The 1,071,958-nt window shown below is 41.0% G+C and overlaps 9 protein-coding genes across 12 annotated transcripts; 6 read left to right on the top strand and 3 right to left on the bottom strand.

Annotated features, from left to right (window-relative positions):
* Positions 1-152,198: 152,198 nt before the first annotated feature.
* On the top strand, positions 152,199-265,793 carry SLC24A2 (solute carrier family 24 member 2; the record flags this gene model as incomplete). 2 transcript variants are annotated; one of them, XM_084278076.1, is made up of 10 exons in its annotated part: positions 152,199-153,128; positions 209,668-209,706; positions 210,755-210,863; positions 226,720-226,770; positions 234,042-234,137; positions 235,850-235,938; positions 249,200-249,328; positions 255,565-255,654; positions 256,097-256,263; positions 265,544-265,793. In XM_084278076.1, 10 exons carry the CDS (start codon positions 152,199-152,201, stop codon positions 265,791-265,793), a joined length of 1,950 nt encoding a protein of 649 aa, XP_084134202.1. The 2 variants fall into 2 exon arrangements, with proteins under 2 accessions (XP_084134202.1, XP_084134203.1); XM_084278077.1 differs by lacking the exon at positions 226,720-226,770.
* A 28,182-nt stretch (positions 265,794-293,975) lies between these two features.
* Positions 293,976-312,511, bottom strand: ACER2 (alkaline ceramidase 2; the record flags this gene model as incomplete). The annotated part of the gene is made up of 6 exons (XM_084278214.1): positions 293,976-294,162; positions 294,847-294,984; positions 301,452-301,589; positions 304,653-304,794; positions 305,680-305,794; positions 312,404-312,511. 6 exons carry the CDS (start codon positions 312,509-312,511, stop codon positions 293,976-293,978), a joined length of 828 nt encoding a protein of 275 aa, XP_084134340.1.
* A 1,081-nt stretch (positions 312,512-313,592) lies between these two features.
* On the top strand, positions 313,593-318,207 carry RPS6 (ribosomal protein S6). Of its 2 annotated transcripts, none has more exons than XM_084278551.1 (6): positions 313,593-313,636; positions 314,468-314,599; positions 315,463-315,673; positions 316,007-316,153; positions 317,267-317,424; positions 318,070-318,207. In XM_084278551.1, exons 1-6 carry the CDS (start codon positions 313,631-313,633, stop codon positions 318,163-318,165), a joined length of 750 nt encoding a protein of 249 aa, XP_084134677.1. In that variant the 5' UTR covers positions 313,593-313,630; the 3' UTR covers positions 318,166-318,207. The 2 variants fall into 2 exon arrangements, with proteins under 2 accessions (XP_084134677.1, XP_084134678.1); XM_084278552.1 differs by having other exon boundaries at positions 317,267-317,428; positions 318,074-318,207.
* A 12,040-nt stretch (positions 318,208-330,247) lies between these two features.
* Positions 330,248-373,659, bottom strand: DENND4C (DENN domain containing 4C; the record flags this gene model as incomplete). 2 transcript variants are annotated; one of them, XM_084278949.1, is made up of 32 exons in its annotated part: positions 330,248-330,384; positions 331,240-331,304; positions 332,307-332,460; positions 333,737-333,854; positions 334,639-334,884; positions 335,794-335,983; positions 337,526-337,708; positions 338,666-338,841; positions 339,319-339,428; positions 340,986-341,162; positions 342,062-343,207; positions 344,447-344,587; positions 346,288-346,413; positions 348,596-348,742; positions 349,075-349,219; positions 349,936-350,064; positions 350,726-350,932; positions 351,406-351,538; positions 352,374-352,504; positions 352,733-352,768; positions 353,996-354,141; positions 355,340-355,558; positions 357,073-357,173; positions 360,202-360,377; positions 360,761-360,905; positions 361,942-362,000; positions 362,659-362,725; positions 363,556-363,797; positions 365,149-365,318; positions 367,271-367,340; positions 368,104-368,356; positions 373,340-373,659. In XM_084278949.1, the coding sequence occupies 32 exons, from the start codon at positions 373,648-373,650 to the stop codon at positions 330,248-330,250; spliced, it is 5,856 nt and encodes a 1,951-aa protein (XP_084135075.1). The 2 variants fall into 2 exon arrangements, with proteins under 2 accessions (XP_084135075.1, XP_084135074.1); XM_084278948.1 differs by lacking the exon at positions 348,596-348,742 and having other exon boundaries at positions 373,340-373,650.
* A 63,060-nt stretch (positions 373,660-436,719) lies between these two features.
* PLIN2 (perilipin 2) lies at positions 436,720-450,368 on the top strand. The gene is made up of 9 exons (XM_084278666.1): positions 436,720-436,769; positions 438,967-439,024; positions 439,106-439,301; positions 439,979-440,061; positions 441,492-441,777; positions 442,103-442,287; positions 443,024-443,158; positions 443,782-444,072; positions 449,359-450,368. The coding sequence occupies exons 2-9, from the start codon at positions 438,995-438,997 to the stop codon at positions 449,491-449,493; spliced, it is 1,341 nt and encodes a 446-aa protein (XP_084134792.1). The 5' UTR covers positions 436,720-436,769; positions 438,967-438,994; the 3' UTR covers positions 449,494-450,368.
* Positions 450,369-451,991: 1,623 nt separating this feature from the next.
* HAUS6 (HAUS augmin like complex subunit 6) lies at positions 451,992-470,516 on the top strand (the record flags this gene model as incomplete). The annotated part of the gene is made up of 13 exons (XM_084278398.1): positions 451,992-452,029; positions 454,152-454,219; positions 454,781-454,928; positions 458,233-458,275; positions 458,897-459,067; positions 459,691-459,875; positions 462,625-462,748; positions 463,164-463,260; positions 465,003-465,093; positions 466,501-466,564; positions 467,535-467,597; positions 469,475-469,610; positions 469,993-470,516. Coding segments are annotated over 13 exons (1,752 nt in total), but the record flags the coding sequence as incomplete, so codon positions are not given.
* Positions 470,517-473,859: 3,343 nt separating this feature from the next.
* On the top strand, positions 473,860-500,931 carry LOC311203644 (stabilizer of axonemal microtubules 1-like; the record flags this gene model as incomplete). The annotated part of the gene is made up of 4 exons (XM_084278397.1): positions 473,860-473,936; positions 489,246-489,425; positions 492,420-492,622; positions 499,955-500,931. The coding sequence occupies 4 exons, from the start codon at positions 473,860-473,862 to the stop codon at positions 500,929-500,931; spliced, it is 1,437 nt and encodes a 478-aa protein (XP_084134523.1).
* A 24,824-nt stretch (positions 500,932-525,755) lies between these two features.
* Positions 525,756-550,053, top strand: SAXO1 (stabilizer of axonemal microtubules 1; the record flags this gene model as incomplete). The annotated part of the gene is made up of 4 exons (XM_084278396.1): positions 525,756-525,880; positions 538,498-538,677; positions 541,517-541,719; positions 549,077-550,053. 4 exons carry the CDS (start codon positions 525,756-525,758, stop codon positions 550,051-550,053), a joined length of 1,485 nt encoding a protein of 494 aa, XP_084134522.1.
* An 11,968-nt stretch (positions 550,054-562,021) lies between these two features.
* On the bottom strand, positions 562,022-1,017,009 carry ADAMTSL1 (ADAMTS like 1; the record flags this gene model as incomplete). The annotated part of the gene is made up of 30 exons (XM_084278732.1): positions 562,022-562,128; positions 563,486-563,706; positions 564,682-564,791; positions 566,418-566,625; positions 569,749-569,929; positions 571,660-571,860; positions 586,901-587,035; positions 588,833-589,012; positions 595,514-595,642; positions 599,109-599,236; positions 604,753-605,893; positions 607,137-607,290; positions 608,331-608,510; positions 614,762-614,972; positions 630,175-630,304; positions 635,103-635,404; positions 648,586-648,670; positions 652,395-652,542; positions 653,820-654,024; positions 657,347-657,397; positions 666,970-667,108; positions 667,663-667,774; positions 679,042-679,199; positions 682,270-682,344; positions 688,269-688,395; positions 704,256-704,492; positions 715,233-715,278; positions 729,461-729,588; positions 900,542-900,661; positions 1,016,929-1,017,009. The coding sequence occupies 30 exons, from the start codon at positions 1,017,007-1,017,009 to the stop codon at positions 562,022-562,024; spliced, it is 5,430 nt and encodes a 1,809-aa protein (XP_084134858.1).
* Between the last annotated feature and the right edge of the window lie 54,949 nt (positions 1,017,010-1,071,958).

Genomic DNA, 1,071,958 nt, shown 5'->3' with positions numbered 1-1,071,958 from the left:
CTTGTGTATGCACAATCAAATGAGAGGATGTGTACCCAGTTTCATATCAAAGCTCTGTGCTCTCATGTTGCTGATGATCTGATGAAGTCATTAGCCTTCTATTAGAAGTTACAAATCCCCCAATCAAAAGAGAAAAGAATTTTAAAGAATACTTCTGGATGCAAAGGTTTATTCAGGTGTACCAGCCTTACAGCATGTATCTTGATTCTGGATGGACTAGTATGTCATGTGTATGCTTCCATGCCACATGTGGTCTGTAAGTGTAGAGCTGAACAGTACTACCTGTATCACGTACTGTTTCGTGCACACAGTTTGTGCAACACTGTAAAACTAAATTCCTTTTAGGGTTATTTCTTATTCAGAAGCTAAATCTTAATACTGTTTCTTTAAGTCCAAAGAGAAATTTACACTTTACTCTTTTTGAGAAGGTGGGATATAGATCGGGTTGGGGGACTTTTTCTTATCTAAAGTGTTGTTTTACCACACTCCACAGGAAGTCCTCCTCAGACTTCCCACAAATAAGTGTACTTTTTCAGTAATGTTATGACTCTTATTGATGATTGGCATGAAGCATACTTGAAGTGTTAACGTTCTTCTTTTAAGTCCATGTCTTAATGTGCAATTGGGGATGGAGCGCAAGTATGAATTTAATTTGAAAGTTACTTTTGACGTATGGCAGGCGATGGTGGAGAGGGGTGCATGTGAAGGGGATAAACTTCATTTTTTATTGATTATTTTGTATGAAAATGTTTGAAAATCTAAAAGCAACTTTAAAAATGTTTCATCTACTAGTGTGTGTTCAACTTCCTATAGTTATACCAGATACATATAGAATTTTGTCAACTTTGACTTTTCTAAGTTTTTGTGGTAAAAAACTCAGTGAGTTTCAGGAGGGGAAGAAATCCCTGATACTATTAGTATGACTATTGCACTGTTTTGTTAGAAATGATGAAATGAATAATTTTACCCTTTAAATACTGGATAAGCTTTATTATACACTGAGAACAGGGGTAGAAGAAAACAGCAAATGGAACCAGGCGTAAAAGGGAGATGACAGCAATTGCAGTATCAAGCTAGTGCTGAATTTCATGCAAATTGTGGTTTATCCTTAAACTCTCAATTTTCTAATTAATTGGGAGAGGGAAGAAAATAGACTGCAGTTGTGTATGTGTGTTGACTGTTTCACAGAATTCTGATAGAATATGAGTTACTAAGTGTTGGTCTAAACTAAAAATGAATTAGCTATTTTCACCTAGTTTTGTATGCAGAAGCAAAATAAATCCTTGTTCACTTAATTTCAGGCATTCATATTTCTCTTAAAGAAAAAATAATTTTGCCCCTCCAAGTCTTTAATGTGCATGAGCTCTGGGATGGTTTAAAGTGTTCTGGCAATTTGATTTTGAGTTTAACTTAACATCAGGCTGTTTAAAGCATTTGTGTTTATTCATTGAGGTGACCGGATGGAGATTAGCAGTAAGTTGCAATGTCTAAAAAATTTATTTTCATCGTAGGTGAGTCTGTGTTTCTAGAACAGTAGTTGTGTCCAATAGTAAGGGCAGTTTTTGCCTCACCAGTAACTTTTTACCTCAGAAAGTGGATGTCAAGTTGAGCAGGCAAATTTTGATGTTGTTCTAGACGTTTGAATCCACCGAGAGGCTTTACAAACATTTCAGTACCATCTAGATTTGAAGGCCATTTTAGTCCATGTTAAAGAGAGAGAGCATGAAAGGAGGAAGAGGCAAACACTGAAATGAGGAGAGTCTTTGAAGGTAAAACAAGTCCCATGCTCCGTCTTCAGCCTTTGGATTGTATGAAATGGTTCCTTGTTTGTCTGTCTCTTCATTGGTTTGATGTTTTTTGGTTAAGTCTACACTTTCAATTTCAGAAGCAGAGAATGCACAATGAATTCAGAGGGCCCAGTACTATTAAAGTTTCTTTTTGTTCAGGGAATGAAAATTACTAGGTTTGGGTTTTCTGACCCACTGTCCTTCTTTCCCATTCTTACAGTGAAATAAAGTTATGTTCACAATCTGTTTTGGGTCCTTTGTGCTTACTTGGTAAGTATCACCTTGTTGTCCTGGAAACTTTGCTAGTGTCTTGAGATCTCCTGAATGACCCATTGGTTTCAAACCCTGTTGCTTCCTTTGCAAAACTAAGGGGGAAGCTGTTAAAACAGCCTGAAGAGAAAACTGCCTTATCCAGTTGATACATGATTATCTTACTTCAGGTGCTATTTGGAATGATTTGTTTCGTACGGTCTTCGTCCATACACATCATATCCTGTCATTAGCCACTTGCAGCTTGCCAGCAAACTGTTTTGTTGGGGTTTTTTTAGGCAAAGTCTTGTTTCAGTTTTTAGAGGGACTTGTTATTTTTGCATTTTCTTCACTGCTGCATTGATTTGTGCAGTTTCTTGTGTTACAGTGCACTGGAACTGAGACTTGCAGCAGTTTTTGTCAGACTTTCAGCCGTAGCTGGAGCTAGAAGGAACTGCAAAAATAAACAGCGAAGAACATGTTCCAAAGTTTAACTAAAGTGCAAGGCATGTGCTTTTATGAGGTTCAATAGTGTCCTTAATTGTTAAGCAGTATACCAGGAAGCTATTCTGTGTACTGTACCAAGGAGCTTTACTGCTGGGCATAAAAGGCTTACGAACAGTTGATGAGGACTAAAACTCATATATCTGCAGTGCTTCTGTGTGTGCTTGCAAGTTAATCAGTGCTTTAACAACAGCTAAACGAATGACATTTACAAGACTGTGTTTGAGTGAGCAGATAAATTGACATCAAAGCACAGCCACGTAAGGGCCTGCATTTGCTTGGGCAGCAAGAAATGCCACTGTGACTAGACAGGAAGAAGTATTACCACAGTGAAAACAACACCCTTGGGGTAAGGGAACAAAAAAACCCAATCTAACAACAACAATAAAAGGTAAGGAAGGGATTCCCTAGTAGCCAAATGCTATTCCTTAAATAGAGAATGAAGTTTGCTGGTCAGCAGTTCTGACCACTCCGCTTGTGGAGTGGCAGCTTCTATGGTTCACTGCTGTAATAAATTGTATTGTTGCTGACTTCGTGAGAAGTGTATTGCAGTGTCACAGAAAGAAGTCTAAGCTGTCCTGTGGTTTGAGATGTGATGTCTGTTCAACATTTGCTTGAATATTGCATCTTCTTCTGATCTTACGTTTTACCTCAGCCAGATTGATTCTGCTGCAAAGTGATAATCTTGCATTTTTAATTCTTTATTTACTTCTTTCCACTCTGGAAATTTGAGGAAAGTCAAGTGTACGTCTGTGAATACAGATGATGTGTTATCATCACCCTCATTCAGTGTAATTAAAGGGTTACTAGAAGTAACCCTTTCCTGAATGTTACATCAAATGGGACATGCATTTTCTTACTTACCTTCAGATAACAGATGCTATAAAGCTGAAATTTCCATTAGTAAATTTGACCCTTCTCATCACATCAAGGAATAAAGGACCGCCTTTTATCATTGCTCACAGGGAGACAGGGTTCAAGGTCTGAGTCCTTAAGTTTAGGAAGCAGTAGGTTTGTGAAGCTTGAGTCACATCCTTTTAGTGAGACCTGGAAATAAAGCCTTTTAGGGAAGGAAAAGGGGAGGAAAAAATCTGCTAAAAATATTTTCACTGCAATGATGCGTTTTCCCAGCAGTTACATTCTTCTTTTGGATCCTTAGGCATCTCATGGCTAATAGAGGCTCCATGTAGAGACCATTAAGGAATCAAAGGTATTGAAACGATAAACTGAGTAAGTTGGATGCAGAGCCTGGCTGCGTGAGTAACAAGGTCGTAATGCTGATACTGCTCTCAGTGCAGGGCAGACATTCCTAGCACATGTGGTTCGCGTATCCACATCCAAGTGGGTGGTCTAGAAAACAGTGCAAAATGCTGCAGGAGGGCCTAGTTTTTGAGCAGGGTAGGGGAGACGTTCAGGACCGGCTCAGCCAGCACCACCCAAGTTATCTAAGATAAAGCAGCTTTCTCTCAGCTTTCATGAGCAGTTAGATTTTCACTTTGCCTATTCACATAAACGTTTGAATTCTTCATTCAACTACCTTAGTTCCCACTCAGAAGTTTCACGCTTGATGGGGACTCGGTTATGTTGGGGGGGGAGTGGTATTTTGTTGTGGTCATTACTTTCTTTGGGCAGGGTGTGAGAAGATAGAAGTGGAAAGTGGCAGTGACTTCCTTTTTATTATTATCTTTATTTCTTGTGTTTCCGACAAACACAAGTCTCTAAAATGTTCCCCTCAGATTCTCCCATGTGTGGGGAGAATTCATTACCACTTTCATTAGCGTCCCTCTTTGTTAGCACAGTGTTTAAGAGGATGAATTAAGAATGAGTGTGAAAGCATACGCATCTGAGAGGGGTGTTGGGGCTTGATGGAGCACTTGGTGCTCTGTTGGACCACTGCAAGCAGGGTGGCCTAGCAGCGTGACCCTTGTTACTAACACAGAAATGTGTGAGAGACCATCTCAGCCAGCGTAGCAGGTGAAGTAAATGATCAAAGTACTTTGGTTTTGACTGTCTCTTGCCTAAGGTCTCCTGGGTGTCTGCACACCACCCATGTAAAAAATCAGTTATTACGAGTGTCTGCTGGGATTTTCTTGTGCTGAGCAGCCCTTTCTCTTTGTAGTATCGCAGGGATCGGGGGTGGGTGGCTAGGGTAGGCACTTCCTGCTGTCTTGCAACTGTAGAACAGAATTCTGCAGCACCTGCTTGAAGTTGATTTACATTCAGTAGTACCCATGATGTTGAATTCTCAGATAAATTTTACTTATCTCTTTCGCGGTTGCAGACTTACTTGTTTTTGGACAGAGGGTGCGTCATGGTTTTGTCCCAGCCAGCAGCTGAGCACCACACAACCACTCTCAGCAGGGGTGTGGGGAAGAGGAGGAGGAAGAGGGAAAAAGAAAGGGCAAGCTTCATGGGTTAGGATAAAGGCAGGTTACTGGGGCAGCCAAGGGAGGGAGAAATAACAAAAACAGGACTTTATAGCAACATAAATAAAAATGGTGACACTGTACTGCACAACTTGGGCTGTACAGCTCAGAGCTGTCCTGAAGCTGGATCATCCCCAAAACTGCGCATCCTGGAGCCATGAACACCTCCCCACCAGCCCCACTTTATGCTGAGCATGATGACATTGGTATGGAATAGCCCCTTTGGCCAGATTGGGTCATCTGTCCTGGCTGTGTCCCCTCTCCAGGGGGGAAAGAGGGGTGGCTTTCTCTCCGTCTATACAATGTCTTCCTTCTTCCTTGTTCACATTCTTTATTAAAACAGTTAAGAATAAAACATCAGGACTTGAGCTCTTCCCTAGACAATATGATGCATTAGACATCAGCTGAACCTTTGATGGCCTAAAATCAACAGAGGAACTGCAGTTTCCTCTTCTAAAGGAGTTGAAGCAAGGAAAGCAAGATTGATTCTGCTTCACAAAACTGCTAAGGTTGGAAGGGCCTTAAGAAGTCATCTAATCCAACCCTATGGTTTCTCCATTCAAGTCCCATCGAGCTTTTGCTAGACCCTTTGGGAAGTTCTTGGTATTTTGCCTTTCTCATGCACCCAGTGTAAACAAAATGTTACTTTGAGCATCCAGCTGTACTTAAAAGCCCTGTGTTACTGTTCCTGTAAGAGCTGGGTTTTTATCTTCCTGGATAAGGTTACTCCTTAGACCACAGCTCCCTCTGTTAATAGATCTCCCTCTATTAACATGGAGCAGGTATGGAAACAATTTTAAAGGAGCCTTTTCAACAATATAGATATACCACCTTACAGTCCAAATGTACTTGGGCAGCTGTTATTTTTTACTAATGATAATGCTTCTTATATAATTATTAATGTAGATCATATAATTACTAATTTCTAATCATAGAGTGGACGGGACCTCACTGAAGACTACCCTGCCACTGGCAGAAACATCCTCCACTTAGACTAGGTTGCCCAGAGCCCTATCCAGCCTGAACCTGAACACTGCCAGGGAGGGGCAGCAACAGCTTCTCTGCGCAGCCTGTGCCAGGGCCTCAGCACTCTCACAGGGAAGAATTTCATCCTAATATCTAATCTAAATCTCACCTCGTTCAATTAAAACCATTTCCCCTTATCCTGTCACTACAGAGCCTGTTAAAAAGTCTTTCTCTGTTTCACATTTAAGTCCCTTTTCTCTATTGAAAGGCCACAATAATTATAGAATATAAAACATACTGAATTGGAAGGGACCCATAAGGATCATCAAGTCCAAGTCAGTAAAGTTTTCTTTGGAGCCTTCTCCAGATAACCCCAACTCTCTCAGCCTGTCATCATAGAAGACATACTTCAGTCCCTGATATCTTGGTGGCCCTCCTCTGGGCCTGCTTAAACAGGTCTGTGTCTGTCTTGTACTGTAGAGCCTGGAACTGAATGCAGTACTCCAGTAGGGTCTCAAGATAGGGGAGTACAGGGGCAGAATCACCTCCCTTGACCTGCTGGTCATGCTTCTTTACTATGCTTGGGTTTTTGGGCTGCAAGGACACATTGCCAGGTCATGTTGAGCATTCCATCAACCAACCCCTCCAAGTCTTTCTCCTCAGGGCTGCTCTCAATCCATCATCTTCCCAGCCAGTAGTTATTCTTGGGATTGCTCCGACCCACATGCAGGACCTTTTCCTTGGCCTTATTGAACTTTAGAAGGTTTGCATAGGCCTACCTATCAAGACTGCCAAGGTGCCTCTGCATGGCATCCCTTCTCTCCAGCATGTTGACTACACCACACAGCTTGGTCTCATCGGCAAATTTACTGAAGGTGCACCCAATCCCACTGTCCATGTCACTGTTAGTGCCAGTCCCAAATAGTGATTTCAGGGGAATGTTACTCAGCCTGGTCTCCATTTGGACATCAAGCTGTAACTGCAACATTTTGAGTGTGTCCAGCCAGCCAGCTCCTTACCCACCAAGTGGTCCATCTGTCAATTTTGTGCCTCTCCAGTTTAGAGACAAGGATGTCATGTGGGTCAGTGTCAAATGCTTTGAAGACATCCAGGTAGATAACACCAGTTGCATGGCCATTATCTACTAATGCTGTAATCCCATCATAGAAGGGCACCAAATTTTTCAGGAATGATTTGCCCTTAGTGAAACCATGTTGGCTGTCACCAACCACTTCCTTATTTTCCGTGTGTCTTAACGTAGGATCTTCCAGGAGGATCTGCTCCATGGTTTTGCCAGGCATAGCAGTGCAACTGACCCACTAGTTTCTTAGAGACCTGAAGTTTCCCCTCCTACAATTTTGGGTCCTAAAGTCTACTCTTTATCTGGCATATGCACCTCAAGACTGCGTATTCCACTATGACATGATGACTGTACCTCAGGCTGTCACCAGTCGTGACATCTTTAATTAGTTATTCATGTTGGTAAGCAACAAGTCTAGTAACAGTTCTCTTCTAGTTTGACTGTTTCTCAACTGGATTAAGAAATTATCCTCAGTGCACTCCAAGAGTGTCCTGGACTGCTTACAGCTTGCTATGCCACTTTTCCAGCAGATGTTGGGGTGGCTAAAGTTCCCAGCAGGATCAGAGTCTGTGAACACGATGCTTCCTGAAGTAAGAATTCTTTGTCAGTGGGCACCCCTTGGTTGGGAAACCATGAGGTTTCCTTTGTTGGCTCAGCCCCTAAATTTTAACCATAAATTCTCAACCATTTTTCAAAGACTGCTCTATACAGTGAATTAATTTATTTACATAAAGAGCAACCACACCACCCCTTTTTTCTTGCCTTGTACCTTCTCAAACAGCTTATAACCATCAACTGCAGCCCTTATTGTGATACATCCCACAATTACAGTAATTTTCATGTACTGTTTTGTCAGACAGTTTCACTGGGTTCCAGATTTCTCCTCAGCTTGAAGAATCAATTTAGCAAAGAATTATCCTGGTCTTAAACAAAATACAGTATTTTTCTGGTAGGGATTTCTTACAGTCAGTCCATTTGTAATGTTATAGCAGCAGAAAAATGCTTCAGTTTCTGGAGAAAATAACTAAAATATTTTCATCACTCCATGACCTAGTGTCTTGGAAGAGACACTGCATGCCAACATAATCTCACCTTGGCTTGACATAGATGACTCTGATACGAGTCATCAAACTCATGAGGAGTTTGCTGAACTTTGGGATCTCAGAATATCCTTTCTTTCTTCTACCTAGACCAAATGTCCCTGAAAGGGGCATCTTTGCTGGTGGATACAAAAAAAAATGATGAGCACATCAAAGCAGAGACAGGAATTCTAATGAACCTGCAGGAAGATTTGGAAAAGCTTGTTTTACTGTGGTTGGTCAGCATTTAGGAAACTTCACCCTATAATGTGTGGAATCACAAGTGAGTTTTATTGTAGTGCTTTGGGTGAAAAAAATGGCTTGTTTGATTATTTTATGACTGAGATAATCTGCTCATACTAACCATACTAAGGTTTCTAAAAGGAATTCATTGAAGCGCCTTACCAGTTAGCAAACCTTACCAGCCTATGATAGTGGTTGGACTGGTGATGTCCTGAAAGAGACTGTAGCTTTTGGTCTCATTTGGTGAGAAACTCTCTTCTTATAGTCATCACGTAGAGGACTGAAGAGATCAGTGCTAAGGGAGTCTCCTATAAATATTTTTTTCTAATAATCATTTGTCCTTTGGTTTCATTCAAACTTTATCTGATGAGAACCTTCCATTTTTATACCAGTGATGTTAAGTGACTTTCTTTGCTGAATTGCATTGTACTGCAGGTGTAGTGAAACAACAGTTGAGTGTCACTGGTTCGTAGCATTCTTTTTTCAGCTTAGACAGGATCCAGACTTTTCAGGTGTACAACTGGATTCCTAACATGCTGCTCCAGAAATTACCTCAGACCGGCTACTTGCTTACTCCCAACATTCATGTCATGGTGTCAACACCTGTCCTTAATGATCTACCTGTGCAATTATTTGGAAACTTGCATTTTTTAAGATTCTGTTGGCAAGCAGTGTGGCTGCCTTGCACCTTTCACTGCTGTGCTACACATTGTCAGAAGGCAGCTGAGAGGCAAGCCCAAGCGCCATTGCGAGTAATCCACTCTCATATCTGTCTCTGCCTGTGCCCTCTGAGTTGACCACAGATCTCAAAGAACTTCATTACTGTGATGCAAGAAACCAGTCAGTTCACCACATACATACTGTGTGGCCTTCACCAAGGCATTATGGCCACCTTGCTGCTTCAGTTCTTTTGCTGTATAAAGAGACTAGTACAGTTATTACCTTTGCCTCTCCCAGTGATGAGAAGGGTTGTATGTCTGCAAGATACCACTTGAGTATCTACAAGAGTATCTAGCAGAATGCAGGTCACAGAGTGTTGGAAGTGACCCCTGGAAGTCATCTGGTCCAGCTTCCATGTTCAAGCAGGGACACCCAGAGCCAGTTACTGAAGTACTTTGTCCAGACAGATTTTGAATATCTCCAAGGATGGAAACTCTACAAACCTCCCTGGGCAACCTGAGCCAATGCTTGATCACCCTCACAAAGTGTTTCCTGGTGCTCAGGAAACATTCTGTGTTTCCATTTCTGTCCACTGCCTCTTGTTAGAGGGCACCACTGGAATGAGCCTGACCATTGTTTCTCCAGGGATTTGCAGGCACGAGATCACCCTGGAGACTTCTCTAGGCTGAACAGTCCCAGCTCAGCAGCATGCTTCAATCGGTTTGTGTGCCTCTGTCGTTTCATCATGTGATGCACTTTAAAATACCTGAAGAGTCGATGATGTTATATAACCTCCCACACCTGTGAAAACAAATATATCTGGTTTGTGCTTTGCAGTCCACTCCATGAGATTTACATGGGTGTTAGAGGGCTGTTTGTTTGCACAGGATCAGGGTCTTGATGGTGGAATTATGGGGTAGCCCTCAGGATTTCTACCAGACTTCTAGTGTATGTAGAATAGGAGAAACTTAAGGTGAAAACCTGCAATACTGCTGAGTCACCATAGTGACTGGACAGGGAGTCTCTCCAACACCATGGTAAGCTTCTAATACTTACTTCTTAAAGGAGAGCAAATGTAGAAACTGACTGTCCTATCACAATGATTACTGTGAAAGCTCAAGCATGCAATGGCTTTGATATTGGTATTACGGTAGCTTTGGAAAAAAATTGATCTGTGATTTCTAAAAGGGAAATTCAGGAAATAGGAGGAACTGACTGCTCTTTCTAGAGTTTATTAAGAACCTATTTTTGTTAACAGGATTGAAGTAGTGATGTAAGGCTTGTTAACTTTCCTGGAAAGCTCCTGAATGCTTTTTGTTTCACCAAGGCCAGATGGTTTTAATTTCTTTCTAATCCAAGACTGTAATCTAAGTGGAGAAAAAGAGGGATAGCATGTAGGTTAGCAGAAAAACAAAATAATTGAATATTTTAGACAGGAAGGGACCTGAGGAGGTCTCCAGTCCCAGCCCCAGCCCAGAACAAGCTCAGCTGGAGGGCCCAGACCAGGCTGCTCAGGGCTTTACCCCATCGGAGTGGGAAAAGCCCCAGGGATGGAGACATCCCAACTGCCCTGAGCCTTGGCTCCACTGCTGGGATGTCCTCACAGGGAAAAGGCTTCTCCTTATCTCCAGCTTTAGTGACTGTTTTTGCCACAAGGGTTGAAATGTAAAACTGGATTCAAACTATAGAAAGACTTGCAGAAATATAGGATGATGATACGATAGTAGAAAATTTAAAACACAATGGAAGTATCTGCTTGCCTTCAGGAGATGTGGTGAATGAATTTTCATGTCCAACTATTTAGTTTGACCATCTCCATGACATCATATTAAATTTCTCCTTGTAGTTGTTCCCAACTGTGTGTAGCTGAACTACAGCTTCATGTCTGAATGACATTTGGTTTTAATCTGAAAATGCTACATGACATAAAACTGTCCCTGCTTCCCTGTCCCTAAAATTTCTAAACTTCCCTTCACTTTAAGAGTCCAGTTTGGGCTATTTAAGCTATACATTTTTAGCTATTTTAGTATCTAAATTTTATCCTCTGAATCAGACTCCACTTTTCCTTCACTACCTGCAGGGCATGGTTTTCTTTTTCCATCAACTGTAACTTAAGTTTCTAAATTAACCCTCTGTGCTGTGCTTAATCTAGAAGTTTAAAGTACAGGGTGTGGATATGCTCTCTCCTCCTTTTCCAGCTTTGATATTTGCTCATCTTCCTGAAGTAGTTCTTCAGGAATTATAGAATATCTCAAGTTGGAAGGGACCCATTAGAATTGTTGAGGCCATCTCCCTGCTCCTCACAGGACTACCTAATATTAAACCATAAGAGCATTGTCCAGACACTCCTTGAGGTCTGACAGGCTTGATGCCAGAGCCTCCTCAGTGAAAGATCTTCTCCCATGTCCAACATGAACTTCCTCTTATGCAGCTTCATTCCATTTCCTCACATCCTGTTGCTGGTCACCAGAGACAGGAGATCAGTATGGTCCAGCATGGTCCATCAGGTCTGGAAAGATACGTCCAAATGTGACTTCTAAACTGCAGAGGAAGCCAGAACAAATACAAACCGTCTAGAGAGCACACAGTAGTCACTGTATTTCAAAACTGACCAGTATAAAACATTCTTCCCTCCAGCACTGAGAACTCAACTGAAATGTGTTCTAAATTAAGGAGTTATAAATGTCTAATTTCCTCTAAATTGTGAGAAGACAATAGAAATAGGCCATTAGAAAAATGGGGAAACATTTAACACATGCTGTTCAAACATGAGGCTGATCAGAAAGAGTAGAATAAATGCATAAGGGACTCACTTGTGGTGATGGTGCAATGTGAAGGGTGCAGGTAGACACATGAAGGAGAAGGGGAAGATGCTTTAGATGAAGGCATCAACAGTTGTACCAACAGAGTTGGAAACTGATGAATCATAGAATCATAGAATTGTAGGGGTTGGAAGGGACCTCAAGAGATCATCGGGTCCAACCCCCCTGCCAAAGCAGGTTCCCTAGGACATATCACTCAGATAGGCGTCCAGACGGGTCTTGAATATCTCCAGAGAAGGAGACTCCACCACCTCCCTGGGCAGCCTGTCCCAGGGCTCTGTCACCCTCACTGTGAAAAAGTTCTTCCACATGTTGGTGCGGAACTTCCTGTGCTCCAACTTGCAGCCATTGCCCCTTGTCCTGTCCCCACAGACCACTGAAAAGGGGCTGGCTGATTCCCCCTGCATCCCCTGCTTCAGATAATTATAAACTTTAATTAGGTCCCCCCTTAGTCTTCTCTTCTCAAGGCTGAAGAGTCCCAGCTTACTCAGCCTATCCTCATAGGGGAGATGTTCGAGGCCCCTAATCATCTTCGTGGCCCTTCTTTGGACCACCACTTGAAGTTACCGGTCTTGTCTCCTGGTGGGAAGAGGGGCAGATGGGGTGCCCTCACCAAGGAGCTGTGACAAGAATAGGGAACGCTACCTTCCCACCTGTCCTGCCTACAGGAAAACAGTCAGGGAAAAGAGGTTCTGTGTGTCTACTAATAGGAAGGAGGGAACAAGCTTTGGTGCTGCTAAGTCTTTTCAAGGTAAATAACAGAAGAAATCATTAGGGAGGGGTGGATACTGGGCTACAGAGAGAGGCAGGCATGCAAGGTGTTGACAGATGCATGACTGAGTTGAGGGAGGATGAGGCATTAGCATTAGTCTTAGAATTTACCTTCATTAGAAGAAAAAACAAACATCAAAGGGCTGGTGGGGATAATGTACTGGTGGGAAGGAGGAAGATGTGAACTAAGAAAACAGGGGTTTGTGCAGGTAATCTTCAGAGGGTATTCTGAAGTTGAAGAAGAACATGCATAGTTTCGTGGACACTTTCAAAATCCCAATACAGGCGCCTTACATATGAAAATGCCACAGCTGTTTTTTTTCTGGTGTTCACAAGCTATAACACAGATGCAACCTGTACCCAAGGAACTTTCATCAATATAAAAAACTTCCAGTAATTCTTCACTTGGTGAGTGATGGCTGTATGGAGTACATTTCTGAGGAAACCGAGTTAAGCAGTCATTTAATGAGATCAGGATATCTTGATTTGTTCCAGGGGAGGTGAAGATGCCAAAGAAGTAATGTGAAAAAGTTCAAAAGTGAGCTTTTGATATATTTCAGAAGGTTTAACATCTTTTCCTGTCCCTAATTTTTAGTATGCTCTTACCTCTGATTAACCTTTTGCCCATGTTTTGTGGCAGAACAACGGTATCTTTGTTAAACTCTCAGCAGAGCTACTGACTCATTGTGTCCTACTTAATGTCTATTGGTAATTCTTCAGTTTATCTGTGTTGGGTTTGGGTTTTTTTCCCTCTTTTTTTCTTATCAAAACATCAAAACCAAAAAGTAGAACTCAGACCATTCTGTCATATTTTTCAACCTCAGATGCTGAAACCTGAGAGAGATGTAATTTCTTTTTAACCATTCTAACATATTCTGTACTGAGTATTAGCTTTACAAGCAGCAAAGTCAGGGCTTGCACTCTTATTTTCTGAGATGAAAGAAAAGCACTATAGGCTTCATACCTCACTGTTCTGCTACCTGTGGAAGTGCACAGGAAGGACAACTATTTGAAGAATTTTTGGCAAAACAACAGGGTAAAATTTTCCATGGTGTATCAGTGATGTTAACATCACTTTTCAAATGGGTTCTGCGGTCACTGAGGTTTTTACTCTGTTCTTTACATGCATGAGTGTTTTGTGTGTTCGTCCTTATAGTAGGTATCCTCCTGCACTGCCCACGTTATGTACCATAGTATGGGGCCTACAGGCCCATACTATGCACACCCATGTGCATCCTATAGAATTTAAGTTGCCTGAGTAAGTAACAATGGTCCATGGGCTCTGTGCTCAAGCAACAAAAGTAGAGTGTCAGGTCTCTGTACATTTGATATACAACCTTTACAAGAGTTCCCCATACAGGTTTGATAAACTGTGAAACTGAAAAGTGGTCAATTAGAGTATGTTTGTGTTTATTCTTTATGCATCACTGTGAGAGTATATAGAGAACACTCTCAATTTGTACTTTCTGTACAGCCTGCATGCTGGATTTGCCACACCAGCCTGAAACATAACACACCTGAGAATTCATGTTCTGTTTACTCCTTTTACTTAAATGTCTGGGGTGTTCAATTTTCCTTATCACACAAAGCCCAAACACTATCCTTCGTTAGTGAGCACTTGAGAATTTGGGCTTGTATTTTCTTACTATTGCCAAAAGCATTGTTTTCATTGAAATAATTCTTTCAATGAAAACGTAATGGTTAGTAATAGTTAAATGAATGCTTAGTAGTGTGCTGTTTTTACAGCATCTGAAACTTTCAGGATAGTGTATCGCTAAATACCTGAGTTTTTACATATCTGCAGAGCCACAGCAGATGAAATAGGCTTTACAGACAAGATGTTTACTATATATTCTACAGCCTTAAATGACTCAGTTATCAAATCACTTATTGTCACTCACTGTAAATCACTTTCATAAAGCCTTAAAGATCAAAGTATCACTTAGACAGCATTGTGAGTAGGCCCAGCACTCCACAGGTGTCTCATCATCGTGGAGAATCTTACTACCTGAGTAAGACAAAATTTAGCTAGTAAAAACAAAAAAACAAAATAGAGGAGCAAGCCCAGGAGCAATTGAAATGAATTTGTTGTAGGCTATGTGCCAGTTTCAAAAGCACTATTGTACCAGGCAAAGTTAGCCACGCCAACCTATTCAATCTGTGCACAGTGCTTTTGGAAACAAACAGATCAAATGATTGAAACAGAATCAAATACTATTCTCTTTCAATTAGCTCATTGTTCGTTGGCTAGACAGGCTAGGTCTGTTTCCAGACAGTGCCATACCACCACAGGCCTTGGACTGCAAGCGTGAATGCAAAAGTGCATTCATTGAAAAGGTCTGCAAGGTAAATGTTTTCACATCTGAGATTGAAAGCTGAGGATAGTTAGTGATCTTATCATGAAGAAATTCAGTTAGTCTTTCCTGACATCTTCTCTTGTCACCCATCTGGGAAGGATTATCTCATGTGTGATCAAAATAATCCCCTTTCTTTTGTATGTGGACCATAGCCTGTTCTCACGTCTCACAGCAAGTCCTCATCAAAGTAGGAGATCTGCCTGGGTTTAGAAGTGTGCAGCGTTCATGATCAGTGACCTCATCATCCAGTTACTAAAAGCGGATGCTACAAACCTGCGCTATAGCAAAAGAATAACTACCATGGGACTGTTTGGAGATGGGTTTTTTAACTCTTTCCCTCATGGTGCCATATGGGACCAAAGTCATAGATCATTTATGTAGTCAGCTTAGGTTAATTTTTCTGAAGGATTTTGAAACCTTAGGAGTGCAACTCTCTGCCCTTGCTAACTGCTTGCCAGAAAGCTACCAGTCCTTCTGAGGTGACAGTACATTCCCAGATTTTACCACAAGTTTGGTGAAGAGGCACAGATTTATGTACAGCAGCACTGGGTGGGAAGGACTGCTGGAACCTAACGCTGCTTCCACAACATGCTGCTCTCTGGCTGTCATTGGGCTCTTGTTTTTTTCTCAATAGTATTTTTAGTATGGCAAAGCATGAGTATTCTTTACCTCACAGGGGACTACTAACACTGGTTTTATTGCTAGTTTACAGACAGTCAGTTCTTTCTTTTGTTGTTTTTCAGTTAAATGGAGTGAGCTCTGAAGTATTAGGTGCTCTCAAACAGGCCACCAGCTCCACACTAGCTGATGGGCGAGCTGTTTCATCCCCTGATCCCTAGACACTCACTGCAACCAGGGAAGTCTTTTGAGCACTTGCAGCTGCCTAGCGTGACTGCTGCAGAACATGCACATGGGCTGAGCTTTGAATTGGCAACATTGGAATGTAGAAGGCATGTGGTGCTGTAAAATACCGAGTACCTTTAAAGGTTATATGTTGCCAAACCCAAAAGGAAATTCCTACTGAAATTCCCTGAGGAATTATTCTCAAGGCGAGAATAAGGGAAAAGAGCAGAGAACTTTTGGAAGTTGGAACCTGGAACCTGTGTGTGAGCCTAACCATTTGTTTGTTTCTGGCACTGCTGAAATACGAACATAAATAATCATTTGAGGCATTGCTTTGTGTGCCAGTCCTCTTCCCCCTCTTTTTGAAAAGTATGCATAGTATGTTTTCTGAGTTGTTTTGTGACTGAAAATAAAAGTTTATATGAATATAAATATAAATGTTTTTCGGAGTGTGTATTTCTGGGCTTGGAAGATATTTTTTGTACGCATGTTGTGGCAGGATTCTTCTTATGTGAAAATCTATAGCAGCATGGTACGTAGACACAACCCTTAAGGAAAACAAAGCTTTACAAACACAATTTTAAAACTACTAAATGTTAAGGGTGGTGGGTTTTTTTTTTTGTCCATCTGCATACTATCCAAAAACTCACAGTACCTCTGGTGCCAATTAATCTAATTGGTTCGCTTAATTGGGCAATGTTTTCAAGTGCCACTAAACTATCTCAGGCCTTGGCATGCAATTAAAGGAGATGGTTTCAGCAGTTTAAAAAAAAAAAAAGAAAAAGAAAAAGAAGAAAAGAACAATTATATCATATTTAAATGTCTTTGTGAGAGTTCATGAGTAAATGTGTATACCGTTTATACAGATGCGTGTGCAAACATGAGTCTGTTACTGATTTGGAATATTAAGTAGCTTCAAGACTTTTGTCTTTCATTAAAATTTCTTTGAAACTTTAATCATGCACTGCCTTTTAAAAAAGCTAGGAAATTTCTTTCTTCTAGCACGCCTTCCCCCTCCCCTTGCCCCCCTCCCTTCTTGATTCCTTTCTCTTCCCTTGTTGCCTTTGCTGGTACATCTTTTTCCTGGTTCAAAGACCAGGATGGCAGCTGTTTTGGAGCAGGGTAACAGTGAGGTGTAACAGGATGTGTAGCTCTCTAGGTTGACTTGGCATTTGCAATGCTCCTTCAACGGCAGAGGGCCGTGGGCACCAAGTGAACCGTAAGACTTTTATTTTTAATTTGATGCTTTTTTTAAATAGATGTCTAAGGGAAGTACTTGCCTATGGAAAGGTCAAAATACTATGCGGCAGCATCCCAGACAGTGAGTTTATGCAAAATAAATGCCCACCACTCTCTTGACAGTGCTAGTGGTACTTGAACACAGACCTGAAGGCTGTTCAGAATTTGAGGAGAGAGTTTGTCCTTGGATAGCTGTGGTCTTGGGCCTCCTCAGTCCTCTGTGTAGAGGGGCTTCCCCCATGCCAGAGAAGCCCCTGCCATGCATGACCCACCCCTGGTGGCAGGTGTCCAAAGAACTGTTTGGAGAGCTAGTGTCACCTTCCAGTCCTGTGCCCCGGTGTCCTCAGACCTGCAGCTCCAAACAGCAATCAGCTTGCTTTGCTGTGCCTGACATTGTAACCCCATCTGTAATTTGAGGAGAGTCCTCATGGTTCTCTCATTCTCCATCCCCCCCTTGTCCTCGCTCCCCCAGCCCCTCAGGCTCCATGGTCCCCCCATGCCATCCCATAGCTCTAACACTGGGCCAAAATTAAACCTTAGGTAAAAAAAAAGAAGAAAGAAGGTTTTAAATTAGATGAGATACAATGGTTTGGTAGGGGAAGAAAGGTCTCTCCTAAGGTGCCACTGACTTTGACAAGGATGTAGAAATTTACTAGTGGCTATAATTTTGACCCTACTCTTCCACAGAGCAATAAAATGTAATTGCAGTAGGAAACTAGTTGGGTGGTCAGTTGAGTGAAATTTGATTTTAAAAACAAAGGATGCATAAATATGCTGGGCATAAAAGAAAGTTATTGCAGCGGATTACCCTTTTTTTTTACTGTCCTCTGTTTTACTGGGCAATCTTGATATGGATATTGTATCAACACTGTGAGATACAGAGAATTGGGATGTTTGAAGTTAATGGGACAAAACACATTAATCTACTTATAGGCAGTTTGAATAGTGTGAGTAATTCTATGCCAGCAAGTGTCTTATGTTCCTGTGTTATTCCCTTCAGAGCAAGTGAGAGTTCACGGTCTTGGGTTTCCTAAAATGGAATTAGATACCTAGAAGCCTGCAGTTTGTTTATGTTTCTCTTCAAGCTAATCGAACAATGTGGTAGCATTCAATTAAACCTTTTCTTCCAGCCTTCGGAGTCTTCGAAACATCTTTGTGCTTTTGATCTCCCTGTAACTGCATTTATTCTAATTAGATTCACCCCCTTACCGAGACGCTGGTATATAAATGCTAAATAAGCAAAACAGCCGCCTGAGTTTTGGCAGTTGCTGCTGCTGCCACGGCAGCCTGGGAAGCAAAGGGAGTGCTGCGTCCTTTGTGTATGTATATGTGAGGGTGTGTGCATGTGTGTGTAAACATCCACTATGCTTTGCTGGGTTACTGCTAATTTTCACCACGACCTCTTAAAAATAATGCGAGGTGAAAGAGTTTCACATTTCTTGCTTAGAGGAAACCAGGGGGTTTAACATGTAGGGCCGCGGGGAGCGTATTTATTACGCTACTGCTCGTTTTAACTGCTTAGGGTACTGAAGGCCCTGTCAGACCGAGGTGTTTATAGCCCAGTGCCTTGTTTCTCACAGGAGCCACTGAAAAATTCTTGAGAGGAAGATAAAGGAAACTGCACAGCTGACAAATAAGGATTAAAGTAGTTTGTACGGGAAGTCTACGGGCTTATGAACTCCAGACTTTAGGACATTGCCTTTCTTTTTACTCTCTGGCCTAAGCGGTTGCTCTCCTCAGCCATTAACAATGCACAGGAACAGCGTGTTGACTAATTTGGGGAGTGGGGAATAAGACCAAAAGGAGGAAAAGAGGAGAAAGTGAGTCCGTCTTTCTTTTCCTGTTGTAGTTAGTGAACAGGGTGGAATAAAATGATCAGGAAAAACTTTCCACCTAATTGGCTTCTGCTTTCCTTTATTGAGAGAGTTCTGTTAAGAGAAATGAAATGCACAAAGCACACTAATGAAAAGTGGCTGTCACAGACCACTTTCATGTCCAGGAGCCAGTGGGCCTCCACGTCTGCCGGAGGACTGGCTGATCTGTTCACATGGATCCAGCCCTCACTCCTGTAAACCCAGCGTTCCTTATTAGATGAATCTGCACGGGGTTGTTAGTTATGTTCAGCATCCAGCTTCACATGTTTGTTTTGGTGGTTTGTTTTTGTGTGTGTGGTTTTAAAGGCAAAGGAATCTCCTTTTACTATGGATCATGATAAAAATAATTTGATAGAATAGGCATCTGCACTGTGAATACCATTGCTCAGATTTTACCTCCCCCCCCACCCTTAACTTATTCTCATATTTAATGGAAATGGAGATCACAGACATCTGGACAGGATTTTTTGCTAGGAATTTTAGAGTTGATTTTTTCTTTTTGTTAGTAAAACTCCTTGAGGAGTGTGTTCAACTTCTTTGATTTGTGAATATTTTATATGTCTAGTTCAGAGGTTGGGAGAACATGGGGATCTTGAAGATAAAATGTTAACCAAATTCTGCCTTCTAAAGATTTTATTATATAGGGTTTTTTAAAAACAAGAGCCATTTGCTCAAAGATATGGAAATTGTGTCTATTGAATTTTAAATCCCATGTATGGAGAGGCTGTTTTGTTTGAGACTTGAAAGCAAACATTTCTAGTGTTAGCAGCTAAGATCTAAAACGATGCTTCATGGGTGGCTTAGGAGTCAGTAAAGTAATCTATGGGTATGGAGGTTGCAGGGCATGAGAGGAAAAGATGTTTCAAGGAGAACTCAACTTTCAGCAGGAGTTTACCCTACTAAATGAATATTAGGAATGCTTGTGGATCTGCCAGAGGGTAGGCAGGCTCTACAGAGGGACGTGGACAGGCTGGATCAATGGGCTGAGGCCAATTACATGAGGTTCAACAAGGCCAAGTGACATGTCCTGCACTTGGGTCACAACAACCCCATGCAAAACTACAGGCTTGGAGAGGAGTGGCTCGAGAGCTGTTTGGAGGAGAGAGACCTAGGTGTGTTGATCAACAGCCAACTGAATATGAGCCAACAGTGTGCCCAGGTAGCCAAGAAGACCAATGGCATCCTGGCCTGCATCAGAAACAGTGTGGCCAGCTGGAGTAGGGATATGATCCTTCCCCTGTACTCAGCACTGGTGAGGCTGCACCTGGAGTACTGTGTTCAGTTTTCGGCTCCTCACTACAAGAAGGACATTGAGATGGTTCAGTGTGTCCAGAGAAGGACTACAAGGTTGGTGAAGGGTTTGGAAGACAAACCTGATGAGGAGTGGCTGAGGGAGCTGGGATTGTTTTGTCTAGAGAAAAGGAGACTGAGGGGAGACCTCATCACTCTCTACAACTACCTAAAAGGTGGTCGTAGTGAGGTAGGCATTGGTCTCTTCTCCCTGTTTTGGCCTGCTAGTGACAAGACAAGGGGAAACAGTCTTAGATTGCATCAGGAAAGCTTAGGTTAGCTATTAGGAATATTTTCTTTACTGAAGGGGTTGTTAGATACTGGAACAGGCTGCCCAAGGCGGTGGTTAAGTCACCATCCCTGGAGGTGTTTAAAAGAAGCGTAGATGTTGTACTAGGTGACCTAGTAGGGCTGGATAGATGGTTGGATTCAATGATCTTGAAGGTCTTTTCCAACTGTAACCATTCTATGGTTCTGTGTAAGTGGCAAAGCAGAAGAGCAGTTGGTCAATGATTGTAACAAAAGCTTACCTGTGGACTGCAGCAGCTCATACAATAGTGGATTTGCCCTGCAGAAAGCCTCTCTCATGCCTGGTGTAAGCTATACGTTCAGTCCGAGTCTTTCCAGGGGCCTTCCCTTCATTCCTCAGGGCATTCCTGATGCTCAACCAGCCCTCACAGCCTCACCATGGCCACAAGCAGAGGTGTTATCTTTTGGCAGCTCTCTGCTACCCTGAGCAGGGTTCCAGAAATGCCACCTTTTCACAGATGATTTCTCTTCTGCCAGAAAGGTCTCAGATGTTACTTGTGCAGGAAGTGAGGCAGAGTATTTACACAGATGGCATAATCATTTAAGCTCTTTTGTCTTAGGCTACGTAAAAAGGCACATTGCAGGCTTGCATCAGACACTGATAATGCACAGGTTTCTCAGCTAGTCTCTATTTTACTCTGCTGTTTCATCAAATAACGCATTTCATGTCAACTTACACGTACACTGCAGACAATCTGGTGAAACTTGCTTAAGTTCTATGTAACACTTTGTAAAAAATATTGTTTATGTAGTTCATCTGACTAGCGCTTTTACAGTTTTAATAATATCACCAAGAATTCTTGAAGGAGCATGAAAAAAAGAAAAAAAAGATGATGCCATGCGACATTTTTTCTGTAAGTACAAGGTTACTGTAATCTGGTGTGGCATATTTTGTGTTCAGGTACTACCAGATAGGCTGTGATACTCAGTTGAGACCACAGGGAAGTGATGCATCTTTCAGTCACCAGATGTTCAGAAACCCAGGAGAAAAAATGGTTAAATGGTACATCACTTCTATGGTTTGTCACATTATGTCATGGCAGCATTGCATGTAGAAACAAGAGCTACCCACATTAGGTGAGTGTTTTTGTATTGATACATTTATAACCCGAGACTAATAAAGTCATCCACAGTACTGTTTTATAGCCATGTAATGAAATTTAGCTCAGACTATTATGGAGTCTAGTATGCCTTGTGAAATCATTGCACAGTGAGGAGCATGCAGTACAGTTAAACAATTGCTTGGCAATCATCACCCCCCAGCCCACAACAAGAATTCAAAAGCCTGTGAAAAAACCCAGCTAAAAACACCACAGAAAATAGTCACCAAAGAAGCATGGAATTGTATGATTAATAAAACCCCTGTGATTCATTCTGGTGGTTCTACTACAACTGGTGGCCTCAAAGCATTTGGTCATAAGATCAGTAGCACTATTTACAGCCTTTTGTTGGCTTTCCATCAGTTTTGGATAGATACTGTTTACCTCAAGGGATAGGTTTCATTACCTCAGTTTTAAATGTTTGAGAGGTGTAATATTGCGTTATAACTAGATCTTCCTATACTATTCGTGAACTCAGGGAACACTTGACTTTGGTTGCTGTAGTAAATTTTCAGCACATCTGAAAATCAAACTTCACATTGTCAACATGCCTGTACAAGAATCAGACTGAAGACCATGTGGACAGGGAGCAGTGACAAAGCCAGTGACTTACGGCTTGTGGAGCACCTCCACCAGGTCGGAGCGTGAAGACTATCTGTCTACTCTAAGCAATTCTTCCAATACCTGGCTTCTGCACCCACTGCTTTCTGTTAAATCCATTCCCCAATAGACTCTCTATTTGCAAATAAAGAAAACTATAAACACTTACTGAAGTGTGGGAACAGATTTAATGGTTTATAATTTCATGCTTAGAAACTGAATATAATAAATCAAGGTTAGCTGGCAGTAGCTGGCTATAGTAAATGCTTTAAATATTGTCTCAAAAGACTGTTCACCTTGTCATTGGGGTTATTATTCATTGATCAGTGCTACTTTATAGTATGCATGAAGTACGGATTCAGCAGGCCAAGTGGATGCCATAATCAAACTAATCAGAATGTAGACCAAAATCTGGAAGAAGTGAGAGACAGTATTCTTCCAACTTCCCCCCTGCCTCGTTATTATAAAACATGGTCTTTAAATTTGATTGCTCTTCTAAAGGGACAAAACTGTTTCTATTGTGTACTTATCCTAAGTATCTTCCAGACACTGTACCTCAGGCTCTGGTTTTAAAAAAACGCATCTTAAACCACACTTCTCAGTCTTTGATCTGCAATGCAATGGTGATAACAGTTCTACAATTCTTTGATCTTATGATACCCTGGCCTTAAAACATCTCAGGCCTACATAACAAATAACTTTGTTGTATTTGAAGGTATTAATTAAAAGAGTTTGGAGAGAGTCCTTTTGCCGTTATTAAAGGTTTCTATTTTGTGTATGTTCTCTATGTTGTAAGCTACTTTTCATATGACTTTTGAGATGATTGCTTATGGCTCTGGTACAGTTAGACACATTTCACAATTTTAGAGTTATTCTTGTTTCTTCAACATGGAAACACCACGTGGTGTCTTGAAATGACTCTCAGTACTTCAGTTAGTGCCCTCTCCTCAACAGAGGTCTGGATGCTAGCTGAATAGTTTATTAGTCCACTTGTAGAATCACAAGGAGTTATTAAATCACCGAGTCTGATCCCCTGGTGAACAGGGGATGAAAATTTTATTCAGTTAATCCTGGGTTGAATCTAACAGAGAACACAATACCACATCTGCTGGCAAAGCACTGAGCTATCTTTCAACCACTTGATTTGTGTTGTCCTGTTTTAGAAGGTGAAAATGAAAAGCACGAATATGTAATGTGCTCTACAAAATACAGATAAGGCATGGTGAAATTATACAACCTTATGAATCCTTTCCTACTTTATATAAACAGTGTCTGTTTTAAAGATAAGCTTATTCATGAAACAAGTACAAGTGCTAAACTGGCTTTTTCAGAAAGGTCTTTGGTAATTTTAAAATCCTTGTTAATTTAACTCCTGGAGGTGGGTTTTTTTCTGAAATCTTGTGTCTTTTATATGTGACTTGTGAAGTTACATCATTGCCACTTGTTTCCTGTTCAGGTGCTGATTCAGTGGGCTAAAAGTATTTCTTTAAAAGCTGCACTGCATTTTTTTTTTAAAGTCTGTGCCCTGCTTTCTTTGGCACAGCTACAAGAGAGCAGTAGCTATGTAAAATATCTTGTACTCTATGAATTTCTCCCCATACTTGTTTAATAGCCCTGGTAGTAAACAGTGTGGCTGCCACTGAAAGCACTAGTCATCAGATGCCATCCAATGGTGTGGAAAGGGCCAGGGGTGATGAGCCAACATACCTTTAGTTATCTCCGAACATCTACAAAAAAACATCTGCAAACTTGTGCTTTTCCAGAGGGCAGTTCAGAATGGCTATCTCCCTACACTCAATAGGGATGTCTGTACTTAAAAAGTCTGTATCATTATGCAGCAATAACCTTTAGAACGGGCTATGACAAAACCCTGTAGTTTAACAACAGGCCAAAAGCAAGTGCTGCTTTATTTACTTCTTGGTTTCTCATCAAATACGTTCTGTGTAAACATATATTTCCAGTTGCTGAGATGTGCAGTGAAACCTAGTCTTGGACATCTGTTGTATCTGAAGGCTGCATTTGGATCTTTCTGTCAAGCAGCAGTCCCAGATATATGTTCTGCCTATATGATTTCCTATCATACTTCACCAGGAAATTATATGCTATGCTTCTCTGTGATGCTGTACACTGTTCAGCTGCTGAAATCCTGTATCCCAGACTTGGTCACGTTCAAATGCTGGATGAAATTACTTGAAACTCCTGAATGCTATATGAAATGACTCGTAAGTCCCACGCCAGCGCATGCTAATGTGCCTGGTAGTGGGCAATGGCAAATGAGTGCAATTCTTACTAGCATTTACTCAGATGTCTCCCACACCTTGTGAAAGGCCAGAAATTGGTAAGACATTTTGAAACTAGTAGGTCAGGCTGAAAAAAATACCTACCACTGGTAACAGGGTAAGAATCAGAGCAAGACAGAGATTGGATTAGAGTGATTTGGTCACGAGCTGCACCGAAACTTGTGGGGCTGCTTGCTACCACTCTGTCGATTACATACAGAGTTCTGGTTTGGGATATCTGGTCCTCACACTGGGTATTCCAGTTCTGATTTTCCTGCAGTGTATAGCTTCCACAGGATGACTTCTGGGGTTTCAACAGAACTGTGGTGGAGAGAATATTAGATTAAAAAACTACTGCATTGGCCTACTGTGTTCAGATTGGTATTTAAGAACCTGTGATTTTTTCAATGAGAAATTTTAACCTAGGGGTTGTCTGTTTAAAGACACTACAGGCCAAAGCATATCAACATTATCTTAAAATAACCCCCAACCAAACCATGATCTTTGTTTTCCAGTTACCTTATGAAAAAACTGATGATGATGATGATTATTACTTCTTAAAATAAGATTAAAAATACAAGAGATCAGACTTCAACCTTGTGATCTCCTCATGGAGAAGTCCTCCTCAGGACTCATGCTGAAAGCCCTGAGTCTTCATTTTTGTTTGATGAGCTTTTTCTTCTAATACAAGTCTTTCTTAAAACCTAGTCATAGAATTAAAGATTACATCATTTTTCCATAATGTACTTCCTGTAAGTCCTGTGATGCCAGGAGATGCAGACATTCAGCCATTTACAAAAAGACATTGCATTAATTTTAGCTCCCCAGCTATCAGCACTACACCTAGTAACACTCATGACCCATTGCATAATAAGCTTGATGAACTGAATAAATGTTTTTAAAGGGCTGACAGCAGTCCATTGAAAACAGTCTGGGAACACTATTTGCTTTAACAAAATGAACTGATGAAAATCTAATCGTTTCTGACTCTGGCAACTGTTTTCCTCTCCACACTGTGTCCTGGTTGTATTTCAAGTGGATGAAGCATGCAAGCCAGTCAGTTCTTTGGGTCCATAAAAGTGAGAAGGGCTGTAAACTCAGCTCAGCTGTACAAGCAAGCCTTCTGTCTGGCATCAATTCCATTTAGTGTAAGTAGGAAATCTGAAACAACTGCAGCTCTCATGGTAGAATATTCATGCAGAGGGGGCAGTCAAATGCCCAGATTCCTTATTTAAACTCAAAATATTTTTGTTGTGTTAACCATCAGCGTTGTGCTTTTGAAAAAGGGATCCCTGATAACATGCTCATCTTCACTTTGTAATCCAGTAATTGTAGATAATTTTATATATCACATCTGTTAATTTAGCTGAACAATTTTCTTCTCTTTTACCGCCAGTATATTTGCAGTCCCAGCCTCCTTGTCTTGACACTGATATTGAGTTCTGTCTCCTTAATATATGGAAAAGCCTTGGTAAACCTCAGTAGAAAAGATTATGACAGCCTTGAGGACACATGTCTTCATTTTATTCATGTACTGGTAAGCTGCTCTCGCTTGTCCTGTCCTCTGGACTAGTACTGAGGTGCATACAGATTTGGGCAGACCATTTTACAAATGAAGATGCCTTTGGGGCTAAATTTTTGCTATGATCCGAATAAGCCGAAGCATTAAATACAGTCTAAGCTTTTTCTTCAAAATAACTGACAAGAAGCTTTACTTAAATAGCTGAAACGGCTGTATGCCTCAGCAGCAGATGGGTATGCTTGGGATGTTACAGAGCTGAAATCTCATTTAATGTACTTATCTTAAAAGCAGGCCCATCAAAGCATTGATATCAATTTTAAATGGTTAAAGGTTGTATGTCAGTTTAGTCTTATGCTGTGTCATTCCCAAAAGTTACAAGAAAAAAATTATCTCTGCCTTTCATTCCTGCATGGGGCTACCCTGACCTGCAAAAGCAGCAGTGTTGGGAAGCCTAAGTTGGTTGTCTTAACCCCAGTTTTAGGTCTATTGGAGGATGAAAGGGAATGCATTATATTACCTTTTTTTTTCACTGCAGAGGGCAGGGACAGATAGACAGATGTTCCTTGAAAAATACAGCCATAGCACTTGGAATGCTTTATTTTTTGTTGCTAGGCCAAAGCCAATACTGATTATGTAGAAGCAATAAATAAAAATCTGTGTAGAAACCAGATACTGTTTCCTCTCTCAGTGAATTTAAAGCTTCTCTTGCTGGCATGACTGAAATGCTTTCATTACCCATGGGTCAGTGCAGAATTATCTCTAAATTTCACCTGATTAAACAAGAGAATGCCAAGAAAGAAGATGGACTATCTCAACTCACCTCAGTTGTTTCATCTTCCATGAGATCCTGCTGAAATAGTCTACCTTAAGAACTGAGCCACAGATGGAAATCCCTTTGCTCCAGTATCTTGGTTTCTAGGTATTGTCCCAACTAGAAAAGGAAAAAATGAGTATTTTTAATGTGTGAGGGATACCTCTCTTCAGCCGCCTCCTGACAGAAACAGGCATGCTGTGAGAGATTTGTCTTGAGGAGCCATTAAACTGGCTTCTGGTGATTTGTTTGAGGTTTTATTTATATCACTTTGAAAAATATGCTGGAAGAGATTAAAGACTTGTTTTAGTGTTGATGTATCTGAACTTACAGAAACAATCCTCTCAGCATAGCCTTTTGTCTTGGTCTCAAAAGTAGAGCTATATCAGGCAAGTCCTTTGAAGTGGGGTAAATAGATGGGTGTTTTTCATGACCAAGGCCAGAAGCATTCCAGCTGTCCCTGGCAGCTGGAGGGGACAGAGTCATGTAGGTGAGTCAGGCTCAGCAAGCAACAGCAGGTGAACTCAGGGACCTGTGCATGACACGTGCATATCTGTCACAGAAATAATGTAGTTGTACTAGCTATCAGTTTTAGCAATTTTCTTTTTGTTTCATCATTGACCAAAAAGAAAAAGTTTTTTTGTCCATTTCTAATTATTTTGGGAGAAAAAACCCCAACAAACCCCAAACCACAGATCAGAACAGCTACTCCAACAACAACAAGAGATTTTTGCTTCTGTAAGTTTTTCTGTTACAAATTTTGAGAAAGCTTACCACTGACTAAGCACTGGAGGACTCACATGTACAGAATCACAAAGTAGTTGAAGTCACAGAATCACACAATCACAGAATGACAGAATCACAAGGTTGGAAAAGACCTTTGAAGATCATCGAGTCCAACCATTCCCATCCTATGCTAAACCATATCCCTAAGTACCTCATCTACCATTTTTTTGAACACATCCAGGAATGGTGACTCAACCCCCTCCCTGGGCAGCCTGTTCCAGGCCCTGACAATTCTTTCAGTAAAAAATTTTTATGTAATGTCCAATCTAAACCTGCCCTGGCACAGCTTAGTGCCATTTCCCCTTGTTCTATATCCTGTCACTTGGCTGAAGAGACCATCGCCCCCCTCTCTACAACCTCCCTTCCGGTAGTTGTAGGTGGTGATAAGGTCTCCCCTCAGCCTCCTCTTCTCCAAGCTAAACAGCTCCAGCTTCCTCAGCCGCTCCTCATAGGATTTGCCCTCCAGCCCCTTCACCAGCCTGGTTGCCCTTCTCTGCACTTGCTCAAGGACCTCAATGTCCTTCTTATGGTGAGGTGCCCAGAACCACACACAGTACTCGAGGTGTGGCCTCACCAATGCCGAGTACAGGGGCACAATTACCTCCCTAGACCTGCTGGCCACACTGTTTTTGATACAAGCCAGGATTCCATTGGTCTTCGTGGCTGCCTGGGCACACTGCTGGCTCATACTCAGCCTGCAGTCAACCAACACCCCCAGGTCCTTCTCTGCCTGACAGCTCTCCAGCCAGACTCCCCCAAGCACTGCATGGGGTTGTTATGTCCCATGTGCAGCACTCCGCACTTGGCCTTGTTAACCTTCATCCCATTGGTCTCTGCCCATGTGTCCAGTCTGTTCAGATCTCTCTGAAGAGCCTCGCTACCCTCAGGCAGATCAACGCTTCCTCCTAGTTTAGTGTCATCTGCAAATTTACTGAGGGAGCATTCAATCCCTTCATCAAGGTCATTGATAAAGATGTTGAACAAGACTGGACCCAGGACTGAGCCCTGGGGGACGCCACTCGTGACCGGCCTCCAGCTGGATTTGGTTCCATTCACCACCACCCTCTGGGCCCAGCCATCCAGCCAGTTTTTAACCCAGCTGAGGGTCCACCTGTCAAGGCCAGAGGCAGCCAGTTTCTCAGTCAGAATGCTGTGAGAAACCGTGTCAAAGGCTTTACTGAAGTCCAGGTGACCACATCCACAGCCTTCCCCTTGTCCATTAAGCGGGTCACCCTGTCATAGAAGGTGATCAGGTTAGTTTGACAGGATCTACCTATTGTAAACCCATGTTGACTAGGCCTGATCCCCTGGCCATCACACATGTGCTGCATGATAGCTCCCAAGATGACCCTCTCCATGATCTTCCCAGGGACTGAGGTCAGACTGACAGGCCTGGAGTTCCCCGGATCCTCCTTCTGGCCCTTCTTATATATGGGTGTCACATCTGCCAGCCTCCAGTCGAGTGGAACTTCCACAGTCTGCCAGGATTTCTGGTAGATGATGGAAAGGGGTTTGGCAAGCACATCTGTCAGTTCTCTCAGCACCCTCGGGTGGATCCCACCTGGCCCCATTAACTTGTGGATGTCTAACTGGCCAAGTAGGTCACTAATCAATTCCTCCTGAACCATGGGAGCTTTTTTATTCTTCCCCTCCCTGACAGCCAGTTCCTGAGGATGAGTACTCAAGGAATATCCATCTTTACTATTATAGACTGAGGTAAAGAAGGAATTAAGGGCCTCAGCCTTGTCCTTATCTCTTGTCACTAATGTTCCCTCAGTATCCAATAAGGGCTGGAGATTCTCCTTGCCCCTCCTCTTACTGTTAATATACCCATAGAAGGACTTTTTATTATCTTTTACAGAACTGTCCAGTCTGAGTTCCAGTTCAGCTTTAGCCCTTCTGACTTTCTCCCTACATGATCTCACTACATTCCTATAGTCAGCCCAAGACACCTGCCCCTTCTTCCAAAGCTCGTATTTTTCCCTCTTTTCCAGAAGATCTTCCTGGATCTCTCAACTCAGCCAAGCTGGCTTCCTTCCTCACTGACTCCTCTTCCAACAGACTGGCACAGCCTTTTCTTGTGCTGCCAAGATTTCCTTCTTGAGGAGCAACCAACCCTCCTGGGCTCCTTTGCCCTCAAGGGCTTCCTCCCATGGAATCTTACTGAGTAGATTCCTGAACAGACCAAAGTGAGCCCTATGGAAGTCTAAGGTGCTTGTTCTGGTGTCTCCCTTTCTTACTTCTCCCAGTACTAAGAATTCTATCAGCTCATGATCACTCTGCTCCAGGCGTCCTCCAACCTTCACATCCCCCACCAGGCCTTCTCCGTTGACAAACAACAGGTCCAGCAGGGCACCTTCCCTGGTGGGTTCATTCACCAGCTGGGTCAGGAAGTTGTCTTCCAAACACTCCAGGAAGCTGCTAGACTGCTTCCTCCCTGCTGTATTGTACCTCCAGGAGACATCCGGTAAGTTGAAGTCCCCAATAAGGACGAGGGTTGGTGATCGTGAGACTTCTCCCAGTTGCTTAAAAAACAGCTCATCAGCTTCCTCCTCCTGGTCAGATGGTCTGTAATGGACTCCCACCACTATATCTCCCTGATTTCGTTCTCCTCTGATTTTTACCCAGACACACTCAACTCTGTCTTCACCATACTCCAGCTCCAGGCTGTCAAAGCATTCTCTGACATACAGGGCTATCCCAGCTCCTCTCCTACCCAGCCTGTCATGCCTGTACAGTTTGTAACCAGCAATTGCAGCACTCCAATCACGTGAATTATCCCACCATGTTTCTGTGATGGCAATCACATCCTAGTCTCCTTTAGTTACAAGGACTTCTAATTCCTCTTGTTTGTTACCCATGCTGCATACATTGGTGTAGATGCACTTCACATGGTCTATTGATCTTGACATGCTCCTTAGGGAAGCCTTGCATATCTGGTTAAGTTACCTAGCCCATCAGTAGTAGTTACATCTCTACCCCGAATTAGTACACTATCCCACTGATTAACTAGGGTGGCTGACCAGAGGTCATTACCAGCACACCATCCCTCAGTAACCCGACCACTACAGCCAGGCTTTTTTCCATCTAGCCTGTCCCTGTCCCCCTCCCCCTTCTTATCTAGTTTAAAGCTCTATTAATGAGTCCTGCTAACTTCTTTGACAGTATCCTTCTACCCCTTGTGGATAAGTGTTCCCCATCCCAAGAGAGCAAGGCTGATGAGGCTCGAGCCAGCCCATTGTCAAAGAACCCAAAGTTCTGTTTCTCACACCATGCTCTGAACCAGGTATTAATTTCCTGGCTCTTGTCATTCCATCTCTCCCCATTCTCTGTAGTAGGAATGACGGAGGAAAACACTACCTGTGCTCCAGATCTTCGTACCATGTGTCCCAGGGCCCTTAAATCCTTCTAATGGTCCTCAGTTTTCTTTTATGTATTTCATTACTACTTATTTGGAAAATTAAAAGTGGATAAATCACCCATTTGATCTAGCAAGCACTCCTGCCACTTTTCTGTCATCTGACAACTTGCGTCTGTCCCACTGTTCAGGACATTCATGATACTATATAGTCTGGGCCCCAGCAGCCACCCCTGGGGCATACTGCTGGTGACTGGCCTGCAGCTGGGCTTTGTGCTGCTGGCCACAACTATTCCATCATGGCAGCTCAGCCAGTTTCCATTACACCTTCCTGTCTGTTGATCTGATCTGAACTTCAATAGCTTGTCTACATGGCTGTTACAGGAGACCGTATCAAAAGTGTTACTAAAGTCAACAAACAGTATACAAGGTGTACTGAGCCAGTTGCTTGACAATCAGATTGCTTTAGCATGACTTCACCTTCCTATTTGTTGTTAGAGAGGAACATCTTCAAGGTTTTGAGGACCTCTATCCTGAAGTTAGTTATTATGTGAGATTGGACTGGCAACCAACTCTTTTGAGTACAGAAAAAAAGACAAATTTAGAATTATTTGTTCCAGGTCATGCAAAAGGTCATTGGCGAAAGGGAACCAGGTTGCCATCTTCCTGATCAAGATTTTTCAGTGCCATGTTTACTGCTTCATAAAACCTAGACATGAACAAGGGTCACCATATTAAAGAAATAGAACCAAGTAAGACCTGGAAACACTGGGAGGGGGGTGTGGGGGGTGTGGGGGGTGTTCCTTTAAAATAGTTATAGAGGCTTGCTACTTCTCTCTTCATTGCCTTGAACAGAGAAAGTCCTCATACTGGCGAGTATTCCTTTGCTTTGTCTCTGTCTGTTTGTCTTTTGACACACCACAAAGTATTGACATGAGATACTGTTGTGGTTTAACCCCAGCCAGCAACTGAAAACCGCACAGTTTCTCCAACATGCCCCCTCAGCAGGATAGGGGAGAGAATTGGGAGAGTAAAAGTGAAAAGACTCGTGGACTTAGATAAAGACAATCTAATAAAGCTAAAGCCACACATGCAAGCAAAGCAAAACAAGGAGTCAATTCACTACTTCCCATCAGTAGGCAGGTGTTCAGCCATCTCCAGGAAAGCAGGGCTCCATCAAATGTAATGATTACTTGGGAAGACAAATGCCATCACTCCAAACATCTCCCTCTCCCTTACTCTTACCCAGATTTAGATTTTGAGTGTAATGCCATATGGTATGGAATATGCCTTCCATTAGTTGGGTATGGCTGTCCCCGCTTTGTCTCCTCCTAACTGCTTCTGCACCTCCAGCCTCCTCGCTGTTGGGATGGTGTGAGAAGCAGAAAAGCCCTTGGCTCTGTATGAGCACTGCTCAGTAGTAACTCAAACATCTCTGTATTATCGATACCGTTTTCAGCACAGGTCTGAAACATAGCCTACTGTGAAGAACATTAACTCTATCCCAGCCCAAACCGGCACAGATACCCGCTTGGTATCAGTTCATTGAATGCTTTGGAGATTGTAATTTTTGAGCCTTTGTGATATATGGGATCCTTTCCATTCATCAGCAGCCACTTTGGTCCCACCTCACAGCAGAATACCACAGCTGAGTGTGGCAAAGGCAGAGAGCCCACATTGCACCAGTCCCACACACAGCACTGTTTCAATAACTGTGATAGTTGTGCGTCTCTTGTGGGCCATATGCAATCTGATTGCTGCATTGTTATTGCTACAGCACTTATAATGAAAGCTTTAATTTAGTCCTGAGGGGAAGAAAAGGTATGGGCTGTGGAGAAAAGTTAGAACAGTTCTACAGGAATGTGCTTCTCTAACTAAAAGTGTCCTGTGCTCTTCTTTGTTCATTGCTGGGTTTTTTTTCCTAGGGAAAAAAGACAAAATACTTATCCACCACACCTGGTTCCACATGAGAATCAGCAATTGATGACTTGCAGAACAGCAGGAGAGGGAAACAAAATATTAACAAGATTCTTCTGAATAGGTCAGTAGGGCATGTTGAAAGGAAAAGCTTCGTCAGTGTTCCAGCTGATTAATAAGGTATAGTTGTATCATTCATATATTCAGATTGGAAAGTAGTGGATGACTACAGGAAAGATGGAAGTAGGGAAGTGCCACCTGTGGGTTAATTACTATAATGGAAAAACATTGTGAAGTGTGTAGGAACTGTGATTTAAAAGGGCATTTTCCAAGCTTTCTCAAAGACCAGTGCCTGAGATAATGTTACTGGGAAATCACAGTCACGTCACATAGGTAACAAGTTTTACAAAACGTTTGTAACCAGAGTGGTTAGCACTGATCTCTATAAATCTATTTATGATTTTAATAAGTCAGTCAGCTCTGTTATGCCAATGGATTTAGTTGGTGTCAACTGGGCAGAATGCAACATATATGGTCTTTGCAATGACTTAGCTGAGAAGAGACAATTACCTTTGTGTCCTTTTCTTTACAGAAAGGGAGGGGGAAGAAATGGTCAACAAATCACCAGTATAATAATGTACATGTACATTTAGAGACAGTGCAGTGATAAAATACAGTCCTGGATAATAATTTAAAAAAAAAAAAAAAGATGCTAGTGTCAACATTTCAATTTAGATGATCAAGATGTGGCGAACTAAGAGCAGAAATCTTAAGAGAAGAGAAAAACAGAAGAGGAAGAGATTCTTTCTATTTTTCACTGCATTTTGCCTGGTAAAAAAAGAGTTGGTTGGTTGTGATGTCTCTCCACCTTATCAGAATGATACGTTGCAGCTGATCTTCAGAAGCAGTTAACTATCAAGGTAGAAATTGTGTTTATATCATTACTTTTCAGCAGAAAGAAGTGACTGCTGAAGGAATACACTCCGTGTCTACCAACAAAACAGGTAGAAAGGAGTTCTGCTCCTTCTAGTGATTCTCCCACCTGTAGAAAACCTGGGAAATGCTAGAAGCTCTCAATCTGCATCAAAAGGAAAAAAAAAAACCACCTAAGCCAAACAAGACCGCAATCCCAAATGTGTAGGCCTTGCCACACTCAGTGTGCAGTTAGCTTTGATTCTGGGGAGCCTGGGCAAAGCATTAGCAAATGCTGTGATGTGAAGTATAGCTGGCTTGGGCCTGGTTCAGACACTGTGGTCTCTCTGCTCTCTGGAGGGAAGGTGGGTTGCGTGTATCATTGTCTTCTGCTGTTCTAGGTGAATATGCAAAGGTGTTTTTTCCCATCTGTAGAAAACCACACTGAACAGCAGCACCAGTTCCTCTCTCCTTGTGATGTGAGAGTAGTTTGCTCCCTTTTCAGTAGCTGTATTGATCTGTTACACACACAGAGATCATAATATTTTGTTCTGGTGTGTATAATCATTTGTGGAAAAAGTTTGATTCATTATACAGCAGAGTGCTCTTTTACTGCCTGCTGGGGTCTAAGAAATGAAATAAGGTTTTTTTAAATGAATTGGTCATAAGAAAAAGAGAAAGTCTGTGCTGCCTTCTTCCACCATGAATTGTCAGCATGCCTAGCACAGAAAGATGGGATATTTCCAATGTCTGTATCTTTTGTTGGTGTGTATGTGTATAGGAACTGATTAAGAATCATAGACCCATAGGATCTTCTGAGTTGGAAGGAAATCATAAGGATCATCAGGTCAAACTCCTGGCTCCACACAGGGCCAGACAGTTCAAAGCATGTGACTGAGGGTATCTTCCAGATGCTTTTTGAATTCAGTCAAGCTCAGTGCTGTGACCATTTCCCTGGAGAGTGTTCCAGTGCGTGACCACCCTGTCAGAACCTCTTCCTAATATCCAACCTAAACCTCCCCTTCTTGCAGCGTCATACTGTTCCCTTGGGTTCTATGACTGGTCACCAAAGAGAGGAGATTGGTGTCTGTCCCTTCACTTCCACTCGCCAGGAAGCCACAGACTGTGATGAGGTCTCCCCTCAGCCTCCTTTTCTCCAGGCTGAACAAACCAACAGACTTCAGCCACAACTTGTAAGACTTCCCCTCCAAACCCTTCCCCATCCTTGTTGCCCTCCTCTGGACACTCTCCAATAGTTTTATGTCCCTCTTGTACTGTGGCACCCAAAACTGCACCCAGTACTGGAGGTGAGGCCGCACCAGCACAGTGCAGAGCAAGACAATCCTCTCCCTGGACCCCTTGCCATGCTGTGCTTGATGCAGCCCAGGATACAGTTGGCTCCTGGCTGCCTGGGCACACTGCTGACTCATGTTTAACTTGCTGTTGCCCAAGACCCCCAAATCCCTGCCAGCATGTCTGGCCTCCAGTGTCTCACCCCCCAGGCTGGATGTGCAGCCAGGGCTGCCCCTTCCCACAGCAGAATCTGGCACTTGCCCTTATTAAGCTTCATGTGGTTGGTGACTGCCCAGCTCTCTCATCTGTCCAGGTCTCTCCGTAAGGCTTCTTCACCCCCAACAGAATCAACAGGTCCTCCCAATTTGGTGTCATCTGCAAGCTTGGGAAGAGTCAGAGAGGGGCGTGCGGACAATTAACTGTTCATTTCTGTACGAGTTTTTAAAACTGTGGTAGCTGCCTATTATATGGGTACGGTCAGTGATTACAGGCGAATGCTGGGCATGTCTGACTGATGTCTGACCTCTTATCCTCCTGCAAGGAGTGCAATTCAAACCAAAGCTTTTGTTGTGTGCTCTCACTCTGCCACCAAAACTGGTGGTCATTAAAGCAAACATCTGTGCTCATATGAGCATCTATGTTGTTCTTGAACTGAAAAATAGTCCCACCAAAGCAGGAAAGGGATGGAACGTTTGTTTGCAGTGCTGATAGGATTACTAATGGTGCCTTCACACAGGGATGTAGGAAACAATGCTGAATGAGGACCTATGGCTATATCCAGGTTTACTTTTCAGCTCTGAGTGTAGCCACAGCTAAGTGGGGTGGCTGTCACCATTTTTATGTAGTTATAAAAGCAAAAAAGTGTATCTATTATATTTTTTTGATAAATGAAAATAAATAGCAGATGTACTGCATGACACAGAAGGTGAAAGCTATTGGCAACACTGAGCCGTATGTCTCCTGAACATTTTTGCAATCTTTCTTTCTTCTTTTCTCAGGAGTGATTTCATGCTCAGTGAGCATAGCATGGGCATATGCCTGTGTACACATGATATTGCTTACCTAGATTTCCCAGACAGCTGGGTCTTGAACCTGGTGAGATGACTCTGAGTTTTAATCCTGAGACAAGCAGTTCATTTCACCCCAGCTGTGAAAGGAAAACGGCTATCTTCTGCGTTGCCCTAAATCCTCATTCGCTTCCCAAATGGAAAAGGAAATATATATATATATATTTCTAAGCTGTTTAATTAACTATAGTCATTGCATTTAATAGCTCTAGTGGTCTTTTTTAAATAAGCATGGAGGTCAGAAGAGTGTAACATGTGTGGAAGGAAATAAGACAGTAGGGAAATGGGAATAAAGGTGGAAACTGCCTAATTCTGAGCTCTTTCTGGTCAGAAACCCAACTGTCAGTAGTTCCTGAACATCTGCCTGGCAAGTACCCATGCCCTCCTTGTTATCAAGCAATAAGAAAATGTCAGTGATTCAGACATGCAGATATTCACATTGATATTTCTTGGATTTTTTTTCATCTTCGCCGAGCTTCTCAGTGTGACATCTTTATTACAGGGTGTGATGCTGTTCAACTGCCTTGGAAAGTGGTGATTTCAGAGGCCAGCATGCCTGGGCTGAGGGCAGGTTCCATTGTAATACATTGCCTCTTGGGCCACCTCTCTCATCATCTGTGCCTGTATTGCTGCCCTCCTCTCTCAATCACAGTTTTACAATGTCTCCATGGCAACTACTGTAGCTATACCTTTGTATAGCTGCATACATATAGCTATATTATTTCCATTAAAGTGCGTTAGTTGTGCTAGTGCTGAAGTTGTGTTAGTTCTGAAGCAGGAAAATCCATGCCAGTCAGCATCATGTGGATGGGGAAGTGCCTGCAAACTGTAGCAAGTCCCACTCTACGGACGGGAGAAACTCATGATGAGTAGAAGGCTCATTTTCCTATGGATTCACTGTTCCTGCCTGGGCACTGGAAGTACCTAGTCTTACAATGTCTGTGTGCAGCATCCAAGTTTTGAAGCAAGAAATTAGAACCTGCAGACTGTGCTTTGCAACACGTTTCAGAACTGGGCAAAGCCTGCCCATTAAGCCTTGCTGAATTGACAAACCTTCTCTTTCATTCTTTTTTCCTGCTTTTTAAGTTCTGTAGTACGTAAAGGGTAGAGATATAAAGGCATCCCTTACCTGATGCCTAGGTTGGTTTTGGGGTGGTTTTATTTCTGCTTTTTTGTACTGAGAATTCTATATTTGTCCATGTTGTTAGGTTTGTCTCAGTGAAGTCTGGACATAATTTTTGCATTCATTTTTTCTTCCCTGAGGTAGCTAGTTTGAAATACATTTGGCAACATTGGAAAAAATACAGCCACTCACTGATTTTGGTGAGGCCTTCAGCAAAAGTGCAGTTTTAACTTTTGAATTTTGTGCCTCTCTCAGATGTTGGACTTACAGTTTCACATAATAATAGATGACTGACTGCATGATGATCATTCGTACCACAAAACATCCAAAGGATCATTGTGGGCTGTTGGAGAGGCACACGGAAGCTTTGTGTTACTGTGGAGTGCTTGCTTTGGCGTGCTGCCACTATCTGGGTGAATATCCAGGACAGTTCAGGGCAGGACACTGGCTGCTGGTTTGGGTCTGAGGAAGGCTAGACTTCAGCATCAGTTTTGCTATGTACTCCCTATGATGAGTTTCGTGCAACTGGTTAAATCTCTACTTGATGTGGTGCTCTCTCTCCTGGTGAGGGATTGCAGAGCGGCTGGGAGACTGTGAGGAATGAACTTTTGGTAGTTTGACAGCTTTTACTAGCCATATAATATCGTAGCTCAGTAAACAGAAGTGAAATGTAAAATATGACACTATCTCTACAAATTATTGCTGACAGCAACAGTAAAGAAACTTTGTTAGCAATAAGGGGACACGCCATAATTTTCCTATGATGGCCTAAGATAGTTGTTGCCTACAGTAGATTTTTTATGTCACCAAGATATACAGAAAAATTATTGCTTATCTATTTGAAAAATCATTTTTAAAAGCTGTGCAAGAGTTTGTCAGTATTGTATTTAGAATATTTTCTAATGTAGGGCTCTGTTCTTTACCCTCTCTAATAAAAACCAAGGGCAATACAAACAGACTGTTCATGCATAACCACCATACCATTTTTTCAGGTCATACTGTTCGAAAACAATAGATGTCAAAGTATTATGTGATTTTTAACCTGCTGACATGTCATTCACTGCACAGGGCATTAGAAATACTAAAACCCCGAATCTGAGCGCTGTGTGATTTTTATTTTTTTTTTTACACACCTGAACAATCACTTACTTGCATGGAGCATTTTATAAAATTATCTGGGAGAGTGAATCACAATTCAGAAAGCTCTGTCTGTGGACAATAGGTATATTCAGATACATGTTTTAACACGATAGTTTCTAGTTGGCTTACCATCCCGAGGAACCGCCTCCCTAGAGCTGGTGGTTAAAGCGGCATCCCTCTGAGGTTTTTGAGTCCTAAAGGGAAAAAAAAAAAAAAAGCTATAGAAGAAATCTGCAGCCTAGTCTCACTGGATTAACTTAAGCCATGTTGCGTCACTGGCACGGCCGATGAAACAGAGTCTTTCACAGCTTGGGACACCAGCAGGACATCCTGTTTCAGTTTAGAAATCACGCCTGTGGCCCCCCACCTCCCCACTAATAAAACAAAGGAACCCAAGGAATAATCTCTGGCCGAAGAGTCTGCCCAGGCACTGATTGTCACCCTGGCACCCAGCCAAGCCCAGCATGCCACAGAAATGGGCCCAGGAGGGGAGCAACTGAAAAGTAGTCAAAGAGCACCGAAAAGGGAAGTCATTAAACTACCACCAACAACAAAACTCTCATTTGTTCAGTTTTCCTTTCTTCTTTTTCTCTCCCCCCACTCCCGCCGCCCCCCTTTCTCTTTTACTTTTTTTAAAGAATGAATTCAATACAAAACTTTTCCTCCAGGCTGTAAGGAAAGTCCAAATCCGCTTATTTCTATCGCCCCAGTGCTGCTGCTGTTGCTCTTTTGTTTTGGTTGCATTTTTTTATGAACTTTTGCATAACTTGACTTCCTTATTTAAAAAAATATAATAATAAATAATGACTAGACAGTGAGTTTCTTGCAGAATGAAAGGAAAGGTTTTGTAAGCAGCATGAGTCTTCTAAGTGCCTTTGTGATGATACCCTTACAGTTGCAGAATGGTTTGTTCTCTTTTGGAATATAATGGGGAAAGGGGAGAATGACATTTTTTTACCGTTCAAGGACTGGATTCCTGCTGGTGGAACTGATGTCAAGACACAGAAGAGAGTGAAGTTAGCTTGATTTATTCTAGATGAGAGTCTGTTCTTTAATTATTGGGTTTTTTTTTAATTCAGAAGAATGTAAATACTTTGAAGAAAATAATGCTGATCTGTAAATAAGTAGTATGTGTACATTGGGAAACTGAATTATTCTAATTAGTCTAATTAAGATTTCATCTTGTAAGATTAACAGAGGCTTAGAAGGTGCTAAAACCTACACTCAGTGTAGCTCTGTGTTTTCGGACAATAAAGAAATGACAAAAAAACCCAGGGGTTTGTGTGATGTGTGACTCAGCCCTGCCCCCCCTTCTCACCTGCCCCTTAAAACAGCAAGGTAAAATAATACCCAGTCTTCTTAGCAAAACAAGTGACTTGCATATATACTGCAACAATAACCAGACCACATGATAGTAACGGCTCAACAGTGGGGGCCTAATAAGCAAAACTAATGAAGCAAGTAATGAATGTTTTGGCAGATGATAGAGATGTTAGATAATGTTCACTTTTCTTTTTCCTAAATACTGTTTTTAATTAGTACCAGGATCCTTCCTCTGTAGCCATTTGGAGTACAGCATTGGGATGGCTTCTTTGATAGAGCACAGCACTTTGGGTGGCTGTTCACTTGTCAGCACTTGACATTGAGGAGGAAAGATGCGACTTGGGGCATTTCCTAACATATGGCCCAAAAGGAAAAGCTTTTAGTGGAGGGGAAGAAACTGGAGTGGTGTGAGGGGGGTGTGTGTGTGACTGATCAAAAGTATTGTAGGGGATCTAAAAATACACAGAGAGTAGGCTTTCGCCTGGCTGGCACAGACACATTGTTTGTGACAATCTGGTAAGCCTTCGGAACAGATGAGGAACACCCATTCGGTGCAGCAAAACCTCAGGCTTTTTGAGAGTGGCTGTGTTCTATATGCAGCGCCTGAAGGGTGGGTAGAGGGGCTGAGGAGAGCATGAGGAGGACAGGCTTCCCGCATGGAGGGAAAACGATAGCCTCCAACTTCAGGTGTGTACCTGAAGCACCTCTTATGATCACAGGTTTTTGTTATATGTGCTTCACAGTAGGTGAGATTTTATAAAGTGGAAATTTGCAACCTAAATCTGAACCTGCCTTTGCAGAGAGTCCTTCCTTTTAATGAGTTTGCTTACTGGGTCCCAAAACCTTGAGTTTAAGCTAAGGGGCAATGCCAGGTTAAGACTTTTGAAAGACAACAGTGTATGTGATTGCAGTGCACTTTACCTGAATCTTTGTATACACAGAGAAATTTTTAAAATCCAGTTCAGATCAGCTCTTTGAGCTTCTTTTTCCCCGCTTCCCACTCACAGCCCTTTATGTAGCGATCTAGTAATAAATCCTCTCCTAATCAAACCCCTCAAAATACAGGTTATGCAAATTCATTAACTAAATGTGTCTGATGTGCATGAAAATGTATTTAGGCAAATATATTATGGACACCCAGCTTGCCACTATACCCTTTTGTTTGTTTGTTTCCTCTACCCATTCATATTTATACACCTGCTGGTATGCTGTACACCTGGGGCTTTTGGGTAGGGAGTGGGCCCACTGTGTGAGTGACCGCAGCTGGGCCTTTAAAGAGCTCCCCTTGTCAGCTTCACCACAGACTGTCAAACTGATCCCCTGCTGCTTGTAGCCTTTTTGTGTATTTTTGTTTCTGGAGGTTGTAACGTGCTTAGTCATGAAAATAAGGGAGAATTAAGACCATTGCCACTTAAAAAGAATATACATGCAACCCACATGGACATCAGTTCTTGTGAGCAATCAGAGAGGTGGTATTGCAGACTCTTCCAGAACACATGCTTTCCAAAGTACTACAGTCCTACCAAACCTACTGTAGATGGGGAGCAGCACTCCTGAAAGCATGGCCCACAACTGGCTTTTAAGGAGACACCTAAATCTGCCAGAAGAGGTTGGAGCACAAGAATTGCAACTGGGCAACCAAAAATACATGTTCAAATTAATTTCATAGTAGGGTGCAGCGTTTCGTAATGTATGTATCTCCAAAAGGATTTGCAGGTCTAGATTTCATATCCATGTAAATGAACACCTGGTTATAAAATTGGTGCCTTTACCTTGTAAATACCTCTAGGAATGGTGTACACTCACACACTGCCTTGTTTCTGAAGTGCAATCCTTTTTTGTCTTAATCAATGTTGTTTTTCACAACCCCTTTGCCAGAAAACTCTGCTTACCTGTTGCACAAATAAAATGGCTCCTTTTGGAAAAAGCTGGGTAGGCAGGGGTTAACTTGCAACCAGGTGGATGTTACAACACTCAGAGCCTCTAAAAGATGGCGTTGCAGCACATATAACTGTGCTCACATATTATTTGATATTTACACAGCCTGTCACCTCAAAGTACAGTTCAGTTCCTTTGTGGTGCTTCAGCAGATCTGCCTCTTTGAGGATTAACAGAAAATAGAGCTGCCTGTAGGCATTTACCTCTAGGTACAATGACATGGTGTTTCCTGCAGCAACTTTCTAAGCTTCAGTGAGGTGAAGATCAAAATACGTAGCAAGGAGTGTCTCCAAAATAGGCCATAGAGTATGTCTGCTTCTTTAAACCCCGCAGGAACTGATGGTGTCTAATTACAGGTAAACACCACTGCCTCTTGCATGTGTTGCTTAAGGTGGCTAGCTGCAGTTGTCCTTGCAAAACCTCCATAGTTGCCATCAACAGCTGGCCACAACAGACACTGGTGGCCACATTTGTCTACTTTGACTTCTCCTGTCTTCAAGACTTCAAGACAAGGCGAGGTGCAGGGGCCACCATAGGTTAGTGTAGCTTCAACTAAACAAGTGTATGGGGCTGCAGGTTGTGAAATGAATGAAATCCAGTCTAGCCAGCATAATTTTAGTCTCCTTGTAGAGCAACAAGTGAGATTCAGGAATGTGGCATATTTTTTCCTACATATCTTTAGACTAAGCTAGTGGACTTCTAATGCCCGCACTTTCTTCTGATCAGACCAGTACTTCCTATACATGGCCTCCTCCTTTTCCTCACAAAAATGAACAAGGACATGCCTATCTGGTGGGCAACTCAAACATGCATATTAAGCCCAGTGTCCTTGACACTGCAACAGATCAAGAAGTGTTAAGAGATTTGCAACACCCTTTCTTCAAAAATGACAGCCAGATTCATAATTAAACTTTTCTGGAAGAAATGAGAGAAGGCTAAAGGACTAAGGATGTATTTGTGGTACATGGACAATGTTCTAATCACAGACAGGGCTTTATGGAGTCAGACTCTTCTCTTAAAACTATTCCACAAGCTTCTACCCAAAAATCTGTCCTGGACTGGGAAAGTCTTCAACAGGAAAGTTTATAAAAACCAAGGCATGTCCAGAAAATATTTCTATTTCTGAGGACTAATATTTTTTCCATATGAAACAACCTTGCCTGGTTTGTTGTTTTGTTGTACTTTTCAAAAGCACTCTTTGTTCGCCCTTAACCATAAGAAGAGCCTGAAAACATCCCAATTCTAATATTATCAGCTGAAATGGTCTTGTCAGGCAGTTTAGAAAGCCTGGAGGAGGAGATTAAACATTAGCTGGAGCAACACGTAATAAATGAAAGGGGCAGTGGTAGAGACAGGGGGAAGGGAGAGAAATAGCAGTCTTTTCATTTGGTAGGAAGCAGAAAACAGCTGAGTGCATGTTTGCTCTTCCCCTTGCTGCAGCTACTTTTTCCTTGGCTTGCCATGTTTCCTCACTCCCTAGCCTTCCTCAGACTGACTTACCATGAGTCAGAGGAATTTTCCCTCTGCTTTCACTGCTCTCCAGGGCCAGCTGTTGACTCTTATTCAAGTCCTTTTAATTCCTATCTTCTCCTGCCCCCTTCAGCCAGCACTGAAAGGATCAATGAAAGGAGTGGTTCCCAGAGAGAAGAAGGAGGGACAAGGGAAGGAAGACAGGTTACCTTGGTTCTAGTATCTATGTTAGCTCTTCAGAAGATAGAGATAAGTCAACATGCATAAGGAAAATACATTTAAGAATCTCCCAATGTGCCTTTTAAAAAAATTCCTTCTAATGGACCTGCTTACAGATTCATGACTTTTAAAAAAAATTATATTAATCTTGTCTGTAAGAGCTGCTTCTCTTCCCCACCCCCTCCCCCCAAGTCCTGCATGGGAAGAAAACCCCTGCTTTTTCTGCTCTTTTTGCCTGTTCACTGGAAGTGTTTACTTTTTATTGCTTCTGCTTATTCTTCAAAGAAAAGCAGCTTCTGACATCATTTATTGCAGATGCTTTTAGCTGTCAACCTTTCCTATTCAAAAGAGCTGCATTGTTCTTCTAAGCTTGACACAGCAATGCAGAACTGAGAAACCCTGCTCAAAAAAAACCTGTTGGAAATAGTACCTTTCTGGTTTTATGCAGTACTTTTAGTCTGTAGCTACTACTAGAGAAGAGTAGGAACAAATGAAAATGTTCTGTTCAAGGCCTCCTGCCAGGCTGATGGCAGAGCATCAGCAGTATGACAAGACCTTTCTGAGTACCAAACCCGCCCTGTCCCCATGGGTTCACACTGCTTGGAGGTATTTTATAACTGATCTCTTATCTAAGGACCTCTAAAGTCAGGGGACTTTGAGGAAAGTGCAACTGGATTTAACTCTGAAACTCACTATGCTCCATGGATCAGTGGCCTTTACTGGGACGTATGTGGGGAGATCAGAATAGTGCACTAGTATATGACTTAAAGAAGTATTATGTGCTAGTCTAGGGTGACTAAGTACATATTTCCCTATTGTCCAAGTAAATAACATCTTCATGTATGTGTCTAGGTATTTCCAAAGGTCTTGCAAGGTCATGCCTCTGTGCTTAAAAATCTGATCTGACTAGGCCTTACACAGAGAGCTGTTGTCGTGTCCTGTGACTAGTCACCCCTAAAGGATACAACCAGAAAGTTAGTGATGGCTGAATTGTACTTACTGCTCTCATATTGATGACAGTGCTTTTATTTAATTTAGATATATTTTACCTACACAACATAATTACTGTGACATGTAATAATCTCTCTTTTGCCATGAATTATTGTTTATTGGTTATCAAGGACAAATGTCACTATTGACTGCAGCTAGCCATGACTAACATGGTAGGAAGACCTGGGGCTGACACAACCATCTGTAACTGCAGCTCTTTATTTACAGAGTGTCCAAAGGGACACTGGGTGTCCTCACAATAGCAGGATTTGTGTCATCAGATGGCCTATAAAAAGTGTGTACAAGGCATTTCCCTTTCTAAGAGAAATAATGAGCTATTACATTTATAATGCAACTTCTAATCTGGGTCTTTTTAATAAAAAGACAATGTTTTACTGAACAGCCTTATGCAGGCAACATGTGACAGCCAGCATCTTGGAGTATCAGGATGGGTCACCAGCATCTTAGGGACATGCATGAAGCTGGCACACTGGAGCTGTGATGCTGCAGCAGCTAGAAGGAGGAGTGCCAGGAAAGGGTGATTACTAGGGTGAAAGATACTGGAAAAAATGCTTTCTCATGGCCTCTAGACAGAGGGGGAAATTGTAGCATTTCTAAGAATCTGGCCTGACAGCATTCAGGTTCATAGGCATCAAGAGGCTACAGTAACGAATCCAGAGTTCAGAAGTGGCCAAAACTGGTTGTCAGGGATGCTTGGGAACCCCAGTGGTGGTGAAACCAGCAGGCTGTCATTGAGGAGGAGGAAAAAGGACTTCTACTGAGGCCTTGGCTTTTGCAGAGAGACCACCAACGGGGAAGCCAATTAGTGCTGTGAATGATTTATTGTGTGATCTTCTCACAGTTTCAGAGAGATAGGGCTCGTGTGTTGGAATGTAGCAAATGGATAATGTATGTCCTCCTTGTGCCAGCTGAAATCTGGAGCAACTCTAACTTCACAGCAACTCTTTCTTTCTCACCCCTCTTCCTGAGTGTTGGCTAATGAGGTGACAATCAGGAATTACAATATGTTTCTTTTCTTGCAGTTTCTTACCATACTTTGCCTAAAGAAGCAGGTACTCCAGTTGTACATGGCATTATGTACCCATCAGGCAACTCTGTCACAAATCTCTCCCCTCCACATATGCTGGATTTTTCTTTTATTATGGTTAAATTTACCCATATTCCCTTTTGGCCTCAGATATTCAGCAGTAGAAAGGAACTTTCTTCTCAGCACTTTCTTACACTTGAAAATATTTGGCACTGTACAGTATACTTCTCGGCTCACCTCCATAACAAGCTCATTTGCTTCTAGAAGGGAATAGGCATATGGGAACATTTGTCTAGTTCTAGTGTACACTGGCTTTGGACTAATAAACCCTTTCCAAATCTCTTGAACAATTTGTCAGATAATCCATCATCTATGGCTGTGAGCTAACTCTAGCATTAGCCTGCTGTAGAGGAGTAAAAGCTGAAGGAGCCTAAATAAATGTTCTTCACAGTCTTTCACAACTTCATTGTCATCAGATGCTTGACAGTTACAGTGGTCTTTCAAAGAGCAGACGCAGGTCAGGTACGCATTTGGCAAATCTTTATAAACTAGTGAATTGATTCCAAGACCGAATTTCTTCCAGCTTTGACCTTTTGTATTTGGTTTTCTGCCCAGAGATCTGCAAGCAGTGAAGCTCTCCAGTCATTAGACATGCTTAAGACCTGCTCGGGCACTGCTGCCCTTCACACTACATGATACCCGCTTGCTTCCCGATGCAGAAGAACAGATGTTTGAAAGCTTGAATGTGAAGCACAGCATCACTATCAAAAGCAGTCACTTTCAATTACAAGCTGCAGAATGTTTGCATTTTACCAGCAACTGAGCAGCTGAAAAAAGATTTACTAACAAAACCATGCCCAGCACGTGACCAGGGAGTTGCACATAGTGCAAATGAGGCTGCAGTTTAATGAAACAAGTAACTAACGCTTTAGTTGGATGGTAGAGAGGGATGGTATTAACATCATGATATCCTTCCTCCTACTAGGGACTGCCTCCTCATCTCTATCAGTCCAATGGGGCACCTGCTCTGGATTTGAAATTATGAAATCATTTGGCTAAGCTTTTATTTCAAGCTATCCCTCCCTGATGTGGTTCACAATACTGGGACTAAAGCTATCTGCAAATGCATTACTAAAGAAGTGCTGGTAGGGCAGGAGGAATTGGGATCTGATTAGTATTGATGAATATCTGAAGTGTGGGAGACAGAGGGAAACAGCCAGCCTCTTTTCAATTGACTGTGGGGACAGGACAAGGGGCAATGGACTCAAGTTGGAGCATAGGAAATTCTGTACCAACAAGCAGAAGAACTTTTTCATAGTGAGGGTGACAGAGCCCTGGGACAGGCTGCCAAGGGGAGCTGTGGAATCTCCTTCTCTGAACATATTCAAGACCCGTCTGTGTGACCTGTCCTGGGGAACCTGCTTTGGCAGGGGGGTTGGACCTGATTATCTCTTGAAGTCCCTTCCAGCCCCTACAATTCTGTGAATCTGTGAACCACGAGCACAACTGCATCACAGCTGCAAAGCTCATGCCACTGCCGTGGGCATGTGGTATATCCCACTGTTCAGCATGGGCTTGCAAATAGCAGGCAGGAGCCAATGTGCACATCAGTTGAGCAATGCTACATCACTGCTGATGAACCAGGTCAATAAACTGTGAAGAAGTTTGTAGGAGCATCTATTTGGTCTTCCACAGGAACCCATCTTAGCTGGGCACATGCTGCAGCATGGTAGCTTCAGAGTTGCTACTAGGTGTATAGAAGATAAGAAATTTTGAACATGTAACATGGCCCATAGTGCCTATGGACTTGAGTAACAAATATTGTTTTAAAATAGTTCTTCCTCTCATTTAGGTCTTAAAAGTTATATCAACAGTATCATCATTGGGGGCGTATTAATGCTAGCTATTTTCAGTGTTTTAACAGCTGGTAAATAAAACGGTTCAACAAGAAATTGGTTGTGTGTCTTTTAATTCCTAGAATTGAAATCAATAAAGCCAGCTGCAGAAAAAAAACCCCAACTTTCCTTACTTGAGCCCTTAATGCTTTTAATAACTCTGGAATAAGGAAATTGATTTAAAAAGAAATAATTGTAGAGCTAAATAAAATAAATTTGTTCATGAGCAGAAATACTGTCACCCCATTGTTGAATGACTTCTGAAACACAATCAAGGACTTGACTAACACTTGTTACAATTTAGGAACTATTCCTTCCCAATTTAAACAAATGAAAAGCTAAATGATCTTTAGAGTGAGCAAAGTCTGTACTGTGAAGCAAGCCATCGCTTGTAGATAAGGTGTGAAATGGGAAAACCATGATCTTTAATTAAAATAAAAGGAAAGCGGCTTAAACTTGTTGTTGTCTAGTTTAAATTTGAGACTGATTATGTATTGTTTCTCACATTAAGAAACAGCTGAAATTTGTATGCTGGCCTAAGTAGCAGTAGCAAGACAGATGGTTTTCTGAGAAGCATGTGCAAATTGCAATTGAGCGAGCATTCTCTTTCAGGACTAATAAATAGGCCATTCCCTTCAGTGACACTGTTAGAATTTACTGTATGAAGCTAGAAGGAAACACCATATTTCCAGCAAGAATTACACCTGTGGTGCTTTTTAAGATTTCTAGATTCATGGTTTAGTGAAATTACACTATGAGAAAACTGAAGGGAGGATGAGGGAGTCTTCTGGCCTCTAGACAGCTGAGCAGCTACAGATGCTCTGCAACGTCCATTTAAAGAAAAGATGTACATAACCATTGTAAACACTATCTTCATCTGCCTTTTTCATGAGGCTTGAAAAAGGTCTCTTTGACTTCTGGGTTTTTTTAAAAGCAGAGAGAACTGAGCCAAAATAAGGCCTGAGTCTAAACCTTAAACTGCTGAGTCTGAGGCAAAGAGGAAGGAGGACCACCACCTCTCACCATGTTGTGTTTGTGATCAAAGTCAAGGCTGTCCTCTCTACCCAAGGGAAGCTGACCCTGTCAGCTACCACACCTCAGCCCTGAGCCCAAGAGTAGCTCCAAAAAGGTCTCCACAGGCACAGAAAGACATGTTTTTTAACCCTTGCCGCCCTCACAAAGGTTGCGAGACCCTCTTGCATCAGTCAGCAAGGCCAAGCTGCCTGCCCACAAGTGCCAGCAGTGCCAAGGGTCAGGCTGGTGGGCAGCTGGCACTGCTTGCTCTCTCTGTGGTCATCCCCTGCACAGCGGTAGGTGGGTTCTGGGGGAGAGGTGTCTACTGGGAGACCATGATTGGGCAGAGGACTGGCTCAGGTTTTGGCTGGGAAATGGCTGTTCAAAGCTCTGGTGCAATGAAGCTGCTCCACAGATTGGACTCTCCTTTTCAGCCATGTTTTTCAGACCTGAGCCATGGGGTGCAATGGACTGATTTTGAGAGCTTAGTGACATGCACAGGAGGCGCAGTAAGGCTGGACATGACTTGTGGCTGCATACACAGGGTAGGCATGGTAGGTGGTGCAGGCTGAGGAGGGCCTTCTGGTAAATTGGGCAGTTGCCATGCAAGAGTCTGAGTTTTCTAGGTCAGCTGAAGGAGAAAGGCAAGATCTGTAGGGAAAGTCTCTGCATGGCCATACTGCAGAGCAGAAACCTTACCATCATTTAAACTGTCAGCTCATTTTCCTACGTAGTTATGGGGAAATGCAGCAACCATCTCTGAAACTGCCTAACATCTATGTTGCCAAGGATGAACCTCTGAATCCATCAAGAAGGGCTGGTGTGTTCTCCAGAGGACTCTTGAGAAAGGTGCTTCTTGCTCAGATAAGCTGTGAGGAGGCCATGTGAATCCTGAGCACTGGGCCAGCTGAGGCCAGAAGCTTTCATGGCAGTGTTATGTGAGAAATGATGAGCTCTGCAGAGTGCTGTGCTTTCCCATCAGCATCAATTCAATCTCATGATGATTCAGCTTAGTCAGAGCTCTCTGTATTTGGGAATGGTACAATGCCAGAAACAGTGCTGGTTCTAAACAAAACAAACCTAATAAAACACAGGCATTGTCTGAATAGATCAGACTCCAGGTCCATCTGTTCCAGACTCCTCTCTCTCTCATTGATGAGACCAGAGTTGGAAAATAACAGCAAGCAGATGTAGGCTAAGCAGCCTTGTTCCTTCCCTGCCACTGTATTAGGTCTCATTTTGGCTCATAAAAAATATTAGCTTGAGCTGTAAAGTATGAGTTTTAATATGCCTTCCAAAATATTTTCCACTGATTATAACTCTGACTATTGTTAGTATTTCTTTATAAAAGTCTGCTCTTCTGTTCAAGGCTAAATTAGATTCTTCTAGGTGATCTCCAAAGTTCAAAGTGATCATCCTAGAAGCAATTTTTTTTTTTTAAAGTTTTTGGCAAAATCTCATAGGTGACCAACATATGAGCAATAGCTAGTATCCATGAAAACCTTCCCACTGTCCCCACCAAATTAGATTTTAATCCAAATTATGAGCTGCAGATAATACTAAGTTATAACATCAAATCAGAGGGAACACAAGTCTCAATAATGCTGTAATGCAGACAGACATCTAGGTCAATTTTTTTTTTCTAATCTTTGAGTCATAGCTTAACTATATAACTTAAACTTTTTTGCTTTTCCAAGTTCCTGAGAGTTTCTGGCTCACCCTTCCTTCCTTCCCTCCTTCCCTCCTTCCCTCCCTCCTTCCCTCCTTCCCTCCCTTCCTTCCCTCCTTCCTTCCTTCCTTCCTTCCTTCCTTCCTTCCTTCCTTCCTTCCTTCCTTCCTTCCTTCCTTCCTTCCTTCCTTCCTTCCTTCCTTCCTTCCTTCCTTCCTTCCTTCCTTCCTTCCTTCCTTCCTTCCTTCCTTCCTTCCTTCCTTCCTTCCTTCCTTCCTTCCTTCCTTCCTTCCTTCCTTCCTTCCTTCCTTCCTTCCTTCCTTCCTTCCTTCTTCCTTCCTTCCTTCCTTCCTTCCTTCCTTCCTTCCTTCCTTCCTTCCTTCCTTCCTTCCTTCCTTCCTTCCTTCCTTCCTTCCTTCCTTCCTTCCTTCCTTCCTTCCTTCCTTCCTTCCTTCCTTCCTTCCTTCCTTCCTTCCTTCCTTCCTTCCTTCCTTCCTCCTCCCTCCCTCCCTTCCTCCCTCCCTTCCTCCCTCCCTTCTTCCCCCTTTTTATTTGCTCTCTCCCTTTCTTGATCACTCTCTTTCTCTCTTGCTCTCCCTTTCTCTCCCTCTTTTTCTCTCTTGTGATTTTCTGTATTCCCTCTACCCCCAACCACACAGTCTCACAAAATCTGCCTCTATCTCTACAGTAAATTCATTCTCCCAGCCTGTAAACTCCTATACAGAATTCTGGGTGGCAGGTCCTGACCAGGATTGCATACAAATTAGCTTGTGGAAAATAGCATCAAGTTAGGTAAAGAACAAAAGCAAACTGACTTCAAAGGATATGAACCAAGTGGAATCTACAGTTACTATACACTAGGGGTTTAACAGAGCCCATGTTAACAAAAAACCCCAGAAACCACCTACAAAACAAGCAGTAATCAGACCCTCTCTTCTTTCTTTCTGTGATACCCAGGAATTGCTTATAGAACAAATCACGATCAAAAAGTAGGCCTTTGATATGCGTTTGGGTTGCAACCACTGCTAACAGCACTTTGTTCTTCCTGGTATTGCACAGCAATTCACTGAGACTCCCTGACTTACCATGTCTGGACCAGCTTACAGACACAGAGGGAGAGAGTCTCAGCTGGCAAATCTGAATTGACCGGCTATAAATGAAGTCTGGCTAGCTTCCCAAAAATTAGTCGCCTGGACATGCTTCCTCTTGCTGGTTATTTTTTTGTCATTGTTCCCCCCCACCCACCCCCCACTTTATAGTCAGTCACTGATGTGTATATATCCAGCAAAGACACAGTGAATTCAAATACTGTCTAGCATGTTCTCATGCTTGTTCTCCTAGTTTCTTTTCTTTCCTCTCTTTTGGGAGGGTGCAAAGGAGTTTCAAAACAGAGTGGGGGTTAACAAGACTCCTTGAAAGTCTATGTTTTCTCATCTTGCTTATCAGCTCAGCAGATTACAGTAATGAAGGTCTTAATAAAACCTTGTCTGCTCTGTTTTACGAGATGCCATGTATTAGAATGCCATTGCACTTTAATTAGGTCTGTCCACTTGTGTGTTTTTTTTCTTATAATTTATGAGATTCTTCCCTTTTGCAGGCAAAATTAGTTTAAAGACTGGAATTCAAAGGGAGCCATTACTTGTGCGTGGGCATTGCTGGTTATCTTTATCTAGAGAGGGCATGCACAGCAGTTTTAAATCTATGTCAGACAACAGGAAAGCACCTACTCTTGCATACTGAAAGTTGTGGGAAAGGGGTAAGAGGAGGTAGATGAAATAAAAGGGGATAGAAAGACAATTTATGTCTTAAACATGGAAAGGAGTGAGTTTATAGTCTCTACCTCAGCTCTGAAAAAAGGCAACCCTCCAGCAAGTTTGGATTTGAGCACCTGAGCTATATCATAGTCACTTCATCTTATTTTTCTTTTAGGCGCTCTCTTTTTTGCAGGGTATGGAGCCAAACTGAATGTTAGTCACAGCTTTTACAAGGTCATTTTAGGGAAACTTCTTTCTCTCTCACTCACTCTTTACTCCCCCCACAATGCCCATTAAAATTGATTGTCCCTGACTTGTCAGGTGCAAAAGAAAGGAGTTGCATTGCTCCTGGAGATGAAAGAAGCTCAGTTGTTTGATGTGGAGCTCTGGGAGGGGTATGCCACTGTCTGCATGAGGTGCAAATAGAGAACACTGTTTCCAAGACAGATTTAATATCCATTTTGTGCCCTGTGTGCAGCAAATGACAGTTTTTTGGACTCCTACTTGTAGCACAGTGATGTAAGAGAACATATGTGCACTGCAAAATTCCTCTTATATAAAAGTATGTAACCACAGGAATATCAAATAATTCCCTCTTTGTCTATAGGCTGCCTCTTTCAGCTATCCCAGATGAGTTTGCTAGACCTGGCTTTGGGATACTTGTTAAAGAGTGTAGAGTAAGTGGGGAGAAAAGATTAAAGGAAGAATACAATCTGTGCGAAACAGTGGCCCTGACTCTAAAGAAGCAGATGATCTAAGGGAAGGAAGAGCCTTCCTTTTAAACAAGAGAGTCCGCATGCAATGCAAATGATCCCATATGCAGCTGCCACTGGCAGGCAGCCACCCGCCTACAGAAGAATAAAGTCAAAGCAACAATTCCCCTGAACCCTGAAGCTCAGTGACTTCAAACAAGAGAAAAAGAAAAAGTGACATTATTTTTTCCAGTGAACTCTTTCCATCTCTAAACTGTATTGATGACCTCATCAGCTACAGCTGTCAACTTGAAGCTTAGCTTCTTTCTGTCCAATGGACAACATCTGGTACTATCTGTGTATTTGTACCTAGGATGGGAAACATGTGGAGCATGCTGCCTCAAAAATATGTAATGAGGACCTTAAAAACGAACCCCAGCTTTTGCTCACATCACAAGCACATGCAAATCCATTAATTAGTGGGAATGACATACAGAGGGGGACATTGACATAGACAATTCAGGAACAGTTGGCTTGTCAGGCAAATCTTACTGAAAACTAGCTGTGACTGTCTCAGCTTCAGGCACTTGGATGATCCTTACACATAGCCACAGTGGTAAGGAGTCTCTCAATTTGCAAGATAACCTTGTCATCTCTACTGGGTTCATCTATCCTCTGAAGAAGCCTGAGGGATCTTCATGGTGCATCTAGATATTTTCATGCCACTGCTGTCTTGTGAACCTCAAAAGTGAGACACTTGCCTTCCTTTGGAGGCAAATTTTCAAACCCAACAATGTAGTCCGGTTTTTCAAGTCTCTTAGTCCTCAGACCAGAAGATGCAGATGCTTGAAAAGAACTAGGACCGCAGTATCTCTGGTACTTGGAACACGTTAGGCTTTGGGGGCATTCTGTCTATCATATACCAAGCTCTACCATATACCAATGTATATTGAAATGTTTCATAATATTCTCCCCGCCAAATCTTTTAAATGCACAATGGCATCACTGGATTGGCACTTTGTTCCATGTGCCCATCAAATTGTGAAAGCTGGCAAACACTGTCACTTTGACTGCTGTTCACTCAGTGGCACCTGAAAGAGTTCATACATACTAAGTGTTTTGCAAATGCGTGGGAAGAGTCGAGTCCTGCCTCTCCAGAAAATGTGCAGTGTAGAGCCCCAGTTCAGCAAAACACGTATTTTGTTGTGAATTCACGCACATATGTGTCCATGGTGGAGAGGAGGCCACTTGTGTGAGGATTAAAAACACAGTTTAAAGTCAACTACAGACTTCAGTGCTTTGCCGAATCAAAGTTTACTGGGAGACAAGGAAAAGAAGCAGGAGAGGGAAAGTGAAAAGCTATGTTGCAAATTTAAAAGCTGCTTGTGTGTTGTTTCTTGCTAGCATGCAGCTAGAAAGCATAATTCATTACAGCTACCTGCTAAGTGTTTAGTTTTTGTAGCAGGATTTGAGGAACACAGAGTTGTGGAGATGTGGACAGTTCTGGAGAAATTCTCCCTGTGGGACTGACAAACTGGCAGCTGAAACTTCTGTGAAGTGGAAGAGAAGAAACTAAGTCCTGAAATGCATAGAATTGGATAAAGAAGGCACACAGAGAGCTGTGGAAGAAGCTGCGGAGTGAAAAGCACTCCTGCTTTTGTCTCTCCATCTGTTTTGGGAAAGGAGTTGTCATCTTCCAGAGAAGTTCAGCCTTTGGAAGACTCTTTGTAGATAAGGATTTGAAAAGTATCACATTAGTTAGTGTATTTAACTGTAAATGCCACCTATTTCCCTGCTCTGGCCTTTTCATGGATCTCATGCACTTCAGATGAATGAAGAATTAGCACTAAAAATAAGTGAGAGAAATAGTGAGAAGTGAAGGGAGGACACCTGATAACTTTGTGATTCCTTAATCTCAAAAATCTGTCAATATAAGCAGAGAAGGTGGCCTTTGATTTGTGAGGATGGGATTATTTATTTGAAATGATGAAATCAAAATGCACTAAAATGGTCACATCAAGTTTCGCTTACAGAAGTAATTCTTCTCTATCATTTGTCCTGTATTGTGAACCATCTGTAATATCACTGAAAAAGCAGAAACAGGAATAGATACAGCCATAACCCCAACATTTTTGATAGCTTCCCTTACTTAGAAAGAATAAAACTGAAATATGAGCACAGATAATCTCAGAACTTCAGGGTTGTGTTTTTGCTGACAGCCCTGTGTTTGGACATCAGTAGATTTCAGTGGGTATAGTTGAAGGGCTTTCTATTGTCTGTGAGACTATTTCGCTGTCCTCCACAAACAGATCAAATGTATTGAGGTTGGGCGGTGAAGGGAATTTATGAATGAAGCAGAAGGCAGAATTTCACCCAAAAGCAAAAAAAAAAAAAGACAAGAAAAAGTGTGGATTCTATTTTTCTTAATCTTTCCCTTTTTTAAATAATAAAACTACAAGAAAACTAGGTGGCTCCTATAACGAAACATTCAGTGCCAAAAGCACCATGTACCTGGTCTTAAATTTTGTAAGATGTTAGTCTAGATGACAAGTAGCTGTGGTGCAATATTCTGGTTGAACTCATCAGAACAGAACACACCCTAGAAGTGTCTAAATTATAGGAATTTCTGTGGAAATATTTCCCATTCAGAGTTCTGTGATTTTCTAGAAGCAGGGGTAAGGTCACAGCTGCTGCTTATGTCAATAAGCAACACAGAATCACAGAATCGTAGGGGCTGGAGGGGACCTCAAGAGATCATTGAGTCCAACCCCCCTGCCAAAGCAGGCTAAGTATTCCTCCTCAGCCAGAGATAAAATGCTCCACTGATCTTTTTTTTTTTTTTCTTCAGCAAAGTAACTACTTAGCTTTGAATTTTTTCAGTGCATGTTCGTTCTTGCTATTCTATGTAACTCCTGCCTGGCTAAATTAAACCCAAATAAGGTGTCTCTGTTTGCAGTCAGAAATTCATACACAAACACACGTAGTCAGTGAGTATGATCTGGTCTTTATACAGAAATGCAATTTCCGTGCTTTTCCTGTTACGTCTGCAGTATACCATGGGAAAGTGTGCAGTGATATTGTGAAATTTAGACTAACAATACTTACCCTTTGTTCTCATAGTAGTATCAAAAATCTGTCATAGATTTGTCAAAGAGGAAATTTTAAGTTTTTCCATTGAATCTCAGACCAAGAGCTCAGCTTAAGTCTTTTCCAGGTGAAAATCACTAGCTTCCACTAGAATTGTCAGCTTATCATAGAGATTTGAGTTTAAAACATAAAACCAGACATGCTAGTTCTATGAATGATGTGAATTGCTTTTGTTCAGATCTTCATACTTGCCTACAGCATCTCAGTTGAAATGTCACTCTTCCCGTGCTATCCCCTTCTACGGACAGCATCACCAGAAAGAACCTGCTTTCTGGGATGCCTGTGTATTTCCAGTCACAGTTTTGGGTTCAGTATTGGAAACATATACCAAAGGAGCTGTGTTTTCTAGGAGGAACAGATGAGATTCAAAGACCATCTGCAGATGTGTGCCTCATCATAAACTGAGACAGCTGTGAGGAAGTTATGATGTGAGGTGAGAGGGGAAATGTCAAACCCAGATCTTTTATTTTTCTTAGATGGGAAAGGACGTAGAGTTTGTTTTATCTTCTAAGAATGAACAGAAAGTTCAGATGTGAACAACAGTATTTCTTCCTTGGTGAATTTTTAACTGGAATCTCTGGGAAATTTTTGCTATATGTTATTCCAGCCTGATAAAGAAAATACTGAGTTAATCAACTACATGGGGAAAGGACCACAATGCCATCCCTGACAAGAAGGTGGCCTTCTGCAGAGAGGAGCTGGAAATGTATGTATTTAATTGCATATTACCAGCTGGTGATACAACATATTCTAGATCCAAGCACCAGGCTTTTGAATTTCAAGAATGCTTTAGACAGAAAAGGAACATTGACATGTGAAAATAATTTCATATTCATTGACATGTGTATATAATTTTAATGATGCTGTTTTGGTCAAAAGACTAAAGTCCTACTCTTTCCACAGGATGTGTCATGCCTCAGTGCTGGCTTGATTACAGACAGTATCTTGACACAAAAGTTCTATAAATCATATATTCTGTCATCAGAATTTACAAACTACCTCCACTGCTTTAAGGCTACCTTGTGCACTATATTGTGCCATAGTCTTCCCTAAAATGTATTTTTTGTTCACAGCAAAACAAACTCTGAATCTGTAGCCAATGTAGTGGTGGAACCTCATACGAATTCCCTGAATAACAAGAAAGCAAATAGCTTTTTCTTTCTGAAAATGTCTTTGAGTTCCTGCCTGGATATTATTTATTGCTATATATATTTGTTTTTATTGAGCCTTTTGTTTAGCAGGAATCATTGATTCAGTTTTTCTTCACCCTTCCACAAGCTTACTGGTTGCTGTGTGCTACCAGTTAATTGGGTCTCTTCCTTCAGTGGAGATGCTCAGCAGAATGGGGAGGCACAGGATGGTAGCACACTGCATTTGGACACTACAGGCTACACTTCCCCTTTGGACCATCTATGTCAAGTACATGTGCTGCTGTAAGACCGTTTATGTGGTCATTATTCTTGAACAGTACAAATATATTTCATCCCTTCTCTCTAGCTGTATGAGCTAGTCATGACAATTTTAGAACTTGCAAGGCACACAAGATCAGTCTGGGTACACATTTAAGTGCTGTAGCCAAGTTATAAAAACAAGGTTGAGGTAAACTATTTATGAGCACCACTTGGTGAGTAAAGCTCTTTCTGGTTCTCTGCATGTGACATCTGAACAGTATTGACACGATGATGAAAGTTGTTGGCCAGTGTCATGCATCAAAGGAGAAAGGGATGGATTTCCCCTAAGTCTTTCTTAAATAAATGCCTACCATCCCATACTGTAGCAGTCACTATGATTCAAGAGATGTTAGTCTAGAAGTTCTTCCTAGCATGCTTCTTCTGCATGTTTCCATGTTCATGTGTGTGAATGAGAAAGGTGGTGTCTGATTCTGGTCTTCCTTAGTGTAAAGTGGAGTAACCACATTCCAAAAAATTGGAGTTAAAGCAGTGTAAGATGACGTTCCCACAGCGATGACTAGTGACACATGAATTAATTTCATTCCCTGCATGAGATCTGGTGCTGGATGTACTGTAGTTTAACGCAGCTGTGGGCCATCAGAAAATCTCACGGGAAGTTGCGTGGCTGTGAAATGAATTAACCTGTATCACTGTTGCACAGTGCTGCTGTGATTAAGATGTAATTCCTCCCAGATACTTTCATAGTTCTCCTTTTGCAACCATCACTAATTCTAAAACATAGCTCTCCTGACCTTAACCCTCTCCAAACCCACAGAGACTTCACTAGATAGGACTACCCATCTTGATAGCAGTTTAAGGAATGAAACACCGTCCCCTTTTCCCAGTTAATCATTTCTTCTTGGGCACAAACTGAGGTGAAAACTGAGTTTTAAGAGCACAGGACTTGCAACGAAAGCTGAAGAGGAGATTTTAGGAATAAATCACTTTTATAAAAACCTGAATTCTGCAGCAGCTTTACTTGGGAAGATAAAAGAGGTTTTATCTTTGGGTACTAAGCAGAATATGTAATATTCAAACTCTTTAGGATGCTAGGCAAGCTCATTGTTCGCTATCCAAAGGAAGTATCATGCCATGCTAAATGTAAAGCCTTTAAAAGCTTTACTTTTGATGAGATCTTTTAAAATGGATAGCTCAAACAATCCGTAAAATTCATAATGTCAAATGAATTTCATGGTAGAGATAGATCTAACATTGCCTTTTAAGGCTGCCCCATAAACCAACACCAATGAAAAGTTCTGAGGTTCTCATGGGAGGGCACTGACTTTTGTATTTTTATGGGTTTTTTTTTTAATTAAAAAAAAATTAAAAATTTTTGCCTTAGGATTTTCTTTTCCCCTGGATAGCTATGACTGATTAGTCTTGTTGCCAAGATCCAGAAGCTTGAAACTGTTGATTTACTTCATTACAATAGATGACATCTTTATTGTTGGTATGGGAACTTTGGCCTTCACAGAATAACCAGTGTCTGAGAATACAAAGATTGCACTGAAAAGCATAATCAAGTCCCAAATAACAATATATTTTAAGAAATAAAGGAAACTTAAAATTCAGAATAAGTAAGTGAGCTATGAATTGCACAATCTGCCTGTGTAAGTACTTTAAGAAAATACTACTCAGTTTTTCCTGTCTCATCATACCTCTCAAGTATTCTTGAATTTTTAAAGGTCGATCAAAAGGCATGAGTTTTTTAATCCGTACATTTTCTTTCCTGTTCTCTCTGTAATCTCATTTATTTGGATAACTAAAGGTCAGAAATTTCAGGTAAAGGCAAAACAAATGAGCTTGATATGCTAGATCAGGGTAATTGTCTTCTAAAACTCTGCCCACAGGATAATTACTGGTAACTTGAAAAAAGTGATTGAGCAGAACTTTTTGCCTTGCTAATAATGATTTTTTTTTTAATTTTTGCCCATCAAATCTATATGAAAGTGTACATCACAATACTACCTGAGTGCTACATTCCTCAACATTCGGAATGTAGGTGGATGCATCAAAGTCACTGCAAATTGCTATAATCCAGACTACAGGATTAAATGCAGACTCAGAAACAAGTTGCTTGCCTCACAATCTGCAAAAATGTCTAAGTTTCCTTGGTAAATCAGGCATGGCCATTTTTCAGTGGCAACAGTTTTGAGTTCTATATGTTCTTAAAACAGTTTATGATTTTACATTCAGGATATTACTTAGTATATCAGCTTGCTCATGCACACTGTTCAACTAGTAATAAGAGATCTTCCTTCAATGCCTTCTTCAGACTTTCACAGGACCATGCCCTGTTCAATTAAATCTGAGAAGGAAAGACAATCCCACCCAGAGCAAGCAACAGAGGTTAAGTTTGCGTGGGCAAATCTGTGAGACTGAGCACTAAAATGCTGCATGTGCTTCTGTTTGACTCCTTAAACCCTTTCCAGAATCTGGGAGTTGGTCAGTCAGTCACAAGTGATGCTGGGAGCCTTGCAATGAGCTCACTAGAAAGAGAACATGGTTAATTTATCTCTCCCTATCACCTTGAAAATCAAGATGCCTTGCCCAGCTTCCCTAAATCACCAGATCCCAAGGACACAGGAATGGACAAATGAGGAAAGAAGAGAATTCATGTTTTACAAACAATAATTAGCTAGGCTAAGCGTAGAAGTTTCTCTGCAGTAAATATTGTCTGTGTCACACCTCTGTGTTCACTGGTAACCAAGCTGTCTGCAATAACTTCCTGAAACTGCTGTCTGTGCATATGCAATAAGAAAAGCATTTTCAATGATATGAACACATACAAGGATTATTTAAAACCATTTGACATATTTTCAAGTTTTCAGTGAAGTGGAAAATTGTAGCTGGATATAAAAAAGTTTTGACTATTTCTGAGTCCAAATGAAACAGTCAGACAGTGGGCAGAAGAGAAGAAAGGCATTCTTATGTCTTTCTGGCAATAAGAAGCATAAGTCTGCGGATGTCTCAGTGCAACTGAGAAGTTAGAGAGGAAAACAGAAAGACCTTTAGTACTTAGGGACCACAGGAAGCAGTTGAGGGATCAGAGAAGTGTACAGAGCACTCGTCCATGACAACACCTGAGGATGACAGGAGCTGAACAAATTTAGTTACTTCTACAACTGCTGAAAGTGCACAGGAGTACCTATATTCTATTGCAACACTACCCTGTTTTTTTGCTCTGTAGTCATATTCCAGATACCATGCTTGCAGAATGGTTCTTCCCTCTACAGAAAAAAATAACAAGGAAAAAATGTATTTGCCTTTCTATGAGATGGAAAATTATACAGAGGCAAAGATTTCCACATTGTCAGCTATGCAGGTTTTATTCTGTGAATTAAATTCCTGCAAAGAGAATAGCATCGTCTCACAACTTACCTCTTGCACAGTGTCTGCCACACGTATATCTAGCTGGGAACATGTGCTGGGGATATCTTTATGGGCATTTAATATGTCAGTGGTCACTGACATATAGGGGGATCTAAAATTCAAAGTAAATTTTCTTCAGAGTGCTTTGAGTTGTCCCAGGACATGCTTTCAGAGGGCATTTCAGCTAAATTCTCTGCCGCCTTTATCTGTGTAAATAGAATGAGGGTGATTATGTAGTCTCAACTTTATCAAACAGTATCAATATAATGTATTGCTTTTCTTCCAATTGCCTTTCAGTCTCAAATGGAATAATCTACTTCCTCTAAGAACAATTTGTCTCTTGAAGACAGGCTGCTTTTCAGGAGCCTGTGCCAGGACTTGTGTAAGTACCAAAACTTGACATCTGCTACCGGCCTGGGATCTTTATGTGGAGGCAGCATACTAATCTTCCACAAACATTTCTACTAACATAACTCAAGTGTGGTAACTGAAAGATCAGGTTAGTATACAAGGAGGGAAAGGCAATGAAAGGGTGAGGGAGGAATCTTTTGTTAAATTTGCCATGAAAAGACATGAAACTGAAACAGAGACTATAGCATTTGGGGAATCCTAATCCCAAGCTTCATGCTTTTGATTGAATAGTTTTATCTGTTGAGCTCCTTCCCTTCTTTGTATACACATGAGAACAAAACACTATTATACGAGAGGAAAAAACCAGTAAGAACTTAATCTCTCCAGTCAGTTTTCTAGAAAGTAGTTACACTTAAATATGTCATATAGGAGCTCTGAATAACTGGACTCATTTTATCATTGAACTGTGCCAGATGTACTGCCTTTCACTATCGTGACTTATGTCACGTTATAGCTGGTATCAGGAATGTGGGGACAGATTTCTGCCTTACTAATAATCTCTTATTTTCCAGAATCTGTATCCTTTGTATGTCCTCTAGCAAATACAGATTTTTTCAGTCTACAGAGAATCATAGAATGGCTTGGGTTACAATGGAAATCAACAAGTTCCATGCCCCCTGCCATGGGCAGGGACAACTTCCACTAGACCAGGTTGCCCAAGGCCCCATCCAACCTGGATGGTTTCCTGGGCTGCAAGGACATATTGTCAGCTCGTGTTGAGTTTCTCATCCAACAACACCCTGAAGTACTCTCCTCGGTTCTGTTCTCAATCCATTCCCCACCAAGCCTCTAGTGTTGCTTGGGATTGCCCTGACCCATGTGCAGGACCTTGCACTTGGCTTTGTTGAACTTCATGTGGCTTGCCCAGGCCCATCTCTCCAGACTGTCATAGTCTCTCTGGACAGCATGCTTTCCTTACAGCATGTCCACCTCACCACACCACTCGTTGTCATCGGCAAACTTGCTTAGGGTGCACTCAATCACACTGTCCATGTCACCAACAAAGATGTTACAGTGCCCCAACCCCTGAGGAACACCACTTCTTATCCACTGAGTGGTCCTTCCATCAAATTCACGCGTCTCCAATTTAGAGACAAGGATGTAATGTGGTTGAGTGTCAAATGCTTTGTGCAAGTCCAGGTAGATGATGTCTGTCATTGTTCTCTTATCCATCAATGCTGTAACCCTAGCATAGAAGGCCACCAAAGTTGTCAGGCATGATTTGTTCTTAGTGAAACCACACTGGCTGTCACAAATCACCTCCTTATTTTCCATTCTCCTTAGCGTAACTTCCAGGAGGCTCTGCTCCATGTTCTGGCTGGGCACAGAGGTGAGACTAACCATCCTGTGGTTCCCTGGGTCTTCCTGTTTTTCCCTTTTAAAAAATGGGGATTCTGTTTCTCCTTTTGCCGTCAGTGGAAACTTCACTGGACTGCCATGACTTCTCAAATCTGATGGAAAGTGGCTTAGCAACTTCATCCACCAGTTCCCTCACCTGCAGATGCATCTCATCAGGTCCCATGGACTTTGGCACCTTCAAGTTCCTTAGATTTTCTCAAACATGATCTTCCATGGTGAGTAGTTCTTCATTCTTCCAGTCCCTGCCTTTGCCTTCTGTGACTTGGGTGGTACATCTTTCTTACTGTGTTATTTCAGGACTCAATAGTCCTTGCATTAGTTAGTCTAACTTGGTGATGGCCCTGAAAAACACAAAACATAAAAGATCATTCAGATAATGAAACTGATAGGAGACCAATAAGGAGTGAACTTGATAGCATAATTTCTGCTTTTACTCTTTTTTGACAACAGCAATTTGAGTATTCTTTACGTTTTCATGGCATAAACTGCCAACTAATGCACCTACTTTTAACATGTCCATTTATACTCTGCTAACAACAGAGACTGTGGGGATTTCTTTGCTCTGCAAACTACAAGTTAATACTGGTTTTAGGTCTTTTTCCTTTCTTTGCATCAACTTTGTGGTGTTTTCATCAAACTATTTATTGATAAAATGCTATTGAAGCTATTTCCCAAAACGTGCAACCATGTCTTCAGCCTAATCAGAATTTCACTTTCAACATGGAAGAGTTTGATAAAATTCCTTAGAAATTAAAATTTTTCTTTGTTCTGAAAGTGGGGTCCGGAGGGAAATGTTTTTCTATGCCTTTAGATAATTTCTTAATCTTCAGGCTTTTTTTTTTTTGTCAGATTCTGTATGCTTTGACACATCTGCTGAAGTTTCTAACAATTGGAAAGAGTTACGTACCCCTTGTGAAGGATGGGATGTATTCGTAAGATATGTTAGGCTAGACAGAACACCAGTGGACATGGTTGTTTTAATCCACGGTCATTTAAACATGCTGAGTTCCAGCTTTTTAATAAATACCATTCTTGAGAATAACTGCAAACTACAAAAGTCTGGATTTTTTTTTTCTGTTTCCCATTTTTTTAATTTAGTGTAGTCAGCTGGTGCATGAGAAGTCTGTTCTGGAGGCCCAACAGAAACAGTCATCTGTGACCCTTCTCTAACTGTTTTGTGTTTCTGCTACAGAGAGATTTTAGAAACTGGGTTATTATCTTTTCATGCGTGCATGGGGAAAGCTGCCAAAACAAATAGATGCAGGTGCAGTGTTATTGCATCACCAGATCCCTGATGTCTGTGTACCCGATTTGAAGGTGAAGTCAAACAATCAAATCACCATGTTACCTTAACCATGTCCAGATACCTCAGCCCTTGCTGGGTCAGGGGAGAAAAATGCCCTTTACAGAGAAGGGTTCTGCCATGGTTTAACCCCAATAGGCAGCTGAGCCCCACTCAGCTGCTTGCTTGTCCCCTGCAGCAGAATGGGGCAGAGTCGGAATGATAAAAGTGAGAAGACTAGTGAGCTGAGATAAAGACAGTCTAAAAGGCAAAGCCAAAGCTGCATATACAAGCCAAGCACACCAAGGAATTAATTCACTGCTTCCCGTCAGTGGGCAGGTGTTCAGCCATCTCCAGGAAAGCAAAAAAACCAGACCAAATGAAATGATTCCTGGTGCTAATACTAAAGTAGATTTATTTCTTGTCTGCAACAGTGCTTTCATCGGGGATTTATAAGACACATCAGGTGAGTGTTTCAGAGCAGCCATTCTCATAACATGAAACCACAACAAATACCCGAAATTATTAAATGTGGGGAACAACCGGCATTACATTTCTCACAAACACCCACTAAAGCAACAGTAATTTACTGTTCAGGCAGACGTGTCGCATCTTACTAGAGGCAGTTAGCTTGTAACTTAGCTCTTCTTTCGTGTGCTGCGTGTCACTATTACCAATTGGTATTTCTGGCTAAAGTCTAACTATTTTTTATAGGTGTGTGCACATATACATGCATTTGGAAGTAATGTCCATAGTAATATTACATTTCTAAAGTGGAAAATATTAATAGTCTGATTTGAATGACTCTGTACAGCCTACACTGTAATCAGCAAGACCATTGCATGTTAGGGCTTTCAGTCGAAATACCGCAGCACAGTAAGTAAAGCTACCGTATCCCTTCTGGGCAGCTGAGACGACTGCCTGGCTCTCAGAAGTGCCTGTACACAAATGCCGGTGGCCTGTGGCATGCACAGCTGGAATTCAGGGTTTGTCTGCATCTGCAGATGTATGGTCTCACTGGGATCATGGAGATTTAGTGGGACAGTCAGCATGACATGAGCACTGCTATGGGCAAATGCAGGCTTTTTGGAGGGACAAGCCAGGAAGGTGAGGCCATTTTTGTGAGACAGTGTTGGGAATGTATGTAGTTCTGCCTTGGGGTGGCAGGTGGGCCAGGTCAAAATATGCAGGTTAGGATTAGTGAGCACACCAACACATGAGCTATGTTGTAGTGGGTGTCTGCTGCAGATCTGACCAGGAAGTCCAGTTACAGAAGGCATTCTCAGACACCTGCAAAAACCTCACATTTGCAGGACTTTGGCCACCCTGATAACAACTGGAGGGACAGCCCAGCAAGACACAAGCAACCCAAGGAGTCTCTGAAGTTCATTGATGATAACTTCCTGACAGGTCATCAAGGAGTGATGAAGGAAGATCCTTTGTCTGGCAGTTGGTCTTCTCCTTGGGTACTCGTCAACCTCGACAATGCATTGGTTATTATTGTGCCTCATGTACTGTCTCTTGCTGGGGACATCAGTGTCCAAACATTAGATTTTACCTGAGAGCACGTTTCTCAGGTGGTGACTCTTATGCACCGCAGCTGCAACATGCACTAAATAACTTCCTTGGAGTTTTTCTTTTTCCTCATAATTTCTTCTCTTTTATCCAGAGGAAATGGTAGTTCATCTCATCACTTAAAGGGCCATTTTATCATACTAGTTTTCTAGGTAGCTGAAGTTCTCAACTGTCTATGATGAGTTCCCTGCTGAGATGATGACTGGTGTTTTCTCAGGTCTGTAAGGAGTGGAGAGAGATCTCCCTTTTATTCTTCTGGAACATAGCAGGAAAGACAAATAGTTGTGTTTTATGCTTTAATCTCAGCTGGCAACCAAACACCACACAGCTCCTCACTGATTCTTGGCAGGATGGGGGAATCAGAAGATCCATGAGAAAACTCATGGATTCAGTTAAAGTCAGGTCTAATAGGTAAAGCAAAACTGACACATGCAAATGAACCAAAGGAATTCGTTCACCACTTCCCATGGGCAGGCAGGTGTTCAGCCATCTCTAGGAAAGCAGGGCTCCATCATACAACAGTGACTTGGGAAGACAAAAGCCATTACTCCGAATGTCTACCCCTTCCTTCTCTGAGCATGACATCATACGGTATGGAATATGCCTTTGGTCAAGTGGGGTCAGCTGTCCCAGCTGTGTCCCCTCCCAACCTCTTGTGCACCCCTAGCCTCCTCATTGGTGGGGTAGTGCGAGAAGCAGAAAAGGCCTTGGCTTTGTGTGAGCTCTGCTCAGCAGTAATGGAAACGTCTATGTGTTATCAATGCTGTTTTCAGCACAGATCTGAAACACAGCCCCATACTAGCTACTGTGAAGAAAATTAACTCTATCTCAGCCCAAACCAATATATTATGCAATGAGCTACTGCAATTTCTCATCAGGCTTCATTATGCTTCCTATGTAGGAACTCAGATTCAAAAATGCTTTAATCATTGTTGAGAAGCACCCCTTTTTAATTCAAATGCATTTCTCCTAACTTGTATATTTTCCAATTACCTGTGCATTTAAATTCACCTCTTTTTAATTTCTACCTAGTAAGTGCCACATCCGTTACTAGAAATCAACTCCTACTGGACTTAGTAAAAGCTCGCAAGACTCTCCAATAGGAGCTTCTGCATGGAAAGTAGATTTCTGTCTTATATTGCTTATACAAACACAGCAACAATTGATTATTCTCATTTCCTTTATAACGCTCTGCTGTGTATTATATGTAATGTATTTGCATCATATGAAACATACAATATATGCAGAAACACCACTTATTTTTCTTTATTAAAAATTCTAGTTTTCCAGCTGAACAGCGTATTTACACTCCTCCAGCCAGTCTCTACTGCTTACCTGAGTTTAAAGTCTGGGTGCGTGTCTCCTAATTTGAATAATACTGCGGGTTTGCAGAATAGGGATTCTCCCCTGTGCCTCATTAAAATGAGGATGCTGAATGAAAATGCTCAGTAAACACATTACCTGGCCTGGATAGTGTGTTTTGTATAATTCCTATCAGGCCCAGTGATTGGAAGTGGAAACTACACTCTCCAAGGTCTCCAACCTGACAACACACACTGCTGTTTGTGGTACCATTCTGTATATTATCTACTTTATCCTTGGATAAATAATTCTGCCTATTGTATTTAAAACCAAACCAAATCCAACCAAACCCAAAAAAACCCCATATAAAAAGTGAAATATGGGAAGATTTTTAAGTTGGTCAGATAGACTCTAAGAGGAAAGATGTGCAGGAGGAACAAGGTTTCAGGCTGTGCTGTTACACTTAAGTGGTATTTGCATTTCCAGAAGTCCTGTTCTGCCCCTCCCTGCTTGAACAAGCAGGTTGCCTTTTGTGTCTTGTTTTGAAACTTCATTAATCAGGATTTCTGTTCTGCATAATGTAAGACATAAAAATATTACTCAAAGTTTTAATTCCTTGGGGAGCTGCGTTTATTCATTCTATGAAGCTGTTCGGAAGAAGAAGCTTTGGCAGCCTGTCTGATGTGATCAGTATTTGATGAGTGGTGTATTTACAACACAATCTAAACCACTTCTCGTCTCCTCTGACTGGGCTCCATGCTGCAACGACAGGGACTGATGCAGATGGCAGTACTGAAGCATCATCGAGGCTTGGAAAAGGCCCACGGACAGTCTGCGTTATATTTTACAGAAAGATGGATTCAGGTTGCTTATGACCTAAGTCAGCACCACATGCAAAGTTTTGAGAAGCTGCTGGCTAGCTACCTAGAGGCCTTTGCCCAGGGATCTCAGCTATTCAGAGGGAGTTAATCATCTCCTTCATATCCCTTCAGCACAGGAGAAAGTAGTAATAACAAAACTGTTGTATATTAATAAAGAGGATTCCTTTCCTCAGCACTTTCCAAGTCCCTGCATTTCATGTGGTAGATAATGGTGTTGGGCTGGCTGTGATTTCCAAGCCTGTGTTCTGGCATGATTTGAAACTTACTTCTCTTTTTTTATACTATGATGAGGGTTGGCCAATGTATACTAGACTGGGGACAGTAATAAAATCAGTTGGTTTAATATTTCTTCAGCTTGTGGCTTATCTGTTGGTTGGAAGAAAAGCGAGTTGGAGTCCCCAGGGTGGTCACACTTCCATACTCCTGAACATAAGCCCCTTCATGTCTCCCTCTGCTGCAGTTCTGCATGAGATCCTGCAAGCCACCCCCTGAGATGCACAGCTTGGCCTCCCAGGAGCAGAGCTAGCTCCAGGCATGTATGCAGCTCCACCTTCGGACTCCTGGTCTCCTGCCGGCAGAAGACCAAAACACCAGCAGGCAAAATTTACTCTTCTGGACCTGGTTTTTTATTGCTCTCTTGAAGGGTACTGGTACATAATTTTTGGTCAAATGCAACCATCTTAATCCCAGAATCCCAGAATCCTTAGGTTGGAAAAGGCCTTTAAGATCATCGAGTACAACTGTTCCTGTCCTAGGCTAAACCATATCTCTAAGTACCTCATCTACTCGAAAGAGCAGTTCTTTTTGAAATCTCAAACAAATAGCTTTTCTCTAAAAAATCCCCAGTCTGTATTCAAGAGAGTCTAATGGTGAGAGCCAAGTCCCTGGAGTGGGAGTCCGGAGCCTGTGGTGGGAAGGCAGTCACAGGACAAAGGACCCGGGTGCTACCGACGCCTGCTCACTTGGATGGACATCCAAGTGGGAAGCGGTCACTCCCCAGCATCATGATTAGCTCTTGTGGGCCTGGTATGAGGCATGGGAATCCCTGTCCTCTGTATGTCCCAGCCTCCTCTGAGGGACCTGAGCATAGGCAGCCGGTGGCCTTTAGTGGGGTCCCAGTCAGTGCTCCAAGAGATCTGGGTGGCAGGGAGCAGTGCGCAGAGACAGGGACAGCTCTTTTCTTTTGAAGACCTCCAAGAGTCCATTTGTCACTTGCATGCTTTCTGTCACTTGGTTGGGGAAGGGTCTCACTGGCTTCAGAAACAGAAAATTTTCCATTTACTGAAACACAATACTTGTAGTATTGCTTAGTTTTGCTTCATTTATTTGCTCTGGAACATTTTTCAGCTGGGACAGTTAATGAATATGAAAGAGATTGTATCTGTGTTGATTCAACTGGTTTCTTTTATAAAGTGCTCAAGTAAGCTTTAGTAGCTGAAAATGCAGCTGTTTCTCTTCAAATACAGATGGTATCATAGCTGATAAGTCAAATTAAGCCTGAACAAGCAACCCTAGACTACATCTCAGCTAGTTTAAGAATCATTTTTAGATACTTGTAATACCATGCTGGGTACTGTTCTGTTTTATCTCGATGTGCAATGATTTACACATTTACCAACTACTTACTATTAATAACACAGACACAGAAAATCCCAGTTGCTGAAGTACAAAGTATGCTACTGAACAGATTTCTCAGCACTGCCATGGAGCCTCCAAGTAGAAAGAAAAGAAACTGAATAAACTGGGTTTGTGTGTACTGACATTCTTTTATTATTTATTAAATTATTTTATCTTCTTTTATTATATTTGTTATATAAGAGGTTTCTGGTATGGAGTAAGTAGTATGATGTAGGACAAGCAAAAACAAACAGTATTTCCCTGTGTTTAACATGGGCAACTTAGTTACTTCCATTCTACTGTTCGTATCAGGAACACTACCATGTGAGCTTACCTGCTTTTCTATTCTTGATGGGTTATTTTGTTGCTTATAAACACAGGAAAACTGTGTATTGAGCCTGAAGCTTTATTTGTGCTGAATAGATAGCTATAGAGAGAGACACATTTCTACCAGTACTACAGTTGAGCCACAAAACTGTAAGTTGCCTCAAGAAAATCAGTGACTATCCACAAATCTGAACCTGTCATTCTTTTTTTCCCCCTTCCATTTTTGTATGTTTTGCGGTCTGCCACATATCTGGCCCTCATCTCTGAAGTCTTTGTGAACATCATACACCTTAGCTGGTCTGGAGTTGTCAACTTCACTCCCAGTCCATGCTTCTTCTAATCACAAAATCACAGAGTCGTAAGTCCAACCATTCCTGTCCTATGCTGAACCATATCCCTGAGTACCTCATCTACCCTTTTTTAAAACACATCCCCAGATGTGTTTAAAAACACAAATGACAATAAGTCAGTTTCTCTTCTGTTTCAACACCCTTCCTTTAACAGTGATATTCGGGAGAGGGAGTGAACGCTCTCAAAATACATTTATTTCTCTGTTTTAATGCTCATGAGAGGAAATACCTAACTTGTAAAGGTCACAGAAAACCTCAGAAAGGTGGTGAGGTTTGTAGTTTGTGTGCTGATAGCAGACAGATACTGTGGCTTCCCAAAAACTGGCTGTGTGCAGTGCACCTATCAGTTCCAGTTTGAGTTGGAGTCCTGCGGCTGTGCCGGGGAGGCAGAGGTGGTGCCTGGGGTCAAGGATCGATGCCTGGAGATCTCCCTTAGACCTTCCATCTCTGCCTTAGGCCTTAGCACATCTACCCTCAGCCCTTCATAACCTTCATAGCACTTCCAGCCTCCATCCCCTCTTTCCCATTCAGAAAACAACAATCACTACTCTGTTCACCACAGCCTGTATTTACGTGGGTCGTGAGTCTTTTGGGGGCTCATTATATGTGAGCAGAACCTATTTTGGTCAATGTGAGGCTAGCACCTAACTTGAGCAGTGACAACACAGAAGAAGCAGAGCAAATCCAGAATACAAGAGAAATTTTACCGAAGTCCATTCACTGCCCTGGCTGTCACCTGTAGCAGGAGTAGCTGCTCCTGTGCACTGCTGTGAGAAGGTTTGGCTTTATGGCAGAGCTGCCTCAGGAGCACCATCAGACACACACAAACCCTCCATCACAGGGGAAACCCATCTGGGAATTTTATAGCTCAACTCTTTCATGGTGGAATTTGGAGAAAGAAAGTAATGGCTGTGCTGCTTGTTCTCTCATTCCCTCCCACAGGTGAGCCTCAACATTTAAACTGTTTTAAAGAATTTTATGCTTGAATGAGGGGAAGGGCTTTATTTTTTGTTGGTCAGGTTGCATAGCATATTTTTGTCTTCGACTTAGTAGACTGGATAGTTCTAAAATTCAAATTAGGGTTTTATTACAAATACACCCTTTCATTTTCATAGTTAGCTTTCCAAGTGCTTTCTACAACTAGAAAAATGGGCATCTGTGACATAAATATGTTCCCTACCATGCCATTAGGCAGTTATTTGCTGCAATCCCATGAGGAAAAAACCCATCTAAAATTTTAAGGGTTCTAAACTCAATTCCACAACAACACAAAAGGAAGAGCTTCCACCTACCCTTCCACCAGCCCAATAGCTTACAAAACACAGGTGAGATGGAGGATGCCCAGCTCTGTACCCCACAGCACAGCACAGCGGACCTTGGAAGGAGCTGGTGCAGCCATGTGCTGCTGATGTGTTTCTCTTCGTCCTAACAGCTTGAACACTGAATTACTGTGGGGCTTTGCCTGGGCTTGTTAGGGTTACCACCGATAAGCTCAGGTGCAGCAGTACATTGATAAGTTTATATGCTTTCTCTTCCTGGGGCTGGACAGTGTCTGCTCACACCGTCTGTTAGTAGTATGTGGAACATCAACGCTGAAGGCAGATAGAGGCACAAGTAAAGACTTCTTTTTTTTTGGTTGGTTGGGGTTTTTTTGTCTGAGAAAGAAGCCACACTGAAGTAAAACCTGGTTATTATACCAGAGGCAGACAAGATAGAATGAGCTGTTAAACCTGCCTTTTATGAGGCTTTTTAGCCTACAGTTCCCTCAGTGGGTTGCACAAATACCTGAGAATGGATTTTCACCAGTGCTGCTCAGTACATTTAAATCTATTGATTTGTGTTAGTCTTGCATTGCCTCTTCTTCCCCCGTCACTATCTCCTCCAAAAGCAGTTCTGGCTTTGTAGATTCCTCCCTGACCCCAAGAGAGCTCTTTGCACAAACAGGCTTTCAGTAGCTGGTGAAGTCTCCTGAATATGGGAGCAGTTTTAGGACGTGGTGTGAAAACTAGCCATTAGCTGGGGGACCTTTCTTTCTCCCCAGGACTCTGCCAGTGCTGTAGTGGTTCCCCTGGAAAATCTATGGTAATGTTACTTAACCACAAATCTAGTGGCCTGGGAATACTTAATAGGAGAGATGGGAGCTGAACAGCAGCAATCCAACTGTTACGCGTGATCAGCTGCTTCTTTAACAGGGAGTCCAGAGAAACAAAGTTATCATAGAATCATAGAATCAAAGGGGTTGGAAGGGACCTCCATCTGGTCCAACCCCCCTGCCAAAGCAGCTCCCCAGCTCATATTGCACAGATAGGCGTCCAGACAGGTCTTGAATATCTCCAGATACTTTATTAATCTCCAAGTACTTTATTAATATGCAGAGAGAAGCCAATTTTATAAAAGGTGGGCTCAACAAAGGCTGAATGCTAGAATAAATAGCCCTAGATACGGTGTCTTCTGGAACAAAACTGACCCTGCCCTACACATTGTCATAAAGAGCTGGGTTTATCAGGTCCCTTCTTCCTCCCATCAGTATTTTAGTTGTGGACATAGATCCAGAGAACACTGCTGCTGCAAGAATGTATTTCTAAACATGACATTCTTTCACCCTGCGAACAACTGTAAAAACTAACAGCATGCTGTCCACAAATCAAACAACTGTATTAATTTATATATAAGAATCAGAAATATATGACACTCCAGGGGCACGCGAATATTTTATATGATGCAAGACAGTCCACTGAGGGATTTCAACCCAGCATGGTGCAGACATGGCAATTGTGCTTAGCTTGTCCCTTTGTATTTTAAGTCTTCTTCTCTTATTTCTTCATCAACTGTAATGAGGAAAATAAAATAAGTTGGCAGCTTGATCTAGAGACAAAAGATTACCTGTCACACTAAGCTGCAACTAATTGCCTATTAAAGACAATCCATGTCTGGTCATGGTTATGAAACTGCTGTAGGCTTCTTTACAGCAGGTTCTTGACATTATGGCTTGTGCTAACTTAATGGCCTGTGAAGATCTGTAGTATCCACTCCTAAATGGTTCCAAACCTTTCTAAGCTATTCCTCAATGGTTTGCTAAATTCACTGAAGTTCAGTTTGAATTTCTTTCTGCTGTTGTTTCTTACAAGCCCACAATGTTCCCCCTCTCACCCTCTACTTTTAACAACACATCAGAAAATATTTGATCCTTACCTTGATGTATTTATTTTTTTACATGCTTGAGATCTCAGAATAACATTTCAAGTTGACCATCCACAGAAACAGGCCTGCAGTGCTCCTTTGCCCTAGAGCAATCTTGGGCTGCTCATTACCACTGAACATTAACAATCTTATTTATATGTTTTGTTTAAACTATCAAGTCATAGAGAAATAAATGGGTTAGGCTGTTCCTTTAGAAACTGCTATTCAGCAGTGTGTGCCAGGCTTTTAGAGATCCTCTACTGCAAGTTCTAATATGTGTGGTCTTTGTTCTAGCCCCATGTTGAAAACCTCGTTAACTTGCAGTGAAAGTTTGATTACAGTGGGGAGCAGTTGATGTTAAAAAAAATTAAGATGTGGGTGATTACAATGGCTCTTTATCATCTCACATTGACAATCCTGATCTTCCTATCCTGTTTCTTCCTCTGTAAATCAATGCCCTCTGACAAGCCACATACCTCTCTGAAAGAACCTCCTGGTATGTGAGATCAAGTAGATACCAAGGTGATGAGGTGAATTTTTATTAATTTTAGGTATGAGGGAAGATGGAACAAAACCAGTTTGGTTTTTTTACCACACCTAATGCCTTATTTTAAAAACAAATCCTCTTACTCAGAGGTATATTAATGTCACCTAGCTCTGTCTTAAAAACTCTGGGGTTTTTTGTACTTCTACCAAGTATTTTCCTTCTTTTTTTTTTTTTTAATTTATACTTCTTGTTAGTTATAGAAGGTGAATATTTTTCCCAAGAATAAACTCTTTTTTTGCCCATTAGTAAACAGGAAACTACAGAATCTTTTTTTTTCTTTACTATAGAATTAACTATATTCTCTAACAATTGCACAATGCCACATCAGAGCGCACATGCTGAAAATTCTTTCCAAACCTTTCTTCACTCAATTAAATTTGTAAACTTTATTTTCTATTAGTTATACTCAAGCTCTGAGTCAAGCTTCTGAACAATGAAGAAGGAAGAAAATGCTTTTTATAGCAATGTGCAAGGTAGTGAATGAGGTGGGGAATAAGATGGGAAAACTATAGCAGGATATGAAATTAGATATTGGAGAAAAGAAGAAATTGAATGAAAAACAATCTGCTCTTAATTTGTGTCAATTGGCAAGTAACAACCATGAAAGCTATTTTGGGGATGGATATTCCCTCTATAACTCGAGCAACTGGAATCAATCCAGCATGCTTTTCCTTATCCTAAATTTTAAAAACATGTTGTACCTTGCGGGCAGAAGCACCAAGAAAGATTATTTTTCTCCCTTTGCTTTTTTCTCCTCCATCAAGGCCAAATTTAATTAGAAGAAGGACAGCTTAAAAAAATGAAATCTGCCTTGTAGCTGTCCTGAAATGCTACTTGAGAATGGGAGAAAAATGTGGTTGTGGGTAACAGAACAATTCAAATACCTTGTGCATGATTCTGCTGGTGTGGCATGAACAGATCAAATTAGTATCACAACTATGATCATGAGGGTGGGTAGCCATACTATTATGAATATTCGGGTCTTTCCTGGATAAAGCCAATCTATTTCATAAATAAAAACAGAACTTGGCATTAATCTAGATCAGTCAAAGTCTCACCCGCTGAATGAAACTGGGACAATTTTATCCTTTAAATATATGGGAAAAATCAGTATTACTTTTTCCATTTGATGAACCTTTTCAACTGAATTGCCCCAAAAGATCCTTAGTATGAAAAAGCTGTTCCACCTTATCAGGTAAATATCTAAGTTCAAATGTGAGATTGAAAGTAATTTTTAATTAAAAATAACTTAAAGAGATTCATTTATCATCTTGATGTATGTTTTTATGCTGAAAAAAGCAGCTTTGCTTGATGTCATTCCACTGAAAAGTCACAGTACAAGCAGCACCTTGTATATATATATATGTACCTGTCATACTATTAACATGTAAATAACACCAGATTTGAAATAAAATGACAATTATGAATGTAACTGGATTGCTTTCCACCATTTTCAAAACAAAACCAAGATTAAAGTGTTATGAATACTTTATGGCACCCTTGAGTCCAGACAGTTGTAACAGTGTCATTAAATATCACAGACATTACTTAACTAGCCTAAAGTGCCTTCTGCAAAATCTTGCCTCTCAGATTATTCCTTTGCCCAATTAGGGTGATCAGCTCTTTTTCACATATTGGCAAGTAATAATTGCTTTTAAAATTAACTTCAGGTTGCTTAAGGAGCATTTCCAACTTCATGTGTTAGAGGCTGGCGACATCAGGTCTTAAAACAGTTACGACATTAGCAAAATGTCATGCTAACTGCACGTCAGCTACAGCAAACTGTGCTTTGTTCAGTGGTGACAGCATCAGTCAGTGTTGACTAACCATCATAAAAGACTGGTGGCTCGGGATCCCTTCTAAAGATGGAAACTGTGATACAGAGTACTGTCTGTGTTTCATGTTTTTTGTGACAGTTACAGGTTGATGCTGGGGGGCAGTAATGACCCATCCAATCCTGAAAAACAAATACACCAGCCTGAAGAAGTGAGGCCTGAGTAAAGGACTGTTGACATCAAAACCTGGAACTGTTTCATTAGCCATGGTAAGCAATTGCAGTTCAGAGTCACTGGGGCTCTCTTCATTTTGCCAAACTGGGGACAACTATCTTAGTGATCATTCCTGTGCAGTAGTGCCTCTTCTATACCACCTCTTGGAAATACTTCAGATTGTCTGTATTGACATAATGCTGCGCAAAAATAGCAGCCTGTCTACCAAGAAGCAGGCATTCCAAAGGACTGGGTGCTTTTATTAACAGTGTCTTTACAGTTTCTTGTCTGAGTGCAATTGCCTCTTTTTTATTACATGCAATTTGGGGGGAAAACCCCCACTCTGCTACTTGTAAGAAAGTGCAATACAGTTTGGGGGGAGGAATAAAACCTGCATTTCAGTTACTATGAAAAATTAACTTCTCTGCAGAAAGTCTTATGTCAGGACCCATTTCATCTGATACATGAAGAATAGCATAATGCAATGCTAATGTTCTTTTACAAAGCACAGACAAACTGTAATATTTACTTGGGGGAAAAAATATTTCCTTTTTCAGGAAAACTTACTCAGAAATTTATAAGGGAGCAGAACCCCTCCCCCGGCCAAATGCACATTTTTTTCTTGTATACACATGGTGACTATTTGTCTGACCAGCTAAGTTGGGCTCTGTCAAACCTTGGTTGACATCAAAGAAGCTGTATCTATTACTTGTCAGCAGGCATGTGTGTCAGAGTTGTTAGGTCACCTCTTGCCTTACCCCCGTCTCTTCAAACAGCAATACTGGTGGTCTGCATCAGAACTGCTGGTCACTGCATAGAAGCAAATTGGCAAGCTCCAGGCTTGTGTTAATGTCAGTATCTGTTGTGCATTTAAAGATTTAGAATCATTTTAACGCCGTAAGAGATGGGGACCTTAGCTGAAGGAAGGCAGTGCTTTTGCAACGACTGCGTAGTCACATATGCTTCCTCAGACTTGTAAGCAGTTGTTTTAATGAGCATGATTTGAGAAATACCTGTACTTTTCTCCTGATTGAAGGGCAGGGGTGAGTAACTTCCGTGGCGCAGCTGACAACTCAGCATTATGGACTTGATTACCAGAGTCAGTGAAATCTGCTGCGTGCATCTGCTCATTCACCAGCGCATTTAGTTCTTCAGAAAGCCAATTGTTTCCTTTTCTGCTGCCTATTATCCAGTATGAGCCTCTGTGAAGGTAAATAGCATATGGTGGCACCAAGCCAGGTATCTTCCACTGTACACAGGCATGCACGTGTCAGATATACATACACAACACCATTCTCCAGCAACCGCAGTCACAGTGTGATTTTGACAAAACGGCTTGCAAAGTGAGAGTGATTTCCATCATAAATTTCAGAGGACAATTCATGTCACTCTGCAGTTATGACTGAATTCCTCTGGCACATACAGCTTTGCTTTTTTTTTTTTTTGCTTAATGTTGCTCAGAGCTGTAAGTGGAGTGAGGAAGAATCGGTGCCTTTACAGTGCCTGTTGTTGCATCATGGCTGAAATTAACAGTAATGCTACTAGCAGCGTGGGGTTTGCTATGGTAATGGTAGACTACCTGTTTTGAAAAGCACTTTGAGAGCTGTCAGTAGCTATCTGGAGTGGCCCATAAGAGAAAATCAGGGCAGAAAGATGGCCTACAGCTGTCCTCTCTACTCCTTCAACCCCGCCATTTCTTTCTAATCTGGGAAAGTGTGTGATACACCCCTTCACAAGCATAAAAATGAGCCCATGTGAATTGGAGATAATCAGCAACTGCAGCTGGGTCAGGGCAGACAGGCATGACTTAAAAGTCTCCAAATGCCCCTGATCTGGCAAGGCTGCTGCTGCCTTGTAACCAGAGTCTCTGATGCCCTTCAAGCCTTGAGCTGAGACTGAGGGAATCCCAACTCTGATATCCCTGTCTGAGCCCTGCTTGCTCTGTGTTCCCCTGGGTTTTCAGATTCCCAAACCAGTAAGGACTGGGAAAGAGCAGTTGTCCTGTTACTTCAATCCAAAATTTAATTTGATCTCATGACATTTCTGTTGTCTTGTGCCACTTTCTCATGAGAGAAACTCGCTTCAGCCTGGTTCAAACGTGGCTCCTCTTAATAAAACTTAGTAACACCAAATACATGTTTAAGGTGGAAAACAGAGCTTCAAGTAGTATCAGAGACTGAAGTGATGCCAATATTTCAACATTATTAGCTGTAATATCTGCTGACAGGATTTAACATGCTTTCTGTGGATGAGTGGGGAGTGTCTTAATTTATTTACCCTTTGAGGCAAAGGTAGTCTCTTAGGGACAAGGAAGGAGGCTTTGCTGCTTTGAAAACAAACTTCTAGGACGGAAGTTTGATTAGCAATGTTTGTCCTTTGTTCTTGAAAGCCAGTGGTGGCTAGACCTGCATCACTTGAAGTGGGTAGGGCAGAGTGACTACAACCAGGGAGCAGAGAGGAGGGAACTAGCACTGAGAAATTTGGACTTCGCTGCAGACTGGTAAGTTCTGCCAACTCACAAATCCTCAGCTTGAGTGTGAGTTTCCGTGGGTCACTGGGCCAGACTCTATGCATTAAGCTGGCAATAGCAGGTGTAGTGCCATGAGTATGACCTGGGGTGCTGGGACTGCCACAGCTACTGCCTCCTACAGAGGCCTTTCTGCCCACAGCCAGCTGCTTCACCTCTAAACCTCTCACAGTGCATGCTCAGCTGTAAGGGCTGCTGTTTTGCAAGCCCCTTGATGGGATGTTGACAGGCAGGGGTATCATAGTACAGCCCCACACAGGACTGAGGTGCAGGCCTTAACTGAGGGTTCGCCTTTGGCGCTCTGGGTGAAGTCCCCCAGGTTGATGTGAGGCAGAAGAAAATAATTTGCTATTCTAGGGTAACTGTCTGAAAAAGTGCCTGCTTATTCTTCTTTAGCAAGATTCTTGCTAGAGCCAGGCAGACAGTAAGTTAAAGATATCTGTATCTGGGACACTTTGTCCTTCTCATTCTAAGAAATCAGCATACTTTAAAATTAAACTATCTCAGCGAGGTGTCTGTCACTAGATGGCCTAGTAAGGAAACATTTGTGTTTCAAGTTTCCCATCTATTACTACTGCTCAGGTCAAGTTCTACCGTTAAGTCCTCATATCCTCAAGAAATATATGCAGTGAAATCTGTCCTCACATTCACAGAAGCATTTTGATGATGCACAGCTTTGGTGCTGACCCACTTGTTAGCAATAAATTTTCTTTTGGAGCATAAATAATACATTTCTTAAAGAGAGATCTGAAACACTTTGACAGCAAGTGATAATTCTTCTATTAGTTGGCAGCTTTTGAGAAAAATAATGTGTACTTTCAGTACTTTCATCAGTTTTGAGGACAGTGGGAGGATCTTTGTTCTTGTAATTGGAGCACTGTACTGTTTGGAGATTTGGGTTCAAAAGACTTCCTTTGTGACCTTGAGGAGCCATTTCTCTGTTCCTCCCTTCTACTCTGTGAATGGGTTGCAGACTGTATTCTGGACAGTGTATTACTGTTCTTCTAAAAAAGCTAATTTTTTTTTTCAAGCACAAACATTTACACTCATCATTTAAGATCAAATGTTCAATGAAAGAGTTTTATGGTGCTGGTCTTATGGGTTCTTTCTTGAGAGAAAAAGAGCAGAGGGACACGAATCAAACAGGTTATATCTTCTATCTGAAAATGCAGATTTCTTTACCATTGTATTTCACAAAAGTGTTTAAAAGATTTTACTTTTATTCCAATTAAGAATAATAGCTTTTGAAACTTAGTGACTTACACAGAATAAAATTTTCATCCTCTAAACCATTCTTAATATGCTTTGGGTTTTTTCCCCACTTAGTCTCTCCTGATAATCCGGAGTGGGAGGTCTTCTCCCTAAAGCATTCCCTGTCTTTCACCATAGTCTGGATTCTGATAGTCAGTATGACCACTTCCACATCTCTTCCAGTAATCCATTTTCCGCCAACTTTCTCCTTACTTTCCAAATCACATTGTTTAACATGACAGAAAATGTTTGGTAATGCACTTCTGTTGTGCATATGGAGCATGTCAATCTGAGGATACAATAAAACTCATAAAGTTTTAACAGTGCTTGAACAGAATTTGGTTTTAAACCTGACTGCTTTCCTTTGAAGCTGTAACTATATTTTTATACTGCTTTAAAATTACTTTTATTTGTGTTCCAGCCTGAATTGCTATTTGCCAACATGTCTTCCTCTCTCCGTGTATGTTTACAAAACACACTCTCATTATGTTAGGTCATCTTTAATGCTTCCCTTTAAACCCCAGGAAAAATGAGATAAAAATTAAAAACACATTTCTAGAAAAAAAAAATAAAAAAACAGTGACTATTTTGAGGGGAGTATTTCTGGAGATGCAACATCTGTAAAAAATGCGAAGGAAAAGGAAGTAATAGAAGCCACATATGGTTTATGTTTGGAAATTGAAGAAAAGATGGTGTTGTGAGACAGATAGTGACTTTTCCTTCTCATTTTTTATTAGAATGCTATAAGAGAATAACTCTTAGGAGTTTTCAGCTAAGTGGATCTGCAGGGTGGATGGATGTTCTTTGAAGTGATACAGGTGGATGTCTTCATGAGGATGAGAAACCATGTAAGTAATTGAAATAATCCCTCTCTATCTATAGCTTGTTCATGTAGGTGAAAAAGGCTTTGAAAAATAGGAGAAACTATGACTTACGAAACCCAATTTGAGGAGTAAGTTGGGTTTTTTACTCAGATGTTTCCGGTTGAGGGGGGGAAATGAATTTTTCTCTTTGCCCATCCACATTGGAATGTATTTTCAAAACCATGTTTCATTTTACCTTTAGAAACTGTTTTTCAAAGGCTGTTACTGAAATAATGTCTCTGAAATTTATCTATGTCTCTGTTCTGCAGATAAACAATAAAAGGGCGCTCGCATGTCGAGATTTGTTTTAGGAAGAGATCTGTGGTGTTCCTGTTTCTCTGACAACTGGACATCCTGAAGGGTCCTGTCTGCCTGTGTTTCCGGAATATTCAGTGCTGGTTCTGTGCATGCCATTGTGCCTTTAGATCACACAAAATCTGTTCTTGTTCTTCTCAGCAGTAATGTATTCAGCTCAGTGAATGACAATGCTTATACCATGTGCGTGAAAACACTACTACCAGTTTATAATCAGGGATGCTGAAGGCCTGTAAAAAATTAAACTGCTTAAAATAAAAGACCAGGCAGCAAAATGGACAAAGAGCTCCTCAGGATGATGTACTTGTCCTGTGCTTGAAAGAGGGCATGTAAAAATTCAAGCAAAGCTTGAGATCCACATAAAAACATACATAATTACAGCAAAATCTCTTGAAATATCAGGGTGGGCTCTCAGCTGCTATAAAGCTTATGTGCTAGCTCACAATCTGGCCAACTGCATTTTTATGTTTGTGTGTGGTCAGGATGCGCTTTGAAATTATATATGCCACTAATTGACTGCAGTTGGAGGTGCTTTGCTCAGCACCTTTAGAAGTCAAATCACTTTTTTTTTTTTTTTTTAAATGCCTAAATATAACCTTGAATGGCTGAGCCACCTGGATTTTCAGAAACTTTCCCAATTGTTCAAAATCATAAGTATTGCTCAGATTATGTGCATGCTTCTGCTGGCAAAGACGATGCTTTCTACAGCACAGATTGTACCAGGAATCCTCATGCTCTGATTTTGTCGAACACACAATATGGGTGACAATATTAGTGATGCATTCCTGACCAAATTGTCCTATTAACACGTAAGTGTTTTCTCTGTGATCAGTTTCGGTGGGAAAGCGATTGCATTCCCAGTCTCAATTTTTGGACCAAAAAATACTGTATTATGTTACTTGGTAGGAACCATACTTCAAATCTAGTTTATTGCACTGTTGATGGGTACTTGAATTATGGTGCTCTCCACTTCTGAAATTATTGTGCAGCACAGTCTAGACATGAGAAATTCCTGCTCTTGGTAATATAGGCTTAGAAGAGCAGCTCTGCTGTTGTTTTGGGGCTTAAGAAAGCATAGGGCTTTTCTGACAAGGCTTTCTACTAATAACAGATTATAATAATGTAATTAAATCTGTTTGTGTAGAAATAGCAAGATGATCCTCAACTGCCAGTGAGGCAGTCTGCACTGGGAAAGTGCTACTACTGTATTCACAGTCCCATATGAAGGGAGAGACCTTAAAAGTAGTAACACAAAGACGAGCTACTGTTTGGAACAAACTCAGATCTGTTACCATGGGTATTGAGAGTGAGAGGTTTGTTCCCTGTGAGCCTCACCCAGTCTATCTGTGCCTATGCACTGGAAAATACCTTTTTCAAAAAATTCCTGATGTACAATGCAGAAGACATGCTCTGAGAAGTGAGACTGGAAATTCCCCAAGGATGTTTGCTGGCTCTCAGTCTGGGAGCCAGCTGGCAGCTATAAAATTTCAGTGGAAATGAATAATAAATAAATACAAACAACATAAAAATAAATGTAGATAAATAGGATGCTAAGTCCACACTCTCTCTCAGCCTGTTTGCACCGTCTGTTCACGATGCTCTGTAGTGAGCAACACATTTCAGACAGGGGGGGCAGGCTGAAAGTACCCCAAGGATCTTGCATTCAAAGGAGGGGTGTGAAGACAGTGGTAGGCAAGCTGGCTGCTGGTACTGACAAGCAGCCACAGCGCACACATTTATTTGTAAGATCAGGGCAGGCGATTTTGGTGGCAAATCTTGGGGACAAGGGGGAAGACCTTCTGCTTTTTCTCAGGAACTGGCTATCAGAGGCTGTGTTGAGATAGAGAGGAAAGTGGTTGTGTGGGAAGATGAGGGAGAAGCAGGCAGTGCTGAGCACCATGCCCCATGCCAGGGCCCAGCATAAGCCTGCTCCAGCTGAATGAGGCTCTGAGGCTTAGACAGCCTCCTCCCTTGCTCTTGCCCTTCCCCTCTCCTGAGGATGCAGAAGTGAAAAGAAGGGTTGATGGCCAGAGCACAGCTTCTGAGCAGAAATCATTTTTCCTTACCTATCCCCCAAAAGATCATGGCATCATGGGTTCAGAGAAAGCCTCCTTTGAAAAAGTAACAGACCTAGCACATCTCCTACTTAACCGAAGGGAACCACATGGACCAAGCTCTCACCTGAAGATCTCAGGTGTCTGGGCATAAGTGCCAGCCTCACAAGCACTTAGTGTGCATGCCCAGCATGTTCACTGGCAGTGTCTGGGAGATGCCAACAACCACTGAAACCTGGTCTCAAGTCCTCTGGTTCACATCCCCTGACCGATGAATGGAATAAAACAACACTGTAAAAATCCTCAGTGGTGCAATGGGGAACTGCTACAGTTGAACCTGGGGTCCTCCAGCATAGGACTTGTCAGTGCCATTTATAGAGGTTTGGGAGCCAATACACCATAGGAGTTGCTTTTATATAACCCTGACATTTTAATAAAGCTGTGGTTTTCTTCCCATTGTAACACCATTTCTGCCAGAGGGGTGACTGGATGTACTTGCTTATTATCAGGATAATCAGACTGGAGATTCGTTGTAACAGGGTTAACAGGTAACTGAGAAAGAAAGGAAATTACTTCTGCATCACAGCAAATATTTGAATAGTGTCACTTTCGTGAAGGAATACAACCACCCGTTACCATGTTTGAACAAAACCCTTCCCAATCAAAGGACACATAATGATAGTCTGAGCTACTCAATATTCAGTTACAATAGAGTCCAAATTAGTGAGCACCAATTTATTTGATACCTTAGTGCACAGCAAGATGCTCATAAATGAGTAATTGCTAAAGGAACAATTGCAAGAATTATTTTTTTTACAGAAGATTATTCTTCTTTCTTTACAAGTCTCTGCAAGTATAACTTTAATAATAATTTGAATGGGTACCATGTTATCATAAAGCCATCAACATAACCCCAAATTACACTTAAAATGATTCCTAGTCATTGCAGGACCTGAATGAATTGCAATTTTGCTGTTAATGCATCTATAATCCTACATTAAAGAAGGAATAGTATCAAGAGCAGCCTAGAGCGAAGTCTTCTGGTAAGAAACGGTAAGTTTTCAGACTGTTCCTTCTGCTGTCATTTCCCAAAAGTGTCATGATTTATGGTCTATGTCTCCTGACTGAAATTGTTATTTTTAAATAAATTGGCAGTAGAAATTTGGCGGCAGCCTCCGGCTTATCCCATCTGTAGAGTCCTCTTTGGCTTTAGCTACAGTTGTGAATGGTCATACTGTGTTTTCTGGGCCTGCCTAAATTGTTGCTGAGAGTGCCTTGTGAAAGAGTTGTACAGTGTTAATGATGCCATTTATTGGAAGCTGTAAAATCAGGAAGAAACTGCTGTTCAGGACATTTTTCCCCTGTACTCAAATCACGAGTCCAAAGTTTCACTAACATTAACAAGCCTGCTCTGACTTTAGAGTCTCTTTGGGAATACATACTATTGCTGACTCCCACCATTTACACTACCAGAACAGATAAAAATCTACATGATGACCGGAGGAATAAAATTAAAAGAGATTTGACAGTTGATCCCAGCATCCGTCCACCACCACCACAGCCCTTTATCCTTTCTTTCTTCCTCCCTTCCCCATCCCTACATACCAGGAACACTTGAGAAACAACAGAGGTCAAACATTTGTATTCCAATTAGGAGCTGCACCCAGGGTCTGGGAGGAAAGACTCTAAATCAGCTGAACATCCAACAAATCCTTTGGTGTGCCAGCAGTTAGTTCAAAGGCATCCAGCTCTGAGTAGCTATCCATTGAAGGGTTTGATGTTGTAGATGGATGAATAGGTGAAAGGAAATATGTGAAAGGAAAATATCTCCAACACCCAACCCCTTTCTTGGGTTATGCTTTGTGATGAAGAGCGAAGTACAAGGCAACAGGATATGCACTGAAACCTGAATTATGCTATCAGTGGCGCTTCCAATGCTGACAGAAAGAAGCCTGCAGCCTCTCACCTGGAATACATTTCTGGCTCCAGCACTCGGCTGCAGCTCCAGAGAAACCTTGCTGTGAAAATGCATGGTGTAAATGCAAATGAAAACTGGCAGAGATGTGAGAAGCCTGATGCATTCAGCTCCAGACAGTATGACTTTCCTCCTCACAGCTACTGTCCACGGGCTTCCTTTCCAGTCCAGGGCTTTCTCCATACAGGCATTTCCTGGCTGATGGCCCTTCCAAGCAGTTGTCTCCTTTACGAGTGCTTTTACATGCAATGCTACCAAGAGAAAATGCAGAGCAATTGGTGTGTTCAGCCCATGTGACAAATAGCTGTTCATTGAGTGAATTTGCCAGAGTCCCCTGGTACTAAACAGCAGTCATTCATAGCCATAATGAACTAGTTAGTTGCTGTAGCGCTGATTAGGATGTGACAGGAATAGCATGCTTGGAAAAGCAAGTGTCTGGATTCATTCCTCTTCCTGTGAGAGGTTAATGGAATATAAGTAGTAAGTAGTCTTCAGGGAGATTTCAGCTCAATCTCTGTTTGTAAGGTGCACATCAAACTTGCAGGAGTGGACTGCAGCTGTGTGTAGCCACAGTCAGGAGGACAATTTCAGTCCTTACCTTGTTTCTCTATAAGCAGCATGGATTGTGGGGTACCAGAGACATCAGCGCAAGCTGGCCGTATAGATCACCACTCGTCATCTATGCCCAGCTTTGCTTAAATTCACACCAGTGTCCCTAAGGTCTCTTAACTGGAGTAAAATGGATCTTTGTGTCTCTATTCCTGCTGCAATCGTACCTTTGCTGCAGTTGTACCTTTCATTGAAAAGCAGTCTTAATAACACATCTCCAGGGACGTGGAGAGCCAGACAGAGGTGAAGACCTGCTGTAGGGAGGCTTGTTAATAATCCTATAGTGCTCTGCGTTCAATGGCATTTTGGGGCAGAAAATAGTGAATTGGAATATCCCACCTGCCCTGACCTGGACTGATGGATATATCACTTAGTGCGTGAGCCACTTGAAACATACTGCAGGAGACTGCTGAGGGAGGAACAGCCCTTCAGTGGGATGGGTGTTTCCAGGGCCAAGTAACGAGGGCAGGGGCTAAATGGCTGCATGCCCTTTTTGGGCACAAGCCTGTCATTTCAGTGTGGAAAGTGCCTCCCACTGCAGAGGCCAGCTTAAACAAAAGAGAATGATTTACACAGCCAGCCCATCGGCCAGTCTGGCTTCAATTAAGTCCTTAACACCATATTGCAGAATGTATTGCAAAGCTGGCAAGCCAAAGGTCACAAAAACCAAGCACAGGAGGTTGTAAACCAATTTCAGCTCAGGCAGCATCACAAGTGCTGTCACGATCTGACACCAGAAGATTCCTTATGAAGCAGTAAGAAGATGTAATTTTTCCTCCACCCCCATCTATTGAAAGCTTACGGTAAATGTAAAGTCTCCACATCAAGGATCATACAATATAATAATTAAATTATATGCTTCTGTGTGTTTCTGTGATGTTTTGTGGCACTTTTATGGTATCTACCTATCCCCTTAATACTTTGTCTAAGTTAGCATACCCACTTATCTGTAGTTTTATATTGAAGTTTTTGGGCTTCTGACCCCGGTTCCCTGGAAGAAAGCAGGTCAGATGTAGCAGCTGGACACTCTGCCAGTCTGCCTATGAATACAGATAAATAAAATTATCTTTTGTTTGGCAGGGTGGTGTATGCTTTTCCATTTATTTAAAATAAAATTCTCCCAAGGGTGGTGAAAAGTCCCTAGGTTTGGAGCCTCCTGAAGAGGTTATTCCTATTAGCAGCTGTGGAGCAGAGAAAAGCATCCTTTAAAGGCACAGTATGAGTGTTCTTCTAGCACAGTATCGAAAAGTACATTAGGTGTTTATACAGCATGGAACTGTGCTTGTGAGGTATAGGATGCACATACTGAAATACCCCTGTTATCTGATCTCCAAATAACTAATTACATTTGAGTGATGTCTTTGTCAGTCAAATCTGTTTTATCTGGACATCTCTTCTGTGCTGAATATTTCCATGTTGCTATCCATGTGCCTATGAAATCCTGTAACTCTAGCTGCATTGAATAAACAGAGAGGTTTTTATTATTTGGACTCCACACAGAAATTTTCTTCTTCCCCACTAAAACTTACAGCTCCTTTTTCACTGTTTTATTCATCTGGAGCTTTTTTGCCATCCTATTGGTCTCTTTCAGTATTGTTATGCGGGATGTTGAGCCAGAGTTAATTCAATTAGATAATTTTCAAAAATGCTCAAAACTTCTTTTGTGAGTTCTCTTAGTCAGGGACTGGCTGCCAAAAGAAAAAAAAGAAAAATCATTATACTATGTCTGGCATGTAAATATGATCTCTTTATTCATAGAGTACTCAGATCAACTGAGACAAGGCAGCTCCAAATTGCATCAGTGTAACTTTATATTTCTCAAGAGAAGGAAAAAGATTTGTATCCTATTCGTCCCTTTGTTCTCATATGCTCTATTTGTATCCAAGAACCCTTCTGCTCTATTTCTCCAAGAAACTTGCTCATCAAGAAAGAAAATAAAATGTCTACACTACAGATGCAGACACAGAAGCTATTTATGGTTCTTAAATTTCTGAAGTGATTTAGAAAGGCAAAATCTGTTCAGCCCTACCTTATTGCTGCTCCATTGAACCAGTTTAACTTAGACATCCCTCAGTTTAGCAGTATCCACCAAAGCAAACCGTAATGAAATGCTAATGTTTCAGTGGCCTGAAAGTCTGCCTCTTGGGGAATGTCATCAACAATTGTCCTATTCAATTGACAGTTTTCTCCATTCTAGTGTTCTTTCTGTGTACTTGCCAGGTATCTTAATATGCCTTTGTAGTCACATTACGTACTGACATTACATACTTGTCACTCTTTATCTTGTTTTTGTTCAGGTCATGTGTTCCTTAATCAAATTTTTCATGTCATTCTCAAACTCCAGTTTGGACATTGTGAGTTCTTAGTCTGATTATTGTCATTGCCCTTTAACCTTGTTAAAGTTATTTGACATCTTACTAGAATGTTGTCTTGAAAATGTTTATTTGCTTGCACAGATGTAAAAAAGGGCATGTGCCTGTAAAACTTGGAATGTCAGATTCATCATGTAGCCAAGGAAAATCTCCCTACAAACCTTTCTTCCTTTAAGTTACCTTGCCTTCTTCATGTCATTAGGTACTATGTGAGCACCTCTGTTGACTTCAGAAGTACACCATTAGTACTGTGAGTAGTTTACTCCTGTAAGCTACTCACAGGAATGGTATGAGCCTGAGACTTCAGTATGGGGATGGCATTTGTAAATTATTTCCCCAGGTCTCCCAATGCTATTTTTAATTAATTACTGTAATAATGTTTTGAAGAAAGTTAAGTCTTTGTGCCCAGTGCTACTCTTCTTTCTTCAAAAATGATTTGGTGGTGTAGCCTTTCTTTGGGGTCATATCCAGGTTTGAGGTCTGTAGAAAATGTTTATGCTCCTTTAGTTACTATGCCTCTAGGATATATGATTATACTCTATTATATGTTTTTCCTCTCTTGCATCCTGTATCGCTCAGGTATAGGCTGATTACATGCGTTTTGCCATCTTATAATAACAATCAGCTATGTGCTACCTTGAAACTTGTGGTGTTGTACTAGACTCAGGTTTATTTGAATAAATCCAACACGCTTTCTTGTTCTATAGTTAACATTTATTTTGGAATCGAATACAACCCTCTTTTTTCCTTTTCTTTTATCTTTTTTCTTTTTTGTCCTGTGGTATGTGTTTCTGTACAGTGTTTGTGTGTGTGTGTTCTTGACAGAGCACAAAGACTCCTATGAATTTTATTTAACGTCCCTTTCTGGCGTTAGAATTACTGGCACTCTTAAAAAAAAATGCTCAAAAGACAAGAGCTAACTGTTTCTGAAACATCACTAGAGGCAACAATGACGCCTCTTTCTCTGAGAAGAAAGGAAGATACACATTAGGTGACAGAATTCCCTCAAACAGTGATTTTGTAAAGTATAGGATTGTAGAGTGAAGAATAGTTGAAAGGTCAAGTGTCACAGCAAGTCTGTCAGCTGTTTAGCAGTTGAATACTTCAGAAGAAATATGTGTGTACTTTAAACAAACATCTTGATTTGCTTTTTTTCCTCCTTTTAAGTATTCTTTCTCTTTTGTCTTGCAAAACTCCTTATTCACTCCCTAGAAAAGTCTTTCTTATTAAGACTTATTGGAAAGCAGGTAGTCAGTCTATCTTAGAGCTGTCAGAACATGCAGCTGTGAAACCAGAGTCAAAATTTCAAGGGAAATAGCAACGGAAACTACTGGAGTTCTAGAAACAACTTAATCTTAAATTACCATGTTTCATTAAAACTTTACTGGGTAAAGCTGAAAATATCTCTCCCCCCCCCCCCTTTTTTTTTGCGTCAGGACAGCACAGTATTTCCAACTGTCATTCACACTTTATTTCTCTGTGTGCATGGGTTTATTTGTTCCCTTCTTCTCCAAGGACAGATGTTTCTTCCTCCCTTACCTTCACCTGCTCAGCTAGGAAGAGCAACCTGGGAGACACTGCCATCTCCCTTGCCTGCTGACTTGCTAGCACCATCAGGGAGACTCTCAAAAGGCAAAGCAGTCATTGTTGTCAAGACTAAATGTACTAGAGCATTGGTTTTCCTCCTCTGCCTGGTCTCCTGAGGGTTATGTGTGAATTTGCAGAAGGATTTCTGCCCTGTGCATATTTATCAACCAGCTTTGGGCAGATAGTGGAGATGAGCTAGCACACACGTGATGTGAGGGAGGAGGGGGCTGGATGTCGGGGTGCACACTGGTCCCTGCTCCCCACTTCTACTGTCCGTCTCTGCCTCTCCCAAGTATCGAGGAGGTGCTCCAGGAGGTGCTCCAGTGTGTCGTGACTCTCACACAGGTCAGGGGAGAGCAGATTGCTGCACACAGGCATTTTAATTAGATTTATAGAAGAAAGAAACCGCAGCTTCCTTGAGCTCTTGCCATGCTGCTTGCCTTGCTGCACTGGGCCAGGGTTCTGAAGTTTCAACATTTTGATACTACTTGATAGAACTCCATGGCAGGACAGAAATAAGGTACTATCTCGCTTGGTGGTAAAGTCAAAAGAAAAACCCAAAATATTAATTGGTTTTAAAACTGTAGTCCAGTTTTGAGTTTGTGTCCTTTTTTCTTTCACTTTGGGTCCATGATAGATATGATTATACACCATCATCTGGCTTCCAAGGGTCTGCTTTATGGCTTCTAGGACAGTAATTGATGGCTAAAATTTCAGGTTGGAGGAAAATGGAGGAAGGTTTGGAGACTGATTCACAGAAATCAAATGTTAACTGACAAGCTTCAAGACTCTCTCTTTCAACATGCACTGCATGCTTGCTACAGGCCTGAGAGATGACTGTGAGCAGAAGAGGAGGGCATGAACATTCATTCACTCTTTGGAAATGCATTATTCCTTTTTCTAAAATCCAGCTTTCCATAATAATGGTGAGGGATGATGCACAGCATGCAGAGCAACAGCTTTTATTTTTTGCACATTGGGAGTCAGTGTCTGAAATAGACAAAAACAGGCTAAAAGAGCTTGCAGTGATGCACATAACCATTTTCCAACCAGCCAGTCCACCATTTTTTATTAAAAAATGGTCTATTAAAGGATTCTGAGAATGAGGGAATTAAAATAAAAAAATAAATAGGTTTTTTTTCACGAAAACCAGTGATTCAAAAGGCAATATAATCACTCAAACCCACCATTTATGTTTGCTCTCTTACCTTCACTAGTGGGGTTCGCAGATTGTTTGTACTTTGGAAGAAACTTTGCATGTGCCTACCTGTGAAATGTCTGTGAGGAGTTTGACCCTGGCTTAGTTTTTTGGGCAAGCTGCAGTCCTATGCCAAGTATAGGAAAGCCAGGTCCCACCTCTTAGAACTGTGATGGCAAACCTGGGAGGAGAAGGGCCCGTCTTCTCCCTCCTCTAGTCTTGCCTAATCAGCAAACCATTGAGTCGTTGTTTTTCCTTTCAGCATTCCCCATTCTTCTGAAGAGCAATCTAGTGATCTTTGCTTTTCATTTTTGCTTCAGGGTGAAGATTTTTTGAGCTAGTGCTTAGGGTCAAAATTTGCAATAGCATGGGTTGAGAAATAGTGAAGGGAGCTGTGTAGAGCTAAATAGCTACTTTACTCCCAGTTTTTCATTAAACAAACTCTGATGTCAGTGTTCAGCAACTGGATATCACTGTTATAGGTGTTAAAATAGGAAGAAAAAAAATTCTGTTTTGCTTTACCTTCTCTCAAAGAGACATTCTAGAATTCAGTGGGTTTGTTTATTTAAGACATAGATTTTTGTCCTCTTGCTGATCCTGGGGGAAAGTTTTGTTTCCTACTGATCCTGGAGGAAAGAAGGAAGGACTGCTCACATGTTTGTTTGCTTTATTCAGTACAAAAATCATGTTTCGCTTCAGAGATGCAAGTTTTGACCACATTCAAAAACGGTGTGTGTCTCTTTCTGCATGTCAGGTGGTGAGAAAAAAATAGCAAACTTTCTCCCACAAAAGAAATGAAAAACAATCCATGTCCTTAAACTTCTGTCTGGTATCCAGCAGTTAATGCAAACCAAAGGCTACAATATTCACAGAATTTTAATTCAGCTGCATTGTTCTCTAATCGAGTATTTTTCTGTTTCTATTTGCCTTCCTTTGTGTAAAGCCAGGTTTTCTATTGTGTTCTGCCAGTCAAGTGGTGCAGAATGCCTGGAAGACAGAGCTTTTATCCTAATCCACTACCTGTACTTGGCCTCAGTGCAAGAGCCAGTTGTGGCAGCATAGGCAGAGCCAGCAGCCTCTTCTTGCCACACAGGGGCAATTGCGGGCTGTGTGCTGTCGTGGCGTGCACCAGGTACTGGAAAACAGTATGCAGGTGGCACAGGAGCTAGAGTTTTCCAGCTGTAGCACCGAGTAAAATGTGGTGAAACTGTGTTTAAAGAAGCGTGTGCTCTGCAGAAAGAGAGAGGGCTCTTAACACGTGACAGAAAATCATGTTGAGCAGGGGACCTCTCAAGGAATGGGGAGATTTCTGCATTTTCCTAATCTCATACATTTCTTCTTTTATTTGGCACCCGTGTAAGTTGGCGTATTATTCAGATATGTCAATTTTTCCCAGGTAGAGGATGTTCTTACAGGAAAATGCTTTCCCCTTCAGAAAAGCCACCATGTTGATTTGCTGTTTCAACTTTTCTGGGGTCCCGAGCAACCTATAGAGGTAATCTGGAAACTAGAGCCTGCAACCCTGGTTTTCTTCCTTACATGATGGTTGAATTCAGTAATACCAGAAGTCCTGCCAACCTTTCCTCAGATGTAGCCCACCAGGTGGGCTGCTGAGGGCCTGAGAGCACAGAAAAGCGTGCTCTTAGTAAAAGACTGATTTCTAGCTCCAGACAATGAACAAATACCTGCAATAGAAATAGCTGTAAGATTTTAATAGAGATTCTTGTCCATTTCCACATATCTCTGGTAATGGCAGTGCTATCTCTTCCTGAGAGTGAAACACAATATGCTAACAGCTTTGTGCAGTCATGAGACCATAGACTTTCTTTGTGTCTCTAGAACAGCTGTCTCAAAGTGTTTTAAACCATTGGGCTGCTGCCAGACCTCAGTGTTTTTCTCATTTCAAATACTTTTTTTTTTAATTGAAAACTATTTAATGAACTTCTGCAAACAGCTCACCATGACCTTACACCAGAGTTTTAGTGGAAATGTTGAGCAGGAAAGGATTGTAGTCTATTGATCTCTGCACAGAAATGTCTTTAGCAAATGAAATAAATACCACAGTAATAACATATTTGCATCACTATCCTCTTTGTCCATCCTTTATAGAAGAGACAGACTGGATCACAGCTTGTTCTGTGTAACTGTGATCTTGGCAGCTTAGTAACTTAGTAACATTGTTATGACTATTGCTGATTTACATTGGTGCGAAAATATCACTGATCAATATACTACGTGTTTTGTAAGTTGCTCTGAAGTCTGTCCCCAGGGTATACAGGACAATGATAAAATTTGAAGGCAGTAATGTAATTTAACAAACATCTTTTTTAATTACTTTGCCCAAGAAAATCAAGTTTCTAACACTTGAGTGGCCAGCATGCTGCAGGAAGGCAGTGTTTTAGAGACTCATAGAATCACAGAATCATTCCCTGAGTTGGAAGGGACCCACAAGGATCATCAAGTCCAACTCCTGGCTCCACACAGGACCAGCCAAGTCAGAGCATGGGACTGAGCGCAGTGTCCAGACTCCTCTTGAACACAGACAAGCTTGGGGCTGTGACCACCTCCCTGGGGAGCCTGTGCCAGCACCCGACCAACCTCTCAGTAAAGAACTTCCTAACATCCAACCCTAAACCTCCCCTGTCACAGCTTCATGCCATTCCCTCAGGTTCTATCACCGGACTTGTCCCTTCACTCCCCCTTGTCAGGAAGCCATAGACAGTGATGAGGTCTCCCCTCAGTCTCCTTTTCTCCAGCCTGTACAAACCATGGGCCTTCAGCCTCTCCTTGTAACACTTCCCATCCAGAACTTTTTCCATCCTTCTTGCCCTCTCAAATAGTTTTGTGTCCCTCTTGTACTGTGACACCCAAACTGCACCCAGTACTGGAGGTGAGGCTGCATCAGCACAGTGCAGAGCGGGACAATCCCATCCCTGGACCCCTGGCCATGCCCTGCTTGATGCAGCCCAAGATACAGTTGGCTCTCCTGGCTACCTGAGCACACTGCTGACTGTCCCTACTACTTAATGCTTTTAAAGAATATAGAATAGTTCAGATTCAGTGGTTGTTCTCCTCCTGCAGGTAGTTTATTTAAACTAAGAACTAAATGTCAGTTTTTCTTTGCAGATGCCTGGAGTCATTAGTGAGGAGTGAAATACAAGAAGGTGTAGCATTTCAACTCATACTGTTAACAGGTTCTCTGTTCCCAAGTCATTAGAAGTGAATCCTCTTTGGCACATGACCTGACCTGCTGAAAGAAAAGCGCCTAGCTTATGTGCTGGAGCAGTCTGAGATGTATTTTAGTTTAAAAACTGGCAATAAACGCAAGCAGTGCTAATTGCACAGTGCTGTTTGCCAAGGTGGCAGGGAAACTCCCAGTGCATGTTACAGCAAATACCATTGAGAAAACTAAGCAATGACTAGATAACAAGCACAGTTAGGGTAACACTGTGCTATGATAGTAATGTCACTTGCTTGAACCAAAGTGGTCTGTCCATTTGCTGCTTATTGTGTAGAACATCTACACTGGTTTTCAGAAACAGGAGGCAAACTTACACCATGAAGAAACAGAGCGTTCACCACTGGTATGTTCATGTCTGATCACTGCCATTCTTACCTCACTTTCTCATCTTCTGCTTCTGTGCTTTCTACTCCACTTCCACTGTCTCCAGTGACTTAGAGAAATAGACATAGCCTCTGTCGTCCATGCAGCTCAGTATGAAGTGCAAGTGTGGCATGCAACTGGATTTTCTGATACAAAGAAGAGAGTATGAAAGAGGTTTAAGGAGCTGAATCAAAAAACCTGAAACAATCTGAATCCTTGATGCCTCTCTCAGAAGGTGTAAGTTCAGTTTGCCACCATTGCCAGGGGTTGCAGACGTGTGTAGAACAAAGTTCCTGAATTCTTTACCCAGATGTCTATGACCAAGTCACTTGATTTACCTTAGTCTGAGTTCTATTCTCTGTAAAGCTAATGTAGTGGATGGGCAACACAATGAATCCTTTCATCACTGTGGCTGAGGGACAGTACCTTCAAGGAATTAATCATTCCTCCAGTGTTTATCTTAATCACTATGATAGATCAATGCAAATAGAAGCAGAAAAGCAATTACAAAAGAAAAAAAAAGGAGAAAAAGAAAGAAAAAAGAAAACCAAGCAGATGTGCAATATCAAATAACCTGTGGTAACCCTGTATCTTGCATTATATTACCTTCAGGCCATCTTCAATTTGTCATACTAGTTCCATATGGATATCTTCTTTATGCCTCATTTGAATCTAACTGTAAACCAAGTCTGTCTCTCTTGTTTATCCATATACTATCATCTGTGGCACTTCATGAACAATAGTGTTCAGCATTGTTTGCAGTTACATTACTTCCAGTGATTAATGCTTTACTCTGCTTACGGATTAAACTAAGTGTTTTGTATCAGTGTTTCTGGTTTTGGAAGTCTGTATTATGTATAATCCCTGTAGTGTTTTTAAATAAAGTGAACCAGAATAGGCTCATTCTGTCCTTTCCAAAGAGGCAAACACAATTACTGAAGAGTAGCCATGTGATTATAATTTGAAATAACAAAAGCTGGTAATTTTTATCCTTTGTGATTATTATTACTTACCAACAGTCCAGTCACTTTCATTTTACCCCTTTCTGTTCCCATAGAGACATCCTCCAGAGAGGCAATAGAATTCTAGGAAAGGGAAAAGGGGAAAAAATAATGAAACCAGACACAAATATGCTTAATGCCTTTATGTGTGCTACCCAATGATGGTGTGTTTGATTATATTTTTTCTGTAGCACCATCAGAGTTACTAAATTGATTGATTTGTGGTGTGGCTTCTTTCTCAGAGTTTGAAAATCAGATACATGGTGGCACAGAATCACAGAATGGTCTGGATTAGAAGGGACCCCAAGGATCATAGAGCTCCAACCTCCCTGCCACAGGCAGGTCACGAACCTCCAGGCCTGGAGCTACACAAGGTTGCCCAGAGCCCCATCCAACCTGGCCTTGGACCCCTCCAGGGATGGGGCATCCACCACCTCTCTGGGCAGCCTGTTCCAGCACCTCACCACTCTCTCTGTTAGAAACTTCCCCCTAAGATCTAATCTAAACCTTCCTTCCTTTTGCTTTAATCCATTCCCCCTTGTCCTGCCATTATCTAACCTTTTATAAAGTTGATTCCTCTCCTGTTTCTATGCTCCCTTCAGGTACTGGAAGGCTGCAGTGAGGTCCCCCTGCAGCCTTCTATTCTCTAGGCTGAACAAGCCCAGCTCCCTCAGCCTCTCTTTGTAGGGGAGGTGCTCCAGCCTTCTAATCATCTTTGTGGCCCTCCTCTGAACCCTCTCCAACAGTTCCACATCTTTCTTGTATTGAGGGTCCCAGATCTGGACACAGTACTCCAGATGGGGCCTCACAAGGGCAGAGTAGAGAGGGACAATCACTTCCCTATCCCTGCTGGCCACCCATCTTCTAATGGAGCCCAGGATACCGATGGCCTTGTGAGCTGCAAGAGCACACTGCTGGCTCATGTTAAGTTTCTCTTCCACCATGACACCCAGGTCCTTTTCAGAAGGGTTAGTCTCCAGGAGCTCTTCTCCCAGTCTGTAAATAAGTCTGGGATTCCTCTGGTCCAACGGCAGGACCTTACACTTTGCAGTGTTGAACCTTATTGAATTCCTCTGGGCCCAGCTTTCCAGCCTGTCAAGATCCCTCTGGATGTCTTCCTTTCCTTCTGTTGTGTCAACCACACCACTCAGATTGGTATCATATGGACCTTCATCAGTTATAAGCACCAGACAGCTGCTGATACTCTGCCTTTTTCGTCCAGAAATCTCCCAGTGCTACAGAAATCATCCTTTGACAGATTATGTTCCCTTTTCCATTTCTGTGGTCACTGTCAGGCCTAAGGGACACACTGCAGTGAAAGGTGATCCAAAATTTGCTGCTAGTGAGGAGATGCACTAAGGCATGAGAAGCAAGGGCATGGAGGTACAAAAATCCAGATTAGGGGAGATGTGAGGGGTATGTAAAAATTTTGATCTATGTTTGTACTCACTAGTGTCCCAATTTTCTCCCTTTCCTGTGATTTCCATGTATAGCTGTGAAGCTTGGTTCTAGTTACATGTTGTTTCTGGCTCATATTTCTTCCTCTTGATAGTCTTGATAGTCTTGCTCACGCTTCTTAGAAACTGGTTAAGGCAACTACAATGACTACATAATCATGTGTAAACATTTCTGTCATAACAAAGGTGATCAAAGCCACTGGACTGCAGTGCAGCTTGACTGCTGTAATAATCCAGGGCTTGCTTTCCACAGCCCATCTTTCCACAGTCTTTCACAAAGACTGTTCCTTACCCAGTCTTTCATTAAGTGAATTACCCAAAGGCAGGGTGAGGCAAACAGAGTTGGGAGCACATATAACTTCAGGGCTGTTCTGTCCCCAGATCCACACTGGTGGGGACAGGGATCAGCTCTGATATTCCCATGCAGTGACTTCTCCAGTGCAGCTGATTCACACAGAAACAGTTCTAGGATGAAATTCTGCCAGGCCTGTATTTGTATAGGGTTTTTCAGCAGATGTCCTCCCTTACTGTTAAGGTATGACCAGTTCCATTCCTAGTTCAACCAGCACAGACACTGAATGTGATGGTGTATGAGCAATCCCTTAACTGTAGCAGATTCTCCTTCTGCATGAATTCATCAAGCTGATGAATTATAGCTGATTATAGTTTATTTTCCACCTGTGTGTGATGATATACATGGCCACAAAAATCAGTGATCAAAATCGAACAGAGAAAACTGAGGCAGACATGACTCATCTTGCAGTCAGTGAAGGTGAAGGTGATCATATCTCCTGCATCATAGTTAGACTAAATGCATAGCTTTTTGGTACAGCTCTAGTTGCTTTGGACAAAGAGAGTCACTCCAGTATGTGCTTCAGTGTACACATCTTAAACACTGCAGGTTTGATCACAAAGCCAGCTGGAAATTGATGGAAAACCCTCCCATTGATTTCTGGGGCTTTCGTACAAGTCAAAGCAGGCAAAGGGTGAAAATGAACCTTCTATACTTGCAGCTCTAGCTCTTTTCATAAGGAAGGGCAGGATTGTATTGTAGAGTGGAGTTCGTCTCTGTCAGATAACATAAACACTGCAGCAATGTTTATTTTTCTATGTCAATATAAACCTTATTGCTCCATTTAGAGAACGAATTGGGCTCTGCCTGATGGCTGATTCAAACCCTACAGTTTTTTATCACTTTTACATCGAATGGAGGACAGGAGCAGGCACGCTTTATTGCATCTCCCCATAGGGCCTCCCTAAAACAAGCAGTTGATTTAAGCTGTGTCTTGAAGTCTTTCAGACTTACAGACTCGGAATAACTCATCTTTGTTGATGTCTTGAGATGTCTTGAGAAAAAACATTCAGCGCTCTTGTTCAATGGTGACAAATTGCCACTGAGATTAATTAAAACCAAACACATTTTTGCCATAGACCAACAGCATCTGCCACAGCGTGAGAGAGTTCCTGTCTGTTTTTTAAAGTGTTACACCTGTATGTATACAAGAGACAAAACAGAGTGTAAAATGACTTCTATTGCTTTTTTTCTGTGCTTGTGAAAGTGGCAGGTATCTGTGCAATGTCTCTTCTGATAGCGCAATTTAATCCTTGAAAAAGGACGGCTTTTTCCACCCTCCCTGATAAGGTATAATTAGCTTGTGTTACTCACTGCAGCGAGATATCACGAAGAGTAAGCACTTTAGTAGGATCCCAGAACGATTAAAGGTTTCAGTGCATAATGACAAAGTCTCTAGTTTCAGAAGATAGGAAATGAATGCACATATATATGCATTAAGAGAGAGAAATCCCCCCGCTTTCATTGATAAATTTTAGGAGAAAATGATGCCCATAAACAGAGTGTGCTCCAAAGTGATTTCTCCAGCATAGGCAGTGCCACGTGCAATAAAAAATGGTGTGCAGGAAAGTGAACATATGGCGTGGTCCTCTGCATTATGTGCAACATGAGAAATAAGAAAAAATTGTAGTCCTAATGAAATACGTCCAGGAAAAAAAAGTGCTATGAATACTTTCTTATTTAGCATTATAACTATGCTAATTTTGGGCTAAATTAAACAGACTTAGCTTGCAGTTGACTCAGATAAGCTCCTTACAGAAAAATCACAAGGCAGATATAGCAACTGTGATAGAATCACAGCCCATTCAACGCAAGTCTCTAGAGAGAAGATACAATTACAGGAGATTGCTTTGCATGCAGTATAAGGGCAAGTGACATGCAGTTCCACAGACTGATATAACTAAAGAAGAAATTGAAGCAGAGGAGACTGAAGAAGGGGAAGGATGAAAATAAAAAACAGGTGAGGATGGTACAGGTGTCACCATGACAAGAATATCTTATAATGAATGCATGCGTGGAGACAGAGGATATGTGATGATCCAAGCAAAGGTGAACTTGAGAACTGAGTTGTTCCTGACTGTTAAACACTGAGCCTTAAGTCAAAGTTCTGAAGAAAATTCTTTTCCAGCAACACATCTTTCCCTTCCTGTTCTCTGTCATTGTATTGTTGGGCCACCTCTGGTATTGTGGTACCTGAGTGCCAGACTGAAGGCTGTACTCACACAGACTTTTCACTCACTTTCATTGCTTCTGAGATCACAGCTGTTGGCAGCTCAGATTTTCTTCCTCCTCTTTCTTCCCGTTAAATCGTGGCTTTTAGGTAGAGGTGTAGTTCTGCAATGATGTGGAAATTGCCATATTCTCTGTACATGGTCTGGTTTTGCTCAGCTTTATTAATTTCTATTTATCATCATGGAGTTCAGAGGCTCCAGCTGGGAGTTGCTCATCTCTGACTCCTGTGAGCTTTACTGAGTCTGTGGAGCTATACATGACTAATGTCTTCAGTATTAAACCTTTGAAGGGGAAACTCCTTTGCATCAGATGGCATAAACAAGACAAGACAAGCATGCCTAAAACATGCTTAGAGATTTTAATTTCTTCTTGTCAAGTAGGCGACATAAAGATAGCCTAGCACCAGTCTTGCAACACCAGGAGATGCCGCATGCTGGAAGAGCCTCTGGTCATCAAGGTGGGCCAAAGCTTTGCTCCTGTTTTAAAAACTCTCAGGAAAGCATCTGCAGGAACTCATGCTTAGCCTTTTCTTAGTTTGGAAGCCTTTATGGAACAAAGATGGGTCAGTCAATATTACTTTTGGTTTAGCACTGTGCGTAGGATGCAATGACAGCTAAGAACCTTCCTGTTAGAGGAATTTCCCAGAGATACAAATCTATTTAGACTACATCCTTCTCATATACAACCACCGATTGAATCTTTGTAGCTTACTGCCAGTAAAATGAAATACATAGTTTACCCTGACTTTTCTTCTCTGAAGTATTTATTATAAATCATTAGACACCGTGGGTTACTCCCTATACAGCAAATCACTACTGGACAGTTCCCAGAGCTACCATAATTCTTGAACTGTCCTAAAAAGATATATCAATTGCCTCAGAATGTAATTACTACCAAATTCTCCTGCCTGTGTGTTTAACATATTTTAAAAATCTTCCCTAGGAAGACTACAAACAACCAGTCAGCAGATCAAAGACTGATCGTGGCATTTCACATGAAAATCACAAATTGATAGTAGATAATTTTCAGGTTACACATACCCCCCATGTTAGACTGTTTCCTAAAAGCTCTGGGGCTGTAACAAACAGTGCAACAGTGAACAACCAGAGATCATAAGGGCACTTGATTTGGGACACAGAGTGGGGTTATTATTATTATTATTATTATTATTATTATTATTATTATTATTATTATTATTATTATTTTATTAATTTATTTCTCCTCTTACCTTCAGCTTTTGTGAAGGACTACCTTTAAACATCCTGGACTCCTTCTTACAGTTAATTGAATCCCTCTGTTCTTGGTGGTAGGTTACATGGCTCGCTATATGTTACAAATGTAATTTCTGAGGTCATGGAAGAGCAAAGCCATTACTGTTAAACAAAAGTTGTAGTAAATCACTATTTAAAAGCAAATGTTTTCTGCTTACCACCAACAAAGATCAAAAACATGAAATATGAATTCACAGTCAGAAAGTAACTGGAAAAGATTTGGGAGGTTTTCCCTCTGCCTGAAAGTTAAGACTGGAAATGAGGAAATAAGTGTAAATTATCTTTTAAGTAAAACACAAATGTTTTTAATCCTGTGCTTATAATATAGGCTGTACAATCTGATTTATAACAAATGGTGTTGCATGATATATCTTGCTATGTAATTTTCAAGACACCAGGAAAGATTGTGTATGATTAGGTAGTTTAAAAATGACCTTTTTCTGTGCCGCTTTTGGGCTACCAGCTAAGCAGATCTGTGGAATTTTGTCCCCACAAGGCCCCAGCTAGGTAGGATATCATGTACTGTGAACATTGGCCCAAAAGCTGGATGCAGATGGGATGTTAGAAATGTTATGTTAGCCTGCATCCATTGTGGCTGATGGGATTTTTGTTCAAAGTTCAAGGTAAGTAGAAACTGCAGCTCAGTATAGGCTTAACATCCCTCTCTTTAGTGCCTTTGAGAGTTAATATTAGCACTGAGAGCAATTAGAAAACATAACTTCATTTTACATTCGTATCAGCTTCCCCTAATGATTATCTGCTGCCTTGGAAACCAGATGTGTATTTCACAGCTGCACGGAAATGTTGGCCTTTGCTAAACATCTTTTCAATAGGAAATTTGGGATGCAGAGGTTTAACTTTAACCAGAAAAGCAAGGCAATTTGATGGATTGGAAATCTATTTCTTGTCCCAGTGGCTTTACTGACATTAGCTGTTTCTGCATAGCTTTCCACAGCTACAAGGCTGTCCTTAGCCGTGACCTGGAGCTGGTGAATGGAGGTGATGTCCAAACTAACCACATATTCTGAGCTCCCTAGAAGCAGAAAAGGATGGTCAAGTGACTAGGGCATTCCAGAGCCAAGCTCTGGAGTTCAGTGGGACTCACAGGCCCAGTTCCTCAGATCTCGGCTCTCGTCTCTTCACTTCCCTTGCGTAACACAGGTTGGTGTGGAGTTTTGGGTGACACAGCTTAAGCACTTAGCCTCAAGAAAGATTGCTGGACATTGATATGTGGAACCATTAGCTGAATTCAGAGAACTTTGGCAAAAGTGCTAAAGTACTAGTAGCAGAAATATGGTCTCTTACCTTCAAATATACCAGTGATGATTTTCATAGAATCACAGAATCTCCTGAGTTGGAAGGGACCCACAAGGATCATCAAGTCCAACTCCTGGCTCCACACAGGACCAGACAGGTCAGAGCATGTCACTGATTGCATTGTCAAGATGCTTCCTGAACTCAGTCAAGCTGGGGGCTGTGACCACTTCCCTGGGGACCCTGTGCCAGTGCCCGACCAACCTCTCAGTAAAGAACTTTTTCCTAATATCCAACATAAACCTCCCCTGTTGCAGCTTCATACTGCTCCCTTGGGTTCTATGACTGGTCACCAAAGAGAGGAGATTGGTGTCTGTCCCTTCACTTCCCCTTATCAGGAAGCTACAGACAGCGATGAGGTCTCCCCTGAGCTTCCTTTCCTGCAGGCTGAAAAACCGAGGGACTTCAGCCTCTCCTCATAAAACTTCCCCTCCAGACCCTTCACTATCCTTGCTGCCCTCCTCTGGACACTCTCCAATAGTTTTATGTCCCTCTTGTACTGTGGCACCCAAAACTGCACCCGGTACTCAAGGTGAGGCCTCAGCAGCACAGTGCAGAGCAAGACAATCCCCTCCCTGGAACCCTGGCCATGCTGTGCTTGATGCAGCCCAGGATACAGTTGGCTTCTGGCTGTCTGGGCACACTGCTGGCTCATGTTTAACTTGCTGTTGCCCAAGACCCCCAAATCCCTGGCAGCATGGCTGCCCTTCAGTGTCTCACCCCCCAGGCTGGATGTGCAGCCAGGGCTGCCCCTTCCCAGGTGCAGAATCCAGCACTTGCCCTTGTTAAACTTCATGCAGTTGGTGGCTGCCCAGCTCTCATCTGCTAGGTCTGTCTGTAAGGCTTCTTCACCCTCAATGGAGTCAACAGCTCTTCCCATTTTGGTGTCATCTGCAAATTTACTTAAGAAATCCTCTAGACCTGAGTCCATGTTGTTTATGAAATTGTTAAAAACAGCTGGACCTAAATAGAACCCAGGGAACCCCTCTAGTGACTAGCTGCCAGCCAGATGTAACCGCATTTACTATCAGCCTCTGGGCCCAACCCTTCAGTAAATTGCCCACCCAACACAACCAGTTGTATGCTGGACATTTTGTCCAGCAAGATACTGTGAGACACGGTATCAAAAGCCTTACTGGAACCCAAAAAGATGACATCAACTGGTTTCCCTTGGTCAACCAGCTGGATGATCTTGTCGTGAAAAGAAATTTTGTAAAAGGAATTTTGTTTTCGTACAGGAACAAATGCAAAGTACAGTAGAAAATGCTTCTGCTGTGCTTTATAGTGTTGCCCAACCAGTGTCTTAGCTCCTTTTCTTTCAAAATATGGACAATTTCAGACTTAATTAAAACATCCCAACGTGTGACTACATTTGGTCAGAGAATCACACAGCTAGATGGGTTACTTCATTTCCATTTCTCCAGTATTTTACCAAAGAACTTTATTGGTATTAAAAAGATTATACTGAGTCATGCAAAAAGTTGTTCTCAGTAACATTCATTGTAGCTATTAGCATTATATCTTTCTTTAAAGCAATCCTCTTCCTATGCAGCTACCAGTCTTGAGTAAAATGTGGCCCACACCCAGCTCTTTGCCTGGTATAACCTAGAGTTTGGAGTGAAGGGAAGATGGGATTTAAATTTTTGCCTGTGATGACAATCAGGGCTTTCTGAAAATGAAGATTAGGAAAGAAGGTCAAAGTTTTGAAACCTTGCCAGAGTTCAGGAGGTGAAAAATCACTCCAAGAATTCAGCTTTGGGCTCATCTTTAGAGAAAGCTCAAGGGCTTTTAAGTGTCATCAAAGCCTTCTTCAGTCCATCTCTTACTCCTCATTCACCAAACGGGCAATTAAAAGCCCATTACCGATTGATATGGAGAACTGAAGGGAAACTTAAAATTCAAACAAACTGTTGTTAGATTGCAGAGAAAATAGCAAGAGCTCAGCACAGCCAGGAGTGGTGGGGAGAAAGAGAGACACTTCAGATCCACCATGGAGCCTGCTGAGGAGGGGTACTGGGGCTGTGTGTGTGTTGTGCTGCTAATTGACTCTCGTCTGTAATTGCTGCAAGAACATTTTCAAGTTTGTGCAAGCTGTTGTCTCTGTCAGAAAGCAGGAACACCTTACTGGCAGTTGCCTCTGCCGCTGCACCCAGGCAAAGGCCTTTCTCTGTTCCTGCTTACACAGGGCTTGTAGAAGGCAGTTACTTCATTTGTTTGCTTCCACAATGCAGCTTAAAAGCCTGCACATCTTTTTTAGAAGCTTTCAAATGAGATCACCAAGTTTGAAAGAGGCACATTCAAGGAAGTAGCTGAAACAGGGTTGACTGATATGTATGCTCAGTTGACATGTGTGCATGATACGTGTCCAACATCTACTGTGCGCAGAAGGTGGTGGAGCAGTTGAGGTCCCATTCAAACAGGGTGGCACACTAAAGAAAAAGCAGATGTGCTGGGATTTCAAGGGCGTTTGCCAGACCAGAAAAACTGCCAGATGCCTTTGGTAAGGTTGATACTAAATCACGTAAGGCGTATTCGTGTTTTGTGGTGTGTATTAGAACAACAGATACCTCACTGACTGCAGGAAATTCTTCAAGCCTTTTCCGGGCACACAGAGCTACACTATTTGCCTGACACCCTCCATGTACTAACACTGTGTTAGCAACAGAAGAGAGTCTAAATTGATACAGTGTATCTGAAAATGGAAAAGGCTTAATTATTGCACTGTAAAACATAATTTTTTCTAGTATAAGTAGGTTCTCAGAAGGGATCGTCTGGGCATAATTGTGCTGATTAAAGCAATTTTTTCTGTAAACGCAAATAATTGATAGCCTTTCTCCCTACACCATGCTTGCCACAGTAAGTTTAGTTGCTTTGCAAGCTGTTGTCAGCCTCACAGGTTCTGCTTCTCCCCATTCTCTAGGTTGAATGCTGAGCAAGTGCACTGAGGGGCAGGGCCAGTGTGACAGCAATGCAGCCTTTCCCCACTCAGTGGAGGCACTTAGTAGAGCCTTTCTCATTTTACCAGTAGCTGGTCAATAGATGCATAAGAAGGAGAAAACATAAATGTACATACTTTTTTTCTAAGGAAATGTGTTTAAAAAAACCCATACTTTCACAGCAACAAAATGTTAAATTACAGACCAAGCCTTGGAAGATTTCTTGGTACTCTTCAGTAATTTTTCATCAAAGACGTCCTGTGCATTCTGCTTTTTTCTAAGCACTTACCATTATGTCACCTGTTTTAATTTGGAAAAGAGTGCTGTAAAAATGTGCCATCCCTGAAACAAAGGAATACCTGTTGCTCTTTTGGGGTTTTCTTTTGGGGAGGGGAGGGGGGGGGATTTTTGCCCCTCTTGCAGCAGTGTAGAAAATAAATACTGGCAGGTAGCTAATGAGAAGAAATTGTTATTTGGCACTATATATACAGTGAAAAATCTCCTGCCTGTAGTTAAAAACACAGCACAAAACTTTCCAGCATGGAAATTGCAATTCCTGTAATTGCAGCCCTCAGGTGCAGATATTTAGCAATTCTCTTCCGTAAGTAATTATAGAATTTTACACAGTATACAATATTTTCCTTTTGTTCAGAGGGGCTAAGAAGTCACTAGAAATTATGAAAATTAATTACACTTTCAGAACTTCAACTCTTCGGTTTTCACATTGCTGCAAAATATCCTGTTTTGAGCTTGATTCTCCTCTCCTTTCACTTTTCTCAACTTCATGAGCATAAAATAAATGAAGATACCTATTTGTTTATGTAGTAGCAAAGCTGTTCAATCAGTGTGTGAGACAAAATAACGTAGGTGGATTTCCTACTAGTGTATATCCAGTTTTAAAAGAAACATCTGTAAGACTGAGTTGTGCACAATCAAGTGAGTCAGTACTTCACAACATACCATCCCTGTATTTCATCTGTGGCAAGTTTATATCAAAACGTTTCTTTTGTTTCTGTATTTTGTGAAAGGGCAGCAAGGGGTAGTGAATTTTCCTGTTATTGGCACGGATTAAAATATCCAGGAAGGCTTTAATCACTTTTCTGTTTCTCAGACCTTGTCTTGAGCATGTCAGCTTTCTTTCTCCATCTCCTCTCATATAATTTCCTATTCACATGTGATCCTCCCTCCCTTGTCTAGTTCTCAGTCAAGCATAACACAGCCAGCTGGTTTTATCCGTGCTGCAAACAATGGTATCTGGCTCCACTCAATAATATTCTGCCCGTGCCAGCCTCAATAATATTCTTCCCTGTGTCCTTAGTTGGTTTCAAGTTGTGGCCCACCTTTCTTCCCCATATTTAAATATGGCATTTATTGGGGATTAAACACTATGAGTGTGTATGGGGGTGGTGGGAGGAGGAGATCATTCTCTGTCCAAAGGGAATCAACATTGTCTCTTTGAAAATGCCTGTCTGCTTTTCAGACTGGCCATCTGGGATAGTGCAAGGCACTGAGTCAACTACAAAGAAAGAAAGAGAAATGGAGAAAATTAAATTAGGAAAATGAAAAGTTTTCCAGGAGCTGCTATCCTATGAACCTCACTAAAGAGTAAGTGGTCTGCATAGGTCTGAGCTGCACCTGTTCCTGCGTGGTCTTCTCCATGAGGCCACAGTGCCCTCAGAGATATAAATGCTCCAGCATGGCCTTAGCTACAGCCACAGACCCTTCAGAAGTAAATCTGCTCCTTTTGGGCTCATCCATGGCCACACATTTTGAGGTGCTCCAGCATGACCAACCTAGTGGCTTTCTCTGATGAACTCACTGCATCAGTGGAGAAGGGAAGACCTATGGGTGTCATCTATCTTGATTTCTGCAAGGCCTTTGACACTGTCCCCCACAACATTCTTCTCTCTAAGTTAGAGAGATACAAATTTGATGTGTGGACTGTTCAGTGGATAAGGAATTGGCTGGATGGTTGCATCCAGAGGTTGGTGGTCAATGGCTCCAAGTCCAGATGAAAGACTGTTGCATGTGGTATTCCTCAGGGGTCTACGCTGGGACCGGTGCTGTTTAATATATTTATTAATGATATTCACAGTGGGATTGAGTGCACCCTCAGCAAGTCTGCTGATGACACCAAGCTGGGTAATGTGCTGGAGGGATGGGATGCCATCCAGAGGAACCTGGACAAGCTGGAGAGGTGGGGCTAGGTGAACCCCATGAGGTTCAACAAAGCCAAGTGCAGGATCCTGCACCTGAGTTGGAACAATTCCTGTTATCCATACAGGTTGGGAGATGACAAGCAGCCCTGAGGAAAAGGACTTGGGAGTACTCGTGGACGAGAAACTGGACATGAGCCACCAATGTACATCTGCAGCCTGGAAGGCCAACTGCATCTTGGGCTGCGCCAAAAGAAGTGTGGCCAGCAGATCAAGAATGGTGATTCTGCCCCTCTGCTCTGGTGAAACCTTACCTTGAGTGCTGTGTCCAGCTTTGGAGCCCTCAGCACAAGAAGGACATGGACCTCTTGGAGCACATCCAGAAGAGGGCCACAAAAATTATCAGACTGGAGCACCTCTTCTATGAAGACAGGCTAAGTTGAGGTTGTTCATCATGCAGAAGAGAAGGCTCCGGGGGGACCTTGCAGTGGCCTTACAATACCTGAAAGGTGCCTGTAAGAAAGCTGGGGAAGAACTGTTCACGAGGGCATGTAGCACTAGGACAAGAGGTAATGGTTTTAAACTCAAAAAGGGGAAACTTTGTTGGATATTAGGAAAAAAGTTCTTCAATATGAGGGTGGGGGACCACTGGCACAGGTTGCCCAGAGAGGTGGTGGAGGCCTCATCCCTGGAGATATCAGATCAAGATCAGGCTTGATGGGTCTCTGAGTGACCTGATCTAGTGGCGATGTCCCTGCTTACTGCATGGGGGCTGGACAAGATGACCTCTAAATGTCCCTTCCAACCTAACACATTCCATGATTCTATGAACAACCACTAATGCTTCAAGTGCTTAGGGTTGTCCTACTCCCATGTGGACTCATCTGTGGGTGATAGTCCCTTTGACCGGGGTTCCAGGCTGCCCAGTGCAGCAGCACACAATCAGTAGCAATGCCCTGGCCGCCAGCCAGCCCAGGCTCATCACTGTTGCTGTTATCAGAACATTCTCAGCACAGTGAGACAAGACAAGATAAGCAGTACAGTGGTACAGCAAGCAGCCAAGCACAATGCAGCCACTAACGAGCACTAGGCTCTGCTACACAGCAAGGCCCCATGGCAAGCTCATGCTGACTGGTGGCTAAGCAGCAATAGCAGCTATCAATTTGACCTAGCACTTTCCAATGAAATCTGTCATCAGCTTGAGGCCTTTGAGCCCCACATTGGGCACCAAAAAGGACTGACATGGTTCTGTCCCAGTGAGCAGCTAAATGCCATCCAGATGTTTGCTCGGTCCTCCCTCCCCGATGGGATGGTGGAGAGGACCAAAATAGTGAAGCTGAGAAAACTCATGGGTTGAGACAAAGACAAATCTAACAGGTAAAACAAAAGCCAAGCACACAAGCAGTTAACTCACCAATTCCCATGGGCTGGCAGCTGCTCAGCCATCTCCAGGAAAGTAGGGCTCCATCACAATTAATAGGGCCTTGGGAAGAGAAATGCCATTACTCCTAATGTCTGCTCCTCCCTCCTTCTTACCCCAGGCTTTATATGCTGAGTATTACATCACATGTTATGGAGTATGTCTTTGGTGAGTTGGGGTAAGCTTTCCCAGCTATCCCTTCCAACCCAAACCATTAAGAAATGAGGCTGCTCCTGGCTTCTTAGCAGTATAGGAAATATTGAAGTGTGTTGGTCTTATTAAGAAAGGCTGAGGCATTTCTGCTATGAAAAAGGAAAGAAAGGTGTAGTGAGAAGGAGCAGGAGACAGACAAGAGTTTTGGAGGCTGGGCTGACTGCCCTGATGCTTGGGGAAAGCCTTACTCTCTGAGGTAGAGACAGCTATGCATCAAACGGTCTCTTGCTATGGGCATCATGCCAACTACTATCCTGTCCTAAGGGATGAACATCACCTAAGGCAAATCTAGAAATACCATCATATTTACAATCCTTTTAAAGTCTTGCCATTTTGGTTATAGATCTTTGGACCATCTGGCATTAACTGGGATGTTTGCTGACCTCATGAAAAACAAAACTAATGAAACTGTATGTGTTACACATCTGAAGTGCTTCCAAACCCAGTAAGTAGCAATGTTTTTTGCTGCTACCCATGAGGAAAAGAGATGCCTTTTGGTGAGTTCATTTTGTTTTTCTCAAAAATCCAACAGCTTTTGCTAACTGGACCTTTTCTGTTCCAGGACTCTCTCATGTCTGGTTCCTCCATCTGCAGTTTTATAACAGGACAACTCATGCATTTATTCAGCAAGTTAAACAGGTAAGGGCTATGAAATACTCAGAAATAAGCAAGCATTGATCTTCTCTAGCCCCATTCGTCAAGGCATTTATATTCATGTTCTATGCAGGAAAGTTACATGCTCATAAGGAAAGCATCTATCCTAGCGCTATAGTCTTAAGTGCTTTTTGGTTCCCTTAATAAAGTTTCTAAAAGGAAAAATGCTGGCTAAAATTGTATATGGTTTTGAAGTATATTCCACTATTTCATCTTTTTCAGCAAAGATCCTTGTTCAAAATGAAATTTCTGAGGAACGTTGCAGATTTAGTTGTTGGGCTGGGTTTTTTGTTTTGGAAAAGAAGGTAACCATTCAAATTATTATCAGCATCTTCACGGTGTGAGGATAAAGTTTTGTGTCCTTGATTGGAAGAATTCAGTAGGGGTAACATGCTAAAACGATGAAGAGTCAATTGGGAAATAAAAATTATCACACCTGAAACAAAACTTATAAAACAGTAAGGACAGATATATTTATCATTTGTTCGTGGGGAAAGCTCTTCAGTCAGTGGGACATGCAACTCTGAATTTTCCCAGATAATCAGGCATTAGAAATGCTAGCTGCAGGGGCAGAAATTCTGAGGTCCTTTGCTTTTTTACCAAGATAACCCTTCTGACAAAATCTAGCAAAGATCATTGGTCAGCATATCAGCATGACAGTAATGTCACAAAAAAAGGGTGCTGGAAGTGGAACAAGAACATCAAAAATATATAGTCTATCCCTTAAAGCACAAATTCATAATCATTTTATTTTGCTACAAATCAGCACTTCCCTGATACCCAGGTGCACAGGTAAAGCATTTGTCTGTGGGGCAGCTTGCCAGCCAGCTGGCTTACCTGATGTGATCTGGCTTGCCCTCCACACCTGGGAAATGCTGGTGGGATACACATTGATGGAGCTGGGGGGGAAGCAAGCTATCTCTTCTCTGACTGAGCTTTCTAAACAGATCAGTTCCTCTACTCAGAGACAGACCTCTTTCCCCTCCGGGCCATTTCTTCTCCACTCCATGCTCTGCAACATGACTGTACTCTCAGCCTGACACAAAAAGCCTGTGAGCTTGCTTTGCTGTTTACCTAATAATTTGTGTGCAGAACGTTTTTCTTTCAAACCCTTCAGGCACGCTGCCGATGCCAACAGTTTATGAAAATTGCTCTAATTACTCTGGCTGGTAATTGTGCTTGAGGATAGATGAGCTTTCTTTGTCTAATTTTGAAAAGCTTCTTACAAATGAGGCATTTGAAAGATGGACTTAAGTTTGAATGCTTCTGCTTGGGATCAGATGCAGTAAAGAGGGATAGACAGAGGGAAGAAAAGTTAGGATGAAACAGAGTAGACAAGATGAAATATACAGAAGGGTGCTGTGAAAGTTGGAAGAGAGATGGAGAGAGGGGCAGATTACGACTTTTATGTGCAGTCTAGGTGACGGAGGGGAACTCACTAAAAAAAGTTTCACAGAAGAGGTCTCAGAGAGCGATACAAGAATATTAGAGCGAGGCTGGGAGGGATGTAGCATGTCTATACATCATCTGAGGAAGAGTGGAAAAGTTATTTCTATAGAATAACTTTAGTTCAGGGTAAAAGAAAATGCTTTGAGCCAGTCATTTCCCTCATGTAATCTGGGAATTACAATACTCCTAATAATCAGAGGAAAGAGCCTCTGGGAACAGCCTTCCCATTAGAGCTGAGGTGACTAAAAGCCTAACTAATCTACATCTGAAGCTTCATGAATTTATGCAAAGAAAAGGAGTAAGAAACAAGAGTTGCAGGGAATTGGCTTAATGATAGCAAACTTTACGTTAGTGTGATGTTCAAAATTTAAAAGTGATGCATTTTGCATTATCTTCCACAAGAGTAACAAATTACAGAACAAACACTGGCAGGGTTTTTTTTTTATTTACCAATGCATATTTTTAAAATCTGTGTGATATATTACATTCATTTGGCATAGTTCAATTTTGTTAAATCTCATGCAGGATGATGTGATCTTGTGTATGCATTAGAGCACATGTATTTTTTCAACCAACAATCCACTCTCATGCAAACTTTCAAGTATGCTAGCCAATATTGACTTTTCATAAAATCATTTTCTTACCCTCAGTGACTGCACAAAATGGAAATTAATTACTGTGTCCCCTCTAAGGTTTTTCATAATTTTATGCAAGATTCTAAGGCCTATATTTATATGCTGGTGCAACATTGTCTTTTTCCCTGTAATCTATGAATATTCCCTAATGACTGAAGATGCGTTGCATCTTCAGTGGATTAGACAGCTCCTCAGCAACATTGCTTTGAAAGTGACGGGAGTAAAACAGTTAGTTTCTGTAGACATAAAGTGTTTAACTTTAGAAGTTGCTGTTGAATAACCTCTTGGATTAGTGCTGGAAGTTGAAGGATTTTATTGTCACTTGAGGAAGCAAACACATCATACAACTGGTGTCCAAATGCACTACCCAGAATTCCACATGGATTGAAACCCGAGTCTCCCAGCCAACCCGTCCTGTGAGTCTGCCATTACACTCACAACCATGATAAACACCAGACCAGAAAGCCTAATGTTCTTAAATGACTACTCAACACATTCTAAGTATTATGGTTTGCCAGGAGTTCAGGAAGAGATATTGAACTGTGTCTTTCCACTGCTTCCTGTGTTTGTAGTCAATTGTGCTGGTTTTGCCTCAGAGTTAATATTCTTCATAGTATCTAATACAAGCCTATGCTTTAGATATGTGCTATAAAAAGTTTGGATAATATAGAGATATGTTAGTTATTGCTGAGCAGTGCTTATAGTGCCAAGGACTTTCCTGCTTCTCACTCCAATCCATCAGAGAGAAGGCTGGGGGTGCACAAGAAGTTTCTTCTAATGGTTTGGGATGGAAGGGACCTCAAAGAACATCTCATTCCAACCCCCCTCCATGGGCAGGGACACCTTCTGCTAGACCAGGTTACCCAAAGCTCCATCCAAGCTGGCCTTCAGCCAGGGAGGGGGCAGCCACAGCTTCCCTGGGCAACTTCTTCCAGTGCCTCAGCCACTTAGTAGGAAATAATTTCTTCATATGTAAATCTATTTTCCTTCTTAAGGCCACTATCACTTATCCTATCACTACATGCCCTTGTAAACAGTCCCTCTCTAGATTTCCTGCACACCCCTTCAGATACTAGAATGCTGAAATAAGGTCTCCCCAGAGCCTTCTCCAGGCTAAACAAGCCCAATTATTTCAGCCTGTCTTCATAAGAGAGGTGCTCCAGCACTATGTTCATCTATATGGCCCTTCTCTGGACTTGTTCCAACAGGCCCACATCCTTCTTATGCGGGGGACCCCGGGGCTGAATGCAGTAATCATCGTATAATATATAATTATAAGATATATGATATTATATAAATTATAAAAACTAAAAAGTTGTGATGGTGGTATTGTGTTGAACTGTGTTTTAGAAGGAAATTGCAAGTGAAGGAGACAGGCAATAGTGCCATGCATCTTTTTATTTCCAGGTTTGAATCCACTCCAGAAAAGTTGCTATGTTTTGATACCTATAAAATTCCCTGCATAAAAGCTGTTTGATCTCAGTCCCACTCCCAGTGGAAAAAAGATGTTTGTCACAAAAAGCACTACAAGTCTCACTAATTGGCACCTTTGTTTCTGGTTTCAGGAGACCAAACAGACCCTGAACGGACTAAGATGTTCTCCCCAGACCAACACTGACGGGAGTTAAAACTGTGGAAACAAAGCCATTATTTCTGTTTGTATCTGATGCATAGGTAAAGTGCAGCTCTGAGCCTGTAACTTCGGTAGCTTTTGTAAACATGCTGACATTACATGCAAATGGGAAGAAAATGTGATTTTTGTTTTATGCTATTGCAGAGGCCCAATATGCGTTCTTTATTCAGAAATAAATCTTAGTACCATTGATATGACTGAAATTATTTAAATACATCTATCTTTAAATACATCTATCAGTAGCTTCCCTTGCACGTGATTTTGTAGTATGTTCCCATGCTGTATTTTCTGAGGCAACTTTTATGCATCAGCCAATTACCAGAGAAAGGGGTTTTATATATATATATAAATATATATAAATATATAAATATATAAATATATATATATATATATATAACGACTGGGTTATATCCCATGTATAAGCCTCTGGGCTGGGACTCAAGAAACCTCACACTGACTGTTCACGGTATGACAGACTTTCTCTGAGATGCTGGACAAGGCAGTTATGGTAGGATTAATACTTCTGATTTTTTTGTCTATGAAAGTGAAATATGTGGTCTCAGTAAACTCTCTTGGCTTGATTTTCAATGGAGAGAGAGTGAGAAGTAGCTTCACAAAGGAATTGCTTCTACAATAGAAATGCTTTCTATAATTAGGATGAAATGTAACATGAAAATGCCAGTGTCAGTATGTATGTATTTGACGTGCTTCTTGGCACATACATGGGTCATATCTACTCTTATTCTCACTCAGGCAGAACCAAAGGTAGGATTCACCTCACATCAGATGTTCAAAAATTACAGTTGTCCTATGTCAGTGTTCACTGAAGTAAAATACCTAAATATGAGCCATATAGCTATGGCAGGCTAACTATCATCTGAGTGCAAAACAGCCAAAATCATGTATACATGGACAGTATAAAGCACTGCCCAATCCATGGGACATAATTGGTTTTACAGCTGTTGAGATCCTATCCCCTATGGCAGTTTATGCATGTACTTCCTGAGAACTGGACCCTAAACTACACTGTGGTCCATACCACTGCTCTTCTGCAGAGAGAGAGAGATCCATGTCCACACTGCCTATTATCCCTTCATCCACTAAATTCGTAAATGAAAACTTTGAATGGAATGAATCAACCCTTCTAAAATTAAAGAATTAAACTAAGTAAGTTTATAAACCAAGATCCTTTTGTCACCACGCAGGATTCCACAGTTGCCCTGTAGGAGTTTTGGGGAATTTAGGTATTGAGGTGATGGGCTGTCTAGAAACGGTCTGACATCCACACAGTATGTGACAGGATGTAGAAAAAGTGATATGAAACAATCTTGCTGCCTTTCTTTCTTCTGGACTTGTAGAAAGCCGAGCAAGGGTATCACCTGTAGGCAAGGGAAACCTTAGTGACTGCCACGGCAGCAGACCTCACTTAAGCAGATGAGGTGCCGTCCTCTGCTGGTAAAAGGAGGCAATTATTTCTTGCTTTTACAAAACGCAACGAAGTAAGGCCCTGCAAAGGGGGGAAACTTTGTCTTCCTGATTTCTAATTCCACATGTACATAATCTTACGTTAAGATCACTGCAAATAGTAACTTGGCACAGCGAATTTTTGAGAGAAAATACAAGCTACGACGTGTCGAGGGACTAGAGAGGGGACCAAACACGAGGGTACCAGAGAACGTAATGATTTCCACAGTTTTAATTCACTCGTGTGCTGCTCTGGGGAGAACATCTATGTCCATTTGGTGTCTGTTCAGTGTCCAGAAACTAGCAACAAAGGTGCCAATCGATAAGACTTGTAGTGGGATTTTTTTATGGCAAACATATTTGTTCACTGGGAATGGGACTGAGACCAGTGAGACAGTTACATCTGAGCAGCATGTCATTGCTAGTTTGTCTTGCATGTGTGCTTGCACTGTTTAAAGTTAGAGTAGTATACGAGTTTTAGAGCTATCTGACACCTACTGTCGTGGTATCGATTGGCTTGCACTAGGCTCTGACTTGTTACGATGCCACACCATGCCGAACTATGGTGGGAACCAAGTAGGCAAGAGGGGACCTGGAATGTAGCCTTGCTAGCTCATCCTGGTGCACAGCTAGGCAAGGTACTACTTTTTGCTGTTTTCAGTCCAAAATCATGGATCAGTCTCCGAGCCCCCCATGTTTCATTTATATTCACACAACCATTAAGTCATCCTGCCTGGAGTTTCTCATGTGTTAAAAATTCAGCAAGAGCCAGGTATTTGCTTGGTTTGTTCAGGCAGAAAATAACCTGACTCTCTTTGACTTTATGTGTTTATCAACAAAGTAGCTGTCCCACGTAAGTGCATGGTTGTATAGTGTATATATGGTCATCACAGTAAAGTGTTTGAAAGTGTAGCCTCATTTTTTTTTCCGCAGAGAATACAAAATACATTGTTAAAAAATCTAAAGCTATGACATTACTTAATATAATTTCCAATAACCATGCTTGCAGTGTTCAGACAGAGCACTGTCATATGAAAAAAATTCAGCCCCCAACTTCAGGAGATAATTTATTGCTATTTATTGCCCCATCCAGCAGCTGACCACCATGCAGCAGCTCTCACTCACCCTTAGTGGGATGGGGGAGAGAATTGGAAAAGTGAAAATGAGAGAGAAAAGTTATTTCCTATAAGTACGTCCCAAATATCAAGACTGAAATCTTCGCATAATTGTTCTGTATTCTAGAAAATTCAGTTTTTCAATTTGTTATGCAGCAACATTGGAAAGACACATGTTGAAGCAAAATGGCCTTATTACATTTGATTATTCAATGTCCAGATTATTTGTAGTAAATTCAGAAATAGAGTTGAGAAGATATGACAAAATATATTTTTACAGGTAGGATGGATGAATCAACAAAGCTATTAAAGGGGTAAATTTAGATACATTCTAGAATTTATTTATTTTAGAGTTTACATTAATTTTAGATTAGCAAATAGATTCTATGCAAGGGATGGCACAAGCTAAAATGATTCACCGACACTGCAGATTCTCTTGACATAAAGTCTTATGCTCTTTACAGAGGCATCATCCTTTAGATGAGAAAGTTCATGAACAGATGATAGGATTCTGGAAGAACTGAACCTTGGTCATTACAAATTGTCCAGTCACACCGTGTTAGCAAACCTGTTGCTGAATTGCTTAAGGCCACCTTGGCACTGTGCAAGGGTCCAAGACTGGAGAGAAACAATTTAATTCCATAGAGCTCAGGTCCATCTTATTCAGCCTGCATTATTTTATTTCTAGTATGTCACCCCATGCTCATTTCACAGACTCGAGAGAAACAGATGCCTTTAAGGCATCATTTACCACTTATTAGAATAGTCAATGTGAAATAATAAATAATAAAATTATACATTTTCTGCAGGAGTGCTTCCTTCCATATACCTTTCAGTCTGCCTTTTCAAATGAGTCAGCCTGAATGGTTTCAAGTGGAGATGTGTGCCATGCATGTCTGGTTGGGTTAATCCCACCTGGGGAAACCAGGTTACTATTGAAGGGAATAAGAAAAGTATAAGCATCTTGAAGACAGAGGACGAAGAATCCCCCCAGAACGCAACCTCTTTAATTGAATCACAGACTCACAGAACAATAACGGTTGGAAGGGACCTCTTGTGATCACCTAGTTCAACCTCCCCTGCAGGACCACCTGGAGCAGGTTGTACAGGATTGTGTCCAGGTGGGTTTTAGATATCTCCAGAGAAGAAGACTCCACAAGCAATCTGGACAGCCCATCCCAGTGGTCTGTCACCCTCAGAGCAAAGAAGTTTTTTCCCATGTTCAAAGAGAACTTCCTGTGTTCCAGTTTGTGCCCAATGCCCCTTGTCCTGTCACTGGGCATCACTGAGAAAAGTCTGGCCCCATCCTCTCAACATCCACCCTTTAGATGTTTATAAGTTTTGATGAGATCCCCTCTCAGTCTTCTCCAAGCTAGACAGCCCCAGCTCTCTCAGATTTTCCTCATGCAAGAGATGCTCCAGTCACCCCATCATCCTTGTAGCCCACCACTGGACTCTCTTCAGCAGTTGTTTGCCCTTCTTGAACTGGGGAGCCCTGAAGTGGATGCAGTATTCCAGATGTGGCCTCACCAGGGAGGAGTAGAGGGTGAGGAGAACCTCTCTTGACCTGCTGGCCATGATCTTCTTAATGTTCCCCCCCCCCCCCCAAAAAAAAAGAAAAGAAAAAGTTGTCACTTATCCAGAGACATTGGAAGCAAAATTGTTCTGACCTTGATCTGCATTTTACTGTCCTTCCTGCTTGTTTCTGGCAGATGCATACTCTGCTGAACAAAATGTTTTTTCTGGTGGTGTTATTTAAATCAAATAAAAGTATCTGGGGGAAAGGGCATTCAGCTGTATGTCTCCCTTTCTCCAAAATGTGGATCTTTTTTACATCTTGAATACTGATCTCAAATTCACATCTGTAAATCATATTGTAAAAGCTCAGGGAAAACTGAAACAAGATATGCTGTGTCATTCTGTCTGTATTTTCTCTAGGATGTTTATCATTCTAACATAGTTTATTCATAAGATGTAAAAAGCGTGAAGACAGATATGACTATTGCTTAAAATATTGTTCCCTCCGACCCTGATTCTCTTCTTCTTTTTTTCCTTTTAATTCTAACCCTCTACTGACATCCCAAACATGTAATGGTCTGTCAACAGAAAGTGATTCTCTGCGTTATAGTTCTAGCTAGATGTGTATGTAGTACACACGTCAACTGTTATTCCCAAGGGCAGGGAAAAGAGGCCTTCTCTTGGTCTGCCTCTCTGCTTTTCTCTCCTTTTAAAATGAGAAATTTCATAATATAGCAAATACTTTCAGTTTTGATGTAGCTTCCTTCCATCAGTGCTCAAAAAGTAGGCTCAAAGTTGTACTGGGAGCCAGTGGTCTCTGAATAGTCTCACCCTGTGCCCTGTGCAATGCCACAGAGCAATGGGAAACAAAACATTGACTACCACCAAGTGGTCCTCATTTTTCCCCAAAAAAAAGGTCTGTGAGAACTGTCCTAACCTACAGCAGAAGAATGCCATGTGAATATGCATTTCCTTTTTCCTTGGAAACTCCTCAGCTGTATCTCCCAGAAAGGTCCTGGAAACTGTAGATTTTTAAAAGTGTGTCCCAAATTTTGCAATGTTCTGTGGTTTACACTTTCTCACCCATTATTCCCTCACCCTTGCTGCATTTCTGCAGGCCATGCTTACCTTGTCAGAGAGGAATCCCAAACATTTTAAAATATTACGTGTCTAATCAGGAACCAACAAGCACTAGTTCGTGTATGTGTTGAGAAATAAACAAAAGAAGCAAGAGAAGAATGACAAGTCAAGAGATCTCACAAATTTAAAATGGCTTGGAATCTCTGTTGTATGAATATGTTCTAGTTATTGCTGAAGTTGGTGGCAAACTTACACTTATTGCAGCACTAAAAAGCACAGAAAATACAGATCAATGTACTGCAGGTCCCCAAATTTGACAGATACTTCTTTGACTGTTATTGATCATAGGGCTTTTGCATAAGATTTAGGACTGGCTTATGAGCTGGTACCGACTTAAATGTTTTTTAAGGAGATCACAGGTGTCACAAGAAAATAAAAATTATCAAAATATGGGGTAATGGCTGGTGGGATTAAATTGTTTTGGAATCTGGAAACCTGAGTTCAATTTCCTGTTCTGTGTATTGCTTGAGTCAGTTACTGCTACATCTTGGAATTCTCTCTCAGGCTTGCTTTTACTGTGAAAAATGGTAACAAAACTCTTCTGGTGGATACTACTTCAGGATATAAGGATTTAAAAAATGGTTTGGGCATGCTCCAAAACACAGTAAAGAAAAAAGACTCTCCCCATCTCCTAGAAATCAGAATATGTGTGTTTCTTTGGGCCTATGGCAACTTTGATTTGGAAGTAGAAAGAGAGAAGTATGTAGAAATGAGTCATGGTGTGAGCTTTCATTACAGTGTCACTGAAAAATGGCCTCTTCTGAAGGTGTTACAGCAAAACAGGTGGTGACAAAAGAGGAATGAGGGCCGAAGAGGAGCCTTAAAGAAAGCTTTAGCTTTTGCCTTGGTGGATCAGTTATTTTCTAAGCACTAATTTCAAGTGCCCTTTTATATGTCACTGCAGTAAAATAAAACCTGGGTGGGCAGAATTCTTCCCCCATTGAGGAGACTGTATAATATCTTACAGTTTTTATAGAATTTAATATTCTGTTCCCTTTTACAGAGTGGCATTTTATCCTTCCTCCTGCACAGGCTGAACACATACAGTCTCTAAATCTTCTTCCCTCACCTTTGCAAATTTATAGGGGCTTTCAGGCCAGCTTGCCTGAGTGCCATTGACCTCTGTGGCCTATGTTATTGACCAGAACACAGAATCTTCTACCTACATAATATATGCCCCTTTATATCCCTGAAAGAGAAGGAAATGACTCTTAGAATGACCAGGACCACAATAAAACCTGGAGATAGTTTCCCAGTTTCCCTTGCACTGCAGGGCATTGCAAGACAATAAGGTAGGAGATGAACGTGCTTATAAAGGAGTGCTTTGGACTCCCTGGTTAGATGGTCGTTACCTTCCTGATGATCTGCTTAAATAGTAACACTACTGACAGTGTAGGCTACTTGCCCATTACAACAGTGAACAGCACTCTTGAAGAATAAGCTGTAGCAGAAAACCGCTGGAGGCAGTAGTAACATGCACATCACCCAGAAAAAACGGTCTTTGCAAGGTAAGATCTGCTGTGGAGGTTTTCTAAATAGATGGGAGTCCAACATGTGCTACTACCTTTTCAGCACCACCAGCTAAAATGTTACCTGACAACTTCCATCTTCTTTTTCCCAAGGATTCATGTGCATCCCTCAGAGCTGTCATCGCCTGGTGTCTCCAAGAAGCAGCAGCTCTCAGTCAGTTTCGGTTCAGGAAATCAGTACCAATGAGAAGGAAAGACAACAGAGGTAGGTGTAATGAAATACACATTGGGTGTTCCAAGCAATCCACATGAAAGGATGAAGGTAAATTAACCATGAAAAGACTATTCTTAAGTTATTGTGAGAAAAAAAGTCTTATACGAATTTATTTGCTAGCCTAACAGAAAAATGGTTAGATGGTGAGTGCCTGGATGTGAAAGCAAAATTTGAAAGAATGACAATAATCATTAGAAAGTTTATGAAGGAATATAAAAAAGGAATATTGTAACACTGAAATTGTGCAAAGGTTTGTACTGTCATATGGCAACAGTTTTCAAGTAATGTGTAATGTACATATATTTCATATCAGTATATATGAATATACCTTTTTAACACACTATGTATTTGTGGGCAAAGATATATGCATTTCTGTACTTGTGTGTATGTATATAAATGTCTGTTTCTATTTCCGTTTAAATCCAAAATCTCTCTTCTGGGTTTAGAACATTTTAAAAATGAGGATGGGGGAGAGTCAGATCCTGTCTTTCAGTATCTTCAGGGACCTCTGTGTTTAAGTATAGACAGAAGAAGCTTAATTCTCTCTATGTATAGTACATAGGGATGCACGGAATGAAAACTGATACATGAGAAAGTGGTGAGAAATCACCATTTTAAAAGCTGTACTTTTATTTTAAAAACATGAATTTTCAACTACTGCCAAAATCCACTTGATATCAAAGCAGGACATTTCAAAGACAATGTAGCAGAATAGTGTTTGGTTTTGAAATTTCAAAATTGGAAACTTTATTAGTTATCATATCAGCAATAAAGAAAATTTGGTGTTTTGGTACCAGTTGCATGAACGGCAAGATATTCAGGAGCTGCCAATGGCAGGCACAGTGGGTGAGATATGTTTTGTTCTTTATGTGTTTTATTAATTTTTTTCCATTATTCTTTGTTCTTTTTTTTTCCCATAAGAAATAAACTCTTGGTTTCAGGTTCATATCCGTAATTGCATCAAGGGAGTGTGCAGTTGCCTGTAACTTTTCTCTCCCTTTCCTCTTCCCTGGAGAAGCCATTGCTCATTAGGGATTTTAACAGCCCTTCCTACAGCCACCCTGACTGCTCCCCACCACTGGATCACACATCTCCTGTGAAAGTCCATTTTATGTGTGTTTGTGTCAGCCTTGACACTTTCCCTGAAGACATCTGAGGAGAGCTATATGAAGTTGCTCTGGCAGATGGGGTCTGGTGGCCTTATGACACTTGGATGGTTCACAACAGGAAGATATTCACAAGTGCTCGTAAGGTAACAGGACCTTTTTACTCTTCTTCTGGCAAAGATAAGGGGAGAGCCACACACTGACTAGCATGTGACTCAAGTCAAGCACAGCCTTAAGTGAATAACAAGAGTGGCCCTTAACTCGATTACAGCTGCTCTAATCAGTAAAACCGTTAACCTTTGCACTTTAGTCTAGCCTGGTCTGCATACCTCTGGGCAGCGCAGACCTGCTTTATGAGGCTTTCCAAAAGCGGCACGTTGTAATCAGTGTGCATGCATTCCCCAGGCTGCGTGGGAGGAGACAGCACAGATGTGTGAGCGGCAGCTCCGGGTCTCAGCACCCAGCTATTCTGGTGACAGGCATGTTTAAGGCAGATTCCCCTGCCTGGCTCAGTTCTCACGCAGCAAATGTAGCACTGGAGCTTCTTAGCTGGCATTAACAGCTCAACTTCTTATCCTGCCTTTTCCTTTCGTCCGGAATAGCCTGCTCTGGTGTCGATGGTCCTGCAGAGCCAGTAACAGCAACACCACTTCTTATGTCTCTATCATGCTACCCAGTAGGGTGCACTGAGAAACACTAATTAAACACACCTAACATGCTGCTTCTGTGCTATCAAGGCAAATAAACATCTTGCACTGGGAGAGGCACTCAGTAAAAAGCTACATAACCACAGAGCACTATGTGGTACTGCTACTGAGCAATCAAGGCCCACTTGGCCTCCAACAATCAGCACAAACGTGTGTTACGTGTTAGCTTCTGTCTTACTGAGACAACAGCATTAACAAAGCTGTGGGGGTGAGCTCTTTGCTTACGGTGTAGTTATTTCTTAACCCCTAGCTATGAGCTCTGAAAGTTCACCCTGCAATTCATAAACCCCTGGAGATTTTGCTTGAGTCTTACACAAGCAGAATCACTTTTCAGGAGCACCTTCAAGACACAGATTAGGACACTTATTATACAAAAAGTCCCAGAGGAAGACTGCATGGAGTAAGGAGGAGAGTTTTGAAGTGCTCATAATGAACTTTCTTTAATGTCTTATTCTGGTTTATCTTTTGACAGGTGCTGAGTGAAAAGTTCCCAACTAAATTACCTTTTAAATCAGTTAGGATGTACGTTTGTTTGCCTGTAGATTCTCAGCCCACATAAAAGCTCCTTCTCCCTCCTTCCTCCTCCCCCCTCAAGTGAATGAGTCTTCTCTAAACACCAGATAACAGATCGAGCAGGAAAGTCACACAGTCCAACTGCACTGATACCTAGGCTTGTTTTGACATTCCTTCTGTCCAGAGCTTGAGAAATAACTCTCTTAACACCATTCACAATCAATCAAAAAAAGTGAATTATATGTCTTGCTTGGGCTGATAGTACTTTTATACAGAGAGGTCCATTTCAGTATAACTTGTTACATTCTTTGAATATCACTGTTCAACACAGGCAGCTACTGAGTTAAGCATACAAGTCGTATTACCCTAAATACATTTAACATATTTATCAGATGGATTGAATTGAATACATTTACATAGATGATGGAATGAGGCCCAGAGTTCTCACACCTTGCAGGCTTGACTGCTTATGTATATTTTATTTTTGTATAAGCATTACATTGTTTTTACTTTATCAGTTCTCCCACCTTTCCATGTGACTAAGACAAATGGAGTTAGGAAGTCTGATCTTGGATTCCTTATGCCCTGCTGTGTTTTCCCTCTAACAGATATCAGCATGGTTGAAGTCCCATATGAGCGTGCTCCTATCTATATTCTGTATCTAAATATAGAGGACCTCATCTGCTCAGTCTTCCTGGTTTGGTGGCTTGTACCACACCCCCTCTGCAATGTAATTTGTCCCTCCCTTTAATCTTGACCCATAAACCCTCTGTGGACTCCTCTTCGAAGCAGAGCTTCCTGCACTCCAAATGGCCATTGACATAGAGGGCGACACCCCTCTTGTCTTCCCTGCCTGCCTTTACTATAGAGCCTGTATCCTTCTATCCAAACACTCCAGTCATAGTGATGAGTGGCATTCCTCTGGAGTCAGTATGGGGACTGGCACCGTTTAACATCTTTATTGAAGGCATGGACACTGGGATTAAGCATACCCTCATTAAGTTTGCTGATGACACCAAACTGTGTCAACTGCAGTCGATGTCTTGGAAAGAAGGGATGCCATCCAGGGGGACCTTGGCAGGATTGAGAAATATGCCTATGTGAATATCATAAAGTTCAACAAGGCCACGTGCTAGGTCCTGCACATAGGATGGCACAAATAGCACAAATACAGGCTGAACAGAGGATAGGACAAGAGGTAATGGCCTTAAGAAGAAGGGTAGATTTAGGTATTAGGAAGAAATTCTTGACTGTGAGGGTGGTGAGGCACTGGAACAGATTGCCCAGGGAAGCTGTGGCAGTCCCCTCCCCGGCAGTGTTGAAAGCTAGATTGGATGGGGCATTGGGCAACCCCATCTAGCAGAAGGTGTCCTATCCGTGGCAGGGGGTCTGGGACTGGAAGATCTTTGAGGTACCTTCCAGCCCAAACCATTCTATGATCCTGAACATAAGGAATTAACTTATCATTTCAGAAGGGATCAGATTTAACTCTAATTTTCCCCTACAGCCATAGAACTTAACAAAAAATCTTTGCATTCCTAGGCCAGTTGTTGATAACAAATGTACGAATAAGATCCTTCCCTTGCATCTGACAACAGGGCAGGGATGACACATTGCTTTGAAAACACTCAGTTACACAGTACAGCACTTATGCATTGCTGATACTAAGCTCCTGATGCTAAAAGTAAAATGTTCAAGATGCCTGTTTTGAGTTACTATTCGGCAAGTACTTTTTCCCTACATGGTAGAGGTCTGCTTTTTCAGAACAGGGTATTGCTGGTTTTCCTGCTGTTTTTTTATTAAATAAAAGGAACAACTAGGTAAAACTACACCAGTAGTTTCAGTTTTCAAAGTGTGATGTTGCTAGGTACGTTGGTTCTTTTCAAGACAATGATCTTTGGAAACAGCCAGCACTTACAGGGAAATGGCTTAAATCTGTGGACAGAAAAACTTACCTCACAGCCATGGTATTCCATTTAATGCTAAAAGTGCACCATAACAAGAAGGAAGATTTAGTCTCAGACGTATAACAAATAATTAATTCTTGTGTGCTTCACTGTGCGTAATCCTCTTCTGTCAGATGCAGTGAGCTTGTGTGTATAAAGTAACGTTACAGGTATGCTAACCTGCTACACCTGAGGTGGTGCCACAATGCAGGCTTCAGACATAAAACAGCATCCCAGAAAATAGTATTCTTGTGTGTTTTATCTTCATATTCCAACATAGAAATAATTGTAAGAAACCGCCCTGTATTCTGCGTTTCTCTTACATTTACTTGGGAACTGGAAGCTTTAATCCACTTTCGCACATTGCACACTTTTACTTGCCTTAGACTGTGGTTTAGTGTCTGGACTATTTGATTGCCACACACATGCCTTTTTTTTTCTTCCTAGCCCTGAACACCCCTCCATAAAGGAATGGATTCCATTTGTTCCATGAAGTTCATTCATCCAGTCACAATGCTAATGAAATTTCTGGTCTGATCAGGTCCTCCAGCTCAGAAAAAGTAGAGAAGAGCTGGGAAAAATAAAACAATGTCTAGCAAGAGTGATCCTAGGTCTAGGTATGACAGCTTACACATGTGGAAAACACTTTGCTTAGGTGCTGTGCTGCGTAAAGGGAAGGAAAAAGGGAGCTTAAAAGAAATCCACAACATCATCTGTGGCTAGAGAAAGAGGGTGTTTAATGTCTCTTTTAATAATGCAGCAGAGGGAGCATCAAATGAAAAAGGAATGAGGGGCTTCAAAGTGAACAGGATACAATTGAACCGGAACCTCTTGACATAGACTGCAATGGACATTAGAAGTTTCCTTATGACAGGGAACAGAGGATAGACCACACAGGGCTACAAAATGCCAATGCAACCCATCAGGTCCAGAGATCAGTAAGTCCTAAATCTGTGGAATATGAGTGAGCAATCAGTACATGTTTGCTTTGTTATAGTTTTCCTGAGGCATCTGCTATTGGTTACACTTGGAAACAGAATCACTAAAGTCGATAGACCTTTGATCTGATGTGATACGACCGTTCTTACTTTCCTTATGGTCCCCATATGCTCCTAGAATATCTGGCCAGTTGAATAGCTGTTAGCTTTGTATTAAGAAGTGAGGAGAAATCGGGCTAATACATCGCTTTTATTACTGCAGCCACCAGGCTTTACACAGAGACCAGGGCAATGCCTTTGGTGCACCCTATTTCAAGGCAGCACATCTCTTGCTTTCAGAGTAGAGGTGTTTCCATGAAGGCAAAGTGGTTTGTGCAGGCTTAGAGTTGCGGAGCTGTATGCTGGATGGTCTCTAAGCTCACCACTGATTTTTACTGTTTATTAGAGCAAATGAGCAACCACTTAGCTCTTGTGAGCTCCTTAACCACCAGAGAAGGAATGCATGGAGAAAATACAGTCCTGTGTTGGCATTCAGTACACATGGCTTCCAGGTGGGTGGGATTGGACTGTTGAAGTAGCTTCCCATTTTTACAGCCTAGCCCAAGCAGAGGCTAGTGAATGAACAGCTGCTAACAGAACCCAGCACTGAATAACTGAAAAATTCAGAAATCTATCTCCAGGCCAATTTGCCATGTGAAGTTCCAAGAGCCAGTTGTATTTTCTATGAATCAGCCCGTTAAAAAAACAAGCGACAGAAACTTGCATCACTGGCTACTGCACACACACACACACACACACACACACACACACACACACACACAAACACACACAAGATAGATGGGGAACTCGCCTTTAAATATGAGCCCCGTGGTCCTGTGAGTGCAAGTGTGTGTGCCCAGCTAATATAACGGCGGGTTGGCAAATCCCTCAGCCTGTGTGACGAGGAGCCAGAAGGGGTGCACCTCGAGGTCTCCGATTTGGGGCTTTCCCCACGATCCCCACTGGGTGGTGGTAAAACGCTGTCGATGGCGCTGAGACCCGCTAGCTGCGCGGCGCAGGTGCCTCTGTACAGACAGTGGGCTCACGAGAAAACCTTTCCGGCTTTTTTAAGTCCTAAAGGGTCGGTAAAACTTCGCAGCTGCATTAGCACCCTTAATCTGCTTGTGTCCCTGGTGACTGAAGGATCTTGATGTCTACAGTAACTGTCCACTGATTATCCAGAGAACCTCCCGTTGGTGGACCCTTTCTGGATGTATCCATGCTTGTTGCACGCTTCTTCAACAAAGCAAAGCTAGAAAATTGGCAGCATGAAAGAGATATCCAGGTTGGCATGGCCTTCATCCAAATACTGCACCCAAAACCCATGTGGTGGGTATGCTGGCCCTTCATGTGGGAAAAAATGTCCCTTTTGTCCTGCCATTAAAGGAGACACACACATCCAGGCAGTCTGTATGCGTGCAGAAATGGCACAGCATTTTTAAAAGAGGGCTGAATGTAATAGGGACTTGCTGTCTGGAGTTTTGTGGGTGTCAGCAACATATTATGCAACAATGATTCTAATGGAAACTTACTGTCTAGACTTTTGCAGATACCAGTAACACTTTTTGCTGCAGTGATATTATGGAGTGTGTGTACCAGCACATTGTGAGCTTTCTAGTGGGACTATCTCTGAGGACAAGAAAACTTAAAGCTGCAAGGGGCCTGATACCCGCCATGTGGCTCTGGTAAACAAGAAGAGGAATACAAGGCTACAGTTCACGGCAAAAACAGTGAAGATGAGCAGATGAAGTAAATGACCACTGGGGTCCTTGAAGACCACCTAAAGACTGTGGTATGCATGCAGGAAAGAGTGTGTTTAACCTGCACACAAGCTGAGCAACCAACTCGTTCGGGCACACATTCGGAGGAGCGATCCCCTGTGCGCCCAGCCCTGCAATAAAGGATGCCTGCCTAACAGCCACCAAGGCCTTTGGGTTTCCATTGCAGCTTTTCACGGCACCAATTTGAAAAGCTGCCTGGCAGAGAAATATGCTGTCTCTCATCTCTGTAGTTAAAGGATTAGATTAAGTATATCATGGCACACATAATAACGAATTATTCAAATGCACAGTTTTAGTCTAACTCTTTATAGCTTTAAGGCCTAAAAATGGAGATATGAATGAAAGTTTTCCTGAAGTTTGAGAAGGTTAGAGAATTATCTAGATCTATCTCAGACTGTCCAAAGATCATTTAACCTGTACTCCTCTTGACACAGCGGAAATATCTCAGCAGTATTAAACAATACCTTAAGCTTTAAAGATGTGTAAAACATACTTTCACTTTTTCCTTCTTCACCTGTTTCCCAATTTCTCACAATCCTGGATTCATCAGATCTCCCTGGCAATGTAATCTTTCATACTATGGCAAGAAATGGGTTTTTCAGTAGGGACTGGAGTATGAATACCATACATGTAAAAAACGGACTCATACCTGTGCAAACGCACCAAGCCAAAAAAGCACACCAGCAGCAATGCTGCCTCTTGTCCATTTACCCAAAGAAATAATGTTAGAAGCACGCAACATGCAAATATACAGGCCCAGCAAGAAAGCACAGTAAATGTGTTCGTTCAACATTTGTGTTACAGCCATATTTTCTTATGAGACACAAAGTACTTTTGTTAACCTTTCTGGGGAACGCACTGTTTATTTTGTACCTGAAATGCTACCATTTTAGCTGTAGATTTTCACAAGGCCACAGTTTATTTCATCTCCCAAGACCCAGGGTAGCTGAATGCTGACGGCAATTTCTGTTAGCAGCCTGGTTTGTTTCCTGGCCTGTAGCTGATAATTTGTTTGACAAAGAAGCACTTCTAAATGACCACATTTATGAGCTCAGTTGAGCCCAGAGGCCTGATTTACCCAGCCTTTATTCAAGGTAACTCTAGCACTGTAATTTAACTACAGTGAATGTTTTCTAACAGTTACATCAATGCAAGACTGGCCATCACCGTGACTGAGAGTACAAGGTCAAAGGTGAACCCTACCACAGCTAAGTATCAGAAGGCTGAAGAAGAGCATAAAAAGTAACAGTATCTAAGTATCAGGACACGCTGCGGGTCCCTGTGAGCTCAACCAGACGCTATAAAATTAAGCTTGTAAAGAAGCAGCAGGTTCTAGACCAAGAGCATTCTCTTCCCAGTATGCTCAGATTGCTATTTATATCCTAGGATATAATGGTGTGTCCCTGCATGGTAACTGACACTTCCAGATCAATAGCACAGAGCAAATCATTGCCGCCTGAAAGCAGAAGGGCCCATGCTGTTGGAGAGGACAGGCCATGTCCTTGTTAACACCTCTGGAAGTGCAATCCCATCTGGCACTGTTTAGCTAAAGCTTTACAGGAAAGGAACTGCCTTCTGGAGTTTGTCCTTTTGCAACAAGACTGAAGAACTACAGAGGACAACTTTGTCTGGCATTTCCAATTTTATCCTCTTGATGGATAAGGAGAAACTTTGCTTATACTGGGCTGTTGAAAGACTAGGGCATATCCTGAAAAATGGGAGCAGGGACATTATGACCGAGCTTACATTGATGTAAAAGGAAGATATCTACTTCTCTTCTGTCAAAGGAAGCCATGAAATAGGTGGCATAAAACTGAAACCTCACTTAGCAGCTTTTTCACCTGTGTCATGAATAAAGCTGTGGAGCTACAGCCATAGGATGTTTTGTAATGGGCTTCAGGGGAGACTGCACAAGCTCATGGAAGGCAAACCCAGTGAGGCCCTTAAATAGGAAGGAAAAAAGACAGCCTCTGGTAAAGTCCTTGAGCATGAAAACACTGCAATCTGTGAGAGCCACTGGGGAAATACTGCTGTGAGTTAACTCATCCTCAGGCAGCTCCCCCCTACGCCAGCTGCTGGGCTCAATGAACCCCTGACCTTTCATGCCGTGGTGGTTGTTTTCTTCCTCATCATGAAGAACTTCACCTATTCACTTTAGACTATCTATGGAGACTTCTCAGTTGCTTCTCTGGTAAATTAAAGTGATTATTAATCACATTAATGTGTTCTCTAAACAGCTTTCTTGCATTTATTGTCACCAGTGAAATGCAGGAGTACTTTGCAAGGTTTCTGAAGCTTCAAAAAGTAGCATAAGACTGAGATAAAACAGAATGATGCTTTATCAGGCAAACCTAAGAAGCTGAATAAGATAGAGGAGATGGAGTCTCTGTAGCATTCATAATAGTTTAAAAGCCTAGATGCAGTGTGTGCCACCTGCAATCATGTCTTTGCACTATTACTTATTAACAATGATCATAAAAAAGTAATTGGAAAAATTTAAAGCATCGTGATACTTACTCGTGCAAGGGAACTAGACCTTCTGAGATCAGCTGCTTAGCACTGCAAAATGCTTTTTCTGCCAGTACTTTACTGGCAAAATTAGAAGAGGCACAGGCTGTAAACATCAACCTTCCACCTGCAAATACTTTACCCACTTGCATTTCAAGGAGTTTCTGAGTCATCTGGGGGGAAATATGCTAAAGAGTCTCTGCATTTCCTTAACCTTTAGGTTTTGGAAGCCCCTTGTACATTTTTTTGGGTTGCTACCTTGGAACTGTGCACTGTTCAAATTTCCAAAGGTCATCCCCTTGCACTGCATTTGTTCTGCCTGTTTCCTGCATAGTACATGGGTCACTGCCTTATAAAAATGCTGTATATGCATGTGCTGTTTGCTTTAGATGCTGCAAGAGACTTGAGCTGGTCTGACATTATTCTTGAGATGACACTGACATGGGTTCACTCTTTGCTATATATATTGGTCCTACTATATAGGAGTCAGAACCTCAGTGTAATCTGTCACGGACTCCAGTGCCCTGTAATTTTCTTTCAGTAAATTACTACTCTTCTGATTAAGTGTCCTCTTCCAGCTCTGTGTGTCTGTGTCAGAGAGCACAGCTTCATTTTCTCTCACCCCCATGTTCAGAGGTGACTGGCTGGAATGCCAGCCCAGACTTTGTCAAGAAAGTAGCATTCTCTTTCACTCACATACTACACATCAGTTTAGACCCAGAGTCTTCTTGATCTTTACTGGCTTTTGCATCCAGTTTCTTGCACCTTTATCATGCTGCTTAGGGTGTTTTGCTCTGTCATTTCCCCTGAGCCAGCCCATAGCAGGTTGGAGAAGAAGACTGGTGCTAACAACACAAAAAATATTAAGTCATTTATTAGTTCCCCAGATGAAAAGTGGAGAACTGATCAACTGGAAGCAGTCTCTTGTGACAATGCCTGTACTATCTTCAGCCTGTACAGATGTGCTACAGAAATGAGGCAAATAAAACAGCAGCTTCTGTTCCCTCAGAATAAAAATAAGCATGGTTTCAGTCTGACTCACCTGCATGCACACTGAGTCAAAAGAGGTTGTATGGGTGCACATCAGTTGATTCATTAGCCAATTTTTTAATCAAGACTTGAGTAAACACATGATGGCATGTTGAAGGTTGAACACTATTGTCAGAAATGGTCCACACAAAGAAGTGCTTGGCATGAAGGAGGTGAGTTCCAGGCTCTTGTGCTAATCACCCTCTAGGACTCATGGGTGCACTTAAGAGTCCCAAAATCCTCCACTACCTCAGCTGTAAGAGTGCAAGATACCACTTGAGTGAGAAAGAAATCAGTTAAATATACAGCAGTGGCATGAAATAATTGCTTCTCCTATTCTCTCCTGCATATTCCCAGGGGGTATTACAAGAAAGTAGATCAACCCCATTTTTAGCTCAGTCTTAAATTATTGAACATACTGTATACCAGGCCATTAACCAACCAAAAGTGGTTAAGAAAAAGACTTGTGCATATAAATGGACAGGATATTTTTTTTAAAAAGGAGGAAATACTTTTTTGTTGGTGATGGGGTGGGTGTGTGTAAGACAGGTATATCATTCTTTTAAAGACAAAAAAGCTTTTTCATTTTATGAGGATCCAGTTCTGAGTATGGGAAGAATCACTACGGGGATGGCAAATGCCATGAAAGTCAATTTCCATTTTATAAGCTTTCTCTCTTTATCCTAAGAGGCTTTTCTAGAATGTAATGTTAATTCATGCAGTGCATGGAAATGCTAACAAGTCTAATGCCTCTCACACTAAAGGTACAGCTGCACAGCAGATCCAAGCTGTAACTGCTGTTGACAGACATATCTGTCTTGCTTGGAGAGCAGTAAAGTTACAGCAGAGCAAAATGCATTCAGTAAGTACTCAGGAGCTGAAACATGCTCTACCACAACTCTGTTGGTAGTGGTCAGCAAAACATTTAGTAAATGCACATTTACATGAACTAAAAAAACATCTTTGCATACACTATCACTAGCAGTATTAGTGAACTAGTGATCTTAAGTCATGTTCGTTAAAACAAGGGAAAATGGACCTAAGTGTGTGCCCTGGAGCCTGCTAGCCATCCCACAGCACAGCATTACACAGCAATGCGCAGATGGGCCCGTGGTGCCACAGTAACTACAGCCTGGCATTTGCTCTGTCCTCCCTCCTGATCACTCTGCCTGCTCCATGATTCCCTGAAGGGCTCTGTGAGCATCAAGGAGAGTGGCAGGAGGTGGTGGAGCACAGGAAGAGAGGTACCTCTACTACAGGTTAAACAGATTGAAACACCAAGAATTAGGCTGCTTTAAAGCTATGCAAACAAATCTTAGAATCGTAGAACTGTTTGGATTGGAAAGGAACTTAAAGATCATCAAGTTCCACCCCACCTCGCCATGGGCAGGGACATCTCTGACTAGACCAGGCTGCTCACGGCCCCATCCAATCCAGCCTTGAACTCCTCCCTGGACAACCCGTCCCAGTGCCTCACCACCCTCAAAGTGAAGAATTTCTTCCTAATATTCAATCTAAATCTACCCCCTTCCAATTTAAAACCATTCCCTCTCATTCTATCACTATATGTCCTTCTAAAAAGTCCCTCCTCAGCTTTCTTGTAGGCCGCCTCCAGGTACTGGAAGACCACTCACTAGAAGATCTCCCTGGAGCCTTCTCTTCTCCAGGCTGCCCATATGCAGTGGACTTTTTTACAAGTGGCTAACGTTCAGCTGATGGCAGTAAAAAGAGCAATGATGCAGTAGGACATTAAAAAGCATAGCTACCTCACGTTACTACTTGCTTATCTGAAACCAGGTGAAGGTCACTGGCACCTCAAAATCCAGCCTGACCACTAAGACAACCCAAAGTAACTTCCACACCACTTGCAAAAATACTGTGTCACGTCAGTGCTGAGCTATGCATATGAGAGGATGAATGAATTATACAGGGCTTTTTGAATGCATCTGTGCAATCAGTGAGGAGTTGTTATATAAGGCTCCTCTTCCTGACAAAGGGGAAAGTGTCTTTCAGCACAGTTCACCCAGGGACAGGTTCCATGCAGGAGAGCACTCACAGGCTCCCTTGTAAAATATAGAGAAAATGAGAGAGTTTTCTCTGTAATTCTCAAAAATGTCAGGATCCAAGATCCTGCGTCAAGTTTGAGTAAAACAGCTTTTAGGCAAAAGATCTCAACAGGCACAGTAAATCCTTTGAAAGCATTGCAGCTGCAGGCCTCCTGCAGGTTGTGCAGTCATTGCTCCCTTTTGCAAAGAAGAGAGCCTAAAAAATAGATGTATGTACTTACAGATCCCTGTTCCCAAAGTTACATTGCCATTTCCACTCTGGCAGGTATCTTACGATGCTCTCTGGCATGCAGGAATTGTAAGCTGCAGCTTCTACACTAAACACTCTTCAGGAGAACCATTTCTGTACTGCTGCCTACAGAGCTTCTTCCACTCACAAATGAAACAATACTTGTCTGATAGCTTGCAGGTACAGGAGAGTAAGCACAAACAAGCATCTCCAGTGCAAAGGGTGTTTCAGTGACTAGTTCACAGTGCACACTTCACAGAGCAGCTGATGATACTTCATGGCTAGTTGTGGGGACAGACATTTTTTCCACTAGCTTTAAGAAGCTGTGAATGACGGACAGAGATCTGGGAATCCTGTCCTGGGACTTCTGCTTAACATTTGAAGAGAAAGGGATGATGCTATTCCCAAAGACGACAGTGGGAACAGGTTTATCTCTGAGTAAAGAGTAGATAAAGAAACTGCAACAAGTACATGCTGTTTGTTATCAGAAACCCACAGCAGGACACACTAGCCCACTGCAAGGCATTTTTTCCATCTCTTTTGCTGTGTATTTAGAGTACTGACATGAACAATTGCCATAACTCAGCTACTTGTGGTGGCTTGATTTAGAAAATCCCTTTGTGTTGTCAGAAGCTAATCTGTAGTAAAGAATTGCTTTCTTCTTGTGTAAATGTATGTGTGTGTGTATACACTTCTTGTGATACCTATGTGACAAGAAAAAACATGACCCAAAAATGTTCCAAATACTAATTAGAAGTTTCCTACACAAAGTCTCTGTGACTGCCACTGCTGTTATCCGAATCTGAATCTTTGTTCCTTCCCCTTTCTGTTGCTCAATGCCTATTTAAACCTACTGTAACTCTTCTACCATTTTCTGAATCATACTGGCAAGAAATCAGACTTCAGTGTTTATTTTCAGCACTATTTAAAAATAAGAGATTCACTAGAGACATCTCTGCTGCCCTTGTCTTGTTGCAGATGGACTCTGGCCACTGATCAAAAGCCAGTGGAGCAGCAGCACATGTGGACTATAAAGCAATCTATTCATATTTCATAACTGGGAAGATGCAGGGTTTTTTCTATGTGTCTGAGGCTTAGAAAGAAAGAGAAAACAACAACAACAACAACAACAATAATAATAATAATAATAATAATAATAATAATAATAATAATAATAATAATAATAATAATAATAATAATAATAATAATAATAATAATAACAACAGAAATATTCTAGTATGGACCGAAGTCCTACCTTAAAAAAAAAAAAAGTGAAAAATTGCCTCTGGCTCTGGCTTTTTTTGGTCTTGAATTCCTTCTTTCTTTTTGATATTAATCTTATTAATATAAAAAAACTTGACAATTACTACCAAAATATCAAAACCCAATAAGAACCTAACTTTACAGGGAGCAGTAATGATCTTACCACTATTAGATTTACTGGTTTTTTGTATTTTTAATAACGCTCTGAAGGGAAGAGGAATGCAATGCTCCTTTTCCTCTTCATATTTAACCTGCAGTCATTGACCCAGACTCTCCTATCCTGCAGAGCCTCCCTGTCCCTTGTACTGCTGATAGATACGCAGTCAGCAGAGCCCTTCCCGACAGTGGCAGAGTTAACACCTGCTTGTGCTGTGTGCCCCTGGAGAGGAGGTGCCCCTCAGGGTAGGCACAATACAGAGTACCCAAGGCACTGCTTGATGTGAGAAAACACAGCTGTCAACAATGACATACGGTTCTCAGGGGACATCAGGAATAACAGGAACCCCTTTACAAGCTCTGAGCTTCTGAAAGGCTCAGAGAAGAACCAGAAGCTTTGGATCATAACCATAGTCTGTAGCTTCTACCCCACCGCTCTAGAGCAGACATGCTGAGGCTGGGACAGCTTCTAGCAGTTAAATAGGAGATCACTTTCATAAAATTGCAAGGCAGCATGGCTACAGTTGGTTGAATAAGAGGCCAGACAAGTATGTGAGCAGACAGGTAGATGAGATGAAAAAATACTATCCATCTTGGGTGAGTGTCTTCAGAGATAGAAGGATGTGAAATTTTTTTAACATAGCAGGCTGGTAGGAGAAATGGGAAACAGTGTTTTAGTTCACAGATAGCAAATTATTTATTTTTCTTCAGTCAATTTAATCACCCTTCTCTGTCTGTGTTGCTTTTTTGTTAGTAATTCGTCTCTCAAAGCTGTAATCACTGTAAACACTGGCTAAAAAAGTTGTATGTCGATGTGCAGAGATATCCTCAGTAAAGTAAGTGAAAGGGACTCATTAGTGAAATCAGTAGTGCTGAAGGACTTGAACACAGAGTAGGCATGACATTTTCTTATGCCTAACCTTTTAGGAAAATGCTCAGGTCTTTACTGAAAACATAAACTCATGGAAAAGACTTTAAGAGTAACAGAAAAAGGAAAGGAGGAAAAGGAAAAGAGCAAAAGGAATCTGTCAGACAAGGAATTATGCCTTACAATGGCCAAAATTCAATATAAGTTTGAACTTTTAAACAAAATCAAAGTTTGTAGTCATCAGTGCTATCTGCAGAAAGAAAATAACAGCAAGAAGAGATGGGTCAGCTCTCTGCAAGGCTGAAGTAAAGATTAAGGGGAATATACATATGTTCCAAAATAAAATTAGTATACTGTTGGTTTGGGTTTTTTTTATAAAGGTGATGATATTGAATATGGTAAAGAATGCAAATAAGGATATGGAAAGGCAAATTATAACTCAAGTAGCAAGCTAGGGCTGAATACAGAGTATTTAATAAATACCTTCTTGAAGGTGTTTATTATTTATTGACAAAATAAGCTGGTTTAAGTTGGTGCCATGCAACTAGAAAACAGTATCAAGGACTTGTACTTAAAAAAAGGTAAATTCACATCCAGCCAGTGAGATGAGATTATATGATGATTAAGGTCGTCACATTTGCACAGTAGCAGATGATCTTGCAGATGCAAACTGAGCTGGACCAGAGAGAACACATGATTCCATTTTCCGTTGATTTAGCCAGCATAAAAGATACTGTGTTTATATCAACTTTACACTGTCTGTAGGAAGACAGATAGTACTTGATCTATAATAAAATCTGCTGAGCTCCATCCAAAAAAAAAGAGCAAAGCTTAGAACTGTTTTGAACTGGCAGAGAGATTTAAGACCAATTCGGAGCTTTGCTTCTTTGCTTCACATCGATAAGATTTTGAACCAGTCATCTGAAACTGGATTTATCATAACAGAACCACTGACTAACCTTAATATCACATAAACTTTTAGAACAAATTTAGAACAACAGAGTAGTTAAAAACTGGGATGCAAATAGCACAAAACAATGAGCATTTGCACAAATTGTAAATTAAATTGAAACATTGTATCATAATCTGAAGTTTCCTGTTTACCAGAGAAATAAAATCTTGTAGAACTCCTATGAATAGACTTTGTCTGAAGCCTTTAATATGCTGCCATCTGCAAAATCAGGTGATATAGCGGAGCAATGTAACCCTGGGGATTATCCCAAGTAGTATGTAGCAGGTTTTGCAGCAGTAAAGATACATATGATAACCAGATCATGAGTGGCTGCTTGGGAAGGTTTCTGATGAACATCATGGTAAGTCTAACGAGTTTTAAAAAACTATTAACCCTTATGCAGTTTGTGTCTTTTACTGATGGTATTGTAAAGTTTTCACAAACTTGAATTACTTAGTTCTCTATAAATCCCCCCCACACACACCCCCCGCCTTGAGTTTTTTTCCTCATCCTTTCTTAATACCTACAGAAAGTGAATTTTCTTCCTTGTGGAACAGTAAAATGTTTGATAGAGAGAGGGGAGCTTTCTGTAAACTGTAAGACCTTCAGTACAATTTAGCAGTGCAGTCATTGCTGTAGTTTTCTCTCCTGCTTGTAGTTTTGGAAGTTTTACTTTTTTTCCTGTATTGCTACCCCACAATGCATCATTAGAAGCCCTGATTGGTGGCAATTTATGTACACCTGATTACGCAGTAAGTCTGATCTCTGTGAGGTCAAGGCTAATCTGTTCTAAAATCCAGACCTTCTGCTTTTGTTTAATATAGCCCACTGAGATTAAAATGGGATTAGAGTTCATTTGATCAGGAGAATAAGCTCTGCAGATGAACTCTTCTGCTGTTCTTTTGCAAAAATCACTAGGTGGAAATGGTGTCTTGTTACGGCCATAGGTCCTATACATCAATATACATAAGGGACTTCTTGGTTTGTGTTGTCCCTGTGGCAGATTTGAAACCAGACTTTGAGTATATTATTTCTTGGAACCAGATCTAAATTGCTACCCTACATATGGAATATATGAATACAGATAACAGAATGGGTGGGTTTTTTCCTCATCCCCACATGCTCTTAATTTGCCACAGAAATAAAACTAAAGTGAATTTAAATAGCTGGACACTATCAAGCTATACATTTAATAAAGTGTTCAAAAATTAACCTGTTTTATTACCAAGGGTTTTTTTTTTAAAAAAATATTTTCATGTTTTCATTCACATGTGAATGCTAGTTGTGCAGGATTAAGATGTTTTGAATTCATCTTGGCTCAATACTTACATTCTAGATATCACAGAATCAAACATGTCTACAAAATCCAAATGACATCCCTCAAACTTCATTTGTGATAAAGCCAAGCATAAGGATTGTCAAAGCTAATAGTATTCTTTTATGGTTTTTTTCCGTAGTATTTCCAGTAAAGCCATGCTTCTGTAATGTTTTCAACATAATGTTTTTGCACTAAAGTATAAGATTGTGATGTGAGCCAAAAAGTGGAAGTAAGAAGAGCAAAATTACTTGGTCAGAATGTTCTCATTGTCTAGATTCTATCAAATGCTATGGTAATGTAACTGTCAGTGATGGGGATGATGTAAAACCTCTGGCAGCATGCGGTGAAAATGTCTACAAGGACAGAGTTCTGAAAGTGCTCTTTGAGCAGAGAGAGGCTGCTTGGCTGCTGTCCTGGATTTCATTCTAGTCTAGGTGAGGTCATGCTGTGGCTAAAGTAATTAACAAGGTCAATCTCACCAGCTCAGTATAAACCTGGAATAACTCTAACAAAGCGTAGAACTAGAACGACTGAGAAGAAAACCTGGGATTTTGTCCTTGTTTCCAGGACTGCCCATGCTAGCAATGATAGCGGGATATGCCACAAGTATTTTCAGGACTTCTCAAATTTGGAATGATACATAGTCATTTCACTCCACTGATCCATCACCTTTTTGGTGATGCTATTTCCTAACAACAGTCTGAGAATCATTAACAACCAGGGTTTGATCCTTACCTTATCAGGGCAGTTAGGGTTTGCCTTTGGTCCTCTTTGCATATCAAACCCACTTAAAAGACAAAAGTGCATGATAAAGAATTGATTGAGTTCTTAAAAAAAATCAGTGGAAGCAACAGAAGGTACTTTTGCTGATATGTGTAATTACATTTTCTTAACCGTAGGGATGACCTCCCACAGGCTTTTTATTTGAAGAGACAGTGCGTCTGTTGAATGTAGTAAGTATCTCACTAAATGAGAACAAATTCATTGTCTATACTTTTAGAGCATATGATTGTGTGAATACATGAAGATAAAAGAGTGGTGTTACTCCAGTAACCAGCATATTATAATAATTATAATAATTGTAAATATTTATAATATAATTATATATTATGAATATATAATAATTATAAATAATTATAAATAAACATATCTTTCTTTCAGAGAAGTTGCCTTGCATTCCCACCTTATCAGAAAACACAGTTGATTAATTTTTTAAATTATTTTTCCTGCCTATAGAGCATGTAAGTTTTACCTTAAAGATTTCCATTGGCACTTGTAACTTCAGAGATTTTAGCATGGAAAATAACATAGACATCTATTTTTCACTAGTTTTGAAAACTCATGACAATTACTCCATTTACCATGTTGTTACAGAAAAGATTTTCTACTACTCAGAAATATTCTCTTACTCCATTAGATCGAATCATATAACTAGAGTGGTTTTAGTGTGATAATGAAAAGTATAGTTACTGAATAACAAATATTTTGATGTCTTGGTGTCCAGCTATGCTCGTTTCATAAAACACAATTTGCAGGCTTCATAGCTAACATATTCCAATTTCTGCCTGACTGTAATTTAATGTAATAATACATTATTTTGAGTCCTATGTTGCTTAGCAGAATGATTGGTTCTTGATTTATCTTAATGGCTGAAAATGGAGCTGTAACTTGTTAAGGTAATTCTATTGCTAAACTTCCATATTATCCAATTCATGCAACAGCTTTCACCAAGTTCTTGACAAATATTCTTTCTGGGTTTGCCCTTTAAATGCGTATGAATTTGTGAATGGTAAAATCCCCAGATTCCCCTTCTTCTTCCTGTTTGTGATTCTCACACAGGCATATTTGCTCTCTTAATCATGAAGCCTGAAAAGCACACGAGCCGCATATGTCTGTATGAGAAATACTTTTTTAAAGCATCAAAGCAGTTGTCATCTTTATAATCAGGAGCTGAAGGTGCAGTCTGTGTTGAACATTGTATCTGAAATTATTTCCTAAATGCAATTTCCTTTTTTTGATGCCTTCCTGTAAGCTATGTACAAAAATAGAGGGTTTTTTGATGAGGAGGAAACAATAATCTTATTGCCCTTCTAAGTTAGCAAATACAGTATTTTTATCTTCTCATAGTCACAGAACATTTGTTCTGTAAAAGCAAGAGTTGACACTGAGTTGATGTTGCATAATCACTAGTAAAGTGGAAGGTCTTATCCAACAACTCTGTTTTCAACAAAATGTTAAAATTTTCCTGTGTGTCAGAGATACAGGCCAAGACAACATCCAAAAATGTTTGCATTGAATGTCAGGAAAAAATTATCCCCTTTACAAACTTGGGATTCATTGATCAGGAACTGCACTATTATTTTAACATCTCAGAGACTGATCTGCTAGAAAACAGATTGGTTTATTGGTCTTTCTTGCCAGATACTGTACAATCGATGATGTCTTGTCTCCCTTTTGGAGGGTACACACCTGTGGGCTGCACCAAGCCATGGCTGCTCAACCTCACACTGTTGCTGATGATTGCCCCTGTCTAACAAGGCTGTCCCAAGACCAGTCATGCAAGATTAGCTGTGTAACATCAGCTAGAAGCCCAGCCAAGGGAATTTCCTCCTTCAATGTCCATTTCATTGTTCATATGTGCCACAGAGCATGTGGTACTGCTGTGAAATGGGAAGCATCCCAGTCATCATTCCTCTCCTTGCACTCCCACTAGCACAATTGCAGCTTTCACTCACCTCTGAGAGTCATGAAACATGTGCTTTGCTTACTTACAGGACACCTTAGTTCACTGGAGAGAAAAGACTGTTTGGCACTAAAGTGTATTGATTGATTAAGAGAAAGCATTCATTTCTGTTTATTCTAATGAATTTTTAGAAAATGAACTTTAGAGCATGTCTACATGAAGAAGAGTGTGACGTGTCTGCTTACCGAATTTTGGGGTTTAAAATCATCTGTTTAACAGAATTATGGACAAAATGTGTCTGATGTGAAAATAAATCCAATAAATAATTACGTTTCCAGTTTCTATTGCCAGCAAAATCCTTTGCTTTGAAATTAGCATCACAAGCAGCCAAACTCTCATTCCCCCAAAATAAAACATCAGGCTGGGATAAAACTGCGTGAACTGAGTGTCCTGGTTTCAGCTAGGATAGAGTTTCTCTCTAGCAGCTGGTGCAGTGCTGTGTTGGGGATTCAGGATGAAAGCAATGCTGATAACACATGGATGGTTTTAGTTGTTGCCAGGCAGTCAAGGACTCCTTGGTTCATACTGACCTGATAATGAGAAGGCAGGGGGTGGTGGGGTGGCGGGGTCAGGAGGGGGGTGGGGGGAGTTGGGGGTGTTGTTTGGTGTGGGGAGAAGGGCATCCAGGAAGCTGGGAGGGGACACAGACAGGACAGGTGACCCAAACTGTCCAGAGAGGGTCTTCCATGCCATGCAGTTTTGTGGACAGTCTGGCTTTGGGCTGACTATGAGCTGTACAGCCTGAGTTGTGCGGTTTGGTGAGAAACTGCATGGTGTATCACTGGTTTTATTTTTGTTATTTCTCCCTCCCTTGGCTGCCCCAGCAACCTTTCCTTATTCCAGCTCACAAGGTTTGGGATTTTTTTGGTTTTCTTTTCCCTTCCTTTCCCCCCTTTCCCTTCCCAAACCAATGCGCATGCTAACAAAGGCCATGCACATCTGCTATCCACAGGTTGGGCAGCTACAAGTCATGATGGACCCAGTGCTTTATGCCTGAATGCCAGTGTTGAACTGCTTGATGCTACAGGTTCTTGCTGTACATGAGTGAATGAGGATAATGCCCTAAAGCACAAAAGGTGGGAATCCGTCAAAGAAAAAGCAGATTTGCAATTTGCCCTTCTTTTTCCTGGAAGGATTTCCAGGCTTTCACTTGAGCTTAGATACACACCATCTGAGCAGGTAGCCACCCTTTTCCCTAAATCATGAAAAACTGCCACTCAATGTGGAATTCTGTACATTTATAGTTCTGCCCAGAAAGTGTGACAATAAACTAACTGCTGAAAAAAATACTGCTGTCATAGGCTGTTCTGCTTGATATCTGCCCAGTAGATAAATGATAATCAGCAGCGTTGTTCTGAGATAGTTGTGTACCACCAACCTGATTTCGAAGCCCATTCTTCCTCAAAAAATGCCAAAATGGGGTGCATTATAAAAGGTAGGAAAATTTCAAGAAAGAAATTGAGTTTTCATCTCAAAAGATCCTTTGGTAGATGGGAACTTCCTGGGTTTTCCTTCCAAATTTTAGGTTGTTTTCTTGCACTATGCCAACAAGATGATTAAAATCATCTTCATGCCAACAAAGGATTAACAATCATTCTCTTTCAGACCTGAACCAGAGCTTGTGTGTGAAAAGTTGCTCATTTTGTGAGGAGCATCACTTTTCTCTTACTTTGTTGATAGCTTGTCCTCATAGCATTACTTACAACTTCATCCCTGCCAAAAAGTCTGTAAAGGCATTCTTGCATCGTGGTGTGGTCCTGGCTTGAACCTTAGTTCCAGTGACAACACTGACTAGTCCCACTTTCAACAAGTCTAGCTGAAGTGACCTAAGGTGGTGGTGTGGTTTTGCATGGTGTCCTGGTTCTGGCCAGGCCAGGGTTAACCTCCCCAATCAGCCAACACAGGTGCACTGAGTCAGCCCAGGTCAGCTGAGTTAGCCGGGGCTGTTTTCCACACCACCTGACACCACTTCCCCATAAAAGCAGCTGGCTGGGGAAGGATAGGGGCTGTTTGTCTCTAGGACAGTTGGAGTGTGGCTGGGATGTTGGGTGGGTTGGTTGGTCGCTGGGTTGGTCTGTCCTTGCTGTCAGGCAGCCCTCTGTAATCATCGGGTCAATAAGGTACTCTGTGTTAGCACTCGGTGTGAGTGTAACTAACCATTATTACTCTATATTCACAGTGATTTTTGGCAGTAAACTGTCCTTGTCCCAACCCATGGAGGCTCTGCCTGTTTCTTATCTGTGAGTGAGTGAGTGGCTTGATGGGAATTTGGCCTCTAGTCAGGGCCAAACCACCACAGTCCTTTTTTGGCACCCAACATGGGTTACGAAGTATTTTGATAACAGTAAGATCTGACTTAGTTGTGTTAAAAAACTGTAACAAAATGTTTATCATGTTATTCAAAGAAGTGATGGTAAGAATGATGTTTTGTCTGTTCACATGGTTCGTGAACCTGCACCCACTTTATGTAATTCCTGCCCAGCTGTTTATCACCTCAGGAATCACAGAATCACAGAATTGTTGGGGTTGGAAGGGACCTCGAGCGATCATCGGGTCCAACCTCCCTGCCAAAGCAGCTCCCTAGGACATATCACTCAGGCGTCCAGACGGGTCTTGAATATCTCCAGTGAAAGATTCTGTTGTACTGTGCGATACTAACTTATGACAAGATATTATCTGTGTTTGTCATCCTTGGACAATATCTATATGTGGCATTTCTGTCACTTCCAACTTCATTTAGTAAGGTCACTCAATTCATGGGGAAGAAAGAGGGGATGCTTACTAGTCCCCTTTTTCCTTCAGACTTGTTACAACAGCCTTTGAGAACTTTGATTTTCCCTGGGATGTTCAGACAAGCATGTATCTTGCTCTCTCTCCTGAATGTTCTTCAAGTTTTAAGTATTACAAGAAATTGGTTTAAGAATATTGTCAGAAGGTTTTTCATGGGTCTGAAGTTTCAAGGATGGCATGGTTCATGGGATAGTACAAGCAAATGTCTAGACAAGGAAAAGAAATCTGTGGCTACCCAAACCTTAAGAACTGAGACTGTAGCTGAGTCAGGAAGAACCCCTACAACAATGACTGCAGCTATTCAGATGTCAGAGAGTGCAGCTCCTCCAACTCTGACAAGCATTATGGCTATTCCAACTTCAGACACTGCAGTTCCCCACAATAAGCACTGCAGCTACTCAAAGCTCAGAAGCCGACTATGTAGTCAAGTCATGAAACCAACCAGTACCAGTATCCATCGCCTCTATACAGAAGAAGAAATGCACAAAGTCTGCATTGTGAGAGATGATGATGATGATGAACCAGGACCATTACAAGAATCTGAAGAAGAGGTGATACCAGAGGTTGTAACTCAATCCTTGTTTCTGAGTGAGCTAAGAGACAAGAGAAAAGATTTCAGCCACCTCCCAGGGGAGCACATTATCGCTTGGCTACTCTGATGCTGGGATAACAGAGCCAGCAGCCTGGAATTAGAAGGCAGGGAGGCCAGGCAGCTGGTATCCCTGTCGAGAGAAGGTGGCATTGATGAGGCGATCAGAAAGAAGTCCCAAGCCCTCAGCCTCTGGAGGTGACTCCAATCACGTGTAAGGGAAAGGTACTTGTTCACTGAATATGTTGTGTGCCGACCAGGCAAATGGACAACTGTGGAGCAAGGTATTCAGTATTTGAGGGAGTTAGCTGTGTGAGAAATGGTATATTATGATCATGATGACCCACAGCTGCCCACCCATCCTGATCAAGCCCTGTGTTCCTGACCCATGTGGCACAAGTTTGTGCGAAGTGCACCAGCATCATATGCTAACTCACTGGTCATACTAGACTGGGGAAAGGAAGATGCACCAACAGTGGATGAGGTAGCTGGCTGACTGTCTATTGAAGAGAGCCTCTCTTCCTCCCTTGTCTCAACTGTGGAGAAGTTATCCCAAGAGGTACACACATGGCAAGGTTCTGGTGGAGGAGGGAGGCTGCAGGGGGTGCTTCTGCAAGAAGAAGCTAGAAGCTGGGGTCAAGGCTGGAGCCAGAGGTGGAGTGTCGATGGAGAACTGTCTCCTGTGGGTGGGACACCATGCTGGAGCAGGGGAAGTGTGTGAGGAATCCCCCCTGAAAGAAAACAACTTATTCTGTGCTGAGTCTGTTTTGCCTGTGACGCTAACTATGGAATGATCTCTCCCTGCCCTTAACTTCTAAAGCTCTCAATATATATTTTCTCCCCCGTCCAGCTGAAAAGGGAAGTGATAGAGTGACTTTGGGCATCATAAGCTGCAAAAATGTCCTTAGTTTTCTTTCACATGCTCATGCTAAAAAATACATATCTTGAGTACTGAATTTAAAAGGGAGCCAACCTGTATTTTACATCATATTTATAGTACTTTTTTTAATTTTAACTGTGTATTTAAATGCTAAATCTTCTCTGACCTGGGGCATGTTGCATACCATTTACTATTAGATGTGAATAATAGGATGGCTACTCTTTTCCAGTGGTTACACAAATCAGTGAAAATCTTTATTCATTCTTGGCATTAAAAGAGAGTTATGTACAATATAATTTGTCACACGCTAAGTATTTTAAAATATTTGTATGTAATTTCATGTCTCTGAAACCCAGACACAGATTAAGCAAGCTGTCACAGGTCAGTAACAGTCAATGAGGCAACCCAAATCTGTTTGAAAGGAATGGAGAGCCAAATTTGAGCCACACCTTTCCAGCTCTTTTGGCATTAAATACTGATCACTTGAGATTACATTCAAAGTGTCACTCTCCATTTGGCATTTAGGGGTAGACTTTCAAATTCTACAGTAACTGATGCTGGTGCTCCAGGTGGAGAGAGCTGCAAAAGTCAACATCTTTTAGATTTGACATAGAGCAGAGGTTCTCAGCATTAAGGATCACATATCTGGGGAAAAAAAAAGAAACCAAAAACCAAAACAGATCAACTAATTACATCTGTCTTCTTAAATTGTTCTTAATGCAATGAACATGTTACAGTGACCTTTAGAATGTCTAATGGGTGATGTATTTGAGCTTTTTGAATATTTAATATTTAAGCCACCTTCTAAATTATGTGTTTTGTTTATTACTATCTTAGCCTGAGCATTAAACTGCATCATAATAAATATGGATTTAAAAAAAAAAAACAACCCCACAACAGCCTCATATGGTTAATTCCAGATCCTCTTATTGTATTTTCTCTTAAAACTTACCTATAGAAATATTCTTTGCTGCTTCTCTTGAAGTCTGTTGGTGTATTTGGTTTGCCTGTTTCTGAAAAAAGCTACTGCTGTACGACAAAAAGATCATTGCACTTCATCTGTGATCAGAATTACCCTACAGAATACAAATTTGAAAGCTTCGGAAATTTGGCTACGTTTTGGGATTAATTTCTGCAAAAAGCTCTTAATGATTGCAGGAAGATTAGACATAGGTGAATTACTTAGTCTGTTATAGGTTTCCCATTTAAAAAAAAAAAGGGTATCTTGTCTTCTAAAAGCTTCTCAAAACATCAATGTATTTTGGTTCCAACTTTCCTTTTATGCTCCGATTCCAGATTCTCTTATTAGTTTGAAAGGTCTGGTTGGATTTTTTTTTCCAGTTGATGGGACTAATTTTGTGGTGCTGCTTTAAGCCACTCTTTTGATCTTACTCTAAAATTCAATATAGCATGACTCAGTGCTGTGACCACTACCAACGACAAAGCCCAATATGTCAGCTGTTCTTTAAAAGATTTTTGCTTCTATTGCAACCACTGAAAATTTCAAAACTCTGCTGATGGATGGTCTATTGACCTGGGCATATTTTCATAGAATCATAGAATGGTTTTAGTCCATGGTATAAGCACTTCTAGTGCACGTGTTCAGGCCTGAGCAATGCTAATTGGTACTATGCACACAAGGACCTAGCAAAGTAAAAGGGAAATGATTCCATGACTTTCCTTTCGCTGGAAATGTCAAGGGGTTTATATTGACTTCTGTCCTAAAATGTCTTTGTCATCTTTTTCTCTTTCATTCTCTCCTTCTCTGCACACCAGCTCTGTGCGCAGTATATCAGCAGATTTGAAGGGGGGGGGGGGTGTTCATAAATTCTCACCATTTCACATTTCAGTATTTGAGAACAATTTTTACCTTGTTTTTATTTCCCTGAAATATTTCACAAAGTTGAAGGAGATTACTTGAAAACTAGATTACTGCAGAGATGAAGACAAATAGCTTGTAATTCGTCAAGTGCCAGAAATACGAGAAGGCTGAACATAAGGATAGAGAAAAGGAAAAAAAAAGGTAATTACTGTGTGATGGTATAGCAACAAAGATAATTTAATTTGGGAGAGGAGTAAGGTCAGTGGGAGACATTTTCATCCAGCTCTGCCTGGCCAATGGTCTAGTCAGAAATAAATTGTGGAGGAAATCCGAGTTGCAGCTAATACCAAGTTTGACCTCTGTTGCTGAGACACTCCTACGTATTGCAAGTCACAGGGAGCAGAGGGTTTCAAGCTGAGGCTACAAGCAACGCGATATGTGAAACTGCTGGGAAATTGGCAAGGACGTCGGAGCTCATCCACCAAACCAACAATTTTTCCTGAGGCTGCTGACTTGCCAGCTTGCAGGTGCTGTTATAAATGACACTGGTAGGCCACAGCTTGTAGCAAAATAAGCACTCCTGTTGACTTCAGGGCAGCTCACTGGGGCTACTTTATATCACTTAGATGCAAAGAGCTTCAGAGGAGCAAATTATCATGTCAAAGAGAAAGTAATCTGAAAGAGGAAAAGTCACCGTTCTCCATCCTGCTGTTTTTTGGAAAGCGCAATTACCTTGTAAATAAAAATAGTCATCTGGATATAATATACCCAGATTTTTAAGTGGATTTCAGTAATGAAATCCCATACAGTTATTTTTTTCTGTCACATCACTAGGTGGTAGGCTGTCGTGGTTCTACTCTGATACGGACCCTCTCAAGCCCGCAGAAAGAGGAGGAAAATATGTACTTTCACTGAAAGAGATCATCCTCTAAAGAGACTGGCATGCTATGATGACGTTTACAATTGCCATATGTTTAATTAGTATGTTAAATATTACATTAGAAAATCGTTATTTAGTGTTTTCTAAATATGGCCCAAAAAAGCTTTTGTCTTTTAAAGGTATGCCCGATTTGTTTTTTCCAATAACTCTGTTCACAAGCAGAAACTGGAAACAAAAAATCAGTTAGCTTCAGCCTCCTTAGCGAAGGCATTTACAGTGCTTGCTGTAACTGTGCAGACCACGAGTGAAGTTCCCTTATTTTACAGCTTACACCCTAAGTCTAGTTAGACATTGGTGTGACATCACTCTGTTACTTCTGCAAGTTGCTAACTGGTCTACATGCCATTTTAGCTTACAGTCTTTACCCTAATGAGGACCCCGTACCATTGCACGTATTTTATTTCCCAATATATGGAATGGAGATAAGACACATTCCTATCTTCAGGCACTTGTAAGATGTACTCATCACCAAGAATTTATAGTAGTTTCTGGATATTAAGTTTTAATAACTTCTTTAATGCAGGCTGCTGGAAACATAATATAGCTTATTTAAAGAAACGTGTTTAGTTTTGCCCCGTATATTCCTCAGTAATGTATTACTCAGGTAACATAAACTGCTTCTGTCCCTCAAGCATTGTGATTAATATGCAATATGTTTGCCTATTGCTGCAAACAAGTAAATGACGTAACATTCTTTAACGACAAAAACTGAATCAGTGTTTTAATTTAACTCTATGTTGTAATCTTTTTCACCCTCTTTAACCTGTTATACACTACAAAGTGTTGAAATAATTCAGCTACTTCAAATGTCACCTGTTCCCAGCTGCAATTAGCATTTAAAAGCTTAACACCAATTTTCATTCAAATATGCCGCCTCTGTAGTCATGGTAACATCCTTGTCAGCTTTATCTTCCAGCTTTAGAAGATACTGCTATGGTACTGAGAGATGTCATTCAGGATTTTTCACTTGGCTCCCTCCTTCCCTCTCCTGCACGAAAGACACTTCTGTGCTTGTTTTTACGAAGTTGAAGGTTTACAACAGAGAGAGAAGAGTCAGAACAGAAGCACCATAAAAAGGTGAAGTTCTACTTCATGGAGATCCCTGGAAATGGGAAGTGGTGAAGAAGAGTGACTTATGATTTCAGAGGGCACATCACACATGGTGCAGTAAACTACATAGATACTACTAACATTTAATTTTGTGAGAAATATATGGAATTTATTTTGCTGTCAGTAAAGCTTCTTATCCTAACTTAACTGTGTTTTTTTGTTTCTGCCATCACTATTATGTAGCATTTATGTGAGAAGAGGTCAGCTGAATGAAAACACTTAAGTTGTTGGTTAAGACACCTGTCTGTGAGCCACATCATTCTTGTTATGGATTTTATTGTCCTTGGCTTGCAATGCATGTTTATTGCTGGGAGAAAAACCATCACAAGTACAGAGAAACAGATGGATACTACAATTCAGATAAATGGACTTTTGGTTAATAAATAATGTAATTTTAGGGGATATTATTGTAGGGGATTTTCTACCTACTCTCCCTGTGGCCATTTGCATAAGTCACCTGCTTTTGCTTCTGTTTCTATTTCAGAAATTGATAGAAGTTGGAGCTGTACACACATATCCCAACCTGTCTCTGACCCTCTGTGAAAATGTGAAAAACGTATTTTGTGTCTTTTTCAAGTGGCCACTTCTCACAGACTGCAAGTCAACAACACAGAAGCCACAGGAAATCATATGAACATGCTTACCTTTAATCCCTGTCATCCCTGTGTAGGCACCGGTTAGACATCGGAGATACAACCACTCCACCTGCATTATGCACATGCGGATACAGACAGGAAATCTGCATTTTAACTAACTCTTGTCTATGTGGTAGCTCTAGGAGAATGGTTAAAACAATCTCCACATGTCCCTGCATCATCCTGAGCCTAAACAATGCAAATCTGGATAATCCACAGGCACCCTCCATCAGCCGTCAGCCACTAATGAGAACCTCCCAATGTCTAATGTGAAATAAATGTAAACCACCTGTGCAAACTCTGGCTTTGAAGGGCACTTGGTATGTGTGAATCAGTCATGGCTCTCACTGGAAACAGCTGACATTTTAGAAATATCTTCTGAACCTTTTGCATCTCTTGAATGTCCACGTTGTCTCTAAGATGCCTATTGTGCTTTGGTGTTACGTGGTTCTGCCATCTCATAAAACCCCACAGGTTTCCTATCAACAACAAGGTGCTGTGAACTGCCACTGTGGAGGTGCAAATAGACTAGACACCCCAGGGCTCTGCCCAGACAGTCCTTATTTTTCGTGTGATACCCTAATAATAACTTTCAATATACTTACAGGGTATGTGTTTCATCACTTCATAAAAACCCTTGCAATTTTGTATTCTTCCTGATGCACTGAATTACAGTTATTTCCCCTTTGCCCTGTGATGACATCAGAGTTCAAAACAAAGAAGGCAGAAGTTGTAAGAATCAAGAGTTACTCCTTAGCCCAGAGACTGAAAGCTCACTGCTTACAGTAAACCTCTTCAGAAAGTGAAAAGGATAGCACCAAAACCAGAGCAGCACTAGTGAGCCCTTTACCAAACTTCCCAGGTCTGAAGTGCCATCCCACCCCACCCAGCCTGTCTGGATTGCCCTGCTCCTCTGCCTGGCTTCTGCATTTTTCAAGGATTTCTTTCCCTGATTCAGTGAGGGTTTTCTCGGGGTGTCAGCCTGCCTGTGCTGGGTTACTTCCACGGGTTGCCACGTGGATTTCTCTAACAGTGGCCTAACACCACAAGCAGTATTTCAGAAGAGTATCTTCCGTATGCTTTAGGGGATCTGCAGCATATAGCAGCAGGAATCAGCTATGATAGAGCAGCACTGTCACAGTTCCATTGTATCTGAATCTTGAAGCAGTTACTTAATGAAGTGCAATTTATTGGGGAAGTACCTGTGGGTGAAAACTGGAGACCAGAATAGAAAGGGGCAGTTCTGGCTACAAAGTCCCCCTGTTTGCTAGGGTGTTCAGTGCATTCTCATTGTCCTCTCTGACAATTTCGAAATGCTGTTTGAAGAAATTTCTGTTCGTGAGTAAATTAATGGCAGTTACTAACTTTAGAGGGGACGCGTCACCTTCCTTAAAATCAAAACAGAACTGCAGCACCCCTGTCTTTCCTTTCCCAAACTCCCTTCAGAAAACATTTGGAATAAAGGATATTTCAATCAGAATATCTCTTCTTTTTTAAAATTGCCCCACTCCCCAGGGCTCTTTTAATCTCCTTGCAAGAAGCGCTGAATTTTACCTCAGTTAATCTGCACCAGCTAACCCAAGACAAAGGGGGAAAGGAAAAAGAAAACCCAGCGAATCCATTACACGCCCGCCTTGCTTTGCCACTAAGCAAACTCTGCGACAGCGCGGAGGGCCGTGGGCAGGCGTGGGGTCTGCAGCCGTGCGCAGTGACACCCCCAGCAGCCCGAGGCGGGGGCGGGCCGCCGCCTGCCCCGCCTGCGCGGGGCGGTGCGGGGCGGTGCGGTGCGGATCCCGGGGCCGCCGCCCGCCGCAGACGGCGCTGCGAGGGGTCGTGGCGGTGGCTGCTTATGCCCGTTCCCCTACCCAGCGCCCGCCGGCCGGCGCGCAGCGCAGCGCACCTCCGGGTGAGCGTCCCCCCGTCTGCGCGGGCAGGGGTTGGGCTGCGGCATCTCCCCTCCCCAAACGCCCGCCCTCATGGGTGGTACCCGGCTGCTGAGGGGTGCCCTGTGCCCGCAGCCAGCCGGTCAGTGCCTCCACAGCTTTTCGCGGCTGGGACCGGGGGGGCTCTCCGGCGCTGGACCCGATCTGCTTTTTGGAGAGGGGGAGAAAAGTTTGTGCGGCGCGAAGGGCGCGGAGCAGAGCGGTGCGAACTTGAGATGAGTTAGGCGAGGCTCTGCGGCATCGCCGGAGGGGGACGGGGAGGATGGAGCTGCGGGGTGGGGGGGTTGGGGGGGGGGGGGGAGGCGCTGAGCTCCGCCGGGGGATAGGGTCGGCGGCGGGCGGGCCGGAGAGGCGGCGGCGGGAGCGGTGAGGCTCGGCGCTGCTGCGGGAGTTTTGGGGTAGAGGACAGCCCGGGCGCTTCTCCCGTTCGCGTGATTGATAGCGGTGTGGGCTGATCGGCCCATCCGCCGCCAACTGCGCGCAGCAGCGCTGGTGCCGTTCCGGTGTCTCTCCTGCCCGGTGTTTTTATGGCAGTCCGGTGAGCGGTAACTCCGAGGCGGAGAACAAGACATCTCCGCGCTGGTGCTGCGCCTGGCAGGCGGAGTATGTCTCTATGACATCTTCTTAGCATGGAAGCTGCTCATAAAAACCAGGAGAAACTGCACGCGACTTAACTTTTATGTAGATGGCTGCATGTAATAGTTGTCGTTCTGGCTTTGAGAGTACAAAATCAGTATTCCACTGATTAATAAATAGATTGTTGAGCTATGACAACAAACGACCTGAATGTGCGGTGTTAACAAAGTGCGTTTTTGACAGTAACATTGAGGACTAGTAGCCAATTTTATTTAGGAAGTATTTTATATTTTGTGTCATATAAAGTACAGCCTGCTGTGTGTACTGCATGTGTAACTAATGTCTACCTCATGTATAGTCTTCAAATTCAGAATTCAAAGCACTTGTTAGTATGCAGCGGCGGGAGTTTTTTCCCTCCCCTGTTTTAAAAGTGCTGCTGGTCTGATATGTCCAGCTCTGGCATACCTGAGTAGACCTTCTCACATAGTTTAATTCTGTTTCATATATTTCAGGATCAGCCCTTGTGTAAATTCAAACTATTTTCTTAAGGATCTGTAAGAGGAACACCTCTAAAAGATACTTAACCCATCGGTATTCTCAGTAACTTCCTACATTTATAGTTGAATCTGTGACATAAGCCAAAACAAAACCAGAGGTGGATAAAAATTTTTAGTCCAAGCTAGTGTCCTAGGTCTGATCAGAAGCAAGCTGAGCTCTCTCTGTGAACTTCAGTCTCAATTTTACAGGGGAATTAAGGAGACTGTGGATGTCTTAGATCTTCATTTTGATCTTGTTCCAATGGCACAGTGTGTTATCTACATATCAATGTCTGTTGCTCTATGTACCATAACACTTCAGTTAATACCACCTCAGCTGCCTAAAGGTCTGGTGAGATGCTTGTTTGCACTTTGATTGCTTTTTCATACATTATTGCCCCTGCATTTGGGATTTGGAGGTTACATGATCATGGTGGAAAGTAATTACAGGGGGTAATAATTTTTGATGTATCCATTAAAGTAGTAATTTCACAATTTTACACAACATTTGGGGAAAACTTTTACCTTCCACTAGGATTTTTTTGTCAGCAACCAAGGAGAGCCATGGCTCAGAGGCTTATGAGAGGCATAAAAAGATTCAAGTATTGATAGACTGTTATCTGCAGGGTTACTGCTGATACAAACATATTATTGTTGTGTCTGATGGGATACAACAGGGTTTTATGTTACAGTTGGTCATATTCTGCTTTAAATTCTAAATTTAACCTAGTCTGTAAAATGCTTTTTAGAAGCTTTTATCACGTGCTGTTTCACTAATATTATTAATACCTTTTTGTCCTTTTAAGACGAATGAAGAAAATACTTCCTGTGAAGAGTAAAACTACCTGATTCTGGGAAAACTCTTAAAGCACTTCTAACTTCAAAGCTGGAGAAAAGTATGAAGGAACAATTCATCTGACTTTCTCAGCATCTCACACAGAACACAAAATGGCTCTTCAGAAAAAAACTGTTTCTGGTGTCTTGGAGGACTTGTGCTTGGAGGAACTGCTGTTCGGTTGCAGACGACACCAGAACGTTAGGAAAAAACTGAGACTGATACGAATTATAGGACTTGCTGTCAGTGTAGTGGCCATTAGTACTTTCTCTCTTTCAATTAGTGCCTTTTTCAAGATGGAACCACATAGCGTGGCCAGCAGCCTAGATAGCCAAAAGCTGGTGCATGGGCACCAAAGAACTCTGTTGGATTTCACAGAGCAGGATGAAAATGGCACTCCAGACCCCCACTCTTCTATGAAACACAATGCTGAGCACGACAATGCAACAGAAGAACATACCAAGGGAGAGTATCCTGAGGACCTTTTCTCTCTTGAGGAGAGAAGAAAGGGAGCAGTGATCCTCCATGTAATTGGAATGATTTACATGTTTATAGCCTTAGCCATAGTCTGTGATGAGTTCTTTGTTCCTTCCTTGACTGTCATCACTGAAAAACTGACCATATCTGATGATGTGGCAGGGGCAACTTTCATGGCTGCTGGTGGGTCAGCCCCAGAACTCTTCACTTCTTTAATAGGAGTGTTTATATCCCACAGCAATGTTGGCATTGGTACAATAGTGGGATCTGCTGTGTTCAATATCCTGTTTGTTATTGGAATGTGTGCTTTATTTTCTAGAGAGATCTTGAACCTTACATGGTGGCCACTCTTTCGAGATGTGTCCTTTTACATCGTTGACTTGATCTTGCTAATCATCTTTTTTCTGGATAATTTGATCATGTGGTGGGAAAGCTTAACACTCCTGACAGCGTATTTTTGCTACGTGACTTTCATGAAGTTCAATGTTCAAGTAGAAGAATGGGTGAAGAAATTTCTAAACAGGAACAAGGTTGAGAAGGTGACAACAGCAGATGCTGACGGCAAGGTTGGTCAATTTTTAGTTGTATGTAATAATGTCTCTGTAAATGCTGAGCCCAGCTATATTATATGTATCCTAATGTAGTGCAGTAAGCAATATGAAAAAAGTTCCATGTTTTGCTAAACGGTCTTTTTGTTTAATTAGTCCAATAGCATTGAAAATATAAAACACAAGGTAGCCTTCCAGTAAATCAATAGCTTTTAACTCCAGAATGATACTAATCGCATAGAAAGCAAGAAAAAAATGCCAGCAAAAAGACAAACCTTTACTCAGCATTTTTGGCACGTTGATGAGATCTGAGATACAGCTACTATTTTTTCCCTAAGCTTTTGGATTAAGCTGTAACAACATCTGAGGAGGACATTGTGACAAAAGTTGGCTTTTAAAAGACTTTTAATGCAGCAAATATTTCAGAACACCACACAAAGACAGATATATGTGTCTTTTTCATCTACTTATGCTGATATAAAGTATAAACTTTCAGTGGTAATAGGGATGACTACCCGAAAATAATCTCTGGTAAAACAGTGACCACAATGGCAAAAGGTCCCCTGTTCAAGCAGGACGGTCTCCCACTCATGGTATCTGCAGCTAAGAAACTAATTTTTGGCCTAATACTTGGCCGCAAACAGAGAAGAGAATTTATGCACAGAGGGTTTGGTGGGTCTTCAGCAATTATTATATTTTAAACAGCTCTCTTCTTAAAGAAGGCTATATTTAAGGGACTTAAGAAGCTGAACCCATAAAGACTTACGCGTGTAGCAGTATGTTAATTGGAAGTTTAATACTGAAATTGAAATGTCTGGCCTTACATGACAATAGGGTTATTTGTCACGTAAGGCTGGATTATCCAGTAATAATTCAGAATGTTAGGAAATGGTTCACTGTTTTGGTTTGGTTTTGGGTGTTTTTTTCTTTTTTTTTACCAGCCTTTTTGTTCTGTTCCTTTCCCAGAATTGACATGCTCATCTTCATCTTTCTCAAAACTCACAATTATGATTTTATAAGTAAATGAAAAGAAGGGACAATGCCAACATAGCTACCATAACGAATGAAGGGCTTCTTTAACTCCGTTAGTTGTTTTCTAAATAATGTAGTAAACGTAGTTTTTCACAGTGTATTGTATGTACTTACTTTAACAGTATGCTGGATCTGTGCAATGATAGGAAGAGGCTATGGTATATGAAGCAACGATTTAATGCACCTTCATGTGTGCATAACCAGGACTTGAAGGAGATAGCAGTCTATAACTGGTCTTAAATAGTCAATATGAAAAGCAACTTCCTTGGGTTGTCCAGATTATAGGGTGGGGTAAGGTAGTTATTTGCCATGGTAAGTGCTTAACTCTTCTCAGCTGGATAAAAGAATAAATAATTTCTGAGCCATATTTAACATAATGTTTAAAATACTCTGGATGGTCTTGATTTTAAAATGATACATTTAGGAACACTTTATTACTTGATATATTGATTACTTTTTCTTGGAGTTTGATCATATTAGAGGTGCACGTAATTCAGATAGGGATGAAGAAATAAATCAGATAACTGGCTACTTTTCCTAAAAACACAGGCATTTCATCATATGTTTTATTAAGAAGACAAAATAATTTATTTGTAGATCATTGAGAGATAGAGGGGGATTAAAGTAATGCACTAATTTTTTGCAATTTAGCTAATACGTATTTTCTGTTTCCTGGGCAAAATAGCTTCTGAAGGTATCAGACTTTGTATTTCTTCTGTGAGCCGTGCTGTAAAACAGATTTTTGAATATTCAGCTCTAAAATTATAACTCTGAAATTATAACTCATTACCAGTTATTTTGCTATTCAGTTAAACAGCATTTAGCAGCATGAATGAACTGATTTTCTGATGACAAGGATGTCACGTATTTTGTTCTTTGGAAGTAATTTCAATGAAGTTACATGTTCACTCATTTAGTGTTATTAGATAATTGATTTTTTTGCTTTTTAAAATAATTTTAAAAAGCAAAAAAAGCCCAAACCCAACCAACAAAACCCAACTATGACATGTAGTCCCAAGCCTGATAGAAAAGCCTCATATTTTCGGCTTGGAAGTTCTTGCTTGAAGCAAAGGATAAAATGTTTCTGTAGTCTGAGATCTGATACCTATTAGTGAATGCAGTGCACATGGGGGTTTATTTCTTAACCAGTGGGGATTTTAAGTCTTGCAGAAGTGATAGCCTTAGCTTCTGGTGGCAAAGAATGCTTCATTTGTGCAGTGCTAGCTGTTAGCCTTGATTGCTTTTGGTCACCAAGAGTATGTTGTGTCAATGGAAAATAAATATTCGTATAAGCAAATTAGCAAATTATGCATTTGATACACTATCTCAGTTGTTTGTAATTGAGATGTTTTCAGTCTTTTTTTGTTTAGTATCTTTTTCCTGTTAGGTCAAATAATTGCTAGGCAGCTCTCTGGAATCTGTGAGTTAGGGTGTCTTGAAACAACTTTATTTAAAGAGTGTATAGAAAATTCTTTCTTGGAACAAATACTCCTGCATCTATTTTGATGATTCTGTTGTTGCCAAATTTGCAAGTGTTCTGCTAAAAAAATGTGCAGGTTGTATTTGTCTTTAAGACTTTGTGTTGTAATCTGAAAGCAGCTCAACAAAGTTGAGAGGTCTAAATAAGGTATTATAAAGCTGGATATTTGAAGGGTTAGGTGGCTTACTAGCAAACAAGTATCAAACAGTAAAAACCTGATCAGATGAAAAACCTCTTGAGAAACTAAAATGTTATTTTAGTGATAAATTCAGCACTTTCATTAACAGTCATCTTGAAGCATTGAAGAAAGCTTTACATTCTCAAGGGCAATATTTCCCCTAAGAAAAGGGTCTTAGATAGCTGTCTCTTGGTCTAGATATATTCATTGGATTGGGAGAATGCACACATACCTCTAGATGTCTTTTAGATGCCTTTTAGATGTCTTTCTCTTCCCCATTTTTAAGAATTACAGCACTATTTTTTGTACTACAAAACTGCGAGTATTTAAACTTGACTACTTTTCTGATCTTATTTTCTTTAGTGTAGCAATTACTTGCATAATGGTGAATGCAGACAGAATATTTGATATGAATTTCATTGTGCTCACTATCTTCCTTCACGAGCTTTCAAATAAAGTCTGCATTCTTAGAGACTACAGGTTGAGAATATCTGGTAAATTGATTTATGGCAACACTTTGATTAAACTGATGAGAATAGACTACAAGATTTTTGCATTTAGAGCACATGGGTTGCACTGACAAAGTCCTGTTCGAACCCTCAAGGGAGCCTGATGGCAGTCTGATACTGATGAACTCCAGAGATCATTGTGGCAAGGGTGGAAAAAAGGAGGGAAGAGGAAAAAGCAAGACAGGATGAAAAGACAGCATTAAAACCAGACGGCTAAGTTCCACTATATAAGGTGGCATATGGTATATACACATCGATCCAGGCCCCTGACAAGTGACACCGAGCCCTGAGTGCTGCCCTGAATGGGCCCTACCGTAGGTAGGGCATGTGACCCCACCACCAGACAGCTCCAAATGTCCCTCCAGCCTATCTTATTCTGTAGCATGATTTTTAGGGTTTATGTAGTTATCCTGTAAAGAATAGGCTTTTGGTTTTTCAGGGTTATTTTTCAGGCCTGGGGAAGAAACTTTTATATTAATTCCATATCTTCCTCCTTTGAGTAGAGATGTTTAAAAGCAGAAGCTTGAAATTAGGTGTACCGGACAGGAATAGGAAAATGGAAAAAGCTGGTTTAGAAAGTTATTACAAGTTAGACTTTTTTTGCCTTCTGCTAAGGTTTCAGCCTTTCATTCACAGTCTCTACTGGTAAGGTCATGTTAAATATATTAGATCATTGAAAAACTGTGTGAAATTACATTTCTGGTTTTAAGTACTTTTTTTTTTCTTTAATGTTGCTTGGAGGTCATTGCAGAAATCCTTGAATCTGATCGCTCGGTAAATAACTCAAAACAGTTCTGTTTGGCAACTAAGAGAACAGAATGTGGGCGGCACAGGGATATTGTGCAATGACATCTGTTTCACTGACAGTACCATTTTAGATAAATAGCTTATGGTATATACAAGACAGTTACAGTTTTTCTACATTTACAGAGAACTGCATTTGGAAAATGCGCTATTTTTACTAACAAGACATAGTTTGACATTATTTTATTGCCAATTTTGTTGTCTTAAGAAACTTGAATAGCTTGTGTGTGGTATTTTAAGATGTACGCTGATCTGAAGTCTTGCCACATTGTATTTAATGACAGTATTTGCATTCTACAGGAAAGGTTGTTAACAGTATTTTTAGATACTTCTCTACTTGGTGGCTGTATTAACGCTGCACGCACACACTGTAATAATGTATGGACTGATACGCTTGTTTAAGGAAAAACACGAATTACCTGCATGCGTGTGGGGAAAACTGTTACCCGCAAAAGATCTGAGTTTGTAGTTGGCTTGCACGGCTTGAACATTTCTTTTTCGGGGCTTCTTACTGCTGGATCCATAAACCCAGTAATGGTAACTCTATCTCTAGGATATACTTTCTTCTTTCACCAGAAACAAAAGATATTTTAAGTGTTGTTTCATGGTTCATAGGGAGGTCAGAGTTTTATTCTATGGACATTTCACAGTTGGTCTACTTCTGCAAGTGTATGTCTGAATATACAGCTATGAGTATCTCAATCTTGTACACCAACATGTACAAGATGGCTGCATTGTTTTAGGTACATGTTTGTAATGTGAGCGTCATCGCACTCCTTGTACCGGGCTTTGTTTTGATAAAAGCCTGGTTTTGTATTACATTTTACCTGCTTTTATTATCTCAAAAACTTTCAAGTTACTTTTGTGTTAACTTCATGTTACTCCGATAGCAGTAACTTAGTTAATTTGCCTTGAGCATTTAGCCTTGTTGATTCAATTCAGGTCTATTACTGACATACTCAAAAGGCTGTTACTTTATATATGCAACCATTAGTACAGTGAAATGGATACAATTCTCAGTTTATTTTAGTGCCTCTCACTAATTTATTGGTTATAAAGCAATGATTATAGTGATTTTCACCACTGGAGTCTTGGTTTTGTGTGTATGTATCCTAGTAAGGAACAGAAAGTGACAGCATGGAAATGCAGTATAGATTAAATGGTCTTAAATCATGGCCATCCACTAAGATTCATTAGGCAACCCTTATTAATTGTGCTGGGGAAAGGAAAGCTAAAACCGTGCCACCTCTAATTACCAGCAAGGGGACAACATAACCATCAATATATTTAAAAATAAAAAAGCATATATAATTAAAAAGTCAGCTGATACTACTTAGAGGCTGTAGAAAAGCAGCTGTGTTGGCAAATGTTCACCATCCTGTATTTCAGAAGAACTCCAGACATAGTTAAATTTGTTGTGATAGAAGCTGTACAAAGAGAGGAATATACAGTCCCAAAGTCTGGAGACTTTATAAGTGTTTTTCCTTCTGTCATCTCAGTTTTGGGTACTTTGGTCCAGATCCTCAACAGGATGTGGGAGCTACGTGAGGCTGTAGGTGGAATTTCAATCCCCAAATCATTATACCAGACCTCAAAATATCTGCCTGCCTGGGGGTGCTTTGACTCTGGAGATCTTCTATGTAAAATAGAGATCTTCCGATGCCATAGTTTTGCCCCCAGGGTTGCTCATAAATGCCAGACCCAGGTGGAGCAGTATGGAGCTGCTTTTCCATCTAACCCATTACTCTGCTTTTTTTCCCCAAGCTATTTCTCCAAATTTATCTCCCAGAATAATATTTAACAATATTTTTCAGTTCCTGATGGTGATAGCGCACAACTTTCATGCAATTATATCCCACATTCCCTGCTCATTTATGTGGTGCCCACTCATATGGAAGTTTTAGGTAGTAAGGCACAATAGGCTTTCCTACTTTTTTTGGCCTGGTTTCAAAAGGCAGTGGCAAGTTTTCCATGCCCTGTGTCTAAATGGCAGTCTTCTGAAGTGTGGGTTGTGGGCGGTGGAAGCTACCCTGGTGCAGTGCTTGCTGCAGCGTCGAGGACACCACAGTACAGGGATGTTTTGGGCATTGTTGACTTTAGGGTGCTCTTGATGTTTCTGAGTGGTGGCACTCCGTAGGCAGCCAACACTATGCTTCCAGGCCCAAGTGCCAAAAAATAAGCTTCGATCAAGTACTTCTGCCCTGTTAATGATCTGGGGTTTTGTTGGCTTTATTGGCAAGAGCCAGTTTTCCTCTGCCAACTGTGGAGAAAAAAAGCCCTTTTGGGGGCCTTTGTCCTTCAAGTTTTTTTCATGATTTCAGGCATTTTGGATTTGTAACTGTGGAATAAGATTATAACTGATTTGAATTTGTTCCTGCGTAATGGATAGTACATTCATACTAATGAAAGTCCTATAACAAAAGTGATGTACAAGTGGAACAGTGTAATGGTTAGGACAATTCTTAAAACCAGGATATGTGCCCACGGTTGTCTGTTGTTGAAAGCCAGGCTCTTTAACCATAGAGAGGAGGGACCTTCTGTGCAGAAAGCTTTTGAAAGGACTAAACCTGAAGAAGATGTTCTGGGTTCTTCTTCCCTGTCATTTGTGGTTGGGCATTCGTATGTTTTATAAAGATGGTGTAAGGCAGCTTGGGATTTGGACATTTATTAATGTTTTACTGTTGGGCACAGGCAACAAGCAAACATATAAGAACCAAAGAGAGTGAGTGCTTTCTGGTAAACAGCAAATAAAAAGATGCCAGTTTTTCAAAATTAAAATAACTTCCCTTCGTCCTTTTGACCAGAATTCAAAAAACTCAGTCAGCAAACTAAAGACATATGGAGACAAAGGAAGCCTGAAAGTTTGCACTTCAAAAGATCTGTGAGGGATGAATAAGTATTAAAAGTGTTTTATACATGAGGTATAGAACAGATGGGAACGTGGATTAGAGATGAGTATAAGTAAACAGCTGTAATACCTATAACAAATGATTAAGACATCTCTTATCTATTTAGCAACCTTTTTTGCTACCTGTAAAATAAATTGTAGTTTCTCCCCAGTCATCTACAGTGCTTTGTCCAGGCTGCAAACAATTACAATGATGGTGTTACTAATTCTGTAGAATAAAGAATGGTGTTTCTTCACCTTAATGTAGATCAGCCAATTCAATTGTATTTCAGCCAACTCATATTTAAATATCACTTTTTATGATTTAACTGACTGGCTGGTTCCATTAATCTGTGCAGCGATAAGCAGCAACCTAGAGATTCAAATTCTCTCTTGGCACTGGCAGCGTTTTTAGAACCTAAAATGACAACATAGAACAAAATCTATGGACGAGTAAGCTGTTGTGCATCATAAGGTAAGACACAGGTGGATTGGAAAAAGGTGACCAGTTTTGTGACTTTTTTTTTTTAATCTAAACTCCCTTGTTTGGTACAAACCAGATACCTTAGTAATACTTAGCTGTGCACTTCAAAATTCTGAAAATTTGGGCTTTCAATGAGAACTTCTTATAGAATGCTCTTGACTCCTTATTATTCTGTTTTAACACTGATACAAAGGCTTTAAATATTACTAATTTTCATGCCAAAGTACCAAGGTGATAAGCCGATTGCCATTGCACTAAGGGCTTAGGCAACTGTATGAAAACACAGCCCTTCCGCTCATTAGCACATGGTGGAAAAAGATAAATGCCATTCAGAGTACTTGGTAAGAAAAATATGGTTCATTTTGTATATAATTTTACATACATTGATATATGCTTACTCTTCTGTAGGTAGCATGCCATCACTCTTTTCCTCATGATCTAAGCTGTCACCGAGTTGGTGATTATTTGTTACACATGGATGCCCAGGAGGTAATTTAAAGAAGTAGTTTATTTCTCTATATGATCTAGCAATAAATCTTTGCAAGTATCAGTCAATGATGCATCTAGTAGATGGCAGAATCACTTGTATAATGGGACCCAAGTCAAAATAGTTGTGTTGGTAGGTCTGTTTCACTTTTTAGAAAAACAGGCAGATCAGGTGGTTTGGGTGTAGTTCAGATTTGTTGTAGATTTGTGTCTGTAAAAAATCTTGCAATTGTATTGTTAAGGACAGGTCACTGTCACAGGCAAACTGAAAATCCTAAGTTAGAGCAGCCCTAGGGCACACTTTTGGAAAACCAGTTACATATGACAAAAAATGCATTGTAGCACATTACCACACATTTCATTATCTTGCAGGTGACACCTGTAACTCTGAGGAAATGCAGTTGCTCTTTGCTGTCACTGATGGTGTGTTGGCTCATGTGTGTGCTCCTCCCAGAAAAGAGGAAATAAAAAAAAATGCAGTCTTGGAAAAACCAGCTATTGCCTTGCTGGTGGCAGAATTGAGCTTTGTGGCTTGGGACAACAATAAGAGTTTTAAGTGTTGATCGTGGACTTGATTCTAAAGCAGGTGGAGGGCTAAGAGCTCACGTTGCCTCCAAAGCAGCTTTATCTACTGCTATAACTGCTCTCTGCCTTAGACAACAGGGGCTCACTTGGATATTGTTACTGTATCCATCACATACAATTTCATCAGGGCAGTTCACAGAATAGTTACTGCTTGGTTACTGTGTTTTGCACTATTTTCCCTTGCGATTCCACTGTCCTCTGTATCATTGAAGTTGTATTCGTTTACATGAATAGCCATAAATAGCAATGATCTTGGGTGACCTCTTTAAGGTGAGTGTGTGAGAACAGGCTGAAAGGTGTGTGTGCAATGATACCAGCACCGTTACGAAGTGCTACGTGTAAGGGACAACACAAAATAATTCATTGTTCGAGGAAGAATAAAGATAGTGGGGAATTTCTACTGCATACAACACTGACAAATTAGTCATAAATTTTCCTCAGGAATTAATCCTGCTTTATCACCTCTTAACTACTTACTGCTGGGAGTCTAGTCTAAAGTCAGTGGTAATACCAGTGACATTTATTGCATAACCAGCTAATGTAAACTTTTCACCCTCTCAGACTGCTGCAAAACAGCTGTAGTGGATATATAGCACTGAGGAAAAGGCACACCCCTTGTCACAGCCCGTGTTTGGTGACCTTCAGGGCATTGTTTAAGGCCTGTCCAGTTATATAGGCTTTTTGCCTTGGGGAGAGGGTTAATATTTGTGGGGTTTGTAATGCTGGAGCACCAGCACCTCCTTTGGGATTAATCAAATGTTAATTTTGTTGTTTAATTCATGGTGCAATTTTTTTTTTAAATCAAATTAATAATTAAATCCCTTTTATTGCTACCAGGCATAATCACCACGTTATCGTTTAGCTAGAAATTATGGCAATCATCTGTTGGAGTTGAAACTATTTTGAAACTCCAGAAATTGCTTTGACCACGAGTGGTTAGAAATAATTAATATTACTATTATCTAAACATTTTTAAACAGTCATCTGAAGTATGTTGAGAACATCATGCTGTAGATCAGCTATTCTTTGTTTTTCTCTAGTTTTATTGTTATTTAAATATTCTTTCCCCTTTTTTACTTTATTCTTAATATTAATTGTATTTATTTGCTACACTTTGATTTAGAATGTTTCTAGGTGGTGGCATATCCTGCTTGGAGGCTTCATCTTGGCAGGATTTTTAAATGTTGCAATGACATAAATAATTATGAAATAATCTACAAAATCTGGATTAAAAGGTGGTTATTATTTTCCCTACATATTGAAAGACATTAGAAACATCTAAATTCTCCGGTTCAGAATGGGGTTTTGACCCATATGTACCTTTGTATCAGGCACAGCCTTGCACATTTGCAGAAGTCACAGACAGAATACCTGAGTCTCCCCTCACTCAAAACCAATAGCAAAATTAGTCAGAGAATGATCACTGACTAAATTTTGGGGAAATATTGCCATCAGTTTGTGTGTTCAACTTCTGAGATAAAACCACTACTTGCTGCCATTCAGAATCCGACTTCACATATTGTAGAGACATCATTTAGTCAGCTGTTGGTTGCGTTGTTGTCAGTCTGTGCTGGAACCATTTACCATTCGTGTGTGCGTGTGTATGGGCACAGCCATGTACACACATGTGCATGCATGCACACATAGCGAGTCTGAAACATGCCGCATAGGCTGTGTGAAAGGTCAATGAGGTACAGTTCAGATCCATGCGATGGTAATTTGCGTGCTTCCTACATCATTTCACCTGCCCTCTGCCTAGAAACCTATAAGACTTACTCAAATATTTAAAATTTCTCAGCAGCACATTTCTCACGGTTGAGGGTTTTTTTCCAAGATAAAAAAAAAAAAAGAAAAAAAAATCTCTCTTCAGAGAAAGATGTCTCTGTTTCCTCCTTAAATTTGTACTCCTTCCAAGTAACAAATCATTCCTGCCTGGGGCCAAGGACATTATGTACTGAGCTATTGACATATTTTATTGTACCTTAATATATCATATTAGTAATTCCTGCTATCCTGTGCATCTACTGGGCTAGAAACAGGAGGTCTGCATCACTAGAGAGAGATGATTTCTTGCTTTTCAGTTTGGTAATCAGGACTTGATTCTATCATGGGAATGACCCAGGGCACTATTCTTTACTGCATCACATTTCATGCAAAGAAAAGGCCATTTCTTTATCAGAGGAAAGGCCAACAGCTGGAATTACAGTAACTAAAATTTTGTACAAAAGCAAGAAACTGTGCAGTAAGTTGTGCTGTGAATTTAGAGTAATACTTTCTTTGGTTGAAGTTATCTACCCAGCAAGTGTAAGTTTTAAGCAAGGGAATCAAAAAGTTACCAGACCCATTCCCTAATTATTTGCAAATATATTAGTATATACATTTATGACTCTATTAGTAATTATTTCCAAATACCAGTTTGAAAATCAGTACTTTAAAACATGCCAGTATTGAAGTGAGTTATTGAATCATTTGGATAACTTCATTTGCCCATTTATTGCTTGCAAGCAATTCAGTAAGGATGTTTAGAATGTAATAGTATATGTTTAGCATCCGAAAAGCCACGCAGCTTCTTATTTCATATTAAGAGCCACGGGAAATAAATGTTGATTTATTATCTCACATATGGATGTGCGTAAAGAAATCCAGATTCTCATTTTAAAATAACAACAATAACCTCAGGAACAGGCATGGACTAAATTGCAAACTCATGCCTCTAGTTTAGGATTTACAGGTTGAGATGTGGTTCTCTCTTTCATTTAATCTTCTTAGGAACCCATGGCTTTCAAGCTGTGTAGAACATTGTACAGTGTGCTGTAGGAAGATTTATTTCTGGTTGCTTGATTGGATTACTGAGTGCAAGAAAAACAATGGTCAGCATATTGACAGCAAAATGGTCTTGAGGCTAGGCAGACCATGTGGCATACAAGAGAAAGCTGGTAGACGCTGCAGTGCAGTTGTGAGGTGTAGTGGAAACTGGCAAACAAACCAGATACCATGTAGGAGCGTGACACTTAGTTGCATGCTATTTTGTTAAGCATCTTGGTAAGCATAATCTTGTTAGCAGCCAGTTTTGCCAAAGTTTTACGTGCTAGTAGACTTCCTGCTTAAGAAATTGCACCATCATTAAGATTGCTAGCCATCCTTAAGATATTAGGATAAATAGAAGGGGGGTGAGGGGAGGGAAGTGAAATTGGCCTTGAACAAAGCTGTAGGTGTAGATTTTTGTAATTCCAAGATTTTCTTTTATTTGCTTATGTGAGGGAAATATAAGGTAGTTTTGAAGTTGATGGCAAGTTTTGCTGTTGATTTTGATGAAAGTGAAATTAAGCCCCAAAGTCAGGACACTGAGAATTACGATCTTGCTGTGCTCTGTTCTTTCTGTGCCACTGAATAATTCCAAGTCTCTGAGATGCTCGTCTTCCATATTAAATCACCCCTAGCAAACAAACAAAGCTATTTCTTTTGGACTCAGAGCAAGGAAAACAGGCTTTATCAGCTTTCTGTGCCCTTGGACTTAAACTGGAAAAGGGCACTCAGCATTTCGCAGCCTGATCTGCCCTGTTATGTGGGTAGTTTATTGGTTTATTGATAAATCTCAAAGCAATTTTTATATGTTGGCCCCTTAATGGTCTTTTCTCAGACACCTCGTCCCTATTATGCTGCGTTCATAATTTTTATTTTTACCTATCTCTTTAAGGCAGTACTGGGTACGGGTAAAATCAGTTAATTAATTTTGGAGACATAGGAAAAGCTACTGCTCTACAATTAGTTAATTAGTGTGCATGCGGGCACATTTTTCTGAGTGATACAGTGGAAAAGAACTCTCCTCTGTAAATAACCCAGTCTTCATCTGGAAAATGCATATGCAAAAATAAGGAGGCTGTCTAATTTTCTGATTTATTTGATCTGTATTCAAAATTTCCAATGAGAAGTTCAAAGCTTAAACAATTGCAGAATTCAACTCTGGCTTAGCTGTGCTGCCTGACCTATGAAATTAGTCTCCTTAGGTTAATTCTGTGATCAGTACAGAAAAATGGGCACTTGTGAAGTGTGACTTGGACTTTTATTATAAGGATTAATCCTCTCCAGAATTGAAATTGGGTAAAATTATCTGGAGCATCACCTACAGCAATAGGTTGGTAAAATCTCAAAAGCCCTTTTATTGCAATAGCTTGAATACTTACCATGGAATTGGCTTTTCTAGCACCTGAAATTGCACCAAGTTGTGGTGAGGGTGACAGCCTGATGTCATTTTGCACAGGGTCACCTTCAAAATAGGGGTGATTCAAAATTGCTGGTTTTCTCTGCTAAATAAAAAACTTATTTATGTGTTAATCAAGTCTGTGAGTGTTTAATTTGCTCCCTTGGTTTTCAGGTCACTATATAGATATCACACATGGCAAATAAGCTATTGAGTCTTACTGTCACTTACAGAGAAGACAGTGGCATTTCAGCCACAGAGACTGTTAACATACAAGGTGCATAACAGATTTTTCATTTTTATAAGGTGAGGTGTAATTTTAACTTCCAGAGAACTATAGTATTAACTAGTTAACCCGTTCTTTAATTAATTTAGATTAATTAAATTTTCACCAGCCTTCAACTTGGATGACCAGTTATTTTCAGTGAATTAATTAAATTGTATATGGCTCCTAAACTGATGAGGAAATCTTTTTTAGGATTCTGCAACTACAGCTTCCAAAGAAAAAACGTGTGGTTAATTATGAAAATCCAGATTACATTGTTCTTTCTCCATCTGCTTTCCACTGCCTTTGGAACTTAGTTCTTTGCAATTAAATACTAATTGTTGTTTTCAAATATTTTACAATATAGTGAGGGAATAGAGTCTGCAATGAGGAAATGTATGTGCACACAGTCCCTTAACAAAAGGAAATCAGGGTGCAGTCATGGCTCATTCAGACTTCTTGGTTGATGTTTGGGCAAGTAATTTCTTTCACTATGTCCCAGATCCTCTTAGACTTTTAGAATTGTATGCATGCCTTAGTCATTTGTGAAAAAAAAAAAAAAAAAACAAAACAACAAACCTTGGATGTTCTTGGATGTCATCCCATTAAAATAATCAGCACAGAACATCTGTGTGTAGCAAGAAGTCAGTGGTGTTTCACTTACTCAAATGTCATTCAGGGATTGCCTGTTGTGGAGAGCTGACCAGCTGTGTGGGGCTGGCTTTCAGTTTGCAGTATGTGGTTGTCACCGTTGTTGTTTAGAAGAGCTTTGATTGCATCATACTCTGTGCAGAAAGTGATTACCATTAACATGCTGCATGGTAACGCACACTGTGAAAAAAGAAGCCGTGTTGTCTTACGACATCCTGTACCTTGCTGACTTTTTGTGTCGGAAGGGAGATACTTTGCATAGTATTAAGCCCATTAGCATGAAGTTTTCTGGTAATCTAGTTTTTGTAGGCTTGAGAAAAAAAACCCCACAACTATTACTGTAGGATATATGCTATGCTCCTAGTGTAAGAAGCTGACTTAATGTTCATGAAGCTGCATGGAATGAATATAAAGCTCAGCTTTGAGAAGTCCTTATTTCTGTGCCAGAAATATATACAGAATATATGTATGTTTATGAATTTTACTTTTGGTAAAATGCAGCACCATTTCCTGTGCAAAAAATCTGGTGCCTTATTCAGTGTACTTCCAAAATATGGTCCTACTATAGACAAAGTTGTATGTGCGCTGGGTGAAATTTTCTCATAAAATGCATAAAAGCTTAAAAAAGAAATAATAGGATAAATGTTTTTTCATGAGATTGTACTCAGTATGTTGACTGCTGCTGGTGCTCCCCAGGGCCTGTGGTGGCAGTTCCATTGGTTTTGGTTAGTTCTACTTGGATATTTTATGTCCTGGCTAGCATAAACTCTCCAAACAGCAATTTAGGAGAAAAAGTTTAATTAAGATCATAAGGTAAGATTAGATGCAATACGGAAAATTTAGACTCCTTATCAGCAGAAACAGTCGTCTTTCTGATGTTTTCCAGTCTTTTTCTTAAGGAAGGATGCTAGCCTCTCCAGCACAGCATGCATGTCAATGACACACTTGTCGTGAAATAAACTACTTTTATTAATTCTGCTATCACATAAATCGTAGTCAAGATATAGGAGGAATGGAGGAATTACTGTGTTTTCTAAGAGACAGATCCAGTCAACCATTTGTGGTTTGGGACTTGCTGTGACAGTTGGCCATTTCTACCACATATTTAATGGCCTGATTTGATTTTTATTTTTTTTTCCTCACGCTGTTCACTACCAGTTGTGAATTTATTGGAGTAGAAGGTATTGTTCACAAAAGATATATATAATGAGATATGTGGAAAGCAAAACTATTTTATTGTGTCTATTTCTTTGTCCTATGTGTCAAGAAGAAACTGATGCAGTTTGTATAGGTTTCAACAAAACCATATCTGAACAAAGCTAAAAGAACCTTACAACCTTAAAGCATTAGCAAGTCTAAATTACTATTCTAAATTACTCTTCTAACATGCTATGGAATTAATCATGACTCATGTATCAGTGGATCACAAATTAGGAGCCACAGAAATGAGCAATGGCTTGCTGTTATAAAATATATGTACCAGGAGTTGCTCAGGCCATTTGTAAGTGTCATGTCAATTAGGAGTCTCGAGGTTAATATTTCTGTTCATGTTGATAAAAGAAGAGCTAAGGACAATCAAGAAAGAGGTTCAAATGTCAGCTTTCACTGTCATACATGCAGTACTGTGCTAATAGGTGTGCAGATGCATTTAAATTGGGTCCAAGATGCAGCTTGGATATGCTGGCTCTCTGTCAGTGTAATTGAGAAAAATACATATTTACAGTTTGCCTACGGCATTTAATCTCTGTATAATAACAGCAGTGGGTTTCTGCTTACCAAAGAGGAGAAATCAGCATAGCCAAATGTGTGTGCAGTCCTGCTGTGATGTGTTCCCATTACAGATACATGCTAGTCCTTAAGCAGAGACAGATATAAATAACAGAAGAATAGTCCCTTCCCCTTTTTAATGTCTGCATTTAAATGCATGAATCAGCATCTAGTTCTCAGAGGACAGGTTCTATGGAAGAATTTGTTAAGGCTGCAGAGACTAAACCAGGGATGCTACTCATCATACTTGCCCAAAAATAAATTTAGTGCTATAGTAACAGTACTACCAGTTCCTCCACAATTAAAAAATTTATGTGTATTAAGAGACTGACATCAGAAAGACAATGTGTAATAGTGCCATCTGGTGACCTTCATTCTGATCATGGAATGAAAATAAGTGATGCAACATAAGACATTTCACTTAGAAACACAAAAAGCCTTAAAATTTAATTTTTTAGAGTCCAACTCCTTCAGAGTTCCAAGTTGTCAACAGAGGGTATTGTTTCTGCCCATTAGAGATAGCTGAGTGTGTGCTGTTTCAGCATGGGTATAAAATGCTGGAGGGTGTTTGTTTCTGTCATGATACTGCCGTTGAAATTTTTTTACATACCCTAATATACATATGCAGCATCTCACTTAGGCTGAGAACTGCAGTATCCAGACGGTTTGATGATTGATAATCAGATTATCATTACAAACATTGTTTCTGTAGCAAGTGGGATGACATCTCCTGTAACAGGCCAGCCTCGCTGTTGTTGATTGGAGCTGTTTCATCATGGCATTTGTCATAGGCCTTGATCTCCTGTGGGAGTAGCAGATTCTCCGTGCTGCTGCTGCGAGCAATGGCATACAGTCACTTAGCTGACGGGGCTTAAGATCCTGTTAAACTTCTCAGCTGAAAAGAACAACAAGAAAACATGTGAATGGTTTGGAATTCTGTCTTTGCATCCCAGCTGGGCCTACTCAGAGGACAGACAAGGAAAACTGATAATGTGTCTTGTTCAACAGCAGTTCAGATAATGAAAAATCATCTTAAACATTTTTTTTCTAGATATGTTTTAATTTTCTCTGCCTTCTTGTTTGTGGAGGGGAGGGGGAAAGGAGATAGGGTTGCTTTGTTTGAGACCTATGTAACAGAAATCTAGTGCATATACACTGTAGTTATAATAAAACACAGTATCACGTTTCCTTCATTGTAATTTGTCACTTTTAATAAGAAACACTGTTCACCTGACTATTTAGATAATTAATCATGCAGACTTTAGCCCAGAAGGCAATAAATGCTGGCACAGATTGGTCATTGTGCACATCATGTACTGCAAACAAGTTGATATAAGGGCCCAGATGTATGCAGGATGATTTTCAGTTGATTATCAATACTGCAGAAAAATCCACAAATATACAAATAAATAAGTACTTTTAACAGGTAGACTATAGTCACAGATAGTACAATTTTAGGTTTTGGGAGCAGTAAAAAGAAATGCTGCAAGGCATACACCTGCTAAAGTTTTGCACTTCAGGACCTTTAATTTTGGAAGTCAGACACCTATGTTATATTTTATGAGCTTGAAAGACATGACTATTATAATTTTAGGCCATAGCTTGATTGTATATATTGTTCCTCTGAGCACGAAGAATGTAAGCAAGCTTATTGAAATAAACAGTTTTCATTAAAGTACCTCTAATGAGGTTCTGCATTTAGAATCATGCCAGGGTTGAGGCTGATGCTACCTCTGGAGATTGTCCCGTCCCACCCCACCTCAGTTAGGCTCAGCAGATTCAGGAATTCAGCCTCTTTCCTGAGACTGAAAACTGTCAGTATTTTAGATTGTTATTTTTATATCTGCTTATTAATTTTCTGTGAGTCATCTGAAATTGCCATTAATTTTATACAGATTCCCCTGTACATTTGTGTCATACACAAAATGAAAAGAAAGAAATTAATTAAATTAGTCTGAGCAACATACATAGTCCTTGCATCAAGGTAGCTAATTGTGTATCAGGCAAAATTTTTTTAGTAACATGAGTCCAGTTTTTATTTGCTTTACAGTAAGAATGGGAAATGTGTGTTTGAATGCTGTGTACTTTGTGTTACAGATACTCTTGTCCCAGATCAGTGTTTTAAATTTTGCACACTAAATTATTTATGATGTATTTCAGCTTAAATAACTGTTCATAAAGGGAAACCTTGCTCGTTACAACATTAGATTTGAGGGAATGATACCAAGAATTGCTATAACATTGGTCTCATGGACTCTGTGCTGCTTATTTAAGGTGCCTTAGAGAAAACACACACAAAAATAGGCATATGGAGAGGAGATAAAAGAACTCATTAACTGAAGTCCATGAAGAACATGATCTAAGTCAAAGGAGAACAACCTGCCATTCTGGTGCAGATGGAATGAGAACAAGTGCTGAATGAGGTATTTTTCTTACAGGATTACAAAGTAAAAATTCTTTGTTGAAAATGTGTGAGATATGCCACTTTTTAGTAGCATGAATCTGTTCCTACAAATCAGTTTGGTTGTCTTTCACAGGACAGCCTTATTGCCTCTTCTTGTTAGAGAAACTCTGAGTAGTTGTCCTGGTTTCAGCTAGGATAAAGTTAATTTTGTTTCTAACAGCTGGAGCAGTGCTGTGTTTGGGATTCAGGATGAGAGCAGTGCTGACAACACACTGATAGTTTAGTTGTGCAAACCAGTCAAGGACTTTTCAGCTTTCCATGCTGTCCTGCTAAGAAGAAGGTGCGGGGGCTCCCGGGGAGCTGGGAGAGGACGCAGCTAGGACACATGACCCAAACTGGCTGAAGAGGGTATTCCATACCAATTACATAATGCTGAGCATAGAGGGAGGATGGGGGGAGGAGGACACACAGTTTTGGGGACAGGATGGCTTCTGGATGGTTCTGAGCTGTACAGCCTGATTTGTGTGGTTCAGTGGGTAACTGCATTGTGTATCACCAGTCTTGTATATTTTGCTATAAAGTCTTGGTTTTATTTCTCTCTCTCTGCTGTCCCAGTAACCTGTCCTTATCCCAGCCCATGAGGTTTGGTTTTTTGGTTTTCTTTTCCCTCCCCTCCCATCTTACCCCAGAGAGAGTGACTGTGTGGTGCTCGGCACCCAGCTGGGGTGAAACCACAACAGTACTGCAGAGCTGTGAGAAAATACATAGTCTGGGAGAACAAAAAGCAAGGTGTTCTAAAGTACCATAAATGCCAAGTTCTGTATTACTGTATTTTACAGAAGTCCTTTAATGCCTCTGACTTCTGTTGGTGCATGAATCTGATATGAAGTATCCCTGAGGTTATGAAGAGACAAGGTTAATGTGGATGAAACCTACTTTTACTTTATGTGTGATTATATCTAAAATGAAGTCACCTAGGGTCAACATATCTGAAACTTTTCTTTCATAATTGTAGACTCAATTTTTAAAATCTTTGGATAGCTTTTGAAAAGTTTTGGTAGCCATTACTTAGCAGGGCAGGGGCTCTACTCTGTCATCAGTTTTCTGGTAAGAATTTGTTTTTTGCAGTAGACACGTTTACTTTTGGCATGTTGTTTCTTGTTGTTGCTTGATTCCAAGGAAGCCTCTTCTGTGCAAGATAAAAGCAAAGCACGTAGGATTTGTGTGTAAATATAAGCAAATTAATTACTCCAACAAGACATAAGAAAATATAGTTTTAATAATAATAATAGACTACAAACCATGTGAAAAAGTATTTATACCCAATGCAAAAAGTTAATGCTTTGGATGCAGAGTCATATCTTAGTATAGAGGAAAACAGATGAAACAATGATGTGATGACATTGCATGAATTACTTTACGCAATTGAATTCCTCAAAAGTCATAACAAGCAAGATAGCAAACTCTGGTGAACTTTTGTTAAGACACAACATAAAGAATATCAAAAATGAGTTGTTCGATTGCTTTAGATTTCCATCATGAACTGTTAATACTAACTAGTCACAGCTAGTCACAGTGAAGGACAAATACCTTCCCTGTGGTGCAATCTCTGACGAACTAACTAGGAATAGCTGAAAGGATCTGTTTACCATAGGAGTGACATGCCATTGAGAATTTAGACTCCCAAGCAGCTCTCAGCACCAATAGAATTCAGTTCCCTCTCCCATTTTTTTCTTTAAATTACTAGTAACAGAGGCTGTTTCTGAGCAGCTGATATTTTTTTCCTCAGAAAATGAAAATAAGTTTATTATCACCTTTATTTTACCAGCTGTTTTTTCCTAAACGCATTTATCCTGTGTGCTTCACATTTTTTAGACATTTTCTCTCTTAGAATGAAAAAAACCCTACTGTTCTATTTGCCTACAGTTACAACCATGTTTTCAATTTGGAGGACAATAAAAATGCATGTAAGGTCACATCTGCTTGCTTGCTCTTACAGCAAGGTGAGATTTGTCTGACATAAGTCTCTTCCAGATCTGACTCTGTAACCCACAAGGAGAAGTAAATGTGTTTACAGTGGATATTTAAGACAAAAAATTCTGTGTTTCACCCAGGATATGCTTTCTTTTTGCTATTATATGCAGGACAAAGCTATAGAACTCGATCAGAGGTAGATTGTTGTATTTAGACAGATGCGCCCCATCTCTGTCACATGAACAAAGTTACTGTAAGGAATGAAGTTTCAGCCAGTTTTAGGGCTAATTTCAGAGAAAACTTGCTAAGAAGACATTTTTGGGTGGGTTGTTTTGTTCATTTGTTTGTTTTGGTAGCTAAACCAAAATAATCACTTAATTGATGCCCTTGCAGCAGCTGCTTTCCTTATAATTACTGTACCATGTCTGATAGTCCCTAAACATGAACATATTTTTAAGAAACAAATAGCTGAGCAGGTATGTGAGATGTGGTGAGGTGCAGTGGTGTGCTGCAGCCTACCATTTTGAAGTCTGCTTTGTTCACTACCCCAGCAAGTGTCATTTCGTACAGCAGCACAAAGAGACCTCAGAAGAGTGACCAAGGTTACTAATACAGGATTGACCTCTGTCTGGGAGCCTTTAGCTATCAACTGTGATGGGTAGGTAGGACGTGGTTTTCTGTCTAATGCATGGCACGTATTTCAAGGGCATTGCCATGAAGCCTAAATCAGACTGATTTCTCAGTTATATGCAACAAACTGGTGGGTACTTTCAGTATCCAAATCACAGAGGCACACAAGGATTTCAATTACCATCCCCTTCATGCCCCAGCAGAAAGCCCATCGCCACATCAGGAGGAACAGAAAGGATTAAAACAATTGAATTGTAATGAGTAACTGCCAAATGCACTGTAAATGATCAAGAGGAGGGAGAGGAAGCAGAAAAATCAGCTGGCACTGTAGCATTGCCATTTTCTGTCTCCTGTGCATCAGTGATAGAAAAATGTCCTAAATCTTCATAAAAATAGAACTAGTTTACAGAAGAGTTAAACGAGATGAATGGCAGCTGTCAAGCAAAAGGCTTAATTGTAGTTTTTAATGAGTTGCTTAGGAGTAGGCAGGAATAGGCAGTGGCTGCTGTGGGCTTAACTGGAATAGACACACACAACAGTTTTCTTATTTCAGGTTTTTGCACTCATAGCTGCATGCCCACATGCTAAACATAGACGTATTTATAATAAATCCTCTTAAGACACACCAACGCTTAAACTTCCATAGGAATCACAGCACACTCTCTCACTGCTAGGACATGGTGCAAAGGGCAGTGAAAGCTGTAGCTCGCCAATGTCTGTCGCACCAATTTTCAGTGCACTTCAGTTGTCTGCAGGAGCTGCCGTGGCACTACAGCATTCTTTGTATTCAGTAGTCAAGGGGCAATTTTAAAGCAGTTGTCTAGTTAAAATGTGGTAAGATTTAAATTTCCCCTGCAAGGAGATTTATCTGTGTAGGAGTCCTCACTGAATTGCAATTAACTAGGCACTCTGCATAAATTATGGTGGGACTAAGTAGGGCTGTACGAGCTTGTTATTCAACACGAGTGGCAGAAACGTATCTGCTCCACCACGCGCTGTCATAACATGGACTGTGAAGCAAGAGCACTTCGTAAACAGGCGTGTTCGCTGTTTGTGAGGCCAATCTCTTCTGCTCTGGGGGCTTGTACAACCAAAGGCAGGTTGCACCCGTGCTGATAGGTAGTGTAAAGTCATTCAGTTAAACTTGCTGTAAAAACACGAGATTTCCTGGGATGCCAATTAATGTGTGGGAGCATGAATGCTTGAGGTTTGCAGAAGCTGTTCGGGAGAGCAGGTCGCTAAGGCTATGTGTATGGAGAAGGAAGTTTGGACAAGGAGCTGGAACCTCTGAGATCACGAGAACTGACTGCAAATTGCAGTGGGAACAAACCACACAAATTACATTGTATTCAACAAAGTACTTTGTGTGCATCCTTTGGAGCAAGGAAGAAATCAAGTAAAGGTGTTTCTGAGTCAAAGGTGCTTTTTTGATCAAGTCCTACTAAGTGGTGTCTAGGTGTCCATGGAGCCATTGCTCAAAGTCCAGGAACACAACCCAGTCACAGATATTTTAATCAATCTGCAGAGCCTATGTCATCTTAATCTATGCAAAAAAATTGTGAAACAATACTGAATAATGGGCAATTAATTTTAAGGAAGTTAGCCACCAATGCTAATGCTTCCTCTGTCATTAAAAGCTTGGAAAGCATAGTAATTACTTTAAGTGAGTATCTACATGACAGCTAGAAATTCAGAGCTGAATTGTTTTATTAACCAGCAGGTATCCACATATCTATCAGTTACCTGCTGGTTAATAAAACAGTTCAGCGGTATGAAGGGAAAGAAAAATCACATTTCACAGAGTGTTCAGTTCTGAGCAGGCCAGTGGGTCCCTGGTGATTCAAAGCAAAACTCTTTCATGAGGCATCCCCATGTCTTTCTGCAGAAGCACCATTTCTTACAGCCATCCATCAGGAAGCGGGAAGTTTTTGTACTGTTTTACCCTTTGCCTACCTTAGACACTGCTCGTCGCCTTACACAGACTTTACACTGTTGTGTAAACTGTTACACCCCATATTGTGGAATTGAGCTTGGTTACACAGCTTGCAGCCACAGTTCCCAGTATATGAACGAAGGTAGAATTAGCTTTAGCTCAGAGTGGAATTGTTGCTGACATAAGAAGTGGTTACTCGTTTTTTTTAAATGGAAGTCTGTATTTGGCACTATTAATTGGTAAGGGCGATTCTTTGTCAAAGTCAACCAACTGTTGAGTAACTACTGAATATCTCAATAGAAACAACTACTTTTTAATTATGTTGCTGAATAAGAGTATTTGGCATCCTTTGTGGGTACTGTGGATAAGCCATCGGATAAGCCTCGACAGTACTAGGGTTGATTTTTCTGTAAGTTTTAATATAATTTGATCTTTCTAAAGTGATGTTAGACAATAATGCATTTCTGAATTAGAGTGTCTGTTGTTAGGAGATTTATTTATGTCTCCCATCAAAAGTATAGAATTTTGACAATTTTTGAAATGTTTGCTAAACTTGGAAGACTTAATACCAGTGTTCATGAATTGTAGACATAGGTAACTCTTCTCTATCAGTAGTGTTCGAAAACTGAGCAGCTAGCTTGTACAGCAGCCTAGACACAGTGTGGAAACTCAACCACGCTCTGACGTAGTGCCTCAGACGGCTCCTTATGGAAGACTTTTGTAGGTCAGTCAACACACGCACAAGAAGACTCAGCTTCTCATAAAATGAAGTACCTCAGAGGTTTTCAAGATCTGACTGCACTCAGTGTCAGCATCTGGAGCTGAACTCTGTGTTGTGCTTGCTTCAAGCCTGGGCTTGACCTAGAGACCTTCCTAGGGCTCTTCCAGCCCAAATGGATCTGTAACGCCTTTGAAATTCAGCGTCCGCAACAAGCAAGTGGGAGATACAACTTCAGTTTGGTCTGTGGGAGATCAGTGTCATCTCTTTTGGCTCCCAGGAGAGTATTTTAACAGACAGGCTGTAGGTTCAAACCACTTCTGTTTCTTTAGACCATTGAATTGCTGATCAGGGATGAAGCATGGGTCTATGTGATTCTGGGCTTGAAACCAGGATCCCCTTATCTGCTAGAGAGGACTCTAACATGACAGATCTCTTCTGCATGTCTGTGAAGAGTGTTTCAATAGATTTTGATTTCTTCATTTTCATGGACCTGGATTGCTCTGTTTCTGGGTAAGGGAGATGCAGAAGAGAGGAGAATAAATGAGGTGAAACGAGGTCAGGGGGCTACATGCGTATTTTTCCTGAGGACCTCAACAGTGGTAGTGGCAGTGGTAGTTGTGTAGAGGTGCCTGTGTGTTTACCGCACCACACAGTGGGCATTGCTGTACTGAAATGTGTACTGCAGCACTAGAAGTGGCCTTTCAGCAGGCAGGAGTGATGCCTGCCCTGCTATCTCAGCGTAAGTGTTGACGTTCAGGAGACATACACGAGCTGGGGCACATAAGCTTAAAGGTGCACCTTCCCGCCATCTGGGGTGAGGTACCAAAACCTTCCCCAGCATCACCATGTCCTACTAATATGTCTTGGGAGGTTCCCTGCTCAGGGTCCTGGGCTGAGCAGGACCCTATTTTTGAGGCATTTGTTTCATGCACTGAACAGGAAGCCTATGGGCCTGACTAAGTAATTAATTTCCAGGTTCAAGTGCCTAAAACATGCTCACTGGTACAAAGACTTTTCTTAGAACTATACCCAAATCTATGTATTCTCTTCTATGTTTTTTTCACTTTATTTTGCAATACAGCTCCTTTGCTATGCAAACAGTGTCCTGCTAAGCAAGAACTATTGATGTGATGGTAAAGGAATATACAGACACAGATCTTTGAGGGTCACAGTACTTTCGGTGACTGGTAAACCTGCAGAGAAAGAGCCAAACAGATTCCTTACTAATTTCAAATGAGATTGTTAAATCAGTCCTCAAATAACTCACAATGGTATTTTCTGCTGTGTAGTTGCTTGCATGTTAGTTCTGAGCAGGATAATTTAAATGAATACTCCTGTTCAAGAAAAGAACAGGATGACATGTTTAACTCCAGAAGTCCTTGGCTCACTTGTGGGCTGTGGTTTTAACTGAGGATTTTCCAAATTCTGAAAAGAATTACTAGTATACATATTTACGAATAATTTCTGTACCTTCAAAGTATAAGCAGAATTCTTTGTAAGATAGGAAAAAAGCTATGCTTGTATTCCATTTGTTGATATAATTTATCTAATTTTATGATGTTTATTTTATTTCCTTGGTCTTTAAGTTGTCTCTGTTATTCATGAACTCAAAATTGCAAGTGAAAAGTTTTCAGTTATCCAAGATTACTGTGTGCATACTCACTTTTTATCTATGGAATACTGTAGGTGTTAAGTAAAATGATTTATTCAAGGTACAATCATTTTGCCATAATCAGACAGAATTTTTCATGTGATTTTCCAATTTCTATTCATTGTCTGTAGTAGATGTATGCAAGTAATGACTTTGGTTCTGCTATTAAATCACTTGCCATAAAATGTTCTTCTATTAATAAGATTACAATCTATTATATTAGACAGTAAGCTGCAACAATACAGCTGATTAGGGTTTGGCTTATTTTATAAAAAACATTCTTAACTAAATATTTTAATATCATTATGGAAAACTAGTTCTAAATGAGTCAGCTGCTCAATTTCTGTAAGCTATTTAATTTTTGAAGATGAATGTATGATTTTTCAAAATTAAGTGTAAGTATGGGACCTGTTTAGCAAAGGAAATAGTTTAGAAAGAAGTAAAATTGATGACAGTAGATCCACAATAATCCACATGTTGCTAATCCACACAAAAATTGGTAGTGTCTCAAATTGGTAGTGTCCCCCTTTTCTCAGGAAAGATTTAACAGCAGTTTGCTGTAGCCAGGCTTCCTAAGGCATTATTTTTTTACAATGTGTGTTGCATACAGCTAGTGCGTTCCGAGACATTGTCATAAATAATTAACATTCTGCTGCAATTGTGAAGTGAGCAAAGTACATTTTGACGTGATTTATTCCTCTGACTGCGTGCTTTTAACTCACATATTAGTCCTATCAAACAAACAATTCTCTGCAACTGCAGAAGCCCACTTGGCAAACAAAGAGGGTACCATCCCATTGGCACAGGACTGTCCTAGCAGTGCGTAGCCCCTTGTGCTAGTGCTCTCTGCGGTACCACAGTGCACTTGGGGGATGTCGTAAGCTGCCATTCCCGACCCCATTAACAGCTCTGCTAATGCACTTGTTCACTTTTTCTTCTAGAACCATGATATACCATTTTTACCACAACTGAAACGACTTTTGAGTGTCTGCAGGAAAGGGTCTCTCCCCTTTTTGATCCCTTTGCATATCTTCTTAGTGCTCAGGCATTCATGCTGAGGAGTGTATGAAGCAAAATATCGATGCCGTTCGTGTTACAACCACAGGAGTGGAAATTATTTCCTATGTGACTAAGCTGGATCTGTGCAGTGGCAGGTAGTGCTTGGAAATGGTGATATTTTAACTCAATTCATGCTTTTTTGCATCCAGATTCATCAATATGCAAGCTTTCATTAGTGCATTTTGTGTCCCTATTGAGAAATAACACTAATGAACAATTTGTTCCAGTGATGCAACACTGTAGTGGTTTTGGTGGAATAACAATATTAGGAGGTCGCTACAGATGGGATTGAATCAGCAAAATGTCTCTTTGCCTGATCCCATGGAAGGTGCTAGAGGAAGGGATCATCGCAAGCATGATCAGGAAGCTATTCCACAATGGTTAATGTAGTTGTACCTGAAGCCCATTGTGAAAGTGATAAAATACGAAATCAGGACCTCTTTCTTCTGTCCTTAAAAATGTGGAATAGACATTCTAAACCACTGTTTTTGTAAAGAAATATTCATGGGCCACGATTTCTACCTTGGGGGTTTAATTCCTTCCCCTTGCTCTAGAGACAGGACTATTCACTGCTACAAGCTATTCTAGCTTTTTTTTCTTTCCATCTCTATAATAGCTTTGATACATTTTTTTTGACATTTTGAAAGATGAAAGTGAAGGTCACAGTTTTCTTGAAGTCTGTGTTTCTGGCTTAGCCAAAAATTTACTTAAGTTATCATATCGCTGTGTCACATTATCACATTGCAATGCTATTGCTGGAAAAAGAGTCTAAAGGCAGAAGTAGTGGAAGAAGTAAATTGGCTATGCTTTTTTTCCTAGGACTATATATGCAAATTTTAAGTAGAGATTTAGCTGCTATTCTTGCTTAAAGTAATTTTCAGTCAAAGATTAAAAAGAAATGAATTATACATTGAAATGACTCCACAGGAATGTTATGAAAAACTGAGTAAATTCCACCATCCAAAAAACTTTTGCACTAGCCAGTAACCTCTTTCTTCAAAAAACCCCCAACCCAGTAATGGAAGAGGTAGACACTGCTACAGCAGCGAATCCTTGTGACACTTCAGTGAGGGCTATTTTGGGGGAGATAGGAAGGTTTCTGAGTCAGTTTGCTGGTCGGTTTACATCTTAAATCATGAGCACTCTTGGATTAGGCTATATAAATGGCTGTGGAGGAGTTTAAGATATTTGCTACACAAGGCAAAATGCCAAGGTATGGTGGATTTACAGTGTCTTTAGCCACCCATAGTCCTTAAGGAACCCAAGCTAGGTTTGAAACTTAAAATGCCATCTGGTTTCCACACCTTGATGCCTGCCAGACCCCAGTGGTATAACTCCAAATGGTGTGATGAATGCTCACTTTAAAATAGGAAATTCAGTTTGGGGTGTGGCCATGGGTTATTTTAAGGAAGGGAGAATTACAGAAATGATGACATCTCCATCTTTTAGTACTTTTTAAAGGTATATTTTCTCAGTATCACTCAAATCTAAGCACCTTATCTTTAGTAGAGTAGTACTTGGATACTCTAGCATTACTGGTTTTGAAAGACATTTCAAAAAAGTAAATAAAATTAACTCATTAGAAATAAATTGTGGTTTATGGATTGTTGGGGGTTTTTGTCTTTGCTGTCTCTTTCCAAAACCTTGGAGAGCAGTGTGCACAGGTGTGTGTGTGAACATGTGTTGTAGTTTAGCCCTGATCAGCAGTTCAGACCCACACAGCAGCTCACTCCCCTGCAGCGGGATGGGGGAGAGAATTGGAAGCTTGAAACTAGGGTAGATGAATTTAGGAAAACATGCAAGTTAGGTCTGGGGGAGGAGTAGTGCATTGCTGTGTCAGATGCCAAACTCTTAGAAGGGTTACTGGAATGTTCTCCTGTGCAAATATGGGTATTCAGGGTAGTGTCTTCTTCTGCCTTGAATACCCATAGTATAGGATGGGTATAGTAAAATTTCATATCATATCCCTGTGGTCATTTTACATCCAAATTAATACCTGTGTTCTTATTCAGTGTTACAGGAACTGAATTATAGTCTTTCTTTAACTGCAACCATTAAAGTAATATTTGTTTGGACTTCATGTCATATAATTTTTTCTGGCATGGAGGATTATTTCACAAAGTGTGCAAAGTAAGTTTATTCTGTGAACACTATAATTCAGTATTATGTATTCAAATTATTTTTTTTTAAACTAAATCATATTTCATTGTGCATTTTCATGCTATTTTAAAGAATAATTTATTAATATGGCAAAGTGTTTTCATGGCCATACATGCCGACAAATTAAATATATTATTACATTTATGTTCCAGACTTAGCAAGCCAGGATTTCTAAGGAAATAAATGCCATTGCATCCAGCAACATATATGCTGCCTGTAATTTTAATTGCTATTATGGCATAGTAAAGATGGCCTTTTACAATTGCAAGGAAAGTAGGATTGAAAAGGCAGTGATATAAATATAGTTGCCTGATGAATCCTTGAAGTTAGTGGCTATCTTCCATGGTTTAAGCACAAAATGTTCCATCTAGGTACTGGTAGAATGACCTAGAATTTTATATAGACACTTAAGAGCATATAAGCTTCATTTAACTTTGATTGTCACTTCACATGTAGTTCTAGCAGTTTTGACTATAGTCAAACCCTGCTTCAAGGCACAGGTGTTTCAAAATTTGAATGTAGTGTGCAAAGAGAAAGCAGTCATATGAACTTTTCCATCCTGGAAATAAGCAGATTTCTCAGTGTGACACATGCACATCACTGAGGTACAAAAATTTGCCTACTCTCCATACTTGAGATTTATTTTTGTAGATGTCTATGAATTTTTACAAAGTATCCTTTCTTCCCAGAGTTCCTTCTTGAGAAACTATTTACCCCATTTTGTCAGTCTTCTCTTTCCCGCATCCATGTTTGAAGTGAGAAACAGAGATTATGAGATCCCATCCTACCATGACTCTGCAGAAGTCTATCAACAACTGCTGAAGTGATGAATCATCAGTGAATCATGTTGGCTAGAAGGCAATTCAGAAGAAATAGGAGGGTTTGCTTTTTAAAATAAAAGGCCTAAATAAATAAAAACTAAATTCTTCTTTATTATAAAGTGGAGTATTTTGGGGGGTGGAGGATGTATATGTGCCTGTGGGTGTTGAATTTGCTTCTATGGTATCAGCACTTTCCAATATATAATGAAGGAGAATTTTGTTTCTTGCACATAATCACCAAATGGTTGAAATGCTCTTTTGATAAATCCTAGTAAAATTAGAATCTCCTCCTAGATTTTCATCAGGATATGCAAGTACTCATTGCAAAGCCTCACAACATAGCACTGGGATGGACTTTTGTGTCCTGCTGCTTGCAATTAGAGGCAATTATATTATTCTATGCAGTGTATGCACTTGTCAAACCCCCAAGAAAAAGGCCAATAGAAGTGCTGGCACTCAGATTTTCACCATTCCCACACATGGAAAACCTTCTCATTTCCTGACTAATGGTTTCTGCAATAAGTTTACATCCTTCCTTTCTGTCCTCTTGATTTTCACTGAAAAATTTTTAACATGCTTTTGTGTCCCCATTCCACTGTTTTTCCTATCTAGAGAAATCAAGCTCTGAGGTCTCCTCTTGTCTCCTGTTCACCTGTGTGCCCTTCCTAATACCTGTCCTAGTCAGAAACCATGGTTCCTGTCATATGACTAGAACTGTTAAGTCTTGCAGTTGAACCTTTGTCAGTACCATTTTGAAGAGCTGACAGTCTCTATTGAATTATTTTTATTGATACATCCAGCATTTTGCTTTTCCACAGTAAAAAGCATCTACTTGGCTCATTTTTGTCCTGTGACAGAATGAGCTTTCTCCTTTTCCATTGTTTCTTACTGATAAGCACCTTGCCGATAGAAGAAACTATGGGAACAGTTATGTTATTATACACTGAACTGTGATTTTTCTAGGTTTTGACCAGTTCCATGTAATTGATGTAATGGAATGTCTTTATAAAACACTTCTGTCCTGTATCTGAAGATAATACATAGAATCATAGAATCATAGAATGGCATGGATTGTAGAAATGTGAGAGCTATTACTTAGTTAGCGATGTAATTTCAGTGATTGTCACTGGTCGGTTATGGTAGTTGACTTCTGAAAGCAGATACATATTGGTTTTTTTAAATAGAAAGCTGGTAAAAGCAATGAAGTTTATCCATGCACCAAAAACTCCTTAGAAACCATGCTAAAGAATTCCATTACAATTTTGTTAAATTTAACAGTAGCTTAATAGGAATATTGAGTTCAGAGATTTGAGTAGCCATCATGTTTAGCCTCATGAGTACTGAAAGGAGTGGAAAAGTTTAAGACGTGAGATAGGGACAATATTCCTTGGTTTGCAGATTTCTGCCCCAGAAAGTGTCTAAGGCCAGATGGTATATATTTTTTTCCATTGTCTTCTCATAGGCTTTTGTTCCTGATGTGTATTCCTTAACCAACATCTGCTTTATGCAAGATTGAAAATTAGGCCCTACAAAATGCTTTGCAAGCTTTACAAATGGTTAAAAAAAAACCCCCAAAACCCAAACTATTTTGTTAACTCATTTTGTCCCTTTTTCATTAAGTCACAAAACAATTCAAGTGAAAAATACCAATTCCTGTGGCTTTTAATGCAAAATTAAGTTGCTTTCTTTGACCTTTTCAAGTCTCATGGGGAATATCTGCACAGTTTTCATCAAAGAACAGACTGCAGTTAGTGTTGTCAGCCTGGCTGCCTTATCTGTGCAGTAAGAGTCATATTATGACACACAAAGAGAAGAACATGGACTGATTTCCAGTGCCTCGTTGATAGAGATAACTCTTCAGTCAAGTGACTGTTACTGCTAAACGCAGTATTTAAGCCTCAACATTCTTCATAGAACTTCCAACAAAACACACGATGATAAAGGACAGGTGAAAAAAAGCTGAAAACCAGCCTGCTTTACATTATTTCTGGAGAATGCAGAAAATGTGCACTCAAACAAAACAAGCCAAACCAAAACCAAACAAGTCTCTGTTCCTTTGCGGTTGATACAATGGAAGACATTGCATCAATTAAAATTCCACCAAGTGGAACTGCAATCAATGAGAAAAACTTTGGATGGCAAGGCAGTTTAAAAATGACAAAAAATTACTCTTGTGAACAAATCTTTCTCTGTAGGTTGTAGAAAAAAGAAAATTCATGGAGTATGTACATTAAAGCCTCATTTTTACCTTGCATCATTCTTTGAGCCTCCTTGACTTGAAATCTGTAAATAAAGACAAGAGCCACTTGAACAATTTTCTCCAGAGTGAAAAACAGCTGTGACAATGCACAAGCATTTCAGTCATTGAAGAATAAACTTAAATACTGGTACAGCAGCGTCACATCTAGGAGAAAGATTTAACTGCACCAAGAACAAAACAGATTTTGAATGGACATTGATAGAACCTGCTGTTTTAATAGTCCGGCCTCATGCATACAACTAAGAAAATTTAAGCTATGTGTGCCAAGGTTGTGTTGTCAGCATCCTTCATAGATCATAATAGCTGCAACCTCTGTGAAAAGAGAGGTCCATACAAGAACTGCTGACGTGCTGATAATACTATTGTTGTAACGACTAGAAGTACCCAGAGGCAGTGCATTTTTAAAAGCCTGATCACATCACATAGTTTCCATGATCACCAGTGTGATCTGGTTGGTAGCTGAATTAAGCAGGGTACTTACTGTGGCTTCATTTCCCTGAATATCAGTAACTGCAAAAGCACCACAGAACAAGACTTCTAAAGGAATTGATATGTGACCTATACTAAATCTGGGAATTGCAAAACTTCAAAAATGCTAAGTTGGCTCTCTCGGTCTGTTGCATGTGAGAACTCCTTCTTGTGGTTCGTCAGCAAGATTCAGTTTGGAATGTATTTGTGTTTCTTTCCAAGACTTCAGAAGCAGCATCAGAAAGTACCTGTTGCAATCAGTAATTTTACTACTGATTCTACAGAAAACAAGTTCATGGCTTCATTTTGGCTGTGAGGACTTGCTTGTTTCTTGATACATTTTGCCATTAACCATACAACAATGTTCTGGCCAAGGACAGAATATGAAAGTGTTGGAGCCAGGGACTCTCATGTAAGCAGCATAAAGTGCTTAGCCTAAGTGACTGACAGAACCTTGACGACACAGGTACCCATCTAAATCAGTGGAACAAAGTACACCAGAGGAGAGTTTTCAGATGGGCTTGGTCCAGGTCATCAGCAGGCTTCCCTTTTGCTGCTTAGAAGGTTCCCACCTCCTTGAGAATTAACTGGGAAGTTTATTAGGTGCACCTGACACAGCCTTGAAAATATGAAAGGAAGGTTTTACACATTTATTTCACCACTCTGATGATGATTGTGCTTACATTCATTTGGTTCCTGCTTATAACAGGTTAACACATCAGTGCATGCTTATTTCTAGGCAGACTTTCAGTACAATGTTGAAAGGATGTTTTGTTTTGTAAATTTCATAAAATCAAAAGTAAATATTTCTGTTATGTAGGATTTAGGGTTAGCCTAAGGTATACTTGAAATCTCTTGCTTGAATTTTTATATGCATTTCAACAATGAAAAGCATTGTGAGCATCAGCTAGAAAGAATAGCTCTTCAAATGTTTGTTTTCATCACTGACCAGAAACATTGCCCAGGATGCATGGGTTTAACTGGAAGCAGATGGAAATAGAAATATTAATTGAAAAAGGTATAGTGAAGGTAGTGGATAATTGAACCAAGTATTTAGCTCATTCATTGAATTTTCTATGTGTGACTGGCAAAGCATTTGACAAAAAGTCCCTTTTATTATCTTAACTTTGCAGTGGAGGAAACAAACAGCAATACAGTACATCAAAGGGGGAACCAAGAATACTTCTTAATCTTTTGCCTCTTTGGTGTTAAGTAGCACTTATTTGTTGGAATTTAAAACTCTGTAGTTTGTCCTAATTGTAGTAATGGTGCCAGCCTCTCTAGAAAGGAGATCATCATGGAAAGGACAAATTAACGTTTTGGTGGGTTGCTCTCATGCCTTTCATAATTTCTATGACTAATTGAAAGCCATAGTATTCACTGCAGACCTACTTCACAGAGGTTCTTAAGGATGCATTTTAGTGAAATCAAAGATACAATTAATGTGATTTTGAGATTCAGAATAGACCCTGCAATGTTCAGCATGTAGAGAAATGCAATCATTTCACAATGCATGCCTGCCCAGGGAGAAAGGAATATGCCAGTTACAGGCAGAAAATGGCTTTGTTCTTAGCTCCAATTCCCATTACCAGTTTTACCTTAATCCTAATGTTTTACAGTCTTTCACAAGCTTTGTCACAAGAAGCACTTGTAAGCATCTCTATACTCTTTCCTCCTCCAACTCTGCTAGGACTACCAAGGTCATCCTATACTTGCCTGTCTTAGTAAACAATAAAGCTCTCAATAAAGCTGAGATTCTCCTACTTTAGATCTCACATATCCTTGCAGGACTAGAACCAGTGGCTTGAAAACATTTTTAAATTTCCCATTTATTCGCAAATACAGAAGAATTTATATCTGGTCTTGCCTTACAGGAATGTAAACATTGCTACATTTAGTAATACCTATCATTGGATCAATAATATTTTTCCTTTTATATTTTAAAGACTTAAATAAACTCATATACAAATTCTACATAGATGTCTGCTTAGCTACTTCCAAACTGAAACATGGGAGATTTCAAGTAGCTTGTAGGACTATTCCCTGCCCTCAACCTTGTAGGAGATTGCCCCTGCCTTTGGTCATTGAGGTTGTGAAGTGATAGGAATATGGGATTCAGCAGCGCTAGCTGGTGCCATATGGCATTAACATTTAAACCAAGAATTCAGCAGCAGTATAAAGAAAGCCATTCCATTTTCTGTCTGGAAATAGGAAAACTGGACCAAAATCTAGCTCAAGAATTGACACCTTCTTTGTTAGGACTCACATGTCTTTGTAGCTCTTCTTTATAGCATATAACTGAGACCTGTCCAAAATGGAGCAAATGCTAAGTTTCAAAGATTGTGTCATTCTCTAGAGCTATTTGTATCCTATGAAGAATTGATGGGAAGTGCTACTTGCTGTATGCCACTCATCTTCCCTTGGCTTTTCTCTGTGCACTCCCCTTGTTGATAAATTGGTGACTCAGCCTTCACTCAGAAAGAGCTCTGACCAAAATGTATAGATTAGCAGGTAAGTAACCCCTCTTCAAAGAGTATGTTAATATGATACAATGTATTGAGAGAAATTTCCATAACTATCATGTGGGAATTATGAGGTGAGTAGAGTTCCTCCTGTGCCAAATTTTCTGACATCTAAGCCAACTTGGGAATTCACATTGTTTAATTAAACATGTGGATACATTGAGGGGAAGAGAACATTCTTATTATGGAGCTAGGATTAGACCCCCTTATCTTCCAGCAGAGCAGAAGCCTAGATCTGTAAGGCTGTAAGGAATGAATATTCTCATACTTCGTGTTGGAATAGCTTTTCCTCTGGAAAAGATATGTGGACAAGTTCTGAGGCTTTTATGAGAAAAACACTGGATTACCCGGAGGGCTTCCCGAGTGCAAGCTGGAAGTGTCCAGGGATGAATGAAGTGTTTGTTCTGATAGAAGAAACGCAAGCAAGGTCTTGTTCTCTCTCTCTTGCCAGGGAAAGTTGCATTCCAGCTGTGTCCCAACAGCTCGCAGGAAGGAATGGGATGTCACGGAGTTGTCTGATCAAATACTAGATCCTACTTATCCTTTCCATTTGCATAGGGGACAGTACAGCTGATCTAAGCTGACTGTAAAGCACCTCTGGGAAGATTGATTTGGATAGGCTAATGATCTTATATTTAAATGCGACTTATGTCAGCTACTAATTTTATTCCATTTGAAGGAAAGATACCGACACAAAATTATTTATTTTATTTATTTATCTAACTTTCTGGGCATGGCAAATTCCAGATACAGATGGAAGTGAAATTTCATCAGTGTTTTTTTGTCTGCCCCTCAAGGGTCTGCAGGGACAGCTTGGTGTCTTCTCCACTCACCCTGCTATTCCCCTTCAGTGCTTATCATCTGTGTGGGAGAAGCAGCAGGTCAGTGTTTGCCTTAAATCCCAGGGTAATCCAGAGGGGACTGCCCTCATTCTCACTTCAGAGGCTTATCATCAACTAGCGTAGCAAATTTTCTGATTTTGCTGATTTGTATAAGCATTCATCATATTAAGATGTAGGACAGAGGCAACAATGAGAAGTGCCCAGGAATAATGGGACCCCTGTCTTCGGTCACATATAGCTGTACCAGGGATGCTATGAGTACACAGCAAGGAAAGAAACCTCTCTGATCACAGCACAGAAGTGTTTGGTCTCTGTTGAGATTTGGCTTAGCCTTTCTGGGATTTATATTAAAAGCCTTTTAATAATAAAACATCAGAAGAAGCAGCTGCTTTTACATGCTGCCCAGAAAAGGCTTCTGGATGATAACTACTGTAAAGTACGTGGCAGAGTACTTCACAAACCACTTGACAGGTGTGCAAAAATGAAGGTGGAACACAGCAGCATACTACAACAGCATTTGGCAATGTAAATAAAAATGAAGAAAAATATTACACTGTTCAATAAATATTTCATATAAACCAGTAAGGCCATATTACCCAGTTTTCCCAAGCAGTTTCTTGGCCTCTCCGTGTCTCAAATTATCCTGTTGTTTTACCGTGGACTGTAGGTACCTTTCAGTCATAGATAATTCAGTTATTTTTTTGATGGGCAATGAGAAATGTGGGCATTAAAATCAGTAGAAGTTTGGTTTTAATGTTTCAGGAGCAGGCCTAGTGATTTTTTAGCCTGATTTTTAAAAAATGCTTTTTAAAATAAATATGTACAATCATTACCGTTATTTATATGAGGCTTAGATTAAATGAAATTAATTAAATTTAAATATTATAATCTTTTATCCTACAACCAATCCAACTGGGGAAAGCAAAGGCCTGGTGTTGGGATAAGGGTACTTTATTTTAGCTTACACTGTAAAAATAATTTTATCAATTTTGCATCATTGAGACTAAACCTAGAGTACCTGTGTCTGAATATAATGGAGGATAATGTAAAAATCATATCATTGTGTCCTTAACAAGTGCTCATAATATAGTGTCTAGAAATCCAAGCTCACCATGCCCACGGATACTGAATAGTGCTCAGTGGCTCAGATAGTGATCACTGTTTGGTCAGAGTAACAATGATAAACACAATGAATGCAGTATTTCTGTCTTCTCTCAATTCATCCTCCAAATAAATTTTCTGAACCACTGGTTTTTGTCATCTAAGACGTTCTCACATAGATCTTAATTTCATATGGTGGGTGGTAATTAAATATTAACTGGTTTGAAAAACAAGTAAAGGGCAAAAATAATAAAATGAGCATAACTTAAGAAGATCAAGTCTAGCCTATTGTTGGGCTCAGACAGAAGATGTCTTTGCTGCAGGTTCTGTTCATTGCTGCAGAGCCGGTGTCTAATATAGTAGTTACATTTTACCATGGAAACCAGATTCATCTTTTATTTCCTATCACAATCAGTGCTGTTTGGTTGACTTATCTGTAAAACCATTTTAGTCTTTATTTTTTTATTATAATTGCACACACTCTTGGAAGTAAAACTTTTCCAGGGCTGGGAAAGGAAGGAAAGTTAAAGAAAATGTAAAGAGATTATTTGCCAAAATGGGGGGTTTGCAATGAAGTAGAAACAATAGATTATCTTATTGAATGGCGTCAATTTAGTCACATTCACTAAAAGACAAAAGAACAGCATTCCTGCAACTCTAAAATAGTACCATTTTGGAGAGGAGAAATACCAAACATATTTCTGGAACTAATACTTTATGAATTGCTGACTGCTTTTGCAGGCTGTGATGAATGCATTACCATTTTTCTTGTAATGTGATGATAATTATTTCAAGATATGTGTATGAAATCTCACATCTGAGAATACAACTTCACAATTATAAAACCAAGACTGTAAAACTATTTTCATTTGGATGGATGAAAGCTTGTTGTACAACGCAAAATAAAATATACTGCTGCTGAGGGTTGCAGATGTGCACCTATCACGGGATTACTGCCCCTAGTGTTAGCACATGACATTCAGTTAACAATTTTAAGACATATTGTGAGATACAGCAGCATGTTTGGCCCTACTTAAAAAAAAAAAAAAAAAAATTAGTTAGGATACAAAATGACGACCTCCAAAGAACATTAGCTAAAAAGTAACTTAGTTTTGTTAGGTCATGAACTTGCCTGTTCTGATCAGCATAGAAATTTGTCTGCAGGCAGATTCTGGAAGAGCTGAAAATGAAAAAGAAACAAATGCTTGTGGGGAAGCATGCGGCCATCGGTGTGGAGCAGTAGTAACAAGTAGTAGTCGGAGATGGCCATGGGAGTAGTGTGGCTGAAAAACACATCAGGTGAAAAAGTGCAAACATGAAAATATAAGTTAGAGCAACCAGTGTATTTTATCCTTTGTCTTAAAGAATGAAAAATCTTTTAACAGAGAACACGTTTTCAAATATTGAAAGCAAAACACTGATATAAGATGTTGTAAAAGTGGAAGAAGTTTCTGGGTTTTATATTCTTTTCTAACAGAACATGAAACACAGAAAATTATCTTATAGAGAATGATTTCTTTAGCCTCCTTTATATCACTAAGAATGCTTCATGCTCAGCATTTAGATTGGAGACAGATCAAAATGCAGATGCTTTATTTGGTTACCTTAATAGCTTAATAGGCTTTTCGGATTACTACTCTCACAAGCTTTTTTGAGCTTACAAAATCCTAATGTATTTGCTCTTAGAAATTATGAGCTCAGTCCCAAAAACTCTTACGTGCATGAGCCCCCTCGGTGAGTTGCCTGATTTAGTGCCATTGATCTTTAAGGGTCTGCATGATAGCTGTCTTGTGCTTGCAGAATTACTTTAGAAGACAGGAAAGTCCAAGGCAGAGACAGTTACTCTATAAAACTATGATATTCCACCCCACACAGTCCCTTCCCAAAGTATTTTTGGCCCATTTTCATTCATGCTAGATCTAATAAAAATCAAAAGGGTTGCACGTGGTAGAAGGTACTCAAAACTATTTATTTAAAAGCCACGGTTTTGAGTGACATTAATGATAAGGAGAAGTTCTCATCTAGTGCATGAACTGTGCAGGAGTTAGTTCTACTGTAGGAGTGTCAGGCTACAAAGTTCAGCTGCATTTGAGTTCAGAAAAACAGCCCTTCACAAGCAGGCATAAGTCTGCTCAAAGATAAACATCCCCTAATTTTCTGTGGCTTTACCAGTGATTAAGTTACACTGCCTCTATCCCCTAAACTGCTGGGTGCCTATCCTTTGGATATCACAAGGTTTTCTAGTCTTGTTTTTTGTTTTGCCTTGTGCTTCTAACCTTTTCATATTGGACCAAGTCTGTCTTTATGCTGTCATCCATGGTCTGAAATCAATGCTGGTAGGAGTTTTACCATATGAGTATATTTTTGGTTGGACTTTCTACAGATATAGCCCTGAACACACCTGTGGACTTACTTGAAAAGGTGTATTCAAGGTTTTGCTTACAAAAAACATGCACAACATGATGATTCCTCAGTGTCCATGGCTCAATTGTTGACAGGCTGCCATGTTTCTTTAACACCAACAACTGTCATTTGGATATTTCTGTAGACTTGTTTCTTGTACAGATGTTTCTTGCCTTTAGTGGTGTGGTTCAAGGGAAAAGATAATGGCCAACTATTGCTGAGAGCTTTTCTGGCTCAATTAGCATAAATGTGTACATTTGGTGTGAACAGTCAGGAGTCATAATTGAATCTCTCCATGACACTCAAAACTGAGGCTGTTTCATTTGCGACTGATTAATTCATTCCTATCAGCAGTATTTTTGAATAGTTCTGTTGATGTCTTGCAAAGAAATGAGAGTTGCACTGCATGGCGTTTTCCACTCTGATATTAAAAGTTCTGTCAGATATCTGGGACCAAAGCAATGGTCATATGTAACTTTTAATCTTAAGGACATTGACAGACCTTACAAAAAAACCACAGTTTTAAGGTGAGTATGTTAGTGGTATAGTCCTTATCAAGGGGGACAAGAAAAAAAGAGATAAAGCACTTCTGACTCAGGAAGTGTTGTGAAAACGGAAAAAAACCCCAAGAAACAGACAAATCACCACCCCACAGTCAGAGGTCCTTCATCTCTTCTGAGAATATGAGTGTGAAGACCAGGCTGGAACCATACCTGAATCTTGAATCAAACCTTTTTTTCTGCAGGAGATTCTGAACTTTTGTTCATTAAGTGTGTGAAATGGAATTATTTCTCTTTAACATCCTAAAATAGTAATTAACTTTGGAGGATTTTTGAAATGCATATAAAAAGTCCATTTTTTTATTAATTTGCAAGAGTGAGTCACCTACTACTTAAAGCTGAAGTTTCACCACTAAGAATGTAAGAAACATCAACTGTCAAGAAGCTGGTTTCTTCTATCTGTGACTTTGAAGGAACCCTTGATCTTGGTGCAGCCATTGCAAAAATATTTTGCTGATACCCTGGGGTAAATTATGAGATATACCATATAAGAAAAAGGTTTTCTCCTCACTGTATGGTAGAACTCTTTCATGTGACCACAGCATTGCTCTCAGCCTTTTGATGCAGAAATGAAACTTGCTTGCTTAAACTTGTTTAATCCTAGTGAGTGGTTTACGTCAATCTAGGTTTACAATATTGTCTTCACACAAAGTAACAAAAATGTCATTTCAGAAATTAAACTAAGATTAATCTTTGTTATTTGTTTTCCTCTTGAAATCAGAGGAATTTGTACGTATTAGAACACATTAGTTTCCTTAAGTGATAAAATAGTCAAATTTATAGTCACAGGTGGAATACTTTTTGTCATCAGCAAAAGGGATTTCTAGAATTTTGATCATAGAGACAGATTTCTCTTCAACCAATGAAAGAAGGGGGCAAATGAGTTAAGAAAAGTATAATATATATTTTCTAAAGAAGTCAGGCACACACATACCACAATAAACTCCAAGGTCCTAAATGACGGAAAACAAAGGGCAGATATGATTCTAATTTTCCTTTCTGTATAGAAGTTCACATTAAAAGATATAAAATGCCTGAAATAATTAAACAAAATAGTGCTCCAATTCACACTTGGAGGAATTACATGAAAATTGATAATGAAAGATTTGCTGCAAAGGTTTTAAATCACTGTTTCGATTCAATAGCAGGCAGGGTATTATTCTAGGAAATGCATAGTACAGTGATGACAGTGAAGAAATTTGTCTTTCTAAATACATGTTACACAAGTAGAACTAGATTGCCACATCAGACTTTCACAACTCTGTATAACCCAACTTCTTTTTGCAGAACTTGTGATGCAAGTGATTGGGTTTTGTTTGTTTGGGAGATTGCTATTTGTAGTTCCTTGTTCTGATTTATTTCATTGTCTTTAGGTATAGGAGATGCAGGGTTTTTCTATTATAGTTTTTTCACACTACTTTCATTAGAGACATAGAAAAGTCCCTTTGTTAGGTATTCTTTGAAGGTACAGGAAGGTGTAGTTAAGTTGCTCCACAAATGTTTCACGATTGCTATGATTTTTGTACAAAAAAGATTACATCTTAGACCTCAGGATTAATTTTCCATGTCAAGTCATGGTTGGAAAGATTTTGCCAACAGGTCTACATTTCTCTGGAAGACATCTGTCCCATGTTTGCAAGAGCTAAATACATAAATTCAGTGCATTCCTTAAAAAAATTAATTCAGTCTGCCCTGGGTGCATGGCTGCTTCTTCTGAATATTCTGAATATTCTGTCAGAAAATTTTTATGTCAGTATACGTCCTTATAAGCAGAGAGATGAGAGAAAAGCACCCGTTTCTGTGGGTAGAACACTTTCTCCATTCTCACAAAAATTTATACTTCCTGCATTTTGACAGCATTTTTTTCTTTAGTTTTCTATCCCTAGATTTGTTTTCATCTAAGGTATCTCATCATTCTCTCTGACCTAAACCAAAGGATGCACTTCCTGTATTAATATAGTTCTAAATAACTCTTGTACAGCTGTGTTAACTAACTTATATTCATCACAGGAATGAATATACACAGCTCTTCACAGTACAGATAAGACTTGGGACTGCATTTTTTACAAAGGTGGTGCAAAAACTTCGTGCTGCCTTTTAGGTCCAAGGTTTTTGGTGACATGACCAGTCTCTGCCCATGCAAATCTGTTCTTTGCTTTTCTCCCTCTGTTCCTAGAAGTTTGCTATGCATTGGTTTTGTAATAGATTCTGCTAGTCTGTGATCACTCCAGTTGATGCTGCAGTCCTTGTTTCACAGATGGTTCTATTAATCCAGCAGACAGGAGCAGCTCTTGTTTATTCCCAACCTGAACAAGCTCTCAGCTAGAAATGAGGCATGAAAGAGCTTGCATCCTGTTATAGTTCCTGCTTTCCCATCCTTTAATAAGCTCAGCGAGTAGTTTATGAAGTTGTCCTTGCTCGCCTGTTGAGTTGGAATGTGGTGAAGGCCGGGAGTGAAAGCTGTGAGGGGTATGGAGTGTGGCTGAGCCACAGTGTGACTGCTGCCATGTTGCGTAATGCTGCTCTGGGTGCTGCTCGTGAGGGCGGCCAGCCAGTCCTTTAGCTGGCACGAACAGTGGAATGACTCACTGTAGTTTGACATTGCACTAAGAAAGCAGTTTTGAACGTGCATTTATTTTTCTTTTTTCAGAAGGCTATTGCTGAGAGACCTGACTAATGTGGGTGGGACTTGAAGTTACTTTTTTTCCCAAAAGTATTCTGGCAATTGATATTGTTGGAGCAGTTGAACTCTCCAGATCCCCAGTCCAGTCTGATCTCACTTGTCAGGGAAAGCAACTGGATCTAGAGACCCCAGTCTTCCCAGCTCTGTTTATTGCAGTGTTGTGTGACAGGGATGTGTGACTTTACACCAAAATCTCAAAATTGTTTCATCTGTGTGCTGGGTGAGCCTCCAGATTGAGCTGGCAAAGTCCTGCCAGTCCACAGCATGGATTGATTGTGTGGCTGAAAAACCTCTTGTCAGGAGGGGTCTGGGAGAAAGTGTGAAACAGGAGCACCTCCTAAAGATCAATTTAGGTAAAATCATAGCTTTAATACACACTAATATCCAGAGAGACTTTTTATTTAGTGGCATATAATAGCTAGTGGTTGAGAGCTTCTTGACCCGCAAGAGTGGAAAACATTGCTAAATTGGTCTTTTGTTGTCACTGTATTTTGCTTTATATTGTAACAAATTGTGAGACTGACACCTTGCTTCAATGTGCTGTGGAATAAATACCACATCTCTTCCTGCATGCTCGGCCAGATCTTGCTCTCAATTCATTTAGTTTTATACTAATCTCACACAATTAATTTGCAGTGCTGTGAAATCAGACCTTGAGTCAGTGTTTTTCTATTCATTGGCTGGAGGCTTTCCATGATGGTGTAACCATGTACTTGTTATTTCTTTATTTATGTTAGGATTGTGATTTTAACTGATCTTCCTAATTTTTGTCATGTAATCTGTTAAATATCTCTGAACCAGAGCGAAAATGGTTTTGATAATTCAGATTCAACTAGAATATAGAAAAACACAGTTAATGGGAACTGGACAGCTAACAGTCCTAAGGATTCTTTCCCACTCAATAACCATAGTTTTGAATTAAAAGGAGGAAAAAAACCAAAAGAAAAGAAAAAATATTTTACTCTTAGATATTGCCATAGACATCCAAAGCAGGAGTGCAGGAATACTGTTTATGAAGTATATAAAAAATGTATATGCACAGAGATGTCTACAATAAAATAGCCAGTAAAGCAAACATGAGTCAGACACCCTCAGGGAGCTTTAGTCTGTGTTTTTTCTCATTCTGGCCACACTGTGTTTACAAATGGAAGGATGGTATTTCAAGAATCAAGTACATTTGTTCTCTCTGACTCCCTTGGTCATTGTAAGTACAAAAGCTGGTTAATGTAAAAGACCATGTATAGAATACCATATAATAAAGAGTCTTAAATTCATAAAATCCTGATTGAAGCTTCACAAACTCCCACACCAGAGAACCATGTTTACTGACAATTTAGCTTGATAAAGACTGCAGTTTCCCAAAGATCAAGTGAATAGTGTGAAGACAATCATGTGTGCATTGTTCGCTGAGGTATTTACATGCTTGGGAATGATTGCAGAGTCATGTTGAAATGGAAATGTGTAGATTCATAGCAATGGGAGTTTTCTGTAGGACAAAAAAATATGGTTTCTGGATTACTTCCAGACAGCTCAAAAGTTCAAAGCACATAGATGATTTCTGGCTTACCTTGCCTTACAGTTTCATTTATATGACTACTTTAGTTGTATTAAAGGTTTATCCTAGGGAACCCGGTTTTTCCCTCTTGGAACAACTAAATTTTTGCAGATCCATCATTACCTGAATTTTTTTTTTTGCATTGGGATCAAATTAAAGCCAAAACCACAGCAACCTAAAACATAGCCATGGAAACTGGGGTTTGGCTGTTAAGTAATCAGCAAGTACTTATACTGAGGTTCAGAAAGTATTATTTATTTTAATGGAATTCATACCCTATATATATCATTATGAGCACCCAGCATTACTCTGCAAGTCCAAGTCTTGTTCATATCCCCTCTGTCATGGTGTCTTTAATTAATGCAAGGATGTACTTTTTGTAAAAGGCTTCCCCTGATCCTTCCTTTTCTTGTACCTGTAACACTGAAGAAAGCCTAGTAGAAATGTGCAATATTGAAACCAGGGGGGTGTAACAGCCCTCTCCTTGGTAAATACAGATAATTATGATCACACTTCTTAATGAAAGCAGACAGTTGAAGCAGTAGGAGTGTCCATCTCAGATAAAGAAGTGTGCCAGTCCCTGGAACAGAGATGTTCATGATGGACTGAGTTTCCATAGGTGTTGTGTGATGTGCCTGTCATAGAGACAGGAGGGAAAAGGCAGCAGGAAAGTCCAAGACATGATGAAAGAAACACAGGTTCTGAGAGAAGAATTATGAGAGGAAAAGTTAGAGGCAGACTGAGAATTTGGGGATAAACTGTTGGCTAAAAGGAAGCTTACAGCTGGGGGTAATGTCATGTTCTCCCACTTGTGACTCCTGCAGTGCTTAGAAAGAAACAGACATTAAGGTTTGGGTTTGATCTGTTGTTTGTTATTTGTTTGGGTTTTTTTTTTTTTGTAGTGGAATGCAATTACATAAAAGATGGATGGAGTTACTGTGAGTTTCTCTTTCTAATTGAAAGACCTTGCAGATTCTGATTTTTGCTGGCGTCCAAAATAACATATTTCAGCAACAGTCTCTGAGAAATCTCATGAATTGTAATGAAACTTGTCTGGCAGCTTGGAGGTAAAAAAATGCTTTTGTCCTGGGCTCCAAATGGGAAAGAGAGGTGGAAGGCAAATAGAGGCCAGAGCTAGGGCTGCTAGCTGTTTAGGCTGCCACCCTCACTACTTCACCATGAACTCTTTCATACTTTTTCGTAGCTAAGTAATAGTAAGAAATATAGGTGGTAGGGGGACGGATGGACTAGATCTTGGAGGTTTTTCCTAACCTTAATGATTCTTTGATTCTGTGGTCTCCTTACTGTGTCCTTACATGATTCAGTCCTCCCTAGCTCCAGACCATCTATTTCCTCTAATGCCTTATTCTCTTTGTTTAGACCAGGAGTTCTTCTTGGAGCTGTAGGCTGTTGCTTTATCTTAAATATTAGGGAGTTGTTCAGGAAGGACCAGGATTTGCAGAGGAGAGCAGCAGAGACACTGTTTCTATATTCTGTGTGACAATGGGCTAGCTGCAGACATCTAGTTCATATCTGCAGAGACAAATCAATAGTATCAAAGGCAGTATGAAATAGCAGACTGATGAATGAAGGTGAGCACAAAGTTTTTCTGTCTATCCTTTGCTATGCCATGTAGGACATAATTCCCCAAATGAAGTGTCTGAACACTGGCAGCCAAAGTGAGGGAGGTCTGATTTAAGCTCTTAATGTTGTCACTCTGAATTTAGAAACAGTACCATGCGGGTTGTTCTGCCTCACTTTCACCTCTTGAGTTCAGAGTAACTTGGTGTGTCCATGCTGAGGCTCTCCAGAACATATGCCTTATGTTCTCCAGAATCCCATCACGCAGGGATGCTCTCAATTTCAGAGCCACAGAGCTTCTCTGTCTTCATAATGCAAACGAGAGCATTGTAGGAAAGTGGTTAAAAGGCATGAGGAATCAGAGTGAGACAGAAGCTGATATGGGACTTTTCTTCTTCCCTTAATGTGAGGAAAACAATTTGTTTCGCTTTATGCTTGTAGATGAACATCAGAAATTCAGAATTGCTCTTCTGTCCACAGCTCTATCAGGCTCACTGGCAGTACAGTTCTGGTATATTATCTGCAGGTTATTCTGTAAAATTTATTTTCTTTTCCTTTTTAGCAATTTTTCTCCCTACCATTTCTTACACCCCTGCCAGGTATCAGACAAACCCTTAGATGGCATTTTCATGTGTCAGGTAATCAGAAAGACCTAGGAGGCCCTGGTGAAAATAGCTGAAAATGGTTATCTGAGGGATGAATATGGAGGCAGATGGTATTCAACGCCAGTTATAAAGACAGCTATAAGCATACTGAGTCAAATATGCAAAACTAAGGTTGTTTTTTGTAATATTTTGTTTTGCCTCAGACTTAATGTCTAGTTTCCCATTTTAAAACTGAGAAAGTGTAATATTATCCAGTTAGTGGGTGAATAAAAAGAGAAAACCAGCATATTTTCATAGGTTTTCCTTTTAAAATTTTGAAGAATCAGTCAAGCATACTATCAAATGTAAAAAGTACAAGTGTTTTGTGTGCTTTGCATTTATTGTCATATAATCTTGTACACCCATAGTCTCAGTTATGTTAGAGACCTAAATAGTCTAAAACCAAAACTTACAAAATTTTTGATGTTTATTAGCTACCATAACATTGCAAGAGGTACATTTTGATCCTTTAACTGTAGCTATAGGAGATGCTGCTCTCAAAAAAATTTCTGCTTTGTAGCTTATTGCAATGAACATATATGTTGTACTCATTAGAAGATGAATAACCCAAAAAGCAAAGTTAATTGCCAAAGAGAGGGCAATTGTATCTGGTAACCTGCCCCTAAAGCAATCAGGCCTCTTAATCATAACAAAGTTCTTTGCAAACAGCATCTCTGTTACTAGTTTACAGATGGGTGGGGAAATGGAGGCATGGAAGCCAACTGCTGGATTTTCCTTGTTACCCTAGAGCTGTCTGTGTGTTCCCATTTTAACCTGTGAAATACCTCAAGGGGTGTTACTCTGAGAAGGGGGAGGGACAAATAGGCCAACTGAAGTGCCTGTACACTAATGCGTGCAGCATGGGTAGCAAACAGGAGAAGCTGGAAGCCATTGTGAAGCAGGAAAACTATGGTGTAGTTGCCATCATGGAAACATGGTGGGATGACTCTTATGACTGGAGTGCTGCCATGGTAAGAAGGCAAGCAAGGAGAGGTGGTGGGGTGGCCCTGTGTGCCAGAGAGTTTTGTCAAAGTCTGGAACATAATGAGGGTGACAAAAGGGTTGAGTGTTTATGGGAGATATGGTGGGGTGCTGTTATAGAGTAGGGGACAAATACATTCTACAAACAGCTGGGAGAAGTTGCAAAATCTCAAGCCCTTGACCTTGTAGGGCACTTCACCCTGGCAGATATTTGCAGGGAATACAATGTAGCAGAGAGGGAAAAGTCTAGGAGGCTCCTGGAATGTGTTGGGGATAACTTACTGACACAACTGGTGAGGGAGCTGACTAGGGAGGGAGCCCTGATAGACCTGTTGTTTGTAAACAAAGAAGGGCTGGTGGGGGATGTGATGGTTGGAGGTAGTCTTGGGCACAGTGACTATGAAATAATAGAGGACAGTCAACAGAACCGCTACCTTGGACTTCAGGAGGGCAGACTTCAGTCTTTTCAGGGTCCTGATCGACAGAGTCTCTTCTTGCACAGAAGCAGGCTGTCCCCATGTGCCAGAAGACAAACCACTGGGGAAAGAGGCCAGCCTGGCTGAACAGAGACTTGGAGCTACAACTTATGGAGAAGAAGGGTATTCATGGACTTTGAAAGAAAGGTCAGGCCACTCATGAGGATTACAAAAAAGTAGTGAGGCCACACAAGTTAAAAATTAGAAGGGCAAAAGTACAACTAGAACTTAACCTGGCCTCAGATGTTAAGGACAACAAAAAAAGTTTCTAATAATACATTAGTAATAAAAAGAGGACTAAGGACAACCTCTGTCCTCCAATAGATGGGGCTGATAAATAGTGACAAAGGATGAGGGAAAGGCTGAAGTGGTGAATGCCACCTCTACCTCAGTCTTTAGCAGCAAGACCAGTTGTTCCCAAGGTACCCAGGTCCCTAAACCAGAAGACAGGGATGGAGAGCATAATGCAGCCCCCATAATCCAAGAGGAACTGGTGAGGGACCTGCTTCAGCACCTAGATGTATGCAAGTCTATGAGGACAGATAAGATCCACCTGAGTGGAAGTGGAGTGGAAGTGCTCACCTGGACAAGAGAATTGAATGCACCCTCAGTAAGTTTGCAGACAGCCCTAAGTTATGCAGGAGTGTTGATCTGTTTGAGGGTAGGAAGGCCCTACAGAGGGATAGGGACAGACCAAATCAATGAGCCAAGGCAAATGGCATGAGGTTCAACAAAGCTGAATTTGGGTCATAATAACCCCCAGCAGTGCTACAGGCTTGGGGAAGAGTGGCTGGAAAGCTGCTTGGTAGGAAAGGACCTGGGGGTGTTGGTTGACATCCAGCTGAATATGAGCCAGCAGTGTGCCCAGGTGGCCAAGAAGACCAACAGCATCCTGGCTTGTATTAAGAACCGTGTGGTAAGTAGGACTAGGGAAGCAATTGTGCCCCTGTACTCAGCACTGGTGAGGGCCCACCCTGAGTACTGCATTCAGTTTTGGGCCTCTCACTACCGAAAAGACATTGAGGTGCTGGAGTGTGTCCAGAGAAGGGCGATGGGGCTGGTGAGGGGACTGGAGAATAAATATTATGATGAGCAGGTGAGGGAACTGGGGTTGTTTACTCTGGAGAAAGGGAAGGTGAGGGGAGACCTAATTGCTCTCTACAACTACCTGAAAGGAGGCTGTGGAGAAGCAGTGGCTGACCTTTTCTCCCTAGTGACAAGTGACAGGACAAGAGGAAATAGTGTCAAGTTACATCAGGGGAGGTTTAGATGGGATATTAGGAAAAAAATTCTTCACAGTGAGTGTTGTTGGACAGTGGAACAGGCTGTTCATTGAGGTGGTGGAGTCTCCATCCCTGGAGATATTTAAAAGACGGTTAGATGTGGTGCTGAGGGAGGTGGTTTAGTGGTGGTTGGAAGGTTAAGGTGATGGTTGGACTTTCTGAAGCACAGTTATTTGAAACACTTTTACCTTAAGCATCATCCTAATTGTTTTGGCAATGCTTTCCTTTCTCCCTGCTCTCTTTTAAACTGTGTGAGGTAGACCATTTCCAATGTTATTGCTGTTTCATAGAAAAGGTAGTCCCTCAGAATACATTCAGCATGCCAGAGCTTTCCTGTTGTCTCATTTAAGGGCCAACATTCTACCTCCCATTTTCTATTCCCCTCTGACACTGTTGGAAATATCAACCATTAGCAATGTCCAGCTGGCTTTCTCAATATCATTCATTATTTCATATGCCTCTCTCACATTTGATTGCATTCTTCTTGTACTTGCTACCCTGAGAGCTAGATCTGGCATGGGTTTCTGCCAGCTGACAATAAAGTCGGCAGAGATCCTGGTGACCAAAAGTCACCTGAAGGGGAAAGGCTGCTGTGAAATTAGGTGGAGTGTTGAGCAGAGCTTTGTGGAAAGGGAATGTGACCAGAGCAGCTGAAGATTCACTGATTCAGTATTTCCTCCCTGCAGGCTGTTGAGGCTGCGTTCTCCTCTGCAGCTGGAGCTGCCCATGTTCTTCAGAATCTCCAGGGTGCTGGAGGCAGAGCAGTGAAACTGCATCCTTTTCATCCTTGTGATGAATCCTTTGCAATGCACAACCAGCATATTGCAATGAGATTTATTTGGTAGCTGCAAATCAGCATGGCATCAGCAAGTATTAAGATTTGTCCTTTTCTGGGAATCACTGAGGCTGCTTTTAAGGCAGACTCTAAACTCTGTAATATGTAGCAGATCCTTTGTGTATTTAGGTAAGAAGAAGTCCTAAGAAATGCTTTTTTGTTGGCTTCTTCCTAAGCCATTCGTATTTGATTGACTTGTAAGAAATGAAGAGTTGCATCTCCAGTCTCCTGTCAGTAGTCTCTGTGGGTGTAGTTGGAGTTCATCTGAAAACCTTCCCAGTCCCTTGCCCAGAATTTGCAGGTTGTTTCATGGGTAATTTTAATTTAGGCTTTTTTTTAAATTTTAAGAACCTAATTTTGGAACATTCATAAATGGTTTCCCATGTAATATTGTTGATGAAGTAGCATTTTAAATACTTTGAATCTTTAAATATTAAAGTGAGCCACATAAGTCAATATTGAAGTTCTTAAACAGTCACTTGTGAACAAATATTTTGCATAAATTAGTATCCTGTGAGCACTGTTAAGTACCTAGTTTTAGGTTTTGGCTTTTTGTTTTTAAAGGTTCTTTTGTTCCCCTGAAAATTATGTAGCCATACATATAATTTAAAAACAGCAAAAGGTGATTTCATTGACAAGTCTTGAAATGAGGATGAGAGGACAACTTAAAACCGCATAATTACTTCTGACACTAAGGTGATTAAAAACTCATCAAGTCTTTAAGCCTTAGCTATTACATTGCCATCCTAAGCCAAAGATACCTGACTTTAAGCAAGTTCAGAGAAGGTAAGAGACGTGGGGCAGGCTGACTTTCTCACACACGTTGAATAACTAAATATTGTATGATTGGTTCTACAGGCTGAGCAGGAAGAGTCCTATTTCATATGCAAAAAGATCTGGAAATAAATCAGTTGACCTAACATTAGCATGTGATTTAGCAACTGATAACTTAAACCATCCACTTGTCAGTGCTCGAATCAACTAAGATGCATCTGTTCTGAACAGTTATGAGCATTTACTATGTGTATGAACATTGGATAATTGCATGAACAGATTGGCATAAAAGTGGCAAGAGATCTGAATGAACAAAGCTATTCTGCTTTGCCCAAGGCTACAACTTTTACATTAGGTGCCTGTAAATGAGCAGTTGTAAATGCAGCCAGGTATTCAGATTTGATGCTGCAGCTCAATGCCTTTGAAAGTTCAAGTTTAATTTAATAAATTCTTCATTTTGGTGAGTAAAGTGAGCTACAATCTCAGCTAAACTTTAGATATTGCTCTAGTGAATCATATTTATTTTCTGCAACAATACAGAAGTCTGCTTCTTTAGTTAGAACTCACTATTTTACTTTATTTTAGGGAAGAGAAAGGTGACAAGAAGGAAGAAGACAGGAAAAGTGAAAGGGAATTTTAGTTTCTTTTGCTACAGCATGCTTACAAAAACTTTTCCTCCTTTGTTTTAAATAAGATCCAAGGTTGCACTTACAGCCTTTCTACATGATGAATCTAGAGAGTGGGGTGATGAATGATAGAATCATTAAGGTTTGAAAAGACCTCTAAGATCATCAAGTCCAACTGCCAAACCCACACCGCTATGTCCACTAACCCATGTCCCAAAGTGCCACATGTACATGTTTTTTTAACACCTCCAGGAATGGTGACTCCACCGCTTCCCTGGGAAGTCTATTCCAATCATTGACCACTCTTACAGTAAAGAATTTTTTCCTAATATCCAATCTAAATCTCCCCTGGTGTAACTTGAGGCCATTTCCTCTTATCCTAGCAGTTGTTACCTTGGAGAAGAGACCAACCCCCAGATGGCTACAACTTCCTTTCAGGTAGCTGTAGAGAGCAATAAGGTCTCCTTTCAGCCTCCTCTTCTACAGAGTAAACAACCCCAGTTCCCTCAGCCACTCCTCAAAGGACTTGTTCTCCAGACCCTTCACTAGCTTTGTGGTCCTTCTCTAGACACAATCCAGCAACTCAACGTCCTTTATGTAGTGAGGGGCCCAAAACTGAACTCCTTTAGGTGTGGCCTCACCAGTCCCAAGCACCAGGGCACAATCACTTCCCTAGTCCTGCTAACCACATTGTCTCTGATACAAGCCAGGATGCTGTTTGCCTTCTTGGCCACCTGGATACACTGACAGTTCATGTCAAACAGCACCCTCCGGTCCTTTCCTGCTAGGAAGCCTTACAGCCACTCTTCCCCAAGCCTGTAGCACTTCTTGGGGTTATTATGACCCAAATGCAGGATCTGGCATTTTATTTTGTTAAACCTCCTACAACTGACCTTGGCTTATTGTTATAGCCTCTCCAGATCCCTCTGCAGAGCTTTCCTGCCCTTGACTAGATCAACACACCCAGCCAATTTGCTGTTACCTTCAAACTAACTGAGGCAGCACTCGGTCCCTTCACCCAGATTGCTGATAATGATGATGTGATGCCAAACCCTCAGCAAGGAAATTGTGCTTGCCCCATTGCAGCAACTGACAGAGGCTGCAGTGGTAACGGTCAGCCTTTATTTCCATGCCTATCTTGAAGAATTTTAGTTTAAGTATATTGAGACTGTTAGCACTTGCACTTTTCAGCTTCCTGCAAAACACATAGCATGCCCATCAAGTAGATGAGTGTTATAACACAGGATTGTTTTGGGATATTCACAGAAAGGAGGTCTAAGGGATTCTAATTTGGTAAAATCCAAAGTTGTATACATTGACAGAACTAGATAAAATAATTCCTTATTTTGTTGTTGTTGTTTCTTCATTGAGCTTATTAGGCATAATTCTGAAATCTGGCTAGCTGAGTTTGTTGCTTTGGATTTTAGTCATGCATTTACCTAACTCATCATATAATTTCAAACAAATACAGAACAGTTCTATTCCAAGTACATTACTAGCACTCATATACTGATTTTTAGAAATGATCCAGACCCTCTTAAATTAACTAGATTGACTTCAGCGACTACCTTTAGCTTCAGTATCTTGCAAAGATTAGAGAGCCCTGTACACCAAGAAAGCTATCACCTGTAATTTACTTCAGGACTGACAAGCAGTTACTCACTGATAGGTATAAAATTGCAGAGTCCAGATGCCAATTTTGAAAACAGGCAGAGAGTAGCAGAAGTCCTTCCCTATAAATCTTGAGACAATTTAGCAAAACACAATCTGGGTGCGTATCCTGCAATAAGGAAGAGACACGATATTGCATTCGGTACCAGTCTGCCAGCCACCAAACATTATGGACTTCCATTATTCCCATAAAAGCAGATTAAACCCAAAACAATAGGGTTTTTTATTTATAATTGTTGGTAAAAATTTAGCAATCAGGAGAAAAGATGTGAACCCACGCTGTAGGAAGGATCTGCAATACAATTACATTTTTTCCTGCCGTTGTTTGACAGCCTGCTTCTCTCATTTTATGGAGAAGGGGGTGGGAGGTCCAGTGCAGCACTTTTCAGTCTATTGAACCTGCAACAGGGAAACGTCAACTGGGAAAGTACCTCCTAGAGCTACAGGCAGTGAGCTCTCTCATTTTGGTTTTGGAACAGACAAGCTAATAGATGATTCAAGTTACTAGCCATCTTTTATTAACACAGACATTCTGTATCAAATACCTAGAGCTTTTTATAGATTCTGCTCTGCATTTGACGGTCATGATTCCCTTTAAAGGAAAGCATAAGGAGAGACACCACGTAGTTAGTGAGGCATCATCTCTTGCATGAATTACTTCAGAGACCTGTTTCTCAAGAACACACATTCCCAAACAAGGCAAGGAAGATGTTAGGCTTAATCACTGATGGACTTAATGTCACTGAGAAAAAAGAGATGTTTGAAAAGGATACCACAGACCATTTCTTCTTAGCAAGTAGACACTTTTTTTTGACTCTTCCTGAAATAAAATTTCTTAAGACTTTTAGCATAAGTGGAGAAAACTTGAATACATGATCACTGATGAAAACTCCAGTGGACTGCCACAGCATACAGGAGAGCCAACAAATATTTTAGTGAATTCTCCAAAAAAAATAGATCATCTCATTGTAAATCTTTTTGTAATTCTGACAAAAACACAATAAGGGATTGCACCTCAATTACTTTTGATTAATACAACATACTAGAATGAGTTGTTTTCATTTTTGTAGAACTATAATAAACACATGGTTTTAAATAAATTGTAAGATGTAAATGCAGAATATATATTTTTACTAGCAATTCCTTCAGAAATATATGCAATGCTCAAATGACACAGAATTTCTGTCTCTTTCTGATCCTGAGGGAACAAGCACAGCATGACCAGCTGGGCCAGGGAGGGGATTGTCCTGCTCTATACTGCGCTGGGGTGGCCTCACCTCAAGTACTGGGTGCAGTTTTGGGTGCCACAGTACAAGAGGGACACAAAACTATTGGACAGTGTCCAGAGGAGGGCAACGAGGATGGTGAAGGGTCTGGAGGGGAAGTCTTACGAGGAGAAACTGAAGCCCCTTGGTTTGTACTGCCTGGAGAAAAGGAGGCTGAGGGGAGACCTCATTGTGGTCTATGGCTTCCTGATGAGGAGGAGCCAAGGGGCAGGTGCTGATCTCCTCTCTTTGGGGACCAGTGATAGAATGTGAGGGAATGGCATGAAACTGCAACAGGGGAGGTTTGGGTTGGATGTTAGGAAGAGGTTCTGTACTGAGAAGGTGGTTGGGCACTGGCACAGGCTCTCCAGGGGAGGTGTCACAGAACCGAGCTTCACTGAGTTCAAGAAGCATCTGGACGCTGCGCTCAGTCCCATGCTCTGACCTGTCTGTCTCTGTGTGGAGCCAGGAGTTGGACTTGGTGATCCTTAGGAGTCCCTTCCATTTCAGGATATTCTATGATTATATGATTTAAGGGCTAACATATTTACAGAAAATGTGTTTTCGTTAAAGTCACTATTATGTCAAAAACTATAGTGTTCACTCACAGGGCAAACAAATACAACTTTTTTAACCTTGGACCAATTTATAAGTATTGTTGTAAATTAAAAGGTTGTATAAAATATGTGAATACAAATGTTTCTACAAGAGAAAAATGGTACAATAGAATACTTTGCCATGCAGCATGTGATAGCCAAATTACATAGCAATAAACATGCAAATGCAAAACTCACCGTAAACAACAGGAAAACAGTTTAATTTGCCATCCTAATGGTGACAGAATGTCACCAAATATTTGCTGTAAACAGCAATACCAAAAGTCAATTTTTCACTGCCATAGTTTAAAACACTATTTTAAGATGTTATTATTGTTAATTCAGGGGGTAATCCAGGCATTATAACTGTTTAGTATCACCAAAAAGTCAAATCATTGTTTACATTCCGGTTTTTAAAACTATGGAGGCATTTCTACCTTAAAATTCTATTTATATTCAGGTCTTGTACTGTTCTTCTAGGATGTAACTTGACTGGCAAGTTAAACTCAGAATCAGTTGTGTTATTAATCATGTGTGGAGAAAACAATTTAAAAAATCCGTTTCATGGTGTTCTGATGAAGAATTAAATTATTTCAGATGTGGTTTTCACTTTTCTTTTATTTCCTTAATGTCTATGCAAAATGCATTTCATTATTCTTTCTTTTTATAAGATAATTATCTTTTACAAATTAAATTATGTGGTTAACATTATCATCTAGTTGGCTTATACATTCATGCAGCTTCATTCCATTCCCTTTCAAGTAAATTACAGTGTTTCCTTCAACCTTTTTTCAGGTATGGTCTCAGATTAAACCTAGACCATGCCCAGTATTTTAGAGGCATTTTGAATGCTCCCAACTCCTCTTGGCTGTAGGAAAAATGGCATTCTTTGGCCCTTTATTAGGTAGAACAAGACAAATTAGTGAGATTTATAAATTACATATTCTCAGGTCTTTCAATATTAAAATTAAGAAACAAATTTCCTACCTTGAAAAGTTCAAAGACCTAAATCATCATCTTTTAAACTCTCATTAAAGTTCCAGTTCTGAGCACTCATCCATATCTCAAAAACCTTCCTTCTGTAGCCGGGCACACTTTCAAATTTTGCTGCAAGACATATTTTTCCTCTCATGAAGGCCCCTCAAAGAATGCTTAAATAAATAATGGGTTTGCAAGTGTATATTTGTATCTGAAAGAGCATATGTATGTGATATATATATCCATGTATATAGACACATTATATAAAAATTTCACAAGATACATCCACTATTTAATGACATTTTAGAACAACAGATTTTCTGTTTTCCTTTTCTTTCCTTTTCTTTTCTTTCCACTCTGTTGAAAGGTCTTTCTGTGATGTTTGTCTTTGATAGAGGCATAAAACATTTTTCCTAACCATTTCTCACATGAGAGCAGCCTAATTTCAGAGGTACCAGCCAGTTGTTTTATCAGAATGAAGATCTTTTATTTGCCTCATTAAGTCTTCTTAAAGTTAATATTCACAGCTGTCAGGGGGATGTGTACATTTTTGACAAAGTGTTCAGTTCCAGTTATATTTTCACTTATTGTGCAACAGAAGGGATCTCCTCTGGTATCAGTGTTTGCTCATAACTGCTTGTCTTCCAGTTAACCTTCAAGGTTCTAAAGAACAGTTGTGACATAAATTGTTTTCTATGTAATGCAACAAGCGTGCCTTGAGATGGAGAAAATTATTTATATGCCTGCTTGTGGGGAAGAGGTTATGATCAAACAAGAATGACTGTGAAACAGTTGGAGATCACACAGTGTCCTATTTTAATTAGTACTTTATGACTGGAGTTTCATATCTTGTGTATTCTGGTGTTAACTTGCCTTCCTCAGGTTAAGTGGAACGACTAGAAAAACAACATGAGATTAATCACAGAACTTTCAAGATGTCACGGAAACATATTCCATGGCAAAAGTTCAGGGTTCCGGTTTAACACAAGTGTTAATTCTATTAAGGAGACAAGCAAAACCCAGGAACTACAAATCAGATATAAAATATTGCATTTGCTTGTTTTCAGTTCACAGAAACATTTCAGGAGACAACTCCTGTCTCCTGGCGATGTGCTCTGCTGCAGCCCTAGGAATAGGGCATAGATATCACAAATCATCTCCAGGATACATCACTTACTTGAAAGCATTAATTGCCTTTAAAATCCTTCCAGAGTCTCGTTTTCTTTCATGGCAGAACAGTATGAGTCATACTGCTTGCCCGTAATTAGAGCTGCCATTTTGAGCTAATTGGACATTTTCTGGGATTGATTAAACAGAAACACCTTTATTTACCTTCCTTCCCAAGTCCCTTCCTGCAAAATATCAAGGTAATGTTACTCCTTTTGAGGCTTTTCATTGAACAGTTGGCCAATCCTGAGATTCTTACGGGTTTTAGTTTTTCAGTCCTCACTCTCTCAAATGGGCTGACATACTGAGAGTTTGGCTCCCTGCACAATATGTGAACATTGTGATCTGCAGCCCAGTTGCTGTGTGCCAGGCCTTCAACTGACAGCAGCGACTGTCCAAGAAACTGACAAGAATAAAATACTCCTGCAACATTGCAGTGTGCCTTTGGTCATTTACTTGATAGCTAGGATGCTTTAATAGAAGTGGTTCAAGGACCTACCACAACAGCATTCATAGGATCAGACATCTGTGGTGTTTTGCTGCCTTTCCATTTTATGCATGCTCCCTCTGACACTTCTTTCTGTTCTTTTTCCCATTCATGCAGTCACCCAATGCTGGCGACAAGGATGACCAAACACTGACGGTAGGCAGCAAGTACTATGTGTCTGAACATTCTCAGGAGGGTGGTGAGACGAGGCTTACTCTGGTTTGGCACGCATCAGCATTTTTCTAAATTACTGGGATTTCTTTCCCCCTCCCACGCTGCTATAGAATTTCAGTAATTTATTTCCAAAGATAAAGCAGTGAATTAATTTTCTTCTTCAGTTTCTATAATTTTTCATTTAGTATTTGTATGGCACCAAAGATTAATCCATGTACCATGTATTATTGCAAAATACTATTTTCTTCAGTGGGTTTTTTTGCCTATAATTGGATTTCAGGGCCTTATTAGTCATCTGTCTGTTGGCTCTGATTATCCTTTTTATCGAAACAAGCAGACAGCCATCCACAAAGCTGCCTTACTCTATGGGATATATTAAATGCATTGATTATTGTACTAGACAATAGCATGGGGAATAGAATCTCAGAACGTGTTTTAAATTTCTTTAAAAGCACATAAAGATGTTTGAATGTTAGGTCCAGTGCTGTAGGTGTCTGTAGTGCCTTACCACAACTGCAATTTGTTTTTCCAATCAGCACTTAATGGACTGAACCAAAGCGATAAATATGTTTCACTCTGACTGAGCTTTAGGATTTTGCCATTAAAAAATGGTACTCTCTGCCCTTTTTCTCTGTAATTTTGATAATATGCATATTTGCAATGTACCAAGGCAGTAATATTAGAACTTACTTCAGGGATTTCAACCACAAGGTTCTACAAAGCAACAAATTATGAGGTTTTTATTTTCTTAACATTCTTAGAGTTTTCACAGTGAAGGGTTCTTTTTTCTCTGCTCTTTTCCTGAGTCTTGGAAGACTAATGACTAATCTGATGATCTAGTCCCTCCAGAGGAATTGTCTATACATATAGCAGTGTTTAATGCACTGTATATTTTAAAATAATAATATGGGTGATGGTTGAAAATGCTTCAGTGTGTGGTGAGATGTGAGATTAATTCAGAGTGTTTCAAACCTGTTTCCACATAAGCAATTAAAAAACCTGGAATTATTTCCCTTATTTTTCCATCTAGACCAAGCCACGGCTCCAGCGAGGAGGAAGCTCTGCATCACTACACAACAGTCTAATGAGGAACAGCATCTTCCAACTCATGATTCACACACTTGACCCACTTGCTGAAGGTAGTCCTATTTTGTTTATTTGTTTGTTTTCTGTTGCAAAAGCAAACAAATGCTTTCCTATTCCCTTCTCTCCATGAACCTAATTTGTTTATTTTTCATTTCTATTGCTTTCACCATTTTTTTCTTGAATGCGTCTGAATTTTCTGAGAGTTTTGCTCTATTATGGCATGGTAAACATACTCCCAATGAGACATGAACTTAGAAAATGTGTTCATTACATTGCTAACTAAAACTGATCATTTGGTTGAAGTGTATTGTAAGTTCTGTTTGGCTTCGTCTCTGGCTTCAGCAGCAATTTCAGTTAGAAAAACTCCATCCCTTTAAACATTTATAAAGGTTTTTCTTTTCTATGATTCTTTCATGGGGTTTATTTTATTGCATCAGAAAAGCAAAAGCCAAAAATGGTGGGTAATTTGTCATATACAGGACAGAAAAGAATGAGACTCTGCTGGTTTGACTTTTGGTGGTTTAGTGCTGAAATTAGAAGAAAATGCAACAAACATTCCTAAGTATAACATGCATGTTAACAGTTTGCTTGCTTTATCCAAGTGTGGTGCATTCTTTTATTCTTTGAGAAGTGAGGAGGAAGGCCATGATTGCTTTGGTCTAAGAAGTTGGCAGGAAAGCCGTAATTGCTTTGCAATTGTATAGTGATTTGAATCTCAGCTTCTGGTGGACTTCAAAAACAAAAAACAAAAACAACAACAAAAAAAGAATTCAAAGCCAAGTGTTTATTTGGTAAATGTGTGTCTGTAGGACTTTTCTTGCTGCGGTAATAAATGTCTTGAGAAATAGCACTTGTGAAGTAAATGTGAGTGACTAAAGAGACCTAAAATAGTACTTACAGTAAGACCTTCCAAGCTTCAATGATCAAAAAGCAGATGTAGCACTTCCTTTAGTTTAAGTTCCTTTGTATTTGTCATTACAACATTCCAGGCAGCTTTGGAAATTGCTCTGTATCTCTCGGACAAAGCAAATTTGCTTTTCCCTTTCTCTTTTCAAAAGCTGAAGCTGGCACTCATTTTGTCAACACAAGGGCAGTTTTTTAGCCCTTGAGATCTCCACACCATTATTTTTATTCTGATCGTGATTTACATTGTTTCTCTCTTTGGTGCACTATTCAGTGACAAAGTCTGTTGCCTGTTAGAGTGGAGTCATCAACAGACTGTGTCCAATCTGTTCTCATTCAATGCTCTGAAAGGACATAAGAAATTTATTATATATTGCAATTATACATTTGGCGTCCTTTACTTGCATCACTACAGCAGGTGAGCAGCTTTCTAACTGCTGCATCCAGTAAGTCTCATCTTTACCCATCTAGTGGTCGAGTCTTTCACTCCGCAAGAAGACAGAAAGACTTCCAATCTCAATTTTTCACTATTTAATGAAAAAATGTAATATTTCACTGCAATCCTTTGCCCTTCTCTTTTCCCTTAAAGCAACCACTGAGCTGCAGATGCATCTGTGGTTTCTCAAAAAGTGCTAACACAAATTAAAATAACAATCATCTTAAGCAGAATAATTTTGGTTGGAAAAGACCTGTAAGACTATTGAGCCCAACGGTAAACATAACACTGCCAAGTCCACCACTAAACTGTGTCCCTAAGCACCATATCTGCATGTCTTTTAAATACCTCCAGGAACAGTGACTCAACTGCTTCCCTGGGCAGCCTGTCTCAATGCTTGACAACCCTTTCAGTGAAGAAGTTTTTCCTAATCTCCAATCTGAGATTCATTAAATCCTTTTTAAAAATAATAGAGAACAGAAATAAGTAAGGAAGATCTCATTAGCAGGGACAGAAACTTTATGACAGATTGAAGACCACGGAAAAGCTAGAAATGATTACTGGAGCTCATTTTGGACTTTAGAAAGATTCAGAAATAAGACCTGCTCTCAGGTATTTTTCCATTGCCCTAGATTTTTTCACTTTTTTCATAGACATAGCTTGTTCAGTGTTCAGACCTTTTCTCACTACTTTTGCCCTGTAGGAAGCTTGCACCATGCAAAGTGGTTCAGAGGCTTCCCTCTTTACGACTGCGCTGTAAAAAAGGAGTTTGAAATCTGAAATGCATCTTGGGAGACAGAAAAGCCCAGCACTTTTGAAAATTAGGTATTATAATTATGTTTTTCAGGTAACTCAGTGCTTTTCTTCAATATGTTAGTAAAAAGACTTGATATTGATGGAATTGACAGAAATGGTTGCCATGAGCAAATCTTACTTAAATTACTCTTGTAATTCTTCAGCATTTCTTTACTCACAATATTTCATTGTTTGCTTTTCTCTCCAAACTCTTATATTTTTATGCAGTTAAGATTCTTCAAATGGAGTACAAAGGTCTTGTGGCCTTTAAATAAGTGCAAGGCAGTAGCCACATGTGTCTTTCATTAAAATTGTCACACTGAGTTTTAAATTTCAAAGGAAAAAATCTACCTACCTTTGCAGTAAATAATGGACTCTAATAGAAAACTTTCAGGAAGAAATAACCAAGAAGACACTGAAAAATTGCCTGTGTATGCGTGGACATCTAAGTTGGTGTTGTTTTTGAAGGAGTTAATATTTAAAATTTTCACTTCACAAAATTTGAATTTTATGTTCAGCATGAAAGCACTGTTATAGGAGTGCAATTCAATGGATAGTTTTAGTTTTACAAATATGCCCAGGTGTATAGAAGAAATGTCAAAAAAAATTGTGATTGTTAACCTTTTCTGAGGCACCACCTTGTTTGCAGGTAAACTTGGCTTTCAAGATCTTTCGCGCCTCAGGGAGTTTGGAATGCAGGTACAGGGAGTATCGGGTATTTCCACTGAACACTCGTGTCATTTCCTGAGATGCTGAGCTTTTAAGTGTCCATGGTTATTATTCTGTATTGAAATTATTCTGCACACCTCCATAAAAGAAAAGGTATTTTAATTTGATGTAAGTACTGTAGCTGGCCAAGGTAGGTAATACTAGTTGACAAGTTAGGATGGCATTGTACTTGAAACTTGTGTTCAATTAAAAATATGTGTGATAACAGATACAGGTACCTGGTGTATACAGTATTGATTATCTATTTGGCTCTGTGTGAATTTTACCTAACAAACTCTCACCATGTTCTTTTGTTTTATTCTTCTTGTGTATAAAGTTTATTGGACGTTGGACCTTTACTGTGCTAGTTAAGTAATTTTTTAAGGTGATAGCCTTTCATTGTTAACAATTTAAAAAAGCAGTAACATTTATCAGAAGTGCAGTCCTTTGCTCTATAAACCCATCATTTGTGGGTATGTAGAAATGTAAAGTGTCAACTGGTGCCTTCTCTGGCCCATAGGGCTTTCTCCACTTTGCATGGTCTTTCCTAGTACAAAAATCCCACACCCCCCCCAGAGGCATAGTGAAGAAATAAATGAGTGCTTTGTGTTAGCTCTGTGTAAGCAAAGGAAATTTGCTCTGTTGCACTCATGTAGTGAAACATGAGGGACATGGTGCATGACCTGTGAGGTCAAAGGATTTCTTCCAAATCATTTAATGTGAGCACGGATCAGACTCAAAGGAATAGCAGAAACAGGTTCAGAGCACTTTTCTGTCCTATTTTAGTCAACTTAGATCCCCTCTGTATTTCTGCCAGTTGATGACTTAGATCAGTAGGTCAAAAACATTGCATCATTAGCCACATTTGTCGGATTTGCAGCAAAAGAATGATTTATGAGAATGTTAAAGAATACCATTTTCAAGGGAAAAAAGGAAAATGTAGTCTGGCACCCCTGCACTTGGGCATACTCCTGTCCCCCTCACTCACTCCTGTTCTCTTTCCCCATTTTGCCACCATTTACTTCCTTCGCCTTTCCTCATACTGCATCTCACTCATCTGCACACACTTTCTTTCAGCTTCTTCCTGTAGGATGCCTTCCACAGTGCTTGGTCTCCTTCTGGAATGCTGAGTCCATCAGTCAAAGCACTACCCAGGCAGACTGCAGCATCCCTGCGGCTGGTACAGACAAGTGAACTGGGTTTTCAGTCTCTGGAAAAGCACTCGTAAAGTCTGGGAGCTCCGTGCTTCGCTTTTCACAGATTTCAGACCAAATGTTGCCATTAGAAGTAAAATTTCTAGTTGTTGCACTGCTGCTGGAAGATCCAGCTTTTCTTTTGCTTTATGTCAGTAATAAAGTTCACTGTTACATTCTCTTGAATAATTGCAAGGAAAATGGGGACACTGCTCTGTCATTTGGACTTGTGTGGGCTTTGCAAGGCTGACAGAAAAGAAGTCCCATCTAAGTCCTTCTGATAGCATAAGCAGTATAGAATGTCTAAACAGGCTGTGTGACTGTTAAAGGTCAGCTTGACCTACACAGTGTTATTGTTACATTAACATGCAGTGTATTTATAGGCAACCATCTCATCATATTTACTCCTGAATAATTCATTTGTGAAGTCAGAACCAACCTCTAATTGAGAGCCTCTTAAAAATGCACTGAATCCTAAGTAGGAAAATATGGAGTGAGAGAGAAATGACATTAAGAATTTTTTATTTTTCACAAATTGTAGGTAGAGAAATCCTGATATATATGAGTGCACTCTTGTGAACCCGTGTTTCCTTTTCACTTTCCACAGAAATAAGGATTTGCCACAACTTGTGCCTGTCTCATGAAACCTATCTGGTAAAAACTCTCCAGAATAAGCGGGCTTCAAAGTGTTGAGCCCACTTCTTACAGATGAGTAACATCTGAGATCAGTGGGAGCTGCTGGGCGTTTGGCACTTTGCATTCAGGCAGGTGTGCAGCTGTGCTGTGGATTTAACACAAGGAAGGCTTCTCCTCTTTAAAATCTGGGTCTCAGCATAAAGCTTCTAAGAAGATAAGAGTTCAGCCATTCTAACAGGCAAATGTGTAGGGTGTTTGTTACTGGGACATGAACTTTACATTACAGTTGAAACCTCATTATTCATTAAAATTATAAATATCTGTATGACATTAGGTTTTTGTTTGCTTTTATCTTATTACAGAAATAATGACCTTGGTACAGATCATTTCCTGAGGATTAAGATTAATGACTGCCTGTGGATCAGGCTATCATCAACTCCCAGCCAGTCATTAATCCCCAGGAAATCCTGTGCCATATTTGCTTCTGCTTAAGTGCTGGTCTGGCAATCCTTTATTCTCTGAGTAGTGAGCTGGACTGATCATAACAGCATTACCCATATGAATAAGGACGGCATCATCAGACCTGCTGTGTTGGTCAGGCTCTGATCCAAAATCCAAGGAACCTGAACATAAATTATAGCAATCATTGATCGCTTGTGGCTTTTTATTTTTTCCTGAGACCTGCTCCTCATATACCTTTGTCCTGACTTTGAAATAGATATTCCTGGGTTATGAAAGTGTAGGATTTTCAAAGATCTCTTCAGACTTTTTTTTAATAGAAGGGGGCTGTGGTTTTGCAGTAGAAGCAGGGGAAGGAAAGGTGTGGAAAGTATTTTGGATGAAAGTATCTGCCATGAATAGTAAGTGTACCTTCTCCCTACAAGCTGTAGGTTACTTTTAGGAGTCCTTCCTTCAAGACTGTGAAGGGCACTTTTCCTCTCTGGAGGTTCTTACTGTTGAAAAGGGAAGACACGTGGTGAAGTGAGGATTCAGAGCACCAGTGCAGCCTTGCTTTTCTTGGACAGCTTTGGCAGGGTACAGGAAGAATGAGGTCTTTTTCTTATCATGCCACCCCTTTTCTGTCTGCTGATAAGGTGCTACAGACCAACAAAACACCTTCTAAAAGGAAGGATTTAGCTAGATGCTGACTCCCTTGCTCCTGTGTGACAAGGATATAGCTCATATGCAAATGACATCCTCTGCATGAAAATTAGTGTGATATAAATCTCTGTCATGGCTCAGTCCCCAGTCAGAAGTAGGTATCTTTGGCATCTCTCTCATATTCCTGTCTCTAGCCATTTCCAAAGTGGAAAACTACAGGATGTACTTCTGCAGAAAAGTTGTTGTTTATCTTATATGCTTTTTTTTTTTTAAACATAAATATGGTGCACATTATTGCTGAGAGAAGAAACCTTCTGTTACATAAAGCTGAGCTGACAATTCTGTCACTTCCTTCACTGAGTGCAGAAAAGTATGGTACTGTCACTATTCTGACAAAGAAAAAACAGAAACCTGCATTCATGCTTCTCAGGAAAATAAAGAATGATATGATCACGAAAGTTTCTGACATAGTAGTGAATTGTTTATAATTGCTCACCAGATCCTGTTGTGTTCCCAGATACTGATTTTAAAAATTTACCATTTTTTCCATTTGCCTCAAACTATTTGGCTTACTTTGTTGATGCCACTTGTGTTCTTTTCTGAGATGTCATTAAAAATGTCACCTTATACCAAAGACAGCTGACAAAGGTTGAGTAACCTTCACCTGCCTTGTCACTTACCAGGCTTTAGTCTCATTTTGCAAAACCCTTGTGTTCTTGTTCTTCTGTTGGCCTAAGTAAGCTGCACCCTGTGCTCACTCCCACTGAGAACCCTTTTTATGGCTGAAGCTGTTGGTTATATCATCAGAGAAGTAAAACATGACAGCTCAGCTTACACCAACTTGTGGCTAATGCTCGGCTCCCACACTGCTGAAGTAACCTGCGCACTTACATGTTCCTCACTTCCAGTGTGTGGATGCTGCAAATGGAAGAAATAATTCTTTAGTGGCTTATAGGCACAACAGAATTATTACTAGCATGAGGGAATATGCGAATCTAGAAAAAAATAATAAAAATAATTATATATGTTATTAACTATCTCTGCTTTAGATCCTTCATCATTCTTGAGTATCCTTCAGGCATACTTGTGGACTTGCGCAGCAGTTCAGCATCTTTCTTGCACACTTGTTCTTGTCCAGCTCCTAACAATTCTTGCTGTCCCTTCTGGCCCACAAAGGCAAAACAGCCTTCTGAGCAGGGCCCTCAGAACATTTTGACTTTCTCCTTTGGTAAAGGCTGAAATGTTTGCAAGGGACTTCTGCCAGAGAAGATGGGGGCTCCCTGCCAGGCTCATGTACAAATGAATAGCTGTTAGTTGTAATCTAGTGTCTTTCCTTTATCTCTGTTCTGTAGTATCTCATAGGAAGAAAGGAAACCAGTAAGAAGGGCCATTAGGATTACCTTCAAAATGTGGTGTCATGGCTTAGAAAGGCAGATACTCATATGCAGCCAGTTTTCACAGATTTTTTTTTCAGTGTAGATTTGAGGGGAGTTGTTGGATTACATAATTCAACTAGTCCAATCCCCTGCTCAAGCAGGATCAGCTGTAGCAGATTGTGCATGATTGTGTGCAGTCATGTTTTTAGTATCTCCATAAATGGGGACTCCACAGTCTTTCCGGGACACCCATTCCAGTGTGTTTGACTATCATCACAGTAAAAGATATTTTCTTGTGTCCAGGTAGAATATTATGGTTTTTAGTTTCTCCCCATTGACTCTCCCCCCATCAATTTGCACTACTCACAAGACTCACTCCCTCTTGTTTTGCTCCCATTGGGTATTTACACAGGTGTATAAGATCTCCCTGAGCCTTCTGTCCTCCAGGCTGAATAGTTCCAGCTCTCTCAGCCTTTCTTCATGTGAGATATGCCTCAGGCCCTTCATGGTCTTTGTGACCGAGTGCTGGACTTGCTGCAATATGTCCACAACTCACCTGTATTGGCAAGTCTGGGACTGGACCCTGATATGTTTCCTTCTGGGTGGAAGGAAATTACCACCTCCCTCAACCTGCTGGCAGTGCTTTGCCTGATGGAGCGAAGGGTCCTGTTGGATGACTTTGCTGCACGGGCACATTGATAGCTCAGCTTTCAGTGGCACAGTTCTCTGCACAGTCATTAGCAAGAAGAAAGTTTTTACCAAGGAAGATTTTGAACAGCTAAACGAGATTGGTGATGAGGCACATCAGTCTCCAGTGAGGCTTCCTTTCCTCTTTCTGTATGGTAAACCACAGAAATTGTCTTCCTAATTTAGGCACCTGAGGTTTCATGGTTAATGCAGATGAGATTGGTATTTTTACAACATCAAACTGAATTCAGAAACTGTGGGTAGAAACCCCCACACTAGCAGAGTAAGCAACAACATAGGTAGAGTAGGAACTGTAGGTTATGTGCAGCTAAGGACACATCTATTTAAATATGCAGAGATGGTATTTTAGAAAGCCCTGTTAATATCTGTCAGAAACTTGAAAGAGAGAGAAATTAAATAGCTGTTTACCCCAGGATTATTTAAGGTTTCAAAGACAAAAAATGGATAGCAGTTGAATTTACAGACTTCCATGTAGCATACATTAGATATAAATGTCACTGTAACAGTTGTGAAACCTGAGCTGTCTAAAAAGATGTGTGCTTTTGGCATAGAGAAAATTATATCCTAGGCTAACAAAGAGCATTTATTATGAAGTTTTGGTTGAGCTGATTTACCTAAATGTCAATCACAAATGTACATCTACAACCAAAGAAGGAGCCTTCTGAAGTCTGAATTACTTTATTTAGCATACATGCAGGGACCACTCATTCTTGTCATATTTTGGGGATGTTGGTCTCTTTTCTAAAGACAGTGGTAGCACTTCCATGACTGTATGATGAGCAAGCTTGCAACTTTTATCCTGTTCACAGAATGTGTCTGTAGTTGGTGACATGTATCAAAAATTGGGTATGTTTTTGTTACACCTAACTTTGGGTTCATATACTTTGAGCTTGGGGTGCAAAGAAACTTAACATTTCTCTCAGAATGTGTAGCTCAGTGGCAAAATGTTGTTGGCCTGTTGTTGTTTTGCTCTCAAACTCTGCAGCAATAAATGTCAGGTTGACTTAACTTCAGATGGTCCCAAAATACAGAGAGAAGGCAGCACTTACTGCTAGTTTCACTCGTAGCATTTCTAGCTACTTAAAAATTGAAGAACAGGTCTCCCTTTAAAATCAGTATTGCTCTTCGTGGGTAGCAAACTTTAAATAATGGAAGTTTTCTGATGTCTTTTTAAAATTTACTTTTGAAAATCTGAACTTTAATCCTTGCTTTTGTTCCATGGTAAATGTTAGTTTTCCTAACAATTTATTTCTGCATGTCATGTTTTGTTCATTTAAACTAGAATCCATTCAAGCTGCTCACTGCAGGCAGAATTCTTGCCTCTCATCTCCATGATATTTTCCACTGATGCCCTTGTTCTTCAGGCAGCGTACTTCTTGGGATTCCCTACAGAGCGTGTGAGGAAGACATGAATATTTAAATACAAGTGTGATCCCAGAGCAGGATACAGCTGTCCTATCTATGCATTTCCATGCTTAATGGTTTCAGCTTCGTTTTAAGTTTCTTCCTAACACTGAATATCCTTGTTAAAAAATATTGACAACAAAGAGCATGAATAATTTATAAACGTGTACAGATGAGGGAATAATAGTAGCAATGAGGTACTTCATATTAAAGTTGAAAGTGGTAGATTTCCTTTAACACAGTTTGCATGTGGCAAATGACTTCAGCTTCTGCAGGTTGGTTGGGTTTTATGATTGGATAAAGAGAGGAGCATATGCTGTCTTTGCATAATTCTCCTTGGATGTGCCAAAAACTGCAACAGCTGAAATTTATTGCAGTTGAAGTTGTGTTTATTGAGTACCCAACGGTGCCTGGCCCTACAGACAATTGGTTAAATCCCAACCCCTTTAGAGACATTGGTAAAGCTCCCAGTATCATCAGTAGGTCAGGTTTTTCACTTCTATGTCTTGGAATTCCTATTTTGTGAATATTATAAACCTCCTTCAAAGTCAGTAAGAATTGTGTTTGATCCAAAAAGGATCAATTCTATTATATACCCATTGTCTTCTGATGTTATTACATTGTAGAGAACATACAGCATGTGTCTTCAAGAGTTTGGTGACAGATGGCACAAAGGTAACTGATAAGTGAAGGAAGAAAGGAAATTAAACAAATCCCTCAGAAACAAGCCACTTCATACCTTTCTTGAACTAAAAATAAAAATCACCTCAAAATATCAAAAGCAGGGTCTGACACATAATAATAATTTAAATTGTTTTCTTTTCTGTTGCATATGTGTGTTAATAATATGCCATTGATCAGCTCCTTAAAACTACTCGCACTTTCACCTTTATCAACTGAAACCCCATGGACCCTCTGAAAAATTTGGTTTTGTCACCATAAGAAGACTTTCTAGACTGTATGGACTGTAAGGGTGGTGGGGTTTTAGTCTTAATTTTAAATGCTGAACAAAGACCAATGCGATAGGCAGATCTTGCTTGTGGTTGTTGTAACTATCCTGAGTTGCCCGTAACTCTACTCAGATGATTGTATAAATTTTTAATGATGTTTCTATTTGCACTCCAATTTAATAAAATAGCAATAAACTAATTATAATAAAAGCAGACAACTTTAATAAGATTATTATCAGGACAAAAAAACCTACAATAAAAAACAGAGTAAGGACATGTGAGGAGAGAGAGCAGGAATAGAAGGCTTGCAATTTAAAGATAAGATGACAGGGCCACGTGTTTTTAGAGCTCAGATGCACAAAGCATTACATAATTAATTTATTCACAATGTAGTGCCTACTGGAAAAGTAGCTAAGCCATTTTTCAATAACTTGGAGCTTGAAGGTCCACAAGTAAAAATGTACACTACAGCACTTAATTTTAACTTGCATAGAATGTATTATCTGGAGGTAGTAGGAAGAAGCCTTTTGCTTTTCACACCAGCATTTGTTTTCTTTCCTCTGCATTCTGCAGCCTTAGTCTATCTGAGATGGAAAACGAGTAGTCTATGAAAAAGTTAAGAGATTTATTAAGTTTATGAAAGGTGGGACCCAAAATTAAGATGAAGTTCACTGGAAGAAAATTATTTCAAAGTAATTCTTTTTTTAAATTCAAATGCCCAATATCCTTCAGCTGGTGTGACTTATTTTTTTCCCCTCCAGTAGTCTGTGTATAAAGGCATCTTTTATTTTATTAAAGATTTGCTGGAGGTTAGAACTCTCCTTTTATACCTCTAATGTTAATCTCCACTAGATCTTTTACAGTTTTTAGCACTGAGGAGTCCTTTGCTACTAATCTAGCATCATTAATGAAATCAAATCAAGCTTTGATTCCAATTTAGATTGGATAGCTGCTACAACATACCTAGGAAGACTTTTGAAGTGGCCTCCTTTTTTGTTTATGGATGAGTCTCTGATTATCTAATTGAATTTTCTGAAGAACATGACATCTAGAAGAAATGACAGTAAAGATTAGGGAAAGACAGCCTAGTCCTCCTTGATGTTATAATATTAATTCCTCTAAATCCTTTGGCATAGCTCCTCTGCCTTCTTTTTAAAAAATTAACATAATAAAAGGAGATCCTGTTAAACATGCTGACAATAGTTAAGTGCGAATCAAAGGTCATATCAGAAAGATGTAAATGGGAAGAATGGATTGCCAAATTAATGACTTTGACTGTCAGGAACTTGCTGACTTTCAGAATTATGTGTGCAACCTCATGCAAAAATTCTCATCTGTCTCAAATACTCTGTTAGGCTTCATGTTTACAAACTTCTTAATACTTATTTGCTTGCTTTGACATTGCAGTTCTTGGCATCATGCTCATTCTCAATTCCAGCATCAATTTTGAGCCTTTATTCATTTCACTTTTCCCTTATGTGTTATGTATTCAACCTTTTGGTAGGTTGAATTTACAGGTATGAAAATTCAGGAAAAATATATGCTCTCGATCTGCTTGTTGCAGAGTGCCTAACAATTCCTTTTGAGCCAGACTCCCACTGATGATGATAAATGTTTATATCTTGATGCCTTCATGACTTTGGAAGTCAACCACAAGGAAGGTCAAGTAAATGAAATGGTGGAATTGCACTAAAAATTTAGGGATGGCCTTTACTGATGTCTCTTTAGCAGTTTTGTTTTCAGTAAAAGATACATCAACTTAGAAGTTTAATTACCTTGTTTTTTATGCAAAGTTAAAATCTTATGCTTGTTGAAGAAACCCACAATGCATTATTTGTTTTGAGAGTCTGAGTTCACATTTTTCATGCACATCTATAGCAGTGCAGGTTGCTATCTCTAAAATAGCTGTATGTCCTAGAGTGTTTTGACAAACTCTGAGGTAGGTTCATTTCTGACATAACTAGGGACAACTGCAGCCTCTGTCTGAGATCCTTGTAGCAAGAAAGCAAAGAGAAATGCTGGCTATGCTTTTCTTCTGTTTCACTCTAAAGAACTATAATTAAAAGGCAGAAATGAGTATTTCACAACAAACTGTATCAATACTTAATGAGCAGATATTGAAAACAAATCAAGTGATTTTATGTATTAATTCATATAATTATATAATAGTTAGGGTTGGAAGGGACCTTTAAATGTCATTTAATCCAACCTCCCTGCAATGAGCAAGGACCTGCAACTAGATCACGTTGCTCAAAGCCTCATCCAACCTGACATTGCATGTTTCCAGGGATGGGGCATCTAGCACCTCTCTGGGGAACCTGTTCCAATGTCTGACCAACCTCATCATAAAAAACTGTCTTTCTTATAGCTAGTCTAAATCTAAATTCTTTTAGTTTAAAACTGTTACCCTTTGTCCTATCACTACAGACCCTACTAAAAAGTTTGTCCACATCTTTCTTCTTAGTTACTCTTTAAGAATTAAGACCACAATAACGTCTTCCCAAGAGCCTTCACTTCTCCAGAATCACCATCCTTGCCTGGCTGGCCACACTCCCTTTCATGCATCCCAGGATAGAGTTGGCTTTTCTGGGCTGCAAGCACATATTGTTGGTTTTCATGCACCAGTAACCCCAGAGTCTTTTCCATAGAGATGCTTTCAATCTTATTATCCCCCTGCCTGTATTGATACTGGGGCTTGCCCACAGTGACCTCACACTTGGCCTTGCTTAACTTCATGCTGTTCCCCTGGGCTCAATTCTCAAGTTGGTCCAGGGTCCTCTGCATGGCATCTCATCTCTCAGGTGTGTCAACCATTCGACTCAATTTGTTGTCTCCAAAATTTGAGGGTGGATTTGATTACTCTGTGTCACCGATGGAGATATTAAGCAGTCCTGGTCTCAGTATGGATCCTGAGGGATACTACCTGTCACATAACTCCATCTGAACATTGAGCTGTGACCACTAGCCTCTGGATATGACCATCCAAACAATTCCTCAGTCACCAAACAATCCATCCATCAAACATATCTCTCTTCAGTTTCAAGAGAAAAATGTTGTAAGAGACCATGTTAGAGACCTTTCAGAAGTCTTGATAGATGATACCCATAGGTCTTCACTTGTCCACTGATGTGGTCACTCTATCATAGAAGGCCACTAGGTTGGTCAGGCAAGATCTGCCCCTTGTGGAACCATGCTGGGTGTCTCAAATGTAATTTGAAATTACAAATGGTGTAATACTGTTGACTAACAGTTTTCTTTGTGTTTACTTTTGTACTGTGTGGCACCTACGTACACAGTAAAGAACAGTAGATAATAAGGCAAATGTTGTTGTAATACTTCAGGAATGTCAGACAGGATTAGCAGGAACCCTCTGTTCTCTTCTGGTGTAAAAATATGCAGAAGGGAACAAATTAATTCAGTGACTCTCTCACTGTCGAGGATCAGCTGTTAAGCTGCATCTCTGCATCCTCTTTGTTTCATGAGACCAGCAGGGATGCAGGTACTGGCTGTCAGCCAGTCTGTCTGCTGTGACCTCCCCCTGGGAACTGCATAGCATGTTTGTGAAACTGGAATTATCAAATTTTGATAGTGTTGGATTTTGGGGTATTTTTTTAACTTCTCTTTATCACAGTATTTCAGATTTCTGATTCCATTTAAAATCAGCTTATTTATAAAACAGAACTTTTTCCAAGCCAATCTATGTCTTTTCCCCAAACTTCCTCAATTCAATTTGAGTTTATTTAGAGTCATATTGAACAGAATCTTATTATAAAATGAAAATCTAAAAATAAATACCAAAGACAAGTTTTTAGTCCAAATTTTAAAGCGCAAGCCAGGGCAACATATTGGGGGCACACTGTACAGAGGCAGACCTTTTGTGTTCCTGAGAAACACTGACAAAAGTAATCTTGAAATCCCCAAAATAACTCATGTGAATATGTGTAGCTGACAATTTATAACATCATTGTTGTACACTGCAGTCAGTGGGCTGGTGATTGTATAAAATGTTCCACTCTGGTTATAGGGCTACAAAAGCTTTGAGGAATGTAATTTCACCAGCAAGATTAGAATTTTCCTGGAAATAATTTTGCTAACTGCAAGAATTAACCTAGTTTAATCCTTGGTATGTTGAATTGCTGAAGTGCTCAGAACATGATTATCATCAGCATCAGGCACTCTCATGGATCTCCTTGTTTCTTTTATCTTTGTTCTCTGGAAGGTCAGTCGCCTTTTTTTCTTTCCTGTTTTTCATGTGTCTCTCACTTCGGATGGGAAGGAAATAATCTAAACCAGATTGCCAGTATGTCAAGTGCCCTCACTCTCTGTTGCGGCTTTTATTTCTTCTGGAAATTTAGCATAATTCTTCATTGTTGTTCATAAAGCTCAAGGCCTCATGCTATCATTCTGTTAATTCTTACATTTGTTGCTATGGTACAACCTTCTTCTCAACTTCACCGTTCTGCACCTCCGTCCTTACTCTTTTTTATCCCTGAGTTTATACAGCCTCTCTCCAGCAGTGTTGCCTTCTGCATGTACTTCCATTTCTCTAATTACCCTTGGACTCCTTCGTTTTCCACTCCTGTACTCATCCTCCAGTGGATGCCTCATCCCAAGTTCTAGCAAAGCAGAGCACAGACACATCAAGGCACAGATCAATGTCATCAAGTTTAAGCAAAGGTTCTGGCCATAGAGTCAGCAGATAGGGAGCCCTAATTAAACATCTCATGTGGTCCCAAATGTTATATGCAGTGAAGTCCATATTGAAGTTAAGGAATTAAAATCAAGTTTGTAGGACAATAGCTTCTTTTATGTAAAAGCAGCTACAAAATTTGTATGGTAAACACTAAAAACATTTTTACAAAATGTTATATGCATTGTATACAACTATAAACCAATATTACTACATTAATTATTGTATTTACATACATATTTACATATATGCCAAACTTTAAGAAAAAAAAAACACTTTAAGAAATGAAGTGTAAAGCAACATCTGGAGAAAAAAGCTGATTTCATGCAAGGTTGTATCAGATGGAAAAGTAGTAGTAGCCCTAAGATCTGAGGATCTCTGCATTAAATTATTTTCTCTGCCCTGCTAGAATTCAGTAAGGCAGTATATTCAGATCTGTTAACAAATTAATTAATTTAGGTCTCATACCACCTGATGAAGTGTGTAAATACTTCTTTTGTTAAATTGAGTTACCCCTCTACAGGAAGTCAGCATCACTACTGGTATCAAAACAATGTTCGTGGGACAGCATTACGAAGAGTTCCTTAGATTTGATGTTTTGAGATTTTTTTGTTTGTTTGTTTAATTTGGATGTGTAAGTGTTTGAATGTCTGACCCGGGCAACGTTGAAAGAGCTTAGTTTCCAAAGTTCCTGCCGATTAGGTGCTGTCAAGGTTTACTATGTTTTCCCAAATATAGAGGCATCAGATCAGCTATCACCTTGAAAAGGCTGAATTTTGGATTTCAGTGCTTCTCCTACATGTCACTTCAGCAAGTTATTTATATAAAGCCAGTGCCTTGTGAAGTTTTGGGAGGGAAGGCACTGTCATTGCTGTAACCCGTGTTTCACTGTCCTGCAGAATTTTTTGCATAATCACTGTTTGAGTTTATGAAGCACATGCAAAAACATGTACATTTCTCGAATGTCTGCTGGTTCCTTATCTTTGTGTCTTTTACTGTGATGTTGTAGAGCTTGGATCATATGGAAACCTAAAATATTATGACACAATGACTGAAGAAGGTAAGAAATATTTTAGAATTGTTCGTATCAGCTTTTTTTGAAGCCTTTTAAGCGCCTTTATGTGTTTACTTTTTCCTTCATTTTTCTTAGTCCTATTTTCAGTTCTTCCATTTTTTAATAACTCCTTTTTGCATGTCTTCATTGATGGCGTGATCAGTTATGTCTCTTTTTTCCAGGTTTTTGTTTTCAGCATTTTCAATTTTGCTGTTTCAGATAAGGAAATACAATAGAATGCTTTTATTAAAGAAGGTACATGTAAAACCACACTTGCAAATTGTACGGCACAGTATAACACAGGTCATAGATGCTTATTTTATGCTTGGTTTTCCAATGCTTTCAAGAAGATGAATTACTTTATAGATATTCAAATCAATCAGTTTGAGAACAATTATTAAGTAACTTGAGTTTACTGTATCATTTGGAATAACGGATAAATTGTAAAATCTAGGCATGCCTATTCCTGGAATATTAATTGTATGCTTAATTGGAATGCAGAAATTATGCAATTTAAAATCCTGATTCTAGCAATACAAGAAGGAAGCAATTAGGGGCCTGAATTAGGGCTCAATGAAATCTTGGGAAATTTTTCTGCTGATTCCAAAGCATTGCAGTTTATTATACTAATTCAGGAAAGCAGTTAACTCTGTACTAAATTTCCAGCACATGCTTTCAGTCCCAGTATGGTCAGAATTTCTATGATTTGGAAGCTTCCTTGAACTGTGACCTGATTGTTTGTAGAATCAAGGCCTCTTGTACAGCTCTCTGATTATAATGCCAGACAGATGGTTTCACGAACATTCAGTTTAGTAATTAGTGGTGTGTTTGAGAATAGAGGTAAGCTCGAGGCCTGTAAAAAGTTACTCAACAATTCCTGCTTATTTTTAATGTTGGGAATATAGGGCAAATAGCTTAATTCTCTGTTTCTAAAAACACAGTTATTTTCTAGTTTAGATTAATCATGAAGTTAAAATAGTTTTAACAAAACCTTCATTATAGGACTTACTCATGATTATTTCTCCACGGTGTGGGGGGGAATTGGTAACTTCAGGCTATTTCCCATTATCTGTGGTTGTTACTCAAATATAACCATACTATTCTGAGGCTGGCTGTAGGAAACAGTTCCTTCAACCTTTGTGCCTGGTGGTGGGAGATGCTGCTTCCTTCTTCAGCAGGCGTGAGCTCATAGGGCAGTCTTGCCACACTGCCCTCCATGCCTCAGATTCATCAGCTCCTTCACATAGGTGGCACCAATACAAGGAAAGGTATCTGAGAGGGTATTTTACTGGGCAAACAGTGGTGTCTGTGTTGTTAAAATACACCTCTCAAGCACCAGAAACACGCCATTAACTCCTGCCATTCAGGTATGGCTGCCAGAGTTAATGCTGTTGCAGTTTGGCTCATCTCCATTACCGTCAAGAGGTGAAGGTTATTTCTCATTGTGGCCTCAGAGTTAGGTATGTTACTGGTTTTGGCTTTTATACTGAATTATTAAATCTACCATTTCAAACATATTCACTACTTTAGGAGCCTTCTGACATTCATAAATAGTCTGTTGACAGTTAAATAGAACTGCTTGTGGCAAAATAGCCATGCAAGTATGATACATACTATATATGTATGTATATATTAATACTGTGCCTAGGCTGAAGCAATGCTGTTAATATTCAATGTCATCTCAGAAAGCACTCCTCATGAATAAATAATCCATACTGTAGCAATAGCAAAAATTCTACAGTAGCAAAAATAAGAAAGGAAGCTTTTTGTATTTAGGAATATTAACACTGCCAAGAGTATATGATACAGTTTACCTTCTCAAATACAACTGTCATCATCATTTTCACATGTCTTTCACAAAGCAAGTAATGAGTAGTGTATCCCAGAACCTGTATTTATATTAAAGAGAGCTGTATTTCAACTTTCTGTTTGGATTTTCAAAAGTGTAGTCACTATCAGTCTGCATCACACTTATTTTCCATTTTCCTCTTTTTCTTGGCTGAGCTTTTTATACATCTTGTGCAGAAAATCAGTCACAGGGACATGTAAAACCAGTTACAAATCCTTGGATTTTTTTCTAATATAAACCTACTTTACCTCCATGTCCTTAGACACCAAATGGAGACAGGTAGCAAATCTTACAGTCCTCTGGTGGAGAGGCATGGGAACATCTGTTCCAGCTGATACATCAGAACAACCAGAGACAAAAAGTAATGGTTAGGTCACAATACACAGTCAAATATAGCCTAATGGCCAGAGGGTCACTGTGCTCCAGGTCTTAGAAACTGATCTCTATTGTTTTCTTTGCTCCTATTTGGTTGGAAAGTGACTTTAAATTAATTGCAGTTTAGTCAGGCCCAACTGGGAGAGAAAATATAACCTACCAGATGGGAAGAGGCCCTTGCAGTTATCTTGTGCTGTCAGGTAACTCCAGCAACAGCCTACAACAAGACAAAACTGCAAATATCTTTCTTTGATGGTTCTGTGGGATTTTACAGTTAAAGGAGAAAGCATGAGGTGGATTTCTGGAATTGATCAGATGTGACCCACTAGTTGTATCCCACACTTGGCTACAAGCAGGACTTGTAGGTAGAGTTCAGACTGCTCAACAGCCACAAACCTGTTGTCTTCAGACGGCTAGAGCTGCATAGATGTAGTAGTTTGCATTTGATCAGAGACTGAAAACCAGACAAATCATAGAGTCAGGAATTTTTTAATGACTGAATTTCTGCAGTGGATTGAACCTCACAGGAGTCCAGGTGTCTAACAAAGCCTCTCTATCAGTTTCCTTCTCAGCTGAACAGAGGAGAGAATATGTAATGAAAGACTCACAGGTCAAGAGCAAGACCAGGAGAGATCATTCAGCAATTAATGTTGCAGGCAGCACAGACTCAACAAGAAACAAAAGCTGTCTAACTCATTACCCAATCAAAATAGAGTAGGATAAGGAGAAATAAAACCAAATCTTAAAGCCCTTCTCCCCACCCCTCCCTTCTTCCCAGGCTCAACATTATTGCCATCAGTTCATCTCACATTGTCTCTGCCCCTTCTTCCCCGCAACAGGGGAGGTAACCTCGATCTCTTGTTCCCCAGGATACAGTCCACTTACAGGAGAGAGTCCTCCATGGACCTCACAGAAGTCCTCCATGGACTTCTCCAATGTGAGTCCTTCCCATGGGGGGCTTCAGTACTTGTGGAACTGCCCCAGCATGGGTCTCTTCTGTGGAGGTGCAGACATTCAGAAACAGACTGCTCCAGCACAGTCCCTCATGCAGTCACAAGTCCACCCAGCAAACCTGCTCTAGCTTGAGCCCCTCACTCCACAGGCTGCAGGTCCTACCAAGAGTGGCTCTGGTGTGGGCTTCCCACTGGGTCACAGACTCCCTCACATGTCTCCACCTGCAACAGGGTGGGGTCATCCACAGGCTTCATGTGGAATCTCTCCTGCCCATCATCCTCCATGGGCTGTAGGGGGAGCGTTTAACCATGGTCTTCTCCATGGGCTGCAGGGGAATCTCTCCTCTGGCGTCTGGAGCGCCTCCTCCCCCCACTTCTTCACTGACCTTGGTGTCTGCAAGGTTTCTTACACATTCTTACATTTTCTCTAGCTGCAAAAACAAACAAACAACATAAAAACCCTGCCCCTTGTGGGTTTTTATCCTTCTTAAATATGTTATCACAGAGGCATTATCACAATCACTGATTGGCTCAGCCTTGGTTAGCAGAGGGTCCAGCCTTGAGCCAGCTGGTCATGGCTTTCTTCGGTCTAGGGGAAGCTTCTTGCAGAAGCCTCTCCTACAGCCCTCCCCTCCTACCAAAACCTTGCCACTCAAATACAAAACAATTTCTTAAGATAAACTTGTTTTTTGTCAGTTTTATTCTTGTCAGCTTTTCTGACCCAAGGAATCTGTAATCTGCAATTTAGATTGTAGTCAAGAGATTGCCTTTTTAATGTAGCCTTGATCAAGGGATATATTACCTGCCAACTGCTGCTAGCTGGAGTTACTCATGCAGATCAAGATGTATCTATATTATACAATACTGATTTGTTTGCATATTTTTTAATAAAAAACATTTAGTTTTAAACTACCTTCTTTGTTAATTACCTGGCCATGATCTGCTGTTCCTTCTTCTCCATCCTTCACAACTGAGCTGTGAAATCTGTCTGAGTTCAGTGAATCTAGTTTCATAAAGAATTTTCTATAGCAGTCTATTTTGAGTTCATAGAATCAAGCATTTCATTCACCTAAACCATAAAGATGATATGAAAAGTACTCAGAGGTAGTCAGATCCAAGTAAATAGGCCTGTTAAAGAGGAACTATAACCTTTTTCCTTCTAGAAATAAGAACAGTAACATAAAATTCCTACAGATTATTTTAGTAAGCCTACCTAAAGATGAGAAAAAATGCAGGAGAGATCTGTGCCTAAGTTGAAACCTCTGAAGCTTTGTGTAAATTTGTATGACTTAGAAATATTCTCAGCTGGTCCTTTTACCTGATGGCTCCCCAGGCTTTTTACCTGTGTTTCCCCTTCGCCGAACAAGTTTTCATATGGTTTGAAGGAGGAAATTGGCAGAGAGAGGGGGTGAGAACCATAGGTCTTTAGTCCTTTTACATCCTTCTGTCTTCATGCAGGCTAGTGCTACCACTGTCCTCGATTTCATGCTTTTGATAGTTGACAGTAGTATGTCTTTTAATAATTTCCTCACACTGCTTGTTGAAACTACTGAGTTGGAGAGAGGGCGGAAGGTCTTCAGGTTAGTTTGGTCCCATCAACTACACACCTACTAGCTGTTACCTAGACTAAGTGAATCAAATGGAAGATAATGATGTAAAACAGTGGAAGCTGAACTGTGCATGTACTGACAAATATAAATAAAACAGAAAACAGCTTCAATTTCAAATATTGATGTTAATTTCCATGACAGTGACTTAGAACTGCGGAAGTCTCCCGAATGAAGAGATGTAACTTACAAGGTTAAAGTCAATGTAAGAAGTTCTTCCTAAAGATGGGAGGAAGCTTTTTGGAAATGTGAAAAAAAATTGAAGACAACTTCAATTAAGCAAATCTAAGACAGTGTAAATTTCTGAGGGCATTTCTGAGTTCTGTAATGTCTCAAAGTTTTCTATAAAAAACCCTAAAAACAAAACCAAACAACTGAACAATTTAAAACAATCTCAAACAAAAGACTAGACTATCCTTATAGAAATCTGCATCACTTTAATAAAAATTTTAAAATTTTATCTTACATTAAAGGGTCATACACCATCCTGAAGCTGTTGGAGACATGTAAGGTTCAACAGGTTCTTATCAGAAAATAGCTCAGTTGCATTGCTTGGAAAAAATACATTTGTCTGTTTGGGACATCACAAGCCAAATTATCAAACATGTGAAGCTGAGTTGGAGTCTGAAACCTAGAGCAGTCCTTTAGCAAACTGTCATACATATTGTATAAAGATCATGCAGGCATCTTTCAGTATCTACACATGTGTCTGGATATGTACTTTTAAAATGCCCTTGTTGTTTCAAAAGATTAGTTAGGAACAGACTCGACTCTTAGCATTTCAGCTTAAAACATTGATCTATTGAAATTATTATTGAAGTATGATTTGCATTTTCCCTGTTTTTCTTTCTCTTATCTGATACCCCAAGCAATTCCCTTTTCCTCTTTTTCTTTCTTTAACTCTATTTCTTCTTCCCCTTCTAACCAAAATCCTTGCCATTGACCCTGTGCACTGAAATGAGATGGCTTGCTATTTACTATTGCGTTCTATGCTTAGATACTCTTCTGCAGGCAACTTAACACTAGCCACTATGTACCAAAAAGATGAACTTTGCAATACATTGTGAATGGCTGAATTTTTTTTGGAGCATGAAAGGTTTGTGAAAAGTTAGGGGCTGCTGAAAGGACAATACTGCTTATTAAATTTTTGTGGTATTTTTATTACTTTCCAAGTGAATTGCTGTTGATGAATTAACTCCACTTCCTATCAGATAATAGCTTCTAGTCTCTGTGTATGCTTCTTCACATACAAAAGTGTTGGTACTGGGGTTTGAAGCTTCCATTTTAGAGAAGGGAAGAGAGGATTCCTTTCTTGAGTAATGGTTTATGATTGTGTGGTTTTCATTTTAGCTTGAAAACAGTGACAGTTACCCAACTAACTGAGTTCATTCATGGCTTCTTACTGTTACTTCCACTGTTAATTATGAATTGATGAATCTATTAAAATATCTTCTCATATTAAACCTGTGATGTGTTTGCTGCAAGGACACCAACAATTTTCAATGGATATTTTTAACTGAAGGTGAAGAATTAAAATAGTCACAGACCCTGTATGTTAATAGTACTCTCAATTAGAAGTCTACCATACAATATCCACCAGGTATACTTTTAAAAAAGGTAAGACTTAAAAAGCAATAGCAATAAATATAGCTATAAAGGAATTTCAGCTTTCTACATGATATAGACTATCATAAACTGTCCAAAGATTCCTTCCATTAAAAGACTGACCAATGTAAATGAAGGATTCAATTAATTTTACTATATAGTTGCCACCTTTGACATTGTTTAGTTGGAATGTGTCATTTGGACTCAGTGGTCAATAAGGAGTGACGGGATCTGGGATCTCTCTTAGGACAGGATGAGTTGCCCTGATGGCAGTCTAAGTGGTAAACTGCATGGTTAACCTCATGGGAGAGAAAAACCACTTGGCAGGTTGAGAAGAAAATTTACCCTTGGGAAGCTATTATGAAAATCATCTATTCTGACAATTTCTTCTTTCCCTTCTGAAGTCCATAACAAGTTATAGGCAGTTAGCTGATTGCAAAGTGACCAAGTTCACCATAGTCCCCATGGTGTAATATATATGGGTTCATCTGAATTTCTGTATTGTACTATTAACTGAGATGTGAAAGTGTTCATGTTTGTTTATAATCTCTTTATACACCTGTATTTATCTTTTGTTTAGGCCAAAATTCTATATCAGTGCTTCTATAGGTGGAACTTTACTGACTGCTCTCAAAGAAAAATAATAGCTTTTGTTTTCAATATCTTCTGCAGAGTTCTCAGAATAAATAAATAAATAATAAGACATTTTTATTTCCACTGGAAAAAAAAAGTTTATATGAAAGCATCAGATATTGTTTAATAATGTTTGCTGTTTGAGAAGGGATGGAAATGGATTTTTTGTCTTTGATTTATGGAGCCTAAGCTATGGCAGAGAAACTTTGCTTCTCAAAATAGCTGCATTTTAACAATGGGAATGCTTTCTTTTAGGAAAGTTCAAGGAAAGGGCCTCGATTCTGCATAAGATTGCAAAAAAGAAGTGCCAGGTGGAAGACAGTGAAAGGCAGAATGGAGCTGCTAATCATGGTGAGCACAGATTTATCTCCTGTTCCAGAGGATCTTTTTTCACTGTTTTATTTTGCTTGAAAATCCTTAAGGATTAATTCTGCTTCTGCTTCATTTATGTTATCTCAGTAAAAATATTCTGATTCCCTATACAAAAGAGTATGAAACCTGTGGACAGGACAGGAGTTAAGTGCAAGAAGAGAAAGTTAGTTACCAGCCTTCTAGTAGGGTTGCAAATACAAAAAAAGCAATGCAGGTTAAAGTGGAATGACAAAACTTACTTGACTTTATATGTGAACACGTAATAAATTTATTGAGCTGCTCTATGAAAATCTGTTTCATGTGGTATCATTCTTGTCACAGAAAGAAGCAGACTTTGAATTTTATTTCTCTGTCTACTACGTGCTGAGAGTCATTTAGGCCCATCTATGCTAATTGTGCAAAATTAGCTTACTATGGTTTTCCATTATGGATAAGAATGTTTATTTTACTTCAAAAGTTCCTATACTAAAAGAAAATCAGTTGTATGTGTCCTGTTTTCTTGACCTTGTTGTGTTGTCTGCATTAGAAAACCAGATGCAAATGTGCCTGATAAAAGCTGAATAATTATTACTTGATGTTCTTCTGACCTTCTGCTATGTTTAGATACTATTTTCTTCCAGAGTCATGCAGTTGGATGGAAAACTGTTAATAAACCATAATGCTGGCAGTGGGGTTAAGAGACAACACACATGAACTGAAATAATTACAAACAGTCTGGCACTCGGCTGTGACTGTGATCTCAGATTTTTAATTTAGAAGAATCTCAGGATAGCAGTGATGTAACTAGACAGCTGTATTTACTTCTGTGCACAGGATCATACCATAAGGCATGTTGAACTTGACTTAGATATTTCATATTGCTTATTCCTATAACTTTATGTTGTCCAAAGGATTTTTGGCTGTTGACATTTTTTTCTAGTACATACTTAAGGAGCTAGTAACTCCTTAGAGTATTCAAAATAGTCTAAGTAAGACCAAATTTGAAAAAAAATTGGCATCAGAAACCAAAGGCCCAATTCTATCCCTTTAATTCCTCTCAAAGTTTAGCACAAGGATTACATGATTCTGTTTCAAAGATCATGCTCTGTTACTGGATTTTATTAGAATCACAGAATGTTAGAGGTTGGAAGGGACCTCGAAAGATCATCTAATCCAACTCCCTTGCCAGAGCAGGATAGACTTTCATTTAATCTTCTCCCACACATTTTGTGTGAGAAAGAGCATAATTACAGCTTGGAAATATCTATACAAATTGCAGATATTAGTGTTTTATAAAAGTTATATCTTATTGAATATAACTCCTCATATGCAAATGCAACAAGTTGTATTCTTTAATGTCTGGCAAGAATGCCACATGTCACTTTCTACTTAAAGTATTTGGCTCAGTGAGTTTAGCCTAAACAAAAGGCACTGACTATTGCAAAGAAGGTAAATTTTTCTAGGACATGAGTACCAGTACAATAGTTTCTTCAGATGCAACCTCATCACTCCTAAGAATGTTTTCCAAAACGTGTACTGGTCAAATGGAAGACAGATTTTTTCCTCTCTCCTTTTAAAGGAAGATGTTGATCCCCTGTCAGTATTTGGTGATGTATGTAAACTGAATATATGGCAAGAATTTCACTGATAGATTTGTTACTTAATATTCTGTTCTGTTGTTTTCTTACTCTTGTTTATGGACGATGCCACAGAGAAAAGTGCAAAAGTGGAAGTTGCAGTAACACCTCCAAGTGATTCAGGACCAGTGCAGAATGGAATTGCTCATAACATTGAAGAAGAGGTTAATGTCTTCTCTTTATTCTTCTTTTTATTTTTGTATTGGTAAATATATTGCATGTTTGATTGTGCTTTCCAGCACAAACATTGCCAAAAGTATGCATCTTGATAGTAAGAAAATATTAACTGTCTACGATCTACTTAAGCCTAACTTACCACTGAACCCAATGCGAGGTTTGTGCTGCTGCCCTCCAGTGTAAGGTAAGATGGTAGTCTGGAATGTATTCTTTTAGGGAATGTATTTTTACTTACCAGATAAGATGTTCACAGCTCTAAATATAGCTAATGGAAATTGCTTGTCTGATTATCCTCACATTGCACAAAACCTGTCTTCTTAAGAGGGTAGCTTGTCATGTTGTACTCCATGGGATAGTTAAAAGAAGTTATAAAATAAGAGCTGTACACAAACTACTTTTCCATCCTGCCTTCTGTTGAGACAGATAACAAATTAAGCTGAATGAGATATAGTATACTAGTGGTTTTATGTCTCTTAATGCATATGGCTAAAATCTGCAAAAGGAGTAATTAAACCTTTAAATGTGTTTATTTTGACATACATCTTTTGTAGACTATAAGTAAGTGCATATCTGTGTCTAACTGCCAGAGTGGCCACCGAAATAGCTATACAGTTGAGCTAGCTCATTTCTTAACTAAGCTGCAATTCTCAAGAACAGCTGACTGTGAAATTTAGCAGTAGCAAGCCCTTTTTAAATGTCTTTTAATTTTTAATTTTTTTTTTAGATCTTATTTAATACCACCTGCATCCCACGTAGGCAAAGTGGAAAAATACTGGTGAATTGATTTTCCTAAACCTGGGCACTGGTCTTTCAGACAGCAAAACCTGCATAGAGACAAAAAGTCTTGTTAAAGAGAATCCTTGACTGAGGAACTTCTGCAATGGTTTTGTTTGTACAGTTTCTTCTTTTCCTTAGGCTACAGTGACACAAGAAAGGCACTACGAGATGGCTGAGGAGTGGTCTATACATGAGCCTCCCCTAGTAAAAGTGGGATGAGCTGTGTTGCATTTACAAGCAGAAAAACCATGCAAAACTGGCAGTGGCCACGTTTTGCTCTGAATGATCCCAGGTTTAGGTTTTGATTCTGGCCAACTGGTGTGTTAGTGTTGGCAGATAGCTTTAATTCTTCTTTGATTGCAGATAATTTTGGTCTCTGAGAACAGAAATTGAGAATCAGAATCAAGGATCTAAAAGAAATGGGTATTTTTTTGATATCCTGAGTGATCAGTAAAGACAATGAGTCTCACATGGAAAGGAGAGCATGATAGAATATTAAATTACCTTTTGTGTTAATGTAAATTGTGCAGACTGACATGCCACTTAAAGATCCTTGTCAGCCAAGCAAAGCATACTCTTACATAAATGAGATAAGTAAAATCTATGTAATTAAAAAAATGTAGCACTGCACTTCAACCCTCAACATTTTAAGGTAAGGAAAGTTAAATTTTCAGATGCATTTAGATCCTGTTCTCAGAGTCTACCCTCACTGCCATAGCAAAATGCTTATAGATTACTTTTTAAATTCAGAAAAAAATATAAAAAGTTCCAAAGCAGTGTGGTTGCTCTCAAAGGTCAAGTGATGACATAGCATGCTATAACCTGTTAGCATGTATATAAATCAGTCTGTGGTATATATGAAAACTTTATTAAAGTATATATAAAGACTCTAATAGAGTTCCATAGCTTAAGAAGGAAACTGGTCTTCCTTTGTAAGATTTTTCCCATTGAGATGGTTCGGTGAAAACAATGAAGGAGAAGCAATCTTAAGCAATCACAATCTCACAGCAGTGTCCGTATTCTATCATGTTGCATTGTAATGAAGCAGTTTCTAAGCTTGTTCAGAAATCTGCAAGGTCAAGGAGACTCACCATTCAAGACAATGGTTTCAATTTCAAGTAACTGCAGGGTAAGGATGGAAAATTATTGCAAGAGTACATTACTCAGCAATGTCTTCTTCTCATCTCCCTTTAGATTTTTTAAACTTTCACTGAGGCACGGTTTGGAACTTTTATGTTAATTTCAGCAAGTATTAGGACATTCTGAAAACCTATTGTACTGTATCAGAGGTAGGATACATTATTTATCCTTATCCGCAGGACAGAATGGAGTAAACAGGGAGGTTTGTAAATCATTCTGCAGATTTAGCTCCATGAATCTGAAAGAAAGGGGTTTAAGTGTCTGCTGTCACAATTTGAAAAGCAAAAGTGATCCCCTAATAACCTTTTGATATGGCCCATACTGGGCTCCTTCTCAATGGCCTTCCTAGTTTTGTGTTCTTCCAGTGGTAATCTGACAACTGCTGCTATCTAACGCTGCTTCAGATTTTGATATGCTGGAATTTACATTGTAGTTTTGAAGAATATATTGGGGTTTTTTTTTTAAAGTTGCAGTAAAAATAGTCCACTTGGATATCCATGTGACACATAAATAGGCCTCTATTACTTAGGAGCCAATTCCACTATAAGATTCCCTGTCTACTCTGTACTGTACAGGCACAATTCCTCACCATATTGTCCAACTTTTTGTGCACACCTTCCCAAGCTGTGACATCACTCTGAAGTTAATCCTGGGCTGTTCAATTTCTTTCTGCTTTGCATATTGACTTCATAGATACTCATAAGATTGCTTCTGATTTGTAGAAGTGTAGGCAACAACAGAATCAGACACAGAACATTCACATGACTGTTTTCTTTGATGAAGATTAGAATTTGAGGAACAGAAAGCAGTCCTTGCCCTTCCAAGCCTTCTTTCTAGCTTTTCCAGAATTTATGCATACACTATGTACCCTTCAAAGACAGTGGTGTCAGTTATAAGAGCAGTTCCATTCAGGGAAGTAATAGTAAAGGCACAGGATGGTATGCCAGCCAGTCCTCATCAATAGTTTCTCCTCCTCTTTCAGAAACCCGCTCATTAAAGATGAGTGACAAGAACAAACTTATTACAGCTTAGTCTTGATCTTGAATTTTGATCTTTTTGTATATAATTATTCTCCATTTTACACTGAGAACATCATTTGCCTCTGTTCCATCAGTAGAATTCAATGTGTCAGCTTGAATCTTTGATGATTTTTTCGTTACTCCAATGCAAAAGGAAGTGCTGTAGCGTCGCAATTTGGAAATATAGTACAAAATTGTTTCTCTTCAATTTCCTACTTATATATGCCCAAAGTGCTGTTCAGAAAAACTCTTGAAAAAACTTAAAATTAGCACTTTCATGTCGCAGTGATCACCATATAGAATCGACAAAATTAGAGTCACTATCTATATTGAGGAACCAAACTGTAAATAATGCCTGTGGAGCAAACAGCCCTGTCCTGAAAACTGTGGGCTGAAAAATGGGTGTACTCACATAGCTGGTCATTGAGTATTCCAAAAACATGTTTGAAGTGAGGACACAGAAGACATGCATAGAGTTCTAATTCTTTCTCCTCCATTTTCAAGTTCCACAGTGATCATCATACTTTTCCTTCTTGTAAAACAACCATATTTGTTTTCATGTTTTGTCTTACTTTTCACTGGTGCAGATTATGATGCCTGGTTGTAAATGACTAGACACAAGCATTGTTGTAATATGAAGTTCTGTATTGGAGTCAGAGTTGTCTGAAGTAAGTACATTAAAAACTGTGTGTTCAACTAGTACAAAGAGAATATGCCAATAAATACATCTTATTTACGAACTCCCTATTCTTTTAGAAGTATGATACTGACAAAAGGGCCCTTGTGAAAGGAAGGTCACAAGCTAAGGCTGCAAGAAAAAGTGAAAAAATAGCTTTGATGTTGTATTTTAATTTTCATATACTTGTAAATTAAACTTCATTTAGTTCTTGATCTTGGCATGATTCAGTTTTCCTTATACCTCTCCTGGTTTCTTTAGGGATTTTTTGGTCATCTTTGTATTTTTTCCAGACTCCAGTTCTTTCCTCCTTTCCTTCTTTTTTAATTGCAGAAGGCTGAAACACTACACAAGAAAGTCGAGGACACTGTCAGTTAATGGCTTTCACAAGATTTCACGAAAAAGGGGAATTTCACTTTATTTCCTTGTCTCCCCCACCCTTTGAATTTCTTTATTTGTCTCTTCCAAATGCCATTGTCTATCTTTTCCCTTTTCCCAGGCCCTTAACTCCATTCGTCTTACTCCAATCTCCTCCAGGAAATCTCAGCTGTCCTCTTACTCAGCCAAATCCTTGAGCAGCAAGATAAACTGTGTCTTGATGCTGCTTGCAGAAATTCAAAAAGGCTTTCCAGAAAATGTCCTCAGCAACCTAGTCATTTGTCCCAGACAGTACGACTCATATAATCCCACTCCCACTGTAAGCAGCAGCAGATGTCCTACAGTTTGATAAAGCCAGGATCCTCAACTAAGGACAGACAGCTGCAGTCTCCTTCCTAGCCCCTTCCCAGCACAGCAGGCAGCAATACCTCCTCCCACCATACAGTCTGTAAGACATTCCTGCTTCATTTGCAGCTAGAAATTGCCTTCCCTCCTGCTGGATATTGTATCTTCCACAGAGATTTTGTTCTACTTACGGCATTCTGTCTCTTAACCTTTATCAGGTTGCCACAAAGGAGAAGACTGTTATATAAAACTTCATAAAGTGGTACAGAGCTTTTATGAGAAAATGAAAGAAGACTTAAAGGACACATCATTAAATGTTTTATAGGGTGCCCTTCAGAGAAATGATCCTTCTGAGAAGTCCAAGAGTCTCCCCTCCCCTTCCCCCACCGTCTTCTTAACAAGTATTTGATTAAGTATGTTCAGTCATAGTCGTTTTAACCTGTGGCTTTCCTAAAAATAGCTTCCAATCTGAAGATAACACCTTTTCCTCCCACCTACACACACGCACACACACATGCACGCACATGTACACATGCGCACACTTTTACCTGTTTCCATGGAAACCCCACTGGAAAATGTTTACATACCATCTATGTCAGAGATACCTCTTCCATGAAAATACAAGGCACCTTGTATCTCGTAGAAAAATGACACAAATGCCTTGTGATTTTCATTGGATCTAATCCACTTCCCTGAGTAATAGTACGGTAAAGCGTGTTTTGCCTTCCCCACAACGAGCAGCAGCAGGGTGTGCTGCATTTCAGGACAGAGCCCCTCGTGGGGACAGATCATCCCTGCCCTGGAATACTCACTCCATTTGCATCCAATTAGCCAAATTATCATTACGTGAATCCTAGTAGTGGTGTGCTCTCTGTCCCCAGCTCTGATTCTGGGTTATTTTGAACACTTCTGGTCTGTAGGGAGAGGGTAGAGGAGATTAGAGCAACCTTTGTTGTAGGGCCGTAAGGTATTCCAGCATCCCTAGTATTTGTTTGATTGACTATTAACAGTACATTTTACAAAGTCCAAATACTTTTTTCAGACTGCATGTTGTTTGCCAGTGTAGCTCTTTGCAACTTAATGAGAATGGTGCTGATATCAAAATGGATTGATCTTTATTTTCCCAGGGCTTCTCAGTAGCCTATACCAGACTTTCTTCTGCTGTGTACCAGTTTGACTTACTTGGAAACTAGGACAGTGAAAAAATGGTGCAAAGACAAAGCCTTATTCTTCAGACATATTTCCATCACACCATAGCTGTTACTTCTCCTGGTGGACTGACTGCAGTTTTGGCTATTACATTCTGAGTATTTCTTTTCAAATTCCCTGAAGACTGCTGGCAGTAACATGGGCACAAAAAGGTGCATGTAAGCTCCAGGAGCTGTACTTTCAGGTATTTGTACAAGGGCCCAAGAGGACACAAGCAGCAATAGCAGAATCAAGAGCAAATGCCTAGCTGAGCCTTTCTCCTTCCCATAGGCTCCACTCAAAAGGTAACTCTTTTCAGTGAGTTCACAGTACAGAGAGAGATTAATACAAATTAGCTGCCCTAAGAGTACCCATATATACCAAGCACATTCCAAAAGCTTAGGGGGTTAATCTTATTCAAGAATTCATGAGGTAAGATGTCGCTGTCTCTCCTAGTTACTCCACAGAAATTGCATACTACTGTACTAGTGTACTATCTCACCTTCTTTCACATCTTTTTTTTTTCAAATAAGGAGGAGAAGATAAACGAACCATACAAGTTACAGACAAGAAACAGAAAGCAGAGACTTGAGGCTGTTCACAGTAGGGCTCCAATTGCCTTTGTCATCTGCCTTTCTAGTGAAATAAATTAATGTGAGATTTGCTAATCTAAAGAAAAAAATCAGTCTCAATTCTGAAAATCAGTACTTACCTTAGAGACAGGTAACATTTTGTAATATCATAATTTTTTCTTGATTCATTCACTGTGAGAAGTTGAGCTGTACTTCCAAGAAAAAAAAAACCAACAGAAAGTCTCAGCACTCTTTTGCAGCACTATCAAAGAAAGAAATTAACTTTTTATAGGTGGTACAATATCTATACTTTAGCATAAGCAAATTGAACTGCAAAAGTTCCCATCCACAGTTTCCTTTCTTCTGGAGTCCTAATGCTAATTCTGTATTGATTAATGATATCAGAAGTCAAAATGTACTAGAAATGTACAAGCATGAGAATTTATAGCTCAGCCCTTACGCTTAGTTGGGCTAACAGAATAATCTTCAGAATATTTATAATTCATATGCTACAGCTGTTACACCATGCAGACTACTTGGTAAACAGTGGCAGATCTGGTATTTCAGATAAGTTTGAGGTGGTTCATTGTGCTTATTTTCCATTTTGTCCCGCTCTTAGGAAAAAAGTATAAAAATGCAGTTTGATGTTGTGCCAGAAATGCAACTGGTTTTCCTATGAAAATATGAGTGTAAGCATCCATGGAGACAATGATTTTCTGATGTATGCTAGAAGCAGTGACTACATTGTGAGTTTGGCAGATGGAGTTTGCTATAAGCTGTTGTTTATAAACAAAATAGTTATTGATGAAATGTCACCATATGTTTGTATTGTTTATATAATGCGAAACAACATCATTTCCTCTGTTTGGAAAAAAATTCTTGGGAGATTGGAAAAGTTGTCAAACCAGTCCTGAGCAAGTCTGTAAGAGATTTCTTTTATAGAATTACAGGCAAGTATTAGATACATGTTTTTGGATGAAGAACTTGTGAAAGACAAAGCTTCCAGCAATTTGGTAATTTTTTTCATTCTTTGTAATGTTACATGGAAGAATTGAGGTAGGAAGAATAGCATTAAGAATATACGTGGATTAGTTTAAAAGAAAAGAATACTTGTTACAGACGTATAAAAGAGTGATGCCGTGAAAAGCTGAAATCAAAACTCAAAAGCCTTCCAACTCCTACAAATCTGGATGTGTTACTGGTATCTCCAAGCTCCAGACAGTAAGTCCCCACCTAATTCAGCCCTCTTGAAAAGAACACAGAGCAAAACAACACTTCTAATCTTGTTTCTTGGAAATATGGAAATATAACTATATTTTTATGCTTTAATGATGTGGAGTATGCAAAGGGTGCATTTTTCTCTTAGAGAATTAATTAATGTGCTGGGGTACCATGTCCATCCAATCTAGGCGTGAGTATACATATGATATTCAGCACTGCAGATGTAGATGTAACAAAAAAGCAGTCCCAAGCACAAGTAAGAAAAAATGAGAATACAATAAATCAAGAGTGGAAAGAATTATGACAGCTAATGAGAATTTCACAGAAAGAAATTACTGACTATTATATACAAAGATTTAATGCAGCTTATGTCTAAACCTTTAATGACTGATTATGGGATCAGGAGCACAAGCAGTGTTCTCTGTCCAGCGAGGATGTAAGGATTGTTGATGCATTAGAAACCACAGAAGCATCTGCTAACAGTCACATAGGAATTAGAGCTTTTCCCCCCAAAAAAAGGTGGCAGAATCAATAGCCCAACCAAAGTACATCTACACCAATGCATGCAGCATGGGTAACAAACAGGAGGAGCTCAAAGGCACTGCACATCTGGAAAACTGTGATTTAATTGCAATCTTATAAACATGGTGGGAAGACTCACACTACTGAAGTACAGCAGTGAATGGCTCTAAACACTTCAGAAAGGATAGGCAAGGAAGATGAGGCAATGGGGTAGCCCTGCCTGTTAGGGACAGTTTTGACTCTCTTGAGCTTGATGATTGTGATAAAAGGGTTGAGTGTTTACAGGTAGGAATTGGGGGGAAGGCCAACAAGGCATATATTGTGATGGGAGAATCTTATAGACCACCCAAGCAGGATGAGCTGGTAGACAAAATATTCTATAACCAGCTGGAAACAGTCTCACAATCGCCAGCTGTTGTTCTTAAGGGGGGCTTCAAGTTCCCAGACATGCACTGGAAATCATACAGGAAGTAGGAGAGTGGAGAGGAAATAGTCTAGGAGATTCCTGGAATGTGTGGAAGAGAACTTCCTGATACAGCTGGTGAGTGAATGCCAGCTAAGGAAGGTGCCTTGCTGTTTGTGAGCAGAGATGGACTTGTGCATGACGTGATGGTCGGAGGCTGACTTGGTCATGTTAATCATGAAATGATAGTTCATGAAATGATAGTTTTCAATTCTTGTAGAAGAAAGGAGGGGTGTCAGCAGAACCACTACCTTGGACTTGCAGAGGGCAGAGTTTGGCCTGTTTAGGGGACTGTTTGACAGGAGTCCCTTGGGAGGCAGACCTGAAGGGCTGAAGAGTCCAGAAAGGCTGGACAGTCTTCAAGAAGGAAATGTTAAAGGTGCAGGAGCAGTCTGTCCATCTGTGCTGAAAGATGAGCTGTTGGGGAAGCCCACCAGCCTGGCTGAACAGAGAGCTTTGACTGGAACTCAGGAAAAAAGAAGAAAAAAAAAGAGATTATGACCTTTGGAAGAAAGGGCAGGCAACTCAGGAGGGCTACGAGGGTGTTGTGAGGTTATGTGGGGAGAAGATTAGAAGGGCCAAAACCTAACTAGAACTTATTGGCTACTGCAGTAAAAGGCAATGAAAGAGTTTCTATAAATACATTTCCTACAGAAGGAGGGCTAAGGAGAATCTGCATCCTTTATTGGATGCAGTGTGAAACATAGTGACAAAGGGTGGAAGAAAAGGCTGAGTGACTTAATACCATCTTTGCCTTGGTCTTTAATAGTAGCTGTTTCTATCTTCTTAGTCCAATCAACCTTACCATAGAAAAAGCAGACGAGATTTTACTCTACTTTATCCTCTCCCACCTCCCCCAAATCACTTACTACTTATCAGACATCAACCTTTAAATGCAACCTGGGAAAAGGTCTTCAGATGATAGTACTGGCTAAGAGAAAGTGATGCTGGTGCCAGTCATTTCTTCCAGGAATGGGGTTGATATGTTTAATGACTATCTAGAGTTAGCCTATTCTGGGCAATTGTTTTTCGGCAAGTCACCAAAATGGACTGGGAAATATAGAACTATGATTGTACAGCTTCAGGTTTTACTTGACTGTAATATGACCTGGTTTTTTGTGACAGCAGTTAAATTTAGATTCACGTGGAACTTAGTATAGGTATTGGCTTATCATCAGAGTTCATAATGTCAACTAGTGTAGCTTTCCCATATGTTCATTCCAGTATCTTTAAAGCTAATTAGCTATAGAGTCACAGCAGGGAATGAATTTTGGGGTGGGACGCATTTGCGTGCAGATGGGTAGGTAGTACCACCTGAGCTGGCCTAGAGAAACAGAGATTATTGCATAATGGTGGCAGCTATGTCATAAACAAGCAGAATATTCTCCACTTCCGATGGAACATGTGGAGGTCAAATGAGATATCAGAAGGTGTCTAAAATGGCATTTCCTTATCTGTGTTTAGACAGCTGAATTCTGGTGTATATAATATGTTATCATTATATTTTTCATTGCAGAACTTCGCAGAAGCATTACTGAACAGTGCAAGTACTCAATTTTCATCATACAGACGACAATGAAACAAAACTATAAGTATTAGTCTACAAACTTGGAGAACACATATTTAGAATGCACACAGCAGATAGGCTGGAGCCACAGAGTGCACACAATCAGCACAAGTCTATGCTGAGTCATTTTGTATCAATGCTGCTTAGTCCAGAGCATGCCACTCACATTTGTGTGGTTTTATAGCTGTCAAAATTATTTTCCTTTCATGTCTTCAACCTCAGTGGATAGTTCAGAATTGCTTTGATCAAATACATTGAAGTTCCTTACTTCCACAAATTTTTGAAAGGCCAGCATTTGCAAATCAGATGCTGGTTCCTATTTATGAAGTAGGAAATGGTGATCCAGTCTTTAGCATCTGTAATGCATCCTGGATTTAAACTAGTGTGATCAAGTTTGGCCTTACATTTTGAGGATAGCTGTCTTGAGGAGAGGGATGAGGCAGTGCAATCTGAAGGTGAAAACCTCTGAAGTACATGGATCAAGGTTTCTCAGGAGACATCTGGCAATCTCCCCATGTAGTTCTTTGCGATCCTTTGCTACAGCCACTCATGTTTCCTGTGTGGTAATGCTAGGCCAGTGCCATTTGACACAGACACAAGACCAGAATGAGCTCCATCGCTGAAGTATAGTGTGCACTGGTACAGTACGGCATGGACCGACTTAGGTAATAATTTCCATACATTTTGGAGACTCATGTGCAAAGTCAGACTAATGTAAAGCTTTTATTGTGATTAAATACACTTGTTAATCATGGCTAATCTCTAAAGATGGCAATTCAGGAAGTACTTTGTCACTCAGTGCTGTTTATGACGGAGGCATTTATGGAGCTTTATTCCAGCTGAGTCCGCTGCTTGAATTATACACAGGCCACTCAGAAAGAGTTACCTAGGCAACCCTTCAATTGGTCCTTCCGTGCTCAAATTTTACCTCAGTTATCATATTTAAAAGCCGAGTGTCTATCTCAGACTGATTTTCCCACCCTGACAGCATCTACCAAAATGGAAAAGGAATGGATTTGGTTTTTAGGAAGTAGTCCCACAAACATCTGTGCCAGCCCAGTCCTCCAAAAGTCAGGCTTCAACAGATTGTGGCAGTGAAGTACAGATCATCTGCCCACTTTGGTAAAGAGCTGAAAGCTAAAGGCAAAAGCTAAAAGCAAATACTAACCTCTTAAGTTGCTCAGGAACCTCTTAAGAACTGTGCGGATTGTGACAAACTGTGCCTGTGTACATTTTAAAACATCTGATGATTATACCCATTATGACCTGTTTGCTTTACTGTCATCTTTCAGTCATGCAACTTGGGAGTTTCATAAAGTGTAGGGGATAACAAAATGTTGTTTTCTGTTGACATCAACACATAACTGTCAAAGAAGCTGCAGCCTGTCAATCTGTCAAGAGGTAAATAGGGATTTGCTTTCAGTCTATCAGTGTCAGGTGATATTGTCATCATGGAAGAGCCTGAGCTAAAAGTTGAGCTTGTTTCTGTAGGTACTGATCATTTCAGGTAGCTGAGTATTTGAACAACTCAGGAGTTTGTAGTAGTGGAACAATTAAGGCGGATTCTTCAATCAAAATTAGCAGTAAGTAGAAAATGTTACGAACAATACCAACATATGGTGACATTTCATCAATAGCTTTCTTGCTTAGAAAAAAATAACTGCGGTGTCATTCACATCTGTGGTGGGTTGACCTTCACTGGAGGTCAGATGCCCACCAAAGCCTCTCTATCAGTTCCCTTCTCAGCTGAACAGAGGAGGGAATATGTAATGAAAGACTCACAGGTCAAGAGCAAGACCAGGAGAGATCATTCAGTAATTAATGTCGCAGGCAGCACAGACTCAACAAGAAACAAAAGCTGTCTAACTCATTACCCAATCAAAATAGAGTAGGATAAGGAGAAATAAAACCAAATCTTAAAGCCCTTCTCCCCACCCCTCCCTTCTTCCCAGGCTCAACATTATTGCCATCAGTTCATCGCACGTTGTCTCTACCCCTCCTTCCCCCCCAGGGGAAAGTAACCTCGATCTCTTGTTCTCCTGGCACGGTCCCTCATGGACTCACAAGTCCACCCAGGAAACCTGCTCCAGCTTGAGCCCCTCACTCCACAGGCTGCAGGTCCTACCAAGAGTGGCTCTGGTGTGGGCTTCCCACTGGGTCACAATCTCCGTCAAGTGTTTCTACCTGCTCCAGTGTGGGGTCATCCACAGGCTGCATGTGGAATCTCTGCTCCCCATCATCTTCCTTGGGCTGTAGGGGGACAGCCTGTTTAACCATGGTCTTCTCCATGGGTTGCAGTACCTGGAGCACCTTCTTCCCCACCTCCTTAACTGACCTTGGTGTTTGTGAAGTTTCTCACATCTTCTATTTCATTTCTCTGGTGGTAAAAACTGCTGTTTGTGGCTTTTTTTCTTCTTAACTATATTATCTCATAGGTTTTACCACCACTGCTTGGCCTTGGCCAGCAGCATGCCCATCTCTGTTTGGACTAGGGGAAGCTTCTAGCTGCTTCTTGCAGAAGCCACCCCTGTAGCCCCTCCACCACTGCCACAATCTTGCCATGGAAATCCACAACAGAATGACTGCTTTCTATAGCACTGTCATAAGGTTTTTGTAAGCATTCTTAAGACAGGGCAATAACTGATATGAAACCTGTATACATCTACAGGAACAGTAGTTTACACAATGCAGAGTGGTCTAAATTCTCAACTACTACCTTTTTGCAAAAGAGAAAAACAAGAACGTTAGATGAAGAATTAGTTGTATACTTCGTGCTCTCAAACACAGTTTACACCAGGTAGTCTTTGTTTGAACTTCTTCAGCTTTCACTGAGCTCTCTAGGAATCTTTCCATAGCTTTAGCAGGGTTTGCATTGCAAACATCTCTGTGAAATAACCATTTAGGCCTTTTTTTTTCTGTTGCTTTATTCCATGATATAAGTTAAATCCATATGCAATTCTGGAGAAATTGTCAACCTATGTTAAAAGTTCAAAAGTTAGTTTAATAAATAGACTGAAAAGGCTCACTTTTCTATCTTTCTGTGGCATTCATTTTAATCCCTGACTAGACTAGCCCACTTACCAAGGGAGTGCCTGTGGGGAGTCATATCAGGGGCACAAGGTTCCCTCCCAGGGAGAAGGCACAACAATGCTCTGTCTGCAAATGGACATCCTCAGGCAGCCTGTGCTTTGGCTGTAGTCTGGACAAAATCTTTTTATGGTGTCCTAGCTAATGTTGCTAGGTAGGTTTGGTGTTATGCAATGTTTTCAGACCCCATTGTTCTCACTGAAACTCAGCACAGTCCTCAGGACTCTTCTTTAAAGAATCCCTAACCTCATTCATCCCCTTCAGTGTTCTGCTCACAATGCCTTTTCTTACAGAATGAAGAGGATGAGGACCAGCCTCTCAGCCTGGCCTGGCCTGACACGCCACGCAAGCAGCTCACCTACCTTCTTGTATTACCCATTGTATTCCCACTGTGGGTTTCCCTCCCGGATGTCAGAAAACCTGTAAGTAACTGTTGTAATTCAGTGTGTTCTGCGTAACAGGGTGGCTCTCTAGCTAAATGCCAGTAAGGGACTCCATTAGGTGAAGTCACAACAAGCATCTTCAAATCTTCAGCTGGGTGCTTATTTGCTGATATTTGTGACACAAAGTGAAAGCTCTTAAAACTTCTTTGGGACCTTCTCATCTGCATTTCTAGATCTCCACTGAGTATCATGTAAGTGCTGAGAAGTTTGTCCATCTGCAGTGCCTGAAGGGTATGACTGGAAAGGTTTTAGACTACCTAAATATTTTCTGTGGTTCAAAAAGAATGATGTGCATTTCTCTTATTTCTGCTAGACCTTTGTCTTCTACTTAACTTTTAATTTTCATACTAGAAGATCAATAAGTCCTTCCATGTGTAAAATAATTGCTAGCTTTTTCTCAGAGCATGAAGAAATGTGAGATTGATTTTTAAAACAAATGACTTTTTGTGACAAGTTACCAAGACTTACCACTTTTATATTCGCATATACTAATAGACCTGACTAGGGAGGCTCATGGAAAGTAAAAGAAAACTGTCAAGAGCTGGGAAAAAAAACCCCTTTGGTAGAGTTTTAATCTTTTATCCTCTCTGGATCAAAAATAGATCTAAAACTGCTGCAAGAGATGGATGTGCGGCTTATAAGGTTATAAATCAACACCCTGAATCCTTCTTACCTCCCCACAGACACTGAAAAAACTTTCCCATCCCACACACTGAAAAACTGTATTTCTCGTGCAAGAAGCAAGCTAAAATAAGACCTCTGATTTGTTTTTAGATAAAGGTTTCTCAAAGGATATAAACTGATACTTTTCCCTTCCAATCTTTAAGCTTTCTTTTCTTAAAGTTTTCAAACGACTCTGATAAACACTTTTTGCTTGGTAACACAGCATACTGCATGAATTTCAAGATAGTTTATTTCTGTATTTATGCCCTACTTTTATCATACAAACTCATCTCTGTAGTGTTTCTCATCATTTGGCCCAAAATGAGCAGGGGCTGGTAAGAAGTATCTATATGCATCTTTTTAACTTTTGAAACACAGAAGTTAACATCAATAAACATGTAGCCTTATCCAGTATTCTCTGCTGTAGGAATGAGAATAGTTGTTATGATAGTGATTTTGGAGAGCAAATATCTCAAGAACTTGCACGTAGCTGTGTGGTGCATGCGATTACTAACACTAGTATTGCTCACAACAGAGCTGGCGTGCTGACATCCTACAGCTGAAGCATCCTGCCCTAACATAAAAGATAAGCACAGTTGTATGTGCCAGATACGTCAATGGGCAACAGAGTTTTAAAATGTCATTCACTGAAAGGAGTAGGTTTCTGTACGGATGTAAAGGAAACGTAGTTTGTAATTACATGTAGTAATAACGGAATAGGTAACAGGCTGTGTCAGTACGACAAGCTGCTTACATTGAACATTCCTGTCAACCAGATGGTTGCATAAACTGTCTAACTTTTCAAGGATGCCTCATTAGTGTGTTTGTGTCTAAAGTATTCTCACTTATGCTTGTGTGCCTTCCCCGCTATTCCCTTCCTAACAAAAACAAAACCCAATATCACAGCTCAGCATGTGTATCAGAAAACAACTTTCCATGAAATCTGTGAGGTAAAAATTAAAACAAACCCAAAATAATATTTAAATAGATTTTGTAGATAGGCAAAATCAGAGACTTGATTTACAAGTGTGGTAATTTTAGTCAAAAACTTGAATTCGGCATCAGGATGCTCAGATTAGTCTGTGGATACATACAGTGAACACTTGTGTGCTATATAATGATTTGAGAGACCATATGGAGCCTTTGACATCCTCTGTGGGTGTCCACTTTTCAAAAATGAGTTCTTCTTTCCTCCTAGATTCTTTTTTCTAAAAGAAAAAAAAATGTATCTCCACATAATGGAGATGGCTTGACTGCATTTACTTGTGCTATACCCAGCTATATTTAGCTCCATGAGACCCAGAAGCTCTAGAAATATTGTTTCATATACAAGATTTCTGGTTATAAAGTTAGCAAAATCCTTACCACCTTATTCTCCTCTGGTGTACACGTATGCAGATTTTTTATACATGTAGAGTAGGTTATGGCTGATTTAATAGGTAACATTTTAATGTGTGTTTAGTACCTTAATAATACGTGTTCTAATTAAGCCAGTATATATATCTATCTATATATAAATCCTTACTATAACATCAGTAATGTTGCTGGCAATGCACCAGAGCTGGGTGTGCCCTTGGGGAAATTTGATTTTTTGTTCAGGTGTTTTGAACAATAATGGGTATTTTTCCTGTACTAATAGCTTATTTCCCCTGTGGCTCTGTAAAGGCCACAAACATCACTGTCCACCTCCTGCAGTAAGGGATACTGAAAGTTTGAAAGGAAAATTATGTGACCAAGATGACCCAGCGGGTCAGTGACGCATATTGAACACCATCTCTTTTGTTATAGCCATACTGCCCTGTCCATCCCTTTGTATTAAAGGCCAGAAAAATGGCTACTGGGGCTACAGTGCTGCTGTCACAGGACCCATATGGGGTCCATTCTATCCCTGCAAACTCCCATTAGCAATGAGGAGATGCAACTTAATGAACCCTTGTTGCCATATAGAAATGCAGTGTTACCAAGGGGACAAACGACAAGATGTTCCTGCACAGATCGAGTTTCAGGAGCAGGTTCTGAGTAATCAGATTTAAGCACTGTCAAGTGCCAAAGGGAAATCAAAGCTTGCAATGCAGATAAATTTATGTGCAGGACGAACATGCAATTCATTCAGGTTAAAGGTAAAGATGTTGGTAAGAATACTGGCTAAAATTAAGGCAGTTACTTTGCAAATTATTAAGGATTTGCTATCTTTCAGGATGAGTCTCTCAGAAGAAAAACCTTTATACTTGGATCATTCTTGCTGCTTAAAGTCCTGTTTTTTCAGACACTGGCATGAAATCAATACAGAAATGTCCCAAGAAAAATGTCCTTAAGATTGTTGATAGATAGGAACAGCACTAATCCAACCAATCTACAATGAAACGAAATAATTATTTCTTTTGTTAAAAGAAAATATCATATGAAGTGAGCGAGCCATGTTTTTTTCTCATTTTTCTGTTACCATGACCACAACAGAACCAACTGGTAATAAACTGGGTTGGTTCTCTGTCTTTGCAAGGCAACATCACAACACTTACCAGCAAAGGTGGAGAGAAGTATTGCTGTGTCTGATTACCTCTTACAGGAAATAAACAAAAGTCATCATCTGAAAAAGAATCAGCACACTCGTTACTGCTTTTTAAAAGTGTTATCTGTGTGCAAATTATATAGCATCATCTATGAAATCCATTCTTGATTTCATCACCTGTAATATGTACAGGCTTTAAATTTTGCCCTTTTAGAGTTTAAATGTTCCCCATTTTAAAATACATCATTAAACTCTTAAGCCAATTAAAGTACTCTTAGTCTTCAACTGCTACTTACCAGTTAATTTTACTGAGAGGATTGGCTACTACAGGCTAGGAATACACATGCTGCAAGGTTACTGACTTGTAATTCTTAGCCATCCCAATTCTGTGGGTGTCTGACTACTCAGATAGGCAATGTCTCATTATTTTATAAGAACCATTTGGTACATATAATCACACTGATACAGAGCTATTACTGGCCAGTACCTCTTTTGATGTATTAAATTTGCGTGAAACAACATATGCTTGTATCTAGAGTGTTGTATAGTGATTATTCATATTGCATTGCCATGAGGTGCTCTGTGTAGATTTTCTAACCACCCGACACAAACTTGATGCTTCATCATCTCATCCCAGTTTTCACAAATGGTGAAAGTGGCTACCAAGAATGGTGGAAAAAGAAGTGTTAGCTATTTAGTTTTCTAAAAAGGAAAATGCTTTTTAGAGTCTTTTATCCCTTCAGGACTCAATTCTGCTCCCACTGGTGTCAGGTCACTATTTTAACAGCCATATTTCTGTTCCTTTCAGATTGTGCTCATTTTCAGACTAAGGTCTTCTGTCCTCCAACGCTTGTAACATTTTGATTTTAAAATTAGAAGTCCATCTGAGTAGAAGGCTCATTATCAGATTTTCAGATGTGATAAAAATTTAAAACCCTGTTTTGAAAAGTAACTCTGCTCTGTAAAGGGTTAAGAAGCACTTAAGAAGTAGATCAGCCAAAGTAGCCTGGGCAGTTCTAAAAATAGTACTTGTGGTTGTAATGGAATTTATATGAAAAACCTTTTTCCAGGTGCCATTGTGACTGTTTATGCCTGTATTTAAAGATAAGTCATTTAAAATACCTACTGGAATGATTTTCTTACTCCAACAGAAGTTCAGTTATTTATATTAAGGAGTTTGGGAGCGTTGTTAAATCTGTACCCTCTTTAATGTATGTTCTGAAGCATATTCAACTGTGGAGTTGTATAGGTTATGTTTGTCAATGCTTACGAGCTCAGTTTTCAGGAGGGCAGTGAGCACTGTGTGAAATGCCCACAGCACAGCCTTCAGCTGCACTTGCTGCTGGATCAGATATGGATCTTTCAATTGTCTCATCCTGTAGATGAGTGTGCACAATTGCCATTGCTGACTTTACCTTTTTCTCATCAACAATGACCTGATCTCATTCCATTTATATCAGCAGAAAAAGTCAATTTCAATGAACTGTGGATCAGCCTCTCTCTTTTCTGGTTCAGCTGACAGAAAAAAGGCAGTGTCATTCCTGCATGACATCTCCAATGGCTAGCCCAGTTCACTGAGCACCTCCTAGTCTTCTGTTACCCACGTCAATCAGTTTCTAAACATGAGGCTGTCCCACAAAAATGCCTCTTGTGCTTGTTATATGAGAAAAGCTGTCTGTAGTTCCATAAACTCCCTGAAAAAGAGGTCTTTATCATGGCTTCAACAAGACAAGTTGGCAAAATCCAAACAGTATCAGCAGGTCATGTTCAGGGAAAGCCCTGCAGTCCTGTTTGCCCACACAACACCTATGAATGACTCACAGACTAATGAGTCTTTTGGTGCACCAGGGGCACGTCCTGCAGTGGAGAGGGGTACAGACAAGGTGCGCTGCCCAAACATTCTGCAAGCCCTGCAGAACAGAAAGTGGAAGAAGATTTAGTGAGGATTTAACAGGAAAAAGTAGTGAAAGATCGAGCAGCAGCCGGAACAAGTGTTCAAAGTGGTATAACTTATTTGCACAAGCAGACATGCTGGTTATTCGTAAAGATTTGTAGTGGCATGTCAGAAATCATCTGGGTAAGGATCTGTGTTCAGGGGGTCAATGCCTATAAATACCATGTTTTCATTCAAGACTGGTAGCATTCATTCACAGTACAGATTTCATTTTAAACACTAATTTAATTTAGGCAATGATTGCCTGGTACAGTACTGCAGTCATGATTCCTTCCATTAGTAGTTAGCTTAATCTCTTTTTGTTATATAGATCTAGCTAGCCATTAGGGAATAACAGAAACCAACATAAATCATTAATCTGAGTATGACCCATGAATTGGCTGCAAGAACACCATCTATTCAAAGCTTGACATTAGTGGAGTCACTCAAAATGAAGTTATTTTGGTGTTTTGTGGATTATTTTTTGTTCACTGAAAGGCCTCAGAGTGTATTTTGCGTGTTTTTAGAACAGACTACAAAACAAAGCATGGGAAATATGTGCTTCACATACTGTTCTAGTCAAGAAAGTGGGTTGCTTTCTGAAGAAAAATAATTGCTCCAACAAATTTTGGATGTGTGTTTTCTTAGTTATGCAATATGGCAGCCTTTGTCATACTGACTGTGAAAGATGTTGGCACAAAGTTAATGATATATGAATGAAAGGTATGGTTACCTGTTTTAGCAATTTGAAAACACTATTTCTGAATAAGCATGATGTTATTGATAAATTTAGAAGTCAAACCACCATTCAGCTACAAACACAAATACAACCCAAAACTTGCCACTCATCATACAAGGTGTTAGGAGGTGTTATTTTACAACTGAAGTGGTTGGAAGAATGAGGCGTAGGTAAGTATATACCAGTGTAGGGGAGTCAGTTTCTTACCATTCTTGACATTTATTTTGATCCTCTGATGATAATCTAAATAGTTGTTCAGAACAGCTAATCGAGAAAATGAGAGACCACTCTCATGTTGAGAAGCAAATAAGAGTATGGCACATCAGCCTTCAACATAGGTGTTCATGGTTTCTCTCTTTTTTTTGTTTCAGAGGTCACGAAGATTTTTTCCTATCACATTTTTTGGCTCTATCAGCTGGATTGCATTTTTTTCTTACTTAATGGTCTGGTGGGCACATCAGGTAAGGAGGTGACACTAGTACAAAATACAAGCCCCCCATTATGTTTTGCACTGTTGGGCATCATTTAGAATCGGAGTCCATCATCTCTCTCATGCTGAGTAGTGCTTTATTTTAGGAGCTGCAACCATGGATGAAGTAAATCACTACTCAGTAAATGGAAAGTAGTTCAGAGAGCTGTGGTTGTCCTAACCACAGGACTTGATCATTCTGGTAACATCAGAGCCATCAGCCACCGCTTGTCAATAACTGGTTCTATGTGACAATCTTATCTTTCTTCTGAAAAGTGGAAATTTGTGAAAACAAGTAATACTCCAATTTTGCCAGCACTCTCCAAGCTAGTTGGCAAGCTCCAGGATAACATTCCTGGTTAAAGAGGTTTACAACAGAAAGCACTCTCCACCACATGGGGTTTTTTTGCTATTTTTGATTCAACCCTTTTTAGGTTGGAGAGACCATTGGCATTAGCGAAGAAATCATGGGATTGACCATTCTAGCTGCTGGCACATCCATTCCTGACCTTATTACCAGTGTTATTGTAGCACGCAAAGGTCTGGGGGACATGGCTGTATCCAGTTCTGTTGGAAGCAACATATTTGACATCACAGTGGGGTAAGTCATACAGCAAGAAAATTATGTCTATTTTAACAAATCTTTTGTTCTTAGCATGCTGCTGTGATTTTGCCAAAGTGTTGGCAGAAAGATTTTTCTGCCATTGATGCTCAAAAGGGAGATCGATGCAAATATGCAATGTATTCTGATATTTTGAGTGCTCAGAAGTCTATAGACATTTGGGTGACAGAGTTGTTAAAAATCTGTTGCTCAATTCTCCCCTCAATATATGGCAGAGCTGCCTAGGGATGTGAATTACACTTCAAAATGTATGTGAGAGCACTGTCCCAGTAAGGAATTTCTGAAGCTTTTTATGATTTTTTCAGGTCGCTGTTGTTTGCTTATGTTACCACTCATTGTGCTTTCTTTATAAAGGGCAATTGGGAACAATTCATTGCCTCTGCAGTATTCAACATGTTTGCTGTAATAAAACCAGAATGTCATTGTCTTGTGTAGCTTGTTTAGGCTGCTATTAACATGTGATTTATATTTTTTTTATATACCTGACAAGTCCCAAACTACAAACCAATTCTCTGTTGGCACAAAAGACCCTTCGTATAGCTCTGATGATGAGAAGCAAGAAAGGATTGTGCAGAAATGTCCTTTTTACACTTTAATGCTTCCGAGTAGCTCTAGGATAATGATGTGTGACATGCAGTTGGAATTCAAATTAATTTTTGACCTTTTGAGACCAAGGCAGATCAAGTCCAGAAATTTTGTAATCTATGCCACAGTATTTAAAAATATGCAGGAAATATACAGACAAACCCTGTCTTTATTTCCACACTTTCCCATCTTCATCACAGGACAGAGGCACTGAGAATCATGTTGATATCCTCAGTTTCTCCATTTTTAGTTGTTTCTTGCTGTTACATATGCAAAACTAGTCATAGTCATAACCATAGTCATAGTCACAGCCATAGTCATAGCCATAGTCCTGAACAGCTTAGTTGTAGAACAGATCATGGTTTTCACTGCTGAAAATATACCAGTAACTGCACTGGTACAGAAAGGGATCCTGAAGTTAGAGCGGATAATGAATGTCCTTTTTCACTCCAGCTGTTAGCTAGGGGATAACCTTTCAACAAAGCAAAAAGAAGGTGTGTCCTGGATTCATCTGAGACAGTCAATTTTCTTTCTAGGTATAATGCTTTCTGGTTTAGATTTAGCATGAGAATAACGTTACACATCGATATGTTTAGTTGTTGCTAAGTAATGCTCAAACTAAGTCAAGGACTTTTCTGCTTCCCGTGCTCTTGCCACTGAGGAAGTGCATAAGAAGCCAAGAGAGAGCACAGCTGGAACAGCTGACTGGTCAGCAGGTGGTGAGCAACTGCATTGTGCACACTTGATTTATGTATTCTTCTATCATTATTATTGTTGTTATATTTTTTCCCTTCTTCCTTCGCTGTCTTATTAGACTGGTTTATCTCAACCCACCAATTTTCCTTCTTTTTCCCCCCAATTCTCTCCCCTGTCACACTGGTGGGACGAAGAAGCAACTGCATCATGTTTGGCTGCCTGCTGGGTTAAACCACAACAGTCCTTTTCTTATTCTGTACCATCTGTGTCATGCCCAGGTCCCATACATTCCAGTTAATTAGCACCACTTTTCCTGTCTTTTGATATATATACACAGATATTCCCTTATTCTATGGGTCATCCTTCTAAAATGTCTGTTGAGTTCATCTAGTCCATGACTTTGGGCTCCATCTGTCCTAGCAGTCTTTCAGGGCAGGAGAGATGGTGCACAGTGTTGGATGGTTGCATGCTGGAACCAGCTGCATGCTGATTTCATCAGTGCTGCCCTTTGCTCAGTTTCATTTTTCCATTAATCCATTTTACTGTAATACCATTGTTAGAGCATATAGCAAACATAGTGTTGTCATAGCAATTCACATCATACAATTCAAAGCATGGGTTAGTCCCACCAGTACTAAATCCCCTTGAGGCACATGCTGGGCTTCTCTGTCCCCTTGTATTACCTACCACAGTCCTTGAGCAAAAGTATTCCTACATATGGGTTTGCCTTTGCCAAAGACAAGAATACCACACACTGTCTAGCATATATTTTCTCTGTGCACTACAGGAACTTTATCTCCTTCAACAGTAGCAGGGGCAGCTTGATTGATAGATCCCTTAGTGTTGACCAACCTTTGCTAAATGTATATCCCAATGTTTGAAGGTTCCACCACCCATTGCTCTCAGTGTAATTGTGTCATTTGATTTTCTTGGACCCTGGTACAGGGCAAGGGATGTGATACATCCACTCGATGCTATACTCATTGACCCACATGGCTGTGACCTTGTTTCAGAAATGAGTACAGTTGTCTGACTCAATTTTTTCTGGGGTGCAATGTCACCACAAGGCTTGCTTTTCAAGGCCCAGGATAGTGTTCCAGGAGGTGACATGGGATATGGGATACATTTTCAGCCATCTGGTAGTTCCTTCCACAACTGTAAGTACATAGAGCTTGCCTTGGCATGTTTGTGGGAGTGTGATGCAATCTGTCAGGCCTCCCCATATTTATATATCAGCCATTGTACTACATACCACAGAAACTTTAACTGCTTGGCTTACTTGATTGCAGTGCATGGTTTACATTCATGGATAACCTGTGAAATAGCATCCATGGTTAAAAACACCCCTCAGTCATGAGCTACATCCCTTCCTCCATAGTCCAGGCAGAACAGACAGTTGTTCAGTTTCCTCTGTGCCTTGGGCAGCTATTCCAAAAGCCCACCAGTACCCTTTTGGGTCTTTGAAATGCCTATTGAGATAGTCTTTTCCAAGAGTGCACAAAGTCTCTGGGCCAGTCACAGTGGGGTGGTTTTCCCACTCATTCCCAGTTAGATTCACATCAGCCTCCAATACAGTTAGTTGTTGGGATCCCCCATCACTCTATAAATACAGATGGATTCTGCTTCTTCATAGTTTTATGGCATTAGGGTACACTGGACATCAGCATTCACTAGAGCCTTATGCACCTCAGGTTTTAATGTGCCACATCACTGAATCCACGTGGTCTGATAAACCTGATTGCCCCTTTCCTCCACCTGGCTGGAAGCAGGGCCTCTCTAATTCTAGCCAGGGTTGGAGGGGCAGTGTGCAGTAAGTTCTCAGGCACTGTGGAAACACCTGGCAGTGACAGTGCAAGAGCTAGAGCTTCTCTTGAAAAGGTGGAGAGATCAACAGCCTGACTGAAGTGCGTCTACACTAACGCACTCAGCATGGGCAACAAACAGGAGGACCTTGAAGCAATTGTACAGCAGGAAGCCTATGACTTAGTTGCTTTCACAGAAACTTGGTGGGATGACTCACACAACTGGAGTGCCGTGATGGATGGGTATAAACCCTTCAAGAGGGACAAGTGAGGAAGGAGGGGTGGTGGAGTAGCCCTCTATATTATATATTGTCTTGATTGTCTGGTGTTTAATGTTGGTGATGATAAGGTTGAATGTTTATGGGTTAGAATCAGGGGGAAGGCCAACAAGGCAGACATCCTGGTGTGATTCTGTTACAGACCACCCAACCAGGATGATGAGGTAGATTAAATCTTCTTCAGGCAGCTGGGAGTAGTATCACAATTGCTGGCCCTTGTTCTCATGAGTGACTTCAACCTACCAGATATCTCTTGGGTAGACAATATGGCAGAGAGGGGTCAATCTAGGAGGTTCTTGATGTGTGTGAGGGATAACTTCCTGACACAGCTGGTGAGCCAACTAGGGAAGGTCCCATCCTGGACCTGCTGTTCACAAATAGAGGACTTGTGGATGAGGTGATGGATGGTTGGGCACGGTGATCATGAATTGATAGAGTTCTCAGTTCTTGGGGAAGGAAGGAGGAGGGTTGGAAGAACTGCCATCCTGGACTTCTGGAGGGCGGACTTTGGCCTGTTGAGGAGTCTAGTGGATAGAATCCCCTGGGAGCAAGTCCTGAAAGACAAAGGAGCTCAGAAAGGCTGGACCCTCCTCAAGAATGAGGTTCTGAAGGCACAGAAGCAAGCCATCCCCCTGTGCTGAAAGTCAAGCTGTCAGGGAAAACAACCTGCCTGGCTGAACAGAGAGTTTGGTTGGAACTCAGGAAGAAAAGGAGAGTTTAAGATTGCTGGAAGAAGGGGCAAGCAACCCAGGAGGACTACAGGGCTGAGATGAGGTTACGCAGGGAGAAAATCTGCTGTAAAAGACAACAAGAAACAATTCTATAAATACGTTAATAACAAAAGAAGGGCCAGGGAGAATCTCCCACCTTTACTGGATGCAGGAGGAACCATTGTGCAGACAATGAAGAAAAGGCTGAGGTACTTGTCTTGTTTTGCCTCAGTCTTTAGTAGTAAGACCAGTCTTCTGATACCCAGACCCCTGAGTGGAAAGAAGGGGACAGGAAGCAGACCGATGCCGAATAATCCTGGGGGAATTGGTTAGTGACCTGCTCAGCTGCTTAGATCCACACAAGTCGATGGGTCCAGATGGGATTCACCAGAGGCTACTGGGGCAGCTGGCAGGAGTTCTCGCCAAGCCCCTTTCCCTTATTTACCAGCACTCCTAGCTGACTAGGATGGTTCCACTTCACTGTAAGCTGGCACATGTGATGCCCATCTACAACAAGGACTGGAAGGAGGAGTGAGGGAACTACAGGCCTGTTAGTCTGCCCGTGGTGCTGCAGAAGGTTGTGGAACAAATCATCTGGAGTACCATCATGTAACACGTGTGGGTGATCAGGCCCAGTCAGTACAGGTTTATGAAAGACAGATAGTGCTTGACCAACCTGATGTCCTTCTATGACAAGGTGACCTGCTCAGTGGATGAGGAGAAGGCTGTGGATGTCCACCTGGACTTTAGTAAAGCCTTCAACACTGTTGCCCACATCATCTTCCTGGAGAAACTAGCCGCTCATGGATTAGATGGGTGTAATCTTTGCTGGGTGATACAATGGCTGGACAGCCAGGCCCAAAGAGTTGTTGTGAATGGAGCTAAATCCAGCAGGCAGCAGGTTACAGGTGGTGTTCCCCAGGGCTCAGTGCTGGGGCCAGTCCACTTAAGCAACATTATTAATGATCTGCACGAGGGGATTGAGTGCACCCTCAGTAAATTTGCAGAAACCACCAAATTGTGTGGGAGTGTCAACCTGCTGGAAGGTAGGAAGGCTCTGCAGAGGGACCTGGACAGGCTAGATTGATGAGCAGAGGCCAGCTTTATGGGGTTAAACAAGGCCAAATGCAGGATCCTGTACATTGGTCACAATAACCCCAGGCAACGTTACGGGCTTGAGGCAGAGTGGCTGGAGAGCTGCCTGGAGGAGCTAGTGGACAGCTGGCTGAACATGAGCTGCAGTGTTCCCAGGTGGCCAAGAAGATCAACAGCATCCTGGCCTGTATCAGGAATAGTGTAACTAGCAGGAGTAGGAAAGTGATTGTTCCATTATACTCAGCTCTGGTGAGACCACACCTTGAGTACTGTCTCCAGTTTTGGGCCCCTCACTACAAGAAGGACGCATGTCCAGAGAAGGGTAATGAAGATGGTGAAGGATTTGGAGCACAAGTCCTATGAGGGGCAGCTGAGGGAGCTGGGGCTTTTTAGTCTTAAGAAAAGGAAGCTGAGGAGAGACCTTATTGCTCTCTACAACTGCCTGCAACAAGGGTGTAGAGAGGTGGGGGTCAGTTTCCTCTCTCAGGAAACAAGCAATAGGATGAGAGGAAATGGTTTCAAATTGCACCAAGGGAGATTTAGGTTAGATATCAGGATGAATTTCTTTACTGAGAGGATTGTCAAGTACTGGAACAAGCTGCCCAGGAAGTGATGGAGTTACAATCCCTGCAGGTATTTAAAAGGTGTGTAGATGTTGTGCTTGAGCACATGGTCTAGAGGTGGACTAGGCAGAGTTAGGCTGTGGTTGGACTTGATGATCTTAAAGGTCCCTTCCAAGATAAGTGATTCTATGATGATAGCTGTAATACTAGGTCCATACAAGTAGGGAGTTTGAGTTTCTGGAACTCCTGAAGCAGTTTTACAAACATACACTTTTTTCCACAGTTGAGATGCAGAACCATAGGGGAGGAAAAGAGATTTTCTTTATATTGCCAGAGTTGACCAGCCACATCATTCACTGCTGGTGCCTCTTTGCCTTTCCAGTCCATTACTGCCAATGAATTGGCATACAATGATGGTGTACACCATGCAAACCTTGGCCACATGGGTCATGTGAGTCAGACTTCATCTGGATCTGAGGGTAACTGCTTGTTGTTTGGGTCATTATAAATCACCTCCAGCATAGCTAATACCCTCTGCTACTGGATACCTCTCTCCATGGTAGTCCACTTGGCTGGTTGATGTACTTTTCCCTCATGCCTGAGAAGAGTTGCCTCCAGAATCTGAGGATTTGTGTCCCTTTTCCAATCACCTTGTCCCTAGACAGGGATCCCAGCTGCTTGTCCTCCCTGACCTCTAATTCCAGGCTACTAGCCCCATTATTTTAGCATCAGAGCAGCCAGGTGATAATGTGTTCACCTGGACCACAGTGGGATTCTTCTCACCAATCTCACAGGTAACTTGGGTTTAGGGATCAGGTGGTTACCTCTGGCTCTGCCTCTTCCTTCTGTTCTCATGATGGCATTGCTTCATCACCCTTTATTAAATGAGTTGACATCCATGTCCACTTAATCTTCTGTATAGAAGCAACTGATAATGGCACAGGTTTGTTCTTGGGTTCAGTTAAAATGTCCTTCACCAGGATTTGGGTAGCCACAGTACCTGTCACCAGGGTTGGAGTAGCCACCGTGCCTGTTGGTCTGTTTTCTCTCTCTTCTCCCTGAAGATGCTACATACTGCTGAGCAGTGTTGGGTAGATATTCACCAGGGTGGTGAGTTTAGCCTCTTTAGAATAGCCACATCACTTTTCTTTCAAATATTCTATCACATTATAAGGATTCTGTAGCTGATTGGGAATTAAGTTCTGGACAGATGGAGGTGAGATGTCTCTAGATACCTGCCCATATTCTCCCACATGTCATGCCACCACTGATAATCCAGCTCTGGGGCAGATCTCTGGATGCCATTCTTAAACAGTTGTTTAACCCTAAAAAAGACATGAAACATATTCAGGAGGCCTAGCAGTAGGAACATGCTAGTTTGAAGATCCCAGGGATTGCTAAATTCTCAAGAGCTGTTTTAACCAGCCTGAAGGGGAAGGTGAAGGATCAGGGGAAAGTACCCCCCCACAAACACACACACCATGTCCCCTGTAGATTGGTTTTACAATGAATAAAGGTAAAGAATGTAATTATTAATAGCTTCCTACTAGATGGCTCCTGAAGCATAGAGGTGACGGCAGCAATGCTGAGTACATTAGTCTCATGATCAGTGTTACACAGTACATCCAAATGATAACCATGATCCAGAACCCAGAGCTGATAATCAGTGCAAGAGGGAGGAAGTAAGCTCTGATAACAAGTATAACTCTGAGAGTAAATAAATCAACACTGTGACCAGTGATTATTGAACTAATATACGGAATGCTTATAAAAAACCTGGGGTTTAGGTTTCCTGGTTGAATCTGTCATTATCTCAACACTTTGGGCCCCAGACTGGACACCAAAACTGAGTGGTTTAATGCAGCAGGCAACCAAACACCATGCAGCTGCTTGCTCAATCCACCCCCTACCAGTGGGATGGGGGAGAGAATCAGGGAAAAAAAAGTAAGATTCATGGGTTGAGATAAAACCGCTCTAATAGGACAGCAAAGAAAGAGGAAATAGTAACATAATGATACCTATGAATATGATGATAACAACACCAACACCACCAATACCAACTACTACTACTACTACTACTACAACTACTACTACTACTACTACTACTACTAATAATAATAATAATAATAATAATAACAACAACAATGATAGAATGTACAAAACAAGTGGTACACAATGCAGTTGCTCACCACCTGCTGACTGGTATGCCCATGCTGTCGCCAAGCAGCAATCACTGCCCCTCGGAAACTCTCCCAGTTTATATACTGAGCATGATATCACATGGTGTGGAATATCACATTGGGCAGTTTGGGTCAGCTGTCCTGTCTAGTCTCTCTCCTGGTTTCTTATCCACTGCAAGAGCATGAAAACGGTCATTGACTTGGTACAAGAGCATTACTCAGCAACAACTAAACACATCAATGTGTTACAACATTATTCGCACACTAAATCTAAGCCACAGCCCTATATTAGCTGCTACGAAGAAAAGTAACTGTGTCTCAGCCAAAACTAGGATGCTGAGCCACTTTTTTATATTAATCTAGAAGCATAAAGTGTTTGAAATAACATCTATAAGCAGCAGACCTGCAAAATATATGAAAATATTATTCACTAACTTGTGCGTCAATCTAGACCACATAAGGTGCATTACAAAAATATTCTCTTTTGCAGTGCTTTCTTACTTTTCTTAAAATTTTAGTCTTCCTGACAGTGGAAATGTCCTGTATCAGCCTGGTACACCTGGTATATTTACAACAGAAATGGCGCAGCGGAGCTGTAAAGTGGTATAGTTACCCTGAGACTCCAATAAATTTTTCTTTCTTGAGCTGCTTATTCAAAGTTTGAATGTTATGAGCTTCTGACATCTCTCTTCATGCTTTCTAAGCCTACTAAGCTCCAATCAGTGGCTTAAATATTTATTTCAGTTTGACATCTTCCAGAGGGATGTTGCCTCAATTCCATGGCATCAGAGATGAGAAATGCGATGACAGCAAATACAGAAATAGAAGTTAAGCTGGAGTTCAGCTAAAGTTCATATTTTAACATGGGTTTATACAGTAAATGTGCATTAAGGCTTTCAAGGACCAAATTTTAGGGGAAGTGCCTTGCAGAGTGCTCCTTCTTCATGACAAGGATGCATCTATTGCGTGACCCACTGTCCTGTCATGCAGGGTCTTGGGAAGAGAGTGGAAGTAGATTGTTCCTCAGATCATCTGAAATCCAGAAACAAATGAAAGGGGCCTTCCTGCTCACAGACAGGATGCCAGGTGATTTGCCAGCCAAGGAAAACATAATTCACCAGTGTAATTGATGAAGGAGTGGAGACCCTGAATCCCATGTGTTCTCCCCAAGAACAACAAGCAAGCTGACAGATCAGACTTTTATGTACAAACTAGAAGAGTTGAAACTCTTCCTGCCTCACTTTATGCAGGAAAGTTCTGTTTGTAGTTTGAAGTGCTGCCAGAAACTTTCTAGTGTCCCTTTTTGCACCTCTACAATGTTTCCAATTTATTTTTTCTGTTTCTTAACAGCCTTCCTCTTCCATGGCTCTTGTATGCTGTGATTACCAGCTTTGCCCCGGTGACAGTCAGCAGCAATGGTCTGTTCTGTGCGATCGTCCTCCTCTTCATCATGCTGCTCTTTGTCATCCTCTCCATCGCCTTCTGCAAATGGAGGATGAATAAATTCCTGGGCTTTCTCATGTTTGGGCTTTACTTTGTGTTCCTGATTGTCAGTGTCCTCCTGGAGGACAAAGTGATCCAGTGTCCTGTCTCCATCTAGTGGAAAATGCTGTTTCTCAAGGGGGAAAAAAAAAAAAAAAATTAAAAAAAAATCAAAATGAAACAGCAGAAAAACCCACAATGGAGAGCTTCTATGAGAGCAGCCCACAGACCTGTAAATTTCCTATCCTTCAATTTTAAGAGAGAGAAAGAAAGAAAGAAAAGGATACGAAGGGTGGATCTCAGAGCTGAAGAATGACCACTGCTGGACAGTGCAGTCACACGTGGAGGGCTGAGTCCAGGTGCACTGAGGTGTTCATCTGTCACAGAACATCCTCACCGCTCAGTACTGGAAATGCTGCTCATGGAGGGAAACAGCGAAAGTAACTGCTTCTCCTATGTGTATGGTACCTATCCACGGACTTCTCACTCTCTGTAGTAGTATAAACAGACACGCAGCGTGCTCAGTTCTTAAAGCTCTCATCTTCTATGGGGAATGCTAATATTAACTTTGTGGAGGCACCACCCCACACACACCCCCTGGCATGGAATTTTTCTAATAATCTGCTGAAACTTCTGAGAGGAAAGCATACACCGAGCGCACGAGTCACAGACAGGGAAGAGCTCACACATCTCTTCCTGTAAGTGACTTTATGTGATGTGATTTCAGCAAAGCCAGGGAGTTCATCAGTGTTTTGATCCTCTGCATCACAGGTCTGTCAAGGCAATCAGCAGGATATTAATGGTGGTTTATTACGTCTTGCAAAACTCTTCAGATTCCAGAAACTCTGTCTCTGGCACTGAAGGGGCCACGTTGCCTGGCCACTTTGTAACTGGTGCGGATTTTCATTGCATTCGTGTGCAAAGATCAGAATGGGGATACTATTTCTTCTCTAATAGCAACACAGCATGCAGAGAGATCATACAACTACTATGTGAACACAGCATTTTTTCTAACGCAGCAATACCAACAACAGTACCGATGGCTTTTGGATGCTGTTAATCATTATGAGTTTGCCTTTTCATGCCAGAAGAAAAAGGCTAATTTGCTTATGCGTAGTATTTCATACAGAAAATAGAAGTAGTTGTAAAGTGGCAGCCTAATTGCTGAAGTGGATATATATTTTACAGGCTATCTTTCATTATTACTTGGAGTGTAAGGACTTTCACAGCTACTTATAGCCATTGCTGGAAGAGATCCCCAGCTGATGTACCAAACTGGGGCTGTTCGTATTTGCTCTTACAAATCTTCAAACTAGGTAGGAGAAACTAACAATTTAAATATAGTGGAGCTGTAGGAAACCTACATGAAAAATTTTTCAGTGTGGAATCATACATTATGTTGGAAGTGTGAATGTCTCAGGAAGCCCAGAAGGGAGTGAAAAGGCAATATTCTTTTACTGAAATCCTGAGAGAAGGAGGAGGTCCAGATCTAGAACAAAAATTGAGGAGGGAGAAAGCAATGAAGTGTTCATCTTTCCAGTAGTTTGGATGATTGAAAGAAAAAAAAAAAGTAAAAAAAAAAAGCACTGGAATGGCTGTTAAGAAATTATTGCAGATAATTGTCATTTGTTTGTTCAAGTCTTTTGTGCAGTTAGTGTTCATTAAATTCAGTGCATTTCTGTGACCTGTTTCAGCATTGTTTTGTATTCATATTGTGCTCACAATGGCAATGCCACGCTCACAGCTGTGTAACAGACAGCTCAGCACATTTCTTCTTGTCTGTTTTTCTGTGTTCCATGCTGTTTGCTTCTCCTTCACCCCCTTTGTCCTTTACTGTTTTCCTGTTATATGTGTTTTTATATAGTAATACCTGAATATTAGAATAAGGACTTGACAGAAAACAACACTAGAGAAAACAGTAAAAAAAATTTAAAATTACACATTACTAAAATGTTAATATTATGTGATATCATGAAGAAAAAAGTGAGATACTAATGAACAAAGGCAAGAAAACTAGGAGCTACAACGTCTGCTACTCATGTCTTGTCCTAGGGTACCAAGTCCTAGCTACATTCAGAATCGGTGTTTGATATTAACCATGCAACATCTCTTGCTTCTCAGTGCTTTTTAGTGTGAGCTTCTCTCATTGTGAGCAAAGATTTGTGTGTCTGAGACCCTTCGTTGCCCCAGAACCCTTACCTTTCTTAACAACAGTGCTGCCCACCTCTCAGCATCTGTTTCCACGGGTGCAGACACTGGACAGCCCCGCATAAGTGTACCCACAGGGCCCTCTGCTGACCAGAACACCGGGTTGGCACAAGCGAATTGTAACAAATTCTCAGCTCCAGTCAAACAGGCACCTCAGAACACTGGGCTGACTCCACAGTATAATCTGTCCCAGAGAAGTCACCAGATGCTTTTATTTCTGATGGCAGTGCTCAGAACAGGTGGCCCTTTCCCAGGTGAGCAGGGTAAGGCAGAGTTGATCTAAGAGAGCATGTGCACGATCATGACAGGTCTGTGTATGCAGGTGCTTCTTATACACAAAGATGCCCAGATTCACTGACCTGACATTGCAAATCAAGGAAATAAGGAAGGGCAAGAGTCAGATCTCTGTTCAGTACATTATTCCTTTTTTTGTTGTTTTGTTTGGTTTCTTTTAATTACTTCATGGCCAGCATGGCGTGACTCCCACAAAAAGCTCTCCCTGACCTTGAGAGCTGCGGGCGCTTTGGTGCGCCCTGCAGAGCGAGGGCAGTGGCAGCAGAGACTGCTGTCCCACTGAGAGCAGGTAAGGAGGAAAGAGTAAGCAGTCAAAACCCCTACATACATGGAATATTTCAGTCCTAAAACAGCATCAACAGTCTGAAGGAAGGTCACACCCTGAAAGGTCACACAGGGTGTGATTCATGAACATTTCTCAACATCGTACACCTAGAAGTCGAAATTAGATTTCTTTTTCCTTCTGTCAAAGTTTTGAATTACTTTGCTAGGCATCTGGTCCCACAAACTACCCAAATTCCACAGCAAGTTGATCAGCGTTGAAGGCTCGTCCAGCTGCCTGTACGCTTGTGCCCATTTGTTCAGTTGATGCTGTTGTATGCAATGAATAATTAATACAGATATTGTTGCTATCCTCAAGATCCTGTTTTAGCCTGGTGTTTTCAGGACAGCACCAGGTTGTTAACACAGCAAGGTAAGAACGCAACTTCTGGTTAAAGAGCCAACCCTCTGTGGTACCGTCACACCTGAACAGAACCAATATTGGACATGATTTTTGGAAGGGGTTTCCAGTAGCATTTGAGTACCATCATGGGTCAGATTGTAAGCTGTTTTAAAGATTTTCTGCACTAACTTCACTGGAAGTAAAGAAGAGTATGTGCCCCATCAGTACAAAATACCACTGGAGTCCTACAAGTATTTTCTGTTTTACGTACACACGCACACGTGCACCAAAAAAAGAAAAAGAAAAAAAAAAAAGCAGTCTTCCATCTGCAGAAGCCACCTTGGTTCGATCTGTAGGGCACATGCTATAAAAGCGTGATTAAAAAGTGTGATATGAGGATGACCTCCTCAAGAACTACATGTAGACATGGACAAATCTTTCAGCAAAGCTCTGTGTATTTTAAATTAACTATTTTACTGAAAGCTAGCGCTTTCCTGTAGTGCAGACAGGCTCTCCATGTCAGTATGCCTCTGCTTGTTTATTCAATTGATGTGGCTGGCTGCATAATCTTCATGAAGCATAAAGCACAGTGAGTGACAAAGCAGCTTATCTAGATGTCATTAGCTGTTTGTAATGGCAATGAACCTGCCATGTAATTTCCACACATGCTACTTTGAAGTAGTTTGTGGTCACTGTCACGCATGGTACTGTGGTGTGTGGATATGGAGGTCCACAAAGCAGTAGGTTAAACATGGTTAATCCAAGTACTGTAAAAAATAGATGCTTAGAAATATTGTTAATGTTTGGGTGGTTTTTTTAAGGGATTATTTCTCTGGTTGTCTTTTACTTCATTACATCTTTCGCAAAAAAAAAAGGGGATATACAGTGTTTTTTAATTATTATTCTTTCAGCAGTAATTCTTTAAAATAGCATCTTGTGGTCCATACATGTTATGTTCTGAATCAAATATGAGTCTGTATCAGATAGTTTTGTTTAATTTGTAACAAAGAAATAATCTCTTCTCCAACAACTGGCCCACTGAAGTCCAGAAGATTTCTGCTATTAACTTGGGCAAGATACAGATTTTTATCTTTGGATCCTGTATTTCATACATCTTGCATAACAAACATAATTGTCCTGGGACCTATGTACAAAGAGAGAAATTGCATTCACTTGTATTCTTGGAAACCATTTTACCTCTTGTAAATAACGATGACACAACTAACTGAGAAAGAGACACTGTTAGTTCTTTTCAGCAGGTGACTCTTGTTTTCCTGTATTCCTGGAAGGTTTGATGGGACAACTTTTCAGCTGGAAACAGGCCTGCAGAAAGTGACCTTGAGATTAACAGATGAGATAGTTTGCAATCAAGTGTGTGGAAAAGAGTCTTTCTCCAGCCCTCCAACAGATGTGGGTTTCACTCCTGATTGAAGTTAAAATGATCCTTCTTGGATCTTGTTGCCATTAGAAACAGAAACACCAGTATTGAGATATACATAATTTCCACTGGGACTGGGGAGAGTAACTTCCAGACTGAAGTTACACAACTCAGTGCCCCCACCTGATAGACAAGTTGCATGCGAATAACATCCCTGAAGTCCGGAGAAGTCATCCTGTAGATGTGCTGTGTGTGGCTAGTTGCCAGTTTAATGCATCTCAGGGCTTGTCTGGCTCGATGTGTGCAGCTAGTTTGATAGTTCCCTTGCCTCTACTCCTGTTTGGCTGGACCTAAGCGCTGTCTTCTCCAGAAGCCATGTAATCTCATTAGCGTGGTGCTAAGACCACGTGGTCCCAGCCAGCTAGATGCAGGTCAGACCCAGCCTAGAAGCCATGTAACCACTTGGACCATTGGTAGACCAGGCTCACGACTGGCCACATTGTTCCTGCATGAGCCATAAGTGGCCCAGGACAAGACTGAGTAAGAAATAATGTAATTCAAGATTGGTAAATGAACTGTACATTCATGTAGATTTAACGAAATTCACCACTCCTCAAACACAAAACCAATCCAGACAATGAAACTTGTATGCATTTTTAAAGATCTTGCACTTTACTGTTTTATTTTTTTGGTTTTGGTTTGTTTGGTTGTTTGTTGTTTTTTTTTTACTTTTATTTTATGTCACATAGTTGTCTTAATAAAAAAAAAAGAAGCCATAAAAAAACCCAGACGACTAGTATGGGGTTTCTAAATAAGGGGATCATTAATTTTAAAGTAAATAATCCATTTCATGTCTCTGTTTAAGGTATAATGTAAAATACCATCAAACAAATCTACAGTAAAGCAGGATCTGGTTTTGCCTTAGTGAAGCTGTGAGTAAGTCAGGGGGAGTTTGCTCATGCTTTTGGGCTTCCCTGTGGGACTGCACAAAGTGCTGCACACTGCCTTTGCAGCAGGGGCTCAATACTGCCATCCTTGTTCACCCCAGAAGAAGGAATACAGAGTTTGCAGAGTCAGGCCCAGTGAAGCAATTAAGTCATCCTTTCTCCCACTGAGATCACAGAAAAGGAAGCTCTTTATATTTTACTAAGTTCATGAGAGATGAGTTACTTCTCTTAAATCTGTTTCACAAAAGAGTTAAGGTTTTCAGGGTCAGGTTATTCAATAGAAATCAACCATTTCTTTTAATCCCCTCTCAAAATTAAGTAATGCCAAAGGGATTTTGCTTGGTTTTGTGTTCATTTCCACTATCGATATCTCTGGTACACTGTTCTAATTTTGCAATCCTGACTCTGGGGAGTTGACTCACATGAGTAGAAGTTAGTTCTGCCACTTAAGATGGCATGATCAGGCCATTGTATTGTCATGTGAAAATAACAGTAGCACGCTATAACTGACAATCAGATGCTATTTTTGTAATAAAGCTTTTTTAGCTTGTTTGTTTCACTTTGTAGTTTTCATACTCTTTCATCTGTCATTTTCAACCTATTGTAAGAAAAATCTGAAGAAGTCCCCCATCCTACTCATTTCAAACTTTAAAAATAAAAATAAAATACATTGCCATGGAAGCCAGTCCAGGCAACCCCCTGAAAATTCCAGTTTTTCCCATGTGTTTATGTGTATGGATCATTATTCACTAGACGAAACTATTGTATCTCTGAATCAGTATATTTTCTGTGAATGTAAGTTTGTATATAGTATGAAAGTTACCTTTATTTGTACATAGGCTCTTGGAAATAATCCCTTCTATCAAAGGTTCTACTTCACTATATCTACAGATTATTTCACTGTGGCGTGTACACTTTCTCACCTTACAGTATCAATACAGAGCTCTCCATATAAATCACTATATAATTGAGTTGTCTAAGTGTGAATAACAATAACAATAAATACTGATTAAAAGACCTGACAGTGTGTCATTTTGCTCAATATCTTCTGTCTTAGTTGTCTGGGACTCTTTATGCCTCTGAAAAGAGCTTTTTAACTACTGGGTCTGGGTTGAATGATGATCTGCAATGCTACCCTACATCATAATTGTTCGAGCAGCACTAACTGCCTCTTGCATGTCATGTGTTTACCTGCTGTGCATACACAGTGCATTTAAAACATCTGTGTTCCAATGAGCTTAAAATTTAGTGAAACAAGGATTTTTCATCTACAGCCCAGTGTGAATCCACCAGGTGACAACTTCCTGGAGCTGTGTATGTCTGGAACCCTGTGGTCCCATTTGGGTCAAGTTCCCCTACATTTCTTTACTGACACATTTGCTCACAGGTTGTCCTGAATCCCATTCCCCGTTTTGACACCTTCACATTTAATCTTCAGGTTGCACGGTCTGTTGTCTTTACTAGCAAGGACATTTGGGTTTTTTTGTTTAACTCTGTCATTGGATGAATTATACTTTTAAACAAAAGAATGATCAATAAATAACAGCAAAAGAAAACCAGTAATGTTAAAAATTTCTCATAATCAAGCAAACTTCCCATCTTCACAAGATGTAAAGGGCTGCAATAGGTGTTAGTACTTACTAATTCTCCTGTGGTACCCCCAGGAAGTCACCCTCCAGAGCAGATCAAAGCATTTTTATGAGGTATTGTGCCAACCCTAAAGGCATAACCTCAAGGACAGAGATTTTTATCATTCATCTTTACCCATACTAGAGCTTTAAAATTTTAGATGAAAATAGCAAAAGAAATTTGCAGATAGACTAAGAGTTGAGAGTGGTGACTGTCCTGGGACATTAATGCCTGCCAAACGGGAAAAACAGCAAGGTCAAGCACATCCTACAAAAAACAAAGTTGGTATAAGCTGCAAGTCACAGAGACACATGTGGGATGCTTTGAAATCTAGGATGGAGGTTTTGAAAGAAAGACCACATTGGCACTTTATCTGAGAAGTGAATACACATACACACACACACACACACAGAGGCATCCGCAGTTGGCCTCTGGGTGAGCATGGCCTTATTCCACTGCTTGGTAACATTGGTTGCCTGCCTCAACTTCAGCTACTTCTGAAAGGAAATAGAGGATTTAAAATCCTTTGTTACCACAGCAGGCCTTAACGGTGCTAGCAAGGAAAGGAGACAAATAGATATTGTCTCAAATTCTGCCTGGGGGAATGATGGCAAGTTTCCTTGTCATGTGTTTCCCCTTCCACAAGCAAGTACTTCACTGCTTTACCTGTAGTGCCTGAAAAAACAAACCTCTGTTTATTCACTGTCACTTTTTCATTTACAAGTCGTTATATTTCAGGCATTTATTGATGAGGAGAAAAGCAAAATGTGTTGTTAAAAACAAGTATTTGATCCCTCCCATAAGAGGACTTCAGGGCTTGCCTTTAAAACAGGGAATTCCCTTCCTGGCAACACATCTCTCAGAGAAGTAAATATTTATGCCAAATCCTTGCAAATAATACAGAGAGAAAGACTACAGATTGGAACCCTGGAGAAGTGTTTTAATCATTCATCCATCTCCTCATCCAAATTTCCTCATCACAGTTCAGAAAATATATATTTGCTCTGGGCAAGCAGGTTTTTGGGAAGGGTGATAAGGTACCATCGATTAGTTTGTAAATTGCCTGAGGCCTCAAACCCGAACTGGACCATTCCTCACATGCTAAATGCGAGGGTCATGGGCAGAGAAGTTACCAGCATCCTCTAAGTTAAAGAATACCAAACTGGATGTTTGGATGTTTGATCCTTGCCAAACTGGATTGACAAGGACCTTTGAACAGACAAGAGGTGTTCCACAAGCTTTGAGTTATTTGCAACCACTTCTCACATGTCCATCACCCATGATGAGTAAATACTAGCCCTGTGCTACAACTTTCTGCTAACTGCTGCCATAAACATGTGAAACTGCTTGGTACTGGTTCCTCTGTAAGGGAGGATTGCCTGCACCAGGGCTGGGCCAGAGCCAACGAGGAGGCCTGGCTTGCTCTCTGAGGCAGAGGAGGAGGCGGGTGTGAGGGTATGTTTGTGCATATTCTCTTTTCAGGGAAAACACGTCACTTCACTGGACCTTGAGTTTGAGGCTGTATTCCAGAGAACAGGGCAGGAACGAAAGACTGTGAGGAAAACTGATAAGAAATTATCAGTTACAGTTTATGTTTAAAAGGACACTTAACAGACTGCTTTCCTTCCTGTCTCTCTGCAGCCCAGTTTGTATTGCAAAACGGAGGAATGGTTTTGCGCACTATTTCAATTTGGTGACAGCAAAAATAACCCTGCTCTGCAACCCTACCCCCAGCTTATTCCCTGTCCTTGCTTGCTATCTAGGGTGATGGAAAAGGGACCCAGCTCAAGTTCTAACCCCCTGCAAGGATGTTGACCTACTCTTATCATCATATACTGTGTGCCTACCTTGATGTTATGCCAAGTAACACGTCAGAATTTGCCTCCTGCATCAATGGCCAACTCATCTGTTATTCTGTGTCCTTCTTGACTAAGGGATCACACCCAAATCCTTTGTAGCTATGAGATACCACTAGCCAAAACTAGCTATGAAGATATTGACTCCTATCTTACAAGATGCAAGACCATGAGAGAAAAATTATTTTGGGTGTTGGAAAAATTAGCTCCTTCCAGGCTAACGTGCTGTATTGTTCAGCATTTGTGTCTCTGTCTAAAGTGTCAGTAAACCCACTTTCTGTTATATTTTGTAGTCTGCTTTTTTAAAAATTACTTCCTAAAGTCCAGTTTACTCGCCACTCAGAAGAATGATTTTCAGCAAAGGTATTACCTTTTTCAGCCAGTATTAACTGGCTGAAAAGTAGAAATTCCTTAAGGTTCATTATTGTTAATAAATAATTTTTCCAAAAAAAAGATGTTTCCTGGACAACTGCTTCCCCCACCACCCCCAACCCACCCCTTCTGCTAAAAAACTGTTTAAAACCTGCCAGGGTGTTCTGCTGGGAAGGACAGGAGCAAGCATAGTGGAGCCAAACTTGCTCTGTCCTCAGCCCTGGGTCCTTTTGCACTCTGCTGCCTACACTGCCCAGCAGCCAAAACAGAATCATAGAATGGTTTTGGTTGGAAAAGACCTTCAAGATCATCAAGTCTAACCACCTATCCAGTCCTACTAGGTCCAACACTAGACCATGTCACCAAGTACAACATCTACTCTTCTTTTAAACACCTTCAGGGGTGGTGACTCAACCACCTCCCTGGGCAGCCTGTTCCAGTATTTAACAACCCTTTCAGTAAAGACATTTTTCCTAATAGCTAACCTAAGCTCACCCTGATGCAACTTCAGAGCATCACAAGGGATGCCCCAGCAAGTGGAAACAGGCAATGCTCAGAGTGTGGAGTGCTCTGGTCTTTTTTACCCCTCACGAGACTCAGGTGGGGGTTAAGGACCACCCTATCCAGAAGTAGATCCATAGCCCTGGCTAAAACAGGCATGAAACAGCCAGCCTTGGTGTAGCTCACGTTCTGTGATTGAAGTTTTGCTTTATTTATACCTACGATCTTCAGTCTTTTTAATCTCAATTAGGGTCTCAGTAGGCGAGTTGTGCTTTTGTCATCCATCACACCCTTGAGAGAAGTGTAGGTTTTGCTTACAGAAAGGAGCAGTGGAAGGAGCTGATGCCAAGCAAATGTTCCTTCAGGTACTTTGCAGGCACTGCCTTCCTCCAGGTGAAGACAGTCTGCCCCATCTGGCAGGACAACTGGAATTCCTTGGAGCTGTCTGGCATCACTTGGCAGTACAGCAGTGAGGGCCAGCAGCTCTGCAGGCACCACAAGGCACCATGGAAGAAGCAGAGAGCAACTGTCCATGTCCTCAGTTGTTTCACAGCAGGTTTGTGCCAAAGTCTGGGTGCGAGCAGAAGGGTGACAGTGCATACAGGCACCTTCTGCTTCACCTGCCCTGGGGACCTCTACCACTCCTGGCTTACAGAAAGGGCATAGAAACTATTTATTGCCATAATGGTGCTTTGGCACCTGCTCCAGCTTATCTAGAGCAGCTGAAGTCACAGACCCTAACAAGCAGGTCTTGTGAGCAGACCCTTCTGGGAAGGGGAAAAAGAAAGAAAATCTGCCAGCTACCAGTTCTGCCACAAACTGCATGAGGAAGAAGTGGGCACAGCGACCTCACAGAGAACTAGTCTATCTAAGTGCCGAAGGAGGTAGGTGGACTGCAACATAGAATCATAGAATCATAGAATTTTAGGATCAAGAGATCATCGGGTCCAACCCCCCTGCCAAAGCAGCTCCCCAGCTCATATTGCACAGGGAGGCGTCCAGACAGGTCTTGAATATCTCCAGAGAAGGAGACTCCAGCACCTCCCTGGGCAGCCTGTCCCAGGGCTCTGTCACCCTCACTGTATAAAAGTTCTTCCGCATGTTGGTGCGGAACTTCCTGTGCTCCAACTTGCAGCCATTGCCCCTTGTCCTGTCTCCACAGACCACTGAAAAGGGGCTGGCTGATTCCCCCTGCATCCCCTGCTTAAGATAATTATAGACTTTAATTAGGTCCCCCCTTAGTCTTCTCCCGGCTGAACAGTCCCAACTTACTCAGCCTCCCCTCATAGGGGAGATGCTCCAGGCCCCTAATCATCTTCGTAGCCCTTCTTTGGACTCTCTCCAGGAGATCCCTGTCCTTTTTATACCAGGGAGACAAGAACTGGACACAATACTCCAGGTGAGGCCTGCCCAGGGCAGAGTAGAGCGGGAGGATCACCTCCTTTGACCTGCTGGCTACACTCCTTCTGATGCACCCCAGGATCCCATTGGCTCTCTCAGCTCCCAGGGCACACTGCTGGCTCATGGCCAACCTGTCACCCGCCAGTACCCCCAGGTCCTTCTCCACTGAGCTCTTCTCTAGCAGGTCATCCCCCAGCCTGTACTGATACAAGTAGTTGTTCCTTCCCAGGTGCAAGACTTTACACTTGCTTTTGTTGAACCTCATCTGGTTTCTCCCAGCCCAGCTCTCCAGCCTGTCCAGGTCTCGCTGGATGGCAGCGCAGTGTTCCTGCGTGTCAGCCACTCCTCCCAGCTTTGTATCATCGGGTACTTGCTGAGGGTGGATGCTATTCCCTCATCAAGGTCGTCAATGAAGATATTAAACAGGACTGGACCCAACATCGAGCCCTGGGGAACACCGCTAGTCACAGGCCTCCAGTCAGATTCTGCTCCACGAATCACAACCCTCTGGGCTCGGTCCGACAGCCAATTCTCAACCCACCTCACTGTCCACTCATCTATCCCATGCTGTCTCAGCTTTGCTATCAGGATGTCATGGGAGACAGTATCAAAGGCCTTGCTGAAGTCAAGGTAGATGACATCCACTGCTCTCCCTCCATCTACCCAGCCTGTCATGAGATCGTAGAAGGCTATGAGATTGGTCGAGCATGATTTCCCCTTGGTGAATCCATGCTGACTACTCCTCATGACCTTCTTCTCTTCCAATTGCTTGGAGATGGCATCCAGAACAAGCTGTTCCATCACCTTTCCGGGGACAGAGGTGAGGCTGACTGGCCTAGAGTTTCTAGGTTCCTCCTTCTTGCCCTTTTTAAAGACTGGAGTGACATTGGCTATCCTCCAGTCTTCAGGCACTTCTCCTGTCCTCCAAGACCTGTTGAAGATGATAGAGAGCGGCTCAGCAATCACCTCCGCCAGCTCCCTCAGCACATGTGGATGTAACCCATCTGGGCCCATGGATTTGTGTGCATTAATCCCTTTGAGCTGCTCCTGGACCTCCCCTACCTCAACCAGAGGGAAGCTCTACATTTCCCAAACTCTATTACTTTCATCCAGTGTCTGAGGGTCCTGGGGGGCCTTTGAAGTGAAGACTGAAGCAAAGGCGGCATTCAGTATCTCCACCTTCTCAGCATCCCCCGTTACCAGGACACCCTCCTCATTCAGCAAGGGACCTACATTATCCCTGGGTATCCTCTTACTATTCATGTATCTAAAAAACCCCTTTTTATTATCCTTTATGTCCCTTGCCAGCTTCATTTCCAAGAGGGCTTTAGCCTTCCTAGTTGCATCCCTACAGTCCCTGACCACGTTCCTGTATTCTCCCCAGGTGCTCAGACCCTTTTTCCACAATTCGTAGATCTTCTGCTTCCCTCTGAGTTTTCTCATTAGCTCCCTGCTCATCCATGCAGGTCTTCTGCCTCTCTTTCCCGATTTCTTGCTCAAAGGGATGCATCGTTCCTGTGCTGGGAAGAAGCACTGTTTGAATAATAGCCAGGTCTCACAGGCTCCCATTCCTTCAAACGGTGTAGCCCATGGGATAGCCCCTATTAAGTAGCAGAGGAGATCAAAATTAGCTCTTCCAAAATTCAGGGTAGCTATCCTACTTTCTGGCTTGCTTCTTCCACCCAGGATCTTGAACTCAACCATTTCATGGTCGCTTTGTCCTAAGCTGCCCCCGACCTTCACTTCCCTAACGAGCCCGTCCTTGTTAGTGAAAACAAGGTCCAGCAGCTGCCCTCCCCTTGTAGGCTCCTGCACCATCTGTATCAGGAAGTTGTCTTCAACATAGTGCAGAAATTCTCTGGACTGCATACGACTGGCCGTGCTGCTTGCCCAGCAAATATCTGGATAGTTGGAGTCCCCCATAAGGATCAGTGCCTGGGATCTTGAGGTTGTTTATAACTGCTTATAGAATGCACTATCAACCTGCTCCTCTTGATCAGGGGGCCTATAGCACACTCCCACAACAATGTCACACATACCAATTTGCCCCTTGATTTTAACCCACAAGCACTCGATGGATGGTACATCCTTCCCCAGGTGGAGGCAATACATTCCAGCTGCTCTCTAACATAAAGAGCAACTCCTCCACCTCGTCTCCCTAGCCTATCTTTCCTAAAAAGCACGTAGCCGTCCATGACAGCGTGCCAGTCATCCAGGCTGTCCCACCACGTCTCAGTGATTGCAATGAGATCGTGGCCCTGTGACCGCACAAAGATCTCCAATTCTTCTTGTTTGTTCCCCATGCTACGTGCATTTGTATAAAGGCATTTTAGTGGGGCAGCAGATGTAGGTATCCTCAACAGCCCACGGCAAGATACATAGACAGGTCATGTCCTCAGTGCACAGAAGGTGGCTTATTTGGATTAATAACTGGTGCCAGCTCTGATAATAGAGCCAGTGATAACTGGTTACCAAGGCTCTGATTTTCTCAGAATCACATTGATAGCAAAATGCCTGGCAGCAGGTGTGTTTGCAGACATTTGCAGGTAATCATCCTTGCTGATAAGGAGGAGATAATAAAACTCCTAATGCAGGAGAGAGTAATGTGTAGCCAAAGCAAGCACAGTAAGCAGGCTGGTACCCCTTCTCAGCTCCTTGTTCCAAATACATAGCTTTCTTAGCACTATGGCAGCTGTTCTCCTCCCCAGCTGAAATTCCTGCTGGCCTTCCTTGTGACAAAAGCATCACCCTCTGGGTTGCTTTAAATTCTGAATGTTGCAGAAGAAGGCCAGTGACAGTGATGATAGAGCGCAGTAAGTACTGACTACCTCTGCCAAAGCAGGGTAGGTGTCTAAACAAAGCCCTGTGCTTCTCTCCATTCCTGTGCTAGTCCCAGATAGGTCAGACAGCAGCTGGTCTTATATGGATTGCTGCCTTTCTTCATCAGCCATGCAGGGACTGGCTTCTCACTCAGACTCATGCGGACTGAATTTCCTCAGCCCCACCACATGCCTGTGAACAGCTGCAGGTGGTGTTTTCCTTCTACACCAAGAATTCAACAGATTTCCTTCTCCGGTTCACTATGCATCCTGACTGAATGCCAAGTAACAGGGTGTATCCCGTCACTTCCCGAGGAAGGGATGGTGAAGGTCTCCATGCACCTTCAGGAAGGCTCTGGGTGAAAGCACGCATCTGCTCATCACCCAGAGCTACACAAACTCACCATGCAGCCCACAGCCTGTTAGCAAGCTGCAGGGGGTTATTTGTCCAGACTGGTTGCATCTGAAGGCGTGGGCCATGCTGATTTTTTTTTCTGTGGGCCACTGATGAGTCAGCAGCAGAGTGAGAAAGGCTTTGATGTCTTTGAGATGCTGGGAAGGGGATTATGTCAGCTAGAGCTAAAGAAAGCAAAGGGCTCAGTGGAATTGTCTCTTTCCCCTAGTATCAAGTGTTGGTTTAATCTCCATTAATATACAGATAACTTGAAATAATTAGCAACCAGGAAAGTCAAATTCATATTGGACATGTAATTTGTCTAGCCAGAACTTCACTTCTTCCCAGATTTCTTGTTTATGGCTGGAAGTTTGTCTGAGAAGTTCATACCTCTGTTTGGCTGTGGAAAACGCCCTCTAGCCATAACTAGGAGAAACTAGAAGTGAGTATATTTGGACTGGAATCTTGGAGGATTTGGGAGACATCTAGGCATGTGAGTTTATTTCTAGGAAAGTATGTTTTGCATGGTAATGTGGAGGTGTTTGCTGTGGGATGTTATATGCAGTCTGTGACACAAAAATTGGGAGAAAAAACCCAACCAACAACCAACAAACCAAACAAAGAAAACAGTGCCAAGGGTGTTGGTTATTTGGAATATTTTAAGTATTGAAAATGTATGTTGGTTTCCACCAGAAATACAAAATGCATATTAAAAATATTTAGGTTCTTTATTGTATTTAGTGTCCTTCACTTGGAGTATGTCTTGCCCTCATGTAACAGTTTCCCTTTAATTTACCCCTTCCTCCACTCCTGTAGCTCACTGACAACTTGTTTCATACAGTCTGCTGAAATACAGCCTATGCTGCAATTTCCAGTCATTCGGTGTTTATGCATTGCTTCCCATGATTCTTCAGACTGCTGTGGACCTGCAGGTTTTCCTGGTGTAACTGTCTGGCTTACATACACACTCTTTTTTAACCTGTAAGTAGTAGCAGAGTGAGGTCCTGAGGTTGCATCTTCTCATCTGCTTCTGTCCTCCAGCCAATGAAATGGCTAATCATTTGTGCTAATGAAACTAATCCTGCAGAGATGCTTGTCTTTATGAATTGTCAGCACCTGCTTTACAGCAGAACCTTCCTCTGGCACAAGGTGTCTGCTCTGCCTGGACTATGACGAGAAGACATACGGAAACCTATGAGAGAGCACCTGGTTCCCTTTTATTGGCAGGCACTGTTAACATCTTTCTGCCTGTACCCCCTGCTAACTGGGGTGTGGTAGCTAACACAGGATGAGAATGCAGCAGAAAAACCACCCATGTTTTCCATGTGCATTATTAGGCTGAGATAGTCTTCACACCTTAAAAATCAAATGCTGCTGGAAACCAGTGCATATTTCGTCTTTCAGTGTAACACACGCTGTGTAACAAAGCACTCTCTGCTAAAATAGGTTTGTGACAGGTTGACTATAGGAACCCTGCTACTGACCTCTCTTTAAATCTGCTGCCACGCACTCTAGCATGTATTTCTCCTTTCTATTCACAGCAGCATGGATGGGAATCCATGCAGAATTATGATCTCTCATCCCTGAGACACCTACCCAAAGCAATACATTGTATATTTCCATAATTACCAGTTTTTTTCATGACAGTGTCTCAAGGAAGGTTATTTCTGTGGTGCTTAAACAATGTTCATTCCCCAAAGGTGAAAAAGGGCTGTGAGTTCCCCTAACTGTGGGATGTTATCTGGGTCAAGAGCAATACTGAGAATCATAGGATTCACAGCACGGGGTGGGGTGGGGAGTGGGGGGGAGGGAGGGGAAGGCGGGAAATGGCCCTTGAGTAGCCCTGAAGAGCAAGCTATTCACTTCACCTTCAGTGCCTTTGTCTAGAGAACAATGGGGAAAAGTTATGGCAAGAGACCTCACCTTCAAGGTTCTGTAAAGCCCTGAGATCAAAGCCACAGACTGATAAGGTTCATGTGAAGACAACAGAAACTCAAATGAAATAATATTTTGGTGATTTGGATGGAACTGAAATGTCTGTCAGACTGTACCATTCGCTGCTCCTTTTGTTATCTGAAGAACAGTAGCATCCAAATGAGGTTGATGATAAATCTAGTGCAGGTAAACTTGCAGATAGTGCCAAAGAAGAGGCAAAAGTACCATGATAAATTCCCCACTGCTTGGGTTTAACCCTCCAATGACCGCCTGCTGTTTGTCAGGAGCCCAAACCACTATGGCCTCCACAGCTTGTCTCCATCACATGCAAGGTCAAGTTCACAGATTTGTCTGTTTTCTTCAGTGACATTTCAAGGGACAGGAGTGACCTCCACGAGACCTCAGAGAAAAACCACCTTTCCCTGGAATTGCAAATGCAAATGCTCTCTTCTCAATCCCTTTGGCAGCACCATGCATGCAGGCCATGCAGGCCACAGTTTGCTTTCACTTGAAAGGGCATCCTGCTAGAGAGAAAGAAATAACTCTATCCTAGCCAAACCCAGGACACTGCTGTTAAAGCAAGGTCTAGGGCTGTACAGCCTTTTAAGATGCACATTTGTATGGCCGCAAATAATGCCATACACGTCTGCATTCACCTCAGTCAGTTTTCTGTTCTGTGAGCCACCCTTTCCTTAGAATGAACATTTTGGGGTCAGAGAAGCAAGGAACAGAGCACAACATGACACCATTGCTTAATATTTTAAAACTTTTTCCATTAGGATGTCCATTCTTCCCTGCCAGTGTGGTATTTGGTAGATACAGTTTAAGGGTCAATCACATATTCCATTGTGCCAGTTCTGCATAAAACAGGAACAAAAGAGATTGTTCCTCACAGAGAGGGCCTGATGAGAGCTCTCATGGAGCACCTAAGCTGGCATTCTGCTGCAAACCTCTGTCAGTAATTTCAAAGCTGTTTCCACAGTTCAGGGATTTTTCTGTGCATTATTTCACACTATCAAGATGCTATCACTCACCCATTCAAGTTGAATTATAACAAAATATGACAGTTCTTACTGTACTTCTGTCCCTTCCATTTCTGAATCTGGCTGAGGTACTAAATGGGCTGAAATTTGGGTGCAAGTACTTCTTAAAGGCTGTTTAGATCCAATAAAAAAGATCACTAATGCAGCATGCAGGGACTCTTCCATGATATAATACTTCAGTACGCCACAAATGCCATTCAGGGCCGGCAGGTGAAAAGACTTTTCTGATTTTTCCCCCCAGTCTGTCTTCCACTCTACATCACATTTGTAGTTGCCCTGCCTGTGCTACAGCTTCAATTGCTGCAGTGACCAGTGAAATAAACGGACAATGAATTTTATTACAAGTGCTATTACCTAATCTTCTCAAAATGAAGTAGCACTATTAACAGATAATACACTTCCCTAGTGGTAAATGGGCATAAAATAAGATGTGGTTAATTAAAATTTTAAGAACTATTTCCTTATCTAATAGTTCAGCTTTAAAAGAAAAAACCCCAAAACCACAGAGCCAAACCTAATCATTGCATCTAATCACTGGCCAGGATAAATTACACATTTTTAAGTTATCTTAATTATTCTTCATAATTTTTGATAATTATCAGATATAAACCAGCATGCTACAGTTTAAGAATAGACAGATCTCCAGATGTATTTTCCCCAGCAAAATAAATAAGGAATCAAAATATTTAGGCCTCGTAAAAAGGAACAAGCCTTCACATTTTAAAATAAAACACTAATGCACATAGCTACAAGGTATATTCAAAGCCAGGCCTTCGTTACAGCTCAGCAGGAGACCGGCCCTTCCTATAGATGACAGCAACACATCACATTAACACAAGATAGTTGGTCCCTCTTGCGAGAGACAGAGCAGCTTTCACTCCAGGCACAAGCAGCACACTCCCTGCAGATAGGTCTTTGTACTATGGAAATTATTAGAATTTGTGTTATAAGAAATGATAAATTTCTTATGCTTTGTATACTGAGGTCCAGCCTGTGTCAATGTATGTAGGCACTTCTATGCTGCCAAACACAGTGGCTGCAAACTGCCAGCAGTGTTCGCAGGTTACAGGGTCACACTCCTCCTGCCTGTGTTAGTTTCCAGTGCCGCAGTCACTGGCAGTGTTTGCACAGACAGAAAATGAAGGATTGAATCCCTGCTAGCACAGGAACTAGCTTGAAAGCCAGGACATAGCATTTTTATTTGCTGCAGAGAGCAAGAGAGAGAGGAAAAAAAGAGGAGAAATTTGAAGATATGTCGAATTGGACAATCACATAGTGGGGCAATAAGCAAAATAGATGACTAACATGGGAAAATTTGAGGAGAAAGCACTGAGCAGTGAGACCAAAGGACAAAGCAGTTGAGCCACAGCATCCCTGATCGTGAAACACCACGAGCACTCTCAGCAACATTGGTTATGATACTGTAGGGGTTTTTTTACCTTTCCTATGTATTTTTGTCCTTGCAGTACTTCTCTCTTTCTGCAGATGAGCTAAAACTGGTTTTGGCAAGAAACATCACAGAGTTTTCTGGTACACTAAGGCTTCCTCTGTCCCCAGGCTAATTACCCCTTTTCCTCAGTGGAAATACGTAGTGCTGTCCATTACCATTTGGGAAGTGTCACAGAATGAACACAGAGCACGAGGCAGTAAGTGCTTGTTAGAAATACAGCAGATGTAGCCTCCCCTTCCCTGGGTGCCTCGTATTGTGCTCTGTGAGGCGTTGCTGCATCATTAATCCTCTTCATTTCTCTTGTACCTGTGGAGAATCTGTGTGTCCCTTACCCTGCCTGCTCCCCAGGATCTCAGCTGAGCAAAGACTTCCTGTGGTGGTGGTGTCATGGCTTTTCCCCCAGCCAGGAGCTGAGCCACTCTCTCAGGCAGGGTGTGAAGAGGTAGAGGTAGGAAAAGGAAAAAAACCAAAGGCAGACCTCATGGGTTGGGATAACAATAGTCTACTGGAATGGTAGACAGAGAGAAAATACAATAACAGGACTTCTATAGCAAAATATATGAAGCTGGTGATGCACCATGCAGTTTCTCAGTGGACTGCACAACTCAGGCCATACAGCTCAGAGCCATCCTGAAAACGGACTGTCCCCAAAAAACTGCATGTCATGGAGCCACACACACCTTCTCCTCACCAGCCCCCCTTTATGCTGACCATGATGTCACTGGTATGGAACAGCCTCTTCAGCCAGTTTGGGTCACCTGTCTTGGCTGTGTCCCTTCGAGGTCCACCCCACCTCCTCTACCCCTAGCCTTCTCTTTACTTAGGCAGTGCAAACTGAGGAGTCCTTGACTGCCTGGCAACAACTGTCACTGCTCTCATCCTGAGTCCCAAGCACAGCATTACACAGGCTGCTAGAAAGGAGATTAACTCTATCCTATCCGAAACAAGGACAGGTGGAAACCTGGCACAAGGGTCTTTATTTATCTGTAAACTTTTTATAAATCCAACTTATTTTGGCAAGGGCACATCTCTACAGTATGAAAAGAACCATCCACTTTCTGGGAATTGACATCATCCCGCAGTTCAGAGACCAGGACACCTTGAGACAAAGAGAACTTCATTCTGCTGAATGGCTGAAGGACAGGTCGCTTCTTGATGGTCTGCCTTACTTCTGTGTATGGATTGTGATCTTGTTCCATAGAAAAACAAGCACTGTTGACTTCTAACTACAAGGCATAGCTCTCATTGCAAAGCCATGAATGGAGGCATTGCTTGTGTGTGTGACCTAACACCAGAATGAAGTTGCGCTTTCAGTTTAAAATAGTGCGGCATTTCGACACAAACCTTTGCACCATCTTGTGGAAAGACTCACAAGAACATATAACTAGAGCCCATCTGTCTTGCCTCCATACCTGGTTCTCAGATTTCTAATGCACAAGAGTGTATCACTGAGTTTGATGGGGATTTCCCCAGTCCCTTGGGGGCAGTGAGCCAGAGTCTGAAGGTAGTGTACCATCAGAACCCCACAGGTATGGCATACGGGTACAGTGGCATTTCAGGGATTCACATCAACAGTCTCATTGTTGGTAGGCTTTTAAAGGCATTGGAGACCTCTACCTGATTATCTGCCATTGGGGCAGGATTTATATCAACTTTGAAAAGGTGGCACAGTACTTCATCACACACGTAAAAAACAAGTCAGCAGCTCTTCGCAAGGCTGCACCTTCAGGAAAACTGCAAGTCAGGGCATATGGAGACAGAGAGCTTGGGACTCGGTGTACCAGCATCACAAATTTCAAGGCCAAAGATTTCTGTAGCAAATCAGAGGTATTAGATCCAGAGCATTACAGAAACCAGGATAAACCGTGCCATTTTATAAAACTGTCAAGGGCAGGTTCTGGAAACAGGTTGCTTCAATCTGTTTTGAATTAATTTGCTCTTTACATCACTACCTTTTGATTTATTCCAAATACCATAATGAGACTTCAAAGATAGTTGCCATTGTGTCCTCCTTTTCTCTGGATCAGGGTTTATTCAGATTACAAAAGTGGATTAGTAGAAGTCATGCTGTGATCACGCCTATCTGTTTTTACAGGAAGATGTAACAGTCATCACTAATTTAGTGAGTCCCTTTTGGCATGTTTTGTGTTTTGTTTGGGGTTTCTTGGGTTTTTTTTGACTGCTTAATTCAGGAAGTGAGGCTAACTTAGAATCTTCCTACCCTTTGCCTGACCCATCTCATCCACTGCAGTTCACAGAGGTGGCTCTTCTCTGAGCTGACAGTTGCTTCATCCATGGCCCCTTTTTTTTCCTCACAGATATGTATAACAAGGCATTTGTTTTGCATCCCAGATCTTAAGTAATCTCTCCAAGTAGTTATTAACATCAATAACGGGTATCACTTTGGTGCAAACTTAATCTTCAGCCTTGAGCCCTCTTGTTCATAGTTTAAATATGCACTCTTTTTCTCTCAGAGAAGAGCTGCTTCTAGGTTATGTCATTCACTCATCACTGTAAAGTAGCAAGGCTTGTAGCTTCCTTTCTATGGAGAAAGAGCACCTGATACAATGTGTATACAAAAAACATATTTCAGATATAGTGAGGTCTTACAGCCAATAATGTAAATTTTGAGTGTACCGTCTTAGAACAACCTTTATCCTTGTTACATTAAATGCCTATTTTTTTATCCATTCAGTTTTGCTTTTATTTTGTACTCATGTAGTTACTATCTTTTCATGCTTGAATTTTCCATGCCCTGACTGTATTGCACTATTCTTTCTTGACCAAAACATGTTTTACCTTTTATCCAGTCCTGTGAATGTCATTGAAAAAAAGCTTACAGACTGTAGGTTCCTGGAACTCTCCGTGTTCCCTGCTGATGTCACAGTTGTACAGAACATGAGCATCAGAACACCTTGCTTAGAATTTTGTCATTGCTTCTTTAAGTTGCAGATATTTTCCTCCTCCTTTTGTATTTATTAAACTGACCACTTCATCAAAGTGTTTCATGTAATCTACGTGCTGCTAATTAAAAATAAATTTTGCAGGATCAACTGACATAACAGAATCCATGCAATGAAATAAAGGTGCTATGCTTCCTTTGGCATTGAGTTAGGAACCCTGACATAACTAAGGATATTTGGGATAGTGGGAGTAGAGACAGAACCACAGTACTTCTCAATGTTTTATAAAAAGCTGGAGTACAAAGAGAAAGGGAATAACTCCTTTGTTAAATCTTCAAAGATACTTAGGAGTGTTTCAGACCATTCCAGATTCTGGAAGTAGTTGCAAAAATCCAATGAAGTCAGAGACTGCCACGTGGACTCTCTGCTCAATGGTTGTCTCTTTCTCTTCTGGTTGAATGTGAAGAAGAAATGTGAATTGCCAATAGGGATGTAGACAAATTGCAAATTTCAAAGCTGATTTTATGTCCCGGGTCCAGCTAGGATAGGGTTAAATTCCACCAGAAGCTGGGATGGGACACGGCCAGGACAGGTGAACCCAAGATAACTAAGGGGTATTCCATCCCATATGGCATCCTGGTCAGTGCAACTGGAGGCTAGTTGTGTGGTGTGTGAGCGGGGGGGGGGAAAGGGGAGGGGACGGGGCAGGCAGCACGGCTCCGGGATGCGTGGTTCAGGGGTGATCTGGCTTCATGAGCACTTAGCCTGAGTTGTCCATATTCCGTTATGAGTGATGCTGTTGTTATTTGCTATTTCTCCTGCTCCCTTAGCTGTCCCAGCAAACTGTCCTTATCCCAATCCCCGAGGTCTGCCGCTGTTTTATCAGGGTTTTGCTTTGTTTGAACCAATGATCACTCTGGGGATGAAACCATAAACTTTCCCCAAGACAATGAAGACGTTCACTTTAAAGGGAAGGTACTTATGTGGGAGAAAGCTGGACACAGCAGGCGGTACCTCTCTAGGCAACTTTCTGCATGCAGAGGGTAATAAAAGCAGCAAGGAGAGAGTGAGCCATTCAGGATACGAATTGGGAAGGTGATTAAGTATTTGTGTTCCACAGTATACAGGCTACTGAGTTTTCTCTGGGTTCCACCTTCCTCTTAGATGTCAGTATTGTGGGCATTACTGGAAATCAATTTCCATTGCGTGGACTATTAAGGTAGTTCAGTAACAGAAAGATCTAGCTATAATCTTCATTATGGGAAATGAAAAGGGACACTGATAATTTACAAAGCCCTGTCTCCTTGTAGAGCGCAGATGCTGGTATTGGCAGTTGGTATTTTCCTGCCAGGGCAATCAGGTGAAGTCCTCGTTTCCAGCTCTGTCCACAGTCCAGTCTGTGTCCAGCCCGTGTATGTAAACAGAGGAAAAGATTTTGGTGCCTCCAGACTGCCACCAACTACCCCATGTCCCTGTCCCAAGGCAAGATTGGCTCTGCCTATGGCCTACAGCTGCTCCAGCTGCTCCTTAAATATCTAGTTCCACAAAGAGATGGAGGTTCTCAGCCTCCACAGACAGTCCTCTCCCGTGCCTCCTGCACCTCACTTCTCCCACTGCCTGGTCTGAATCTTTGCACACTTCACTCTACATACTTACATACTTGTACTGCCCAGCTCACACCGTTTTGATTTTTTTAAGGCTGATTAGGCCTATTTCTCCACACATGGTATTTTTTTCCATCTGCTGAGAATCCTTATTGCTATCCTTCTGTGATGGGAAGAATTTCTTCCTGTCATGCACATCTATTCTTTTCTTCAGTATGACATTGTCTTTTTTTGATATGGTGACACTTTAATGCCATCCTATTTGGTTCCTGATCCATACTGACCCTTCAGTTTCTTGTACTAGGAGCTACTCCTTTCCATATTCTGCATTCAGTATTGTCAACGATGCCTACACATGTGTAATACCTTGCTGTTACTCAATGTTCTGTTTTCTATAATTCAGCAAGCTACTTTGGATTTTAGACGTGTTCTTCAAGGTCTTTGTGAACCTTCCCAGACTTTAGTTCATCAATACTTCTCACGTGGATGCTGCTGAGCAATTAAGCAGAAGGTGACCTTGGAGAAATTCCCTGCTGAACTCCATTTGACACCTCCTTCTGGTTTTACAACAGACCACCTGGAAAAGCTTAGAAGCAGCTACCCGAACAGTTCCACACTAACCCACAGAATTTTTATCAAACCTAGCTTTTCTAGCACTTTCATAATCACGTCTCATTAGACAGTTCTAGAAATCTTATCAGTGCGAAATCCAACAGGATACCGTTTCTTACATAGCTACAGGGACAGCAAATGCCCTGTTGTAGAAGAAAACAGAGAGATACACACAACTTACTCTTGACAAAGTCTTGCCTCCTCATATGCTGGGAATTTATGAACAGTTTTTTATGGTTCACAACTTTGTGGGCACAGAATTCACCTCCTTCTAACCGCTGTCTTTCTCAGCTTGCACTGTGTTTAGCTGATGGCCAGGTGTATGGTGATATGAGGTTTCCAGCTGCCTCTTCTTGGGGAAGTTTATGCCTCACATATTAGGAGAAAAAGGGCATTTTGTGTGTTACAGTGAATCCTTCACCTCTGGAACAGAAGCTTGTGAAACCCCTTCCATGTGTGATTAGCTGATGCTGCAGCCGGAATCAAAGCGCATCCAGAACACGTCAGATTTGGTCAGAATAAGCCAAGAGCTTTGAAGTTATCAGAGAAAGGCAGTGGTACGATGATGTTCCCCTTGTTTCCATGGTAAACCATGTCAATGATCTGCAGAGCAGGTCGAGTGACAGGACAATATACAAACCAATCCACCAGTTTTTGACATCTTGCCCACCACAGACATTGACCATGAGCAACATTCTTGAATTATAGCTATATTTTCATACTGCAGTTATTTCAAGCCTGATCCCATTGGTTTATGGAGATCCTGAAATATCTCAAAGGTGGTCTTCTATGCGAGTGGGAGGAACCATAGTACAAGGGAAGTAGGAAGGGAGGGGCAGGTGCGAGACTACCAGACATTTTCTCCCTCTCTAAGTTGGGAGCACAGTCTTGGAAGACAAATTCTGAAGATTCACTATGTTCTCCCAGATGTACTCCCTCTAACCCGGTTTTCTGGATTTGTGGAAATACAGGCCACTCATTTTTAGCTGTTTCCTGCTACTTGCCCCTTGATCAGTAGGCTGGCAGTTTTTCAAGTATTTGCTCTAACTGCATAGAAATGAGTTTGCTCAGGAAAGTAATCTCTGTCTCAGTACTTAATGGTCTCCTATCTAACGCAGTCTCATTCCTCCTCTAAGAGTCAGAACTGCTGTTAGCTGTCTGAGAGAGAAGTTATCCTCACTGTACTTCAGGCATCATACCAGCAGCTGCATTCCTCTCCACAAACACCAAGCAAGCAATATTTATTCCAAAAGCTGTTTAATGTTGTAAAGTATTACATGTTTTCCACAGATATTCATTATATAGACTTCAGTGGAGACTGAAAAAGAAACAACCCCCCACCACTCCCTACATACTACCTACTGAGATTCTGGTGACTGCAAATTGGGCATTTGCCATCACTGAGAGTTAAACATCCTTTTGTAAATAATGTAAAGTTTAACGTTCAAGGAATGATGGGTATCATGTGCCAACATACAGCATCTACATTATGCTCAACACACTACTGCATCACATTAATTAAACTAAAATACTAATTGAACCTAAGGACTAGAAACCCTCCCACTTTCTGCCAGCAAGGGAATAAAGCACTCTGGGGCTTTAAAACCTGAGGGTGCATATACATCACCTTATACTCCACCTTAATATGGCTACTTGTGCGCATGTCTATTCACCTGTATGATCACAACACCCCTCTGTATGCCAATCGCATACTTCTTTGGGTACTAATGTAATCATGAGCTGGAGCCTTAGCCAAAAGTGCAATCCATAAAGCTGTGGATCTGGTAAAAAATACATGTTTTTTCTTTTTTTTTTTTTAAATAAACGTAGCTTTTTTCAGAACATATAAATTAGTATTTTTATATAAAGTGCAGTAGCTACATCTAAAAGTGGCATGCTGCTGTTACAGTGAAATACTCCTAGCCAGTTCTACAGTGGAGCTCTGAATATCAGACAGTGATCTTTGCTCACAGAATTTCCTAGGAAGAGTACAAAGGCTAGAGGCTAGTTAATAAAAATACAGAACGTGACTCTTGCCCTATAACTGCATTAATTCACCTCTGCAATAGCTGAATGCACTACTACTGCCATTTTTTAAATTACAAAATTTAAAAATTTGTGAGCAGTCAGACTCTGCAGAGCAGAAGACAGTAGTTGACAGCAGGTTGATGAGAGCCCTTTGAGGCAGAGGTTGCTTTCAAACAAAATATAAAGTAGAAAGGCTCCAGTCATTTTGAATAGTACATTATGTCTTCAGTTACTAACTTCCCAAGCAGTACTGAAAATAACTTATTTACCATAAAATAATAATTTAGCAAAAAATTTTAAAAAAAATCTTACTCAAAGTAGGGCTGTGCAAGGCACCAGCAGCCTTAGCTGGGTTCCAGCCAGCAAGCCTATCTGTATAAGGACCTAATAATACAACTTTGAATACCTGAGAAATGTTTGAAACTGAGCATTTCATGAGTAGGGAGAGAGGAAAGAACAGGGAGAAGCCGCTGTTTCGGAGTAACAACCATGAACATACGGATTTTTACAAACAAGTTCCACACAAGATTTATATCACTGTGTGTCCAAAAAACATGTTTCTCTCAGACAAACCTACTAGCAAGTGGTGTAAAACCGCACTGTTCCCATGGACAGATCCTGCTGCTTTCGCGCGCCGCCAGTCAATCTGATGTTGGGCTGCTGACCCACTCTCAAGCTCTCAGAAGACAGCTGCACCCCCCACTAACAGCTTTGCTTTAAGTGTAGCAGCACGCACCTTAGCTCTTGTTTTCTAAGCGCAAATTTGAATACAAAAGTTACCTGAAACGTTTTGGAACACTTAAAAGTTAATTCACCCCAAAGTTCTCACGAAAAGCCACCTTCCTGAAGGTGACACTGTACAGAGTACATTTTCGCATTGGTTAAAAAAAACAAGTACAACATGAGTCTTCTTAGCAAAGTACAGAAGAAACGCTACCTCCTGGTCTAATATTCAGAAAGGAAGTATCACTTATTAATAAAAGTGTATATCCAAAGCTCAACCACTTACAATTCTGGTATTAGGTAAAATGTGAGCAGACCCTATTTTCTTCAAAGCTACAGCTATTAGCAGCTGTAACTGCTAGTATTTTAAAAACATGCCTGCACTTGGCATAATTTTTTAAGATGATGCCTTTAAAAATCAGGCTAAAAACAAACAGAAAACTTGAATCTACTATTCTTTTGTAAGAAAGCAAGACTCAACATCACATTTCATTGCTCACTGAAATCTAAGTCTTCAGCTTGGTCTTTAAGCTATCTACTTTTTTCCCTACGTACAACTAGCAGAGCACTGGGTTCATGTCACCTTGCAATGCACTGGTGAGAAGTAAAGTCTCAAATTAGGTGCACAGCTAAGTACCCCTGAGTTTCTGTAGTTTAATCACACTGCCAATCTGCGCTGACCTGAGCTCTTATTGAAGTTAATGCTCACACTTCTGTGCAATCTTCAATGCCAAATTCAAGACCAAATGTGTCTGCAGAGGTAGAGGGGGACTTCTGTGACATTTCTGTAAGAGGGAAATACGCAGCATACAAACATCTACAGGTCAGAGTAAAACTACAGAAAAATTCAAACCCCCTGAACTCCTGTTTAATTTTAGAGACTAAATCTTCTGTCAGCTCCTCCTGCATTTACACTGCCTAACTGCACTGATGCAGTTACCCAGCTGCAAACATTTTACATTGGTCTCCCGTTGTAATTGGGAAAGCAGCCACATGCTCTGTGATTCAGCGTGATGCACATTTGGACTCCCTGCGTCACATGTGAAGCTGGGAGACACTTATACTCTGAGGACACTCTTGTGGCCCGGTGCAACCACATCAAAATCAGGCTGAGAAGCACACAAGATGGCATGTAGGCATCTTGGACTGGCTTCTTTCGCAAAGAAGGCCTTAAGCCAGAAGTTACAAAAGCAGTGAGTCAAGCACCAGAGGTGACCTCCTGCAGAAACATCATTCCTTGACTTTGGTATTTGGAAAGAGCTTTCATCAAGAGGAATGCTACGTTTAAAATGCAGTGCAAAACAGAGCCAATGAGAGAAGTTAGTGGTCACGTTAGTATTCGAGAGCCTCCACCTTCCTGCTTCCTCTCTCCTCTCCAGAGAGAAGAACGAACAGACTTGCTTCCTCTTTCTGTGCCACCTGAAGTGCTGTGTATCTTGTAAGAAGAAGATAAAATACAACCCTATTCGTTTACCATTGTTTAAATACTGTCCGTGCTGGAATGTAAGTTGAAACTCTGTCCCCGTGTTGCAGACGACTTCATGTGATCTTCACAGGTGCTTTCTTGTGCGCGCAGAGGAGGGTGACGTAGGGAACCCCAATGAACGCCCATCTTTCACTCGGCCAGAACTTTATAACAGGTCCCTGCTCAGGGATCTCAGAGGCAGCATCGAAGTAAGCGAAGCAGACACAGCCCAGGTACGCTGCCAGGCAGATCAAAATGTGCCTGAGAACAGACAGACCCACCCCGCCATGGGAGGGTGGGAAGAAAAAAGTCAGCAATGTGACTTCAGTAAAGCAATACAGTGTGGGTATGTATCACCAGGCTTTAAAAATCAGTTTGTCCTCCACCGCCTCCCCAAGCCTCATGTAGGTTTGCTGTCTGCCCTTTGCATGCAGGGAAAAATTACAGAAGATAAGGAAAACTATAAAATCATAGCTTAGCCTTGGTCTAAACTGGCTGCAGCTTTTTGGCATCTCGGCACCTGACAGATTTCCGTAGAAACGCTGAGATATGGCACCTTGAATAGGAGAACACAATTTGCTGGGTGGCAAAAGAGAAAAGGCAAAGCCCCTCACTGCTGCCCCACTTTCCCCTCAGTTGCCCAGTGTGGAAGTTTAAGCTTTCTCAGTCGCTACTTCAGCTGAGCAGCGCTGTGGGGTTCTGAGTAACCAGCATGCAAAGAACTGAGTTACAATTAACGAACTCAGTGACTGAAGAATCTGGTTGGGCAGAAGGGACTCCTCAGTCTGCCACTCTGGATAGCGTAAGATTTACTCTGGCTCTATAATCTTACCAGTAATTCTATCTAGCACTAACCAGAAATAGCCACCAGGCAGCACAGAAGGCAAATGTGATGAGGACATCCCACATTTTAATCAAACTGTGGAGTTTATCCACAACACTTACCAGACACAGTGCAAATAGGGGAAGTTAAATGAGGACCAGATCTCACAAAATGCTTTGTCACTGATCCAGCAGAAAAGTGCTAGCATCCACCAAAGACCTGAAAAGAGACCCAGTTTGTACACACGCAGGTTTTCACACCTGAGGAGAAGAACACAAATACGTTGTTACAGAACAAAATTTGTTTTGTTATGGTAACTCAGTGCTTTTGGGCTGCAGGTATTTCAGGGCAGGATTCATAGTGCCAGGCACACACCCCTGAACACAGGAACTATATTAAAAATGGCTCTGGTGCAAGGTAGCAGTGAGGTAACAAAACAAACCTTTTAATCAGGAGCTGTGTTTTGAGTGTTGCCTTAAACACCAACGTGCAAACTGTGGGCAAACATCCAAGCACTGCGGTATCCAGGGAGCAGTATCTAGGACAACTAGCGATTAGCTGCACAAACGTCTGGTAACAACCAGCCACGCAGCAAGTGCTCAGATTTGTTCCTCTTTGTCACTACATAAAGACTGGTAACAAAGGACTTGGACGAGGCTTGTTTTAATCGGTGAGTTGATTTCTGACAAGCCCCCTCCAAGTTAGAGTAGTACAGCTGTTAACCAGAGAGCTTCTAAGGCAGGAGCCTCTTCCCTAAGGCCCCAACAAATCAGGGTTTGGTAGATGGTGTAGGCATCCACATCTCAGAGAGGATTCCTCACGCTGGCCAAGCTTCCACTCTCTTCCTCTGACTTGTGCATAGAGACACACACCAGAGGGAAGAGAGCACAAAACATTTGCTGTGATCAAGCATGCAGTGTGGTCTGCAACTGACCGTCACTGAATACTTACTTGCAGAGCATTACCTGTGTTGCAGGTTTACTCAAAAGCTGGGTGTTTTTTTCCCCCCTAAATGGTATCTTTTTCTTTTCCACATCTTGGAATTATCCTAACAAACTGCGCAGCATTGCACAGAAGAGTAAAATTAGGAATCAATCAATCAGTTCCCAAAATGCTATTAAAGTCAGTAATTTGCTGCCCACCTACGCTTCTTATTTTGGGGTTAGGCCTCCTGATGCCAGTAGATGCAGCTCTGCTATTACTGATACATACAAAGCAAAGCTAGCCTGGGACATGACCCAAGGATGGTCAAGGGATGGCATGGCTCAGCTTCTCTGCTTTCTGTAAAAACAAAGCTATGATTTGGGATTTTACCCCTTGCCTTTTATTTTTTTTTCCTTCTTGTTATTATTATCATTGTGAATTTCCCAGGGATCTGAGAACTGTTCAGTGCTCTTCTACAATTCTTGCTTCAATTAACTGCTCTTCTTAAGCCACTGGCATGACCTCCCAAAGCACTTCCAAACCTACTAATAAGATGACAGAATAATTTAAGTGACATGTTTGGGCTGTATCTCAAGAGTAAACCACTAAGCCAAAACTCTAGCCAATATAACCCGCTGTTTCCAAGCATTTACTGCTTGAAAATTACTACTTTACTACTAGTTGTCTCCGAGGCCACACACAGTCTACAAGCCACAGGCTATCTTGCATTCACTGTCGGGAAGTAACAATGCCAGCCCTGTCCCCACGCTAAAATTTGGCACTATACTGTCCTGCACATGTGAGATGATCTCCAACTACTCAGCTGAAGGAGGATGGGGCAGAAAATGACTCCTGACTCTCTGCAGCAGAATGGCCATTGTTACCAGAGCTTGGCTAAGGGACCTGAGTTAAGCATTTGAAAAAATTAAAAACATATGGAGAGTACTCTGTCCAGAAACACCTTTCTAAATGTACTGCAGGAGCAGCAGTATCACTGGCTCTGGTGTATTGCAAGCTGAAGAATTAGTACAGTCTTCAGTTCCTGCAGTGACTGTGCTTTGGAATGGCTGATGACACACTTGTTGAGGAGATAGGACTGGAAAACTTCCTACCTGCCAGTGCTTTTACCACAATGGGGAGATACAATGCAAATATCACTGGCAAGATACATGGGTCCAACACATTTCTTTTATTCCTCAACAGACATGGGCACTGATCAAGCTACCACTGAAAAGGAACTTGTCATCTGTGGATCTAAAAGAGCTATTAATGCTGCTATGTACAAATAGAATCATAGCAGAGAATGACAGTATCACTGAGGTTGGAAAAAACCCTTAAGATCATCAAATCCAACCATGCATCTAACACTGCCAAGTCAACCACTAAATCGTGACACCTTAGTGACACATCTGCACTCCTTTTAAATACCTCAACCACTTCCCTAGGCAGCCTTCCGCAGTGCTTGACCACTCTTTCAGTAAAGAATATTCTCCTAATATCCACCCTGAACCTCCTCTGCAACAACCTGAGGCCATTTTCTCTCATCCTATCACTTGTTACTCAGCAGAAGAGATCAACACCCATCTCACTATAAAGTCCTTTGAGGCAGTTGTAGAGAGCAATGAGGCCTGCCCTCAGCCTCCTCTTCACCAGGCTAAAAGACACCACTTGCCTCAGTAGCTCCTCACCAGACTCGTGCTGAGACCCTTCACCACTTCTGTTGCCCTTCTCTGGGCATGCTCCAGCGTGTCAGTATCTTTCTTGCTCTGGGGGATCCAAAACTGAATGCAGTACTCAAGGTGCAGGCTCACCAAGGCTGAGTACAAGGGCGCAATCACCTCCCCAGTCCTGCTGGTCACATTATTGCTGATACAAGCTCATCCTGGTTGGGTGGTCTGTAACAGTCTCCCACCACAGCATCTGTCTTGTTGGCCTTCCCCCCAATTCCTACCTGTAAACACTCAACCCTTTTGTCACCATCATCAAGCTCAAGAGAGTCAAAACTACCCCACTGCCTCATCTTCCTTGCCTATCTCTTCCAAAGGGTTTAGAGCACTCCACTTGTGGAAGCAATTCTGCCATCCTGTTTGCTGCCTATGCTGCAGGTACTGGTGTAGATGCACTTCAGTTGGACTTCACTGGTTTTTTGAGGGAAAGCCCTAATTCCTATGAGACTATCCTCAGGCATTCCATGGTTTCTAACATATTAATATCCCTTGCCTCAATCCCTGAAATTGGAAGGACAGAAAACACTGCTTGTGCTCCTGGCCCCTTAACCAGCTGTCCCAAGGGCCTGATGTCTCTCCTGGTTCTTGTTGCCACTTCATAGCCTACCTGCAAAATCAACAATGGATAGTAATCTGAAGGCCATACTAGGGTAGGAAGCTTTCTCTTCACATCTTTTAACCCCCAGGTCCAGCAATGCAGCAGACTTCCATAAGAACTCTGCATACTGGGCCTTCTGTTCCTCTCCCAGTTTGGGAACGCCCCTGTGCACCTTGCCAATGCACTCCACCATGGATCCTGCTGTCCTGGTTTTGGCAGGAATAGAGTTAATCTTCTTTCTGCTGCAGTGCTGCGTTTGGGAATTTGGGTGAGAATAATGTTGATAATACACTGACACTTTCAGTTGTTGCCTAGCAGTCAACAGCAGACTTTTCAGCTTCTCAAACTGCTCTGCCAATGAGAAGGTAGGTGTGACCAAGAAGCTGGAACATGACACAGCCTGGACAGCTGATCCTACCTGATCACAGGGATATTCCACACTATATGACTTCATGTTCCATATATAACTGGTGGGGAGTGGCCTGGGATGTGGGTCAGCTCAGCATCTTTGACTCAGGGTGGTGAGAAATTGTTCATCACTTGTTTTGCATATTACCATCATTATTATATTTTCCCTTTTGTTTTGTCCTATTAAATTGTTTTTATCTCAAGAGGTTTCTACCCCTTTTCCATGTTCACTTTTCTATCCCATTCCACTGATGGGGGGGGTGGGTGGGGGGGTGAGGGAACCACTGTTGTGGTTGTTTCAGCGGCCTGCCAGTTTGACCCACAATGTCTACTCCAGTCTGAAAGACTATTCTGAAAGAAACCTGACCCTACAAACCCTGCATTTCCATCTGCACCTTTTGCCTATACAAGGCACGGTGTTCTCAGTTTCACACAAACAGCAGCTACTTAAATAGCAGAGTTTCTGCAGACACTGGTGTGCCCCAGCCATTTGCTACCCAAGGGACTGGCCTGGTATGCACTTCCAGCAGCTTCATCTTCCAGTGTCATGGCACCCAAGCAAACCAAGCCAGCTTTTTTTCAAACCATGTAAACCGCTGGATGTCAGTTAACTGCTTGATTCATTCTGCCACAGGTATCTCCCTTTACACCCTAAGGGATATTTTAACTAACCTTTTAGTCAAGAGAATAAGGGAACTGTGAACAACCTGTAACAGTGAAGCAGGATTCCCCCACTGCCAGATTTCTAGTAGGAGAATTAAATATGGACACACCTGAATCTAGGGTAAACCTTCCCTGCTCAAGGCTCAGACGTCAGCTGAGCAACAATATATTCTAGCATCTCTCTGCTCATGGACATAGTTACATGCCTGATGACGACTCACTAAATCAGACTACTTTGATTGATGATGCTATAGTCTCACTGGTTTGGACCAAAGGATCCACACCCACTTTCTCCCTGATACAATCCCTCAGGAGAGCTTGGGTTTTATTCTTTCTGGGTTTTTTTTTGTTGGGTTTTTTTTTAATGAAACACATAAAGGGATTTGTTTGGACAGAAATGAGAATAAAGTTTCACAATTTGTCTTTCAAGAACAAGCATGGATTTAACTACCTTTTGCTCTTTAGATCATCTCCCACCCACAACACTTCCTAGCATACACTCTACCCTATCTGCTCTGCATTTAGGAACACAATGCTCTTTTGTGACAGTACTTCCTCATCAAGGATAAATGAGTGGCAGAAAATTCTTATTTGAAAACACAGCAATTCTGATTCACCAAAATTCTGTACAAGATTGACAACAGCCTAGAACAGGAATAACAACATGAAGTTTGGGTCTAACACATCACAAACTTCAGCATGGATCAGAAGAAACTATTCTGGAGGCTTTTCTCCTTCCTTCCTCAAACACTTGTTTCACACATAGATTTCTGTCACATGCTGTCAGAACCTGCATGCCTAGTCCCCTACTGGTTGTGATAACAGGGAATGGTAGAATCACAGGCATTTAAATTAATGCTTATATTACTTTCCCTCCTGCAGAAAGGGATGAGGTGACTCATCCACCCAGAGTAAAAAAGAATGTATTAATTTAAATCACCTATGGATCAGCATAGTTTAAAATAAAACCTTTAATTATTTGGCTTTTACATATAGGAAATCACACTCAAAAAAATCGTAGGTATTACCTCATCCCAATGTACAATTATGAGTGCCATATGTCACTTCAGGTCCCTTTTTAATCACCAATTTAAAAGCACATTTATCTGTGTCCTTGATTGTCTCAAAAAAACCAGAGAGGAGCTCCACACATATTATACGTGAACTTTAAGGAGTTTTAAAAGCAAATATTTATAGGCATACCAATTTCCAGATTTGATGCATTAGTATTTAAACTTACTAGACACTAGCAATTTGTACTTCTATGTTTCACAGGAGCTCATGCCTGGAAAAGTGATAGGTGGAGAGTTCATATAAATTATTCAGTGCCACAACCAGGTATCTCTTTGCCCTGTCAATACTTCCTTGGTGCTTTCATCAAAATTAGACACCTCCATCAACATTATTCAGCTACTGACCTTCTTGCCTACAAGTAACTTGTGTGCTGTTACCCTGACTAGCTTTGACCACAGAAATGAATGCTGCTCAGCAAGATGCCTAATGAGAAAAGACTCATACGGGTCTCTACCAAACAATCTTAGCAGTGGCTTCCACCGTATGAAGAAACAGCAGAACAGGGTAAGGAAGTAAACAGGAAAAGTCTCTGTTCAAACAGAAGCCGTCAGAATGCAGACATTTGGTCCTACTCTTTTTTTTTTTTTGATGGATACTTACAGATACAATATTTAGGAGCCATCAAAAATTGTAAAATCCTTCTCTGACACTGGAGAAGAGGGGGAAAGGATATGTTTGTATGATGGTACTGGTCTTGTCCTTTTACAGTGCATGAAGAGATGCAAAACCAAAAATAGTCTCTGGACAGCTCCAGTATCACTATCATGGTAGGACTCCTTAACGTGTTAAGATCAGTCTCAGGTTCTTTCCTATTTGCATTCTGGTTTTATACTTTTTAAGTCCCTGACTGATACCTATCCTCTACAACCTAGTGAATAACCTTATCTTTGACAGTCTGACTCCATTATATTATCCATGTCAGAGTTTCTTCCACACGTGCCTGGGCCTTGCTCCACATTCTCTCTGCTACCCAGACTGTGATCTCACGATCACCTCTTGCTGATGCAGAGTACAGAGCAGCTACGCTGCCAGTAGAGTGAAACCTTTGCCCTGATGCCACCATAAACAAACAAATTTGAGCTAGACCAGGTTGTAGCAAGAGCTATATCACAAGAACACAGATACCTGACCTAGCACAACGGTCTAGGAAAAAGAAATCTTTGCCAAAAAACGTCCAAGCTGGCAGAGCAGGTTTATACCAGATCTGTGCTTGCATGTAGGAGAAGCATTTCTGGTCTGCTATGACAAGCAATGAAGCCAGACCTAGCGTATCATCATATGGTGGCCTAAGGATCTTAGAAGGCAACACTGCATTCAGAAGAAATGTACTCACCTCTTCAACTCAGCTATAAGCAAAGCTGTGCAGGGAACACCCAAAGTCATTAGTGAGATGTTGTTGATGGCAGGCTTAATGAAAGCAAGGCAAGTAGCAACTCCAGAGAGGACACCCACAGCAGCTTTAAATCGACTCCTGAATAGGGTGGGGGTTTTTTGAGGGGAAAAAAAAAAAAAAGCTTTAAATTAAAATTTTTAATTTCTAAAACCAGAAATTTTAATACTTTAACAAACTCTAGGTGTCTTCAGGAGGTGCAATGACAAGGTACATGCAATTATCTTGCACAGTTCATCAGATACACAAATCTTTGCTGGAGTGTACTTGTTTGAAGCAGCCACACATATGAACACATACTTGTGCACACACACACAGACACACACAACACCAGTTTAAAAATCCAAAGGCTACACTCCAATCTTCCTCCTCCCACTGTAAGTCAGGAACAAGTCCATCTCTGCATACTGCACTATACTTCCCCAAAGCTGTATCCTGCAACCATTCTTCATGCTTTTAACATGGATGTTTAGGGTATTTTGTTACTGTTAATCCCCAAACTTCTACAGTCATGTTACTGTGTGGTTCATTTTCATTTGTACCTTCTAAGCCTTAAAGACACTGAAAACTACAAGGTAATTAACAACATTTCTTTGATGTTATTTTTTTGGATTTCAGTATGGCTTTTGATACTGTGTCTCACAGTATTTTGCTGGACAAAACATCCAGCATACAACTAGACACAGCCATAATGTGTTGGGTGGGCAACTGGCTGAAGGGTCAGGCTCAGATGGTGACAGTAAATGGGGTTACATTTGGCTGGCAGCCATTGATTAGTGGGGTCCCCCAGGGTTCCATTTTAGGTCCAGCTCTTTTTAATATTTTCATAAATAACCTGGATGCAAGACTAGAGGTTGTCTAGTAAATTTGCAGATGACACCAAACTGGTAGGAGTTGTTGACTCCACTGAGGGTAGAGACGCCTTGCAGAGAGACCTGGACAGATCAGAGACCAGCAGCATGAAGTTTAACAAGGGCAAGTGCTGGATTCTGCACCTGGGGAAGGGGCAGCCCTGGCTGCACATCCAGCCTGGGGGGTGAGACGCTGGAGGCCAGACATACTGGAAAGGATTTGGGGGTCTTGATCAACAGCAAGTTAGACATGAGCCAGCAGTGTGCCCAGGCAGCCAGGAGGGCCAGCGGTATCCTGGGGTGCCTCAAGCAGGGCATGACCGGGGTCCAGGGAGGGGATTGTCCTGCTCTGCACTGTGCTGGTGAGGCCTCACCTTGAGTACTGGGTGCAGTTTGGGTGTCACAGTACAAGACAGACACAAAACTATTGGAGAGTGTCCAGGGGAAGGCAGCAAGGATGGGGAAGGGTCTGGAGGGGAAGTCTTACAGGGAGAGGCTGAAGTCCCTTGGTTTGTTCAACCTGGAGAAAAGGAGGCTGAGGGGAGCCCTCATCACAGTCTGTGGCTTCCTGATGAGGGGAAGTGGACAGACAGAGATCTCCTGTCTTTGGGGACTCTCTTCACTGGTAGGACCCAAGGAAACTACATGAATTTGCAAAAGGGGAGGTTTAGGTTAGATGTTAGGAAGAGGCTCTTTACTGAGGTGGTGATTGGGCACTGGTACAGACTCCCCAGGGAAGGGGTCACAGCCTGTCCACAGTGTGGACACTGGGCTCAGTCACAGGCTCCCTGTGTGGAGCCAGAAGTTGGACTTGGTGACCCTTATAGGTCCCTTCCAACTCAGGATATTCTATGATTCTATGATTGATTTATTTTAAGCAAATTCAACAGTAGGTGAGGGATTCACACACTTTAGAAGACTAATTGGTATATTCTTAGCAGCATCAGATCCTACATAGACAGCCTGAAAAATTTAAAATTAAATGCATGTTAACTGTTGTTTAAACTTCAAGTATGAACTTTAAACAAGCCATTTCCAGTCTGTGGCAGGACTATGGCAGACAGATGATTATCACACTGCCCTTCAACTACTGGCCCATAGCATTATAAAACTAGTTGCTGCTGAAGGATGGCTCTCCCATCCTTAATTCTGTGTCTGAAACAGGCTTTCAGTACACTTGTGCAGAACCACTCCCTGGCCACACATGCCACAACCTTAAGCTTCACCTAAGCTCACTCCTTCTGCCATCAGCTTTAAAGTTTTCCTTTCTGATGAAAGGCAACAAGTTACTAAAACAGGAAGTTCTGTACTGATGTGAACACTTTAAGGATTAAACTGGTTATGGTAGGTAGTAACATTGGCAGCACTGAAAATGCAGAGTCTAATGAGAATGAAGTAAGTGAAGACTACAGAAGTGAGCACAGGATAAATATAATATTATTAGCTATGCAAAGCATAACCACCCCCCCCAAAAAAAAATATAAACCAAAACTGGGTTTGGGTTTGTTAGGGTTTAACTTAGCCCAGTGTTTTTATTAATCAGTTGTAACCTGAGAAATTATTAGCTATAACTTTAACACCAAGTTTAATAGAAACAGGAATTCACCCCCAAAATATTGCTATTTCTTTTAAAAAGGGTACAGGTTATCCTCTTGGCCCATACTATGAACCTATCCAGCACACTATCAGATGATGACCTATAATGATCCCTTTACGCTTCTGAGGAATAATTTATATGAAGTAACAGAAACTCTTTGTGACTCTTCTTCATTTGAACTAAATGTCTTTTAAGTCATGTTATTGACCAAAATACCCCAGTAAAACCTGTTTGCTTGTTAAGTTGATGGTGTCCAGTAATAGCACTGTGCTGCAATATGGAGAAGCACTAAATTCACACCAACATGACAAAGCCATTAGACTGCACAGACTGTAGAATGGCCAACCTTCTCTCCCCTCCTTGCATAGCAACTTCTAATCAGGGGCACAAGCCAAGGGAATAAAAGAACAAAACTGCTCAGGCAAAGGTGTCCCCAGAATCAAGAACAACACGCACTTCTAGAGGCAAGTCACTGTAGCCCAAGATCTGAAGTTTAAGAGACCATAAAACCCACCATGAGCAACTCAGGATTTCTGAACAAAATGGGATGAGCTACAAGCAATGGGAAGAGAGAGGAGTGAGAACATAGAGCAGTAGCAGTGGCAAGGCTGGATGATAAGCCAGTGTCATTACATGAAGGTTTAGGTGTTAGTATAAGACGTTTCAGGAAACGTGAAAGTGCACATGTAGGATTACCTGTCATTCCGAAAAACTCTGGGCAAGTATCTCCTAGGGAACCACATGGCAAGAGCACACATCAGGACCCAGAGAATAGCCAGCTCATCCAGCATCTGGCCCAGGAAGCTGAGGGTGGCGTGAAAGTAAACAGAGCCAATTCCTGGAAGAATCAATCAAAAGACATTATGAACAGCCGCAGTACTGTGCAGACCGAAACACAGTGTTCCTGTGCAGAACTTCATAGCAATTGGTGGATACCACTTGCTATATTAAAGGTTTAAAAATAAATAAAAAAGGAGAAAACTTAAAAAAAACCCCACTGATTTTCCTATGAAGGCAATCCAAATCATCAGCACCTCATTTACTATGAAGCAGACACAAGCAGCAACTAAAGATACCATGTCCTACTAGAAAATTGGATCTGTGTGAACAAACATCATGTGGTACAGTTAAATGCAAAACCAATTAAAAAATGAAAGCCAAATGCCACTTCTGAATTTTCTCAACAACAAAAAAGTGGGTAAGACAAAGATGAAAAGCAGCATCTGATTATTACTCCATGATACAGGCTTACAGGTGGAAAGGGTCACACTGCCCCACAGGGCTGATTTTCCTTTTAGAAGTTCCCAGTGCCTCCAGGAATGAAAGAGCTTAAGAATCTCACATCTACAAAATAGCTAAGCCTCAGGGCCTTCTCACTGCAATGCAAAACCTGTTATCCTCTTCAGTTGTGCTGGTCACTTTCAGCTCTCACTCAACAGAGGCAGGAGGATCAACACTGATGCAGACTAACCCCAGACACAGGCACAAGAAGTTATGCAAAGGAAGGATTGGGAAGAGAACAGAACTAAGGCCGAAGTTCCCACCAGCCTCGAACTGCAAAAGGCATTTTCCCTGCAGAAACTATACTGCTTGAGCTTCAAGCAAGTACAAGCAAGCCCCTCTACAGACATCAGGACTGCTTTGTTTGGCAAAAATCAAGCACAAGCAGGAAAAACTGATTTCCTCTTTCAGCTCATGCATGAGCAAGCAGAGACTCACTTACCGACCACAACGAGCAGAGTCCATATCAAATATATTCCGCTGTTGAAGCAGGTTGCGTACTGACGGAACAGGCACATACATATGGGCGGTAACACAAAAAACAAGACGTTGCTTATCTAGGAAAAAAAACAAAACAAAACCAGTTATCACAAGGACAGAAAATAGGCAGCCTTTGAATATTTAAAGACATCTATAAAAAGCATTGTGTCCCCCAGTGAAGCCCAAGCTCTCCAAATTATGGCCTGTGTTTCTGCCGAAGCTGAGCTGTATTTGTAAAGCATCAACTTGTTATGTTTAACATCATTAAGCTAGTAACAGCATAAAAACTTTAAGCAACTTAAATTGTGGCTAGTCACATCTTTAAATTACCTTTCAAGTCTATTCCCAGAGGAATTTTATTGGGAGTCTATGAACACTCAAGACTGTTGCAATTTGGAAAACCTGCAAGAGCCAGCAGCTGAGGAACAGGATGTCCTGGAAGTAATCTATCCTCAATGCCTGTCAAACCTAGCGTGGAAAAAGCACTAGAAGTACTGGCACTAGACAGAGCTAGTCAAGCTATCAGGAGGCCAAGTCACTGAGCAATAGCTATTGTCTGAAAGGTCTGAAATACAAAACTAAGCTAAAAGAGTTAGAACCTTTTTTGCACAGTGTAAAGGGAGCCTGAAGCTGTAAGTCCTTTTACACTTCAATTTTTCTCTTGGCTCTCCACTGCAGAAACAGCTGAGTATGACTGAAAACTAGTTTTAAGAAAGTGAAAAGGCTGATAAATCAGACCGTTGCTAGTGATTTTTGATTTAATATGTAGGAGTTGAACAAAGACATTATTTTCTTGTGCTTATCATCAATCCAAAGCATGATTATCCAGTTAAAGGCTCAAAACACATTACTGGAGATTAACAGGAGCTGTCACTATAGCGGTCACCTGCTTCTGCCTGGAACGAGCCAGCAGTGCTGAAGGCCAGACATGGCACTATACCTGAGCAGTTATACTCTACTGCAGCTTCACAATGAGCAAGGGACAGGATGAGTCTCCCGAGCCTCGGCTTCCTCATGTCTCCCTGCCTAGCCCTAAGGACAAGAGAAAACAATCCCCACCAACATTCCTCTGAAGTGGACATAGAAAACAGATCTGGGACACTAGCACTCCTTTGGGACAGATCCCCCTGTGCAGAGGCTTACAAACTTTTACTGTCATTAATTAAAATCTAGAGGTGCAATGATTCAAGAACATACGAAGAAGGCATCTGTTCAGCTAGTGTTGTCCACCACTCGACACCGACAACACAGCTTACGATGATTAAAGTGGACACATCTCATTTAACATGTGCAAGGCTCATCAAAACATACTCCTACGCTGGCATTCAAAACGGCAGTAATTACAGAAGCAGTGTCTACTTCACGTCTGACACATTCCCTCACGCTAAAGGTACATCCTCACAGACAAGCTGTGTTTCCTTCCGAAGTCTTGGCTTTTGGATTTCATTAAAATACTTAGAAAGAGACATCACCCACGCAGCTATGCAAAAGCCTGCCAACAAGCCAAGCAAAGACGTGCTAATGCGTAGTGCTCCTTGCAGTCAGGCCATGACATCCACCCGGCGTGCTAGGGAAAGGTGCCAGAAAGCCACCTCCTGCTGTACTGCCCTTTCCGAATCAGTGCACCGGTTCAATCAAGTTACCAGCTCCTACGATGTGTTCTGCCATGCAGGAAGCCACCCTCATAAAAAACATGTGAAAAACATGTAGAGGCACCAACAGGTGAACAGAGCCACAGGCCAAACACCTCTTCAGCAGGAATAAAAGGAATCTTCTTACAAAAATCCTTCACCCCACCGAGGTGGCAAATTTTACCTCTGTCATTCACATATTAGGATGGTGGAAGGCTGGCAACAGGGGCATCTGGTAATGTTGGAGTGCAGAAGACTGCACCACGCTAAGAGGCAAGGTAAAGACCAAAGTGTTATTTATAAAATAGTATCCCATTTTAGTCACCTTTAAGAGGCAGATCAATTTGCTTAATCCCTGTAAAATCTACATTCAACCACAGAGCAACTTTCAGTCATAAAAACCCCACCAGCTACGTGCAACAAAGACCACTAGCATCACCCAGACCCAGATGCCAGTGTGCAATGTGCTGACCTGTGCACAGAGAAGGCAGGCTCCCCTTGCCCTGAAACAGGTAGGAAGGATACACAGTGACCGCTGGCAGGGATGATGAAATACAAACAAATCCTCTGAGGACCTGGGGCTCTATGCATTTTAGGGTTTTAGCCATGGTTAGGCCTAAGAGAGGTGTCAAGGGGTAGAGGCAGATGGTTATCAAGTGGCGTGGAAGAAAACCTTTAAAGCTCCACAGCTAGAACTGACCAACGAAGAAAATTAGACCAGGTAATCAATCACATGCTACAAAAATTTGATAAAAAAGTCCTTATTCTGCTTAGGTACAAGATGACAAAGGAAAGACACCTACTCACCATACCTGTAGCAATGCAGGTTTACACTAGCAATTAATTAGACAACAAGGGAGTGGTTCTGCCCTACAGTAGTGCTCCTTGGGCACTCAATTCCCACTCATGCTAAGGTCCTGCATGTAAACGCAAAAAAACCCTTACAGCCTGGAGCTTGGCCATGACTTGTACTCCTTGCAGTGGCCAGCAGGCAGAATTCCTAACATTGTAAAAATTGAAATAACTTTAGTACTGAAATTCTTTTCTATTAAGTTTACAGAAAAAGAAAAAAAAAGTGATAAACCTGTATCTCTTTCATGCAATAGCTCAGATCCATTTCTCATATTTACCACAAAATATAGTCAAATCAGGACTCGGGAACATTATCTGAAACATGTTGCTCAAGTTCTCTTAGTTTCACTGGTAACTAGATCAACACGAGAACTGACCTGCTGGTTTTAACTCTCTGGTATCGGCCTGGCTCCCTACAAGTACCACACCCTCAGATATGCTGCATCTATTAACACCACCTTTCCAAGCAAGCGAGCTACCTATCCATTTGGCTCTGGTTCCAGAAAGTATGCTGTAGGTGCATTTTTTAATTTTTGTTTTACCTAAGACACAATTGGCCTCCATGGTTAGGTAATGTACAATTCAAATGATACAGTTAGAATCATCGCTCCAATGCGAGTCACAGCATCTTCTGTATGTTTCCACCTCCTCCATGGGCTGCAGGTAGGGTCTTGGCCTTTTCCACGGGCTGTGGGGGGACACCTGCTCCACCACGGGTTTCTCCACGGGCTGCAGGGGCACCTTTTTCTCTGGCACCTGGTGCGCCTCCTTCCCCTCTTCCCTGGCCTCGGTGTCTGTATAGCTTCTTACATGTTCTCACTCCCTTCTCTGGGGGCAAAAAGCAGCTGCTTACATTTTTTTCTTCTAAATGTGATTCCCAGAGGTGCTGTGACCGTTGCTGATGGGCTCGGCCTTGGTCAGCAACAACTCCGGCCTTGAGCCGGCTGGTGTTTGCTCTGTGGGCCTGCAGAGAGCTTCTGGCTGCTTCTTGAAGAAGCCACCCCTGCAGCCCCTGCTCCTCCACCAGGACCCAGCCACGCAAAACTACAACAGTAGCCTTCAGTAACAGGCCCTCTTTTGGCTTTATACGATTCTGGACCTTTAATTTCCAACTACTTGATTTTATGGAAGGAATATAGGGCATGGGCCACAGAGGGAATGCCAGAGGCTTGCTCAGATCATGGCCACATAACTTCACTCACATCTGGCCACAGTCCTGACACAGGATGTTTCCTGCAGTCCTAGTCAAGTATCTGGTAGGTCTCCAAGACAGCAGCAGTAGCATTTAACCACCACAGCAACACTTACTCTAGGACCTCTTTGTGAGGAGAAAATAAAAACATACTAAGTAGTTCTCTGTGAGTTCAGAAGGTTTGTATATCCCGAGGGTTTTCTATATCCTGAGTGCTGAGCATGCCACTGACATAACCCTGAAGACATGTGTAGTAAAAAAGATGATGTAGATACGGTATGAGCACTCTCACACTTTTAAGACTATTTGATAGCTTTTTAAAACTTATGTTCATAATGCTGGGGAATAAAAAGGAATAAAAACATTGGCAATTCCTTCTTTAAATGGAAGTTCGGCAAGAAATACGTATTGCATGCACGACTGAATGCAACATGCTGAACTGCAAAGTACTGAATTCACTAGCAACAGAAAAAATTAAGTTACTGTTTTCAGGTGTTTAAACACAAACATTAGCTTATTTGGTAGATACCTCTGTCCAGGGTAATTGTTTCGATTATACAGATGTGTTCAGGAGTAGGGTTACACTGCATCAGGACACATTAATTTATTCATTTCAGAAAAAAAAAAAAAAACCCCAAAAAACCAAAAACCCAACACAAAACCAGAACAAAATAAATGCTACTTTTCTTACAACTGTTATTTTGCATTACAAAGCGTTTTGTGGCCTCTTTACTGAGAGAGTGTAAGACCTGAACACAAAAGTCACATCAGCCTAGCTGGTGTATGCATTCAAAAATTAATCTGACCAATTTGTACAAAACCCTGTTGAGCAGTTTAGCTTTTTAACTAAATCAATTTACATTTACAGATCACAGATGAAGACTGAGTCCCACCAGAACAAATAAACAATTTTTAAAAAACACGATTCAGATAAGCTGCTCAAGTTTTCTGCTTACGTGAATATTGCGTGAGACCTCAACTGCTACTTTGACCTCGGCCATGACAGTTTAAAATGCGGATTAGCAAGGTTTTAATCTACAGCTTAAAGATCCAGATGCCAGATTCAGGTCTGCTTGAAGAGTCAGTCCTTCCTGAGACTTTGAGAGGGTTTCAGTCAGAGTTGGGACTGAGCCATCTTAGAAGGAATAAAATTTACACTCTGCTTAAGGGCAAAATTTCCCTCCTGTCCCAAGAGCAGTCTGGCATTTTGGGGAGACAGTTGCCCATGTCCATCAATCCACCATAAAACACGGTCTTGATTTTCAGAAGTTCCTAATACAGATGTCAAAGCCCTACAACGACTTGTTACTACTGAAGAGAGGCTGAACACAGGACCCTCGAGGCAGCCTCTTTCTTTGGGTGTACCCCTTTCAGTGGGTGTACAGCTCACTGACTTGTACAGAGCTGCTATTGGCTTCAGGGCAATCTTTCTGCTATGCCTCTCTGTTAACCTGTCTGGAATCTCAATAATTCATTCAGGCATACCTGCAGCTCCGAACCACTGCTAATCTGCTCAGTAGTCAGAAATACTCCCATCCCCCTGCATAGCTGGCTCCAAAACACATTTGCTGTCTTCAAGAAACATGTTTATCCTGACCTTTTCCTCCCTTTGTTTTTGGTTCTTGCACAGTGACATCAGACACAAAGACAGTGGACAGTTTCCCCCACACACCCTCAAAGTTCTCCAATGGCACAGACCAGCCACCACCCAGACAACTTTGGCAGCAAACTACAAGAAAAAAGAAGTTAGCAACGTACAGCGAGTGCACAGTGGAATGACTTGCTCTGTATGTGTAGCACCCACCACGATACACACTCCAGTGAACCAAGCCAGGCACCTACTTCGTTATTCCACTGGATGTTAGCAGTCAAATAAATGCTGCTTGAGAGGGAAGGACAGCTCAGACAAGGGTGGAATTTGGGAGAGAAAGAAACCCTAAAAGACGGTTTTGAAATACAAAAGAGGCAAAGCAGAAGCTCCAGGTCCTCATTCGTGCACACACAACCCACTATAGAACAGAAAATAGGGCGTTTGCAGGGTTTGCTCTTGAGCATTTGTTTTTAATGGGAAGGCAAACTACCAGAAAGCTGCACGCGTTATCTCGCTCTGGTGGAACTATTTGTCACTGCAATCCTTTACATCAACAGGATGTAAGGAGCCCTGCTCCCCTTCCAAGATGCACGGTACAGGAAAATCCGAGGCTGGGCCTGTGCTTTCACAAGTAGTCCCCAACAGATGAGACTTAGTGGGATGGCACAAGAGGACTCAGGTAAACCTTAGCTTACTGGAAAGAAGCAGTAATTACATCGGTCCTCTTCCCTCTCCTTCCTTTCTTCAGCTACTTTAAACAGACACCTCTTCTTGTCCCAAAAGAACCCCCAGGAAAGTTTTGCCTTCCTGGAGCCAAATCTGGATGCAACACAGCTTTGCCTCCAAACCCTAAAGTGTTTGTTTGGGTTTTTTTCTTGACCCATCACTGCTTTTCACTCCGTCAAGTGACTGACACCTGTGCAACCGGGTGCGGGATGCGGGCGATCCAGCACCAAAAGTTCCTCTCTCGGCTGCCACACGGCTCGACACGGGCGGAGGAGGAAGCCCGCTCCGCACGACTCACCGCACACCTCACCAGGAGCCCACTCTAAACCTCCCGATTTCACACCTACAACACCAAGCCGCGGCGTTTCCTTTCGTTTGAGGCGAGCCGAGGACTGGGGAGGGAAGAAGCAGGGACGGGGCACTCTGCTATCCCGTGGCAACCCCGTGCGAGACGCGCTTGGGAGGATACGGCAGCGCCCGGGGCTGAGGGGGGACGCCCGCCTGCCGGCTCGCCGCCACACGCTCGCCCACCCGCCGGTCCGCGGCCGGTTCCCCAGTAACAAGAGATCGCCCGGCCGGACCAGGCTGGGCCGCCGGGTCCCCCGCCGGGCTCACGCGTCATCTCCGCCCCCTCCCCCGGCACCGAGGTGGCCGCCGCTCCCGCAACCGACGGGCAACCGCCGCCGCCACGCACCGTGTTGTAGAACTCGGCGATGGCGGGCACGATGGTGTAGTTGTCCTCGCACCAGTCCACCTCCGAGCTGCCGGCCCGCAGCTGGTCCCACCACAGCAGCGCCCCCATGGCGCCTACCCACCCGCCCGCCCGCCCGCCGCTACGGCCCGGCCGCGGCAACGCGCTCTGCCCCACCGGCACCCCGCCCCTCGCTCCGGGCCTGCGCGAGGGGCGGGGCGAGCTCCCCGAGCCGACCCTCGCCCGGCAAGGGTCTGGTCCGCCGGCAGCCAGCGCGTTGCCTTGGGGGCCGGCTGTCTGCTCGGAGGGAGCCCCGCAAACCCGGCGGACGGAGGCGGTCCCTCCTTGTTCCCACAGCGCCTCCCAGGAGACGGCTTCCCCGCGCAAGTGGCTCGCCTGCCTCCTTTGTACGCCTGAAAGGCGCTGGCTCCCACAGCCTGACGGAAACAAACGCCAGGCTCTTGCGCTCCCCTGCACGGCGGGAAGGGGTGGTGGGGGGGGTGTGTGTCTGCGCGTGGGGAGCGCCGCCTGTGCACCGCGGGCTGCGAAGAAACGCGCCCGCCAGCGAGGCAGGCGGCTGGCCACGCGCCGGAGCGCTTCCCGCCGCCCCCCCCGCTCCTCGCCGGCCGGCCCAGCGCCTGAGCCCCGCGCAGCCGGGAGGGGGCAGCCGCTCAGCCCGCACGAACACCGGGCCCTGCCCCCAGAGCGGCGCCTCTCAGTCCCGCTGCCGGTCCCCCCAGCGCCAGGGCCGACTCCTCCCCGCCAGGCGCACTCTGTGACGCTGCCACTCGTCCTTAAGGGAAGGGGCACGTCTTTGCTGGGAGCAGAACCGGAAGGAGCGGGCTTGCTGCCAGGGCCACCCCCCCCCCCCCCCCCAAGCCTGCCACTCCGAGAGGGCGCTTGCCGTGGCGCTCGGGTGGGCCGGCTCGTACGAGCACTGAAGGGGCCCGGGGCTGGCGCCAGCTGCCAGCCTCAGCAGCAACCCACACAGGGCAGGACAGCAGCTGCACCCGCCCGCAGCCCAGGCAAGGACGGGCGGAGCCCACTGCACCTGCCCCGAGGCGCAGCACGCCACCGTCACCCGCCACGCCCCTCGGCGGGCGAAGCTTGGTCCGCCATTGGGCAGCTCCTCTCGCGCGGGTGGTACCGCTCTCGCGAGAGTTGGTGGGCCTATGTGTGGGCTGCGGGCGGAAGTGCGGCCTTTTCCCGTCAAGGCACCGCGAGGGGAAGATGAAGGTGCGGAGTGGTGGCGGGCCGGCGCCCTTTCCGGAAGGGTTCGCTTCTCCCGCGGCAAATGGCCCCGGCTCTGTGTCCGGAGCCGCCGGCGCGGGCCGATGGTCCCTTGTAGCGCGACAGGAGAGCCGCGGCGGGGTGGATGGGAGCGGATTGCTGACGGGGAGATGAGGCTGGCGCCGCCGCACCTCTGCCCTCAGTTGGGCCTCTTTTGTTGCCGGCCCGCGGAGCTTCGGCTTCGGGCGGTGGCCGTTCTCTCTATTAGAAGGCCTATTGCGGCGTGCGGGGCCTGCTCTGCCGGCAGCGGAGGCGGTCAGGGAGGCGCCTTGCGTGCTGTTTCTGGGCCTGCACAGGTCTAGGCCGCGCTCAAGGGGAGATTGCGGTGAGTCGTTCCCGAGGCACTGGGCTTGGCCGGGCCCCCGAATAGCACCTCTGATAGCCGACAGCAAGTGTCCTCGCCTTGGGTTGCTTATGCAAGGTGGGCTGCAGGAGGCTTGCAGAGGAAGAGGGAGCAGGTTTCTGCTGCTCTCACCTTGGCATGGTTGCAGTCTGAAGGTGAGCATGCTCTAGTTACGATAAAGTTAGTATCTTGTGTAATTGGACAAGAAACTTAGCCCATTGTGGCCAAAGGTGGACTTAACTGGTCCAGTGAGCATGGTAGTAACAAGGCTAAATCAGTATTCGTGTGAGCAGATGGGGAATTCCAGCTTTGAAATGCTAATATGAAACCAGTAGATAAGTGGTAGTTTTCTGATAAAATGTCTAATGAAAAGTTCCAACTAAATCTCTCTTCTCCCGTGTTTTTTGTTGTTGTCCCCCCCTTTGTTTTGTTAGCTTAACATTTCTTTCCCAGCCACTGGCTGCCAGAAACTCATTGAAGTGGATGATGAGCGCAAGCTGAGAACATTCTATGAGAAACGGATGGCCACAGAGGTTGCGGCTGATTCTCTTGGTGAGGAGTGGAAGGTAAGTAAAAGCACGTGTCAGAGCTGTGTTCCAAGGAGCTTAAATTACAAAATTTTTCCAGCATGCAGTAGTCGCTCTAAAGGGTTTGTGTAGTGTAGGTTTGGCAGGTGTGTTCAGCTTCGTTTGATGTATATGCTGAATTAGGTGATTAGACTAGCGTGTTCTGCAACACGGACTTATCCAAGGGCTTGTTTTTGTAAGCAGTAGGCTGTGGAGTTTCTTGCTGCTCTTCACAGTAGTTGCTTTGTTCTTAATTTGAATCTGGTTTGGTATTCAGGACAGACTAAATCTGTACCATAAAACTGGTGATCTGTTTTTTACTGAACAAGTTCAAAACTGCCTTCGTGGTGTTTGAACTGCTGCTGGTGCGTGGAAAAAAGCATGTTTGGCCTGGTGGGTGGGCTTGGAGTGGCTGGGTGTTGATACAGACAGCCCAGCTGAGTTTGGGTAGGTTGATCTTCCAGCTGCCCTCACCACAAGGAAGGCAGTAAAAGCTTCACCTTTTACCAGTGTATCCCTACCCCAGACACTCTTGAGCTGTGTCTGGATTTCCAGTTTGTGTTGATAACCAGCTTTGGTAAGGTTTTTAAACAAAACTTTGAATAGATACGAATTTTAATTTCTGATTGTACATTTGAAGGTAAGTAGTTTGAATGCACGTTCTGGTGTGTGGAGGTATTTATCACATCTCTTCAAGTAAGATTCCTTAACTGTTGAGGTAGCCTGGTTGAAGAAGTTGCTTACATCAGCAGCAACAGGGAGCTTTACTGAATCATGGATGGGCACGGTGCTTTGTAGTGGCTCTCCTTGACGTAATGCAGATGTGAACAGCTGTTAGGAAGTGTATTTCTGTGATTTCCTAGGGCTATGTTGTCCGGATCAGCGGTGGCAATGACAAACAAGGCTTCCCAATGAAGCAGGGTGTCCTGACTCACGGACGTGTCCGTCTGCTGCTCAGCAAGGGCCACTCGTGCTATCGCCCCAGGAGAACTGGAGAGAGAAAGCGAAAATCCGTTCGTGGCTGCATTGTTGATGCCAACTTGAGTGTTCTGAACTTGGTCATAGTGAAAAAAGGTAAGGGTCTGGAAGGAGCCTGCATGCCAGTGGTTCTGTGGAACTGTGAACACAGTCATCCTGACTTCAGAGCGTGAGTTGAAATTCACTCCTGAGTGTTACGTGCTTGTAGTGTTAAAACTAGGCACTGAAAGACTTAGTGCTGCTGGTAATCTGATGGGGTTAAATCAGCAGAGTGTAGCTAGGAGTGATGCTGTTGGCAGGTGAACCCCAAGAATTGCCTAGTACTGACTTGAATTTTTACGCATTTTAAACTTAAAGTTTCAGTTCAGTAACAAGGCAGTTGTTAGGTGGATGCAGGATTAACTGACGTGTGAATTTGTTTTCTCAAAGGTGAAAAGGATATTCCTGGGCTGACAGACACAACTGTGCCCCGTCGCCTTGGTCCCAAGAGGGCCAGCAGAATCCGCAAGCTGTTCAACCTGTCAAAGGAGGATGATGTTCGTCAGTATGTTGTGAGGAAGCCTCTGAACAAAGAAGGTAAGAACTAAAACTTTAGAACTCTCTGGGTTTGTGTAATTATCAGCAGAGAGGACCTCAGCCAACTACAGTGAATGAAGCACACTATAGTAGTGGGTCCAGGAGTTGACTGTCCTGGTATTTATGCTTTGTCATCTGTAACTAGGGATAAGAAATGGAGTTTCTTGGTTGCCCTGTTACAGGTTTTTTTACGGTGTTAAATGTTTGATAGAATCTGGAGTAATATTTGCTACTGTTTCTAAGATTAATAAAGTATGGTTGATAAAACAAGGTTAAATGCAAAGTGGAGTAGTTTGGAAACACTTCTGAGGTGGAGGAAAAAAGCAGTATATAGGGAAGATTTCAAGATTTTTGCTCATAGGAGTTTCCAAATGGTGTGGGTTTTTTGTAGGGAACTGTTATCACATGTCTCTTGCCATGTAAGATTGAAATTTTGGGTTCCTTTGCGTTTGATCAGGGAACAGAAAGGCTGAGGATTGTTAGCAGAAGGGAATGATGAAGCTTGGGCACTGTGAAAGCTTGTTGAGTAAGACTGCGATTTTCCACATCATAGGAAGTCTTAACGTCCTTTACAAAATGCTGCCCTAGTGGTGATCAGACTGTTGCTTGCAGCTGCTGTTGTTGGACAGGTTTGAGCAGTGAAATTTCACCAACGAGTGTGGTAGTGTGTTGTGTTAGTGCATTATGGGGCTATGTAGATCTGGGTTTTGGAGACAGACCCCTGTCAAGCCTGCGTACAACTGTTGAATGTTTTAGTACTGAAATGCAAAGGCTCATCCTGAAAGTGAGATGATGAGTTAGTTGACATATTCTTGAAGTGTTTTAAGTCTAGGGGGAAATTCTTTTAAACAGACCTGCTGAAAGGCTAGGAACTTACACACTTCTCACTCCCTGCTTTTTTGTGGATCTTGTTAATGCTGCACCTGACAGTAATTGATCATATTCTCTGCAAAATCTGCCAAGAGGTAAAATGATGTATAAGTTGCTATAATACATAGTACACCAAGTAATGTTACCCTGAGAGTAAGTGGAACTTAAGTTTGCTAGATGAGCCTGAGATGTCTTTGGAAGATGATCTGCCACTGCTGCTTTTACTCGTAATGCTTTTTTTAGGCAAGAAACCCAGAACCAAGGCTCCTAAGATCCAGCGACTGGTGACTCCCCGCGTTCTGCAGCATAAGCGCAGGCGCATTGCTCTGAAGAAGCAGCGCACTCAAAAGAACAAGGAGGAAGCAGCAGAGTATGCGAAGTTGTTGGCCAAGAGAATGAAGGTACGTTTGCTCTTACAGCTCAGCTGTATGGAATGCCTCTTACCCCAAACCCGAGGGATTTGATAAGCTTCACTGTACACTTAGAGCTGCTCTGTACCTAGCTTGTTTAGAATAGGCGTGACTATTGTGAGTGAATATAAACACAGGTGGTCAAATGTCTTTGTGAGCGTTTCTACCCATTTGTGCCAGTTTTAGAATAGTACAAGTTAATCAGACCAGTTAGCTTACCTGACAGCAAATCTTGAAAAAGGCAACTAACCGTTGAAGTTTTGCAGTAGCAATCCTAGTTTAACTGAGTGAGTGGAGAAACAGGATCCAACACCTTGGTGGAAGATAAATTGGCAGGAAGCTGTTTGTATAGAGTTTGCTCTTGCACATAAGCCAGCAATGAGTGCTGAAGCAGTACTGTTGGAATATTTGGCACAGTGCTTTGAGTTTCATGACTTCCAGGCTGAAACTGGTTACAGGCTTGGATACTTGGGGAATTCTTCTAGCCTATGGAGAAGGGAGACTGTTTTGTTTATCTTTAGGAATCCATTCTCCCTGGAAGCTTCCTTCAAGTTGCATTTTCCCTAGCTTGTGGCTTTGTAGATGTTTTGGGTTGGTTGTGTGCAACATTTCAGTCCTCCCTGCTTTGCTTTTCAGGAAGCCAAGGAGAAACGCCAGGAGCAGATCGCGAAGAGGCGCCGGCTTTCTTCATTGAGAGCTTCTACATCTAAGTCTGAGTCGAGTCAGAAGTAAAAGGTGTATGTGATGCTAGAAATAAACCCTTTTTGTGGTTAAGTTGGCGACTTCCCACTGCATATTGTTACTGGCTATCTCCAGCATAGCGTATGCTAACTGCATCATGCAGGCCAAACTGGAACCACAGACCTTGGTTTTGGTGCAGTTAGCTTTTGAGAAATGGCCATGCATATTCCTGTCGTTAGTAGCAGTTTTGGTTTACAATTACTTCTGTGTGCATGCATTATTTTTACTTTTTTTGCCAGCAGGCAGGTTTTACCTGTAATAGCAAAATGGTGTGTGACGGTTCAGCACGTGTCTGTAGGAGATGAACAAGCCTGTCTTTAGGAGCTGCAAGTAGAACCTGCTGTGGTTTGGTTGGGTTTGTTTTTTTTACATCTTTTCAAGTACACAATAGTGTTCACAGATGAGGAATTATGTCGCTTGGTTTTCATACTGAGTGTAGGGTTAGTAGAACTTCAGGGCTTCAGGTGATTCTTGGCAGAATTTATTGCAATGTAATGAGTCACTGGAAGAGGCTCCCTGGGAAAGTGGTCCCAACAACCAAGCCTGTCGGAACTGAAGGAGTGCTTGGACATGATTATGGGTCACAGAATCAGAATTGTAGGGCTTGGAAGGGACCTCAAGAGGTTGAGTCCAACTCCCTTGCCAAAGCAGGTGCTTTAATGCTTAGGAAAGTCTGTGATTCTCTTGAAAATAGTACTCAATAATGACTACGAGTAAGCCAGCCATTCAAGGGTTTGTCTTAGAAATTTAACAACAGGGTTAAAATCTTTACAACAGCTTTTATATACTCAGACTGTACTTTGTACAGATGTAGTACCAGGTAAGTGAGATGGGAATTCTGTTGTAACTTTGGAATACGTATTCAGTGTTTGATGTTACGGTGGTCTGTGGCTAAACAGGTTTTCCTAGTTCTTAAAGTAGTAATCAGAATCCATCTCAGCTTTTCTTGAGATGGGTGCTTCTATTTCCGGTACATTAATGTCAGCCTTAGGAGTTTCTAAGCTATTTCGTTTTCCTTCCTGTGTGCATGGTAAGGCTTCATGGGTCCTGCCCAACTGTCCAGAGTGGGGTTTTGTAACATACCAAATGTGGAGTTTGGACTGTAGAAAACACAACACATGGCTTGCTGGCAGTAGATGATGGGCACTGGAGGATCCAATTGCCATCCTTGGCTTTCTGGTTTGTATTAGGATGAAGGGATAATCATCTCTGACAAAGGCAGAATTTGAGAAATAACTACATAATCAGTAGAGGCAAAGAGTTCATAGAAGCTAAGCATGAGCTACCTAAGAGTGCTGTGTTGTTTAATTAAGAGGGTATTTCATGTAATGAACTGGATAACAAGGGTGGGTGTTTTGGTGGTACATGGTTTGGTTGAGGGTTTAAAACCTTTTTATGGAGGCTCCGTCTAATACCTCTAATTTAAACAAGTAGTTCTGTTCTCTTGGTAAAGAAAATACCCATATAGACCCTGCTAAGCCTGAGCTTTTACTCTACTGAAGGTCACCAAGCACTGAGACTCTGTCCTGGAAGAGACCAGGATGTGACATTCTTACATGGGTGTCACTAATGAGTCTCTGAAGCAGTGCAACTGGTGCCCAGTTGTATGAACAGGAGAAAAAAGTGGGTGAGGGGCTGGCTGTTCTTGACAAGCTGCCCGAATGTATAGGCTTACCTGCAGGCAGGAAATGACTGGCCTGTTACCCAAAACCAAAAAACTTGCCTGTACTGTTTCTCATGGTGTTGCCTTGAATCTCCTTTTGTGGTTCATCTGCTGCTGCCATCTCCGTTCCTGGGGGGGGGGTGCGAATCGGGTACACTGTAAGCCCAAATCACATAACGGCCCAGGTTGGGAGGGAACTTGAAAGATCATCTGTTCCACTCCTTGGTGGGACCCTATTGAGCACCCTGTCCTCACTGCATCTTCAAAACTTCCTAGTGATTATGAATCTGCCATGTCCCTGGAGAGGTTCCAGTGATTGTTCTCACTGGGAAACCTATTCTGTGGTGGTCTGGCCCTGGCTGGAGGCCAGACACTCACCAAAGTCACTCAATCGCTTCCCTTTTCAGCTGCACAGGGGAGAAAATACATATTGAGAGGCTCAGGAGTTGAGATCATAGGGAGAGATCATTGTGCAATGAATGTCAACGGGCAAAATGGACTCAACATGGAACAGAGGAAAGAAAACTGATTTATTACACTACACACACAGAGTGACATCAGAATAGGATAATGAGAGGTACAAGCAGGTCTTCAAGCACTTCCCCCTGGCCCTCCTCAGGAACTTGATGCTTTGTAGATGTTTTGAGGTGGTCATGTGCAATATTACAGTGGGAACTGGGAAAGCTAAGGCCTCTTTGGAGTTAAACCTTGCAAGGCAGGCCGAGAAAGGGTTTCTTCAAATACACTGCAGACAAAACTAACGCTAGAGGCAGTGTAGGCCCTCTGCTGAATGAGGTGGGTGCCCTGGTGACAGAGGATACCAAGAAGGAGGAGTTACTGAATGCCTTCTTTGTATCACTGGAGAGTGTCCTCAGGAGCCCCAGACCCCTGATGCCTGAGAGGAAGTCAGGATAAAGGAGGAGTTGGCCTTGGTTGATGAGGGCTGGGTCAGGGATCAGTTAAGCAATCTGGACATCCATAAATCCATGGGTCTGGGTGGGATGTAGCTGCAGGTGCTGAGGGAGCTGGCAGAAGTCCTTGCTAGGCCACTCTCCATCACCTTTGCAAAGTCCTGGGAAACGGGAGAGGGGACTGAGGACAGCAAATGTCACTCCTGGATGGGCAAGGAGGAGGACCTGGGCAACTGCAGACTGGTCAGCACCATGCCCATCTCTGGAAGAGTGGTGGAACAGCTTGATGGTGCAGCTTCTAGGCTACTGAAGGGTAAGAGGGTCATTAGGAGCAGTCAGCATGGTTTCACGGAGGGAAAGTCATGTTTGACCAATCTAACAGCCTTTCATGAGGACATAACCAGGAGGACAGATGATGGTGGAGCAGTGGGTGTGGTTTACCTGGGTTTCAGTCAAGCATTTGACACTGTCTCCCACAACATCCTTGTGGGTAAACGGGAAGTGGTCTGGAGGACTGGGTAGTGAGGTGGATTGAGAGCTGGTTGAAGGGAAGAAGGCAGAGAGTTGTGGTCAATGGGACAGAGTCTAACTGGAGGCCTGTGTCTAGTGGAGTTCCTCAGGGGTTGGTACTGGGACCAGCACGATTCAGTATATTTATCAGTGACCTGGGTGAGGGAACCGAGTGCACTGTCAGCAGGTTTGCTGCTGGCACAGAACTGGGCACTGAGTGAGGTAAGGACAGGCTGGAGAGTTGGGTGGGGAGGAGTTTAATGAAATACAACAAGGGCAAGTGTAGAGCCTTGCAACCAGGGAAGGACAACCCCAGGTACCAGTGTAGATTAGGGATGGACCTGTTGGAGAGCAGTGTAGGTCAGAGGAACCTGGGGTCCTGATGGACAGCAGGATGACCGTGAGCCAGCAGTGTGCCCTCCTGGCCAAAAAGCCCAGTGGTATCCTGGGGTGTATTAGGAGGAGTGTGGTTACTAGGTCGAGAGAGGTCCTTCTCCCCCTCTACTCTGCCCTGGTGAGACCACATCTGGAATATTGTGTCCAGTTCTAGGCCTCTCAGCTCAAGAAGGACAGAAAACTTGAAAGAGTCCAGCACCGGGTCACAAAGATATTGGAGTGGAACATCTTCCTTATGAGGGCAGGCTGAGGGAGCTGGGTCTCTTTAGTTTGGAGAAGAGGAGACTGAGGGGTGACCTCATTAATGTCTAAGAATTAGTAAAGGGTGAGTGTCAGGAGAATGGATGTAGGCTCTGCTCATTGATGGCCAGCAATAGCTGGAACATAGGAGGTTCCATGTGGAAACTAAGGAAAAGCTTTCACTGTGAGGGTGACCAAGAACTGGGATGGGCTGCCCAGAGACATTGTCTTGTCTCCTCTGGAGACACTCAAAATCCATCTGGACAAGTTCTTGTGTGACGTAATCAGGGGATTCTGCTCTGACAGAGGGGTTGGACTAGATGGTTCTGTGATTCTGCGGTTGATGCACATGGACAGTTTTCACTGGCCAGAAGGGATTCACTACAGAAGGGATGACACTACAGAAAAAGGGGAACACCAAAACACCTTGAGAAAGCCTAAACACAAATGGCAGATCATATCTGTAAACTACTCTTGTAACCAGGCACAGCCAGCCTCTGTTCCTTCCAGAAGTTTCTGGGTGCCACCTGTCCTTACAGAGCCACTGAGACTGGTAGGCAACCCTGTTGGTTTGTAACGCAAACAACTTGTTCCAGTGTTTCACCACCCTCACAGATAACATGTCAGTAGGTTTTCTGTAGTTAATGTTTGTGGCCATCGCCTCTTCCTGCACAGGGCAACTCTGAGAAGAGTCTGGCTCAGTCTTCTCTACACCCCATCAGGACATTGCTGTCACATGCTCTGACTTGCCTGGCCCTGTGTGGAGCCAGGAGTTGGACTCAATGATCCTTATGGGTCCCTTCCAACTCTGTGTATGCTGTGAGTGCTAGGTATTCAGACACATGGGTAAGGTGATAGATCCTCCCTCCTCCCTGTCCCCAAGCTTGCTGTCAGCCTTGCGTGACATGTATTCCCTTCACGGCCCTTCAGTGGGGCTGTTTCAGGATGCCCAAGCTGTTCTTGTACTGGTGGTGTGGTTCAGCCCCAGGCATCATCTGAGCACCCTGTTCTGGGCTCCCTGGTATAAAAAGGACAGGGATCTCCTGGAGAGAGTCCAAAGAAGGGCTACGAAGATGATTAAGGGCCTGGAGCACCTCCCCTATGAGGGGAGGCTGAATAAGCTGGGGCTGTTCAGTCTTGAGAAGACTAAGGGGGGATCTAATTAATATCTGTAAGTATCTCAAGTATGGAATGCAGGGGGAATCAGCCAGCCCCTTTTCAGTGGTCTGGAGACAGGACAAGGGGCAATGGCTGCAAGTTGGGGCACAGGAAGTTCTGCACCAACGTGTGGCAGAACTTTTACACAGTGAGGATGACAGAGCCCTGGGACAGGCTGCCCAGGGAGGTGCTGGAGTCTCCTTCTCTGAAGATATTCAAGATCCATCTGGACGCCTCTCTGTGCAGTATGAGCTGGGGAGCTGCTTTGGCAGGGGGGTTGGACCTGATGGGCTCTTGAGGTCCCTTTCAATACACACACACACACGCACGCACGCACGCACACACACACAGCCACCACCCCCTTCCCTGGAGCACTGGCTTTCTGGTCAGTTCCTCACAAGCTACTTTCCTTCTCCAGATCTTAACACTTGTACTTCCCCCACCCCTCCCGTCTTCGCAGACTGCAGTCACAGATTTGCTCCCTTCTTTCTGCCCCGCATTGTTGCACGGGGAGGGGCAGGGAATGGGGGTTTTCAGTCTGTTCCTCCCGAGTTGTCTCCCTCCTTTGCTGGGGGGGCATTCCAAACACAAACCCTTCCCCTGCTGTCACTGTGGGGTCCCACCCACAGGAGACGCTCCTCACCAGTTGCCTCAAAAGTGCCCCAGCAAACCTGCTGTGGTGTGGATCAAGTTCTTCACAGGCTGTAGATGGTCTCTGCTCCCCATCCTTTTCCATGGGTCGCAAGGGGACACCCACTCCACCATGGTCTTCTCCACGGGCTGCAGGGGCATCTTTCTCTCTTGGCACCCGGAGTGCCTCATTCTTCCTGCGCCCTCCTGGCTTTGATGTCTGCACGGCTTGATACATCTTCTCACTCCCTTCTCTGGTGGCAAAATGTGTCTGCTTGCAGGGTTGTTTTTTTTTCTTCTAATGTGATTCCCAGAGGTGCTGCGACCATCAATGAGGGGCTTGGCCTTGGTCAGCAGCAACTCTGGCCATGAAATGGCTGATGTTTACTTTCTGGGGCCTGCAGAGAGCTTCTAGCTGCTGCTTGCAGAAGCCATCTCGTCAGCTCCCCCTTCTCCATTAAAACCCAGCTACACAAAACTGCAACATGGCTCCTTGGGGAAGTTAGCTTTGTCCTGGACAGAACCAGACCACTGGTCAGCCCAGTCTTGATCACAGCCCAAACGCAGCTATAACTCACCACTACATGCTTTCCAGCTGTCTGCCCCACGCCTGCACTGAAGCATGAGGTTATTCCTACCTGTTGTGTTTCCTCTTGGACCCCATCACACTTCCTTCAGCTTGACAGGTTAGTGACTCTTCCTTTTCTTTAAAGAGAGTAGGTGTTTGTAGACAGAAGAGGGGAGAATTACCAATAATGAGTATCCTGATGGTAGCTCTGAACACATGAAGGATCACAGAGCTTCCCTATGAAAGCTCCTTCTGCTGTTGCCTTCTACTATTACAGTATCTCAAGTTTCTCACCCGGTTTTGGCACCATGGATGCTAGTTCCCTCTTCCCTGCAGCTTCAAACCCAAATGGTATGTTCACGCTTCTTTGAGGATTCCTCAAATACAGGCTTTTGTTCCTGTTTCACTCTCCCTCCTTCAGCCTGCTCTCAATGGGCCGCATTAAAGGCAGCACACGAGGTAGGCAGTGAAATATTTTTAGGAGGCAGCATTCATTAAAAACAGCAGTGATAGAAACAAAGGAAAACAGTCATGATGATGCTGACAAGATTGCAAGAGTCTGGAAGACTAACTGTCCCTAGGCTCCCTACCTAAAAACAGGCCTGAAAACATGAGCTTATTATGAATCTTCACAAGCAGCCAGTTTGTGCCCTGCCCCATTTAATATATATCTGGGGACTGGATGTGAACCCGCAAATATGTGATGAGTGAGGAGGTCCACCAGTGTCTTTTGCAAGCTAGGATGCATTACTGACAGCATCACATTACTGACAGCATCACCCTGAGGCCCTGTTACAAAGCTCCCTAGAAGCCTCCTGCCAAACGCAGCCACCAACCTGTAACCTCCCAGTGACTAGCACTGCTTTCCCTGGCCAGCACAGAGCAGCAGCTCTACAATCAGGCTTCACGAATTCCCTGCAAACCACATCTGTGTGGATTCTGCCTTCCTTCACCTGTTTACCAGTATTTTTTTCAGCCTCTCTTAGCCAGCATGGGTTGCTTATGCTGCCATAGAGCCATCCTTTATCTCTAAAAGTGAATCCATTCTTTACTTCTCTCCCAGCCCAACCTCTCCCGCCCTTCCCCACCATGCGGAAGGCACTGACGTACTACGCAGCCATTGCCAAAACAGGCAGTGAAGGGTCTCTGCTTTTGCCCAACTATAGGCTGAATTTGCATTTCAGAATAAATTTGGTCGAGCAGGTAAGTGCCAACAGCAAAAAAAAGCTGAACAATTTAAACTTTCTACACAGGACGCATACATATTTTATTTATTTTTGGGAAATACATTAAAAATCGTTTCTTAGTCTAGGATATCTATACAGAATTCAGAATATGCAGAGTGCCCTTTTAAACTCAAGAAACATTTGTCAAATGTACAAAAACATTACAGAGACACACTTGTTAATCAAAGCACAGTAAATGGATGCCATTTTTCAACAGTTCAAAACAGTCTCTAAACCAGTGCAAATTTTATTGCATTAAAAGAAAACTTCCCAGCTAACTTAAAATCATAATTTATTCACACTACTTCCTTTCATCCTCATTACAGTATAGTTTATTTCAAGCTCCTAAAAGGAGTTTAATGTGCTTCTAAAAACAGCAAACAATCCCTTTTATTTGCACCACTGACTGATGCGGACTGAAAGAACAAATAAAACCCCCATCCGTTTCTCTCCTCCTATGCATCACAATATACAGCACAGTAGAACACAGAACTAGAGTCCAATTCAACTGTTTGGCTTCAAGACTTTAATGTTACAAGGGTGTGGGTCTGCGTGTTTCAAAAAGTTCCACCTCGAGGTTTTTATTAATTAAAAGAAAAAGAACCTGTGTTAAAGATGCACAGTTGCGTGAATAAGATGACCTGCTTACCATTTACTGAAATAAAGTTATCTGCATTGAAATAATTGCAGAGTTGTTTTAAAAAGATAAAGCCACTCAGTGGATTCTTCAGTTACTTATAACAATTTGTTTTAAAAATATAAATTTCTATGCTCTAATGTACAATTTGAAAATATCCCCCATGTTGCAGTTATTCGAGGAAAGCGGTAAACAGCGAAAGGTATATTCTTCTAGCTGCAGCAACATAAAAAGCCATTAATTCACAGTCAAAATGGAATAAAATTACTCATTCACAAGTGCAATGTAGCTTGAGCTTAATCAATGTGAAATTCCATTAGGAACAAGACTTAAGTGACTTGCAAAACAAATGAATTCAGTTTGAAACACGTATGCTAAGTATTTTCCATCAAAATTGTACTGTCTAAACTCGAGTTTACATAAAGCGTGCAGACAGGATATGGCTGTAAGTAACATGCAGATGCTTCTAGTAACATGTAAAAGCTGGTACCTATTACTGTGCCAATACTGCGGCCCCATCAGTCTCCTGTGCCTCTGGGGTTTTGAAAATTGCTGTATCGTGGTAGCATGCCAAAAACTTTGTCACTTAAGAATCCTGATTCCAAACCTTTAAGACCCCATTTATTGGTTTAGTTCTACAGAAAACACCTATTTTTATATGAGCACAGAAGCTATATGTAACTGTTTTGTAGCTGGGCGAGAGGTGCAAGAAAGTATCTCCTCAGCGTAACTGACGTCATCTCAACATCCTTGGGGCATCAATTCAAGGAGCCTTCTCTGTGATCATTGTTACTCCATCACAAACTTTCTAAGTTATTGGACTTGCCTGAAATTCATTAACAGTTTGCATCCACATACATAATTGGTTTGGTTTAGACCCTTGCTTCACATACACATCACAGGTTATGCAGTTAATACAGACCTGCAATGGGGTTTTTTTTCCACCCCCCTCCTTTGTAACGCTTTCTCCAGCTCATTCATCCATTATGGACTCGGGTGTTTGGATACAAGGAGTGGGGTGTCAGAACAAACCAGAAGCATTTTGCAGGTAACTAAGTCGTTCCTGTTTTCAGGACTGCACAAGTGTTTGCAATGCTCTCACAAATAAAAAAAAAAACAAAAACCCCAAAACCAAGCTGACCCTGAAAACCACCCAAAACAAACAAACCAAACACCCCCGCCCCCACCCCCAAAAGCCAACAACCAACACCCCCTCCCCCCCCCCCCCCCCAAAAAAAAGCCAACAACAATAAACCCACCAAAAACCCCAACTTTTGAAGACTTTACCCTGCTTAGTTTCGGACAGATACTTCAACTGTACAATATTGCACCATGCTAAGCTATTTTATGCCATGCCCTGTTCTTACACACGCTCCTAGTTCTTTCAGCATTCAAATTAGGGAAGCCTACATCTTAGAAAGTTTGTGTAGGAATACCTGCAGTCTCTACCTGTTTGACATTTAGGTCTGCTCCTACAAAGGAGCATCAGGAAGTGCCATCATACATTTGAAAGGAGAGAAAGCAACTAGGAAAAAAATAATCCACCGAGTCCTTAATTGCTCTCAAATTTTTTGTGAAATTCCACCCATCCCAAATCATTTCCTTAGATGAAAGCTAACCAAACAAATCACTTGCAGAGATCTCCCTTTTCGTTTAACTATGGATTTAACTCAAGACTCAACTGATTAGTTAGCTATTAAAAATTAGGCATTAAAAAAAAAACACATCCAAAGCAGTTTTGTCATTCCACACTAAAGAATTAATTTAAAAACAGACAGATTCACGGTTTCAGGTACCCACAGGATTTGAACCGCCCTGAAATCCAGGTATGTATGTAAAACAGGAATTAATTTGTAGTGTACAGAAACGCCAATATGCAGGAGTATATCAAGGTGAGGTCAATCCCACAGCCGTCCTTTTCCGCTCAGGCTTTAGGTTTGGTTGGTTGAGGGATTTTTTTTGTGTAGTGTATATAGCTGGGGAAAGTCCACCATGTAGCACTAGGTGCCGTGACACAGCCTGCTTTGCTATTTCTTTACAACACCATTGCCCAAGTGACCTATTTTTTCAGCAACAGATGGGAAGGTTGTTTGGAAACTAAGGTGACATGCTTAAAGAATTTAGTTTATAATAATATTATTTACAATGATTTAAAAGAAATTGGATGTCACCTGTTGTCTAAAACAGCACTCACTGAGCAGATTTTCTTTGTAACTTTATAAGCTGTGAGCACATAAGGATAACTAAAACTTGATTCCTTGCAAGATGCATCACATAACCACATGATTTGTGCACTTAACACTCAAAAATATTTTTTTTATAGTTGTAAGTTTATTATCAGTACAGCTTCAGAGAGACTTTTCAAGGATGGAACCGTGCATGTCAATTATGTAATAGGAGAAGAGGGGAAAGTATAAAGAAACAAGCTCTACACTTCAATTGTGATGTAAAGCAACCATGCATAAAACCAAAGAGTAAAGAATAAAATAATATTTAAAAAAAGTCAGTGTGTGCTTTCTTGCTTTTAATTGCCAAAAAAGCACAGTACTTTTGCCAGGAGAGAATCTGTCCAGGCAATATCCCCATATTAATTTATGATCAGCACTTGCTGACAGAATACAAGAAAACAATGTATGATGCAAATGTATTCTGTTACAAATAGTGCAAATCCTTTGTTTCAGCCTCATGAAAAAACAAAAGTTGTTGTTTCATGTAGCAGCTGTTCCAGACAGATCTCCATCCCTCATCATTTCCAAGAACTAAAAAATTTCATCAAGGGCGTATGAAGTAAATACGTTCACACCCAGAAGCAGTTTTAGCTATGCGCCTTCAACGTGCCGCAACTCTTACTCACTCTTTCCTCCAGGAATAACTCCACCAGAAAAGTCACACTGTCAAATTTCAGGGAAAAAAAAAAAAAAAGCGCCTGGAATAAAAGTTATCATCATATTCCTCAAGTAACAGAAACATTGACACTGTCGACCAGCATCCAGGCTCTTCTTGCCAAGGCGACTGACTATGGCAGTCAGTTGATACGTGAGGCGAGGAAATGTCTTATTTACCAGAATCAATCAAAAAGATGAGTTCATCTCTTCAGAACGTACAGTCAAGCACTTCACTTGTGCTCATATACACCTTGAATACCATATTTATAAATACATTTCAATTGAAATATTGAATCTGGACTGTCAGTGCAAAACAATTAACCCACAGGCTAGATAAAGAATTCCAGGGAAAAGACACTTTTTAACCATACAGGTATGCAGTATAAAGCATACTTTTTTCAGACAGTATCTGCTGACAAACCTTGTACATATCCTAATGACATTTAAGCTTCCCATCTAATTTTCAGTAAGCCATCCCTTTCTGCATGGCTTTAGTGTAGAAGCCTAACATTCTTTTGGAGAAAGCAGCAGGACGTTCTAGGATCTTTGTTAGACAAAAGAGTAGAGGAAAACTAGTGTAAGTTTCTGGCTTTTACAGCTACAGATGTACATCATGTGGTCAGCCTCAGACAATTTGGAATACTGACTGGGACACGGGTCAGGAGAAGGATAGCAATGTTAGGTACTGTGATCTGACAAAAGCAACCGCAGTGAAACTTCCGATCCGCGGACTCACTCACAGATTTACATTCATGCAGACGTACTGCACACCAGTGAGAAGATCCCCTTCAGCTTAAGGGCATTTTAAAGAAGTAGCGAAGCATCTAAGGACTCTGTTGCAGGAGAACAATTTCATTACAGTACACAAGCACTGGTGGCCCTGATGGAAGTCACCAAACACAGGCTGCTGTTTAGTCATCATGGTTTTGAAGAACTTGATACTCTGGGGGAAAGATTTGAGGAAGGAAAAGGAGAAGTATACACAGGGGGTGGGACGAAAAAGCAGATCAATCACTGAAACCATCTCACCCTGTTAATATAGTTTTAAAACGTTTTAACATACTTTACAGTGTGTCTCATGAGATGAAAGACAAGATTGCCTGTTGTAGCTCAATGAAATTGCTTTGATGAATCGCTCAATTATCACCGTTTGGGATTCAAAGTGTAAATATCTCATGTAACACCATGTTCCTGGTTTGTTCACCTCCACTTTTGTCTCACTGAAGTTTAGCATGTGTCCTCCTCACTTTCATATCAAAGGCGCTCCAAAACACTTCCTGCAACACTCAACTCTGCTGCTTGGTGGAGCATCTATTTTCTCCATCTTTTCAAGAACATCCTTTGGTAGATTTTTATGTGCAAGCCTGTATTCACTATCAAAGACCTCTGAAAAAGAAAAAAGCAGAGTTGAAGTTACTTAAGAAACACTGTACAGAGCACACTACTGTTACTATAAAATACATTTGGTGATTTTTAGAAAACAAAATAATTAACTAGATGCTGATTTTTTGTTTGGGGTTTTTTTTGGTCAAAATGCATCTTCTCAGAGAACCTGAACAACATCTTCATGCTGGAGCATGATAATACATCACACTGGATGCCCATTACTTCTATGATACTTTAGTTCATCTGTTCCCTCTTGCATCCCACAGTCAGGTTACAGGAGATCAAGAAAGGGTGGGCAATCAGGTAGCTAGATGACACAGGTCTAATATGTGGGTCAGAGAAAGAACATGTTCAGATATGAGGAATTAAACTTCAAGATAATAAACTTTGTTTAGAGTAAGTGATTATTGGTTTCAAAGTAAAAATGAATGGCCCCATCTGCATTACATTTTCAGAAGCAGCAACATCTACTTGAAGAGTGGCAGTGCAGTACTTCTCACTAAAACACAGCAATTAAAATGTTACTGTTGTGGTTCAGCCTCAGGCAGCAGCTGAGCTCACCCCTCCCCGCGGACACTCTGCTGGCTCTCAGACTGCCCCAGAGCCACACAGACCCACCTGTCCCCAACCACCCCCTTTTATGGGGGTGTGACATCATGTGGTGTGGAAAAAAACCCTTGGCCAGCTCAGCTCACCTGTGCTGGCTGCCTGGGAAAGTTAACTCAGTCTGAGCTGAAACCAGGACAATTACTTAGAAATTCATGGGTGAAAAGTTGATTTTATACACTAGTTTTCATCTAAAGTGTTTGTGTATTTCACACGAGGCACTATGCATTCCACAGTATTTTTACTTACCCATGTCGATGTTCTCTCTTCCAAGAGACACCAGAGACAGGAAAAGAATTTCTCTATAAAAACTCCTAGGAAACATTTTGAAGAGGAAGTCAGTGGAAGCACCAACTATCCTAAGTCTAGAAAGTCAATGCCAAAGATGCTAATCTTCCATTATGTAGTCATTGAAAATGTTCTGTTTATCTTGCTTGTGAAAAAAGTGACTGATGTACATTATTACAAGCCCAAAGTTTTCTCATGCCTGAGTATTCTTCCTGAATGCATGATGTTGTAATTTCACCACATCCCCACCACTACGTTTTCTATGAAAAAATCCCTCTGCCAAACGTGCCATAAAAAACTCCAGAAAAACAAGAAATATAAAATTAAGCACCACTAATTTGTTAACTCATTCCCACCTGAGGGTGAAGGACAGGGACCAGCCTTATTTCAGATCACTCACACTTTGTTTTTTGTTTCAGAATGTCACGATCTATCTCAAAGATAAATATTCTCTGGGCAGATTAGTTCTTGTTTCTTTTTAGTAACTAGAGACCACAGAAGCAAAGATGACCTAGCACGATGGACTTGGAACATATCTTCTATCTGCTGTAATTTACTTCAGTGGCTGTGCCTCTGCACAGATTGTATGTACCGTATGAGTGCTATTCACACCTCTCCCTTTGTTTGTGGATCATGCTCTATACACTTTTCCTAGCCAGTACTCCAGGTTGATATAATTTCAGCAGGTAGTTTGGAGAGTATTCCAGCACTGCAAAGGGATGCTGTATTTATCAACTTGCTAGATCTGGAGCAACACCAAAATCTGTGTTTTCCTTATTGATTTATAAAATGTCCATTTTGATTAAAGAATTATATTTATCCATTTGATTTGGATAAATTACACACCTGGCTACAGAATGGATCTGTTTCTAAACAAGGGCATCAAAAAACATACAGAATGTGTGGTGGACACAAATGGAACTCAGTATTATTGACAGGTCCTTATGTAATTATTATTATGAAGTACCTACAGTCTGACCTTGTTTAACTTTGAGTGGGGAGAAAGTAAGAAGAGATTACCCCTTTACCTCTGTCGCTTCACATCTGGCTTAATGTTCTGCACAAGGAGGTTGATTGGTTTATCAACGTTATTGTTCTGAATACTTAGTTTGATGCTCTCCAACAAAGTATTTGTTGCCTGCTGATCTTCTGCCACTGTGGAGGGCCTCTTTTCAGAAGAATCTGGGAGATGTGACAGTACAGATTATCAAAACATAACATTTTATCACTTTCTGAAATGTTTACCTTCTGCTTATTAAATTGAGATAGATATATATATAGTCCACTCAACCTACAGAAATTTGTTACAGTGAAAAGGCTTTGTCTGCCTATAGACTTAAACTCAGAAGTGACAGAATGCATCAGGTTTCCATATGTAAGAGAAATAACATGAAAAACACTGAACTATTATTCCTTAGAAAACAGCGACTTGTGTAGAAATGCTCAATCCATCTGCTGGCAACCCCCCCCCCCCAAAGCTGCAGATTAGGCAGCAAGCACATAGCAGGTAAATGAAGTGTAGACTAAGGCTAGCAATCACAGTCACACCAACCTAAGGCTTTCACAGAATTGTCATATATGATGGTTTACAAATGTAATTTTCTGATTTCCAAATACTTTCTGACACTGCTGTAGAGCCTACCTACAAAACCACTCATTTTCTTCACGTTTAAAACAGCCTTTTTTCTCCTTTATTTACTTAAATACATATATGTATGCATGTCCAAGTGCTTTGGATCCACTTCTCATGTATTATGCTGAAATCAGGATGCACATCTTATTCCGTGCCCTTGATTAATTTTCTGATCAGCCTGGTTTTTCTTCTTTAGAACCAGACTTAGCAAGTTACATAGGTTTGGTTTTTTTTTAAGTTAAAACAGACTGAGAAAAAAAAAAGAAAAAATTTTTTGCTGATCAGAAGTAATGAAATCCCAAAGTTCTCACAATCAGTCTCCCTGTTTTTAATCCCTTCCAAATCAAGTTATGGTAGGCAAAGGGTTTCAGTCAAGTAGGCTGCCAAATGTATACAGTAATGGGACCTGTGACTTCTAATTCATTTACAGAAACAGAAGATGCTTTTTGGTAATACAGTCTTCTTCTCCATGCCTGCATGGATATAACCAGATTACACAGCAGAACATTCAGAGGTAAAGCTTTTTAGCACTGCACCTAGAGCAAATCCTCCCACCCTGTTTATGTATGACAGGCAGAGACCAGGTAACTTTTCACGCTGATCACTAATAATTTGACATTAAGTACCTGACTATATTGACTAATTAAGTACCAGATTACACTGACTAATTGACTACATTAAGTACTTAAGGAATTGCAGATGCTTCACACGCTAAAAAAGCTTTCCAACTCGATGGGCTGTATGCACTTCAGACACTACAAAACAACTGGGTTTTTTTCCATGGCCTCTGCTCCCTCTGCTTTCTCTAACATTTATTTTACTTACTGAGATTTCTCCATGAGATATACAGAGGCTCCCCTGGCTCTTGGTGGAGGTTGGTATTGTCCCACAGAAGATGGATGCATACTAGCTTGCTATCTTGCGCAAGAGATGTCAAAGGAAGCTAAAAAACATAAGAAAATCCAAATCACTTGACAATCTGTGAATCATTTATTTCCATTAAAAATATATTGGACTCAAAACAATAGTTCAGTAAATATTTTATAAAATTAAGTTCCTCTGGAATCATTAATATGCTTAGTGGGCAAGAAAAATTTACCACTGATCTGTAAAGTTAAAATATTAATGATAAGATACTCCATCCCATCTTGCAATTAGTTTTCCCTAAAACATTGCATTTTTCTTGTATGCTTCAGATTTTAGTAGTGTTGGTCTTCCTTTACATCTCCTGGAAAATTGTTCCTCATTCTAGGTGGGTTTTTTGTTTGGTTGTTTTTTTTTTTTTGAACTGAAGGATAGAATTTTAAAATTAAAGCACATACAAGTGGATAGGAAAATTCTACTGTTTCATACACATCACATACAAGTATTTACTGAATTTGGTATTTACATACACAAATCACAGGGCAGCCAATAAAAAAAAAAAGAGAGAAAAAAAGACAGACCAATGACTTAAAAGGTTTATATATGGGAGCACACAACCTGCACTGTTGGAACTACAATATACTGCAATTTGTGGGCTGACAACCGGCACGTCTTGTTTCCTTTCATGTATCAGCCTTCTCTTTAATCAGTCTTACTCTCTGGCTTTTTAAAAGACAAAGGCCTAAAAGACTAGAATTTGAATGCTGTTTAAACTCATTTTACTTCAAGATACTTTTGGAAAACAAACTCTCAAATTTAGCTTACTCTACTACCTGCAGTTTAAATATGAGGAAGCCCCTTACCTGCACTCCATTATTACAGTGTTCAGATGTTAGAATGAGACCAGGTAAGTTGCTAGGTAGATCCAACCGTTGGAAATACCAAACTAGATTCCAGAAAATGATGGGGTGTTGATTGATGAATTTGGATGTATGAATTACTTGCTCTCCCTCATTTTCCAACAGTGATTCAAGCTCCTTACGTAGTACCAGAGGGCTCAAGTAGGGTACAGATACAGGAAGGGGGTTAGGTCTTTTTATTAAAGGATCCTAAATAAAAAACACACACAAAATTAAAAAACAGGGTTTTTTACAAAATCAAAGATTTTTCTTCCAGAAATACTCTTCATGATTACTGGCCTTGAAAATCCCCCATTGCACAGTTTCTTTTGATATTTGGAAGAAGCTTCTGGAAGTACTGAACACACAGTAACTTTAACAGCATCAGCAATTTTCACTGTTGAGGTGTTTCTTAGCTTTAAAGAACAATTACCTAGCCTTGCTCTGTTATATGAAAGAGAGAACATCCTAATTTCTTATAACTTGCTCTTGATTGTGCAGTTTCAAGTCATCTAAGCTGGAACTAAGTCAGTGGCAATGGGGATTGCAGAAAGACGTTAGTAATCACATCAGCTGTGGAACTGAATCATGAGCTCACATTAAGACAGATCCCAACAATAAAAAAAGCACCAGAAGAGAGGAGAAACACTTTGTTTCACATGCAGGAATAAGGTAATAGTCTTAATACTCCCTCTTACCTTGTCCCATCCACTCAACAGGTAAGCCTAACCTTACATAGCATACAGAGGAGGGGTGTAAGCTAACACGTAGAAAAGGAACAACATTTCACTCTTGCAAGCGTGTTTGCACAACTGTGTTGAGTTTGCTGGAGAAGTTGGGCTATTTTTAAAACAAACTTCCAGTTTTGAAAAGACAAAGGATAGTTTCACTCTGCTAGAGAGAACATTTGAAACCAGCAGCACAGTTGATACAATACACTGAAAAAGTAGTTTTCGATTAAATGAGCCAAGATTCCTTTTTTTCCTAAGAACATGAAAATACGCTTGGCCGTTCCCATTCCCCAAACAGACAAGAATGCTAGCAGTAGAACACCATTCATTCTAAGTTAATTGCATTCAATACTCTTCTGTCAACTACAGGTGCATCTTCTAGACTTACCACAACTTCTTGCAAGCTATTTGGAAGACTAACTGTTGAGATGCCATGAGACGGTCTCTGGGACAGATCAATGTTTTGCAGTGGACCTCCAACACTGTGGCTCCGAGTCAAGGACACTCCCCGTTTTGGTGGATTGTTGGGTGAGGTCTCCATGGTTCCGGGATCTTTACTCTCTTCTTCTCCAACATCACTGGATTTTAGAAGAGAATAAACTAATATGAAACGACTCAGCATTCCTATGGCAACGGGAAGGAAGCAGAGAAAGGCTGCCAAGTAAGCATCCGAAAATAGGTTTCTTTATTAAAAAGGAATCGTGTTTTCCCAGTTAGGTCCATGGTTTAGTGAAAAAAAAAAAATAAATGCCTCTCAGAACAGTGTAACCATCCCACCAGAAAAGTAGCTAGGTATAACCTAAGATATAAATCTGAAAGAACTGCAGTTCTATATAGATACAATTTATCTGGTGGAGGTTTATCTTGCTTAGAAAAACAGCAATGTACAGTTTTGTCAACACAAAAACATTATCTTGTTCTGACTATGCAACTTTTTATTTCCTCTTCCCTTTATGCTTACTTTCTTTAAATGTCATAAGCAGAGCAAAAATGTTACAGAAAACAATTTGTAAGTTGCACGCCAAAATAACTGAGAGAAAAAGATATCTAAATGTCAAACATATCCAAAAAGATAATTAAAGGAAATTGCTATTACTGGCTTGCCAAATTTAACCCCTCCAATCAAGCTGTTTGCTGACCTGTGAATATTAATTTTGTGATTATAACTTGAGCAATTGATAAAACCAATTCAACTACAACAGAGAAGAAATAAACAAGTGAAACAGAAGTGTCTGCTCCCATATAATCTGAAAAGAGGGAAGAGAACAATTCTGAGGCGACGCTCACTCCTAAATTTTACTTTAGTAAAAAATACATGACACCAAAGTTAAGTGATTAACATAAGCAATATCACCTTTCATTTTTAGAGTATTAAGACTAACTACCATCACATCGATTTAAGTTTTCAATAATCTGACAGAGGCATTAGCTCATTAGCAAACAGGCATTGATTCTCAAGAATTCCAAACTGAATAATGTTTGTTTTTTCTGAAAGAAAAAACAGTCCTATTACAACAAAATGTAAATAAACTCCAGCAAAAAGGTGACAATTAATTTCAGCAGTATTTCAGTTCTTCACTCTTCCAGCAAGACACCTTTTACTTAATGCTTCTTTCCTTAAGTTGTTTCAAAAATTGTTTTTCTGAGTTTCAGTTTTACAGCAGTATTAATGCATGTTCTGTACAGGTGTTGAACACTGAGAGCTTTCTCTCAAAAAAAGAGTGTTCAGCAAATTGACTCATTTTTCCATAATGCAGTGTCCATCTTATTCAATTTTAAACACAAGGGAAGGAGAATGAATGTGTAATTTTCTGCGTGTCTTTAAAAGGTGTATTCTAACAATACTGAGAAGTTTTACCTATTACTCAATGTAGATGGACCTGAATATTTATTTCTGTTTATTAGAAATCCCACCCATTTAGTGGGATCAGCTTATTTCAGATTGATAAAAGCATGCTTAAAACATGTAAGAACAACAGAGGAAACAGACAATTGACAAGTTACAATTGTACTTCCCCACCATAATTGGGACATAAGCCAAAGTTCATTTCAGAACTAAAGGAGAAACACTAGAAGCATCAACAGAGTTCAGAGAGAACTAACAACCCTGTTTTACCAACCTTTGCTCAGCTGCAGAGCTAGTTTCCTCAGCTATGGTGTGGCTGGATGGTGGGTGATCTGAAAAACTGATCAAGTCAGCAACAGCTGGACTGGACAACAATTTCTGCTCCAGGGGATCCGCGGTTAATGGAAGGGTTCCACTCTGTAAACTATCTCCTGAGGTACTTTGCTTCAGGAAAAAGCTAAGTTACAGCATGAATGGGAGGGGAGAGAAATACAAAGGTTAAGATGTAAGTATAAAGTCATTAAAAACCTTATTATTATCAACATCTACTTTCAAACAGTAGCACAATTAAGAAACAACAATACAAAGCTTGACAACAGGGCACAAACTTCATCCTACTGTCTCCATCATTTCTTTATAGATGGATTACAAGTGATCTCTTTCATGGTTCCCAATTAGCAACAATATACCAATAGCTGACGTATCACTGAAAATGGTTGTTATTGTAATGTGACATTATAGACGACAAGACCCATATACACTGCTACAGGCACAAGACAACAGAAACATGTCTTGCTTTGCTAAGGATTTTTAAGTGCACACACAGTTTCAGAACATTAATGGAAGTTCTGTTACACAACAATAACCATTACAGTAAGAATCCATTTGAAATTACCTTAGAAGAAGTTCCAGCTTTCACAGTGCAATTAAAAGAGGTAACAATAGTAAGCAGAGAAGCTTAAACAGGAGAACTATTGGAGAAACAATAGGCTGGAGCATCTGTAACTAAAAGCTGTTAGTAGTTGTTTTGGATAATTTAATTTGGGAGAAATTCTTTGCTGACATTTTAAAAATGCTTCATATGCTTTTTAAAAGTTCATGATTCGTTAGCCTTGCTTTTGAAGCTAGACAAAATGAAAAATCGACTTACAGCTTCTGTAATTACAGTTACAGAGAAAACATGAAAAGAAAAAGTGGCAAAAAGGCAACTAGTTATTTGTTTTTTGGCTGTTTACCAATAACAGTGTACATGACAATTTTCTTCAGTACAATCACAAGCACTGGACAGGCTGTGATGCTCTTCTGAACATAAACAAAAACACTGGAAGATAAAACTAAGATCCTGTTCTGAGAAACTATAACCAATATCCAAGTGCAGAGGCAACAAAAAAATGGATCTATAAAAGCCACTAACCTTGCAGAGCCACGTAGGTCTTTAAATTCAACATTAAGTAAAGGTAGGAAGGTACTTGTACAGAAAGGACATGTAGTGTTCAAGTTTGAATCATCTGCTGTCCATCCAGCCATAATTTCTTCATCATAAACCAAAGCACTGCAAGCTCTACATTGAGAGCAGCTTGACATCAACACCTAGGACAGCAAAGAATTAGTGTCATCAGTCTCTTCTCAGGGTTCTTTTACAATTGGCTTTACAGGTTTAGTATCCATAGGAGTTTAACAGGTATCAGAATGCCAGTTGGGCGGCACGAGTTCATCACCACTCACCATACGCTGAGCTATCTTGTCCACGTAACTGGACACTGAACCTTAAGGCACCTTCCACCCACCCCTCTCTCCCTTCTTCCCAAGGTTAACTTCACTCCTGATTTCTCCACCTCCTCTGCCCCAAGCAACGCATACAGAGAAGCATTTCACACATTCTCTTTTTTTTTTTTTTCTACAGCTACATACTGCAACATCCTGGGTTTGTTTAAAGTACCACAGGTCTTTGTGGTTGAAATATTAAAAAAAGTAATTTTGAAAGATCCAATCACAATCCAACTAAACAGGTAATTAATGCAAATATTGAATAATTCTATCCTTCATCTATGAGTTTATTAATCTTACCTCCATTGCATAGTTCTGGTAAATGCTGGATAAACTGGTATTATGTGAAGAGCTGTGCTCTGACTTCTCAGAATCTAGAACTTTTGTATTTCTTGGTAATGAAACTTCACCTGCATAGAAAGAGTAATTTGGGGGTTTTATTCAAAGAAAGAGTAATTCATCCATTCCCAAAGAAAACAAGTTCTCTTTGATCAAGAAAAAAAATTATACCAGACGATCTCCAAAGATATGTGCAGCTCTGTAACTTCATTGATACTATAATTACAATATAAATATATTTAATTTTTTAATTAACATTTCAAAGTTATTTTTGTCTTACGCAACATATCACAGACTGCTAAAAGATAAAAAAGCATCAGTGAATAAAAACTCAAAATGCAAAGAATAAAGAGTAGCAAAGAGAAGCAAGATTGCTCAATGTATACACTCTAAAAAGCTATTCAATATTTCTTGATTGATACATCCATATGTAAATAGCAAACAGAAGGATAGTACCAGGTGAGACACAATATCAAATATGCCTTTCCTCTAGCTAACACTGCAGTAAAATACATAATCTTTCTCAGATTTAGGCTTATGAGCATTGCTCAGGAGAAGGAAATGCTGTTGGAATAGATATACCAAAAGGAAATGGTTGGAATCTGTTTTAGGAAGAAAAACTAACTGCATTACTTCCTCTACAAAGCCCAAAGTTTCCTGTTAAAAAAAAAAATCACTCTCAGATTGCCCTTGGAGGGTCCTCTGCTTGTCCAGCTAAAGTTTATTTTAGTGAACAAATTTTACACATTGTATTAATGGCTGCCAAGAATACTGTTAAGTTCTTATAACCCTTATAACTAGAAGATATCAAGATCTTCCTAGAAAGGGCCAGGTTATGTCTAGTCTGCAAGATGATTCTTCCTCTCTTGATGCAGATGGCTTTACAATATTCACATCATTAATGTATTGCAAAGAGAGCTTAAACCAAACCCTTGGCTGGTTCAGCAACATATCCTTTTCTCAAAGTAAGAATCAAGCCTAACTGAATCAAATCTGAATTGAAAATTATTCAATTTACTTCATCTAGTTTTAGGTATATATCCATCAATTTTTATGTAAATAAAAATTTCACTTTTACAACTTCAAATCAAATATGCATCCAATACCTCCCATTCCACAGTAAAGTCAATGCATCTGTGTGTGTTGTTCTGGGGTTTTTGTAAGCTTGGGGCTGTAAGGATGGTTTTGTTTGTTGGGGGCTTTCTTCCCCTCAGAAGAGCTGCCTCAGTTGTGCAACTATTTGCAGTTCTTGAACAATGCTCTGCTTTTCTTCATTAATATTCTAAGAACTTTCAGGGTATTATGACTTTATACAAAGGAGCAGGTGTTCCTGGCTACAACTAGTTAGGAATTTCCCATCACATACACAAAGGAAATGTTTTTATAGTTAAATCCCTGTATTTTTTATTACCCTTCTATACATTCAACAGAGAGAGAAGCAATAGCTATTTGCTACTGCAAGAGAAGAGTGCAGAATGGAAGTAAAAGTTTACCTGTACTTAGGGTCTTGAAATAATTTCAGATCACCATAGCTTCCACTGTTATGAATGATGTCACACATAATAGTTTTCCCTCTGTGCTACATTACAAACAAGTTATGAGGGGGAAACAAAACAAAAAAACCTCACCTGCATTGTAATGTTGTCTTCCTGTGTCTCCACTGCTACTGCTACTGCCAAGACTAGTAGTGCTTTCTGTGAGCTCATTTGTAATTAGACCTGGGACTCCAGTTCTTGGGAACAGATTATCTCCTAAAATATTATCTTCAAAACCAGCAGGGAAGTTAAAGTCTGATCGATTGTTTTCTTCCTTTAATACAAGAAGAAGAAAATTTGAGTACTTCCAGATCCATTATTTGACTTTCATCTTTGCCCTGATCGATCAATAAATAAATAAACAACTAAAGTAGCAATTAAGATGAAATCCTCATACAAAAAAAAAAAATTAGATCTAAGATAAATCTACACAACTCCCAAAAAGAGTGGCTATTGGACAAACAACAAGGACATTGGAAAAATGAAAGGCTTCATCAGTGAAAATACTTAGCTGAGAATCAAACTGAGAAAGCAACAGGGATACAAACTTCTTCATTATAGAAGAAACAGGGGAAAATGACAGAGAAATTGTGATTTGGCAAATACTACACAAACTAAAGGAATTATCACAAAAAAGGTCTGAGTTAGAAGTTGTATTTTCAGAACTGAAGAGAGGAATGAAACATACCATCTGAAATGGTGCAGCAATAATGCAGTCACTAAGACACATGAGGTGACAAAGTATAATAATTAGGGTATTAAAAAAGAAAGTTGCAGAAATAAAAGAGGAGAGAATTGAAAAGATCCTTGAAAGAAATAAAGTAAGTCATGCTAAGGGGATTATAATGTGTCATTAAACGGAATTCCATGGAGTAGGTCAGTACAATAAAAAAGCACAAAGGAAAACCTAGGTCAGAGAAAGAACTCAAGAAAGAAGGAAAATCAGTGAGTTCTAATTGCCACAGTCAAATTCTGGTTTAATTGGGTTTTTTATTCCATTTTATTTCATAGAAAGAACCCTGTTAGTAACATCAGTTAAATTTGGTTTACAAAGAAATAACACCAAACAGCTGCCTTCCCCTTTCCCATCCTTCACAGAGGTTGGTGAAAGGATGTAGAAGACATCCCTCTAAATTTGTCTCCCCAAATTTTTCATATTGAAAAAACACTTGCCTCATCATCTGAGTAACTATATGCTGAAGTTACAACTCCCCACATCTTACTGGCCACATTGGCAGCCTGCTTCATGCCTGATTTCAGAACATCCATTTTTGGTCCAGACAGTATATTGTCTAACTTCAGATTGGATAAAGTTGTAACGACAGATCCCAAGGAGCCATGTGGAGAAGAACGACCCAGTCCTGTCAAAGATGAAGACCGCTCCTTTTGAACTCTGGCATGAGTTTGTTGCTTTGGTCGTCCAGTGAATGTTTTGGATCTGGAGACAGAAGGACTCCTCTGATTTTCGTAAGGCTTGGGGGATGGCAGGATGGGATCCAAAGGCAAGCTTGACCTCCTTTCTTGGGAGTGTCCAAGTGTATCAGAGACTTCTGCTTTCCTATCTGGCTTGTGCAGTTCCATGCTGGGAAACTTGCTACCCAATGGGTTCTTCAGATTCATATAGTTCTCTATTTCATCTGCCAAATTCCGTGCTACAACTGGTGACACCAACTTTTCTTCAAGTTCTGGATGCCTTGGTTGTGTGCTGTCAGTGGCCAGCAAAGATAAAGGGTCCAACCCTACTTCAACATCTTCCCTTTCAACAGGCTTAACTACTCCATAAAAGCTGTTCCTTTTAGTAGTGGCGTCTTTGGATTCTGGTTTCTGGTTTTGGGACTCAGCTGACTGTTCAAGGTTCATGCCTTCCACTGTGGCCATGTGTTTTTCTCTTCCATTCTCAAGATGCTCCTGCCCTTCCCCAGGTTCTTCCAACACTGGTGAAGACCTATGCTCCAATTCCCAGTCACTTTCAGTCCCATAACTCCAAGTACCACTTCCACCAGGAACCTGCTCGTCAATGACACTTTCAAAGCTGTGGGATTTATTTGTATGACATGTTTTGGACCCAGACAAAGCTGCTGTTAGGATCTTGGCGTCTGCTCCCATCATTATTGCAATTTCTTTAGAATGCAAGTCCAAGCTGCCTTTTTTCAGCAGCATTCCTGCTCTGCTTTCACTGCTGAAACTGCAGCTTCTCTCTGAAAACAGTTTCTGCCTCTTCTGTCCTTTTTCACTTGTTTTCTTAGGAGAAACATCACCAAAGACTACATCATCAACTGAATCTTGAGTTATAAACAGTGGGCTAGAACCAGTTTCTAAAAGAGAAAAGGCATTAATACTTTATCCAAGGCCACCAAAACCATTTACTTCCTGAAATCATGTGAAATCTCCTTCTCTCCTTACTGTGAGAATACTGGGAGCATTACTATCTCAAGTTAACCACTAAGAAGTTACACAGTATTAACAGCATATTTTACTGTCTGCAAAGGCATTCTGCAGATCAAAAGTCATCTATTCTGACTCTGATGCAGAGGCTTCTACCTCCTTTCTCTGTGTCAACATGCAGCAGAAAGGAGGTACTCTAGTCATGGACTAAGGGAAAGTACAATTAAAATTAATTTCTCCAAAGCTGTTTTCATAGCCCTATACATCCAACTCCACAGTTTGTTCTGGTTCCAAAAAACACCCCAAACTATTGTGTGTATCTGCACAACACTGAAGCTTTACTTCATTTATGACAAAGCCATATTTAAAAAAAGCTAGCTAATACACTTTCCACATCCTAAATGTAATGAATCTTATAAATACTCCTATTTCTTTGGGGGATTTGGGAATTTTTGTTTCCTAGAAAGCTGTGTTAGCTATGCAGAAACCTCTGTAAGTGCAGGACTTCCATGACACTAGGATCCCAACAGAGAACCTGTTGTACCATACTCACTGATGGAGGATGCCTGAGCCTCACATCTATGCTGCTTCTTAACTAGTTATCAGCTCTCACAATTTCCAGAAACTGGGCAACTTGTAGGAGACTCAGTTCTCTGAAGCTGGACTATGTTGCCTTTGAGAAATACAGGCACAAAAGGCAGAAGAAAGCCCCCATAAACCCCAAGATCTGGCTTTTACATATCCACAGGTCTTCCTCATCAGAAAGATCCAGATATGTAAATAAATTTTGTATGGCTCAAAGACAACATGCATTTTTCCCGGGTTACAAATTGGCAATGTGAGCCACAGGAATAAAGAGGTCTGTGAGGTTTAGGTGACAAAATCAAGAGTAAAGTCCCTAATTTTCTTGGTTCTCTAGTACATAACTGGAACCCTCAAGGCAAGGAAAATCTTTATTTCAATCTACTCAACAGTGATCTTCAACCTTATAATCCACAGGTTCCTCTTAAATCACTTGCAAAAGATAATGGTGGAAAGCAAATGTGGCGAGAGAGATCTGCTCCTTGAATAGAAGGCTTGTTTCTTTTCTTAGCATGAAAAAGATTGTAAAACACTACATCCCAAGAAGATCAGAATTTTAGCAAGTTCTGTTTCACCCAGTGACTCACCAGCACTGTTTTTCCTTCCATTGCTATCAAAAATGCCAGACGGAACTTTCACAATACTGTTACCCCAAGCAGGTGGGTCTGTTGGACTATGAGTTTCTATATTCAGCTGTTCCTTTTCATCAGATTTCTCAGCACAAACTTCTAGAAGAAAGAGAATGTGAACTTTGGTTAGTTTACCTAAACAATTTAATTTACGTTGTTGATTCAGTGAAATATAATAATGCTGAATAGATTGATGTAGATGCAGCTTGAGACAATTAATATAACTTTAATTTGGGTATTTTAAGAATATATTTGGTTTGGATTTTAGTAGACTATGGCTGCGCTGTAATTGTGTGAGCTGTTTTGTGAAAGCGGCTATAAACTTAGCCTTGAAGATAGTGAAGATAGGGGAGTCATAAATAATGAGACTAACAACCAATTAAGAGACAGAGTATATCTTGTTTTCAGCAAAAAGGAATGTGTTTTTGAGCTCAGATAACCACGGAGAAGAAACGTAAAGAGAATGTGCTGAGAGCAAGGAAAACATCCATCCTTCATCCCTGAAGACCACTGGAAGACCCCCTAAGTGTCACTGAGCATGCTCTCTATCTGTGAGGAGTTAATGTAAATTACTTCCTGGAAATAATTTGTATAACCCTGCCTTTGCTTAGAAATCATAATGAATACATATAGTTAATCTGTATAAATATGAGAAATTTGGCCTTAATGGGGGCACACATTTGGAGGAGCGATCCCCTGTGTGCCCGGCACTGCAATAAAGGATACCTGCTTAACAGTCACCAAGGCCTTTCAGTTTTGATTCCAGATTTCTAAGGCTTCACTGTCATGAAAAAGATATAAATTCAAATGCTCTTCGCTTCTGTAATTCAACCTAAAGCATCAGAACTACTGAGTACTGAGCATTTGAGGTGGTGGAGTCTCCTTCACTGCAGACATTCAAGACCCGTCTGGATGCCTGAGTGATATGTCCTAGGGAGCTGCTTTGGCAGGGGGGTTGGACCCGATGATCTCTCAAGGTCCCTTCCAACCCCTACAATTCTATGATTCTATGATTTCCTGAAAATAATAGCTAAACAGACAGATGACAGTAGACAATACTATGCAGAGTGTGCTTAGCTGTTCACAAAATTACAGCATATGCCAATTTCTTCCCCTGGTATTTTTTTTCAACTAATCGAAGTAGTGCAGGAACAGGAGCTCTCCTATTTTCATTGAATGTCATTTGTCTGACAACAACGTTAGAAGCCCTAACTCACATGAAGAATCTAGGAACACAGTTATGAAACACATCAGTAATGAGAAAGAGAAAATACAGAGAAACTAAGGGCAAAATCTAGATAGAAGACAGGAGATCACCATATTTTCTACAGCCAGAAAGCGTTTGTAGGAAACAGTAGTACCTTTAATTAACTCAACTGGTACAGCTGAAAAATGGTCACGTTTTCAAATTTACAAATGAGAAGAATGGAATACCAAATACTGTGTGCCCCAGCAATTGTCCAATTTTCCTATCTATATTAAATTACAGAATCACAGAATCACAAGGTTGGAAGAGACCTTTGAAAATCAAGTCCAACCATTCCCATCCTATGCTAAACCATATCCCTAAGTACCTCATCAACCCTTTTTTTGAACATATCCAGGGATGGTTGTCTAATTAGTCTAATAAAAGGCTATTTCTACTTACCTGTATTCAAATCTAAGCCACAGAAGTTCTTGACAGTCATATTTTGACCTTGGCAACATTATGAATTCAATACATTAAGTATTTGTGGTAGTCTAAAGCATGAAAGATTTGTTACAAAAGGGTATAATCAGCATAAACATGCATACTTAACCTCCTATTAGGTCTTCAGCTTTAAAAGAAACATCTTTCTCTAATTGTGTTTCAGTTGCATGTAGACTATCCCCATCATCTCTTAGAAGTTCATCTTTGGATCCGTAGCCTTGGTCTGACTGACCACCTGTTTGAAGGAATTTGAAAATATGCCTCAGATTTGTTTTGCTTTCCTAAATTTGTTTTTTTCAATGAGAAAATAAAAGAACTGAAAATTTATTTCATATTTTGCCAGAAAATGTCACAGTGAGATTACTAAAATGCCTAATCTATGCACAGATCTACTTGGTGATGATGACAGCAGAGATAACGAGGCTATACGATCCAAATTAACATTATTTTATTAAATACAAGTTATTTCCCCAGGAACGCTATACTGACTAAGTACTTTTAATACACTATCTCCTTTTACTCCTTTCCCTTCTCATTGGCATGAAATATTTTATTGCTGGAGAAGGTACATTCTCAAATGCATCAACAAAAGGAATTTAGACAAGCACAACATAATTGAGAAAGCTTCTAACAATGAACATATCCCCCGAAAGAACTACATCATATCCTGTACAACATCTTTGTGCTATAAAGTATATCGTGTAATAGAAAAGAAAGTAAAAAAATCTAAAGATTTTTAAAAGTCTGTCCATCCATGACACTGGCTAAACTTGACATCTGTAACTCAATTCTTTAAAAAAAAAAAAAAAGTTTACCATCATCCAAAAATCTGCCTTAGGAAACAATCCAGAAATAAATAACAAAGAAAAGAATGTCTACCTGAAATGCTGCTGCATAACCAAAAATAGGCAAAAATAGAAATAAATACTTTCTGGGACACAGCCCACAGCAACATGTTAAACAAGATTACTTATATGCCTTAGATAACATAATAGAATAAACAAGAACATTTCAAAAGATCAAAGGGTAAGTTACTGCATGTGAAAGGTATTAGGAAGCTCCACAAAATTTGAGTGACAGACATAATCTACAACACATATTTCTGCTGTTTCATCTACCGACAAAGTGAAAACATGCAAAAAAGAATAAAACCAAATAGAAGTTTGAGCAGCCATCAACTATTACATGTGGCTACTGTAATAAAAAACCTTTTGTATAGAAGAGTAAATTCTGATATTCTTAGTCCTTACTTTCTATCATCATTTCAATGTTAGCATCCCTGCTTTGCACAGAAGTGAAAACACCCTACCAAGAAATGGGTCAATTACCTGCAGAAGTAACATTCAAGGGTAGAAATAATGCACACGTGCATCCAAGGCTTCACACCATATAAGTCTGCACCCCACACCGTGATAGCCAAGGACAAATGCGGCACCCAAGAGACAGCATAGAGCAAAAAGCAGAGCAACAAAGAGCAGAGAGAAGGGAAGTTCAGTCATCTAGGCAGGCATATCAGATGAAGCACAGGAATCAGACTCAAAGTTCTCTTTACAGAAAGGCTCAAGATATTAAAAACATGAAGAGTGTGCAAGAACCATTTGTACATCAAGTTTTGAAGTACACACAGAAAGGAAGTTTAGTTGAGAATGTGCACAGGTAGGATCAGTACTACAGCAGATACAAAGAACCATGAATTTCGTCTTGCCATCTCAAGTGATTAGCTTCCTGTGCACTTTTTTTATTCCAGTTTGTCTGGAAGAGTGCACACCACACTTAAATGAGGTTTTCTCCAGCTTCTCACCTGTCTTTCCATTCCCAGGGTGTCTCACAAAGACTGTATTGTAAGGTTCTGATAGCATCTATATTTATTTCCATTTATAGCAACTACTATTAAGAAGCTATAACCAAACATAACATACTAATTCCAGGAATGCTAATTAACCTTTTCTGGAATACCATCAAGGAGCAACATTTCAAAGCGCTAGCTTCTAACTACCTCAGCAACTTTCACTCCTTTCTTTTGATGCAGAGTTTTACTACACAGACTATTCCTATATAATTTCTATGCATAAATGACAGCATGCCAAAATTGAACAGACTCATATGTCACAGGCTTCAAACCCTTTCTGAAGATTAGCGCAAAAAAGCAAGGTTCATGAGACCACACCAAGACATTTATTTTAACTCAGTAGTTCTTCTGCTACTGTGCTCTAGAAACTAAAGAAGCAGCATGATCTGCCATAAAATAGCTATACTCAATAAGTTTACTTCTTTTTCTTTACATAGTTTAACTCCATGCTTCCTTCTCTACGGCCTAAGAGGGGAAGGTGTTGGTTGTGGAGGGGAAATCAATAGGAAACTAGACAATTTAGCCATTTGGGGGACTGTTAGTAGTGAAACCCATCAGAATCTAGTACCTGTGCTAGAGTGATTATCAATGGAATCAAGCCTGACTAAGTCATGGACGAAGAGAGCGTGCTCCCCACTGTTAGCATCATTAGAACTATCCACGCTACCATGGCTCACCATGTCCCCATCACTTCCACCCGTGGTACTCCGCAGAGCTAAAGACATGAACGAGAGCTGGTTAGTAAGAGAGGATTTAACTTTCAGGTTTTAAAACAAATCTAACCTCTTGAGACACTAGTAAATACTTTTGCTTGCACATGTAAAATGAGAATATGCAATTCTAGAAACAGAACTCAGAAAATTAATTATTCAGTGTGTGAAAGACATTCTAGGACTGTTTCAAGCATTAGGTTGGCAATTATCAATTTTCATACACTTAAGGAAAAAAATTTCCACTTGTACAGGCCACAAAGCTAGCTGCAGTCCCTCAGAAAGCATGTCATGCTCTTGCTTATCAGAAATAAATCCATTTCAACTAACTTATTACCTGGTATCACAGGTACTCGTGGGCTCTGCGTTGATTTCTTTAAGCACTGCCTAAATTGTGCTGTCCCACGAACTACGTTTCGTACCTTTGTCCAGAGGAATATGCCACTGCGGTTACTGCTAGGCCAAGGAGACTCTAAAACTGCCTACAGAAAGAGACATTGCAATAACAAAACCAGTAAGAGAGTCACACTCAGAATCCCAGCACAGTGAGAAGCCTTTCTTCCCATACTCAAAAAAGGCATTTCCTGTCAACCACGTGAAGAAGGAGAAACACTTGAGTTTTTATGAGCTGTTTCCTTTTATGAGCTGTTCCTTGTTATCTCACAGCTCTGGATACAATAGGTGAGTAACAACAAAAAAATGGGTCAAGGTTTCTGTACCTCACTAGCAACAGAAGACCATAGTAGGACCTCTTTTCAAATTACAAACAAGTTTCATCAGGATATTATAGCAACTTGGAAGCAAGGAGAAAGAGGAGGAAGCTACTTCAACTAGCACAATTCCAGCCTTCGTTCATCTTGGATCCCACTATGTTGCAGGATACACTTAGGAACAGATGTTTTTGACATGGCAGCACTAGACAGCTTCCAAAGCTTCAAAATGAAACACTATAAATAGATATTTCAATAGTATTTTTTGGTAACTGAAACAACACAGGAATGCAAACTTAACAGTGTAAAACCATACAGCACATCCTGTGAACTATAAGCATGGCCAAAATGATTGCCTGCCCAGCAGAATGTGCAAATACAAGTGAAGAGCAGTAAGAAATAGTCTTCAAAATATGTTACAAGACAAAGATAGTGACAGCCGCAAGCGAGCCACTGGTCCAGTATCCCTTTGTCAAGGCTTTTCTTACCTTATTGTAATAACCATAGGTGATGGCATTTGGAAGTATTCCAGCATTTTTCATTTCAAAGAGGACTCTCACAGCCTGAACAGGCTGACCCCACAGTCCACAGAGCTGCATTACAACTCTGTAGCAGACCTGATAAGATATGGAAATGCATAATTGGATTGATGATAAGGATTTTGAAAGAGTTTAAGCTCTTCTCTGATTTCCAACTTTCACACATACAAAAGAAAAAGCCATCTGAGAGCAGCTACTCAGGACATAACACTCAACAGCCAGAAGAGGGAGCAAAAATTAAACAGGAAATCACTCGAGCTGAAATAACATCAGCAGTCACATTGTTGAGAACGCTTAATTTTTTTCCCACTTGGCACTTCTGTTTGTGAAATAAAGGAGGGAAGGAAACGCCCATACAAAAAGCAGGATAACTTGCTGCTGTGTGCCTGTGGATACAACTGAAAGAATGGTATGCTGCACCCATCATCCCTGGAGTTCAGTAAAGCTGCAAAGCATTACTTCAGTATGCATTTAAAATGAACTTCCTCCTTGAAGAATTCTGGGACAGGGCTGGCAACACTAAGTTGGAGTACTTGACCCAGCTGACACTATGCTGATGAGGAAAGAGGAAATTAATTTCCAGTTGTCCTAGTTAAGCAGACTTGAGATCATTTCAAGGTGGCTTTAAAACAGGTAAAACAGTAAGCATGTGTAGCCTGGTGGTGGCAGTGAAACTCACTATATTTGCACCTTGTCTTCTATTTCATATTTATGGTAATGCTGTTTTATTTGCACTTGCCTCATCTAGTGGTTCCACATCAGTTTTCCTCATTTTAATTAGAACGTCATATGCCTGCTGCAGCGCTTTGACCTTGGGATGTGCAACTCTGATGTAGGCTGGCAGACAAATAAACCACAGGCTGTGACTATGACTGAAGAGACACTTAGCCCACTGTGGGGGGCTTACATAATACTTCTTGGCTAATTTATGAGCCGTTTTTATCTCCTGTAAGGGTGAAACAAAACAAAAAAGCAGACAAATGATGTAACATCCTGAATCTAGAAGCCATTACTAACTCAGATATTGGCTTCTTAAAAGTAAGCATTTAATAATAATGGACAGACATTGACCTGAAGCTCCCTTTTTACCACTCTTATTAAGACTTCCTGCAAGCAAAACTAGCATCAGAATTAATCCTCTTTTTTTAATCCCTGCTCAAACATTAATTTTAATTTCTTTTTGGTTTATATTGCGGTCTAAAGCTTAAAAATGGGTTTGAGAATAAACTGTAATCTCCAATACTAATTTTTTATTTACTGCCTTTGATTCTCGACAGTTTCAAATACCACACCTCTAACAACATTAACTTACAGAACAAATAGATAGTGTAACTTATATTATAAATAGATCGTGGCAATTTTACCAAGAGTTCATATCTTTCAGTATTCACACAGTGATTACAGTAAGACTCATCTGACCTGTTTTGTTCTCTTTGCCATGAGTGCTGGACTATTTGAAATGCTGCTTCCAGCTGGGTGTCTGCTGAAGGAGAGCTTGATCTCCTGTGGCCTGTCAAAGAGCTTGAAATCTAGTCGTGGGAAGTTCTTATAGCTATATAGACAATGTAAAAAAAAAAAAAAAAAGAAAGAAAGAAAAAAAAAGCTTTTCACGTACTTGCTGATAGCAGGAAAGCCACACAAAGACAACTTGTGTTCAAGGAACTGACAGAGAGGAGAAGGGGCAAAAAGGAAAAGAAGAAGGAAAAAAAAAAAGAAGATAGCAAGATCCTTTTAGTTTTATTCACAAAGGTATCACAAGAAGATGTTTGAATGATGGAAACAAGAACCAGACTGCCATTCATATCATGAAGCCCACAGATGACGATTAATAAGGGCAACAGTTGGAAACAGAACCTTCATCACATCCCAAGACAGACAGGAAGAAAAAAAGTCATACCCATAGTGTCTGAAACTCCACATTTCCTGCACAGGTTGGAAAACATTGAATGAAAGAAGTCTGAAAGGTGGAGTGGGTGTTTTTGTTCTTTTGGTTCACCAGATGCAGATCAATAGTATATTAGGCAGATCCATTACCTACCCCATTGCTCCCGCTGTGAAACAAAGTCCATTGCTGTTGCTACAAAATACACATAAATGGCTCAAATGGGAAGAAAGACACTAAATCCATGTAGAGAAGTATTATAATAAAGGTGGCAGGAAGTTACTGAAAAATTAAAACCAAATCCATGTGCCCTCAGACATACATACAGACACACACAACAATGACTTATAGAGCTCCAGAAGCTTCCTAGAACCCAGGCAGTTCATCTCTTTTTTAAATTCCTCTGAGCTAACAATAAGGCAAGACCTGCAACAAGATGGAAGACCTGCCCTGCTTAATGTCATAATCATCCTAGTTTTACTACATGTGGCTGTTTAACTTGTACCTGTATTTTGGCACTCGGTCTTGTCCATCATCAGCAGGAGGTTCTGGTGGCATTATGAACACTGTGTGTTCACTTTTTTGTGACTCGTCTAGCTCAATCAATCGTGCATCTTCAATGGAATCCACATCAACCTGAAAACAGAGTTTGTACTCTAAATGACTTTAGGATAAAATGCCCTTTTTAACATGAATTATGTTAGTATATGTAAAAATCTATTTAATACACAATGTATTTGATTATATATAATACAGAAAATAAAAGTTATTTGTTCTAATTACTCAAATATCAAGTCCACAGCCTTGTCTTGCCATTTTTATTTCACAAGCAGATATCCCTAAACATTTTGAAGGACAAAGTACCTTTTCTCCTTTTTCTATTCCTTTATCCGGAAAGAGCTGGGAAAAGAGGAAAAAAGAAAAATTAGACTTGCTTCTCAACTAAAAAAAAAAAATCCTAAATAATTCCATTAAAGCTGTGTCATTTACTGAAATATTAAATAACACTGATTTTTTGTATTGCCGTAGGAGGAATTAATCCTTTTTTCCAAATATTTCCTTTGCTGAAAGTAAGAACAGGCAGTGGAATCATAGAATGGTTAGGGCTGTAAGGGACTTTAAAGATTCCAACACCCCTGCCATTGACAAGGACACATCTCATTAGACCAGGCTGCCCAAGGCCCCATCCAACATGGCCTTGAACATCTCCAGTAATCAGTACATTTTCCATCTGTTGACATTATTTACTAAATACAAATTCCTAAATGTATAAATAAGTCTTTCAATTAAAGTCAATGCAAGCAAACTGCTGCTTTGCAGATATTTTCAATACAACTATGTAACACATTAACAACCTGTAATAACAACAAATTTTTTACAATATTAAACAAAATATAATCTAGTGCATACCTCATAGCTAGCAAGAAAAAAAACGTAAATAAAATTCTAAGTACATATTCTCTGGCCTGTTTATGAGTGTTGATCAGAATCAGTATCAACTCAAAGATTTACAAGAACTTGTTATAAAAGTAACAGTTAAGTCCAGAAAGAATCATACATACACACTTTAAAAAAAAATTCTCTAACTCCTAATTTTTGTTATTGTGAATTTAGCATTTTACAGATTAAACTATAAACTCATCTAGACCAGAACTGTGTTGAAGAGACTTTGTTTCAAGAAGCAGCAAAGGGTTACAGCAATCTTTCTGATATAAAATACAGGCAATGAAAGGGTATCTTGGCCGCATAAATCAGTTTTGACCACAAGTGGAGCACTAGGCATGTTTTTGCATTTTAAGTTTAAATTCTGGGAAAAAAAAAAAAAAAAAGCAATAAAGCACTGGTAGATGATTCCACATTAGAGTGAGTGTGATTAACATTTACAGGGAAGACACGGTTGGCACTGTGCTTAAGTGTTAGCAAGCGGTACGTTATCTTACACCTTGACATCCTACCGTTTCCTGCATCAGCACAGAAAATTATTACATGCAAGAAGATCAAGGAAGAAAAGCACTCAGCAATAGCTACTTGCTGCAGTGGGTAGCTACCTTCACAACTGAAAACCAGACCATCACCACAAAATGAACTGAAGCATATAATTAAATAGTATTGCTACATGTTTTTCACCTTTTCTATGCAGTCATCAAAAAATGCCAAGCCAGTATCCTTGTCACTCACAAAACTGCACTCTTCAATAAAGCGGCTGAATATCTGTGTTTTGGTGAGATGTGTGTAGAACTTTGTGTAGGCACGGTCTCTGCTTTTTAAAAACCCTGGTTGCAGAAAGGAACACAAAACTAAATAGCAGTTATGAGTTCTGTAAGAAATTAACATATGAAAGTGTCAACATAAAATACTTAATGTGCTAAATCATAATGTATTGGCTTTATCAATAAAACCAACTACTTATCTCTACCTTGCATTCAGAAGATTAAAAGAACAGGGTTTTGGGATGATTTTGTTTAAATCTTTTTCACCATAGTTAACAATGAGTGGTAAACAATCACCCCCGTATAATCTGCTCACTGTGTTAGCTGACTTTTTTGTGCAGGAAAAAGACTATAACTTCATACAAAAGCAGAAGTATCTTACAGTTTAAACAATACTAGAAATATAAATTATATTATCCTAAGAGGTGATGGGCCTGAAAATATTTAAGACTTTCCAAATGTCTGAAAAAAAAAAATATCTTATAAAATTCCTCCTCCACTAAAAACAAGTAACAACCCCAAACACAAGGAAAACCCCAACACACCCCCAAAACACCACAATGACATACAAACAAAACACCTGTAACATTTTACCTAGCATTAAAACTCATGAACAGATCTGAAAAGGGGACAAGATGAGGAAAATAAGATGAACTTTATTGACTATCATTTTGTTATGTTTCTGATTGTCCTGGCTTTGATCAGGATGGAGTTAACTTCTTTTGTAGCAGCGGATGGAATGCTGTGTTTGAGAGTTAAAATGAAAGCAGTGCTGATAACACCCTGATGGTTTTAGTTGTGGTCAAGCAGTCAAGGACTTTTTCAGCTCTTCATATTTCTCTATTAATGAGAAAGGAGGGGACGAAGCCAGGACACTGATCTCTGTCCCATTCTCTGTTGTCTTCTCATTTATACCAAGAACATAAGTTTATTCTTCATTACTGGGCTTCTGGCATTTTTGCTCTGTACAAATTGAGAGACATTCTTTCATTCCCAAGAGTTATCTTTACTAAGGGCGAAGGGGGCATCATGCTACTGAAAGACAGCTTTTCCAGTACCAAAGCTATTGCAAATTTTTAGTTCTCTGTGCATATATCCATGTTCTAATCAACTTAGTTTAACATTATAAAATTGCAATTTTAAATACTGCCAAGAATTGTACAACCAAAGGCAACTTTGACCTTTTAAAGTTAAGCAGCTCCTGAACCCGAACATTGTAACACTGCCAATGCCACCAGCAGCAGGTTTGCCTCAGCCTCACCTTGATGGTCAAATAAGGAATCAGCAGCAGTTGCTTTATTTGAAGGTGCCTGTGTGATTGGCTTGAGGAATGTTCTGTAACCCTTTAAAATAGATGCCATGAAACGGAGAAAAGCTTCCTGGATCTCCATCTCAAGTTCTGTCATCTTCTTCTGCCAGGAGAAATCTGCCTCAATTGGAGTCATCTCCACTGCAGAGCCTTCTTGAGTTTTCCTGTGAACTAGCAATGAGCAACACATACAATTCTGTATTAAAATTGAGTGCATTCTAACAGGTAACTTTTGCAAGACACTGAACACAGATTTTAATTGTTTCTACTTGCACATATTTCAGAAATGACAAGCACTAGAAATCCTGTGATTATTTTCCAATTGATTCTGGCTTGTACAAGAGGCAGGCTACCTCAAGAGCTGATGATGTATTTTTCTAACTCATCTAGCCCTCTGGGACATGAAACAAGGAGGGTATCAGTTCAGTTAATGCTACCACATTCCCAATTGAGCGTAGTCTTTCAGAAATGTATCAACATAAGCATGAAGGACCATGTTCTCCCTGTTCAGAAGACTGCATATCTAGAAATAAAGGATCTAAAACTACTTCTCTAATCAAAATACTAACAATTTAGTGCACCAAAGGGTAGAAGCAAGTAGATGACATTAAGAGTTTACTCTTGCACTCTTAAAAAAACCCCCAACCAAACAGTAGGATGTACTGCTGAAAATTATAGTTCTGTGTTTTTTATTATAACAAAACTATCAGTTAACATACTAGAAATTTTCCTATAAATACAAATAAATGTTATAATGTACCTATTATAGTATTGACAAAATAGAAAAACTACCTATCTAAAAAAATCCACTTTTTCTGCAAAGTCAAAATTAGGAAGTAGTTCTATAGTAAGTAGATCGCATGACATACCCTGCTAGTAAAACCAAAAAAATTTACTGTTTTCTAACAGATGAAGTAAAAGCTATCTTAAAAAAAAAAACCCCAAACCAAACACAACCCTACAAAAAACTCTGAAAATCCCCTAACTACATAAAATTGAGAAAAAACCACTTACCTCCTGATGTACTTCCCTGTTGCAACAATTTACAATTCTGTGTAATTCATACACAAGCTATCATTGTCTACTCCAAAATGATGCAACCTAACATATTCTAAACCAGCATACTTTAAAGATCCTATCTACGGTCAGAAAGAAGTAATACCAGAATACTGTTAGGTCAGCTACAATTTAGTGTCCAAGGCTGAAGACAGTCAGTTTTTTGTATTATTTGGACAAAATTATTTGCCAAAATTTAGCTAGTCAATTCTTTCTGTAGGAAAGTAATTATCTGATATATTCATCCATATCTGCACAACTGAGATATTTAGTATTATTTTACTTAGAGCCCAGTTTCCTTTATTATCTTTTATCAGAACCGTGAATATTGTTTTATTGGAAGACCCAAAAAAGTTTTGGCCAAATCTTTGTTAAATATAATTTAATAGTGAGTAAAGGCTAAAAAAAGGCTCAAATTTTAAGAAGCCAGAACAAAGAAAATAAGTCTAAAAGAATTATTATATTTTTCACACATATTCTAGAAGGAATTTCTTATATTTACATATGAATTATAATTTAAGACTTGCAGGTGTGGATCAGAAAATGTAGTAGTTTCCTCTGAATATTTACTGTCCCTGCTTTAGGCAGTCTCTGTTCTTGTCCCTTCCCATTTTGTTTTATATATTCACCTGCTGCCAGCTGTGGGTGCAGTTTCTTTAAGGTGCTGAGCAGGTTTTTACATGGCTTCTTAGGAAACTGCTTCCAGTTGATGCTTTTCTTATCGTCTGATCTAAAACATGGGGGAGGAAAAAAAAATAGATATGTAAAACACAGACCATATAAAAACCAATAGCTTTGACTGTTCTAAGTGACTTCATTTTCTGAATATAGTAACTAAAAAAAAAATAATTGGAAATAAAACTTGTCACTGCCCCTACTTGTAAAAAATAAAAGAAATGGGAGTAACTTTACTCAGAATTTCATTTCCTCAGATACAAAACTGTATAAATTGAGTTATGCATAGAGTTTTCTCCAGTTTATAAGGAGAATTTGAATTAAGACTTGATTTAGACTTTTTAGTTTAAGTTTCACTTAGCTGATTTCCCTCTCAGAATTTAATTTAAGCATGCTAATCTGTATGTGATTACTATGCCAAGTCTATACTACCATAAACCTGCCAAACTGCTACTGACAGAAACAAAGGTAATTTGGAATACAACATGAACTTGTTACTGTAAAATGCTGGAAGACCAGTCTGGTAGCTTTATGGTCATATGGCATACTGTAAGATGCCTACGGCAACTCAGTTCCAGCTTCAACGACAGGGTAGCAAGGACTAGGAAGATTAGGAATTCTGTTCACAGTTTGAGAATTACGTGGCTGATTAAGCAATGGGGTGAACTGGCCTAAAGAGATGCTTGTCTTTGTTAGAAGGACGTTAGGTACAATGCCAGACCTTATTTAAGCAGTTGGGTAAAGAGAGAGGGAGAGAGTAGGGAGTAAATCACAGTAACTCCTACACCTCTTTCTGGAAGGCAGAAGGTGTGGAGAATTGCTGAAACAGGGAGTACAACAAACCTTGTGGCCTCAAGACCGAATCAGTCCTTACTATCCAAGCTGATGCTGTCACTGCGTGTTTTGCACTTTCCATCAGTGAAGCGTTTGTTCAACTACTATTTACTCAGTTGGCATCGACACAGAACTATCTTAGGAAGGAAGCCAAAGTTTCAGGAGTTAAAAAGAAAAAAAAAAGCACGCTTACAGATGCCTTTCCCTTTTCCCCACCATAATGGCATGCCTATAAACAATGTAAGTGGTACTGTTCCAAAAACGCAAGGAAAAAAATCCTGCTATAAAAATCAAACAAACTCTCAATCTTTGCCCTAAAAAGGCTACTTTCCTTAACCAGCCTTCAATGTTACTTTCACAGAGATAGTTAAAAACATCCAAAAAAGGCATTAAGGAAGAGGCTGAATCAATAAAAGTCCTTCAGTATTTTTTGGCAGTAAATAAAGCTGGTCTATCATAAGGGAGATTGCAACAAACTTGCTCTAAAAAGACACTAGATGGACAGACTGATGTCCTAGAAAATACTGAATTTTTCAAAGGTCATTCTTCTGTTATGCAGTATTTCAAAGGTGCCACAGAAATAGAGGGGTAGAAACAGATGTGGATAAAATAAAACATTAATCTTTACACACTAATATCACTATTTTAGAATTCAACACAAAAGGCTTTAGGGAGATTTGAAAAATATTTGTATTTCCAAGTAAAAAAAGTTTTATAATTCAGGTACCAACATCTCACATTTACCTAAGTCAAACAATACAGATTTCAAATTCACCTGGAAGTCAAATAAGCACTACAGATGACATATATGCTAAGTGGGCAACAAAAAAGAAAAGGATCAGTTGACTACCGAAGGAAGAAAGGAATACAAGACATGAAAAAAAGATACAGAAATCTTTCCAGTTGACTGTCTCATAAGAGGTCCAACACTGGTAATTTCTTTTTATTTCAGTAACCAATCCAAGTAATGTTGATACTTGGTCTTTCTAGCAGTCACCCCAACAGAATCTTGACACCCTTCCTGCTAAATTCCGTTTCTACCTCCTTCATTTTTTTACAAGTCAGTCTTCGACTTCCATTCTATTTATGAATAAAAAGATTCATGTATTTTCACTGCAAATATCTTCATATGAACAAGTTAACTTCCTTGAGTTTCTTCAAAACATTCTTCTTTTAAAACATCTGCTATAATTTATTCTTTTAGTGGCATAAAACTTTGATATACAGTGAAGAAAATGGGTTTTGCAGTGTTTTTAATGGGGATCTAGGGGAAGGAGAAGAAAACAAGAAGTAAACACATCCACACGATTGTTTACTAATTCCTTTGATGCTACTAATAAAGCAAAACATTTTGGTAATGTAAAGAAAACATTTGCTTCAGTAGAGGAAGGATCCTTTTGACACAATGAAAAAATCAAGAAAGCATTCAACCAATCAATAGATTAAATGAATCCTTCTAAATCAAGTTGGTAAGAACAAAAGTCAAGATTTAAGAAGTAAAAGGAGATGAAGTAAAGTATATTCACAGAGAAAAGATGTGTACTCTATTTAGTGATGTTTGCCCTCATCTTGATCTAGGTTAGATACCTCTTTCTATTTGTTATCTAATTGACATAAAACAGAAAGGTCATTCATAAATTTAATAAATTAAACACCTGAAACAACAAGATTTCAGTCAGATATTCTTGTCTAGATATATTATAGGAAAAAAACCCAGTTACTCTGAATTAGCCTCTCAAGAAGGTACAAAGAAGCTGTTCATACCACACTTTCAATTTAAGAAAAGCATCAAAGACATAAAAATTGAGAACATTTTAGATTGATTGTAGTCAGAAAACTAAATTTTTGCTTGACCAATCTCACAAAAAATTTGGCTATTGTAACTTCAGAAAAATCTCTTTATTAGCACTAACATATAGCACCCCGAGTGCAAGATAGTACCTACGGCTGTCATGAAGGCTCCTGATGTGCTCATGTTCATACCAACAATCACTGAACACAGGCAAACCAAATTTAATAGTTGCTAAACTTATAGCAACATCTGCAACACATTTTTATAGGTGGCATCAAATGTTGACCCTTGTCTTAGTAAGTTCTAATTTGCTATAAAGCATTACAAGTGAGGAAAAGAGCAGAGGATAGTAAGAAATTAACCATATTGGATAAAGCAGTGTTTAATAGTTTATCTCCTGATCATTTTGGTAATCTCTCCATCTACAGATAAATGTAAAAACTTACATAGAACTTACATGTACACCATGTTTGTGTCTAAGTCAATGCACACAATATCCTGTGGTGGATCATAGAGATCAAAGTATCGTGAATCAACTCCAACAATAAATGGAAGAGGTGCACTGAGCACGGTAGCCAGAGACAAAGGACAGAGGGGGATATATGGACACTGCCACTGAAATGGAAATATCATCTGAAGGAAAAAGAGATATTAAATCAATGCATTAAAACAATACAACAGTTACTGCACAGTAAAAAGTTACATGCAGCATGTAAATGAATGCATTTAGCAATTTCATTTACATGATTTTCATTTTACATTTATTTACAGTTTCTAACACTGTCAGAAAAGAGTCTTCAAGTTTGACAACTTATTTGCAGCACATCTCTTGGTTATCTATGCTGATAACACGCCGATCATTCTAATAGTTCTAACAGTAAGACATGCCAGGGTACTTCAACTGTTGATGGGGAAAATGATTATTTAGTGCATCAACCATTTTAACTTAAAGAAGCTTTGTAACAACTGTGGAGTTTTAAGTTCTCTCACTGCTGTACAGAACACTTTGTACTTACAGCTACTACAGCTTCAGCAACTCCTGTCAACACAGCTGGTCTAAGAGAATGAAGGAGGATCTTGCCTTCTAGTAATACAAAGAGCAACAGAGTGGCACAGTTTTCCGGTCCAAGATTCATGAGCAGAGTGCTAAAGTTTGCTCCACTGAGGGGTGAGTGGGAAGGGGAAAAAAAGAGTAAGATTGTTACAGGATTTTAAAAAACAAGAATTAAAAATCACTATTATCAAACATCTGACAACTGTTTTGGACTGACTAGTTGAATGGTGCTAATATTACCACACATCAAATAACTACCGATCTATCCAATAGCTATCATCTCAATATGAGGGTTGTACTGCTACAAAGAAACCTAAATTTGAATTCTATTGCTAAAGGAATACATGCTATACCATGCTACTGATAAGTTTATGCTACTTATGGTTCTGTTTCTCATATATGCACAGCCATCTTCTCTTCGTAAAGCAGATCTAACTGGCTAACAACTAGTCCAAACACAAATTACACTAATAGTTTCATATGATTGGTTACCTCAGGCAAAAATAATGAGCTAGAGTATCCATTTGATCTTAGAACCACAGTATTAAATTCACATATTAGTTAAGAAAATCATAATACTGATATCAACATGCCTAGTTTTTAACTCAAAACCAAACTAAAAATCAACACAACCTTCCAAACAAAATCTCATGTCACAATAACAGGGAACTCTAACATAGAAGGCATTATCCACAGAGACTCCATCAACCTTCAAGCACAAATGACAACTTTTAGGTATAATTTTCAATTTCCAAAATGTTTGCCCAGTTGTGCACTGACTGATTTCACATAACTGCTCCATGTAAATGTCTCTCTTGGATATGACAGGAAAAAAAAAAAAAAAAAGCATGTAACAAATAATTTACCTATGTCACTAAAATTTTTTTTTGCTTCCTACACAGGATCTGAAAATACAAGATATTAATACTTTTCCCCCCCTGCTTTCTGCAGTACAATACAGTGGCAATCCATCTTTATTTCAAGTGATATTGTTCTTCCAAGAGGGGCAGGACTGTGTCAAAAAGACAACACTGTGTAATCTTATAAATGTGTACTGAGTTTTTGGCTTCCTTCTATGACTCACTCCTATTTGCCTGTGAATTTTTCAAGTAGCATACACATTTAAAGCATTAACAATCATACCTTAATGGCAGTGGTGTAGAAACTGGCTGAGACAGTATTAATGCATCATGGGCTGAAAGCTGGAACACATCAAACAGTATGTGACTGACATGGAAAACTCTGAAGTTAATGCAGAATAATATTTCAGAACAAATATATATCCATTAAGTCTCAAACCTCCTGGTAGATAGTGTCACAATGTCATGCAAGAGACACAAATCACATACTATCTTTGGGACTTGTATTCACTAGGTCAACAGAGCTTGTATTACTCACTGAAACAATCCTCAGAAGTTACAGGAAATTTTCTGTGACTCAGCGTTAGACATGTAACTGCTGCTAGGTGATTAAACAGAGAACCACAAGAGACAGTGCCCCAGGGGACTAACTTCTGACCCACAGTAGAAGGTGGGAAAGTGAGAGACACAAAACAAACAATTTCCTCACTGAAGTAATACAAATGGTGCATATAAAATGAAAAAGTAACATATATGGCAGACCCTTCAAGAGTGCAGATAGGATACTGCTGCCATCCACACCACCTGAAATCCTTTTCCAAGTCAACCCTGGGTTTACATAAACAAAAGAGAAGGCCAACCCATCCATCTCCTCCCCTCTCCCTTCCAGCAGAAAGGTACTCAGAGATGATTAACAAGCTAAAGGGAAGAAATCAGGCTTTCAAAAGCAAGAAAGAGGGTTTGCCATTACTATAACTAAAAATGGAAACGTTTTGATTACCTGCACAAGAATTCTTGGCCTTTGTGGTGAAGGGAAAGGTATATTGTGCATAAAATGGGATATGTGCCTGAAAAGAAGACAAGATGTTAGAAAACCAGCAGGCACTAATCAAGGACTGAGAACAATGTTAAACACATTTTGCAATTATTATGGTACCATGTTTTAGAAAGGCAGTTAAGGTTTATATATATTTTTTATAGGTTTAAGAGCCTGTTTATGCAAGCTGAAACAAAGAAGCTCCATTCACTCACATTTCACATGTGAAAATTAATACTGGCAGCTTCAAATAATGTATGCAAAAGAGAACACAGTGGCACTTAGACAAGCCATTTCAAGTCCCAGGCAGCCTAACCCCATTCTACAGAGTTTCTAATGGGCTTACCTATGAGAAGCTATATACTTTACTGTCAGATGGCTAATACAGTTTTGAAGGTAACATCATATTTCAGCAAATCTGTAGGACCATGAAAAGCATCCTCTACAGAGTTTACACACACACACAATCTGCATTAGTTGTAGTGCTTGGAAACAGGCACAAATATTCATTGACAATTCACAGACTCCCTGAGCTTATTATTATTAACCTAAAATGCATGACTGCAAACGGTAGTTCAGCTCAGATGTTTTCTGTGTTTGACATTGTAAAGAGAAAGGTAGACAGGCTTGACATACTCTAACAGAAAAGACACAGTAAAATCCAGTTCACTTTCCTGGTGCTGCAAGAGCCACTACTATTAAACATAAACAGCAACAATTTTTATCAGTACAACATAAGCTACATAATGCAAGCAACAGTATGAAGCAAATATACCCACTAAGTGTGACTTGTATAAATCACATAACTTCTTGAATGATTTAAATACCTCCCAACAGGAACTAGAAAAATGTTTTACATACTTTTCAATGGGAAGAGGATGAGGTCCAGAGACAGAGAGTTTGTAGATGAACATGAGAAATTTTCTAAATGCTTCAAAGAAAGGCCAGTGTGAAAGAAGGCAGATACACTTATTGGAATTGATGGACTTGGAAGTAACCACTTTTCTCTCTACAGCTGTCACGAGACCCAGCTGCAATTGCTGTCTTTCTGTCAGCAGCTCCCGGGGATAAGGCTCATAAAACTGAATAGCAGCACCATAAACCTAGAAGATGGAGGAAAACAGCTGAGCAGACGCAGTATTAAACAGGAGATTGGGGTTAGAATTGTTAAAGCATCCTTAGGACTTTGGAGTTTGCAACACATTACAGTGCTTTCACTGGTAGTTTGTAGCACACACAAAAGTACTTTTACAAATCCAATGCTTCAGTTTCTTGTGCCTCTCCATGTTTTTCATTGCACTTTCTTCAACAAAGCATTGATACACAGTAAATTAAAAGGGAAGGAACAAAACTTCATGCTGTAACAGAACCCTATCCATTAACTGATATGGTCAAAAAAAAAAACCCAAACTCAACAAAATCAACCCTCATAAAATGTTTATGTTCAGTGAATTCCCATATTATTACCACCCTAAACAATAAAACTATTTTGGCTTTGACATCACTCATTTTATCAAGCTAAACAGCTACTGACCTTTTCTAATATTCCTTCCTTATTTGTCAGTCTCTCATAACTAACTGACTTAACTCTGCAAGCTTAGCAGAAGAGAACAGGGAAAGATGACTACCATAGTATACGTGCTCTCTGAGAAAAATACTGGCAGCCGCAGCATTGTTCCTTGCAACATAAGTATTAATATATTGGAGGGGGTTTTGTTGTTTGGAAATGGGGAAGTATAAAAATTTTACTGTTAGGGGACTGTGGCAGAGTGGAAGTTGAGCTGTTTTACCACTACTAGAGCCAAACTGTTGTTTATTAGTCACAGAGACCTAATCAGAAATTGCAATCGGTCATTCCATCCTGAGTCATGCCACATATTTTTGGTGCCCATGTGTTCCAGTGGCCTTACACAGACTCAGCAGATGCCTGGTGGTCTGATCAATCACTTCAGGTGAATTCAGAAGGATCACTGGTATCAGCAGTTCTTCAGAGCTTTCCACATGCTCCCTCTCAGCACATACCTTTCCTTTTGCCAACCTACTGTTTTCTGGTAACTATTTACCTATTCACACATACAGGGATATCTACAGAGCCACACAGAAATGGCTTGTAAGGCAACCACAAGAAAGCTACTGCTAACACATGTGGTAAATGAATGTCTCTAACATGCAGGCTACATTTCCATTCCCAGAAACTTCTTACTTGAAAGCGTGGTGAAATCCACGTGCTGTGAGCTTTGATTTTCTAAGTGTATAGTTCAGCTTACATGGGATTAACTGACACATAGTCTTCAGATATTTCCTGTTTTGGTTTACTTCTGTCTTATACGAAGGCTTAAGAAATAAAATTATATAAGGGAAGTATTTAACAACTGATTTTGTAGTGTTTCTCAAATGCAGAAGCAATACCTCCATGAACTAAAAGCAAAAACTAGTCACGGTGTGGACCCATACCTTTTCTGCAGAAGAGCAGGTCAGTACAAATGTTGAGAACACTGGTAGTGGATATTTGGTTTGAGGGTCCCAGCACTCAATAGTAGCTCCCATAGGAAGGCAGAAGAGAGGTACAGATTCTGACAGCGGGAATGACTCATAGTTCTCTTGAGGATACCTGAAAATTAAGCCTTCAGAATGGGAGAAGGAAAAGTAAGCACACTTGCTCTGCAAGGCCTAGATACAACACATCTTCCATAATATACAGCAAGGTGTGTTGATTATCTGGGCTTTATAACCAAAGCTCACACCTGCAACAGAACCAAGTCTCTCTTTTGAAACCAAGATTAAGTCATCCAAGTAACAATCATTTAATAACTGTGAATGAATAGGAAAATACTCCCTTTTGCTAACTGCTCAAAAACATGTACATAGTAAAAACTAATTAGTTAAGATTTTTTATGTTAAACCAATTGAGAATTACCTATGTTATTTGTATGTTCCACTGGAATGGATCTTATTACAAAGAAATTCCTATGAAGAAAGTGATAATTTATCTACTGTATAACCAGCAGCAATACCTCCATTGAAAAATGGATGAACTAGCTGACTGTCCACATTTTCTGCTAAACAGTCAATATATTCAGTTTAAACAAATAATTTATTCAGTTTTCAGAAATACATTTACCTCTTGCTTGTAGAAAATAGGCACACAACAATAGTTACACCGACTTCATTATCTATGTGTTTTGGATTTGTGTGGCAACATTTGGGGGTGGGGGTGGGGCATGGGGGTGCTGCAGGGGTGGCTTCTGCAAGAAGCAGCTAGAAGCTTCCTTTTGGTCTGACAGGGCCAATACCAGCCAACTCAAGGACAGACCCACAACTGACCAAAGCTGAGAGCATCAATGACAATGCTAGCACCTCTGTGATAACATTTTTAAAAACCCAAAAGGAAACAAAAACCCAAAAGCAGCCGCTTTTTGCCCCCACGGAAGGGAGTGAGAAGATGTAAGAAACTCTGAAGACAACCTGGGCAGCCTTGGGTAGATCCAGGCCTGGAGGTTGGTGGCCCTGCCTGTGGCAGGGGGTTTGGAACTTTATGATCCTTGGGGTCCCTTCCAACCCAGACCATTCTGTGATTCTATGATTAGACACCAAAGTCAGTGAAAAAGTGGAGAGGAGGAGGCACTCCAGGTGCTGGAGGAGAGAAGCCCATGGAGAAGATCATGGTTAAAGCAGACTGTGTCCCTGTCTCCCAATGAGGATGATGGGGAGCAGAGATCCCATCCCATAGCTAGATAAATTAGATGCTTTTTATTTCTTGTTGAGTCTATTTTGCCTGTAATGCTAACTGCAGAATGATCTCTTCCTTGCCCTTATCTCGACTCCTAAGCCCTGTCCAGCTGAAAAAGGGAGTGACAGAGAGGCTTTGGTGGGGCATGTGGCCTCCAGCCAGGATCAACCCATCACACTATGCTTTCCACTTTTACTTGATAGTTGATTCCTTTCAAAGGAATGTGAGGAACTTAGTGCTCAGTAGAAACTCCATTGGAAGTCTTGGGCTTTTTAAGTTCTCCAGGAAAAAAAATCCACATCTGTAGCAATACATTAAACAACTTATAAAATCCAGACTTAAAGAAAATACTTTTTTGTCATATATTGTTCAGAATATTTTTCACTCTCCTCCAATAAGAAACAAGTGAATACTTGTGGGACTGAAAGGAAGAAACACATTTAACTTCCAAGTTAAATGAAAGATGTTTCTTTAGCTGTGAGACATAAAAAGAAATATGAGTAAGAGTGAATGGAATTTTTAATTACTCCTTCTCCATCATCACCAACACAAGAAACATGAAGTCTTTTGTTACATCTCAAATACTTGCTAAGCTTTCTGCCAAAGTTCCTAAGATACCAAACCTGTCATAAGAACTACATTAAAGTAGAACAATGCTATTCCTATTAAGGCTTTATTTATTTTTTTCCTGAGAAAAAGTGAGGTGAGCAATGAAGGTATTATAGGACTTGATTTCAATTGACAGAATTCTGACAGCACTTAAGCTTTGAAAATTATTTGATTTCAACAAGGCATCAGAGTCATTCTGTTAGCATGCTGAGGAAGTCTGCTTCTAAAATTACTTACCAGCTTTATATGCTAGAGAGTTAGAAGCTGGCACCGACTTCTTGTAACAAAGGTATACATTGGAACCCCACTGGAAAACACAAATTTGATCTCAGAACCAGCAAAGACAACAGCAGAGAAATCAAGTATGAGCATTTGAACATACTCCTACTTACATACAAAACACATCATTTAAATCAAAAACGTTGCAGAATAAAATGACTGGTTGGCTGCTGAGTGCATGTATATCATGCAATTGAGAATACACCCTTCTCACATTTTTTAGAGATTACAGGTTTTACATAAAATAATCACCCCATCACACTGCTCTTTGACTTACTCCAGCAGAACAGGGAGAAATGAAGCAGATCATTTGCAGCTTGTAATTTTGTAGGTTATTTAAAAGGAAACTTTTGCAGGTATCTCATAAGTGGAAGTGAAATCCTAAACATCACCACTTGAAGCTTTGGTTGTACTTCCATACTGGTTGTTTACACAGTGTTTTTACAGTTTGCCTAAATACGTACTAACATTCAACAAATAATCACGTATTTCAGACTGAGTAAACAATGCAAAACAGATTAAAGTGAAGTGACTGGGGAAAAAAAAGGTGAGTAATCAGCATGAAGAAGTATTTCCTAATGCCAAAGGAAATCAGAGCAACAAAATCTGCAAAACCAAAGCTTCACACCTCGTACAGAGAACAGGAGAATTAGGTTGCAGTGATAGAACACAATTATAGCAGGGTTAAGAAGAATTCAAAGAGCTGCTCCTTAGGGTTTGTTTATTGGGTTTAAAAACAAAAAAAACCACCCCAACAAAATGAAACAAACCTCAAGCTTTTAGATACTCACCATACCGCAGTTTAAATTCTTATCAACTTTGCAGAATGTGTGAGGAGGAGTTTCTCCTTTGCTGGTAACAATAACACAGATATCTGTCACTGCCAATGAATTTTGAGGTCGTATTGGAGGAGCCCTTCGATACGTGATAAAGATCCGTTGTGAAGAAGCTGAACTGTTATTAACATTAGCACAACGACCGTAAGGAGTAGCTTGGATGACCTCACAGCCTGAAATGATGCGTTCTTTCCCTTCATACAGAACTCTGCAGGCCGCAAGGAAACAAAACATTATGCATATTCAAACGTATGCAAACCTACTTGGACAAATCCGCAGAAGCAGTCAATCTGTTAGCACCCTATGTCACCACTGCAAAGTCCCAGGGTGCATTTTACGTATTGTCTTGTACCATGCATGATCTCAGGCAAAGAAACTGCTCTGAAAATTTTAAATACTCTAAGAAATCTCTGTGGGAACGAATGCTGGTTGTGGAAAAATAAAATCAAGCCACACTGAAGAGGATTTAGTCATAAAATTAGTACGAATGCTGCACTGTCAATGAAAACTAAAGGAAAGATAAGCCTTAAATTCCCTGCACATGTGATACATGATAACTTCTCAGAAATTATTTCTACCACTAAAATAATTTCAAGACTGGCTTTGGTTTTGGTCAGTTTTTTTTGTTTGGTTGGTTTTTAAATGTTGTTAGAAAAGAATAACAGAAGACAGAAGTCTGCTTCTTAGATGAACTTTTCCTGGGCAAAATCCCCCAAACCCAGCAATTATTTACATTGATAACCTGAGTAACATTCCTTAAAGGGAAGGGGGAGTTGGAGTAAGAGTAAATAATACTCCATTCCATGGAAAACAAAGGAATAATAACTACAGTGGATTGTACACCTAGAAAGCATAATATATATTACATGGCTACACAGAAACAATGTCAGAAAAAAAAAAAGAAAAAAAAAAGGAAGAGATCCTTCACAGCAGTAAATGGATAAAACTTTACAATCTGATCCTTCCCAAACTCTGATCCTTCCAAATAAAGCTATTAGGAAACGACCAGGAAAAGAAAGTCAAATTCTGTATCACTGCATTTTTAATGCTCAAATGCTATGACAGCACCAGCTTTATCTCTCATACCATGCCAAATTAACAATAGTTTCATTTGCTTGATTCTCTGCAGTATGTACAGAGAACTTGCCACTTTCAGAAGAGTTCTCATCTTTACAATACATGGAAAAACTTAGGATAAAGGCAACATATTAAAATTCTGTATCTTGTGAGCTGCAGCTTCCCACATGTAGTCCCCATCACAACTTTACTTTAAAAATGAAAGCAACACTTACCCTTGCGTATGTATCAGCAGAAGCATTATTAAAACCACACTGCTTCCTGATCTCATGCACAGTATTGAATTTAAGAAAACAAGCAAACACAGCAAAGCCACCACCCGTGGATCACTCAAACTATACAACTGTTTTAATGATTCAGACGAAAACATTAAGAAGTGATTCACGAAATATTTAACATGACACCCTGTATATACAAAGTGAATAAGTTTACTCCTACTTGTTTCAACTTGCTAGAGTCTGCCTTCTTTGAATTAGTACTGATCATGATGAGACTTGTTTCCTGCTTTTATGTGCTTACACTTTGGCCTCAATTCTAAGTACACCTTATTTGATACACTGTCTTATCAACTTCAATAAAGTTTCACTTCCAGCACCATGTAGCCTAGCTTCCCCTAGATGCCAGATCCTTTCTTTGTAAGGAAGGCTCCTCGTAAGGCTGTTTCACATCATACACAGAAGTTGTCTTATGGCCAGTGTCACCGATTTAAAGGTGTACTTGAATGCATCAGGTAAAAAAGATAAATACTGCCTTCAGTTAAAGACCTTAACCCACCAAAAACTCTGCTTCTGGAAAACCATCTCAAAATAGGCAAACTACTGCTGCTAATTGCATCTTGTGGGGCTGCTCAAAATCTTGGTTTCTCTTCTAGCTTCAACCACATTGCTGCCTCTCACTGTCCTTTTATAATACACAAGAGATGACTTTTTTCATGTTGCTTTAAGCTGTTCCAAACACCCATCTGCAGATGTCCCACTGGTGTGGAGTTTAAGGAACAAAGGAAGAGATCTTCCAGCTTCTATCATGCTTCTTGAAATTTAGGTTCACTTTCATTTTTCATATAGATCTCCAGTTAAAAAAAATAAAATCTGTTCAATCTATACTATCTAAACCACTAAGCAAAGTAAAGCTTTCCATAGTAGCTGAAAAGAGAAAGAAATCAGTATTTCTTTACTTACACAATGCAAGTTATCAAACTTTTGTATGAGTAGTACAAGAACAAGAAGCCTGATGCTCTTTAGTGTCACAAATTACAAAACCATGTACACTTAAAAAGCATTTTTCTCATTTAGGAAGCAAGTGCTGGAGCTTTCCCATATTCCTAACTAAAGCATAAAACGGAGAAGGAATCTTGTTTCAGACTCTCACTTTACCTAAACAAATCTTAAATCTCAATTCTTGTCTGTTTCTGGAACATGAGCAAAAATATTGGTTAGGAAAGCAAGAGAACAACTAGTAGCTGAAATATTTACAGACACATAAGCTTATGATACAAATTTCACAGCTATATGTAGGAAAAGGACCTTAGAGACCTCCTAAGGACCTGCCTTTACTCTTCCAAGTAAAAAGAGCCACAGCAAATGCAACACCCAGAGGCACAGAACATGGCCCAACTATAAGCAAGTGAGCACCTGCAGTAGGAAGTTGCTCTAGCAGCTTACAGGTACTTCAACTAAAGAACAAGTGGAAAGACTGGGAAGAGGATGGAGAGTGCAGAAATGCAGAACACAAGGACAATGGCAAAGGATCAGTAGAGCGTACATTCATTTCCTCCTTCCTCCAAACAGCTTCCATTCCACTAGTTTCCCTACAAATAGGTCTGAAAGTAATACATGCACAAGCATTGGATGGGGCTTTGGGCAACCTGGTCTAGTGAAGGGTGTCCCTGCCCATGGCAGGGGGTTGGGATTAAATGATCTTTGAGGTTCCTTCCAACCCAAAGCATTCTATGACTTAAGAAGGATCATCTGAATGCTGGGACTACAAGATAACTCAACTTCAGATATATATGAACAACCTTGACAAAAGTCTGTGGATTTGACCCTTTCAAGGGATATACTCTTCCTCTACCTACTAAGGCAGCTGACATATTTAACACTCAAAAATATTCTTTCAGGCTCAGTTCTTTAATTAAGAACAGAGAGCAGCATGCATTAGCCTTCAAACTGTACATGCATCTCTTGCCCAAGTTCCGTTCCCATTTGCGCACACTGAAATTCATAACAAAAGATATTTTAAAAAGCTCACTCCAACCATCTCTTGTACCAGCTGCAAAACAGCAGGGGGGCAACATTCATATGTATCACTGCCTAGGGAAAAAAGTCTGCCACGATTTGCTAGGTCTTCTACAAAATATAGAATAAATACTATTTGCCAAATACTACAGTTCTCCACAAATAGTTTTAAAAAAAGCAGCCCTCTTACAGAAATCCTTAGTCAGCCAGCTCTTTGACTGTTTTGCTTATCAGGTATATCCTATGAAATCTACCCAAGCATTCAAGGTCCTAAAGTTGTCCAGGATGTGAATATGAACATGCTAGGCAAGTCACTTCCATAAAGGCACACTCTGAAGACTGTTGGATTCCCTTCGAGGAATCGCATCCTCTAGAAATACTTCCTTCTGCTAAAACTTACTGAAGCTTGACACATCATTCAATTCTACACAGTCAAAGCCCAATGCAAGTTACCTCATCCTACAGTGTCAGTCACAGAAATGGAAAAAGACTATTTTAAAAATCAGTTTCACTGAAATTAGACCACAGCTTAGATAATCAAGATGAACTGAAACTGGAATGTAACAGGTTAATTATACAACCCGAACTATAATCCTTTAAGCAGAGATCTTGAGATGTAACTGATTTCATTACTAAGATTTCACTATCAGTCTTTTCCTGACTTCACTCTACTTAGTTGGCACTCAAAAGCGGGGTATAGAGGCACTGTGCTTGATGTGCTTAAACTTATAAATGAAATTAACAAAACTTATTATACCTTACATATAGGAGCATGTTTTCCACTTTGCTCCTTACCACATAATAACTAAGGAAAAGCACACACACTCCTTATTTTGCCATAATTGCACCTGTTTCCCCCACCTTAGGCTCCATTTTCTCTTTCTTACTACATCACTGGTAATCCAGCAATGTCCTTATCCAAACCAGAGAAGAAAGGCTGTATTGAGTGACTCAGACAATACCATAGTGCTGCTGCATGAGTTACTGCAGCTTGAGGATTACCTCAATCAGCTAGTAGCAACAGGCCATAAAATTCACCATGTCAGGATCTCGGGGGACTGTGTGATCTTGGTCCCAAATATTTACAGGAGTTTAATCTAAGTAACAAAATCAGTTCAGAGTTTCCCTGCCAGGTTGCCCCCTGCATTTATTAAGCATTTAACTTAAAACACTGACTGTTATTTAAGGTTTTCAAACATAGTACTAGTAACTCTCTAGGAACGCATACCTCAGACATAACAAGTGTAGTTTTTGAAATAAATCATAGTTAAGAATTACCAAGAGACTACATAATCCAGTGTCTGCAGCCAATCATGCCAGAGCCTGTAAGCAACCTCACACATACACTGATCTGACAGTGAAGGTAGGCTACAAGGTTCTAGGTAGGCAGATAAAAATGGAAGGACATCGAAACAAATTAAGTGGTATCTTTTACCTTAAGTATTCAAGTGAATTCCACAAAGTAGTAATTTTTGTATTCTGAAGTCACCACTTTCAGATTAAATAAATTATATTTTTGGATTTGCGTGATACCATTTCCATAAATTGATTTTGTACTGTTGTCTCACTTTCATAAAACTGTAGCAGAGAACTTAATTTCTCATGCTTATCTCCCTCCATTTATCTCTCTTCACATACACACATATAAAATATATTTTTAAATTAAAATATTATCATTAATTTTAAAAAGTTCCCTAGAAGACTGACGCTTTTTCAACTTATTTCAGACAAACAATACTACAGAGATACACACAATAAGCAATATAAGTTCAAAGGCAGTACATTTTAAAAGTTCTCTTAACGGGTTTTCACAGTAATTTAAGAAGAGAAAGATCCGACCGTTATTGAAGGAGGAAATTTAATTGTTATGGAATTCTCACCCGATGTCAGTAAGAGGTGGTTTGTCTCGGCCTCTCTTGTAGCACAGAAAAAGTTCAGGACTCTTTAGACTTCCATAGTTTAAGTTGGCTTGAAGGGCTGTAGGGGTGGCTTCAATACAGGTGTAGCCCTCTGGCACAGTTTCACCAGCTGATTTAATTATCACAGCAATGTCAGTAATTGGAGCCTTCGGACCAGTTGATTTTGTTTCTTGTCGGCTTATTTCTTGGTCCAGGAGGGTTGCAGTATCTGTATCAGTGAGTCCTGCCACTACAAAATAGTCAGCCACTCGTGGACCTTTGTCTTCTATCATGGTTATGTGAGTACTTCCTGGGGAAAATAAATGAAAAATTAAACACTCTGCTTTCAAACTAAATCCCTTATCTCAACAACTCTGAGGATTTAAAATCTTTAAAGAAATTTTTGCAAATAAAAAATAATTCCTATGTGGAGATTTCAGGAGAATTCTAGGGAAACTCCAAAATAAACTTTGTTTTTTGCTGCCCAGAAAGATACTACTGTCAGCAACTGGATTTCAATTCTAGCACCTTAACAGTCATGTTTCAGGTCACGGAAGTTTAAGTGAGATAAAGAACTCAAAGCTTCTAACACAGCAGCTACACAGAAAATTTCTTGGCACCACTGGACTATTCACAGGCTATAAAGTACTGCAGGTACCCCTAAGTAAAGAGAAACTCCTAAGTTCATGCCATTGTTTATCAAGTAACTTCATTCCAGATTTTTTTTTTTTCCAGAGAGAGACAAATTACAAGTATAGGCTCACTAGTTTATCCTTTGCACATTTCATCCATTTTGTTTCACATTCTAGACTTAACTTTGCAGTCTTGAGACATTCAGCTGGCAACCGTAACATCTGGAAGTCATTTACAAAAATCACACATCCAAACCCCCATTTCATCAGCTGATCTGGCAATACACATCACTGCTCAGCTGCACATTCCAGATCTGGAAGGAGTTGTTCTTCCCAATGTCAGAAATGTTCACTAAACATGTGATTTTAAGCTGATGAAACACAAGCAAAACCAGGTGTCAGACCATGTTCAAATGTCACAAGTACAATTTCAAGTACCCAATCTCACGTAATACCTATGTTTGTTAAGTAGAGTGAGAAATATTTAAAGGGTATTCAAGTTTGCTGTTCAGAAACTACTGTTACATCTCTTCAGGGAGCCTGGAACCAGCTTCTTTAGAATCACCCCTGTGGTTCCATCACCAGATTTCTGGGGATTCCATCTAGAAAGCTAACCAAAAATGGAAGTCTAGATCCCATTTTGAAAACAAAACTGCCACAGCTGCCAGCCCCAGCTACCAAGGAGCGGTGTTCCATGCGTATTACCGAAAAATAAGTGCACCAAAATTGAGAGGTTTCTTGTATTTACAATGTCCTAGTCTTACAGTTGCAGAAACATTGGCCTCTGCTAACAGGAAGATGTTTTAGTGAAGACAGTATAATCCTGTTCCCTGCAACCTGTTTTCTCCTCCTGTTCTTATCCCGCTCGTTCTTACTGAAATTATATTGAAAGATCTTACATCTTCACACTTTGCAAGGCTTTACAAGTAGGGAGGGGAAGGGAAATACCCTCATGCAGATACGCAGTGTCTCTGTACTCCAACTAACTCCATTGTTATTTTCTAACACTGAAATTACAACTTTTCATATCCTTTGAAACATGAAAGAAGAGTAACTACACCCTTTTAAAAAAAGGCTCTTCTGCAATATTTTTTCTTTAATGCTTTTCAGCACATCACTTGAGTGTTCTCTGAACACTTTCGCTATCAGTTTTTGCAAGGGAATCTATGGACAGAGATCATGGGATGAGACACAGAAGTGTTGGTGAAGTGCTTGGCTCCCTGAAAAGGGGGAAAGCCATTTGGACAGCTACTCATGACTGAGTTTTCAGACTATGGATGATGTATGAACAGGAACAAAAATGTTCATTCAGTTTGTCAGGTGCTCAGTGCCCAGCTTGCAGGAGGAACAAGAAAATTACTTCCAAGCCATAGCTACCTGTGAAGCTTCTGAATTACTTTCAGATACAGAACTTGGGGCCATTTCCCTTCTAAATAACATGAAATCAGTGATAAAGTCCTTTATGGGCAAGCAAGTCAGCATGAAACACAGAAGTAAGAGCTTCAACTTAACATCACGTGAACTGGTGCTTCCCTGGACAGGTCCCTCATACTGCTGCTGTCTGTACAGAGCCGTAGTTTGTGTGACCACGTAATGAACTGGAACAAGGAATTGCTCTGGCTGAACGCTAACCCAGCAGGGACTGTTTAGTGTTCAACCAGAGCCGTTCCCTGACAATTCACTGCGTCAGCACAAAAGGAGCAGCAGTGTGCCACTTCCAGCAGCAGCACTGCTTTGCGACAGATTAATCATAAAACTGCCCTTAGATGTCTCAGTTTGCCTGCAAGACGCTTGGACCTGTTCACAGAACCATGAAAATAAAGAAATAAATAAACCAATCCCACCCTGCTCCCCTTAAAAGAAAAAAATAAAATGGAAAAATGGAAAATCCTGAGCCAGAATATCTTGCAACCTGGAAAGTACAGTTTCAGCTTGACATATATGAAACAAAATTACTGGAACAAGATGCTAAAGATAGCAAAATGGTTGGAATCATGTAATTTTAAAAACACCAAACCAACAACACCTTTTATTTAATTATCCAGTCTTTACTACTTGCTACACGTTCACACAGTTCAATGTCACATTCTATCAATGCACTATCAATAAAACCGTCGCTCGTGTTTACTTTCAGCACACAGAGCAGGAAATAAAACAGCAACGATAAAAGCATACAATGTAAAAAATTTCACAACAATTGGAATCTTTAATCACCACTGTAGTTCCTGGAATTGCACTAATGTTATCCCCAAATGTTTTTTAAGCTTTCCTGGATACACAGAGGGTAAAGTAACCTTAAAAATTAAATATTAAGATTTGGAAAATTAAAATGCAAATGAAGGGGATCTACTCCTGATATTTTACCAGCAGAGATCAATAAAACTGTAGCAATTGATTGCCAATAAGCATACACATACCCATCTGTTTGGGATTTTTTTTTTTCTTAGCCATGGCTATGTTTTACTTCACAGAAACTCTGTAGTATGTGGCAGGCAAAAGTCAGAGTCACCAGGTAATTCTGCTCAGAAACTTGGCACGCAAGTCTCACAGGTCAGCACAATATTTAGCAAGAGTTTTAAAATGTTCTGAGTCTCTCAAAACAGTTCTCTTAATTTTCCACAAGGATAAGAGAAGTAAGATTTCAAGTACACACTACAACTCAGCTCTTACAGGATTTATTTTCTAATTTCAGAAAGTTTTAAAGCAAGTAAAACCTCTTAGTTAAGCAAAAAGCTTATATAAAAAGCTTTATAAATTTAAATAGACACTAAGCTATAAATTAGAGATAGCCACTAAAACAAATAGAAATAGCAGAAGTCAGTCAGTCCAAGTGTACTTTCCCTTCTGAACTGCAGAAAAAACCCATTTGATTTGTGGGTTAATATGATGAATTCACTACCGTTTTATACTGGTTTTGTGATACCTAACTCAAGAGCAGTATGCACGCTGCTCCGCTTAATAGACAAGAGAACAAACATTCTTCTAAGAGATCTTCTGTTATAAGTTTAATCACGGCTTTTCCCCACCATAATTTCAAGGAAATACCATCCTCTGTCAATTTTCCATGAGTAGGCTTCTGTACATCATAAGACTAATAGGAAAACTCAACATTTCAAAAACCTTGGGATTTTTACTGCAACACCCTATTCCCTTGCAGAATAACACCCAAATAACAGTAATTTTAAAAAAATCTAAAATTTCAACCTGTTACCTTGGTGTTGGATCATGAAAACCCAGAATACAATGTAGGAAAAAAAACAGGCCTACATACAAGTCCCATGGAAGACTTTTTTTTTTTTTTAAAGTCTACAAAGAAACTTTCATGTTTCTGTTTAGTTGACTGAAACTTCTGTTTCAGTCAACTAAACAGAAACATAATTGGGAATTATGTTTTAAGAACATGATCCATACTGCTTGAAGAAGTGCAAACCTACAAGTCCATACATAACAACTATGGAGAAATTATTTAAGTGAGGCTTATTTTTCCAGTTCATTCACAGGACACAAAAGTTTGCTATGAACAGCTTCAGATCAAAACTATTTCTAAATAAGAAAAAAAAAAAGAGCCTTCAGAGTAGGATATGTACTTTAAAAATCTCCATGCTTCTCTATAAGGAATTCCCACTGAAATTAATTAGTTTTGTAGGTAAAAAACAAAACCAGCTTGCACAGACAACAGTTAAAGGCACTTAGTACAACTAATCTAAGTCATTCGGACTAATCTAAGTCATTCAGCAAAAACATGCAAGATTCTGCTAAACACCAGAAATATGGCATTTCCTCTCCCAATACCTGTAAAGTAGAATTTTCCCCCTAACATGGAGAGAAAAGCATTTGTGTTAGTGCTCTGGCACTGCTCCGCTTAGGGTTACATGCACTATGTTTGCTAACAACCCTACCTTTGAAGAGGCACCACCAAAAGCAGCTTTGCTACGAAGTATCCTTGAAGAAGAGCAGGAAGACTGGTGATGAGGAAACACCCTGCCCCAGGAGGCACAGACAGCAGAGGGAAGGGGCGGGGGGTGTGTGTGTGGATTCCCAAAGAGGCTTCAAGTGCCCCCAAAATCAGCAGTAACACTGGGAAAGGTAATGGTGATGGGGGAGATCCCAACCAAATCATGGGCTGTGCAAGTGATACCCACACCTTCAAGGAGCATGGGTTCTAATTTAAATATGGTTGACCAACAGTAGATGATGTGGTAATTACTAACCAATTAGCATCAATTTAGGCTGATTTTTCTAATCTGATAACGAGATAAATGTGTTGCAGCTTCTGTGTGTGGTGTGCTGGCTTTGTAGAACTATCACCCAGCACCCAACCACCTGCAGACATGAAAAAAGATGGAATACACCTGCACCGCCTGTGTATTGGTGTGCTGCACAGCAGGTAAACCATCCCACTTTCAGATCAACACTCCCACAGTCCATTCAAAGTTTACCTCTCTAAAAATACAACAGTCTTTCTCCAGAGCACCATGCAGTATTACAGTTCTTCTGTAACTCAACTGTGAGCTTCAAATCGGCTTCAGTCCTTTCTTAAGGAGAGATTTCACAGTGAAATTGTCTTGCGGAAAAGGTTCCCATTCTGATGATCACTGTTATGAATTTTGAACAATGATGAAAAAAAATACTGTTGCTAGAAATTACTTCAGTTTATTGACAGCTGTCTATAACACCAATTAGAATCTTCTTTTGATATAGCTAGTCTGCAATTACCCGTTTTCAGTTAGCTGAACCACAACAAAGAATTGCTTTTGCAAGATACAAAAATTTATGAGAGCAAGGTATAAGCAGCCATGAAGATGGCAATGTAAAAAAGTATACAGTATAAACTGTATTTGCTTTTATCACATAGTTACAAGCTTTTCCAAAATGGAAAAGGTTGATAATTTAAAGTTCTCAATCTTCATTTACAGAGACTGCCACAGCTGAGGACTCCTATTCTTTAGATGTTAAAAAAAAAAAAAAAAAAAAGAAAAGAAAAAAAAAGTTCTCTTCTGTATTAACTGCAAAACAAACACATTCATTTGTGGAAGTGTGCTTCAGCTACCAGTCATACTCTGAGTAATAACAAATATTTACTTAATATTTATTTAAATTTATTAATGACATTATTTGCTTTACCATGGCACTGGCTGTTTGTAGTCCAGTAATGTTTGCTTAGAATTTGCCACAGTGTAAGTACACTGAGCAATACTTCATTTTTCAAGTGTGGAATTACAGAAAGTGCTTGTCTGCTCCTCTAAAGACCTAGGTGCAGCAGAAATACCAGCAAAATTACTATGCTAAAGCCTTAATATCCTAGAAATTCTACTTTATTTTCTAATATGATTAAATGTTAGAAAGTTGCTAGCAGAAAACACGCATGGCACACTCAAATTTTCAAATCTTTTTAGGAAGTCAGAGAGTATGATTTCAGCTTTTCCTTTCAGTGTTTTACTTGAAGTTAGTATTCACTGAAAGAAAAATCTGGCCTGAAAATAGCATCTGAGATGCAAGATGAAAAAGACTCCTGGAAGCAATACTAGGAGGTTGACCTGACACACAGTATGTATAGTCTTAGAAGTTTTCAAGTATTTCAGAAAGCATTTTAGATTTGGACATCAGTATAACTAATATGCCAAACAATGCTGTGCAGAGCAGAACAGCACCAGCTCAGAAACCACATGCAATGTAGCCATCTATCAAGCTACTCCAACTATGTCCCCTTTTTGACCTACCAACAGAACTTTTGCTGTCATTTCATTTCCAAAACAAAACTGCTGTCACTACTGCCTGGATACCACAGAGCCTGCCATGCCGGATCAAAGAAACTTTGTAACGTTTGGACCAGCCTCTAATGCACATTTTAGACCTGCACAAAACAAGGTAGTGGAGAAAATAAAACATGGCCCCCTACTTTCCAGCAACTTTCACCCTGGTAGACACAAGAGGTAATTTTTGCAGAAGAGTTTTTCATTCTTCATTTGCAGTGGAGTCTTTCATTCCCCAAAAGTGACATAACTTTTGCAATCTCCCTTTGAAACCATGATAAAATGATGGAACTCTGTAAGTACAGGTCTGTTCTAATCCTAAAAATACAGTGTTGAATTATGCTCTAATATTAGACTGGAAAGCATGAAACAAAATGGGATACACAGTTTTTGGCAAGTAAACTAAAAAAAAGAAATGAAATGTAAGCTTTATAAAACTGCATACTGCACCAACAAAGAGCAAGGGTTTGTCACTCACTACATACTATATGCAATATGTTCTGCACAGGTTTGTTTTTTACACAGCAAGTCTAAGAAAGAGCTGAATTGTGTTTATAATAATCTCACTAGCTTCAAAATTCTGCTCTAAGCAACTATCCACGAGAAAGAAACTAAATCAGAGCAGGAGAAGCCTAACATGGCAGAGATGGCAGCCAGTTCCACAGACAAAACACAATCTTCCTACACATGAAACAAACACCACACTAAGTAGAAGCGAAGTAACTATACTATTTTATACAATGCTCCCTTGAAAAAGCAGATGGCTTTGTAATGTTACAGGAAAGACCAGCTCTTTCTTATAATTACTGACCTCATCCTTCACTACCCACATGAAGTCACACAACTGAGATAATCTTGACTCCAAATCACAAATAAAAACAAAGCCATTGAGAGATTTTTCAGCATTTTTCAACACATTCAAAATCCAGAAATCTATTTAACTGAAAATACCGGTGAACTGATGTCAAGGAACTGATATTATAAAGATATTTTTGCAAGTGACTAATGGCAAACACATGAACTTGCAATTTATTAAACTCCCTTGCGCGTTCTCTCAGATACTGACAGGGCCCAAAAACTCCAATGACTGGAAACTACTACTTACAAAGTACTTGCTGTGTAGGAAGACTACAGCATACACAAAGATAACTGAAGAATTTAGATGATACTCTCCTCAAAACTGAAAACACTTTTTTAATCAGACTGCATAGGAAATCAGTCTTACTCCAGATTGGAGTATAACTTTAGCACTTCTTGTGCCCTGCGGCTGAAGCATCTGTTTTGTAACCTGCCTACACATTTAATATTTTTAAGCAAGGTTAAATACAACTCAGGACTTCTACACAAATACTTTGTTTTACAAGTGAATTATACTTGGCTATTGGCAGTGCAGAAGTTAAAGAAAAATGTACGTGCATTCTGCTCTGACACTTATTCCTAAAATAAACTGGCCTAAAGAACACAGAAGACACTGGATTTTCCAAACTAATTTAAAAGACAAAGATCTATTGGATGGACACTAGACTACATCAGGAGGTCATCTGCAACACTTGGAAAATGTACTGGTTACAATCTACGTAAGAGAGAAGCATTACCATGTATGTTCAACCACTTTGCTAAGCAAAACTTTCACAGAGAACGCAAGGACTACCGCAGACGCCCCACTCCACCATACAGCGCTCCAAAAGCCATGTGACTAAGTCTTCATATGTGCAATTCCCCTATTATTTCCAAGTAACTAATCAGAAGACACAACAGTCAGGCAGTATTTGTTTACGTTTCAGAAAACTCAGAAAGAAACTTTCCTTGCTGTAGCAGAGAACAGAGAGATCTGATCCTTTATTCACACAGAGCATTCTTTTATCTTCTGCTGAGACTACTTACTGTTCATCGGTGAAGGGATAGGAAGCACAATTTGTTTCCACGATGTGTAAAACAACCTTCACTGTTGCTTGTTACATCTTAAATTTTACACCACAGCAACCACTGTGGAATTTCTTTTAAATTAGTGACTTTGGAAATGTCCCTGATTCATGCTAGAAGCATTATGTAACACGCATACACATGTTAGTCAGTTAAAAATCAGTAACCAGCAAGACTGCATACTTGAAATGAAGCGACATCAGCTATTAGGTAAAACTGAAAACGTAAAAAAATTAAAACAAGACTTTACACGCCTTTAAAGACATACTTGTTCCACCCTCATCATCATAAATATCTTATATTCAGTCTAAACCTCCCTCTTTCAGTTTAAAATTGTTGCCCTTTATCCTGTCACTACAGGCCTTGGAAAAAAAAGAAAATCTTTATGTAGTGTTTCACAACACTGGTAAAGACAAAGGCTATACAAAGTTGGTGTGAAGAATCTGATGAACTGATTAGAAGACAGACAATTTCTTTCTCAGCAACAGGTGATCTTAAAAAAGAACAATAAAGTTTAATCACTTGGAACAGGAGAAGGTAGAACCTGAAGGCCTGAACTTAACATGTTCAACCAGCAGTGAGGATTTGGACATTGAAGAGTTCTGTCTCTAGGGCTGTTTATAAAAATAAGATTTAAATATAAATGCTAAAGGACTACTGGATGTAATGGTTAACATTAGTACTACGAATACTACTTTTAAAAACTTCACGTTACTGGAAATGCATCAACAACAGTGCTTTCTTCAGCTTTCAGGAACAGAAAACAAACACAGTGAATGTGGTTCTTAATATTAACTGTATTCAATAAATCAGAATGACTGCTGTTCTAATTGCCTCAAATTTTGTCTTTGTGTAACTGAATTTCAAGTCAGGGAAGCTAATATTTGAAGCCACTTCGAAAAGCAATGAGCAATGCCATCATGGACTATATTTGGCAGTCAAAACTTTAGACTTTTTTTAAACACAGAATACAGATACGATTCCAGCAAACATACATATTGACACAGGCTTAAATGTAAGCAGCATATGCAAAGCCTGCTGCCAATATTATCATTTAACAACCAGAACATACTGGAGTATACACACAGGGTTCCCACAGAGCTTGCAGTGCAGTTGCTTTCCACTCCAGTAAATTTTCACTGTTCCCGCTCATGTCAGCATCCTGTCTGTACCATAATCACCTTTAAGCAAGCCCATTTCTACCCAGGCAACTCCAGCTTATGCATTTTAGTTTGATGCATGTGGGACAGCAGAAATCAGACCTTGTATATATATCACAGATGATTTAAAATTACTAGAGATCATTATAAACTATCCAACAAGGTTAAATGAGTTCAGATGAGCAAAGGAAATTATCTAACACTTAAAACTGTCATTAGCAACACAGAGGGAAGTTAAATGGACATGTCTATATAAGAATTCTATGAAGCATATTTTACTATGTGTAAGAATATACCACGAATATACACACACACATATATAAGCAGATATCACAACAAAAGGCAAGGTAAGGCAGCATTGCTTCAAGCATACTGTTAGCATTGAACAGGATTACAACAACAACAACAAGTCCACAGATTATTAGTCAGTTACAAGAGAATTTCTAGATGTTCATTTGAAGGCATTCTTTTGTGGAATACATATCACGTTGACAGTGATATGTATTCCACAGTCATTTGGCTAAATTACACAGGTATTAAAAAAAACTAGAGTATTGCTAATACAGCAAAAAGTAACTTCACAGACGTTCAATGCATAACTTCTACCAGTCTTAAAGCAATGAACCATGGAACAAGAATGGTCAGATGCCACCTGTCACTGGGCCTGAACACGCACGTAGGCAAATACAGGACCATTCCTTTGTAGCAGCTGTCTAGTAAATATTTGAGAATGTGATGGTTGTACAATGAAATAGGTTACAAGCTACACACTGATTATCTTACATTCTGAAAAATGTACTAACACATTGTGAAAAATAAACTTAAGGACAAGGTGAAATGCTTGCCAATTACATTTAATGAAGTATTCCTACAGGCTGTTTTTTATCAGTTAATTGAGCTTCATCCAGAAAAGAGGTTGTATCAAGGTCCAGTACCACAACTGGCTTTTTATGTCAGGTAGATAATTGCTGGAAATTTGCACACATGGAAAGAATATGTTTGTGTAACGGACTCTTCTAACAGCACTGGAACAAAAAAATCAGGCATAACATGTAACCAGATGAGTAGGAAGGTTTTCCAATGCATTCCAAATAGACACGGGCACTACAGTGGACAAGGAGGAGAAATACCACATTGAATCACCCTAGGCCAGAAATCCCCATAGAATCAAAGGCACCAAGGCTAGAAAAAAACCTGATGAAACGGTTGTGCTTTTTTCCCCCCCAAATCTGTATAAAAAACAGTTCTCAAGAGTACCAGAGTTCTGCAAACTGTGAATGTTGAGAGCAAAATCACTTGTGCGTTAAGCCCCTGAAATGTCCAACACAGCTCTACAGTTGATGCTGAAAAACCAAACTCTATTTTATAAATTGATCAAATAAAAAAACCTTAACATTGAATTAGCAGACATAATTAAAACCTGAAGACCAAAGGCTAAAACACCACAGGTGGAAAATTAAAAGGTCTTTTTCCCCATTTTTAACTTTAACTTCTACAATGGCTAAAGACATCCATAATTTTTTTAAACTTGACCAAGACAGATATTTGGTATCTCTCTTTGGGGTTTTGTTACTGACGTTTTTATGAGACCCACTAATAATTCATATAATCTAATGGGAAACAGGTGTCTGTGTTCTTCCAGCATAGGTTTTTTTTTAAAATTTCAAACTGTAGACTTTGAAATGATGCAACAGTGTACTTTATATGAAGATGGGGTGGTGAGAAAATGAACTGACTTGTAAATTCAGTGTTGTAATAAGTGATAGTTACACAGCAATAATTCTCTAGTTTACTAAGGCATATACAGTTTGCCACTTAGGCATGAATTTTGTTATTTCCAAGTCTCACAGATTTTCAGACTCATTTTAGAAACAAATGAAGAACTTTTTAAAATAATTTTGCCCTTAAAAAAATATAGAGAGAGTCTAGAGGAGAAGCAGCTGGAATCAATGAAGGCGAGTTTGGTACCAGTAAATTAAGTTCCATTGCCAAGGACAGAAAACAGAAATGGAAAAGATGTGAGAAGGGAAGTATGATAATCAGCAAGCAGTCCAGCTGCACTCATTTAATAAACCAGCTTAATCTTGTTTCATCAGTGTTGTACCAAAAGTGTTCTTTCACGTAACAGAAGATGGCAACTATTCCAGAGGCTGCAAAGAAAACAGTTCAAGATAAAATTAAATACTGTAATAATGATAATAATAATGTTGTTATTCTCAGATCGGGGGAAGTACTTTATAAAATGCACTTACTGCCCCAATTGCGAGTTTTAAAGGTTAGCCATGCACAGTATTATGTAATGAGTGAAACATCTGCAGCCCTGGAAACATTCTTTGTTAGAGAACTCTTTCTGTAATTGGAAACTGTTGGAATAAAGCCAAATCTAGTAGCCTGAAACAAAAATAAAACGGTGAAGAAAAAGTCAAGACAGGAGGGCCCAGTGGTTAACTGTCGCCTGGGAGCCCCAGATCTCCTAGATAGCTTTTTCTCCTATTTTGGAGCCCTTTTTTTTTTTCTTAGGGGGAGGCCAGACTATGTTCTGGTTCTGAGATGTCAATGAGAAGAAAAGACGGTCTGTTTCAAATCCACCTGAGAGGTGACTCAAAGTAAGCTGTAAGAGTCGGAGATCTTCTCTTTCTTGTTGCTCTCTCTGCTAAGCATTGAAATAGTTAAGGATTGGCACTGGATTGTTTTTCCAGTGACAAAAATTTGCCACATCACGGAATTATGCTTCTACTTCATTTTTGTTAGCTGCCTACAATGCAATCCATGACATGCCACTTGAAATTATCTCTTATGGACTCCACATATCCACAGTGGAAAACCCATTCACTGTTTTTGAGGAACATGATTTTCCTCATTTTTATCTTCTGGGAAAAAAACCCAACCCAATGCTGCAGGAAGATGTTTCTCTTCTCTGTAGGTTTCTCTAAGGACAGCTTTATCACATCAAACACAAGCTGCTCCATTGACGCTTTCAGAGCCTCACAGTGTGTCCCTACAATGCTGAACACTTTTCCTAGCTATCAAGAGGATGAGCCTATGACACCAGCCTCAAATCACCTGGTTTCATGTCAGCATTTTCATTCTTTCTCAGTTGCTTTTCAAGCTTGGGAGGAGCTCATTGACACTTCAGAAGTCTTTTAATCTTCTTGCCAACTCCTCATTAAGAAACTCTCTTTTGCCAAGATGGCTTAAAAATGTCCAAACCACATGCTTGACAGTGGTTAAAGTAGTCATGCTTTTGGTCTTAACACTGCAGCAGTGAGAATCTTACAGGAGGAATTGTGCTTTTGCTCTTTACGTTGCACCACATACACCACAATCTTGATCTGCTGTACATTTTCACAGTCATGGTTTGCATTTAGCTCAGCAGCTGCAAATGCAGGAGTAGTATATGTGAGGCCTCTGCGTGACCCCCACCCCTACATCACTCACTCTGCTGGTTACCTCACAATGAAGTTACTACAAACATCAATGACACTTAAAAAGCTTAGGCAGCAGCATGGTTCCTGGAAACTACAGCCTCGACTTTTGTGTTTCCTGTACTGTGCTGTGCTTTAGAAAAACTTTCTAAGGCTCTCTGCTTACTATCTAAGCTACTATGCCCGTTCCTAGATAAAGGCTAATCGAGAGACGGATCAAAGAAGGTGCAATAACTGTCATTAATTGCCTCCTGTGTCTCTCCTAAGTTATTTTAAAGAACATTCATAAGACAACCCGTGCAACCATGCACCAGTCCAACCACAACTCCCAAAGCCAGAAGAAAATGGACCAAAGCCACCTAAAGGATAATAAATCTATCTTACTATTAAAGGCACAGAAATGGAAAAGCATTCAAAAATAAAAGTATCTGTGAAAGCATACAAGTGAAGGGATTCAAACTCTTCATTGTGACTACAGCTCTGGCTCCAGAATAAACAGAAAAATAGTGCTTAAATTTTGTACCAACAAAGTTAATTTTTCTCCACAGACACAAAAAATTTCAGTCACTTCTGAGGCAACCAGAACATGAGATATTTTACACAGGATCCAAGGAATCTTTTTCCCCTTTGAGTTCTGCAATACATGATGGGAAAAATTGGTTGTCAATCCTTTGTCAATCCTCTCTTTTCACTCTGCTTATATTCTTGAATATATTCATTAGAGCCCATATTTCAGTATTCTGAATGCATATCAAATGTGAGATCGTTAGAATATTAAAATGAAGTTGAGTATCATATGAACATCTGAAGAAAATGACAAAGGTAACATATTAGAAAGGTGCTACTTTTGCAGACAGATGTATCAATAATTTTCCTCAAATACCAAAAAAAAGCTGTCAAAGCATGGTGACCCCAAGAGTCTGTCATGAAGCCTTTTTGCTGACCATATGGCAAGTAAATGTGAAATTTGACATTATACGTATTTTGATCCTTCGTATAATATTACAATCCAACACTCAAAATATATGTACTGTGCTACTCCACACACTGGTGGAGTTTTCAGACACAAAACTTGATTTTCTGGGATGAACGATACAGATTTTAAACAGTCAAAGAAAGAAGTGCTTAAATCAGAACATTGCTAAAAGAATATCTGCTTAGTTACAATACAGAGAGAATTAAGGAAAAGCTTTTATTTTTTTTAAATTTCAGCCAGCATTACTAGCAGCATACAACGTACTTGCCTGAAAATCCAGAGAAATATCCCACCATAGAGCCTAAAACTTACCTGTGGTAGGAGTCTGAAAGCAAACTTCAGTATGAAGTCATATTCTTTCTTGCACAGAGAAAGCTGTATTGTCAATTTACTGGTTTATATTGCTGTGCACTTCATGTTATTACTCATTATTGTTTGCAACATCCATTTCTGTCATAATTTAATGCATGCACTTGTCTTCCTATTTAAAAGACTCTTCATGCACGTTTTCATGTATTTCTTTGATACATAATGTTTCTATTGATTCAGTAATACATCAGAAATGAAAAAATATGTTTTCCTGAAGCACTACATGACTAATGTGGACACAATTCCTAATTATTCGCGTTCCTATTTCCCAATTAACCATCTAGGAATTGATTAAGTGCATTTATTTAGAGGACTGACCTCAGCTGTTTCCGAATTGTTTGAATATTCAGACAGACAGTTTGTACCCACACGACTCACACCAGGGCACGGTCCTGTCGCTCTACCCTCTGCACTGTTGCTGTGGCGCACACAGGACGTTTGAGACCCCTGCACTCATCGCTCAGCACAGGGCGGAGTGGAACTCACAGCTTCTCCCTCTGCAATAAAGATACGCCAGCCCCCACAATCTGCTCCCAAGCACGCAGCAGTGAAACATCCTCCTCCACCGACACTGCTACATTGTGCTCTTTGATGTATTAGAGCTTCTGGGAAGAGGCAGGTGGGACCGCAGCCACATAGTCAGAGACACACCAAAGCGGTGGCCTACCAGCATTTCAGCCCCTGTTCAAAAGAAAGCATCTCTCAGTCCTCTATAACACAGTTTTAATTTTTTACACTCTGCTTTTTAATGGCTCTAGGACAGCAGCAATACTCCATACAGACAAAAAGAGTAAGGACACAAATGGAGTGAAGTAAGGTTATTTTACACTTACCAACCTGGACAATTCAAATGCAAAGTTTTCAACTCAAAAACATTCAATCCAGCAATCATACTGGATAAGAATTAGATTCTTTAAAAAGTACAAGAGATAGACACTAGAGGCTCAAAACAGTTTCTCTTCTCAGATGTGTGCATCATCTGTCTATCAGTATAGATAGGAAAACAGTTTAAAATTAGAGTGACTTATTTAGTAACATTCTTTTTCCCCTAGCAGAATCAGTTAGATCAAGGACACTATAAAGAGAGGTGTGTGCACTGCATATCTGAATCTCACATAAGAAAGAAGAGAAACTATAAATGTCTTTGTGCAGGATTTGCTCTGTTTTCCTTAAACTACAACTGAAATGCCACATTAGTCATTACATTCATGGTGAATGAGTCATAGTAACTCAAAGGTACTTAAGGCTTTCACATGTAATTATCTTACAAGAAGATGCCTACCAAAAAAGTTCAAAGCTGAAATGCAACAAAGTATGTAGATCACAGTTTGAAATAACACTACCTTTTTAAGAAAGCATGGGTCACACAGTGTCCTCTTTTTTTCAAAGGAAAACTTTCTACTTGGTCTACCCCATCTCAAACAACACACTTCTTTCATGTTGTATAACGTAGGTTTGGTTTATTCCTAGAAGAACAGTCCCAGCACAGCCAGGAGAGTGGCACAAGAACCGTACTCTTCAGAGGCATGCAAGCATTCTGTTACAAGCCCCTGGGTAAGTACACCACAACCAGCAAAACCAATTTTTTGTATCCAAAGTCTGTTCTGTTTATAACCTGTGATTTTCTTATACCAGTACAACTTAAAAGTTTGTCTATGTAATACGTTAGCATTGTTGGAAAACTTCAGTGACATGTTTATTATTCCTTAGCCATGTAGCAAACATTAACCATCCCACACAGGGAGACTTTCTACTTAAAGCTGACAGCATACCTAAAAGAAGAAAAAAAAAAAGGGGGGAAAAAAAAAAGCTAAGAAAGTTAAGCTAGGATGCACCCCCCAAGGTTATGCAAGAATTTAAGATCAGAAGAAATTTAAGTCCCTCATGATTCTAACTTCAAAAATTCACTCTGAGTGAAGTAAACATGGTACAGGAGACAAGCAGACTTGCTTTTTCTGGTTTCATCACAACTTTGAGAAAACAGTAACATGTTTATGCAGTTAGAAAGTTTTCTCATATGTCCTGCTTACCCTTTAGTATTCAGAACTGAAAACAAACCTCGATGTGACCAGCAAGCAGCATGCTGCATCCATTCATTAACAAACCACATCCATACATCACATAGAAAGCTTACAAGAAAATTACTTGTAATCTTCCTCCTCTGGAGAAATCTTCTTTTTATTTCCATAGATGTTTGTGGGATCTATTCAGAAAACTGAGCTCGACCTCACATGGTTAGTTTTCCTAGGTTCCTTCCACAGGAACTGTAAGAAGAGCTTCAAATGATAACAGAAGGCACATAAATTGAGGCTTTCATTGTGAATTATCCCCTGAAATGTAAGTGGTGGATAACAGAGAAAGAAGGGAACAAAGAAAGATTGATCTCCCTAAGCTAAAGTCACTGTCAATATCCATCTTAAGCCGCATCTTTGGTGGTTTCAGAAGTTTAACAGGTACAAGACCTATGTTTTACACGCATTAAACATTTCTCAGGCTATCGAGTCCTTGAAAGTATTTCATCTGGCACACACACAGATTATTTGTTATGGCTTGTTTTAAGGAAACCTGCAAAAGATAGTGTCTAGTCTCTAGCCACCAAAAAACCCAAAACAAAGCAAAAACCCACAACAAGTAACCCTACCAAAATCAATCTCAGTGTACTTAAAATCACATAATGTTTTAGGTTGGATGTGATCTCAAAGACTATCAAGGTCCAACCCCCCTGCCATGGGCAGGGACCCTTTCCACTAGACCAGGTTGCCCAAAGCCCCATGCAACCTGGCTGTAAACACTGCCAGGTAGGGGCAGCCACAGCTTCTCAGAGCAGCCTATGGCAGGGCCTCACTGTCCTCACAGTAAAGAATTTCTTCCAAATATCTACTCTGCTTCAGCTTAAGACAACTACCCCTCATCCTATCACTATATGACCTTGTAAACACTCCCTCTCCAGCTTTCCTATAGGTCCCCTTCAGGTACCCGAGGGCAGCAAGGTGTCCCCAGAGCCTTCTCTTCTCCAGGCAGAACAGCCTGTCTTCATATAAGAGGTGATCCAATCATCTGATCATCTTCATAGCACTCCTCTGGACTCACTCCAACAGCTCCACGTCTTTCTTGTTCTGGGAACCATCGAGCTGGATGCAGTGCTTCAGGTGGGGATCTCACCAGAATGGAGTAGAGGGAAAGAATCACCTCGTACAAATCACGCTTCTCTTGAAGCAGCCTAGGGTACAGTTGGCTTTCTTGGACTGCAAGCATCCGTTCCCAACTCATGTTGATCTTGTTCACCAACACCCTCAAGTCCTTCTCCTCTGGGCTGCTCTGAATCCATTCTCCACCGAGTCTGTGGCTGTGCTTGGAATTGCCCTGACCCATGCGCAGGACCTTGCTGAACTTCATAAAGTTCGCATGGGTCCACCCCTAAAGCTTGTCAAAGGTCCTTCTGGATGGTTCCCCTTCTCTCCAGCATGCTGACCACACCACACAGCTTGGTATTGTCAGCAAAGTTGCTGAGGGTGCACTCAATCCCACTGTCCGTAACACTGACAAAGACGGTAAACAGTGCTTGTCCCAATACCAGCCCCCTCAGAACACCTCTTGTCACTGGTCTCTACTTGGACATCAAGCTGTTGACCATAAATTGGAATGCAACCATCCAACCAATTCTATATCCCCTGAGTATTCCATCTGTGAAACTTGTGTCTCTCCAATTTAGAGACAATGATGTCACACAGGACAGCGTCAAATGCTCTGTACAAGTCCAGTGCAAACTTACGTTCCGATTAGCTTCAAACACCACAACTTTCTGCCACTTGGATCTAGATATCCAGCACTTCACATTCTCAGAGGTGTCCACAGCTTAAAATGTTACTGGGAGAACTCAAGCATCACGAAATCAATGAAAGCATAGGTAAAATTGACTCCCTAGTCTAGTTGAGTTACTGCTGTTACTTCCAAGGACAACTGGTTGAGAACCGGCCACACCGGTTTTTGTGTTTTGCAATAATCCCATTCAGTCGTTAGAATAGCCAATTTAATAACCTGTTGCTGTGACTCAGCAGTTTACCATATTTTTCCTTTCTAAAACTTTCTCTTAGACCAAGATGGATATCCTGCAGAAGTTTCAGGGCTTAACTACATAGCTGTAGATGCCTTGGTTTCTCACTTATCCTGAAACCTTAATTAAGTGCCTGAACTTCTTTTTTCTCATTAAGCTGCTCCTAGGTAGCTGCTTGCCAATTGTGGTTCTCTTTCTTCTACCTTCAATCACACTTTTGCCCACACTTAAAAGCAGAAAGATATAGTTTACACATTATACAGACAAGGCTGGAGGATATCTTACTCGCAAGACTTCTACCAATGTCAGGTTTCTTAACTGGGTGAGAGTACAGTTTCTTCCCCAGGGAATAACAAAGAAGGCTGGAGCCACATTATCTGATACCAGGAACAGCAGCACTGGGTTGCCCATCAGGAAAGAAAAAAAAAAAAAAGGAAAAAAATTCTTCCTTTCACCAGTCACACAGTGCCTCAACATGAAAGACTTGAAACAGGGAAGAGGAGCGCTGAATAATGCGTCAGTGGCTGCACTTCAGTTTAGGCATTACTGATCAAAGACTGTGATTAATTATAAAAGCAAAAGCTACCACTGAAATGTGTAAATTTGGAGAGAAAGCAAAAAAAAAAAAGAAAACAAACAAACAAACAAACAAACAAAAAAAAACCCAAAACCCCAAACCAACGATGGGATTCTTTGCCTTTCCGCTGAAAACTGTCAACGTTTTGCAGTAGTGCACAACTGGAAAATGCTTTGATTTCAAGAGAAAGCGAGCTTCTACTACTGTGGGGACTTGCAATTGTAAGCTCAGCTTTTGCTGCCAGAACTGAACAACTTAATTTGCAAGTCAATCCCTGATTTACACTATTTTCAACATCTTTTAGACAGAAAAACACAGGCTCTTGGTTGATGCCTGAAAAGCATCAAGTACCTTTAGAGAGGTTTTTGAGACCAAAGGAACTGCAGCGTCACAAAATGTGAAGATGAAAGCAGAATAAGGCGAAACCGACTTACTGCATCTAACTGAGACAAAGCAAACAGAATGTTTAATGACAGGCAAGACAACCTTTCGGCAAGAAATGAGGGGTATTGTTTTACTGTTCTCTGTATCCACAACTTTGAGTTTGCCGCCACATGCGTAACAGAGAACATCATTATAATCTTTGCTATTCTGAAAACCGTCTTCAATTTTCTCCTCTGCCAGAGCAAACAGTCAACACCAGAAGCACATTTAGGCCCTTGAAGAGCCGGTGAGCAGAAACAAAGGACTAGACTTGAGATGTTATCCAAGACAAAACTTTCTGCTCGACTCCAGGTTGGAATACATAGCACAGTTCAGCTGTATTCCTGAAACTTAAGGATAAACTAAGTCTTTATGCACCTATTTTGTGACAGATGCAGTCACAAGAGTAGCTGAACATGAAGTCACAGTCCACCAGAACTCAAGAAACAGTCTTGAATTAACCCACTTCACTTCTAACAACCGTTTGCACAGAGGTGAGAGTTGCGAGCCTCTATCTCCACAAGTGTGCCAAAAGAAAGTACTCCCATTATCATCACTGGCATGGAGTATTCCCAACAATCCTACCATTTTATCCAGGGGGAAAGAAGCAGCATAATATTTCTGTGTAACTGAGGACAACAATTTTGAGAGAAGGATGTTTTCTGTAGCAAGACAGAACCTCAAAAGTCGATGAAAAAGATGTGAAGACTTCAGCTTACAGTCTGAAGCACTACAGAAGGAAAGCAGGTCTCGTACTGCACAGCACACCAAACTGATTCACACTTTACAGATTTGAATAAGTAGTCATGGACAACTATCTGGCAAGTCACATGGAAAGCAATGTAATAACTATGACTATGATCTCCATGAACTATTTTAGAGGTCACCTACACCCAAAAAATTTTCAATATCTTGAATATTATTCAAGAGAGCAGCATGCTCGAGCTGGGTAATCCATATTAGCAAACACAGGAAAAAAAACCCAAAACAACAACAACAAAAAAAATCCAAGATGATTTTACAGTGCAAACTACCTTTAAATAAAAAGATACCAGATTTAGAGGTTACAAGTGCTTTTTATTGTTATTTCAGTTAGAAAAGGCGGCACTGCTACATGGAACCAGAAAGATGACCAAACACATTAGTCTCTGAGCACTGCTGACTGCTCTATGAGTATGACTGTCATTAAAATTTATCTGAAAGTTCAATGAATAAGGCTTCTCATCCTATCTAAGAATCAAGACTACCTTGCCTTCCTCTTTTAGCTTTGACAATGTAACTTTCCTACATCAGGCTACTGACGCTTTTCTCCTATTTTTAAGCCAACCCATACACATGCATCAAGGCGAACACTAGAAACTATTTGTGGAGGTTGAATTCCAAATTTAATTCTTCAGTGCTCAAAGGCAGACCCAAGAAAGAACCAAGCTGAAAATGGTACCATTTCAAGCACTGTATTTCAGTAACATGTAACACTGCTACACCAAATGAGAATTCATGCATGTTGAGTGAGAGGGATGTTATCCATACCACCATTTGGATATCCCAATTTTGCTCCTTAGGTAGTTTTCATTAAAAAAAAAAAAAAAAGGTTCATTGGAAAGAAATGCCACACACAATCTTCAAACAAGAAAACAAGCTTGCAAGACAAAGTCCAAGAAGATCCCATTACACTTACTTTGGGCAATAGAGAAGCCAACTTTACTCTAAGAAGGATGTAACATCATACTTCTCAGTATTTAATAAAATGCAATCTTAGTTTATACGATTTTAGATTTTTAACAGCAGTAAGTGTCTATGCATGCTAGTAATCATCTTTAACACAGAAGTCAGAAGTTATGTAGGCAACCAATATTTACATTTCTGGTTACTCTTTCATTGTGCCACTCCAGACAGAATGCATTATTAGAATTTCATATCTGCTGGAATGGTAAAGAACAGCCTGTCATCCAGTTATTAAAAAAAAAAAAATCATAAAAAAGACAGATGTACTTATTATAAAAGCACTCTCAAGCTAGCATGTTTTGGAGTTGCTTGTTTGCTTGTCCTTTGGGGTGGGTATTTTAAAATTAGTTTGTGTCCTTTGTGCCAAGGATTTCTAAACAGGTATGAAGTAATTTGTATTCCATCATTATTTTTCCCCCAAGAAGAAGCAGCTATCTTAAAAAGAGGAATGGAAAAACTTTTACTAACTTTGCACTTAGTCTACACAAAAGAATAGCCAAAAAAGGTAACTAAAAGCAAATAATCCTCTTTTTCATAACCTGTCCACATACAGGCTCGAATTTAGATTAGTTAAAAACATCATAGTAAGCCAAGAAAACACTACAGAAGTCACCAGAATTCACACGTATACAGCTTAACAGAAGAAAAAAGAAAGAAAGATGATAAACGCCCTGTTTGTTCGCAAGCTCAGCTCTCATGCATATCTAAAAGTTTAGCCACAGGCATTAAGTTTGAAATCAGCACAACAGTCTGTGTTTGTAACATGCTCGATCTTAACAGCAAAACAGAAAATTGCATTTAAAAGGTTGGTATAGAAGAGGCACTTAATTTACATTTAATATAGTTTTGTTCAGGTTTTGCATCCTTTCTGACACAGCTGCAGCCGCAATGCTAACAACTGTGCCTGGATACTACAGAAGATCATGCTGTTAATCAGCTTACATCACATTCAAAGCTTCTGACGCTTCTGCAAATGGTTTTTTCCCCTATTTGATATACAAAGACTCTAGCATATCACCAGATCCTGTTGCTACACAGATTGGCTGGTCACGCAGCAAAGGCACATCAGATAGCCCCAGACGATATCACAGGTTGATAAAAAGTCATGGCTCTAGCTTTTTCTTTTTTTAAAATCCGCAGAACTAAACTGCAAGTTCTGTAACATCTCACTGACACGACCAGTTTCGAAAACACAGCGTGGCTATTGCTAACGGTGCCCTTACCAGGGGCTTGTGAGGAGGGGAGGGACGACCCCTGCTATTCAAACGCCCTTCTGCCCAGCCGTGCCAACGCTGTTCACACTCTCCATTTTGGCACAAACACGCCTAAGCCCCGACCGCCCAGAAGCGCCCGCGCTTCGCCGCAGGCACAGCGCACACGCTCCCCGGGGGGCCGCGCTGCCTCCCGAGCGCTGCCCCCAGGAGCAAGCCTCGCCTTCGGCCCCCGCAAGGGTTAAATCCGCTGACGCCGGAGCCCAGGGGAGGAGCCCGAGCATGGAAACGGAGAGAAAAATGGAGAAAAAAAAGGAGGGAGTTGCCCGGGACCTCACCTGCAGCGGCTGCCACCTGCGCCGCGCCCCCCCTCCCTCCCCCCCCCGCACACACTGCTTCCCCCCCCTCCCCGCCGCCGGCCGCGGCAGGCCGAGCGCAACCCGGAGAGCCGAGCGCTGCCCGAGGAAAGGCCGCGGCGCTCGGGAGCTGGGAATTTAGCAACCAAAAATCCCAAATGCACAGACACACACAGAGAGAGCCGACCAACGACATACACAGCCAGCAAACACACGCAGAAAGCGCCTCAGCCCTCCCGGCCCCGCGCGGTGCGGGGTAGGGGCGAGCTCCGGCGCGGAAGCTCTGCCAGGCCGGGGGAGAAGAAGAAACTGGAGCCCTTTGCAGGGCGCCAATGGAACACCCCGAACCTCTTCCCTCTCCGGCGAGGAGGGAAGTTTTCCCTGGAGGTGGCAGAGGGGCGGGAAAGGGCCGGGGGAAAGAAGAGAGGGTCCCCGCTGCCGGAGCGCCGGCTTCCTGCCGCGCCCCACGGAGGGGGCGGTGGGAGACGAACGAGACGCCAGACCCAGCGACCGCTCCCCGCCTGTCAGGCCCCCCCCTCGCCTGACCGCCCGCCCACCCACCCTGCCGCGGCCGCTCACCTGCTGCCGGCGCTCCCGCCGACAGCCGCCACTAGGCGCCTCTCTCCCGCCTCAGCGGTCGCGGAGCTCCCAGCCCGAAGCTTCTCCCCGCGCCCGCTGTCTCCTCAGGAGCCTCCAGACCCGCCGCCACTCCTGCTTGGGGAGGAAGAGGCCACCATGTTACATTCTCCCCCGCAAACGCCTACAGGCGGGTCTAGGGCCCGCCCCGAAAGGAGGCGGTGGCGACCGGGCAGGGGAGCGGGCGCGCTGTGCGCCCGCAGTCGCTGTTGCGGCCAGAGGGCGCCCGCGGGCGACTGCCGGGGATAGCCCGTCGCTCGGCTCGGGAGCGTGTCAGGGACCATCTGTGAGCAGGCAGCGGGGCGAGGGGTTGAGAACCTGTGGGATGCAGTTCCCGGCCGGCATGAGGGGGTCGGTGAGAATTTGGTTTGTACCAGAGAAGAGCAATGCCAGCAAGGGACGTCGGCAGGTCTTTTGCGCCATCTTCCCGTACGAGGCGGCTGGCTTGGTGCTCAGTTCTGGGTACCCAAAATAGTACCCAGTGCGTTTTCTGTAATGTAGCAACATAAACAGGTCCAGAGAGGAATGCCAGGGCCTAGGAAAGCTCGGGAGCTCGAATCATTGAGGTTGTAAGGGAGCAGTTCCGTCAGCTGGATGTCTGTAATTGCATGCAGCCTGCTGCAAATCATCCCAGAGCGCTGGAGGAGGGAGCAGACACTGCAAGATGGCTTGCAGAGGGATCTAGAGAGATGGGACCGTTAGGCCCTCTGTACCTCAGACAGAGGCAAGTACAGACTGGGAGGGGAGTGGCTGTGGAGCAGCCCTGCAGAAGGATCTAGGGGTGCTGGTTGACATTAAGCTTAGCAGAACCAATCAGTGTGCCCTGACAGCCAATGACCCCTCTCGCCACATGTGCCTGGAGATATCTGCCTTGGCCAGGGCAACATGACAGGGCCCTGGGAAGCCATGGCTGAGCCTTCTGTGACTGGTGTGAAGCACTTATGCTGAATACAAAGCAAGAGACAGGGGGATGGAGTAGGAAGTGGTGTTGCTGGGACCACAGGACTGCCTGGGTGAGCACCAGGTGTGACGATGGCCAGTTATGAGATCCCTGAGTGATAGGTTCTGATGTCATCAAGGATGAGCTGTGACATCTCCATGCAATGAACTATGGTGTCCCCAAGCAATGGATTGTGACCATGTGTCCCTTGCTGCTTATATCTTGGCACAGCGTCTCACCCAGAGGCTCATATCTCACCATCGGCTCATGCCTGCACTCCAGGTGAGTGAGCTCATGAGGTTTGCAGCGTTGAGCAAGGCCTTTGGTGCTGATGTTATGCTTGGGGAGCTGCATGTTACAATTCTCAGTCCCCAGCCACAGAGGCATTGAAGATTTTTCCCCAGCCCTGCCAGGTTCTGGCAGCCAGGGTACCCCATAGGTGTGCTTGCAGCAGCAGAGGTGAACTGTGCAGGGACATATCACGTAGAAGAAATGGAATGACTTCCTTCTTGGACCTATGCATTCCTTTCACCCCTCCCTAGGCTAACTGATGACCATGGAAACTATTCCTTTTCTAGCCTTGAAGTACAGAAATAGACTCTATAACTTGGAAGTTATAGGCATGTTTATTGTGCGCAGATGCATGGGGGATTGCTCCACCACAAGCTTATCAGTCCTTCGTGCTTGCACAGATTCTTCCAAAAATTGAAGGCAAGGGTGTTCAGAACACGGGGGGTGGTCCTTGGAAGGAAGGCCGTAGGTCTTCCTCATGGTGTACTTTTTCACCCTTTGCCTAAAATGCGATGATCCTGCAAGCTTGCAGTGTTCTTATCAGTCTGAGCTAATTCATGTCCTTGTTAACCATCTGGTTTCCTTTAGCAAGGATGTTTATTGACGTATTTGTGACGGATGTGATCTTGTTTTTGGATTCTTGCTCCTTATAATCACTCCCTCGAGATAATGGGAGACCATTTCTTACTCCTCACAAGTAAGCCCTTTGTCAGGGAAAGAAAAACAGACTTCCTCCTCCATTAGTTGTTTTCTTCAAATTAGGTGACCAAGTTCTATGACTATATTCTTTGAGTATACCCATATAGTTGTGATTAACTTATTGTCCCTATTTCTATATGGTCCCATATATCAGCCTGACACCCACTGCTGTGGTGTGGGTGAGAAGAAGTGGGTCAACACCTGCAGCTTCCCACAGCCAACTGCAGCACGTGGAGACCACGGCCACAGAGATGGACAAACGTTGTCCAATATGACTTGACAGGAAGGCAGCTATGTGACCCCATGCCTCCACCAACGCAGCTACCCATGACTCTTGGGGTGAGCTGAGAGCAAACCTGAGTGTCCCCTCCAATAGGAGGATCCTCCCCATCATGCACTTGGTTCAGGCAGATGACAACTTTGAGGAGCATGTCATCTGTGCTATCATCAGCCATCCACCACCAGACATGAGGAACTCCTGGATGTACAGCTGCCCACAGTTTCTGTTGCTCTGGAGCAACACAACCACAGCCTTTGGGGCTTGTTCCCAGTGCTACTCGGGGCACCTGGGTATCCCTTTTCTGGGACCACCAAGCACTACTGCAGCCTGTTGTGACCTAGGTGCATCAGGAGCTTGGGCAGATCTTTGGGAACTGGCATTTTTGGGCAGCCACAGTAAAGGGCCTTTCTCCAAAACTGCAAGGTGACATTTGTGTACCCATTTATGGACATCGCCATGCAATGGTGCAGCAGGGAGGCCTGCCATCTGCTGGGTCTGAAGGACAGACATGCTGCCAGGGGGTGGGAAGGCAGCCTTATGGCTGCTTCTGGCCCTGCTGTCCCCCAAAGAGGGACTCCCACATCTGGCCTAGCCCCCTCTGTCAGCCCTGGAGGAACCAATATGGATGATCTCCCCAGCCTCTCAGCAGCTGCCCTTCGTAGTGGTGCCAACAGGTCTCCCTCTGCCCCTGTTCCTATCCCCAGGAAGCAAGAGGAGCCCCAGGAGGAGCCTGAGGAGGCCATGGCACATCCATATTCTTCCATCTGGGTGCAGGAAATGCTCCACTGGGGAGCCATGGCCACCCCCAAAAAAGAGGGCCGGCAGCTCCCAGGCCTGTTCTCTAGCCAAGAAGAGGCTGCCCCGCCAGCAACAGTAGAGCACTCCAAGCACTGTTGAAAACAGGGCAGGACCAGTAGCAGGACCAATGTCTCAATGACAGGAAAGGCCAACGCTCAACTTGAGTTGAGACTGGCCAGTGTTGTGGTACACAACAAGAAAGTACTTTCTAAAGTATGTTAATAACAAGAGGAGGTCTAAGGAAAGCATTGGGCCAATACTTGATGAAGATGGTCACCTAGCAAATAGGGATGTAGAAAAAGCAGAGGCATTTGATACTTTATGACTGATGTTTGTGGTGGTTTAACCCTGGCTGGAGGCCAGATGGTCATCAAAGTTGATTGAACACTCCCCTTTTCAGCTGGTATGAGAGGCTTAGGGGTTGAGATAAGGGCAGGAAGAGATCATTCCACAATTAGTGTCACAGGCACAACAGACTCAACGCGGAATAAATTTAAAAAAACACCCATCTAATTTATTACACTACAGACACAGAGTGAAACCAGAGTTGGACAATAAGAAGAGCAACCAGATTTTAAAGCACCCCCACCCCTCCCTTCTTAGCAGACTTCACTTTAGTCATGATTTCACTCCCTTCTTCCCCCTGAGGTGTCACGAGGGAGACAGGGATGGAGGTTTTGGTCAGTTCCTCACAAGTTGTTTTCCTTTTTAGGGGGGGTGGAGGAAGGGAGGGGACATTCCTCACACTCTCCCCTACTCCAGCATTGGTTCCTACCCACAGTACACAGTCATCCACAAACTTCTCCAATGTGAGTCCTTTCCCACAGGGCTTCAACTCTTCATCAATTGCCCCAGTGTGGGTCCCTTCCATGGATGCAGTCCCTTGGGCTCAGACTGCTCCAGCCCAGTCCACCATGGAGTCACAATTTCCCCCAGCAAACCTGCTCCTGTGTGGGCTTCTCTCCACAGGCTGCAGGTCCTGCCAGGAGCTTGATCCAATGCAGGTCACATCTTCTATATGTCTCTACCCACTCCAGCGTTGGGCATCTCCACAGGCTGCAGGTGGAATCTCTACTCCCTGTCATCTTCCATGAGCTGTGGGGGAGCAGTTTCCTTCACCATGGTCTGCTCCATGGGCTGCTGGGGAACATCTCCTCTGGTGCATGGAGCACCTCCTTCCCCCTCCTTCTTCACTGGCCTTGGTGTATGTAGATTTTCTTACATCTTCTCACTCCCTTCTCTGGCAGCAAAATAACTATTTGCAGGGGTTTTTTTCCTCTTAAATATGTTGTCACAGAGGTGCTACCACCACCACTGATGGGTTCGGCCTTGATCAGTGATGGGTCCAGCATTGAGCCCAGTTGGTGTTTACTCTGTCGGGCCTAGGGAAAGCTTCTAGCTGCTTCTTGCAGAAGGCACCCCTGCAGCTCCTCCTCCTCCAGCAGAACCTTGCCATACAAAACCACCTATGCTTTAAGAATATTAGATTATAGCAACTGATCACTTGTTAATTCTTCATAAATGATGGAAGCGTTAGTTCTATAATGCTGTAATTGTTTCCACAGTCATGAATTTTGAGTATGATATCAAGGACCACTTCATCATCTCTGTTTTTTTTGGAATCTACCTATGGAGTAGGAGTTTTATCCAGAAAATGGATAATGAAAATGAACAAAAGGATGGTTACCTCCTGTCCCAAGGAGTTCCATTAATTGCAGTCTGTTAAAAACTGCTTGAAGTAATGCTGTCACTGAATAAATGTATAAGACAAAAAACTCTGAGTCCCAGTGTCTCATCTTTTTGTACAGTTACTCATGATTTCATAATTTATTCTCTCAAACTGTATGATATAAGGTGGAAACTGATAGTCACAAGCTCTTTCTGGCTTTAATTGTTTAATCAGTGACATACAGATACAGGATCATAGAATCATAGAATAGAATCATAGAATGTGTTAGGTTGGAAGGGACCTTTAGAGGTCATCTAGTCCAACCCCCCTGCAGTAAGCAGGGACATCTTCACTAGATCAGGTTGCTTAGAGCCCCATCAAGCACAACCTTGAATATCTCCGGGGATGAGGCCTCCACCACCTCTATGGACAACCTGTGCCAGTGATCCACCATGCCCATATTGAAGAATTTTTTTAAAAATCCAACCTAAATCTCCCCTATTCTAGTTTAAATCCATTACCCCCTGTCCATTTGCTACATGCCCTTGTGAACAGGCTAAACATACAGTCATTGTCATACATAGCTTCAGCTTAAAACATGCATTTGCTTAATTGAAAATGTAGCTGTAATTGACAACTCTATTTCAGGAAAGTCATCTATCTGAGAACCACTATTTTGTCTGAAATGAAAATGTCATGATTTCCATACAGTCTTGTAAGCTTTCTCCAGCTGTTCTTGTGTTAGAAGATCAAAACCTAAGTTAGACAAGTTCTTCTTGCATAAATACCATCAGTGAGGCAGAAGGATCTCTTTCTTCACATAGTCTTCTTTAACATATTAGCATACGTTGCTTAAAATACTGGCTTAAATTCAGGAATGCTTTGAAACTATTAATTTCAAAAAATCAAGTTATCTTGCTCTTCTCTATATAAAACATGGCAGGATTTATACATATTTATCTTCCTTGGGCTTTCTCTATTTTTCTAGAAACATGTTCCCTTTCTCTTTAGAATCTTCCATTTACAGTCTCTCTGTGTCCAATTTAGAAGATAATGGATCTCAGAATTGTGTTCAAAATGCTTATGATTCCATTGAGTGTTATTTCTTGTAAGAGGACTCAAGAGCTGAAAAAGAGGTGTTACTCCTGCAAAAAAGGACTGAACATGGAGTCACAGAATCACAGAACTGTATGGGTTGGAAGGGACCTCAAGTGATCATCGGGTCCAACCCCCCTGCCAAAGCAGCTCCCCAGCTCATATTGCACAAAGAGGTGTCCAGACGGGTCTTGAACATCTCCAGAGAAGGCGACTCCACCACCTCCCTGGGCAGCCTGTCCCAGGGCTCTATCACCCTCACTGTGAAAAGTACATGGTACTTCTTGGTTTTGGCAACACATAGAAAACAGTTTTAGATAAGCACATGATTCTTACAATGTCTGTGTCTGCTAGAACTCATTCATTGTCTGGTCTTCACTCTTAGCTTTTGCGTCGTCATTTTTTTAATCAGGATTCTGGTTTTGCTGTTACGCAACATCTGTTCTCTACTCAACTCAGTGTTCTGTATGCTGCTGCATGTCAAACCTGAGTAGTCAGCTCACAGGACTGAAAACACACAAAAGACAGTAATTTTTTAAGTATACCATGTTTGTGATTTATGTGATTTTTTTATCTTTGTAATTTCTGGGGAAATTTATCCTGTCCTAATAGAAATATCTCTGAACATAAATTTTATTTTAAAATTTGGATCAATTTATGTTCACTCTGTCCCTCACCTATCTAACCTGACTTATGACATGTAGGTACTTAAACAGGTCTTACTGCCTGTGTTTAGTAACCTAACCTCATTTTTAATTTCCTTTCCTAGGAAACTCATTTCTTGTAACCAGTTCAGTACCATAGATCCTGAAATTCATGTTATCTTGAGTCTTAACTGATATTATTGTAATTGCTATCATGGATTTTCGTTCCATTTATACTTTTTCAATACAATGACAGAAAAGTGACTGTAACCTTCATTTATTTTCTCTTTCACTTGTAATCACATTACATAGACTGTGAAGCAGATACATAAAATAGTAGTCAAGGTAAGGACAATATCCTAACACTTCATACTGAACAGAAGATACTGTTAGTCTGGGCAGAAATGTCAGTCAGTCAACGTTGTCAGTTGATGGGGAATACTGTGTTGCCCAGACATCTATTAGTATTTTATATAGAAAAGGGCAGTGTTAGATAAAATAAATACACAGTTTAGTTTAGAGGTGCTATGATCTCAGCTGAATGTATTGAAAATACCTGGAGATGTCTTTCAAAGAGACTAAAAGATCGTAACTATCTCGGTTTGTCAAAAGATCTGTGTTGACTTGATTAGAATAAGTAAACTCCTTCACAAACAGTAAACAGGACTTGTTAATCTAGAGAAAAACAGCAAAACTTACTGGCTGGAATATAATGTCATACAAACTCAGATGTGAAATAACACGTAGTTCCTCACCATGTAATAATAACCAGTGGAACCCACTGAAAAAAGATACACATTTGATTTCAGTCTGTTTTTCTGGGAAGCATTGTTTGCTCCTGTGTAATCTAAAGAAGGCAATATGGGCTAATGATTTTTATTGGCTTCATCATCTATGATTAGCTCCAATACTTAGCTCACTTATTGTAAAATATAAAGTTTACCCAACCAGCCTTTCATTGGTCCTGTGAGGACTGATTGGAAGTGCATAATATTGAGCAAATTTTTTTTTTCTGTCCTTAACAGAAAATGAAAAGGTAAGTGTGCCACACTTTGTCAATGCCAATAATATGTTCCTTGTTAGGTCTCACAGATATTGTTGGAATTGGACACGATCCTAGAAAACTGAATGAAACAGAAAAGGAAATGGAGGCAATTTTTAATTTAAGAATTAGAGGAACAACAGTTCTTACACTAGAGAAGTGCAAAATACTTTCAGAGAAGGGAGCAGGGAAGTGGCTAAGAAACTAATCCCACTGTTATGATTTTAATCCTGGAATCATCTACCTGGCACTCTTCCACTTGAGGTAAAAATAATCACCCAGTGAGCATACTGGAGTTTGGGTCCGTGTTTCAGAGCATATGTAAATACACCAAATGGGTGTGTATATGTTTGTTCAAGGGTTGTTGGGTTTTGGTTGGGTTCTTTTTTTCTTTCACAGTTATTTTTTCATTGATTAAGTGCTTTACATGGAAAATGTTTAGAAGTCGGATGTGAGAATAAGCTGGGCACAGAGGCTGATTTGTATATAAGAATACAATATTGGTGAGTCCTAGAATGCAGAAGTGATTCTCTTTCAAGGCTCACAGGTAAAGACGTAGCTAGTTGAAGACTGCCTGCCTATCCCTTTTATTTTCTCAGCTAATGGTGTTTTCATTTGAACACAAAAGACCGCAGCATTCCCAGCGGCCTCTCTGTTCAACTGTTGTATCTCTTGCATGAAAAAACTAGAGGGAATGACCTTTTAACATACTTCTGGCATGGAATGAGTGAGGAACTAGGTGGGAAGTCTCCTATCCAAGGTTTATATCATCAGCTCAGGAGTGACTCAGCCTTTCATCTTTCCGAAGTAAATAAATAGAGCTCTCTGCAGTTTACCATGGGTGCTGGTTTCAGTCATGACCTTATGCTCCATGTATTTCTCTTTGCTCTTTTCTGAAGACTAATTGCTCATTATGCTCTTTCTGCTGATTTTTTGCTACAGTTTTTCACTTCTTTACCAATTTTGGTACATATCACATATCTAACAGACAGCTTAGGTATATGACAGTGAAATGTATATGACAGTGAAATGAGCAGATATGTTCCCGACACATGCTGTTCATTGGTATGTATTTCCAGAAAACAACGAAGTCTGGTAGCCACCAAGGCACAGGAAATACCTACAGCATTGTATTTGTGTTTTTCCCATTGGGCTTTTAAACTAGCTTGCATAAATTCCTTTATTTCACTGTGCTAACTATAATATCATATAAATAGCATTTTCTGTAATATTGTGAGGTATTGGGATAAAAACACATCAAAAGTGCAAAGCATTTTACATTACTGTTGACTAACTAGAAAACTTAATGACTCAAATAAAAAAATACTTCTCTGCTTAAACGTTTTCACTCTACATTTACTGTTACATGGTTTTATATGTGAAACCAGCAAACCCCTGCAAAGACATTGTTTCAATCTGAGATAATCCAAACACCTACAAACAACAGTTTTTTCTTGAATTGTCCACAAGCAAATTTTATTTTACAAATAAAATTAGTAAGAGTAAGAATAAACGTATGGTTAGCACTAGGTGAAATACACTGATATTAATTACTTTAGAAACAATTGCCTGGTAAAATAGTCAGCTTTGTTTATGTGTTGCCCAAGCACAAGATGCTTAGCAGTGACTAGACCTAACTGAGAGTGTGAACTGATGTCACATGCACTAGGACATTTGGTGGGTGTGTAGCTTCTAAGCTATTTGCTACAGTACAGTGATATTCGTGTGTTCTTTTTAATGTATGTGTGATGAGACCTCAAACTTTAGACTAATCTAGCATGCTTTGGCACTTCCAAAACACAACACATGAATTTTTGGGGTTTTGAGTATATTTAAATGATGGAGTGCTTAATATTTGATGAAGAGCTTTATAAGTTCATGAGTGTGTACTGTTGTATATCAGAAGGAGCTGTTCCTTTGGTTTTTTTATATTCTCAGTATATGTGGACAGCCCGATACTCGTATATTAATCTTAGTCAATTTCAGAATAGCTCCGTAGAATCATAGAATCATAGAATGGTCTCAGCTGGAAGGGACCCCAGGGATCATAGAGTTCCAACCCCCCTGCCACAGGCAGGGCCACCAATCTCCAGGCCTGGATCTACAAGGTTGTAACAGGGCCCCATCCAACCTGGCCTTGAACACCTCCAGGGACACAGCATCCACTACCTCTCTAGGCAGCCTGTTCAGGCACCTCAACACTCTCTCTGTAGAAAACTTCCCCCTAATATCTAATCTAAACCTTTCCTCCTTTACCTTTAATCCATTCCCCCTTGTCCTGCCATTGTTTACCTTTTAAAAAAGTTGATTCCTCTCCTGTTTGTATGTTCCCTTCAGGAACTAGAAGGCTGCAATGAGTTTCCCCTGCAGCCTTCTCTTCTCCAGGCTGAACAAGCCCAGCTCCTTCAGCCTCTCTTCGTAGGGGAGGTGCTCCAGCCCTCTAACCATCTTTGTGGCCCTCCTCTGGACCAACAGTTTCACATCTTTCTTGTATTGGGGGCCCCAAACCTGGACACAGGACTCCAGATGGGGCCTCACGAGGGCAGAGTAGAGAGGGACAATCACCTCCCTGTCCCTGCTGCCCACCCCTCTTCTGATGGAGCCCAGGATACCACTGGCCTTGTGAGCTGCAAGAGCACACTGCTGGCTCATGTTAAGTTTCTCATCCACCATGACACCCAGGTCCTTCTCAGCAGGGCTACTCTCCAGGAGCTCTTCTCCCAGTCTGTATCTGTGTCTGGGATTCTTCTGGCCCAAGTGCAACACCTTACGCTTTGCAGTGTTCAATCTCATTAAGTTCATGCAGGCCCACCTTTCCAGCCTGTAAGGGGTTTCTGTGCTTTGGATTGGAATCTAAACTTACTTATTCGTACACTGAAATACTTATGCTTTGAAAACATTGTTTTCCTATTGGCAAAACTGTAGAAAGAGAAAGGTTCCTTGCAGTGATAGAAAAGACATGGTGGCACTTTTCTGCAATTAGAATCTAGATTGCTAACTACCTTAGTGTGAAACTGGTATCATAGATTCCATACTGCCATGTCTTTCCATTGTGAGTTTACTGGTTTTCTTTTTAAACACCTACAAATTTTTTTCAGAGCAGCCTATATTTAAAGTGATGTTAATGACAATGCATCCTAATAAAATAATACTAGTTGGATTAGCTATGATTTAGACACAAGCTTTCTTCTCAAGTCTGAGCAAACTAAGAATTTTTAAAATATTTTCTATATTTTTCCTGTTTACTAAAAATATTTATGCTAAAACATGTTAATCTATTTCTGAGGTCTTCTTGTTCCTCTTGTATGTCTAATCCTTGTTTTCCCTTCTTGTTGTTTTTTGATTTATTTCTTCCCTGTTTTTAAACAGAAAATGCACATAAACTCCCAAAGAAATAAAGCAGAGGTATTTGCAGCTAGAATGAACATTAAGTCATAGTCCTATTTAACAGAATAGGGTATGAAATGCTTTTTGAAGTATCTTATGGTATGTTATTAGGCATTCCTGATATTCTCTTCTAAGATAGCTGTCCTGGTTTCAGCTGAGAGAGAGAGTTTTCTTCATAGTAGCTAGCATGGGGCTGCCTTTTGGATTTGTGGTGTTTATAAAATAGAGATGTTTTTCTTATACAGAGACGTTTTTGTTGTTGAGCAGTGCTTACACTGAACCAAGGCCTTTTCTGTTTCTCCTACTGCTCTGCCAGCAAGTAGGCTGGTGGTACAAAAGAGGTTGGTAGAAGACACAGGAAAACAGCTGACCCCAATTGACCAAAGGGATATTCCATACCATATGAAGTCATGCTCAGCATATGCAGGGCTTGGGGAAGAGAAAGGAGGCAGGCAGCAGTGTTCAAAGTGATGTCATCTGTTTTTCAAAATAGCTGTGATATGTGATGGAGGCCTGCTTTTCTGGAGATAACTGAACATCTGCCTGCCCATGGGAAGTGGGGAATGATTTCCTTCTCTTGCTTCTCTTGCATGCACAGCTTTTGCTCTACCTATTAAACTGTCCTTATCTCAATACACCAGTTTTCTCCCTTTCACTCTTCTGATTCTCTCCCTCATCCTGCCAGGGGGAAGTGAGCAAGTGGCTGTGTGGAGCTTAGCTGCCGGCCCAGTCTAAACCACCACAGTAGCATAGTGAGAGCAATCTTAATTGCGTCCGCTATGTTCATCTCTCATCAAATTACCGAGTAGGGAAACATGGAGAGGTTACCTGCTTTTGCATACAGTCTGGGACAGAGATACCCCTCCCTGGAACAAATGGCTAAACTAGTCAGATCACATGTCAGGTCCCTCATAGAAAATATGTAACCCAGACTGAACCTGCCCATTCTTGGTTATTTGGTTACCTAGAGCCAGAGGCACATTACAAGATGGAAGATACTGTAAAGGTTCTTCCATTCCTAGCACTATTGAAGCTATTGATATCTATCACTACGGAAGGTATTCTATATATCTTGGTAAAGATACAGTGTGTATGGATTCAGATGTTATATATGTGAGACAGCATTCTTTTCCTGAAAAGGGACAAACATTTCAAACTTAGTTTATGGCAATTGGGGAGTATATATATTTACTTCACATGTTGCAGTGTTCACAAGAATATTCAAACTGAATTACTTACTCTCAGAGTCCAGCTTATGTAAATCTAGGTACTTTCCCATTGTTTTTCTCAAAACTTATGAGAAAGATGTGTTTCATTACATGCAGTGGACTAAATACAGAATTTGTGCGTAGCTACATTAAAAGAAGGATCCACAACATGTCTATGTTCTAAGTTCATGCCTGGTGAAAAAAAAAAAAGAACAATCATCTACAAGTATGTAATGAAGTAGTACACAGAGCTCTGAGTGGCACATATTTTTGTCTAGAGAACACATACTACAGAAGTAACTGGTACAATATGGAACAAAGCTGCAGAACAAAATAACCAGACCTTCACCAATGTAAGTTCATGAAGTTCCCTCAAATGCTATCATTCTTTGCCCAATAAGGATCTTTCCTATTATTTAATATTCAAGTGAAGTAACAGCACGCCCCGCTCTTTGGAAACTGCCGTGCCAAACATTGAGAATAATACCAAGGGCAAAGGTCGTTGATTGTATGAGGCAAAGTTGCTGGTCTTTCTTAGTTATTGTTGCTGTAACTCCTACTCTTAACATTATTTTGATATAATGATGTCTACTGCTTAGATAGACCCTATTCAATTGTGCCTTCAAATACTGATTATGTAGTGAATAGGAGTCAGACAGAAAAATCTTTTTCTTTCTTACCATTAGGTGGAGCTAAAAATCCTGTAGATTGAAAAGCTGATTTTATTTTTTCACATCAATTTATCCCTGCTACTATTTGGTTTTGATGCGCTTCCTATTTTCCCTGCTGGAGCATGTCATTTTCATATAAACTGCTGCCAGGAAACTTCAGGCAACAAAACTGGTTTCTGTGTTACCTAAAGAGCTGGAAATATTTTCAACGTTCAGCAGTAAAACCATAAGAATGAAGGCTTCTCTGATTACAGATGTTGTGGAGCAGCATATGCTACAGAAGAAGAAATGTGTATCACTGTGTTTTAATGCTTTCTGCTAACCCTCAGTGAATCCTTATGACCACAGAGGTGGAGAGGATTTAAGCACATTTGTTCAGCAATGAAATCCCCCAATGAATATGTTTACCTATATTATTTACATTAAATGAATGTTTAAGCACTGGATTTGATCTTATGTATTCTTCCTATGTCTGGGTTTCTACTCTAAAATGTCTGCTGAGATAAACCTGCTTATTGCATGGACCTTAATACCCGTGTGCCTTCATGGCTACCTTTCTGATGTAGATTTTTTAATTTGAAAACAAGCTAGTATTGATTATCTGGGAGGTCTTGACACTTTAAGTGAATTTAAATGTGTTTCGTCCGGTGTTGCATTAGCTTTGTGTAGGCAGAGGTGTTGTTCCACCAAGATACGGTTACAGTAGCAGGCTGTAATTTGAAATGTGAATGTCCCTCTTTTATTTGTAATCCACAGAACACACAGCTGTACTGAAGCAAGGGAGGAAGGGGATGACTTAGTCATTTATAGGAGTTATTCTTCTGTGTGGTGGTAGGAGGAAGCACAACAGGTTCTAAATATGTTAGCAATGGTGTGATTTTCCTAGAAAAAGGGAAAATATTTCAAATTACAGCTACTCCTTTCAAAACCCTGAAAATATGTTTGTGGCTATTATACATAGACAAAGCTGGTGTTTAAGATTCTGTTTTGTTCATATTCCATGGAGATAACTTGCAGAATTCTTGGCTGTTCCCTCACACCATTCTTCATATTACATACAGCCTTTCATAAAAATTCTGCCATTTTTTTCAGTCATGTGTGAGGCATTTATAAAAATGTGTTTAAAATGGTGTTTGACTGTCTTATGTTGCTGCTGTGACACATTCTTCTTTCCATATAAATGTAGAATCACAGAGGTGGAGGATGGCAGTGGTTGGAAGGGACCTCTGGACATCATCTAGTCCAACCCTTCTGCTAAAGTAGGGTCACCTAGACCACGTTGCACAGGATTGTGTCCAGGCAGGTTTTGAATGTCTCCAGGGATGGAGACTCCACAACCTCTCTGGGCAGTCTGTCCCAGTGCTCTGCCACCCTCAGAGTGAAGAAGTTTTTCTTCATGTCAAGATTGAACTTACTTTGTTCCACTTTGTGCCCATTGCTCCTTGTCCTATTGCAGGGCACCACAGAGAAGAGTCTGGCTCCTTCCTCTTGACACCCACACTTCAGATACTTGTAAATGTTCATTAGATTCCACCTTAATCTTCTCTTCTCCAGGTTAAACAGACATGAATTTCTCAACCCTTCCTCATACAAGAGATGCACCAGTCTCTTAATCAACCTTGTAACTCTTCACTGAACTCTATACAGTAGTTCCCTGTCTTTCTTGAAATGAAAAGCCCAGAACTGGATGCAGTACTCCAGATATGGCCTCACGAGGGCAGAGTAGAGGGAGAAGACAACCTCCCTCAACCTGCTGATCAGGCTCTTCCTAATGCACTACAGGACTCGCCTTCTTGGTCATGAGGGCACGCTGCTGGCTCATGCTTTACTTGTTGTCCACCAGGACTCCCAGGTCATTCTCCATAGCACTGCTTCCCAGCAGGTCAAGCCTTTATCTGCCATGATGCATTCCTCCCTAGGTGCAAGGCCCTAGAAGCCAGCATTCTTTTAATATAATTAATTGATGTTTTTTGTTTTAAAAAAACTATAAATTGTAAGCCATAAAATATTATTGAGTTGACTAGATGACATCTACCATGCAGAAGAAAATCTTCCAACTGGTTTTACGAAAGAGAAAACTATACTTTAGGAAAAAAAAGAGTATTTCTGCCCAACAACTTAGTACTCTGTGGTATTTGAGGGACAGAAATTGTAAATGATAATTTTCTGTAGTAGTGCCAAATAGTGTTTTCACTGAGACGGTAATTACTATATCCACCCCTTCTTTCTATTTCGCAGTTTGATTCAGCAAGTATTTTCCCCTGAAGTGAAATTGTCCTGGTTAGTTGTCTTAGGACTTTGAAGGCTCTTACCCTCTAGAAAAGTCTCTTCCAGCCCATTGGCACAGTGAAATCTAGTCCATATAAGAAATCTTGAAAAGTCAGGAGGAATTTTGTGTGGTTTAGGTTGACATTGCTTGCCCTGTAAAAATGGGGAATCACAGTAGCCATGTGACTAGATTTGGCCATCCCTCAGTATTTTGTAGGAGTAGCAAAGGTTCTTAGAAGGAAACAAGTAAATGCATTCCCTAAGGAAGGAAAGAAGTCTTTCAGAATTAGTATGGTTGGTTAATCTTACTGCTCTGTATGTCTGTATCTGTATTAATGTAACAGGAATTAACTTTTCATTTCAACAATTATTTGTCTGCTGAACTGGGCAGCACTTTTGTTATGCAAGTACGGTTAGAGGTTTCCTATGCATCTTACACAACATGGTATCTTTCACATCTGAATAATTTCTTCCTGAACCATTGTTTCACTTTTGTACAGATGGGGGTTTTTTTTGCTGATGCGTGTGGAATTGCACAACAGGACTGTTACTTTCACATGAAACTTTGATCAGACTTGTGATAGTGGCACATTTTATGCTGTGAATCTTCTGTAGACTTTAACCAAAGGTTAGTGTACAGCTGTGTCACAGCACAGCGTAACACCAGGACAGATCTTGGAAAGCATTTTCAATCCAAAAATTCCTTTAGAATTACAACAAAAGAAGGATAGTAATATATACCTGGTTTTAGAAAAATGTGAGGGATACCACTGCAACCATGTGGATTCTATGTTATTTACTCAGTCTCCAAATGGAATTTTTAAGCACTGCTCTCTGCAGCAGCATTCTTTCTAGAATTTTGAAGTCAAAACTGACTCTTGGGTTTAAATTTATTTCTTTAGTCTTGGACCGGCTACCCAATAATTTCTGAATACAGCACCTTAAATTAACATTAACATAACAGCTGACAGAATATGAGCCAGCAGTGTACCCCAGTGTACCTCAGTGGGCAAAAGGCCAACAGCACTATGGCTTGTGAGAGAAACAGTGTGACCAGCACCACTAGGGAAGTGATTGTGCCTCTGTACTTGGCACTGGTGAGACCTTACCTTGACTGCTGTGTTCGGTTTTGGGGTCCTCACTAGAAGAAAGACATGGAGGTGTTGGAGTATGTCCAAAAAAGGACAATAAAGCTGGTGAAGAGTCTAGAGCACAAGTCCTGTGAGAACCAGCCAAAGGAACTGGAATTTTGGGGTCTGGAGAAAAATGAGGCTTGGGGAAGACCTTACTGCTCTCTACAACTACCTGAAAGGAGGTTGTAGTGAGATGGGTATTGGTCTCTTCTTCCAAGTAGTAAGTGGTAAGATGAGAGTAAATGACCTCAAACTATGTTGAGGGAGCTTAAGAATGGATATTAGGGGAAAAAAAGTTACTGAAAGGGTTACCAAGTAACCAAAAATTGAAACAGGCTGCCTAAAGAAGTGGTTGAGTGATCATCCCTGGAGGTATTTAAAAGATTTGTAGACATGGTGCTTAGGGACAGAATTTAGTGGTGGACTTGGCAAGTTGCACTTGATGATCTTAAGGGCCTTTTCCAACGTAAATAATTCTATGAGTCTATGAATTTTATTTTGCAAGACAGGTTCAGGATCAGTCAGGTACAAATCCAGGCAGAACACACATATCATTGCTTGATTAGGTGAGAATCAAAAGAAAGAGATTGACTTCCTGAACCAATGTAGAGGTGGTGAGTGGGCATGGGCTCCACATGGTGTTTCTCACAGCTCATTCTCCAAATACAATAGTTTTATTCCAGGTTGCACAGTTGCATCAATTAGACAAGATCTTGAAGAAAGACACCTAAATCCCTAGCTCACTAGGGAAAGAGGTTTCAAAAGAAAAACATACAGAATGATGGTTGCAGGCCTGGTCAGTGTAATTAAAGCCTGCTATTGTGCTCAGGTTCCTGATGTATATTTCATCTACATATGTACCAGTCTTGCCACTAATCAATAAATTATTGAAGTGTACTAGTCTCATTGTGCCAGTTATATAACTGTACAGTACTGACATTCTTCCGTGTAATGTATCTTTTTATATGCTTTCTAATTCATCTACTTTCATAGAATCATAGAACTGTTAAGGTTGGAAAAGACCTCTAAGAGCTTCTAGTCCTACCATCCCGCTACCTAAACTATGTCCTAAGTATCTCATCCAACCTTGCCTTGAACACCCCAAGGGACTGTGACTCTACCACCTCCCTGGGCAACCCATTCAAATGCCTGTCAACTCTTTCTAAGAAGAAATTTCTCCTAATTTCTAACCTGAACCTCCTTTGGCACAATTTGCAGCCATTCCCTCTTGGGAAAAGCTAGGAAGATCAGTACTGGGTTAAGAGCATTTGAAGAAAAATGCTGAAAAGCTGCTAAAGCCACAGCTACTAAGAAGGAATAAGATTAGTAGGCTTTTGAGCTGTATATGTATTCACTGTAAAAGCCAATAGGTCATGTTAACCCTGGGGTTTTTTTGTCATTTGGGGTTTTTTGGGGTTTTTTCAAATACAGACACTAGATTTTGCCTGGAAGGCAAGAGACTCAAGTTACTTGAGTAAGTTCATAGGGTTGTCTTTTGAAAGAGGAATGTGAAAGTAAGCATGAAAGTTAAGGCATTCTACAAAAGCAAATACAATAGAGTGTGAGATTGTTTCACCTGGGGGAACAGAGTCTTTGCATCACATGTAATTTCATGGATTAAAATGGTGTCTCAATTTAGGAATATCAGTGATTTTCCAGAACAGTACTTCATTTTTGCATTTGGATTTGGAGCTAAAAGAACCACTATCTGTCAATTACCAAAGAAAATATAACATTTTTCCTCAGCATAACTGTCATAGAAGACTGGCCTCCAAATCCTGATAGAATCATGCACTAAATTCTGAAATCTCTGCCTGGTCCTTGAAGGGTGCTAGACAGATCACTTGGAGTGTAATCCAAAGTGGAGTAAAGGTAAAAATTTTGCTATGTTTTTAATGTATCTTTTTAAGCCTGAGAATTAGGACCGTCAGAGATGGAGTTGATATTTAAGAAAAAATGCACTTTCACTCTATTAAGGTATTTATTTTCATCAGAGAAAAATCATTCTGAGTGTAGTTATCACTTATTGTTAATTTCCATGAGGATGTTTGGTGCTCTAAATAATGGATACTCCATTTTTAAAAGACCCTTGTAGTTTTGAAAAAGTGAATATTTTTTTCTTTGGAATGAAATTTTCAGATGTCGCTGTTAGTTGTTCCCAAACTGGGAAGTCAGAAGTGGGGTTTTTTGCTTTGCTTTTCTTAGTTGCAGCTGTTCTGAGAAATACCATGTCCCCGTAAAGGAAGCCATGAGGTTTGTTTTCTGCCAGAAGCTCCATAATCTTCCAGCATTTTTTGAAAGAGAGATTTATAAGTAGAACCCACTCAAGGGGTTTAATAAAAAATGAGGTACTGACATTAATTGTTTAGTGGACTAAATTATTGTATGGCTGCTATCTGACTAGTACTGCCCTTAATAGTGTAGTTACTGATCAGAGGGTTGATCAAGTAAAAAAGTATGAGGCAGAAGATAAGTTAATTTGTGAATCTGTTTCTTTATTTTTTAAATCAAGGGTGTTGGTTTTGAGAGAAAAGACTAGAAAAGTTAAAAAAAAAAAAAAAGAAGAAGAGAAACTAGGGGAAAGGTCGAAAAGATGAAGTATGAGGCAGTCCTGGTAAATATATATAGCAGTCTGGCAATGTTTGTCTGACACATCGTGCTGGGTTACAGAACAGGGGAGAAGCAGGGTCTGCTGACTTCACTCAGGAAGTTTGTTGTCTGCTGATTCACTGACTCACTATTACTTCACATCTAGAAAACATGGTTCCTCAGAAGAGGACTTTAGATTTAGCTGAATAGTTTTGAGAAGAGTCAAAGAAAAAAAAAAGCCAACGAGTTTTTAAGTGTGAACAGCAGTAAGGAAATAGGTTTCACTTTACATGATATATAATCTTTTCTTTTTTTTATATGTCAGTTTACCTTGAACAGGAATATTGACAGAGCTAAAAGCATGACTGCAACAAAACCCGACTGTGACAAAGCAAGCAAAGCTGGGGAATTCTGGGCTTTTTTTAGGGGTCAGGGAGAAAGATTAGTAATATTCTTATAAGCAGTGGTTATAGGTAGGTTCTACCTGCTTAAGATACTAAGGGAACATGCCTCCCAGATAATATTTTGCAGATGCTCAGAAAATAGGTCTTCAGAAAGTAAGGAAGGCTTCTGGCATCCTCCCCATGCTGTGGTAGGAAGGACATGAATATTCAAATAGGCCTGTGGGATCAGTGCTTGCTTGCTGGGATTTGGGTGAAAAGTCACTTGCAGAGTATTCTGGGTGTTTGTTCTTGTGTGATACTGTCAGCAATTTGATCAGTCAAATAATTTATAGTAATTTTTCTTCTATCTTACATTACATGATAAAGGATTAAACTATAATCTTGCTAATTTTGCATATATTAGTGTACACAAATGTAAAGGTTTGGCATTTGTTTTGGTGTTTGAAGCAGTCATATGACTAGGTATTCTGGGAGAAAACTGTGTCAGAACAGATGAACAGTGACTGTCCAGACACAGGAAAGAAGGAGCTTAAAAAGCAGAGTTAACTCTGCTTATAGAAAACTGATTACCAGAGTGGAACTACATCAGTCTTTAATATGTACGTGTTATGGATATGCCATCCAGGAATATGAAGAAATCCTGAAGAAAATCTACACACAAAATCCCATTGCAGCTTCATCTGGCATTGTTGCACTCCCCAGAAGAGACTGATGGCCTTGAGCATTCCATTATATCTTTCAGTTTTGTAGTCAAGCTGCTCTGTTCCTTACGCAATCCATTGTGTGACAACAAGTGAGCTTTGTTTTTGTTCTGCACACATAACTTGAGTTGGTTTTACTTTTACCTTTGACCTGAAGCCTTTTATGAGCACAGTTTCACTGGCTTGCTCTAGAGTTTTCATAGGCTGAACATCTATTGTTCATTTGGTTACAGAACAGGGCTTTATAAATAGAATATCAGGGTACTATGTTAAGAGCTCTTTCAAACCATTTCAAAGTGAAATCTTAGGAAAGACTACTTGCACATGAAATTTTACTTTGGTGAGAATTTTATTCTACCAAGTTTTTTTCTATTATGATCTTACTGCATGACTGCAGTGCTTCACTTTTCATTTCACTACTTCTGATGAAACTGATTGTTATCACTTACCAAGGGTTACCAGGGTTTCAGATAATAGCAGTTGAAAAGCTTGTGTGAATTACTCCCTCATTAAGCCACATGAAACAATGTGAGATGAGTTAACAATGTAATTTAAGCTACCCGAAATAGCCATGTTTATTTTGATAGACATGGTTTGGGGAGTGTTACACAATTGCTTCATTTGGCAGATCTCAGAGTGCCTTGATATCCGACATAACACAGAAGGTTAGATAGCTGGGAACAGCTTAGGGTATCATTTTATGTTTGCATTCAATCTGTTTGCAGGGTCATCAGAAAAGTACAACCTTGGTGGTTTCATTGGCTAAAATGCTCTCCAGTTTCTCTGCAGTGAATTTTGTACAGGCTATGAAATACTGGGTCATAATACCTGATGATACAGTTGAGAGTCTCTGGGTAATGGTTTAGGGACAAAAAAATAAAGGGAATGTCATTGTGGGAGTCTACTATAGACCACCTGTCCAGAACAACATTGATGAATTATTCTTCAAGGAACTAACAGATAATTCCAGATCATCTGCTCTTGTCCTTATGGGAGACTTCAACTTGCCAGATGTTAACTGGGAACACCACACAGCTAATACGAACAGGTCCAAGAGATTCCTAAAGCACCTAGATGATAACTTCCTTGTTCAGGTATTAGGGGAGCTGATGAGGAAAGGTGGCCTCCTAGATCTCTTTAACAGAAGGTTTGTGGGAGGAGTGGTGGTAGGTGGCTGTCTTGTCCATAGTGACCACAAAGTAGTGGAATGTAAAATCTTTGTTGAGAGGAGGAAAACTGCCCCCAAAACTCCAGCACTACATCTGGAGAGAGAAGATTTTGGGTTACTCAGAGAACTAGTCAGTAAGGCCCACTGGGAAACTGCTTTTGAAGGCATCAGGGTCCCTTAATGCTGGTGAATTTTTAAGTAGTACCTTCTACAGGCAATTCCAAAACATTGGAAGTCGAGCAGGTGGGGCAGAGGGCCAGCTTGGCTGAACAGAGAACTTCTTCTAGAGCTCAGCTGGAAAAAGAACGTGTATGACCACTGGAAGCAAGGTCAGGAAACGTGGGAGGATTACAGGGATGCTGTTCGCCTTTGTAGGGAACAAATTCGTGTGGCCAGAGCTCAGTTAGAGTGTAGGCCAATACTGCTGCAGACAGTAAAAAGGGGTTCTTCAAATACACGAACAAGAGGAGGACCAGAGAGAACACTGGTCCAGAGAGAGCAGTCATCTCACTAACAGGGATATAGACAAAGCAGAGACATTTAATGCCTTCTTTGCCTGTCTTCAACACAGCAGCTGATGGGCTCTGGGACTCCAGATGCCCAGAGCTGGAGGACAACCATGACTGCAGTAATGATAAATTCCTAGTGAATGCCAAACTTATGGACAATTTGCTATTCCTCCTAGATCTGTGTTAAGTCCATGGGCCCTGATGTAATTCATCCCAAGGTGCTCAGGAAGCTGGTTGATGTCACTGTGAGACCCCTCTCAATTATTTTTCAGTAATAGGGTTATAGTAAATGGGTTTACCTTAGGCTGGTAGCCAGCAGTGGGGATTCCGAGGGCTTCATTTTAGGGCCAGTTCTTTTTAATGTTTTCATAAATGGACACAGGACTAGGAGGTATCTAAGTCTGGAGATGACACCTCACTGGGAGGAACTGTTGACTTTGTTGATGCTAGAGGTACTGATCTCCTCTCTTTGTTGATCAGTGACAGAACTCAAGGGAATGTCAAGAGCTGTCAGGCAGAGAAGGACCTGGGGGTGTTGGCTGACTGCAGGCTGAGTATGAGCCAGCAGTGTACCCGGGTGGCCAAGAAGGCCAATGGCATCCTGGCTTGTATCAAAAACAGTGTGGCCAGTAGGTCTAGGGGGGTGATTGTGCCTCTGTACTCAGCATTGGTGAGGCTACACCTCGAGTACTGTGTGTGGTTCTGGGCTCCCCACCATAAGAAGGACATTGAGGTCCTTGAGCGAGTGCAGAGAAGGGCAACCAGGCTGGTGAAGGGGCTGGAAGGCAAATCGTATGAGGAGCAGCTGAGGGAGCTGGGGATGTTTAGCCTGGAGAAGAGGAGGCTGAGGGGAGACCTTATCACCACCTACAACTACCTGAAGGGAGGTTGTAGAGAGGTGGGCAATGGTCTCTTCAGCCGGGTGACAGGAGATAGAACAAGGGGAAACGGCACTAAGCTGAGCCAGGACAGGGTCAGATTGGATATTAGAAAAAAAATTTTTACTGAAAGGGTTGTCAGGGCCTGGAACAGGCTGCCCAGGGAGGTGGTTGAGTCAACTTCCCTGGATGTGTTCAAAAAAAGGGTAGATGAGGTACTTAGGGATATGGTTTAGCATAGGATGGGAATGGTTGGACTTGATAATCTTCAAATGTCTCTTCCAACCTTGTGATTCTGTGATTCTGTGAATGGCATGGAGCTGTGACAGGGGAGGTTTAGGCTGGGTATTAGGAAGAAACTCTTTACTGAGAAGGTGATTGAGCACCGGCACAGGCTCCACAGGGAAGTGGTCACAGCCCTGAGCTTCACTGAGTTCAAGAAGCATCAGTCCCATGCTCTGACTTGGCTGGTCCTGTGTGGAGCCAGGAGTTGGACTTGCTTATGTGTCCCTTCCAGCTCAGGATATTCCATGGTTCTATGACTCTATGATCATGAAACACACATGGTTTCTCCCTTCCATAACAAATGGGGGATTAATACAGTTGATTTATAATTGTCTGTGGACTTGATATAAGTTAGTCCATTAGGATGGGTAATGACTGAGGTATCAAAGAAATTGTGAAGTCTCATGACTGACGGCATCCTGTCTTAGAGGTAAAGGCTGCCAAGATGATGGAATAATAGCAAGGCAAGTGGGAAAGACCTGTTCCTTTCTATCTTTAGAATATACTTACCATTATACATCATAAGAGTTGAACTTCTTCCACTTTCAGAAATTCAATGAAGCTTATGGAGATACTATTTTTTATTCTGTTCTTAGTGCATTTTCTCCTTCTTTTGGGCTTCATTTCAATTACTGTTACAGGCTTGGGCTGTCATGGGCTTGCTGATGCCTGCAGTCCTCTTTCTTTAACTGGAAACAGAAGTTGGCAAGGAACAACCTTCAATGTCTGTTTTACTGGCTTTCCCTGAACTTCAGGGGATAGAACACTGTGAAACATCCTCCCACAACATAATGCAAGCTGAACCTGTCTAAGCGAGCTGAACTATTCTTGCCAGAAGAAAATTAAGAAACACTCCTGGGAAGTCCTTTGCCAATAAATCTAAGGAAAAAGCAATTTCATACAGCAAAAGAAAGACAAGCAGCTTGGGAAAATGACCTCTTCCACTTGCAAACGTGGATCTGGAAGAGAAGATGCTGGGTAAAGCATTCTCTCTCAAAATAAAATAGAATGTATTTTTAAATCAGGTTACTGAATGTACAACCAGTGAAGGTGTAGATTTTACAGCAGATAACAGATTAATTACTAGGCTTCCCACACTCTCCTACTGATATGAAATCTACAAGAAACCTTTTCTCTCATTAGGATTAATTTTGATTTAGTTGGTTTAGATGAAGAAAACTTTTCCCCTTCCTGCAGCAAAGACAAAGCTATATGAGTGCTAGATTAGATTACATACAGATGCTTCTAAACCAGTAGATTTTCCACTGATTTCAATAGGCATTGATTCAACTCCTGAGCACTAAGCTATTAAGAAGTTTGCTGTGGGTGAAATAAGGCCTCTTACAAAATGTAAAGTAACAAAAATGCAAACTCAAGAATGACCAATAGGTCGACAATAAATGGTATGTGCCAAGTTTTGTAACTTACCATCCACCAATAGAGAAGTTTGTTACAACAGAATCAATACAGTTCCAATGCCCAGAATAGCAACGTGTCAGATCATGTACAGGTTCTGTTACTCTGCCAGAAGGCTATCCATGCATGTCTCTGCACACGGAAGCCTTGCGTGTGACAGAGTGACTGTGCCAGCATCATTCACAAGCATTTTCAAGTACTTAAAAATTGAACTGTACTTTATTCAAGCTCAAAGATGAAAAAGCAGCTCTTCTGCAGTTCACTGGCCCTTCCCAACCTCACAAGAGCACAGCAGATGTTTGGGTTGTATTCCTTGGGCAAGGCTTCAATCAGAGAGAAATTTGGGACTTGGGGACTATTAAATTCTGGATTAAAATACCGCAGTGGAATTTAAAATCATTGCCAAAACAGCTGTTATTTACTGTCCCTTAATGAACCAGATGAGAAAAACATTTTTAACAAGGAGATTACAGGAAGTTCATTATTCCTGTGACACGTATTGCAGACAGCCCTAAGTTTGTACTCCGGCTGCACTGTTATGTCCCTTGGCAGCCTGTGTGCTCTGTTCTTTGTGCAAACCTATTACCCTTACTGCACGTCGCCAGGAAGCCCCATGGGAGAAAAGCGAATAAACGTGGATGAGCCATGCAGTGATTAAACAGATCAGTTTACTGTAAGTATGAGTCATTCTTGGATGAATCCTGTTTCTCCAGTCAGCAGAGCTCTTTGACAAGCTGCCTGTGGTTGGCAAGCCTAAAGTTCAGCCCTGTTGGCTGTCAGTTGTCCAGCTGTCCCCTTACTCCTCTTCCTCTTTCCAGTCACTCCTATTCCATCTGGGATGCAATGAAAGACAAAATTTGGTTTTTAAAGTCTTCTCTTCTTTGGCTTATTGATGTTACTGAGCCTCTGTTATGGGTTTGTTGGACAGACATATCTATGTAGGACTGTAGATCAAAACTTCCACAGACACTGAAGGTGACTGAGTAGATCTCATATTTATTTGTTAAAAACTAAGTGAACTCAACATTTAACTCAACATTTTTATTTTACATTTGGGAAAACTGAAGCATGGAGAGCTTGAACTCAGCTTCTAAGGCAGACTGATACTGAATATCTAACCTGGGCATACCTTTCGGAGGCAGCTAGTAGTATTTTGTTCTTGTACAAAGTCTTGTTAGCTACCAGACCAAGTTCCTAATTTGAAAAAGGACAACACTATATTATAAAACTCAGCAGGATATTAATTGAAAGCCATTACATTAGCATTACTAGTTTATTAAGTTGGCATTATTGCTGTTCATGAGCACTGTGTTTGAGTGGCTCTGTTTCTGAATATGAGAAAAGCATTCAGAAGTTGAATTCAACCAGTTGAAGCTCACAGCACCCCTCAGGAGCACTTTTTAGAGAAGATACAGAGAAACAGAGTAACTAGCTCCAAATTCTGTTAGTGTAGGTCAACATGGAGGGACTCCAGTTCCACAGCTCTGCTCTGATTTGGTGGTCTGCAGTTCAAAAGCCCTGTTAATGTTAATGGAGCGGGATGCCTAAGCTCTGCCTCTCAATGCTCTGCCTCTCAATGGAACTGATGAGTTTAAGAGGAAGGGCATGCTAACATACCGATGAAAACTTCTGGATCACCAGTTTTGTGCTTAGCCAGTATGAAGTCTACGGGAGGTCCTCTGCATTACCAGTGGATTTCCAACTTTAATCTGCTGATTGTCACTCCCCTGCACCAGTGACCAGAATACATCATCTTGTGTATACCCACGTGGAGTAAGTCTGGTATGTTGTGCCTGCTCTGCACAGTGCAAGCACCTAATAGCCTATTTTAATAGTAGTGTTTGATTCAGCAGGTTGGTGGACTCTGTGCCATGGTAAAGACAAATCATTTTTATAGATCTTGGAAAGCAGCCAAGTGGGGTTTAACCAGGGTTTGCTAACATTTCCACGCACTAGCTGCACACGAGCAGCTCATATTCACAGTCAATATCTTGTCAAATGGACACTGTCCAGTGCACCCAGACACTAACATACTCAAAGAGAAATGCATTTAGCCTTGTTTCAGAGAGAAGCCACAAAGGTGGGGATCTTGTAGGAAAATCAGAGTAGCAAGGAAGAACATATGTGAAGGAGCAAGAGCAAGGCTGCAGCCTCCTTGGGTTTTAAAAGAGGGCTAACCAGACTATCAGAACTCAGACTTGTTTCTGTCTCCAAAGACTTTTGTAGCAAGTTTTCTGGCAGCTAAGTCAGCATAGAAACCTTGAAATCAGCAATACTAAAATGATTTACAGCAGCTATCTGTCTGTCCTTGTTTTCTCTACAAAGTAAAAGGAAAAGTAGAGAAAGCTTGAATGCTTTGTAGTGAGTAACTCTTAGATTTTTCTGTAAAGTATGAGACACTCTTCCAGTAAGGGAAGGCTTGAGGGCTACTTGTAAACACTGTTGAATGTTTTACTGCTCAGTGGAGAAAAGCAGGTTTTGGTGGAACTCAGTTCTTTCAGCATTGCCAGTGATCTGCTGTATGACCTCAAGTAAGCCACTTCTGCTTTCCATATCTCTCATAAATAATAACAGCAACCTCTTTCATTCCTGCATCCTGTGCAACTCTATGTGCATTACATAGTTTCGGCACTTTTTAGGCACTGCTGTCCCAGAGAATAATTAGGTGCTTGCAGTGCTACTGGACAATGGAGTAGTTTTATTTTAAGAATTAGAGTAGATAATGTCATGAGCGATCTCAGTCACACCTTGTCATATTGCAAAGGTCATATGATTAATAGTTGCAGGGCTTATGGAAAACCCCTGTAACTCTCTGCACACTTATGAAAGGTATCTGAATGTTACTCTGTCTGAGGCAATATATTACACTGGCAGTCATCCTCTTGAAACAAGGAGATATACTCCGCTATAAATAGCTTGAAATATGAAGGAAAGTGTCACATTTCAAAATTAACTTGGCTTATTGGAAATATTGAAGATATGGTCTAAAAAAAAAAAGAGATTAAATTTTCTATAGTTGAATGCAGGATGTTATCTGATACTGAAATATCTACACAGGCACTGGACAATGAACAATTTGTCAGGGACATCTTCAGAGACTGAGAATTATAACAAATTGCAGGATAGGTTTATGTGGTCAACATTGCTTTAATACTAGGACCGGAGCTAATAGTCTAGTGACATCCTCATAATATGGATTAAATAGGAGGGTTCCGATTTCAGCACAGTGCTTTTCCCTAAGATAGAGCCGACATAATGGATGAGAATGATTATCATGGGGCTAAAAAATATAACCAAAGAAGGGATAGATGAACTAAGTTCTTATACCTACGGAAGAAGAATACTTGGTATGGGACACAGGGGGAAATGGCTGGCCCCTTTTCAGTGGTCTGTGGAGACAGGACAAGGGGCAATGGCTGCAAGTTGGGGCACAGGAAGTTCCACACCAACATGCGGAAGAACTTTTACACAGTGAGGGTGACAGAGCCCTGGGACAGGCTGCCCAGGGAGGTGCTGGAGTCTCCTTCTCTGGAGATATTCAAGACCCATCTGGACGCCTATCTGTGCAATATGAGCTGGGGAGCTGCTTTGGCAGGGGGGTTGGACCCGATGATCTCTTGAGGTCCCTTCCAACCCCTACAATTCTGTGATTCTATGATTCTATGATCTTTGTAGAGATTAGAAGAGCCACCAATGTGCATGAAATGCATTGGGTAAGACTCAGCATATATGTTAGGGGAACCCTATCCATGTGTGATAGGACACAGATTGCCTGTGTTTGATGTGAAACTTTGATTGTCAGAGGATCTTAGATTTAGGTTGAATTTCTGTCAGAAATGACTGATACTATTGCTCTTCCTTTCATATAAGGCAGTGAAATAATGATCTATTTATGTGTCTCCTAGCCCCCTCAATCTAAGGTATCTGTCATCCCATCAGCTGATATGGAGCTGTTATCATAACCTTGAAACTGTGTGGAGGAAAATACACAAATTTCCACATAGACAGAACTTTTCAAGATGGCAACTCTATGTGAGTGCCATGAGTACACTTATAAGCCTTAATTGACTTAACTGGTCTCACCAGGGACCATCACCCATTCACCCTCTGTCCATGGCCCAAGAGTCCCATTTAAGTCCAGGCATGAGCATCGCACCCTGGGCTGAGCTGTGCTGTACGTGAATCTTTCTCCATTCCTGTTTTCTATTGCTCCTGAATTTTTCAGATTTCCTGACTTTGTCTAGAACCTGATGCAGTGCTTTGCCTTATCTGATGATTATGAGACTGTTGATGGGACCTGTTATAATCACCAACTTGATCCTGACCCTGCTTGGGTACTTTGTTAAGACAGACCCTGTGGGACTGTAACCTGTCACCGAGGTGACTGCCTCTGCTAGGGTCGTCCTTCACTCATGGCTTTTTTTCCCCTTAAAGAGCAGTCTGACTCTTTCTGATTCCTGACCTTTAAAGCCATTGCCTTCAGAGGTAACCTAGTTCTCCACCGAAGTAATTCCTACCAATGACAAAATGAAATTTGATAGACCAGCAACCACACTGAATAACATACCACTCTGATTTATTGAAATTTCACAGTGTTGCTTTTAGATAGTACAGGCTTCATCAACATGAGGGGTTTGGTGCTACTGCTTGAGCAAACATGACAGTTGTTCAATATTGCTTACATTCCACTAATATACCGTTTTTTTGTTGGGCCACCGGTTGGCAAGTAAACCACTTTACAGAAATAGATTTTTCTTATCTGTTGTCCAGAATCTTTAGTATGAGAATACATCTCTAGAAGAGCAATTGCCAATATGAAATTATTCCTCAAAGGCTTATGCTTCCCAGACTCACAGCTATCTATTGAAATGGCAGTGCACGGTGGAAAATAATGTCCACATTAGAATGCCTCGCAAACAACCCGTAGCGTGTTCTCGGGTTATAGTATAAATTCTGATAGGGGAGATCACCATACATACAGGCAGTGATGGTATCCATGGGCATACAGTACCAAGTAAAACACAGGCATTTTGGTGAAGCAGAAAGGAGTGAAGGCATTGGAGTAGTTTAATAGGGTGATGGTGTTGTCACGGCACAATCTGCTTAATGTGTTGCACCCAGTGCTCCTGTGGCATCAGTCAAAAGCAAGTGATAACTTTTATTCTATGCAGCTTAGTAAATATATCAGTTTTATTGTCTAGGAAGGAATCTGTAGTTTGGGTCTACTGTTATAAATAAAAAACCTTGACTAAACTGAAAATGAAACTCAGCAGGCTTATACTGAAACTCCTGTCTTCAAGAAACTCTTTGTATGCATCATGTTGGGAATTCTTGAATGTCACTACTTTCAGTTTTAACTTTGAACTGCTACAGTGCTGACTAACATGGATGGAACAGCATAACTTTATATAAACACACAGAAACATTTCTGACATGCCTATTTGCTGATTTCTTAATAAATGTGCGAATCAGTCTGAACCTGACAGGCGGGGTGTTTTCAGCAGCACAGACTTTGCAGTACTAACAACAATTCCCTCGCTCTGTGCCTTCTTCTAAGCATGCACTGCATGTGAAGACGTGTCCTTGTCAGAAGTAGAACAAAATTTCTTTGCCTCTGGTTAGCAGAGTGGTTTCTGTTGCAGCTTTTACACAACTATAAATTATGACTTCAGACATGACCCCCACAGACACCTCAGTTGGTGGCTTGTGATTACATGCTTCTGCTCTCAGTTGCATTGACTATATTGCTTTGTAATATGCTGTCCTTTACACCCTAGCAATAATAGACCTATTCCTTAGATCTAGAACAGAGTTCTATATTTTATCCTGTGTTTGTGCTGCATCTACCATAACAGAATCCTCACCCACAACTGCATTTCCTGGGTGTTAATGCAGAACAGTTAAACGATTACTGGATCATGTTAACATCAATAGAAAACTTGCTGCATTGTTTAACTGATGGTACCTAGATAATAACATAGGAGATATATCTATAGATAGATAGATAGATAGATAGATAGATAGATAGATAGATAGATCCCTGCTGGTATGTCATTATGAAGTAATTTGTCATTTAATATCAACTGCCTTGTTGATAACTTCTGTCATGGCCTCATCTAGTGTGTTTGATTATATAAAGCCTAAGAACTATTGGGCTATGTGCAGGCTGTTAGAAGTTATAACACCTGTATACATGTCATGAGACATGACCAGCTGCTGTGATCTTTCTGAAGGAGCTGAGTGTTACTGTAACAGCATGTTGCTGTCTAGCTTTCTGAGGACACCTGGCAGGGTTATAGACACGAACTGAATGAATAAAAATTGGATTTAGCTGTGCAATTGACTCCCTCTCCCTCTCAAGACGACATAGAATCATAGAATGTATTGGGTTGGAAGGGATCTTTAAAGGTCATCTAGTCCAACTCTCCTGCAGTAAGCAGGGACATCTTCACTAGATAAGTTGTTCAGAGCGCCATCAAGCCTGACCTCGAATATCTCCAGGGATGGTGCCTCCAGCACCTCTCTGGGCAAACTGTTCAAGTGATCTGCCACCTTATATTGAAGAAATTTTTTCTAATATCCAACCTAAATCTCCCTTTTTCTAGTTTAAAACCATTAGCCCTCATCCTATTGCTACACATCCTTGGAACAGTTCTTCCCCAGCTTTCTTATAGGCATCTTTCAGGTATTGGAAGACCACCATAAGGACCCTCAGAAGCCTTCTCTTCTCCAGGCTGAACAAGCCCAACTCTCTCAGCCTGTCTTCATAGGAGAGGTGCTTCAACCCTTTGATTGTTTTTGTAGCCCTCCTCTGGACGTGCTCCAACAGGCCCATGTCCTTCTTGTGCCGAGGGCTCCAAAGCTGGACATGGTACTCCAGGTGAGGTCTTATGATAGCGCAGCAGAGGGGCGGAATCACCTCTCTTGATCTGCTAGCCACACTTTTAATGCAGCCCAGGATGCAGTTGGCTTCTGAGCTGCAGATGCACATTGGTGGTTCATGTCCAGTATTCAACCATGAGTATCCCAAAGTCCTTTTCCTCAGGGATGCTTTCTAGTACATCATCTCCTAACCTTTATGGATAATGGGGGTTGTTCTAACCCAGATGCAGGACTCTGCACTTGGCTTTGTTGAAACTCATGAAGTTCCTGTGGGCCCACTTCTCCAGCTTGTCCAGGTCCCTCTGGATGGCATCCTGTCCCTCTGCGATTTTAACTACACCACCCAGCTTGGTGTCATCAACAGCCTGAGAGCACACTCAATTCCACTTTATTTATCATTAATAAAGACATTAAACAGCAGTGGTCCCAGCATAGACCCTTGAGGAACTCTGCTTGTCACGGTCTTCCATCTGGACATTGAGCTGTTGACCACCACTTTCTGGATGCAACCATCCAACCAATTTCTTACTCACTGAACAGTCCACCCATCAAATCCATATTTCTCCAATTTACAGAGAAGGATGTTGTGGGGGACCATGTCAAAGGCCTTGCAGAAATCCAGACGGACAACATAGAATCATAGAATCGCCCGGGTTGTAAGAGACCCTTCAGATCATCGAGTCCAACCATAGCCTAACCCTGACTAGTCCACCTCTAGATCATGTCCTTAAGGACTTCATCTATACACCTTTTAAACACCTCCAGGGATGGTGACTCCATCACCTCCCTGGGCAGCCTATTCCAATGTTTGACAACTCTTTCAGTAAAGAAATTCTTCCTGGTATCTAACATCTAATATCTGACGTGTAGCTTTTCCCTTGCCCACTGGTGCCGTTACTCCCTTGTAGAAAGCCAATAGATTGGTCAGGCAGGACACCTGTAAAGCCATGCTGGCATGAGTCAATCCCTTTACCTCTGCCTCTGTCTTAATTACACATGTCACATCTGTTGTGACAGTGGTTCATCCTTGCTATCTGGGCAATAGTATCTGTCTGCCTTCAACTGATAGTACATTGCCTCTCTTCTAGTGTTCAGAGGAGAACTACCTTTTACCCAATTCCTCTCTTTTCAATCAGATGTCAAGTTAACTCAGTCACAGCTGAAAAGGCAAGAGGTAATGATCTTAGGACATCTAACAAAAGATAAGATAAGGACATTCCTGAGGAAATGGAGCATGTAATAGAGAAAACCTGCAGACCCTGTTGCTCAGAAACAAAAGGTGGGAGTGCTTTGTTTTTGGGCAGAGCAGAATAAGTATGCTGTTCTTTGCAAAGACAATTAGTGTGAACTCATAAAAGGAGGAACATGCCTCACAAATCTGATACCCTCTCCTGGAGAGAGAATAACCAAGTGAGTCTCAGCAGGGAAACTATTGATGTGATTAACCAAGACCAGGGAAAACTTTCCATACAGGAACATATAAAAGGCTTAACCCAAAAAACCAAGGAGTAATGATAGGAATCTTAAGTGGATAAGGAGTTAGTTGAAAGTCCAAAGACAGCATGGTGTAAGGCAGAGCTGCAAAGCCTAGAAATGGATTATTGTGGGACTGAAAAGGGGAAAAGCCAGAGTGCTGTGGGAAGGTAACCTTGACAGTTGTGTTATTTTACAGATAATAGTCTCAGGGTGTCCAACGCAAGCATGCTGAGTCCAAGTTCAACAGAATCACTTGCATCTCATATGACAAAGCAACTTTTATATATATGGAAAAGAAAAACACACTGAATATCAGAAACCTTTAAGGCCAGAGTAACTATTATAATCAACTGACTCGGACATTTATTTTATGGAACCTGAACCATCTATCTTGCACAGCTCTGAACACCTTCTTTTTCTTCGTGTGTCTATGGAAATGTTGATTACTGAGAACTACTGTAGTGCTGGTACTACTGCTAAGAGAACTTGAATCACAGAAGGTATGTCAGAGTTTTCTGGTGTTTCTAGCTCACTCCAGACAGCCTCAAACTGTGGATGAAGGCAGCCTAAAGCCTGCCAGCTTCCTAAGGCTGCGACTGGATATGCCTTGTTAATAAGTCCAAAGGGCCACCCATCTGTGCTTTCTGTTTTGCAAAACAAGAGCATGGATAGATTCTCCTAACATGTTTGAGGGTATGTCACCACTTCACTGCTTTGAACAGTCATCCTAAACCCTGAGCAAAGACTCTGGTTAGCTGTCTTGGTGTGGAAGTATACTCAATTTTATATAAAAGTAGCTTTAATTTGTTGTGAGATCTCTCACTCATTTTTGACTCCCTAGGATACCCCTCCATCTCCCATCCATGAGGCTAAGTGAAGATCCTTGTCTCAGATCTTGCCAATACATGAGCACTCCTAAAGCAATCGTGTTAGCCCATGCAGGTTTCTACAGACACTGCCACTGCTCTCCCCTTTGGCCTTTCTGTCACTTTGTTAGTGAACAGCTGATACCCTGGTCTTATGAAGTTCATAGCTGAAGTAAAAGTACCTGCAACCAGCTGGAGCTGTCTGTCAGGGCCCCAGTGGCACTGACAGGGCTTACTGGCCCTGCTCAGCCTCCTCAGGGCTTCTGCCATCCTGCCATGTCTGCCTCCCCAGAGCGCTCAGCCCCTGACCCAGTGATGGCACAGTAAGGTCAGTCTGCAGCTCCCCTCAGCCATGCTGGGTTCCACACTGATGTCCAAGCCTGGGGGCAGCAGGGCTGAGTCCAGGTCCCAGCACCCCAGCCAGGAGCAGGGTAGACTGGGCTGTGTAGGGGTGTGGATCAGCTTGGGGCAGCCCATGGGGATTCCCCATGGCTTCCAGCTGCCAGGTAGCCACCAGCCCACACCGTACTCACACTGCAGAAGAGGAACACAGCCCCTCCTCTTTGGTGTACTAAGGTTGTAAAAAAACCAGAGCGTTGCTGCAATGTCTGGCTGAGACATGTTGCAAAGCTGGTGAGGCTGAAACCTGAGCTATTCCCTGTCATGAAGGGTATTATAACAAGTTTAGAAGAGAGGCACCAAAGGATAGGTATGTTTGACACCTGATCCATAATTTCATGCCTTTTAAATTTTTTACTGAAGTTAAAAATAGGTAGGCTGACCTGTGTTCTAAAATGTTAGTTAGATGGACTTGGAGGATGGATGTGCTAATGTGTTACCCAGATTGAAAGAATAAAACTTCTTTACTGGATACATTACATGGACTTTAAACATCTGCCTTTGCCCCGTTGAAGAGAAGGGTAGGGTACGCTATTACTTCCTTCCTGCTTTAGCAAGGGCTGGCGTGGCATGCTTTTGTTTTATCTGTTACCACTGCTTTACTTGGTGCTGCCCTGCCTTGCTTTTCTTCTGTCTTTACTATGACCATACCTATCTCTGTCGTAAGATATTTGGGGAATTTGGTGCATCTAAAAGGTACCACCTCCTTCTTTCCTCCCAGCTCCCCTTGTTACCAGGAGGCAAGTCTCCCCTTGTTACCAGGAGGCAAGTTCCTGTTTTTTCAGAATTTTGGAATTGGTCAAACACAGGAGGGGACCCGGTTTTGAAGAAAAACCTGTCTAGAACTGAATTGTTAGCCTGCCAAGGATGTACTCTTGCAGTGTGTCCCCAGGCTGCATGAGTCATAAGTGTTTCTGCACTACAAGTAATCATGATATATACCAGTAACTAAAATCTCCTAACAGTGCAGAATTCACAGTACTGACACCCTTGACAAAAGGGGTTAATTAATTTTGTGGTTGGGTACATTGAACGTTTTGAACATAGAAGCCCTACTACTGTGAATGAGAAACAAACCGAGATCTCAGATAACAAAGCAGGAAAACAATGGGGTGCCTGTAAAGTGTATGATATGCATCCTAATAGAGGCATAATAGAGCAATTCAGAGAAGTGAAAATTCCAGTTTTATTCTGGCATAGTCTTCTGTCTGTCCTGCTCTGCAACAGGAAGAGAGAAGTGACTTATTTACAGAAGCAAAATGAATGACCATTCTGGGAAGGTCATCTTGAAATAGGCTGGGGGGAAAAAAAAAAAAAGAGAAAAAAGATGCCCTCTCCCCAACCCCAGGAAGACAGCAGTCTGTAGGAGTGAGACTCAGAATCTCCAGCAGTGAGCAAAGTACATTTTATAACACTGTAATATGTGAATATACATAATAAGCAAAGTTAGAGTTGGCAACTTTTAAATTTTCTACCAAGGCTTTACAAGAAGTCTTGCCTTCACTATAGGTAGACCTCAGACTCTTCTTGGTGGTCAATCCAGTGAGGCATCACAGAATCACTTGGTTGGAAAAGACCTTTAAGATCATTGAGTCCAACTCTACCTGTCATCTACTAAACCATATCTCTAAGTACCTCATCTACCTGTCTTTTAAACACATCCAGGGGTGGTGACTCAACCACCTCCCTGGGCAGCCTGTTCCAGGCCCTCACAACTCTTTCAATGAAGAACTTTTTCCTAACATCTAATCTAACCCGCACAGTTTGAGCCCATTCCCCCTCATCCTATCACCTGTTACTTGGCTGAAGAGACCATCACCCACCTCTCTACAACCTCCTTTCAGGCAGTTATAGCCAGTGATAAGGTCTCTCCTCAGCCTCCTCTTCTCCAGACTAAACAACCTCAGCTCCCTCAGCCGCTCCTCGTAAGATTTGTCCTCCAACCCCTTCATGAGCCTGGTTGTCCTTCTCAGGACCTTGATGTCCTTCTTATAGTGAGGGGCCCAGAACTAGACACAGCACTTGAGGAAGAGTGCCTTCTTCCCCTGTCATGGCCAGATAGTAATATTTCTTATTGTACTGTTCTGTATTGGGGGAATATGTTATCCTGTCCCATTGTTGAGCAGAATAAGAAGTCTGTTTGTTTTAAGTTATAACAGAATCTGCATGACAAACTTCTGTTTAGGGGCAGAAACAGCATAAAGAGGTCTTTGTGCTCTGTGGCTTAGAGATAAGGTGTCCTGTTGTTGATTTTATTAATTAAAACAATTAACGTTTTCTGGGAAGGAGGTTAAAAGTTCCTTTAGCAAAAATATTTGTGCAAAAAATGACTGGCCCCATGTAGAATTCATTTGTACATGGTTATAGTGTATGACTGATTTCCTTGAGGCCTGAATCTTTCTTGGAAGGCTGTTCTGACACTTCTGTCACTGCAACAATAACAAATTAAACACAACTTTAACTGTAAATATGTATTTGGACCTTTGCCCACAACTTTTTTCCCTGCTGGCTTGACATCCCCTGCTGTGAAGCGTACCTCGTTTGTTTATAGGGTAAAAGTGAAATGCACTCTTGGAGTTGTGATATATGTCCATCTGATTCGTGATAATATGGAATAATGCTGGGGGTGCATAATGACATACCCTTGTATGGCCATGGGCCTGTCAGGGACAGTTTAAGACTTTTGCATGTACTGAATGAAGTCAAAGCTTTGCCTAAAGGACTACAAGGTTAGCACACTGTGTGCATTGTGATACCTCAGGAGAAACAACTTGCCTCTGAGAAGGCAGTGGTAAAGACGAAGGAAAGGAGAATAGGAAGGCGCCTCAGATCTGCCTCAGGTCTGCAGAACCAGCTACCTGGCTGTGTTGGCAAGACAAAAGCTAAAGCTCACCTAAAGGATGTCTTGTGGGGGTCACCTTGCAGGCACTCCAGTGTGTCAGTATATGGTTGTTATGTCTTGTGGGGGTCGCCTGGTGTGCACTCCAGTGTGTCAGTTCAAGCCAGCCAGCGGTGCTGTCCCTGGAAGACATATATAAGCCAGGGACTGGAATTCTACAGTGTGTGTCCTGGCGGAGCGGAGACTCCAGGAGCACCCGGCGCTGTCTGCTTGCCTTTATTCATTTAATAAAGTGTTCAATTTGGTTATAATCCAATTATATGGGTTTGGGACCGAGTCATTGATCACAGAGTTATGAAAGCTGCGGCTGGTCTGCCCTTCCAAGCGGGGGAAGCTCGCTGTTGGGTTGTGTGGTCAATCTAAAGGGTCAGTTGATCCTGGTTTCAGCTCAGCCCATGCTCCAGCTCCACATGGGACAAGTCCTGATGAGGAGGTGCTGGGTGAAGGAAGAGAGCTGATTAATTAAAGACCAGAGTGGACAAATCCCTTACCCCATCTTTTCCCCAACTATCTGAGCTGGAAGATTTGCAGGAGGGCAGGGCAAGCACCTCGTCTCTAATCAGTCTGCTCCACGCTAGGCTACCTGCAGACCTGCGGTCTTCTAACCGCGGTTCCAACCTCCCGCGAGGGACTTGGCTGGTGAAGGACCGAAGTGATTCCTATAGGATTTGTGGGTGGGTAATAGGTCCTAAACCCCCTGCAAGACACTCTTACAGGTAACCAAGGGCTGTAGGAATTGCCATAGTAAAATTCCTAGGTGGGTCAGATGACAGACCCCGGGACCAGAAGAAAATGGAGCAAATTATCAGACGTCCATTAGAAATGCTGATTAAAAATTGGAATGCCAGGGGCTCTGGAAAAGGAAAAAGTAAATTAAAATTAGTTCAGTGTTGTGTGATAGAATGGCCAAAGGAGCTTTTAAGACTACATATCTTTTGGCCTGGTTTTGGATCATTTGAAACACCAAGATGTACAAACATGCATGGAAATTCAAAAAGGCCTTTTAGTCAGGAGAGCAATTGTGCAATCAGGGCTTTACATCCTTTTTCCAGCTTCAATGTTTGCACTAAAAGTAGGAGAAGGACTTGAAGGTAAGTGGGAGCCATTGCCAACCCTGCTGACGGCTCCCGCTCTGGTAGTCATGGTATTTAGACCAGAACCACCATGTGCCCCTGCCTCCACCATCAACAGCACCAGAATTAGACCGACCTCCAGCTGCATGTGTAAGACATAGGACTGCCATACCTGAGAGAGGTTCTCTGTATCCCTTATGAGAGGTACCCCTCAGAGGTAATCAGGGAAGCATTGGGTTTGTGGCAGTCCAATTAGATACCACAGGTGTAAGGAATTTCAAGAAGGAAATGGGGACCCTGTTAGATGATCCCCTTGGAGTAGCCGAAAAACTGGACCAATTCCTAGGCCCTAATACTTATACCTGGGAAGAAATACAGTCCATTTTAGGGATTTTGTTTACTGCTGAGGAGAAGGGAATGATTAGACAAGATGGAAGGAGAATTTAGGAAAGATAGAATCAGGTAGGACCCCCAGGAGACCAAAAATGGACAATTTGTAGCTAAATCCTGGTCAGGGGGAGGGGGACCATAAGAAGAAAATTAGAAAAGCTGTAGGACTGGCAAGAAGGGAAATACTATTTAAAAATTTCAAAAGAGGTGCTGGTAGCAGGGCTAGAGCCTCCAAATTGTTAAACTGTTTTTTTTTTTCACATTAAGAAAACATTATCACAACTTAGTCATCAGGGGGAAATCAAGACGGGATCCTGGGTTTGCTACAGATGAATGCCTGCACCAGAGTGGCATGTTAAGAAGGTTGATTTTTCTACCTCACCGGGGAAACAGAAGGTTATTGCTGCCTTTTAAAACTATGTATAGCAGCAATAAGAACAAAATTCTTCCTAAGCTAGGTATTCTAGTATTACAAGATGTTTTGTAACAGTGATAAATTTTACTTGTAACCTGACAATTAAAATATTTTTCTAAAATCTAAGATGCCACGTTACTCAAGGTGTTATAGTATACAACTCACTGTCTCTCTTACCCAGGTGTATGCAGACGAACCCAGTAATACCATATTCATAGGGAGGCAAGAGCAATAGGCTACATCTTCACAGCTTTGCAGGCGCTGCTTGAGTCTGAACAGGTAGCTGGAGGCTGTACATGCTGCTGGCTGTAGGGGAAGCTGTGTGAAAGCCGGCCACATGTAGTATGTATAATCAGTCGCTAGGTCCTGAGTGACAGCTTAAGTAAAGTTGCTTTAAACATCTAGAACGTCATTATGATTTTGTTGATGTGTTTTTTCTTTTTTCCTGTGCACTGTGAGCCTCTTTCCTGGGTTGCTTGCAGGACATTGTGTAGTCTGGTTTGATTTTTTATAAATGAGCTGGAGATAAAATCTTACCAGCCACAATGCCATTTTTGTTAGGTTTAAAGCTGTCTGCTAGGGAGTTGTTTGGAAAAATGAAACTGGATTTGATTATGCTTTTTTTCAGCTCTCTGTACCTGGCCTCTTGCTAATTAGAGATGTAAATTTGTTCCTGGTTTAGTTTTAGAAAAACACCTGCACAGCAGGAGTCCCCTAAGGTGGGACAACCTTTTGTATAGGAATATTGTGGTTAAAAGTTCTGAAACCTGACAGGAGGCTGCTGCATCAGCCATCAGAGAGTGTAAAAGTTTGCTCAGTTTTTAACAGATCATTACGAGCAAATGCCCCTCCCCCAATTCATTACAGTGACAGAACTGAAGCTGCATCCATTTTGCAAGGGGAGATGGCTGACCCTGTAACTGCAGCATATGCTTGTTGTCATATCCTACAGGCCTGATGAGCACTTCACTCTGAGGTTTCTCTAAAACCAAGCTTCTAAACGTGTGTTAAGATGGGTGAAGGGACTTTATGCTCGCTGCCAGTAGCGCCTTTGATTTGGGAATTGCAGGCAGATAAAAATTCTTAAATTTTGAAACTTAGTATGGGGATGTCTCTCTGTTTAGTGTTTGCTTGATTTTTAGGAGAGGGACACCTTCTGATGTACAGCCCAAAGGCGGATAGCCAGATGCGGCTGTTTTCTGAAGCAGGGACTGTTCTTACAGTGTTGGGAAGTGCTGTACCTCAGATTGAGCCTCGCGTCTTAGCAGAAGATGCCGGCTCGCCAGTGTCACATACCCCTCACACACGCGCCAGGGGTTGTGAGTTCGCGCCCTGCCTGCCCGAAGGCAGGCTTTGGCATTGGCCTTGGAGTTACCCCCCCCCCCCCCCCCCCGAAGGCGCGGGTGACCCTTGCGAGCGCGCTTCTGACAAGGCCCCCCCGTAACTAGGATGCACTTCTGTGGGCGAGGCTCTCCCCCCGCCCGTTCCGACGCCCGGCTGCCTGAGCGGGAACACGCTCCCAGCCCCGCCCCGTCCCCGCATCCTCCCGGGGGCCGCCCGCGCCCGCAGGTGACGCGCCCTCCTCTCGCGAGAGAGCAGGCGGCTCGCGGCCGGCGGCGGCCGCTCCCCATAAATAGAGGAGCGAGGCCCGGCCTCCTCAGTCGGCGGCGGCGCTGGTCCTTCGGGCGGATCCTCTCTCGCTTCCCTCCGTTCCCGGGTGAGTACGGCTGCCTTTCGTCGGCCGCGGGGGCGAGCGGAGCGCCCGGCGCCCGCTCGGCCCGCGGGGCTGCCTTCGCAACATGGTGGAGCCCGGCGGAGCGGGCGGGGTCTGCGTCTCCCTCTGCGTCTCTTCGCAGGGCCGCCCCCGCTGTCTCCGTCATCGCCGCTGCGGGGTGTCGTCCCCATCCCGTCCCCCGCCTCAAATCCCAGTGTGTTTCGGTAGCCCACCTCTGGCACTCCCGGCACTGGAAAGCCCGTAGTCCCTCACCCACCCCCGGCAGGGGCACAGGGCTACCCCCGTCCCTGGTGACACGTGTAAACTGGGGCGTCGTCCTCCCTGGGCACCGCGGCCAGCCAGGGCGAGCTTCTGGGCGGTGCTGTCTGACTCGCCGCGCTGCTTGCTCGTCTTTGACGTCCTTTCGTCGCGAGGGGGGTAAAATAGACATTAAAGTAGTGGCATTAACTTTTCTCTTCGGGACCCGTTGCTGTCTCCGAAGCAGTGCTCTCGTACTGCAGCCTTAGCCTGCTTCCGGGAGCTGGGTGTGACTTTTGCCAGAGCTGGAGCTGTACAGGGGATCTCTGAAACCGTGCAAGATTCTGCCTATCTTCCCTGCATTTAAGAGCGGGAATAGCTTCCTAAATTAATCCTATTTCAGTGGCTGAAATTTGAATCTATGCTCTGGGTGGCTGAGTCAGTGGGGACGTGTTACAAATGCTGAATAACCCTTGAAGTAAAGGCCCTTCTTCCTCCAAGGGCCGAATACTGTGCTCTGTTAGCCCTCCTCTCCTGTTCTACACCACACGTCGTGGTTCGAAGTAAACTTCACTTGTACTCAAGGTCATCTGGCTTGTCGTGCTATGTACAAAACGTAACGCGTTCCTGGGGATACTTCAATACGTGAGAGGGAGAAAGAGGGAATTTCTCTGTTACTGCTGTAACCCCTGTCTGTTACCTACTTGATTTCGTTATGGGTGTCGCCTTGTGGCGTGTGCATGTTAATGCACGCACATATGCCTGTACAGTGTTAGCAGTAGGTCTTGTCCTGGCTCCCCGTTATGTAACGGGGAAAAGTTTTACTTGACCCCAGGCAGAATGATAACATGTGCCCCTCCTGTTACTATCATATGTAGGAGAAAGAAAACAGCTGTTGGCTCTTTAAAAAAAAAACCCAACGGAAAGCCTTGAAAAAACACAGTTTTTCTGAAGAGTGACTCTTAGCTTGCCTTTCTGTTGCCTCAATGTATGCAGGTTCTTCTTGAACTCAAGTCTCATATGAAGCTAGCAGTGCAAAAAGGGGTTCTTCAGCTTTAGTTCAGCCTATATGTTCACTTGTGTGACTTTTCCTTACAGGGTACTGCAATACTCTTTCCCATTGTGTGGGGAGAGCTGTTAGTATTTTGTCTGTGGGATTACATGTTGGAAAATCATTGAGTAGTGTAGGCTGATTGAATGAGTGGAGTCTGCAGCCTGTTTCAGTAGAGGACGGATAATAATTAAGCCTAAATTGCCATAAAGGGGAGTTATTTTCTGCAGTGGGGAAGTCCTATGCTCTCTGTGTTGCAGGAATGTTAACTTTTGAGCAAACTGAGTAGGGGGAGCCCGATGTGGTCATCAGTCATGGAACCAGAGATAACGAACTCCTCTCGTTCAGTGGAATGATTTATGAGAATTGAGCTGAAGTTAAAGAACAGAGTACTTCAATCTTTTAAGAGTTTTCAAGATTTGGAATGATGACTCAAACTTTAAACTTGACTTACTTATGCTAACAAGATCAAGTTTTATTAAAGATATTTGTAGTGGATTCATCTGACTTGGACATCCTAAGCTAGAGTTTTAGTGACTTGCTGGCTGGTGGTTCTTTCTTCTGTTTTGATAGATAAGACCAAGTATGTCTATTACTTTCTAGAAAAAAAATAAATTAATCCACCAGTTGGTAACACTTTGGTAATTCTGCAATGAACTGCTGTACATCAAAGCATGCCTCCTGTACATGCCTTACTTGTGGTGCCTAAACCAAACCAAGTGATTAGGAAACCAAGTGTTTGATTTTGAAATTGCTACAATAAAATGTAACTCCTGCGTGCAAGAATGTGAATAACCTAATTTCATTGATCACTGGGGTTGGTTACAAAAGCATTGTTGGCCTAAAAGGCAGGAGATAAGATGCTGTAACTCAGATATCCTTCTTTCACAGGCAGTGTAAGTTTCAAGACCTGAAAAAAATGGCGTTGGCAGCAATTGATCCACAGCAGGTATGCCTGAGTTAGCCCTGTAGTTTTTAATGTCTAGTTCAGAAAAATAAGAGTCATCTAACCTCTTTTTCTTTTAAACAGAACATTGTATCAAGGGTTGTGAACCTTCCCTTGGTGAGCTCCACCTATGACATGGTGTCCACAGCTTACATCACCACGAAAGATAACCATCCTTATCTGAAGTCAGTGTGTGAGATTGCAGAGAAAGGAGTGAAGACAATTACTTCAGTAGCCATGACAAGTGCTATGCCTATCATTCAGAAACTGGAACCACAAAGTAAGGCAAAGATGGAGCTCTTGATAACTTTAATTCAGCTGGTTGCTTTATATATCCAGATGCAAGTGCAGTTCAGCATGGTCATGCTGGTCTGGAGTGTTGTTTCAGGTAGCAGACTCGGGCTGTTGCCTGGCTTGTTGAGTAACTGGTTACAGATAGGTATCATTTAACAAAAAAAAAAAGATAATCCAGAGCCAAAGCAGATTTCTGCTTTTGTAACACCTAAGTTTTCTGACCTTGTGATACATGAGATGGTTACATAGTCTCTTGCTCAACACCTTCCTCACATTTCACCTGGTCTCAAATGCTACTTTGTACTTCCTCTCACTGAGAATAAATTGCAGTTGCATTTGGCAACTGTCACAAGGGTGTGGTAACCAGGAGCATGGTTTTCCTAGTGGCCAAAGGCCAGCTGCTTCAGCTTGTTCTAACAGTTACTTGTAGAGTATGGAATGGATTTTCTCTGCCTGGAAGTGAGCTTTTTTGGCACTGTAAACCTGCCCTGTTTCTGGGCTTTACTCTAAATCTCACTGAAAAAGAGAGGAAAATGTCAGTGTTATACAAGTTCTGTTTCAAGAGGAATTACCAATTGCAGTTATTTATACTAGACAGTGGGGGGCATGGGGTTGGGGGTAACCCACAAAAATTAAACCCAACTATTGTAATTTCTTTTACAGTTGTAGTTGCCAACAACTATGCTTGTATAGGTCTAGACAAAATTGAAGAAAGACTGCCTATACTGAATCAACCCACTGACAAGGTAAGTTCTTTCCATGTACAAATGCTGAGCAGAAGAACTATACACCCTTCATTCAATTTCCCCTAAAAATACAGGAAAATAGATTTCAATAAGCTGTGACAGCAACACTGCTTAGAAGCAGTGGATAAGTAAAACATGTTTCTCTGGAATTGTTTGCCTGTGAGAGGCCATTAAGCCCCTTTTTTATTTTCAATTTGCCTAAATTTTGCTATCTAGAACTGCTGCTCACCAGTTAGCAGTAGTGCCTAAATCAGGTTCACCAAGATAAGGGCAGGGAGAGATCATTGTGCAATTAGTGTCACAGGCAAAACAGACTCCACACAGAACAAAGGAAAGACTCTCATTTATTACACTGCACTGCACACCCAGTGACACTGGAGTCAGATAATGAGAAGCACAACAGATCTTAAAGCACCTTCCCCCCCACCCCTCCCTTGTTAGGCTTTAGTCATGATTTCACTCCCTTCTTCCCCTGCATTGTGGCAGGGAGGGGCAGGGACTGGGAAAATGGGGGGCTTCAGTCAATTCCTCACAAGTTGGTTTCCTTCTTGGGTGGGAGGGGCACATTCATTCCACACCCTCCCCCTGCTGCACCGTGGGGTCCCACCCACAGGAGAAAGTCCTCCACAAACTTCTCCAATGTGAGACCTTTCCCACAGGGCTCTAGCTCTTCATCAGCTGCCCCACTGTGGGTCACTGCTATGGCAGGCAGTAACAAATCACAATGTCTCTCAGTTCCAGTCCTCCACAGGGTCACAAGCCTCACCCCAGCAAACCTGTTCCAGCACAGATCTCTCTCTCTCATCTCTGTGTCTCTGTCTCTCTCCATGGGCTGCAGGTGCTGGCAGGGGCTTGCTTAAATGCAGGTCACAGCATCTCCTGCATGTCTCCACCTGTTCCATCCAGTGTGGGGCTTTTCCATGGGCTGTGGGGGGACACCTGCTCCGCCATGGGTTTCTCCACAGGTTGCAGGGGCATCTTTCTCTGGCATCTGCGGCACCTCTTCTCCACCCGCCCTGGCCCTGGCGTCTGCACAGCTCATTACAACTTCTCACTCCCTTCTCCAGTGGCAAAATGCAGCTGCTTACATGTGGGTTTTTTTCCTAAATGTGATTCCCAGAGGCACTGTGACCATTGCTGATGGGCTTGGCCTTGGTCAGCAATGACTCTGGCCTTAAAGTGGCCAATGTTTTCTCTCTGGGGCCTGCAGAGAGCTGCTGGCTGCTTCTTACAACAGCCACCTCTGTAGCCCCCCCCTTCTCTATCAGTACCCAGCTATGCAAAACTGTGACACTTGCACATGCATTTTTCAGAGCAGCATTTCTCCTAGGTAACTAATTCTTACACAAGCTTTAACATAAATTTATATTCCTGTATTGTGTAGGTCTCCCTAAAATGTTTTTAGTGAATAAACCTGTTTCCTATTGCAGGTTGTTGCCAATGCCAAGGATATAGTTGTTGGAGCCAGAGAAGCTGTGACAACCTCTGTGAATGGTGCCAAGGAAACTGTTGCTCACACAATCACCGGAGTTGTGGGCAAGACTAAAGAAGCAATGCAAGACAGCGTAGAAATGACCAAGTCAGTTGTCCATGGCAGCATTAACACTGTCCTGGGAAGTCGTGTGGTGCAGATGGTGAGCAGTGGAGTGGACAGTGCTCTCTCTAAATCAGAGACCCTTGTAGACCAGTATCTCCCACTTACAGAAGCAGAACTAGGTAAGACCAATTCAAAGTTTGGTTTTACTTAAATGTTTGTATTGGAGAGAAGCACACAATCATCCATTTGTTAACTTACTTGTGTGTGTGGGGGGGAGAGGGGTGTCATATGTTTCCCAAACTGCCTTTTGCCTAGCTGGGTACAACAGAATCCTCATGGGGAAGCAGAGTGAAAGATTTCCACATATGATGGTCTATCAAGCTGCCCTGGTGCTAAAGGACAACTAACAAGTCCAGTATTCAGCTGTTACTAAACAAGTAAAATTGCCTCAGATGTCTAAAGTTTTCTTGCAGTGGTCAATTTGTTTCCTTTCTGCATATCTAGAGAAAGAAGCTGCAAAAGTTGAAGGTTTTGAAGTTCGAGTTCAAAAGCCAAGCTACTACGTTAGACTAGGATCCCTGTCTTCAAAGGTCCGCACACGTGCCTACCAACAAGCCTTAAACAAAGTTAGAGATGCTAAACAGAAAAGCCAGGAGACAATCTCTCAGCTCCACCACACTGTTAATTTGGTAAGTTTAAACTATGACTTGAGGTACCAAAAGTAAATGTTTGCATAGTTTTTGAGGGCAGAAAATAGCCAGAAGAGGCATCAGAAAATTGGAACTGCCCTTTCAGATTAAATGAGTTATTTTCTAAATACAAATAATTTCTCATTCAGAGCTTTTCACCACCATTCGGGAGAGGTACTAAATCAGGCTGAGTTGTCAACTGAACAGCAATTGCTTGTAACTTTAAGCACTGCAGAAATCAGTGACGTGTTCAAAACCATACAATTGAGTTCTGACACTGGCTTCATTGAGTGAAGAAAGTGTCTTGCAATTTAGGGATGCTTCAGTCCTTCAAGTCCCTTTTGTTGATAAAACATCAGTTTCTTTATGGGCCTGCTCTTCTTGCTGTGGGTATCTCTGAGCCTTCCTGTGTATTTCAATAGTCTTGTCCTCACAACGTACCTTTATGTGCAGGACAAACTGTGCATAAAGTTTCTATACGCTTTCAAATCCTTGTGTAGGATGCTAATGGGGAAGGGGGAAATAGTTGAAGCAGAGGGATATGTTATGTAACATGTCAGGACTTCTGGCTTTCCATTCTTTGAAAAGAAGAAACACATGCTTACATTGCCCAAAGTCTGTTTAAAAGTTTGGTATAAGTATTTGAAAAATGAGGTTACAAAGCAGGTAAGGTAGGGTAGCCCTAAAGGACCTGCTTGGAATCTTTGCTTTACATCCTTATTTGGCTGTGTTTCAGATCGAGTATACCAGAAAGAACGTGAGTAGTGCCAATCAGAAACTTCTTGATGCTCAGGAAAAGCTTTATCAATCCTGGGTAGACTGGAAGAAAAACACAGGCCAAAATGATGGTGATGAACTGCATAGCGCTGAGGTAAATGTAAACCAGGAAAAAACGGATTGTATACTGTCAAGATAACAGAAAACTAATAGTCCCCAAAGTGTGCGGCATGTCAGCAGCACAGTAGCCCATGTGTAAACGTGGAATTTAAATGCTGAATCTCACTAAAAAAAAAAGTGCAGGAAATGCCCAGAGTCTTAAATGAGTCTAGTTCCTGCAAACACTCTGGGGCTTGTTCTCCTTTCAAGAGAATGCTCATCCTGTGTTGGGATATCCATTCAGCTAGGGCTTATCTGATATGGCCGGACTAGTAACAACGATTTCTCAGCACACAGCAGTCTTAGGCACAGACTCACTGAGCCTTGTATGTAGCTTTAAACAGTGGTTCACTGATCAGAATATACTTACCTGCTGTGACTTCTTATCCAGAGCTGAAACAAGACTTTGCTTATCTCTTTCTGGTTAGAAGTTTCTGTTCCACAAAGTACTTGAGCATTGAAGAAATCAAGTACTTTCAAGTCTCTGACTCTTCAGACTTAATACCACTATAGCTTTATTTTACTTAAATCCCCTTTACTGCTTCATATATCTTGAGCAAGGTAAACTTGCTACAGTTGTGAAAGATACTAATGTAGTGTTATGCTTTTCATTTCCAGCACATTGAGTCAAGGACTCTAGCTATCGCACGGGGCCTCACTCAGCAGCTTCAGACCACCTGCCTCACCCTGGTCTCAAGCCTACAGGGCCTGCCACAAAATGTGCAGGACCAGGTTTACAGTGTTGGGTCAATGGCAGGTGATGTCTACCAGACCTTTCGGTCAGCATCCTCCTTCCATGAATTATCAGACAGCTTTTATACCACTAGCAAAGGACAGCTGAAGAAAATGAAGGAGTCTCTGGATGATGTGATGGATTATCTTGTTAACAACACACCACTCAACTGGCTGGTAGGTCCCTTTTACCCACAACTGCCTGGCATTCAGCATGCTAAGAGCGAAGGTGAAGGGGAGAAAATTTCCAGCCAGAAGGACAAACAGCCTGAACACTCCACTAAGCAAACTGCATAGCATGCCTGTACTCTGCTGACTAACCAAACAAGTGGCCTTAGCCAAGTGTAGCTGTCAAAAGCCTTGGAGAAAAATCCACAAACATTGCTGTAGGAGAACAATCCAGAGAAAGGACACTCACATGGGCTGTATTGTCCTGTGTATTTGAGCCACTCAAACTGTTTTGAATTCCTAAATATTGACAGCTTACAGTTGCCAAGATGCCTTATTTGTCTCTAAAGAAACCTCACTGTGTTTAGTAATGATATTAATACCATTAGTCTGAATAAAACACACAATATCTAAAAGCATAGTTATTTTATTAGTTGCTTAATCTGTACCAGAATGATATAAGCCTTACATTCTATGAAATGCATTTAAAAGCCCTGCAGACCAGTTAGGTATACTTAAATTCTGTTTGCTGCAGATTGTGCACTTGATTATTATAGAGCTATCTGTCTCAAATTCTACTGCTACACAATTCTTTGAGTGCGGAATTCCAAAGTGGAAAGTGGGGTTTCTGAAGGAGTCAGCTGGAGTTACTTAAATGCTGTGACAGTGCTAACATGTAAACTTAACTGTTGTGTAACATGGTAACCTGACCACGGATATATCTTGAGTTCTGAGGAATCCTTGCAGGACTACCTAAAACTAAACCATACCTGTGAGAGTTGTTCAGATGCTCCTTGAGCTCTGACAGGCTCAGTGTTGTGAGAACCTCCTGAGGAGCCTGTTGCAGTGAACAACCAAATCATTATCAATAAACTTTTTTAATATGCAATATAAAGAGAAGATTCATGCTGTTTGTACCCAGGAGCCTGCTGTTGTGTGGATTGTGGGTTTTTTGTAGCCATGTCTTTTGTAATTCATTTTGTATGATAGTAATAAATGCTTTAGTAGCCAAAGTCTGTCTCCATTTCAGTGTTGTTTACAACAAATATAACTTGCTGTTCTGTGACTCCTTCAAACTGGATCTGGCAGAAAGCAAGCAGATGAAATAGACGCTCATTGAAAACGTATTTGTGTGTGTACATAGTAAAATTGCTGCAGCATTTGCTACCTCCCCTTGTGTTAGTCTTTGTTTTACTGTTGGCCTTTTTTGGTGCTTGCTGTTGCCTAATGACTTAAGCTGTGAGCTTAATATTGGTGTTCCAATATTGAGAGGTATGGACAAACCCCTGTCCTGTTCTACCTTCATGGTAGGTACTGTGTGTGCATAAGACTGCTGGCTGCCTGCTTTGGCTGCTGCCTCCCTATGAAACGTACTCCTCATCTGCAGACATGAGCCGTTTTAACCAGTTTAACTTTGTTTGCCTTCCTTTGAACTTGAGTGGCTAACATACATTAATGCTTAGCTGCTTGGGTAGAATTGTTCCTCAATAAATCCTGTGGACCTTTCCCCTGGAAGAGAATTACAGTCATTAAGAAACAAGCTTTCTCAGTTTAGGGCAGTCCAGGTAAGTTGTGTCTGTTTCACTGGATCATGTATTGCCCTGGAAGCATACAAGTTGCTGTTATCCCACCCCCAAATAAATTAAGGAACCTTTATTTGGAGGAAAAGAGGACTGTGCAAGAGCAAATCAGTATGTTCCTGGTTTATTACAATGAATAAAATTCCTGGATTTGAAATGAGACTCTCAGAATGAGAACAGCACTGGATGTTTAAACTTAATTGCAACTGTTGCTTGCATGGGGATACTCTTGCTGGTAATCTAGTACAGCATAGCCCTAGACTCTTCAAATTATGAATTCAGATAACAGTTGAAAAAACTAATACAGTTAGAGACAATGAGTATTAAAATACTTAATGGAGGTGAGAATTGTATGCATGCTTTCCACAGCCATCTTTGGGTTTTTTTCCTGCAGTGGGATGAATCTGAAGTACGTGCTAATAACTGCTGAAAGTGCTCAAATGGAAAAGGGAAAAACTATGATATTAACAGAGCAGAGCCTGCTTATAAATTTTTCCTGCAGTCTTACCTGTTTCTGTATGACTTCATGTATCAAACAGTTCAGCTACACTGCACAGAAACTTCCTTGCTCTTAGTTCAAAACCACTCTTGGGGATATAGCTTGGGCTAGAAAGCTACATGGTCTCTCTGGAGCCTTCAAAAAAAAAAAAAAGATAAGACCAGATATGCTAAAAACTACAGGAAAGAGCTGCTGCCTTTTGCAACAAGGCAGACAAACTAGACACTGGAACAGAGTGTCAAAGTCTGCTAATCACACAAACTGGAATAGCAAAAGTTAGAATAGTATGAAGTAATTGTCACTAGTGAGGTTTTTTTTAGTCTATGTGGAATTCAGAACATGACACTTTTTCTTTAAATCATTCATAGGTTGAAACTTCCCCTTTCTGGGCTTACTTAACAGAGAACTGTTATTCTATCAGTGCTGATAATACTTTGCTACAGAGTACGTGAATTTGTTAAGGCATCATGGTATAAATTTTTGCAAACATATTTATAGCTGTATGGACATGAGCCAAATCCAAATGTCAAGGTTTGTGTAAGGACTGAAGTTGCATGGATATAGCTAGTTTGTCTCAAACGAAGGAAAGGTGGAGAGCATTAGAAATATTTCCCATTCCTTAAGATGACTTCTTGAAGTTGTCTTTTCCAAACTGCAACTACAATAAAATAGGTGAAAGGGTTTGGAAGCAACTGCTGGATTATTTACATTTAAAAAAAGCCCCAAACTAACCAAACACAGACACGCAAAACCTCCCCCAAAACCAAGCCCCTATACTCAAAAAATCAGATAAGGCATCTACTTAGAGAAAATGGACGCCAACATATTTTAAGTGTGACCTATTAGTCATTTGCATAATCAAAAGTCTTACATGCAACAGCTTGCTGGAGATACTGTGCAGTTTGTAAACATTTCTTTTCATACTAAGGTGGAAAACTAATTTCCTTTGGATAATGCAGTGTCTCATGACTAAAGTGCTTGTTCTGAAAGTTCACAAAATGAGAACCACCTCAAAGTGCTGGTGACAGTTCTGAAAAAACATTAAGCAAGAAAAAGTGAATTAAGTTGATATTGATTTTTACATTTGTATACGAAGGCAGCAAAATACTGGTTTGTTTTGCACTCTTGTGCAAGGATTTTGTAAGTTTTATTTCTGAATAAACTTACTAGCTGCTTTATAAGGAGAAATGGCAGGAAGACTCCTACCTAGCCTTACTCCTTGTTGCAAGAACTGACTTTCTGCTTTGGTTCAACTTCCTATCAGCTGTGAAGAGTGCTATGAAACTGAAGGTCCTTTACCTAAGCAAGCCCATAAGACCAAGGGCTTCGTATTGTTTCAGTTAGACTGGTGCAGAAGTCAGAATATGCTATTCTAATATATATTCTGATACAATTCAGCATATTCAAAATTGAGATAAACCATACTAGTATCAACCCTGGTTTGTTCTGAAAGATGCCAGGCACAGTCCCTATTGCAAATTCTTTCATGGCTATGAACGTTTTACTAGTATGGTGAAGGAGTCAGCTGCTTATAATGTATGCATTAAGTAGATGAAGAAAATGCAAACTTATATTCAAGCAATTATCCTGTTCTCATTGAGAACAACATGTGTATAAGTAATAAATGTGTCTTAAAATATAGTGAAAATTATCACTAGTCAAATACAGTTACTGAATGTGGCCATGTGGCCATGTGCCCTGCTCAGTGTAAGTACAGACTAAACCGACTAGTTTAAATCATTTATTTGGGCATGTTTTTCAGCAAGACTATTTGGTCTTAGTCTTGTTAAGATAACCTATTTGTATTGCAATATGAAATACAGGGTCTTGTGCTGAGAGTGGGAAAACTCATTGATTTCTCTAAGTGTGGTAATTAAAGGTTTAGGTAAACCGCCACAAGAAGAAAGATGCAAGGTAATTCTTGCTGGTAGAAAGATGTGTTTCCCCATTCGTAATGCCTTTTGATTTAATTTTTTTTTTAGGACACAAAGATTACTGATCTCATTTTGATCAAGTTTAGGTTCTTAAAGTGGTCTATGCCTTTCACTGTATTCACATTCACACCTGTAAGTGACATGCTGCTTAAATTCTTCTGAAGGTCAGTTTTAATTAATATTTCTAAATCCCTAATGCCCTATGGCTACCTAATCTATAAGGAACTGAGTGATTCGTGTTTGATGCTATCTACAACCTAATGGCTGAAACTGTAATCCCTTTATCCTTTGACGTGTTCTCTGTTCTTCTGAGAGATGCATCTTCATAGCAGGCAAAACATAGATTTGTCTTGCACGCTATCTTTCATAAAAGCAAGTCACAAGGTGTTTTGCAATTTAGGAATGGATTAAAACTGCTTCTCCAGTCAGCACTGAGCTTAAGTTAAACAAATGCCCAGAAGGCTCTTAAAGTTGCTGCTTTGTACATGCAGAACATGTCCTGTCAGCATGCAGTTACGTGCTGACAGTGTGTGCGTGGCTCCAAGCCTGTCACATCACCATTAAAGCTAACTGTGAATCAAGCAAGTATTCTCCCCTTGGGACAAAAAACTTTGGATTATGAATAAATTGCTTAATTATATCCCATTTTTCAGAATTGCCTAAGTAATCTAAGTCCTGCTAAGGGGACTTAAGGGTTGGGACTTAAGCTCCTAAGTGTCTTAGCCAACATTTTTAGAAGTGTGTAACGTCCATGCATGCACTAATGTCTCTGGCAATTTCTGAAACCTGGTGCTGCTTAACAGTACAGAATGCTATACACGCAGTCACAATAAGAGGCCAAAGTTGGACTGCAGTTCCAGATACTTGTTTCTCAGGAGTAGTTTGATTTGATTTGATAGGCAGTCAATGCAGTACGAGGCAATCCATATCAAGCTCCTTAGGCCAGGTTCCTTTGTATAGCCCCAAGGAAAGAAGTAAAAATAATTTTTAAAAGCCTTCCCATTCTTAATTATCGAGTCACCAGTTTCACTCTGCTCAGCTTTGTTCCATCTCTACTATAAAACCCTGTCTTCTAAGCCAGTGATCTACATCATCCACAGTGTCTGGTCTGTCTTAATACTATGCGCTTCATATGTGACTGAGCATGTTCCATTCTTATTCATTAATTTGCGTCTGATTTCTAGAGGTGCTGAGCATCTTTATGTCCTGACTTCACTAAGGAATGCCACACAGATTCACTCAGTTTTACTTTTAAATTGACTGAATTTTCATTCCTACACAGGTGCCAGATTTCACTATTACAGACCTGTCTTCAGAGTCAGATGATATCCCAGACATTTTGGATTTGGATGAAGATGATCAACAAGACTTTTCACGCACAAATGGCCCTTACACTGCAGGGCAAAGAGCTGAATAAAGAGAAGCATAAAAATGTCTTTTGATACAATGTACTTTTGCCACGTTTAACTTCGATTTATCCTCTTTAATGATGAACCTGCTTAGCTTAGGGATTTTGGGGATATTTTTTTAACCACTGCTGTTTCACTTAGATGCATCAGAATTCTGATTTGGGTGGGTTTTTTTGTTTTGTTTTGTTGTTTTGGTTTTTTTTTTCCACCTAAGGAATGTGTGCTACATTAATTCATTAGCATGGGTGTCAAACTCCTGCTCTACAAGCCAGGTGTAGCCTAACCAGTGTATCCAACTGATCTATCCTTGTTAATGACTTGTTCTCTTGCTGGCAGCAGCCAGGAGAACACACCAGTGCTTTGCATAAAGGGCTGCCAACAAAAGGAGTTGATGAGGATTTCCCACAAAATTTACCCTTTCAGTCTACGTTAAGAAGCACTTCTGCATCTACCTCTGCTGCTGGAAGGAGTAAGAGACTTTGTCTGTCTCAGATTCTCTAGAGTTCTTTTTGTTAGATACCTACAGAGCTTAGAAGTTTATAGCTTCCCTTTATCGAGAGTGCTTTATGCGCAACAGGATTCCCTTTCTCTCTACATGCCTTCCCCGTGCAAACGTTTTGGCTGTCCTGATGCTATCTCGGTTGTAGGGCCTGAGGCTAGAAGAGGGTAAACGCTTTACAAGGAAAATGTATCAGGGAGAAGGCTGACAGCGAAAGGATAAAGGAGAAGAGACTGTAAAAACTGAAAAAAAGAAAAGAAGGAGGGCAAAGAGAGACGTAGGACAAAAGGAAATCGTATTTTTCAAAAAGGGAAGAGAATTGCAGGTAGGAATACTTCTGCCGGGAGCGCTGGTCCTTACTGTGTTTAAATAAAATCTCAAATATTCGCAAAGGAATGTGGAATCTCCGTTTGCTCGCACACCGTGACTTCTGTAGGAGCTGGGGTGCACGGGAACGGGACTGGGGACAGGCGCGACGCCTTTCCTTCCGAGCGGCAGGCTGGGCTCTCTCACAGGGATGTCCTCGGTGTGGCCGAAGATGCTCGTACAGCCGCGGGAACGTCGCTCGGCACTGGGTTACAGCTGTGGCGGCGGCACCTGCGCTCTCGTACCCGGGGCTGTTGGGGGGATTTTGGAGTCTCGTCACGGAGACAGATGCCTCAGAATAAAACCCCGAAGGGCTCCGCCTGCTTCCCGTGCGGGTTTTACTTGGGCTTCGTGTTTCCGTGGCGAGTTTCGCGGTGCGGTTACGCAGCGGTGCGAATCAGGAGGGCCCTTCGGGAGTGAGCGGGTCTGCCCGGGGTGGGCTCCGGGCGGGGGCGGAGGCGGCGGCTGCCTCCCCCTGCTGGGCCGGCCCCGTCACCGCCGCGGCCTCCTGCGCGGGGGCTGCCGCGCTCCGCCTCCTGAGTGACGCAGGGACTACAACTCCCGCGCGCCTCGGTCTGCGCCTCTCCTTGGGCCGCCGGGAGGTTTCGGGGCGTTGCGCGTGATCCGGCGTCGTTAGAGCCCGCGCGCGGGAGATTTAGGCGGGCGGAGGAAGATGGCGTGTCCCGGGGCAGGGAAGGCCGTGCCTGACAGCCCCGGGAGGGCCGTGCCTGACAGCCCCGGGAGGGCCGAGCCGGGCGGCCGCGGGACGGCCGAGCCGGGCGGCCGCGGGACGGCCGAGCCGGACGGCCCCGAGACGGCCGAGCCGGACGGCCCCGAGACGGCCGAGCCGGGCGGCCCCGAGACGGCCGAGCCGGGCGGCCCCGAGACGGCCGAGCCGGGCGGCCCCGAGACGGCCGAGCCGGACGGCCCCGGGGCAGGCGAGGAGTTCTTTCACCTGGCTAAGGCCAGAGACTGGCGGGAAGATCATCTCTGGCTCTTCGCGCGGGCCGTGGGCTTCCCCTGGGGGAGAGAAAGCTTCACGTCGCCGATAACGTGAGTACGAGGGGGAGCTGGGGAAGGAGGAGGGGGCGAGCGGCGGCCCTTTTTCGGCCTCCAGCCCACAAGCGGGGCCCTGAGTTTTCATCCAAGGGCCCGCGCCTGCAGAGGGGGGTTGGCGGTCTCGCCACGGCCAGCGATGGGGCCCGGTGTCCGGGGCGGTGCGTGGCATGGAGGAGGCGCCGGTAGCGGCCGCAGCCGTCCGTGTTACCCGTGTCCGAAGGAGCGCAGCCCAGCAGCGGGGGTCAGCCCCGCTGCCCGACGGACCCACCTCGCGGAGTCCCGCCGAGAAGGCGCGCAGCGTACCCCCTGGCTGCCGAGCGTGCCTGAAAGGAGACGCTCTCACCGGCATTACCTCAGCTTTGCCAGATGGGCTGGAGGCTGTGTGTCGTTTAACTGCAGTAAACACAGCGTTTGATGCGCAGCCTGTGGCGCTTGAATGTAAAGCGTTGCTTTGTAATCGACGTGCTGTGCTAACGCGGCATCCCGACCACTTCTGATGCGGCTGTTTGTTTGTGTGCTAGGGAGATGGTCCCTGCCCTGAAAAGCATGGTGCACTTGGTCGCCATATTCTTATTGTCGAAGATGGGTTTTCCTGGCTTGGAGAAAGTGCAAAAGGGCAAGTAAGTATTTGACCTGTGAAGTTACTGCTGTGCTCTTAATCAGGAGCGTGGTTTGTGCACTTGCTGGGGAGGTGGCAAAGGGGATGTAATGGTGGGTGATGCTGGGGAAAAAGAGAATTATTCAGAGGATTTGTTTCCCCTTGATCACAAGTCCATAATGTATCAGAAGACTTGCCTTAATTAAGTACCTGCAACTTGGCAAGTTTGGTAAAAACTACTTAAGCTGCAAAGTAGTGCCTCATTTCCCCCCTCCCCCCAGCCCCTCCAGCCTCCCCCTGCCTCCATTCTTCACCAGCCTTAGTGTCTGCATCGTTTCTTACACCTTCTCACTCCCTGCACTGGTGGCAAAAAGTATTTAGTTGTGGGTTTTTTTTCTCCTACACATGATTCCCAGAGGTGCTGTGACCATACTAATGGTCTTGGTCAACGATGACTCTGGACTTGATACAGCTGGTGTTTGCTTTGTCAGGCCTGCAGAGAGCCTCTGGCTGTTTCTTGCAGAAGCCCCCCCTGCAGCCCCCCCCTTCTCTATCAGAACCCCACCATGCCAAGCTACAACACTCCACCCCTTGCATCTGTGAATCATGATTTGAGAATTGTCATTAAAATCCCCGTTCCCAACAGAAATTCTCTATAATTGTTACACTACCCAGCTATGTTCAGTCTGCCCATTCCCTCATCCAATTATTGTCCTTATCTCAAATTCCTCAAGCCCCATGTTGGGTGCCAAAGGACTGTGGTGGTTTGACCTGGGCTGGAGGCTAAATGCCCACCAAAGCCACTCTATCACTCGCCTTTTCAGCTGGACAGGGGGCGAAATAGCTACTGAGAGGTTCAGGAATTGAGATAAGGACAGGGAGAGAGATGGTTCCGCAGTGAGCGTCACGGGCGAAACAGACAGATTCAATATGGAGTAAAGGAAAGAAAACCAATTTTTTACACTGCACACCCAGTGACACCAGAGTCAGGTAATGAGAGGTATGACCAGATCTTAAAGCACCTCTACTCCCCTCAACCCCCGCACCTCCCTGCTTAGCAGACATCACTTTTAGTTATGATTTCTCTCCCTTCTTCCCCTTCACTGTGGCACAGGAAGGGGCGAGGACTGGGGGAATGCCAGACATTACCCTGACCAGGCAGTGAGTAACATTTTCCATTTATGGATTGCTACCAGAATCTTTAACATGGCAAGACCCCTATCTTCCCTAATGTTTCTCCTTGTACAGCCAGAGATTTTTTAGCTTACGCTTTAAAGAAATTGCTGGAAGAAGTCTGCTGATATTAAAATTGTCAGTGTTCTGACCCTTCTTCTTTTTTCTTCCTTCTCTTCCTTTCTCCTGAGTTAAAAAGAGCTTTGGACAAAACTGTTTCTGAAATAGTCTGTCATTAACTTACTGTGGCAAGAAAACTTTGCCATTTAACAAACTTTTAGCTATTTTGGGTCCAAACTTTATCCCCACGTTTTCTGGCTCTTCCAGGAGGCATCACTAAGAAATGTTTGTCTTCGTTTTGGTTTTACAATGTTTAATTAGGTAACTGAATACTTGAACATGTGTTGAAATTGCTTTTTCTCTTCTTTTTTTTTTTGTTGTTCTTTATCCTCATCCTTTTAAAATGGAACGAGAAAGCTACTTTGCAGTAGAAAATTTCAGAAACCCTGAATTTAGGAAGAAGTGCAGCTCATGGCTAAAACACATTGCAGTGAGTATTACTAAGAGTGGAAACTGGTGCTCTACTAGTTTCTGAGGCCTTATTCTTTTTTTTGGGAGATTATGTAATGCTTATATATACAAATAAGACTTATTTTAAATAAGATTTTTTTCTTTAAAAAGCCCAATTTTACCTTGTGTCTTACTCCACATAGTTTATATTTGGCTTGTTTGAGAGAAAAAAACGTTGCGTGGTTGAATTTGAGTGAGAAAAAGTTTAGTTTTGCATCAGGCTTCCTAGCAGGTAGGCTGCAGTGTTTTGATACTCAGATAAATGATTGATGGCTGTTCTTTTAGGCTTTGTTTCTTAGATTAGTTTCGTGTCTAAAATGGTTTTGACTTTTCTAGAATGAAGAGGGAGAAACAATCCCATATGTTGCACCATCTTCATTTGCTTTTTCTGCTGGCCTTAGACTTATTCATCCCTTGTATGAACTTGCAAAACTTGTAGTGATTAAGGACATGGAAGAAAACTCCACAGGTAAGCTGTAACGTAACAGTAAAAATGCCATGTTTGACAGTGAATCTGTCAAGTCATTGGTGCAGGCCAAGAGCTTTATATAGTTCTGAGTTGGTTGGTGGGTTCAAAATCTTACACAGGGTTCCGCGTACTTGCGTAGAGCCACTGGTGACAGACCATTGCAGATTGTTTTGCTTTATATTGCTTTATGAGTCTTGCCTCAAGGTTCATCTGTGTAATGCTGTACACCACTACCCACAGAAGAAATAGCTTGGTCCAGAAATGTCGGACCTCTGTATTGCACTCGTCTCTCAACGTGACAAGTTCTGAAGGATCAGAACTGTCTGTTATAGGCTTTTGGTATTGTTTAGGTTACCTAAAAGAATAAGGAAAGGGGGTGAGGGAATGCAAACATATACAACAGAAGGAACTGGCAAAAAGATAGTGCACTGCATACTCCATTTCAGTCCAGGCAAAATGGGCATCTTGAGTTGTGCTTCATTTGATTCAGACTTGGTAGATGAGGAAGTTGTCTTTTTGCTAAAAGTGAATGATGTAATCCAAACATTATCTGTCATGTAGGCGCTGATATACCTTTTGTTGAAGCTGTAAAAGTAAGACCTCGGGATGTACACATGGCAAAGGCAAGATGCAGAGTTGCATACAATAAACTTCTGCAGGTCTTTCAAAGGGAAGATTTTGTTATTCAGGAATATATGCAAAAAGCACAGTAAGTAATGCATCTAAGGAAATGTAGGGTTTTCATAAAAGCTGAGTTTTGTGTGTGTGTTAAAATGATTTGAGGAGGCTGCATCAGCTTTATGAATTCTGCTGAGCTTTTCCCAGTGTTCCATTTCCCTTTATCTTTTAATTGACAGTTCTACTGTTAGTGTGGGGTCTTTTGTGAAGCACAGTAACCTATAGAAATTAGGTCATCTGTTTAGGAGATGCTATATTTTGGACGTATGGTTACTCTGGCATTAAAAATGATCAGGGAATTCAATGTGTATGTCACTGATTTTGTACCACTTGAAGGATATTATCTTAGAATATAACTGATGAAATATTTGGTCTTTGTTTCATAATAATTATTTAACCAAAATTTTGCTATTCTTTATTCTTGTGTACGGAATACATACCCAGTTTGAGAAACAATAACTGGAACTTCGTTTGCAGACACAGAGTTACATACCATTGTAATTCACAGGATTTGGGCAGGATGGTTCTGTGGTTTCACTTCAGCCAGCAACAAAGCCCCCTGTAGCCATTCAGTCCCCCACCCAGATGTCATGGAGGAGAGAATTGGAAGAGCGGAAGTGAGAACTTGTGTGTTGAGCTAAGGACAGTTTAATAGGTAGAGCAAAAGCTGTGGATGCAAGCAAAGCAAGAGATGGAATTCATTTCCCACTTCCTGTGGGGGCAGGCAGGTGTTCAGCCATCTCCAGGAAAGCAGTGTGTGACGTCATGTGTGACAGTTACTTGGGAAGACAAACACCATCACCCAGAACACTGCCCTCTTCCAACCAGCAATGGCCTCTGCTGTGTGTAAGCATTGCTCAGTAATGAAAACATCCCTGTGCTATCAATACATTTTTCAGCACAAATCCAGAACATGGCACAACTATATTGGTTTTTTTCACCTGCTCAGGGAACTGCTTGGAGGTATCATATGGAAAACAGAGTGCTAGGATATTTTCAGAGGTCCTTGCTGAAGCTCAGGCATGGCCTGTCTAGGTGGAAAAAGAAGCAGGTGTTACAAGAAACCAACCTAATTAAAACCAAGAGCTACTGATAGAGCTCAGAAACCAAAGCAGCAGCACATGGAATATGGAAAAGGGGATTGACTCCCAGACATAAGTAGAGAGATATTTATTTCTCAGGTGTGCAGTGATAGAATCATAGAATTGTACGGGTTGGAGGGGACCTCGAGATCATCGGGTCCAAAGCAGCTCCCTAGGACACATCACTCGGGCGTCCAGGCGGGTCTTGAATATCTCCAGAGAAGGAGACTCCAGCACCTCCCTGGGCAGCCTGTCCCAGGGCTCTGTCACCCTCACTGTGTAAAAGTTCTTCCGCATGCTGGTGCGGAACTTCCTGTGCTCCAACTTGCAGCCATTGCCCCTCGTCCTGTCTCCCCAGACCACTGAAAAGGGGCTGGCTGATTCCCCCTGCATTCCCTGCTTCAGATAATTAAGAACTTCAATTAGGTCCCCCCTTAGTCTGCTCTTCTCCCGGCTGAGCAGTCCCAACTTACTCAGCCTTTCCTCATAGGGGAGATGCTCCAGGCCCTTAATCATCTTCGTAGCCCTTCTTTGGACTCTCTCCAGGAGATCCCTGTCCTTTTTATACCAGGGAGCCCAGAACTGGACACAATACTCCAGGTGGGGCCTGACCAGGGCAGAGTAGAGGGGGAGGATCACCTCCTTTGACCTGCTGGCCACGCTCCTCCTGATGCACCCCAGGATCCCATTGGCTCTCTCAGCCCCCAGGGCACACTGCTGGCTCATGGCCAACTTGTCACCCGCCAGGACCCCCAGGTCCTTCTCCACAGAGCTCCTTTCCAGCAGGTCATCCCCCAGCCTGTACTGATACAAGCAGTTGTTCCTTCCCAGGTGCAAGACTCTACACTTGCTTTTGTTGAACCTCATCTGGTTTCTCCCAGCCCAGCTCTCCAGCCTGTCCAGGTCTCGCTGGATGGCAGCGCAGTGTTCCTGCGTGTCAGCCACTCCTCCCAGCTTTGTATCATCGGGTACTTGCTGAGGGTGGATGCTATTCCCTCATCAAGGTCGTCAATGAAGATATTAAACAGGACTGGACCCAACACCGAGCCCTGGGGAACACCGCTAGTCACAGGCCTCCAGTCAGATTCTGCTCCTCGAATCACAACCCTCTGGGCTCGGTCCGACAGCCAATTCTCAACCCACCTCACTGTCCACTCATCTATCTCGTGCTGTCTCAGCTTCTCTATCAGGATGTCATGGGAGACAGTATCAAAGGCCTTGCTGAAGTCAAGGTAGATGACATCCACTGCTCTCCCTCCATCTACCCAGCCTGTCATGAGATCGTAGAAGGCTATGAGATTGGTCGAGCATGATTTCCCCTTGGTGAATCCATGCTGACCACTCCTCATGGCCTTCCTCTCTTCCAATTGCTTGGAGATGGCATCCAGAACAAGCTGTTCCATCACCTTTCCAGGGACAGAGGTGAGGCTGACTGGCCTAGAGTTGCTGGGATCCTCCTTGCCCTTTTTAAAGACTGGAGTGACATTGGCTATCCTCCAGTCTTCAGGCACTTCTCCTGTCCTCCAAGACCTGTTGAAGATGATAGAGAGCGGCTCAGCAATTGCCTCCTGCAGCTCCCTCAGCACATGTGGATGTAACCCATCTGGGCCCATGGATTTGTGTGCATTAATCCCTTTGAGCCGCTCCTGGACCTCCCCTACCTCAACCAGAGGGAAATTCTTCATTTCCCAATCACTCCTACTTTCATCCAGTGTCTGTGGGTCCTGGGGGGGCCTTTGAAGTGAAGACCGAAGCAAAGGCGGCATTCAGTATCTCCACCTTCTCAGCATCCCCCGTTACCAGGACACCCTCCTCATTCAGCAAGGGACCTACATTATCCCTGGTCATCCTCTTACTATTCACGTATCTAAAAAACCCCTTTTTATTATCCTTTATGTCCCTTGCCAGTTTCATTTCCAAGAGGGACCTAGATCGTCTTTGAGGTCCCTTCCAGCCCACTGTTCTGTGATTCTATGATTCAGTATGCAGATTTGAAAAGAATGAGCATGATTGGTTAGTGATTGTAAGGAACTGAGAGAATAGCAGAGTAGAAACATGGATTTTAAAAAAATACGTGGTTAACTCTTAGTTTTTTTCATAGTCGTTTAACTGAAGAAATAAACAAGGTAAAGAATGAATATGCAGCCTTGCAGATGCAGTCTAGCAAGTAAGTGTTTTTCATTGTAACTCTTAGAATATATGAAATTGATTACTTTTATGAAATACTAACCACTGTTTTGCACGTGCGTATAGGATGGAAGAAAACAAAACTGACAATGCCCTGAAAGTTCAAAAGGTGAGCTTTTTTAGTTTTCTTTTCCCCGCTGTGGCAGTGTGCTGTATTTCATCTTACATTTGTGTAACAGTTGGCTCTCAGATACTGCTATTTCCACTTGCTTACTTGTGATTGTGCTGGTCCCTCCACCTGCCTTTATGCAGTTCTAATAACTCGTGTCGTAGGTGCCTGTCATGGTTCAGCCCCAGGCAGCAGCTGAGCACCCTGCTCTGCTTGCTCACCCCTCTCCCCTGGGAGGAGAAGGAGCCAAAGCCCCGTGGGTTGGGATAAGGACAGTTACTGACACAGGACAGCAAAAAGGGAACAACAACAGCCAGTGATAGAATATACACACACACACACACATGGTGATGACATGGAGCACTTCACTGACCTGATGAGGTGATAACACAGAGCACTGCATCCATGCAACGACTGACCCAATGCCCGGAACCATGTGGACCATCTGCCTCTCCCTGACCAGCCCCTTTTATGGGGCGTGATGTCAGCTGGTGTGGAAAATGGCCTGGGCCAGCTCTGCTCACCTGTGCTGGCTCCTTGGGGAAGTTAGCTCTGTCCTGGCCGGAACCAGGGCATCGGAAACATTCTAACTTAGCATTTATGTCTTCCTTGCCTGTTTAGGTTCGCAGTATGTGGGCGCTTATAATGGAAATACTTACATCTGTGAAAAAGGAAAAGGAAATTGTGGATTCTGCTCTTCAAGACCTTACTAGTCCAGACATTTTAGATGGAAATAATGTTTACAATGTTCCAGAGTTGTTGGTTCACAGACTGGAAGGTGTCACAGATAAAGTAAGTAATTTTTGCCCTTGCTAAACTGTTTTTGTTTTGCCTTTTTTTTTTAGGTATGTAGCTATATCACTGGGGATAATCCTACAGATTATAGAAGAGGATTACTCAGGGATTGGGAAAAGTTTTTGTTTTATGTAAAAGCTGGTTATGATTATGCTGCAGTTTTGTATTGGTTATATTTCAGCCAGTTACTTTTCAATTTTAATAACTGCGTCGGTAAGTCTGCCTGTTTAGTGTACAACATAGTTTTTTGTGGTCTAGACATTAAAACTACATTGATCAGTTTAACTATTGTCTTAACTAATGGGATGTTGTTTCCACTCTGTAGTATGTGGTGCTGTTTAGACCTGGTACATCTTTTGAGACAGTGGTTAAACAGAATACCTCATTAGTTGAAGTTTTCTTAGTTCATATTGTTTTATAGGCAGCTGTCAAGCAGCTGATTATAGAAAACAAACCCAAGGTTTAAATCTAGAGTTTAATTTTTGGAAAATAAAACAGGTAGCAACTGAATCAAAATGCAAAGTTAGAACATAGTTTTGCAGGTCTGGCTACAGAAGACATAACTTTCCAATACTGATGTGGTTCACTAACTTGGTTTTTTTCTTGCTTCTCATTTCAAGTTTTACTCAGGAAATACATATGTAGGTCAAAAACATAATTACTTAGAAGTTATTCTGTTGCTAAATGAATCCCTGAGGACATTGAGAGATGAGCATTTCCAGTCTGAATTAAAACAACAACTTCAGGACATTAAGAAGAAAGTTCTGGACAACAATACATTATTAAATGCTATGGAAGCAAGGAGGTAATTGGCTGTTTTCTTGATTCTTTTCTTTTTAGTCTAAGAACAATGTCTTCCTACCTGAGAGTCTTTTTTAAAATAATATAATTCATAGTGACAACATAATGGTTCAGTCCTTTTCCTTTACTTCTGGGAAATTCATACTCATCTTGATTATCTATATAACTTAAGTGAGATTCTTCTCTAGGTAGCTTCAGTTTTCCCTGGAGGACCTTGTTTGCTAACTCCTCTGATTTTAATTTTTTTCTTGTTATGTTAATCAGTTTTGAGATTTTCAGACTTTACCTGAGACCAGCTTAAGGAAACTTTGTGTATCTCATTGTCTGTATTTATTTCTAAAGCGCTTCCAGTTCTGCTGTAAGAAACGTTGAAGACTCCTTAGCAGGTCCCTTTTAGGTTGTGATTTTCAGTTATTTTTTAGTGCATTCACAAATACATAAGTTGATTATATAGCAAAGATTTTTCAGGATAAGGCCAGGTACCCACCAGGGCTGCTCTACCACTCTGCTCCTCAATTGGACAGAGGAGAGAATATACATCAAAAGGCTCCTGAGTCAAGATAAGGACAGGGAGAGGTCACTCACCAGTTACTGTCACAGGCAAACGGACTCGACATAGAAAAAATGAAATACCGTTTATTACCAAGCAAAACAGAATAGGATAATGAGAAATAAAAACAAAACTACCCTCACCCCTCTCTTCTTCCTGGGCTTAACTTCACTCCCAAATTCTCTGCCTTCTCCCCTGAGTAGCGGAGGGGGACAGGGAGTGAGGGCTGTGGTCAGTTCATGCCGCATTGCCTCTGATGCTCCTTCCTCCTCAGGGGATGAGGCTTGTTTTAGTGTGGGAACCCTCCTATGGGAGACAGTCCTCCACAGTCTTCTCCATTGTGAGTTCTTCCCGCGGTCTACAGTTCTTCATGAACTGCTCCAGCGTGGGCCCCCACAGGGTCACAAGACTTGTCAGCAAGCCTGCTCTGGTGTGGGCTCTTCTTCCCACGAGGTCACAAGTCCTTCCAGGAGCTTTCTTTGGTGTGGGTTTCTCACAGGGTCACAGCATTCTTTGGGCATCCACCTGCTCCAGCATGGGTCCTCCATGAGTTGTCTGCTTCATCATAAACATCTGTGGGCTGCAGTGGGACACCCTGCCTCACCACAGTCTTGTCCTCAGGCTCCAGGGGAATCTCTGCTCCTACACCTGGAGCACCTCCTCCCCCTCTGCCTTCACTCGCCTTGTCTGCGGAGTTGTTTCTCTCACATATTCTCTCTCCACTTTCTGGTGCCAAATGCTGGGGTTTTTTTTTTTGTTGTTTTTTCCCCCCCTCTTAACTGTATTATCCCAGAGGTGCTACCACCATTGAGGATGGGCTCAGCTTTGGGCAACGGTGAGTCTGTCTTAGAACTGTCTGGTATTGGTTCTGTCAGACTGTTGTGGTTTTATGTGGCAGTGTTCTGGTGGAGGGGGAAGGGCTGCAGGGGTGGCTTCTGCAAGAAGCAGCTAGAAGCTTCCCCTTGGTCTGACAAAGTAAATACCAGCTGGGCTGACCAAGGCTGAGCCAATCAGCAATGGTCATAGTGCCTCTGGGGTAACCTATTTAAGAGGGAAAGAAAAAAAAAAAAAACCCTGTAAGCAACTGCTTTTTTCTGCCAGAGAAGGGAGTAAGAGGATGTAAGAAACTCTGCAGACACCAAGGTCAGTGAAGAAGGCGGGGTGGGGAAGGTGCTCCAGGTGGCAGAGGAGATATTCCCCTGTAGCCTGTGGAGACGACCATGGTGGAGTGGGTGTCACCCTGACAGCCCATGAAAGGTGACAGGGAGCAGAGACCCCACCTGCAGCCCTTGGAGAGACCCCATACTGGAGCAGGTGGGAACATACGGTAGGTACTCAGACTGTGTTTGAGCAACCCCCTGGCAGGACCTGCAGCCCATGGAAAGAGAGAGGCCCAGGCCAGAGTAGCTTTGCTGGGGGTACTTGTGACCATGTTGGGGACCAGGCTGGAGCAGTTTAGGCCTGAGAGACTGCACCCCATGGGAAGTGACCCATGGTGGGGTTGTTGGTGAAGAGCTGAAGCCCCGTGGGAAAGGACTCACGTTGGAGAGGTTTGTGGAGGCCTTTTTCCTGTGAGTGGGACCCCACACTGGAGCAGGGGAAGAGTGTGAGGAATGCACCCCACCCTTTCCCCACTAAGAAGGAAAACAACTTGTGAGGAACTGACCGAAAGACCCATCCTTCTCTGCCCTTGTGACACCTGGGAGGGGGAGGAAGGGAGTGAAATTGTTAATGAAGTTACGTCCATGAAGAAGGGAGAGGTAGAGGGAGGTGTTTTAAGATCTGGTTGCACTTCTCATTGTCCTCCTCTGATTTCTGTGTGTGTGAACTGTAATAAATTAGATGGGTTTTTTTTTATTCCACATTGAGTCTGTTTTGCCCATGACGCTAATTGCAGAATGATCTCTCCCTGCCCTTACCTGGACTCCTAAGCCTCTCAATATCTATTTTCTCCCCTGTCCAGCTGAAAAGTGGAGTGATGGAGCAACTTTGGTGGGCATCTGGCCTTCAGCCAGGGCTAAACCACTACACAGACATAGGGGAATCTTCTAGGAATTTCTTGCTGCAGCCACACCTGTAACCCCCCTGGCTCACAAAACCTTGCCACGCGAGCTCTATACAGGAACACCTAATATCTTTATACAGGATTGTTATCTTCACCAACAGATGTGTTACATTAATTTTCCATTTTCTTACGTTCCAGGCAAGAAGTAGAGTATTCTGAGTCAGTGAATAAGTCTATTTCTAGAAAACAGGAAGACTGGGAAGCAAAGTGGAAAAACCGTCTTGGCGTGTGTCCCTTCAATTTAACCTTGAATAACAATCCAGTAAGTAGTGTTAAATGTATCTGATTCTGGGGAAGAGAAAGGGTGAAGGTGAGAGAGGATGTGCATCTGCCACATCCCAGTGCAAAAGGGAGGGACAAATGACTCAGGTTTTGTTCCTATCCTTTTCCGTGTGGAAACAGACCTTTCACGTGCTACCAGCCTGTACATCTGCTGAGTTTCGTTTGTCCTTTCTAAAAGTGATCTGCAGGATGACTCAACAATTCCTGTTCTGACACTTGCATTGATACAGGGATCTGACGTTATATCCTTGTAGCTGTGCAGCAGAGATGAGGTGTTTCACATTGAGTCTGACAGGTGGTTTGCAGAAAGGCTGTTGTAAATAATGGTAACTAATTGCTGCTGACATGCGGAGTTTTTTATCCTGCTTGTGTTTAACTTCTTTTTCTTTTGAAAGGATCTTGATTTACGTGCTTTGCCACCCAGTTCTTCTGATCTTGAAGAGGAGAAGGCCATGGATCAAATTAGAGCGTCTCGTCTGGCATCACTTGCAGGTGGGTGAAGAGCAGAAGCTTATTTCTCTTCCTTTCCCACTCCCCCTGCCTCACTGCAGTTGTTGAAAGCTACTTAAGAGTCAAAAACACTCTCTGCTTGAATTTGTAAGTATTTTTGATAGTATCTGGTAATCTGGTTCTGAATAACTCTTTCCCTGAATCACCTTATATGTTTCAATCTTGTTGTATTCCAAAGACTCTCCAAAGCTCCTGACATGGCAAATACCAGTGCTGGAGTTGTTTGGTGTTTTGCTCTTGTGTGAAGTATGTTGAGACAGATTTCCATGCAAAAGTTCATTCCTGGCTTCTAGAGAATACATTCATTGTAACAGTAAAAATTGCTTAAGGTTGGGAGAGTATTAAGAAAGAGAGAAAGAAGATAAAGCTTCTCCCCCTGGCAAGCTGGGAAAGAAACGGAAGGTGTCCTCCCACATGAGCATCCTTCCATGGTACATTCAGAAATACATCTTGCATAGTAACTCTGCCATTTAAACCAGACCTTACTTGATTTCTGTTTGTTGCTTTCAGTCATTAGGTTAGCAATACTGATCAGAGCTCACTTTGTCCATGCATGGATGCTGCACATGCTAATTGGCTGAGCTGATTGTATCTTCCTGGGTAATGCTTATTGATCAAGAGTTGACTGTCCATAGTGTATAGTTACAAATTAGAAGCTACAAAGCAAGGGTGGAAAAGGAGGAAGAAGTCGGTTTGAAACTTAAGTCCTTTGCAGTCTCTTTCAGGACGAATGACGTAGCAGGCATGTGTTGGAATCTCAAAGTACAAAGTAATAGGGAGAAGATTGTTTTGGTTGCAATAGTAGAAGCACTGCTCCAGCACAGCAGTCGCAGGGGATGTAGGTATAAAGCTAGAAGCTGCATAAGAAAGGCTACAGAATTGCAAATTGAAAGTCATTTGCCTTAATTTTAAATGTTAAGTCATTGTGTAATAATCCTGTAAGCTTCTGTTAATACCAGAAAGCTTGAGGCAGATTGGTGTCCATGTCATTCTCTCCATACTGTGGTTAAGATGCTTGATCTGAGCAAGGATAGTTTACTGGGGTAGCAAAGTAAATGAAACTGGTGATACACAATGCGGTTTCTCACCAAACCTCACAACTCAGGCTGTACAGCTCAGCTCTGTACTGAAAGCAGACCGTTCCCAAAAACACATGTCTTGCAGCTGCCTGTTCCTACCCCATCACCAGCCCCCCTTTCACGCTGAGCATGATGTAATTGGCATGGAATGCCCTCTTTGGCCAGTTTGGGGGACCTGTCCTGGCTGTATCCCCTCCCTTCTCCTTAGCGGGGCAACATGTACAATTGAAAAGTCCCTGAGTGTTTGGCAACAACTAGAAACATCTGTGTGTTCTCAGTGCTGCTCTCATCCTAACTCCCAAATGCAGCATTCCATCAGCTGCTAGAAAGAAATTAACTCCATCCAAGCTGAAACCAGGACACTGATAACTGCTGGGCAGCAGATGGAATCGTGTCTCTTGAATGTATGTTCAGGAATGATATACAAGTAAGTGCTGACTGCTAGTGGCATCTGTCTACAGGTGGTAGCTGAGCAAAAGGCTTGATTTCACTGTCCTAATGAATTGATTGATTTTTCTTGAAGTGTTCATAGAGTCCATCGTGTGAATAGTCTGCAGAAGAAGTCTGAGTAACTTGTGTCATCTGGTAATCCTGACCAAAAAAACCGTGGAAGCAATAATAAAACTCTTCGACTAGCTTTTCTAGATACCTGTGGCTCTGCTCATGAAGTACGTGATGAGGAAGATGATGAACCTTTGGAAACTGTGGTGGATAAGTCTACAGCATCACCAGGATGGTATGATGTTAATGAGAAATTGATAAAATAGTAGTGGAAGAGTAGAAAATTATTTGTTAGAGTTGAATATCTTTGATCCTTAGTGGAATATTTTACTAGTCCACTCCCTTACATGTCACGTCCACCTGATTGAGCAAGATTGTCCTAAAGTAACTGCTACTTCTTCTAGCCAGACTGATTGATGAGCTGGTTGCTGCTGAACAGGATGTGCAGGCAGCCAAGTTGCAAGGTTTTTATCTCACATTTTAACTACGTTATTTCAAGTTCTAAGAGGTGAGTGGAGAAAACAGAGAATTATTTCTCATGCTGTGTTGAGGCATGTATGTTCAGTGTAGCCTGAGAATAAGAGAACAGACCTTCACAGGAGCCCTTATTTTGTGGTTTGTTTTTTTTTAAAAAAAATCAAACCAAGCAACTAAAGCTGAAGCAAAACAACACCCTGACTGCTAGACAGAATTCCTGTGTAAACCTTATGAACAAGGCTTTTCTCAGGAATATTCTAAAGTCATTTTGTCCTGTGACTTTCTATAGTTGCAGCAGAGGCTGCAGTACAATGTATAATATCCTAAAAAAGTTTTGCCCTGTTTGTTATTTACTTTGTCTGGGGAAGTTTTATGACTTTTTGAACAACACTATTTGATTATGTGGAAGCTGCCTACTAGAAAGGAAGTTAGAAAAGCAAGGTTTTCCTATAGGTAGACTTTGGTAGATGTAGTCTCAAAGATTATCCAAAGAGTTGTTAATAAAAGCCTGGGTTGCTCTCAGGGACTTTATACAGCATTGGTTTTTCTTGGTTCTGACTCTGAAGACAAATAACAGCAAATATTAATATTTTAAGGTGTGTTCTTCTGAGCAAGTGAGAATTATACTTCACATTTTAGAGAGCTATGCAATTAGTGCTGTGCTTATAGGAAGTGGTAAGACTCGAGGGTTTTTTGCCAGGTAATTGTTCAGTATCAGTAAATTCATATGGGAACAGACCTGTGGATGCCAGAAGCAATTGAGAAGGAAGAATATCTAGGAAAAAACCCTCAGTATTAAATCTGCAGAAGACTTTCCAGTTATCTTTGATTGCAGAATACAGAAGAATTCCTTTACAAAACATACTACAAAATCCCTTCTCTTACTGTTTGGTAGTGAAGGGAAAAGTTTCATAATTTATTAGTTTTGGGAGGCTGATACACAACTAGGGCTAAATCTGCTCTAATTGTCACATGTTCTCCCTATAGTAAAATTGCCTTCTGATGACCGGGACGAATTGAGGGAAATCGTAACGGACAGATACGGGGCACACAATACATAATGGCTTTCTGCTAAGACTTGCATGCCACTTGTTTCATTTGCCTATTACAATACCTTTTTATTTTCTTTATTGCTCTTTCTCTTCCCTTCCCCCTTCTCCCCAAGGGTCTCTTCAGTGCCTTTGGAGTTCTCAGAAGCACCTGAAAACCGCGATGTGCGAACTGAAAAGGTAATTCTTCAGTAATTTCCTAGCAGTCAAGTTAAAGTTAAGATAGTTGCTCTTTACATTGATTGAAACCTAGACTTAGGATTTACGGGGGAGGCGGGCTTTTTTGGGTTGGTGTGGGTTGGGGGTTTTTTGGTGGAGTTTGTTACAGATTTGCTTTGGGTTCTGTGTTTTGTTTTGCTTGGATTTGTTTGGGTTTTTTAAAGTAGCATTTTTACACATCTGAACCAGATTTACACATCTGAACCTCATGCTCTGACTTGGCTGGCCCTGTGTAAAGCCGGGAGTTGGACTCAACGATCCTTATTGTGTTCCTTCCAACTCCATGTATTCTGTGATTCTGTGACTTCATTAAGCTTTAGGAAAGGACAGTAGGAAGTAGAAGCACTTGCACCTAACTTCAGTACAATGTTCAGTGTCAGGGATTCCCTGGTTGCTGAAATAGTCTGTGTGAGCAGTGGTCAGACTTCGGTGTGGTTTCTTCAAGTTGTGTTGAGCTTAAGGGTTAATAACGTGATCTGAAGGCAGCTTGGATATACAGTTGTCCGTTGCACATTCATTCGCTTTGTCCACTGGAACGGTAGGATGTTAAGGTGCAGATGGGCCACTTGTATTCTATGCAACACACTTTCATAGTTGCTATTCATATCCACCTTTAGATATAATTCTAAAAGTTTTATTGATTTTAAAAATATGTCTTTATTTGGTATTTAAGAGGAGTGTTTTATTGACTGAACACTAACGCTATTGCCGTTCAGAATTTGTACAGTAATTTCATCGTGCTCACTTTCTGATACTTGGGTTGAAATCTTCCAGTACTTCCTTTGCATTCCTCTTGAATTTCTATGTTGAAACTTGTAAGTAGAATAAAAAATTATGGTCTCCACAGATCTTAAAAAATTAAAATGATTAGGGTTAGGGTAAGTTCAACATGTCAGATAAGTTGGAGGATGCAAGTCATCCTGTTATGCAGGTGGAGTCTCCTGTCAAAAAAGAAGACCTTCTTAAGTACGCCACAGAAAAACTAGCAGAAGAGGTAAGAAAAACTGAATTTAAAATCTTTTTAGTTTATTTTAAATCAGTAGTCATTAAGTTCAGATAACTTGTTGCAAACTAGATCATAAAATGCCTCTTGTAATCTGCATACATCAAAAGTTAGATTTTTCTGCTAGATAGTGATGAGTGGCACTAAGTTTTACAGGTGACTGCTCAATTAAGTACACTGAAAGCATGGAGGTTGTGTAGTTGTAGTGTTCACTGTATTAAGGGAGCCAGCAAGGAAGGATGCCCTCCTAGATCTGTTACTTGTGAACACAGATGGTTTCATGGGAGAAGTGGAGGTAGGTAGCTGTCTTGTCCATGGTGACCGTGAAGTAGTGGAATAGAAAATCTCTGGTGAGAGGAAGAAAACTGCCTCCAAAACTTCAACACTACCTCTGGGGAGAGCAGATTTTGGGCTGCGTGGGGACTAATTGGTAAGGCCCATTGGGAAACTGCTTTTGAAGGCATCATGGTCCCTCAATGCTGGTCATTTTTTAAGTAGCACCTTCTATAAGCACAAGAACAGGCAATTCCAAAACATTGGAAGTCAAGTAGGTGGGGCAGAGGGCCAGCTTGGCTGAACAGAGGGCTTGTAGAGCTCAGCTGGAAAAAGAAAGTGTATGACCACTGAAGGCAAGGTCAGGAAACGTGGGAGAATTACAGGGATACTTTTCACCTTTGTAGGGAGCAAATTTGTGTGGCGAGAGCTCAGTTAGAGTGTAGGCCAATACTGCTGCAGACAGTAAAAAGGGGTTTTTCAAATGCATTACAACAAGAGGAGGACCAGAGAGAACACTGGTCCGTTACGTGAGGAGAACAGTCACCTCAGTAACAGACACGTAGATAAAACAGAGACGCTTAAAGCTGCCTTTGCATCTGTCAACACAGCTAATGGGCTCTGGGACTCCAGATGCCCTGAGTTGGAGGACTGTGACAACAGTAATAATAAACTCCTAGTGAACCGTGAACTTGTGGGCAATTTGCTGCTTCACCTGGATCCATGGGCCCCAATGACATTCATCCCAGAGTACTCAGGGAGCTGGCTGATGTCACTGTGAGACCTCTCTCAATTGTTTTTCAATGGTCTGAGGAATCCAGAGAGGTCCCAGCTGACTGGAAGCTGGCAAACCTTGTGCCAATTTTCAAGAAGGGTAAGAGAGAAGACCCTGGTAATTACAGACCTGTCAGTCTCACCTCAGTGCCTGTTAAAATTATGGAGAAAATCATACTGGGAGTTACTGAACAACAAAAGGACAATGCAGTACTTGGTCACAGCCAACGTGGGTTCAGGAGAGGAAGGTCCTGCCTATCCAACTTGATTTCCTTTTATGACAGGATCACCCAGCTGGTTGAAACCAGTTGATGTTATCTTTTTGGGTTCCAGTAAGGCTTTCTATACTGTGTCTTGCTGGACAAAATGTGCAGCATACAACGAGACAAAGCCATAGTGCCTCGGGTGGGCAACTGGCTGAAGCATCAGGCCCAGAGGGTGATAGCAAATGGGGTTACATCTGGCTGGCGGACAGTCACTAGTGGGATTCCAGCTCTTTTTAACATTTTCATAAATGATAATGTAGAACTGGAAGGTGTCTTGAGTAAATTTGCAGACCACACCAAATTGTGAGGAGCTGTAGACTCTTGAGGGTGGAGAAGCCTTGCAGGGTGAGCTGGACAGGTGAGAGAGCCGGGCGATCACCAGCTGAATGAACCAAATGTTTCGTTCATTGTGAGCCAAAGTAGTAAATGACAGGAAAAGTCAGTAGATTCCAAACTCATCACATCACTAGAAGAATGGATCTGTTTTGAGCCCTAACTGACAGAAATAGGTTATAAATTTGATTTTTCAGTATTTACCCCTCTGACATCCTGCAGGTTGCAGAAGCAGTGATATCTGATTCACCTCAGACCAGTGAAGGAAAAGGAAGAGCATTAGAAGATCTTACTAACACACTGGCTTTCAACCCATTTTCAGCAAGGAGAGAAATACCCAGAACACCAGAAAACCTGCGTAAGCGTAAAAGCCTGGGTTTATAATACTAATTACAATTACTAATTTATAATACTAATTAAAAATAGTAATATAAGTTCATTGATATTGTGCCTGTCACGCAAGAAGAAAAAACAGTTATTTTAGTGCATCTGCAGGTTATCTTAATGGTTCACTCTGTAACACAACATAGTGGACTTCATATGATGTGAAAACTGTGAACTTGATTTAACTGGCTTTTTTTTTTTTTTGCTTATGTGGCATCCCCTTTGTGTTGAGGAGGAAATCATAAGCAGTATAAGGCAGCTCTATATCTCCATCCTTTGATTGCTACTGAAGGCATGGAAGAAAAAGGAGAGACTGAGTATGATACTAAAATTTTACCTTGGCTTCTTCCATTTAGTTACTGAAATTAGAAGGTCGTGGAGAAAAGCTATTCAGACTGATGGCTTATCAGACACTGAGCAGGCCCCTGCTGAAGAAGTGATAGAAGAGGCTCCAATGGATGCTAGATCTACAATGCAGAAGGCAGCAGACCCTACCTCTGTATCTCCTGCACCTGACTTTGATTGTTCCTTGTCAGAAAGGAAGTCCCAGTTCAGTTCTACAGAATTTAGACTTCAAGAGAAGATGGTGACAGGTCATAGTAGCGAATCTCTAGTTTCAAAGTCATCTGGAGTGCGAGAGAGTGAGCAAACTGAAGAACAGGAATTAAAATGGAGTGTTGGGAATGAGCGTTTTGTAGAAGAACCAAAGTGTGTAAAAATGAGCGTGGATATTTCAGATACTTGTTCAGAAAACAGTAGTAGAGCATGTAGTCTGCCTTCAGGTGACTCTCGCGATTCCTTCATGGGCGTGAAAACGCATTCACTACCTTCTCTCAAATTTATTTCCATACTGGATGAAACATTGACAGAGGAACTTGGTAGCATAGATCTCAGCACATCTGGAAGAACAGAGTTTGATCTTGATGTAATAGACAGCGCAGATGGTTTTAAAAATGAGAATATTCAAACATTAGAGCAGGACCTAGAGTTAGAGTTTAAGACACGTGAAGTGCTGAAAAAGACTGCATCTACAACTGAAGAGCTGCGGAATGAAACAGATAGTGGAGGTGAACCTTTAAGTTGTATATCAGAGACAATTCTTGCACCAGAAGAAAGCTGTGAATTGTTTAGACCTCCAGAGCTCGTCATGGATGATGAAGAATGGGCCAAGATGCCATTGCCAGTATCTTGTAATGAAAGAGAATATTCCCTGCCATTCTTGCCGTACTCCAGTAAACATCTGGCGGAAATGGCAGCACTGGTACATGATATCCCACCAGACCTAATGCAGAAAATTAAGGGTAAGTGTCCATGTACTTGAGCAACAAGATTTTGCCCAACCTGCCCCTGGCTTTATACTAACGTAAATACCCTACTCTGAATAGCTCCAAGCATAGGGAAACAGAATATTTGTGTGGTTATGGAAGATGAGACATAAAGGTGAAGGAAAGATACTTGCTTTAGTTGTATTAGTATCTAGGAGGAAAGGTGCTCATTTGACTTTGAGGTAGTCTGCAGATATTAAAACTACACTAACAAACTTAAGGTGCCTTAGCAGTGGAGTATTCTAAAGGTTAATTGTGAGAATTCATGAAGTTCACTTGAAATAGTGTTTCTCTGAGCAAATTTGGGTATTTAAAATCTGTAGGAACTTGAGTCTTACAAAGCAAGCTGGACAGATGAGACAGCTGGGCAGTCACCAGCAGCACGAAGTTTAACAAGGGCAAGTACTGGATTCTGCCCTGGGGAAGGGGCAGCACTGGCTGCACATCCAGCCTGGGGGGCGAGACACTGGAGGCCAGACATATTAGGAGGGATTTGGGGGTCTTGATCAACAGCAAGTTAAACATGAGCCAGCAGTGTGCCCAGGCAGCCAGGAGGGCCAGCGGTATCCTGGGGTGCCTCAAGCAGGGCATGACCCGGGGTCCAGGGAGGGGATTGTCCTGCTCTACACTGTGCTGGTGAGGCCTCACCTTGAGTACTGGGTGCAGTTTGGGTGTCACAGTAGAAGGACACAAAACTGTATGGCTTCCTGAGGTGGGGGAGGGAAAGGACAGACACCGATCCCATCTCTTTGGTGATCCCATCTCTTTGGTGGAAGCCAAGGGAACAGCACGAAGCTGCAACAGGAGGTTTAGGTTGGGCATTAGGAAGAGGTTCTTTACTGAGAGTTTGATTGGGCACTGGCACAGGCTCCCCAGGGAAGTGGTCACAGCCCCAAACTGGACTGACTTCTAGAAGCATCTGGACACTGCCCTCAGTCCCATACTCTGACTTGGCTGGTCCTGTGTGGAGCCAGGAGTTGGACCCGGTGATCCTTAAGGGTCCCTTCCAATTCAGGGTATTCTATGATTTTATGAGGCCAGGCAGGTGCTCATAGTTTGAATAGGAATAGATTACTTTTATTATGAAATCATAAAATTCCAGTCTGCCTGCCCCCTTACCCCATTAACAACAGAATTGTCAACTTTTTTTACCAGTAGTGTCCAGTGTTTAGTGTGGGGTCCAATTTTGAAATGCATTAATGAGTCAGTAAAGGTTATATAGCAAACTCTCAACCAAAGCATGTGGTGCTTAATGGTATACTTGTAATTTAACACAAGCTAGGCTTAAAGTATAGTGAGATTTACACTTTGTGTAAAGGCTTGCTACACTGTAGCTTTTGCTTAAAATTGTGGCTGTACTGATCGCAGATGATTTTACCTTACTTGAAGCAATTACCAAAAATACCGTTTCTTACATACTTTTTTTAACTTTCACCAAACACTTGGAGGAATAGTTACGTCAGTTCATTGGATAATTGAGTATTATGGAGTGTTAACTGACACATATTTTTTCCAGATATACAGAAGTCGAATGAAGAGCTGGACATGAAGAAACCATTATCAGGATAGAGTTTGTGAAGCAGAAACATAACCATAGCAGTATAATTATGCTTCACTTGATTGCCTAACACCTTATCCACACGCTGTCTAGAGGGAGTTGTTTTGCACTCCTTTCCATCTTTGGCCGAGACTGTATTCCACTCGACTTGTTTGTGCTGCCTGCTGTGGTTCTTCCACTTTTATGTCCTTCTATGTGTAGCCCATCACTGTTTTTTAAAACAGTGTGATGGCTGCTCAAGCCAGATGATCATCACAAATAGCAGATGTGGAACAGATGACATAATTGAGTAGGGGGTGTAATCCCAGCTGTCTCTGTCCTGTCTGACTTTGCTTTTACCTCCCAACCGTTCGCCCCTTTTTTAATAAATAATTAATGTGGTGGTCTGTGTTCACTGGACTCATCTCTCATATTGAGACTTGTGGTTGATATTGCTGCCCGTTCTACCTATTGATAAAGGTGCTTTTTGCGAACTTCCACTGAAGTGTCTATTTTACAGTGAAGCTTTTCAAATGAATAGCTTGTGGTAATCTTAATGCCACATCACTTTAAAATAGTCGATAGACGTTTATGGGATTGTGAGGGAAATGACTGATAATAGCGTGTGGCACAGTGGCGACACAGAAGTTGATGTTGCAGACCCCTAACCTGATCTGTTTACAGAGGTATAAAGCTCTGCTAACTAAAGTTGGGTTTCTGTTCTATATTGCTCCTCCTTTCTTCCAAAACAGTTAGAAATAGGTTTGAAGAAGATTATCCACCTGTATTTGACATCTTTCTTATAAGGCAGCATATTACAGACTTTATGAAGAGAGATATATGTGGCTGCTTGTGGAAGTTATCATGTGGCTGCTGCCATGTTAACAGCACAACGGAGGTGCTTCTTTGTGCTTCTTAATAGCCCATATTCATGTTGATCTAATCATGGTCAAACAGGTTTGTCCTTAGCTGTCAGGTGTCTGGAAGAGGCCTGGCTGTGTTCCTTGCAGACCTGGGCTAGAGCTTGGTGCTAGTGACTTCACAACGGTTTCCCAAGTGACTGTCAAGGTTTCATGCCCTGGTCAGAAGAGGCTCGAGAGCAGGACCACAGAGCTTGGGTTGGAATGTCACCCAAGGAAATGGGCTGTGCTGCCCAAGGGAAGGAGCTGGTCTGCTGGAGTGTGTAGTACAGTATATCCGATGGCGTGTGCTCTGCCCCTGGTTCTGGAGGTTCCTGGGTCATTCTCCAGGGAATGCTGCTGTTGAAGAGTGGTGGTTTTCTTGTTTGGGTTTTGGATTTTTTCCCCCCTTCTGCTGTTAAGCGTCTGTGGGGAAAAACTTGACTCTTTTTCTTAGCAAACATGTCTCATGCATCACCCGTGCCTTTGCACGCATCTCCACTCTGGAAGAAGTGCCTTTGTCAGCTGTGCTCCTGTGGGTATGTAAGAAAACGCCGGGGGAAAGAGCTGGACGTAGCAGTTACTTGGTTAACAGGCTATACTGCTTTTTAAGGCTGCCATCTTACTCACTGCCGTTACCTTGGGATCTCTTAAGAGCTTTCCACTTTTTGGCCATAAACTGGCTTTCAAATGGGCATTACTGGCTTTGAGCCTGTGTTTTGATGTAATACAAAGTAGTATTTCCACCGTAAACATGCTAATTGTGGAAGTGGTGTAGGACTAGAACTGTACAAATGGAAGAGACAACTGAAAATACTAGGATTCGTTAGCAGCTGTACTAGTCTCCATCTTGTGGCAGTGTATGCAAACTGTTCTTGAAAGCAATTAGCTTCAGCCCTTTTTATATAGAATCATAGAAATTGTCTTTGTTTCAAGGGATTCTTTAGATCATCAAGTCCAACCATCACCCTAGCCTGCCAACCACCACTAAACCACGTCCCTCAGCACCACATCTTTTAAATACCTCCAGGGATGGAGACCCCATCGTTTCCTCAGGCAGCCCCTTTCAATGCCTAACAACCCTCTGTGAAGATGTTTTTCCTAATATCCCATCTAAAGGTCCCCTGGTGTAACTTGGCTCCATTTCCTCTTGTCACTTGTCACAAGGGAGAAATGGTCAGCCCCCACCTCTCCGCAGCCTCCTTTCAGGTAGTTGTAGAGAGAAATCAGGTCTCCTCTCAACCTCCCTTTCTCCAGACTGAACAACCCAAGTTCCCTCACCTGTTCCACATAACATTTATTCAGCAGCCTTATCCCCCTTCTCTTGACATGGCCTTCTCTGGTCACACATATAACATCCGTTCTGCCATACTTGCAGGTTAAGAATAAAATTACTAAGGGATAAAAAGAAATCTTGCTGCCTCAGTCACAGATTTGTAGGGGTTGGAAGGGACCTTTGGTGATCATCTAGTCCAACCCTCATGCTGAAGCAGGATTGCTTAGAGCACGTTGCCCAGAATTGCATCCAAATGGGTCTTGAATATCTGCAGAGAAGAAGATTCCCCAGCCTTTCTGGGCAACCTGTCCCAGTGCTCTGTCACCCTCACAGTAAATACGTTTTTTCTCATCTTGAGATGGACCTTCCTGTGTTCTACCTTATGCCCGTTGCCCCTCATCCTGTCATGGGGCACCCCAAAGAAGAGTCTGCCCCCTTTCTCTAGACATCTAACCTCAGATTGATGTGGTGATCTGATCGTCCTCAGGCTAAACAGACACAGTTCCCTCAGCCTTTCTTCACATGGAAGGTATTCAAGTCCTCCAGTCATCCTGGTAGCCCTCTGCTGGACTCTCTCCAGTAGCTCCCTGTCTTTCTTGAACTGGGGAGCCCAGAACTGGGCAGAATATTCCTGGCCTCAGCAGGGCAGTGTAGATGGGGAGGAGAATCTCCCTTGACCTGCTGGCCATGCTCTTCTTGATGCACCCCAGGACCCCATTGGCCTCGGCTATAATGGCGCACTGCTGGCTCATGGAGAGCTTGTCATTCACCATGGCCTCCAGGTCCTCCTTTGCAGCGCTGCTTCCTAGCAGGTCACACCCTCACATGTGTTGGTGCTTGGGGTTTTTCTTCGGTAGGATGTAGGACCCTACAGTTGTTAAGTATCATCCAGTAACCCTTTGCCCAACTCTCCAGCCTGTCCAGATCTCCCTGAATGGTAGCACAGCCTTCAGGTGTGTCAGCCACACCTCCCAGCTTTGTATCATCAGTAAACTTGCTGAGGATACAATCTGTCCCCTTGTCCAGGTCATTGATGAGTATTTTAAACAAGATCAGACCAAGCACTGACCCCCGTGGCACACGGCAGGATACAGGCCTCCAGCTAGATCCTGTACCACTTCTCACAACCCTCTGGGCTCTGCCCTTCAGCCAGTTCTCTATCCACCTCACTCATCCAGTCCATGCTTTCCTAAGCTTACTAATAACGTTATAAAAGATGCTGTTAAAACCCTTGCTGAAGTCAAGGTAGACAACATGTACTGCTCTCTATCCCCCCAGCTAGTCATGCTGTCCTAGAAGGCTATCAGATTGGTCAGGCATGATTTCCCTTTGGTGAATCCGTGTTGACCACTCCTGATAACCTGCCCTTCTAGATATCTGTTGATAACCACCAGAATCAGCTGTTCATCACCTTTTCCATGATGGAGGTAAGGCTGACTGTCCTGTAGTTTCTGGGTCCTCCTTGCTGTGTTTGGAGATTGGAGTGACACTGGCCTTCCTATTCAGAGTAGCTGACTGCCCTGTAGTTCCTCAGATCTTCTTCTTGAAGGCAGGAGTGATATTTGCTTTTTCCCAGTCCTAAGGAACCCTCCAGTGATTGTCACAACTTTTTGATGGTAAAGATAACGGCCAACTCCTGCATGTTTGTGGGTGCTCTGTGCACCTGGTTATGGCAGTTGCTTGTTCCCTGACTTCCTGCTCCTCCTCCACCAAAGTCTTGTCCCAAACTTTCTCACTGATCTCAGAAACCTGCAACTCCTGAAAGCTGATTATACCAGTAAGAGAAGGGCTGAGACTGACATTCAAAAGTCATGGCCTCACTTTTCTTCCTGAGGTCTCGCATGCCCTGCCGGGCGGCCCCGTCCCTCGTGGCGGCTTTTGGGCAGCGGAAGGTGCAGCACCTGGTACAGGCAGATGCCAGCAAGAAGGGTGCCCTGGATGAGCAAGCTGCCGCTGTCTTGCAGCTGTGATTCAATAGAATTAGGTGCTTAGAGAACATGGACAGCTGTTTTTTGCAGATCAAAGATGCAAACCATTGGTGACAGCCAACATTGGTGGAAGTCTATCCAATCTGACTTCCTTTTACGACAAGATCACCCAGCTGGTTGACCAAGGGAAACCAGTACATGTTATTTTCTTTTAATTTCAGTAAGGCTTTTGATTCTGCGTCTCACAGTATCTTGCTGGACAAAACATCCAGCATACAACTAGACAAAGCCACAATGTGTTGGGTGGGTAACTGGTTGAAGGGCTGGGCCCAGAGTGTGATGGGCTTATATCTGGCTGGGGGTCAGTCACTAGTGGGGTTCCCTGGGCTCCATTTTAGGTCCAGCTCTTTTTAATGTTTCCATAAATGCATGCAGGACTAGAAGGTATCTAAGTAAGTTTCCAGATGACACCAAATTGGCAGGAGGTGTTGACTGTTGAAGGCGGAGAAGCCTTGCAGAGTGAGCTGGACAGGTCAGAGAGCTGGGCGATCACCAGCAGCACGAAGTTTAACAAGGGCAAGTGCTGGATTCTGCACCTGGGAAGGGGCAGCCCTGGCTGCACATCCAGCCTGGGGGGTGAGACGCTGGATGCCAGACATGCTGGGAGGGATTTGGGGGTCTTGGTCGACAGCAAGTTAGACATGAGCCAGCAGTGTGCCCAGGCAGCCAGGAGGGCCAACCGTATCCTGGGCTGCATCAAGCAGGGCATGACCCGGGGTCCAGGGAGGGGATTGTCCCGCTCTACACTGTGCTGGTGAGGCCTCACCTTGAGTACTGGGTGCAGTTTTGGGTGCCACAGTAGAAGAGGGACACAAAACTATTGGAGAGTATCCAGAGGAGAGCAACAAGGATGGGGAAGGGTCTGAAGGGGAGGTCTTACAAATTGTTTCTTGTAACCAGTCAGTCTGAAAATAGTGGGGTGTGCTAGTGCTTAGAAAATCCTGACTTTATCAAGCATTTACAGTTTAATATGATGACAGTATTTTCTTTCCATATCGTGTAGGTAGGAGTGCAAAAATAATCTTTTAATGTTATTTCAAAATCTTTATTTGCTGAATTGTAATATAAGTGGATTGAGAAGAGACCTTTTGGTGATGTCACACGTTGTAATGTAACTTCTTTCAGAGGCATCAGCATCACATTGTAGGAGTAAAAAATGCTGGAACATGAAATAAAACATTAAAACTGTAAATTATTAAAAAGGAAAAAACGAAGACAAGTTAACAATAGAATACACCTGTTTTTAAAGTCAAACAAAAATAGTTTCCTTAAGTTGCCTCTTTTTTCATAGTTTGTTTCCTTCAGTACCGTCTGAGGGAAAAGAGCTGCCAAAAATTACTCTCTCTTTGAATTAATGCTCAGGTCAGTGTTACGAAGGTACCAAATAGGTGCACTTGGCAGGGTTTTGAAGATAAGCACTGGCATAGATGTTGGATTTCTAAAGTCAGGTGGGAATTTGTGACCTTCAAGTTCAGTTTGTTTCCTAGAGTTCCATCTTGGCAGGTGATTGTGAGGCTTAAGTTTGAGTCAGTATTTTCTGTTCCCTGAGGGAAGGAGTGTCTGTACTGCATGTAAGTACTGTATTATTTTTCAGACTTGTGAAGCCCTGTGACTTCACGTTGCGTGGTTTGACAGAGTAATTTGCAAACCTGCATCCTGTACCCCAGCAATATTTGATGCTCATTTGAGTGATGACAGCACTGCCTTCTGAGTGCTCTTGTGAGCATGTTCATCTAAATGTTTGATGCAGCACGCCTCAGTAATTTTCATGTGAGTCAACCTCAGTTCATCAGGAGCTAGTTAGAGTAGGATGAAGTGGCATAGAGAATTGCAAGTCGCTGTCCTCTTTCTGCTGGATATTCTAAACACCAAGACTAACACCGGTGCATCTGTATTCCTTCCTCTTGCCATTAGTTTGGATGTGTTGTGGTGAAGAATTTGCTGCCCTTGGAAAGAAGTTGGGCATGTGAATCCTGTACCTCCCCTTAGAATTACCACGTGCTGGTTTCTCATGTCTCAAGACACGGTGCTCTGTGAGCAACATTTCCCAGCTGCACATGCTTAGGGTGAAAACCAGGCAAGAGTGAAGACCAACTGCTAGAGGAATTGGGTGGAGTGTCACCTGCTTGCATTCTGGCTTGGTTAACTGGGACTGATGGTGCATGATGCTTTTTGATTCAAGGAAAAGCCTGTGTAAATATTACTTAAAAAGTGGAGTTGAGCAGCTCTTGCAGATGTTTTATTATGTCTTTAATAGAAAATAAGCTATTCGCCAGAGAAACCCAGATGATTTTTACCCTCTAGTTGTAAATTAATCTTCACTGTGATAAATGTTTAGCGTGTTAACAAGCACAGAATGTCAGAGGTAGATACATTTGTGAATTTTCTATTTCCGTTGCAATCAAATATTGCAGAATTAACTTCACAGTTGGCAAAAAGCTCCCCGTGAAGAACATAAGGAGAGGAAAATGCAGGTGGTTTTCTTAGAGGAGAGGTAAAGCACCCAATCCAGCTAGTAAAAGATCGAATTCCGTGTAACTTGTGACTCTCAAGTGAGTCTTTGCCTGTGCAAAGTTTGGTGTTTAGTTGTGCAAGCTAAGCTGTACCATACTCCATGTCAACAACAGGGCTGGACTGATGCGCCACAGGCAATGGTAATTCCAGTGTTTCCTTGCCTTTGAATGCTTCATTTTGCAGCTTTGGTTCCATTAACTCTTACAAGATCCAAGTGTTGTAAATGGTGCTTAAGAGGAAGATTACCTCAGACAACTTCCAATTCTGTAATTTGAGGTCAGCATTTTCAGGTAACTTGAAAAAGTCACCGCAGTGTTATCAAAACAGTTCTTTTAGTATGCAAGGTGGCAGAAGTTCATTTGTGACATTCCCTTAGGTCAAGACGCGCACCTGTGTTCCCGATAAACACCACTGGTGGGGGTTTGCACAGGCCAAAAGCCAGGAATGAGCAACTTCAGATTCCAAGCATTTCCACATATTTTTGCAATAAATCTTGCTGTGCATGCTGCTTGGCATTAAAAGGCTGCACACAGACGGACTTTCAACCCGTTCTGCTTGGTTTTTGAAGGGGCTGAGTGCCTCTGGCTAGCAAGCTAGCATGAGTTCACGTACTTGTGAGTTAATGCAGCAGTGTCAGGAGGCTTTAACATGCCAAAGACACGTAGTATATTTTGCCGGGTTATTCTACAACTAGTGCAAGTTACCTCGTTAATTAAATTGATCGCTAAAAGGAAAATACAGATTTCCAAAGTAGATTCTAGCAGCTTCTTGCAGAAGCCGCCCCTGCAGCCCCCGACCCAACCCTTGCCATGCAAACCTATGATACCCACACCTCTTCCTTTCCACTTAAGCCCTGGGTAGGCATTTTCTTTTACCTCTGAGGGCTCTCTGTAATTCCCTCCAATCCATCAGTATCCCTCAACACTGTGTCTAAGACCAGACAGTGCTTTTATTGTCTTACTGAATGGTATTTCTGAAGCCTTTCAAGCCCGTTTGCTTCTTCTAGTTTCAGGTGTCCTTTGATTCTTACAGCCTCCAACATCTTGTTCCCATCTCTGTATACAGGAGAGCAGCTGCTTTCAGCTTGCAGCCCTTTTTTGCCTCCACATACCTGACTCCTGCAGAGACTTTTGTGATGGGAAACCCACAGGAACTGTGTATTCAGTGTGAATGAATGAGGTGTAGCCTCTCAGGTCCTAGCTGGCTGTCGGAAGGACTGGAGGAGGTCCTAACTGTGCCTACAAATTATTGATAGGCTCAGAACCTGCATCTTCAAAACAGAAGAGTCCTGGGGAAAAGCCCCTTCATTTTCCCCAGCATTTCCAGAAAGGGCTTTGAAAACAGGGGTGTGCTTTGTCAATTACAGTGTTTAGCAACACTGTGTAAAACTTTCTGTCAATAGAAAGGCATTATTACACTCGAGAGTCAGTCTAGGGCTTCTATCAGGAACGCGTATGAGCTGCACTAAGATATCAGTGATTCTCTAAGATTTCCAGAATTTAAATTTCCAGAAAAATAGGCCTTTTTCTCCATAGAGATGACTGCACGAGAAGCAATGTTATTGATGAGAGACAAGGAGCACTTAGAATTCCCATCAGGAGAGTATGTCAGCAATTTGGAAAGTCTGACAGATGCACATGGAAGTAAGGAAAACCACAAAATTGTACGAGTGCTTTAACACAATCTCATGCATTTCAGAAAGACAGTCGATTTGGCTGTCAAGAGAAAATGAAAGGGTGGTGAATGTGCCTTCACCTGAGTAGGCACAATTCAGCTGACAACATCGTGGTAGAAACAAGTCGTACAGTTACATGCAAGGTTTATATATCTCTATTTTTTTCTTCTTGCCATTCCCACACTGTTAAGAAAATCAAGTCAATGACACAGAGCAAGCTTTGGTTCAACAGCTCCTTCACGAGGATGTGCGCTTTCCATTTTCCCCCACAGCACTGCTGTGTCACAGACTTCTGAAGAAAGAAGCAATGGGCAGCATAGTGGAATGGGTGACTGTTTTCCTGTCTGCGACCAGGGGGCAATTAATTCACTCAAATGTGTGTTAGCTACTGTTTGCCATTCGTGACCGCAAAATGCGTAGCTGTGCTTGATTTTTCTAACGCTCTGGAAGGACTGGTACTCCACTGATCACGACCCTCTGAGCCCTGTCCGACAGCCAGTTCTCAATCCACCTCATTGTCCACTCATCTATCCCTTGTTCCCTCAGCTTCTCTATCAGGATGTCGTGAGAGACAGTATCGAAAGCTTTGCTAAAGTCAAGGTAGATGACATCCACTGCTCTCCCTCCATCCACCCAGTTGGTGATGACATCATAGAAGGCTATGAGATTGGTCGAGCACGATCTCCCCTTGGTGAATCCATGCTGACTACTCCTCATGACCTTCTTCTCTTCCAGTTGTTTGGAGATGGCATCCAAAACCAGCTGTTCCATCACCTTTCCAGGGACAGAAGTGAGGCTGACTGGCCTATAGTTACTGGGATCCTCCTTCTTGCCCTTTTTAAAGGCTGGAGTGACATTGGCTATCCTCCAATCTCCAGGCACTTCTCCTGTAGTCCAGGACCTATCGAAGGTGATAGAGAGCGGCTCCGCAATCACCTCCGCCAGCTCTCTCAGCACACGTGGGTGTATCCCATCCGGGCCCATGGATTTGTGTGCATCCAATCCTTTGAGTCGCTCCTGGACCACCCCTACCTCAACTAGAGGTGAGCCATTCGTTCCCCAACCACTCCTACTTTCGTCTGGTATCTGGGTCCCGAGAAGCCTTTGGAGTAAAGACCGAGGCAAAGGCGGCATTCAGTATCTCCACCTTCTCATCATCTCCCGTTACCAGGACAACTGCCTCATTCAACAAGGGACCTACATTATCCCTGGTCATCCTTTTACTTTTCACATACCTGAAAAAACTCTTTTTATTATCGTTTATGTCCCTTGCCAGCTTAATTTCTAAGCAGGCCTTAGCCCTCCTAGTTGCATCCCTGCAGGCCCTGGCAACATCCTTATATTCATCCCATGATCTCAGACCCTGTTTCCACAGTTTATAGGTCTTCTGCTTCCCTTTGAGTTGACTCAAAAGCTCCCTGCTTATCCACGCAGGTCTTCTACCTCTCCTTCCCGATTTCTTACTCAAAGGGATGCACCTATTCTGTGCTTGGAAGAAGTGCTGTCTGAATGTTAGCCAGCTCTCGCAGGCTCCCATTCCTTCAAACAGAGCAGCCCAAGGGATAGCCCCTATTTGATTTTGGAGGAGATCAAAGTTAGCTCTTCCAAAATTCAGGGTAGCTATCCTACTTTTTGGCTTGCCTCTTCCACTCAGGATCTTGAACTCGATCATTTCATGGTCGCTTTGTCCTAAGCTGCCCCCGACCTTCACTTCCCTAACGAGCCCGTCCTTGTTAGTAAAAACAAGGTCGAGCACCCGCCCTCTCCTCGTAGGTTCCTGCACCATCTGTATCAGGAAGTTGTCTTCCATATACCGCAGAAATTGCCTGGACTGCATATGACTGGCCGTGCTGCTTGCCCAGCAAAGATCTGGGTAATTGAAGTCCCCCATAATGACCAGCGCCTGCGATCTTGAGGCTACTTCCAATTGCTTATAAAATGCACTATCAACCCACTCCTCTTGATCAGGGGGCCTGTAGTACATGCCCACGACTACGTCACACATACTGGCCTGCCTTTTAATTCTTACCCACAAGCTCTCGACAAGTGGTTCATCCCTCCCCAGGTGGAGGTCAATACATTCTAGGTGCTCTCTAACAAAAAGAGCAACTCCTCCACCTCGTCTCCCTAGCCTATCTTTCCTAAAAAGCACGTAGCCATCCATGACAGCGTGCCAGTCATCCAGGCTGTCCCACCACGTCTCAGTGATTGCAATGAGATCGTGGCCCTGTGACCGCACAAAGATCTCCAATTCTTCTTGTTTGTTCCCCATGCTATGTGCTTTTGTATAAAGGCATTTTAGTGGGGCAGCAGATGCAGATATCCCTAACAGCTCACAGCGAGTTTTTCGATAGGGGATGGGCGAAAGCGGCTCCACTGAGGAGTTCACGGGGTAATCCACAGAGTTATCCCTACTCTCATGCGGAGCAACACCCCCAAGTCTGCCATTGTGTTGTTGGCATTTATCTATTTCAACCATCAACTTGTGCTGTGACTCCCGAAGCACCTGCCTTACCCCAGCGGCCTTTGTAATATCCCCTTCCCCCTTCCTAACTAGTTTAGAGCCCTATCAATGAGCCCTGCCATCTCCTGAGCTAGGATCCGCTTTCCTCTACGGGACAGGCGAGCCCCATTAGCAGTACTCATGTCCGGAGCAGAGCACATCATTCCCTGGTCAAAAAACCCAAATTTCTTGTGCAGGCACCAGACTTTCAACCACTGATTCAATTCCTGAGTTCTCCTGACCCGCTCTGAACCCCACCTCCCACAAGTGGGGATAGAAGAAAATATTATTTGGGCACCCGCCCCCCCAACGAAGCGCCCGAGGTCACGAAATTAACTCTTGATAGTGCGCAGGCTACACTTTGTGATTGCATCCCTGCCTGCTTGAACTATCAACAGTGGGTAATAATCACGGGAATACCTTTCTAGTGTTGTGTTTGGTCTCAGAGGAATGTCAGGTGTGCGCCTCTGCTTGATCTGTGGTAACGCTGTGCAAGCTGAGATGCAAAAGAAGCTGGTCTTTGCGCTGTCGCTGCTGGTTAGGTGCGCACATAAGGACAGACCTCACTAGGTCTTGCTTCAGTAAGTCACAGAATCCATCACAGTTTGTGTAAAATGTGATCTGCAGTGACTGTGTTAATGTGCTGAAATCTGAGAGCTCTCAGCCTTGCAGTGAGGATGACATTATAGTACTTCGTGACAGGTCTAATTACACTCTGACTGCACTCTTGGGGGAGACCGGTAGGAAACTTTGGTCTCAGTTGGAGAGCACAGATAACTCTCTGTATTCGTTTCCTGAAAGTTAAACCCATTACCACCCAAATTTGGTATCTCTGGACGTAGATATCTACCTGATTCCTGTCAAGAGCATATTGCAGTTTGAAAGGATACTGTTTCCACAAATAATCTACTGAAGCTGTTGGACTGCTTGGACCTTCCTTTTGCTAGTGTCTTGGGTCAGCTGCCAAAATGAATGCAGAGTCCCAAATGTTTAGTGCGTGGTCTTGCCGTGGCTGCTCCTGGGAGTTTTGCCTTCAGTTTCTCCATTGTTTGCTGCATTTAGCTAGGATGTGTAAGGTCCGAAAACATAAAAGAGTTACTCTGTCTGCACGATTGCCTGATTTTGCACAGTTATGTGGGTTAATAGCAGCTGGGATCTTTAAGACTTCCTTTCTACTTGCTATACTTTGTTCTAAATAAGTCAATCCTTGCTTGCTTTATTTCAAAGAGGACATGTATGAAAGAGGGAGGAAGATAGTATTTGTTTTTGCAAACGGTCTCTTGTGAACCTGTGCATCCTGGTGAGGGGGAATTTGGAAGACCAAGCAATTGCATATTTCTTTTTTCAGCATTGAGGAGCAGTGTACTTCTACAAATGCGCTCCTGTTAAATTTTTTAGGTCTGAAATCACAGTGAAGACTGTGTGCATTCAGATGTGTGAAACCTCTTTCTCCACTGTCACTTTTATTCAGTTTGAGGTGATTACTAATCCATCTGTTCTAACATTTGGTGAGTGTATGTGTTGGGGAAAAAGTGAAATTTGGCATCCAGATTCAGTATTCTGGTATGACACAAAGGAACAAAGCTTCTGAGCTGCGTGGGAGTTGCAGTTAACCTTCCAAAGGTTAACATTTTTTGTAGTGTTACGATCTCAAGGACTTCAGACTTCTCTCAAAGGATATCTTGCTTTTATTGTGGATTTACTTTTTCTTTCAAAACCACTCACCACTGAAATGTAGAGCCTTGTACTTTCCATATGCCCTGTCCATAATGTGTTTTCGTTGTCCTGATATTATTACCATATTCATTATTTCTATGTGATATACTTTGATACTCTGCACATAGATGCTCTTCTTCCCTTCACAAGCGTCTACTCTGTCATCCATCCTTTCATAACTCAGTCAGGTAGCTGGGCCTCTGACCGCATCTCCATTGCTTGGAAGAGAAGAGATTTGCACAAATAAAGACTCACCTTCAGCATTTTCTCTGCAGACCGACTGCTGGCAATCAATTCCTGCTATTAGAGTTTGCCCTGGTTTTTTGCCACATTTTTACACCTTTTTTTTCTCTGAAGAGCATCATCATTCCTCCTAAACTGGAGAACTCTAGAATATTGACTTGACCAGACCACTCATGGAAACTTGAGATGGTACAAGAAGTAGATTATGTGGTCAAGGAGATGTTGCTTTTCCCTGTGAGAGTCTGTCTGAGGACCAGTATTTTTTACAAGGGAAAACTAAATTCTCCGGAATGTCATTCAGGCACTTCTAAGCCTCGTTGTTTTTTCTCTCAAGCAATAATACTCAAGACACGGCATCCATGACCTCTGTGAATACTAATTTAATTACAGCAGTAAGCTGCATAATACATTAAGATTTCATTAGTAGGGTTTTCTTACCATTCCACTTGCATTTTAGTCCTGCTGCCATTATCCGTTATTATTCATCAGAAGTTTAAAAAATCAGGTACGTCTGAGAGGCTTATCTTAAGAAATTAATAAATCTTACAGGATTCCTCCTCTTTCTCCTCTGGAGAAGGCTGTATTTTATCTTCAGTTGGCAGAGAGCTGTGCTGGTCAGGGAGACCGTGGTGAATGCAGGAATTGAATTCAGACTACCTGGATTCTGGTCCTGAGCCCTGGCTCCAGGTTTCCCTTCCTGGTTGAAACAAGTAATTAATACATTCCGGTAAATTGTTCACATTTCATCTCAACTTCTATTTAGATGCACCCAAATTCTTTGAAGGTAGGTGATCAGCATTCTTTTTACCCTCAAAGAGCCTGCTATTCTTCTATAAATCTTAGTAAACAAAAAAGCCCCTTTGTGCTGCTTTGCTGTTGTCTTTTATTAAGAATATTGGCTGGATTAAGTTGATGCACCTCAGTCAAGTCAAGTACAATTTGCATGAGTGAAAAATCAGATTAGAATTATCTAAGCAGGCAAGGGTAAGAAATGTCAAAATGTAGGTCTCATCAGTTTTTAGAAACTGCCAACTGCAACATCAAAACATTTATACAGCAATTTTAACTGTTTGCCTCTGACATTAGCATGCCAACTTGATCCAGTCACTTAACAGTGATTTCAGTACTGAAGAATCATGTCGTGGTTTTATAAATATTTATCATGCCAGATGAAGTGGTAAAGTGGCGCAAACCTCAAAGTCTAGCATTGTTCCACTTCTTGTTAAGAGTCTTGCTCTGTTCTTTACATTAGCCTCCAGTAAAAAACATATTTTCAGGAATATCTATGTGGATGCAGAAGCAAAGCTCTTATAGTATGCTATGTTGGTGAATTATCACTGGTGATCATTTTCTGCACAGAGACAGTGTAAAATAATAGGAGAAAACATTCAGATCTACTTCTCATCCCTGTCAAAGCGTTTATTTGTGGGAAAGTGCTTTTCCCAAGACCTAACTCTGAAATATTCTGTTGTTGTTGTTGTGTGCGGTGAAGTTCAACAAAGACAGCAGAATTGTACTCGGAAAAAGTGGGTCAGTGCTTGCAGGGTAAAGCTACCCGTGTTGCTAGTTTATGCTGAAGGCTTATCTTTCCTTTAGGGCAAAGAGTTTGGAAGCCTGGATCTGCTCCTATCTGCAGGAGATCCTGACCTTTTTTCCATCCTGGGCTGTTGAGAGGTCCACCGGCACTCAAGCTGCCAGCAATGTCTGCTGGGGAAAGGGGAAACCGTACGCTCCACAGGCTGTTGTTACCTGCTTGCTCCTGTGGGGCCTGTGGAGGGGTACCTACATTACCAAACCTTGTCCTGCTGATCCACAGGACCCCTCACCTTCCCCAGTGCCAACAGTGACACTGAGCAGGTGCAGGACCGTCTCGCAAATGTCCATCGGGGATGCGAGGACGATGTGTTTGCAGCAGAGACCCTGCCTGGTATGGGCAGGGAGCAGCACAAAGCCTCTACTCTGGACTGCTTGGGAAACCCAGCATTGCAAGTGAGCCCTGCCAAACCTTACGCGTGGGACTGAGCTGTAACGGCATACAAACTGATGGATTTAGTGAAGTGTCATTCAGTTGCTCCTGACGGCTTCAAAATACTACTACTGGCCAGTGTCTGCACCATATGCAGGGCCACGATGAAGCAGGTGGTATAGGGATTTCCCCACTGCAGCCTGAGTGCAGTTTTACCATGAAAAGCTAACATAAGGGCCTCATCAACACACTCAAAAGCCCAGGGGAAGACTAGCTTGCTGCGTCATAGACCTTAGGAGAGTAGTAGGGGGATGAAAGTGCACTTAGGGGTGATGTGAAACCAGCAGATTTGAAGCAGAAAGAATATGCAGGTTATTTCCCCTTGGAGAACGAGAAATAACGCACAAGAACCCTGGAAGACCACAAGCAGGGCCAGAAAGTGTTGGTGCAGCCTATGTTTTGAAGTGTTTTGTCACAAAATCCATTCCAACAAGGTCACATGTAGCAAGAGTGAGAATATTAATCCTTTTAATTTTTTTTTTTTTTAATTTTCCTGTTTTCCTCTCCTCTAATAACCTAAACCCTGAAATTTTACAGGGTTCCTAAGAGAGTGGGGCATCTTTTTTCTTTCTTTTTTAGTGAGATTTCCCTCCTGAACTCTTCTAGTGTTTTAACTGACAGGGACAGTCAGCCTTACTCCCAGTAAGGATTCCCTTTGGGTTCAGACTCCAAACTTTTCTAAGCCAAAAATGAATGTACTAGGTCTCTTCCTGATTTATGATTTCACAGAAGGATTTTTAATCGGATTGAGAAACTGGCTTGTCAAAAGATTGATGAATTTTATTTGAGCCTTCTGTGCCCTTCTTCCATTTTTGTGCTAGTTTGGAAAATGATTCAGTATTTGAAGGTCTATGTAGACCATGGGTTATCTGTATAAATTTAGGCCATCAGACATTTACTGATCTTAGGCTGCTCAACATTATTTTAACTGAGACTTTGTTAAGTACAGAAGCCCTTTCAAATGAGTAATTCAGCTCTGAACTAGATCTAGCAATGGAAAACATACATCCAGTAGGGAAAACACTGACTTTGGCAGGAATGATGTACGAGACATAAACCCAGAGGCCTCTTCCTCTCACTGTAATTCCTGTGGGCTGGTTCCTGAAGTCTTTAATCAGCAACCTTTGCATTGACTCTAGTGGGACTGACTCAAACAAAAAAGGGGCATAAACTATTATGCCTCTGGGAAGAAGTTTGAGGGTGGGATCCCAAACATCTTTTTGGCAGGATGAGCCTTGCCCTCCCCACTCTGGCCTGGTGCCAGTGTGGAAGGGAGGAGGTCACTAAAGATGGATGATCCATGGTGGCATTTTAGTTTCTGTCAGGAGGGAGGTCCCTCAGAAAATCAGTTTATTCTCAGTGTCCTCATTTTGGTGGAAATTATGGAGAGGTTTTGCAGTACCCAGACTCAATTGTTTTCAGAAAGAGAGATGGGCAGAGCAGTTCTGCCCAAGTGTGAGTGAATAGAGACTCCTGAACTGTTATCCTTTTCTCACTTGTTTACACAAGTGAGCTCAATATGTGAGCAAAATAGGATAATAAATTTATGAAATCTGGAACAAAAGGGGCGTTAAGTAGAGTTTCTAGTCCAGCACAATGTGGCACACTTGGCTATATCTCAGATTAACTTGCTTTCTTTCTTCATATAGGTGAGCTTGCTTTTTTTAGGCTGTTTGTGTTGGCTTCGTGGACTTTTTTGACTGTGGGCTATAGTAGTAGACAGAAACAACCCTTTCTTTGTGCAAGTTATGCTTTTGCACTTTAAATAAACAAGACTGTAGCAGTCATTGCAACATTCACTTATCCACTATTTTGTAGTTGCCATCTGCAGCCAACTTACACAATGAAGTATTATTAATCAGTTACATGTGAGTCACTCACTGCTGTTCTATTTGTTGCTCTTGCAGATGTCACCGTTGTCCACATCATGATACTAGGCCCTATGAGAAGAGTGAGAAGACATGTATGCTCTCAGAGTATATGGACCAATACCCTCTTCATCCCGAAGCTCTTCCCAGAGGCTCATTTAAGCCAAAGGAAGTGTACAAGATGGCAGAGATACCCATGGAAGGCACCACAACTTCAAAGTATGAAAAACAGTGAAAGAGAGTGAGGACTATGACTTAGATAATGTGTGTGCATGAGAGAGATGAGTAATTTGAAAAAAAATTATTGTTTTCCACAAGGGGAACCTGAAAAGAATGATGTTGCAGTGGTACAAACACTCATGAGGGCTCTATGAAAGAGGGATGAAGGTCTGAGGCCAGTTGGTATAGGACAGTCAAGCAGCTATTTTTTCTTGCCCTTGCTGGAAGTTGAGGTGTGATCTGATCAGAGAATACATGGTCCATTGAAGTACAGTCATGCTCTCAGTGTTTGTTCACTTTCTGGTTTGGGAAGGCTCCTGAGGATCAGCAAGAGCGTCTAGAAAAGTATGGATGATGTTGGAGGAGTATTTGTCTTTTCTTCTGGATTTTGTGTGGCACTTTGTATACTGTAACACCAGTGACTGCTTCCCAAAGGGGTGTAAATATGGTAGAGCCTGGTGGTTGGAAAAAGGATGTGGGCGATTTCCTTGAGGGGGTCACTGTGGATCGCTGGGCTGATTCTGCTTCTCAGCTATGCTGTTGCATTTGGGAGTCCTCACACTTGTGCTGTGCGCATTTCTCTGATGGAATTAACTCCCGAGGCTCTTTCCTGCTGCCAGTAGAGTGATGTGCTAAGTGCTTGTCCACAGAAGAAACTCATAAAAAGTAGGAATCCCTCCTTTCCTCAAACAGTGGCTGCTGCCTCATTGTGATGTTTGCTTCCTTTGTCATCACAGGCACAATTACTCTTGCCTGAACTGATTTAGAGACCTAGCCAATGGCTAGTAATTAAGTCTTACTAGCTAATGCCACCCATTTATCCTCATCCTGATATGGAAGCTCTACCAACTCCTTCCCCTACCTAAGCCCTTTTAAGAGTTACCAATTTAAATCACAAATGTGGCTGACGTAGTCTGAAATGCTCGACTTACATTTGGGATGCCTGTCTAATGTGAGAGTTTTCAGTAACAACCAAAAAGATTACAGAGTTTCAAAGAGCAGGCTTCACTTCTATAGGTGCCTTCCATATCCAGCGTGAGATGAAGCAGATAGACATCTTTGTGTCTGTCTATAACTAAATGGGCTCATTCATGAAGGCAAATGAAGAGGGGGAGCCACCATGGGGTGGAGGGGCTGTCAGGGAGTCCTTAGAAACTTCCCATTCGATCAGGAAAACTATCCTTGCTCAGACAAGGCTGGGGATTCCCACAGCAACTGCTACTCCTGGACTTCAGCACAACTTTCGAAAAACACACTGGTAAGGAAAGGTAGAATGCAAGAGCCTGGAGAGGCTGTCAGATTGCAAGTCTTGCTGTCCTCTGGGCAACACTGATAAGAAAATGTGCCCGTTGTGATAGTATCCAGGCCTAGCAGAAAAGGGCCACCACTGAAAGCTGCTAGAAGCTTTCTTGGGTTGTGCGGGTAAACTCCAGAGAGAACCGACTGTCTGAGTGTATAAGAACAACTGCAGGGACTGTGAGGCCAGCAAACACTGAGTTTCTTACCAGCATTCTCTAATAAGACTTCACTAAGTGTTGTCACACTGCAACAGCAAAGCCCCTTGATAAGGTCTGGGAGTTGCAGGCAGTACCATCTTGGATGTAAGTTGCCACAGATCTGTCAGCAGAGCTATCCTCTGTAATCCTCACTGCCGGTTCTGCTGTGTCACAACAGCCAGAGTGGGAAAAAGTACTTTCACTGCCAGAAAAACCTTGATCACAACGGTGAAGAATTGCCTGCCTGTGATGTGTGACTGGCCTCTGGTGCAGTCTTGGCTGCATCAGGTGTGGGATTGTGCGGCGTGCTGTGAGTGGCTTGGGAAAGGCCCTCTCTTCCTGGGCTACTGAGTGCACTGCATCCCCCTTGTATTCCCAGTTGTCTTTTCTTGGCCCCTCTTAGAAAACACATTGGCCTCAAGTTGCTAGCGAAAGTGTGCCAAGGGGCTACGACATGTATGATACCTACATCCTGTATGATATCTACAAGTACCTCTTGATGCTCTTGGATATGTCTTTTTTTTCACTTTTTACTTCGGCATTTCTGGGTTTACCCTTATACCTAACACTTTGCCATGTGAATCCTCTTCTGCTCACACAGACTTTTGAGCACCTTGTTTGTTTGCTAAAATATGTAACTAATACAGTATATTTAGATGATCAGGCTCTTACCCCTCACCCTGATATCAGTCAGGATGCAAAGCATTAATATCAAAATATCTCCTGTACTGAGCATTTCTCCTGCGGAGCTGCCAATGGAGAAAACAGATCTGCACACCAGTGGAAAAGTACTCTGACTTTAGAGACCGAAGTCACCGTTGCCAGTCAACAGGCTGTCTGCCCTGTACCAAAGGATGTGGGCAGTGAAATAGGTTCAGGTCAGTGACTGTCAGATGGTGACATTATTTTCCTCTTCGTCATGTTTCTGCAGTGTGTTCTGTTGGAGTTAAGTAACACTACTCCAGTATCTTAATACAGCTCTTTTACAATGCTACCTGAGAAAAAGCTGACTTGACTGCCCGTGGTGATGTTTCTTTCCTCAACTGGTGTTTCGCTGTAAAACTATTTTGTTCTTATGTCCCCACCCTGGGCTGAACTGCTGTACAGTGTATTGTCTGGGAAAGCTATTGTTGCCTCCCTCATGTTTCCCATGCACATTAGATAACCTACTATAATTACGGGGCTTTTCAAAGGAGTTATGTCTCTACTGGTATAACTCCACTGTGGAACAGTGGTAGCTTTGTGTAAGGCCATTCACTTCAACGGGTGGAGAGAGGGGGAGACCTGGCCTGCCTGAGGTTGTCCAGAGCTACCTCAGTTCCTTTTGAGTCCAGATTTTCAAATGTGAAAGGCTCCTGTGTTTCATTAACTGCTTGTATCTATCCTAATTTTCTTAGGCTGGGGCGATACGGTGAAATAGTAATTTCTCCGTGTGGCCAGAAAAAAGAACATTTTTTTTTCCTTAAGACTAAAGATATAATTAAATTATTCTTCACAGGAGGGATTACATACTTCATAACGTGCTGCCACAGAAACCTAAACCACCTGCAAAGCATGTCAAGACTGATCGGCGTATGGATTTAACCTCCACTTATAAACAAGATTATAACTCCTACCTTGTCTCTCAAAGACCTCCGTGCATGCCCCGTGTCATGAGACATATTCCCAGCACCAAGATGGATACAAAAACCACTTATGAAGGTATGTGCCTTTGCAGCTTCTTCCAGGACTTCACCAGTAGCTCTGGGTTTTTTTAAGAAGACAGATCTAAACAGTGTGAAGTTTTTATCCCTCCTGTCTCTGTAGGCCAACAGGCTGTGCAGGAACCACCCAGACACAAATTGTTTGGTATGCAGCCCCACATCAATGGCAGCTCTGGGATCTCTCTGAATTCCCTCCTTGGTCCGAGGTGCCTACAGGCATTCTAGGTAGAAGCAGGGACACGTGAACTCTAGCAAGTGGGTCCAGGATCGTCATCTTTAGGATATACTTACTGGTCATACTCATGGTATGCTGCAGGGCTGGTCCACACATGCAGAGGATCAGACACATGTGCAAAATTGCTAGGTCCTGAAGACCCTGAAGCATGGGACCCTTTTTGTCTGTGCGGCTGTGGAGTTAACCTCTGGATATGCAAGAGGCATATATAGGAATCATATACACATAGAAGTTCCACACAAATGTCCGAAGCACTCAAGCTCTACTCCTGGTAAAAAAGGTGATCTGTGTGTCTAACTATGCCCTGTTGCCCTTGTTTCTCAGTAGCTGTAACTTGGTGTAGGTGGTTTGTCGTTGTGGAGGCCCTGTTCCTCCCTCTCCACCAGCACAAATTCTTTTGTGCATGCAGTGGGAGAAAAATTCAGTAGCTGTGCTAGTTTTGGTAGCTGAAAATCAGAGGATTTTGCCTCCCTCTGCACGCCTTCCAGCTAGCTGATGTTTCTAGGCAGATAGCTAGTGTATTTCTTAAATAATTCTTAAATTTTTGTTTGTTTTGTTTTGTTTTAATTTTTATTATGCTGCACAAGTATAGAAACTTAAAATACTAAGTATGGAAATAAAAGCTATGTGAATGCAGTGTTCAGATTACCCAACTGAAATGACTGGAAGCCAGACTTCAGTGCAGCTGCATGTTTGCAATGGCATAAACTGGAAAGCACACAGGAAACACTGTCTATTCTAAAGGAATGACTTGAGTCATGAAGACCATGACCCACAGGTGCAAAATACCCACGTTTACATAATTCTGAGCGCTTTGTTTTGCACAGGTAGTGTCACCAGCTGGTATTCATTGGAATACCTTCAGCGAAGCCAATAAAAAAATGCTGCTTCGCACAAGCAGAGGATCTTTCCTTCTGTGTTTCGATATCCTTAACTTCTCTGTGTATAAACCAGATGTCCATCTTTGGTTTTTATCAGTATTTAGGTCAGCACCTCAACTGTTACTCCAGAGCTCTAATAAGATGTATCACAGCCGCCTTTGGTTACAATTTGCAGTATTTGTCAAAATGCTGCAAGCAGAAATCTTCATGCAAACCCCCTCAAAGATCAAGTTGCATACTGAATGAACTCCCTTTTAAAGGCCCATGTTGACAAAAAGCACAGGTTTTTGTCCTGCTATTCCACAGGCATCGCTGGGTTCTACTGATCACTACTCAAGTACAAACTTTTGAAACACGCTGTCGGGGTGCTGCTCGCTCACCCCTCCCCTGGGGAGGAGAAACAGCCAAAGCCCCACGGGTTGGAATGAGGAACAGCTACTGACACAGCCTGGTGAGAGGTGAACAACAACAGAGCCCGTGACAGAACACACACACACACACACACACACACGGTGATGACACAGAGCGCTTTACTGACCTGATGAGGTGATAACAGAGACTGACCCAACACCTGACTTCATCAGGCTTGGACAGTCTTGGAGTCCCAATCAGCCCATTTTACAGAGGTGTGATGTCACCTGGTGTGGAAAACAGTCTGGGCCAGCTTGGCTCACCTGTGCCAGCCACTTGGGGAAGTTAGCTCTGCCCTGTCCAGAACCATTACACTAGATTTTAATGATCACTATTCAAGTGCAAAATTGTGAAACATGCTATTCAGTTAATTATCTCATTCAAATATATAATCAACATATAAACCAGTGCTGAGTAGGTATTAAATTACCTTTCCTACAGTATTGTCATACTCTATTTTCATAAAGACACGCTATAACCTAAGGAGGTTTAAGATGATGCTATTGCATATCACAATTAGTGTCAGATGACTTTGCACTAAAGATATCAAAATTCTCAAAACTCATCATGGGATGGTTTATTCAGCACTGGGATTAGTGACAGCAGATTCTTCCACAAAGGGGGAAAAGGATCTTAGTCCAGGAATCAGCAGGGCTTGTGGAGAAGGCTTTAAACTACATCTGAAGGGGAAAGGGGGTAAAACCAGGCTAGCGAAGTGAGCCGAGGGGCAGTGTGTCAGAGTCAGGGGTGGGACCAAAAGTCCAGCTGAAATGTGTCCACATGGCTGATGGTAAAATACAGGATGGCATCCTACAATCAGAGGCATTGTGTGTTAGTGAGTTCCCTAAGTCCTCTACAAGAGGTGTGGGCTGCATTGAAGCACATCTGAAGTGCTTCTACTCCAATGCATGTAGCATTGGAACAAGCTAGAAGAGCTAGAAGTCCTGGCTTGGTCCCAGAGGTATGACATCATTGGCTTAAGTGAAACCTGCTGGTAAGAGTCCTATGACTGGCAATGGATGGTAACAGGGTCTTCAGAAGAGACAGGCAGGGCAAGAGAGGTGGGGGTGGTGCTGCTGTATGTAATGGAAGGGCTGGACTGCATGGAGCTGTCAGTTGTTGACAAGATGGTTGAGAGAGCCTGGGTAAGGGTTAAGGGACAGAGAAATAAAGTGGAAATTGTAATGGAAGTTTACTATAGACAGCCTGGCCAGAACGACTACATTGATCAGTTATTCATCAAGGAACTAAGAGACACCTCTAGATTGTCTGCTCTTGTCTTTATTGGGAACTTTAAGTTGCCAGATTTTAACTGGGAACACCACACAGCTAATACAAACAGGCCTAGGAGATTCCTAAAGTGGTGGTAGGTGGCTGTCTAGTGACCATGAAGTAGTGGGATGTAAAATCTTTGGTGAGAGGAGGAAAACTGCTTCCAAAACTTCAACACTAGATGTGGGCTGGTCAGTAAGGTCCCCTGGGAAACTGTTTTTGAAGGCATTGTGGTCCCTCAATGCTGGTCTCTTTTTAAGTAGCACCTTCTATAAACACAGGAACAGGCAATTCCAAAACACTGGAAGTCAAGCAGGTGGAGCAGAGGGCCAGCTTTGTTGTACAGGGATCATCTTCTAGAGCTCAAATGGAAAAAGAAAGTGTACAGCCACTGGAAGCAAGGTCAGGCAATGTGGGAGGATTACAGGGACGCTGCTCACCTTTATAGAGAGCAAATTCATATGGACAGAGCTCAGTTAGAGAGTAGGCCAATACTGCTGCAGACAGTAAAAAGGGGCTTTTCAAATGCATTACAACAAGAGGAGGACCAGAGAGAACACTGGTCCATTGCTTGAGGAGAACAGTCACCTCAGTAACTGGGACATAGACAAAACAGAGGAATTGAAGGCCTTCTTTGCTGCTGTCTTCAATGCAATCAATGGGCTCTGGGACTCCAGATGCTCTGAGTGGAGGACCATGACTGCAGTAATGATAAACTCTCAGTGAACCCTGAAATTGTGGGCAATTTGCTGCTTCACCTGGATCCATATAAGTCCATGGGCCCCAATGGGATTCATCCCAAGTACTCAAGGAGCTGGCTGATGTCATTGTGAGACCTCTCTCAATTGTTTTTAAATAATGGGGTTATAGTTAATGGGGTTACATATTTTTCAGTGGTCTGAGGAATCCAGAGAGGTCCCAGCTGACTGGAAGCTGGCAAACCTTGTGCCAATTTTCAAGAAGGGTAAGAGAGAAGACCCTGGTAATTACAGACCTGTCAGTCTCACCTCAGTGCCTGTTAAGATTATGCAGAAAATCATACTGGGAGTTACTGAACAACAAAAGGACAATGCAGCTGGTTGACCAAGGGAAACCAGTTGATGTTATTTTTTGGGTTTCAGTAAGGCTTTTGATACTGTGTCTCACAGTACCTTGCTGGACAAAATGTGCAGCATACAACTGGACACAGCCATAATGCATTGGGTAGCAATTAGCTGAAGGGTTGGGCCCAGAGGGTGGTAGTAAATGGGGTTACGAATGGCTGGCGGACAGTCACTAGTGGGGTTCCCCAGGGTTCCATTTTAGGTCCAGCTCTTTTTAACATGTTCATAAATAACCTGGATATAAGAATAGAGTGTGTCTAGTAAATCTGCAGATATCACCAAATTGGGAGGAGCTCTTGAGGGTGGAGAAGCCTTGCAGAGTGAGCTGGACAGATGAGAGAGCTGGGCAATCACCAGCAGCATGAAGTTTAACATGGGCGAGTGCTGGATTCTGCCCTGGGGAAGGGGCAGCCCTGGCTGCACATCCAGCCTGTGGGGTGAGACGCTGGATGCCAGACATGCTGGGAGGGATCTGGAGGTCTTGGTTGACCTCCAAAAGTTAAACATGAGCCAGCAGTGTGCCCAGGCAGCCAGCAGGGCCAACCATATCCTGGGATGGATCAAGCATGGCATGGCCAGGGGTCCAGGGAGGGGATTGTTCCTCTTTACTCTGTGCTGGTGCGGCCTCACCTTGAGTACTGGGTTCAGCAGAAGAAGAACACAAAACTATTGGAAAGTGTCCAGAGGAGGGCAATGAGGATGGTGAAGGGTCTGGAGGGGAAATCTTTTGAGAAGAGGCTGAAGTCCCTTGATGAGGCTGAATTTCCTGGTGAGGGAGAGTCAAGGGGCAGGTGCCCATCTCCTCTCTTTGGTGACCCAGGGATACTGCATGAAGCTGCAACAGGGGATGTTCAGGTTGAATATTAGGAAGAGGCTCTTTACTGAGAGGGTGGTCAAGCCTGGAACAGGGTCCCCAGGGAAGGTGTCACAGCCCCAAGCTTGACTGAGTTCAAGAAGCCTCTGGACCACGCACTCACTCACATACTCTGACTTGGCTGTCCCTGTGTGGAGCTAAGAGTTGGATTTGGTGATCCTTATGGGTCCCTACCAACTCAGTGTATTCTATGATTCCTTATTCGCCAAGTTACATACACAGCTGTTTCTGTCCATGTACAGTTACATAATCTAATTTTCATTTTGTCTTGCTTGGCTATAGTGAGATGTCCCCAACCCTCCAAATAACACGAAACGCTTATCTTCTGTTCCCTCCTGTACCCCCTAACGCTTTCCAGATATTGCTACATGGGAAACTATTAATATCTATGGGAGAAGAAGTAGAGTTACCATAAGATTGTAACATATCTTGAAGGAATAGTAGCACTGCTGGCTTACGCTAAGTAAAATAAATTCATAATGCCTGTGAGCTTTCCAAATGTGTAGAGTTTGTAGGGGTTTAAAATTGAAGACAGATGGACTTGCTTGTCATATTTCAAATATTTTGCAAAAGCTGCGGTTACATCCAAAATGCACAGACTATTTTCAAGCAATGACAATGGGAGAATCTAAAAAGTATTTTGGTAACTCTTGTTTGGCACCTGAAATGTTGGATCTCTGAATGAACCCTTGTGTAGTGATGGGACGAATCTCATCAGCTTTTCACTTCTGAACACTTTTTAATACATTCCCTGTGATGGCATTTCTCTGTATGGGCTTGTGGTTCACCCTGCTGGACCATCTCTGCAGGAAAACAATGGACCTTAGGAATGGGCACAGGGTCAGCATCCCACCAGTGCGGTAGTGCCTGCCTATCTCCTATTCCCCCAGGGAAAGAGGAGCACTTGGGGCATTTAAACACCCTTGGCACTAGCAGGGCATGCAGTCAGGGCTCCAGTGGCATCAACGCTGGCAAATGAATGTCTACACTGGTGCACGCAGGCAACCCCATATTCTCAGCTGACTGGCATGCTGACCAGGGTGCTCAGTGGGAGAAGGATGGTGACCGTGATTGCTGCTTCCTCCACGTGCCAGGGCAGAGCAACTTGGTTTGAAGCAGAAGGACTTGAAATAGACACCTAATTGGGGCAAACATTTACCTTTTTTTTGTGGGTCAATTTAACATTGTAATGAACACATTCCTTGTGTAATGGCATCTGTGCAGTACAATAGTCACTGCTATTCAAATGGAATAACTGTTTGGATTGGAGAGTTCAAATATCCTGATACCTAATTGCATCATTTACTCTCTAGTACTTTGAAATCCAGACTTCCTTCCTGTGCAGAGTCAGCTGGAAGCTTATTTGCCTCATGACACTCAATGTGGTTTGAAAGGAGGGAAAATTAAAACAGAAAAGAAAGAGACTTGGGCTAGCTCCAAGACTATTTCATTTCAACTTCCTACCAGTAACCATCATGCTCTCTAGGGGAAGTTGTACAAGATTACTAGAAAGGGAAAAAAAGATGGTCTTGTGGCTGCAGCACTGGTTGGAGAGTTAGGCAGCTTTACAATAGATTTCTAGTGTGGCTGAGTGCAAATCATTTTAAGCCTCAGTGCCTCCTGTTTTTTCCCCCAGTATCCTGCCAAGAAAGGAAGACATGAATGTCTCTAAAATGCCACCTAAAGTGTGTTTTTAGTCGTGAATTTGGATTGCAAAGTTCCTGGACTATAGAGCATCTCCACAATGTGAATCAATGCCTCAGATCAGCAAAGGCTTGCTCTGCAAATTCCATCAGAGTTTTTCTAATGGAGAAGAATTGGAGGCACAGTTACAGGCTCCTTTTGGCTTTCTGCTTGTACTGACAGTGGGAGCACCACTGAGAGCAGAACCAAGGGCCAAGGAGATGCCACACAGCACAGCTGTAAAACCCTGAACTCAGTAAATAGTAGGCAGCGTTGCATCTGTGCAGTTGCAAAATCAGGTCTTTCCCAGATGAGAAGGTAGAAAAAGGAAGAGACGTGGGCTTTAGGATGGAATGGTGGGCATCTCGTTCTCCTTGCCCCAGAGGTACTGAGGGAGGCATCTGAAGAATGGAAGTGTACTCTGCACGTGCTCCGAGCCAGTCACAGTATAGCTGCAGGAAAGCAAATGAAGGGGATTGAAGCCAATGCCATGATACTCTATTTTTATGATTTCTGATTGACTGAGCATGAGGTCAGCACCTGCTCAGTCACTTGCAGAAAATGATTCTGCAACTCTGAGAATGTAATTTAGTCTTGCCACATCGCCTTTCACCACCTCTGTAGATATGGGTAGGTACAGAACAATTTGCATTCTGTTTTTTGTGTAGATGCTAAGGATTTCCAGGGGTTAGCACAATAGTGTATAATTTGTTCTACAGGGGCTCTTTAAATAAAATTTATCAATCATTACAACATCAAGAAGTGCTTATTACAGTGGAAAATATAATAACCAAAACATAACAGGTTATATGCCTAAAATCATCGAAGAACTTCAGTAGAGCACTTAGATAGGATTCCTCTTATGTTTCAGATGACTATGTGCTATGGAATGAACCAAAGACAGACATGATCAGACCAGACAACACGTTTCACCCAGCAGAAGAAAAATTTGACCACAGAACCATTGCTCAGGGTGACTATCTCTACAGGGGGCCGGTTGACACTCAGACCTGCAAACCTCTGAAGCTGTCCCAGAAAACCAAGACTCCCTTTGAGAATATAACAAACTATAGAGCAAATTACATACCACACCGTCTGGAGGAACGTTATATCCATCAATATGAGAAATACAAGGCCAATGAAGTCCCATTTGATGGCCTCACTACCCACAAGTTTTCTTACAAGGGGCTGGCCGGTGAGCCAGCCAAGCTGGCAAAACCACACCAGCCAAAGATTCTCGATGATCTTCCCTTTTCCTCCTCAACTGAGTTTCAGCAGAAATACCAAGCTTGGCCACGGATTCCTGTATTCACTAAGAAGCCTGCTGTGTATCTTCCTCCTCTGGAAAAAATGGATCTTCATACTACTACTCAGATAGATTACAAGCACCTAAATGGCAAGCCAGCCAAGATGTGTCAATCTTTGGCCCAGTTAAAAAATTATGCTGAACCATTCAACAGCTCTTCTGTAATGAAGGAAGACTATAAGCCTTGGCTGTGCAAGAAACTAAAACCTATTACTCATGCTCCAGAGCTGACTTTCCCAGAAAAACCAATGGATTTACTGACTACATTTCAGAGCCACTATGTGCCTCATCCGCTCACAGTTACGAAGAGCTGTAAACCTGGCTGGTCACGCCCACAGCATCACACTGTGCTAGATGCTAAAACCACTTATGCCACCAGCTACACACCAAAGGGCCATGTTAGATGTTTGGCCTCCTACAAGGACCCACCTGGTTATGTTTTTGAGGGAACTGATGCTGATGGTCACAATCTCTATCGCCATGCTTCCAAGAGTGCCTGCAAGTTGGACACTGGAGAAGAAAGAGAGGATGCAGCCCTCTGAGAAATAGATTCAAAGAGCAGGACCTCAGTGAATTACAGATGACAGCTGGGTTTGGTTTGTAACCACCTTTCAAGCACATCACTGATCTCGTATTTGGAAAGCTCTTATAATAAACCTAATTCACGAGCACTGTCTTTGTCTGGATAATTGCACAAATGAAAAACATAAATTCTGGGGAAAACCCACATTGATCCTTGTTTTTATGCTTTATTTGTTTTTTTTTCCTTTTTTTCTTAGCCAACCCTTGCCCTTCAACTGAGAGAGATAACCTCCTCCTGAGACACTAGAAGAGAGATCTCATAGTAACATACATCATTATTAGTGTAGTGGCAGTTCAGCCATGTCCACGATGACAGAGGTAGAAAAGCCTCTTCATTACATGCTGTGAAGTCAGAGTTAAGAGTCGTGGGTGGGTAAGAAAGCCTGAGATCTGGCCTTATTAGTAACTCCCATGAAAGATGTAGAAAAGGTACCATTGTTGGATCACTATTATCGAAGTTTGTGCTTTCATTCGTCGTCTCGCTGTGCTATCAAAAGCTAGGCTATTGGATGTGAGTTTGTCATGCCAAAGATGCCACCCTAAGTGGACAACGTGCAAGGGAAGCTTTTTAGTAAAAGCTCTTTGCTGCAGGAAGCAGTGAGTGTACCAGAAATGTCAAAGGGTTGAAATTGTCATGTGTTGCTATGGTTCGGCGAGCAGCTGGAGTTGTGTTATCTTTTTGAAAAGGCCAATATTAAGGTCCTGACCAGAAGTGTTCATTTTTGTGTCCAAGGTACTTTCGTGTAGGCTTAGGAGTGTTGCTGTGGAACTTACTGGCTTCTTAAATACACTCCACTTTCCTAAATCCTCCTCTCCCTTACTCCTGGCAGCTCTGGCTGTTTCCTGAGTACTTAGCTCAAGTGCTAGTTAGAGCTGTTGGGTGCTGGAAGAAAGGCTTGTGTCTCCCCATGAAAGTGGCCGCATGTAAAGAGGAAGTAGAAGACAATTTTCTGTATAAAAACATCTGAAAGTCTTTGAAATCCATTGGGATAGGAGTTTTCTGTAAGTGTTTGCGAACTGAAGCCCAACATTTTCCATCTGGAAACGAGAAAGTTGAACCCTGAAGTTGGGAAGCCACTGGAACAGCCACCCTTGAGGCACAGGGATTCAGCAACACTTGAACTCCTTGAATCAGTCCTAGAAGCCTTTACTAAACACATGATCTAGACCGTGAAAAATTGTGTGCTTGCAGCAGGAACAACAAGGCGAGTCTCTTCACGTTGCACTGTGTAACAAGGGCCAAACTATGGAGTCACTGATGGCTCCACACAGCCTTCAGAAATTCAGGAATCTGTAAAATACTCACTAATGCTATTGACATACTATTGACCTAGGGTACGTTTCACATTTATTTCAGCTTCTGCTACCGCACCAGTTTCCTTGAACCTCAGTGTTTTTGATGTTGAGCTCTGAGAGGAAAATGTTTTTTTCCACCATCTCTTTTTAGTCACTCACTTTTCTGATTTTATTTATCAGCCTGTAACTCTATCAGTTCTGAAATAGAGTTTATTTGACCAAAACAGCTGGGGATAACAACTGCAGAAGAGGCTGTTCTTACATTCGGGAAAGCTCCCTGACTGCTCTTTCAACTCTGCTGAGACCGGCAGTGAATGCAGAGCCAGGAAAGTCTAGTGTGTAAATCTAACTTTACGATGGGTTTCTGGTTTTGGGTTTTTTTTCCCCGAGTGGAGGTTAGTCTTATCAACCTGGGTAGCAATGCAATAATTCCTAATGGCTAGGTTTTGGACATTAACAACAGTGGACCGGCTCACAGGAGCATCAAGCAGGCATGGCTGGTTTTCACACCATGAGGCACGGGCTTGGTTTCTTTTTCCACCTTGCACCTAAATGTATAAACCCCCCTAAAACCAATATTTGATTACACTAAGGAACAATGTAAATTCTCCTAAATGACTAAAGGTGTATTTCCACAGAAATACATTAAATTCCACAGAACTTGAAGCTGATGAAAGCTTGGCCTGCTGCAGTCTCACCTTTCTCTCCACCTGAAACTGCCTATTTCCCCTGTTGTCTCAACACTGTAAGAACATCAGCGCTATCTGACGAAAGCAAATCATTGTTTTCATAAAGTGAAGACCCATTTCTGTAATTCCTCTGAACCAGTGAACCACACAGATGCATGATTACCAATTTAGATGCTGGAGGTCAGTGCAGAAAGAAACATGTGGTTCAAGGTAGCCCAGATTTGGCTTGGCTGGAATTGCTGTAGAAGTGCATCTTCCAACCCTCCCCTCCCCTCCGTGTTTCCCAAACAAGTTGTTCAATGTCCCTTAATGTGGTGTTGCCTTGAAGAAGAACCCTTGTGCGTTGCATGACCTCCTTTGGAAGATGGGTTTGTCTAACCCTGTCTCTATAGCCTTCCTCTTCTTCTGAATGGAGTGCTGCTCAGAAGGCAAATTTGTCCACTGCATGGACAGGGCTGTGCTTCTGCTCTCCCTGGCTCCCTGTGCAGGCAGCAGTCCTCTTTTTTCTCTGTAACCCAGTGGAAGTAAAGCAACATCTTTCCAGACTTCAGTTTAATTTTGGTTAAAATGGGCACTGTCATCAGAAAGTCAGTATAAGGAAAAAATATAATTTGAGGGAGAATTCAGGTGTTTAACAGAAAATAAAGATAGGCTGCACTGCAGTACTTAGGATTTAGCTACTGTATTCATACAGAGTGACTTTGTGGCTAAAGATGAGCAGAAGTTAGTTTTAGTTTATATTTGTGCCAATTAAATTTCACTTTTTCTTAGAGTGGTCACAATCTCAGAAAGAAGGGAATACACGTTAGAAGCCCTGAAAGAAGAGCTTAAAGGGTGACCCAACTGCACTAGAGGCTTGTGTCATTTGTTTTTTGAAGTTACATACAGAAGGAGGAAAAGGAAATGATACTTTTGTGCATGGCAGAAATAGATGATAGATTCTAATGCTAGATGAACTAGCACTTGTTCAGAAACCTCTCATACTCTATGAGGATTTTGACTGTTTTACGGGACATGAATGAGCGAAAACAGGACTGTTTCCAGGGTTGGGAGCAACCTTGAGGAGCTCATGGGACTTGAACTCATGATGCAGCACATGACAACACTTCTCAGTGAACAAATGGGTGGAAAGAGGGGAGTCAGCTGTTACCAGCCTCTTACTTCATTCATTGGTACTTTTGAGTGATGGCATGAGTACCTAAACAGTGGTCTAAGTACAAAAGCTAGTATTGAAAAGTGTTTCAGAAGCCAAAATGCAAGGATGAAACACAGGGGCTTTTTTCCTGTCCGGGCTGCAAAAGTCATCCAGGGAAGTTGAACCATGAAGCATGTGAAAAAGGAAAGAGGAGGATTGTGCTAAGCAGTAATAGATAAAAACTGTCACTGCTAGGGCTGGTTATTGCAGTGGTATTACTGCAATCATTGCTAATAGACATCATCTATACACAGGAACAGTAAGTGCACTGCAGAACCTATTTGGAGGGAGAGATTCTTCCCACGTCCCTGAAAATGCAGAACTCACCAGTGCTACTGATCTCCAGAGGAAAGCACAACCTGTTAGGCAAATCTTAAGCACAAAAGCTGAGTTGAGGAAACATGTCCAAACTACATTTTAGAAGGGCAGCGGCTTCCTGGAAGGTCCTGAATGTCTGCTCAGCCAGGAGGCAGGTAGCACTGTGGTTCCTGACTGAAAGAAGTCTAAGCAAAGGTACTAAATTACCCTGTCCTCAGTAGGAAAGAAACTAAACCAGCCCCCAAACAAACCAAGTTGTCTGGGATAATGGGGAAGATATGTAATCAGTTTGGTTTTGACTTGCATGATTTCAAACACTTGTGCTTGCAAGGACTGCAAACCCCGGTGCCTCACATCTGCAGGAGACAAACATTCCATCCGCAGATGCACAGCTGGCACCAGGTGAAAGGTCAAAAAACCCAATAAGGTACATATTTATGGTCTAGAAACACGAGCAGGCAGCAAGTTTCTGAAAAATTTACCAGTACATGCCCTGAAAAGGGCTTCAGTCAGTGCTATGGATTGCTAGACAGCAAATTGTCAGCATCTCAGGTGTTTCAGAGCTGTAAAATAGAGCTGGAAGTTGAACGCTTCAGCAAGGACTGGAAATGTTCCTATCACAGAGGGAAGTAATATTGGTCCTGAGAACGGTACTCTGGAGACGGGAGGTAGCTGACCTTAATGTATGAAAAAGCAAGCCCTTTCTTTGCAAAACCAAACAGAGACTTTCCTGTGGCATGGGCAGGATCCCTCCAAAGGAGCCATGTAATCTCAGTGGGAAAGCGAGATTTTGGCAGAGAACTGCACTCTGGGGTTGCCGGGATGGGAACCTTCTATCCTTTGGAACTTTCTGAGCAGAGTTTGCTTTTGCCTGATCCTGTTACAAGTCCCTCTTCCCCCTGCTTGCAGTCGTGTCTCTCTCCGCTTCCTTCCCACGCTGGAAGCAGTAATGTGATGATCTGCGCCTCTCTTCCTGCTTTCTGCGGGGAAACACTGCCTCGGGGCCCTTCGGGAGTGAGCGGGTCTGCCCGGGGTGGGCTCCGGGCGGGGGCGGAGGCGGCGGCTGCCTCCCCCTGCTGGGCCGGCCCCGTCACCGCCGCGGCCTCCTGCGCGGTGGCTGCCGCGCTCCGCCTCCTGAGTGACGCACGGACTACAACTCCCGCGCGCCTCAGCGCGCCTCGGTCTGCGCCTCTCCTTCTTGGGCCGCGGGGGCCGACGGGAGGTCTCGGGGCGTTGCGCGTGCTCCGGCGTGGTTAGCCCCAGCGCGCGGGAGGTTTAGGCGGCCGGAGGAAGATGGCGTGTCCCGGGACAGGGAAGGCCGTGCCTGGCGGGACAGGGAAGGCCGTGGCGGGCGGACTCGGGAAGGCCGTGGCGGGCGGCCCCGGGAAGGCCGCGGCGGGAGCCCCCGGGAAGGCCGCGGCGGGCGCCCCCGTGAAGGGTGTGGGGGGCGGCCCCGTGAAGGGTGTGGGGGGCGGCCCCGTGAAGGGTGTGGGGGGCGGCCCCGTGAAGGGTGTGGGGGGCGGCCCCGTGAAGGCCGTGGCGGGCGGCCCCGTGAAGGGTGTGGGGGGCGCCCCCGTGAAGGGTGTGGGGGGCGCCCCCGTGAAGGGTGTGGGGGGCGCCCCCGTGAAGGGTGTGGGGGGCGGCCCCGTGAAGGCCGTGGGGGGCGGCCCCGTGAAGGCCGTGGGGGGCGGCCCCGTGAAGGCCGTGGCGGGCGCCCCCGAGAAGGGTGTGGGGGGCGCCCCCGAGAAGGGTGTGGGGGGCGCCCCCGAGAAGGGTGTGGGGGGCGCCCCCGTGAAGGGTGTGGGGGGCGCCCCCGTGAAGGGTGTGGGGGGCGGCCCCGTGAAGGGTGTGGGGGGCGGCCCCGTGAAGGGTGTGGGGGGCGGCCCCGTGAAGGGTGTGGGGGGCGGCCCCGTGAAGGGTGTGGGGGGCGGCCCCGTGAAGGCCGTGGCGGGCGCCCCCGAGAAGGGTGTGGGGGGCGGCCCCGTGAAGGCCGTGGGGGGCGCCCCCGAGAAGGGTGTGGGGGGCGCCCCCGTGAAAGGTGTGGGAGGCGCCCCCGTGAAAGGTGTGGGAGGCGCCCCCGTGAAGGGTGTGGGGGGCGGCCCCGTGAAGGGTGTGGGGGGCGGCCCCGTGAAGGGTGCGGCGGGCGGCCCCGTGAAGGCCGTGGGGGGCGCCCCCGTGAAGGCCGTGGGGGGCGCCCCCGTGAAGGCCGTGGGGGGCGGCCCCGTGAAGGGTGCGGCGGGCGGCCCCGTGAAGGGTGCGGCGGGCGGCCCCGTGAAGGGTGCGGCGGGCGGCCCCGTGAAGGGTGCGGCGGGCGGCCCCGTGAAGGGTGCGGCGGGCGGCCCCGTGAAGGGTGCGGGGGGCCGCCCCGTGAAGGGTGCGGGGGGCGGCCCCGTGAAGGGTGTGGGGGGCGGCCCCGTGAAGGGTGTGGGGGGCCGCCCCGTGAAGGGTGTGGGGGGCGGCCCCGTGAAGGGTGTGGGGGGCGGCCCCGTGAAGGGTGTGGGGGGCGGCCCCGTGAAGGGTGTGGGGGGCGGCCCCGTGAAGGGTGTGGGGGGCGGCCCCGTGAAGGGTGCGGCGGGCGTCCCCGTGAGGCTTGTGGCGGGCGTCCCCGGGAGGGTTCCGGTGGGCGTCCCCGGGAGGGTTGCGGCAGGCGTCCCCGGGAAGGCCGAGCAGTGTGTGACATCATGTGTGACAGTTACTTGTGAAGACAAACACCATCACCCAGAACACTGCCCTCTTCCAACCAGCAACGGCCTCTGCTGTGTGTAAGTATTGCTCAGTAATGAAAACATCCCTGCGCTATCAATACACTTTTCAGCACAAATCCAGAACATGGCACAACTATATTGTTTTTTTTCACCTGCTCAGGGAACTGCTTGGAGGTATCATATGGAAAACAGAGTGCTAGGATATTTTCAGAGGTCCTTGCTGAAGCTCAGGCATGGCCTGTCTAGGTGGAAAAAGAAGCAGGTGTTACAAGAAACCAACCTAATTAAAACCAAGAGCTACTGATAGAGCTCAGAAACCAAAGCAGCAGCACATGGAATATGGAAAAGGGGATTGACTCCCAGACATAAGTAGAGAGATATTTATTTCTCAGGTGTGCAGTGATAGAATCATAGAATTGTACGGGTTGGAGGGGACCTCGAGATCATCGGGTCCAAAGCAGCTCCCTAGGACATATCACACGGGCGTTCAGAGAAGGCGACTCCAGCACCTCCCTGGGCAGCCTGTCCCAGGGCTCTGTCACCCTCACTGTGTAAAAGTTCTTCCGCATGCTGGTGCGGAACTTCCTGTGCTCCAACTTGCAGCCATTGCCCCTCGTCCTGTCTCCCCAGACCACTGAAAAGGGGCTGGCTGATTCCCCCTGCATTCCCTGCTTCAGATAATTAAGAACTTCAATTAGGTCCCCCCTTAGTCTGCTCTTCTCCCGGCTGAGCAGTCCCAACTTACTCAGCCTTTCCTCATAGGGGAGATGCTCCAGGCCCTTAATCATCTTCGTAGCCCTTCTTTGGACTCTCTCCAGGAGATCCCTGTCCTTTTTATACCAGGGAGCCCAGAACTGGACACAATACTCCAGGTGGGGCCTGACCAGGGCAGAGTAGAGGGGGAGGATCACCTCCTTTGACCTGCTGGCCACGCTCCTCCTGATGCACCCTAGGATCCCATTGGCTCTCTCAGCCCCCAGGGCACACTGCTGGCTCATGGCCAACCTGTCACCCGCCAGGACCCCCAGGTCCTTCTCCACTGAACTCTTCTCCAGCAGGTCATCCCCCAGCCTGTACTGATACAAGCAGTTGTTCCTTCCCAGGTGCAAGACTCTACACTTGCTTTTGTTGAACCTCATGTGGTTTCTCCCAGCCCAGCTCTCCAGCCTGTCCAGGTCTCTCCGGATGGCAGCGCAGTGTTCCTGCGTGTCAGCCACTCCTCCCAGCTTTGTATCATCGGGTACTTGCTGAGGGTGGATGCTATTCTCTCATCAAGGTCATCAATGAAGATATTAAACAGGACTGGACCCAACACCGAGCCCTGGGGAACACCGCTAGTCACAGGCCTGCAGTCAGATTCTGCTCCACGAATCACAACCCTCTGGGCTCGGTCCGTCAGCCAATTCTCAACCCACCTCACTGTCCACTCATCTATCCCATGCTTTCTCAATTTTTCTATTAGGATGTCATGGGAGACAGTATCAAAGGCCTTGCTGAAGTCAAGGTAGATGACATCCACTGCTCTCCCTCCGTCTACCCAGCCTGTCATGAGATCGTAGAAGGCTATGAGATTGGTCGAGCATCACTTGGTGAATCCATGCTGACTTTACCTGAAACCAGCTTAAGGAAAGTTTGAGTGTGTATCTCATTGTCTGTATTTATTTCTAAAGCGCTTCCAGTTCTGCTGTAAGAAATGTTGAAGACTCCTTAGCAGGTCCCTTTTAGGTTGTGATTTTCAGTTATTTTTTAGTGCATTCACAAATACATAAGTTGATTATATAGCAAAGATTTTTCAGGATAAGGCCAGGTACCCACCAGGGCTGCTCTACCACTCTGCTCCTCAATTGGACAGAGGAGAGAATATACATCAAAAGGCTCCTGAGTCAAGATAAGGACAGGGAGAGGTCACTCACCAGTTACTGTCACAGGCAAACGGACTCGACATAGAAAAAATGAAATACCGTTTATTACCAAGCAAAACAGAATAGGATAATGAGAAATAAAAACAAAACTACCCTCACCCCTCTCTTCTTCCTGGGCTTAACTTCACTCCCAAATTCTCTGCCTTCTCCCCTGAGTAGCGGAGGGGGACAGGGAGTGAGGGCTGTGGTCAGTTCATGCCGCATTGCCTCTGATGCTCCTTCCTCCTCAGGGGATGAGGCTTGTTTTAGTGTGGGAACCCTCCTATGGGAGACAGTCCTCCACAGTCTTCTCCATTGTGAGTTCTTCCCGCGGTCTACAGTTCTTCATGAACTGCTCCAGCGTGGGCCCCCACAGGGTCACAAGACTTGTCAGCAAGCCTGCTCTGGTGTGGGCTCTTCTTCCCACGAGGTCACAAGTCCTTCCAGGAGCTTTCTTTGGTGTGGGTTTCTCACAGGGTCACAGCATTCTTTGGGCATCCACCTGCTCCAGCATGGGTCCTCCATGAGTTGTCTGCTTCATCATAAACATCTGTGGGCTGCAGTGGGACACCCTGCCTCACCACAGTCTTGTCCTCAGGCTCCAGGGGAATCTCTGCTCCTACACCTGGAGCACCTCCTCCCCCTCTGCCTTCACTCGCCTTGTCTGCGGAGTTGTTTCTCTCACATATTCTCCACTTTCTGGTGCCAAATGCTGGGGTTTTTTTTTTTGTTGTTTTTTCCCCCCCTCTTAACTGTATTATCCCAGAGGTGCTACCACCATTGAGGATGGGCTCAGCTTTGGGCAACGGTGAGTCTGTCTTAGAACTGTCTGGTATTGGTTCTGTCAGACTGTTGTGGTTTTATGTGGCAGTGTTCTGGTGGAGGGGGAAGGGCTGCAGGGGTGGCTTCTGCAAGAAGCAGCTAGAAGCTTCCCCTTGGTCTGACAAAGTAAATACCAGCTGGGCTGACCAAGGCTGAGCCAATCAGCAATGGTCATAGTGCCTCTGGGGTAACCTATTTAAGAGGGAAAGAAAAAAAAAACAAACCCTGTAAGCAACTGCTTTTTTCTGCCAGAGAAGGGAGTAAGAGGATGTAAGAAACTCTGCAGACACCAAGGTCAGTGAAGAAGGCGGGGTGGGGAAGGTGCTCCAGGTGGCAGAGGAGATATTCCCTTGTAGCCCCATGGTGGGGTTGGTGAAGAGCTGAAGCCCCGTGGGAAAGGACTCACGTTGGAGAGGTTTGTGGAGGCCTTTTTCCTGTGAGTGGGACCCCACACTGGAGCAGGGGAAGAGTGTGAGGAATGCACCCCACCCTTTCCCCACTAAGAAGGAAAACAACTTGTGAGGAACTGACCGAAAGACCCATCCCTCTCTGCCCTTGTGACACCTGGGAGGGGGAGGAAGGGAGTGAAATTGTTAATGAAGTTACGTCCATGAAGAAGGGAGAGGTAGAGGGAGGTGTTTTAAGATCTGGTTGCACTTCTCATTGTCCTCCTCTGATTTCTGTGTGTGTGAACTGTAATAAATTAGATGGGTTTTTTTTTATTCCACATTGAGTCTGTTTTGCCCATGACGCTAATTGCAGAATGATCTCTCCCTGCCCTTACCTGGACTCCTAAGCCTCTCAATATCTATTTTCTCCCCTGTCCAGCTGAAAAGTGGAGTGATGGAGCAACTTTGGTGGGCATCTGGCCTTCAGCCAGGGCTAAACCACTACACAGACATAGGGGAATCTTCTAGGAATTTCTTGCTGCAGCCACACCTGTAACCCCCCTGGCTCACAAAACCTTGCCACGCGAGCTCTATACAGGAACACCTAATATCTTTATGCAGGATTGTTATCTTCACCAACAGATGTGTTACATTAATTTTCCATTTTCTTACGTTCCAGGCAAGAAGTAGAGCATTCTGAGTCAGTGAATAAGTCTATTTCTAGAAAACAGGAAGACTGGGAAGCAAAGTGGAAAAACCGTCTTGGCGTGTGTCCCTTCAATTTAACCTTGAATAACAATCCAGTAAGTAGTGTTAAATGTTATCTGATTCTGGGGAAGAGAAAGGGTGAAGGTGAGAGAGGATGTGCATCTGCCACATCCCAGTGCAAAAGGGAGGGACAAATGACTCTGGTTTTGTTCCTATCCTTTTCCGTGTGGAAACAGACCTTTCACGTGCTACCAGCCTGTACATCTACTGAGTTTCATTTGTCCTTTCTAAAAGTGATCTGCAGGATGACTCAACAATTCCTGTTCTGACACTTGCATTGATACAGGGATCTGACGTTATATCCTTGTAGCTGTGCAGCAGAGATGAGGTGTTTCACATTGAGTCTGACAGGTGGTTTGCAGAAAGGCTGTTGTAAATAATGGTAATTAATTGCTGCTGACATGCGGAGTTTTTTATCCTGCTTGTGTTTAACTTCTTTTTCTTTTGAAAGGATCTTGATTTACGTGCTTTGCCACCCAGTTCTTCTGATCTTGAAGAGGAGAAGGCCATGGATCAAATTATAGCGTCTCGTCTGGCATCACTTGCAGGTGGGTGAAGAGCAGAAGCTTATTTCTCTTCCTTTCCCACTCCCCCTGCCTCACTGCAGTTGTTGAAAGCTACTTAAGAGTCAAAAACACTCTCTGCTTGAATTTGTAAGTATTTTTGATAGTATCTGGTAATCTGGTTCTGAATAACTCTTTCCCTGAATCACCTTATATGTTTCAATCTTGTTGTATTCCAAAGACTCTCCAAAGCTCCTGACATGGCAAATACCAGTGCTGGAGTTGTTTGGTGTTTTGCTCCTGTGTGAAGTATGTTGAGACAGATTTCCATGCAAAAGTTCATTCCTGGCTTCTAGAGAATACATTCATTGTAACAGTAAAAATTGCTTAAGGTTGGGAGAGTATTAAGAAAGAGAGAAAGAAGATAAAGCTTCTCCCCCTGGCAAGCTGGGAAAGAAACGGAAGGTGTCCTCCCACATGAGCATCCTTCCATGGTACATTCAGAAATACATCTTGCATAGTAACTCTGCCATTTAAACCAGACCTTACTTGATTTCTGTTTGTTGCTTTCAGTCATTAGGTTAGCAATACTGATCAGAGCTCACTTTGTCCATGCATGGATGCTGCACATGCTAATTGGCTGAGCTGATTGTATCTTCCTGGGTAATGCTTATTGATCAAGAGTTGACTGTCCATAGTGTATAGTTACAAATTAGAAGCTACAAAGCAAGGGTGGAAAAGGAGGAAGAAGTCGGTTTGAAACTTAAGTCCTTTGCAGTCTCTTTCAGGACGAATGACGTAGCAGGCATGTGTTGGAATCTCAAAGTACAAAGTAATAGGGAGAAGATTGTTTTGGTTGCAATAGTAGAAGCACTGGTCCAGCACAGCAGTCGCAGGGGATGTAGGTATAAAGCTAGAAGCTGCACAAGAAAGGCTACAGAATTGCAAATTGAAAGTCATTTGCCTTAATTTTAAATGTTAAGTCATTGTGTAATAATCCTGTAAGCGTCTGTTAATACCAGAAAGCTTGAGGCAGATTGGTGTCCATGTCATTCTCTCCATACTGTGGTTAAGATGCTTGATCTGAGCAAGGATAGTTTACTGGGGTAGCAAAGTAAATGAAACTGGTGATACACAATGCGGTTTCTCACCAAACCTCACAACTCAGGCTGTACAGCTCAGCTCTGTACTGAAAGCAGACCGTTCCCAAAAACACATGTCTTGCAGCTGCCTGTTCCTACCCCACCACCAGCCCCCCTTTCACGCTGAGCATGATGTAATTGGCATGGAATGCCCTCTTTGGCCAGTTTGGGGGACCTGTCCTGGCTGTATCCCCTCCCTTCTCCTTAGCGGGGCAACATGTACAATTGAAAAGTCCCTGAGTGTTTGGCAACAACTAGAAACATCTGTGTGTTCTCAGTGCTGCTCTCATCCTAACTCCCAAATGCAGCATTCCATCAGCTGCTAGAAAGAAATTAACTCCATCCAAGCTGAAACCAGGACACTGATAACTGCTGGGCAGCAGATGGAATCGTGTCTCTTGAATGTATGTTCAGGAATGATATACAAGTAAGTGCTGACTGCTAGTGGCATCTGTCTACAGGTGGTAGCTGAGCAAAAGGCTTGATTTCACTGTCCTAATGAATTGATTGATTTTTCTTGAAGTGTTCATAGAGTCCATCCTGTGAATAGTCTGCAGAAGTCTGAGTAACTTGTGTCATCCGGTAATCCTGACCAAAAAAACCGTGGAAGCAAGAATAAAACTCTTCTACTTGCTTTTCTAGATGATGAAGAATGGGCCAAGATGCCATTGCCAGTATCTTGTAATGAAAGAGAATATTCCCTGCCATTCTTGCCGTACTCCAGTAAATATCTGGCGGAAATGGCAGCACTGGTACATGATATCCCACCAGACCTAATGCAGAAAATTAAGGGTAAGTGTCCGTGTACTTGAGCAACAAGATTTTGCCCAACCTGCCCCTGGCTTTATACTAACGTAAATACCCTACTCTGAATAGCTCCAAGCATAGGGAAACAGAACATTTGTGTGGTTATGGAAGATGAGACATAAAGGTGAAGGAAAGATACTTGCTTTAGTTGTATTAGTATCTAGGAGGAAAGGTGCTCATTTGACTTTGAGGTAGTCTGCAGATATTAAAAATACACTAACAAACTTAAGGTGCCTTAGCAGTGGAGTATTCTAAAGGTTAATTGTGAGAATTCATGAAGTTCACTTGAAATAGTGTTTCTCTGAGCAAATTTGGGTATTTAAAATCTGTAGGAACTTGAGTCTTACAAAGCAAGCTGGACAGATGAGACAGCTGGGCAGTCACCAGCAGCACGAAGTTTAACAAGGGCAAGTACTGGATTCTGCCCTGGGGAAGGGGCAGCACTGGCTGCACATCCAGCCTGGGGGGCGAGACACTGGAGGCCAGACATATTAGGAGGGATTTGGGGGTCTTGATCAACAGCAAGTTAAACATGAGCCAGCAGTGTGCCCAGGCAGCCAGGAGGGCCAACTGTATCCTGGGGTGCCTCAAGCAGGGCATGACCCGGGGTCCAGGGAGGGGATTGTCCTGCTCTACACTGTGCTGGTGAGGCCTCACCTTGAGTACTGGGTGCAGTTTGGGTGTCACAGTAGAAGGACACAAAACTGTATGGCTTCCTGAGGTGGGGGAGGGAAAGGACAGACACCGATCCCATCTCTTTGTTGAGCAGTGGTGGAAGCCAAGGGAACAGCACGAAGCTGCAACAGGAGGTTTAGGTTGGGCATTAGGAAGAGGTTCTTTACTGAGAGTTTGGTTGGGCACTGGCACAGGCTCCCCAGGGAAGTGGTCACAGCCCCAAACTGGACTGACTTCTAGAAGCATTTGGACACTGCCCTCAGTCCCATACTCTGACTTGGCTGGTCCTGTGTGGAGCCAGGAGTTGGACTCGGTGATCCTTAAGGGTCCCTTCCAACTCAGGGTATTCTATGATTTTATGAGGCCAGGCAGGTGCTCATAGTTTGAATAGGAATAGATTACTTTTATTATGAAATCATAAAATTCCAGTCTGCCTGCCCCCTTACCCCATTAACAACAGAATTGTCAACTTCTTTTTTTACCAGTAGTGTCCAGTGTTTAGTGTGGGGTCCAATTTTGAAATGCATTAATGATTCTAGATACCTGTGGCTCTGCTCGTGAAGTACGTGATGAGGAAGATGATGAACCTTTGGAAAATGTGGTGGATAAGTCTACAGCATCACCAGGATGGTATGATGTTAATGAGAAATTGATAAAGTAGTAGTTGAGAAGTAGAAAATTATTTGTTAGAGTTGAATATCTTTGATCCTTAGTGGAATATTTTACTAGTCCACTCCCTTACATGTCACGTCCACCTGATTGAGCAAGATTGTCCTAAAGTAACTGCTACTTCTTCTAGCCAGACTGATTGATGAGCTGGTTGCTGCTGAACAGGATGTGCAGGCAGCCAAGTTGCAAGGTTTTTATCTCACATTTTAACTACGTTATTTCAAGTTCTAAGAGGTGAGTGGAGAAAACAGAGAATTATTTCTCATGCTGTGTTGAGGCATGTATGTTCAGTGTAGCCTGAGAATAAGAGAACAGACCTTCACAGGAGCCCTTATTTTGTGGATTTTTTTTTTTTAAAAAAAAATCAAACCAAGCAACTAAAGCTGAAGCAAAACAACACCCTGACTGCTAGACAGAATTCCTGTGTAAACCTTATGAACAAGGCTTTTCTCAGGAATATTCTAAAGTCATTTTGTCCTGTGACTTTACTATAGTTGCAGCAGAGGCTGCAGTACAATGTATAATATCCTAAAAAAGTTTTGCCCTGTTTGTTATTTACTTTGTCTGGGGAAGTTTTATGACTTTTTGAACAACACTATTTGATTATGTGACTCTTGCACATACTTGGAAGCTGCCTACTAGAAAGGAAGTTAGAAAAGCAAGGTTTTCCTATAGGTAGACTTTGGTAGGTGTAGTCTCAAAGATTATCCAAAGAGTTGTTAATAAAAGCCTGTGTTGCTCTCAGGGACTTTATACAGCATTGGTTTTTCTTGGTTCTGACTCTGAAGACAAATAACAGCAAATATTAATATTTTAAGGTGTGTTCTTCTGAGCAAGTGAGAATTATACTTCACATTTTAGAGAGCTATGCAATTAGTGCTGTGCTTATAGGAAGTGGTAAGACTCGAGGGTTTTTTGCCAGGTAATTGTTCAGTATCAGTAAATTCATATGGGAACAGACCTGTGGATGCCAGAAGCAATTGAGAAGGAAGAATATCTAGGAAAAAACCCTCAGTATTAAATCTGCAGAAGACTTTCCAGTTATCTTTGATTGCAGAATACAGAAGAATTCCTTTACAAAACATACTACAAAATCCCTTCTCTTACTGTTTGGTAGTGAAGGGAAAAGTTTCATAATTTATTAGTTTTGGGAGGCTGATACACAACTAGGGCTAAATCTGCTCTAATTGTCACATGTTCTCCCTATAGTAAAATTGCCTTCTGATGACCGGGACGAATTGAGGGAAATCGTAACGGACAGATACGGGGCACACAGTACATAATGGCTTTCTGCTAAGACTTGCATGCCACTTGTTTCATTTGCCTATTACAATACCTTTTTATTTTCTTTATTGCTCTTTCTCTTCCCTTCCCCCTTCTCCCCAAGGGTCTCTTCAGTGCCTTTGGAGTTCTCAGAAGCACCTGAAAACCGCGATGTGCGAACTGAAAAGGTAATTCTTCAGTAATTTCCTAGCAGTCAAGTTAAAGTTAAGATAGTTGCTCTTTACATTGATTGAAACCTAGACTTAGGATTTACGGGGGAGGCGGGCTTTTTTGGGTTGGTGTGGGTTGGGGGTTTTTTGGTGGAGTTTGTTACAGATTTGCTTTGGGTTCTGTGTTTTGTTTTGCTTGGATTTGTTTGGGTTTTTTAAAGTAGCATTTTTACACATCTGAACCAGATTTACACATCTGAACCTCATGCTCTGACTTGGCTGGCCCTGTGTAAAGCCAGGAGTTGGACTCAACGATCCTTATTGTGTTCCTTCCAACTCCATGTATTCTGTGATTCTGTGACTTCATTAAGCTTTAGGAAAGGACAGTGGGAAGTAGAAGCACTTGCACCTAACTTCAGTACAATGTTCAGTGTCAGGGATTCCCTGGTTGCTGAAATAGTCTGTGTGAGCAGTGGTCAGACTTCGGTGTGGTTTCTTCAAGTTGTGTTGAGCTTAAGGGTTAATAACGTGATCTGAAGGCAGCTTGGATATACAGTTGTCCGTTGCACATTCATTCGCTTTGTCCACTGGAACGGTAGGATGTTAAGGTGCAGATGAGCCACTTGTATTCTATGCAACACACTTTCATAGTTGCTATTCATATCCACCTTTAGATATAATTCTAAAAGTTTTATTGATTTTAAAAATATGTCTTTATTTGGTATTTAAGAGGAGTGTTTTATTGACTGAACACTAACGCTATTGCCGTTCAGAATTTGTACAGTAATTTCATCGTGCTCACTTTCTGATACTTGGGTTGAAATCTTCCAGTACTTCCTTTGCATTCCTCTTGAATTTCTATGTTGAAACTTGTAAGTAGAATAAAAAATTATGGTCTCCACAGATCTTAAAAAATTAAAATGATTAGGGTTAGGGTAAGTTCAACATGTCAGATAAGTTGGAGGATGCAAGTCATCCTGTTATGCAGGTAGAGTCTCCTGTCAAAAAAGAAGACCTTCTTAAGTACGCCACAGAAAAACTAGCAGAAGAGGTAAGAAAAACCGAATTTAAAATCTTTTTAGTTTATTTTAAATCAGTAGTCATTAAGTTCAGATAACTTGTTGCAAACTAGATCATAAAATGCCTCTTGTAGTCTGCATACATCAAAAGTTAGATTTTTCTGCTAGATAGTGATGAGTGGCACTAAGTTTTACAGGTGACTGCTCAATTAAGTACACTGAAAGCATGGAGGTTGTGTAGTTGTAGTGTTCACTGTATTAAGGGAGCCAGCAAGGAAGGATGCCCTCCTAGATCTGTTACTTGTGAACACAGATGGTTTCATGGGAGAAGTGGAGGTAGGAGGCTGTCTTGTCCATGGTGACTGTGAAGTAGTGGAATAGAAAATCTCTGGTGAGAGGAAGAAAACTGCCTCCAAAACTTCAACACTACCTCTGGGGAGAGCAGATTTTGGGCTGCGTGGGGACTAATTGGTAAGGCCCATTGGGAAACTGCATTTGAAGGCATCATGGTCCCTCAATGCTGGTCATTTTTTAAGTAGCACCTTCTATAAGCACAAGAACAGGCAATTCCAAAACATTGGAAGTCAAGTAGGTGGGGCAGAGGGCCAGCTTGGCTGAACAGAGGACTTGTAGAGCTCAGCTGGAAAAAGAAAGTGTATGACCACTGGAGGCAAGGTCAGGAAACGTGGGAGAATTACAGGGATACTTTTCACCTTTGTAGGGAGCAAATTCGTGTGGCAAGAGCTCAGTTAGAGTGTAGGCCAATACTGCTGCAGACAGTAAAAAGGGGTTTTTCAAATGCATTGCAACAAGAGGAGGACCAGAGAGAACACTGGTCCGTTACATGAGGAGAACAGTCACCTCAGTAACAGACACGTAGATAAAGCAGAGACGCTTAAAGCTGCCTTTGCATCTGTCAACACAGCTAATGGGCTCTGGGACTCCAGATGCCCTGAGTTGGAGGACTGTGACAACAGTAATAATAAACTCCTAGTGAACCGTGAACTTGTGGGCAATTTGCTGCTTCACCTGGATTCATGGGCCCCAATGACATTCATCCCAGAGTACTCAGGGAGCTGGCTGATGTCACTGTGAGACCTCTCTCAATTGTTTTTCAATGGTCTGAGGAATCCAGAGAGGTCCCAGCTGACTGGAAGCTGGCAAACCTTGTGCCAATTTTCAAGAAGGGTAAGAGAGAAGACCCTGGTAATTACAGACCTGTCAGTCTCACCTCAGTGCCTGTTAAAATTATGGAGAAAATCATACTGGGAGTTACTGAACAACAAAAGGACAATGCAGTACTTGGTCACAGCCAACGTGGGTTCAGGAGAGGAAGGTCCTGCCTATCCAACTTGATTTCCTTTTATGACAGGATCACCCAGCTGGTTGAAACCAGTTGATGTTATCTTTTTGGGTTCCAGTAAGGCTTTCTATACTGTGTCTTGCTGGACAAAATGTGCAGCATACAACGAGACAAAGCCATAGTGCCTCGGGTGGGCAACTGGCTGAAGCATCAGGCCCAGAGGGTGATAGCAAATGGGGTTACATCTGGCTGGCGGACAGTCACTAGTGGGATTCCAGCTCTTTTTAACATTTTCATAAATGATAATGTAGAACTGGAAGGTGTCTTGAGTAAATTTGCAGACCACACCAAATTGTGAGGAGCTGTAGACTCTTGAGGGTGGAGAAGCCTTGCAGGGTGAGCTGGACAGGTGAGAGAGCCGGGCGATCACCAGCTGAATGAACCAAATGTTTCGTTCATTGTGAGCCAAAGTAGTAAATGACAGGAAAAGTCAGTAGATTCCAAACTCATCACATCACTAGAAGAATGGATCTGTTTTGAGCCCTAACTGACAGAAATAGGTTATAAATTTGATTTTTCAGTATTTACCCCTCTGACATCCTGCAGGTTGCAGAAGCAGTGATATCTGATTCACCTCAGACCAGTGAAGGAAAAGGAAGAGCATTAGAAGATCTTACTAACACACTGGCTTTCAACCCATTTTCAGCAAGGAGAGAAATACCCAGAACAGCAGAAAACCTGCGTAAGCGTAAAAGCCTGGGTTTATAATACTAATTACAATTACTAATTTATAATACTAATTAAAAATAGTAATATAAGTTCATTGATATTGTGCCTGTCACGCAAGAAGAAAAAACAGTTATTTTAGTGCATCTGCAGGTTATCTTAATGGTTCACTCTGTAACACAACATAGTGGACTTCATATGATGTGAAAACTGTGAATTTGATTTAACTTGCTTTTTTTTTTTTTTTGCTTATGTGGCATCCCCTTTGTGTTGAGGAGGAAATCATAAGCAGTATAAGGCAGCTCTATATCTCCATCCTTTGATTGCTACTGAAGGCATGGAAGAAAAAGGAAAGACTGAGTATGATACTAAAATTTTACCTTGGCTTCTTCCATTTAGTTACTGAAACTAGAAGCTCGTGGAGAAAAGCTATTCAGACTGATGGCTTATCAGACACTGAGCAGGCCCCTGCTGAAGAAGTGATAGAAGAGGCTCCAATGGATGCTAGATCTACAATGCAGAAGGCAGCAGACCCTACCTCTGTATCTCCTGCACGTGACTTTGATTGTTCCTTGTCAGAAAGGAAGTCCCAGTTCAGTTCTACAGAATTTAGACTTCAAGAGAAGATGGTGACAGGTCATAGTAGCGAATCTCTAGTTTCAAAGTCATCTGGAGTGCGAGAGAGTGAGCAAACTGAAGAACAGGAATTAAAATGGAGTGTTGGGAATGAGCGTTTTGTGGAAGAACCAAAGTGTGTAAAAATGAGCGTGGATATTTCAGATACTTGTTCAGAAAACAGTAGTAGAGCATGTAGTCTGCCTTCAGGTGACTCTCGCGATTCCTTCATGGGCGTGAAAACGCATTCACTACCTTCTCTCAAATTTATTTCCATACTGGATGAAACATTGACAGAGGAACTTGGTAGCATAGATCTCAGCACATCTGGAAGAACAGAGTTTGATCTTGATGTAATAGACAGCGCAGATGGTTTTAAAAATGAGAATATTCAAACATTAGAGCAGGACCTAGAGTTAGAGTTTAAGACACGTGAAGTGCTGAAAAAGACTGCATCTACAACTGAAGAGCTGCGGAATGAAACAGATAGTGGAGGTGAACCTTTAAGTTGTATATCAGAGACAATTCTTGCACCAGAAGAAAGCTGTGAATTGTTTAGACCTCCAGAGCTCGTCATGGATGATGAAGAATGGGCCAAGATGCCATTGCCAGTATCTTGTAATGAAAGAGAATATTCCCTGCCATTCTTGCCGTACTCCAGTAAACATCTGGCGGAAATGGCAGCACTGGTACATGATATCCCACCAGACCTAATGCAGAAAATTAAGGGTAAGTGTCCATGTACTTGAGCAACAAGATTTTGCCCAACCTGCCCCTGGCTTTATACTAACGTAAATACCCTACTCTGAATAGCTCCAAGCATAGGGAAACAGAATATTTGTGTGGTTATGGAAGATGAGACATAAAGGTGAAGGAAAGATACTTGCTTTAGTTGTATTAGTATCTAGGAGGAAAGGTGCTCATTTGACTTTGAGGTAGTCTGCAGATATTAAAAATACACTAACAAACTTAAGGTGCCTTAGCAGTGGAGTATTCTAAAGGTTAATTGTGAGAATTCATGAAGTTCACTTGAAATAGTGTTTCTCTGAGCAAATTTGGGTATTTAAAATCTGTAGGAACTTGAGTCTTACAAAGCAAGCTGGACAGATGAGACAGCTGGGCAGTCACCAGCAGCACGAAGTTTAACAAGGGCAAGTACTGGATTCTGCCCTGGGGAAGGGGCAGCACTGGCTGCACATCCAGCCTGGGGGGTGAGACACTGGAGGCCAGACATATTAGGAGGGATTTGGGGGTCTTGATCAACAGCAAGTTAAACATGAGCCAGCAGTGTGCCCAGGCAGCCAGGAGGGCCAACTGTATCCTGGGGTGCCTCAAGCAGGGCATGACCCGGGGTCCAGGGAGGGGATTGTCCTGCTCTACACTGTGCTGGTGAGCCCTCACCTTGGGTACTGGGTGCAGTTTGGGTGTCACAGTAGAAGGACACAAAACTGTATGGCTTCCTGAGGTGGGGGAGGGAAAGGACAGACACCGATCCCATCTCTTTGGTGATCCCATCTCTTTGGTGGAAGCCAAGGGAACAGCACGAAGCTGCAACAGGAGGTTTAGGTTGGGCATTAGGAAGAGGTTCTTTACTGAGAGTTTGGTTGGGCACTGGCACAGGCTCCCCAGGGAAGTGGTCACAGCCCCAAACTGGACTGACTTCTAGAAGCATCTGGACACTGCCCTCAGTCCCATACTCTGACTTGGCTGGTCCTGTGTGGAGCCAGGAGTTGGACTCGGTGATCCTTAAGGGTCCCTTCCAACTCAGGGTATTCTATGATTTTATGAGGCCAGGCAGGTGCTCATAGTTTGAATAGGAATAGATTACTTTTATTATGAAATCATAAAATTCCAGTCTGCCTGCCCCCTTACCCCATTAACAACAGAATTGTCAACTTCTTTTTTTACCAGTAGTGTCCAGTGTTTAGTGTGGGGTCCAATTTTGAAATGCATTAATGAGTCAGTAAAGGTTATATAGCAAACTCTCAACCAAAGCATGTGGTGCTTAATGGTATACTTGTAATTTAACACAAGCTAGGCTTAAAGTATAGTGAGATTTACACTTTGTGTAAAGGCTTGCTACACTGTAGCTTTTGCTTAAAATTGTGGCTGTACTGATCGCAGATGATTTTACCTTACTTGAAGCAATTACCAAAAATACCATTTCTTACATACTTTTTTTAACTTTCACCAAACACTTGGAGGAATAGTTACATCAGTTCATTGGATAATTGAGTATTATGGAGTGTTAACTGACACATTTTTTCTTCCAGATATACAGAAGTCGAATGAAGAGCTGGACATGAAGAAACCATTATCAGGATAGAGTTTGTGAAGCAGAAACATAACCATAGCAGTATAATTATGCTTCACTTGATTGCCTAACACCTTATCCACACGCTGTCTAGAGGGAGTTGTTTTGCACTCCTTTCCATCTTTGGCTGAGACTGTATTCCACTCGACTTGTTTGTGCTGCCTGCTGTGGTTCTTCCACTTTTATGTCCTTCTATGTGTAGCCCATCACTGTTTTTTAAAACAGTGTGATGGCTGCTCAAGCCAGATGATCCTTACAAATAGCAGATGTGGAACAGATGACATAATTGAGTAGAGGGTGTAATCCCAGCTGTCTCTGTCCTGTCTGACTTTGATTTTACCTTTAATTCGCCCCTTTAATAATAAATAATTCGCCCCTTTAATAATAAATAATTAAATTAATGTGGTGGTCTGTGTTCACTGGACTCATCTCTCATATTGAGACTTGTGGTTGATATTGCTGCCCGTTCTACCTATTGATAAAGGTGCGTTTTGCGAACTTCCACTGAAGTGTCTATTTTACAGTGAAGCTTTTCAAATGAATAGCTTGTGGTAATCTTAATGCCACATCACTTTAAAATAGTCGATAGACGTTTATGGGATTGTGAGGGAAATGACTGATAATAGCGTGTGGCACAGTGGCGACACAGAAGTTGATGTTGCAGACCCCTAACCTGATCTGTTTACAGAGGTATAAAGCTCTGCTAACTAAAGTTGGGTTTCTGTTCTATATTGCTCCTCCTTTCTTCCAAAACAGTTAGAAATAGGTTTGAAGAAGATTATCCACCTGTATTTGACATCTTTCTTATAAGGCAGCATATTACAGACTTTATGAAGAGAGATATATGTGGCTGCTTGTGGAAGTTATCATGTGGCTGCTGCCATGTTAACAGCACAACGGAAGTGCTTCTGTGTGCTTCTTAATAGCCCATATTCATGTTGATCTAATCATGGTCAAACAGGTTTGTCCTTAGCTGTCAGGTGTCTGGAAGAGGCCTGGCTGTGTTCCTTGCAGACCTGGGCTAGAGCTTGGTGCTAGTGACTTCACAACGGTTTCCCAAGTGACTGTCAAGGTTTCATGCCCTGGTCAGAAGAGGCTCGAGAGCAGGACCACAGAGCTTGGGTTGGAATGTCACCCAAGGAAATGGGCTGTGCTGCCCAAGGGAAGGAGCTGGTCTGCTGGAGTGTGTAGTACAGTATATCCGATGGCGTGTGCTCTGCCCCTGGTTCTGGAGGTTCCTGGGTCATTCTCCAGGGAATGCTGCTGTTGAAGAGTGGTGGTTTTCTTGTTTGGGTTTTGGATTTTTTCCCCCCTTCTGCTGTTAAGCGTCTGTGGGGAAAAACTTGACTTTTTCTTAGCAAACATGTCTCATGCATCACCCGTGCCTTTGCACGCATCTCCACTCTGGAAGAAGTGCCTTTGTCAGCTGTGCTCCTGTGGGTATGTAAGAAAACGCCGGGGGAAAGAGCTGGACGTAGCAGTTACTTGGTTAACAGGCTATACTGCTTTTTAAGGCTGCCATCTTACTGCCGTTACCTTGGGATCTCTTAAGAGCTTTCCACTTTTTGGCCATAAACTGGCTTTCAAATGGGCATTACTGGCTTTGAGCCTGTGTTTTGATGTAATACAAAGTAGTATTTCCACCGTAAACATGCTAATTGTGGAAGTGGTGTAGGACTAGAACTGTACAAATGGAAGAGACAACTGAAAATACTAGGATTCGTTAGCAGCTGTACTAGTCTCCATCTTGTGGCAGTGTATGCAAACTGTTCTTGAAAGCAATTAGCTTCAGCCCTTTTTATATAGAATCATAGAAATTGTCTTTGTTTCAAGGGATTCTTTAGATCATCAAGTCCAACCATCACCCTAGCCTGCCAACCACCACTAAACCACGTCCCTCAGCACCACATCTTTTAAATACCTCCAGGGATGGAGACCCCATCGTTTCCTCAGGCAGCTGTCCCAGTGGTCTGTCACCCTCACAGTAAATACGTTTTTTCTCATCTTGAGATGGACCTTCCTGTGTTCTACCTTATGCCTGTTGCCCCTCATCCTGTCATGGGGCACCCCAAAGAAGAGTCTGCCCCCTTTCTCTAGACATCTAACCTCAGATTGATGTGGTGATCTGATCGTCCTCAGGCTAAACAGACACAGTTCCCTCAGCCTTTCCTCACATGGAAGGTATTCAAGTCCTCCAGTCATCCTGGTAGCCCTCTGCTGGACTCTCTCCAGTAGCTCCCTGTCTTTCTTGAACTGGGGAGCCCAGAACTGGGCAGAATATTCCTGGCCTCAGCAGGGCAGTGTAGATGGGGAGGAGAATCTCCCTTGACCTGCTGGCCATGCTCTTCTTGATGCACCCCAGGACCCCATTGGCCTCGGCTATAATGGCGCACTGCTGGCTCATGGAGAGCTTGTCATTCACCATGGCCTCCAGGTCCTCCTTTGCAGCGCTGCTTCCTAGCAGGTCACACCCTCACATGTGTTGGTGCTTGGGGTTTTTCTTCGGTAGGATGTAGGACCCTACAGTTGTTAAGTATCATCCAGTAACCCTTTGCCCAACTCTCCAGCCTGTCCAGATCTCCCTGAATGGTAGCACAGCCTTCAGGTGTGTCAGCCACACCTCCCAGCTTTGTATCATCAGTAAACTTGCTGAGGATACAATCTGTCCCCTTGTCCAGGTCATTGATGAGTATTTTAAACAAGATCAGACCAAGCACTGACCCCCGTGGCACACCGCAGGATACAGGCCTCCAGCTAGATCCTGTACCACTTCTCACAACCCTCTGGGCTCTGCCCTTCAGCCAGTTCTCTATCCACCTCACTCATCCAGTCCATGCTTTCCTAAGCTTACTAATGACGTTATAAAAGATGCTGTTAAAACCCTTGCTGAAGTCAAGGTAGACAACATGTACTGCTCTCTATCCCCCCAGCTAGTCATGCTGTCCTAGAAGGCTATCAGATTGGTCAGGCATGATTTCCCTTTGGTGAATCCGTGTTGACCACTCCTGATAACCTGCCCTTCTAGATATCTGTTGATAACCACCAGAATCAGCTGTTCCATCACCTTTTCCATGATGGAGGTAAGGCTGACTGTCCTGTAGTTTCTGGGTCCTCCTTGCTGTGTTTGGAGATTGGAGTGACACTGGCCTTCCTATTCAGAGTAGCTGACTGCCCTGTAGTTCCTCAGATCTTCTTCTTGAAGGCAGGAGTGATATTTGCTTTTTCCCAGTCCTAAGGAACCCTCCAGTGATTGTCACAACTTTTTGATGGTAAAGATAACGGCCAACTCCCTGCATGTTTGTGGGTGCTCTGTGCACCTGGTTATGGCAGTTGCTTGTTCCCTGACTTCCTGCTCCTCCTCCACCAAAGTCTTGTCCCAAACTTTCTCACTGATCTCAGAAACCTGCAACTCCTGAAAGCTGGTTATACCAGTAAGAGAAGGGCTGAGACTGACATTCAAAAGTCATGGCCTCACTTTTCTTCCTGAGGTCTCGCATGCCCTGCCGGGCGGCCCCGTCCCTCGTGGCGGCTTTTGGGCAGCGGAAGGTGCAGCACCTGGTACAGGCAGATGCCAGCAAGAAGGGTGCCCTGGATGAGCAAGCTGCCGCTGTCCTGCAGCTGTGATTCAATAGAATTAGGTGCTTAGAGAACATGGACAGCTGTTTTTTGCAGATCAAAGATGCAAACCATTGGTGACAGCCAACATTGGTGGAAGTCTATCCAATCTGACTTCCTTTTACGACAAGATCACCCAGCTGGTTGACCAAGGGAAACCAGTACATGTTATTTTCTTTTAATTTCAGTAAGGCTTTTGATTCTGCGTCTCACAGTATCTTGCTGGACAAAACATCCAGCATACAACTAGACAAAGCCACAATGTGTTGGGTGGGTAACTGGTTGAAGGGCTGGGCCCAGAGTGTGATGGGCTTATATCTGGCTGGGGGTCAGTCACTAGTGGGGTTCCCTGGGCTCCATTTTAGGTCCAGCTCTTTTTAATGTTTCCATAAATGCATGCAGGACTAGAAGGTATCTAAGTAAGTTTCCAGATGACACCAAATTGGCAGGAGGTGTTGACTGTTGAAGGCGGAGAAGCCTTGCAGAGTGAGCTGGACAAGTCAGAGAGCTGGGCGATCACCAGCAGCACGAAGTTTAACAAGGGCAAGTGCTGGATTCTGCACCTGGGAAAGGGCAGCCCTGGCTGCACATCCAGCCTGGGGGGTGAGACGCTGGATGCCAGACATGCTGGGAGGGATTTGGGGGTCTTGGTCGACAGCAAGTTAGACATGAGCCAGCAGTGTGCCCAGGCAGCCAGGAGGGCCAACCGTATCCTGGGCTGCATCAAGCAGGGCATGACCCGGGGTCCAGGGAGGGGATTGTCCTGCTCTACACTGTGCTGGTGAGGCCTCACCTTGAGTACTGGGTGCAGTTTTGGGTGCCACAGTAGAAGAGGGACACAAAACTATTGGAGAGTATCCAGAGGAGAGCAACAAGGATGGGGAAGGGTCTGAAGGGGAGGTCTTACAAATTGTTTCTTCTAACCAGTCAGTCTGAAAATAGTGGGGTGTGCTAGTGCTTAGAAAATCCTGACTTTATCAAGCATTTACAGTTTAATATGATGACAGTATTTTCTTTCCATATCGTGTAGGTAGGAGTGCAAAAATAATCTTTTAATGTTATTTCAAAATCTTTATTTGCTGAATTGCAATATAAGTGGATTGAGAAGAGACCTTTTGGTGATGTCACACGTTGTAATGTAACTTCTTTCAGAGGCATCAGCATCACATTGTAGGAGTAAAAAATGCTGGAACATGAAATAAAACATTAAAACTGTAAATTATTAAAAAGGAAAAAATGAAGACAAGCTAACAATAGAATACACCTGTTTTTAAAGTCAAACAAAAATAGTTTCCTTAAGTTGCCTCTTTTTTCATAGTTTGTTTCCTTCAGTACCATCTGAGGGAAAAGAGCTGCCAAAAATTACTCTCTCTTTGAATTAATGCTCAGGTCAGTGTTACGAAGGTACCAAATAGGTGCACTTGGCAGGGTTTTGAAGATAAGCACTGGCATAGATGTTGGATTTCTAAAGTCAGGTGGGAATTTGTGACCTTCAAGTTCAGTTTGTTTCCTAGAGTTCCATCTTGGCAGGTGATTGTGAGGCTTAAGTTTGAGTCAGTATTTTCTGTTCCCTGAGGGAAGGAGTGTCTGTACTGCATGTAAGTACTGTATTATTTTTCAGACTTGTGAAGCCCTGTGACTTCACGTTGCGTGGTTTGACAGAGTAATTTGCAAACCTGCATCCTGTACCCCAGCAATATTTGATGCTCATTTGAGTGATGACAGCACTGCCTTCTGAGTGCTCTTGTGAGCATGTTCATCTAAATGTTTGATGCAGCACGCCTCAGTAATTTTCATGTGAGTCAACCTCAGTTCATCAGGAGCTAGTTAGAGTAGGATGAAGTGGCATAGAGAATTGCAAGTCGCTGTCCTCTTTCTGCTGGATATTCTAAACACCAAGACTAACTCCGGTGCATCTGTATTCCTTCCTCTTGCCATTAGTTTGGATGTGTTGTGGTGAAGAATTTGCTGCCCTTGGAAAGAAGTTGGGCATGTGAATCCTGTACCTCCCCTTAGAATTACCACGTGCTGGTTTCTCATGTCTCAAGACACGGTGCTCTGTGAGCAACATTTCCCAGCTGCACATGCTTAGGGTGAAAACCAGGCAAGAGTGAAGACCAACTGCTAGAGGAATTGGGTGGAGTGTCACCTGCTGGCATGAACATTATCCAAATTCTGGCTTGGTTAACTGGGACTGATGGTGCATGATGCTTTTTGATTCAAGGAAAAGCCTGTGTAAATATTACTTAAAAAGTGGAGTTGAGCAGCTCTTGCAGATGTTTTGTTATGTCTTTAATAGAAAATAAGCTATTCGCCAGAGAAACCCAGATGATTTTTACCCTCTAGTTGTAAATTAATCTTCACTGTGATAAATGTTTAGCGTGTTAACAAGCACAGAATGTCAGAGGTAGATACATTTGTGAATTTTCTATTTCCGTTGCAATCAAATATCGCAGAATTAACTTCACAGTTGGCAAAAAGCTCCCCGTGAAGAACATAAGGAGAGGAAAATGCAGGTGGTTTTCTTAGAGGAGAGGTAAAGCACCCAATCCAGCTAGTAAAAGATCGAATTCCGTGTAACTTGTGACTCTCAAGTGAGTTTTTGCCTGTGCAAAGTTTGGTGTTTAGTTGTGCAAGCTAAGCTGTACCATACTCCATGTCAACAACAGGGCTGGACTGATGCGCCACAGGCAATGGTAATTCCAGTGTTTCCTTGCCTTTGAATGCTTCATTTTGCAGCTTTGGTTCCATTAACTCTTACAAGATCCAAGTGTTGTAAATGGTGCTTAAGAGGAAGATTACCTCAGACAACTTCCAATTCTGTAATTTGAGGTCAGCATTTTCAGGTAACTTGAAAAAGTCACCGCAGTGTTATCAAAACAGTTCTTTTAGTATGCAAGGTGGCAGAAGTTCATTTGTGACATTCCCTTAGGTCAAGACGCGCACCTGTGTTCCCGATAAACACCACTGGTGGGGGTTTGCACAGGCCAAAAGCCAGGAATGAGCAACTTCAGATTCCAAGCATTTCCACATATTTTTGCAATAAATCTTGCTGTGCATGCTGCTTGGCATTAAAAGGCTGCACACAGACGGACTTTCAACCCGTTCTGCTTGGTTTTTGAAGGGGCTGAGTGCCTCTGGCTAGCAAGCTAGCATGAGTTCACGTACTTGTGAGTTAATGCAGCAGTGTCAGGAGGCTTTAACATGCCAAAGAGACGTAGTATATTTTGCCGGGTTATTCTACAACTAGTGCAAGTTACCTCGTTAATTAAATTGATCGCTAAAAGGAAAATACAGATTTCCAAAGTAGATTCTAGCAGCTTCTTGCAGAAGCCGCCCCTGCAGCCCCCGACCCAACCCTTGCCATGCAAACCTATGATACCCACACCTCTTCCTTTCCACTTAAGCCCTGGGTAGGCATTTTCTTTTACCTCTGAGGGCTCTCTGTAATTCCCTCCAATCCATCAGTATCCCTCAACACTGTGTCTAAGACCAGACAGTGCTTTTATTGTCTTACTGAATGGTATTTCTGAAGCCTTTCAAGCCCGTTTGCTTCTTCTAGTTTCAGGTGTCCTTTGATTCTTACAGCCTCCAACATCTTGTTCCCATCTCTGTATATAGGAGAGCAGCTGCTTTCAGCTTGCAGCCCTTTTTTGCCTCCACATACCTGACTCCTGCAGAGACTTTTGTGATGGGAAACCCACAGGAACTGTGTATTCAGTGTGAATGAATGAGGTGTAGCCTCTCAGGTCCTAGCTGGCTGTCGGAAGGACTGGAGGAGGTCCTAACTGTGCCTACAAATTATTGATAGGCTCAGAACCTGCATCTTCAAAACAGAAGAGTCCTGGGTAAAAGCCCCTTCATTTTCCCCAGCATTTCCAGAAAGGGCTTTGAAAACAGGGGTGTGCTTTGTCAATTACAGTGTTTAGCAACACTGTGTAAAACTTTCTGTCAATAGAAAGGCATTATTACACTCGAGAGTCAGTCTAGGGCTTCTATCAGGAACGCGTATGAGCTGCACTAAGATATCAGTGATTCTCTAAGATTTCCAGAATTTAAATTTCCAGAAAAATAGGCCTTTTTCTCCATAGAGATGACTGCACGAGAAGCAATGTTATTGATGAGAGACAAGGAGCACTTAGAATTCCCATCAGGAGAGTATGTCAGCAATTTGGAAAGTCTGACAGATGCACATGGAAGTAAGGAAAACCACAAAATTGTACGAGTGCTTTAACACAATCTTATGCATTTCAGAAAGACAGTCGATTTGGCTGTCAAGAGAAAATGAAAGGGTGGTGAATGTGCCTTCACCTGAGTAGGCACAATTCAGCTGACAACATCGTGGTAGAAACAAGTCGTACAGTTACATGCAAGGTTTATATATCTCTATTTTTTTCCTTCTTGCCATTCCCACACTGTTCAGAAAATCAAGTCAATGACACAGAGCAAGCTTTGGTTCAACAGCTCCTTCACGAGGATGTGCGCTTTCATTTTCCCCCACAGCACTGCTGTGTCACAGACTTCTGAAGAAAGAAGCAATGGGCAGCATAGTGGAATGGGTGACTGTTTTCCTGTCTGCGACCAGGGGGCAATTAATTCACTCAAATGTGTGTTAGCTACTGTTTGCCATTCGTGACCGCAAAATGCGTAGGTGTGCTTGATTTTTCTAACGCTCTGGAAGGACTGGTACTCCACTGATCACGACCCTCTGAGCCCTGTCCGACAGCCAGTTCTCAATCCGCCTCATTGTCCACTCATCTATCCCTTGTTCCCTCAGCTTCTCTATCAGGATGTCGTGAGAGACAGTATCGAAAGCTTTGCTAAAGTCAAGGTAGATGACATCCACTGCTCTCCCTCCATCCACCCAGTTGGTGATGACATCATAGAAGGCTATGAGATTGGTCGAGCACGATCTCCCCTTGGTGAATCCATGCTGACTACTCCTCATGACCTTCTTCTCTTCCAGTTGTTTGGAGATGGCATCCAAAACCAGCTGTTCCATCACCTTTCCAGGGACAGAAGTGAGGCTGACTGGCCTATAGTTACTGGGATCCTCCTTCTTGCCCTTTTTAAAGGCTGGAGTGACATTGGCTATCCTCCAATCTCCAGGCACTTCTCCTGTAGTCCAGGACCTATCGAAGGTGATAGAGAGTGGCTCCGCAATCACCTCCGCCAGCTCTCTCAGCACACGTGGGTGTATCCCATCCGGGCCCATGGATTTGTGTGCATCCAATCCTTTGAGTCGCTCCTGGACCACCCCTACCTCAACTAGAGGTGAGCCATTCGTTCCCCAACCACTCCTACTTTCGTCTGGTATCTGGGTCCCGAGAAGCCTTTGGAGTAAAGACCGAGGCAAAGGCGGCATTCAGTATCTCCACCTTCTCATCATCTCCCGTTACCAGGACACCCGCCTCATTCAACAAGGGACCTACATTATCCCTGGTCATCCTTTTACTTTTCACATACCTGAAAAAACTCTTTTTATTATCGTTTATGTCCCTTGCCAGCTTAATTTCTAAGCAGGCCTTAGCCCTCCTAGTTGCATCCCTGCAGGCCCTGGCAACATCCTTATATTCATCCCATGATCTCAGACCCTGTTTCCACAGTTTATAGGTCTTCTGCTTCCCTTTGAGTTTACTCAAAAGCTCCCTGCTTATCCACGCAGGTCTTCTACCTCTCCTTCCCGATTTCTTACTCAAAGGGATGCACCTATTCTGTGCTTGGAAGAAGTGCTGTCTGAATGTTAGCCAGCTCTCGCAGGCTCCCATTCCTTCAAACAGAGCAGCCCAAGGGATAGCCCCTATTTGATTTTGGAGGAGATCAAAGTTAGCTCTTCCAAAATTCAGGGTAGCTATCCTACTTTTTGGCTTGCCTCTTCCACTCAGGATCTTGAACTCGATCATTTCATGGTCGCTTTGTCCTAAGCTGCCCCCGACCTTCACTTCCCTAACGAGCCCGTCCTTGTTAGTAAAAACAAGGTCGAGCACCCGCCCTCTCCTCGTAGGTTCCTGCACCATCTGTATCAGGAAGTTGTCTTCCATATACTGCAGAAATTGCCTGGACTGCATATGACTGGCCGTGCTGCTTGCCCAGCAAAGATCTGGGTAATTGAAGTCCCCCATAATGACCAGCGCCTGCGATCTTGAGGCTACTTCCAATTGCTTATAAAATGCACTATCAACCCACTCCTCTTGATCAGGGGGCCTGTAGTACACGCCCACGACTACGTCACACATACTGGCCTGCCTTTTAATTCTTACCCACAAGCTCTCGACAAGTGGTTCATCCCTCCCCAGGTGGAGGTCAATACATTCTAGGTGCTCTCTAACATAAAGAGCAACTCCTCCACCTCGTCTCCCTAGCCTATCTTTCCTAAAAAGCACGTAGCCATCCATGACAGCGTGCCAGTCATCCAGGCTGTCCCACCACGTCTCAGTGATTGCAATGAGATCGTGGCCCTGTGACCGCACAAAGATCTCCAATTCTTCTTGTTTGTTCCCCATGCTATGTGCTTTTGTATAAAGGCATTTTAGTGGGGCAGCAGATGCAGATATCCCTAACAGCTCACAGCGAGTTTTTCGATAGGGGATGGGCGAAAGCGGCTCCACTGAGGAGTTCACGGGGTAATCCACAGAGTTATCCCTACTCTCATGCGGAGCAACACCCCCAAGTCTGCCATTGTGTTGTTGGCATTTATCTATTTCAACCATCAACTTGTGCTGTGACTCCCGAAGCACCTGCCTTACCCCAGCGGCCTTTGTAATATCCCCTTCCCCCTTCCTAACTAGTTTAGAGCCCTATCAATGAGCCCTGCCATCTCCTGAGCTAGGATCCGCTTTCCTCTACGGGACAGGCGAGCCCCATTAGCAGTACTCATGTCCGGAGCAGAGCACACCATTCCCTGGTCAAAAAACCCAAATTTCTTGTGCAGGCACCAGACTTTCAACCACTGATTCAATTCCTGAGTTCTCCTGACCCGCTCTGAACCCCACCTCCCACAAGTGGGGATAGAAGAAAATATTATTTGGGCACCCGCCCCCCCAACGAAGCGCCCGAGGTCACGAAATTCACTCTTGATAGTGCGCAGGCTACACTTTGTGATTGCATCCCTGCCTGCTTGAACTATCAACAGTGGGTAATAATCACGGGAATACCTTTCTAGTGTTGTGTTTGGTCTCAGAGGAATGTCAGGTGTGCGCCTCTGCTTGATCTGTGGTAACGCTGTGCAAGCTGAGATGCAAAAGAAGCTGGTCTTTGCGCTGTCGCTGCTGGTTAGGTGCGCACATAAGGACAGACCTCACTAGGTCTTGCTTCAGTAAGTCACAGAATCCATCACAGTTTGTGTAAAATGTGATCTGCAGTGACTGTGTTAATGTGCTGAAATCTGAGAGCTCTCAGCCTTGCAGTGAGAATGACATTATAGTACTTCGTGACAGGTCTAATTACACTCTGACTGCACTCTTGGGGGAGACCGGTAGGAAACTTTGGTCTCAGTTGGAGAGCACAGATAACTCTCTGTATTCGTTTCCTGAAAGTTAAACCCATTACCACCCAAATTTGGTATCTCTGGACGTAGATATCTACCTGATTCCTGTCAAGAGCATATTGCAGTTTGAAAGGATACTGTTTCCACAAATAATCTACTGAAGCTGTTGGACTGCTTGGACCTTCCTTTTGCTAGTGTCTTGGGTCAGCTGCCAAAATGAATGCAGAGTCCCAAATGTTTAGTGCGTGGTCTTGCCGTGGCTGCTCCTGGGAGTTTTGCCTTCAGTTTCTCCATTGTTTGCTGCATTTAGCTAGGATGTGTAAGGTCCGAAAACATAAAAGAGTTACTCTGTCTGCACGATTGCCTGATTTTGCACAGTTATGTGGGTTAATAGCAGCTGGGATCTTTAAGACTTCCTTTCTACTTGCTATACTTTGTTCTAAATAAGTCAATCCTTGCTTGCTTTATTTCAAAGAGGACATGTATGAAAGAGGGAGGAAGATAGTATTTGTTTTTGCAAACGGTCTCTTGTGAACCTGTGCATCCTGGTGAGGGGGAATTTGGAAGACCAAGCAATTGCATATTTCTTTTTTCAGCATTGAGGAGCAGTGTACTTCTACAAATGCGCTCCTGTTAAATTTTTTAGGTCTGAAATCACAGTGAAGACTGTGTGCATTCAGATGTGTGAAACCTCTTTCTCCACTGTCACTTTTATTCAGTTTGAGGTGATTACTAATCCATCTGTTCTAACATTTGGTGAGTGTATGTGTTGGGGAAAAAGTGAAATTTGGCACCCAGATTCAGTATTCTGGTATGACACAAAGGAACAAAGCTTCTGAGCTGCGTGGGAGTTGCAGTTAACCTTCCAAAGGTTAACATTTTTTGTACCGTTACGATCTCAAGGACTTCAGACTTCTCTCAAAGGATATCTTGCTTTTATTGTGGATTTACTTTTTCTTTCAAAACCACTCACCACTGAAATGTAGAGCCTTGTACTTTCCATATGCCCTGTCCACAATGTGTTTTCGTTGTCCTGATATTATTACCATATTCATTATTTCTATGTGATATACTTTGATACTCTGCACATAGATGCTCTTCTTCCCTTCACAAGCGTCTACTCTGTCATCCATCCTTTCATAACTCAGTCAGGTAGCTGGGCCTCTGACCGCATCTCCATTGCTTGGAAGAGAAGAGATTTGCACAAATAAAGACTCACCTTCAGCATTTTCTCTGCAGACCGACTGCTGGCAATCAATTCCTGCTATTAGAGTTTGCCCTGGGTTTTTGCCACATTTTTACATCTTTTTTTCTCTGAAGAGCATCATCATTCCTCCTAAACTGGAGAACTCTAGAATATTGACTTGACCAGACCACTCATGGAAACTTGAGATGGTACAAGAAGTAGATTATGTGGTCAAGGAGATGTTGCTTTTCCCTGTGAGAGTCTGTCTGAGGACCAGTATTTTTTACAAGGGAAAACTAAATTCTCCGGAATGTCATTCAGGCACTTCTAAGCCTCGTTGTTTTTTCTCTCAAGCAATAATACTCAAGACACGGCATCCATGACCTCTGTGAATACTAATTTAATTACAGCAGTAAGCTGCATAATACATTAAGATTTCATTAGTAGGGTTTTCTTACCATTCCACTTGCATTTTAGTCCTGCTGCCATTATCTGTTATTATTCATCAGAAGTTTAAAAAATCAGGTACGTCTGAGAGGCTTATCTTAAGAAATTAATAAATCTTACAGGATTCCTCCTCTTTCTCCTCTGGAGAAGGCTGTATTTTATCTTCAGTTGGCAGAGAGCTGTGCTGGTCAGGGAGACCGTGGTGAATGCAGGAATTGAATTCAGACTACCTGGATTCTGGTCCTGAGCCCTGGCTCCAGGTTTCCCTTCCTGGTTGAAACAAGTAATTAATACATTCCGGTGAATTGTTCACATTTCATCTCAACTTCTATTTAGATGCACCCAAATTCTTTGAAGGTAGGTGATCAGCATTCTTTTTACCCTCAAAGAGCCTGCTATTCTTCTATAAATCTTAGTAAACAAAAAAGCCCCTTTGTGCTGCTTTGCTGTTGTCTTTTATTAAGAATATTGGCTGGATTAAGTTGATGCACCTCAGTCAAGTCAAGTACAATTTGCATGAGTGAAAAATCAGATTAGAATTATCTAAGCAGGCAAGTGTAAGAAATGTCAAAATGTAGGTCTCATCAGTTTTTAGAAACTGCCAACTGCAACATCAAAACATTTATACAGCAATTTTAACTGTTTGCCTCTGGCATTAGCATGCCAACTTGATCCAGTCACTTAACAGTGATTTCAGTACTGAAGAATCATGTCGTGGTTTTATAAATATTTATCATGCCAGATGAAGTGGTAAAGTGAGGCAAACCTCAAAGTCTAGCATTGTTCCACTTCTTGTTAAGAGTCTTGCTCTGTTCTTTACATTAGCCTCCAGTAAAAAACATATTTTCAGGAATATCTATGTGGATGCAGAAGCAAAGCTCTTATAGTATGCTATGTTGGTGAATTATCACTGGTGATCATTTTCTGCACAGAGACAGTGTAAAATAATAGGAGAAAACATTCAGATCTACTTCTCATCCCTGTCAAAGCGTTTATTTGTGGGAAAGTGCTTTTCCCAAGACCTAACTCTGGAATATTCTGTTGTTGTTGTTGTGTGCGCTGAAGTTCAACAAAGACAGCAGAATTGTACTCGGAAAAAGTGGGTCAGTGCTTGCAGGGTAAAGCTACCCGTGTTGCTAGTTTATGCTGAAGGCTTATCTTTCCTTTAGGGCAAAGAGTTTGGAAGCCTGGATCTGCTCCTATCTGCAGGAGATCCTGACCTTTTTTCCATCCTGGGCTGTTGAGAGGTCCACCGGCACTCAAGCTGCCAGCAATGTCTGCTGGGGAAAGGGGAAACCGTACGCTCCACAGGCTGTTGTTACCTGCTTGCTCCTGTGGGGCCTGTGGAGGGGTACCTACATTACCAAACCTTGTCCTGCTGATCCACAGGACCCCTCACCTTCCCCAGTGCCAACAGTGACACTGAGCAGGTGCAGGACCGTCTCGCAAATGTCCATCGGGGATGCGAGGACGATGTGTTTGCAGCAGAGACCCTGCCTGGTATGGGCAGGGAGCAGCACAAAGCCTCTACTCTGGACTGCTTGGGAAACCCAGCATTGCAAGTGAGCCCTGCCAAACCTTACGCGTGGGACTGAGCTGTAACGGCATACAAACTGATGGATTTAGTGAAGTGTCATTCAGTTGCTCCTGACGGCTTCAAAATACTACTACTGGCCAGTGTCTGCACCATATGCAGGGCCACGATGAAGCAGGTGGTATAGGGATTTCCCCACTGCAGCCTGAGTGCAGTTTTACCATGAAAAGCTAACATAAGGGCCTCATCAACACACTCAAAAGCCCAGGGGAAGACTAGCTTGCTGCGTCATAGACCTTAGGAGAGTAGTAGGGGGATGAAAGTGCACTTAGGGGTGATGTGAAACCAGCAGATTTGAAGCAGAAAGAATATGCAGGTTATTTCCCCTTGGAGAACGAGAAATAACGCATAAGAACCCTGGAAGACCACAAGCAGGGCCAGAAAGTGTTGGTGCAGCCTATGTTTTGAAGTGTTTTGTCACAAAATCCATTCCAACAAGGTCACATGTAGCAAGAGTGAGAATATTAATCCTTTTAATTTTTTTTTTTAATTTTCCTGTTTTCCTCTCCTCTAATAACCTAAACCCTGAAATTTTACAGGGTTCCTAAGAGAGTGGGGCATCTTTTTTCTTTCTTTTTTAGTGAGATTTCCCTCCTGAACTCTTCTAGTGTTTTAACTGACAGGGACAGTCAGCCTTACTCCCAGTAAGGATTCCCTTTGGGTTCAGACTCCAAACTTTTCTAAGCCAAAAATGAATGTACTAGGTCTCTTCCTGATTTATGAGTTCACAGAAGGATTTTTAATCGGATTGAGAAACTGGCTTGTCAAAAGATTGATGAATTTTATTTGAGCCTTCTGTGCCCTTCTTCCATTTTTGTGCTAGTTTGGAAAATGATTCAGTATTTGAAGGTCTATGTAGACCATGGGTTATCTGTATAAATTTAGGCCATCAGACATTTACTGATCTTAGGCTGCTCAACATTATTTTAACTGAGACTTTGTTAAGTACAGAAGCCCTTTCAAATGAGTAATTCAGCTCTGAACTAGATCTAGCAATGGAAAACATACATCCAGTAGGGAAAACACTGACTTTGGCAGGAATGATGTACGAGACATAAACCCAGAGGCCTCTTCCTCTCACTGTAATTCCTGTGGGCTGGTTCCTGAAGTCTTTAATCAGCAACCTTTGCATTGACTCTAGTGGGACTGACTCAAACAAAAAAGGGGCATAAACTATTATGCCTCTGGGAAGAAGTTTGAGGGTGGGATCCCAAACATCTTTTTGGCAGGATGAGCCTTGCCCTCCCCACTCTGGCCTGGTGCCAGTGTGGAAGGGAGGAGGTCACTAAAGATGGATGATCCATGGTGGCATTTTAGTTTCTGTCAGGAGGGAGGTCCCTCAGAAAATCAGTTTATTCTCAGTGTCCTCATTTTGGTGGAAATTATGGAGAGGTTTTGCAGTACCCAGACTCAATTGTTTTCAGAAAGAGAGATGGGCAGAGCAGTTCTGCCCAAGTGTGAGTGAATAGAGACTCCTGAACTGTTATCCTTTTCTCACTTGTTTACACAAGTGAGCTCAATATGTGAGCAAAATAGGATAATAAATGTATGAAATCTGGAACAAAAGGGGCGTTAAGTAGAGTTTCTAGTCCAGCACAATGTGGCACACTTGGCTATATCTCAGATTAACTTGCTTTCTTTCTTCATATAGGTGAGCTTGCTTTTTTTAGGCTGTTTGTGTTGGCTTCGTGGACTTTTTTGACTGTGGGCTATAGTAGTAGACAGAAACAACCCTTTCTTTGTGCAAGTTATGCTTTTGCACTTTAAATAAACAAGACTGTAGCAGTCATTGCAACATTCACTTATCCACTATTTTGTAGTTGCCATCTGCAGCCAACTTACACAATGAAGTATTATTAATCAGTTACATGTGAGTCACTCACTGCTGTTCTATTTGTTGCTCTTGCAGATGTCACCGTTGTCCACATCATGATACTAGGCCCTATGAGAAGAGTGAGAAGACATGTATGCTCTCAGAGTATATGGACCAATACCCTCTTCATCCCGAAGCTCTTCCCAGAGACTCATTTAAGCCAAAGGAAGTGTACAAGATGGCAGAGATACCCATGGAAGGCACCACAACTTCAAAGTATGAAAAACAGTGAAAGAGAGTGAGGACTATGACTTAGATAATGTGTGTGCATGAGAGAGATGAGTAATTTGAAAAAAAAGTACTGTTTTCCACAAGGGGAACCTGAAAAGAATGATGTTGCAGTGGTACAAACACTCATGAGGGCTCTATGAAAGAGGGATGAAGGTCTGAGGCCAGTTGGTATAGGACAGTCAAGCAGCTATTTTTTCTTGCCCTTGCTGGAAGTTGAGGTGTGATCTGATCAGAGAATACATGGTCCATTGAAGTACAGTCATGCTCTCAGTGTTTGTTCACTTTCTGGTTTGGGAAGGCTCCTGAGGATCAGCAAGAGCGTCTAGAAAAGTATGGATGATGTTGGAGGAGTATTTATCTTTTCTTCTGGATTTTGTGTGGCACTTTGTATACTGTAACACCAGTGACTGCTTCCCAAAGGGGTGTAAATATGGTAGAGCCTGATGGTTGGAAAAAGGATGTGGGCGATTTCCTTGAGGGGGTCACTGTGGATCGCTGGGCTGATTCTGCTTCTCAGCTATGCTGTTGCATTTGGGAGTCCTCACACTTGTGCTGTGCGCATTTCTCTGATGGAATTAACTCCCGAGGCTCTTCCCTGCTGCCAGTAGAGTGATGTGCTAAGTGCTTGTCCACAGAAGAAACTCATAAAAAGTAGGAATCCCTCCTTTCCCCAAACAGTGGCTGCTGCCTCATTGTGATGTTTGCTTCCTTTGTCATCACAGGCACAATTACTCTTGCCTGAACTGATTTAGAGACCTAGCCAATGGCTAGTAAGTAAGTCTTACTAGCTAATGCCACCCATTTATCCTCATCCTGATATGGAAGCTCTACCAACTCCTTCCCCTACCTAAGCCCTTTTAAGAGTTACCAATTTAAATCACAAATGTGGCTGATGTAGTCTGAAATGCTCGACTTCCATTTGGGATGCCTGTCTAATGTGAGAGTTTTCAGTAACAACCAAAAAGATTACAGAGTTTCAAAGAGCAGGCTTCACTTCTATAGGTGCCTTCCATATCCAGCATGAGATGAAGCAGATAGACATCTTTGTGTCTGTCTATAACTAAATGGGCTCATTCATGAAGGCAAATGAAGAGGGGGAGCCACCATGGGGTGGAGGGGCTGTCAGGGAGTCCTTAGAAACTTCCCATTCGATCAGGAAAACTATCCTTGCTCAGACAAGGCTGGGGATTCCCACAGCAACTGCTACTCCTGGACTTCAGCACAACTTTCGAAAAACACACTGGTAAGGAAAGGTAGAATGCAAGAGCCTGGAGATGCTGTCAGATTGCAAGTCTTGCTGTCCTCTGGGCAACACTGATAAGAAAATGTGCCCGTTGTGATAGTATCCAGGCCTAGCAGAAAAGGGCCACCACTGAAAGCTGCTAGAAGCTTTCTTGGGTTGTGCGGGTAAACTCCAGAGAGAACCAACTGTCTGAGTGTATAAGAACAACTGCAGGGACTGTGAGGCCAGCAAACACTGAGTTTCTTACCAGCATTCTCTAATAAGACTTCACTAAGTGTTGTCACACTGCAACAGCAAAGCCCCTTGATAAGGTCTGGGAGTTGCAGGCAGTACCATCTTGGATGTAAGTTGCCACAGATCTGTCAGCAGAGCTATCCCCTGTAATCCTCACTGCCGGTTCTGCTGTGTCACAACAGCCAGAGTGGGAAAAAGTACTTTCACTGCCAGAAAAACCTTGATCACAACGGTGAAGAATTGCCTGCCTGTGATGTGTGACTGGCCTCTGGTGCAGTCTTGGCTGCATCAGGTGTGGGATTGTGCGGCGTGCTGTGAGTGGCTTGGGAAAGGCCCTCTCTTCCTGGGCTACTGAGTGCACTGCATCCCCCTTGTATTCCCAGTTGTCTTTTCTTGGCCCCTCTTAGAAAACACATTGGCCTCAAGTTGCCAGCGAAAGTGTGCCAAGGGGCTACGACATGTATGATACCTACATCCTGTATGATATCTACAAGTACCTCTTGATGCTCTTGGATATGTCTTTTTTTTCACTTTTTACTTTGGCATTTCTGGGTTTACCCTTATACCTAACACTTTGCCATGTGAATCCTCTTCTGCTCACACAGACTTTTGAGCACCTTGTTTGTTTGCTAAAATATGTAACTAATACAGTATATTTAGATGATCAGGCTCTTACCCCTCACCCTGATATCAGTCAGGATGCAAAGCATTAATATCAAAATATCTCCTGTACTGAGCATTTCTCCTGCGGAGCTGCCAATGGAGAAAACAGATCTGCAGTGTGTTCTGTTGGAGTTAAGTAACACTACTCCAGTATCTTAATACAGCTCTTTTACAATGCTACCTGAGAAAAAGCTGACTTGACTGCCCGTGGTGATGTTTCTTTCCTCAACTGGTGTTTCGCTGTAAAACTATTTTGTTCTTATGTCCCCACCCTGGGCTGAACTGCTGTACAGTGTATTGTCTGGGAAAGCTATTGTTGCCTCCCTCATGTTTCCCATGCACATTAGATAACCTACTATAATTACGGGGCTTTTCAAAGGAGTTATGTCTCTACTGGTATAACTCCACTGTGGAACAGTGGTAGCTTTGTGTAAGGCCATTCACTTCAACGGGTGGAGAGAGGGGGAGACCTGGCCTGCCTGAGGTTGTCCAGAGCTACTTCAGTTCCTTTTGAGTCCAGATTTTCAAATGTGAAAGGCTCCTGTGTTTCATTAACTGCTTGTATCTATCCTAATTTTCTTAGGCTGGGGCGATACGGTGAAATAGTAATTTCTCCGTGTGTCCAGAAAAAAGAACATTTTTTTTTCCTTAAGACTAAAGATATAATTAAATTATTCTTCACAGGAGGGATTACATACTTCATAACGTGCTGCCACAGAAACCTAAACCACCTGCAAAGCGTGTCAAGACTGATCGGCGTATGGATTTAACCTCCACTTATAAACAAGATTATAACTCCTACCTTGTCTCTCAAAGACCTCCGTGCATGCCCCGTGTCCTGAGACATATTCCCAGCACCAAGATGGATACAAAAACCACTTATGAAGGTATGTGCCTTTGCAGCTTCTTTCAGGACTTCACCAGTAGCTTTGGGTTTTTTTAAGAAGACAGATCTAAACAGTGTGAAGTTTTTATCCCTCCTGTCTCTGTAGGCCAACAGGCTGTGCAGGAACCACCCAGACACAAATTGTTTGGTATGCAGCCCCACATCAATGGCAGCTCTGGGATCTCTCTGAATTCCCTCCTTGGTCCGAGGTGCCTACAGGCATTCTAGGTAGAAGCAGGGACACGTGACCTCTAGCAAGTGGGTCCAGGATCGTCATCTTTAGGATATACTTACTGGTCATACTCATGGTATGCTGCAGGGCTGGTCCACACATGCAGAGGATCAGACACATGTGCAAAATTGCTAGGTCCTGAAGACCCTGAAGCATGGGACCCTTTTTGTCTGTGCTGCTGTGGAGTTAACCTCTGGATATGCAAGAGGCATATATAGGAATCATATACACATAGAAGTTCCACACAAATGTCCGAAGCACTCAAGCTCTACTCCTGGTAAAAAAGGTGATCTGTGTGTCTAACTATGCCCTGTTGCCCTTGTTTCTCAGTAGCTGTAACTTGGTGTAGGTGGTTTGTCTTTGTGGAGGCCCGGTTCCTCCCTCTCCACCAGCACAAATTCTTTTGTGCATGCAGTGGGAGAAAAATTCAGTAGCTGTGCTAGTTTTGGTAGCTGAAAATCAGAGGATTTTGCCTCCCTCTGCACGCCTTCCAGCTAGCTGATGTTTCTAGGCAGATAGCTAGTGTATTTCTTAAATAATTCTTAAATTTTTGTTTGTTTTGTTTTGTTTTAATTTTTATTATGCTGCACAAGTATAGAAACTTAAAATACTAAGTATGGAAATAAAAGCTATGTGAATGCAGTGTTCAGATTACCCAACTGAAATGACTGGAAGCCAGACTTCAGTGCAGCTGCATGTTTGCAATGGCATAAACTGGAAAGCACACAGGAAACACTGTCTATTCTAAAGGAATGACTTGAGTCATGAAGACCATGACCCACAGGTGCAAAATACCCACGTTTACATAATTCTGAGCGCTTTGTTTTGCACAGGTAGTGTCACCAGCTGGTATTCATTGGAATACCTTCAGCGAAGCCAATAAAAAAATGCTGCTTCGCACAAGCAGAGGATCTTTCCTTCTGTGTTTCGATATCCTTAACTTCTCTGTGTATAAACCAGATGTCCATCTTTGGTTTTTATCAGTATTTAGGTCAGCACCTCAACTGTTACTCCAGAGCTCTAATAAGATGTATCACAGCCGCCTTTGGTTACAATTTGCAGTATTTGTCAAAATGCTGCAAGCAGAAATCTTCATGCAAGCCCCCTCAAAGATCAAGTTGCATACTGAATGAACTCCCTTTTAAAGGCCCATGTTGACAAAAAGCACAGGTTTTCGTCCTGCTATTCCACAGGCATCGCTGGGTTCTACTGATCACTACTCAAGTACAAACTTTTGAAACACGCTGTCGGGGTGCTGCTCGCTCACCCCTCCCCTGGGGAGGAGAAACAGCCAAAGCCCCACGGGTTGGAATGAGGAACAGCTACTGACACAGCCTGGTGAGAGGTGAACAACAACAGAGCCCGTGACAGAACACACACACACACACACACACACACACACACACACACACACACACGGTGATGACACAGAGCGCTTTACTGACCTGATGAGGTGATAACAGAGCCACGACTGACCCAACACCTGACTTCATCAGGCTTGGACAGTCTTGGAGTCCCAATCAGCCCATTTTACAGAGGTGTGATGTCACCTGGTGTGGAAAACAGTCTGGGCCAGCTTGGCTCACCTGTGCCAGCCACTTGGGGAAGTTAGCTCTGCCCTGTCCAGAACCATTACACTAGATTTTAATGATCACTATTCAAGTGCAAAATTGTGAAACATGCTATTCAGTTAATTATCTCATTCAAATATATAATCAACATATAAACCAGTGCTGAGTAGGTATTAAATTACCTTTCCTACTGTATTGTCATACTCTATTTTCATAAAGACACGCTATAACCTAAGGAGGTTTAAGATGATGCTATTACATATCACAATTAGTGTCAGATGACTTTGCACTAAAGATATCAAAATTCTCAAAACTCATCATGGGATGGTTTATTCGGCACTGGGATTAGTGACAGCAGATTCTTCCACAAAGGGGGAAAAGGATCTTAGTCCAGGAATCAGCAGGGCTTGTGGAGAAGGCTTTAAACTACATCTGAAGGGGAAAGGGGGTAAAACCAGGCTAGCGAAGTGAGCCGAGGGGCAGTGTGTCAGAGTCAGGGGTGGGACCAAAAGTCCAGCTGAAATGTGTCCACATGGCTGATGGTAAAATACAGGATGGCATCCTACAATCAGAGGCATTGTGTGTTAGTGAGTTCCCTAAGTCCTCTACAAGAGGTGTGGGCTGCATTGAAGCACATCTGAAGTGCTTCTACTCCAATGCATGTAGCATTGGAACAAGCTAGAAGAGCTAGAAGTCCTGGCTTGGTCCCAGAGGTATGACATCATTGGCTTAAGTGAAACCTGCTGGTAAGAGTCCTATGACTGGCAATGGGTGGTAACAGGGTCTTCAGAAGAGACAGGCAGGGCAAGAGAGGTGGGGGTGGTGCTGCTGTATGTAATGGAAGGGCTGGACTGCATGGAGCTGTCAGTTGTTGACAAGATGGTTGAGAGAGCCTGGGTAAGGGTTAAGGGACAGAGAAATAAAGTGGAAATTGTAATGGAAGTTTACTATAGACAGCCTGGCCAGAACGACTACATTGATCAGTTATTCATCAAGGAACTAAGAGACACCTCTAGATTGTCTGCTCTTGTCTTTATTGGGAACTTTAAGTTGCCAGATTTTAACTGGGAACACCACACAGCTAATACAAACAGGCCTAGGAGATTCCTAAAGTGGTGGTAGGTGGCTGTCTAGTGACCATGAAGTAGTGGGATGTAAAATCTTTGGTGAGAGGAGGAAAACTGCTTCCAAAACTTCAACACTAGATGTGGGCTGGTCAGTAAGGTCCCCTGGGAAACTGATTTTGAAGGCATTGTGGTCCCTCAATGCTGGTCTCTTTTTAAGTAGCACCTTCTATAAACACAGGAACAGGCAGTTCCAAAACACTGGAAGTCAAGCAGGTGGAGCAGAGGGCCAGCTTTGTTGTACAGGGATCATCTTCTAGAGCTCAAATGGAAAAAGAAAGTGTACAGCCACTGGAAGCAAGGTCAGGCAGTGTGGGAGGATTACAGGGACGCTCTTCACCTTTATAGGGAGCAAATTCATATGGCCAGAGCTCAGTTAGAGTGTAGGCCAATACTGCTGCAGACAGTAAAAGGGGGCTTTTCAAATGCATTACAACAAGAGGAGGACCAGAGAGAACACTGGTCCATTGCTTGAGGAGAACAGGCACCTCAGTAACTGGGACATAGACAAAACAGAGGAATTGAAGGCCTTCTTTGCTGCTGTCTTCAATGCAATCAATGGGCTCTGGGACTCCAGATGCTCTGAGTGGAGGACCATGACTGCAGTAATGATAAACTCTCAGTGAACCCTGAAATTGTGGGCAATTTGCTGCTTCACCTGGATCCATATAAGTCCATGGGCCCCAATGGGATTCATCCCAAGTACTCAAGGAGCTGGCTGATGTCATTGTGAGACCTCTCTCAATTGTTTTTAAATAATGGGGTTATAGTTAATGGGGTTACATATTTTTCAGTGGTCTGAGGAATCTAGAGAGGTCCCAGCTGACTGGAAGCTGGCAAACCTTGTGCCAATTTTCAAGAAGGGTAAGAGAGAAGACCCTGGTAATTACAGACCTGTCAGTCTCACCTCAGTGCCTGTTAAGATTATGCAGAAAATCATACTGGGAGTTACTGAACAACAAAAGGACAATGCAGCTGGTTGACCAAGGGAAACCAGTTGATGTTATTTTTTGGGTTTCAGTAAGGCTTTTGATACTGTGTCTCACAGTACCTTACTGGACAAAATGTGCAGCATACAACTGGACACAGCCATAATGCATTGGGTAGCAATTAGCTGAAGGGTTGGGCCCAGAGGGTGGTAGTAAATGGGGTTACGAATGGCTGGCGGACAGTCACTAGTGGGGTTCCCCAGGGTTCCATTTTAGGTCCAGCTCTTTTTAACATGTTCATAAATAACCTGGATATAAGAATAGAGTGTGTCTAGTAAATCTGCAGATATCACCAAATTGGGAGGAGCTCTTGAGGGTGGAGAAGCCTTGCAGAGTGAGCTGGACAGATGAGAGAGCTGGGCAACCACCAGCAGCATGAAGTTTAACATGGGCGAGTGCTGGATTCTGCCCTGGGGAAGGGGCAGCCCTGGCTGCACATCCAGCCTGGGGGGCGAGACGCTGGATGCCAGACATGCTGGGAGGGATCTGGAGGTCTTGGTTGACCTCCAAAAGTTAAACATGAGCCAGCAGTGTGCCCAGGCAGCCAGCAGGGCCAACCATATCCTGGGATGGATCAAGCATGGCATGGCCAGGGGTCCAGGGAGGGGATTGTTCCTCTTTACTCTGTGCTGGTGCGGCCTCACCTTGAGTACTGGGTTCAGCAGAAGAAGAACACAAAACTATTGGAAAGTGTCCAGAGGAGGGCAATGAGGATGGTGAAGGGTCTGGAGGGGAAATCTTTTGAGAAGAGGCTGAAGTCCCTTGATGAGGCTGAATTTCCTGGTGAGGGAGAGTCAAGGGGCAGGTGCCCATCTCCTCTCTTTGGTGACCCAGGGATACTGCATGAAGCTGCAACAGGGGATGTTCAGGTTGAATATTAGGAAGAGGCTCTTTACTGAGAGGGTGGTCAAGCCTGGAACAGGGTCCCCAGGGAAGGTGTCACAGCCCCAAGCTTGACTGAGTTCAAGAAGCCTCTGGACCACGCACTCACTCACATACTCTGACTTGGCTGTCCCTGTGTGGAGCTAAGAGTTGGATTTGGTGATCCTTATGGGTCCCTACCAACTCAGTGTATTCTATGATTCCTTATTCGCCAAGTTACATACACAGCTGTTTCTGTCCATGTACAGTTACATAATCTAATTTTCATTTTGTCTTGCTTGGCTATAGTGAGATGTCCCCAACCCTCCAAATAACACGAAACGCTTATCTTCTGTTCCCTCCTGTACCCCCTAACGCTTTCCAGATATTGCTACATGGGAAACTATTAATATCTATGGGAGAAGAAGTAGAGTTACCATAAGATTGTAACATATCTTGAAGGAATAGTAGCACTGCTGGCTTACGCTAAGTAAAATAAATTCATAATGCCTGTGAGCTTTCCAAATGTGTAGAGTTTGTAGGGGTTTAAAATTGAAGACAGATGGACTTGCTTGTCATATTTCAAATATTTTGCAAAAGCTGCGGTTACATCCAAAATGCACAGACTATTTTCAAGCAATGACAATGGGAGAATCTAAAAAGTATTTTGGTAACTCTTGTTTGGCACCTGAAATGTTGGATCTCTGAATGAACCCTTGTGTAGTGATGGGACGAATCTCATCAGCTTTTCACTTCTGAACACTTTTTAATACATTCCCTGTGATGACATTTCTCTGTATGGGCTTGTGGTTCACCCTGCTGGACCATCTCTGCAGGAAAACAATGGACCTTAGGAATGGGCACAGGGTCAGCATCCCACCAGTGCGGTAGTGCCTGCCTATCTCCTATTCCCCCAGGGAAAGAGGAGCACTTGGGGCATTTAAACACCCTTGGCACCAGCAGGGCATGCAGTCAGGGCTCCAGTGGCATCAACGCTGGCAAATGAATGTCTACACTGGCGCACGCAGGCAACCCCATATTCTCAGCTGACTGGCATGCTGACCAGGGTGCTCAGTGGGAGAAGGATGGTGACCGTGGTTGCTGCTTCCTCCACGTGCCAGGGCAGAGCAACTTGGTTTGAAGCAGAAGGACTTGAAATAGACACCTAATTGGGGCAAACATTTACCTTTTTTTTGTGGGTCAATTTAACATTGTAATGAACACATTCCTTGTGTAATGGCATCTGTGCAGTACAATAGTCACTGCTATTCAAATGGAATAACTGTTTGGATTGGAGAGTTCAAATATCCTGATACCTAATTGCATCATTTACTCTCTAGTACTTTGAAATCCAGACTTCCTTCCTGTGCAGAGTCAGCTGGAAGCTTATTTGCCTCATGACACTCAATGTGGTTTGAAAGGAGGGAAAATTAAAACAGAAAAGAAAGAGACTTGGGCTAGCTCCAAGACTATTTCATTTCAACTTCCTACCAGTAACCATCATGCTCTCTAGGGGAAGTTGTACAAGATTACTAGAAAGGGAAAAAAAGATGGTCTTGTGGCTGCAGCACTGGTTGGAGAGTTAGGCAGCTTTACAATAGATTTCTAGTGTGGCCGAGTGCAAATCATTTTAAGCCTCAGTGCCTCCTGTTTTTTCCCCCAGTATCCTGCCAAGAAAGGAAGACATGAATGTCTCTAAAATGCCACCTAAAGTGTGTTTTTAGTCGTGAATTTGGATTGCAAAGTTCCTGGACTATAGAGCATCTCCACAATGTGAATCAATGCCTCAGATCAGCAAAGGCTTGCTCTGCAAATTCCATCAGAGTTTTTCTAATGGAGAAGAATTGGAGGCACAGTTACAGGCTCCTTTTGGCTTTCTGCTTGTACTGACAGTGGGAGCACCACTGAGAGCAGAACCAAGGGCCAAGGAGATGCCACACAGCACAGCTGTAAAACCCTGAACTCAGTAAATAGTAGGCAGCGTTGCATCTGTGCAGTTGCAAAATCAGGTCTTTCCCAGATGAGAAGGTAGAAAAAGGAAGAGACGTGGGCTTTAGGATGGAATGGTGGGCATCTCGTTCTCCTTGCCCCAGAGGTACTGAGGGAGGCATCTGAAGAATGGAAGTGTACTCTGCACGTGCTCCGAGCCAGTCACAGTATAGCTGCAGGAAAGCAAATGAAGGGGATTGAAGCCAATGCCATGATACTCTATTTTTATGATTTCTGATTGACTGAGCATGAGGTCAGCACCTGCTCAGTCACTTGCAGAAAATGATTCTGCAACTCTGAGAATGTAATTTAGTCTTGCCACATCGCCTTTCACCACCTCTGTAGATATGGGTAGGTACAGAACAATTTGCATTCTGTTTTTTGTGTAGATGCTAAGGATTTCCAGGGGTTAGCACAATAGTGTATAATTTGTTCTACAGGGGCTCTTTAAATAAAATTTATCAATCATTACAACATCAAGAAGTGCTTATTACAGTGGAAAATATAATAACCAAAACATAACAGGTTATATGCCTAAAATCATCGAAGAACTTCAGTAGAGCACTTAGATAGGATTCCTCTTATGTTTCAGATGACTATGTGCTATGGAATGAACCAAAGACAGACATGATCAGACCAGACAACACGTTTCACCCAGCAGAAGAAAAATTTGACCACAGAACCATTGCTCAGGGTGACTATCTCTACAGGGGGCCGGTTGACACTCAGACCTGCAAACCTCTGAAGCTGTCCCAGAAAACCAAGACTCCCTTTGAGAATATAACAAACTATAGAGCAAATTACATACCACACCGTCTGGAGGAACGTTATATCCATCAATATGAGAAATACAAGGCCAATGAAGTCCCATTTGATGGCCTCACTACCCACAAGTTTTCTTACAAGGGGCTGGCCGGTGAGCCAGCCAAGCTGGCAAAACCACACCAGCCAAAGATTCTCGATGATCTTCCCTTTTCCTCCTCAACTGAGTTTCAGCAGAAATACCAAGCTTGGCCACGGATTCCTGTATTCACTAAGAAGCCTGCTGTGTATCTTCCTCCTCTGGAAAAAATGGATCTTCATACTACTACTCAGATAGATTACAAGCACCTAAATGGCAAGCCAGCCAAGATGTGTCAATCTTTGGCCCAGTTAAAAAATTATGCTGAACCATTCAACAGCTCTTCTGTAATGAAGGAAGACTATAAGCCTTGGCTGTGCAAGAAACTAAAACCTATTACTCATGCTCCAGAGCTGACTTTCCCAGAAAAACCAATGGATTTACTGACTACATTTCAGAGCCACTATGTGCCTCATCCGCTCACAGTTACGAAGAGCTGTAAACCTGGCTGGTCACGCCCACAGCATCACACTGTGCTAGATGCTAAAACCACTTATGCCACCAGCTACACACCAAAGGGCCATGTTAGATGTTTGGCCTCCTACAAGGACCCACCTGGTTATGTTTTTGAGGGAACTGATGCTGATGGTCACAATCTCTATCGCCATACTTCCAAGAGTGCCTGCAAGTTGGACACTGGAGAAGAAAGAGAGGATGCAGCCCTCTGAGAAATAGATTCAAAGAGCAGGACCTCAGTGAATTACAGATGACAGCTGGGTTTGGTTTGTAACCACCTTTCAAGCACATCACTGATCTCGTATTTGGAAAGCTCTTATAATAAACCTAATTCACAAGCACTGTCTTTGTCTGGATAATTGCACAAATGAAAAACATAAATTCTGGGGAAAACCCACATTGATCCTTGTTTTTATGCTTTATTTGTTTTTTATTCCTTTTTTTCTTAGCCAACCCTTGCCCTTCAACTGAGAGAGATAACCTCCTCCTGAGACACTAGAAGAGAGATCTCACAGTAACATACATCATTATTAGTGTAGTGGCAGTTCAGCCATGTCCACGATGACAGAGGTAGAAAAGCCTCTTCATTACATGCTGTGAAGTCAGAGTTAAGAGTCGTGGGTGGGTAAGAAAGCCTGAGATCTGGCCTTATTAGTAACTCCCATGAAAGATGTAGAAAAGGTACCATTGTTGGATCACTATTATCGAAGTTTGTGCTTTCATTCGTCGTCTCGCTGTGCTATCAAAAGCTAGGCTATTGGATGTGAGTTTGTCATGCCAAAGATGCCACCCTAAGTGGACAACGTGCAAGGGAAGCTTTTTAGTAAAAGCTCTTTGCTGCAGGAAGCAGTGAGTGTACCAGAAATGTCAAAGGGTTGAAATTGTCATGTGTTGCTATGGTTCGGCGAGCAGCTGGAGTTGTGTTATCTTTTTGAAAAGGCCAATATTAAGGTCCTGACCAGAAGTGTTCATTTTTGTGTCCAAGGTACTTTCCTGTAGGCTTAGGAGTGTTGCTGTGGAACTTACTGGCTTCTTAAATATACTCCACTTCCCTAAATCCTCCTCTCCCTTACTCCTGGCAGCTCTGGCTGTTTCCTGAGTACTTAGCTCAAGTGCTAGTTAGAGCTGTTGGGTGCTGGAAGAAAGGCTTGTGTCTCCCCATGAAAGTGGCCGCATGTAAAGAGGAAGTAGAAGACAATTTTCTGTATAAAAACATCTGAAAGTCTTTGAAATCCATTGGGATAGGAGTTTTCTGTAAGTGTTTGCGAACTGAAGCCCAACATTTTCCATCTGGAAACGAGAAAGTTGAACCCTGAAGTTGGGAAGCCACTGGAACAGCCACCCTTGAGGCACAGGGATTCAGCAACACTTGAACTCCTTGAATCAGTCCTAGAAGCCTTTTCTAAACACATGATCTAGACCGTGAAAAATTGTGTGCTTGCAGCAGGAACAACAAGGCGAGTCTCTTCACGTTGCACTGTATAACAAGGGCCAAACTATGGAGTCACTGATGGCTCCACACAGCCTTCAGAAATTCAGGAATCTGTAAAATACTCACTAATGCTATTGACATACTATTGACCTAGGGTACGTTTCACATTTATTTCAGCTTCTGCTACCGCACCAGTTTCCTTGAACCTCAGTGTTTTTGATGTTGAGCTCTGAGAGGAAAACGTTTTTTTCCACCATCTCTTTTTAGTCACTCACTTTTCTGATTTTATTTATCAGCCTGTAACTCTATCAGTTCTGAAATAGAGTTTATTTGACCAAAACAGCTGGGGATAACAACTGCAGAAGAGGCTGTTCTTACATTCGGGAAAGCTCCCTGACTGCTCTTTCAACTCTGCTGAGACCGGCAGTGAATGCAGAGCCAGGAAAGTCTAGTGTGTAAATCTAACTTTACGATGGGTTTCTGGTTTTGGGTTTTTTTTTCCCCGAGTGGAGGTTAGTCTTATCAACCTGGGTAGCAATGCAATAATTTCTAATGGCTAGGTTTTGGACATTAACAACAGTGGACCGGCTCACAGGAGCATCAAGCAGGCATGGCTGGTTTTCACACCATGAGGCACGGGCTTGCTTTCTTTTTCCACCTTGCACCTAAATGTATAAACCCCCCTAAAACCAATATTTGATTACACTAAGGAACAATGTAAACTCTCCTAAATGACTAAAGGTGTATTTCCACAGAAATACATTAAATTCCACAGAACTTGAAGCTGATGAAAGCTTGGCCTGCTGCAGTCTCACCTTTCTCTCTACCCGAAACTGCCTATTTCCCCTGTTGTCTCAACACTGTAACAACATCAGCGCTATCTGAAGAAAGCAAATCATTTTTTTCATAAAGTGAAGACCCATTTCTGTAATTCCTCTGAACCAGTGAACCACACAGATGCATGATTACCAATTTAGATGCTGGAGGTCAGTGCAGAAAGAAACATGTGGTTCAAGGTAGCCCAGATTTGGCTTGGCTGGAATTGCTGTAGAAGTGCATCTTCCAACCCTCCCCTCCCCTCCGTGTTTCCCAAACAAGTTGTTCAATGTCCCTTAATGTGGTGTTGCCTTGAAGAAGAACCCTTGTGCATTGCATGACCTCCTTTGGAAGATGGGTTTGTCTAACCCTGTCTCTAAAGCCTTCCTCTTCTTCTGAATGGAGTGCTGCTCAGAAGGCAAATTTGTCCACTGCATGGACAGGGCTGTGCTTCTGCTCTCCCTGGCTCCCTGTGCAGGCAGCAGTCCTCTTTTTTCTCTGTAACCCAGTGGAAGTAAAGCAACATCTTTCCAGACTTCAGTTTAATTTTGGTTAAAATGGGCACTGTCATCAGAAAGTCAGTATAAGGAAAAAATATAATTTGAGGGAGAATTCAGGTGTTTAACAGAACATAAAGATAGGCTGCACTGCAGTACTTAGGATTTAGCTACTGTATTCATACAGAGTGACTTTGTGGCTAAAGATGAGCAGAAGTTAGTTTTAGTTTATGTTTGTGCCAATTAAATTTCACTTTTTCTTAGAGTGGTCACAATCTCAGAAAGAAGGGAATACACGTTAGAAGCCCTGAAAGAAGAGCTTAAAGGGTGACCCAACTGCACTAGAGGCTTATGTCATTTGTTTTTTGAAGTTACATACAGAAGGAGGAAAAGGAAATGATACTTTTGTGCATGGCAGAAATAGATGATAGATTCTAATGCTAGATGAACTAGCACTTGTTCAGAAACCTCTCATACTCTATGAGGATTTTGACTGTTTTACGGGACATGAATGAGCGAAAACAGGACTGTTTCCAGGGTTGGGAGCAACCTTGAGGAGCTCATGGGACTTGAACTCATGATGCAGCACATGACAACACTTCTCAGTGAACAAATGGGTGGAAAGAGGGGAGTCAGCTGTTACCAGCCTCTTACTTCATTCATTGGTACTTTTGAGTGATGGCATGAATACCTAAACACTGGTCTAAGTACAAAAGCTAGTATTGAAAAGTGTTTCAGAAGCCAAAATGCAAGGATGAAACACAGGGGCTTTTTTCCTGTCCGGGCTGCAAAAGTCATCCAGGGAAGTTGAACCATGAAGCATGTGAAAAAGGAAAGAGGAGGATTGTGCTAAGCAGTAATAGATAAAAACTGTCACTGCTAGGGCTGGTTATTGCAGTGGTATTACTGCAATCATTGCTAATAGACATCATCTATACACAGGAACAGTAAGTGCACTGCAGAACCTATTTGGAGGGAGAGATTCTTCCCACGTCCCTGAAAATGCAGAACTCACCAGTGCTACTGATCTCCAGAGGAAAGCACAACCTGTTAGGCAAATCTTTAGCACAAAAGCTGAGTTGAGGAAACATGTCCAAACTACATTTTAGAAGGGCAGCGGCTTCCTGGAAGGTCCTGAATGTCTGCTCAGCCAGGAGGCAGGTAGCACTGTGGTTCCTGACTGAAAGAAGTCTAAGCAAAGGTACTAAATTACCCTGTCCTCAGTAGGAAAGAAACTAAACCAGCCCCCAAACAAACCAAGTTGTCTGGGATAATGGGGGAGATATGTAATCAGTTTGGTTTTGACTTGCATGATTTCAAACACTTGTGCTTGCAAGGACTGCAAACCCCGGTGCCTCACATCTGCAGGAGACAAACATTCCATCCGCAGATGCACAGCTGGCACCAGGTGAAAGGTCAAAAAACCCAATAAGGTACATATTTATGGTCTAGAAACACGAGCAGGCAGCAAGTTTCTGAAAAATTTACCAGTACATGCCCTGAAAAGGGCTTCAGTCAGTGCTATGGATTGCTAGACAGCAAATTGTCAGCATCTCAGGTGTTTCAGAGCTGTAAAATAGAGCTGGAAGTTGAACGCTTCAGCAAGGACTGGAAATGTTCCTATCACAGAGGGAAGTAATATTGGTCCTGAGAACGGTACTCTGGAGACGGGAGGTAGCTGACCTTAATGTATGAAAAAGCAAGCCCTTTCTTTGCAAAACCAAACAGAGACTTTCCTGTGGCATGGACAGGATCCCTCCAAAGGAGCCATGTAATCTCAGTTGGAAAGAGGTATTTTGGCAGAGAACTGCACTCTGGGGTTGCCAGGATGGGAACCTTCTATCCTTTGGAACTTTCTGAGCAGAGTTTGCTTTTGCCTGATCCTGTTACAAGTCCCTCTTCCCCCTGCTTGCAGTCGTGTCTCTCTCCGCTTCCTTCCCACGCTGGAAGCAGTAATGTGATGATCTGCGCCTCTCTTACTGCTTTCTGCGGGGAAACACTGCTTTGGGGAAACCCAATTTTCACTTCTCCATCTGCTGCTCTTTCCCACAGATGTTTTGGGCTGCATTCAGCATGGAAGGAAGAGGGTAAGAAAGAGGGAATAGTGTGTTTGGCTCTATATTCCCTGTTTTCAGCAGTTTGCTAGCGCTGTACTTGCTTGTGCAGAGAACTGTGCCCAAAGAGGTGAGTGTGCCATCACACGGGCGCGAGGGTCTGTTTTGCTGCGTGATCAGGCCCCTGTTCTGTTTAGCTCTCTGCTAAAAAAGAGAAGTGACTGTGGGATCCTCCCTGCCCAGCTGGATTTGATTTGCCATGATTTGTATGTAGTGGGTTAACAGCAAGATTTTTCTTTTTTGGTAATAAAATCACTAAGTTGTATGCTATTACTTGAAAACTGACTCCATCAGTGTTTCTGTAGGTGAACCATTTTAACAAGCATCCACCAGCCTCATGGGCTATTTATTTAAACCAATAATTTATGCTTTTCAAAAAAATACAGCAATGTTGAAAAGGGTGATTGGGGATGGGGGGAGGGGAAAGTCTACATATATCCCAAACCAAACCATTAAGCATTTCCTTAAGAGAAAGGAGAGCAAGCCATTCATGGCCTGCCTGGTGCAATCTTTCTGGTTCAGGTTTTATTGTTGTGCTTTGTCACTGGCCCTAGGGAGTTTGTAAATTAAGTAGATTCAGATCTCATGCAAGACCTAGAAGCCGTCACCTACTTCACAGTGTTAAAGAGGGCAGTAGTAGGGAGTGGTTTCCCATGCCCATGTCATCCTCAGCACGTGTGGATCACTATATGATTACTATGCAGTTGTTCACATTCTGCGGCTGCTTAAGCAAATAGTATTTATATGTAGCCAGAGTTCATCCTTCTTCCTTTCGAGCCACAAAGAATGACATTGATTTATATCTGTACAAATATAAAGCTTTTATTTGCAAAGGGCTGAAAGGCTGAGGCAACACTCTTGTTTTCCCTTCTCCTAAGAGGTAAGCAGTCTGTTAGCAGGAAGGCTAGAGAACTGCAACACAAAGAAGCAGCCCACTGCTCATTCATTGTTTTGGCTTATAAGCCCTAGTTATCTGAATTTCATGAACCTCATCCTTTGCCCAAGCCTCCCCACCCCTCCCTGGGTTCAGAGTGCTTGCTCTGTCTGCAGAGAGGAGCCTCCTGGCCAGAATCTGTTTCACCTGGTCCTCAGTCAGTGCAGTGCTGTTTGAGTGTGAAGGTGCCCTGCAAGGCAAGAATGCTGCCTCTGGTGAAGGATGAGCTGTACCAGGGTGTGTGGTACCAGGGTAATTTTTGTTGTGTGAACTCAGTGGTGATGCTGCAGTAGCTTTGCTGACATGCTGTGCAGAAGAATCCAGCTTTTAGAAATGTGGTGCTCCTCCTCCTCAGAAGCCGTTGCCTTTGCTGATGGAGGTAGTTGTTTTGAAGTGAGTGTGGAAGCAGGATGGAATAACTCCTTGGAAAGAAGTAATCTTTAGTAATTAAATTCAGTAATTAAATTAGTTGTCAGGCCAAAGACCTGAAGAGCTCTTTGGAGCTGTATCAGTGAGGGGAGGAGGAGTGACTCTGGATCTTGTCACTGGCACAGTGAGGTGCTAAGGGGAAATGGGTGTGTGATGGGTGATGCAGTCCTGCATTGCTCCTTCCCATTTGCTGCAATTCACGGACAATCAACATGTGCAATTCAAAGCAGCTTCAGACAGTATAACTCACACATCCAATGGATTGATACAGACTCAGAGAGGGGCATTCAAGATATTTCCAAACAATCCTGTTATTGTGTGAAGTGAACATGTGCCAGTCTTCCAGAATGTGTGCTCACCAGTAACAATGCCAAAGGCAGGCACCAGCATAAAGCTGGTATGCATGAAGGGCAAAGCACATCCAGTGGGTTTCCTGCACTAAAAGCAAAACAGAAAGCACTGATGAGATTCACATGAGAATGAATCACATCTGATTGTGGTTTGAGTTGGTGATTGACGGAAAATATTTCAACTTTCACATTTCTATTTATTACTTCATGCTGTCAGCTACTTTCCGTGTAAGTGACAGGGTATGTGCTTTGACCTTGGTATGTCTACCAATAGTACTTACAAACAGATTTTGTTTCATCTTACTTTGCGGGTTTTGATGATTTTTTTTTATTGGTTAGAATCCTTTTTTTTTTTTTTTTTTTCTGTGCTAACTCTGTTCCTCCCTGCACAAAGAGTTCTTTATACGAGCATGAGTTGGTCTACAAACTCAGACCAGTGAGGAACCACTGTTGATCATCCTGTTTTAAATATGTTTCCTGAGCTACTTTGTGCTCTGTTTTGTCAATTTCTTTCACTTATTTGAAAATATTCTTCCAGATGGACCCTGCTGTGTCCAGTGTTAAGGCACCTTTATGCTCTCAGCCTTGCTGCGTCAGCCACCCGAAACACACTGGATGGCTTAGTAGAGGCTATACCAGCCTTTGTAACCATTCTGTCAAAAAAAGAAGGGCTGGAGTCTGTGATTTCATGGACTTTATGGTCTCTGTCTTCATCAGCAATCACTTAATGAAAGATGATGCTAACCACCTCAGAGGGACATGGTTCTCAAAGGAACAGTTGGAGAATAAAATACATTGTGTTCCTGTCTACACAAGTGAAGTTAAGAATGGGAGCAAGTAATTTTTATCTTAGTGAAAAGGCAGGGGACGGAAGAAAAAAAATTGTGTAACCAGAAGAGGAGATGCTAAGATGTGGCAACCTTATGTAGATCCAGGCCTGGAGGTTGGTGGCCCTGCCTGTGGCAGTGGGGTTGGAACTCTATGATCCTTGGGGTTCCTTCCAACCCAGATCATTCTATGATTGTATGTGTCTTTTCCCCTTATAAATATGAATAAATAATATATTAGGTTGTGTGTTATTGAAATGACTACTGAGAACTTTACATCAAAATTTTATTAACATGACTAAGTGTATGACCAGGTTTTAGATTTGATTCTCTTGACTGGAAAGGAAGATACTGTGTGGAGATGATGCAAAGCAATGTAGGTGACAATGAGGTAACCAATATTCTTTTGGTGTGAGAAATGTGTAAGATCAGTTGAAAAAGGATGCCTGGTTGCCTCTCAATTTTTTGCAAACTAAAGTATTTGACATCTTCTTTGATTCAGTTTCCACACACAAAAGCTGAGCATGTCAGTTAATACGTAACACTATGGATACATATACTCTCATCTTTAAACAAGAGTATGAGGTGAATGTTTAAATTAATGGTTCCCAAACTGTGGTCTGCAGCTAATATGCAAGGCCAGAGTTAGCGTCAAGAGTTCTGAGCTTCCCATCTGTATACACAGGCAGTCTGTGAGAAAATCTGCATTGAAAACAACTTGAAAGGTTTCTTTTAAATTGATTTAATGAAGTCAATTCATTCCATTACTAGCAGAAATGATCAATGATTCACCGACAGCTGCCATAAGACCTTATGAGGACTTCTACGGTCCTGAAAATTTGGAAGAGTAAGTGCTTTTTGGAAGCGAGTAAGTTCACCTTTTTCCACAAATGAAACTGTCATCTTATGCTAATATAAGATAATAAAATTTATTTATGAATCAGTGTTTGGACACCAAAGAGACAGTAAGATGATCAGCAGCTTTTTGTTTAATAGGGCAGTTTTCAAATAGGGTCATAACTTAAAAAGAGAAAAAGCTTCAATTGCAGTCCATATGACTATGGCCAGATATTAGGAAAAAAATTTCCAGCTAGAGGTTACTTTGGAAAATGCCTATGGCTCCTATGGTTTTAAGAGCATGTATGCAGACATACATGTCTGGGGTAGTCTAGTTGTGCGTATACCTTGCCACATAACGGGGCAGGAGTAGGTCTCTTGTGGGGAACCTTTCAGCACTGCATTTTTCTGCTTCTTGCACACTGTTTTTCTTCCTCGAAGAAAATTAGTAGGGAGAACAAAACTAGAAGCTTGCTTTGAAGGTTTTGAAGACTTTCTGACTTGACTGGTAATGAGAGACATGTGCATAAAAAGAGAAAAATTATTCTCTTGAGAACCTAAGTTGGCCTGCTGTTCATGTTACATCAACACTAGCTTCTCTACTTGTTCTACTAAAAATGAACAATTCCCATTGTCTTCAGTACTGTTGCTTGGAAGTTGTAGATCTGGTCTTGGCTTGCACTCTTTGTGTTTATGTATGTGTGAGGTGTTTACTTGGTGTCTAAAAAGCATGTGCAGGAACATCATACTAGGCAAACTGTCAGTAAATGAGAGTTGAAGTAACTGTTTCCTTTCAGAAGAGACGTTTTATGATTTGTTGGAAAAGGGCAAGAGTAGAAACAGCTTAATTTTTTTAACTTGATTTTGTATTTGTGAAAAGAAAATGCTTTTGCTTTACATTTTTTCTTCTTTCCAACCATAATTCAGCTCATTACCAGGATTCACTTGATATATACACTTAATGTTTGAAGGAGTTGCAATCTCCATTACCGAAGGCAGCAGTGACCTGTAAGGAAAGACTGAAGTAACAGAGGTTGCTTCATGCCATAGGCTGCTGAAGGAAGTCATCAGATGTCCTTAAGAATTGCTGCATATAAAAAACAGGAGTATACTTTTACTGATTTCCAGCAGTGATGGTTTTATATTTCAGGAAGAGCAGTAGAGGCAAGACATTAGGAAAAAAAAAAAAAGAAAAAAAAAAGCACGGCAAATGAAGACATAAAACAGATCTCCAAGACAGGGTGCATACTCTTAATGGCTGGTGGCTTTTAAAAACATGTTAAGACATTGTCTTTCCCCAAGGCATGTGGATCACACGTACTTTCTGCAATGTCTGTGTACTGCTATCACAACACAGAGTAAGGACAGAGCACTCCAACAGCTTTGCTACTTTGTTTGGCTTTTGTTTTTAAGATTAATAAACAACATGTCAGACAGCAGTAGATAAATAAGTAACCTGCATTACTTGTACAAAAAGTCATATAAATACAAGTTTGCTGCTTTGTTTTCTTTTTGGAGAAAGAAAACATCCTTTCATGAAACAGCCAGCAAACCTTTTCAACTGAGATGCTGCCAAGTCACAATTCAGAGGACAGACATACGAAATTAAATCCACACCGTACCACAACACAAGTGGCCCTTCCAGATATGATCCTGCAAGTTTATCCTACGCAGAGTTACACAGCTGCAATTGGTCATGTGTTCATCTGAATATGTTTTGCAATTAAACTAATGAAAATTCTTCCCCATACTGCTTTTTGTTAATTACCGTACTAGAAATATCCACCACATTGTCATCGTCATCATCATCATTATTATTGTTGTTGTTAAGGAACCGTCCTTCATTCCATGCATAATTATAATTTCACAAGTTAAAAACATCATCCCTCCCTCATGTCATAGTCTATAAAGCACTCTGTGCATAGTGAAGCAGATCCCCAATTAAATGCAAATGCTATTAAAATTAAGAGAAATACGTTATTACTGGTAGTTTTAGAGGAACAAAATTATGGGAAGATTAAAAAAAAACCCCAAATAGTTTTATCTGAACAAAATAATGTACAATTATTAATATTGCACTTTTTGTACAAGAAATCCTAATAAATATACAGAAAAGATATACATTTACATACATAGAAAGACATTCTTCTTTTTTTTTTAAATAAAATGTTACACTGATGCTTAGCAACGCTATTTCTCGAAGACCCATTTCTAGCAAGAGTGTCCACTGCTGTATGTATTTTGAAGCAACCCAGCTTGAGACGGCTTAATGTCATGAACTTGGCACTGACCTCAGGAGTGGACTCCCAGCCTTCCCAAAAAAATCCACACATCAAGGAAGCTGCAACACAGCAGTCCTTTAATGGCATTTCATTACTGTACCACAAGGCATGAGCCCCACCGGGGGCAACAGGAGAGCCACAGCCAAGCCGTTAATTTAATGAGATTGAATTTGATATATTCAATTGGTCTTGAACCAAAGCCTCTGATTCAGATAGCTCTCGTTTAAAGTTTCACAATGCTCAAACCCCCTACTTTGCAGATTTCCTCTAACTTTAGGGCTGGTTCTGAGCAGAGCAGAGAGTGCTCAGGGACCCAGTGGATGAAGCACTTCACTGTCTGAATCACCACTGCAGCTGGACAGGGGGACAGACTCACAGCCAGCATGCAAAGTCACACTCTGGGTGCAATGTTTGAGCCTTGCTTTTTTAGATCGCATCTTCAGGGTGTTATACATGGGCTTAAAATTGTGCTGCTTTATAGCACCTGGTTTGTTGTGGGAGGCAGCTGGAGAGGAGCAAGTTCGTTAAAAATACTGGCATTAGCCCCCTGGGGATGATACTGAATCCATTCTGTTGCCACTGATTAGGAATAACTACAAGAAATCAGAATATATCTCTTCTCTACTGCTTGTCCAAAAGGACTGTCTGTCAGAGGGGAGAAGTTTTATGTTAGCAGGATAGGAAAACCCACTTCCTCAAGTTCCTTTCCAAAACCCCACATCTGAAAGCCCCTGAACTGTGGGAACTGGTACTCCTCTCATTTCCAAAGAAGCATTAGTAGGATGGAGTATGTGAAGTGGCTGCTGCTACCTCAGACCCTATCTTTCCTGACTGTCCTCTCTACACAAGAACATTCACAGGCTTGCACTAGTCTGTCAATAGCCAATCATAGTTTCTCTCTTTTTCCTGGACAATAGCACTGTCGCCTTACCTATACGCTCAAAGCAACCCTCTGATTCCCAGTTCTCTCTCACAAAATGTTCCCTGGGAACATTTTCAAGTGTGTTTTAGACTCACTGATGTGACACAGCATTGTTCTACTTGCTTAGACACCATATCCTCAAAGATCACGAGGACTTCCCACTGAAATAGTTTAATGAGCTGGCATGAGGAGATGACAGAGGTTTAGAAATTAAAAAAAGAATCAAATCTTGGATGTAACAAATAGGTTTATAAAGAATATATGCTTTTATTCTCAAAGACCGAGGAAATATCTGTATATTGCATAGCTGAGTCCGCCATGACCTGGCAAGCTGTTTGATTATCTTTTTCATATTGTGGTGGCCCGATGTATTGCTAGGTTTTTGTTCTGATCCACTTCCCCATCTATCTACTGGTGTATCCCCAGATATGTACATGGATTATGGGCATCCCCACTTCTCTCAGGCCCATTGTTGGCGGCACAGGGCTTGCTGACTCTTTATGGTCTACCCTCATGACCGTGTTTTGCTTTGCTCTGTCTCCCAGATTTGCAGAAGGGAAAACTTGTCAAGTCCCTTTACAACAATGATTTGGTAAAAGGTTTTCTTTTTCTTTTTTTTTAAAGGGAAATAAATAAATAAAATGAAAAAAAGAATTCCATTCCATTTTCTGTAAAAGTCCTTGCCTCGGTGAAGCAAAGGCTGCGATCCCCTTGTTCCTCCATTTTCATTGCTTCCGTCTTCAAGCTTTTCCACAAGTCCCACAGCAGCGTGACTTGAATTGGGTTAGTTGACAGAGTTTGAGCTGCTTCACTTTCTCACAGTACCTTGTGGTGTCTCTACACTCCACTGCCAAAGGGGAAACAAAAAGGAGAAATGTTGATGAAGCAATAAAAGGATTTCTTACTTGAGAATACTTCATGGGGTGGTGGAGAGAGGGACCAAAACAGCTTTGTGTTGGGAGGCCTCACGATGAGCATGAGCTTGTCTTGCTGCAAAGGCTGAGTGGGGACTTCAAGCAGCCAAAAGCTGAGAGGAGAACATGTTGGGCAGCCTTTGCTTTCAGAGCCTGGGGAGAAGGCTTCTGAGGCTGCTCCAACACTCCATCAGATTGTCATCTACCAGCATTTTAGGGAGGCTCTAAGAGTTTCAAAACATTTGTTACACTAAAGATGAAGTAGTAGATAAAACTGGAAACTTATTTTAATAGAACAGCTCAAGGTACTTTGGCCAGTCTTTTGCATTTGAGAAGACAGCACTGGGGTGTGTTGTTGCCTGAGGGACTCCCACTTCCCATGCCAAGGCTGGAAAGGGAATTGTCACAGAGCAGTTGCACAGCCCTCTTCAGTGCCAATTAACTTCACAGTTGTCTAGATGTGGGACATTTCCATACAGCAGGAAGAGGCTGGAGGGACAGCAAAGGTCTTGCTCGATATCTGTAAGCTCCCTCAGCCCTTCCACTTCCATTAGGGCACTCCAAATTCAGCTCATGGTGTTTAGACCTGTGGAGTCTGCTTTGCTTCTACTAAGAGGGAGTCTCAGAGCTGGCACAGTTGCAGGCAAGTGCAGGCAGATTCTGCTGCTGCTTCTGCAATGATTGCACAGAAGGATGGCATCTGCCCATCAAAATCAGCACATGACATGAGGGTCAGAGAAAATGAAAAGATAGAAACTTGTGCTGCCTAGTGTCTCCAAGTGGACATTGCCATAGTGGGCATCATTTCCAAAAAGGCACATCATTTCTTCTTTTTTTGGATTTTAAAACAATATTCATAACTTATCTAGTCCTTTGGCAGGGCCAGTGAGTTGCTGGTCACCTGAAAGCAGCAGCTCCCACTTCAGAAATTCCCATCATCAACCTATCCACTTGATTTAGACTTTGTGTATTTTGACTATAGCCAGCAGTCTGTGATATGTTTTTTTCCTTCTGTCGGTACTATTAACGTAAAGTTAAGACTGCACCAGCCCTTTCACATGCTATCAGCAAGAGGATGCAATCCCAGGGCTAACACCATTGCAAACGAACCACAGTGGGTGCCATTTTCCCCTGGGGTGCTGAGTTTTGGACACTGCATTCTGCACACGGTCAGCCTGGAGGTTCTCCAGGACACCCAGCAGCAAGGTCCAGTGCTGGATTTCTGAGAGACAGATCTGTATTATTTCCTCCCCCCACACCGCGCTGTGTCCTCTCCTCTCAGCAATGTACCATTTTCACAGGGCTTGATGTTGCAGCGCTGCCAGTTTGCTGGCCGTGGCCTCCAGGAGCAGTGATGCTCCAGGACGGGCTTGTTGGTGCGGACGTGCACACAGTCCACACGCCGGGACTGGAAGCCGTAGTTTCCACATGTAGCTGTGCAGACGGTCCACAGGCTGACTCTCCAGTGCACGCCACAGATGTCGGTCCAGCAGTTCTGGGTGCTCAAAGGCCTGCAAGCAGGAGAGAGAGGAGGATGACCCATCACCACGCTGCCCAGGGAGCCAGCCCATGCAACTCCAGCTGTCCTGCAAGCTCCAGGGACAGCAAGCCTTGCATATCCCAAATGTAATTCACTTAGAATACTCTACGGGTCAGGTCTTCAGTGGGTGCGTGTGGGGGTAACTCCAGTGCATTGATGGGCACTTTGGAACTGCACTCAAGAACCCGACCCTCAGTGGACACACACTGGTATAGCACTACTGGAGCTAAATGAACACTTAAACTATTTGAGGATTTGGCTGAAGCGTCCTCTCCATGAAGTACCAAACAAGAGGTGAGCCCAAAAATATGCAAGAAATGAAGAGGCAGCCAATGAGACCCATGAGGGCTTTGCAACTTTTTTAATGGAACAAACATGATTCTCTGAAACTCTCTTTTTCCATTCAATTCAGTCTTACTGAAAATACACAGGCACACTTGGTTCCCACCTGTTTGTCACACAAATAAAAATACATGAGTGGGAAACAAAGGGCCGATTATATTAACTTTCAGTCATGACTGGGCAGGATTTACATAACTAAGTCATGTAAATTAAATGTCTACAATGTTGACAGTGGAGTTTCTCTTCAGGAAAACAAAAGCTACAGAATACTTTTTTCTTTTTCAATAGTTAGAGCTTGTATTTAAGAAAGTGAGAAGGAAACTGGCATCTTAAGAAGACACAGCACAACGTTTCAGTCAGGATTTCCCATGCCTAGAAGACTTTCCAGTTGTTGGCCAAATAGTGTTTTTTTCTGGGGCTTATGGGAAGAAATAGCGAAACCTGGCTTTAAGTTTGGTGACATTTGTGCCACGTAACTGTAGGGGTTGCAGCATGAGCTCTTTGTTCCATAGGGGAAACCCAAAAGTTGTCAGTGAAGCCACTAGTCCGTGGAACACCTCTACTAAGGGTAGCAGTTTCAGACATAAGAGACTCCTGTCCTAACCTTGCTAAGGCACTGCATTGATCCGATGACACAGAAGTCCCATCTTTGGTTTGGCAAAATATCTGTCTGTGCTGCACAGCCAGCCGTGGTCCAATGCAAGGCCCGTTACACTACGAACACAAAAAAAAAATCACTTGAGAGAGGGAAAAGGCAGGACACGTTTCCATTTTATAAGTCTTCAGGTGAAATATACTGCACACGGCCCAAAATGATCTAGAAAATAAGGATGATGCAATTGGCTTTTTTGCAAGGATAATCCAGTCCTTATCTGGAATTCCACAGGGAATGAAAATTTGCTTCTTCCATATGAAATAATAATTCCGAGTTTTACGAGAGAAATTTCCAAAATACACAGGAAAGAATTAAGTGAAACTGTTGCCATGTAGTCAACAATAACAAGTTCTTGTAGCTAAACAGAGTTTTACTATGAAAATTAAAAAAAAACCCACCAGATGCAGTGGAATGTATCATGCATAGTACCCCATGCAAATACAGAATGCAGGTGCAACAAGCAACAGTATTACTCTAACCTCTAATACAATGTGACAGCACTTGCCACTGTTTTCAAACAGCCTTACCACAGGCTAATTATAAAAGGAGGCAAAACATGTCATAAATCACTGAGTTAGCTGATAGGTATTACTCTGGATAATTATTTTTTCTGCCACTTTTTGCATGGCAAGAAGCCTCACATACCTTTACCTGAGGCATCATTTCAATTAGATGTGTGACTGCTCTGGTTTTGTCAAAATGCTTTTTCCCTTTGAAAATGTTTATTTCACCTGTTAAAGTAATATTTGTAGCTGGCTTTAACCTGTGGCAAAATTGGCTTCAGACCCTGTCTCTCATTCACATTATATCCTGTGTGAAACACCACCCTGAAGATCTTTGGGCTAAAATGTGTGAGTTTCTATTTCTAAGTATGGACTGTGGTGGACTCCTCAACCTTCACGTGTGGATCAGTCAGGGTAGAAGCGGAGAGAGGAAGTATAAGAGCACATAATGACCAGTTTGGGGTTATAACCAAATACGTATTAAGTGCCTTTTCAGGAAATCTCATAGCTCACAGAGAGACAAAGACAAAACTCTTCTGGGGGTTCTCACAATAAAGCAAGTACTCAGAACATTTGGTATGTAAAGAGTGAAGCTTTTGAACATTGATTCCTGTATGAAGTTGCAATGAGAGAATTTGAAAATCTGCAAAACAGCATAAAGTAGTCTGAAGATGTTTTTAGCCTTCCATCCTGCTTTCTACCTTGAAGCAAATCAAGAAAGCACTTGCTTTTTGACATTTTCAGGCAACAGCAACTTCATAAAACTGGGTTATTGTACAACCTCCTTGACTCAATCCCACCACAATCACTGGTCCTAACATTTGCCAGCCAAAACTGAAAAGCACTCACTGGATGGTAAGGGGAATTCAGGCTGGGAGAAGACTATTTCACATATGTGCCACCTGTCACCATACACAGGAGCTGTGGGTGATCTTTCCACTGTGGGTCTGCAGTAAAATTCCTATTCAGAAGCTGCATTGCCAGGTCTTGCAGGGAGCTACAGAAATCCAAGTATGCAATGCATCAAATACAGAGTTGAAAGAGCTGAGCAAATTAGTTGCTTAAAAGCCTGCAGACCTTTACCTAAAGATATCAGGGTGCAAAATTACCCCTCTCATTTTCTGTCACTTTTTCCTAGCCTACAGTGCAATGTGTTCCTCAGACTGCTGGCTTGTTCCTTACCTGGCCCCAGGAAGAAGCTGCCCACTCCACACAAGGCTGCCTGTTACAGTTCTGTGTGTCCACAGGGCGCTTGGACACCTGGGCACAAGCTTCATTCAACATTGGAACAGAGCTGCCTTTTGCTGTCAGGCGCTGACATGTCACTCGTCGCATCTGGATGCCTCCACCACAGCTCCGTGTGCAAGGAGACCACGATGTCACCATCCACCTGTGAGGGAAAGGCAAACGGGTCAGAGGGAAGACGCATGCCACCGTCTGCAGCATCACTCACGTCAACAGGTCTTTATGCATTGGACCAAAGAAAAGCAAAAATGGCTTGGTTCATTTAGGGTGAGACCCTGGAAAGTGCCAAGTACCTCAGCCTCACATAGTGGCCACTGAAAAGTGCTCAGAGGATGAAAGCTGAGAAAAGAGCACATTTTTCATTGAATTATCTTTCTGAAGGCTATTTGGGCCCAGAATTCATTTCCTAGCTATTAAGGCTCCTTTTAAAGGCTTAGTAAAGGGGGACTGAGCATGGCTGCTCTTACATCACTGTGGTGACATTGAGGCATTGGTCACAGGCTACAGTCACAATGATAGCAATGACTAAGGGAAACTCTACACTGGTCAGGCTGTTCTAGGCTCCCTGGTTCAAGAAGGACATGGAGCTACTGGAGAGGGTACAAAAATGAGCTATGAAGATGATCAGGGGACTACAACATCTCTCTTATGAAGAGATGCTAAGGGACTTGGGGATATTTAGCCTAGAGAAGACTGAGGGGGGATCTTATCAATGTTTATAAATACTTGAGGGGCGGCTGTCAGGAGGATGGGGACAGTCTGGTTTCAGTGGTGCCCAGTGACAGGACAAGAGGCAGTGGGCACAAACTTGAAAACAGGAAATTCCATGTAAGCATGATAAGGAACTTCTGTACCCTGAGGGTGGAGGAGCACTGTAATTGGCTGCCCAAAAAGGCTGTGGAGTCCCCTCTGGAGACATTCAAAACCCACCTGGATGCTGTCTTGTGCAACCTGCTCTAGATGATCGTGCTCTGGCAGGGGGTTTGGGCTAGATGATGTCCAGGGGTCCCCTCTAACACCTACCATTCTGTGATTCTGTGAAAACTATGTCTGTAAAGTTGCTGAAATAGGTCACAGGCCACTTAGGACTTTCCAATGACAGAACAACCAAAGTCTTGCTGGGTCCTGCTGGTGTCTGCCTGCTCTGTTATTTACGACAGCTGGGATAATCCTGACAAGCCCGAAAGTTGCTCAGGGATGGTGCACAGTCAGCCCAGGGATCTTCTTTCTTTTCTCTTGAGCTCAGACTGTGCATTCACTGGCTGAGGCCCTGAACTTGCTGGGGGGTAAAAAATCCAGTCTAACTAGTAAAAAGCCTGTAACAACAGAAAATAATAGCTCAGGTTGAAACTCTTACTGAGACAGACAACACATTTTGTTTCTTTAAGGATCATTAAGTGAAACATTTGTACATTTGGGTTTGGGAAGGAGGTAGGAAGGAACAGGAAGGATGGAACTGATTACTAGTTTCCTGAAGGTTTTATGGTCAAGTCAGCAGTTTGCTTCATTAAATTTCAGGATACTCAGCAAGACTTGTGTGTTATTCGGAGGAAAATAGTGCCTATCACAGTCCCTACCAGCAGCGTTTATGATTACTTAAAAATTAGGCAATAGCTGTTCTCCAGTCCCATGGAAAGGCATCCATTGCTATTCCTCAGCCTTCTGCAGGTGATTAGCTCCCATGGTTGCACAGACAAGTATATAAACCAACACACTCCCCACACAGAAAACAAAAACGCTTCTATTTTTCAAGCAGTTTGGTGAGGCTGAAGTGGAAGGTTCTGTACGCCACATAAAGCTTTTCTGCACTGCAATTAACTTTTATTTCCAAGGCAACATCTCAGCAGTTTCTCAAGAGCTGAGGGAGTGTTGTGGGTTGTGTTACAGTTCAGGGAAGGTATAAAAAGACATAAACCATTCCCAAGGAATTTATGGTCATCACTAAGGAAAACTGCTGCTAATGAGTGTGTTTCATATTTCACTAAATCTCTTTTTGTTTCCTTCTTATGACTCATCTGACAACTCAGAAAACATTTCCCTTCAAAGAGGGTTAGGAATGTATTTTAAAATGTAATTAAACAGAACTTCACCATATACTCAAGACACAGCAAGAGTGGTAAATCTGAATGATTCCTTCTCATCAGGATCTTGACACCTCTCCTTGCCTCAGCTTAGACTCCTTTTCACCACAAGTCCCAAATAACTGTTGAATGAGAGATGTTGTGCTAAACTTTTCTCGAGATCCTGCCTACTTTTAAGTGCTTGTGTACTGAAACACATCATGTCCACAGCTGGAATATGGGAGAGGAGGGCATAAAACCCCAGAAGAATATGGAAAAGCATATTTATACATCTCAGCCAAGGAGTCACTAAATTGCAGAAGTAGGACACGTAGGACTCATAACACTACACTACACTGATTCTCCAGATAGGCACTCAGGATCTGTTGTTTTCAGCAATGTGTGTCAACGAAGAAAAGCATTTTACATGGGGAAGAAGCAGCAGAGGAAGATATAAGTGTAGTCAGAAGTCTTTCAAGCTATCCTGGCTCCACTGTGTTTAACAGTAACTGGAAACAGGATGACAGGGGCAGAGCTACAATCCCATGGAAACCACAAAGTAGCGATGTCCAAAAGTAGGCAGAACTCAGCTTGACCCCTCCTTTGCACCCACTAGATCTGATGGACATGCCCATTTTACTAAATACACTTCCACTCCGCTAAGGGAATTCTTTGCAGCTGCAGCTATGGTTCTGCCTGTACTGATACTCAGGCAACACGGAAACTCAGAGTAAAACCCCAAAAGAGATGCTAAACTTAGCTTCTTGTCTTTTATGTTGTTGGGATAAATTGGCACGAAGCCATGTGGAACACAAAAAAGATAGGACCCTACAGTTCTTGGGTGACAAAACTCCCATATGTACAAAGCTCAGAACAGGCATGACATTTACATCCAGTGTAGGGTGAGGCTGGAATCGCACAAGACAACTTAAGATGTTTAATTTGCTACTGAAAAGTGTTAAATTACCTCTCTATTATTTTCTAACCTAATTATTGAAGGAGCAAATTCTTTCTGCCATGTATTGTCAAATTTTTCCACAAATCTTCCTACAAATTCCCAACTGGCTAGGATAAGCACTCATAAATTCCCTTTTAGCCATGACTTTTCTGCAGGCAGGCTGCAACAGCGTCATGTCATAGGCAATGCTAAGACCTCCTCAAGCACATCTTAACAGCATGGATGAAGTTTTAACATGAGACAGACAAACCGTGAAGGACAATCTCTCCTGTTGCATGCGATAGGCTGCAGGGCTGGCTTGGGCTTCTCTTTGCAGTGGGATATGTTGACTTCGGCCCCATCCAGTAAGCACCTCAGCTGTGGTAGCTGCACCCCTCTGTGGCCGCAGGAAGCCGAACAAGGCATCAGCTTGTCCACTGACCATTGGTATTCTGCCAAAAAAGTGTGGGAGAGACACAGTAACACTCAAAAACTGCTAGCAGGACACCTAGAGGAAAGTAAGAGTCAGAGGTGTTCTCCAGGATGAAGTATCTGGACCCTGTGTCTCATGTGAAGGGGGGAGCTGCTGACGTCTACAAAGCACCAAACAATGAACAAAGGAGGAACAGGATCAGAGACCGTGTAAGCCACTGAGTGCCACTCAGTGTGACATATCCAGGTTTTTTGTGTTTAGAAGCATTAGGCATGGAAAGTGAATGACATGATGGAGCAGATGTCCTGCCACTGATGCAGGAGGACACTGCATCTGTATTTTTAAAGGGGTGTGATTTAGGGAAGATGTGTTTAATTGCAGTTACCAGCATGATCTACTCTTCTATGATCTTACAATAGTGTATTTCTCACAAGGCACATCAGACAGACCACCCATCCTGAAGATGAATGGGGAGTTGCAACACACTTAAAATTTTATGGCAAAATTTAAGGAAAAATTTATGGAATCACAGAATCACAGAGTGGTTTGGGTTGGAAGGGACCTCAAAGATCATCTAGTTCCACCCCCCACCACCACCACCATGGGCAGGGACACCCTCCACAAGACCAAGTTGCTCAAAGCCTCATCCAACTTCCAGGGATGTGGCTTCCACAACCTCTCTGAGCAACATGTGCCAACACCTCACCACCCTCACAGTAAAAAATTTCTTCCTAACGTCTAATCTAAACCTGCCCTCTTTCAGCTTGAAGCATTTGCCTCTTGCCCTACCACTACACGCCCTGATGAACCGTCCCTCTCCCACTTTCCTATGGGAGCTCTTTAAGTATTGGTAGCCTGTAATTAGTTCTCGCCAGAGCCTTCTCTTCTCCAGGCTGAACAAGCCCAACTCTCACAGCCTTCTTCATAGGAGAGATGCTCCAGCCCCTGATCACCTCTGTGGCCCTTTGCTGCACTCGCTCCAACAGCTCCATGTCTTTTCTGTACTGGGAACCCCAGAACTGGTTATTCCTAGCAAGGAATTCCTAGCAAGGAATAACCCCATGCACCAGTACAGGTCAGGGGCTCTCCTGCTGGAAAGCAGCTTTGTGGAAAAAGATCTGGAAGCCCTGCTGGACAACAGGTTAACCTTGAGCCAGAATGTGCCCTCAAAGCCAAGAAAGCCAATGGCATCCTGGTGTGACCAGCAGGTTGAGGCACTTTCTCCTCCCCCTCTACTCTGCCCTTGTGAGGCCTCATCTGGAATACTGTGTGCAGTTCTGGGCTCCCGGGTTCAAGAAAGACATGAAGCTACTGGAGAGGGTACAAAAAAGGGCTACAAAGATTATTAGGGGACCAGAACATCTCTCTTACGAAGAGAGGCTGAGGAACTTGGGGATTTTTAGCCTAGAGAAGACTGAGGGGGTGGATCTCATCAGTGCTTATAAGTACTTGGGGGGAGGGTGTCAGGAGGACGGGGTCAGTCTGTTTTCAGTGGTGCCCAGTGACAGGAAGTTCCTCATAACCATGAGGAGGAACTTCTTTATTGTGAGGGTTGGAGAGCATTGGGATAGGATGTCCAAAGAGCTTGTGGAGGTCTCCTTCTCTGGAGACATTCAAAATCTGCTTGACCTGAACCTGTGCAACCTGTTCTAGGTGGTCATGCTCTGGCAGGGGTGTTGGGCTAGATGATGTCCAAACGTCCCTTCCAACCTTTACTGTTCTGTTATTGTGTGATTTTGATTCTGATACCTTGTACAGCCAGGGATGTTTTTTGTGCAAGTGAGCCAGCCTCATTCTGAGCAAGGCAGCTGAATTCACCATTGGGAGCATCGCTGACGTTGAATATCTGAAGAATCCGTCCCAGTGCCAGGAGACGATGCTGCAGACTGAGAGGCTCTCCAGAATAAAACCAAGTGATATTTGGTGTTGGATGACCATCCACAGCACAACCTAAGAAATGGGAACATGAAGGAAAGCTACCTAGTGCAGAACTTGTTGCAAAATTACATGCTTTGAAGTGGTCAAAACTAGAGTTGATTCATTTCCATTTTCTCTTTAGTGTGGTAACTAATACCTCCTCATCAGCTGAAAAAAAATACACAAAAGCAGTTAATCAACCATATAAAAATCTCAGATCTTTTGGGAATTATTTATATCAAGCCTTCCCATTATTTTTGATCACCCTCATTTTAGGATTGAAAAAAATGGGTTAAGGAGGTTACACACCTAGCAGAAGGTCAAGGAGCATGGTTAAGCAAGCAATAGATAGAGAACTTGATCTCCAAACATCCTATTGAAGGGCCACCTTCCTCTCTTGTATTTTATATTAAAAATCAGAATTTTTTACTATACAAAACTTTACACAAAATTTTTCATACATAAAAACGTGTTGATAAAAACAGAAAAAAGTAAATATTTAGATGTTTTTGTGGCAGCACTGGGCATTTCTCTAAGCAACAACCAACAAAAAAAACAGCAACTGAAAAAACCTTGCTGTTCTGAACATTGTACTCTTATGCCTAAGGACCATCAGCACAGCCGATGAAGTTAAGGTTCACAGTAAATTCTTCGTCTGTTGAGCTGGAGAAGAGAATCTGTAAGATGCTGTTTCCTGTGGTTCACTTATCTGCAGCATACTTTGCCAGCTTTATCATGAACTGCAGAAGATTTGTGAAGTTTCATATCCTGGGAAAGACAGTTAGGTTACCTTACATATTCCCTGGGAAAAAAGAAAGACCTAGGAGATATCCATGGTGTAACCCATCTGCCCCAGTTTCAGGGGCAGGAAGCTGGAAAAGGCTTGCGTAAGGGATTGCATGTATTATTTGGAGTGCTTGTGGCTCCAGCTAGTCCTGCAGTTCTATGCACCTCATTGATGCATGAAAGGTTTGATTAAGATTCTGTGAATGCAGTCTATATGGATTGTTAAATTTGTTACGCTGCAGCTTTACAGTGTTTTGTTCCTATTAGTATGAATGTACAATGGAGGACTTTATTGCCGTCCCTTTTGAAAGAAGTGTACTTCTGAAAGATGTTGTCCTGGTTTTGGTCAGGATGGAGTTAACTTCATTTGTAGCAGCGGATGGAATGTTGTGTTTGAGAGTTAAAATGAAAGCAGTGCTGGTAACACCCTGATGGTTTTAGTTGCTGTCAGACAGTCAAGGACTTTCTCAGCTCTTCGTATTTCTCTACTCATGAGAAAGGAGGGGTGAAGCCAGGACAGGTGACCCAACTGACCAAAGAGAGTATTCCATGCCAATTACGTCCTGCCCAGTATAACTGGGGGCTGACGGGAGGAAGGCCTGGGGCGGCTCTGGGACGCGCGGTTCTTGCGGGACGGTCGGGTTCCAGGACGGCTCTGGGTGGCACGGCCTGAGTTGTGGGTTCGGTGAGAAACTGCATTGTGTATCAACAGCTTCATATATTTTTGCTCTAAAGTCCTGTTAGCATTGTTATATTGTATCTTTCTGTTATCTTAGTAAACTATCCTTATCCCAACCCACTGGCCTCTTAGTTTCTTGGTTTTGGGGTTATTTGCCCCTTCCTTTTCCCTTCCCTTACCTCTCACACCTCCCCCCCAACCCCTTCCCTCTTTCCCTGCTCTTTTCCTTTAAGGAGCAGGCAGCTGCATGGATCTCGGCTCTCAGCTGGGGTAAAACCACAACAGATGTGTACGAACACAACTTACATACCTGAACATTCACGCTAATATTGTTCAAAAAGAAGGGACAGAAAAAAGGAAGAGTATAAATTTGAAACACTGAAAGACAGAAGACTGTTCTAAGATTATGAATAATTTAATCAGCTGATATTTCTTGTTGTCATTTAATTATTATTTATTATTCACTGGACAAATAAGGATGGGAATATGGTGCCTTTGTTGCAGCAGTGAACAGACATTGCAATGTGATAGTTTCATTACTGTTGTTCTTTTCATTCTTGTCTGCCCACCCAATGAGATCCTCAACTAACATACTGAGCAAGAAATGTTCCTAAGAGAGAGAGGGAAGATAACTTATGGTTGCTGCAACCCAAGTTTTATTTGAATATACATTTTCTCAAGAATTTATCTATGCTGTATTGATGTGCATATCGCTGCAAGAGCAAAAATACGTTTTCATTACTCTACCCAGAAAGACTGAAGAGCTTGATTTCCAGCCATCATAAAGACCAAATCCTTGAGGCTTGAGAAGCACATTACTTTGTTCAGGGTGACCTTTTTTTGACTTAGGTCTTGCTTTGGAATTAGGACTTGATGACCTTCTTTTGACTTAGGTCACATCCCTAAACTAGCACGAGGGACTGGGCTATTGCTAATACTTACTTCTCTGCTTTTTGTCACCGATCACACCTTTGATTACACTACTCCTGTGGCAGAAGAGTCTGCCTTGCCCATGAGGATTGGTCATACAAAGCAGAAGAACTCATACAAGATGGAAAAAGACAGTGGTGACCCATGGCACATCCCAACCATTTTCATGCTGAGAGGTAGATCCAGGCACTGCAGAGATCCCATCTGCTGATTGAGAGGATAAACTCTGGGTCTCTCACTGATGCAGTGGCCACACAGGTCTTTGCTGTGTCCCCTGTCACTGGCAAGCCCTGCCTACATCCACCGTGGGGAAGAGTATGGGCTAGATAATGTTGCCCTTTGGGGACGGTTCACTCTGTGAAATAGGAGAGCAAGGGTTCCCCAGCAAAAGGCGAGTGATGCACACAATAGGCTCTGCAGCAGCAGTGATAATGTTTCACTGGCAAAGAACTAGTTAATGCAGCAAAATATTAAAAAATATAGAAAAAGGGAAGAAAAAAGTGGAACAAGAGAACTCAGACGGCTCACAGTGGTCTCCCCTCTTCTTGCTCCCGCTTTTATTTATAAGGCTAAAGAGTCTTTGCTATTTGTTTTCATTTCTTTGGCAAAGTCTAATACAGTTTCACCCTTGGCAGTTCTCTCCCCAACACTCACTTCCTGACCATAAAGACCCAGCTTTCTTTGCTGCTTAGTCCTTTTTCCTATTTCTGTAAGACCTCTATTTATCCCTGCTATGCCTCATTTTATATTACTCCTTTTGTCCTGAATACTGATGTGTTTTTTCCTACTCTTGTGCTCAACAACAGCTCATCCAGTTTCCAAGATACTCATTCTTAAGTAAATGACTGACATAAAAGATATCAGCCTCACAAGTTTGAGGCTGCCTAAGTTAAAACCAGTTGAAAACAAATGAATACTCAGGGAATGGACAAACATGTGGCTGTATGACTTTTGCCTATGGTATCCTAATGTTTTTTATTTACTTTTCTCAAGATACTGTCGGGCATTTCCACAGGTTAGCATACAGCCATGGCAACCAACAAAGACGTGTCATGAGCTCAGTATTGCTGTTTGCATTTGCAAACAGTCTGCACAGGACAAATGAAGAAAGGTTAGTTTGATATTAAACCTAAAAGAACTGAAATTGACGTCAGTGTGCAAATGGTCCTTGTTTGTGACTTTTTCTTTAAACATGTTGTTGTCAGGCTAAAAAATATAGTCTTCCTTATATATTATTTCTTTTTTCAAAGTTCATATATAAAATATTAGCTCAAGAAACAGCCAGTAACCAATAATATGTGGGGAAAAGCCCAAACACTAATCCCTAGATACATTCTACCAATGAGTAATTATTACTTTTTTTATACATTTTACAATAAAACTTTGCTAACACCTATGAGACTCATATGTAATGGATACTCCTCATTTGTGCTTGCAGAACAAGCATCAATCACATTTCACAAGTGACATTTCCTATATGTTTCCCATGTGTATGGATGCATAAGCTTTAGGATAATGTTTTATGCATATTAAGTGAAAACTAGAGCACAATAAAACCCCATGTTTCATTAATATCCTCTTCTCATCTCCCAGGAATAGTTTTAATACCATTTAATGCAGATTACCAACACTTATTCTGTACTTCCTCCCATCCCTCTGGGCACTGACTGCTTTATCCTTCCAAAGCTCAACACCTGTTCCTGTAATGCCTGAGAAGGAAAAAATGACTTTGTTTCCAGACAGCACAGCTATTGCAGAGCCTTAGTGCATCGGAATCCTTGGGAAGGCGAGGAGGGAGCATTTTTGGGAACTGTATCTGAGCAGTGAAACCTTTGGCATGTGAAGGTCTATCTTCTTCAGTCCTTCTTAAGAACAGAAAAAAGCCTCCTGTCCAAAGTCTGCTGTGATTCTGAATTCACTCAAAGCCAGGATGAGTCACAGATGTGCAAAAGCAGGAGATGCACACAGAAATCCAATGCAAATTACATCTTTTAGTAGGAAAGATGTTCGTATTTCAAGGATAACAATGGTATTTGGAAATGGAAGACCAATGTTTCACAACACTGCAAATAATTTCTTTCTCTCCAGTGCAGGCTGAATTCGGCTCCCCATTACACCTTAGCAACACTTTCTGTGTGACTGTAGCTGCAGAAAAACTTTGGGCTACAATGCTACTGCTAAGAGAACAAAATATGAAGCATGCATCAGACTTTCACTTATAGAGCTGAAAAATAATGAAGTCCAAAGGTTATTGATTTCAGGAGTCCTTTTTTTTTTAGCCTGGTATCTTAAGTCATCAGAACTGTATGGGAAACAATGGTGAAAATGTCAGAATTGAACCAATTTTGTAAATACTGTTTATAATACTTGTAAAAATATACACAGCATCACCTTAAAAAGGTAACAATTCTTAAAATATAGATTATTTTCATGCATTCATATCTGTCTAACAGCCAGCACTCTAATTTACTGTTGACCTGCTGATTAATCCCAGACAATATTTCTAATATTTATTACATGCTTGTAGATTTCAGGTCAAAACGAGGCAGTTTCTTTTTTGAGTAGGACTATTATTTAAAAAAAATTCTGAACTACTCAGCTTTCCAGCTGCATCCCTGAAGCTGCTGTGCTGTAGCAGGTATGCTCACCTTTTCCATCCTCCTGACAGCTAACCAAGGCGCATGGAGGTACACGCAACCAAGCCATGTGCCAGCAGTGAAGCTGGAACTCAAATTCCTGCGTTCTTAGTCTCAGGTCAACGCTTTATCTTTGAAAATTGCACCCTGTTTAAGAGATAGGCCTGGGTAGCAAAGCTGGGAGATAAAAACACACTGAGGCACGCAGTTTGGATCCATTTCTGCCAATATGCAGCTACGTGCTTGTACTGCCAAGTTCAGTCTTACACCCTTGCTGCTCACCAGTGATCACTCCTTGCAAAATAGGCAAAAGTTTGTGCTTCATTAGTTCAAAATACTTTGAATTAAAAAAAAAAAAGAAGAAGAAGAAAAAAAAAAGGCTGAATTTGAAAAAGTCAAGCATCCTATTTGGCAGGGACTGCATGTTTCAGGGTATCACGTAGTACAACAAATGTACCACAGAAAACTTAATCTAGACCAGAAGGCCTATGCCCCTGCCACTGCAACACACAGATATGTACCTATCCCAACATAAAATTGGGAGATGAAAGATGATTGAAAACTGAAATGCCTGGCAAAGGAGAAAAGAAAGAATTTGGTAGCAGAACTATTAATTATATTAAAACAAATAAATCAAGCTAAAATAAGATTTCTGTGACTCTGTATATAATTTAATGAACTCCGAGAGAAAAGTACAGTACACAACAATACACTGTGTTCGAGTGATAAATATAATGCAGCTACAGGCTACAACCTGACAGTGTTTCCACTATAATCTGTACAGTGAAAGAGAAACAAGATTAAGGATGAAACAAGGAACAAAATGCTTGGAACAAAATGTAAAGAAGCCACAGATCATCTTGAATATACACAAGCTTGAAGCTGCATGTACTACTGTGATGTAGTTCACACTGTGCTACTGTGTTCACACTATGCTGGTTGAGATCAGACTGGCACAGAAAGATACTTCTTCAATTTCCCATCATACCTGATTTTTCCCTTAAGTGACCAATACAAGAAACGCTTTTTAAAAACAAAAACAGAGTTAAAATTAATTCTGTCCTGAATCTAACATAAGCGGAAAAATGCTATCAAACCAGACGAGGGTAGGTAAGATCATGCCTGGAAGTCATTTGTATGTAAAACCTATTTTGCTTAAGTGACATAAGTAAGAGACAAGTCTTTATAGTTTCTCTTATGGGGAAAGATTTTTCAATATGGCACAAAGTGTAAATATAAACAGACACTTAACTCAGGGAAATTACTATGCAGTGCTTCCATGCACTGAATGAAATAAAACTTAGAAAATCCCTGAAAGAATTAAGTACGTATAATTTATTTTTAATAGTTTAAAGGAGGGCAAATGAATGCTAATTTATGCTAGACAAGGAAAGTTGTGTATTTAGGAATTCTTTAAATAGGCCAATTCAGCTGATGACAGTAGCATTTTAAAAGAAGAAAGTATCTTAAATAACTATTTATGGCTCCAAAGGAGCAGTCGAAACTTTCTATGATAAACATATTAAATGGTTTTTAAAAACACGTAAATGGTTACTCAATGCCACAAGCTGTTGCTATTGGGTATCACTTACATAGCATTGTAAATTTACACTGCATTCAACAAAAATTGAGTCGGGCCCATTCCTTGCCCCACAAAGGTTGTATAAAATGTTCCCCAATACACAGCCACGTGGTGGGCCCATTTAAACTGCAAGGGAATTTTCAAGCTCTGGTAGTAATACTGTTTTCTAAAAATGGCTTTGACAATTGGAATCCTACACACTGAGAATATTGTATTAATAAGAACTGGGATGAAAATAACCACCAGTGGCAAATCCTTGAACCAAAGCTTCACCTCCATCCCTGGGAAGATGTTGGAGAAGCTCCTTCGGGGGGTCATCTCAAAACATGTGGAGGAAAAGAAAGCTATCAGAATTAGTCTGCAGGGATTCACAAAGGGGAAGTCATGCCTCACTAACCTGATAGCTTTCTACAAGGGCATGACTGAATGGGTGGATGAAGGAAGAGCTACTGGAGAGGGTACAAAAAAGGGCTACAAAGATTATTAGGGGACTAGAACATCTCTCTTACGAAGAGAGGCTGAGGAACTTGGGCATTTTTAGCCTAGAGAAGACTGAGGGGGTGGATCTCATCAGTGCTTATAAATACTCGGGGGGAGGGTGTCAGGAGGATGAGGTCAGTCTGTTTTCAGTGGTGCCCAGTGACAGGGCAAGAGCCAGTAGGCATAAACTTGAACACAGGAAGTTCCACGTAACCATGAGGAGGAACTTCTTTATTGTGAGGGTTGAAGAGCATTGGGATAGGCTGTCCAAAGAGCTTGTGGAAGTCTCCTTCTCTGGAGACGTTCAAAATCTGCTTGACATGAACCTGTGCAACCTGTTCTAGGTGGTCATGCTCTGGCAGGGATGTTGGGCTAGATGATGTCCAAAGGTTCCTTCCAACCTTTACTGTTCTGTTATTGTGTGATTCTGTGAGAATGGATACAGCATCTTTTAATGACCTCCTGAGTGAACTCTGATGGGTTTATTCATTGCAGGAGACAAATGGAAAAGGAGTACTCCTCAGTATAACGCTGTTAATCATTGCTACAGCTTCAGGTTAACTATATTAGGACATTTATGTGGGCAAAAAAGCTCTCAAAAGAGTCATGTGTAGCAAGCACCAAGGAGTTCAGCAAAAGACAGAGTAAGAGCTAGCACATAAGGCAATTACCAGCACAATTTGCAAAGGCCAGTACTGCTGTAGAAACCTTTCTGTATTTCTCAAGCCGATGTAAATTTTCTACGTCCTGAGACATCAGCAGATCAGGAAACTTCCTGTGGCACAAGGGAAGTAACAAATGCAGAGCAGAGGAGGTGGTACAGGAAAGCCAGTGCTGCTTGCTCCAGTGAGGCTGTAACCTCTGTCCTATTCACAAAGTGCTTTACGCATCTGGGAGAGGTTTTGAGAACCAACACAGAGAGAGAGGGTGCTTCAAAACTTGGAATGGGTAAATCTTTTAGTCAACAGATTAGAAATCCCACAGTGTTTGAAAACTCCCTTAGCACTTACTCTAGATCAAAGCTTAAGTTGTTCAAGAAGCTAAAAGATCTTTTAAGTGAAGGAGCTGGCAGAAAGACAGGTCTCCATACCGCGATACCTGTGGCAAGTCTGATACCCCCAGTTTTTCACCAGAATTTCCCTCAACAGAGCTTTATATCATTTCTAAATGTGTTACAACAGAATACAGGCCAGTGATTCAGGAAAAGCTTAGAGACACAAGTTCAAGGGCTGCATCGCTTACCACAAAACCAAAATTAAACAGATTTTGCCCCAGAGGCCAGTGATAGTATTTTATGTGGTAGCATTTTGGACCACTGCTGTAGATGAGTGGTTCTCGGATTAGGTCATTCATGGCACCAAACAGCAGGAAGGAAAGAAACCCAAGGCTGCAGACTGCCTTGAGGACCTTGCTCTTTTGACTCTGCTTTCAGAGCTTGGCAGTGGCAGGACTAGTGCCTGGCTGCCTGAAAAACAAACGCCGTCAGCGTGGTTGAAATGCATGATTAAGCAGAGGTACGTACTATATACGCACTGAAATGTACTCAGTATATACAAAGGAGAAGCAGACATTTCACCAAAATGCTGTAGTGTAGTCTGATATAGAATGAAGATGCTGCAACACTGTGTGAACTGTACATAGTATTTAGAATGTAATCAATGTGATCAGAGTCTTTCTGGGAATTGTTGCGATGTTAACTGCAGAGACATGATATTAATTTTAATTCTTGCAAAGAGTGTGACAAGACAGTCTTGTCACCCAGGCAAAAATGGAAGGGAATGGAAAATGCACTTAACAGGACAGATTATCCCATGAATACACCTGGTATTTTATCCTCATCACAGTAGAAATAGTATTAGTGTAAAATAAAGTTGCAGCAGAAATGTTCTTTAGCATTAGAACTACTTTTAAAACATTTTGTACAATTTATTACAGAGAGTAAAGAAGAAAAAAATGATAGTGTGCAAAATAACTTCTCAGTCATGATTTTTCTGACTCCTACCACACAACTTCTGCAGCTGCTGTTATCCTTAGGGGAGCACAGACACTGGTTTAATCATCGTTACTCATCAGTTTTCTCTTTGCTGTAATTCCCAAAACGTAGGAAAATTTAGAGCAGGCTCATGGTAGAGAGGCAAGGGGCAAAGGGAGTAAAGCAAAACTCCTTCTGCTTCCAGAGTGTATCTGCTTCCAGTAGATACACTCTTGCTTTTGAGTATATCACCAAATATTGCAAGAGATTTGTACTGGTGAGATTGGCTGTGTTCATATGGGTCATTTATTGCTTTTCACAGTGATCTTGGACATGTAACAGTTCTACATTTACAGATGCCAAGATTTGAAGCAAGATAAACAGGAAGCAATTCCAGCACTAACTTCTCTGGCTCTGCTGAAAGAATTTAGTCCTGATCATGGCATCAGTCTACCTATACATTCTGTTTCTTCTCCTGAAGTAGTTATTAGTAGAATATTTGACTCACAACAATGCTCCCCAGAACATTCAAAAAGTTCTAGGTTAATTTTTCTTTTAACTGCCACATCTAGATAACTCTTAAATCTGCAGGTATGCAAATATTAGCCACAGATTTGATGTGCCCCCCCCCCCACCCCCTAAAAAAAGAAGACATTAACTCCAGGCCCTGGCTCTAATGCAATTTGCCCTTTCAGAATACATAATTTATTCATACTCAAAAGGCTGGCCATTGCAAATAAGGTGTCTGGCATAATTGTGTTTTTCCATTCTGCTTTCTGGGGCCTCTTCTAGCGACTCTGCTAGAAAACGAGGAGAATATGCTACTGCCAGTAAAAGAAAAAAGAGAGGGAAATACTGTTTTTGGTAAAGGGAATGCTTTTCATCTTTTAAGTGAAAGGTTCTTGCTAGTTTTAAAAACAGTTTAATTGCTAAATAGCACAGGTGTTTGCAGAACATGGATCTGTAATCCAGGTCTTCTGCTTCTGAAGCAGCAATGAAATTGGCAACTAAACTGCCCTAATTCTGTAGCCATTTGGGGTAGACTAGAAACAAACCTGTTTTCTAGGACTGTGCTTTCAGTGCTGGCAGTTAGTAAAATTATGCTCTGATTCATGAAATGAGTAAATTTGATAAGGAAGTCATCAGGGAGAACACATTAAATATGGAGCAGCAATATTTCCTTCATCAGGGAGAACACATTAAATATGAAGCAGCAATATTTCCTTTTTTTGCTATTGACTACTTTTTTGGTCATAAAAAAGTATGCTTTATCATGTAACTTTACAGTTATTTTTGGTATGTCCTACATACTGGCACTTTTTTTTGCTAAACATACAAATTGGATAGGTGTCCTAAAGTGGAGATGACAGCATGTACCCAGTGAACAAACTAAAAGAATATGTAGCTCAAGAGATAAAAAGGAATGAGAACCATATTCCAAGTAACTGCCTAGGCTTTTCCCCATAAATTCACTTGTGTATTCAGATTCTCTAGACTAGTCATTATGATCCAGGATTTGCATTAAATTACTTTCATCCAAAGAATAAAAACAGAGTAAAAGCCAAGAATTTACATAATGATGGCATCTCCTTTTTAAATTAAAGAAAAAAAAGAAAAAGTTTTGTTTGGGTTTGGGTTTTTTGCCAAAATGTGAACATTTCATCAGGATACAGTGAGCCATAAAAATATACACTGCAGCTATTCACAACAGATAGACTAGCTACCATTCTCTCAATATTTAACATTTCTTGGATGACTTCTCTTTATAAAGACACCACTTAAGTCTTGCACTGTGTCAAGTAAGAGCTAGATTTTCTGTTCCTTTCAGATCCCAGCTATCTTAACAGTTTACGCTCCCCTTTCTCTCTAAATTCATGAGCCTGTGGTGCATTCCAAAATAAAGATGTATCCATTCCCTTGTCTGCCTCATAAATGCACTCCAAATCCTTTATTTAATTATATACAATGTGTGTTGCAGTAATCCCTCTTCCTTCAACATGCATATCCTCAAGTGCACATCATGTTTTCAGAAATCATCACACATGATGAAGGTATCTGAAAAAAACCCCATGTGGAACAGGAACTTAAAACTTTTGGGAAAAAATATCAAATGTTTTCACAGATATTTTTTGCAACAGAGTACTTGCAACAGAGTATTTAAGGAAAACATCAGAAACACTGAGCTGTTACCAGCAGTCAAAATATATTCTCCTCCAACCCTTTTTCCTTCATTCTGACATTTTATAGGTACTCCTACATTTATATATTCCCAGAACTATTAATTTCTGACCTATCTTCCAATGTTCCTGCATGAATCCTCACTTAAATATAATTTATATATATGACTCAAAGTCATTAAAGCTTCAGTTTTAAGTATGCAACTTAACTGCAATAAATACAGTATTCTTGTGTGCTAAATTAAGGAGACATTTTTATATCATATTTTGTATCTTTTAACAGTTTCCAGTAAGGTCAAAATAAATTGTAGTGAAACTCTGCCAGTATTTGTAAGATACTCAGAGTTTCTCACAGGAACATTTTAAAATACAGGAACCAACAAGCTTGAACCCCCATGAAAACTAGTATCCTTGATAGTCTCAAATCCTTTTCTGCAGGAGTGTTACAAATCAGGAACATGGGGATCTACAACTTCAGTTCTGCCAAAAGTAACATTTACAAAGCTCAAGACCCATATATACGTAACCAGGGAGTTGTCTAAAAAATTCAGTGACTGGTAGCACAGATAAGGAAACTCTACCCAAAATACATGGATTTAGGATGTTCATGTAACTAAAAAAGAAAATTCCACAAAGTAATCAGGGCTTAGGGAATTCAAATGGTTATGAACTTTGTTAAAACCTCAAAATTCTTATCAGGTGACAAAGGTACAAATTTATAGTATGAACATGTGAATCCAGAGAGCAAGTTCATTATTTTAAATGGCTGGAAAGATCATGGAAGCACTGCACATTTCCACTTTGTCAGAGAAGTGCATAGAGGTTGTAATCTGGAGGTTGTGGAGGTTGTCAGTCTGACCTCAGCCATCAGTCTGACCTCCGTCCTGGGGAAGACCATGGAGAGGGTCATCTTGGGAACTATCATGCAGCACGTGTGTGATGGCCAGGGGATCAGGCCTAGTCAACATGGGTTTACAAAAGGTAGATCCTGTCAAACTAACCTGATCACCTTCTATGACAAGGTGACCCACTTAATGGACGAGGGGAAGGCTGTGGATGTGGTCTACCTGGACTTCATTAAAGCCTTTAACATGGTTTCTTACAGCATTCTGACTGAGAAACTGGCTGCCACTGGCCTTGACAGGTGGACCCTCAGCTGGGTTAAAAACTGGCTGGATGGCCGGGCCCAAAGGGTGGTGGTGAATGGAACCAAATCCAGCTGGAGGCCGGTCACGAGTGGCGTCCCCCAGGGCTCAGTCCTGGGTCCAGTCTCGTTCAACATCTTTATCAATGACCTTGATGAAGGGATTGAATGGTCCCTCAGTAAGTTTGCAGATGACACTACGCTGGGAGGAAGTGTTGATCTGCCTGAGGGTGGGGAGGCTCTTCAGAGAGACCTAAACAGACTGGACTGATGGGCTGAGACCAATGGGATGAGGTTTAACTATGCCAAGTGTAGGGTGCTGCACATGGGACATAACAACCCCATGCAGTGCTAAAGGCTTGGGGAGACTGACTGGAGAGCTGTCAGTCAAAGGACCTGGGGGTGCTGGTTGACTGCCAACTGAATATGAGCCAGCAGTGTGCCCAGGTGGCCATGAAGGCCAACGGCATCCTGGCTTGTATCAAAAACAGTGTGGCCAGCAGGTCTAGGGAAGTGATTGTGCCCCTGTACTCGGCATTTGTGAAGTCATGCCTCGAGTACTATGTCCAGTTCTGGGCTCCCCACCATATGAAGGACATTGAGGTCCTCGAGTGAGTTCAGAGAAGGGCAACCAGGCTTGTGAAGGTGCTGAAGAGCAAATCACATGAAGAGCAGCTTAGGGAGCTGGGGATGTTTAGCCTGGAGAAGAGAAGGCTGAGGGGAGACCTTATCACCGCCTACAGCTACCTGAATCTATCCACATTTCTAACATGATTTTTCACTTTTGGTGGCTTTTAACTCCTTTAAAGTTTCCTCAAAGCCTACTCATTAGTCCTTTTCTTCACACTTCACTTTGTTCCTTTGTACGTGTACTGTATTCCTTCTCTACTCAACAAATCCTCATATCCTTAGGTTTCCAAATGTCAGGTCTAAATCAATGTCTTCCGAGTCCCAAGAGATGACAGTGCCTGGCAGCAGTAGCACGGACAAGGGACCCTATACATAGTAACTTATATACCCAAAGTTCTTTTGCTTACAATCCTTCCTGTTAAGAAGTAAAATGTGGAGAGTAAACTAGACATAGATTAAAGCAACAACTGACAGATGAGTCCTTTTGGGGTGGGTTTTTTTTTTTTTCAGAAATGTGTATTCTTACAGTGGATGAATCCAAATTTTTTGGTACAATTACAGATAATGTATTTAAGTAGCATACATGAAGTTGAATGCTTTGTGTATTTGTTTCAGTGATACAACATGATGTGACATGCTGGACTGTAGCATTCTAATTGACTGAATAGCCAGTTGCATGTTCATTTTTCATTAGAAAAAAATCTCTCAGGAGGTTTCCTTAGATTTTGACAACACAGACCTAAAACTCAGGTCAGTAAAACTTCAGCAAAGTTGAGGGAAATGCGTCAAGAATGAAACTGGTATGCTATTTTACTGTTAAGATTCATGGAGTTGCTTTGCCGCTGAAGTGGAATGCCAAGGTGGAGAGTGACATGGCCAAATGAAATTAATTTAGAGGCGGTTATGTACAGGTAGTGCAGAACACTCTTTGTGGTTCAATTACTGCTTTCAAACAATAAAAAATTGCTACAACTACTAAAGATTTCTCTTTAGAAAACCTGAGAGGAAATGGATGAAACAGCAGTCTGACCCAGTCTTACAACACTGAGTACAATAAAACCATACTCAAAATGATTTATTCAATACTAATAAATACCTCCAGGTATTTCCCCCACCAAGAACTGTTTCAGTGAAGTTTTTGTTCAAGCAGAAATGTAATCCAGAGCTGCACACTAAAGCCGTTGCAAATGTATGCATAAATATATGCACTGGGGAAAAGTAAATCCTACAAAACTAAAAACATAAACAGAAAGCCTCCAATGTGAAAATTAAAATCTTAAAATTTCTTCTAAATGCAAGCAAAGAATGATTTGGATCGAACTTAAAAGACCATTAGAGAAACCATTTACCTATCTGAGTCTGACAGTAGATATTCAAGATCAGCATGAAAAATGAAATTTTAAAATAAGAACTTTAGAAAAGGATGGGATTCTCTTTGCAACCAAATCAAACCCACATGTCTAAAAGGAGTTTACAGCAGATAGCAGAACTTGCAATGTAAAGAGAAGAAAGATACATGGAAGGCAGAAAAGGATGAAAAGAAGAAAAGCATTTCACTGCTGATGATTTCCCTATATGCCTTTGTGCAGAAATCCGTTGTGTGATAAAACAAACAGGAATGAAATGAACAAAATGAAACAGAGATCTTGCAAGAGAAAAAAAATGTCTAGAGGGATAGTAAAAGCTCTAGAAAAGGCTTTGGAGAAGGAGGATATATAATATGAATAGGAGACATATGGAAGATATCAAAATGCAGAATAGAAAGAAAAATAGAACCTATTATGAAAAAAATAATCTATGTCCTACAATGTGTTATAGAGTGTGGCACAATGGAGCCCTTACTCTGCAGGCAGCTTTGGGGAACTGCACTAGTAATAATACTTTTTTCAAATGAGTTTCTGAGTTGTGAGAACAATTTGACAGGGATTAGGACTGACAACACACTGTCATTTTGATGTCTTCTGCCAGTGCTCCACAGCTGGATAACTGGATGCATAACTGTAATCTAAACTCTAAATCTTTTTTAATTTAAAAAAGTCTTTAAGAATATAACTTACCTATGAGAACAGAGCTCCCTGGACTGACAGTCATTTTTGTTTCTGAAGGAGAGGTCAGCACTGAATGAGTGTTGGTCCCAGCACTGGAAAGCACTGCTGTCAAATCTTCTAGGTAAGGAAGAGGTCGTGGAGGCTCTGATAACAGATTGGGGAGACTGAAGTGGTGAGCAAGACTATAGCAGAAAACATCTCTGACATCAGAAAACCCACCACAAGTTCTGGCTGCGTTATTTGCCATGATGCAGCATTACCATTTCAGAAGGGTAGTCTAAGTAACTTTGAGTGACTACTAAAGCTGTGCTTTGCCTCATGTTAGGTAACACACCAGTGACATTTTTAAAGTAACATCTGGATCAGTATGACTACAAAAGAAAATAAAATCTGCCTGAAGGTTATTATGGCATTCTGGTTGACCCTCTTTATATGTGACAAAGGTACATACTATCAGCAGATTCAGCATCTTGGATGAAAGAGCAGATTTATAGAGCATAGAAGCCAAATCAAGTGTCCATTGGAGTCAGTGGAAAACTTTTAAAAGTTCCACTGCTGCCTCAATCAATCCCTGATTAAACACAGTTATAACCCTGCCAAGTCCTGTGGTAAACTTAGGCAGAGCTTCAAAGTGCTAAGAAGGGTTCAGAGCTTAAGAGGATCAGTCTCTGCCGAGAACTGCAGGATTTAGTTCTTTATTAACTATAACACTATCTTAAAAACTGGTTGTGTTGCCCATCATTCCCAATTCTGTCATGGAAACGATGAGATGTTTGATTCAAGTGAATGGTGGCTTCGACTCCTTTCAGTTAAATCACAGCACACACCAGAAGTACAAGTCATTGATGCTCGAGACATTTCTTTCCATCCAGGACTAAAAATGTAATTTGCCTACATACATAAGAAGCTTGCTGATTAACAGTAACTTTTCATCTTTAAAAACTAAGCCATTTATAAAGATCAGAAAAGGTTTTAAAGATCATGTGGGAGATTTTATTTATAGGTTGAAACCCAGCTGATTTTTTGAGAGATTTTATGGTTTAGACTGAGTTTCCTAGAGCCAGTCTGGATTTCTGAATTCACAGGGAAATCATGTGAACATTCATAAAGGAGTCTTGGCATTGCCTGTGAAACTGAAAAAACTTTATCCCTTCCTCTGGAAGCTCCATCACCCATGGGACCTGTGCTCACTCTAGTCATGAATGATGAGAGCTGTAACGGATGCTTTAACTGTGTTGCACCAATAACAGGGACTAGGTTTCAAAATCTGACAATTCACTATCAAATGTACAGAAACACTTAGGAAGTCTGGATGGATCATTTATCTGACTGACATGGACAAATGATAGAAAAAGTTACTGGGAAAGGAATCCCCTTTCTCACACATCCCATTACAACCAGCTAACACTTCCAGCCATGCTTCACAGCTGACAGTGTCTTTTCAGATCACCCAGCTGGGCTCTCTGTCTGTTGTTCATAACACCATCAAAAAGTAAACTGTGCCCTTGGCTGAACTTGGGAAGTGCTTCTTGAAAGCACATGGGGTTTATGCACCTGTTAGGTGTGAAATGGGTCAGTATCATATCGCCATGTACAGAAAGGCTGCTCAGCCTTCACAGGTAGAGCACAGAGAAAAAGTGGCATAATTCTCATTTAAATAAAGCCCCCTTAAATGGTTAATACATGCTTTTCTTAGACAGTAAGTCTGTAAGAGTGAAACTCAGTGTCTCAGGACTGGGAGGTGCAGTCCCTATGCTTAGACATTCCTTTCTTACACATCTTCTTTTTTATTGCCATCTTGTTTCAGGTGATGCTGCCCAGAGAACAGGGTTTCCTTTATGCCATCTCCTCTTTCCACATCTTTTGATTAGTTCTGCCAGCTAGATTTTCCAGCAATAGTCACATTACTCTTGCTGCAAGTGCAAAATATACTGGACTTACCAAGAACCAGCAGCTGGGAGCTTTCAGTTACTTCCCCACGAAGATTGGCTGCCCTGCAGGAGTACAACCCCTGATCTGACAGAGAAACATTTGTAATTAGCAGCAAACCATCATGCACACGGTGAGCAGAGGACAGCTTGACTTTGTTCTTAAACCAAGTAACTTCTGCTTCAGGAACACCTAGAAAAACATTGACAAAACACAACACAAGTAAGATACAGTGGTGGATAAACAGTGCTGTGGTTGCTACAGACAAAATTATTAGGATAGAACAAGGTTTTAATATGGCTTACAAGTGACATTTTGCAGTTATGAAGTGTTTAGTCAACTCTTTCACATTGCTTGCCTTTATGAATCTTAGATCCCTCTTGAGACAGAAAGCAAGAGCTAAAACCAAATTGAAATCTTTCCTTTTAGTGTCCCAGAGTTGTACAAGTGAACTCTGAACTCATCACTCTTAAAAGCAACCCTTTATTGGAGTACAAAAAAAACGTTAATCTAGTCTAGTACCTGGTCTCTGGAAGAAGTCCTAAGTTGGTGCCTTCCCCTGCCTCCCACTAGTTTCATCTCAGGAACTTTCTGAGAGAGAAGTAGTTTCTGTGCAGTTGGGGGCCCTCCACGGACTTCTATTAATTCATTCATTCTTCCTTTTTTGAAGTTATGCAAACATTGAGCATGTACATCTTCAGAAAAGCAGTTTCAATGATGTTACCAGGTGTCTTCAGACAAGAGATTGTTACATATTCATAACCCATTATAGGAAGAATTGCCTCCTTTTGTGTGCTTGGAACTCAGATCCAGCTATTGTTGTTGGGTACCTTCTTATACGAATTGGTTCTGATGTGTAGCTAGCAAGACTTCTGGTCTTGCAGCAGATGGTATGTCCTTGGGATTTCTACCTCAATTTAAATGCATACCAGATCTGGTAATTGTGTCACTGACTACTAAACAGTTGGTTTATATGAAAAGGGATTGGGAGCCTCAACAGATGGGATAGACATATGGAGCTGTGACTGGTAGGAAGTTATACTGTGTAGACCCATGGCTGTAAGGACCAGCACATCACAAATCGCGGTGGAGTGCAGGCACTCCCATATGCAGTAGCCTCTGTATGTGGGAGTCAGTTCACCTCCTTCATGTTAACTTTCAGTTTTCTTGTGTCTACTGTAGATTAAGGGTATTAGTACAGGCAGTTATTCTTAAGTATCTGCTGCTCACCTAAAGCCTTCCCTGCCACATGTCCTGGCAGCACATTCTTCTGCCCATTGCCCATACCTTCCTGATTGTACCTCCATGTCAAAAAAACAACCCCACTCTCCCAGTCATGTGGCACTGGTATCAAAATACCTCACCTGGGCTGTGTTGAGCATGACCACCCATTTGTCAGTATTCACAGACTGCCTCATTTCAGGTGCCTCACTAAGAATGTGCAGATGGAAGTGGGAAAGGGAGATTTTCCCTATTTTTCCACATCAAAGCATTGTGGCCTTTTTTCCACCTCTCCCCGTGTCACCTGGTGACTTTGCCAAGACATCTGGAATAAATATATCTGGGCTTGGCAGCCAGGAAGGAAAGCTGAAGCCCTGTAAGGGCAGAGGGTCTCATACACATTCAGAAAGTAGCAGGAAGCAGGTTGGAAAAGACTGAAGGGTTTTTCTCACCTTTGTCTGAGAGTAAATAGCATATGCTAATCTGAACCTTTCATGACATGCACAGAAAACTACTCATTTGTGTCTATGATGCTGTTTTCCAAAATCTTACCCTTGTTTGTGTTGCTACAATTCAGCTTCTTCAAAAGGATGGGCTGTTGTCCTGTTTCTGACCCCCTCTGCTGTGATAGGACCAGTATGCAGCTTTCCATCTGGCAGCTACTCTTTGACCTACGTGGCATGGGTGGGCTGAACACCACTTATAACCTCATTCTGGTTTTTTCCAGAGCATCCAGACAGAGTCCTCAGGGGAGTTCAGACAACTGCTGGACAGCAAAGAATCCCAACCCTTGAGTTTATTCAAGCCTGCATGTTTACTGTGTTTTTACTGCAGGGAAAATCAGTCTGAGAATTGAGCTCTGAAGAGCAAAGGAGAGAAAATGAAGACTCTTCCAGTCCTGCTATCCCTGAGATGGAAAAAAGCCTTGCATCCCAGCACTTGTCTTCTGACTGCTACCCTAGTCAAGAGATGATCCTCTCTCTCTTGCAGTCTAAGCTACTTACAACGCATAGGTTTTGACATTATGGCTATTGCTGAACTTAGGCAAGGAAGTATCAAGAAATGTACTTCAGAAATTAACAATCACAAGAATATAAAATGATAAAACTTTCTCCAATTCCAACTAGGGAATTTACTCTTTGTTTTGAAAACTGAAATCGGGTAAAGTGTTCAAGTTTGTCTTGACACTAAGGGAAGATAAGTGCAGACAGTGGAAAGAACGAGGAGTGCTGAGAAAGGTAAAGAAGAAGGGAATGGGACAACGAGGAGTTCACATGACCATGGTCCTCAGGAGCAGGGACCCAAATAAAATAAAAAAAACCCAACCCACAGAGACACAGAGACAATTAATTGCTTCTTGCAGAGAGATGCTCAGACAGGCCAGAAAGACACATTCCTCTCACACACATTTCAGTAAAAGGGGAAGCAACAAGGAGTCAGAGGCAAGGACCTTAATCTTGAGTTGAGGAAGGGTGCCCTAGAAAATGCCAAGCAGCTCCACCAAGCCCTTCTCCTGACTGTTACCCTACACAGCGAGCTGTTCCTTTGCCGGCAGCGTGACGCGTCCGTGCCGACATGACGTCACGAGAAGCTAACCCCTACAGTTTGGTTCCGCCGGTTTGGTTTATAGGAGCAGCAGCTTCACTCTCCTTTGTGCTCCCACCTTCAGTGAGCGGCACATGGGAGTCAGCTGGAGACAGGGGGAGCGGGAGGCAGCCCGCACCGTCGTTGCGCAGCGTTGCCGCGAGGGGTAGCAAGAGCATTGCGGTCTGTTCCGCTGGGCAAGGCGGGACGGCAGCGGGGGGAGCGCGTTCGCCTTGCAGAAACGATCACCGAGCCTGGAAGCCCGAGAGGTGCCTGCTGGAAACAAAACCCGCTTTGCTGGGCAGGCAAGGCTTAAGTTACACAAGCCTATTCGTCTTCAGCTTCCCCGTCCATCACTCTGCATGTATCCAGTGCAAAAGGGCTACCTGGGGTACGTCTCATGCAGAGCTGTGCATGCCAGTCAAGGCAAGTTTGCTAAACCAGGAGCTTTTGGGCAAAGGAAGCAGTGCAATACAAAGGTCTAGTAGTGGTGATGTGTTTCCTATGCCATAATATACTTGAAATTGTGATTTGCGTGCCAGAATCTGGTATGGCCGACGAACAAACACAGGTCATAAAGCAAAGTAAGAAATAGAAAAAAATATATTCTTCAGCATGTACATACAATACAGAAGAAAGGAATGTTCAGGAGAGTTGAAAAACCTGCAAGCTGAAACATCAGAGAGAGAAGGATATACAGGGCAGGATGCTAATATATTTTAAATCACCCTTCTAAACCTGTTCTGACTCAACAGTGGCTAATGGTACATGACATTTTGCAGACAGGTGCCTCTATTAGAAGTCTTATGGCCCGAAGCATACCACAGAGAAATGCCTTTAAGAACTATATTTTTAAAATTCATTCCTCCTTTCATGTCGAACTCCATTTTCAACATCAGTTCGGACCAGGTTCTGGTATCCAAACTCTACGATTTAAGTGCTGAAGTCAACAGAGAGCTTCTTAGTGATATTGATGTGATCCAGATTGCTCCCACATCCCATTTGGAAGCAAAATTGCCCACAGCAATCAAGCTGCCCACACCAGAAATGCTGCTGGCTTTCTGAAGCTTGGAGAAAATCCTCCAGCTGTAAGTCACAGGCATCTGCAACAGCTGTGAGTGACTTTTGGCTGGGAGTTTCCTTAGGATTAGCTTTGGAGAAGTTTGCTATTCACCACAATCACCTATGTTTAAAAAGTATTCCTTCACCTCTAAAGATAAAGTGGTGAAGTTGCATCAAGTTAAATAAGGATTATTTTCAAGCTGGAACAAAACCACACCACCACCTTTGTGCTATAACCAAACCAGTTTCATCCTGACATAATTCATAGCAAGGGCAAATTAAACTCCCATGCATCCAGGATTATTTTGTTTTCCCTGTCTTTTACCTATTATCTACAGATTTCAGCTCAGAACACAGGTTTTGACAGTGCTTACACCTTTCATAAGAAGTTAAAGAGCAATATAAAATTACTCCCTAGGCTCTGGTAATGGTCTCTTTCATTATCTCCTGCTTTTAAGAAACCTTCTCCAGGCTTATCAACAACTGTCAGCAGCAAGTGTGTATTTCTTTCCCTTGACAGCAAGAGCAGCTTTGGAAAATGTCAGAACTGATCCTCATACTTAATATTTCTCTTATAAATATTTATTCTGCTGTCCTGCTGATTCTCAGTAAAGACATGTCCTTACATGAGCCAAAGCATCATGATCCAATACATGTACGGTCCTATACAACAGACTGTACAGCACAGAGATAGCAAGACAGCTTATAATGATGAGATTAACAGACACCAAATTCTGATCTGGAACAACTCTCAGTTGCTGTGCTGGCTCAGGGCATCCTGAAATCACTACAGGGAAAGCATTAGAAGAAGAAAAAGACTATAGCTTTATGAAATCATGTGAAGAGTTATTTAATTTCACCTGGGTAAGTCTCCACATAATTTCTGGATATGTTAGTTTGCTTTCTGATTATGTTCACTTCATTCTCACATTCTAATTTCTTTATCAAATGTTGTTGTGTTACCCACTGTGCATCAATTTACTATGTTTAGATGGCCGTTTCATTGTTAATGCCTTCTGCAGAACTCTGGCAAACCATGCAGCTGTAAAGTTCATCTGCTCTGAAGAAGTCACTAGGATACGACACGTTTGCTGACTGAAGTGATAGTGCATGCTACTTTTCTCCTTACAACTGAGGACTCTAAGTAGAATGATCAAAAATATATTAAAGGTTTGGATAATCACAAACCTGGTGCCAAATCAAAAAGAAAACAAAACCCAAAAGCCAAAACGTGCCTACATTAGAAGGAAAATCATACTTATTGTCATGTTTTTTAACAGCTTTTATGAGATGGTATGTTTTCCATGCATAGGTGAGACAGGTGATAGAAAACACCCTGTTTCTGGATCTCTTCTCATATGTACCTTTTTTTTTTAAAAAAAAAATTACTGTTGAATTATTAACATTATTTGTATCAAAATAGGATTCCTGTGCCAATAAAATATTTCTGCTTTCATTGCTCACTTTCTTATTCCCTGTGTAACATCACAGCTTGTGTTTTATGACTTTACCATAATTTCAACAGTATTAATCTCTGGTGTCAAACAGAGTTGACATTTTCTGTGGAGGCAGTAGCAGAAGAAAAACACCCATGAAGACAATTATGATTTAAGCCATTTTCTTCTGTATTACAGAATAATCCAACATACAGTAGTGCTACTAGATAGCAAGAAGCCTTCCTCTGGGAAAGAAGACAGTGATTCTGCAAAAATTTTCCATTGTGTATGTACATTGTCATAGCAGTTAGGCTTCCTGAAATCGCTAAAGAGGATTTTCCTCTCAGAAAAGGCACTGAATCTGCGCCTCTGATCATTCTGTGCTCCCTTCCTGTAGTTTCTGATGCCATAAGATCTGTGGCAACTTCACTCAGCCATGTTCTGTACTTTTCATGGTGTCTTTATACTGAGTGGAAATGGCTGCACTTCTTAAATTAGCATTCACACTATCTACACCTTTGAGCCTCCCCATCTGCAACTGAGAGAAACCAGAGAGAAAAATAATAAATAATGTAGGTTCATATAATACTTTTGCATGCTATCAGTGCAGGTTGCCATGCAGGGGCCTGGGGATAAAAGTACAACTTTCATCTCCTCCTTCTTTGAAAGACACTGGACATCAGCATGACTGCACGGGAGCCTCTAGTGTTTATGTTGAGAAGGCAACAGAATTACTGAATTTACTTCTTCATAAAACACTAGGAAAAATTATACTGTATTTTTCTTTCATTATCCCACTGAGAGTAATTAATGAATTGGGATCCCAGCCTACTGTTTGCAGACTATTGTGCATGCTTTCCTAAAGGGCATATGACCAAATAGTGACACTTGAGGCAAATACTCTTTTTGTTTGAGAACTTGAATAGGGATGTGGTTTTTAGCACTTGAAGAAGGAAAACTGACAACCATTAACTGCCTGAAGTGAGCAGGAAGTGTGAAAAACAGGGAATTTATGTATTTACAGTGCAGATGCTTAGAATCATCTGGGAAATTGCAGCCTTGGATAACATTGCTAAGAGGAACAAAACCTACTGCAGAAGCAGAGCCAGAAAGAGGAGTGATACATCATGCTGCATATCTCTAACAAAGATGCCTGTTGTATTCTCCCATAGCTTTTCTTGTTAGTATTGATACTGCACTTTTCTGGCTAGTATTGATAAAAGGAGGACAACTTCTATACTAAGAACTAATGCAGGTAATGAAGTTTGCCTGAGTCCTAGGAAAAACTCTCAGTTTCAGCCAGCTGCACCTGGAGACATCAATTTAACCAAGAACTCCACAGAAATTTATAGCTGAAGGCACCTGCACAGAAGACCAAGTAGTTTCTCACCTGCGACCTGGCAGTTAATGGTGACGTTTGCTCTCTGGATTGTTTTCACTGTGCTTCCAATATCAACAGTGACAGCAGGCGATTCAGTGTTGATCACAGTAGCTCTTGATGCCTTTATCAGTGGCTTTCCTGCATGAAAGAAGCACCACAGTTTATCAGACCAAGTACACTGGACTTCCATAGGACAGATAGCTTGGGACAATGTGTGAAAGTTCCTACACAGGACAGGTGGATAAGGGAAAGTGCTGGAGCATGAGGCCACCAGCTCTTTATAATACTACAGTGTCACCAAATTCCATGTGAAAAGCTCTCTTGGGAAAAGAAAAAAGCATACTTAGAGCAGAAGCAGAATTGCTTTACAGCCATATGGACACGCATAAGAACCAGCTGAATCAATAAACATCGTTACACTTGGAGCTCCAGCAAGATGTTTGCCCAGTGCTGCAACCAAAACACCACCCTTTGCCAAAGCCCAAACATGGGAAAAAGAACCCCAAGTGATAGCTAGAGGCACATTAACAGTGCAGGAGGTTTAGAGCAACATGCAAGCTGTTTCTACACATTGATCATGCTTTCTTTAATGTACTGTGGGAATGGTAAGACCAGATCATAACCAGCAAGTTTGCTCATGATGGCTAGCATAAGAAGATGAGGGACATAAACATGCTCCTTTCTGGTTTATCTGAAGCCTGTGGTAGCGGTAACATTGTTTAGCAAAGATACCTGCCTTGCCTACAGCAAACTTTTCAAATTATTTTCAGTGTGCCTCCAACAGAGGTGACAGCAAGAAAGTGGATCAAGGTGTTCCTCTGCTGCTCTGCCTGACTGTGGGATTAGCTGTGGAGTTATCCCACCATGGGGGAAGAAGCAGCCTTCTGCAGCTCCTTTTGTAGGGCCACTGTAAAGGCATGACGACGTGACACAAAAGAGTTCAGAGATACTAGGGCTTAGCTCAGAAAGCTGGGAGTGAAGCAGCAAAGCTGTCACAGCTACTTTAAGGCAGCCCCCTGACCCAGCCAAAATGCTCTGTAGGCATGATGTTGGCAGGAGGGGCAGATGTTGACAACATTGTTTTAAATGCTATGGGACCTGGGTGCTTTTGACTCAGTGTTATATTTTCAAACTCATCTTTACCCAAAAATGAACACATTTTTTCCCCTTTAAATGAATATCTAGGTAGAAAGGAGATTCAGATGTCATCGTTTGCTTCCAGAAGCTGTAGTTTTAGGCTAACATCTACCACTGGCTTCATCTGTGTGTTAATCTGGAGGTGATGTGTGAAGAAAAGATGGAGGTGAGGAAAAGAATTTGGTTTCATTGAGTTCATGGAGAGTCCTGAAAATTTAATTTAGACCTAACTATAAATTGCTTCATATAACTGTAGTTCCAGGGCTTTTAAAAGATGTTTTTCATCTGGAATTCCTGTCATATCAGGGTTTTTTGGTTTTTTTTTTTTTGTTTTTTTTGGGGGGGTTTTGGTGGGTAGCTTTTTGTTTTGTTTTGGTATATTTTTAATTTGTTTTGTTTTGATGCTTTTCTAAGAATAGAAAAGCAAACTATTACATTTTATTGTTGAAATATCTCCAAAAGTTTTGATGCTTTATGGCAAAGCCTAGAGAAAAGAAAGAAAGTTTATTCAGCTATATATCAGCCTTTTATTTTCCTGATTGGTTTCCACAATCTCATCAAAAGATTAAAAATATATTAACTGTTCAACCCATAAAGGAGTAGCAAACCATTGAGAAAAATGGAAGGGTATTCCACTGTCTTTTTTTCCACGCATGTGTTAAACTAATCAGAAAATTCTTCAATGAAATAAGCTTTCATCCCCTCTCCCAATCCCTCTAAATACAGTCTCAGCTTTCCAATTTTTTTTGAGAAAGTACTTCCATTATGCCAAAAAGGTGGTTGCTTTGTTCCAAAAACTGCTCAGTATCTCATTTTGTTATTTATGGCCTCATTTTATAAGATGTTCAGCTCTTTGCCTTGGATGTGAGATGGAAATGTATACCATATCCCATGTAGAGTTCAGCTTGAGTTTCAGATGCACAAATGTTAATTCAGCTAAAAAGGTTAAACTGCAGCCTTGATAATTACAATCTAAAAGCTAATGGCTTTCCTGCACCGCATGTATATCTAATGCTCAGTTTACTTTTCTATAGCTTGATGCAAAACCATCTCCACAATTTATATTGTACAAAGACTATGGCTATTATACTCACTGGAGCAATATGGACAGAATAGCAGTTTTGGCTGATGATATTTTTAACCTCAGTTTTTTGCTGGTGCAATACAAGAGGTTCACTGTAGAGCTGCTTCATACAAAACATTATATTGTCCTAGCAGCAATACCACTGCCCAGCTGCCTGAGATTTGACAAAGATATTCCTGATCAGCAGTAGTGTAAAAAAAGACCAATCTCTTTGGTTTTGCCTACAGGTAGTATGTAGCTTTGATGAAGATCTTCCTTTTCCTCCCTGGGGGATTCAGACGTTCTCCTTCCAAAGGACAGACAAGGTCTCTTTCCAGTTGGATTACTGATCATCAGAACTTCACCGCTGGCCACTGCTGAATTCTTAGATTTTCTTTATGCTCCTCTTATCTGAAATTTTCGCTGTGTTTGATGCAAAAACCTCAAGGTCATCCTTCCTCTGTTGATACATGGATAAAATGGCAGGTGATGGTCACTGCCTGCATGTTGGAGGCCTCTAAATGTTTCCACATTCTGGGGCAGTGGAGAGGTCTGAAAAATCAATAAGCTTTGTAGCATTCCTACTGTGTTTCCTTTTGCCTTTGTGACAGGATCTTCCCTAAGACCGCCCTGCTCTGCCACAGGTCTTAGCTGTCTCTTCTGTTCCTTCATCTTACTCAACAGCTCCTCACTCATGGTTTCTGCTCTGTCCTTCTACTAGTCCTGATGTTGTGAGCCTGCTGACGTTGCGGGTTGACAAACCTCAAAAAAGCTGGATTCATGGACTACCTCCCATTTCCCTTGGCTTTTACGTGGGTGACTTTTCTTTAGAACTGAAATCAAAACTAACAAAGGAAATTTAGACTGCTTTAGAACTCAACTGTTACTAGAGAAATATAAACATAGAAGTTCATTTTTTGTGAACCTCTATTTGCAAGCAACTGAAACACTGTCAGCCATGTTTGTGCCACAATGGATCTAATATGCTCTTCAGCTCTGCTATTTTTGGGGCTTGCTTAACATACTTATGAATAAATCCTTCAAGTGGTCTGTTAGGCTTGAAAAGCTCAGTGATAGGTTTACAATGCATTGAGAGGCTTGGATTGCACTGTCCATATAGACTCTGAGTAAGTGTGGTGAGCACTGTCCTGAAAGCATGTTAAACACAGGAAATGAGAAAAAGCACTGACCACTTGCACAAATCCACAAATCTCATCACCAGTCTGTGAAAGTTTGACTATGACACAGGGTTTCCCAAGCTCACACCCTGTGTTTTCACCAGTCTACTTCCGTTGACCCATCTTGCCCACCCAGCATCCGCAGCCATCTGTTCCCTCACAGTATCTTTCTGGGATTCCACAAGTAGCAGGGATGATCCTGCAGTCACAGAGAGTGAGATATTACCTGCTAGAGTGACAGCAATGGAGACAGAGTCAGATCCCAGGGCATTGGATGCGTTGCAGGCATAGAAACCCACATCAGCTTCCACAGGTGCAAGAATCTGCAAGGAGTCATCAGGCTGAAGTAGCATCCTACAGTAAAGCAGAAAGAAATATGTAAAAGTTTGTGTGAGTCTGAACACATTTACTGGGATTTGTTAAGGTTTAGGTAATTTTTTTCTGTTCAGGCCTTTAGGTCATATTTAAAAATCTAACAAAGCCTTACACTGAGACTGTGAGCTGTGATTATTTCATTTTAATTTTAGTCCCATTCACAGTTCTTCTACTGCTCATATGTGTATTAGAGAAAGCACCTAAGATATCTGTCCATAGTTTGTGACACCTCCTCCTCTGCCATGTCACCTCCTGTATGACATTGAGTGAGTTGCCTAGCCTCCCTGTCCCCCAGTTCTGCAAAGTAGGTGTAGTAATAGTAAAGAAAAAAACAAATTATTGCAAGGGAAAAATTACAAAACCTGCTTGGCAGAAAGAACTGAGGTGAGCCACAAGCTCAGTGTTAAAGCCTGAAATAGACTCGAAATTGCTGGGCAGTTTGTACAAACTACGCAGTCTTCCTGTTACTCTAATAATGAAGACAGAGAGGAATACACAGCTCCTTGGGCTGAACCAACTGTTTCTTTGCCAGTAAGAGGAGCCTACTGTGATGTCAGGGTACTGTTCGTGGTTAAATGGAATGCATATGACCTTAGAGCTCTTACGAACTGCTTCTTTTCCCAGTCTAGTTTTGCAGTGGTATTACTCCATCAGGTACTGATGTATTCAAGGAAGAATTCAGTCCATGGGCTTTTGTCAATGCGTACGTTCTCTTATTTTCAGCACAGTGCGTTTCATGATTATTGTTCCTTTCTCTTAATTTTGTTTTTTAGCTGAAACTGTTGATAAAATCTAATGATAATTTATTTTTCTCATCAGCAGCTTTCAGCAGCTGTTGTATGCAAACTCTTAGTTGAGGCTGTGATTGACAGTGACAAGGGTGAAAGTGGGGGAGGGATATGCCTGTAAAACACATGCAAGAAAAGTCTGCTCGCAGATCCTGGAATTGATGAGTTTCTCTGCGCTCCCATCCCCTCAGTGAAAATTGTTGTCTCATGGATGAAAAAGCAGCAGCAGATACGTGATCTTGCACAACACTGTGGGTGGCAGATCTCTAAAACCAACCAGATTAGGGCCACCCATTAAAATCTATTATTGGAGAAAATCCAGAGTTAAAATTCTTTCTTGACTTTTTTTTTTTAGTAGCAATAATAGTAAAAATAAATGAGAGCTGCCTTTTGTCAACCAAGTTTTGCAAATGCTTAGAGAAATGCACATTTTGCATGAAAAAATTGTTACTTTGCATCTTTGCTTGCATGGCAGAAAACCCCCTAATGGTTGAAAGAATTTCCTCCCCACTTCTGATTTCAAGGATCTTTTTTTCTTATCACTTAGTCATAAACTGGACAGACTTCTAGTTAGACACTGCTATCAGTGCCAGCAACTAACAAGCTTACTTACAAAACTAGTGTTAGAATACATCAGTATCTCATACATACTTTTTTGTTCAATCTCTACATGTAATTCACCATATCTTAAGAACCCATACCAAATTATACTGGCATATAACCGTTTAAAGTTGCATGTGTTTTGCCTGCATGTGTGCAAATATAGTATGTAGACCTATATATGTCAGTTCTACATCAAACTAACACTCACAACACTCTAAAAAATGTTTCTGGAAATACTTCCATCATCTTCAGGTTGAGGAAAGAGCTTGCTTAATATTGCACCTTGTAAAACACAACGGATCATAATTTTTTTGTTGTTGATCAACTCTGCTGATATAAACATCTCTTCATCAGTTGAAGTCACCTCAAGATCTAGCACAAATATTTTTAGAAATAGAAACAGGCTAGGTAGGTAGCTGTCCCTAAAAAACCCAAAACAACTCCAGTGTAGCTCTATCTTCCTACTTTCTCAACCTAAGTTTTAACGTCCTTCTCTAGAAAGAAAGCTAATGTCCTCTTCTTGTCAATAATTCCTTCTCTTATTTATGTGTCACAACTTGGAATAGCTGCTTTTCTTGAAAGCAGACCTTCTATTATCCCTCTTTGTATAGAATGATTTTGGCTGGATTCCCTATTTGTGAGTAGATTGCTATTTTTGTTATGTATTGAGTTGCTTGTCAATGATGAAAAAAAATACCAGCTGTAGCAATTCTTTCTCTCAGCAGCAGTCTTCAGGATCTCTTTTACAGACTTAAAATAATACAGCTTGATGTCTAATCAGTCTCATCTCAAATGCTTCACACTGGATTGTCTGTAAGACAAACATGTATCTCACAGGACCTACATCGGTGACTAATTAAGGTGGCACCTCACAAACACCTAATTCAGTATCATCTACCATTTATATTCTGCCTCATATCCATTTATAAAATACATTTCTGCTTTAAAAAAATGAATTATCAGGTACCACAGGATTCCCAGTGGTGGAATGAACAGCATACTTGGAAGGGTAACTAAGAAAAGCAGGAATCCCTCATAGATTTTCCCCCTTTTAAAACTGATTGCTAAAGAAATTAACGTGAGTTTTCTTTGAAATAAAGCATTTTTCTGTCACTTACTGAAGTCTCCAGACTTTGGTATACATACTAGCAGGTTCTGAAGCTACACTCAAAATTCATGCTGGCGTTAACCTGACACTTGAACCTTGGGAGAGGTTATGGACGCTCATGGTAAGTATGCCCTCAGGCTGAGTATGCTTACTCAAGTTAAGGATCTTTTTACTGGAACCACACAAACATTTTCAACTGCTGCAGCTTCTTATGTCAATCTACCGAGTAACTGAAAACCAACAGTTTTTTGGGGCCTGTGTTATATTTTCTTGTGACAGTACCTAAACTGAAGCTAAAAAAATTATTTTTTTGCCAGTGGAACCATGTGGTAGGAGTCATAAATGCTTTTAGGTGGATTTGCCTTGTTAACGGAGGGAGGCAATGGCAATAGGAGCTGCGTTGCTGGTCCAGACAAAATCTGCAGCCACAAGGCGTGTAACTGAGAGCGTTTATCTAGGTATAGACAGCGATCACCCAACATGAAATCAGCAGTCTACACTCTAAAAATCACATTACACTGAAAATCACATTACAAGGTAGATACAAACAGAATCTTAGTATACTCCATAGGGCATGAGCTGGGGACTTCAGCACAGCTTTGACTTTCCTCACCGAAGTGTCTCTCTCTAATACTTGTACAGAAAGGCCCATTTATATAGATTTTAATATTTCCATTAGGAAAGAGGTGGGTTGGAAAACCAATTTCTCATTGCCATTCAGTGGCTTGGACTGGATTCAGAGGGCCTTGCAGTTCACAGCAGTATGCTATGAAACCACTTAAACCGTGGCTTTCATTTACACGGCTGACCAGTGAGAACCCAGGTAAACATCCACAACTCAATTTTTTTATGCACCATGATTTCTATACTTGCATTAAGTCCAAAGTTACAGATGCTGAGTAACTCTAAAGCCCAGAACACTGGTCATTTCCTCCCTGACCCATCAGCCTGGAGGAACTATAAGTGATGAGTACAAAGTAAGTTCCTAAGATGAAAGCTGCCTAAGCCTTTAAAGAAGAGCTGCCAATAAAGAACACTAGTAACTAGAGTGTTTTCTACACTTTCCTGAGTCTTTCTGATTGAAAGTTTGAGCACACATAGTTGCTTGATAATTCCGAAATACAATACAGCATTTAACGCTATTTCACCAGAAATTAATCATTAAAAAATAGTTGAAAGGCATTGTAAAATTAAAGAAAAAAAAAAAACCCTCAAACTAAAATTTCAGAAACTGTAAGACACTTGTTGTCAGCCAAATGAATCTGCATATTGCTACACTGTGGCTGATTATATGGTGTGAGATAAATTTGTAATTTTCTCATGCGTGACATGTCCAGCACTAAGCACACATGGACTTTGTGCAACCTCCATTCCCTCTCCAGCATACCACAGAAATCACAGTAACTTCAAATGGGGGTGGAGGAGTTGGGGGGTGGAAATCCTTAACAGCACAATTCCAACAGGATATAACTACTGGCAATGAAAATACATATATGAAAGTTTTGGGGGACCATGAAGATATTTTCATGGGAATATGGCTAAAAGGACATTATAGGGCCAAGTCTTGATTAAGACTGCATGTGACTTCCACAAGAGATACATTCTTGTTTTTAGTGTCTCCTCCCCCTGCAAATGCTACGATTTTTTTGTGTGAGACCTAATATACCTACTAGTCTTCAGACACAGAGAGACACAAGAAGCAGGTAATCTAGTACATTAAAGAAAACAATTCTGGAGTGATTCAGTTGCTGAAGTGAAAAAAGAGCTAATGAACTAATTGTATAACTATGCAAAAGAAGCAGTTATACCTAAACCAAGACTTTAATGAGCGATCCACAGACATTACACTGAAATTGCTTTTTGCCCTGACTCTGTCTTTTTGCATTTCCCAAGCTGACCTTATGACTATATTCTCATGTCTTAACTGAGGTCAGTATCTTCTGCAGAAAGAGCTGGTAGCAGATCCCTGAGCTGCTTTGTTGTACTGTATCAGTTAATATAACTGACTCTTACACTCTCGCCTATCCTTATATACCACTTTCTCACAGAACAGAACCAAAACATAAAATCTCAAATACAGACAAGAAAAATGTAGGTTATCAACACAGCTAGGCATATAACCAGCACTGAAAATAGGGGTTTCTTGTGTGCTCCTGCACACAAATGAATAACATGGAGTGAGAGGTGGGTAAAGGCTATTTGAACAAAACCAGCATCATTTCTGTGATACATCAATAAAACCATTTTGTTACTCCAGTTCTGAGGCTACACCTGGGGCCAGCACACTGGGTTTCAAACATACAAGGATGCACCAACTCACATCAGGAGACTAGTGCTTAGACATCAGCATGTTGAGATGGCAGCATAGCTGCAGGCATAGCTCTGGAGTATGGTTCCAGAGTTTCCAGCCTCTGTCTGAACATACACAAAGAATGGTGATTGTAATGAGCTTTACCCTGGGGCAGTTTTACACACAGATACATATGTGGAAGGCAGAAGTCTCACATCCTTCATCTTCTGCGACCATAACCAAGTCAGACAGACCCTGCTGGAGCACTGTGGGAAATGCAACTCATATCTCCCAGAAGGTAATAATAATAATCAATAATAAATCTTTGTATCTCAAAACCAATGTTCACAGCAGAAACCTCCACCTTCAGGCAGGAAAATACACTATGGCTCCCAGCCTCCAGATATGGAGTGCTCTGAAGCCTGCATTAGCCACTTATGTACCTTAGTACTTTACAAATTCTTCTTAATTACTGAAACAGAAGTAAAGCTCCTGTTGCCATGCCAGACTGACCCAGCACCCAGACCTTGCTGAAGAGTTACAGTGCCCTGTTCACCACTTCATTAAGTGTTAGCCCTTCTTTCAGTTATCAAATCAGACTACAGCAAAATATGCTTTTGTCCATGGGATTGACAGGCAATAAGATACGGAAACTGAAGAGTCAAAATATCAATTATTTTCTTAAAATTTAAACAATATATTTTACCTATCATTGTATTTCACCTCCTCTCCATTCTTAGCCCAGTTGATGGTGGGCTTGGGGTTTCCTACTGCTTCACAGTGAAGCAGCACGCTCAGTGTGCCGCTGGCTAGGACCACGGTCTGTCCCAGGTGGGTAACAACCTCTGAAGCAGAAAGTTGTTGTGCTGCTGAAATCTTTCGCAGGATGGCAGGCTTTTGTTGAGGTCTGCGCAAGCCATTTGCCTGGTCTACAGTGGTGGGAAGAAATGCTTCAGCAGATGATGTCCTCAGGGAGCTGGTAAGTCCAGAAACATGTCTGTGAAGAGGGTACTCCACAGAGGTTGAATCTATTCTTCGCCTTGATGCTTTGAGGACAGATTCCTGGTGCTCAAAGTGAGTCCTGAAAACCTCGTGAGCCAGCTGCACAACAAGCTGTTCAGTGTAGACATCTTTGAGCTCCTCAGGCTGTTGAGACAAGTTCCTTATGATATCATCCAAGCACTTCTGCTCTGTTACCATAGTAAATGGCAGGTTATGCTCCCGGCTCTGGTCCTCCTCTGAGGATGCGTTTCTCTCCGTGGACTCCTGGCCTTCCCAGAACTCCACATTTTCCCGTGGCCAGCCCCTGTGCTGTAGCAGCCTTGAGACAATATCGTCATACCAGCTGCTGGGGTCAGCAATGTGCCCTCGCTTTTCAGCCTTGCTCCCATTGAAGAGAATGCCATTGATATGTTTCTCCTGTGTTCGCAAGGCTTCATTTAAACTCGCCTTTCTCGTGGCCTCTTCTTCTCTAATACCAGTGGGCTGCCCAGCAATGATCTTCTTGTTGCTTCCAATTAGTTTAATTACAAAATGCTCCTGTGCTGGCCCTGCTGTGCAGGTGTATGTCCCAGTGTCCAAAGGCTTCAAACGATGGATTTTCATGTACCCGTAGGGTGCAATGGTGATGTGAGCTGAGCTGATGAGCCTCTTGCCATCCTTCTCCCAAGTGATCATCGATTTCCGGAACCTCCTTGTGGGGCATCGGAGAATAACGGAGGTTTTGGGCAGCAGGTAGGCATACCCACCCACAATAAAGTGTAGCTTCTTCTGCTTCCTTGTCTGGATGTAAACTTTCTTTACAGCCATAATATGGGGGCTTTGCTTATGAGCTGGCCTGTTGTGCCCTGAAATATCATTGATACTATTAGTATGTGATAACATTAAACAGAATAATCTGCTTACTTTGGTTCTGTCAGTATTTGACCCATTAGACAGTCATAGGAGAAATCGGCCACCAACTGCTGAACATTAAGTTGGAGCAATCAGGATAAGAGGAATAACAAGGTGCACTTTAGGAACACAAAAGCAGTCCTGCTCAGGGTACATGCAGAAACCAAAGAGCCAGAGAAAAAGCTTTGTGGGAAGGAGAAAGCTTAAGTAAAAATGAAGTTCTTGTTAAAATACTTAAAAGAAGGTTGTTGCTTAATAAATACATGGAAAAGACAAGCATTTACCATCCAAATTCCCAAAGGCAATGTGATCTTTCAGCTCACAGCTGTAAGGAAGAGTGAAAACACTGCTACCTCAGGGAGTAACGTTGAACAGAACAAAACTGTTTAGACTATGCTCAAAAACATGGTAAATACTGTTAAAATGCACTAGTGCCTTCCAGTTTCCAGATCTCTATGACAGAAGTCTCTGTTATGAAGCACTAAACAAAACAGCATAGGTATTTTGGTTCTGGATCTCAGATCCTCTTTTCTCCCTGGTATATCCAACATTTTCAGCGCTCATAGTCAGCGTTAAGCTGAACCTAGGCTGACATTCAAACTTATCTAGTTACCTTACTGTGAGTGAGAGAAGACCATACAGGCAGAGTACTGCTCTAGTGAAGGGCAGCAACAAATGCATGAAATACCAATATAAAATACATCTAACTTATGTTGCACTGCTCATTAGAAATTCTAGGTCCTATAAGGTAATAAGTGACCTAATGAAATAATGTTTTTAATGATCTTCAGCAAAATCCCTTACCAACCATTTTCTTTGCAGATGTTCTAGCAGGAAATTTATTTGCAGCTGCCCTCGAGCTTCTGTGCTATATCTCTGAGCCTCTTCATTCCAGTTGTGAAATTTAGATCTAGATTTGGGTCAGAATTTTGAGACAGTTTTTCCAGAAACTAGCTACCTTCCAGCACACTGGCTTAGACCCAGATCCAACGGCAGAATTTATACTTCTCCTCCACTGACTTGCCTTATTGCTAAACAAAGCATACTTGTTCACAGACAGAAAATCTAAGCTACAGCAGTCACTCTGCAAGAAAGACTCTACTGCAAGAGAAGCTGATAGAGCAGGTGGCAGCATGGATTTCTTAGTGATGGACATCCAAGCCCCTTTCCCCAGACACAAGCATCTTTTCCACTTACTTGCACAGGTTCCTAGTACACAGGGCCTGATCAAGGATGAGAATGGCAAAGGTGGGCACAGTGAAGAATTGATGATGGCAGAACCCCCATTTTTCAGGATCTTTCTGCATATGGCATTTCGACTTTGTGTCCCCTCTCCACAGCTCACTGAACACTAGGGACAGAATGAGAAACGTTAGGAATTAGGTGTGTTAAAAACAAAAGGGTGGTCACACTCCCCTCACACACACACATGCATGTTGCATACTCAGTACAGATCAGTTACAGCTTTTGAAATGGAATTATCATCTTCACCGAAAGAGTCATTATGTGTCTCATGGAAGCAGACTTCATCAGAACATCCACTTCTTTGAGTAAAATGTCAAGATAGATTGACAAATGAAGGGTGCATGTAGGACATTTTGTGAGGTGACCGGTGTTTCTTTCACAATTAAGACATTTTCCAACTCCTTGTAAGAAGGGGAATGGGGAGAGTGGTGGAAGAGATTGCAAGACAGGGAATGATTTTCATGCTTACTGGCATTAAAACATCAAATTATGTTTGCAGTTATATAGTCATAAATATACAGGGAATTTTTCCTAAGCAATATGATACCAGAAAGGGAGGCTGGGGAATTGTGAAACTTCAGTAGAGTGAGTTTGCTTTGCCATCCATAAAACTGAAGGAAGGAAGGAGCTAGCTATCATCACAAAATCAGTGTCCTATAATGGAAGACGTTTGGTGTTTGTAATGATATGCAGATAGCAGAGACTCTTCGTATCTGCATCACAGGGAAAGGTTGGAGTGGCCCCAAGAGGAAAAGACTACTGACATCAGAACAGCCAGGCTTTGGGAAGAAAAAGCATTTAGCTTGGGGGAGTAAAGATCACTATTCACTGATGCCTTGGATGAACATAAGCACAGGCATGGATGGGGCAGGGATTTATTGTTTTGAGCACAGCTTGTGTTTACGCCGGGAGGGAGGTCTTAATGGTTTGGCTGGATGGCTGAACCACATCTGTGGAGGCAATCTCCAAAGAGGAGTATTGTGCTGGTGATCACATCCCCTACCAGGATGATAAGAACAGATTACAGGACTAAACCAGGCATAACATGCTTTGTGCTGTCTGAGCCTACTTGGTTCCTTTATCCCAAGTATCCAAAGAAGTTCATTGCCTAGAGCAGCACAGTACTCATGCATACAAATAACATACCTGTGACCAGTCAGAGAGAAGCCACTCATTGGGACAATCCTCATTTTCACAGGCTTGTTGCATAACTGGCCGTGGCATGGAGCAGAAGGTTTCTGGCAGCTCTAACAAGCTTCCATCTGCCAGGCGCTGCTTACAGAGGGTATCTCGCTTCTGGACACCACCGCCACATGTCTGTGAACACTGTAAAAGACGAGAGCCAGCCACCTTACATCACACTTTCAGCAAAGGTGAATTTAGGAGGGAATCAACACAGTTACGGCCAAATAAAAAACAGGTTTTAAAAATTTCAGATTCCAAAGCAGAATTCCTTTAAAAATGTGAAAAATAATTTGGAAAGCTTATTTTCCTAGTATTTAGAAAAACTGCTTCAGTATTGCTGAAATATCCTGTTTTCAGGTGTTTGTACAAAAACCACAGAAACCACGGGTCAGAATAGTAATATGGAGGTGGAGAAGTTGTCCTTTCCTGTAACCACCAACTAGAAAATGAGATGCTTGCACATGATGTGGAAGATCTACATCCTAAGGTCTCTGCCTGAGCTCTGATCATGCTACTTACAGTGCCAGAGGGAGCGGATAGGTTTTCTCCAGCAGTAAATGATTGAAGACCTTCATTTCAAGGTTTTCAACATATATATTTGGTAAAAGTAGCTAATAGATAGCTTGAACAAAATAGATAGCTTGAACTAAATATTCAAAGCCATCTTCTTAAAAAAAAAGGTTTGTAGTATCAAGAAAAACAAATGGAAATTTGAGTGTGATAAACGAAAATTTCCCATTTTCACTTTGCTTTTTCTGCCTTTTTGTATTTTTCTCATTTCTTGTTTCTGACTTCCATGAGGCCTATTGCTAGTGCAGCTCAAAACTTAACTATCCAGCCCAGAATTCCTGTCCTTGGAGACTTCTGGCACTACGGCATTTCTCTGATTTTTTTTATTCATGTGAAAGCTGTATATCACCTACAATCTGCTGTTAATCTCAGTAATTGGTTTATAAGGGTAATATAATAAACTATTAAATACCCATGCAGCCCTTTTATATTTATGTCTGTCATGACAGCAGTGTGTACTCTTTCCAAAAGGTAAGGAGGAAGGTTTATTTGAGTCAGAGTAAATTTTGAAGAGAACCCCACCTCCCCTTTCTCTTTAATATAAATATCCATTTTATACCCAAGCTCTGAAGGAAATTTTGAACAATCAGATTTAATAGCTTTCCTGAATCTTCTTTTGTAAACTTGCTTGCTCAGCCCTTTTTTTCAGGAGGATCTTTGTCCTGAGGCTGGTAACAGGCTCCCAGTTCTGCTTAATCTAGCCAGCTCAACTCCTTTTTTCCCTTGTTCTAGCAAAGAAGAAGGGGGACCCTGAACAACGCTGATGTGACCAGGAGTCGTTTATAGCTTGCAAGATGGGAATTATCCCTGAGATGCAGAAAACCATATGAAAAAGTATTAAAACTTATACTCGAGCAGTTAAAAAGGGTCTGTTTTAGAAAGTCTTCCAGTTAGTAAAGGATCTTCTCTTGTACACAGAGAGCACTAAATTTTAATGCTTGCCTGATTATTTAGGATATACATTTTCCTTGAAAGACAAAAGGAGTGCAGAAAGTCATATTTATATTCAGTTTGGGTTTTGTTCTAATAAGTAAAAATAGCTTTCGCCCTACTTACTTAGAATACTACAAAGCTCAAAGGCTTCCAAAAATTAAAACAAGTAAAACAATAATTCAGTTTGCAACAAAAGAAAACATTTATCAACCTTTCATTCAAAGACAATTCATTCCTGAGGAGAAACTACACCAGAAAAAATGTAATTAAACGTATTATTTCAAGATTGCCAAAGGACTTTCATTGTATACTGAAGCCAAAAAATGGGTTAGGTACTGTATGAATACAACAAAGTGCGTTCCTTCCGTCAGTCATCAATTCCTAGGAAGTCTCCCTGCCCTTCCATCACTATCAGATAAAAGAATAAGACAAAACAGATCTTGTATTGGTTCTTGCCCTTCAGTCACTTACATAGCTTTGTTTCGTGAAAAATAACTTGCTACTCAACACCAAACTATTGCTAATGCCAGAGAGAGCCAAACACAAAAATGAGATTTCTCCTTGTCTGCAGGAATATTCTTCTAGACAAGTCATGTATTACCGGACTGGAGCTGTGCCTGTACCTGTATTTCACCTCTGGACCCTTCACTACCCTGAGGTCTTTGCTGATTTTTCTCTAGTGGAAGCTTCCAGCCCCCACATTTTTCTAAGAAAGAGAGTAATGAATGACAGCAACATTTGCTTGCATTTACAGGCAATATTAACTAGTAGTTTTTACAGCATCCTTGTTTGGATGTATCCCATCTGAATAGCAGGCTATCTCTCTCTGCTGTTCATGAAGATCTCACAGCACCATTAGCACAGAGAAAGGTGCTTGTATCACAGAGTGATTTCACCTCACCTTTATGAAGTGGTTCAAAATGGCTGTTTGAACTATGTCTCCTGATACTTCTGCTCCCCACAGCTTCTGAACAGAGCCAAGCCTGATATCCCCTGACATTCTTTTACAGGGCATCTGGGGCTTTGTCAGGGTAACAATTTCCAGAGTGGCGTCTCTCCAGGTTGCTGCCTAATTACGCCTAGTTCAACAATTACCTTAAGACAACATGAAGTAAGGCTGGCACCAAAGAAGACAACCAACACACACAATTCTGTCACCTGGCCATTCCTGGGTTTGTGTTATCTTTTCCCACATGCTGGTGGTAAGCATTTGTGTGGCTGCACAGTGAAGCACAGTAGAAAGGGATGTCCTATTCATCCGCTCTCTCAGGTGGCTTAGTTTGGCACTGCACTGCACTTGGTGTTACAACAAAACCAAATTCAGCATGCAATTTAAACTAAGACTGCTGCTGCTAAACGTGTCCATTGTATAGCCCTACCCCTGTGTTGGTTAATGTTTCTCTAAACAATGCATTTGATTGCCAAAAAGGTAGATGTGTAACTGAAATATTGTTAGTCTGATCAACAAACCTTGAAGAACTGCTGGAGACTGCCAAAGAAGGAAACTATGGGAAAGGGGAGATTGTAAGCACTGACCCATAGACCACCCGCCCTAATTACACCACCAGCTCAAAGGAAAGATTGGGCACGCCCACTAATTTACATAGGGGGCAAAGATTTTTCAAACATATAATGATAAATAATACAGATGCAGTAGAAACATGAATATGTTAATATTAAATGTATAAATAACCACTGATTTTGAGCTTTGGGGTGCTGTCTTGTGACAGGCGCCCATATCTGCACAAATATGCAGTATGATACCTCTGCTCTTTGTGTATATTGGCGTATTGCACATTGGCTAAATGAACCCCCAGATTTGGCACAATATCTGCCCAAGGTGGTGGGGCTACAGCACTACAAGTTTTGACCTTACTCTCAAAAATTAATTCAATGCAATGACCCTTCAGGAAGATAAAACATGAGCAAAGGGAGTAAATATTTCCCTCTCAGCAGGTCTTTCTGTTGCTTTCTAAGGTCTGACACTTGAAGAACTTTTTGCAATACAGAGGAAAAATAGCTAGGATAATATCTGAATATGTTACCAGTTTTCCCATGCTGACTCTGTTGTCAAGCCATAATTATCTTTACACTGGGACTGAGCTCTCACATTCAAGTAATGAAACAAAGGAGTATGAAGATTTACTAATAGACCTCCCATTTGAGGTCTGCAGAGGAGATGTTTATAGGGCCTTGTAAAAATGAAAGCTCATATCCACTTTCCTTCAGAAGCACACTACTGAAAATAAGATAAACATCCTAATGGATTTAGCTCAGAAACAGAACTATTTCAAAATAAATAGTCTTGAAGCTGAAAAGAGATATTTTTAAAAATTTCTTGGAATGTTAACAACACTGATAATTATCATGTGTTTATCTGCCAGGAACACTGGGGTTTCTAACAGCATTTACTTCAAACAACCCTTCCTTAACAAGCATAAAAGGCCTTAGAAAAGAAAATATTACTCATTGCAGTTTAAATCTGTTGTTTGTTTGTTTGCTTGAAACTAATGTGAGAGAGTTCTCTGAAAAGCACAACAAACTCCACAGATGAGAACAAAGAAATGGCTTCAAACCAGGCTGTGTGGAGAACAGATGTCACCTTCTAGTGTTGGTGAAGCTTTTGAGGACCTTCCTTAGGGTGAGGAAATCACCTTCCCACAGGTCCCTCTGTCTCCCAGTATTTGGAAAATTTATCAGGGATATGGGGAGAGGGGATGTGGTGGGTGTCTTGAAGCAAAGAAAGAAATCCTCCTGCAAGATTTCTTCTGCTGGAGGGCATCTCTGCTGCATGATTGGAGCTCACCTGGAGGAGAAGTCTCAGCCACTTACATCCTGTCTTTTCCCTAACAAATCCCAGGAGATGTAATAATTCCTATGTACACTGGCCTGATGTTGCATGTTATTACATAAAGATCATCCATAGGAAACCTGTGTGAGACTGAACTGCAGGGCCTGGATTTCCTACAGGGTGGAAATAACTGTACAGAAGTCAGTGGTGCAAAGAAATAAGACAACTGTCTGTAATAAAATGATGGAATGGAAATTCATTTTGATGGGTTAGCCTCACACTACACACATCTAAACAGAGGCAGAAGACATAGGCAGAGAAGAACATTTTTTTGTGCTGTTTTCTCCTGCTGAAAGGTAAGCACAGAAAATATTCAGTGCCCATGTAGTGAGGAGCTACATACATAGATGGCCAAAGCCTGTGGAAGTCAACACAGAAGAACTATACCACAACCTTCATAAAACTGTGGCAATGAACTGCAGCACAGGTTCTCTCTCTCTGCCCAGACTAGAGGAGGCAGCAGCTAACAAAAAAGGTGTGAACTGAGACATTTCATTCGACTTGTTAAAGTCTTTATAGTTAATCAAGTTCCCTCCTTCCTAATATCTGCTATACCTTTCAAAAAGACAGCATATTTGAGAGTCCGTGAGTAGACAGAAAAATGACTAAAACATTACTTCAGAGAGATGGAACTGTGTGTGTTTACAGAACTGAGGAAGATGTTCAAGTTTTGAAAAAAAAGGCTGTTTGGAAATGTTTCTAGTAGAAACTATTTCAGTACCTTTCTAGGGTGGGCTATAGCTAATTGTCATTGTTAGCAGAAAGTCAATTTTTCAGCATGCTGTAATGTATGTCTCCTCTGACTGTTCAAATAAACTTTGAGAAAATTTCTTTCTGAAGGGACTATGGCAAATTACAGGATTTTAACAAGCACAGGCACTCCTTCTAGCACATCCTAATTTTGAAATGTTTGACTTTATTATGTCATGTGCTAGCAGAATGCTATTTTCTGTTTACAAATATATAGCATTCATGTATGATTATAGCCTAGCAATATTCAAAAGTACAACTAAGCAAATATGCATATGTGAGTATCATTAGACAAATGAAACCATGAAATATCACTGACCTGTTTTATACATAGGACTAATGACATAGGCTAGTTATCTAGCTTTGACAGAACACAGGTTGGCATAAATTTTTATTACCGAGATGCCTGCCCAGATGCAGAGCTCCTCCCTGAATCACAGCTCACAGGCTTACTAACTTCATTGGGTGAGCACATCAACATCTCCCTGGCTGTAAATAGCATATTTGATAGGTGGAGACTGGGCAGGCATATGTAAGCACCTTTGCCAAGTGCTCACATGTTTTTCATAGGGTAGAATGAATCCTTGCACCCAGCAGAAGTGAAGATTTAAAGAAGCCTTTAGTTTTCAGCCCCACCACACAACAATTTTTTTCCTTTACTCTTGGCAACAAAGCAGGATCCTTTCTTTCTGTGCGGTATTACATTCAACAGAAGAATCTTTAAGTCTTTTGCCTTGTATAAGTGTTTTGATTCACAACCAGATGGCAGTAAATAAATTAATTTCAGGTTGCTTTCCAAAGATGGAAAGCCTTGTACATATCAATTGTGTAGACAGCAGATTTCAGTGTTGGTGCAATAAGGTATCCATGACCCTGAAGGATGTGAACTGTTTCTTGTCCCAAACAAAATTAATATTTGAGAATATATGGAATACCCAACACGCTTTAGGGAGTCTCTCCTCTTTGATCCTTATAGCTTTGTATTCCTGGAAACCTTTGCATTGCTATCCCAAATTCATTTACTGCAGCTGATCACCATATTCCACATATTTTCCTCTGGAATCTATAGGCAGCTGTTAAGAGTTTCCAGTAACTTTGCATTAGAAGTCACTAGTCATTTTTTAACTCTGAAAATGTTGATGCTTTTTTTTTTTAAATGAGCAAAAAGGCACATTTTTTCTGTTTTTTAATGACTCATCAGAATGATTAATGGGCTAAAGCAAAATGATGCATCAAGAATACATGGCATTTTGGCAGTCATAAAATGAGATTACGCATACATTCTTACCTCTTGCCATTCTGTAGGATACCAGGAGGGGGGACAGTCAAACCGATTACAGGCTTGCACAAGGGATGGCTTAGGTTTGTAGCACAGTTCGTCTGCCAAAATCACGGTCTCATTAGTCTCTCTTGATAGTAGATGAGAACAGAAGACATCTCGTGTCTGCAATCCAACGCCACAAGTAAGACTGCATGTGCTCCATTTCCCAATCTCCCATCTGTGAAGAGGTCAGGAGAGAAAACCTTAAGCACAGAATAAAGTCACCTTAATTTATCTCTTTTTATAATGACACATGGAGTGAAGAAGCTGTAAATGAAAGGTAATTCTCCTTCTCTGATAATTGTCACCCCTCTTGTAGCTGCAGGACAAGGTTAAGAAGATTTAGTGTTTCTCTGCATTTTTAGTTCTTGTCAAAAGCTCTCGGACTTCAAGACTTGTGGACACCTGAAATATCATACAGGCAGATTTGTGTCCTAAATGAAAAGTTTTTGGTGTGCAGGGGCCTGGCGAACATATTTCAAGATTGAATGCGTTTAATTAGCTGTTTTTTTTCCCCTGTCTTTAACAAAAAAACCACCAAAGAAGATATTAAGAATGTCCATCAAAGACTGTATCAGTTAATTGTTGAGCAGGAATTTCTTCCAGAAGATCCTACTCTGGTTTTCCTGACTGATGTTTTCTTGTTGTGGAGGTAGGGAGTGCTAAGGCCTTGAGAGGTGCAATGGGAGAGTAGGGTGGACCTCTTCAACCCTTGGGTGATCACACTGCCTGTGTAAATTCTGCATCAACAGGATAGTTGATGACTGAATTTCAGTGTTCATCACATTAAAACTAGATTTCTGCTGTTTGAGCTGTATTGAATACAACTACTAATTCTGCCAGCCATATACAGAAAGTTGTTTAAAACATTAGATCTTCTACTCTTGTAGTCTACTAGAAGGCACTTCAGAGATATGCAGAAATGCTTACACAAGAAGTCTTGTATTCAGAATGAGAATATAATAGTCTTCCCATCAACTTTACAATAAATACTACACTGACCTTGACATACTCCCACATCCAAAATAAAAGTATGAGAGTCAATACTGCCACTTTTTCTAATCCTGAAGAACAGTCTCCTTTCCTACATGATGTTATTGAAATTAAACATTCAGGACAAGGAAGGCTCAGAGAACTAGCCCTTGAAATCAAAGCCAAGCAGAATGATTATAAAGGGAAAGACCCTCAGGCCCTAAGTAGGATGGAGGCAGACAGTGAAGGAAAGTTATCAAATGTGTCAGCAGTGTGAAGCAGAATTTGTGGAAGAAGCAGAGGAAAAACACTCCAACAGTCTGAGATCAGCAGTCAGTGGAAGTGCAGCATGCTAAAATGCATCCTATTAGTAAACACATTATGGAAATAAACATTCAGGGTTGTGCCATCCTACAGGCACAGAACGATTCTAGCTCTCATTTCATAAAGTTGTTTTGAGCGCTTGTTCCTTTTCTCTCAATAACACCCACAAAAACTTGAAACACCTAGTAGCTAAGAATTATTTTTTTACTCCCTAGAGAATAATGCTGATGGACCAAAAAGCCATCTTCCCTTCTGAGCTTCATCTGCTGATGAAATTCTCTGATTCTGTAACAGAGCAGCATACATCCTGAAATTGTAGTCTGCTTTTAGACAACAGCCTTGAATCTGCTAGGAGTAAGGACAAAAATGTGTTTAACCCTTTCTAACAATGAACACATCTTGCATATTGAGTTAGAAATCACCACACTCACTTTCCAGGCCATAATTCACTGAAGGTCACTAAAGCCTAAACTGTCTACCGGGAGTGATTTAGCAATGCAATAGGGGTGACATCTGGCAGCCAGTTAATCTAATCTGGACCATGTTCTCCATATGAATGATCTTGGGGAGAGGTCTTCCTAGATTTTCCCATAAAATTGTCAGTCAGAATTAATGTGGATATCAGCTACCCTTCAGTTTTGGCACAATCTAAAACAAGATATTTGAGTAGGTGCTGAAAAGAAGGCATTTTCTTATTTCAGAATCTATTTTGATACATGGTTAGCTGCCAAAGTTTCTTTTATTCAAGTGATGGTAATAGTTCTTGCCTCCAGCAACTCTTTGTTATTGGTATAAGTGCACGATGTTTATCTTGGCAGTTAACATGTCAGTGGCTAGCAGGCCACATAAACTCTTTGGAGATCTTGGCTTCTGCAGAAAAGGGTGTCCATTTCTTTTTCCAGAAATAAATTCTGTGTTTCAGTAAAAAGAAAGGATTTGTTTTTCTACTGTTTGAAATTTCTGTTGTAAGTTGCATCTGTTGCTCTACCCATCACATTGGTTTGTTCACAACTCCTTCCAGCTGCTTTAAACAGTAGAGTCCTTAGAGGTCCTCAGGAAATATGAGGTCAAATTCCCTCTTACCTTGTACTTTCATGGTCGCCAGTGACTTTTAAAGGCTTTCATAGATGCAAAGTAAAGCATGTAGAGTAGAGACATGCAAAGTGGAGTAAGGATGATCAAGTAACCAAAACCATAAACGATATATATGATTGGCAGAATTTCAAAATCCTAAAAAACATACAGAAGATCAGTAATAACCTTACAGAAGAGAATCACAGGGCCGTATCATTATTTTATAATAGCTAAAGTTGCTTTCAACACTTTGAATTGATACTATCCTACTAAATTTGCTGTTTAAACTATTTTTACTGTTGGGTGATTTGCTGCTCCAACTGGATCTGTGTAAGTCCATGTGCGCTCAGTGACATGTTCTGACTTGGCTGGTCCTATGTGGAGCCAGGAGTTGGACTTGATGATCCTTACGGGTCTCTTCCAACTCAACGTAGTCTATGATATTTCAAGTGACAATATGTTGTGGTTTTGTGTGGCAAGATTCTGGTGTGTGGGGGTGGGGGGGTGAAGCCTGCAGGGGTGGCATCAGCAAGAAGTAGCGAGAAGCTTCTCTTAGGCCTAACACCATCTGGGCTCAAGGCTGGACCCAACCCTAACTACGGCCAAGCCATTCAGCTACATTCACAGCGTCTATGTGAATTATATGTAAGAAGAAAAAAAAATGCAAGCAATGGCATTTTGCCACCAGAGAAGGGAGTGAGAAGATGTAAAAAACTGTGCAGTCACCAAGGTCAGTGAAGGAGGAGAAAAGGAGGTGCTCTAGGTGCTGGAGAAAGAGATTCCCCTGCAGCCCATGGAGAAGACCACGGTGAAACAGGTTTTCCCCCTGCAGCCCACGGAAGATAACGGGAAGCAGCGATTCCACCTGCAGCCTGTGGAGAGGTGCCACACTGGAGCAGGTGGAAACATATGGAAGATGCTTCTGGCAGGAACTGCAGCCCATGGAGAAAGAGGCCCATGCCAGAGCAGGTTCGCTGGGGGGTCTTGTGACCCCATGAGGGGCCAGACTTGACCAGTCTGGGCCTGAGGGACTGCACCCCATGGAAAGGCCCCACACTGGGGCAGTTGCTGAAGAGCTGAAGCCCCATGGGAAAGGACTCACATTGGAGAAGTTCATGGAGGACTGTCTCCTGTGGGTGGGACCCCACGTTGGAGCAGGGGAAGAGTGTGAGGAATCCTCTCCCTGCTGAAGGAAAACTAATGATGACCTGACCAAAACTTTCATCTCTGTGTCCCCCTGTGACACCTGGTGTGGAAGGAAGGGAGAGAAATCACAAATAAAGTTGAGTCTGCAAAGAAGAGAGGGGTGGGAGGAAGTGTTTTAAGATCTGGTTTTATTTCTTATTATCCTACTCTGGTTTTACTCTGTCTCTGTGGGTGTAATGTAACATATAGGATTTTTTGTCCGTGTTGAGTCTATTTTGCCTGTGACACTAATTGTGGAATGATCTCTCCCTGTCCTTATCTTGACTCCTAAGCAGCTCAATATATATTTTTGCCCCTTTCCAGCTGAAAAAGGGAGTGATGGAGTGAGTTTGGTCAGGATCAACAGCCAGGGTCAAACTATTGCACCATAAATGAAAAAAAGTTTCTCCTGGAAATGTATAGAGAGCAGAGGATGGTCCCAAAATACAGCTTATTTCAAGTATCATCACAGATACAAAATATAAAACTGATCACAGAAACCTTTCTCTTTCCATGCGAACAATCTCCTGCTTCCAACAGAATGTTATAATGCCTCTGTTGCTTGTCTAGATTTGGTGAAATATATGGAGACATACAACGCATACGAAGATAGGTAAACCAAGTAGTGATCCTAATCAGACTGCTTAGGGCAATGGTTTTCCTTTAGGTTCTTTCACACCCAATGCTAAAGGTGTGAGTTAAAAATTAGACATAAATTCACAAAAAGCCCAACCAACTGGGCCACTGAATTTCTTGCACTTCCAGAAACATAAATTAACAAATTGAATTAGCAACGGAAAAATTTTATGAACTGAAAAACACCAGTTGGGAAATCTACCAGTCAGATCATAATATGAATTAGAATAATAATTTGTAATACACTAGTAATTTCACAAATTAAAATTCCAATTTCTAAAGGAAAGGCCCATGAGAGACTGTAATTTACTAGAATATTCTAATTGAATAAATTAGGCTTTACCACTCAGTGCTTATGCATGTACTCAACTTCAGGTAACAAGCAGTTTGCATGATTAAACACGGTCATTATGTTTTAAAATGTATTTGCAGCTTTCATGAATAAAAGAGAGAGAGCAATTGCAAGGCTTCACTTGCCAAAAAAAGGCCCAATAACCTGAAAATCTTGATTTCAATCATAGTACAAGTATTATAATTCATACAGGCTAGAGATACTCTCAAAAAACAATTTTAGCATGATATTCCTAATAAGGAACATTACCTTGACATAGTTAACAAAATGCTTGCCTGTGAACCTTAAATTAAACTTGATTGTGTTATACTTTAATGAGTTTCAGATTTTATGAGAGCCATATATTCAGTTAGAATATACCCTGGACCTTTGTGATCAACTTCAAGTTATTTAAAAAAGAAAAAAAAGAAAGAAAAAGAGTTTCTAACAGAGAAGATGAATACAAACTTCTAAATAGTACTATAGATTTAATTTGAAATTAACTTCCTTTCTTGTGACAGAACCAAATGTATCAATGTCATATCCCACCCAAGCAGTTTAGGTGAAGAACTGAAGGATGAAGTGAGTAGGACCTTATTCCTGTCTCTTTGCTGAACTCCAGAGGCAACTGAGACCAGAACTGCCAAAACATTGGCTAGCCTGTGAGTACACTAATATACTTTTTGAGTCCAATGGGAAGACTCAAGTGCTGGACTGGATCATACTCTAGTCTCACGTGTGTTTCAGTTTTACATTTGAGAAACAGAAACAATACTTTTTCTTCCTCTTGAGCTTCATCCATGTTTTCTGCTTAGGTTGTAGCCCTAGAGCAGACATGATCTGTTACTGTGTCTTTATCTACTGCCTAGCACAACGGGACTCTCAGCTTGACAGGAGCCTCTAGGCATTCTTGCATTTCAAATAACAACAGGGACAGTAATGCACCGTTGCCACCGTTTTGAAATGTCCCTCTCATTGCAATAAGAAATACAGCCCACATTATAATCCTGGTAGCTAAGTAGACCAGAAAGTGGCTCCAACTAGTAAACAGCTACGCACGGCAGGAAAATCTGCTAGAATTGGAGTGGTGGCCCCAGTGGAACCACCAGCCTTCAGAACAAAGCACACTGGCACCCCTATAGTCAGTCTTGAAAAAGCAAATGATGTAGGTAGAAGCTGAAAAATGTACAGACTTGAGCTAAAGCACTACAGAGCTAACAGCTTTGGATTAGGCCCTATATGCACAGCATATATGGTAAAACCTAAAGCATTCTAAGCTGTTAGGTGTTACAAGTAAAGAATATTTTCTAGAGATATATGATTTCATCCTGACAGAATCCCTTCAAGCACTGCCAAGAAAATTGAACACTGCACAGAAAAAGTAAACACCCTTCCACACAAAGACCTCCCAAACTAGCTCTAAAAAAAAAGAAGAAATTATTGTCATTTTTATGTGGTTAAACCATATGAAATTGATACAAAAGAACTCTTCTTATTTCTAAAATAAATATTCACCAGTGTGGAGAGAGGTTTGTCTGGAAGCATCTTACTTAACATCTGACACCTGCCTGCATATAGGCGTTCCTCAGTGCACAAGGGCTGGGTGGCAGCTGTGTATATGTTCATGCAACAGACTGAATAAATTACATACTATGTCAATACTGGCTTCCTCTTGTCCTCTGTCAACTCATGCATTCTTCATTGGATTCTACAGACTAAGAAGTCTACTTGGAGCCCATACATCTCCCCCTTCCTTTTCTGTTATCAATCTGTTGCTGTGTTTGTGACAAATCTTATTTCATAGGTGTGAAAGGCTTTCTTGAGGGTCCTGTACCATGCAGAATGTGATCTTAAACTTTGGACAGCAGAGAGAGTTACTGTCAATCCTGCTTGGGTAGCATACTTACCTGCGGTGAAGCTACAGGGCTGAGATGAGGACACCCAGGTCAGCTCCAGGATTTATAATCAAAATAGTCTCAAAGAAAGGGGCATAAAAGATAAGAATTTAACTACAGCTAATTTTTAGTTTGGCTGCTAAATCACTCGCAATAAAACCAGGCTGCTTCTTTGAAATGTGTGAGAGCTAGGACCTCCACCCAAGTCCTCAAACATCTATCTGACTGTCTAGAAAGTGATGTCCCTATTGCTGTGGTTTGGTTTGTGTTAGGGAGAACACTACAAATACATGTACAGTATGCACACACCTCAGAGGAAAACGGATCTTTAACTAAGCTTTGAAAAAGTTAATACTGGATTAAAAAAAAAAACCAAAAAAACAAAAAGAAAAGGCAAAGTGCTTTTAAGCAGCAGCTACAGAAAAATAATTGACACTTAGTAATTTTTCAGCGCCAGCCTGACAAAAATCTGTTCTTCAGTATCACCAAGGTGACAAGGGAGCTGAAGAGTCAGGGAAGGTTTCAGGGAAACATTGTGCACAATGAAGAGTGTTTTTCTTCAACAAGCATCTTCCTTGCAAGTGAAGGGAATCCATTAAATAGATGCCTATGCAGCCAACGCATGCAAGCAGATCAAAGGCTCAAAGTGAGTGCTCTGGGAGCTGACAGAAGTGGCCTGCATTCACTCTGTAGACTTACTGGTATCAATGAATATTGCAGCTCATTATGGCTGAATGTGGCAAGGAGCCAATATTTACAGAAGAGAGCCAAAAAGAAGAAAATAGAGGAACTCAAATGTCAGAGAAGAACAGAGGGTAAATTGCAGATTCAGTGACTCCACAGGTTGCAATTTTGGTTACTGGAGTAACCTGACAGGCTTCAAGCAATATATATATACACACACACATACAGCTCCTTACAGTAAAAGTCTTGCTGCCCTTTCAGTTGAAGGCAGAGAACATCAACTATTAGAGCAGGTCAGAAAAATGGGTTTGTATTTTTCTGCCAAGACCTTCAACCATGGGAGGTTGTCTAGTGGTTCTTCCAAAGGACTACTGCAGATGTAGAATGCACGAACCACAGTGGAACATGAAAAGACAACTTCATATAGGTGAACTGTTTTGAAAGATTAGCAGACATTCTGGCTACTGCAAAGTACATCACAAGAGAATTTTAGTCTGTATGGTAACCGCAGCATTGAGGTAAATGGTAGCAATGGCTGTGGTTGATATAGCTGCACAGATCAGGTTTTGTCTCAAGTTTAGATTTAGGTGCATGCTTAAAACAGCAACTTTAAGCATGAATTTAAGTAGATTTACAAAGAGATTGTTCATTATTTTGAGGTACAATGAAAAACAGACCCTTCCTTTAAAAAAAAAAAGGAAGATAGGAAACAGTTGAGGAACAGAGTAATAGTGTAAAGGTGGGAAGCTAGTAAAGAAGTAATATAGAAGTAATATAGGGATATTTGAAGAACAGGACAGAAATTGCACGACTTGCCCTTGTAATGGCAGACAGCAGAAGCTAGAATGTAGAGATGAACACAGTTTGGGACCTATAGTGGAGTGAGGCAATAACCCTTGCTCTAAAGCTAAGTCAAAGTAATCTTTAAGTAAGGACTGCTACTTTATGAAAATAACTTATGAAATAAGCTCAGCACAACAGTCTATGAAGTGGTCTTATGTTGTTCTTCAAAGCAGCAGAGGCAGAGTTTAACACCCTGCTGCCCATAACAGAGCTGCTTTATGTTGAAGATTCGCGGACTCTTTTCACACTGATGCTCTCCATGATGGACTGTCTCATAAACCAACACTTTTTCTTAGGCCTAACTTTATGCCATATGGAAAATGTTAAAAACCGGCTGTTCTTGAAGGAAAAGTCAGCAAGATTACAGATGCTAGAAGAGAAAGAAAGAAAAAAAGCTCGGCATATGAGAAAGATGTGCAATGAACAGACTATTTGTAATCTGAAATACCAGCTAAACTGAAGCACTTCAAAAATTACATCATTGAAAATGTATGTAGATGGCAGTGAAAGAATATACAAGAGCTTCACAACCTGCAAGACCAATATTCATTTTGTCCCACAAAGTAACAAGCCTTTCCTAAAACCTATGGATGCCTTTGCTCAAGTGTTCAGTGCAGGAAAGAAGTGAAGGAGATGTCACTGGATTGACTGGACAAAGAAAGAAGGTTCATGAATGAAACAGTGTTCAGATAACAGCGAGTGGGCTTAAGTAATTCTCCAACAAGTCCAGGTTTCATGAGCAGTACTGCCACAAAACCAGCAGATAACATGAGCTTCTTGCCGACCTGGCTGGCAGCATTACAGGGATAATATTTTTGTTAGAATGAACTGTTCCTGAACTATTTCACCAGTGTAGAAGGTACAAATAGGCTGTCTCTCAAAATCAGGCTGTCTTTCAAAACCAAGTATACAACATTTTTCCCTGGGTTTTTAATAGATGAAAGGGACAACAGTTGTCCTTTATATATATATATATATATATATATATATATATGTCTAATACACTTAAGTATATATATACACTAATACTATGGCTGAACTCAGGACACTCCCAATACCTGTTTATGTTTGAGGTCCCTTCAATACCCTTGTTACAGTTAGTAAGGCAGTGCAAGAATTTTATTCCAAGGGCACATCTAGATCCAATAGTTCCTTTTTTGCTTTGCCTTTTGAGATCCTGAAACTGTGACTGACAACCTATTTAGTAACTTATTCACTTTTCTGCAATAAAAGATGTTTTTCCCCAAATTGACAAGAAGAGATCCAAACAAGCAGGAGCTCCTCACAGAGTGAAGAGGCTCTAAACTTCATTTACATACCTTATCTTTACATCCATAAAGGTTAATTAGTTTGAAAATATCAGGTATTCCTCAGACTGCTGGTATAATAAGTTACTTCAGCAATACTGTAAATGGAAGACATAATGGTGCTCTTCAGCCCTTTTTAAAGGAAATGATGGTGCGTAATAAAATCGACCAGTGATAAGACCCTGTGGCTTCTTTCACAAGTTAGTGCTGCAGTGAAAAAGTTAATCCGGGCCATTACACTGCAAACCATTTGACTTAACATTTGGCACAAGAGCAAAGACATGTTCTTTATCATCACTGTTCAGAAAGGTTTCTTTTGGGAGTGAAATCCTGCTGTTGAAGCATGTCACAGTTTAACCCCAGTGGGTAACTAAACACCATGCAGTCCTTGTTCCCCAAGGAGATGGGGAGGGGACTGGAAAAAACCCTAATGGGTTAAGACAGTTTAGGATAACAAAGGAAGATAATAATAAAAATACTAATAACAATACTAAAATTAATATTAAATCAAGTGATGCACAAGTGCAATTGCTCACCACACACAGAAAAAACCCAGTCCAATGCCCAGCGTGTTTCTGAACAGCAATCCCTGGCACAGTGTGGGAAGCTGAAAAATCCTTCATTTAGTGTAGGCACTACAACTACCTCACAACTAAAATAATCAGGGTGTTATCAACATTATCCTTGTACTAAACCTCAAACACACAGCCATAAAAGATTCAAGACAGAAAATTATGTCAGCTGGAAACAGGACAATGCAGTAAATTAATACTCAAGAAAATTTAGAATAAATTTAGAGAAAAAAGTATAAGTTAGAAATGAACATATGAAACACTGAAGTGAAAGCATTTTTTTTTTTTGTTCAAAATACTGAAAAACATCTAGTGGCAGAGAATATTAAGATCTTCTTAGCACAGGCGTTAGAGAAGGGTGGAGATAATTGGATTGTTCTAGGCAGACATGCTCTAATATTTCACCTGAGTGATGCAAAATGCATAAGTATTGACACCCTCCCACATACAGAGGTCATCTTTGATGAATTAGAGAAAGCTCTGGCCCTTCCACACATATTGAATTCATTTCAGACTGCTCACAGAAGAACATCTTAAACTATGTGTGACCTATCCACAACCTAATGCTTCGCATCTCCAACTGGGAAATGAAACAGATGGACAAGACTGCATTCACGAAGTAAACATTAAAATACTAACAGGTAATTCATTGCACACACACAAAACAAGGATGCAGGAGAAAGAAAGGAAGAAAAGGAAGAGAAAAAGAAGATACAATGCAATGAGCCCAGCCTAATTCAGGCTATCTTCACACCCTTGACTCTTCAGCTGGTATCAGGACCACTTAGATGGCATTTTATCTTTTCTTGCTAACAATACAGACTTGAAGGAGTAAAGGGAGAGTGTTGGGGTGAAATCATGTGCTACTCCTAGAAACCGTCTGCTTTTTCTTCACTGGTTTCATTTTGGTTTTCTAGCATTCAGATGTTCTTTGTTGTACAGGAATAAAAGTTCATTTTTGAAAATATGCAAGAACAAAGCTGTAGAAATTGCCTGGAATTTCCTCCATTTTCAGCCATCTGGCTTTCATTGCTTTGCTTCTCTCTCTGCTTCTCCATACATGTTTACCAAATCTTTTCAACATGCATTGACCAAGCTATTGAGCAGTTATAATTAATAACACAGATACGAATTCTCTTTCACCCCTTCAGTAGAGTTTGTTGGCTCATGATGAGGTGCTCATGCTGTTGCTGTTATAAACAAAAACAATTATATCTGATTAGATGATGACTGCCTCTGTATTTTGGGTTGTGGAGGCTAAGGAAAAAGACACATTTTGGATGTGAGTCATTTTGCTGTTGAAAACAGTAAAGCCAATATTGAAACTGGAGTTTTCTGATTGTTTTTGGAGTAATTTAGAACACAAACATAGCAATTAGTAAAACTGAGTGATCTGCCCTTTTGTTTTTTGAGCTTCAAGATGAAACGTCTACACATTGAAAAACCACACTACATTTACTTCTGGGAAGACTGTGCCCTGCTCAAGTACTGCTGTGTAATTCTACAAGTGATACAGGTTGATTGACACAAATTAAGTAACTGAATGACTGAATTAAAATGGTAATGGTCTGCATGCCTCTCTTTCTTCAAGAAAACATGGTGGGTCTTCTAGTGCTTTTACACTGGCTGTATCTCTTTCATAGAAGTATCAAAGAAAGTTATACCAAGTTAACAATATTGAATTCTACCTGTTCTTACTGTATTGAAAATCAGTTTTAACCTCCCAACTTAGCAATCAGCTCAACAGTGTTTCACTACTTCTCAGTTCAGTGCAAAATGGGAAATTTTGTATGCTATTTTTCAGGAGAAAAGGGAACGGACTCTTTTTCTGCTATACTTGAAGAAATAAGCAAAACACTCTGAACAAGTCTGAAAACACAGGAAACAGCTGCTTTGGGATTTGAATTTGGATTAAATCTTCCAATTTTTGTATGCATCTCTTCCTGGTTCTTCTTCTTTCTTCTGTAAGAATATTAAGCATCGTACTTCGCTACCTCTGTAGAGCTGTGAATATCTGAAGACAGATTTCTGTGGTTTAGGTTTTCTGTCTCCCTGAAGTAGAATTGTAATGCACTAAGGTATTAAGACAGAAGTTCAATGGAAATTATAAATCTCTCTCAGCTGTTATACAAGCACCAGCACTTTTCAGTGTTTTCATAAATATCAAGCATTGTCAGTGTATTCTAATTTTTACCCTATTTTGTTCCAGGATAGACCAGAGAAATTAGGAATTGAATAGGATGACGATACCACAGGCTAATTTCAAGCTGAAGCATTAAGCAAGTAATGAACTCTTCTGGTCTGTCCACATTTACTCTCAGTAGGGAGCAAAAATAACAGCAATAATGAAGATCCCTTTAGTATCATTCATTTTAAGCGTCCAAAAAGGATAATGAAACAAAACCAGAATGAGATTACTCTTTACTGACTAGTCCTACACTATCTGTCTAGAGGTGTATGGCTCCTGACTCTCCAGAAAGGCTGACTAGGTCTGTGGTTCAATGCTTTTGTTTATCTGTATTAAACCAGCTAAAACAACTGTTGACCAGGAGAGGCTTACACAACTAACCCTTTGAAAGGCTACAGGAATGTCACATGTAACCACAGTGCCTGCAACAAAACAAACATTAAGCTTGAAAGTTCTACTTTTTAAATGTTCCCCCTCTTAAGCTAAATCTTGATCTTGAACTAGAATTTAATACATATGTCTACAATTTAATATTGTGGACATATGTATTAAATTCTAAGCATGCTGGGTTGTTTTGGTTCAAGAAATATCACTGGAATAATTTTTCTAAATATATTAGGAGGGAATTTTAATTTTCTTGGGCAAGACTTCTCAGCTTTTTCTTCATGCTGTGGACAACATTCCCTTGCCTACTGAGACATTCGTCACTGTCTCAGTTGTCTTTTCAGCAGATTGCCTCCTCTACCCACCACAACTGCACACTCCAACAGTCGCACATCAAGAACATTTTAGGAAAGTGTTTTTTTATATTTTTAGCTTCTGCTAATGCACTTTAGCAGCTGGAAAACAGAGAGAAGAGCCAACACTATGAGACCAGCCAGCTTGCTCTATAAGCCGTCAGCAAAAGATCTGGGAAGTATCAGTGGTTCATAGATTGTATTTTGTGAACTTCTGTAACAGGATCTATGTTCACAGTATTATAAGTTTTGGACTTGCCAGGCAACGGCAATGCCTCCATCTGCATTTATAAGAACAGTATTTTAGCATAAATTTCCATCAGATTCCCAGATCAGGATTTCTTGAATTGGAATCCTGAAGCACCTAAAACAAAGAGAAAACACTAAAAACTTTATTTCAGGCTTTTTTCACGTTTCCTTTGTAAATCTCAAGACTGTTGTAATTAATGATTGCAAAGTAGTAATCTTTTTATGCTAAATACTACCAGTGTAATTAATATACCGCTGTATTTAATACAGTGGCATTAGTAGATGCAGTTCTTCAGAAGCTTGCAGGAAATAAAGAAGATATCCTTTCACAGTCTAACTGGGAGACACATCAACTTTCCTTCTTGCCACTCTTTCCATTAGCCATGGTGCCTGCAGGGTTGAGTTTCAGGCCTCCTTGCTCTTACCAGAGGAGCCATTTTGCAGAACACGTGCTGTTCTTCATCCTATGCTACTTAATCTCTGCAGACAGGCAATTTCCTCCAGACTGAGGGGCTGGAGAGAGAGGGAACATATATACAGGGAAAGGAGTAATTTTCCCTTTTCTCAATTGCAGCCTGAGGGGGTGGATGAAAGATTCTTAGTCTCCCCTTGCTGCCTCAATCTGCTTTCACCTCTGGCCTGATTCTCACCAACAATATGATCATCTTGTACTCCATGGGCTGGTTTACCTGCCCAAGGTTGCTTTAAACTAGCTCTGCTCTGGTAGTAAATTTACCACAGTGGCATGGATTATCACACAGACTAATTAAAAAGGTAGTCACCCAATTTTTCAGCCCACTTTTGTTACAGAACTCACATAAATACTGGTTTACATGAGTGTGCCTTAATTTTTCTTAACCAGTGAATATTTATATTCCGTGTCAGAATTGATGGGTGATCAATCTCCCATCTACCATGCCCTTTCAGTGGCAATGATGCTGCTACCTATTAATTACAGAAAGATTTCCACCTGCAAAATTCTTCTTAAGTATTAACATATTTGTGGGATATTGCCAGCAGCACAAAGAATTTAACAAGCATCAGGCTTGCAGTATCTTTTAATGTTTTGGTGAAACACGTTGGTCTGCTTGTCACAGACTCAAAATCCTGATCATCCAATAAAACTCTTACTGATGTCTTTATCATTCTTGAATGCTGGCCATATTTGATAAATGATTTGATTTTTAATGTGAACCTTCTCCATGTACCCAAAAATCTACTAATATTAATGACATGCCTCTGTATTGTCTGCTGTCATATAAACCATACATACACCTACCAATAAACATTCCAAGGAATATCTATCACCCGGACAGCACTGAGTGTTTTAAATAGTCCAAAGTTGTAAATCAATGTCTTTCAAAACTGCTGCACTACCAGAAGAGAGTAAATGCACCTGTGTACAGCTGGGAATAAAGACAGTACATCTTGAAGACTTGACAGGCCCAGGTCTATTTAAATAAACTACGGGAACCTTACAACAGCTATTTTCTGTCACAGAGGGTACAGATATGAATCTCTACAAAGATCTGCTATTTTTAGGGTCAGGATTGTGAAAGCTGCCTGAGGCTGGGGAGGAACAGGTTATGCAAAACCTTTTGTGAGAGGGTAGGTTGGAGAAGTCTCCTTAAACTTGACACAACTCTAGGTAAAGTTAAGCAAATCCATAAATTGCCTACCTGCAGGGCCAGAATAGGGAAGTGGTCTGAAGTTCGCTCTTTGGTTTTACCACCACTTTGCCTTTCCACGTCTATATGACTGTGGTGTGAAGAGGCTGTAAGCTCCTGCAGTCTGAGGAAGGCAGTGCATGCTTCCAGACAAAAGGCCAGTCAGTGACTGTGGGATCACAGGTTATTTACAACTCTTTTGTCATACTGCTAATGTTGTCGTTAAAATGGCTCTGGGTAACATACTGGAACACAATCACTCTAACTTGCATATTTGTTTTGCTTTTGTCATAGATTCCTCAGAATTCATGAAACAATGTGTGGATAGGGTGGAAGGGCTATGTCTTGGGTATCCCCTCCTGCGGTATAAACACTGACCCAGCTGTGCCCATCTGCTACCTTACACAGCAGCTGAATTTTACTTGCTCAAATCACCGCTGACCATTTCATGTCACTTAAAAGTAGTCCCAGGAGAGTGACACAGATCTGAGCCCAGACAGCTGAGTCTGTGGCACTGCAACCTGGGAAGCCATCTCAGGCTCCCATCTGCGTGTTTCACTCATGTATTTCCAGAGTAATTTCAGTAATGCCCAGATCCCCAAACGTCACAGATTCATGGGGAGCTTGAAGAGTGGTTTCTCAACTTCATCAGTGATCACATCTCTCTTATATCTGGAAAAAAATATATGCCTGGTGATAAGGTAAAAGAAGCCTACCTTGGGGGGCAGGGGTCCAGGCTACAGGCTTTCAGCAGCTGTGGAGGACGGCGGCTGGTTACACACAGTGTCTCATCCGCAGTCTCCCTGGTTTGTTTGTTCAGGCAGGTCACCACAGCCTCCTGGACACCTGCACACAACAATGCATGGTCACAGCCAGCTCGCTGTAACTGGAGGGGCAGCCCAGGGCAAAGAAGGGCCCACTGGGGCCAGCACAGCTGTGTTGGGGCTGCTGCATGGGGTGAGGGGGGAAGCAGAGACTCTCATTCAGGGCTGCCAGCTCAGGAGCTGCAGTACCTACTGCAAAGAGTGTGGAGGCTGCTTCCTGCATGGCGGCAAGGTGCTCTGCCTGATGGTCTTTGAGACATATGGTATGATCCTCTACCAAAGGGGGATGTTTCATGGCAGAGCATACCCGACTGAGTAGAGAAAAATCACAGTTCCTTTTCTCCCTTCTATTGGGAGAAGCTTTCATCTGTTACTCTTGCAATTTTCCAGACACAGTCATTCACTGCTTACTGAACCTTTTGTGTCCTGTTCCCCAGCCAGCTGGGAGATGGCCTGATCAAAACATTGTGTGAGATGCCAAGCTTTTACTTGTTCTTGCTCTCAGTCTTGCTGCAATCAGTGTTGATTGCACTGAAAAGTCTGTAGTTTTTTTCAGCACTTACCTTCCCTGGACAGAAAATCATCCAGTGCTCTCTACTGACTCATCCTTTCACTATGAGCGCAGTGAGACTGTTTATTTCTCAGACAAACAGGCTTAGGTGTGAAGAGGTTCTTGACTTCAGCACACTATATTTTAAGCAACAGAATGACTGCTATACATGCAAAAGTGAAGCAAAACAAGGTCAGACAATTCTGCATCCATAAACCTGCACCTAAACCGAAGAAGCAAACTTGCAGATTGTATCTAAGTGCTGAGACAGAGCGGGACTAAGAGAAAAGCTGAGAAAGATTTGGCAGTTACGTTTTAACTCAGGAAATCCTGGGTGATGCCAAACTCCTTATGTACTTTTTGGCATATTAGTTGCTCTGCTTCACTTTCCCTATGAGTAAGGTAGGAATATTAGGTTTTCTTGATCACATGGTTAGAACACTAGAAAATCAGGGATGGCAAAACTACATGACATAGGATTAATTAGTGAGAGAGGATCTACTACTTTCCCAAGGGGTTTGTGGGCTGAACTTCCTAAAGATTGAATTCACAGTTATTCAAAGTGGTTGTATGCTTTTTACATTCATCTGTACTCTCTGAGTTAGGAAAAGATTGGCTGAACTCATAAAAATTGCATCATCTTCCCAAAAACAACAATTAGTTTTCCAAAATATCTCATAATCTTTTGAAGACTACAAATTTAAGTTAAAAAAAAAAGAAAAAAAGGAAAGTGTTGGAAGAGCTTGAACTGCTCCAAGAGCAGTGTAACAGAACTGACAATACCTTTTGCTGTTTCTAATGCCAGAGCACATGTTGTTAAGCAAACAATGACATCATATTATTCAACAGGACCAAGTGCTGCAACTCATTGCAGTTCATGTACTCCTGAAATTATTCATAGATTCATTCTACTTATTCTCAGTACAGACTGAGGAGAAGCCCACAGCAAAAGGGCACACTGAGCAATTCACTGACTCCTACGAGTGCAAGCCTATTTAGGGCATGCCTGTGACTCAAGGATACACAGTGTTTCCACTGTACTTAGTGCTGAAGAGAAGAAAGGAATTGGACATTTTTGGATGTGAACATCAACATTGAAATTACCAAAGTCCCTTAAGTCAAACAGCATTTTTGTGGGTTTCTTTCTTTGCAATGTGGCCCCATAATTTCAAACTATTTTCCTACTGAAGTCAAAATACTTAAAAAAATTTCAAAAAGGGTGTGCCATCAGAAGTATAAAACAATTCGGAGTAGTTTATTTTTTGGAAATAAAATTCCTATACATACACAATATTTTGTCACCTTTGTTATGTTTAGTACCTTCCCAGCTCAGTAATTTTTTGGTTGAGCATGTTATCATATTGTGTACAGCAAACAGAGGTGTTTGGATTCCCCAGGACAGACTGCTCCTGGCTGCAAAACAGGGGTGATTCTCAATCTGACAGGAAACAGCACCGTGTTCAAGTAACTGGTCTCTATTTTGTATTGATCACTTGTGCAGACTGATAGCGTGACCAATCTGATGAAACCAGGAGAGAAGAACTGCTAATCCAGAGGTATGGAAACTGTGTTGTTAAACTGTGGGAAAAGAAACCACTGAGTCCTGCCACATGCTGTTGACAACATTCTGTTTGCTAGGGATGCACCTGTACGTGCTGGATGTTTTCTTATCTGATCAAAAGTTTGTAAACTGAGTGTATTTCCATAGCTTCAACTCTCTTAACAGTATTGAATTGGCTGTTTCTGAATTTGCTAACTATCCAAAAGTGATTGACTGTGAAGTCTTGAATTTATCCTGCTCTCCATTTCTCAGACTGATGACTATATCAAATTCACAAAGTCAAGCTCTGATACTACAGATTTTCACTTTTCAGTATTCAGTCTGCCTCAAAACTCCTGGTGAGTTCATTCCCCAAGCTTTTCTTTTCATCTAAGTAATCTCTGATTGTATTTCCAAAAATTTTAGTCTATCCTACCAACATTCTGCTCTGCTCATCATATCTTATGTCCAGATAATCTTACAATGTCCCATCTTTTACCAACAGGATCAGTAATCTTGCCTGACAGAACAGGTATTGAAGAAAAAAGACCCTTGCCTGAATTTAACCAGTCTGGGGTTGCTAGAATATGTACAGACAGATATTTCTGGGTCTAATAGCTTGTGCCAGCACTTAAAAATAATAAAAAAATAAAATCTGGCTTACTCCAGCAGAAAACAAATGTGCTCAGAATCACTTTCCTCAGCTTCTCCTTGAACTTTGCACTGAGTGTATGTCTCAACATACTGATAACATCTGTCCCTCTGTTTCTGATAGCCAATGCAGCAAATGATTATCCACTTTAAATCATTGAATGTTTAGAGAATATAAAGACCTTTGATTATCTGTCAGAAGTTTCATGGTACAGAGATAATTTTAAAAAAGCAAATAAACTTCAGGAAGTTTATTTGCCAAATAACTGAATTCAAAACATTATTTACTGCACAGTATTACCAGAACAAAAAGCTGTCTGTTTTAAAATCGATTTCCCTGAACAAAAAAAAAAAACCCAAACAAAAAAAAAACCCCAAAAAATCAATTCTCAATAGGAAATCACAACATAGAAAGTTGTAAGAGGCAGACATGAATCTAGGTAGTTTAAGTTCACTTTCAAAATACCATCAAAAGAGATTTTCTGTGTTTATATCTCCCAGAATAGAATAATTGTTACATGATATTTGATGACAGCTCTGGGAAATACAGGCACTAACAGCAGACTAAATGACTAACTAATTCCTTCTGGTTGCTACTTCTGGGAGGTGAAAGGTTACTTCTGCATCTATCCAGTTTCTTTTCTTGAGATTCCCAAAACAATAAAATTAGTTTGACTGTTCTTGCACCTATGGTTAGAAAAATATCTGAGTTTGCATCTGCTAATCTGGAAAATTGGGAGCTGACGTCAGGCAAAAAGAAATTTTGGCTAACAATTTTTGCTGACAATTGAAAGATTAAATTTACAAAGCAAAATGCCTCTGTCGTATCAGTCTCTGTGTTACATTTGAAAAATACACACATAATCACTATACTCAGAGAAATTAACTTCATTGCAAGAGGATATTGCTAGCAGCTATTCAGGTTTCAGTACTCACAGCGACAAATTGTTACGGCTTGCTAGCAGCCTCAACGTACAACAGATACTCCTGCAGCCTGGGTTCATCACCACTTCGCATACACTAGGGTCATATTTTCAATATGGAAAACAAAGCAATAGCGGCGGTGGTCCGAAAGCTCTCCATGAACTGCTCTGAACACTACTACTGTCAGCAAGCCAAAAATAAGCATGGAGAACCTTTGCATTATTTTCTACTTCCTGTTTTAAGCTTGTAACTGATTACTGGTGAATCTGTACAAATAATGCTATCAACCATTCATAAAGCACTGAGGGGCTTCCCGTTCTATAGGATCTATTCTGTCTTTATCTATAGTAATCCTTTCTTAAATAGCTTGAAATTTGTAATGTAAAAAGACAGCAGCTGAAGAAGCCTAGGTTTAATTTTAAAAATACTGGATTGGACATGTTTCTCAGAACTAGCTAGAAAAAATTATGGGAAAGAAGGGATATCAGAGAACTGTGCATTAATAGCCTATAACATGTGGAACCTGGAACCTTGACTAACTGAGAAACTCCAAGCTCTAAGTCTGCTAGCTTCAGGCAATCCCATGAATAGTGCTTTTAACCGTATGTTTTCTTTTGCACTGGGATTGGAGTTAACGTCACTTAGTGATAAGAGTAAAGGAACCAGCTGAGCCCTCAGAACATCAATAATTTAATGCATCTGCTATGTGAGGGCAATTTACTTTCTCATGTTTATATTTGCACAGTAAAAATCAGGAGATAAAAAACTAAAAGCAGCACACAATTCTTAGCCTGTATCAGGTGACCACTTTAACATCCAGCCTTTTGCTCTAAGTGCCTTGTGAGTCATCAGCTGATACAAGGAAAAAGAAATGTGATACATTGATCACTCCTGGTGACAGCAGAGCACAAAGCTTGAAAGTCCCAGGCTAAAATATGTGGTGCACATGTGTTTTTCCCCCCAGTTTTCATTCATGCCTTTTCCAATATGGCTGTACTCGATGATCTTATGGTTGGACTTAATAATCTCAAAGGTCTTTTCCAAGCCAAGTGTTTCTAAATATCTGTAGCAAAGCAGCACATCTGTGGGTGTTCACTGCAAAGCACACACTTGGGGAGGGAAAACAAATCCAGCACAGAAACATTTTGCACTTACCACCTCCGCATGACTCTGAACATTCTGTAAAACCCTCGTATTCCCAGTCATAGAGCTCATCGAACTCCTGGAAGCTGCCATACAGCAGCTCAGTTTCCTCTGGAGTGTATTCAGTTGCCTCCCCACTGCAGGGACCACTGTAACAGGCTCTCTGAGACACGGGTTTGGGACCCTCACATTCATCAATGGGCAAGTCAGCCACGGACTGAGAGAAAGAGAGGAGCACTTGACATTTCACAAGCCGCACCTGGCTGCCAACTCCACAGGTGACACTACATGTGGACCAAGCCTCAGGAATAAACCTGTGAGAGAGAGAGCAAGGCAAATTACGTCAACAAACAGCCAGGCAAGACAAAGGCCAAATTCTGTTTAATGAGAAACAAATGCTTCACCCCATCATTCGGCTATTATGAAATACACATAAAAGCCATGACACATTGACAACTTAATGCCAAGAGCAGAAGGTCTCTCAAGTACTCATGGGGAGTGTCTCCTTATATCCAGGGAGATAGGTGCTCACTTAGTGCACATCTTAAGATGTCTCAGTGAATGGCATCCTGCATGATCCCATTAGCTACTTTTTTGCTAGTATGCAACCTTGATCACCTTTGCCTTAGTCAATATGACACTTAGGTGACTAGTAACTGCTTGCTAGAACAGGCTGTTGTTACCACCAAGTTGCTGTATTACAGGGGAAGTAATTTCAGCCATTGTTTTTGTATTGCAGTAACAATTTTTAAGCCTGAATTTGAAGCCATAAAAAAGACCAAGAACTCACTATTTCTTTAGCTGCTCCTCGCCACCCTCACCCCCCTGCCCTGCACATTTAATTTCCCTTCTCATTAAAAAAACGCACTGTTCCATGTCTAGTCTGTATTCCTCTGGCTGTTGGTCTCTTCTCACTGATTAGGAACCCTTACACCAAATTTTTGCCCCTGAAAGTCCATACATTAATAACAGCACCTTGCATCCATCATTAAAATAAGCAGAACAGACTGAATTCCTTTGTCCTTTTTTTTTTCCCCATCAACTGTAGAATAACATTTCATTTTTTCTGTGTTGTCATACTTTTCCAAGATCTTAAAAAAGATCAGTGCTGGAAGTTCAACTCACATTTTACTTAAAGTAACATCAAGCAGAATGGTCACATTCAACTCCACACCACATTGTTTTACCACCTTGTTTAGACATAACACCTTGTTTTGCTGAGATATTGTTGATCTATGCTGGTTTCTAAATCTTTCTGGAAACAGTGGCTCCAGAGTACCCCATGACTGCATTACTTAATACCACCTGATGCTGGTGGTATTAAAGCACTGCAGTAATGAATCCAGGTTACAGGGTGATAGAAATAGCTTTGTGTGACTGTCTTGACTTCTATATTGGTCATTCTGCCAAACTTTCTGCCAGAGGCAAATTCCAAGACATTATTTGTAGATGTACCTCAAGGGCTGGAACAGAAGAGCTGGTAGTTGGTTCTGGCACTGATCCATTAAGAACCTCATAGGAACAATCCCTACTGATAACATTCTTCCATTTACAGCAAGTGTTTGGGATCTGTCAGCTCTTCAAACTCAGCAATTTTTTTTTACTGATATTTTAAAGTGCTACTCTAATGAACCAAAAGCTTTTTGTGATAGGGTCAACTGCCTGACAGGAGTTTAGGTCTTTCAGCACCTAAACATATGCATTAGCTAAATTTATCAAATAAATGAGAGTTTACAGGATGTATTTTTGATTAAAACATGGCTGCCACTGACAGTATTCCTCTCCTTTTGGTTTTTATTTATATACGTCACACCAGACTTGGACAGCTTGGCCCAGAGTTGGAGGCAATACACATATCTGTCTCTTTCACAGCCTAGGACACTCAAGGCTACAGGAAACTCATTTCTCACCTTCAAAGTCCCATGAACAGCAGGAAGAAAAAGAAAATGCAATTTTGTAATCAGCATCTTTGAAAGTATATTTATACACTTCTTTTTTCATACTTGTAAATAAAGGGCAGATATTAAGAGAATAAGACCAGTCTTTTCAGTGGTGCCCAGTGATGGGACTAGGGGCAATGGGCACAAGCTGGAAAACAGTAAGTTCTATCTGAATACAAAGAAAAACTTCTTCACTTTGAACATGACAGAGCACTATAACAGGCTGCCCAGAGAGGCTGTGGAGTCTCCTCCTTTGGAGATATTAAAAATCTGACTGGATGCTCTTCTGTGCAACCTGCTGTAGGCGATCCTGCTTTAGCATGAGGTCTGACAGGTGATCTCCAGAGGCCCCTTCAAACCCCTCCCATTCTCTAAGTCTGTGATTCTGTGATCCACTGCCTTTCTCCATGTGACAAAAGCACTTTCTCTTCACTCTGGGGTTAAAAAAGGAATCCAAACCCAAGAAAGGACCTGGTACCCCCCAAAGCATGTTTGTACCAGGGTCTCTGACTAGAGGGGCATGATCTCATAGTACAGAGAGTGCACACCTTTTTACCAACTTTTTGTGGGTGTTTATATCATCCTGATATAAACCTGATCTCCACTGCTAGCACTACACACAGGAAGTAATAGAAAGGAAAGAAATGGATTGTATATATTATGGGAACATTTCAAACTATTCATAATGTTCCTACAAAGACAGTAAGATTTCTTTCTGGAGTAAAGCCTTTGAGAAATTAATGATACAAAATGTTTCAATTTCCGTACCCTGAGACATTTTATCTTAAAAGATCAGTCATGTTTCAAAGATGATATCCTTCATTTTGAAAGAATTATAGTCTTTTAGCCATATAGGTGGGCCACTCATCTTGTTTTCTCTAAGACTTTCCTATAATACTATTTTGATGTGGAAAATCTCCTGTCACAAATTTAACAGTCCATATCAGCCAGTCTGACTCACATATTTTGTTTAGTTTAAATGTATAGCTTCTTGACCTGACAAAGAGGTAGAAATACTAATCAGGTTACCAAAGAAAAAGGCACTGGTCTTCATCAGAAGCAGACTGCTATATATATATTCTAATGCAGTGAATCATTGCATAATTCTGCTTTCTTTAAGAGCTGCTGTATTCCAAACCAAAAGGGATGATATTTTGCCAGGTATTAAAATTACCCATTTGAAAATCCAGAGATACTTTATATACTTAGAATATTTACACATGACGCGTACCACACATACAAACACAGAAACAAAAGTGAGAGGACTCAGCATGGAAGTAAGAACATTATTAAAGCAGATTGAATCCTTTTTTGAAAAGAGGCTTGACCTGTAAATGCCACGTATTATTTTATCCTAGTCAGCAACACATAGTGGTAACACTGGGATACCTTGAGGAAATTACATTTTATTCAGGTTTCTAGGCGCTCTTTCTACATTTTAAGTGATAAATATGTAAGTGTAATTTAATTCTAATATAGCTGTTGGCTGCTAAAGAGTGAATTGGTAGAATCAAAACAGTTGAAAACAGAAAAAGGGGAAGAAACTCAAGACAATCTTGCACACATCTCCATCTAGGGCTTGTCATTAGATACCGAACATTTACGCAATGTGAATGTATAATACAAATATACAATGGTTCTGAATTTTCCATTATCTTAAACCCAGACAATTGCAATGGCTTTCAAATGTCTTTGTGTGGTCATTAATGATAAATGTTGCCAAGTAGTTAGCACAAAACACTGGAAGTGTGTGAATAATAAGCAGTTGGGTTTAGAGTTACTCGTTATTTTTTTCTGTATGTAGTGTACCTTCTGCTGTGCAGCACTGTGGTTTTCTGCATGCTTACATCTGGGTCTTCTTTGAATAAAGTAGTAGTGAAATAGATTTACTGAGAAATATGGGGTTTAGAAAACAGGAAAGAATGTCTCCATGTTGTTTAATTAAATCTCACCATAATAATAGTCCATACAAAAACAATGCCAATAAATAAGACAATTACTAGTTCTAGTGATGTGGCAGCCAGAACCAATTGGGCTAACAGCCATACAAATGGAAAATAAAGAATATTTCATAGCCCTTAACTTACTTCTCCGTGATTGGCATGTTGACATTGCATCAAAGTTCACCTGATGAACAGCAGATATGACAATACTTCTTCTCCAAAGGAAAAATACAGCAGTGTGTTCTGAGAGCTCTGGTGAATATTTCAAAGAGGAGTATTTTGCTGCTGTGTTAGAGAGATCACTCACTACTAGGTAAAGTGAAAGCTGGAAAGAGGGGAAATCATGACCTTGCTTTGTTATGACTGACTTAACTGTGTCAGCTGCTGTAATTTTGACATTACAGCACTCAGCTGTGGGATGACTGAAGGATTTCACTCTGCCTGTCACCTCCCCACCCCAAAATGGGCATCTCCATGGGCAACAGTGCTTTCAAGCTAGAAAAGGGTTGGAATGAAAGATGGAAAATTCTCCAAAGAAAACTTGGGGTTAAAACTGGATGGTGCTTCTACACAAATGCTCATACTTGTTTCCTTCACCTTTGGGCACTGTTATGTTGATGAACTAGTAACCTTTTTGCAATATACCAACAGCCCTTGCAAACAGTGAGTTTTTGGATTTAAATAGAGGAATTGTGTTTTTCGGTGGTTTTAGTGACCTATTGAGGTCTCACAATTTGTTCTAGGAATGTTCTAGGAATGGAGGAAAAGAAATATAATGCAACCGAGATTGATGGACTTCAGAAGGCGTCATTCAGGTGTGGTCCGGAACTGGTTCTGGCTCATTGTTTTTGTGGTGTACTATACTGACAGCACAACCAACTTACCATGTTTGTATGGAAAACAGTACAGCAGCTCAGCCTTCAGACTGTATGTCCAATGGGCCTGCCAGTACAAGTGAATTGTAGTCATCCACACAATTTCATCCACACATGAACTCTACCCAGTGTGCTCCTCACCAGCTGACCAGCTCAATTTTGTGAGGACTGTTTGCAATTGTAGATGTTATTATTCACATTCACACATGAGGATGCCCTTTCAAACAACAGTATCTCTAGTGATCATTTAAAAAAAAACCCATCTCTTTAAATTCTATGAAGGGAATGTATTCAAAAATCCAACTTTTGTAAACTAAAATATTCTAGGCACATGTGTATTTGACTTTTGCATCTTAAGGCAGCAAAAGTAATGTCAAAAGTTGAGAACAGAGATGACAATGGCAGTACTTAGTCTCAGGGTAATGATACCTTTTCCTTCAAAAAAACGGTTTCAGCATAACGATATTTTTTCTGGGCACAGTTAAGGACTGGTGCATATTCTCCTCTGTATAGCAACATATTTGTAACTGGGGAAGTCAGAAGAAGAGAAACAAAACCAATGCTCAGTAACGTGAGTCTTTGCACAGCAGGTCATAGCGGGTTGAGGGTGAGACCTGTGGAGACTCCTGCCAAGTTTTGTGAAGATCTCTAGAACATTTGATCTACATAGCCACAGCTTCTTCTGTCAAGGACGATTCCTACAATGTGTTTTATGAAGAAGAAAAAAAGTGTGTATACAGACTGATGTCCTGTGATCTATGGAGAAAAATACCTTGTTTTCTTCACTGTTACTTAATTCTGTATCACCCTTAATTTTTATTGGGGGGGGTTTTGTTTGTTTGTTTGTTTGTTGTTTTTCACTCAGTGTTTGGTAAATCCATGGTTCAGACAAAGTCCGTACTAGTAAGACTGAGAGTTCAAAGGCACAGATATCCATCTATCAAGGCTTGTAAAATGAGGTACTACTGGTGAAATAAAATGCTCAGTGATGTGTTCGAAGACTTAGAAATTTTCAGTCACTAGAGTGTGAACTGAGCTCAGACGTCTTGAGCTGAAATGAAAATCTTTGCCATTGGAAAGGAGAGGCTGCCTTTCCCTTGGTTTTAACGTGTGGGTAACACTGCAGGATGCTCACACTCAACACTTGTTCAGAGAAGTGAAACAGAGGTCATGACCACTTGTCAATAAAATCTCTGGGCTTTATCTGTAAGAGTAAAAGCACCAGAGCCAGCTGCATAGGTCCGGCTCCAATCTGAATGATTGCAATCTGTCTACCGATAGTTTCTCCTAAGTTTAGCTTGAATATCTTCCCCTTCAGCTTTATGTCAAATAATTCCATACTGTTGGTGTGCTCCATAAATTCACCGCTGCTTTTCTCTCCAGGGAAAGATAACTGCTTCTGCCCTGTATAGATATTATGCATAAATTCTAGGTAGTGGCAACTGTCTAAAGGGGCTCCTAGAATGAATAAATAGGAAACATTACCTTATGTTAGGCTGCCTTACTGGTGATCTTCCATATGACTGATCATATATAGAGTTGATTTTTTTTTTGGTCATTAAATACTAATATGCAGAAGTTTCTCTACACTTCCTTCTTCCTCTTTACTGCATGACAGTGAAGTGGACAAGCAACAGTCTAGCAGTTCACAGCATGCATGTATGTCCTTTTTGGTAATCCAATAATCATAACATGCTTTATTTCAAAAGTAAGATGTTTGTAGGAAGCTTTAAAATTACTTACGAAGCTGTGAATTGGGTATGAACTTCATGATGGAAGTATATATAACAGGAAAAAACAAAATAAAATAGCTTAGGTGTCTTTGGAAACATAAATACCTACTGAAAAGCAAGGGAAAGATATTGGGTGACTGCCACACTGGCCTCTCTGTCCATATCCAGTTCCCTGAGGGCTTTGTCTGTCCCTCCACCACTGATGCATGTCAGGAATTTCCTTTTGTTTTTTACTGAACCGGCCCCATCACTATGATGGTGCCATCTGGCATCCAGATATTATTGTTTGCCCTCTTCTTCCCCACACTGCTTCTTTTTATGGCTAGCACCAGGTTTATTTATGGCAGTATGTTAAAACCTGGGTATGGTGTTAACATACAAAAGTATTTTTCAAGAGTTAGAGGCAGAAATCCTTTAAACAACCCCTCCACCACCCATAAAACCAATCTCATTATGCTTAAAAAAACCCCATGCTTTTTTAATCATGACTGCTGCTCTTTCTGACTCCAGCTGTCACGCTGTGCTGGTGTAATGAGCTCTGGTGGTAGAGGTCAGATAGAAAGATACTTTGGCTTCTCCCTCAGATAACATATTCCTACGGCCTGGGCAATGGTCACTTCAGAGATGGACAGCAACAGGAAAACAATACGTATGATACAGGACAGCAAGGACTTCTCACAGTAAACCTTTGTCCTAACAAAGTCTGCAATACTTTATTGCCAACCTAGAGTACGTCATAGTAGTTCTGTCAGTAATTAATATTTAATTGACCCCATATAGGGGTGCAGCAGGTCAGACAATACAAGCATAGCCACCCCCTCTAGCCATCAAGTGGCTGAACTGGTTATGATTAATTCTTTGAGAGGCAGAACTGATGAAGACTGATTTAAAATGGATTTATATTTGAAGGCTGACTGCCCAAGTGGATTTTCTGGTATCTTTTAAGGACCAAACTCCTTTAAAAAACTTCTTTCAGCTAGGGAATTAGGGTGTCAGTTTTTTACCTAGTCATTTAGGTCAGTGAAATATGTGGAAAATACTACCACTGAATTTCCTGGTGAATATCAACCAGATTTGACAGATGTGTAAAATTCTGTGTGATAACTTTATACCTCTGTCAAATTCACTTAATAGGAATAAATTCAGACATTACTGAGAGAAGAGGAAGGCAACTGACAGATAGACATATACAGACAAAATTCAACTTTAAGACTTGCTTCCTTTAGAAATTCCTGAAGAAATAAATAATGGAATCCACTACAAGCAGATGGAATAAAAATGAGGCATCTGCTGCTCTAGCAGCACATGTTAGAAAACAACTGTAAACTACATATGGAAGGACAATGTAAAGAAATGTGTAATGTTATAACTCAAAGCACACCATTTCATAACAAAAATCTTATTCGCCAGAAAGTCCCAAAAGTCAAGACAGCAACTCAGTTGACAAATACGAGAACTCAATGTATAGCAGAAATCTGATGAAAATTTCTTTGTTTAGCTTTTAAATTTCCAATCAGAAAAAAAAAAACAAACCACTTTGAGATGGACAATAGTTTCTTCTCACGGGGTTTCCTTTCTCTGCCTGAAGAAACAAAGAAAATGTGACAGTGGTAGGGAAAAACCAGTCCCTTGGCTGTAAAGAATGAGTCTGTAGAGGAACAGGGACCAGTGACTTGGTGGTGGAGGAAAGCTTAGGAGGAGTTTCAGATGAAGTGTTGAAGAGGAATATGGGACACAAGGGGGTAAAGCCCCTCCCACTGTAGGGGAAGACCAGGTTTGTGACCACCTGAGGAACCTGAACATATATAAGCCTATGGGACCTGATGAGATGCGTCCCAGAGTCCTGGGGTGAACATGGTTGCCAGACCGCTCTCCATCACGTATGACAAGTCATGGCACTCAGGGAAATTGCCTGGTTACTAGAAGAAGGGTAATGTTGTTCCCACTTTTAAAAAGGGTAAAAACGATGACCTGGGAAACTACCAACCTGTCAGCCTCACCTCTGTGCCTGGGAAGATCGTGCAACAGATCCTCCTAGAAGCTATGTTAAGGTATATGAAGACAGGAACATGATTCAAGACAGACAGCTTGGCTTCACCAAGGGCAAATCCTGCCTGACCAACCTAGTGGCTTTCTATGATGGGGTGACCACATCAGTAGACACAGGAAAAGTAATGGATGTCATCTATCTGGACTTCTGCAAAGCCTTTGACACAGACCCCCACCCTGACATCCTTCACTCTAAACTGGAGAGATATGGATTTGATGAGTGAACTGTTTGGTGGATAAGGAACTGATTGGATGGTTGCATCCAGAGAGTAGTTGTCAATGGCTCAATGTCCAGATGGAGAACTGCGACAAGTGGCATCTCTCAAGGGTCCATACTGGGACCAGTATTAGTTATCAATGACATTGATAGTGAGGATGAGTGCACCCTCAGCAAGTTCACAGATGACACCAAGCTGAGTGGTACAGTTGACATACTGGAAGGATGGGATGTCATCCAGAGGGACCTGGACAGGCTAGATAAGTGGGCCCATGTAAACGTCATGAGGTTCAACAAGGCAGAGTGCAAGGTCCTGCATCTGGATTGGAGCAATCTTTGTCATCAATACAAGCCGGGAAATGATGTGATAGACAGCAGCCCTGTAGAGAAGGACTTGGGGGTGCTGGTGGACTGGAAGCTCAATATGAGGCAACAGTGCCTGCTTGCAGCCTATAAGGCCAACTGTATCCTGGTCTGTATCAAAAGGAGTGACCACCAGGTGAAGGGAGGTGATTCTTCCTCTCTTCTCTCGTGAGACTCCACATGGAGTATTGTGTCCAGTTCTGGAGCCCCCAACATAAGAAGAACATGGAACTGTTGGAACAGGTCCAGAGGAGGGCCACAAAGGGGTGAGGCATTTCTCCTATGAAGACAGGCTGAGAGAATTGGGGTTGTTCAGCCTGGAGTACAGAAGGCTTCAGGGAGATTTTATAGTGGTCTTCCAGTACCTGAAGGGGGACCTATATGAAAGCTGGGGGGGACTTTTTAGAAGGGCATGTAGTGATAGGATGAGGGGGAATGGTTTTAAATTGGAAGGGGTAAGATTTAGATTGGATATTAAGAAGTTCTTCACTATGAGGGTGGTGAGGCACTGTAACAGGTTGCCCAGGGATGTGGTGCATGCCCCCTCCCTGGAGGAGTTCAAGGCCAGGTTGGATGGGGCCTTGAGCAGCCTGGTCTAGTGACAGGTGTCATGACCCATGACAGGTGGGTTGGAATTTGATGATCTTTGAGGTCCCTTCCAACCCTAACTATTCTTTGATTCGATGAAAATACGAGCCCTTACAGACATCTGCCCAAGTGTAGTCATGAAATTGGCAGTTATTACATCACGACAGAGAAATTAGGAAAATCACATAAGCACAGCTTATCTGAAGAAACTTTCATTACTCCAACTTCAAGCAAACATTCTCATGAACACACAACCCTGCCTCTTCAGCACCTGGATTACCATGCCACTGAAGGTCTTCAGCTGCTCCTCTGGCTCTGTAAGTACTCCCTTTATGCTCCACGCTGCTCATCATTCCCTCTCTGATAAGTGGAGGACTGGGATCTCAAAGAAAGCCCACCCTGGCTGCCCAGTTCAACCCCCACCCACAAAATCTGCTCAGCCAGCTCCGCTTTATTGAATCAGAGAAAGGAAATAGCTTCCTCAGAGGAGTAGAAGTAATTAAAAATGTTTTTTACAACCCCTTGTATGTTTTCTAAACATACTTACAGCAAAGTAATTCACTACAGGATGTGTAGGTGTTAAGACAGGAAGAAATTGATGGACATGTTCTAGTTACTCAAATACAGTCAGGAAAATAGCTAATCACATACTGTCTTACACCAGCTAATGCTTGATCCAACATTTAAAAGCTCTCAATCATTCAGAACCTCAAATTAGCATGCATCTACACTCTGGACTGATCATTCACCAGCCAAAATATGTAGGTGGTAGCCAGATATCTGTCAGCATGGTAAGCAATGGAGTATTAAACTATGTTTCTGTATAGCTGCAGAAATGTAATACACCTTGGTTTTCAACTAGTTGTTTTATTTGTAATCCCTACACAGCTGAATGAGGACAAGCGACACAATAAAACTGGCATTAAAGTTGATTATCAACTATCTAGGTGAGTTCTGAACGTTCTGTCTACTATTTATGTCATGACATACAGTTTTTCAACTGTATGTTTTTTCCAGAACCTAAAATGTATAACTGTTCAAAGTTAGACATTAGTGAAAACCACTACTAATGGTGAGGCACCCAAACTGATTTTCTATGGAAGTTCACTGCTCAAGGTCTCTGCCACCAGGTTAGATATTCTTGAACAACATGCAGATGGCTGTTACAGTTTACAGGCAGGGAATGCATGGATGGCTTCAGTGCAGGTCCTCTAAGTTTTTATTTGATCTTTCTGTCTCATGCCTTATCACTTCAAATCATTTCAAACTAAACATAAGGCATGGATATCTCTGAGCTTTGAGAAAGTCTGCATAAACACCCTGACTTTGTGCCTTTTATTTTAGCTGTTAGTCAACTCATAGAAAAATCCGTATTTTACTTCAATATCATGTAGATTTCTTATCAGCCTAAAATAAAGATTATACAAGGTCCTGGATTTTTCCTTTGCAAGGTGAAAAAAATTGTTCAAAGCACCTCCCCATGGCAGAATGAAGATAGGCTAGACCGTGCCCCACTGTATTGGCATGTTACTATCCACTGGTATTACTGAAGCATGAGATGGGACAAAAAGAATAGAATGTCTTTGCACAAAAGAGCTTTTATTGCAGCAGCAGAGCAGTGAAACCATAAAGTAAGGAGGTGCCATAACTGTTCTTAAAGCATTTTAGAGTTCTTAAATGCCCTTTTCTTTATATCTCTCAAGGTCTGTTTTAGTACCACAAGTAATATACCCATAAGATTTTCCTGACTATTTTATTAAAAATCACATCATGATTTCAAAAAGCCTGTTCTTTTTCTGTGGGTTGTGCTTACTCTCTACAATCCTCTACTTGTTAAAGCTACATAGACTCATATATATTACTATACTCTTTTCCTATAGTACTGCCAACATTGTTCACAAAATTTATCTAAAAAAAAATCTTAGTGAAAAAAAATTGTTCTAGATATGATCACTTCCCAAAACTTCCCAATACTACATCTTTTTTTTACAACGTATGCTTCCAGGGGTTACTTACAGTTTGATAAATGTACCTTCAGCAACGTGGTTTAGTATAGTCACAAGAAAAGTCGTAAAGAAATAAACCACACTTTACAAATGAAAAATGAGTACACTCACAAATACTGAATTTTTTAGGCTTTGATGCTGAACAAAACAATCTACATGTCTATGAAACTCTGGAAAAAATATGTAGTTGCTACTAATACATATATATAAACATAAGTATCTGTGTTTGTATATATGTGTACAAATGTGTGTCTGTATGCATGTGTTTGCATGCATTTATGTATACATGTGTCAGCTGGTTTAAAATAGTTTTTATTTTGAAGGCTTCATTATATATGCCTCTAACTCCATTTCAATATTCCAGTTTCAGATTACTTCAATTCATATTAACCATGCCACAACTGCAATTATATTGCATAACAAACAATGTGTTTTAGTCTAATACACAGCTGCAGTTGCCATAAAAAATGCCATGTGCTCAGCCACGAGGAACTGGATACAGACTAAAGCTGCATACAGAGGTTAAAATTATAGCATGCATTTATAACAGTTCCAGAATAAAAAATGAAAACCATAACCATAACAGTATTTTGAAATTCTCACCCTCGTTGCTAAAGGTTTACGTGGTATACCAGTTTTACTGTAGCTTCCTCTTCGCTGCAGTTTTTTATGGGCTAAGGAAGATTAATTATCCATAAATGACAATAAACTAAATTCTGAATGAAATTCTGAGGGTTTTTTTAAACCAATACATTTTTTTAACTTTTCCTGCGGCCTGCTGTTAATGAAATGGACCATATATAGAAACTACTAAACTGTATTTTCAATAGCAGTGTGTAAAGAACCAAGCTATATACCAGATCAGATTCATAGAGTCAGATTTTCTTACTAATGCAGTGAAAAAGCAAGTAAAAACCCTAAGTGGAAGAGTTCTTTCCCAATGTCTTACTGTGGTATCTTTTTCTTCAGCATTACCTGTAGATATCTTGCCTCCTCCACCTCTTTCTAACTCAACTGTATTTTTTTTCAAAGAACAGAAGAAAAACAAAGAGGGGGAAAAAAAGGTTACAGTTAAAGGGCATAATGACTTAATTGTATGTATTTAGGAGGAAAATATACAGCTTCTGTCATTTCAGGCAGCCATGATGTGAGTGGATTGTCCTATGTACATACATTGACACATCATGTATGTACGTAGGACAACCTGCCATTCAAGAGGGTCTGCAGCATGAGGAAGTGCTACTAATGGTGGGGAAGGAATTGAGACTGGGCAAAGGCCATAAAGAGGCTTGAAAAGCAGGGAAGGGAAAGTCCCTGAAATGATGAGGTAGAAGATGACAAGGCAAAACAATCCACAGGCCCGAGGTTTCTAGTTTATTTTCTGCTAAAGTTTTTTACTGCTACTACAGTCTTCCTTTGGGGCAGATGAGGGGGACTCATCACTGTGTTTTACCACTTACTTCAAAAGGGTATTAGAATAAATAAAAGTACTGAGTTGCAGAGATACAGTGGTAGTGGAGAACATATAACTTTGTAGGTAGACAGGCTCCTGCTGTAATATTATTGAGAAAGGCATTAAATTCGAATTAAATCTGCCTTTGCTTTCTTCAATTTTGTCTCTCCATATCTAAGTGTGACATTGCCTTAAGCCACCTGACTTTCACAGGGTTGAGTTTAGCCTTTCCACTGAAATGAAAACCAAATACAATTTCAAGAGACTATGTTATCTCAGTGCAAGCCCCAGATCCCAACAAGCTATAAGCAAATTTTCTAAGACTTACGATGGTTCTTCAGACACTACTGCTCCTTCCTCCAGCTCTTGAGCCTGCTTATACCATGGCAACTTTGCTTCCACTGGAAGTTTCTCTATGGAACAAACATAAGTGTGTGAAAATAGGAAGTATGTAGTAATGTGTGCCAGCCTCTCCTCTTTCACCCAGCATGCCTGTGAGGTAGCTGTGCCTTCATCCACATGGAGGCTGAGCATAAAGAGAGACAGGAGAGCAGGAGAAACTCCTTCATCACCTGGACCATAACTTACAATGTTATATGGTCAGACAGTTCACTGCTGCAGCTAGAAGGGTTATGGCGTTCCAAAGCCAGAAAGGCAAATGAAGTCACTTAGACTATGGCACTGGGCTGTAAAAGCAAGTACTTTGGAAAGTATTTTTGGAGGGAGTCTTGCAAGTGTAACAGGCCTCCATTGACACCACAAAGGCAAAATGTATAAAATCCATGTTTACCCTTAAATTTTGTAACGTCAGAAGAGACATTAAGCTTGGTTTTGACAGATTACAAAAAGGAAGAAAACCCTGATTTGACGAGTGGTACCACAGGAAAAAAAAACCCAGAGAAACCATAATAAAATGTCCAAATGGTACTTTGAACTTTATCAGTTCATCAGTTACGTGGATTTAAAAAACACAAGCTTGATACTTCTTCTGTCATTTCTGATGGAAAGCAGCAGAACTGCTTTTCTTCTCCTCCAGGTTGTGCGCGTAGCGTAACAAGCTGCTCTGCTCCAGGGAGCAAAGGGCCATGGCACTTTGCAAACCTAATTCCACTCTCATGCGGTGTTGAGTAATTGAGCTAAAGGCGGTGGAGCTGTTTTAGCTCTACAGGGGTATAAAGCAAGGGCAAACTTGGCACTATAATTTGAGAATGAGCTTTGTGTTTCAACAAAATGTTCTGGGATAGGATCAGGGGAAAAAAAACACAAATAAAAGGGAGTGATACTCAGACCACTGAGGATAATCAGGGCCAGACCTATTTGCCACTCACAAATCACCTAAGCCTTTCAGGTTTATATAATGCACAGGCTTGTACTCCCCGACAGGAGCAGATTAATGTCCTTCAGAATAGTCAGGAATTTTCTGTCATTCTGTTGTGCACAATGCCGAACCTTTCACATACACAGGCAAAATTTCCCATTTGTCATCTGTTTTCTAGAGGAACATCAATTTAAAACTTGATTTCACAGCTACTGAAAATTTAGTCAAGCAGATTTCCTTGGAGCAAGCTACTAACTGAGGAAAAAAGGCAAAGTAATAGAATTACTCTGCCTCTCTTAGAAATAGCTTGCCAAGCTCTTACTCTAACGTATTTATTAGTGCCATTTAAGGATCAATACTTGCCAACACAGCTCTTAGTTTAATCTATATTTTACTGCATTTGTTATCCAAAATATGATGGGAGATATTTCTATTTATATGTTCTGCAGCTTGTTTTATGGGTTTTGGAAAGCCAGATCTTACTTCTGTGCTTTTTTTGCTTGGACACAAGTGCTTGTAATAAGCATAAACCCTTGTGTACCATTGCCTGTTATCTGACTTTTAAAATAAGTTTTCTGTATTAGAGATGTAGTTATTTATCATCTATATTGTAAAATGAGTCAGAGGATTAGAAATGTTAATTTTGTACAGTGTGCTCTGACAAAAAAAAAGTCACCCTTGACATAAGCTAAGGAGGAATTTTTACATTTGGAGATCAAAGCAAAATATTTTATAAAACAGTTCTACTAAACCCACTTAAATCCTACATTATATAGAAAGTTGTATTAGATGAATACACTTTCTCTTTTGAAACTGAAGATCATTAATTAATCCAGGGATATCCTATTTTTCCCCATACTGATGAAAGATAATGTGCCTTAGTGCTTCAATAAACTAGAATGAAATAAATTGCATGCATTATTTGCATTCCATTTCTGCTTAGCACTTTGTGTTAAAAGAAGAGGGAATTCCATAGCTTTGTCTTTCTGCTTCAGTTAGGTAGGAAGATTGGTTTTCTGCTTTACGTTCATCTAGCTCCAGAAGGAAAAAGCAAGCTAAGAGTGCTGCCCTTACTGCTTTAAATGTCTAACTCCTGTTTGTTGAAATGAAAAGGACAAGCTTCCAGCACAAAAATAGAGTAATTTGGATTGGAAGAGACCTCTGGATATCATCTGGTCCAACTTTCTTCTGAAAGCACTATTCAGCCTTCAAGTATATGGGTATTCAAACACTGCCACTTGAACTATCTAGGCACAACTATGAAAGCATTGCAGAACCAAGATGAGGAGTAAAATTAAACCCAAGCAAAACAGTATGCTTCACATAGGCCTCTCCATGCCTTGAGAAAAAAAATGAAGAAAGAAATAACTGCTTATAATCAGAAATGAATCATTTGTGTGATGCAAATGTCAGCTTAACTGTTAATCCTGAGTAAAGATGCCACTCTGTTGCCAGGGTGGGCTTCCAGCAATTTACTTTGTTCCCAGATAAGTCCCATTGGAAGAGGCTTCTTGACAGATGCAGACAAGCAAAGCTTTCCTAGTCTTGCACCCTTCTTGGGTTCCCTAGGGAGAAGTCAATTGTGGGTTGCTCGCAACACCTGATTTTTTCATGTCTTACTGCATTTTGCTCACAATGATTGCTGCAGTCAGACAGGATCTCGCTTTACTTGTGCTCTGAACACCATAAATAGACAAAGCCCCATAAAAACAACTGACAGCCTGAGCCCAAACCCACTGAAGCTCTGTTTGAGGCTCAGAGTCATGCTATGCAGTCACAGGGCCTCGGGTTGTTTTTTTTTATCTTGGAAGATGGACAGAGTGAGCTCATGTCAGCCTGGAAAATACAGTGCAAACATCCCCCCCACTCCCCAGAAGCCCCATGTCTGGTTTTCACCATGTTGATGGCTGGCAGACACAGTGAATTCTCATGGTTCAGATGAACCGGAATTTTGAAACTTGGCAAGTGCACCCACCATCAGCAATGGGGTGCAGAAATCAGAATTCCAAATTTCACTGTTCCACCTTGGATCAACACAATTTCACAGGTCACTTTTATTTCACAGGGCTTCGTAACAAGAGCTCTTTCTATGTATCAGTATAACAATTCATTTTTTTAAAAGGAATTGATTTCTTCTTATGGTGGGATTTGAGTCTCCAGTTGAGGGAAATTAAGTTTACCTGCACAGCTGCAGCTCAGAAGTTTCTGTAAGTTAGCATACAGACACAGAGGTTCTATCGACAGGGCTGTATACATGCACGTTCATATACCCATTGAAACAGTTAAACACCTGTGTCTGCTGCACATGGCCACTGTCCATTAATCCAAAACAGTCTCCAGGATTTTGTCTAAGAAAAATTCCCACCCCAGAAGAACCTCCAAACAGCTGCAGAAGTATTTTCTCCTCAACAAAATGTGGGGGATTTACCCCAGTATTACTCTCTGTCTGTGGCCCAAGTCAGTAAACATTTCTATACATGTGAGTACCCCTTGCTATTAGATGTTTCAAGACTAACAGTCTTCCAAATTTTGCAGCCTTGATAGTAAGAGGAACTTAATGATGGGATATACAAAGCTTGCTTCTAACCTATTCCAAGCTCCAAATTATGAACACTTTAAATTTATCGTTACATTTATCTACCATAAATGTTATTTATATATTTAATTCCTTTAAAAAGACAGGCCAAATTTAGCCCAATCACTGAGGTCAAACCTACAAATTCACAACTCAATGCAGGTGGAAACAGTACTACCTGCAGCAAAAGTGCTCAATATGGAAGAGCTCTGGAAAAATTATGAGAATCCTTTGGCCTCATTACCTTTCGGTTTGTAGCAGGGAGTGGGTACAATGCATTCTTCTTTTATGTGAGGCTTTGTTTTAGGGCTACAGCCTCCTGTATGCAGCCCCCTGTGATCAATGCAAAGAACCACACGGTATCTGAGTCCTTGTCCACAGGTCACAGTGCACTAGAAGAAAAAAAAAAAAAGAACAAAGAAAAGTGTTTGTGACATGTCACAGGAGCGATAAGTAAAATGGAATATGAAGTAGAAGTATGTGTACATGAGAGAGCCAAACGTGGTGCAGAAACACCCAACCCTGAACATAAATTATTCATAATATTTTGTAGTTGTGGATAAGGTACAAACATATCAGGTTTTGGGGTTTGTTTTTTTTTTCCTTATTGCTCTGCACATTTACTTGGTTTGGACATTTTGCCACTGGATTTCTCTTGCAGTGTCACCCTCTCAATGTTGGCTCCTTGGCTTGTAGCCATCTGTCCCATATTGGATATGCTCAGTAACACCCTGTCAGTTTCATCTGGAGTCACTCTGCTTTGCTTGGACAAAGTACTGGGGCTTACGGGTTAACAGGGGTGCCACTTAGCTATTTCAGAGCATGGCACCAAACAGAAAGGGAAACTATTTGGGCTTTCTCCCCTCACACACTTTCTTAAGTTGGTTGTTTTTTTTTTTTCATTTATTTTTGGTAAGGTACATAAATCCCTGCCCCCCCAGTACAGATTGTTTCAGAAGTGGTTGCACAAGAGAGGACCAAAGGCACCCACCAGTGAGGAGGGCTACAGATAATACCAATTTTACTTTCCTCTTGGATAGGAGCTTTCATCTGGAAATCACTAAACACTATGCAATCTGTCATGGAGATCTCACCTGCAAGTGAGCTAGCTTAGCTTGTAACACCCATTTTAGCTGGTGAGAAACTACATTAAAGATTTAAGTCTTTATGTACAAAACCAAAGTACTTTTCTACTTTTGCAGAAAGACATTTCAAAGACCTTTACTTTCATACAGAATGAGAAGTGTGGCTGTCAGGGACAGACAACTGCAAGCAGACAACAACAAGCATCAAAGAGAAGAGTCCAAGTATTTCTGGAAATTTCTCAGCAATTCACAATGTTCATTCTATAGCTGAAAAGCTGTAATAAAGATATACCATTACATGTTTACTGGTTTTGTTTTGAGTAGTCTATTATTAGTAGAAGCTCGCTAATTAGCATTATATAGCTGATTTAGTTTTCCATCATTCTCCTTAAACATGTTAATTTTATGAATAGATTATTCCTGAGCATTTATTTTGCAGTTAGACAATAACATAACTTAAAACAGAGATCTTGGTAATAAGGAAAGAAAGTAAAATGTTCCGATTTCCACAAGCTCACTAAACAATATTTTAAGATACATTCCTAGCCTGGTGAGTACAACACCAACAAAGCTAAGCTGATTACCGGAGACCACTCCTGAGCAAGCCACTTTGGGCAGTCGAATATATTGCAAGGCTGCACAACAGGCATCTTTGGAGTATACATGCACTTCCATTCTTCCACAGGGCTGATATGCCCCTGAATGTCTTCTTCCACACATGAGACACTACGGCTTTGAATGCCCCCACCACAGGATGAGGAACAGGCAGTCCAGGGTGTACTTTCCCATCTGGGGAAAAAAAAGATGAAACGGAGAGGAATTAGGAAAAGGAATCCCCACTGCCCCCGCCCCCCATATACAATACACATATACAATAGCATATGTATTGTTTATATGTGTAGATGACTGTACACATAAAATAGTCTGGTATTTCGTCTCTTATACTCAAGCTATTGTCACAGAGAGGATCCAGGACCACTGTCGCGACCCAGTATTGGTTAATGCTGTATAATCCTGTACACACCTGACAGAAAAGTTCTATCTACTTGGAAATATTTCACCTTTATTTTTTTCTTCTAAAGGCAAATGCCCTGAAATAACATTTGAAACAGTGATTTCGGATGTAGGTTTTCATTTTTTGACTTTAAAAAATTGTTTTTGCAGAAAATATCCCACCTGTTTTCTCTTTCAGTCAAGAAGGAAAAAAAGTAAAATATGAAGGGTTTTTTAAATCCCATTTAATACAAAGGAATAATTTTTATTAAGTAACAATTACAACATCACAAAGATGAAAAAAAGAGGCTATCTTTCTCTCTGACTTTTCATGATATTTACCCATCTTTTTCTCAATACATGTAATCACTACTCATCATGGACTGAAAGTACCATTAAACTCAACATGAAACGTCTTACTTTAATAGGTCTACATGAAAGGTAAAGCCACAGATTAATTCTATGGCTTACTACTAAGAAGTGGTGAAACAATGTTTACACCATGCCATATCCATCATCATGTGCCTGGCATAAGCCCCCTGTGTCACAAATGGGTAATTTTAGCAATGTTTTCTGTTCAAATGTTGTTACCTGATGAACGCGTTTCTCAGCATACAGCTATGGTTTCTCACTACCAAAAATCTAAATGAAGAGGTCTCAAACTCAAAGCTCAAGAACAGCAGAAACTGCAGCAACCAGCCTAACCAGCTTTTCCCAGGCATAAAAGGAATTTCCTGGAGTCTTTGGGACCTGTTTCCAGATGCCTTAGGCGACCTCTGCAATACCAAACAGCTTAAATCTAGAAAAGCATTTGGGTTCTCAGGTTTTACATGAGTGTAAGACAGGAAGGCAAAGCTTCTCTGTTGTGCAAGCTCTAAGCAGGTGCCACAGATCCTTCCAAGGCACAAAGGGCGTAAAGGGTGTGACAATGACTGAGGATTTGTGAAAGGAATTGGTAGTGCATTACAAGTAAGCGCCAGATCCGCTGAACTGAGCCTTCCTTCTGACACAAAATTCAAGGCTGATGGAATTGCAGTAGGGAAGTCTTGTTAAGTTGCTTCCCCAGATTTAGTGTTCCTTTCTTCTAGAGTGTGTGTCACTCCCCTGTGTCCTGCTATTACGTGCCAGTCCTAGGCACGTAATGCAACCACAGACCCTCTGGTTGTTGTTTGTGAGTTGTTGGGGGAGAGAGAGGGTTTAACCTAAACTCTGCGGGTTCAGAGGAAAGACATTTTTTACACCCCCTGTCTTGGCCCTGTCTCATGCTAGTCTTGTGGTCTGCTCCATTTCTGCTGCTTCTGAGGTCTGGAGAAGAGACATGTGACTGCATGCTCCCTCTTGGTGCAAGGGAGGAAAACCCAAGCCCTGTTTGTAGGTTCACAGGACCACATGTGAGAGCGGGGGAGAGGGAGAAGAGGAGAAGCAGCAGAGGTGCCAGCCAGCAGCTGCAGCTTGAGCAACTGATGGTGTGGGGGGCGGTTAAAGGAGAACAGTGCGGCTGGAGAGTGGATGTAAAGGGACTGTTACAGGGTGAGACCATAATCCTGAACAGCTTGAGAAACAGTTTCAGCCTTTTGATCATTTTCAGGGAATAAATGTTTTTTTTTTCTTTCAGTGTTACTAAAAGCCAAAAACCTCAGGGCATTTTGATCCTTTATTTTGGATTTTCTTCAGCAGTAAAAAAACCTCTGCCTAGCTGCCAGCTCAGGATGCTTTTTCCGTAAATACAGGCCCTCCACTGTTCAGTAGTGCTGAATCACCCTCTCATATAAAACTGTTCTCCATCTTCTGTGAATGTAAATGCCCTCTGTACACAATTGAAATAGAATCTGTTTTATTCAAAGCTAGAGTGTTAAACCCTGTATTAATATTCTAGCTTCTACATTCCCTACTAACAGAGGTTAAATTTTTGAGGTTAGGAGGTATGTATGTAGGGTTTTTTTCCAAAGAAAGAACAAATAACAGTGTTTAAAAACAAAGAGGGATTAGATGCAGGGATATATTTTATAAGTTTATCTCATGAGCACTTGATGATAATGATGATGTGTATATAACCATAAGCAGATAGCTAGGAAGAGAAAAGTCTAATCCATATGACACAAATCACTGACAAATACTGTCAACATGAATGACAGCCAAAATGCTTGGCAAGTAAGCTTCTCTCCTCCTTGTCTCACAGTTTGAGGTAGGTCCATAATTTGGCTGGAGACTCTGCTGAACATGAATGCACTGTGCTTGCCCACTAACACTGAAAGCTCTCTGCTCACAGAGATTTGAGGGAGGTCATTTCTTCACCATGGTAAGACTAACAAGCTGCCTGGGGGGTTCTTTTTGTGATGTCCTACTCCGTGGCACAATAAATTAATGAAGAAGGAAATACATCATAATGCTATTGCATGTCTAGGCATTATTTCAAAATTAAAGGGGTATCATCCTTCAGCTACCAAACATTTTTATTAGCACCAGCCTTACTCACTGATTTGAGAGTAATTTTCATGTGATTATTTCCACGAGAATCTAAAGTCTTATGTTACAGACATTTTAATTGTGAGATAATTAATAATATGAAATCGGTCTTGATTCTATTCCTCCCCCAATCTCTGATTTCTTAGAAAAAACAATGGACTAATACCCCGGGGAAGGCATCAGCATAGGTTTTCAAGATCAGAAAACAACACTAATACTGGATAAATCCAAAAGTTCACAATTTATAAGCATGCAAGAAGCAGCATCATGGGAGGGAGAAAGTCTGATAGTTCATTCCAAAGCCACAGGTTATAGTCATGATCAGAGATGAGTAAGGAGAAGAAAAAGGACAGGTGCAAGAGAAAAAGGGGAGGTAATGTTGGGGAGTGAGGAAAGAAGGAAAGAAAGGCATCACACACTTAATAAGGCTGCATTGCTATTTCAGCTAGAATATAATTTCACTTCTGCATCAACAAAATGCAGATAACAACAGGTTATCACTTGAACATCTCTAGGTTAATCTATAGGAGTCCAAAGCCAGAAAAAAAGCAGCATCTGTTAATTTGGTTTGAGAGCAAAGCAGAAATGCAGAGCTAAAAAAAGTAGTGAATGTATTTGTTAATCCTAGCATCTGGTTGACTTTTTTACATACCGAGGAAGGGGATGGTAGAGGTCATAGGGCATGATCTGCTTGTATCCATCACTGTTAGGAACAATAATGCCAACCCTCTGAGTAGAAGGTACACATAATAAAATAAATACTAAATGATTACATTTTACAACTCTTTTTACACAATATTATAAAAAAGCCCAAAAAACCATGATATTTTACCAAAATTGCTATCATATTTAAATGAAAACTTATGCTCCCATCCTACTGTCTCTGAGTCATTTAAAGAATAAACCATAAATAACTACTTTATTCTTATGAATATGTTACTGTTTGACTAAGAAGCAATCCATCGCCACAAGTGATCCTAATGAGCTGTCCAAATATTTAAATTCAGGAGGTTACAATCTGCCATTCAAAGAATAAATTTCTACACTTAATATTTTCTTGGAGCTTGGATTAAGAGTCACTGAAGACAGTATGGAAATTTCTATCTGCCTCAGATAGCTCTAGATCAACCCCCTTTTTAACTATTATATGGTTGTTTCTACCCTTCAGATAAAAATTCTGTTTTTACAGGAGATGGGATTAGAAATTCAGAGAATCCCAGCACAATAATTCAGAAGTGTAATATTTGTGTCTCCACCTTAAATCAGTTTAGTTTCATTCATCTTCAGAACCTGCTTATTTATTTGTGGGGTTTTTTTTTCTAGAAGGAAAGAATGAGCTAGAGATGAAAGTAACATGTTTGGTTGCTTTATTTGTTTGTTTGTTTTTCCTGGTGTTGTGACTGGTTGGCTTGGGTTCTTATAGTGTTAATGGTATAATTTTGAAATAATATAACATCTAGAGGTTATAGAAGGCAAGAGTGCAGATCAAAATCAGTAATTATCTGAACTTTATCATGCCAGCTATGAGTGAGATGGATGTCACTTGACTTTTTGGCAACTACAGGGTCTCACTGAACCCCTAGTCTGGAATTTCATCTTTTTTTCTGCACTTTTCATAGCTCTAGCTATGTTGTCTCCCAAATAAAAGGTACAACAATGTCAAAAAGAGGATCCCCATCTACCATTTTTATCAAAGCCACTGTGCAACAGTGGACTTAAATGGGGTAGGTGGGCATAACCACGGAACCATTGAAGCGTGAATGCCAGTTGCATTAAAATAAAAAGTGTGTCCCTCCCAAGTTTCATAGAGATGAAACTGACTGAAAACAATGAAGGTGGATTTTGAGAACCTTGTACAGATGAGAGGTTGTAGGTTACAGATTTCTGCAAGGGGGAAGGAGCAAAGGAGGGGAAGGCAAAAAGTATTCTCCATCCTCAACACAGTGCGCTGAAAAATTTAAGCATTCAAAGGAGTCTTGTCATCCTAAGGTTAAAGGGGTCTATTATCCTTTCAGTCTACAGGAGTTTTATGTGCATAACTTGTCCACGATAGGAGAATGGATCCCATTGTATTTTCACAGCAAGGAGTCAATGTCAGGTCAGTGTGCTGGAATTTTCCAGCTAAAGCATGGGAGACTGGGAGTCCTTGGAGTGTGCAATGGGGACTAGACAGCTCCCTCTAAGATTAGCAGCCTCTGCAGTTACAGGAGCCCTCTGAGTGAGTTTGCACATTTGCATTTTCGGAGAGCTGCCTGTCTCCACAAAAATCTAAACATCTAGGAGAGGCAGTTCTGGCACTGAGAAACTCTGGAAAAGACAAATGGGTCATTTAGAATATGGCCAATGAACAAGTCTTTTCAGATTAAGCTTGATGGGTAAACGCCTGGATAATTTTGAGAAATTGTGTACTAGTATTTTAAGAAGATGGAAGGGGACTCTTTCTGAGGTTTTCTGTTCAGGCTTTTGGGAATTTCTGCTGTTTCCCTGTCTCTTCTATCATTGCTGCCCAAGGCTTTTGCACTTTTGGGCTCATCAGCTTGCTGAGGAGTCCTTGGAAAAAAAGATTAATAAACCAAGTTCAGAAATGAAATAATTATACCAGAAAAGCATCTACTGCCTAAGAAAGAAACTGATTTCAAAACATTTCTCACTCGTTGCAGTGAGAAATATTTTCTTTCTAATAAACACGGTCTGTATGCATAATCCAGGTCTACATACATTAGAATGCATAATATCCAAGGCCATTCCAATAGAAATAACTATACCACATCCAAACACTGTTATGAAGATTAAATAACATTTGCAAAGCACTGGATTAATATTGTCATTGGAAAGGTTTGACCCTCAAAGAATTTTGCATACATAAATTGCATTTCTGTAAATGGTACAGAGCTCCACAGAAAGACTGTCCTTGTGCATATATGAGGGGCTGCCAAAGATTATCATCTTGTTACTGCAAGATAACCATCCCTGGCAATGTGAGTCTGATGGACGCAGTAAGGAAAAAGACTCCCACAAAAATACACAATGACTTGATTCACGACTTTAAAGATTGGTTTGAAGATACAATAGGGCAGCAGATGGTCATTAAGGGCAACTTCATCTGTCCAAGCTAGGCTCATGTGGGTTTTTTGTACATGTTCCAAAAAAACCAAAACCCAAACAACCAGCAAGCCTAAGTGAAGTATTTAAGAAACTTTTTAGAGATTACTTTGGTGAATCCTGTACTTTTTGACTGGAAAAAGTGGTTTAATCTCCATGAATCCATTGGTTCATCATATTACTATAAAAAATGGAAGAGATCTGGTTTATGGGCTTTGTTCACTGTATATTGCAAAGGGGATGGTATTCTAAACAAACACAGCAAATAATAATTTACTACACTGAGATTTCTGGCTGATGTGGGAGTAGCTAACAGGACTCATTCACACAACACCTAGAGCAAACCTGCTTTGGCAGGAGCACAAAGCAAATTCTTTTTAAGTTCTGTTGTGTCTCATATGTCTGAAATCTCCCAAGCCTTTCAGACCAACAAGTTGTGTGCAGATTGGTTTGTTTTCGTCCTGAGTGCTGGCAGCTTTAGCATAGCTGCTTTTCCAAGGCACATGTCCAGCTGGAGTAGGAGCTGCACATGCCAGAGGTGGGTGTGCTGCAGCCAGGTCTGCCATCTCCACAACTGTTCAGCTTTACCCTGGGATGTGTGCCCTCAGTCACTTTCCTTGAAAGTCATGTTTGGCATTGTCTTTCCCAGTAGCTACATTTCCTCCTTCGGCTACACCCTTGGCACAAATGGCAGGCATGAATATCTTTCTCCTGCAGCTTCCTGATGACTCTCTCTCCAGCCAGGTTCCAGCCCCTTCTTTCTCCCTCTTCTGGATGCGTGGTCTCTTGGAGTGGGCACCTGCCAAACCTAGCAGGGGCATGGGAGCTACAGCTGGGAGAACCATCAGAGATGCAGTGCTTCTCCACTGACATGCCTCAGGACAGTGTGACCCTGCATGGTAACTATGTGCTGAGGCCAGGGGTGGGTAGAGGTGTCTGCTACTGTTGCACCCTGCTGTGCCAGGATGCAGGATGCTCACATGCCTCCAGCTCACAGCTTCACTTCTGCTGCGGGTTCTGTATTTCTGGGGGTTTTCTACCTGCAGTGCTGCAGCCACAGGACTGCCCACACTCCTGGGTGGCTGGAGCTATCACAGGCTTGGAATGGGTGTCATCAATGTGAAGGAGCAAAAGTTCTTCCATCCTGTAACATGACCATAATGCTTCTAAAAGTCTCTCACTTTTTTATTCCATTTAATATTTAACGGTGGTTAGGATGGTTAGTGTTTGATACAAAGATGGAAATTTGCTGTTACTTTCCACTACTGAATGTTATCAGCTGAATAACAACTGAAAATCTCTGTGGCTGACCATCTTACTACGTCCTGCAGTTTTGGTCTTTTCTAGGACTTTAAAATAGACTATGTTTCTCATAACTTCATCTTGGGCAGACAGATATCTGTATCTGATGCTCATAGCAGTAAAAGAACTACTTTTCAACCTTACAGTTTGTTATCTGATGCATCCTGACAGCTGCTTTCTGCCTTTCTGTCTTCCTTTAATATGAACTGTCTCCTTAGAGCTGAATTTTCTCTGCTAATCACACCTTTTAACACTTTGAAGAATGCTCTCTGGCCCACCCTCCTTGCCTGTTCTGACAAAATAAATTTCTAGCTTAATTTACATGCCTTTTAACCTTGCCCAAAAATGCAACGTTTTGTCTTGAGATGAAAATTGCCTCTGTAGACATTAGGGGTATCTACAGCTCATCTTTATTCTGCTCTTGAACTCAGGTGACCCCAGTTATGACTACCAGAACATTGCCGCTGCTATCAGCAACTTCTCCATCTACAGCTCCTGTATATTGAGCCATACACACTGTCATTTCTACTCAAACATATTATTTCCAGTGCAGCTGTCCTGAAAACTTACCCAGTGGTTTCTTTCCTGTTGCTGTGAATTGGTTTTGGCCTCCTACACTTCTCCCCCTGCTATTTTAATGCATAATGCATCACTTTATCTCATTTCTCCATTTCCTTGGTAAATTATGAAATGTTCAAAAATCACCCTCCATAAATATACACTTGGAATAACTGACGTTTGTTAACTGTGCTCACTCATTTGCAGGCAGCATACTTTCTGCTAAAACTAGTCTCACTTTTCCAGCACATGACAGTGGAAAGCCATGCTCCCCTTCTGTTTTGACTGCTAAAATCTTCATGTCTCATCTTCCCCTGGAATGACTATCTCTAGCTACACCTCCTGTGTCAGTCACATGTATATCACTGGCTGGAAATTGAGACCAGATCCAGCAGCCAGAGGCTACCAAAGTTCGGAGCACACTGTGAGGCAGAAAAGCTTTCTCCACCCTCCTGCAACAAATTAGAGAACTTAAGCAAAAATGCAAACCCACAGAAATGACCATTTGCCTAAGGCAGAGATCAGGCAAGGGCATTGTCATGGCCAGTGTTCCACATCCATGCAAAAACCTGGGGTGTTGTCAAAAAGCCCAGTATCTGCGGTAACTATGGGATACTTTATGTGAAGAGGTATTCAAAACAAAATTTAAGTCTATCATATGTCTCATTTGAGGGCAATAATGGTAAATTAGGCATTGTGTCTCAGACTGCTCTCATCACTGCACATCTATGGCTGCTACTGTGTAAACCAGAAAGTGCAGTTCAACTTTTTAGGAACATACCAGCACTTCAGTTTTGTTCATCTTCCAGAAAGAATGCAGTGAGGAGGTGAACACTGCACTTCTGTGATACTTGGCTTATAATTGTTAATATAATGCCTCTGGGGAAGCTGATAGCAAGAAAAAAAGTAGGTGTTTGTACATTTCCTGCTGCCAATTTGTAATAAAGTGAGAAGACCTCTGATACTGATTAAGAGAATATTCTATGTTGACATTTTAATCACACATATTTAGTCATTACTACCTCCTTTTTGTCTGAAGGAAATATATAAAAGTTGTTATGCACTTGTCTTGCACTGTCTCCCAGGACATTGTATACACTTTCACATCACCAAGTGTATTCGGGACCTCTCCCTTCTCAGAGTTACTCTGAATGGCCACAATATCCTAACATTGTCTTCTACTTGTACTTCATTGCTTTTGTTAGATTAGCTAAAAATAAGCAACTAAAAAGTAAAATTTTATTTAAATTTCTTTTTGCTGATGCCTGTCTCTACCACCTTGTGAATACTCAGTACGGATAGCTAGATGAGAGTGCCAAAAAGTAAATCTTTGATGAGTAGGAAGAGGAATTTGCAGCTTTGCTAGAGGACTCCATAAGCCATGGATTATCTGAGAATTCCTTCAGGTCTGTGAGCACTGAGAGTATTGTTTGAACTAGAGATTTTCTACCCATCTTTCCACAGGTACTAACATTATTTCTGGTGACAGGCTTACAAACAATGCTGTAGGCAAATTCCAGGAATTTTGCCTATCCGGATCAGACTGGCATTACTGGCAGCCCATGTGTTATCTTTGCTAACATGATTTTGAGACAGTTGTTGCATAAGGTCAGAATCTTTCCTTAAGATACCTTTAGGAACCTTTATACACCACTGAAATCTCCCGGTAAAAGCCCCAGCAGAGCTTTTGTGACTCAGGAAACCCCACATTAATATGTAGCAGGGATAGGCAAAAAATCTAGAGGAGGTTGGTAAAAATGCGTAATAGTGCATCTAGGAGTATCCTTAAAAGCTGAAGATGAAATTTAGATGCAGTGCTGATGCTGCTTCTGATGGTGATGGTGAATGAGGAGTGGGTAAAGGACTTTTTCATATTTGTCAAAGTACTTTTTGGGGAAACACCTTTGAATTATGAAAGAAATACCTTCATCTTACAGCACCTCAGAGTTGTCCTAGGTAAGTATTTTTGAGCACACCCAGTTAAGTCAAATATAAACACCCAGTTTCTCAAAGCAGAAAAAAATTCCATTCACTTTTCATTGGAGGATACCAGGCAAGAGGATACTGATGATAGCTAACTAACGTCCCCTAAACCTTCCAGTTTTTGAAGTTTTGGCTAGTTAAATGATTTGCAATTAATTAAATATGTGAAATCTTAATGTTGGATTTTGTCACATAGAAAGGGAGTAGACTAGGTGAACCTGGAAGCTATTTGAATCGGTAGGACATGCACATCTATTTGCCAAACCGCTGTAAAATCTTAATGGACTGTAAATAAACAGATACCTATTTTCTTCCTGTCTATCCAAGGTGGGAGTCAGATTCCAAAGAGGGTTGATGAGAGAGAGTGGATAGGGCACATCTAGAATGTAGGGATGAAAAGGCATGTGCTGTCATGATGCATCATCTGTCCTGCAAGGTGCTAATTACAGGTCTTCCTTAGGTGACCAGGCCACCTTTATTTAACCCGGAAAAAGAACGTGTAAATTACATATGCCTGATAAATAACCTTCGACACACTGCCTCTCTTCTAAGTATGTAAGAAACTGAGTTTGCAGAAAGAAAAGTTGATTAATTTTCCATGTTCGTTCAGCCTAAGCTTTTTTTGCTATGCCTGATGCCAGCAATACTGCTAATTATTGCCATAATAAACACAATAAAGTAAAATGTTTCAATGCACTAAGCCTAAAAAGGCAACTAATTGCAGATCCACACGATACTCCTGGTATTCATTTAAACATTTATTTCAGCCTGCCCGTTGCTGAAAATGTTAATGCAAGCTCTCCTACAATAACCTTTCTCAGTTGCTTTATTCAGCCCCACTGTGGTCTTCCATGATTATTTTCTGTGGCATTCATTGACACACCATAGAAACAGTCAGCAACCACTAATCAGCTATGCCTCACTGGAACTGGGTTTGCCAGGAAAAATTAACATCTTTGTTTTATACCGGCGAAGCAGAGTGGCTCTCACACAGCAAAGAGGTTGCAGAGCCAAGATGCCCTCCTTGCTCATGCTCCTAACCCTGTTGTTCTGCTTCACCTACCCTCTTCCTGACTGTAAGAAAGCATCAGATTCCAGAAGTTACCACAGATTTCCTCTGGTTTTCTGTCTGGGTTGTTGATTCTTGAATTCTTCACAAAGGCACTTTTGAAAATAATCATCTACAATTTGGCATTCCGTGAGGATGTTTCCAAAAAGCCAATTCCTCTGCGTTACTGCCTGTACCCTGGGACAGCATAGCTGTACTTTTAAATGACTCTCCCTTCCCTTAGGGTCTTTATATCAACAACTTTGCCTTGTTACATCTTATATAAAACAAAAATTGCTTCCTGACATCTGCCCAGATGTTATTATTTTTTTTCGTCTCTTTCCTCCTACGTACCATGCAGTTGTCTGACTTAGCATTTGAGGATATGTCATTTAAAATTATTGGGAGAAGTATGGAAAATATCCAATAATATAAATTCCAGAGGCAAATTACATATTTAACTCAGAATTGTGTTTTTTAAAAACCAGTCACTTAGCCTTTAAAAAAAAAACCAACAAAGGAGCTAAATAAAATTACTTTCTTATTGGTACTGTCAGAGGCCACTCTAAAAGATAAGTTCCATATAATTTCACACCTTTCAGCAATCCTTTTTCTGAGACATTCACATTTAGGTCCCTTACCTGAGCATACCTGGCCTCAACTGACATGTCTCAAACAATTCAAAGCAGAATTTAAGAAATAGTTTTTGATCTCAGAAAATTGCTGAGGAAAAAATACAAGAACTTTGTTTTAGTAAGGTTTCTAGTTGCAAGTGTTAATATGTTTAAGTAACTTGAGAAATTAAATATATATTTCTTTTCCCCTGTGGAAAATACTAGGACAAAAGAAGCCAGATAATGAACTTGGCAGAATATTTTTAAAGAAAGAAACAGTCTTTTGCACTGTGGGAAAGCAATCCCTAAGTTGAAAAATAATTTCTGAGTACATGCTTACTGGGAAATACTTTTCACAAGGCCCTAGTGACGCTGCATTCTTAATAGTATATCTTTAATACATCCTAATAAAAGACATGATTAAAGCATGTAAATTGAAGAATGTAAAATACAACTGAGAGAGCGTTAGATTTTGAGACTTTATATTTCTCCTTTTAAATTTTGATAGATTTTCACTTCAAAATTAGAAATGCATGAAAAGATTTCTTTTTTTTTAATTATTTACACACAGACTTATAATTAAAATGTGTTTGCTAGAGCTAAGGAATATAAACTACCATACACTCTGGGTAAATGTGCCTTCAGTGACAAAGAACCCTGAGTGTTAATTGCAGTTATTGAAAGTCAATTAACTTTAATAAAAACTTTCATGAAGAAGTAAAAACTACCTTGGGTTTGGAGTGATTTCTTCTGCTCTGATAATGCCTAACTAGTCCAAAGCTGGTATACCTGGTTTAGCAAGTAATCACCCTCAGCTGGATGGACATATAATCCTTAAAGCATCCTTCTTCTGCTGGCTAGAAGGCTATTACCTACTCCAGCAATCTGAAGAGCCACAGCAACTTTTGACGAACTTGCTTTATCTGACTTGGCACAAAGTAGTCTACAGGGAAGGAACCCTCCTTGGACATGCCTGCTGGGCTACACTTAACCATCTCTTAGCAAAGTCTTGCAAGAGCAGTTTATGAACCGCTGCAGACTGAAATTAAGGCGAATCAGTGCAACAAAGGACTGGTCCTTTTGTGGGCTTGTTCCTTTCCATATACACGGAAAATCTGACTCTGTGATCTTACTATTTTTACTATGAATCTTCTGAGGAGGAATGCTTGGCAGGGGAGCAGAGAGGAGTCTTTTGTGAGGGGCCAAACAATATTGAATAAATTAGAATAAATTCCCATGTTACATTCTTACAAGCTGCCATGACTGCAAGTAAGCTTTTTATTATGAAGAAAATATTAAAACCCCATAAAAAATAACACTTCAAATTATGGTGACAACCATTTTCCAACAACATTTTTACCCCAAGAGAATATTTACCATCTCACTAACACTTAAGAGACCTGTGTTGATCATGGGATGGTATCATGGACAATTTGTTTTCTAACACTTTATAAGATTTAATGAGGCAAAACACAATCTGAAGGGAAGAAACAACCATTTCAAAGTAGTCCTTGCAGTTGGGGATTGTTAAACAGAGGCCTTTTTCTACACAGTACATCCTCATGACAAGAAGGAGGTTGAATTTTGTAAGTAATAGCAACAGAATATTTTCCTACTTTATTTTACTCCTTAAGAACCCAGCCTTTTTTAAAATTAGAGCTGACTGACCTTGCTGGACAAGGATCCAGATTACACTCTTGAAGTTTTGGCTTTGGCTTGACATTTTCAGGATAATAGTGACAGTATTGATCTGCTACTACCCGGTTGCTTCTCAGATCAAAACATTCAGCAGATGTCAGCTGGTAACCTGCAATACACAGTGGAAGAAATAATATGTGATGTGGTGTTTTTCCTTTCTCAGTCTGAAGTGAATCAAAGTTCTTGTTTGATAAAAAGCAAACGGAAAGTATCAGCACTTTTGGACATAACAGCTGCAATTTTACGGACCATATCAAAAACAACAACTTAAATCACATGCAGTAGGAAACAAAAGACAACCAGTATGGTCAAATAAAAATTCAGAAACTTAAAGTAAAAAGAAAAGAAAAAAAGCCAAGGTTTCTTGGTTACCAAGCCTCACACATTCAGTTTCAATTCAGAGTGTAAAACTGCTGGAGAGGACATGGGCAAGTGGAGACATCTTGCAATTCTAAAGCAAGCCTAGATCCCATCAGCCCTTATGTCTGTCAGCTGTAGCACTGAAAGCTGCTACTGCTGTTGGTACATCCCTCCCTTCATTTAGATATAACACGTTCATTTTCAAATTTGCACACATTAGAGGTCTAAATCTAAATGAAGCAGTTGGGACAGATCCTGTACGCTGAACTCTGTGTATTCTGGAATACAGTGGTCATTCATTACCTCCTCCACAGGATGCTGAACAAGGGAAAAAATCAGTTTCCCTCCACCGGTGAATGATAGGCTGATAGAAGATAAACTGAACTGAACTGTCAGCAGCACCAGCATAGCGAATCTGAAAAAGATGTAACACCAAAGAGTGAACCTGACATAAATACTGGGAAGAAACGTTTTGCCTTATGCGTCTTGAAGCTTTGAGACAACCTTGTAGCGATTTGAAATACCAGAGATACTTGGCGATAGGAAAATGAAAGGCACAAATAGAGCATAAATTTCTGCCAAAATCTTAGCCGCAAGACTCAGTCAAATAAATGTCTGCGCATAATCAGTGGCATGTCTGACCCTTCTGGGACCATGTCCTGAAATAATGAATTCATGGTAAATTCATGGTTAGTGCCACTGAATAATTTTATCAGGACAGAGGATACAGACTGGTCTTTATTCCATCAGAAAATCACCTACCACTACCTTCTATCCCAACCCATTCACATGGATTTATGGATCTTTTATATTTCCCAAACACCTTCTGAGACCATGTATATTATATTAGATAGTTCAAAGTAAAAAACCAAGGCTGTGCTGTGAGAAATTGAAAAGTATAAAAATTCTAATTCAAGATTTTTTAGTTTCTGAGGTCTCTTACTCATTCTTTGTGGCATTGTCAATATTATAAGGCTGTTCTTCAGCTCACTTTATTTTGGCTGCAAAAATGCTCCTTTCAGCCATAGGCGTGGACTCTTGGCTGAGGCTACGTGCGTGTTCAGAAAACACTCTTTAGAACCTACACGTACTGCCAACTTTTAAGCCACCTGAGCTTTGCTATGCTTCCAGTGCTTTCTGTGCTGAATGGATTTCCCATGTAAACAAGGGTTTGTAGTGCAAGTAGTGCACTAAAAAGAATTCACACTGCTAAGGCAGCACCACTTGCACCTGGCCTGGGAAAAAGTCCCTCCTGTTTGATATCTGTGCTGATTACTGCAGCTATGGGGACTTAAAAATCTCTGCAGGATGTCCCCTGTCCTTACGTCTAAGCCTTTGATGAGCAGCTGGTATAGGAAGAACAATGCTGCTAACAAAAGCCTCTCCTAGATCATTATTTGTCCTAGAACATAATGTATTGGTGTTGCTTGGGCATCTGTGCATCAGTGGCACGATGCTATCACAGGAGAGAACACTGGCAAAGCACAACCAGAAAAGATGTACCTTTCTCTGAGTCAGTATTCCTGCTCTCAGGAGCAATGCTCCCTGTTATTTTTTTTTTTTTTTTCAGACAGATTAAGATGTATCAGCACCACATCCTTTTTCTTTTTCCATGTTTTGAACAAATTGCCCTGCTTCAGTAACACCATTTTTCAATCTGCCTTTTCTCTTTTTCCAAACACCAAGAGACATGGTCAAAGAAGAGACTGCGAAACAGAAGCAAAAATATTGCAAATTGAACTGAACAGCGTAATCTGGGTTGTTTGTTTTGTTTTCTCCTGTAGATGGACAGAAACATGACTACTAATCAAAGTATATCTTGAAGAGGAGGAGGAGGAAGGCAAAAATACTGCAGGGTATGTTGATGGATGTAAGAGATCTGGCCCACTGAGACTAAGGCTGCCCTTTTCTAATTAGAGTAAACAGTGACGTAAATTCCCAACAGGAAAAAAAGAAATACAGCTGTAGCAATACAGCTTCTTCAGCAAATGGGAGGCCTTTTGCATGGATTAATATAATTTGAGTCTGTTTGTCAGAAAGAGGATATCTAATTCCTTGTGCAGGGATGGTGTATTAATCACACACTTCAGAAGGGTCTTTCTGGGCTCATGAAAGCATCATGTACTCCTGGGAAAAATGTTCTATTGTGCTACAAGCCATTCAGGGAGGTCTCTGATCTGAATGCGCAGAAAAAGCGTTCACTTGGGACAATTCTGCTCTTGCTCTTTGTTTTTTAAGGATCGTCAGTGATTCTTAAACTCAGAAGATGTACTCAGCAGTATAGTCTTCAATAAATCACAAAGAACAGACCAAGAGCTCACACAGAGCCTACTACAAAAGGAAAGGGAGGAAAAAGAGTTCACATGAAAAAAAAAATAATCAGGAGGACAGAAGAGCTCCTCTCCCTGCAGACTATTCCTGCATGCCTGCAGAATTATCTGCCTGTTTTGACACAGAGAAAAGACAGATGTACATCTTTTCCAGCCTAATGTGGAAGTCACTCACACAGCCACGATAAGAGCGTAGGTGGGAAAGAATTACAATGAGCCTCAGCCATGCGCTGAAATGATACAAAACAAGCAAATGAAAGAAGCAGGCACAGTATCGTTTATTATTTTAAGGAGTACTGTAAGCAGAAGAGGAACAATCTATGGTGATTCCACACAGCAAAAATTTCTTCTTGATTTTGTTTGACAGTTTGTTAAAGCTAAGATCTTGATCCAGGGGAAAACATCAATGGTTGCTTGAGCTTTGCAAAACTCAAAGCGAGACTTGATAGCTAAATGCTTTAAGAAATGTCCTGATTTTGCTGCACAGGGCCAACTCAACACATTGAAATACTCAGCTCTGGAGTATCATGAAATATTTTACCCTTTCAGTGTTTGCAACAACCTTCTGACTATGAAGGCTTTTGGCTATTGAATGCCAATGCTTCAAATAGAGATCGTCAATACTCGAGAAGCTTCAGTTAGTTCTCTAACAGTGAGTTTTACATCATTAGGCCACTGAACCAGAAAAATCGATAATTGTTCATTATGTTTGGAAATGAAATGCTGTCCAATTTTGTTAATAGCAGACAGCAGAAGTAATCAGCCCTGCATTTGTGCATTGAACACCCTAGATATCATCCTTGACTTCCGTAAAGTTTCAGGGGAATCTGGAACATTCTGAACATCGGTGTAGCCCTCACCACTATGTAATACCCTAGAAGGTACCACCAATCTTATGAAGAGTTGGTTAAAATTAGGGTCCTCAGGCTACCCACCAAAAATTAACTGTCTAGCCTACAGTCACTAGTGACAGACATATCTTTCCAGTAGAAAGACCTCTGGAAGGAAGAATCACTTGTACCCTGTTTTTTTTAATTTATATTGTAAATGACTGGGATGGTTCCACTGAGGCACAAACCTGTTGCTCAGGTGAAATCTGGGATTGATAAAATGCAATACTGATTTTGGGGATATCCACAGAAAGTTGAATGAAAACAACAGACCTCACAATTTTAATTGAAAAGCAGCAAAATCTTTTTGAATTATTCTGATGTCCTGTGACCAAGACACTGCAATATCTGTATTGTTATTTTTCCTATACCCCCCAGATCAGATTAGTTTACATGAAAACAACCTTCAAGCAAAGTCCCCCAAAGCCAAACTCTTTCATGCTTGATTTTGGCAGCATGTTCCTCAACCATTTGTTTATATCCACTGAAGAACACGTGGCCTGGCCTACAAGCCTGCATTAAATTTACTTGGGGGGTTGTGAAATTTAATCAGCAGTTTATAACCATCAATGATAACTAACTAATTACCAAATGGAACCACAAAAAATATATCCAATGAGATGTTCTCATTTTATGAAATTGTGTGTGTTGGGGGAGGAGAAAAGACACTATTATTTTTCATTTATGTGTGTAGTTGTCCCAAACTGGGGACAGGGAATCACTATTGCATACCATTTTTTTCCTTATAAAATTTGATCTAGCTCCACACCACCATGATTATTAAAAAAGTTCTAATGGATTTCTCCACAGTATTATTGAAAATTAGTGCCAAATACGAAATCATAGGGTTTATTAATTTATTAATGAGAAGTTCAACGTAAAAGGCCTCTAAGTAACATACAGAGAATCTGGAGATGAGGGTGTGGAGAACTATCCTTACGTGGCACATGTAATTTTGTGCTTTTCATGTCAGTAAAAACAAAGCTTTTGTACAATGCTTTCCATCTCTACATAGAGTGCTTTTGTGTTTGTATGTAGTGATACACAGTGAGGATGTGCAAGAAACTTGTTACTGTTCATAATTTGTTCATGAGGCAAAAATAGGAGCCAGAAATTGTCATGGGAAAATAATTTTACAAGCTTGTTTAAAATAATATTAAAAGTACAAAAAATACATAACATGAGAAATGCTGAAGGCTTTCAAGCATACTAACACCATGACTCCTCTTCGCTTGCCTTTTCATTCTCTTGGAATGGTGAAGGGAGTTCTGCCTTTGAGCCCCAAAGCTGCTGTCCACTTAGGCATTGTGAAATGTGTACATCTCTTGATTGTGAAAATCCTGTGTGGGATGAATTTGGTTTTGGGGTTGCCTTTATATGGAAGACAGCTCCCTCTCATACTTCTCAATTCAACCTCTAAATCAGCCAGAAAAGCTACTGTGAAATTACATTATCACCAATTTGCATGCTTTACAAAGCATTGCCGAACTGAACTTGCTCACCATGCCCCAATCTTGTATTAAGCTGTGTTCCTTTAGGTGATTAGGGTGACTGTTAAAAAGCCTTTAGACTAAATCTCTCACAAAACCAAAACAGAAAGCTAGATGATTCAAATCTTTTCTCAAACTCTATTGTTCTCCCCAAAGGAAAAGCAAAATAGCAAATCACTGCAATGTACTGGCTAGGATAGCTGGCAGCAACACAGAGTCTGCTGCATCAGCTATAACAGCTGTGATTATCTGTAGAGAATTGACTACTATAGTGTGCCAGAAGCATCTCAAATGAGAAGACCAAAGTTATTCCACAGAACCAGGGACAAGCCCAAATACACCAAAACCAGTCCTGCTGCATCTCTTCTCTGGGTAACACCAATAACATCCCACTGATCTATGGGAAGTCAATTTCACTACCAACAACAGGCTCCCAGGTTAAGAGAATTTGCCTCTGAGCAAACCACCTTAAACCCCACTGCAGAGTATTTGTTAACCTAATTTAATCCTACCTAAGAAATTAATTTAAAAAGTAGGATCCTTTTGTGATACTGTATAAAAATAAAGTTAACAGAATAAAAATGCAATGTTTTCTAGAAAACATAATGTGTTAAAATAATGAAAACTGATCAGGGTTGGCACCAGAGCTTATAGTTGTCTGATTATTGACATGTGTAGACCTGGGGAATTTACATATGATATCAGAAAAGTTACAGAAAAAGAAAAGGAAAAAATAGAAAGAATGATTTGTCAAAGGAATAGAAAATAACATGTTTAAGAAACTGTATTGCCTGAAATTAAAACCTGACAGAATATTTCAGATCAGCAGTATTTAAAAAAAATAAGATTATCAGTAACACACGTCCAGATCCAAATAGGATCCATACAGTAGTTTCAAATTATGTATTTTTTGAAAAGCACAGGAATGTACATCAAATACAATCACATTCAGCCTAGTTTAATGAGCAAGATATAATTTAAACCACAGGAAGATAGATTTAAAAAAATGGTATAAACATTTTTAGAAGGGGCTTCATGAATAATGCATGAAACCACAAACCAAAATTCTCTACATTTGTTATGGGATCAGTAGGTAGAATGAAAGTATGGAAAAGAACTCGAGTAAAGCTTTCTGAACCCAGCACCTTGAGAAGGGTGATGCTTTCTTAACATTGTGATTTGCTTTACCAAAGCAAAGATTCACGAAGGACACTGATAAAGGTAGTTTAGCTCCCAGTTTTCTTCTAGGTCCCTCACCAGAGATCCTAGTCAAAGTTCACAGGAATTAAGAATATCCTTCCATGGACTGATGACTGGATAACCTGTAGGTTATCCTGAACAGGCCCTGTAGCCTATTCTTGCAATGGATGAAGGACATGTGGGATCCCTCAGGAAAGTGCATTAGGGCATGAGTTAGCCAGAATCCCACATGAATAGAATAGTCAACCAGGAGAACCCCACATGAATAAAGGGTCAACCATGAGCTCACCAAATTTGCTAAAGAAAGAAATTATGAATGGTACCTAAAAATGAAACTAACTGTGAGAGGACTTGAAGTTTTGGAAGACTGAATTCAAATTAAGTGAAAGAGAAATAATGTCTCTGGGATAAAACAACTGATCATGTATGCTATGTACTCTTCATTAGCTATGACTATTCAAATGCCATAGTAGGACTATTCGAGACATTCCTCTGAAAATATGATCTCGGTGTGCAGCAACAGTTAAAGAGATTAATGGAATATTACAGAAAGGAAGAAGGAAAGAACATTACACAGCCAAGCAGAATACATTTGTGTCCTGATCATTATGTGTAGTTCACTCTCTGAAGATACACAATTAATCTTGTACTAAATATTTAGCAATTTTGTTACATTTTTTAAAACTATACAGTTATATATAGAAAGTATGCATTTTAAAATATACATTTGTGTTTATAAATATCTTGGGATGCAGGGGGAATTGGCCAGCCCGTTTTCAGTGGTCTGTGGGGAAAGGACAAGGGGCAATGGCTGTAAGCTGGAGCACAGGAAGTTCCGCACCAACATGCGGAAGAACTTTTTCACAGTGAGGGTGACAGAGCCCTGGGACAGGCTGCCCAGGGAGGTGGTTGAGTCTCCTTCTCTGGAGATATTCAAGTCTCGTCTGGATGCCTATCTGTGTAATGTGAGATAGGGAGCTGCTTTGGCAGGGGGGTTGGACCCGACAATCTCTTGAGGTCCCTTCCAACCCCTAAGATTCTGTGATTCTGTGATTTATATATTTAAATACTGGCCACAAGTAACAAGTATATTACAAAGATTATGACTATACAACCAGAGTGGAACCAAAAAAGTACAGAGAAGGGAAATAAGGACAAATTGTATATAGACCATATTTGATAAAAGTAGCTATTAAATAGAGTAGGGCACTAGGAAAGAGGAAAATGATGATGACAGAGATCAAAAATACAAGAGTCATGGAGAAAGATAGTAAATAGTAGTAATAATTTTCTGTTTCTCAGAGCAAGAAAACCTGAAGGAATCAGCAAAAATATTGCACCATTTAAAAATGAGATGCACCCCTTATTTTACAGTGTGTAGTTCATTGTGAAACTCATGAGCTAAATGTTGCCAAAAAGAGAACACACAAACAGAGCACAAAAGGGTCTGTAGAGATTCCTGAGGACAGACTACATTGCAGAAGCACTTCTAGCCAAGTCCAGTTTGCACTATAGAGAAGTGACCTCAGAAAGACATGTATCTCAAGGGGTAGTAAGAGGCTGTATATGAATGGTCACTTCTAGATTAAGGAAAGTATTTTCCTTATTTGACCTTAATAACACAAAATTGACTCAATCACATGTAAACTTTAACTCCTACTGTTTCTGTGTGTTCAGTCTTAATTCTAGCTCATCCACACTGAGGAGCACCATTCAAACAGTGTTTCCAAGACTAGATCCTTCACCACTTCCTGCCTGACCTGCAGTGGTTTCCCAAATAAAAAGCATAATCTCCTGTGGAAAACTTTTTCAGCATCAGAATTAAATTACAGAGAAGACCCTTACTGTCATCACCCCTAATCCTCATACAGTAGTATCTCTAAAATCCAACAATAAACCAGCCATAAACAGCAGGTTCTTGCTGCTAGAGCAGATTTGCATCTTTTGGCTTCTAACCATTCCACAAGGTAAAACACTGTGTTCTCCTGGTTCAAAACTGATTGTTTAATCCAATCCTGGACCTAGCCTGACAAGGCTTGTCAACCTCTCTGCCAGTTGGCTGCCTGCACATGTGTTATCTCCTTCACGCCCTTGCAAATCTCAGGATGTCTAGGCTAAGCCCCAACCTTATTTTCGTTCATTAAACTGGACTCTAATCAAATGCATGTCTCTTACCAGCAGTTTCTGCCAGTGCTAGATCACAACTGAGATAAAAGTTGTCTGGCTACGTTAAATGCTCTGCATAACTCAGCACCCAGTTCTGAGCTAAATCTTATTACTTTTTGGACAAGTGGTGGCCAAAATTTTAATCTCAGCAGTAACTCTGCTCAAGGGAACCCAGTCCACACCATTTCTGAATCAGCAAGCAATACCCCAAGACACTGGCACAAAAAATTAGCCAGGCAGTCTCTTTCGGCAGTAGCCCTTGACCAAAACTTGTCAGCCCTAGCACAAGTACAAAAGACAGTATCAGTACATAGCTAATCATAATCCAAATACCTCAAACACCTTCCAGACAAACATTTATCCAATCCAAGCCTACACATCCCTGATGCAAAGCAGGTCCTACAAAAAAACGTTCATCTTGACACCAGGGATTGACGACCACCATAAATCTAGTCTTGTCTAAACCTAAGCCAACAGAGGCTTTGCCTCCAAATCAGCACAAAGCCTGGGCAACACCCCTAACTAGACCGTGTTTTAAACCTGCTGTTCTTTGCTGCTTCATACCCGAGCCATAGACTTAGCGCCCTAGCTATGTGAAAAGCACAGCCTGTGAAACAAACCCTGACATACTGCATTTTGCCAGACTAATCCTTTCCTACTGGCTGTTTCAGTAAGCCTTGAGCTTAGGTGGTTGACTCCTTTAAATAGTTTGCCAGTAATGACTGTTAGTGTTACATTATCAGATGTGGACCCCACCTGATGGTATTGATTCATCTTCCTCAAAGGATTGCAGGTGTGTGACATGAAGTGGTCACTCCAAGCTCTGCCAGTAAAGGACAAGTCCCCCAGTGTGGTAGTACTGCCTCTGTTTTTAATCATGGTGTCACAAAGATTTCCAGGTGAAACTGACCTTCATTTAATCAGGGTTTTATAAAATGTGTCGCTTTTTTTCTTTTAGGAAAAAAGGTATCACTGTTCATGTGAATCAGAATTTTGTATTAGAAACATCAAAACAGGGAAATTGTCAGAATTTAGGAACAAATTCACATGGAGTTTAAGTTTGGTGGCATCTTTTCCAAGTCTTCTGCCTTTGAAATGCTGAAAGTTTATAATGGAGATTATAATTCTCAAACTACAAAGAAAAAGCACATGAAAAACTCCATCTCCCACTTTGTGATAACAAGGGGGTGGGGGATGGGGGGTTTGTGGGATTTGCTTGTTTGTTTTTTAAAAGAGCCGTTTTACTGAATTATTGTTACCATTTACTTATCTTGTGAAAATACAACAAAGAGTTTAGCACACAAGGAATGTATCACTGACTACTACAAAGTCAAGAAATCTAGCAGTCATACAACTCATGTCCTACAGGAACAGCATGAGTTTTCTTCCTGCAATTTTACAGCCCTCCATGTCACCAATAAACTTAAATGTCAAGTCCCACATTGAGTTTCTAATTCTGAATTATATTCAGGTGTCTAACTTGACCTCTCTGAATAAGAGCATTCAGGGTCAATTGAAAAGTATTGTAACAGTCATTTTATTGACAATCATCCTAAAATTTGAGCCCTGTTAAATCTACAAATTCATTTAGATCTGTTTGCATAAAACCAGCCTTGTTGTAAGAAAGTAAATCTTGACACCCAAAGAGATGTCACTTTGTAAGGAAAACTTGCTAATATCACAGAGAAGCCTTTAATCTGATTTTTTAAAAGGAAATACTTTACCTTCACAAGCTGAAGGCAAAAATAGTCATGGTCATGGCTGTAGTATGTATGGAAAGCAGTTGTAAAGTCTGACATAACTGAGAGGTATGCATGCCTTTTGTTACTCTTGCATTAACCTTGCTTGTATGCACAGTCCTATATATAACAAAACCTAATAACTGAAATATGCAGAAACTACAAAAAATGGTGTTAGAAAAGGAATTAATTAACATAGAATAATAACCTTGTTGCATGAAGTAACATGTAAATATTTTCTATAACTGTTAAACACCTAACTGATTCAAGTGGAAGGAATTTTTAGGTGGCTGATCCAAGGCAAAACCTAATTCTAAGTTTAGAAAAGCTCCTATAACTGAAAACAGGGGGGTTGTTTGTGCATTTTTCTACATCCACTTAAGACAACAGATATATCAATAAACTAACACCTGATGAGCTATGATACTCTGACTTAAAAAAGGTGCAAACACATAGCAGAACTATTAAAATAGTTTAATCTCAACTCATTAGTGTCTGTTCTGCCTGTGCCTAGCCATCCTGGACAATCCTATTGGCCAGAGTCTTCATACAATAGGGTACTGACTAACCACTGCTTCATACCTGGCTTTGATAGAGTAGCAAATGTAGGCACCAAGAGGTAAAGGTACTTTTCCTTGACATAACAGTGGAAATACCAAGAGCACACTCCAATTGTTACCATTTCAGCTGTCCCCAACAGGTATTTCATAACTAACCAGGCTGCCTTAAATCCATAGACAGCAAAAATAATGCAAAATAAGCACTACTGTTTACATTGCACTAATGTTCATCATCTGTAATACAGGTAAATTTGTTTTAGACATTTGTAATTGACCAGCATCTGTCATATAAAGGCATTTGCATTCTGACCTTCACAGAGAAAACAATGTATTCTTCAGGTCAGGCTTCTCCTTGTGAACCAGTCCTGGTAATTTCAGCTATTTTTATGTGCTGCTAACATATCAAGATTGGCAGGGAACACTCTACAGGGTTCTGCTTCTTCACAGGATAACCCACTCCAGCCCAACCCAATCACTTATCCCATTTTCCAATTCACTGTGCAAACTTCTAGCTGCCATAAGCTCTAGGTTAAAGAAAATGTCATCTACCTCTGGGGCCCATGGTGAAAAATTTATGTAGTTCTGGACATGATACAGGTTTTACAATTTTACAGCTGAAATCTTTCAAGTTCCTTGGACCTACTGGAAAAGGATTTATTTTATTGTAATTCCCAAATGTTCGTTTCTGTATGTGTGTTTTCCTACAGAATGTGTGCATTGCTTCCAGCAATGTGTTTTATATTACCTGGAAGAATAGAAATGCTCTAATGGGAGGAAACAATTTTATTCTTACTGCCAGTGCAACATAAAGCAGAACTTCAAAATGACACCATGACTTCTCAAGCAAAGTCATCCCATTTATTTCAGCGCTTGGGGACCTCATACTGCACTCGCTCACAGTCTTCTGTGCAATTACACTGGTATAAACCCCACAAATCATGGGCCAAAGATACAGAATTTATTTCTATTTGCTTGTCACGGACAAAACAAGCTGCATTTCTTCGCATTATAGGTACCTCAGCAGCATATGCAGAAAGTAATCTACCTTTTCTTGTAATGAGTTAATCTTTTCTCTTTAGGGTACACACTGGGTATTATGCCTTTCTTGGCATAAACTCAGTCTCAGGGAGTGTCCAATGAAATTTTCCTCACTATAAAGAACTCCATGGAGAGCTCACAAGATAGCCTAGACTATGCTTTGTGGTAAATGTCTGCTGGAAAGTTGAGATCTACAAAAATCTCTCTCATCTCTCTAATGCATCTTGCCTTTATGTTGCTCCAAGAGGTCAATGACCTATGACCCTCACCTTGATAGTGAAGTCTGCAGTGAGAGGCCCAGATATTCTTAATATCTCCTTGTCAGGAAACTTCTGGAAGTCAATGCTAGAGTTGTCCACGAGGAAGGTACCTGTGGAGATGAGGCTGTTTTCACTCTTCACACCTTGGAGAGTCTTGGTTTCCAAATCTGACAAACACAAGCAAATAAAGAGGAAACTATAGCATTAGAATTTGAAATAAGTTAAGACCGGAAAAAGAAGATCGATGCCAAACAGTCCTGATGCAGATTTGCTTCCTAAATTAGGGATAATAAAACTTTTTCATTCTTTTCCACAGTTTGTTCACATTCCCATACATTCCTTTTATTTTTTCTCCTCCATCTGCTTTCTGGCTTTGCTCACCCCTTTGTTTTCTAGTTCTGCATTCACCTCCTCACCCACAGGTCATGTTTTTACTCTCTTTAAGACATATTAATCCATTCCAAGTTAGGCATATTTGCTGTCATTTAACTCTCTCTCAGAAAGTCACGCTCCTATGTGGAGAATGACTCAGACCTTCCCCCTAGTCCACCCACCCCACCCCCCTGCACCCCCCCTATTTTACCCCCCTTCCCCTACGAGTGCTGGCTTTGTTAAGTTGCTGTTCCCTTTTTCAGTTCAAAGGTGGGTCACTATCCACGTGTTGCTATGGTAGACAATTAACTGAAAGCAAGATGTCTGGGAAAGAAAGATCAGTATGACAGCAATCCTGCCTCCTCTCTAGAAGTTGTCTGTTCCATCCCAGTAGAGTAGGAAGGGAAGCACTCTTGAGCTCTTCCTCTGGGTCTTTCTCAATTCTCAGCTCCCAAAAAGTGGGCATTATTTCTGATAGTTTGGTGGCAGTTACTTCTGATTGTTAAATCATAATAAATAAATTTAATAACTTGTTAAATGGAAATGGAATAAAAAGGAAACAGTCAGAAATTAGATCTGTTCCATTATCTAGCTAGACTCCCCACCAACTCTAGATTACGCTTCACAGCACATTCACCAATAAACTGTTTCTTCTTGTTATTGCAAACAACACGTTTCATCAGGAAGGACTGCAAAGCTGTACTCCCTTCATGATGTTTGTGAATTTATGCACAAAATCTACACAGAGAGGCGGCTAAGGCAAAATCTGAATTAGATGGGGACATGACATACCATTAATCTGGGAGGAAATCATATTTACAGATACAGTAAATGGGAGAAAAGTCTTTATAAGCATGTATTAATTGTGGGGGGAGATAATTGCAGCAATTAGCTTGCTTTTCAGGATGGGTCACGGGAATTAATTCATGAAGGACGTTGCTGAGGCAGTACACTAAGAATTTGCTCTGTATTAATGAATTCCTTGGTTTGCAATGAGACTAGTCTCTTCCTTTGTGATGCACTCGGCCATATATTTATTTCTGGACAAGGCTGCATGCATCAGGGATAAAGTAGGTTTTAAGACTTGTGTATATATAATAGGCCTCCTGTTGACTTCTCCCACAACCAAAGTTCATAGGGCAAAATACTCCCTCCTCCACAACTGACTGGAGCTCATACATATATAAAACCCTTTGATGGGTGAACAGAAAGATTCATGGAGACATCTGAAACAAGGAAGAGATGTATTTGGACTTATTCATGTTTACACAGAGCACAGTTCATCTAAATCTCAACCAATGACTCAGGCAGACCTTGCCGATTCAAATCTTCTTGTTCTGAAATGTGATATGGCCTGAGTGAAGACAGCTTTAGATCAATCTCTCCTGCTAAAATCTCATTTCTCTCTAAGCTGTCTTATATCTCAATTTCACTGAAAAAATAATAAAAGTAAGAGATTTTTCTACTTTGGAAGGGAACATCTATACTGGGAAAGAAGACAGGAGAGAAAGGAAGAGTACAAATCATTTACTGGGAAAGTAATAACAACCATATTGGAGCAACTCAAGAATACCCAAAGGGCTACTTAAAACTGAAGTACAAGGCAGCATTTGAACTTTTAAGCAAAACATAATGCATTTTTTCTTAGATTATAAACTGTAATTTGTTGGTCTTTATTCACAGCTGTAAATATAAAGAACTGCTAAAATGTGATGGCATGCCTGCTGCTTTTGCAACACAAGAATTAAGCTACAGAACAGGACTGATAAACCACCCTTTATTTTGCCAGTCAGTATAAAATCTTTGGGCAAGAGAAATCTGGGGAGTGTGGGAATGACTTGGTGTTTTACCTTCTTCCCGACACTAATGTTTGTGTTTACACTGACAAGCACTAAGGACTCTGAACTGGTGCGACCTGCAGTGAAGTCCTGTTGCCTTTTGGAAAAGGAGATGAGAAGCCCTACTTATCTTAAAACAGTTTGTGCTTCTGAGACATTACACAGTGCAGCTTGTGGTTGGTTTTTTTTCTGACAAACAGTAAATCCCATTTACCAGCATGCTAGTGTTGATTTGCTGCTGATGAAAAAAGGAGCAGCTTGTAAGTAGCTACTGTATTGGAAGGTGAGAGAGAGGGAGGCAAGGAGTTTCTGTTCATGAAAGAAATGAATTTGCCTCCAGCTCTCCCAGCATATTCTTACATCCTGAGACTCCTCTCCCAAAGAGGGCTACGCAGCTGTTGGAGTAGGCAGCTCCCTGTCAGACGATGCAGGGAAGTGTTATAGCCACCAAGCAACAGGCTAGCAGCACTCAGTGGGCTCAATTCCTTGGAGCAATGTCACTAGTAAGAAGCGTGGTTTGACTTATGCATGCTGTTCCTGCTCTTCAGGCTGTGGCTCTGTGTGCGCGTGTGCACGCGCATGTGTGTGTGTGCATCTACAGGAGTGAGACAGATTATCATAACAGAAACATATGTTAAAGTCATGAGCAGCTTGATGGCTAAAGCTCAGCTGTAGGGAAGCTTATACTTTACTGTCCTCAATATTTCTTCTCTCAGTGGGATATATTTTATTAATTTTAAACAAAAGCAGTTTGCACCAAGTGAGCCAGCCAAAGGATACGCAAACAGAGATGACTGAAGAATTATGGAGGGGCAAAGGATTCTGCAATGTTGACTAAGCTCTGCTCTAAGAAAAAAGAGTGTACCACTGATGTAACTGGGTCTGAGGAGAGCTTCTGAGGGCAGGACTCATCCCTGTGTGGATATCAGTGATCTGAGAGAGGGAAACCAGACACCACAGTGTAAACAGAGCACTGCGGGTTAGCAAGGCTTTCTTAGATAAATGTACACTAACTTCTTCTACTTACACAAATGATCAGGTCCTTTCAGCACGAGGCGGACTTGTCTGCTTCCATAAGGAATAGCAACCACTGTATCATCCACTGTGGGAAGCCAAAAACACACGGAATAAATAGAGAAAGAAATGCCCATCTGTTTTCAAATAAGCAGTAAAATAGTTGAATACAAGATAGACAAAAGAAAAGCTTTTGGATTAATGAAACAACTCTAAGAATTATGAGAGAACATTAAAAATCTGAAAAAAAAAGAACTTGTTAAATGTGGTAAGAACCTTTTACTTAGAAAAACCCAAACCTGTTGATTTTCTTTATTTTCAACTCTTTCACACTCATTTCTGGATTTCAAGAGTGTTCTGTTTCATTACCATTCCACTTAAACCTCCTCCAAGTGTTCTGAATTGGTGTTTGTGGTAAAGAAGCAGAAGCCTATTCTGATGTTTAAATAAGCAGCCCATCCCTTCACTTGACTCTTTCCCATTTGAATCCTATAGCTTCACTGTGACCCTGCCCATGCTATAGCATGGTCCCCCACTGCCCTCAGGCATGCTTTCCCTTTCACACCTTTTATTTTAATGACTAGAAGTGCTATAATTCTACTTCCCTTTCCACACCACTAACAGAAAGCCCTGGAAAAACAGAAGCCCATTGGACAGCCATGTAAACAGGTGTTAGAGCAGGATCTTGCACATATGAAGCCCATGGGTGCTCTGCCAACTGGATTTAAACTGAGGTGTGAAGTAGCATGTAGGTCACATGCTGCTGTGAAAATTAGTTAGGTCAGCATTTCTAAAGCGACAGGAATCTCAGCAATGTCCTGTAGGGAAGCAGGAAGGAAAGGGGAGGAAAGATATAAATGCAGAAAATGCTCCCAACTCCATGCCTGGGTTGTAAAGTTGGTTCCCAGAGAACACTGACCTCAACTAACCAACACACCTCGGTTCTTCATTCACCTTTCCCAGTCCTTCCTGCCTCATTCCCCTTTAATTAGAAGTCAGGAAGGAAAAAGTATGCACACCGAACATGATTTTTTTCTTTGGGGTGGGGAGGTGGTAGACACAGGAGGAATGACTCCTCTATTGCTATATGTTCATTGCAACTGCTGACATTTGTGTTGTGCAATGCCTGCTAGCAAGAACTATAGCTCAGCTTGCAAAGCAATATGTTGCTTTGACAGGTAAGGCTAAATCAGTCAATAAAAGTGTATCATCTTTCATCCAAACATATGAGCTGGAGCCAACCTGGGAAAGCTGCCCCAACTTAACTATATTAGGATTCTCAGTTACCAACAAAATAGTTATTAATGCTTCCATTTTATGTCAGAAAGTGAAGAGAAGCAACAGAAAGAGGGAAAACTACAAGAAACCAGAACTTTTTTTAAACAAACCTATGATATCTCAAAAATGTGGACTAATACACTTTTGAATTTTAAATGCAGTCATACATCATAGTGATTTTAGATATTCTCATATTGTAGAACGTTATAGGATGAAATATCAATACTTGTGTGGCCTCTTAATATCCCAGAAGAGATTGGGCAAATGTAGGCAGTCTGATAAATATCTTAGAAGAGTTGTGCAAAGATAAAGCCTGTTCATGTGCCCGGGCTATCCATTTTCAAAATCTGATTTCATATGTTTCTCAAAAAATTCAGAAATTTCGGTGTCTTCTAAGACTTCCATAACACTGGAGTTAAACTCTATTCAACACAGACCTGCTCATGTGCATCTCTGGTATCACATTAATTAACAAAGATAGGCATCTTTAATTTCTACACAGAATTCAAACTTTCTATTTGAAGGAAATATTGAAGCGTCACAAAATTCTAATGCTGCTTTTACTGGTACCGTTCTGGCACTCATATTAAAGATGCCAAGTATGATAAATGCATTTTATCCATTTTGAGGAGGGAAAACCATGAATGTGACATAGTGTTTTGCTGTACATTCATCAGATTTATTGGAATAAGTCTGGGAAAATTGTATTTTCTGATTTTTCATAAAATATTAACAGTCTTTTTAAAATTCTTACTTTAAAACTGTTCAACATCATTATTATATTCAACTGTCTCTCAGTTACGAGGTTTGCGCTGGAGAGTTAAGAACTCATTGGTATGTCACAGAAAAATTGGACAGTCTGAAGATCATGCAAGCTTCTATATCATATATTCCTAGCATGTCTCCTCTGCCTGAGGGTACTGTTAGGACTATATTTCACCCGACCTTGTAGCTGCTCTGCATCTGAAATCCTAGCACACTTCATGTGAAATGCAAAGCTCAGTGGGATTTACGCTTATCACAGCGCTTCCTGCTTTCGTGAAGCAGGAGCAGTAGGGACTGAAGGATAATTTCCTGAGGTTAACAGTGATAAGAGGGAGACATTTCCTGTGAAGAGGCATGTGAAAGTAAGCATGGTAACATTTAGTCACAGCTCCCCAGCAATAAGCGGAGAGGCAGATTGAGAAGCGGCCATGTGGAGCACTCCAAAGAAAAGGCTGTTAAAGGGCAAGCAGCTTCCACCAGACAAGATGCATAGGGAAGCAGGGGACAGTCCCAGGTCACTGGGAGGATGGTGGCCCATGGTTGTGAAGAAAGTGCAAGGTTATGTGTCAGATACATAGAAACAAAAGCATAAACCTTCCTTTTTTAATAAAAATGTAGGAGAAAACTCAGCATTCAACACTGACACCTGCCCTGCTATGCTTGTGTTTCTGACACCACTGGGAGATGTCTGCTACCTCTATAAATACTGAGGAAGATGTTCCTGTAGCAAGTGCTAAGTGTTTAAAAGCTCTATGAATTTCCTTCTAGCACTATCCGTCTCCTAAATCTTTGAATGATAGAAACACCATGGAGAAGGAGAATGGATATGAGCACCAAGAGAAAAGGAATACAGTGTAGTGAGCTGAAGACTGGGTCTGGGGTGGTTTTGAGCTGTAGTCAACTTCAGAAACTACCAGGAGAGCTTTGTAATAAAGGTCACTGTCCAATTTTCTTCGCACAGTCCTCAGAATTCAATGTTGTGCTCTCTTAGGCAAATAAACCCCCAAGTGAGCCCACAGAACACCTCTGCTGGTATCAGGTCACTGCTGCACGCGCCCTTCTGATTTTTCTTACATTGTATGCCAGTCTATCTCACACAGGCTTTTAATGCCTTGTTCATCCCATGGACAAAATAGACTTAGTTCTTGAGAAACATGGATTATTTTATAATGATAACTTGGAATTAAGCTATTGATTAGCCAAATGTAGTCCAGTCATTCCAGCAAAGAAATCAGGCTCTGATTCCTGATATGCTTATGTGCATGTATCTACAGTGACAAATAAGATGCTGACACAGACTAAGTGTCAAAGTGAGAGGTATTTAAGCAGCACTGAGGAGGATAAATGCAGAAAATAAACACAGAGTAGATTTTTTAAAGCTCCTCTCGAATTTTCACAGCATGTACAAGAGCCATTTAGAAGTAAATCTCAAAAAAGTTCTTACTAATTCACACACGTAAAGGAGATTTGTAAGTGTGCCTTTACAATCATAAAAAGCTAATTTAAAGGAGCACTTCTGATGTATTGGAAATTCATACTGTGTTGCATAACAACATGTAAGTCTACAGCAGGAAGAGAAGAATGCATATATTATATAGAGTGCAAACAAAACCTGATTACTTCATTTCTATGTAACAATAATTTGCATGCAAATGTATCCGAACAATCCATTTCCTAACATTTTTTTCCCATTTGCCTCACTCTAAGACTACAGTCTCTGCCATCTGCTCTCCTACCTATCTAGCATTCTTTATATTTAAGAGCAAACCATTGGGATATTATACTGTGCATAATACATTAACCTCAGAAGAAAAGAGAAGAGCACCTTTTTACCACAAAGCAACTGAAAAACAATGAATTATTCCTATAGGAAAAGACATTTGCCAAAAAAAGTTCAGAAATACTATCATGTCTCAAGCAGCCTGGAGATTTCTGAATCTCTTCATGCACATTGCAGGAGCAGTAACAATGAGGTGAAATTCCATTCCTAAATCTTTGTGAATTATTTTCTTTGCCCTCTAATGTGCAGTTCTGCCTCAGCAATGGGACTTTTATGAGGACTATTCCTTTCTTCATGTGAATTTCTTTCTTTCTTTCTTTCTTTCTTTCTTTCTTTCTTTCTTTCTTTCTTTCTTTCTTTCTTTCTTTCTTTCTTTCTTTCTTTCTTTCTTTCTTTCTTTCTTTCTTTCTTTCTTTCTTTCTTTCTTTCTTTCTTTCTTTCTTTCTCTTTCTTTCTCTTTTCTTCTTTCTTTCTTTCTTTCTTTCTTTCTTTTCTTTCTTTCTTTCTTTCTTTCTTTCTTTCTTTCTTTCTTCTTTCTTTCTTTCTTTCTTTCTTTTCTTTCTTTCTTTCTTTCTTTCTTTCTTTCTTTCTCTTCCTTCCTTCCTTCCTTCCTTCCTTCCTTCCTTCCTTCCTTCCTTCCTTCCTTCCTTCCTTCCTTCCTTCCTTCCTTCCTTCCTTCCTTCCTTCCTTCCTTCCTTCCTTCCTTCCTTCCTTCCTTCCTTCCTTCCTTCCTTCCTTCCTTCCTTCCTTCCTTCCTTCCTTCCTTCCTTCCTTCCTTCCTTCCTTCCTTCCTTCCTTCCTTCCTTCCTTCCTTCCTTCCTTCCTTCCTTTCTTCCTTCCTTCCTTCCTTCCTTTCTTTCTTTCTTTCTTTCTTTCTTTCTTCTTTCTTTCTTTCTTTCTTTCTTTCTTTCTTTCTTTCTTTCTTTCTTTCTTTCTTTCTTTCTTTCTTTTTCTCTTTCCCTTCCCTTCCCTTCCCTTCCCTTCCCTTCCCTTCCCTTCCCTTCCCTTCCCTTCCCTTCCCTTCCCTTCCCTTCCCTTCCCTTCCCTTCCCTTCCCTTCCCTTCCCTTCCCTTCCCTTCCCTTCCCTTCCCTTCCCTTCCCTTCCCTTCCCTTCCCTTCCCTTCCCTTCCCTTCCCTTCCCTTCCCTTCCCTTCCCTTCCCTTCCCTTCCCTTCCCTTCCCTTCCCTTCCCTTCCCTTCCCTTCCCTTCCCTTCCCATTATTCCGTCAGAGAGCATCCTTGGTAAAAAACGTCTCTCACTTCTCCTCACAGAAATGGAATGTTATCTGGTAGATTCCACAAATGCAGACAGGCAGCCTTCAGCAGATACTACCCTGCTATTTGAATCTCAGCACAAGAAAAAGTGTGCCAGAATGTTAGATCCAGTCTGATTAAATTCTGATACCACTGAGGAGGACTGAGGGCAGGTTTGCAGTCTGGCATATGTTATTCCTTAGCTGTATCTACATAGGCATGACAGTACACCTACCTTTTCACCCTTCCTTCAAACTGACCCAGCATGCTCCATCTCTTATCCCAAAAGATTTTTATGTCCTTCTATTGTGCTGTAATTAGGCTGAAAAGCCTGTCTGAGGTCCAGGGTAAATGAACCCTATCACTGGGGCACACTAATCCTACTTTATCACTCTGAGTTGAGGCTGGCTCAGGGACTACACAGGAAAGCCCATGTCTCTTCGTACCCATCCATGTAGGCACCTCTGGACAACTCTAACACCTCAGTCCACCCCAGGGCTGAGTCACCATGCAGGCAGACATACTGTAGGGACAGGTCTGTGAGAGAACACTGTGCCAGCTTGGCACCACCATCCCTCCAGGTATCCCCTCTGCTGTAGAGCAGCAAAAGGCATTCTGTAGAGAGCAGCAAGGACTGAGTCCTATGCCCAGCCAGATAATAAAGAGGGAGCAGTATGGGTAATGCTACCTCTTTTCATTCTTCTGCTCCTCTCAAGCAACCAGCTGGCTGAGATGGGGTATATCCTGGTAACACCTTCCCATAATCTTCTGTCCACCCCCACAGCCAGCCTGGTTTAACCCAAGAGGGCAACTAGACTGACTATGACCCTGTGACCCTTCAACCACCATCAAAAGAGTGGGGTGAGATCTAGTTTGCAGGAAATGCATGTTTCACTAGGAGGGGAAGATGGCACTTTACCAGAAGGGACAGCTTACATTTATTTGCTGAGAGCTGGGACTTATACTGGCCTCGAACCAGCCGGCAGGTGGACCCGTCGCCATTGCAGACCCCACAGTTATCCTCCTTGACAGCGCTTCCCAGCTGGCGGTCACAGCCAACGATCTGGCAAGAAAGAAAGATGTGCAGTTCAACATCAGCACCTACTGACTGACTGCTCGACCCATCTCTGCAACTAATTACCGCAAAATTGCTCTCTCAGCATCTCTAGAGGGATGTAAAGTACCTTAGCAACTAAAGAGGCTGAACAAATCTGGCTGGGAGTTTGAACTGAATTCAGACATGAGATAGTGAACAGGTTAGTACTCAGCGGCTTTGGCAGTCCAGAGAAAGAGAAGAGTATTGTTGTAGGTGGGTTTTTAGGGCATTGTGAACATTTCTTGGTCAGAGTCCTACCAGAAATTACACATATTAGAGTTCAACAAAGAAAAATGCCTGAAATAGATCAGGCAACAGTTAGGAAGCAGACAAAAAGTAAAGATAAAAGTAAAGAACAGCACAGATAAATAGCAACATGGCTGAGATCTCAGTGAAATTTATCTGCTATGTAATCTGAAAATCCATGTGGTTTAAATTATGTGTGAGAATAATTCCATTCCACACTATCAATGCCTCTGTTCAGACATTGTTAAAGATCTGATAAAGAAGGAAGGAATGGTTGCAACAGAAGAACTGAGAGTCAGAAATGCGATTACCTGCTCTGAAATGAGCTTTATGCTTATGTGTAAATTGCTTGGTTCAAAATTTTAAAACTTGAATAGATGAACCAGGTGAAAAACATATAGTTCCCAAGAAAATAAAATGTAAATTTACAGCTATATACATTTCAAAATCCTTTTGCTTGAACTTTGAATTCTGTATCCAAGTTATGAATTTTGCACATAAATAACTTGAATACAAGAAATTAAGAAAGTCCGTACAGTGTTATGATTATCTTTATACAAACTAGAAAATTAAAGGCCTTCTAGCATTCTGGCATGCAAAGTAAGCAATGAAAAAATATTTGTGTATAAATGGTACTTCTAAAGAGTTTGTCCTAAGATTCCTAGCCAAACAGAGAGTATATATAAACATAGAGAATTTTAAATAAAGGACTTATTTCAGTTTGAAATTTTCCTGCATCTGTGAGTTTCAGCTAAATCACAGACCTGGGTCCTAAAAACTAATCAGAGCAAGTAGGGAATTTATCATCCAGGCTCATAAAAGTTGCATGTGTAGCTTGCCCACATAAACATTCAGACTAATATTCCTTCTTCATGCAAACCTGTGTATCCAGAATTGCAGATCTCTCCTAGGGTGAGATATACTTCTGGGTTTGATACCTTTTCTTTAATTGCCGTGAAAATGCAGGCTTTGATTAATATCCAGTATTTACTTTTAACAATTAATTTCCTATTTCTAACATAATTATTTTACTAGTGGAACGATAGCTGTTTCCTTTGTTATCTGTCATATTGATAGTGCAATTAATTTAATTCAAATCATTGCAGGTTTAGATTCAGGCTTGATGAAAGTTATCATTGAATATCTTTGACTTTACCCACTTCTATCAGGTCAGGACTGGGTCAGTTGCTTACACTCCTGCATGATGTCTCCAGGGGATTTAATGGAGTCTAATGTCAAGCACAATGGATATATTTCCCTGAAAATCTAGTCATATCCAGACTGCAAGACACATTTATCACATTAGAAACACTATGACAATTAATGGTTAGATAGCTGATGCAAAGTTAAGATTTATCTTGACTGTGACTACTCCATACAGACCTTTCAAGTACAGATATAGAAATATCAGCAATACCATGTTGAGATTTGGGTAATTTTTTTTTTCTCTGCTTAAGAATATCCCTATAGGAGCTGAGCCACCTTCAATATACACAGAAAGGTTTGCTTTAACTTTCATGAATGTTTTTGCATAGAGAAGACACAAACCCCTCACCCACTTTCATGATCTGAAAACATAATGCCTACAAATCAGATTAATTTCCTTCAAGTTGAATACAGCTCACTAGCACCCACAATGAGAAGGGTCCTGCTCAGGAGCCCAGATATCAGAGGAAAGGTCAGAATCCCCTTTCACATCTGCCCATAACATGTTTTATAGTCACTCAACTGTTCAGTCTAGAGTTACACCCAAATCTTTGTGCCTTCACCTATTTTGAAAAGAACATGTGAACTGCCTCAATATGAAAAGAGTTGGATGTTAAATCCAGGTATGTGGCAACAGATTTTGCAAACAGCCTTTAGCACTTTAAAGCCTTTTTAAACTTTGTGAATCATCACAAATTAATTTATAGATTAAGCAATCTGAGGCTAGGTCACAACTTGTAGAGGAAACTGCCAGAAATATCTCAGGTGTAAAAGGAAGTTATATAGAGGTTCGTTGCTCTTTTTTTGAGATGGGGTGCCATTGCCATTGCATAAAATACAAATAAGTCTTTTGTTGAAATGCCATATGTCAAATGGAAGTGTAAGCAAAATGGAGACCTCTGGTGAACACCAAAACTTACACGAGCTGTACAAAATTTGCCTTCTGTACTTGTAGTCTCTCAGATAATTTATGCTATTAGAAATCTTGATGAAATTACATTTCCTATTTTTCCCCAAGGTGTCTACAGAATGTTTTGTTTTACACTGTTAGATTATCTGTCTTAATAAATATCTAGAGGTCTGGGAATATGTATGAAATTTTCACTAAAACCCCTTATGAGTGATTAACTAATGCCTGAAAAAAATGTTCTAGAGTTCACTGCTTTTTTTCTTTTTTTTTTTTTTTTACCTCCCTTACTACCTAGGGAAATCCTTTTTCCATCTTTTGAAGATAATTACACTCAGTAAAAAGGTTGATAGTATTTGCAACAGAGTTGCCGATGCTTTAAAATGAAAAACACTACTCCAGATCTCTTATATTACTTTTTAGTAGCTCTTATGTGAAAACATTATATAGGTTGGACTCTTATGAAAGCAAAAGATCAGACAAGGAAATATTAAAGTGCTCCTGAAAAAATACAGAGTTCATGAGAATAATAACTTTTGTCTCTACGAGCAGAAGAAACATAGGTTTGTCTTAGTTGAGAATATGCCATTTCTATAACATTATTTTCATTCTCTGTCAGGGCTGCAGAGAACTCACTGCAAAAGATGAAGTTATGGGTGAAGGTATGTCACCATCTTTGCCCCTGAAAATCTGCAGAGAGATAACAAGGAGCAGGAAGGCAGAATTGTTTCTTTCCACATCCACCCATAACATGAAGAAAACACAGGGGTGGTTTTGGAATGGCTATTATCAGAGATGCCAAAGGTGCAACACACTGTCAGGGAAAGCAGATTTGCTTTGACTTCAGAGCTAGAAAAGCGTGCTGAGGCACTGACCTGTGGACATACTCACCCGGATAGGGGCAGCTGAAGACTTGTCTTGAAAATAAGCACTGCAGAAGGTACTGCTTGACCATCTTGGCACAGAAAGGAGTGAACAGGGATATTGTACCTCTAATCTACAGTTCAGAGTAATGGTTTGGTGGACACGTTTTGAAACAAAATGCTGACATTTTAAAATCTGGGGAATATTCCGCTCTCCAAAAAGCTTTGAAATGTCAACTCCTCATCTTGGTTTGAAGCTAGAACCAATGTTGAAATTCTGAATTTTCTGTGGGATGGATACTTCCTTTTCCAATCAATTCTATTCCTCATCTTAATATATCCTGGGGGGGTGGGGGGAATGCTAGGGAGATGAAGTCTTTTTCAATCCGTGAAAGGCTGGGAAGGAAGCCCCCACCAGGAATGAAAGCAGATTACAGCAACAAGTTGTGCCTGAAAATGTTCTGAAATAAGCAGTTTTCATACTCATTTCTATTACATGTTAATCTTGTTCCCCTTAAAGCAGGGTAATGAAGCACAGATTTTCCACACTGAGATCTTTTGAGTTTCAAATTGCTGAACTGTGGTCAGGGGCTTGAACTGCAGATTGTTACCGCACAAAATGTCAGAAGCAGCTCCACTCAGTTCCCTGACGATATAATCCAAACCCTATTAAAATCAATGCAATACACTTACAAGTTCAATAGGTTTTGGGTGAAGCTCTTGCATATTTCTGAAGGTGTTCCTACAAACCTTATTGCTGTTGTGGTTAAATGCCCTTAACAGCAGTAAAAGCAGATCATGCAGAGCTCTGGAGGTCTCTCAATAGATGGAGGATGTCAGCCACACAGTACCAGAATGAGGAAATCACAGGTATCAACTCCCTCCACAGTTCTTTACCACCTCTAAAGTGAGCTGACTTTTTATTCTCCTTGTGGGTTTAGCATTAAAAATATAGCAACAAAAAGCCATAATAATAACAGCTAATCCCTGCTTGGCTGGGATTTTGTTGTTTTCTGGCATAAAACACCACAGTTCTGCTCAGAGGTAAAGATTCCATATTATGTTTTAGGCGGGGGTCCCATACTTCATGCTGAGTTTGATTCTTCACCTTGCTCTCACTTTTACTCCACTGACAGCCAGAGAGCAGGTAAAACAGAAAATTAACAATATTCTTGACTCTGAGATAGAAACACAAAACCATTTTTACAGGACATGGCAAGAAAAAAAGGTGGTCATCAAGTTAGCTGAGCAACTGCTCATCTATATAATGGCATCAGGCTAAAAGTCCCACAACAGGAGTTGGAACTAACTCACCGAGTGCATGCATGACTGTTATGTGTGCCTGTGTTCCCTTCATGGACTTGAACTCTGGCTCAGTAGCAGATTTTTCTAGAAATAAAACTGGACCAGCAATGACAGCTAGCCCTAATAGCCTGGAAATGCCCTGAAGTAAGAAGTTTTCATAACAATTTCTATTCAGTATTAAGAAACTCTGGGCAGGAAATCATGTAATAAAGCAAGCTTGCAAATCTAGCCAATTATAAATAAATCTCTCTGGTTTTCAAAGGGCATGTCTGCAGTTTAAACACAAGAAGTTCTGAAAATCTGAGAAAAACAAAGTTCCCCTTCACAGGGATACTAATGTGGGGCTCAATCTAGGACTTGTGTTGATTGTCACTGCTTAGCTGAAGAAAGTTTTGGATTGGAGCCACTGTTTCAACTGGGTCCAAAATCCTGTTTTACAATCCGGATGAAGAGCTGTTATACTGTTTAAATTACTGTGGAGAGAACAAGCTCCAGGTTGTACAACAAACAAACCAGACTGGTGCCTGCGACACAGAGACTCACAGCCCCTCCGAAAATGATACCTGCCCTTCAGTTCACTGACACCTTGTGATGACAGTTTGCAGCCTCAGCATTTTTCTGGCACAGGCTGCCAACACTACTCAGTGAGAGGCAGTCTTGTGCAGCACCAGGCACTGGGCAGGATCCTCCTATGTCCCAAAGAATTTAGGTGTAACTACATCACAATCAACAACTGTTAACTGAAGACCCTAAAGATGATTTTCACAATGGTAAGGTAATTTGTGACTTTGCTGGGAAGACTAGGCCCATGGACACGTACAATGAATGCATTCACTTGGGACCTGAACCAAACACAACTTGCAACTGTCCAGGCCATGTAAACAAACGTTGGTCACTGATCAGCAGCCATATCATTAAATATAACCACTGGAGTGACTGAGATCCAGTCCAACATTCCAAGCACATGACTGGACAGCTCAGTGATTTGTTGTTGTTTGTTGCCTTATTTACCACTGATCCACTGGAACTGACCGTGCTTGGTATCTGCACCATCAGTTTAGCATAGCATCCTAGGTAGTCAGGATTCTCTGCTACTACTATTTTTAAACCTAGACCAAGACCCTAATGGAGCCTTACCTGACTAGCATGACAGACACAACACGTTGAGAATCAGTGGTTCAACCATAACTCTGGAAGCAAATAGCAAACACCCAGCAGCAGAGGAAACTCAGGAGAAAATACTATTTCTCAGGTTTCCTTCAGGGAAAAGAATAAATGAAACTTTATTCCAAAACACTCCTGATTTATAAAGATGCAATTAAATCAATTTAAAAGCTACAACTTATAAAAGCGGATTTATAGAGGCACTAAAATCTTGGATGTGGGAAAAAGGCAACTCCTACTCTTACGTGCAAATCCCATTAAGGGGAATCTTCCCACATAAAAAGGATTGAATTTTTCAGGTTCAGTCATACATAAACAACTAATTTATTGTTTGGGCCAAGGCAAGAGAGTTGTATCTAGTTCATTCACTGATGATACAGAGATTCAGAGGTTGCTATTCTGTAAGGAGCAACATTTAAACAGAATTAAGTTCCAAGAGTTTATAAACAGATGACAAGAAGAAAAAAAAAAAGGCTTCTGTGATTATTCATATTCACTTATCCATTTCATTCACACTTTTCTTTGGTTTTTGGCTGGATTTGTATTCACATGTCCATATTCTGCCAGAGTGAGAATGAGGTTCTCATTTATTCTTTCATGTTTGTGTTCTTACTGATGGAAGAGAACAAAAAACCCTAACTTTTTTTCAGTTATTGCCCTACAGCAGTTAATTACAGAAATGCTTGATTGTCTCCAGCAGAATCAGACATGTTGCCTGGATAGATAGCTTATTTAGCATTTCCAACGGTAAGATTTGCCAGGTTTTGTAGAACATGAAAATACTACAACAGAAAGTGATTACAAATGCCATTATAAATCAAAACTCATCCAGATGGTACAGATACCAAGAGTTCCAGCTCTCTTGCAGCTTCCTCAAAACTACATGCTTGATAAAACAAGTAAATTCAATGAAGTCTGCCCTCTGGCCCCATTTTCTTCTCCTAGACTATGAAGCACCAAACTGTAAAAGCATTTAACTGGCACTTGTGACACATTGCATTTGACTGTGATCCTTTGTCAGTTCGAGTGACTTCATCAGACATGCCTGATATTGCCACTCAGACCCCTCTTCTCTTGGGTGTGCAGCCCTCCCTCTCTCAGACAGGCTTCTTTTGTTAACAGGAGCTCGTCTTCTGTCGGCTGGATCAATGGGGATCCAGCTGCAGTGCCCTGATAGCTAACAGTGCCAGCACAGACTTTCTGCTGCTTAAGGCAGTCACATAATCTTTGTTACCAAGGAGCGGTTCAAATAATTGAGAGAGACCACATGTCCCCAAGCCACTGCTGAAAGTGCTTAGTCTATATGGTTTCCCAACCTGCCAGTCAGTATGTAAGAGGCTGGAGATCACGCAGACTTTTTGAGAAGACACTAGGACGACAGCAACTTGCAACAGTCTGCAGTGAGAAACACATATCTGTTTTGGTGGGGACTCCCAAAACTGCCCAGGCAGTGCAGACATCTTGCCATCTTCATGCTGCACTAAACGATCTGCGCCATCCACACACCTCAGGTTTTCAGGCGTGCTAGGTAAACACAGGGATAAAGAATATTTCCTGTTAACTGCAACACAAATCTGAGGAGTCTCCAAGGTGCTCTTTAGAATTTCTTGGTTTTGCTAAGAATCCACCTTATAGTGTGTTTCCCACCTGAACAAAGGAAGGTGCTCTGTGTCCTGCTGGTCAAAGGTGTACCCATGGTAGACAGTTTGTCTGCTTGGGAGTAATGTCAGGTATTGTTTCTGCTGAAAGACTAGAACAAAACATCTCTGCAGTGGTGCCAATCTCTGTTGGACCATAAATTGGAAAACTGATAGTTCAAGAAAGGGGAGTGGAGTTCTAATAATGTAAATGCACATTTTTTCATATCATGAAAATGTGTCCCAATGTCCTCTGTCACAAAATTGTTGTTACCTGGCACACTGTTAGCAATTTAAGCATTTGGCTATTACACTTATGAATCTTTAGATTCTCTAATCTTTTCTGTGTACTGGAAAGATGTCATTCTGGAGGAAAAGATATTTGTTTCATCTCAGAACAATTATATTCATCAACAAGAAAACAAAATTAGTATTTTTTTATCCGTAGAACATGACATAGATGAGGATGGAGAACATTAGACAAAAAGTTCAAACAGCAGTTCAGCCGTTCAGCCTGACATGGTTCAAAAGCACCTAACCATCAGAAATCAAGAATTCAGTGCTTCCTGAAATGCTGTGCCCCCAGAAGGCATCTAGATTTCAATAAACTCTAAAAAAACATGGATTCATTATGAGCATTTAGGGTCAGGAGCTTAGAAACAGACATTAGAAACTGAAAAGCCATTATAATCATCATGCCAGAAGGCTGGGCTAAATTGAAAGACAGCTTAGAACTGATCCTATTTTAATGCCCTCTACATGTCTGAGGAAAAATAGCCACCCTTTTGCCTAAATAATACAGTTACTATTACACTATTTGCATTTTTGTTCTAGTGTTCTACAGCTCAGAAAAGGAAAAAAAAAAAAGATAGCTACAAACATGAGCCAGAAATAGCTGAACTACAGGAGACTCAAATCCCAGCAACAAGTAAATACCTAAACTTCTTTTTTCCCCAATGCTTTCCTTTGTTTTAACCTGACTTCTGCCATAGGTTTGGCAAGAGAAAATGATCATTATTGGAAGCTGTCATGGGGGACTGAATGCCTCTAAAAATGAATACACACTGGTAGAAACAAAAATGATGCCTGTTCGTAGAGAATTAATGGAACAAAGGCCATTCATTTCTCTGCACTCAAACAGGCAAATGACAGGCACTTTCACTCTTCTTGTGCAAATATAAAACAACAACACAGGTAAAAATCTTTTTTTTTGGAAATTACTGTCTCTCAGATGTTTCACAGTTACAGAGTCTGCCATATTAAAGTGCAAAAAAATGGGATCTTGTCAAAATAAGCACATGGTCCCCAGTGTTACTAGTAACAAGCATGGATGAGAACAGTCTCTAACATTGGAGTTATAAGTGTTGCAGGGTGGAAAAATGCAGGCTATTTTCTTCCAAGACTTCACACCTGATGGGAATGAGTCCTGGTCTTGTCCTTCCTCAAAACCAGAGTTGTCTGGAAGGATCTGAGGAGGCCATGCAAAGAAGTCCTGTCCCAAGATAAGGAATGACTAGGAACAGTGCTGATTTCTGCAGGAGTTCCATGGGGGCAGGAGTTTCATGAGCCTTCAAGAGTCTGCTGAGGTGACCACCTCATCTGAAATCTGTGTTATACATGTATCAAGCAGGTTTTCAGTGCCAGTATAAGAAGCCAGTCTGTGTTTAACACATCCTAGACAATCCTCTCATTAATTTCTTGGGCTAGTAAGACTATTTTGACTTTTTAATAAGCACCATTCAACTAAATATTGCTATTAACTGTACGTCGTGGTTTTACCCCGGCTGAGAGCCGAGATCCATGCAGCTGCCTGCTCCTTAAAGGAAAAGAGCAGGGGAAGAGGTGGGGGGCGGTGTGTGTGAGGCAAGGGAAGGGAAAAGGAAGGGGCAAATAACAACTCCAAAACCAAGAAACCAAAAGCCCGTGGGTTGGGATAAGGATAGTTTACTAAAATAGCAGAAAGATCAAATATAACAATGCTAACAGGTCTTTAGAGCAAAAATCTATGAAGCTGTTGATACACAATGCAGTTTCTCACCGAACCCACAGCTCAGGCTGTGCCACCCAGAGCCGTCCCAGGACCAGACCGACCCACAAAAACTGCACGTCCCGGAGCCGCCCCTGCTTTTCCTCCCATCAGCTCTGCTTTATACTGGGCAGGACGTAATTGGCATGGAATACTCTCTTTGGCCAGTTTGGGTCACCTGTCCTGGCTTCGCCCCTCCTTTCTCATGAATAGAGAAATACGAAGAGCTGAGAAAGTCCTTGACTGTCTGACAGCAACTAAAACCATCAGGGTGTTACCAGCACTGCTTTCATTTTAACTCTCAAACTCAGCATTCCATCTGCTGCTACAAATGAAGTTAACTCCATCCTGACCGAAACCAGGACACTGTAACATCATTTTTTTCAGGTTGTTGCAATAAAGTTTATGCTGTATTTTAGAGGCACTGGCTATACTTTTTGCCTTTGATGTGAGACCTTAGATATTTGGACGCTTTTGGCACCTAGCTAAACAGGACCATTCTGGTTATGGATATTTTCAATGTCTAACCTTCCAGTATGAAATGACATAAGCTTTGTAAAGGCTGTCATGATTTTTCACAGAGAAGGACTGCTGTTAACATGTGCTGTGACTAAAATCTTTAAAACAAGAAGTCAAACTACACACTTTGCTTATATTGCAGTGGGGAAAAAAAAAAAGGAAAAAAAGGTGAACAAGAAAAAAAAGTATGTGAAAAGAACAAATCCTGTGAGAATGAAGGAGAGGCAACAATTCTGTACAGTCAAGGAAACTACTGAATTTTTACCAAACTTTACTGGTTCCTGTGAAGCTTGGATCCCTGAGTTGGTGGGGAGGAAAGGACAGCAGAAGAGGAAAGTGTTTCCTCATGTGTAAATAAGAGACACTGCCTAGACTGCATGCACTTTTTCAATGAATGTGACTTCAGGGAAGCAATACTCATTTACATCAGGTGAGGATTTGGCTATGATATTGACAGGAATGGCTTTTTGGAAACACTGCATAGCATGTTACTGTCTGGACACACATTTAGTAAAAAACATAATAGTTATTAAAAAAAAAAGAAATCCTGATCTGGTTCTATACAGCAAGGTGAAGATTCTGACATAACTACTGGAGAAGTTTTGGATTATCCTTGATCACTCATGTGAGAAAGTAAAGACTGATGTTCTTGTTCTTCCTTGCCAGAGTTAACGAAAGGAACATTTGTGGAATTCACAGAAGCAGAAGACAAAAATTAAATTGAAAGAGAACCAAGTATGAAGACTATGATAACAGGAAGAACAAGTAAAAGGTATAAGGAAAATAGAAAAAGCCAAAGATTAAAATGTGGTATTTCCCTTTCAGCAGAAACTGAGAGAGAAATCCAAGATATTTTGATTGTGGCAGGGAAGCTGGGTAACTAGAAGATTTTGTTTTCAATAGTAAAGGTCCCAGTAGGTTTCATGGATTATTGGTGTTTGGAGCACAGGTCTTTCACTGATAGTAATGTGGTCTGGAATAACCCTTCTGGAGTAGAAGCCCCTTGGAAAACAGAGGGTGGTGGGAGCTGCCTATATGACCCCTCAGATGACTAGGAAATGGATGTCTGGGACCAAATCCTTTTTAGAGGAAAGAGCATTCAATTCAACTATCACATTTTTTCCTTGGAAATGTTCACCTTATTTTAAACTGGCTAGAAGTTTTGGTACAGTTTATTAGAACAGAAAGAAATTAGAGGGCGGCAGAATCTACTGCTACTGAGAAATAGCTTATACCCTCAAAAACCCTCTAATAGATTTAAATTGCAGGAATTAATATAAAAAACCCATGGAAAATTAAACTAGAAATGTTAATTTTTAAAATGTGTTGTGCTCTGGATCACCATTAATTTTATCCATGTAGACACTTCCTAATGTGGAACATTAAGGCCCTATTTCTCTTAAAGAGCATTTTTACTGACTTCAGCGTGGTGGTTCCAGGTAATTGCATTATAGCAATGGGATATACTGTATTCTAAGGTAAACCAAGATGAGATCCAAAGATTACATCTTACAAGTAATCTGCATTGCTATAAAAAAGGAGAAAGAAAAAGGGACCCACACATAACACAGATATATACACTCACTATGCTTACAGAGTAAAGTATATTCACACAAATATATTTTTATATAAATACATATATATAAAAATATATGTATAAGTATGATTTTTTTTGTATGAAAAATTGTGTGGCCAGTAGGTCTAGAGAGGTGATTTTCCCCCTGTACTTGGCATTGGTGAGGTCGCACCTTGAGTACTGTGTGCAGTTCTGGGCTCCTCACCATAAGAAGGACATTGAGGTCCTTGAGCAAGTGCAGAGAAGGGCAACCAGGCTGATGAAGGGGCTGGAGGGCAAATCCTATGAGGAGTGGCTGAGGGTGCTGGGCATGTTTAGCCTGGAGAAGAGGAGGCTGAGGGGAGACCTTATCACCACCTACAACTACCTGAAAGGAGGTTGTAGAGAGGTGGGAGATGGTCTCTTCAGCCAGGTGACAGGAGATAGGACAAGGGAAATGGCACAAAGCTGTGCCAGGACAGGTTCAGATTAGATGTTAGGAAAATATCTTTCACTGAAAGAGTTGTCAGGGCCTGGAACAGGACGCCCAGGGAGGGGGTTGAGTCACCATCCCTGGATATGTTTAAAAAAAGGGTAGATCACGTACTTAGGGATATAGTTTAGACAAAGGAAAGGGATATCCCTAGATGAAGGGAAGGCAACCGATGTCATCCACCTGGATTTGTGCAAGGCCTTTGACACAGTCCCCCATCACATCCTTATCTCTAAATTGGAGAGATGTGGATTTGATGGGTGGACCATCCAGTGGATAAGAAACTGGTTAACAGACCATAGCCAAAGGGTGGTGGTCAATGGGTCTATGTCCAGGTGGAGGCCGGTGACAAGCGGGGTCCCCCAGGGGTCTGTCTTGGGACCGCTGCTCTTTAACATCTTTATCAATGACATTGATAATGGAGTTGAGTGAACCCTCAGCAAGTCTGCGGATGACACCAAGCTGAGTGGTGTGGTTGACACAACAGAAGGAAAGGAAGCCATCCAGAGGGATCTTGACAGGCTGGAAAGGTGGGCCTGGGTGAACCTAATGAGGTTCAACACTGCAGAGCGTAAGGTGTTGCACCTGGGCTGCAAGAATCCCAGACACAAATACAGCCTGGGAGAAGAGCTTCTTGAGAGTAGCCCTGCTGAGAAGGACTTGGGGATTGTGGTGGATGAGAAACTTAACATGAGCCAGCAGTGTGCTCTTGCAGCTCTCAAGGCCAATGGTATCCTGGGCTCCACTAGAGCCCCCAGCAGGGACATAGAGGTGATTGTCCCTCTCTACTCTGCCCTCGTGAGGTCCCATCTGGAGTCCTGTGTCCAGATCTGGGGCCCCCAATACAAGAAAGATGTAGAACTGTTGGAGAGGGTTCAGAGGAGGACCACAAAGATGATTAGAGAGCTGGAGCACCTGCCCTATGAAGAGAGACTGAGGGAGCTGGGCTTCCTGGAGAAGAGAAGGCTGGGGAGGACCTCATTGCAGCATTCCAGTACCTGCAGGGACCTTATAAGCAGGAGGGGATTCAACTTTTTAAAAGGATAGACAATGTCAGGACAAGGAGGAATGGATTAAAGCTAAAGGAAGGAAGGTTTAGATTAGATATTAGGGGGAAGTTTTTTACAGAGAGAGTGGTGAGGTGCTGGAACAGTCTGCCCAGAGAAGTAGTGGATGCCCCATCCCTGGAAGTGTTCAAGGCCAGGTTGGATGGGGCTCTGGGCAACCCTGTGGAGATCCAGGACTGGAGGTTGGTGTCCCTGCCTGTGGCAGAGGGTTTGGAGCACTATGATCCTTGGGGTCCCTTACAACCCATGCCATTCTATGATTCTATGATTTAGCATAGGACGGGAACAATTGGACTTGATCTTAAAGGTCTTTTCCAAACTTGTGATTCTGTGATTCTGTGAAATGTTACAGAGCAAGAATTACTCCACTTCATTCTTCTATGATACAGTTTCTCCTTGTGTTAAAAGATGCTTTATAAAAACCATGGAAGAATGTTGCTGTCAAAAAGGTTCACCATTTCTTCTGGAAAATTCCATACTTTAACCTTTCTGGACTGCTGAGGTAGCATAAGCTACTGCTGTGATAGACAGCACAGCATATGCCGATGTAAAACATACAATTAGGGTAAATCTAGTTACGAACTTCTAATGCTGTATCTCTACAGTTATAAAGATATGACTGACTAGTGGGGATGCATTGTGACAAGAATACTTTGAGGTGCTTTAAATTTAACACAACCAAAGACATAAAACTATTCACTATGGGGAATGCAGCATGTGAGTTTGTTTTTTACTATCTTTTCTTGGCCACCCTCAAAACTGATGTAGTCATTGGAAAGCATATGTAAAATTTTGAAGAAATTGAAGGCTGAAGATCATGGAAAGTATAGTGTTGTGTTTATGCATTAGAAATTGTCATAGAGTTATAGAATCATAGAATAGACTCAGTTGGAAGGATCATCAAGTCCAACTCCTGGCTCCACACAGGTGCAGATAAGTCAGAGCATGGGACTGAGTGCAGCGTCCAGACACTTCTTGAACTCAGTCAAGCTTGGGGCTGTGACCACTTCCCTGGGGAGCCTGTTCCAGTGCCCAATCACCTCATTAGGAAGAGGTATAAAACCAATCTAAACTTCCCCTGTTGTAGCTTCATGCCATTCCCTCAGATTCTATCACTGGTCACCAAAGAGAGGAGATCGGCGCCTGCCCCTTGACTCCCCCTTGTCAGGAAGCCATATATCACAATGAGGTCTCCCCTCAGCCTCCTTTTCTCCAGGCTGAACAGACCAAGGCACTTTAGCCTCTTCTTGTAAGACTTCTCTTCCAGATCCTTTCCCATCCTCGTTGCCCTCCTCTGGACACTCCCCAAGAGTTTTGTGTCCCTCTTGTACTGTAGCACCCAAAACTGCACACACAGTACTTAAGGTGAGGCCAAACCAGTGGCCATTCTATATACTGTTGTAGGGTATATAAGGAAAAGGGTAGTTTAACTGAAATTCCTCAGGGACACTAGTGCTGGTGTACCTATTTTCAAAGTACTTACCTTAGCCACAGAGACAGTTAAGAAATATCAACAGTGGTCATAGTTTTAATAGTGCCCTTAGCTTCCAAAATGTAAGAATGCAAATTAGTTTATTTTAGCAGAGGATGCATATGAGCTCTGTTCCTAAGGGAAAGTCTTCTCAGAAAAGTATGCTTCATATTTGGACCAAAAAAAAAAAAGCCAAATCAGCCTGACACGGAGCCTGAAACCACTGCTCCTTATTTCCAGGCCACTAGGCATAATATGTTGAATCATTTTCCCATCCAGATGCCTGTGCCTCCAGTTAAGTTTTTAAAATATTAAAAAGCACAAAGAAAGACTGAAATTAGTCTGTCTCATTAGGCAGCATGGAATTTTGAGAAACTTGTGCACTCGTCTGAGGTCAAGAGGTCTAGATTATTGTCCTCTTCAGATTACAAATGAGATTAGCCTGCTCTGTTTCATGTACTGCAGGGCTGCTGCTGGCTCAGAACAGTAAATCAAAGAGAAAGGAAACAGGGAGGAAGGCTTCCAAAGGCACATAAAGTAGCTGGAAATACACTAGAAAGCCAACAACACACAAAGTCTACATAGATTTGAAGGAGACTGGGCACTGGAACACAAAGCTACACTCAAACTTTTCTGAGATTTGGATGTGTTCAGTACTTCACAGAGATAGCGCAAATGTCCTGCTCTCCATCAACCTGTAGCCTTCATGCAGTTCAGAAGACTAAAGTCTGATGTAGATAGGTTCAAAAGAGTAGCAATAAATAAGTAAAAGCACAAAGCAATATAAAAATAAATTAGGATGTAAATAAATGGGTTGAATGATCACAGGTCTCCATGCTCTGTGAAGGGAAGGGTCAAAAAGTCCCCATATCTCATTTTTAGCAAACAGGAAAGCTGAGGCTGAATGTGTAGCAGCTTACTTAGTTCTGTAGCAAATCAATAGCAAATTTTCCAAGCTAGTACCTCATCTACTGCTATGTGGTTCACAAGTTAAGGGAGCAATAAACCTCAGAGATAATATAATTACATAGACTTCGAAAATTTTGGTATATCCAAATTAAAAGCTAAACCATTTTCTTTTAGTGCTTTCAAATGAGATCTGCTACTGCAGTTAACTATACAAAACAGTTTAAAACCCAAGAATATAATCCCTAATAAAAACACAGGGAAACAGCATAAAGTGAGAAAATAATCTTTGAATTCACACACCTCTTCCAAACAAGGAGAAAGAAGTCATTTTAAGAGAATGGAAGCAGATTATTAAAAGGAAGACCTAAAATGATACAAGTATGGAAGAGAGCGAGTGTGTGAGAAATATGAGGGTAGGAATCATGAAGAATGGTGTCAGGGTAGGGCTTCTCTCCTTACTTGGCACAAGCCACTGATGCACATGTCCAGGGATTCAGTGTAGCATCGAGTCCCGTCCAGAACCTTCGGAGCCAGCTCCACAATCAGAGCCGTTCCTTTGGCCTGGCACTTCAGCGAACATGGGTTTTCCGGGTCATTAGCGACAGGAAGCCACTCGTAAAACTGCCCCTGGTACTTGACGTCATTATGAGCAGAGCACTGCTGGGCACGAAAATCACCTGCTTCTGGTGGGCAGTCCTGCAGTAAAAAAAGATGAAAAGGTCAGAGAGTCTAGTTGTGTCAGTCAGTTGCAGCATCACGCAGCCAGCTGCACCCCACAGCTGCCAGATGTAGAGAGTTTTTCTGTTTAGACAAAGAAGACTGATTGAAATAGCTGCAGCTACGCATAATTCAACTGGATAATTATACCTTTCTTTCTTCATTCCGCAAAAGTATTGAAAGAACATTAAGACCATATGTAAATATGCTTGGGACATAAGAAATGCACTGTACATGTTTTAACCACAGCCCTTAAATGCTCTTGCTGAACCCCTTTCCACTTGTGCACATATGTGGAGAAGTGTGTGCACAGACACTCCCTTCCAGCCAAATATTCCTCTTTAAGAAAAAAAAAAATTAACTGTTTATTTAAGCTCTTCTCACTATCGAATTGTTTTTTTGCCTCAGTGACTTACTTATGTGTGTTATCTCTGGTGTCAAACTACTTCATTCTATAGAAATTAGTAATGACACTTCTTTACAGATTTCTTATCCTACCAGCTAGAAAGGTCTTGTGGCTATTGAGGCAAAATATATCTTTTGAGGTTTAAATTATCACCTTTGCTTCTCAGACCTTTTTCTATACCCTGCTTCACTAATGTTTTCTGCTTCTTTTACATAGGGCATATAATCAAAACTTTCAATACAAATGGAATGGGGGCTGCATGTGACTTTATGACATTAAAGGTCTAAAATAAAATCTATCTTAGATTCATGTGTTCAAATTTCCTCTTGAAACAAATTCATATAATCATAAAATCATAGAATATACCAGGTCTTGAACAGCCTGGTCTGGTGACATGATCTTTGAAGTCCCTTTCGAGCCCTGATCATTCTCTGATTCTATGATACTGAGTTGGAAGGGACTGATAAAGATCGTCAAGTCCAACTCCTGGCTCTGCATAGGACCAGCCAAGTCAGAGCATGGGACTGAGGGCAGCGTCCAGACACTTCTTGAACTCAGTCAAGCTTGGGGCCATGATCACTTCCCTAGGAAACCAGTTCCCCTGCCCGACCAACCTCTCAGTAAAGAACCCCTTCCTAATATTCAACCTAAACCTCCCCTGTTGCAGCTTCATGCCGTTCCCTCAGGTTCTATCGCTGGTCACCAAAGAGAGGAGATTGGTGCCTGCCCCTTCACTCCCCCTCATCAGGAAGGCACAGACTGTGATGAGGTCTCCCCTCAGCCTCCTTTTCTCCAGGCTGAACAAACCAAGGCACTTCAGCCTCTTCTTGTATGACTTCCCCTCCAGACCCTTCACCATTCTTGTTACCCTCCTCTGGACACTCTCCAATAGTTTTGTGTCACTCTTGTACTGTGGCACCCAAAACTCCACCCAGTACTCAAGCTGAGGCTGCACCAGCACAGTGTAGAGTAGGACAGTCCCCTCCCTGGACCCTGGTCATGCTGTGCTTGATGCACCCCAGGATACAGTTGGCTCCTGGCTGCCTGGGCACACTGCTGGCTCATGTTTAACTTGTTGTCAACCAAGACCCCCAAATCCCTCCCAGCATGTCTGGCCTCCAGTGTCTCACCCCCCAGGCTGGATGTGCAGCCAGGGCTGCCCCTTCCCAGCTGCAGAATCCAGCACTTGCCCTTGTTAAACTTCATACAGCTGGTGATTGCCCAGCTCTGTCATCTGTCCAGCTCACTCTGCAAGGCTTCCCCACCCTCAATAGAGTCAACAGTTCCTCCCAGTTTGGTGTCATCTGCAAATTTACTTAAGACACCCTCCAGTCCTCTGTCCAAGTCATTTATGGTAAAATCTTGGCTTTCAATTTATGATTTGTATACCCTTCAATCAAACCCAGGATAACCAATCAGTCCTCTCATTCATTGTATAGTGGCAATGTGGTTAGCCTACTTTGAATGTTGATTCACATTGTGTTGGATCACATGAATCAAAATATTTCTTACAGTGAACTATACTCACATACAAACCATATCCTTAAGTCACACATCTTCATCCAATTTACTTTCTGCCATGAGAAAAAAATTTTAGTTAATTTGTTTTATATTTGAGTGTGATGCAGCCCAAAAACAGTGGGTCAAGACTCTGTCAAAAGCTGCTCCCTGCTGTCTACATACAAGGGAATAGTGTTTGTGCTCCAAAAGGTTAAATGGTTTAAGGCAAAAGAAGAAAAGGAAAAAACCCCAAACCAACCAACAAAAAAACCCAAAACCAACCAACCAACCAAACAAACAAAAAGAGCTGGGCTATATCCTCCCCTAGAAAAATATATATCAAAGAGCAATAATCCAGAGCTCATTCATTCTTTTTGAAGTAGATTCTAGGTCCAAATTCATAACTGGAATTTTACTGCTAGAGGACTTAGACATCAGACAGCTTTTCTATGCATCTGTTATACAAGATAAAAAATAAAATGTAAAATGTTTGAAGTATTTCCCTTTTATTTCAAAATCTCCAGAAAAAACTTAGAGGCAATCAGGCCCTGTTTGTGTTCTGAGAAACTGTCGATAAAGGACAAAATTTGGACAACAGCTGAGAGTGAAGAGAGCAGAAAAATATGTGGGAAATTCATTATTCCTCTATAGCTATATAATTAGAGAAAAAGTGGTCTTTATGTTCTGCTTTTAAACAGAGGATGAACAAGACAGTTACAGCTTGACCCGAGATCTGGTTTAGTTCTATTTTCAAATAGAGAAGAAACAAGCAAAGAAGAACACTGTGGCCTTATTTCCTGCCACAAAATCTTCTGGTGCATACCCTTCTCTGAATTTTTCTGTCCATAAATGAATACAGTCAGGTCTGTTGGCTTGGCTTAGACTTGTTGCAGAAATCAAAGCCAACTCTCTTGTTTGGTTCAAGCTTGGCTCTACCTTCGAAACTTCCTGGCTTGCAATAGCTTTATTTTTATAAAGACAGAAAGGCCCAATAAAGCACATGACATACAGAGTTCATAATCCTGCTTTGTACAGTATTCAATACTATGCTTGTTTTGTTGGATTTTATTTTTAAATCAAAGAAAGAAAAAATGTACGGTCAACATAACAATCTTTCAGGACACGGCAGGTGACCAGGACCGATGTTAAATACTTCCAGTCTTTGATATCCTGATCAAAATAAAACAATGGATTTAAATAGTAGAGCTTGTGTTTAAATAAGTTTTCATGTGAAACTTGAAGCCCTTCAAAGAATATATTCAAGCAGTCAGAAACGCAGGCATGCGTACTTATCTTGGCACACAGTTATGAAAAAGGGTCACAGTCTGCCCCTCCACCTTTCTTCTACTGAAATCCTGAATCCTAAATCTACCTGAAGGCCTTGAAGATCCCTTTTTCTCAGAGGGGAACTTTCCTTCTAGTTAGAAAAGCAAATGTACTTGCACCCTTGCACCTTTACACATAACCTCTGCATAACCTGTGTAATGTTTTTGTGGGTCTGGGTTATTTATCTAACCAGATAATGTTAAGAAAAGCAATGGTCTGAATATTATCCACTGTTATACATGGGTCACCAAGACTCAAAAAGTAGGAAATGTACAGAACTTGGCAGTGCTTATTATTCTCTTGTCCATGGTCATTTTAGTCTTGTTTTGTTTTCTTTTTAATCTTATTGTCTGTATTATATGTCAGTGGGGATCAGACCCTCTTCAGGCTGGGCTTTGTGCAATTATATAATGAAATACAGATAAGCTCACAGCCTATAAATGAGTATTCTAGTTGCTGGAATAACAGATAAGCAAAGCCAATGTTTTGTTGCATATTTGTTCAAACAGTAAATTGCTATATTCTTCTACACACTTTGCACATCTTTAGATAAAAGTGTTTGCCATTTTAAGGCAGGCTTTCTGTACCTCATTTTTGCAGTACTGGCTCCTAAACAGGAGAAACTATAGACTCTGACTCCACAAAATCATTTATCCTTTAAGAAAACCCCAACAAACCAGCCTACTTTGGGTATGTACATGGGGGGCTTGGTGGAAGGGGATCCTCTACAACTGCATTCTAGCACAGTTTCACTGTTTTTACTCCAGCTAAAGGTCTGATCCTGGAAGTTATCCAACACCATGCAGTTTGTCTACCTGCACAACAGATTGACAATGAAGGGCATGTCCGTATTGTGGAGAGAACAAGAAGTCGCGGGCCAAGTCAGTGTAGCAGTGAACCCAAGGTAGTGTGTCTCTGCATGGGTTATGTAGTTCTGTGAGGTACTCTGCTAACCACATCCGCATGCCCTATGTTTGACTTGGAGCCGCAAAAGCACTGAAGTCCTGCTTCAGGTTACTTCAGCTTTGGTACTACATTCAGATCTTACCAGCTTTGTTTTTCCTTTGGAAAGTATCTGTGGGCCCCTGCAGACATGGGGAACCACTGCCATTGCACTTCTTGAAGAGTCAGAAAGAACTAATAAACTTGAAAGTCTTGTCTAAGTCCATTTATCTTCAAACTTCCTATTCATTAAGACTTTTTAGGGAAGAAAATTTCCAGTGAATAGGAAACAACTGTTCCTCCTCTTAAGTCTCTGAGTCCTAGATGGCTGTTCCATGACCTTAGGCTTGTGAAGCCTCATGAGATATTCCTGAAAAAACAAGCCTGTGTTGGATACCTATAATCTCCATTCATCCTATCAGGGCAAGATTTCCTTCACTGCAGTGAAAATATGTATCATTTTAAAGATTATCAGAAACGCCTTTGATGTATGAAACCTATTTTAAAATAGTCACAGAAGTTTCATCTTCACCTCTTAGTCACCTAATGCTGGCCATATTATTAAGGCTTCATTCACTTCCTCACGTCCAATATATTTTTTTTTAACTTGACCTCCTACTTGACCCTATTGTAATTCGTAAGGTCCATGGATTTTTGCCATGTTTGAATCCCATTCAAAACAATTTCTATTAATCAACAAACCAGTTGAAAAGATAAGATGAATCCCAGATGTCCCTTGATGGTGATAGGTAGATCAGATTTCATGGGACAAAAAAGGGTCAGGGTATTTAAAGTTTACTTAGTGGGTGAAATGTTGAAGATCATATCTAAGCTGTGATAGGTGGAAACAGTCAAGGAACCTTAAAACAGTTTACAATATACGTGCTTGTATATTTGCAGAGACCAAGAATGATTTACTATACCTGGAGTTCTTTCTTTGTGCAAAAAATTACTAACTGGACTACTCTGTGCAGTATCTGACAGAACAGCTTATTGAACCAGTTCCATGAAGTACGCATGGTGTTTCAGCTGCAACGATTTTACTACTGACAAAGAAAGCCTGAGCTCCTCAAGTAAGGGCCCAAGACTGAATAAGAACTTTAGATAAAAATACAGAGATGTAGGAGACCTAGGGATTTAACAGAAACTCTGCTTGCCTTGAAGCCTTGTTGAGTGCCCTGCTTGATTTCAGTTTCTTGCAGCCAGATTTTTCACCGGTCTACTCCTGTAAACTTCTAAATAAGTTAGGGTCATGCTTAGCTGTTTGTATTGAGAAGGTTCATACTATAGCTTTCTCTGACAACCCTTAGACACTGCAATATCTGACAGAGAGAAGCATGAGAGAAATAATATGAACAAAGTAAATGGGGGCATATCAACAGATGTTTCTACTCTGTATTTAATAAGCATAAATAAATCTGAACTTCAATAAATACTTGTAATTCCAAATATTTACACAATCAATTTTTTGGGGAAAAAAGCTTTCTTTTTATGCTCCCATTTTTGACAAATAATTAAATATGCAATTTTTAATGCCATTTAAAATTTTTTGTTTGCTCATACCTTTTAAATATAAAAGTGTTTATATTAGATACAGTAATTTGTATTTCAGCTTGAAAAACTTCCAAACACCTCAGTCAAAAACGAATACAAGTACATAATGTTAGAGTACACTTTCCTAAAAGAACTATGGGTGGCACATTGGCAAATCAAAACTATATATTCAAATTCATAGATTTTTTTTTTTTTTTTAAGTCTATGACTCATCCAGAGTCCTGAAGAGTCCTGAACAGAGTTCTGCAATGCCACTGGCATGGAAGCAATCCAGACTGTTTGCTCTACAAAGATTCTTGATGTATTTACGTGGAATAGCAGGAATAGGGTTTGGGATTTTTTGTTCTATTCTTTAAAGTCAAAGATTCACAGATCTGTTTGCTGAGAAGACAGCAAATCCAGAAGTCAAAGCCTAAACCAGTAGCAACATACTAAAAGCACTTCTTTACAAGCACAAATAAATAATTCCTAGACAGCACACTGCAGTTTTAAAAGGCACCCATTTTGAAATGAGATGGTAGTAATTAAAATCCAACTCCCTCTTGAAGAACAAACTGTAATGATAGTTATTTGAGTTTGGAAAACTTTCTACTTAAGAAGTAAACTGACATTAAGTAAACCTTGTGCTAGTAAGGAGACATTTGTAGTGCTTATACAATTTTTTTCCTTTTAAATTTTATTGCAAAATGAAAACTGGGAGGTTTGATTGCAAAAGATTTCACATGGCATTTTAGCCACCAGAGGGTAGAAAAACTAAATACTGATTCAAAAAACTTCTACCTGGTGATGATGTTTCTCATACACACAGGCCAAGGTTTCTGAGAATTATGCACTTATATAGAAGTTTGACACTTTCCAACAGGGTGGGCTTTGGTGCCTGGAGAAAAGATAATGTCAACTTGCTTAAAGTAAGACGGGCAGTATTAGTGCTGGTGTCTACAAAATGCAGCATGAGCTAATCAGACACTGAGATGCAAGTAGCTTGTCTGAATGCAAGCCAATAAATGGGGTATGTGATTACAGTTGGTACTTTAGCCAAGTGAGGAAAGGGACATATAAAAAAGACACAGGTGGTGTCAAAAAATTTTGGTGGTCTGATTAATGGGATCTACAATCTAGAAATTTTATCTTAGGCTTAATGGAACTAGTCTAAGCCTTGTCAAAAGAGCAAGTAATGTTGTGCAGGTTCCAGCATTGTCTATTTTCATGTCAAACAGCAGAATCTCAAGAGCAGTTTTATATGTAGTGTTCATCATCATGCTGGCAGGTATAACGAAGTAAATATGAAAAGCAAAGTTCTTTGGGAATGAAGTACCAGTATCGTGCATCTCTTTTATTGTTTTCCTCTTGTCTTATTTAAAAAGTAGTGAAATAAAAGAAAGAATATCAGGGAAAATTAAAGTGTTTTCTATCACGAAGAGTTTGATAATTGAGGAGACCCAAGAGAAGGCATGAAGACAGTACACATTTCAACAAACATTCTTCAGATATTATTTCATGTAAATGGAGGAAGAGAAAGCAAAAACCAGCATAGTGTCAGAAGGACTGAAAAAGACAAAGGGCAAATGAGGTGGCATGATAGCCTGATACAAAAACTGGAGAGAATCTGGCAACTGATAGAAGGAACAGAGACTGTGCTGTCTTGAAACAAAAAATAAAGAAAAAAGGAACTAGTAAAAAAATCCTACTCACAGTTTGGAAATACTTTGTTTATTTTGCATAATGTTTAGTATAATGACCCAGCTAGATACAAAAACAAGTTTTTATTGCATTCAGAGTAGTGTTCTAAAGAAAAACAAATTACTCCATCTCTCCCTGCCTTGATTATATTCTAAAATGTCTGGAAACATACTTGGAGTCAATATGAATAGTAAGAAGAAAAAAAGTGGATGCAATTCAATCCTAAATCATCTTCAGATTCCCTCATTCCTTCTTTTACTATTTACACATGTGGCTTCATACCCATAATCTTTCCATTTTCTGATCAACACCAGGCAATGCAAGTAGTGAACATACTGGACTGGATATGTTCTTTTAAGGACTGCTCAAAAGCTTTATAGACAGCAGTATCAATCTCTCTTATAGACTATATTATGCAAAATCATTCAGCATCCTAGAATAATACAGGTCACTGAGGACACAGATGTGCCACTCTATCCCCTTGCCTCTCTTTATCTCTTTTTTTTTTTTCCCCTGTAATTTAATTTCAGGATGAATTAAAACCAGCTGTAGCAAAATGTTGCAAATGATAGTGCCTATGAAAACGTGATCATTGCCAGACTCCAAGAACTATTCTTCCCATTCTCCAATTTCACCTTTAAAATGAAGAGTTTGGTTTCAGTATATGTGACTACCCATCCTTTCCTGTAAGAAGACAGTCATATAAACAAAAACCTGTCAGTTCACAGAAAGACAGTTTGGAGATAATAAAAAGACTGATTATTTTATTAATATTAACATCAGACCTTGAGTTATGCATAGGCTAAGAGTAATGAAAGCTTTTATTTCAGGACTCACAGATTTCCACAGGCATAAAAAAGGAATTTTCCACAGTGCATGATAGCTAGCTTCATTTGCAGGGGTGGAATTGAGGGATTTGCCCTCATTTTCCTTTAAAGCCACTGTCTATCATTTAATAAATGAAAATATAGGTCTTGTTAAGCCTGAAATTTCCAACCTCCTGGTTTTCAGTCTATTTGAGGGTAAAATCCTAAAAGGCAAACGTACAAACTTTGAGATAACAAAAATACACACAATATAGTGTGCCTCTTCCAGAGCAGAATTCCATGACAGGCCACGGGATTGTTTAATTGCTTTCAAGACCAAATTTCTGTATGTGTTGATTTTGGAGACAAAGGCAGTAGACTTCATTATTTATTAATATTCTGAAAGAGACAAATGGTGTTTCAGTGGTACAGCTACACAATTCAGTAGGAATGGATTTCAGGGCAGAGAGACATGTTGAGCAGTGCAACACCGCTTCAGGTTTCCACTGGTGCTGCAGAAGGTGCTTTCAAGTGGTATCTAGTCCCAGATACGTGATGCTGAGGACCACTATGGCTTTCCCCTGAAATCAAATTTCTGCAAAACGAATACAGCTGAGTACTTTCCTTATGACATAAAGCTTTATTTGGAGGGCCTGGTCAAAGCAGACAGAAGCTTGAGAACAGTTGTATTTATTGCTATTTTTGAAAGTTTATCAAAACCAAACAAATGAAAACTCATTTAATCTGTTTATTAAGGACAAGAGCAATGTAGCACCATCCATTCTTTGCCCTCTCAGAAAAAAAGGGTTAAAAACATAAATGCAGTCCCAGGTCTTCATAATGCAAGAGCAAAACTTGCATTATGAAGAAAAAAAACAATTTCAGCATAGTAAAGAAATTTGAAAGTTTCGGTTTGGATTATTTGGTATGAAATAATTGAGTTCTGCAGCTGCATGCCTCACTGCTATGCTAGGAAGTCTGGAGCTGGTATTGCCAAATGTAAAGGAATTGCCTGACTAAACTATGCAAGGTTTTATTTTGAAGGGAACTGTTCAGGTGCACATTTCCAAAACAGAACCTAAGCTGAGAATAACATTTTAAAATTATTCCTTATCTTGGAAAGTTAAACTCAATGATTCCAGTAAGGGTTGCAACAAACAAAACCTCACAGGGTGATGCAGGGAGCAGCTAATGACAGCAAAGGAGGATGCTAGTTTGTCTCACTGCTTTTAATATACACAAGACCAGATCAGAAGGGAAAGGGGATTGTAACAATGTACAAACCAACCTAGAACTGACAGGTCTAATAGTATTGCAATTAGCCTTTTTCTTTTTGTGTCATCTTCTACAGAGCTACAGCATGTAACTTGACTAGTACGCAAATCAACCTTCCTGTTCCCTTCATGGTCACCGTGTAGCCTAAGTGCCTCAGAGATGGAATCTGAATTGTCAATCAGACAGAAGACCTATTTATTGACTACTCTAGTTGTTGTCAGTTAGTGAACCAAATGTCTAGACTGATGAGAGACTTCAGGAAGCCAAAGGATACACCCAGAACAAATTTCAGCACAGGAAGCATGAGAAATCTTACTGCATGGGAGACTACAACTCATATAGAAGCAGTTTTTTTCATTATTAACTGTGGTCCATTGGTCTATTTTCTTTTTATATGAAGAAAATATAAGCTAAATATAAGGGAATGTATTCAGTTTTTAACTTAAACTTTTAAACTTTTTTAGACAAAGCACCTATTGAAAGGGTTCTGAATATGTTCCTATCAAGCATGAGAAAGCTTGTCCCAGTGCACATTTGATTTCATTTTCCATCTTTACTGGTAAAACTGACATTTCTCCATGTTATTTGAGACCTTTTACTATTCTTGGCACCCAATAAAACTTTCCGTATGAAAGTCTTTATTTCCATTTTCACCAGTGAAAACACACTTACACTTTGGTGAGCACAGAAATTGAAGTTTCTTATTTTATTGTATTGAAAACTATATTCACTGTACGTAAAAAGCAAGGAAGACCCCTTGAAAAGGCCAAAATACTAGTGGGGGGTATCCAAAAGTGCTTTTCTAGGATATCCAACAGGATCCCAATTCTGGTGCGAGCACAGGTGAACAGAAACATCACTTAGTAACCTATTGTTGATCCTTAACAGCTTAATCCTCCAGCCTGACAGACTGCCCAATCTGAACCAGCTGGTTACAAAAGCAATACTGGGAACGTGAGTGATTTTGATTCTGCCAGGGGGGTTGTAAAGAGCAACTCTGACACTCTATTTGGAAAGGCTGTGCCTGTGATCCCTTCCAAACAGTTTTAGCATCATGCCACACAATAATATCTCCACTTTTTCAAGAACCTGACAGAGGTTTGCCAATGGTCCTCTGGTATGAATGCAGCTTAGATGTTACAGTATTCCCACTATCACACTATCAAATATTTTATGTAATATGGGCGTGATGTGATGATTTGTATCATATCCAAGATATACTTCACTTACCACATTGCTGCATGTCCTGTACCGGATGTTTCGCCCTTCACAGGCCCTGTGTCCAAAAATTAAAAATAGAAACCCATTAATAGCTGAATATAAAAAGCAAACACATAGAATCAGAGAATCACAGAATACCCTGAGTTGGAAGGGATCCATAAGGATGAAGTCCAACTCCTGGCTCCACACAGAACCATCCAAGTCAGAGCATGTGACTGAGGGCATTATCCAGGTGCTTCTTGAACTCAGTCAAGCTTAGGGGCTGTGAGCACTTCCCTGGGGAGCCTGTGCCAGTGCTTGACCACCCTCTCAGTATAAAACCTCTTCCTAATATTGAGCTTAAACCTCCCCTGTCGCAGCTTCATGCCGTTCCCTCGGGTTCTATCACTGGTCACCAATGAGAAGAGGAAACATAGTGTTTACTGTGTCAGCATCTTTCCTAGTAAGATCCCTAATGACCTAATCTCCCACCAACCCTCTTCCCAAAAGTAAAGGGCTCTCTGTCCCTATACAGGTATCAAGATACAAATTCTACAATTCCTTAGTTTCCTACCTTTGCTTTAAAATGAGTTTCTAGAAAGCAGCATCACTTTATAAATTAGGCTAGAAACGACAAAGTACAGAACTTAGCTGGAAGTCAGCTTCTGAATCACATTAATAATGCCCTGTGTCTCCCAGTTATCCACAATGATTTCACAAGGCCACAGATCTGTGTCTACCCTGGCACACATCTTAGGACCAACACAGTCTGAGTGGCTGGGCTTTGTCTGCTGGGGAGCAGCCCATGCACTGGGAGGAAGGAAACCTGCCTGCCACAGCATGAAATGACAGAGAAGCAGGACAGAGCTTTTTTCTCAACTTGGTATGAGGGGAGAAGAGTATAGAACTGCACACATACCCCCTTCCCTGATACACCAACCCCTCGCTGCTCCCAGATCCCTGCTGTAGAGAAGCATCCAAAGAGCAGCTGGCCCAGCAGAGGTCAAGGAGAGCACGTGCCCTGGCGTCTGCTCTCCATGGCTCTCCTCCTTTCCCTCCACACCAGATCCATACCAGCCCTGATGCTGGCATAGCTCCCAGAAGAAAGTTCAACACCCAGGTATCTTTTTTAGCAGTCAGCAGCATGTATTCTGAGTATTTGACTTTAGGGGAAGATTCATGTGTTTTACGAGTTCAGAAAGCATACAGTGTGGAGGTCCTCAGTACAGAACAGAATGCAGGGTTTGGCTTTTAAAGATTATCCTTCAACAAAATAGAATTCCTTAAATTTTTAATTTCTTAGTTTCCAACTTTGGGGTTTTTTTCCTTTCTTATTTTTTTGGCCAGGATCTAGCAAGCACACATTCCTTGAGGACTAAATGCCTGCCAAGACTGAAGTTTGAAATCCAAACCATTTTCAACTATCCAAAAAAAGGACAGCATCTGCATGCATTTGTGTCATTCTTCTTTCCTTCTTTTCTAACAAAAAAAAAGAAAAAAACTTTTTCCACACTGAGTTAACTCTAAAATAAACCGAACAGAGTTCCTTTAAATTATTGAAGTCAGCCTTCTTCCCACCTTCCTCCACAAGACTTCATTATGAAATTCCTGTAGTAGTCATTTATACCTATGTGAGTACAAAATCAGAACAAAATGCAGTTTGGCAAAAGTGTCACAGTGGTATAAATGATCAAAAAAGATAAGAAATAAATAATCCTTATCACTTTTTCAAAATAAATGTAAGCAGAATCATAACATATTCTGTGGTGTATGCAGCATTTGGCATATAAAGAATGCTATTAAAAGCATAACGGACATACCACTAATTCAACACTTTTGTAATGTTGTATAATTAATTCAAGTAAACTGTGATCATTTGAAGCATGCACAGAAGTGAAAAGTGTGCACACAGTATCTAGCACTAATAAAAACAGCTTCAGCAGTACAATAATAAAACATATTCATAGCAGGCTATGAACTGAAAAAAAAAAAAAAACCCAACAGCAAAATCCCACAAAGCAAAACAAAACCCATGAAAAACCCCAGGCAATCCGCTGCTACCCTAGTTATTCCTGAGCAATATAGATGACCCAGTGGGGATACTGTGGTGCATGCCTAACCTGTGTACACTCTGCTGCATTCGGTGGAGGTACCCTTGATTAACACTGATAGGTAGCAAGTTAAAAATGTATTATACATCACGCAGGCAGTCCTGATGTGGGCCTTGTACACCACACCATATAAATTGTTCAGCAAGCTTGATACATGCCTCATCAGTCTCTCAGAAATACCATACAGCCCAACAGACATCTCTTTGCTTCACACAGACCTGCTGTTACGACAATTTCAATTACCATAATTTATTAACCTCAGAACAACTTAACTGCCAGGGAAATTTAAACTTCCTTTCTATCAGCTGCCTCACAGTTTGTTTTCACATGTTCTTCATATCATCAGATTTGAACTGAAAAAAACCACTTATTTATCACTTATTCATTGCATTAAGTAAAATAATAGGTACTTTCATTAGACACGTGTCACAGAACTATTAGGACTTTTCTTCCTATTTCCCTTCATTGGCTAATGGCCAGGGTTGTTCAGAAAAAATATGCAAATCTGGATGCAGCTAGTGCCGTGATGATTCATGAATGCTAGGAACCATTCTTGCAAAACTTCCCTTGTCCCTTGTCCAAGGCCTAACTTTGGGGTTTTGTTAAAAGCTCATTAGTTTCCTGGTTATCACCCATCAACCAAAAGCAGGCAAACTGCTTTCAGCATGAGCTGATATATTTTTGCAATAAATTTTTAAAGTAGTTTATGTTTCAGACCTATGCTGCTTCAGGATAGTAAACTTGATTATTTTAAGCTCAAGTATCTCCTTGAATAGAATAGATGGTTAAAATGACCCTTTTAAAGCATATTTCAGGAGCATAATTTTTTATTTTTAAAATTGAATTCTTTTTCTCACCCTGTCTATGCTTAAAAGAGGGAAGCTTAAATCATCTAATGAACTTAATCCCGCTAGATTGAAATACACAGCATCTTGCATGACACCAGGCCAGACTAGCTTTGCACTTCCAGGCAGGGTTTGCATTAATGGTATCTCAGCATGGATGCTCTGCAGAATGCCAGAGCACAGAGCATTTAATACGCAATTAGTGAGACCATGTTATGAGAGAGTCACCCCATCCTCTGACCTCTGCAGAGTATAAGCAAGAACGCACATCAACAAGAAATATACACAAGCACTTTAAAAAATCAGAATTCACCCACAATGGCAAGTTCATCTTGGACAGCAGAAAATAGTGTGGGAGCAGCTGGACATACTTATAACGTCTTCTCTGTTATCTACACACTGCAGGGCATTTTGCAGAGGAAAAAGGTAGCTGACGGTTTGGCTTGACAGACAATTATGATCATGTGAATATGAAAGAAAAGCAAGCTATTTGGAATCATGTTTCATCCTTCAAACCCAGTCACTTGTTTCCAGTAAAGTTTCTGAAAGAGGTTAACAACTTCTAATGTATTAAAATATTCACTTCTCTTAATGTAAACAACCTGAAACCCTGGTATTTATTTCTTCAGGCTCCAGTTTGTAGAGGGACTTAGTTCAAGTCGTCATTGTCCCCCGCCCAAAGCTCTAAAATAGATGTGTATTTGTGCTCAGCTAGAGTTAGAAGCTTTGCATTAATCCATGCCAGAAAGAACAGTAACCCTATGCCAAAGTTGCCTTTATGTGTAATTACCAAAGATGATGAAAAAGATTTGCAGAGGAGGACTTCATCAACTCCTGTCACTCTCAGCAGTCATCAAAGTTTGAAAAGCTTTTCTTAAAAAACAAATCCTCACATAAGCAAGCAACTAGGAGCCAGAGGTGGGTTATTTTTGTGGATGTGAATTTTGATGCAACTGTTCACTACAGGGGTTTGGAAGTTGATGTAATGTTGGACAATCTTCACTCTCCTTTATTTTCACACTCCTTGATAACCACTCTTCTGAGATAGATTCTGGTTTCTGCAGGGTGCCTGTGAGAGAAATATGCTGCAGACCATTCTCCTCCTATAAGATCTCAGACAGGTTGAGCCAACCCTTTCCTTTCCCTGGTGCCCGCAGGCATGAGACCATTCTATACACACAGTATCACCATCTTGCATCTCTCTCTCTTTAATCTGTTGTTCTTAGCTTTTTCCCAAATGTTGCACAGTCTTATGACCCCCTCTCATCCTCAATACAATTTCCATGTTTGTCCTTCTCTGATAAAAAAAAGAGTCTCTTTTATTCTTTCAGCATATCATTTTGCCTAGAAAGGAAACATGAGGGAAGGCCATGGACAGCAAATTGTTCTGAAAAAGGAAGAAGCATCGGGACTACATTGACTTCGTGAGTTCACTTTTTCAAGGTCCCTGGTTGGATCTGCCCAACATCACCTCCAAATCGCTCATCTGACAATAAATTGAAAAGATGTGTAAAAATGTTTTCACATCCTTTTGTTAATAAACACCCTGCCTACCACAATGGGTTATGCTTGTCACTGCAACTGTAAAAATCTTTTGTTCTTTATGTTCAGGTGCCTGCCTCCTGCAGCACTCTATACCTTGTCGGAATAGTGAAATACCAGAAACGTTACAGGAATAGTTAACTTTGAAAGAAGTGGGTTTGGATAGACAAGCCAATTTCCACTGGCAAATTTAATTACAGGACTCATGAATATTCTTTCTTCAGGAGTAAAAAAATAAACAACCATGAGGCAAAACATCAACTTGAATCACTAAATGCTGGAAGCTAGCTAGGCAAATAAAAACATGGATACTGATCTGTGGCCACCAAAGGCCTACTTTGCACAAATACTTTTTTCCACAATCTTGTTATTAAGGAGTCAATTATTCTGTTGTAAGTAATCGTACTTAGCATGAATGGTCCCATGTGAACCTCATGAAGTTTAACAAGACCAAGTGTAAGGTCCCGCACATGGCCTGGGGCAATCCCCAATATGAATACAATTTGGGTGATGAATTGACTGAAAATAGCTCTGCAGAGAAGGACTTGGGGACACTGGTGGATGAAAACTCAAATATAAGCCAGCAACGTGTGCTTGCAGCAGAGACAATCAATTATATCCTAGGCTGTGTCAAAAGAATCATGGCCAGAAGGGCAGGGAAGGTAACTCTGCCCTTCTATTCCACTCTGTGAGACCTCACCTGGAGTACGGCCACAAAAATGGTCAAAGGGCTGGAACTTCCCTCTTATGAAGAAAGACTAAGGTAGTTAAGGTTGAAGATGGGTTTATGAGGGGAAATTCCTACTTATCTAATTTAATTTCCTTTTCTGACAAGCTCACCCATAGTTGCCCAAGGGAAGCCAGTAGATACTTTTTTTTTAAATTTTAGCAAAGCTTTTGATTCTGTCTCTCACAGTAACCTTCTGGACAAAATGTCCAGCATACAGCTACACAAATCCACAGCACGTTGGGTGAACAATTGGCTGATAGGTTGGGCTCAAAGAGTTACTGTAAATGGGGTTTAGGCTGGTGGCCAGCCACTAGAAGGGTACCCCAGGCTCCATTTTAGGGACAGTTCTATTTAATGTTTTTATAAATGATCTGGATGTAAGAATCAAATGTTCCTGAATTGTTTGCATATGATACTAAATTAGGAGAAGTTGTGGACTCCCTTGAGGGTTCAGAGGCCTTACAGAGAGATCTGGATAGACTAGAGAGCTGGGCAATCACAAACCACACAAAAAAATGAACAAGAGTTGTGCCAGATTCTGTGTCTGGGATGGAGCATTCGTTGTTATACATACAAACTGGGGCACAAGAGGCTGTAAAGAAGCTCCACAGAGAAGAGATCTGGTGATTTGTGTTGATGGCAGGTTGAACATAAGTCAACTGTGTGCCCTGGCAGCAAAAAGGACCAACCAGGTGTTGGGATGCACTAAGCCAGACACAGCCAGACAGTTGAGAAAGGTGACTGTTCCACCTTACACTGCACTGGTGTAGCCCCACCTCAAGCACTGTGTGCAGTTCTGGGCACTTCAGTATAAGAAGAATATCAAACCATAAAAGTGTGTGCAGAGGAAGGCAACCAAGATGATGAAAGGTCATGAGGGCAAAACTTATGAGGAATGTCTGAGGTCACAGCTTGGAGCAGGCTGAGAGGTGACCTCATCACAATCTACAACTTCTTGAGAGGGGAAGCAGAACAGGGAATATTTATCTCTTCTCTCTAGTGACCAGTGACAAGTATACAGAATTAAGCTACAACAGGGGAGATTTTGGTTGGATATTAGGAAGCGGTTCTTCACTTAGAGGGTGGTCAATCACTGGAACAGGCTCTCCAGTGAAGTGGTCATAGCACCAAGCCTGTCAGAGTTCAAGGAGCACCTGCATGATGCTCTTAGTCATATGATTTAGTTTTTTATAATCCTTCAAGGATGAGGGAGTTGGACTCCATGAACCTGGGGTCCCTTCCAACTTGAGATTTTCTATGACCCTATGGTTCCATGGAGTTCCTCTACATCATGTTGGTAACTTGAGACTCTTCCCTCTGCTTACACATCCCAGTCTTTCTTCTCTCATATTGAGCTTCTTTAGAAAGAAGAGATTCATTGCCCAGCCATCTCTGATTTCTTAGATTTAGTTTTAGAGACCCATAAGGAGCAGGAATTTAGACTCAATCATCTTTTCCAACTCAAGGTATTCTGTGATTCTACAATTCTGTGTTTGTCCTGGAGAAAAAGTAGTCTAGGGGACCATAGTGCAGCCTTTTAATATATGGAGAAAGACGTTTTACCATGGCTTGTAGCGACAGGACAAGGACCAATGATTTTAAACTGGAAGAGGTTAAATAAAGATTGGACATAAGGAAGATTTTTATTTTTACAATACAGATGGTGAGACATTGGAACAGATTGCACATAGTTGTAGATGCCACATCATCAGAAGTGTTCAAGACCAGGTTAGATGGGTCTTTGAGCAACCTGGTCTAGTGAAAGATGTCCCTGCCTATGGACTAGATGATCCTTAAAGGTCCTTTCCAACACATTCCATTCTATGATTCTACTATTAAATAAACATTTACCCTTATGTACATGAAGGGGATGAATATGGGACAAACAAAAATCATACTGGGCTTTTGTCCTGGTTTTGGTCAGGATGGAGTTAACTTCTTTTGTAGCAGTGGATGGAATGCTGTGTTTGAGAGTTAAAATGAAAGCAGTGCTGGTAACACCCTGATGGTTTTAGTTGCTGTCAGACAGTCAAGGCCTATCTCAGCTCTTCATATTTCTCTATTCATGAGAAAGGAGGGGCAAACCCAGGACAGGTGACCCAAACTGGCCAAAGAGAGTATTCCATGCCAATTACGTCCTGCCCAGTACAACGGGGGGCTGATGGGAGGAGGAGCAGGGGCGGCTCCAGGACGGGCAGTTTTTGGGGGACAGTCTGGTCCCGGGACGGCTCTGGGTGGCACGGCCTGAGCTGTGGGTTCGGTGAGAAACTGCATTGTGTATCAACAGCTTCATGTATTTTTTGCTCTAAAGTCCTGTTGGCATTGTTCTATTTTATCTTTCTGCTATTTTAGTAAACTATCCTTATCCCAACCCATGGGCTTTTGGTTTCTTGGTTTTGGGGTTGTTATTTGCCCCTTCCTTTTCCCTTCCCTTGCCTCACAACCCCCGCCCTCTTCTCCCCCTCCTCTTTTCCATTAAAGAGTAGGCAGCTGCATGGATCTCAGCTCTCAGCCGGGGTAAAACCACGACAGCTTTATTCTGAAACTTCTGTGCATCTAGAGCAAATTCACTCTAATCTAAAGACTGAAGTATGTCTATACACGTATGAACTATGACTATACATTGTATCAAAGAGGTGGTATTAGAAAAAATACAAAAAGAAAAAATGCCTATATTTAATACTTAGCCTGAACCAAAACCCAGCTGGCTGTTTAGAACTTTGAAGAACAAGTAAATAGTGTTGGTCAAAGATGAAATTCCTTTCATTGTGATATTGGTATAAACTACTACCTTCTGGCTACCTGATATTTGTTGAAATTATGCTGAATGCTCCCTATAGAATGCCATGCAATCTATTCTAAGTTTTGTTTATACAGCAAACTGTACTGCAAGAATTAACCAAAACTAACCTAAAAATAGCAAGCCCATCTACTGATATATCAGGTTCACTATATCTAGTAGTCTACCACAGAGGCCAGAGAAAGCTAAAATATATCTATTGGTTTTGCAGAGATAAGTGTTTCCTTCCAAAGGTACAACTAGGTTTGTGTCACAATTTCATTTTACATTCTGGAAGTTTGATGAGGACAACAGTTCAGATTTGAGAATTTTGTTGGGAATGTTCTACAAACAATCATCAGCTGCACCTTCATCAGTGCTCCAACTCAAAAAAAAGGTCTGCATAGCTTCTGTTCCCCTTGGAGTTTAAAGTTGACATTTCATTCAGCAAAAAGTAAGGAGGACCTTGGAATTTTGCAGTATAAATTGCTAAGCAGAAAAGAGTTTATTCCAGTTTTTACTTTCAAATTCTTCTTTGCATTATTCTAAGCCACTTCCTACAAAAGTATCACTGGCTAGCCCAATTAAAATACCAAAAATCAAATTTGAGAAAAATAAAGGAAAATAAGTGGAAAAATATGCCAAATTTCTTTCAGATTACTGTTTACTTTCATGCATTTAGTCTCACACATTTGCTTGTCACTGGAGCATTTTTTATTTTCTTAAGAAATTTTAAAAAGTGTGGTTAGCTTTAGACTGGCACATACAACACATATTGCAGACATACAGAAAGCAATTACACATGTGAATGTTTTTCAGTTGCTCACTAGCCAAGAAAGGCAGAAAGAAATAAGAAGAATTAAAGAAGTGCCTTTTTTTAAAACAATGGCAAGAGATATCTTCACATTCCAAGTGGAAAGAAAATGCAATACTAAATCTCACCTGGCCTGCTGTATCACAAAGATAGCATCTAGAATATATTGCAGGTCCAAAAGTACTAACACACCAAGTCTGAACATGCCTGAGCTCTGATCTGCATCCAAGTCTTGCAGCTGGTCTTTACAAAACAAATGTGCTGAACAGGAACCCAAGTTCCTCATGCTTTGAGGAAGTTTGAACTTGGGTCTGAATCATGTGTGTTAACCCAGCTCTACTGAAATGCTCATGCTTTCTCATGTACACTGTATTGCTTGGGGCTTTAGAGAATCACATCTTATTTTTTATAGGTAGTAAGGCTTACAAAAGTGCCATATCATGCAAAGGCCTGTCTGATTTAGTTCTTTTTCATTTATATCCCAGAACAGATCTATCAAAAGAATTGCAAAAACACAAGAGCTCTTCCAGTGAACCTAGACATATGATCAGTATATCATGCAAGCTAAAGCTTCACTGACATTTTTGTTAGGTAGACTACTTCTCAACAGTGAAGCCATATCCAGCACTCCTCTCTATGCTGACTATGGTTTATTTTAACAGAAATCCGTTTCTCACCCAAAACAACAACCTATACTATTCCTGTGGGAACTCTAGCAATGGATTACATGGGGCACAGTTTTTCTCCAGGTAAGGAGAACCATCCACCAAAAACACTTGGTAGTACAGGTGACCTAAGAATTTGATGACATTGACTGTACTGCCATTGAGTGACATGGTATGCTTCATTAGAACACTATTAATCCTTTGTAAATATATACAGCAATTATGATAGCATTTGTGCAAAAATTTTTTTCTCTTTATTCTAAAGAACTTAAGATAGCAAAGGGCTGATTCCAGAAATATAAAACCCCATGGTATTTAAGATGGTCATTCTGACCGGTATAGAAACACTTAATAAAGTGGCATAATTTGCCTTATTTAGTAACGCCAGTACTGAAGCAGACTACATTTATATCATTACACAATAGCTGCAGTAATTTATGTTAGCCTCTCTCTGGTAAGGAAACAACCCAAAACCTAGAATAGCTGTTCAACTGTAATTTTCACTCCAAAAGTTTAAAGGGCCTTTTATCAATGCTAGATGTGAAAAACTTTGGAATCTCTTGCAATCTAAGCCCCTAAGACAGAGGAGTCTGTGATTGTAACCTGAAAGCAGGGGTCAAAGCCACATGCATGGATGAAATTCGAAATTTAGTTCTGAAGCAGCAACACAACAGTAGACAGTAGTTTGGTATCAAAGATATGTACAGGTATAACAGTGTCTTATCACTTTTTTCGGGGGGAGTGTGGTGGTGGTGGGTGTTGGTGGTGTTGTTTTCTTTTCCTTTTTTTTAATTCTTTGTCACTTTTATTAGTGAGGGAAAACTGGCAGGAAGATCTTAATTTTGACTGTCTTCTGCTACTAAACATACAACCTTAATCTAATGGTGGAAAACCTCTATTCAGGAGTTTATATGTGATTTCTCTGAGGTAAGAGTGATGATCTCAAATTTTAAACCCCGATTCAGTATCCATGGGACCCTATAACCAGCTTAGCACTCTACTCTCACAGAAACTGTTCCGTGCTTCATGCTTTAGATGGAAACAGCAGCACAGAGGTAGAGTTTCTAAACAGAGTGAAATAAAAGACTACGTATCTATTATCTGCTAAAATATTTCCCAAAATGCTAGGGAATCCTGCTATTCTGTTATCTACAACCGTACTTCACTAGAAAGTGATGATGAATTTGGAAGATGATAGGACAAAAAAAATCACATCTACTTGTCAATATGTAAAGTACAATTCCAGAACACATGATATGTTTAGGTCCAGGATGGGTGAACTTGGTATAAGAGTATTTATAATTTCTTTTATGATTTAAAAATGTGTTTGATACAAAGAAATTAAATAAATGACCATGAATTTCAGTTCTCTAAGGAACATTCAACTATTTATTAACTCTGAGTTGGCTTGAATCAACATGCACGCGTATTAATATCTGGATTGAAAGTATGTGAATACTGTCAATCACTGTGCTGGATGACAGACTCCAGCTGTGCAGTATACGGATGGCAACAAAAAGAATAGCCAGAATCTGAGGAAGAGGGCAAAGACCACAGTACACTGTTTCCCCACCTGCTCTGCCTATGTATTTCCAGCATCCCTGTAACCAACGTATATAACAGCAAATAAAACTCTGTAGAAGCACAAGCATTGCTAGTCAGGCCCTCAATAAAAACAGGAGTGATCTATGGTTCTTCTCTTATACAAGCTTTGAACAGCAGTGCTGCATGATAGTTCATGATGGAGAGGAGGAGAACATGAAAAGTTTATCCTTCTTAAGTTTTGTATAAGAAAGAAAAGAGAGAAAGATCCTGAAAGGGCAAAACACTCTGGAATGATAAAAATAAATACTTCACCCAGTGTAAAGTTAGGCTAAGAGGTTCACTTTCAAGTGAGTTGAGGAAAATAACTGTAAAATTTAAAGTGTGTTGGTCCTTCTGTGTAAATAAAAAGAATATCTGAAGTTATAAAGAGTTAAGCCCACCAAAGAGCATGAAAAGTAACATGCTTTAAGGTTTATCACAGTCTTTAGACACTAATTATAAAATTTTTATTTTCCTGGGGCTTATTCTGCCACTAGAGTGACCCAGTAATGCTTGCTGTCAGCGTGGGATATCAGTACATATGGTTGACTTGGAATGACAACTCCTGTCTGCTTTGTGAATGGCATATTTATTTATATTTCTATCATACTAAATGTCCTTAGCATAATGAGGACCAGTTGTTCTAATGAAATGTACTGTTCAACAGCCCCTACCCTGAAATGCTTGCCATCTAAAACACTAGAAAATAGAATTTCTCACTAACACTTTCCATTCTTTCATCACAGCTGTGAAGGCCTAACACAAAACATGTTCCCAAAACAAACAACATAAGTACTAACATAACTTTGGCAAACAAAAGTTGGAAAGAAAACTGGTTTCCTTTAGCTGCATATACTAACGGTGTTTAGGAATGGACAATTAGCCTTTGCAGTTCTTCAAAGCAGATGCACTGGGCTCTCTCTGTTCATGTAATGCCCTGAAAGTCACCTCATACAGACTTAAAAGACATAAGGCATCATGAATATTCCTCCCAGGATGAGAAATATTTAGGATTAATTTGTTCCAAAACATCTAAATGTATCGCCAGTTTTCATTTGACAGAAACATCTAGTATCTTCCTTCATGCCGCTATGAAATTATTCACAGCAAATACATGAGATAAACTGTACCAACCAAGAAGTTGTCTCAAAGAGGTGGACATTGTGTTTTAGCCTTGCCAAGTTTGAAATACTCATGCATGCAGGCTTACTTCCAAACCTTCTAAGTCTGGATGAGTTTCTTTCCCCTGGTCCCTCTCTGCTTTTTCCTTAGCGACTTAAAATGCTTGTTCAGCACAAACCCTTTATTTCATTAGCAGTTGCACATAGACCAGGAAAAAGGAAAAACTATCACACATTTGATACTGTGCTAATCCCAGGTCAAATTTTACTTTTTATGATTTATTGCTACTGGGTCACAAAAGTTGTGCAGTTAATTAAACCCCTGCATCCTATCCTGGAAACAGGGAGATGTCACATCTGAATGGGCCAAAGTTTGCAGTTGGTTTCTTAAGGCAGGAAGCATTGCTTCTGTACTGATGGGATGGTAGTAAGGTATTATAGGAAAAACAAGCACTGTGAGTTTATTCCCTGCTCCACTGAGCTAGCTTCAGGGACATCCTAAGAGTACAAGAATGAAAAGAGAAGCAGGTGGGAAGAGCCTGCTCAGAAGGAGGCATGGTCTATACTCACATACCACAGAGCACTGTAACTACCACCAACATCAGAGACCTCCAAGACTTTCACCCTCTAGAATCTACTGGGGCAGTTCTCAGCGAGGGAGCAGAGATGCAATCAGCAAGCCCTTTTATTACTCAGATTCACCAGATCTCCTGATATGCCCATATTCATCTTTACATTAAAGGAACCTATAGAAGATCACTTATGTTCCTAAACCTGGAAAGGATACACTGTGACTGAAAGTAACTCCCTGTCTCCTCAATTCTTGATTTTGAGGGGTTTGCAGAATCACTATTTGCCATGGAACTAACAAAAGAGGCAGATTTGGCCCTGTGCTTAAAAAAAGGGGCTTTTTTCCATAAGAATGGAAAAGTACTGCCTTTCTACTGGTTTCAGTAGATGCCTTTGACTATCTTTTCTCCTTTCAGCAGTCTTTGCACATTGTCTACTGAATAACTAGGGCTAGAAGACCAAACTATCCACAGACAAAGCTAAAATAATCCAATTTTGTATTCTGATGTTATGATTCAATGCCTTGTGCTATTTTTTATCCTCAGTAAACAGCATCATGTATTACAATGTAGGAAACAATTGAGAGTGTAGAATCACAGTTTCTCTCATTAAATCAGTTTTATAAGCACATGAAAAGAAAATACAAAAGAAACATACGCAGGATGGAAAACTGTATTACAATATATACAGTATCAGAGATGGCAGTAAGGTAGACAGTTTGGGTCTGAAGTTTTTCCTTCATAGCCTTTATAAAAAAATCTATTGATATTTATCACATATACCATGTATATTGCAGGTAAACTTTTTCCTGAAGTAGACAGAAGTATCCTGATAGAAATATTTTGCAGGAAAAACTTACATACATTATAGAGTTAAAATAATGTCAAACGACCTGCCCATGTTCGATTGCAAGCTAGTAGGTGTGGAGTAATAAAATCTCAGATGCTTGACTGGGTACCCAGACTGCATCTTTGCATTGGACCACTCCACTTCTGCCTGCTGGAAAGGATTTGGTGTCATGGAAGACTTCATACCTGAAACTTAATTCATAAGATATCCTTAGCAGAATTATCATTCTTTCTTCTATAGCTCAGGATGCCATGTTGGGTCAATGCGATGCTTTTATAGTCTCAGTGTGGCTGAGAATGCGGGGTGATAAACCTAGTGAATTAGCTGTAGTCTGGTACAAGTGTGTGAAAAGTCTGACTGCTTAGGTGAAAGCGTAAGTAGGTTTCACTTTTCAGTAGCTGGCAGCCTTGCAGGCTGTCCCAGCAACTTTGGTATCTCCACAGATTCTCACTATATTTTAAAAGGGTGTTGCCTTATCAAACATGTTGGCTGCTTGCCTGAGTGAAAAAACACACCACCATAATTTTTTGACATAGAGTTGGAAATTTCAGCAGAGTTTAATACCTCTACTGATTACTTCTTATGGTCTGACACTTAGGAGTAGGTTGAATTTCCCACCAGTAAAGTAAAAAGCATCCACCCACTTACTTGCTGCCCAGGCAACGTCTCAGTGAATATGAAGCCCCTCCTCCACAAGTGCGTGAACATTCGCTCCATGAGCCCCAGGCATCCCACAGTGCGTCTTGGTCCTCCTCTGAGCGAGCTGTTCTGGAGCTCTGAGAGGAAGAAACAAGAAGGAGAAAAAAAAAAAAGAAAAGGAAAATAATTTACGGGACAAAAAAATATAGTTGCCAGCTTCACTCCCTTCTGCCCCCCAGCCCCCCTGACCCCTGCCCGCCCTGGATATAAGCTTGGTCATTGAAATAACTGAATAAATCTTTTATTCTCTGACATTCCTACTGATTGGCAGCCAGTTCTGGTACGTGGTGGCTGCTGTATGAGCTTACTTTCATCCTTTGAGGATCACACTGTCTCAATTTGAGCTGGTGATGACTACTATAAAAGAGTACTTTGGATGACAGTGAGGCAAGAGATTTTTCCTGATTTAAAAGAAGAGATGGAATATTCTGGACCTTAGAAATAATGGCACTTTGAATTTTTGTTGCTGTGATAGAACTATGAAAGCGCATATTAGAAAGTGGCTTCCAAGACTCTTGAAGAAAAAAAGCATCATGACATAATCAATCAACATGATGCAACATAGTGATTCAACATGACCCCATTTAGATAGATGAGGTTTTTCTGGAAGAATGATCTACAGAAGCATGCAAAGGTGCATGGAAAATGCTTATGTCTGATAGAGGCCAGGCAATGTTCTTCAAAGCTTGGCTTCTGCTATGGGCCAACACCTGTTGAACAGCATTTCTAACTGTACTTGGAATAAAAGAGAATGCAAAACAACTATATGAACAAAACTTAAATAGTTAATCTTTAACAGAGAAACATCATCAAGCAGCACTGCTAGCCTGCTTTAAAGGAATCAACCTTAGCTTTCAACACTTAAAGGACTACTTTTGACACAAGAGATATCTCAATGCTGAAATAATTTTAACTTCAGTGAAGTTTTGTAAAAGTTCTGTGATGAAATCTGAAAGCTGGTGAAATATACCAGTCTTGAATACTGTTATTCACAGGCAGAAAAAGTAAAAATGTTGGCTATGGTTTAGGGCTGCGAGCAGTTTCAATGTACATCTGTTTATGGGACATACTGAATTTGTCACACATAACCAAGATCCTAAACTGAAAAGTCTGTGTCTGTAGAGCAAAGGACAAAATCTGGCATATTAGGATATGGATTGTATGTTAATTTGGATTTATCAAGGTAAGAGGTTAACTATTCAGTATACTTTAAGGAGCCAGGAATGTACTATATATGCTAACCATTAATAATGACAGAATTTTCCAATATGGAAAGCATTTAGTCCTATAAAATTCTGCACAGGGATTGCAATTCACCCTCTAGTGTCATCTATGAAGCTGAATAAACAGCCAGGCATAAAATTAGCTGAAGTGAAAGCCCATGTCTTTTATTAGCTGTCTCTATACTCAGCCCAGTAATAAGGCCAAAGTCTCACACTGAATTCTGTTCTGAAAACAGAAAGCCCCTGATCTCAGTGTTGTACACATTTGCACCCTCTGCCATTAGCTTTGTACATCTGAAGGATGAAAACTTTGCCAGTGCTGTTCATATGATCCCAGAGGAGTCTTCCTGCCCTGAAGTGAGTCCTTAACTCATGGATCAGTACTTCGCTTACTCAGGTTGACAGAGTAATTGTATTGCTATATTTCTTCCAAAAGGCTGATACTGCTCTGTGATATACTGGCACAATACATTAATGATAAATAAATGGAAGTTAATCATGTTAAACCTGCTTAAGTGAGCTCAGTCTGTATGCCAAATTGGCAGATTTCTATCAAGATACTACTTACAGAAAAAAAAAAAGAGCAGAACACCTGTCCAGCCATTTTCTCCTCTTTCCTTCCTTTATTATTATTCTTTTTACCAAACCTGATATCATAGAATGGGTCGGTCTAGTCAGAATGGGTTAAAAGGAAAGGATTTTCCTCCCTGAAAACACACCACATCTGGTTATTTATTTTGAAAGGAAAAGTTCAGTGAGTGGCAAAGGTCAGGTGCAGGACCAGCACACAGCAACACACAAGACTGTCCACCCAGCTGCAGCTCCCCAGTGTTTCACAATGGTCTCCTGCTGCATTCCTCCTGTTGCTCCTCACAGACCCTTCAAGGGCACAAGCATTCCTTTTTTAAACTGGAGTATTTTAAAAGGCAAATACAAAAATTCCACTTTATAGACTCTATCTCACCTTCTGACACAAAGAAGTGCTCTTTATAAGAACAGTTTTTGAAAGATATTTAGTAGTTTTTCCAAAGCATTCTGAGATCAAACTAAAACTCCATCAAATTAAAGGGGTTCAGGAGCAGAACATCAAAAGATAGGCTGGAAAGGGGACCCAAAACCACTAGTAAATATTTTTTCTTAATTAATCAAATAAATGTGATATTATTAATCAAATAACAAGTGGTGTTACTCAGGTGTCAGTACTGGGACTGTTACTCAGGTGTCAGTACTGGGACTGGCGCTGTTCAATATCTTTGTTGGTGACATGGACCATGGACACTGAGACCAAGTGCACCCTGAGCAAGTTGGCTGATGGCACCAAATTGTGTGGTGTGGTTGACACACCGGGGGGAAGGGATGCCATCCAGAGGGACCTTGACAGGCTGGAGAGATGGGCCTGTGTGAACAGCATGAAGTTCAACAAGGCCAAGTGCAAGGTCCTGCATGTTGGTTGGCACAATCCTGAGCACAACTACAGGCTAGACAGAGATTGGAATGGATTGAAATAGTCCTAAGGAGAAGGGTACTGATTGATGACAAGCTCAACCAGAGCTGGCAGTGTGTGCTAGCAGCTCAGAAGGCCAACTGTGCCCTGGGCTGCATCAAGAACAGCGTGGCCAGAAGGTCAAGGGAGGTGATTCTGACCCTCTGCTGTGCTCTGGTGAGACCTCAGAGTACTGTGTCCAGCTCTGTGGTCCCCAGTGCAGGAAAGACATAGAGCTGTTGGAGCAAGTCCACAAGAGAGCCACAAAGATGATCAAGGGGCTGGAGCACCTCTCCTATGGAAAACAGGGTTCAAGAGTTGGGTTTCTTCAGTCTTGAGAAGAGAAGGCTCCAGGGTGACCTAATTATGGCGTACCAATACTTAATGGGGTCCTACAGGAAAGTGGGAGAAGGACTGTTCAACAGGGAGTGCAGTGACAGGACAGGGGGCAATGGCTATAAACTGAATGAGGGTAGATTTAGATTAGATGTTAGGAAGAAATTTTCTACGACGAGGGTAGGGAGGTACTGGAACCCAGAGAGGTTGTGGAAGCCACATCCCTGGAGGTGTTTAAGGCCGGGTTGGATGGGATTTTGGGCAACCCGGTCATAGTGAGGGTGTCCCTGCCCACGGCAGGGTGTTGGAACTAGATGATCTTTGCGGTCCCTTTCAACCCAAATCATTCTGTGATTCTATGATTCTATGAAGTCTTGTGAATGAGAAGGAAGCTAAACCAAGCAGGCAGAAGGCAAGCTTTCTTCAACCAGTTCTGCTGAAGAACCTCTAATCTGATCCTCCTGCCCTGTCTTAGTATTTTTGTCAAGTGGGTGTTGCCAGCTATGCCAAATGAAATGACTCCAAGGTGTGGTGAGCCTTCATGTTGTATTTTCTTCATGGCGCAATTTGTAATGGCATTTTAAAACACATGGACCACTTCGGTCTGCAGAACAGCTTTTGGAAGCTAGTTTAGATAGGCACTTGAATCAGTTTTTTGTTGCTGTAACATTTAGCATGTTGCAATTTTGGTTTGGATCTATTTATGGGGAAAAAAAAGTTCATTAATTCAACCTGTGAGATATGATACTGGATTAGCCCAGTGAGTGTAGAATAATTATTTGACAATCTCAGTTTATCTTACCTTTATTAAAAAGCAAAATAATTTAATTTCAACATTGTAATTGCAATGGTAATGTAAAAATTCAAATAATATAGATGATCACATTCTGACTATGATCTATCCTCTAGATACTATCTCATTAACATTTACAGATGAGATAAGAGGAGCGACATACCAGTTTTCTGAAGTTATTTTGGCTGACTGCTTTCTGAAAGGTATTTTTTATAAAATGAAAATGTGTGCTTGCACTGCTGGTCTGCTAAAAAGAAAGTGTAAGTCTGTGCTTTTAGTTTACAAGGAAACAAATATCTTCAGATTGTAAAAGGGTGCTTGTCTTGATCATTCACCACAGGTTGAAAACCCAAAGACATAATTAAAAAGGGTTGCAAGGTAAAGTCACATGAACCAAGTACTCTTACCTCATCACAAATTATAAGCATCAGCAAAGCTATACATTCTAAGGGTCCAATTTTTTTCTGAAATAAATCGTACTCCCACCCCAAGGAGAGCCATGTGCCTGTTATTTGCATTCCAAGATTTGTTATAAAACCTATATATTCCCAGAAAGCATGTGATCTCAAGCTGGAACAGGCTCCAAGTTTTCTTTTAACAAGTGGAATAAACATAATTCATTTCAACTCCATCCATGTTTAATGTTAAAGAAAGTAGAGCAGTTTTCCCTCCTGTGAACCACACAGTTAAGATTGAGCTTGAAATACTAGCAAGGGCTGAAAAGCCACTTTAAATCTGAAGATTGTCCATTGCAGGTCTATTGCACCTTTCAAGGATAAAACCATTATTAGCTAAGAATTCCCTGTTTAGCACAGATTTTTCAAAAATAGCACATGCCACTAATCAATAATTTCTATCAACTTTCAGCAAAGTGAACTAAACTGAACAACTTGCATTAAAATACTCCTGATAACAGTCAAGAACATTTCAGTGTTGTGCAATACAAAAACTCCTACAGTACTCCTTTAAAACCCTAAAGTTCCTGCCATAAAAAGTAAGTGGGAAAAAAAAGGAAAAATATTTTTTAAAAGTGTGTTTGTGGGGAGTGTGTGTACATGCCTTAAATCTGCAAGAAACAGAGCTTCCTTTAAGTAACAGTTCCCTCTTCAAAAAAGTGTTTTATCTCTGCCAGAAGTACCCCAGGTTGGTGCTTCTCAAAATGCCAGTGTATGCCAAAGCAGCAAACTACAGTCATCAGGATTCATTATTCCCTACTCTTCTACCAAGTTTCCTTTGCTCTTCTGTCCATTCTAGGTGGTCCTCAACTGAAGTGTCCCGGGAAACACCCACTACTTTGTCCACACAATACTCCTGATGTCCTGACTTCTACAGCATTTACAGAAGAAATGTCACCTGCTTCAAACTACAAGCTGAACAAAGGACTTGTTGCCATACAAACAAAAAAGAATCTGTCATAATCAGGTAAGAGCTAGGTACCAAATTTTATTCTTAATAAAAAGCGAGCTTCAGTATTTCAAATTTATTAAAGAGTCATCAGGCATTTATGTTATACTCAGATTATGACGTGAGTAACAGGTCTTCCCTACCCTGTCCACTAACATACAGCACACATAAATCATTTAAACTATCCGGAATAGTATGTAAAAAACACAAGTGTCACATGTCCTTAAATCACAACAGCTGCCTGGCCATCCAGGAGCTGCATCCCTGATGAGAGAAACATGTTTCTTCTAAGAGCATGTATGTACATTTGTGTGTGAGTGCACAGAGGGAGTAAAGTGAAAAGTAGAAAGACCTTTGTTCATATCCTGAGACCTATAAAAAGAGTTCAGCCTTAAGAAAATAAATCTTAGTTGCATACTGGAATTGAATTTAAAATTTTGTTTGGAACTGTGCTATCCCTACAGAATCCAACTATTTGTCAGTGTCGCACAGAAAAGATTGTGCATAAATGCAGATTATGTTGTTTAATTGCTCCTCAGCTTCCAAGGGCTTGTCTTCCTTCTCACTCAACAAAATGTCTCTAAAGCCATATTTTTAAAGCACCCACTATGTTCCGTAGATTAAACAGCAATATACATAGTGAAAAATTCAGTTAACCTCTTGTTGGACGAAGGCATTGCTACAGACTTTAATTTCCCAGATGATACGCACCGCTGGGTTTGGTTAAGAAATTTAAATCATCTGTTTCTTATCATATCCCCACTGTTTAGGCATCTGATGAACTGTCAGTGACAATATGCAAGGCTCCTCTGAGGCCATTGCCTAAACTTGTCTTTTGCTACTGTGAAAATTACATTAGGGACAGAAAAACCTCTATTTTTTCCCATTATACACTCCTTGTGCCCTCCCTTTTCAGATATGTGCAAGCACATCCCTATATGAATTCTTGCCAAGTCATACATTCTCCCTCTTTGAGTAATCCTTGATCATCCTTTGATGTTTGTCACTGAGGTCAAATATATACTTCACACGGTACAAAAATGTTGTCTCTGGTAAACCAGGAAGAAACTTCTCTCAGGACTTATCTAGGTGTGTAACAGCAGGAGACAGGGACAGTGATCTCATCTCTTTTTAAAAAACATACATTTCAAAACTTCAACCAATGTAAATATATGGTTTTATAAGATCTCATTTGCACAATGTTGTGTATCTGTTGCATTCCATCCAAGGTAACAGCTGGACTACAGCTCAGAGGGGAAACTGCTTGGAAATCTCTGGCTTTTGAACGAAGGCAAGGCAGAACAAAATCACAGCCAGTTGAATTAATATTGGTAATTACTGTCAAACAAAATGTTAACATGCAAGACATTCCTGACTAGCTGTTGAAATTTTTCAGGGTGATTATCTTGGAAACAGCATAAGTAAAATATTCAGACATGTTCTATTTGTAATGCACAAACCCCATGCTGAATGTGTCTAGGCGAGGAGTTGCATATCATTTTAAAGAGTCATGTACAATTGAAGTACATCAACTATTCCAGAATAACTGTACCATAATGAAGAAAGGGCTTTATTAAAATAAGCCTTATCTCTGTGAGAAGCATAATTCCCTGGAATCATTTGTATTCCAGCTCCAAGCAGGTATCTGCCCATTTCATTTATGAAAGCAGAGGTCCCTATGCCAGTCTTAGCAATATATCATAGGACTTAATGGAAATGAATGCCGAACTATTTTCTTTCTACCAAGGAGGCTGCCTGAGTGTCAAGATGGATGAACACTGTTCAACTGGTGTGATAGATAGCTTGTTTTTCCATTATCCTGACTGTATCCCATGTAACGATGAAAAGAGGACTTCAGCTACCAGAACTGCTACCCAGTCGCTCTCCAGAAAGACCACAAAAGCCAAAAAAAACCCTGCCTACCTGGCATTTTAATCGAAGTAATGGGAGTTCTCCTCTCACAGAAGTTAAAAGATGATGACAGAAAACGTCCTGGTGCCAAGCTGCCAGAGCTGTTTATTGCACCTGAGATGCTGAGGACTCCATGCGCAATTGCTCCCGTGATTAACTGCATGCTCCTCCACAAGGCCCAAGCAAAGGGATGTTCAAAGTACTGCCTAAACACTGTTCTCTCTGGCAAACAACATGGAAAAAAAAGTATCTGCAACCAGCATCAGACGTCTTGGGGTGGAAGTGTCTGTACCTTGTACACTGTCTCCACTGCTCCCTGGGGGGCAGCAGCTCTCTCCTACTGGGTGTGAGGCTGTGAGCCCAACAGTACCAGCCCACTTGCCCCAGGCTCCCACAGTCTTGGAAATTAAGTGCGGAATTTTGTCTCCTTTGTACTTGCAAGACCAGGCAAAAGGCCTGTAAGGGGATCAAGTGAGTATTTCCTATGGAAAATCCCTGGAAAAAAGAATCTTTGATCTAAGTGACTCCACGCCCCAAGGAAGGCACTGGCACAGGAGCACACACGTATGAGGGTATATACTGTACTTTGGGTAATTACGTTACACTCAGACTTTGCTGGGGCAGATAAACATGACAGGATTTTTTTTTTTTTTCATTTTGGACTCTTAAAAAGGAATAAAAAAAAATTCCAAATATCCTTCTGGGTAGTTGTATTGGGCTTGTGTGGCAAGGTCTGGGTGGAGGGCGCCAAAGGGGTGGCTTCTGTGAGAAGCTGCTAGAAGATTTCCCCATGTCCAATAGCTCAAAGGTGGACCCACTGCTGGCCAAGGCTGAGCCCATCAGCAATGGTGGCAGAGCCTCTGGGATAACATAGTTAAGAAGGGGAAAAAAAAACACAAACCAGGAGGAATTGCAGCCAGAGAGAGTGAGAGGAACAAGTCTGCAGACACCAAGGTCAGTGAAGATGGAGGGGAAGGATGAGCTCCAGTTCTCAGAGCAGAGACTCCCCTTCAGCCCACAGAGACAACCATGGTGAGGCAGGCTGTCCCCCTGCAGCCCATGGATGTTGATGATGGAGCAGATTGTCCCCTGCAGCCCATGGAGGACCCCATGCTGGAGCAGATGGATGCCCAAAAGATGCTGTGACCCTGTGGGAAGCCCATGCTGAAGCAGGGTCTTGGTAGGACCTGTAGACCCATGGAAAGAGGGCCAGGTTTGCTGTTTGCTGGCAGCACTTGTGACCCTGTGGGGGACCCACACTGGCACAGTCTATTCCTAAAAGTTCCTATGGAACAGACCCACGCTGAAGCAGTAAGAACTGCAGTTTATGGGAAGGACTGATCTTGGAGAAGTGCATGGAGGACTGTCTCCCGTGACAGGGTCACCATACTGGTGCAGGGGAAGAGTGTGAGGACTCCTCCCCTAGAGGAGGAAGGAGCAGCAGAGACAACGTATCATGAACTGGTCTTAACCCTCCCTCCTTACCCCTCTGTGCTGTTGTGAGGAGGAGGTAGAGAAATCAGAAGTGGACGTTAAGCCCAGGGAAGAAGGGAGGAGTGAGGGAGAGCTTTTTTTTTTTAGGATGTGGGATTTTTTTTTCTGATTTGTTTGGTAATAAATTAAGTTAATTTTCCCAAGCCAAGTCTGTTTTGCCTGTGATGGTAACTGATGAGTGATCTCTCCCTGTCCTTATCTCAACGCAGGAGCCTTTCATTATATTTTCTCTTCCCTCTCCAGCTGAGAAGGAGAGTGGTAAGTGTGGCTTTGATGAGCCCCTGGACTCCATCCAGGGTCAACCCACCAGAATCCTTTTTAATTTACTCGTTCTAAGGATCAAAATTATCCATCACTTAGAAGAAACAGGGGGAGAAACCTTGATGAGAAGAAAAGGGAAATCACACAGACACTCTCTTGCAGTCCAATGCTTACTCTCCTCCTGTGAACACAGACAAGGGGAAGAGCACTAGGTGGACAACTTTACCCTGAAGGACACTTCATACACACACAGCTAGATCAGATCTCAGGGACCTAAATAAAAAATTGCTGTGGTAGTCCTTTTCAGTGCTGCATTCTTTTTTGTCTTCTTTTAATGCAACAGCTAGGCAAGGCAGGCTCATTATTAACAGAACATAAAAAAGGAAATTATGGCATCTTTTCCTTTTGCACAGGACAGCAAAAGTTCATTGAGGCAGAAATAACTCCTCCTCCCTTCCTGGCCATATATGACTTGATATGGCTATTGCATGAGTAATGAGGACAAAGTGTCACACTGAACTCTGCCATTCTGCAAACAGAATGTCTGTAGTCTCAGCATTGTACACGTCTGCACCCTCTGACAGTCATTAGGTCCACACATCAAGTGCACTCTGAAGGATAAAAACAGTGCCAGTGCTGCCCCATACTCTCATGGGAAGCAAGTCATAGAGCTGTATATATGCAGGCTCTTAAAACTTGTAATGGGGAGTACACAGCTTCTAGTCTGCGGCAAAATGGGGAAGAAATGATAAACAGACATTTCAGAAGTTTAGGAGCTAAACAGCCATTCCTAAACCTGGACTGGAAGTTGTATCCCAGGAGAAATGTGCCAAATGTGAGCTCATTTCTTCTCCTAAAAGGGCAGCAGCCAGCCGGGAGGGGGGAGAAGTTGCTGGCAGAAGATGGAGCTGACACCATATCACTTCAACACGCTGCATGCTGCACTCCCTATAACATTTTATAACAGTGCCTTATAAAACTCAGATCAGTCCTATCTCTCATTCCACTTACCCTTATGAAAATATACACCAGGAGGGTAATGTGAATACAAGAGCTTGCTTTCCTGCTCTCGCAGACCCAAGTTACAACACCCTGCTGTATTTAAATCCTGCCGTGCTGGTGTAAACACCAGGCATGGGTGATCCAATACAGAGCAGGTCCAAGCTGGCTCAGCCTCAGACTTGTCGCCTAATTGACTCGAAAAGGTTTTCAAGGCTAGAACTGGTTCAGATGCAGCGTGGGTGAAATCACTTTCCAGAATTCGGAACCCACCCAACAGCACGGGTTCAAAAGTGCATCTTGCACTTGAGGACTTCAGGTTTGCCTTCCACATTGCAAGAGTGGACAGGGAAAGAGCCCACAGAGGTACATGGAAAGGAAAAGAGAGAAAAGTAAAGCTGTTGTCTGTGACAAGGCCTTTTGCATGCCACGTGTTTTCTAAGTGGTGAGAAGTGAAAGCTGTGTGCTAGCTGGGCTGTGGTCACCAGCTTCAAGAAAAAATGGCCAAAATATAGCTGACGCTACCAAATCCACAGGTGAACCACTGTGTCCCCCAAAGAGGCAGGGTAGTAAACCGAGTATTAAACATTTTCCCTTGTTTTAGTAAACTGACCTTAAGGTTCAGATATTCACCCAACCTAACTCTCTGTACATGTCACACTGTCCATCAGTGTGTCCTCTTACACGCAGCAAACCCCACGTGGACTGGATTTAGAAAACTCTGGTTCAGAAATTCTGAGCTAGAAGACCTTGTCATATCAACATAGATTTTTGTGGGCTGGTAAGTCCCAGGATAACTCAGCCTCCTCTGGAGCAGGTCAGAGCATTAAGACAAGGTGACATGGGTTGCAATGGGAAGATGGCACTCGGTGGTTGGGAGGCATTTTGAAGAAGAGGGGAGTGCTCTCCAAAGATTTGTGTAATTTCAGATAAACATTTGCAATGATGAGCTTTCTTCAAAATAAATGAAGCCTGCTATTCTTCTGATGGTCTGCCATCTCCCTCAGTTACCTCATGGAGCTGTGTATGTGTTTATTTTAACAACAAGGAGCTGTATAGAGAGTTGAAACATTAAACTTCAATGGTGGCAGGAAAATTTAAAGGGAAATGTTTATGTAAAAACAGTGAGAGGGAGAGAGAGAAAGGAAGAAAAGGAAGAAAATGAAGAAAAGGAAGGGAGGGAAAGGAGGGAGGGAAAGGAGGGAGGGAGGGAGGGAGGGAGGGAGGGAGGGAGGGAGGGAGGGAGGGAGGGAGGGAGGGAGGGAGGGAGGGAGGGAGGGAGGGAGGGAGGGAGGGAGGGAGGGAGGGAGGGAGGGAGAAGTAAAGCAATAAAGACATCATAGAGAAAGCTCAAGATACTGTGTTGTAACAAAAAATACTCATGGGACCCTTAGGAATTAACTATAAACTGTGGAGTTTATCTAACATATTTATTCCCTCCTTAGTTACCCACTAGATTTCAAATCAATATCTTGAGAATGAATGAATAAATATATTTCAATAATACATATCTCAGTATAATCACTACATCTTAATGGTTAAGATTTTGCAGTACCATGGTGGAGGAGCTTTCTAGGAGTATCAGAATTTTTTTTTGCCATTATTTTACATTGAATTACAAAGACTGAAAGACCTAAACACTGTCGCAATATAAGCTGTGGCTACTATCATGCTGTCCTGTAATACCACATGTGATGAAATTATTTATGTTTCCATTGCTCTCACCAAATAAAAGGCACATCCACACTTTGGACACAGTGTGCTGCACAGAAGCAGTATGCCTTCTTCTCTATGCCAGTCTTTAACTCTGGTAAGATGCAATAACATATTCCCACTTCCTGTGGTGCCCACCAGCACTGATGTGTGGCTGACCCCATTGGAGAATGACAGGACCACTAAGGTTTGGATTAGCAAAGCACAGTCTTACAATTCAAGCTATGGCAGTTCAAGTTTTTAGTTTCAGCGATTTATACTGAACTACTTCCCTTTCCCTTTCAGCTAATTCAGACCTTTCATCTTTAAAACATGGCCCTGGCTAGACCTTTAAGGAACATATTGGCAATACCACAGTAACTTGAAAATCCCCCACTCTCTTTTTTAAAAGTTACAGGAACTATGAAAATGTCATATCCAAAACACATTTACAATCATAATCCATCCACATACCAAAATGAAAAAAGAAAAGACAGCCCTGGGCTTGTTAAGGGCAGTTATATATGCCCTGAACAGCAGATACTTTTAACAGTCCAGGCTGAAAGAAATATAAGAATTTAAATAAGCCAGTAAGCAAGTAAATAAATAAATAATCCACCAGTCTGATGCCAGCACCAGAACGGTAGGAGACCTTATTGCTTCCTTTACTCCCTTTCATTTCTGGGTCTGTTGATACAGCACAGGATCTGAACAATACACTAGCAAACTTCAAACAGGGACTGAGATTATATCCAACAAAGCTAGAAGGGGAAATTCTACACCCCTACAGTACATTCATATGGAAACAAAATGAGTTATATTTATTTTACGGGACAGTTTGAATTTATTATAAATTGCATATAATTTCCTGTCTCATTTCTTGAGCACTCTTGGAATTTATTTCAGGATGTCTTACGTTATCACACACCCCTTTCCCTCCACCCTGACACCATCTATGCTGAACTTGCTCTATAAGACGTTCCTGAAAGGCAGAAATCACATGACAACCTCTAAAGAGTTGAAGCTTTAGAGGAAATTCCATACAGGCAGTGACAAAAAAAAAAAAAAAAAGAAAAGAAACAATGTGAAAATTAATGTACTGTAGAATCAGTGAACACACCATTTATTTCTCTACACACCTAGAAGGAGGACTGCTCCTATAAGCAGTGTCCAAATCATTCACAGGTGGCAAAGCTATTAAGATTTCTACATGTGCTTGCCTTGGAAGCAGACTAAATCTCACAAGTACACATGCTGCTTTCCCTCCCCAAGTCACCTGTCCATATTGACTTCCAATTTCACCACAACTTTAAGTACTTATATAAGAAATTTGGAAAATCTGGGTTCTGGAAGCAAAAAGAAAAAAATGCATATACATGAAAAGAAAATTCTAATTAGGGTACTTAAAGGGAGGAAGAAAGAAAAAGGCTGGAAACTCACTTAGAGTTAGCAGACTATGAGAGGGTAACAACTCGCTGTCAGTGAAGCAGAAAGAAGGTTCTGGCCTGCAAATATTCTTCACTCAAGCCATAACAAACCTGCAACACCCAGCAAAGCTGTTCCATTGCGAGTAAGATGAACTGGCCATTCAGAGGTTTCATAAGAAGATATTCATGACCAATGCTTCTTGGAGGCATTATAATCGCTCCAGTGCTTGACATCTAAAAACCACATGTAAAAGCTCAAAATAAAACCAGCTATTAAACAAAAACACTTTAGTACAAATTCTAAGCAGGTGAAATTCAATATAGCTCTTTTGCATTTAACAGAAGGGAAATCTGTTTACATACATGAAAGGTTTGCTTTCAACTTTTCTAAGAGTGTCATTTGTCCATTCCAAAAGAAGGGCAAAAACTTGAAAGGCTGATGAATCGGTCTTCAACAAAGGTAAGATGCTGCATAAAATTATCTTGAAAGACAAACGAAACATTTGAGAATGACATCTTTAAAACCATGATACCAACTTGTAAGTCTTTCTAGTATCTATAATCCCCAACAGACTACCCTCTTCCTTTGTCCCTTTCGTGTATGTAAAAACTTCAATTGATTAAAAAAATAGTCTGAACATGTACAGTGAATCTTGGTGTCCATGATACCCAATGTCAGACCTATGATGAAATGTTTTACATTCCATGAGGTAGAAAGACATCTAAATGATCAGACTGCACTAAACATTGACTATTATTGATCTGTGTTCAACATTACACAGGATCAAGGACCTAGAGAAGATTGTCCCCCACTCCATGAAACGTATGTTTCTTGCTTGCTTCCCCCATTTTGCCCAAACATACATTTAAGGGCTAGGGAACATTGCAAGACCTTGAATATCCAAAGATGATCAGCCATCTGTTAAGACAAGTCTACCATCCATCAGCTGATATGAAAAGATGGAGATACCAAAAGCAGAAGTTAGCCATTCCTATACGTCAGTTAAGAAGAAGCTGTGGTTCATACCCGAGTATGATATTCTGATGGATTCAATGTTTTATGACAGCTTTGATCAGCTGTTGTTCACCACATGAGAAGACTTCTGGGTAACTGTCCTTGGCATGGGCTGGAACAAATAATTTCTTTCTCTTTTTCCTGCTCCCCATCTACCATAGCATCTGGTGGTTGAACTGTTTTCATTGTTTTTTCACTACCTTCAGATTTCTGATTGTTTCTATAAGGAAGATCTTTCAATTCTGCTTTCCTTCCTCCTACAAGAGAACACATCCCTCCGTGGCAACAGACTCCAATTCCCCATTTTTTTCCATGTACTTGTTGCCCATACACCTCAGGGTTTTTTTCACAAGCTTAAAAATTAGCTACCAAAAGCAATAGAAACAAGTGCTGTCTCCAGATTTGACAAGACACCACTGTAAGAGAAACCATGAGGTTATATCTGGATGGTTAACACACAGTTTATTTCCTTCAGTGAAAATGCAGTCATGCAGAGATTCACAGCCCTCTACTAAGGTACTATTTGTCTGAGCATATGGACTACTCAGGCTTTACATTAACTCATGAACCTCCTGAGCATATGAGTTTATCTACAGACTACAGGTGACCATATTCAAATCTTCGAACTCTCCACAGTGTTTGATTTCATAGTTTCTTTTATTATTTTTTGCCAGACCCATGAATCTAGCAAAAGCATTAAAAGAAAATATGTTTAACTTTACTCACAGTGAAGCAGACCAGTAGCTCCACAGCCTACATTAAGTACTGACTCCTATTCACTAAAGTGCAAACAAAAAAACCCAACAAACCCATCACACAACTTCATTAAAGGTTCATTAAAGCCTTTGAACCTGGTAGAAAAAGAGTAAATAAATTATATACATTCTTAAAAAAATCAATAAGATAAGTCCAAACACATTTTTTTTTTTCTAGAAGAAAATTGTGAGTATACATACTTAGTAGCACCTAGAGCTTCACCCAAGATACTGTTTTGTTTTATAGGTGTGAGACAATTTGAAGCACAGCAGCACTGGCCACAAACTACAATGGTGAGCAATTTTGCACTCATTCACGTGAATAAATCTTGGTTTTGTACAGCTGAACTCTGTATTTCAGCTCATCCTTACTCAACTGGCGTGATCAAATCTAAGTCTGCACATACATGTGACTACACATTAAAAGATATATGCTCACTTTGACCCTATACTGGAATCAAAACTCCTCTCTGTTCAGCTGCAATTACAGAGACATAAAGCAATAGGTAGACCTACCTAAAAACTGTCAAGCTTTGAACATTCAGGTGTAAACAAGAAATATTACACTCATTCTACTGCCTGATTGTGTTTGTGGTCATCCAAGCTAGACTTAGATAATAGGGGAGTGTAGTGCCAAAGAGCCTGGAAGGAATGGACTATTGTATTTGACTATTTTCCATGTACAAATTAGCACAGCAAAAGAAAGAAATCCTGTAGAAAAACACATGTACTTTATTACAGTTCCTAGTGTTACTTCTGTAAATACCACAATAGCAACAAAGAGAGCTAAAAAAAGCTGCTGAAAGGATGCAAACAACAAATGCAAATGTGATTGAATGTCCTTCTGCCATGAAGTGATTTGACTTCAATTTCAGATGAACACATGTCAATAGCTGGTTATGGTTTTGGCCTCATTTCCTATGAGTTAGGCAACTCTGATTTGCTTGGGTTAGGATTCTATTTTAAAACCAAATGAAAGGGAAATTTTCTGAACAGAATGCCTGCTTTCTTTTGTTTCTCTTAAAAGTGGCGTGCTAATATTTCCTTCACATGCAAAAGTTCACAGAGCAATGAGCAAAATTCTCCAAATACCTGGACTTAGTCTGAAAAGAGAGAAACCATCTCTTCAAGCTACTTTCAGTCTGATACTAGTTTTGCAAGACAGGCAATGAGTCTTAATGGCTCCAATTCTCAGAGGTATCTGTGGAAGTATCTAACTGCCATTTATGTCAGGCAAACTGGATGTCTGAGTATGGAGCAAGTTCTCAGGCAGTTAACAAATAAACCACTGCACTGACTCCCACAGACCTTACTCAAACACCACTCAAATGAAAATTAATCCAATTTCTTCCAAAGAAGGTAAAGAACCCTGATGGAGAAGTGAGATACATAACACTGCCCTGAAGTAGACTCTATTTGCTGTCTAACAAGGGCAACAGGAGAGGTTATTGCCATAATGAAAATATAGGAAAATGTGATAAATTTTTGTATGACTAATGCTACAAGCATTTTTTACCTAGCCTGAGTGCTTATAGTTAGGAACTTCTGCTGATGTTACTAGAGCACTACATACTAGAGGCTTCCTGTGTTGCTCAGCGTGGGCAAGACACTGCTTTTAGAGATACACAGGAAAACACATATATCCAAATGCTTATTATAAAAATTTTCAAACTTGTTCTACCTACTTGACTAAAGGCTAATACCTATGAGGCTAAAAGTGAGATCACAGTCTGACCCAATGCCACTTTTTTTACTCAAAACCATTTTTTCCTCCTGTGTACTCATGCTGCAATGAACCACAGTAGTAACATCTATATCAAGGTATCCTACAACTTACTTGTTGTAGCTCTAACCAAACTATAAGTAAAATTCTTGCATGTTTACCAAATCTACTGTGGAAAGCAAGTGAGATATGTTCCTGAATATGGAAATAACAAAACAGCCTGATTCAAAAAAGAAAGGTAAACTTGTTTTGCATCACTATCCTTAAAACACAAAGAGATTTGGTGGGAGGTGCTGGTGGAGGAATCTTTGAGACTAAGTCATACAAATACAAACTACTGTGGTATGGAACATAATGCATAATAGTTGGCAGCAGAATGACCTATTTATTTTCCTGAATTAAGGACTGAGAACTTAATTCACAAGCAGCAAAGTGAAGTAGAAATGTTATGAGTATGAGCTTAACATAGGAACAAATCCTACAGCACTTACACAGCCTTGCTGGGTCATATCTCCTGTTGATCTTCCCTAAATTAGTCCTGCAGGATTGTTTTATAATATTAAAGTCATCAGGTTATAAAATTCTGATTTTCACACATGAAAGTTAATCTATGCTGACTTTATGTTGGTTTCTGCAAATTCATAATTTTAAATAGAAAATAGAACATTAAATGAAATAAGATTTTAAAATCAGAACAGGCAACATTCTTATTTCTAGTAGATTAATTAATAGTTATTGATTCTCTATATCCATAAAGCTTTTTTTAAAAATCATACGATATTTTTCAGTTAGGGTTAAGTCCCCATTTGGCTACTAAAATCGTAAGATTAAATTTCAAAGATTACAAAAAATTGATTTTTATACATAAATGAAAAGCTGCAAGCTGCTATAAAGTTCATATATTTCTCTAAGATTCTTTACTATTCGAATGACTACATCTACTCAAATGTTCAGGAAAAGACAAAGTGTATGTACACCAAGACACTACAGTATCAAAAGTGTGTGTATATTAATATTCTTACTGCAGATTTTCTGACAGCAAACATACAGCTCATACTTATAAAATTAAGTATGAGCCAAACAGGGACATTTCATCTCAATCAAACAGCAGGGCTACAGCACCCAGCTGTAGAGCATCCTATCAGGGTAATCAGGGGAGGTATGCGAGAAAGTCATATAGTAACAATCAGCTTTACAGCCCTGAAGTACACCAGATATCACATAACGTATCTTCCAAAAATTGGTATAGACTTGTCTCTGTAATCAGTTACAGCAGTAATGAGAGCTCATTTAATCTGGCATGCTGTACCTGGTTTCTCTGCATGTGCACAACTGAAAAATATTTTTCTTATCTGTGCTTTCTTTTCTTTAGAAAGAAAGAAAATTCCAGGAACATTACAGCGTGATATAGTTTGACTTAAAGAGGGGAGAAACAACTCTTCTCTAAATCCCAAGCAGTGAAATCACCGATCACAGGTTATTGCTCTCCAAGTTTATAAAAATGATGCCAACACCAACTTCTGGGTTCTACCTGCACCAACCCACAACACCAAGGCTCCAAGCCTGCAATATTTAAAAGAGGATAAAATCTGTGTGACTTATTCAAAACAAACTCTAACTGCAAGCTGAAAGATTAAAATCATACTCACCAGCACATACACACACACACACACACACACACAGAGATACAGTATCAACCAGAAGCGATACACATTTTCAGGAAAGAAAGGGCATTTACCAGGACAAGGGAAGCCAGAAGCAGGGTGCCTGCAGTTGTCCAGCGCCAGCCCTCCATGGTGGGGTCCCTGCCAGACCTTGGGGTCGGACACTGCACAAGCTGCGAAGCGCTCGGCAGGCTGCTGTCACATCCAGCGCTGGTGCGAACCCTCAGCCCTGCTTCTCCGCCTCCATCAGCCCCGCTCACATTTCCTGACCCAGGCGTGGGTGGGTGGGTTGGGGTGAGCTGCGGGGAAGCGCTCCCTGAGCCGGCGAGCAGCCAATCCCCCTCCTGCTAGTCAGTCATGCAGCACAACAAAGCCAAGGGGTCCGGGGAAAGTGTAACAGTGAAAGACAGGGAGGAAGAAAGAAGAGGGAGAGAGAGAGGAGGAGGAGAAGAAGGAGGAGGAGAAAGGCAGAATGGCAGGGCTGGAGGGAATGCTCTGCCTTCAGCTATGCTCCACCACTTGCCATGAGCTGTTCACGCTTATTCCTGGGTCAGTAGCTATCCTCCTGAGCATGCATTGTTCCAGACAGGAGGGAAACTTAATCTGTGTCAATACATAACATATACCATACATGGCACCGATCGAAAAAATGCTGAAATCCTCCAGGGACAATGTATGTTTTACTACAGCCTTGTATTCTCTGCAGAAAAATGCTCTCTGGAACCCTTTTACACCATTTGTTCAGCCATAAAGGAGTCTGACTCTGCTCCCAAATGGTAGAGAGAATGTTTCTAACAGGACAGACCAACAGCCTTTATGTCACTACTTTTTTCTTTTTGGAGGGAAGTTGAAAAACTACTCTATTCTGCATTAGTAGGAAAGTGAGCTTATGGGAGAAGAATTTGTCACAAAGAGGCAAAGATCCACACACCTCAGAAAAGCCAGGAACTTTGCCTTTTAAATATTAATTTGACAGGAGTTTCAAATCCTTGCTTTCACTCTGTTGAGGATTCATCCAGTTTGTATGCCTATGTCCCTGCACTGAAGGGGCTGTCTATGCCTGAAGACTTCAGCTCTTTTTTTTTTTTTTTTTCATTCTGTCTGTTTGTTTTATTTTCTGAAGCTGAAATTGCAAACTGGATTCAAGAGCTCTTTCTCAATACAGTAGGCATTCTCCCACATGGTGCTGAGCTGGACATCTCTTGCAGTCGCAGCATTATGGTGCTTCAGGGCATGCTACATCCAGAAGGGCATGTAGAAAGTCCTATCTGACATAAATTCTTGACTGTGGTACCTCACTAAGCTCAGACTATGAAGGAGAAGTGTAAGATAAATGTATGATAGGGGTGGAGAATACTATGCTTCTAATAAACCTGAAAAGTGATTGAAGACAGAAACTAGCAGAGGAAAGGGAAACTGCCAAGGGCATCAGGAGAGGAGGCAGAAAGGAACAAGTGTAGACCACAGAGCATTTAGGAGAACCACACATCAGTAGAAATGAAAAACAGCCTGGAAGAAAAGCTGGAGGAGCAGATGGGGTGATACAGAGTTTGCAAGAGGGAAGGAACCGAGGGGAAAAAAGTTACAGATGTTGAGAAGTCAGATAGGAGGAAAGAAGACATGGCTTGGCATAACAGGAACAGTAACATAAATGCTGAAGAATTCTGAAGGCCAAAATAGAAAAGAGATAAACTAGACAGATCTGGGCTTGGGAAATTAGTCTGAAGAGAGAAATTTGGCAAAAGGAATGGAATTAATTAGGAACAGTGGGAGAAACAGATTTCAGCTTGCAGTGGCCAGCGGTAGCTTTGCTGGGGACCTTTGGACTTCACCGTCAAGGAAACAGGGCCAGGAAGGCTGAAAAGGCTCAGTGGGAAGGTGCTACAATGGAAAATCAGCTTGGTGGGCTGAAGGTAGCAGGGGTGAGAAAAGGCCCAAAATAGGTATTAAGATTCCTCTGTCACCAGGGAGTCCTTTATATATCCAAATCCAGAAACTTCCTGGAGGACAGGGGAGGGATGAACCACTTTGCACCACCCTCTGCCTTAGAAGTGGGGCAGCCACTGTAGGATGACAGCACAGCAGAATTTACAACTGCCCTGGGTTCAGGTGGGATAGCGTTAATTTCCACCAGAAGCTGGGATGGAGCACAGCCAGGACAGGTGACCCAAACTAGACAAAGGAGTATTCCATACCATATGGCATCCTGGTCAGTATAAAAGCGTGCTAGTTAGGGAGGGGCAGGGTGGCTCCAGGGCACACGGCTCATGGATGGTCTGGCTTCGTGACTGGTCTGAGCTATGCACTCCAAGTTGTACAGCTGCTGGTGAGAAGCTGCATTGCGTGTCACCCGTTTTCTATATTCTGTGATAAATACTGTTGTTGCCCTCCTTTTGCTGTCCCAGAAAACGGTGCTTATTCCAAGCCACAAGTCTTGCCTTTGTCTCCCCATTCTCCTCTCCATCCCACTGGATGGTGATCAGCTGCTGGCTGTGGCTAAACCATGAATACAACATGTCTTTTAAATGCCTCCACTAACGGTGACTCAACCACTTCTCTGGCTAGCTTGTTCCAATGTTTGACCACCTTCTCAGTAAATATTTTTTTTCCTAATATCCAACCTCAACCTCAGCTGGCATAACTTGTCATCATTTCCTCTTGTCCTGGGACTTCTTACTTGGGAAAAGAGGCCAACACCTGCCTCACTTCAACTTCATTTCAGGTGGTTGTAGAATGGTAAGGTCTTTCCTCAGCTTCCTTTTCTCCAGATTATACAACTCCAGTTCCCTCAACTGTTCCTCACAGGACTGGTGCTCTAGACCCTTTACTAGCTTTGTTGCTCTTCTTTGGACACACTCCAGCACCTCAAGGTCTTTCTTGCAGTGATTTGAAGATCTTATAGTAATGTTACCATATGATGTGTCCTGTAATGTTCAGACATGTTGAAAATGTGATTTAGTAATAAAGAGCTTCTTTTGTTCACACTATGTGCTTAATCAGTAGCAGAGCAGCAAGATGCTCGTAGTAGCATTTTTAATTGTATGAAATTCACCAGGCTTTATATTTTGTTGCACATTTAAAATTCAGACCAGATCCTAAAATACAGCTTGAATTTGCTTTTCACAACAAACTCATGCAAACCCCATAATTTTTTCATGTAGCGATATGAATATCATACCTTCAACAGTTTGGCTTTCAGATTTCTGCACATATTTGGATCTAGAAATCAAAGCGAAATTCAAGGAATGGAAACTCACATGAATGAAGTCCAAAAGAAAGGTCTACTCAAATTCTTGCATACAGCTTTAATGAGGAGTCATGCCCAATATCTGCCAATTTCTACAGAGCAGTGTTGCATCTACCTAAAGGCTCATTTGAATTATTCCTAACTGAGGAAAAATGAAATGAAAGAGAAGTGTAGGTTTACTGAAAAATGACTTCAGGGCATGAAGTGCCTGGAAGAGTTCTGGAACTGAACATTTCTATATCCCACTGTTCAGGTTGAGGGCTTTGTTATGCATGCTTATATGCATTTTTATGGAGTTCATTTATTTATCTTGCTGAAAGGTTATTCTAGATATAGAACACTAGTTTGGAGATGGGGGTTTTGTGGGGTTGGGGGTATTTGGTTTTGAGTTGCACATACACTCAAAAATAAAGCACATACTAGAAACAGAAACAGGCCCTCAATAAGGTAACACTGCCTACAAGGTATAAAGCCTCAAGCTCAAGCCTCAAGCCTCATCTCATCTCATGTCATGCACCCCAAATGAATGCAGGAATTCAGAGCAATAAGACTTCTACATGCAGAAGAAGTAATACCTGGACCCCAAAGGATGTGATAGTTAAAGTGGGTGGTGCCTACTTGTGCTCAGCAGTTTGTTTCACCTGTAAGACAGAGTTGTTCTCAGCAAAATCTTAACGCTGTAGATGAAGTCCAGAGATCTTTATGATCATTTGCAAAATTGATCCTTCAGGTTGGTGAGTCCAGGATTGCATTCACCATCACTTTGTAATTATACATAAACAAATTCATCACCTCCATACCCTGATATAACAAAAATAATTCCTTCACCATTGTAGGGGAACATGCTACTCCATGTCCTAAAAATCACCCGTTCCTCTTTCTGAACTGATTACTTCCGTCTCTCTTTCACCTCTGCCAGGTGTTTAAATTGAATTGATTTGCATCTGTTTGTGAGAAGCAGAGATGGTTATCGGCACTGTACACCTATGGCAGATTAGATGGAATGGAAGTAGAAGCAAAGGAGGGTATCTGAAGCGGTATTTTAAGTTCTACAGATTTAACAACACTTAATTTGAAAAACACACATGCAGGCAGAAGAAAACTGTTAACATCAATATGCTTTACAGCAGGAAAGAGTGAACTCAACTTTGGAACTAATCTCCCTGGGGAGAATATGTTACCGTTTTCACTCAGAAGCCACCTGTCTCTTCCTGGAGGTTGGACCTCTTTTTTGCCATTGGGTCTGCAGCAACCAGGATTTTTTATTTCTTTTTACTTTTCTAGTTAACAGTTATTCTTATATTTTTCCTTTTATAAGCCTGGATTGATTTCTGGGAACCTGAAAGATTGGGCAAGTATGGAAAGTGAGAAGTGGGAGGGAGCCAGAAGTTTATATGGAGCTTTAGATAGGATTTGCATTTACATATGTGTGCTTGCCTCTGTGTGACTTCAGTAGATGTGAAAGAAAATAGAATGAAAGTTATAAGGACTGCGACATCATGGACTGCCTTGGTGAAGCTCACCCAAATGTACATGACCTGCAACTATGAAAGCCCTTTCCTGAAAGGTTAAGGTGCTAGTGCATACAAAGCCTCTACCTAGACCTCTGACTTGAGATAAAATTAAAACGTACAGTGTAGCTCTGAGGAGTATGAATATCCTCAATCACACCTAGCAGGACAATAGACAGTTCAGCTTTCAGACTCTCTGTACGAGATCCTGGTTGGCATAAGCACCGGGGTGCAATGAGGTCACCTTGGAACTGGTGTGCTGTGACCTCTGTCTTTGGCACTCACACAAATCTTTATGTCTAACACAAGGAGAAGTCTCAAGAAGGGGGATGATACACAGCACTGCCTAATGCATTTTGTTTAACTGGATGGAAATCAGACTGATGTGATGTTTTCAGATAAAACATGAGCTTTTAACACTGAAGTTGAACAATTGCTTCTTCCATGGGAATTTTGGGAACAGATATTATGAATGTGTAACGACTGCTTCTTTCTAGGAACTTAACTGCACTCATCGACATGATGAGCTACAAACACCTTACCCCCTTTCACATGTTAGACTGTAAATGTTATAACATTTACCTTATGAATTAAGATACCTGCTGCACTTCAGTAACAGCCCTTAACCTTTGGCAGCAGAAAAATCTTAACAAAAAATATTACCAAAATAACTAAAAGTTTATAGACTCTTGTAGTGTTTTTCACAACAATTTAACATTGTATTCAGACTTTTTCTTTGGAAGGGTGGGGTAATTTAGTGGATGAGCCAAACATCTTGAACTGACATGCTTGAGATCTGAATTACAACAGCAAAATAGGGGAATTTTGCAGGAGCAGATGCAAAATTGCTTCCTCCTCCTCTTTTGACAGAGAATCCCAGGTAAGACAGACAAAGTATGTTTTCCAATATTGTTTTTCCCTTAGGCTTCTTCCTTCCCCTGGGTGCCACTTACACACCCTTAATCTCTCCTCAACTTTTGGACATGCTCCTTCTGTGCAGACTAAAATGAATTCCTGTTTTTAGAGTCATCCCAGTGACTGTGAGTGGGCTCACTCACAACTCTGGGCCACTCACACTCTTCTTCTGGAAAGTGAGCTTCTATTTTGCAATATTTTTCCTCACACAAGATGGTTTTCCCTGTTGTTCTGCTGCTGCATGCTCTTTTTCAAGCCTGCTTTCAGAAGCCTGTGCAATTTACGTACCTCCAGTCTTTCCATGGGTCTTGCCTCCCAGCTAGCATTGCATCTCAGCTTCCTCTCACAATTGTTTACATGCCATACGCTCTGAACAGCCCACAAAGTACATGAAATACTAGTTTTATGTTTTACAAACAGGACACTCTAGGTATAAGGAGATAAACTAACTTTGCCATGATTTTGCATGAATCCACCAATGGAGCACAGGATTGTACAAGAAGTCTGAAAACGCAAACTAGCAGCCTTAGTTGCATGGACTGATTTGCTGGTTAGTTCCATAAGAAATCACATTAAAGTAAATCTCATTTAACCCTGTATGGCAATAAGGAATACACTGTGAGCAGCGTGTCAGTAAAATGACACTAACTGCAGGTGCTTCCTTTACCTCACAGAAAACATCCGAATCATGCAATGAACTTCCAGGAAGAGACCTGTCCTCTGCTGACAATTCTTGCAAATCCAGGACCAGTTTCATACTCATTACTGGGTTTTCAACGCACAAGCCCAGCTTTAGGTGTCAGGTCAATATATTAGTTTCACTTTTAATAGAAGTTTCTAGGCTTACTGTTGGCAAAAAAATAACCAGAAAATGTGATCTTTAAAGGCTCAGATGCCAACAGCAGACACAAACAAGAGGATACAATGCAAGTATTGGAAGTCTCATCATTTAAGCTATCAAGCTTGTGATTTTAGAGATATTACACAGCAACACTTGGGGTTGATTTCTTTTGAATACTGTGGGAACAGAGCCTGTATTTCTGTAAACCACCCCAGCTGGAAGTTGGAGCTTTATGAGTCATAAATTATTCTATTGAAGAAACCAAACCAAACCAAATCAAAAACCTCACACACTTTTTAACATCTTTGGATATCTAATGTACAAGGCTTTTGTCTTGTCTTACTTTCTTTTTATGGCAGTAGAGCATAGGTAATTCTTTATATGGATTTCAGCTTTAGTAATGCAAATGGCATTCCTCCACTTTCCTTTTCTTCTTATCAAAATTCAGATTCTTCAGGCAGGCTTAGACCATCGTGAGCTAACCTAAAATTAATCAGGTGAAACTGCCAAAGTATCATCAAGGAAAGAATATGCAAGTTTTAAGAATCTTACAAAGAAATGAGGAAGAAAAGAAGACTAGGGAGTACATTTTGGATCAGGATTTGGAAAACCCCTAAGGTGAGGGAGGTGGGATTGGGGTTTGGCCAATTCGCGATACTCGGCTCTGTGTCTGGATTCAGCTTTCCAAAGTTTCCAAAAGACGAGGGGCGTGCAGGAAGGAGAGGAGTTGGATTCAAAGTTTTTGGGTTTTGGCCCATCTCTTGTGCTAACAATTAATGAGAATGCCTGGACAGCACAAAGCATACTTTGAAATATTGAGCCAGCAAGATATTTAAGCAGTGCAGAAACCCTTCTTTCTGAGCAAGGGAGTTATGAATATCAAAACACTAGTAAAGATGCCACGTGGACGGAACACCCATTCAGTCACAGTGGGGTTCTCCATACAAAAGTACTTACCCCAAGTTGGCCACATTAATAAAGATTAACAATGAGGACAAACAGCAAGTATTATAGCACAAAAACACCTAACAAACTGTTTAAAACCTGGAATCAATACTCTTCTAGTGAAAATCATAGAGATGGAGAAGGACTGAGAGTCAGAGTAGGGGCAAAAAAATCTTCAGTTTAGAGCACAAAAACATTTTAAATTATAAAAAGATAAAGAATATGTAATAAAACATGAGGGTAAATGGTAGGATTTTGAAACAGTACAGGGCTCAAATGGCTGCAACACATGCACAGAAGTGGAAAAATGTATTCAGTGAAATATTTGAAACATATGGTTTTTGTTTATGTTTCTTGCAAATATTTGAGAAAAGTGAACAACTCCTACCTGTATACAATCGTGACCATGAATGCACTATTATGTTGTAACAAAAATGTATTTATAAGCAACCAGTAAAATACTGGAAGAAATTATAATGTTAATAACTACGAGGCTATCGTGTTCCATATTAAATTTCTCAGCACTGCAGCTCACTATGCAAAGAGCAGCAGTTTCTACTTGATGGATTAAACAGTTTCAAAATGGTAGAAATGAAGGAAGCAGTGAAACAAGACAGATAGTATTCTCCTTTTGAGCTAAGCAGAAAATAGTCTTATTATCAGAGAAACAGGTGAAAAGATGAAATCATTTTTATTTTCTGAGGTTTACATCTAGTGGGATCTACCCACTTTCTAATTTGAATTCATGAAGACTGGTAAGTCAAAATTCAAATCCATATGTGGACTGAATCTTCACAGAAAAGGCTCTTTTTTAAAACATCTAAAGAGCGATTGTGGCTGGTAAATATATGAGTAGCTTGCAGTGAGCCAGACATGTGGTTAGATGATATAATCTTAAAGAGCCTAATCCTTCTCTCAATTATGGAAGAAATCAGGAATAATGAAAGTGAACTCAGCAGGGTCTTTTACAAACTAAAGCAGGTGAAAATTGGAGCAAAATCTTAATTTACGTAACAGTCTGCATTATGATTCATTTTATCTGTAATTCAATGTGTGTTCATATAAACTGAATTTCAAAAACACAAGCCTTTCATGTGGCAATCAAAGATAAAGATGACCATGGTACTAACTGTGACAAATACTCACTAAGGAGCTGAATAAACTACCTTGAATAACAGCATTAAACCTACTCCTCAAATGATAATGATGTGATTCTCTGATCAAATAAATCACAGTTGTAGACAAATTTCTGAGCAATGAAAGATAATGAACATTCGCAAATAAACCTCATCAACTTTAATCACTAAAAACTAAATACCTCAATCTCACAAGAACATACTATCTGCCCCTGAACTCTGTGCATAGTCCTTCTTAATCAAACTGGTCAATAAATACTATTGAAATGTATTAAAGGATAAGTTTAGAGGAGAGCAGATAATGCTGCAAGGGTAAGCACACATGAAATGGTTGGCTGGAGCTACTCAGCAACAGAAGCCAAATGATTCGGTTCTATTGCACTTCTGACTTTCCATAAATTTGTCAGCAAATAAGGGAACAATTGTTCTTTAACTGAATTTCAGGAGTACATTATTTAGAACCGTCATTTATTCACATACTCAATGGTTCAAAGCCTGCTGTGCCAACATTTTTTCATGGGAAAAGCACATAAGACTGAGTTGTGCATTCTACTATAATTCAGAGCTTTAACCTCAAAGGCCGTTTACCACATGAATTTTCATGAGAATCTACTATTGTCAGGTATTTTGTTGCATCATGCATGTCTTAATCCTGAAAAAACAAAATAATTACAAGAAATGTAAGAGAATAAAAGGTTCTTCCTTTATCTGTGCAAGAGAAGCTTATAGTCCCATCATCTTTGTATGTCACAGATTCTCTGACAGCTTTTTACTGTCTTTTTAGCTACTTAGAATCATAGAATGGTTTGGACTGGAAGGAACCTTGAGGATCATCATGTTCCAACCCCCCCTGCCATGGGCAGGGACACCTCTCCCTAGGCCAGGAGGCTCAAGGCCCCGTCCAATCTGCCATTGAACACTTCCAGGGAGGGGGCATCCACCACTTCCCCAGTCAACCTGTTCCAACTCCTCACCACCCTCACAGTGAAGAATTTCTTGTTAATATCCAATCTAAATCTACCCCCTTCCAACTTAAAAGCATTCTTCATTGCCCTATCACTATGTGCCCTTGTAAACAGCCCCTCTCCATCTTTCCCATAGGCCCCCATTAGGTATTGGAAGGCCGCCAAAAGATCTCCCCAGAGCTTTCTCTTCTCGAAGGTGAAAAACCCCAAGTGTCTCAGCTCTCAGATCTCATACTTCATATGACAGTCTATGACAGACTGGCCTTTATTTTGCTGCATCTAGTATCTTGCCTAAAATCACAGCCGTAACAAAAATATCTTCATATATCTTTAAAAATCTTCTTGGAACCAAATTGTCTGACACCAGGTACCATTTGATTTATTTAAGCAGTTTATCTGCTGAAATACTGTATTTCATCCACACTTGTTTCCAAAAGTTACTTCTTCATGATGCACCACATAATCTGTTCAACATTTAATTTATAAAGACTTTTATGGACCTATCTTAATGCAGTTTTTGGCTTTATCTTCTTTCTTGTATTTGAGTGCTGATTTATAAAATGTATTTTTGCCATTAAAAATTAGGTTGGTTATTTTATTTGCCTGCACAACAGCACTGGAGTTGATAAGAAATATTCTTGTGCTGGAGTATGTCTTTGTTCAGCAAGAGGCTATAACTACTGACTAAAAATCCTTCTGCAAAAGTGTTGATGTAGTAAGGAGGAACTGTATTTAAATAATGAAAGACTACGGAGCAGACTACCTAGGCAATCCTAATTGCTTACTGTGGTTTTACAGCATTTCCCCACTGTGTGTTAGTTCTGCCTTCTCCCCTCTCCTCTCCTGGTTTAGACCAAACATGTATGGACTTGTTCTTATGTTAAAGTTCAGAGTAAAAGATAAAGCAGAGCAGACATTCTTGCATCATATCTTTGTGAATTGCAAGGGGAGTTTGGTCTCCTTTGTTGGTAACTCTTTAACATTTATGACTACAGACCATCAATACACACAGACAGAGTAAATGACTTGTCAGCACATCATAAAATAGCATCAGCTTGTCAATACTCTCCTGTGATGCCATCATCAATTGAAAAGCTAATCCAGGTGAGCTGGAAGAAGCTGGAGATGAAGTAACAGCTTTCATACTGACACAGTAATACAGCACTATACACCTTACCTGCATGAAGTACACCAAAGGCTCAACTTTCTAAAGCTTGTATGTAGCTGGACATTCAGAAAGATACATGCTAACTAAAATGCTCTGCCTTGTGGGGAGAGGAAAGCTGCTCAAAAATGCTGTGCAACAGAAACATTAAAGAATTGTAGATTTGTAGTATCACTCAACAGTAAAGGCTGTAACACCAGGAGTTTTACACAGGGCCATCTATAATAATTAGGCTTTCTGGGGCCCTTCTGTCCAACAGAGCTTTGTTTCCATTAAGAGGTCAAGTTTTCTGACAATCTGTGAAATGCAAGCTCAGGAGTGAGCTGTATGCCAGTAATCCTATGGTCCTGCAAATATTCACAGTTAGGGTCACCCCTTCCAAAGAACCATCTGCCTCAATAAGAAAGATGTCACATGCAAGAGAGGCTCACCTGGGTGGAAATAATGCACATTTTAGGATCAATATGCCAAGCGTTTGACAAACTACAAAGTTAGCCCGTTTCCTCAATATGAGCACATGAAACAGATGTTTTGCAGTTTGCAAGTATGCCTATTAATTAGCATAGTTACCACCATGTGATTCAGAAGAGTCTTATTTTCCACATTCAAGTATGAGGAAATATAGTCAAGTCAGGTGCACAGTATGCTTTAAAATTGCATGAAGATTCTCTAGAAGTGTCAAGATTGTGGTCAATGATAACCAATTCCCTCTCCGCCCAATTGGTTCAGTCGTAAATAAAGAAAATCCTTCAAAGCATGTGCCCAGATGTCACGTGCTTTGTGTTTCAAGTAAAGCTGCTCAAGGCTACTTTAACTGAACAGCAGCTTTGATTAGCTATTGTCTGATAATAAAATCTACCATTCCACCTGTACAGTGATCGGGCTGGGTGGGATACTATAAAATAAATTAATGTTAAATGTGTGTAATGTACAATTGATACAATTTTTGCTGTTGAAGGAGTGCCCAGATCTCCCTTTGGGAAGCTGGTGCACTCGTGCAAGGACAGGATTTGACAAAACACTTGTTAAGTTACTGGTTTGACTTTTGTCAGCCTTAGCTTTTATTTTCCTCTCCTGAAGCATGAATATAGCAGTAGCTCCACCATTTAAGTTGTGGGAGCAACAGAGCTGAGTTAAGGCTCCCCTCTGCATTTTAATGTGTTAAAACAACTTAAAAAGGAAAAAGAAGTCCTTTTTACTGCATAATAAAAACTAGCATCTTACTCTGACCTGACAAATTGCCCAGTGATTCCAGTAAGAATGGAGTGGGTGTTGGTCAGGGCAGAGTCAAACTCTGCAGCTGGAATTCAGTGCTTGAGGAAAAAGACATCCTTTTCCACCTGTATTTTTCTTCCGCTCATTGTATGTTTTCTTTTATTGTATGTTTTCTTCTGGGAAATACTGAATCTGAATGTTTTACTATGGCATCACTATGTAATATGTAAACTCTACTGCCGCTGTTCTGCAAAATACTGTTGGCCATTTCCTCAGTTTATATACTACTGCACTGCACATGAAAAAATGTTACGCATTGTTCAAGACTATTGTCAGAATTAAAATGAAGCTTATGTTTGATTAAACAGCATAAATTTGGATTACAAATAATATTTTGCACAGACTTTTAGTATTTTTATTTCCGATCTCTTGAAATTTGTTTCCATTTCCACTACATTGAGCGTTTTCCAAACAGTGTTTCTTACTAAATCTATGGTTGAGGAACGTGGACTACTGAATCCATTTCAGAGAACCACTTCTTGATCCTTAGTAAAAGCAAGACATAAGACTCTATGTCAAGGATAATCGATTGAAAACAGCAGTTCAAGTTGAATGTTGAATGACCTATTCTTGATCTCACTAATCTCATGAAGATGACATGGAAGGTAGAGAAGTATAGAGAGGATTCAGTTGCTTATATTTGGCAACTATAAAACAATACATCTAGGAATAAATAGTGCCATATTTTCCAGTGTTAGACAGTTACTGGCTTCTACATCACAGGATTTTTGAAGTGCCTTGTGTAACTGAAGTCTTTTAATTATTTTTCTGAAAGCACATGAATACATGCTCCCCCAATGTGTGTGTGTGTGTCATCACTTCCTGTGATTTATCCTGCTTCCTTCCTGTATATCATAACTGAGCAACTCTCATAGTTTCAGGGAACATAATAAACTGTATTCCCCCCAAATCACCCCAAGCCAAAGCTATCAGACACCCATGTAACTAATGACACGTGTTGCTGCCTGATGCTGAGTATTTGCAAAGGTATATTGTTTGGTACTGAAGTCTTCTGCAGAAAGTGGATTCTTTAAGAGATGGTGGCCTATGTTTGCATAGTTTGTTCTCTGCATTGACCTGACATGTCTGCCTAAAAGCTTGCATATGAGATACTGAACCCTTCTGAAAACCCACTGAGCAGCATAGGATCAGGCTTTATATGCTTGCTATACCCCTGCAAAGTATTTCCAGCTACAAACTTCTTTGGAAAGAATGCCTCATCTTCAAAATACAGCCCCAGAGATTAATGAAAAAGTAGCTGCTTTCCTAAAAGGGATAAACGTCATTTGCATGACAACAGATTTATAGCCACAACAACCAGTAATCTGCAAAACAAATCATTGGTATTTTTAGTGCCATCGAGCCTGCATATTAAGTTCTGTGGGCAGAAATCTTTAAGCACAGCCAAAATATTTAATGGCACGCTTGCAAGAAACAACATTCCTCATTGACAGTGAGGGGCCCAGAGCACGGGGCAGTGTTGCAGAGGGGAGTCATCGTGGTGGTTGCTTTCATACTTTTTACAGTACCTGTCCCATTTGTTAGCTAGGAAACACTGTTGGACCCCCACATAGTCTTAATGCACACTCCCCCACACAGACTGCACAGACTTTTCAGCATGATCAATGGTTTATAAGGAGCGGTTTATCTTTGTAAATTTTGAATGAGGAAGTCACTGCGCTCTGCCTTACACCCCCTCACTTAAAGAATGGTCCCAACACAGGACGCTGGAAGCCAACCATGGATGCATGCAGGTGTACGCAAGAAGTATGCACCAGAGGAAAGAGCAAGAGCCTGACGATGTTGAGGGACTGGCTCAGCACCCAGACTAGCATCCGACTGCTTCAGAGAGGCCAGCAGTGCGGCAGCCCCCTCTAGGGTATGCAGAAAAGATGAGTCAGGGAACAGCAGCAAGGTGGGAAACAAATTGAAGAGGATGGCAGGGGGTAAAACTAAAGGATTAGCCAAGAATTGGAATTCTGAAGGTGCGCCCTCAGGCATGTTTGCAGTCAAGCTCCATTGCCACTCTGAAATGTTCCCTTGGCACCACAGTGACATCCAGGGCTGTTACAGAATGAAAACAAGATCTCCTCCAGGTTAGAGAGCACAAAGACATCAGGCAGTAGATGACAATATCCCCACCATCAACAATGTGAGAATAGTTGTGTTAATTAATTTCATTTTATTCAACTGCGTTAGTTTCAGCTGTTTGAAATGAGTAGCAAGCTGCTGTGCTGGGCCAGGTGGCTTTCCCTCTAAGGTTAGCACATCTGTTTCCCCAGGTCAGAACAGCAAAAGTGCTAAAGTTACAAAATTGACAGTAAAACTGTTATAAGGGGGTCCTTAATGAGCACCTTCCTTCCATCCTTGCCCTCTCTCAAAGAATTCAAGAATCCAGAGAAAACGGTAAAGTACCCTGGAAACAGTATTTGGTCCCTTCTCTGAGACAGTTGCAAAAATAACAGCTGGCAGCAAGTCATTTTCAATGGGAATTTTCAGTGCTCAGATTCTGTTTTTTACATGGCTGCTGCCTTGTGAGCAGCACTGAGCGACAGAAATGTCACATGGTCCTCTGGTATTTATTAACATGCCTCTTATTGCATTGTTAGGTTGGTGGCTATGTTTCTAATTAAAAGATTGCTTCTGTGAAAAACAATGAGAAATAGTACTGTGTGCCTCTTTACTAACATGTCAACATAAACTATTCACTTTTTTTTTTTTAAAACCTGTCAGTATCCAGGGAAAAAAAAACAAACTAGGTCAGATTGTCAGTATAGCCCCACTGAGTACGTCTTCAATTGGATGATACATTAATTCAGATTGCTTTTAAAGACTGAATAAACAGGGCACTCAAAAAATTGTATCAATTTGAGTGAAATAACTTACTTAGGTGTCTTTTAAATTTATTCAAAGGTACAAGAGAGATACTAATACTCTTTTACCACCATAATGCTATTCGATGCTGTAATACACAATGGGACAAATTTTCCCTTCAGATGAACACAGAAGTCAACAGGCATAAAGACCCCACAGATAGATTTTGTCCTAATAAGAATAGGTTTTCCTGCTTAGACATCCTCCTTTGTGGAAGACCTGAGTTTGAAAATAGTTGTAGAAGTAGGGAAAGCCTTTCTCTCAGACATTTTTACAACTCTGGTGACTTACTATCGCTCACTTGACAGCATACCAAAAGCTCTCTGGAAAAGAGCACATTTCGTTCTCTGCCTGAAATGCCAGGCACACAGGGTGCAAGCAATAATTATACTGATATAGTTTTGTTTGAAAGTTCAGCTAAAAGGTCTTTCTCTTATGTTTTTCCTTTTCCTTGCTGAGAAGAACAAAAGCAAAACCCAAACCTAAATACAGGTAAACAGAGAAGATGCTATACAAGCCTATAAGCTCAAGAAAAATAAAAATTCACAGCTAATTATGATATAAACTCAGTGTGCTGGAGTATTGTTATGAAATAATTTTCCTGCTCCTTGACTAGTGTTGTAGTAGGACAGGAGATGTTTGTCTGTACAGCAGATGACAAAGGTCTTGTAATGGTGATCAACTGAAATAACCCTATTTTTTACCATGCAACATATGCAGATAAGCCATTCTTGTCGAGTGTCGTTAACGCTGGAAGTACAGAAAGGGTAACTTTTATTCTGAATGGTTTCTAACAGCCCTGATGACCATGAAGTACACACATGGGTGGCAAGGAGACATATAAAAGAAACTTATGCGGACTGAGAGGAAGCTTACACCTGGATGCACAGGGATGGGACCAGCAAGGGTGGTCACAGCTTCCACCATGTACCTCTGTTTCAACCAGCATGATGATATTCTCCTTTGCCCCATTTTTCAGCCACAAAGATCAGATGCCTTATATATATCTACAAAATCCCACAGCTGATGCTGTCTAGCATATTTTTTGGTGATGAGTACAATGTTTGTTTTGATACTCAAATTACACATATTTTAGTGTTTATCCTAACAGTTCCTGAGACCAAATAAAATTCAAACTGTATGCTCCAGCTCAATTGCTTTATTAACAGAAAATCATGATTTGGGTTGGAATGGACCTTAAAGATCATCCATTTCCACATCCCCTGCTGTGGACAGGGACACCCTCCACACCACCAGGTTTCCCAAAACCCTATCCAACCTCCTTTTTAATGTTTCTAGGGAGGGTGGCATCCACCATTTCTCTAGGCAACCTGTTCCAGCGTATCACAGTAACAAATTTCTTCCTAATATCTAATCTAAATCTACTATCTTTCCATTTAAAGCCATTATGCCTTTCCCTAGCACTACATGCCCCTGTAAACAGTCTCTTTCCAACTTTCTAGCCAGCCATTTTTCAGTACTAGAAGGATGCTATAAGGTTTCCCCAAAGCCTTCTCTTCTCCAGGCTGAACAAGCCCAACTCTCGCAGCCTTCTTCATAGAAGAGGAGGCCCAGCCCTCTGATCATTCTTGTGGTCCTCTTCTGGACTTGCTCCAACAGGCCCATGTCTTTTTTGTTCTGGGCACCCCAGAGCTGAACACAGTACTCCAGGTAGGGTCTCACCAGAGCAGAATGGCAGAATCACCTCCCTCAACCTGCTGGTCACATCTCTTTTGATGCAGCCCAGTTTGGCCTTCTGGGCTGCAAGTGCACATTGCTAGGTCATGTTTCGCTTTTTATCAACCAACACCCTGAGTACCCATACAGACTGGGGAATGAACAAAGTTGTGGTCATTTCATCAAAATATCCTGGAATGAATAGTCTAAACTCACAAGATTTTCCATGAGCGCATATTGTCAACAATACTACCATGTCTCACTATCTTTAAATGAAGAGAACTTAATTTGTTTTTCCCTCGGTCTCTTGTGATGTTGCCAATGATAATCAATTACAACCAAAAGAAAACTAAGACAACATTCAAACTGACATTTATTACTCTTATTTACCCTGTATTTGCTAACCTGCAGTAGAATACATGTGTGTGCTCTATAGTTTTTAACTGGTTTTATGGACCAGTGTGACAGTTTTTGCAAATAATGCATTGAACTGTATTCCCAAAACACCCATGCTGGAGATTACACATTTTATGGCTATTTTTCCTAAGCACAGGAAATTTTGCTTCCACATCCTAGCACAACTGCATCTCCTGTAATGATTCTGACCACCTCTGTGGCGGAATCATTTCAATACAACATGTCAAGCTGACCTTTCTCAATGGTTCTCAGCAGAAACAGGATCGTCACTAGTGTCAGAGACTAAAGGAGTATCTGGCCTTTAGCTATTGAATACACAAATCTGTGTCAACTAAGCTATAGTGTCTGGCCTAAAAAGTTGACTAAAAGAACTTCAGCTTCCAAGGTACAAACATGTAGGGGATTCTCTGCAATATTATGTTGAGCAAAATGGCTGTGTTACACTGCTTACATTGCTTTTTTTAAAGGATAAAATATGAAGGGCGGTGCCTGTCAAAGATGTTGAAGGACATTTGTGCTGTTATGGTCCCAGTATCTTCAGAATGTGAACCTTTTATTGCAAAACAGCGTATTAGCTTCTGCTTATTTCTTTTACTGGTAGGAAGAACATGGCTTGTACTCTTTGAAGAGTCATATCCCTTTTCTGTATCCCTAAATACAGTTTCTCAGGCCTTTTTATTTGTGTCTCTTTGCATGCTTCAACTCTGTCTTCCTTGTTCTCTTTGTTTCCACTTTTTTTTCCCCTTCTTTTTCTCCAAAGACAGTGGCACAGAACAGAAAGAAGCCAGGGATACAAACAGTAACCATCATCTCAGTAACCAGAATTCAGTGTTGGATAATAGAGACCCACCACAGATTCAAAGAATACCTACCTCACATGCTTCCAAATAACACAAGCAACAAAGTATTAAAACCCAAAACCAAACAAAACCCAAACCCATAAACAAACAAAACCCACCAACCCAAAAAAACCTCAGAGCTCAGAATAAGAGGTCAAGGCATTGCTAGTATCTTAACTCCGTGAATGTAGGTCACCTCTTTGAAAGCAAAATATCGTAAGTAACATTTTCAGAAGATAGGACTTAGCCTTGCCCAGCTATTTCAACAAACTGCTACCACGTGAATTCACCTTTCACTCCTCCTCTCTGCCCTCTGGACATATGTGCAATGTCGAGATGATGGAACAAGGATGCTTGAGATGACCATCTGGCTGGAGAGGACTAGAAAGAAGACTATGTTTCATGACCTCTCCATAGAGGACATAAGAGCCTACAGCAGAAGTTGGCCTCTTACAATCAGAAAAAATATAGCTGATAAACATTAAAAGCCAGAGACTGAGCAGCAGGCAAGATGGGAATTATAGTACAAAACAGGAGGCCTAAAGCTCCAATATTAAGACAAACATTACAATGATTTTTGTAAGGAGTAACCAGAGAGCAAGGGTCTCACCTAATGGTTTCTAATCATCATGTTGCTACAGGCAAAATCAGATGAAGTCCCAAAGAAAATGAGACTCAAAAATTACTAAAAAAATAACAACAAAATTATGGGAAACTGACAGGAGATCCCTTGTTTTTGATAACTGAATAGTTAGATACAGATGATTTATCGGCTGTTGCTGCTTAGATCAAAGGAAAGATCTTCAAAAAAGAAAGAAGAAGTGTAAACTTACTCCAAATATTATTTTACTTTTTTGTGTATTTTTTATGTTCATGAGACTCAAAGACCTTGATTCTTCTCTTGTTTAATACTGATATAAATTCATTGGCTTCTTCAGAATCCAGCAGGTGCCCTGCGAGCTGGTGCTACTCACTGGCCAGCAGAACAGAGCTCTGAGAATATGTGCTTAGGAAATGAGATCCTATTTGCTGTATGCAACTGGTTTTGACAGAAATGAGAGATTTGCTGCTTATAGGACCTGCAATCCCTGGGTGTATTCTTCATATTAAAGACTACAGAATATTGGTTTATGGGATGTGCCTTGTCTTCATTGTGCTTTCACTGTATACTGCAGAACAGGGGCTGTCCAAATTTACTTAATGTATATAATAATCTGTATTGTTCTTTTGCTCTTTATAACTATAAGGAAAATGAATAAAAATAAATTCATCATCAATCAAGATGGATAGCTGTTAACCTTACCAGAGTGGCTGATAACATGTATGGACAATGAGATATTCTTATGCCTCTACTGGATTAATATTAATTTGATAGTCCTTCTCACTGGCTCACAGATTCACAGATTCACAGAATTGTAGGGGTTGGAAGGGACCTCCAGAGATCATTGAGTCCAACCCCCCTGCCAAAGCAGGTTCCATTGGACAGGTCGCACAGGTAGGTGTCCAGATGGGTCTTGAACATCTCCAGAGAAGGAGACTCCACAGCCCCCCCAGGCAGACTGTTACAGTGCTCTGTCACCCTCACTGTGAAAAAGTTCTTCTGCATGTTGGCATTATCTTTGCAGCCCTCCGCTGGACTTTTTGCAAGAGATCCCTGTCTTTTTTGTACCAGGGAGCCAAAGTTCCAAGTTCGATGAAAATATTTAACCAACTGAGCAGATCTGTCTAAAGCATTTGTCACATTTCTTCAGATTTTCATTTTATCTTCCTGCAGAGGCCAAGGATGGACCAAAGAAAAGGAACAAGGAGGAAAAGATTTAACACTCAGACTGGAGACACAGGTAAGCGTTTGGGGTTTTTTTCATGCTTCTGCATGTATGCAATTCTTTTCAATCCTAGAGTTTTCCAGGTGTTCCAAAGACATCTGTTGGTGATGTATTGTCTCCTTCAATGGAGTTAAAAGTTGATAGTGCCATTCAGAAGCCAGTTTGCTGTGGTCTTCCACTGGAGATCCAGTGGGAGATAGTGCATGCATAGCCTCTTTAAATGAACAGGCACTTTCCCATGTCATGACTGCTCACATCCTCTAGTTTCAGATTCATTTTAATGACAATCAATGCGCTGAACTGGCATGATATGCATCTCAAGTAATGCAAAATTTAATGACTACCCCTTCTAAGGGAAAATTCTGCTCGACGGCATACTTCTGAGAAACTTTTATGGGAATCTTCCTGAATGTCTCAAAATGCCAGTTACAGAGGTATTATTGCAAATGACATATCTTTGAAAAGGCAAACACGGGACACATATACTGACTGTCTGAACAATTAGAAATTAGACAATTTGAGAAAAAAAAGTGGAAACATTATCCAGACAAGACATTACAAAATTAAAGAATGTCCGTGACTTCAGTGATGTGCAAATCACCAACAACATCAACTTATGGCTCCTGTACACCAGCACTATGAAATTACAAGTGCAATATTTTTGTGAGAATACAGAATTGTTTTTAATATCCTTTCACAGTACCTTCAGGTTTTCACCTTTTGTGAACATTCAAAAGAATTGTCCAAAGCTACATTCTCTGTATTTTTTCCCTTTGGCACAGTTCCATACATTCCCTCACTGGTCTTCTTAAACAAATTAAATTTTCAACTATTAAAAAATTTGTTATTTAATTGATTTATATATTTATTATTAGATTACTTTTCTCATGACTTTCCTTACACCTTTTACCATGTCTCAAGTTATAAAGATTCCCTATCATCTTTCTTCAAATATAGCAGAATCAAGGAGTTTGAGAAGTGAGGAGTGGTGGGGCTGGGGGACAGTGTGAAGAGGAGAGAAAAAAAAGGGATACAGGAAGGCATGGCCAGACCCGCTGACCCTTTGAAGCCCCTTGCCCCTGCCTGACCCAGGCTGGCTCTCCTCCTTGTCTTGTATTTACCAGAAACCACCCAGCTGCCATGCGATAATCAAATTTTGCTGACCTAAGAGCAAGAATAAAGTCATTCTGTCTTTATCCATGAGGGATAGGGGGAGGGAATATGGGGTTTTGCTTTCACTGCTAAGAAGTCTGGATCTGGCTCTGGAAATAGTCATAAAATTTATAAAACACCAGTACAATGCACGCATTCCTGCATATTTGAAAGAGAGGGGAAAACATGTGAAAAGCAAGGGTTTTGACTCTCCAGGCCTTCCATATGTGGAATTTCCATCCACATCAGTTGGAGTTCAGTATATGAAAGGCTCGCAGAAGCAAATCCAAAAGGATATGTAAAACCAGTAAAGATTTTTTTTTCAAGTGAAACCTGAGGCATTTAGCTTACTTCACAGAACAGAGCGAGCTACCCTGAAGGCTTCTGTAAGTGTGATTCAACTTTAATCAAAATAGTGGCTAGAGAACTAGGAAAGCAGAAATGTCATTTAATTTAAATACAGCACACACCCCCATCCGACATTCATTTTTCCTACCCCCACCACATAAAAATTCCTCCAAGGAAGAATGTAAAGTGCTTTTTTGAAGATGGTAGAGTTTTCCGTTATACCACAATGCAGTCATTTATTAAGCAAGGAAAACAAAGTTTTTGCAAAAAGTAATACAATATGTGGTGGAAGCTGCAAAAGACATTAAGTCAAATTTAGAAAGTCTAAACTTGTGAATTCCAAGCACAGTTGTATAATATTGCCCAAAATAGTTCCGGCACTCTAGCAGGAATGGACACAAAATTTATTTACTTATATGCATATGGAAAATTTATTTCTATAAACTTCTAGGCAATTTTACGAGATCAGAACTTGATGTGCAACATATTCCAAGGGAAAAAAAATATTTGCAAACCACTAAAACAAATACATAGCTTTTGATTTATTGTAACAGAGTTTTAAGACTCCAAGAAGTGCATATTACAGACCTGAGAAAAGCAGTAGCTGAACTATGAATTCTTTGAACTAGCGTAGCTATATTTTCAGTTGTATTTGGAGGACTAAAGCAGGCACAGTGAGATTTCAATATTATATGGAACTACTAGGTCCAAGAATAAAGACCTAAATATAATTCAGCATAACATAATTTAATATAACATGCTATAACATGCTGTTCCAAAGGACCCTATGGTGCTGGGGTAGGAAGAAATGCATGTGCTGATATATGGAAATATATCAGTAAGAAACATGGGAATATATCAACGAAATGTATCTTCCTCAGAAATATTGTACACAGTCATTCAAATAACGGCCAGATGAAACTACCATCATATCTCATGGGCTGGATTGGTTAGGAGCTTGGACTGTCGAAATTTTGCCTTTAAGAGAGTACTGCCATCCACATGTGAGCACTGAATATTGTAGGTTTCTGAAAACCTGACATTCAAGGTCAGCCCTACTACACACAGTGACCCCACATGGGGACTTCTTATCAGCCCCAGAGTGGCCTGCAGGCTTCAACCTGTGCGCCAGAAGCCCCAGCAGCCTAGGGGTAACTCAAAAATTAGGTAAAAATGTTATTTTACTGAGGATGTTCTAATTATCTCATCATGTAATTCTGAGTAACAGTGAACTCAGACATGTGGTGCTGAGTGAAAAGATTAATGCCTAATAGTTTTGGCAAATTATTCTCCCTTGATGTACAGTTTTGCGGTTGCCGCTTACTTCACCGTGACATTCAATCTCTAATTTGGAGGTTAAATGCAAGACATGCCGTAACATTTGGGAAATTCATCTCCATTTTTTAATAAGTAAATCCCTTCCTACATTTTTTGCCCACACATGGAGCTGTAAAATCATAAATAGAAAACAGCACCCAAACTGCTCTTCCTGAAAGATTTAAAAGATTATGACAGATTAAGTGTCATGAATATTTCTACATTTATGACTTGTTCGATGTTCCTTTTATTGTTTGAAACACAGAAGTGCTTGTCTTTTGAGGAAAACGAGCATCGTCTTCTTTGACATAGTAAGATCGATTTATATCTGTCACAGAGGAAAATGTTATATTCCATTCACACTCATAGGTCTAAAGTCACAAATCCAGATAATGCTTCTGCATGTTGTTTTTTATGTTTAGTACAATGACTCAGCTCCCAGATGTGAAAAGGCAATCAACTATCTCTTACATACATATATGCTAATTAATTCAGGCTATTTTTTCACAATTGTGTTAGTTCAGACATTCATCTGAGATTATGTTTTCTCTTGGAAATATTACAGTGGAGTTTGATGTGCTTTTGTCCATACTAGTCCCATCTACTTGTCTATCCAGACCTGAAGCTCCACTGATGTGCATATCAAAAAACATTGACATGCAAGCTAGTGGGAAACCACAGAAGAGCATGATATTGTGTATCCAATCATCCACCTATATAGAGAAAAAGAAGCAAATATTGTCCTGACAACAGGCTGTTATCCACTTATTTTGAAGAAATTACATTAATTTTTCTGCATTCAAATGTGAGTGATTTTTTTTTTTCCCAATTCTGTAATAGATAGAAGGTTTGCTTTAAAATGTCAGTCTTATGTACCCAAACACTTTTTGGGAAGATGTGTTCATTCAGTGTGTATTTAAAAATAACTCACTTGTACAGGATAAACAATTTTTAAACGAGCATACTGTACCTAGGTAGATTTGTGCTTACATATTATAGATGCATAGTTTTCACAGGCTCAAATGCTAGAAAGCAACTCACAGAGACATATCATGTGATTCTGAACTTCACTTCTCATCAGTTAAACATGATCCCACTGAAACTTTCTGAACCACACACAAAATTTCTGAAAAGGTGAGGCTGATGTAGATGTTTTGTTACCCTCTATTCTTACCAATTCCAGAAGGAAAAGGAAAAACAATGAAAAACTCAGAAGAGACTAAAATGCTACAATGCTACAGGGCAACAAGAATTAGTCCTTGAGAGCCAGTGGATCCACAGGTTTTAGTAAAATCATAAAATTCTAACTAAACATCTGTAGGAGAAGAGAATCATAAAATCACTTAGATTTGAAAAGTCCAACCATAAACCTATGACTGCCAAGTTGACTTCTAAAACATGTCCTTAAGCGCTACATCTACATGTCTTTTAAATACCTCCAGGGATGATGAGTCAACCAAAGTGACTTTTTAACCCTCTAAGTAAGTAATTTTTTCTGACATTCAACCTAAACCTCCCCTGAAGAGCTTGAGGCCATTTCCTTTTGCCCTATCACTTGTTAGCTGGGAAAAGAGACCAATACCTGCATCACTAAATCTTTGCATCAGGTGGCTGTAGAGAGTGGTAAGGTCTCCCCTCAGTCTCATTTTCTCAAGGCTAAATGACCCCAGTTCTCTCAACTGCTCTAGAACCTTCACCAGCTTTGTTGCCCTTCTTTAGACATGCTATATAGCACATCAACATCTTTATTGTAATGAGGAACCCAAAACTGAACACAATATTCAAGGTGGGGCCTCACCAGAGCTGAGTGCAGGGGGACAATCACTTCCCTAGTCCTTCTGGTCACGCTGTTTCTCATAAAAGCCAGTATGCTGCTGGTCTTCTTGGTCATCTGGGCACACTGTTAGGTCATAGTCCAGTGGCTGTTGACTAACACCCGCAGGTCATTTTCTGCCAGGCAGCTTTCCAGACACTGTTCCCCAAGATGCTATAGTAGTGTCTTAAACACCGAGTTATAACAAGTTTATTAAACTGCTAAGCAAGGAAGCAGGAAAACTGTGGGAAGATCAAAGTCACAAATGATATGATGACTGTAAATGTATATAATGGTTGACCAGATAGAACAATACAGTGGTGCATTAAGTTGCTTCAGAGATCTGAAATGTTGTCCTTTAACAGACTATGAAACCTTTTTCTGTGGAGCTGGCCTTTACCCTGCAAATCCTTTACCCTGTAAATTGCATGCCTGAGCAATGCTTTGCTTAGCCCTCCTCTGTACCTTCTCCCCATGTCCCCATGCCCTACAATGCACTTCGGGATTGTAGCTCTGTTACAAATTCTTTACTTAGTCAAGCTGGTCTCCTGATATATCTGCATACTGCAATAGACTGTTCTTGTGCTTGGCACGAGGTTGTTCTTATACCTGTGCCAGCTTTCCTGTCCTCCTCTGCCCTTCAGAGCTGCTTTCCATGACAGCCCACCTTGCTTCCAGAATAAAACCAGATCTGCTCCCCCATATTCTGCTACTTGCCTTCCTCACCTATTGTGGGATCCATTCCTTTATGTTTGCTGCAACCAAAGCCACATTGCACCCTGCACATCTTCAACTGTGCTCTTGGGCAGCAAATTCTGCTCATCCTGATGGGATCACCTTAACCACACTCCATGACCTGCAGACTTCCTTAGGTTACTTCAAGATTATGCTGACTTCCTCATCCTGACCAGGAGGTCCCTAGCATATCCTGCCACCATGTCACCTTTACTGGACCTGTGGATGCCACAGTTTTATTTAGGCTGCCTGTGAAGAGGATGGTTTACTCCTGGAAATCAGATACACATATGTACTATTAATTTTTCATTCTTTCTTTTTTCCCCTGTGACTTCTTTTGGAGCTGCTTTTTACTTTTAATAAATGTTACCTTAAAGGAAGCTCCAAGCTGTGGATAATCACTATCATTAAGTTGTATGCAGTGGAAATGTAGAGCTGTTGAGACTAACACAGACCAGCTAAGATGATACTGGTTATATGGGGAGACTGTTCTATTTGGGAGCCAGGAGTTAGACTCGATCATCCTTATGGGTCCCTTCCAACTCTATGATTCTGTGAGATGCAGCTAAGAGCAGGACAGTGTACGAAGAAAGAGTGATGGAGAGAGCACTCAAAGAAGGAAGCAAACCCCTGCATTTTTCTGATGTCGTAACAACAAGCCTCATCAAGTGACAGATCAACATGTGAAGAAAGGTAAATAAAAATTACCCCCAAAGGGTTGAGATGACCCAATCTGAAAATCTTTTGTCTTTTTGTGTCACCTATAATCTTGCCTTGACATGTTGATTGCCTTTCTCCCTTTGGAGAAGGGGGAAGACTATCCCCAGTCTTGGGGGCTGCTAAAGAACAGGATAATACTAAAAGGGCAGGTAGGACCACAGAAGCATGTCAGGACTCCACTTGGGTTGTTATTTGAAAGCTTTTCTTTCTTTGTTATTAATCTTTCTTTTCTAGAAGCAAAGCAGAAATGTGAATTCTTCTTTAAATTGAGCAGAAAGGAATTTCTCCCTATAAAGCAATAAAAACATCATGAGAATTGAGCATATGGCCACATTCGTTCCATAACATTAAACTCCCATGGGCCTTCAGGACACCAGTGGAACACCCTGGAAAACCTGGTAAAAGTGTGTTCCGGGAAGAACTTAGAAGCTGGTACACCACCAAGAGTGAGAGAGTCCATGTGTAAGGATCTTACAAGCATGACATGCTAGAGTCTGGCATGAAGGCTGGATAGTTCATTAACCCTTATACCATACAAGCAGCAGTGTAACCAGATGACAGCTAGCGTAACTTGTAGCTATCTTTACACACAGCCCTCTTCCTCTAAAATGCTTCCTGTCTTTTCTCAAAGGAAACATTAAAAATACTTCACTGACAATAAAAAAACCAAACAACAAAGCCACTCATTTTTGCAAATCGCTGTGTTTTCTGTAAGTCAGATTGTAACTATTCTACGCTACTGGGTTCTGCTACTCCTTCTTTCCCCTTCTGTATGGGCAAAATTTCAAATTATTTAAGGGTCAAAATATTTCTCCAGTACAAAGGGTACTTACTTCAAACAGGTTTTTATATGTCCATTTTACCTATAACATTATTATATAATGATAGTATTTATTTCCTGTAACTTTATTTTATGTAAAGACCGGGTTTACTCCAGTTACTGAAATGTGAGAGTAGAAGTGGGTGAGGAGATTAGATGCTATAGCCAAGCAGGGAAACTAATAATTGTGTAATAATAACATATATATTACAGAGGCATGTCCTTTCAGTAGAGAAGGACAGAAATTTACTAAATACTTACTTGTCTGCCAGTAGTATTTTCTGTTTCTGGGAAGACATACACAGAAAACTATCCATGGCTATGTGTTACATATATCACAGCTGATGTTCCCTTTCAGTTTACACAGATGAGTATCTGGGACAACACTTTTTTTCCTTTTTAAAATTAGGAAATTATTGTACTCCTCCAGTTACTAGCTAGTAACTGTGAGAAAATTACTTTTAATGACAACTGCTTTAAGGAAGTCAAAAAAAGATCTTTGCCTTGAATAAGTATAAAGAATTGAATACATAAGTACTTTGAGAGGTCATGTTTTAGTTAGGCTATAATAACCAAACGACATTTACAGTATGTTAGAGATGAACCTAGCAGAGTTACAAACTGAAAGTGCAATTTACTGTTATCTTCTGAAATCAGTCCAAAACTCTTGAGGGTATATGACAGCAAGTCATCAGTCTGTTTTGCAGTATGACAATACACACACACATGTGCATGTGCTTTTGTCTACCATCCTTAGTTTCAAAACATGATGGCAAATTTTTTTTTAATCTGTTTAGACTTACAATATTTCCTCAACAGATTTATTCTTGTAAGAATGTCTTGAAAGATGTTCTTATGTGAGAAACACAAATGCTGATAGAATTCTTAGTACTGGGAGAAGTAAGAAAGGGAGACACCAGAACAATCACCTTGGACTTCTGTAGGGCTGACTTTGGACTGTTCAGAAAGCTGCTTGATAAGATTCCATAGGAGGCAGCCCTTGAGGGCAAAGGAGCCCGAGAGGGTAGGTTGCCCCTCAAGAAGGAAATCTTGGCAGCATAAGAACAAGCTGTGTCCCAGTCTGTTGGAAGAGGAGTCAGCAAAGAAGGAAGCCAGCTTGGCTGAGTAGGGAGATCCAGGAAGATCTTCGGGAAAAGAGGAAAAAATAGGAGCTTTGGAAGAAGGGGCAGGTGTCTTGGGCCGACTATAGGAATGTAGTGAGATCATGTAGGGAGAAAGTCAGAAGGGCTAAAGCTGAACTGGAACTCAGACTGGCCAGTTCTGTAAAAGATAATAAAAAGTCTTTCTATAGGTATATTAACAGTAAGAGGAGAGGCAAGGAGAATCTCCAGCCCTTACTGGATGTAGAGGGAACATTAGTGACATGAGATGAGGAGAAGGCTGAGGTCCTTAATTCCTTCTTTACCTCAGTCTTTAATAGTAAAGACAGATATTCCCTGAGTACTCATCCTCAGGAACTGGCTGACAGGGAGGGGAAGAATAATAAAGCTCCCATGGTTCAGGAGGAATTGATTAACAACCTACTTGGCCAGTTAGATATCCAAAAGTCAACAACCCCAGGCAGCGCTACAGGCTTGGGGAGACTGGCTGGAGAGCTGACAGGCAGAGAAGGACCTGGGGGTGTTGGTTGACTGCAGGATGAATATGAGCCAGCAGTGTGCCCGGGTGGCCAAGAAGGCCAATGGAATCCTGGCTTGTATCAAAAACAGTGTGGCCAGCAGGTCTAGGGAAGTGATTGTGCCCCTGTACTCGGCATTGGTGAGGCCACACCTCGAGTACTGTGTGCGGTTCTGGGCTCCTCACCACAAGAAGGACATTGAGGTCCTCAAGTGAGTGCAGAGAAGGGCAACCAGGCTGGTGAAGGTGCTGGAGAGCAAATCATATGAAGCTTAGGGAGCTGGGGATGTTTAGCTTGGAGAAGAGGAGGCTGAGGGGAGACCTTATCACCGCCTACAACTACCTGAAGGGAGGTTGTAGAGAGGAGGGCGATGGTCTCTTCACCTGAGTAACAGAAGTTAGGACAAGGGGAAATGGCATGAAGCTGTGCCAGGGCACATTTAGATTGGACATTAGAAAAAAAGTTTTTACTGAAAGAGTTGTCAGGGCCTGGAACAGGCTGCCCAGGGATGTGGTGGGTCACCTTCCGCAGATGTGTTCAAAAAAAGGATAAATGAGGTACTTAGGGATATGGTTTAGTTTAGGATGGGAATGTTTGGAGTAGATGATCTTCAAAGGTCTTTTCCAACCTTGTGATTCTGTGATTCTGTGATGTTATTTCTCAGCATAAAAATGAGTTGAAAACTTCTGACGACCATATATGTTTACACTTAAGGGGAAGCAACTCCTAAAGAGCAGCTGCAAACCTACCTATGTGAGTAGGTATAGATATATTTGTGGAAAAAATAGTGATTGTTCTTTAAGTGGCCTGAGGTTCAAGCAACATAATTGTAAAAGAAAGCCTCAAGCCCCGACTTTCTTTTAATCTAGCTGGACTGCAAACAGATGCGGGATTAAACCAGCTGAACATTGACTCTTGTTCTTTATCCTTAATTACTGTCTGCTCCAAAACAAAACTACACATAAAGCAAGCTTGTTAGGAGACGAAGTACAGCATTTAAAATAACCACAAAAGTACACAGATAAGCTAGTCTTCGCTTATACTGACATGAGTACGTTATGGAGAGCAAGCAAGAAGTTTAAAACTTGGCCAAGTCACATCACATTAATATGAAATCCACTTTACCCTAACAAACAAATCTTCCTTCCTTTCAAAACATCAGTAGCTAATGTTCATCAGCTCTGAGCACCATAGTGACTTGAGACCTTTGGGCAGCTCGGTGTAAGCAGCAGTGTTGATCAATTTACATTAGCAGCAACTTTTTCTGTGCTTCAGTATAGTTTGGTGATCAATAAATCCTACATACCAATGAAAACCCTGAAGATTTATTCAGTTGAGATGCCCTTACCAATGTCAATCTTTATGCTAAGAACAAACACTGAGAGTCACCTCCAAAATTTAGAGGCCAAGAAGCACCTGCAGAAACTCTCATATTTTTGAGTCCGATCTGCATACAAACACATGTGGTTAGAAAATGAGTAGCAGTCAGTTTCAAAGATAAATAGGTGGTAGGAGGGTTTCTGTTATTTTTTTTCAAATAAAGGTTTGTTAGCTATTACAAATATGCTTCTCAATTTTCAGAAGATTTTCTATTTCTTGAGGTGTCATTCCTTGTTTCTCAAAATCTGTGTATTCCATTTTTTAAAATAATTTAATATTAGTGAACATTAAAGCATTCATAACCCAGGACACCAAGTTCTCTGAATACAAAAGAAATGTGGCACATGTATATATTGTCTGCCATGTAATTTTCATCTGAAGAGAGGGTGGATCAAATCTTGCCTTCTTAATCCCAAAGAGAAAGTCTCACTGACTTTATTGTCTGTAGGATTTCATTACACATTGGGCTGCAGTCAATCTCTTTGGCTGTTGGCCTCTTTTTGTAGACTACGATCAAGGATGCTCACTGATTTCAAATCTCACTTTAGCTCCAATACAAACTACTTGCATATGTGGAAAAAAATAATAATATGTCATGGAAAATACTGGTTTGCTTTCCTATCTTTTAAAAAAAAATCTGTTCAATATTTGAGAAAGAATCCTAAATGAAAGCTCAGTCAAATTACAGACTGAATTCGTTCCATATTGAATAATTCAGATAATTAGTATAAGTTCTATTGGAACTCACTAGTATAATGACTTTAATTTTATATTTTTCATTTTATTCTTATCATTTAGTAGTGGAAGGCTGTGAGTTACTTATTTCTCATGAGCCACTATAGGTGATAATGACTTTTAAACACTATTTGTCAATAATTAGTTGTGTAAACCTTTAATCTTCTGTAGATTATTGCATTTAGTTAAACAGGATCATTGTACTATGCACACTCTAGTGAGTCCAAGGTTCTATGATCAGTTTTCATCCTGTGTCTGAGATAAAGTACTCCACCTGAACATACAGTAATATTAGACATATTTCCTTACAAATTCCATATTTAGAAGGAAGGGCACCCCAGAATTTTTGGAAATAAATGCCTCCAAATGGAGGCAAATCATAATGTCATTTTCAGTACTTTTCAGTCATTTTCAGTCAGCGTTTAAGATGTTGCATGACTTTTAGAGGCTCCAGCATGCATGACATTGAGTGTGTTGCATTTGTTAAGAATATGTCCGTTTTGGAATATATTCAAAGTGAATTCTGTGTACAGAGGGAATAAAACAGGATTGTCTGGTTTGATTTATATAGGATCTCAACAATTGCGTCAATTGTCTAAATTTGGGGAAGATTAAGGAAACTTAGGTAACAGTAAAAGTTAACGTGACCAAAAAAGGCCACCACTGAAAGAAATCGAGACAATTCCAACTTGTCCAAAAATATTCCTCTATTCATAAAATTTGCCAGCCAAATGGCATGTAAATGCATCTTTCAGTCTCAGAAACAAGGAGCAAGAGCTCTTACACAAAACACAGAGAGTTTATGAGAAACAAACAGCTTTTAGACGATAGTATTAATCAAAATCAGCGGTAACTCCTCCAATGGAAGGTCAGAAAGCTCATGCTGGTTGAAATTTGATGATGTGTGATGTCACTAGTAGTTAATCTGTAATAATACTTCCAATCATGAGCAAGGCTAAGGACTAAACCAATCCTGAATACATGATTTGAATCACAGAATGCTTTAGGTTGGAAGCCACCTCAAAGATCATTTAGTTCCAACCTTCCATGCCATGGGCAGCGATGTCCTCCACTAGCCAGGTTGCTCCTGGTTGCTCCCCATCTAACCCGGCCTTGAACACTTCTAATTGTCCTCTTAAACATCAGAAATGGAGCACATGAGTGGTCTTGTTATGTGCTTTGACTTTTCTCCAATTATGAAAAGATAATTTCTTCAAAGTTCATCAGAATCAAGTTCTATATTACATAAAATATAATATGCAGACAAGTATAAACAGTCTGAAAGGCACTAAGCTCCTAATCTTGAGAAAAGGGTAGCATTCCTGGCTTTTCAGCTCATATATTACATCAAAACATATAATATCTCCTTCAAATAATGTCTGTTTATTTTCTCTTTTTACAAGAAACTTACACATCTTTTTTTTTTTTTTGAGTAGTTAAAATATTTGTCTGTCAATTCAAGTGTCCTGACCAACAAATGCAGGTGAACTTCAATCCTCATATACAACACAAAGAATACATTAGAATATATGAGGCAAGATGAAACAGGAGATATGTAAAGGAACTAGAGATGTAGGTTGTTTAAGATTCGAAGAAATAAGGGAAGAGGCCACAAGGCCGTCACTGTCTGCTGGAAGGGTGCTTCTGCCTGATGACTTTTAGCACATGGCTGTTCTGTGGATCTTTTTACATGAGATGTCTTCAGTTGCCTACAATTACATGGGATGAGATTGACAACTCCAGTGATTATTCTAGACGATGGTTTCAAATATGCAATAATTCTATGTTCTGAATATCCAAGATCAGGGAAAAAAACCTGAGCTGGCATCCACACTGCCTGGCCATAAGGAAAGCATTCAACATGTATACTGAGAGCACTGGGAATATTATTTCTATTGAATCAGATAATGTTTAACTGATTGCCTTGCTTATGAGTTTTCAATTATTCATGAGTTATAAAGGGGTTTCTTTTTACTCATTTAAAATAGATGATGGTTACTAGTTTTAGGAAAATCAATAATCAGAGAAGTAAAGAAAAAACTGGTTTTACAGCAGTTCTTTACATATCCTTGAGTGTTTGATTTGAAATGTGATTGCTTGTATTTGAAATGTGAACAAATTCCCATTATGACCAGGATCCTCTAAGACCTTTCCAAAATACAAAAAGATTTGTGTGTGTGTTCTGTATATATATATACATATATGGGGAGATACGTGAGTTCAGGTACTTTACAGTACCTTTAAATGTAAATCTATGCAGACTATGCAAAGTTTCGAGCAATCTATGGTTGAACAAGAATTTTCTGGATTTTTTCTTGCAAATTTCCTTTACCTTCTACATCAAGGTATCTGTCTTACTAGTTATATAACTATTGTTTTAAAAATGCAAGATGCTTACTTCCTCTGCTTGCCTTGTTTCTTTCTCAACAGTCAAACCAAACCAATCCAGCCCTATGCCAGGCACCAAACTGTCGTGAACTACCAGCAGGCAGAGACATTCATTCGATGTCACAAGGACAGAGCTCTGTACAAGTACACTGGCTTACCACACCATCTCTGAAATGACAGAAAAACTGCACCTCCCAAATGTGACAGCTGTGTGATGCTGGTAAAGGTGTACTCACAGTGTACTCACAAATACACCAATTGTTTATGTATGTGAGGACTAACATTGGTTTCTTTAATTCCTGAGGGAAAGGGAGGGGAAGATTGTTTTTTTACACCTGTCGTTTCTTGCTGTACTATTTCCTTTGGTGCCAGATGTTAATATGTTGTGCTTACAGAATGCCTAAAGAGTAACATCTGAAAATTAATAAACATTATAAACCATACAATTATTTGACAGGTTAGACATAAAATACTACAGGTATACTTCTTCTGCCTATATTAAAATCATGTAATATCACAGCTTCAGCAAAAAAAAAAATCTTTAGCTATTTGAAAGTTTGTATTTATGGTTCCTCTCACCTCTGTTAGAGCATGCCATCCTAGAATGGTCATGCACCATCTGCTCTATGCAGGAATATCGACCATTTTAGCAAATTCACTCCAAATTTGTGTGCATTTCTGCTCCAAGGTTACAACAATCTTCACAGAATTGTTTTAGGGATATGGTTCTCCTCTTAAAAGATGATTTTCAAAATGGAGAAAGACTATGAAAAGAATGTATGCCACAAAAGTCAGAAAGAGGGTAGTATTCAGATTTAGACCTTTGGTTTTGATGGTATCTGGGACCAGACCTGTCGTGGCCCAAGTGCCTTCTCTAATGCATAGTCGGTAGCAAGGTACCAAAGGTCAGATCCTTGTCTGGGGTAAATCAGTTCCATGCAGTTATCAAAATTATGACAGTTAATACTTCTGAAGGTCTGTGTTATTATTGCTGTAGAAAATCAAGTACTTTTTGCTCAGCTAATTAGTAGAAGCACTTTGGGGTAAAACAAAGAATATGCAGTACTTAATTTTCTGTGTCTCTAAGGCAAATGTCGCCTCTAACCAGACTGATAGATAATTTCTTCACTCATTCAGGCTCCTTGGAGCAAAACAGACTTCACAAGGTCCAAACAAACCTATATAGTTAGATCTCGAACAAATTTATATTAATCCTGTGTAAATTCACTTAATGCGATCTTTTGAAACCAGCTACACAGGACAGTTTTTCTTCTTTTCCATGATGCAATTTATTTTGGATTAAATATTACTAAATCTGGAAAAAGCTCAGAAAAAGAGTAAGGGAGAAAGCTGACTGTCAAAACTGTTCAGTGAATTACTTGAACTGTTTACAAAATCTGAAACTCAAACCTCCTACAACACATAACTCTAGCTAAACCTAGATTTTCTAATATTAACATTCAGTCAGTTCTTTGTACCTTAGACTAGCATACAGAGGAACCACAGGGAGTATAATCAGCATTGCAACATGTTAGTTTCCATCTATGTTTTTCTTCCATTGTAGTTTTTATAACAAATATAATGGGAAGCTTTCTTTTGGCAAAGAAGCTGATTAAGTGTTCCATTTATTAATGTGATGCAAAGAATGCTTTCTTCAAACAAGGGCCCTGTTCTTTTCCTGACCAAACGGAGTTCTGTCAACTGTTTTGTTTGTACACATACCACCTGTATTGAATAAACCTGAATAATGTAATTACACTATACTGAGGTAAGACTTTCAGTTATTAATATTGCAAGACCCAAACATCTCACCAGCTGTCTTCTTCCAGCTTTACCATACCCTGTTTCCCAACAACTACTGCCACAGTATTAGCACTGTTTTAAATTCAATTTCTTTTGGAATCTATGTCTGCCTCTACGGAATGTAGCCAAGGAAATAAAGGCCAAAAGAGCCTGAAATACCTGAACCACCATCCAGATACCATGCATATTTTCATCCTCACTTGATGCAGTATGGGTACATATAGCGTCAGAACATGTAGTTGCAAACACTGAGCTTTATGTTGCAGAATCACAAAAAATGTGAAATTGTAAAAATACAGAGGAAGGATCCAACTCTAGGTACAGGGTCCATTTATTGGTATCAAATCAGAAAAGTATTGGCCTTGCTTCAATTACTCAGCTGTCAGAGTGTTATAACAGAGTTAGACAGTTGTGTGGTGGTGCCGAAGATGTTGGTAGAAGCGAGGATCTAATCAGAAGGGCAAATCTCACCCTTGGGAGCCAATAAGCTCTCTGTAACAGGTGAACAAGACTTGCCCTGTGCATCTGAAGATGGCCGTGTCCAAGTGTGCTAACCTAGCATGTCAAACACTATATGCAATTTGGAAAAGGAAACTAAAGTTAGTTGGAAGTGAGAGAAAACAGTTCCTAAGGAACCTGTACCTTCACACCAGCTAGGTCATGTTAGGGACAACTGAATTTCCTTGTTCACTAGGTCTTGACACCAGCTGTATAGAATGAAGTTACTGAGACAGTAATCCTACAAAAAGAGGCTTGAGCATAGCAATCAAAGTGACGTGCTGGAAATGCTGAGCCAGTAACACTGCAGCCAGCCTGAGCAGACAAGACTGCAATCCCACCCTCAACACATACACACATACACGCATTCTTTCTCTCTCTCATGTATACCCTAAAGAAAAAAAAAAAGAAGAAAAAAAAAGAAAAAAAAAAGAAAAAAAGAGAGGGAGAGAGACAAAAGTGCTCTGATAGCCTTTCACTAAGCTCATTTTTGAGACAGAAACCTGGACAGCAGTCTGGTCATTGACACCAAACCTGCATACCAGTGCAAAAACAGTTCCCATGCATATACAACCCATCCCTTGACATCAAACTACTACAAAGGATGCTCTGATGATCCACTCAGTGAAAGGGGTTGTGACATCAGCCCAGTTAGGAATTACTTAGCCAAAACTTTTAAAGGGGTGCCTGTGCCTTGGTGTCAAACCAAGAAGACAGAGATATTGGTTCAGAAACTTTCAAACTTAGACATTGACCTCAGACAAACAAGAAGGCATTTCTGAGCCAAGAATTTAAAAGAGGGTTTATGCCTTAGCATTATCACAGTAAGGTAGCTGTATTTGTAGAATAACCACACAAAAAGCCTGTGCCTTGGCATCAGCCCAGCAATTGAGAGCTGCTAAGTCAATGAGCTCAGAGGGCCCTGTTACTTGTCCTTCCAGGAATGCTCAACAGTAGCAATTTGAAGAAACTAAGAGAGACCAAAGCTCTCCATCTGCCCTCTAACTCAGCTTTTTTAAAATTCTCCCATATCTGACCACTGGAATAAAGATTCATGTGGTTTCAAAGTAAAGGAACAAAAGAAGAACCAGGTGCTTGATTTCTGGTTTGCCCAAACTTCAGAGCCTTTTACTAGTAAAGGGAATGTGGCTATCTGACAGCATGTTTGTTCAGGCTGGAACAAATGTCTTATTCTCCTCTTTCACAGGAAGTTTTCTTTTTCATATTCCCATTTACCTGCAGATCCTTCTTCCCTCATGGATAAAGGAACCTTGAGTTAGCTTGAATTAGTTGGAAAGAGGATGAATTTTTCAGTTTCTTTTATTGATTCACGAGAATTTAGTAAATTGCTGACAGAAATGAGGGTGGTGGATGCACAAGTAAATTATAAATAGTTTCCCATTCCACTTTCCCTTCTGCACATGCCACACAGCAAGCATATGCATGCACACATGTGTAGATTCTCTTGCATCTTCTTGATCCTCACAGTATGAATCCTGCCCTAATGCACAGTACCATGCAGTACACTGCAGTACCTTAGACAAAGTAGTATTTACTGACTGCTTTCTCTGCTTGATTTAACACACTCCAGAAATCCTGCAATACTCAATTATTTTCCATCTTCCACATAATCTGTACATTTCACTGAAACAAATTTTACACAGAGGTTTATTAGTTTTGGAATCCGAGAAAAGATATAGCATGGCTAACCTGTGAGTGGCAGAAGTGAAGATCCATTTGTCTATGAAGTCAAAAAGTTGTATAATTAGTACACAGGTGTTACTATCCTTTCACTTCTACTATGTCAACTTCAAAACAGGGCATGATGTATTCTCATTTTGAGAATGCTGGTTTGCATGTAACTAACTTTGAAGATTTTTAATAGAACATTTTGTTTTATATTTCAACAATACCAACAGTGTAAGCAAAACAAGGAAAAAAAAAGCAAGTTTGAGAATCATTAGTGCTGTTGAAATTTATGTTGAGAACATGGCTTTAAAAGTGAAATGATGTTCTCCATTCTGATGCTACCCAGCTTAGTGTCTGGTTTCAACAAACAGGTTAAGTATTAATAATTGGAACATTATATACTTTGTTCACCTCAAAACTTCGTTTTCTTTGCCTACAAATTGTAGCAGAAGGAATATTTAATAGCAACCCATCCTAGAGTAGTTAAGTCTAAGTCTAAGAAAAGAGACATTTTGCTCTCCAGACACACCAGCAGGGACACTGCTTCTGATTTAGCTGAAACCACACCAGGTAATGCCCAGTTAGGATTCCTGGCAACAACTGCAGTTCAACACACGCTTCTGAGGGAAATGTGGTAGAACCCTGTAGAGTGCTTGATGAAAAAAAAAAAAATGCTTTCTTGTAGACACTGAAAGGCTGATATACTCCAGTTACCTTTTCATCTTGCAGAAGGAGTCTGTAGGACTTGGCAAATTAATTCTTCAGCCAAAGCAACACACAGTAACTAACACTCATCTCCTATCTAACATTTAGTCATCCCAAATCTGTGCACTGTACCTCCAGCAGAGCTAAAAGTGATGCTTAATAGTAACTTTATGGTATGTTTATCATGCGGAAAAAAAAATTCCAGTGCTGTCTGTCAAAACTAAGAAGAGGATAGATCTACAGCAAGGAGGTAGCAGCAGTACTGAAATGATGGTAAACCCTCTTTTCTTCAAGGAAAGGTACAACCAACATATCTCAATGTGTAGGATTAGTGACAATTTCCTCAATCTCATATTGCAGGTCTTCATTCTGGGCTCATTCTCATTAGTTCCAGCACTAAAATCGGATTTTTTTCAAATCCACCACGTCCATGTGAGGTAGGGCTTCCTAGAGGCAGCTGTTATCCTCTGGGCCAGGAAGCAGGTCAATTACATTGTTAAGAGGTGGCCAGCAGGTCAAAGGAGGTGGTTCTCCCCCTCTACTTTGCCCTGGTCAGGCCTCACCTGGAATATTGTGTCCAATTCTGGGCTCCTCAGTACAAAAAAGACAAGGAGCTCCTGGAAGGAGACCAGTGGAGGGCTACAAAGATGATTAAAAGCCTGGAGCATCTCCCCTGTGAGGAAAGGCTGAATGAACTGGGGCTGTTCAGCCTCGAGAAAAGAAGACTGAGAGGGGACCTGATCGATGTTTATAAATATCTGAAGTGTGGGAGACAAAAGGAAATGGCCAGCCCCTTTTCAGTGGTCTGTGGCAACAGGACAAGGGGCAATGGCTGCAAGTTGGAGAACAGGATGTTCCACACCAATATGGGGAAGAACTTTCCATGTGAAGGAGACAGAGCACTGGAACAGGCTGCCAAGGGGGATTGTCGAGTGTCCTCCTCTGGAGATATTCAAGACCCATCTGGACGCCTACCTGTGCGACCTGTCCTAGGGAACCTGCTTTGGCAGGGGGGTTGGACTCGATGATCTCTGGATGTCCCTTCCAACCCCTACAATTCTGTGATTCTGTGAATCTGTGAATCAGGAAATAATAGTGCTCTGATATTTTGTGCAAGTACAGATTTGTATCTCATCAGAGAAAATGAGTGCCTTTATTTCAGCACGAGAGTATGCATATTGTGGGAGAGAGGAAGACGTGGGAGGACTAACACAGAATGTTAAGGTCAAAGGTAAGTGAAGTGACAGACATTCCCAAATCAATAAGACAAAAGATCTGTCACTGCTTTCTTAGGACTTCTCTCTCGTGCCATGTGTTGTGAGTTAGCAGCTCTGAATGTGGCAAGCATCAGAAAAAGCAAAATGTCAGCCAAGTTCTGCTTAGTTGTAAAGTCAAAACAAGAGCCAAAATACTGTTCTTAGAAGCTAGGAACAATTTTTTGTTTGCTTGCTTGTTTTAAACGTATTTAATAGCATTCCATTTACTGCAAGAATTGCAGCCAAACATTAAAAAAAAGTTATGTTTATTTAAAAAGACTGACAACCTTAGATCCATTTTCATTACAGTCACTTGTCAGCAATTAATCTTTGCTTCTGAAGTATCCTGAAGTGCTTCAGTAAAGAAGCTGTTATCCATACAGAATGATATTATGTTTCTCTCTGTTTTATTATATAAAAAAATGGAGCAAAATCTGTAAGACCCACAAGAGACTTATTTTCTGGATGTGGTTTATAAAACAGTTACTAATTTAATTAAGATAACCAGGAGTCTGATCTTGGGTATAGAGGACTGAATGACTTAATTGTGTTAAAACTTTAACAGAGGAAACATCATGTTCTTTACATAATACAAGATCAAACTCTCCAAATGAGCTTAAAAGTCTTTAAAAATTGCACCTGCTATTTTCTGCAATATTTAAAACATGGTATAGCATGCACAAAATACACTGAGAAATGTAGGTAAAAAAAAATTGTGTGCAAGCTGCCACCAAGCTTGGACTTCGACAAGCAAGGAGTATAACAATAATGATAATTACAAACACAGAGAATGCAGAAATGTATAATGCTTTCTAAACAGAGGCCAGCATGAAAGTTACTCATAATTCCACTTGAAATTGCCATCCAAGCAGAAATAAAAACAGAAATAAACCCCCCTATTTTTTACCTACGGTACTTACTATAAAATCAGTTTCAATAATCCCATTTGATCAGTGAAATGACACTTTTGCTTAACACATGATACTGTTCTTGCATAATCATAACCACAGAACAAGATGTCCTCTGCTACACTGCAAGGTCCATCCTCCTGGGTATTGGTTCAAATACTCCTTTGCAAAATTTGCTACTGAGATGATGTCAGACACTGATTTTTTCAAGAAATCCTGTTACCCATACAAAACAAAAAAAGGTTAAGTTAAAAAAAAACCCAAAAAACAAACCCCACAAAAAAACTAGAGGAATTTAGGCAAGGAGGAGAAGAAGAGATTAAAGCATTTCAAGTTAATCAATTCTGGTTTGTTTTACTGAAACTTTCTGTGGTTCATCTGTTAAAAGTATGTTTGAACTTAACATGACAGACACTAATTTGTTCTAATTTTTATGCTAAACTGTTCCTTTTAATCTTAACTCCATAATAGATACATACATTAGAAGAATGTTTAGACTCAAAATATAAGTATTTATTTTCATAAATATGAAGCAAAATTCTCACTGAAACACTGATGCAGAAGTTCCATATATTACCCTTTTGTTCTACACGATATACTGACTAAAGAAAATTACTGGTCCACTAACAAAAGAAGGGTCATTTGTTCTGAGATTACATCTTGCATCCATTCAAATCACTGAAACAGTTGTCACTGATTACAGTATTGTAAAGGTTCCACGTGTACTCCAGATTATCTCTTACTTTTATACCTATTCTTATGCCTTCTTTTTTTTTATATATGAGTGGAAACAAATGTCAGACTTGCAATCATAAATGATCTTTTGTCTCCTGAACAAAAATATAGCGCAGAAACACCTGTGTTATATGGGTTTTTTCACTTAAAAAAATAATAAATCACTGGTAGAAATATGTTGAAACTGTTTTAGTCAGGGGACAGCGGGGCTCTACATGCCCAGGGGTAAGTAAAGACAGATTAATTCATATCTGGTGTGAAATCTGGGTACACATCCCATTCCACCCCCATCCCTAAAATGGAATTTAGCTTTCCTAATTGATACTAATCTTGAAAGGCTTGAGGGGGGAGGAGATTAATGAAGGAAGTTCATGTTCAATGAAGTGTGTAGCAATGGGTTTGGCAAATAAAAATGTTTGTACCTCATAGTTTTGTGCTATTTCTTTCTTTATTCAGCCTTTAAGCATTGTATGCCTTTAATCACTGGCCCTTCTTTACATCCATGATAACCCAGAAGACATTCCTATAGCCACAACAGATCCTATGGCTTTTAAAAGTAGCACTGATCAACTCTTAGTCTTGGCAGCAAACAGAGCTACTGAACACCAGACTTTTCAATAACCCTTGGTCTCTCCCCTGCTGACAAACTAACTCCCTGGCACATGCCAATGGTGAAGAAAGTTGGGAGCTCACTATCAGCAGCTACCCACATCAGGACTTCAAGGTAAGAAAAGAGTGGGAAAAGGAGGTGCACATGCTACCACAAAGCAGTAAAATTAGCTACACTTCATTATCATATATAACATATAACTGGTATCCTGGAGAAGAAAGCTCACCATGACAGCATCATTCCAATTTGCAATGGTATCATATAATTCTCAGAAAGTTGAAAGTCAGCTCCAAAGAGAAAAAATGGGTTAAAATCAGGCAGAAAGCATATTCCTGTACTGATGAATCACCTGAAATGTGAAAATGTTTTAAAGAATGACACAATACACGCATAACATTTAAGCACTCCCACTTGTAAGGGTAAGGTGAAACCTTTGTTCTGTGCTGGTTCACTACAAAATTCATAGTTCAGCAAAACATAATTTCTCTTCTGTCTATTTTCACTACAAAACCTCACTCATTCTATCCCTATTGAAAAGCCCCATTAAACCATTTTATACAGTCTTTTCTTCAGAAGTTAACCTACTAAATTGGAGGTACTCATACCAGAACAGCAGGCAGCTGATGCGTAAAGGCTACATATACAATGTTCTCTCAGCTCAATGTATTCTTTAAAAGACCAGCAAGCAGCAATACTAAATAATCAACTCATAAGAACCCTTGGTATCTTGAAAATCAGAGTGAAGAGAGAGATTAAGTCATCATTTCTGCAGGATATCCTGAGTCATCCCCAAAAGCAAGATAGAAATGAAAATATTAAAAAATCATACATATGGAATTCCGTCTTCACTACAGGTTTCCTTAAGATACAATATTCTACAGATCAATCCCCATCCCTGTCAAAAACTCATCAGGCAGCTTCTATTAATCTCAAAGGATGGCAGAGTGGGGCTGTCAATGTATTTAAAACTTCTTAAAATATGAAATCTTTACACAGCTTCCAACAGTGTACAAAACACCATCTTTGGCTACTTGTGCACAGATGATGGGAAAGAACAATTTGTAATTTTCACTACACCCCATGCCACATACCTATTTATCATTGATAAATACCCTTGGTTATTTGATGTATAACATTGATGTTATACCCTTGGTTTCACTTGATTTTCTTCCTTTATGGAGAAAACGACAAAAGAGATAAAGGCCTGGAACTTGTCTCTCAAGCAAATCTACACTGAAAAGCATCAGTTGAATAGCAAATACTTCAAGAAGTCTAATTTCTGGGTGGAAACCTATGTACAACACAACTGTAGTACGGGTGATTCCATGCAGAGGAGATTGCATGTGTTTTTACTAAAATAACCCTACGCTATACTTCTGACTCGGGAAATTGGTTGAGCAGTGAATTCTCATCTGATGTTTTCCCTACACTTACTTCAGCCTATGCTCACATGAAAAATAGAACATTTTAGACACTTGGAATTCCTGGTATAGAATGAAATTAAAAGGTAGTATTCTGAAACACATTATCTGTGTATAAGCTCAGGCATGGTAGCTCTCAGAAGCCATCAGCAACTACTCATCTGCACTATAAAACTTCCCCTTCTCTTTTTGTTGCCTCTCCCCTCATACCCTCCCAGAACCCCCAGGCTCAGTTCCCTTGATCCCCTAGGCACACCACAACCCTGCTAAATTGTCCGCAAATACATGAAAAGCATTGTATGTGCTACAGTTGTCTCAATTGTAAGAATCTATGAATCCACTTCAGAGAACAGTGAGAATGAGCTAACTCTCCTGAGATGTGTGGTATCTTGAGAAAGCTTATGGGTTGACATATCTCCTACCCTAAAAACCTCTTCAGCTACTTGTTCAAAAATTACGAAATCTAGACCATAGTGTTCTCTCCTATATAGCACAGTTTTTTCCAAAGCTGAATCTACTCCACTGTTTCCTCAGGAGAAAGTTACTTTTTCACACAGGACATTTTAGCCTACAAATTGTAATACTTTTAAGGGTAATATATTCATTTTTTAATGCAAAAAGGATATTTGGACTCTAACAGAGTCTGGACTGATATGTGGCATTTCAGTGGATCTTGAAGCAGTTTCCAGAGCTCAATCTGTTGAGACTGTAGTTTCTGTTGATTAACCAGGACATTATGAGAGAATCTTACTGAGGCAAATTTGTTGCAAAATGTAAGTGAAGTTTTAAAGAAACTTAATTATTTTCTTTTTTGAATTACAAATCTTTTCAGAGAAATCACTGCATATTTAGGAGTGATCAGACTGAAAGCTTGAATCAGTCTTTAGGTTTTGTCCACGTTTGCTAATGCTAAGCAACCAAGGAACATTATTGGAAGCTGAGTATGTACATTATTTTTGCCCTGACAAATCCAGTCTCGATGCTAAGCAAATCTGTTTCAAGTGTATTTCAAACAGAAAAGGATCTTTTTTTTCATCTCTTGTAAGCAATTTTTCATCACAAATTAGCATGGATTTCTCTAATCTTTAATCTGACATATAATAAGAGAATCTCCACCTTCTCAGCATCCCCCGTTACCAGGACACCCTCCTCATTCAGCATTATCCCTGGTCATCCTCTTACTATTCACATATCTAAAAAAACCCTTTTTATTATCCTTTATGTCCCTTGCCAGCTTCATTTCCAAGCGGGCATTAGCCTTCCTAGTCACATCCCTACAGGCCCTGAAAACATTCCTATATTTTTCCCAGGTGCACAGACCCTTTTTCCACAGTTCATAGACCTTCTGCTTCCCTTTGAGTTTTCTCATAAGCTCCCTGCTCATCCACACAGGTCTTCTGCCTTTCTTTCCCTATTTCTTGCTCAAGGAGACGCACTGGTCCTGTGCTTGGAAGAATACCCATTTCTGTTACAAAATAAATTGTCTAATAGCTCTAGTATGCATTTAACATTTGGTGTAATAATTTGTTTGTAATGTGATACAAATTACAGATACACACCACCCGTGTTAAAACAGCAGCTTCAGGAAACAGGCATTTTTGAGCTATATTTTTCTAATGATGGTATGTATGATATGTGCACTGAAGCTTTAAACCAAACAGTGTTCTCCAACAGAGAATGCTTCACCATGAAGGAAGGTTGTGTATGTGTGAGAGATAATAGAAACCATTAGTTTGTAAATGAGCTTTAGTTGAAAACTGAAAAGAACTGAGTACAGAATGATGGGAATGTTATTATTTAAAAACAAAACAAAAGAAAACACTCCAGCTTCCAGACTGTTGGGTTTACATCTTTTTAGAAATTTTTGAACAAAATTATCCAATCCTTTTTTCTCAGCTTTAGAAGTATTAAAAATAAAAAGCATAGTTCATCAAACATGCATGGACTTCTGAAAATTGCAACATGCTCAGCTACAGATCCAATCTTGTCTGGCTTTGCTAAGAAGCTACGTTCCAGCCTGTCTTCCACCACAGAATCAGGTATCTCTGAGCATAAATAAGCACTGCAGAAACAGCCAGAGAAAGCTGAATTCAGCGTGTACCAAACTGTTGCATCATAGACAGGAAGAATTCTGAGCAGTACCAACTCACCCTTTTCCTAGATTTTTCCAGCCATGGTGGAGATACTGTGTAAAACCGAAACTACTGAAATGGTAGGAAGTATCCTGATAACCCATAATATAACCCAGAACTGGTGAAGCAAGAAGGAAAATGGTGTGTGGTCTTATACTCCTAAGCAGCAAATATTAGCAAAGAAATTGTTTCCATGGGCTGTGAACCAGGCAAATAGATAATCTATTTTGAAACTTGGAGACAGAGAATGACAGGCCATTGTATGTGAACTGGTTTTGGTTGATATATGCTAGTTAAAAAAAAAAAAAAGGTATTATGATGAGTTTAAAGACAAGCTAAGCTACATTACGGGAAGGCTACCTTCTGGGAAAGAAAGGACTCAGCAGGTGAGTCCAACACCAATCTGAGTTTTGGCAGATGTCACAAATAGTGTGGCTTCACATGCTAGGAGGTATATGATTGTGTCTTTTGTTTTGGTTTGGGTATTTTTGGCTTTTAGTGTGTTGGGGGTTTTTTGCAAAGAGCCAACAAGCAGCTCTGGAAATCTGGTGTGTTTCACTTGCTCTGGGTTCTCCTGTCTTTGCTGCATATCAGAGACTTGCCCAGGCCAAGGACTGGGCAACATGGGGACGTCAATGACAACAACATGGCCAAAGCCTAGGTTGATGTGATTACAGTGTATGGTGGAATCCACCAAACAAGGTTTTCCCACACCTGTGATTCGTGAAAAGATTTCTAACTAGATAACCAGCCACCAAACAAACTCAATCATTTTTTTCCAGCAACAACATATGATCATCTTTCACTGGACAGAAAAAAACATATTTAAGCTATCCAGACTAGTCAGTAGCAATGCAGTTTGCATCAACTCAGAAAACAAATTATGTAATTAACAGCACACAACCTTAGGAACACTATTTTTCATTACTTCATTGTGTTAAAAGTTAATTTCTCTGATATTACCACGTGACAAAGTCTTCCCCAACACTGCACAGTCTTTTCATGCTCCTATCAGGGCTCCTTTCAGTAGAGAGGAAAGGGTGACAGCATGGAATTCTCCTGGAGGAACCCCTGTCCTTGCGTCTGGCAATCTCCTTTCACTCTTGTCTAGCAATACATGGACTTGTTCACCTCCCAAACACATTGCAGTCCTTACTGCACTGAACATATAGCTGGGTTTAGGGCCTGACATATATAAAGTAGTGTATTTTTCCACCATCTGGCCAAAATATGGGGAAGGGTTGTGAAAATCCATAGTGCTAGTGAGGTACAAGTCAGCCAAAAACTATTATGAACTCCCAGTACATCATGTTTGAGCACAAGTTTGTACCCAACTGCATGTTCATTAAGATAGTCATGGAATGGGAAAGTTCTAATCTTTTGAAGAGTATTTTCTTGCTGCTGGTCTCATGCACAGTGTATTAATCCACTGCTGTTCTGTTTAGTTATGGTTTTATAATTTGTGAATAGTATTGATAATTGATCATTTGGTATAATGATAAATAATGGAGCAAATTACAGTAGTCAGAATGAATTCTTTTTTCATGAAGAGATTGCATACAGACATGCAGTTCAGCTCTGTCTCTTGGTCTTCCCCTTGGCCTTATCTGATCTGCAACATTTCTGTTTAGTTTGATACTGATGTGCCATTGGACCAAAGCTGTTCCTGCTTTAGAAAACAGCATCTAAAACTTTTCATTTAAGTTCTGGAGCCAAGATTAACTCTGGCTACAAAATTTAAAAGGGAGAAAATAAAGTGCTAGAAGATTACTTCATCCATAAAATACATTGGTTTCAAAGCAAGAGGGAAAACATCACAGCTCAAACTGGGCTTGGTCATGGATTAAACAAGCAACACTACTCACACCCATAATGCAAACATCTCTTAAAATATGTTTAAGTCAATAATAAATCATACTACAATTGTTATACAGCAGTATGGTTGTATTAAGGTAATCAAGTGTATGTATGAGTCGAATCAAACCCTACCTGAATAAAACCCCCTGCTTTTAGTATCCAAACAACATACTAAAGCAGAAACCATACATTTTTTACTGTGCTGGATATACCATGAAAGTACAAGATAACAGGGCAAAGCATTATCAAACCACAGCTCCATGAAATATGCAAGAAGCAAAGGGCCAGTGTTATTACAGAAGATAGCACATGACACAAGTGAAATTCCCGAAGAGGAAATCAGGCTGGTGACAATACAATTTGTCAATATAATATATTATGTGTAGTCATGATGTCTTCTTCATTTTTCATAAATGTCTCACACAGGATAAAGCCAGATAAAGGGCACTGAGAAACTCTGAGTTTGGTCAGGAAAGACTACTCCCAGTTTAAACATAGGAATAGGCTACACGTTTTTGATTAAATTTTACACAAGAGGTGTGCCACATCTATTTGAGGAGATTATCCAGGGAGCGAGACTGCATAGCTAACAAAGTTTTCTCTCTGCACACACGATAAAGGCACAAAATTGCTAAATTCAGCCTCACCTTCCCTGACACCGGGCCATGAGTCCCGTATCAGCAGTTCAGGAGAGATTTTCATTCCTGTTGATGGAAGGTCACAAGCTCAAATGCTGGTGGCTTCACAAATAACCACTACCAAAACATATGGGGAAATAGACAACGGCTGTAGCACTTCAACACCAGATCTTGCATCTTTCCTTACTCTCTTATTTATCCAATACTGTCAGCCTGAGCCGTGAAGATAAATACAACACAAACATCAAGAAGTCAAAGGTAAAACAACTCAATGTCGCAGTTTTGCGTAGCTGGGTGCTGGGAGAGAACGGGAGGCTGCAGAAAAGAGCTGCTGTAAGAAGCAGCTAGAAGATCTCTGCAGGACCCACAGAGTGAACATCAGCCAATTCAGGGCCAGAGTTGCTGCTGACCAAGGCCAAGCCCATCATTGATGGTCACAGTGCATCTGGGAATCATATTTAGGAGAAAAAAGAAAACCAAGCAGCTGCATTTTGCCACTGGAGAAGAGAGTGAGAAGATGTAATGAGCTGTGCAGACACCAAGGCTGGGGGGAGGGGAAGGAGGCACCCCAGGTACCGGAGAGAATGATGCCCCTGCAGCCCACGGAGAAACCCATAGTGGAGCAGGTGTCCCCCCACAGCCTGTGGAAAAAGCTGAGACCCCCACCTGTAGCCAGTGGAGAGGCCCCACACTGGAGCAGATGGAGACACAGAGGAGATGCTGTGACCCACGTTGGAGCAAGCCCCTGCCAGTACTTGCAGCCCAGGGAGAGGGAAAGAGACACAGAGATGAGAGAGAGAGAGATTTGTGCTGGAACAGGTTTGCTGGGGGGAGGCTTGTGACCCCGTGGAGGACTGGGACTGAGAGACATTGTGATTTATTACTGCCTGCCATAGCAGTGACCCACATCGGGGCAGCTGGTGAAGACCTGAAGCCCTGTAGGAAAGGACTGTCTCCCGTCAGTGGGACCCCACGGTGCAGCAGGGGAAGGGTGTGGAATGAATGCCCTGCTCCCTCTGGGCTGAGAAGGAAACCAACTCGCAAGGAACTGACCGAAATCCCCATCTCCCAGTCCCTGCCCCTCCCTGTGCCACAATGTGGGGGAAGAAGGGAGCAAAATCATGGCCAAAGTCTGCTCACAATGGAGGGGTGGGGGGAAGGTGCTTTAAGATCTGGTCGTGCTTCTCATGATTTGACTCTGGTGTCACTGTGTGTGTAGTGCGGTGTAATAAATTAGACAGTTTTCTTTCCTTGACTCTGTGTTGAGTCTGTTTTGCCCATGAGGTTGATTACAGGATGATCTCTCCCTGTCCTTATCTTGACTTCTAAGCCTCTCAATATATATTTTCTCCCCCATCCAACTGAAAAGGGGAGTGATAGGCTGACTTTGCTGCGTGTCTGGCCTCCAGCCAGGCCTAAGCCACCACACTAAAGGAACTGACTCATTATTTTAAAAGTCTAAGTGGGCACAGGAACGTGGTCAAGGATTTTAAGAGTCTTGCCTTCTTATTCTGTAGAAGACAAGACTGAACAGAGAAGTTATGTGTGGCATAGTAGTAACTGCATACTCAGATTAGGACACAAAAAGAAAAAACAGGAAAAAAAATCTAAAAATGGAATTTATTTTAATAGGGTGGTGGTGTGTTGTTCTGCATACCAAATGCTGGACACTTGGCCAAGCTGTATTGTTATAGCTCAGCCAATGGAACAACAAGCAGCAAAAAAACTGATTTACAAAATATTTGCTCACATTCATCTTGCTAACTAGTGCACAACTTTCTGTTACCCCTTTAACTCCTTCACTTTAACAAACCCAAAGTAAAAGATAATTTGGTGAATTTCGTCCATCTCTTTCTATCTTTTCAGGTGACAAAAAGTGCCTTTTTTTTTTCCTTTTTTCTTTTTTTTTTCTTTTGGAGAGCTTGAGTTTCCTGCTCATGCACAGCCTGTCAATTTTCATCTACCTTTTAATGTTCTTCCTGTATTTAACAATAGATACTTCATCTTATTACAGACCACATTCCTCAGAGATTTTACCAGAAGCCTTGTCAGACAGACCTGCTGTGCAAGGCTTAAACCTGACGTTTGCAAAGTTGTGCTGATTTCATTCATAAAGGGTATGATTTAATGGCAAGTACATGTTTAATGAAGCTAAACTGTTATGTTTATAATTGCAAGCACATCCTCTGGATATAACAAAGAATATTAAACCTTCACAGAAAGAAAGGACTCTGAAGTGATTGAATGGGCAGACCTAAGCATTTGCTTGATAGATATTAAGTGTTGTTTTCTTTTTGTCTTACTTCATCACCTTTATTAAGTAATTACCACTGTGATTTAAAATTAAACCCAAAGACCATCCAAAAAATAGAAAGATAATTGTTTGCAATGATCTTCAGTATTAGTTACATGAAAACAAATGACAGGGGCTTAGTGTGCCTCTCTTAATAGCTGGTGTTGCCAAATAGTTCTGGCTTGAACAGTCAGTTTTGGCTCAAAGTAGAAACATGGTAGAGACATATTTAGTCTGCAATTACTGGCTTTTACTGCACATAACTGCTCCGATTCACTGTTGGATACATTTCTTCTCCTACTGGTAAATTGTTCTTTATAATGTCAATGGAAAATTAACATGACCCATGTACAAAGAGTATCACCGTAGCTTTTTTATGTATGGGCAGACATCAGTCATAATCTTGAAAGCAATGTCAATGTTTGGCTTTGTTACCGACCTGATGTTACTGACCTGACCAAACCACTAATGAGAATTTTGTAGCTGTTCCACTAGCTACTTGAGTGCTAGAAAACTGGAACCTTACCCACCAGAGTCCTCTCCTCTTCTGGCAGAGCCTCAATTGATTTTTCCAGCTACATTTGAGGTCACCTTGCATTGTTCATTTGATCTTGTACCATAAGCAGGTGCACAGTGCCTCTTGCTTTTGTTGGTTTGATGTCTGAAGCCGCTGCAGCCTGCCTTCTCCTAGGCACGGCATGTTATAGATGTCATGCTCCAAGAAATATTTTCTCAAATTCCCTCCAAATGGATTTTTACGGTGGCTCGACTTTTACAGCTGACAGGATGAACTTGAGGAACTCTGAGCGGAGCAATGAAATGAGTTAACTTGTGCTTCTCCACCCAGCCTGTAGTTGTGCTTGGGCATACGTATTTCTGATGCCCTTACATTTATCTGCTTTCAGACCTTCTAATCCTGTAGGGCAGAGCAGGGCACTTTCTAAACATTACATAGCCATAACACATGCACTGCACCACATACACAGATGGTAGACAAGTACAGATCAAGTACAGAGAGGCAGCCAATATGTTAAAGCTACAGAAAAGACAGAAGTAGTATACAAAGAAAATACTAGGACTGTGTTCTGGCCTGCTGCTTCATAACATGAAGGTTTTTTTGGTGCAGTGAAAGATACCATGGGGAGACTGCTATGATGAAATAGCCTGTTTGGGTTGACACCATAGTCAGCTGAGGCCACGTTAAAGATGAATTTTGTCTTTCTTAATAGAAATCCTTCTCATCCTTAGAAGAGCTGCAATAAAAAACAAGTAGAAACGGGAAGAAGGAGACAGTATGGCTCCAAGTTATGCATATTTTTTGGTGCTTTTAGAAGTTGTTAAGTGCACTCTTGGTTAATAATAACATATACATATATATCAATATCTCATATCTACACGTATCATAAATTCTAAAGAGTATCTTGTTAATATTTATATTCATGTTTACATATCTACACCAGACTGGCACTTCTTGACACATACAGTATCTTGAGATCTGATTGCAAGTTTACCATCCTCTCTCTTCTTCGTGGGTGTAACTGTAAATGTCTAAACAGGCTGTAATGTAGTTTTTAAAGTCTGCCACTAGCTGCAGCTCTTTAGGAAACCAGAGGAGACTACTCTGGTTTCAAGGAGTAACAATGTAAAGGTTGAACAAAATAAAATGAATCTGCATGAAACAGCAATCCAGACAAAGAAGCATAGAAAATGACTTAGCAAGACCCAGGCTGCACATAAACCTCATATCTATAGAGATTATTTGAAATTCAGTGGACTTATTTCATTCGGGAACTTAATCTTAAAACTTATTATATTTATATAGCATTGTGGTGGTTTAGCCCTGTCTGGAGTCCAGACGCCCACCAAAATCAGTCTGTTAGTCCCCTTCTTAGGTGGACAGGGGAGAAAATATATATATTAAGAGGCTCAGGAGACAAAATAAGGACAGGGAGAGATCATTCTGTCAGCAATGACGTGGGTAAAACAGACTCAGCACAAAGTGAAGAAGAGAGAAACTACCTAATTTATTACACTACACTACAAAGAACAGTGAAAAACTGGAGTCAGAAGCGTGACCAGATCTTAAACAAACGCAACCCAATCTTAAAACACTTTCCCCCCACCATTCCCTTCTTAGCAGACTTTAGTCAGGATTTTGCTCCCTTCTCCCCCCCTGTTCACAGTACAGGGGGGGCAGGGACTGGGGAAAATGGGGTTCTCGGTAGCACCTTCCTCCCACCCCTCCATTCTAAGCACACTTCCCTTTGGCCATGATCTTGCTCCCTTCTTCCCCCTGCTCGCAGCACAGGAGGGCAGGGACTGGGAGAAAATGGGGTTCTTGGTTACTTCTTTATGAGCTGTTTTCCTCTTTCAGATCTTAAAACACCTCTAACCTCACCCCTGCTCCCTTCTTACCAGACTTCACTCTAGTCATGAGTTCACTCCCTTCTTCCACCTGATCGCAGCACAGGGGGCGGGGACTGAGAGATGGGGGCTTCGGTCAGTCCCTTGCAAGTTGGTTTCCTTCCTGGACAGGGTGGAGGGGCACATTCACCCTCCCCCTGCTGCACCGTGGGGTCTCACCCACAGGAGATAGTTCTCCACCAACTTCTCCAACAGGGCTTTCCCACAGGGCTTTATCTCTTTATCACAGTGTCTCTCAGTCCCAGTCCTCCACAGGATTCCAAGCCTCCCCCAGCAAACCTGTTCCAACACAAATATTTCTCTCTCATCTCTGTGTCTCTGATTCTCCTCATGGCTGCAAGTGCTGGCAGGGGCTTGTTCCAATGTAGGGTCACCGTGTCTTCTCAGTGTCTCCACCTGCTCCATCCAGTGTGGAGCCCCTCCACAGGCTGCAGGTGGGGTCTCAGCCTTTTCCATGGGTTTTTCCATGGGCTGCAGGGGCATCTTTCTCTCTGGCACCTGGAGCTCCTCCTCCTCCGCCCTTTCCCGGCCTTGGTGTCTGCACAGCTCGTTACATCTTCTCGCTCCCTTCTCCGGTGGCAAAATGCAGCTGATTCCGGGTTGTTTTCTCCTACATGTGATTCTCAGAGGCGCCATGACTGTCTCTTGGGCCACAACTTTGGCCTTGAATTGCTTGTTGTTTATAGTTTAGGCTGGCAGAAAACTGGAACCGCTGCTCTTTCAGCTGTATACATCCATATTCCTGAGATTATATCAGATTTATGTTATATTTATCACATACTTTATCACATCTTTCCTTAAACTTCTCTGAGTCCTGGTCTTCCCAGGGATTGCCAACGAATGCCAGCTTTAATCTTGCTTTACTTATGTGGCTGCTACATGGGTAGTTTTAAACATTAAAGCTAAGAGTCTAATGGAGTTTATTAATATTCAAACACCTAATTGCCCTTTACTCATCTGAAACCTCCAATCTAGAAATGTCAAATATTTGAAGGACAATGTATAAATGCATACATCTTAAACATAAGCTTTTAGGACTAGGTCTGGACATTACAACCAGCCATCAAAGCCAAAAAGAAATGTGCCTGCTGTGAGGAACCTACTCCAATTCTTGAATATCAGTGCAGTGTTTCTGCCCATGGTGCAGCATTAGGGTCGGTATTTGCTTAGTGAGGATTAGACAGCGGTGCCTGTATTCATGATATGCCCTTGAGCAAGGAGTAATGTACCCATTAGGTATGGGAAGTAATTCAGTCTTTTCTGTAGCTCAGTATAAAGGGCCTCTAAGCAGGAGCTGGCAATTGTGCCAAATTACATATAATTGTTCATGATAAATTTGCAGTGCAGGCTAGGGTTTGCTAGGAACTCAGCTGAGACCACCATACTTACTTAAGTTTGGTTTGGCTTCTGTCCAGTACTCTACTCACTAAACTACAAACTGTTTGGATTTTTTTTTCTTCCCCACTCTCAAAATATCTGATTCCCAAACCATAACCTGCCACACAATGAATGGAATCAGTTTTATGCTTCTTTCTTTGTCCGTCTTGTTTGGGTCCCTGAGTGGAACAAGGCTTTGTGATACGACATGAAAATGTGGCATTACCTGTCTGGCCAACATGAATAGCTACATGCCTCCAAAATTGTTTCAAAGAAGAAAGAAAATGAAAATAACGTTACTTAATTCAACAATAATTACAGACCTGTGTTCCATTTTCCCTTTATCTTCGTGCCACAGCAGCAATTATTAGGTAATTGATAAGTTTTTGTTTAGGAAAGAATCCACAGGGGGACCAAAACACTTTAAATTATCTTTTTATTTTTCCTTAATTTGTACTGAAAACCGCATCATAGAAAATGGAAGTAGAGGATCGTTCAACAAGGTTGCTATCAGAAAAGAAGTACCAACAGTCTAAATGGCAATGCTTCAGGTTGAAAGTTGTTCAAATGTAAAACATTATTTTCCAATACCCATCTGGCTGCCTTATGCTATGTCCCTCTTTGTTTCACAAGGTAAATGGCAAAGCCTGCAAGGTTAGCTGCCACCTTTTTTTCTTTGATACCATTATCACAGCAGTGTTTTTCTGTGTCTGAGTTCTGGGGGGAGAAAGGGGGAGGCAGGGACTGCAGGAGTGGCTTCTGCAAGAAGCAGCTAGAAGTTTCCCCTAGGCCCAACAGTAAATACCAGCCGAGCTCAAGGCCAAACTCATTGACCAAGGCCAAGCCAATCAGTGATGGTCATAGCATCTGTGGGATAACATATTTCAGAGAAAAAACACAAACAGACGCTTTTTGCCCCCAAGAGAAGGGAGTGAGAACATATGCGAAACTGTGCAGATACCAAGGTCAGTGAAGAAGGGTGGGAGGAGGTGCTCCAGGTGCCAGAGAAAGATATATCCCCTGCAGCCCACAGAGAAGACCATGGTGGGGTGGGTGTTCCCCTGCAGCCCATGGAAGAAGATGGGGAGCAGAGACCTCATCTGCAGCCTGTGGAGAGGCCACACACTGAAGCAGGTGGAGACATATGGAAGATGCTGTGACCCACATTGGAACAAGCTCCTGGCAGGACCTGCAGCCTGTGGAAAGAGACAGAAACACAAAGAGACGAGCAAGAGAGAGAGATCCAAACTGAATCAGGTTTGCTGGGGGGACTGGTCCATGGATATCCATGGAGGACCAGGCTGGAGGAGTCTGGGCTTGAGAGACTGAGAGACATTCTATGATTCTATGACTGCACCCCATGCATGTGAAGGGGCAGCTGGTGAGGAGCTGAAGCCCCATAGGAAAGAACTCACACTGGAGAATTTCATGGAGGACTGTCTCCTGCAGGTGGGACCCCACGCTGGAGCAGGGGAAGAATGAGAGGAATGGCCCCCTCCTCCACTAAGAAAGAAAACAACTCATGAGGAACTGAAACCCCCATTCTGCCCTTCATCCCCCATGCCACAATGCAGGGGAGAAGGGAGAGAAATCATGAATAAAGTGAAGTCTGCTAAGAAGGGAGGGATGGGCAGAAGTGTTTTAAGATCTGGTTACACTTCTCATTATCCAACTCCGGTTTCACTCAGTGTGTGTAGTATAGTGTCATAAATTAGTTTTTCTTATTCTATGTTGAGTCTGTTTTGCTCATGACACTGATTGCAGAATGATCTCTCTCTGTGCTTCTCCTCAAGCCTCTCAATATGTATTTTCTCCCCCGTCCAGCTGAAAGGGGGAGTGATGAAGTGACTTTGGTGGGCATCTGGTCAACAGCCAGGGTCAAACCACAATCATGTTTCCATTCAAGAGCACCAACAGTCTTGGTGAGTTTCTCTGAAGTTACTAGATACAGCAACAACCAGATTGTCTAGGGTGCATGGCTTTTTCTGAGACTGCAACAGGAATGACTGAGTGTCACAAAAACAGTGAGGCCATGAAAAGATCAGCAAGTCATATAAGGGTGGGTGAGGAATGTTAGTCAGATGTTTAATGGAAATATAAATCTGTCAAAAGACCAGCACATCCCCTGATGGACTAATTGATTATGAGGAGATAGGAGGAGGGTTACCACTCGTGCAGACATGTAAACCATGTAGATTAACACAGAATTTCCCTAGGACTTATATAGCTGCTGAAAGCCTTTATACTGCTTTGCCATGGACTCATGTTTCCATGCGAGAGTCCAATGCTTGTCACAGTCTAGCAAAACCAGGTAAAAAGTCTCCCTCTATGCCACGGTGCAGGCTGTTCACTTTTTCTTCTCTTTTTCCCAGTAAATAAGGCAGGTAGGCATGGGAAAAAGCAGTTTAGATCCACCATGATTGACAGAAATTACTTCAGCTTGCCCAAGGCTCTGTGGAATGCAGGCAAAAACCTTATACTTCCCTACATCACAGTCCTGGGAGAAAAGTAGCAGTACTTTGTGAATCCTACTAAGAGAGTGGCTGGCTAGTGCTCTGTCCACTTCCTGCACATGTTCTAGGCCCCAGTCACATATTCTCTTAGCTGCATAAACTCTGAGGCATGTTCCTTCAGTGCTACTAAATCAGAAGGAATTCTGTTAAGCTTTCTCCTAACATTTTTATTCCCCAGATAAAGTCTAAAAATGAAAACTAGAATCTCCAACATTACCAGTCTCCATGTTCTAATTCTTATTTAGAAAAAAACCCAAACCAAACCAAACCAAAAAGGTGGCTGATACTTCTCAGTGCAGAAAGGGCTAGATCTAGATGCTAAGCTTACTCTACCAAGAACAGTATGCAAGTATCTTATCATGATCTGCATCCACATCCTGAGCCACACAGGGAAATGATCACAACAGTAATGAACTTATCACCTGAAAGTAGCTTCAAAATGAATGAGTTGCTGGCTGGAAAAAAAACAACAGCAACCACCAAACTGTCCCAAGCCAAAGTCAACTAACCAACCAACCAACCACCCAACCATTAAAGAGGGATTATTTAAAAAACATACCAGAAAGAATTGAAAAACTGACATTCCTGAGTTCTTTTTGTGAGTGAAAGGGGGAAAAATGAGGCACAAAGCAGAATATAATATGGAAAAGGAGGAAAAAAAAGTCCTTATAGAAGCCCTATGTAACCCCAGGATAACCTCTTAAAACTTTGAATCGTATATATTACATTTATGGTATTTACTGGGGATTTTCTCCTCTGTCAGTTATAAAGACATCCAGACAGTTATAAAGACAGTTATAAAGTTAAAAACATCCACTAATGAACTTCTAGGTTTCCTCCCTCAAGAAATTCAACAACATAAGCAACTAAAAATTACAAGTCCAATCACTTAAAAACTGCAAAGACAGGAAAGAAAATACAGGGTAATTTTCTATAGGAAAATATATAATCACACTGGTAACTACTAGCAAGCTTTTCTGCAGTCAGAAGCAGCATGTGAATGGTTAACAATATCCAGAGAGTAACACTCATGTCTGATATGTTATGGAACTGATCCTCCTAGAAGCTATGCTGAGGCACATGGAGGACAGGGAGGTGATTCAAGACAGCCAGCATGGCTTTACTAGGGGCAAGTCCTGCCTAACCATTCTAGTGGCTTTCTCCAAGGGAGTAACTGCATCAGTGGACAAGGGAAGAGCTACACATGTCATCTGTCTGGATTTCTGCAAGGCCTTTGACATGGTCCCCCACACCATCCTTCTCTTTAAATTGGACAGATACAGATTTGATGGGCGGACTGTTCTGCTGATAAGGAATTGGTTCAATGGTTGCATTGGGAGGGTAGTCAGTGGCTCCAAGTCCACATGGCAGACTGTGACAATTGGAGTTTCTCAAGGGTTTGTGCTGGGATTGGTGCTGTTTAATATCTTTAGTAATGATATTGACAGTGGGATTGAGTGCACCCTCAGCAAGTTTGCTGATGACACCAAGCTGGGTAGTGAGGTGAATGTGGTGGAGGGACCTGGACAGGCTGAAGAAGTGGGCCCAGGTGAACCTTATGAGGTTCAATAAAGACAAGTGTGGGGTCCTGCACCTGGGTCAGAACAATCCCCATTATCCATACAGGTTAGGGGAAGACATGCTGGAAAGCAGCCCTGAGGAACAGGACTTTAGGGTACTTGTAGTTGAAAAGCCAACTGCATCCTGGGCTGCATCAAAAGAAGTGTGGCCAGCAGATCAAGAGAGGTGATTCTGCTCCTCTGGTCTGCTCCAATAAGATTTCACTTGAAGTAGTTTCCAGCTTTGGAGCCCTCAACACAAAAAGGACATGGATCTGTTGGAATGTGTCCAGAGGAGGGCCACAAAAATGATCAAAGGGCTGGAGCACCTCTCCTGTGAAGACAGGCTGAGGCAGTTGGGCCTGTTCAGCTTGGAGAAAAGAAGGCTACAGGAGACCAAATAGCCGCCTGAAAGGTGCCTGTAAGAAAGCTGGGGAAGAACTGTTCACGAGAGCATATACCAATAGGACGAGCGGAAATGGTTTTAACCTAGAAATGGGGAGATTTAGATTGGATATTAGGAGAAAGTTCTTCAATCTGAGGGTGGAAGATTACTGGCACAGGTTGCCCAGAGCGGCAGCGGAGGCCCCATCCCTGGAGATATTCAAGGTCAGGCTCGATGGGGCTCTGAGAGACTTATCTAGTGAGTTGTCCTGCTTACTGCAGGGGGTTGGACTAGGTGACCTTTAAAGGTCCCTTCCAACCTTCCACATTCTCTAATCGTATGATTTTATGATTTTGTGTTACACTTTAGTATACATTTCAGTCCCTCATTTTAATTTTATTGCTTTTCTTTTTGTCCCCTCATTCCCTTTTTATTAAAAGTACCCAAGAATGATGAAGGATTGGCAGCCCTGGAACATCAGAATTGATGGCACAACTCATCAGAAACAGAACACCAGTTCAACCAGGAACCTGTGTGCTCTTGTGGTGGTGGTTTTTGATTTGGTTTAGTTTGCATTTCCACTTGAAGACTTTTTTTCCAGTTGTTTCAGGTTACCTGCTTTGTCAACATAGAACAGTCACTTAATTGGTCTATGCCTAAATAATACTTAAGTTTTTCTGGATACTGCCTTGTGATCTGCAGAAGGAAATACTTTGATAATGTTGCCTAGGTTTTCTGCTAGATTGACAAGGAAAAAATGAGCTTGATTACGCAAAGTTACCACAGTTTTCAGTGGATAAAGTCCATACATTGGCAAGACAGTCCCAAAGGATTAAATTCTAGCCCTGCCAATTTAGTAAGAATTTTCCCAGCAGTTTCCAGCAGGCCAGAGTTTTGCTCCTGACGTTTAGGGCTCAGTGAGAGTGCAGGAAATGTGCAGTCCCTGGGCTTTTAATTGATTTCACAGCTGAACCCTTGTTTTGGCATTTCCACTACACATACTCTGCTTTCATGACGGGCAACTAAAGACCCGAATGAGATCAGTGGCTTCTTAAAGCAATTCCCCACTTTCCATTGTTTTTTTATATGTTACAAGGAAAAAAAAAATTCTCAATACATGTTAAGAGCAAGATGAAAATGTCTACAAGTAACATCATATGGCAGAAGATAATGCCAGTTGAACTCTGTGTGCCCAGGCAAGTCCATTAATAATAAAAAGAGGTATTTTCTATTAAGAGCCATCGTGATACCACTAAGATGTACACTGTTTTCTTTACAGCATGATAATGAACTCCAGCAACATACCCCTCTTTGGGAGGCTATCAGCACATCTTGTCTTTTGACCTTTTTTCCAAATTATTATGAGATATGAAGTTCTCTGTACAAAAAAGAAAGGGAAGTACAAGTCGATGCAGGCAGTAGCACCACTGAAAACAGATAAAGCCTTCACTTGCTATTGTCAGACAGCATTAAATGATAGTATACATATTTTTCAAATGACAAGTCATTCTGCTACTAACAGCTCTGCAAAAGGAGTTTACTAGGCAGCAAATCATAATGTGAATGTAGAGTCCATGAACCAGCTTGCCTATTTTCAGAGAAGGGTGCATTGCCTTGTACTCAGCACTGCCAGTGTTCAGAAACAGAACAGTACCATTATTTCAGGAACATTAGTTTTTAGTACAGCTCACAGCTTTCCCCTTCTGTAAGGAAGGTAAATGTACACTGTGGAGCTCACATGCCCATATACTCAGAGAGGACACTGTGTACAGTTACATGGCAACGTGACTGCTAAATATAACTATATAGAGTGGTCTTGGAAAACAAAGTGAAAGACACAAAAGAATTCCTGAAATGTGTTTTGTCAAGAAGCATGTGGAAAGCCAACAACATATGAGCAACTCCTCAAAGACATAAAAGACAGGTACATATAAAATACCTAAACCACTCTGTGAAAAGAGAATAGTGTGGAACTATTTTAAGCACAAATTCTCCTAAAAGAATGTTTCCTTTGTTCGCAAAAAATCCCCAACAGTATTTGTGAATATTTCTAGCTTTTTGCCATTTTTTTGTAATCTATTAACTTTATTCTCAGTTTTATAGTATTTATTTTTCTGAAGGAATTTATCTTAGAACTGTGTAAGAGAACATAAAATAATATAAGAAAGGGTTATTTCCTACTTAAGAAAAAATATGGGGATATGGATATGGATGAATGTCTTCTAGTCCTACAGCAGCTAGGAAAGATTTTGTGGAAAAGAATACAAAGGCCACAGCACTTCAGGAGTTGTGCATCAACCTTCCTCTGAATAACTTAACCAACTTTATTGCTATTCATCTATATTTTGAAGAAAGTAAGTATGGGGTTTTCTTAATTTCAGGAAGAAACACAGACTAATCCTTCTTACCATCATGTTCTTGGTTTTCTAATTTTTAATTGACGGATCTGCACAAATGCTGCTTAATGACACCTTAAAATTACACAGGCACCACCTTCACCTGAATTTTGCAGCACAGGCTTCAGCTTTGAGGAAGATCACACTCGGGTCCAGTCCTTGTGTTTATCTCCTGCTGTAGCTGAAGGATTATTATAAAAGGACTCCTTTAGCATGGTTCTTTACCTAAATACCAGATGTCAGCAGCACTGTGGCAAGGGCAAGGGCTGAAGACTAGTATTGCAACTGGCACTACTGCTGCTTGTGATGCACTTGTGCTGTGCAGGCTCCCTGTGATGCACAGCCATATGTTATGTTATTATATGTTATGTTTTGTTATTATAGAATCATAGAATCATTAAGGTTGGAAAAGACCTCCAAGATCATCTAGTCCAACTGTCCCCATACCACCTATATTATTTACTCAACCATGTCCCTAAGTACCTCATCCAACCTTTCTTTGAACACCCTGAGGGATGGTGACTCGACTGCCTCCCTGGGCAACCTGTTCCAACGCCTAACCATTCTTTCTGAGAAGAAATTTCTCCTAATTTCTAACCTGAACCTCCCCTGATGCAACTTGCAGCTATTACCTCTTATCCTGTCACTATTTATCTGCAAGAAGAGGCTGACCCTCAGCTCACCACACCTTCCTTTCTGGGAGTTATCAGGAGCAATAAGGTCTTCCCTGAGCATCCTCTTCTCTAGATTAAACAGCCCCAGTTTCCTCAGCCACTCCTCTTAAGACCTGTGTTCCAGATTCACCAGCTTTTCAGCCTTTCTCTGGACATGCTCCAGGGCTTCAATGTTTCTTGTAGTGAGGGGCTCAAAACTGAACATAGTATTTGAGGCGCGGCCTCACCAGAGCTGAGTATAGGGGGATGATCACCTCACTGGTTCTGCTGGCTACAGTATTCCCAAAACAGGCCAGGATGCCATTGGCCTCATTGACCACCTGGGCACACTGCTGGCTCATGTTCAGGTGAGTGTCAACCAACACCCCAGATCCTTTTCCTTTTTACAGCTTTCCAGACACCCTGCCCCAAGCAGGGTGGGGTTGCCTGGAGTTGTTATGACCAAACTACAGGACTCGGCACTTTGCCTTGTTGAACTTCATCCTACTGACCTCTGCCCATTGATCCAACCTTTCCAGGTCCCTCTGGAGGGTCTTCCTACCATGTGGCAGATCAACACTACCCCCAACTTGGTGTCATCTGCAGACTTACTGAGGGTGCACTCAATTCCCTCATCCAAATCATCAATGAAGATACTGAAGAGAACAGGCCCCAATACCGACCCCTGGAGTACATCACTTATTAGCTATACAGGGTTACATTCTTATACAGTCTTATATAAAATACTATATAGGATTATGTTAATTAATATAATTGATATAAAAGGAAACAGTTTTCGAAATGAAAGTTCACTCTTCCTTGCTAAGAAAACAGTGACTCTGATAATGCTAGTCTTGCCAGTACCTGAAGCATTTCCTCATTGGTTACTTGGTGAACAGTGCCTTCTTCCCAAAGAACAAAACAACCGATGCATAAAAAAGCATAAATGCTTTTAGCCAAGTTGCCATGTGACATCCACCACAGCTTATTACTCTGTATAAAACAATGGCTAGGCTCAGCTCCATCCACAGCCAGGAAGGTGTTGTTTTCCTACTGCTGCACATGACTACAATCCAAGCTTTCATGCCTGCCTCTTTTCCCCTCCCTTTTGTAATGTTAAGGGAGAAAACCTTGGGGGGAAAGGAACAGCAGAAGTTCAAACACGTGCACTGAAAATGACAAAAATATTCTCTGGGAGTAATCAGTCAGGATTATATATTTCCCTGTTTTGCCAAGGGAGGTTGACTTGAAGCCAAACTGGCTCCTGTTGGGCTACAATTTACAATTAATGCTCACTTCATTTATCACTCCTTAGGCAGGGATCTAGGAAAAGGAAGTATCATTTCAAGTAATGTAATTGGGGGCAGGGGACAGAGAAAATTAAGGATGGTGAGAGAAGAATGGTTCTTACATCTCACAAAATAACTTAGGGAAAGGGGATTGGAGTGGAATAAGCCTCTGAAAGATGCATTCATGCTGGATTTTAAGATGAACCTAAGCCCTCTAAAGCAGTTTCTAGTTCCAACCTGTTGCTTGCTCAGTATGCCAAACTGAAAGACACTATTTGGGAAACTACAGTCTTTGTTCTTTATCCTCTATTTTGACTATTATTCTTATCTCTGTGCTTTTTCCTGTCATATATCATTTATATTAGATATAATTTATTATAAATTATTAAAAATATACATTATATTATTAAAACCTATTAAATTAAGCAGTCTAGCTTTTATGCTTTTCTATCTTCATCAACAGCAAGGCTGCTTTACAATAAGAGGAAAACAAGCAGTAGGTTTGTTGTGGCTATTACTCACTTTTTCATAAAACAAATATATAATTTCAGCATTTGATTAACCTTCTTAAGGTTACTATAAATACTGGAAACAATGAAGGTTAATAACTGTCAAAATTTAAAGGATAATGTTAATGCATCTCTGTCTTTGGTTTAATGATTGGCTGCTTCTTTCAGTGGCTAGTAGATATTTAGATCACATCATGTTTCTTTTTGACTTCTTTGCCAAGACATTTTTGATCACCTGTCCCCTGCAATTCTGCAAAGGTTGCAGTTTGGGCTTTTTTGCTACATTTGGATTTGATTTCCTGAAATGCCTAAAGGGTTCTTAATCCAACAGTATTTGTTGTTATCCATTCAGATCATTTAACAGCTAAACTCTGAGGTTATCACTGATTCATGAATACCTGAATTCCTTCCATAATGCAATTTCCTCCAGTTGCTACTTTTTATAACAGACCTAGCTTCATATCTCTATGCTAAAGATTTGTGTTCCTATATGCTTTTGTTTCCATTTCCTGATTAACAGAAATGTCTTTCACTTTTTGATTTCTAGGACATGCTAGTTGTCTTCATGGTGATGAACCAGTTTATAAAGCTTCCAAGGAAGCGCAACTTCCTGAAGGTATTCAGCACAGCAGCAACATTTGATGGTTCAATTTGGCTTTTCTTTCACTCCTTCTTGTTTGAAAATCTTGGAAATTACGAATAAGGATATTTATTAAAAAGATCAGATTTTCTTTCATTTGTCTACCTGTTTTTCTTCAACTCCCAGATACAGTGAGAGATTTGATGACAGAAAAAATCCAGCAAAATACTTCAAATCCAGATATAATCTGATTATAAAATGGAAAAACCATTTAAAAGATTCTTATTATAACCACATCCTAGACAAAGATACTTGAATACATGTAGTCATGAAAGCAATGTTTATATCACTGAAGTCAATAAAGCTATTTTATATGAAACTGAATGAGTGTATAACAATTTTTATGATGTAAAAACTTTATCTGAATAGTAGAAAAGCAAATTGTTTTTACCTAGAAATATTGAGATATAAATGTGCCTTCATAAACCACTGACATATTTACACATTGATAGCACTATTTTTCTTTGCACACTTCCCATAAATGTGGTTCTAAACTCTGCATATGCAGCTCATTAAAATTGTTGGTATGTAACAAGGGCAAACAGAAGTGAGAACAGGGAAAATCCGAACCATTTAATACAAAAAGGAAAACAAAACTCAGATTTACATTCTGCAAGTGATGGAAACATCTCTACTCATGGAACAGTAAACAAACATAGTATAATTGTTTATGCCTATCAAATAACAATTGACCCCATTATTCAGTCCAATAGTATATATTACTGTTATATATACTATCCCTGTTACGTTACTATTATATACACTATTAATAGAATATGTATTGCTAAAAGCTATAAACCCATGTACAGAATGTGAATGTAGATAAGAAAATGATGCACTATAAGTAAAGGATATATGGAAATTGTTAGCCTACTCCTGATGGAAGACAGAAGAGAGCTATATGACCTTTATGCAATCATCCCAATAGATCTGGGACATAGTGCATAACATTGTAAAGTTGTGCTGCAAGATGCTTAAAGTGAAGAAACAAGATAAATGAAATGGATATACAACCAGCTGTGTTAAACATATAGAAAGGTTTGGTACACCCTATAAAACACACTTAAGAAAACATCTTGGGTAAATGGGAAATATCCAAAAGTTTTCTTCAAAGATTAGGCCAGACAAACTTTTTCAAAGAGCCTAAGCACTTTGTCCATCACACTTCTTCAGTTCCTCGTTTTGGCTAGGATGAGCAGCAAAAAAAAAAAAATTAAGAGTACAGAACATCTTTGATATAAACAGTATCCTGTTGCAACAACAAAATACACTGATATACACATGAGCCTGCTATGCAGGCTGCCCAAAAATAAAATTCTACCAGACTTCTGAAAATTCTCTGGTGCTACATGTCATGGCAGGTAGAAGTCTAAGGTGAAAAGTATTGTTGCCATTCTGTACTTGCTTCATCAAAAGTCTGTTGTTTCTTTGGATAAAAGTTGGGATACAAGCCCCTGAGAATTTGGTTGCTTAAGTAAACTAAAAGCATTCGCAAAACATTTATAATCTGTTCATCATGAGGGCAATCTCAGTGAGTAAAAGCAAGCAACTTTTCAACATTCCGCTTTGGCAAATAAAATGTCGTATACCAAGTGGCCTACATGTGAATACAGAACATGCATATTTTCATACCTTAATAAATATAAAGATAATGATCTAGGTTATACTTCTGATTGAATCTGAATGTTAAAGAAGGACCAGCTGCATCAAAACATTGTAATAGGTAGCCTAAATGTCAGAAGTGCTGAAAATCGTAATTTTCATTAAACTTTCTTGTGTCATTTAGATGAAGATTTAGGTGCATAGCCTCAGTCACTGTTTTGCAAATGTATTTTAATAAGAATTTAATCTGTAGGATTAGCACAGGAAGATCAAAAAATTGTAAAATCATAGAATGGTTGAGGTTGGAAGGAACCTCCTGAGATCATCTAGTGCAGCCTTGCAGCCTCTCTGCAAACAGGACCAGCTAGGGTGGCTTGGTTAAGATTGTGTCCATTTAGGTTTGAGAATCTCCACAGGTGGAGACTCAGCAGCATCTCTGGGCAGCCTGTGCCAGTGCTTAATTATCCTTGGAAAATTGGAATTTTCATTGGAAAAATTGTTTTTCCTATTTTCAGAAGGAATTTCCTGTGTTTCAATTTGTGCCTATGTGCTGTCATCTTGTCCTTTGGTGGACTTGGTCCAGTATATTGCCTTTCCTGCACTGAGGAGCCCAGAAACTGATCCATGTAGAAGACAGACTAGGGCTTCAAGGTGATTTGGACCCCCCTATTTCCCTTTCATCTTTTTCACCACCCTCACAAGAACTGTTTGGAATATGTGGAAGCTAAAAGAGGAATATAGTTACGCTTCTGAGACAAAAGTCCCCAAAATGAACTAAGTATGTCTTAAACATCCACAAACCACAAGAAGAGAGAGGCTTAAGCACAAACTGAAAAAAAAAACCACTATAATTGCGTGAAAGATAAAGGCAGTGGGGCAAAACCATGACCACTGACCCACAGAGGACAGAATCAAGAAACACACCAACTCAAAACTTCCCTTTTTTGAGCATGGATGCTGATTTACATAAGAAGTAGAGGCTGATTTATGTAAGAGACAGAGCTTATGCAAACGAAGAAAGGAACCATGAGCATAAAAGAACAAGGCATGGACTCTGATGGGGCACTTCACACCGAACATACCCTGGCAGGACCAACAGTGGATCCAGGACTGGTGATCAATGTCTCTCTATTCTCCTTTCCTGTCTAAAAAAAAAAAAAATTCTCTCTTTTTTCCCTCAAAGCTGCTAAGCAATGCAAAGCACACCTTGGGTCCCCATAAAGCCACATAGCTATAATAGATCTATTGCGAGGGTGCTGATGCTAATAGCACATTTGTTGTCTGTGTTCCTTTTAAAGATAGGAGCATTAACATTTGTATACGGACCTGAAGTGTTGTCTCACTTCAATTCTGACAAAAGGAATTGGTGAATCTGAGTCACCTGTCCCTCCTTTTGGACTGGGAAATGGTAATACAGCACATGGATGTGTCTCATCAGGAGTGAGTACGGGGGAGGATCATCTCCATCACCCTGTGGCAACAATCCACTAATAACATCCAGGAGGCTGCTGTCCTTCCTTTCTGCAACAATGTCTTTGCTTGATTAAAAACCTACAAAAAAAGCAAAAACTTTTTACAAATAGCCTTAAATTACTTCTTAAAATAAAAATTATTTAAATGATGATCAGAGGGATGGAGCACCTCTCCCATGAAGGAAGACAGGCTGAGACAGTTGGCCTTGTTTGGCCTGGAGAAGAGAAGGCTCTGGAGAGAATCTTCCAGTACCTGAAGGGGGCCTATGGGAAAGATGGCGAGGGGCTGTTTACAAGGGCACGTAGTCATAGGTCAAGGGTATGTAGTCATAGGAAAAGGGGTAATGTCTTTAAACTCAAAAAAAGTAGATTTGGTTTAGATAATAGGAAGAACAGTTTACTGTGAGAGTGGTGAGGCACAGGAAATGGTTGCCCACAGAGGTAGTGGATGGTCCCCTTCCTGGCAGAGTTGAAGGCCAGGATGGATGGGGCTTTGGGCAGCCTGGTCTAAAGAAGGGTGTCCCTGCCCATGGCAGGGGGTTGGATGGTCTTTGAGGCTCCTTCCAACCCAAACCATTATATATTTCTAGGATTCTATGACATGTTTTTTTTACGCTTCCTGCTAAACCAAAAATGCTAACAAAAAGCTTTTCTTCCCCAATGCTTTGAAATCCATCAAAACCAGAAGAGGCTTAAATAATTAGGTTTTGTAATGCATTCAGCTGTCAGATTGGAGCCAATGGAGATATTTTTATTTAAATTGCTAATTTTTTTGACGTTTTTCTGAAGCAAAATCTTGGTGAAGTTTAAAATACCACTGTGTTCTGAAAAATCAAACTTCAGTCACAAGAAACTATCCATCAGTCCCAACAGTACATCAAAAATAAACAGACTTGTTGACAAATTCTAACCATGTAACCTTCCTTTTAGCAACAAATTAAGATTTCTTATCTATAGTTTCTGTTATTATAGATTGATCAACATGTTTACTAAGAGGCTATCCTATCCCTTTTTAAGGGTTGCCAGAGGTGTCCAACACTGAGCACTAAAAGGTTGAAAGTAATATACAGAGGACATCTCATGCTCTGGCAGCAGTTACAACTCTACCCCCTTCCACATTTGGCAACTTTATTAACACAGAACAAATTACATTGAGGGTAGAACTGTTGTGACATATTATGTAGATCTAATCAGGCATCTCATCACCCCACAACACTTGGATCAATCCCTTTATTATAGCCTTTAAATATATTAATCTTCAACTGTAGCATGATTTGAAGGAAGTCAGCCAAATCAAGAACTACACTGGTACTATATTCAGTTGCAGGTGCAAATCACTGAAGAAGATTTCACTAAAACTTCTGACAAACAAATTCTGATAAAAAGTTAGTTGCTCTACTGCATTATGTCAAGTAAGTACTATATTTGCAAAGAAAACCCATTATCCAACCAATCTATTAACAATGTCTAGCTAGTAAAACAAAATATATATAAATATGGATTTTCACAGGTAATTCTGAAAATCAACCATTTGCTGAACGAATAATCTAACACATGGTTTGCACCTTTTCTAAACTATGCAGGATAAAAGATGGATTGAGAACATAATGCAGAATTCTTCCCACAGTATCTTCCATGAAACATCATATTTTCGATTTCAGTAGAAACCTTTATAGAGGCAGCTAAAACTTCAAACAAATGTATCAAGTGTATAAAATGAAACAAAGACAGACCACATCTCAGAAAAAAAATAAAATAAAAATCCATTCTCTGTTTTCTGTCTCGTTCTCTTTCAGTTAAATCTCACAGTTTTGCATCAATCTCCAATGATCTTCTGTATGTCAGAGAATCTGGTTACATCCCATAAAATACCCTTTTAGGTTTCAGTCATTTTTAGTCAGTTTGCTGGGGAATCCAGTTAAGTTTTACAATACACATTTTGATAATTCAGACAATCAGGACAGAGACATACTAGAAGATCTATACTTTCAGAGTCCACCTTCAATTGTTGATACAATAGAAACACTATACAGACTTCTGTTAACGTTAATTCATCAGTGTGACAATGCAATTCACTTTAAGTTGTTATGCTTATAAGTTAAATATACTTGGCTATTATCAGAAAAATGAAAATGCTGACTTTCCACACTGAAATTATGGTCAACATATTTTTTAACCAGAACCCCAGGCAACGAAATGCATATTTTAAAGAATTCATTATCCATATTGCACAACCCTTGCTGGTAATTTACAGCACATTGTAAGTCATTACTGAAAGTACAAACATCACTTATTGCCATGCAGATCTGTCTTAGATGTCCAATATAAATGAACTCCAGAAATATGGGGTGTAGGGGGAGGTGTGGGGTGGGGAGATGAGGAGAAAAAAACAGAACCAAGAATCTGCTGGGTTTTGTCTGCAAATATTTCTAGCTTAGTGATGGCGTAAATGATGGTGTAGTGATGGTGTAAGCATACAATCCCACTAAGCAGGTGATGATTAAATACTAGTAGTCTCCCTTCTATATTATTATAATTTAAATTTTAATTGATGCGTCTTCAGAAATCAAAGCAGAGTTTTAGTTCAAACCCCATCTACTTAAATGTCCTGATGATAAATCATACACATAACAGATGAGTTTTCCTGAACACTAGATGCAAAAATTCCTTGGACTAAATCATGTTTTTAGAAGCTAGTACTGCACAAGTTTCTGGAGAGGTAAATACCTATCCATGTAGCATCACAAAAACAAGTCTTTTATATGACATGGTAGTTAGTATCTTCTTGGTTCCTGTATGGAAATTTCTAGATGTGACACACCCGCCACCCCTCCTGAAAAAACCTTTCCACTACAACTTGAATGATACCCACATGGCAGTGGCCATTTCAGGTGACAGGTGACAAAGCTGACGTCTTTGGCAAATGGGAGAGCTACTTGTCCATACAGGTCAGATGCAAATTGCGTATAAAAATGGACTCTTGTGAAAGAGACAAGATTTGAGTCAGTCTCCCTCAGAAAAGCAGGTCAGCAGCTGGAGGCTCTTCCTGAGGACTGTGACACCAGCTACGATTCATGTTCTGTGCACATGAGAGACCTTGTCTTACATGGGAGATTAATTTTGTGCAGTTTGGCTCATCAACCATAAATCTTAGGAGCTCTTAAGCCAGTGGTGTAGTATTAACATCCCAACTGACATCTTGAACCTGTGTATTATTGATGTCTGTTGGAGCCTCAGAGCAGTTCCAGTTGGAATAAAACTTAGTTTGAATTTTGTCCTTAAGTCTTGTAAAATAAGCCTCATCTTTTTTAGTTTGTCAACTAGCCTGGTGTCGTATGTGAGGCTCCGTGACGCTAGGAAAGCACTGTTTCCAGTTTCCATGCTCATACATCTGAGCATGTATGATAGTATTACTATGTGTTGCCCCAAACTCCAATCTCCCTTTACATTAGAAAAACCTATATGTCCATTTTGCTGGACTTTACTCAGGTCGGCTAGATTCTGGCATCTAGTATGTTATGTAGATGATAATAAATGCCATTACACCACACAGATGTTACCTTCTGTTAGACAGTATGGACTGGATTTAATGGAATCCAGTGACTTTGTGTAATTTAGGAAAGTGTCTTCAAGTTCTGATGGATCACTGTATTCTTCTGTATTCAATCTTTTATTTAGAGTTCTTTTCACATAAATGCAGTATTCAGTGCTCTTCCAACTTCTGTCTTATGGAGTGGCTCTTGCAGACACATTATACCCTTCTGAAGGCTAAGCACTGCCTCCAGAAAATGAGGATACAAGATTTACATCTTCAGAAGTTGTACATTTTGGGAACTCTTTGCTTCAGAAGTCATTCTTCCACATGACTACACAGCAGTTGAGATCAGATAAACATCTGTCCCTCTTGCTGAAAAAGAAGCTGTTGGTAGAGTACAGCAGAAATACACCCCGTGCTTTGTAGATTGCATATTCCAGTGGTTTGCTGGAGACTGAAGGTGTTAATGATTACAACATATGGTAAATCCCTTTGTGCTTATGTGCTTCTCTGGGAGCAGTGGGGAATAATTGGATTTAACAGTAAAATTATGTTTCTTACTGGATGATTTCATCTTGGGATATTATATGTCATCAGTGCAAAGTCTCATTAAAAAATAACAGAAGAAAAGTGAATTTTGTTGACTTAAGGTAGCAAAATGAAATTATTGCATGCCTGAATCAGGGAGGAAGCAATATTGTTCATACATGCATGTAAATGCAGAAGATAGCACAGTCTGTAAAGCCATATAATGTATTAACTTCTGATTTGCTCTAGAGGAGTTATTCCTTGCCTCCAGCTCCTGAATTTACAACAGCTGCCAAACACTTCCAAACCTCCCATCTCAATTCCAACACAGAAAAAATTCTACAATGCTGGCAGATCAGATTTCATATCAATATTTGGTTGGGCTGCTTGCCAGTGTCTTATAAAAATATAATTACAGGCGAGACTATTGCAAGTTGATGCTACAATACACTCCCCTCCTGTCTAGGCAACTAATATAATAAAAGTGTTATGAGATATGAAATCTTTAATCTTATTTTCATTTCAGTTCAACTGGTGAATTGCTGAAGCCCCCGGGTGATGCTGAGGCTACTGATACTCAATGGCATTAGCACAAAGCCATCTGATTTACTACTACTGTTCAGCCGCAGATTTTATACAGCTAATGAACTAAAATGTCCTGTGAAGAAAGCTGGTTTTGTCACAAACCTGTCACACAGGACAGCTAAAGAAGCTCTGCACCGAATTTTGCCTTTGCATGTCCTTCCTGCTCCATCTATTTGTCTTGCAAGGCCCTGTAGTGATCAATTCAAAAAGTGTCAATAAAAATATTTTCATTCTGTATCTCATGAAAGCTATAACTGATCATAAACTATTTCACAGTATGGTTAATGTTGCAAGGGATGTCTGGAAGTCATCTTGTCCAAGTGTTCAAGAAGGGTTACCTAGAGCTGGTTGTTCCAAGTGTGGCCAGTGCTCTGTCACCCTCACAGTGAAAACGTGTTTCATGCTGTTGAGAAGGAGCCTCCTGTGTTTCACCTTGTGTCCATTGCCTCTTGTCCTGTCTCTGGGCACCACTGAGAACACAAGGGCTCAGTCCACTTTCCACCCTCTTTTCAGGTTTTTATATACATTGGTAAGACTCACCTGAGCCTGCTTTTCTCCAGGCTGTACAGTCCCACCTCTCTCAGCCTTTTCTCATAGTGCAGACACATTGTGCACCTAACATACAGATACAGACCAATAGTCTTATTAAATCCCCCTATTAATAGCTCTAATATAAGAAAACACCTAGCAACTACAATGATTTAAATATGTTTTTATGTTCTGCTGTAACATTAGTAAAACTATTGCAGGTCCAACCATTGTAGAGGTCCAATTCTAACAGCTGAAGGTATAGGGAGACTTGCTGTGAACCACAGTGGAGAGAAGTACAACTGAAACCAGGCCCAGAGGTTACTTCAAGGCTAGTTGATAGTTTTATACAAACCTTGTTTTAACGTAAAAGAGAAAAATAACTTGTTTCTAGCTGCAAGGAACTGTAAAGAATTATGATAGTCAAAAATAGTCTAGTGTGTATTTTAGAGGGGGTATGGAGTAGATAGAACAATTACATTACTGCTAGTCTTGAAATAGCAGTGTAGAGCAATAATTTTTCCCTCCCTGGTTTCACTCAACATTTGCATATATGCACGTCTCTATGTTTCTTAAAACTTTAATAAGTGTTTCTGGATGTAAAGTGCTCACTCAGAGATACATGATTTGTATGGAGGGGACAAGCAGGCACATTTACATTCTTGTAAATAATGGTAGAATTGAATGTGTCTGTCTGTGTGTACTTGCTGGCAAGTTGTTAAGCTGGCATTGTCATTTACCAAGGGTTTTCCAAGGAGCGGAGGAATATTACCACACTCCTGCTTTCCATGCCAGTATATCTACAGGCAAGGAGAGGTCTTTGTCATTTCATATACAGATACAAATAGTAAATAATTTTTGCTCTATTAAAAGATAGGCAGTGTTGCCATAAACGTATTTATATGTTTCTAAAATCTAGAAGCAAACAAGCAAAGGAAATATCTGTAAAACTTCTGGGGAACTTGAAGAAATAATTGCTCTGCAGTAGGTAATGGCACCCCCATCTTCCCATCACCAGATGCATCTCTCACTACATACAATGGGAATTGTAAGCAAATAGTAAGGAGGGAGCAAACCTCTACAGTACTGAGCTTCTATTTATATAGAATCATAGAATGCGGAGGATTGGAAGGGTCCTTTAAAGGTCATATAGTCCAATCCCCTTGCAGTAAGCAGGGACATCTTATTAGATCAGGTCACTCAGAGCCCCATCAAACTCAACCTTAAATATCTCCAGGGATGGGGCCTCCACTGCCGCTCTGGGCAACCTGTGACAGTAATCTTCCACCCTCAGATTGAAGAACTTTCTCCTAATATCCAATCTAAATCTCCCCATTTCTAGGTTAAAACCATTTCCCCTCGTCCTATTGGTATATGCCCTTGTGAACAGTTCTTCCCCAGCTTTCTTACAGGCACCTTTCAGGCGGCTATTTGGTCTCCTGTAGCCTTCTCTTCTCCAAGCTGAACAGGCCCAACTGCCTCAGCCTGTCTTCACAGGAGAGGTGCTCCAGCCCTTTGATCATTTTTGTGGCCCTCCTCTGGACACATTCCAACAGATCCATGTCCTTCTTGTGTTGAGGGCTCCAAAGCTGGAAACTACTTCAAGTGAAATCTTATTGGAGCAGACCAGAGGAGCAGAATCACCTCCCTTGATCTGCTGGCCACACCTCTTTTGATGCAGCCCAGAAGGCCAACTGCACACTGGCAGCTCATGTGCAGCTTTTCAACCACAAGTACCCTAAAGTCCTGTTCCTCAGGGCTGCTTTCCAGCATGTCTTCCCCTAACCTGTATGGATAATGGGGATTGTTCTGACCCAGGTGCAGGACCCCACACTTGGCTTTATTGAACCTCATAAGGTTCACCTGGGCCCACTTCTTCAGCCTGTCCAGGTCCCTCCACCACATTCACCTCACTACCCAGCTTGGTGTCACCAGCAAACTTGCTGTCAATATCATTACTAATTATATTAAACAGCACCGATCCCAGCACAGACCCTTGAGGAACTCCACTTGTCACAGTCTGCCATGTGGACTTGGAGCCACTGACTACCCTCCCAATGCAACCATTGAACCAATTCCTTATCAACTGAACAGTCCACCCATCAAATCTGTATCTGTCCAATTTAAAGAGAAGGATGGTGTGGGGGACCATGTCAAAGGCCTTGCAGAAATCCAGACAGATGACGTGTGTAGCTCTTCCCTTGTCCACTAATGCAGTTGCTCCCTTGGAGAAAGCCACTAGAATGGTTAGGCAGGACTTGCCCCTAGTAAAGCCATGCTGGCTGTCTTGAATCACCTCCCTGTCCTCCATGTGCCTCAGTATAGCTTCTGTGATGATCAGTTCCATGATCTTCCCAGGCACAGAGGTGAGGCTGACAGGTCGGTAGTTTTAGTGAGTTGTCTCACTGGTTTGCTCCAACAACTGGGTATCTGACATTGGTTTGCAGATGCTTTACAGTTACTGTGCTACATTTTATTTCACCTGTGTTAGAACTCATTTGTGTTGAAGTATATACAGAACTTGTGTCACATCTAAAGCTGATGACATTTGTTTGTATTACATTTTTAATTGGTTCTCATTCACAATCTTTCAATGTCAAATGCAGTAGAATAAATGATATTGACAAATTATTTCCATGTTTGCTTCACATTTTAAAGCACTGCTAAGTAGAAGAAACAAATTATGTAACTCTATATACACAGAAAAGGAACAAAAGGCAAATATGACATACAGTGTTGTAACATCATTTCAGGATTTTGATGCCTCTGTAGCCCGCAAAACTCATGTTCAAACAGTTTATGCAGACACCAGAATGTTGACATGAAATTGCTGATTCACAGCTGAATTTCTTTTATTTTATTCCGAGCATGAAGTGTACAGTCCAGGACTTACTATGCTCAATTTACTCTACAACTCTCTTGCTGTTGCCGATCCCTCAATTCTTTAACTTTTCCAAACAATTTGATTTCCAAAAGGTATGTTTATATCTCACCTATTACTAAATAAATTCAGGTAACACCAAAATGCTTCTCACGTATTTTCCTTTCCAGCAGCATATACATGCTAATTTGAAGGGTGAAAAGGATACTTTTTCACTTTCACAATTATGAAGCCTTACTGCATTTCAGAAGCCAAATTATTTTACTGTGCAATAAACTTGGCAACCGGGGAGTACAGTGTGGTTTATAATGTGAGCATGAGCAGAAATTGCCTTTAGTGAGCAAGTTTTTTACCTAACACTGCCCCTACTCTGACAGCCCTATGTTGTTGCTGTCAGCTGAGAATGAACACTCCATTCTGAATTTCTCCATTGGAGCCATTCTCAACCCAGGGACAAATGTGCTAAGGACAAATACTGAAGCATACCAAAACTATTCTTTAAACCAATGTCTGTTGGACAATGTCATTCTCCTCTTCTCCTTACATAATTGTTCTTCTCTTTGTGGTATATCATGCCCACACTATTAAGATTTAAAATCTAAAAGATCTCAGCATGACGTGTGCCATCTGGTTTTTTACCTGTCTTTCCTGTATGGTAAAAGAAGTGGCAGCAATGACGATGCAGATGAGGAAACAAATTTTATCCCACCTCTCATTTTCCAATACCTTTTCTCCTTTAGTAGAAAATGCTAGTAATCTCACATGTCCTTCTAGTCAGCAGTTTTTCCTTCAAGGCTCCCTTCAGATAAGCAGTGTCATGCCATATACCCAACATAGTGGTGTTTGCTCAATAGAGAAGAAAATCATAATATGTAATAAAAGAAAAGTAACCAAGATCATATTTTGTTTATAAAGATACTGGAAGCTTTGTTTTGTAGGTACTAAGTGAAAGCTTGTGATTTGGAAGGTGAAGAAGGAAAAGAAAGAATAGGGATTTTTTTTTTTTATCATCAAAACTGTTGTGTTCTTCACAGTGGTGTAGAACTACTGATAATCATGCAAATTTCAGATGAAAAGATGGAAAATTAAAGATGATTGCAGAAATAGTCTGTTTTGCAAAGTTTTCTTTTTAAACTACTGTGTACTCAGTGCTACTTGACTACTTAAAAATTTATTCTAAGTTCTTGGGGCCTGCTCAGCCATCCAGAACAGCTGACGAGCTGTTGGAAAGAAGCTTTCCCCTGAGTGTATGCTCTACAAGATGAGGAAACACTGAACAGACGAAGTGTGGAAAGGAAACTATTTTGATGATGGCAATTATTAATGATGCCTGTGACTTTGTCAGGCATGCAAATACCACTACGATGGGCAGTAAGTGGTTTAGAACAGAAGTGTGAGGGGAGCACATTGGGTGGCTCTTGGGATTTCTCAGGAAGGGTTCATGGGTTAGAAATTAAGAACAATCGGAAGAGAAGAGAAAACAAAAGTTAGGAGCCTTAGGAAAAGGGGACTTTCTTCGAAGATACAGAAATATTTTCCAAAGATATTTTCCAGATCATATTTCCCTTCTAACTTTTCATAGTAACTGTCATCCCTATATTTACTCCATCCCTACAGGAGCAAAAGAATCCCATTCTGCCTTCTCCTTCTGGCTCTCAGTATAACAGCCTGCTCTTTTCTCATTTATCCAGGGGACAATAAAACACAAAATAAGGGAAAGAAGGAGAGGAAAATCAAGAGTTCGGACAAAAGGTACGAGATTCAAAACACTTGTCTTACCCTACAACCTACAGTATAAGGCAAAAATATAAGAAAGGAAAAACTGAGTTAAGATATCCTGGATTTCCTCCTCCACTGATATTGTGAAACATTTCTAGCACCTTATACAATACACTTGGGTTGAACCTGGCTATTAAAATATGGGGTTAGGAAATTTAAAGTTGCTATGAAATTTAATGGTAAAATAAGTCCCATGAATAAAATGCACAAGCTGTACTGTTATGAAAAAGAATAAAACTAAACATGTACTCCATTCATCTCACCTCCTCTGTGATGGTAGGGGGTACATTACCAAAAAGTGGTTCACAGCATGAGCAAGCAATTACTTCTTATGCAGCAAATAGCCTCACATTGCAAACATAACATAGCTCTCTAGCCAGATATTACTGCTTTAAGCCTAGTGCTAACAAAGAAAATATTTTTTGTTAAAAAAAAGTTGCATTAATTTGTACTTCTTCCCTTTAATCATTAACTCTGTAGTAATTCCTAGCTGCTAGCTTACTACAGATGTTTTCATTGGAATATATGGTGTTATTTCTTCTTTATTTCCAAATTGATATGGGTGTCACTTCAATTATACAAAATACCTAGCTGAGTACAAGCCCATTGTTTTCAGCCTTAAGGTTCTAGTACTGTAGCCTCCGTTTAGGCTTCGAGGTCTTATAAAAAATTTACCATAGTCATCCAGATATGCTAATTTACGCTGAACTGCACTTTATCAGGTTCTTTAGAACAGCTTACTCCAAAATCAAATTCCTAAATAACAAAGATGCATGGGCTAATAGACTTCTTTGTACACACTGCCACGTCTCTTCCATTCTTACCCTGCTTGAGATTTAAAGCCCTATTGATACTGATTTGTGTAAGTTTATAAGAAATTCAACATTGACTGCTTCATGGAAGGAATGTACTGCAGAATTATATTTTATTATAATTCACTTAGCTGTTACTTGATTCCTGAGTTTTAAAAGGGAGATTTGTTTATACTATTCTGCGGTAAATTGTCAAGACTTTTTTTTTTATTCTTAGCCTTTTATTTTCTTAGTTAAGATGATGAAGAACAGAGTAAAAAGTGTATGAAAACTAAGGTGTGGAAGACTACTGGTAACCCTTTGCACAATAAATTCTGAAGGATGATATCTAAAAACTGTTTTTTTTAAAAACTGGTTTATGAAGAAAATTACATACATGGGATGGATATATTTCCACATTGGATATATTCTTTGCAAAAAAACCCTGATCATTACTTACGACTCTAATCAAAAAGAACAGCATTTTTAAAATTCTTGACACCACCAGCTTCTCTCTTCTTTTCTCCTTCAGCTAAACGGAAACACAGAGGATTCCTTGTTATTATGTTAGGCATAGATCATTTATAGGGGTAGTACGGGTGTACGCTCAAAGGTCAGGGCTGAGAATCCTGATGTCAGAGTTCTGTTCCTTATTCCTGCCCATGAAACCTTTGGTAAACCACTTCTTTCACTTTGCCTCAGCGTTCACCTTCATGTAAAGTCAACAGTAGTGCAGTGCTGAACAGGGTATTACAAAGCATCAAATTCTTTTCCAGTGAATATCACAGAAATGTCAGTGAAAAAAAAAAACAACCCTATTGTGAAGCATCTGGCCAAACTCGCTACTGTAGGAATATGTGGAGGTTAAAAAAAACCCCACAACACAGCAAAAAACACTAAACCAACCAACAACAACAAAAAAACCAAACAAAAAAGCACCAAAACCAAACCAAAACCAGAAAGGCTGTATCTGATTGGACATTACAATTATTTGAGTCAAAACATAAAAATCCCTCATGCAACCTGGTTTATAACAGTCAAGAATGGTATTAACAAATGTAGTGGGTTTTATTGATAGAAGGCGGCCTCATAGAGAGCAGCTGACAGAAACAGATGGCTCTGTAGGCATGACTGTAAATGAATAGGACTGTAAAAACAGACTAGAGTAGGGTTTTTTGAGATACATTTATTTATTTACTTTATAATCATAGATATACAGCAAAGTTCCCTGCCCACTGTTACTAATTAATTTCTCAGTTATTGCAATTTTCAGCAAAATGTCTTAAAAAGGCAAAAAAATGCTGAGAGTCTGTTTGTGAATAAATGCAAAGTAATGGATGTTGCATGTGTTTACATACACACACGAACACAGTAGCATGGTGTTCTATAGGTAGAATGCTGTGCAGAACGTTAACACCGCTGTTATTAAAAGTTTATTTATTTATTTCCTGTTTCACCATTGAGTCATTATCAGCAAATAGATATTTTTAAATGAAATTATATAAGCATGCAGAACTTTGAATAAAAACGGACAGCATGCAACTCTTGAAATAACACCATTTTCCCTAAATAAGTACTTTAGATAGTATTTTACATACTTCAGAAAAAGCAAACACTCTTTCGAAAGATTTCAGTTGCTTTCTGTGTTTTGAAGAAGTCAGTGTTTGATACCTCACAGAGTGAGTGCACATGGAAAACAGATCTAGATCATCTCAATTACTGGAAAGAAAATCTTCTGATGTCTTTTAATTTATCTCTCCATTTTAAATGCATCATTTGCATAACTTTCTAACTATTAAAGTAAAAAAAGTCACACTCCTCCTGATTGTTCCTCGTAACAAGTGTTTTGACATTCACTGAAACAGTCCTTGTGCAAATGCAGAAAAGCCAATAGCATTGCTGAAGGACTTACAAGGATTCTGTCCAACATCTGTGCTATAGATCTCATGAGATTCGGTGTGTTTTGCAGCTACTGTTGTTCCACTAAGAATGTCACAGCAGCTTGGCTGGTTTACTGAGCATACACACCTGTTATGAAGCATTAATGACAAGAGAGCACGGAGAGGACTGTGAATATACAGCAGTTCTGAAACCACTCTGCAATCTTCAGAATGCAGTTCTTTCTCATTGCTTTCACTCACTTGGAGAAAACCCATCATCAATGTGTGAGTACAGATGCTTTGTGGGTTTCTGAAGTGCAATTTTGAATACAATTATGTAATTGCTATTTTCATGTAGCACATCATGTTACATAAGGGTTCACTGAATTAAAGTCTTTCTTTAGTAGTTTTTTTTTAATTACTCTAAAAGTTATGTGCTTAACTAAAGCAATTTTGGCTTTTCAATAACCTTCTAGTATTTAAAAACAGATGTTTTATCTCTCTTTAAAGAATAAGTTCCCTAGAATAATGTACAGACATGTAGTCTCAGGATAGCAGTATTCTGAGCTTGCATTTTTTTAGCTTTATGGAAGTCTGTTTTAAGTTCTTCAAAGAACATCTTTCACTAAGATAAAACTTCAAATTTTCTTCCTGTGTGACAGATAATGTCTGATTTACTCACAGTGGAATGAGCAAAACCAGCCCCTATGAATATCAGTACAATTGGGGATTATATTTCATTATAAAATAAAAATTTAGTTAGTTAATTATGAACAAATCCATGAAGTAAATAAAACATTACACAGTATAAAAGTATAAAATTAAAAGTCAATGAATAAACATGTAGAGAAATTACGCTCTTTAAAATAAATAGATATACTTCCATTTTTCATTGTAGTACAAGCAAAATGCAAACACCTTAATATCAGTAAGGTCTTTGGTTAACCATTTTATTCATACATAGCACAAAATTTATACCAGTGTGCTTCTAAAATGTTTAACAAGTTATAAGGACCACAGAGAGAGATAGAGCACAATGACATTTGTTTATTCTCTGTAGTTAGAGCAATTTAAGTTTCTAGTCCAAACAGTCCTTCTTGCCTGCATCTAAAAATGTATGTGTAATATATATACTAAAAAAAAAAATCCTCCTTGTTATGTTGAAATGAAAAAAAATAGAATGTAACTGTGATGCTATATTAGTATAGCATATACAGTGGTGCAATACTAAAAGAAAATGTCAGTGTTTGAGAGACATCAGTACAACCATTCAAACATCGGTCTTAGAAGAGTTAAAATCTATTGTCTTTGTTAGTAAACGTCATAGAAGAATGTACATTGTTCCAAAGAAATTGCTGACACTTATGAGATTTTAAAATTGTTTAGGACAATAGAAGACTTTTTTTTTAGGTTTCAAGCACTCCACCTGGTCTTCCTCCAGTATCCTGCAGGATTTGCACAGATTAATTAGAGAAATTTCCCTGGTTGGTAGAAATTATCTGCAAAGCACTAGAAATCTCATTTAATCTTTCTCCATTATTTTAAAAACATTCCACTTATGAAACATTTAGTCTCTATTTCTCAGATAACTCAGGATTAATGTGAAAGAAATAGGAAGGCAGATAAACATTCCAAATATGTACCTTTGCTATATCAAACTGGTCACTTCTTTTAGTATCAGACAAAACCTGACCTGTTGTTTTCTTGTGCTAGTTTTACATCACTTTCTTGACATTTTACTTCACAGTTCATCACATAGGAGCCAAATCACAGTTTGGTTTTGTGTCTATACAGTGCTGCTTACTTCAAAACGTTTTTTGTGTAGGAGATGCATATTATTCTTTGTGCATCATAAGGATGGGCTCACTAACATAACTGAAATTTGAAAAAAAATATTGTTACTACTTATTAGCTTGAGAACTTAAATACTCTTAACTATCCCATGATAGTATTCAACAGAAAGGTCCTGTAAGAGGGAGATAAAATGTCTTGGGTTGTGTTTTTTATGACATGTCCTTCATGATTTGTTCACTGTGGAAATGTGCTCAAACAGGACTGACAGTGAAATCCTGACACACAGATCAGTTAACTGGCAAAATTAACTGAATTTCATCTCTTCAAGCACAGCAACTCGACCCCATGGGTCTTTTGAAAAAAAATGCTTTGTTTGAATGTTGCCACATTTTTCTTCTTACCTTTGGATTAAAATTGTTCTGTGATCCTAGATCAACTGTTGTCCCCTCACCCCTTTCCTTGCTTACTCCTTCATTTCTTCACGACACCTACAACACCTACAACACTCCTCCACAACCCCTACATCTCTTCAGACTAGCATCAATAACCATATTTCTTAAAGAATAGGAGAGAAAGAAATGTCAAGAAGGGCAAAATACCTTACATTAGAGAATCCATTTGTTTTCATTTAACAGAAACTGGCAAAAATCCAAATTCAATATGAAAATCATCACATTCTGTACAATGGCAAGGAGGAAGAGCACCTGTGTGCGCTCAGTGCTTTAAAATGAAAATGGCCAGTGAAGTCATGAGAAGAGAAGGTTGTCTGAAGTCAAGTGTGATTGCCTCTGCTGCATTAAGACCATTATGGTATCAGAAAGACATCACCACATCACACAAGAAACGGGTCTGAAACCAGCCGTGTGTATGGACAGAAACTGCTGCTGGAAAGATGGGTGCCAAGCATACCATACAGCACTACAACTTTGTGACCTAAGAGCTCAGTGACTCAAACTAGCCAGAGTTTAAGATTCTAGAGTCACTAGGGGAAAAAAAAACCAAACTGAAGTGTTCCTTGGTAGAAGACTCCAGCCTCTGTCTGTGCTACATGAGGGCTAATGAATCCCATCCCCACTCTCTGCAATGAAGCACAACAGGAATTGGAAGTGTCTCCAATCTGAATAGGGTGACATATCTAACACTTGTAATGTTCATTCAAATAGCAGGCAATAGAGGCTCAATTCATTTGAGTTTCCCTGTTATAAAAAAAACCCCAACACCTGGGGTTTCTTCAGCTCCTCGAAAGAAGGCTGCAAGTACTTGTCTTTAGGAATGGGATATACAAACAGTGTCTTGAGTGGATGGGAGTTTCTCCTAGCAGTCTGCCAAGGAGATAAGATTGAAGACATATCCTTTTGTCATTGCACATGGTTAGTATCATATTCCAAACATATTAATTTTAAGCCTTTAGCCTACGTGGATGCTTTGGTTGGTAAACTCATAATTTTTGGATCCCAGGTGGATCTTCATGTGGAGGGTAGGCAGTTCAACGCTGTAACTTAAGATTTGCTTTAAAGCATGTCCTTTGTTCTGTCTGTTTTACAGTCTCTCTGTGCCTTTCAGGTATCTGCAGACTGGGATGTCTCACCCAGGCTGAGGTGAGAATACTGTAAATAAACAGTAGCAAATAGTTCAGACACTGCAATTTAAATGTTAGCATTTTGGATTCTATATAATATCCAAATAGGTAGAGAAATATTCTAGGAAAGAACTAAATCAATGTCCAGTGCTGGAAAAGATGATTGGATGCTTCACATTGCAAAAAACACAGTTGAGGAAACCATCAACCTCTTCAGTATTTTTGAGTAAGAAAGCAAGAAACTAATAATATATATGAAAAAAGTCAAGAATATTTTGAACGTTAGTTTCTTTCAGTTACAAAAGCAAAATGTATATTGCTTCTATCCACCAAAACATACAAGGCAAATCAGAAAAACATGAAATTGCACGAGAGAAGACTGTGAAAAGAAAAGGATCACCCTGGCACCATTCATTGCAGAAATCTATATTCTACTTCTGAAATAATTCTGAATTAAAATTTGATTGCACATTACTTTTTCCTTAAACACAGGCTTTCATACTTGCCTGTTTTAAATTGCAAAGTCCCATGACAGAAACTAAGCAAGATGAATTATATATAAATCCCAATTCTTCACCACAGAAACATCATTTGAAATAGAAATTGGCCAATTCCTCTGCATATTTGTTGTTGTTAAAAACTCCTCATCTTTCCTTATTTTTCAGCTCTGGGGTTAGAACTGGAAGTTGATTCTGTCTTTTGTCATTCTGCTGTAACTTCCATCATGACAGCACCATGAAAACATCTTGAAATTGCAGAAACAAAGCCACTAAATATGTATGCTCTGCTAAGTACTATGGTGTTATAATGGGTGAGTAAACAGCTCTGCAAATCTAATTCAGTACATACAGACCCCACCAGTTTGGCAATTCAGTTTGCAGAAATGATGCAATGCTTTAATACTTGCTCTACTATGACTTCTATGCCACAGTAATACCCAGTGTTCAATATGCAAAAGCATAAGATCCATTGCTGCACAATCAAATGCGTTTTAATATTTCTTGTGGCAATACACAAGTCCAATTTAAAGGTGACCGATGACATTTTATATCCCACAGGTTTTTTGTGCACTGAGTGGAACATCTCAGTATTCTCAATAAATCATGGAATCACAGATTCACACTGTGGCTGAGCATATCTGGGGATTGGTCTGCCACCGCTCTGCTCAAGCAGAGTCAGAAGCAGAAGGTTCTGCAAGCAGGTTGCTCAGGGCCATGACCAGGCTGGTGTCCCTGTCTCAGAGGAGGGACACTCCACAGCCTCTCTGGGAAATTTAATTGATCAAACTCACAGTAGAAATGGTTTGGGGTTTTTTCCTTATGTTTCAATGGAATTTACAGTATTTCAGTTTGTGCTCGTTGCCCACTGTCCTGCAGCTGGGCACCACAGAAAAGAGCCTGTCTCTGCCCTCTTTCCACACCCCCAAATGGTTTTAACAAACACTGGTAAAGTCCCTCTGAGTCTTCTTTTCTTTAGGTTAAAAACTCTGTGCCTGATGCAGCCCAGGAGGCTTTTGGCATCCCTTGCCACAAGGCCACATGACTGGTTTATGGGCAACTCTGTGTCCACAGGATCCCCAGGGCACTTTCTGATATACCAATTTCTAGCTGGTCAGCTGCAGACTGTGCTGGTGCCTGGGCTTCTTTTTCTTCCCTATGGGAATGGCTCGCCACTTCCTTTTTTTCAGCTTCATGAAGTTTCTTTTGGCCTATTTCTCCAGTGTGCCCTGGTCCCTCTGGATGACAGCAAACCTACCTGGTGTAAAAACTACTCTCCCGAGTTTTGCAACTTGCAAATTTGCTGAGACTGCACTCTGGCCCAGAGTTTAGATCATTCAGGAAGGTAGTAAACACTGTTGGTTCCAGTTTCTATCCCTAGTGTACTGGACTGCATGACTTGTCTCCATCTGGACTTTGTGGTGCCTTTGAGCTCAATTGTTCAACCAGTTCTCAATCCACCTCCTTGACCTCCTTACCTATGAAGGTAACTGCTAACTGATTTCTCCCTGATCCAGGAGCGTTTTGTTATATTTTGTCTCTCCTGTCCAGCTGCGGAGGGGAGACATAGAGCCTTCTTCCACTTCTTCAAGACAGGAATGAAATTTTTTTATCTCAATTGCTATGACCACTCAAAGGGTCAGAGCAGCTTCACAATGTTGCAGGTCAGCTCCCTCAGCAGTTACTGGTGCATTCCATCAGGTCTAATGAACCTTGTTTGCTTAAACTTGACCCTCTTCCAGTGGGTGTAAATCTTCCTTGTTCCTCCAGAAGACGGGAGGTTTACAAAAGCTTCTATAAAGTAAAGACCAATGTGAAGTACAAGGTACACTGAGTATCTTGCCCTTCTCAGGGTCACACCTGGGTCCCAGCCCTATTCAGCACCAGGTAATTCTTTTCTTAGTCTTCCTTTTGAAGCTGATGTACTTGTACAAACTTTTCTTATTGTCCTTTGCCTTCCCTACTAGATCCAACTCCACGTGAGACCTTTCCTAGCCCACCCCTTCTTGCCCAGAAGATGTTATCTATATTCCTCTTAGGTCACCTGTCCCTGCTTCTTCCCTTTTCTTTTCTCTTTATTAGGATTATATTTGTCCAAACAAACCATGTCGCTGCTAGCACACATCACAGAAGTCACACATGTCTCTAAGGAACAAATTCAGGTTCACTGCAATTAAGCTTTATGTTGTTGCTACTGTGCTTGCTGTGTCACTAGAAAAAAATCTACTATTCTTCATACAATTCATTCAAAATCAATTAATTATATGGCCTTCAGAAATATAATTTTAGTTATTTCTAGCTGTTGATTTAAAATTGTTTAGAGAACATGAGGATTTTATTAGGCTTTCTTATTAGCACTTATTTTCTCAGGCAAGTTTTCTATGTCAAGGGCATGATTGATCTGAACCCTTATTTTTGGTGATAACTGCTTAAAGACTTTGATGAATTAGCCTGACAAAATTCTGGGACATAGACATAGCTATAACTGTTAATAACACTATTAACTTCCTTGGTTTGCAAAACTGGGAAGTAGCATACAGAAGAGACATCCTAAGCATTAAAGCATATTCTGCAATGCCTCTGCCACTTGCAGCAGCTTTTCCCAAGTCACAATACACAGAGCATGTGAAAATAGAATGAAGTAAATATAATGTTGGGTTGCATAATAAAAGACTAAGAAAAAGAAATAATTATCTCTCAGTACAGTTTCCTACTTTGGTTTGTGGTAACAATTCCGTTTATTTCAAGTTCTGGGAGAGATTTAGAAGGCCTGGGTTTTCAAAGAAACAAAACCCAAACTTTTGGAGGCTTGTCTATACCCTTATTCATAGAAATGGTGTTTATCCAGCTTACTACTCTTTGAAGCTGTTTGGTTGTAAACTGAAATAGGTTTGTACATGGGTACGAGAAGGTGAAAATTGCACTCCCATTGTTCAATAACTGTATACATTGATAAAAAAGTGTTGCAACTCACAGAATTTTTCATCAGCAAGTCGTCACAACTCCTAATTTTGAAAATGGCTACCATTCTAATTAATTAATACCAATCTACTCAGAGTTCTGTTTATCATGTCCTATTCCATCACACGATGATTACCTTTACCTATACCCATTAGAGTAGAACAAGCTAACACAGTGCTGGGAAAAGAGCCAACCCTTATCCCCATAGCATGCTATGTTATTATTTAGCTTGTTTCATTTGACTGCCATTTCCCTCATAGAATGGGCAGCTATATGATCCTGTTTTATGCACACTTTCCCAATAAATCAAATGTTATACAGTCCTCATAAACTTACTGACCTACATAAGAAAATGTAGGTATCAGAAGAAAACGAGCTGCCAGATTTGCCTGGCATTGCACGCAATGCATCAAGGCAAGGAAGATTTCTAGAGGAAAGACTGCATGCAGAATACTTAGTAAAGGTAATGCATCCTTGGGCTTTCTCTCCTGATACAGTCATTGAACAGTGCCAGTCATTCACTCTGATAGTTGCAGGAATCATTTTGTTTCTGGTCAGGCCACTCTCTTGAACGAAGGAAAAACGAATTCCCATCAGTGCTGAGGCCTGAATAGAGGTATTGTTCTCACAGAGGCCTGAATACCTCTGAAATATATCAGAGAATTAGCTTGTCATTTTTTTCTGCTTCCTCCTTAAAGTGTTTTGAAATGACTAATACATTACCAAGAAGCGGCTTCTTACATCTCATACAGACTAATTCCCCAGGGCTCCCATTATGTCGGCAACCTAAAATGATCAGTTAACAGAGCGCGTTAGCAGCAGCGAGGGGGTGAATAAAGCTCTGAGAGAAGGGAAAGTAGTGTTCTGTGGTTTGCCTCCCTCCTCTTTTAGTAGCATGTCAAACATAATTATGCTCCTGTCATCTGCACCTACAAGACAGGATTTTAGTTATGATATCTTGCCTGGCATGTAGCTGCTGTTGACAGGCCCCTGTGACCCTGTTCCAAGCAGTCTGACTCTACAGATGACAGGACCCTGGCCTAGATGCAAGAATTAACCTTCTCAGGCAGAAAAGGCTTTGCCAAGAGAAGAGGATAAAATGCTAGAGAAAGGCAGGTCACCTTGTGGCCTGGTTGGTTCTCCATAAGCAGTTGCAATAGACTTGACTTTACACATTGCGTGTGAACTGCCTAGAAAACAGCTGCTGCTTATGGACCCATGCATGCCTGAAGGCACCAGTCATGGTTCTTTGTGCTACCCACACCTCCTACTCAGGTAAACCATTCTGTGAAGCACACACAAGATGCCAGGCAACTGACATGCCTTCTCAGGAGCATAAGCAGAACACAGTGGTAAAGCTGCAAACATGAATGATGCTACTCATGCAGGGCAGAAGAAAGACAGTAAATTAACGAATGTCATTATCCAAATAAAATTGTCCATCTCCCTCAGCTTTTAGGTAGAAAAAAAAATTTGAAAAATTACCCAAAAAATGTAAATGCTTCTGTGCTTTATGGAAAAGGAGAAAGAAAAAAAAAAAAAAAGAGCACTACATCTATACCGAAACAATGCCATCTACATAATACTGTTTCCCCAGTGCCTTGCTGCAGTTACTGTTGGCTTTTTAATTAAGCAAAACATTCATAAAGATGGATACCTCCAGTGCCTTAAGAGCAGTATTTTAGGCCTTGAACATTTGGTTTGGGGGTTCTAAGCAGGAATTCCTCAGTGTTTAAGGAGACTCAGATTTTGCAAGTCATGCACTAAGCATAGACAAACCTTGTTTTTAAAATTCACTGATGTTTGCCTTGCTTTTACTGATGGCATATGCATTCGTAATAAGAAACTGGAAGGTTTTATTCACTCTAATTTACAAACCTATCTTCTGAGCATTTGAGGCCTCAGGATCACTGACAATGAAGACCTGCCTTCCAGAGGACATGCTTGAAACTCTGTTCAGTGATCCCCTTGTTTACAGTACACCATAAACTGAGGAAAAGCAAAGTCCTGTGGGAATGCCTCAGACCTAAAATTACCCACAAGGTCATGAAAACACACCTGATGGAAGGCTTGTGTGAGAGCTATACTCAAAATTCCTACAACTCGGCCCAGGTCAGCATGCAAGAGGCTGTGGAGCAGCTGGGACATCAGACAACAGAAAGTTCATACTGGATGAGATCAGAAGCACGTTCTGAGCTAATGTTTCAAGTTCATCAGAATTAGATAGCTCTCCCTGGAGAAGCTATTGACACTAATTCATGGCAGTTAGGCAACCACATAAAGCAGTGGGTCAGATTTTCTTTGGCAGGTTCATTATGCGAGAGTATAAAATACCAAAAATAAATATTACAGCGAGGCACATGATGGCACAGCATGAGCTGGAAAAGCCCACAAGAACTCCCAAGAGTCAAGTCATGAGCTGGCTGTGCAGGTGATCCCAAAGAAGCAACAATAAAATCTTTATGCACTGCTATCATTTTTTCTTTACAAGACATGTTATACAAGAAAATAATTCAGGCACAGTTTAGAATTTATCAAATAAAAATGAGTGAGATTATCTTGCACATTGCTCTGGTTCTAATATCAAATTTAATATGCTACTCAAAAAATTTGAAATTTAAGAATTTTAACCCTTCCTCAACAGATGTTTAAACAGTATTTTAATATGCAAATGTTGCAATTCTAAAGGTAGTTTAGGTTAACTCAACCCACGTATTACTATAATTGCAAGGGTAAATCTCACATTGCAATTCAAATGAATAAAGTAAGTCAGTGGTCATTTTGAAATATTATAGGGCCTTTAACAATGGGAACCTGATATGCATAGCGTTTTCATAAGAAAAAATAATAATTATTACTACAATTAGAGCACTCAGGGAGATTGATTAATGTGCTCATTACAGGTTAAGTAGCCAAACACATACAAATTGAATTACAAACAAAGACTCATTAGAAGTCTCATTATTCTGTGTCTTTGAAATTACCCTGCATAGAAGCATAGAAAATCTGAAAGCCAGGAAAACATGATCTGCATCTTGGAAGGCAGAGGACACAACTTCCAGTCACTTAAATGAAGCTGGAAACTACAGAAGTAAATTCAAAGGAGGACAAATGTTGGTGGCTAAAATTATAGAATTTCTAAAAACTGGGAAATACGGAGGACTCTGCATCCATTGTACAGAGGAGGCCAGGGTGGTGCAGTATGGTCACCATGAAAAATTACGGCAGTTTGGAAGACACTGATGACTGACAAAACTAGCTTTCATTATGTTAGGGTGTGTTTGCCTTCTTTCACCCTGGCTACCATCAATGAGCAAGTACAGGCTCTTTGAGGAAAGAATAAAGGACCTGGTGATGAACAGAAGCCTCTGTCTAATAAAACTGACAAAGAAATTAAATTCTCATCAGGCATACAGGCTGGTAGACTGCAAACATGGGAGGGATTATTTGGTAAATGAAGCACAAGATATTCATGCATTTCCTTTGTCTTTACAGACTGGAATGGTTTTAACACACTCTTGACTATAATCCGCATGTGAGCCTCAGAGAGGCATCAGTGGCTTCTGGTAATTTTCCATCTGCTATCCACACCCTGGAGGATCCAGGTCTTAAATATACACATGATTAGTACTGAAGCATCACTCCCAGTGCTAGAGCCTCTATTTCTTAGAATCTTACCTATCTTACACAAAACTGCATATGAAAGACTTTACAGAAATGACAAAATGAGTTGTGCAGATGGTCTAACCTGACCTGTGGCTGCCCTTTGGTATAACCGCAATAAAGAACACTTTTGCCATTGATGTTCTTGCAAGTCATGTATCTATAAGAGCAACACCACACAGATAAGACATGATGAAAGCCACATTCAAAAAGGATGGCAAATAGTCCCAGAAAAAAAAAAAACAAACAACCTTTGTGACAAGGATGCTAAACACTTGACTAGGGCATTTTGCCATGGAGTTTAATATACCATGTTATTTTTATTATAAAAGTACTTACCTAATGTTTGGTAGAGTTTTTCATTGAAGATCACAATGTAAGTGTTTAACATCCAGCTGGGATTAACATATGTACAACTACCTTACAATATGTAAAATAATGTAAATTTCCATGTTATGAGCAAGTGTTCTTAAGCTAAGTGCCCTGTGCTCAGAATACAGTTTCAGAAGAGTGTAAGACAGCAATGAGGAATCTTTAAAGTTGAACTGGGCACAAATATACTGCTGGGTAAAAGGCTACATGAGTTTCAAAATAAAGTCTTTGCCTTTTCAGAGATCCACCAGATCACCTAAGCACAATGACATACTTTAGCTTTCCCTTATTTCCCTTACATACATTAAAATTTTAATACAACAATCTAATGTGAACTCTGTGCAGATCAGGGGTCAAGAATACCCGTTACTAGAAAAAAAGATAATGCATTTGAAGCAGTGTAATGCAGCTTTGTGTCTATTTTCTTCTTTTTTTTTCCTCAAGTACACCACCAGTAAAAACTAGTTCTGATACTAAGAGAGAAGGAAGATAAAATTGGAGGACACTGAAAAAAATCAGTGAATGTAAAGCCTTCAAACCAGATGTCAGGAGGAGAAAAAATAACACAGTACTTTCAACTTCGGCAGCTTTGTTCCAGACCACAACATTGAAAATATATTTTTTTTTAAAATACCAATTCAACTGTATGAAAACTGGGGAAAAAAAAAGAGTAAACCAATAAGTAAATAATTTAATTGCTCAAGCAGACAATGTGGAAGTCTGACTAGGTAGTGTTGTACACTTCTTCCAAAAGGAATGCAACAGATAGAACTAAGTCCTTTAGCTCTTTGAAATAGAATTTCCTTAATAAAAGCAAATGTAACAGTAAATCCTTTATCTTATTGTATGTCAGTTCAAGGGTTTTTTCTTCTTTGAGAATAAGCAAATGTTATGTGACACCATTAATCAAAGTGAGATCTGTATGTTCAAAGCAAACTTTCTCCTGTAGTTTTAACTGTTCCCTATAAAACAACACTATGCTGAAATAGCATCATTAATTTTTCCGATCTCAACATTTTTAACTTATTATCTTAATGATTTCAAAGTGCTGTTAGCATTAACAGCAGTATGTATCCTAAACCGAGTAATTTACAAGCTTCATATCTTAGGTCATAGGTACAGAAAAAGCTTAGAATAAACCATCCAGTCCCTTGCTCAAAAGGAAACGTAGTATGAATAATGGCTTTTTATACACACATGTAAAATTAATTTGATGATAACTTCCAGCTCACTTAGACAATTCATAATGGTTGTTCTCTAGAGATTAGCTGGGCTAAAGTTAATAAGGAGTAGGGCTATGTATTACCACATTACTTTGCTATGTTTTAAGGAGTTGTTGGTAGGCAAACTGCATCCCAGCCTATATCTCTCTCCTGTTACTGCCTAAAAGCAGTAGAAACTAATTTTTTGGAGGAACAAATCTTCACTGGTTTGGATGCATAGCTGTGGAAAGAACAACTTTGAGGAAATATGAGCTGATAAGAAAGTTGCACTTCATATATCAGTTGTTTTCACTCAATTTTCTTTATTGTTTAAGACTCACAACTGCTTGCTGGAGCTGTCCCACTCTCAGTTTCCTTCTTGTAATAAGTAATCTGTAAATCTGTAAAATGTGAATGGCCCGAGGAGTCTTTTTCCAGGATGTTAACTTTTCAACTGTCTAATGGACACTTTTTCTTAACCTCTGTTGCTCTTAAAGATTCTGTCACCTATTTGTTGCAGCCATCTTCCAAAACCGCAGCCATCACTAATACCTTTGGCATACCACTTAGCCAGTATTCAGTTCACAGTAGATGCTGTTATCACATGAAATGTAGCAAAATTTTCCAACACAGCAAATTTTATCACAAACCTGACAGTTTATTACTTTTCCTGGGATAAAAAAGCATCTCTTTTTAGTTTAAAGGTGTCTTGCTTTCCCTTGCTTTCTATGTAATTTTGACATCACTGGAATGGTCAGTCTCTCACAAACTCATGGAATAAAGAGATTTCATGATACAAAAAAGTCTTATACAATTTCTTGATCTCTCAAGTTTATGAATTGGAGACACATGAGGACCAAGAACCTAGTGAAACAGTTAAAAGGGAGAGAAATTACAGACTTGATGTTGTAAGGTCTCAGCTTTCTCACAAAGCCTTTGGTAAACAGCAACAAAATGTGCTTTTTAGCAAATATGTATATATTTGTATATAATATATTTATTTTGCAATGAAAGAGAAAAATATAATACATTTCCAGTATAAATCAAACCTCTAAATAAAACTAAACTCCTTGTAATACACTACTATTCGGGATTTTTCAAGAGTAATATAATCCTACTAGTTGTGAAAAAGCTTATCTTTTTAAATTTCCATTATTTTTGTCTTTGTTCACATTTGAAAACAACAAAAGGAATTCCAGGCCCTATTCCAGAGGATTCAAGAATCTAGTTTCCTTTTAAGCAGAAATTTATCAAGTATTAAACTTCATCCAAGTCTTTAACTGCACTGACGATATTCTCTGCACTAAACTATCCACCGTTATTTTTTTAATAATAATTATTTGAATACATGAGGGGAAAAAAAACCTTGAAAAATTAAATACAAATGCATTCAGAAGACAAACAGAAATAAATTATTCTCATTAACCTATTACATAAATACGATAAATTATTTGCTCATCTCAGATTTCCTTGTCAAGATAATCAGAAAAGTTCAGAAGATTGTACAAGATTTCATTTCTTGTCCTACAAACTGACTCACTGAAATAAAATAATTTCACGGTAATATAAGGGAAGATGACTCATTGTAGTTTAAGGCATTCTTTCTGCTATAGCTGTTTCAATACTTCAGTCTTGAAAATCAAATTACCTTAGTAACCATATTAAAGTTAAACTGAAGTAGTGTATTTGTGCTGGATATCTTGTGTTATAGTGCTGTCAGCTATGTCTCACTGCAATCTGATTGACAATTCACTGCAAACTGAGAGACTGAAGAGAAAATGGAGACAGACTCTGACTTGTCCTCACCTGTCTGAGGATTTTATACCTGACCTGTGAGAAGAAGACTTAACTTTTACAACCGTGAATCTTGAGTGGCGAGAGTATGGTTGGACTTGATGATCTAAAGGGTCTCTTCCAACACAGGTGATTCGATGATTCTGTGACCCTAAACTGATAGGTGTCTGAGTGTCCCTTGAAAGAGTAAGCCAGGTAACAGAATCTTTTGGGGAATTAGAGCATGGGGGCTGAGAGTCAAGACTCTGGTCTCACATGACCAGCTTTGACATTGAGAAAGCAATGCCTTCCCTGATCACCCACGGTTGAGATGTGTACTTTATTAGGGAGACACTGTATGCAAATTAGCATAGAAATCTTGACAGTGATATTAATTTAATATATAAAGAAACATCTTACCCAGCACTCACTGTCCACTATAGTGACAGAGAGAACTTGCTAGCGGTAGAATTTCAAAGAAAATTTTAAATAGCCTGCCTTCAGTTGATTTAAGACAGCTCCTAAGTATTATTTAAACAGTGTTTCACATTTAATAAGAAACACATTCTACTTCTTTAGGATACAAAAAGAATAAAAATAACGGTCTTAAGTAGAACAGCAGAATCTCTCTATTTTACCTATGCACAACTTGCTAAACAGAGTTGAAAATAGCTAGAGCTGAGAGGGAAAAAAGCTGAAGAGTATTTTAACAGCGAAGTAAAACCACAAGTAATGACTTTAGGAGACAGGAGCTAGGTGGACAAGCAAAGCATTACAGTTTTAAGTATATGATATTTGGCTGCACCTCTCAAGTAAGAGGGCTGGCACTGATTCAAAAAGGCTGGTCTGGCATGCTTGTGTCTCTGAGAGGGACCACACTGCCTGATGGAAACAACCACAAAAGCCACAGTGAAAGCATAGCTTTCCAAAGGCAACAAGAAAGCAACCAGACTGGCAATTAGACCATGCCAGCACTTGGCCTTGGCAAAGAGAAGGCAGGCATCTGAAACGGCTCATCTGTCCACAGGGTAGACGGACCCAACGACCAGCAGATGGCTCAAAGTAAAGCAGCCATCAGATAACAGAGGGAAGCGTTTTGAGCATGGATGACCTCCTCCCCACACACCATCATAACAAATATGATAGGAGGTTTACATATACTTCTACATCTTGAAAATAATATTTTTACAGTGTTCATTGAAACCTAAGACAGCTGTGCAAAACATCTTTGCATGTGAAACTTAAGGCAGAGTATGGATTTTTATGTGTATTCAGTCTGTATCCTGGAAGCTATTTTGCCATACATGGAATCCTCTTTTCATCTCACTGGTTGCCAAACAACTCATATTTTCCCTTATGCCACGTGATAAACTGCGCTGTAGGCCAGATTTCTTTGTTGCAAATATCTCTGGAGCCTACAGGCACTGTGGCTTCCATAAACATCTGTTTTAAAATACTGCTTTTCCCATTTCAGTGTGAGTTTTCTTAGTCTTCTGTTGGCTTGCTGTTTCAGTCCAATAATTTAAGAAAAGAAAAGGAACAACTGTTGATGAAACAAGTGGTTAAGAAGGACAAAGACCTTTGTTGGAAAATGAAAATTTATCCAAAATTAACTGGTCATTTTTTACGTATTTCTGTATGAAAGCACATGGAAACATCAATTTCTTGGACAGTACAGATATAAGACTGCTGTATTAGCAGATTCAGAGTTTAAAAGACTAATTGTTTCTAGCCTCTGTGTTTCAGAACATAGTTCTTAGATAATGCATAGCACAGCCTCATTAAGCCTAAAGGAAAACACATCACTACCAGAAGCATGAATCCTCTCTAATTCAGTCACATTCTTCTCCTGGAACAATCCTGAAGAAAAAAATTATTAACTATGAGCTAGATAAGTAGACAGTGAGGTGAACTCAAAACTACTAAATCGATGGTCTCAGTGGGTCATGATAAAGCACCACTATAGAGTCTGTAGTCTGTAGTGCAGTACTCCAGGGCTGGATACTAGGGACAACAGTATTTACTACCTTCCTGAATTATCTAGACTGTGGGCCAGAGTGCACTCTTAGCAAGTGTGCAGGTGATGCAAACTGGAGAAATAGGCCAAAAGAAACTTCATGAAGCTGAAAAAAAGGAAGTGGCGAGCCATTCCCATAGGGAAGAAAAAGAAGCCCAGGCACCAGCACAGTCTGTAGCTGACCAGCTAGAAATTGGTATATCAGAAAGTGCCCTGGGGATCCTGTGGACACGGAGTTGCCCATAAACCAGTCATGTGGCGTTGTGGCAATGGATGCCAAAAGCCTCCTGGGCTGCATTGGGCACAGAGCTTTTAACCTAAAGAAAAGAAGACTCAGAGGGACTTTACCAGTGTTTGTTAAAATCATTTGGGGGTGTGGAAAGAGGGCAGAGACAGGCTCTTTTCTGTGGTGCCCAGCTGCAGGACAGTGGGCAACGAGCACAAACTGAAATACTGTAAATTCCATTGAAACATAAGGAAAAAACCCCAAACCATTTCTACTGTGAGTTTGATCAATTAAATTTCCCAGAGAGGCTGTGGAGTGTCCCTCCTCTGAGACAGGGACACCAGCCTGGTCATGGCCCTGAGCAACCTGCTTGCAGAACCTTCTGCTTCTGACTCTGCTTGAGCAGAGCGGTGGCAGACCAATCCCCAGATATGCTGGACAACCTCAGCCACAGTGTGAATCTGTGATTCCATGATTTATTGAGAATAATGGTGGGACAAGGTGACCTCCAGAGATGACACTGTGTGGCTCTCTCATCGTGTTAACATGCTGGAGACCCACCAATAAACATACTCCTGTCAGTATATCTGACAAATGCTGAATGAAAAAACAATGCAATGCTCATTCGATACTACATCAGCTTTTTTGGATACCACCAGTTACCAGCAGGAATCACACCATCTAGGTGCACTCAGGTACCAGGCTATTAACAGAGGTTCAATACAGTTTTCATCTTTTGTTAAATGATCACGCAAGTGAGGTGAATCTAAAATATCTATGACTACTGCAGCAGAAGACATTCTTAATCTTTTCTAGAAGAAAGCTATAATATCAATGTGACCAGCACTCCATGAGAAAGTTGCAGGGGTATATTCCATAGCTACACAAATAAATCCTAGGAAGACTGTAAGCTACACCGTGTATTTATTTGTTTATACCCTTTAGAGGTAGCATTTTTATGCATTTTACCAATCTGTACTTTACAGGGCACATATTTATTCTTGTGAAATTTTTTGTGAATCAAGCCTTATCCTAAATTATATGCTTACTGTTTTTTTTTCCATTTCATCCTTTACAGTGTCATTAGAATATCCCATTCTTTTCTTCAAAGACAGATCCTTAGTTGGTTTTAAAGGTGAACAGCAGCCAGAATATGCATTTTCCTTCAGTAATGTTTTTGAGGGGTCTACTTAAGATGCCCGGAATAAACTGGATTTTCAGATATTAAATCAGACTCCATGGGGAGAAGTCAAAAAATGAGCCCAAACACGAAAAGCATTGTCTTAAAGTTGAGCAATCAAACCCTGGATATTTAGTCAGGCACTAGTCACCTCTGAAACTGCCACTGAAATCATTCTTCCCCTCTGGCCCCAATTAATGGCTAGTAAGACCTACTTTCTTCTTTACTCTCCAGCTTGTTGTATGTGGCAAATTGACAGGCATACCCACAATACTGAATGTCTTCAGAAGCTTTGTTTCCTTTGTCTGGAAGTCCAATGCTCATCAGGGAAAAACTCTGTGGGAGAGATAAAACTTAAGAGCAGAAGCAGTCCGGAGCTGTGAAGTCACCATACTGTATTTCAGCATCTTATTAAATCATACCTTGGTTTTTTAAAAAAATGCACATTTTTTCCTTCTTAAAACTGGCATAGAATGTGGATGTCATTTTGAAATTCTGAATTAATCACATGAATGGCTATTCCAGTTCAAAGGACTAGCAAGACATATTTATTTTAGTTAGAGAATTCCAAGTCAGATGCAAGCTGGAAAAGCTATATGTAAGCGTTGATTCACCGTCAGGTTTAGAATCAGGGCCAGGATTTCCTGAAGGGGTAGTGAAGGAGGAGGCAGCAAGAATGCTCTGATGATCAATTACTACATACATACACAACAGCATTCCCTTTTCAGAGAGGTGGTAAATTCAAAACCAAGAATGGTTCTACAGAACAAAACCTGACTTACTTTGGGAGAAGCCCATGATGTATTGTTAGCTAGGGAATGTGATTAATGTAAAGAACATCAAAATAGAGAAAACATATGCCTTTTTGAGCTTTATCAGATAAATAAGAAAGAAAATATATGGTGTTTCTTCTTAAATTTATCCAATAGGTCACTTTCATACCAAATTCCTGCACTGTAGTTTATCTCACCCAACTAATCCCATTAGTCACACATCTACATGCTTACCTTAATGACTGTTGGAGATGTGCAAAATATGAAAACAACTTGGCCATCCTATTTTTCAAGAAAAATAGATTCTCATTTTCTGACCAAATTTTTCAATATACTGTTCTTCCACGATTTAACAGAAATATTTAGTGTACACGACCGATAATCCTTTTTAGTAAGCTGAGTTTTTTAAGACTATTTGTTAGCTACAACAACACAAATCACACTCTCCACCACAAGTTGACACATATTATCACAGACTTGATTCTACATTAGCTATTGATGATCAAAACTTTTCTCCATGGCCTGGAAGAAAACTTTTCTCCTGGTTGTTTTTAAAGTGAATTTAGATTGGTGGTGTCCATTCCAAATACTTTTGCTTTGTTATTACATACAGGCAGCTTTGGTCTTCTAATGTGGGCACATCCCCCTTCACCATGTTGTACTGGAGGTCTATTTAGCACTATTTATTTATTTTGTTTGCTGAGAGTCTTCATCACTACCATGACTCTGCTGTGCTGTTGAAAGGAATGATGGTTTTTCTCACTCTGTGCTAACCAAGTTCTACATATGAAATCCAAAAGGTTTACCTGGTTGTATTTCATGTTGTCTTTTTTTGCTTGGTGATAAACTTGTCAAAATGCTAAATTACGTGCATGTACATATGTGTGCCGCTTTGCACACAAAGAATATGAAACAGCACCCCTTAGTGTCCAGTTGGATCAGTTGCACTAAAACCATTACAAAAAGAAACCTTAAAAAATGGGCATATGTGAATTTATCAAAGCCTCTAAAAAGAGACTTCTTCTAATAACAACGCTGTCATAAAAAAAGATGGTAGGAAAGCACAAATGTCTCAGCTATACCTGCTAGACCTACATAACACACAAAGAATGCAATAATTGTCTATAAAATGTTAAGAAAAAATACGATTGAACTATATAAAGGGTAGTAGTAACAAAGGAAAATGTAGAAGTTTCTCAAAGGAGATATATGACAATGAAGGTTCTTTTCTTACAATTTAGGCTAACATAAAAAAAACCCACTTCTCTCAGGGAAGATTCACCTATTTGGGGTTACTTCCCAAAGAGATGCTAGAAAGCCCAAATCTTAGCATCTGGAACATTAGTTCTAAGTATGTTCCTGGTTGCAAAGCTCAGTTAGCAAATTTATTTAGTTTCTATGATCTGGATTCTCAAAGTGGTGAATAAAATCAGCTTCCTCTACCTTCAGCAAGAGTATCAGATTTGTATATTGTATCTATGTTTTTGAAGATCAAGATTTAGATCTTTTCAAACTAATTTATATTGAGAAAGTACGTTTCATAGTGAGCATAAGAAGCAACAAAGTATTAAAAATAAATTCACAAACATGAAAAAGAGTATTTTCAAGGACCTCTCGAGTTCTGGTTATTTAGGGCTGACAAATAATGTCATTTATTTAAACAGGATCTTTTGATGAGTGTAGGCTGCAAACTTAAAGCATAGGAAATTCTAGTCGAAGGCTTTTTCCTGAGATTAAGTGTGTCAGAACTGGTGCAGTAACACTAGGGCAAAAGAACATAGAAATGCAGAAATAACTTGCACAAAATTTTGTTGGTGAGCAGAATTGCTGTCTGATTTTCTAATGGCCAAAACATGCAACATAAAAATCTGTTGCCTACCTATTGTCAAATACTACCTTCCTGTGAGCTCCTACACAATGTATCTTTGAGGCCACTGGGCCTCTGACCCTCCTAGGGACACCCTTTTTGAACAGAGGACTTAACATACACAGACCAAATGCTAGCATTAACTCTTAATTTAGATCTTAAAAAATGTTTCACTTAAAACCTACTTCTTCAGCATCTTCTTTGGGTCAACAAAGGTAAAATTTGTGTAGCAGGGAATGGAAATAGAACTAGGACAAAATGAAGGGATTATGTAGCCTGAAAAGGATGTTCTGATTTTCCTACCATGCCGCCTAGATTGGTCCCAGCCTCAAGAGCAGCAAGCCGCTGCAGCATACAGTAGTCCTCACATGCACATAGACATGTGTGTCTCTTGTCACATTGAAAAAAATGCATCAGCTAGGAAGAGCAACATAGGGGCTAGAGAAGCACATCAGTGTGAAATAGATATCTCATTAAACACTTTCCCAGCATCCACATTTTTATGCATGCTAGGTTCCTTTTTATGTAGGAAATAGTTTCACAAGCTTACAATTTTAAAAACTAACCTTTATTCTACCATAGCTTTCAGCTAAAATGTTTAGAGAAAAACAGCAGGCAATAAGAAGCCTCATCAACAGTCCAACTTGGCTATATTTCTGGGGTTCAAGTTTAATCTCTCATATTTCTGGAACCTACGTGGCACCTGTGATCTTTCATTCCCATCTCTATTCCATATGTCTTGAAAGTCGCAGCAAATATATCAATGATATCTCACTGTTATATAAATAAACATTTGTTTCTTTCTTTCAGATTTTATTCTCACAAAGTAAAAAGTTGAAATTACAAAAACTAATTAAGGTAATAACAACAGCAGTTCACTCCATGATCTGCATAATTTTTGTTTTTCCTGGTCTAGAGAAAAATAGTTATCTACTCTCAAAATCGGATGAGATGCTACAAAACAAAAGGCATACTCAAGCAAGAGGTACATAGCAGCTCTGCTTTAAAAGGAATACTGTACTGTACTTAGGTTTGGGGTTTGTTTCATCCTAAACAGTGCTAGTCTTGAAACTGAACTCTAGAATGGTTAAAGAACTCTCATTAAAAACATAGAATGAGACAGGTATATGTCATGGACTCTGAAGTTCCAAGTTCAGAGAATTATATCAATATTTCAGTCAGACATACAAACATGCTTTGTCCCTCAGAATCTTCAACTCAGAGTGATATGATCACACCTCCCATGTAGGAAGGCTGTGTTGTGCCTTCAGCTATTACAGAGAAGTGGTACCTCCAGAAAATCTTACTTCTGAGCTCAGATGGTGAAGTTCAGAAAAAAAAAAAAAGATTACAATCTGGAAAACATGCAGAATAATGTTTCTTACTTCAAGGCAACAGAAGTCCTTCTCCCAGATGTAAAATTCATTTAGTGAGAATCAACTACAGCATTTTTGGCAGCAGACTTCACAAACTTTACTAATGCTGCTTTACACACTTTGCCAAATGTGTTTTGACATATTGATCCCTCACCACCATTTGACAAACTATTAGATAAACAGGAAATGTCCTAAGCCTTCAAATTTAAACATTCCACTTTCATTTATTTAGTTCCTTAAAAATTAATTCATTTTTATCGATGGTAAAAAACTAGAGAAAACATGACGAAAGATGTGATCACCAAATCACTGAAAGGACATGCCCACATTTTCCATAAACAGTAATGGGGAGGATCCCAGGTTACTGCTAATAGCTAAAAGTTCTCAAGCAACTGTTGTAACTTGTACCAATGCAGTAAGGCTTTCAAAGATGTATATATAAAATTATAAACTGTAACCTATATCATGGTCCATCTGGAATTGTGACTTGACTTTTCAGAAGTGCTGGCTATTCATTACTCATTATTCTTGGTCTTCATTTTGCTCTTATCGTTGGGTTTTTTTAATCTTTCATGGACCAAACTTTCAGGCTTTTTGTTATACTTCCATTTGCAATTTGAAATGATAAATAGTTATGCATGTGCTTTCCTCCTCCACAATTCCAGCAGGTAACCTTACTAAAACAAGGAAGATCAGTATCACAGAATCACAGAACTGTAGGGGTTGGAAGGGACCTCGAGAGATCATCGGGTCCAACCCCCCTGCCAAAGCAGCTCCCCAGCTCATATTGCACAGAGAGGCGTCCAGACAGGTCTTGAATATCTCCAAAGAAGGAGACTCCACCACCTCCCTGGGCAACCTATTCCAGTACTCTGTCACCCTCAATATAAATATAAATATACTTTATTAATTTATACTTCTGTATTTAAATTACTTATATGCTAGATAGAACTATTTATACATGCATTATACTGTCATCTGTGCATTTTTTTTTCACCTGAAAATATACAGGGCAGGAAATTTGACAAGCTGGAACCCTTAGCATGTCCTATAATACTATTTAATTAATCCTTTTAAAAGTATCTTTGAAATATAGTGGAATAGTAATTTTTAAAGCTTCATTTACCAGTATTTCCAGAGACCAACATCTGGTCAGTACTGTGATAATGAACTACAGATGCTATAGAAGTTTCAGGGAAGCAAAATTGTTTATTTCAAATGTTTATTCTTAGAAAAAACAGTATAGTATACATAGCCTGAAACTGGAAGCACAGCTGAAGACAAAGAATCATGATGAAAGAATGCTGAAAATTTAATTAGGTAATACAAGTCTGTCCCTATCATCTACAGACAGATTGTCTAGTTAGTATGCTTACACTCCTGAGCAGAAAAAATTTACAGAGTTGATCTTAACAGAGAGAAGTTACACCCTCCAAATTGATCATTTGAGACTTTGAGGTTCTGCTCTTCGTGTTTCACCACATGAAACTTAGATTTATTGTAAAATATTGGGCTTCTTACGTATTTTGAAACAGCTTTCTCATTGTTCAGCCAGTTCTACTGAAAAACTCTCAGTGAAAAACCCTTACCAAGTCTTCTGGTAGGAACATTGTATTCTGACCAATTGAATTTGCAAGTTACAGACAATAATTTCCGATTTTCCTTACTTCAAGTAATTCAGCTCCTAAATTTTGCAGACTTTACAATATCCTCTCTCCAATCCCGTGCTAGAAACTTTTGGCAAGTGAATGATAAATTATAAATGTTTTCTTTCAAAGAACTAAATTCACAAATGAAATAAATAAATAATGATTTAAAAATAATCCTTGTTTCATATAATCAATATGCAGTTGTAATGGCAGTTCTAAAAGATACAGAAAATTAAGCAAGTCCTAGAGCTGTATTATAGACCAGAAAAAGTAATAAAAGTGGAATTTTGCCTTTCCATGGGAAAAGTGATGTAATTCTCTAACTACCTTCAGAATTGTAGGGGTTGAACATAAACCTATTGCAGTTAGCTAGCAGAATTTTATTCATAGCAGTCTTCCCATCAAACTAAAAGAAAATGTAATCTAACCCTCAGATTATTTCCATGGCACCTTCCCAGTAAAAGCTTTCATTTAATTAGTTTTACAGATAAAATATTTATCCTGATTGAAATTCTCCTTGCTGAAACATAGATATTACAGCCATTAGAGTGTGGCTCTTGGATGAGAGTTTTGTTTTACTAATAATATGTGTTTATGTAATAATGTGTTTTAGCGATAATATGTAAAATCATTATCTATTTAGAATACAAGTAAATACAAGAACAATTCTTACTGAAACTTATGTACCATAATTATTCTAAACACAGAGCAGAACTAATTTAAATATTATGAATTGCTCAACAATACTTTTTGTTTAAACAATGGCAAAAGTTCAAAATGTAACTACAGCATGGGCAACAAACAAGAGGAACTAGAGGTTATTGTAAGACAAGGAGACTATGACATAATCGCCATCATGGAAACGTGGTGGGATGACTTACATAACTGGAGTGTTCCTACAGCTGGCTATAAACTCTTCAAGTGGGACAGGCAAGGAAGGAGAGGAGGTGGGGTAGCCCTCTATGTTAGTGAGTGTTTTGATAGCCTTGAGCTTGAAGATCGTGATGACAGGGTTGAATGTCTATGGGTAAAAATCAAAGGAGCACGAAATAAGTCAGATATTGTGATGGGAGCCTGCTATAGACCACCCAGCCAGGAGGAAGAGGCTGATGAGTTATTTTACAAACAACTGTGAGAAGCCTCATGATTGCTAGCCCTTGTCCTTGTTGGAGACTTCAAGTATAATACAGCAGAGAGGAAACAGTCTAGGAGATTCCAGGAGTGTGTGGAAGATAACTTCCTGACACAACTGTTGAGTGAACCAACTAGGGAAGGCACCCTGCTAGACCTGTTGTTGTGAACAGAGAAGATCTAGTGGGAGATGTGACAGTTGGAGGACACCTGGTGCATGGTGACAGGAGGAAGTAGACCAACCACCTTGGACTACTCGGGCAGACTTTGGACTTTTCAGAAGGCTGGTTGATAAAGTTCCATGGGAGACAGTCCTTATGAGCAAAGGTGCCAAGGAGGGATGGACTCTCTTCAAGAAGGAGATTCTGGTGGCACAAGAACAGGTTGTCCCCATGTGCTAGAAAAGGAGCCGGTGCCGGAGTAAACCAGATGGGCTGAGCAGAGAGAACTGGGTTGACATCAGAAAAAAAAGGAAAGTCTATGAGCTTTGAAAGAAGGGGCAGGCATCTCAGGAGGACTACAGGGATGAAAGAAGATCATGTAGAGAGAAACTCAGAAGGGCTAAAGCCCAACTAGGACTCAGAATGGCAAATTCTTTGAAAGATGATAAAAAATCTTTCTATAGAGACATCAACAGCAAAATGAGGGCCAAGGACAATCTCCAGCCCTTATTGGGAAAACATTAGTGACAAGGACAAGGCTGAGGTACTTAATTCCTTCTTTGCCTCAGTCTTTAATAGTAAGGCGAGAGGTTCTTCGGATATTCAGCCTCACGAGCCAGAAGACAGGAAGGGAGAGCAGAACAAAACTCCTATGATTCAGGAGGAAATCATTAGAGAGCGGGTAGGCCAATTAGACATTCACAGGTGTACGGCGCTGGATGGGTTCCACATAAGGGTATTGAGGGAGCTGGCAGATGTGCTTGCCAAATCCTTTTCCATCATCTACCAGCAGTCCTGGCTGACTGGAGAAGTTCCACTCGACTGTAGGCTGCCAGATGTTGCACCCATATACAAGAAGGGTTGGAGGGAGGATCCAGGAAATTACAGGCCTGTCGGTCTGACCTCGGTGCCAGGGAAGATCATGGAACTGGTCATTTTGAGTGCTATCACACAGCACACGCACGACAATCAAGTGATCAGGCCCAGTCAACGTGTGTTTACAAAGGGCAGGTCCTGACAGACTAACCTGATTGCTTTCTATGACAAGGTGACCGACTTAGTGGATGAGGGAAAGGCTGGAGTGTACCTTGACTTCAGCAAAGCCTTGGACACAATTTCTCATAGCATTCCGCTTGAGAAATTGGCTACCACTGGCCTGGACAGGTGCACCATCTGTTGGGTAAAAAACTGTCTGGATGGCCAAGCCCAAAGAGTTGTGGTAAATGAAGCTAAATCCAGCTGGAGGCCGGTCACAAGTGGTGTTCCCCAGGGCTCAGTCCTGGGTCTGGTCCTGTTCGTATCTTGATCAGTGACCTGGATGGAGGGATTGAAGGTTCGTTCCCTCAGTAATTTTGTAGATGACACTAAGGAGGACCTGTTGATCTGCTTGAGGGTAGGGAGGTTCTTCAGGGGTGTCTGGACAGGTTGGATTAATGGACTGACACCAATGGGATGAGGTTCAACAAGACCAATGCAGAGTCCTGAACCTGGAACGTAACAACCCTGTGCAATGAATGCCACAGGCAATGCTACAGCCTTGGGGAAGACTGCCTGGAGAGCTGCCTGGTGGAGAAGGACCTGCAAGTGTTGGCTGACTGCTGACAATATAAATCAGCAGCGTGCCCAGGTGGCCACGAAGGCCAATGGCATCTTGGCTTGTATCAGAAATAGCATGGCCAGCAGGTCCAGAGAAGTGATTGTGCCCCTGTACTCAGCATTGGTGAGGCCGCACCTCAAGTACTGGGTTCAGTTTTTGGCCCCTTATTACAAGAAAGACATTGAGGTCCTGGAACATGATCAGAGGCAGTTAACAAGGCTGGTGAAGGGGCTGGAGGGCAAACCTTACAAGGAGCAGCTGAGGGAGCTGGGGATGTTTAGCCTGGAGGAGGCTGAGGGGAGACCTTATCACTGCCTGCAATTGGCTAAAAGGAGGTTGTAGAGAGATGGGTGTTGGTCTCTTCACCAGAACGACAGGTGATAGGACAAAGAGGAATGGACTCAAGCTGTGCGAGGCCAGGTTCAAAGGGGAATGTACTCAAGCTGTGCCAAGGCAGGTTCAGATTAGATGTTAGGAAAAAGTTCTTCACTGAAAGGGTTGTCGGGCATTGAAACAGGCTGCCCAGGGAGATGGTTGTGTCACCGACCCTGGATGTGTTTAAAAGATGGGTAGATGAGGTACTTAGGGGTATGGTTTAGTAGAGAATGGATACAGTTGGACTGAATGATCTCAAAGGTCTTTTCCAATCTAGTGACTCTGTGATACACTGTATAAATTTACCTCACATTATGTGAATTCTGTTGTCTTTTGATTAAAAAAATGGGATTTTTAAGTCACTGCACAAACATTTTATAATACCATATTAAGATCCAAAAAGAAAAAGAATTATAAAGAATGAGAGATCAGTAGGAGTGTGAAGAGTGCTGTTTTCTAGAAACTCATTATTAGATTACATAATGAGAAGGAGGGCATTCCAGGCCCTGAAATACATGTTGAAATACAAATGATAAGACTCAAAGAAGGAAGCGTGAGTTGGATGAGGTGGGTGGAAAACTGGCTGAATGGCAGAGCCCAGAGGGTTGTGGTAAGTGGTGCTGAGTCTAGATGGAAGCCTGTTGCCAGTGATGTTAGTGCCTGATCTGATCTTACGAAATATATTCGTCAGTGACCTGGACAAGGGGACAGAGTATATCTTCTGCAAATTTGCTGATGACAGAAAACTGGAGGGACAAGCCAGAAGGCTGCGCTGCCATCCAGTGAGACCTGGACACGCTGGAGAGTCGGGTGAAGTGGAGCCAAATGAAGTTCAATAAGGGGAAGTGTAGGGTCCTGCCCCTAGAGAGGAATAACCTCAAGCAGCTAGGCCTGCTAGGAAGCAGCTTGGCTGAGAAGGACCTGGGAGTCATGGCAGATAACAAACTATAGATGAGCCAGCAATGTGGCCTCATGGACAAGAAGGCCAGTGGTGTCCTGGGGTGCATTAAGAAAAGCATGGACAGCAGGTCAAGCTATCCTGCCCCTCTACTCCACCCTGGTGAGGACACATGTGGAGAACTGTGTCCAGTTCTGGGCTTCCCAGTTCAAGAAAGACGGGAAACTACTGGAAAGAGTCCAGTGGAGGGCTACAAGGATGATGTACTGGAGGGCTGCTGGAGATTCTCTCATATTGGAAAAGGCAGAGGTAGCTGGGTGTGTTTAGCCTTGAGAAGACTGAGGGAGGATCTAATTGATTAATGCTTACAAATATCTAAACTCTGGATGTCTAGAGGAAAGGGGTTGCTTGCAAATATCTAAACTGTGTATGTCTAGAGGAAAGGGGGAGACTCTTCTCAGTGGATGCTAGTGACAGGACAAGAGGCAAGGTGCAAACTGGAACACAGGAAAATCTTTAGGAATGACAGAGTATGGGCACATGCTTCCCAGAAAGGTTGTGGAATCTCCTCTGAAGATACTCCAGACCTGCCAGGATTCAATTCTCTGCAACCTACTCTAGGTGACCTTGCTTTAACAGGGAGGTTGGACTAGATGATCTTCAGAGGTCCCTAACAATCCCTACCATTCTTTGAATCTGTGACGGTCAATATGGAGATATGTTTACAATTACAAAGACATGCTGAACAATGATTTGTGCTAGAAAGAAGTAAACAACTACATTAAAAGAAAGGAAAATGTTCATAATTTGTGACCACCCATGACTGCTTTGAATTTAGATCTGTGTTGTGTCACTTTGCTACATTGCTTTCTGTTGTCTGTGTGTTTCCTTGCATCTGCTCTTACAGATTATGATCAAAATACCAATGTTCATTCCAGATACTTAACCTGCACTTTAATGGTTACTTTCACAATTTTATCAATGGCACCATATCCTGCTTAACCTGGTGTTATGGGACCCTCTAACGGAGGTCCTTGTGATCTGCAGCACTATAGCCAGGAATTTGCTAGAGTACAAATTCTTCTGGCAGAATTTCTTGTGCACAAATTCATGGAAAAAGTTCATAAATCTCTGGATATTTTAAAATATTCCCATTAGGTTTTCCAAACAACTATAAGTTTACTACTGTATGCAGTGGTTTTGTTATCTTATATACCTTATACATTAATAAAGGAAAATACCTGAGGAAATGTCATAAGCTCCTATAGCAAACCACTGACCAACCCATCTTCTTGTTAGGAAATTCAAAAAACTTTTTGTGGGAATAAACACCTCAAGTTGAATGCAAGCACTTAGTAACTAAATGACACAAAATCCACTTCCTAGGTCTTGCCATAGTGAAATCTGTTTAGTGATAGGGTAGTGATGATGCCAAATTTGTATTGGAAGTTAGGCTTCCTTTGGGCCTGGTTGACCAATACCATGTATTGTGTGCCTCACCTTGTTAAATCACTCAGCATCCTGGAATATTGGTGTAGCATGATCACACCTTGAGATCCTAGACTTGAGAATGATGTGTTCTTTTCACATTTTTTGGAAAAACCCATCAGTCCTTTTTGCAATATGTGTAGAAAATTATTGCAACAAAACATGTGACTTGGATCACATTCCTGCTTTTACAGAAGACTAACTTCTCACTCTCTTAAAATGTATTCTTCATTGAGTGTTTTCCAGATCCTATCAAAATGCAATGCTTTGTTAATTGGTCCTGTTAAGGAAATAATAAATAGCTTGAAAGATACTGGAGTTGTCAAAAAGCTGGCAGTGGCATATTGTCTTTTTGTGCCAGAAAGTATTTAAAGTGTCACATAATAACTGCTGTTAGAGAGCGTGTATTATCTGGAGCAGTCTTTTCCCCTGATCTCCTGGAAGTTTTTAATTTCAGAAATTATAACACTTTATAGTGGGAGAACAATGCAGGTCTTTTCCCGGGTTGCAGAATATATACATCTGGATGATAAAACTGCAACGAACATGAAGTTTCTCTCATTCTACACTTGTAATTCCTTCAATAACCCAAAAACATCAAGCAGCATGTACGTTCTAAAAGTTCACCTCCTTCCTTTCTTTTTCTATAAGGTCTTCATTATTTCTGGTGCTTTTTGACAAATGATACCATGTTCAAATTTATGAAATTAATGATTTGAGAAGCATGAATTAATGAGAAAAGATGAAGAATGAAAATATGAAGAATTTGCCATTTTTATGAGACTGTCAAGGAGAGGTCATGGTAAATAAATATTCATGCCCATTTAGCCAGAACTTCTAACTATTTTTTAATTTTTTTTTTTAAACTGAAAGAAGATGGTGCTTTCTTTGTCCTTTAGTACTACTGTCGTACAGGGTATGATTTTTCATTTCCCAGCTGAAAGCATGTATATTGGTACTCTACTTGCTGCATTACAGATCCATCTAGAGAAGAGTCTCAATTAAATTATTAAAATCAATTTCCAAAGAGGAGTGAAGCACGGAACATGGGAAGTGCAGAAAGTGGAATACATCTGATGATTTTCAGTCATGAACTGAGTAAAGTTGTTTAATTCAAACTGAAAAAGAAAAACCTACCCTAAAATCAATTTGGATAAGGATGGACAAATAAGAGAGTCAAATTCAACTTCTACGATCTCTGTTTAAGCAAAGTATGGAATATTTTTTCTACTTCTAAGTTGCTCAGCATCAAGATTTCATTTCTTACACTTTCCTTCTGTACTTGTGCTTCTTCTCCCAGAAGAATTAATCCTACAGGCACACTTCTAGTTTGCATTTCTGCTTGCATAAAGACAATGAGAACAAGTAATTTATTAATTTTGTTAGCTTTCAAACAGGTCCTTTAAAAGAGGTAAAAAAATATAAAATCCATCCTACAGAATACATGAATACTCCCTGTACTTGAGTACTCCTTAAGATTAATCTAGCCTTTCATCTGAAGATTGACAACTAAAATCCAGTCCAGCATGTCAATGATTAAAATTATTTCTCCATCAGAATTTCCAAAGCCTAATATCAAAAGGATTTATTGATATTGTTCTGCTCCTCCTGTCCTTTGTGAAGAGTGGGTAAGGCCTTTGCAGAATTTATGCCAGTATGAAGTTGCACAGGTCTCCTAACTATGCTTCAACTGTGAGTTTCCTCTACTCAGCAACTGCTTCCTTTCCAGAACACAAAGACAACTAAATGTGACAGGAACAGAATTCCACAGCTGTCATACAAAGGCACTACCATGGGGATATAACACCCCCTATGCATGCCCTGTATCATAAATGATGAACCAACCATCACCACCACTAATAATTATTAAAAATAGGTATTATATTTTATATCATCTGATAACTTATTATAAATAATAGCTTTTAGGTTGACAAATAATTGAGGTTGGAAGTAACAAAAACTCCACTTTTCTGGTTACGTAAGCATCTCAGAAGCATGTGAAAAACATACACACACCTGAAAAGCAATAGAAGCTACAGCTCCCAGTCAAACCTGGGCCTTTAGCCCCAGTAGTGAATCCTTCTCTAAAGTGTCTGAACTATTTTTTAAATTAAAATTAGACTCTGAGGTTACTTACTGTCTTCTGATGATTTCTAGCTTTATGATCGTTTTCTATACAGCTAGCTATATTTTCAAAAGTGATGATTGTATCCAACCTAAAAATGCAACGAAAAAAGTCCTGAATAATATTTGATCTTCCTCTGAAAACTGAGCATTTGAAAATTGCTACTAAAAATACATAAATATTCATACTCACTTTCTGAAATAATGATTTTAGATTCTGAAGGGTCTAAGGTTGCCAGTGTTGAAGGAACTAACAGGAATATAGTTCATCAGTGGAAAAATGCACATTTAAAGTAAATGTGCTGGCCACTGTTTCAGATGCAAATTGTTCATTCTTATCCTGCTCCCAAGATGGTTATGAAATGCAAGGTTAAGCTGAATTGAGCTTATGTTCACCATTGAAAGGAGAGGAAAATACAGTGTAACTGGGAAAAAACCATTCTTTTCTTTCCAGCCTTTTGTTAAAAATTAAAGAAAGGGTGTATGTGATGACATCGCTTGCCATTTCATGTTGATCAAGTACAATCACATCACTTTTGTCACAGACAAGTCATGTACATACTTCAGGCAACACAAGAATAAATGCACAAAAACCTCAAATGCAGACACAGCGTGTTAGCTGCTGCAGCCCTGCCAGTGAAGTAATTTAGAACAAGGCATTGCCCAAATGGCACTGTTTCATTGCACAGTGCTCAAACAATGAGGACTTCGTTATTTGGGTATACTCTTCCCATTCCTCTGTCCTATTTTTTGCATAACCCTCATTCCCTGGCACAGAAGCATCAGCACATTTGCCTAACGTGACCTATCCAAAAATAAACAGCAGACAACTGATCTTCTCTTGTATTTTCAGCAGATGGCAAAAGAGGTTCACACTGAATGGCATGAACTTCCTAACGCTGAGCATAGCAGCAGCCCAGTCCAAATAGACTAAAGGGAAACATCCCTTCTCTCCTTACGGTAACAAAATTCTCCAAGGCTGCTACCTGACAGCATTAGAAGAAATAGAATCTTTCTATAATATTTCACTGAAATGAGAGCTTTAAACAAACAAACAAACAAACAGTTTAATTACACAAAAGTCTTTCTTTCTGCTTTTCCCTGTAGTGGATTTTTTTTTTTTGCCAGTCTTTCCTGATTTTGTTGTCTCTGTAGATTTAAGGAAATGACACTGGACACACTGACTGCAATGGCTGTCAGTGCCACTGCAACGGCTGTTAGTGCCACTGCAATGGCTGTCAATGTCACTGCAATGACTGTCGGTGCCACTGCAATGGCTGTCAGTGTCACTGCAATGACTGTCGGTGCCACTGCAATGGCTGTCAGTGTCACTGCAATGGCTGTCAGTGTCACTGCAATGGCTGTTAGTGCCACTGCAATGGCTGTCAGTGCCACTGCAATGACTGTTTGTGCCACTGCAATGGCTGTCAGTGTCACTGCAATGGCTGTCAGTGTCACTGCAACGGCTGTTAGTGCCACTGCAGAGCTGCTGGTAGGATTTATATATTATGTTTGCTGAATCTCTGACCCTTGCCATTTTCTTTTCTGTGTCCTACTCTCTTCCTCGAGACAGTGACCTAATTTACAACAAATCACAACCCAGAAGAAAAAACAAACAGGCAGTTAAAACTTACTGACATCGATGCCAGTACTTTGTGTAAATCTCGGTCCTTATATTGTGTTCTCCTGCCTTCCCAACACACATAGCACTCCCACTCATGAACAGGTGCTCTATTTAAATAAATAAAAAAAAACCCCAAACCCCAAATACATTCTGAATTACACATCTCCTGCGTCATGAATTGTCACCAATGTGTGGCACTAGCTGAATTAGCTCCCAAAGCCTCCCAAGAATAGCAGTAGCTGCAAAACCTGTCAAATGTGTGAGAAGAATCGTCAGTCAGGCTTTTTTTGGAGTAAGGATTCTTGATATCTTTCTTTCTTAAAATCTAAAAGCTGTTAGTTAATTTTGACTTTTTCCTCGTCAAACCACGGCTATATGAAGTAGCGGATTTCTGCGCTATTCACTGCTGTGAAGAATTAGTCTTTGTTGTAATGGCTTCTTGATTTCGTGCAGCACCAGCACTTTTTCAGTGAAGTTGCAAGAAAAATGCACCAGGTGGCTCTATGGTGACATTTGTCTGGGATAGAGTGCCGATCACATCTTTATGGAGTATATGTAATACCTTATTCCATGCAAGCATAACTGGAATATTTATTTTAAAAATCTGGATAAATAACTGAGGTTATTTATTCAACGTCTTAGGTTTGATGTGATGAGCAGGACAGACAGTGGCTGAGAAAATGGCAGCTGATAATATTTAAATTTAGAACTTTGACTGAAGATTTTGACTTTGACTTGAGGCTTCAACCTGACTCAAAGATAGGACAGAATGGATACCCAGAGGAGGTTGTAATCAGATTTTATCCTGTGGTTCTTGATTTATGACTTGAGTGCTGCAAACCTGTAAAGGAATTCAACCTGAATTAGGTACCTTATGTATGAGAAACACTATTACTCTGTGGACAACCAAGAAAGGCTAATGACTTTCCCTCAATGTTACAGGGATTTTTTTGAATCTTGATGTCCCATTCTCAGCCTTTTGTACAAAGTTCAGCCTCTTAAGGCAGGAAGTGCTCAACTCTTTAACAAACGATTTGGGGCTTAACAGTGTTTTTGAATGAAGTCAGCTTCTCATCCAGAAGCAAGTGATGAGAGAATGTTGAGATTAGTACCTTTTGCAATGCAGGAGTAGCAAATGCAGATGATATGGGAAGTAAGGGTTAGGAATATATCTCATGCTCTGCAGGACTGCTGCAAGACAGGGATGAGACAGGTCCTTAGCTGGTTTTGGTGGAATGGAGAGAGGTGAAGTACCTCTAACCACAGCCAAGAGTGAGGAGCTACTGGTGGCACAGCAAGTGCTTGCATGAGGGTACAAACGGAGGGCGAAGAGCAGTTTAGAGCTCCAACTTTCCCACCCAGACTGTAACGTACACATTTCCATTTCAATGAAAGTTTCAACTGAGCAAAAAGACTAATTTGAGAAAAAAGTAGTTCTGTGAAATCTTCAATGTTTTTCAGAAGATGAAAACAATACTCAGAAAGTTGTTTAGTCTTTTTTAAAGAAAGTTATCCAATCTATTCATTATGTTTTTCAAGTTTTACATGTTGGTCTTCAGGGCAAAAAAAAAAGGTAGCAAACAGCAATATAGAAAATATAGTATCTTTCATTTAGTTAGTATTTAGCTACTGAAAAAACAATAAAATAATCAGAAAGACTGTTAACAATCAAGAGTATTACCAGCAGCACCTTATCACCCAGAATCTGACTCTACTGATATTTCTGTAATAGCAAATGATGCACAAGTAGGATTTACTCTCTAGTTTTTTTTAAAGACCAGTTCTTTAAATCATAAATCCATAAATCTTCACTGAAAGACAAACCAGAGCTTTGTCCTTTTATGTAAAAAAACAGCTAAACTAGAGTACCACAGAAGTATTTCACAGTATGCATAACTACTATAGAAAGCATATGGACTATTTTAAAAATTAAAGTACTTCAAAAATCAGTGGAATGCATCAGTACCTGCACAAAACTGGCAAGACTTTATGATGCTTGTATTGCAACACACATAATAGCAAAAATCTGGTTTCAAAGTATTTATACATAAAAATTTATAGTTCTGTTTCAGAAAAATTATCCAGGTATAATGTGACCAAAATGTATGCTGTCACTTGGATTCCTCAGATATTTTCCAGTCAATATTTAGAAACTGCCACCCAAATGAATCAGCCTGGTGGCTGCCTCTGTCTTTCTACATTCCAAACTATCAATAGTTGACCAAGGCCTTTAACACTCAACTCTTGTTTACTGTAGCCAAAATGGCAGAATCATAAAATTGCAGAAAAGAATAAAAGATACCTTCCAGTCTTTTCACACTTCTCACATGGAACAATTATATTTCTAACATTTTTGACAGACTTTTATCTAACATATTCATAACAACATTCTCTGATTGAGATTTCAGACTCGCCAGACGCATCAACTATTTCTCTGCCTTTACTGGAATAATTTTTTTCCTTGACATGTAGCCTGGATCTTCCTTGCTATAAATTAAACCTAATGTTAGTTGTCTTTTGACACAAGTACTAACTACTCTCCCTGTTTTTACAGCAGGTGTTTACAAATCTAAAGACCATGTACCCTCCCCTTATCTTCTCCTGAATACACAACCTGAGACTTCCTGACACTGACAACATCAGTCAGACATAATTTCTAACTTTGGGCAGTAACAGATTTCTGTTTTCAGAAAGTTCTAAATTTAAATATTATCACTGTTTTCAGGATGCTGCTCTCTGCCAGTCACAGTAGAAATTTTCTGTATAATATCTGTTTATTTAATCCTAACTGTATTGTCCTGCTCTAATTGCAACATATTGTATTCCAACAAATCTGTGTTCCATTGGGAGTATTTTTCCTTTCCCTTTCTGAAAATAAAAAAAGTGAGGGGAGTTGCCGCTGAAATAGGGAGAAAAAGGAGGCCAGTAAAATGCTCCTCTACTGCAGCAAACCTTACATTAAGCTCACTAAAGTATCTGTCTGAGATGGAACTGAAGGGATGGCACAGAAAAGGGTGTTTAGCTCACCTTCAGATGGACGATGTTTGTCTGAGTCAATGAGTACATTTACATTTTCAAGCTTCCCTTTATTCAGTGCAGCACTTGAGAAATAGGGGAAAAAGAGCAAGGGAATATAATGAGTTTACTTCTTTCATTCCTTTTTTCATTAATTTTAAGTCTTCTCAGATACACTTTGAACATCTTAAGAGAGATAATAGATCTCCCACTTGCTTGCTGTAATTAAGCTTTTATTTTTAATTAAATATAAAAATAATCAGCTTGCTTATTCTATTTGTTAATTCAGCTACTGCATTTGATTTTTGAAGCTGTTATGATTGAGTCATCCCACCTAGTACTGTTACAAGATGCACAGGGTAATATACGTGTCCCATTAATTTTACTTTCTTGGAAGAGGATGGATATCATTAAAATGCCAGTATTACACAAGAGAGATGACAAACAGCAGGCTCTGAATGAGAAAAGGATCTCTGTGGAAGTGTTATTTTCCCACAGTTCTAGAAAACATCAGACTCAGTTCCTACGCCACTGCAACTACCAGGACCCTTTAGAGCAACAAGATTTTACCAGTTCAGTTATGCTAGGTAGAGATTTCCAATTACTCTACTTTCTGTCTCATGAGGTAAAAATGATGTTGTTAATGGCCTAGTGAGTCAGAAAAATGCTAGTGCATGTCTGAATACAAACACAATTTCATTTTGTTTCATAATTATAGTGAGTGTGAACTACTCTATGATGTCATTGAAGGGAGTCAACTGACAGAGGGAATCTGTCAGAAATCTCTGTCAAGAAAACTCTATTCCCATCTTTTGAACAGAAGAAAGCAGAGTAGAAAGCAAGACTAGGGAAGAAGATAAAAAAGGAAGTGCCTGGGGAGCAGAACAGGACTCTTGGAGAGAGTCTTCTGTTCAGCGTTTTGTAACTTTTCCATAGATTTTTCTTTCATATTTTGTCTGCCAGCAAAGAACAGCTGTTTAAGAAGTTCCTTTAAAGAGTTTTCCCGATTATTTGCTTCATTGCTACTTGGGAAGAAAATGCTGCAGTTCTGCACTTGGTCACACACAAAAATACAAAATGTCTGTGACACTCCAGTAACATAAAAAAATGGTGAGTTGCCATGAGAACTGCAGCCAAAGAGTGCCATGTGAAGAGAAAGGCATCAACTGAGCAAAATTGTGGGAAGTAATCACTTTTTGAACAGGGTTGGAGGCAGCTGGAGTCCTATCTCATACTAAGGGCTGCTTGGCAGGTGACCTACACAGATGTCAGGGAGGTCTGGACTATCCAGTTCCGTGTAGTCCAATTGCAAACACCTTCTACAAATGTGACAGCGAGGCACTGTTCCTATAGCAGAAAGGCAACCCAGATCATCTCGCTTCCTCCATCAGGAAACTCAGAAGAGATTTTGGGGAGATTCCTGCAGTATTTGTCAAGTGCTGATCTTCACCGTGGATGAGCAAAACTTTCTACAAATATCAGGTATTTAAGGAAACAAACATCTTGTCTTATCCCCTGCTACCACAAGCCACAGAGTTTTCCAAATGACCGGCTGTTACTGAGCATCCTGACAGGAATGGTAAAAACACCATTAATAGAAGCAAAGAAAAACCAAAGTCCCAGTCAGCTCTTTAGATGGAGAATGGCAAAAGCTGCATGCTAGCAGAATGGAAGAGTCAGCAGTAAGGTGTTAAGTCTTTCTCATTTGTGAGACTTTTTATGAAAGTATCTGAAAGATTGTGCAGGCATTCTGCTAATCACATGTGGAAGGTGCCAAGACAGGAGGGAAGTCATGCTATAACAACAGCATATTCTGCCAACTGCCTAACAGCAGCAAGAGAAGGATTCTGTTCTAAATCCCTTTCATTGACCTAAATAAAACTTGGAGTTATTAACATGACTAATGAAAACTTACACAAGCTCCACAGTAGATTCTGAGCCCAGTCCTGCTCCTAGCTGGGGGTCAAAAGCCTGCTGACCTGCTCACCAGAAGAGAAGACAAATATACTCTTTTCAACACACATTTTTCATTTAAACACTGCATAAATTGAGAACAGCAAATAAATATAGTAAAAAAAAAATCTTCACCTTTTTCACCTTTAGTGAGTACGGAGATAGAAGCGTATGGTGTAAATGCAATGAAAGAAAGAACTGGAAAAATCAAGGCAGGCAAGTGTTAATAGGGCTACCTAGAGAGAACTGGCAATAAAATTGGTGGATGCCTCCAGATCTCCATGGATTTAACAGAACTGCACATACTAAAGAGTGGGGTCAGATCTCATGCTGAGTATACTTCAGTTCCCATCACTTATGATAGGAAATAAAATTCTCTTTAGCATTCAACAGTCCTAGTGCATGCTGCAGCACAGAAATAAAATCATCATGCTCTGTGCAGATCTTGCTTCTTGGGGTAACAGTAATCCATGCTGCTCTCAGCAGAAAGTAAAAAATCTAGCAGAAAAATACAAACCCCAGTGGCAACCTCTAGCTGGGAGTCTTGATTAACAGTGAGGGAATATTCGAATGAATGCCTGCAGCATTAGGATTGAAACATAATAATAAAGCAGGATGCAACACATATGAATTATATTCCCTATTGCAGCATATCATCACTGTGACACATGATGTCTAAACTTCCATTGCTTTCAGCTCTGCTTAGAATGGTGATGCAGCCACAAATCAAGGGAACTGTTGATAGATGGGGAATGCAATTGAGGCATTTCTCACGCGCACATGTACGATCTCAGTCATGAGAAAAACCTGCCTATTAGAAAATCAAAATCTCACTCCTGGCTATGACAAGGGACAGATCTAATGGGAGAAGAGAGAGAGAAAATTGATTTGGAAGTTGTTCAACATATTCTCAGTGTTTGAAGACAGAAAAGGAGGCGAAAAAAAGACAGAGAATGAGAAGAGGGGAAAATGCTTGGTTGTAGAGAAATACCTAATGGCATGCTGTACTGTCAAAGCCAGATGAAGCCAACATGTTGCTGCTGTATGCCTGGATTAACTATATAAACCATAACCTGCAACTCCAGAAACTGAAGCATTTCTTTCCAGTAGCTCTACGGCCTCACTTGTCAGAGGCACATGTTGATGTTGCTAATGCTCAAAAGCTGATGTATATTAGCTACAGACATATTAGTGTCAAATCCCTTAACATTTCATGCCCTTTTTGCTTTGTCAGGAAGAAATCACTACAAATGTAAGACAATTATGTTTGACAAAATCTGGTAGATAAATTGCAGCAAGTAGGTGAAGCTTATGTTTCTCATTGTTCAAAGAACACACAAGAAACCGTGCTACTAACCACTGATACTATCCCAATTTCTACTGATATAGTCTCCAACAGAAAAAATAAAGGCAGCCTATAGGGTAGCACAGATGCCTGTAGTTACTGTGCAGCATTGTTTTGAGCAAGGATGTAACTTAGACACACTGGACAGTGACAGAAACAGGATGGACCAGCAAGCTGAAAATTATGCTGGCAGGTTTTTTCCCCTGAATTTTCCACCGTCTTACAATGTGAAAAAGGGTGAACAAATAACTCAACCATGATGAAATGCTCTGAAGGGTACAGATGAAAGGCTGCACGCTAAAGATTATTATTCACCACATCCACCCAGTAGACATATTTGAAGAGATTCCTTCACGCTGTCGAGTGACAACGGGAACATTCCAACCCAGCTGAAACAAACAAGGGAAGGCAGGTAGCAGCAAAACCACCTGCTCTTTTGTTGGGTCAGTCCCTGTGGTAATTATACAGTTGTTTCTTCAAAGCTCTCCTCATCTCTGAAGCACTAAAACTCAGTCAATAATCAGAACAACTACTTTGAAATTGTGCAACTGAACAGTGAAATACATTTAACCTAGACTTCGGAAAAAATGCACGGTGGCATGAGCACTAATGACAGAGTTTGAAAATGCTATTTGTTTAATTTTACTTTTTCTAGTTGCAGCAAGCATTTGATTTTTGTTGTAGCTTGGCAATCTGCATTAAAGGTTGTATTTTATTGATGGAGAGAATAGTTAAAGTCAGCCCCGCAACTTAGAGGCACATCTCAGCCCCATCCTTCTCCCTATGGAGGCTGCTACTAATGCTGTGAATAAGGTGGCCTTCATTATAGGCTGCACATTTTAATAGGGAATTTACGCATGCTTTTTTGTTTGATTGCAGCACTGAAGTACCATTTGTTGCTTTGACTGAGTTGCAAATGTCACCTGGTCAGCGGAGTTATGAGTAGAGATGGGCAGAAATGTAGCTCACACCATTCTCACAATGAACAGGTGGTGCAGCCTCACCTTGAGTATTGGGTGCAGTTTTGGGCACCACAGTACAAGAGGGATACAAAACTCTAAGGGAGCATCCAGAGGAGGGAAACAAGGATGGGGAAGGGTCTGGAGGGGAAGTCTTATGAGGACAGGCTGAAGTCCTTTGGTTTGCTCAGCCTGGAGAAAAGGAGGCTGAGGGGAGACTCATTGCTTCCTGAAGGGGCCGGTGCCAATCTCTCTTTGGTGACCAGTGATAGAACCCGAGGGAACAGCATGGTCAGGAGAGGTTCAGGTTGGATGTTAGGAAGAGGCTCTTTACTGAGAGGGTGGTCAGGCACTGGTGCAGGCTCTCCAGGGAAGCGGTCACAGCCCTGAGCTTGACTGAGTTCCAGAGGCCTCTGGACAATGCACTCAGTCCCATGCTCTGACTTGGCTGGTCCTGTGCAGAGCCAGGAGTTGGACTTGATGATCCTTGCGGGACCCTCCCAACTGAGCATATTTTATGATTCTATCATAGCTAATGAGACATGCTTTCCCACTCCTCCCCCCCACCAGCAATCCAGGTAGACACACAAGTATTTCTTGCTGTAGGGACAGAGCATAAAATGAACAACATAAAATTTCTCCCACTTTACAGTAACAGCTAAGGTATCTTCTGCAAATATCATGTTAAATTGGTGTTCTGTAATTACAGGCTTTTAAAACACTAATTAGCAAAGAACAAATTTATCCATCAGTCACTGTCCAGACAGTCCTTAGGATTTGAATATATTCCTGTTTGCCAAAACGCCTCAGTACTGTATGTAATGTGTGAACTGTCTTTTCAGTTTTGAAACACAGCACAGGCAGAATCACAGAATCGCTGTATCATTATGGCTGGAAAAGACCTCCAAGATCTTCCAGTCCAACCATCCCCCTACCACCAATATTAGTAACTAAATCATGTCCCTAAGTACCTCATCCAACCTTTCCTTGAACACCCTGAGGGACAGTGACTCCATCACTTCCCTGGGCAACCTGTTCCAATGCCTGGACACCCTTTCTGAGAAGAAATTTCTCCTAATTTCTAACCTGACATTACATTCCCCTCAGAACTCATACCATATATTTATTCAAAACTAACACCTGAGACATTAGGCAAAATTTAAAAATAAAACAAAATACCTCTTAAATGTAACAATTGCTATCAGCAAAAATACTTAAGAAAATTATTTATTGATTTGGTCTTTGCCACCAGTTTATGCAAATTTATTTTGCATTGTCTGATGAAAGGCAGCAAAAAATTACTTCTTGGGAAAAACTAGCATACATGAAAAAGTAACAACATAGCATGAAAGTTAACTCCTCTGAAGACAGAAGTAGGTGTAACCTTTCTGTTTTCCTTTAAATACAATTCTAAGTTGCCTTAATAATTACACAACTTTACAAGTCTTACCAATTTATCAAACTTGTCAAATAAATGACCAATGGACTTTCACTGGAAAAGTACAAACAGCTTCTATTCACCACATTTTATGAAAGCATGCCCCTTTCCTTGTGCTCGTGCTGGCATATTTCTAACCCTGCCATAACACCCTAGGCAAGACAAGTTTCTGCCCAGCACAGCTGCCTGAATCAGCTTACCTTGGGCTCAAGAGAGCCCTGTGCTGGCCAGGGAGAGCATGCGGCATGGACAGTGGGACCTCAACAACCTATGCTTAGGTCAGTGCTTCAGTGGGTTAGTTCATGCCCAAATGGGCAGCTAGTATCCCTTCATTTGTCAGGACAGAGTAAACTCCACCTCAGGAAAATAAGCAGATTGAGAAAAGAGGTAATTTCTGCTCAAAACCAAATGCAGTTAGTAATAACTCAGAGACTATGGGATAGAAGGCAAGGCTAGCTCAATACGTACTTTACAACTTTGTTTCTTGTGAATAAGATTAATATAAAGGTAAAAGAGAAAATCCAGGTTTGCTTGAAATAAGAAAAGGGTTAACTGCATTTGGGACCCCCATGCAAGAATCCACAGGAATAGTGGCAGGCAGACAATGAAGCTAAAGCAGTCAAAGAAATGAGATTAAGCAACGCATTACTGTCTGGAGCCAGTTCATACTCAGTGTTCATTTCTAGCCTATAGCAAATTAGAGGCATACCTGAAAGAACTGTCAGTCTGTGCCTTTTACAGAAAATCATGACTGCTTATTAATACTGTACTCAGGTAACTTGCTTGTCAGGATATGATGAGAGTATTCAGAAGGCCTGTGGTACCATACTGCAAAAATGCAGTACAAGATTTATCAAGATAATTGTGTAGACTGACAATATCCAAGGCACTTGATGGTAACCAGCAGTTTACTGGATTTCTCTTACAGATCTCAACTCATCTCCTAGCACCAGAGGTTCATCAGTCAGTGGGCTAAGGAGTATTGTATTAATTTCAAAGGAGAGGTCTGACCATCTCTGCCAACAGCCACACTAATATGGACCGGCTTTGAAAATTACCCTCTGCAACCCCTCAAAAGGCAGGAGGGATGAGTAGCATGAGAAATACAGTGTGGTAGAAAGGGAAGAATTCCTCTCTCTGGCATTCAGAAAGTGCCAGTCCTCTGAATATCTGCCTAGAAATAAAACATCATCCATAAATGCAGCTCATACCATGACTGTCTGCTGCAAATCCAGACACCTCATGTATTAGCCCCAGCAGACAGTTTGGTCAGGAAAGCAAAGAACCACAGGACCAAATAAGGGAACTAAAACAGTCTCAAACCTTTTAATGCTGCTATTTAAGATTCGCGTTCAAATAAAGTAATTATTTACTAACTCTAACAGCCATCTGCCATTGATGGAGCTCTCCCATAATATTTGTAACACTTGGTAAAATATTCTTCTAGTCAGATAGCTGTAAATACTAAAGTTCCTGAGTGGAGAGTTTGACTATACTTTCACCTTAATTGTGCTGGGAATTGTAGTTTTGACAGAACTCCACACTATGCTTTGCAGTCTTTACAGCTTTTGTCTCAACAAGGTTAAGGGATGGATGAGGAAGAAGATAAAATCAGTCTCACACCTCATCAGACAACCAAATCTTGCCATCCAGCCTGCAGTACTGGAACAAGAGAAAGGATTTGCCCTTTTCATGGCACCCATATTAGCAGAAGGTTGATCCAATTAGATGGCCAGGTTAGACAGCGCTTTGGGCAACCTGGTCTAGTGAAGGGTGTCCCTGCCCATGGCAGGGGCGTTTGAGGTCCCTTCCAAAAAAAAATCCCAAAAGACCAAACCAAACTACAACAACAAAAATAACCTTTCATGCACCATCACCAGGCTGAACTGTTAGATGCTATTTTATTTATGTAGTGCTTATTAAAATTGCATTTGTACAAATACCTGCATGGTGCATGTCCACACCAGAAATCATGCTCAGTGAAAAGAGATGTTCCTGTACCATGCAGGAAAAAAGACATATACTTTACACATGTTCTAATTGTTTTAACACTGTCATCTGATTCTTGATTTTTATAAAGGTATACAGACTGCCTGAAGACTTACAGGTCTTCAGATATCTCAGTCACAGACCCAAGAGCACCCTATTAGTTCTATGTGTAGTTTATTGCATCCTGGTTTCTGGTATCCTTTCAGGTCTTGGTGAGTCGTCTGGAATGAAAAGACAGGTGAATATTGCTCCATCCTCTTCCCATGGCATTGGTAGCTCATACTAGCACTTTCCTATGTGATTTCTCTGGCATCTAATAACACTTCAGTCCAACCTGTAGACTTTCCCTATGTAAGGGCAGTAATAGGGTCTTTTTCTGCTACACATATGCTTTCTTAGAAGATAGCCTGGAAACAGGAAAACTCAGCACAGTTGGATTAAACATGTTATTCTGTCTGTTTCGAGTTCTAGGCTGTAATCTCATGCAGTGAAAGGGACATGTCATGCAGTGAAAAGGACACACACCAAAAACCAGCTGTTTCTTGAGAGTCTATTAAGTAATAAAAGTGCAAGCGATCTTTTTCTTGGGTTGGTTTTTTTGTTTGTTTTGGTTTTGGTTTGGTTTGGGGTTTTTTACTTTTTTTTTAAAGATTTATATTTTTTGCTACAGGCAGGTGGGGAAAAGTTCACCTCTCATCACCCACATAGTGGCAGTAGTGCTGCCTTCTCCTTGTTATTTCTGTTCCTTTTCATTGTATAATTCTGCATGACCAACTCTACTTATTGAAACCATTTCTCAACACCACGCAGTGCAGCCATGGAGCTTTCATATTCATTGCTCTTCCACTTAATAGCTTTATCTGTGCAAATTCTTAGCAAAAACTACTGAGAACAGAAAACATACTTATCTCGTCCTCAGGAAACATTAGTATATGGGAACAGCACCTACTAATTCAGCTATTTCTTGTTTCAGGAAAAGAAAAAAGGTGGCAACTTAGACTAATGAAAAAGGTTAAATTGGTAGTGTCAGCACAATCAAAATTTCCACCACCTATTGTTTCCTATACTACTTCCAGATACATCACTGTGTCCTGAGGTGAGCTGGTAACTTGGAAACGAGCCTATCCCTAAAATTGACTAGAAACTCCAATCACCGGTGCTGAATCCAGTGAAACCAGAGCAAAGCAAACTGCCCCTGAGCTTCACTGGAACCAGAATAATTTCCTCTTGCACTGCCACTTTACATTGCACAGATCACTGGATGCTGTTGCTCAGTGCTAGTACATTTACACAGAGCTCAGCTGTGGTTAGTGGTAGCCCAGGGAAAACAGCAATGACTCCTCCAGCAGCCCCTGAAGGGTGGAGCAACCACACCAGGAGCACACATAGCACTGCTACTTCCAGCTTAATGCCACCTCAGCCTGCTGTCCTTCCCAACTCACACTGTCTCTGCTCTTCTTCAGGTACTTGTAGCCCAGAGGAGCTCACCAGTGGGCATAAATGTGGTCTGTGAAGTATGGAAATGTGACTTGGACCTGAGAAATGCAGCATCTTAACTTAGTGCCAGACGAAAACAAGGCCTGGAACTCAGTTCCTCCTCATGCCTGAGACAGATTTTGTGGCTTTGGGCAAATCACTTACTATAACTTTATCCACTCTCAACACAGATAACCTGCTTCCTTTTGCAGCACCATTCTTTGAAAATAAATCCTCGTTAATTTCTTAAAACAAACAAACAAACAAAAAAAGACAGAAATAAACATCAAGCTCAGTAAATGGAATTAGAGGTTGGTAAGAGGGAAGTCTAGGGTGTATGACTAGTTCTGCAATCGCAAGAGTGTTTTGGTTTTGTTTTCTGAATAAACAATGACAGACACACCTGAAAGAAGGTAATCTGCCTTTTTCAACTATAAAATTATGATGCCGATTCTCCTGGTATTTTTTGTCCACGGAGCTTAGCAGCCATATAGCACAGTCCTCTCACCACAAACTTTGTTTGAAGCAGCTCTGGTCAGCCTTGTCTGTTACATCAACCAGTTGCCATGACTTAAACCTGCTGATAAGCAATACCATCTTCTTCGCAAACAGTGAAGCATATCCAGTATCCGTTACATGGAAGCCTCATAAGAAATTATTTCCTCTAGTTGTTTTAACTGAGATTAAAAGGAAAAGACCTTGTCCCAAAAGATGTTTCTTTCTTGAATGCTGATCCAACCCAGAAGCTGTGAACAGCATGCATATAGAAGCCTCTTCAGTGTGGAATTTTTGCCTCTGGTCATACAGTTCAATGCTTGTCTCCACAGTCTTTGCCAGTACATCTGACATCCAGTCATATGGGAAGCTTTTCAGTGGTCAAGTTTTACACTATCGTGTAAGGCACATTTAGTTGATATGTCAAAAGGCTGTTCAATATCAAAAATCAAAAAGATTTCAATGTAACAAAATCTCAACATTCAGGTCATGATGCAGAGCAGACACCTTGCTGCAAAAGGTATGAAAAATAAACAGTGAAATGCCTAAATTATCATTTGCAGATGTCTGAATCTCCCTGCTCCTTATTATCCTGGTTTCAGCTGGGATAAAGTTAATTTTCTGTTTTGTAGCTGATATAGTGCTGTGGTTTGGATTTATTATTAGAATAATGTTGATAACACACTGATGGATTTAGTAGGTGCTAGGTAGTTGTAGTGTCTACCCTAAGTCAAGGATTTTTCAGCTTCCTACACTCTGCCAGGTCCATAAGAACCTGGGAGAGCGCAGCCAGGGCAGCTGAGCCAGACTAGCCAAAGGGACATGGCCTGCTATTTAACGACAGGCTCTAGATTTAACTGGGGAAGCTAGCTGGGAGACGGGATCACCACAGACGGTAAGCAATCGCATTTGTCCATTTGCTGTTGCCACCATCACTGTCGTAGTTGTCATCCTCTGATTTTCCTAGTCTGTCATAGTCATCGTTGTCGTTATCATCATCATCATCTGCCTTTGTTACGCTATTCAACCATCTTTATCTCAACACAGGAGTGTTTTTTCCATCCTCCTACCCATCCCACTGACAGGAATAGGCGTGAGGAATGTGTTGTGCTTACTTACTGTCTGGGGTTAAACCTCAGTACCTATCTAAGTTTACATCCTAAATGTACTTTACTTTAGTTCTTCCAACTCTATTTGGCCTATTGTCATGCCTGCCCAAAGATCTGATACATACAACCTAACAGGAGCTATCCTGTGGGCTACACTGTTAGAAGGAAAGGGAGCCGGTGAGAGCTGGGTAGCATTTAAACAGCACTTCTTCCAAGCACAGGACCAGTGCATCCCTTTGAGAATGAAATCGGGAAAGAGAGGCAGAAGACCTGCATGGATGAGCAGGGAACTAATGAGAAAACTCGAAGGGAGGCAGAAGATCTATGAATTATGGAAAAAAGGTCTGAGCACCTGGGAAAACTATAGGAATGTTGTCGGGGCCTGTAGGGATGCAACTAGGAAGGCTAAAGCCCTCTTGGAATTGAAACTGGCAAGGGACATAAAGGATAATAAAAAGGGGTGTTTTAGATATGTGAATAATAAGAGGATGACCAGGGATAATGTGGGTCCCTTGCTGAATGAGGAGGGTGTCCTGGTAATGGGAGATGCTGAGAAGGTGGAGATACTGAATGCGTTCTTTGCTTCGGTCTTCACTTCAAAGGCCCCCCGGGACCCACAGACACTGGATGAAAGTAATAGAGTTTGAGAAATGTACAGCTTCCCTCTGGTTGAGGTGTGGGTGGTCCAGGAACGTCTCAAAGGGATTAACACACATAAATCCATGGGCCCGGATGGGATGCATCCACGTGTCCTGAGGGAGCTGGCAGAGGTGATTGCGGAGCCGCTCTCTATCATCTTCAACAGGTCTTGGAGAACAGGAGAAGTGCCTGAAGACTGGAGGATAGCCAATGTCACTCCAGTCTTTAAAAAGGGCAAGAAGGAGGATCCTAGCAACTCTAGGCCAGTCAGCCTCACCTCTGTCCCTGGAAAGGTGATGGAACAGCTTGTTCTGGATGCCATCTCCAAGCAATTGGAAGAGAAGAAGGTCATGAGGAGTAGTCAGCATGGATTCACCAAGGGCAGATCATGGTCGACCAATCTCATAGCCTTCAATGATCTTATCACCGGCTGGGTGGATGGAGGTAGAGCAGTGGCTGTCATCTACCTTGACTTCAGCAAGGCCTTTGATACTGTCTCCCATGACATCCTGATAGCAAAGCTGAGACAGCATGGGATAGATGAGTGGACAGTGAGGTGGGTTGAGAACTGGCTGTCGGACCGAGCCCAGAGGGTTGTGATTCGAGAAGCAGAATCTGACTGGAGGCCTGTGACTAGCGGTGTTCCCCAGGGCTCAGTGTTGGGTCCAGTCCTGTTTAATATCTTCCTCAACGACCTTGATGAGGGAATAGCATCCACCCTTAGCAAGTACCCGATGATACAAAGCTGGGAGGAGTGGCTGACACACAGGAACACTGCACTGCCATCCAGAGAGACCTGGACAGGCTGGAGAGCTGGGCAGGGAGAAACCAGATGAGGTTTAACAAAAGCAAGTGTAGAGTCTTGCACCTGGGAAGGAACAACTGCTTGTATCAGTACAGGCTGGGGGATGACCTGCTGGAGAAGAGCTCAGTGGAGAAGGACCTGGGGGTTCCTGGTTAATGACAAGTTGGCCATGAGCCAGCAGTGTGCCCTGGGAGCTAAGAGAGCCAATGGGATCCTGGGGTGCATCAGGAGGAGTGTGGCCAGCAGGTCAAAGGAGGTGATCCTCCCCCTCTACTCTGCCCTGGTCAGGCCCCACATGGAGTACTGTGTCCAGTTCTGGGCTCCCTGGTATAAAAAAGACAGGGACCTCCTGGAGAGAGTCCAGAGAAGGGCTACGATGATGATTAATGACCTGGAACATCTCCCCTATGAGGAAAGGCTGAGTGAGCTGCGACTGTTCAGCCTGGAGAAAAGAAGACTGAGAGGGGACCTTATTAATGTTTATAATTATCTGAAGCAGGGGATGCAGGGGGAAATGGCCAGCCCCTTTTCAGTGGTCTGTGGGGACAGGACAAGGGGCAATGGCTGCAAGTTGGAGCACAGGAAGTTCCGCAACAACATGCGGAAGAACTTTTTCACAGTGAGGGTGACAGAGCCCTGGGACAGGCTGCCCAGGGAGGTGGTGGAGTCTCCATCTCTGGAGATATTCAAGACCCATCTGGACACCTCTCTGTGCAATATGAGCTGGGGAGCTGCTTTGGCAGGGGGGTTGGACCCGATGATCTCTCAAGGTCTCTTCCAACTCCCATGATTCTATGATTCAATACAATTGATGCTTTGATTTCTTTGGTATGAAATTATCATAATAATTCAATGCAATGAAGATCTAGCTTTAGTTGATATTCTTCCTCACAAACTTCAGCTACTTTTAGCACTTCAGGGTATCAGTGAAGAATCATTTAGGTACATTAATTTCACATTTAATTTATAAAAGTGTTTTTTTCACAGAATTAAAAGGTTGGAAAAGACCTTTAAGATCATTGAGTCCAACCATTCTCATCCTATGCTGAACCATATCCCTAAGTACTTCATCTACCCTTTTTTCAAACACATCCAGGGATGGTGACTCAACTTTCTTCCTAGGGAGCCTGTTCCAGGCCCTGACAACTCCTTCAGTAAAGAAGTTTTTCCTAACATCCTATCTGAACCTGCCCTAGTGCAGCTTTGTGCAATTTCCCCTTGTCCTATCTTATATTTTTCTTATTATTGTTTTATAACCGCCCTGTTATTTTTCAGTCATTATGATAAACATTCAGTTTCTCCACCAACATGTAAACCAGCTTTTACTATATACAAGTAAAGTATAGGTAAAGAGAATCACAGAATCATAGAATTGTCTTGGTTAGAAGGGACCCTTTAGATCATCAAGTCCAATTATCACCCTAGCGTGCCAACTACCACTAAACCATGTGCCTCAGCACCACATCTAACCATCTTTTAAATACCTTCAGAGATGGAGACTTCCCTGAGCAGCCACTTCCAATGCCTAACAACCCTCTCAGTGAAGAATTTTTCCCTAATATCCTATCTAAATCTCCCCTGGCATACCTTGGTGCCATTTCCTCTTGTCCTGTCACTTGTCTTAGATAGAAGCTTAGACTAAACATCATACTGCCTATCTTCTCTATAAGATGGAGTAATACAAGGAGTAACACCTGGAAATAAAGCCTAAAGTGTATTGGGTTTACAGCTTGTAGAAAATGCAGCTGTATTGGAAAATAAAGTCCAATAACTCACAAAGTTCTACTTGTCATCATCCTCATCCCATATTTGAGTGGGAAACAGATATTGAAAATATTTTAAAATATTTAAATTGATTGTGGGTGGAAGTAATGCTGTATATTTTTTCTTTCATGTGTTGAATATTTTTCAGTTCCTGTTGTAGTTTTGTGTGGCTGGGTTCTGCTGGAGGAGGGGGAGCTGCAGGGGTGGATTCTGCAAGAAGCAGCCAGAAGCTCTCTGCAGGGCTGACAGAGCAAACACCAGCAGGCTTAAGGCTGGAGTCATTGCTGACCAGGGCTGAGCCTATCATAAGCAACGGTCACAGCGCCTCTGGGAATCACATTTAGAAGAAAAAAATGCTGCTTTTTGTCCCCAGAGAAGGGAGTGAGAAGATGTAAGAAACTGTGCAAGCACCAAGGCCAGTGAAGGCGGGGGGCAGGGAGGGAGGCACCCCAGGTGCCAGAGAGAAAGATGCCCCTGCAGCCCGTGGAGTGGAGGGGGTGTCTCCCCACAGCCCATGGAAGAGGCCAAGACCCCACCTGTAGCCCGTGGAGAGGCCCCACGTTGGATGGAGCAGGTGGAGACATACAGGAGATGCTGTGACCTGCGCTGGAGCAAGCCCCTGCCAGCACTTACAGCCCATGGAGAGAGACATAGACACAGAGATAAGTGAGAGATCCATGCCACAGCAGGTTTGCTGGGGGAAGGCTTGTGATGCTGTGGAGGCCCAGGCTGAAGCAGTCTGGGCCTGAGAGACTAAAGAGACATTCTGTGATTTATGACTGCACCCCATAGCAGTGACCCACGCTGAGGAAGCTGGTGAAGAGCTGAAGCCCTGTGGGAAAGGACTGACATTGGAGACGTTTGTGGAGGACTGTCTCCCATGAGTGGGACCCCACACTGGAGCAGGAGAAATGTGTGAGGAATGCCCACCCTCCACTAAGAAGGAAAACAATTCAGGAGGAACTGACAGAAACCTCATTCCCCCATTCCCTGCCCCTCCCCGTGCCACAGTATGGGGGAAGAAGGGAGCAAAATCATGACTGAAGTGAAGTCTGCTAAGAAGGGAGAGCTGGGGGGAAGGTGCTCTGAGATCTGGTTGCGCTTCTCATGATTCAACTCTGGTTTCACTGGTTGTGTAGCATAGTGTAATAACTGCTAACTGCTGAATGATCTCTCCCTGCCCTTATCTCAGCTCCTAAGCCTCTCAATATATATTTTCTCTCCTGTCCAGCTGAAAAGGGGAGTGATGGAGTGATTTTGGTGGGTGTCTGGCCTCCTGTCAGGGCCAAAACGCCGCAGGTCCTTTTTCTTATATTTAAATCTCTCAGCTTTCAAGTAAGAAGCTCTCTACCATCACCAGAAACCTGAATAGTAAACCAATAAAAATGGCAAAACCAAGTGACCAGTGGGGCCAGTTATTTGGCTTTGTAAATCTGATATGGCTAAACTAGTTTTCATTCTTTTACAGGAGAAAAGTTTCACTTAGATCTGAAGTTAACAGACATTATTCCTGGTAAAATCCAGATCACACACAAGGAAGGGAGAAAGCCTTATACACTTTTCTTTCCATGTTATAGCAATTTTAATGTACTTTAAAATGCACTGAAAGGCACTGGGAGGCCCTGAGATCCCTTTGTTCCCTCAAACCGTCTGTTTCAGCTTCAGCCCTAGCCACAGTGTCTGCTGCTTGAAGCCTTTGAAGTATCTACAGATTGGGCTGACACTGCCCTCAGCAACTCAAGGGAGGAACCAGCGGTTTGAAGGAGAAAAAAACCCTCTGGTCACAGCCAAGTTTCGACTTATCCGTCAGCTTTGGTCCAATCCAAAGTTACTTCAAAAGGCATCAAAGTGCAGACACAGTGGCTAGGACTGAAGTTGACTTTGGAGATTTCAGGATCTCGGACTCAATAAGGTTTTCCAAAATGAAATTGTAAACGGATTAAAATGAAGTCATATAATTAAATATATGCTCCAACTCCTTTTATATCCCTTTGCAATCTACTGATAAAATGTGCTGTAGAAGAGGTAGAAATTTGAGAAACAACAATTGTTTAATTGTTTCAGTTTAATTTAATAATCTCTGTTCTATCTGTGAAACAACCTGAAAGGTTATTAAAAGATAACTGTTTGCCTCAGGTGCTGAGTAAAGCTGGTCTTGTTCCCCACTACTGAGCTCAAGGTGAGTCACTGCTTTCTCATATTGTTACACACAGATCCTCAGTGTATTTAAAACTTATATTCAGATTTATTAATACCTCTGGTTCACGATTCCACTCATATTTCTCAGTCCTTTTCATTTCAGAATACATAGCAGTGTTTTAAAACAATATTACACCAAATTATTACACTCATTTAAGTAAATCTAACAGATGTATAATCCTGAATTCTTCTTACTAAACACCAGTGGCATTCCTAAGGCTAGAAATTTCTCCAGAATCTCTGTTTTTCAGAGAGAACAAGCACAGGAACAGGGTGTTTTAAGGAAAGGTGCTTTGGATGCCTGTTAACTCTCTGTTCTGCCTCATTAACAGCAAGGTCTTGAACTCTGACATTGCACCCCAACAAGGTACCATAGCCCATTCAGTCACTGGGGAAGAGAAAATTCTCTCTGTCTTCCTTTCTCAAGCTGCTCCTCCTTACATTAAGCAAATACCTATTTCTTTGTCCAGGAAAAGAGAAACTGATTGTGAATCAAAATAGCTCTGTAAAATGTGTGAAGGTTAGTTACTATTCGTTCCTGTGACTGTGCACTTTTTCTACAAGGTGAAACTAGTTTGGGAAGAGCAAGTGGATGTCTCAGGTAAGTGGATCCACAGGGAAGACAGGAGCTCTCCCTTTCTGTCCAATGTTTCTGTGAACTCTCAGAGCCCGACTACCCTGCAGACTGGCAGAGAGGTACTCACAACAGCTCTCGCTCATGTCATTCAGGTACAGAAGCTGCCTAGTTGTGGAAAAACATGAAGGTATGTGCTGGCTTCTCTGCTTTTTACTGCCTATGGGTCTTCCTGAGCTATGAGGCACCCAGATGCTGCTGAGACCTGCTCTGCAGGTTTTGGTTGCTGTGAAGAGAAGCAGATTATTTTTGTTTCAGTGAGGTAGCTGAACCTAAATAATCCTTGCAACATTTGCTGCAGTGCTGAAAAGTGTTTGCTCTTAAAGACAGAATTGTTTTCCTCGCTTTCTCATCAAGAAGTTGGGCTTTTTTTCATAGCCATAGAAGTTATTTAGAGTGGACCCAGTTACTATTATCCAAGTCTGGAAAAATCTGATACAGAAGGGAAACAGCCAAAGGATGGCCTTCTTTATGGTGACATGTCTCTCATCGGGGAAAGACAACTGTCATATAGAAGAACCCATTCAGTTTAATTCACCTAGTAGAGTCTAAGGTTGTAATCCAAGACGTAAAAGGCATTTCAAAAGAGCTGTGGAGCATGATTGACAGAGAAAGAAAATCTGGGATTCATGATGGGTGATCTGTGATCAGTCTAATACTTGGCATCAACATTTGTGGTTAAATGGATTAATGCAACTGTCTAGATAAAGCATTGAAGAATTCCCTTCAGGTACACAATTCCTAATTAAGCAGACTACCATCATTTAATTTTCCACATACAGCTAAATCCTGTGGCAGAGAATATTTCCACTGGTACATGGTCATGCTTAATACCACTTGGAATGTTAATGAAAGAGTAGGAAGCAGTAGTAAATGCTTTGTATCACTGAAATTAATTTGGGTAAATAGGACAAAATCACCCTTACATGGCTAACTCTCCAACTCAATGACTGAAATTTGTCCCAACTTCTTTAAGTTCTGGTACCAAACACATGAATCTCTTTCTCTGTGACAAAGATGTTGACTTGGGCATTTGTGTTTTTCAGTCTCCAGGTGCAGGCCTCTCTACAAGCATTTTAATTAAACAGTCAATACACCAGTATGCCAAGCAATTTCCCTATTGTACTGAGTCTGGCTGGGATGGAGTTAACTTTCTTCACAAAAGCTTGCGTAGAGCTGAGCTTTGCATTGGCGGATAAAACCGAGCTGACAACACACTGCTGGTTTTGCTATGGCTAAGCAATGCTTGCACAGTGCAAAGGACTTCTCCCCAACCACCTGCACTCCCAAAGGCTAGGAGACTGCAGGTGTATCAAATGCTGAGAGGGGACATGGCTGGGAAAGCTGACCCAAACTGACCAAAGGGGTATTCTGAGTTTGTTTTCTGAATTTGGTGTGGAAAAATACACGGTTAACAAAACCCTGGATATATCTGAATGAAGTCTTTGTCCAGATAATCTCACAAAAATTTTAAAGCCTCAGGCTGAATAAAGATGCCCTCTTTCCTACTGCTTTCTGAAGGCAGAGATCTGTGGGGATCTCTGTCTAAAGAAAGAGATTAGTTGGATTTCCTAATGATTTTGCTGCCTGAAGCTAAGAATGAAGAAACTGCCATTGCCTGAAATTTTGTGTTGTACTGGTAAAAGGGATTAGGGTGTGGACAGAAATGAAAAAAACAAAGATGCAACTGAATTGAGCTAGAAAAGCAGAAACTAATTTCAAAAAAAAACAACCCAAAACAAAACAAAAAACCCTACCAAGTGAACAGTAGATAACTCTAAATCTTTATAATTGTTTTCAGCTAGAAGTCAGGAATACATCTTTGGTACTTTTATACATTTTTAAAAGGCAGTCATCAAACTCGTTCTGAATGTAAGGAATCTTCTCATCATAAACAAGTTTTATTTTATGGTAACTTTTGTATTCACATTTTAAATAAAAGGAATGCAGAAAATCAACTATTCAATGACTTAGATGTCCTTCAGCAACTAATACATGGAAAACACCAGGGAAAATATCAGTTATAGATGTATTTGGAGGCAAAGGATAGATATGGCTTAAAGACGATCCTGCTTGGTTTTTTATCGGAACATCACTTTTAGCCTTAAATCTGATGCTTAACCAGAATTACCTTCTGCAGAATTTACTAGATCCAGACATTTGCTTGTGCAAAGCAGCAGCGATATTTTCTTTTTTGTACTACTTCTACCAAAAGAAATTTCTTCTCTCAGATACAGAACAACTTTTCTGAATTGTACTTTCTGAGATGGAGGATATTTTGAGAGTATCACTGCTAAATCTTCTGGGGTCAAAACCAAAAATATTTACAAATAGAACTCTTACGGGAATGAAAAGTTTGACCAAGGCACAAAAACACATAAATGAAAGAGAAATAGCATGATCTGATACTGTTCTGTACCAGAGTTCAGCTTGAAGGTAGTTATAATTGTGGCTTTAAATAACAACAGGAGAAGATAAGCCTATATTCTACATCATCCAGCATCTCATTACCCTACAAGTACAACAATCTTTTTAAAATATGTTGCAAAGCACTTATGCAAGACTTAAAGGGAAAAGGAATAGAAAAATAAAAAAGGAAAAGGAGAGTCTTCAGGCCACATGAGTCATCTAACTGTGCCTCAACTTGTTTCAGGCTCTGAATGAAAGTACATTTTGTAGGATAGCCATGAATAAATAAGATATTTTATCTGAACAATCAATTTTAAATTGTTTCACATCCTGAAACTTGTAAAGCCTTTTACTTACTGTTTATTTTGCATGTCCCATGATTTTTAAAAGCTGACTTTTGTTCCCTGCAGGTAGATCATACCAAACAGTAGGCAGAAATTTCCATTGCCCTACAGCTAATAAAAGTCAAAGTATATTCTAATTAAGAAGTTAAGATGACTCATAATATAATCCACAGTATTCCTAAATGAATGGATTAAATTGGGATAAGGTTTTCAGAGCAAGGTATATGTAGAGATTTTAGCCTAGAGGAGGATTCCAGAGCCAAGAACTCTATGATTTACCAAATGGATTTGAACTGCTTACAATCTGGTTAGAACACTTCTCATTAACTTTGGGAGATGTGGTATATTCTTTCTTATAAGCACTTTATAACTTTCATTAGTTTTTGTTAACCACCAGAAAAACACTTCTTTGTTGGAAATCCTTCTAGATAACTATCCTTTTAAGCTAAAATTCTTTGCTTTACAGTTAAATTTGAGCTGTGCTTTGTTGAAGTCCAAGGGAGAATAAAATCACAGAGTGAAACGAGGACATGGCACAGAAGCATTTAAAAATTCTTTTTCTGTGAATTCCGAAGGGACTTAAAGAGGAAGACCATTTTATTTTGCTTTCAGCAGGCTCCTCAAATTCAGTTAAACCTAAAATGAAATTCTAAAATATGCTGAAGAAACCAAGATTTGTTTCCATATTACAGGCATTGTTAATTTATAGGAAACAAGGTGGAGAAATCACAAATCAAAATTAAGCTTGTCAGTATAGTACAATTTGCAAAGTGTTTAATTCCATGTCAGATACAATGTGTGTCTATGTATGCTTAGATTAAAAAAGCAAAAATTCTGGGGTGAGTTGTGTTAGAACAAGTATTTTTAAGTGCAGTTAACACAAGTAGGCTTTTCAATGCAGTGCTAAGAAGTACAACAAAAGGGAAAAAACCCCATTTTTTTATTCTGCCAGTGAGAATACTACCACTTTCCTCATCTCACATCACCTTAAAATACTAGGTTTGACCACAGGGACCTGTTTGGAGAGACAAGACTTCCTTTAAGATTTTTGGCTGAAGAAAGATTGGAGGACCCAAACAAAGAAGCATCTGAGCAAGCTAATCCTAATAATGCTGAAGTCAGTATACTTTTTGAGAGATGATAATGCCATTGTTTGGCACATAATGGGGAGAGTATTTGAGAGTCTATTTGATTCCTCTCTACAGGAATGATAAGAGTCTCTAGTGGTAGCAGTAGATGGATGCCAGAATCATGAATGATGAAAAATTCAAGGTCTAGCAAAACTTTATTGTGCATTTATATTTGTATGGTTTTAATAGGAACTTATTTAGATCACATTAGGCTTCAGGCTCCATTGTGGGCTCAGATGAGCAGTTGGAAAATAGAAATTCTGGTCTCAGCTCTGTCTGACGGAGATGTCTTTTAACTCACTGCATCAATATTCCTCTTCCAGATTTACTTGGGACTGTCAGCTCCCTGAGGAAAAACTATCTTTGATTTCTGTGGATGTAAACAGTACATAACACAGAGCAGTTCCAGGCTCAGCTGAAGTGTTTATGCCATGTATTTACATGTAAGTCTGTAAACAAAAACTTAACTCAGTTTCTAATGTGTCTTATCCGTTTTGCAAACTTGCAAGTCCTCCTAATTTCCGATAGTTGTATGCCATTTTGTTTGCTCTCCTAAATCTTGGTTAGGAATTTTGAAGAGGCCCACTCCCTTTTCATGTTCTCCCTGAAAACATAAGTAGTATAGCAACTCTTCCTCTTCCTCCAAAAATTCAAATTCTATCTCCAGCTAAATATACATCTCAAATATTTTCCATTGACTGGAGAAAAAGATGACAAGGCAAAACTCCAGTCCTAGGTGAATGTTATGGAACTGTGGGTAAACATTACCAGGTATGGCAGACTTATAGAGATGCATTTGATGAGTGCTTTGGCTAAACACAAAATCATGTAGACCCTGTTGAAATGTCTGATAATTGTTTCAGGTAATATCCATGTTCAAGTAACCTCAGTGAAAAATGGGAAGTAACCACCACATTAAGTACTTTTTAATCATAAGCAGAGCAAAAGCTCCTATAAGGGCTTAGGACAACAGAAAACCTTGTAACTGTCACAGCTTCTTTTGCTGTTCACTCAATCTGTCAAACTTTAGAAGCCTTATGGAGAGGGAACATTGCTTCTCTGTGACCCCATGTTTCTACACCTCTGGCTTTCAAAAAAGACCAAAACCAAAAAAAAAAAAAAAAAAAAAAAAGAACACAAAAATAACTTGCAATGGGACAGCTATATTTCATGAGTAGTGTAAAAGGCAAGACTTAAAAGATTAAGGGTCTAAAAAAGTCTCACAGCAAGACAGCTGTGAAACTAATGTTATGTTACTGCTTCCTCACTTTTTCCCACTTCCTGTCAGATTTCACTCAGCTTTGGATGTGTAGTTAACTAAGCAGTATACAATGATCTGGAAGCAATGGTCCAACTACAGATCATTGTGCAGAACACGTGTTAGGAGAGGCAGGTAAATTCCCTTTCCCCTGAAACTCTTGGGAATTAAAAAAAAAAAAAAAAAAAGAAGAAGAAGAAAAGAAAAGAAAAACGGGGACATTCCAAGGGAAATGAGATGAGTTTGGTAATAGATCCTACCACAACACTGAGTATGGACATAAACTGGTATAACAAGGCTTCTATAAAAAAAGTCTGAAAGATCCCATTGCAAACATTTCCAAACATGAAAAAGCTGTCTCATTCCAATTAATGAGATAGAAAGAGAGAGCAGAAAAAAGTGCATTTTTCAGCCACATAATAACGGTGGCTTGCAAGCAAGCCAAGCATTGTTGCACCACAAGCCAGATCTCATCACCAAAGAATTAGGGGCCTGGAAGTCAGTGAAAAGACTTCACTAATCCTACTAATGGCACTGCTGTTGCCACTACTAAATAAGCAAAACTGAGAGAATGTTATGAGAAAACATCGTAGTAGTCATCTGTGATTAAAAGTGAGAAGAAATGTGATTTAAAACTTCAAGTATCTTTCATTTAGCCTTGCAGGATCCTGGAACAGAGGGCTCACTGCAGAGACACACTAAGCACAACCTTCTTAAAAGCTCAGAAGTTGGACACAGTTTGAAATTCGTGAGAGAAAATTCTGATACAGAAGGAATCCAAAATAGCTTGAAAAAGTTTTTTATTAATAACCAACTGCTATACTAGTTACCAACGGATGTAATGCTCCCTAATCTCTTAAATTCCCTACAAGCCAAATCACTAACCTTTATGCAGCCTGTGAGCTTTTCAGACAAACAACATTAAAAACTATTGTTTCTCTCAGAAACGCTTGATACATAGAGGACATATGGTTTCTCTCCAAGTAACCAGAGGGATGCACGTAACCAGTATTTCACCAGTAACAGCTGTACTAATAGACACAAGCCACTTTAACTTACATCAATGTAGGGAAACAAAAATTGGAAAGGTCAGATATGGAGTCTTCTGCCCGCAGCAGGGCAGAGTAGGAGGAGAGGATAACCTCCCTTGACCTTCTGGCCATGGTCGTCTTAATGCACCGCAGGATACCATTAAGCACATTGCTTGTTCATAGATAACTTGTCCACCATGACTCCCAGATCCTTCTCTGCAGAGCTGCTTCCTAGTAGGTCAACCCCTAACATGTACTGGTGCTTGAGGTTATTCCTCCCTAGGTGCAGGACCCTACACTAGCAAATTTGTAGATGATGCAGAATGTGTAAGTTCAGGGACCTGCTACCTTGGTCTGCTAAATTAAAGGAACCAGTTAGATCCATTCCCATTATCTTCAATCAATTCTTCCTGAAAATCTGTTCCTGAATGAAGGGGCCCAATATAGGTAGGTGCCTAATGTATTTGTGCTAGAGTTAATCTCAACAGCTGGCTCTACTGGAATCACTGTTCTCTCAGGTTCTGGAAATGGAAAATTCACCACTAGTGAAAAGTAACCATTTAAGACATTCCTCCTGTCCTTGTCACACAGAATGAGACAGAGCACAACCTGAAGAGCTGCTAATACTTTCGTTACAGTCTGTCCTTACGAGGTTATATATTTGATATATAGAATACATAACACCTTTTTCTTCACTTATCCTGCAACTATTCTAGTCTATAGAAGCAGGTTGATCTGTGAAGTTCTCATTCTGCAGTTTCTTCATGAAAACACATTCAGAGTGTGATTCTTATTTGTATAGGCTCAGGCCACAAGCACACAAGCATGCACGTGTTCCCCAAGACTGAGGATTCAAGTTCAATCAAGACTCCTTTATCCAGGCTGCCTTCTAAATGCAAGTTTGAAATGTAAAGACGTTCTCTACTTGATTTTTTAATTCATTAGTGAGGAGTCTGATTTCATGCATTAGCATGCTCACACTCCTTTATCAACAGCCAAATCATTAGGCACATTTACATGGTATTAATTTCTACTTATCCACATATTCCTTCAGGGCAGTGACCACCTTTTGGAATTTCATCATTTTTGCTTATGTACCACATAAATCAGCTGAAAAAAATATCAAGGAATTTCCAATATCCATTGCTTAGGACAGCACTAAAGAATTTCATTTCCTTCTGTGAAAGTAGTAGTGATAAGATAATCTAAGGTAGCATCTCCTTTTCCAATATCCATAGTTCCCTTGATTGCTAGTGCTTTTGAAAAATCATTCCTTAAGGCAGCTGCCTCTCAGCATTTCTTGTTTTTTTTTAATTTACTTTTCACATTAAAACTATTCATTTCTCAGTTTGATGGCACATTTTTAAAATACCTCTGTTAATAGCAGTCTTTTTTACTGCATCTATCTTCATTAATCTCCATTATTATCCAGTTATATGTCTCCAAAGCACTTAGCTCCTCTACAGCTCAGAGGGCAATTCACACAATATATCACTTCACTCAGTCAGTTGTGACACTGCATTTATCAAGAGAGGAGGAAATGGAAAAAGATTCCTGCAGTGAGGTTTTCACTTGTAGCCATTCTTGAAGACGCAACAGCAACCATCAAACAGTAAAACCTGTACCTGGGAGTCACACTTCTTTGCATAGATTTTATTCATAAATGCAAAATTTTTATATAAAACAGACAACCCCCCTCAATGAAGAAAACAAAATTATAGTTGAAAACAAAGCCAGTGTCATATCACCTTTTAGAAAGATACCTGATGTTAAATGGACTTACCATTTTAGTTTTGAAACTTTTAAAATATTACAATTTTTTTTCAAGATTATTTTTTTCAAGCATAAATCTGTAACCCCAAAACTTGCTTTCCATTGATTTTTTAATGCTTCATATCTTCTATCGCTTTATGTTTAACAGTACTTACCAGGAAAAAAAATTATACACTATTGGTGAAGTTGAAAAGATAACATCTTTTAAACAACAGAAGATGTACTTTTTGATCTTCAGACGTATTTTGTATTTTCTGAAAAAGCAGATTAAACATTGCAAACTGCAATTGATAGGTGCTGGTTTTTAAGAAATAATGTACTGCATTGATATGTGTGCTGTTGACTCTCTTCTTCACAAAGTCAACCAACAAATTATTTTAACAAACCTTGCGAACAACATAAACCAGGTTGATTTTACTGCATTGTTTCCCTACAAATGACATCATAAGAGGAAAAATGGCCTGACTGTAGTACAGGGGATAAAGGAAACAGGCAAATGGTAATGCAATAATGGACCATGAATAACAAGAAACAAAAGTGTACCAGTATGGGTGGAAGCAGAAGACACATGATTGCCTAAGACTGCAGCCTGGGTGAGGACTGAAGAACCCTGCACTTGAGCAAGGATCCCAGGCACCACAATAGACAAGATAGAATTTCTGATGCACAAGAAAGACTGATAAGAGAGGAGGAATCCCTAAAATTGATTGTTCCCACCTTGGGAACAATAATTATAACTAAAATGACCTGCAATTATGACTATTATGACTGTAGCTGCTGAAAAGTATTGAACATGCTGCAAAGACAAGAACAAAGGCAAAGGTGTAAACAGAATATTCCAATGAAACCAAACTGCCTTCTCTCACTTTCAGGTCACTGTCATCTACAAATCTTTGTTTTACTAAAATTTTTCAAAATGGTTAAATTTGTTCACCCATAGCATCACTTAGTCATAAAAGCCTGTAAAAGAATAAGAAGGGACATAGCATCAAATGTTCTTAGGTAGAGACAATCAAGGATTGGTTTTGGATACAGAGTCCTGCAACATTGCTGGAGGAACTGGTATTAATAGGAAGCATGTGACTACAGAATGTTATCTTTCTAAACATAGTTAGTTACTAACAACAGGATATGAGATTTCTGGATGCAGCAGCTCAGAGAGTTCTTCACCAGTGAGTCACTAAACCTGTAAGAGGAAGTGCTATTTTAAATCTAGTAATTTAGATAGAGAAATTATATAACTTGTCATAGAAAATAGTCTCACAAAAAATAGACAATTATGCCCTTGACATTAGGCTTTGTGAAGAAGATCTGAAAATGTTCTTCAGCCTAAAACTAATAAATACAGTAACGTGAATAAATGCAATGAAATAGACAAAGTAAAACACCCAAAACAAAACAAAACAAAAAAGCCCAATAGGGTGGTTCTGATTTGAGGTGAAAGAATGTTCATTTACAGCTGTGAGATCAAATAAACGTTTCTTCTCCCATAAAGAAAGTTGGTATAGAATACAAGAACATATTTAAAACTGGAAACGGGAACTATGACATGAAAAGAAAAGCAACAATATAAGAAAGAAGCCTGTAGTTTAAGGGACTCAAGTCAGAAGGCAGAAAACAACCCATCCTTCCATCCATCCACCCACCCATCCATCCATTCCACAACACCAAGTTCAATAAATTAAAATAATAGTAATAATTATCTGGCAGGTAGTCTAATCAGATTCCTGTTGTACGATGAACACAACATAAGCGAAGTTGGAAATAATATTACTAACTATCACAGCAATGAGGTTTTGGAATAACCTTGCAACAAAGCAGCAGAGCAATCAAATAGAATTTTGATGAGTTCTGAGAGGTTTATAAAATTAATTACAGGCCAGTATTTCCTGCCACTGGGGATATACTCAATTCATACATTTCTTTTCCATTCTTGTTATCTTCAAGCACTGAATTTTAAGATAGCTTGCTCAAAAGGAAGTGAAAGGTACTTTTGGCATACAAAAACCTCACAGAAGTTTATACTCAAATATTCTTAACTTTACTTGGGTCCTGCACAGTTTTCAGAGATGAACTGTAGGATTGGCATTTACGAAATAAAACTTAACACAGAAATGATTGAAAAAAACAGATGTGGAAACTGGCAAAACTTGGTTAACAGATTTTACTTTATATTTATATCCCACAGAACTAGCAGATCTTTAAGAAGGAAAAGGAGAAATAGCAGACAAAGAGTCCAGGCATATCTGGGGTGAGGGATGGGGGAAAAAGTTAAAATAATTTGACATTTTTAAGAAGGACTTAAGAATTGGAGTAAAATAAGGAAGAAGGAACACTTACCTTTAGTTTCTATTTCAACTGTTCTCTAACATAAATATAAAAAAAATCAAGAGGGGATAAATTCTATCTGTATTCACAGTACTTTGATATTATTTGTAATAATTAGGAAAAATATGTTTATATAGAATTTCACAAGAGAATTCTGGTCTAAGTTAAGGACAAACATAATTATATTTTATTATTATTATTATTATTATTATTATTATTATTATTATTATTATTATTATTATTATTATTATTATTATTATTATTATTTATATCTATGCTTTTTAACTATTAGTTTAACCATTTAGAAAAATTAAAGCTACACGGTTCTTTGTAAATTTTATGCAAACAACATTAACTGTATGAAAAACAATAAAATCAACAAAAGAGCTAAGAACAATTAAGAGTCTATATTTGTATTACATATTTCAAAGAAGCATGTGTAGCTAAGCAGCAATGCAGGAAAGGCTCACATTTCTTATTGAGCTCTTTTTTTAATGATCCATTAATATAACAAGACACATATTTACTATTGATGATACTGAGATGTTCCATGGGCCTATGCATATTCATGATTAAGATATATCTTTATCTATACCATTTGGTCACTGATTCTGGAGTCCCTGCTTTATATTTATTTGGCATTTCTACATGTAATAGGTGTTAGCATTTCTACCAGACAATACAGAACCAGTGATTCCTTTGAGTCCTATTGCAACTCTCCTAAAATACTAATATACTGTAGTTTTCAGTTTGTAGCTGCTAATGAACACAGAACGATAGCCTTTGAGACTGATTAAATTCACGATGCAGTCTTGTGATTTTAAGCAACGTAGAACTAGACAACCAAGTGTGTGCTATTCCTGCCTACACTTTCATACCTGTTCCTATTGGACCTTTTGTGGAGAGCAAAGTCATGTTGACAAGACTGTCTTGGACACTATTGTTTACATTCCAAAACTATTGTATTTGAATAGCATATAATCTTGAGGGCATGCCTGCCATCCAGGGGGACCTTGACAGAAATTCACCAACAGGAGAAATTCACCAACAGGAACATCTTCCCCCAGAAGGCATAACCCTGCAGGGTGCAATCTGGAGGCAGCGAGTCCAGGAAGCAGCTCTGGGGGAATGGTCCTGGCAGGCAGTGAGCTGAGCAGGGACTACCCATGTCGCTGGGCAGCAGTGAGGGACAGTATTGCCTGGAGATGTCAGCACAAGACGAAAGGAAGGAATTGTCCCCTCTACACTGTGTTCATCAGACCACACCCTGAATGCATGAAAGACATCCAAAAACTGTCTGGAGGGGAGAGGAAGCCAAGACAGTGGGGCAGGAATTCTTATCCTGTGAGGAGAGGCAGCAGGACGAGGGCTGGTTCAGCCAGGAGGAGGGATGACTTCAGAGGCCCTCAACAGCATCCCTGGTACCAACAGGACCGGATGGGGGAGAGAGATGCAGCTGGGCTCTTCACAGTAGTGCATGGAGGGAAAGTGAGAAGCTATGGCATAAGGTGAACAACAGGGTCACTCTGCAGAAAAGGAGAAGCCTTTCCCCATGAAGACCACCCAGCAATGGAGCCAGGGACTGTGGAAGTTGAGATGTCTTCTGCCTGTGGAGTTTCACGCCCTGAGTAAAGCACCAACCCCCTGGCTAAGTATGCTTTGGGCAGGGGCTGAGACTAATGACCTCCCCACATCCCTGCCAGCCTGTGCAAGTACATGGGTCTGTGATTCTTGTTGAGAACAAACAGTAATTAGACTTGCTTTGGCTTGGTTTATAATACCTGGTCCCTCTCTATCTTCCCTAAGGTACCTGTCCACTTCACTCATGCAGCAGGCAGAATTTGTCTTGATGTGTGTGCCTCCCCCAGATCCTCACGTGCTCACCTGGTTTTTTTGGTAGTATAAGACTCACTGTCTCTTTCTGCTTAATCATCGATGCCTTTCCGTTAATCCATTCATCAGTTCAATCAATTTATGCCTTATTATTTTCTGTTGCAAAGAAAATTGCCTGTTTCCTACACCTTCCCCATCTCTTTTTTCTATTTCTTGTGACTACCCAAATTCCTAATACCCGTATATCATCTCAAAGAGTGAGAAAAACACAGAAAAAGAGAGACCTGAACATGAGGTCCACTACTAATATATAATTAATCATATCTACACCACCGAGTAAATACAAATTGAGCAACTATGAACTATCATAAAGTGAATTTTACACTCATGAAACAGTCTACAAAGAACTAACTACCCATTTTGCCCTCTGCTATAAATTGTGCAAAGTCAGAGCACTGTGCTAAAGTTTTCTTCTATTCAGTATGCCAAGGTTGATACAAAGGGTATTGTAGAAAATAATTGTGCTAACATTATTTTTCATAGTTTCTTATGGACATTTAAGCACACAGAGATACTGAGCAACTAAATGACAGATATATCTGCATATGATAATAGCGGGAATTTCCAATAGTATGTTAAAATGTGGATTTGGTTACATACAACACCAAACAAGTACATGTGTACAATTAAAACTGGTTTTTGGACCAAAAAAAAGAAATTAATGTCTGCATAAGTCAGTGAAGACATATTCCTGTATATTAAATTAGGGTTTTTTTGTTAATCAATTTAAAATTCGGCTCTGTTTTCTGAAGTTCAAAAAAACCCTGCTATGAACTAAACTCAGCAGACTATCAGTTCAGAAACAAGAGGACAGAACAAATGCCTATCAAACAGACAGTATTTTCTCTTTCAAATTCTTCTTTCTCTCTCTCTCTCAATTTCTCCTTTTCACGCAATTTCATTAAAGCAGACCATTAATTCATCCTCTTGGATTTTGAAACCATAAAAATCAAATGGTTTTGCATTAACTACTAAAAAATCACACACTGTTACTGATAATACTACATCTAAGTTCTATTTCAGAAATCAGGCTTCCAACAAACCCACCACAAGCTTAAGACAGAGACATAGAATAGACTGATTTTTTTTTTTTTTTTTTTTTTCTGGTGAAGAAGGGGAAGGGGAATGGAGAAAGAAAAAGCCCACTGAGCTCCTTCTGGAATAAATCACTATCACATTTTCTTCTCTGTAGGTTACAACCAAAGAGAGAAAAAATCATAGATAGATATTCTAAACTCTGTGGCTCCAACTTACTATATAGCAACCACTGTATGTTCCAAATAGGCACAGAGTATCCAATATACTGTACACATCCTTAGGCACATTTCTGAAGTTTCAAAAATAATCTATATGATTGCTTTAAATTTGTATACAGAAGAGCACTTCATCAAGATTAATGTTAAAAGGTGAAAAAATCCTTCCACACCCATTTTATCTTGATTCCAGTTAAATCATAGAGAACTGAAGGCAAAATACTGTGATGAAGTAACACGACTGATCAGGAATGCATATACAGGTATAAAAGTCACACTTTATCTTTCTTGCAACACAAAAATGCAAGAGAACTTTTTCCATCTCCAGGATGGAATGAAAAGTAAAAGTTCTCATTGTGTGGAAGAATACCGCTAGAATTTTAAGTGGCAAGTCAAGGAACTGGCTCTAAGTACTTCAATGACACTAAACTCATCTTTTCCTCCCTGTAAATTCTTAGTAAAATTCTTGGTCCACGTCTTAGTCCAGAAACTGCACAAGAGGCAAGGTTTACAGCATCTGAAAGATTAATTCAGTACACAGGGAGTGGTCAGTGGATCTATTTCTGTGTTCCATTACAGCACAGGGAAAACTCACCTCCGTGTTAAAAAAAGTCTCTCTTAAGGGCAGCCTTGTGTAGATCCAGGCCTGGAGGTTGGTGGCCCTGCCTGTGGCAGGGGGGGTTGGAGCTCTATGATCCTTGGGGTCCCTTCCAACCCAGACCATTCTATGATTCTATGATTCTATGAAGGGTGAGTACTACACTGAAAAATGAATTCCCCGAGGGAAAAAATTCCTTCTTGCCCAAACCTCACTATCTTCTGGCTTTGGTGCAGGTTCATTCCTATCTTCATCATAAATAGGAATGATAATAAATACACAGCATAGGCCATTCACATTCAAAAAAGACTGTTGCTTTTTGCTTGCTATTCCACTTGAGGAAGATGTAAGAATCAATATTGTTGCTAGTGAAGAAGATCAGGTATGAATGACACAGAGCCCAAGCCTACATGGAACAGAAACTCAAATAGTAGTCTCTCTGTAGAATGATAAAATAATAGTCTTTGGATAAGACCTTCTAGACTTAAAAGGTTGTACAAGAAGATGCAAAAATTCAATAAATTAATTTTGAAACCACACTCCAACAGATTCTGTGTAATAGAAAAAGTATTATAGCGGATTGTCATTTCAAGGCCAGATATTATGTACTCTATATCATGTACCAGAATTTTTCTGCTAAACCCGCTGCTTAGACTCTACAATTAATCTTTTGCTGCTTGCTTTCCCTAATGTCTGCAAAAAAATCTGGTATGATCAGACTGACAAACATCCAGTTATAAGGCGTAATGGAGTACAGCCAACATGTTTGGATACAGGCCTGCACTACTAATCTGAAAGCTACAAGTAAGGAAGAAAAGTCATGGTAAGCATAAAACTGAAGCTGACTTAAATGTAATCTTCAAATAAGGACTTAATAAGACAATTATGGAATGTTAATTAAAAATGCCAACAGATTAAACACATTCATCAAGATTTAACAATTCAGTATGTGGCAACTGATTATTGAAACCACATTGTGTTTAATGGTACTGCAATTAAGGATGAGCAATTTGGGATTTATTCTGATTCTGTGGTTACCCATTCATAGCTTTTCAAGTCATTACCGTTCTAAATCTAGACACTAGGAAGACAGTAAATGCTACAAATCTTCTGCAAGTAGTCACTTGATTCTGACCATGTACGGGCCTTAGACAGGTCTACAAACTCACTTGCTGATTTCTGCATCTGAACGTGGATATGAGTTTTCTCTTTAGGTATGCCTGTATAAACTCACTTCTAAAAGTTCTAAAAACTTCTTCTTCAATACCATCACTCTAAGCTTTATGACAACCACGAGATGAGGATCACATTAACATGCTATAAAAAAACCCCAGCAAAAATAAAGGAAAGAGACCTAGGAAAAGGGAAACAGACTTTCTTGCACTATATTGTATAAAACTATATACTCATCCTCCACTACTTTTTGCTGATACTGAAATCAGCAGTGTCCTACTTAGCACAGTTCAGTGCAGGAGTTTCCAAAACATTTCATCAGTGTCCTAGACCAGAGGAAACTTAATAAACTGTGCCAGGATATGATGGCACGCATGACAGCTAGGAACTATGCATGCATACAGACTTACTTTTAGGTCAGAAAACTAAATTTAGACTCTCGACCCTGCCAGTGATTTTTCAGTAGTGTAATTTTTCTAGGAATAATGCCCGGGCATAATTTAGTGTGACCCAAAAAGGAAAGAGTTTAAACATTTCTAACATTCTCTAATCCCTCCAATGTGCTACCTCTCCCTTAGATAGTCAAAGCATCCTAGGCTGGATTCTCTAGCCATCATCCTCAGGAGGCAGCCTGGGCCCTTGTAAACAGGGAATGGAAAAAAAATAATCCCCATTTCATTTGTAGTGCTGCTGAGAGGCATTGGCCAAGGGTGGAGGACTGCAGTTTACTGTAAGAGAAGCTGTTAACTGCAAGAGGCAGTGTTGATCCTAGTCTCTATGTCTATATTCAGTGTGGCTATGAAAGCTCTTCCAGGTCCAAATGGGAAGGAGGAGAAGTGTTCTTGAAAAGCCTGTGGTCCTAAAGCATCACAGGCCATAGTTCAGGGGTCTCTCTGTAACTACTGGAAAAGCAAAATGGCATAAGCTGTGAGTTGTTCCTCTAGTCTGTTTCAGACAACACAGTAGTGAGCATTTGCTAAAATGTCTACATTACTTCAGACTTTGGAGACTCATGTTGAAATCACAGCATCAAGATAAGCCTATGTGCATTATACAAGGCATGTGTGTGTGTGTCTGTGATATGCAGTTAGCTATATATGGCATGTATGTATTATATATAGACATAAAGAAAGAAAACTAACAGAAATGCAAAGACAGAAATATGAAAGCCTGAGGAATAGCAAATTTCCAAGCAGCTAAAGCTATGCAAGGATATTTTTTTACCAGTGTGTTACTATTCATTAAATAGAAAATCAGCAAATTTTCCCTAAAAGTAGAAAATGAAATTCTTAGTCATGGATGTAATCCAAGTTCAACAAAAAGGAGCATTTTGCTTCACAAAGTCTGTATGAGCTACTCATTTCATTACCGCTATTTTTTAAAAGATTATAGGTCTTTTCACTCATGCTTTGCGTTCTGTAGAACAATCCAAGGTGAAATGCATGACCTCTGGTTTGGAATACCTCAGGTCAGTATCCTGTCTTCCTTCCTAGAGACTTTTTATATTATTCTTTCATCTACTTGTTGCTTAATTGTTATATAATTTTGCCAATTATATAAAAAGATGAAATACTCATTTTTATGAAGTAAAACCTTATGAAATGTTACATTGTTTGCTTTGAAAAATTAGATCTATACATATTTTTAATCTAATAACTTTTTTTGCTACTTTCCTTCTTGAACTATTTACACTACGGCTGCAATTTAAAATTTCCAAGGACCTTTATTTAAATGCACAGATGCAAGAGGTGAACAGATAAAGATTATCCCCATATGGTACAAGTGGAAAGTAAGCTACTAGTTATTTGAATTAAGTTCATGAAGAATGGAAACAAGGAAAAATGTGTTTCCAGTACTTTTGTGAAGCAAACAGAAACACTACTTGAACTGATGGTTAACTAAGGAAACCTTCAGTTATAGGGAAAAGGTATCTGGACCAGATATGAATAAATAAACTCTGCAGACCTAACAATGTTGTGCTTAATTTTTCATTTTCCTATTGTAGGCAAGACTAATGGCTCTCTTTCTAAAAACAGCCTCCTTTCCTCCTGCATGAACTCCAGCACTGGATGGACAGCACAGGAACCTCCAGCACAAGAAAGTTTTTGGCAGCTGTGACACCTAGATTCTAAGCTTTGGAATGAATTTCTTTTTTTTGTTTTGGGGGTTTTGGGGTTTTTTTTGTTTTGTTTTGCTTGCTTGTTTCCCTAAGAAGTAATGTCTTGATTTGCTTTGTAACAGAAAGAGAAAAATATAGGAATGTGTAGGGATCCAAAGCATTCTATTTTTAAAGGGATCTATGTAGTATCATAAAGAGGTAATCAAAAAATAGACAAGCAAGCATTAACAATAATCAGTTGTGAGAAGAGTAACACAAAAAATGTTACTCATTACAATCAGAACAGTTTATCAGCTGGTGGTCAAGTGTCTTTTCTGAACTAGTGAAACAGCTGAGCCATGTTATAAATGCAGTCAAGTTTCCCTTTTCACTGCAAAGACTGAAAAGGCTGCTCTTATATATGAGATTCTCCACTGCAATGGTGTTTAACTTGTGGCCCAGGGGCATCCAGCTGTACTAAGAAACTCAGTGGTAATGGCATGGAAGTGAGCTTCACAAGCCATGTTCTGCCATGCCATGTAGCTGCTACAGGTGGCCTGTGAGAAGTCTGCACCCTAGTTGTTTCTCACTGCTTTCCCCACTACCCCAGACGAAGGCCCAGTTTGATCTGGATCTCTCTGTGGGAATTATTTTCCATAGAACTCCTTAAAAACTCCTGGTCTCTGAATGTAAGAAGAAATTCAGGCAGCTCTGCTTCACACCTCAAAATACTGAGGTCAATATCGTGGTTTTGCCAGGACAGATTCTTGATTTTCAAGTAATTAAGTTGGCAGCAACATACATAGGACTGGCTTAACTTGCACCAGGGAGATCTATTCTCTACAAAGAGCAAATACAAGGTAAGGCTAGTCAAAAAACAGACGTTTTGATCATAACAGCATTTTTCTTTATCTATCATGTCAGCAGTTGTATCAGACAGGCCCTGAAATTCTGGCAGTCTGGTGGTTTCCCATCCACAAGAAACTCAAACCTGGATTCTGCAGCACTATTTTATAACTATCCAAAAATACATGATATTTAGCTGAGAAGCCTGGAAATTCCTTTGTCGATGTGTCGAGCAACATCTACTTTTACACATCAAATAATTCAAAGTATAAAGGTGAAATAACAAGAATGGCTCCAAAAATACCATAAATAAAATATTCATTATATTTAAATTCTGAAAATCCCCTCCATCTGAAATACACTGTAAAATCAGAATCAACTGTTACAGAGGAAAGAAACAAAGTTTAGATACTCCTCTTGAATTTTCTTCATTGTGTATAGGGTTTGCTTTTATTCTTACTTCATAACGTTGTAGAGAAATTCTAGTTGATAACTTTATCTCAGAAACAGACCTCAGTATAAAAAACTGGATTCTTATCTAAGACTTTAAAGCATTAGAGAATCCCTAAATGGTATTATCCCTGACTTTCAGGAATGCATAAACAGGAACTTTGAGAAAATTGGCAGGGGGGTTGGACCCGATGATCTCTTGAGGTCCCTTCCAACCCCTCTGATTCTGTGATTATAGGATTTTATGAATTTACAGGTTCATACCTCAGTAGCTTCCTTTGTGTAGTTCAAAAAATATAAATCTTCCTCTGCCTTCCAGTAACTTCCATGGAAAGGTAATGATAGTATACCTATACCAATAGACTTGGGATTTAGTGCTTATATTGAAATGGAAACTCTAAGACCTAATAGCTATAAAATTAAGAGGCTAAATCACATTAATTTTCAAGGATGAAAATAGAATTGCAAGATAAGGAAAGCATGTCTATGAGTCACTGCAATGACCAAGATAAAGCCTACAGATGTTAGAAACAAGGCAATCACTATGGTATGGTAAAAGAGGTGACATACTACTCTATATTCTTCATTGGACATTAAGTATTGCAAATTAAGGTGACATACTTTCCAACACACAAGCTTGCAAACAATTGCTTAAAACTGCATTGCAAACAGGTTGTGTATTTCTTCATTGAGTATATTTGCTGTAGTAACTGGCTGCAAAAGAACAAAAGCTCTTTTGAGCTCTCTAGTTTTGCTGGGAATTGCAAATTTTTATAGCACCATTGCTAACTGTTCTAAGGCACAGGCCCAGAAAAACTATACACATCTGCACACTGACTCTGGCCATTCTCTCATAGGAAACCTATCTCATGCCTCTGGAAATGCATCTCTTCTCCCAAATGGTTATGGAGATGTTGTCTTTCAACATCAGAAATGAAACAACCTTTTTTGGATATATACAGTTACCCACAGAAATAGTCACACACAGTCTTTTTTTCAAGAGTGAACATAAATTCTTCAGACAATAACTTCTAAATCTGGATCACCAGAGTGAATTTTCCCTGAAACCATCACTTCTGGTCACATCATCACCAGGGGGAAATGCCAATATTAAAAGATTTTTATAAATTATTATTAAGGCACTAGCTGCATAGCTTTCATGGAGACTCTGCTCACACTGTTTTTGAAAAGTAGCAAACAGACAAGCTTTCACTATTTTAGCCACAGTGATAAAAGAGGTTGTTTTCTCCATATCTCATTTGTTAGAAAAACATTTTTGCAGTATATTTTATCATTAGATACACCACGATCACAGTGGAAATTTCATGGGGGAGGAAAGGATTGGTCCTGTGAATAAAGAAGGATTGGTCCTGCAATACAGTTTCTGCTTTCTGTTCTGGGAAACTCCTTATCTCCGCCTCTGCAACAGGTATGGTAGCACTTGTAGCATTATTTTTGTAATATATATGTTAGCAATCACATACTCTGTTCTTGTAGGTGCCTTACCTGTTATCTTCAGCTTGATACACAAGGATGCTGAGCACTTATGATTGTACCTCAGGTCAATAGTTCCCCTCTGAACCTACTGTTATGTCACGTGAGGTGAATTAAAATAAAACGGATCCTTGTGTCTCACTCGGTTATGAAAAGATGTTTTTCATCTTAACATCTGTGAGCCTTTGAGTCGACACCCATAAAACAGGAGCAATATCCTGCCTGTTCGATGGAAGTTTTGCACAATAAATTTGCTAGTATTTAAGGAACAGAAATTTAGAATAAGCCTTTCTAGAAATTAATGCTTGTCTGCATAGCACAGTAAAAAAGTCATGAGACCACACATAAATTTAAAATGTTTCAGGCAAGGTGCAGAAAAGTTACTTCAAACTCTTCCACACTACCTGTTCCCTACTGAATCAGTCATGCAGAGAAAACAGTATGCGTTTCTGTAGTTGAAGATGGCATCACAAAGAGCTTAGGTTGGAATAAAAGTTCATTAAGTCATATCTTAAATTAAGAGAACAGTCATATTTTCTTTGCAATCTTTCAGTGTAGCTGTGTTTTCATAGGCAAATAGCTGCAAGAAAGAAGACCACAAGAATGACACAGCATCCTGCTGATATAATAATTAAAAAAGAAAACTACCTTAATGTCAAACTGATTAATAACTTGTGAAGAGCTTTCTGCTTGAGTGAATACAACCACTATGCACTTATAAACAGGCATAAGACCAGCACAACTCAAAAATGAACACATCGGTTCACAGGTACTGACAGAACAGTAATAAAATGCTGCTGTACCATAGAGAATAAATGGTTTTAATGAATAATAATTTCAGCTATACCTCCTCAATGAGTGGACGGGGTAGCAGAAGAGCAGAACCCTCTGTTCAATTAATCTTTATTGTTCTGGCAGCAAAGTGGTTGCTTGATAAAACACTGAACTTCCATAAAATTACCCACAGTGGCAGAACAGTGTTGGTTCTGACTGATCTGAAATCTCTTCCATTAGTTATAAAGTGCTAAGGATAAACTCTCTGAAAGGAGATAGAATAGCATAAACACAGCAGATTGTTTAAAGTCTTCACTCCTTTTGTTAACTGGATCCCTTCACCTGAGCAACTAGACTTATCCAAACACATCCACCCCATCCTTCCAAAGTCCTAAATCTACATGCTCCCACAAGTGATAATTGGCTTGCATTCACTCATGCAATAATGGCAACTAGAGGCATTGTCCTCTGAGAAGATTAGAAAAAGCTGATTAAAAAGGTGGTAAGCATGGTCATGCCGACACTAAATTATTCTAGAATCCCTCTAACTGTATTTTCCTGTCCTACAGAGTCTTTATTTTGAACTTTAATCACTGAAATGCATCACAATACAGGGTAATATTAGAAGCTAATGCCCCACTACTTCTGCTAAAGCACAATGTGTTGGACACCATTCAAGGGCTAATGTATCAGCCCTTGAAAATATCAGGCCTATAAATTTATTGCAGTTTAAAATCAGCAGGTTTCCTTTATTTCATATTAAAGAATGATTAAGAATGACTCTTTATTTCCTGTCATTAAATCCTTCAGACCTGGAACAAATGTCTTTCCAGGCATACATAGAAGGGAATGAAAATATAATTTTCATAAAGTTGTTTTCCCCATTTGTTACATTCTTTGGTGCATTTTATTATCTTTTTTTGAAGCATTATTTTTTTACATTACCTGTGAATTTAACTTTACTCACCCATGTTTAATAAAAATTGCATGTGCAAATCGAACAGTAGTAGCAAATAGACTGCCAGAATTGTCAGAGAGAAACATTTTCATTAGAAAGCAAAAGACCATTCTGTGCTTTTGAAGAAGTCTGTCCTTAAAATAATGAAATATCATATGCATTTGACAGATATTTCTTTACATAGAATTTCCAATGCTTTTAGGATGACATTTTTACATAGCACATATAATTGTTTAAGTTTCCATAAACTAATGAAGTGGGATGAAAGACAACACAAAAAAAAACCCTGTTTTTCTGCAAGAATTTCTGAAAAAATATTTTAGAAAAATAGCTGATTCCTACCGGATCTTCTGTTTTGTGGTTATTCAGCAAATCAGATAGGAAATCATCATGCAGACTTTCTCTCCGAATCAATGTAAATTCACGCAGGAAAACTGCTCCTTGATTTTGGTCTCCGAAAACCTAGAAGGGAAACAGGGCATTAGGAAAAGCTAACTTTTAATAATCTTTTTGATACCATCATAATATCAAGATAAATCAGACTGGACGATTAAAATGTCTGTTAATAATAGTCTGCCCTCCATTACCAAACTCATTCTTACCAGTTCAGCGTTGCCATTAATGAACACAGACATTTGAAGAAATTCAGGCAATTAATGCATAACTGTCATTTATATCAGATTCAGTTGCAAAATAAGTTTCTACTGTGTTACTTAGCTGTAAGGAAGTGAATAGTTAAAAACATCTTTTATGAAAAGAATTACTATTTCCAGTAGAATTTTACTTTTTGGAACTGATCTTGCTTGTCCATCATTTTGACTGCTCTACCAAAATAAGTTAAAGCCTTGAACTTCTGAGGGCCAGAAAAAACTTACATATATTTGGCTATTCACAGGCACTCAAAATCATTTAAAATAACATCATACATACTGTTTTCAAGTTTAGGAACATATATAAGGTACCTGAACATGAGACTGTTTCCTCAGTAAGCATCTAACCAGTACTTCTGTGGTACCGATTATCCTAGGTAGTATTATGGCATTGTTATAGCTTTTTGAAATAATTAAAACGTATCTACATCATTCTTCAAAAGGATGCTCCCACATCCTTTTTGGTTTGGTTTTCCAAGCCAAATAGTGACTTTTTTCTTTTTCAGTTATAAAGTAAATTTTGGATGATTGAAACTGGTGAAATATCAGTGAGGGGGTTTTACATATTATCGGCACATGTTGATTTTCTTACAAAGAAAGTCCGTGTTCTTCTGCTTTTATTATGACTATTTCTTTTATTCATTCTTCTGCATAGCCACATGCCATAGTTATCCTGGCTCTATTTATCCTAGCTGAGATGTTCAAAGAAAAATAAGGGCCTGGGAGTACCATGAACATGATGTGTAGTGTCCAGGGGGAGGATGAAATATAGATTTGCCTTGCCACTCCCTACAAGTGAGTTGGTATTGCTGCTTGGGAGGAGACAGTCATTCCTGCCAGCTGGGAAGTGAGATCAGAGCTGCTGCAAAGCTAGTGCAGCTATAATGGGGTCACACTAGAAGGAGATGAGCTAATAAAATTAAAGTGGGTTATGGGAAATATCTTAATATTAAGTGGGTAATGGGAAGAAGTAAGAATCCCTGAATCCAAACTGTATGCTGATTAACATAGAAAACTTTTTCTTTGACATAAACCTCTTGTGCCTAGTAGTAAAATACAAGGCACCTAATTCTGTAGATTTTAAGTTTAAAAAAACAAAAGCAAAAAAACACCCACTTTCCATAAAAGGAACAGAGCTTTACAAGAGTGAGGTTTTAAAATTTATGCTTAGCTTCCCATCTTGTGGATAACATTGAGATACACCCACAGATATTACTCTTGTATTATTGAGTCATAGCAATCAAGAATCCTCAAGGATTTCAGAGGAAGAAATATGCTTGTTTCCAAAAGAAAAAAAGTCCTGCTACTGACACATATTCTTTTTGTAGTAAAAATTACAGACAAATCATTATCTTACAAATTAAAATGTCCTTGAAGTAATTAATATTTCTCAAAAATGTTTAATACCAAGTGGCAAAATATGTTAAACAGCAAGTTATTTCAAAAAAGAAAAGTTGTAGTTTTATTTTATTTTTCAGTAACAGTCTCTACTTGTGATTTAAGTACTTAGGATTAAATGTAATGAGCAAATATAAACTTATGATTAATTACGTTCTTACCATTTTATGCCTCCAATTTTAGATACCAAATGATAAGCTGTGAGAAAAAGTAACTTCCTCACCAATGAGTCACCTTACTGCATCACTTATTTTGCCTCTTACAAGTATATCCAGATTTTGTTAAATCTTTTCCTTGTAAGTGAAGTCAGCTTGGTGTTACTACAATTTCTAACTGGTTTTCAAAAAGAAAATGAACTGACTGAAGTACTGCTATATTCCTAAGTTATCAATAGTTCAAATTAAAACTTCATAAAGAATGCACCTGCAGTATCAATAATGTCAATAAAGTATTGCTAAACTTTAAAACGGTCTATGGAAAAGAGGGCTGAAGGTGGTGGGGACCTAGTGTCTGGAGTTTTGTGGGTGTCAGCAACATATTATACAGCAATGACTCTAATGTCTAGACTTTTGCAGATACTGGTAACATGTTTTGCTGCAGTGATATTGTGGAGTGTGTGTACCAGCACATTGTGAGCTTTCTAGAGGGACTATCTCTGAGAACAAGAAAACTCAAGGCTACAAGGGACCCAAGACCAGCCATGTGGCTCTGGCAAACAAGAGGAAGATAAGGGCTACAGTTCATGGCAAAACAGAGTGATGAAGATGAGTGGATGAAGTAATGACCATCAGGGTCCTTGAAGATGACCTAAAGACTATGGTGCACATGCAGGAAAGGGTGGAAACCTATGATAATGAGTTCTTGGAAAAGTAATGACTAAATTAATTGTTTATTAGAAAGGTCAGAATATGTGTGTTTAACCTGCACGTAAGCTGAGCAACCAACTCGTTTGAGAAGCATATTAGGAGGACCGATCCCCTGTGCACCCAGTCCTGCAATAAAGAATGCCTCCTTAATAGTCAACAAGGCTACTGAGTTTTGATTGCAGCTTTCACTGCATCATTCTTTACCATATTAATATTAGTGCTTTACAGCTCATAATTACATCAGAAGGCAGCAGCTGCCAGAGGCACTATTCAGGGAGAATAGGCAAACCAAGAGAGTAAAAACAATAAAACCACATTGGGAAACTGGGGGTGAAGGAACATGAGAAATGAAACTAATGAAAATAAAACCAAGAAACAGTAGTAAAGCATTTTTGTTTTGGGTTTTTTTTACTTAGCAAATCTGAATGATAAAGTCTTGAAAAAGGGAGAGAATTGAAAAAACATGTAGATATCTAAGATACCTTATTCTCCTCTTGATTTATATCATACACTTTTATGCTTTGATCAATAGTTCCTCCTGGCTTCCCTGTAATTTACATATCTGCTGACGAAACTTAGTCTTAGCGGAGTATGGCTAACCTTACTGAGAGAGACCGAATCTATTCATTTAAGATCAATGTCAGTAAATTTAATTAATATCAGGAAAGGCTGTTTTCCACTTTTCAAATTTTCTTTAAGTCTAGGTTACACATGTATCACAATTGCAATCTCTCAGTAAGCTTATTAATACAGCCACCACATCTCTCATCTGTGTTCTTACATTTATGATCAAATGAACTTAGAAAATAGCCTCAAAAAATAATGCAAGTGAACCCTTCTTAAGTCATGAGGAAACCATATGAACAAAGAATGGCCTGGCAGAGATCTGACCCTTCGTCAGCGATGATCGGCAGCAATAGGCAGCTTTTCAATACCTGGCAAAGAAGGTCAACGGTATAACACCAAAGTTTCTCAAAGTGAGGAAGCTATCTGGGTATTTAGATACTGGACTGACATTACAAAGGAGACTTTCATGAAATTGAGGTGATTTTTTTTTTCAGCAAATATCTAAGCACTAATGTCTTTCTCGGTTTTGCACAGTTCCTCTCTCTCTTAGATCAGCGTGAAAAATGAGTTCCATAAGAGCTAGTGGTGTGAGTCCATGAGGCAGAAATCTTTGCAGAATCAGTCAGGCAAATAAAGAATTAGAAAATAAAAACACCTACAAAAACCCAGTGGGTGGAAGGACACATCGCAGCCAACAGGTTTCTTGCACTTGAGTACTGTTCCACTGTGGAAGTACCTTCATTAACTTTGTTGTGACCAGCAGTAAACTACTAAGAATTCTTTGTTTGCAAGGTCTCATAGTGATACTTTGCTGAATTCAAGAGGCACAGAAATAACAACACAGGCCAGGAATCTCATGCAAATTGTCATGGTACCTTTGATAGGACCTTTCTCAACACAGATGCTCACTCACAAAGCAGAAATATCAAATGTGGTCTCAAATACTTCTAATTAACTATCTGGGCACATCCCAGGAGTAGTTTCAAGGTGACAGCTGCTAAGTTGTCGTGGTTTTACCCTGGCTGAGAGCCGAGATCCATGCAGCTGCCTGCTCCTTAAAGGAAAAGAGCAGGGGAAGAAGGGGAGGTGTCGGGGGGTGGGGGGGTTGATGTGAAAGGCAAGGGAAGGGAAAAGGAAGGGGCAAATAACAACCCCAAAACCAAGAAACTAAAAGGCTCGTGGGTTGGGATAAGGATAGTTTACTAAAATACTAGAAATATAAAATATAACAATGCTAACAGGACTTTAGAGCAAAAAATATATGAAGCTGTTGATACACAATGCAGTTTCTCACCGAACCCACAGCTCAGGCCGTGCCACCCAGAGCCGTCCCGGAACCCCACCATCCACCAAGAACCGTGTGTCCCGGAGCTGCCCCTGCTCCTCCTCCCATCAGCCCCCAGTTATACTGGGCAGGACGTAATTGGCATGGAATACTCTCTTTGGTCAGTTGGGTCACCTGTCCTGGCTTTACCCCTCCTTTCTCATGAATAGAGAAATACTAAGAGCTGAGAAAGTCCCTGACTGTCTGACAGCAACTAAAACCATCAGGGTGTTACCAGCACTGCTTTCATTTTAACTCTCAAACACAGCATTCCATCTGCTGCTACAAAAGAAGTTAACTCCATTCTGACTGTAACCAGGACATAAGTCTAAGCTCTTCTTATTTTGGATATTCAAAGCACAAAGAATACAGAAAATTATTACTAACATCAAGGAAGGGGGGAGGGGATATAGTGAGGCTTGCTAGAGTAGAGCAAGTAGCCTCTAGCTTTATACTAGATTCGAAGGATGAAGAGGGTGAAATTCAATGAGATAGAGAAGGGCTTGGGGATGTTGAAATTCTACAAGACTGTAGGAAAATACCTCTGAAGTGTCCCATAGGAACTTCTGGGGACTCCTCAGAGGAAGTAGTATTGCTGACCCCCTCTTCCTGAACCTTCAAATGTCCCTCTAGGAGGCAGTGGGGTAAACTTCAGATTCCTCCCAGAGGTTTGAGGGAAGGCTCCTCAAAAAAGGTAGTGAGTCAGAAAGCCCAGCTGAAGTGTCTTTACACGAACGCGCGCAGCATGGGTAATAACAGGAGGAACTGGAAACTCTGATGTCGCTGGAAAATTATGATCTAGTTGCAATCACGGAAACATGGTGGGATAATTCCCACAACTGGAATACCTTTGTAGAAGGGTATCACCTTTTTAGAAGGGATAGGCTAGGTAGAAAGGGTGGTGGAGTTGCCCTCTATGTTAAAAAGTGCATAGACTGTAAGGAGCTCACTCTGAGAAGTGGTCAGGAGCAGGTTGAGAGCCTGTGGGTCAGAATCAGGGATGGGGCTAATAAAGAACAGCTGGTGATAGGGGTCTACTTTAACCACCCGGATATCTGCTGGGAAAACCACACAGTGAGGTGCAAGAGATCCAGGAGACTCCTGGAGTCCATAGATGACAACTTTCTGGTTCAGGTTTGGGACAGACCGACCAGAGGTGATGCATTGCTGGACCTGGTGCTCACCAATGTGGGAGATCATTAAAGGTGTTAAGGTTGGAGACAGCCTGGGCTGCAGTGACCATGCCCTAGCTGAGTTTGTGATCTCAAGGAATGTGGGCCTGGCAAAGAGTGGGATCAGGACACTGAACTTTAGCAGAGCAAACTTTAGGCTGTTTAAGGACTTGTTGGCCAAGATCTCCTGGGAGGTGGTCCTTAGAGACAGAAATGTTGAGGAAAGTTGGCTACTCTTTAAGGATGCCTTTCTGAGAGCCCACAAGAAAGTGTGCAGGAGGGGCAGGAGACCAGCATAGCTAGGCACGGACCTGTTGGCCAAACTGAGGGAAAAGAGAAGCAAATACAAGCTCTGGAAACAAGGGTGTGTTGCCTGGAAAGAATACAGGGATGCTGTTGGGACTTGCAGAGACGGGATCAGGAAAGCCAAGGCGCAGATGGAACTGAACTTGGCAAGGGATGTTAAAAACAACAAGAAGGCATTTTACAGGTACATTGGCCAGAAGAGACAGGCCAAAGAGAGTGTACCCCCTTTGGTAAATGAGAAAGGTGAATTGGTTGCAACTGGTGTGGAGAAGGCTGAGGTACTTAATGAGTTCTTTGCCTTGGTCTTCTCTGGCAGCCAGGATTCTCATAATTCTCTAGTCCCAGAACCTTGCATCCCTGGACCTCTAGGTGGGAACCGGGGGAGTAAATCCCCCCCACTGTAAGGGCAGAGCAAGTTCAAGACCACCTCATGAGATTGAATGTCTACAAGTCTATGGGGCCAGATAAGAGGCATCCCAGGGTCCTGAAGGAGCTGGCTGATGTGGTTGCTGAGCCACTCTCCATCATATTTGAAAAGTCGTGGCTGCCAGGAGAGGTCCCTGGGGACTGGAAAAAGGGTCATGTCACTCCCATTTGTAAGAAAGGGAGCAAGGAAGACCCAGGGAATTACAGGCCGGTGAGCCTCACCTCTGTGCCTCGGAAGATCATGGAACAGATCCTCATGGATGACATACTGGAGTACATGAGGGATGAGCACGTGATCCAGGACAGCCAGCACGGCTTCATCAAGGGAAGGTCATGCCTCACCAATCTGGTGACCTTCTGTGATGGAGTGACAGCATCGGGGGATAAAGGGAAGGCAACTAGTGTCATTTATCTGGACTTGTGCATGGCCTTTGACACAGTCCCCCACCACATCCTTATCTCTAAATTGGAGAGATGTGGATTTGATGGGTGGACCATCCAGTGGATAAGAAACTAGTTCACAGAACATAGCCAAAGGGTGGTGGTCAATGGGTCTGCGTCCAGGTGGAGGCCGGTGACAAGCGGTGTCCCCCAGGGGTCTGTCTTGGGACCGGTGCTCTTTAACATCTTTATCAGTGACATCGATGATGGAGTTGAGTGAACCCTCAGCAAGTTTGCGGATGACACCAAGCTGAGTGGTGTGGTTGACACAACAGAAGGACAGGAAGCCAGCCAGAGGGATCTTGACAGGCTGGAAAGGTGGGCCCGGGTGAACCTAATGAGGTTCAACACTGGGAAGTGTAAAGTGTTGCACTTGGGCTGGAGGAATCCCAGACACAGATACAGCCTGGGAGAGGAGCTCCTGGGGAGTAGCCCTGCTGAGAAGGACCTGGGTGTCATGGTGGATGAGAAACTTAACATGAGCCAGCAGTGTGCTCTTGCAGCTCACAAGGCCAATGGTATCTTGGGCTCCATCAGAAGAGGGGTGGCCAGGAGGGACAGGGAGGTGATTGTCCCTCTCTACTCTGCCCTCGTGAGGCCCCATCTGGAGTACTGTGTCCAGATCTGGGGCCCCCAATACAAGAAAGATGTGGAGCTGTTGGAGAGGGTCCAGAGGAGGGCCACAAAGATGATTAGAAGGCTGGAGCACCTCCCCTATGAAGAGAGGCTGGGGGAGCTGGGCTTGTTCAGCCTGGAGAAGAGAAAGCTGTGGAGGGACCTCATTGCAGCCTTCCAGTACCTGAAGGGAACATACAAACAGGAAAGAAATCAACTTTTTATAAGGGTAGACAATGGCAGGGCAAGGGCAAATGGATTAAAACTAAAGGAAGGAAGGTTTAGATTAGGTATTAGTGGGAAGTTTTTTAGAGACAGAGTGGTGAGGTGCTGGAGCAGGCTGCCCAGAGAGGTGGTGGATGCCCCATCCCTGGAAGTGTTCAAGACCAGTTTGGATGGGGCCCTGGGTAACCTTGTGTAGATCCAGGCTGGAGGTTGGTGCTCCTGCCTGTGGCAGGGGGGTTGGAGCTCTATGATCCTTGGAGTCCCTTCCAACCCATGCCATTCTATGATTCTAGGATTCTATGATCAATACTTGAGATAAAAAATATGTACTGGACTATTTAAAATGCTGCTTCTGACAAAAATATTTTAAAACCCAGGTTCTTTAAACTTACTTTTTCAAGAGAGAGAGATCTAGAGTGTCTGAACAATAATAAGGCTTAATTTTCCTTATTAGTAGTATTCTTGGTCTTGCAGCTCTTGACAGAAACAAATCAGAACATGAAGCATATGACAGAAATTAAGGTATTAATACCAGAGAGGTAGAAATGACATTTATAGCAAGGGACGAGGAATGCAGGCCTTTAAAATGGCCAATTATTGTGCAACACCCTTTTTAGTCGAAACTCTAAACAGCCTATCAACTTGTGTGCATATTTCAAGTCTGAATTACTGTCAGTAAAAGCCAGCAACATCCCGCTTCATTGCCTGCATACTTCCAAGTCAAAGTGCCACACTTTCATACATGTGAAAAGGGTTTTAGTGCATCATTCAGTGCTGCAAGACACAGTCACGTAAGAAGGAAAGACATCCTAGAAGAGTCAGATTTGTATCTAAGCAGCTACTAAATTAACTGAATGAACCACCACTTCCTCAAGCAAGTGTTTATCAAGATCTCATACGTTGTTCTGAAATACGACATTGTCTTTAATTGTCTTTAATCTTTTAGGCAGCAATTTTCATCACAATCTCTCCTTCATTCTCCAAGATGGAATTAGGATGTGTAGAGAGAGGTACATGCCAAATACCATGTCCCACACTTAAAAGTGATTATAGCCTGGGTACGAGTCTGAATTCTGAAAGCTGTTTCTCTTTACCAAAGTCCAAGTAAGAAATGAGATTTTACAGATTTATTCAGAGATTCTACAGCCTGATTCTGCCACTGTTAATCATTCCAAACACTTATCATTCCTCCATGGAGAGACAGAAAGCTATGCACAATTTAAAACCTATTCTGCATGTTTTGTTCTGGGAATTTCTGAGGTATGAGCACACTATGCTTTTCATAAGAATATATGCAAAAGGAGATACAACACTATTTAATTAAAAGGCATCACTCTCTCTAAATTCTATGTTTCTGTAATACACATTAATACACAGGTCCTTCAGAAATATTCAAAGATTTCCCAAAAAATTTTCTAGGTCCCCATAGGGAAATATGCAGGCTAAGGTAATTAGAGAGGCTATGTCAAGGCATTTGTAATCGGGCTGATCATTTCACGCCTTCATCAATAACTCAGCTCCTGCTTTAAAGCAAAGACTAGAAGAATCCATATCTAATGTGAACTGAGGGATAAGCAAGACTCCAAACCAAAAGAATCTGATTTTTAGGCACAGGTAGTGATACTCCATCTTAAGACAGTCACATCTGGAGTGGTGTTACTATATAGAAAAAATGTAACCCGTGAGAAGGCAGATAGAAACTCAGGCAATTGTACACACAACTCTCATGCTGTTAGACCAAGTAGAAAGCTTATAAAAATATAGTCAGTCTTGAGATGCTGTCTGTGTTTTCTTCTTGCCTTCAGTTCTTTACTACCCTTCCAAGAAGTTCATCATCTCTACTGAATGTAGAAGAGACTGTTCGAGGTCTAACCTAACTGCTATCAACAGTATTTAAATATAATATATAAATTATATTTAATTTATATAATTATATACATTATAAGACAGAAACAAACAAGCAAAAAATTCTTTACCCCTTGGAAATATTTTTTTTCCTGAAACCTGAATATCAACAATACTGGTTTCTGATTCCAGTATTTCCAAACAGTGATTATATTATTGTTTCTGAATTAATAGCTTGTCTCTTAGGAAACTGGCTACTGTTTGTAGTGGTTTTATAGGTTTAGAATTTTTAAAGAGAGAAGGAGGTTCTTATTTGGCTACTCTGAAGGTACTCACAAAGTGCTTCAAAATACAAACCCAAATAGCAATTTATTTCCCAAGGGAATGTTTTATTCAACAGTGAAATGTTCCCACCAGAAATCTTTTTGCTTGTCTTGAAATATATTTAAGCTTTTTTTCTTTTCTCCCTGCCTTTCCACAGAGACTGAATTCATTATTATCTTAATGGTAATGCCCTGACTTCTTTTAAAGCTCTGTGAAGGAAATGTGCTAATTATTTTCAGTTCTTAAACAGCCACAATAGAAGAGTCTGGTTAATGTATTCATTGAAGGAATTATTTAAGCTCCATTTCAGGCTCTCATTATAAATGAACAAAAGAAACAAAAAGTGATTTGCACTCAAGAATTACAGCATGAAGTGTCCCTCAAACAAAACCACCAGCTACCAACATCTTGGACAGACATTAGCAATGATGGGGATAAATTTGTAAAGCATGCACACGCCTACACTTGACCTGCAGTGTACCAACAAGGGAGAAAGCCAATATGGCCCCATTAAATGGAGTGGCAAAAATGCAGAATGCACAAAACCACAGCAATTCTCCTGCTGCCAAGCAACTCTGGCCAAGAAAGAAGATTGGGGGTGGGGGGTGGGCTGAGGGGAATCGAGAAAGAACAAGAAAAAAAAAGAAAGGAAAAGGAAAAAAAAAAAAAAAAGAGCAGACTGCAGGGAAAAAAGGTGAAGAGACATAGAGCAAACAAACCAGTTATATAATTGCTTTTAAATGCTGCTGATTAGAACCTTTTTTCTTGCCATAGTTAAAACAAAATGCAGGGACACTAGAAAGCTTCATGAACAAGAACCGGAATTACATTTTAGATCATGAATCAGTTTCTCATTTACTGGGTGCATAACAGATATCTAGATGGGTATGACTTGTTTTCTCAATAAAGTTATTGCTTAAAAACACCCCACCAAACCCCCCACCAAAACACCCACTGTGGTTTGAGCAAGATTGTGTTTGAATTCAAGCTGGGTTTGCTTTACAGAACATGCCAAAGACATAATGCTGTCCAAAATACTTGGGAGCAGACACACAATGTGATATACAAAGCAAACTGAAAGAAACTACAGAACTATGAATATTATAGCGTCTGTAGAACTCATTTTCTACCACTTTCATTGCCTCACTTCATTGACCATCAACATCTAAGGAATGGTTCACACTACTGTAAGTTTTCAAAACATGAATTGGTTTCTAAAATTATCAGAATCAGTATGTGCCATGTGAGAAAGCAGAGCAAGTCACAGCTTCAGAAATCATTCTGCAAGTTTAAGTATGTTAATTTATCAATGCACCTTGTTACTGACCTGAAATATCCATTAACAGACAACATCCAGAACAAACAACGAACTGCACCATATTCCGTGAAGAAATAATTCTCTGAGATAAGAAAGATCAATTGTTTCCAAATGTCATCTCATCAGCAGTACCTGATTTCAAATTATTATTATTATTAACCTGAAATAACCAAGAAAACAAGACTTACTATTGCTTTGCAACATAATTACCTGTACTGGTGCCATCTTGCTTTATTGCATTTGGTATTTTTGTGCTTGTTAGAAAAAATGCTAATACTACAACTTTCCTATAGCAAGGAAAAAACAAATGTCAAATGTGCCTCCAGAAAAATAATTAAATGAGATGATAGAATTTAATATAGAGACCAAATAATTTACAGCTGTCTTTCATGGAATCCCATCACTCAGAGGTGTTTGTTTTTATTTCAGCTGAACTACAGAACCCACTTGACTGAGTTTTAAAAGAGGAAACTGGCAAGTTCTAGCAAATAACTTCATCGGTCTTCTGGGCAATCTGACTGCAATATTTTCCTCATGAAAATAAAGTCTTAAAATTATTACCTTCAAATTTCCTTTAGTACTTGAATCCTAGAATTTTGTGACTGTCCTGGTTTCAGCTGAGATAAAGCTATTTTTCTTTCTAATAGCCCATAGAGTGCTGTGGGTTTTATTTAGTATAAGAATAACCTTGATAACACACTGATGTTTTTAGTTGTTGCTAGGTAGTTGTGTCTACACTAAGACAAGGGTTTTCCAGCTTCTCACACCCTGCCAGGTGTACAAGAAGCTGGGAGAGCAGAGCCAGGGCAGCCAACCCAAACCAGCCAAAGGGACATGCCCTGCTACATGTCCACGCAGTTGACTGCTCGGAACCAGCACAGCCAGAGCTGTAGCGATAGATCGTGAACTGGAAGAGTGTTTGGAGTGATTGTCCTGCCAGGAGAACCCCCCGTGAAGCAGAGACACCCGTCAGTAAGCAGTAGCTCTCTCACGAGAGAGGCTGACATGGCATAGGCATTTCCAGGGCAACAGCAGCCCCAGCACCACACTTCACCTTGAAAAAGCCTTGGAGAGGGCAGCGAGGGGAGGTCAGAGTGTGCGCAGTGCTGACCCTGTAAGCTCGTGTGGACAGGCAGGTAAGTTCTGTCTCTCAACACCCGTGGAACTGCCTCACATACTGACAGTCTCTGAGACCACAGATTACCATAGCCTCCACCAGGCAGAGGGCTCGCCCCATTAAGAGTGGAGCAACCCAGACCAAGGGCCTGCCCAGGCATGTGGTCTCCAGCAGACAGAGGGCTTGCCCCATTGAGAGCATGGAGACCCAGACTGAGGGCCTGCCCAGGAGTGGGGCTGTGCAAGTCTCTGGCTGCAGGGAGTGCCTGAGCCTGCCTCTGCTGGTGGATGGTGGTGGCAATTCCACCTGTGTGAGGTGTGAGCAGGTGGAAGATCTACTTAGCATGGGGGCAGAGCTCAAAGAAGAGGTGGAGAGACTGAGGAGCATTAGGGACTGGTGGACTAGCTCCCTGGCATCCCAGAGGGAAGCATGCCAGGAAGACACCCCACAACTAATGATGGTCCCCCTGCACTATCCTGGTCAGCCAGAAGGGAGTGACCTGAACCCTGAGGAGGGCTGGAAGACAGTCCCAGCTTGCCATCGTAGGCACTCCCCCTGCCTGCCTACCCCGCTGCCGAATGTTTCCCTAAGCAATAAGTTTGGGGTCCTGAAAGTTGAGGAGGAGGTAAGTGAGGAGACAAATGCAGCCCCTCTGCCTCAGAGGAAGCGGGCGCCTAGAGTGAGGCGATCGATTGCACGCCTCGAGACTGCCTCTGCTAGGCAAGAGAGAAGGGTAGTTGTGGTAGGTGATTCCCTCCTCAGGGGGACGGAGGGCCCCATATGTAGACCTGACCCTACAGGCAGGGAGGTGTGCTGCCTCCCTGCAGCCCGGGTCAGAGACATCACCAGAAGGCTCCCAGGGCTGGTGAGATCCTCTGACTACTACCCATTATTGATAGTTCAAGCAGGCAGTGATGCAATCACAAAGTGTAGCCTGCAAGCTATCAAAAGGGAATTCTGGGACCTAGGGCACTTTGTTGAGGGAGGGGGAGCTCAAATAATATTTTCCTCTGTCCCTATTAGTGAGATGATGGGTTCAGAGCAGGTTAGAAGAACCCAGGAGTTGAACGAGTGGCTGAAAGGCTGGTGCTGGCATAGGAACTTTGGGTTTTTTGACCAAGCGATGATGTACTCAGCTCCTGGTATGATGACTGTTGACGGGGCTCACCTGTCCCCAAGGGGAAAGCGGATCCTTGCCCATCTCCCCTATGTGGAAAGGCTGAGTGAGCTGGGACTGGTCAGCCTGGAAAAAAGAAGACTAAAGGGGGACCTTATTAATGTTTATAAATATCTTAAGTATGGGATGCAGGGGGAATTGGCCAGCCCCTTTTCAGTCGTCTGTGGGGACAGGACAAGGGGCAATGGCTGCGAGTTGGAGCACAGGAAGTTCCACACCAACATGCAGAAGAACTTTTTCACAGTGAGGGTGACAGAGCCCTGGCACAGGCTGCCCAGGGAGGTGGTGGAGTCTCCATCTCTGGAGATATTCAAGACCCGTCTGGATGCCTATCTGTGCAATATGAGCTGGGGAGCTGCTTTGGCAGGGGGGTTGGACCTGATGATCTCTCGAGGTCCTTTCCAACCCCTGAGTCTATGATTCTGTGATAACATCATGCTCCAGATATAACTGGGGAAGCCAGCCAGGAGGTGGGATTTTTGCTCTGAAGCAGACTATTTATGTTTTTTCCTTTTGCATGTGGTGAGTAATTGGACTTGTGCAGCACCTGTATCATTGCTATTATTCTTATTGTTTTTATTATTATTATTGTTATAATGATTATTCTTTTACTTTGTTTTTCTATTAAACTGTCTTCATCTCAACCCAGCAGTGCTGGGTTTTTTTTCCCATTCTCCTCCCCTGCCCCCTTGGGGAGCAGGGGATGAGCGAGCATCCACATGGTGCTTAGTTACTGGATGAAGATAAACCACGACAGTGAGCCAGGACCAATGAACACCAAAGAGCTTCTAAGCAAAGGAATGAAACTATTAATTCTCCTTCTTTTTTACTGCTAAACCTTATTTTGTTACATAATAATGAACCGTGTAGAAAATTCACTGATCTGACACACGGATGTTGGCTCAAACCTGAGCTACATGGAGTTCAAGTACTGGTGGTAGAAAAGCCTTTTTATTTAATGCATATATATCATATTAATGCAGTATAGGGAAATGATCACAATATAATTCTTCACAAGGTGGGGTTCTTCATGCAAACCATAGCTTGTTCATTACAGTCATGTCATATTATTGGGCCCCTGATCATCCATCTGCTTTGTTAGGGACTAGAACTTCAGGAATGTCCTGGCAGATTGTTGATGAGTATCAAATCATACAGTATTTGCAGCCAGCTGGATACTTCAAATAGCCAACACAGACATTAGAAAACAGTAGTAACACTGTCTTTGTGTCCTGCAGTTCAGTCAGATAGGTTCTGGTTACCTTGTTTCTTTATCATAAAGGAATGCAAATTCTATTCCTTTTAGGTATGTTTTTTCTTACCTGGGTAGCTAAACTAACATTGTTCCCATCAATACAATGATTGGCTTGCTTTGTAGTCTGTGATCAGATTTGTAACCTTTTGTTACTGCATGCACAATGCTGAAACAGAAGTCAGAATTTTCTCATGCTTGTGAAATATTAAGACACCTGGTAAGAAAAGTATCAGAATGAGTAGCTGTATTGGGTCAGTCTGAGATGGAGTTAGTTTTCCCCACAGCAGCCCTCACAGTGCTATGCTGGGTACTGGCAGTAGCAAGGTGTTGATAACACACCATGTTTTGGTTGTTCTGAGCAGCGCTGGCACACATCAAGGCTGCCTCTCCAATATTTCTTCCCCTTCAGCAGTAGGCTGGGAGTGGACAAGACCTTAGGAGGGGACACAGCCAGGACAGCAGACCCCAACTGACCAAAGGGATGTTCCATACCACATGATGTCTGGTCAGCAATGAACAGCTGAGAGAAAGGAGGAGGAAGTGGGGGCATTCGTTACTTATTCCATTTGTCTTCCAGAGCAACTGCTATACATATTTAAGTCCTGCTTCCTGGGAAGTGGCTGGAAATCTCCTGCTGGTGGGAAATAAAGAGTAAATCTTTTGAGTTTTATTAAACTGCCTTTGTCCTGATTCATGGTGGGGGAGTGTGTGTGTCTACGTGTCTCTGTATGTCTGTGTGTCTGTGTGGTTTTTTCTTACTCTTCCCTCCATGTTATTCTGAGGATGGAAGTGATAGAATGGCTTGGTAGACATCTGGAATCCAGAGGTCAGTCCACCACATCTCATGGCATGATTTTTTCTGTAAACCTTTCCAGTGTGATTGTCCTTGGATTAAAATACTTGATTCATAGACTCTGAGGAACCTTTTTTTTTCATATTGGATTTTATGTCCTCATTTTAGTTTAAAATGTATTTGGTGAGCTTTGTAATGCTTTCTGCCAACAGTAAGACTGGTTTTAATAACTTTAGAGTCCTTTTAATTCTGAACAGTATGTGGATATAGGAGTTGGGCCTTTTTCTCTTTTTTCCTTCCTGAGGGAAGGAAAAAAAAACCAACTTTCTCTTTATAGAGTCAGAGGTTTCCTTTTTTATCACTCCATATTTAGTATACCAAACCTCTGTCACATGTTTTATCAATGTAGTCAGTTGGGTCAGACTCCTGCATTCAGAATTTCTAACTTCTCTCAGATCTTTATGCTCTAAATAAGGAGCTGAACGATTTCTGGAGATGATGATAGCAGGGCTGTGTATTTGACACAAACTAGCAAGTAACAGAACAGATATCCAGCTGGAGTAAATTAGCACAGCTTCATTTAAGATATTGATTTATACCAGCTGAAGAATTATACCTGCTTTAACAATAATACCTTCTTTTTTGTTTTAATCACAGCAGGACTTCCTAATTATTTATTCATCTTTCCATACTTCTTTCAGTTCGTACTGTTCAAGATACTATGACTCTAATGCACTTTTCAATGTTTGAGTCCCTGTTGTCCAAGCAGGGTGAGCAATGACACAGCAGCTGCCCAACGCTATCAGCTGGTGCATTCAGCAGGGAACATCCTCCCCACACTCTCCCCATCTCATGACAAACCCCGCTGCCTTTCCTGAGGACATCATTATATGTGTGTTTCTCAGCATTTTCAGAATTTCTTAGTATGAAGGGACAGAGGCCATATCCATTATCAGACTATACAGTTTCAGACATGGAATTCCTGCATTACACCCTTAATGTACACTTCATTACTCATTGATGACTTTGGGATGAAGAAAAATACATCTCTTAGAAGAATCATCCAGTCCCAAAATGCATCTCGTCACTTGATGATTAGGGAGCATGAAATATCCTGCACTAGTGTAAGTACTTTGTATGAGAGTTACTACACCTGAATTCCCTTCTAAAATGCATTTTCCTACCTATTCAAAACATGTTATAGTTTAACTGAAAACAAAAAATCGTGGCATGTGCAAGTTAAAGAAGTACCAACTACAAGAAGTATAAAATCCAGTAACTACCCAGAGCTGCTGGAACATTACTGCACGGATTTAAATTAAGGCAGAGTCAGAATCTAGCAGCCAAGTGAGTTTGCACAGAGGTAGACAGAGCAGAAAACCTCTCAGTCAGCTCCCAAATTCCTGCCATGAGGCTGCTCTGAGGGCCTGCTCAGCTTCAAGGAATATGAAATTGACTCTTTCCAAGCCTGAAGCTACTACTATTGTTATGACATCCATGTAATGGATGGTAGATGTCTTATTCCTGGAGGTGTTCAAGGCCAGGCTGGATGGGGCTCTGGGCAACCCTGGAAGTTGGTGGCCCTGCCTGTGGCAGGGGGGGGTGTGGAACTCTATGATCCTTGGTGTCCTTTCTAACCCAGACCATTCTATGATTCTATGAATCTATCCTATTCTATTTATCCTACTTTCAAATCTTCCCTGTTCATCACAACCCAGAGTAAAATGCAGCACTCTTGCAGGAATTAACTCTAAAAGAAACAAAACCCCAAAAAGATGCACAGGAGTTCCCAGATAAAAAGCCCACATTGCATCAAAAATCCAGATGGAAAGAATCATAGAATCATAGAATGTGTTAGCTTGGAAGGGACCTTTACAAGTCATCTAGTCCAACCCCCCTGCAGTAAACAGGGACACCATTGTTGAGATCAGATTTCTCAGAGCTTCATCACGTCTGACCTTGAATGTCTCCAGGGCTGGGGCCTCTACCACCTCTCTGGGCAACCTACATCTTCCAGTTGATCTAAACCTCTTGAACAGCTTTCACTTGCAGTCCTTACAGCTGCACTTTTTAGACAAACCATGTTCTTAATTTGCTAATTCCGGATTTCCTATTAGTTTAAGGTTTAGTTTTAGTTACATCCCACTAATACACAATTAACTAGCATCCTAATAAACTTACATCTCATCGATACTGTCGGTCTATTGACTCAGAATTGACACACCACTGTCCAACTCTCCAAGCTGCCCAGAAGTTCTAAAAATGAAACACGGTGGTCTTATTACGCTTACTAAAGATAACTCAGCTGTGAAACCTGTCAGCAAGGGATGAACTGAATATAGTAAGAAATAGATTAGAATATAGAAATAGAAATAGATTAGAACATAACCAGACATGTAAGTTAATATGAAGACTACACAAGTCTACCTCAGTGAATGATAACATATACTGGAATGTGTAGGACCTGTAAGGATTCAGGGAACAAGAAAATCAGAGACTTTTGTATGTTCCATTTGAAAAAGCAGGATTACACTATGTTTCTTCGCTGTGCCTGAACTTTTGATTAAAGTAATTCATTTCTCAAGCTGAATATGTACCACAGGATCAGATGAGGACCAGTCTCATCCATGATGTTAGTGCTAGTTTACTAGAAAGTAAGATTTTCATTATATCTGGTACTCCTGTTGAAATACATTCTTGAGAATTTATTATATAATTTTCTAAATTAGAATTTCTATTTAGTCTATTGACTGGACTTTATTTCACAACCATCTGGCATATCAACAGGAAGTTCTGAACCTCAAGCAGATACTTTTAAATTTTTTGTTTTAGTTTTTAAACTGGAAGTTTTACAGAAACAATACAACAAAACAAGGAAACAGAAACTAGATTGAATTTAGCCCTGGTTTCAGCAGTAATAGAGTTAATTTTCTTCCTAGCAGCTGGTATAGTGCTGTGTTTTGGATTTTGGATTTAGGGTGGGAAATAATGTTGATAATACACTGATGTTTTCAGTTGTTGCCAAGCAGTCAAATAGTTTTCTGCTTCTCATACTGCCCTGACAACGAGAATGTGCAGTTTGCCCAAGAAGCTGGCAGGGGACACAGACACGACAGTTGACCCCAGCTTGGCACAGGGATATTCCATAGCATGATCTGTATATAACTGGGGGGCTGGCTGTGAGGTGGCTCAGCTCAGGAACCAGCTGAGCATCAGGTTTGGATGCTGAGAAATTGTGCTGTTCATTACTTACTTTGTAAATTATCATCATCATCACCAACATTTTCCTTCTGGAACTTTTTCTCAACCTACAAGTTTTACATTTTTTTTTGCTATTCAATTCTCTCCCCCTTCCCACTGAGATGGGCGGAGTGATCAAACAGCAGTGTGGTTGTTTTAGCTGGGCCAGATTAAACAATAACAACTTTATTCAGAAACTAATTTTTATACAGGACATTGTTTAAGACTGCAGTAAAGTAATGTATTCATGGTCTTCAACCTGAGGGTCTGGTAGATTCCATCGCTAAGCAGAAGTGGGTATAAGACATGAAGTTAAAAGCTCCTTCATTTTCAAATCTGAGTTTTAATCTGGAAGAATGTAATCTATTAAGAGGTGGAGTACATTCTTTTCCATATTTGTAGTAGAATGTCTGGCACAAATAACAGTATACAAGACATGACACTGCCTCCTGTCCAGAAGCCCAGATCCAGGCCATTATAAAGAGTGAAGAAAAGAATCTCTCTCTCTGATCGCCAACAGAGTACATCAAGTCACGGTATATTCAAAGAAAGGTTGAAAAGAAAAATGAGGTACTGTTTCAACAGCTGTGAAACAGCCACCATGATAAAAAGAACAGAAAAGGTTTTCAAATGTCACATGCTTTAGACCACTGGATTTAATCACACCAAGCCATCATGATCCTGGAAGACAGCATCAAGCTATAGTTTCCAAGAAACAATGTAGAAACCTATTTTTTATTAGCAACCAGTGAGATTATTTATAACTAACTTAGAGTCTTTTGACAGGCTGAAATGTGATTTTCACCTGCCCTGATAATAGTAAAGCAAGCCCTCTGAGCTAAACTTATTTTTTTTTTTCTACACAGCCTGTGATTCTTCTTACACCTCAAGTCTGGAAACAGGAATATATTATTTGTCACCCATGAGACAGTTTCTGACAGCTTGGTCATAGTCTTCAAGACTATGAAAACTAATCTGGGCATTGTGAATGTCTACAGCCCACAGAAAATCAAAATGCTTCCTAAAGGAATTTAGGAGTATCTCCTCTAGTGGTTTCATTCACGGGCACACCTTGGTCAAGGACTTTAAATTCCATGTAAGTAATGCTTGGAATAAGGAAGTTTTGTGCTACCGTGTTTCCACTACAGAAAATGGCAGCTGATGTTATGAATGGCAATGAAAGGGTTTGTAAGAGCTAATATACTCCAAATCTCTGAGCAGCAAATTCAGGCACTACGTGTAATAGCTGCCAAAGAGCTCCCACTACTATCTTAGTCTAATGCCACTATCATCCATCTCCTTGGCACTCTGGTAACGCACAGCAGCAAGGAAAGCAGGGAGAACGAAATCTCACACGTTAGTGGCAATGATGGATTAGAACACATGAATAAGCGATTCCCACAGGAGTGGACGAGCTTAAGTCTTCTTCTGGTCTCCAGACTTCTGAAACAGATCAGAAGCCGTAAAATACAAGAAATACCAATGAAGTTATTGCAGGTAACTTAAGAAATGACCAGTGCTGTTCTGCAGTTTTTTCAAACACAGGAAAGATAAATAGAATATATGTATTCAGATAAACAGTATTTACTTTATGACATAAATGCCATATATTGAGAAAATAAAGAAAAAAGGAGTAAGAGGGCAATAAAAGGAAGTAAACATAGTATTATCAGGGGATATTGTAACAGTCAATAGATTTGGAAAAGAAAAAAGAACCATGCATCACACTGAATTAAACATAGCAGTGTTATTTCAGTGGTAGAAAATGAGTAACAGGCACTGCTAATAAAAAAAATTTTTTGTCTTCATGAGATACGAAAAAAGTCCTCTAAAAGTTTAAGACACCACACTGGCTTTCCCCTTTGGCCCAAATGCTATGCACAATATTGTTTGTTTAAAAATGTTTCTCTATGCCCGATTACTGATTTCTCAGTTTGAAATCTTCTTAATTTTTACAATTCATGGCTTCTTCTTTGTCAGTAAACTCAAAAGAAACAAAGCCATCTGCCACGAGGTATACACAGCTGCCTCCCACCCAAGCTGGTATTATGCTAAAAATACTTTTAATTAATATTCTGCACAAATTTTTAATATGAAAGCTGTAGCTACAGCACAGAGAAGTCACAGAATTTACAAGAGACCACTTGCTAAGTTCAAAATTGCTCCCAGTTTTTACTCATCTGCTCATTTAATAGAAGAACCATTTCCCCCTCCCCTTAATGAAAGCCAATGCAAAATTTAATTTATATGAAAGCTACTGACTGGATCAAAGAGTTTATAAAAAATTAATTCTTTCATTGCCTACTGAAATGCAGTTGACTGCTAGCTACAACAGCCATGCAAAATAAAGTCCCTAAAATAAATTCTGCATTTTAATCTTCACAATCTTGTTTAACTCTACCAGCTTTCATAGCAATGCAGTAGGAAAGCAGGAAATTGAAAAAACAGTTCTTGTCTTGACACATGAAGGTACATTTCACACTCTTACTTTAGTATCAGACGGTAGTTATTCTGAAACAGCCTCTCTATGGGAGCACTGCTGACAAACTAAAACAAAAAAATGAAACTAAAACTTAACTTGTAAAATAATGAGAGTCTGTACAAGGTTGGTAAATGATGCTGGAAACTCCTCCCGGTTCTATTTTCATATGTAGGGACATTGATTCACAGACAAGAAAAAAAATAATTTATTTTTCAGTACCTCTTCTGGGGCACTTCTTCTGATGCCTCAGCATCAGAAGGGTAAAAAACCACTGCCTTTTAGTAGACATGAGGCCTTGAAATTCCCTTGGTTCAGACAAAGTTCTTCAGGTAAAAGTTTTAATCAGACACAAGCACAAGTCACTTCACATGTATTATCTAGTTTACTAGATCATACTTTTCTTTATTATTCCTTTTGAAGAACAGGACTAAACTCAGAAAACATTTAGGTAAACTTTAGAAAACAATTATTTAAGGATATTTTTTAAAGAAAACATAATTTGACATGCTTCAGTTATCTTCTCCACCACATGAATATTAAAGGTACTTTCTTATAATTCCTAAAATGTCTTTCTACAAAGCACATTTACAGGATATCATGAACCAGGGAAATCATCATTTGATTCATTTCAGATAATCGTAAGTCCTCTCTACACTCTGTGTTTTCTCAGCAATTACAGACTTACAGCCATCTGTGAGCGTTCCTTCCAGAATTTAGCAGAACTAAAGAGGGCTCTCTTCCTACAACTTCAATTTTACAAGTAGGAAATGCAATCACTAGAGTATATTCATATTATTGAAATAATGGAAGAAACAGGTGTTTTCCAATAAGAACTCAGTTCCCAGTTGCACTGTTCCATTAAACAGATTTCCCTACTTCTCTCTTGCCTGACAGTGACCCAGTTCCAGAGCAGTTAGGTGGCATGATTGTTTAACAATTACTTTTCAAGAAAAATGGATCTCTTCACTTTTATTCAAGTTATTTTTATCTATGTTGCTGTAGCACATACATCCAAACACCAGAGTGGGTGGATGAGAAGGGAGCAAGTAACAGTTATTGGTTTGACGAACTTTTTATGATGCTTGTAAATTGCTCCAGAAAAATAAATTGTGTGCCTCCACCTACAAAATGCTTCATATTTCTAAAAGCAAAAATGCAAATGATTTTGAAGTCTCTGAGATATTTGTTTTCCTGTTTTTCCATTCAGTTTCATTTCTCCCAGGAGAGAAAAGTGGTAAAGCTCCATTAAGACAAACCAAATGATATTACAGTCATCCTAGATCAGCAAGGGACAGGAAACACTAGCAGTCTGGCTGCAAATTTTCAAGCAATTCCCAGCTAAATTTTGCAGATTCTGTTGCTTCCGATAAAATTTGAGATGAATGCTGTAAATCTTTAAGGGATTAAGACAAACTAAATCTAGAAAATATATCTTCCCAGATTTTCTGCTTACACATATAAATATACCCAGCCAGGGTCATTGAATTAGGAGCATGCAGCTGTCTGTGGAATTACCTTTCTATATAAAATGCAGAGAGAGAGGCTGAATAAATTTTATCTCCAGTACTATTTTAATTTTCTTTTAGAAATAGGCTTATTTAATTAACTCCTGTCTAATATCACAAAACTGCTATGAACAAAAATAAACTGTTGAACAAAAATAAACAGAAGCAACAAAAATAAACTGAAGCATCTATTTTATTTAACCTTTCATGTTTTACTTCACTTTTTCAAACACATTTGAATTTTGAAAAAAAAAATCTACTGATCCACAGATTTCCTTTCCCTACTTAGTCTGCAAATATAATTCCACAAAAAAAAAATATGAAATCTTAGAAGTAGTTACTGCTGAATAAAAATTTTCACATGTCCACTTTGGTAGCGATTTTTCAGAAGTAAAAAAGGTAGATAGATCTTCATCTACTATATTTCAAAACAAATGAGCACAAATTATTTAGCACTTGCATCCTTTGTTAAGTCACACCATAAACACAGCTGCTGCTATTAGTTATGTTTCAAATTTGAACCTGTCAGATTTGATGCCCTTCAGTACATTTTGAATTTTCAAAACCTCTGTTTTCACAATCATAAATGTCTCTGTGGAATAGAAAATTGCAGAATTGGATTGACCTATTAAATGCAGTCTCACTGACATGAAAAATCATCTTTGTAAAATAATTTAAGCAAGACTAGGTATCAGCAGCTAGGATCAGGCTACCAATTATAACATCCTGCCGGCCTAACACCGCTTCTCTCCCCTTCACTTTAGGTGGTGCACTGGTGCTGAAAAACTTTGAGACGCTGTTTCAGGTTAAAAAAAATCTTTTTCCCTGGAGAATTGCTTTGCTTCTGTATTAACAGGTCATTATATCAGATTAGCTGTGATTGCAGATAAATGCCACTCAGAACTGGCTTGAATTGTCAACAGCTTTTGTCTCACTATATTGAATACTAATTTATTTGCAGGGAATTAACAAGTAGCTTTTGCTGGTCTGACATCCAACAGCAAGCCATTGTTTAGCTACTTTTTGTCTGACCAGTCATTCAATGTTTGATCAGTCATTCAATTTCTAATTTGAAAGTAAAACCACATTCTAACTGAGTGCAGCCTGATAGATCTCATCATAGCAGCAGACCTCAAATCAGCAAGATAGAGGGAGGAAGCATTTGCTCACCACAATGCACATCACCCCTATTGAGAGCTAAAGTATAAAACATAGATGACAAGAAACAGAGACGTGCAATCATCTTTTAATAAGAACCAAAAGGATGTCATGCAAGAAGAATGGGAATTATTCTTCAGCACTTTCCCTCAAGCATTCTGCATGAAGAGGGTTATCTTTTTAGGTAATATGCTTGTATAGTAGCACAGAAGGAAAAACCCAAAACAAAAAAATGCACTGTTGCCAAAAGGACAAGAGAGTTCCAAAACAGCAAGGGGATATTTCTTGTAATCCATCCTCTTTTCCCTGAATTTCTGCCATAGGGATCTCAAACACCAGGTCCCGGAGGAGGAAGAGATGCCAATTGTGCTCCTTTTGAGCAGGCCCTCACCGTTAATTCATGAAGTGTCAATGAAAGGCCGCCTGTTTGCCGCGTCCCTCCGGCTGGCTGTCTACTGCAGTGGGTGGTGACTAGTGGGATGACGTAACCCAAAGTGGCCGTCGGCAGTAGGTCACGGTTCATCTGCTTCCACTAAGGAATCACAGCTGTGCAAGCTACAGCCTTTAATCGGGAGAAGATTGGCCACAAGCATGAAAGCATCCTGTAACTGTCACTTCCTTCTTCCCCAAAGAAGACACAGGAAAGAAGGAGATTACAGAGAACCGCAGTGGGTCACTGGTATGGCTGTCATCCAGCACCAATGAGACAAGGGCCATTAAACAAAGTAATCCCAAAGTATTAGACATCTATGTGAAAATTTAAGGAATGTAAGTGCTAAAACAAGAGAAATATTTGAAAATGTCTGTAGCCTCCAGGTACAAATCCATCTTCTGAACAGTGACACAAACAGATTACAGTTCAAAATCAAGCCTAAAATCTCTGAAAAGGGACAACATTCATCCTTCAGAATAAAGGGTTGGCAACGCAGAAAAACAAAATATCACAAATAAGTGGAAAAGATGCTGGAAAAATTATGTTAGGAAATTGCTGGCCATCTCCCCTCATTTCGCAAGAAAGCTAGTGGATTTCTCATGCATGCCCTTTGTCTCTCATTTATCTGAAGGACATTCTAGTGAAGACTAAATTGAAGATTTTTTCAAGAAAAAATAAACTAAAGAAAAGTCAATTAAATTTGAAAGGAAAATACAGACTCATGCTTGCTTTCACCCAGGTCTGATCACTTCTTTTCATTCATTTCTCCCTCCTGAATTTGAGACTGTATTCCTACATCTTTGTATCCCCACTCTGAAAAGTAACACTCCTGACTCTTTATGCATTTCAACCACCTGTTGATTCAAATCTGTTTCAATGATTTTCACCATGGCAGATTCTCATTTCTGATCCTAATGTTGTGTCCTTCCAGTTTAGCTGGAAATGAAAAGCAAGACATTCTGAAAAACAGGACTGATAAAAACCTTGCAAAAGGTGGCGACTAATATATTTTCCTCTTCTTCAGTGGTATAACAGTAACATGGCTTCAACAAATTCTCCCTCAGTTGTAAACTTCAGTATGCAGCAGAGTTTCTCTATTAGATGCAAAGCTGTAATAGTTGTATGGCGATCTGCTAAAAGTTAATTATGTCTGAATTCTTCCCAAAATGAACTCATGGATACAATGAAAGCTGACAAGAAATCCAGTAGGAGAACAGATGAACTTGAAGATAGGATAGAGGATGCTGTACAGAAAATGAAATTTCAGAGACCTGCAAAACACAAGGGCAGTGTACTAAGAACTACAGAAGTTTTCTAATAGCTGAGATACAAGGCTTCTTCTTGTAATAATAGCTTCTTCTGTAAAGAAGTCAGGAGGAACTTCCTGCAGATGCAAACATGGCCATATGCAACATTCCTTTTTACATGTTTAATATGGTTAGCAGATATTTTGTACACAACTGAAGCCAAGCAATAATGAGGGATCAAACACGTTCTGGAGTGGTCATGCAGGACCAGCTGAGTATAAAAAGCTGTTCAGAGTTTCACCTGATCCTGATGAAGGCAGGTGCGACCCTTGCAATCATTATTTGAATAGTAAACCAATTGTCCTGTCTTAAAGAATTCACAAGAACCCTGTCCTATGCCACAATCATAATTGGGGCCTTTTTTTTTTTTTTTTTTTTTTCAAATGATCTGCCTATGAGTGTCTGTGCAATAGCAGAGCACTAGCTAAAGAAAGTGACCATTGAAGAATGTAGCCACAATCAGAGGTAATGCAACAGCAGAGCGTATGGTACAGTAGAATAGTGTAGCGTAGGGTAGGGTAGTTGGAAGGGATCTACAATGATCCCCTAGTGCAACTGTCCTAAATAACAAGATAACTCAGGACCTTTTATAGAGGGTCCGTGCTTGAAACCGAACAGACCAAAGGTAGAATAATCCATGTATCTGCCAAAATAATGCTACAAAGTGCACTCTAAATGCCTAAAAGTATTCTGAAGTGGTAGTGGTGGGAGACTGTCATTGATCAACCTAAGGAATCTCTGACAAAGGATGTCCCATGCAAATTATAAATTTCCCACGTTGGGGAAGAAATACCACAGAAACAGACATTCAGGTGACTTCCAAGGTAATTATTTTCCGTATTAGAGAACCTGAATTATATGACAAAACTCAAGAACTGGTGCTCTAGACTACTTTAGCTACCAGAGGGCAGAAATGGAAAAAGAAATGTATGCAGTCCAAAACCATAAAATAATAGCTCTCTCAGGTCAGTGTCAGTGGGAGGATGAAGTAAATGAAAGAGAAGGAAGTCTTATTTTCATAACTCTGTGTCACAAAGCATAGAAAAACAGGTAACAGAATCATAGAAACAGAGAATCGTTTGGGTTGGAAAGGACCTTTAAAGATAATCTAGTTCTAATAATTCTGCCATGATCAGGGACACCCTCCGCTAGACCAGGCTGCCCAAAGACCTTTCATTGGGCCATGTTGAAGTTCAGGATTGTGCTCCCTTCTTTCCCCCCACACGCAGTACGGGGGGGCAGGGACTGGGGAAGATGGGGTTCTCGGTAGCACCTTCCCCCACCCCTCCATTCTAAGCAGACTTCCCTTTAGCCATGATTTCACTCCCTTCCTCCCCCTGCTCGCAGCACAGGGAGGCGGGGACTGGGAGATGGGGGCTTTGGTCAGTCCCTTGCAGGTTGGTTTCCCAACTATGCCTAAGCATAGTTTCCAAGAGGATCTGCTCCATGATCTTCCCAGGCAGGGAGGTGAGACTGATCAGCCATTAGTTCTGCAGGTCATGCTTTTTCCCTTTTTAAAAATAGGAGTTCTGCTTCCCCTTTTCCCACCAGTGGGAACTTCACAGGACTGCCATGACTTCTCAAATATGATAGACAGTGGCTTAGCGACTTAATCTACCAGTTACCTCAGGACACATGGATGTATGTCATCAGGTCCCATGGAGTTGTTCCCCTTCAGGTTCTTTCGATGGTCTTGAATGTGGTCTTCTTCTACATTGGGCTGTTCTTCATTCTCCCATTTCCTGCCTTTGTCTTCTGTAATCTGAGCAGTGTGGCTAGAGCCCTTGCTGGTGAAGACAAAAAAAATCCATTGAGTACCTCAGTCTTCTTCATATCCTGGGTAACTAGGTCTTCCATTTCATTCTGGAGGGCACCCACATTTCCCTCATCTTCCCACAGACATACATATTGAAACTTTTCTTTTTGTCCTTGTCATCCCTGGCAAGGGTTCTATCAGGACCCAGATCTGATCCCTGGCTGCTCAGACACTTTCTCTGTATTTGTCCCAGGCTGTCTGCCCTTGCTTCCACCCTCTGTAGGCTTTCTTTTTGCATTTGAGTTTATTTAGTTCCTTGTTCATCCATGCAGACCTCCAGGTGTCTTTGCCTGACTTCATTGGGATGCCTCAGTTTTGAGCTTGGAGGATGTGATTCTTGAATCTTGAAAGCTTTCTTGGGTCACTCTTCCTTCCAGGGTTCTGTCCCACCATGCTCTACCAAGGAGGTCCCTGAAGAGGCCAAAGTCTGCTCGCCTGAGGTCCAGGGTAGTGAGTTTAATGTGCATTCTCCTTGTTGCCACTGTGGTGTCTTACAGCCAAGGCTACCCTTGAGCTACACATCCCCTATCAATCCCTCTTTGTTGGTGAGAACAACATGCAGCATGGCACCTCTTCTCACTGGGTCTTCTGTCACTTGGGGAAGGAAGTTATCATCACCATACTCCAGGAACCTCCTGGACTGGTTGTGTGATTATGCCCTGCTTTACTGTACCTTCAACAGATATCGGGGTGACTGAAGTCCTCCATGAGGAGGGTGCTCCTATCTGCCTATAGAGATCCTCATCTGCTCAGTCTCCCTGGTCAGGTGGCCTGTGGCAGATCCACACACACCCCCCCCCCATAAGATGACCTGCCCCTGTCCTTCCTTTATACCCATAAGATCTTGGTTGGCTTCTCATACATACCTCTACATAGCTCTGTTCACTCCAGCTGGTTACTGACACAGAGGTCAACACTCTGACCTCATCTCCCCTGCTGGCTCTACCTAGAGACCCTGTATCCCTCCACCCCAGCAGTCCAGTCATAGGAGCCATCTCACCACATTTCCATGACGCCAGTGAGATCATAGCCATGCAGGCATGCACACTTCTCTGACTCCTCTTGTTTGTTCCCCATGCTACATACATTTTCATAGATGTACTTCAGTTGGGCCCTCAATGTGGCTGACAGTGGCTGACAGAAATAGAATTTAATAATTCACAGGAAAGTTAGAGAAAACACAAAAATTACAGAATACATCAATATGTCAAGAGGAAAAATAAAGTAGGAAATACGGAGGGTGAAAAAGCTGGACAGACTTGGCTTGGAAAACTAATGAAGCCAAGGAGAAATAAGCAAGGTTTTCATAGAATTATGCAAGAAGTGTGATCCACAAAATGAACAAACTAGAGTGCCATGTGTATGACATAAAGCTAAGTGTAACAGAAAACCAAAAAACTTCTGAATACAGGTACTGTGAAGAAAGAATCATTCAGGAAGAGTGGAAAGACAATTTTTGGGTAGGTGTTCGTATATTTTAAAATTATCAGAAAGAAAATTTTTGGTGGAAATAATTGTTTAATATTCTAATAGGACGGTGCAATAAGTTCACCAATCACAACTACAGTCCTGTTTGGATATAGGCAAAGATTTCAGCATTATTATTGGACAATAATACCAGCAAGAACTGTGTCATTATGGAAAACTAATATCAAAAAAATATTTGGGAAAAAAAAGAACTACTAACAATGGTAGGGTCAGTAATTTCTAGATGCAGTATCTGGGAGAACTTGAAAAATAAATGAAAAACATTCAATGAACTGACAAAAAACCCCACCCCTAAACCAAACCTACTTTAGACCTAGTTTTACTACGCAGGAATGAAATAATGGAAAATATATTTGGATGAAGTAGGTACGTATTTATATACTTAATTAAACAGATATAAAGATAAAAAAGTAAGTTGGTAGAATAGGATTTATTGCAAAAATGTCAGTCTGTGAAAAATTAAGGCCTCTGGTAAGCAAAATGAGGTGACCTAGAGTTCAAAGTCTCAAACATCACAGAGCCTTAAATTTCCCCAAGTCAAAACTACATAAAGGCTCTGCTTGGAACACAAATCCCAAACAAGTAAGAAAAGCATCCAGAACTAATGTAATGAATCATTGAATATAAAGGGTACTAATATGTGTGCCAGCAAAAAATGAAAAAAAAAAAAAAGAAAAAAGAAAAAGAGTCTGAACTTCAAAGATAGCTGGGATTTAGTACTGTGAGGATAAAACAACATTCACTAAAGCCAAATGAGATATAATCCTGAGGAAGGAAATAATAAAGAAGATGAGATGGGAAAAAAAGATAAATGCTACCGGGTGAAACTGGAATCAAGCTGGAAGATAAGGAATTTCAGCCTAGAAAAACAAATGAAGTTTTGATATAAATTTCAAACAAAATTAGCTGCATTCACCACATAGTCAAAGACATATAATGAAGTAAGAATGTGTAAATGTAACTGCCATTGCAAATGCTGAAATGCAACTGAAAAACAATATTTTAAGGGATAAGTAAGGAAAGGAAGAGACAGTTTAATAAGACCCATGTGAAGATAAGAACAGCATGGTATTTATCACATCAAATGTCTGGCTTTTAATAATTTTTCTGCAGCAAATGGTGAAAAAACAGCAAATTAAGACCAAATGAGAGATGACAGGTATTTGAGTAGGCTTCTAAGGGCCTCAGATTCAGTGTTTTGATATTTTACTCATGACTTTAGCACAAAAAGCAAAATGTGATGATGACATATTTTCAACACAAAGAAGCATTATTTGACCTTGAGAAACAAAGAGACAGAAAAGAAATTATGTTGGATAGTATGAAGTGAAAATCACACACAGCTATCCTGTTCCACAAAATTCATTGTAGAATACCATTTGTGAGAACTTCTGACCCCAGGAAGAAAAAAGCTGAGACAAAACCTTAGGCTTCATAGATACAGTAGAAAAGGGATATCTAAATTGGATACTTCTTACCCTGAGAAACCTTCAAAGCCTAAGAGCTTTAAATCAGGCCTGATGACTCGTTTAAAATTCATGAACTACAGAAGTGCTATGAAAAACTATCAAGTTTGTTTTCATTTAACATCTCAGATATTTTTATGTTGTTACTTTGGGGTGACTTCCTTCTCTCAGTTCAATTTGCAAGCATCCTACAGCAAAAACCTAGGGCTGGCAAAAAAAAAAAAACCAACAAATCCATTTCATTAAAACTTTAAAAATAAGCTTTACTGTAGTTATGTACTTGGCACTGATTTCAACTTCCGATTAAGCCTATACTCAGTACAGCAACTAACACTGTATGTGAAATGGCTCTGTGGAAAAGAGAGACAACCTAGATCTAAGACCTTTTTTTGTTCATTCAGTACCTTACCTACACAAGATATGCAACAACTTTAACTCATGCTCTTGCACTTCACGGCTGACTCATTTTTTCCCCTCTCATTTCTTTCATAGTACTCTACCACCTCATCATTTTTTGTCAGTAGAAACAAATGAGTCTCCTACTATGCAGGAGTTTTTGCCACTTTTCAGCCCTAAAAAGATCTCATACCAAAAAATGCCAAGCTCCCACCTCTCAGAACATGAAAAACTGTAATATGGTTTGCAACATACAGCAGTACCCTCAGGAGAGATCCTAGAATCAATCATTAGAATCATAGAATCAATCACAGACTCACAGAATGGTTTGTGTTAGAAGAGCCTTAAAACACCATCTAGTTCCAACCCCCTTGTCATGGGCAGGGGCACCTTCCACTAGTCCAGCCAGGCTGCCTAGAGACCAACCCAACCTGTCCTTGAACACTGCCAGGGAAGTGCATCCACAACTTCTCCGGGCAACATGTTTCAGTGTGAGAAACTGAAATAGCAACATATCAGTCCAATAGATCAAGGTAGCTTTTAACGGTTAAAAACTATTTACTCACATAACTTTACCTTTTTTTGCTGGTTTTGCACCAAACACATACAGTAAAACTGTAATGATTTAGAGACAGAAAAAAAATCATTAGAAAATCTGGTCTACAAAAGTCCAAGTAGTAAAAACTCTTATAAAACAGTCCTTTGGTTTTTGTCTTCCTTTTTGCCTTCCTTTTGGGAAGTTTCTCTTCCTTAAAGATAAAAAATTCTCTGCACCTGCCTAATGATAGCTTGTTTATGACATCCAGAAATTTACATCTAGAAAAGATTGTCTGGGTGGAAGTTCACAGAAATTATGCAGACTTTGATTCTCCTGCCTTTCCTTTTGCCATTATCTCTACTACCTGAATCCCTGCTGTGAAAATAATTCATTTAGCACAACACTGAAGAATTCTGATTTCCCTTTTAAAACTGGTATCTCACACAGATTTTCAGTTTTGCACACTAGTTTGCTTTTGTCAGAGTTCTTGCAAGGCTTTACACCATTTGCCTAACATTTACCTGGTTTTAAATGTATTTTTGACGGCTGGGTATCTGCCAGCTCTTATCACCTCTGTTCCCCTCCTGCTTTCTCTACAGCTGACCTATGTTCCCAGACCCACAATCTGGTCAATGCCTTTCCCTTACAGGTACAGAAGGCTTCTCAAATTGTGGCTGGGAGGCAACATAAAAGCCCTGTGAACACAGAGGAGCACAAGAACTCCATGTCCAGCACAGCCATTTGTGCTACCAGAAACTCGGCATGTTTCTCGCTGCTCTAGGAGCACTGGGCTCCAGAAACAGCACGTTTCCTCCTGGCTGCTTCCTGCTAACAAGCTGAAGTCTGCCAAAGTAACTCGAACCTCTCCCCTCTCCACACCCAATCCCTAGGTCACTAACCTTCCCAGCGCTGACAACAACGACTCTCTGAAAAAGAATGACAAAATCTAAACCATCTTTCCATATACTGGGAATGGCTTGCCAGGGATTTGATCTGTGGCAAAAATCAGTCCTTCTGAGTTTACCACTATTTTTAAGAGCCTTCTGGCTTAGGGGCATATTAGGATTTTGCACTCTGCAATGAGACTTAAAAAAAAAAAGCCAACAACAAATCTCCGAACAGTTTATCCAACTTGCCCTCAATTCCACTACTCTTTTCTCCCCCACACACCCACATGCACTCATTTTATATCTTTATTACATCAGAGAATGCTGCCTCAATGATGTAGTACAGTATAGTAGAGTACATCTGGTGGCTTAGGTAATAAATCACAGGACTGTTTTTCTAAGCTTTTAAATAAAATTGTGTTATCATCTGCTTCTTCCTACTAACAACACCGTCAGTCCAAATGGCTCGCTTGGCTTTGTGAGCTTCCCCACTAGCTTACTAGGCCTGGCACAAAAATTTCACGACTGTGCCATATACTTGACGGCATTAGCAATGAGTCCCTGGTTACATGATGAAATTTCATTTTGCGGTCCTGGAGTCTCCACTCCCCACATTCTACACGGATGACAGACAGTTTGGGAGACCAGCCCTGCCCCCTTGTCTGGCAACAGAGGTATTAGCAAACAATAAAAAACAACTTTCTTCTTTGGGAACTCCCAACATCTTTTCCAAACATGGTTATAACAAACTCCAAAGCACTGAGGGCCTTTAGCCTCAGGTTGCCCCTCCCCTCCCCTCCCACTCCTTCCCCACCCCAAGCCAGCCTTGTGAATTACAAGCACAACACACATTCATGAAGATTTAACTACTTGGTTATCAAAATTGTGCAAATAAGACAGGCTTTATATAGACACCCTTTGCCTAAAGGGTTGAGTATTCCTTGGTATTTCAGGGCATTGCTACCAGTAGTGTGTTAAAACTGTTTTTTTAAGATTTAAATGTACTCAAACCTTAATTCTACTTTTTGCTGTTGTTTTGTCAGACCAGCATGTTATTGGGTTGCTTAAAATCTTATGTATACATCAGGCCAAATAAGGGAAATGCTGAGCAGCAGCTTCAGCTGAGCCCAAGCAGTATCAGCGGACAGCTGTGTAACCAGGACATCTGGCACTGGCTACGTCGATGTGCTCATACTCTATTGCACCTTCAGATTATCCCACAGAGGAGGTAATGGTCCAGATTTTGCAGAAAAATAACCTCTAAAAAATAACTAAATGTTTTGTTGTAATAATACCATTTTGTAGATCAAACATATTGGTTGTAGCATCAACTTAAAAACCATCAGTACGCTGAAGCTGTATGATATTAGCTCAAAGTTTCAATGTACTTAAGCTAGCAGTCATAGTAGCATTTCAAAGTCACTGCACTCCATCATGTCATTTTCCTTTTCTCGTGGATAAGTTTTACCAGTTACAGGGTAGCAGTAAAAATTAGCAGTATATCAGGTAAATATTAATTTAAACTGAAAGAGGGTAGGTTTAGATTAGCTGTTAGAAAGAAATTCATTACTATGAGAATGATGAGGCACTGGAACAGGTTTCCCTAGAAGCCCTATCCCTATAAGTGTTCAGTACCAGGCTGGATGAGGATCTGGGCCACCTGATCTAGTGGAGGGTGTCCCGGCTCATGACAGGGGGCTGGGAACTAGGTGATCCTTGAGGTCCCTTCCAACCCAAAGCATTCTGTGGTTCTGTGATTGTATGATTCTAAGCTCCAAACCTTATTCATGCACATAGCTAGTTCCATTATATGTGAGAAACATAACAACATTAGGTATATGTAATTAACACAAGAAAATTATATGATTAACCCATTGTCAAAATTAACATTCTTTATTTCCTGCATTGATACATATTTATTTAGTTATTTATTGTAAAACTATTACCATCTCTGTCTTTGTTTTGTAATTCCCATGGGGATAGTCAGGAAGACTAAAGTCCCAGTGGAGACTTTGATGACATCTGGACCAGTCTAGCTGCTAATACAGTATTTTGCTCAAACCATCTTATCTCAGCTTCAAGTCAGTTAAAAGTACATGAATTAAATATAAGCAACAGCACAGCAGATAAAACCTCGAATCTCTAGTGCAATGAAACCATTGAATGATCTGGGCAAACTGGAGAGTTAGCAAGAGAGGAACCTAATGAATTTCAACAAGGGGTAGCCCTTGCACCAGTACAGGTTAGGGGTTGAACTTGAGAACCAGCTCTGCAGAGAAGGACCTGGGAGTCATGGAGAACAAGTACAGCATGAGCCAGCAGTGTGCTCTTGTGGCCAAGGTGGCCAATTGTGTCCTGAGGTGCATTAAGAAGAGCATGGCCAGCAGCTTGATGGAGGTTATCCTCCTGCTCTACTCTGCACTGGTGAGACCACGTCTGGAGTACTGTGTCCAGTTCTTGGCTCCTCTCTTCAAGAAAGACAGGGAACAACTGGAGAGAGTCCAGCAGAAGGCTACAAGGATGATTAAGGGACTGGAGCATCTCTCATGAGGAAAGGCAAGAGATCTGGGGCTATTTAGCCTGGAGAAGACAATCCTGAGAGGGAATCTTATAAATGCTTATAAATATCTAAAGAGTTGGTGTTAAGAGGAGGGGGACAGACACAGTGGTTCCCAGCAACAGGACAAGGGACAATGGGCACAACCTGAAACACAGGAAGTTCCATCTGAGTATGAGGAAAAATATCTTCATTTTGAGGGTGACACAGCACTGGGATGGGCTTCCCAGAAAAAGTCTCCTCCTCTGAAGATAGTCAAAACCCTCCAGGATGCAATCCTAAGACAACCTGCTTTAGGTGATGCTGCTTTAGCAGCGGGGGTAGACTATCTGATGCCTAGAGGTCTCTTACAACCCTTACAGTTCTGTGATTCTGATTCTCTGAAATGGTCTCCTTTATAGTGGTATACACATAAGAACAGCTATATTATGTCAGGGCAAAGTTTTATGTGGTCCAGTTGGCAATCTAAAACAGTGGCCACTGGCAGCCCCTTAGGGAAGAGTAGAAACAGGATATGCATCTTTCTCTCAGCACAGAACCCTTAATAGGACAGCATAGACATATGCCTATATTCACAATAAATTTAACATTTCACAAATTCATGATCATTATATTAAAAATTCAGATCTGAATCTCTAATATCAGATAATGAATTTATGAAAGCTATGCATTCTTTTAAAAACAACAGGTAGCATTGAGTAGGAGCAACAACTTTGCTTGTAATAATGTCACAGGAGAATTACGAGCTATTCAGCACCACAAAAACAATGCTTAAAAAGTAAATTATTTTTAAAAGGATTCCTTCAAGCTACTACTGCACTAATGCTATCACAAAAACAAGGAGCAGAATGAGTTCAGGACTTCGGAAGACATTTTATTTCTGTTTTCTGAAAACAGTAGCTAAGCAGCAGACAAGGACTATTTATTCTTCCTCTTTGCAAGACTGTGGAACATGTAATGCTAAATCTATATACCATGTAATTATCACTGTGCAGAAGGATGCAGATTCTCTCCCCAAAATACAGTAGTGCTAACATCTGCAGCTCTCCCTGATAGCATAGTTTGTACTATGGTTAGAAGACAGCCAGTGATAATTTGCTGTTCAGCCCTTTTCTTTTATCTGAGTAATAAATACACAAGAATGAGAGAAAGATATTTGATTATTCAATTGAAAACAGTCCAACTCATTTGAACCTGAAACTATTACACCTCAGAATACACTCAGTTTTCAGAAGTGCCATCTACTCCTAATGTAGCTGGATCAAATCATCACGTTCCCTTATGTGATTAAAACAGCCCCTGACCATGCTGTTTCTATGTTTGTCTCTGTTTCAACTTCTGTGACTCCAGAGAATCCCCCTTCACCCCCATTAAAGGCGATCACAGATTGAGAGTTGGCTGCTTTGCCTTTTTATACACACCACTTGGATCATGAGTAATGAGGGGCATTTCATTTAGGGGTGTTCCTAACAATGGGACCCTGTCCAACTGCCATGTGTCTGTTAACTGAATGTTAAAACAAGGTAAGTTAATGTTAGGCAAGTCTCCTTGGAAAATTATTAGCACGAGACTGTTTATTGCTAAAACATTCTTAAGCAAAAATAGAAATATATTTAACACTGTGTCCTACATTTCCAACGCACATCTCCAAAGAGTGTTTTAATCATTTTGCACTGTCTTTGTTCTCCTCAGGAATAGCTGCTAGCTGGTCTGATAACCTCTCTTGATCTTTGATTCCAGCTTCAACAAGGACAGCAAACAGCAGCAGCATAACAACAAAAGCCAGTTCTAAGATTTTCTGAGATGATGAGATTTCTCAAATCACCAAAATCAATAAGGTTATGAATTTTAAAATCAGTTTAATACTAGCATGTTTAGGATTAACAAATATTAAGTTCTCCCCAAAACACTCCTCTGGGGCAGGCAAGAAAGTTTCCCAAGGTAGGAGTTAATCAATATGTGAAGCATTGGAAAAATCTTGTCACTGCTTTAACTAAATCTGACAAAAGGAGTTGAAGGGGGGAAGGAAGAAAGAAAAAAAATCAAATTCAAACTAATTGGGATGAAAGTAACAAACAACTTGCTTTTCCAAATTGTCATTTATGATGACTGTAGCTCACAAATTCACAATCTAAATGGATGAAGCCAAGGTAAACACAGTTAAACAGGCATTTTATATAATGAACTTATTTGTTTTAATTTTTTATAACCTAGCCTATATCCCTGAATTAGAAGCAGTTAAGATAGAAGTTACAGCCTTTTGGACTCATAAACACTGCTATATTCTTTTAATCATTTATTTGCCTCTCAAATATTACAAGAATATTCTAGGAAAGCATACAGAATTTAATGGAGGAGTGGTCCCCACAGTTTGGAGTCATCTGTAAACTTGACCAGCATACCCTACATCGCCTCCTTCTGATTACAGAGAGATGTATGAAACAGAACAGGTCCCAGGACAGACCCTGGTGCCTCCTTGTTTCTGGCCTCCAGGCAGAGTACAACCCTCTCAACATGACCATCCGAACAGCATTTCAGTCATCCACCTAGCCACACTTCAGTGTTCTAAAATGAAAACAGCAATATTATGGCAGACAAGGTCCAAAGCTTTGCTAGAGACAATGTAGATGACATCCAGTCGCCTCACATTATTCACAAATCCAGCTTTGTTATCCTTCAAAAGACACACTCAAGAGGATAATGCAAACACTGAGTACCCTCTGTTTCATCCATGCCCATTTGAAACTCTTTCTAAGCTTATATTACTTTGAAAATAAAAACTAAGGAAGATCCCCCAGCAGAAGAAAGTTCACTTCTCTTTCACATGGAGAGAGGCCTGAGTATTCTGAAAGAGAAAGCAGCTTGAAATGGCACAGTATCTCTGAGGTGGTAGAAAGAAGCATTTCCTTGGAAACAGGGAGAAACGTACAAGTTTGCTATCCCTGAGTAGGCTGGAAGCAAGCAAAACCCTGTAAAGATTGAAAAAACACAGAAAAAAAGGCTATTATAACTCTTCTGTTTGTTTATACTCTTATTGAAGTATTTCATACCAAGTTGCGGTTTTTCTCCATTTAAAAAGCTCAATTTGTTTATTTTTTTATTGTGGTTTTGGTTTTTTTTTTTGTTTGTTTTTCTGATTTTTTGGGTGTTTGGGAGAGAGGGTGGCTAAGTTTAAAAAGTCTTTTGGGGAATACATTATAGGAGAAAATTTATCCACTTCAAAACTTTCACTGAATCCACATCTCACTGCTACCATTTAATTGTTTCTTCATTAGTCCTTTCTCACTTTTATGGAATAAATAAGTGTTTCTTATTTTTTTTAATCAGGGAAAGGATAGCTTTGATCATCTCAATACTTCCTCTGCACTTGCATTTTATAGAATAAAAATTATTTCTATTTATTATCTACCAATGACATGACTTAAAAACCTTTAGGTATGTATGCATGGGCCAACATAAAAGCTTCATGATCATCTACTGCAGCTAAATTCGTTTTCCATATGTAAAATGAAAATTATTTTCCAAAATAACACCACTTGAATGTTAAAAAGCACTACTGAGCTTGAGTTGCATTTAAGTCATACACTTGAATTTACAGAAAATAAAGAGAAATATTATTTACTTAGGTTCCATGTTTCACTTTCTGTGTGTGTATAAATATAATACTTCCAAGTATTATTACAAAGAATAAATTCATCTCTTTCATGAAACTAGAACAGCTTTTTCTATGTACCTATTACAGAGAGAAAGGTTAGTTTAGGCTTCATGCCAGCTTAATCCTTGGCATTTGTTCTTAAACACCCAGCAACATGAGTTTCAATTAGTATTAGATGTAGGAATGTTGTTTTTGTAATAGTCACACCTGTTTGCCATGAAATAAATTGAATCCAACAACCTGTTTTACATGATAATCTCATGTAGCCATAATTCCTCTCTTTCCATCATCCCTTATGGAAGATGGAAAAAAATTAAAGTTATTTGAAAATACTTTGGGATCAGTAAATATGACAAAAATAGTGTTCTCTGAGTTCATTCAGATATTGATATTATAGTGGTATAGCATCCTCTTGCTTTGATGCCAAGAGACTGCCTAAAGGAAAATAGCTGGATGCTGTCCAGGACTTTAAAACACAGCCAAGTAAGCTTCATTGTATATTTCATCACCTTGACATCAGTTTAAAATACCACTGAAATAATGCAAAAAATATATCAGATAAGGCTTCATGAATAATCAGAACTTAAACTAAAATTAAAAAAATAAATTCTAATGTCTTGAACAGAATGAAATCTGTTCAAGAGTTTCCAACAGTTCAAAACTCAGTTGTCAACTATTTGATATCATCGTTTTCACTGAACAATTGAAACTTGAAAAAATAAACAATAAAAGAAAACCCTTCACAGTGCCACAGACTATCAATATTTTTTTGGTTTTGAGCTTACGAGGAAGTTTTTTCTTTTAAAATATGATAAAATCTGCATTTAAAAAATTTTTTAGACAAGACCAATTTATTCAACATTAACTGTTTTTATTTTCTTAATATAAAAATAATTCATGTTATGACCCATCATTCTTCCTGGAGCACTCAAGAATCTGTTGGGAGGCATGTCATTTTGGACAGAAGTACCTTTTCCCATAGGGAAATTTGCCTCTGGACAGTGATTTATAGGTAATAATTTACTTCTCTTAAACTTTTTTTGCTATTTACTGTTTATGTGGGGATAATCTTTATTGTCCTTGAACAATTATGTATTATGCAAACCAAAAGAAAGAGACTGATCTTTCAGATCATTGCATCCTGTGAGGCTGAGTTTGAGTAACTCATGCTTTTTTGTGCAGACCTGCCAAAAAGAGACCAAGAACTTCTGTAATACTCTTCTATTTCTCTTCTGACTCACTCACTATGTTATTCCACGGGAATGACATGACAGGCAACAGCTTATTACAAGGAATAAATTCATGTTTCATAGAATCATAGAATGGTCTGGGTTGGAAAGGACCCCAAGTATCATAGAGCTCCAACCCCATGTGATGTTTATCACCTGTTATCTCAGACAAGGAAGAACAGAGTGTTACTAGCCAAATTAACGTGAATATTGAACTAATTGAAGGTGAAACAGTTCCTTGAAGTAATTTCTGTAACTACTGGAATGGCTTTAACCAAACTAAAGCATACTGTATCCTCTGTTTAAAAACATGGAAGTGAGTACAAGAAATATTACTGTGCTTAATCTAAACAGTAGAAAGATTCAGACCATAGTTCAGGAGGTTATTCCCTGAACTACATCCTTTATTTATAATCCTGCTTTGTTACTTTGGGCAACCATAGTCTGTGGAAACACAGAATAAGAAATACAAAAAAATATTAGTGGACAGACCAACATTACCTCTGGTTTTATGTTACCAAGTTCAGCAAAGGCAGGTTGTGTCTTATCATTCTAAATTATTTTGCAATCTCTCCAAATGTCATCCCTGAGTAGGAGCTAGAGCTAACAATGTATATTGTTTTAGATAGTCTTATACTAGAAAATTCAAAGTCGCAAAACTTGGTCAAACCCAAAGCTGCAAAAAACCCTCAGTTCAGAAAAAACCTCTACATTAATTCTCCCAATTACTTGTTCTTTGGAACAGTGCAAAAAATTTTGTTTTCCACAAATTCCTGTTTCTGAAAATAAAAATGTAAAAAATAGCAGAATATTTCAATTTACAACCAAAGCATTTTGACACCTTTACTACTATTTTTTGTGAAGATAAGAAATTTCACTCTTAACAAAAATCAAGTTCTTAAAAAGTGAAAGGCTATTTTTCTACCCAGCCTGGCTAGGTTTAATTTAGAACAGATTAAAAATGCAGAGCAATGGGCACAGAGAGCTTTTTATGCGACATACTAATTTTAAGGTAATGTTTCACTTTATGTAGTGACAGATTAACATTTTTAAACTTGTGAGGTGCAGTACTATCAAATTATGGTTGTAAATATACTGAGAAAGCAAGAAGAATTAATTATATTTCTAAAAATATTTTAGTCCTCAATGTTTATAATTTCTTTCACCTCTAACATTGACAATACTAGACCTAGGGCTAATCACCAGATTCCATGCTTCTCTCCCCACTGATGCTCTCTACACAATGCTTTTTTCCATCTCTTTTTCTAGGATTTCTCACATTCAGGTTCAATATTTCTCAGAGAAAGATAATTACCTGTCATAACAAAGACTGATAAACAGGTAAATCAGGCACAGGAAAAAAGGCTTTAAAAGTCAGGATCAGAGAAATGTTGTGCTCTCTTCCTACTAGTCCACCAACCTAGCACTCGCAACAGACAACTCTCTATTTAGTAACAGGTCGAAGAAAAGTTGAAGAGTATGGTTTCTATGGTACATTATGGGGTTTTGGGTTTTTTTTAACCTGTTACACCACTTTTTTCATTCATTTTTATTTTAAGCAAATCATTATACATACAGCATACTTCACTAGTAGAAAATCATATTACAAACCTCTGATTCACAGCCTATCATTTAGAAGATTTGGGCAAGTGCTGGTACCACAAAACACAGAAATAAAAAGTGAAACTCTACATCTGTGTAAGTCAAGGTTCTCCATTAAATCCAACTTACTTTATATGCCAAAAACATTTGTGAAGTGGTTTAGAAAATATAAATAAAGAGTGTGCTCTGGTATTTGAAAACCGTGGATGACATAAAAAGTGACTGGCACTACTTACGTATGACAGATATTTAGTATTCTTCCCCGTTATTAAATGCAAGCCCTAAGATTTTGCTTTTATTTATCAGAGTTATTACATGTAGTGAGGTAATAATGAGCTTTGCCAGAGCACAACATTGTGTTTTCAGTTAGGAAAGTTTACTTTTGCAAATTTAAAACCTAATCACACAATTAAAATAAATGGAAATAATTTCATTTCTACATATGTGTTTGCATATGTAATTAAAATGTTTAATACATGCAACTGCAATTCATCTCTATAAACTCTACTATTTCTATCAAGTCTGCTTTACAGCTATCATCAGTTACCAATGGCACTATCCATGTCACTACATTATCTAAAGGACAATATCTGGTAGGCCTAGCAATTGCTCAGTTACATTATACACAATTTCTAAACTCCTTGTTTGCCACAATTTTTCACTGACTCAGTAAAATAAATTTACAAACTATATAAATTTTAGAACAATCAAAATGGTACTGTATTGGATCAACAGTTTTGTCCTGAATTGTCATCTGATAGTCACCTGTGTTTTCAGATTTAAATCACAGTGTACGTTTACGGTAATAACACACCTGCAAGATGCTCCAACATACAAAAACAATCACTGCAGTGATTAGCATCATATTCATCAATAGATTCCTACGTTTCACATTCTGTATTTCATGGAATATGTGTTGTTTCCCTGAGAGTGATACTGTTAAGAGGCTGGACAGTTGTTTCCACTATTAGAAAGGACATTGTTTAACCTCTTGCAGCGATTGATCTACATCTTGAAAGACAAAGGGTGCATTTATATGATGACGAATGACTGCAACTATAATTAAAACCTTAGAATTTGTAAGTTACTCTGCATCACACAAAAACATGGCCCTCTGTGAAAACTCTGGATTCACAGTTCAATTTTACATAAACCTGTGCTAATTTCTTGAATAAACCTGAAGAATTATTTGGGTATTTGCAAGCTTTAGAGACAGCAGAAATGAGTTGCCAACTCCTGATGCACTTGGGATTCTGGACAATGAGACAAAACGTGGAATTGTTCCATTGTCGTGTGAAAATAAATGTAGGAAGCAAATAATGTAAAAAAAAAAAAAAAAACCAAAAAAAAAAAACGAAAAACCCCCAAAAGCACACAAAAGAGGGACACCTAAATGTTTTATATTGGTTATTGGTTTGATGCCAATTAAAAAAGAGTTTTTCTCACCATTAGTTATTTCTCAAAAGACAAGCCATTCTTGTAGTGTGAATAGCCACAGGAGATAAGAGCTAGCCAATACTTGCCTAAACCTGCCATTCATTTAACTACCTCCACAACCACAGTAACCACTGTGAATATGTACTGGTTACCAATCTCACTTTTTTACTTTCAAAAACACCAGAGTAAACCTACTGGTCAGTCTTAAAAATGCCTTGGCTGCACAGTTAATGTCAGTTGTGATTCAGTACTAATTTTGCCTGTCAACAGCTTTGTTCCACTTCCCAGATATTCCAGCTTGTTGCCAAGACCATTTTGTAAATGAAATCTCTCTTTTGAAAATCACCATATGAATATGTCAACAGGTCATGAAATATTTTCATTACAAACCTTGAAGAAAATCTAAGCTCTAAAGCAACAGTTAGAAAAATGTCTATTTCATTAGGCATGAGTGTGAAATCTTGCTGGAAAACATTTATTTTGGCAACTCCCTATTCTGTTGGTGGCCCAAGTATCCTGACTAGACTATCCTGGTGGGAGGCAGCACCAGACCAGCGAGCAAGCTGTAGCAGATGAGCTAATCACTAGAAGGATCACCCTAGAGCATGCATTTGCAGTGTGCAAGCACCTAAGCAGCTGCAGGGTCAGACAGAAATAGAAATTCACGTGTTACTTCAAAGTAAATGGTTGAAATCTTTATTCATTTATCCAGGGATCAAATAGAGCATTAAAAAACCCACCAGAGAGATGACTTTTGTCTCATGCTAATAATGGGAATAGATGTTAGCTCACCAACTGGGGATAGGGTTCCTTCAACTTCTTCACGCTCTGAAAAAAGTTATGTGGTCATTTTAACTAAGATCCTTCAGTTACCTGTCAGATGTAGTTAGCTTCCACCTTTAACCTTGGTTAAGTCTCCTATAGCGCACAAAAGTCTGTGATTTTTAAAGCTGAAAAGCATTTTCGAGGCATAAACCATAGTCAGTTGCTTTACTTGAAGTCTCTCCATGGGGAGATTGTCTCACAGTCATCAATATCTTACCCTCTCTCAACCTCACACCTCCAAAATTTCCAGAGATTCATCATATTCCTACATCTGTGAGGGCTTCCAGACCCCCCACAGTAACACAAGTCAAGAAAGCTGCATAGAAAAACAAAGCCTGCTGGTTAAAAGATCCCTCTTGAGATATGCAAAAGGAAAGCACCTATGGTATCTTACCATAGCCTCCAAGGAGGATTTAACCTCTAAGAAGCTCAGAGGGCTTTACCCTAAAACCAAAATTTAAGATCTGTGAATCTAACCTACTTCAATCTCCTGCATGGACTGTATTTGAGACAGATTGTTTTCTTAGACAAAATGCAATAAATTCCAGGCACATTATTTATCCAAAGAAGAAATTTTTAACAACAAAGCACACAGCTGAGTGTCAAGATATGAAAGCTCTCCCAGAGATTTCCTATGTACACCATCCCAAAACTTATCTCACTTTTGAATTTCACACGTCAATTTGATGAGTGTAAAGTATCCAAAATCTTCAAATACAGTATGAATTATAAGTCTACTGAGTGCTACATGAAAAAAATCACTAAAAATAATAGTGAAAGATCTTAGTTTCAATTCTTTATTTTTAAATGTTTTTACTCAGAAGCTATCCTAAGTAGCTCTCTGCAAACTGAGTCTATAAACTAAATATAAAAAAATGTGATTTGAAGGGGATTTTTAGATTCGGGGGGAATTTTGGTTTAAGTCAAATGGATCAAATGCATGACTAAACAAAACAATCTGGCAAAGTGTGAAATACAAGTACTCCTGCCCTTGTCTGTAACAAATCACTGCACTATCAAAAGGATTAAGTGGTTTTACATTAAAATTGAGAAGGGAAAGAGAGCTTTCCTATTTCTTTGAGATTCATTTGGAGAGTTCCTTCAGCACTCAAATGTGAAATTACGGAACTGCCGGCCAAGATATGTAACCTACCATTATAAACAGCCACTGTGTCAGTGGACTGGCAGGTTGCCATTAGAACTGCCATCTACAAAAAGGGCTCCAGGCAGAACCTGCAAACTACAGACCAGTGATCCTGAATGCACCGAATCATGGGAAGATAGTAATCTGCCTTTGAAAAAGAAAAAAAGAAAAAAAAAAGGAACAGGGAAAAAAATTAAAAGAAAGGAAGAAAAGACACACAGATTAACATAGTTTTGTCAGGGAGGCATCAGTGTGGCTTCTGTAACAGGAAACCCTGCTTGGAATTTCTGAAGGGTAACAATAACCATCTGGATAAAATCTGACCTTGATTGTCAAATGGTCTTTGACAAGGCTCCACATGAAATATTATTTAAAAAAAATTGCTGCTGGATTGGAGGAGAGGGCCTTTTAGCAACAGAGAACCAGTTAAAGCTGAGGAAAGAAAAGGTAGTGCTTAGGTGTTGCTTTCAGAATGGAAAATTGGCAAAGGCAGGACTGATCTTCGTTTCAACACGAATTCAGTATGTTAAGTTAGTTTCAGCGCATGGGTTGATACTGGGAACAGCTGTATTTCACTTCCATTTCAATTATCTGGAAAAGAGAGGCATCTATGAAACATTCAAACTTGAAGGTGATACCGAGCTCTTTATAGATAGCAATTTTTTTTAAAAAAATTATTTTGTATCAGATTTTTTTTTTAATCAAAATATTTATTTTGTATCAGAAACAGTGTGGCCAGTAGGTCCAGGGAGGTGACTGTGCCTCTGTACACAGATTTGGTGAGGTCACACCTTAAGTACTGTGTCCAGTTCTGGGCTCCTCACCACAAGAAGGACATTGAGGTCCTTGAGCAAGTGCAAAGAAGGGCAACCAGGCTGGTGAAGGGGCTGGAGGGCAAATCATATGCGTAACGGCTGAGGGAGGTGGGGATGTTTAGCTTGGAGAAGAGGAGGCTGAGGGGGGACCTTATCACCACCTACAACTACCTGAAGGGAGATTATAGAGAGGGGTGCAATGGTCTCTGTAGCCAGGTGACAGGTTATAGGACGAGAGGAAATGGCCTTTAGCTGCATCAGGGCAGGTTCAGATTATATGTTAGGAAAAAATTCTTCACTGAAAGAGTTGTCAGGGCCTAGAACAGGCTGCCCAGGGAGTGGTTGAGTCACCATCCCGGATGTGTTTAAAAGACAGGTAGATGAGGTACTTAGAGATATAGTTTAGCATAGGCCAGGAACAGTTAGACTCACTGATCCTAAAAGTCCTTTCCAACCTAGTGATTCTGTGAAATGCTGTGCCCATGGCAAAGAACAGAGGAAGGGCCTTATGGACATGGTTGAGGAGAAACAACACAGAACTGGCAATTTCAACTTAGGAACAAGACCTTGGGGTCAACTTTGGCAGGCCTCTGAAAGCATCAGCTCAGAGTACAAGGGCATGATTAGGAAAGTCACTGAGGAAAAGGTCATCTGTTTGCTGTTATAACGAACACTTATGCACCAACACCTTGAGTGCTGTATGTCATGCCAGAATTTTCATCTCAAAGGGAAGGTAGGAGAATTACGGAACATAAAAAGAAAAGCAGCTAAAATGATCCAGGAGGTGGAGTGGTTAATTTACAAGCAGAAATTTAAAAGGCTGAGTAATTCTTCAGGTTTATAGAGGAAAAGGCTGAAGAGAGCTGACTGCAATATGTAAATTCCTGAAGGCAGCAGGAAAGCTGAATTGAGACTGCCCCTCACCAGATACTGTGGTAGTAAGGGTCACCTGGTGAAAGTACCAGGATATCAGATTAAAAAAAATAAAGCCATGCACAGTGTCAGGTGGTGGCTCATGACCTTCATTTTCCTACCATGAGGCTATAAAAGCTTGCACAGTCAGTGGGTACAAAAATGGGTCAGATGGATACGTGGGCAGAAAATCTGTAAGCAGCTACTGAAGAGAAATAAGAATGTCCACTGCCACCTTGTGCTCTTCTCTTCCAGAGGCTAGAAGAATATAAGGGGACTGGACTGAAGAAACTGTTAGGTTTGTGCATTCTCCTGAAGCAGCATCTGCTTTTGCCTCTGCTGGAGACAGACGACTGTCAGTAGATGTACCCAGAGCGGGTCTAACTCTATTAAGCACTACCGTTCTCATATGTTTTCCCTAGTCAAGATACTACCTCTACCTGTTGTGTTTCTGGTACACTAGGTCCATCACCAATTGTGCTGCACAGATTCATTTCAGGACAATGAAGAGTAAGATGCAAATAGTGAGACTGAGAGTAGAGGTGAATTCTCTGAGACTTCTTCCTGAAAAAGCATCCTTTCCTGAAAGTTAATATGATATTCCTAATCACTTATTTTTTTCATAGAGATGAATTAGTTTTTCCTCATAATTAATAGCTTCTTCCTAAGCAACAGTTACTCAGCTCAATTCACTGATCTGATACATTTCCTGGGCAATTCGGTAGAATCAAAATATCCTTCTAGTATATATAGGGAATTTTACATTCATACCACTTCATTCTTAATTAATGCTTGTCATCCCACATCACCGAATCACAGAACGTTAGGAGTTGGAAGGGACCTCAAAAGATCATCTAGTCCAACTAATACTAGTTGGGACTAACAACTAACACTAATAACTAACAACTAATACTAATGAGCTGTTTCACTCAGTTTGGGTTTTGGGGGTGTTTTTTTTTTTGGGGGGGGTGTTTTAACTCAGAAATTTAATTCTCAGCTGAGGGAATTCAGAAAGCATTTTTCTGTTTCAGTGTTAGGAAGCTGAAGTATTTTCATCCTCTGCCTATGTCAGAAGAATTTGAAATACAAGGCAAAAACTCAGCATCTTCATGCTACTTAACTAGTACTTTCATTTTTAGATTCTTGAATCAGAGCAAGCTACTATTCACTGTGAAGCATCACATCTAACCAAGAATTGAAAGGAGCTGCAGGTAATTCTCAGTTTCACTTGTTTCATCTGAAGTCACACAAAAAACCTACCCATAAGAGAGATCTAAACTCCTTTGTTTTTTAAACACCTCACATATTTCTCGGGATTAAGGCCAAGAACTGAAGTACTGTAAGAAATAAACCATGTCTGTTTAACAGGTAACATTTTTACACTAAAACTTAATAATATAGGGGGAGGAGGGGAACAATGGATGACAAGTTCACATTAGTACTTAAAATCACACACTTAGCAATGCACAGATCTTCATTATTCATGCCTTTACCAGACAGATGTAATGCATGTCACAAACATATGTTTCAGAGAGAATTTTATGAAGCAGAAGGACAATTGCCTGGGACGCCAGGAACCAGAAGAAAGCATCCAGGAAGCCAAGCTAACTAGTAGTACAACTCATCTAATTTATGGGTGGGAGCAGGGAGGGGACCATGATTCCTCCTGTTTGGAGACTTGGTGTATCTAAAGCCAGCATCAATTCTCTCACCCTCTTCTTCACCTGCATCAGGGAGCTGCGCTGCTGCTGAAAAATCCAGTCCAACATAAATTTTACAAAAACACCACAGTGATACAGTGTTTGTCTACTGGAAATAATTAGCATTTTCTAAAAACCAGAATGAAGGTTTGCTAACACAGAAATAGCAGTTTAGTGCTCTACAGAACCGAAACAAATCATCAGCGAGAAGGATTTACCAGCATTAGTGTCACAGTCTGCAATGAGAAAATAATTTTTTAAAAAATTATGTCTGAGGATTACCATACTCTTTTTATCAAGATCTAAGAATTACATGAGAAAAAACCACACTTAAACTTCTTGCACTTTCTTAGTGATCTTGGTGATTCTGGTTATTATGAGTGATCATGAAGAAATGGTGCACAACATATCACAACATAAAATACACCGTGTTTTAAAGACCTTTCATGATAATCCACCTGCATACAATTTTTGTTAAGACTTGTTAAATATTTAATAGGACTTCAGAGCACCGTGATATATAAGTCAGTTTTAGGCTTGTTAACTGCTTCTAAAGATTGAGAATGTTTTATAAAGTGAGAGTAACAGAAGGAAGTGAACACAATGAGATAGAATTACTTAAATATCACGTTTGGGCCTGACTCATCATAGAAATAGTAAGAATGAAAATACAAATCACTCAACAACTCTAAACATCTTACTGGGATGCAAACCTCTGTCTGGCTGATATTTATATCCTTGATGTTTTGTTCGTCCTTTCAAGAACAACTTTTTAAATCCAAAAAAGGCCCATCTTCCCAGTTCTGCACATGTTGAACACTGTAGTTTTATGTTGTATATTTGACTGATCCACAAAGACTCACCAGCACATTCATATGATTTTCAGCAGCTATGGGCGAGACAATCCTGTTCCCTCTGCTGAATTGCATGCACAGGCTGCTGTGAGTATTCCAGGAGTAGGGTATTTCAGTATAAATCATTGACCAAAAAAAAAAAAAGCTGCAAAGACTTTTCCAATTCAGCTTTTTAGGTAGTTCCCAAACAATTCTGAGTTAAATTAGGACTGTTGCTGTACTTGTGTATCATCAACTCTGCTAACAGAATTCCTGCTAATAGAAAAAGGAAAGTAAACTGAACATCAAAAATCTGTGCTTTAAACATTCGCTATAATTAGAATATTCCATAAAAGTAATAGGTAGAGAGGTAGTTCCTGAACTTAATAGGTAATATCTTGGAAATTGGAATCAATAACTTTTTGGACTATCATAGAGCAAAACACTAATTAGTACAAAGATAGTGTCTACAAAGTCTCTGGTTCAGGTTGAAACAGGAAACTGACAGATATATTCTAGTTGGTTGATACCCTCATGACAAAACTTTGACTGATATTAAATCGCTGTCATGCTGTTTACCTTCTTAGGAGTTTGTTTTGTTATATTAAATCCTTGAAACACTTCCTAAACTGGTGTAGGAATGATCCTTTTGCCTGAAGACACCACACACATGTACTAGACACACTAACCCTGTCCTACAATTAAAACAGTCCAACGAAGTAATTCCATTGGTCCAAATATCACAAGTGATGACTCCCTATACAGCACGAAAATATTCCTTTTATTCAAGTCCTGTGTTCATTCTGCATAAGCTAGTACCTACAGCAAATATATCAAAGTCATCTTGGCTGTGTTAGAAAAAAGAAGACATAAAAAAATATATCCTACCATGACAACCTAAGTAGAGTTTAAATCTTGTTTAAACCTTAAATTTGTGATTCAAAATATATCAGAGAGTGAGACTTCAGTATTGATATTTCTATTCTAAAATTTTAAATGTATTTTAGTTCTTCTCCAACACCACATCTGAAGAATTCTCAGGCTGGGAAGCTGATATTTATATTCTCCCAGCACTCATGCCACAGGAATCCATTACTGAGGATACCAAGGAACTCGTCTCTGTTCTTGTTGCTTTATGGACTCTGAAGTTATCTGGTCTCTCGTGTGCTTTAAGTTACTTCCTCACAACCTGAGAGCTAGAGATTTATGTCCAGCTTGTCTCTCAGACTGAGCATGTTTTGGGGCAGGGAAAGATTTGTCCCACATATTTGTATGAATGTAAACATTCCCATCAAATATATGTCATCTGGAAAATAATCAACTACAAAACTGGAGCCTAAAGTAACAGTCAGACACCAGTGATTTACTGGGGAAATCCCATTTAATTTTAACTAAATGAGAAACACATAGGAAGACAACAAAGTAAAAAATATAGTATTTAAAATAAAGTCAATGGAAGTAAACCTCTCTAAACATGCCAACTTTTTCTGGAGTGATATATTTATAGTGTAATGAGATGTTAAAAAATATGCTAGATGGGTTTTTTTCCTAGATTGATAGCTGTGCCTTGTGGCTGAATAGCTGAACTGTTCTGATACCCCTTTTCTATATACGGAGCCTCTAAAAAAAGAAGCAAGCTAGGTTAGGCACCTGAAAAAAGCACCTTTTCTGGAGATGTACACCTTCAACAATGAAAGCTGCAGAAAATAATTTTAAAGCACTGCTACTTTCTCCATGTTGTATTCCACACGCCTTTGTCGATGTTCTCAGTCCGCTGATGATCACCATATGTCAGTGATGTATGCTTCCTCTCACTGCATTTTAACAGGGTGGTCCTTGCTTTATAGCAGGTGTATGCTTCTACTCCACTTTTTAAATCATCTTTCCTGCACCTCATCTAATTTAGACTGAAGGTGATCACTTCATCACCTTTTCCCATCTTTTGTTCCCACATTCTCTCCCAACATGAACTTCAATTTCCCTTGTGGACTCTCAAGGGAAAGCACATCAGCTGAACGCAGACACTCCCTCAAACAGTAATCATCAATCCACCGTTCATTCCTCATAGGAAACTGGTATTTTTATTTCTTTCCATGGAGGCCCATGTTTGCCACCACTGACAGCACTACATAACCTACTGAAAGCTTTGGATTTTCTCTTCTACCACAATTTTGGAAGCCAGTATCACAGCAAAATCACAGACAATAAATAATGCACACTGTTGTGCTGTAATAAGGTTAATTTCCATATATCTAAGTTTGCATGTAACTGCTGATCTTTGTGATTTCAGTTGTGATATTTACCTTTATTTTAGAAGCCTTGAAATCACTCATTTTAGACTTATTGGTTACTCTCCTCAAGGAATAATATTGGTCTCATTTTGATAGTTACTCTATTTTTGAGTTCTCCTTTCTATCTTTCCCTCAGCCTTGCTTTCAAATTTCCTGTTTCCGTGAAGCTCAGTATTATTTTAGGGCATTCAAAGAACAGAACCCACACTACTAAGCACAAGGCAAAGCATGAAGACAAGGTCTTTGCTGCATGGACCTGAAACTGCAGCCCTAATAGGAAAGGAAACAGATGTTTGTGCCAAACAAGATTAATTCATTCACCTTTTGTAGCAGCACAGACTATATCTAATCAAAATAAGTAGGTCTTAATTTAGCATGTGAACACAATACACAAACATTTCTGTCCAGCAGTGGCTGTGCAAAAGGTAATTTATTTATTTATAGTTTTTTTGAAATCCTGCTTCTCTGTATCTTTCCTGCATCACTTTCCTGTTGATAGTAATAATCAATACTTTAAATTTGTGGATTAACACAGGTAGGCCAAAGTGGTCAAAGAGGGTGAGGGTTAGCACCTTGAACAGCTCCCTTTGAAATCCATGGCATTAGTAAACAGATTTGCTGTCAAGAATGACAGAAAAGACTAAGCTCTGACTGTGTGTCAGGAGGCAGCCAAACATGTTGAAAGCAGACCTTGCTAGATGTTGGCACTATACATCACTTAGGCAACCATCAAACATAACCAAGAAAATATTCTTATGTTACTTCTAAGAAAACTTTTCCAAAGCATGACCACTGTCAACTTGGAAGTTACTCGAAGAGAGTTAGTAAGGAATATCTAGTAATTTCATGTATGTGGTAATGACAGGGAACTAGATTAAATTATTGTCATAAAAGGCTAAGGATAGCATACTCAAAAACTATCATTTGATCTCAGATGAGTCACACCTGGATATCAATGCAATTCATTTTTATTCCTGGAAAAAATAATCCTTTAACTCATGCTTCAACTTTCACAGAGTTTCACAGAAGATTAGCATAGACCAATCTGTCTAAATTAAGTGAGAAAACAAGGTCATGAAACTCTAATATGTCATGTTCTCTTATTCGGAAAAGTAAATAGCCGGTTATCAGACTGTGGCTTAGGCAGTCGTGATTCTAAGGAAGGTCACATCTCTGTCCAAGACTGGAGCATGTTTTCTGACAGGACCAGTGAACATGTGAGGAAGCCACACTGGAGCAGACCACACCCAAACAATTGCCCACATTGATGCAGTTATTGAAGAACTGCAGTCAACTGGGAAGGACCTACATCACAGAAGTTTGTGAAGGGCTGTATCTTGTGTGAGGGAGCAAACACTGGAGATGGGGAAAGAGCATGAGGAGGAAGGACGGGCAGAGACAAATCATTATGAACTAACCATAACCACCATTCCCCATCCCTCTGGGGGAAGATGTAGAGAAGTCAGGAGTCAAGTTGAGCCTGGGAAGAATGGGGGGGGGGGGGAGGGGGAGGGGGGTAGGGATGGAGAGGAGAGGGAGTGTGGGAGTGTGTGTGTTTCTAGTTTTGTTCTTAATTCTCACTATCCTATTCTGTTAAAATTAATTGGCAATAAAGGTTGAGTCTGTTTTGTCCTTGGTTGCATCTGGTAAGTAATTTCCCTGTCCTTATCTCAACCCATGACTTTTTCATTGCATTTTCATATTTTCCCACTGTCCCGTTGACAGAGGGGGAGTGACAGAGTGCCTTGGTGCAAAGTTGGAAGCCTGCCAAAGTCAACACACCACATTGAAGTTCTTTTCTGCTGATAAACATGAGACTAAAGCCAGATTTGACTTCATCACTCAGGAGTAGTTAAAGGGATTCCATAATGTCATCTAGGTTCCTTCTACTCCTAATGAAAATACAAGTTGGCCTCTATTAAATAAATCACATTTTTATCACAGTTTTAGATGACAGTTAAGTATAATATAAATTCTTGACATTGCAACATTATTAAAAAATGATAGACTAGCATAAATTTCATTTTTCATGCCAAGGAGCAGCAACTGTTTAGCAAATGGAAAAACAGAAAATAATTAGCCATGGGAAAAGTTTAGCTTAACTTCCATTTGCGTTCTGGTGACACTGATAAAAAAGGGCTGATATGCTGTTCAGATAATTACTGATGGCAAGTGTTATGTTGGCAAATACATACTGAAGAATGGAATGGAATGGAGTAGAAAATAGCACAGGAATGGAATGGAACAGAAAGAATAGAATTTCAGCTGGAAGCCACCTACAATTATCCAGGCAACTGCCTGATCACTTCAGGGATGACTAAAACTTAGGAACACATTATTAAGAACATTGTCCAAAAGCCTCTTAAACACTGATGGGCTTGGGGCATCAACCACATCTCCAGGAAGCCTGTTCCAGCAACTTAGTAAAGAAATCTTTCCTGATGCCAAGTCTGAGCTTTCCCTGAGGCAGCTTTGAATGACTCCCATGTGTCCTGTCACAGGATCCAGCAAGTGGTATTAAAGTGCTATTAAAGTGAAATTCCCTGTCCAATTTTTCATTCAGGTGGACAGTGTTAAGCACATACCATGTTCAATGTATTAAAGTGGCTGCTTCTGCCTATTCAATATAATTTATTTCTATAAACATGCTAAAAAAGTGTGCAAGAATTGCGAAGTTCCGTGGCTATAATGGTTGTAGAATTGACTGTAAATCCATAAAGTGTAACCAGGTAATCTGACTACCTGAAAACCAGATCATACTATTTAAATCAGTGTTTATACCTATATGCATGGGACAAAATATGTGGCTAACATTACAGAAATCACAGAAATCACAGAAATCACAGAATTATCAAGGTTGGAAAAGACCTAAAAGATCATCCAGTCCAACCATTCACCTATTACTACTAGCTCCCACTAAACCATGTCCCTCAATACAATATTAAGTAAAATAATCACTCCCCAATGTTAAAAGGTTTACAATAATACCACAGTAAACAATTAAAATAAAATAGGCTATAAAACCCTTAAAATTACACAGAACTTCTATAGATAAGGAAAAAAAATTACCATACACATCCCAATAATTTGAAGTGGTGTTCTGTTGCTCTTTTTGCTAAAAGAACAGAAAAAAAAAATCTACCTAAAAAAACACAAAAGAGAAGACGGCAGATTACAGAGGGATTTGATCCCAAACATAGTATTTTTTCTTACCATTTAATTATAATTATTGTAACACAAGGCAAACTAGTGAGAAGTGTCAAAAACCGACAGAGAAACTAAAAAGGTATAGAATCTACATTTCCTTTTTAATAGCTTTTTCTTACTAGATTCAAAGTTCAAGAGCAAGAAGTTTCTTAACTGCTTATATGACTCAGGAAGTTCAGACTTGTGATCTTTTTCCTTAGGGCACCTCCAGTACTACAGTCACACTCAAGCTGGTCTGGTAACCAGGGCAGCACAGTAATCAAGCCTAACAATTTACAGTCTTATTTCGGGCACCTTCATTTCACATATCAGATGCTTATGTAAATATATTTTAAGTCACGTAAGCAAGTCCAGAAATGCTACTGCTACCATAAACCCCCATGAACCTTGACATACACAAATTAAACTCTGAATGTGCACGGAACTCACTGACAGACCACGACGTACTGTTTTTTCACATGACTCAAAAGGCTTTTAAAGGGCTTTTGACTACATGAAATTGAGAAATAAGACTCAGACCAAAGTCTCACGGTAGACACTGGGAACCTCTTTAAGAACTTCAATAGGTTTTAAATCTGTTACTAAGCAACTTGTAGCCCAGTACAAAAAAATGGTGGTTTTTCTTTCACATTTCCAGCAAGATTAATAAAAAGGTGGTGAAAACAATCACAAGGATTCAGCAGTGCTTCCAGGCAGTGAGTTAGCTTGTTTTATCAGTTAGTCACTGAATAATTTTCCCAGTTCTTAGCTTCACGTATTTCTTGCAATGTCTTTTTTTTTCCTTTTTTTGCTATATTTGAACTTTATTTTTGTGCATCTGGTTCTATTTAACTGAGCCCTTTCCCAAAGGTGTTCCAAGTGCCTTATGTAACCAGGTAAGATTCTAACTACTTGACCATCAAAACTCGTGTTATTCTGATCAACTGACAAGCTCTTTAGTGAAGGACTGTTCTAGCTTTTGTCTCCCCAGCATTCAAACAAGAGACTTTTCTTTACATTTGGTATAGGTCTGCTAAACAAATTCAAAATTTAAGACCCCTGCACTGACATCACACCTTGATGGTGAGGTTTTGGGGTTTTATTGCATATTCTACAGCAAAAAGGTTGGCACCGAAAGCTTTATCGTAGTGCATACTATACGTCCTAAATGCAGCAAAATTCAGCTATCCCACAGCTACAATTTTTCATCATTCCTGCCCTGAGTATGCACCACAAATGTCCAGTAACTACAAGGAGCTGGAGACCAACTACCTAGAAAGAGCCACACTCAGAGACGAGACGCTGTGCTGACAGCATTTATAGCCTTGCAGTAGAATTAAGTGGGTGGGCTTAACCTTTTCACTGCGTGGCCTACAAGTGACCAGATGACAACTAGGCCGAAGATAGGTTACACAGGCTCCACGTAACAAACTACTCTAGAGGAGCCCAGCTCACTTGAAACAATACGCGGCACACTTGTTTGGAAAGCATGATCACAGCCTGATTATAAGCACATGATGGGTGTTATTGATACATTTGAGCAGTGACCTGAGAGGAATTATGCACAATCTGGGAGAATAAAAATAGCTGGGGGATTTCCTATATTTTTAGGTTTTAGCTCAGTGAATGCCAGACTGGAGAATGTTCCCACAACCAGGTCAGCTAGTAAAGTGATAGGACCAGAGAAGACTACTGAGTCTAAAGGACTATCCAACTATTACTTTAAGTACAGATTCTTAATGTCTTTCCTTTATTTCTTTCCTTTTTTCTTACAAAGTCATGACTTGATATAACTGAAGTTATCCATCATGTTAGTGATTGTTACCTAGATAGCAAAAAATAGAAGTAACTTTAAAAAAAATTTTTTTTAAAAAAAAAAGGTCAGTGTGTGTGTGTTTTATCCCTATATTTCATGTATTTCTTTCAGCTTAGGGATTGCAAAAATAAACTTCTAATGTATGTTTTTGTTTATGCCTCTTTCTAACTGCTGTGCTGAAAGGAACAACAGTATAGTGTCTAACCACTTTTGTTTTCATAGGGTCTCTTGAATATTTAGTGTCAGTGAATGGTTATACATCATCTATTATATCAGTTAGGTATAACATATAGTATTTTTATTTCGATGGCCTTGTGGAACACTAAGGTCAAAGACACAGGATGTCCTGTTCCCACTAACAATTCTTGCTTCAAACTCGGAAGTAAATGTTTCCTCCTATTGGCTTGATATCTCAGTCTGGGAAGACTTTTCTTCTTTTTAAAGAAAATATATTCTCAGTATTAAAATTTTTCACAAAAAATAACAAGTTCCCCAGATCCTGACTGCCTTTTTCAAAATTCATATTAAGGATTAATAATGCAAGAATTTGAAAAAATTTCACACAGAAGAAAATTATTCATGATGCAGAGAGCTTGTGTCAGGACATTAAAATTACTCTTCAGTTCTATTACTGATCTGAACTCTATACATTTATTTCCTTCAACCCAAATATGCTCATGTATAGCTGTAGGACCCTCTGGAGCTGTGACTGTAGAGCTTCAGCTGTCAACAGTCCAGCCTTACAGAAGGAAAGTAGGGAAAACTGATTTTCTAGAAGCTTCATAACACCTTGATTGTACATAAACCTTCTCAGCAAAACACTTGCTATTTGATTCAGCTTAAAGTTAATTTCCTTGAGGTTCAAATCTTGGCAAGGATTAATTATATCCAAAGGTCCACAGGAAAACTATGAACAGATGCCACTGTTATTTTGGCTTATACAATACACAAAGGAGAACAAAATCATGAGAGCAAGTGTACCTGGTCAAATCATACTTCCACTGACCTCTATCCTGTCTGCAGCAGTGCATGCCCCTTGAAGAATGTAAAAACAAAGTTCTTCCATACAATAATGTCACTGACTCACAATTTGTAGTGAAATAACTTCCTTGGCCAAAAATGGCATTTTTACAGGGTTTTTTAGATAGCCTCTACTGGATTTCTTTTTTCCATGAGAACATCTAATTATGTTATTATCCATATTAAATTAGTGCCTACATCAGCCTGCAACAATGTACTTCATATCTTCTCTACACACTCAATTAGGTACAATCTCTTGGTTTGCTTTGCCATGGGCTATTTTTATCTGATGCCCTCTCATTCTTATGAGAGAATCAGGTGGAAAAAGATGCAACCGTTTTCTATAGATCCTCTCTTTGTAACTCATAGTTTTATCAATATATATTTTTATGCTATTCATTCTTTCTTGTATTTACCCTTGTCACCCTTTTCTGAAGCTTTTTAAGTTGCTGCTTTACTTGATTTTCTGAGATCAGTTTCATCAGTAGTATGCATATTGCACAAAAAAAAAATCCAACCCCAGCCACAACAGATTTATACAGTTCTCTTTTTTTCTATTCTTTTCCTAGTAATTTTCAGGGTTTTTGACTGCTACTAGGCATAACCATTTCCACAGGACATCCTATTTCAGTTATTACCCATGGGTGACAGTCCTTCACTTACAAAATTTCAGGCTTTGGATACCTTCCTTCTCCCACATAATGTCACAGCATGTTTATTTATTTGGCATTTTATTGTCCTGTCCACCTTTACACTTTTTTCCCCAGTTCTTTATATGTGCCCACCTTTACAGATCACTGCTAAGTCTACAGACCTGCCTGCACCTGCAGAGGGTTGTAGTGTCTCTGACAAACTATGGGTATTATTGCTATGCTGTGAAAACCATTCATTTCATCTGCTACTGTTTCATTTACTTTCAAGTCAACCACCTAACTGTTCCAGGATCTGGCTTCTTTAATACTCAAATACTCAATGGTGAGGGATCTTGTCAAATGGCAAATGACAAATAGAAATACAAAAGGATATCTCTCTAATCAGCACTCGTAAGGCCACACCCCAAGTCCCATATCCAGTTCCGGGCTCTCCAGTACAAGAGTCATGGATGTGCTGGAGAGACCACAATGAAGAGTCAGTAAGTCGATGAAGGACCTAGAGCATCTTTCTCATGAGAAAAGGATGAGAGGGCTAAACTGTTCAGCCCAGAGATGAGATGGGAGATCTCATAAGTGTACATTAATACCTGATGGAAGGGTTTAAAAAGGATGGAGCCAGGCTCTTTTTAGTGGTACTCAATTACAAGATAAAAGGCAACGGGCATGGGAGGATTCCTGTGAATGTAAGAAGACACTTTTTATTGTAAGGATAACTGAGCACAGGCACAGGTTGCCCAGAGTGGTCTCTGAAAATATTCTAAAGCCAGCTGGACATGGTCCTGGGCAACCAAGAACATCAGACCAGATTACTTCCAGAGGTCTCTCAGGCCCTCTGTGATAGCAACCAAGCATTCTGTATGCACATGCTTGGGTAGAAAGTGAAGTTCTCTCAAAGAACTCCAAGAGGCTTCAGAGACACTGTATTTTCTTCATCTCAGGATATTTTGCAATGAAGAAGAGATTTTTTTAAACTGACTTTGAGCCCACAGTTCTTAAGAGCTGTAGAAAACTCTTTTTCTAAAAAAAAAAAAAAGAGCCATGACAACATATTTGAAAAGCAACTATTTCATACATTAAAGCCTTCCCAAAAGAATTCCACAAGGTCTGCAAGTAGTCAAGTTAATTGGTTACACAACAGATTTAATTATCCCAAAAATACCCATTATGCTGCTTCATTTTAAAATACCCTAATAAAAATAATAATTGAAACCAAACTCTATATACTCCTAAAATTAGAGATTAGAAAACAAGCCAGTTTTTAGTTTGCCAGCTGACATCTCTCTCTCCTCCTTTTTCTCAGATTTTATTACAGATTATGTATACAAACTTGGGATGATTTAAAATGATCTAAGTTTCCCTTGCCTCAGTTCCAGAGTACTAAGTGAACAATTCTCTAGAGGAAGCCTGAACTGAACATCTGCAAACTGTTGCAAAAATAGCCCATACTAGAAAGAGCTCTGAGAAACTTACTTTAAAAAATGCATGTAGTTTGACTGGGCTGTGGCTTTGCTACCTGAAAGACACAAAGACTGCATAACTCTTCCAAGGGTTTTCAGGAACTATCCCTCAAACAGGTGTTGTCATTTGAAGATGTGTCTATAACTTAAAGTCTCTCAGTTCTGAGTCCATTCTGTGACCTCAAGTGTTATCTCCCTTACAATTATTTTGCAGATGTGCAACCTCTGTCACCTTCTTTCTCCAGGAAGGACAGGCTGGCTAGACCACTCCTTTTCAGAACTGTCACCTAAGAAGATAAGAAGATAAACTATATAACCATAACAGTAGTTTATATGAAATTGCACATTCTTCATTTAGGAATTGCCTCCCCAGTATCATGATTCAATACATCAGTAACATGGATTGTAAATCAGCAGCTCTGATTGTAGGCTATTGATGAATAGAAAACTCCTCCTTGCTTGTAGATAGTCATCAAAATCAAAAGGGGTTATTTAATTTTGTTTGGTTTGGTTTTCATATGAGCTCAGAATTGTTAGCTCCCCTGAGAAAAAGCAAACGAGCTTGACCACATGTTTAAGTTCACAACCAGTATCAGACAAACTTACCAAATATCACACAGCAAAAGCATTCTTATGTCCTCACTGAAGAGTGGTTAAGATGTTTGAAAGCAGGAAAATTACATGTGTGCAAGTGTCCAATGAAAAATGTCAAAGAACCAGAATAATTTTAGGTAATTGAATGCCCATTTAAACTTCATAGGTGTGTTATGTCACAAATACCTCACCAAATTTAGGGCTTTTTCCTTTCTTGTACAAGAATTTTCTGGTAAAAGTGAACTTAAACATAACCCTTTGCCTCTCACTCCAGTGCTCAAGCCACTCGATCAAGCTTCCAGTTGAAAGGATTCAGCAATGTCTGTGGAAAATATTTTCCACCCCTCACCTCTGTAAATCACATATTTAAGAATTATGTGGTGGTAGTGTCTTTGTGATAATGTAATTAAGAAGAAGGAAAAAACCCCCCAAAAAAACCCAAAAAACCAAACCTAGGACCATTTTTGGAGCCAGAGGGAGGAGTGAGAAAATGTCAGAGAAACAACTCTGCAGACACCAAGATCAGTGAAGAAGGAAGAGGAGGAGGTGCTCCAGGCATCTGAGCAGTGACTCCCCTGGAGCCTGTGGAAAATACCATGGTGAGGCAGGCTATCTCCCTGCAGCCCATGGAGGACCCCATGCTGGAGAAGGTGGAGGCACTCAAAGACAGCTGTGACCCCATGCTGGAGCAAGATCCTGCCAGGATTTGTGGACCTGTGGAGAGAAAAGCCCACGCCAGAGCAGGTTTGCTGACAGGACTTGTGATTCCATAGAGTGACCCATGCTGGAGCAGTCTGTTCCTGAAGCTCTGTACCCCATGGAAAGGACCCACACTGGAGCAGTTTATGAAGGACTGCAGCCCATGGGAAGGACTTGTGTTGGATAAGTTCATGAAGAGCTGTTTCCTGTGAGAGGGACCACTCTCTGGGCAGGGGAAGAGTGTGAGTAACTGGGAATGAAGGAAAGGCAGAGACAACATGTGATGAACTGACCACAATGCCTGTTCCCTGTCCACCTGCACAGCTGGAGGGGAGGAATTAGGGAAAACCAGGAGTGAAGTTAAGCCTAGGAAGAAGGCAGGGGTGGTGGGAAGGAGTTTTAAGATTTTTAGTTGTCATTACTCTGTTTGGCTTTGTAATAATTAATTTTTTAAAAAAATATTCATTTTTTTGAAGTCGAGCCTGTTTTGCCTGTGATGGTAACTGGCGAGTGATCTCTCCCTGTCTTTATCTCAACCCAGGAGACTTCGGTATATTTTCTCTTCCCTGTCCAGTTGAGGAGGGGAGTGATAGAGCAGTTTCGGTGGGCACTTGGCCTCCAGCCAGAGTCAACCCACCACAGATGTATTCATATTCTCCCACATTCCCACAAGATTCTGACAGACAGGAATATGCAAAAGAAAGTAGTTGGAAGCCTCTCTATAAAACTTGTTCAAGGAATCCCTGCCCCGACAACCACAGCTTGTACAGCATGGGTCACACAGATGGCATTGGCTGTTCTTCAACAACCTGAGTGAAACTGTGGGTATTTTAAGAGAGCAAATTCCAAACCAGCAGTGCAGTAAGAACTACAATGATGCACAGAAATCAATTATTGAAGATCAGTATCTGATAAAAACTGATTCTGAAGGTCTGTTTTCTCTTATTTATTCAATCTGAATAGCACCATTGACGAGATTAATTGTGGATTGAAAAAAATTTGCATGAATAAAGGTGTAAGAGTTTGGCTGAAACTGTACCATTAGAAGGACCTTATAATCCCAAATTATCTGTTTCTTACTTGTTGCATATTTTAATCAAGGCATAAAAATTGTGACTCCCAAAGGTAAACTAAACTGGAGTAAGTCAACCTGCGTTAGTGGAGAGGCTGAATGAGTCTCAGTGACAAGTAAGACAGGTAATGCAGTACAGCTGTTTGCAACAGAATATCCTAGAGAAATATTCTGTTTCCAGATATCAACTAATCCACTAATCCTATTTCTTTTTTTTTTTAATGCCACAAGAATACAGTATTTGATTCACTTAAAAGCATATCTCTCTCCCTCTCTCTCTTTTCTCTGAAATATAGAAATCCCTTGCAGTTCCAATTCCTTTTGCATCCGTTTCTGTGTTACAGCATTTGCTATCCAAAACTGGAATAACTCCCCATTCTAAACCTCGATAATCCTATTTCAAACACTGTGAATGTTAACTGGGAGTAAAAGATGATCTTTTAATGGTAACCACTGCAACAAGATTGAAAAGAAGAGCTGGTTTTAAAGGAACTTCCAAGCCCCTTAAGAAATTTAATTTAAAAAAACCTCCAAAATGTTCAGGTAAAGCTGGACAGGAATAAAGGTCACCAAAACATGAGTCCAGAGTCAAACTGTCCTGCCAAATGTCAACATAATTGTTGCTCAGCTGGGGAAAACTTTCTGTTCCAAAAGGGGGTTTCATAGAGAAAAATCTGAAGTAATCACAAAAGCAGGAGATGTTTAATGAGCAATAACCACAGTTGTGCTAACTCCACAAGTGTGCTAAATACCCAAAACTCATTTTTTACTCCAGATGTGCAGTTGACAGGTACTTACCAGTCCAGTAATAGAAAATGTTATAGGAAATTATATTAAGGCAAAATTCTGGGTTTTTTTCTGCTATTCCACATGAATACAAAGTTTCAGCCATCCCTGTAGTAATTTTTCCTAACTGTAATAGGATTACGAGCATGCAGAGGTATTTGAATTTCATTGCTAATCTCCAAGGATAGTAAGAGGATAGAAGGGAATGTTTCAACTATCTGAATTACATTTACATCCTTGAAGCTCAAAACACAAAAGGTGGCACCGGGTAGCCGTTAGAGCGCTTCAGGACTAGACTCTTCTTTTGGTGGTACAGAAAGCACTAAAACTGTGTTACAGCAAATTCACCCACCCTTGTTTGTTCCAGAAGAACTTATCCACAAAAGGATTTACCTGTCATAAAACCTTTGCATGGGGGAACTATTAACTTGTTCAACAATACCCTAGGAAATTATATCTCTGCAGCAAACTCCAGTTCTATTTGAGCTCCAATTTCACAGATTAACACTGGTCTCCAGACCAATTAGTGAAACAAAGAGAAGAAAATGGTACCCTTGGCTACCACCTTCAAAGGCCTACTTGACTACAGCACATAGTAGACAAGGCAAACTTCAACCTGCTCTATTTAAATGCACAAGTCACAGAGGGTAAAGTGTGGTGCTGACCTCCAGAAGTAAAAGCACCAGGCTACCACTACTACAAGACGATCTCATACACATACGAATGAGCATGGAAGCTAGTTTTAGCAGTTTAAATCAAGTTCACAAAGTCCACTTCGTTTATCACAGTGCTTATTACAGAAAAATGAGATGAGATGAATGCAATTCTAAGCAAGAGCTATAAGACATATTTTCTACAAAGCAGTATAATACTTTAAATAATAACCAAGAAAGTTCCTGGTCTGTTTTGCAGAGAAAACATGCTCAAAAGGAAAATAGATGTGTTAGTGCAGCCTGCTTGATTCAGAACCTCCCCTTTTGGGGGTTAAACTGGGAAGTTAGTTTTACATATAGTTGCTTTTCCAGCTGTTGAAAAGCAATGTTTTGAAATACTCCTCCTCCCACCACCGAAGTACTGAACCACTCCAAATACATTTAATAATATTTCATTTTTCTCCACCGTGAATGCTTGCTGCAGATATTGTTTATAATTCGCTTGTGAAGCCAGGTGTGAAAGTCAGACAGCTCAGCACAGCCACAAGATTCCACCATCAACTAGTAGTAACCTTTATACCTTACAAAAGCTAATTTCAGCCAAAGGCCACAAGCCCTTAAAATAGGTCTCTGTAGAGCAACACACAGCTTCTTCTAACTGCTAAAGAGACACAAGGGCTAAAAGTATAGGAAATAATAAAGTTTATGACTATTCACATGCAGAGAAAGGGGAAATTTTATACTTGGTAATTGTCCCTAGAGGACAAATATTACTGTATTGGTACTGATCAGAAATGACTGAGTTTTTTTACATGGTTTTCTTATGCTGAATAAGAGCATTCATGAGCAGGTCTTCACTAGGGATGGACAAAGAACAATGTTGTATATCTTTGAGTAGTATTTTTAGAACTGCATCAAAATTATTATTCCCCAAGAAGTTTTTTTTTTTTCAATAAAAATGATATAATATGTGGTAGCATAAAGAATCACCAAACAAATCAGACGTAGTTATCATCCAAAAATTCATCTGAAATTTCTTTAAAGTAACAAATTCATAAAGGGCTTGCAAATTAATGTAGACTACTGAGATTGGCTTGTGATGAGTAAAGTTGTCTGCAATGAAATGAGGAGCCACAGATCTCCCTCTTGAAAAGACTGTGGCAGCCACTTCACTTTTCTCCTCATTTCTCTTTGCTTTTAAGAAAGTAAAGTTTTGTATCCAGCTGCACAGCCCCAAGAACATGGAGATCAATATAGTTATTTATTTTTTCTACAGCTTGCCTAGCATACAATGTAAAATGGTATTTTTCCAAACATTGACCACAAATGTGGTGCTAGTACATAACATCTATTTCATTTTTAAAAATTCAACAAAATAGGGAAAATAAAAATGATTTAATAAAACAAACAAACAAAAAACCCTCCAAAAAATAAAAGCCAAAACCCAGGAGATACTGTAACATAAGTGTATGTGAATAGTTTGGTTTCGCTTTTCAGAACCTGGATGGAAATTAGAGTAGAGCCTGGCTTGTACTCAGAACACCCACTTGACAAAAGAGGTTTACAACAGCCAAACAATCCGTCTAACAGCAAGAGGCATGTTGTAAAAGAGGAGTTTGTGTTATGTGACAGCCAAGCTTTTCAGCAAAACAGCTTTTAAACAAGGGCATATGCTGGAGAGGGTTCCAATGTATCTTTTCTCGAAGAGGCTAAACAACTTTTAAAGATACTAAAGCAGTTTCAATTAAAAAATAACAACACACATTTCCCAAAGCATTTTTTTTTAAATTTTAGGTATATAAAATATGAAACAAATTAAAATCACTCACCTTCCTGAATTTGGTTTTTTATAGGGTAAAAGCATGTGCAATCTATGTACAGCAACCAGGAAAGTCTACAGACAAATACACAATGTCAAAAGGCAGTGATGATTACGGTATACGGCCCACAGTATGCGGTTCCCTTCCAATGAGTAAATTGCAACACAAAATTAATTGTACAGCAGTACTTACATAGAAATGATGCTGAAAATGTCCTTAGGGCTAGTTAATACTGACATGACATCCTGCCAGGTTCTCCAGTGTTATTAAAACAGTGGAAACAACAAGTAGTCTTTGAGGATTTGGCCCAGCAGTTCTACAGTAATGCCTCCTCTGAAAAGCTTCCTATTAAAATATTCTCTGCCACACGTCAGACATTAACCCTGTACTTCAGCACAGTAGGGCAAAGAAGTGTGATGTCTCTCTCTTTCTGGGCAACTGTTACATTAACATGTACTTTATACCTCATTTTGTCAGCTGTTCTGGGCTAACACACAAATGCCTGTTTACTACTGTTTACACTCCTTAGACTTGAGAAGGTGGAAAGAAAGCAAGGACAAATAATGACATTTTGGGTAACGAGGCATACCAAACCTTTGTTGCTAGTGACTAATTGTCATTGAAATTAACTTTGAAACTCAGTGTCTTGTAGAGATGTGATAATAATTTTTTTTTTTTTTTTTACATTTTAGGCCAGACATCTAACCATTGAAGGTTATAGAGGCACTTAAGCAATTCATTGTATAGAGGAACATAAAAAACCCCGTTTTTTGGCCAGAACAGCAGCTCCTGTTTAGTGAAGATTTACTATAAACTATTTTCAACTGGGGAGAGATCTACAGAGAGATCAGGTGAAAAGTCGGTAGTGCATCTCTCTACCTTTCAGTTTTAACTGAACAGCTTTAACTGTTCCTCTAAACTTTACTTCCATGTCCAACTTTCACAGTTACATTTCTTAATACTTTCTTGAACATCAGGCTCCATGTTGGGATCATGGAGTTTATGACAAAGATGTGGGGGGAGAGGCATTCCCTCTACACTTCTGTGGAGGAGTTTGGAAGCCTGTACAGCTCAAGGAAATCAGCGTATCTGCTCAATCCTTTATGTATGCCAGAAACAGCAGCAGACACATGCTATCTTTTTAATAGCACTGAATAAAGTTGCAAATGAATACTCAGCAGTGAAACTGCAGCATAAGGGGGCTCAAATGTCGGGCGGAGATTTACGCGCAGGGCTGCAGCCACTGCACAAACTCCTAATCTGGGTATTTAGCTACTAAAGATTTCCATGGTGGAACGTTCAGGCAGGATAGGAGAGAGATTTAGAATATCAAGAGGTTCAGACAGCTGAGATTACTCTGTAGAGCAACGAGATACCTTCCTTTCCCCTCCCTCCATTTCTGCCAAGCTTTGCTAACACTGGGATTATTCTATTTAGACTACTGTTTCCTTCAGGTTACTGTAGTGCAGAGCTTGCAAGCCAAACCCTTTCAGGTAGGTTTTATGCTTGATGGTAATGTAGAAATGCAAGGGCAAAGCCTACTTTACATTCTGAGCAACAGAAAAGCAGGACATGGGAAAAAAATCCATTTGAAGGTGGTATTTTAAATTGTGATCCACAAAATTAAAGGAAGAAGCACAGAAATGCAAACTAAAAATTAAAAGCTTTTGATTCCAAGAGAAGCAAAAAATCCAAACAACTGAAACACAGGCACCCCATTAAATCTCAGCATAACAGAGATTTTCAATTATGGAGTTCACATGGGACTGGCAGAGTAATTTGTTAGAAACTTAAGACTGGCAGTTACATCTGTGATTTTTTCCTGCTGGAGTTTTTCTTGAAAAAAAAAAAAAAAGAGAGATACAAACATTCTTCCCTCACTTACTCATAAAACCAAGACACCACAAATACCATAGATCTACAGGAAAACCTGTTTTGGGTTTACTTGGATTGGGGTTCTCTTTCATTTATTTGTGTATAGATGAACATCTGTACACAATTTGTTCTTTAAAAATTAATACATAGTCAACTTTGGTAAATACTAATGTTTCCGTTAAATGAGTTTTCTCCTTCGTGATTCTAGACTGTTTTCAAAAGCAGGTGCTGTGCACAATAAAGATAATAATTTTAGAATATTCATACAAGGCTTCATCAGGCAAGACCAGTATCGCTATAGTAAATGTTTTCTGGTTATAATTATGCTCATTTAAAATTGTTCCATCAGGAAAAAAGATGTTTGCCTGCAGGGTTTGGGTTTTCTGCTTTTTCTCCCTTAATAGAAATTCCTATTTTCCTTTTTCAGATAGAGAATTTGCATTTATTTCGATTAAACTGTCTAGCAACACCCCACCTCCAAGATGGCCAAATCAGTCACCTAAGAGAGTCTAAGAACAGAGCAAGGATATGCCTATTTTCACCTCAGCTATGATATCAGCTCTGATTCTGTGCTTTCCTATGGCTTAATTATGTACATTTGAAGAAGAAAGGCCCTTTTTAAAATTTTTAATTTAACTTCTATTGCTGCAATTTGGAATCTCCCATTCTTCCATTCAAAGGGATCCTAACCAACTCTACTCTATTCATGTGCTTTTCATAATTTCATCAACTTCATCCCAGAGGAACACACAGAGATACAACCTACAAGTCCCCACCTCCCCACCAAAAATATCCCCTCCAAAATATGTTTCCACTGCCATTCTCAGTGAGTGACAGGTTCTAAGAGGCTTTTTTCATGGCACAAACCATGATCAGTTGCTCTGCAATATATGCATGCCTTGTTTTACAGTAATCATATACTGCAGGATATTTACATATCATTGGAAAGAATAAAAAAGCTGTAACAATGACATCAAAATCTCTCTTCAGGCAGGTGCCAGAATCACAAAACTCTTGATGAGCACAGAATAGCCAAAAGGTATAGTCCCTCAAAATCTTCCAGCATGGAGTGACTTAATGAGCATGTTTCTTACCATTTTAGAATTACAACAGCAATTTACCAGCAGCCCAAGTGCGCTTCTGCTCATGTATTTTTTTTCTACATCTGTAATTTAAACCACAGAAGCTCAGGTTTTGAAAACATTCTTCCCCTCCAGATGTGGTTTTCTTACCTTTTTCTTATTCTGGCTCCTTCTTACACACCCCACCTTACCCCTTGTATTTATTAGAAGCAAAGAGGAAAGAAGATGAGCTGTCCCAAACTCCTCCCCTGTTTTCCTCTATGTGTACACGGCTGTGTGCCATTTTTTTGCCACTGTCAACCACAAGAGAAAACACACAAGGAACGCCAGCCCTGTGTCTGAATGGAGAGCCAAGTTCTTAAGTGGGTACACACCTTAAGCATGACTGGTGAGTTGTTAATGCAGATCTTTATATACCTCATGTCTCTCAGTTAGGGATACAAAGCTTTCTCAGGGACACATGAAGGGAGAGGTCAGAAGAAGAACAGACACTGTGATGAATAAAGTCATCCACCTTTCCCAGAGGTTCCCTTTCAAACTGTGTTTTCCGATTCAGATAAAAGAAGTCAGAATGCAGATAATGAGCTATCTCCCTGGAAATCTTTTCTACTTCACTTTTAGACACTTCTATTTTTGAAATGAAACATTATCTTCAGTTGCACTGGAGAAGTATGCCAGGTATTTTAAGCTGTGTATAACTTTCGATCATTCTAGAAACTGAAGATGTGGAGAGCCATGCATTTCAGATCACCTTGTATCACCACAACATTTCTTTTTTGTTATTCCATCTGCCTTCCAAACGAAATCTGTCAGAGGGGTATGACACCACAATCTATCAAACATTTGTCAGGCAAACACTATTCCTTAGGAAAAACAGGCACAAATACACACTCACACATGAATATGGGATTGCCACAAGGTTGTATGTTTGTGCCATTCTTATTTATGCCTGACATGAGAAATGTATCTATACACTGTTTTGAGAGAATATACTGCTATGGCATTAGCAGTAAGCATTGACAGATGTTGTGGACTTCCTGGGAACAATCAATGTGTTTCCCTGGACATGCAGAGTGGTCAGGCAGAATGAGGATGTAGTGGCATCCCCTTCAAGAATACTTTGCAGGTGTTGGACAACTGAAAGCACAAGTGGCTTCCAAACTGGGACTACAAATTGCACCACAACGTGTTCCTCAATTTGGAAAAACATAGTTACAGTAGGAGGACACAAGAAGAACATAATGAATGCAACAGGAGCACTTACAGATAATTTCCAGTGGCTTCTGCCAGTTCCAAGAAAACAGAGTTGAAGTTATGTGCTCATATACCTAACTCTTCATTTCCTCATCAAGCATTTGCTGAACTCATTATCCTGGGAAATCACATGGTACTAACCCATAGCCTTAAATATTTTCATTTATGCAAAGTTTTAGTTAAATTTGCAGTTATTAAGTCTAAATGTACAAAAATACACATTTTTATTTTATTATATACCTTTTCAGCACAACTTTTTGCTGTGTGGGGAACAAAATGTCCAGACAGAAAGGGCAGAACTTCATGGAAAGGTGAGTACTTCATACTTTCAGTTGTTTAAGTGAACAATTAAGCAGCATACAATAAACTTGTATCTTCTTTATGAAGATAAGCATTAGAATTGTTTAATTTTGCCCTTGAAAGTAATTGTATATTCAACATGGAGGTATGCAACTTTTGAAAATTCTTTGAACCATCAATGGAAGTAAGTGATTTTGGAAAGTGAAAAAAAAACCCAGCACTGCAGGTTTTCATATATAAAAGAACTTACATAAATCAGTGGTTTAAATCTCAGTCTTTTTTATTAGTCAGTGCCAGAGAAGACATATGGAGATGGCAAAACAAATCAAAGAACTTGTAAATGATTGACTGTGAAACGTTGCTGAATGTTTTCTCTTTCCTATTGTGTATTAACCTTGTATTTATGCAAGAGTCACATTATATCCAAGCATGAAGAAGATTGGTGATTTCCATTGTGCCTATATGGTCCAAAATTACCATGCCAATATAGTAGTTATTATTCAGTGTTAGACCCCTTTGAGCACAGTTCATCACTTCACATACAGCTTTGCTTTAAAATTATCTGTTCATATCACAGGTAATTTTCTCCCTTCCCATGGAATACATATTGCTTGTCAGATTTTTCACATTTTTAACGTACTTAGTCCTAGCATTTTTAATGAAAATATTTATCCCATGCTGGGAAATTTGACTACTTGAGAAAAGAACTGAAGATGATAAGTGAGCATGCCATCTTGTCCTTTTTACTCATTTGGAGAAGAATGCTCATCATCCAGCCACAGAGGCTGAATACTGTTTTCCATAGTGAGACAAATACTTTGCCAACAAATACTTGTCTAGCTTCTCTAAGAATTATATGCCCTCTGAGACTTTAATTCCTCTGATTTCTCTGTGGTAGAGATAGTTCAAGCAGCAGTTTGGAAAACAAGATTCTCTCACTTTGCACTGTATATTTTTGTTTAAATTTACTTGCTACCATTCATATGAAGAAGAATTATGTTGTTTTCTGCATTTCTATCCACTTATGTTTGGGCCTGCCTCAAATTTAGAGGGTTTTAATCGCTGGTTTTAATATGGTTTTGGAAAACCGTGTTATTGACTTACACTTATAGCCCAGCTTGAAAACACACAAATTTAGGTCCCAGTGGGCGTTTTGGCAGGATTTAGGATTAACCAGAGAAGAAAGAAGGACAAGGTTTCAATTGCCAATTTTAATTGTAGACAAAATGCAAACAACACTGTTACACACTACTTCATTTCTTTTTGCTTTTTTTTTTTGTTCCTGAAGAATGTGAGATCATTTGCCCAGTGTGTTTCTTCATAAAGACATCAAAATATCAGTTCACTGATTTTCATTTCTTAGGTACACTGAACAGATCATAGAACTGCTCAAAGAGTATTGCTAATTTGGGAAATTACATACTCCAACTGTAGGATATGGCAATACTATGATGATTTTCCTTTCCCTGAAGTGGAGGGAAGAGTGACGGTCTAGGGAAGCTCCCCCAGCTTCCTCCTGTAGCTGTCATAATTCTGATATTTGTCAGTTCTTCTAAACTCAGTCTTACTGACCATGTTACTTTTAACAATTTCATCAAAATGACAACAGTAAGACATACGGATACAGACATCAGTAGCATGCTATCCAATTCAACTTATCTCCCTATCAAAAATATTCTTATTACCAATTCTATTGTTTGTTTATTTCTTCCCACCCATCCCCCAAGGTGAGAAAGAATTCAAGTGAGAGTGTATTTTAGTACTTAGCTTCTACTGTTCATGAAACAGAACTGGAATAAAGCATTAACACATTTGTGTGCAAAGCTCTAGTGTCTTTCACGGTATCGAAGTAGGATTGGCCAAAGCTTGTTCTTTGAAATTTCAAGGAAAAAGAAAAACGCTTTAAAGTAAAGCTCTTCAGAACATGTTTACTTGTTTGAATGTCTCAGTTTGGCTCAAATCAGTACATTATCAGATAAGAGTCTCAAACTTGCTTTTGCAAAAAGAACCCAGTCTGCAGTTCTTTTATCCATGACACATACGGAACTGGACAGCCGCATCTCCTGTTAGCCATTTATCAACCTTTATCACACCTGCTGAGATATGACTGTATTAACTTTAACATAAAAATATGTAAGAATAAGTATTTCTTCTTTAACAAATTAACAGGCATTTACTACTCAAAGAACAATTTCACACAAAGTAAATGTGTAGAAATCTGGCTGTTGTCTTTGATGGAAGAAGTTTCGTACAAACTGCGTATATTTATGCTACATGCTGTAATGCCGCTTCTAACAGATGAGGTAAGAACTACGATGTACTTCCATACACACAAACACACGTGCTTCCCAGAAGTATACTTGCCAGCCCTGTCTTCTGTGTAGGAAAGTCCTCCCAAGTTGATCTCTGACTGCAAGCACTGTGGAAGAGTTAAATCCGAAAACTCATTTTCTGTATAACACAACAGCTGTGATCCCTACAATAGTATTATTCACTTGGCACTTTTTCACACACTGTAACTATGTAGTAACAGTGATTCTACTGTTAGACTATGAAATCCAGGCCAGCATGCATAGTTGTTTATGTGCTATACCTTGTAGACTACAAGAAGGCCAAGAAGCAATATCGGTCAAAGATTTCACAAAAGAAAGGGCACGAAATTCTACACAACTCCCTTCTTTTCCTAAGGCACAGGGTACAGGGAAATTTAAAGGAAGCTCAGATAAGTCAGGAAGAGAAGCTATAAGACAGATAAAGACTTTTAATCAATTGCTGTAATACTGCAAAATGAACCCCCAAAACAAATAGCACTAAAAAAGCAAAACCAAACAAACTACAAAACCCAACAACAACAAAACACCAAAGCTAAGCTTAGAGTCTATTCCAGAACAGGTAAACTGGACTTTGGTTACTTAACAGTTAGTAAAAATATGTCCTGTATTTAGGTATGGTTCATTAATGCAGTAGCAGTTAGGTAACTGTTGTGGTAAATGAAGAGTTCAGTTGCAACTAATATATGTATAGAAATACATGTTGTAGTGTCATCTGAATTAATGTTTTATACAGTACTTAAATTATGGCTCATGAGAGGGACCAAAACAGACTGGAGAAACTGGCTGACAGGAATTTCATGCAATTTAAGAAAATGACGTACAAAGACCTGCACCTGGGGAGTAACAGTCCCATTAACATATGCCAGAGGACCAGCCGGATACTAATTTTGCAGAAAAGGATGTGAAGGCACTGGTGGACACCAAGTTAAACACAGGCCAGTAAAGTCCCTTTGTGACAAATAAAGTCTCCTAGGCTTAGGTAATTAGTAATTAGGACAAGTGTTGCCAGCAGTCAAGGGAGATGAACCTTCATCTTCTATTCAGCACTGATGAGGTCACACCTGGAGTACTGTGTCCAGTTCTGGGTACAAGAGTGATATGAACACATTGAAGAATGTCCAGTGATGAGCAGGAGGAAAGTCTGAAAGAGCTGGGACTGCTCAGGGTGGAGAAGAAAGGGCTTATAGGGGATCTCATCAATGTTTATAAACACCTGAAGGGAAGCTCTTTTCTATGGGGCCCAGTAACAGAACCAGAGACAAGAAGTACAGACTGAAAGAGGAGGCTCTGTCTGACCATCATGAAACCGTTTTCCACTGTAAGGGTGATTGAGCACTAGTATGGGTTGCCCAGAGAGGTTGTAGAATGTCTATCTTGGGAGACAAAAGCCATCTGAAGGTGGTCCTGCTTGAGCCAGGGTGGGTTGGACAAGATGACCTCCACATGTCCCTTCCAATTTCAACCATTCAGTGACTCTGTGATTCTGTGATAATTAGAAGTGGTGACATTCACAGAGTAGCAAAGCTATGAAGTTACACCCCAGACCAGTCTATATTGCAAATGACAGCAGAACTGCCACACTGAGCATCTTGCTTTTACTTTTATCATACTTACTTTACTCTGACCTGTGTGGATAAAAATGTGCTAATATACCTTTGATACTATCCCTGTTGACTAGGTACAAATTTGTGTAGGTATGCTTACAACTGAAGTGCAACTATAACATAATAACAAAGTAATAAAGAAACCCATAATGTCTTGGGTTGACAATTACTTCATCATCATTCAATCATCTCATTTCACAGGTCTCATCCACCTCTTTCAGTATTGTCACATATCATTCATTCCCACACACCAACACTGCAGGTAGAGAAAGCAAGAAAATCCTAAGGTAACCAATTTTAGGAAGAGATCAAATTCTGCTCCCAGTGTAGCTGTGTAGGAGAACATGGTTCACTTCTTTTCTTTAGCCTTTAATTCCTGTATATGTTCTTGATTTTCTTTAAAAACCTTATGCAGAACAAATTGTAAATTATCAACATATTACTTATAATAAATGGTCCTCCATACTGTTACTGTTTGGTTTTATGTTTGTGTAAGCCATCTGTAAAGCTGTGTAAAGTTCAAGTTTTGGAGAGTATTTCCTTTGCTGGTTGTCTGTGTGGGTGAGGTGTGGAGGTGGCTACAGGCCATCTGAAGCTCCTAGGAATGATTTTAATACTTTCTAATGCATCTTGGAACCTTGCAAGGAAAATATACACTGAAGGCTGACTATAGCAATCATTACTCTCCATAAATAAATGAACATATACATATGCACATGTATTTTTATTTCACTTTGCCCTGAAATAAACATGCTGTTACTACAACTGCAGAGACACTATGGATGTCAAACATACTGATTCCAAGAATTGTTAGTCATATTCACAAGAGAACTCACCAGTCAGGAACATGGAGATCCATGGCCACACAGTCCTAGTGCAGTGGTTTGACCCTGTCCGGAGGCCAAACACCCACCAAAGTCACTCTATCACTCCCCTTTTCAACTGGACAGGGCAGAAAATACATATATTTAGAGGCCTAGGAGTTAAGATAAGGACAGGGAGAGATCATTCATGAATTAACACAACACACACACATACTCTCACACTCTCTTCTCTCACTCTGTCTCTCAACTGGAGTAGGTTCTGGTCAGTTCCTCCTGAGGTCCCACCCACGGGAGACAGTCCATTATGAACTATTCCATGAGTTCCTTCCCACAAAGCTTCAGCTTTTCACCAACTGCCCCAGCGTGGGTCACTTCTATGGGGTGCAGTCTCTCAAGCCCAGACTGCACTCCAGCCTGATCCTCCACCGAGTCAAAAGTTCCCCCAGCAAACCTGCTCCTGTGTGGGCCTCTCCCCACAGGCTACAAGTACTGCCAGGGGCTTGCTCTGATATGGATCACAGCATCTTCCATATGTCTCCACCTACTCCAGCGTGGGGTCTCTCCACAGGCTGTAGGTGGGATCTCTGTTCCCCATCATCTTCCATGGGCTGCTGCACCATGGTCTTCAGGCTGCAGGAGAATCTTTCTCTTCTGTGCCTGAAGCACCTCCAACCACTCATTCTTGGTGTCTGAACAGTTTTTTACATCTTCTCAGTCCCTTCTCTGATGGCAAAAAGCGTCTGCTTGGGGACTATTTTCCTCTTAAATATGATTCCCAGAGGCTGATGGGCTCGGCCTTGGTCAGCGGTGGGTCTGGCCTTGAGCCTAGCTGGTATTTACTCTTTTGGGTCCGGGGAAGCTTCTAGCTGCTTCTTGCAGAAGCCACACCTGCAGCCCCACCTCCCCCAACCCCCCATCCAGATCCTTGACATGCAAACCCACAACACCTAGAAGCCTTATAGTGAAGAATAGTATCATTGGACGCTTGCAATGCCTAAAATCTCTTGGTACCCATTATTGCCCAACGTCAAGAGATCAAAACTTTGGGTTTGACAGGTTGTTGTTTTCACCAGTTTTTAGATTCTTATGTCGTAGTGAGCTGGCACCCTGAATGAAAGTCTGTTCTCACTCAAATTGTCAAGGATTTTACCGTAAATATTCATAGGATCAGGATGTCACACAAAGTAATGAGTCAAAAATAACACACACACAGAAAAAAGGAAAAATAAAATCTCGTATGTGTTATTGTAGTATATATACACGATTTACAATTTTTTGGTAAGATAATTATTTTTAAGGGTGATTCACAAGGGTCAGAAAGTCAAGTTCCTTTTGAAGTACCAACCTAATTTTACAGATGGAAAAATGTTAGAGCAAAGGGAAAGACAAAGTCTAAACTGCATGAAATGTCTATTAGAGGTAAGTATGGCCTCTCATTTCCGTTCTGATCACAGGTTTTTTAAACAAAAAAATTCTATCTCCACCTACGTATTCTCCTTTACTACCACTTTATGTATTTTAGTGGGATTTTATTTCTCCCCTGAAATTGTACTTAATCTCAAAATGTATTATTTTTTTCTCCAAAACCAGTTTAAAATGTGTGGCTGGTGACTGTATTAATTATGATTTATATAATGCCTTTGGTATTATGTTATTTTAAAACTAGAATCAGAGAATCACTAGATTGGAAAAGACCTTTGAGTTCACTGAGTCCAACCGTACCTCTCCTCTACCAAACCATACCCCTAAGCACCTCATCTACCTGTCTTTTAAATACATTCACGGTCTGTGACTCAACCACCTCCCTGGGCAGCTTTCCAACACCCGATAACCGTTTAAGTGAAGAATTTTTCCTAATGTCTAATCTGAACCTGCCCTGGCACAGCTTGAGTCCATTCCCCTTGTCCTATCTCCTGTCACCTGGCTAAAGAGACCAGCTCCCATCCCTCTACAACCTCCTTTCAGGTAATTGTAGGTGGTGATAAGGTTTCTCCTCAGCCTCCTCTTCTCCAGGCTAAACAACCCCAGCTCCCTCAGCCGCTCCTCATAAGGTTTGCGGTTTGCTCTCCATCCCCTTCACCAGCCTGGTTGCCCTTCCTGGGACACGCTCCAGGACCTCAACGTCTTTCTTGTAGTGAGGGGCCCAAAACTGAACTCAAGATGCAGCCTCACCAATGCTGAGTACAGGGGCACAGTCACTTCCCTGGACCTGCTGACCACGCTATTTCTGATACAAGCCAAGATGCCATTGGCCTTCTTGGTGACCTGGGCACACTGCTGGCTCATGTTCAGTCAGCAGTCAACCAAGTCAACCAAGACCCCCAGATCCTTCTCTGCCAGGCAGAGAAGTACAGAACATTGAATTTGTTCAAGTAACAGTGAAAAAGGGATCACAAAGTTTCTACCTCAAAGATCACATCAAGTTTACCAACTTTACAGTCAAGAATATCATTATTTGGCCACTACTATTTTTGAAAACCAAGATGTTCATTAGTATGTTCTGTTCTGTCAGGCTACTTTTATAATTCCACTGTCCTAACCAGGAAAGGTGAGACTCCTCAATAACTTAGGATATATTGAAAAAAACCACCATTTTTATTTAGGCTACTTAGCTTCGAACACTTACGTGTCATACCCTACACTAGGAAATGTTACAGTGTGTTAACTTTCTAACACTTCCCAATGAAGAAAACTTTAAATACATTCCATACATATTTCAAATTGGTACAGGGGTGGAAAGGGTGCAGGACTGAAAAGATGAATAGCTGTAACAATAATGCTAGGTATTGGAATAATTTTCTTTGTTTAAATATTCCAGATGTTTGGATGAAAACTGCATTAAAATAAGTTGGTTTAAAAATAAAAATAAAAAAAAAAAAAACCAAACCTTAAAAAACTTGTTCCTAAATGAGGATGTTGGGAAAAAAAATCAACACAATGTGACCTACAAGTCAATCTCAGAAATTGCAACAGTTCGCCTTACTAATGTTTAACTGCGGAAAATGCACTGCAAGGCTCTAAGATGCAAGACAGCCGATTGCTGATGTTCTCAAAAAGGCTGCATCTCAAACACCTGAATGCTTCTTTTGTACCCTCGTGGCTGGCAAGCAGGGCAGCCCACACTTAGCAGGCAAACTGTGGCAACACAAGCCTGTCCCACTTTTTACATAGGTGAGGTAGGATACACGGGGATAATGTGCACATACGGTGAGCACACTGGGACTTGAACCATGGCATGACATTGCATATAATGAAATAACAATCAGTTATTTTGGTTTTGGTTATTATCAGTTATTATCAGTTTCCCTGGATGTGTTTAAAAAAAGGGTAGATGAGATACTTAGGGATATGGTTTAGCTTAGGATGGGATTGGATTGACTTGATGATCTTCAAAGGTCTTTTCCAACCTTGTGATTCTGTATGATTTATTGGCAGATGCTGTCACATACGTTATTTACCATTGTATCATCACAGCACAATCACATTTTACTTCTTTTCATTGTTTCTGCACTCCCCATAAATACTATTTTTAGATGGTATTGGTATTTACATTGGCAGTTGACAGCAAACTTCTACCTTGGTGATAATAATTCAAAAATAAAACCAAAATATTTAATCATCATGTACTGCAAAGATGAAATGCCTCAAGACAGAACTAATATTTTACATTTATAGGATAGATTTTGCCTTATGTTGTCCTGAAAACTTTTCAAAACCAAAGGGTCACACTAGGTACTTGGCCTAGGAAAGTCTCTGCTCATAAGCTAAAACCCAGCACAGACTGTGCCTAGCCACAGCCTCACGAATCAAGAAATCAGATCACTGAAAACTTAGAACTGTTGATGCATTCTTCACCTGTGACTTGTGAGAATTCATTAAGATGCAGCCTTCAGTTAGATTATCTTAGCCTATGTCCTTATCCACAGGATACTTATCTCATTCCCTACCCTGACAAACAACTTTATAACCAGCACCTCTACCTGCCACCAAATGAGAACATCACAGTGGGCTTAGAAGACTGTGGGAATTACATGGGGGCTGTATCTCTAAAACATCAAGATCGAGATATTCCTAATCACTACCATATTTCACACATTTTGCTCAAACTTCCAACAGACTCAAAGTGGAATATGGGCCTTATATAGAAAGTCACGATCAGCATGATTTAAAACAATCTACTGGATTCTTGCACTGTTGTAGGTAAGAATTCTGCACTCTTAATGAGCGACCTGAGTAGGTGGATTGCTGCTGATAAACATACAAGATCATATAAATTCTCTCTTCACAGAAAAGAGCTGAATATGATCAGAACAGCTCTTGACAGCAGTAACAGATTGTTAAAATATAGTCTTTCTAGACCACTGCCTTGTGCTATAAAAAGAGGACCTTACAGAGGCAAGATATTTAAAGTGAAAGGCACTGCTTGGGAAAGTAAGTGGAGACAAGAGAACCTATTGATTCATAGAGAAGTTCAAGCCCTCAGGGCTTATTTGTTTTCAGTAAGGAACTAGGTTTTCCTACTCAGTAAAACTAGTGGAGACCCAAGTCTGAGTATCAAAACAGTGGAGCTAATACTGAAATGCATTCCATCATGTAAGTTACGGAGTCTGGTTTTAATTGCCACATGTGCTATCCATTATCACCTAGCTGCTCATACTCTCATATTCACTCTCCAATCTGTTTTCTCAAATCCAGTAACTGTTTACAGCAGAAGAGATTTGAAGTAATATTACAACTTTTCAGAACTAGATACAGAAATTTTAAACTGAGCTTTCAACAGCTTTGCTTGAGGTGGGAAGATTTCTGTGGTTTGTACTTAATGTTGAACCTTCTGAGCAGTGCACTTGGAGGATATAACTAAACCAGGAAGCAAGACTGTGGTCAATTACTTTCTGAAAGATACATAGAGGATGACAGGTGTACATGAGCTGATAAAATTACTTCTCTGAGGCCACTAAATTCATTGTTAACTTTTTACAGGGGATTCAGGGTGAAAGATGACTTTTGGTTGCTCTATTCATCTGACTTCAAAAATCTTAGCATGGATTGCAATGATGAAAGCCCAGTAAGATTTCTCTGCGTTAAACAGATCATTATGTATGTAAAGGGAATATGAAGTGCCTAAATATATTTTGCTTTGTGTTGCAAAGATGACATGCATCAGCAGACTTGAACAGTGTTTCACATCTGTGCATAGCCTATTCATTCACATTATCATTCTCCATTCACATTATCAGTCTTGGTTATGGCTGGATAATTCAGCACTGCAGGAGGTTACTGAAAAGCTGACCACAGGGAATGTAGGTTGGACACCAACGTAGTTAGTTCCTTGAAAATAAAGGTTTTAACAGTTCTGGTAGCAGATCTGGTGGGAGTCTCACTTTCAAGTGTTGCAGCACATTGTGATCTTTCTTTGATGCCTCATGGCCTAAGAGATGTATTTCATCAATGACATTCAGAATATTTCAGATTAATCTTGCCCTTTATAATAGGATTACAGGCCTAAGAAGGAACTTCAGTAAAACTCAAATTCTCAAAATACAGGGAAAAGAGGTAATTGCCCCTGTACTTGGCATTGGTGAGGCCACACCTTGAGTGCTGTGTCCAGTTCTGGGCTCCTCACCATAAGAAGGACATTGAGGTCCTTGAACGAGTCCAGAGAAGGGTAACCAGGCTGGTGAAGGGGCTGGAAGGCAAATCATACGAGGAGCAGCTGAGAGAGCTGGAGATGTGTAGCCTGGAGAAGAGGAGGCTGAGGGGAAACATTATCACTGTCTAAGATTACCTGAAAGGAGGTTGTAGACAGGTGGGAGCTGGTCTCTTCAGCCAGGTGACAGGAGATAGGACAAGGGGAAATGGCACAAAGCTGTGCCAGGGCAGGTTCAGATTAGATGCTAGGAAAAAAATTTTCACTGAAAGAGTTGTCAGGGCCTGGAACAGGCTGCCCAGGGAGAGGGTTGAGTCACCTTCCCTGGATGTGTTTAAAAAAAGGGTAGATCAGGTACTTAGGGATATAGTTCAGCATAGGACAGGAATGGTTGGACTTGATGATCTTAACAGTCTCTTCCAACCTTGTGATTTTGTGATTCTGTGATTCTGTGATTCTGTGAATGTCATTGAGTCTACAGGGGCTGTCAGGATGAAACTCTGTACTTCCAAAGCTGTGCCACCATCAGCCTCCCTAGACATTGCAGTGGTAGCACAAGTAAGACCGAAAGTGGAAAAATAGAAAATTTTTACAACAGTTTGATTCCTCTGTGGTCAGAGCTTCCTTTTTTAATTAAGTCTTAGATTCATTTATCCCAACACAGGACTGAGAAAACCAACTCCAACTTAGAAAAGAAGACAGAGATCACTGTTCAGAAGTATCAAAGTATTAATATTGCAGAAACTTAGAGGGAGCTAATAGAAAATTGCCCATCTGAAACCAAAGAAAACTTGTTTTCCTTAAAATATTTTCTCGTGGTTTAAAGTCTAAATCAGAAGTGTTTACAGGAACAATTGACATACCAGACAAAGCCTGCTGCAGTACAGGAAGCAAATACAGAATTTCTTTCAAGTAGAAGGGTCTATAACAATCTCCATGGGGTGGTATATTTGTGTTGCAGGCAGATTGCTTTTACTGAGTCCACCTAGTGACCAAGATGATATCCTACAGTCTGAGTACTGTCCTTTAATGTCCTTAATAACTGTACCTTTACAGTTTAGAAACCCACCTACTCTAGTGCTTACTATGAAATTTTACTATCCATTTAGTTTGGCCTAATGTATCACCGAATCCTTTATTTTTTGTCAGTACCAGAGTTACCATGAGACCACTTTAGCCTAGCCTTTCCCATGCACTTTCACTCCAACCCTTTTACCACATCACCCATTCCCAACCATGCAAGCATAATATCCTTGCATCATTTGGTGGTGGACTCTGAGCCCAGTGGCACTTCCAAGGGCCAAAACAAGATGTTTTCAAAGGTCATCCAGGTCTGCAAACAAAGGTGCAACTTCATCAGCCTCTCAGCAGTTTTAAGACTCATTCCTAAAAAGTACGTACCAGTCTACTTCCAACAACACCCTACTCACATACTATTACAAGGATGAGAATTGAAAAGACCTCTGGTTTCAATGAGGTTGGGGGGCACCTGCACACTTATGCTGAGTTAGGTCGCTCCATTCAGCATAGCAATATCCAAATCAACTCCCTTGCAGCCCCTTCAGCTGCTACTCCTCCTGGCCCCACTTGTCCCACTGAAGGACTGCGTGTTTTTCAGCTAAATGCTTCCACAAAACATCTATTGAGAGGTGTCATGGTGCTGGGTACAACACTGCAACCTCTGAAGCTTTATGTAGCACTTCATAATTTCAGGCCTCCTTATCCCCTCCTGAGGTAAAAAGTCAGGAATATGAACATTAAGTCACTGTCCAGTAAAGCAAATACTGCAGTGGCAGGAGCTATTAACATTTACTATACTCTTCAGATTTGAAGGCCTTTTTCTTTAAAAAGGGTCAAACATGAAGTGTCACCTGAGCCATGACATAGCCTGTATAACGATAGAGCATGAATTATTTTCTTGCAGTTAGTTAAACAAGGATAATGCCATGTGTTCTATTAGCTTTTCTTAAACACTTATGATAAGAAAATAAAAAAAGGTATATTAAAGATGGCAATTTGTTCCCAAAGTACTAGGGCTGCTCAAGTAAAAATATTCCCCAGTTCAAAGGAAAATCTGTAAAATAATTACACATGAATTTGGATGCTTTATAGGGATATGCTAAGACATGCAGCAAAAGCAATCAATTGCAAAGGGTATTGCTTTTGTTCTCTTCCCTGCTTCTACAATTCCAACGTAACACTAATAATAGTGTGTAGAAGATAAACAATTTATTATAGGATAGTATATTTATATTTACGTGGTTAGTTCACTTGAAAATATAAAAATCTTACAGTATGAGGTTATCTATTTAATATACCTTCATAACTTTTCACTTATTTTATACATATAAATAATAAGCAAATAACGTAGACATTAAAAGGTCTTATTTATATTTGGATACAGGTACCATTAAATGATGCATATGGTTTTATACTCTAAAAGAAAATTTTAAATTAGCCTTAAAAATTAAAAAAAGAAACAAATTTTCATTTTCTGTTAAAATATTTTTTTCTTACCTACTTTTACATTAATCTCAAAAAATATGAACTCGCGTCGTATAAAACTTCAAATTTTTGTTTAGCTAACTAGAAGGACATCATGCATTCTGGACACAGTGAGAAACTGGAGAATCCATTTCATACTACAAGATGACTATCAGTTACTATTTGGCTGAAAAGGACAATTCAATTTGAAAACCCCTAAAATCTAAACTAAACTAGAAGTTTCAGGTAGGTATAAAGCACTAGCTGTACACAGGAAATTATGAAGCTGCCCAGAACTGTGCTCTACAACTAAAACGAAATGCTTTGCTGCTGCTGCTAGTGAAATAAACTGAAATGATCTTTTAATTTTTTAGTGTAACCCAGTTATTGAGGAATATAGCACCAAGGCATATATAAATGGCAGTTCTCTGGCACCATACCTACTAATTCAGTTGACTCTCTTCCTCTGTAATTTTTATCCATCTTGTTAAATATATACAGATCAGTTTTAAGAAAGAACATGAAAGTAAAGCTTTCAAATGGTGAAAGAAAACATGTAATACAACACAGTCCTCCTGCTTCCTGATTGAGGAAGCATCACCAAGCAAGAACAGGTACAGGTAGAGCTTTCACATACTTTACTCAACCCCAAATCCCCTGCTAGGTCTCTGGAACAAATGTCAGCCAGCCAACTTCACAGCAGCTTGCCAGGATTTATACTGCAAACTCCACTAATGCAGAAAGGGTTCAGAACTGTCAAAATCAAGGTTGCTGTTTGATTGCCCACTGGATCCTTTCATCTAGGAGCTCCTTGAGAAAAAGATGCCGTCTGATCCATTAAATATTCTGTTTGAAATGAGATAGAACTTTTTTTTAAACTATAGCATGTCTGATTCTCTTAGTTATAACAGAAAGGCAAAAGACTACTCTTGAAATGTGGGAATGAGGAAAAGGGTAAGAAAGAGGACCTGGGCTTTGGGGTTTTTTTTTGCTTGTCACAAAAACATATCTTCTGTTTGCCATAGTTTTCATTTTTAAATCCTGTTTTTCACAATGGCTCAATGGTATTTTTAAGCTGTGTATATTGCCCCTTCCTTAGCACATGACGACTAGATCTTGTTGCTAATGCTACTAAGTCAAAGTCCATAGCCCTAATTTTTTAAATAACAGAGTTAATATTACTCATCTTTTAAAAAAATAGAACAAGTAAAACAAAGCCACAACTTTGCAGGATCCTCAGTTTCATAACACATTTCCTATTTTTCATATTAGTTACTCTTTGCAATTTTCATGATCCACATGGGCAATCAAGTAAAGTCCCTTTTCAGCTGATACTTCAGATATAGTCTTTTTCAGATCTTGTGAGGGGAATTAGTCCATGGAATTTATCAGATGGAGCATGCAACCTGTCACTGTCACTGCTTACAAAAAAACCCAAACACCAAACAACTAATTTATGAAGTTTGTAATGCTTCCATAAGCTATTTGACTTTGCTCCAAACCATCTCATTCTGGAGAGTTTTCCGCATATGTAAAAGCCTGAAAGAAAGCTGAATTCATAGGATGTGTGCTCTGTCCTACAGCATTTGACAGATAGCACATCCCCTGACCTATGTCCCAAGAGCAAGGAGGACGAAGGGAGCAAGAGAGGAGTTCCTGCCAAACCGTCCACTCCCATCTGATGATTGAAGAATTTGCTCTCAGTGATGCCTTCCCAGAACCCAAGTACTATTCATTCTGCTTATTCCATTTCTATAAATTATTTTGCAAAACAGAATCCTCATCTATGGAATATGGAGACAGAAGTCAAAGCCATTTTTTACCATGCTTGGTACAGTTTTACTCAAAAACCTGGAAGCCTGAAAAGCCTACAATGACTCTGAACCATAACCTTAATAGTGTTTTCACTCCCTAGCTGGAGACTGATCTTACTGAAAATTTAAAGGTGCAGAAAAACAACAACAAAAAAAGAGTACATCAAAACAATAAGATATCATCCTGGGACTCATCCTGTCTACTGCCCTAAATTAACTACAGCATCTTTCCTTTTGAGTAAGCGTGGGTGTTTGACAAGCCCACATTGAGGTTTAGAGCTTAAGAACTGAAGCAAAGTACTTGGATCAGGCAGAAGAGAGATCAAGCTTGTGTAAAATGAAGGCAGTTAAGAGAAACTTAGAAAGAACTTCCTTTTGGCAGGCTAGTATCTTTTAAATATATATTCCTGTTTCAATGTCTGTCTGAGTTTGAGTTATACTCTACCCTGACTGGAACAAATCTAGTGCCATACCAAACCCTTTAATATGTACTAGGAACTAAAGTAATGCATCAGTGTGCTGGGGAAACCCATCAATAGCCCCAAATTAAGCAAACTTCCTGTATAAATTGAAGTCCTTTTCCTTTGCATCTGAAAGGCTAACTGAGAGTGCAGTTATCTCCAGTCAAAAAGAAATACTAAACTAAGGAAATGCTGGATGGAGAAGGACCTGGTGATTTTTTAAAGAAAAAATAAAAAGGTGGGATTAGCCTGAAAAAAAATATTTGCACTATATAAACGATTTAGAGCCCTATCCATATTGCTCTGAAGTTCTTAGCCTAATAAAAAAGGTTTTTTGTTCATATACATATGTGCTCACAGATCTCAGTGATTCTCAGTAAAATTTTTTAATTTCTGGAATGAAATTCTGTTATTTTGCAAATAGTATTTTCAAAGTTCTAGGCTGATACATGTATCCCAAACCTATACTGGCTTACCCAATTACTTATGCGGGTATTATAAGGTAGGTTGTTACAGAATTTGTGGTGGAGGTCAAATTCTATTTAGGTCTTAAAAACAGTCAAGCTTCTTCAGAGCTTGGGTGAAATCCCTGAGTAAAAACCACTCTTACATAGATACTTTGTGACTTCAGTGTGGACATGAGTGTTAAAAAAGTTGTGCATAAGGAAGTAAAAGATCTGTGCTTAGTTTAACGTTTGTTTCCATTTTCAACAAAAGACATGTATGCAGTGAGAGACAAATATTTGTCTCTGTCAAATATTGCAACAAATGGTTAATTACCTCAGGTAAGAAAACACCATATGTATTATTACTACTCTGTGTTAAAAGATCACTGCATTTTTAACTTTCTGACTCCTGCTTGTACTGGCTTGTCTCTCTTTTGCCAATGGTGATTAAAAACTCTGTTCATCTGAAGTGCAGCACAGAGTCTACCTTACATGCCAGAGAAAGCATTTCAATTGTTTTTCCACCATCAGCAATGAATATTATTTGTGCTTTATATAGTAACAGCTTTCAATCACATACTAAATTAAATGATTGTAACACAAGTCAGTCTGTTTTATAGGCCCAGCTTTGCAATTGCAGCAGATTATGGAGATGCTCCATTCACCTTTTACCTAACAGCTAACTGTGAGCAGAAAGCTGAGGGCACAGTTCTCTCATTGGAATCGCAAATTTTCAGCCTGTATTATCAGCCCTCTACTTTTCTTTTGAAAAAAAAATATTTTTTTGAGAATTTTATTCTGAAATTCCTCACATCCATTTTAGTAATCTTTTATATAAGCCATTTCATGTACAAAACTTGCTGTAAGCAGAACACAACTATTTCACATATAAATTGTTGGATGCGCGCTTTGTACTATGATCTAATGTGAACCATGCATTCTTAATCCTGTGTCAATGATTAAACCAAGTCCTTTTTCTCTGCAATTTTTTCCATAATGCTAAGCTTCCTGTTGTCAGTTGCGTTACCTCCCTGCAAGAATATTTATCCAATTAGGCAAACAAATGGAGAAGCTGCTATATTGCTCGCCAAGACTCACAACAGTACTTCAGTGGGCCCCCAAACATAGTTTCAAAGTGTTTCTTCCACCTATAGATAGCTCTGAAATTAATTCTGCAGAGTGATATAGTTACAGTGCTTGGATTTTGCTCACCATATGGACAATCATGCTTCTTGAAGAAAAATGGCATATGTTAGCTATGTAATCGAAAAGGAGCTGTATGGATCCCAAGGGATAAGGAAACTTTAGCATTTGATTTGACTGAACCATACATTGATCACCATAAGACATATTTGTCCTGCCAGTTGCTTCTCCACATAAAGCCAAAAGACAGCCCCAAAGCTACAGGCCAGCTTTTCAGGGAACAGATTTAACAGGCCTATCTTAGTCCCGAGAAACCAGTAACAAAACTCAGGAAGCTACACTTTCATTCATACCGGGTAACAGTTAACTGGGTGTCTCACTGAAGAAACGATGTTTTGGTCAGTAATACTGGACAACCCAGTAACCGAAATTGCTGCAGTTTGTCATGTACTGCAAAGCACTGGGAAAGACTGATAATTACTTACACTGCTTGTGACCTGTCCTTGCCAAGCTTCCCTTATCCTTTAATTCCTGCCAGAGTTATCCAACTTGCTAATGAAGAGTAAAACATCTCCATATATCTGTCAGTCCTATTTTCACGTTTCCAGACTCCCGATTACCTTTTGGTGCTTCCCATCAGGTTTGAAATCTTATACATGGTCTACACACCATGTTTTTATGAACTGCTACTGTATGTGGAATTTCTTTCCCTCCAGTATAATTAAGCTTCTGCCATGGTCAGTAATCTCAGCACACACAAGCTCAGTCCTATACTCTGTTGTCCAAAATAGCTCAGCACACAGAATGTGGTTTCTATCGGAGTAAAATGCAATTATGTAGCTATAACTATCCATGCTCTTGTTGGAGGAGGCAACAAACTACTTCAGCTACTACAAACCTGAGCCTAAGCAAGACCTTGAGGCAACAAGAATCACCTTCTCCTGAGGCTGAAAAATAAATATAAGCATTAACACAGATATCCATCTACAAAATGGACTGCTAAAATGGTCAGTCTCTGGTGAAAATCTGAAAATTGGTTTCTTCTCTTTGGAGAGTGATCATCCTAGAGATTGAAAACGGTGGGGGTGAAGGAAGAGTAAGGCCTGTATTTTCATTTCAATACAACTTTCCTAAAAATAAAAATTAAATATCAATTAAATATCAACTAAATATCTTGACCAAGTTCTGCTTACTCACAGTTGCCAAGAGCAAAGTAGCTAAAAGGCTAGGCTCTTTAGACAGACTTTTAAAATTTAATAGGTTTGATAATAAAAATTCAACATGTAAGAATAGTATGTTAGTGGGGGAAATGATTATTAATCAAAATACAGATTTTTTTTTCCTATTTTAATGACTGACTCTGATTTGAGCAAAGGAAATTAGATTTAAGGACTTTTCACTTCTAAGGAATTAAAACAACAGGTAGAATGTATTCATGTTTATAGTTCATGCAAATGGGTATGTCAAAAATTTCCAATTTATTTTTTTTTTCCTATCAGAAAAAAAAAAAAACCCAACTCAAAACCACGATCATTTGAAATTTAAGCACAAGAAGTTGAAACAAAGCACATGGGAATGAGTACTCAGATTCAGATTTCTGTGACACTTAAAAGGAGCTCAGTGCCCTCTCCATCAGGCTGTAGCCTACCAGGCTGTCACTGGGAGGTACCAGAAGCTAACCTGTCTGTGATAAATTAGGAGAGTCTTCCTAAGTTTACCATATAAAAACACACATTTTGAGAAAAGAATCATGTTTTCCAGAAGGTGCAAAAACTTGCCTGCTTTTGAAATAAGACAGAACCTAAAAAATATTCCCCTGTTTGAGAATTGAGAAGAGTGAATGACCTTTCCATCCCAGGTTCCTTTTCCAACAACAAAGAACCATACGGTAAGGATTAGTAATAATAATTATTAGTGACAGCTTGCAAATGAAGTGCAGGAGAAAGAGATTCAAGCCCTTTCACTGGCTACTCTCTGGCTATTCTGTAATGGGTGCTTTTCTTTTTGTTCCTGTGGAACAAGAGAACTATCCTGGATGTGGAAAACACTCCAAATGAAAGTCTTGGTAAATTGAAATTGTATCATTGCTACATAATGTTCTGACAAACAAGCATTAGGCAGTAACTGAAAATATGATAGGAAACTCTTCTTTTTTTAAGGAGAGCATGTAAACAGGGATATATTTTGTTTAACTGGTAAAATCTTACATACAAAGTATTCTCATTATTTTATAATCCAGGTTAGGTATTTGTATCAGCCTTTTATTAAGAGTGGAAAATCCATTAGAACAATGAAAACACAAGCACAATTAAAAAATTGGTTAAAATTCACCCTAGCTATTTAGGCACATGAGGCTAACAATAGCTATTTTCCTTACTTCACTTTTAACTATGAAGTCAGAAAATAGCATCTGTGTTTATGTTATACACCATGAGGCATAAAACGGCACTGATTAAATTAATGACTTTGATTCCTTTTGAAATGGATTACCTTTCTAAAAACACAGGTGCACACACACTCCTTGGGGATTAACTTGATCAGTACTTGCTCTGAAGATCACTGAGTGGTTAACAGGGGTTTTGATAATTGTGTAAATCAAAGGGATACTTTATTTTACATATTCCTAATAAATACAAGCTAATGTAAGATATGAACTATTAAGAAAGCCCTCTCTATGCTCTCTTGCCCAGCACCACATTTGAAGTTTTTAGAGTTTTCCTATTATCTAGACTCTACAAAAACATTCAACATTTTACAGGTAAGCAATTAAGAGTCAGTATATATTATGCATGTATAATTGCAGACATAAGCAGCATACTTTCCTGTAAACTGAAAATACACTTTTACTGAGGACTGGGAGTGGTAACACCCTTTTATTGACGTCAGTAAAAAGGGAAAGTTAAATCATTAACAGACGTTAAAAATCAATTTGGCTACTTCTGGCAGGTGAAGTCAGATATTTTATTATAAAAATGATGAATCTTTTTGGCTCTTTCTTTCAATAAATTGATTTTATGAAATAAGGAGTGATAAGGGAGTTTTATGAAGTATAAACAGTATATATCATAAATAATAACACATGGCCCTAGAGCAAATGCTCTTGTGATTGATCACAGCAGTGGAATCCCTTGAGTAGCTTACAGCATAGTCACATTGGGATCATCTATTGTACAATCCATATGTTAACTAGATAACTGCCTAGTGTGGAAAATGTATAAAGTTAAGGCTAATGAAACAGATTTTGTTTGCTAGATTTATTTCTCACTGTAGAGATGATGTAAATGGATAGCAGCACATGGCATGTCTTCAAGGGAGCAAAACCTACCTAATTCGGTGACACAACTCTTCAGAAACAAAGAACAGATTTGACTTCATCTTAAGGATGTAATCGGGAGAAATAAAATACAAGCCAGAAAAGACTCACACTTGCCTGCACCTGCCAGTCCATAGTTATATCAGCACGGTTTCCAGAAGTGAACACTGCCACATTTCAGAGTGAAGGGACACAGTGATTAACACCAGACAATACAGATTCAAATACACAAATAAATTAATGGGCTCAACAAGAGTTACTGTTCCCCAAAACGGTTTGTGCAGCCCATGTAATTCCAGCAATGATGCAAAAGCACAATGCCAGATGCCCGTATGGAAACATCAATAAAAAGCAAATTTACAGGACCCTCCCAACTATCACAGCAGCTATTTCCATGCAAACCTGTTATGGGAGCAACCTGGTTCCAACTCCCTGCAGCTGAGTCAGCACTTTGTTTTCACTTTTCAACAGTGAGTTTATGGATCTTGACTCTGCTGACATTTGTTTCGGAAAGGAAAAGGAAAACTGGTCCATAAAGTTCCCAACGGCTGAAAAGCAAAACCAGGAATGCTTGTGAGAAAATTGAAAGCAGACTGCTGAGTGGCCTCAACTGCCAGGGATCTTGGAGCTGGTAGCCACCCCCTTCCCCCAGGTGCTACTACAGAAATTAAACGTAGCTTGCTACTAACTCACTAGTAACTCACAGGTAATTAGGCCTAGAAAAACAGGAATAAAGTGGTAGCTTGGTATGCTACTACTCAAAATGACAGGACGACCACGTTGTTAAGTTTCCTCGAGCATGATAAGACTGCCTATCATCACATGAGAAGTTGTTCATTTAAAAAGTTAGAGATGTCCAGACATACCTTATCCGGCAAGCATCACCTGTTTCCATACACAAAACAGTGAAATAAACTTTTCTCAAGCAGACAAACTGTGCTCCATTATAGGCAAATTGTGAATTTTGGATGGAGGAAACAATATTTTTTTTTCCTTTTCATATTTTAGCACATTTCTATTTCCTTCTATAATTTTTCCACTTGTGCTGGTGCCAAATATGTTATGAGGTAATGTTTGCTCCAGACAAGTCTTCAATTCCAGTCATCTGTCAAAGGGAAAAGTCAAATTGTGGTGTTGCTTCCACACCTGGTCCTTGAACAAATCCATTGCACTGTATCTTTATGACCACCTATGAATGAATTATTGTATGCAGGCATTGGAAAGGCAATGGAGGAGACCTCATTGAAAAGCCTTCCATTCATCTTTGTCAAGAGACCGAATTGAACACGAACCTGAAGGTACTAAAATAGCTCTTCACTATTTTATCTACACCAAAGTCAGTCTTCATCAAGGTATCCTGTGGTTCACTGAACTCTTCACAAAAACACGGAAAGAATTTACAGGTTGGTCAATTGACAGTAAGACACCTCCCGCACCTCTCCTTATGTTCAGCTAAGTAGTGAATTTCAGCTTATGTCTGGCAGATTCCAACCATAATTCCTTCCTTCTGCCAACATGTCCGCTATCTATTTGCACTGGATGAATAATTCTATTTTCTTTCTGTTTTGTATTTAGACAGCATTCTGTTCACAAAAGGATCAGGAGGGCCTTTCAGATTCTTGACTCCAGAACACATACAGAACAAACTCAGGAAAATAATCCTACCCATCATTATTTTAGCAGCCCTACATCTTGGGAAACTAAGATATGTGAAAAATAGCCTTGATACACCTCTTTATAGTATGTCTCTTTAATGTCCCAGTAGGAAAAAAAAAACTAATAGAAAAAATCAGAACTGATTAAAAGCACTGTTTACCTGTCTTCAAATAAACCGGTGTTCCCTTCATCCTGGCTGCTAGCCACCATATTATCAATCCATATTATAATGAGTACACTGTTAGACAGCTTTAATACTTTGAAATTATGATTTAGTTTAACATTTTAAAATGGCAAATTAATATTTTTTTCCCATCCAGAGGGAAGGAAAAAGAAGTTGTATCTAATAATTATTAGTAGAGCTGTTTATTCCCTTTTATAACCAAGCCTTATTTTTTATCCTTTGGCATCAAGCCATTTGATAGAAATAAAAAGGTTATTTCTGTCTAAGTTTGCACATGAGATGATATGTAAATTTACATAAAACAGATTCTTATGACTCACTCTGTCCTTATTTGAATTTGGAACGATAACATACATATAAATTTACATACATACATATATATATGTGTGTGTGTGTGCACTTTCCTTGAAGCTATGTTGTTATTAGGGGTACGCAGTTCGTTTTATTTATTTTACCTGAAAAAGGCAACTGTGCTTACTGAACCAGTAAGATCACAGAACATGCCGTACATGCTGGTCAGGAACTAAACGTACCCACCAGACCATACAAGGTGATTTTGGCATGTTGGCACAGTCAGCTCTTAGAAAAGCAAAGGCTAATGGTCCTTGCTCCCAGCTAACATTCCAATAAACAGAAAACCTTTTAAAAAAAAATATGAACTAAGCCTGCTCAAAGCATTAAAGAAAAACTAAAAAATGCAAATAATAAAATCTTAGTTATATTCAGGTCTAATCTAGCATAATACTGTTCAAACGAGTCAGTGTTCTTCAGTTTCATGCAGAACAGCACCAGCTAAACACGGAAAAGCAATTCTGCAGCACTGGATTCAAAAGTCTCAGTTTCCTGAAATGAAGCGATGATCCAGCTAAATAGTGTTATCTCCTAGACCATCAGATATATGTGGTCCTGTATGATCCGAGATGGTTCCCAAGCAGAAGTAACATGTGCAAACCTGCTTTTCTGCTTTCCCACCTACTTAAAATGGCACCACATACCTAACAAAGTCAAAATATGCATCTTTGGCTAATTGCCCACACTCTGGAATGTGTGCTTCATTAGTTCTATCAAATTTATCCCTCTGTGGTTAAATTTATCTCCTGTTGATACAGGCCATCATACAGACTGCACTACAGAATTCCTTATATTCTCACATCCCTAACGGATGGGCAATGAACACACATTTTTTGGTCACATGTGGCTTAGGAACAACTTTCTTGCAGTGCAATTCACATGAGCGTCAGCAGACCTTCCTAATTTGGGGGCTACTATGTAAGTCAGATTGCCAGATGGAGGGGGAGAAGAATCTGCAAAAAAACCCCAGGATCCAGCAAGCTCCCAGTCCCAGTATTGTTCTTTGCCTCAGGTCACCAGGGTGTCTGGGATGTGTTTACAGGTCATAGTCACAAGAAGAATTTACCATACAACCCTTACTTAGTGACGCGGACAGTTTCACCTACCAGTTCAAATAACCTTATACCACAAAGCCCATCTCTTGCACCATGTCAAAATGTTGTGCCTTCTGTAAGGGCACCAATGCTAATAATATGGGATTAACAGTAAATAATTGAGTCAATATATTAGTATCTTTTACAGTGAACTTATAAATTTCAAGATAAGTCACTGTCTAGCTACATATTCTTTGGGTAAAACCCTATAGAGCAGAAGGCAAGATTAAGATAATAAAAAACCAGTGTTTTCCTAATTACTGAGTTCCACATTCATTATACATAGTAGTTGTCTACAAAAGGATGTTAAGTTCTGACTGGTATTAATACTATTTTCATTTATTTTGCCTTTGACAAGCAAAAATACCCCACCAAAAAAAAAAAACCCTAAAACAAAAAACCCCCACCCAACCAAAACAGAAACCCTAACAACAAAAATCCACACTACTCATGCTGTATAGTTTTGCCCATTGTTATTTGTCTCCTTTATTTTCTGTCCCTCTAGATTTTCTGTGCTGATGGCTCACATGCCATTCTCCTGTACCTACCCTGCTCTACTATCACATGTGCTCAGTGCTGGTCCTTTCACATACACACGTGTATCTGCGTTTCCCTCACTACTGCTTGCAGGCTGGTGACTTTGGTCCAGGGCACACCTCTTTCTCCTCTTCTATTCACAGAACATCAAAAATAGACAAGCCACCACCGTTTGGTTTTTAGGTCTTCAAGGCAGGACGCTGCGTAACACCACGCCACCTTCTGCCCTGCTCTAAACTCTTCTGTGAAATCCAGCAGAAATCCAGGATTTGGGCTGAGGGTGGGGATGGTAAGAACAGGAAAAAACGTCAGCAACACTGAGTTGATAATTTAATTATTAACTTCCCTTTAATTCAACAGCACCTATGGATTATTGCATTAAAATGTCACTGAATTCGTGCCTGGAGAAATCAAAGGTAACTGTGGTGCTTAGCTCTTCCATACCAATTAATTTATTCCAATTTATTAATCATGTTGTCTTTAGATATTTTGTACTTTCTAGTTTCCAACATAGTAACAAAAGACTGAAATCCTTGAACGACACTATGACAGCCACTGATGGAGAGAACAAAAAATTTCTTGGAATATAAATGCGTGCACTGGCAATTTGCTTTTATTAGAAAACAGAAGTTTAATGGAAGATTCAAGAAGGATTAATTTTCTGTTAATATTTTTGTCATATTTCTTTCTATTGAACAAAAAAACATCTACAGAGAACACAGATCTAATTATCCAAACCATTCTGAAGAAAATGAAAAAGACTGATTAACAGAAATATTCACAGTGTGAAATTTTATTAATGTAGTAATCAAGACAGGCAGCTTGGAGAGCCCATGACAAGGGATAATACAAAAGCTGATAATGAATTATTTACATAAAACAATTACCTGACAGAGAGAAGAGACCCACTTGGGGGTCTTCTGGTTTTTGTAGGACTGTAAGAACAGGGCTGGATAGAATCACATGTGCCACTAATTTCACATAAGAGGCTAATTTCAGAAAGCTCCATAGTATGCTTACCACAGGCACACAAACAAATGCCACTGGGAATGATGCTTAGACACAAGTACCTAAGGTCACAAATCGGTGCATTTCATGAGGAAGGGAAAATCAGACACATCCTTGGCATTCCTAAAGCAAATACTTTATTCAATAAAACTTCCCAGATGATCTTGAAAGAAGCACAGGGATGCTGACCTAAAAATCTGGCAAGTGGTTTAAGAGCAAGTAAAATGACACAAACAAGCACCATGGAAGATTCTCAAGTAAACAGCAACACTTGCACATGCAGTTCAACATCCTTCGAAGCATGGCAAACATCCAGTGCTCCAGAGGAATGTGGGTGGGAGAAGCCGGGAAGGGAGCAACAAATAATCTGCATCAGGAAAGGATATAAGTAATACTTCCAAGATTCTGGACATTAACTATAATGTCACCCTGCTACTCAGGGTTAAGAAGGAACAAGTCCTGTTTCTGTTTCCACTGGTTTTGTATAAATAATATAATTACATCTTTGTATTAAATCTCACTTTCCACATGACATGGTATTTTGTTGTGGAGGAAAAGCTTTATTTTTGCTGGTAGACTGTAAGAGGTATGAGAGCACAATGAGAAAGATACCTGAGAAAAGCCATGTGTCCATACAAAATACAACGGTTATAGCAATTTAGTGAAAATAAGCTACTATCAACATTAAACTAATCACATGTATCTATTTATCTATTTATTCATTTATTAATTTAATGGACAGACTTTTAGCCAAGAGAAGTCCAAGTCTGAAGGCTGCATCAGAAAAAGCAAATATTTAGTTGAAGTCTTGTTGAAAAAGGAAATATCTACCACAAAAAATTCAGGGATGCCAGAAGGTTATTTGTTTACTATAATGAAGTTCTTGTTACCTTCTCAGTTATTTTTTTTCCTCTCCTTAGTCTCCTCAAAGCCGTTTTCTGTGTGCAATGTGTTATTTCATGTAACTGTTCAAAACTTTTCCAGTGAGATTCCTGTGCCGGTTCATGAATGTTGCTACAGGAATTCATTAAGTGAAAATCCAGGGTCATCCTCTATTCTGTTTTCATAACTTCCTTTGAACCATCTCATTTCTCATGTTTAGAATTTTCTCTCTTGGAAATGAAACAGTATTTTCCAAAGCTTTCTGGTCTGAAGATGACCTTGCTGGATCCTTAAGTATTTATAATTGGTGATGGTATGATAAAAATCATAGCATAATGTGAAGACACCATACTTAAGGAAACTGTTTCAAAATAGTACCTACACTCTAACCAGGAAACACTATAGATCAACTTGTGTTCTGTTTGCTTACTACACTAAAGAACAATGCTCATTCCATTTTTTAAGCAGTTTACCACTGCAATTAAGAATAATAAACACATACTACTTATACTAATTTAATCCTGTAAATTATCAAAACAAGCTCACCAAAGGTTCATCTATTATTTCTAACCAATTATTTAAAAATAGTAATGTTACAGTAATTATAGTAACAAGTAAACTACTTGTTGCTACTGAAGACAAACACAATCTCGAATTTCATATTGTTTCACTACATTGCACTTTTTTAAAAATAATTTCAAGTTACTCCTCTCTAAAAAGTCACAGTTCCTTCTTTTGTAACCCAGTGACTTTCATTCCTGCATCCCCTAACCCACAGCAAATGCACTGTAAACTATCAGTTTCCAATGCCCTGCAGTGATTTCCTACTTTGCAAATTGTGTTAAGAAGTTGAAAGACATGTTCCTTCAGCTCAACTATGAGAAAGTTAACGATTTTCTACCTATTGCTGACACAACAGCAAAGGAACAGACAAAACTGGAAAGGTACAGTTCCAAACACTTAATTACTGTGAGGTTTCAGGGATGGTTTGTCCTTCCATATGTTAAAAACAAGGAAACAACACACAAAAACCAACCCTGACACGAACTCTTGCTATATTCCTCAGTGACATGAAACCTGATGAAGTGATGTGAGGCTATAATCCCAGTAATTTCATTCTCTTCCCACTGCTGTAGGGGAAAATCCTTAGAATTTCTGAACCTAATGATCTGCGATTCCTAAGAAACAAGTCCTACTGAGAACCTAAGGGCAAAGCTCACCTCTGAAACACTGTGAAAAACACTCTTGTTGAGTTCCTAGCTTCAATAGAGTTTTCCATAGCTTTCTTGCTAAGTTTTTCATAACTTTAGCATGAAGTGAAGAATTTGCTATTAGACGTGAACACACACAATAATAAGTTGAGTTTTAGAATCCAGTCTTTTAGACTAAATGCACAGAAAACCAGGTCTTAACAATGACTTAGAAAGTATACCAAAGTCGCTCCATGACCATATAGTCCTTCTAGACATTCCAGCATAGGTTGAAAATTATTTTAAATGACTGAACTTCTAAAATCCAATATAAGTTATTTGTCTTTCTCAGACTTACAAGTATACATCCCAGAGCTTTTAAGCAACTAGGAACACCTTTGGATCCCTAGGCCTTAGATTTTAAATTAAGTAGGAAAACTTATATCTGTTTGAATTTAATCCCATATCTTCTTTATCTCATAGAACCATCTATATCTTTCTAACTTCAGACATTTTACAAATCCAGTCTTCCATCTAGGAATTTTGGAATATTAAAAAAGAGTACAGAGAAGTCAAAGCCTGATAAAATGAACTAAATATAAACAGCATGAAGTCCAAAGGACTCCCAAAAAGTAAAAGACAGGAAAAAAAAAATCACCCTACTTTGCTAAAATAGGATGTAGTAGACAAAAGTAATTGCTGTAAACATTATTCTGGCTTTCGGATATTTGACATTTTGTGGTTTTCAAGCAATCAAGAATCCATTCAAAATTCTGATTTCTTAATAGATGCAACTGTTCAGACAAACACTGCCTACTGCAAGAATTGCAAATGTGCCAAAAAACTCATGTTTGAGACACAAAGTATAGCTATCAAGTGCAATATCCCCACTGGAAGGTTTCTGTATTGCAGAGACAGTCAGCTAGACACATACAGCAAAGTGTAGAACTGTAGATGGAATTTTTCATAAAGGTGGTGTCTTCAAAGGAAAGACTTTATTTATATTGTCAGTTCTTTGGCCTCTGTCTCCTCTCTCAGAAATGCTGGAAGTATGGACTAAAACATTAAAGTCCAGTATTAAAAAAAGAAGTTTCTTCCCAATTCTGTTATACAAATTGCTTTCGAGACCATGATTTTGCACAGCACTACAGGCAAATTTATCAGCAGTTGTAATGCTGGAAGAAGCTGGGTATTGTGACTAAAGCAAGGGTAGTGAGGGAAATAGCACTGAGACAGAGCTTGAAAGATACGTGCTCATGACTGATTCCTTACACAATGCAGACTTTGGGGAGGAGACATTTAATCTTGTTATTACAAGTAAGAAAAATGCTCCCAGCAGATACTAAATTGAATTTCAGAGCCGAAGTGCAAAAATTCAACTTCAAGTATTTAAAACAGCGTTTTCAGGTGTTAATCCTGTAATCCAAAAACAGCAAACCAGCAAGAATGCAGCGACCAAAGGTTGTGACACTAAAGTTGTTATTTAAATACAAATGTTTTCTGAAGAACATTGCAAAGAATTAGGATGTGTTTTGCTGTGCACTGCCTGAAGAACATACAAATCTCTGCTTTGAAACCAAACAAAACCACAAAAGGCACAATAAAATGTAAAATCTCATCTCTGTTTTACAACTGCAGAAGTTGTACAAGTAGCGTAACATACAGAGTATTTAAAAGACAATAAAAATTCAATACCTCGTCTTCATCCTATGGCAGAATCTATGAACAAAATACCACCCTCTGAATGCAGAGTTGTATGGGGCAGGCAGAAAAGTCTGCAGGTAAAAAGGCTTTTAAGAGGTTCCAGTTCACAGCTCAAAGGAAGAGACTAGCAAGACGCAGGTCCTACATTCCCCTTGCATTCTCATGTTTCTCCATTTACCAGTGTTTAAGGGGTATGCAAAACAAAAGCAGCACTCCTATTTCCTCTCTTGCTGTCTAAAAGGTATCCTCCTCCTGGCACAGAAATGGGAAATACACAGAATGCTGTCTTGTTCATTGGACAGACAGATAAAAATCTTAAATATGATAAAAGATTTTAAGTTTATAAAAAACAAACAAAAAAAAATCCTGTGTCTTTTCTTTGAGATGCAAATGCATGTAGTCTATTCCTTTTCCTTATTTTTCTTCCTTTGAGGGTAACACTAGCCTATTTCCTCTTTTCAGCCACATTCAACTCGTTTTGGTACTTGTATCATTTTCTAAAATAGTCCATATCAACCCTGTCTTCTTGTTGCAGGATACAGCACTCAAAGAAGTGAACCTTTGCCTGCTATCCCATTAGCCTAAAACCAACAGAGTGAGATTTTTCTGCAAGTGGCTATCTCTTCTCATCCCTCCAAAAATTAAACTCCCTGTTCAAATGGAAAAATCAGCATTACCCTACTACAGAAGATACATGGCAGTGGCCCTCACTCCATCCTTCTTGTTGAATGGACACACATACAGTGAACACTGAACTCTCTCATTTTTCAAGAACAAGTTTAAATAGAGAATTTACTCATACATCTATACAAGTGGAATTTTCCTTTAAACTGGAATCTTACAGACATGTTTCTTTCTGATATTAGCAGCCAGTAGTTCTATTCTCTAGCTTGACTGTGCAACATCTATATCAAAATTTTATTAGTCCATTTTTGTTACCTATTTTGGCAGTAAGTATAACAATTTAAAACTTTGGTGCAGTCTTTGCCATTAATTCTTAAATTTTCTTTTAAATAACTGGTAACCTCTGCACCCCAGAGCATTTTTTTTCTAGGAGGAAAAATAAGAAATTCATTTCATCAGCTCCCTCACAATTGATTACATGAAAAAACACACAAATTACATCAACAGTTTGGGATTTTTGCCTCTCCACGTAATTGTCTACATAAGCATTCTTTTACTACATCTATTTTTATTAAGGGAGAAATGGCTGAGAAACTGAACACCAACTGAAAGAAACAGCTTTATTAGAAACACTGGCAGTACCATCCTCCAGGTCTCTCTAACTCTTCATCTCCATAACAACCCTGCTAAATTCCTGACACATCTCTGATAAAATAATCTTTCAAATGCCAGTATGCCCTTCAAAAGTATTTTTATATCTAACAATACGAAAATTTTAAAAGTAAGAACATTTCGTTTTCAATATCCTTTACAAAATCTGTGTACTGCTCCTAACCCTCTTTTTATCTCAGGTAGGTAAGGTATAATCACGGTAAGACAATCACAGTAGGAAATGGCCCAGCCAAAGGCCATGGAGGCTTTGTGCTGACATCAGTGAATTCAAGCCTCTGCTACCTGAACATGAATGGGTAAATAACCAGGACACTCCTTCTTCCTCTCTGTACTAGTTTGCAGATGTATTCATCATTTTAATTTCATATCAGTGTCACTCCTTCATTCTCAGATCACACACTGCCACTTTTTTTTACAGACCTACTGTTTTATTTTAGTGGACTCTTCCCTGAATTAACACTGAACCAGAGAAATGTAAATTTATACTAACAACTTGCATTATAGAACAGGTCATACAGACCTCAAAGCACAGTGATAACCTGTGGTGGATTAACAGTCAATGCAGTTGAATAATAATTAACAATAAACAGTGAATGTAATCAACAATAAATATACCTACTATAAAATACGGTTGTGGTAGGTAACAGATGTTATCACAAATAGATATGCCACATGTACAGTTTTGAGTCCCAAAGAGTGAATAGGAATCCACCATGTACACAAATACAGATATGCTTTGTAAAGAACAGATGGAAAGAAGTAGCGTGTACTTAAATGCACTTCCACACATGCTGTACTCATACCCACCTATACACCGAAAGAGGTAGAGAATAAACCTGTAACAGGGCAATCTCCCGCAGGAATCACTGTGTAAGGTTTCAGTTTACATCTTACTGTATCTGACAAGGCAAAACCTATGTACCTATAATCATGAAGCAAACGGGTTTCATGAGGCTCTCATGTTATACCCTTACCTACCTTCAGCAAAAAAAGCAGATATCCCGTACAAACAAAAAGGTAGATTAAGGGAACATGTCAAATCACTAAAAGTCCATTCAGAAACTGCAAGACCTCAACTACAGTTCTCTCAACTTCTTTTAAAAAGTCTTGTAACAAAATTTAAAAAACAACCCTACTTATATCAAAATCTACATATACATACTGTGCCAATGTATTTGTACAGGTGAAAAAGAAAAATATTTCTCTCTTCTACTTCTGTAGTTTCACTGATGCTGAACCACTTTTCATGATATTTTCAGAAATATTGTTCAGGTCTGATGTGCAGCACTGAGCTGCAGTAAGATATGTCTGCAGCAGCACGTTTCTCTTGGCTGATTCTACTTGCTTGAACATATATTGCTTCCTTCCTAACAGAAAGAAATTCCTTCAAACAACATACTGAATTAATCACACTTGACTCTTAAAGGACTCACAGAATCCGCTTTTTTAATCCTCCATGTTTTTGAGCCATTCTGACAAATACATGCTAGACCCAGTGATATCTGGCCAGTTCTATTTGCTACTAACCCACACACCAGGATCTTCCATCCAGTGCAATGCCATCCTCTTCCCTGCTTATATCTGGAAAAAGCTTATGAATCAGGTTAGTCCAGTTACAGCCATTTCCCCAAAACCGAATTGCACCTGGAGTCCTGGTATGACCAGGGCACCTGGACAACAGAGCACTAAAGACACAGGCACGTGTGTTCTATAACCAGACCTTGCCTGAGCTCTCAAATGTTTCATCATTGGATCAACTGATGAAATCAGCTCTTCCTGCCCCACTTAACTGAACCCAAACTAGATACCCAGCCTAGACTCAGGCCTGGAAAACAAGCCTACCTAGGTCACCTCTATTTAGTTGCATTCAGTTTCTTCCCAACTGGACCTTTGCTTTTAAATCTAATCCTTTAAAACTTACTTAGCTAAGTAAGTGGAGTTCTGAGGCAGTTTTAAGTTTTACTTAAAATTTCAAAGACATATCTTTATTCTACACCTTACAGAAGAAAAACTAAACCAAATTAAAGCAGTAATTGATTACAAAGCCTCCATTGGCTCTAACTGCCCCCTCAGTACTGTGATTCGGTTTGCTCACAAGCCAGGAACGCTTACAAATCTGTTCAGCTTGCTACTGCTCTGTTGTGGGTCAGAAATGTTTTAGAAACTTCTGTATAAAGCTTTACCATTTTATCTTTATCTATAAAACAATGAGGTTCTGAATAAAATTTGGGTAACTTCTTACTTTGTTTAGCATTTGCTTCTCTAAAACTGAAAGTTTTGAATCTGTGTCCTCTAAAGGTTATTCTTTCTGTAAAGACAATCATTTTAAAGGAGCTCTGAAAAACTCACTCATTTTTCTTGTGTTCAAAGCATCCAGCAATTCACCAGCTATGTCCATAGATTGCTTCATGTACCAATATTTAACAGCATTCATGCGTGTATCAACCTCAGAGCATCTGGGTCTGCATGTTCAGAACCCACTCATCCATACGAATGATTCTTTTTCTTTTGTGTATTTAATTCTAAATTATTTTATTATTTTCCCATTTAAAAAAAAAAGTATTTTCACAGGTGTACTTTTTTATAGGGGCAGTATGAACTGCAAGTCAACATCACTCTCACAACACAAGATACACAAAAAATGCTTGAACATGCACTTGATGGGATGCAATGCTAAGTTATGATAAATTATCATATACCCTCAAAATTTAGGCTATATAATAATAAAAGGTAAAGAAAATCAGGTAACTGTGTGAGGAACTTAAAATAGTAAATTTGGGGATTATAGCTGGGTAAAACTCACTGACTAAGACAAAAATTGCCTTCCTGAATCACAAACTGAAAACAACACAATTAAGTATCAGATAGTTTTCATCTAGCCCAGCAAACATATTAAAACTAAAATCTTTGCTTATCAGATTTGCTGTTTCCTGATTTTCATGAATTTTGAAAATTCTGGATATTTTTACTGTTTAAATGTATGGTTGTCCCTTTCTGTGAACTGTGGGAAACTGATTTCCATCCAAGAATGTATGGATATTTGGAAAATATATATTCATGCACATATAAACCTGATGCAATAAATAGTATTTGTATACTCAAACACATTTTGCCAAGCACTTAGAATTTTTCAACTCAAAATTTTTATCAATGCATTTTAGATCTTTAAAAAGCTCCTTAAGAGTTTTTTGTGTGTGCTTCTCCTTAAGCAAAGATTGTGACAGCATCTGGTGGTCCCTGTGAGTCAGAGCTATAATGGAGCATCAGGAGGGCAAAAGACAGTCACACCTCTTCCTCTTCCCCCTGGTCTGGAAGGAACTGGGCAATGAAGCAGTAACAGCACCCCATGGAGGGGAAGGGGAATATTATGACAAAGTAAGAGTTCTCTGTTCTTTTTTTGTCTTATTATTAAGACACCTGAGAAGCAGGGGGGAAAGCCGATGATTGGCTTGGCTGTGGTCATCAGAGGGTCCATCTTGGAGCCAGCTGGGATTTCCTCTGTCAGACATTCTAGCAGCTTCTTGCAGAAGCCAACCCTGCAGCACCCCACCCTCACTACCAAAACCTTACTATGCAAAGCCAAAACACCTGAAGGCGCCCTTTAGGTAATGGAAGGCTGCAATAATATCTTCTCAAAACTTTCTCTTCTCCAGGTTGAACAACCCTAACTTTCTCAGGCTGGCTTCATATGAAAAATGCTCCAGCCCTCTGATCATCCCTCTGGCCCATCTCTGGACTTGCTCAATATGTATCTTGCACTAGAGACCCCAGAGCTGGATGCAGTACTCCAGATGGGATCTCAGGAGATTGGAGTAGAGGGGGAGAATCATAGAATATCCTGAGTTGGAAGGGACCCATAAGGGTCATCAGGTCCAACTCGTGGCTCCATACAGAGACAGCCAAGTCAAAGCATGTGACTGAGGGCAGTGTCCAGATGCCTCCTAAACTCACCCAAGTTTGGGGCTGTGATCAATTCCTTGGGGAGCCTGTGCCAGTGCTTGACCACCCTCTCAATAAAAAGCCTCTTCCTAACACCCAACCTAAATCGCCCCTGTCACAGCTCTGTGACGTTCCCTCGGCTCTATCACTGGTCCCCAAAGAGAGAAGATCAGCACCTGTTCCTTTGCTCCCCCTTGTCAGGAAGCCACAGACCACAATGAGGTCTCCCCTCAGTCTCTTTTTCTCCAGGCTGAACAAACCAAGGGACTTCAGTTTCTCCTCATAAGACTTCCCCTCCAGACCCTTCCCCATCCTTGTTGCCCTCCTCTGGACACTCTCCAATAGTTTTGTGTCCCTCTTGTACTGTGGCACCCAAAACTGCACCCAGTACTCAAGGTGAGGCTGTACCAGCACAGTGCAGAGTGGGTCAATCCCCTCCCTGGACCTCTGGCCATGGCATGCGTGATGCACCCCAGGATATGTTTTGCCTGGTCATCATGTTTCTTCATCATGTGGTTGGCTCTCTGGGCTGCAAGTGCCCATTGCCAGCTTGTGTTGATCTTCTTGTCCACCAATGTCCCTATATTCTTCTCCTCAGGGTTGCTTTCAATCCGTTCTCCACACACCCTGTAAGATGTGCTTGGCATTGCCCTGACCAATGTGCAGGATCTTGCACTTGACCTTTCTGAACTTTATGAGGTTTGTATAGCCCACCACTAAAAGCAGCCAAGGTCCCTCTGGATGTTATCCCTTCCCTCCAGCATGTTGACCACACCACACAGCTTGCTGTCATTGGCAAACCCACTGAGGGTGCACCCAATCCCACTCTAAGTCCCCAGCAAAGATGTTTAAAAGTGCTGGTCCCATTACCAACCTGTGAGGAACACCACATGTCACTGGTCTCCACTTGGGTATCGATCTGTTGACCACAACCCTTTGGGTACTATCATCCAGGAAATTCCTTTCCCACCAAGTGTTCCACCCATCAAATCCATGTCTCTCAATTTTACAGACAAGGATGTTGTGCAGGACATTGTCAAATGCTTTGCACAAGTCCAGGTAGATGACATCACAGAAAGTCATGACTGCAAAACTTATAAGAGGAATGAAACATTCCAACTTCAAATTTCAGCCACATCATCAAAAGGCCATCTTTGTAACAGAGTCATAAATTTAGGTATTTTGAAAATTTTATTTCTGAAAAATTGCTTCCCCACGTGTAATAGATCCCCCTTTTTTTTTCCTCTAGGACAGATTAAAGCCTTTCGGAGTCTAAAAGAAAATTAAGTGCAAAAATACACCTTTCTGTCTTTAACTGAAATTTATTCACTGAATGTTCGATGCAACTTGACCACAGGAACACAAAAATCATCTTAAGGCTGGTTTCATAAGATGCAAAATATTTTAACTCCTACATCAACCCCACAAGCTCTTTAAAAAACAAAACAAAACAAAACAAAGCAAAACAAAACAAAAAAAACCACACAAAAACCCTGAAATGAACCAACAAGCAAACAAAAAAATACAACAGTAGCTGTGCCAGTAAGTATCTATGCCAGCAGTACTTGTACTTTTATTAACCACAGGGGTCAGATAATTGTATCTGCTGTGATCTTAAAATGGTCATGACATGATGGAATAGTTTTGGACCATATGTGTTGCTGACTAGCAATCTACTTAACTATGTCTTTTTGTTGTTTCTTTTTTTCTAAAGAGGTAGATGAACTATTGCGTTCTATCATACTACATATGCACATTGACCCTGTGATGTGTCAGCTTCTTCTGTAGCTATGGTCACCATTTCAGAACATGTTTTATTATAGTTAAAAATCCCATACGGATATTACAGGAGCCCGACAAGGCTCTAAATATACTTTTATAAAAAGCCCAGGGAGCTGATTTATAGCAAGCCTTCCTCCATGTTCTCATCATGGTTTGAATTTTTAAGGGGGCTTAGGAAGATTCAAACTCTCAGGTTCATGAAGCCAGAATCTGTTCTGCACATAAACTGACACAGATCAGCACTAAAGCTCTGCACAGTACTATCTAAGTCAAACCAGTGTTTCATATGGAAACAGATCGTTTTGGCTTTGTATAGATAGGAGGTTAAGCTTTCAAAAATACATCACACCAGCAGTAAAATCCAGCACAGGCAGCAGTTAATTCTGAACCACTGGCATAACGTGTCTATCTATAGGGGTTTAACACATTTTAAAAAAATACACCTGTTTTCCTCCCAGTATTGACACAGTCCCAATACAGTGACGTTATATCAAGAATAGAATCAGCTGCAGAAGAATATTCCTTCTAAAACAAAACTATCCAATCCTTTATGGCACAGCTTCTTTCCTTCACGGTTCTGATATAAACATTTCAGATTATTTTAATGAACTCTTGGGTTTTCCTCTTTATTCTCACCTGGTTGGAGGTCTGGTGTCACATAAATGGCATAGCTTATGGTTATAATATTTGTCTTGGTAGTAAACCTGTTTGAAAGGGACACAGTAAGTACCCATTTTAACTGCCCTCCAACATCCAGATTTCTTTATGCGTGATCTGACATGAAAATGTACAGCCTCCAAGACAAGGAAAAGGGTTGTTCCACAAGCCAGAAAATTTCAGGAATCCTGTTAAAACATCAGTTCTCCTTTATTTTTGTCAGAAACCAATTAATAGCAGGACGCCAGAGCTAGAGATGTGGCAAGACTCTGGAATTACAGTTATCTTTACAGTTGAAGACAGTTCTGATGCAATGTAAGCCTCTTTTCACTTTCCCCAGACTACTACATTCCAACTGTCATGCGTAATAAAACTTGTTCCAGGTAAAAATCCCTGTTATGACTTCTTGAAAATGTTTAAGATTCAATGGAAAAATTTAAGTTAGTTTACATCATCATGTTCAAAGATTCTTCCACCACCTTAATTTCAGAAGAGAAGGAAGTAAGGACAGTGTGTGAGCTAATTTTAAGCTTGTACAGAGATCCATGTTCCTTTCTTACATAAACTTGAGATACCAGAAATGTTCTTGTTAGAGTTTAAGAAGAAAAAATGCAATAAAAAAATAATCACAGACCCCCTAGCTCTGAAGAAATCTTATAAATCTGGAGAGAAAACAAATGCCACCCACCTCCTGCCAAAACAGCTTGCAGGTTTCACTAGCTAAAATTCTTTCAGAATGGTCCACTTTGACCATGTCTGAAGTATAAAGTTTCAGGCAATTAGAGGGGGAAAAAATTTGCCTGACAAAATCAGGGTGGGTTTTGGTTTTTTTTTTTTTGCTTCAAATATAATACAAATAAAGCTTTCAGAAAAAATAAGAACAGCTTCTAAAATTTCTAAAACCTATAGAAACTTCTCCTAGCAAGAATTTCCTTCTGATAAGTAGCCATTTCTTTAAAATTGTTCAACTATAGCTTTAAGATAATTTCCTAAAATCATCTTTCAGCAACAAATCTAATAATGTTGTGGAATCTGTACTCATATACATGCATCTACTAAGACCATTCTCCCACTACTACGCTGCCGTCCCTTTTATATACAATGTTGAGCACATCACTTTCCAGCTTGCTGTCGCCTGGCTTGCAGCAGGTCAGTCAGTCAAGGGAAGTATGGAAGCTGTTGCTGGTCTGATGAACTCCATTATATTTCTTCCTCTGAACAGCAACCAAGCATCAAGTTTACCTACTTCTTTCCTATATGCACCTTCTCAAGTAGATAAAAACATTGATCACTGTGTGGCTATTCAGTGCCTAGTAGATCCCTCTGTTATCATAAGATTAAGTTAGGTTTCCAACCTTCATTAAAAGTTAATGGCAGTTGGGTAACCTCCTTGAAAAAGATCAATAAATCCTTGCTTCACTACAATCTCACTATGATCAAACCAGGGTAGATACGTTTAAAGTTTGGCATTAAAGATGTGTAAGTTCTACAACCACACATTTTCAGGCTGTTTTAAATCAGGAAAATTGAATACATAAAACAATGCAAAGACAAAGCCATCTCCCAGTCTTTGATTCAAAACCCTGAAGTCCTCTTTCCAGCATATTCTTTTACTCTTAAACGTGAAACATCATGACAATGGTATGACACAAAAACTGTTCTAATAAAAATGTTAATACAGAACAAGCTTTTTGATTAAAAATAAAACAGGGTTCTTTCCTGTCTGTGTGCAAGTTGTATTTATTCTGTATCGTAGTTTTGATTACCACAAACTAAGCGTATTTTTGGCAGTGCACAATTCGTACTCAAAATCACTCATTAAAACATCATCTCTCTCTAGCATCTGTAATTGAATGCTACATGAAATGTAGAGAATAAGTGGAGGCATGTTGCTTTCATGTGCAGGCTTCTACCTTTGCCCCGTGTATAAGATTGTAATAAACAGCTCACTTTTGTAAGGGACTACTAAGGGATTACATTTTGTTAGCAAATTAAACATTCACAAACGATGTAACACGAAAACATGGAATTTAGTATGCAAAGAGCTTACTTGCTCATAAAATGAATTTCAGTAGGAATCTAAATACCAACATAAAGATTCCAATGAAAGCCAAAGGTCCTTACCCATTGAACAACTGCTTTTTAATCTTCTGAAACACTTTTTCAGAAAGACCCAGCAAAGGTTGGCTAGCATCTCAAGAAATTCAACCCTAAACAGGGCAGTTTCTATAAAAAAGTATTTCTAGGCAGATCATTAAATACAATGCTGACTCATGTGAAAATTCTCTCTTACTGAAAAAAAAGTTATAATCAAACTCTGAAAATCCCTTGCCTCCAGGATAAACACCACCTTCAATTAATCACTGCAGTACAGTACAGCACAGAAAATCATAGGTACTTTACTTAAACTCCAAGTGGATTTCAAGAGAATTTGAAAAGCCACTGTACCAATCACAGGTGAAGCGTTATGTTTCGGTGTCAGTGCTCATAATAAGCCTTTGGATGTAATATCCAGTGCCATTATCTGCAAATCCAAGGTTAGAAGTAAAAGGCAATGGAGAAGCAAATGCCAAACACAGAGGTCTTGATGCCTTTCTAAGCACTGTTCAGACACCGTCTCCAAAGTTCTTTCATATGAATGATTTCCTGGGTACACCAGGATCACTTACAGCCAAAACTACAAATACTCAACACATAGACTTTTTAGCAGGAGCATGGCTGTAGCAAGAGGGTTCCAAAAGCCAGGTGGAAGGAAGGAGGGAAGATAAAAAATATTTGGAGATCCATTTCTGGCGTTTGCACTAGCACGCCTTTTTTTGGGTTTTGTTTTGAGAGATTTCGCAAAGGCAAGTCTTTCTTATTGAAACACAGAGATGTTCATAAAAAGATAATTTTCTAATAAAACTTCAGAGAAAAATTAATTTTTTTTTTTGCTTCAAAACAGTCCCATGCACCACTCTATGCACTAGGCTACCAGAGTAAATTGCCATGAGATTACTGACACTGCCTATTGCAATGAAGCAGTTAGTATTTCCTTGCACAAAGAGGGCAGTTTCACAAATGTACCATTTTTCCAAACATTAGTTAAGCAAAATTATCATCAAGACATTCAGCTCTGACCTGTGCTGCCTCCTTAATTCTCCAGCTAATTGGAAAACTTCAAATATCAGTCATCTATTTAAAAAAAACCAAAAACAAAACCAAAAACAAATTCCCTTTGTCATTTGTCCTTCTTCACTGTGACATATCCCCATGGCAAAAGAGGGGGTGTTTTTTTGGTGCAGCCATTTCTCAGCCATGTCTTTGGAAGTCAGTTTAAGTCAGGATGAGTTTGGCTACCCTCTTTTTCCCAAAAAAACTTACAAGGCAAAGGTGAAGGAGACCGGGAAGGTGCAGCCACACAGGACTAGTTTTTGGCTATTATATTTCATAGCAGTGTTATGCATGAGGTCTTTCCTTCATATCTGCTCTTCACAGAATAAAAACGTATTTGCAGCCCCCCCCCCCAAAAAAAACCTGGTTTCTGCAGCCCACCTGAGCTACATGGAGAGCACCAGTATTAGTATAACCATGTCAAAATCCACAAGCAGGTCTTTCCATTCAGTGCAATATGCTTGTTTAATCTGCAAGTCAAAACAAAACTAAATTAAACAATTACTGGCACTTTAGTATAAATCCACTTCTCCATTATTAAATGCCTCATTGAAAGAACTGACATAGAGGGGGTCAGTTTAAGAAAAAATACACTTGCGCAGATGAAAATTCTGGAAACACTTGGTTGAGTCAAAAGTAACAGTATCAAACCACACTCCACAAGCCATATCTGGGACTGATGTAATGCAGTCATTATTTATGGCACCTAGCCATACAGGACGATGAACAAACTAAAGCATGGATGCAAGAATAGGCTTTGTTTCATTCCTCTGATGGATATTATTGGCTGAGATGGGAAAGTCCTGCTAGATCACCCACTCCATTCCCACACCATTCCCAAACTGGTGTGTATGCAGCACACGTAATACTGCTCTTGTTCACCCAGCAGAACAATGCGCTTAAAGAACCAGGCTTTCTGTTTTCTAGCAGAATTTACCGCTGTAATCTGATTAGTTCAGTGCAAATTATGTAATTTCTTTTCTTTTTTTTCCTTTTTTTTTTTCCTCCTACTTGTAGAAAATACAACTCTCTGGGAAACAGCAATAGTGATCTGCTTATCCCACAATTTATTCTAACGTACCCAGTGAGCTTCCCAAAGGCCTGAACTGTCTCTTTTCTTTCCATTTCTCGCCCTCTTGCACATACATGCTCAACAATTATGCTGACTGCACATTTCTCTCAAAAGGCATACAAAATACATACCCTTAAGACTGAGAAGGATCTAAAGAGTTTAATTAAATTTAATAGGGGCATGACTCAGATGCACATGGCATTCACCAACTCTTGTAAATGACATGTTGCCTCGCTGTTAGACTGCTGCCTAAACGAGAAACGTCTTGTTTGCAGCTGGGACACAACTGCAGTTTTAGGGTGCAAAATGCCGTAAGGAGAACAATGGTAACATGTACCCATGTACAAGAAGATGTAAAATACAGGAGTGGAAGCATACAGGCAATACTGTGGTTGCTAAAACCAGTAAATGTCTTCCTCACCTACTCACCATGTAACATCCCATTAGTAGACTTCACCATGTTTGATCATCATTTTCATCGCAAGCGAGGAATACTTTATCATATTTTGCAGGGAAAAAAAATAAAATAGAGGAAGACCCCAGAGACTAAAAGTATTACAGTGTGATTTGCAGTGAAATAGGATTAAAAGCATACCTGGGCTCCTTTTTTCTTTTTTTTTAATTTCCCCTTTTTCATGTTACGTGACCTCAAAATCTAAGTAAAAGCCCAGTTTCTAAAGAAGATTTTCAAAACTCCTAATAAAAACCACATGGTTTATCTAATAGTCACACAGAATTCTCTAATCCTTGGGACACCTATCAACGATAATTTACATACTCTGGTGTTTCTATAAAGCTCTAGCAGTGTCTATTTCATGTACCTAATGTGATCTTCCACAACCAAAACCAGATACATTTTAATGTACAGGTTACGTTTTTATTGTGAAAAACAATTTGTATGGACATAAGACTGGAATGTGATACTAGTGATCTAATCTAGAATACAAACAATGCATCTCCACTTTTTAAAGGACATGCTCACTGACCAGTTCTGCCATCACGCATGTTAGCGAGAAGATATCAGAGTATTCTGTATCTGTACCAAACTGTATGACTGCCTTATCAACTCAATCATTGCCAGAAATATACACAAACATTTTAATCTGATATACAGCTCTCAAAAATGAATGAGAGAAAACTTCAAATCAGAGAGATGCCATAAAATTACAGTTTGATTCCTTCTTTTCCCTTCAAATTAAGGACCAAAAGCTATGACAGAAGGCTGTTTGTTGGGGTCCCACAAGAGAGCAACAAGCAATATTCTCAGATATTATATAGCTTGTCAGAAGCTGTACAATCAGTCCAGTGATAACATACTCCCATTCCTTGTGTTTGTCTCTTGACCTGTTGTAGCCCTTGTTTCACCTGCATCAGAATCTCACAAATCCTTCGTTTACCCCACCTTTGCACTGCACGTCCAGATGAAAACATGACTGTAGAATGCAGATGTAATCTCAGCTGGTGAATAACCTTACTTTGCCTTGTGCAGAAGGAGAAGAGGAAGTACAGCTTCTTTCCCTGGCATTTGCACATATTCTCATTTGGCCTGTGAAAACGTGTGAAAATGCTGACATCCCAAATCTTTAGTGAGCTGCAGGCTATGAATGCTCAGAGATTTTAAACTTAAGCAAATTTAGTCTCACGTTCACAATTTTAGCAATACACATCGCCAGTGCAAGGCCTTCCTCTTACTAAATTTTCAACTTTTCTTTGCAAAGAAACTGAGGGGGCTTAAAGCTTTCATTAAAGAATAGTCATCAGAACTGCTTCCAATTACATTTTTCTCCACATACCTGAATGGTCAAAAATAGCTCTACAATTTTTCATGAAAGTTTTCTAAAAACATTTGGTTTAAGTCAGGTGCCCACCATGCTAAAAAAAAACAGCCCAGTGTCTTCTCTTCACCAAATCTTCAAGTAAACAGCAACTCTGCAGAAAACGATGGGATGGAGGCAGAACTGGTAGACACAAAGTTGATCATGAACCAGCAATGTGCCCTTGTAGTGAAGAAAACATACATAAACAAAGAACTGCCTGCAGGTATAAGCAGGAGATCCCTACCCTCTCCTCAGCACTGGTGAAGCCCCATCTCCCCCATGATGTCCCATCATGGGACATTGAGTCCCATGTCCAGTTCTGGGCCCCTCAGTACAAGAGAAACAAGGATCTACTGGAGAGAATCCAGCAGAGGGACACAGAAGATGAGAAGGCCACTGGATCATCTCTCTTAGCAGGAGGGGCAGAGAGAGCATCTTCAGCCTGGAGAAAAGGCAGCTCGGGGTCAGGGGGGATCTTTAATGTGAAAGGGTCTGAACACCAGAGAGGAGAATGCTAAGCCAGCAAAGCCAGGCTCTTTTCAGTGTGCCCAGTGACAGGACCAGAGGCAATGGGTGCAGACTGAAAGACAGGAAGTGCCCTCTGAACGAACATCAGGAAACACTTATTTCCTGTGAGATGACTGAGGCCTGGCACCGGTTGCCCAGAGAAATGATGGGGTCTCCATCCCTGAAGATACTCAAAAGTTGTCTGCACATTGTCCTGGGCAACTGGTTCTAGCTGACCCTGCTTTAGCAGAAGAGATTGGACAGGATGACCCCCAGTGGTCCCTGCCAGCATCAACCAATCTGTGATTCCACGATTCCAATTAGAGGGGAAGAAGGAGTCATCTTATTTGAAACTACAGGAACTTCAATGATATGACAGATGATGATACAAAAAGAATACAACTTTCTGTGGCTTTGTGCCTTCGTCTGATAATGTAACCACAAACCCATGTTATCTACTACAAAACTCCAAATAAAACTCCAATCATTAAAGTAACAGAAGTTTATTTAAGCCTTCCACAACCAGGCGAAATTTCTTTGAGTTTACTCAACTGTAACACTACCAGCCATACTTAAGCTCACAATTTTGGTCACAACATTACCAAGATCCATAAGAAACACACTACAAAATTATTTCGATGGGCACAAGTGCCTTCAAGATGATTCTTCATGAAACAAGTGGGGGTATGGTGATACTTCAGTGCTGGCTGAATAGTTGAACTATATAAATTTGCTACATGTAGTCTAGTATTTGGTCCTCGTGTCATTTTCTGCAGTCTGATCTAAAATGCTACCAAACTGAAATATTTGGATCTTCTAACTGTAACATGGTCAGTTCTTCAAATGTAGAGATTGTGAGTGTATGCCTGTTTTAGTAGCTTTGGCCAGCTTTGTTTCCAACTTTATTCAATAGAAAAGAAAGTTACAGTCTTCTCTAGCCACTGGGACAACAGTCAGTGGATTTTCACTTGCTAAGTATTTTCTTGGAGAAAAGACAGCGGTAGATGCTGAATATAATTTACTATTATGTCCCTATATGCAAGTATTTTAGAAGGATGCTTTCTCCATGTGAACCATTTCCTAATACACAAAATACCTCCCTCTTCACTCCCTCCCACCTTATATAACATGTGTCATGTACGTAAAAAACGGAACACTGTAGCAACCACACTATTTAAATGTAAAAACAGAATATGTGTGTGTGTGTATAGGTACTGTAATACAGCAAATGTGACAAAAAGCCTAGAAGTACAACGACAAGCATGAAAATCCAATTTTCCATTGGTCTGCATTTCTTCACTTCACTTCCCTATCTAAAGCTGCTCATTTCCAATCAGTCCAAAAAACACATGTGAAAGTGCCTGTACTTACCCACAAAACTCATACATTAGGACTTCAGCAGAGCTAAAACCTGAGTCTCCAATAACTACTTTATCACAATGAAATTAAAAGCACGCAAACAAGAAACAGCTTAGAGTATCTATTATAACCTCTTCCACATCTTTAAATTTTGCATCAGCAAGTTAAAAAAAGTAGAAATCATTGTGAGTAGAATCACTGCAAGAGTAATGCCATTAAATGCCAATATGTTAGTTTATAAGCCTAAAGGAGAACTAAATTATAAACACCAGTGATAGACATTCCCTGTCCAAACTACGCAAAAATGGGAAATTGAAATTCCACAGGAAGACCAAACTGAGGATGCGGTAGGAACACATCATCCCCAGCAAACCAGCACTTAATTCCAAAATACAACTTAAAAATAAAGTCCCTTCCTATAATTTATAATTGCTAATAGGAACTAGACCAAATTGGAACTTTTAGTAAATAGGACCTATAGATCTTATACAATGGTAACAACCACATGACACAATTTGAAGCCTCATTTTACTTCTGTTTCAAAAAAAAAAGGGTTTTGTAAGATCCTAAATTCATGGTCGTACTGGTGGTGGATGAGAACCATCTTTTTTTAATCTTAATTTAATCTAAAATTTAAATTAATACAGCATTACAGAAATAGTTGTTTTTAATATCTTCGTTGCGATGCATGCACATACATGTGAATGCTTAATAAAGCATAACTTTAATCCCCACTTACTCCACTATCTCGCATTACAAACACTAGAAAAACAACAGCAGGCTTCTTGGGCTGATTATGTTCTTGGCCTTAGGAAATGCTGTCCATGAGGACAACTGATTTTATTCACACTATCATTGTGTAAATTTGAGACTAGAGGCAGGAGGCAGCGCCAAAGTCTGCTATTTCAGGAGTAACACTATCTCAATAACTGTAAAATGAAATTCATTTATCCAGCGTAAAAACCAAAGGAAACTACACCGCTCGTTCCAGCCCCCAGGCCACTGCACCACATCTCACTATCTACCTGCTTTTTCAAAAGGAATATTCTGTATTTGTATGTAAAAATGAACTAAAGAGCTATTTTAACTCCCCACAAAGAGGAGCTGCTCACAAGAAAGAGGGGAAGCAGGTGCACTGGGCCAGGATAAGCAGGGACGGAGCTGAGTGCCAGGGGAGATGAGCTCTGTTTCAGTCCTGGGAACAGAGCGGGTGGCAGGGTTAGACGATGTGACAGATGAGGTTTCCATTGCAGGATCACCACTGTTATGGCTCTGGTGGCCTTTATGAGAAACAGATACCAGAGCCCATTAGGCATTGTCTCTACAGGCCAGGCTGTGCGCTCCTGTGGAACACCAGTGCTACCAATGCACCGGGCAGCCTTCTGTAAACAACTTTTCAAGATCCAGTCCTGACCACACACCTGCTGATGGCAGGCTGGCATCAGACCTCATCCCCTGCAGCCCCTTACTGTGCTTTTAAATCATCTCCTTCGAATGGGATCCAGAAGTGATGCAACAGAAGACAAAGTAATCAGAGAAGTTTCTATCTCAACATTTAGATCTTTACTCAGATCACTATGCTAACCTGCTCAAGGATGTACAGTTACCACAGGGGTTCAAGAGAGGAGAAAATACATGGTCAGGAGCCAGAAGGAGACCAGAACTGTCCCATTCAGTCTGAAGTTGTAAGGAGAATACTGTTTCTAAGTTTATTTCAAGTGACCCAGTACTTTTATTTTTATATAATTTTTTTTAGTGTTTGGGTTTACAGGGTAACATTAAGATACTGCCCTAAATACAAGATCATCTTTATTGCAAATGTGCTGCTATTTATTTAAAACTCATCTTCAAAATTTAAGAGCAAAACCAAATGGAAATGACTTAGGACAGCCATGTTCACACTTGCTTTTCTTTAGGGCACGTAGAAAGCTGAAAGTGAGCACATTTATTGTCTCCAGAGGGCTGACAAGGGCATCATCAGAGAGGCTACTTTTCATTTTTTCTTGGTTTTTTTTTTTGCCTTGGCTAGGGTCTGTAATAAAAGCTGGGCAGCGGCAAATTGATGACTAAGCATAGCAAACTACCTGTAGAGCATGTAGAGGATGTAAATTGCACCCAAGGGAACCGCACTGACACGACCAGCTCAGCACTCTGCTCGCAGAATGAAATTCCCGTCTGAAGAAAAAAGCAGGCGAGGGACTCCCAAAGTTGCTCCGCACCTCGGAGAGTATTGCCCCCACCTCTCTCCACCCCCCCACTCCCCCCCCCCCCCCAAAGGAGGCTGAGAAACTCAGGCACGACACTCGGCAAAGCTCAGCAGTACCGTAACTTCTGTAATAAAGACACTCCCATCCTCCCTTCCCGAGAGCTGTAAAACCAGCCTGGCGCAGGTTCCCGGAGACGTCCGCTCGGCAAACACAGCTGCAGGCAGAGCCTCCCGCCAGCCGCCGTGCCGCGGGCAGCCGCCGCAGCTACCTGCCGGCTGAGGAGGAGCCCTGCCGCCGCCTGGGGCACCTCTCCCCGCACCCCGGGGACGGCAGCATCCCGGCGGCCGCAGGTGCGGAGCGCGCCGCAGCGCCCCGCGGAGTTCCCGCCTGCCCCTCCGAAGCAGGGCAGCCCCGGCCCGGCCCTGTCCCACGGGGAAAGGGGCAAGCCCCCGGACCCCCTTACCTGCGCGGCGGCGAGGAGCCCCAGGGCGAGGGCGAGCAGGGAGGCGGCAGTGCCCCGGCGCTGCCCCGCCGCCGCGGCCATCCTCGTCCCGCGGCGCTCCGGCGTGCTGCACCGGGCGGGGGGGCGGGGGGGGGGGGCCGCCCGCTCCGCCGCTCCGCGCCTGACTCGCGGCCGCCCCTGCGCGCCTCTGCGAGCGGCGCGGGGTACGCGGCGCCTCCAGGCCCCGCAGGGCAGGGAGGTGCGCGGGGGCGCGGCCCCCCGCTGCCGGGCGGCGGAGAGGGAGGCGGGGAGCCGCCGCCACTGCCGGTCCGCCCCCGCCCGCCGCCGCCTCCCCCGAGGCTCTCCCGGGGCTCGGACGGAGCTGGCACGGCGGACGGTGCGCGGCTCGCAGGCGGGCGTGGGCCGTGCACGGACGGGGCGCACGGGCAGGGATGGAGCGTGCGGGCGGCGATGAGACGGGCGGACAGACACAGCGTGCGGGCGAGGATGCGGTGTTTGGGCAGGGACGGGGCGCACGGGCAGGTACAGGGCATGGAGGCAGGGATGAGCCTTGTGTGGCAAGGCAGACAGGGACGGGGCACGCAGGCGGTGGGGATGGGGCGTGCAGGTTGGCGTGGTTAAAGAAGGCACAGGGCATATGGCAAGGGTAGGACGCAGCGGCAGGCACAAGACAGGCTGGCACAGCCAAGTCCTGCAGCCGCAGGGTGTGCAGGTCTGGGGACAGGCCCGCTTCTGCCATGGTGCGCTGGCCTGCGAACATTTCGAGGACATGTAAGCTGAAATACTGGTGTGCTGTGACACACGCTGGCCACATCTGCCTGGAGGCAGAAGTTGCAGGTGCTTGGCCTGGGGAGCAAAGCCCCTTTATGCAACTCACTCAGCTGCCTTCAAGCCTTTGCGTGACGGTATTGGCTGGTACCCACAACTCTGGCATCTGCTAATAGAACAGTCAAAGCACAAGCTGTGGCAATCAAACAGGAACATCAACCTGCCAAATCTGCACTGGCCACTTGTGAAAGGTTGGTGGCAGTTCCTGTAAGTCTCTTGCAAAACCACAAGAAAATGTATTGCTACTACCCACATTTCCAAAGGTCCCAGCATGAGCCTATTCGAATGCTCCCATGGCATCTGGGCACACGTATTTACATATCTGGATTATCCCTGGAAAATGCACAGCTCATTGAAGAGCCAAATAAATCATGTGGGAACTATATGTTGATGAAGCAGCATGTGCAAGGACTGAAGGCTGCCACATTTCTCTCTTCATCTTGTATAAGTTATGTTAGCCATTGTTGGGAAAGTCTTTGCCTTGTGCAGTGGAGGCGCGTCGGTTTTAAGGCTCGGATCTGCACACGAAATCACAGCAGCTCTTTTACACTGAGATTTATAACCTATTTAATCTGATAGCTCTACAACCTGTTATTTATACAACAAACAGAAGTGCTATGGCTAATGTTTCAGAAATCCTCTTTCAAGTACAGCTACATAAAGCACAGTAGCTTAAATTGAAAAGTGCTTGCTTATTCAAGTACACCCAGGAATAATCCATGAATATGCATGACAGATGAACTTCTGGGATTTTTGTTTTCTTTCTAAAGACATACGGTTGGGCAAAGATGTAAACATTCTGCAGTTCTTGTTTTTATTAGCATGTAATTATAAAGGTTAAAGCTCCTGTATGCATGGAGTAGCGTGGTCTAAAATATGGCATAAATGCTGCAAGATCCAAGAAGCACAATTTGGCTGAACAAAGCATGACATCCAATTTGTCAGGAATGAGCTGTTTACAAGTTTCACATTGCTAACTAGGCTTATCTTTTAAATGAGGGGGACATTTCCTGGCATTTACAACTGTCTGAAGGGCCTGAGGGTTCAAGGTAAAATGAAGCTATATGTTAATTGTCAGGAAATGTTTTACTGACAATTGTTACTATTTACATTACGAATTCTGTGTTCTTACCATATAAAATATAAGATTTTTCTAACCTCACTCTTGCTTTCTAGCTACAGGTGATTTTACTTTCCTTTGATAGGGAAAGTGTAACGTTGTTGTCTAACACTCATGTAAAAACAAGAAGTTATATTTATTACAGCTGTGTCTAGAAGAATAGTAGAGTTATACATTAATGATTAAGGGGGAAAAAAGCATCGTCCCACTTAAATGGGCATGAAGACATTTGACACTATTTTTAACCAATGAAGAACCTAACTTACAGAAGTAAATTCTTCTTATTCTTTTGCAAGACTCAAAACAATATTGCCAGGCACAGGATATCAAATCTGCACTGTCATCAGCCCAGGAATCTGAGAAGACATAGCAAGATTTAAGAACTCTTAAGATCTAAGAAAAGATCAAGGCTTCATGTGGAGGGAGGGAACTATGGAAAGAGATTTCCTAAGGAATGACTCCTTGTTCAGAAAAAGAGACGGGTTAACGACTTTGAAGTCATTTTTAGCATTAGCCAGAAGGCAGCAAATACTATGCTTAGCAAGGATGTGCTTTTCTCCACATTTAGAATGCAGACAGATTATGCTCTTAGAAAATCTAACTTTTCCCTCCCAGCCTTGGTATTACAAGATAGGGTGGTTCTCTGTCTCTGCTTCCTATGTAACTTCTTTATTTCCTGCAGAAAAGTGCATTTTTAAACAGAGGCTTGCAGCTCTAAATTCGGGTAGCCCCTCTGAGCAGGCATAACACATGGCAGATTGAACATCTGAGGCCTTAGGCATTTCCCCACATCATTCTCAGAAGTACACAGCATGTTTGGCCAGAATGCTCCTCACTACAATAGTGATGCCCTAACACTCTCAGTATTTCTGCAGGATTAGTCCTAGGGACTCGAGTTTTCCAGCAGCTCAGAAGCCACAAAAGGGGACACATTTGCATTTGGATATTCACAGCTTCTACTTAGCTGCTCACATAAATACAACTTGCATCAGTAAGCAGCAGCTTGTTAGTATACAGTTCTTTCATAATTGTATAAATTTGTGATACTTTGGCCCTGCTTAGATGGTTGAGGGGTTCTGAGCATGGGACCCCCTAGGCTTTCCATTCCTGTGCGTCACCTGCTGCTCAATGTAGACAGTGAAGAACCCCAGCACTTTTTATAGGATATAGAAAAAAGGCATACAGGTTTTCCCTTCTTTTCCTCCCCTGCTTGCCACTGGTAACAATGATTTTCGGCTTGTTGGACTGTTTTCCATTCCATAGGCAGAGTTAGCTCAGGCACAGAGTGAATGAAGTACATCATATGACTGAGTATCTTCAGACTCCTTTCCTTCTGCATTTTCAACTATGCCTTATTCAAAGTCAGTAATAAGTAGCAAGCATGATTTTCCTTAATACTTGGTGTACTTTTGACTTGAACTTTAGAATTTAAATATATTATAACCAGTGGAGGAAGCATTTAATGCAGAAAACAGTAATGTTTGAAATGTTAAATTTCATTCTTCAAAAATAAGTAATTTTCCCTAGAATATGCATGTTTGATAGTGTAGTTATATCCCAGACAGTGAAGCCAAAGGGGACTCAACTTCTGGAAAGATGCCTTACTACCAAGGATACAAAAACTGAAGCACATCTACAACTTTGCTCTCCTGATCTCCTCTGCTCTCTTCTTCTCCCCCTCCTCTCTCTCCCTGCTCCCCTCCCCCTCCTCTCTCTCCCTGCTCCCCTCCCCTCCCCTCCCCTCCCCTCCCCTCCCCTCCTCCTCTCCTCTCCTCTCCTCTCCTCTCCTCTCCTCTCCTCTCCTCTCCTCTCCTCTCCTCTCCTCTCCTCTCCTCTCCTCTCCTCTCCTCTCCTCTCCTCTCCTCTCCTCTCCTCTCCTCTCCTCTCCTCTCCTCTCCTCTCCTCTCCTCTCCTCTCCTCTCCTCTCCTCTCCTCTCCTCTCCTCTCCTCTCCTCTCCGCACCTCTCCTATTTTTCCTTTGCCATGTTCCATTTCCAAGAACGATCAAAGCTAGTATTTTTTTGGCCAAGTGCATGCATCAATCAGATCTCACCTACTGGCATCTGAGCAGACTCGAGCTCTTTCAACTGTAGCTGCTCTGCTTCTCATTGTGGTCTGTCTTTGGAGACACTTAACCAGCAAACACCTGATTATTCCAGAGGTGGTCTTTCAGAGTCTTCAGAATCAGGCCCCTGTAGAATCTGCTTCAGAGTAACATAAAACAGTGGATTAGCAAAAAATGTCACAGTAATTCAGGACTCAGCATAGAAAAAGAACAAAGAATTCATATGCAAATTTAAGCACTAAATGGCTTTGTTTGAAAAGAAACATCTGTACAGTAGTAGAAACTTATCAATGGATTTATCTTCCTACATTCAAATCCACAGTTCATTGGAAGCAGTTCAGAGATAGAGAAGCCAGACTGAACTAACTAATTGGATGAAATGTTTTAAGTGTTTGGAACACTTAATCTCTTGATTTTGGCTTGTTCAGGACTCAGAATGTGACAGCATTTGTTTTTCTTAACATAAAAAAATGACATCACAAACTGTTAAGAAGTTAAACAATACAGCACAACTTCAGGATTTTTTTTTTTTTGGTGTGTCTGTGTGTGTTTTGAATACTTTCTTGTTTCATGGAAGAAAACCTGTTCTTTATATAAGAGTTCCCAGCAGAGACTGCATCTAAAACACTTAACATTCCAAAGTATAATAACACATATAAACTGTGTTGGGTGAGGCTTTCTGGGTGAGGCTTAACTAGCTATACAAGATCTAGGATTAATAACAATAAAAAGTTGTTGAAATTGTCATGGAGTGTTTAAAGACCTTCCCAAATCACTTACCATCTGCTGTTCCCTAAGGATAGGCAGGAGATACTTAAAATACTAAAGGTACGTAACATTTGTGCAAAAGGCAGACTGATGCATAAGTTATTTCTGATTCCCTTAGCTTAGAAGTCACTATACTTACAATGTAATCAGGGAACAGTCACATATAATGGACTCAGTTTAGTTCCAGACTACATCTAGTAAGACTATGATTTTTCAAGGATCTATAGGGTTTTTTTAAACATACTTCCTTCATCCAAATAAGGAAGATCCTGAAGTGGAGGTCAACAATACTGCCAAAATATGTGGTCGTGTGTACAGTTAAAAGTGCATCAATTCAGGGCAGATCTGTGACAGTCTCCTCTAGCACTTCTCCATCATCATAAAAGGAAAATAGATGGCAATAGAGGGAAAAAAGTGCAACTCTCATGACTTCTGAATGCAGTCTGTGATGTCAGACAGCATATAAACCCAAATTGGTGGACAGACTTCAGCAGGTCTTTAAGTTATTTGCTAGTAGGACATGGTAGATCCACCCCATGAAGAGTTCTACAACATCTCAGGGAAGGAATCCTTTCTAGACATACTTAAATTCCATTGCCTGTTAAGATGAATCCTGTTCTTTATCCTGCACCTGCAATCCTTGGTCTCCTCTCGTGCTGCAGGAAGAGACAGGTAGTAGCAAATCTCTGTGGCCTCCTCCCTTTTCTCAACTCTTCTCAAGAGATCTAATCCCTCAGAAAAGGGTATGGAAGCAGAATACAGTCATCAGCATTTGAATATGCAATGTAAGGAGCTGTGGAAAAAGATACTTGCCTTCTTGTCAACTTCACTGTTGTTGACAATACTGGATACAGGAACTGTCAGACAGTTACACGTTTCACCCCCAGAAACAATTTTCTGCTGCAGGAGAATGGCACTCTCCAACACGGCTGATTTTTTATTTTTTTGTGTATTTTGGTGCCTTTTTTTTTTTTCCTTCATTAAAACATTGTACTAGCATGGAATCACAGATGCAGGGCGTGTGAATTTACAGCACACCTGGAAAACACTTTCCTGAGGTTTGGTGTTTATTCTGAAAAAAGTAATGGCAATTCCTACATTCTGTCATAAGTTTTAGCAGTATGACGGTTTGAGATTGCTAAGAAATTCTTATTAGACTTATCTGATAATAAAAAATAAGCCATCTTATTTGCCTCCATAGGAACTCTTCAGTACGAGGAACTTTTGCTCATGATGTTCTCAACTGTTTTGGGTTTGCATGGCAAGGTTTTGGGCAGGAGGGAATGCTGCTAGAAGCTTCCCCTAGGTCTGACAGAGTAAATACCGGTCAGCTCAAAGACAGACCTGCTGCTGGCCAAGGTTGAGCCAATCAGCAATGGTGGTAGTGCCTCTGGGACAACATATTTATGAAGGAGGGGGGAGTGGGGGTGGGGTGGGTGTGTGGTGGAATGAACAGCTGGTTTTTGCCAGCAGAGAGAGGAACAAGATGTAAGAAACTCTGCAGACAACAAGGTCAGTGAAGAAGCAGGGGGAGGAGGTGCTCTGGGCGCCAGAGAGATTCCCCTGCAACCCATGGAAGAAGATGGGGAGCAGAGATTCCACCTGCAGCACTGTGGAGGACCCCACGTTGGGAGCAGGTGGAAACACCTGAATGATGCTGTGACCTGGTGGCAAGCCTGTGTTGGAGCAGGCTACTGGCAGGACCTCGAGACCGTGGAGAGAAGAGATCATGCTGGAGCAGGTTTGCTGGGAGTGGTCTTGTGACCCCATGGGTCACATCTGACCAGGCTGGGGCAGTCAGTTCCTGAAGGTCTGCACCCAATGAAAGCCACACTGGGGTACTTGGTGAAGAACTGAAACCTCCACAGGAAGGACTCATGTTGGAGAAGACAATGTTTGCTGTGAGAGCGACTCCACACTGGAGCAGGGAAAGAGTACATGGAGTCCTCCCTCTGAGGGAAAGGAGCAGCAGACACCATGTGTCATGAACTGACCAAAATCCTCATCCCCCATCCCCCTGTGCTGCCTGGGGGGAGGAGGTAGAGCAATTGGGAATAAAATTGAGCCTGTGAAGAAGGGAGGTGTGGGAAGAGATGCTTTTAAGATTTGGTTTTATTTCTCATTACCCTACACTGTTTTGGCTGTATAATAAATTGGATGAATTTTATTCCTAGTTGAGTCTGTTTGCCTGTGTGATGTTAACTGCAGAATGATCCCTCCCTGTCCTAATCTCAATCTGTGAGCCTTTCATTACACTTTCTCTCCCCTGTCCAGCTGAGGAGGGGGAGTGACAGGGCTTTGGTGGGCATCTGGCCTCCAGCCATGGTCAATTCACTACATCAGGCTTAGTGAGATTAATAAAAATAGGCTTTCTGACTCTACACTCGATTCTTATCCACAGACTTCTGATGGTACTAAACGTGCAAATGACTCCTTTGGCCCTATTTTAGAGCAATATCCAATCTTTTGTGACATCCAATCTAACAGATTTATTACAGCAAGCAATGAAAATGCAAGAAGTAAACTGCCAAGCCCTTTGAATTCTGAAGTGTTGATTAAAAATAAAAGTTAATCCATAAGCAATTTCATTTCATTTTCACTGTTCAGATGCTGGTAAATTGCCATGTGATTATCCTTCCAAAGCACAGTGTTACTGAAATTTCAGTACAGTATCTATTGTTTTATTTGAATCCAAACCTGGTCCCTAGCTTCTGCATCATTTCAAACACTTAAATCTGCCGGCCAAAAATATTTCTGAGCTAATATCATTCACTGTTTGATACAGAGCATCAACCATGTTAATAAGCCAACTGTACGATACTGTCACTGCAGTTCTAAGTGTGAAACTCTGTTTATTTCTTATCACGTGATAAACTGCAAGTTGAAACACATACCAGTTTTACTGTGTCAGCATGAAACCTGTACGTATCTGCTATAAGACTTTATTTTCATAGATTAAAAGGCAAAATGCACCATTTTGATCACCTGTGCTGACTTGCTGTATCCAACAGGCCATAGGACTTCCTAAACTAATGCAAAGTACAGCCTTACCAGTTTTATCCTCTGACAAACTTAAGTGGAGATGATTCCCTATATCTTCCAATAATTATTCATTTGGGTTTTCTCAGAACCTTCTCTAGTTTAGCATCCTGCATCAGTTATGACATAAGAAAACATTTGGCAACACTTATATGGGTGCTAAATACACTGGTAATATCGGCTGTTTGCCACCCACTAGTCTTCACTTTTACACATGAAATGATTGTATAAAATCTTTTGGCCAATGTATCGCTGGCTCACAGTATCAAAACTTGTATAGAGTGTCTGTTTCCTAGGTATAGTCTTCTATCCTATAATATCAGTTGTGTTTCTTTGGAGTAAAAGATAGGAACACATTTTATTAACAAAATACACACAGTCCCTTTATACCTACACCACAAAGTCTGAATCATAGAATCATTCTCTATTACTCAGAACGATCACAGTCCATTGTTACATACACAAAATCAGTGTAATCCTCAGCATTTTGGGGTTACCTGCATGTTTTGATTAAATGATCCGGTTTCTTCTTGAAATGTTCTTAGGTAGATAGAGCAGCAACCAGTTTGGAAGGGCTGTTCCTATTTTCATTGTCTATTCCTTCCTTCTATAAAGAAGATGAAAAGACGTATCAGTTTTCCACAAAAGCAGAACTATTTTCCTTATTCCTTGCATCCTTCTCAGGTATTTATAACCATAACCTGTCCCCATTTGCTTACAGCACAGGAAGACTTTTTTTTTCAAGAGGATATCTTAACCTTTTTCCTTTTGCATCCTCCAAAAATCCCAGAAATTATTTGTGTGCTCTAAAGTATTGTGTCTTTTGACAGATTTATTGAAGACCAAAATGTTTTAGTGACATAAACCATCCACTTTTTTTTCATTTTATTCCAACTTGTTCTGTCCCAGGACTGAATTCACTTTCACATGTCAGTCTGAGGTACCAGGGAGCAGACCACCCACAATTCATCAAGTTAAAAAGTCACATAAGGAATCCTCTTTTTTGAAAACTGGGCCCATGAGAACTACTCATGAGCCCAAATATTCTTTCTCGCCAGAACCATTTGACCAATTTTTGAAGAGTAACATTTGATCAGCAGTTGGGTGAAAGCAGAATCATACCCAAAATCTTTGATGAGCCTAGGCTGTCTGTGTAGAAGGCAGGCAACTGTTGTATGGAAAAATTGCCAGCATAGAATATCTTCCTTTAATCTAACATATACAATGTGTGCATAGTAAAAACATTTACATTCACCAGTGGCATGCACAGAAAACCAAACAACTTTTTTCCTTCCTAGTAACGATGAGAGAACAGCCCATGTGCTCATAAAAACAAAGCAACCTGAAAAGTTTAACTGTCCTCTACTTTGGCACCACGAAATGTCACATCTCAGTGCTGAATTGCAATGGTAAAATAAAATAGAAATTCTGTTATAACTTTGTATTCTGTACAAAACAAAAGCAGTAGCCAACCTAAAGCAATAGCCAACCTATTGCAGGTTATATCCTGAAAGTTTGAAGCAGAACATTATTAATTTCAGCAGGTGCACATTGGACTTAATGGAACAGTGAGTAAAACATTAAAACATTTGATCTCTCTTTCTTAGAGTAACAGCAGTAACTCCACAGCAGTGATCCAGAGATGGTACAGTGAACAACAAGCTCTGTACCACGCATTTGGTCAGCAGCTTAGCCACAAAGCAAAACTACCTCCCTTTTATTGGCTGATACTCATTTATCCAATATTTTGTTTCATGAACAAGTAATTGAAGTGTAAAGCATTATAAAACATCAGAGTTTAAAACCTCACCTTTTGTCTTTTAGGACAGCTGGAAGCTTTTTTTTTTTTTTTGGATTGCATTCTCCTTCCCTGTACAGCCCATAAACAGAGTCACTCCCACCAAGGAAGAGTCAGCACCACTCAGATGGCTTTTGAATAGACTGTCACTGCAGTTACATCAACTTCTGCACATTGACATAAATGGGGATAGTAAAGCCAGCATCTGTTAGAACTGAAGAAAAATGTGTTTCAGATGGGGAAAAAAAAATAAAGACAGAAATAAAACAAATTTTAACAGCTTAATCCCATGGCCCTTGAAGTCTACTGATAAGCGGTGGATCAGATGCAGCCTTCTAAAATATCATTTCAAAAGTCAGAGCAGCTCAGTCATACTGGTAGGGAAGTAGTCCAAGCCTGACAAGTCAGAAATACTCTCTTATCTGACATTTAAAAAGTCATGCCCAATTGAGTCCCTGCTTGTCTTCATTTTTTGGTGGGTATCTACTGGGGAACTATTGGAGGAATTCCAGTGGAGGATTCTTGTATGAGGAAAGGCTGAGAGAGATGGGGCTTTTTAGCGTGGAAAAGAGAAGATTGAGAAGGGACCTCATAAGTATATATAAATATCTAAAGGGTGGATATCAAGACAATGTGCCAGACTCTTTCACAGTGACAGGACAAGAGGCAACAGCCACAAACTAGAAAACAGGAAGTTCTGTCTGAATATAAGGAAAATCATCTTCATTCTGAGCTTGAAAGAGCCCTGGAACAGGCTGCCCAGAGAGGGTGCAGAGTCTCCTTCTCTGGAGATATTAAAAATATGCCTGGACATGATCCTGTGAAACTTGCTCTAGATAATCCTGCTTCAACAGATAGGTTTGGACTACATGATGTCCAGACCCCTTCCAATCCCTAACATTCTGTGATTTTGTGATATCTACATAAATCTCTTACCATGTTTCATTCCATTTACTGTGGGTTAAAACACATTATAAAATCCCAGATAATATTTTTGTGTAAAGATTTTCATTCGACTTCTTGATAGGGAGCAAGTCCACAGCTCCCTATCACCAAGAATTTTGTCCTCCGCTTTCTCTCACAAAGGGGAACTCTTACGAGATGAAAAAATATACTTTTTGAAAACTGGATAATGAACATGTTACAGCCACAAGATGTCACTGAGGCTAAAAAATCACTGGGAGACAAAGCAGGCTAGACATAGCACAAGGAAGAGAACTGTAGTTCCAAGACATGCTGTACAGAAGGTATCAGGGACAGGTTACGCGTGTCAATCTCTCGCTACCTAACAAAGACTAGGCAGAAACAAGCACTGCCTTGACACACAGTTGACTAAATTCTAGCATGCACAGATGCAGTTTGTCCAACACTGACAGACAGAGCCTCAGGCAAGCAGGCTACTCATTTTGCCTAGTGTGTCAACTACCACATAAATAGTTAAACACAAGAGCAGGAAAGATATGCTCAGCCGTAGCTTCTCCTAGAGCTCTACAGATTTTTCTCCCAGTAACTCTGAAGACTAACTCCTGCCCTGGAGAAAGTTTGCAGCAGACTAGGCTTCCTCCTCTGCTACCAGAGTCCTGTCAGTCAGGACAAGATCTTACACTATGAAGGAAGGTGAGAACTCACCTTCCAGTCCTACTCACGCCTCTTTTGAAACAGAGCAGAAGGCATCCATGCACAAAAGCTAAACATATGGCACCCATTTCAACACTCTGCAGCCTGCTCCCCAACTCACCAGGATCTCACAAAGAGATTGATAGCTACTCTCCAGGCTGCAGGGTCTGCTTCTCTCATGAGCACTACAGAACTAGATTTCTAGCTGTGTGTATAAATGCTTCACAAACCTTTTTCCTTTCTTGACCAGAAAAAAAAAAAAAAAAAAGATATTTCTAGAATATATGTTCCTTTTAAGACTTATACTTTACAAACTGTGCTCTGCCCTAACAGTCATTTCCAGGCACTTCAATTACATACTGTTTTGAATTTTGCCTTTTGCTTTAGAATTTCTCAAGAACTCTTTGATGTTATGCAAATAGGAGCATCAACAGTTACTCGAAAAAATGCTCTGAAGGTGATTTTCATTCATCTGTGTATAAAAAAGAGGAGAAGTGAAGGGCAGAACATGTGGAATGCACAATCTGATACAGCTTTTAGCTACTACATTTTTAATAAAGATGAAGATCTACTTGTAGTCAGATCTGATTATGAGTTTATCCTCTTGTATTAATGTTTATCTAAATTTTAGGTCTTTTAATAAAACTTTCCAAGGTCTGGGAAACCCAATGCATCACAAGTCTGCAAGAAGTTAAACATTTGTTTAAAAAAAAAAAAAAAAAGAAGAAAAGAAAAGGAAGAAAGAACCTCCAGTGTTTATGGTAAATATAGCCTGGTTACCTTGGCGCAAATCACAGCTGACTACAGGCTAAAATCATGCTTCCAAGAACTCCCAGATTGTAGTGATTTGCATTCAGTTTTAGTGGACTTGAACATAGGTGTTAGCATTTGTTGCATTCTCTATCAAAATATAAACCCAAAACATGCAGTTTAGGGAAGGTGTGGCTTTAGATCTGCATTTTGCGGGTTCTATCCTTTTTTTCCAGCTTGCAGTTAAAAATTGAGAGAAGAATAACCAACTATGAAAAGTCTTCACACATCACTAATAAAGTAAAATTGCTGCCAATTTTCAGACCTGTATTTTGAGCCAGTTTGAGCCTTAAAGGATTCACATTACAAAACTGTCTCTGCCACTGTTTAAGAGTCTCAATAAAGATGCCAAGGAATCAGTACACTAAGCAGCAGTAGTGGACTTCTCTTTCATTCCCTTCCTGGCCCAGGTGAAAATACATTGTGGGGCACCATAGCACCATTGTTCTTGATCTGCCAACTGTGATCATCCCACAAACACAGATGTCTGTATGCTTTTTAAAGTAGTTGTTCATAAAAACACAGGTCTGATTTATGCCAACTACTTTGCCTACTGAAAAACAAGTATGAAGAACAATACTGTAAAGAACGTTCAAATGAAGAAACATTCCTTCTTTCACTGAAATAAATACTCAAAGATCTGACACTGCAGAAAATCAGATTCCAAAATAAAAATCCCTGATTCTGTTATATAAAATCTTTGCTTAATGATCTGTTTGTATGTTTTGAATACCTATTCACAATTTCACATAAAAATAAACTCATTTGTTTAGACATTAAAGAAATCACATAATTACAAATCATCACCTTCCTCTGAGGTAGTATATACACAACTATCTACTTTATTGTGCCTGTCTGGAGGACAGAAACACCAGTAGAGTTAGGCTGCATCATAGTGCCATTGTGGCTTTCTTAAAAGAGAGTTTTAATCAGTTCTTCACTAGAAATCACAGAAGTGTCATCATTCTTGCATTCTACATGTAAATCATTAAGTAATATCAGAAATTGTTATCAAACCTTACAAAGATGTTACGTCCTATAACACTGATTTCTATGTAAGAGGGGTTTTGTTGGTTTGATTTGATTTTCTTTGTATAGCAGTAATTTCACCTGTAAAGTAAAGCAGGGATACTGCTGGTATTCAGTTTTACATTAGAAATACCTTCTCCTAGAAGAGACACCACATCTAACCTGCTTTTAAATACCTCCAGGGATGGAGACTCTACCACTTCCCTGAACAGCCATTTCCAATGCCTAACAACCCTCTCTGTGAAGATTTTCCTAAGATCCCATCTAAACCTCTCCTGGAGTAACTTGACACCATTTCTTCTTGTCCTGTCACTTATCACTAGGGAGAAAAGGCCAGACCCAGCCTCTCCACAGCCTCCTTTCTTGTAGTTACAGACAGCAATTAGGTTTCCCCTCAAATTCCCTTTCTCCAGACTAAGCAACCCCAGTTCCCTCATCTGTTCCTCATAATATTTATTCTCCAATCCCCTCACCAGCCCCATCACCCTTGTCTGGACACACTCCAGCACCTCAATGTCTTTTTGGTAGTGAGAGGCCCAAAACTGAATGCAGTACTCAGGGTGGGCCCTCACCAGTGCTGAGTACAGGGGCACAATTGTTCCCCTAGTCCTACTCACCACACGGTTCTTAATACAAGCCAGGATGCTGTTGGCCTTCTTGGCCACCTGGGCACACTGCTGGTTTATATTCAGCTGGCTGTTAATAAACAGTCCCAGGTTCTTCTCTACCAGGCAGCTTTCCAGCCACTCTTCCCCAAGCCTGTAGCACTGCTGGGTGTTATTATGACCCAAATGCAATACCCAGCATTTGGCTTTGTTGAAGCTCATGCCACTGGGCTTGGCTCATCAATCCAATCTGTTCAGATCCCTCTGTAGGGCCTTCCTACCCTCAAGTAGATCAACACTCCCACCTGTCTTTCATGAATCCATGCTGACTGGGCCTGGTTGCCTGCTTTTCCTGCACATGCAGTGTTCCCCAGGGCTTGGTGTTGGGTCCAGTCTTGTTTAACATCTTCATCAACGACTTCAATGAGGGAATAGTGTCCACCTTCAGCAAGTACGCCGATGATACAAAGCTGGGAGGAGTGGCTGACACGCAGGAACACTGCGCTGCCATCCAGAGAGACCTGGACAGGCTGTAAAGCTGGGCTGGGAGAAACCAGATGAAGTTCAACATAAGCAAGTGTAGAGTCTTGCACCTGGGAAGGAATAACCGCTTATACCAGTACAGGCTGGGGGATGACCTGCTGGAGTGGAACTCTGCAGAGAAGGACCTGGGGGTCCTGGTTGATGACAGGTTGGCCATGAGCCAGCAGTGTGCCCTGGGGGTTAAGAGAGCCAATGGGATCCTGGGGGGCATCAGGAGGAGTGTGGCCAGCAGGTCAAAGGAGGTGATCCTCCCCCTCTACTCTGCCCTGCTCAGGCCCCACCTGGAGTATTGTGTCCAGTTCTGGGCTCCCTGGTGTAAAAAGGACAGGGATCTGCTGGAGAGAGTCCAGAGGAGAACTATGAAGATGATTAAAGGACTGGAGCAACTCCCCTATAAGGACAGGCTGAGAGAACTGGGGTTGTTCAGCCTTGAGAAAAGAAGGCTGAGAGGGGATCTTATTAATGTTTATAAATGTCTCAAGTCTGGGACATGGGAAAATAGCCAGCCCGATCTGTGGAGACAGGACAAGGGGCAATAGCTTCAAGTTGGAGCATAGAAAGTTCTGCACCAATATGTGGAACAACTTTTTCACAGTGAGGGTGACAGAGCATTGGGACAGGCTGCCCTGGGGGCTTGTGGAGTCTCCATCTCTGAAGATATTCAAGAGCCATCTGGACGTCTCCCTGTGCAGCCTGTCCTAGGGAACCTCCTTTGGCAGTGGGGTTGGACCCCATGATCTCTCAGGGTCTCTTAAGGTTCTATGATTCTACGATCTCTTGAGGTCCCTTCCAACCCCTACAATTCTGTGATTCTGTGACTCCTCAGGATGATTTGCTCCATAATCTTCCCAAAGTCTAAGGTCACACTGGCAGCCCTGTATCATAGAATCACAGAATCACTAGGTTGGAAAAGATCTTTAAGATCATCGAGTCCAACCGTACCTGTCCTCTACTAAAAGATATCTCTAAGTACCTCATCTACCCATCTTTTAAACTCATCCAGGTATGGATGAGCAGCCTGTAGTTCCCTGGGTCCTCCTTCCAGACCTTCTTGTGGATGGGTGTCACATTTGCTAATCTCCAGTCAACTGGCACCTTCGCAGTCATCCAGGTCTGCTCATAAATGATGGAAAGTTGCCTGATGAACACTTCTGCCAGCTTGCTCAGTACCCTTGGGTGGATCTTATCTTGCCCATAGACTTGCATGCACCTACGTGCTGAAGCAGGTCCCTCATCATTTCTCCTTGGATTATGGGGGCTGCATTATGCTCTCCATCCCTGTCTTCTGGCTTAGGGATCTGGGTACCCTGGGAACAACTGATCTTGCTGTTAAAGACTGAGGCAGAGGTAGCACTCACCACTTCAGCCTTTCCCTCATCCTCTGTCACTGTGTTACTGTGCCCATCAACTTGAGGACAGAGGTTGTCCTTAGTTGTCCTTTTATTACTAGAAACTTTTTTTGTTGTCCTTAACATCAGAGGCCAGGTTAAGTTCTAGTTGTACTTTTGCCCTGCTATATTTTTGCCTACGTAGCCTCACTTTTTGTAATCCTCATGAGTGGCCTGACCTTCCTTCCAAAGGCCACAAATTCCCTTCTTTTCCCTGCGTTGCAGCTGCAGCTCTCTGTTCAGCCAGGCTGGTCTTTTTTCCCCAACAGCTTGCCTTCTGGCACATGGGGGCAGCCTGCTCCTGTGCCTTTAAGATTACTTGAAAAACACCCAGGCTTCCTGGACTCCTTTGCTTTTGAGGACTGCCTCCCAAGGGATGTTGTTGTTCTAGCTGACTGCAGGCAAAAACCTCTGGATTTTCCTGTAGGATCTTGTGAGGAGGACTCAGAGGAGGTATGGTTGCTTATTTCTCACCTGAATTCTTCTTGCATCCCTGTAGGGATAGCTGCACCTGCTGCCTCCCTGAAGTGCCTGGATACTAATGAGCACAGCATAGGAAATGAACAGGAAGAATTATAGATCTTTGTGTGGTCGCAAGGCCACAATCTCGTTGTGATCACAGAGATGTGGTGGGACAGCTTGAATGACTGGAATGCTGTCATGGATGGCTATGTGATTTTTAGGAAAGGTAGGCTAAGGCGGCAAGGTGGAGCAGCTGCTCTTTATGTGAGAGAGCAGCTAGAATGTATTGAACTCCACCTGGGGGAGGGTGAAGTACCAGTGCAGAGCTTGTGGGTGAGAGTCAAGGGGCAGGCTAGCGTGGGTGACACTGTTGTGGGTGTACTACAGGCCCTTTGCCCAGGAGGAGAAAGTTGATGAAACCTTCTACAAGCAGCTAGAAGTAGCATCGTGATCCCAGGCGCTGGTTTTGTGGGGGACTTGAATTACCCAGATATTTGTTGGGTAAGCAACAGAGCCAGGCATGCATAGTCCTCATGAGTTCTGCAATGTGTTGAAAATAACTTCCTGATACAGATGGTGGAGCAGCAAAAAGTGGGGTGGCACTGGATCTTGTTCTTACTAATAAGGATGAGCTTTTTAGGGAAGTGAAGGTCAGAGACAGCTTGGGACATAGTGACTGTGAGAGGTGGAGTTCAAGATCTTGAGTGGAAGGAGCAAAGCAAAAAGTAGGATAGCTACCCTGAACTTTAGGAGTGCAAAGTTTGATCTCTTCCGGGACCTAATGGGAGCTGTCCCATGGGCTGGGCTGTTAGAAGGTAAGGGAGCCTGGGAGAGCTGGTCAGCCTTTAAACAGCGCTTCTTCCAAGCCCAGGATTGGTGCATCCCTTTGAGTAAGCAATCAGGAAAGGGTGGCAGGAGACCTGTGTGGATGAGCAGGGAGCTTGTGCATAAACTCAAAGGGAAGCAGAAGGTCTATGAAGTGTGGAAAGCGGGTCTGAGCATCTGGGAAGAATATAGAAATGTTTTCAGGGCCTGCAGGGATGCAACAAGGAAGGCTAAAGCCCGCCTGGAAATGAAGCTGGCAAAAGGCATAAGGGATAATAAAAAGCGGTTTTTTAGGTATGTAAACAGTAAGACAGATAATGTGGGTCCCCTGCTGAATGAGGCGAGTGTCCTGGTAATGGCAAACGCTAAGAAAGTAGAGCTGCTGAACGCCTTCTTTGCTTTGGTCTTCACTTCAAAGATTCCTCCTTGGGACTCCAGGACCCTGGAAGGAAGAAAGGCAGTTCGGGAAGTGGAGAGCTTCTGTCTGGTTGAGGTGGAGGTGATCCAGGAGCGTCTCAAATGGATCAATGCACATAAATCCATGGGCTCAGATGGGATGCATCCATGTGTGCTGAGGGAGCTGGCAGAGGTGATTGCTGGGCTGCTCTCTATCATCTTTGACAGGTCTTGGAGAACAGGAGAGGTACCTGAAGACTGGAGGATAGCCAATGTCACTCCAGTCTTTAAAAAGGGCAAGAAGGAGGATCCAAGTAACTACAGGCCAGTCAGCCTCACCTCTGTCCCAGGAAAGGTAATGGAACAGCTTGTTCTGGATGCCATCTCCAAGCAATTGGAAGAGAAGAAGGTCATGAGGAGTAGTCAGCATGGATTCACCAAGGGGAGATCGTGCTCGACCAATCTCATAGCCTTCTATGATGTCATCACCAACTGGGTGGATGGAGGGAGAGCAGTGGATGTCATCTACCTTGACTTCAACAAAGCTTTCAATACTGTCTCCCATGACATCCTGATAACAAAGCTGAGAAAGTGTGGGATAAATGAGAGGACAGTGTGGTGGGTTGAGAACTGGCTGTAAGGCCAAGCTCAGAGGGTGGTGATCAGTGGAGCAGAGTCTTGCTGGAGACCTGTGACTAGCGGTGTTCCCCAGGGATCGGTGTTGGGTCCAGTCTTGTTTAACATCTTCATCAACAACCTTGATAAGGGAATAGCATCCACCCTCAGCAAGTACACTGATGATACAGAGCTGGGAGGGGTGGCTGACACCTCCCCACCCCCCACCCCAGTGCAAATTTAGGTCACTTTCAGACAGTGAACCAAAAGAACAAAGAATCATTTGATCATTTCTCCTTTCCTCTGCTCTTCATGATATCACATTCCACCCACAGTGCTGCCATGTTACTGCTGTATAACTAGAACTGCCGAATAGGATCAATGAAAGTTGCGTTTGGAAACCAAGCTCTTTCCAGGGCTGGAATTAGCCAATGCTTTGCAGTTTCCTAGTCACAGACACACCATATAGAAAACTTCAACTTCATGTACAAAAATATTGTTGGAAGTTGTACAAAACCCATGAACAATTCATTGACACACACAAAGGATCTCCAAAGTTACCCTGTAAAACTCTGTGCATCTGCACAATATATTCATCTTTGTATGTGAATACTTTGCTATGTAATGAAACTGCACTCTGAACCTTGTTTGCAAAATTGTGTTAGCTTTGCAAGCTAAAGTTGTTTCATAGAAAAATTACCTCAGAGAACCTACATTTAGTCATAAAAGCTAGCATGTGCTTAAAGCAAGCATTTCACTCTTCACTACCATGGAACTATCATACAACTTTAACTGTATTCCATATTTTATTGGTGGGGAGTTGAAAGCTGGTTTTGCTTGGAGGGCTAATATAAGTAGATAAAGAGTCTTTGTGACTACTTGTTTGTGCGGCATTCCACACTTTCCTAAGAAAGGCTACGAATACTGCAAAAGGTGCATAACTTCTTCCTGAACTGATCCCTTCAGGGCTGAATCAAAGTTAGCATTCAGAATGAATGAATCAAGAAAGACATGTTTAATTATATTGCCAAGCAATATTAACTTCAAAATATATTAAAAGCCTACGGTTCATCAGTCTAAATGAAAACAATCTGAAAGTCTCAATTGCCTTTTTCTCTTTGGGCTTTATCAATTATGGCTACCTTACTTGCCATAAATTGTAATTTTTATGGGTAAGGGAACAAAAAGAGATTTACTGTGTTTGGTCTGTATAGGGTTTTACATTTTCACCAATATTCATTTGATATCTTCAGAAATCTGAATTTCTTACAGAAAAAAAAAATCTAAAAAGATTTTTCCATTGTAAAAAAATGGGAAGAAAGGGGGAAACTGCAGTTAATCTTATTTATTCTTGAAGTATTTTTTAGATGAAACTCAAACATAGAACACAATACTTCAAACTATCACTAGTTTTACTTAATTTTCATTCAGAGCTAGGCTTGTGGGGGAAGAATACTATATATATATATAATAGTTTGGGGGTGGTTTTGTCATTTAGTATTTAACATTTTCACTCCAGAAAAGTGTAGAAATATTTCACCCATGATACAACACCAGAAAGCTGTACTATTCTTGTACACTACACTGACATCATACTCTACTTCCAGAACATCAGTAGACCATGCTTGCATCTGTTCAGCATGGAATACATTAGCAATTCACAGCTGCACAGTAGGTTGTTTTTAGAGTTTGGGGAAGTTTTAAGAGAAAAGTGTTTAATATTACCAAAAAACAATAAAAATAAAATAATAAGAACCTTCTCTCTTTGACAAAGTAAGAACAGAGGCCAAGATGGGCTGTTTTAAGGACATTGGTGCACATAGATCAGATTTGGTTCAAGAACTGTGCGGTCATAGGCACTGCTTCTTCTCATTCTTCTGTGAATGTGGTGTCTTCCAGTGCTGTGGAAGTGTCATGTGCCAGGAACAGCATTCAGTCATTTTGATTTATGTCTGGCTGTTCACATTACAGCAAGGAAAATAACTTGACCCAATAAATTCACATTCGCATCCTCCATAAATCAGCAGAAAAGGAGCAGGTGGTGAGATAAGCATTTGTTAATAGTGAGTTGGCAATAATCAGCTGTTAAATATAATAGCAATAATTGGCTGTTAAAAAGAAAGGAAAAAAAAAAAAAGGAAAAGTGCATTCACGTGGATCAAACCCAAAATAATTATTTTAGGCACTGTTCCTCTATTAGTCATTTTCAACACACGCTTTGCAAACCGAAGTATAAAGATCTCTGTTTCACAGATTGTGAAAGAAAGGCCGTCAGAGATATGGTAACTTGCTTATGAGGTGGAAACTGTCGCAAAAAACAGGGTCAGGGGAGATGAACACCAGCCAGTGTGAAACGAAGCACTGCTACCTGTAGGTTGAGATCCTGCCTACTGCAAAGCTTTCATCCCAGTAACACTACAGTAGTGTTACCTCTGGAGAGCCTGGATGAAGTTTGGAACGGTAGTTTTAAAGTATGGTAAAGTAGTTCATTTTTATTTAATTTTGTCTTCAGCAAGTCTGATCTAAAGAATAAAAAGTACCCCAAAACTTTTAAGCCACATTTTATGTATGATTAAGATGTGTTCTGTATTCTTCCAAAGTATAAGTACATTTTCTGATAAATAACTCTTCTGTAATGTGTAGTCAAGTGGGACTGGATCTACCTTCATCTAAGGCATACGTAAGATTTCAGTACATGCATGTGATACAGGAAGTCAGGACCTAGTCGAAATGAAGACTAGCCCATAGATAACAGAATGAAGAGCTAACTTCATTGCCTAAAAAGGTGACTGTCTGCTACACTCAAACTAAAGGCTGCTAAGTGTTATGTGCAACCTTACAGACATTTTATGAGCTTTATGACAAGAGAGATGTTTTTGTAATAAGGGGCTCTAAGGGATGTAATATTATGTATATGCCATTCATCCTGCCTTAGATGGCATTATAAATTCACGTATATTAAACTACTTGAATGGAGAAAAGCAGGTTTTTGTTGTATGCTTTTTCTAGAAAATAGTGAACATCTCCTTGTCTAGGTTTTGGTCCAAAGAATGTACCTTCTGTGGGCAGTAATCGGTGTTTCCTCAATGCCTTGAAAAAAGTCAAGCCATGGATTTAAAAATACATACATAATTTTACAGTTTCCTATGAGAATTTGTTAATAACCACCTATTTTTTAAATTCCAAAAGTAGTACCCTTTCCCCGCATTCTTATGAGCAAGTGATGTATTATAGATAAAAATTGGGGCAGAATGGACTAGTTCCAAGACTTTGATTGTACTGAAAATATTCTTACCAATGAAAATAATTTGTTCCAGGCTAAAAAGTGTTTCGATTTTGGTGAGATAAAAACTACAGCAAAACTAGACCAAACCACTTAGTTCATTTATCATCGTTACAGCAGAAAGGACACAGAGGACAGCCCATCAAGTTCAGGGCTCAGATACTCTTTGTGGTCAACTCTGCAGTACTGTTTTTTTGTATTGTACCTGCTGTAGAATTAAGAAAGGTCTGGAGAGAGAAAGGGAAAGGGGGAAAGGGAGGGAAAGGGAGAGGGAGAGGGAGAGGGAGAGGGAGAGGGAGAGGGAGAGGGAGAGGGAGAGGGAGAGGGAAAAGGAGGGGGAGGGGAGGGGGAGGAGGAGAGGGAGAGGAGGGAAAATCTGCTGTGTTTTCAGTGGTTTGGAAATCAACTTTACAATAACAGAAGAAAGGAACAGAAGTGCCCTCCAAGATTGTCATGGCTGGTGTTGCAGGCTGTTTTAAAAGCATATACAGTAAAAAGCATTCAACACCCACCAGTCGAAAGAAAAAGCCACTGTATTTAAACATTTTAAGTGTGTGTGTGGAGTATTCAGGAGCCTCACAGAGGAAGTGAGAAATAACAAAGGAAAGCAACTTGCTTTAAGAGCATATCCTTAGCACTAGCTGCAGAGGGTGGCCCCATACCTTGCTTGTGTATGCAATTTCAAAGAAATGTTGACAGCGAAAAGTGACCATCTGCCAGAAAAAAAAAGGACTGTGAAGTGGCTGACAACCTTAGCTGTGGCCATTTCCCATTTACTTAGCATTATAAACATATCAAAAGATTTCAACTATTTCCTGTGCTTCATGGTATGGCCTCCCACACCCGAACTACTTTACATCATCCTGCTAGAATGTCCTATGGGGAATATCCACTATTCAACAAGGAACAGTTTTATTTAAGCACAACTGCACGGAGCTTTTTTTTTTAGGAAGTGTCTCCCTGCATTCATTTTGCATTCAGATGTTCTTTAAAGCTCTTGTGCTTCATTTCTTCCCCAGTTATAGTCTGATTTTCAAACGTAGAGAAACACCTGCTGCTCTTGTTGTAAGTCACCCAACATCTCTGATAATCAAGCACTTAATTCATTGCTGTTTAACTGCTGTTACTTTTTTAATCTCTCCTGTTGCTTTGGTGGTACAGAGAGTTAAAGCACAGTATTGATTGCCTGGAAGATGGAGTTTACTACATGGCTATCTGCACGGTAGCACACAGGCTTATCTAGGGGGGTTGAAGGCAAGCCAGGCTGGGGTTTGAATGTGCCAGGTCGTATAGCCCCTGTGATTCTGTGATTCTGTGATTAAGATCTCTTTGGGGGTGGATTTTAGAATAGCAGATGGCACAGTGTTTATGTTCCCTCTCACAGATAGTCCCCTAGTTCATCTGTAATTAATAAGCAGTTGCAGTCCCCATTCTCCAGCATTTTAGGGAAGTCAAGAAATGAGTCAGTCCTACAAAACGGTTGCAATATTTAGTCAAATAGATTCCCCATATGTGAGAAACTAGTTTGGTGCCTTAATCTCCCAGAATCAGAAAACATGGGCAACATGTGTCTTCAAAGTAAATACTGCTTTTAGCACGAATGCAGGAAGTAAAATCATCACATTTAAATAAATGGTATATTAAAAAAATAGCCCTTAGAAATCTAGCAGGGAATACAAATGAGAAAACTCCGATGGACTATAAGCAAAATGAAACATCCATAGATCCAAAATGTAATTCATGCATGCCTGGGTACAGCAGAGTAAAATATCTGATAGGAAATTCCAGGTTGGCCTATCAGGTTTTCACTGTATGTGTTAACTCTCATAGTATCTGGGCTTTGTTAGCTTTCATTAGCTTGCAGACTCATTCAGAAAGAGTAACTAACTTATATGCCGTGGGTCCAATCTGTATTCCTGATAGTATTAAAAAAAAAAAGTAAATGTATTTTGGAATATTTATTTGGATGCCATTGTTTTGTAAATGAATGTACTTGTTTCCCTATTGCTCCTATGATAACTGCATAGCATAATTTTAAGCAAAAGATTTCTCTCTCAAACTGTTAACAAAATCACAGTTTTTCATTTTCTCCGAATTTCAAAAAGCCCTTGTTTACCCTGAGCTGCTCATTGAGTGACAACTGCAGAATCTACTCATAAAACAACCCCAGGTGGGTGGAGTACACACAGCCACACACAACGCATGGCAGGTTTTTACCCTCCTCCCCTCCTGTGCCTGTCACATCTTGGGGAGTAAGGAGAAGAAAGGTTTTTGGATGTAAGGGAAAGAAAGGTTTCTTTCATCTCCCTGGGAAGGCCTGAACCGTACTGCTGTGCAGGGTGGGCAGCGCAGCATCTCCCCGGCCCCCGGGCAGGGAGAGCAGGCAGGCGCGGTGCGCAGAAGGCGGGGGGGTGGTCCCTGGATACTCCCTCTGCCCTGCCAGGGATTTCAGCTGTTTCTACGGGAGGTTGGCTAATCCTGAGACTGTGGTTATTGCTGATCTGCAGAGGGTGTGAGCACAGGGGGCAATATCCGTGTACGTTCTCTCTCTCTCTTCCTCTCTCTCTCTTTCTTTCTCTCTTTCTCCCTTTCTCTCACTCTCTTTCTTTCTTTTGTTTTTTGGGGTTTTTTTTAAAGTTTTAAGCAAGCAGAAAAAAGGAGTTCACCCAAACAAGCAAGTAACATCTCTCAAATGTTTTTAGAAAAAAAAATGGGGTGTAGTGGTTGAAACTGCCTCCAGGCAGCTTTGAATTTTAGGATTGGCACTTACATAACTGATCATACTAGGCCTCACTGAATTTGGCAGCCATGTAGGGGTTATGTTTTTCACATGGATGAACTGTTCTTGAACAATTTCTCCAATGTCTTAAGCACAAACAGGCTTTTCTTCAGCATCAGCTTGCAGGTCTCCTCTCTCTCTTTCTCACCCTTTCCTCCTCGCTCCGGTCTTCCTCACAACAAATGAAGTTATTGTGGCCATTCCTCCCAAGGAAGGGAGGAAGGGAGGAAGGGAGGAAGGGAGGAAGGAAGGGAGGAAGGAAGGGAGGAAGGAAGGGAGGAAGGAAGGGAGGAAGGAAGGAAGGAAGGAAGGAAGGGAGGAAGGAAGGGAGGAAGGAAGGAAGGAAGGAAGGAAGGAAGGAAGGAAGGAAGGAAGGAAGGAAGGAAGGAAGGAAGGAAGGAAGGAAGGAAGGAAGGAAGGAAGGAAGGAAGGAAGGAAGGAAGGAAGGAAGGAAGGAAGGAAGGAAGGAAGGAAGGAAGGAAGGAAGGAAGGAAGGAAGGAAGGAAGGAAGGAAGGAAGGAAGGAAGGAAGGAAGGAAGGAAGGAAGGAAGGAAGGAAGGAAGGAAGGAAGGAAGGAAGGAAGGAAGGAAGGAAGGAAGGAAGGAAGGAAGGAAGGAAGGAAGGAAGGAAGGAAGGAAGGAAGGAAGGAAGGAAGGAAGGAAGGGAGGGAGGGAGGGAGGGAGGGAGGGAGGGAGGGAGGGAGGGAGGGAGGGAGGGAGGGAGGGAGGGAGGGAGGGGGGAGGGTAGCCTTCTATGGTGTCATCACTGGCTGGGTGGATGGAGGGAGAGCAGTGGATGTCATCTACCTTGACTTCAACAAGGCCTTTGATACTGTCTCCCATGACATCCTGATAGCAAAGCTGAGAGAGCATGGGATAGATGAAAGGACAGTGAGGTAGGTTGGGCTTAGTGTTGGGTCCAGTCTTGTTTAACATCTTCATCAATGACCTCACTGAGGGAATAGCATCCACCCTCAGCAAGTGCCCGATGATACAAAGCTGGGAGGAGTGGCTGACACGCAGGAACACTGCGCTGCCATCCAGAGAGACCTGGACAGGCTGGAGAGCTGGGCAGGGAGAAACCAGATGAGGTTCAACAAAAGCAAGAGTAGAGTCTTGCACCTGGGAAGGAACAACTGCTTGTATCAGTACAGGCTGGGGGATGACCTGCTGGAGAAGAGTTCAGTGGAGAAGGACCTGGGGGTCCTGGTTGATGACAGGTTGGCCATGAGCCAGCAGTGTGCCCTGGGGGTTAAGAGAGCCAATGGGATCCTGGGGTGCATCAGGAGGAGTGTGGCCAGCAGGTCAAAGGAGGTGATCCTCCCCCTCTACTCTGCCCTGGTCAGGCCCCACATAGAGTATTGTGTCCAGTTCTGGGCTCCCTGGTATAAAAAGGACAGGGATCTCCTGGAGAGAGTCCAGTGGAGAGCTATGAAGATGATTAAAGGACTACGAGGATAGGCTGAGAGAACTGGGGTTGTTCAGCCTTGAGAAAAGAAGGCTGAGAGGGGATCTTATTAATGTTTATAAATGTCTCAAGTCTGGGACACGGGGGGAAATGGCCAGCCCCTTTTCAGTGGTCTGTGGAGACAGGACAAGGGGCAATGGCTGCAAGTTGGAGCACAGGAAGTTCCGCACCAACATGCGGAAGAACTTTTTCCCAGTGAGGGTGACAGAGCCCTGGGACAGGCTGCCCAGGGAGGTGCTGGAGTCTCCATATCTGGAGATATTCAAGACCCGTCTGGACACTTCCCTGTGTGACCTGTCCTGGGGAACCTGCTTTGGCAGGGGGGTTGGACCTGATGATCTCTGGAGGTCCCTTCCAACCCCTACGATTCTGTGATTCTGTGATTCTGTGATCTTATAGCAGCCTTCCAGTGCTCAAAGGGGGCCTGCAGAAAAGTTGGAGAGTGACTGTTTACAAAGCCATGTAGCAATAAGATAAGGAGTAATGGGTTTAAACTCATGTAGGATAGACTTACATTAACTATAAAAGAAGACATTCCTCACTAAGTGGTGAGGTACTGGAACAGGTTTCCCAAAGAAGCTGTGGATGCCCCCTCCCTAGAAGTGTTCAAGGCCAGGTTAGATGGAGCTTTGGTCAACCTTGTCTAGTGTAGAGTGTCCCTGCCTGTGACAGGAGGGGTGGAACTAGATGATCTTTGAGGTCCCTTCAAAGCAAAACCCTTCTATCATTCTGTGACCTTAAGACAAGTGTGATAGACCAATGCTCTATCATCAGAAATGAGAAGTGGAAAACAGAAACCCTTCAGAAGATGCACAAAATAGTCTATGACAAAGAGTACTGACCAGTATATTTAAAACCTCCCCTACAGTTTTTGATCATGGGCATGTGCTGGAATCACCCATTTTTTGCTATCCTGGCATGGCCTAGCAACTGTGGGAAAGTTTATTTTGCAAAAAGTCTTTTGGAGAATGCCAACCACTACCTCTCTGTTATACCTAACAGTATTGTGTGGTCTGACTGCTGTTGGCAGGAACTACTCTGTAAATACTGTTTTATCAAGACTCATCTGAAAGTCTTTCTGATAACCATTTATTTCTCCTTAATAAATGTGGTTGTGATCAATGATTCGATGAACTCTGCTTGTGAAAGCAACAAAACTGAGGAAGCTCTTGCTAAGTATGTGCAACAGAGGAAACTTGGTGTCCAGAAATTTTTTTTGCCAAATTGTAAAAAGAGGCACACTGAATGTCACTCTCAACACATGTGGTGTTTTGCAGAATTCCAGAAACAACCTCCAGGTTGCATCCCTAGCCAGGCCGATGTACCTTGCAAAACCCTGTTCTTTTTGAAAGTGTTAGAAGATGTTACATAGGTACCATATGGGTATCTGGTTGCTGATTTAAATGCTTCTCCTCCAAAGACTTTATGCTAAGAACTGTTCTTTTCCAAACAGAGTGGCTGATTCTTTACACATTGAAAATAAAAAAGAGTGGTATTCAACAGCAAATAGAGAAGACCTTGTGCTGCTGTCAGTGCAGACTTAGTGTCCTGGTTTCAGCTGAGACAGAGTTTATTTTCTTTCTAGTGGTTGGTATAGTGCTGTGGTTTGGATTTAGTATGAGAATAATGTTAATAACATGCTGATGGATTTAGTTGTTGCTAGGTATTTACTGTGTCTACACTAAGTCAAGGACTTTTCAGCTTCTCACGCCCTGCCAGGTGCACAAGAAGCTGTGAGAGCTCAGCCCGGGCAGCTGAGGCAGGCTGCCCAAAGGGGCATGCCCTGCCATGTAACGACATGCTCAAGATGCAACTGAGGAAGCCAGCCAGGAGGAAGGATCACTGCTCAGAAACAGACTGGGCATCAGGTTGGTTTTTTACCTTCTCCACGTGGTAAGCAATTGCATTTGTGCACCACTTGGTTGTTGTTGTTCTTGCTGTTGTTATTGTGATTATTGTTATTAATACTGATGTTGCCATTGTTACAACTCTTATTATGATGATAATCTTCCTCTGTGATTATTAACTATTAAACTGTCTTTATCTCAACCCACAAGTTGTTTTTTATTTTTCCCATTCCCCTTCCCACTCCCCTGCGGGGGCAGCGAGTGTCTGCATGGTGCTTACCAGTTACCAGCTGGGATTAAATCACAGCACTTAGAACATTATGTCCCAGTGTCTACGTCTCGTGGACTTGTTGACTGGTCCTCCCCATAGCAGAAGAAAGCAATATTCTGGACTGCTTCTGATAACCTGATAAACATTTCTGGCATTGCCAAGAATACACTGAAGGGGAGCATTGCATTAACACCCCAAGAGATCGTTACACTGGAAAAGGTTTGCAGATTCATTAAAAGCCTGAGCATTAAAAGCGTGTCCTTCAAACTCGTTACCTGCAAGGCTACCATAGCCATGTCTCCACCCATGCCTACAAATCACAGCAATGCCTACCAAAAAGACCACACCAGATGAGGCATTTCCACCCTCCTCCAAACTGCAGAAAAACCTGTATTCTATCAAACCTTATGCTGAAAGCAGAAAGGAAGCTTTGGTTTAGCAGGCTGGATGGATTCTGGATAGGCTGAATGATATAAAGTGCATTGTAGCAAGGCATCCTTTCACCATTGTTGTGGGCTTGCATGGCAAAGTTCTCGTGCAAGAAGGGGGGCTGCAGGGGGGGCTTCCACAAGAAGCAGCTAGAAGCTTTCCCTGGACCCAACAGAGTAAATACCAGCTGAGCTCAAGGATGGACCTGCCAATCAGCAATGTTAGTAGCACTTCTGGGATAACAAGAGGGGGAAAAAGCACAGTTGGACCCTTTTTGCCACCAGAGAAGGGAGTGAAAAGATGTAAGAAACTGTGCAGGCACCAAGGTCAGGGAAAGAAGTGGGGGAGGAGACACTCCAGGCACCAGAAAGATTCCCCTGAAGCCTATGGCAAAGACCATGGTGGAGCAGGTTGTCCCCCTGCAGCCCATGGAAGATGATGGGGAGCAGAGGGCCCACCTGCAGTCCATGGAGGACCCCATGCTGGAGCAGGTGGAGATACATGAAGGAATATGTGACCCTTTGGGAAGCCTGCACTGGGGCAAGCTCCTGGCAGCACCTGCAGCCTGTGGAGAGAGGGGTTCATGCTGGAGCTGGTTTGCTGGGGCGACTTGTGACTCCAAGGCTGGAGCAGTCTGTTTCTAAAGGTCCGCACCCCATGGAAGGGACCCAGGCTGGGGCAGTTGGTGAAGAGCTGAAGTCCCATGGGAAAAAATTCACATTGGAGAGGTTCCAACCTTGCTCCTGTAGGAGCAAGGGAAGAATCTGAGGAATCTCTCCCCTGAGAATGAAGAAACTTGTGATGAACTGATCAAAACCCCCATTCTCCATCTACCCCTGTGACATCTGGAGGGGGAAAAGAAGGGAGAGAAATTGTGAGTGAAGCTGAGCCCAGCACAAAATGGGTGGGGGAAAGTATTTTAAGATCTGGTTTTATTTCTCATTATCCTGCTCTGTTTTTTCACTGGGTACTTTCTTGAGGGGCCAAGGGTGTAATAAATTAGATGCATTTTTTTATTCTGTGCTGAGTCTGTTTTGCCCATGACGCTGATTGTGGAATAATCTCTCCCTGTCCTTATCTCGAGTCCTAAGCCTCTCAATATATATATTTTCTCTCCTGTCCAGCTGAAAACAGTGACCTTGGTGAGCGTCTGGCCTCCAGCCAGGGTTAAACCAGCACAAACCTACTGCCATTTTGGCAGTTTCGCATCATTTTAGCAGGTAAGTTCCACAGCAAGCACTATGGGCTTACAATTTGTCTGTCTTTCCTACACACCCTAAAAGCAAAAGTTTTGTTCTTAAACCTGATGAAGAGCCAGCTGGGTTTTTTTTCCAATCATAAATAAATATAGTTACATCAAAGTGGCATAGGCATACGTAGTCAAGGGTCAGATCAGACCCGCTGGCATGGTCTTCATGCAGAGCACTTCTGCCTATTTCTACTGGTGTCAGTGGCAAGAGTTCTCTTAATTTCTTAAATGCAGTTATCCCACCCAGGCTGAAGGGAAACAGAAAAGTCAAGCCCATTCAAATCCAAACATGGACTCAAAGATATTCTAATACACTTGTAAAAAAAACAAAAAAAGTGTGCTTCCTCTGCCTGTATAATGCACCAAATCACACTTAGCTCTTTCCTTTTGGGGTTTCAAGCAATGTTCTGCCTGGGCCTACTCAATCAAATTCCTGGGGGTATTGTGAATAGATGGGGGTCACAATCCAGCAAGTTTATGTTGGTTTAATTTTTATTTATGACTAATCTAATCAGATTTTGTTTACTTGATGACAGGAACTTTCATTCCTGGCTGAAAAGTTGTCCACTCCAATTGCAAGTAAGTCTTGATAATTCCCTCAAGCCTTGCAAAGGAGCTAGCAAGGAGAACAAATAAATTGTGAATTGCTTCTAGGCATGTGAAACTTGGAGGTCTGAAAGTACAAGGTTAGGTGATCTCCCAGGATACATCTTAAGCCCACACTTGAGCCTATTATTTAATGTAATGAAGATGGTGGAAGCAGAGACAAGAAAGAGAGAGCAAAGAGAGGTTTAGCTGTTTAAACTAAGTAGTAAGTAGTAAGGGAGAAGGACCAGCAAAAAACCCAAAGGGACTTTATTAATGTGTATGCTGTTAGAACGCTGGTTCCTTGGTTTTATGCCCTTAGCTGTGTTGAGCATATTCATTAAACTGAAGATTTAGTTCAATGAAATTCTCTTTGGCAGTACCTGATTCGAAAAAAAATCATATAGCCTCATGAGACACAGCAAGGACAAAGACTGCTGTGAGAGTCAACAGACACCACACATCAGGGGTTAAAGAGAGCATGCTACAATTTGCTTTTTCTCATTCAGGCTTTCATCATAGTGAGGAAAAGAAAGAAAAAAAATCCTCCTGGAAAGCCAAGTACTCACACAGGCCTCTGCTTCATGGGGATTAATGATCTTCATTCAAAACTGTGCTACATTCAGTGTAGCGGGGAAGACTATATTCTTTGTTGGCATGAAAGGGTGGGTCTCCTTTGACTTCAGCAGAGTTTGGTTTATTTATGCTAGCAGAGAATTTGGCCCTGAAATTATTAGTTGCATTATAAGTACCTCTGTCTGCCAGAGCAGGATTATTCCCTCATTCAATGCATTTTGCAGTCTAACGTTAAACATGAACTGTTAAGCATTCCATATGACGCGGTTTTCTCTGTGCCTCTTGGGATGCTAACTCATTAATAACTATTTCTGATTGCTCAGCCTATGCTAATTTCCCTTTATTACCATCTAACTCCCAGCTCTACTCCATGGTACCACCCAAACCAATTCTGCATCCTTTCTTTGTGTGTAATTATTGTGTTTCAGGAAAAGGAAGAATCCTCTTTTCATATCACTAACTTGTGCATATCTCACTGTTCTGCAAAATATTCAACAGTTATTACAAGAGTTAGAAGTTAATTTAATAAATAAGCAAAACGTCACCTTTGATCTTGCTTATGTTTTAAAGGAGCACAAAAATTCTTACCGAGCAGAATGCCAGGAAAAACTATGCAAAGAAGCACAACGTGCTTCTGCCCCTACATGTAGGAATGGAGATTGCCAGATGCACTAGAGGCACTCTTTAAAGGGGAACCATAAAGTAAGCGAAGAGCCTTCTACTTCTTCTCTGGTGCTGGAAGTACACTCTGTACACTCCCTGACACTGCTGCTAAATGCCAGAGACTGATCCCTGCTTGTTGAAATGGATTAGATGAGCAGAGCTCTAAAAAAAAAGCCAGCAATTCCCTGGCCCACTATAAGGCCACTTGCTTTGGATTCCCCAAGATAGTAAAGGTGATCTAATTTTCATGATCTAATTTTGCTTTTCTTACATATACTTAACAGTAATTTACCATCCAAGTATTCCCTCAATACATCAATAAGGCTACATACAAATTAAAACAATATTTCCTTTTCAGTAAAGATGGCACACAAAATAGCCCCCAAGCCCTCCTCTTAAAATTCTTGTTACTGGACAGCTCAGGAGGAATTTAGCCTGAATAGACACAACTTCAGCCTATCCTGAATTGCAGAAGCTGGAAGTCCTGCTCAGCTCCTGATACAGTAACTTTGTCAATCTTTTTCAAACAAAAATATATATCTCATGCTGTCTTTATAAGTGAGTATTTACACCTTTGCCAGGGTGCTGGAAGTAGTTTCTCCTAATACACTATGAACCTGGTTAAACTGAGCAGAGATTGATGCCTCATACAAAATCGGTCTCCATAAAGTGAGAAATGAGAACATCGTGATTTTGGCTGCAGAGCTTCACTGGACTTAAGCAGCTAAACTGCTGGAGCCCAAATGCAATCCTGATGCCAAACATTTGTCTGCACACTATTCCTGTGCAGCTCAGGCTCAGCTTTGTCAACATCTCTGTGACTTAGAAGGCACTGCTCCTCCTTGCCTTGCATGTGCAAACTGTCCCCTGCTAATGAAGTCATGCTGCCTGAACGTAGCATGCTTCAAGTGAACACGGTTCGTAGGGCACAGGAGACACACAAAGAATGGCCCTACCCTCCCCACCCCAACATGCACCAGTTTACAGCCCATGGCTTTCTAGCAGGGAGAGAATGCGCAAGTGTCACATCTTCCACCCCTCTGCTGATAGGTGTTCCCAGCAATGCCTCCAGATGGTGACCACCTTCAGTACACTTCTGCAGAACAGAAGCTTGTTTATCAGACAGGGAATTTTCTCGTTTTTTCTAGGTGCTACACAACAATTCTTTTCAAATACAGTGCCTCCTCGATGAAGGTTTGCACACTGCACAGCCTACAGTGCAGTCAGCAGAATATTCACTATTTTCAGTACTTGCAATTTGATCTAGAATTTTCTGGTTTTGGCTTCTGGGCTTAATTGAATCAGAAAACCAAATGAAGTTTCTTGTAGTTTGCTATGGTTAAGGTATTTCCTTCAGTGATAGCATTAGCTGAAATCATAAAGAATTAAGCTTACAGGTTCATTTCTATGAACAGCTCAGAGAAGATACAGCCATTCAAAAACAACAGCACTTTTCAACTCCTTGGAATGATTACTGTGTGTAAAGGTAGCAACAAGTTACCAACAAATGGGGAGTGGATCTGACCTGTGGAAGTTAAGCAGTTCCAAATGGAGGAAACAAAAACTTCCCAACAATAAACGAAAACTCTAGATCTGCCAGGGGGTTACAAACTTCATTATCTATATGGTTCTTGTTTTGGCAACAGCTTACCTTGGGTTTTTAATCCATGCGACAACTTTTTAACTGAGAACAAACATGACACAATTGTATTAGTGAGATAAACCTTTTACTTGAAAACTCACATTAGCTGGTTTTACAAGGCAGTAGCAATGTCTTGAAGATTTTCAGCCCCTGAAGTGAAACATGGCTTCACTCCAATACTGAATTCCAAGATAGTGACCAGTATCCCTCACTGAATTAAGGCAGAATAGTCTCTATATGGTATCATGTATAGCCATATGCTGCATTAAAAAAAACAACAAACAACAAACAACAAAACACAAAAAACCAATACAGGATTAAAGGCATTTCAGTCATCATAAAGAGCAAACTGTTTCAAAAGATAGATATCCAATATACGACAAAAATAAAAATGTAACAATATAAAAATCTCCAAAAAGGCAGACAAAACCCAAGTGGATAGAATAGCCCAGTCAAGCAATTTTCTCCACCAAACATCTAGACACTGCAAATTCTGAGATCGTATCTGAGTTTTAAAGATGTTTGGACCTTGGTTTGTAACTCTGTCCCAGTTAATATATATGCGGTTTAGATGTTTCTGAGACACTAATATGACTGAACTTTGTAAAAACAAAAAGCAAATTGACATATATGTTAAGAGATGCTTTACCAAAGTAATAAACTGGTTTAGTTAATTTTAAATTTTCTTCTGTAGAACTTACTCACTTTGGTAAAATTTGAGACACTGAGGCAAAGGGCTCCTGAGTGGAGAATCAGGATGGTGGTCCTTCCTTGAACAGCTAAAACAGCAGCAAAAGAGCCCAAAAAGCTCAGGGACAGAGATGGTTTTCAAGCCCCGCCCCCTTCCCAGGGTGTGGGACGTCAGAAGGGCACTGCACCACACGGCATGGCAATTTGCACAGCTCTTTGTGCAGGGAGGGCATGGGCAGCTCACCTACCAGCCCAGAAGAACCAGGCCCAGCTATGGCCTCCACTTGGAAGAAAACCATCGCCAGAAAGAACGTGGCGACCCAAACTTGGCGCCTGTGGAAACACGCAGCAGTCCAAGTCTCTGGCTGCAGGCAGTGCCTGAGCCTATCACTGCTGCTGACAGGGGTAGCAGTGATACCAGCCATGTGTGCTGTGAGCAGGAGGATGATTTGCTTAGCGTGGTGGTGGAGCTTAGGGTGCAGGTGGAATGACTAAGGAGCATGAGGGAGTGTGAAAGGGAGAGAGACTGGTGGAGCCACTCCCTGTCATCCTCACAAGAAGGGATGTGTTCTACAAGTTACTCTGCAATTGGTAGAGGTTCCCTTACCCTGCCACCATCAGACAGAAGGTGGGGACCAAAGGGACAGGGAGGAATGGAGACAGGTGGTGGAGACACTCAGAGGTGCTGGTGCATCTCCTCCCAGTCACCTTTGCTTTCCCAGATACCCTTGCACAACAGGTTTGCAGCTCTGGAACTTGAGGGGCAGGAAAATGAGGATGAGGGGCAGGAGAATGAGGACAACATTACATCCAGGGGTCATGTAGGCTGAGTCGGTCATCCCCATGCCTCAAGACTTTGCCTGCAAAAAACAAAAAACAAAAGAAGGGGAAGTGTCATAGGCAACTCACTTCTGAGGGGAACGAAGGGGCCAATATGTTGCCCAGACCTTACCCATACCGTAGCCATAATGTGTTGGGTGGGCAATTGGCTGACAAATCGGGCACAGAGGGTGATAGCAAATGGGGTAATCACTAGCTGGCAGCCAATGATTAGTGGGGTTCCCCAGGGTTCCATTTTAGGTCCAGCACTTTTTAACATTTTCATAAATGTCTGCAGATGACACCAAACTCAGAGGAGCTGCTGACACTATTGAGGGTGGAGAAGCCTTACAGAACGAGCTGGAGAGATGAGAGAGCTGGGCGATCACCAGCAGCACAAAGTTTAACAAGGGAAGTGTCGAATTCTGCACTGGGGGAGGGGCAGCCCTGGCTGCACATCCAGCCTGGGGGGTGAGACACTGGAGGCCAGACATGCTGGGAGGGATTTGGGAGTCTTGGTGGACAGCAAGTTAGACATGAGCCAGCAGTGTGCCCAGGCAGCCAGGAGCCAACCATACCCTGGGGTGCATCAAGCAGGCCATGACCCGGGGTCCAGGGAGGGGATTGTCCTGCTCTGCACTGTGCTGGTGAGGCCTCACCTTGAGTACTGGGTGCAGTTTTGGGCCCCACAGTGTGGCACAGCCTCCAATTGTGGTGGATCGAAGACAACTATAATAACAACTAAGCAAACTTTTATAGCCTCTCGATGGCTGAGGCAGCAGCCTGGAGTCAGGTTCCAGTACGTTTCATTAACACAAGAACCACAACTTCTTACAGAAAAGGTTGTCCCACCCTGGCAAACTTCCTTAACATTACAGAGGACACCATGCCACCTCCCTGCTAAACAACACACAGATTTACATTCCTACAAGACCCTCCATCTCCTGCTTTACTGCTTTTTCTCCTGCTTTCACTGCTTTTCTCCAACAAGCACAACTGTGTCTCTTTTCCAGGGCCGCTCTTCCATTTCCCACAAGGATCCAATTATGAATTGCTGGTCAAGACTTGATCTCTGATAATAGACAGGGAAGAGTAGAAAAAAGAATTATATTATACTCATGGTTCACTACATGGTATTGTATTAGCTCTCCTGACCAGTCAAAAGCAAAGTCATTTTAAGTATTTCTTCAATTATCTCTAGTTTTATTTAATAAGCTGTATAACACATAGACATGCCTAGGTACATGAGAAACCTTTTCAGTATGTTTCTTGATTATAGACCCTAAAAAATAGGATGGGATATTGCTAAAAAAGAGCACTTAAATCAACATGAGTTTAATTAATTTAAGAACCTTCTATTATTGAATGGGAAGTGTGGCTATAATCTTGATGGTGTTAGAATTGCAGTTTGATATATTTCTCTCTTAAAAGTCATGAAAGACAAAAATATATCCTGAAACCAAAGGAAATTCTACATTCCAAAACTCTCCACTGAGAGAAAAAAAATATGTTTCAAAGGTGATTTTGTTATCCTGCTGCTGGTTTAGACTTCTGGATGAAGAAATGTATAAAACCACAGGTGCTCCCAGCTTTTAACTGTAGCTGACTAGTCTTAGCAATTGATCTCTTCAGTGAAGGTTTAATTCAGCCCCCTGCAAAGCAGTAGATAAAGGGGCAGTTCTGCTTCTGCTATGCTCCCAGGCAACTTACATCTGAAATCCGACTTCTGGATGAGGTTAGGTACTTGTAACATGTGTTCCTAAGGAAAGAGGACAGGGTCCCTGCAGCCTGAGAGAATACCAAACATCTTCCACATACCAGAAGTGATTAGCAGGTCTCCAGCTTTTGACAGACTTTTTTTTTTCTTTACAGATGTAGACATTCAGCTTCAATACTTTTCTATAGGATTTCTATTATTTGTGTCATCACAGGACCCACAGCAATTCTCAGCAGCCTACAGAAAAGTTAAAGTCAAATTAAGAAAACTGACAACTAGAAATAAACATAGAGAGCAGAAAGGACAAAAGGTCTCACAAATTTTGTTGCTTCCTGATTTACCAGAGACCCCCTGTGATGAGCCTCACAGCTGATCTTCCACAGGAACCCATGCCTCATATTCCTGAAGAGAAAGAAAAAAAAAATGTTTTCTTCCAATTTGATCTAAAGGAAAATTACTTCTTTATCCTAAATTCCATAGTTGGTTAAATACTGAGTCTATTAATTGGTCACATTGCTCAGACACTAGAGAAAAAATATTAGTAGTAATCACACTTTATATTTCGTTTATTTTCAGTCCAGTGCTCAGAGAGAGATGATAATGCCCAGCAGCCAATCTTTAAAGTGTTCACTGAGGGGGGGCAAGAAAAGGAGCAAGAGTGGAAGGGAAAAGAGAGTCTTCTTTCTTTAACAAGCAAATTAGCCTCCACAGCAACCAGCAGAAGACTCAAAGCACATATTAATACATCAAAGTAAGACTGCAAACAAACAGTACTCCAGGATCTTTTCAAAGTCCTCTTGAAATATAATGTACTCAGATATCCAAAAACTTCATTCCTGATCTCCTAGGAATTATCTTATTTAAAAAAAAAAACCACCCTGCTCCTAAGTTTTCCAAGCTTCATACTAAAACAATTTTAATTTATTGACCATTTATGTTGTTTGAAAGAATACTACAAGATTTCTCCTTAGATGGTTGGAAATACTATCATAGTTGTATTCAGGTTAGTATTTAAGCATGTTGTCTTCCTTAGATACTCTATTTTGCAAATCTTCTTAGTAGTCCTTCTGTGGACCTGTTTCAATTTAATTTCATTAATCTTTCTTCAACATACACAATGACAACCGAATCACATAAAATATTACAGGTGCTTCCCTGTAATATTTTTTGTAAAAGCATCTGTCAATAGAATTGTGAGGGTGTTTTTCAGCTACAATACACTGGACTCTCAAAAGCAAGTTCCTATTTAGCAGAACACTGTAATCACTTTCTTCTTCAGCTGTCTCCAGATACGTGGTTTCCCACTTACGTATCATTGTTTGTAACATCTAATTCCATGGCTATACACTTGCACTAATAAATCTTATTCTTTGCCAGTCTCAATGCTGCCAATCAATTAACGATTTCTAGTCTATGCTGAGGGACAAATACCACAAGTGGTCCTTTTGTTGTTAGACATCTTCCCAGAAACACAAAAGAATGAGAAAAAAAAAAATCAAAATACAATTCCAGGCAGAAACCCAAGGTAAGATCTCGTTCAGATATTTCAGTCAGCGTGATGATAGAGTTGGGTATCAAGATCTGGTCTCTGCCTTTCCACCACAGTGATGACAGTTTTGGTAAGTCAAACTCCAAAATGAACTACCAGTTCCCAACTTAACCTTCTGTTCTCTGGGAAGCCATTGGAATTCTACCAATGGAGAAGGAACTGTATAAACAATATAGAAGAATCTCTTAGATATTCCTGGAACCCCAGCTGTACCTGACCAGAATGCTAGATGTGATTGATATACAGGTGTCAGGTTGTTCAAAGCTGGTATCAAATATTTATTATATTATTTAGTACTAATTATTTAGTTAACACATTTGTGCAGCCCTAACCAAATTGTACATGAAATCTAAGGGAGTATTGATGCAGACAATGTGCATTTCAGTGGCTGGTGTTTCCAAACTCTTTTTTAATCTGTTTACTTAATAAAGGCACTTTTAGCCTTTGTCTGAGGTTGGTTGTAACTTCAAGGGACAGCTTAAGCAATTATCCTTAGGAATATCAATGTCTGTGACATAGGCCTATGCTAGCTGCTGTGAAAAGGAGTGTTACAAACAGAGGGGCCTAGAGAAGTTCACAAACCTTTGTTACTGACCTAGCTGCCTTTAGCCCTGCTGAGAAGGACCTGCATGTCGTGGCGGATGAGAAACTTAACATGAGCCAGCAGTGTGCTCTTGCAGCTCGCAAGGCCAATGGTATCCTGGGCTCCATCAAAAGAGGGGTGGCCAGAAGAGACAGGCAGGTGATTGTCCCTCTCTACTCTGCCCTCATGAGGCCTCAGCTGGAGTCCTGTGTTCAGATCTGGGGCCCCCAATACAGGAAAGATGTAGAACTGTGGAAAGGGTCCAGAGGAGGACCAGGAAAATGATTAGAACCTCCCATATGAAGAGAGGCTGAGTGAGCTGGACTTGCTCAGCCTAGAGAAGAGAAGGCTGAGGGGGGACCTCATTGCAGCCTTCCAGTACCTGAAGGGTACATACAAACAGGAGGGGAATAAACTTTTTAAAAGGCTAAATAATGGCAGGACAAGGGGGAATGGATTAAAGCTAAAGGAGCGAAGGTTTGTATTACATGTTTTGGGGGAATTTCTTTACAGAGAGAGTGGTGAGGTGCTGGAACAGGCTGCCCAGAGAGGTGGTGGATGCCCATCCCTGGAGGTGTTCAAGGCCAGGTTGGATGGGGCTCTGGGCAACCTTGTGCAGATCCAGACCTGGACGTGGCCTGAGGCCACCTCTTCTAGATGACAACAACAGAGCTGGAATCCATGTCTCCCTCCAGACATGCTTCCCATCAGGCTCATCCACTATATATGTAGACCAATGCCCAGCTTGTCCCCAAGAAATGTCGACTCGGGAAGGATAAAAAGCACAGGCTTTATTGTGGAGCGTGACATTACATGGCACAGAGTACCCCTTTGGACAATTTGCATGGGTTGTTCCAGTTACGTCTCCTCTGAAACTCTTGCCAAGCCTCTCAGCCTACTCGCCGAGGGGCACCTAGACAAAAACAGAGGAAGCCTTGGGGCTCTGCTAGCACAAACTGCACCGTATGAAAGTGTGTGTTCCACATTGTCTAGTCAGAAATGCAAAAACTTCAGCGAGTGGCAGGGCTCTGACTGCTCTCCCTGCCTCTGTAGCTCGCTTTGTGATGTCACAGCCATGACCTCCAATCACAAGGCTGCAGGACGTAGTGAGGTCACACACTCGGGACCATAAACTGGGTGCCAGGGCAAGGAGCTGGCAGTGTGCTGGTGGCCGTGCCAGTGGCAGGTTGTCTCCTGCCAGGTGTCGCCACGAGGACATTTGCCCTGAGAGGCAGAGCACAGCGGCTTACGGGAGACCTTCAATTCTCAGTAGGATGGAGAGGAGAAGGGCTCTTCCGAAAGCACAAGGGAATGCTCGTCCAAGGAGACGAGTCAGCAGCAGCCCAAACAGAGGCTGTGAGGCGCAGAGAGCCAGGCGCCAAGGGCCCACGCGCTGCCATTCAGCGGAAGCTGAAGGCAAGTTCAGTGCTGTCTTTCACCCTGCTTTGCACCAAGGGTGCCTGGTTTTGGCTGGGCCTGGCAGCCCTCCCAAGCAGCAGCATCCCACTGGCCTGGGGCCACCTCGTCTAGGTGGAATCCACGTCTTTGTGTGATTCTCTAGAAACTACGGGGTACCACAGCGCTCATGCCACCCTTCCTCCCCAGGCACTCGTCAGTGTCTGGCCTATGAGGGGATCCTGCCAGGCCCTCTGCCTCCCACTCCCAGCTCCTGCTCTCCATGGGGCATAGCCGCAGCACGGCCCCTGCCACAGGGAGGGTGTATGTAGGACCAGCACTTGCCTCCCTGTGGGGATCTGGCATGCACTGAATCCCGGTCTTCAGGAAGGGTCCTCATGCTTTTCTCTGGTGTCTTTGCCCAGGGTCGATGAGGGCTGAGATAGTGGCCATGATCTTCCTTGAGACATGCCTCCAGTCAGGCATCCACAACATGTGAGTATAACTCATTCCTAGTGTAGACGCAGACGAGGGGTGCTAGCGGGTCAGGGCAAACAGGGGGAGCCTGGTGGTGATCACCACCGGGAGCCCCTGGCTGCTCTCAAAGGGCTGCTCCTCAGCTTGTAAGAGAAGTCCCCACCCCCAGCAGGGCTCTGCTCTTGAGCACTGATAGCACCAGGACTCCCTCTTTTTCAGCAAAAACATCATCTCAGTGAAAATGAAGAGACTCTTGATAATCCTTCTCTTGATGAGCCTAGCTGCTCTTGGTGAGTACTGCCAAGGGGAGCCACGGAGACATGGAGCGTGAGCTTCAGCATGAGGGACAGGTGCTGCTGGGCCCCTTCCAATCTCCTGTGCCCGCAGCTCAAGGAGCTCCCAAGACACTATCTGCAGAGTGCACCTGGCCCCAGGGCCAACAGAGAAAACGGGTGCACCACCTGTGGAGTGTGGCCCTGGTGAACACACAGCAGGGAGGGGAAACGGGGCGTAGCTGTGGGGTGGTGTGCCAGGCAGGCCCAGAACCAGGGCTGTGCAAAGCCCCAAGGCCCGGGGAGTGGGTGGAGCCACAACCGCTCTCTGCACCCCTTCCCCGTGTCCTCAACCAGCCTCTTGACACCCTGATGTGGGGGGAGACTGCATGACCACAGGGATGATGTGGTCATGACAACTAACTCTTGGTGTTGTGAATGACAGTGGGAGCCTGCTTTGGGACGGTGACGATGCTTTGGTTGCTGAGGACAAATAACATGCCAGAGGTCAGTGACTGCTGTTCTAGGACAGGAAGGTCCCTCAGAGGAGCACTGCATGGCACCTTCTGACATGCTCTCCTAGAGCTGCCAGCTCTGCAAAGCCCCATGACTCAAAGAGAGAGCCTTTCTCTTTCAGGTGCTGCTGGGACAGTCTGCAGCCAACGAGAGGTCCCTGCGGTAAGAGCCCTCTCCTCCCTCTCGACCTGCAGCACATTTGCTGGGGTTGTGGCAGATGAGCGCAGGCTATTTGAACTCACTTGCAGAGTGCCCTGGGCTTGTGCCTTTTGCCTCTGCCTGGCTGAGCCTTTTCCTCAACCCGGAGGGGAAGGGAAGTGTTTGCAGACCGGGGACAATGGTCAAGACAAGGAGGCTTGAGCTTGTCTGGAGCTGGGAGGCTCCGTGAGGGGCTGGGCAGCACTCTGACAAGATCTGCTTTCCTGGTGACTGCAGGAACACGCTCACTCTGGTGGAGCAACAATCAACAGAGATGCAAGACCTGAGCCGTGAGGTGGAGAGCCTGACTCTGACGATCAGCGTTGTGAAGGAGGTGATCCTGCACTTTGGAAAAGAGGGCTGGGACAAGCAGGCCCCCGCACAGGGCATTTCCTGGGCCAGCTGGTGGGCTCTTCCCTTCAGCCTGCACGCCCATGCACGCCCTGCTTCCCAGGGGCTTCTGGCTGAGCTCCTCTGCTGTAAAGTCCCTTCTCCTGGTCAGGTCTCATGTGTTTCCTGTGATCATTTGTGCCTTCCCACCAGGTAATGCAGCAAATGAAGAGGGTGATGCCTGGAACCTCGCAGAGATCTGGCTGGGCTCTGCAAAACGCAGGTATGGATGGATGCAGGCAGGCGGGGCTGTCACTGCACTGGGCTTCTGCTTAGTGTTCCCAAAGGGAGGCCGTGTGGCAGACTGCTCTCTGCAGCAGAGGGAAATGGGACGAAAGCACGGGGCACAAGACTATGACTGTGGCTCCCTTGGCCTTAGCCCAGCTTTGCTGGCAGACCCCTCACTGGAGCCTCAGCCAAACCTCTGGGAGCATTTCTGCCCTCTCACACTTCACAGAGTTTTCCCGGGGAAGGAAAACGAGTGGCCAGGTTATCCTTTGCTGTCCACACAGCAGGGTTTGGTTTGGGTCTGCTGCCTTTCCCATGGGAGCTTGCTGGCTCCCAGCACCTACAGCTCTTCTGTGTGGTTGGGAGAGAAATGCTGTCACCTGGCACAGGGATGCCCTCCTTCCCCTGGGGCACCTCTGAGGGTGTGGTGCTGCTGTGTGCGGCCTCAGAAGTCACCTGAGGCCACCAAGGTCCTCTGAGCCTGGGGCCTCTTGCGGTCAGCTGCTCTCTTCTCCCTTCAGGGGCTGCCATTGACCTGAAAAGCTCGCCCAGCATCTCTAAATGGCTCTGCAGGGTCTTTTTGGCCAAGTGTGCTCCACCCCACCTGGATACCTTTGTGCAGGTACAGTAGAAGGAATTGTCAGCGCTGCCTCTCTTGCCCCTTACAGTGTTGGGGCAAGCCCTGAGCTGTCTCCCCCGTTGCTCGAGGCCACGGCACTGGTCCGGTGTCTGACACGTGAGGTTTTTCACACAGGTCTTGGCTCCCTATGAAACAGCAGTTGCCCTCAGAAAGGCACCGAGCTGAGACAAGCTTTCTGCCCACCATCCTTCGTCACCACTGGGTGAAGGTCCCTCTTCTTCAGGGATCTCATTTCCCCAGAGCCACAGCTCTGATTGCCCCTCTCCCAGTGGGGGAATGGAGGCCCAGGGAGCCTGCAGAGCTGTTGGGCAAAAAAAGAGGTTTCTCTAAAGCCCTGACTCAGAGGCAGGGCATCGTATGTTTCCCTCGGGCCGGCTGTTCTCCTCTTTCCTGGGCCAGGAAGATGGCTGGGTGCTTCTGTCTGCTTCCCAGGGTGCCATTTGTCTTGAGCACAGTCACACTTCTGCCGGTGCTGCTGGCTGCAGAGGAGTGCAGCGGGCCCCAATACAACCTTGTGGTCATTGCTCTTGCCTTCTTGCTTTCAGCTGGATACTTCCCCAGGATACTGCTGGCCTTTCCAAGGGTCTTGGACCGAGGTGCTAATCCAGTTGCCCACGAAAGTAGAACCGATGACCATCACTCTACAACACGCTTCCAAGATTGGCACTCCACTGGAGGCTGTCAGTAGTGCTCCCCGAGATTTCATGGTCTTCGTAAGTCTCTGCTGGGCACTGGTGGCCCGGACCTAGCCATGGGGAAAAGCTGTACTGGGGATTGGCTGCTCTCTGCACATCTGCTGAGAGCTGTGTGCTGCCAAGTACACAGATGTACCAAATGTACCCTGAGGGGACATTTGAAGGGACATGGGGAGTGTTGCCCGGATCTGGCATGAAAGTTTAGTGGTCCCGTCGAGCCTGACGTGATCCCTTGTGCTTTATCTCCAAGGGAGTGGGTGAGGAAGGCAGCCACAGCACTCTGCTGGGGACATTCATGTACGCTGTACAGAAAGAGCCGGAACAGACCTTCCACCTGCAGGTAGAGTGAGGGACTGCATGTGGGCAAGAAGCCAGGGCAGAAACTACAGTTTGCCAGCAGGCCGCTTGGCCCAACCCTGGCTGAGAGCAACACTGGTGGGAGGGACTGGGAGGGAGAGTGACCTCCAGCAGGGTGGCCAAAGCAGAACAAAGACCGTGTTGGCCCCACAACCATCTGGGTCCCCAGAGCTACCTGGCATACAGGCAGGTGGTGGCAGGGAGGACACCTGCCTGGCATCTTGTCCTGCTGCTGGGCATTTGGCCTGCAGGAGCACAGGGGTCCTTTGCCGCCTGGGTGGGAGAAGGGAAGGGGGGAGATGCTACTGCTTTGGCCTGGGTGGGAGCTGGTCCCGGAGCAGGGGCCAGGCCGGAAGAGGACGACGGGTGGAGCCTGCTGTCTGTTGTCTTTTTGCACCCCAGGAGTGACACTGCTTTCTGCTATGGTTGCTTTTCAGAATGAGAACCACCGAGCCTTTGGGGCTTTGAAGCTCGTCATACAGAGCAACTGGGGAAAACCAGGGTACACCTGCATATATCGAGTGCAGGTGTACGGGAAGATCGTGGAAAGGACAACCCCTGGCCACATACAGGCATAGACCTTCCATCAGTAAAAAATGTACGGGAAAATGGAGAAACAGGCCAGAGGCCTGTGGCTGTTACCCAGGTGGACGACCACGTCACTTCAGAGGCCCTCTTAAAGCTGCAACCTCTGCCTTCGCAGGCTGAGGCCTTCCTCGGGGGTTTGGCTCTCTGTCCTGGTTCTGGCCAGGCCAGAGTCAGTCCCCACCAGCCAGCCAGCACAGGGGAGCCGAGTTAGCCTGGGCTGTTTTCCATACCACCTGGCATGACGCCCCCATAAAAACAGCTGGTTGGAGAGCGGCATGGGCTTGGTGCCTTCAGGGCAGCCTGAGTGCAGCCAGGGTGTGGCATCAGTCAGTCTGTCCTTGTGTTAGGCAGCACTCTGTTCTTGTCGGGTCAGTAAGGTACTCTGTTATCACTGGGTGTGCCTGTAATTGGCTGTTAACTGTTCTACATTCACGGTTATTTTGTCAATAAACTGTTCTTATCCCGACTCATGGAGGCTCTGTCTCTTTCTCCTTCGGGGCTGAGTGAGCAGTGTGTGGTGCTCAGCCACTGCTTGGGGCTGAACCACCACACTCTCCCTCCACCACAGGGACTTTTCCTCACCAAGCAAAAGGAGGCAATGCTCCCATAGCCTTTCCTTGCCTCAGTTCCTTCGCGAAGTCCTTTGGCATGGTGGGTTTTTCCCCTCCCCCACCTCACCCCAGGAAAGAGTCATCAGAGACCGGCAGCATCTGGGGGCCATGATCCCCAAAGCACTGACCCATTCCATTCAAGGGCACCTGCAGACAGGGACTAGTGGGGGTCCACATGGGGTGCAGCCTTGTCTGGGACCCGTGCAGGCTGACTGAGGTGTGCGTGGAGGCCTGCGCAGCCCGACCACTGGGGATGGGCCGAGGATCCTGGCTCAGCTCGCCCATGCCCATGGGTGCTGCCAGGCACAGCCATGTGCTTCTGCTTTCTGCTTGCTTCTAACAGCCGCCGTTCCCCACCCTGGAATGCCAAAACATAGCTCCCAGCTCAAATGCTGCACACACAAACACAGAGAGGGCAAGTTCAGTGGGACACCTACATTCTCCTCAAGCTAATTCTTAGGCCAGGGTGGGAGAGGTTGGTGAGGAAGTGAGCTTAGAATCAGATTGACACAGGTTGGAAGGAACCACTGCAGGTCAGCTGCTCCCAACGTCTGGCATCAAGCAGAGCCGCCCAGTGCTGGTTCCTCAGCACCGTGTCCAGGCAGCTTTTGAACCCCTCCGCGGTGTGAGACTGTACAATCTCCCGGGGCAACCGGTGCCAGGCCTCAGTCGCTCTCACTGCAAAACAAGCGTTTCCAGGCGCGCAGAGGGTACTTCCTGTCTTTCAGTCTGCACCCATTGCCTCCGGTCCTGTCACTGGGCACCACTGAAAAGAGCCTGGCTTTGCTGGCTTTGCATTCTCCCCTCTGGTGTTCAGACCCGTTCACATTAAAGATCCCCCCCAACCCCGAGCTGCCTTTTCTCCAGACTGAAGACTCCCTCTCTGCCTCTCCTGCTAAGAGAGATGATCCAGCGGCCTTCTCATCTCTGTGTCCCTCTGTTGGATTCTCTCCAATAGATCCTCGTTCCACTTGTACTGAGGGGCCCAGAACTGGACATGGGACACCAGATGGGGCTTCACCAGTGCTGAGTATAGTGCTGGCAAGGGTCTCCTGCTTCAACCTGAAGGCGGTTCTCTGTTTACCACAGCTCCGGATGACACTTGTTTTCTTCACCACAAGGGCACATTGCTCTCTCAACACTGTGTTTATGTCCACCAGGACCCCAAAGTCCCTTTCTGCTGAGCTGCTTTGCGTCTGTCTGGCTGCCAGGATATGTTGGTGGCTGGGGCTTTTCCTGCCCAGCTGTGCAGGGCTGGACACTTCTTGTCACTGCAGATCTTGATGAGGTTCTTGTCAGCCAAATTTTTCCAGGCTGTTAAGATCCACCTGAAGGGCAGCTGTTTCTGCCACACTCCCCAATTTTGTGTGCCCTAGCTGAGAGCCTGGAAGGAGCCCAGGAAGAACTTGGGAGGTTGAGGGAGCCAGGAGGTGAGAGCTCGCATGCTGCAGTGCTGCAGAAGATGAGGGCAAGTTCAGTGCTGCCTTTCACCCCGCTTTGCACCAAGCCTGCCTGGCTTGGCTGGGCCTGGCATTCTTGCCAAAGCAGCAGCATCCCGCTGGCCTGGGGCCACCTCTTCTAGATGACAACAACAGAGCTGGAATCCATGTCTCCCTCCAGACATGCTTCCCATCAGGCTCATCCACTATATGAGTAGACCAATGACAAGCTTGTCCCCAAGAAATGTCGACTCGGGAAGGATAAAAAGCACAGGCTTTATTGTGGAGTGTGACATTACATGGCACAGAGTACCCCTTTGGACAATTTGCATGGGTTGTTCCAGTTACGTCTCCTCTGAAACTCTTGCCAAGCCTCTCAGCCTACTCGCCGAGGGGCACCTAGACAAAAACAGAGGAAGCCTTGGGGCTCTGCTAGCACAAATTGCACCGTATGAAAGTGTGTGTTCCACATTGTCTAGTCAGAAATGCAAAAACTTCAGCGAGTGGCGGGGCTCTGACTGCTCTCCCTGCCTCTGTAGCTCTCTCTGTAATGACACAGCCATGACTTCCAATCACAAGGCTGCAGGACGTAGTGAGGTCACACACTCGGGACCATAAACTGGGTGCCGGGCAAGGAGCTGGCAGTGTGCTGGTGGCCGTGCCAGTGGCAGGTGGTCTCCTGCCAGGTGTCGCCACGAGGACATTTGCCCTGAGAGGCAGAGCACAGCAGCTTACGGGAGACCTTCAATTCTCAGTAGGATGGAGAGGAGAAGGGCTCTTCCGAAAGCACAAGGGAATGCTCGTCCAAGGAGACGATTCAGCAGCAGACCAAACAGAGGCTGTGAGGCGCAGAGAGCCAGGCACCAAGGGCCCACGCGCTGCCATTCAGCGGAAGCTGAAGGCAAGTTCAGTGCTGTCTTTCACCCTGCTTTGCACCAAGGCTGCCTGGTTTTGGCTGGGCCTGGCAGCCCTCCCAAGCAGCAGCATCCCACTGGCCTGGGGCCACCTCGTCTAGGCGGAATCCACGTCTTTGTGTGATTCTCTAGAAACTACGGGGTACCGCAGCGCTCATGCCACCCTTCCTCCCCAGGCACTCGTCAGTGCCTGGCCTGTGAGGGGATCCTGCCAGGCCCTCTGCCTCCCACTCCCAGCTCCTGCTCTCCATGGGGCATAGCCGCAGCACGGCCCCTGCCATAGGGAGGGTGTGTGTAGGACCAGCACCCTCCCTGCTGCCCTTCCCATGGGAGCTTGCTGGCTCCCAGCACCTAGAGACACCACCCGTTGGGTTTGGCACTGTTGCCCACACAGGAGGGAAGGGAAAGACCCTTCCTGAAGCACAAGGGGATGCTCATCGTTGGAGAGGTGTGAGCAGCAGCCAAAAAATAACTTGAGAGGCACATAGAGCCATCTGGGTCTCCAGAATTACCTAGTAAGCTGGTCAGTGCATATCCATGAAGATGATGTGAGGACTGGAGCACCACTTCTACGAGGACTGGCTGAGAGAATGTTGCTTGTTCAGCCTGGAGAAGAGAAAGTTCCAATATTACAATTCGAATGACCTGAGGGGCTTTTATAATTGAGGAGATAATCTTTTCAGTTTGTTTTTTTTTTTTTTAAAATGTGGAAGTTTCCCAGAGATGCTCTATATGCTCCAACCCTGGAAACATTCCAGCCAGGTTGGATGGGTCTTTGGTCATCTTGATCTAGTAAGATGTCCCTGCTTATTTCTGTGAGGTTGAACTAGATGACTTTTAAAGTTCACTTCCATCCCAAACTATTCTATGATTCCATGAAGAAATAAATTGTTTGTCAAGAAAAATCAGACAATTCCCAAGGGATGTGTTCCTATAGAAGTCCCGAAGCCCTTCCCATTAAAGCACACCAATGCCTGTCAATAGAATATAGTAAAGCTTGTGCCAAGGAACCAACTTCCAACATAAAACTTACTGTCTTTAGTGGCACTTGAAAACATCCTTAAATTTTCTAACAAAGCTTTATTTGACCTCCAATTGACACCAGTGGCAACAAATTTTTGTGGTCTGAAGAGTAGAGTGATTCTTCTGTATTTCACAGAATCACAGACTCATAGGGGTTGGAAGGGACATTGAGAGATCATTGGGTATTTTCATCACCATTTTCTACATTTCTTTGATATTTATTATCTGGCATATTTGTGCTTGGATAAGAATAATTTTGGTGACAGCTATAATCCTGTATTTGTAGCTGGAAAAAACAAAGCTTTTTAAAATCAGTAATGGGTGGATGGGGCAAGAACTCTTTCAAGAAATGGTTGGTAAGGTTGTACATACATTTTTCCTTAACTTTAAAAATTTGTAGTTATTTCCTATTCTCATTTTACAGACTTCAGCCTAAACTGCACACACCTAATGATTTTAAAAAGGCAGAATCCAGACCAAGCTGAAGGAAAGTTCAAAACTGAAACTGAAAAAGGGGTTGAAAAGCAGTAGGTTACCCACTGGCAGCTCTTTAAACAAGACATTTTCTTAGAAATTGATCCGTTTATTTAAGCAATTAGCCTGACAGTCTATCTATGTTGAAAATGACCCCAGTGACCATTGTAGAATCATAGAATGGCCTGGGTTGGAAGGGACCTTAAAGTTCAACTCGTTCCATGCCCTCACCCGTGAACAGGGACACCTTTCACTAAATCAGTTTCCCCAAAGCCCCATCCAGTCTGTCTTTCAACTCTTCTAGGGAGGGGGCATCCTCTTTGGGCAACCTGTTCCAGTGCCTCACCACCCTCATAGTAAAGAGTTTCTTCCTAGTGTCTAATACTTTTTTTCCAGTTTAGCCCATTGTCCTTTGTCCTTTCACTATACCTGCTGATTAACAGTCCCTCTCCTTCTTTCCTATAGGTCTCTTTTAGGTCCTGAAAGGCTGCCATAAGTTCTATCTCTAGCCTTCTCCAGACTAAACAAGCCCAACTGCCTCAGCCTGTCTTCATAGGAGAGGTGCTCCAGATCCTGATCATCTTTGTGGCCTTCCTCTGGACCTGCTCCAACAGGTCCATGTCTGTCTTATACTGGGGACCTCAGTACTCCAGGCAGGGTCTCACCAGAGCAGAAGCAGAGAATCACTTTCATTGACCACCTGGTCATGCTGCTTCTGATGCAGCCAAGGATACAGTTGTCATTCTGGGCTGCAAGTGCACATTGACAACTCATGTTGAGTTATACATCAATCAACATGCCTAAGACCTTCTCCTCAGGGCTGCTGTCAATCCATTCTCCACCCAGCCTGTAGTTGTGCTTGGGATTACTCACCATTAGTGATTCAACCCAAAACCTAATACCTAAAGGGCATGAGCTTGGCAAGAAGTCTTGTAGTGTTTCTAAGTCATTTCCAGACTGAACTGATAGCAAATTACTTTGCAAGAAATTTTCTACTCCTGCTCTTCCAGGAGTTAAAATCAAATGTGCCCAGAAAGAGAGAACTGCACATATTATGGGTTCTAAATATTTTTTTTTGAGTAGTTGGACTCTAACAGTGGATTCCTGTAGCCCAGGGATACAGAAACGTGACCATATTTGGACATGAATCATCTGGTGGGGGTGTGGGTATGCACCTGAACAAGTGTGGAACCCCTGGGAAGATAGCACAACTGTACAGCTTTTAGAATAAGTGAAAGAAATCCAAAATAAAAAGTGTAAAATAGACTAAAAGAGTTCTGGAGTTCAAAACATTAGCATTGTGCTAGATTTGAAGGAAGAACATGGGAACCAAAAAATACAGGGGCAGAATAAAAAACTTCATTTGCATCAGATATGAAGGGAAAATAGCAATACATTAGAGGCTGAATTTTGTTGTCTTTACAGTGTATAACTGGCATATTATTTTCTGAAAAAATCTCTATTCAAATCCACAAAAAAATGTCAAGATACAGCACTGAGCACAACTATAAACGACAGATATTCCTATGAAGAAATTAAAAGCTATTTGTCTTTTGCCTGTAGTACAAAAGGACAGAACAGGAGTTCTTTTTAATTTAATGCTGTATTAACATCTATATCCCATTGCTAACAAAGCGTCTGGTAAACATGCTACCAAATTTCCATAAAGAAAGTTTCACCCTATTATGTGCTCTGAAGTCCATAGTCACTTCTGAAATAATTACAACATGCTTAGATGTTTTGCTAACTGTAACTATCCAGGGTTAGTTACATCTTGGAATTCATACCAAGAGCATTTCTTTGTCAAATTGTGTGTTCATTTGAAATGCACTAACTCGGTGATAACCTCATATTAGATGTAGGTTAAAAGGATCTGAAACATCACATTAACACTAGCTAAGTGTGCAAAGTCATACCAACAACTACTCAGTTACATCTGAATGGCTTGTGAAAAACAAATTCGCTAGATATATTTATACACACACACATACACAAAGGATAGGAAGTTCCTATACAAGTGTAAGATTACCCTTAAATATTTTGCAAGACATTTCATCACTAGATGCAGTGCACCTCATTGAAACACTCCTCATTGATTCCAAGAGCTTTTTTGAAAGTCTTTGTAATGAATTGCCTTTTTTTTGCCTCAAAGGAAGCATACCAGAGCAGTGAGGGTGTATGTAGGACCAGCACTTGCCTCCCTGTGGGGATCTGGCATGCACTGAATCCCGGTCTTCAGGAAGGGTCCTCATGCTTTTCTCTGGTGTCTTTGCCCAGGGTCGATGAGGGCTGAGATAGTGGCCATGATCTTCCTTGAGACATGCCTCCAGTCAGGCATCCACAACATGTGAGTATAACTCATTCCTAGTGTAGACGCAGACGAGGGGTGCTAGCGGGTCAGGGCAAACAGGGGGAGCCTGGTGGTGATCACCACCGGGAGCCCCTGGCTGCTCTCAAAGGGCTGCTCCTCAGCTTGTAAGAGAAGTCCCCACCCCCAGCAGGGCTCTGCTCTTGAGCACTGATAGCACCAGGACTCCCTCTTTTTCAGCAAAAACATCATCTCAGTGAAAATGAAGAGACTCTTGATAATCCTTCTCTTGATGAGCCTAGCTGCTCTTGGTGAGTATTCACATACTGCCGGGGGAGCCACGGAGACATGGAGCGTGAGCTTCAGCATGAGGGACAGGTGCTGCTGGGCCCCTTCCAATCTCCTGTGCCCGCAGCTCAAGGAGCTCCCAAGACACTATCTGCAGAGTGCACCTGGCCCCAGGGCCAACAGAGAAAACGGGTGCACCACCTGTGGAGTGTGGCCCTGGTGAACACACAGCAGGGAGGGGAAACGGGGCGTAGCTGTGGGGTGGTGTGCCAGGCAGGCCCAGAACCAGGGCTGTGGGGTGGTGTGCCAGGCAGGCCCAGAACCAGGGCTGTGCAAAGCCCCAAGGCCCGGGGAGTGGGTGGAGCCACAACCGCTCTCTGCACCCCTTCCCCGTGTCCTCAACCAGCCTCTTGACACCCTGATGTGGGGGGAGACTGCATGACCACAGGGATGATGTGGTCATGACAACTAACTCTTGGTGTTGTGAATGACAGTGGGAGCCTGCTTTGGGACGGTGACGATGCTTTGGTTGCTGAGGACAAATAACATGCCAGAGGTCAGTGACTGCTGTTCTAGGACAGGAAGGTCCCTCAGAGGAGCACTGCATGGCACCTTCTGACATGCTCTCCTAGAGCTGCCAGCTCTGCAAAGCCCCATGACTCAAAGAGAGAGCCTTTCTCTTTCAGGTGCTGCTGGGACAGTCTGCAGCCAACGAGAGGTCCCTGCGGTAAGAGCCCTCTCCTCCCTCTCGACCTGCAGCACATTTGCTGGGGTTGTGGCAGATGAGCGCAGGCTATTTGAACTCACTTGCAGAGTGCCCTGGGCTTGTGCCTTTTGCCTCTGCCTGGCTGAGCCTTTTCCTCAACCCGGAGGGGAAGGGAAGTGTTTGCAGACCGGGGACAATGGTCAAGACAAGGAGGCTTGAGCTTGTCTGGAGCTGGGAGGCTCCGTGAGGGGCTGGGCAGCACTCTGACAAGATCTGCTTTCCTGGTGACTGCAGGAACACGCTCACTCTGGTGGAGCAACAATCAACAGAGATGCAAGACCTGAGCCGTGAGGTGGAGAGCCTGACTCTGACGATCAGCGTTGTGAAGGAGGTGATCCTGCACTTTGGAAAAGAGGGCTGGGACAAGCAGGCCCCCGCACAGGGCATTTCCTGGGCCAGCTGGTGGGCTCTTCCCTTCAGCCTGCACGCCCATGCACGCCCTGCTTCCCAGGGGCTTCTGGCTGAGCTCCTCTGCTGTAAAGTCCCTTCTCCTGGTCAGGTCTCATGTGTTTCCTGTGATCATTTGTGCCTTCCCACCAGGTAATGCAGCAAATGAAGAGGGTGATGCCTGGAACCTCGCAGAGATCTGGCTGGGCTCTGCAAAACGCAGGTATGGATGGATGCAGGCAGGCGGGGCTGTCACTGCACTGGGCTTCTGCTTAGTGTTCCCAAAGGGAGGCCGTGTGGCAGACTGCTCTCTGCAGCAGAGGGAAATGGGACGAAAGCACGGGGCACAAGACTATGACTGTGGCTCCCTTGGCCTTAGCCCAGCTTTGCTGGCAGACCCCTCACTGGAGCCTCAGCCAAACCTCTGGGAGCATTTCTGCCCTCTCACACTTCACAGAGTTTTCCCGGGGAAGGAAAACGAGTGGCCAGGTTATCCTTTGCTGTCCACACAGCAGGGTTTGGTTTGGGTCTGCTGCCTTTCCCATGGGAGCTTGCTGGCTCCCAGCACCTACAGCTCTTCTGTGTGGTTGGGAGAGAAATGCTGTCACCTGGCACAGGGATGCCCTCCTTCCCCTGGGGCACCTCTGAGGGTGTGGTGCTGCTGTGTGCGGCCTCAGAAGTCACCTGAGGCCACCAAGGTCCTCTGAGCCTGGGGCCTCTTGCGGTCAGCTGCTCTCTTCTCCCTTCAGGGGCTGCCATTGACCTGAAAAGCTCGCCCAGCATCTCTAAATGGCTCTGCAGGGTCTTTTTGGCCAAGTGTGCTCCACCCCACCTGGATACCTTTGTGCAGGTACAGTAGAAGGAATTGTCAGCGCTGCCTCTCTTGCCCCTTACAGTGTTGGGGCAAGCCCTGAGCTGTCTCCCCCGTTGCTCGAGGCCACGGCACTGGTCCGGTGTCTGACACGTGAGGTTTTTCACACAGGTCTTGGCTCCCTATGAAACAGCAGTTGCCCTCAGAAAGGCACCGAGCTGAGACAAGCTTTCTGCCCACCATCCTTCGTCACCACTGGGTGAAGGTCCCTCTTCTTCAGGGATCTCATTTCCCCAGAGCCACAGCTCTGATTGCCCCTCTCCCAGTGGGGGAATGGAGGCCCAGGGAGCCTGCAGAGCTGTTGGGCAAAAAAAGAGGTTTCTCTAAAGCCCTGACTCAGAGGCAGGGCATCGTATGTTTCCCTCGGGCCGGCTGTTCTCCTCTTTCCTGGGCCAGGAAGATGGCTGGGTGCTTCTGTCTGCTTCCCAGGGTGCCATTTGTCTTGAGCACAGTCACACTTCTGCCGGTGCTGCTGGCTGCAGAGGAGTGCAGCGGGCCCCAATACAACCTTGTGGTCATTGCTCTTGCCTTCTTGCTTTCAGCTGGATACTTCCCCAGGATACTGCTGGCCTTTCCAAGGGTCTTGGACCGAGGTGCTAATCCAGTTGCCCACGAAAGTAGAACCGATGACCATCACTCTACAACACGCTTCCAAGATTGGCACTCCACTGGAGGCTGTCAGTAGTGCTCCCCGAGATTTCATGGTCTTCGTAAGTCTCTGCTGGGCACTGGTGGCCCGGACCTAGCCATGGGGAAAAGCTGTACTGGGGATTGGCTGCTCTCTGCACATCTGCTGAGAGCTGTGTGCTGCCAAGTACACAGATGTACCAAATGTACCCTGAGGGGACATTTGAAGGGACATGGGGAGTGTTGCCTGGATCTGGCATGAAAGTTTAGTGGTCCCGTCGAGCCTGACGTGATCCCTTGTGCTTTATCTCCAAGGGAGTGGGTGAGGAAGGCAGCCACAGCACTCTGCTGGGGACATTCATGTACGCTGTACAGAAAGAGCCGGAACAGACCTTCCACCTGCAGGTAGAGTGAGGGACTGCATGTGGGCAAGAAGCCAGGGCAGAAACTACAGTTTGCCAGCAGGCCGCTTGGCCCAACCCTGGCCGAGAGCAACACTGGTGGGAGGGACTGGGAGGGAGAGTGACCTCCAGCAGGGTGGCCAAAGCAGAACAAAGACCGTGTTGGCCCCACAACCATCTGGGTCCCCAGAGCTACCTGGCATACAGGCAGGTGGTGGCAGGGAGGACACCTGCCTGGCATCTTGCCCTGCTGCTGGGCATTTGGCCTGCAGGAGCACAGGGGTCCTCTGCCGCCTGGGTGGGAGAAGGGAAGGGGGGAGATGCTACTGCTTTGGCCTGGGTGGGAGCTGGTCCCGGAGCAGGGGCCAGGCCGGAAGAGGACGACGGGTGGAGCCTGCTGTCTGTTGTCTTTTTGCACCCCAGGAGTGACACTGCTTTCTGCTACGGTTGCTTTTCAGAATGAGAACTGTTATAAATTTGAGTATGGAGACATACTCCAGTTGATAAAGCCAAACAACAATTTATTAATTAAGCAAGCCCGCAAGATATAGGCAAATATCAGCGCTGGGCGTCCGGAGGAGACCCTTGCTCCTGCAAACGGCACGCACCTCACCCTTCTGGAGTCCCCTTTTTATAGTCCTGTAGTTCCGGGTACACGTGGCATATTCCAGTGTTTTTCTGTAGCTGTGTAAGCTGGTAGTGGGGGTCGTCCTGGTCCCCCGTAGTCTTCCTCTACGTTGTGTTCAGTATCTTATTTGGTTAACTCATTTAATCCTATCAGGATGTTGCTAGTGATAAAACAATGGTTCCCCTTTTGACCTGGTTACCTATTCACAGCCATAGTCTACCACAGGCACCAACTCAGCAAGATCTGAAGTTCTTTCAGGGTGTTACTAGTGATGGAACAATGGTTCCCCTTTGCCCTAGTTGCTTATTTACAGTCATAGAAGGTTTGAGAACAATTACTTATTACAATCCCCCCTTTCAATTTTGACCAATTTGTTTCTCAAACCGACTAACAGCTTTTTGAGATAATAGCATCGATGCCTCTTCTTTTTCTAAATCGGTTTTAGGTCATCATTCAAGAAACATTAACGTGATCACCTTC

This window comes from Gallinula chloropus (assembly GCF_964237585.1).
Source record: "Gallinula chloropus genome assembly, chromosome: Z".
Taxonomy (NCBI): Eukaryota; Metazoa; Chordata; class Aves; order Gruiformes; family Rallidae; genus Gallinula; species Gallinula chloropus.
Note: the sequence above shows the minus strand (reverse complement) of the source record. Positions and strands in the feature narration are given on the sequence as shown.

Excerpts from the sequence above, each read along its gene's own strand:
- PLIN2 (XM_084278666.1), top strand. The coding sequence starts at position 438,995 with ATGGCGTTGGCAGCAATTGATCCACAGCAG. Across the intron at positions 439,025-439,105 it reads CAGCAATTGATCCACAGCAG|AACATTGTATCAAGGGTTGT; the intron begins GTATGCCTGAGT and ends TCTTTTAAACAG. Across the intron at positions 441,778-442,102 it reads ACTTACAGAAGCAGAACTAG|AGAAAGAAGCTGCAAAAGTT; the intron begins GTAAGACCAATT and ends CTGCATATCTAG.
- RPS6 (XM_084278551.1), top strand. Across the intron at positions 315,674-316,006 it reads CTTGGTCATAGTGAAAAAAG|GTGAAAAGGATATTCCTGGG; the intron begins GTAAGGGTCTGG and ends GTTTTCTCAAAG. Across the intron at positions 317,425-318,069 it reads TGTTGGCCAAGAGAATGAAG|GAAGCCAAGGAGAAACGCCA; the intron begins GTACGTTTGCTC and ends TTTGCTTTTCAG.